Consider the following 1090136-nt stretch of genomic DNA (forward strand, 5'->3'; position numbering starts at 1 on the left):
GATACTTATGTCTCCTCATCTATCCACTCCTTTATATGCATATCGCTCATTTAATGATGAGTATGACACTGTTTGCATTTTGCTGATTGTTTTTTTTCTCCCTCTTGTGAGATTCTTTGTTTGCATTGTAACCTGTATGCGATGAGCATTAACTATTCACATGAATTTGAGATAAACTTTATTAATCTTACAGAGAGTCTGTGATTATTTAGCTAGTTAGATAGTACTATTATTACCACCAGCTACTCAACCAATTGGTCCATCGACCAAGAGGAAAAAGAGTTGACAAACAGGTCTAGTTATGTAGGAAACAGAGGGGTAGTCGGTCCCAAACCCTTACTAGCCGTTTAAATGGAGCAAATAGTAGAGATGATGCTTGTCCGTGACAGGGGGAAACCCCTAACCCACTAGTTCTGAAAAGTGGTTCCAAGTGAATGTCTGGACAGGCTTTGGGTATTTTCTTCTTCTGGAATGAATTCCAAGACAATGTGTGCAGGTTGAAGATGTTTAATTGCTGATTTTTTTGTTTTTGTGACCCGTTTGCATAGTTTTGAGTCACAGAGGCAAAAGAAGAGTGACAGCCAACACGTTTCTCCCCTTTTACATGGCCATCAGGCCATGTGCAGGATGCCGACGGACTAATTGCGATACGAAGGTGACTTGCCAAGACCCATTTTAAGGGTTTAATACTTACCTCATACAGAAACCATCCTAACTGAGAAGCTTATTCACCACGCCCTGAGGAAGCCCCAGGCCGGATGGCCATGAAAAGTGGCAAAACACGTGTTGGCTGTCACTCTTGTTTTGCCTCTGTGACTCAAACTATGCAAATGGATCACAAAAACGAAAAAATCCACAAATAAACATCTTCAACCTGCACACTTTGTCTTGGAATTCATTCCAGAAGAAGAAAATACCCAAAGCCTGTCCAGACATTCACTTGGAAACAGGTCTAGTTATGTATTTAAAAATGTTAAACTTGAACCTGTGGAGGAAACAATTCTTCACGTCATTAAGACTTGACCCCCAGTGCAACAGGGATTTATGAGTTGGGTGAATGTGTATGGGCCATTTGTATGAAATATTATTGAGTATCGATCCCTGATAAAGTGTAGCGCTTCATCAAATGCACAATACATCGCTAAGCGGCACAGTTGACTGCCAAACATTTAACTATCTCTTCTCAATTAAAGCTGCAGGGGCCGACTTACCACCAGTACGAGAGTTGCGGTACTTTTAAAGTCTCAAATAGATGTCTGTCATAACTTCACATGCTGGGTTCTTCAGGGATGCCTCTACTCGTCCCCAGTGTTAAGAGAACACTTACACAGTAGAAGCGTTCAGTTCTCTTTATTGCACTCACCATGTAACAGCACAGCTCATAACGCTAGCTCTTATCCCACTAACTGTCCACTCATTCCAACCAGTGCATTCCATGTGATATTTATACGAATCCAAAACCTGCATCACTGAGCAGGCCAGGAACATACTGTTAGATAATAGGCCACAACAGGTTCGCCTTGTGGTATGGATCTCTCTATACCTCATTGCACATCAGCTGTAGAAGAAGGTTTCAGAAGGCAGCTGGACACCTCTCTTGCTCTTCCAAGGGATGACATCTACTGGAAGGTGAGATTACAAAAGAAGAAATCTTGCAAGCTATTGTGACACTACCCACATGAAAAATCTCCCGGGGAAGGGATGGCTTCACCTGAGAATGTTATAAGACTGGTAGGGCACACCTGGTCCCCATGCTGCACATGACTCCCTAAACCACAACCTCAACAGTTATTATCTCACTAATTCCCAAAGTAGGGAAAGGCCATCTGGAATGTAGTAGCTATCACCCCATATCTTTGGTTAAGTTTTACATCAAGGTTCTAGCCAAAATATTTGCAACCAAGTTGCGTAAAGTGATACCATCCTTTTTTTTAGATGTTTTATTGTTATGCAGTAAACACAAAGAAAAATGCACATTTAAGCGCAACATGATCCAAGGTCCACAGATATTCAAAAGGAGTACACAACAACGCGCACCATGATGCAGACAATTTGTAAAGCACCCAAATACAGTCAAAAAGGAAGTGCGACATTCAAGTCAAGTCCAGTCACCCCTTAGTTTGTATGTGCCAATCTGGCTGTCGGGCTTGAGGCTGGTCGATTGCTGCCCACCGTAGACCTCAGTCCATAATACTCCATCTAATTCCCACATATCATTACCGGGGCATCCCCTACTGTGGTAGGTGAACTTTTTTGCTACCATATATAAATCTATTCCTCGCCTCCATTCATGAATAGTTCTTCCAGCGCCCCCCAGAGACTGGCCACATTTATCTTTTTTTTAAAGATATCTTTATTGGCATTTTATAATATACATTGCAATAATATGTGCTTTGCACTTTACAAGGAGACACAGATACAGATAAAGGAAGCAACCCCACATGCACAACCTACATACATGTAAGGGAAGACTGTTACATTTCACAAAACCTCAAGTTACCAGCATCTGAGCAGGTCTCAGTACAAAAGGGGTCAATTTATTGCCTCTAACCACTGTTCACGTCTAGCTGTTTGTTTTAACTACTTAGATGCCTTGTTATCTATTATCTATACCCCTCTTCAATAATGTACAACAGAGATATCCTTTGGTGTACCAGAAAACTGTGCAAGGCTGTCCAATTTGAAGTGCTCCTTAAGAGCCTGTAAAGGGAACCTTTTGTAGCAGCCATTCAAGAAATACATATATTAACAACTACAACAAACCCAATTGTCTTAGGGGGAAGTCTTCACCAAGCTGTAATGGGGGCCAGTGTAGAGGCACTCTGCCCTGCAGCAATCGGCCACCCAAAAAGGAGAGGGACATCAACAATAGGGGGGCAGGGGGAAATGTATATAAAGTATTTTGCCACATTATGGCGTACCACCCATGTCACGGTGGATGAGCTCCAAAATAGGAGTAGGTGTGGGGCCAACCCTGCAGGCCCAGGTGCATACTCTGGAGAGTGTAATGCAGAGTGTCCACTAGTTTGCAGTTCTCGTGCTCGCTGTGTGCTGCGAGGGCCCCACCCAACACCACCGCCATCATCATCAGTGATACTCTATGTGTCCCCAGTTAGCCTTTCCCAGTTCCCAATTACCTCTGGCTACAACCCTACAAAGGAACACCTATGCACACCTCTGGCATCCTCTCGAATGAGGGCTCTCTCCTCTGCCCTGGCCCAGGTCGTAACATCTCATACCCAAGCCTCCAACTGAGGGCCCAGTTCCGACTTCCATATGAGCGCTATGCATCTTTTCATCAGAGCTAAATCCCAAAATCGGGATCCCAATTTCTACTTCTTAGGCATCGGGAATAATCCCAGCAGACAGATGTCCAATGAGCAAGCGATAAGACAGCCCAATGTACTGGTCAGCCTATTCACTACTTCTCCCTAAAACAGGCACAGTTTGGGGCAGCTCCAGGTCATGTGTTCAAAGCTCGCATCTAGAACTGCATATTCTAGGGCAGGGTGGTATTCCTCCCCCATATATAACCAGAAGTCTATGAGGTGTTAAATAAGTCATGTGCATATAATCTGTCTCATATTCCTAGATATCCTCTTTGGGTATGCCAGAACCCTACTCCACTAGCACTCTGACAGTTAATGCCATAACAAAGCTCCCGACTTAGCCCTTAGGGCCATAAGGGGCTGTTGTGTCATTTCCAACAATGCTCTATAGAATAATTTCAGTAAGTGGCATGCATCACCCATGGTCAACAAAAGCTGGAGTACTGCATGAGTTTTGGATTCCTCCCTACCACTGGACCACAAGTCCCCGAAGAATCTTGTTAGTGCTTCATAGGTCAGAAATTGGACCGAGGGTAGCTCATAGTGTGCCAATAAATCTTTCAGGGTGATCAACTTTCTCAACTGAAAACAGTTACCCACTGTAACTAGTCCTGCATTCGACCACACTGTCAGTTGCTGGACACTACACAGCGTAATCGGGTCTCCATGTGGGAACCCCACAAATAGTAACGCTGGGGCGCGTAGCGGGTTCCCAACTGTTCATCGCAAAAATAATTTCCAACACTCCAGTACCACAGACAGCAGCACACCCGGGCGTGAGAGCTCAACCTTCCGGGCCAAGAGTCTTCACAACCAGGCCTCCTGATGAGCAAGTCTGCCTGTCATGCCAACTGCTCTGGGCTACAACCAACCAGCCATTGTGTCACCCGCTGTTTCTGAGCCAATAAATAATAAAGTTAAAAATCAGGGACTCCCAAGCCATCGGGGGGGGGCATGTAAGAGTCCCTTGTGACACCCTATGTCGGCCACCATCCCATACCAGCTCTCCAATTATTTTAAGCAGGAGATTAGTGAAGAAATATTACAGTTGTGGTAACATGGCAATTTGGGATAATGAAATTTGTGCCATGAAGGGTAGCCAGAAAGGGATACAGGATTTAAGAGATTGAAGCGCACCCCACCAAGTTGCTCCGAGGAGTGAACACTTGCATTCCTAGGTACTTAAACGTTGTTGGGGGCCAGCTCAGACCAAGCAGCATGTGGTCCGGCCTCTGGCTGCGAGCCACCACAGGGAACAAAGTAGGTCTTACCCTTATTGACTGGGAGACCCGATTACAGTGCAAATTCCTCAGATTAGTCCATCATGTGTTGTGGCCCTGCCGAGCCATCGCCTAAATAAAATACTAGGTCATCTGTGTATAATGATATAATATTTTCTCTACCATCCACCATCACTCCATATCCTGCAGCCTCCCTCCAAAACAGCTCAGCCAATGGTTCTATTACAAGAGCTAATAAAAGGGGCGACAGCAGGCATCTTTGTTTCGTGCCTCTATAAACATTATACAGTGTAGAGATACTATGCCTGTCTTAACCCACACAGTGGGAGATGAGTACTCTAGACACATCTCTCGTGGCCACCACCAGTCCCAATGCACTGAAGAGGAGCTCAAAGCATGGGACGTCCCCACATTCAGGATCCTCAAAAGAACATATTTCGGGTAAAGCAGAAGAGTAACTTCCATAGCACTGATTTCATGAATAATCAATGTCCAATATGCCTGCATGAAGTGGCATTCCCATAGCTTGTGTATAAATGATCTTATGGCCTCAGTACAGCATAGACATGTCGGTGAGGCATTCTTCCCCATACCATGCAACCTGCAGAAGTCATCATAATAAACCGGGTGCTGTATTTTAAACGGCATTAACCGGAGACAAGATTTTATGGCTGCCGCTCTCCGATGCATCAAGGCTACTTCCCTATCAATGTCCTAAAGTTCCCCCACATCATGCATCTATCTCCTTCTGAGCTGACCCAGATTATCTGGTATGGTATTCTTTTATTTCTTATATTTAAGGGAGATTGCTCCTTTTCCCACCGCCTCCATTAGTGTCCGTCCTTTTACAGGGGCGTATTGCGGGATCTCCGTCTCCCCCAACACCTCAGTCACCTAGGAAGTCGCAGCTGCGCATATTTGAGAAATTGAGTCGGGTGCAGGTTGTGTTCCCAGACAGAGGAGAAGGGCATTATGTTTCTGATCTCCAATATGTCCCAAATGGTGGAGATGCCATAGTATTCCAGGTCCCAAATCCCCAGCGTTTTTGCCATTTCACCCAGCCTTGTTCCTTTCCGCAGAGCTGTTTCCCTGGTAAGTAATACCATCCTTAATCCACTAATTGGTGGTGGGATTTGTGCCACGTCAATCCTGATGGACCATCTCATAAGACCAACACATACCTAAAAGATGAAGCACTGACAGTCTTGCTGGATGCAGAGAAGACCTTCAAACAAGTAAAGTGAGGTGTTCTTATTAGGACACGAGAAAGGGAAGGCTTGGGCATGATTTTAATACTAAGGTCAAGTGGCTGTATGACAATCCAGCCACCCGGGTGAACTGCAGAGGTTTCTTATCATTCCTACATTTGACTAGAAGGGTAACCTATCAGGGTCGCTAATTGTTGTTGTTACATTTTCTACTAGTTCTTAAACTGTTATTAGCAGCAATTAGCATTAACAAGGTCATAGTGGGCATATCTATGAGCTGTGCCTCTGTGAAATCCTTTCTGTATAAAGATGACATCTTGATGATCATCCTTAAGCAAGAAAGCTTCTGCTGCCGCCACGATTTTGGTTACCTTGCCTTTTTATCCTTCTCCGCATATAAGATCAAATGGAACAAACGAAAGGCACTGTCAATGTCCAGCCTCACCTTGAAGACCAGCCATGGCACACATGCAGAAAAATGGGTTCTAGGGTGTAATGGAGTTAGCAGACTAGTAGTTGGGGAGGGCGGAGCGAGAGTAGTGGGAGGAAGAGGAGGAGTCCGGACAGGATAGAGGCAGTTAGAGTAGGGACGAGGTGGAGAGAAGAAGTAGAGAATAAAGCTCCTAAGAAACACAAAAGGGCGTCTGTTATTATTTGTAGCACGATGCTACAACTGGCGACGAGGGTGGGATGAGCAAGCCCACACCAGTCACAGAGCCCTGGAGCGTGGTGAAGAACCGGACCTGCCTGAGGCGACTGAGCACCTCTGGATGCCACCAGTGACTACAGAAGTCGGGAGCCTACCCCGACCCTGCCTCGTGCCCCCAGAGTGAAGGAGAAGGTGCCTGACGCTGGAGACGCTGTCTCCAAAAGCCTGCCTGCAAGCGCTGTTGAGCGCGCTAAAAACGAAGACTGAAAATCCCTCGCTGCCGGCTAATCTCACGCCCGATGCGTGAGCTTTGGCAGGGTCGGCGCGCAAGAAGAGCGGGAAGCTGCAAAACAAGGCGGGAGCCCACCCCGACCTCACCTGGTAGCTGTCGCCGCCGTGAATGAGCAGGGACTGGAGGGTGCCACCCCTGAAGATGCCCGCCGGTGAGTCCAACTTGTAGTAGACTGAATGAGCCGGGAGAGAGCCTCGCGCGTGTGTGCAGGGACGGCGGCCATCTTGAAATCAGGCAGCTTTCGGGACACTCCTTTGGATATTGAAGAGCGGCCATTTTGAAGTCAGGCACCCAGCAAAAAAGCATTAGCAAGTGCAAAAATAAACAAGCACTGGTATGTGCAAGCAAGCAAGCATTGGCAAAAGGAAATAAACAAGCATTGGCGAATGGATGTAAAATAAGCATTAACAAGTGCAAGCAAACAAGCACTGGTAGGTGCAAACCATCAAGCATTGGCAAAAAGGAAATAAACAAGCATTGGCGAAGGGGCGCGAAATAAGCATTAATAAGCGCAAGCAAACAAACATTGGGACGTGCCAGCAAACAAGCATTGGCAAGAAGACTTAAACAAGCATTGGTGAGCAGAAATAAACAAGCCTTTGCAAGAGCAAATAAACAAACATTGGTGAACACCCATCTAGAAGCAGGTTGTAACAAAAGAAAGGAAACGAGACAACGACGCAATGGCGACCTCACCACAGCGGAAGTTCCTTGTTGCGGGAGGATCGCACCTGCGAGCCCCGGAATGCCTGACTGTGACCACAGGAGGGAGCATGGGCCCCAAGTGGGGCATTAAGTATTTAAGCATCTCTCTTACCTGAGGGCATGACGAAAATGTTGTAAAAAATTGTAATCCCTTGATCACCAAAACTCTCAATAATATAATAAATTGGTAACATCTCAATCTCTTGGTGTGTGGCAGGGTGCAGGTGGTGAAAATATCCATAGCACTGAGATTTAACTTTGTTTTTGGCAAAATGCCCCTGCTGATTCACACATGTATCCTACTAAACAATGATGCTGCAAAAAACAGTCCTTTGTGTGGAATGGTGCTTGACCACAACTAAAACTCAGTAAGCTACATTAGCATACCATTGCAGGAGGACTGTGAGTCCTACTCATGCACACTTATTACCTTGCCACAAGTCTCTTCCAGTTTGCCTGTCTCCTCCCTATCCCTGGTGATGCTCTACCTCCTCTCCGGGTACGCTGGGAGAGAGACATGTTATGTAATGTATGGCGATTCTAACTATGCCCCATACCCTACTCAGTCATCTTCTGGCAACCCTATTGTTAAAGTCATCCTGAGAAACTAAGAATGTATACACAAGCAGTTAGGGATAGACCATCATGCTGATGCTTCTCTGTGCCATAATGTGGGTAGCAAGATAAGCAGCAAGTCGGTGTACTAGGACAAATGGGCGACCAAGGGAGCCACTAGCTTCAGAAGCTTGCTGGTGGGAAGTACACATCATTTGAAGTGCTAAAATCTGAATGTGAAACAATGCCTCCTCTAGATGGCAACATTGTCAACTGATTCACTGCCTAGGTAGATGCTTAGGGCCCCTCAGACATACTATACCACTGCTGAATTCATCCATCTACAGATACATCCTGAAGTGGGGCACATTCATGGTTAAGATCTCTAGATCCTTAAAACAGGACCGCTCCAGAGATCAAACTGCCTTAGTTTGAGATTGTATAGATGGAGAGTGGACCGCACTATTCGTAACTCATGGCAAGTATTATTGGGATGCACAACTGAAATTCCTGTTTTTCATGATGCTTCAGAACTGATATTAAACTCAGACTGTTGGCACTGCGCCCGTACTGGGTTTGACAGGAATTTTCTGTGGAGTTATTCTTACCTGGAAAGCTAATGGATGATTGTCTGAGAGATAATCCCGCCATCCAAGGGTACCCTGGTGCCACACTGGTACAATTAGGCATTTTTTCATGATATGTCGGGCTTACTGGATGCGCCTCGCCAAAGACGTAGGTTGCTGGGGACCTTTTTGGCTGCAGCGAAACACTGTCTTCTCCAGCACTGCAGAAAACAGACAATCCTGACATAACAGGGTGCTGAGTGAATTGTCACCAGGGCACAACTAGAGATGAAATTTGAGTGTGGGCTAACAGGTCAACCAATGGAGGAGGGGCTTAGATTTCAAACAATGAGACAGATCTATCCTTAGAACTATCAGAAGAAAATTCAGTTATAAATTGCGCATTTTAAACATTCTGATTAAACCTAATTCGATTACAACAAACATGTTTTTGTAAATTTGACAATGTTTACAGGCTACTGACAGAGATCTTTAAACAGCCGAATTAGCAAATTGATGACAAACAAGCAGTTTCTCACAATTTCAAAACAAAACACTTTAGAGACAGTTTTCACAAAGCTGTTTCACATCAACTACACATCCTGCCGATTCCCTCTATTTGAACCCCATCTTCAGAAAGACACTCTCACCTTATTATTAACCAAAGGTAAGTTTTCAGTCTGCTCATTGGAGCAATGCTACTTATGCCTTTTTGAGACCATACACAAGCACAGCTCTTTGATTTTGGAAAGTACAACTGGCAAATCACTGGTTTGATTCCTAATGCATGTTCCACTCATTTTGAAATCGAATAAGCAAGTACCAATCAGTTTGCACTGTTACCTCCTGGTAATTACTCTGCCAGGAATTTGCAGTGCTTTAAATTAAAATAAAATAGTTGTTGCTAGCTTCCCATGTTGAGCAGTTCTCATATGAGATAAATGATATATGACATCCATGCAGGAAGCCACCACTAACTTTGTAACAAATGGTGTTCTAACATGCAAAGGACACAAATATTCCTTGAAGCTCAAGAACACTTGGAATGTGTGGCTCACAGGCAAGTCCTGCAAACAGGCCTCTCCATAAGAAAGATATATATTGTCTCTTAATGAAATATGTTATATTAACACCAACCATGCTTTTACTTCTGTTCTGAAGCCCCCAGGACATAAAGTGTCAAGTCTTCCAAAGTATTAATGATTATTCTTTAGTGGACTGTACATTATAAGATGCAACATTTGTTACGAATTTCTCCAAATTCACTTTCAGGAAGAATGGCAATATTCTCTATAACGGTTGAACCTTAAATGTGTATACTAATAGTAGCAATTAGCCTGGCCTGGGTGAGAAGTTTCTCATATATAGATATACAATGTCCTGTGGGACTCTTTCAGTGAACAAAGTGCAGATGACGCAGTGCTCAAATGAGCGAACAATATATATTTATATATATATATATATCACATGTAACAAAAGACACCGTACAATGCCAGTACAATGCCGCTGGTTCTGGAAATAATTTTCAGGCATACATAATAGGACACAGTAGGTAAATCCGCAGTTCCTAACAATTACAATGAATCTAGAAACCAAGGGAGGAGTTTTGTTGACTTTTCAACTCCAAATAAATGAAGGATTTCTTCAGAACCAAGTCATCTGTCTAAACAACCTGCATAAAAATAAAGACAGAAACCCAGAGGCAATCATCAGTCCCATTGCATCTAATATCATAATTATGCATCATACTCCGAGATCCATAAGTCTCCAAATCCCTCACCAGTGTGTGAGTACTGTTCTGCATACTGTCTAATCTGCAGACACACCACAAGTCATCATTACTTGGGCAATAATGATATCAAAAAGCAAAGGAGATTTCATTGATCCATGGGCTCCACTTATAATCAATCACCAGGAACACACCATGCACCAATGCCACTAACGGTGTAGCTCATGACAGACCACACCATGTAAGGCTTGTCTCTCTCACCATACTGCTACACAAGGAACATTCCTGTGTCCCGTGTGCCACCACCAATGTGGATTGAGAAATACCACATTGAAGTGTTGCAATATGGTGAGAGAGACATGCCTTATATGGTGCAGTCTGTCATAAGCTACTCCGGTGGTGACAAATTACATATTGAATTGACTCTGGTTGCACCCCACTTGGCATAAGCGCCGGGAAAACCTATGTGGGTATCTGTTGCACTATACAAGCTTAAATAATAATAATATGTCACATGGTGTGTTCTTTGTGATTGATAATTAGTGGGACCCATTGATAAAGGAAATCTCCTTTGCTTTTTTGATATCATTGTAGGCCAAGTATTGACGATTTGTGGTGTATCTGTGAATTAGACAGTGCGTGGAACAGTACTCACACATTGGCGAGTGGTTTAGAGACTCGGAGTATGATGCATAATCATGATATTAGATTCAATGAGACTGATAATTGCTTCTGGGTTTCTGACTCCATTTATATGCAGGTGGTTTAGACAGATGACTTGGTCCTGAAGAGACCCCTTTATTTATTCAGGGTCAAAACGCCGACAAAAATCCCCAATCGGTTCCTAGATTCATGGTTATTAGTAGAAACTGCGGACTTACCTACAGCGTCCTAATGTATACACCTGATAATTATGTACAGAACCTGGGGCATTGTATAGTGACTTTTGTTACATGTGACATAAAATGTTTGTTCACTCATTTGAGCACTGCATCGCATATGATATTATTTGTATCGACACACATGAAATAGAGACTAGGGTTGATTTATCCACTCCGCAATTCATATTTAATTCTGGAGTAGGGGGGCATGACCGGGATTTTATGCCTGCTAGACTTGTTTTTACCAGTAACCAGGAAGATCCAGTGATAAGGAGCCATAGAGTTGGCTCGATTAGAATTGTTTCCTGGATTATCGCAGGCATCCGCACGAAACTAGAGGATGAGGTATGGTTAGAGTATGTCAAGGCCTTCGATATTATTTGTGTTCAGGAAACATGGTACATGGTACAGGCAGAACATTGAGCTAGATGGTTACTACTCCTTCAATGGTCATGCAACAGCCTCACCAGTAGGTAGGGCAAAAGCAGGGTTGGCGACCCTGATCTTTGTCAAATATGGGTCCATTAAGGCGGAGACTATTTCTGATTCCCCTTGGTATCAACTTATTCTGATTTCGAATTTATTTCAGTCCAAGACGTTACTGATAAATTGGTATTATAATGTATTTGATCAGAACAGTCGGGAAATCATCGATACCCTTAAGGATGAAATCGATAAGATCGCGGGGAAGTGGCAGCCTCTGTGTATTTATTGGGTGGGGGATTTTAATTGTTCTTTATGCCAATACAGTTCACAATGGGTGTGTGGGTTATCAGACATGGAGGGGCAATCGTTAAAGCATTTTGTACACACCTCGCAGGGTAATGCTTTAAATGCTATTATTACTGTAAATGATTGGCTTATGGTTGACAACCTGGTTAGCAACCCCAAATATGGTATCCTACCTATTTGGGTAGAGGAAGGGAAAGTGTCATTGATTTTATGTGGATATCCAGGAAATACTCTCTCTAGGTTAACAGCTTTGAGATAGAGCCTAATAACGCCAGCGACTATAACCCCCTTATCGCCTCCGTATATGTAATAGCCCAGGAGGAGAAAGGGGATGGCCTCCCTCTCCAGTATAACTCAAATCAAGGGGTGAGATTGAAATGGAATAGAATAAACCCATCCCAATTCGAGGAGAATATAGTTTAAACTAATTTAAACTCCATTCTTGAATGCTTGGACCAAGATTTCCCCAGATACGGTAATAAAGGGCTTCCAGCTAATTTTATAGGGATGTATCCACAAAATTGGTAAAGAGAATCGAAAGAGGGGAAGCCCAGGAAACAAAATGGTTTAACGCTGATTGCTCAAGGGCACAAAAGGACCTCAAGAAGGCGTTGCATGGAATTCCCCGAGATAAAACTTTAATTAAAAACGCTCGGCAGGCTTATAAAAACATAGTTAATAAGAGGAAAGAAGAACTGAGAAGGTTAGCCTGGGAGGACTTAGAGAAAACAAGCGCACTTAAAGACTCCAGAAGTTTCTGGGAGGTAATAAACCGCCCTCTTTTCTCAAAGGAAGCAAAGGGTATGGACTCAATGATACCAGGGAAAGTTTGGGAATCACATTTTTGCAGTATATTTAACCCAAATGGAATTACACCCAGGAGTCTTCTTTAGACGTCCCAATTGATCTAACAACTGCACATCAATTGAGCTCCTCTCTTGCAGTGACCGAGATTGAGGATGCGCTTGCGAAGGGGATATGCTTGAAAGCCCCAGTCCCGAATGGGGCACCTTTAGATCTGCTTAAAGGCAACCCTCAATTCTGGGCACCCCTCCTGACTAATGTTTTTAGAGCAGTAATAGTAGGCCTATTAGACCTGGCACCTGGGCGTGAGTCTCCCTTCCACTTTTTGTCGCTGTGCCTCATGTGTTTTTATGGTGTTGGCCGCTCAGAGCACTGTGCCACTGCCAAACAGTGCCACGGTGCGAGTGCTCCCTATGTGAATTGTATATGTTGTTTGGATTCCCTGATTGGCTTATTTGGTTTACTATCAGACCCCAGTAAAGTGCACCAGGAGTGCCAGGGCGTGTAAATACAAATGCCGCTGGTGGGCTCGCAGCACTGGTTGTGCCACCCACAGAAGCGGGCTGGTAAAATGTGTCTAGGTCTGCCACTGCAGAACCTGTGTGAAGTCTGGTACTGACATGCTGACTGGGCTAGTGCACACACTTGCCAGTCCCTAAACCTTCCCTAAACTTCATATTAGTCACCCCTATGGCAGGCCCAAGGGCAGGGTGCATTGTAAGCGTAAGGTGGGACAAGCCCTGATGTGTGTGGCATGTCCTAATAGTGAATTACAGCCATTTTCGTTTTTCACTATTGTAAGGCTACCCTGTTCTCATAGGCCAAAATGGGCTGTTAAGATTGTTACATCCTATGATCCTAACAGACCCAGGGAACATGGTAGAAAATCGAGTTTAGTATGCCTGAACTCAGAATAATAAAGTACATCTCTTAGCAAGGTTTATTTTAATGTTCTGTGTTCGCAAACGCCACTTTTAGATGGATGGCCTTTGCTCGCCTAACCATTTCAGCCCACCTCTGCGTGATGTGTATCTGCTGCCTGGCTTGCGTAAGTGACAGGGCCAGGAAAACCCAGATGTCCCTTGCTCACTTTGCCACTGGATTCAAGCAAGCCTGGCTGAAGACGGCTGAAATGCCACAAACCGGTCCTAGGAAGCTTGTTTCTGGTCCAGGGAAGGCATGGCTTGGCAGTTCGGGCTGGACTGTTCCTATGAGGCACAGGGTCAGACTGATTTGCATATGGCCATGTCTGAACTGGGGTGGCAGAGTGGGCTAAAGAACGGTGATGGATCAAACCCAGATCGGTTGACTGGGTGTGAGTGTTTGATTGGTTCTGATGCTCCGTCCATCACCACCCCCCTTTTGTACCGCTAGGAAAACCCAGATGGGCAGGGCTAGGTAGCCTGGTGGTGAATAGGACGATTGACAGGTAGATGGGTGGGAGGAGTGCACCGGGACTCTGAATAGGACTGTGCTCTGCCACCACAATGCCAGCTCCGCCCCTTGTGGAGCGTCTGATGACTCTGCCCTGCACCCTGAATGAAGAAGCCTGCATCGCGTAAACAAAGTGCTCCAGAACTGGACTGAACCAGGCGAGGGCCCCCCTGGCCTGGGAGAACAAAAGAAATGTAGTATAAATGTAGGAGCTTTGCTCCTAAGAAATCAGATCCTGCTACAAGACGAACCTCTGCCTGAGGGGAAGGAACCGGGAAAGTTGTAGGAGGAGTACTGTCCCTGACCTGGGGGATTGGCCTGCAGTTGGGTGCCTTGCTGCTGAACGAGAGGCTAAAGATTGCTGAGAAACTTTACTTCAACTTGTGCCATTTAAGGTCTCCAAGGGCTTGTGCTGAGCTTGCCCCCTGAACAAAGTCCCAGGACCAGTGGACTTCACCCCCCTTGAGAACCGCCGTTCTCCCCGTGAAGCTGACGCCAAATAAAGTGTGCGCCTCTCAACTTGGCATGTACTTGGGCAAGCCTGTGCCCCACTGCCCGGCCCGAGCAACGCGACGAAAGGGAAGGACGTTGTGACACTTGCTGTTTGCCCCTCTCCGCATCGTACCCCTTGTGCGTGCCCCCCTACCCTTGCTGAGGGCAGGCTGTGGTGCGTCAAGTGGTTGGCACATGGCTCCCCACAGGAATACTGCCTGCTTCGCATCGCGCTGAGAACAAGGGCACCACTCTCAAGGTACGGCTCGAACGCCGCAACAAAGAGCCAACGCACCGCGCATCCGCATTGTCCCCCTGAGCAACGCGACTGAGGCCCCTTTTGAGCCGTAGCTCGCACCGCAATTGAAAGGACATTGCGCCGTACAAACGCACTGAAAATTCACCGCACCGTCCGTGACGAACTCCTGAAAGATAAAGGTACTGTGCCCCCTTCGCACCAAAAGGTGTACGCATCGCCCGGAGCGTCTGCATACGCTTGTGAGCCCTGCTCGTGAGCCTCTTACAGTCACACGAACCGCCCGACGCGCACGACGCGCACAGAACTGCTGAAATACACTTGAACTCAAGAACTGCTTATTACAAATTGTATTGTGGGCGCGTTTATCGTTATTGGGTCTTGTGCTAAGTCTGCTTAAATATAAAATACTTATTATTGATAAACCCAGTGTGGAGTCCATTTGTGGGGGTATCATTGAATTGTTGTATGTGGTCCCAAATGCTTAACCATTACGCCTAAGATAACGCCTTGTCTGCTCGCGCCAAGCTACCTAGAGGGTGAGCAGGGGTTATTGTTAGAGTGTAACCCCTTACCCTGACTGGAAGAAGGGATCCCTGCTTGACACAAGTCCCTACCTGTGTCAACCAGAGAACCTGGATTCTAACATTGAGTCAAGGGCACCTGAAGATGCGGTAGTTGTTGAACCAGCAGATAGCGTCCAGAGTTTTGAAAGAGGCCTGTCGCCAGGAGAGTTGGCAGACAGAAAAGAAACCAGGATGCATGAAATGGAGATGGCAAAACTTAAATTGAATGGGCAACTGGAGCTAGAAAGCAAAAAGCTGGCTCTGGAAGAGAGAAGAATCCAAATGGAGCATGAAATGAAGTTGAGGGAATTTGATCTGAAAGCTAAAAGTTTAGAGTCTACTCCCTCTGGTGGCAGCACACCGTCAGTGCAGGCAGAATTAAGGGTGTACATACCCAAGGATGTGGTTAAGGAATTTTTTAAGAATGATGACATAGGGCAGTGGTTCAAGGCCTATGAGGTAGCCATGTCTTCCCACCGGGTCCCTGAGAAAGATTGGGGAGCGGGGTTGTGGGGACGGTTCCTTAGTGAGGGGCGGGACACACTGCTAGACTTACCTTCATATGTTTATAATTCTTGTCCCCATATGAAGGCAGCATTGATGACTAGGTATGGGTTGACCCCTGAGTTGTATAGACAAAGGTTCAGGGGCTGCACAAAGATTCCTAACAGTACGGATGTGGAGTATGTAACTTTTTTTTGCAGAGCACTGGATGGTTGGGTGAAGGGTAGCAAGGTTGATGATTTTCAAGGGCTCCTTGATTTAATGGCATGGGAGCACTTGTCCAGTAATTGTTTTCCTGAGCTTCGCAAACACCTGATTGATAGTAGGCTGACTAACCCTAGAAAGCTTGCTGAGGAGGCGGACCGCTGGGTCAGTACCAGGGTCCACAAGGGTCACGTGGGAGATTCTGCCAAAGGTGGGCAGGGTCCCCAGCAGAGGAGTGGAGGGGACAGGGGTAACCAGAAAGAGTTCCCAAAAAGGCCCCAAAGTAATTCCCAAGGGAAAGGTTTTCAGCCTCCCCCACCCCAGAAAACGACCGGGGCCTGACAGGTCCACCAGTTCAAAAAGGGCCCATAAAATGTTACAAGTGTGGCACCATAGGGCATTATGCCTGTGATTTAAAGTGTCCTTTGTTTGGTAAACCAGCACCCACTGGTGCCTCACCCCGGCAGATGGCTAGTTTAGCCTTGGGGAAGAGATGGCAGTCCAAGGTGGGTGGGGTCCTGCAGAGATGTCCCTTGTCTCATTAGGAGACTGTGAGATGGTCCCCCAAACCCAGCTGCCTGATAACACTAAGAAATACAGGCAGTGGGTGACCATTAATGGCCGTAGGCTGGAACCTCTGAGAGATACAGGAGCCAGTGTGACAGCTGTCAAGTGTCACCTGGTGTCTCAAGAGCAGGTTGTCCCAGGAGCATTATATCCAGTTGTTGCCGCTGACAACACAGAGAGTCACTGCAAGGTGGCTCAGGTTCCCTTTGAGTGGGGGGGGGGTCTCTGGTACTCTTCAGGTAGCTGTGAGGCCCGCCATGCCTGTAGACTGTCTGTTAGGGAACGATTTGGAGAGCTCACCTTGGGCTAAGGTGGAGCGGAGTGCTCACCTGGAGATGTTGGGTATGCCGGATTGGGCGTGTGTCACCACACGGTCCATGGCAGCCAGTAGAGGTGCTCAAGAGGTCCTGGAGCCTGAGAGGGAGGCCCAGGGACCGGCCATAGGGAGAAAGAGCAGGGGGCGCGGGAAATCGCCCCCTGAAGTTCCCACGGTCCAGGAGGAAGCAGACCTTGAGGGGGATGCCCTGGAGCCTACAGGGGAGCAGATAGCTGAACTGGGAGACCTGCCTGAGCTGACCCATTGGCAGCAGGAAGGGGGTCCCTCCAGGGAGGACTTTTGTAAGGCACAGAAAGAATGCCCTTCTCTCATGGGTATGCGGCAGCAGGCTGCAGACCAGGCCGCAGGTGATCAGTCTGGGTCACATTTCATTTACTGGGAGAACGACCTCCTATATACAGAGCCTAAGGTTTCTGAGCCTGGGTCAGCCCGTGCGCTGGTGGTACCCCAGGACATCAGTGCCTTCCTACTGGGGCTGGCTCACGATGTGCCATTGGCAGGACATTTGGGGCAGGACAAGACCTTTGAAAGGCTTGTCACCCACTTTTATTGGCCCCAAATGCGCAGGAGTTAAGACACTCACTGCAGGACATGTCAGACTTGCCAGGCAAGTGGAAAGAGTGGAAGGAAGCAGAAGGCTCCACTCCAGCCATTCCCTGTGGTCGGTACCCCATTCCAGTGAGTGGGGATTGACATTGTGAGGCCACTGGACCCCAGGACAGCCATGGGCAACAGGTTTATCCTGGTCCTGGTGGACCATGCCACCCAGTACCCGGAAGCCATCCCCCTAAGGACAGTGACAGCCCCCGTGGTGGGACGTGCACTGATGGGAATTTTCTCCAGAGTGGGATTCCCTCTAGAGGTGGTGTCTGACCGGGGTACCAATTTCATTTCCAAATATATGAAATCCCTTTGGCAAGAGTGTGGTGTAACCTACAAGTTCACCACACCTTACCACCCCCAAGGAAACGGGTTGGTTGAGAGATTCAACCGTACCCTCAAGGGCATGATAATGGGTCTGGAAGAACCCATGAGGCGTAAGTGGGACGTCCTCTTGCCATGCCTTTTCTTTGCGTACCGCGAGGTGCCACAGAAGTCCCTAGGGTTCAGCCCCTTTGAGCTCCTGTATGGCCACCCAGTGAGAGGACCTCTAAGTCTGGTCAAGGAAGGCTGGGAGCAATCTCCCAGGAAACCTCCCCAGAATGTATATAGCTACATGCTGGCCTTCAGGAATCAGACTAGGCGATTCAGGCAACTTGCTGAGGCAAATCTGGAAGCCAGCCAGGAGGAGATGAAGCGATGGTATGACCAGAATGCCACTCTGGAAGAGCTTCAGCCTGGACAGAAGGTGTGGGTCTTGGCCCCCGTGGAGCCGTCTGCGCTCCAGGATAAGTGGATCGGTCTCTTTGAGGTTGTGAAGCGCAAGAGTCCTCTTACCTATTTGGTGGACCTGTGGTCTCCAAGGAACCCCTTACGGGTCCTTCATGTCAACCGTCTCAAGCCCCACATGGAGAGGTCCCAAGTGGGCATGCTCTTGGCAACAGATGCTGGGATGGAAGAGGAGACCGAGCCTCTTCCTGACCTCCTGTCAGCCCAGGAGCAAGATAGGTCAGTGGATGGTGTCATCGTCTCGTCCGCCCTGACCCATGAGCAACAGAATGATTGTCGCCAGCTGCTGGGACAATTTTCTGATCTGTTTTCCCTGGTTCCCGGTGTCACTGATTGGTGCGTCCATGTTGTGGACACTGGGGATAGTACACCTGTGAGGCACAAGGCTTACAGGGTGACTGACAGGGTGAGGACATGCATCAAGGAGGAGGTCTCCAAGATGTTTGCACTCGGGGTAATTGAATCCTCCAGCAGTCCTTGGGCCAGCCCAGTGGTCTTGGTCCCAAAGGCTGCAGCGCCGGGAGCCACAACGAACTCCTGTTCTGTGAGGACTACAGAGGACTCAATTCGGTCACCAGGACTGACGCACACCCCATCCCCAGAGCTGATGAGCTCATAGATCGGCTAGGGGCTGCCAACTACCTCAGCACGTTTGATTTAACGTCTGGGTACTGGCAGATCGCCTTGACCGATGGGACCAAAGACAGGTCAGCATTTTCCACCCCCGATGGGCACTACCAGTTCCGGGTTATGCCCTTTGGGATGAAGAATGCCCCTGCCACCTTCCAGAGGTTGGTCAACCAGGTGTTGGCTCGACTGGATTCGTTCAGTGCAGCCTACCTGGATGACATCGCGGTGTTCAGCTCCACGTGGGAGGAACACTTGCGCCACCTCTGGGAAGTGTTGATGGTGCTGCGGAGGGCAGGCCTCACGATCAAGGCGAGTAAGTGCCAGATCGGGCAGGGTTCCGTGGTGTACTTTGGGCACCAGGTTGGGAGCGGCCAGGTGGCGCCCCTTCAACCCAAGATAGAAACCATCCTGAATTGGGAGTTGCCCAAAACCCAGACAGAGGTGGGAGCCTTCCTAGGTCTCACCGGGTACTACAGGAGGTTTGTCAAGGGGTATGGCAACATTGTTGCCCCCTTGACAGCGCTGACTTCTAGGAAGCAGCCCAGGAAAGTGATTTGGACTGACACCTGTCAGAAAGCTTTTGAGGCCCTGAAATGCTGACGGTCTGTCCAGATTTAGTGAAGAGGAACTCCCTGGGGTAGGGTAGTTCTCCCCACTTTTCAGCTGGAGGGGACACGTGTTAGACCTGGCACCTTGGCGTGAGTCTCCCTTCCACTTTTTGTCGCTTTGCCTCATGTGTTTTTATGGTGTTGGCCACTCAGAGCACTGTGCCACTGCCAACCAGTGCCACGGTGCAAGTGCTCCCTATGTAAATTTTATATGTTGGTTGGATTCCCTGATTGGCTTATTTGGTTTACTATCAGACCCCAGTAAAGTGCACCAGGAGTGCCAGGGCGTGTAAATACAAATGCCTCTGGTGGGCTCACAGCACTGGTTGTGCCACCCACAGAAGCGGCCTGGTAAAATGTGTCTAGGTCTGCCACTGCAGAACCTACGTGCAGTCTGGTACTGACATGCTGACTGGGCAAGTGCACACACCTAAACCTTCCCTTAACTTCATATTAGTCACCCCTATGGCAGGCCCAAGGGCAGGGTGCATTGTAAGCGGAAGGTAGGACAAGCCCTGATGTGTGTGGCATGTCCTAATAGTGAATTACAGCCATTTTCGTTTTTCACTATTGTAAGGTTACCCTGTTCTCATAAGTTAAAATGGGCTGTTAAGATTGTTACATCCTATAATCCTAACAGACCCAGGGAGCATGGTAGAAAATCAAGTTTAGTATGCCTGAACTCAGAATAATAAAGTACATCTGTTAGCAAGGTTTATTTTAATGTTCTGTGTTCGCAAACACCACTTTTAGAAAGATGGCCTTTGCTCGCCTAACCATTTCAGCCCGCCTCTGCGTGATGTGTATCTGCTGCCTGGCTTGCGTGAGTGACGGGGCGGGGGAAACCCAGATGGGCAGGGCTAGGTAGCCTGGTGGTGAATAGGACGATTGACAGGTAGATGGGTGGGAGGAGTGCACCGGGACTCTGAATAGGACTGTGCTCTGCCACCACAATGCCGGCTCCGCCCCCTGTGGAGCGTCTGATGACTCTGCCCTGCACCCTGAATGAAGAAGCCTGCATCGCGTAAACAAAGTGCTCCAGAACTGGACTGAACTAGGCAAGGGCCCCTCTGGCCTGGGAGAACAAAAGAAATGTAGTATAAATGTAGGAGCCCTGCTCCTAAGAAATCAGATCCTGCTACAAGACGAACCTCTGCCTGAGGGGAAGGACCTGGGAAAGCTGTAGGAGGAGTACTGTCCCTGACCTGGGGGATTGGACTGCAGTGGTTGCCTTGCTGCTGAAGGAGAGGAGAAAGATTGCTGAGAAACTTTACTTCAACTTGTGCTGTTTAAGGTCTCCAAGGGCTTGTGCTGAGCTTGCCCCCTGAACGAAGTCCCAGGACCAGTGGACTTCACCCCCCTTGAGAACCGCCGTTCTCCCTGTGAAGCTGACAGCGAGAAAAGTGTGCGCCTCTCAACTTGCTGTGTACTTGGGCAAGCCTGTGCCTCCCTGCCCGGCCCGAGCAACACGACTAAGGCCCCTCGAGCCGTAGCTCGCCACACAAGGGAAGGACGTCGTACCCCTTTTGCGTGCCCCCCTACCCTTGCTGAGGGCAGGCTGTGGTGCATCGAGTGGTTGGCACGCGGCTCCCCCCGGGAATACTGCCTTCTTCGCATCGCTCTGAGAACAAGGGCGCCGCTCTCAAGGTACGGCTCAAACGCCGCAACGAAGAGCGAACGCACCGTTCACCCACATTGTTCCCCTGAGCAATGCGACTGAGGCCCCTTTCGAGCCGTAGCTCGCACCGCAATTGAAAGGACATCGTGCCGTACAAACGAGCTGGAAATTCACTGCCCCGTCCGTGAGGAACTCCTGAAAGATAAAGGTACTGTGTCCCCTTCGCACCGAAAGGTGTACGCATTGCCCGGAGCATCTGCAAACGCTTGTGAGCCCCACTTGTGAGCCTCTTACAGTCACACAAACCGCCCGACGCGCACGAAGCGCACAGAACTGCTGAAATACGCTTGAACTCAAGAACTGCTTATTACAAATTGTATTGTGGGCCCGTTTATCGTTATTGGGTCTTGTGCTAAGTCTGCTTAAATATAAAATACTTATTATTGAGAAACCCAGTGTGGAGTCCATTTGTGGGGGTATCATTGAATTGTTGTATGTGGTCCCAAATGCTTAACCATTACGCCTAAGATAACGCCTTGTCTGCTCGCGCCAAGCTACCTAGAGGGTGAGCAGGGGTTATTGTTAGACTGTAACCCCTTACCCTGACTGGAAGAAGGGATCCCTGCTTGACACAAGTCCCTACCTGTGTCAACCAGAGAACCCGGATTCTAACAAGGCCCCATCCCATTGTCTTGGAAAGAGGCAATAGTGGTACCCGTGTGTAAAAAGGGAAATAGAGATGATCCGGCCTGTTAAGGGACCATATCTCTAATCGATGCCACAGCCAAGGTATTGGGGAGGGTCATTTCAGTGCGCCTCGAGACTTGGGCAGAAGCCTCTGGGTTCATGTCCCAAACACAAAATGGCTTTTGAAGGGGCATGGGGACGAATGAACAGTGCCTCAATTTGTCACTGATCATGGGCAAGTACATGAGGGCGAGGAAGGGGTCAATTCATCTCGCCTTCATGGACTTGTCCAGTGCCTTTGGCACGGTTAATAGAGAAAAATATGGGATCAGATGGCGAAAATGGGATTTTAGAAACCCCTATTTACCCTTCTGCGCAGGCTGCATGCGTCCACTACTGTTGCTATACGATTTGGGCCGGGGTGAGAGAAGACCGGGCCTATTGCCTCCATGGTGGGAGTTCGACAGGGATGTATACTGGCCCCTTTTCTTTTCCTTCTGTATACAAATGGCCTAGAGCCAGCCCTAATAGAACAGGCATTAGATTTCCCGAGTATCGGATGCAAACCGGTTCCGTTGTTGACGCATGCAGATGACACAGTTTTAACTGCTAATAGTCTACAGAAATCTTTGAACTTTTTTACTGATTTTATTTTATCATTAGATCTAAAAGGACATTTTAGCAAATCTTATATCATGGTGTGTGGCCCGAAACAAACTTAAACAAAAACATTCATTGTTAAGGGCAAGACTATCGATAAGGTGTCCAATTTTACTTACTGGGGGAATGTGTTTAATAACAAATTGAACTGGGACCACCTTGTAACAGCTAGGGTACAGCATACTAGTCGCGAAGTCGAGGGCCTATTCCGCTTTGGAATTAATCACATTATATAAATCAAAATGTCTGCCTCTCGCAACCTATGGGGCAGGAGTGTGGGGTCACCATAAAAGTAGCCAATTACAAGTCTTAGAAAATAAGTACATAAAAAGACTGCTGATGATCCCAAAAAGTGCCCAGACAGCCTTCTGCCATTCTGAGGTAGGGCTGGATTTCATATAGGATCGAATTAACATTGCCCCATTAGTCCTTTGGGCCAAAATCTGGCTGTCCAAGGACCTAAAGTTTTCAAGGAAAATTATTGAGGATTGCATGACCCTCGATAACGCCCTGACTATCCCATGGCTTAGATTTGTTAAAGAAAAATTTAATGAAATAGGTCTGTGGCACTACTATGATAATCCGGCCAGTATCCACAAAAACCTGAAATCAATTATAAAAGAGGCATATTTTGCAGTCTTGACCAATCGTCATCGGCAATGAGGATTGCAATCTCATTCTGATCGGTCCCCTTTACTACAAGTAGTTTACCTATCTTTTACTATGACTGTACAGTTTCGATTTTATATGACCAGGTTTTGACTTTGCACGTTGCACTTTCTTGTGGCCTTCCCTAAGCAGGCTTGGTGGTGCGAGAATCTCATTCCATGTCCCTGCAACAATTTAGCCCAACAAAGCACCATGCACTTTACGCTGTTTTGCACACTCTAGAAAGAGCCGAGGACAAGGTTCCTCATTCCAATTCTAAAAGAAATTCACCCTTGCACCTATCAATAGGGTTTTAATTTCTTACGTTCTTTATCTACTGCTGCTATTTGTACTGCTGTTTTAAATTTCATCAAAACTGCATTTTTTATAAGGAAACGGTATGAATTGTAAATGAAAATGGTGCTTCTTAAATTCAAGTAATTTTTTTAAGTAATAATGTTTTACTTTTAAGTCTTGAGCTACAGGAATACGATTTATATTATTGTATAAACTGGACACGTCAATTTTAAGTATTATCTTGGTATGTTAAACTTTTATGGTCTAATCTGAACCGAATAAAGTTATTTGTGACTTTGAATTGTGAATACATACTAGTGACAGTCACCTATCCTCTTTAGATTCAAGTAATAGGATAATATTGTGATAGAATGATATGACATTGAATGGTTGATTCCTTAAAAAGAATGATATGACATTAAATGGTTGATTCCTTAAAATGTTTTGAGGGGTGTCCCACAGTGCATTGTGTATATATGAGATATTGACCCTGGTCCCTGTGGGCAAACAGGGTTGTCCTTGTACGACATTACCTGGGTAGAGAAGTGGTCCGTCTTGAATGGGGCACAAGACTGACACCAGGCAGACAACATGGTTAACAGTTTGTCATTGTAAAACTGGAACAAGCCGGGCATAACGTTTTCATTCTACAGTGCTGTTGCATTCATAACATATTATACCCAATATCAGTTATGCTATTCTTGACAGATCTGTGCTGCTTTTGACAGACCAAGGCCTAGTTTGACGGCCAAATAGGGTTGCATAAGCGTTTTGCCACCAAACTACACTAGTTTGAAGAGGCAGGACACAGCAATGCAACATCTACACAAGAGAACTGTTGGTGTACTGCCTCTGCATAGACACCAAGTAGAACAATAACCACATAAGCATACTTTAAAGCAAATTCTACATCTGAATTACAATGCAGACTGAGAAACTAATCACAGAGGTGATTACTTCAGGTGGCAGAGGTATGCCTCTGGTTACAGATAAATTAAATTTTCATGTGTCACATAGCTGAACAATGTCTCAGTCTACCCATAGGTCAGGCACCAGACAGCTGAGTTGTCCCTGAGGTGGCAAAGCGTCATCACCAAAGTTGTGTGGACGTTGATATGAGTGTTTAAACAGTGTGTAAGAATAGAAGAATGAGTAAATAGTGTGTGTGTCATAGTTGACTCTGGACACAGCCTAAACCATTTTTAGGTCTCGCCTAGGCAGCGCTTGAGCTGTCTCTTCGAGACATGCTGTATTCAGGATATGTGCATAAAGCTCCGCCCACTTTCCGCCCATCTTTTTAATTGGCTCCTGTCCCTGTCTTTTGTAAATGGTGGCTTTTCATTGGGCAATAGGCTTAGTAGTCCCTCCTTAGTAACTGCCTTGTCTCTTCTTGTAACCTCCCATGAGGATACCATCTGTTACATGTGTTACTCCCTAAGTCTTAATTACAGCCTCAAGGGGCTATTTTCTTAAAAGGCTTCGGGCAGGACACACACTTGGGACTAAGCTATGCTGGCAGTGCTTACTTCACTCACAAGAACATCTCACATTTATATGAGACCGTCTATTAATTTCCCTTCATCAGCTCCACATAGAGTAGAACCCAACCCGGAATTCATTCTTTTGTCATATTCCAAAGCTACTAATTTTATATATGGACATAGCTAGTTGAATGTATTTGTGGTACTGTCTTGCATGCAATGCATTATGGGTGGGATGGATTTACCATATCTTCTGCAGAGTGCAGTACCATATCTGGCCAAAAGAGGTTCCCTGGGGCCTCTTTTGGCCACATATGGTACTGCACCCTGCAACATGTCTGGATAAAAGAAATATTATAATGCCAGTAACTCCAACTTCAATAAATGCAAGACCAATTGCATTTCCAGTACAATAGGTCTCGAATTGTTAAAGTTAGGGCTGTTGGTGTTGAAAATGAAAATGTTTTTTACTCTGCCTTTTTTATACCATTGGCAATAGTGCAAAGGAAATATAATAATTTATACTGCAAATAAAAACTAAACTTAACGTTCTGCCCCATTTTTTATATTGGCTCCTGTCCCTGTCCTTTGTAAATGGTGGCTTTTCATTGGTCAATAGGCTTAGTAGTTTCTCATTAGTAGTGCCTTGTCTTTTCTTGTAACCTCCCATGAGGACACTTCCTGGTACATGTGTTGTTACTCCCTAAGTTTTAATTACAGCCTCAGAGCACTGCTTTCCTAAAGGGTTTACGGACAGGACTGCCTGGTACATGTGCTGTTACTCCCTAAGTTTTAATTACAGCCTCAGAGCACTGCTTTCTTAAAAGGTTTACAGACAACACACAAGCTTTGTCCTGTGTAAGGCTGGCAGTGGTTACTTTACTCACTAGCACATCTCACATTTATATGAGACCTTCTATTAATTTCCCTTCATCAGCTCCACACAGAGTAGAATCAATCAATCAATCTTGTCTTTATTTCGGCATATTTGCCATAAAAGAAGAAAAAAAAAATAGATAAAATATAGGTACAATACAAAACATCAATTACAGAGACAGTCAATTCGTTTCATAGGATTATAAAATTCTTTGAATAGTCCCATGTAATCAGATGACTATTTTCCTTTGGTATAATTCCCATCGCTCCTACCTCTTGTAAAAGGGTGCGTCACTCTATTTAAAACGCATATAAAAAATATCTAAAAAAGGTAAGACATCTAGAATTCATTGTTCCTATGTTATGCAATCAACCATAAATATGTGGAATAAAACGACAAAAATTGGAACCATTAGAACCTGGTTAATCAGTCTAAAAATCAATTCATTAATTAGAATTATTAAAAAAACATCGTAGACTGAGCAGGAAGAGAGGTACATCTAAACTGAAGGCGACTCAATCGTTAGCAATTTCCTTCTCTTGGTCCACATTGCTAGCAGGAATTTTGCAACAGTGAATACAATTGGTCTATTCACATCAGTTTTGAGTATCCTATATGCTGGCAAACAACCTACAAACCCCAGGTTCCTACACAGTGGGACAAGCCAATATCTCCGGATATTGCGATAAGCCGGGCAGAAGAATAGAACGTGCAAGTCATTCTCTAGATTGCAGGAGCAGCCAGGGCATTTTAGAATGGAGTTGGTTGACCAACCACATGTGAATGCCCTTAGTGGTAATGTACTGTATCTCCATTGCAAGAACAGTTTCCTGGCAAGCACGGGATATATATCGTCCAGGAAAGGTTCTTGAAAATAAACACACTTGCTAGAGAGAAAAACATCTATTAGGGAACCCGCCTCTACTTTGAGTATGGTCTGCTCAAGCTTGCTCTCATAGAACAGTGTAGAAAGTTGATTTTTAGAAATTGCAATGCCGTGCGTGGCAGGATCATCCCAAATGCCCGGCAGTCCTATCCGCCTACTTTCGGACTTGACGTACATGAGCCAGGGTATCTTCTTGATCATTTGAGAGTCTAGAATCTCTATCAGCTCCTGCCTATAATTGATTAGTTCTCGGGTTACCCAAAGCCTTCTCCAGAATCTAATGGGTTTAATACCCAGTTCGTGGGCAATTGGTCGCAAGCCTAGGTCTAATCTCAGTGGGAGTAATGGAGTGCTAGGGGGAAGGGCCAGCATTTGTCTTAAAAACTTGTTTTCAGCTAGTGTGATTTTCGCATGGCAAGCGTGGCCCCATAATTCTCCCCCATACATTACTGCTCCCCTGGCTTGGGATTTATAGATTTCAAGGGGTGGTCCAATCGGCCTAATGGTCGACTTATTCGCGAGTTTCAAGATTCCCCCAGTTATCTGCACCAATCTTAGCTGAGACTTGATTTGCTGGGGATACCACGCCAAGTCCTCACCCAGGGTTACCCCTAGATAGTCAAAGGTGCGGACTCTCTTAAGTGTGGTAGAGCCTATGCAGGGATTTGGGCGAGTGGTCTTCGGAGGGTTGAAGATCATGAACTTGGTTTTCAGTGCATTGATCTCCAACCCTCGACTAATACAAAAGGACTCAAAGCCGGAGAGAACACGCTGGATGCCCATAGGTGATTTTGAGAGGAGAAGAGTGTCGTCAGCAAACATAATTGCCGGCACTCTCCTCCCCCCAAGCCTAGGGGCATCCGTGTCCTTGACCTTATTCAGATATTCAATCATCCCGTTGATATAGAGGCAAAACAGGGTCGGTGCCAAAACACAGCCCTGTCTTACCCTCCTACCAACTGGGAATTGCTTCGTTAGAGCCCCATGCTTCCCAAACCTAACCTGAGCATAGTTCGAGTCATGGAGCCTGGTCAGGATGTGCAACAGGTGGTGTGGCAGGCCCAATTCATCCAACACACTCCATAGCTTGTGTCGTGGAACCAGGTCGAAGGCCGCACGGAGGTCCACGAACACTGTATAAAGACGTCCACCCTCTATGGTGACTGTCTTCCAGTATATAGGGCATAAGCGGAAGATCTGGTCAACAGTTGATGTATTTTTCCTGAACCCCGCTTGGAAGGGGCTCAGCACTGAGTGCTCCTCCAACCAGTCCTGAAGATGATCTAATATCAGCCTGGCAAATATTTTCTGAGGAACATCTATCAGGCTGATTGGCCTGTAGTTGGCTGGGAGAAGAGCAGAACCCTTTTTGAAGATAGGGACTATCTCTGCTCCCAGCCAAGTACTGGGCAGCCCCATCCCTCTTAAGATTGCGTAGTACAGGATGGTCAAGTACGGGGCCCATATCTTTGGCTTATGCCTAAAAAGGTCTCCCGGCAGTTTGTCCAGACCCGGTGCCTTCCCTGGCGTAACCTTCTCAATTGCTGCACATACCTCCTCGTGAGTGAACTCCAGCTGGTCTTGTTTCACAGACCACACAATAGGGGAGCTGGCTGGGTCAGTAACTGAGCTGTACAAATTGCGAAAGTGCTCCTCCCATACCTCCGCCACAATGTTAGGCTCGATAGCTGTCATCGCTTCCCCAGATCCGATATTGACAATTGCCCAAAACTCGCGATGGTTCTTGGATGCCAGGGCAGAGGTCAACTTGGACCATTTGTCGTGGTCCCACTCCGTTTTGGCAAGGTCGAGCATTCTCCTGTACTCAACCCTCCTTGCCTTGACTAGCTGTTTGTTGTTCATTTTTAGTGCCAGTATTAACCTGGTCTTTGCTTGCCTACAGGCAGCATTATACCATGAGGGCGATCGAATTTTCAAGGGGCGAGCAGGTTTCTCTGGGTTCAGTACTTCAGCCAGGGAGCCGACCAACTCCTCATGCAAGGCCAAAAGTTTGGAGTCAGATCCATTGGGGCTCGGGTGGAGAATTACAGCATTCAATTTTTCGAAAACGGGGACTGCTCTAGAGTACAGTTTTTGTAGATCTTCCGGATGATCAACTAGTCTGTTCCACCTCACCCTGCGCCTATTATTAGTCACCGTCAATCTCAGATCGAGGTCCCCAGGGCTTGGTTCCTTAATGAAAGAGAACCCGGCCATACTGAGCTCCAGGATTAGAGCATTGTGGTCACTCTCCAGTCTTGGCACCACTACGAAGTCGAGAACCCTAGGCCATAACCTGGTTTCTACCATAATATAATCCAGGTGAGATTCTGATCCTGGTCTATTAAATGTTTGTTTCGCAGGTATGTCCGATGGGAATCGGCCATTACAGGCCCGAATTGAAAATGTTAGGGTTAGGGAGGTTATTTGAATGGCCAGGGGGGACCACGACCCCGATTTCATTCCCATCACGGGAGGAATTGCCCAGGCTTCATCCTCTGTCAGCGAAATGCCGTCTCTCAAACCATTGAGAGGCTCGTAGTGGCAGTTCAAATCCCCGCCAACCACGAGATATACGCCACTCGGTATGGTTTGCAAGAAAGCAGCCAGTTCCGTGATTGTTGTTGATTCTTTATTTAAGCCGTTCGGGCGGGCATATACATTGACCAATGCGAGTTTACTTGAATTTGGCCATTCAAGGACCACACATTGGACATCTTGGGAACTAGTGCCCATCGCAGTTGCGCTGCACCCCAAGTGTGATCCAACCCATATGGTCAACCCCCCTGATGGACGGCCCCTTCCGCCCCAGCTCGCCGGAATACTGAATGAATCAAATCCCCTACGTGGGGTTTTTTCGCAGGCCCATGTCTCCTGCAAGAGGCATACATCACACTCATCAATGAATGATGCGAGTTTGTTGGAAAAACCCGCCACATTCCAGGCAAGTATTTTTAAGCAGGGGGCGCTCTATTACCTCCCTTGGGGACACACTAAGTGCCCCCGCTCCAGGACACTTGGCGGATATGGGCTCGCTAGCCCTTTCCATGTGCTGGTTACACGATATGGGGGCTTTATGTATCCCTTTGTCCTGGACAGCCATGGGCAATTGTGGGGGCAACCCAAGTTTCGGGGGTAGACATTCTCCACGATGCGACAAGGGAATGTCCGGTGCCAGTGAACCCCTCGGCATGTTCAGGAAACTTAAGCCCTGGGCCGCATCGTCTACAGCACCATTTGCTCCAAGGTCAAATAGGAGTCAATCAACTTCCTCCAGACAACTGTAATGATTATATGTCGTGAAGTTGTGGTGCGTATAGGGAGGGTAAGTGGGCCTTCCTAGGTCATGCCCTATCCTCCCTCTGTTACCCACTCTGGTCCACTTTGCGTCTCGCCCTATGCTACTATACGGGAGAACTGGGGGATAAAAGAATGACAGAGGAAGTGTCCGTATGCTTATTCCTTGATCCCTTTCTTCCCAATCGCATATGTAGGAGACCGTGCGAGGGTCCCCAAAATTGACCACCACACAGTCTCCCCCAATGCGCTTCGGGCCTTGTCCCACCCATGAGACCCTCCTAACCATAATTATTTTGCTTGTTGCATGAGTTGGGAGTGGCCTATGCTTATTGAGCCAATCCAAGGTTTTCTTTTTGAGGGATTGGTAAGATTCTCTTTGGGTAATGGTCAACTCTGGCACCCCTGTGAGGACCACTGTATAGGTGCTAGATTCGGGGGGCAGGTCAATTCTAGGGTGTGATTGAACTTCCTGGCCTCTAGAGGCTATATTCAAAGGCACAGGAGTTCCCTTTATAGTCGAGGTCTCGCCCTTTTTAGATATATCTGGGGGCGGATCACGAGTCGCCTTCTCTACTGGGAGCGACTGGGGGAGAAGGGTATCAGTTAGGGGTGCAGGGGTTAATAATTTCCCTCGTGTAAGATAGTTAGTAGTACCCGGACCAGCTGGAGGAGTATTTTTTGTTTGATTGTTTATCGAGCAGATTACTTTTTCGATATTACTAAGTCTAGTTTCGATCTGAAGCAAACTCTCCGCAAGGGGGGAGAGGATGGACTTAAGTAAATCTCCCAGATGTTGGCTTAGAGATGCTTCCCTGGAATTTAAGTCACCTAAATAGGCCCCTGTACTAGCGCCGGTTGATGGTAAAAGGTGATCAGTATCCACATTCAATGTCGCAATTACAGTCTCCCTCTTGCTACCATCGGACTTATCATTTTTATTAGAGTATTTAGGGACTTTTGGCTGTCTGCCACCTCCCCTAACAGGTCCTCATTTTCTTTTAGGGACAGCACCCTCCGTGGCCCCCCGTGTCAGCCGAACTGCGAGCATGGAGGGCTGATCTGAATCTAATGTATCCCCCTCCCCTGGCGGCCTGGTAGTGTCTAATACGCACGTGGAACTCCCTTTGCCAATCGGGTGTGGTGCTGATGGCAAATCTACGATATCTAAGTCTACGTGTGACCCTTCCCCAGGACTACCCGGAATTAAGCTAAGTGGGCCTTGACAAGTAACAGGTGATTTTGCATTTGCTATATGCCCTAGTGAAGATCTCTTGACCGCTTCAATGCCGGACGAAAGACGGCGTTCTAGAATCGATATCTCATGACCCAGCAGGGAATTAGCTCTAACAATAAAGTTGTCCAAAGTCCCGGTAATGAGCCCACCAGGTATGAGTGCCTTGCTTCGTGTCATTGTGGTAGACATTATTATTTATACAAAGTGGTCAACAAGTGTACTTTAAACTTGGATTTGAGAACAGATACTTGCTGGTCTGGTCCATCGATCCTCATTTTCAGGGCACTAATGTCAGAGGGGTGGCCCGGCCCGGTCTCCTTCGGTCCCGAACGGGCACAAACGGGCCCGCCCTTGGCCCGGGCTTCGCCCGGCGCTGTCCGCGCGCGTCCCGCACAGCGGGAGGTGTCGGAAGCAATGAAAAAAAGAAGAAGGCGGGGCGGGAAGGGGAACCAGCAGGTGACCTGCGGAATGCTGGTCCTCGCAGTCCCACCCGGCTTTCAGGAAACAGGCAAAGTCCGGTGAAGTTTTCCAAATGCGCCTCTGGCTGCGAGCGGCACCCTAAGTTTTAATTCCAGCCACAGAGCACTGCTTTCTTAAAAGGTTTACAGACAACACACACGCTTTGTCCTGTGTAAGGCTGGCAGTGGTTACTTTACTCACTAGCACATCTCACATTTATATGAGACCTTCTATTAATTTCCCTTCATCAGCTCCACACAGAGTAGAATCTAATCTGGAATTAATATAATAATTATTTTGCCACATTTCAAAGCTACTAATTATATATATGGACATAACTAGTTGAATGTACTCGTGGTACTGTCTTGCATGCAATGCATTATGGGTAGGGTGGTTTTACCATATCTTCTGCAGGGTGCAGTACCATATGTGGCCAAAAGAGGTCCCCTGGGATCCTTTTTGGCCACATATGATACTGCACCCTCTAACATGGCTGGGTGAAAAACATTGGAATTTATAATGTCAATAACTCCAACTTTGCGGGGTGCAGTACTATATGTGGCCACAAGAGGGCCCATGGGACCTCTTTTGACCACATATGGTACTGCACCTTGCAACATGGCTAGGTAAAACAAGCATTTGCAATGCAATAGGTCTGGCATTTACGTGAGTTTGGGCTATTGGCATTGTAAATGACAATGTCTTTAATTTATGTTTTGGTTATTAAAACATAAATAAAAAGCATTGCCATTTACAATGCCAATAGCTTAAACTCAGGTATATGTGAAACCCATTGCATTGCAAATGCTTGTTGATTTTCTCTGTGGGTATGGAGTACAAAGCTAAGGCAGCCTGCCAGACTTGTATTGGGCTCCTTCGGTGTATTTCTAAAGCCTTAGTAATAAGCCAGACTACAAAGTGTGGAAGGACAGGAGACAGGAATTCCCTCTGATGTGCAGAGACAGTTTTTGCCCAGGTCCTGTCCTTTTGTTCCCCTTAAGAAGGTAGCCCATCAGAGTGGTAGGAGTAGTGTGTAAAGGCCTCTCTCTCTTTTGTGGTGGTCACTAGGGTTTCTCTGAGCTAGAGATTCCTAGCTTCACCACTCCTTTCTACTGACACTCAAAAACCAATACTGTGGCTGGTCTCCATAAAAGAAATAAGCAAAAGAAGCACAACTGCCTGAAACCCACCCCAGAATTGTACCTGAAGAATACACAAATTCCATCTAGAAGCTCAGTATAAAAACAGGGCTGAAACCGCAAGTCAGTGTTCCAGGACTTCGCCTGAACAGTGTTGGAAAAAAGTCTGTGATCAAGAGTGAGTATATCTATCAGCCAGCCTCCACACTGGAAAAGGCGACATCACCTGGCTTCCTAGCATTGCTGTTAGAAGTACTGAGGATCGGCCCTGAGAAGAGGAGGCTGTCCTTGCTGCTGAAAAGGAGCACTAGAGGTAATTTTGTAGAAGTCTGACTCAGGTAGAGCCTAGACCAGCTGTCTGGATAAAGAGGAGATGGCTAGAGGAAGGACTGAACAATTAATGAGTGACACCTGAACTATGAATCTTAAGGGGAGATCAGCACTGCAAAAGCCCTGTAGTTAGCCACTGTACACCCTGCTCTCTGAATGTGTGCCCTAAACTGGGCCTCATGGTCATCTCAGCTATCCTCACTGTTTTAGGAGAGTTCTGCTTGGTTTTTCATACAGATTGAATATACATATGTTCAAGATGGGGAGTTCGGTCTGCAATGGGATCCGTCCATTACTATATGGGTCCCGTATAACTCTAAAAAGCGAGACACTGAAAAGACTGAAAATGTGACCTTATTTCTTGCTCTATTTTCGAAACTGTTCATGGTGCTGTGAAAGTGTTCCCCCATAACCTTTGCCGCCATTAACAGTGCTGCAGCCAAGGGGTCCTGGAGTGCGGGCATCATGGATAATTATAGATCTCCAACAGACTCCTGCATCACTTGCGGAACTGCTTCTTTACAGATGAAATCTGGGGTTGGTACTAATGTTGTTTGGAAATTAATTCTTCACACAGTGATCAGGGTAAGCAGCCTCACTAGGGATACAGTGGCTTGAGACTTTCAATTTGCACCTACTGACTGTATGTATCTCCTTTCTGATAGTGATATAGGCACAATTGATCTAAGATAATCCAGGAAGAGTACTTAGCCTTAGGCTGATGCTGAATTAATCGTAACACTCTGAAGCATTACCCTTTTAGGTTTCACCTGCACAGTGCTTGGGAAATCTTTTGTAATTAAAAAGAAATATTAAAAGGGGCTTATATCCCGCCCATTACTTACCATTCATAGGCTGTGCCTTTCACTCTCATTTTCTTGCTTCTCACTTGTCAGCAGCAGCTTCTCAAGTAATCAGGCTGTAGTCCTCTCTTTTTTCCTGGCTTTGGCTGTTACCTGGAGCTTGGACCAAGTACCCTTTCCAATTGGCGGTCAATGGCTGGCAGCCAATATCCTTCCACTGGCCGTATGCTTTGAGGTACTTTGTAAAAAAAAATTCATCCCTGCACTCCATACGAGTGCCTGTGTTCTGTCTTTCCACTGCTCATTGTTTGTGCTCCCTATCACCTACCCCCTCTAGCTGTTGTTTCCCACACTCCCTTGTGTTTGATTACACCTACCTCCCTCTGTCTTTTCTTTTAAAAAATATTTTTAGTTATTTTACATAGCACAAACTCGACACAAAGATATCGGAGCACTTAACACAAGTACCAATTGCATTACAGATGGAAACATTCACAGGCATGGAGAGATTACGTTGTTTGCCCAGAATCACAGGATGTTGAGCCTCCTGCTGAGACTCGTGCTGGGTTCCCCAGCTTCAAGGTTGGCCATTCCAGCCCTTACGCCACATCCTCTCCTCTCGAGATTAGCATATAAGATGGCTGCCACTCCTCTGGAATGCACAATTAAAATGCATTCCCAAAAAGCATTCCAAAGCAGCACCAGCCATCTTGTTTTTGTATGACGCTTGTATTTGAATGTACAGCAGCTGGGAACACTCTTTGGTGTTAGGTGGATGCTGTTGGAGCAGCATAATTTTAGCTCCACTCTTACACATCACAGAAGTGTAAGAGATACGTGCATGTACAGTATATTCTGGGTGCCCAACTTTATTAATGACAAGTGAAGTGTTCAAGGTATTACTGAATTTCATTTACTGTAGAAACTAGAGATTCATAAATGTTTGCTTATATTTTATGTAATGTTGCATATATTCGAAAGTTCTTTACTTGCTGTAAGCACAAACTGAGTATATTGCTGCATTTATTTTGAAGTTACACTTACACACACATATAATCTTGTAATTGAAGTGCACATTTTAGTGTTTAACCATGTTAATATAACAAGGCCTGAATTTCAAAATGCATTTTTGGCTTCATTAGTTAGAAAAAGGAGTACTGTGTATTAGTGATAGCTAGGCTCAGAAGAAAATCTTGGCAGAAGAGGAGCTAATGAACGAGAGAAAAGGTGTCTATTCATCGTGTACCAGCAAAGGTGTTTCATCCAAGGCCGTGTGAATGTCCAGGTTTCGTTAGATAAGAAAATTCGACAATGTTGCCAATGGGCACATGAAGAGTAATTCTCTTGGTTCCTGGAAGGGTGGTATGAGGATCATACTATGAGAATGTATATGTATGTTTTAAGTAATGTATGCACAGTTAGAGTTTACATCAGATCTCGTTTAGTCTTAGAGTGGCAATGACCTACCTGCTTACCCTATTAAAGAGAGTGTAAAGCTGTATGATAAACACTTGTCGTTTCTTAGAGGTATTCTACTGAAATCCTTGCTATGCTGACACCTTCCTATTTCACCGTCTTATTCCTTGAATTCCTAGAGATTTCCCAATCTTAAGCATCCTCAATCTAAACTTAGAGCCCTGATTAGATGACTTTAAACTTTTACCATTGGTACTTATGTGGTTGCCATGCTCACATTTGATGATATTGAACTGGAATTTGTTTTGTTGACTAACGGCTCCTTTTGAATTCTGTTTCTGAACAATGCTTAATTTGTATTGGTTTACATTGATCACTAATTTGTGATAAACCTTTTGACTTTAGTTACTGATTTCTGGTGCTTATTGTGAGGGCAAACGTGTGTTACATGAATTTGAACTGCTCTGTTTAAAGCAAATTCTCGTTTTTTTCTCCGCAACCCCCAAAGGTCTGTCGCATGGAAATTGTAACCGTATGCCAATGCGCCATCAAGGTGGTAATAGAGGATGGTTGTTTGTTGAGGTAAAGAGAGTTAGAGTATCCCATTCTAAATTTCCCAAACCCATTCTGAGTCTCTAAAGCCCATGGAATTCCACAGTGGAGGAGACACTTGTGACTGGGGACAAGTGAGTATTAATAGGTTTGTACGTTGCTACTGCTTATGTTTTGTTTCCAGTGTTCTGCAGAGATTGTGTAGTGTGATGTAGTAATGTTTTGAGTTGTTGTGTGAGTGTGGTGTTTAATGCAGAGAAGTTGAAGTTCATGTAGCCTAAGATCCAGGGATGATGTTAAAAAGTGTCGAAGACACTATATTGTAATCGACTGCTTGGTTTTATGGTGCTCGTCATGAAACCTTGTCGATGGCACAATTGAGATAGGGTCATTTATGTTTGTATAAGAGTAAGGTGTGGTTGGTATGGTGGATCCTAGTGCACAGGGAAAACTGTATCAATCTAGGTGATGCCCTCTGGTCAAGGTTTCACTCAAGTGTGTGTCTCTGAGTAGGTTGGAATGTGTTGCTCCAAACCATTTCTTGTATGATTGAATACTATGGATTTCTTTAGTGGAGCAGACAAAGTTGTATGAAGTAGCTCTTTTGTGCTTTGTTTTGTGTGCTTAATGCGGAGATAGAGGGTGTTCGCTAAAATTGGTAAAGGAGGGTGGACTGCTGAGAGGAGTGAGGTTGAAGTCACAGTGTGTCGAGCTGGGATTGGTTGGTCTTGAGCCGCACTGAGATTGGTTGTCTACATCATAGAACGCAATGCTGGTATTGACGCCTGAATGAGAACTGTGGGTAAAGAATATTTTTCTGGTTTGAAATGAAAAGATTTATCGCAACTTTTGATTTATATCGGAAAAAGAAATTCTTTAAGGCTATGCGAGATCTGTTCAGGGGAGATGTGAGAACACTTATTCGAGAGGAAGAAGAGGCACCACCTGAAGTAACGCCTGGTCAATACATGACTATAAATGTGGGCCTTCACACATGTATTTGGCTTAACCAATGACATAAGATGACCGAGAAAAAGGGTGCATTGATGTTTCCATGATATGATACCTTTAATTTGAGAATCATTGAAACTCTGAAAAGGATACTATATGAAATTAAGCCCCCTCTTAACCCTGCACAATATGAAGCACTTAATGCTTGGGAGTGAGCAGCTCATGATAGGCAAGAGGAAAGATATCAGGAAAGAGCCAGAAAAGAGGTGCTGATGCTAGGTGGGGTGCAGAACAGAAGAAGTGGAGAACTGATATGATAGAGGGAGCTAGATTGTCCCCTGTATCGACAAGTGTAGGAACAGGAAAGGAAAGAAAGAGAAGAAGAAGAACAAGGGGGGGGGAACAGGACAGAAGATGTAGAGAGTGAGGACGCAGCTTGTAATAGTGATTCTAGTGACAATCTTTGGAATGTGTTGTTGTTGGAGCGTCTACCTTTGTACAATGAACCCAATTGAGAGGGAATAAGTGGTGCAGATACCAGTGAAAACCCAGAAGTAGCTACCGCACCAACAAATACAAATCTCAATCAGATTGGAGAGAGCACAGGGATTAATACTACTTTTAACCCTAATATTTTGAATGCCCCAGATGCACTTACTGTCCCAGTTACTATCGGTTCCGTAGTTCCTCTGAATAATCCTGGATAGACAGGAAACACAACACAAAATTTGGCAGTTCCTACTGGAATGGGTGCGTCACTTAATACTTATATGGACCTGAGAAAAGGAGGACTTTCTCAAGCTTCTTTAGTCACAACTTAAGAGGGTACCCCTTGTGGTGCAAGTGCAGATGCAACTATGAACCATATATGATTCACCCCAACAGGAGGACTTGCTCAAAGGTCACAGAGCACTGGCATGTGTTTTTGGACTTTAACTCCAAGTGTTAAGCACAGTACTCCCAAAAAAGGGACAACGTCTAATGCCCCTGTGGCGCAGATGGGTCCTACTGTGAAAGAATTTGATGACTGGAATAAAAACATGTTTAGCCCCCAAGAGAAGGTGAGATATCAGGATTGAATGAAGAGGTAATTCACTCCCCAATGAGAGAAAATACAGTGGACGTGGCAAAGTTAAAGCTAGAACTGGATGAAATGACAATTGGCAACCTTGAGTTGTCCTAATTAGATAAATACCAAGGTAGCGAACTTGTGTGCATGTGTTAAGGATGTTACCAGACATGCAGGACAGACTCAGAAAAGGTTATCAGAATTAGCTCAGAAGTATGAAATCGATTTAATTAGGACAATGTCTTTGCAGAAGTGCTACTGTGTATGCTTCGACAAGATCAATATCACTAGTATGAGAACATTAGGAATGAGACAGTAGATAAAGGAACTAATTAGTAGCATACGAAAATAGAGTGTGCTGGATAAATGGGAAGGTAGATGGCCAAAAACAGAGAAAGAGTCCCCAAGAAATCCAGCGACAGGTGCCCCGTCGCCGTTAGTGTTAAAAAAGTAGCAGCAAGTGATGACTTATTTAAAATTGAAAATACCAGCTAAAGAGATTGATTGGGTCAAGATTGACAGGCCGGCCCAAGAGCCCAAGGAATCAGTGCATCCTTATTAGGAGAGATTTTTGCAGGTTTTTAAACAGTACAATGAGATGGAAATTCTTGAGCTGAAAGATATGGGAAACTTTGTGTTTCAGTTTGTGACAGGATTGAGGAATTAAGATGGCTTGATGATTCAACAGCATTTGATTTTCTGGGCAGAATAAATTAGTTAATGGAATTTTGTGGTACGCAAAATACTGTAGTTAGGGAATAGAGATGAAGCAGAAGCAATTGAAAAAAAAACTCATAGCGGCACAGATGAGAGCCGCACAGAGGGGAAACCCAGGTCAACCTTTAGTGGGAAATGTTGGTTCTATGCAAGGAGTGTATCAGCAGGGAGCTCCTAGAATGCAGAGTGGAAATGGGTTTCAACCACAAGGTAGAGGTCGTGGTGTTTCAAATGACCTGAGTACCTGGATTGATGTAACTACTTTGAAGTAAACAAACCCTTGTCATTATTGCAATAAGTTGAGACATTGGAAGTGGGAATGTCGTCTTAATTCCAATAACATGGTTAATGCAAATCAAGATGATCACTCAGGATTTACTCAGTCCCAGAATAATAACCATGCACAGTCACAAAATGTGCAGAGGCCAAGGCTGCAAACTTTTAATGTGTCACAAGTTCCAGTAATACAGGTTACACAAGTCCTGATGCTGCAACAGAATATGAATGGTCCTGGATTTAACTCAAATACAGTCCCACATTTGAATCAAAATTCTTTCCTGAATCAGGATGCACTTCAACAATTTCCTGTGTTTTAAGTATTTGAAAATGATGGTTCTGACCTGTCACAATTACAGTGCCTGAGGGGGAGGAGGATTGTGTGCTTGGCGCAGTCTTAGATGTCGACCAGAGTGGTCCATTTGTAGAAGGTGAGGTTAATGGCCACCCTGTATCATTCCTAATTGATTCTGTTGCTACCCGCTCTACTGTTAGAACAGTGGAAGTTCTAAACCTCTTGGGAAGAATAATCCAAGTTGGAGGAGTTGCAAATCATCAAACGACTAGCACAGTGACAAAGGAAGCTGTTTAAAGAGAGTCCTTTAAGGAGAATCGCTGGTTTGTGATGGGTGTTTGGGGTCCTGTAAGTCTGCTTGGATGCCACCTGTGACAAAAACGGAAATGCACCATTTATTGTACCCCAAAGGGCATGGAGTTTCAGACCCATGATGAGTTAGTTGCCTTCACATTGGCAAAGGATGGTCCAGACACCGGATTGTTTTTCTTGAGGACAAATGACAATTTCCCCCTAGATTTGAAAGGCACTGTAAAGCTTGAGGTCTGTGACTTTTCAGGAAAAGACATAGGTCTCATCAGAGGAGTTGAACCTGTCAGCAGTAATGTAAAGCCAAATGTTGAGTACCTGTGAACCCCACAATATAATTTGACCCCTGAAACTATTGCTGGGATTACTCCTGTGAATGAGTCAATGATCCAGCAAGGCATTTTGAAAGAGATAATGGGCAGTCAATGTAACTCACCCATTATGGGCTTGCAGAAGCGTAGCAGTAAATACCGCAAAGTACAGGATTTGAGAAAGATCAATACCATCACTGTCCCATATTTTCCTGTGGTACCGAATCCAGCTGTGATTTTATTTCAAATTTCATGTGAGGCTGAGTTGTTCACTGTTAACAACCTTTGTCAGGCATTTTCTCCATACCTTTTGTTAGACCTGGCATCCTTGGCGTGGTTTTCCCCGGTCTTTTTGCCTCTGCCTTTTGTATTTAAGCTGTGTGCTGGATATCGTTTTTGCTGGTCTAGATGCTTTGGGCACTTTGCCACTGCTGATCAGTGACAAAGTGCAAGTGATCCCCATGTCAATTGTGCGTATGGATTGGGGTTTCAATGATTGGCTGGTTTGACTTACTACTAAGTCCCTAGTTCAGTGCACTGTGTTTGGTCAGGGACTGTAAGTCAAAAGCTGCTTGTGGGCCTGGAGCACTGATTGTGCCACCCACACAAACAGCCTTTCAAAGGGTTCTCAGACCTGCCACCGCAGTGTCTGCGCACAGTATTTACTGCCTTGTCGACCTGGCAAGTGGACCCACTTGCCAAGCCCTAACCTTCCCTTTTATTACATGTGAGTCACCCCTAAGGTAGGCCCAAGGTGCCCCTGGGAGCAGGGTACAGTGTATGTGAAAGGTAGGACATGTCCTGGTATGTGTGACATGTCCTGATAGTGAACTACAGTGTAATTCGTTTTTCACTATGGAAAGGCTATCTGTCCCACTAAGCTAGAATTGGCGTTTATTTATAACATCCTATACGTAGAACTTTCCAATGGAACAAGGTAATGAGATGGGAGTTTAGTATGCCTGAAATCAGAATGTATAAATTCATCTTTTAGCAAAGATGATTTTTATGTTGAGTGTTTGAAAATACCACTTTTAGAAAGTGGATCTTTTCTTGCTTAGCCATCCTGTGTGCCTCTGCTGGTTTGTTGATTGATTGACTGTCTGGCTTTGGAGTGATTGGGGCTAGGGATGTGCATTATCTTCAGAGAGCCACTGGGGGGGTGAGGTGTGGCCTGCCTTTCCTGGATGAGTCAGGGCTGGGCTGAATACACCTGGGCTGCATTTAAAGTAAGGGGAAGAAATTTCCTTGCACCTAAATAGGCCTGATCTGCCTAACACAATGCTGTCTCTACTTACTGCCAGGAAACTGGACTAGAGAAGACCAAACTGGTTTAGACTGAGCACAGAGCCAATCTGCCACAAGAGAACAATGGGAAATGCAGAATAAATATTGAGGCCCAGACCCCAGAACTGTAGAATACTTCTGGACTCAAGAGGAACCTCTTCCAAGGAGAAGAGCAGGGAAAGTACTGCCCCTTTGCTGTGTGCTGTCGGGATGGTCCTGCAGTGGCTGTTTCTTCCAAGGAGAGGACAAAAACTTTGCTGTGTGCGATGTATCCAGCTTGAAGAAGATCTCCAAGGGCTTGAAGTAGAGCTTGCCTCCTGTTCTGAAGTCTCAGGGGCACTAAGACTTCACCACCAGCTCCCCTGCACTCCATTGCTGGGAGTTCTGACCTGCCAGGAGGCGCCTATTTCCGTGTTGGGTCTCTGGGGTTTGTTGCTTCTGCTGGGAGCTGAGAAAATTCGAAGCAACTAAAGAAGGATCCACACCTGTTTCTGACGCAACACTGCCGTGCAGGAAGAATTTTCACGCATCGCCGCCGTGCCGCTGAAGAGATCAGCACAGCGCCTGCCAGCAGTTGGAGAAACCACTGCATGCCAAGTCTCTTGCACTGCTCTCCGAAGTCCGAGATCAACGCTCCGACTCCAACGCAGGCCCTGCTGTGTAGCTACAAGAACCGATGCATCGTGGGACCGTGGATGGAGAGATCGATGCAGCATCGTTGCTGCCGCCGCATCAAGAGCCAATGCCACCCCGAATCCCCACGCATCGCACTGGGTTGCCAAGTCTACAGCAACGTCGGGGCTGCAGTAGGAAACCAATGCATCACTTCCCCGCACAGTAAGAAACCAAATGCATCACCTCCTCTTCAGTAAGAAACTAATGCATCATCTTCCCTGCGTGGCAGGACAGAACCAATGCATCACCTTCCCTGCATGGCAGTAAAGAACTGATGCATCACCTTCCCTGGAGCAAGGACCCAGTGCATCACCTTCCCTGTGCGTAAGGAATCAACACATCACCTTCCCTGCTGCTGTTTTTGCTTATGATTTTGACGCATCCAAGGTACTTTGTGTTGAAAGTGTCCCATCTATAGGTTGCTATGGACAGAACTGTTTTTACCTTTTAAAAGTTATATCTTGATAACCGTATGCTGGATTTTTGTTGTTTTGGTCTTGTCTGGTTTAGATAAAGATTACTTATTATTCTAAACTGTTGTGGTATCCATTTGCAGTGCTTTCACTATATTACTGTATGTGTGCACAAATGCTTTAAACACTGCCACTGACATAAGCCTGTCTGCTTGTGCCAAGCTAACAAGGGGGTGGGCAGGGTTTGTCTAGAGGACTAACTCCCTCACCATGGCTAGAAGCAAGGGTCCCCCCATTTCTAACAACGTTGCATGAGAACAGTCAGATCCTCTTCCCATTTCAGTTCGGTAACTGTGTCTTGGCATGGTGCTGAGTCCCACAAGGCTATACAGAGAGTCCGTCTATTTTCAATCAGATCCTCAAAAAGAATCTTGAGTCCTTAATCATGCCCTGTAATTCAGTCTTAATCCAGTACATCGATGACCTGTTGGTTGCATCAAACCCACAAGAGGCTTGTAAACAAGAAATAATCGCCCTGTTGAACCACCTGGCTGAGAATGGGCATAAAGTGTCCCTGAGTACATTACAGTATTGTCAAAAGGAAGTCCTCTATCTAGGACATCACACTGAAAAGGGACTGAGGGAAGTGTCACAAGAAAGAATCTTGATGATTCTGAAAATGAATCCACCAACTACTCAGAAAGAAATCAGGATGTTTTTGGGAATGGTGACCCACTGTCGCCAGTGGATTCCCAACTTTTCCACAGTGGCCAAGCCTTTACAAACAACTGTTTGATTGCCCTTTTAGAGCTTAGAGATAATTTCTGCCATGCATCGGCTCTAGGAATGTCTGAATAAAATAAAGAGTTTTCGCTCTTTTGCAGTGAGAGGGAGGCCTGCCCTCTCTCAGTGATGACACGGTTACATGGCAGCAGTCGAAGACCCATCCCTTACTTTTCTGCTACCCTTGCTCCCGCAGCTGCAGAGCTGGCTTGTTGCCTTAAAGCCGTGGCTGCCACAGGTGTAAGCATTGAGAGGTGCGAGTGTATTGTAATGGGTCATCCCTTGACTTTCTTTGTGCCCCACTATGTAGAAATATTGTTGACCCGTACCCAAACACAGCATTTGACAAGCAGCTGACTTATGAGGTATGAGCAGATCATACTTGGGGCTGATAATGTCACCCAGAAGTGATGTGCTGTCCTAAACCCGGCTACCTTGCTACCCCTTCCTGAACGAGACAATGATGATGGTGAAGTGGACCATGACTGTCTCAATGTCACTGAACTGTGCACCAAGCCAAGACCAGATATACAATCCACTACCTGAATCTGATTTTGTATTGTTTCTGGATGGCTCATGTTTGTGAGACCATGCAGGAAATATGAGAGCTGCATATGCAGTTTGTACAGTTTCGGGCAAAATTGAAGCTTCCTGGCTGTAAGGAGTAACATCCACACTAGTGGCTGAATTGATCGCTCTTACTAGGGCGTGCTGTGTTTATGCACGGTTGAAAGTGACGATTTCCATTGATAGTCAATACAGCCTTGGTGTTGTTCCTGATTTTTGTCAGTTATGGTCACAAAGGGATTTCATGACCTCTTAAGGAATGGGGAAAATGTGTAAAGGCTACCCAGATTGTGGTTGAGAAATTTTATGCACACCACAGTGGAGATGACTATGTGACAGTAGGTGACAGATATGCTGATAAAGTTGCACAGTGCCCATGGTGCTTGTACATTTAATAGGGAGTACTGCCACAAACCAGCAGATGAGACCAAACACAACCTTTTGCTAACCACAGCTGATACATGGCAGGAGTTTAAGAGATTACAGGAAGAAGTGACAAAGACAGAAAAGCAAAGTTCAAACACAGTAGAGAGGCAACATTGCACAAGAACATGAGTAAAGTCAATATAATGTATGTACAACAAAAACAGATGAGGTATTTTCGTTGATTCTTTGAATCTTTATTCAGAAACTTCCATGTTAGAAAACAGTTGTGTGCAGCCAACGTGTTTTGCCCAGTTATGGGCTTCTTCAGTGCTGCAAACATATATAAAAAGAACTCACATTAGAGACGTATACACACAACATGATTTACATGTATTCACTATGTACAATAACACAACAGACTAATACCATGAAACACTCTTGTGATGGAACAGTAAATTTCCAGTCAAACATATGTGACCAAATATATACATTTAAAGTTACTGTTCATTTTTTATATTTGTTTATAAAATATTATCTTAATTACTTGAAAAATGACGAAGAAAAATGATCAAATATTAATCATTGTTAAGAAATTTATACATACGTCCCTATTTATAAAAACTTCAAAACATTGACGTCCCATCAATCCTTCACACATTTCTGTGACATCTCATAGAAATTTCAGTATACTCATGATTTGTGTACAAATCATTTTTAACAAAGCTCAGAGATTTGCTAAATACAACATTCGATTCTTGGTTTGTAATCATGTCATTTTTTAACAAAGCTCAGAGACTTGCTGCAGACCTTTGGATTTCTTAACCTCCAATATAGGCACATGTCTACCTCTTACAATTGCAGGCCAATAACTTTTCTTTTTTCTAACCTTGCAACCATGGGCTTCTTACTGGAATTACTAACTAAGAGAGCGTTTCTTATATATCCCAAAAATAAGTCCCAAAAATATAAAATAAACTCCAGTGATATTAGAAATGAGGAAAGAAACAGACAGCACCAATGTAGTCTCAGGAACAAATGAAAAAAGAAGAAACAACACCAATATGCAGTAGGAAAATGAATCTGCATACCCTTCACCTCACCACAGAATACTGTGATATTTCTACAGAAAATATCCGTTAGTCCTCACTTACAAAAAAGGCATGTGCTCAAATGTGATAACGAGCTAAGGATACACTTTATCATAATTCAAATGTAATTCACCTCCAAAAATTCTGCGGAGCAATGGAGAAAATGTACAAAGTAAATGGATAAATTCAATGACATTGTACACACTAATAGAATTATTGGGAGTCTCTACTCATAATCATTGATGAGATTCAGGCCACTATGAAGTATATACTTGTTCCATCTCACATTAGCAAGAGGACAGACACTTACTAGAAAGGCTAATGAGCCATAAAACTGTGTAACAGGGTAGTCCAAGAATGAACTGAATATGCGTATACACACACATACCTCGGGACACACTCCAAGTAGTGTGCTGTATCTCCTAATTCTCAATACCAGGGCTAGGTTACTCTTGGCATCCATTCATCAAGGGCTATGTATACACAAAAAAAGGAGAGAAAAATGAGATGGGGTTGATGTTTATAACCATAATTGTATTAAGGGACCGTTGTTAAAAAGTATCATCTTCGCCTACGACACCATAGAAACCAGTCTACAAGTGTCATATTTCCAATTTATATGTCCATTCTCATGGTGTTATTTGCCATGCAATCATCAATATCAGAAATTCAGAATGTATCAGTTCAAAGCAGCAGGTCTGGAGGCAACACTGCATGGCATTCCGCCCCGCTGTGCACCGCGTGTGTGATAGGTAATAGTCGCACCAAATATTTGAATAGTTTTCCACTTAAACGTATACCGCTAATTTCCCTGCAGCAACAAATCACTTATGTGGATTATGCACCATGCCCCCATCCATCAATTATCAGCCTGCACCGAACACATAATTGAAAATGTGCTAAGACATGTCACAAGCCGGTCAACCAGTTCTATATAGTCCAATACGGCATGTCACGCGGAAGTATGGGATTATAAAACAGGGAGCCGTGCATTGTTTATGTCATAACAACCACTTAAATAATTACATAATGTTCCCCAATCATACTCCGGTATTGATAAAAACATTCAAATCTATGGTCACAAATTGCTGGACCCCCACGCTATCCACACGTGTACCGGCAGTCAAAGATTCATTCGCGCACATGTGATCTTCCTGCTCTATCAAGAGGCATGTGTTCGGAGGCTGGCTTAAATACACTTGAACAGCAAACAAACTAGGCCTCTAGACCACTAACCTGATTCTCTTCTGCGCCTGCGTGGAGAATCAATATATCCGCAACGCAGCATCTTTCCACGAGAGAGTGCCCACACTGCTCCATAACATTCATATTATACTTATAGTATCCATGCGCCCAAAATATTTAACAGAATATTTAATTTTTTTATGTACAGACCTGTTCCAATCATCAGTACTCTTTTACTAGCCTAAAATAGATGTCATGGCCATTGCACGTGTGTGCAAGGTACGTCCAGTTGTGACGCCCTTTGGATCAACTACATATTATCCACCACGTCATTCCTTTTTTATATAAAATGCATGTTGTACTTCATCAAGAAACAGAAAGTTTGCTATTATACAGCCTACTTTCAAATGCATACCATAAACTGTTTCAGTGTTTCACCCTACTCCGGTTAAGAAGATGAGACCAATCACAACCTTTTTGCTAACCACAACTGATACATGGGAGGAGTTTAAGAGATTACAGGAAGAAGTGACAGAGGCAGAACAGCAAAGTTGGGTCACAGCAGGTTGTGTTAAAAGAGGTGATGATATTTGGGTTTCTGCAGATGGAAGACCCGTGTTGCCAGGTATTCTGTTGCCTCCAATGGCTAGACCATGGTCCTGCTCACATAGGGAGGGACACCACAATGCGCTTGTTTTGGCAGACCTGGTTTAACCCCTGGTTTAGGTTAATGGCTAAAGGATTGTGTCACAGATGTGTTGTGCGTCAACAGATAAATGTAGGGAAGAGAACTGCAGCAACACTGAGCCACAGGGAGATCAGGAGGTCCATTTAATAGCATGCAGTTGGACTTTATCGAGATGCATGTGTGCACTGGGCTGAGATACGTCCTGGTGATTGTGTGCATCTTTTCACATTGGGTTGAAGCTTACCCAACCAGAAGAAATGACAGTCTCACAGTGCAAAGTTGTTGAGCAAGTTAATACTCAGATTCGGATTTCAGACTTCTCTGGAGTCAGACCGAGGCACTCATTTTAATAATGAGGTCCTGAGAATGTTGTGTGCAGCATTGCGAGGAAAGCATAGACTACACTGCAGTTACCATCATGAGATTTCAGGACTTGTGGATCAGGTGAATGGCACGCCGAAATCCAGATTAGCCGGTGTGTGCTTCAATGTCTTTGAAATGGCCTGATGCTTTGCCCCTTGTGTTGATGAGTCTTCACACTGTTCCTGCTCGGAGAAGAGAATTGTCTCCTCGTGAGATAATCATGGGTAGAGCAATGAGGTTGTCAGATGTACCTGCAAATATGCTTATGAACATTATAGATAACATGCTATTTGATTACTGTAAAGGACTGGCTGACATGATGCGTTCTGTGTCTCACCAGGTTGGAGTCGCTACAGCCCCGCCACATCAGGAGCAGAGCCATGACCTCAGTCGCAAAGACTGGGTCCTGGTGAAGAAGCACGCCAGGACAAAAGTGCTTGGAGCCTCGTAGGCATTGCCTCTACCAAGTTATTCTGTTAACAACGACTGCTATCAAGTGCAGAGGTCTCCCCCACTGGGTGCATGCTTCCCTCACTCTTAGAGTTGAGAGTCACCTTGATGATGTAACAGCACCTTTCTCAGAAGTACCATTTGTGACAGAGACAAACCAGGAGCAGAGCTCTGGGGGACCAACAAGAGTTGACTGACCCTTATGAAGGATCTTGTGCATAATGCAAGTGAGAACAAGAGAATGTTGGTCAAGAAGGCAAAAGAGAGAAAGAGTGAGTTTGTCTGAGGAATGTGTGCTGTCGCTACAAAGACCTAGGTTTCAGAAGGTTTAAATGCCATACAGATTGGTTCTAACCTTATAGGTCTTTAGTACTCCCCTTAATCGGAAACTCTTTTGGGGTAGTTGCCAACTAGTTAGCTACCTTCACTTTATTTAAAAACAGAAAACGATAAACGGTTTTACTCAAAGCAGTCTCCCAAATGATCGTCAAGGTGTCTAAACTCATGTGTAGTACACCTGGGGTTTCTCAATTCGATTGTCTAGTGAGAGAACCGTGAATAGACACATGGATGTGAAAAAAATGTGAAAGAGACGTGATGGCACCTCACGTGCGCAACCCCAATTGAGCCTGCTGGCTGGTACTCGTCAGCTTTGCCCACTCTTCTCATCATCGGTAGCCATCACGCTCCAAAATAATAATAACGAGGTGTCCAAAAGATAAAGCCAACAAAAACAAGTGGTGCGACTTAATAGTGATGATTAAAAAGTGAAACAGGTACACCCACTATAGGTTCAAACTTTATTCCGCCTTAGGAGTGCACCTACTTCAATGCTTAAAAAGGTTGCTAAATACGCATACCATTCTTATATGCCAACATGTTTCATCGCCTGGAGTCTTTTTGGCGATTTCGTCAGGGAAACAACAGTCGCTTGGCACACGATAGGGACACTTCTTAAAATCACATTTGGAGACTGCCAAAAGTAAAAAACATACACACACAACACTTTACCATGGTGTTCATCCCTTCTTCCTAGATCAACACGGGCTCTATTGCATGGATCTATGAATCGTTACTACCTTACCCTCGTAGAGCCTTGGCCTCGCGTACCAGCTCAGTCAATGAGGTCACCAATAGGCTCCTTATGTGAGTCCTCGTGGTTTTGTGCGGCATTCCACCGTAATGCCAATCTGTTAATAATTTTAAACAATTACTCAAATTATTCTTGTGTGGAAGCTCTGTTTGTCAATTACGATACCTCAATTGACGCCAGTGTCATACTACTCAGGCCAAACTCTAGCTATTCCCACTCTCATCTTTTCTCTCCATGTTTATCAATACTCAACCCTGAATGCTCTATTTCAGCCTGTTATATGGTCACCCTCGCCATGCTAATGTTCGTATGTCTTCGTGTACTTAGAAACACCATGTCAGACTGCTAGTATACCCTCTGAGATGCAATCACCCTCTCTCATCGGCAGAAAAACACCGTTCTATACTTAGAAATGAGTCAGCCTAGGACTGGTTTCTAACCCGGTCTCTCAAGTTGTTAGGAGATAACTTCATAGCCTCCAGCCCTAAAACAAATGTAACATGCTGGCGCCCTCCCCTCGCACATAACACCTCCTTACCACCCAAAGCCTCACGGAGCTCCTTCTCTCCGCCGGTCACCGGTGTTGTGATCCCGCGGCTAATTTATACTTCCGCCCCCTGCGCGTCCTCCTCGGCGCGGAGCTAGATTGGGCGCCATCTTGGAATGGGGTGGTGCGAGTGTATCTCCGATCGAGCGTTCATCGCCCTGAGCCTCGAAATTGATGTCTTTTTAACGTGAGATCTTAAACCTACACTTGGAGTGTGCCCTGATGTATTAATTAATGCTTTTCAATAAGATTTTACCCAGAACAGAAAACTCCCCCACACAGGGACCTCCTCATAACAGGGCCAATACAGGCGCCATCTTGGATAGGGGAAACTCGTGTATGTCTAGAGTTTACTATTTAGCGCCAAGAGTCTCAGAATGAATTTAATTTATTGTGAAGTGATGTCTTTTTATATATAGCGTGATCTCCAACCCACCATTTGAGGTATTGTGACATGATACGTGTATTGGTGAGTCTAAAAAGGCTATTGCCCACATACACACTTCTCTTGGGAGTTTGCCTCAATCTAGGTAACGCAGGGGTCTAAGACATTGGTGTATCAATGTAATCACTCGCAGGGTCCCCCAACATGATGTCACTTGATGCGTGTATTGGTGAGTCTAAAAAGGCTATTGCCCACATAAACACAGCAACAAATCCTCCTCTTGGGAGTTTGCCGCAATCTAGGTAACGCAGGGGTCTAAGACACTGGTGTGTCAATGTAGTCCATCTCAGGGTCCCCCAACAAGACCCAAAGCCTAGGGGGTATCTCAAGTCCATGAATAGATCTTGGGTATTAATGTAGTTGGTATATTGCTGTCTATCACTGTTATTTGGTATTGCCCAATAGGGTCCAAATAGGGGTTAGCGGGGGCGTGCCTTGCTCGCTAATGTAGATGTATCTATATTTTAAATACTCAGTATCTCGCCTTACCCCATTCGATTTGGTCGTTCAATCCCTCTCGGTCGGACTTCTCTTGGAAAATCCATCTCGCTTCCTTCGAAGCCAAGATTTCTTCCACATTTTGAGGAGAGCCCATCATTCTCTCCAAGACCACCCACGTGAAGGTGTGCTTGGTGTGATGGCAGTGTTGTACCAACTTTGTCGTTAACTTGCCTGCTCTAATAGTGCTAAGGTGTTCTTGCATTCTGATTTTCACCTTCCTGGTAGTTAGTCCTATATATTGAAGGTTACATTGGCACGTTAATCTGTATACCACATTGGCAGTGTTGCAGTTACTAAAATACTTCAAATGCCAGGTTTTTCCTGACTTTAGAACTACACTTTGGGTTTTCTTCGTTAATACACACACTGAACACGACCCGCACGGGTGGTGACCAGGGGGGATGGACGACTCGGTGAACTTCTGTTCTACTTTAACCCGTGTATGCACAAGTTTATCACCCAGGTTGCTAGATCTTTTAAAAGCAAACCTGGGTGGGGGCATCTTGAAGTCCTCAGTGGACAGCAACGCCCAGTGTTTACGAATGGACTGTCGGGTCTTCGTGGCTAACGGGTCGAATGTCATGACCACCGGGAGGCAGTCTTCTGTAGTTTTTTCATTCTTTTGCAGCAAAACACTCCGGGGGGGGTTCATTGCCCTTTTCCTAGCCTGTCTGATGGTCTTCCGTGGGTATTGTCTCATTTCAAGTTTGGCACATAGTTCTTTAGACTGGTCCAAGAATGTAGTTGTCGAAGTACAGTTCCTGCGATACCGAAGAAATTGACCAACAGGAAGGTTATCCCTGAGTGCTCTAGGGTGATACGACCTGTAGGAAAGGAGGGAGTTTTTATCTGTTGGCTTTTGATGTACTTTGGAACATAGCCTGCCCCCATCTGCATATATGTCTAAATCCAGATACACTGCTGTGTGGTTGCTATAGTTCCATGTGAACCTCAGACTGGCATCCTGATGGTTAAGCCAGTTCAGAAATTGTAATAAACCATCATCTGGACCTGACCAGACGCAGAGAATATCGTCAATATATCTCTTCCAGATACGGATGTTACTCTGGAAGGGATTAGACTGATGGTATATGACGTGCTCCTCGAACTGGCCCACATAGATACAGGCCAAGCTCGGCGCCATCGTTGCGCCCATCGATGTGCCCGTAGTCTGCAGATACATAGTATCCTTATAGCAGAAGTAGTTTCGTGTGAGAGCCAGTTCTATGCATTGTAGTATGAAAGATTGTGGAGCATCATAGAACCACTCTTGTGCCTTAAGCGCATGCGCTGCTGCCACCAACGCTGCATCCTGTGGTATACAGGTATAGAGTGACTCTATATCGATGGTTACCATAAATTCATTCTCTGGGTCAAACTGCAAATCTTCAAGGATATTTAGGATTGCTGTGGTATCTTTTACAAATGATTTCTGATTAATAACTGATTCCCTGAGAAAAAATCAGCGAATTGCGAGAGAGGCTCTAGCACAGACTGGATCCCCGAAACGATTGGTCGACCAGGGGGAGGACGTTGTGGTTTATGGATTTTGGGTAAGATGTAAAATGCCGGAGTTCTTGGCTTGTCATTAACCAAGAACTCGGCTTCTCTCACTGTTATCCATTTTTTCTCCTTAGCCTCCGTCACCATAGTCTTAATGGTCGCCAACAGTTCTTTCTGGGGTTCCTGTGCCAATGGGCGATAGTTTTGGCGGACGCTGAGTAATCTCAACACTTCAGTGTCGTAGTCGATGGTATTCATAACTACTACAGCTCCTCCCTTATCTGCGCTTTTAATCGTCAGATGCTGAATATTCTCAAGGCCCTTTACTGCTTCCCACTCTACCCTACTCATGTTGTTAAATTTCGAGGTTGTGTTTTGCTGTTCCAATTGGGAAATGTCTTGCAGTACCTTATTCTCAAAGACCGTTACCTCAGGGCCTATAGTTGTATTAGATGGACAGAAATTGGATGGTTTCCTAAGTGTGGTGTTAAACACAGTTGGAGTATCCTGTGGTTTATTAGCGAAGAACTTCTTTAGTTTAATTCTTCGCATCGTTTCGTGAAGTTCAATCCTACATCTAAAGGGGTCATGTGTGGGGGTGGGAACAAACCCTAACCCTTTGTTCAACACCCTTTCCTCATTGATGGTCAGTTCATGGTCGGATAGGTTCACCACTATGTTATTCAGAGTCATAGCTGGTTCCGTCCGCGGCTCCGTGTTACTCTTGGGGAGTGGGTTTGCCATTGCTGGTTTTGATTTAGGTTGCCCCTGCCTCGACCCCTGCCACGCGGACCTCCCCCTCTGTTGCCCCTGTGGCTCTGTCCTAAAAAAGACCGGAGAAGGGATCCTAGATCCTAGGTTCTATGATGCTCCACAATCTTTCATACTACAATGCATAGAACTGGCTCTCACACGAAACTACTTCTGCTATAAGGATACTATGTATCTGCAGACTACGGGCACATCGATGGGCGCAACGATGGCGCCGAGCTTGGCCTGTATCTATGTGGGCCAGTTCGAGGAGCACGTCATATACCATCAGTCTAATCCCTTCCAGAGTAACATCCGTATCTGGAAGAGATATATTGACGATATTCTCTGCGTCTGGTCAGGTCCAGATGATGGTTTATTACAATTTCTGAACTGGATTAACCATCAGGATGCCAGTCTGAGGTTCACATGGAACTATAGCAACCACACAGCAGTGTATCTGGATTTAGACATATATGCAGATGGGGGCAGGCTATGTTCCAAAGTACATCAAAAGCCAACAGATAAAAACTCCCTCCTTTCCTACAGGTCTTATCACCCTAGAGCACTCAGGGATAACCTTCCTGTTGGTCAATTTCTTCGGTATCGCAGGAACTGTACTTCGACAACTACATTCTTGGACCAGTCTAAAGAACTATGTGCCAAACTTGAAATGAGACAATACCCACGGAAGACCATCAGACAGGCTAGAAAAAGGGCAATGAACACCCCCCGGAGTGTTTTTCTGCAAAAGAATGAAAAAACTACAGAAGACTGCCTCCCGGTGGTCATGACATTCGACCCGTTAGCCACGAAGATCCGACAGTCCATTCGTAAACACTGGGCGTTGCTGTCCACTGAGGACTTCAAGATGCCCCCACCCAGGTTTGCTTTTAAAAGATCTAGCAACCTGGGTGATAAACTTGTGCATACACGGGTTAAAGTAGAACAGAAGTTCACCGAGTCGTCCATCACCCCTGGTCACCACCCGTGCGGGTCGTGTTCAGTGTGTGTATTAACGAAGAAAACCCAAAGTGTAGTTCTAAAGTCAGGAAAAACCTGGCATTTGAAGTATTTTAGTAACTGCAACACTGCCAATGTGGTATACAGATTAACGTGCCAATGTAACCTTCAATATATAGGACTAACTACCAGGAAGGTGAAAATCAGAATGCAAGAACACCTTAGCACTATAAGAGCAGGCAAGTTAACGACAAAGTTGGTACAACACTGCCATCACACCAAGCACACCTTCACGTGGGTGGTCTTGGAGAGAATGATGGGCTCTCCTCAAAATGTGGAAGAAATCTTGGCTTCGAAGGAAGCGAGATGGATTTTCCAAGAGAAGTCCGACCGAGAGGGATTGAACGACCAAATCGAATGGGGTAAGGCGAGATACTGAGTATTTAAAATATAGATACATCTACATTAGCGAGCAAGGCACGCCCCCGCTAACCCCTATTTGGACCCTATTGGGCAATACCAAATAACAGTGATAGACAGCAATATACCAACTACATTAATACCCAAGATCTATTCATGGACTTAAGATACCCCCTAGGCTTTGGGTCTTGTTGGGGGACCCTGAGATGGACTACATTGACACACCAGTGTCTTAGACCCCTGCGTTACCTAGATTGCGGCAAACTCCCAAGAGGAGGATGTGTTGCTGTGTTTATGTGGGCAATAGCCTTTTTAGACTCACCAATACACGCATCAAGTGACATCATGTTGGGGGACCCTGCGAGTGATTACATTGATACACCAATGTCTTAGACCCCTGCGTTACCTAGATTGAGGCAAACTCCCAAGAGAAGTATGTATGTGGGCATTAGCCTTTTTAGACTCACCAATACACGTATCATGTCACAATACCTCAAATGGTGGGTTGGAGATCACGCTATATATAAAAAGACATCACTTCACAATAAATTAAATTCATTCTGAGACTCTTGGCGCTAAATAGTAAACTCTAGACATACACGAGTTTCCCCTATCCAAGATGGCGCCTGTATTGGCCCTGTTATGAGGAGGTCCCTGTGTGGGGGAGTTTTCTGTTCTGGGTAAAATCTTATTGAAAAGCATTAATTAATACATCAGGGCACACTCCAAGAGTAGGTTTAAGATCTCACGTTAAAAAGACATCAATTTCGAGGCTCAGGGCGATGAACGCTCGATCGGAGATACACTCGCACCACCCCATTCCAAGATGGCGCCCAATCTAGCTCCGCGCCGAGGAGGACGCGCAGGGGGCGGAAGTATAAATTAGCCGTGGGATCACAACACCGGTGACCGGCGGAGAGAAGGAGCTCCGTGAGGCTTTGGGTGGTAAGGAGGTGTTATGTGCGAGGGGAGGGCGCCAGCATGTTACATTTGTTTTAGGGCTGGAGGCTATGAAGTTATCTCCTAACAACTTGAGAGACCGGGTTAGAAACCAGTCCTAGGCTGACTCATTTCTAAGTATAGAACGGTGTTTTTCTGCCGATGAGAGAGGGTGATTGCATCTCAGAGGGTATACTAGCAGTCTGACATGGTGTTTCTAAGTACACGAAGACATACGAACATTAGCATGGCGAGGGTGACCATATAACAGGCTGAAATAGAGCATTCAGGGCTGAGTATTGATAAACATGGAGAGAAAAGATGAGAGTGGGAATAGCTAGAGTTTGGCCTGAGTAGTATGACACTGGCGACAATTGAGGTATCGTAATTGACAAACAGAGCTTCCACACAAGAATAATTTGAGTAATTGTTTAAAATTATTAACAGATTAGCATTACGGTGGAATGCCGCACAAAACCACGAGGACTCACATAAGGAGCCTATTGGTGACCTCATTGACTGAGCTGGTACGCGAGGCCAAGGCTCTACGAGGGTAAGGTAGTAACGATTCATAGATCCATGCAATAGAGCCCGTGTTGATCTAGGAAGAAGGGATGAACACCATGGTAAAGTGTTGTGTGTGTATGTTTTTTACTTTTGGCAGTCTCCAAATGTGATTTTAAGAAGTGTCCCTATCGTGTGCCAAGCGACTGTTGTTGCCCTGACGAAATCGCCAAAAAGACTCCAGGCGATGAAACATGTTGGCATATAAGAATGGTATGCGTATTTAGCAACCTTTTTAAGCATTGAAGTAGGTGCACTCCTAAGGCGGAATAAAGTTTGAACCTATAGTGGGTGTACCTGTTTCACTTTTTAATCATCACTATTAAGTCGCACCACTTGTTTTTGTTGGCTTTATCTTTTGGACACCTCGGTATTATTATTTTGGAGCGTGATGGCTACCGATGATGAGAAGAGTGGGCAAAGCTGACGAGTACCAGCCAGCAGGCTCAATTGGGGTTGCGCACGTGAGGTGCCATCACGTCTCTTTCACATTTTTTTCACATCCATGTGTCTATTCACGGTTCTCTCACTAGACAATCGAATTGAGAAACCCCAGGTGTACTACACATGAGTTTAGACACCTTGACGATCATTTGGGAGACTGCTTTGAGTAAAACCGTTTATCGTTTTCTGTTTTTAAATAAAGTGAAGGTAGCTAACTAGTTGGCAACTACCCCAAAAGAGTTTCCGATTAAGGGGAGTACTAAAGACCTATAAGGTTAGAACCAATCTGTATGGCATTTAAACCTTCTGAAACCTAGGTCTTTGTAGCGACAGACTGTTTGAGTGGAGGGCGACCTGGGTTTCTTTCCCTCTAGAGCTCCTTATTGTATACACGTTGTGAACGGCGGATCAGCCGCGAGAGCCCTTTTTAAGACATTCGTTGAGAAAATCTCGCCTTTTTAGATAGACACACACTTCACACCGTTCTCATCCCCTTCCGGTTTTTCCTTGTTGAGCGTACATCAACACAGACCCTAGGGGTTTGACCTCTACCCCGCAAATGGACAGGAATTGCCTTGCATTCACGGATGAACAAATCGCAGCAATCCTATCGGGTCCATCACTATTCCCTGATGCCCCCCTACTTAATGTAACATCAGCAAGGGAAGAGTGGGAAAGACTCAGTACTACTAAGAAAAAGCAAGTCAGGATAGCCCTTCATGGGGCATTAATGACAGAGTACTTAAGAGCAGGAGCAGCCCCAGCGAGACTCATAGTAAGGATTGAACCCAAGATCTTTCTGGAAGATAAAACATTCAGATTGGATTGGAGCTATATAGCCAATAAATGTACACGAGATTGGCTAATCCTTATAATCACCACTGCAAAGAGATTAAGTGAAGAGCTATTTAAGGAAATTGTTGATTTAGAGGAGAGTATAAGGAGGGACACTACCCTTGTGGACACCAAGGAACAGCTCCAAAGGATTCAGGAAGACCTGAGCGATTACAAAAAATATATGATCAATCAAAAGATCAAAGGGCTTAAAAGAAATCTTGATCGTTTTTCCCACGAATGGGCTTTCCCCTACGTGGAGGACAAATATTACGACCAAATAGTTGAACATCAATTTAGAGGAGGAAGAGGTAGGGGTGGGAAACAACAGACCAAACGTGCACCCAATAACTGGACATTCGATAACACCTCCAGTGAAGAGGAAGAGTTAGGCCCACAGTCAAACCCCCCTAGAGTAAGATTCAACGAACAGGAGACAAACAACGAAGACCTAGGATCCCTTCTCCGGTCTTTTTTAGGACAGAGCCACAGGGGCAACAGAGGGGGAGGTCCGCGTGGCAGGGGTCGAGGCAGGGGCAACCAAAATCAAAACCAGCAATGGCAAACCCACTCCCCAAGAGTAACACGGAGCCGCGGACGGAACCAGCTATGACTCTGAATAACATAGTGGTGAACCTATCCGACCATGAACTGACCATCAATGACGAAAGGGTGTTGAACAAAGGGTTAGGGTTTGTTCCCACCCCCACACATGACCCCTTTAGATGTAGGATTGAACTTCACGAAACGATGCGAAGAATTAAACTAAAGAAGTTCTTCGCTAATAAACCACAGGATACTCCAACTGTGTTTAACACCACACTTAGGAAACCATCCAATTTCTGTCCATCTAATACAACTATAGGCCCTGAGGTAACGGTCTTTGAGAATAAGGTACTGCAAGACATTTCCCAATTGGAACAGCAAAACACAACCTTGAAATTTAACAACATGAGTAGGGTAGAGTGGGAAGCAGTAAAGGGCCTTGAGAATAATCAGCATCTGACGATTAAAAGCGCAGATAAGGGAGGAGCTGTAGTAGTTATGAATACCATCGACTACGACACTGAAGTGTTGAGATTACTCAGCGTCCGCCAAAACTATCGCCCATTGGCACAGGATCCCCAGAAAGAACTGTTGGCGACCATTAAGACTATGGTGACGGAGGCTAAGGAGAAAAAATGGATAACAGCGAGAGAAGCCGAGTTCTTGGTTAATGACAAGCCAAGAACTCCGGCATTTTACATCTTACCCAAAATCCATAAACCACAACGTCCTCCCCCTGGTCGACCAATCGTTTCGGGGATCCAGTCTGTGCTAGAGCCTCTCTCGCAATTCGCTGATTTTTTTCTCAGGGAATCAGTTATTAATCAGAAATCATTTGTAAAAGATACCACAGCAATCCTAAATATCCTTGAAGATTTGCAGTTTGACCCAGAGAATGAATTTATGGTAACCATCGATATAGAGTCACTCTATACCTGTATACCACAGGATGCAGCGTTGGTGGCAGCAGCGCATGCGCTTAAGGCACAAGAGTGGTTCTATGATGCTCCACAATCTTTCATACTACAATGCATAGAACTGGCTCTCACACAAAACTACTTCTGCTATAAGGATACTATGTATCTGCAGACTACGGGCACATCGATGGGCGCAACAATGGCGCCGAGCTTGGCCTGTATCTATGTGGGCCAGTTCGAGGAGCACGTCATATACCATCAGTCTGATCCCTTCCAGAGTAACATCCGTATCTGGAAGAGATATATTGACGATATTCTCTGCGTCTGGTCAGGTCCAGATGATGGTTTATTACAATTTCTGAACTGGCTTAACCATCAGGATGCCAGTCTGAGGTTCACATGGAACTATAGCAACCACACAGCAGTGTATCTGGATTTAGACATATATGCAGATGGGGGCAGGCTATGTTCCAAAGTACATCAAAAGCCAACAGATAAAAACTCCCTCCTTTCCTACAGGTCGTATCACCCTAGAGCACTCAGGGATAACCTTCCTGTTGGTCAATTTCTTCGGTATCGCAGGAACTGTACTTCGACAACTACATTCTTGGACCAGTCTAAAGAACTATGTGCCAAACTTGAAATGAGACAATACCCACGGAAGACCATCAGACAGGCTAGAAAAAGGGCAATGAACACCCCCCGGAGTGTTTTGCTGCAAAAGAATGAAAAAACTACAGAAGACTGCCTCCCGGTGGTCATGACATTCGACCCGTTAGCCACGAAGATCCGACAGTCCATTCGTAAACACTGGGCGTTGCTGTCCACTGAGGACTTCAAGATGCCCCCACCCAGGTTTGCTTTTAAAAGATCTAGCAACCTGGGTGATAAACTTGTGCATACACGGGTTAAAGTAGAACAGAAGTTCACCGAGTCGTCCATCCCCCCTGGTCACCACCCGTGCGGGTCGTGTTCAGTGTGTGTATTAACGAAGAAAACCCAAAGTGTAGTTCTAAAGTCAGGAAAAACCTGGCATTTGAAGTATTTTAGTAACTGCAACACTGCCAATGTGGTATACAGATTAACGTGCCAATGTAACCTTCAATATATAGGACTAACTACCAGGAAGGTGAAAATCAGAATGCAAGAACACCTTAGCACTATTAGAGCAGGCAAGTTAACGACAAAGTTGGTACAACACTGCCATCACACCAAGCACACCTTCACGTGGGTGGTCTTGGAGAGAATGATGGGCTCTCCTCAAAATGTGGAAGAAATCTTGGCTTCGAAGGAAGCGAGATGGATTTTCCAAGAGAAGTCCGACCGAGAGGGATTGAACGACCAAATCGAATGGGGTAAGGCGAGATACTGAGTATTTAAAATATAGATACATCTACATTAGCGAGCAAGGCACGCCCCCGCTAACCCCTATTTGGACCCTATTGGGCAATACCAAATAACAGTGATAGACAGCAATATACCAACTACATTAATACCCAAGATCTATTCATGGACTTAAGATACCCCCTAGGCTTTGGGTCTTGTTGGGGGACCCTGAGATGGACTACATTGACACACCAGTGTCTTAGACCCCTGCGTTACCTAGATTGCGGCAAACTCCCAAGAGGAGGATGTGTTGCTGTGTTTATGTGGGTAATAGCCTTTTTAGACTCACCAATACACGCATCAAGTGACATCATGTTGGGGGACCCTGCGAGTGATTACATTGATACACCAATGTCTTAGACCCCTGCGTTACCTAGATTGAGGCAAACTCCCAAGAGAAGTGTGTATGTGGGCAATAGCCTTTTTAGACTCACCAATACACGTATCATGTCACAATACCTCAAATGGTGGGTTAGAGATCACGCTATATATAAAAAGACATCACTTCACAATAAATTAAATTCATTCTGAGACTCTTGGCGCTAAATAGTAAACTCTAGACATACACGAGTTTCCCCTATCCAAGATGGCGCCTGTATTGGCCCTGTTATGAGGAGGTCCCTGTGTGGGGGAGTTTTCTGTTCTGGGTAAAATCTTATTGAAAAGCATTAATTAATACATCAGGGCACACTCCAAGTGTAGGTTTAAGATCTCACGTTAAAAAGACATCAATTTCGAGGCTCAGGGCGATGAACGCTCGATCGGAGATACACTCGCACCACCCCATTCCAAGATGGCGCCCAATCTAGCTCCGCGCCGAGGAGGACGCGCAGGGGGCGGAAGTATAAATTAGCCGCGGGATCACAACACCGGTGACCGGCGGAGAGAAGGAGCTCCATGAGACTTTGGGTGGTAAGGAGGTGTTATGTGCGAGGGGAGGGCGCCAGCATGTTACATTTGTTTTAGGGCTGGAGGCTATGAAGTTATCTCCTAACAACTTGAGAGACCGGGTTAGAAACCAGTCCTAGGCTGACTCATTTCTAAGTATAGAACGGTGTTTTTTTGCCGATGAGAGAGGGTGATTGCATCTCAGAGGGTATACTAGCAGTCTGACATGGTGTTTCTAAGTACACGAAGACATACGAACATTAGCATGGCGAGGGTGACCATATAACAGGCTGAAATAGAGCATTCAGGGCTGAGTATTGATAAACATGGAGAGAAAAGATGAGAGTGGGAATAGCTAGAGTTTGGCCTGAGTAGTATGACACTGGCGACAATTGAGGTATCGTAATTGACAAACAGAGCTTCCACACAAGAATAATTTGAGTAATTGTTTAAAATTATTAACAGATTGGCATTACGGTGGAATGCCGCACAAAACCACGAGGACTCACACAAGGAGCCTATTGGTGACCTCATTGACTGAGCTGGTACGCGAGGCCAAGGCTCTACGAGGGTAAGGTAGTAACGATTCATAGATCCATGCAATAGAGCCCGTGTTGATCTAGGAAGAAGGGATGAACACCATGGTAAAGTGTTGTGTGTGTATGTTTTTTACTTTTGGCAGTCTCCAAATGTGATTTTAAGAAGTGTCCCTATCGTGTGCCAAGCGACTGTTGTTGCCCTGACGAAATCGCCAAAAAGACTCCAGGCGATGAAACATGTTGGCATATAAGAATGGTATGCGTATTTAGCAACCTTTTTAAGCATTGAAGTAGGTGCACTCCTAAGGCGGAATAAAGTTTGAACCTATAGTGGGTGTACCTGTTTCACTTTTTAATCATCACTATTAAGTCGCACCACTTGTTTTTGTTGGCTTTATCTTTTGGACACCTCGTTATTATTATTTTGGAGCGTGATGGCTACCGATGATGAGAAGAGTGGGCAAAGCTGACGAGTACCAGCCAGCAGGCTCAATTGGGGTTGCGCACGTGAGGTGCCATCACGTCTCTTTCACATTTTTTTCACATCCATGTGTCTATTCACGGTTCTCTCACTAGACAATCGAATTGAGAAACCCCAGGTGTACTACACATGAGTTTAGACACCTTGACGATCATTTGGGAGACTGCTTTGAGTAAAACCGTTTATCGTTTTCTGTTTTTAAATAAAGTGAAGGTAGCTAACTAGTTGGCAACTACCCCAAAAGAGTTTCCGATTAAGGGGAATACTAAAGACCTATAAGGTTAGAACCAATCTGTATGGCATTTAAACCTTCTGAAACCTAGGTCTTTGTAGCGACAGACTGTTTGAGTGGAGGGCGACCTGGGTTTCTTTCCCTCTAGAGCTCCTTATTGTATACATGAGGAATGTGTGCTGCCAACTATTCCAGAGAATACTGAGAACTCTGACCTGAGTGATAGTAAAGGCAAAGGGCTCGTACTCAGGAGATCAAAGAGCTAAAGTACACTTTCGAAGGTACTCTTCATCTGAATGGACATACTTTACAACAAATGACCAAGAGAAAGAGTTTTGGGACCTGGAGGATCAGATTGCAGGTCCAGCTGCACCTCTGTAAATATATTCTTGTGGATGAACTGTGTTTTAACTTTACCTTGCCACATAACAGATGACACAAATTATTATTAGCTTGAGCTCTAGACTGAATTTTGAAATGCGCCTTTGAAAAGAGATAATTTAAATAGACTTTGTTAAAAGAACTAAGAAGAGAACCAAGGCCCGAGTCTGCTGAAGGATCATAAGGTTGTCCCTTAGAAAAGAACACAGAGTAGGGCTAAGGAAGACTTGTGAAGACTTTGTAAATCATTTCTTGCACATCATTTGAACTTTGCTTTGTCATTTGCACATGTAGAAACTGAAAGAGAGAACTCTGCTGCTGCTATTTTCCACCCAACAGTCTGATTTTAGAAAAGGTATGGGACCAAACACCAACACTAATAGACATAGGTACATGATAGCAGGTGTAGTAATAGCTGCAGTCATAGTACTGATATGTTGCTTATAGGATTATACTCACCTATGTCTCTGAGTTTAACTGAGATTAGATCTAGAATCATTCCTTGTACCCCGAGGTCACTGATAGTAGTTTGCATTCACTGAATAAGAGGGAAGTACACATAGATTTATCTAGAGGAGATCTTTCTCCAAATGTGTAATATAAGTTGCTATATGAGTAGAGTGACACCATGGATTGTTAGGTCTACATGCAATTGCCCGCATCAGCTGAAGAGGGTGTCACGTACCATCATACTCCTTTGACTTATGGTGTTACCTGTAGCCTGTCAATGATTCTTGAGCATGGATAGGGTCATTTTCTGTATTATTATTTTTAATTGTGATTTAATCTTTTCAGAAGTTCCTATACTTAAGCACTTAAATCACCACCCTGAGAATAAAACTAAAGACTGCGGAAGGATTCCTTAACCCCCATCATGACACTAGACACTGTTTATGCATATTGAAACAATTTGACTTGTATTTTAACAACTGTAGAAAACATCTTTATAAATTCAGCTGAGAACTAAAGAAGAGGGGTGGAATCTAAATTAAAGTAAATTAAAATTTGATATCAGTAGGCTAGAGAAGAAATGTGGCAGGAAATCATGCTGCAGTGAATTTAGATTGAAAACACAAAGGCAAATTAACCAAATTTAGAGAAAAATCTACAGCAGACACAGAAAATGTGGGAGAGAGTGAATGTGAACACACCTTTGAAGCTAAAGGACATTGGGAATCATTACTGGCTGGTAAATATTATGTTATTCCTGGAGGTTATTATGTTTGTGGCGCATATACACATTTTATGTTGCCCAAAGGATGGTGTGGTATGTGTGATTTAGGCCTAGTTTTCCCAAAAATCATGTGGAATATTTTAATGACCCTGTGTGGGAACAGAAGTTTAGACCCAAAAGAGGAAGTAGTGCTGGAGAAGTAGTAGGAAATATTTTTGGTGCACTGATTCCATCTGTAGGTGTGATTTTGAATGAAATCAAGATTAGAAAGCTGTACACTATAGTGGATAAACTATGTACTGGTACAGTGGGAGCCTTATTAGCTGTGGATACTTAAATGGTTGTTATAAGATCCATGATTTTGCAGAATCGTTTTGCTTTAGACATCCGCTTTGCGAAAGAGGGTGAAGTCTGTCGGGTGTCAAAGGTTCAACAATGTTGTACTTCCATCTGGACAAACGTAATGATTTGAAGACGTTTATCAAAAACATAATTGATATGAAGGGAGATTTGAAGGAGTTAGAAGTAGCAGGTGCTTGGGAAGCAGTTGGAAATGGATTTTCTCCAATAGGATAATAGTTTGGAGTTTTGCGAAGTGGATTAGTGGGATCCATCTTGAAGTACCTTGTGATAATTGCTCTTTGTGCAATATTCCTGGTTTTGATCTTTAAGGGATATAAGAGAATAAAAGTACAGAGGGGGGTGAAAAGAAAGTGAGCAGATGTAAAGTTAGAGATTAAGAGTAGATACTATGATGACATGAAACATCTGGAGGAGTCCATATGAAAAATGATGAAGCCCATGAGATTCAGATTGGTCCATCAAATAAGATCTCTATCTTGATTGTGATGGCTTGATTCGCCATCAGAGGGGGGATTGGAGCAGCGGAATTTTAGCTATACCCTTACACGACATCACAGAAGAGCAAGCATTATGTGCACTTACCACTATGTATTCTGGGTGCCTAACTGTATTAAAGACAAGTGAAATATTCAAGGTGTTACTGAATTTCATTTAATGTAGAAACTAGAGTTTCATAAACTTATGCACATTAATGATGAAGAAATGTAGTTCTTATACCTATTGACGCTAGTGTATTATGTTATGTTGCATATATAGGTGCTTTTCTTAATGTAATCACAAACTTATTTACAGTTATACTGCTGCATTTATTTTGAAGTTATACGTGCACACACATATAACCATGTAATCGAAGTGCACATTTTAGTATTTAACCATGCCAATTCAAGTAGGCCTGAATTTTTTAATGTATTTTTCTTTGGCTTGCATGTTCGCTCCTCTGCAAATGCGGTTTCAAGGCTTCATTAGTTAGAGGAAGGAGTACTGTGTATCCGTGGTAGCGAAACCGAGAAGAAAATCTTGGCAGAAGAGGAGCTAATGAACAGGGGAAAAGATTTCTATTCATCATATATCAGCAATGGTGTTTCCTCCAAGACTCTATGAACGTCCAGGTTTCACAAGATGGGAAAATTCTGCGATGTTGCCAATGGGCACATGAAGAATAATTCTATTGACTCCTAGAAGTATGGTATGAGGATCATACAATGAAAATGTATCTGTATGTTTTAAGTAATGTACGCACTGGTAGAGTTCAAAGCAGATCCCTTTTAGACTTAGAGAAGTACAGACGTCTCTGCTTGCCCTATTCTTGAGAGTGTAAATCTATATGCTAAACACTTGTCGTCTCTTAGAGATTTTCTACTGAAATCCTTGCTAGGTTGACACCTTCCTATTTAACCATCTTATTCTTTGAATTCTGAGAGATTTCACATTCTTAACCATCCTCAATCTAAATTTAGAGCCCAAATTAGATGACTTTAAACTTTTGCTATTGGTATATATGTGGCTACGCGTGTCACATTTCATGTTATTGAATTGGATTTACTTTGTTGACTAATGCTTCCTTTTGAATTCTGTTTCTGGACAATGCTTAATTTGCACTGATTTGAAGTGATCACCAATTTGTGATAAACCCTTTGACTTTAGTTAATGATATCTGGTCCTTATTCTATGGGCAAATAGTTTAAACAAATTTGAACTGTTTTGCTGAATGCTTACTCTCTTTTTCCTCCGTCAACCACACAGGTCTGTTGCATGCAAATTGGAATTGTGTGCCAACGTGCCATCAAGGTTTCTGTCTCTCTTTTTTTTGTAAATTCCTAGGTCAATAGATCATTTATATTTACTGAAAAGGTGTAGTTACAACATGTTTGATTGTCACACTGGTGCCAAGCAGGAGATGCGAGGGAAGAACAGTTATAGATGATGACAAACACAGGGTACTGCTGTGGAGTATCAAGTAGTTGTCGCATTAATCAATCAATCAATCAAATTTGCTTTTTTCGGTTTATGCATAAAACCATAAAAGCCCAATGCACAAGTTCGTAGAACGTTGTTTAGGGTTTGCACTCGACAATAGTGCACGGTCCCCGGATATTGCTGTTCCTCATCACTCGTGGGGTCCACTCACCACAGCTTCACTGGGAACTCACAATGGTCGTCGGGAAGTCAGGAAATCCACTTCTGGGGCAGCAGGGACTTTGAACTCCGGCGGGAGCGGGAAAGTTTGCAACCATTGATTAAGGTTTTTGGTGCCTGCCAAGCAGGGGAGTCACTCCTTGACTCCAAGGGAGATTCTTCTGTCTTCCAAAGGTAGTGGAATGTCGAAGGGCCAGGAGTCTTCTTTGTAGAGCGTTGTCCAGGGTTATCTGATTTGTAAAGACAATGCTTTCTATCTTAGAGTGAAGATAGGGGAGGGACTAGCTCTATGACCACTCCTCCCCACTTCCCTTTGTCCAGTTTCATGCCAGAGCAGGGGCAAGTAGCCCCTGAACCGGTTTGAGCTGGCATTTGCACAGAGGAGCCTACTGCTCCCCCAGTGCAGGACTTCAAAGCACTCTAGGAGTGCACCCACCCAGCCCCAATACACTAAATCCTGTCTGGAAGGTGGTGACACCTCCCTGTGACAGGATGCCTTTCGTTGGGCCTCCTCCACTGCGAGTTTCAGTCAGCAGCAGGAGGGCAGCCCAGTGTCTGTGCTGGTGGCATCCATTTTGTGATGCCAGGGCTCTATAGGATTTCTGTCGTTTAGTACAGTGGGTACATATCATCCCCTCTAGAAGGGTGGGATCATACTCCCACACCAGTTACTGGTGTGGGGGTATGATTCCAAGTTGTTTGACACCAAACACGACATGTTTTGATGCAGTCATTCCAACGTTAGCATTTACCGCAAGGTTATAATGCACTTAAGAGTATATGGTTTAACCGCATCCACAAACAGCCACAGGGAATAGACCCTGCCAGCTGCAGAGGGGCCCTGCTCAGGCAGAGGCACCCCCTCACATAGTAAACCAAGCACCCTGCCCTCAGGATTGATAGGGCCTGCCATAGGGGTGGCTGATAGGTTTATATGTGTGTGTATGGTGAGATATAGAAAGCTATACCTCTGTGAGGAGTGCTAACACTGCCTCACACAGGCTGCAGTAGCAGGCCTGTGGTGTCAGATTGAGTCTGCTTCCTAGGGGTGGCATAATACATGCTTCAGCCCCTGGTAGGCCTGTGAAGTACCAATGCCCTAGGTACCTAAGGTACCATATACTAGGGGCTCATAAGGTACCACAGTATCCAATCACTAGTGCATCTAATATGCACACCAAGTCGTTTAGAGAGAACAGAGAGACTGGGGCCCTGATTAGCAGGGACCCAGGCAGATTATAGCCAGAAACCAGTGTATACATCAGAAAAAAAGTGGGGGCAACATAAGTGCAGATCCTACTCTCCTACAGCACACATAAAAGACGTTTCAAAAAGTTATTTTCAACCACTTGTAGTTCCTCCGTGGTGATGTGGCCCCAAACTTCGCTGCCATAGGAGACTGTGGCAATGCATTTTGCCTGATAAAGCTGCAACAGTGCCGCAATCAGTCTCCTATCAAGATTTGAGGCAAAGTGAAAAAATAGTATTGTTGGAATGTGCTAGATCTCCCCTCTTACTCTATGTTAAAGGCCCCCATTTCATTTTGTCGTCTATCAAGACCCCCAAGTAAGAAAAAACATCTGTGCATGGAACCAAAGTTGCACCTACCCTGAACTAATAATGCTGTCTTGTACAGGGTTCCCACCTGCATTACGTAGGATTTGGAGTCATTTATGGACAGATCCTAATCTTCCATGAAGGGTGAAAAAGAATGAAGCCACCTGGGGATAGTCTACCTTAGTCTCCAACAAAATCTGCTCTAGTTTATTAATATATAGATTAAACAAAAAAAGAGCTAAGATACACCCTTTGCGTACGTTATTGGGAACTAGAGAGATATCTTAAAGTCTTGTGAATAACAAACCTCAGTCTTTGTGTCATTATGGAGATGGGTAAGGAAATGCACAATATCACTGTCCTCCCTCATAGACAATAGGGTCTGCCAAAGCTTAAATCTATTCACGTGATCAAACGCGGATGACAGAGCCATGAAGGCCAGGTAGATGGTGCCAGAGCGGGCGACAGTATACTTATTGAGGATCAGATATAGGTTGAGGCATAGGGCCACTGATAACCGTATTGGATGTTGGTTAAGATGTTATTTTCGTTTGACCAATTGGTCAGCCTGTCTGAAAGCACATGACCCACCACTTTAACCACAGAGTCCAACAAGGATATGGGTCTGTAAGAGTGTGTACTGTCCCTGGTACCCTTTTTGAAAACCGGGACAATAGTGGAGGTAGCCCAAGAGCCAGGTGGACCAGCTATAACCGTTGCATTGATAACGGACGCAAGAATTGGTGCCCAGAATTTCACATTGGTTTTGTATAAGTCCTTCGGTGTACCGTCGGGACCTGGTGCATTGTTGTTGGACAGCCCGATGATACCTTTCCTGACTTCTTCAACCGAGACGACCAGGGATGGATTATCCTCCGCTACTCCTGGTAATCTATTTTTATCTGGGGGGGCATTGGAACATATCCTCGAAATTATGCACCCATTCCTCCTCTGTTATATGGGCCTCCACAATGTTTCCTGTATTCTTATTTAAAAAAGGGGTATTGATAGTGCCCCAAAACTTGGCGCTTCTCTTCAAGGTACTTGCCTCAATTAAGTCCCACCATATTTCATCCTTTAATGCTACCTTACGTCTGGCTAATACTGCTGTATACTCCCTTCTACGGGTCTTTACTAAGTCTGTATCCCTTGGTCTCTCACCTAACGCTTCTTTCAAGTTCCTGGTGGCACAGGAGCAATCAGAATTGAACCATCTAGGCGCCGAGATGGGTGATCGCCTCACAGGTGCACTGAAGAGATTTGATATTGTAGAGGAGATGACTTTAAAAGCTTCTATAATATCTCCCGAATCTGTTGACGGGCCAGTGCTCAGGGCTAGCTCACTATCATATTGGGCGGATAAAGAGTCATAAAATGACTCCGGGGTTATATGAGCACATTTTAACCTTCTTCCTCCATCTGTTACTTTCAAAACCCCTCCTATCCCTAACTCTCGGGTGGACACGCAAGAAGGCCATCTAATATACAACATAGCGGGTTATGGTCACTATGGATGCTTGCCTCGATAGAAAAACCTGAAATCAAATCAAGGGAACGGCGATGATACCAGAATAAAATCAATGATTGTACCTCCGCAGCTTCCTACGAAGGTTGGGTTGGAGACCTTACTACGTGACTCCAGTGTACACAAGGACGATGATCAATCAAATTTGTGTGATAAATCATTTAGGGAGTCGCCTTGTGTGGTATGCTCAAAGTGAATACCCTTTACACGTAAGCAACCTGAGTCGATGACGTTAGTATTCCTTAGATTCCCCACATGGGTGGATGTTAAAATCTCCGGCTGTCATAAAATTACCACGGGCTACCTTAAACCGGTCTCTTAAATAGGAGCCCCACAATGATATATAAAAAACCTTCTGAGGGGCAAGAAATTGAGTTATAAAAATACATGAGTCCCAATTTACTTGACCCTTTGTGTAATATCAACGATTGTAAGCAGGCATTATCCATAGGCAACACTGATATATTACAACCTAATGCTAAGGAAACATAAGTTAAAAGGCCAGCTTTGGACTTCCTGAGCTTGAGGGGACAGCCAGAACAAAAAAGCACTTGACCCTTCAGATGAAAATCATTTTTGATTGCCCAAGTTTCCTGTAAACAGATCAAGTTAAACTTTTTTTATAAAAAGGAGCCATAAGAGATAAAGAAACTTGTTGGCCAGGCCAGCGATATTCCATGAGATGATATTACAGCCTGTTACACCCCAGTTACTGTGGCCTTCACCAGGGTTGTCCTGTTGACAGTTTAATGACCTTTGTTCCCGAGAAGCTGTCTCACACTGTCAATCACAGGTGTCCAATGTGCCCAAAAGTTCGAAGCTATTTGATAAAACCAAGGTCGACGGGGCAATCCTCTGCCCTCTGAGTAGGTCCCGATGGACAAAAGGAAGATTCTTACGGGGCCCTGTCACATTAGAATGCCTTGGTGGGAATGGGGATTACGTCTACCTTACAACCACAACCTCTCTGTTGGTAAATGCAGTATTCTGACCTAGGGTTTATAAAAAAGCCAAGGGGAAGGGCCTTAATAGATTACAGAGGACCAAGGGAGGTATTGGTATAAGAAGAGAATGAAGCCAGGATCCTTTCTGCAACATGCAACATGTTAAAATTGATGATAACACAGTCACATGTATAGGGCTTTCTGGACCCCCCCTACCCAATGCACCCTACGCACCATATTTAAATATTTTCCTGCCTTTAAGCCCAAAGTGGTGTTAAGGGACAACCAGTTCATGACTTTATTCTTCAGTTGTCTCATTAGAAACTGCAAACATTCTTGCCAGAGTGGAGAGTCAAACTTGGCTTTCAAGCCGGTTACTCTGCAGGTACACACACTCAGTTTGTGAACTATTGGGACACTTGGCAGTGAAGTCATTCTCAGGCAAGCCAGATGATGCGTCGTCCCTGGATGCTCTATAAATCATGGAATGGCGTGGTGGTTATTTTCTGGGAAAAGAGTACATTTGACATTACTGTGCTCCTGTCAGCCATTTTGGATCGAGATAGGACCAATCAAAGAGGTTCTTCAACAGCAGATTGGTGGTAATTTTTGATTGTGATCCCCAATGAGATCTTTTGGTGAAGTGGCTGAGTCACCTGAAATAAACTGATATTCAAAGTGATTAAAAAGGTTTATTGTAGATAAATGCAGCACAGCAACAGGAACATTCAGGTGCTCAGGCAGACCCAGTGCAACGGGCTCAGACTAAGCTGAAGTTCTTAAGGTTGGTTCTAAATGGAATTAGAATGTAGAACAAAAGATAACAAGTATGGCAAAAGGTAAATGTGAGAATGTAACATACCTCCCTTATATACAGAAAATAAAAAATAAGGAAATGAAGGAAATAAGACTAAAGGGGAGCATGTAAAACTATCTAACACACTCTAACAACTTCCTGGGTAAAGATCTTGGGCGAGAGGAGTCCTTAACTCTAAGAGCAGCAAAATCATTGTGTAAAGCTGTGGTATCAAAACAGCTGTGAGGTACCTCCTGAGACCTAGTGGGAACAGGTAAATTTGAACGCAAGGGATGATCATTAAGATTAATAGAATTAGGCATGGTCCTAAAATTTTCAGGACACTTAGAAACACGTCTGACATTCCACATCTTACCATCCTGAGTTATGAGGGAATTCTTGAACACTTTGGTGATCTTAATGGATTTAGAGAACTTACTCGTACATTTCCCTAGAAAACCAGGTTTTTTTATTCTCACACATTCCCCTACTTTAAAATTGTGTTCCTTTGAATTCCATTTTTTGTCATACCATTCTTTGTACTTTTTTTGTTTTTCTTTAACCCTAATGCTAGTATCCATTATATTATTATCATTCCTAATGCTATTGTTACATTTCTCTTTAAGCCACCATGGACAAATATGAGAAACAGGATCTCTCCCTTTCAAAAGATGAAATGGGCTGACTTCAGTAATAGAATGTGGAGTACTTCTGTACATCCATAATCATTCCCTTAAAGCATTTTTCCAATCCTGTGTCTGCTTAACAACCTCAGAAATGTAACCCTTTAATACACGATTGAAGCGTTCAACCTGACCATTTTCATGTGGTGCATACAAAGATGTGATATACCTCCATATCTTTTTAAGTCAACTGAACACCATTATCACTGACAATGATTGTTGGACATCCTTCCCTTGCAAAAATGTCCTTAAAGAAATCTAACACTCTACTAGTAGTAGCCATTGGGACGAACTTAACCCCTGGCCATTTTGAGTGGTAATCTACTAATACCAAAGCATACCTTGAATCCAATGGAAGATTTAAAAAAGGGCCAGAAATATCAAAGGCCAATTTCTTCCAGGGTTCTTCTGGCCAGTCGGTATTTTTAAGAGGCGGAACATTGATTTTAAGCATTTTCTCATTTGAAATACAAACATCACATTCCCTAACAACACGATCTCTCATGCGATCCATTCCTGGCCACCAAAAATAGGATCTAATTAAGCGTTCCATAGCAGACATTCCTGGATGTGATTTATGAGATAACTTTAGGATTATCTCACGCACGCCAAAAGGTGGAACACACTTTCCACTTTTGTAAACAAATCCCCTTCTAATTCTAACTGATCTGCTACATTAAACATAGGCATGAGTTCTTCACTAATGTCCTTTCTCTTAGGCCAGCCTTCCACAATATATTTCTTCACTAATTTCCATAGAGAATCATTTTCCTCACTGGATTTCCATGACTCTTCTGATATATCTGAAAATGCGCCTACTACAATATCCTGAATAGTGGTAACAATATCTAATTCATCATCTTTTTTTTCCAAGTATGAGTGACAGGGATGACGTGACAAAGTCAGCAGTAACATTTTTTTTTCCTGGGACAAATTCCGTTTTAAAACAATATTCTTTCAATCTAGATGTTAACCTTGCAATCCTAGCGGTGGAATTCCACCCTCCACCTGGTGAAAGTATGTTAACTAAAGGTTTGTGATCTGTCCTCAATGTAAACTTCGCGCCCCAAATGTAGTTCCTATAATGTTCAATTGCCCAGACACATGCCAGTAGCTCTTTTTCTATAACAGCATAACGCCTTTCAGTCTCATTTAGAGTTCTAGATGCAAAACACACATTCCATTCTTCATTTCCACATTTTTGCGAGAGGACACCCCCAATTCCATATGAACTTGCATCAACAGTTATAACACAATGTTTGTTCATGCAAAAAGGTCTTAAAATAGGAGCATTTATGATATCCTGCTTAATCATATTGAAAGCATCTTGTTGCTCTTCTGACCATTCAAAAATGGCTTTTTGTTGTAACAACTTCCTCAAATGCTCCATTTTAGTAGCAAAATTTGACACAGACTTAGAATAATACTCGCACATTCCTGCAAAAGATAGTAACTGTTCCTTGTTCTTTGGAGAGGGAGCATTTAGAATTCCATCAAAATTAGATTTTTTAGGAATTACTCCATCCCCAGTCTATTCCACTATTCCACAATCTTTTCAAACATATTTCATTTATGAGCTTTAAGTGTCAACCCATTTTTATTTAATCTATCACAGACTTCAGACAGATGTCTTAGATGCTCTTCGTCATTGGGAGAAAAAATTAAAATATCGTCTTGAAAGCATTTTACGAAGTCATTGTTGGACCCGGCCCTTCTGGCAGGTTCACCCCCGAAACTTTTTGCTTTTTATGGGTGACTTGGTGTAATGATTTTTGGTTTCTGCGCACTTTACCGCTGTGTCCCAGGGTAAGGTGCGTGCGTGTGTTGAGGTTGGCCTGCCCTCCCATAGGAATGCATGGGGGAATGTATGTGTCCTGGTAGTTCCTGATACGTGGGGTGTGCAGGCCCGTGTTTGGTATGTGCGGACTCGTGTGATTGAATGCTGCCCGATGATGTGTGCAGCGTGCATGTACCTAGTGTGGAAGTGCCACTTCTAGAAGTGGGCACTTCAGTGTGCAGTATGAAATGTGTGGCTTGTCTGGCGATTGGCTGGTGAGGTCATGTGACGGGCTAGGGAAATCCCCAGAGTCAGGAGGAGTCACCCAGTGGTGAATGGGAGTTTAGCATACTGATGGCTGGGGAGGAGTATACCTGGGTCCTGAATAGGACAGGGCTTTCCCCACACACTGCTGGCTCCGGCCCCTGTGGTGCGTCTGATGACCCTGGCCTGCCAGTGAATAGGGAGAAGGGCTGAGCAAAACAAAGTGCTCAGGAACCAGATGTAACTGGTTCGCCCCTTCCCTGCACCTTGCAGACAAAGAATTTACTGTATAAAAAGGGGCTGTGTCCCCTTACATGGGTGTTCTCTTCCAGGATCAACTTGAGGGGGGCCTGCTGCTGCTGGGCGCCAGGAGAGACCGCCACTGGGGACTGCCTCCCTGCTGCAGGGCCCTGTGAGCTGGCCCTGGGCCCAGTCTCTGCCCCCCCCTGCACTTTGCCAGAACATTTGATTGCTGGACTTTCCCTTGATGTGCAGCGCCTGGGAGCGCTTTCTGGGCTTCTTGTAGCGCTGGGAGCGCTGTTCTGCTTTATAGCGCTGTGAGCGCTGGGATCCTGATAGCGGGTGCCCACCCCGCGATTCCGCCGGTATCTGCCGAGTTCGGCGGGTGCCCACCCCGCCGTTGTGCTCGTTGGTGAGGGAGCCTACCCCTCTCATTGCCAAGGACTTCACCGCCACGACCGGGCTTCAGCCGGAAGTCAGGCGGCTGAGGGCGGGCCTCCGGGACACCCGGAACTGATAGAAGGAGGGCGGGAGCCTACCCCGCCTCCTACGGAAGCGTCGCGGCTGGTCCAGACCTCGGCCCGAGAGTGACGATCCAGGCGGGAGCCCACCCCGCACTGGACTGAGGAAAGGAGCGCGGCGGCAGGAGCTGGTGCGGAGGGGGGCGCGAGGCACATTGTCGGTGCCTGCCCCCTCCGCGTAGAGAAGCAGCCCCGGAGTCCGCCGGGAACGAGAAAGAGCAGACGACGCGGGAGTCCCCTGAAGACAGCCTGGTGAGTGGTTAAGAGGGCTGGGGGACTCCGCGCACGTGCTGGGGGGTGCGAGGGCAGTGATCTCTCGAGTCCCTGAGAGGGACTCCCCCGTTGAAGGCGTTGTGGTTTCCGAGCGCATGGCGCTCCAACGAAGGGGGCCGTAGTGTAAGAGCCCATCGAGGCTCCACCTAAAGGGGGCACCAGTTGTTCGTGAAGGGGCGGCTCCAGATGGCAGCGGGTCGCTCCCCCCCTGGCCCCACAGTAAACGTTTAGGGCCACGAAGGCTCTAGGGGACATTCTTTTAGCTAGAGCCCAGAGAGGCTCCCCACGAGAGCGACAGAGTTGTGTTCGCAGGGCACAGTGGTGCCCACGCTCATTCCTACAGCTGCCCAGCACTTAGTGGGCAGCTGCAACGTTTAGGTGGGGATCCTCACGCTTTTGGCTGGCGCAGCTGGCGCAGCCTGACTGACACAGATCGTCCTAGCCTGGACAAGGCCAGTTGGCCTAGGGACTGCCACAGGTGGTTGCTCATGTGAGTTTCACGCTAATGTTCCTACCTGCACCTCTGAATGTATTTCTGATGCATCATGTGTTTCCTTTTATGACACCGCTGAATGTAGTTTCTGCATCATGTGTTTTCTTTCAGAACACCGCTGAATGTTTTATGCATCATGTGTTTACCTGCCCGGCACCTCTGAATGAGTTTATGCGTCATGTGCCATGTTCTGCACCTCTGAATGTTTTATGCATCATGTGTAATGTGTGTTTTCCCCAACAGGTATTGTGATACTTAGGTGGTTGTGTTCCCCTGGTACCGGTGGTACTAGGGAGGTTCTGAGTCCCTGCGTGATAGTCTCCTAAAGTGGTTAGGGTTGCGTAGGTGGTACTTTCTGGCTACCAGTAGTTACTGGTTGTGTGTTATATATGTTATTTTTGTGCTACAGTAATTTTATATTTGGTGCTAAGTGCTAAATATCTAAAAGTGCTAATTCCTGACAGTGGTCCATGTGGCCCTGTCCCCTGTACATAAATCCCTTGTAAATTCTGCCCGTGCCTGTTGGCACATTGTAAAGTGTGTGTTTTTATCTAATGTGTTGTGTATAATACAAAGGTTATTTTTATAGAATACCTTGTGTGGAGTTTCCTTTGTGGTGGGCCTTGGGTGTTGTTGCTGGGTGCGCGCGCAAACGCTTTACACCTTGCCTCAGAGATAAGCCTGACTGCTCGTGCCAAGCTACCAAGGGGGTGAGCAGGGGTTATCTTTGGCGTGTAACTTCCTTGCCCTGACTAGAGTGGTGGTTTCTGCCTGACTTTGGCGCCAGCCTTAGCCAACCAGAAATCGCCAGTTCTAACATTGGTGATCAGCGGTGGGATTTGGACTTGCGTTTGCGCTGTACCGCAGCAGCGACTGGCTACACCACAAAACTCTGCATTAGATAAATCACATTTTGGGGATTATTGTTTTTTTTTTTGAAGTTCCATTGTTTCTTCTCATAAAGGTGTCCTTTGTAAATTATGTACCCCTGTGCTAGCTCAGACACTCAGGTTCCTTGTGTTAAACTCTTCTCAGGAACGTCCGCCAAAATGGAGCCTGATTTTAATTTCTGTGGTCTGTTTAGATACAGTAGGTTGGAGTTGGTAAGGTTCTGTGAAGAGAGAGACATAGAGGTGGGTGAGTCAGATACCCAGTCCAAACTGAGGGACAACCTGATCCTTTGGCAAAAGGATGAGTGGGAGCGAGAGCGCAGCGAGGAAGATAGGGCCCGGGCCGCACGCCGAGAGGGTGGTGGGTCTGTGGGGAGCCCTGAAGATTCAGAGGAGGAGGAAGGTTACCTGACAGGGACGCCAGTAGACAGTGGAGACCGCATAGATAGGGAGTCCCTTGCTGGGTCCAGTGTCAGGAGCAGCACCCCATCCCTTTCCCTGTCCCCAGAGGAGTGGATAGATAGGAGGGAAGAGAGGGAGCATCAGCTGGCCATGGAGAAGCTCAGGTTAGAGCATGCCAGGGCGATGGCGCAGCTGGGGGAGGAGAAGAAAAAGTGTGAGACCGAGAGGGTCTTAGCGGAGGAGAGGATGGCGGAGGCTGAGAGGGCTTTCGCCAGGGAGAGATTAGCTCTGGAGGGTAAGTTGTCCCCAGAGCGCAGTGGTAGTTTTCCGGATTCACCAGTGAGGGTAGAGTCCAGTGGTGGCAGCGATAGAGAGCCCAGTGCAGAGAGTCCCATTCCCAGAGTCTGGTACCTGTTTTCCAAGAGGAGGAATGTAGGTTGAAGTTCAGGGGCAGTAAGAAACTGCCTCACCAGTCTTGGGGCACGTTTGTGGGTGAATGTGAGGATGCACTGGATGATTGGTTAAGGGTACACACGAAACGGGCTTTTGACGGACTGTATGCTCTGGTTATCAAGGAGCAGCTGCTTGGTAGTTGTTATCCCGGGTTGCGCCAACACCTGTTGAGGTATGGCTCTTTTTGCCAATGGGAGCTGGCAGAGGAAGCAGACCGTTGGGAGGGTGCCCAAGGTTCTGATGAGGTATGGGAGAGTACTTCCAATAGCAGTGGCTCAGGGATCTTCCCGTCTTGGATGGGGGTAGAGGTTCAGAGTAGCCCAGCTAGGTCCCAGAGTAGTGAGAGGGGTGTAGGGGCTCACGGCCTATCTCAGTGGAGTGGGAGTGAGTGGGTGACTTTGAGTCCCCAGAGGCCCGAAACCCAGTCTCAGAACCTGGATGGTTTCCTAAGGGAACACCAGGTTGGGGGCCTAGGCTGTCCTGTTAGGTCACTTGAGGAAGCTCGCCTAGGGTATGGAGAACCTGGAGTCTCTGTAAATGGAGCTCCAGTGGTTCTGGTGTCAGGCAGTACCGCTCCGGTAGGGAGGGTACAGAAGTCCGGCGAGAGGAGTGGCATGGGGCTGTGTTCCCCGGTGGAGGAGCCAGTGGGTCAGGGACCAGCCGGTAGGGCTGAGTCTCCTAGAAGTGACCATGGCGACCAGACGTCTGTCCTGGGGGATCTTCGCGCACTGTCAGGTGGACAGGGGACGGGAGATCTGCGCCAGGCAGACTGTCATGCAACATATGAGGCATATGTTACTCTTGGGGGGATACTGTGTGAGTCCCCAGAAGTCCTGGAGTGCCAGGCAAGTATGCAACCGAAGGTTCTAGAACAGAGGTTGGGAGACCAGTTCTCAGGGAGGGGTCCTGAACTGGTTGGTGAGTTATGTTACGGGGTCGCCTCTCAGAGGAGGAGAGGACGGAACCCTAGAAGGAGAGGTAGGGGGAGGAGAGCCTCACCCGTGACTGTTGGTCAGCTTGAGGGTACGGACCCTGGGCTGGAAGATCAGTGGATGTTTAGAACAGCCCTGATGAGGGGAAGAGTGGAAAATGGTCACTACGTGCCAGGGGTTACTACCCCCCACTCTGTGGTTAGGCAAGGACCAGTGGCGCCTAGATGGCCTAGGGCCTGGTCCTGGCCGCGGACAGCTGAGGAGTACCAGTGGGGTAGCCCAGTTGGTTCGCCGAATTCTTTTAGAAGGAATTCCATGGGTTTAGAGTGGCGTAAAACCGGAGAGTGTCCCTGCCGTTGCGGGCCTGCGTCTGTGTTTTGTCGCCCAAAGCAGGGAAGACCTTCACGGTGGTGATTGGTCTACCCTGCGTTTTGGCTGGAAGGGGGTTGTGTTGGACCCGGCCCTTCTGGCAGGTTCACCCCCGAAACTTTTTGCTTTTTATGGGTGACTTGGTGTAATGATTTTTGGTTTCTGCGGACTTTACCACTGTGTCCCAGGGTAAGGTGCGTGCGTGTGTTGAGGTTGGCCTGCCCTCCCATAGGAATGCATGGGGGAATGTATGTGTCCTGGTAGTTCCTGATGCGTGGGGTGTGCAGGCCCGTCTTTGGTATGTGCGGAGTCGTGTGATTGAATGCTGCACGATGATGTGTGCGGCGTGCATGTACCTAGTGTGGAAGTGCCACTTCTAGAAGTGGGCACTTCAGTGTGCAGTATGAAATGTGTGGCTTGTCTGGCGATTGGCTGGTGAGGTCATGTGACGGGCTAGGGAAATCCCCAGAGTCAGGAGGAGTCACCCAGTGGTGAATGGGAGTTTAGCATACTGATGGCTGGGGAGGAGTATACCTGGGTCCTGAATAGGACAGGGCTTTCCCCACACACTGCTGGCTCCGGCCCCTGTGGTGCGTCTGATGACCCTGGCCTGCCAGTGAATAGGGAGAGGGGCTGAGCAAAACAAAGTGCTCAGGAACCAGATGTAACTGGTTCGCCCCTTCCCTGCACCTTGCAGACAAGGAATTTACTGTATAAAAAGGGGCTGTGTCCCCTTACATGGGTGTTCTCTTCCAGGATCAACTTGAGGGGGGCCTGCTGCTGCTGGGCGCCAGGAGAGACCGCCACTGGGGACTGCCTCCCTGCTGCAGGGCCCTGTGAGCTGGCCCTGGGCCCAGTCTCTGCCCCCCCTGCACTTTGCCAGAACATTTGATTGCTGGACTTTCCCTTGATGTGCAGCGCCTGGGAGCGCTTTCTGGGCTTCTTGTAGCGCTGGGAGCGCTGTTCTGCTTTATAGCGCTGTGAGCGCTGGGATCCTGATAGCGGGTGCCCACCCCGCGAATCCGCCGGTATCTGCCGAGTTCAGCGGGTGCCCACCCCGCCGTTGTGCTCGTTGGTGAGGGAGCCTACCCCTCTCATTGCCAAGGACTTCACCGCCACGACCGGGCTTCAGCCGGAAGTCAGGCGGCTGAGGGCGGGCCTCCGGGACACCTGGAACTGATAGAAGGAGGGCAGGAGCCTACCCCGCCTCCTACGGAAGCGTCGCGGCTGGTCCAGACCTCGGCCCGAGAGTGACGATCCAGGCGGGAGCCCACCCCGCACTGGACTGAGGAAAGAAGCGCGGCGGCAGGAGCTGGTGCGGAGGGGGGCGCGAGGCACATTGTCGGTGCCTGCCCCCTCCGCGTAGAGAAGCAGCCCCGGAGTCCGCCGGGAACGAGAAAGAGCAGACGACGTGGGAGTCCCCTGAAGACAGCCTGGTGAGTGGTTAAGAGGGCTGGGGGACTCCGCGCACGTGCTGGGGGGTGCGAGGGCAGTAATCTCTCGAGTCCCTGAGAGGGACTCCCCCGTTGAAGGCGTTGTGGTTTCCGAGCGCATGGCGCTCCAACGAAGGGGGCCGTAGTGTAAGAGCCCATCGAGGCTCCACCTAAAGGGGGCACCAGTTGTTCGTGAAGGGGCGGCTCCAGATGGCAGCGGGTCGCTCCCCCCCTGGCCCCACAGTAAACGTTTAGGGCCACGAAGGCTCTAGGGGACATTCTTTTAGCTAGAGCCCAGAGAGGCTTCCCACGAGAGCGACAGAGTTGTGTTCGCAGGGCACAGTGGTGCCCACGCTCATTCCTACAGCTGCCCAGCACTTAGTGGGCAGCTGCAACGTTTAGGTGGGGATCCTCACGCTTTTGGCTGGCGCAGCTGGCGCAGCCTGACTGACACAGAGCGTCCTAGCCTGGACAAGGCCAGTTGGCCTAGGGACTGCCACAGGTGGTTGCTCATGTGAGTTTCACGCTAATGTTCCTACCTGCACCTCTGAATGTATTTTTGATGCATCATGTGTTTCCTTTTATGACACCGCTGAATGTAGTTTCTGCATCATGTGTTTTCTTTCAGAACACCGCTGAATGTTTTATGCATCATGTGTTTACCTGCCCGGCACCTCTGAATGAGTTTATGCGTCATGTGCCATGTTCTGCACCTCTGAATGTTTTATGCATCATGTGTAATGTGTGTTTTCCCCTACAGGTATTGTGATACTTAGGTGGTTGTGTTCCCCTGGTACCGGTGGTACTAGGGAGGTTCTGAGTCCCTGCGTGATAGTCTCCTAAAGTGGTTAGGGTTGTGTAGGTGGTACTTTCTGACTACCAGTAGTTACTGGTTGTGTGTTATATATGTTATTTTTGTGCTACAGTAATTTTATATTTGGTGCTAAGTGCTAAATATCTAAAAGTGCTAATTCCTGACAGTGGTCCATGTTGCCCTGTCCCCTGTACATAAATCCCTTGTAAATTCTGCCCGTGCCTGTTGGCACATTGTAAAGTGTGTGTTTTTATCTAATGTGTTGTGTATAATACAAAGGTTATTTTTATAGAATACCTTGTGTGGCGTTTCCTTTGTGGTGGGCCTTGGGTGTTGTTGCTGGGTGCGCGCGCAAACGCTTTACACCTTGCCTCAGAGATAAGCCTGACTGCTCGTGCCAAGCTACCAAGGGGGTGAGCAGGGGTTATCTTTGGCGTGTAACTTCCTTGCCCTGACTAGAGTGGTGGTTTCTGCCTGACTTTGGCGCCAGCCTTAGCCAACCAGAAATCGCCAGTTCTAACATTGGTGATCAGCGGTGGGATTTGGACTTGCGTTTGCGCTGTACCGCAGCAGCGACTGGCTACACCACAAAACTCTGCATTAGATAAATCACATTTTGGGGATTATTGGTTTTTTTTTTGAAGTTCCATTGTTTCTTCTCATAAAGGTGTCCTTTGTAAATTATGTACCCCTGTGCTAGCTCAGACACTCAGGTTCCTTGTGTTAAACTCTTCTCAGGAACGTCCGCCAAAATGGAGCCTGCTTCTAATTTCTGTGGTCTGTTTAGATACAGTAGGTTGGAGTTGGTAAGGTTCTGTGAAGAGAGAGACATAGAGGTGGGTGAGTCAGATACCCAGTCCAAACTGAGGGACAACCTGATCCTTTGGCAAAAGGATGAGTGGGAGAGAGAGCGCAGTGAGGAAGATAGGGCCCGGGCCGCACGCCGAGAGGGTGGTGGGTCTGTGGGGAGCCCTGAAGATTCAGAGGAGGAGGAAGGTTACCTGACAGGGACGCCAGTAGACAGTGGAGACCGCATAGATAGGGAGTCCCTTGCTGGGTCCAGTGTCAGAAGCAGCACCCCATCCCTTTCCCTGTCCCCAGAGGAGTGGATAGATAGGAGGGAAGAGAGGGAGCATCAGCTGGCCATGGAGAAGCTCAGGTTAGAGCATGCCAGGGCGATGGCGCAGCTGGGGGAGGAGAAGAAAAAGTGTGAGACCGAGAGGGTCTTAGCAGAGGAGAGGATGGCGGAGGCTGAGAGGGCTTTCGCCAGGGAGAGATTAGCTCTGGAGGGTAAGTTGTCCCCAGAGCGCAGTGGTAGTTTTCTGGATTCACCAGTGAGGGTAGAGTCCAGTGGTGGCAGCGATAGAGAGCCCAGTGCAGAGAGTCCCATTCCCAGAGTCTAGTACCTGTTTTCCAAGAGGAGGAATGTAGGTTGAAGTTCAGGGGCAGTAAGAAACTGCCTCACCAGTCTTGGGGCACGTTTGTGGGTGAATGTGAGGATGCACTGGATGATTGGTTAAGGGTACACACGAAACGGGCTTTTGACGGACTGTATGCTCTGGTTATCAAGGAGCAGCTGCTTGGTAGTTGTTATCCCGGGTTGCGCCAACACCTGTTGAGGTATGGCTCTTTTTGCCCATGGGAGCTGGCAGAGGAAGCAGACCGTTGGGAGGGTGCCCAAGGTTCTGATGAGGTATGGGAGAGTACTTCCAATAGCAGTGGCTCAGGGATCTTCCCGTCTTGGATGGGGGTAGAGGTTCAGAGTAGCCCAGCTAGGTCCCAGAGTAGTGAGAGGGGTGTAGGGGCTCACGGCCTATCTCAGTAGAGTGGGAGTGAGTGGGTGACTTTGAGTCCCCAGAGGCCCGAAACCCAGTCTCAGAACCTGGATGGTTTCTTAAGGGAACACCAGGTTGGGGGCCTAGGCTGTCCTGTTAGGTCACTTGAGGAAGCTCGCCTAGGGTATGGAGAACCTGGCGTCTCTGTAAATGGAGCTCCAGTGGTTCTGGTGTCAGGCAGTACCGCTCCGGTAGGGAGGGTACAGAAGTCCGGCGAGAGGAGTGGCATGGGGCTGTGTTCCCCGGTGGAGGAGCCAGTGGGTCAGGGACCAGCCGGTAGGGCTGAGTCTCCTAGAAGTGACCATGGCGACCACACGTCTGTCCTGTGGGATCTTCGCGCACTGTCAGGTGGACAGGGGACGGGAGATCTGCGCCAGGCAGACTGTCATGCAACATATGAGGCATATGTTACTCTTGGGGGGATACTGTGTGAGTCCCCAGAAGTCCTGGAGTGCCAGGCAAGTATGCAACCGAAGGTTCTAGAACAGAGGTTGGGAGACCAGTTCTCAGGGAGGGGTCCTGAACTGGTTGGTGAGTTATGTTACGGGGTCGCCTCTCAGAGGAGGAGAGGACGGAACCCTAGAAGGAGAGGTAGGGGGAGGAGAGCCTCACCCGTGACTGTTGGTCAGCTTGAGGGTACGGACCCTGGGCTGGAAGATCAGTGGATGTTTAGAACAGCCCTGATGAGGGGAAAGAGTGGAAAATGGTCACTACGTGCCAGGGGTTACTACCCCCCACTCTGTGGTTAGGCAAGGACCAGTGGCGCCTAGATGGCCTAGGGCCTGGTCCTGGCCGCGGACAGCTGAGGAGTACCAGTGGGGTAGCCCAGTTGGTCCGCCGAGTTCTTTTAGAAGGAATTCCATGGGTTTAGAGTGGCGTAAAACCGGAGAGTGTCCCTGCCGTTGCGGGCCTGCGTCCATGTTTTGTCGCCCAAAGCAGGGAAGACCTTCACGGTGGTGATTGGTCTACCCTGCGTTTTGGCTGGAAGGGGGTTGTGTTGGACCCGGCCCTTCTGGCAGGTTCACCCCCGAAACTTTTTGCTTTTTATGGGTGACTTGGTGTAATGATTTTTGGTTTCTGCGCACTTTACCACTGTGTCCCAGGGTAAGGTGCGTGCGTGTGTTGAGGTTGGCCTGCCCTCCCATAGGAATGCATGGGGGAATGTATGTGTCCTGGTAGTTCCTGATGCGTGGGGTGTGCAGGCCCGTCTTTGGTATGTGCGGACTCGTGTGATTGAATGCTGCGCGATGATGTGTGCGGCGTGCATGTACCTAGTGTGGAAGTGCCACTTCTAGAAGTGGGCACTTCAGTGTGCAGTATGAAATGTGTGGCTTGTCTGGCGATTGGCTGGTGAGGTCATGTGACGGGCTAGGGAAATCCCCAGAGTCAGGAGGAGTCACCCAGTGGTGAATGGGAGTTTAGCATACTGATGGCTGGGGAGGAGTATACCTGGGTCCTGAATAGGACAGGGCTTTCCCCACACACTGCTGGCTCCGGCCCCTGTGGTGCGTCTGATGACCCTGGCCTGCCATTGAATAGGGAGAGGGGCTGAGCAAAACAAAGTGCTCAGGAACCAGATGTAACTGGTTCGCCCCTTCCCTGCACCTTGCTAACAAAGAATTTACTGTATAAAAAGGGGCTGTGTCCCCTTACATGGGTGTTCTCTTCCAGGATCAACTTGAGGGGGGCCTGCTGCTGCTGGGCGCCAGGAGAGACCGCCACTGGGGACTGCCTCCCTGCTGGAGGGCCCTGTGAGCTGGCCCTGGGCCCAGTCTCTGCCCCCCCTGCACTTTGCCAGAACATTTGATTGCTGGACTTTCCCTTGATGTGCAGCGCCTGGGAGCGCTTTCTGGGCTTCTTGTAGCGCTGGGAGCGCTGTTCTGCTTTATAGCGCTGTGAGCGCTGGGATCCTGATAGCGGGTGCCCACCCCGCGATTCCGCCGGTATCTGCCGAGTTTGGCGGGTGCCCACCCCGCCGTTGTGCTCGTTGATGAGGGAGCCTACCCCTCTCATTGCCAAGGACTTCACCGCCGCGACCGGGCTTCAGCCGGAAGTCAGGCGGCTGAGGGCGGGCCTCTGGGACACCCGGAACTGATAGAAGGAGGGCGGGAGCCTACCCTGCCTCCTACGGAAGCGTCGCGGCTGGTCCAGACCTCGGCCCGAGAGTGACGATCCAGGCGGGAGCCCACCCCGCACTGGACTGAGGAAAGGAGCGCGGCGGCAGGAGCTGGTGCGGAGGGGGGCGCGAGGCACATTGTCGGTGCCTGCCCCCTCCGCGTAGAGAAGCAGCCCCGGAGTCTGCCGGGAACGAGAAAGAGCAGACGACGCGGGAGTCCCCTGAAGACAGCCTGGTGAGTGGTTAAGAGGGCTGGGGGACTCCGCGCACATGCTGGGGGGTGCGAGGGCAGTAATCTCTCGAGTCCCTGAGAGGGACTCCCCCGTTGAAGGCGTTGTGGTTTCCGAGCGCATGGCGCTCCAACGAAGGGGGCCGTAGTGTAAGAGCCCATCGAGGCTCCACCTAAAGGGGGCACCAGTTGTTCGTGAAGGGGCGGCCCCAGATGGCAGCGGGTCGCTCCCCCCCTGGCCCCACAGTAAACGTTTAGGGCCACGAAGGCTCTAGGGGACATTCTTTTAGCTAGAGCCCAGAGAGGCTCCCCACGAGAGCGACAGAGTTGTGTTCGCAGGGCACAGTGGTGCCCACGCTCATTCCTACAGCTGCCCAGCACTTAGTGGGCAGCTGCAACGTTTAGGTGGGGATCCTCACGCTTTTGGCTGGCGCAGCTGGCGCAGCCTGACTGACACAGAGCGTCCTAGCCTGGACAAGGCCAGTTGGCCTAGGGACTGCCACAGGTGGTGGCTCATGTGAGTTTCACGCTAATGTTCCTACCTGCACCTCTGAATGTATTTTTGATGCATCATGTGTTTCCTTTTATGACACCGCTGAATGTAGTTTCTGCATCATGTGTTTTCTTTCAGAACACCGCTGAATGTTTTATGCATCATGTGTTTACCTGCCCGGCACCTCTGAATGAGTTTATGCATCATGTGCCATGTTCTGCACCTCTGAATGTTTTATGCATCATGTGTAATGTGTGTTTTCCCCTACAGGTATTGTGATACTTAGGTGGTTGTGTTCCCCTGGTACCGGTGGTACTAGGGAGGTTCTGAGTCCCTGCGTGATAGTCTCCTAAAGTGGTTAGGGTTGCGTAGGTGGTACTTTCTGGCTACCAGTAGTTACTGGTTGTGTGTTATATATGTTATTTTTGTGCTACAGTAATTTTATATTTGGTGCTAAGTGCTAAATATCTAAAAGTGCTAATTCCTGACAGTGCAGTGGCGGCTGGTGAAATTTGAAGGTGGGGGGGCGTAAAATTGTCATACTGCACCGCTGCGAGCGAGCGTAGCGAGCTATCATGGACAACCTAAGGGGGTAACATTTTGGAAAAAAAGAGTGGAAAAATTGTGCATTTTCAAGCACATTTGAGAAAGTAAGGTTAAGAAAGCAATTGTGAAAGTGCAGTTATTACATTAATAAAGAGATGTCATATAACATAGGTATCTGCTTATTCACTATAACCACAGAGCTTCATAAGAGAATGCATTGCTGAGTAATATCAAAGTATGAAAGGCGGAGTTGGATAACAGCATGTAAACTGAGACAGTTTCAACGTAGAAGATTCAAAGAGTAATACAAACATAATGTACATTTGATAAAGGAATTATGCGGATTCTAATATGAAAACACAATTACAATCTTCATGTGAGAGTTTACAAAGATCGCTTAGCATGATAAAGAAAATTGACTAAATCATGGCTATAGATTTCTGTGCACAAAATAAATATGTAATATATAAAAATTGTATTCTTTTTTGGATCCATTTCACAGGGGAGCAAATAAACGAAAGGAGGAAAGAGAGGGTAATACCCGTTTCTTGAAGTCTCGGTTTTCACTAACTGAGGAGCGAGACCGAAAGAGAGGGAAGACTCAGAGGCTTAGATGCCGTCACCGTGGTGTGCGCGCACAGTTTAATTTATGGGGACTTGGGGAGGCTGAAGAGGCTTGCTTGCAGGCGCAGCCGTCTCCCTCCGCTTGGAGTGAGGGGGCCTCTGGAGAGTGGGGGCCCCCCGCGCCGCGGGGGCTGCGGGGGCCTGTGTATGTGACCAAATATTTTCATAAAATAATACAAAAGGGGAGCCTATTCAGTTTGATTTAGAGTATGGTTGCGGGGTCAAAAGGGCACTTTATCTAGCCAAATAGAGTGCACACAGAGCATTGTACATCGTGTTCAGTGTTTCTGTTAAGACTGTTCGTGATTGTTTATTATCATTGTTTTAAAGATTTAATTTTTTTCAAATTATGTTACGTTTTAATGCTATGCTTCGCTTGTAAATACCCTCTTCGGTTTGCAAAGCAACTGTAGCTGCGTTACCTGCCTTCAGACAACTGAGTTCATTTCATATGGCGGTTGTCAACTGTGGCCGCTGTAAACATAAAAGCAGGTTGTTCTATAAAAGTAGCCAGAATATGGGTGCTCACCATCATTAATTTTCCATGTGCAGATTTGGCCGAGAAAAATCTGATGAATTTTGAACAGGGAAAATTGGTCGAATGGAGAGAATATATTTTGTAACGGGGCATGGAAACTCCGATGATGCAGGCTATCGTTCATCTAAGCAGGAAAATTCAGACACCAGCGCAAACACAGCACGTGGAATATCCCATGGTGATTTTTATAGTGGTAGTGGCGACTCAGAATGATGGCGTAATGGTATCTACAGACTGCAGTTCATACTAAAAGTATCACACAGATTTCCATAAGAAGCAACTTTATACAGCTACAAAAATGTTAATACCTTCTACTAGAAACTGCGGGAGCCTTTAACCGACTGCGCTAATATCCTCGCCATGTGGCATGTAAATGTTTGAAGGATACCTATGGATATAATAAATGGTTCTAATTTTGGAACAGCCGCAGAAATATGCTATTCACTCGGAATGACATAACTGTCTCAAAATTCCTCTATTCACATTTAAACAAGCATATATTCTGGAGCACACAGATTAACAATTATTACACAGACCTCTCTTTATTTGCTTTACAGAATGTTCGAAATAATCAGCACTGGTCAAGAATCCAAACTCAGGCTATCTTTTCTATTTATTTTAGGAGTAAGAGTATTCTGTTGTGAGCCAAGCCTTCAGTGGACTAATGCATTGCCTGAGCAGATTTGGGCTTAAACCCGCATGCATGAACACAAATGTGAATCCCTCTGTGGCAACTTTCATCCTCTCCGGGTCGATAAATTAAACTACTGAGTTGGATTGGATTACAGTAAATATCTGGAGTCAATAGCGCCGAGAGGCCCCCGGGGAAAAGTGCGCTTTACAAAAGCGCATTGTATTATCCCACATACCGAACTTCAGAAGTGAAGAGACACCATGACCATAATAAAAAAAAGCATTTGGGCTGGCGCGGCCGGCATGAGAGGGGGAAGGAGGGGGGTACACGCGGGGGAGGGGGGTACGCGCTGGGAGGGGGGGGGTTAATTTAATGAATTAAAGAACTTACCAGGCAGGCATCTCCTGATTCTCCTCCGCTCCGGTCCCGACGGTCGCATCACGTCTCTGCAACGTGGTGGAAGTAACTTCTCCCCGCTCTTTTCATTTGCCAATCAGGAGACTGGGGGGCCGGGCGGCTGAACCTTCTTTAATTTCCTGGTATTTAATTGGGCATGGGGCAACTTTGCGTAAAACGCATCACCGCCCGAGCAGGAGCCTCTCTACAAACTTCTGCTCTACACAGGGCATGCGCAGCAAACCTAATGGTTTGTGAATGTGAGCGAGGGGCTTTGCTCCTCGCTCACATGCGCAGACCATCTTTTTAACTCCTGCTCATCTCTGCCTGCGTGCGCTGTGCGTGACATGCGCACAGCGCACTTTCACTGGCATTGAAGTGCACAGGCGGCCCGGAAATGTAAACAGACGAATTGTAAGCTGAGCCTGTCAATTCGTCTGTTTACATTCCATCCTGTAGTGTTCACTGGCCGATTCTTTTGTGGGGCGCTGCCCCAACGCCCCTAATGGACCAGCCGCCACTGTGACAGTGGTCCATGTGGCCCTGTCCCCTGTACATAAATCCCTTGTAAATTCTGCCCGTGCCTGTTGGCACATTGTAAAGTGTGTGTTTTTATCTAATGTGTTGTGTATAATACAAAGGTTATTTTTATAGAATACCTTGTGTGGAGTTTCCTTTGTGGTGGGCCTTGGGTGTTGTTGCTGGGTGCGCGCGCAAACGCTTTACACCTTGCCTCAGAGATAAGCCTGACTGCTCGTGCCAAGCTACCAAGGGGGTGAGCAGGGGTTATCTTTGGCGTGTAACTTCCTTGCCCTGACTAGAGTGGTGGTTTCTGCCTGACTTTGGCGCCAGCCTTAGCCAACCAGAAATCGCCAGTTCTAACAGTCATCAATGTCCTTGAAGATGTTAAACATGATTCTTTGAAAAACCGATGCCGCGGAGGCCAAACCAAAGGGCATTCTGTTGTATTGATTTAAACCTTGTGGCGTAATAAATGCTGTTAACATTTTTTAATCTTCTGTTAGAGAAACTTGATGGTACGCTGACCTCAAGTCAAAAGTAGAAAATACTTTTGCATCCTCTAACAACGACACCACTTCGTTTATATTTGGTAATGGGTGACAATCCACAATAATTTCTGAATTCAATGCTCTTAAGTCCACACACAACCTCAATTTTGTATCCGGTTTGCAGACCAAAACGATGGGTGAAACCCATTCAGATGAGTTAATTGGTTCAATGATGCCCTCTGAGACCAGGTCTGTTAACATCTCTTTTAACTCATCTCTTACATTTATCGGTACAGGTCTAATTCTTTGTCTAACCGGTGTAGCATTACTTTTTAGCTTTATCTGATGAGAATACTCTTTAAGTTTCCCCAAAGAGTCAGTGAAAACTTCCTTGTAGGAATCTTTTATGAATCTTTCCATGTCCTCAGACCCTGTAACTGAGATATAATTATTATTAACAGATTCGTCAAATACCACAGGTTCTTTAAGTCTTGGATTCAACATTATTCCAAGCTTCCATTGATCCCTCCAACCTAGTACATTTATACCTTTAACAGCAACATATAGGTGTATATCGGCCCTTCTGCTTTTGAAAACTAATGATGTTTTAAAATAACCCATCAAGTCAATACGTGAACCATCATAGCTTACAGGATTAATGTCCGGCGAATAAATCTTATTTACATCAAACACACTAGAAAGTTTTTCTTCAAAATATTGTTTGGATATGATGGTCCACGGTGATCCAGAATCAGCCATAAATCTAAATTCACGTTGTATATCTGAACAACACACTTGGATGTTTTTTTGTGGGCATGTCCTCATCATCTTCAAGGTTTGCGATGCTATCTAGAACAGACACCACAAAACCCGAACTTTGTGACATAGTACCATTTCCTCCACCATTTATGCCTTGTGCAGGTCCTTGTAATGTGCATGAAATTCTGGGGCGATATTGAGTAGAATATGTATTCTGATCCCTGCACATGTTTGCAAAGTGACCAATCCTTCCACAGTTCTTACATTCTTTTTTATGGCTGGACAACCTGCAAATGAAGCCATATGGTTTCTGTTTACACATCTGTAGCAAACCACATTCTTCCCCATCCTATCAAACCTTTTAGGCGCATTGAAATTAGTGTTTTGGGCTAAAAGTGAATTCAAATTATGAGGTTCATTTTTAACTTCATCCTGACGTTTGACAGCAGCAATCTCTTCCTGTTTATCGGACTTGTTACTATTATTCTTTACCACATGCATCCATTTTTCTGTTTGCTCAAAGGCTTTTGCTGTGGAAATGGCTTCTGATAATTTGGGATCACCCATCACCCATGGTTGTTTTTGTGTTTCTTTACATCTTACATGAACTATGATTTGGTCTCTTATCATTTCATCTGAGATGTTAGCAAAATTGCAATGTAAACTTAAAGTGCGTAAAGCTGTTAAAAAATCATCAAACGACTCACCTTCTTCTAGTACCCTAGTATAAAATTTAAACCTATTCAAGGCTATATTACTTCTGGGTTTAAACCTCTTTTCCATCCTAAGCAAGGCTTCAGTGTAAACATTTGTTGCTTCTCCATTTTCTGTAATAGTTATTTGTGGTAAAGCTCTAAACACCATTTGTCCTTCTGAACCTAAACAGTGTAACAAAATACTTTTTTTTTTCCGCTCCCATTCTTTCCCCATCGATAGCTTTCATGTAATTAATGAATTCTTCCTTCCACCTAGCCCATGGAAGTGGTGGCTCACCTTTCGATTGCAAAAACTTTGCTGGTGCTTCACTCTGCATATTGTCAATTTACTGTAAAACTACTATATACTTTCTTATAAATGTGCCAAACACACCCTAAAAACAATTTGTCCACTAACTTTGGATAATCAACTTTCTTCTTCTTTTTTTTTTTTTTTTTTTTTTTTTTTTATAAAATTTTTTATTGAAACAATAAGTCAGTTACAAGCATGGGCCTACAACCACCAGGGCCGGCCGCTAGATTCAGAAAGGATCGTACATTAGTTAAGGCAGTAGGCGACTCCTGGGGTCCAGCCCCGTAAATGGCTCAGGATAGCTCGAAAGAAGCAGGAGACATACATTTAACATAAATAACAACTAAAAACAAAAGGCGAGGCATAAGGACAAAAAGCGTGGGTCAGGCTACATCCGGGGGACTTTACTCCAAATCTTCAATTAGCTATCAACAGGAGGGAGTACTGAAAGATCGGGGGGGGTAACGGGAGAGGAACATCTATATTCGATTATTACAACCAGTTGCAAGGAACCATCAAGGGTCAGGGGGACAAGGCAATATCGGTGTCCACTAGGGGGGGCGTACAGATACCCCCACGATACGCGTTCCATTGCCCCCAAATTCTACCCCATGCCCCGGGTTTACCGCGGGCCACATACACAGTCTTCTCCCTGAACATACACCAGTCCATGTTCTCCTTCCATACTGACACGGTGGGCGGCCGCTGGGAGCCCCAAAGCTGCGCAATATCCCTCTTGGCAATCATGTATCCCAGGGCCGCCCACCGAGTCTGAGCCGCGTTATAATCATTGGGCTCCCACACATTCAAGACACAGCGACGCACCTCCGGCAGCAGCGCAACCCCGGTGACTTGTCCCATGACCCCATGAACCCGACGCCAGTATTCCGCCACCTCCCGGCACTCCCAAAGGATATGGAGAAAGGTGGCACTGAGCCCACACCCCCGCTTACAGAGCCCATCTTCCGAGAATCCCATCGAGACCAGACGGGGGCCCGTCACATACACCCGGTGGAGAATCTTTAGCTGTACCAGGCGGAGACGGGCTGGAATGGCTACTTCCTTGGGGGACGATAGTGCGGACTGCCAGTCCTCGTCGTCTAATTCCACCCCGTCCCCCGTCCACGTCTCCCGAAGGCGCACCAAGAGGTCAGCCCGATTATTAATACGTTTTTTATAGATTAAAGAGATAGTACTGTCGGGGACATGACCATCGAGTATGCGGTCCTCGAGGGGCGAAGAGGCAGGGATCTTGGTCCCCTCCCCAAAGACAGAGAGCAGGGCGTGCCGAACCTGGGCGTATCGGAAGAACTCCTTTTCCGTGAGTTCGTATTCGCTCTGGAGCGCCGCGAAGGTCCTAACCGCGCCCTTCATCCATAAGTCTCCCACTCTACTGATGCCAATCGTGTCCCAACGGTCAAACCCCTTCGTTGTCCAGAGGCTTCCCAGTCGGTCGGAGGCAAATAAAGGAGTAGCACATGTTAGTCGCTCACTCCAGCCCATGGCTACATTGGCCGCCTTCCAGATCCGTACCGCGATCTTAGTAGGGCCCGTCAGGGTCCGTCCAGCCGAGCGGGAGTAAAGCGCCCTGTTATAGTTCCCACCGGGGAGCAAGAATTTATCCATCTCATACGCCGGATTCAAGCCAGGCGCATACGTGGCATGGTTAATGGCCGATAACTGCGAGGCCCAATAATACCTGCGAATGTCGGGAAGCGCGATGCCCCCATCGTACCAGGGGAGAGTAAGCTTGGCCAGGGCGATACGCGCCCGTCCGTCCCACACCAGTCTCCTCTGCAGGCTCTCCACCTCCCGAAAGTAGGCCACTGGAATGATGTCGAAGGAGTTCTGAAGTGCATAGAGGAATCTGGGAAGGGACATCATTTTAAACAATGCTGCCCGACCCAGTGGGGACAAGGGCAGCCTACACCACCGCGCCGTGTCTTCCCTCGAACGCCAAAGTGGAAGCAGGAGATTGTGCTCATAGCGAGCCACCGGGTCCAACGAGACGTGTATCCCCAGGTATTTAAAGCCGGACAGAGATATTTGAATCGGAAGCCGAGGCGGCAGGAGAGGGGGGCCACCAGAGATAGGATAGACACAGGATTTAGACCAGTTAATCGTGAGACCCGAATTTCTCCCGTAGGAAGTCAGAACATCGAAGAGAACGTTAAGCGACTGCCGCGGCGAGGTAAGATACAGGAGAATATCGTCAGCATATAACGAGACCCGATCCTCAAAGCCCGGGGCCCACCGGATCCCCCTGATCGAGGGCTCCCAGCGGAGCCAAGCAGCGAGTGGCTCCAGGGCGAGAGCAAAGAGCAGAGGGGAAAACGGGCACCCCTGCCTCGTACCCCTACCGAGAGCGAAGGGCCGAGAGACCCGCCCATTAACCACCACCTGAGCCATGGGTCCCGTGTAGAGAAGCTTCACCCAGCCAAGAAACCCCTCCCCAAAGCCGAATTTGGTCAAGGCAGCCCAGAGAAATGGCCACTCGATGGTGTCGAAGGCCATCGTGGCATCTAAAGAAACCAGCACGGCCGGTTCGGAGAGGTATTCTGCCCTGGCGAGGGCGCCATGGAGACGCCGCAAGTTGAGGGCGGTGTTGCGATGCGGGATGAAGCCGCATTGATCAGGATGAATCAGATCGCAGATGACGCCCAACAAACGATTGGCAAGGACTTTAGCCAGGATTTTAGGCTCTGCATTTAGCAGTGAGATAGGCCTGTAGGAGGCACAGCGGTCCCGCGGCTTACCTTCCTTGGGGATCACGACTATCGTGGCCAGTCGCTGGTCGAGCGGAAGGGAACCGGCCTCAAGGGACTCCTGAAACATACGACGGAGGAAGGGCGCTAGTTTATCCGGGCGCAACTTATATAATTCGATAGGGAGACCGTTGGGACCCATGGCCTTGCCCGAGCGAAGGGATCGAATCGAAGTCGCTATTTCATCTACCGACAAGGGAGCGTCCAGCCGCTCACGGTCCTCGGCGGACAGGCCGGGCAAAGCAATGTCCCTCAGTAGAAGGCAAGAGTCTTCCTCATCCCTATCAGTCACCGGGGAGTACACGGTCCGGAGGTGGTCGGCGAAACATTCCACAATCTCACCAGGCTCAGTCACACACACTCCATCCGAGACACGCAACTCCGGGACCACACGATTCACTCTCTCCTTCTTGTCCAGCCACGCAATCAGCTTTCCCGCCTTGTCCCCGGAATCATACAATCGACCCTGCTGCTCCCTATACATAGTTTTGGCAGCGTCAGTGACAAGAGATCTGTATTCAAACTGTTTCAGGCTGAGGGCGTGGAGCCCGTCCGGAGTGACACCCGCCTCCAAGGCCGACTCCAGCCCCGAGATGTCAGTCTCCAGCTTCACCACCGCCTCACTCCTGAGCTTCTTAGCCACCACTATCTGGGAGAGGGCGTGTCCGTGGATTACGGTTTTAAAGGCTTCCCACAGGGACATTGCAGACAACACCGACCCCTCGTTTTCAAGAAAGTATTGGTCCATAGCCTTAACCAGACTATCGCGAGTCGTAGGGTCTCGCAGGTACCACGGGTTAATGGGAGCGATCCGCCCTGCAGACCGCGACTCGGTGTCAAAGAGAAGCCACAGCGGGGAATGATCGGAGATACCCCTCGCCAGGTGCCTGACCTCTCGAATTCGGCCCGTCTGCGCCGCGGGCATAAGGAAATAGTCTAACCTAGAAAGACTCCCATGTGCCCCAGAGTGAAAGGTGTATTGACATTGGGTCGGATGCATTAATCGCCAACTATCCACCAGGCCGAAGGTCTCCAACAGACCACCTAGCCAAGCCTGGGCAGCGGGGAGGGCCCTGGGTGGGTGACGATCCAGGTCACCCGAGACCACCGAGTTAAAGTCCCCGCCCATAAGCAAAAGACTGCCCGGAAGTTCAAGCAGCATTCGACCCAAGTCCGCGAAGGTGGAGTTCTGGAGGCCCGGGGGGACGTAAACTGAGACCAGGGCAAGGGGATGCCCCTCCCACCTCCCAGTCAGACAAACATAACGCCCTCTGTCATCTGAGACCACCCTGGTGATCTCCAACGGAAGTGAGGATCGCAGGAGAATGCCCACCCCCCTGGAGCCAGTTGTGAAACCAGAGTGAGCCACGAGGCGGTATCCCCCCCTGTTCATTGCATGGCAGACATTACCAACCAGATGCGTCTCCTGGATAAACACCACATCAGGAGTCAGACGACGCAGATACTGCAGTACTACACCCCGTTTGATACGGTCCCCCAACCCATTGACGTTCCATGACATCAGCTTCAACCCGTCCCCCCCCATCCCCTCCAATAGATCAAAGGTCCCCCCGCAAGTAGCACAAGTCCCAAAAGTGGAAGAAAATCAATACCTCGCCCTGCAAACAAAAAACACACGACAAAACAACCCCTCCTTAATCCCCACCCCCCCCAACACCCAACTCCCCCCACCCTGCACCCCTGCGGGCCAAAAAACCCCCCCAACTTGCAGTGTGCCTGTCGCCCAACTAACCCCAGTCTACAAAAAGACCCCGGAGGAGGAAAGGGACCCGTCCCCGCCCGCCCCCCGTACAGGTCCTAGCAAACACACACTGAACCAAAGAAGTACAACCCAGCTGAGCAGTGCAAAATGGCAAAATCAAGGACCAAGAGTCACTCCAAAGGGGACCCGTCACCGTTGGCACCTGCAGAGGGCCCGGGACGGCCACCTCTGTCCGGTAGCGAGTCCAGCCAGTCACTCACGGCCACAGGAGAGTCAAAGAAGGCAGTCCGATCCTCATGTTCCACTCGGAGTTTGGCAGGGTAGAGCATAGAGTACTTTAGGCCCAGCTCACGAAGACGACGTTTCACCCCCTGGAATCCCATCCGCTGTTTCTGGACAAGTTGAGTAAAGTCCGGATAAAAGTTAATGAATGCGTTCTCATGTCGAACCGGGCCATGGACACGTGAGGCCTGCAGAATCGCATCCCGGTCTCTGTAGTAAAACAGTTTGGCCACGATAGGCCTCGGGGGGGCCCCCGGCCGCGGCCGCCCGCCCGGAACTCGATGAGCCCGCTCAACGGCAAAGAATTTACTCAAGCCCGCAGGGGTCAGCTGTTGGAGGATGAGTTCCTCGACCAGGAGGTCAACCGGGCGGTCGTCGGAGGACTCCGGTACGCCGATGACACGGATGTTGTTGCGTCGGGCCCGTCCCTCGAAGTCCTCCAGCCGCCGGGCCATCTGATCATTGACCACCTTGATGTCACCAAGCGCGGCCTGCAGGCCCGACACATCCGCACCAAGGGTGGAGGTCCGCGCATCGAGAGTTTGAACCCTCTCGTTTGTTTTGGAGAGATCCGCCCGTATTAAGGTGACATCAATCGCCACCGTATCGATCTTGCGGGCCAGGGCCTCGTATTGCGTGGCGATGGTCTCCCTGATGCCATCAATGGCGCCCATGATATCCTGTAGGGAAAGTTCCGAAGAGACGGATGTGCCCCCACCGGCGGCGTCTGAGGGGGGACCGGCCGTTCCAGGGGAGCCTCTGCCCTGAGTGTAGCGGTCCATGTTGTTGGTCTGGACCGATCCCCCACGGAGGGAGGCCTTAGTCTTACGCCCCTCGGGGCCCCCCTTGCCCCCCATGTGGTCACAGACTCCGAGGGGGACCGCCGATCAAAAGTAGCTGAGGTACAGGCCCTGGAAACCAGCGCCTCACCCGAGGCAACAATATGGCGGTGCGGGGGGACCCAAGGCGATAGGCACTCTAGTGGCAGGTGGAGACAAAGCCTTGTGCAGAGGTCGAGGAAACACCCCGCCACCTCGAGCGCTCCACCGGCCAGCCCCCTGAGGTCTGAAAGTGAAACCGAAAGTGGTCGAGCGGCCCCTGGCACCGAGCCGCAGCCGCTGTTGTTCAATTGCGACACGGCTCCACGGTTCACCTTCGCCCCGGGCACCTCCGTCGGGTGGGTCCCAAAAGTTCAAACAACGATAACTCAGGATTCCCAGGTCCGATTAAATTTCTGAAAAGAGATACGTGCTCAGCCGGTCGTCATCTCCCAGATTCCATAAACCACGTCAGGATATTGTCAGGATAAATTCCGAGGAGCAGCGAGGGTCCGGGGAGCCCTGTGCTCACGCGACCATCTTGGATGCGCGCTAGGCTCCTCCCTCTTCTTCTTTTTTTTTTATATGTTTACCTGGATCTATATTATTCAGCAAGCAAAAATAAATAAAATAACAATTGTTTTATTTTTTTTATTTTAAACTGATGGTTAATGAGAATTATTCTCTTTGTGTTGTTAAATGTAATAAAAAGAAAGAAATGTAAATACCGTGGCAAAAAAATGAGCTAACAGTATTTCTTCCTTTTAAAACATTCAAAATTTTCCACTTACTGAAGGTCCAGTCTTTTCCAAATGTTGGTGTTAATTCTGATAAGTATAGTAGGAAAACGATGACGCACCAACCAAAAAAAAAAAAAAGATCCAAATTAAACCCAGCTTACTGGTGAGATTCCGGTTTTCCGATCGTATTTGCTAAGGGTGTAACTAGGGACAACAAAATGGCCCCCACGTCGTTTGCGTCATCCGCGCACGTTCCCAGCATTCATTGCGGCTCCCAGAATGCATTGCGCATGTTCAACGCTAGGCAACGATGAGGATGTTAACTCCCGAGGCAGTTCGCGAAAACCATGGAGAAGCTTCAAAAGATGCCCATTCCGTTGATGGCTTTAAATCCCGCAGGTACTTAACGATCCCAATTACACGCTGTTGTCTCAATTCCGTGTAACTTTCGTCAATCGGAACTCTTAATTATTTTCATTCTCTTCTTTCTTTTAATTTTTGATTTGGTTCGTCTGTCAAGATGGTTTACGATCTCTCTAGATATATATATTTTTTCTTCATTTTTCTTTTTCCTTGTAATTTAGGTGAAGGCAGTCTCTTAGTACACAATTAATATTCGGTGATCCTCTTTTCCTTTAAAGTTCTTCTTAGTTAATTTTCTTCTTCTTTTGTTATTTTCTTAAATAATCCTGTGCTGCTTCTTGATGTTGAGAATAGTGTTCCTCCGCTCGTCACCATTGAAAGAAACTGAAATCCAAAAGTGATTAAAAAGGTTTATTGTAGATAAATGCAGTACAGCAACAGGAACATTCAGGTGCTCAGGCAGACCCAGTGCAACTGGCTCAGAATAAGCTGAAGTTCTAAAGGTTGGTTCTAAATGGAAATAGAATGTAGAACAAAAGATAACAAGTATGGCAAAACGTAAATGTGAGAATGTAACATCACCCATTTAGCTCTTTATACGTCATAGAAGCAGAACCACTGTTGCAATAAATGGAAGCAGCCAAAGTTGTGATAGCATTGCATTAACAACTTTTCTGAGGAGGTGCATAGCGAACTTTGCTCAAGGGTTCGCTTTTTGCCCACAGACATCATCTTTATTTCAGTGTTGAAAAACTTTCATGACATTTTTTCAACACCGCAATTGTCGTCTTTTTGGTGCAGGGCAAGCAGTGGACAATAATAGCTACCTTAGTTATTTAAACTTTTTATGTTGCTTATTGAATATCCTAATGACTAGTGTGGTTATTTTAATTTAATTGTTTTTTTTACGAGTGACCATGATGGACACTTGCATTATTTTGTTGTTTGTGAGAGCCCAACAAACGTCATTGTCAATTTTATTTATTCATTTATTTATTTTATTTATTTTATAGTTTTATAGAGCGCAAACCAGACCCGTGAGGGTATCAGAGAACTTTAGAGTATTAAGGGTGGTGTACAAAGCGTTGGGAAGGGAGAGATCAATTGGGTAAAATAGGGGATACATAATGCAAGAAAACACGCAGTCTAAGGTCCCGGCTACATGTGGGAACGAAATTAAAACAGGTAGATATATTATACAAGAAGGCACATAGTCTCAACTCTTGGGGGAAGCCCAGGAGTGTAGGAGTAGGTATCGTCCATAGAATGGTAATAATGTAACATGTTCATTAGACAAGGTATTTACCCATTAAGAAGGTTTTGGTCTCCTTCTTAAAGTGTGCCAAGGACGGAAGTCTTCTGATGGCAGGTGGGAGAGAGTTCCAAATCCTTGGCGCAGCCCCAGTGAAGGCCTGATTGTAGGTTTTTTTCTTCTAGAAGCGTGCTGGTTGCAACAGTAGGTCTTTGGCAGATCTGGAGTTTCTGGCTCCTCCTGATATCACGAGTTTTTGTGCGAGAAATGTAGGGGAGTTGTTATAAGGAGCTTTGTGAGTAATGCAGGCCAGTTTAAATTGGATTCTGGCCTTTAGGGGAAGCCAGTCCAGAGCTTTGAGGTGGGGAGAGATGTGGTCGAATTTCTTTGAGCCGGTTAGTAGTCTGGCGGAGGTGTTGAGGCAGGCTTTCAATGGGGCCAGAGATTTCTTCGGTAGCCCTGCAAGAGTAGAGCATCCATATTCTAGTCTGGAAATGACTAGAGCCTGTACTGCCGTTTGAAGGTCGGACACATCGAGGAAGGGTTTTAGGTTTCTTAGGTAACTCAGGTGGAATCTAGCCGTTTTGGCCATCGAGTTTATATGGCCACGCATGTTCAGGCTGCCGTCCAGGGTTATTCCAAGGGATTTCGCCGAGTCAACAATGGTAGGAGGGCAGTTTAGTGCTGTGATGGTCTTGATCCATTCCTGGATGTCTGGATTAAGTTTGGGTGGGGAGATCAGGAGAAATTCCGTTTTATTTGCATTGAGTTTAAGCTGGTTGGCGGTGAGCCAGTGGACTGTTAGCTTCAGGGCCTCATTCAGGGAGAAAATGTCCTCAGGGGAAGAGATTTTTATGTAGATTTGTGTATCGTCGGCGTACATAAGGTAGGAGATATTGGCGGCACTTAAAACCTCGGTGAGAGGTTCAAGGTAAAGGTTGAAGAGGGTATGGGAGAGGGTTGATCCTTGGGGGACTCCAACCATAACCGGAGAGGGGGCGAATAGATTACCGTTGATGAGGACTCTCTGTGAGTGGTTTTGGAGAAAGGATCTAAACCATTCAAGGACGGTGCCATCCAATCCCATCCTGAGTTTGAGGTGTTCAAGGAGAAATTGATGGTTAACTGTGTCGAAGGCAGAGGAAAGGTCTAGGAGGATTAGGAGACAGGTTTTGCCTTGGTCGAGGGCATGGAGAGCGTCATCTCCAATGTGGAGGAGGGTGGTTTCCGTGCTGTGTCCCGATCTGAACCCGGATTGGAAGTCATCTAACAGGTGAAATTTGTTGATGTGTAGGCTCAGTTGCTGTTGCACACATTTTTCCAGAACTTTGGCTAGGAGTGGGATGTTGGATATGGGTCTATAGTTCTCAGCGGAAGCAGGGTCCAGCGTGGGTTTTTTTAGGATGGGGACAACTAGGCCAGCCTTGAGCGAATCAGGAATTGAGCCCGTAGGAGGGAGGCGTTGATTATTGAGGTCCAGGAAGGGATGATAGCCTGAGAGGCGGCAGCTAGGCAGTTAGATGGGAGAGGATCATTGAAGTGATTGTTTGGGTTTAAGGAGGCAAGAATTTTTGAGATAGAGTGTTCGTCATAGATTTTAAAATTGGACCAGTGCACTAGGTTTTTGGGTGAGGTTTGGGAGCACAACGCGGAGAGAATAGGTAGTGCTGGCAGATTTTGATTTTGGTGGTGAGTTGCGGATTTGAGTTCATTACCTAGGTCAGAGATTTTGTTGCAGAAGAAGGAAGAGAATTCCTCGCTTGTTATTAGGGGTTTAGGGGTTTTTTTGGAGGTTTTCGCTAGTTTGTTGGATTGTTGTTTGACCAAGTCGAACAGCTTGCGAGGTCGATTTTTGGCGGTCACCAGTTCAGTTCTGAAGAATTCTTTTTTTGAGTTGCGGATTTTCTTATTGTAGGCATTTCTGGCCTGGCGGAGAGGTTTTAGATGTGCTGCTGAAGGATGTTGTTTCCGTTACATTCAGTCTGTCAAAGGGGTCTCCTCTCCTTGTTGAGGGATCCGCTGAATCAGGGATTTCTGTCTTTGATCTGGGTACTTTTTAATTTTAGTGGTGCCAGGTCATCGAGAATGTCGGATATGGTTGAGGAGTCATGATCCACTAGGTTGTCGACTGAAGTGCACTGGGGGGGAGGTCGGTCTCACAACGCGCTGCCAGTTTCTCGTGCTCAAGGTTCTTGGTGTCTCTAACCCATCATTTGGGAATCACAGGTTGAGGTGTCCATGTCTTGTGGGTGCTGGGTAGGAGGAAGGTGATGGCGTGATGGTCAGATCAATCACAAGGGTCAATAGAGATAAGTTTGACCGCTGATTCTTTAGCAATGATCCAGTCTAGGGTGGCGCCTTTCGAATGAGTAGGGAGGGAGCAGGCTTGGGTAAGGGCTTGATCGACCAAGAAGTCTCTAATGGCATTGACCTGAGGATCCTTAGGATCATTCCAATGCAAGTTGAAGTCGCCAAGGAAAATGTCATTAGAGTTTGGAGAATCCTTGGCTGTGATGATTTCCATGAGGCGGTCCGTGAAGGTGTCATTCTTGCCTGGGGAGTGGTAAAAGATGTGAAGTTTGCACAGTTGTGAAGTGTTGTTGGAGATGGAGAGTGCGAGGTATTCGCAGGAGTCTGTAGGGTCCACCAGCAGTTCCGTAACAAGGAGGTTGGAGCGGTAGATGCATGAAGTGCCACCCCCTTTTTTCTTTGATTGCCTGTCCATCCTTACGATGCTATAGTTAGGTGGAACTAAGAGGTCTAGGTAGGGCGATGAGGATTCCTTGAGCCAAGATTCAGTCAAGATCGCTAGGTCCGATTTATGTCTCAGGATGAGGTCGGCGACATCAGATGCATGTTTTACAGCTGATCGGCAGTTTATTAGGAGGCCGGCGAGGGAGTGGCAGGAGTGAGTGACAGGGGTAGAAGCAGAGATGGGAACTCTAGCTAGGTTGCTATTAACCACCCCTCTGATGCGGAGGGTAGCAGATCTGTTAAGGTTGGATGCAACTGTGCCGATAGGGAGTTCTTCCTTCAGGTCTGAGGGGCATGCGGTTGTCAAGGCAGAGTCGTAGCCACTGAGGTTCAATTCTTCTTAGATTGTTTATTCTGGTTCTTGGATGCCCTTCTACAAACCTTGTTTCTGTTAGCATAGAAACTTGAGTGGCCAGCCAACACAAGAACTGCCTATACTTTGTTGTAAACTATGGCATGCATACCAAGGGGTCTATAGTAAAGCACCAAGGATGCCTTGCCTCTTGAAACATTGGGTAGTGAAGGTTTAGGAGTTTAAGCAGTTGATAGAATGGGATAACGCAGAAGATCTTGATGTGCTCAAAGATGTCATAAGGAAAATAGAGGACAGGACCTGGAAAAAATAAATACCATGATGGAAAGGTATAATTTCTATTCAAGGAGGCACAAAGAAAATAAAACTATATACCAATATGAAATGGTTCTTTGAGTAATGGCATCCACATGTCACATTGATAATATTACTTATGACCAGGTCCTTAGTGAATCTCTGCAAAATCTATTGGCTTTGTCAATGTTTTTTACATATAGCACAGCAATGGAGCTGCTGTTCAACATGGCTTTACATTTTTTTTAAGTGCTATGAAGCAGCCAGCATTGTCCGTATCATAGCGCTTTTTTTCTTTAACTTTAAGGTATATTGCACAGCAGCTCAACTGCTCTGCAATATGTAAAAAAAGCCCATACAAAGTCAATAGAATTCATATAGGTGAACCAATTGACTTTGTCAATGTTTATTATTTTATGTTTTTTTATTTTATTTTATTATTTTTTGCATGAGCCTCCTATAGTAGCAGATTTGTGTAATATTGCATCATGAGTAGAATAAAGTACTTTTTCTTATTCAAGATAGGCCATTTGCTAGAAAAAAGATGTAATATTATTTAGCCTTACCCATTAAAGGCCCGTTCCAGCGTTTGAGGGCCTTTAATGAGGGAGCGGAACTTTAATGCAGGTATGCCCTTTTACAGAGGGCTATATGGCTCTTAGAACAATCCAATACTAGAGGGCAGAATTTTCTAACAACTAAAACAAAGGCCTCACGAGGCCATGTGAGGCCTTTGTTCACAGCAACAGCTGTGAACTGACAACTTTGGAATGTAGGAGCTCCCGGCTACTACCAGCCATTAGATGCCCAGAGCACTCCATTGTTTTCAATAGAGATTCCAACATTCCAATGTTCCAATAAGAGTTACACTATTAATGACTGACTTTTGAGTCTAATTCCACACCACCTCCTGAAGGGAGCCTTGGACTGCTCACTTTTGCTAACCTGACTGTCGAATGCTAAAGGGCTGCGCCTGTTGCTCAGTTTTTTAAATTGCGAAATAGGTAATTGTGTAAGGGCCCCAATCCCCACATTTAGGGCCAATTAAATCCTGTTTGCCATGTGGCTCCTGAAACTGTTGCAACAGTTAGTAACTCTAGGCCAGTTCCATTCCAGAGTAGATTATGCTCTCCTTACAACGACCATAAATAAATTCTTGTTGGCTTTTTTCATGCAGTTGGCTGTTTACATACTACATTTGTTTCGAATTCGAATTTAACAAAATGATCATTGTTTGCGTTGGAATAATTTAATGTGACCACAACTTGATTTCAACCTAATTTCGAAACCATGCATGTTGAGGTTGGGGTGGGTGTGGGAGGCATCTTAATGTGTAGAGAATATCCTGCCTGTGTGGATACCAGGTGAAAAATGTTACAGACAATAGAACGTGATGGGCAGAGGCAAATTGTCACAGGATGTGCGCGAAAGGAATTATGGGACGATCGTTCCTCAGAAGAAACGACCGATCCATTATGTGGCTCTGTTATTAGAATGGAGCCGCTTCAATGCCACAACGATGAGCAATCGGTTCAATTCCGCTCCTTGGTGCCCTGACCTGACTCTGAGCCCCCTCGGGGCTTGGTTCAGGCCAGAGTCTGGATGTATACGTGCTCTTTGCGTGCTGACATCTCTGAGAGGGATGTGTTCTCCTTTTGTTTAATAAGCAGTTAGCAGGAGTGTCTGTCAGCCTGATGGTACATTCGAAACATATGGGCACAATAGCCTCGTGTTCATCTGTCGCCATTGGTTACCTATTGCAGTGTGTATCAGAGACTGCTCCGCGCAGCTACTTACCCGAATTTATCGAGCATGCAAAATACCTCCTGAGGCATTTAAACAATAATAACCATCCCTACCTAACAACGTCCTCCCTCTGCCTCTGTTGCTTCCTGTTTCTGGAACAATGCAACAACCGGAGTAGCAATACTAATGGTTTTTGCCAAGTTTCCTCTAAACCAAAGACAACTGAAGTTTAACAGTGCACACAACTGGCACTGAAGTGTGCATGGGTATGATAGAGCGTCATGAGACTGGAAATTGTAGGGGTGCATCATATTCATCGTTAGTCAGCACCCACATATTAATCAATGTATGTTTAGAAGTGCCATAGAAATGTATTGCTGTAATCGTTTAACATAGAGGTGATTAGAAAAGTAATAACGCTTTTGTGAGGATTAACGTTACAAGCTATAGTGAATGTATTTAGTAAAGATGCACAATGATAAGGTTTGTGTAATGCAATGTATTAGGTTAAACGCGTGCCACGTTAAAGTATACGTGTAGGTTGCTTAATTACTTACATGAGGATAATGAATTAATGCTTAGAATGTGATTTAATAGTGTGTTTAATTTTGTAAAGTCCCGATCGCATATACGTTAGAAGAGAAGGCCTGTTCATGTCTTATGTTAGCTAATGTTATAGGCCGAAAATGATTCTCTTGGTAAAGGCTTTGGGTTGCAGGGAAATGTAAAATCTCAAGACGTGAAGTGATTCTTTTCGTTCCCATGTTTCTGTTGCAGGTGCAAGGATATTTAGCTCGTTAGTGAGAATAGGTCTTTGTTTAGGAGTTAGGATGCTGTGGGAAGCCAACAGGAGAGTGCATTGGAATGTGAAGAAGATACTTCTAGTGTGTAAGGTGCCTGGGACCCAAGGTCAAGCTAACCGCCGTTGGATGCCAACCGTGGACTACAGGAAAAGTACTGGAGGAAGACCTGGCCGAAGAGGTGTGCCGAGGGCGTGTTCTACGATTTTGGGGTTTTGTATTAGGGACAGTGCCCCGTGGGTGGAGCAGATGAGGTTTAGAGGGGAAGCTAGAAGGAGCATCTTAGATTGAGCTCTGACTTAGTGAATGTACTTCTTAGGAGGTCTTCACTTCTGACACCTTTTCCTTGATCCTCTTGCCTGGGATGGGAATGCTAAGTAGGGATGTCACCTTAGAGTTAGTGTAGGGACAGATTAACGTCTTTTTTCCTTCCTTGACTAATGATTCCCAATTTAAATATTGTGCTAACAATTGCCTTTTTGATGATTTTGGAGTCGGTGATCCTCTTTGTTTTAAGCCGAATGAGAATTTTGCGTAGGCTTGCTTTTGTATTAGTGCCCATTTACCTTTTGCACCTTGTATTCAGATGTTTTTGATTGTAATAAAATCTTACACATTTTAGATTCGGAGTCAGTGGTCCTTTCCAAATGAAGTCTAATTGTGGTAGATATATTTTGGTAATTGTGTTCATCCCCTCCACGCTATCTGGCAAATAAAAAGATTCTGGCGACCTGTGAGGATTCTTGGAGATAATCAGGTAGGCAAGAATCCGGCCTTATCAGTTGGCAGCAGAGTTGGATGGTTATTTCCGATAGCGAAGGGAGATCTAGATTAGGATAAGAGATCCTTGAGGCCCATAGAAGTCAAGTGATGGTGATTCATCGGATGGCGAGCAGCGGACGACAGCGGCTGATGGAGATTGACGGAGAGTAGCGGTGCGGCGGAAAACAGCAGTTCGTGGAGGAGTGAGTATGAATAGGGTGAGATGTTTGTAGATTGCGGTGTTGTTTTGTTGTGTGATGTCTTGCAGAGTTGGAGTGAGTGTTGAGTGATTGTGAGATCAGGCTGTGAGTGCGCGCAGCCCGGGAAAGTCTTAGGCTCGACGAGTAGCTTAAGCGATTGTGGTGTAGAACACACCCAAGGTAGATTTTGTTGACCACCAAGAGGGGATCGTGAGACGTCATCTGTTACCTGGACCGAGATGGGGGGAGCGCATGTGTGAGTGCGTGGGAAACCGACGCTGGTCGTGGGTTGTTGTACATGGAATTTGAGTATTTGTAACCTATCAGAGGTGATTGTCTGGTCGGACGTGGACAGACATTTGCCAACCGAGGTTGACAATTTCGAGAGACTGTGGACGGACAGTCAGAGAAATAACTTGTTTGGGACAAGCGGTTATTTCAGCGCATGAATGGGACGAATGCAAGGGTGAGACGTGAGTTGTGAAGGAGGGGAACTGCTGCGGAGGAAGAGTGACATCAGAAGGTGTCGCGCTGCGATAGGTCGGTTCAGTGGCGTAGCTAGAGCTTGTGGCGCCCGGGGCTATCCCTCAGATTGCCGCCCCCCCCCCCCCTGGGGGAGGGCATGCACTTCAAAGAGGTCCGAGAGACACGTAGTATGGCCGCTAATAGTTACCTTTATCATGCAAGTTACATGCACATACATGACACGGTCCAAGGCTACACAGTTGAAAACACCGGTGACTGGCAGTACAAAAGAGAACACACAGACTGCATGATCTATCTGGGGACTCAGAAAAACTGCATGTGACATCCATCAGAGAGCTGCGTGAACAATTACCTGGTAATCCCCTCAACACAATGCAAACATGCACATTCATGACACTGTTCATGTAACCTTCATCTACAGCTTACATTAAATGACCATTCATCATGGTCCCCCCCCCATTAAAGCAGTGGGGACCTGCACAAACGTGATGTGCTCTGTGGACCCAAAACCAACTTAACAGTATCGAAGCCTGTGATTCTTTATCTTTCAAAAACAGCAAATTAATTATTCACAGGGAATGACTCACTGTGTGCCCTTAAAACTAAACGCAGCACAAAGGGGTCAGTCCGCTCCACCTTGCCAACACAGACCGGATACAAAGCCCACTCTGGTGGCCCAAAGGCAACAACCAGGGGTCACTCCCTGTCATTACTTCCAAGCAGCAGCAACCAACTCCCTGGGAATGAAAAGACATGTGCTCTTGGTTCCCAAAACCAGCTTGTAATAGTGCATCTCTTCTTCACAGCAGCCTCAGCACACACATGGTGCACAGCCTGCCTGGGGGCCCAAAGCTAAAATACAGGGAGGGGCGACACATTATGATCACAATCCTTAAACACAGTTGTGGGGGGCCATGGGAACTTGTTCAACTCTATCCAAGACCCGGGACCAACTGTTCCGGCGCTGCGGCACTCCTTGAATATTCAGAAGAAACCAGAAAAATAGGACCAGTAAAACTCACTCTTTTCCAAATCTCTTTCTAAATATTATCACTTTCCATGTAATGTTCCTTTGATGGGAAGAGGAGGTTTCTGAGGTGGGAGTATCAGGCAAGTGATACTACTCGGGCTCCATCTGTTCGAGCCTTCATGGAGGATCCCTCTTCATTACTACCTCCACCTGACCACGGACTCTGCAACGCACTCCCTTACGGGCTCCCTCTGTGCGAGCCTTCAGGGAGAATCCCTCTTCATTACTACCTCCACCTGACCCCGGACTCGGCAACGCTCTCCCTTACAGGCTTGATTATCCACTACTCCTCCCTCCAGTGCACCTTATCTCACAGCTGACCTTGGGCCCCCAGCCCCATATCAGGCCCCATCGGGCTCCACTTTGCTTTTTCCCGGTAAAAACATTAGTAAAATCACCTTCAAACTTAAAACATTGAATATAGCAGTAAATATAATTAGCATGCACTTTAAAGTATGTTCCACAGTAGCCCTTATGACCCGACTGCTAATTAAATAAACAAAAACAGAAAGGCCATAACAGGGCCGGCTTTAGCGCTGATGCGAAAGTCTTTTTTGGCGCCACACTAATAACCTCTTTCTCCATAAATACCTTTACTACCACCTTCCAACAGTGCCCCTCATCCCTCTATGGCCCCCCTAGTGATCTCCTCCTCAGATTCCCTCACTCCCTCACGCCACAAGTGCCCCTCTTCTCCCCATAGCCCCTCCCCCTCATGACCTCCTCCTTGGACTCCCTCACTGCCACCATCCACCAGTGCCCCTTATCTCTCTGTAGCCTCTCCCCCTCATGACCTCCTCCTCAGACTCCCTCACTTCCACCCTCCACCAGTGCTCCTCATCTCACCCTAGCTCCCCCTCCACACCATGACCTCTTCCTCGGATTCCCTCACTGTCACCCAGGGCACAAGTCCTAAAAAAAGAAGTGGGGGGACGCTGACGTCACAACAGCAAGTGATGTCACGAAAGGTGGCTTGCACCATCAGACTCATTGCCTCCCCTCGCTCACCCCTTAGATGCCATTGCATCAGAAAAGCCAGCGCGTGAGCAGCGTTCTGAATGAGCTCCGATCTCGCCCCAGAGAGGCCAAAGAGTAAATGTGTGGCTCCAGTAATCGAGCTCCCGCGAAAATAAGTGAGGGGACGCCATCCACCCGCCTGGTACCCCGACTCGAGCCCTGCAGTCACCCTCCACCAGTGCCCCTCATCGCTCCACAGCCCCTCCAACTACCTCCTCCTCAGATTACCTCACTGCCACCCTCCACCTGTGCCCCTCATCGCTCCGTAGCCCCTCTCTCATATGCATTTGTTGTTTAGCGCTACTCATATCAGTGTAGTGTGTCTGCACTTTACACCACGAACACATTATACAGAGACAATGAATCATACAAGTATGTAAATCAGTCTACAGGGAATGTCACATAAGCCAATGAGGATTACAAGGTGTAGGAATCTGCTGCATACTTAGAAAGAGGACACAACAACCATAAATAAAGATATTTCTCCCCGTTGTGCCTCTGGTGGGGAGGCGTACAACTCTGATACATTCCCAGGTCTACTAATGTTGGTGAATCTGGGAATGTGTCAGAATCCATGGTTAAATGTGCTGGAACACCTACACTCCACCTGAGGCATGCCTCCCTGCTGCAGATTAACGCAAGGCAGCGATTGCGCTGCCTTGTGTTACTCTAGATTCCTCAAACCAAGGTGGCCTTGCGGGACTAGATAAATCTCATTTAGGTTTTGTGACGCCGTTTTGTGCCCTTGCGACGACGCAAAACCTTGATAAATATGCCCCTGTTTGTCTTTTCTTGTCTCTGCAAAGCGCTCACATTTGAATTCATCCACACCCTCTTTCATCTTGTTTCATTGCTACAGATACAATGATTTCGTTGTAATGTTAGCAAAATGGAATTAAACATGCCGAGGAGGGAAGCAAAAGTGTGATTTGTTATGAAAGGTCTCTAAAAACCTCCCCAATAAAAGATTATTCGCAGCAAAACACTCCAAGTGTTGCTTTATGTGTATGCTATTTCATTTGCACACACTCCTGCTTGCTGCAAAAACCTAATAGCATTACCGGTAGCCTTTGCTACACTGTATTTCAAAGTAGGTCCGTGTCATCCATACTGGTGGCCAGTATATTTTGAGAGGGTTTGGTCTGGGGAAACACAACCTTAGGATTTAAAAGAGTATTCCATGGGGGTCAGCTTTACTGATAAAAATGTATCGCTGCCCAAACATACTCATTTTAGCAACATTAGAATGATGAAAGACTGAGGAAGTTCTAACTATATCACAAAACATATCTATACCATTCACGTTTGTATGCAGCTCTTTGGTGACAGACTCAGTTCATTGGTCACTGTCCTATGTTAGGATTGTAACTTCTGAACTGCAAGTAACACAAGGATCTCTGTGGCAAAGGCAACAACCCACTGAGCTTCGACACAAAATACAGTTCATCTGCATTTAAAAACTACTAACAGACAAATGATTGCTCTCAAGCGAATCATTAATCACCAGCGTTATTGGGGCATCTTTTATTGTCTTATTGTTGTCCTGCATCGGCCATGATAATGATAAAAACTTCAGTATCAACTATATGACTTGTTGCCCCCCTCTTTTCGCTCCATGAGATGGTATCCATTCTTTGTTCACAAGGAGTATAAAATAAACAGTACCCCCCCCCCCCGTGATAGAGAATGGAGATTCCTAGCCAGACAGGCATATAAGGATAAAGTGGTCAACTGTGTCTTTCATGTGAAATGTGATGCGAGACACAAGCTGCTCATCAAGATGCTGAAAGCGCCTAGAGGCAGCCATCCCATCTGAGGCAGGTGTTTGCAGGGTCGTCCTACAAAAACATATAATTACCTGACGCCTCCTTTTCTCATGGCCTTCAGCCGATCATGCATGCATCCCGGCCGCTTTTCCAGTGCCAGGTCAATGACAGCAGGTCTTTGTGACACTGCACACTGGCATCCTGGAAATAGTAATGTGGCTGGACACAGAGCTTTACACTAAACCTAGAACTGGCAGGAACCCCGCAGGAAAAATACAGACATGACGTACATCTGCAACCTCATTGACAGGGTTCGAGGTTCAGAGCACATAGACCCAGGCACCACGTCATTGCCATAGTAAAGTTTGAACCCTTGCCTTGTGTTTACTCTGTAACACACAAAAGTATTTTAATACCAGGGCATGCTGAGCCAGGTAATCACTGCTTGAAAGAAGGACTATAGGGAACAACGCATCCTACCCAAGAGTAGGCTCGAGCGAGATTTTAGTTATGGTCAATTTCACTTTATACACGGAATCCTTCACAATCCTCAAGGAAACCTTCTGAACTGCAAGTAACACAAGGATCTCTGTGGCAAAGGCAGCAACCCACTGAGCATCCACACAAAATACAGTTCATCTGCATTTAAAAACTACTGACAGACAAATAATTGGTCTCAAGCGAATCATTAATCACCAGCGTTATTGGGGCACCTTTTATTGTCTTATTGTTGTCCTGCATCGGCAATTATAATGATAAAAACTGTTTAAATGAAGCGCACACGAAGTACGTGTCCTGCTGGACCTGCGCATATTTAAAAAAAGAAATGAAACACATTCTCTTACCTACTACTGCAGTCTGCACTAAAACGAATTATCCACGCAGCAGGCTCAGCAGACTGCCCCAGGCCACAAGGTCCTCACGAGAGTGCGTAGTGGTGAAGCGCGTGACGCGTCACCGCTACGTTCTCATCGCGAGGGCCGGGCAAAAATGTAGCCCAGGGCCGTCATTGGTAGCGCTGGCGCGCGCTCTCCATGATTGACGGCCCTGGAGCAGGCTGGAATGGGCGGCGCCGCGGGCAGAGAGATTAACGGTCATCATGGCACTCATAGCACTACAGGTTAGTGCGCGCTGCTTTCCCGGCCGCGGCGGACTTTATAATTTATTTAGTGACACTGTGTCCCTAAATAAATTAAAAGGCCGCCGCCGCCCTAAATATAGTGCCGCCTGGGGCGGTCCGCCCCCACCGCCCCCCCCTAGCTACGCGCCTGGGTCGGTTGCTGTGAGTCGCGCTGCTATTGGTGGGGTTGACATCAGGAAGTGGATGAGAATATTGTGCGCGATCGAAATTGTTCATCATGAAATGTTTTAAAGTTTTCTGAGAATTGTGTAGAGGTGACAAACATGTGGTTACTCGTGGGGGAGAAGAGGCTCCTCCCGAGGGTACTCCAGTGCATTATATGGGCAGAAATGTGGGGTTGCATACTATAATTTGGCTTGAAAATTGGCATGATGACCCAGAGTGAAGGAGAGTTGGCTTTCCCGCGATATGGCTCATTTAGATTGGAAGCGTTGTATCAGTTGAAATCTGTGATGGCGGCATTACGACCTTTTCCGAGACCAACTCAGTTTGAAGCATTGCCTGCATGGATTAGAGCAGCACATGACAGGAAGAGAGATCGAAGTCAGGACAGGGTGAAAAAGTCGATTAAGGCATTTCAGAATGCAAGATGGGACGTAGAAGAGAAAATGTGGAGAGTGCAAACAATAGAAGGGGACAGGTTGTATCCCTTATTGGTAAAGACTGATGGCTCCAAGACAAAGAGTGTGGATGGTGATGATGACAGTGATACAGATGATAGCCTGCTAGAGAGGTTATTGTCCGAGAGACCACATCCATACAATCCAGATCCCCATGAAGGAAGGTCGGCTCAAACAGAAGGGACTAGTGGAGTACCGACCCAGTCAGAAGTGAGAGTAGAAGGGAAGATCTCGACAGGAGTTGAGGGTACTAGAAATCAGCCTGTAGCCAGCACAGAGGTCGGGAGAGATGTGCGGTTACCGGATGCTCTAAAGGTACCGGTCACCATTGGACCTATTGTTTCTGTCTATGACCCAGATCAAGAGAAGGTTGGAAACTCAGTACAGTCAGCTGTAGGAGCGAGGAGTGTGGCCTCAGTGAGTGGAATGGAGCAAACCCCAAATCCTATAGAATGGAGTACGCCATTACCAGCCACAGCAGACTCCTCTAGGGGACAGGGAGAGTCGAGACCAGTGAGACAAAGGTCTTTGGCGGAGTCAAGATCAGATTTGAGGATGTGGGCACCGCCAGTGAGGAATCAGAACCAGAGTATGAGAACAGCAGAAAGCGAACGAGGCACAATAGTGAATCGTTCAGTTCCTACGAGTATGTCAGAAGAGAGTAGATCTCAGGAACGGGAATGTGAGTACGATGAAAGGGATGGTGTAGCTTGTCGGGAAGCACTGAAGGGAGCCCTGAAAGGGAAGATGTTAGATGTTGTGAGGCTAAAGGCAGAGGTAGATGGGATAATAAGTGGAAATTTGCCTCTTGAAAGGACCTACATGTACGAACAAGATGAGTTACTCTTGTAGCGAAGGATGTGACTCGCAAAGCACGAACTGCACATGAGAAGTTGTCAGAATTGGCCAAAAAGTATGATGTGGACTTGTCCAAAACGAAATCATTGCAAGGGAGTCATAGATTGCAGTATAGCGATCAGGAACTGGAAGAAAAGAGAGTCATGGGTTTGAGAACTCATATCAAGGATTTGATCATAGCAATGCGTGCATGGATCATGCTTGATAAGTGGGAAGAAAGATGGTCCAAGAAGAAAAGCTCTAGGAGGATAATGGGAGAGACACCACCTCCGGGTGGGGGGAAGATGGAGGTAGGGAATTACCCTTTACGAGAGGTACAGAATGGAGGATATGTGCATGTGCCTTGGAGTAGGGGTGATTTGGCAGTCTTTACTAATGATTTTCCCCGATTAAGGGAGAAGCCCATGGAGTGGTACAAGCAAGTCGATCGGTTTGTCAAAATCTCAAAGGTGTTGTGGGTCGACTTGAATACATTGTTTGACATTGTGATTCCGAGTGATATATGGTCAGCATGTAAAATTGCTGTTGAGTGGCCAACCTCAGAGCCTGACAGGGATCCAATTTCGAATGGTCCGTCGCCCATAGTGATGAAGAAGTTTGAACAGGTGATTACATGGTTGAAGTCGAAAATTTCACCTCAGGACATTGATTGGGTGAAGATAGATCGGACAGTGCAAGAGCCAAAAGAGACGGTGCATGAGTTTTATGAGAGACTTTTTCAGGCTTTTAAACAGTACAGTGGACTGGACGTGTTAGACACGAAGGACATGGGGCAGTTGTTTCGAAATTTGTGTTGGGATTGAGGCCAGAAGTTAGTCTCATGATACAGCAGCATTTGATTTGTTGGCAGAATAAGACAGTGGATGAGATTTTACGGTATGCTAGGTACTGTAGTGATGAAATAGAATCGAAGCACAGGAAGTTGAAAGACAAATTGATGCTTGTACAGATGCAAACAGCTCAGGGACAGTCAAATGGAGGGACCTTAGGAAGAAAACAGGGAAATAATCAAAGAGGAAACCAGAATGCCCAGGGTCAGGGAAGACCAAAGTCAATTGATCCCAAGACGGGAATGGATGTGGCGACATTGAAAAAGACCACAGCATGTCATCTTTGTCACCAGGTCGGACACTGGAAACGCGAGTGTCCTTTGAACCCATTCAATCAGATACAGCAGGAAGGAGAGATAGTTCAGGTTCCTGTGACGGACATGGTCCCTACAGTGACTCGACCTAAGATGGTCAAAGGGGGGTCTGGTGTTCCGCAGGTGCAGATTCCGCAACCATCTAGAATACAGAATATGCAACAGGGAGTCTGAACTTACCTACAGATGCCCATGTTTGAAGGGAGTGAGGAATACGGTCCAGACCCGTTGGCACGACCGTGCTTGAGAGGGGAAGAGGACTGCTCGCTTGGAGCAGTCTTAGAGGTAGATCAGAGGGGACCATTTGTGGAAGCAGACATTGATGGTCACTCTAAAACCTTTTTGGTTGACACTGGCGCTACTCGGTCTACTGTACGATCTGCAGTGGTCTTTGACCTACCCCTCTCGGGACAGTCAATCCAAGTCGTTGGTGTAGCGAATATGAAAATGACTAGCCCATTGACAGAGCCAATTCCAGTGAAGATAGGACATTTCAGAGATCGGCACCAGTTTGTGGTGTGCGATTCTAGTCCAGTTTGTCTGTTAGGTAGAGATCTGTTGTGCAAGCTGAATTGCACTATCTATTGTACCCCGAAGGGAGTGGAAGTACAGACGAGGGATGATGATGCGACCTTTAAGGCTGCGAATCAGCGGATGTGCATAGAGATGTATCCAGCGCTGACAGTGGAGGAATTCCACTCGATCTGAGGGACTCAGTGTCAATTGATGTCTGGGATCTTAGTGGGTAAAAGATCGGATTGGTCAAAGGTGTAGACCCAGTGAAAATCCAGATTAAGCCGAATGTGGAGTTCCATAGGACGCCCCAATATAATTTGTCACCTGAAACGATTGCAGGAATCAAGCCTGTAATTGAGTCTATGATCAAGCAGGGAATCTTAAAGGAGATCATGGGTAGCCCATGCAATTCACCCATCATGGGACTACAGAAATCAAGTGGGAAGTTCAGGATCGTACAAGATCTGTGAAAAATTAACGAGATAGTCATTCCATGTTGTCCAGTGGTACCGAATCCGTCTGTGATCCTGTTTCAGATCCCATGTGAAGCTGAATGGTTCACAGTGATTGACCTGTGTCAAGCTTTCTTCTCGATTCCTCCACATGAGGAGAGCCAATTTCTTTTTGCTTTTCGGCTGGAGAATCGTGTGTCAACGTGGTGTCGTATCCCACAGGGGTATACGGAGAGTCCGTCTATTTTCAATCAGATTTTGAAAAAGAATCTTGAAGGTCTTGTGTTGCCGCAGAACTCTGTTTTGGTGCAATACATCGACGATCTGCTCGTTGCGTCAGAAACTGAAGACGCTTGCAGGATCGATACCATTGCCCTACTGAATTATCTGGCAGAGAATGGACACAAAGTGTCTCCGAGCAAACTGCAGTACTGTCTGAGTGAAGTACAGAATTTGGGTCACAGAATTGAGAAAGGCAAGAGAAAGGTGTCACCAGACCGTATAGAAGCTGTTATGAATATGCCTGTGCCTACCACTCAGAGAGAAGTCAGAATGTTCTTGGGAATGGTTGGCTACTGTCGCCAATGGATTCCCAATTTCTCCTTTGAAGCGAAGCCTTTACAACGGCTGACGCGTAAGGATGTGAGTGATCCGGTACCATGGGACGAAGACTGTTTGGGATCATTTTTGAGGCTGAGAGAAGCCTTGTGTTGTGCTCCAGCTTTGGGGATGCCTGATTACAATAAGGAATTCGCCCTATTCTGCTGCGAAAGGGACGGTTGTGCATTGGCAGTCTTGACTCAGAACCATGGAAGTGTCTGTAGACCAGTTGCCTACTTCTCAGCTACTTTAGATCCAGTAGCTTCTGCGTTGCCCGGATGTCTCAAATCCTTTGCTGCAACAGGTATCAGTATTGAAATATGTGAGAGCATTGTAATGGGTCATCCGCTTACAGTCTATGTGCCACATTCTGTTGAACTGTTGATTACAAGGACTAAAACACAGCACCTCACAAAAAATCGATTGACTCGTTATGAGCAAGTTATACTTGCTGCAGAGAATGTGACTTTGAAGAGGTGTTCTGTTTTAAAACCTGCTACATTGTTGCCTATTCCAAATGTAGAGGATGAAGATTGTGAGGACCATGATTGTCTCGATGTTTCTGAACTATGCACCAAACCGAGTCCAGACATTGTTGATGAACCGCTCCTTGATCCTGATGAAATCTTCTTTGTGGACGGTTCATATCTAAGAGACAGTGCTGGTCGACTGAGAGCAGTGTTTGCTGTATGTACCATCACTGGGGTGGTTGAAGCTGCTTGTTTAGAAGGAGTACACTCCGCACAAGGGGCTGAACTCATTGCCTTGACCCGTGCCTGTTTGGCTGCTGACAAGATTCGGATAACGATCTATACCGATAGTCAGTACGGGTTTGGTGTCGTTCATGACTTTGGACAGTTATGGTCACAGAGAGGGTTCATGACATCTTCTGGTTCCCCCATCAGAAATGGGGAATATGTGAGACAATTGTTGGAAGCATTGCAATATCCAGAGGAAATCGCAGTTGTCAAATGTTCTGCACACAGCAAGGGGAATGATTTTGTGTCACGGGGTAATAGCTACGCGGATGAAGTTGCCTGGTTTTGTGCAGAATATGAATGCATATTTACTGAAGGGCATGTAGAAAAGAGCCAAGAAAGAACCGATCTCAGCATGATGTTGACCATGGCTGATACATGGGAGGGGCTGAAACGGGTGCAGGATGAAGTTACTGATCAGAAGCGGGACAGTTGGATACGAGCTGGATGTGAGAAGGGAGATGTGGATGTATGGATTTCGAACGAAGGACAAGCTGTGTTGCCAGAATGTCTGTTGAGCCCAATGGCACGATTGATACATGGTGCTGTACATCTTGGTAGAGATGCGATGATGCGAGTGTTTTGACAGACCTGGTACAATCCGAAGTTTCGTGCAGTAGCTGAAGCTGTGTGTCAGAGGTGTGTTACATGTCAGCAGATGAATGCAGGAAAGAGAACTGCTGTGACTTTCAGCCATATTGGGAGATCAGGAGGGCCTTTCAATAGGATGCAGTTGGATTTCATTGAGATGCCAAAGTGCAATGGGTTGAGGTACATCTTAGTGGTGGTATGTGTTTTTTCAAGATGGGTGGAGGCTTACCCAACACGCAGATGTGACACACTCACTGTAGCTAAGCTGTTACTGAAAGAGCTTATCCCAAGGTTTGGTTTTCCGACCTCTTTGGAGTCAGATAGAGGGACACACTTCCATAGTGAGATCATGAAGTTCCTCTGTGCAGCCTTAAATGTGGATCAGAGATTGCATTGCAGTTATCGACCAAAGGCTTCTGGGATTGTGGAACAAGTTAATGGGACTTTGAAAGCACGGATGGCAAAAGTTTGTTCTTCGACATCCCTGAAATGGCCTGACGCACTACCCTTAGTTCTCATGAGCCTCCGTAGTGTTCCCGATAGGAGGACTGGGTTGTCACCCCACGAGATACTCATGGGGAGAGCGATGCGTTTGCCAGCGATACCTGCCACTGCTTTGATTAACATCACTGATGACTTGATTCTCGACTACTGTAAGGGCCTGGTTGACGTAGTCCGTTCTGTGTCTCAACAGGTGCAAGCAGCAGCTGTTCTAGCCGCAAGTGACCTGTGCCACGACTTGTGCCCAGGGGATTGGGTACTTGTGCGTAAACACGTGAGGAAGAGTTGCCTGGATGCTCGTTGGCGTGGTCCGTACCAGGTAATACTGGTTACGAACATGGCAGTGAAGTGTGGGGGATTGCCGGCCTGGGTGCATGCCTCCCCTACCCGCAGAGTTCCAGCACCCTTGGAAGATACAGCCCCTTTTGTGAATGAAAATCCAGCTGAGGTGGCAGAGCCATCTGAGAGGGCAAGTCAAGCTGTGAAGGTTGCTGATGCAGTTGGTTGTGCACTAGATCAAGCTGAAAGGGGTTGTGCAAATCAAAGACCTGAATTTTACTGAGACGGAGAAAGTGTTGCTATGGGTGGAGTAGAGTCAAATTCTGCTGAAGAAGGAAGTACAAAGGGTACTCGAAGGGAGAGCAGAAGTGCCACAGAAGCAGAGAGAGTTTGGCCCGAGAACCAGAGACGGGTAAACTTGAGATTGGCACCTGGAAGAGATCTTGCCCCAGTTTCTGAAACGTCTGAATCTGAGCAAAGTGACGAAGAGCAAGCTCGAGTGAATTTGAGAAGGTCAAGGAGAGCAAGAGTGCCGTGTCAAAGGTACGCCTCACCAGAGTGGACATACACTGTGACTGATGCCAGGCATACCATACACGGGGAGGCTGAGATCCTTGACACTGGTCAGCAATTCTCCGAACTTGAAAATAGAAGTGCTATTGAGAGTTCCAGGATTGGAAATCGAAGGAATATTGACCCTCAATATCCCGAATCCACCGCTTCTGAGTAAAGTTTGTGAGTTGATTTTGGAGACGCTAGTTTTTCCGACTTTTGCTGTTATACCACCACATCAGGACTTGGTGATCCTTTGTCTTGAAATTTTGCAAGGAGTCTTAGAGCTTTTCGGAGCGAATATTCTTCTGGACTGAAAGTGAAACCTTTGTTGTACGTAAGTCCGAGAGAAGATAACCTAGGCCCGAGTGGAAGAAGAGTAAATTTAGGGACTTTCTGCTAGAGACAACGAACAAGGGCTAGGGAAGTCTTTTTGTGGACTTTGTAAATAAGGAACTGAAAATTGCTAGGGGATTTCCAGCTTTAGGGGTTAAGTGAACTGGGTTGACAAGCAATACTCGGATGAGAAAGAGACTTTTACCTGTTGCTGTTAAACCGAACCTTACAAGAATGGCAGATGCTGTAAATACTCACCGTAGGGCTAAGTTAGTGATAGGTACACTTTTAGGGGTAGTGATAGCTGCTATAGTTGCGATAGTTGTAGCCTCATATATAGTTTCTCATGAGCAGGAGGGGGAGGTACAGGGGATGTAGGAGACTAGGGTCTGCTATCCTATGGTCACCTCAAATTTTGCTTTTTCTTCACTGGTTTTATGACTTAGTGTGGCTGTGGGCCTGGTAATCAGACCCACAGCCCTGCTGCTCTCTCCCTAAATTAATGCCAATGCACGATAGGTGCATTACCAATTGGAACTGGTTCACCTTATTGGACCCTGTAACAATGTACCCCAGGTACCCAGGGGCATAGGTGTATCCAAGGCCTACCAGGGGCTGCAGCATGTATTATGCCACCCCTGGCCTGGCCTCACTATTTGACACAACTGGCTGATCACTCAGCTGGGGTAAGTTGGTGTAATCACCTCTTACTTAGATATAGTATATCTGTATCTAACATATATGGACACATGGTAAACTATCAGTCACTCCTATGGCAGGCCTTAACAATCCTGGAGGCAGAGTGCTTGGTTTCATGTGAGATGGTGCTCTGGCATGAGCTGAGCCTGTCTGCAGCTTTCGGAACAACGTCCTTTAGCTGTTTCATGATATTGCCATACCATATACTCTTAAGTGCATTATGTACCTCGCGGTCAAATGCTGACTTTGGTTTGGCTTTATCAAAACATGTCGAGTAAGGTGTCATACGATTTGGAATACTACCCCTTCGCCAATTCTGGCGACGGAGGTAGCATTCCACCCTTCTAGAGGGACACAACATGTACCTAACCTGAAACCCGGGTAAAGTTAGACAGAGCCTCAGCATCACAAAATGGATGCTGCCACCACAGACACAAGTCTGCCCTCCTGCTGTTGGGAGTCCTTCCAGCTTGGGAGCTGTGGACAAAGGGTTTCCTGTCAGGGGAGGTGCTTGCACCACCCCAGACAGGATTTTGTGTAGTGGGTTAGGGAGGGCTGAATAGATTGTGACATGCCTGGGGCACACAAGGTGTCCATGTGCATATGCCAGTTCAAACCGGAGCTGGGACTCTCCAGCCCCAGTCCTGGCACGAAACTGGACAAAGGAAAGGGGGTGTAACCACCCCCCTTCCTGGTCCCACCCAGAGGAGGGACCTAGCAGGTAATCCGGCCCCTAGATTTGGAATAAGAGTAGGAGCTGTGTCCCAAGACTTCAGATCATCCTGAAACTCAACTTTAATACGAAGAACTACTGGACTTCGACGTTCTGCTGCACAGAAGACTGAAGAGAATCTCCCTTGTGGCCAAGGAGTGACCACCCTGTGAATACAGGCACCATCCAGCAACTCAATGACTGCTTTGCCGCTGCATCCCGCCGGAGACCGAGCCCAGAGCCCGACAAGACCCAGACTCCCAGACATCTCTGAGCCAGATCCACAGTCCCTGCAAAGAAGAGACCCGTGGAGGCACCGAGAGACGTGGGACCGGCCATCTTGGAACGTCCATGACAAGCTGACTGCGCAGCACCTGAGGCATCCTCAATGCTGTGCTTTGGGCCCTGAGAAGCCCCAACACCGAGCAGCATTTGCACCAAAGACCAGCCCTCCAGCATCCACGAGATCTGCGTGGGGCCCTTTTGCTTTTTGCCACTCGACGCGTCATCCCGGTTACTGGCCCGTTGGCTAGTGGCCATCTTGGCAACGAAAACTACAACTAACACTGCTGGTCTGGTTGCTCCAGACTGGCCCTTGCTCCTGTGAAAAGGAGCAGCCTCTCTGACCTTGCTGGCCAGAGCACCAAGCTTTCCTCAATTGCTGCGTGGCTTGCATTAGCCAAGGCCTGTTTGCTCCGATCAAGAAGCCGACACCGCCATCAGCTAGAGCCTTCGTGGGACAGCTCGTGAGTGACTCCTGGACATCGTCGACCTCTTCACTTTCACGTGGATGCAGAGACAAGCTTCCTTTCTTCACCTGTTGGCACCCGACATCGCCTGGTTGCTTCCTGGTGCCACGCCGGTCACTGGCTAGTGACTTTGAACATTGTCCCCTTTGCTTGCAGTTCGTCTACTCTTCAGATCCATCCTTAGATCCACCAGAACTCTTCCTGCCTGGCCGCCTGCAGCATCTTCATCCTCAGTCTCCATAGACCTGCACGACGAAACCCGACGCACTTTGACTCCTATGCACCCGCTTCCTGTGGCTGAGGTAACGCTGGCACTCCGGTGCTCCTGGGTAGAGAAACATCTCTTGTGTCTAGGTTTCAAGTTGTTAGGTTCTGGTCCATCCGGAAGACTCCTTTTCCTTTAACTTTGTGACTTTTACGCACCCATTGAAATCAATAGGTGCACGCGTGTAACTTTTAACACTGCACACGCATCCCGTGGGCCTCCTGGTCACTAACTACAGTTAGCTCCTTGTCGCCCCAGTGATTCCCAAGGCCCCTAGGCCTTCTTTCCTTTCTATTTGTGGTTCTTATACCACTATTTTAGCATATGGTTTAGCTGGCCACCTGGCCCATCCATAATTGTGCAACTTTTGTATATTTAAACACTGCCTTGTTTTAAACGAATGTGCTTCTGTGCTCATAAAGAGTATAGGTAGGCTTTCCTGTTTTCAGTTTCTATTTCTGGTAAATTCTGGTGGGGTTTTTTCAGTGTTTTCAATACCTTAAAAAACAGTTGTTATCAGTGGTTACACATTTTCGCGCCACTAAAAACAACAGAAAAAGGGTTTTTCTGGTGTTTATGGAACATTTTGCTTTTATTATTGGTTGCTTTCTGCACTGATAGAACATGGTATATAGACAGTGTACATATAGTGTATATGAGGTCCAAATAGATTTTTGCAAATTAAACTTATTATAGTACACCATACAATACTTCTTCAGTGAGTCTTTGGTCATGTGTGCTCGCTCTTTCCTTCCCATGTAAACATCTGTGAAAAGGCCCTCTCAACATTGGCACTTGAGACAGGCAACGCCAAAATGCCAGTACACAATTTCTTAACTCTGGCCACTGACGTAGCTTTCCATGCCAATACTGGTGCACTTGAAGATTGTGATTCTTAGGGCAGGTTCTGCAACATTTGCATTGAGCTGGGTGCTTATGCCCTCAGAGTAATTGAAGCGGTCAAAAATGAAGCAGCACTTTAGAAACTATGGAGGAAATTCCCCTTTACTGAAGTGATCTAGAACCTACAGAGTACCACAGTGAGGTTTCATTGACTTCAAATGCCATTGGTGGTGAACGGACATTTCTATGTATCATTGCAAGCCATTTCTCATACATTGTAAAATAAATGTTCCTGATTTGGTCTTCAACATTGCTTATCTTACCAAGTGGCAAGCACTCTAACATGAAACGTTGTAGTGCCAAAGTCACTAAATGTGTCACCCTGCCTACTCTCAAGGAGATGTTTCACATCTATCCAATTATGCCGAACACTTGGCAGACAAGGGTTTTTTCAGACTCTAGTATTTTTATTATGTTCACTACAGCAGTTATGTTTTCCTGTAAAACTCTAATAATGCAGTAGAGTGTACTTTTTTCACATCACTATCAACATGCGACCAAAGATCCTCACATTTCTTGCCTTTGGCATCAACATTCTGTAAACAGTTGCCACATGGATAATATACCATTCATAGCCCCTTGGACTGAGAACCATCAGCTAAGGGACACGGTTGGGATGACTCTTTCTTTGATTTCACACGAAGCACAAAATGATAAATATTTGTGTTTTAGTTCCTGTGCATAAGAAAACAGTGCACCAGAATGGACTAAAAAGTCAATAGCATCCCTCATTAACTCTGAAGATTGTAAAGATGCCTTCAGCATACCATCTAACAAGTGGCAAGAATCTCCTACAGGGAATCACTTTAGCTCGGGTATCAATTTTGACAGGTCATCACACAACTTTTTCATATACGTAGCTAAATAACTGCAAATCCAAAAAATATCACTCTAATCTTTGTTGAGCTTGGAAAGAACCTTTTTTCGGCAGAGCATTCCAAGTGACACTGTGTTCCATGTTTTCATGACTATCCCAGATGTTTGGCGATAGTGCTCTTTATACATATACTTGTCACTATACCTTGCATTGAATGTTTAAAGCCTGAGGTGTTGGCAATTCACCCACTATCAATACTGACCCACTAGAAACTGTGGGATGATGTATCAAGGGTTTTTGCCCATTCTCTGTGGATAAATATGATGACACATATTAGGAAAGATTCTTATGAAACCAGCCATTTTACCTATCAGTGAAAGAATCAAACACAGCCAAAATATCAAATATCATTTTGATATTTCCTTATTCTCTACAGTTTATAAAATAATTAAACAAGACCTAAGACATGCTTCGAAACCCTGCCTCTTTAGAACAAAGACCACAAAACTGAAAAAAGCAAAAGGAAGAAGAAACACTATTTTAGTAGCATCCCTAAAAAACAAAACTTAAGCAGAATAATGTTACCCCAGTCTTTCTTACTGCTAGCTTGCCTAACATAGTTACATTGTATTGACCCCTTCAGGAAGTAAAACAAAATGACTCTTTCACTCTCTTTTTCCTTTCATTGAATGGCATTTAGTTTGTGGTTGTGCAGGTGTTTATTCAGTGTTTATAAGTTTTCACTGGTGAGGGCTATTTCTCTTTCAGTGGGGTTTTATCAGTTATTATAGGTTTAAACCTAAAACCCCACAGCCTAAGTATAGGGGATACTTTTAGTAAATAAATACATATATATTTTGAATATATATCTGTGTGGTGTCCTTTCATTTGGTATTCAAGGAGGTTACATATGGTAAAACAGCTGGCTTCACATGCCCTCAAGAGTTTAGCCTGCAGACTGCACTGTCCACGCTACCACTAGGATAGCTGGTCTATCAAGGTTGTCTTCAACCACCACCATAAGGGTTGTTTGGCATGGTACAAGGTGATCACTAGAATTAGTGAGCAGCATATACCAGGCCAACTTCTCACATTGGTGAGCAGCGGTTGGGATTTGAGCTTGCTGTGTTTTACCAATTGTAATCTTTGAAAATATCATTTGAAAGATCGTACAGGTACCTTTAGGTACATATAAAAACAAGACTAGTATACATAAGTTCTACTGAACTTAGTTGTTGTAGAGCAAAGGGAGTAGCACACCCTGACTACAACTAACTAGAAAAGGTCCAGTAGGAAAACACCAGTGTAGGTAGATTGTAACACATCCACCTCACTAAGAGAATGGCTGGAGCAGCAGGAGCCACTGGGCTCCCAGCTGTTGAGAGTGACCCTCAAAAGGCACCAATCAAATATTCTATGTTAAACTATCAGGAGTTAAGACAGCTGTGTAACACCAGAGGTCTTAAGCAGGGTCAAAACCCTACTATAGCCCAACTCCTAGAGCTATTAGATTACTCTGATACTCTAAGTGCCCCTGACTCGGTCCCTACAGGGTCTGGAGATGGGGGTCACCCATCTGAAGATGATAATACTAATGCCCCTATTACTCCAGAGGGAGATGATGTAGATGAGGAGGAGGCAGATACAGATGATGGTAGAAATAGCCAGGTGCCAGTCAGGAGACTTAGCCAGGCTAACTTAAGCTTACATGGGACTGGAAATGGGATACCTCCCTACAGACCCCCAAGCAGGCTTAACCAGAGACAGAGGGATAGAAGATCCAGTTTGAGTGGATCTGACCATTCCACTGTCTCTAAAGGCCCCAATGCCCCTGCTCAGAGGAGGATGACTTCCCCTCAGAGAAGAGAGCATGAAGCCAAGATGAGAGAGGCTGAACTTAGGATTCAAAGGCAAGAACTAGAAGTTGCCTTAGCTAAGGAGAAACTTGCTAGAGCAAGACAGTCTAGAGAGAGTGGATTAGATTCCACTGGTGGCAGCAATATCCCTAAGGATAAAGACAGGTCCTATGACAATAGAAACCTGAGTAAGATTGTGCCCCCCTACAAAACTGGGGATGACATCCACAAGTGGATAACTGCCCTTGAGAGGGCCTGCAGAGTACAGCAGGTCCCTCAGGAGCAGTGGGCAGCAATCTTGTGGCTCTCCTTTGAAGGTAGAGGCAGAGACAAGCTCCTCACAGTTAGTAATGAGGATGCTAGAAACTACCTGGTCCTGAAGAGTGTTCTGATTGATGGGTTAGGCTTAACCACTGAACAGTACAGGTTAATGTTCAGAGACACCCAGAAGACACAGACTCAGGACTGGTCTGAATTTGTTGAGTGTGCCACTAAGGCTCTGGAGGGCTGGTTGCTGGGAAGTAAGGTTGCAGATTACACAGGGTTGTATAATCTAATTATGAGAGAGCAAATCTTAAATAATTGTCAGAACCAGCAGTTGCATCAACACCTGATTGACTCAGATCAGACCTCTCCCCAAGAATTGGGAAAGAAGGCAGACAAATGGGTTAGAACCAGGGTTAATCAAAAGAACCAGAACCAGAACCAGGGTGGTGACCAGAAGAAGGCAGACCAAAAGGGTGGGGAACAGAAACCCAAAGACCAGAAGTCTTCACCAGGCCCCCAACAGAATAATGAGGGTGGGTCCCAAACTTCCAAGAAGAAGAAGAAAGAAGGTCAGAAAAAGCCATGGTGTAATGTCTGTAAAAACACCTCTCACTGGACCAGTGATTGTAAGAAAACTGGAGCCCCCATCACTACAGCCCCTAAGGCACTTGCACCCCCTAGTACAGTTGGCAGTGTTGGTCCTCAGGCTAAGGGAGTAGTGGGGTTAACCTTGGGTACTGAAGGAGATTCTGGCCTAGTCAGAACTCCTACACAGGCTGTTCTGATTTGTGAGGTGGACATGGATTTGTCCACTACTGTGAGTCCTAGTAATCTAGGCAAGTACAGACAGACACCTCTAATATACAATAAAGTGTCCCAAGCATACAGGGACACTTGTGCCAGTGTCACCATGGTGACACCTGGCTTTGTGGACCCTGGACAAATAATACTAGGTGATAATTACCTAGTGACCAACGCCAGCAATGTCTCTACTACACATAGTGTGGCAATTATTATATTTTTTTTTTTTAATTTGTTTATTCAGGTCAGCAAATCCATTACATTACAGTTATAGACATACAAAGCAACAGTGAAATCAGGCAATATCAGAACCCAGTGGTCACTGTAAATCAGCATATAGACAATTATCATTTTACATTTTCCCCCAAATACACTTTTACGTAACCAGAAACAAACCAACTAAAGGTACAGACGGAAAGCAGCAGAAACCAAACATAGCACTCTAGTAATTGAGGAGCACAACCTGCAAAGGAATCAACATATATGAAGAAACACACAGAAACAGCAATCATATTTGAGTGGCAGACCTCGACATAGCGTGCTAAAAGCGGGCTTTCGCCCATAGTGTCCGGACTCAGGGACTAACGATTCTCTACATGCCACCCCCACACATGACGGGGCCCAGCCGCAATGTCACCACCCACGGCCGGTCTCAACCAAATGCAAAGTCGTCTAGAGTACAGCAGCACATGCGAGCGCCTCCCCCCCCACAACAGTGTCAACCCATATCATCAGAAACCACTCCAGACAATGAACGCGCAGAGCCGGGGGAATCAGCCCTCTCCCGGGTCCACTGCAGAAAGGGCTCCCAGATGTCCCTGGGTCGGGAAGCAACCGGCATCGTCTCCCAATAGCATTCACGTTGTGTGTTACCATATGTCACATCTTTCACCCAGTCCGTAAATTTAGGCAGGGACCTACGGCCCCATCTCACAGCCACCTGTCTCCTGGCATATAGTAGCAGTAGCGCATGCAGTTTCCTAGCCTTTGGTGGTGTATTTTTAACATAGCCCAGTAGCCCCAAGTGTGGAGACGGCTCATCAGCTCTAAGTAGAATTTGGTTAATAGCATGGAAGATGGCTACCCAGTACTCCTCTAGTCGCGGGCAGCTCCACGCCACATGCATAAACGTAGCGTTGTCGGCCCCACACTTCCAGCAGGCATCATCCTCCCTGAGCCCCATACGATGCAACGATCGTGGTGTACGATAGTATCTGTGTAAAAACTTGAAATGCACCAGACGCAACCTATAATTAGGCGATAGTTCCTTTAGCTGCCCGCAGCAGAAGGACCACTGTTCCTCAGACAGGGGGGTCTCCAACTCCGCATTCCATGCATGCAGGGAAGAAGGTACAACGACAGGGGACTGCTCCTGCATACAGTTGTATAGCCGGGACACGAGTTTTTTGGGAGATGCTTTCGAGAGTAAGTTTTGTAATGCCTGGAGTCGTGGGGGCTCTTCCGGGAAATTAGGCCACAGCGCTTTGCAGGATTCTTTCAGCTTATGGAGGGAAAAAAGGTCAGCGAAGGTTTCAGGCGGGTCACCCTCGCTCCCCACGGGAACCCCGAAGGTACCATCTGGGTAAATGTCTGCGAAAGTATGCAGGGTCTTCCCTCGAATCACGACGTCCCTCCCACTATCCTTTAAGCAGGGAATCAAGGGATTACCCCGCAGGGGAACTGCCGGTGCATACAAGAGAGGGAGTTTCGCCCTTCTCTGAAGCTCCCGCCATGTCCAACGGAGCAGGGCCACCGTATCCACATCCCCAGAGGGGCGAGGCGACCGCTCGTACACCGCCACGCTGAGGGGCAAGGGAGCCGCAGCCGCCGTCTCCACCGCAACATGCGGCTGATAGGGAGTGGGAAAGACCCAGAAGTGCAGAAATTGTGCTTGTGCACACAGTGAGTATAGAGCCATGTCAGGGGCCCCCAGCCCCCCCTGCCGCAGCGGGAGGGTGAGTAGCACCCAGGATGATCTCGCCTGGCCACCAGCCCAAACCAGCGTCAACAGCAGCGACTTCACCCGAGCATGAAACTGCGCAGTCAGGGGCAACGGTAGATTTACAAAGAGGTACAAAAATTTCAGAAGGACCACCATTTTTGCCAGGGCTATCCTTGCGACCAAGGACAGGGGGAGCTTGTTCCAAATTTCGATTTTCCCCTCCAGCCAGTCCACCGCCCTCCCATAATTCAGTGTCCATAAGGCGCTCAGGCTACGGCTAATCCAGACCCCCAGGTACTTGACCGAGTCAGTTTCCCAGCGCAAGGGATAGTCCGAGTGCACCTCAGAAGTGGCCTCCGTCAAAGGGAACGCAACAGACTTGGACCAGTTAATGGATACCCCTGCCAGACCCTCAAAGCGGACGAACTCCCGCAGCAGCGGGCTCAGGTTCTCGGCGGGGTTAGTTACATATAGCGTTACATCGTCAGCGTATAAGGAAATCAGCAAGCTACGAGAGCTAAAGCCAATGCCCCGGGCCGTGTGGTATTGGCGGACCCGAGCCGCCAGGGGCTCCATGGCAATAGCAAATAGCAGCGGAGACAAGGGGCAGCCCTGCCTGGTCCCTCGGGAGATGTCAAACGGCTGGGAGATCAGTCCATTCACCCGCACCCGCGCCCTGGGAGCAGCGTATAGTAGCCGTATCAAGTTTATAAAGAGGGGGCTAAATCCCATCCTGCCAAGAATCCTAAACAGGTAGGGTCATTCCAGCGAGTCAAACGCTTTCGTGGCGTCAAGGAAAATGACCGCCGCCTGTATGGAGGGGTGTAAATAGTGCAGTACGGAAAATATCGTGCGAAGATTGTGCGATGTGGCGCGGCCCGGGATGAACCCCGACTGATCGGGTAGCGCCACCATCGGCAGCAAAGGCTGAAGCCTGTCCGCTATCAGTTTTGCGTAGATTTTGACGTCTACGTTGATGAGGGATAATGGACGGTACGAGTCCAGTAGCTGGCAATCTTTGTCAGGTTTTAATAGCGTAATTATCAGCGCCTCGCGCATCGAGTCCGGCAGGGAGCCAGTCTCTAGGGCCTCAGCGAAGACCGAGTGGAGTCCAGGGGCTAGTTCGTGAACATACGTCTTGTAAAAAATTGTGGACAGCCCATCCGGGCCAGGGGCCTTGAGCGCGGGCATGCTGTTTATCACCTGTGCGACATCCCGGGCAGTGAACGGGACATCCATATATCTACGGTGATGGTCATTAAACCAGACAATGGCAATTGAATCTAGGAAGGCGTCCAGGGATGCCGGCGCTGTTGTCTGTCTAGAGGTATAAAGGGTCGAGTAGAACTGAGCAAAAGCAGTAAGAATCGCGTCGTGCCCCAGCCGGAGCACTCCCTCCATATCCGTTATGGACGGTATAAAATTTGACTTCGCGCGCGGAGAAATAAGCCGCGCCAGGGTTCTGCTAGGCCTATCCCCCTCTCCATACCTACGGGCCTCCGCTTGCTTGCCCAGGAATTTCACCTCACGCTGCGCCTTAACGCCATACTCCAGTAACTTAGCCTTCATCTGCACCGCCAGTTCGGGTGAAGGGTCAGAGCAGAAACCCACATCCAGCTCCTTCAACTCCCCCTCCAATCGTCCCAGAGTGCCGCGTATTGCTTTGAGGACACCTGCCTGTCTGGAGATACACTGGCCTCGGATCACAGACTTAAATGCGTCCCAGAGGACTGCCTCAGTAGTCACCGATCCAGTGTTTGTTTAGAAATATTTCACGATGTACTCTCTAATCTCCTCAGTGAAGACAGGGTCGGTGAGCACATGCGGGGGCAACCGCCAGGAGAATGCACGAGCGGGGGCCTCAGGCACCTTTGCGACCAACAAGCACGGGGCATGATCAGAGAGCGACCTGGCCTGAATGTCCACCTCCACCACCCAGGATGCCACATCTGGCGAGACCAACCAGTAATCCAGGCGGGACCAAGCCGCATGCTGACTCGTTATGCACGTCCCCATGGTATCAGTAGGGTGCCTTGCTCTCCATACATCCGACAACTCCCCCTCTGCCATGATATCTAAGAGGGCCTGCCTCGCTCTGGTGTGCGTGGGCCCCCCTGTACCCCTACGGTCCACTGCATCTGCAAGTACCACATTAAAGTCACCACCTAGGATGATCGAGGAACAGTCTCTCAGCATAATCTGCGCCCACAGCTCCCTGAAGAAGTCAGGGTCATCCACATTAGGACCGTACACTGCCGCCAGCACCAGCTCCCTCCCCTGAAGCACACCGTGCGTAATCACGTACCTGCCCTCTTTGTCCAATTGAGTGTGGTGTTCCTTCCAGTCCAGCCCGTTACGAATGAGGATCGCCACCCCTCTAGCATAATTAGAATAAATGGAGGAATACACCCATGCCCAGCGCGAGTGCTTCAGTCTAAGTGAAGGAGTGGAGTTCACGTGCGTCTCCTGCAAGAAGCAGATATCCACCTTATGACGAGAGAGATATCCCTGCATGAGTCTAGCTTTTTTGTAGTCTCCAAGTCCTCTAATGTTCCACGTTACTAATCTAACGCCTGCCATCCCATTTTCTGTTCTGTGTTCCAGCTCTGCCGCCTCTGTGTAAATAATGCCTCCCCCTCCTAGCATATACCTCGTGCCATGTATAGGGTAATATCATGGTAAACTGCAAGAGAAAATATCCATCGTACCAAACATTGCATAACATAAACCAACACAACTCCCCCCCCCGCCCTCACCAACCCCCCAAACAGGTTGTGACAGATCCCTCCCATAGACACGCAAGGCGTGTTGGCAACTTGAACCTAAAGACAATGGGAGACACCCCATGGGGCGTGGTGCTCCAAGCGTACTCCCCTGTTTACACAGGGTGGCTGCACTATAACAGTTCCCGCAACACACCAGCGTCACTCTCAATAGTCGGGCTATAGCCCACTTCGTGGAGGGCCGCGCGCTATAAGTACAACCAGCATCTCAGCGCGAATGACAGAGGCAGGCCCTGCACCTCACCTCAGAAACTTATACGTGGACCACAAGTGCAACTGTGGGTGGGACAAGTCTGGCACTGCACTCACAGATAACAGTACACCCACCTGGGTCAGTCATTATCACTCAGACGGCCGTCTACTACCTCCGCACGAGGTGATGTTCTTCTCGCCCCGGTACCTCCAAGTTGTTTAGCAAACTTCAGCGCCGCCGCGGCCTCAGTGAAGTAATGCGTGGTACCCTCGTGCGACACCTTCAACTTCGCTGGATATAACAGTGCATATTGGACGTTAGCCTGGATCAGTAGTTTTTTAGCAGGTAAAAATTCCTTCCGGGCGGCCTGTACAGAAGGAGTGAAATCAGGGTAAAAGGAGATGTTGTTCCCTTTGTGGGTGATTTTGCCCTTTTCACGAGCAAGGCGTAAGATGAGATCCCTGTCTTGAAAATTCAGGATCTTAGCTAGGATAGGGCGCGGCGGCGCCCCCACCGGCGGTTTCTTCCCCAATGACCTGTGCGCCCTCTCAACAGCGAACACCGGGGACAGCGCCGGATCAAAGAGTTCGTGGAGCAGCTCGGACACGTACATTTCCATTCTGCCAGTGTTCGTCGTCTCCGGTATGCCCGTGATGCGGATGTTGGATCTTCGTGACCTCGCCTCTAAATCATCCGTCTTGGCCCGAAGGAATTCCAATTCTTTATTCACGGACGTAAGTTGTTTCTTGGTTTCGTGCCGGAACTCGCAGCATTCAGTGTGCTCAGCCTCTAGACTGTCCAGTCTGGCGTCATGCGAATCCACTTGCTGCTTGACAGACTCCAACTGAGAGGCCATGGCGTCAAGCTTGGCGTCAATGCTTTTGAGGCTCGACCTCACCTCCAACATCAATGACCGGTAATCGCCATCCGGCCCCGGCCCCGTCCCCTGCGAGGTGGATTCCGCCGCCTCCTGGTCCACTGCTTGTTGCTTATCCTGTCGCTTGTGATCAAAGGTGAGCCGAGACTGCTTAGCTTCGTTTTTCCCCCCCATGTCGATATGTCAGCACTGATCACGTACAAGGAGGGCGCCCCAGCATTAATCAGAATAGTTATGCTGTAGGTCACGGTGTCGAAGGCCACGGCCAGTTCCACAGGGGCCCAGTCACCCCTACGCCCAACCTCCGCTCAGTAGTCACCAGTTCAACAGGGGTACAGCTTGAGACCTCAGGAGCAGCTGGTGTAGGCCCGACGGGTAATCACACCACCGCGCTTAGACTCAGAAGGGCCCCACTGGCCAGCCGGGCAGCCGCGGACTATCCCACGCGGAGTGCCGCAGGATCGGTTGCCCGTGCAGCCTCCCCCTCACGACTTACACCCCTTTGCCAGCTCGTGCAGACAGGCTCATTTCTGACTCGCCTTATCACGCCAATGCCCACGGGGGAATTGCCGCACTCGCCAAGCCACTCACAGGCTCTGCCACCTGCCCCTCCGCGCGGCGGTTCGCTGCCTGTAGTTGTACTCTGCACGGTCCCGCAGCTATCATCCGGACATTCTGCCGCTCAGCACACGATCCTCACTCTCATATCGCCAGTCCCAGGAGGTCTCGGGCCTCGACGCAAGCTAAGCGGCTCCCACGATCACAGCCGCCCATGTAGGCATCGACCCCCTCCGTAGATTGAATGCTGCGGTGCGGTCTCACCTCCAGTCCAGCCCGTCAGTCCCTCAGCCGCAGTCGGCCGCAGCCGCGACTCTCCCGAGGCTCATAAAATGGCGCCCACGGCGTCCGAGGTGCCCCAGGTCGCGGCCCGTAGCAAGAAAGCAGGTGTCCTTTCAGCCCGGCAGGCAGGCATCCGCGCCTGGGTGTTGGGGCTCGCCAATGTCAACGGATCCGTGCACTCTGAACCTCGCCACTCACTCAGCCCGGGGCTCACCGCGCCCCAGTCACATCAGGCCTTCCCAGCCCCGGGCTCCCGCAGCTTGGCCCGTCCGCCTCCAACCGCCGCGGAGGCGGGCGTTCACCGCAGGAGCAGCGCGTCAGGGCGTCCGGAGTCACACCTCAATCCCCCGGTCTCCAGCAGCCACCAGAGTCCGTCCAACCAGGCACTGAGTGTCGCGCTACCCTCCGGTGTAGGAATCAGGACGCCGAGTGGGTGCAGAGAAGGATTTTATGAAGGATTATTTGGTGCAGCCGGCGGAGCTCACTCACAGAGCGGCCATTTCGCTGCCCGGTTGGCCACGCCCCGTGTGGCAATTGTTAATTTCTCCTGGGGAGGGGTAACTGGCCTCAAAAAGGTTGTGGTAAGTGAAGACCTCCCAGTTGAATGTCTGTTGGGCAATGACCTAGAATCCTCTCTATGGTCAGAAGTGGAGTACAGGACTCATGCAGAGATGTTAGGGATTTCATCACATGTCCTTGATGTGACCAGGTCACAGGCCAAAAAGTGCCTCACTGAACCTCAGGTCTTGGAGCCTGGAACTATGGACCAAGCACCTACCAAGAAGAAGAACAGAAGGGTCAAGTCTGTGCCTTCCCTCCTGCCTGAAAGTGAAGATCAGTCTTCTCAGGAAACTGATTTTGAGACCCCTGAAGGAACTGTCCCTGAAGAGCTTGAACCTGACCAGGTTGAGTTTCTGGGGGCAGGAGGACCTTCTAGGGCTGACTTAAGGCAGGCTCAGTTCGACTGTTCTTCCCTTGAACCCCTCAGACAGCAGGCTGCTGCTGAGGCTGCTGGGAATGCTCAAGGTACCCATAAAGTATATTGGGATGATGGGCTCCTTTATTCAGAGGCTAGAGACCCAAAACCTGGTGCAACCAGGAGGTTGGTTATACCTCTGCAATTTAGGGGCTTCCTTCTTACCTTGGCCCATGATATTCCTTTAGCAGGACACTTAGGCCAGAACAAGACTTGGGACAGGCTTGTCCCTCACTTTCACTGGCTTCACATGAATGAAGATACCAAGGAGTTTTGTCGCTCCTGTGTAACCTGCCAAGCCAGTGGCAAATCAGGTGGCACAACAAAGGCCCCGCTAATACCACTACCTGTGGTGGGGGTTCCCTTTGAAAGAGTGGGGATTGATATTGTGGGTCCCATGGATCCCCCCACTGCATCTGGGCACAGATTTATACTGGTGGTAGTGGATCATGCCACCAGGTATCCAGAGGCAATTCCCCTTAGGACCACAACAGCTCCTGTTGTGGCCAGGGCCTTACTTGGAGTTTTCTCCAGAGTGGGGTTTCCTAAGGAGGTAGTATTTGACAGAGATGCCAACTTCATGTCAGGATACTTGACAGCTATGTGGAAGGAATGTGGTGTCAACTACAAGTTCACCACTCCTTACCATCCACAATGCAATGGGCTTGTTGAGAGATTCAACAATACCCTAAAGGGTATGATCAAAGGATTACCTGAAAAGCTCAGGCGAAGATGGGACATCCTTCTACCCTGCCTTCTGTTTGCTTACAGAGAGGTCCCCCCAAAAGGAGTTGGCTACAGCCCCTTTGAATTGTTATTTGGGCACCCTGTAAGAGGACCCCTATGTCTGGTGAGGGAAGGATGGGAGTTACCTCTCAAAAAGCCTAAGCAAGACATAGTGGACTATGTACTTGGTCTCCGCTCCCGGATGGCTGAGTACATGGAGAAGGCATCTAAAAACCTGGAGGCAAGCCAAGAATTACAGAAAGCTTGGCATAACCAAAAGGCTGTTTTGAATGATTACCAGCCAGGACAGAAGGTATGGGTGTTGGAGCCAGTGGCCCCAGCAGCACTCCAAGACAAATGGTCTGGACCCCATATAATTGTTGAAAAGAAGGGAGAGGTTACCTACTTGGTGGACCTAGGAACTCCCAGGAGCCCCCACAGGGTGCTCCATGTCAACAGACTCAAGGCATATGTTGACAGGGCAGACATGGGCTTGCTCATGGCTACAGATGAGGGGCAGGAGGAAGAGAGTGACCCTCTCCCAGACCTGTTGTCTCAGAACCCTGAAGATGTCTCAGTTGATGGTGTGGCCTTAGGTGGCAGCCTCACTGAACATCAGCAAAATGACTGCAGAAAAGTTTTACAGTCATATAGACATATGTTCTCCTTGACACCCAGTCAGACTAACTGGTGTACCCATGTGGTGGACACTGGTGACAGTCTTCCTGTAAAAAGCAAGATTTACAGGCAACCTGACCATGTCAGGGACTGTATACAGACTGAGGTGCAGAAAATGCTGGAGTTAGGTGTCATTGAGCCCTCAGAGAGCCCCTGGGCTAGCCCAGTGGTTCTGGTCCCCAAACCTCACACACAAAATGGAAAGAGAGAAATGAGGTTCTGTGTGGATTACAGAGGACTCAATGCTGTCACCAGGACAGATGCACACCCAATTCCAAGGGCAGATGAGCTCATAGATAGACTGGCTTCTGCCAAGTTTTTGAGCACATTTGATTTGACAGCTGGCTATTGGCAAATCAGGTTAGCTGAGGAGTCTAAGGCCAAAACAGCATTCTCAACCCAAGGACGTCATTACCAATTTGTGGTGATGCCCTTTGGTCTGAAGAATGCACCTGCCACTTTTCAAAGGTTGGTGAACCAAGTCCTCACTGGGTTGGATGACTTCTGTGCAGCATATCTAGATGATATTGCTGTCTTTAGCTCCACCTGGGAGGATCACCTGATCCACCTGACAAAAGTACTAGAGGCCCTGCAAAAGGCAGGCCTCACTATCAAGGCTACTAAGTGCCAGATAGGGCAGAGTAAAGTTGTATACTTGGGCCACCTTGTAGGTGGAGGCCAGGTTCAACCACTGGAGAGTAAGATCCAGACCATCAAGGACTGGTCCCCTCCAAGTACCCAGACTCAGGTCAGAGCTTTCTTGGGCCTGACTGGGTACTACAGGAAGTTTGTTAAGAACTATGGGTCCATAGTGACTCCTCTTAATGATCTGACATCCAAGAAGATGCCCAAAAAGGTTCAGTGGACAGTAAACTGTCAAAAGGCATTTGATGACCTGAAGAAGGCCATGTGCTCTGCACCTATCCTGAAGAGTCCTGACTACTCCAAAGAGTTTATTGTCCAAACAGATGCTTCTGAGTTGGGGGTGGGAGCTGTGCTTTCACAACTTAATGTAGATGGTCAAGACCAGCCCATTGCTTTTATTAGCAGAAGGCTGACCCCTAGAGAGAAACGTTGGTCAGCTATTGAGAGGGAGGCCTTTGCTGTGGTGTGGGCCCTGAAGAAGTTGAGACCATACTTGTTTGGAACTCACTTCAAGATTCAGACCGACCATAAGCCCCTCTTATGGCTAAATCAGATAAAGGGTGAAAACCCCAAACTACTCAGGTGGTCCATTTCCCTACAGGGGATGGACTTTACAGTGGAGCACCGCCCAGGGACTGACCATGGTAATGCAGATGGTCTCTCCCGGTACTTCCACTTAGAACATGAAGACACAACTGGTCAAGGTTAGTCTAATGTCCCTGCGTTTGGGGGGGGGGGTTGTGTAGGAGAGTAGGGTCTGCTATCCTATGGTCACCCCAAATGTTAGCTTTTGCTTCACTGGTTTTATGACTTAGTGTGGCTGTGGGCCTGGTAATCAGACCCACAGCCCTGCTGCTCTCTCCCTAAATTAATGGCAATGCACGCTAGGTGCATTACCAATTGGAACTGGTTCACCTTATTGGACCCTGTAACAGTGTACCCCAGGTACCCAGGGCATAGGTGTATCCAAGGCCTACCAGGGGCTGCAGCATGTATTATGCCACCCCTGGCCTGGCCTCACTATTTGACACAACTGGCTGATCACTCAGCTGAGGTAAGTTGGTGTAATCACCTCTTACTTAGATATAGTATATCTATATCTAACATATATGGACACATGGTAACCTATCAGTCACTCCTATGGCAGGCCTTAACAATCCTGGAGGCAGAGTGCATGGTTTCATGTGAGATGGTGCTCTGGCATGAGCTGAGCCTGTCTGCAGCTTTCGGAACACCGTCCTTTAGCTGTTTCATGATATTGCCATACCATATACTCTTAAGTGCATTATGTACCTCGCAGTCAAATGCTAACTCTGGTTTGGCTTTATCAAAACATGTCGAGTAAGGTGTCATACGATTTGGAATACTACCCCTTCGCCAATTCTGGCAACGGGGGTAGCATTCCACCCTTCTAGAGGGACATGACATGTACCTAACCTGAAACCCGGGTAAAGTTAGACAGAGACTCAGCATCACAAAATGGATGCTGCCACCACAGACACAAGTCTGCCCTCCTGCTGCTGGGAGTCCTTCCAGCTTGGGAGCTGTGGACAAAGGGTTTCCTGTCAGGGGAGGTGCTTGCACCACCCCAGACAGGATTTTGTGTAGTGGGTTAGGGAGGGCTGAGTAGATTGAGACATGCCTGGGGCACACAAGGTGTCCCTGTGCATATGCCAGTTCAAACCGGAGCTGGGGCTCTCCAGCCCCAGTCCTGGCGTGAAACTGGACAAAGGAAAGGGGGTGTAACCGCCCCCCTTCCTGGTCCCACCCAGAGGAGGGACCTAGCAGGTAATCCGGCCCCTAGATTTGGAATAAGAGAAGGAGCTGTGCCCCAAGACTTCAGATCATCCTGAAACTCGACTTTAATACGAAGAACTACTGGACTTCGACGTTCTGCTGCACAGAAGACTGAAGAGAATCTCCCTTGTGGCCAAGGAGTGACCACCCTGTGAATACAGGCACCATCCAGCAACTCAATGACTGCTTTGCTGCCGCCTCCCGCTGGAGACCGAGCCCAGAGCCCAACAAGACCCAGACTCCCAGACATCTCTGAGCCAGATCCACAGTCCCTGCAAAGAAGAGAACCGTGGAGGCACCGAGAGACGTGGGACCGGCCATCTTGGAACGTCCATGACAAGCTGACTGCGTAGCACCTGAGGCATCCTCAATGCTGTGCTTTGGGCCCTGAGAAGCCCCAACACCGAGCAGCATTTGCACCAAAGACCAGCCCTCCAGCATCCACGAGATCTGCGTGGGGCCCTTTTGCTTTTTGCCACTCGACGCGTCATCCTGGTTACTGGCCCGTTGGCTAGTGGCCATCTTGGCGACGAAAACTACAACTAATACTGCTGGTCTGGTTGCTCCAGACTGGCCTTTGCTCCTGTGAAAACGAGCAGCCGCTCTGACCTTGCTGGCCAGAGCACCAAGCTTTCCTCGATTCCTGCATGGCTTGTATTAGCCAAGGCCTGTTTGCTCCGATCAAGAAGCCGACACCGCCATCAGCTAGAGCCATTGTGGGACAGCTTGTGAGTGACTCCTGGACGTCGTCGACCTCTTCACTTTCACGTGGCTGCAGAGACAAGCTTCCTTTCTTCACCTGTTGGCACCCGACATCGCCTGGTTCCTTCCTGGTGCCACGCCGGTCACTGGCTAGTGACTTTGAACATTGTCCCCTCTGCTTGCAGGTCGTCTACTCTTCAGATCCATCCTTGGATCCACCAGAACTCTTCCTGCCTGGCCGCCTGCAGCATCTTCATCCTCAGGCTCCATAGACCTGCACGACGAAACCCGACGCACTTTGACTCCTATGCACCCGCTTCCTGTGGGTGAGGTAACACTGGCACTCCGATGCTCCTGGGTAGAGAAACCTCTCTAGTGTCTAGGTTTCAAGTTGTTAGGTTCTGGTCCATCCGTAAGACTCCTTTTCCTTTAACTTTGTGACTTTTACGCACCCATTGAAATCAATAGGTGCACGCGTGTAACTTTTAACACTGCACACGCATCCCGTGGGCCTCCTGGTCACTAACTACAGTTAGCTCCTTGTCGGCCCAACGATTCCCAAGGCCCTAGGCCTTCTTTCCTTTCTATTTGTGGTTCTTATACCACTATTTTAGTATATGGTTTAGCTGGCCACCTGGCCCATCCATAATTGTGCAACTTTTGTATATTTAAACACTGCCTTGTTTTAAACGAATGTGCTTCTGTGCTCATAAAGAGTATAGGGGATACTTTTAGTAAATAAATACATATATATTTTGAATATATATCTGTGTGGTGTCCTTTCATTTGGTATTCAAGGAGGTTACATATGGTAAAACAGCTGGCTTCACATGCCCTCAAGAGTTTAGCCTGCAGACTTCACTGTCCACGCTACCACTAGGATAGCTGGTCTATCAAGGTTGACTTCAACCACCACCATAAGGGTTGTTTGGCATGGTACAAGGTGATCACTAGAATTAGTGAGCAGCATATACCAGGCCAACTTCTCACAGGGGACACCTACACCTACCACCTCTAGCCAAAAAGCGGTTGCTATAGGAGCTCAAAGAGCTTTGATACTTGAAGAGTGTCGTAGGTTTCACATAGATCTGTCTAGAAGTGACTTTAAGCTTAATGCTTATGCGAAGCTGTTGTATGAGTATGTTGATGCAATGGATGCGAAGGATTGTTATGTGTTCATGCAGCTACCTTCTTCGGTAGATGAGGGCATTAGATACCATCATCTTCCACTAACCTATGGGATTTCTTGCTGTTTGTTGCTTAGTATCTTTTATGAGAGGAGACAGTTTGAGTATTTCTTTTCCAATTACGATGCAGTACTTCCTGAAGTACTGGCCTATAAGCATTTGAATAAGTCTGACTATTATAAGTCAGAGGACAGTCTTCAGAAGTATTTCATACAGACTTTGAGTTTAGATACGGCTTATGCTCACCGACATAATTTAACATGTCTATTGTCGGAAACTGAAAAGAATTTTATTGGTCAGATAGAGGATAGATATAGAAAACTAACACAGACACGAAATACAGGAGAGAGTCCAGTAGATTGGACCAAAGAGGAGAGATTGCACAGATCTAAAGGGAGGTATGGACCCATCGATCTAGATCAGATGCAGAAGAGGAAGTTGTGTGCGAGATGTCCTCAGACCTATTATGAAAAGGTCTCGGTAGGACAGAGTACATGTGACCATACCTTTACTATGGAGGACTCTGCTAAGAACTTTTTGCAAGGTCCGGTGCAAGTGATTCCAACTGTGTATTTTGTGTGCGGAAGGAATGCCTATGTGAGCTTGCCTGCAAATTGGTATGGTACATGTTACTTGGCTATTATTTTACCGAAGATTTATCATGCGGTGGATTTGAATTTGTTAGAGACAGGACATCATTCTAGAGTACGGAGAGCTGCAAGTGCAGGAGCAGTGATGGTGGATATTTTTGGAGCAATGATACCGAGTTTGGGTGTGGTTTTGAATGATGTGAAGATAAGAAAGTTGGCGACTGTCGATGAATACTGCAAGGTCGTTGTTGTTGGTGGATGGAGAGATGTTGTCGATAAGAACGATGGTTTTGCAAAATCGTCTTGCTTTAGACGTATTATTGGCAAAAGAGGGCGGAGTCTGTAAATGTTTGAAAGTTCAGGAATGTTGTACGTATATTCCAGATAACAGCAAGGATCTGGAGAAATATATAGACAACATTACCACGATTCATCAGGAGATTGCAGAGTTGACTGAAGAGGGTGTGTGGGAGAAGATTGGTAAAGGATTTGGTCGTGTGGGAAGTTGGTTTGCGAGTTTGGGGAAAGGGTTCCTTGGTTTCGTGTTGAAGCTCCTTATTATTGTTGTGATTTGTGTGATCTGCTTGTGGGGTCTCATCAGAGCCTGTAAGTGGTACAGAGGAAACAGAGTTGAAAGAGCTCTTAGAGCGAGTGAGAGGCGAATGGCTAGACTGCAGGACAGACAATATCAAAATCTTAAGAGAATGGAGAGGTTCCGACAGAGTAGAATGACAACAAGCACTGTTTAGGTCGGTTCTTTCTCCAAGGGAATAAGATTGTGATGGTGTGATGACAATTGTCATCAAAGGGGGGAACTGATAGAGCGTCATGAGACTCTGAAAATTGTAGGGGTGCATCATATTCATCGTTAGTCAGCACCCACATATTAATCAATGTATGTTTAGAAGTGCCATAGAAATGTATTGCTGTAATCGTTTAACATAGAGGTGATTAGAAAAGTAATAACGCTTTTGTGAGGATTAACCTTACAAGCTATAGTGAATGTATTTAGTAAAGATGCACAATGATTAGGTTTGTGTAATGCAATGTATTAGGTTAAACGTGTGCCACGTTAAAGTATACGTGTAGGTTGCTTAATTACTTACATGAGGATAATGAATTAATGCTTAGAATGTGATTTAATAGTGTGTTTAATTTTGTAAAGGCCAGATCGCATATACTTTAGAAGAGAAGGCCTGTTCATTTCTTATGTTAGCTAATGTTGTAGGCCGAGAATTATTCCCTTGGTAAAGGCTTTGGGTTGCAGGGAAATGTAAAATCTCAAGATGTGAAGTGATTCTTTTCGTTCCCATGTTTCTGTTGCAGGTGCAAGGACATTTAGCTCGTTAGTGAGAATAGGTCTTTGTTTAGGAGTTAAGATGCTGTGGGAAGCCAACAGGGGAGTGCATTGGAATGTGAAGAAGATACTTCTATTGCGTAAGGTGCCTGGGACCGAAGGTCAAACTAACCGCCGTTGGATGCCAACCGTGGACTACAGGAAAAGTACTGGAGGAAGACCTGGCCGAAGAGGTGTGCCAAGGGCGTATTCTACAATTTTGGGGTTTTGTATTAGGGACAGTGCCCTGTGGGTGGAGCAGATGAGGTTTAGAGGGGAAGCTAGAAGGAGTATCTTAGATCGAGCTCTGACTAAGTGAATGTACTTCTTAGGAGGTCTTCACTTCTGACACCTGTTCCTTGATCCTCTTGCCTGGGATGGGAATGCTAAGTAGGGATGTCACCTTAGAGTTAGTGTAGGGGCAGATTAACGTCTTTTTTCCTTCCTTGACTAATGATTCCCAATTTAGATATTGGGCTAACAATTGCCTTTTTGATGATTTTGGAGTTGGTGATCCTCTTTGTTTTAAGCCGAATGAGAATTTTGCGTAGGCTTGCTTTTGTATTAGTGCCCATTTACCTTTTGCACCTTGTATTGAGGTGTTTGTATGTTCAGATGTTTTTGATTGTAATAAAATCTTACAAATTTTAGATTTGGAGTCAGTGGTCCTTTCCGAATGAAGTCTAATTGTGGTAGATATATTTTGGTAATTGTGTTCATCCCCTTCACGCTATCTGTAAAATAAAAAGATTCTGGCGACCTGTGAGGATTCTTGGAGATAATCAGGTAGGCAAGAATCCGGCCTTATCAGGTACACAGGCGGTGATTACCATGCCATAAAAGACAAAGAGTTCCGAACTGTCCTTCTCGGTGGGCTCCACCCTCCTGTGCTAGGGCGCATTCCTCCAGCGACCACTGCTGCTTGACTCAGCCTTAGCATATATAGATCAGTTACTTGCATGCCTCTTAGAGGAACTGATATCATGTGAGTCAGTGGTGTTTAGCACCCACAGCTAAGAAAAGGGATTCCCATGACTTAGCTGACTTCTTTCCTTCTCTCACTGACTCAGTGCTTTCCCCAAAAGTGGAATATACTCCATTGGCCAGAAAGAGATTATTGTATTGTATTGAATTGTAATTGCATGTATATAGTGCTTACTACCCCTGACGAGGCGTTGAAGCACTTTCTCTAGAGTAGCCTGCTACTCTGGAACCCATAAAGGATTAGTGGTGAATTAGTATAGTGAAAATATGAAAGCAATTTGAGTGGTGGATATGTTAGTCATTTTTACGTGTTTTCTCTATCATTCATTTTCCCATGGCGCAACTGCTCACTGAAGAACGAGGTGTTGGCCCGCCTGCCAATGTACAAAGCTGGATGCCCTGTATACACCTCTTACACGTGTGCACCAGCCCTCATCAGACCACCTGTGTATGTGTACAGAAGTTCACAAGTATGAAGGAGCTCCAACATACAGGGGTGTAGGAGTACAGTCCTGCTATTTGAGTGTACAGAAGCTTAGTCGTGGTTATGAACAATATTTGTAAAGACTTAACATTTAGCGTTTATTGTCATTTAATTAATCACAATTTCTGTAACATCATGGATCACATCATAAATTAGATGAGCGATATAATCCCATATTTTGGATAGCAGAATAAGGGACATCAGAAGTCTGTGGTAAGTACTGTCTGCAATTTGCTGTTGGGGAAGATGTGTGGTCAGTCTGTTGCCTGGGCTGCATCTACAACCAATGTATAAATGCCCCCTGGGGACGAGGGGGGATGTCAAAACCTTTCTTAAAAACATAAGGAAACAGCAACTGGGACAGAGAAAACACATAGTACCGTTTAATTGTAAGTTATTAAACTCACTACATCAAACTGAGTTCACTGTATGTATTAGTTTTACTCAATTCTTATTTCCACTCCCCGGGGTGTGTTTGCATCATAGAAGATTGTCGAGAGGCCCCCAGTCACCGGGTGAATCCTGGCGAGGCACCACCATGCCAAAACTCAGTCTGAAGGTTCCCACTTCTCAGCAAAGCCTTCCCCTCACCTGAGTTTCCATATTAATAACTGGTGTGTCTTGGTATGAGTCAATTACCTAGATAGGCATGTCCATTGCTGCTGTGGAGAAATGGAGCTCGTTTGTACTTTTAAAAAAATGTAAAGTACTGACTAATTACCTGATCTGCTCTTCACAACCAACTTCAAAAGCAATCGATTTTGACCCTGTTTATAAGAAAACATATGGTGTACTAAAGCACTCTTTCTTGGACATGCAGTCAGCTTAATGATGCCTGCATTCACTGAGCCTGAGGTGTGATCGGTCGATTTACCAAGGGATAATTCAAAGTTCAAGCACTGCTCTGAAATACAAATGACCCTGAGTGAGTCTTCAGCAACTACGTACCAGGCCCAATAATCTTGCAGACCACGCCCAGGATATTGCGTGGACAGTCAGCTGAGGCCATGGCACAGCTCAGACCTGCTGCATGAACTGGGTTTACACCTGAAATATTCCTGGAGTGACATCAGGCATGTGAAGCACCTAAAACATTTGTTGGTTCACCGCCCTAAACAAGGGACGTTTTGAAGCATGGGCAAAGGGGGGCCTGGCCCAGGGGCCCCAGGGCCCCAACCTTTCAGGGGGGGCCTGATTGAGCCAGCTCTGTTCTGCAGAGAATATTTCCCTGATTACCTGAATCATGTTTCAACAGCTTGCTTTAAATGCCGTTTTCCTTACATTTATTTTTAATGTGGGTGATGTGGGAGAGTCTATTACAGGCATTTTGCAGAAAAATGCTGTGTTTATGTTTCATGCAATATCCATAAAAAAAAGTTCTTTTTGATCAAACGGAACCTCACATATGAGAAATGGGAGGGTGCCACAGAGATTATTTGTACTAGCCTTAGTGAGCTGCTGTTGTGTTCCAGTATTGAAACACACCTCCCTATCCCTGATTAGAAGTAAACACATTTAGAATTTGGATGAGTGTGCCTGTGCACTCTCAGTGACCTGACCACAGAGGGCTTGAAAGAGCTAAAATTGGATCATAAATTCAAAGCTGTTCTGTACAGGGCCTCCCAAAATACGTTTGGTCCAGGGCCCCAAAAATCATTAAGATGTCTGTCCCAAACTACCAACAGCTTTTCTTTCAGGACCAGGGTGAGTCTGCAATACCACAAAAGCAGAAGGTGGACCACCCCGATGGCAGCAAATATGGGAGATGAGATACTCAAAGACAGAGGAAACCAAGGCGGTGTAGCAGCATTGGCATATGTACGACGCCTGTGCGCAACTACACTGCTACACACACTGATGGAGGTGGAGGTTGTGGGCAGTGTCTAGTATTTGCTGGCGGTTGCGGGTGGTGGGCACTGGCATTCGTTTTCGGGGAACGAGATTTACCTTTTTCAAGCAAGAGAGAGAAAGGCAGACAAGGGAAAAAGAAGGAATGATAAAATGTCTAAAATAATGTGATTAAGAGTCAGACTGTGTAAGGTAGTGGAAAAAAGGATCACTGACAGAATATCAGAAACAAAGATATCGTGTGGACGAATATCATGTCAAAAATATTGAGGACCAAAATATCGAGAAATGAAGTGAAAATAGGTAAGTATAGATTTACTATTCTTAACTCTACATCTACGTACCTTGAACATATATATTTATATACATTTACATATCATGGTCCAGTTGAAGGCTGTGAAGCCGAAACGCGTACAGCATCCCCTTAAACCTGTTTTATGCACTTGGATGTGTCAACTAAGTAATTTTTGATAATCATACCTCTGTTGCGGTGCCATGTATGCTCGCTGGAGGAGAAGGGTCAGCGAAGAGTTTATTCATATATATATACATATATATATATATATATTACCTACTGGCGGTCGCCAGTAGGTAGTTATAGTTAGGACCCTGTTTCCATAGGAAAACCGCAACATTCTATTTTGAATAACTTTGGCGCCGGTCGACGAATCCTCGCCAAATTTTCAAAATAGGTGGGGCGCTGCGCTCCGCTCCTACCCTGAAAGTCTCGGGGGGATTCGTCAAGCGGGGGCTGAGATAAAAGGGGTGTCCCAAAACACGTTTTTCCCATGCATTTTTCCATCGGACCTTTAGACACAGCTACAGCCCGAACGGCTGAACAGAGTTAAATGAAATTTGGCAGAGAGGTAGTCCTCAGGTCAAGGAAGTGCCTTTTGTAGGTTAGGTGTAAATCTGTTCAGTAGATTCTGAGAAAATAGCCTTTAAATCAATATATATATCTGAGCCAGCTTACGGTGCGCTTACGGTGCGCTTACCATACGCGTACGGTGACGTGCGCGAGCGCGATTCTGATTGGCTGTTAGATCTTAGTAAACATTCGAATCGGTCGAAACCAGGAAGCGGCGGCCGCCATTTTGTGTGTTTTACTCAGAAAAAAAAGGGTGATAACTTGAAAAGGGGGCAAGGAATAGAGTTAGAGACCCCATAACATTTGAAAGGGGGTCAAAGAAGGACAGAAAAGTACAAAAAAAACATTTATTAATTTTAAAAAAAATCGCGGGGTACGCGTACGGTAAGCTCACCGTACGCGTACGGTAGAAAAAAAAAAAAAAAGAAATGAAATGCAGATTTAAGTGTTTAGATATTAGGGGGCTCTAAAAAGAGCCGTTGTGTTTATTAAGTGATTTTTTAGTGGTACCTACAAGTAAGTACCGATGCAGAGTCTAAGGTTCAAGAGGAAGACTCTGTTCCCTTCATCATTGAAGTGTACACCATCTCCTCTATAAATGTCTTGCATGTCGTAACGCAAGTTGTTGTGGTAAATGGAACCCATACCATAGTCACGGAGAAAAGCAGAAACAGATTTGTTGACGTGCTTCCTTGCTTTGTCAATCTGCGGACAAAAATGATTGGACCAGTTCCATTTTTGCCTTTGGCATATGTTAGAATACACAAAGGCAGTTTTAGGGAAAAGTGAAAACAGTTGTGCAAAGGTCTCCTTCATAAGCATTTCCAGACCTACCCCAGTCAAAGTGCCTAGGTCATTGCCACCACAGTGCACTATTATGAGGTCAGGGTGTTGGATTTGCATGAAGGATTTCACCAATGGCATCAATTGGTGCCACTTTAACCCTCTCTGACCAATCCATTTAATGTCTACATTTGGCAAAGCAAGGTCTCTCACCATACCTGTTTTCTCTGCATACTTTTCACTCCAGAAGACATAGCTGTGTCCTACAATCCACAATGTGAACATCTTCTAAGGAGATCTGGATGCACTCAGGAGGTGTATTTCAGTAGAATGGGAAAAAGAAATGAAAGACAGTTTGGAAATGGAGGCATACATATTTTTTTTTTTTTAAAAAGAACTGATTGGCTGTTTTATACCATTCTACAATAAAAACTAGGCTGTATGTGTAAATTTATAGAAGCATGTTTTGTATTGGTACAGAAAAATGTGTTACCAAAGAACAGTACTATGGATTTGCTGTTAGGTTTGAAAAGTCAAGCACTCCTGCTCTTTGGAAATGAAACATTGTTTGGTGAACTTCTGACCTAACTCTACACAGCAGTGTATCAAGAGCTGTTGCTATGGTAGCAGGCAGAAGTCAAGTTGGGGGAAGGGTACTAGGCAGAAGTCAAGTTGGGGGAGGGGTACTTTTGGAAAAGGGTTGGTTTTCAACCAATAGAAATGTGTGATTACATTTGAAAAAAAGGGGGAAGCACTGAGATTTGAAACTTACATGTATATGTGTGGAAAAAGAGAGGGAAACTTTGCCATTATCTGGTTCTGCTGAGAGGAGAGAGGTGTACAGAACAGAGATCCTGGCTCTGATAATCTGCTGTTTGAGTGACACATTTCTTTCACAACTAACTAATTTTAAAGGTGAGTTAAGAGTTTGAGAGGGGATGTATATGGTAAATTAAGAAATGAATAATAGAATTGGAATTCCTTTTGTTGAAGTTGTGTTTATTATTTTGTGTTTTGGGAGAAATTTAAATGTGAGGAACATGTAAAATAATATGGACTATGTTTTAACAATAAATTAAGGTGTACTGGTATAAATAAGGAATACTTTTAGGGTTTGAGGTTCCAGTCAGTAATGCAAATACATTCAGCATCACTAAGGCTGGTTGCCCTTGCTGGAGTGTAGTCAGTCACCCAGGTTACACATGTTGCTGGTCTCAGAAAGCTTTTTGGTATTGCTCTGGTGATTTTACATTTGCATTAGATGGAAAGGGGGAGCTATTTTTTTATGCAGAAGCAGACTCTTAGCACACAGTCAGCTGCTTATCCTGTGGTATCATGCACAGTATTCACAACCGAGTGGGGTTTGAGGTTGCAGTCAGTAATGCAAATACATTTAGCATCACTAAGGCTGGTTGCCCTTGCTGGAGTGTAGTCAGTCACCCAGGTTACACATGTTGCTGGTCTCAGAAAGCTGTTTGGACATGTGCTTTTTTAAGAATCTGAAAAGTGGATTCAAAATGTGTCAGATTGTAAAAGTACTTATCACTTGCCAAAAAAAAAGAGTAGTAGGTGTGCTTTCCAATTGGCAAAGAAATTTCGATTTCTGACTAATATGAAAACATGACTCTGTGTGGAAAGAGGAATTACAGGCAGAGATTTATTGCGTATTGCTCTGGTGATTTTACATTTGCATTAGATGGAAAGGGGGAGCTATTTTTTTATGCAGAAGCAGACTCTTAGCACACAGCCAGCTGCTTATCCTGTGGAATCATGCCATTATTCACAACTGAGTGGGGTTTGAGGTTGCAGTCAGTAATGCAAATACATTTAGCATCACTAAGGCTGGTTGCCCTTGCTGGAGTGTAGTCAGTCACCCAGGTTACACATGTTGCTGGTCTCAGAAAGCTGTTTGGACATGTGCTTTTATAAGAATCTGAAAAGTGGATTCAAAATGTGTCAGACTGTAAAAGTACTTATCACTTGGCAAAAAAAAAGAGTAGTAAGTGTGCTTTTAAATTGGCAAAGAAATGTTGTTTTCTGACTAATATGAAAACATGAGTCTGTGTGGAAAGAGGAATTACAGGCTGATATTTATTGCGTATTGCTCTGGTGATTTTACATTTGCATTAGATGGAAAGGGGGAGCTATTTTTCTATGCAGAAGCAGACTCTTAGCACACAGCCAGCTGCTTATCCTGTGGTATCATGCACAGTATTCACAACCGAGTGGGGTTTGAGGTTGCAGTCAGTAATGCAAATACATTTAGCATCACTAAGGCTGGTTGCCCTTGCTGGAGTGTAGTCAGTCACCCAGGTTACACATGTTGCTGGTCTGAAAAAGCTGTTTGGACATGTGCTTTTTTAAGAATCTGAAAAGTGGATTCAAAATGTGACAGACTGTAAAAGTACTTATCACTTGCAAAAAAAAAGAATAGTAAGTGTGCTTTCAAATTGGCAAAGAAATTTCATTTTCTGACTAATATGAAAACATGACTCTGTGTGGAAAGAGGAATTACAGGCAGAGATTTATTGCGTATTGCTCTGGTGATTTTACATTTGCATTAGATGGAAAGGGGGAGCTATTTTTTTCTACAGAAGCAGACTCTTAGCACACAGCCAGCTGCTTATCCTGTGGAATCATGCACAGTATTCACAACCGAGTGGGGTTTGAGGTTGCAGTCAGTAATGCAAATACATTTAGCATCACTAAGGCTGGTTGCCCTTGCTGGAGTGTAGTCAGTCACCCAGGTTACACATGTTGCTGGTCTCAGAAAGCTGTTTGGACATGTGCTTTTTTAAGAATCTGAGAAGTGGATTCAAAATGTGTCAGACTGTAAAAGTACTTATCACTTGCCAAAAAAGAGTAGTAAGTGTGCTTTCAAATTGGATTATCGTTGGAAATTTAATCAAAAAATAATTTCAAAAATTAACATTTGGCCTAAAAGAAAGGAAACTAGATGTATTGTGGATTTATTTGAGATATATTATTTTTGAGATTATGCTTCTGTAAGAAAATTGTCAGACGGTATTTTTTAGAAATAGTTTTTGTTATTAGATGATATTTTTAATGAATAATATTTTGCATTTCGATAATGTTATGTTTAACTGAGAAGAGATTCTGGGCTTTTTTTAAACAATCTTTGAGATTGTCATTTTTTTTTTGCCCGCTGTTAAGTGATGAATGCAATTGCTTTCACGATTTATAGTGAAATGCAATATATTCTGAAAACAGCAAAAAAAAGGCAAAAAATTGTTTTTGGAAAATATGTAAATATGTGTACTGTATTATAAAATGTTTTATTAAATATTAATACTTTTTTCGTTTTTTTCAGATTGAGAAAGAAAATTTTCGAAAACTTGAACCATTTTTATAGCAATTAAAATTAAATTTTAATTAATAAATAATTTTTTGAGTGGGTATGGTAAGTCAGAAATTTCATGGTCCCTTTTTTCCACTTCTCCACAATCACATTTTCAGTTTTTCATTGTAATCTCTCAAGGACCTTGTAATGTGATAATTGATTTTTAGTGTTTTTTAAAAAAAAAAAAAAAAATTACGCGTACCGTACGCGTACGGTAAAAAACAAAACAAAAAAAAGTTTTAAAAAATATATAAAAAAAGTTGAAAGGTAAGGTTGGCTCTTAAAAGAGCCGTTGTGTTCGTACAGGGACAGAGGAAAGAAAGAATGGGAATATTAGTCGGTAGGACAAATGTGCTGGTCTATTTTATTGTTAACTAGGGCAACACTGGTCTCCCTATGACAAATTAGACCATGACAATGGGCACACCGCATTGTAACCCTCGCAAACCGAGGGTTAGTTTCCAGAGGACCAGAAAAAGGAGATGCTCCCCCCACAGATGAAGGGCTCAGCTGACCTGCCGAAGATGGACTCGGCCTTGCAGATGATGGACCAGGCTGAGCTGCTGTGGATGTGCTTGGTTGACTTACTGAAGGGTTTCCTCCAGTATGTCGAGCATATGTCCTACCGTGTACATCATGAAGGTGTCTCAACATAGTGTGATTCCCAAAGGAATACTTCTTGTTAGGATTCCCTCTTGAAAGTACACGGTCACACAGCTTACAAGTCACTAAAGGTGCATTTACCTTTTTCTTGCCCTCTGGAAAAGAAAAATACTCCCATATGAAAGAGCTCTTTTGTTTCCTCCTTCTCTGCCTCAAGGTAGTGCTGCTAGCCTCACTCTCTGAAGAGGTCTGCTGTTCTGCCATCGTATCACAAAGACAACTCAGCTCCTTCTCCAAAGGGATCACAAGCAGAAATGAGGGGAATGGGTGTGGTGTAGGAGAGTTCTAGAACTGAAAGTAGTAAAAACCAATCAAAAGTGTTGTTTCTTGATCACATGACCCAACGTGCGCGTACGTTACGCTTACGGTGCGCTTACGGAGCGCTTACGGTAAAAGTACGCATGCGCGTAAAAAAGACACGCGCACGCGCGCATGCGCAAAACAGGCACGCCCCTTCACTTCCGCGTAACATGCGCGTGCAGCGTACGCGTTACGCGCCGCGTGCGCGTGACGCACGTCTACGCAAATTGCGTAACTGAACGCAAACAGCGTAGAAATCTAACGTACTAAAAGCAAGACGTACGCTTACCGTACGCGCACGTTAAAAAAATACTAATAAAAAAAAAAAAGGGAAAAAAAGATTCACTATGTTATACTACTAAATCTTACCTGTTTAGTTTAAAAAAAAGGTAAAAATAAAAAATATATTGTAGAATTTTTAAAATGTAACCATAGTCTTTAAAGAGGATATACATTTTTTAAACAAATATGTAAAAAACATTGCAAAAAAAAATAAATACAAAAAAAAAGGTAAATATAAGAATTAGCATTTAAAAAACTTTGCAAATTCACTGAAAAAAACATGGGTTTCACACATGTTATAGTTAGGAATTAGCATTTAAAAAACCTTAGAAATTCAATGAAAAAACCAAGGGTTTCCCACATGTTATAGTTAGCTGGACATTTCACTCGTAAAAAACCAATGAAATTCCCCCGTTATAGTTAGTTCAGCTAACTATAACTCGCGCGCCCGCAATGCACTGCTGATGATGTCACATATTACATCACTCATGACATGGTCAGTGACATCACTCATGACATCACTGACGGGGGAATTTCATTGGTTTTTTACGAGTGAAATGTCCAGCTAACTATAACATGTGTGAAACCCTTGGTTTTTTCATTGAATATATATATATATATATATATATATATATATATATATATATATATATATATATATATATATATATATATATTCAATGAAAAAACCATAGGTTTCACACATGTTATAGTTAGCTGGAAATTTTACTGATAAAAAACCAATGAAATTCCCCCGTTATAGTTACTGTAGGCAACTATAACTCACGCGACCGCAATCCTCTGCTGATGCTAATACTGTATTTAGACACTTATTTGCCCATGTCTTCTTCCATTAAATTTTAGCTATACATATATTACAAATATTTTTTTTTCATAAAGACACATATGTCATCAGCAGAGGATTGCGGTCGCGTGAGTTATAGTTGCCTACAGTAACTATAACGGGGGAATTTCATTGGTTTTTTATCAGTAAAATTTCCAGCTAACTATAACATGTGTGAAACCTATGGTTTTTTCATTGAATTAGCAAGGTTTTTTAAATGCTAATTCCTAACTATAACGTGTGTGAAACCTATGGTTTTTTCAGTGAATTTGTACGTTTTTTTAAATGCTAAGTTACTTTACGTCATTCGTGGCGTGCACGCCCACTTAACGCAGTTCGTTCCGTGCGCGCACGGTGCGCTTCGCGCACCGTGCGCGCACAGTGAGCACGCGGTGCGCTTCGCGCACCGCGCGCCCACTTTACGCAGTTAGTGCCGTACACGCAAGGTGGGCACGCAGTGCGCTACGCGCACCGCGTGCCCACGTTACGCACCGTGCGCACATGGAGGACATATTATGCGCTTCCTTGTGATAGGTAATCTGTTAAATTTAATTTGTAAGTGATGACAATAATATGCCATGCACAGAGAGTGTTTTTTTTTTTTATTAAAATTTTTAGCATAAGCGCACCGTACGCGTACGGTAAGCGTAATCGGCGAAATTTTCAAAAAATAAAAATTTACCGTTTTTGGCCTTGGGGGATCTTTGAGGACTCAACTAACATGGCTATGTGCATGGGCGCTGTCTAAACAGCCCCTTTATATGTTTTTTGCCTTTGTTTACAGCCCCCCCCTCAGAGTGCGAGAGAGAAAATGGCGGCCGCCGCTTCCTGGTTTCGACCGATTCGAATGTTTACTTAGATGTAACAGCCAATCAGAATCGCGCTCGCGCACGCCACCGTACGCGTACGGTAAGCTTACGGTAAGCGTACCGTAAGCTGGCTCAGATATATATATTGATTTAAAGGCTATTTTCTCAGAATCTACTGAACAGATTTACACCAAACCTACAAAAGGCACTTCCTTGACCTGAGGACTACCTCTCTGCCAAATTTCTAGTAATTCTGTTCAGCCGTTCGGGCTGTAGCCCTGTCTAAAGGTCCTATGGAAAAATGCATGGGAAAAACGCGTTTTGGGACCCCCCTTTTATCTCAGCCCCCGCTTGACGAATCCCCCCGAGACTTTCAGGGTAGGAGCGGAGCGTAGCGCCCCACCTATTTTGAGAAATTCACGAGGATTCGTCGACCGGCGCCAAAGTTATTCAAAATAGAATGTTGCGGATTTCCTATGGAAACAGGGTCCTAACTATAACTACCTACTGGCGACCGCCAGTAGGTAATATATATATATATATATATATATATATATATATATATATATATATATATATTCACTGAAAAAACCATAGGTTTCACACACGTTATAGTTAGGAATTATCATTTAAAAAACCTTGCAAATTCACTTAAAAAAACATAGGTTTCACACATGTTATAGTTAGCTGTACATTTCACTCGTAAAAAACCAATGAAATTCCACGTTATAGTTAGATCAGGTAACTATAACTTGCGCGCCCACAATAAACTGCTGATGACATCACATATTACATCACTCATGACATGGTCAGTGACATCACTCATGACATCAATGATGACATCTGAAATTACACATTGTGGATTGCGGTCGCGCAAGTTATAGTTACCTGATCTAACTATAACGTGGAATTTCATTGGTTTTTTACGAGTGAAATGTACAGCTAACTATAACATGTGTGAAACCTATGGTTTTGTAAGTGAATTTGCAAGGTTTTTTAAATGATAATTCCTAACTATAACGTGTGTGAAACCTATGGTTTTTCAGTGAATTTGTACGTTTTTTTAAATGCTAAGTTATGTATTTGTTTTTCATTTTTTTTTTCTGGTTTTTCACAGTGCGCACACCCTGCGCGCACGGTGCGCTTCGCGAGGATTCGTCGACCGGCGCCAAAGTTATTCCAAATAGAATGTTGCGGATTTCCTATGGAAACACGGTCCTAACTATAACTATCTACTGGCGACCGCCAGTAGATAATATATATATATATTACCTACTGGCAGTCGCCAATAGGTAGTTATAGTTAGGACCTATTTTCCATAGGAAATCCGCAACATTCTATTTGGAATAACGTTGGCGTCGATTGATGAATCTTCGCAAAAGTTTTCAAACTTTTGGCCAGCTCTGGTCCGCTCCTATCCTGAAAATTTCACGGTGATTCGTCAAGCAGGGGCCGATAAAAAAGGGGGGTCACAAAACGCGTTTTCCACATGCATTTTCCCATAAGACATGTTGACGCAGCTACAGCCCGAACTGCTGAACGGAATTACACCAAATTTGGCAAAGAGGTAGTCCTGAGTTCAGACTCGTGCCTTTTGCTTAAATGGTTCAAATCCGTTCAGTAGTTCCTGAGAGAATCAAAAGTAAAATCACATATATTTCTGGGCAGAGCCTAACCACACATCTCATCGTGAGATCTGATTGGCTGTCAGCACTTCATCCAAGAAGTGTTGGCAGCCATCTTGGGACCAATATACATGATAGCACCTCATTAAAAAGCATTGCAGTTAATAGAAGGTTTTAAGACTTCAGTTACATTATAAATCATTTGTTGATGGTACCATACTCATTTTAGGAATTGTGGTGTGTTCTAAGGTGATTTTACCATGTGAAAAAGCCTTCTGCTGTGATATCATGAATCATGTTTGAGAGAAAACTATTTTCTCATGCTTTTCCCACAGAGGTTTGGAAGGTGATCTATAAGCTAAACTGAGAGCATATTTTCTGTAAATTCACATTATCTTTCTCAGTCATGTAAGAATGAAGTCTGACATTCTCAGTAAAACATGTACATCCAACAAGGGCAGAGACTGTCAGTTGATTCCTTTGTGTTCTACTGCAGCTTCCCAGAGTGTTCTAAAGAACAACTAGAGCGCTAACAGTCCTACTTAAGACAAACGTATGGCATACCTGAAGCCATCTTGGTTGGAATAAAGTGGTAACTCTTAAAACATTTAATTTAAAAAGGAACAAAATGAGGGGGTTCATTTTGCCATAGAAAGTATGATTAGTGCTGCAGAAAGAAAAATTAGGGAACATTTTGAGTGACTTCTCAAATCCTCTTCTATTTCATTCAAAAAATTCTGACATGCAGACTGAAACATGCACTTTCAATACCAGCAGCAGACTTCCCTGGTGAGCAGTAGCTTTACTACAGTGATCTAATAAGTAACTAGAGTGCTAACATTCTGAATTTATGGCAAATGCCTTCTTGATGGAATCAAAGTAAAAAACTGAAAGTATTTCCTACTGAGGAGACTGTAGTAAATGAGGAAATTAGGAAACATCATAACAAATAAGTCTCCCAAAATGGCCACCAGAGACAAAAGAGCCCAAATGTAGCCCAAATATCCCCCAGATGTGGCCCAAGTATAGCCCAATGACAGAATGTCCCAGAGTGTTCTAACGAACAACTAGAGCACTAACAGTCTTACTTATGACAAAAGTATGGCACACCTGAAGCCATCTTGATTGGAATAAAGTGGTAACACTTAAAACATTTAATTTACAAAGGAACAAAATGAGGGGGTTCATTTTGCGATAGAAATTATGGTTAGTGCTGCAGAAAGAAAAATTAGGGCACATTTTGACTTGTCAAATCCTCTTCTATTTCATAAAAAAATTCTGACATGCAGACTGAAACATGCACTTTGAATACCAGCAGCAGACTTCCCTGGTGAGCAGTAGCTTTACTAAGGTGATCTAATGAGCAACTAGAGTGCTAACATTCAGAATTTATGGCAAATGTGTGACACATCTGAATGCCTTCTTGATGGAACCAAAGTAAAAAACTGAAAGTATTTCCTACTGAGGACACTGCAGTAAATGAGGAAATTAGGAAACTTCATAACAAATAAATCTCCCAAGATGGCCACCAGAGACAAAAGAGCCCAAATGTAGCCCAAATATCACCCAGATGTAGCCCAAGTATAGCCCAATGACAGAATATCCCAGAGTGTTCTAACGAACAACTAGAGCACTAACAGTCTTACTTATGACAAAAGTATGGCACACCTGAAGCCATCTTGATTGGAACAAAGTGGTAACACTTAGAACATTTAATTTACAAAGGAACAAAATGAGGGGGTTCATTTTGCCATAGAAATTATGATTAGTTCTGCAGAAAGAAAAATTAGGGCACATTTTGAGTGACTTCTCAAATCCTCTTCTATTTCGTTAAAAAATTCTGATATGCAGACTGAAACATGCACTTTGAATACCAGCAGCAGACTTCCGTGGTGAGCAGTAGATTTACTACAGTGATCTAATGAGCAACTAGAGTGCTAACATTCAGAATTTATGGCAAATGTGTCACATATCTGAATACCTTCTTGATGGAATCAAAGTAAAAAACTGAAAGCATTTCCTACTGAGGAGACTGCAGTAAATGAGGAAATTAGGGAACTTCATAACAAATAAATCTCCCAAGATGGCCACCGGAGACAAAAGAGCCCAAATGCAGCACAAATATCACCCAGATGTAGCCCACATGTAGCCCAATGACAGACGTGTGCAAAACACTTATTTTTTGTGTATTTGCAGTTTTAAATAGTGCAGACTAATCATGTATTAGAGTGCTTTACATGAGCATTGGTTACATCACACAAGATCAAATTCATTTTGGTTGTAGACATGGGGAGATCAAGTGATTTGACCAGAATCACAGAATGTTGAGCTGAAGCAGAAACTCCAACCTGGTTCCCCAGTTGCAAAGTCTGCAGCTCTGGAAGTAACACCACATCCTCTCCCCTAGGTGCAACATTTATTCAAGTGGTCAACTGGATAAAAAAACATAAAGATTACAAATAATTTAAAAGTTCTTTGTCTATTTGAAAACTCAGAAAATATGTCCTCATTTTAGTTTTTTAGAGAACTAACAATAATTTGGATGCAAATAAGACCCTCTCATATATGTAATTTCTAAAGGAAATACTCTAGGTATTACAGTTTTGATTACATCAAGATGACGTCAGGCGTTCCACACTTTTGTAATAAATATAGAATGTTAGCAATCTAGTTGTTCATTGGGATACTGTTGAGAGGCAGAGGCCAGGGGCACGGACTCTGAAAATTGAAGGCAGGTAGGAGAGTTCAGAGGCAACAATTTTACCACACTGGGCAGGCAGGAAGGGCAGTGGCAGCACAACAGACTATGGAGGGCAGTGGAAAGGGGGGCAGGGGCAACAAACCAACAATACAGGACTGGCAAGAGAGGCTGTGGCAATATAATAGACCATTGTGGGCAGAAGGAAGAGGCAGTGGTTGTACAACCATACATGCCAACAGACCCGTTTCAGCCAGGAAACGTCCAATGTTTTTAAGCTCAAATGGGCTTTATTTGATCTGTCTCCTGTCTACAATCTCCTCTTTTTCAATGTAACTCAAAGGGGAAAATCAAAATCTCCCTCTTACCAAGTTCAAAATGTTCGCAAGTATGGTACATTGGATCATGGTAGGCAGGAGGAGTTGGGGTAGGGACATGGACTCGGATAACAGAGGACAGGAGGGACATGGAGAGGTGCACCAAACTGACCCTACAGGGCAGGCATCAGGGTTTGCAGCAGCACAATACACCACACAGCGCATGCGGGACGGGAGTGCAGCACAACAATCCATAGAAAGCAATAGGGAGGGGACAGGACCATGCACATGGACAACAGAGAACAGAGGGGAAAGAGGCAATGGTAGCTAGCTGACCATAATTGACAGACAGGAGAGAAAGCTGCAGCATAACAGACCATAAAGGGCAGAAGGGACGGATCAGGGGAATTACAATGGAACAGACAAGCCAGGTGGGAGGGAATAGGGGTCTGCACATGGAAACAGAGGGCTGGGGGCAAGGGGGCAGGGCAGGAGCAGCAAGATGACCATGGAGGTCAGGCAGGATGGGCACTAGAAACAAGACACACCATGGAGAGCAACAATGAGACTATGATGGCATACACACAGACCATGGAGGGAAGGTGGGAAGGGGTCAGGGGCAGCTAGCTGACCACACTGGGAATGTAGGAGGGGCCATGGCAGCACAGAAGACCATGCACGGCAAGCGAGAGGGTTAGTGGCAGCACACTGGCTATGATGGGCAAGAAGGAGGGTGCAGGGGCATGCACAAAGGACCATGGAGGATAGAAGGGAGGGTCAGGGCCTGGGCACAGGCAAGAGAGTTCAGGGGACGGGGCCTCACAACAGACCGCGTGGGGCAGGCAGGAGGAGCACTTGCAGCACAACAGACCAGGGAGGGCAGAAGGGTGTGGCAGTAAAATGGACCATGGAGGACAGGAGGAAGGGGATAGGGGCATAGCATGTGGACAGGCAGGGTGGAGGTGGCAGGGACAGGTTACAGTCATCTGACAATGCTAGGCAGGTGGGAGGGGAGTGGCAGCTCAACAGAACACTCAGAGTAGATAGTAGTGGCAGGTCCATGGAATATGGTGGGCAAAAAGGATGGAGCAGGGGCATGCACAAAGACATCGGAGGGCAGGGGGAAGGAGAATAGGGTCAGCAAGCTAAGCACAGAGGCTAAGCAGGAGATCAATGATGGGCCATAGAATTGGGCAATGGAGGGCAGGAGGAATGGACTGGTACATCATGCTAAATGGAGGGCAGTGGCAGCACATCAGACCATGCATGGCAGGAGGGAGGAGGCTAGTCCATGGATTCAGACAACAGAGGATAGGGAGGAGGTGGTTGGGGCAGCACGCTAACTTTTCAGAGAAGGTGGGTATTAGGAACTTTATTGTTTTTAAAATGTGTTTCTGTGCGAACTACTTAAAGTATGAACAAGTATGCAGCATAATCTCACTTTTATTCAGGAAGAAGAGGACGTTTGTGACTGTGACTTCGGGCCCACTTGGCAGAAACACCCCCTGACCCTCCACCCCCCATCGCAAAATGTAATGCCAGTGAAAAGGGTAGGTGGACGCAGTGGTATATAGAATATAGTCCTGAGAGCACGATTGAAAATGAAAACTAGATATAGTATATGGTATAAACTATGCAACAAAAAGTGTGATATGAGATGAACCGGGGAGTGAAATATAATATGCAATACATTGTGCGCAATGACAGATTCATTGTAGAGCGCGAGATAGCACAGGCACTAGCGCGTGCTATGCGATATGCACCTTGGAGTGTAATATGCACAGGGCAGTGTTGTGTAACCTAACTAGTCTCTAAAGTTGTAATATAAAATATGTGCTGGGGAGTGTAACGTTGCATATGCACTGTGACAAAGATATGGATCCCAGATTGTAATATGCATGGCATAGCGCTGTGCGTTATAACATAGGCATGGAGGAAGGCACGTTAGATGGGGCAATATAACCCGTGCGAAGGCAAGTGTGGCATGACATATTCACGAGGTGGTGTTACAGTGCACATGGGCTAGAGAGTGTCATAGCATACGCACTAGCTGGTGGAATACAACACAGAGGTGTGAGGCACTCGGCGGGCACTGGTGGGTGTAACACAGCATTGGGCTCAGTCCGGAGCACGCTTTGACTCTCAAGTGAGGTTCGTCTCCTTTCCAGAGAGTAAAATAAAAAGTATTACACATCCGGCGGTGGATGTGTATTTTAATAACCGTGAGGGGGGTATCTTGGATAGTTTGGTCGAATTTTTGTCGAATCCCCTTTGAATGGCTTTTTTTGTGCGTGTATATTAAATGTGCCCGTCAATAGCTACCCATGTTTGTATAAATAAACGACAAGGGTGTCTACTTGGAGAGAACCCACCGGCGGGGGCGCCGGGATTAGGCACATTAGTGCATCAGACACGTCAGAGCTTCACTAGCGGTGTAAATACATTCCATGTGGATTCATTCTATGCATAGTCGCCTTTTAATGAATATCACGCAAATCGTTATGGTGATAGGTACATACGGTTTGTCCAGCATGTCCTAGGTGCTTCTATAAATATATATTTTTTTAAAATAATAAAAAACAACGGCCGGCCCCGGGGGATGGGGTCCTCGGGGCCATATATGGCCTGATGAGGGGGGCAACGCAGCCCCCTCCTAAAGAATAAAAAAAAAAAAGGCTATGACCCGGGGGTTGGGGTCTCCGGGGCCGATTAAGGCCTTGGGAGGGCCAAATTAATTTTTTTCAACAAAAAAAATTAGGGTGCAGGGCCTGAGGGCTGGGGTCCCCAGGGCCAGTAAATTAGAAAAAGAATGGGGGCCACACAGCCCTCCTTCTTAAAAAAATAAAATAGATAAAAGACCGGCATCACTGTAGAATGTATAGGTGTATGAGTACATAGATGAGTGAGTACATGTATGAGTGACTGTATAGGACTGTTGGTGAATGAGTGGATGTGTATCTGGATCTTAAAATTACTGAATAGGTTGTTGTAACTGATATTGGTATGTCCATTGTTTTGAAAATTTTAGTTTCTATTTTTGAATGTGTGTATCAAAGGTGATATTAGGGGGAGAGGAGGTCTGCCACTCTATCACAAGGATGATGTCATCAGTGATGTCATTTGAGATGTCATCAGTGATGTCATGAGTGATGTCACTGACCATGTCATGAGTGATGTAATATGTGACGTCATCAGCAGTGCATTGCGATTGCGCGCGCGAGAGTTATAGTTAGCTGAACTAACTATAACGTGGGAATTTCAATGGTTTTGTATGAGTGAAAAGTCCAGCTAACTATAACCCTCCTGAAACCTATGTTTTTTTTCAGTGAATTTATATATATATATATATATATATATATATATATATGTATATATGTATATATATATATATTACCTACTGGCGGTCGCCAGTAGGTAGTTATAGTTAGGACCACGTTTCCATAGGAAATCCGCAACATTCTATTTTGAATAACTTTGGCGCCGGTCGTCGAATCCTCGCAAATGTTTCAAAATAGGTGGGGCGCTACGCTCCACTCCTACCCTGAAAGTCTCGGGGGGATTCGTCAAGCGGGGGCTGAGATAAAAGGGGGGTCCCAAAACGCGTTTTTCCCATGGATTTTTCCATAGGACCTTTAGACAGAGCTACAGCCCGAACGGCTGAACAGAATTTAATGAAATATGGCAGAGAGGTAGTCCCCAGGTCAAGGAAGTGCCTTTTGTAGGTTTGGTGTATATCTGTTCAGTAGATTCTGAGAAAATAGCATTTAAATCAATATATATATCTGTGGCAGCTTACGGTGCGCTTATGGTGCGCTTACCGTGCGCGTACGGTGGCGTGCGCAAGCTCACATCTGATTGGCTGTTAGATCTTAGTAAACATTCGAATCGGAAGAAAGGAGGAAGTGTCGGCCGCCATTTTGTCACTCGCACTGTCAGGGGGGTGAATAAAAAAGGTGGATAATGTGAAAAGGGGGCAGGCTCGACAGTTCCTGACCCCCTAGCCTTGGTCAGGGGGTCCTAGAAGGACCCTCAAGGGCAAAAATGAAATTTATTTTTTTTTCGAAAAATCGCCGAATGCGCGTAGCGTACGCGCACGGTGTAAACTGCGAAATTCCGCGAAATTCGCGGAATTACGTGTACCGTGCGCGCACGGCAAAAAAAAAATTTGCAAAAAGGAAAGCTTAAAAAAAAATAAAAAAAATTGTGAGGTAAGGTTGGCTCTTATAAGAGCCGTTGGGTTAATACAGGGATAGAGGAAAGAAAGAATGGGAATATTATAAGCGTCTACAAACATGCTGGTCTATCTTATTGTTAATAAGGGGAAGACTGATCTCCCCATAAACAATAAGACCACCATATATGGCCTGATGAGGGGGGCAACGCAGCCCCCTCCTAAAGAATAAAAAAAAAAAAAGGCTATGACCCAGGGGTTGGGGTCTCCGGGGCCGATTAAGGCCTTGGGAGGGCCAAATTTATTTTTTTCAACAAAAAAAATTAGGGTGCAGGGCCTGAGGGCTGGGGTCCCCAGGGCCAGTAAATTAGAAAAAGAATGGGGGCCACACAGCCCTCCTTCTTAAAAAAATAAAATAGATAAAAGACCGGCATCACTGTAGAATGTATAGGTGTATGAGTACATAGATGAGAGAGTACATGTATGAGTGACTGTATAGGACTGTTGGTGAATGAGTGGATGTGTATCTGGATCTTAAAATTACTGAATAGGTTGTTGTAACTGATATTGGTATGTCCATTGTTTTGAAAATTTTAGTTTCTATTTTTGAATGTGTGTATCAAAGGTGATATTAGGGGGAGAGGAGGTCTGCCACTCTATCACAAGGATGATGTCATCAGTGATGTCATTTGAGATGTCATCAGTGATGTCATGAGTGATGTCACTGACCATGTCATGAGTGATGTAATATGTGACGTCATCAGCAGTGCATTGCGATTGCGCGCGCGAGAGTTATAGTTAGCTGAACTAACTATAACGTGGGAATTTCAATGGTTTTGTATGAGTGAAAATTCCAGCTAACTATAACCCTCCTGAAACCTATGTTTTTTTCAGTGAATTTATATATATATATATATATATATATATGTATATATATATATATTACCTACTGGCGGTCGCCAGTAGGTAGTTATAGTTAGGACCACGTTTCCATAGGAAATACGCAACATTCTATTTTGAATAACTTTGGCGCCGGTCGTCGAATCCTCGCGAATTTTTCAAAATAGGTGGGGCGCTACGCTCCACTCCTACCCTGAAAGTCTCGGGGGGATTCGTCAAGCGGGGGCTGAGATAAAAGGGGGGTCCCAAAACGCGTTTTTCCCATGCATTTTTCCATAGGACCTTTATACAGAGCTACAGCCCGAACGACTGAACAGAATTTAATGAAATATGGCAGAGAGGTAGTCCCCAGGTCAAGGAAGTGCCTTTTGTAGGTTTGGTGTAAATCTGTTCAGTAGATTCTGAGAAAATAGCATTTAAATCAATATATATATCTGTGGCAGCTTACGGTGCGCTTACCGTGCGCTTACCGTGCGCGTAGGGTGGCGTGCGCGAGCTCACATCTGATTGGCTGTTAGATCTTAGTAAACATTCGAATCGGAAGAAAGGAGGAAGTGTCGGCCGCCATTTTGTCACTCGCACTGTCAGGGGGGTGAATAAAAAAGGTGGATAATGTGAAAAGGGGGCAGGCTCGACAGTTCCTGACCCCCTAGCCTTGGTCAGGGGGTCCTAGAAGGACCCTCAAGGGCAAAAATGAAATTTTTTTTTTTTTCGAGAAATCGCCGAATGCGCGTAGCGTACGCGCACGGTGTAAACTGCGAAATTCCGCGAAATTCGCGGAATTACGTGTACCGTGCGCGCACGGCAAAAAAAATTTGCAAAAAGGAAAGCTTAAAAAAAATTGTGAGGTAAGGTTGGCTCTTATAAGAGCCGTTGGGTTAATACAGGGATAGAGGAAAGAAAGAATGGGAATATTATAAGCGTCTACAAACATGCTGGTCTATCTTATTGTTAATAAGGGGAAGACTGATCTCCCCATAAACAATAAGACCACCACATCTTGTACACCTCATTTCAACCCTCCCAAATCGAGGGTTAATGTCCACAGGAAAAGAAGAAGGTGATGCTCCCACCTCAGAGGAAGGGCTCAGCTGAGCTGCCGATGATGTACTCGGCTGAGCATCTGAGGTTGGGCTCTGGTGACTTACTGAAGAGTTTTCTCCAGTATGTCGAGCAAAGGTCCTGGGATGTCTATCCTGCAGGTGTCTTTTCATAGAGTGATTTCCAAAGGAATATTTCTTCCTTGGATTTCCTCTAGATAAAACACGGCCACAAAGTGTGCAAGTGACCAATTGAGCATTCACCTTTTTCTCCCCCTCTGGAAAAGTAAAATACTCCCATACAAAAGAAGTCTTTTGTTTCCTCCTTCTCTGGATCATGGTGGTGCTGCTGGCCTCACTCTCAGAAGAGCTCTGCTGTTCTGCCATTGTATCCCAATGTCAATCCAGCTCCTTCTCCTAAGGGATCTCAAGCAGTAATGAGGGGAATGGGTGTGGTGTTTGAAGTTTCTGGAACAGAAAGTAGTTTAAACCAATGAAAAGTGTTCTTTCAAGCAGTAATGAGGGGAATGGGTGTGGTGTGGGAAGTTTCTGGAACTGAAAGTAATTTCAACCAATGAAAAGTGTTCTTTGTGGATCACATGACCTACCGTGCGCGCTCCGTAAGCTCACGGTACGCGCTCGTAAACAAGTACGCATGCGCAAACGTGACGCTTACGGAGCGCGTACGTAAGATGCACTCGCGCATGCGCATTACACGCCCCTGCGTAACCGCGACGTTGCTTCCGCGTGTACGCGTACGTCACGTAGGCGCGCTGTTCTTATGACGTGCTGAGCACGTAGCGTCAGCTTACGGTACGCGTATCCTATTACGTACGCGCACCGTACTTATGACGTACGGAGCGCGTACCGTCAGCTTACCGTACGCGCACGGAAAAAATGCATAAAAAAAAAAACCTTTCCATAATGCAGGATATAGTACATATATTATTTTATACATAGGTTTACAAAAAATGTCAAAAAAAATTTGCATTTAAAAAACCGTACAAATTCACTGAAAAAACCATAGGTTTCACACACGTTATAGTTAGGAATTAGCATTTAAAAAACCTTGCAAATTCAGTGAAAAAACCATAGGTTTCACACATGCTATAGTTAGCTGGAGATTTTACTCATAAAAAACCAATGAAATTCCCCCGTTATAGTTAGTGCAGGCAACTACAACTCACGCGAGCGCAATCCTCTGCTGATGACATATGTGTATTTATGAAAAAAAAATATTTGTAATATATGTATAGCTAAAATTTAATGGAAGAAGACATGGGCAAATAAGTGTCTAAATACAGTATTAGCATCAGCAGAGGATTGCGGTCGCGTGAGTTATAGTTGCCTGCACTAACTATAACGGGGGAATTTCATTGGTTTTTTATGAGTAAAATCTCCAGCTAACTATAGCATGTGTGAAACCTATGGTTTTTTCACTGATATATATATATCTATATATATATATATATATATATATATATATATATGTATATATATATATATATATATATATATATATATATATATATATATATATATATATATATATATGTATATATATATATATATATATATATATATATATATATATATATATATATATATATATATATATACTGGCGGTCGCCAGTAGATAGTTATAGTTAGGACAGTGTTTCCATAGGAAAACTGAAAATTCTACTTTGAATAACTTGTGCGCCGGTTGACGAATCCTCGTGAAATTTTCAAAACCAATGGGGCGCTCCGCTCAGCTCCTACCCTGAAAGTCTCGGGGCGATTCGTCAAGTGGGGGCCGAGAAAAAAGGGGGGGCTCAAAACGCGTTTTCCCCATGCATTTTCCTATAGGACCTTTAGTCGAAGGTACAGCCCGAACGGCTGAACAGAATTACTTGAAATTTGGCAGAGAGGTAGTCCTCAGGTCAGGGAAGTGCCTTTTGCAGGTCTGGTGTCAATCTGTTCAGTAGTTCCTGAGAAAATAGCCTTTAAAAGGATATAAATATCTATAAGCGCGTACCGTGCGCGCACCGTGCGCGCACCGTGTGCACACCGTGCGAGCACCCTAACGTGCGCGAGCGTAATTCTGATTGGTGGTTATATGTTAGTCAACGTTCAAATCGGTCGAAATCAGGAAGTGTCGGCTGCCATTTTGTTTGCTTTCAGTGCGAGAGTGAAAAAGGAAGGTGGCGAACGTGAAAAGGGAGCAGGGTAGAGAGTTCCTGAGCCCCTAGCCTTTGTCAGGGGGTCCCTGAAGGACCCTGAAGGCAGAAAAACATTTTTTTTTTTTTTTTTAAATCGCGGGGGTGCGTAAAATGTTAATGTTAATACGTAGTTTATGGTAAAATAAATATATATAAAAAATAATAATACATACATAACTTAGCATTTAAAAAACGTACATATTCACTGAAAAAACCATAGGTTTCATACACGTTATAGTTAGGAATTAGCATTTAAAAAACCTTGCAAATTCACTTAATAAACCATAGGTTTCACACATGTTATAGTTAGGTGGATATTTCACTCGTAAAAAACCAATGAAATTCCCCCGTTATAGTTAGTTCAGATAACTATAACTCGCGCGACCGCCACTCTATCACAAGGATGATGTCATCAGTGATGTCATCAGTGATGTCACTGACCATGTCATGAGTGATGTAATATGTGACCTCATCAGCAGTGCATTGCGGGTGCGCGAGTTATAGTTATCTGAACTAACTATAACGGGGGAATTTCATTGGTTTTTTACGAGTGAAATATCCACCTAACTATAACATGTGTAAAACCTATGGTTTTTTAAGTGAATATATATATATATTTGGGGGTCTATATTCTATAGCAAATTTCGATTCATCCCCCTTAAGTGATTCTTTTTCTAACACAACTTTTTGTGCTGATCCTACTCCACGAATTACGATTCAGGAGGTCGAAAATGCCATTTCCACGCTCATTCCCAATAAAGCGCCGGGTCTGGACAAAATTCCAGGTGACCTCTTTAGGTCCGAACCCGCGATATGGGCGCCTTACCTATGTGTCCTTTTCAATTCCATTTTATTTGGGGCAGAACCACCGTTAACATGGCGAGGGGCTGGGATAGTGCCTATCCACAAAAAAGGTTGCCCCTTACAGCCTTCGAATTATCGCCCGATAAGCCTAATTGATACGACCCAAAAATTATTCGGGCGCATAATTCTGAATAGATTACAGGCTTAGGAAGAAGAAAATAACATCCTAAGCACTTTGCAGGCTGGTTTTAGGAAGGGCACCTCAACTCTGGACCAGATCTTTCGTCTCCAGGTCTTATTCTGGAAGTCTGTGAATGTAGAGGGTGGCAGCCTCTACCTCATCTTTGTCGATCAAAGATCTGCATTCGATCTGGTCCCTAGAGAAAAGCTTTTGGCTGTGCTCCAGACGTTAAATGTTCCCTCATATCTTCTAGAGGTCCTGAAAAACCTACATATGACCAACTTCGCCCAGGTCAGATGCGGAAAGTATGGCGAACTTTCCGAACGCTTTCCAGTTAGCCGCGGAGTACGACAAGGATGTGTGCTAGCGCCCACATTGTTCTGCCTTTACATCAACGGGCTCATAAACCATCTACTAACTCTAAAAGACACTGATGTTCCCAGGCTTGCCTCGGGCAAGGTACCAGCGCTAATGTTTGCTGATGACACTTTGTTGTTGTCACGCACTCCAATGGGAATTCAGCGCATTTTAGATGGCTTTGTAGACTTCTGCAGTGATCGGGGCCTTGAGATCAATCTTGCCAAAACCAAATTTATGATCCTTAACCCTCCTAAACGTACTCGCCCCAACCCAGTTCTAAACGCCATCCCTTTGGAACGGGTGAAAACGTTTACCTATTAGGGATCATACTGCAAGAAGACCTGGGCTGGGGAGGTTAGGTCATTAATTCTACCCTCAAGCTGACCCAAACTACAGGGGGCATGGCCAGATTATTCAAAGGTTCAGCTTTCAAACCAGCTTTACCAGTAGTAGAAATCTTTAAAACACAGGCCAGACCGGCTTCGACTTATGGAGCGGAACTATGGGGTCATTCTAAAATAGGTAGTCTATCGAGGGTAGAAAATTCCTTTATTAGGAAATTGTTAAGCTTACCCTCTAGCACACCGCTAGTCCCCATTAGATTTGATTTGGGACTGCTTCCAATTGAAGAAGTGGTGGCGGCCCGACCTGTACAATACTGGAAGAGACTCTGGTCCAACCCGGACCTGGAAATTTACAGAGATGACTTTCTGGAGCTCTGGTCCGTAATAAAACACATGAATATCCCTTGGTTAATCTATGTCAGGGATATTTGCCGCAAGATTGGTCGCCAGTAACTCTGGGACACCCCAGAAATCTCTTGCCCAGCTGTTTCTAAAACCAATCTTGCTGAGGAAATTAGGCAATTTAATCTACACCGCTTGCACACGAACCCAAATGTAGGTAGGCTGACTGAGCAGTTTCTTTCGGTTAAACCAAATTATGAAAGGGAGTCATTTTTGGATGTGATTTTCCCCCCTGTTGCTAGGAAGTTATACGTCCAATTTAGAATAGGTACCTTACCACTCAGATCTTTTGCTTCTAGATGGGACACTAACAAAAGCATCTTATGCCCTGCTTGTGGCTATAAACAGGAGGACGAAAACCAAGTGTTTTTCTTTTGCCCATCATACCGTGCACATAGAAATCGCTGGGTAAAATTAATCTGTAAGAATCTTGGTTTTCGTGATTGTGCTAACGCCCTGCGAGTTTTAAAATACGACACCCATCCCCCAATTGTATTTGCTGTCTCACGTTTCTTAAATGCTGTATGGTTGCAGCGTAGGAAATTTGCTACCAATTGTTAATCACTTGGATATTTCAATTTAATTGGTTTCTGTATTTTGCTTTGGTGGCTGAAATGTGTTGTGCTTTGCACAAAAATTGTTGTTATGTTTTGTTGCTTTTATGGCCTCTGTGGTCGAAATAAAGTTTAAGAATGAATGAATATATATATATATATATATACACACATATGTATTTTATCAAGGTATATAGGTATATACATGTGGAGTTATATACAGTAAAGGTTTGCTTACCTATAAAAACTTAGAGTCATGATATTTTTGTCCTTGATATTCTTGACACAATATTTTGTCCACACAATATTGTTTGTGCAATATTTTGTCTAAACAGCGCAAAAAAGAGGCATTGGTGCTCGGCAACCCTCGCATTCAGCAGCATCATCAGCAGGCACCTTAAAAAATTCTGGGATCCTTCACTTTTTTTTTACTTTTAAGCATTGGCTGAGTCATCCACATCTCTTGGAACTGGGACTAACTCAGTGGTACCTTCGGCTGAGCACATGCCCCTGTTCCACCACCATGGTACACAGTTGTCGACTCTGGGAACTTATTTGTTTTTACTTAGCAGAATGTCCATCTGTCACAAGTTTTGTTGAAATGTGAGTAAGCTGCAGCACAGGTAACTCAAAGTATGGAGTGGAGGGAAGAGCAGGCAAGGTGCAGTGACGTTGTTCAGTAGGTCCCCAGTGCACTTGTTCTTAAATTGAGCCAATAAGAAAGCAAGACTTGAAAAGGAAGACGGTCCTTACTAGTTTGCTTCCATTATGTATTCCTTAGGTGGGAGCAGGAAGATGGGAACCTTTTGTACTGTGCACGGGGGCTTAATAGGTGATGTCAGAATATATGCCTAAGAGGGGGTATCCTTCACCCTAGCAGTTGGCCCCAGGGAGGAAACGCTGACATCAGCATCGGCCACGCCATATTGACCACTCGCTGAAACGCATGACGAGGATGTCAGTGTAAGGCTGGTGCTGAGCAGAGTTTCAGTGCCTTAGAGGGAAGGCTCGAGCTTGACCCTGGGTATTGTTTTCACCCTCTGTCTCAAGCAGCCTTCCCTTATTTGGAATGCAGCAGCCTGTAAACCTGAAGCCCTGCTCCATTCGCTCTATCCAGCAGGAGCCTGTGTCGACCTTCCCTTTCTGCTCCACGTACTGCTGATTCCCTCATAGTGTATGCGTGGCAGTTATCAGCTGCCAGTCCCTATCTATTACATCACGCTAGTCCTGGGCCAGTACTCCTTCCTCACCGGTATCAATCCCTCTCTGTGCCTCCAATGCTTCATCACCAGCCCACCATTATCCTCACACTCTCTGTATGGATACTGAGTGCATGGCAAGGCTGCGTTGCCACACCCCCATGCCCAGACATATCCACTGCTACACAGGTGAAGTGTGATGGTTGGGATCGTCTGATGCTCTCTATCTTTACCCTACAGGAAACAAGGAGTGGCATAGCCAAAAGGTCTTGCCTATGGCTTTGCCAAGATGTTTTACATGTGTACATCAACTCTCCCAAATCACGCAGCAAACAAACGCACTATATCAGTGTTCTACTGTTTGCAAAAAGAATCAACTTAGATGCAAATAAGTGGGAAGATTAATGGAAACTTGTTTCAAAGGAAGTCTCTCCTAATTCTACTGCTCTTATGCCACACAACTCAAGACCTGGCCACATCCCAACAACAGTGCAAGCCGACCCCAGAGAGCACAGATCCCAGACAAGCAAGAAGCCAATTTGTGATCCGAAAAGATCCAGCGAAGATCAAATTAGCCCCCAAACCTATGAAAGACCATCAACCAACATTACACAGGTAATGTTTATTACAATTAGCCTAGCAAGGAGATTTCTGAGAAAAAAAACATTAAGACACCGATCTGGACGGATCTATGACATGGCTGCACTATCTCCAGCTGATCCCTGCTGCCACGCACCCACGGTTGCGGTGGGTTGGAAGGCAAGAAATATTGCAGCGCAGACTCCTTTAAATGTGACAGAGACCTTAGACCAACAACAGCAGTGAAAGCCTGGCCAAGAAACCAACCAACAGTTGGCCTACCCTGTCCTGCTTGCCACTTCCTGAGCCAGAAAGGTCCCTGGAACAAGAGGGCGGGCCACGGGATCTTCCAATGCAGGGAGACTAATGTCGGAGGGGAAATGCCGATGCTCCAGCGGTCCGCTAAAAATTATGCTTTACTGTGACCAAGGGCACAAGTTATTTGCTTTTTATTGACTAGTATCTATATGATTAACAGAGAGGCATGCTCTGCTGCTGAATGCGGATGAAAACGAGCTTATTATCTTCCTCCACATATAGGTTTGGTACAGTCCAGTTACAGCTGCACATTCTACTGCTCCAAATGGCACATGGCTGTGGGTGAGCATGTCCTTGTAGGGGAAGAAATGCTGGAATTTCCTGTTGTTGATATTTATCAACTTTTGCATTTAAAATGCACTAGGCAGTAAAGTTAGTCGGTGCATGACAGGACAAAACACTCACACAGTTTCGCTTGAAAAAACGTAACTTAAATGACACATTTCTTTTCCACATGGGCAATGTAGGAGGTGGTGTACACCGACGGCAGAGCAAGAGGTGCGTGCGCGTAGGATCCCGGGGCCCGAGGCTTCACATACGGGAGTCCTTGCAGTGCCAATGACCATCTTTGGGGTGCCGTTCTGGTAAAATAAAAGGTGTGAAATAGTTAAACCTGAAAGAGGGCACTGTGACAAGATTTACCAGCCCGTGTTCAATCGCCCTCGAAATCGAATAGGAGGGGGAGCAGCTGTGTGACCAGACAGCCTTTCCATGCCACCGTGCAGAAACAAAAGAAAAAAATAGTGCACAGGAATAAGCCTAAATGCATACAAGTGAAAGGCTACAAGTACTGGGACACTGCTCTGTGGGAATGAACAATCGATGAAAAGGAGGGACAAATAGGAAAGATTAACCACTTGAAAGCAAGGATTTTTAAAGGACACCGAAATAAACAAATGAAATGCAATGGGCGTGCTCCAAGCCTACAAAATATATACACGGCTCGAAGAGACAGCGCAAGTGCTGTCTAGGCTCGACCTAAAAACTACAAGGTGAAGATAATATGTGCTATGGAAACAATTGCTGGCTGGTTTGTGACAGCCATGATGTCACGATAATGAGAATGGCTTGCAATTTCCCAGCAGGTATTAGCATTATAAATTAAGAGGAATTATGGAGGAGGAACATATTAAGTTTCAATCCACCAATCCCCTCCTCATCACAGCACCCAGTTGGTGGCACAGCCTTAAAATCACAAGTAACTCAAACATGACTATTTTAAGGGACACACCTTAACTTTAGATCTTTTGTTTCTCAAAACAATTGTTTTAGATCCATAGTTTTGGATTTGCAAAAATGTCTGATCCCTTAATGTGGGGAAAAATCTAGCATTAATATGGCTACCTGAAGGTACTGAGTACTTGCTGCTAGTGACAAAATAATGAAAAATCCACTGGTATTGTCACTATGGAAAACTATAAAGATCACTTTAGCTGCCATAATGCACTGGCACAGATTTTATAAGTAAGACTATGCACTGAAGCATGATATATGGAAAACTTCTCACAGCAGCTCACTCACTTTCATTGCCTTGCACCTAAAGAACAAGTTACTTAACTTCGGTAACACCCTATCTGGTAGAGACTCTATACCTTAGAATTATCCCCAGGCGTAAGACTGGATCTGGAATCTTTTTCATGAGCAGTACCCCTGTGCGTTAGTAGGTGGTGTTGTGAAGCTCTACAGGGAGTTGTTGGCGTATTCTGCACCGGAAGTGACATGTCTGGTGCCTATATAGGTGCCACCCCAACGCACTGATGTTCATTTCTTTTCACAATTTCTGTGCCAGAAGCGTGGAGCAACATAGAACACTGGCCACTGGTGTGTGGAACTAGGGCCCTGAAAAGGGGAATAGCTCTGTACCTAAAAATCTGTTTGCAAAGGCGAGTGGATGGGTGGTTCAACAAGGATTCTGCAGACAGATAGAATCTCTACCAGATAAGGCGTTACCGAAGGTAATTAACTTGTTCATCTGATAGAGACTTCTAGCTGTAGATTCCTTACCTTAGAACAGATACCCAAACAATACTTCTCCAGAGGTGGGTCGGCAAACTTCATTCATACTAGAGGTCCTGCAGGTTCAAACAGCCTGGACAGTCCAAGCAGTAGTGCTTGGTGAAAGTATACTGTGAGGCCCACATTTGTGCCTGGTAGATGTCCAGGACCGGAACTGGGCATGCTAACGCAGTAGTCGCAGCCTTGTCTCTAGTGGAATGAGCATGCAACCCCTCCGGGAGTTGCTTCATGGCCAATGCATAGCCGATCTTAATGCAGAGCTGGTGGAGGCTCTCCTCCTCTTTAGAGGGATGAGGTGGAGCATAAAAAGTAGGCATGGTGATGGATTGGCCTACATGGATTGGAGTTATCTTCAGAAAGAAGGATGCATGGGTACAATGTACGAGTTTGTCTGGGAAGAAGGAGACGTATGGAGGCCGAGATGATGCCTGTAGTTCACTGATCCTCCAGGCAGATGCAATCTGATGGTGAGAAGCCTAAGAGGGTAGGTATGAAGCGTCTCATAAGGAGCACACATTAGCAAGGTGGGAACCAAGTTAAGGTCCCACTGAAGTAAAACACCGGGAGCTGGAGGAAATAAATGCTGGAAACCTTTAAGGAGCCTATTAACAAAAGGGGACTTGAAGAGGGTAGGCTGATCTGGCAGCCGCAGGAAGGTGGAAATGACAGACAAAAAACCTTTAATGTGCCCAATGCAGAGCCCTGCTGGCCAGGGCAAGGAGAAACAGAAGAACTTGGGAAGGGAGTGCAGTTAAAGGGTGAATCTGTTTGGCTGTACACCATTCCACAAATTTGATCCAACAGCAGGCATATGCCGTCTTGGTAAAGGGATGCCTGGCTGCGGATGTATGTCATTACATCGCGTACCAATACCACGCATGCCATTACAATGCGGATATTACTATGCGATGTCAATGACAACGACATGCCATTACATCACAAAATTTTACCACGACTATGCTTTTACCACGCATGCCATTACAATGCAAAGGCATGCGTGGTAAAGCTATACTTGTGATTAAAGTTTGCAAGGTAAGTGACTCTACCCTGCCCCGGCACAACCCTCCCCCGACCCCCAGTCCTCTCCCTACAGTAACACTACACTACCCTGCACGACCCCCCTGACACTAGCCTAAAACACTACACTATACAAACACTACAACACTACCCTAAACCCTAAAACACTACACTACACAAACACTACAACACTACCCTAAACCCTAAAACACTACCCTCAGCATGACCCTGCCCCTACCCCCAGTCCAGACCCTACACTGAAACACTACCCTGCACGGCCCCCCGACACTACCCTAAAGCACAACACTACACAAACACTACAACACTACCCTAAACCCTAAAACACTACACTACACAAACACTACAACACTACCCTAAATCCTAAAACACTACCCCCAGCACGACCCGGCCCCTACCCCCAGTCCGGACCCTACATTGAAACACTACCCTGCACGACCTGCCCTGACACTACCCTAAACCCTAGAACACTACACTACACAAACATTACAACACTACAACAAAAGTAACCCCCACCCCAAGCGCAATCCCTGTTACCTCACTCTCCTCATGGTTCCTCTCGCCTGTGTTAGTGTGGTGGAGGGGGGAGGATGACGTCAGTTGCTGCAGAGACTCATTCAAATTTCAGTCATCCCTCAGAGCTCTGCAGAGCCCCAGCTGTGTCACCCCTGTGCCACGGCTGGGTGTCCTCCATTAATGGCTGCAGCATTCTCAGCCCCGCCCGCCCCCCACCGCCAGGCATCCCCCACTCCCCCCAACAACCCCTGGCTGCTTGCAATTCATGTCGCTGCTGCAGGGGATGGCACAACGCAGTCACTGCAGTCTGCAAGGGAACACGCCAAACAAGCACAGTGATTGGAGAACCGGCTCCTTATTCCTGCCTGCTTAATTCGTTGTGATGAAACCGACTCCGTTTCCTCACAACGACGTGGACAGCCATTACATCGCATGCGTTGTGAAAGCTCATGCGATGTAACTGTATGCGTAGTAATCGCTAAGCGTTGTTACATCGCATGCGTTGTAACCCATGCGATGTAATGATATTGCGTGGTAAAATCTGCGGTGTTATTGCTGTTTCCCCTGGCTGCTAAGATAACATTGCAGACTTCATCTGGAAGGTCAAAAGCCGTAAACTGTCGCCATTTAATCTTCAGACATGAAGGTGGAGCATGGACTTGTATGGGTGGAGAACCAACCCTGCTGCCATGACAGAAGATCCTCTCGAAGGGACAGTCTGATTGGAGGACCGATGGCCATGCTCAACAGCTCAGGACACCAAACTCTCTGAGCCCTATTAAGGGCCACGAGGATGACTTGGGCCCAGTCGTTTCTGATCTTCTTGAGAACTCTGGGCAGAAGTGGTATGGGCGGAAAAATGTACAGTTGGCCGAGGCTCCACTCAAGATGAAAAGTATCTCGGAGCAAAGTCGCCTTCGAAACTCCAGCGCGCAGAAATGCTGACATTGAGTGTTCTTGGCGGTGGTGAACAGATCTAGCCAAGGCTCCACCCACAGCAGAGAGAGACTTTGCACTACCTCTGGAAGAAAATGCCATTCGTGATCTGCTAGGAATCGTTGGCTGAGTTTGTATGCCCTGGCTTTGAGAGAGCCTGCCAGGTGCTGAACCACCAGGGAAATGCCCTGATGTTCCAGCCATGTCCAGAGATGCAGGGCCTCTTGACAAAGGGTCCACAATCCCACCATGCCCTGTTTGTTGCAGTACCACATGGTGGTGGTGTTGACTGTGAACACCTGCACTAGCATGGTGGGTAGAAAGGCTTTCAATGCCAACTGGATCACCCGGAGCTCCAACAGGTCAATGAGGAGTTTGGATTCCAACAGAGACCAGAAGCCTCTGATCTCTACCTTTCCCAGATGGCCGCCCCAGCCCAGGAGTGGCGCATCTGTCACTAATGCCAGATCTGGTTGTAGAAGGGAGAGGGGTCAGCTGCTGATCCAATCCAAGTTCTTTAACCACCACAGCAGTTTTTTTGTGGTGCCCTCCAAGATATGGACCATGTTGGAGAGATTTCCCTGATGCTGTGCCCACTGGAACTTCAGATCCCACTGCAGAGCCCGCATATGCCAGTGGGCGTGTGTTACAAGCAGGACACAGGAGGCAAAGGGGCCCAGTATCCTCAGAGTCAGTCTCACCGAAATCCAGGATAGAGGCTGAAACATAAGTATCATAGCCTGAGTATCCTGGATTCAGCATTAAGGAGGATAGGCCTGAAACTGCACTGTGTCCAGAACAGCTCAGATAAAAGGGAGCATCTGAGAAGGGGTCAGGTGTGACTTTGGCATGTTTATAGTGAACACCAGTGAATGCAGGAGCTCAGTCATAGTCTGGCGGTAGGATAGAACCGTCCAACCTCAGAGTAAATGACAATGCCTTTCATTTATCTGTTTTGATAATTAACACATAAATAAAAGGCATTGTCATTTACAATGCCAATAGCTTAAACTCTTGTATATGCGAGACCTATTTCATTGCAAAGAAGAGACCGGCATTGTCCCCGGCTGCTTGGAAAGTGAAAGCACGCATGGCGCGCTGAATGTTGCAGGAAAGCATGTTGCGCCTGCAGTAGGAGAAACTAATGTCATTTATTTAACATGTTAGTTATTACTTTTTAAATAAACTTTTATTGAAGTTGAAAGTTGAAGCCCAAATGGAGGATTTGAAGCTTTGGCATTTAGAGTAATGGCATTCGAAGTAACGGGATAGGTCACACTAATGGACTAGAGGTGATTGGGGTGCATCTGCCCAACAGATTATATGCTATTGGTGACAGCTACAGCCTCACACATTGACATCTTTTTTGTTTTGTTACTCTTTCTACTGTCTATACTGTTTTTCGGTTTGGAATTAGCCAAGACCTTTTGGTTTTACTAAAATGATATGTGAAAAATATTTATAGGGGCTATCAATCAGCCCCCTCCATCCACTGGTCAAATATTGTGTCATTTACACTTTTTTTCCCACCCGCTACAGCAGACAGTCAGAGCAATAGGTCAGTCCACATCAGCAATAAACTATCTTCTCTGTGAGGGGGTGGCATAGTGCCCCACACAAAGTAGTTCCTTTAGGTGTCAGGGACTACAAATGCAATGTGTGCTTTTTGAGACTGAAAATAATGTAGCTTTTAGCCAAAGTTTTTTTTCTTTCTTAAATTGACAATAGCACAGCAGCTTCTAGAACAATCGAGTTTTGGCCCACAACAAAACAACCAAGCACTGACAAAGCCAAAAGACTGGCAACCAAAACCAGAGCTATTGGCTTGGCAAATACTCGATTCTAACATGCCATTGTATTATTTTAACTCCAATGTTTCGATGAGAGACACTCAAAATAAGCTGTAAAGCCAAGGCTCTTAGCTGATTATGTTGGGAGCTTATCTTGTAAAAATCTCCAGGAATTCCATAACATTTGACTGGCCTAGAAAGCGCCTCCCTAACCTTTTGAGGGCCTTCTCATACCATTAAGCCCCCCTGCACCTACGCCCAGAGCTGCCATGGAAAAAAGTCCTAAATGCTCATCTAGGAGTTAAATAAGTGTTTTTCCTGTTATGTTTAAAATTTGTATCCAGTCGACCTTCTCTTCGCTGCACAAGTTTTTTACGCCACATAATTAAATCTTTGCCCTTGTGACATCAGTTGCCTTGACTGCAAGCATAACCTAACTTCCTGTAAGCTTCAAGTAGGTGTTACCGTTGTTGCCAGGTGAAAAGATAGCTCTCAGCTATCATAAGGTCAATATGAGAGATTCAATCAAGAAGGGAGCAGAACTCTTAACACGACACAGCACTGTTGGTCTGCCGCGACACAAATGAGTACCGTAAACACTGACATTCCCACAGAGTCACTGAATTCAAAGCACCAGCCATGACGTTACCTCACAAAAGGCTTTTCACAGGAACACTGCAGCAGAAAAGAGAAAATACACAGCAAAAAATACCAGGGAATTTCTTTTATGTGCCTACACTTTCAGTTCATATAAAATGCAGAAAAAATCTTACAGACTTAACGAAAAGGGGATATGGATCTGAAAAGACTATGCTACATGTTACTATTATCGGCATTAATTGCAACCAGCAGGATGGCTCTGTGAGTGAACTCTCGCCACTGTCATATGCGGTTATCGGAAGGTCACAAGTTAGAAATCCAGGGAGACCAACTCCACCTTCCATGCTGCGGGCAATAACATATTTTATTTAGAACGCGTGCAAATGGCGAAAATATGGTATGTAGTACTATAAAAACACATGCGAGATGCTGTACAGTGCCTGGCGTGTCAGGGCTAGAGTGTATTATAGAAGATGGTTGTGATTTATAGGGGGATCGAGTGTTCTGACGTGTACCCCGGGGGAGTTCTAGAATCTGCATCCATTCCGATTCAACCCACATAAAGTTGTAAGCTTGCGTGCTAGTGCATTCCACCATTCCTTCTCTTCCAAGGAATGACGGTATGACCCCGGCAATCCAATCACCAATAAAGGACCGTGCTTGTGCGTTACTGCATTCAAATATTCCTTCTCATCCATCACTGCAGGAAAGCAGACACAGTCGCTTAGGCTCTTTGTTGTGCTGTACCTTGGGAGTCACGGCTACCTTCTTTTTAGTACATTATATTTAAAATTGTTCAGGTTAGACTGTGTTGTGGCATGTCCATTGCTTAGGGACCAGTGATGCATTATTTAAAGGCGGGAGCTGTGGTGTACCTTGTGTGTACATCGGGGGCCACTGCTACCATCTTGTAAGTTCATTCTGTTAGATTGTTTAGGGCAGACTGTTCCTCTGCAGGGCATCTGCCGGCTGAGCTCTGATGAAGATGCAGCACCCCCGCTGAAGCTGTTAATAAACCAGTTAGCTCGTCTTCTGAACTCGAGCAAGTTGATATTTCAACATACAAATATTGCCTCATTTTGTCACAATTATGATTCAGTTCAGAACACGCGGCATCCATTTTGTGACATGTTCCCTACAGGACTGAACGTGAAAAGGAGCGATTTAATCTCATCTCTGGCGCTCCTTTCAGGTGTCACTCAGCAGATAATGACGTCAACTGCACCTTTTTACAACAAGTAAATAAACCAAGCGCGGCCGCTTAGGCTAGCGGACCTCACTCCAAATTAAATAAATAACCAAGCGTGGCCAAGTGCGGCCTCTAAAGTGAGAGCAAACATGCTGTAAGTAACAAGCTATTGCCCTTATGCGAATAATAGAGGCAGCCGCTTGTTTATATTTGCATCACGCTTTCACTTTAAGTGAAAGCGCGATGCAAAAATAAATATGCAGCTGCCCTTGCCAAAGGCGACTGAAACAAGCTGTCGCCATTATGCAAATAATAAAAAAAGTGCTTTACCCAGTCATTGAAGGAGACTGTATAATGCCGCAACTAAAACATCCAGTCAGGATGGGCCGTCCCAAAAGGAGACAGGGCGGTAACAAAGAAGCCTCATTTTCGATCGGAGGCCAGCGTTTACCATAAACTCTGACGCCATCAATCAAAAACATGGGCGTGGCTTCAACTCCACTAAAGACATTTTATCGACTACAAGACTCCTCACAGAGCGAGGAGTGCATGCGCGCTCCAACGCTAGGTGAGACCTAAAAATCAAGGCTTTTCATTCTCCTAGAACTCTAACTGAGGCGAGAGGTAATCACATGCTCAGCTGGCGTTGCACTCTTATCAATGCCATATCTCTGGTTAAAAAGGCGGTTGAATTTGCGGATTTCCTAGATTTCCAATCTCACTATTTTACTTTTGTTACCGAGACCTGGGCCAACGCCGCTTCAGGCCAGGGCCTGGACTCAGGGATCCTAGCTGGTTTTTCTATCTTTAGGCTGTACCATGAGGGAAAAAGGGGTAGTGTCTTGGCCATCATTTACTGAGAACATATAAAAATCGAATTTCCGGGATTTTGAAGCATTGTCTTTCAAAACTGAATTAAATAAATACCATTATTTTATTGGAGTTGATTTATCATCCCCCTGGCCTCAGAACTGCTTTTATTGACATTATTGGTCAATCAATGGAACGGAAGACTTTACGGTTCTTGAGGATTTTAATTTTGAATTAGAAAATTCCCAAGAGAAGGAATCAGCTCACTTTATTGACTTAATGGCCAGTCGGGGGCAAGCTCAACTGGTTATAGGACTTACCCATGCATCAATGGTATTTTTTCGGATAACCCTCACCTCCAAACACAGCCCTCTCTTGCACTTGGTTGGTCAGACCAGTTAGTGGTCATGTTTGAGCTTATCTGGCAGATGAGAGATTTAAACATCAACAGGCCTCAAAGTAGGAGAACCTGCTGTCTCTGGCACAAGCTTAGTGCCTATATGCTAAAACCCTCTGTTGCCCAGAATCTGCCTGTAGTGTCCAATCATTTGGACTCTGTGGGCAGTAACAACCATCTCTGGTTAGACTTTTCTCTCAATTTACTCCTTTGAAAGTATACCAGTAACAGAGTGACCCTTTCTGAACCCTGGTTTACCGAACAGCGTAGGCTTCAAAAACAGCAGTGCCGTAGACATGAAAGAAAGTTGAAAACTAACTATGATCCTAAGGAAAAAGAAATTCGCAAGCATAGTATTCAATTATACAAAGAACTGATTCACAAAGAAAAAGTCAGTTATATTACGGCTTAAATTGCATCCTCAAAGAATTCTCTCCTGGATTATTTTGCTACCGTAAAGAAACTCTCAAAACTACCTGAGAATAAAACAATTTGGTCAACCAATCGTTTTGTAATGCATTTGCTTCTTTTTTTCAAGACAAGGTCAAAGCAGAATAGGACATATTTTCATTCAACATTAAGCCTTCTCTCTCCCCGGCTGATGATGCCTTGACTGGCAATATTGATGCAGGAGAAAAGCTGGATATCTCTCCAGGTGGAGATGCTCTTTTGGATGGTAGTGTAGATATCTAGCCCAGCTATACTGCTGCCTCTCAATCCACGGTTAACCATTGCTGCTTTTTCCATGTTTTTACGACTAACGCTGGCACAAACTCAGGACTTCCTGAGGAAAATGAAGTCGGGTCCCCCCATGGACATACCCGCCCACCCAAAGTCATGCATGCAGTACCGAAGATTACAGCTATGCATCTTTTGGGCATCTTCAATATAATGTTTAGTACTGGATAATTTCCAAAAGAGTGGAAAAAGCTTCCATCCTTCCTCTCCTGAGCAAACAAAACTTAGATGCTGCAGATCCCAACAACTATCAGCCAAGTTTGCGTCTTCCTTTCCTTGCAAAATTGTTGAGAAAGCCATTCATTTGGCATTAACATCATTTATCAATGACAACCATCTTTTAGACTTGACTCAATTTGGCATTAGAAGTCAACATAACATGAAATTCATGGCATCAGTGGAATTAAGAAAACCCTTGATGGTAGTGGAAATGCTGCCCTGATCTTATTAAACCTTACAGCGGCATGTGATTCGTTCAACCAGGCCTTACTCATTGACCATCTTTTCTAACTAGGTATCAGGGACTGGGCCCTGTCGCTGCTAAAATCTTTTCTTACCGACAGAGATCAATGCATTGCCATCGCGGATTTCATCTTTCCTTCGTTTTCACTCTCATGTTGGGTTCCACAAGGCTCATCATTGTGTCTGATGCTTTTTAAATTATATATATCTCCCTTGGCTAGACTGATAAAATCGTTTGGCTTCTCTCATTGGTCTCATATATCTACGACACCCAAAATGGGGTGTCAGTAGCCAGTAACCCCAAAACAACTGCCTCCAGATTCCAGAACTGTATGTTTCAAATCGGGAGGTGGTTTAATGATAACTGTTTCAAGTTGAACGCCTCTAAAACCGAGGTTCTACTATTTTGCAGATATACTTCCTTCTGGTCTCAGTTATGGTGGCCTCACGAACTTGGTACACACCCCACTCCTGCCACGAAGGAGAAAAATCTTGGGGTACTTCTTGACACAAGTTGTCTTTTGAAGGCCACATTCATTCCATCACATCCTCCCCCTTCTTTATGATGAAACTGTTAAGGAAAGTTCTTCCTTTTATCCTTAGGGAATTGCAGAAATTGGTGGTCTCTTCCCTTATCATCTCGAAAATGGACTACCGCAAAGCACTATTCACTAATATGCAGAAAAGATTCCCGAACAAATTGCATATTTTACAAAATGCGGCAGCTCGCCTGCTGTTTGGTATTCCCAAATGTAAGTCGACTGCATAGGCTTTGTTCCACCTTCACTGGCTCCCAGTCAAGAAGCACATTGATTTCAAAGCTCTCTGTATTTCCTTTAAAGCATTACATGGCTCCAGCCCTGAATTCCTCAGATAGCGCTTTCAGCATTATTCTCCAACTAGACTGCTGCACTCATCTTCTGCTTCTAACCTAGCTGTCTCAAATTGTAAAAGATCCAAAAGTAGTGGCAGGAACTTTGTGACCTACACTTCCAAACTATGGAATTCTAAGCCACTGGATCTGAAGTTAAAGGTTGATTTGCTTGCTTTCAGGAAAGCCATTACAACATGTTTTTTACTCACTAGGTCTTCTGCCAAGCTCTTCTTTTTATACTGAGGGCTGATCCTATTTCTGAACATTAGCACCTAGATATCTCTAGGTAGTAGAGCGCTCTACAAATCTTATTTTCATTTAATGTAGTTTCATTTCATTAACAATGAAAGCAGACAGAGAGTCTAAGTAACATACTTTACTTTCAGAAGAAAGCCAAAATGGTGAGTGGTTGATATAGTTTCCTAAACCAAGATGACCCCAACGTAATGAATGTCTTATGTAAAATGAAAACGACCGTGAACTGGAGTGAGAAGTCCATCTTTGAACTATAGTATATGAAGGCACCTACCTCGAAGCATCTCCCTTACTAATTCCAAATTTGTTGTCTGATCACGTCTCACTCAATTGAAAGACTGATTCATACTTCGACTAACTTGCTTAATCCTATTATTGTTGCAATACCACTATCAGCTTTCGTATGGATTTGGAATTTTTCTTTAAAGGCGGTATAGTTTGTCATACACTTAGATGAACTAAAGTAACGTTCTTGACTTGGAGTGATAATCTCTCATTCCTTTGGTAAACTTTTAACTACATAATTGATTTGGCTTTCGGAACTTACTATGAACTGTATTCAATATTATTCAAGGTAGCGGAAGGATTAGGTTGCAGACATATATTATTACACTCACAGGAATTACCTTTTAGACAGCCATCTGCATTACACAGTAAACTATTTTGTATTTATTAGCACATGTACCTGCAGTGTTACTCAGATTTAAATGATAAATCATAATATTGCATCATATAGCTCAGTTCAGGAAAATAAGTAGTAAAGTTGTTGTTTACTCTCTTCAGAACAAGAACACATGTGACAAATCCATTCCAGGTCCAAGAATGATGCTACACTGTGACTTGTATTTTCTCCCAATTTCCCTTTCCTCCTGTGTACCCAGGTGTGACTTTTAGCCAACTTGGAGTGAGTGCAAGGTGGGTGAGATGGTGCAGCATTGAGGTCTTGCTGACTAGATTCATGTATTTAATTCCACGGCATGTCAGTATAGTCGATGTACCCTCTAGCCAGCAAATCACCGCTTGCCTACTGAAGCGAATGTTCAGCTCATTGAAAATAGATTTCAAGTGTAGTCTCCTTTGGTCTAAACGGTGGTACAGGCACATATTAGGTGGATTAAAGTTTCCTTTTTATAACCACATAGTCTGCAAGACTCTGTTTTAAATGGTGTTTTCCATTGTGGGTATAAATCCTCAGCCTCATGCACATCCATTCGATACATGTATAAAGTCCTTTTATGCTTTACCTTTCATTTCTTTGCCCCTGAGACCCTCACAAAAAGCAAATTGTTACCCCGATGGTCTTTGGTATGATCCATGTAAAAAGCTTAGGGCTCTTTTTAGTAAAGCCAATGAGTGTGTCCTACTCTTTCCAGGGGTGAGGCAGAGCAAAAAACGTTGGAGGGAGACGGATTTACCACCGTGAAAAGGCTTCACAAATTTAGTCAAAAATACCAACCTGGTCCTCAATATCAGTCTCTCTGGAAAAAAGGTGGTTTAGAGAAGCTGCACAGAAAGCACATGGAGATCACTCCAGTGACAAGTTGAATTGATCGCAATGAGGAAGATGGTTTAGAGAGTCAGAAGATACAACACGCAGCTGTGTATTGGATCAAACGGGCTACACAAGAGGAAAAAACTGTTTGAGTGGGAACATGTGCATCAAACCTTTAAAGAACTGCATCACAACAGGTGAATTCAGCAAGAACGGTTGGTCCGGCAGATGTATATAAGCCAAAAGAACCAACAACTAACCTTCAATGTTGCCCACTGAAAGACCTTGCTGGGCCAAAGATAAAGCAAGCAACAAACCATCCAACAGTTTGGTTTGTAGGTGGTCTGTATTATGGACGTCACACCAGGCCACAAATTTGTCCCAGCACCCTGTATATATAGATTTTGTAGAAAGACGCCTGCCTGCAAGGATGGAAGACACACCCTCAGGAGGTAGGTCGAACACAGTCAACTGCCGCTGCTCAATCTCCATGCATAGCGGTGTAGATTGTGCAGGCTTGGGTGCAGAACCGTGTCCTTCTGCTGTGACAAAAGCTCCTCTCCTCTGGTACACTGATCAAAGGACAAATGTTCATGCCCAGAAGTTCACTGTACCAGTCCACAATTGCCTTGCACAATCTGGAGCCAATAGGATGATTTTGATCTAGTTATTCATGATCTTCTTTAGACCTCAGGCAGGTAAGGCAGTGGCAGGAAGGAGTACAGCAGTCCCATGCTCCACTCTGTGCTTGAAGGTGTCTCCTAGGGGGAGCACTTTTGTGAACTCCAATGTGCAGAAGATTTAACACTGTAAGTTCTCGACGGTGGTTAAAAGATCTATCCTGTGCCAGGATGCAACCGCCATTTGTGATCTGCCAGGCGTCAACGACAAAGCTTGTCCACCCTGGCATTTTAAAAAACCCACCAGGTAACTTATGATCTGAGAGATGCTCTGACGATCCAGCCATCTCCAGAGGCACAGCGTCTCTTGGCAAAGAACCCAGAACCCAACTTTGCCCTGCTTGTTGCAGTAGTATATGGCAATGGTATTTTCTGTGACATCCTGTATCAACCTTTCCTTTATTGATGACAGGAAGGCCTCCCATGGCAGGTGCATATTCCACAACTCCAACTGGTTTAGCGCAAGGATGCCATTTTTGGTCACAGTGCGCTTTATAAATAATCTTTACATTACATTACATGTAGAGCTGGGTATCTGCCAGAGACTAGAGACTTCTGACCTCCATCTCTCACAGAGGGTTTGCCCAGCCCAGCAGAGACACAACCTTCACCATTGTCAGCTCATTTTGGAGAAGAGTGAAGGGTCTGCAACTTGTGAGGTTGCAGTATAGTATCCACCACTGAAGATCTCTTGCAGTCTTCTCTGAAACCTGGGTGACATCCAACAGGTTTCATTGGAGGGGCCACTGGGACTACAAAACCTGTATATGCCCCCTGGTAAAATGGACAAGCAAGATGCATGAGGTCAGCAGGCTAAAAAGCCTCAGAGCTGCTCCCACCTAGATTCAGGAACAAGACTGAAACATTGGGATTATAGCCCGAATGTCCTGGACTTGCTGTGATGGAGGAAAGGCTCTGAACTGCACCATGTTTAGAACTACTCCTATAAAATGAAGCCCCTGTAAAGGAGTAAGGTATGTCTTTGGCTTGTTGATCGAGAACTCTAATGATGTAAGGAGGTTGGCTGTCATTTTTAGGTGATCTAGGACTGACTGTGGTGAGCCTGCCTTCAACAGGTAGTCATCGAGGTAGGGTAAAACTGGTTTCCCAACCTTGAAAGACAGGTGACAACCACCACCATCACTTCTGTAAACACCCCAGGGGTGCTTCTAAGGCTGATGAGAAGCACAGTGAACTGAAAATGCTCCTGGCTGACCTTGACCCACAGGTAACATCGGTGGGACTGCAGGATGAACGCATGAAAGTATGCGTTCTAGAAGCTATAAAGCTGCTTGCGAATGCAAAAGCTTGTGACAACGATGGCACACCATCTAAGGTTTATAAAATGTTTGCCCAGCAGATAGTCAATCTTTTAGTAATATTGTTCAATGATTTTTTTAAATGAGGGTGAGATTCCTGCGAAATTTACAGAGGCTGCGAATGTTAATTTTTTTAAGAAAGATAAGACGACTAAACAATCTGGATCTTACCATCCAATTAGCCTATAAATTATTCGCAAGGATAATCACGCTAAGACTAGCCCCCGCTGCTCTGTCAATAGTACATTAAGACCAAAATAGCTTCTTGCCAGGCAGAAATTTATCTACCAACACTAACTTCTTAATACAAGCAATAGACTATTATTCTAACAAGAAATCTCCAGCGGCCATCATTTTGTTAGACGCCGGAAAGGTGTTTGACAGTGTACAGTGGGACGTCCTTTTTATGAATCTTCATCAGTTTGGTATCCCCCCCCCGAAATAGTTAAAGTAGTGCTGAATCTTTACTCCAAGGCCAAGGCTACAATAATGGTAACTTCACAGTCGGCTGGGGTTATTTTCATCTCTCGGGGCAAGAGGCAAGGGTGTTCAATGTCACCAGTACTATTCGTTCTTTTTGTCGAACCTTTAGCGGCTGCCCTCAGGCAAGATCCTGAGATTCTGCTACCATTGCCCGATGCTCCCAAGCTCAAGCTGTTTGCCGATGATATCATTTTGCACTTGGCTGGAAATAGCCACAATATTGACAACGCCTCTCTTAGAATCCCACTGCTCTCGGAAACTAGGGGCTATAAGATTAATCAGGCCAAGTCTCAGGTGCTTCTTTTCCATTGCCCCCACATGATTCTTCCTTTGGAAATACAGCAAAAGATTTCAGCATTTCGCCTTGTAAAATATCTAGGTATCTATATATATATAACAACATTGCCGATCTGTTCAAACTTAACTATTTTCCCACTCTTAGTAAGTTTGCGGGCTTTTAGTGGGAGAATCTGCCACTATCCAATATTGGGTGTGTGGCCATTATTAAAATGTCAATACTCTCCCTATTTATTTTTATATTTTGTCCAATGTTATTAATTTGGTTAAGCAGGTATTTATTCTTGAAATGGATCAACTACTTTACAGGTTTTTATAGCAGGGGAAAAAACCTTGCACAAAGTTACAGACACTACATATGTCAGTTGCCGATGGAGTGTTGGCACTCCCCTGAATTCGGAACTATTGCAAAGCAGCTTTTTTTGATTGGCTGAATTGTGCGGCAGGCGGTCCCACGATGAGTTGTTTCAACCTCCAATATATGGTGAATGAACAGGGTGGACTTGCACCGTCCTTTTGAAAATCCCTAAACTACCCAAGCGCTCACTGTACAAAACTACACATATGGTGGTAAGGAGATTTCGACATTTACAGGTTGAATACCTTTTTCCATTGACCCATTCATCTGTACCTTTACCAGAAATTGAAACCTTAGGCCTTTCCTTTCCGAAATTGATCAATTATCTGGAAATGGGAAAATGCTGGGTATTGGGTTTTGGGCCATTTTCTTTTGGGAGGGCAAATTAAAACATGGGCACTGTTTTATGAGGACAGGGACAAGGTTACGCCCGAGTTGTCATTTTTCTACCTTCAAATTTATGAGCATCTTCGGTCATATGTTCAGGTAGCCGACACCGTCAAAGATCATATTAGCAGAGCACATTTCAGAATGAAGCTTGTAGGCATGAGCAATTGGTATCAAATGTTATATTCACATGTGCATGGGTCTACGGTCACGCTAGCCTTTTCCTCATTGTCATCACTTCTTGAAGGAAGGATGGATTATCCAAGCTGGCAGCAGTTTAATCTCATGGCTTATAAAGCAGTATGTTATAAACATATAGCTTTATTTCGCATGGGCTCTAAATTATACCCTGCATTGTACACACAATGTACTCGTCTGCGTCCACTAACTGCTTTAGATGTGGGCACGTCTGTGGGGATTGGGCCCATATAATATTTCTGTGTCCAAAATTATTTACTGTTTGGTCAAGGTTATGGAGGGGTTAAGTCATAAACTACAAGTATTAGTCAAATCCGAACTACAAGGGGCACTAGTCAGGATTCCTCCAGTTGAGTGCTCGTTAACATTACGGCAACAACTTTTTCATATCGGGTCATTGATAGCCAAATCATTGATCTTGCAGAGACAGAAATCAGTGCTTGAACCAGGATTTGAGCTTTGGGTGGATATAATGAAACAGGTTAAGAAACATAAGGAATTTTATGCTCAACGGAATGGCGCAACCAAGAAAGCTGCAGGAATTTGGGGTCCGTTTTAGGGGGGCTTGAATCTAAGGATGGCAACTAATAAGGTAGCGATAGCATAAAGATTTTAGATTTTTAGATTTTTGTATTTGTATTCTGTTCAATCTATCACTCATTGAAGAACTAATCTTGCTTGTACGAATGTATTTCTATCATCCTGATTATTAAAATTAAGATTTAAAAAAAAAAGAAAATATGTGTTCTCTAGGATCAAAGCAACCGTACAGTTGCCCTGCTCCAGGGCAGACAGAACTTGGACTAGAGTGAGCATTTTTTAATTGTTCTTCCATAGGAAGACATTCAGAGGGCAAACAAAAAATAGGGCGAAAGCCTCAGTCCTTCTTCGGCACAAGAAAATTGATGGAGTAACAACCCATCACAGCTTCCAGGGCCAGCAACATCTTGATAGCCCTTTTGACTAGTCGAACATGCACCTCTTGCTGCGCAATGGATAGGTGCTCCTGTAAAAGTCACTCAAATGTGGGATGAAGATGAGGCGATCTGGAGGATCCATCTGAAAGATATAATGACCTGCCACCCTAAAATAGAATGTCTGATCCTGCCTCCAGCAGGGTGACTTTGCACCACTAAGGGCAAACTAAAACAGCTTGAAGGTTGATGCTGCGGAGGAGTGGATGGAACGATGTTCCTGGACACCTGTACGATGTTTGCTCAATCAAGGTCCCCCGCCATGGACGTTTTTGGGTGGCTGCAGAGGTGATGGCAGGGCACAGTGGTTGTATGACTTTACAACGCATTCCGTTGTAACGCATGCCTTTAACACGCATGCGTTACAACGTGAATGCCATCACCACGCATATCCTTTACCACGAAAATACCTTTTACACGCATACTTTTACAACGATTTTCGTTGTTAAACTATGCACGTAAACGGCATTTTCATGTTAAAGGATTTTCACCCTAAAAATTTACCTCTTAAATGTACCCCTCTGCGACACCACCCCTCATTCCTCCTTGCCTTTCCTCTCCTTGATCTTCCGTGGTGACGTTGTACATCGTTAAGAGGAAGCGGAAGTGTTTTTCCGTTTCCTATTACAACGCCGATTGCCTCCACGTCTTTTTCTTTATACTTCGGAAACAGGTGTGTTTCTTTTTTTTGAGGGGGTGTTTGGGGGGGTGCCCCCTCAACCCCTCTTTTTTAATCCCACACTTTTTTTTGTGGGAGGGAGACCCCCCAAGCACCCCCTTTTTCAAAAAAACTTTAGCACACATGCCTTTACTACGTATTTCATAGTAAAGGTATGCGTGGTAAAGGCTTTTCTTTATAACCACGCATGCGTTGTAATGCATGCGTGGTTATGGTAATGCGTGGAAAGGGCCGCGTTGTAGTGGCCATTTCCCAGCACAGTAGTGTCTATATGACAGCCATATGGCATAGCTATGAAAGGGTCAGGATGCTAAGAAAACTGATGTACATGGGTTGAATGGTCCAAGGAATACGCTGTGGTTCTGCTTTCACTAAAGCATTCAAGGGCAGTATCATTCTTTTCACCAAAAATGTGAAACCCATCAAATGAAACATCCATTAGACACCTGCATGTCCCCAAAAAGCCAGTGGATCATATCTGTGTCAGGCGATGGAATAACATGCCAGTGTCAACTGGGCACCCCAAGCAGTCAGTAGTATCCAGGCCTTCCCTGATTTCATTTTAGCTGCATCCTAACCATCTTAAATGGTTTGAACAAGAGACCTGAAACTCCTTTGCGATTGCCGCCAAGATCTTGCAGGCTAAGTCCTGAAGGGTGTGCATATAACGGCCGAAGAGGCAGACTGCATTGATTGACCTTAATGCCAAGGTGGTGAAAGAGGATATCTGCTTTTCAAGTGCCTCAATCTTTTCTAACTCCATGTCTGGAGGAGTTGTGGGTAGTGAGTTAGGGTTGAATTTGCTTGCAGAAGCTGAACTACCAAACTCCTGAAAGTTAGGTGCTGCAGAAGAAAGTTCAGATTTGGCGGTGCTGGTCTGTGGCACCTGCCCATCTGCCTGTTCATTGGTGAGCAAGAACAAGGCTTCACCCAAGTAGCAAGATGGGTGTCAGCCAGGGCTTCATTAGAGGGAAGCAAGGGCTTATATGAGTCTGGCCCAGGGTGCAACTCCTCAGTAGGAGATGTGTTTTGACTTCAACTAAAGACTTCCCCAGGTACAAGGCCTCCGCTGCAGGTTGGTACTTTGAGGGTCTCCTGATTTCTCTCTGGAGAGTGGCAGGATGGAGTAAAGTTCTGCTTCAAGTACTTATTCTGCTTTTTAGAGTTAGATTTGGACTTTTTGAGCGATCTCAACCATGAAGAGGGCCCTGTCGTGGGAGCGGCCTCGGAAGCAGAGACATGTGCGCTCACTCAGCTTGGAGTGGGAGTAGAACTTATGCGAGGTGCATGACTTCTTTCGGTGTTCAGCGACATGCAGCTTCATTTAACAGGCCCAGATTGCCTTTGTGTGGACGAAGGCACATTCTTTGCACAACTTGGAAGTACAAACACCAGAGGTACTACAGGTCCATGGCGGATGTCTGTTTCTGGCAGTCATGGCACAGTGTAACCTCTGTAGTCTTTGGTGAGAGCATCATTACTTTGAACACTGGAGTTGGTCAACTGACGGAAAGGTAGCAGAGTTCAGGATCCATGTTTGAAGGCATGGAAATAAAGGAATTTAGGTTAGTGCACAGGGTGGTGACTAAATACCTGCTGTAAAATGTTCCAGATCCAGTCTAGCACCTGGGGAATATTTTATATGAGGAATTTGCGGTTCAAAGTATCAATCAGAAATCATTTAGAAACTGTCTGACTGATGTTTGCTTTGTGTGAAAGCTCGAACTCTATACAAGTGCCTGATTTGCCTATGAAAAGCATGGAAACCATAACTTGCCCACCAAAGGCAATGCTTATTACCTCACCCTTAAGTATAAGTTGTTGTAAATCATCTTACAAATGACATTACATATTTCATTACCCATACCATTTTGACAGAGACAACTATGAGCCTCACTACGAGTTTAGATGTTATTTAACTCAACTGTTAAATAGTGATACCATAGGGTATGTTATTTATTGGATGCGATAGATAACACGTGTTACGAGTTTTGGTGGAATAACATGAGATTGGTGTTTAACGCACCAAAATCCACATGATACAGTAAATATTGTATAATTTTCCCCCATTAAATTTCGGCATGTGTGACCTGACGAAAATTAATCAAGGTTGAGTTATTTAATGACCTGATTAATTATTGTAGGCTTCAAATACCTGCAAACACATAATTCTGACACATACGTAAACAAGGGTTTCATGTATTAGTTAAGCATGTGTTTCATTACATATTTTAGCTATTGTTATTTATTGGTATAAATATTTTGTGGTCATAAACATTTCATTTGGTGTGTGAGTTATGGTTTGTGCTGCTTTTCTAAGAGGAATGAATTGGAGTCTTAACCATAAATTGATAATTTCAGCGTTGTCCCGTTTTAAAACCATAGCTGCACTTTAAGTGTGGCTTTTAAGTTAATTTCAAAGTTTTTTCATACATATATCAATGTATTACAATCAAAGCTAACAATAACTTCATAAAACCTTTGTTTTTTTTCAGTGACTTTTTTTTAATCATATACCACATGCAACAGTTCACGCTGCCCAACCAATCATGAGCAACCTGCACCCACTGTGCATGACTTTCAGTTGTGCATGCTGCAGGTTGACCACAGTGACTGGCCTGTGGGTGGTCAGGATCTGCGCTTGTGGCAGTCATACCTCTCGGTGCATAGCCCTTGGCTGTGCATATCAGAAGTGGGCTTCAATGCTCGGGGTCAGGCCGGACCCTGTGCACAATCCGTTATAGGACACCGAACATCTCAGCAGATGAACTTCAGCCATTTGCAGCGGAGGTTGGCTGAATGCATCCAGGCCCTGCATCTAATGTAGCCTGCCGCTACCCCTGCTATGCAAGGCATTCAGTTGTACACAGCAGGAGTTAGTCAGGGCCAAACTGCACCACCAGCGGCCAACTCCACCTGTGCTCAGTTTTTGTCCATGCATGGTGGGAATTATCAGGAGGAACTGCTCCCAAACCACCACATGTAGTCAATGGCCAAGTGCAGCAATAGTGCATTGAATACTTTTTACCCATTTTTGCAGTATTTCTGAATACTATGTTGGAAAATATTTTATGTGTGTGCGTGTGTGCGTGTGTGTGTGTATGTGTGTGTGTGTGTATATATATATATAGAGAGAGAGAGAGAGATGGATAGATAGTATTGCGTGTGTGTGTGTGTGTGTGTGTGTGTGTGTGTGTATATATATATATATATAGAGAGAGAGAGATGGATAGATAGTATTGCGAGTGGTTCCTTTGGGCTTCGCAGCATTGGACTAGGAGTAAGGATAGGTTCACCCTGACCCCAAATGCCTTCTTTTTGTTGGTGCTTCCAGCACGGTTTTGGGTAATGTGAGTCACAACAGAAATGTCCTTTGATGGGGAGCCAATTAGGATGCAGCAAGTTGGAATCAGCAGTCAGATTCACGATTCTGCAATGTATAACTGAAGAGAAAAAGCTCTGTTGCCCAATGGTATGTCTTTCTTTTTCTAATGGGATTCACGAATCCTCAGTGGATGAACGGAACACTTTTTAAAAACTAATTTGTCTGAAACTTCTTCAAATCAAGCTAAGGCACTTATTTGGGTAAAGTTCCATTTACATGCCAGGATTGCAGTAATTCTGTTCACCTGCTTTTTTTTATACATCAAGGAGGAAAGATTCATGAGTAAAATGGAAATGCCACTTTTGATTACCCCTGCATTTTTAGACCCCCTCCTAACAGATCTGCACGAAACTTGCTATGAAGAAATGTGCCATGAAGAAAGTGTATGCACTTTATTTTGAAAACGTTTGTGTTAATTTGTCAAATAGCACCAAAGTTAATATGAAAAGAAAAATGCCTTTTCAATAATAATCTCTGACTTAATCATAATTGCGGAAGCGCCATCACTGTCTCTGCAATATATATGTGTACATACATTGAGGGAGTTTAGGTCAGCCCAGTGGTTTATTTGTAAAACAGTTAGTGCCAGGACCCTCGTCAGGAGGACGCCACAGCTTGCACCATCCGTTGCCCGTGCCAGCGCTCCCAATGACTGTGCTGACACAAAAACCATCACAGTCTTACAAGTGTGATAATTTATAGTCCAGGCCTCCAAAGCTATAAGACTGGCCTGACAGGCAGGTATTAGTCATTATAAATGAAAATTAAATTAATAAATAGCTGTTGTTGTGCTCACATGTAAATTAGGCAGACAGCGCCACCATGTGGCAGACTGTCGTAAGAGCTGGTGCTGGGAATTAAGTGCAGGTGCCGAGTACCAAAAACCACCGGCTCAAATTGAGCATTGGATCAGCCCTCTTCTGCCACTGGTCTTTTCAAGTGTTATTCACTTTGAACTTCCATAACAGCATACAGCACGGAGGATCATTTTGCTAATCACACATGCTTAGCTACCTGAAAATTAGTGCGCTTCAGTGTCAGGGTGTGTGGACCAGTCCTTTAGTATTCCATTTTCTCTTTTCTAGGACCACTTTCATCTCTCTCTCTCTTCCTCCCTTTCTTTATTTTGGTGGGTTTTAGGGCATTCTGCAGCTCCTTTTACAGTGCTACCAGGTCACACACTTATCATTCATTTCATGTGTAGTGCACTGCATCCTGGCAGTCACTGCTTCCAAAACGGGCAGCCATCTTTGAGTAATATTGTACACGGTGCATCATTTGTGTCAGCCTGCAAAGAATGCCGTCATGTTTAGAAGCAGTACTTCGGCCATCTTGGATTGGTGCACTTGGAATGGTACCATGAGCAAAATATAATTTCAAGATAGCTGCCCAGTGTGATAATTACGGGGTGAACAACTCGAAATAGTATTGCAAATAGTGTATCATTGCTTTACCATTCCAAGATAGCCAACATGTTGCTTCTAATCATGACAGCCGCATTTGAGCTTTGAAACAACAATAGACTTTGTACAGTAGCAATGCAATACTTTTTTTTCTTGCTAACATATGCATTGACATATTTTCTTGATTTACTTTCGTATTTTTCAGTTAATCTTACATATGCCTGTTAGATTTGTGTGTGTATTTTACTGTGGATGTGTAAGTGGACAAATTCAATATTGAGACAGTGGGGGGATGAACAGATACATGAGTGCAAAGATGATTGACAGAGTGCAGGCATTTTCACTTACTGAGCACCTAAACTGACCATTGACTGAAAAGGCACTTTCAGTTATATCAGACCTATTGCCAATGCTTGGTAGGTCTCCATAATCCAAGGCCTTTTATTTTTAAACGGAAACACAATGTACTCATAAGTGGGCTTTGTGTCGACCTCCATCAGTCTCTGGCTTATATGTCTCAGGATCCTGCAGCCATGGGTTCATATCAGTCACATCCAGGATCAGTCCACACGAGGAGTACACAGTTTTGCCATGTTACTATTGGCTGTATTTTTCCATCCCCAATCCGAAGCACGAGGGGCTATTTTACATTTGAAAAGTACGGTCAAACATCACACATTCAATAATTTTTCAATGTAATCAATACATAAAGTTTCTCTCCGTTGTGACCGGGCCCAGCATCCTTCTGTCCACCCAGTGACTCCTCTCTCTTATCACTAGGACACTGCAAACACAGTAACATGCCTGGCGCCTTTTCTGCCATGTTACTAAGATGATGCTCACACCATGTGCACGTCCGGCAACCCTTGGTGCCTGTCAGCTCTTTTCCTCATCTGCTGCCAAGCCACTGCTGCTCTTTAGCACACTAGACGGCTTACAACAGCTATACACAAACACAAAGCCAATGTGTGCGGATTGTAAATCACAGGGAAAGACAGGCGCATTGATTTTGACAAGGTTTGTTTCAGAGACCCCACAAACTAAAACATCCACACGGGATCAAATTATTTTTCATTAGCGGATGTAACTTCACAGCTACTTCTTCCGCCCTGTTCCCATTCATATCCCTATAAAGAATATGCTTACAGGTGGCAAGATAATTGCAATTATTTATTGAATTACAAATCAGACACGTTTATGCACAAAATTCTTCCTACTGCAAGTTATGGAAAGTCACAGACTTAAAAGAAGAACATTTCAAAATAGGACAGATACCATCACAGCTCAAAAGAAGAGAAGCGTTGGAGGAGAAAGAGAGACAGTACAGGAAAACGAAAGAAAAGGCTAAGGAAGTGAGAGTGTGGAATGTTGAGATAGGCTGGAATGAGGGCGAGGAATGAGGAAAAAAGATGGGAGAAGGAAAATTAAAAATGTTCAGAGTGAGGATAGCAGAACAGGGAGATGGAGATGGGAAAACAGGATAGATGAAAAGAATGAAGCATTACAACGAAAGGAGGGAAGAGCAGGAGAAGGCTGGATTTATAGATTATAGGAATTGAGAGCTAGGGACAAAAGGGAAGGGGAAAGCAAATGAGAACGCAGGAGAGCAAATGAGTAACAAAGCCAGCAAGAAGTATAACAGGAGTGAGAATAAGATAAAGAAGGATGGGGGAAATGGGAATAAAAGTAGGGAAGAGAGAAAAACTGAAGAAAAGCAATGAAAGGAAGTTCTGCTGAAGCAAAGGAGGAAAAGTTTGAAAGAGAAGACATACCTTACGCTTACCAAAAGCTATCACCTGGTGACAATTCTGGCAAGCAGCAATACCAGCTACTTGAAGACCCCACCCCCTTTCAACCTAATATACCACAACAGTAATCCCGGTTCTCTGTCTGCCGGGGAGAGCAGATATGTAGGTGTGGGAGTCAGTAAGGATCTGCTCCCCATGCGGCCGGGCTACCCACATCAGTTCCTCCTACAGACTTGTCACATCTCCCAGTGTTTAGAACATGTAATAACACAGATAGACCCTCACAGTTCCACCCTCGTCAAGCGACAGTGATGATGTCTCTCTACAGTAGCCAGAATCCTGGAAAGGTGTATACAGCACCAGAGAATGAGCGGATGGTGTGTTCCGTCCACACCTGAGAATGTCTTCATTAAATATCCACTGCTCACAAAACTCTTCTGCGTTTGTTCCAAGTCAATTTTTTATCTTCATTGTTTCACCCATCTGGATTTTTTAAAATGTTTTTGTTATTTCCTTAAATAGGTAATAAACCTTCATCTCTGGGCCATGTGTCACGCATCCATTTTGAAAGGACTTCTCAACAAGCTGCTTCCTTACAGGCATGGCGATATTTCCGAATGGCTTATTCTGGCGAGGATCCAAATATGTGAATGTCCTACTGTGGGGAAACTTGGGAAAGACTATCACAGTGATGACGATGCAGTGCTGTCATTTCCTGAATTACCTCCCAGGTTTTGTGTGTCTGCTGCTTCACAGCTTGTTAATGGACTGGAGAAAGACCTTCCAGGTTAGGGCCAAGGAGTGGAGTGGGTCAGAAAGGAAGATCAAGAAACACAAAGTCAGCGTTCCAAGATATAAAGAAGAAAGAACCTTTCTTTGCCTTATCACAGTAAAAGGACGATTAATTCAATGATAATAGATGAAGTACGAATTAATGTCTGAGGTGAAAGCAAACGTCTAACGCTTTATGTTATAGCTTCTGCACCTTTTCTCCCGCATCAATCATGTCCAGTCTTACTTTGTTCTGGAAAGAGCTAACAGAAGACCTATATGGGTGCATACTGTGTCAGGGTTATGCGAATTTCTTCTATGAGACGGGGGCTTCCATTCAGAACTGGCAAAAATGTTTTATACCAGCCCCACCGTACACCACCTCATGAGTAGAACGTGGCCACCGGGGCACAGTAGGGTCAGGAACGCACTTCCGGCAAAGAAATCAACCCATTAGCCTACTGGGAAAATTGCAAAGTGGTGGAAGTACGGCCCTCAGTGAGATTATTAGCCAGAATTATAGATGACTGCTATGCTGACAATAATTTCCGCATGGCTTCCTCCATTTGAGGGAAACTTCTTTAATGTATGTTATCGATTGGCGTGGGAAGCTAGTAGCTGCCACCCTTTCAGCTGAGAGAGGTGTCCAAGACCTTTTGCTTCCATAGAATGGAATACATTTTAGGACAAGTGAGGCGATAAGGTGTATTATTTTTTAAATAGTCATTTCTGTTTCTCATACAGACAAGCATCCTACCTTGGGGTATGCAAAAGTTTTTCTTTTGTGAACTTCTGGAAATTCTTGTGAATACTATGACTACTACCACCGTATTATTGCCAGTTTCCAGAGAAAACAAGGCCAGGACGTAAACTGAGCCAAATGTGGGAAAACCACAAATTCTGGGTAGGTCACAATCTACAAGTCATTTCGCTCGGGTAGTAAAAACTTTGACACTCTGACCAAATAACACAATATAGGTCACAATAAGGCAAAAAGTATCTCATACTCGAAGGGTTTCTGCCAGACCGTCAGCACAGTATATTGGTCCCTGTAGGGATGGACTGATCCTTGCAAACAAAACATTTCTTTCTCAACCAAATATAAGTCCTTTCTGTCTGGTGGGCCAAACGCTATACTCTCCAAGCGAAGGAGTACTAAAGACGCAATAAAAACAAGGCTTCATGGGAATTGTAATTCTGTGTATGGTGCGACACACATATTGTAGTACCGACAGAATGCTCAAATAGGGGAGTTGCTCTCTTTTCCCTACTCCACACCTAAGAAAAGGTTTCTCAAGGCTTGGCTGAGATATATCTCCCTGTATTAAGATAAATCAACACAGGCAATGTCTCTGTGTCTCTGATTTGAGCAAGACGTCTAATTAATGGTGCCACCACATGTAGGAGAGAAGAAAAATTTGCCTTTTTTGCCCAGGGCCTTGCTATTCATTGTGGCAAATTGAGGTGCTCAAACTCAAGTGGGAGGAAGTGTGTGCAGAAGGTACCCTTCCTCCACTATTTTGAACTGGGGTCTACTCAACTCCCAAAGGTGATGGCACAACGGCAAAGACAATACTGCATGAGACCTGAGTGCAGTGATCAATGGAGGTGAAGGAGACTCCAATGTGGGGCCAAAAATGCTAACAAAAAGTACCTCTCTTTAATTTCACAAGTTTCTTAAAAGTTCTCAGCTGCATGTATTGCCGTAGCACGATTGTGTGTCTACCCTTACCGTGGCAGCTTATGTGATAATGTATTGTCTTCGCAGTTTCATCGTCCCCTCTTTCTTCAGGGCTCGGCACACTTATTGCTCACTCTGCCACTCACAGTGCAGGTTGTACTGTCAAAATTTGGTTCTTTAGGTCGAGGTTAGATCTTTAGCCTCTACATTTTTAGCTTTCGCTCTCCTGCCAAGCTGAAACTGACCCTACAAATGAACCCCTGGTGCCTTGAGGAAGGGTAAAGATCATTTCCGAAGGTTCACCAGTGCATTTTTGTGATGACCCACAATACAATCATAGAAGCACAGCACAGTAATGACCACGCAGGGAAAGAGACCATACCTAGGGCGTTTCTTCGTGGTTCGAGTGTGCACCGTACCAAGCCTGCCCCCTAGCAGACACAATGGCTTCTGGAGGCTCCCTTAACACAATAAACAACTTTATAAAATTATAAATAAGGTCTTTTCCTACATTCATTTGCAGCACAGAAATAATTATAGTGTAGGGCTTAGAATGTAAAGTAACCAAGATCTGGCATGAGGAGGCAGGAGGGAGGATGAAGAAGGAGTTTGTCTTCCTTGCCAATTGCTAACTGGTGAGAACAAGGGATAACCTTAGGGGTCGTCTGGCAGGTGGGCTTGAAATGTTCCAGTGTGTCAGGCAATCAACTGGTCCCTCCATAGGCCACACTACCTAAATGGAGAAGCGGACATGATCGCAGGGCTTTTGTGTTAAAAAAATATATATATATATGTACCTGGCTCCTGACTATGGACTGTCCTGTTTCTTTAAGTGGGACGTTTTGCACAACACACGAGGATTTTTGGTTTGGAAAGAGGCTAGTACTGACTATGAGGAACTTTCCCTGTCCACTTTCTGTTGTTATATTCTACAGCCAATGGGAATCCTCGGAATGACCTTTTAACAAAGCCCCGCGAAAACCTACCATTTTGAACTTTCAGCTAACGCCCGGCATTGAGAAAGGCATCCGCCGAAACGCGTCTGGCAGGGGCTGATGGCGAGGACATCGCGTTGATTTTTATGTGCATCCTGGAGGCATTAAAATTGTGTTGGCCAGCCCAAGCATGTGTCAGACCCGTTTTTATGAAAGCGGGATTGGTGGTATATATATATATATATATATGTATATTCAGGAATAAGGAAGGTGCACACAATGCGAAGTCAATCAGTCGGGCCAAGTTTATCCAAAAATGCTTCTTTTATTAAGTTAATCATAAAAACTGACACATAGCCAACACGTTTCATTCCCGGTTGCCATTGGGAACTTCGTCAGGGCTCAAATATCTGGCTTCGGACTCAGTATGTAGGTTGTAACGTTAAATATAGCAATCCAAATCGCGATAAGCATCAAAGCGGAAGTAGGCACACAAAATATAATCTCCAAATTAAGGGAGCACACGGTTCATTATCTCAAGCATATGTAAAAACCACACGAGTCCATAAGTGGCTCCTTATTCCAAGAGCTTTATGATGAATGGTTCATGTTATATTGTCTATGCGAAGCGGAGAGTTCCGAATTCGGCATGGTAATCGGCGGGAACGAAACACGTTGGCTGTGTGCCAGTTTTTACGATTAACTTAATAAAAGAAACATTTTTGGATAAACTTGGCCCGACTGATTGACTTCGCATTGTGTGCACCTTCCTTATTCCTGAACATTTTGTCATTTTCTGCATCCTTGAACGACGGATGCTGGAAGTGATTACACCACCACCAAATAGACTGTATATATGGATATGATGTGCTTAACCTTGGTCAGCTGTTTGTTCTTCCGTTACTAATATATATATATATATATATATATTTTTATATATATATATATATATATATATATATATATATATATATATATATATATATATATATATATATATATATATATATATATATATATATATATATATATATATATATATATTTGAAGAAAAACTCGGCAGCATCCCCCACCAAGGTATCCACAGCACCAAGGAAATCCACAGCACGGCAAGGTCAGGTAATGTAGTTTATTTCATCTGTTTCACCAAGTGCACAACAACAGGGACGGTTGACGCGTTTCGGCGAATGCCTTCAACTGGACCATGTATATTTTGATATATATGGTTGCCTCATGACTGTGATGATAGCTCGATAGCTGTGGCACAGGCCTCCACCACAGACAGTGGGGGGCACAGACCTGCAACACAGACTGCTTGGTGCCCTACAGCTATACTTGGACAGCAACATTTAAAAGGGACCATCTTATGATTGAGGCCAAAGTAGGTCTCAATACTAGACTAGAACTTATCAAACAAAGGGACATTCTGGAACCCTCATCACACAGGATTGTCAGTGATACAGACCTGGGAGAAGGGAACTGAATTGAACTTTTTTTCACTGGAACGGTTTGTTATATCAGTGCAAAAAGATGCAGCATAGACTTTTCCCTTTTGATTCAGACATTGTGCCCCTATTTTGGATAAAGAACTTCTTAGTGCCGATGTGTGCTGCAAATGCATTGCCTAATCTGGAATTGGGCGACAGAGGAACATATTCTACTTAGTGCATGATGTCTTACCATTCCCCACAAGCGTATAGTGCTCTTGTGAAGTTAACTCTGTCATTCCACCCTTGTGGCATGAGTAATCCCACTTGAGGACTGTCCATCAGTAGAGAATCCACCAACAGAGATCTAAAACGTCCACCACAAATTAGCCATGTGCTGCATTGGGTATTGGTGGCCGTCAATGCTTCACCCTACCGTACACCTGCACAACCATTTCTATAACAATGCCATAGTTATAGTGTGTGTGCCCAGGGCAGCTCTACAGACTGAAGTTTGAGGGGGAGTCTACCTCAATTTCTCGTCAAACGTGCTCGGCATTTAATGAAGGTCAGATACGAGAGCTCCTTAGAAAGAAACAAGGAATTTCTGCAGAACTCAAATGTGCCTGTCTTCTGCCAAATTGGCAATACCGTATTTCTTCTCTCAGAAGGGACCTGCCATTCTGCTAATACATTTTTAGAACACTTTCCTTTTCACTTGTTTTTTCATTTTCTGGCGAAATGGGTTGATTTGGAGGGAAGGAGGTACATCCTCAATCCAGATTAATCCACAATCCATTAGTTCTTGAACTTTTTAAAATCTGAAATCGGATTTGAAAAATAAAGTCGACTATCCCAAATCTCATTGGGAATTTTACATTGGTTACTGGTGTGAAACAGAAACTCTGACAATGACAGTGTTTACTCTTTCATAGCATTATGGGAAATCGAAAGTATAAAATACAATTAGCTAAAACCTAAACGTAAATGAAAATAGAAGCAAAGATTTTAAATGTTCATTTCTCAAAATAATTACACTGGAAACCTTTAGGTATGGTCCCCTGACCGTGGGCCACCACAGGCCACATACCTCCCCCACAGTTGCCAATGTCTTTATTGTTTAGAATCCAAGACAGTAGTATTGATGTGTTTTTGTCACTACTAAATGATTTTACAAAATACTCCCTGTCACTATGCTGCCTAAACTTCTCCTTGTATATCTTCTGGGTTTTCTTTGTGTCTGCATACTGCTCGTACTTCTAGTAGGGCCTATTTTGTGATCAATAAAAGCAAATAAATAAAACAAATACACAACTGTCTCAGACAGTCTCAGTCAGAGCATACTTGGAAAAGGATGCAGACTAGGAAAGGTGAGCTGAAGGAGCACAATGGTGAACTACACTTACATTCTGTAGTTTGTGCCAACCATGTGGGACATACCAGGCAGGGACACTGAACATCCACTGGGCTCCATTGTGTCAGTTGCCCTGCAACAGAACCCCAGATGATGCCCAGAAAATAACCAAGGCATCCTGCAGTAAGGAGTGTCTACTGACTCCTGCCACTCCCTGGAAAAGTATTATTTTCCCAAACAAGAAAATGCTTCACCTAATTTTCCCCAAACCTATGACAGTGAGCCCTGCCATTGCAAGGTGCCTTGTCCAACGGCCGCCATTTTGAGCAATTATCTGCATAGCAGGAACTGGAATAAACCCATTACCTAACCAGAAGGATGTTTTGCCCAGTTGCTGCTCCTAACACAGTTTTGTCACACTTTAAATAACAGGAATTCTGAGTACCACATTAACTGCCTCACAATTTGTTAACTAAGAAAGAATAAATTGGTTCTGCTGAGATTCGAACATGAAACATTTAGGTTATAAATAAAACACAGGAGCAAGTTCGTATCTTACTGAGCTAACCTATAATCATATATACTGTTTTTAAGAGTCTATCTCTAAGTAAAGAACCATTTTTAATTTATTTATTCTAAAACAGATTTCTTTTGCACTCATTTCTGGTTGCAATCCTACTACTCTTGTATTCTGAGTTGGCCTTACTGTTTGCACTACTCATGATATTTCTATGTTATAATATGCCTGCTGTCTTTCAGTCTTAGTCTCACTTGATACAATGTGTTACTGTTCGAACTAAATATTGTACCTTTTTTAAGAGCAACATTTTGGTAAATCTTTAGTGGCAAGAGCTAGAGAGTACTGCAGAGCTTGACAAGTCACACAGAAAACCTTTTCAAACATTCATTGAAAGTGCTACAAAATTAGGATGCTCTAGTGAACATGTTTTAAAGGAATGAAAGGGGTATTTGCCAGAATTCTGATATACTGTAGATCGGGGGAAGGAAAGCCACCCCCTCCCTCAAACAGGCCATGTTGTTTCGGGGTTATTTTTCCTTTATCAATCATTTACAGTCTCTCAAGTCCATCCAAACTCATTCTGAAAGTATGACTGAGTTTTTTTCTTCTGCTTTTTCTCCATTTACTTTCTTTTCAGTGTGCACTTCATATCCGGGCGTCGCTCACTGACATCCTGTTTTTCTTTCTTTTTTGATCCTCGAGGTCCACGCCCTGTTCTCTTTCCTTTCTTTGGTTCACTAGTTCTCCGTTTCTTTTTCTCTAACTCCACATCTACTATGTCATAACATTTCTAATTCCTGTGGTTCTTTCTCATCCTTTTACCAGCAATTTGTTTCCAATCATCTCACTATTTATTGCTTTTCTTCTTCCCCATCTCCCTTCTCCTTTTCTCACCTATTCCACTCTTCATTCTCCTTCTCAATGTCTTATTCCCTCTCAGTCACTTCTCCAATTTCTCTTTCTGTTCTTTTAGTCCTTGTTCGATACGTTTTGCCTATTGATCTATTTAGCCCCCTATTCAGTCCCCCTTTCGCCACCATTTTCCTTCGCTCATCTTTCCCAATTTCTCACTCTCACATTACCCCGTAATTCTCTCTTTCTTCTGCTTGCCTATATGTTGCCCTTCTTCTTCCTCCCTCCTTGCCACTTTACTGTTTTTGTTGCTCAAATACCAATTCCTGTCTTTTACTCACCAATTTACAACCCTATTTGTCTTCCCTTGTTTAATATCATTCCACTTTTCTTTCTTCCTTCACTTTTTCAGTTTCTTTCCCTTTACCTTTTGTACTCTGCTCTCTGCTCATCAATCTCTCTCTTTGAAAACTAAGGATGAGAGGACCAAGTATTGCTTGGAGGTAATCCAGTGCTCATCGCGTCTCTGTGTATTTTTGACCAGGTATTATAAAGAGGCAGAGATTAATACAATATTGAGAAGTGTGTTTGTGTGTGTATGGGTGTGTTTGTGTGTGTATGGTATAGGTCATTCTCTTTCTCTAACTCGAGCATGAAGCTTTTCACTGATGTCCATTTTTGCCAAAAGCTATAAAAGAAATATCAGCTTCTTGCCATAGTATTGCGGTCCTAGCCCTATCCAAGATAAGCCCACCCGTAACATCTCCTCCCAGAAATGTGGATGCCCTCGTTGTCAGTCGCCTGATGGGGGTAAATGATGGCTCTGCCTCTGAAACCGGCGATCTATTTGGCAATATGCACAAGAGTAACATGATTTGGTAACAATGGATAACACAATGGAATGCTGGCAAGTTCCTGTGGGTCATATGTCAAGCAAAATGTCCACTTCCTTCTTCCTCCTGGAGAAAAACAATGGATGAGGAGGAATGGATGTTGGTTGGGGTGGGCAGGCTGGAGTTGGCTCGTTTCTATCCCACACCCCAGGGAATGTGATCATCCCAGGCAGGGATCAGTTCACCACCTGAGGGACAAATCTTGCAAGAGGGAAACCCAACCACCGAGGACAGCACAGCAAGCCGGCGGCAGGGAAAGGCAGCGAGTGTCTCACATCCAATTATTCTATGTTCAGATCCACACCCCAGAGCTCAGAAGGTGGAGAATTGTGTGCAGCCAGCAGCACCCACAGCATCAAGGAAGGGAGCAGGTTTAAGAGATCTCACACCATTTATCCTTTTTCCTCCTCGACCAAGAGCTGAACGATGTCTCCTGCCTTTTTGATTAGGGGACAAAGGAGGCTGAGTTCCTGATGTCTCACCGGGGGTTGGGTGGGTGGCAATGAGGCGTATGGCATTTGTTCGGGTCACAGCGTTTCTTAGAAATGGACCAGTGTGTAAACCATACTGTTCAATAGAAAGAAAAGAGAGAGACAGAGATAATCATTAGAGGTAGTAGTTAAGAATAAAGGTAAAAATAGAACAGAAAAGCATTTAGACATCTAATACAACTTTTCCCCAGTAAGTCAATCTAAGCAACTTGTCTGTATTTCTGATCATGAAGTAGTACCTGCTGAGTGCCTTCTCTGGTTATCACCAAATTGAAAGTCCTTCTACCTCGGTCCACCAATACTACGATGTCAAAATAATCAGCACTGCTGAATCCCTATCCCAATTTTTCTTCCCCCTTGTAACTGTTCTGCAACCCATCAACTGGAGTCTTATTGTATAACCAGCAAGCACAGTATCACCTACCCACCAGCGCCCTCTCGCTATTCAGCAACTACAGAAGTCTAACTACGAATCCTTAAACCGAGTCCCCTAAGGACAACCAACCAGAACTTGCCATTATAAACAACCAGTATATATTACAGTGGTCCCAGTATTAGAACATCGAAATAGTGTCAAGAAGGGAGAGGATACAATAATATTTAAATTAAAGAATCAAAGCAGGAGTATATTGATGTTACAGTGTTATTTAATCACACTGAAACTAGCTAACACTTTGTCAAAAAAGGACATACATTTTTGTAAAAACATCATTGCAGTGCCCAAAGGGAAAAGTGGGAAGGGGGAATTGTCTGGACCAAACCTACAGGAATTACTTTGAGTTTTTTCTCACTCCCTCCCCCATATGTTTGGGAGCCACGGAGCCCGTACGACCCTCCACCATTGACTTGTGAGAGGTCCCTTCGTAGCCACTCACGGTGTCCCTTCCCCCCGCATCCCTCACTTTTGTCCTGAGGAAGACCCCGACAGTAAGGGTTGGAAGAACCTACACACACAGGGTTCGAAACGTCGACACTTCGCTAATGCTAGTCTCTTCAACAGTACTTACTTTACTGTGGAATTGTGTGTTACATGGCAAAATATGTACAGATTTTATGTACTGTGACAAATAACTAATTGTTTTTGGTTCTCTGGCATGTGAATAGTATATGCTTGTATATTTGATTGGGATATTTTATCACCACCTATACTCTATTTACTTCACTACCTCACTTGAATCACCTTCCTTCCCCTTCCCACTTTTCCCTTTGGGCACTGCAATGATGATGTTTTTACAAAAATGTATGTCCTTCAATGTTTTTCTGACAAAGTGTTAACTATTTTCAGTGTGATTAAATAACACTGTAACATCAATATACTCCTGCTTTGATTCTTTAATGTAAAGATTATTGTATCCTTTCCCTTATTGACACTATTTCGATGTTCTAATACTGGGACCACAGTAATATATACTGTCTTGTACCCAGGTCCCAGGGATTTTGGGCTTACCCTTTATTTGTAACCAATATAAACAACCAAGCACAGGGTTTTCAATACTTATAACTGAGCGGAGCCTTCCCAGTCTTCATGAGCACACAGAGTACTCCAAGTCTTATTTAACAAGCAGAGGATTTCCTGTCCCAATGATAAAGCACAGCATTTTCAGACCTAATGCACAATCGGCACAACCTCACTCCTAATGACCATCAAAAGCCTTCCAATCCTAGATGACCAAGGAGAAGATTCTCAGTCCCAATGACCAAGCAGATCATTCCCAGTCTTGATACCAAGGCAAAGAATTCCCAGTCCTAATGCCGAAATAGAGAGGTCCCTGTACTAATGACCAGTTAGAGGATTAGAGCACTCTCAGTTCTAATGTTCAATAAGGGTCTTCTCAATGGAGGGTATTTCCAGTCCTAGTGGCCAGGTCAAGACATCTCTATCCTAATGCCGAAACATAGTGGTCTTTGCCCTAACAACCAATCAGAGTGCTACACCTCCTAGTGATCGAGTAGAGCATTCTCTGTCCTAATGAGCAAGCAGAACATTGTGTCCTCTCCTAATGGCCAATCACAGCATTCACTGCCCCAATGCAAACAGAGTCTTCTAAGTCACAAAACCCAACCACAGCAGTTTCTCTTTCAAACACTAAATGGATCATCGCTTTCTCAACTACCAAACAACTTTCACCTCCTCTCCAACTTTCCAAACAGTTTCTTCTCTCATATAGAGCTGTCTATCTATTGCGAACTTTCAATTAAGTGACCCTCTCCTAGCCAGCAACCAGTGTCACCAAGTACAACCAACAAACACAGAATCTCCTTTCTGATGAACCTACCACATCTCTTACACTCTTGCACACCGAGAGCAGCAATGCCCAATTTCACAAGAGTGACTGTTGAGCTGTCAAATAGAGAACCTTGCCTTCAAATCATCCAAAAGACAATCCCTTCACCCCCACATCCCACAACAAGGGATAATAAGGCATAGGGACTATGCTTAAGTGAAGCAATGTTAGAGGAGACCCAGTGATGCAAAATAATGATCAGTGGATAATTCAGAATAACTCAGGGTTCACTCACCATTACCCGCGTAGCTCATCAAACACTCCCATAGCGGGCGGAAGCTCCCACCCTAAGAAAGAAAATTGAACATTTTAGTAATTATTTTAAAAATACAGGAACTGGAAGCCATCCATTGGAAGGCCTCAATCGAGGACCACAGAAGAGAACTATGCTTATTACAAAGATCTAGGAGCCATACACGTTACACTGTCCTGACTAAAATTCTAAATGAATACATCTATGCAATATCCCATTGGAAAGGAATAACAACTCAAGCTTGAATTATCTTTTCATTAGTTTTTTTTAGATTTGGTGTAGGTAGGGGTCTGTAAACAGGAAAAATGCACCGATTTTTAAAATTTTTGAAATACTTTCTATATGTGTAAATCTTCCGATTTGATTCTGTTACTCATCCCAAATTCATTATTTTTAAATGACATCCATCTGGTGAGCTGTTTCTGAGAATACAATTGGGAAGTATGACATATTGGACAGGGTTTCTTGCATTGTAAATGGCAATTAGATTGCTATTAATTTTATGTTAGTTTTTCGACCTTCATAGTTTCAGATTGCTATTTTTTGGCTCATTTATTTCAGTTTGCCATTACATCAATGTGGTAAGTGCCCATATATTTATTTTGCCAAAGTTTATATATATATATATTTTTTACATTTTTACATTTTTTTCTTAATCATTTACTTTTATAAAGTAAAATATTAAATGTATTTAGTATTAGGTATACCCGATCCATACATATATAGTGCGCATGGAGATGTGCAGAGGTTAATATGCTACTTATTGCCGCTGTTGATTGTGGGGAGACCCATGAAGCATGAGAGGCAAAGCCTCGTGAGAAGCCTGTCCTGAGCGAGCCACAATTCTATTCTCCTCCCTCAACATTGGTAATAAATAGCATGTTGTACTCTGTGTGTCTGCATATGTGGCTTATATTTAGTTCACAAATATAGTTAACGAAAAGCAGGGTGCAAGGAATTAATGAAAATCAGGATGTAAGGGGTTACATTTGTACAGCAGGTAAAATCACAATCAAGAAATCTCCCGACTATTCAGAGTTATTTCCATGTGTAAAGTAACTTTTAAATGCTATCTGATCAGGCGCTGTGCGCAACCCTGCCTGGGCAGCCAACCCCTCCGCGGTCTGACAATCCTTCTCTGCACCTCAGGCCAGGCCCTGTTCTTTGGCCATGCACAATGGAGTGCTGTGAGCAGCACCCAATTCACCGCGCCCCTAGTCCCATGGGGTCTCAACTCCCAACCTCGCACAGCCTCTAGCAGGGTGCAGCGGTGGATTGACCCTGTGCCCAACCCACGGCAGGCTGGCAACCTTCGCAACACACAGTCAATGGTCTGCACAATAGTGGTTGGCCACAGAATCTGGTTTTGGCCAGACCCTTGTATTTTTTAAAATATTTTTTGTATCAGAGCGGGTGTTGTGCTGGGTACTGGCGCCCAAATATTTTTTTATTTGAGTTAAGGGTGGGGAGGTCTCTTTGGGCATTGCTGTCGTCAGTTACAGTGTGTCCACCCTGCTCCCTTTATGGGGCTTTTCAATTTGTTTTCAAGACTAAGGGACCAAATCCCCCAAGTCCTGTCATGGCAGACTCAACATTTTTCTCACAGTTGCACCCAGTCAATCAAATCCCTTGGTACCTGTGTATCAGAATTAATGACAGGACAAAAGAACTCCACAGGCCAATCAGAAGGCCCTACCTTCTACTTTTTGGTACCAAGGCTTCCTGCAGGACTCCTGCGAGACAAACTGACCAGATACACCTGACTTTTTCTGAGCATTAGCTCCTTTATGGTCAACACCGGCACCTGCTCAAATGCTGATTTCTCGAAAAGAATGAACAGGTTTACACTAAGTCACAAAAAGCACACTTTCTGAGTAAAGTTCTAACTTTTTGTCAAATTTGGTGTAAGTCCGCTCTGCCTTTTCTTCTGTATTGTCATGCAAAGTTACCTATGGGAATTAAAATGGGAAATCAAAGGTTGGAACCCTCCCTTTTCTTGGCCTGTGCTTGAAACACAAACACACACATTAGCCTTCCCTCATGCCCTACTTTTTTAGTTTTATGAAATGCAGACATCCAAAGTAAGGTATCCACATTTTTTAAATAACTTTTTATTTGCTTTTTCTTGGTACTTGTCAAAACAGACAATGAAATAGCATCAGAAACGTACTGTTCCCCATATAACTTTAAGGTATCATGCCATATCAGCACCATGCACACTTCAGGCGATGTTCTGGTTACATGCTATCCAAAACTGAAAAGCAATTATTTTGTCTCTACCCACATTCTTATGATTATCATATTGTGGGACCAGGGCCTGCTCAGACTTCATGAAATAGGATGAAGAAAATAATGTTATTACTAATAACAGTGTTTAAAATGGGTCCCCTTTTCCATCACCTACAGTGATCCTGGCTTTTGCTGAAGGGCCTGTGTTAATCGGGAATACGCTTTTGCAGGTGCGTTCTCATTATTTCATTAGCTAGAGAAAAGCAGTATTGTTGTGTGTCTTAGTTTATTGATAGTTAAACCTGAGAAGAGAGATCTTAACAAGAAACGTGAAGCCCTAATGGGGAGATGAAGCCTCTTATTCATTGCGTATCAGGAACAGGGAATGCTCAAGGCCACAAAAACTGTCCAAGCTCTGTGGGATGGGAAATCCAAGTGATGTTGCAGATGCATATCATAAGAAGTGAAATGATTTTTTCCTGGTGGGGTGGGAAGAGTTATGATTGTTGTTGGAATTCTATTGGTTTTAATTAAGGTTTACTCGGTTGGAAATTAGAGCAGATTCCTTTAGATTTGGAGGGGAACATACCTCTCTGCTTTCTTTATTCTTGCAAGTGTGCAGATTCATGCTAAACACTTATTCCAATTCTGAAAGACTTCTACTGGAGTCTTTACTAAGCTGACACTTTCCTGCATTTCCTTGAGACCCCAGTAAGTAATCCATTCTTATTTTAAACTTAGAACCTTGACTAGATGACTTAGAACTTACTCATGTTTAGGGAAGAGAATCAGAGTTTCTATTCACCCAGTCATCTATTTCTAATTCTCGGATTCTGTACTGGTGTGGCTGTGATTATTTTATATCTTATCCTACTGAGACTGACCCTATTGCGATATTTCATATTGCCTGCTGTAATCCTGTATGTTTTTAATATTCTCTTGACATGCATATATACTGGACTGATTATTAATTGGTAATAAAACTACTTAACTTCAATCACTGACTCCTGGTCCTTATTGTGTGGCCAAATGGGCTTCACAAAAGTTGAATTGTTCTATTATTGCTAACTCTCTTGACCTCTCAGTCAACTTAAATAGATCCATCAGATGAGAGATTATAAACCATGCACCTGAGCGCTCAATGGTCTAAAATGAGCGCTATAAAATCTGATTTTAAAATCAAGACAAAATAGTAGGGTTTATTGCGCATTATTCTTAGGTTCTGCTATAGTCATACAAATGAGTTTTCTCATTCCATTGATTGTACTTTTCAGCATCTGCTCTTCAAGCTTTTGTAAGATACCTTTGGAGACAAAATATTTCCAGCTTTCAACGTCAGCAACTAATTTTCAAAACTTACTGACATGGCTGCTGTTCCATGTTTATTTGGTGACTAGCAGAGATGACTGTGTAGTTGAGCTTCATGTCCCTACTAGCTTAAGTTCTGTTTGTGTAATAGTGTTTCTCAAAAGTATTTGAGAGTGGCTAATCAAAGCTGGCATCATGGTTTGTTGACTCTTCACGAATTAGAGTGCATTATTCTCCACCAGCGTTTCCTTGATCGTCGAATGCATATCCATTGCTCTCTCCAGAAGCACCCTGGTCTTCTCCCTGGAAATGTGCCCCGGAGTTTCCACATCATATCCTTGCTTAATGAGGCCATTGAGAAGACAGAATGACGAAATTTGCTTAGGAGGCAAATAGGGTTTTATACTCTATACACTCTTCTCTGAAATCATTGTAAGATGAGCAAATACACAGTTGGGTGGGAGAGCAGTTGGAGGGCTCTGTGTGAGCAACACCACTCTTCCCGTATTTTCTACATTATTGGTCTGATTAAATTAGTACAGGTAGAGCAGATTCCAATTGATCACTCAAGATGGCTGATTTGTTGTCATGCCATTTACTTATGGAGGGCAGGTCAATGCAAACCTCCCTCTCAAACTCCACTGTACATTTTTTAAGAAATGCAGTACTGCAGATCGAAACTCTCATCATTGCTAAGGCTTCCCTTTGGCGCGCAGTTCTCAGATTTTATATTTGTGCCACACCACCACTGGTTGTTTTACTAATGTTTCCAGAGGGGTTTAAACTGAGTCAATGGTGTGCCAAGGGACAGGAAATGCAGAATGTGCAGCAGTCAAACATAAGAGACTTCAGTTTTGGCTTCACCACTTCTGTGATATTAATTTCAGACTGTTTTGGGCAAGCCCACACTCTTGGTGCTGGTGTTGATCTCTCATAAGAGGTCCGTGCTGGTAAAAGTTGAAGAGAAGATAGGTTTAAGCATGCCTTAGCAATGAGGAATACTAAAATGTGATGCATGGAATGTCTGAGTTAATCTCAGTAACTTTTAATTACTCAGTCCACATCCCAGTCCATCTACTTTTTTCGCCTTCCATGCCACCTTAGATGAGACCCAGCTATATGCCAATAAGCCTTTGTCCTGCTCCAATAGAAACAGTCCAGCCCCTAACACAAAGCCAGGTCCTTTCTAAACTCGAACACAAGCAACCCAAGACTAGTTTCGGCATACTTTGGCCTCTTCAGTCAGGTGCAGCTTGGTCTCAGTGGTACAATAAGTATGGGACCCAAGGCTGGGAACACCCGCTGCACTTGGAGTGTTGCACTGAGGAATACAAACAAGCATGATACACCATACAGATTTTTAGCAACTTTGGCATCTATTTAGAACATTACTTCTGAATTTCTAGAACTTTTTCAAGTGGTAACAAGGTACTCCCTCACTATATTCCAGGTGTTACATCCCAATGAAAAAATATTGCCTCTACAACATCACCCTAATACTCTATCATAAGTATAGTGTATGTAGATGTGGAGTTAGGAATAGTAAATCTATATTAACCTTGATGAGTGGATTCAATAGTTTAATATTGTTATAGGTAGTGGTGGTTCCTCTGCTAAGGGAGGAGTGGTGGCACGCTCTTAAGTGTGCATGACGGTTTGGCCGTTTGTTTTGGGATGGCCAAACCCTCATGTGCACTTGGCATGTTCTCCTCCCGGCTGTGTTATACAGTCTGGGTAGAGAACATGCCCAGCCTCCCAGTACCTCTCTGAGCACCCAACCACTGGGCTCAGACCAATCACAACGCTGCTGTAAGGCAGCATTGTGATTGGCTAGGGGAGTCGGGAGCCTGGGTGCTTCCTACTTCATCAACGAAGAGGATGGAGGAGAGGCGGCTGCCGGGAAGGTAAGTGTTTTTCTTTTTTTTCCCCTCTTTTCTTTATTTTTAACCCCACCCCCACCCCACGCCACCACTACTACCCAGTAGCATCCGCTACTGGTTGTAGGTCGTTATTAACAACGCAATAAAGTGTCATACAAGAGGTGATAAAGATATGGGACATCGGCACATGAAATGACCTGGAAATAACTATATGATCCATCTGTATTGGGCTGTCCCTTCTACAGGTCCTAGACTTTTAACGATTTCTCGCAATTGTTTTGTACTCTGGCACATCAGCCAACAGTATCAGCAAGCCTGAGATTCAACTGGCCAGACATGTTCTGAGCTGCTGCATTATTTAAAATAAAGAGGATAAGGAATTATTGTGAATTGGGGAGTTTATGTTTACACTTCTACCAAAGCCACAGCTGCGGTGCTGAAAGTTAGCCCCTGAGAGGCAAGGAGAGACAATAAAGGACATCAAAGTCAGCAGGTAAGAATCTAGAATTTAAAATTAGCATTTTTGTGATAGACAAAAGGAGACAGGAGTCAGTTCACCTTCCAGTTTACCTGGGTTACATGACAGCTCAGCAATTTTACTCACGCATCTTGTTTGAAACTGTTTAGAATTGTAGTTGAGCTAGATTTAACGGCCATGCCTCAACACACTAACTAACCCATACATGTTTCAGGCTCTCACCTATAGGCAACTAGGCTAGGATAGATTTAATGTTGTCATCAGATGCCATAGACACGAAACGCAAACCTCACATTGTGCCTATGCCAACCATGCTTTTAGATCTCTTGCCCTTGTCCCCCACCCAGTGCCCTCCTGAACCCTGCTTCTGGAAGCCGTGTGGAATAATCCTAAAAATTAGATGGATGGGCAAGCCACAAATGCGAACTGAGCCACCTGTATGTGCATATGTGAATGTGGGGGTGTACGATAATGTACAACAGTCACTTATGCCTGACCCCTTCCACCTCAACCAAGGGAGTGCCTCAGAGCACTCGACGTGGGTGGATAGCAAAGAAGATGCACAAATAAGAGAGACATTGAACTGATGTGTTCAGGTCAATGTTCATTACAAGAGCCTTCGTGTGATGACACTACGAAGAGGCCTTTGAAATATATGGTGTGGCTGGAGTTCAAGATGCTCACTTGGCAGTCTTCAGCTTTTGACAAGTCGAATAAGGAGAGACAAGAGTCTTGGAGCCTACAGAACAGAAAGAGTCACAGGAGCAAGTTACATGAACCTGTACTGTTCTTCTTTCTATTCATAACCTGAGCTATAGAGATGTGCCTTTAGGATGCCACAACATTAGTGTAGGTCTCCTTCTAATCTAACATATTTTAGGACAGTGATTCAGAGTAGGGATTCTTAGAGAATGGAGAGGCATGCTGCTTAACCTTCAGTATCTGGTCAGAAAGTTCTGCAAAGTCGACCTCTGATTGTGGACTGTATAGTAAAGCTCAAAACCATGAAAGAGCAAGCCACAGATTGGACATTGAAGTATGAAGAATCAAGCAAAGTACCATGAGCTTTGCTTTCTCTTTAAACAACACCTCAGGGTTAAGACTTGCAGGGGGTGTGAAATGTAGAGGTGGGAGAGCAATTGAAAGTTCGAGCCTGGCTCGAGCCAGAGGCCAGTCTCTGGCTCAGCTTACGGTCTTCTTGGAGCCTCGAGCTCAAATCGAACTGAGCTTTTATGGGTGGCGATGTTCCCTAGTGGTTACAGCTGCTGATCAAGTAACATGGGAAACCAGGTTTGAATCCCAGCCTCAGTTCAAAATCCTATGATCCCGTCAAATCTCCCCGTGCGGAAAAACAAACAGGTAATATAGTTTATGTCCTTGGACATGGTTCGCACTATGTAAAACTGCCAAAAATAAAATGTGGATTAAGCCTGTCATCCACGTTCTAATCTCACCCTGGAAAAATCAGGGGGAAACATTAACATCTGATGTTAGAAAGAGATACTGGTCTAATGGCAGAACTGCACAATGTGAAACTGGGAAATCTAGGATCAATCCTGGCTTCCCTGCTCGACCAAACTATGTGATCCTAGACTAACACCTTTTTTCTCCGAGCCTCCTTTTTGTTATTTATCACATATGAGAGCATCATCAAATACGTGAATACAGGATGTGGACTGTAGAAAGAAAAACTCTATTGTTTCAAGGCACTATTGTTACAAGGCGAGGCTCCTCATGTATGAAAAATTAAACATTTTTAGTTGCTCTACAACATCTAGAGTGGTATGAGTTTTTGAAGGGTAAACAAGGATGTTTTGTTATGAGTATAACGCTTTGTCCTAAGCAGTGGCAGCTGGCTTGTACTAACGGCGGTGAAGGGGGGCACAAAAAAAAGAAATCACTTACCTTCATAGCATGACGTCCTCCTCCCTCGGTGTCTTTCAGGAAGTCCCTAATGCATGAAACTGCAATACCCAATCCTGGTGCTGCTTTCAAACCATGAGAGCAGCACCAGATTTAGATAGAGTGGACTCTCTCAGCACTCCTAAGAGCACTGAAGGGCTGAACTTTCTGTTACCCAGCTGTCTAAGACAGCTAGGGTAGAGAACTTTAAAATGCGCATGTCTGGCTGGCCACCGCAAAACAGCTGGGCCAAACAGACACGCGCATTTTAAAATGCACAGCTCCCTACTGCTGCTACTCGGCCCCACTGGCCCTACCCCGTCCTGACACTTAGCTCACGACGGGTTGCTGAAAAATAAAACGATACTAAATTAACTTTATTAACGTTTTATTTTTCAGCTCTGGGGTTTGTGGGGAGACGCTACTTCGCTCAAATGGAGAAGCCGCCCTTGGTGCAATGAAGGTTGAAGTTTATGGTTGTGAATTGTATTTATGTAGGGTTGAGATATTGCTTAATTACTTGTTTTTCCGTTCATTTATGAGAATTGAAGCACGCCTAATTCATTCATTTTTTCATAGGTAAATACCCTGTGATTTTCTTTTTAATAATAAGTGTTCTGGTTCTATTTAAAAGCACCCACTTCTGGTCTGCATAATCTAAAAGAAATGTTGTTTTATCTTGAAAAACACTGGGTGGGAAAACCTATTACCAGATTTTTAGGTTGCATATATTTAAGTATGTATGTGTATCTGTAAGTGTATGTATGTATGTTGTCCTCAGAGCGTGAAATTCCACCTAAGTGGGTTAATAGTAAATAATAGTTGTTGGCACTATTTAACCCACTTGGGTGGAATTTCATGCACTGAGAACAATTCAAGATATTCAAAATATTTAATGATTCATAAAAACATTTATGTTTTGTTATTAGCTTTTAGTCTGTTGATATGAAATGACAATGTGCCTAACTTTGTGAAGTTAAGTTTCAATTCTGTTAAGGACAAGAGGCAAGGATTATGCTTTCTTCCTCCGCTTTAACACACCATTTAAAAACAGCAGTAATTTTAAGCATTACAAAAAAGTATTTTCCCATGAACACCAGAGAAAACATAACAGTTCATAAGTCCATCTTTAGTCTCTGCAGCGTGGTCCCAAAACAGTTGTATGTCGCTGCTTGTACTCCCTATTTCTTCGTGCATCAGTTTATTCTCACGCATCCTATTTAGATCCGTCGTTCCATGAAAAGACAGTCCTCATCAGTGACCATTCCAAACTATCCATGGACAGATGCAAATAATGCAATATAACGATTACTGCATACAGATACAGGGAGAACTTATCAACCTTAATAATTCTACGTTTTACAATTGCTACCTTTGGCATGAAACCAAGTAACTTACTTCCTAACGGGGAGGGCCCACGTCTGACTTGATTGCTGGGTGGGATACTCCTCGCCTCCATGTCCTTAACAGAATTGAAACTTACCTTTAAAAAGTTAGGCAAATTTTCATTCTATGTCAGGACCGGAGGCGAGGATTATGCTAGTTCAAAGCTTACTCACCAATAATTGAGCCACTTCCACAACAGGCTTAAAATAGCTGAAAACATATATTATTAAACTTTAGGGATACTTGATCACATATGGGATTCTGCCCCATCGCACCAGTATTTTTATGTCAAAGGCCGGGACACTCACTGAGCAGCTGCATGATATTTAGAAGCTACTAAATTCAAATTCAAGAAGAATTTCTTAAAAGTAGAGTCTGAGGACCAGTCTGCTGCATGCTCGATCCTCTTCCTACACGTGCCCCCAGACAAAAATCCTTCGATGCCATTGCTCCTCTTGTAGAATATATTCTTTGGTATCAATAACAGCCGCTTACATCCCCCAACTGACCCATCGGGCTATTGTAAAGCTTTCTCAATGCAATGAAAAGGTGTCTTTTGCCCAGAGGGCGTACTTCATCAGTCACTTCCTCATATGCATTGTGACACTGAACCACACACAGCTTGGGAAATTCACTCAAAGCTGGATAAGAAATTGTATGACTGTTCGACTTGGTACATCCATTTACGGTAAAAGATTACCCATGCAGGGAAAATACCCTAGCCGTTATGACCAGGGTTTGCACATCTGAAACCCGCAAGGCAAAGTAGCATTGCCAATTTAGCTGAGAGTTCTTTCTGGGATAGAAACCTATTTGGTTGCCATGACAGGAAAAGGTTCAGAATGAAGTTGACATCCTAAAGCACTGAATTATGTGGTTCTGGTGGGAGAGAGGCGAATCTCTCTAAGCAACCGGCAAACAATAGAATGTTCTCCCACTGGGGCACCATCTATGGGAGCATGTCCCGCTGAAACAGCAGACCGGAAAGCATTAATTGAATGGTATGCCAACCTGTCTTCCGCAAGGCTTAACAGAAAATTCAGCACCCGCACTACATCTGCGCCCACAGAATCCTCACCCCATCACAAACACCAACATGCCCATCTCGTCCAGCGGGAGCGGTATCGTTTGGTAGTACTGTCCACCCAAGCCCTGGAAAGGAGGAACTCAGCATGTTGCTAAAGGCCAGGAAGCGTCTAGTGTTGCCTGTAATCTGTCACGCCGTTAGCTGCACGGATCCCTCCATTACCAGTTGATGCAGGACTAGATCTGGACCCAATAGATTGTGAGGAAACAGAGGGAGTTGGGTTGGAGAATCCCAGGAAAGTTCCAGAAGTACTGGAAACCACACTTGGAGACCTCCATATGCGCTTTGAATGACCAGGTCTGCCCATTGTCACTGCACCTGAGCTTACGCCCGAGTGATCATCGAGGAGGGGAAAGCATAACCCTGCTCCTGACTCCAATCTTGGAGAAAAATGTCTGTCACCTGAAGATCCGGTCTCCAGCTGAAGAACCGTAGCAGCTGGTGATCGAGGGGAGATGCAAACAGGTCAATTGAAAAAGGTCTCAAGTTGTCTGCTAGCCCTCGGAAGACCTGAGGGTCCAACTTCCAGAAACTTGAGTCTTGGAGGTGTCAGGAGTACCAGTCCATTATCTGGTTCGCTTGGCCTGGGAAATACTCAGCGGGGACAGAGACCTGATTCTCCAGACAAAAATTCCAGTAATCCTTCGCCTTGTCCACCAGGGCTTGGGAACTTTCAAAGCTCCTTCACAAAAGGATCCCCAGATAACACCCTTGGGCTAAGGCATCTGTCTCCTAGGATGCAAGGTACCCCAGCTTGGGATCTACTTTTGATAAGCAAGGAGCGGTGACGCTCTGTAGATAACGCACAGTTCGCGTTTCCCATAAAAATGATAGCACGCTGTGCACAATGTGAGAGACATCGGGGAAACGAGGACACCTGATACTTTGGCCTCTTCTGCCATGCCCAGGATTTTGGTCATAGGACCTATATCGTCCAGTAGTTTGTCATGGCACGAGCGCCACGACCTGTGTAGGCTCTTCTTCAGGTCTTTCATATACTTGGCCAAGAAGGTGGTCATCCTGGAGTCAATGTCGGAGGATGAGGGCCACTTTTCCTTCCAGGGTAGGACTTGGGCACACCGTCTGAAAAATTGCGGGCATCCTTCTCTAAAGGCTTGCGCAGATACCCCGCCACAAACCTCGTCACCTTGTCTCCTGGGGCCCACACTGCCGACCTCAAATGGATGATATAATATGGATCTCGCATATCAGTATCATCCCCCAGCATGGGAGCGGGGTCCAATGTAGGGTGCCAAGGCCTTAAGGAACTCACCCCATCATCTGAGCTCCCTGGAGAGTCTCCATCCTGCTGATCCAGAGTCTCCGTAGTAAGGTTCAACAGGACCTTCCTGAGGGGCATTCTTAGCCAAAAAGGCTTGTTTTAGAAGCTCAAATGTGTCTTGGTAAACACCTTCCTCGTATTTTTTCTTTGGGGGTGGGGACCCTTCCCTTGGGGCGTCTAAGGGAGGTTTTTCTGGGGTGGGCAGGGTTGGGGTTTTGTGCACTCCTATGCAATCTTATCAGAGAGGCACTGTTCCATAGGACCCATTAGCTCATTTACTGTTCCGTTAATCGAGGTGTCAACTGCCTCATAAAAGTCCATTGATGAAAGGACGAGTCCTCCTCTTTATAGGTTGCTTGGGAGGATTGCCTGTCCTTCATGCTCCTAAACTATTAAAGAGCGCTTTGCTCAATGCTGTGGAAACATCAGTGCCAAATATAAGGGCCTAAAGTCGAGGAGACTAGGCTTAGGAAAGCCCTTTTAAAGTGCACGCAAGCGTGTGAAATTGGAAGTTGAGAGGGAGCCCAGGCACTATTATGGGTGGGACAGAGGAATAGAATCAGAAGGGCCCAAGTCACAGGTGCACACACATCCTTATTTGTCTGGAGGGCTTTGCTGCTCGGGACTGTGTCCTAACACTAGCCTTCAGTGGCTTGAACCAATTAAAGACCCCGTTGGGCATCGGCAGGATCAGCACAAAATACGGGTCCCCCAGGAGGGCGTCAGAAAGGCAAATTCATGGCATGGCTGGGCGTCACCCGGAGCATCAGAGGGACAAGGCTCTGCAGGTCGCAGCCTCCAGGGGCACACGTCCAGCTCCTGAAAATGGAGAAAGATGCGCGGAAACACCGAGACGGTCCAGCCGCAGCGCCATCTAGTGGGCAGATGACCACATTGCAGTCTGCAATTGGGCCCGAATCACGTAAGGAGCGCGCAAGCAGTCCTTCGACCGAGGGGGAAGGAAAGTGCATGTGAATGCAGCAACCTGCAACAAACAATACATTTCAAACCCCTTTAAAACTGCAGAATAAACATTCTAACAGCCTCAGAATTGAGAGAAACAGAAAATACCACTTAACTGGCTGCTGAGCATCGCAGAAAGCGGGAGTTCAAGCAGCGACAGAGGACTATGTGGGGACCACGCTGCAAATACTAAAGAAGGACTTATAAACGGTTTTGTTTTCCCTGGTGTTCATGAGAAAAGTAGTTTTTATAATGTTGAAAATGTCTGCTGTGTTTTGAAATGGTGTATTAGAGCGAAAGAAGAGAGCATAATCCTCGTCTTCGGTCCTGACATATAATTACAGTTATCCGTAACACAATTATATTAAAAAACATGGGATTCTGTAATCCCTGTATAAACAGCAGTCTCTAATTTCTTTATAATCGGTGACTTGTGATGCACCCAGTAACCAATTCTAAACAAAAGACGTCAGAACTCAGCTATTATAAGTTATTACAGTTGAATTGTGACGTCGCAATGTCTGCTGACACAGCCAGCAGCTGATGTGTAAGGCAGGTCAGTCAGGTCACAGAGCATAACCGAAGCAGCTGTTTAAAGCAATGAAAATGGAAAGCTGCTTTTCTTTCTTCTGCTCTATTTTAATAGCAATGACAAGCAGAGAGAATAGGTTTATTTTTTGCACTCCTTAAGAGAAAAGCTATAATCGTTCTGCATGTTTTTACAAATTCCAAGCTTCTGCAGCTTTTCCTTTTTAAACTCACTTGTATTGAACTGTTCCTAATATCTGTATGCAACAAATATCTTACAGGTTTTTGATGTGTTTAATTTTGCACTACAGGTTTTATTTGTATTCTAAATGTTTGCAAACATGCTTGCTCTTTCATATGAAAGAGCAGTGCACCAAGTTTCAAATGGTTTTTGGGAAAGGTGATGGTGTGACCATGCGCTATATGGGATAAAGTACTCCTTGTATATAAGGATACTGTAAGTCACCTTGAAGTTACACAACCTTATGAAGGAACTTGGCCTTTGGCCTCGTTCCTCTATATAGTTATGGAACTCTTCGGTGACTTGTAATACCCTTTTAATGTATGCCTGGGGGGTACGTATAATGTATGGCATGGAGTAAATTATCCCTTATATGATTCCAGTTTATATCAGTACCCAGGTCCTTATCTCCATTTAACATGCACAGTTTTTCATTCACAAGTTTTTTTAAAGCACGTATGTTTCTTCTGACACATTTATTTTTAAATTACGGGCAGCATTCTTGTGTTTTCAGTTGATGTGAATAAGAATGAATTTATAAACCTTGTGGATTTTTACTCTTTACATCGTGTATTATGATAATCCAAGATGCCACCTGCATTCTACATGAATTGTTATGGTGTTTTTATTGTGCACCATCATCACTTTCTATGACTTTTCACTGCTTTGGACAAAAGATGGGTTTTTGGCTATGTCTGTACCTGTGGTCAAAGCCCTGCAGAGGGGGGGGGGGGGGGGGGGCAAAACGCATAGATTTGTTTTCCTGCCCATAAATGTCTCTATTCAGCTGCATAAGTTCCGGGCGTGAACTTCATTCTATTCTACAAACAGAATTTTGTGAATATGGCCAGGGCTCCTCATGCCCAGGAAAATGTGTACCATCATTGTTTGGGCCACTGTGGATTAGTGAGGACCAAGTTTACTACCTATATGAGTGAGTGTGTGTGTGTGCGCGCGTGTGTGTGTGTGTATTATCTACTGGCGGTCGCCAGTAGATAGTTATAGTTAGGACCGTGTTTCCATAGGAAATCCGCAACATTCTATTTGGAATAACTTTGGCGCCGGTTGACGAATCCTCGCGAAATTTTCGAAATAGGTGGGGCGCTCTGCTCCGCTCCTACCCTGAAAGTCTCGGGGGGATTCGTCAAGCGGGGGCTGAGAAAAAAGGGGGGTTCCAAAATGCGTTTTCCCCATGCAATTTTCCATAGGGAACTTTAGTCCAAGGTACAGCCAGAACGGCTGAACAGAATTACTTGAAATTTGGCAGAGAGGTAGTCCTCAGCTCAGGGAAGTGCCTTTTGCAGGTCTGGTGTCAATCTGTTCAGTAGTACTTGAGAAAATAAAAAGTAAAATCATATATATATGTGGGCGGAGCCTAACCACACATCTCATCCTGAGATCTGATTGGCTGTCAGCACTTCATCCAAGAAGTGTTGGCAGCCATCTTGGGACCAATATACATGATAGCACCTCATTAAAACGCATTGCAGTTAATAGAAGGTTTTAAGACTTTAGTTACATTATAAATCATTTGTTGATGGTACCATACTCATTTTAGGAATGTGGTATGTTCTAAGGTGATTTCACCATGTGAAAAAGCCTTCTGCTGGGATATCATGATTGAGAGAAAAATATTTTCTCATGCTTTTCCCACAGAGGTTTGGAAGGTGATCTATAAGCTAAACTGAGAGCTTATTTTCTGTCAATTCACATTATCTTTCTCAGTCATGTGAGAATGAAGTCTGACATTCTCAGTAAAACATGTAAATCCAACAAGGGCAGAGACTGTCAGTTGATTCCTTTGTGTTCTACTGCAGCTTCCCAGAGTGTTCCAAAGAACAACTAGAGTGCTAACAGTCCTACTTATGATAAACGTATGGCACACCTGAAGCCATCTTGCTTGGATTAAAGTGGTAACTCTTAAAACATTTAATTTAAAAAGAAACAAAATGAGGGGGCTCATTTTTCCATAACAAGTAAGATTAGTGCTGCAGAAAGAAAAACTAGGGCACATTTTGACTTCTGAAATCCTCTTTTATTTCATTAAAAAATTCTGACATGCAGACTGAAACATGCACTTTCAATACCAGCAGCAGTTTCCCCTGGTGAGCAGTAGCTTTACTACAGTGATCTAATGAGCAAAAAGAGTGCTAACATTCTGAATTTATGGCAAATGTGTGACACATCTGAATGCCTTCTTGATGGAATCAAAGTAAAAAACTGAAAGTATTTCCTACTGAGGAGACTGCAGTAAATGAGGAAATTAGGAAACTTCATAACAAATAAGTCTCCCAAGATGGCCACCAGAGACAAAAGAGCCCAAATGTAACCCAAATATCACCCAGATGTAGCCCAAGTATAGCCCAATGACAGAATGTCCCAGAGTGTTCTTAAAAACAACTAGAGTGCTTACTGTCTTCATTATGACAAAAGTATGGCACACCTGAAGCCATCTTGATTGGAATAAACTGGTAACACTTAAAACATTTAATTTAAAAAGGAACACAATGAGGGGGTTCATTTTGCCATAGAAATTATGATTAATGCTGAAGAAAGAAAATGAGGGCACATTTTGAGTGACTTCTCAAATCCTCTTCTATTTCATTAAAAAATTCTGACATGCAGACTGAAACATGCACTTTTAATACCAGGAGCAGACTTCCATGGTGAACAGTAGTTTTACTACAGTGATCTAATGAGCAGCTAGAGTGCTAACTTTCAGAATTTATGGCAAATGTGTGACATATCTGAATACCTTCATGATGGAATCAAAGTAAAAAACTGAAAGCATTTCCTACTGAGGAGACTGCAGTACATGAGGAAATTAGGAAACTTCATAACAAATAAATCTCCCAAGATGGCCACCGGAGACAAAAGAGCCCAAAGGTAGCCCAAAATCACCCAGATGTAGCCCAAATATAGCCCAATGACAGAAGTGTGCAAAACACTTATTATTTTGTGTTTTTGCAGTGTTATATAGTGCAGACTTGTCAGGTATTGGAGTGCTTTACATGAGCATTGGTTACATCACACAAGAACAAATTCATTTTGGTTGTAGACATGGGGAGACTAAGTGATTTGACCAGAATCACAGAATGTCGAGCTGAAGCAGAAACTCCAACCTGGTTCCCCAGTTGCAAAGTCTGCAGTTCTGGAAGTAACACCACATCCTCTCCCCTAAGTGCAACATTTAATCAAGTGGTCAACTGGATAAAAAAACATAAAGATAACAAATAATTTAAAAGTGCTTTGCCGCTATTTGAAAACTCAGAAAATATGTCCTTATTTTAGTCTTTTAGAGCACTAACCATAATGTTGATGCCAATAAGACCCTCTCATATATTTAATTTCTAAAGGAAATGCTCTAGGTATTACAGTTTTGATTACATCAAGATGACGTCAGGCGTTCCACACTTTTGTAATAAATATAGAATGTTAGCAATCTAGTTGTTCATTAGGATACTGTTGAGAGGCAGAGGCCAGGGGCACGGACTCTGAAAATTGAAGGCAGGTAGGAGGGTGCAAAGGCAACAATTTAACCACACTGAGTAGGCAGGAAGGGCCGTGGCAGCACAACAGACTATGGAGGGCAGTGGAAAGGGGGGCAGGGGCAACAAACCAACAATACAGGACTTGCAAGAGAGGCTGTGGCAATGTAATAGACCATTGTGGGCAGAAGGAAGAGGCAATGGTAGTACAACCATACATGCCAACAGACCCGATTCAGCCAGGAAACGTCCTATGTTTTTAAGCTCAAATGGGCTTTATTTGATCTGTCTCCTGTCTACAATCTCCTCTTTTTTAAAGTAACTCAAAGGGGAAAATCAATACCCCAGTTTTTTTTCAAAATCTCCCTCTTACCAAGTTCAAAATGTTCGCAAGTATGGTACATTGGATCATGGAAGGAAATGGGGTAGGGACATTGGCTTGGATAACAGAGGACAGGAGGGACATGGAGAGGTGCACCAAACTGACCCTGCAGGGCAGGCATCAGGGTTTGCAGCAGCACAATACACCACACAGGGCATGCGGGACGGGAGTGCAGCACAACAATCCATAGAAAGCAAGAGGGAGGGGACAGGACCATGCACATGGACAACAGAGAACAGAGGGGCAAGAGGCAATGATAGCTAGCTGACCATAATGGACAGACAGGAGAGAAATCTGCAGCATAACAGACCATAAAGTGCAGGAGGGACGGATCAGGGGCATTACAATGGAACAGACAAGCCAGGAGGGAGGGAGTAGTGGTCTGCACATGTACACAGAGGGCTGGGGGCAAGGGGGCAGGGCAGGAGCAGCAAGATAGCCATGGAGGTCAGGCAGGATGGGCACTAGAAGCAGAACACACCATGAAGAGCAACAGTGAGACTGTGATGGCATACACACAGACCATGGAGGGAAGGTGGGAGGGGGTCATGGGCAGCTAACTGACCACACAGGGAAGGTGGGAGGGGCCATGGCAGCACAGAAGACCATGCATGGCAAGTGGGAGTGTTAGTGGCAGCACAATGGCTATGATGGACAAGAAGGAGGGTGCAGGAGCATGCACAAAGGACGATGGAGGAAAGAAGGGAGGGTCAGGACCTGTGCACAGACAAGAAAGTTCAGGGGAAGGGGCCTCACAACAGACCACACGGGGCAGGCAGGAGGAGCAGTTGCAGCACAACAGACCAGGGAGGGCAGAAGGGTGTGGCAGTACAATGGACCATGTAGGACAGGAGGAAGAGGATAGGGGCATGGCATGTGGACAGGCAGGGTGGAGGTGGCAGGGACAGGATACAGTCATCTGACAATGCTAGGCAGGTGGGAGGGGAGTGGCAGCTCAACAGAACACTCAGAGTAGATAGGAGTGGCAGGTCCATGGAACATGGTGGGCAAAAAGGATGGAGCAGGGGCATGCACAAAGACATCGGAGGGCAGGGGGAAGGAGAATAGAGGCAGCAAGCTAAGCACAGAGTTTAAGCAGGAGGTCAATGATGGGGCATAGAATTGGGCAATGGAGGTCAGGAGGAGGGGACTGGTACATCATACTAAATTGAGGGCAGTGGCAGCACATCAGACCATGCAAGGCAGGAGGGAGGAGGCTAGTCCATGGATTCACACAACAGAGGATAGGGAGGAGGGGGATGGGGCAGCAAGCTAACTGTTCAGAGAAGGCGGGTATTAGGAACTTTATTGTTTTTAAAACGTGTGTCTGTGCGAACAAGTATGCAGCATAATCTCACTTTTATTCAGGAAGAAGAGGACGTTTGTGACTGTGACTCCGGGCTCACTTGGCAGAAACACCCCCTGACCCTTCACCCCGTATCGCCAAAATGTAATGCCCGTGAAAAGGGTAGGTGAACACAGTGTTATATAGAACATAGTCCTGAGAGCACGATTGAAAATGAAAACTAGATATAGTGTATGGTATAAACTATGCACCAAAAAGTGTGATATAAGATGAACCGGGCGTGAAATATAATATGCAATACATTGTGCGCAATGACAGATTAATTGGAGAGCGCGAGATAGCACAGGCACTAGCGCGTGCTATGCGATGTGCGCCTTGGAGTGTAATATGCACAGGGCAGTGTTGTGTAACCTAACTAGTCTCTAAAGTTGTAATATAAAATATGTGCTGGGGAGTGTAACGTTGCATATGCACTGTGACAAAGATATGGATCCCAGATTGTAATATGTATGGCATAGCACTGTGCGTTATAACATAGGCATCGAGGAAGGCACGTTAGATGGGGCAATATAACCCGTGCGAAGACAAGTGTGGCATGACATATTCACGGGGTGGTGTTACAGTGCACATGGGCTAGAGAGTGTCATAGCATATGCACTAGCTGGTGAAATACAACACAGAGGTGTGTGGCACTCGGCAGGCAATGGTGGGTGTAACACAGCATTGGGCTCTGCCAGGAGCGCGCTGTGACTCTCAAGTGATGTTCGTCCCCTTTCCAGAGAGTAAAATAAAAAGTATTACACATCCGGCAGTGGATGTGTGTTTTATTAACCGTGAGGGGGGTTTCTTACATAGTTTTGGTCGAATTTTTGTCGAATCCCCTTTGAATGGCTTGGTGTGCATGTGTATTAAATGTGCCCGTCAATAGCTACCCATGTTTGTATAAATAAACGACAAGGGTGTCTACCGGGATTAGGCACGGTAGGGCATCAGACATGTCAGAGCTTCACTAGTGGTGTAAATACATTCCACGTGGATTCATTGTATGCATAGTTGCCTTTTAATGAATATCACTCAAATCGTCATGGTGATAGGTACGTACGGTTTGTCCAGCATGTCCTAGGTGTGTCTATAAATATATATTTTTAAAAAATAATAAAAAACAGTGGCCGGCCCTGGGGATTGGGGTCAAAAAAATATAATTAGGAGACAGGCCCTGGGGGATGGGGTCATTAGGGCCAATAAATTAGAATAAGAAGGGGAACCACACAGCCCCCCTTCTTAAAAAATTAAAATAAATAAAAGACTGGCATCGTGCCGGAGGCCATGCCCCCTCCTTGCAGCACTCTGCAAACGCACCCCCTGGCGAGTTGTAAGTTGGGGAATTAATTCCTCTTCAATACTGAGGGTCCCTGAGGGCCAACTAGCCCAACAGGCATCTCCAGTATGCGCCAGGGAGCTGCTCTGCAGACAGGTGTTCTGAGGCCAAGCCCCTTTTTACACCTCTCTGCAACGCAGCTCTGTGGCGCTTACTGGAGGTAACTAGTGGTCTAGTTTGACCCTAGGCACCCTTAGGATTCAAGGGGACTTAATCTCTCAACTTAGAACAGCCACAGGGCGCGTTTACACAGTGGTGAAGGGAGGGGACGGGGCCTGAGGTGACGTGTGCAAACACGCACTATGTCATTTGAGATGTCATCAGTGATGTCATGAGTGATGTCACTGACCATGTCATGAGTGATGTAATATGTGACGTCATCAGCAGTGCATTGCGGGCGCGCGAGTTATAGTTAGCTGAACTAACTATAACGGGGGAATTTCAATGGTTTTGTACAAGTGAAAAGTACAGCTAACTATAACACCCCTGAAACCTATGGTTTTTTCAGTGAATTTCTGAGGTTTTTTAAATGCTAACTCCTAACTATAACGTGCCTGAAACCCATGTTTTTTTCTGTGAATATATATATATACATATGTACAAATATATATATATGTGCACACCATGAAAAAAGGTTAAAGTGACGTTATAGTTAGTTATGTAAATAAGACATTAACACATTTAAAATTAGAAATTCACTGAAAAAACAAAGATTAAAGAGATGTTATAGTTAGGTGACAATGTCAGTGGTCACTTAACGTTTTAAACCCAGACAATCGCTAAAATTCCCTAGTTAAAGTTCTGCAAGCTAACTATAACTTGCGTCCCTACAATGCACTGCTTATGACCTCACCTACTACATCACTCATGACATGCTCAAAAACATCATTGTTGACATTACAGATAGTATCACCCCATGAGTTGACATTTTGCATATGCTTATTATACTAGAAGGTTATTCTGCAAGGTACACCTAGACCTAATTTTCTATAGCCTCTTTTCTGCTAATGGGTTTAAGCTTTTTTAACGTACTTGGCCTCCTAATGGGTCTTTGGTGTATGGAGGGAGTCAGCTCTTGTGAATGGCTGTTCAAAGGACAAAGACCACGCACAGCAAAGACTTGTTGAGGAATGTATGGTTGATTGCCTGCTACAGGTCTGTTATCTGTAAAAGCTTTGCTACAAGTTGAAGGTTGCACATAGTAGTTGCTCACTCTCCTAAGAAACCTTGCAAGTCTAGTGAGAGTGGGCTCTGCAAAGTGCATAGGAGTCAAGGGAGTATGCACAGGTACTTGCCCTCCCATGTATGCTTGATTGCCCACAAGTGGTTGACTAACTCCAAAATTAGGGGAACCGGATGAAAGCTATACATATTGGGGGCTTCACCAGTAAATTTACCTTGGCATGTCGCAGGAGTGGGTTTTCCGTGGTGGGTTTCTGCACAGTATGAAGACTGTTCGTAGATGCTACTTTCCTACCTATGTATTGTTCACTGACCATGAAAGGTTGGGTTTCAGAACAGGGCAACCTCTGTGCTTAGAATGGTCTTGGACACCAAGAGGGGCTTAGGTGTTGAAGGAAATGTGTTGTCCTTGAAGAGTTTTTCACAGGGTGAAGACCATGTGCAGCAGGGGCTTGCCAGGTCATTTCTGGTAGATTCCCAACACGAGGTCTGCTATTCATAAAGTGTCTGGTACAGCGTGAAGGCTATGTGTAGGAGGAGCTTGGTTCACCTAAAGGGACTTGTGTATTTGAAGGGTAATTTATGCTTTACATGATTGAGCACCACTTAGTACGTACTTTCCTATCTGAAATGCTGCCTTGGATTATAGAATAATTTGATCAGCAGTAGGTTGGATGATGACCTCAGTATAGTCATCAATTATTTAATTGAACATGTCATGGGTGATTTAATATGTGAGGTCATAAGATGGGCATGAAAGGGGCTCAAGTTATAGATAGGCTGCTGAACTATAACTGGCAAATTTCAGTGGTTTTCCGATTTTAAAATGTTACCTTATCACTGACACTGTCGCCTAACTACTACATCCCACTAACCGTTGATTTTTCAATGAATTTCTAGTAAGATAATGGGTTTTTGTCCATACCTAACTACAACATCACTTTAGCCCTTCCTTTATTTAGTGAATTTCTGTGTTTTCTTAACATAAATTCTTATCACCTTACATAACTATAATGCCATTTCAGCCTTTGTTTTTTCACAGAAATTCTAGACGTTTTTATACATAAAGTCAAATCTAATTTTCACCGTTAGCCACGATGTCAATGTTGTCCTAATGGAGGGACCAATTTAATATTTAAAAATAATATATGTATATATATATATATATATATATATATATATATATATATATATATATATATATATATATATATATATATATATATATATTCAGTGAAAAAACCATAGGTTTCACACACGTTATAGTTAGCTGGACATTTCACTCGTAAAAAACCAATGAAATTTTCCCGTTATAGTTAGTTAAGCTAACTATAACTCGCGCGCCCGCAATGCACTGCTGATGACGTCACATATTACATCACTCATGACATGGTCAGTGACATCACTCATGACATCACTGATGACATCTCAAATGACATCACTGATGACATCACTGATGACATCATCCAGTGAATGTGTGTTTTTCTGAAAATTAAATATGTTTTATATATGTATATCTCAAGGTCGATGGAAGAATAAATGGGTATATAAGTGTCTAAATGGATGATTTGTTTTTGAAAAATTGATTGTGTAACTGACTGATTAAGTGTATCTTAGTGAATACATGGCTTAGTGAGTAATGTTTAAATATGTAAATATCTGTATCAGTCTCTCACTTTGTGTATAAGTGGCTGCATGGGTTGGTGAGTAGCTACATGAGTGTGGCTGAATTTGCAAGGTTTTTTAAATGCTAATCCCTAACTATAACATGTGTGAAACCTATGGTTTTTTCAGTGAATTTGCAAGGTTTTTGAAATGCTAATTTCTAACTATAACGTGTGTGAAACCCATGGTTTTTTCAGTGAATTTGTATGGTTTTTTAAATGCGAATTCTTACCTATAACATATGTGATTCCCATATTTTTTTTATTGATTTTGTATGATTTTTTTATTATAAATTCTTATCTTAAATGTGTTTTTTTTTTTAAAAAATCAAGTTTTTTTTAACTTTTTATTCTCTTAAAACACTATGTTTTTTTTAAAAAAAATATGCAATATATCAAGTTTTCTCTTTTATTTACCAAACAGGTAAGATATATTAGTATAACATAGAAAATATGTTTTTTTTTTTTTTTTTTTAGTTCGCGTACGGTAAGCGTACGGTAAGCGTACGGTTTACGCAATGTTTGTAATTTATCTACTCTGTTTGCGTATAGTTACGCAATTTGCGTAGCCGCGCGTACAGTGTGTGGGCGCGTAGGCGTGTACGCTACACGCGCACGTTACGCGGAAGTGTTGTAGAGTGACTGTTTTGCGCCTCTGCTCGAGCGCGTGTCTTTTTTACGCGCATGCGCACTTTTACCGTAAGCGCACCGTAAGTGTAACGTACGCGCACGGTGGGTCATGTGATCATGAAACACAACTTTTGATTGGTTGAAACTACTTTCAGTTCTAGAACTCTCCTACACCACACCCATTCCCCTCATTTCTGCTTGTGATCCCTTAGGAGAAGGATCTGACTTGTCTTTGTGATACGATGGCAGAACAGCACTCTTCTGCTGAGAGTGAGGCTAGCAGCACCACCATCAGGCAGAGAAGGAGGAAACAGAAGGGCTCTTTCATATGGGAGTATTTCAGTTTTCCAGAGGGTGAGAAAAAAGTCAATGCTGCCTTAGTGACTTGCAAGCTGTGCCAGCGTGTACTTTCGCGAGGTAATCCCAACAAGAAGTATTCCTTTGGGAATCACACTATGTTGAGACACCTTGAGGATGTGCATCCTAGGACACATGCACGACATACTAGGGGCAACCCTTCAGTAAGTCGAGCAAGCACATCCACAGCAGCTCAGCCGAGTCCTTCTTCGGAAGCTCAGCAGAGCCCTTCATCTGTGGGGGCACATTCACCTTTTTCTGAACCTCTGGAAATGAACCCTCGGTTTGGTAGGGTTACTATGCGGTGTTCATTTTGCCATGATCTAATTGTTCATAGGGAGACCAGTGTTTCCCTCATTAACAACAGAATAGATCAGCACAAATGTCCAACCAGCTAATGTTCCCATACTTCCTTTCCTCTGTCCCTGCATGAACACAACGGCTCTTTTAAGAGCCAACCTTACCTCTCAACTTTTTTTTATTTTTTATTTAAAACTTTTTTTTTTTTTTTTTTACCGTACGCGTACGGTAAGCGTATTTTTTTTTTTTTTTTAAAAACACTAAAAATCAATTACCACATCTCAAGATCCTTGAGGAATTAATAACTAAATACTAAAAATCTGTTTGTGGAAAAGTGGAAGAAAGGGACCTTCTAATTTCTCAGTTACCTGTCCCACCCAACAATTTAATTTTTAATTAAAATGTAATTGAAATTACTTGAAAAAATGGTTGCTTTTTTTTGAAAATTTTCTTTCACAATCTGAAAAAAAAGAAAAAAGTATTAATATTTAATAAATCAATATATTACACAGTACACGTATTTACATGTTTTTCCCCAAAAATGTTTTGCCTTTTTTTTGCTGTTTTCAGAATATATTGCATTTCACTATAAATTGTGAAAGCAATTGCATTCATCATTTAACAGCGGGCAAAAAAAAATAACAATCTCAAAGATTGTATAAAAAAAGCCCAGAATCTCTTTTAACTTAAACATAACATTATAGAAATGCACAATATTCTAAAAAAATATCAACTAATATCAATACTTATTTCTTTAAAATACCGTCTGACATTTTTGTTTCAGAAGTATAATCACAAAAATATATCTCAAATAACTCCACAATACATCTGGTTCCATTTCCTTTAGGCCAAATAGTAATTTTAAAATTCTTTTTTGATTAAATTTCCAATGGTAATCCAATAAAATTCTAATGTTTAAATTGTACAGATCTCACCGATTCTCTGTAACATTTTGGTTTCCAAAAGATTAATTAATAATTAAATAAGTCCACAATACAATTGTTTACCTTTCCTCATGGCCAAATAGTAATTTTAAAAATCTTTTTTGAATAAATTTCCAATGGTAATCCAATAACATTCCAAAATTTAAATTGTGCAGATGTTACCGATTTTGTCTAAATTTTTGGTTTTCCAAAGTTTCATTAAAAATTTAAAAAGTCCACATTACAATTGGTTACCTTTCCATTAGGCCAAATGATAATTTGAAAAATCATTTTTTTTGAAAATTCCAATGGTAATCCAATAAAATGGTAAAATTGTTTTGTACACATCTTGCCAAGTCTCTCTAAAATTTAGGTTTCAGGAAGATTAGATAGGAATTTGCTAAATCAAAAGGCAAATGTTGCTTGAAAATCAATTGGGAATCATTACACAGTGTCCAGCCTTTTTCACATTTAAGATAAACTGTGTAATGTCCAGAAGTAACAGTAGGTCCTTCATGGAAAATTATTGCAACTGTTACAAAAGTTTTTCCTGAAATTGATAATTGCTGTCCTGTAAACTTCTTTATTAAAGTATCCAATTTTGAACCATCAGCTTTACATCGTTGCATCATTAAAATTACATATTGTCCGTATTCCTTTAAAAGTAACGTTGAAAACATTTCAGATTGACACTCACTGCATTCCATGTTATGATTAGCATCTTTAACTAATTTAGCAAAAGTGACTGTTTTACTTTCTGGCAATGTTAAATAAATAAACCTTTCAGAATCAACATTAGAGCCACATGTATTATAACAGTTTTCACAACTATGTTCCCATTTATAAGAGAGACCAAACAAATTTTCAATGGGAACCCCTTCTTCTTCCAGTACCTGAAGAAAAAACATCAAGAATTCCTGTGCGTCTTGCTGTACATTTTGAGAAAACTGTGTTCGTCCTGAACATACATCTAAAAGTTTTCTAATTTCAGTAGCACTTTCTATTTGAGTTTTATCATTACTCAGCTTTTGAAAAAGGAGACTCAACTCAGAACAGAATCTTTTTCTCTGATTTACTATTATCTGCTCTTGCACACTTTCCAGATAAAATGCAACATTCAGCACTACATTAGCGTAGCAGTTGACACCAGAGCTATTTTCAAAATGACATCCTACAACCTCTTCTTCATTTTCCTTTTTCTTTTTGCTTGCAATTACATCACTCCTCTTTTTTTCCTCCTCTCTACATCTTCATTACAGATATTCTCATTTCTCCTTTTACGAGAAACTACACGTTTCTCCAACACAGGATACTGACCTAAATGAGGAGCATAGGTTCTTCTTAATCTATTATACTCCTTTACACAATTTGTATCAGCACTAACTTTTGAGTCATCAAAGTCTATCATGAATAAACCAGATAATGTTTTCACTCGTGACAAAGCTACATAAGCCATACCTTCTTTGAACACAGTTGAACCAATGTTCACAAAAGCACAATCTACAGTCAATCCTTGAGACTTGTGAATAGTTACAGCATATGCTAGCGAAAACGGAAACTGCTTCCTACGTACATATAAGTCTTTCACAAGCATGAAACGAACTGAACAACGACAAATGTCTTTAACTTCTTCTATCTGATCAAATTTTATTTTTAAACATTCAATTCCATCTTTTTTCTGATAATTAATAAAACCCACAACTCTTCCCATAGCTCCATTAACTAAACCTCTTTCAACATCCAAATTTCTCCTTAAAAATACTCTACAGTTCATGCAAACATATAGATTTTTTTCTAATCCAGCTGTTTTGGAAATGTTCTTCTCTAGTGAATCCAATTTATTTTTCAGTGTGCCTGTTAATGTGATAGTAATTCTTCCATCCTCAATTTTGTCCACTGCTTCCAATTTCCTGATATCTTCCTTTTCCAATTTTAAAAGCTCCTCATTGAATATTGAGCATTCACGTAGAGTTGGCATTAAGCAGATGACACTTTTCTTTTCTGCAATGTTCTTGTATATCTTCTCTGCAACTATTTCTTCCTTTGGAAATAAATTATGTAGCAGCCGACTCTGTAATGCTTTTTTGCCAACTTCTGTGAGTAGTCCAATTCTGATATCTTTCAGAATACTTCCATATTCTTCATCGTTTGCTTGCCTCATATTAGTAGTAAGTTCCTTGTACTCAAAGAAGGACCAAATATTTGCATTACCGATGCTTCCCAATGATTTCTTTGTGTCTTCATGTGTCACAGTATTAAACACTGGTTGTCCTTTAACTGGAGTAAGCTGTAGAAGATCCCCAAAAACTATGACATGTTTTCCACCAAATAACACGTCATAGTCTGTCCTTAGAATTTGCTGCATTCTTAAATGCACAAAGGCAAGCATTAAGTTTGATACCATGCTCACCTCATCAATAATGAGAACTTGCATCTTCTTCAATACTCTTGAAACTTCCAAGCATGCTTCTCCAGTTAGCTTGTTGTATTGTATTTTGTTCTCATGCTCCACTGGTAACATTAGCAAACAATGTAAGGTGATTCCTTTTATGTCATATGCTGCTAACCCAGTTGGAGCAGTAACCACACAAGACAAAGTAGAATCCGTTTTTTGCTGTAGGTAGCTTCTGATGACTTTTATTAGGAAACTTTTTCCAGTTCCAGCTTGTCCGCTTACATACATCCTGATTGGATGAAATGATGTGCATGAGCACTCTTTTTTTTCATGTAGAAATTTGTGATCAATTTTGCTTCTGATCTCTTCATAAATTTGTTGCTGCTCTTCATTCAGTTGTCTTTCCAAATTTTGTAAGTCTATAAATTCTTCTTGAGCTTGATTCATAGCCGTTTCCACTTCATTCATGGCTATTGATGCTTCATTTTCAACGATTGGTTGTCCTAGGGGATCTTGACTGAGTGTTCCTGAACTTTGGCTGTCTTGAGAACTGTCTCTAGCTACTTCAGCTGCAATTGTAGTTTCCTGTTCAATTTCTTCATTTAACATTTGCAGATAAGTTGAGAATGTACTGCATTGTATGCTGTCTTTGCAAGCATTAAAAGAATCTTCATAGCTTTGAAATTCTCCCAGTAGTTCATCCTCTGTACGCCATGGTTTAAACAGCTGTAAAAGAGCCAAGTAGTAAAATTCTTTTTTGTCAGTAGTGTCGCAACTCAGCTTCCTGTGATTTATCAAACTTCCTTTTGTTTGCTTCACCAAACATCCTTCCTCACCAATGACTTTATATTTTCCATTGTTGATGTCTTCTGCGGCTTTCCGTGAATAAATATAGTTCTGCAGCACTTCATAGAGACACATGTTCTCCAGATGATGACTTCTTTTTGGATAATATGTGTCCAACATGTTTGATTTCAAAATATCTGTACTTTCTGGGTCATTCTCGGCCAAATATTCAATTTCTCCAAGAGATTTCAGTACCCGATTTCTCATTGCTGCAAGGCCTAAACTTGCCCAAATTATTCTTCTTGATTTCGAGTAGAGACTTGCTGCTTCCGCCTTGAGTGATCGCTCCCCTCGCTGCTCCTCACAGCGTGGTATCGTATTGCTGCATTGTAACCAAGTTGTGATATCTGCATAGCTCCATTTTTAGTAAGCTTCGTAATTTCATAGCGCTATTATCCCACAGCGCTTACATTGCTTTGATTGCATTGTTGTGTGTGATTCCCCCCGGCGCCCTGCTCTGACCTCCCCTCCATTTTGATCCTGCTGTTGTTGTGTTCCCCTGAGCCCGCCACGCCTCCCAGCTGAGCCGCCCTCGCCCCTCCCCCTCCGCTATCCATATATGACAGTAGTTCCCACGCGCAGCGTTTACGCGCAGCGCCCGCGCCCAACCCGCGCCGAAGGTGCGCCAAAGGTAAGCCCGTCTACGCCCGTCCGCGCCTGGACCGCGCCCAGCGCCAGACCCCCTGCCCCTCGAGCTGCCCAGCCCTCCCGCATTACCTACGATGCCGCCTCCCTCCTAGCCCTCGACCCCGGTCGCGCCCCCAACTGCGTCCATGCCGCTCCTGGACACACCCATGGCCCTTTCTCCTGCTACTCCTGCAAATTCAGCAGCACCGACAACATCTCTGCTACGTCCACACCACAGATTCCCGACCCCAACCACCTACAATGCATCCTTCTCAACACCCGATCGGTCCATAGGCATGCCATTGACCTATGGAATCTACTAGACACCATTTCCCCGGACATCGCCTTCCTTACGGAAACATGGATGAATGCTTCCTCCGCACCAGACATCACCATTGCCATCCCTGAAGACTATAAGATCACCCGCAAAGACCGTACCAGCCACACAGGAGGAGGAATCGCCATCGTCCACAAGAAATCTATCCGCATCTCAACCAGCTCTGACGTCAATCTCGCCAACTCCGAACATCTTCACTTCCAGATCCACATCGACCCCAAAACAACACTCAGAGGCACTCTCCTCTACAGACCACCAGGACCCCGCGCAAAATTCAGTGAAGACATCACGGACTTCATCACCCCACACGCGCTCCCCTCCAAAGATTACATCCTTCTGGGAGACCTCAACTTTCACCTTGAAAAGACCAACGACCACAACACCTCCACCCTCGTGGACAACCTCGCCAACCTCGGACTTAAACAACTAGTCACTTCCCCCACCCACATCGCAGGTCACACACTCGACCCCATCTTCACATCCAGCAATCATATCTCCTTCTGCCACACTACGGATCTCCTCTGGACCGACCACAGCTGCGTTCACTTCATCTACAACAAGCCGAAACCCATCATCCACTCCCAACCTACCCTGCAAAGAAACTGGAACAAAATCACCACGGACCAAATCTCCGCATCGCTCCTTCGAAACTCCCCAGCCCTCTCTTCTAACGCCAACGAAGCCGCCGCCAACCTCACCCTATGGTTATCCAACACCGCCGACACCTTAGCTCCACTGAAAAAACGTCAAAGCAAACCTGGCAGCAAGAAAGCCTCATGGTTCAACGATGATCTCAAGAAGTCCAAGAAACTCTGCCGCTCCCTTGAAAAGGCCTGGAAAAAAGACCCAACCACCAGCACCAAGGACGCCTTCAAAAGCGCCACCCGCACCCACCACCAACTGATCCGAAAAGCCAAGAAAACAGCTTTCAAGGATCGACTTGACAACAACGCCCACAACAGCAAGGAACTTTTCAACATCGTCAAGGAATTTTCCAATCCCTCGGCCAACTCCAACGACATCACCCCCTCTCAAACCCTCTGCGACTCCCTAGCCTCTTTTTTCCACAACAAGATTGCAGACATCCACAACAGCTTTGACAACCAACCCGGAAACCAACCCACCCTACCATCTGCTGACCACCTTCCCCCCGTGAACACCCTTAACGCTTGGAACCCAATCTCCACTGAGGACACCATCCGCCTGATGAATTCCATCCACTCAGGATCCCCCACAGACCCATGCCCTCACCACATCTTCAACAAAGCAGACTCCGTCATAGCACCGCACCTCCGAGACGTCATCAACTGCTCCTTCAACTCCGCTACCTTCCCAGAAGACTGGAAACACGCCGAACTCACTGCCCTTCTGAAAAAACCAACAGCGGACCCCACCGAACTCAAAAATTACCGCCCCATCTCGCTTCTTCCATTCCCGGCAAAAGTCATCGAGAAAGCCGTCAACAACCAGCTCGCCGCTTTCCTCGAAGCCAACAAATCCCTCGACTCCTCACAGTCCGGCTTCCGAGCCAAACACAGCACTGAGACCGCCCTCATCGCAGCAACAGACGACATTCGAACTCTACTGGACAACGGAGACACAGTCGCCCTCATCCTCCTCGACCTCTCTGCAGCATTCGATACAGTCTGCCACAGCACCCTTCTACAACGCCTCAATAACATCGGAATCCAAGGAAAAGCACTTGAATGGATCACCTCGTTCCTCACCGGAAGAACCCAGAGAGTCCGCCTTCCTCCATTCAAGTCCGAGGCCTCTGAAGTCATCTGCGGCGTCCCTCAAGGATCCTCACGCAGTCCCACCCTCTTCAACGTATACATGAGCCCCCTCGCGGCCATCGCACGCCGACACAACCTCAACATCATCTCCTACGCGGACGACACTCAACTAATCCTTTCTCTCACCAATGACCCTAGCACCGCCAAAACCAACCTACACGAAGGAATGAAAGAAGTTGCCGAATGGATGAAACAAAGCCGTCTGAAACTGAACTCAGACAAAACTGAAGTCCTCATCTTAGGTACATCCCCCTCTGCATGGGACGATTCCTGGTGGCCTGAAGCCCTCGGAAAAGCACCCATCCCGACAGACCACGCACGGAACCTAGGCGTCATCCTGGATTCTTCACTCTCAATGAACAGACAAGTCAGCGCCGTATCCTCTTCCTGCTTCAACATTCTTCGCATGCTCAGAAAAACATTTCGCTGGATCCCCCTCGAAACAAGGAAAACAGTTACCCACGCTCTAGTCACGAGCCGACTGGACTACGGAAACACCCTCTACGCGGGTACTACCGCAAAGCTCCAGAAGAAACTCCAACGAATCCAAAACGCATCAGCCAGGCTCATATTAGACATCCCTCGCAACGAACACATCTCTGATCACCTTAAAGACCTCCACTGGCTACCCGTCAATAAGAGGATCACCTTCCGACTGCTTACCCACGCACACAAATCACTCTACGACATCGGACCAGATTGCCTCAACTCTCGACTGTCCTTCTACACCCCCTCCCGCCAACTACGATCTTCCAGCCAAGCCCTCGCCACTATACCTCGCATCAACAAGACCACCATGGGAGGCAGATCCTTTGCATACCTGGCTGCTAAAACATGGAACTCACTCCCCGCCTACCTTCGCCTCACCCAGAACCACCTAGCGTTCAGAAAGCAGCTTAAAACGTGGATATTTGACAAATAATCCTCCTCCCCTTCCTAAGCGCCTTGAAACCCTCTGGGTACGTAGTGCGCTATACAAATCTTATGACTTGACTTGACTTGACTTGAAGATAACCTATCTGAACATTCGTAGGATCCAATTTCTCGATGCGATAACATCTTTAAACTGAAACTGTACAGCTTCTTACTGACAGTCTTCTCATGAGAAATCTCTTCCCACATTTCTTTCAATTCCGTTTTTTCAGATTTAGTAATGTAAGACGTTACATATCGAGCAACAGCAATGGAATTGTCAGCTACATACTGTATATCCATGTTAGCATTCCACATGGATAAAATGACTGGGTTGTAGTCATTTATATTTTTTGATTCTTCTTTTCTTTTTAGGTTGTAGGTATTCTTAGGTGATTTTCTTGTGATAGTATGTCTCACAGATGACATAAAACTGTTTACTCTTCCATTTGAAAGAACAGGTCTAGGAAATCCAAATCGACATTTAGTGTAGTATTTTTCTTTGCTCTTGTATTTCCGTCGACAGTATTTTCCACACCGATGACTTTGGAAACGTAAAACTTGCTCCTTTAACTTTTTCTCTTCTGTGCTTTTTGGTATAGCACATGTTGCATATTCTTCAATGTAAGATAACACTGCTTCATCAGCATCTGTTCCAAACTTTGGGGCATCCTTGATCCACAACAGCATATGAATATGAGGAGCACCTCTTGCCTGGTACTCTTTTCTCCAAAAGAAATCCACTACTTCTCCAAGAGGTGGATTTTTTTTATTGCAGATGAAGGACATCATAGCCTCAAATCTATGATTGAAATATCTGCAAACATTAACCGGATCCAATGAGCACAGTTCTCCTGCTGTCTTGTATTCGATGTTTTTAATGTTTGAATTTGCCTCTCGTAGAAAATCCAGTAAATCATCCCAAGCGTACTCAGCACAGCTTAGGGTAAGGAACCATGTTGGTGTTCCTAAATTCCGGAACATGCATTTAAATTCACCATGGCGTCGGTACCAATATTCATTTGTCCCACGCTGACAAGCCATCAGATTGATCAGTTGTGTTTCCAAATGATCATCTCGGTGCTGCACTTTCTCCATAAAATCCTTAGCAGACACATTTTGTAAATGTACTCCACTTTTTAAAATGTGATTTACTGCATAAGACAGTGCAGACAAGTCGCTTTCAAATAAAAGATGGAACAAATAAGGAATACTTTGTCGAAATCTGGGATCTTCAGCATATAGTCTTGTAGTCTGATACTCAGAAGCAGGAATCTGTTCTGGACGTTCATCGTATCGTCCTCCTTTTCCTTTAGGAAACAGCTGGGGAAAACATCGAGCTTCCAAGCTCTCCTCCCATACACTCACGGGAGTTCCTTTTGCTTTCTTCATCTGAAACAGATCAATATTGTCTCCCATAACTTCTTTTGAATGAAGAGGATGTATGCTAAAATGTTCATAAATTTCTTCTTCCTTTGACTTGTCCAGTTTTTCAATTTGTCCAGTTGGTGTTTCTGTGTCTTCTTGTAAATCTTCTTCTTCTTCTTCTATATAAATTGATTCATACCATTTGTTATTCCTTTTCAAATACAAATTTGCTCTTTGTACTTTCCGTACATCTACCAGCTCCTGCCAAATCTTCTTATTCTTTGTAGGTACACCATTAACCAGAATAACTAATGGTTCAGTTTCCAAAGTATCCGCATCAATAGTTTCCATTTTTTTTTTCAAATCCAAGGGCAAATACACCACTCTACCTTTTAAACCTCTCAGTAAATCTGAAGGAGGTAATTTACCAGTTTTGGGCTCCATACGTACTATGGTCTGGAACGGATGAACACATTGAATAAGTATAGACTCATATGTATTTAATTCAGAAAGTTCGGCAGGAATAGCATCCAATTCTAAATTATTATGTACAGCTCTGGTCGGCATTCTATTTTCCTCTAACTTGTTGTAACAGTATTTACAAATACGCTGATCTTCACCCAATTCAAAACAATTTTCTAGAAATATATATGTGGCAAAATCTTTCCACTTATAATTTTCTTCATTTTCACTCTTTCTGTAGAGATCAACATTCCTAGTTTGTTTTCTATAATGAGTTCTGCGGCAACAAATACAAGTAATATTTGGTCTTTCATTAGAGATTTTTTCAAATTTTGTTATGTGATCATTAAATGTCTTACTTACAGAGGGTTCTACATTCTCTTCCACTTCTTCCTCATTTACTGTGTCCTTTTCTGCACTGTTTTGTTCAGGACCAAAGTAACAAAACTGCATTTCATCAACAACCTTCTCTACATCTGATACCGATCCACGGAACAGAGCCCTATTCAATTCATCTAACTTTATTGCTGGACTTTTAGCAAAATACAACCGTCTCACAAACTTTCTCATTTCAGTATGATGAACAGCCAGCATCCTAAAATGATGGAAAACACTATTACACACTTTTCTAGATAGACAAGCCAGAGAATGACCCTGCAAACCAGTATTCTCTCTCACTCTGCATGGATCTAGACTTTGAAGCACCTTAATCTTCTGTTTTACACTTTTTTTTACTATATTCTCTTAGAAACTCACGAAATTTATCAATAGATTCCTGACGCACAGTGCAAATACTACTACAATTCCAAGTGTACACTGGGGCTTTAGGACGTCTCCCCATAGCCTCATCCGCCATCACTTGAACCTCATCTCTTGGAACCATTATCTCCTTCTCCATTATGCAACCATTTTTCACTTCATAAGCACGACCTCTGGTGTCAACTGCATGCAGCAAACTATTACTTTGAAAATAACTCTCTTCATTAAAAAAAGGTTCACTACTTGAACTATGCATCCATTTTCCTAAAAACACTTTACAAAAGTTTATTCTGTTCACTACTCTTTTCCTTTTGCTTTGTGATTTCAGTACATTAACCATTTTATCTAATATACACATCCTATTCAAAATTAAAATGAATAGTTTCCTTTTTAATTCTAATGCCTTTGCTGCAATGGCTTCAATTTCTTTTTTTCTCTTGTAATATTTTGCCTTTTGCTTATATTTCTTCACATCCTTTATCAAATTGGACATAACTCTTCTCTGAAACATTTTTCTATGTATCTCTTTAAACGCTGTTTTTCTGTTTAAGTTAATCTTTGTTGTTGCAGAAGGTATATTTGCATTAACTAAATTCTCAATTTTTTCCTGTTTTTTTTTTAAAACATTCTTTCCAGTACAGACATTTTGTCCATTTTTCCTTTTTTTGAAGATGTTCTTTAAAAAATCTTTTGTCTGCTTACCAGAAGATTTGTTCTTTTTCCCAACATGAGCATCTCCAACTAACTTAGGTCCTCCAGTTGTCTTCAAATATAGGTTTTTTTTGTGGTCTTTCTTTAGTCTGGATTTTGTAGGCATCTTAAATTTTGTTCACTGCTCTTTAGCAATACCTGAAAAAAACTAAAAAAAAATTCCTTTATTTTATTTAAATATATTACTACATTTTTTATGATCTTTTCAAATCTTAAAATACTATGTACCCCTTTCCTACAAGTGAAAATCACAATAACACCATCACAAATTAAATATCTAAAAACAATTCCTGTGTGCACGCAGAGTCATGGTTTGAAATTAGGCAAAAAACGAAATTTCTTTGCCAATTGGAAAGCACACTTTCTACTACTTTTTTGGCAAGTGATAAGTACTTTTACAGTCTGACACATTTTGAATCCACTTTTCAGATTATGAAAACAGCACATGTCCAAACAGCTTTTTCAGACCAGCAACATGTGTAACCTGGGTGACTGACTACACTCCAGCAAGGGCAACCAGCCTTAGTGATGCTGAATGTATTTGCATTACTGATTAAAACCTCAAACTCCACTCGGTTGTGAATACTGTGCTTGATTCCACAGGATAAGCAGCTGGTTGTGTGCTAAGAGTCTGCTTCTGCATAAAAAAATAACACCCCCTTTCCATCTATTGCAAATGTAAAATCACCAGAGCAATACCAAACACCTTTCTGAGACCAGCAACATGTGTAACCTGGGTGACTGACTACACTCCAGCAAGGGCAACCAGCCTTAGTGATGCTGAATGTATTTGCATTACTGACTGAAACCTCAAACCCCACTCGGTTGTGAATACTGTGCATGATTCCACAGGATAACCAGCTGGCTGTGTGCTAAGAGTCTGCTTCTGCATACAAAAAAATGGCTCCCCCTTTCCATCTAATACAAATGTAAAATCACCAGAGCAATACGCAATAAATCTCTGCCTGTAATTCCTATTTGCACACAGAGTCATGTTTTCACAATAGTCACAAAACGAAATTTCTTTGCCAATTTGAAAGCACACTTACTACTCTTTTTTTTGGCAAGTGATAAACACTTTTACAGACTGACACATTATGAATCCACTTTTCAGATTCTGATAAAAGCACATGTCCAAACTGCTTTTTCAGACCAGCACCATGTGTAACCTGGGTGACTGACTACACTCCAGCAAGGGCAACCAGCCTTAGTGATGCTGAATGTATTTGCATTACTGACTGAAACCTCAAACCCCACTCGGTTGTGAATACTGTGCATGATTCCACAGGATAAGCAGCTGGCTGTGTGCTAAGAGTCTGCTTCTGCATACAAAAAAATGGCTCCCCCTTTACATCTAATGCAAATGTAAAATCACCAGAGCAATACGCAATAAATCTCTGCCTGTAATTCCTATTTACACACAGAGTCATGTTTTCACATTAGTCACAAAACGAAATTTCTTTGCCAATTTGAAAGCACACTTACTACTCTTTTTTTTGGCAAGTGATAAACACTTTTACAGACTGACACATTATGAATCCACTTTTCAGATTCTGATAAAAGCACATGTCCAAACTGCTTTTTCAGACCAGCACCATGTGTAACCTGGGTGACTGACTACACTCCAGCAAGGGCAACCAGCCTTAGTGATGCTGAATGTATTTGCATTACTGACTGAAACCTCAAACCCCACTCGGTTGTGAATACTGTGCATGATTCCACAGGATAACCAGCTGGCTGTGTGCTAAGAGTCTGCTTCTGCATACAAAAAAATGGCTCCCCCTTTACATCTAATGCAAATGTAAAATCACCAGAGCAATACGCAATAAATCTCTGCCTGTAATTCCTATTTACACACAGAGTCATGTTTTCACATTAGTCACAAAACAAAATTTCTTTGCCAATTTGAAAGCACACTTACTACTCTTTTTTTTGGCAAGTGATAAACACTTTTACAGACTGACACATTATGAATCCACTTTTCAGATTCTGATAAAAGCACATGTCCAAACTGCTTTTTCAGACCAGCACCATGTGTAACCTGGGTGACTGACTACACTCCAGCAAGGGCAACCAGCCTTAGTGATGCTGAATGTATTTTCATTACTGACTGAAACCTCAAACCCCACTCGGTTGTAAATACTATGCATGATTCCACAGGATAACCAGCTGGCTGTTGCTAAGAGTCTGCTTCTGCATACAAAAAAATGGCTCCCCCTTTCCATCTAATACAAATGTAAAATCACCAGAGCAATACGCAATAAATCTCTGCCTGTAATTCCTATTTGCACACAGAGTCATGTTTTCACATTAGTCACAAAACGAAATTTCTTTGCCAATTTGAAAGCACACTTACTACTCTTTTTTTTGGCAAGTGATAAACACTTTTACAGACTGACATATTTTGAATCCACTTTTCAGATTCTTAAAAAAGCACATGTCCAAACTGCTTTTTCAGACCAGCACCATGTGTAACCTGGGTGACTGACTACACTCCAGCAAGGGCAACCAGCCTTAGTGATGCTGAATGTATTTGCATTACTGACTGAAACCTCAAACCCCACTCGGTTGTAAATACTATGCATGATTCCACAGGATAAGCAGCTGGCTGTGTGCTAAGAGTCTGCTTCTGCATACAAAAAAATGGCTCCCCCTTTCCATCTAATGCAAATGTAAAATCACCAGAGCAATACGCAATAAATCTCTGCCTGTAATTCCTATTTGCACACAGAGTCATGTTTTCACAATAGTCACAAAACGAAATTTCTTTGCCAATTTGAAAGCACACTTACTACTCTTTTTTTTGGCAAGTGATAAACACTTTTACAGACTGACACATTATGAATCCACTTTTCAGATTCTGATAAAAGCACATGTCCAAACTGCTTTTTCAGACCAGCACCATGTGTAACCTGGGTGACTGACTACACTCCAGCAAGGGCAACCAGCCTTAGTAATGCTGAATGTATTTGCATTACTAACTGAAACCTCATACCCCACTCGGTTGTGAATACTATCCATGATTCCACAGGATAACCAGCTGGCTGTGTGCTAAGAGTCTGCTTCTGCATAAAAAAACCTCCCCCTTTCCATCTAATGCAAATGTAAAATCACCAGAGCAATACCAAACAGCTTTCTGAGATCAGCAACATGTGTAACCTGGGTGACTCACTACACTCCAGCAAGGGCAACCAGCCTCACTGATGCTGAATGTATTTGCATTACTGAGTGCAACCTCAAACCCTTAAAGTATTCCTTATTTTTACCAGTACACCTTAAATTTTCGTGAAAACATAGTCCATATTATTTTACATATTCCTCACATTTAAATTTCTCCCAAAACAGAAAATAATAAACACAACTTCAACAAAAGGAATTCCAATTCTATTATTCATTTCTTAATTTACCATATACATCCCCTCTCAAACTCTAAACTCACCTTTAAAATTAGTTAATTGTAAAAGAAATGTGGCACTCAAACAGCAGATTATCAGAGCCAGGATCTCTGTTCTCTACACCTCTCTCCTCTCAGCAGAACCAGATAATGGCAAAGTTTCCCTCTCTTTTTCCACACATATACATGTAAGTTTCAAATCTCAGTGCTTCCCCCTTTTTTTCAAATGTAATCACACATTTCTATTGGTTGAAAACCAACCCTTTTCCAAAAGTACCCTTCCCCCAACTTGACTTCTGCCTAGTACCCTTCCCCCAACTTGACTTCTGCCTGCTACCATAGCAACAGCTCTTGAAACACTGCTGTGTAGAGTCAGGTCAGAAGTTCACCAAACAATGTTTCATTTCCAAAGAGCAGGAGTGCTTGACTTTTCAAACCTAACAGCAAATCCATAGTACTGTTCTTTGGTAACACATTTTTCTGTACCAATACAAAACATGCTTCTATAAATTTACACATACAGCCTAGTTTTCATTCTAGAATGGTATGAAACAGCCAATCAGTTTAAAAAATATATATATATATATGTATGCCTCCATTTCCAAACAGTCTTTCATTTCTTTTTACCATTCTACTGAATTACACCTCCTGAGTGCATCCAGTTCTCCTTTGAAGATGTTCACAGTGTGGATTGTAGGGCACAGCTATGTCTTCTGGAGTGAAAAGTATGCAGAGAAAACAGATATGGTGAGAGACCTTGCTTTGCCAAATGTAGACTGTTAGAACCGGCGGTCTCTAGTTGGCAGAGGTATACACTTCTGACAAATAGGGACCAACCAACTCTAGTCAGGGCAAGGGGATTACACACTCAGATAACCCCTGCTACCCCCTTGGTAGCTTGGCAGAGCAGACAGGCTTATCTCAGAGGCAGTGTGTTAAGCATTTATGACCACATACAGTAATAAAGTGAATACACTACAGATGGACACGACACAGAAGTTATTATAAAAATAGTATTTTTATATAAGGCTTAGCACAAGACCAAATAACGACAAAAATATACCACAGTCTTAATAAGTACTCTTCGGAAGGAAAAATAATAGTTCAAGTAAGGTTTCTTCTTGGCAAATAGTTCTTTAGCAAAGTATTCTTCTGAGCACAGTTCTTTGGCAACAATGTAACCCCCACAGGAGTCACACGACGTCGAGTCTACAAGATTCCCAAGGTTCGGCTTCGACCGCGAGGAGCGCTACGTCAAGCCTGGAGTCGCAACAGACCCCACAAGTACAGTACCTTGAGAAACGAAGAAAACGATGATCCACGGCGTCGAGATGTCGGCGTCGAGGTCGGCGTCGATCGTGCCTCGGAGTCGGGTCAATCCGCAGCGGCGTCGAGGGATGTCGGGCCGGAGCAGCGCTCACGGCGTCGAGACGGGCGTCGAGTCGATGCGATCAGCAGCGGCGTCGGGACGGGGTCGCTTGGAGGCAGAGCCGATACTCACTCCTCACTGGCGTCGATACCGGCGTCGAGACGGGGTCACTTGGAGCCGGGGCCGATACCCACTGCTCACTGGCGTTGCTGCTGGCGTCGAGACTGCAGATTTTCCCTTGTGTACTGGAAACAACACTTTCCAGCAATTCAGCAATTCAGTAGATGGTGAAGTCCTTTGGCCCTGTGACTTCAACAGGAGACTGGCACTCTTCCAGTCCTTGGAGATTTCCTAGCAAGTGTTCAGAGAGTACACACCAAGTTCCTCTCTCCTTGTTCCTTGGCAAAAATAAAGAAGCAGCTTTCAGGTTCCTCCACAGCAAAACAGCACTCTGGCAGAAAGGGGAGGCAAGTCCTTAGATCAGCAGGCTTCTTGTCCTTGGTACAGGTTTCCTTGTCAGAAGTGATCTGAGTTCTTGGTTCAGGGGTCCTTCTCTTATACCCCTTTTTCCCTTTGTTCCCTTTGTCCAAGCAGGGCGATTCCCACCATCTCAGGTTTGTTGTGGGTGTTGCCAGGCAGAGGCACCTGGCCTATTCACTGAGCAGGGCAGAGTCCTCAGCCGCCCAGCAGGAGGCGGAGCCAGTATTGTCACTGGCAGGAGCAGGGCTATCAGTCGCCCAGCAGGAGGCGGAGCCAGTAGTGTGTCAGGCAGGGCAGGCTACTCTTCCCTCACTCTACGTGTAAACGCCCCATTCACCCCACACTGACTCACTCAGACCTCTGGAGCCACCCAGCCCCTGACACACACACCAAACCAGCAGAGACCGGTAGATAGTTGGACAAGAAAATAGCCACTTTCTAAAAGTGCTATTTTCAAACACAGAATTTAAAATCCATCCATCCTAAAGGGTGTGTTATTAAATTCTGAGTTCAGGGATACGAAACTCGACTTGCTACCATGCTCCCTGAGTCAGATAGATTATAATGGAGTTAATAATCAGTCTGCCCAGTCTGGCCTATTGGAGGCAGGTAGCCCTTCAATAGTGAAAAACGAAAATGGCTGTAATTCACTATTAGGTCATGCCACACACATCAGGGCATGACCTACCTTTTACCAACAATGCACCCTGCCCTAGGGCCTACCATAGAGGTGTCTGAAATGTGGCAAAGGGAAGGTTTAGAGACTGGTAAGTAGGTTTCCTTACCAAGTCGACATGGCAGTCAGGGACTGCACGCAGGCGCCGCGGTGGCAGGCCTGAGACACATTTTGCACGCTGCTTCTGTGGGTGGCACAACCAGTGCTGCAAGCCCACCAGCAGCAGTTAACTTACACGCCCTTGGCACGCGCAGTGCACTAGACTAGGGTCTGAACAGTAAGTCAACCAAGCCAATCATGGTAACACCAATCAACGTAACATTTTAGCATAGGGAGCACTTGCACTGTGGCACTGATCAGCAGTGGCACAGTGCCCAAAGCAATAATCCAGCAAAAACATCGTAAACAGAGGAGGCAAACAGAAAAAAATGGAGGAGAGACTCATGCCAATGATGCCAGGTCTAACACGTGTCCCCTCCAGCTGAAATGTGGGGAGAACTACCCTTCACCCAGGGAGTCCTCATCACTAAGGCGGAAAAATCTGGACAGACCATCAGCATTGGCGTGATCTGTACCAGGGCGGTGTTCCACCGTAAAGTCCATCCCCTGTAGGGAAATGGACCACCTCAACAGCTTTGGGTTCTCACCCCTCATCTGCATTAACCATCTGAGGGGCCTGTGGTCTGTCTGAACCCGGAAGTGAGTCCCAAACAGGTAGGGTCTTAGCTTCTTCAGCGCCCAGACCACAGCAAATGCCTCACGCTCTATCGCACTCCACCTTTGTTCCCTGGGAAGTAACCTCCGGCTGATGAAGGCTACAGGTAAGTCTCGGCCCTCCTCATTCATCTGTGCTAGAACAGCCCCCACACCATGCTCTGAAGCGTCTGTCTGGACAATGAATTCTTTTGAAAAGTCGGGTGCCTGGAGGACCGGTGCTGTACACATTGCAGTTTTCAGGGTGTCAAAGGCGTTCTGACAGGCGTCAGTCCAGATCACAAGTCTCGGCTGCTTCCTGGAAGTCAGCGAGGTCAAGGGGTGCACAATGTTGCCATACCCCTTGACAAACCTCCTGTAGTAACCCGTGAGACCCAAGAAGGCTCTCACCTGAGTCTGGGTTTTGGGCGGTTCCCAAGCCAGGATGGTATCTATCTTGGGTTGCAGGGGGGCCACCTTGCCACTCCCTACTTGGTGCCCCAAGTACACCACTGAACCCTGCCCAATCTGGCACTTACTAGCCTTGATTGTGAGGCCTGCTCTGCGCAGGGCCAACAACACTTCCTGGAGGTGGCGCAAGTGTTCCTCCCAGCTGGCGCTGAACACTGCTATATCGTCCAGGTAGGCGGCGCTGAAATCTTCCAGCCCGGCCAATACCTGGTTAACCAACCTCTGGAATGTGGCAGGGGCATTCTTCATCCCAAAGGGCATCACACGGAACTGGTAGTGCCCATCTGGTGTGGAGAATGCAGACCTCTCTTTTGCCCCATCAGTCAAGGCGATCTGCCAGTACCCAGACGTTAGATCAAACGTACTAAGGTACCGGGCAGCCCCCAACCGATCGATGAGCTCATCAGCTCTGGGGATGGGGTGCGCGTCAGTCTTGGTGACCGAATTGAGTCCTCGGTAATCCACACAGAACCGGAGTTCTGGTGAAGCACCAGGCGCTGCAGCCTTTGGGACCAAGACCACTGGGCTGGCCCAAGGACTGCTAGAGGACTCAACCACCCCTAAGGCGAACATCTTGGAGACCTCCTCCTTGATGTATGCTCTGACCTTGTCAGTCACCCTGTAGGCCTTGTGCCTCACAGGAGTGCTGTCCCCAGTGTCCACATCATGGACACACCACTGAGTGACACCAGGGATCAAGGAGAACAGATCAGGGAATTGTACCAACAGATGGCGACAATCTTGCTGCTGCTCAGGGGTCAGTGTGTCAGAGAGGACAACACCATCCACTGACCCATCTTTTTCTTTTGCACACAGGAGGTCAGGAAGAGGCTCACTCTCCTCCTCCATCCCAGCATCTGTGGCAAGGAGCATGCCCACTTCGGACCTTTCTAAGTGGGGCTTTAACCGGTTGACATGCAGGACCCTTAAGGGGTTCCTGGGAGACTTCAAGTCCACCAAGTAGGTGACATCGCTCTTTTTCTCCACAACCTCAAATGGTCCGGTCCACCTGTCCTTGAGCGCACAAGGTTCCACAGGGGCCATGACCCAAACTTTCTGACCAGGTTGAAGCTCAACCAGAGTGGCATTCTGATCGTACCACCGCTTCATCTCTTCCTGGCTGGCCTCCAGATTTGCCTGAGCAAGATCTCTGAAGCGCCGAGTCTGGTTCCTAAAGGCCAGCATGTAACTATATACATCCTGGGGAGGTTTCCTGGGAGATTGCTCCCAGCCTTCTTTGACCAGACTCAAAGGTCCTCTTACCGGGTGACCATACAAAAGCTCAAAGGGGCTGAACCCTAGAGACTTCTGTGGCACCTCACGGTAAGCAAACAGCAGGCATGGCAAGAGGACGTCCCATTTACGCCTCATTGGTTCTTCAAGACCCATGATCATGCCTTTTAGGGTCCGGTTGAATCTCTCAACCAGCCCATTACCTTGAGGGTGGTAAGGAGTGGTAAACTTGTAGGTTACCCCACACTCCTTCCACAGAGACTTCATATAATTCGAAATGAAGTTGGTGCCCCGGTCGGACACCACCTCTCTGGGGAACCCCATGCGGGAGAAAACACCCATCAGTGCCCGTCCCACCACGGGGGCCGTCACTGTGCGGAGAGGGATGGCTTCCGGGTACCGGGTGGCATGGTCCACCAAGACCAGGATAAACCTGTTGCCCATGGCTGTCTTGGGGTCCAGTGGCCCCACAATGTCAATTCCCACTCGCTCAAAGGGGGTACTGACGACGGGAAAAGGTTGGAGGGGAGCCTTCTGCTTCCGCCCACTTTTCCCACTTGCCTGGCAAGTTTGACATGTCCTACAATGGATATCTGAATCCCTTCTCATCTGGGGCCAATACAAATGGGTGACAAGCCTGTCATAGGTCTTGTCCTGCCCCAGATGTCCAGCTAACGGAACGTCATGAGCCAACCCCAGTAGGAAGGCTCTGAAGCGCTGGGGTACCACCAGCACACGGGCTGACCCAGGTTCAGCAGCCTTAGGCTCGCTATACAGGAGGTCGTTCTCCCAGTAGACCCAATGTGATCCTGACTGATCACCTGTCGTTTGGGCTGAGGCCTGCTGCCTCATACCCACAAGAGAAGGGCACACTTTCTGTTCAGCACAAAATTCCTCCCTGGAGGGACCACCATCCTGCTGCCAATGGGTCAGCTCGGGCAGGTCTCCCAGTTCGGCCACTTGTTCTCCTGTCGGTTCCAGGGCATCCCCCTCAGGGTCTGCTCCCTCCTGGACCGCGGGAACGAGGGGGGACGGTTTCCCGCGCCCCCTGCCTCTTCTCTTCACGGTTGGGACCTGGGCCATACTTTCAGGCTCCGGGCCCCCATCAACACCCTTACTGACTGACATGGACCGGGTGGTCGCACACACCCACTCAGGCAGACCCAACATTTCCAGATGCGCTTTTCTCTCCACCTTAGCCCAAGGGGAGTCCTCCAAATCATTGCCCAAGAGGCAATCAACAGGCATGGCGGGCCTCACAGCAACCTGAAGAGTACCTGAGACCCCCCCCACTCAAAAGGAACTTGAGCTACCTCACACTTACTCTGTGAGTTGTCAGCAGCTACAACGGGGTAGAATGCATGAGGGATCACCTGCTCTCTGGACACCAAGTGACACTTGACAGCTGTCACACTCGCTCCGGTGTCTCTGAGAGCTTCCACCCTATGGCCATTAATGGTCACCCACTGCCTATATTTCTTAGTGTTACTAGGCAGAGGGGTTGGAGGGACCATTTCCACGTCTCCTAAAGAGACCAGGGACATTTCTGCGGGACCCCACCCACCGGGGGCACCCATCTCCTCCCCTCCCAGGGCTACACTCGCTACCTGCCGAGGGGGTGCACGCGGCGGTGCATTCGAATCCTTCATGGGACACTGGGGATCATAATAACGGTGTCCCACCTGCTTACAGGCATAGCAGGTCATGGGGCCCCTGTGAACAGGTTTACCTGTCGGGGCCTCTGGTTTCTTTACAGGGGGAGGCTGGGAACCCTTCCCTTGGTTCCCTTGGGGACTACTTTGGGGCCCTTTCTGAAACTCCCTCTGTTTACCCCTGTCCCCCCCACTCTTCTGCTGGGGACCCTGCCCACCTTTGGCTGAGTCTCCCACTGGACCCTTGTGGACCCTGGTACTGACCCAGCGGTCCGCCTCCTCAGCAAGTTTTCTAGGGTTAGATAGCTTGCTGTCAACAAGGTGCTGGCGTAGCTCTGGAAAACAGTTATTAGACAAGTGCTCCCAAGCAAACAAATCATAAAGAGCATCATAACTATCAACCTTGCTACCCTTTATCCAACCATCCATGGTTCTGCAGAAAAAAGACACATATTCAACCCACGTAGTACCAGGCAACTTCTTACATTCTCTAAAGGTTTGTCTGTACTTTTCTGGGGTTAAGCCATATCTCCGCATTAAAGCATCTTTCATATGAGTATAAGACATCCTATCCTCAGCAGGAAGGCTCAACAAGGTATCTCTCCCCTCGTTTGTAAAGCGGCTCCACAACCCCGTTCCCCAATCCTTCTCAGGGACCCGGTGGGCCAACAATGCTAACTCATACGCTTTAAACCATTGGCTAATATCTTCATTCTTACTGTAATCCTTGATCACATCTTTAGGAAAATAAAACCTACTTTCTGCAGGCACAGATGGAGTGCTGCCACCAGAGGGATTCAACTCTAAACTCTTAGTTTTAAGCTCCATCTCCCTCACCATCTTCTCACGTTCAAACGCTAATTTCTCTCTCTCAAAATCTAATCTTTTGCTCTCCATTTCAGCTTCTCTCTTGCTTCTCGCATTCTCTAATTCCAACTGCCCTCCTAATTTAAGTTTCGCCATTTCTAACTTGTACCCCCTCTCCTTCTCCCTGTCTTCTAATTCTTCGGGGGAAAGGCTCCTAGAGGACGCACTACTGCCTGGAGATGACACTGGCCCACCTGTGGGCTCTTCCTCTTCCTCTTCTTCTTCCTCTTCCGGTACCACCACCGGATCAGAGGGATTTCTGGCCTCTAACCAGGCCTTCAGCGCTTTGAGGAAGCCCTCTTTCTTTGAGACACCTGTGGTAGGAACTTTAAACTGCTTGCAAAAACCTTTTAGATCTTTTAGCGTGTAGGAATCTATCTTCTCCTTATCGAATTCCCCCACAACATTCTCCACAGGTGTAGCAGCTCCGGCATTCTCCATGGTCAAAACTGGCAGTGTTTAAGAAAATAAGCTCCAGGAAAGCGGAGAACAAAAATAGGCAATCCTACCAAACAGACTGTGGCTGCGTTATGGTCTGCTTTCACTATGTAGCGTACACTAATCACTGCACATGAGTCATAAATGCAAAGTTCAAATCCTCACCGCTGACCACCAATGTTAGAACCGGCGGTCTCTAGTTGGCAGAGGTATACACTTCTGACAAATAGGGACCAACCAACTCTAGTCAGGGCAAGGGGATTACACACTCAGATAACCCCTGCTACCCCCTTGGTAGCTTGGCAGAGCAGACGGGCTTATCTCAGAGGCAGTGTGTTAAGCATTTATGACCACATACAGTAATAAAGTGAATACACTACAGATGGACACGACACAGAAGTTATTATAAAAATAGTATTTTTATATAAGGCTTAGCACAAGACCAAATAACGACAAAAATATACCACAGTCTTAATAAGTACTCTTCGGAAGGAAAAATAATAGTTCAAGTAAGGTTTCTTCTTGGCAAATAGTTCTTTAGCAAAGTATTCTTCTGAGCACAGTTCTTTGGCAACAATGTAACCCCCACAGGAGTCACACGACGTCGAGTCTACAAGATTCCCAAGGTTCGGCTTCGACCGCGAGGAGCGCTACGTCAAGCCTGGAGTCGCAACAGACCCCACAAGTACAGTACCTTGAGAAACGAAGAAAACGATGATCCACGGCGTCGAGATGTCGGCGTCGAGGTCGGCGTCGATCGTGCCTCGGAGTCGGGTCAATCCGCAGCGGCGTCGAGGGATGTCGGGCCGGAGCAGCGCTCACGGCGTCGAGACGGGCGTCGAGTCGATGCGATCAGCAGCGGCGTCGGGACGGGGTCGCTTGGAGGCAGAGCCGATACTCACTCCTCACTGGCGTCGATACCGGCGTCGAGACGGGGTCACTTGGAGCCGGGGCCGATACCCACTGCTCACTGGCGTTGCTGCTGGCGTCGAGACTGCAGATTTTCCCTTGTGTACTGGAAACAACACTTTCCAGCAATTCAGCAATTCAGTAGATGGTGAAGTCCTTTGGCCCTGTGACTTCAACAGGAGACTGGCACTCTTCCAGTCCTTGGAGATTTCCTAGCAAGTGTTCAGAGAGTACACACCAAGTTCCTCTCTCCTTGTTCCTTGGCAAAAATAAAGAAGCAGCTTTCAGGTTCCTCCACAGCAAAACAGCACTCTGGCAGAAAGGGGAGGCAAGTCCTTAGATCAGCAGGCTTCTTGTCCTTGGTACAGGTTTCCTTGTCAGAAGTGATCTGAGTTCTTGGTTCAGGGGTCCTTCTCTTATACCCCTTTTTCCCTTTGTTCCCTTTGTCCAAGCAGGGCGATTCCCACCATCTCAGGTTTGTTGTGGGTGTTGCCAGGCAGAGGCACCTGGCCTATTCACTGAGCAGGGCAGAGTCCTCAGCCGCCCAGCAGGAGGCGGAGCCAGTATTGTCACTGGCAGGAGCAGGGCTATCAGTCGCCCAGCAGGAGGCGGAGCCAGTAGTGTGTCAGGCAGGGCAGGCTACTCTTCCCTCACTCTACGTGTAAACGCCCCATTCACCCCACACTGACTCACTCAGACCTCTGGAGCCACCCAGCCCCTGACACACACACCAAACCAGCAGAGACCGGTAGATAGTTGGACAAGAAAATAGCCACTTTCTAAAAGTGCTATTTTCAAACACAGAATTTAAAATCCATCCATCCTAAAGGGTGTGTTATTAAATTCTGAGTTCAGGGATACGAAACTCGACTTGCTACCATGCTCCCTGAGTCAGATAGATTATAATGGAGTTAATAATCAGTCTGCCCAGTCTGGCCTATTGGAGGCAGGTAGCCCTTCAATAGTGAAAAACGAAAATGGCTGTAATTCACTATTAGGTCATGCCACACACATCAGGGCATGACCTACCTTTTACCAACAATGCACCCTGCCCTAGGGCCTACCATAGAGGTGTCTGAAATGTGGCAAAGGGAAGGTTTAGAGACTGGTAAGTAGGTTTCCTTACCAAGTCGACATGGCAGTCAGGGACTGCACGCAGGCGCCGCGGTGGCAGGCCTGAGACACATTTTGCACGCTGCTTCTGTGGGTGGCACAACCAGTGCTGCAAGCCCACCAGCAGCAGTTAACTTACACGCCCTTGGCACGCGCAGTGCACTAGACTAGGGTCTGAACAGTAAGTCAACCAAGCCAATCATGGTAACACCAATCAACGTAACATTTTAGCATAGGGAGCACTTGCACTGTGGCACTGATCAGCAGTGGCACAGTGCCCAAAGCAATAATCCAGCAAAAACATCGTAAACAGAGGAGGCAAACAGAAAAAAATGGAGGAGAGACTCATGCCAATGATGCCAGGTCTAACATAGACATTAAATGGATTGGTCAGAGAGGGTTAAAGTGGCACCAATTGATGCCATTGGTGAAATCCTTCATGCAAATCCAATACCCTGACCTCATAATAGTGCACTGTGGTGGCAATGACCTAGGCACTTTGACTGGGGTAGGTCTGGAAATGCTTATGAAGGAGACCTTTGCACAACTGTTTTCACTTTTCCCTAAAACTGCCTTTGTGTTTTCTAACATATGCCAAAGGCAAAAATGGAACTGGTCCAATCATTTCTGTCCACAGATTGACAAAGCAAGAAAGCACGTCAACAAATCTGTTTCTGCTTTCCTCCGAGACTATGGTATGGGTTCCATTTACCACAACAACTTGCGTTATGACATGCAAGACATTTATAGAGGAGATGGTGTGCACTTCAATGATGAAGGGAACAGAGTCTTCCTCTTGAACCTTAGACTCTGCATCGGTACTTACTTGTAGGTACCACTAAAAAATCACTTCATAAACACAACGGCTCTTTTTAGAGCCCCCTAATATCTAAACACTTAAATCTGAATTTTATTTCTCTTTTTAATTTTTTTTTCTACCGTACGCATACGGTAAGCTTACCGTAAGCTTACCGTACGCGTACCCCGCGGTTTTTTTTTTAAATTAATAAATGTTTTTTTTGTACTTTTCTGTCCTTCTTTAACCCCCTTTCAAATGTTAGGGGGTCTGTAACTCTCCTCCTTGCCCCCTTTTCAAGTTATCACCCTTTTTTTTCTGTGTGAAACACACAAAATGGCGGCCGCCGCTTCCTGGTTTCGACCGATTCGAATGTTTACTAAGATCTAACAGCCAATCAGAATCGCGCTCGCGCACGTCACCGTACGCGTACGGTAAGCTTACCGTAAGCGCACGGTAAGCGCACCGTAAGCTGTCACAGATATATATATTGATTTAAATGCTATTTTCTCAGAATCTACTGAACAGATTTACACCAAACCTACAAAAGGCACTTCCTTGACCTGAGGACTACCTCTCTGCCAAATTTCAAGTAATTCTGTTCAGCCGTTCGGGCTGTAGCTGTGTCTAAAGGTCCTATGGAAAAATGCATGGGAAAAACGCGTTTTGGGACCCCCCTTTTATCTCAGCCCCCGCTTGACGAATCCCCCCGAGACTTTCAGGGTAGGAGCGGAGCGTAGCGCCCCACCTATTTTGAAAATTTCGCGAGGATTCGTCGACCGGCGCCAAAGTTATTCCAAATAGAATGTTGCGGATTTCCTATGGAAACAGGGTCCTAACTATAACTACCTACTGGCGACCGCCAGTAGGTAATATATATATATATATATATATATATATATATATATATATATATATATATATATATATGTAAACAATCCTTTTCTGCAACGATTCCTGCGACGCGGAATCAGAAACGTAACGGACTCCACTTTCTTGTGCAAATGTTTTTATTTGGTGTGCTGTGCCACCATGACGCGTTTCGGCCTCGGAAGGCCTTGATCACATGCTGTGCTGTCATTTCCTCCCCCCATATAAAGTGCCAAGTGCAAAAATAAATATGGAAAACAAACTATCCGTCTGCGTTCCGTTTTCACCATACAAATCAGCAGCATGTTTACACATTTGTAAGCAGCGATCCTATAATTCAAAACTATGTGCAAAATACGCAATTGTTCGGTATAAATACAATAAATCATTTGCATACATAGTTGATAGCATTCTAAAAGCTTAAATACAAGTATATGAAATCAGTTAAAACACCCCAATGTTTCCTCATTGCAGTTAAATACCAACATGTACTTGTTTCATTAAATATTTGGTTTATATACCTTGAATGCTAAAAGAGTGTTAAAAATCATTAAAAGGACCGATCTTAACTCCATGTGCACAAATACAAAAAGAAGAGAAAATGCTGCCCCTGTGGGCATACGCCCTGCTGCTGGTAGAGTGCATAGAATGTGTGCAAAGTGCAAGTGTGATAAAGTGCTAATCTGCATTGGTTTCTGCTCCTGTATAAGGATAAAATGCAGAGAAAGTGACTAGTGAAATAAAAGAAAAATTGTAAACAATGGTCCAGTATGAACACATATTTACTAATAAAATGGAGTTTTTTCATCAGGGATAAAAGGAATGCAGCATATTGAGACTATGTATACCATAATAGTGCATCTATCTCCTTTGGATGTGTTTGTGAGACTGTGCATTGGCTATGATTGTGAGTCAGAGTTATAGCCAAGTGTGCAAGTCCTCGGTGGTGTTCAGCCCGTGTGGGCTTTTGCTATCCAGCTCCAAGATGTATCTAGTTTCTAACATCCTTAGAATTGCCTCTCTGTTGCCACCTCGCCTCGGTTGCGGGACTGCGTCCACCACATAGAATTTCAAGTGGTGCAAATTGTTATTATGGACCTCCTTGAAGTGACGGGCCACTGGATATGTTGCATCAGAGTTAGTTATGGCCCTTAAGTGCTGGAGAATTCTCTTGTGGACCTGCAGTTTTGTGCTGCCCACGTACCGCAGTCCACAAGACCACTCCAGCAGATAGATGGCAAATTCTGTCTTGCAGGTTAGTAACTTGTTGATTGTCACTGGCGTGTCCCTGAATGGCGTACTGTAGGTCGTCTTACTGACACCAAACTTGCATGCCCTACATAAAGTGCATCTCACAAATCCCTTGCGACCTGATAGCCAACTGGTGCCCATTGTGATTTCCGGGCTGCTGCTGACCAGAAAGTCACTAGTGCTTGGTGCCTTCCTGAAAGATATTGTGGGGGTTTGTGGGAGTTTGTCCCCCATCACCGAGTCACTACAAACCAGATGCCAGTTCTTCTTGATTATTCTACTATGGCTATCTTATTGCTTATTAAATGTCAAAATGAGCCTGGGATTAGAGATGTCTTGCCTTGCACTGTTTGTTTGTTTAACCTTGCTGCACGATGGTTTAAACAGCAGGCCCTCTCTAGAAAGTGCTCTGATAAGACTTATGGCCTTAACAATGATGTTTTCTGAATAGCCTCTAGTCAAAAAGCAGTATTTGCATTCCTCCTGTGCATCTATTAGGCCTTGCTCACTGCTGCAGATATATATATCCTCTCGTGAAGAAAGGTTTGGTTTGGGTTTTGGTTGGGAGATATATATATCCCAGCGTGTGACCAAATCTGAAGGTCACCAATTGAGGTGCACACTGACACCATAAGTTATTTCAAAATTGATTCAGTTACTCGAGTAGCTGGACAGACGCGTTTTGGCTACGCCTTCCTCAATGTCACAAAATTCATTTAAAAGCGATGTAACTTTATAACGGAAATGCATTCACAAAATCATAAAGATCAAGAGAGGACTCATATTTCACAGAAAGGGCAACATAAATGAGGGACTATGTTTAACAAATCAACATAGCGGCCATATTAGAAGGTCTCCTAATTTTTTTTCATCATTTAACCATTTGATGCAATGATGCTACATTATTTCCAAAATCTAATCAGTTATAAAAGTAAAAGTGTATATACACATCAACTTATACTCAATTCACTTAGACCATGAATAAATATTACGGTCGAAACATATATAATCTATGCCACATGATTTTTGCAAATTGTTTAGTCAATTGCCATATATAGGCAGTAACATCATATAAGGCCTTTAACGGTCGCTCTCTTCAATTATGCCCTGAATGGGCTTATTTGATCATATTTTAATTCTTTAATTCTCTTTTTTCTTCTAGTTCTCTTAATATTGGTCCAGGGGTGTAGTAAAATTTATCATCACTATTCAATGTGGACCCAAAGCTCATCAGGCCTGCAGGAAGACACACCTTCCTGCACAAAAACAATGAGAAAATGCATTTTTCTCCTTCAATGTATGCTGAACATTACAGCATGCATTGAAGATATAAAAATGTGGAGAAATGAAAACAATTCTCCTTGTTGTGCTTTCCTACACCAATTTTAGAATGGTGCAGCATTCACACACATAACGAGATTTATGATTTATGATAAATCTAGACATGTGTCTTGTTCTATGAGTATTCAGTGCAATTATGCACAACAACACTTATAGAACACCCTTTCAACGCAAAGTGGTGTGCATAATGAGGTAGTATTTACATCGAGTATAAAAAGTGCACAGAGTGCCTTTTCCTTTCTTTGTAAATATGAAAGAGTGTCTTGCGCAATAACTATGTTACAAAAAGTGACATATTTCCGGTTTTAAAATTCCTTGCGAATGATAGAAGGTAAGCACAGAGTTATGTCTGCAAAGATGTTCAAAGAAGAATGATTGACATGATTGCGGTCCTTCAATAGGTACAATGGGAAATATTATGAACCCCTCAAATCTCTTTTTTTGCAGGTCACATGATATCTGATTATGGTCAGATTTCAAAACTACATAGGTATAAACAGAGTGTTTTTAGAAACGTGTTTCAACTTTGTAGCTTCTTGCAGACCTCCTCAGTCTGCATATTGAGACTTAGTTAAACTTACCTTCACAGTAATAGAAATAAAAAATGGTATACATTTTTTTCAGATTTTCTTTGCAATCTAAATTCTGTTTCCACCCTACCTGGAGAGACCTTGCCAGCGATTCCTTCCTCTTGAACCCGCAGCACCCTCAGCCTGTTCCTGCCTCCCGCCGCCGCACCACCATCTACAGCGGTCGTGGAGTGGAGGCGGGGACTACATTGCCCAGCAACCCTAGCGGCAGGAGAGCCGCCGACGCCGTTTCCGCGCCAGGAGGCGCATAAAAGAACGCTTTAACCCCGGCAGAGCGGGCTTCTGTTTCCACCCTACCTGGAGAGACCTTGCCAGCGATTCCTTCCTCTTGAACCCGCAGCACCCTCAGCCTGTTCCCGCCTCCTGCCGCTGCATCACCATCTACAGCGGCCACGGAGTGGAGGCGGGGACTACACTGCCCAGCAACCCTAGCGGCAGGAGAGCCGCCGACACCGTTTCCGCGCCAGGAGGCGCATAAAAGAACGCTTTAACCCCGGCAGAGCGGGCTTCTGTTTCCACCCTACCTGGAGAGACCTTGCCAGCGATTCCTTCCTCTTGAACCCGCAGCACCCTCAGCCTGTTCCCGCCTCCCGCCGCCGCACCACCATCTACAGTGGCCGCGGAGTGGAGGCGGGGACTACACTGCCCAGCAACCCTAGCGGCAGGAGAGCCGCCGACGCCGTTTCCGCGCCAGGAGGCGCATAAAAGAACGCTTTAACCCCCGCGTCGCGGGATCGCACGCGGGCAGCGCCGGGCTAAGCCCGGGCAAAGGAAGGGCCGTCTGTGGCCGTCCGGGGCAGGAGGAGGCAGGGCTGGGCCCACTCTCTGAGGCTTGCTCATTGGCACGAAACACGTAAGCCCTTTTGTGTGACTGTTGTGTCCTGCAAAGCATTTAATATCTTTGTGACTGTTTAATCTGCATGAACTGGGTATAGACATTCACGCCTCCTAGTGCTGCATAGAGTTATATTAATTTCCTATTATTATGTCGTCCCGTATTCCCAAAAGTAGATCGCCATTGCTGGGAGGGTCAGTGCGAGGAACACTGGATAACTTTATCACAAGGGCTGCGTCAGTCCTCGAGAAGGAGATTGCCCTGGTGGAGCGGCGCCTATCGGCTGAACATTTACAAAACAAATGCTCCTCGATTGGATCAATTCAGATGGCCATTTCACCGGCGCCAGCACCACCCGTGCCCTGCTTAATGAATAACCCTCAGAGTGTTGTCAGAATTTCCTCACCTATGCGAGACTCTAATCTCCTGTCAAAATCCCACACCCATTCAACTTCGCTTGTTCCTAACTCACCTTCTGATTTTTCCTCTGACTCTATAACACTAGACTCACAGTCTCCTAGAGCCGTTGCTGTAACTTCCCAGCTAAAGAACGGCAGGGGACTATCATCGCAGGCCCTCCACCAAAAAAAAAGAAAGAGGGGAGGGAAGAAACATAACAAAATCAACACACTTAGTAACAACAAGTGTAAACCAGCGAAAAATACTGAGACTCTTGTTCCTCCAGTTGTTACAAAATCACAAGGCCCTGAAACCCAATTGGACCTTCATTACTTTGATCCATTAATAAATGAATTAACGGGCCGCTTGGAGTTACTCGTAAGATCACTTCTTCTCCCACTCTTTGAAAGAATGAAGGGAATGTCTAAACAACTTGGGTCATTGGAGAAGCTGATCTCAAATAACACTGACCAACTAAAAGAGCTATCGTCTAATAGACTGACACCTTTAAATAGCCCCATTCATTCTAAACCATCTCTACCGACAGAAGATAGACAGTGGCCAATAAAACTTTACCACCTTTATTAAGTTTAAAAAGTTCATTACCCAATCGGAAGGATAACACTGAGCTACAATGTGGTCAGACAATTGTCAGCTCCCAAATTAATGGGCCCGACTCCCAAATACGCAATGTATGTGCTGCCACCGCACCGGGAAAGACCAGCGGCGCAAACTGGCATCACATAGATTTGCCCCCGGAGGCGGTCCCTTACGTTGTTGTCTTGGCAGGAGTCCCAACACTAGAAACAGGGAAAAAAGAGGGCTATCACGACCTAAAAAATAAGGTTATATATTGGCTGGGACAGAACAGACCCCTACCTCCTAACATCGATGGCGAAATTTTAAATGTTCGCAGACTTGGTTGGGTTGGTTCACAGCCGAAGTAAATTCAAGGGGATGTGATTATTATTAATTTTAGAGATCGCAGGGCCACAAGGCATATAATCAATTGGTTTCAAGGCCAAGACCAGAGCGTCATTAGAACCTACGACCTGACCTACTTCTATCCCCAGACACTACTTAGGAACACAACACAGCCCAGAACCTACCCACGGCCCCAACTAGGGGGATTTAATTTTAACATTCCTATTTCCAATCGCTTCTCTTCTCTTAGAGGACTAGAGGATGTTGACTGACTCCCTATTGGAGAATATACTCGGGTCCCTCTTGATTCTGGATCCAAGGTACGAGCGAATAGTGATCTTTTTTCCCCTCGTCTAAATCCCACTGCAGTTCACAATAAGAAGCCACCACATCTGGCACTAAGCCCTGTCCCTCAATCGACGGATGAAGCGCTGGTATCCTCGATACCTTTATCAAACCCTACCACCGTTTATCATCGAGAGATTACCAAATCAAAAATAGTGGTTGTATTTTGGAATGTAGCTGGACAACGCTCCAAATTAGGGAACGATGTTTGGATTAATTTTACCTCAAATTCTAACATTTTGTGTCTACAGGAGACTTGGTTGACAACAGCGATTCATCTCGATGGCTATAGAACGTACTTTTCACCTGCCCAACCCTCCATGTCTGGTAGGGCCAAGGGTGGCTTAACTACCTATATATCAAATTTGATTAAGATGGACGAGATGAGGGTCCTAAAACTCGACCCCAATTTCCAGCTCCTTAGCTTTAGTATAAACGCGAAGGACTCCTTTCTGCTGGTTAATTATTATAACAATCTTCCCGAATCAGAAGCAGTGGAAGTAGTTAATACCATCTGTTCTTTAATATCATCTATTATTAGGAAATCAGCTAGGGAGGTAACTATTATATGGGGTGGCGATTTCAACCAGACCCCCTGTTGTGTTTCTAATCAATTTTTATGTGACTTAAATGATGAGACTGATAATCCTATTCCTCATTTCAGCCAGTCGACTCTAGGTAGCTCCCTAAATGAAATTACGTTCAAGTTAGATCTGGGAATTGCCAATAATTTGGCCAATCCGAATATGGTGCTGGCCCCTACCTTCCATGGGAGAGGTTGCAACTCCACCATCGATTTTATTCTGATCTCAAATGGAGCCATAAAAAGGGACACTGCTTTTCACATACACCAGATTGTATTGAGCGACCACTACCCTCTCAGCATCACCGTCTATCTCTCCGACAGGCCCAACCCTAATATCCCCAGTTTGTTTGACCAAAATACCTTAGTATTACCCAGACTTAATGGCTATTCTCTCAACTGGGCCCTAGTCGATCCCATTGAAACTGTTAATACCGTGGTAAACGACGCATACTCGTCCATCCTGAAATGTTTGGACTTGACCACTACTGATGCCGATGTTACCATCAATTTTGGCACTGTGATTCAGGCCATAAATAAAGCCCTAACGGTAAAAAAGAATAATAATGTAAGGAATAGACAGGGCTGGTTCAATCACACGTGCACAGCAGCGTATTCGAAGTTAAAATCTGCTTTGCGCAAGACAGTTAGGGTCCCCGCTGAGATATCCGAACTGAGGAGGGCATATAACTCCGCTATAAAAGAAAGAAAATCGGAGTTAAAAAAACAACTTTGGGACCAATTGCACGAGAGCTGTTTTTGTAAAAATAGTGCCGTATTCTGGAAAGTGGTTAAATCACCTTTCTTGACCGATAACGGTGGCTTTCCCAAAACAGAGGTTGCCATAGATGAAAAGGACTGGGTAGAGCATTTCTCAAAATTTTTTATGATTGACCCATTATCAACAAATGTTAGTGACAATGATTTTTACCATCAACAGTCTTCGCCTTTTCCTATTGACCTGACCATTTCACTTGATCAGGTCACTCGGGCTTTAAGTGCAAGCAAGAAAGGGAAGGCCCCGGGCCCCAACGGGGTCCCAATAGACTTTTTTAAAATCCATACTGACCTTTGGATTCCTCTTTTGACCAGGGTCCTTAATGCACTCTGCATCATCGGTATTCCGGAATCCTGGAAAAAATCTATACTCGTCCCGATCTTTAAGAAAGGGGACAGAAGCTCAGTCTCCTGCTACCGCCCTATTTCCCTAGTGGACACCACGGGGAAAATGATGGGCCGCATAATTCTTGGTCGTATGCAAGAGTGGGCGGAGGAAAATAACATCTTATCCGATCTACAATATGGGTACCGTGAGGGTTTGGGGACCATAGACCAAGCCTTAAACTTATCACTTCTGATTGACAAATATGTAAACATTAAGGCTGGAGCACTCTACATGGTCTACGTAGACCTGTCAGCCGCGTTCGATTGTGTCAGCCACTCTAAACTCTGGTCCATCTTATTAGATCTAGGGATGAATCGGACTGTAGTTGTCTTTGTGAGGGAACTTTACGCTGACGCGACTGCCAGGGTAAGGTTTGGCACCAGTGGAGAACTCACCGTGTCGTTTGGAGTGGAGAGGGGCGTCAGACAAGGTTGTGTCCTGGCTACCTTCCTCTTCACCTTTTACACTAATGGTCTGGAGAGGGAGATGTTGAGGGGAGCCCAGGACCTTCCTATGGCAGCCAATTGTCTCATACCGGCTCTTCTGTACGCAGACGACGCGGTGATATTGGCCCGCACCCCAAACGAACTTCAGAGGGCCTTAAGTAGCTATGCACTTTTCATGGCCAATCTGGATCTTAAAGTCAATATTGGGAAAACCTTCTTTATGGAGGCGGGGGTTGGTAAAAAAAAAAAAAAACAGGGCTATTTACTTGAATAACGAAAAACTGGCGACCACTGACAAATACCCTTATTTAGGTGTCATGATTGACCAAATACTTAGCTGGAAACCGGCAGTTGAAGTGAGGAAACTTCAATTCACGAGAACCACTTCTGCTCTCGTAAATTTCTCTAGGAAACTAGGGAAAAAAGCACCCGTGGAAATGGTTAAAATTTACAAAGCCAAATGTATTTCAGTGGCTTTGTATGGAGCGGGTGTATGGGGCCACGTAGCCGTGGGTCCCATTCAGGCAGTAGAGAACTGTTTTCTGAAATACCTTCTCTCACTACCAACCACTGCTGCAAATTATTCCTGCCACCTGGAACTGGGTCTTCCGTATGTGACAGATCTGGCGAGAATCCAGACACTGTTATTGTGGCACCGTATTTGGTCGTCGGAAAGAACAGTCTTTACTCAAAAAATTATTCAAGACTGTAAAGCCCTCGAAAACGCACACAGATCTAGGTGGCTAGTCTATGTCAAAAGCTTTTTAAGTGGGGGCGTGGCCAGGCGCCGAACGAAATGGCCGCCTGATTCCTGAGCTCCGCCGGGACCGTTGGTGTCCTCTATCATCCGACATTCATTCGAGCTGCGGGGCTGGTCAGTGAATGCCCCCCGGCTCCCCCAGGGCCCAGTGATCCAGCGGAGCGCTTTAGCGGACCCCGAGGACCCTCGGAGGGCTTGTAGCAGCTGCCGCGACCGACGGCGGCGGCCGAGTGCATCGCTCCGGAGCTACGGGGCAGCCCCCTTTCTACTTGGAGCCCCGGCTTCGGCCTGACGCGTGCGGCGCGCGGAGGGGCGTCGCCGAGGACGGCGCTGTTCCCCCAGCGGAGCCTGGGGGCCGTTGGCTTCCTGCAGCCTGCCATCGGTGACTGAGGGCCGAACAGCGAGAGGAGCGGAGTGCGGCTGCAGGGGCCCTGCGTGACAGGAGGCGCCGTGATCTCGGCGGTGGGCCGCGAACCTCCGGATTGCTTCGGCAGGGGCAGAGACGTGAGACCAGCCGGGGCAGTTGCTTTGGGGTGACACGCGTGGCCCGCCGGCTTGGGCCCCTGTTCATTGCCGTTGGTGCGGCCTGGGCGAACGATCTTAGGCCCGAAAGGCGACTGAGGCTCCTGACCAAACAGCGGACGCGCAAGGTTCGTCTGGGGGGCCCCCCTACCCGGCGATTCGACCAGGGGAGTGCCGGCGGTGCCAGGATTGCGCCCGACTACACTTGGACGACCGGAGCTGGCGCGGCCCCCTGCGGGCGCCTCCGAGCGAAAGGGGCAAGGGGGACGCTGTCCCCGGAGGTACCGGCGGCGCCATGCGGCCAAAAGGAGGAGCCGCGACCCAGTCGAACAAACTGGACAACTACACAGTGGCCAAACCGGCGACACAACCTGGTGGGACGGCGAAGGAGGCGGCAGGCCAGGCGGAACCCTCCCTGACGTCCATCATGGCCGCGATTCAAACCCTGGGCACCAACCTGGAGACGAAAATGGACAAGATCACAATAGAAGTTAACTTGCTCCAGGCTGACTTGGGGACCACCACCGACCGCTCTAAAACCAATGCAGCTGACATCGTCACCCTGCAGGAATCCGAGAAGCGGCTCACCGGGAGGGTTAACGAACTCATCCACCAGCATAGACTGCTAGCTTCGCGACTCGACGAGCAGGAAGGCCGGGCCCGGAGAAGTAACATCCGTGTGGTAGGTGTGGCGGAAGGCCTTGAAGGGGACTGTATGGAACTCTTTATCGAGGATTTGATCCTTCAACACCTTAAACCCAAGAGACTGTCTAAACTGTTCACGGTCGAGCGGGCGCACAGGGCCCCTATCCCGAAACCCAAACCCGGGGCCTTCCCGCGAACGATCATCGCCAAAATCCTAAACTATCGAGACCGCGATGCAATTCTCCAGGCGGCTAGGCAACACGGGGATTTGAAGTATGAGGGCGCCACTGTTCACTTCTTCCCAGACTTCACGCTCCAGGTTCAGCAGGAGAGGCGCTCCTTTCAGGGGGTGAAGGCGGCGCTCCGTAACCGCGGGATTCGGTACATGATGTTCTTTCCTGCCAAATTGAAGGTCATAGCTGGTGGCAAATCCCATTTCTTCACATCGCCTGCGGCGGTGCAGGAGTGGCTGGACTCAGAGGATACGTCCCGGGACCCACGGCGCGATGGTGAACAGCGGAGAAGTGGGGGGAACTCCTCCCCCGGGTCAGCGACGGGGCGAGTGGACAGGGGAGAGCAGAGCCAGCGGTCTTGGCGGTCAAGATCGAATAGTCCTCGTTGGGACTCGCCTAGAGACGACGCAGTGAGATGAGCCATGGACGCTCGACATAGAAGCCATCGGACAGTAAAGTATTATGGTTGTTAACTGTGAGACTGGCATGCTCCATGAGGTGCTTAGACTTTAACGCCTGGGGTTGCTTAGCCGGGCTCCTTATGTAGCAGATGTTTTGAGGACCTGGGGGTTGTGTTACCTGGGCACCACGGGCGGGCGGTCAGGATTGGGCTGGCTCACGACCTTCCCACGTAAGTTCCTCGGTGGGCTCTCACCGGGGTAGGGTTGGGCGACAGGCGCTCTGCTAATTGGGGTGGTGGGTAGTTTTGAGCCCACGGAGCAGGGGGCAGGGAGGGGGGGGTCTGTTGGGCAAGGGGTGGCGGGAAGGTTGGGGGTTGTTGAGTTGGGGGGGGGGGGGAGGGGGGAGTTTATGGTCACACGAACTAGGTCATCACTGCGGCAGCCGGAACATTGGGGTGGTGGGACGAGGCACCCTGCAGAGCAAGGGCGATGGATAGCCGATGGGAGAAGAGTCTAAAAGTCCTAAGTTGGAATGTCAATGGGTTGGGGGACAGGCTTAAGCGCACTATAGTCCTGCAATTCCTCAAACGGCACCAGCCGGACGTGGTGCTGCTGCAAGAGACTCATTTGATGGGTAATGTCTGTCAGGCACTGAATAGATATGGCTTCATGCTGGCGGCGCACTCTGGCTTTACATCTGGTTCCCGGGGAGTGGGGATCCTCCTGCGGCGCTCACTGCCTTTCCATATAGACCTGGTCAAAACTGATCCGCAGGGCCGTTTCACGGCTGTTTCTGGACGGTGGGAGGGACGCACACTTACCCTGCTTTCCATATACGTCCCGCCTGGCCTCCAGGCCCGGGCCTTCGCGGATCTGGGGGCGCTACTCCTTTCCCTTCCCGGGGGTCAGTTGATGCTAGGCGGGGACTTTAACGCCGTGGTGTCAGGAACCCGTGATAGGCAGCCGCCCCGGGACCTCCCTCGAGGGCAGGGGTGGTTGGCGGAATTTATTGACAGCTTCGGGCTCACAGATGTTTGGCGGCTGCTCCACCCTACAGACACCCACTTTACCTTCTTCTCGGGGTCGCACCACTCCTTCTCACGACTAGATTATATCCTTACCCTCCTGCAGCCCGATATGACAGTCCGGGAGACGGAGCTCCTGCCTAGGGGTATCTCCGACCATTCACCTGTCCGTACACACATCGTCTTTGGCACTCACCGGGAGGGAGGGATAGTGCCCGTGAGCGCTTGGCAATTGAAAAATGAGGACACCAGGAAACACGTGTCCGACTCAATCTCCCAGTACTTTGATGATAATTTTGGCTCCGTAGACTCCCCGGTCACCCTATGGGAGGCATTTAAACCCGTGATTAGAGGGGAGGCGCTCTCGGTCATAGCGGCACGACGTCGGGAGCGGCGCCTGCAGGTTACCACGATTGAGGCGGAATTGGAGGCTCTGGAAGGGGAGGCGACTGCGGGGGGGGGTTGTGAAGCTAGGCACAAACTGCAGCTGAAGGCGGCGGAATATAGGGCTCTGGTCACCCAGGAGGCTCAGACAGTGGCTCAACATAAGCTTGGCACGATCTATGATCAGGGAGATAAAGCGGGGAAATTGATAGCCTGGCTGGAGAAAAAACAACAAGCCAGCAAGGTGGTGCCTGAAATACGCACCGAGTCTGGGACTGTAGTGACAGAACCCAGGGAAATAGTTAGCCAATTCGCGAGACACTTCCAGCGGGTCTATCGGAGTGAGTCTGATAGGCCGGAGGAGGACTCCAGGGTCCTCTTAACGGACATTCGCTTGCCCTCCCTTTCGGAAGAAGATCGTGAAACTATGGATGGCCCGATCACCGAATCCGAGCTGCAGCGTGCAATAGGGGAACTTCGCCCGGGAAAGGCTCTCGGACCCAACGGCCTTCCGATAGAGCTTTACAAACTCCGTCCGGATGTCACGAGCAAATACTTGAAGCTCATGTTCGATCGAAGCAAGGAAAGTGGGGTCCTACCCCGCGACCAGCGCATCGCGACTATAGTGGCACTCCCTAAGGACGGGAGACCCAAGGACTCCTGTGCCTCCTACAGGCCAATTTCGCTCCTCAATGCGGAGCCCAAAATACTGGCAAAGACGCTTGCCAACAGGCTTAAGGCAGTGCTTCCCTCACTGGTCCATCCGGACCAGTCGGGATTCATGCCTCACCGTAACACGGCCCTCAACATCAGACGGTTGCACGGTGTTCTGGGGCAACGCCACAGACTGCAGGAAGACGCAGTGGTGGTCTCCCTAGACGCCACGATGGCCTTCGACACCTTAGAGTGGCCATACATGTTTGCAGTTCTGCATAAATTCGGATTTGGACCTCAATTTATAGCCTGGGTGCGTCTCTTATACACCGAACCCCTAGCGCAGGTACTGGTTAATAACAAATTGTCCGAGGTGTTCCCGCTTGCCAGAGGGACTAGGCAGGGCTGCCCCCTCTCTCCTCTTCTCTTTGCCCTCTCCCTTGAGCCGCTCGCGGCCTGGATCAGGCAGGACGTAGATCTCAGAGGTATAGCGTGGACGGAGGGGTGGGAGGACAGAATATCCCTCTACGCCGACGACATTCTCTTATACCTTTGCAGGCCGCGCAGGTCCCTCATAGTGGCACTCGACATATTTGCGAGTTTTGGGCGTAATTCTGGCTTCCGGATCAATTGGGCCAAATCACATCTTTACGTCTTGCGGGGCGACCCCCCGAGGCTCCCTGACGCGTGCCCTATCAGGGTGGCGGACGACGGCTTCCGGTATCTGGGAATATTCATCACGACTGACAAGACCCTGTTATACGAGCGCAACCTCAAGCCACCGTTGGTTCGGCTGCAGAGGGAGGCCAAGGCCTGGCAGCGCCTGCCAATGTCGTTGTTGGGTCGGGCAGCCTTATTCAAGATGCTGGGGTTGCCACGGTTCCTCTATGCGTTACAAAACTATCCCGACTTAGTCCCTAACACCTACTTTGCGGCGATAGAGGCGGCGCTGCGGGACCTCCTATGGGCAGGGTCGCCCCGAATCTCGCTGAATAAACTCACGTTGGGGTGGTACGACGGCGGTATAGCCCTTCCCGATATTCGTAAGTATTACTGGGCGGCCCATCTCACAGCGATAAATCACGGGACATATGGTGACGGGAACGACCCAGCCTTCGGTATGGATCGGTGGCTGCTTCCCGGTGGGAACTATGAGAGAGCACTCTACTCCAAACGAGGTACGCACAACCTCACGGGTCCTACCCTTCACTCGGTTCAAGTCTGGCGCATGGCCCAGAGGAAGCTCGGATGGGAGGGAGTCCTAACACTAGCCACGCCGCTCTGGGCGTCTGAACAATTGGGTAATCTTGGACGCACTAAGGGCTTCCGCAACTGGGACCTTATAGGCATCTCCCAAATCAGAGACATCTGGGGCCCCGCGGGGGTCCGTACGTTCGCCCAACTGCAGGACACATATGAGCTAGCGCACACTGAATACTTCAGATACCTGCAGGTGCGGCACTCCTTACAGGCCAATATTCCACCCGACACTAAGCCGCCGCAAGCCTCCCCGCTGGAAGATAGGTTACTGGATGGGTACCTCCCAGAACACGCCATCTCCCTCACATACAAAAAACTAATTAACAACCCCCTGATCTGCTGCTGCCCCTTAGAGAAAAGTGGGTCGCTGACGGGCTTGAGATAGATGATGAGGAATGGCTCTATGCGTTAGCCTCCCCTAGGGAGGTCGCGATATCTGCCCGGCTGCGCCTGATCCAACTCAAGCTGCTACACAGAATCTATTTCTCCTGTACTAGGTTGCACACCATGGGCAGGGTTGACACAGTTCTTTGTAGGAGGGGATGTGGGGGGACGGGCACCTTCTTCCACGTGTTGTGGGACTGCCCCCAGATTCAACGCTATTGGAGGAGGGTGGTGAAGTGTATGGAGGAGGTATGGGAGGTGGAAATTCGCCCGGAGGCCAAGAGGTGTCTCCTGAACATCTGGGAGCCAACGGACCTGCCACCGAGGGGTAGGCTCTGGGTGACGCTTGGTCAAATGGTGGCTAAACGGAACATTGCCAGACTCTGGGGAAGCCCTACTCCACCAAGACTCTCGGACTGGCACGGCGACATGGACTGGTGCATGCTGCGAGAAAAGACTGTATATGTTGCGAGAGGGTGCCCCAGGAAATGGGGGGAAGTATGGTCCAAATGGAATGACTTTAGGGGTGGCATTTGTGAGCCGCCTGCAGTCGAGCAGGATGATGCAGGGGCTATATAGGACTCCCACGTTTCAGTGGCTCCCGGGGCTGAGGTGGGGTGCCGCAGCCGCCCATGGGTACAGAGTATATCTACGGTACGAGTGGTGACTGGTTCTAGGGAAGTTTGGGGGGAGGGGGGGGAGTAGTTGCTCGTTCGGCGCCGGCGCCGTTGGGAGCTCTCCGTTTGTTTATGGTTTACATAGGAAAAATGAGGCCTGCATTATCCTTCTTTCACTGTGATGCGAATGCACTTTCTAGCACCGCCGTACCCCCGGGTTGACGGCACTGGGCTGTGTTAGTTAAGACAAAGTGCATGAATGCAATATGCGGCCGGCCCGAAGGGTTGTAGGCCAAAGCTGTGTATCGTAAACATAACAATAAAGGTCTTTTAAAAAAAAAAAAAAAAAAAAAAAAAAACCTTTTTAAGTGACCTAGGGCTAGTAAAATATTACTATGACCCTACCTTGATTCAGGAGATACCGAGGAAGGTTTTTTACAAACTCTGTTTTAACCACCTCGAAGACTTACGACTTAACTCAGAGGTCATGAAGCAAACAGTTAGACATAGTTTGACTGTCCAGACGGTATTCGGGATTCAGCCTTACCTAACCTATAGTATTACTTCCTATGAACTGTTTCTTCTAGTTAGGTTTAGGCTGAATCTTTTCCATCGTTTAGTTGTTTTTCCGTTGAGAAATAATTGGGCCAAAACACTACCTCCCTGCCCTTGCGACGGGATTTCCACCCAGTCTACAATCCACACTACCCTTTTTTGTAAATATTATATGGACCAACGGAAAAAACTACTCATCCCTCTACTAAAATGTTTGGGCTTTCGTACTTGTCGTCCAGCTCTCCTCTTTTTACAGTCATTGGAGGGGCGGGGCTAGTCTATATTGTTTCCAACTTTTTACAGTACATTATGCGACATAGACCGAACTTAGGCTGATTTTAATGGGATTTTAAACGAATAGGTTGGGTTGATGATGGTATCTGACTGTTTTTTAGCCCATATTTATTACATATATGATTTTATTGTTAAATTGACTGTTGAAATTAAATTGATGCTCTTTGCCCAGACACTTTACATGCACTGTCACTTTAAAGTCGTGAATGAAATTACTGTGATTATTCTTGTCTGTGTTGAATTTTAAAAATGATGGAATTTCAATGTGACGTTTTACCATGTATTTTTATCTGTATCTTTTATGACCTTTCTTCGGAAGGCCGAATAAAGAAAGTTTTGATTTGATTTGATTTGAATTCATATAAATTGCTTATTTTAAAATTTGGATCTGTGAAAGAAAAGAAAAAAAAATTATAACATGTGATAATACATTTTTTACAACACAGCATAATTTCCACAAAGTAATTTGTTTGGCTTTTTTGCTGTTCTCAGAATATATTGAATTTCACTAGAAATAGTGATTTCAATCGTACTCATCACTTAACAGCGGGCAAAAAAAAAACAATCAGAAAGATTGTTAAAAAAAACCCAACATACTATTCTCAGTAAAATACCAGAAAATACTAATCACACATATATGAAATGCTTATAGCTTAAAATTTTTTATAACTTTAACTTATAAAAACTGTAATTATTGCTGCATTAAAATATTCACCGAATCAATGACCACCCAAAAGTCCGTAATTAAAAAATATACCTTTCCTTGAGGCCAAATGGTATTTTTGCACTCCTTCTTTATGTAAATTGTCCAATGGTAGTCCTATTAAATTATAATAATAAATTCCTCAGAGAGTGAATTATCTTCCTAAAACTTTGACTTTAAAAATATTAGGTAGAAATTTTGTAATTCCCTAGGCAAACGTTGTTTAAAAACCAACTGGGAATCATTACAAAGTGTCCAGCCTTTCTCACATTTTAGATAGGCAGTGTAATGTCCAGATGTGGTGGAAGGACCATCATGGAAAATTATTGCAATTGCTACAAAAGTCCTTCCTGATATTGATAGTTGTGCTGCTACAAATTGCTTTATTAAAGTATCAAATTTTCTTCCGTCAGCTGTACAACGTTGCATCATTAAAATTATGTATTTTCCATATTTTGTTAAGAATAATGTGGATAACATTTCTGATTTACATTGGCTACACTCCATGTTTTGAATTGCACCTTTAACTAATTTATTGAAAGACACTGATTTACAGTCTGGTAATGTTAAATACAGAAATCTATCAGTGTCTACATTGGTGCTACATGTATACATGCAATTTTCACAATAATGTTCCCATTTGTAAGAAAGGCCAAAAATATTTTCTATTTCTACACCTTCATTTTCAAAAATGGTAAGCATTTACATTAAAAATTCCTGAGCATCTTGTTGGATATTTTGTGTAAATTGTGTAGAACCAGAACACACATCCAAAAGACTACGAACATCTGAAACAGATTGTATTTTACTTCTATCTGCTGTCAATTTTTCATAAACAGAATGCAACAGAGAACAAAATCTTTTCTCCCGATTCTGCAGAATTTGTTCTTGCAAACCTTCCAGATAAAAAACAACATTGACCACTGCATTAGCATAGCAGTTGACACCAGAACTATTTTCAAACTGATAACCAACAATCTCTTCAACAGTGTGCAATTTCTTTTTACCTGCAATCACAACATTATCTTGTTCTTTTCCCTTCTTGACACCTTCAGAACAGATATTCTCTAACCTTCTTTTTCGACCAACCACACGCTTTTCAAATACAGGATATTGACCTAAATTTGGAGCATACACCCTTCTTAACCTATTATACTCTTTTACACAGTTTGCATCTGCAGTAACCTTTGTCTCATCAAAATCAATCAAAAACAAACCAGATAATGTTCTGACTCGCGACAAAGCAACATATGCCATACCCTCTTTAAATACAGTAGATCCAATGTTCACCAATGCACTGTCTACACTTAATCCTTGAGATTTATGAATAGTCACTGCATATGCCAGAGAAAATGGAAATTGTTTCCTACGGACATATAAATCTTTAACAAGCAAAGAACGAACTGAACAACGACCAATTTCTTTAACTTCATCAATCTGATCAAATTTAATTTTTAAAAATTAAATTCCTTCTTTTTTCTGATAATTCACAAAATCCACCACTTTACCCATTGCACCATTAACTAAACCTTTCTCTACATCCAAATTACGCCTTAAAATTACCCGACAGTTTACACACGCATATAGTGTCTTTTCCAAACCAGCAGTTTTAGATATTTTTTTTTCTAAACAATCCAGTTTTGATCTCAACTTTCCCATCAAAATAATAGTGATTCCTTCATGCAGTATTTTATCGATGGCTTCCATTTTTACAATTTCTTCATTTTCCAGTTTCAATAATTCTTCGTTGAATATGGAACACTCGCGCAGTGTTGGCATTGAGCATATCACTGACTTATTTTTAGCAATTTCCACGTACACTTTTGCAGGAACTGCATTTTCATTTGGAAAGACATTGCAAAGTAATCGACTCTCCAAAGCTTGTTTGCCTTGTTTTGAAAGAATTCCAATTCTTATATCTTGAAGAATATTTCCATATTCAGCATCATTTGCCTGTCGCATAATTGTTGCAAGTTCTTTGTATTCAAAATTACTCCAAATGTTCACATTACCAACACTGCCAAGAGACTTTCTGGTATCTTCATGGGCAAGTGTTTTAAAAACCGGTTGTCCTTTTACCGGAGTCAGTTGTAGTAGATCTCCAAAAACTATGACGTGTTTCCTCCAAATAACACGTCATACTCTGTTTTAAGAATTTGCTGCATTCTTAAATGCAAAAAGGCAAGCATCAAGTTTGAGACCATGCTCACCTCATCAATAATAAGAAGTTTTATTTTCTTCAGGACACTTGAAACTTCACAACAAGCTTCTCCAGATAGCTTGTGGTATTCCAATTTGTTCTCATGCTCTACTGGCAGCATTAGTAAACAATGTAAAGTAATTCCTTTAATGTTATGTGCTGCCAACCCAGTTGGAGCAGTGACAACACAAGACAAATGCGAATCAGTTGTTTTCTGCAGATAACTTGTAATTACTTTAATTAAGAAACGTTTTCCTGTTCCAGCTTGACCACTCACATACATTCGGATAGGTTGAAATGATGTACATGAGCACCCTCTCTTTTCATGAAGTAATCCATGGTCAATCTTCTCTTTCACTTGCTGATATATTTGTTTCTGTTCAACATTTAGTTGTTCTTCCAAGTTTCCTAACTGTATTGCATCTTCTTGAGCTTGATACATTGCTGTTTCCACCTCATTCATTGCAATCGCTGCTTCATTTTCAACAATTGGTTGTCCTAGTGGATCTTGACTCAGTGCAGCAGAACTTTGACTGTCTTGAGAACTGTCTCTAGCAATCTCAGCTGCAATTGTAGCTTCTTGATCAATTTCATCATTCAACATTTTGACATAATTTGCGAAAGCACTGCATTGTATGCTATCTTTAGAAGCATTAAATGAATCTTCATAGCTGGGAAAATCTCCAAGTAATTCCAATTCTGAACGCCATGGTTTGAACATTTGCAAAAGGGCTAAATAGTAAAATTCCCTTTTGTCTGCAGTGTCGCAACTCAGTTTCCTGTGATTAATTAAATTTCCTTTCCTTTGTTTCACCAGACATCCTTCGGAACCAATCACTCCATATTTTCCATCGTTGATGTTCTCTGTAGTATTCGTTTAAAAGTGTAGTTTTGCAGCACTTGATAGAGACACATGTTCTCAAGATGATGACTTCTATTTAGGTAGTATGTGCCCAACATATTCGTTTTCAAAATATCTGTACTTTCTGGTTCATTTTCTGCTAAATATTCAATTTCTTGAACAGATTTCAGTACACGATTTCGCATTCCTGCAAGACCTAGACTCACCCAAATGATTCTTCTACTTTTGGAATATAGACTTGCAGATGATAACCGATCTGAACATTCATATGCTCCAATTTCACGATGCAATAACATTTTCAAACTGAAACTGTATAATTTCTTACGTAGAATCTTCTCGTGAGAAATCTCTCCCCACATTTCTTTCAATTCAGTCTTTTCTGATTTAGTAATGTAAGACGTTACATATCGAGCAACAGCAATGGAAGTGTCCGCAACATACTGAATATCCATGTTAGCGTTCCACACGGATAAAATAACTGGATTGTAGTAATTTATGTATTTCGATTCTTCGCTTCTTCTTAAGTTGTAGGTGTTTTTCGGAGACTTTCTTGTGATGGTATGTCGCATAGCTGACATAAAACTGTTCACTCTTCCTTTGGATAATACAGGACGTGGAAATCCAAAACGACATTTGGTATTGAACTTATCCTTTGACTTGTACTTTCGTCTACAGCATTTTCCACACCTGTGGCTTTGAAATTGTAAGACTTGTTGTTTTAAGTTTTTATCTTCTCTGCTATTGGGAAGAGCACATGTAGCATAATCTTCAATGAAAGACAAAACAGTTTCATCTGAATCTGTTTCAAATTTGGGGGCGTCCTTGATCCATAGCAACATATGTATGTGAGGAGCACCTCTTGCTTGATACTCTTTTCTCCAAAAGAAATCCACAACTTATCCAAGAGGAGGATTCTTTGTATTGCAGATGAAAGACATCATAGCTTCAAATCTATGATTGAAATATCTGCATACATTGACAGGATCCAAAGAGCACAATTCTCCAGGTGTCTTGTATTCAATATTTTTTATATTGGAATTTGCCTCTCGAAGAAATTCAAGTAAATCATCCCAAGCATACTCAGCACAGCTTAGTGTAACAAACCATATAGGAGTTCCCAAGTTCCGTAGCATACATTTCAGTTCTTCATGTCGACGGTACCAATATTCATTAGTCCCACGCTGACATGCCATCAGATTAATCAACTGAGATTCTAAATGATCATCTCTCTGATGCACTTTATCCATAAAATCCTTTGCAGTTACATTTTGAAGATGCATTCCAGTTTTTAAAATGTGATTTACTGCATATGAAAGTCCAGACAAGTCACTTTCAAACAGAAGATGAAACATATAAGGAATACATTGTCCAAATCTTGGATCTTCTGCATATAATCTTGTTGTCCGATATTCAGATGCAGGAATCTGCACAGGACGTTCATCATATCGTCCACCTTTTCCTGTTGGAAACAACTGCGGGAAACAACAAGCTTCCAAGCTCTCTTCCCATACACTCATGGGACTTCCTGTTGCTTTTTTCATTTGAAACAACTCAATTGTATTCTCCATCACCTCTTTGGAATGAAGTGGATGCACACTGTAATGTCCATAGATTTCTTCACATCTGGACATGTCCACTTTTTCTATTTGTCCACTTAATGTTTCAGTATCTTCTGCTAAATCTATTTCTTCTTCTCCAACAAACACATTTCTATAGTACTCATTGTTTTTTAACAGTTACAATGACGCCTTTTGCACTTTTCTAAAATCCACTAACTCTTGCCAAATTTTCTTATTCTTAGTAGGAACACCATTAACTAGAATGACTAGTGGCTCATTTTCTGCATGGTCTACACCAATAGTTTCAATATTTTTCCTTAAATCCAACGGTAAATACACAACTCTTCCTTTCAATCCTCTTTGCAACTCTGATGGAGGTAATTTACCTGTTTTGGGCTCCATACGAACAATAGCCTGAAACGGGTGAACACATTGTATAAGAATAGACTCATACGTATTTAAATCTATCTGCTCTGGAGGAATAGCAACCAACTCTAGATTATTATGAACAGCTCTAGCAGGCATTTTATTCTCATCTAATTTGTTATAACAATATTTGCAAATACGCTGCTCACATCCCAAATCAAAACAATCCTCTACCAGCAAATAAGTTGCAAATTCCATCCACTTATCATTATCTTCTATTTCACTTTTTAAATACAGATTGACACTCCTAGTCTGATTTTTATAGTGACTTCGCCGACAACAAATACAAGAAACATTTGGTCTTTCACCTGAAATTACCTTAAACTTTGTGATTTCATCCTCAAATGTTTCTGTAATTACGGATTGTACATTGTCTTCAACATTTTGTTCTACTAATGTGTCAGTTTCTTCACTCTCTTGCTGAGGACCAAAGTAACAAAACTCAATATCATCACAGACCTGCTTCACATCTGATACTGACCCACGCAAAAGAGCACTGTTCAACTCACTTAACTTTAGTGCTGGACTTTTTGCATAATACAACCTTCTCACTAACTTCCGCATTTGAGTATGATGTACTGCCAGCCTTCTGAAATGGTGAAAAACACTTTCACAAACTTTCCTAGAAAGACAAGCCAGAGAATGACCTTGCAAACCAGTATGGTTTCTCACTCTGCAAGGGTCTAGTCCTTGCAACAGCTTAATCTTTTGTTATACACTTTTTTTAGTATAGGCTCGTAAAAAACTACATAATTTTTCAATAGATTCCTGTCGTACACTGCAAACACTACTGCAATCCCAAGTGTACACAGGGTTTTTAGCACGTCTACCTAAAACTTCATCAGCTATCACTTCTTCTGCATTTCTTTCAACCATTTTCTCTTTCTCAATTGGACAACCGTCGCTAACCTCATAACCTCTACCACTGGTATCAACTGCATACAATAATTTTTCGCTAAGTGAATAACTCTCTTCGTTAAAAAAAGGCTCAGAACTGGAACTGTGTTTCCATTCTCCCAAAAAACATCACAAATTTTTTTTGATTAAGATCTCTTTCCCTCCTACTTTTGGCCTTCATTACATGGATTGGTTTATCTAGTGATCAAATTCTGTTTAATATTAAAATAAACAGTTTCCTTTTTACTTCAAAATCCTTTTCCACAATGTTTTCAATATGCTTCTTCTTTTTATAAAATAATGCTCTCTTTTTATATTTCTTCACATCTTTCAGCAAATTATGCACTACTCTCTCGTAAATTATTTTTTTGCGTAATTCCTTATACTGATTTTGCCTTCTTTTACCATACTTTATCTCCTTTGACTGACCATTTGCTTTTTTACTTTTCATCTTATTTTGAATTTTTTTCTTACTTGAAGAATTCTCAGTAGTTCCAGCATTATCTACATTCTGTTTGCTCCTACAAACATTTTTAATAAATTGCTTCGTGATCTTACCAGAAGATTTTTTCCTTTTAGCCACATTATCTTGTACATTCAATACTTGTGGTTGATGTTTCTTCAAATAATCCTCCTGTCTCTGTTCTTTTCTTTTTCTTTCTGGCATGATTTCTCTATTTTAACGTTAAAAAACAGTATCTGTACAGAAGAATCACAAATAAATGTATATTAATAACTTTCAAATTTATACTATTCCATTACTGTACAAACACATTTTATATAAAAACTGACTAAGAAACTATAGCCCTGAACCACAAGTGTGACGATGGTTAAAACACTACATGCATAGTGCATACTACTTTGAAGCAGTTCATGCCCTAAAGCCTACCTCACTAAAAGACTACATGCTAACTGATTGAATGATTATAGTACTATAAGGAGACACACTGGGTGAGTAACAGGGTGTTTGCTAGAAGTGTATGAAAACTGACTGGGGAATTGAAGGTGTGAAAGACAACTGTGTAGGTGGTTAGAGGGCTGCATGCATACTGGATAGGCATTTGAAGCAGTCCATGTGGTAAGGCCTGGCTCACTGCATGAGTACTTGGGTACTGACTGAATGATTAGAGTACAGCAAGGAGAGTGCCTGGGTGAATTTATAAGTTGTTGGCTTTTGGCGCAGTGAATGGATTAGTTCTTGGTACTGAATGGGTCCCTAGAGAAGTGCAAGGGGACTCACAGGGTGTTTGCTGGAGTGTATATATACTGACTGGGGAATTAAAGGTATGAAAAACAAGTATGTAGGTGGTTAGAGGACTGCATGCATAGTGGATAGGCGTTTGAAGCAGTCCATGTGCTAAGGCCTGGCTCAGTGCATGAATACTTAGGCACTGACTGAATGATTAGAGTACTGCAAGGAGAGTGCCTTGGTGAATTTATAAGTGTTTGGGTTTTGGCACAGTGACTGGATTAGTACATGGTGCTGAATGGGTCACTAGAGGAGTACAAAAGGAGTGACAGGGTGTTTGCTGGAAGATAATGAATACTGACTGGGGAATTGAAGGTGTGAAAAAGAACTGTGTAGGTGGTTAGAGGACTGCATGCATAGTGAATAGGCGTTTGAAGCAGTCTATGTGCTAAAGCCTGGCTCACTGCATGAGTACTTGGGTACTGAATGAATGATTAGAGTACAGCAAGGAGAGAGCCTGGGTGAATTTATAAGTGGTTGGCTTTTGGCACAGTGAATGGATTAGTACTTGGTACTGAATGGGTCACTAGAGGAGTACAAAGGGAGTGACAGGATGTTTGCTGGACTGTATGGATACTGACTAGGGAATTGAAGGTGTGAAAGACAAGTGTATAGTATGTTAGAAGACTGCATGCATACTGCATAGACATTTGAAGCAGTCTATGTGATAATGTATGGTTCACAACATGAGTACTTGGAAACTGACTAAATCATCAGACTACTGCTAGGACAGTGCCTGGGTAAAACGTTTAAATTTTCAGTTCTGGCACAGTGAAGAGAATAGTACATGGTACTGCACTTTAGTGTCAAACCCTGACTCATTTTATCAATGCATAAGCAAAGACTAGCTTCTAATGCTACTAAAACTTGACAACATGACCAGTTTTAAAACAGTTATCTGTCAGCAAATACACAATGTTACCAAATGCTTCACTCACAATCCTTACCCAAATGCACACAGAATCACAGTGTGATTTTAGACAAGCAACACTATCCTAGGAGTTTACCAAAACTCATTCACTAGTCTAGAAGAGGTAAGGGTACTGCAAACAATCTACATATTTAAGAACTGCACTTTTGTGTCAAAGCCTAACTCATTTAATCAACGCATTAGCAAAGACTGGCTTCTAATGCTACTAAAACTTGACAACATGACAGGTTTTAAAAGAGTTATCTGTCAGAAAATACACGATGTTACCAAATGCTTCTCTCACAGTGGTTCCCAAATGCACACACACTCACAGTATGATTCTAGACAAGCAACACTATCCCTTGGAGTTTACCAAAACTCATTCACTACAGTGGAAATGTTAAGGGAACTGCACACAATCTACATATTTCAGTACTACACTTTTGTGTCAAAGCCTGAATCATTTAATCAAAGCATAAGCAAAAACTGCCTTCTAATGCTACTAAAACTTGACAACAAGACAGGTTTTAAAACAGTTATCTGTCAGCAAATACACAATGTTACCAAATGCTTCTCTCACAGTGGTTCCCAAAGGCACACAGACTCACTGTGTGATTCTAGACAAACAACACTATCTCTTGCACTATACCAAAACACATTTCTTCATCTAGAAGGAGTACTACATTTTAGTGTAGAAACATAACTAATTTCACAAATTCATAAACAATGACTGGTTTCTAATTCTACCAAAATATAAAAACAGCACAGTTATGTGTCTGCAAACACATGAAAAACACAAATGCTTATCACAGAATGGTTTCTACATGCACACACACTGTCAATAAGATTGTAGAGAAAAAAAGTACTCCCTACACTTTAGCAGGAGAAATACATTAGTCTGATTAAAATCAAAATAGTCTACATACATTCCCTCACAATTAAATAACTCACCTTTCAAGTTGTTTTGTAGATTAAGAAGTATATCAGTCACACACCAGATATCAGTCACACACCAGATTTTCTTATACAGAATCTCTGCACTGTGCACCTGTCAGCAGAACCAAAGAATATCAAAGTTTCCCTCTCATTTTCCACACATATACATGTAAACATCAAATCACATTCCTTCCCACATAAATTCAAAAGCAAACACACATTTCTATTGGTTAAACATTTCAACCCTTTCCAAATGACATCAATTTGAACCCTTCCCCCAATCTGCCTTCTGCCCGTTACCATAGAAACAGGTCATGGAACACTGTACTGAAGACACAGGTCACAAGTTCAGCACACAATGTTGCTAATCAAGACAGCAAGTGTGCTTGACTTTTCAACATATCAGCTTATCATATATAATGTTCCTTACAATCAGTTTTTGTTAACCAATAAGAATCATGCGTTTAAAAAACAGAAATATACACCCTACTTTTCAGTGTAGAAGGTTATCAAACAACCAATGATTTCTTGTCTTTTTTCAAAACTGCATCTTAGCCACCATTTTAGAAACATCTTACTTTCCAAACTGCCATTTCATTTACAGAGACCATCTGAGTACATCCAGACCTCCTTTCAAGATGCTTAGAGTGTGGATTGTGGGACACAGCTATATTTTCTGGAGCCAAAGGTATCCAGAAAACAAAGGCAGTCACAAAGACCTAGGTTTGTCAAATGTAGACATTAAATGGATTGGACAGAGAGGGTTAAAGTGGCACCAATTGATGCCATTGGTGAAATCCTTCACGCATATCCAACACCCTGACCTCATAATAGTGCACTGTGGTGGCAATGACCTAGGTACTTTGACTGGGGTAGGTCTGGAAATCCTTATGAAGGACACCTTTGCAGAACTGATTTCACTTTTCCCCAAAACTGCCTTTGTGTATTCTAACATATGCCAAAGGCAGAAATGGAACTGGTCCGATCATTTTTGCCCACAAATTGAGAAAGCTAGGAAACGTGAATAAATCTGTTTCTGTTTTTCTCCGAGACTATAGAATGGGGTCCATTTACAATAACAATCTACGCTTTCATATGCAAGAGATGTATAGGAGAGATGGAGTACACTTTACTGATGAAGGTAACAGAGTCTTCCTCAATAACTTTAGACTCTGTGTAGGTACTTACTTATAAGTACCAAAAATTCTCAATGAACACAACGGCTCTTTTTAGAGCCACTCAAGAACAAAACACTTAAGCTTGATCTTTATCTCCCAAAAATTTCTTTTTTTTTTCCTTGGATCCGCGCACCCAACGCGAGAGAATACGTGCACCCAACACGATAGGATGCGCGCACCGTGCGCGCATTTCGCCGTTTAAAAAAAAAGGGCCCCAGGGGGTCCTTCTGGGACCCCCTAATTTCCTCTAGAGGGTCAGAGTATTTCCACTCTGCCCCCTATATATGTTTTACACACTTATTCCCCTTGCTTCTTCAGCCTCGCTTCTACCGAGGCAGAAAATGGCCACCAACAGTTCCTGGTTTCGAATGTAGACAGACACTCGACAGCCAATTAGCATTCAGCGCGCGATCGGGAGGGTGCGTGCTCGGTTCGGGAAGGATGCGCTTACGGTGCAGGTAGGGTGCGCGGATCCTCCCCGGCCATAGATATCACTAACTTTTTTACCCTCATTTTTTCAGGAACTACTGAACAGATTCACACCATTTATGCAAAAGGCATGAGTCTGAACTGAGGACTACCTCTTTGCCAAATTTGGTGTCATTCCGTTCAGCGGTTCAGGCTGTAGCTACGACAACAGATCTTATGGGAAATTGCATGGGGAAAACGCGTTTTGGGACCCCCCTTTTTTCTCGGCCCCCGCTTGACAAATCACCACGAAACTTTCAGGGTAGGAGCGGAGCGGAGCTGGCAAAAGTTTGGAAAATTTTGCGAATATTCATCAACCGGCGCCAGACTTATTGGGAATGGAATGTTGCAGATTTCCTATGGAAAATAGGTCCTAACTATAACTATCTACTGGCGACCCCCGTTATAGTTAGTTCAGCTAACTATAACTCGCGCGCCCACAATGCACTGCTGATGACGTCACATATTACATCACTCATGACATGGTCAGTGACATCACTCATGACATCACTGATGACATCTCAAATGACATCAGTGATGACATCACTGATGACATCATCCAGTGAATGTGTGTTTTTCTGAAAATTAAATATGTTTTATATATGTATATCTCAAGGTCGATGGAAGAATAAATGGGTATATAAGTGTCTAAATGGATGATTTGTTTTTGAAAAATGTATTGTGTAACTGACTGATTAAGTGTATCATAGTGAATACATGGCTTAGTGAGTAATGTTTAAATATGTAAATATCTGTATCAGTCTCTCACTTTGTGTATAAGTGGCTGCATGGGTTGGTGAGTAGCTACATGGGTGTCTATATGGGTTATTAGTTGGTTTTTTGAGTATCAGTCTGAGTGTCTGCATGGTTCGGTGGGGGGTATTACGTAGTGCATAGGTGCATGAATGAGTGACTCACTGTTTGTATGTGTTGAAGACAGCATGTGTGCAGGACTGTATGGGTGGATGAGTGTGTTTATGGGTGTGTTAGTGAGTGAATGACTGTCTCAATAGTGTCTTTATGAGTAACTACATATGTTTTAAACTAGTATATGTGACTATTGGTGTATATAAGTGAGTGTATGTGAGAGTGAGAGATTGAAAGAGTGCCTGTATGAATAAGTATGTGTTTCTATAAGTGATTGTTTAAAAGACTAAGTATGTGTAAGTTTCCTTAGAAGTAAGTGTGGTGGTGTGTGTATAACTGTATCTGCAAGTAAATGTATGTTTGATTCTTTATTAGAATGATTGACTATGTGTGTGAGTAACTCTATGGATGAGTGGCATTGTGTAACAGGATGTATAGGTGTATGAGTACATATGATGAGTGAGTACATGTATGAGTGACTGTATAGGACTGTTGGTGAATGAAATTTTAGTCTCTATTTTTGAATGTGTGTATCAAAGGTTATATTAGGGTGAGACGAGGTCTGCCACTCTATCACAAGGATGATGTCATCAGTGATGTCATCAGTGGTGTCATTTGAGATGTCATCAGTGATGTCATGAGTGATGTCACTGACCATGTCATGAGTGATGTAATATGTGACGTCATCAGCAGTGCATTGCGGGCGCGCGAGTTATAGTTAGCTGAACTAACTATAACGGGGGAAATTCAATGGTTTTGTACAAGTGAAAAGTCCAGCTAACTATAACACCCCTGAAACCTATGGTTTTTTCAGTGAATTTCTGAGGTTTTTTAAATGCTAATTCCTAACTATAACGTGCCTGAAACCTATGGTTTTTTCTGTGAATTTCAAAGGTTTTTTAAATGCTAATTTCTAACTATGCCTACAGAGATAGGACATGTGAAGAAAGAAGAAAAAATGCACAGAAAGAAAAAAAAGAAGTGCAGAAAGAAGCAACAGAAGTCCTCAAAGACGAAGAAAAGTGCAGGAAGAAGGATAACGTGCAGAAAGAACAAAAAGAAGAGCAGAAAGAAGCCTTGTTGCAAAATCATCCTGTACCCTCAACTTTTTCAGACGGATACTGGTGGTAACTGAGTCTGACTAACCAGTCCTAGAGCCAGTGCTATGTTAAAAGACACTTAGAATACAGTGAAAACACCTACATACACTAGGGAACATTATGCGTTGGGGTCCCCCTGTGATTAGCATGACCTCCTCTGTAAGCCCCTAGTATATAATAGGGCAGGGGGATTAAAACTACCTCTTAAAACAGGCCACAGGGCGTTTTTGCACACGTTAACTCAGGCCCCGTCCCCTCCCTTCACCACTGTGTAAACACGCCCTGTGTCCGTTTTTAGTTGGGAGATTAAGTTCATTTGAATCCTGAGGGTCCCTAGGGTCCAACTAGCCCACTAGGTACCTCCTGTAAGTGCCACAGAGCTGCGTTGCAGAAGGTGTAAAAAGTGGCACGGCCTGGACCACCTCTCTGCAATACAGCTCAGTGGCGCTTACTGGAAGCACTTGGTGGGCTAGTTAGCCCCCAGGGGCCCTCAGTATTGAAGGGAAATTATATCCCCAATTTAAAACGTGCCATAGTGCGTGTTTGCACACATCACCTCAGGCCCCGTCCCCTCCCTTCACCACTGTGTAAATGCGCCCTGTGGCTGTTCTAAGTTGAGAGATTAAGTCCCCTTGAATCCTAAGGGTCCCTAGGGTCAAACTAGACCACTAGGTACCTCCAGTAAGCGCCACAGAGCTGCGTTGCAGAGAGGTGTAAAAAGGGGCTTGGCCTCAGAACACCTGTCTGCAGCGCAGCTCCCTGGCACATACTGGAGATGCCTGTTGGGCTAGTTGGCCCTCAGGGACCCTCAGTATTGAAGAGGAATTAATTCCCCAACTTACAATTCGCCAGGGGGGCGCGTTTGCAGAGTGCTGCAAGGAGGGGGCGTGGCCTCCGGCACGATGCCAGTCTTTTATTTATTTTAATTTTTTAAGAAGGGGGGCTGTGTGGTTCCCCTTCTTATTCTAATGTATTGGCCCTGATGACCCCATCCCCCAGGGCCTATCTCCTAATTATATTTTTTTGACCCCAATCCCCAGGGCCGGCCACTGTTTTTTATTATTTTTAAAAAATATATATTTACAGACACACCTAGGACATGCTGGACAAACCGTACGTACCTATCACCATGACGATTTGCGTGATATTCATTAAAAGGCGACTATGCATACAATGAATCCACGTGGAATGTATTTACACCACTAGTGAAGCTCTGACATGTCTGATGCCCTACCGTGCCTAATCCCGGTAGACACCCTTGTCGTTTATTTATACAAACATGGGTAGCTATTGACGGGCACATTTAATACACATGCACACCAAGCCATTCAAAGGGGATTCGACAAAAATTCGACCAAAACTATGCAAGAAACCCCCCTCACGGTTAATAATACACACATCCACTGCCGGATGTGTAATACTTTTTATTTTACTCTCTGGAAAGGGGACGAACATCACTTGAGAGTCACAGCGCGCTCCTGGCAGAGCCCAATGCTGTGTTACACCCACCATTGCCTGCTGAGTGCCACACACCTCTGTGTTGTATTCCACTAGCTATTGCATATGCGATGACACTCTCTAGCCCATGTGCACTGTAACACCACCCCGTGAATATGTCATGCCACACTTGTCTTCGCACGGGTTATATTGCCCCATCTAACGTGCCTTCCTCGATGCCTATGTTATAACGCACAGTGCTATGCCATACATATTACAATCTGGAATCCATATCTTTGTCACAGTGCATATGCAACGTTACACTCCCCAGCACATATTTTATATTACAACTTTAGAGACTAGTTAGGTTACATAACACTGCCCTGTGCATATTACACTCCAAGGCGCATATCGCATAGCACGCGCTACTGCCTGTGCTATCACGCGCTCTCCAATGAATCTGTAATTGCGCACAATGTATTGCATATTATATTTCACGCCCGGTTCATCTTATATCACACTTTTTGGTGCATAGTTTATACCATACACTATATCTAGTTTTCATTTTCAATCGTGCTCTCAGGACTATGTTCTATATAACACTGTGTTCACCTACCCTTTTCACGGGCATTACATTTTGCGATAGGGGGTGGAGGGTCAGGGGGTGTTTCTGCCAAGTGAGCCCGGAGTCACAGTCACAAATGTCCTCTTCTTCCTGAATAAAAGTGAGATTATGCTGCATACTTGTTCATATTTTAAGTAGTTCGCACAGACACACGTTTTAAAAACAATAAAGTTCCTAATAGCCGCCTTCTCTGAACAGTTAGCTTGCTGCCCCATCCCCCTCCTCCCTATCCTCTGTTGTGTGAATCCATGGACTAGCCTCCTCCCTCCTGCCATGCATGGTCTGATGTGCTGCCACTGCCCTCAATTTAGTATGATGTACCAGTCCACTCCTCCTGCCCTCCATTGCCCAATTCTATGCCCCATCATTGACCTCCTGCTTAAACTCCGTGCTTTACTTGCTGCCCCTATTCTCCTTCCCCCTGCCCTCCGATGTCTTTGTGCATGCCCCTGCTCCATCCTTTTTGCCCACCATGTTCCATGGACCTGCCACTCCTATCTACTCTGAGTGTTCTGTTGAGCTGCCACTCCCCTCCCACCTGCCTAGCATTGTCAGATGACTGTAACCTGTCCCTACCACCTCCACCCTGCCTGTCCACATGCCATGCCCCTATCCTCTTCCTCCTGTCCTACATGGTCCATTGTACTGCCACACCCTTCAGCCCTCCCTGGTCTGTTGTGCTGCAACTGCTCCTCCTGCCTACCCTGAGCGGTCTGTTGTGAGGCCCCTTCCCCTGAACTTTCTTGTCTGTGCACAGGTCCTGACCCTCCCTTCTATCCTCCATCGTCCTTTGTGCATGCCCCTGCACCCTCCTTCTTGCCCATCATAGCCATTGTGCTGCCACTAACCCTCCCACTTGCCATGCATGGTCTTCTGTGCTGCCATGGCCCCTCCCACCTTCCCTGTGTGGTCAGTTAGCTGCCCCAGACCCCCTCCCACCTTCCCTCCATGGTCTGTGTGTATGCCATCACAGTCTCAGTGTTGCTCTTCATGGTGTGTCTTGCTTCTAGTGCCCATCCTGCCTGACCTCCATGGCTATCTTGCTGCTCCTGCCCTGCCCCCTTGCCCCCAGCCCTCTGTTTACATGTGCAGACCCCTACTCCTTCCCTCCTGGCTTGTCTGTTCCATTGTAATGCCCCTGATCCATCCCTCCTGCACTTTATGATCTGTTATGCTGCAGCTTTCTCTCCTGTCTGTCCATCATGGTCAGCTAGCTACCATTGCCTCTTGCCCCTCTGTTCTCTGTTGTCCATGTGCATGGTCCTGTCCCCTCCCTCTTGCTTTCTATGGATTGTTGTGCTGCATTCCCGTCCCGCATGCCCTGTGTGGTGTATTGTGCTGCTGCAAACCCTGATGCCTGCCCTGCAGGGTCAGTTTGGTGCACCTCTCCATGTCCCTCCTGTCCTCTGTTATCCAAGTCCATGTCCCTACCCCATTTCCTTCCATGATCCAATGTACCATACGTGCAAACATTTTGAACATGGTAAGAGGGAGATTTTGAAAAAAAACCTGGGGTATTGATTTTCCCCTTTGAGTTACATTTAAAAAGAGGAGATTGTAGACAGGAAACAGATCAAATAAAGCCCATTTGAGCTTAAAAACATTGGACGTTTCCTGGCTGGATCGGGTCTGTTGGCATGTATGGTTGTACTACCATTGCCTCTTCCTTCTGCCCACAATGGTCTATTACATTGCCACAGCCTCTCTTGCAAGTCCTGTATTGTTGGTTTGTTGCCCCTGCCCCCCTTTCCACTGCCCTCCATAGTCTGTTGTGCTGCCACGGCCCTTCCTGCCTGCTCAGTGTGGTTAAATTGTTGCCTTTGCACCGTCCTACCTGCCTTCAATTTTCAGAGTCCGTGCCCCTGGCCTCTGCCTCTCAACAGTATCCTAATGAACAACTAGATTGCTAACATTCTATATTTATTACAAAAGTGTGGAACGCCTGACGTCATCCTAATGTAATCAAAACTGTAATACCTAGAGCATTTCCTTTAGAAATTACATACATGAGAGGGTCTTATTGGCATCAAAATTATGGTTAGTGCTCTAAAAGACGAAAATAAGGACATATTTTCTGAGTTTTCAAATAGCGACAAAGCACTTTTAAATTATTTGTTATCTTTATGTTTTTTTATCCAGTTGACCACTTGATTAAATGTTGCACTTAGGGGAGAGGATGTGGTGTTACTTCCAGAACTGCAGACTTTGCAACTGGGGAACCAGGTTGGAGTTTCTGCTTCAGCTCGACATTCTGTGATTCTGGTCAAATCACTTAGTCTCCCCATGTCTACAACCAAAATGAATTTGTTCTTGTGTGATGTAACCAATGCTCATGTAAAGCACTCCAATACCTGACAAGTCTGCACTATATAACACTGCAAAAACACAAAATAATAAGTGTTTTGCACACTTCTGTCATTGGGCTATATTTGGGCTACATCTGGGTGATTTTGGGCTACATTTGGGCTCTTTTGTCTCCGGTGGCCATCTTGGGAGATTTATTTGTTATGAAGTTTCCTAATTTCCTCATTTACTGCAGTCTCCTCAGTAGGAAATACTTTCAGTTTGTTACTTTGGTTCCATCATGAAGGTATTCATATATGTCACACATTTGCCATAAATTCTGAATGTTCGCACTCTAGTTGCTCATTAGATCACTGTAGTAAAACTACTGTTCACCATGGAAGTCTGCTCCTGGTATTAAAAGTGCATGTTTCAGTCTGCATGTCAGAATTTTTTAATGAAATAGAAGAGGATTTGAGAAGTCACTCAAAATGTGCCCTCATCTTCTTTCTTCAGCATTAATCATAATTTCTATGGCAAAATTAACCCCCTTCATTGTGTTCCTTTTTAAATTAAATGTTTTAAGTGTTACCAGTTTATTCCAATCAAGATGGCTTCAGGTGTGCCATACTTTTGTCATAATTAAGACAGTAAGCGCTCTAGTTGTTTTTAAGAACACTCTGGGACATTCTGTCATTGGGCTATACTTGGGCTACATCTGGGTGATATTTGGGCTACATTTGGGCTGTTTTGTCTCTGGTGGCCATCTTGGGAGACTTATTTGTTATGAAGTTTCCTAATTTCCTCATTTACTGCAGTCTCCTCAGTAGGAAATACTTTCAGTTTTTTACTTTGATTCCATCAGGAAGGCATTCAGATGTGTCACACATTTGCCATAAATTCAGAATGTTAGCACTCTTTTTGCTCATTAGATCACTGTAGTAAAGCTACTGCTCACCAGGGAAAACTGCTGCTGGTATTAAAAGTGCAAGTTTCAGTCTGCATGTCAGAATTTTTTAATGAAATAGAAGAGGATTTGAGAAGTCACTCAAAATGTGCCCTAATTTTTCTTTCTGCAGCACTAATCATACTTTTTATGGAAAAATGAACCCCCTCATTTTGTTCCTTTTTAAATTAAATGTTTTAAGAGTTACCACTTTAATTCAAGCAAGATGGCTTCAGGTGTGCCATATGTTTATCATAAGTAGGACTGTTAGCCCTCTAGTTGTTCTTTGGAACACTCTGGGAAGCTGCAGTAGAACACAAAGGAATCCACTGACAGCCTCTGCCCTTGTTGGATGTACATGGTTTACTGAGAATGTCAGACTTCATTCTCACATGACTGAGAAAGATAATCTGAATTTACAGAAAATAAGCTCTCAGTTTAGCTTATAGATCACCTTACAAACCTCTGTGGGAAAAGCATGAGAAAATATTTTTCTCTCAATCATGATATCCCAGCAGAAGGTTTTTTCACATGGTGAAATCACCTTAGAACATACCACAATTCCTAAAATGAGTATGGTACCATCAACAAATGATTTATAATGTAACTAAAGTCTTAAAACCTTCTATTACCTGCAATGCTTTTTAATGAGGTGCTATCATGTATATTGGTCCCAAGATGGCTGCCAACACTTCTTGGATGAAGTGCTGACAGCCAATCAGATCTCAGGATGAGATGCGTGGTTAGGCTCCGCCCACATATATATATGATTTTACTTTTGATTTTCTCAGGAATTACTGAACAGATTGACACCAGACCTGCAAAAGGCACTTCCCTGACCTGAGGACTACCTCTCTGACAAATTTCAAGTAATTCTGTTCAGCCGTTCGGGCTGTACCTTAGACTAAAGGTCCCTATGGAAAATTGCATGGGGAAAACGGGTTTTGGGACCCACCTTTTTTCTCAGCCCCCGCTTGATGAATGCCCCCGAGACTTTCAGGGTAGGAGCGGAGCGGAGCGCCCCACCTATTTTGAAATTTTCGCGAGGATTCGTCAACCGGCACCAAAGTTATTCCAAATAGAATGTTGCGGATTTCCTATGGAAACACGGTCCTAACTATAACTATCTACTGGCGACCACGGGGGCTGAGAAAAAAGGGGGGTCCCAAAACGCATTTTCCCCATGCATTTTCCCATAGGACCTTTAGTCCGAGCTACAGACCGAACGGCTGAACAGAATTACTTGAAATTTGGCAGAGAGGTAGTCCTCAGGTCAAGGATGTGCCTTTTGTAGGTCTGGTGTAAATCTGTTCAGTAGGTCCTGAGAAAAAAGCATTTAAATCAATATATATATCTGTAAGCGCGCTCCGTGCGCTTACCGTAAGCTTACCGTACGCGTACGGTGCCGTGCGCGAGCTCAATTCTGATTGGTGGTTACATGACTGTAAACATTCGAATCGGTCGAAATCAGAAAGTGTCGGCCGCCATTTTCTGTCTCTCGCACTGAGAAACAAAGGTGGGGAACGTGAAAAGGGGGCAACGAAGAGAGTTGCAGACCCCCTAGTGTTTGTCAGGGGGTCCAAGAAGGAGCCAAAAGTACGAAAAATACATTTAATAATTTTTAAAAAAAAATAGCGGAGTGCGCGTACGGTAAGCTTACCGTACGCGCACGGGAAAAAAAAAAAAAAAAAAAAAATAAAGAAGTAACAATCACATTTATTAAATAAATTAAAGGACCCACAAGGGAGAAAAAAACAAATGTTACTGTGTAAAAAAGGCGAGGCGCGCACAGCATGGACTGCGCAACGTGGGCGCTCGGTGCACGATGCGCATTGAGCGCCCACAGCGCGTGCACGGTGCGCGAAGCGCACCGTGCGCGCAGGGTGTGCGCACAGTGAAAAACCAGAATTTTTTTTTTAAAATAAATACATAACTTAGCATTTAAAAAAACGTACAAATTCACTGAAAAAACCATAGGTTTCACACACGTTATAGTTAGGAATTATCATTTACAAAACCTTGCAAATTCACTTAAAAAACCATAGGTTTCACACATGTTATAGTTAGCTGTACATTTCACTCGTAAAAAACCAATGAAATTCCACGTTATAGTTAGATCAGGTAACTATAACTTGCGCGACCGCAATCCACAATGTGTAATTTCAGATGTCATCATTGATGTCATGAGTGATGTCACTGACCATGTCATGAGTGATGTAAAATGTGACGTCATCAGCAGTTTATTGTGGGCGCGCAAGTTATAGTTACCTGATCTAACTATAACGTGGAATTTCATTGGTTTTTTACGAGTGAAATGTACAGCTAACTATAACATGTGTGAAACCTATGGTTTTTTCAGTGAATATATATATATATATATATATATCCCAGAACAAAAGTTGCCTGCAGTGAGAGGGCCACGCACAGGTATGTAAATTTCACCTCTTTATTGGATGAAGGAAAGCAAATTCAAAGCAGCAGATATGCCAAGCACAAATCAATGTCCTTCCCAACGCGTTTCATGCAACCAGCATTTCCTCAGGGGTTTCGGACATCAGCGCACACTAAAAACGCGGCAGTTTTCAATATTGGCAATTAAAGGTTTCCACCCCGCCCTGGTGGGCGTGGCCACTCGTGTGGCCTGTTGGTAACTGTAGTGCCAGCTTTTTACTCAAGTGAGTCGCCGTGAAATCACTGAATAATACATTGATAAAATCCCAAGTGGGTTGCTATGAACATAGCCGCTGTTTTGCACTGCTCGTGACATCCTTCATCTGCAATACCTGACCCAATGTCCTGACTCCATGTGGCGCCAAGGCAGGACTGCAAAAGCAGCGGAGCTCCTCTCGCGGCTCAGACTGCGCCGCAAATATCCCAGAACAAAAGTTGCTTGCAGTGAGAGGGCCACGCACAGGTATGTAACTTTCACCTCTTTATTGGATGAAGGAAAGCAAATTCAAAGCAGCAGATATGCCAAGCACAAATCAATGTCCTTCCCAACGCGTTTCATGCAACCAGCATTTCCTCAGGGGTTTCGGACATCAGCGCACAGAAAAAACGCAGCAGTTTTCAATATTGGCAATTAAAGGTTTCCACCCCGCCCTGGTGAAAGTCAGGAGGCAGGACATTGGGTCAGGTATTGCCGATGAAGGATGTCACGAGCAGGGCAAAACAGCGGCTATGTTCATAGCAACCCACTTGGGTTTTTATCAATGTATTATTCAGTGATTTCACGGCGACTCACTTGAGTAAAAAGCTGGCACTACAGTTACCAACAGGCCACACGAGTGGCCACGCCCACCAGGGCGGGGTGGAAACCTTTAATTGCCAATATTGAAAACGGCCGCGTTTTTACTGTGCGCTGATGTCCGAAACCCCTGAGGAAATGCTGGTTGCATGAAACGCGTTGGGAAGGACATTGATTTGTGCTTGGCATATCTGCTGCTTTGAATTTGCTTTCCTTCATCCAATAAAGAGGTGAAAGTTACATACCTGTGCGTGGCCCTCTCACTGCAGGTAACTTTTGTTCTGGGATATTTGCGGCGCAGTCTGAGCCGCGAGAGGAGCTCCGCTGCTTTTGCAGTCCTGCCTTGGCGCCACATGGAGTCAGGACATTGGGTCAGGTATTGCCGATGAAGGATGTCACGAGCAGGGCAAAACAGCGGCTATGTTCATAGCAACCCACTTGGGATTTTATCAATGTATTATTCAGTGATTTCACGGCGACTCACTTGAGTAAAAAGCTGGCACTACAGTTACCAACAGGCCACACGAGTGGCCACGGCCATCAGGGCGGGGTGGAAACCTTTAATTGCCAATATTGAAAACTGCCGCGTTTTTACTGTGCGCTGATGTCCGAAACCACTGAGGAAATGCTGGTTGCATGAAACACGTTGGGATGGACATTGATTTGTGCTTGGCATATCTGCTGCTTTGAATTTGCTTTCCTTCATCCAATAAAGAGGTGAAAGTTACATACCTGTGCGTGGCCCTCTCACTGCAGGCAACTTTTGTTCTGGGATATTTGTGGCGCAGTCTGAGTCGCGAGAGGAGCTCCGCTGCTTTTTCAGTCCTGCCTTGGCGCCACATGGAGTCAGGACATTGGGTCAGGTATTGCCGATGAAGGATGTCACGAGCAGGGCAAAACAGCGGCTATGTTCATAGCAACCCACTTGGGATTTTATCAATGTATTATTCAGTGATTTCACGGTGACTCACTTGAGTAAAAAGCTGGCACTACAGTTACCAACAGGCCACACGAGTGGCCGCGCCCACCAGGGCGGGGTGGAAACCTTTAATTGCCAATATTGAAAACTGCCGCGTTTTTACTGTGCGCTGATGTCCGAAACCCCTGAGGAAATGCTGGTTGCATGAAACGCGTTGGGAAGGACATTGATTTGTGCTTGGCATATCCGCTGCTTTGAATTTGCTTTCCTTCATCCAATAAAGAGGTGAAAGTTACATTCCTGTGCGTGGCCCTCTCACTGCAGGCAACTTTTGTTCTGGGATATATATATATATCAAATACAGTGACCAGGCTTACCCAGTGGCAAGACATTTCAGTGAAATACATGGGGGCAACCCCAAGGAATTAAAATACTTCCTGAGTGATTCCGTTCCTCCCAACAAAAGAGGGGGAGATGGGGGAAAAGCCCTCAGACAACTCGAGATGCGTTACATTCTGGATTTAGATACAAAGCATCCGGGAGGTCTGAACGCAACGGATGAATTATATACATGTCTGTAACGTCGACCTGAGCAATGAATGAAAAGAATGGGAGGTAACGATTGAACAAGAAATAAACAAGTGTACTTCATTAAACTTAAAGATAATAGTAACATTAGGGTTTGTAATTGTAGCCGCCAGCCAAATCCCACTTTTTAACACACATGGGTAGTGAGGTTTTAAACACCTTTTTTAGAAATTAAGGAGGTAGCACTGAGCACTTTTTGCACATACGTTTTTGCACTAGCAAAAGGCACTTTAAGTCGAAAGGTTTACAACAATGAAATTAGATCATAAGTACTGTATATGCACTAGCACTTTTTCTGGCGAAGAACGTTAATTTCATTTCTTCGTCAACAAATCTAGGGTATTTACACCTGGACGTTCTTAGTAAATGGCAAAATAAAAAGAAAGAAAAATTCTCTCTCTTTTTAATATCAACCGGATTTTATAAAGCCTTGTACTCAATTGCAGTACTATAGTGGACTTTTATGGTTTTAGAAACAATGTGATGGAGATTTGAACTATTTACATTAATTTGGTATTTTACCTTTATTGGTTTTATTTATATGCATTTATATATATATATGTTTATTCAAACCTGTATTTATTGTTGAGTTAAACCATGAAAATCTTTCTTTTAAAATCTTTCTTTTATGTCTGTTGTTGGACCTGACGATTTAAATGCACGTCACTTTAAAAAATAGGAGAAAATGTAAAAATTATTTATAAAGAGCCCACCTTCTGTGATGCGCGTCATGTGATCAAGACACTCCCAGGGTCAGAACGCATCATGGCTGTCATGGTCTTGTGAAGCTGAAATAAAGACTAAGCAAAGAGCAACAAATTGTGGTCCGTGCTCCGTTCTTGCAAAGAATTTGGCGAGGTGAAGATGGAGTACTGCTAATATATATATATATATATATATATATCATCAAAATGTTGCCCCCTGCTTGGAGACGCACTCAATGATCAAGCAGGACCCCGTTTTTTTAGTGTCAGAGTCCTTTATTCGAGCACAACCGGCATGCATTTTCCAGACTTCAATGAAAAGCCCGACGCGTTTCGCGGCTCCTTGCCGCTTGTTCACGGACTAGCATATATATATCTTATTGATCCACAACCCGGAAGTACGGAGCTTCACCACGGCGGTCCTGGACGGGCTCCGGCTGTCCCATCTATCATCAAAGTACTTCCACACTTCAAGTGAAAGGAATCCAGGACTCACAAAGGTGCTGTTTTGAAGTTTATTTAAGGCAATATAACGCCTCACCAATGCGTTTCGCTTAAAGCTTGGTCAAGGGGATGGCGAAAACCTTATTCCGACCTCATTTTATTGACATGTTTCATCAACGAGTTAGTGCAGATTGACCAAGAAGTGCAGATATTAGCCTTATATGATAAACTTGAGAAGCTACACAAGAAAGAACTGGCAAAATGGTGGGAGTCTGAATCCCTCCAAAAATATATTCATGTAGGACATGTGCCAAGGGGGCTATGCATTTACACAGTTCCAATCTATGAAAATCCGGACCCAGAAATGTTAGAGGAGTGGGCGGGTAATTCAAAGGAATGTTCTGTGATTATGATGCGGATCCTTATAAAATACACTCTTAAAGATCATGCTAAGATCTTTGAAGAAATTGACAAAATCTGTGAGGAGTTACAGAAGTTGATCTCAAAAGAGGCATTTGAAGAATTCAATGTGAAGATTTAGCTGAAGCTAGATAAATTGGAGGAAGAAATTACTAGCAAGAAACAAAGAAAATGTATTAGAGACTTTAAAGACTATCAGGCTGGAAGAACACTGACAGTCCATAAAAAATATGATCATCTACTTTCGGAAAATGCAATGCCCAAAATGAGTGAGCCATTTAACTTTACATCTAGGGGAGAGATCTCTGAAGAAAGTGATGTTTCGGACAGTAATACATCGGATGTATCCGTGTAGACACTGGCTCAGAATGTACCAACTAGTGCTATAGGGTAGAGTAACTTTCTCAAACAATTTCAGATGATTACTAGAGCAAAACAAAATCAAGTACAAGGAGAACAGGATTTTCGTCGTGGCCGGGGACGCGGCACACGAGGAAAAACGAGAGGGCGAGGAGGAACCGCAGAAATAAGGAAGCATGGACAAGGAGATGAAAAAGGAGAGACCGACAAGTCAGTGGCTTGGTCTACCAGAGAGGTGCAAGATGACTGTAGTCAACTTATCAGATCGTAAGTTATCTTCCACAGACATTGAATTACTGTCTTTAGGACTTTCCTTTTGTCCTTCCAGACATCTTGATTATGTATAGACTCGCATCGATGTATTTTGTTTTTTACGAAAACTTAAATTGAAGAAATGGTTTTCTACAACGGCTTTAACTGGTGGGACAGTGGTACCTCACCAAGAGGCAGAAACACTTTGTATTTCTGATATCGACATGTTACACACTATGGCTGAACTTAATGAGAACATTGTTCACCATGAAGACCCACTTATTAATTTAGATGTACTGCAACTGCAAGTGGACTCAATGGAGTCCAGTAGGTTTAAGCCTAAATCTGTATTCACATCAAACATTCACTGTGATGCAATAGAGGTGTTTGAAAAAAGTGTTACTCATGATCTTAAACAAATGAGGTATGAGATGGTAGGAAGAGCCAAGACTAACCCTGGGCGTAGTTCGCGAAGTAGCACTACGCCAAGCTACGCAAAGTGCACTTCGCACTACGCGAGCTATCCGTAGCACTTCGCGAACTGCGTAGTACCCTGTTCGCACTGTGCAAGATGCCGTTTTCAATGATTGCACAGTGCGGACAAGCATCCGGCACTGTGCAATCATTGAAAACGGCATCTTGCACAGAGCGAGCTGTAGTTTTCTGCCACCCGAGTAGATTTTTACTCTAGCGGCAGCTTTCTCAACACGTACTGGTAGTTTCTCATCGCGAGCAGTCGCGAGCATACGCGACCACTCGCAATGAGAAACCTGACCTCCCCGCGTTGAGAATCTCACCGGGATGTTTATTTTCCACGCTCGCGATCGGCAACTTGATGTTGCTGATCGCGAACAAGGAAAAAGTCTCACCGGGATGTCATTTTGCTTGCTCGCGGTCGCCAACTTGATGTTGAGGACCGCGAGCAAGCAAAAAATCACCGCTGCACTACGCAACACGAAGTAGCGCAAACTTCGCAAACTACAAAGGCATAGCGTAATGCTTTGCCCAGGCTTAGCCAAGACAAATCTAAATGATGCAAAATTTAAAGCTATTCAAGATCTCAAAAATGATCAATCTATTGTTATTAGATGTTCTGATAAAGGCGGAAATGTGGTTGTTTGGAGTAAAAATTAGTATTTCAAACAAGGTACACGCCAACTTAGTGATCCGCTGTGTTACATATTGAGTAATAAATCAGATGTTTTGGCATCTTATTCACGATACAATGAAATGCTACTAGACTGGAAAGATCAGGGTCTATTTGAATGGTAGGAATTTCAAAGTCTGTATTGCAAACATCGTATATTTCCCATTAGGTATTTACTTCCGAAGCTGCATAAAAACAAGGAAAAACCACCTGGGAGACCTATTGTCTCTTCAATGGGCTCTCAATTGGAAATGACTTCAAAATGTATTGATCATTATTTGAGACCTTTTGTTTGTGCATTACCAGCTTACCTCAAAGATACAACTCACTTTTTGACACTTATAGATGGTGTGGTCTGGGAGGAAGATTTTTTACTAGTTACGCTTGACGTAACCAGTCTTTATACTAGTATCCCACATGACCTGGAGCTCCAGGCCATGAGACATTTTTTAAGATCAAGACCTATTTCATTACTGATGCACACAGAAATGTTGTTAGACATGATTAGATACTGTTTAACCAACAATTATTTTCTTTTTCACCACAGCATCTTCAAACAGATACAAGGAACAGCAATGGGCGGGGCGTGGCTTAGCAGCCGACGGGCATGGACGCGTGAGCGAAGAGCTCCGCATCCCGCCCGGCTAAAATCCTGTGTAGCGTGGGGCCCCCGGCGCTCCGGAGCTCCTGGAGGGCTTCCTTCGCCTGGTCAGTGCCCCTGGAGTGGACCGATCGGCAGGTTCGCGGCGCCGAATTCGGGCGCCGCGACTGCAAACGCGGTGGAGGCGGGTGGCCGCCGGCCATCTTGGGCGGCCTGTGAGGCGACGAGCGACCGCAGCCCACAGTGCGTTGGTGGCCGACCGGAAGTGCGGGGAACCCGGCGGGCACAACAGGAAGTGCCGGTCGCCCGCTGGTGGACGGCGGAGAGAGGAGGTGGGCGCCCCCGGCGGGAGGCCCGAAGTTGCAGTCCTCTGACCGGCGCTGCCACCGAGGACCGTGCAGTGGAGGAGCGGCGCACAGGAGAGAGGGGCCGGGCCTGCGGCGGCGGCGGGGCCCTCTGGCGCAGGAGCGGAGGCAGCGGACAGCGCACCCTGCGTGGCTGGTAGGTGGGCGGGGCCACAGGAGAAGCGACTGGCCCTGCGAAAGACACTGAGGCGCAGAGCCCTCTGGCCCGGGATGCGGGCCTAGGATCCGGCGGAGTTCGCGACCGCGGCTGTGCGGTGGGGGCTTGGAACGTCGTGGTGCCCCGAGAAGGACGGCGGGGACGCCCCAGTGGAGGAGTTGATCGGAAGCGGTGTAGAGGGGATCCCTGCAGCGGACGGGGAGCACACGGGGCCTGGGGGCTGACAGCTACCCCGTGGACTAGGCCTAGTTCCGGCCTACAGGTGCTAAGCGCAGAAACATGGGCAAGCCGCGTCCCAAGCTGGGAGGGAACCCAGCGGACCCAACGGGGGACACTGTCGCAAGCCGGAAGGGCGGACTGAGTGCAGACGCAGCGGTGGGCCTCCAGCAGCGGCAGCTGGACCAAATCCTCCAGGCTATAGCGGACACGAAGTCGACGTTGCAAGCGGACATTGCCCAAATGTCCACGGACCTGGGGCTGCTGCGGGCGGATCACAGGAAGCTCGTGGATAGGGTCGCGAACACGGAGGATAGGTTGGATTCGCTGACCCCGGCCCAGAAGGTGACGGAGGGCCAGACGGCGGACCTCCTGGGGAGGGTCGTGATCCTGGAAAAGAGGGCCGAAGACGCTGAAGGGCGTAACCGCCGCAATAACATTCGAGTGGTGGGTCTGCCAGAAAAGATTGAAGGGGGTGACATTCTGGCCTTCTTGGAGACCTGGTTGCAGGAGGTGGTGGTGCCGGAGGGGCTCACACGGTTCTACACTTTGGAGAGGGCGCATAGGGTGCCTGCTCGGCCCCCGGATCAGGCCGTCCGCCCCGGCCGGTGGTGGCCCGCCTGCTGCACTACAGGGACCGAGGCATCATTTTACAGAGGGCTCGGACGCAGGGCCCCTTCCAGGTGCAGAATGTCCCGGTTTCCATTTACCCGGACTACCCCATGGAGGTCCAGCGCAGACGCTCCTCCTTTCAGGCGGTGAAGAAGGCACTGCGGGACGAGGGGCTGCAATACTCCTTGTTGTTCCCGGCACGCCTCCGAGTGGTGCGGGATGGAGCGACATCGTTCTTCACTGACCCCGCAGCGGCTTGGAGCTGGCTGGAGGTGACCAGAACCCGGGCGGCGGCGCACTCGGACGGAGGGAGACCGTTGGGGGACCTGGCAAAGCCCCGTCAAAGCAGACGCAACAAAGCGCGACAGGCGAGGGTCCGGTCGCCTGGTGCCTCCCAAACGGTGCTGGAGCGGCGGGCCGCTCTGCAAGCGGTCTCTGAGATCTCCGGGGCGGTGGCCTCCCGGCTCAGCGAGGCATCGGGCTCCCCGAGGGGTACTGGGGACTCCCAATCTGAGGGCGCTGGAGAGGAGGCGGAGGAGTTACCTGATGTTACCCCTGGGACTGCGGATGAGTTGCTGGACGCTTGAAGGTTTGGAGTGCTATCGGGCCTTGGCCGGGAGGATACGGACAGTGTGGAGCTGAGGCGCATTGACAGTGAGGCCTGGCGGGGTCATGCGGGGATGGGGGGCACTGCTCTGGGATGGGGCTTTGTGGCTGGTCGTGAGGGGCCTGGAGAGGAGGGTGGGAGGGCCTGAATGGAGTGGAGCGCTGGGGAGCGACCGGATGAGACTGGGCAAGGATGCTTGGATGAGGACTATCGTCAAGCCCGTCTGGCACTGAGCCGCCACCTCAACCTCACGGACGAAGTGAGACTCTGGTGGCTACCAGAGAGTTTGGTTGCTGTTGGGGGTAGTATTTGGATGGGTACCTGCAGTTTAGCACCTGTTCTGGGGAGGGGAGGGGAGGGAGTTTGGGGAGTTGGGTAGTTGTGCGATTTCTGGGGCTTGTCAGTGTGCCTCGGGGGACCCGCAAGGGGTGGTTGGTACAACGATGGGATGGGGACCCCCCTTAATTGCGATTTATGACTTGGAATGTGAGAGGGCTCACCTCTTTGGTGAAGAGGCATAAAGTCCACGCGTACTTAGTACGGAGAGGGGTTCAGGTGGCATTCCTCCAGGAAACCCATTTGGACAGAGAAGAAGGGAAGGCGTTGCATAGGCGCTGGCGGGGCCAACTGTATTATACAACATTCTCGAAGTTTGCCCGGGGTGCCCTGATTTGGGTGAGGGCGGGAGTCCCTTGTCAGCTTCTTAGATCGCTGGCGGATCCGGAGGGCAGGTTTGTGGCAGTGCAGGGGCGGCTGGATGGGCGGGATATCGCTTTGTGTAGTGTGTATGCCCCCAATGTGGACCAGGCCGCTTTCTTTTCCAGACTGTCAGGTCAGCTGGCGGAGTATCTGACGGGGGCGGTGGTGTTAGGTGGGGATTTCAACTCAGTGTTGGATGTTGAGTTGGACAGGTCACATCCGCCCCTTGCCCAGTCAGTGGTTTGTCGGGTGACCAAAAGCAGGCGGGCCTGGCAAGATACTTGGGGCTTGGTGGACACATGGCGTACGCATCACCCGCACGACAGGGACTACTCCTTCTACTCGGCTCCTCATGAGTTGCACGTCAGGTTGGATGGCATATTGTGCTCACCGGATGTTCAACCCTCGATGCGGCATAGCGTGTATTTAGCCAGGACCATCTCGGACCATAACCCATGCGTGGGGATGTTGCAATGGTCCAGGCAGAGGCAGGCGATCCCTACTTGGCGCCTTAACCCCTTGCTGCTCGAGGACCCAGTGTTCCGGGCTGAGATTAGCGACTGTATAACACAGTATTTTGAGCATAATACAGGGACGGCGGCGAGCCGGGCGACGGAATGGGATGCGTTTAAGGCGGTAGTCCGGGGGGCCTGCATATCGTCCACGGCCGGGGTGCGGAGGGCCTTGTTAAAAGGAGTGGATGGAGCAGAGGCACAGTTGCGGGAGGCGGAGCGGGCACATCAGGAAGGGGACGGTGAGGTAGCCGGGGTTGTAGAGGCACGGGAGCGCGTGGCGGTCTGCATGGTACAGCTTCGTTGTTACGATCATAGATCTTATCTGGTGCGGGCGCATGCGGAAAGGGATAAGGTGGGATCCCTTCTGGCGTGGTTGGCGAACCCGACGGTGCGCGGTGACCCTATACTCACACTGGTAGAGGAAGGGGGGGCCCCGGTCTATTCCCAAGTGGAGATTAATACACGGTTCGCCAGCTATTATACTGGGTTATATGACAGTACTATGGTGCGGGAACCTGAGGGCCTTGTTGATTTTCTGTTGGCGGCCCGCCTGCCGCGACTGGACCCAGACGCAGGGAAGGACCTTGGGGGCGCGATCTCGCTGAGCAAAATCCGAGTGGCAATTAGGCATATGGCCCGACGAAAGACCCCGGGAGCAGATGGCTTGCCCATCGAGTTTTATGCGGCCTACCCGGATCTGTTGGCACAGCAGCTGCAGGCCCTGTATAGCGAGGCATGGGGGTTGGGGCAGTTGCCCGCCTCTGCTCGGGAGGCGATAGTGATACCCTTGCTGAAACCCGGTGGAGAGGCGGGTGCACGAACAGCATACCGCCCGCTTTCTATGCTGACGGTGGACTACAAAATTCTGAGTAGAATTTTGGCATCGCGCCTCTTGACCCACATGACCGCCTTGATCCACCCAGATCAGGCGGGCTTCATTCCTCGGCGCAGCACAGCCACCTCCATTCGACGGTTGCTGCGGGTGATGGAACTGGACCGGGATGAATACCCGGAGGCCTGCACGCTGTCGGTCGACTTAGAAAAGGCCTTCGATAGTGTAGAGTGGCCGTATTTGTATCGAGTGCTGCGGGAATTCGGCTTGGGGGAGGACTTTGTACGGTGGACCGCCTTGTTGTATAGCGGGGCCACGGCCCGGGTGAAAACAGGGACTACTATCTCGGCCTCATACCATGTGCGGAGGGGGACGAGGCAGGGCTGTTCCTTATCCCCCTTGTTGTTCGCGCTGGCTGTTGAACCGCTGGCCGCTCACGCCCGACAGGGGGATGCTTATTCTGGAGTCTCCCTGAGGGGGGACGCCCACTATATCTCCCTGTATGCAGATGACCTGCTGTTGTTTTTGAGGGACGCGACTGGTGCGTTAAGGGGAGCGGTCGCCCTGTTGACGGAGTTTGGTCGCCTGTCTGGACTGAAGGTCAATTGGGGTAAGACGTGTTTGTTTCCATTGTCGCAGGGCGGCGGGACGCCGCAGACGGCGGGAAGAATCCGCTGGGAGGACAGCTGCCTGCGCTACCTGGGGGTTAACATTTATCATACCCAGGCAGATTTATTGGAGGGGACTGTTGGCAGGGCGCTCAGGGGTCTGCGGGGTAGTATGGAATTTTGGAGTACACTCCCGCTCTCCTGTGCCGGGAGGGTGGCGTTGCTGAAAATGGTGGCGCTGCCACGCCTTCTTTATTTTTTCCGCACACTTCCTGTATGGATACCGGCGTCGTACTTCGCGCGGTTGCGGGCACTTTCGACGGGTTTCATTTGGGGGTCGGGACGGCGGCGGGTGGCGCTGGCCATGTTGCGGCGGCCACGAGCAGAGGGGGGCCTGGCAGCCCCCGACTTTGAATGGTACTATTTGGCGGCCCAGCTTCAGTGGCTCACACAGGCGGTGGCCCGGGAATATAGAGGCCCAGAGGGCCCACAGGACAGGCTGATCCCGCGGCATGTGCTGGCCTTTATAGTTCTCCAGCAGCGACTGGATTTGACTCAGCTGACCCTGGAGGAGCGCACCCTCCGGCAGTGCTGGAATAGGTGCCAGAGGCGGGCAGCTATAGTCCGCCCGTATGCTCCGGAAATCCCCCTTGGGATGTGTACAGCGCTCCCGCATGGGGCTGATTGGTCGGGACTAGCGACTTGGGAGGAGCTGGGAGTACAGATGGTAGGAGACATATTCCGAGACGGTGTGTTATTGTCTTTCCAGGAATTGCAGGACGCCTACGGGCTCCCGCAGGGGGATTTTCTGCTCCATGCGGCTTTGTGGCGAGCATCCAGAAGCATTGGAATATGGGGCTATCGGAACCCCCGACCGCGGCGGGTTGTCAATATGTCGTGATGGCGGCAGGGACGACCAAAGCCATCACATGCTTATACCGCAGGTTGTCGACGGAGGGCTTACAACCTCTGGCCGCTCTGCGAGAGAAGTGGGAAACGGACCTCGGGAAAGCGATACCAGAGACCACGTGGTCCACGCTAGTGCGGAGGGCCTGGAAGGGAACTCGAAACGCGCGGTTCCAGTTAGTTCAGTTTTTCACGTTACATAGGGCGTACATGACGCCGGCCAAGGTCTTGCAATACTTTGGTGGCACACAATCTCCATGCCCTCGGTGTGGGGGAGAGGGGGCAGATTTTCGCCACATGTTTTGGGCCTGTCCGCAGCTGGGCGATTATTGGGCTGAGGTAGTGGACTGCCTGAATCAGGTGACAGACCGCTCAATCACTCCAGAGATGGGGACTTGCTTGTTGCTATGGTTTCCCCATACTCGCCGTACGAAGGTCACCAGCAGGTTCTATGATCTGGGGTTGATATTAGCTAAGAGAGAATTGACCCTGCACTGGAAATCCAGGGGGGGGCCTAGTTATGTGCGGTGGAGGGCAGCGCTAGTGAGATGGGCGGGGGCGGAGGGTACGCTCCGGGTGCAGGTGGCTCTGAGGGGAGATGATGAGAAAGCGTTAGCAACGGCCAGGGCATGGGAAGCGTTGGTTGTGGAGCTCCAGGGGCTGATATCTGAGATGGGGGAAGGAGGGAGCACTTCGGATCGGCAAGAGGCGAGGGGAACTGAGGATTGAGATGAGGAGGGAATGAAGGAGGTCCCTGGACATCTACTAGAGGCCTGGACAAGCGGTATGATTTGCCTACGCAGAGAAGGGGTGAGCAACTGTAAATGATCTCCTTGGAAGGGGGGGCACATCGGGGGAGAAGTAGGGGACAGAGGCGCACTGACATGGGGGTGGGGGGGATGAGTTGGGGTTGGGAGGGGAGATATTCTTATTGTTGTAATGTACAGTTATTGTTGATTTGGAAAATAATAAAAAATGTTTCAACAAAAAAAAGGAACAGCAATGGGCACCTGCTTCGCCCCAGCTATGCCAATCTATTCATGGGCTGGTGGGAGGAGCAGGTGTCCCAAAACTGGGAGATACAAGGTGACAAGATTGTGACATGGGCACGATTTATAGATGATATATTCCTAATTAAGAAAGGGGACGAATCCTCAGTCAATCTATTTATAAAGGAGCTCAACACTAATGATAAGAATTTGACATTTACCTTACATACCAGTAGGACACAGATAGTGTTCTTGGATGTTGAGGAACAAGTTCAAAACAGAACATTAGTCACCAAATTACACAGAAAGAAAACCGCTGGTAACAGTATCTTGAATGCACAAAGTGCACATCCATCTAGCTTAATACAGAGTATTCCGTATGGAGAGCTGTTAAGAGCAAAACGGAATTGCAGTACTCAAGACGAATATGAAAAAGAAAAAATAACAATGAGTGATCGCTTTAGAGAAAGGGGTTACAGCCACAAAAATATCAAACAAGCGATATCTAAAGTGGATGCACTTCCAAGATCAGATTTATTCAGATCCAAGCCAACAAGTGAGGAACAGTTTGACAGTGTAAGGTTTATCACTACTTTTTCGAATAGTGCCTTTAAGATAAGGAAACTATTTGATCGCAATTGGCATATCCTTCGTAGTGATGCTACTCTTCGAAAATATTTGAACGATACACCATAAATAACATTTCGTAGAGGTGTATCATTGAAAGATGAGTTATGCAACAATGCCATATCTTCCAGTGATAGAGGAGTGATCAAAAACTATGCTGGGTTTAGGACATGTAAACATTGTAAAACATGTGCTAATGGCAGTGACTGTAAAAGCTTAGCAGTACCTAACACTGGAAAAGAGTTTGTTATTAGGGGAAATTTTACATGTGAAACAGAATACTGTGTTTACTGTTTGATTTGTCCTTGTGGAAAATTCTACATAGGCAGCACAATCAATTGTGCAAAAAACGAGTCCTGGAACATCTACGTGCCATTAAGCACAACGATAAGCAATATCCAGTGGCACGTCACTTTTCTAAGGCGCATAATCAAGATGAAATACTGTTATCTTTTGTAGTGATATATGCTATCACACATAAGGAGAGGGGCGGTGACAGAGAGCACCAATTGAGACGCATGGAGTCTAGATTTATAATTGATATTGACTCCATGGTACCTGCAGGACTTAATTCAAGCGAGGAGATGGCTGTGCATTTATAGAATAATCATTCTGTCTGATTTTTATCTGTCTTTCTTTTGAAGTTTCTGATATGATATGAATGAATTAGCGGATAAGTTAGAGATCACTGTATAATAATGGATTTTATATTGAAGAGCATATAGTATATAAGACATCCTCTTTTTTTCTTTTTTCTTTTTTCTTGTTTAGTTATTTCCGGCCTTATTGATTTTGCCTATTGAATTAGTCAAAGATGATATCCAGGACTACGAATACAAGACGCCTAGAGGTTTTAAATGGTGGCATGTTCCTAAAATTATTTCTAATGTTACTGTAAGAGAGCTTTTGCCCACTTGGGCGGGTTCTTGTTGATTATCTAGCTTCATCTCTCAAAACATATATATACTGTGTTGCTTCAGTGTGATGTAAATAGTAACAATTGATATGCTCTTCTGATATAAAGAATGGAGTCAATGAAGATGTGCCGTGCATTGCCCACTTGGGCGCTATGATTATGCAACATGGTGAGGCGTTATATTGCCTTAAATAAACTTAAAAACAGCACCTTTTCGAGTCCTGGATTCCTTTCACTTGAAGTGTGGAAGTACTTTGATGATATATATATATAGATATATATATATTCACCAAAGTTGCACCAGCAAGAACAAAGCCGCACTCCAACTGCAGGTAAGGAAACAGCCTTTATTTAAACATAGCAGTCAGCTTCTCATTCCGTTTTTATGTACCCAGGCTTTACGCGTTTCAAGGATTCCATCCCCTTCGTCAGAAGCCTTTGATTCAAATCGGAGTGTTCTGTGCATGTCCCATGTTACCTTGCGCGCTTTTCAATTTGAAATAATCGCCTCAGGTGTGCCATTGATATTCATTCCTACTGTTGCACGCTGGTAATTGTGGTCCTTTTCCCGCACTTTTGCCGCCCTCCAGTGGGCCCGATTCAAAACTATTTTTATGAGGACCAATAACAACCCACATTGGGCTCACGAATAAGACTCTGGCTGCTAAATGTTTTGTTCTACTGCAGCTTCCCAGAGTGTTCTAAAGAACAACTAGAGCGCTAACAGTCCTACTTATGACAAATGTATGGCACACCTGAAGCCATCTTGGTTGGAATAAAGTGGTAACTCTTAAAACATTTAATTTAAAAAGGAACAAAATGAGGGGGTTCATTTTGCCATAGAAAGTATGATTAATGCTGCAGAAAGAAAAATTAGGGCACATTTTGAGTGACTTCTCAAATCCTCTTCTATTTCATAAAAAAATTCTGACATGCAGACTGAAACATGCACTTTGAATACCAGCAGCAGACTTCCCTGGTGAGCAGTAGCTTTACTACAGTGATCTAATGAGCAACTAGAGTGCTAACATTCAGAATTTATGGCAAATGTGTGACACATCTGAATGCCTTCTTGATGGAACCAAAGTAACAAACTGAAAGTATTTCCTACTGAGGAGACTGCAGTAAATGAGGAAATTAGGAAACTTCATAACAAATAAATCTCCCAAGATGGCCACCAGAGACAAAAGAGCCCAAATGTAGCCCAAATATCACCCAGATGTAGCCCAAGTATAGCCCAATGACAGAATGTCCCAGAGTGTTCTAACGAACAACTAGAGCGCTAACAGTCTTACTTATGACAAAAGTATGGCACACCTGAAGCCATCTTGATTGGAATAAAGTGGTAACACTTAAAACATTTAATTTACAAAGGAACAAAATGAGGGGTTTCATTTTGCCATAGAAATTATGATTAGTTCTGCAGAAAGAAAAATTAGGGCACATTTTGACTTCTCAAATCCTCTTCTATTTCATAAACAAATTCTGACATGCAGACTGAAACATGCACTTTGAATACCAGCAGCAGACTTCCCTGGTGAGCAGTAGCTTTACTACAGTGATCTAATGAGCAACTAGAGTGCTAACATTCAGAATTTATGGCAAATGTGTGACACATCTGAATGCCTTCTTGATGGAACCAAAGTAACAAACTGAAAGTATTTCCTACTGGGGAGACTGCAGTAAATGAGGAAATGAGGAAACTTCATAACAAATAAATCTCCCAAGAAGGCCACCAGAGACAAAAGAGCCCAAATGTAGCCCAAATATCACCCAGATGTAGCCCAAGTATAGCCCAATGACAGAATGTCCCAGAGTGTTCTAACGAACAACTAGAGCGCTAACAGTCTTACTTATGACAAACGTATGGCACACCTGAAGCCATCTTGATTGGAATAAAGTGGTAACACTTAAAACATTTGATTTACAAAGGAGCAAAATGAGGGGTTTCATTTTGCCATAAAAATTATGATTAGTTTTGCAGAAAGAAAAATTAGGGCACATTTTGACTTCTCAAATCCTCTTCTATTTCATAAACAAATTCTGACATGCAGACTGAAACATGCACTTTGAATACCAGCAGCAGACTTCCCTGGTGAGCAGTAGTTTTACTACAGTGATCTAATGAGCAACTAGAGTGCTAACATTCAGAATTTATGGCAAATGTGTGACACATCTGAATGCCTTCTTGATGGAACCAAAATAAAAAACTTAAAGTATTCCCAGGAGACTGCAGTAAATGAGGAAATTAGGAAACTTCATAATAAATAAATCTCCCAAGATGGCCACCAGAGATAAAAGAGCCCAAATGCAGCCCAAATATCACCCAGATGTAGCTCACATGTAGCCCAATGACAGAAGTGTGCAAAACACTTATTTTTTGTGTATTTGCAGTTTTCAATAGTGCAGACTTGTCAGGTATTGGAGTGCTTTACATGAGCATTGGTTACATCACACAAGATCAAATTCATTTTGGTTGTAGACATGGGGAGATTAAGTGATTTGACCAGAATGACAGAATGTTGAGCTGAATGCCTTCTTGATGCAACCAAAATAAAAAAAAAAAAGTATTCCAAGGAGACTGCAGTAAATGAGGAAATTAGGAAACTTCATAATAAATAAATCTCCCAAGATGGCCACCAGAGATAAAAGAGCCCAAATGCAGCCCAAATATCACCCAGATGTAGCCCAATGACAGAAGTGTGCAAAACACTTATTTTTTGTGTATTTGCAGTTTTATATAGTGCAGACTTGTCAGGTATTGGAGTGCTTTACATGAGCATTGGTTACATCACACATGATCAAATTCATTTTGGTTGTAGACATGGGGAGATTAAGTGATTTGACCAGAATCACAGAATGTTGAGCTGAATGCCTTCTTGATGGAACCAAAATAAAAAACTTAAAGTATTCCCAGGAGACTGCAGTAAATGAGGAAATTAGGAAACTTCATAATAAATAAATCTCCCAAGATGGCCACCAGAGACAAAAGAGCCCAAATGCAGCCCAAATATCACCCAGATGTAGCTCACATGTAGCCCAATGACAGAAGTGTGCAAAACACTTATTTTTTGTGTATTTGCAGTTTTATATAGTGCAGACTTGTCAGGTATTGGAGTGCTTTACATGAGCATTGGTTACATCACACAAGATCGAATTCATTTTGGTTGTAGACATGGGGAGATTAAGTGATTTGACCAGAATCACAGAATGTTGAGCTGAAGCAGAAACTCCAACCTGGTTCCCCAGTTGCAAAGTCTGCAGCTCTGGAAGTAACACCACATCCTCTCCCCTAGGTGCAACATTTAATCAAGTGGTCAACTGGATAAAAAAACATAAAGATTACAAATAATTTAAAAGTTCTTTGTCGCTATTTGAAAACTCAGAAAATATGTCCTCATTTTAGTTTTTTAGAGCACTAACCATAATTTTGATGCAAATAAGACCCTCTCATATATGTAATTTCTAAAGGAAATACTCTAGGTATTACAGTTTTGATTACATCAAGATGACGTCAGGCGTTCCACACTTTTGTAATAAATATAGAATGTTAGCAATCTAGTTGTTCATTGGGTTACTGTTGAGAGGCAGAGGCAAGGGGCACGGACTCTGAAAATTGAAGGCAGGTAGGAGAGTGCAGAGGCAACAATTTGACCACACTGGGCAGGCAGGAAGGGCAGTGGCAGCACAACAGACTAAGGAGGGCAGTGGAAAGGGGGGCAGGAGCAACAAACCAACAATACAGGACTGGCAAGAGAGGCTGTGGCAATATAATAGACCATTGTGGGCAGAAGGAAGAGGCAGTGGTAGTACAACCATACATGCCAACAGACCCGTTTCAGCCAGGAAACGGCCAATGTTTTTAAGCTCAAATGGGCTTTATTTGATCTGTCTCCTGTCTACAATCTCCTCTTTTTCAATGTAACTCAAAGGGGAAAATCAATACCCCAGTTGTTTTTCAAAATCTCCCCCTTACCAAGTTCAAAATGTTCGCAAGTATGGTACATTGGATCATGGTAGGCAGGAGGAATTGGGGTAGGGACATGGACTCGGATAACAGAGGACAGAAGGGACATGGAGAGGTGCACCAAACCGACCCTACAGGGCAGGCATCAGGGTTTACAGCAGCACAATACACCACACAGCGCATGCGGGACGGGAGTACAGCACAACAATCCATAGAAAGCAATAGGGAGGGGACAGGACCATGTAAATGGACAACAGAGAACAGAGGGGAAAGAGGCAATGGTAGCTAGCTGACCATAATGGACAGACAGGAGAGAAAGCTGCAGCATAACAGACCATAAAGGGCAGGAGGGATGGATCAGCGGCATTACAATGGAACACACAAGCCAGGAGGGAGGCAATAGGGGTCTGCACATGGAAACAGAGAGCTGGGGGCAAGGGGGCAGGGCAGGAGCAGCAAGATGACCATGGAGGTCAGGCAGTATGGGCACTAGAAACAAGACACACCATGGAGAGCAACAATGAGACTATGATGGCATACACACAGACCATGGAGGGAAGGTGGGAGGGGGTCAGGGGCAGCTAGCTGACCACACATGGAAGGTGGGAGGGGCCATGGCAGCACAGAAGACCATGCATGGCAAGCGGGAGGGTTAGTGGCAGCACGATGGCTATGATGGGCAAGAAGGAGGGCGCAGGGGCATGCACAAAGAACCATGGAGGATAGAACGGAGGGTCAGGACCTGTCATCAGTGATTTCATGAGTGATGTCACTGACCATCTCATGAGTGATGTAATATGTGACGTCATCAGCAGTGCATTGCGGGCGCGCGAGTTATAGTTAGCTGAACTAACTATAACGCGGGAATTTCAATGGTTTTGTACGAGTGAAAAGTCCAGCTAACTATAACGCCCCTGAAACCTATGTTTTTTTCAGTGAAATTCTAAGGTTCTTTAAATGCTAATTCCTAACTATAACGTGCCTAAAACCTATGGTTTTTTCAGTGAATTTCAAAGGTTTTTTAAATGCTAATTTCTAACTATGCCTACAGAGATAGGACATGTGAAGAAAGAAGAAAAAAAGCACAGAAAGAAAAAAAAGAAATGCAGAAAGAAGCAACAGAAGTCATCAAAGACGAAGAAAAGTGCAGGAAGAAGGATAACGTGCAGAAAGAACAAACAGAAGAGCAGAAAGAAGCCTTGTTGCAAAATGATCCTGTACCCTCAACTTTTTCAGACGGATACTGGTGGTAACTGAGTCTAACTAACCAGTCCTAGAGCCAGTGCTATGTTAAAAGACACTCAGAATACAGTGAAACCACCTACATACACTAGGGAACACTATGCGTTGGGATCACCGTGTGATCAGCATGACCTCCTCTGTAAGCCCCTAGTATATAATAGGGCAGGGGATTAAAACTTCCTCTTAAAACGCGCCACAGGGCATGTTTGCACACGTCATCTCAGGCCCGTCCCCTCACTTCCCCACTGTGTAGACACGCCCTGTGGCAGTTTTAAGTTGGGAGATTAAGTCCCCTTGAATCCTGAGGGTCCAACTAGACCACTAGGTACCTCCAGTAAGCGCCACAGAGCTGCGTTGCAGAGAGATGTAAAAAGGGGCACGGCCTAGACCACCTCTCTGCAACGCAGTGCAGTGGCGCTTACTGGATGCACCTGGTGGGCTAGTTGGCCCCCAGGGTCCCTCAGGATTGAAAGGGAATTATTTCCCCAACTTAAAACGTTCCACAGGGCGTGTTTGCACACGTCACCTCAGGCCCCGTCCCCTCCCTTCACCACTGTGTAAACGCGCCCTGTGGCCGTTCTAAGTTGAGAGATTAAGTCCCCTTGAATCCTAAGGGTTCCTAGGGTCAAACTAGCCCACTAGGTACCTCCATTAATCGCCACAGAGCTGCGTTGCATAGAGGTGTAAAAGGGGCGTGCAACGCAGCTCCCTGGCGCATACTGGAGATACCTGTTGGGCTAGTTGGCCCTCAGGAACCCTCAGTATTGAAGGGGAATTAATTCCCCAACTTACAACTGGCCAGGGGGCCCGTTTGCAGAGTGCTGCAAGGAGGGGGTGTGGCCTCCGGCGCGATGCCGGTCTTTTATTTATTTATTTTTTTAAGAAGGAGGGCTGTGTGGCCCCCCTTCTTTTTCTAATTTACTGGCCCTGGGGACCCCATCCCCCAGGGTCTGCACCCTAATTTTTTTTGTTGAAAAAAATTAATTTGGCCCTCCCAAGGTCTTAATCGGCCCCGGGGACCCCAACCCCCGGCTCATGGCCTTTGTTTTTTTTTAAATTCTTTAGGAGGGGGCTGTGTGGCCCCCCTCCTCAGGCCACTTAGTGCCCCGGGGACCCCATCCCCCGGGGCCGGCCTTTGTTTTTTATTATTTAAAAAAATATATATTTATAGAAACACCTAGGACATGCTGGACAAACCATATGTACCTATCACCATGACAATTTGCGTGATATTCATTAAAAGGCGACTATGCATAGAAGGAATCAACGTGGAATGTATTTACACCGCTAGTGAAGCTCTGACATGTCTGACGACCCACCGTGCCTAATCCCGGCGTCCCCGCCAGTGGGTACTCTCCAAGTAGACACCCTTGTCGTTTATTTATACAAACATGGATAGCTATTGACGGGCACATTTAATATACACGCACACCAAGCCATTCAAAGGGGATTCGACAAAAATTCAACCAAACTATGCAAGAAACCCCCCTCACGGTTAATAAAATACACATCCGCCACCGGATGTGTAATACTTTTATTTTACTCTCTGGAAAGGAGATGAATCTCACTTGAGAGTCATAGCGTGCTCCGGGCTGAGCCCAATGCTGTGTTACACCCACCATTGCCCGCCGAGTGCCTCACACCTCTGTGTTGTATTCCACCAGCTAGTGCGTATGCTATGACACTCTCTAGCCCATGTTCACTGTAACCCCACCCCGTGAATATTTCATGCCACACTTGCCTTCGCACGGGTTATATTGCCCCATCTAATGTGTCTTCCTCGATGCCTATGTTATAACGCACAGCGCTATGCCATACATATTACAATCTGGGATCCATATCTTTGTCACAGTGCATATGCAACGTTACACTCCCCAGCACATATTTTATATTACAACTTTAGAGACTAGTTAGGATACACAACACTGCCCTGTGCATATTACACTCCAAACGTATATGGCATTGCACACGCTAGTGCCTGTGCTATCTCGCGCTCTCCAGTGAATCTGTCATTGCGCACAATGTATTGCATATTATATTTCAAGTCCCGGTTCATCTTATATCACACTTTTTAGTGCATAGTTTATAACATATACTATATCTAGTATTCATTTTCAATCGTGCTCTCAGGACTATGTTCTATATAACACTGCGTCCACCTACCCTTTTCACGGGCATTACATTTTGCAATGGGGGGTGGAGGGTCAGGGGGTGTTTCTGCCAAGTGAGCCCGGAGTCACAGTCACAAACGTCCTCTTCTTCCTGAATAAAAGTGAGATTATGCTGCATACATGTTCATATTTTAAGTAGTGCGCACAGACACACATTTTAAAAACAATAAAGTTCCTAATACCCACCTTCTCTGAACAGTTAGCTTGCTGCCCCATCCACCTCCTCCCTATCCTCTGTTGTCTGAATCCATGGACTAGCCTCCTCCCTCCTGCCATGCATGGTCTGATGTGCTGCCACTGCCCTCCATTTAGCATGATGTACCAGTCCACTCCACCTGCCCTCCATTGCCCAATTCTATCGCCCATCATTGACCTCCTGCTTAGCCTCTGTGCTTAGCTTGCCGCCCCTATTCTCCTTCCCCCTGCCCTCCGATGTCTTTGTGCATGCCCCAGCTTCATTCTTTTGCCCACCATGTACCATGGACTTGCCACTCCAATCTACTCTGAGTGTTCTGTTGAGCTGCCACTCCCCTCCCATCTGCCTAGCATTGTCAGATGACTGTAACTTGTCCCTGCCACCTCAACCCTGCCTGTCCACATGCCATGCCCTTATCCCCTTCCTCCTGTCCTCCAAGGTCCATTTTACTGCCACACCCTTCTGCCCTCCCTGGTCTGTTGTGCTGCAACTGCTCCTCCTGCCTGCCCCGCGCGGTCTGTTGAGAAGCCCCTTCCCCTGAACTCTCTTGTCTGTGCCAGGTCCTGACCCTCCCTTCTATCCTCCATGGTCCTTTGTGCATGCCCCTGCACTCTCCGTCCTGCCCATCATAGCCATTGTGCTGCCACTAACCCTCCTGCTTGCCATGCATGGTCTTCTGTGCTGCCATGGCCCCTCCCACCTTCCCTGTGTGGTCAGCTAGCTGCCCCTGACCCCCTCCCACCTTCCCTCCATGGTCTGTGTGTATGCCATCATAGTCTCATTGTTGCTCTCAATGGTGTGTCTTGTTTCTAGTGCCCATCCTGCCTGACCTCCATGGCCATCTTGCTGCTCCTGCCCTGCCCCCTTGCCCCCAGCCCTCTGTTTCCAAGTGCAGACCCCTATTCCCTCCCTCCTGGCTTGTCTGTTCCATTGTAATGCCCCTGATCCGTCCCTCCGCCATTTATGGTCTGTTATGCTGCAGCTTTCTCTCCTGTCTGTCTATTATGGTCAGCTAGCTACCATTGCCTCTTTCCCCTCTGTTCTCTGTTGTCCATGTGCATGGTCCTGTCCCCTCCCTATTGCTTTCTATGGATTGTTGTGCTGCACTCCCGTCCCGCATGCGCTGTGTGGTGTATTGTGCTGCTGCAAACCCTGATGCCTGCCCTGTAGGGTCAGTTTCGTGCACCTCTCCATGTCCCTCCTGTCCTCTGTAATCCGAGTCCATGTCCCTACCCCAATTCCTCCTGCCTACCATGATCCAATGTACCATACTTGCGAACATTTTGAACTTGGTAAGAGGGAGATTTCTAAAAAAACTGGGGTATTGATTTTCCCCTTTGAGTTACATTGAAAAAGAGGATATTGTAGACAAGAGACAGATCAAATACAGCCCATTTGAGCTTAAAAACATTGGCCGTTTCCTGGCTGAAACGAGTCTGTTGGCATGTATGGTTGTACTACCACTGCCTCTTTCTTCTGCCCACAATGGTCTATTATATTGCCACAGCCTCTCTTGCCAGTCCTGTATTGTTGGTTTGTTGCCCCTGCCCCCCTTTCCACATCCCTCCATAGTCTGTTGTGCTGCCACTGCCCTTCCTGCCTGCCCAGTGTGGTCAAATTGTTGCCTCTGCACTCTCCTACCTGCCTTCAATTTTCAGAGTCCGTACCCCTTGCCTCTGCCTCTCAACAGTAACCCAATGAACAACTAGATTGCTAACATTCTATATTGATTACAAAAGTGTGGAACGCCTGACGTCATCTTGATGTAATCAAAACTGTAATGCCTAAAGTATTTCCTTTAGAAATTACATATATGAGAGGGTCTTATTTGCATCAAAATTATGGTTAGTGCTCTAAAAAACTAAAATGAGGACATATTTTCTGAGTTTTCAAATAGCGACAAAGAACTTTTAAATTATTTGTAATCTTTATGTTTTTTTATCCAGTTGACCACTTGATTCAATGTTGCACCTTGGCGAGAGGATGTGGTGTTACTTCCAGAGCTGCAGACTTTGCAACTGGGGAACCAGGTTGGAGTTTCTGCTTCAGCTCAACATTCTGTGATTGTGGTCAAATCACTTAATCTCCCCATGTCTACAAAAATGTGATCTTGTGTGATGTAACCAATGCTCATGTAAAGCATTCCAATATCTGACAAGTCTGCACTATATAAAACTGCAAATACACAAAAAATAAGTGTTTTGCACACTTCTGTCATTGGGCTACATGTGGGCTACATCTGGGTGATATTTGTGCTGCATTTAGGCTCTTTTGTGTCTGGTGGCCATCTTGGGAGATTTATTTGTTATGAAGTTTCCTAATTTCCTCATTTACTGCAGTCTCCTCAGTAGGAAATGCTTTCAGTTTTTTACTTTGATTCCATCAAGAAGGTATTCAGATATGTCACACGTTTGCCAAAAATTCTGAATGTTAGCACTCTAGTTGCTCTTTAGATCACTGTAGTAAAGCTACTGCTCACCACGGAAGTCTGCTGCTGGTATTAAAAGTGCATGTTTCAGTCTGCATATCAGAATCTTTTAATGAAATAGAAGAGGATTTGAGAAGTCACTCAAAATGTGCCCTAATTTTTCTTTCTTCAATACTAATCATAATTTCTATGGCAAAATGAACCCCCTCATTGTGTTCCTTTTTAAATTAAATGTTTTAAGTGTTACCAGTTTATTCCAATCAAGATGGCTTCAGGTGTGCCATACTTTTGTCATAAGTAAGACAGTAAGTGCTCTAGTTGTTGCTCTCCATGGTGTTTCTTGTTTCTAGTGCCCATACTGCCTGACCTCCATGGTCATCTTGCTGCTCCTGTCCTGTCCCCTTGCCCCCAGCTCTCTGTTTCCATGTGCAGACCCCTATTGCCTCCCTCCTGGCTTGTCTGTTCCATTGTAATGCCGCTGATCCATCCCTCCTGCCCTTTATGGTCTGTTATGCTGTAGCTTTCTCTCCTGTCTGTCCATTATGGTCAGCTAGCTACCATTGCCTCTTTCCCCTCTGTTCTCTGTTCTCCATTTACATGGTCCTGTCCCCTCCCTATTGCTTTCTATGGATTGTTGTGCTGTACTGCCGTCCCGCATGCGCTGTGTGGTGTATTGTGCTGCTGCAAACCCTGATGCCTGCCCTGTAGGGTGAGTTTGGTGCACCTCTCCATGTCCCTCCTGTCCTCTGTTATCCGAGTCCATGTCCCTACCCCAATTCCTCCTGCCTACCATGATCCAATGTACCATACTGGCGAACATTTTGAACTTGGTAAGAGGGAGATTTTGGAAAAAAACTGGGGTATTGATTTTCCCCTTTGAGTTACATTGAAAAAGAGGAGATTTTAGACAGGAGACAGATCAAATAAAGCCCATTTGAGCTTAAAAACATTGGCCATTTCCTGGCTGAAACGGGTCTGTTGGCATGTATGGTTGTACTACCACTGCCTCTTCCTTCTGCCCACAATGGTCTATTATATTGCCACAGCCTCTCTTGCCAGTCCTGTATTGTTGGTTTGTTGCCCCTGCCACCCTTTCCACTGCCCTACATAGTCTGTTGTGCTGCCACGGCCCTTCCTGCCTGCTCAGTGTGGTAAAATTGTTGCCTCTGCACTCTCCTACCTGCCTTCAATTTTCAGAGTCCGTGCCCCTGGCCTCTGCCTCTCAACAGTATCCCAATGAACAACTAGATTGCTAACATCCTATATTTATTACAAAAGTGTGGAACGCCTGGCGTCATCTTGATGTAATCAAAACTGTAATACCTAGAGTATTTCCTTTAGAAATTACATATATGAGAGGGTCTTATTTGCATCAAAATTATGGTTAGTGCTCTAAAAAACTAAAATGAGGACATATTTTCTGAGTTTTCAAATAGCGACAAAGAACTTTTAAATTATTGGTAATCTTATGTTTTTTTATCCAGTTGACCACTTGATTAAATGTTGCACCTAGGGGAGAGGATGTGGTGTTACTTCCAGAGCTGCAGACTTTGCAACTGGGGAACCAGGTTGGAGTTTCTGCTTCAGCTCAACATTCTGTGATTCTGGGCAAATCACTTGATCTCCCCATGTCTACAACCAAAATGAATTTGATCTTGTGTGATGTAACCAATGCTCACGTAAAGCACTCCAATACCTGACAAGTCTGCACTATATAAAACTGCAAATACACAAATAATAAGTGTTTTGCACACTTCTGCCATTGGGTTACATGTGGGCTACATCTGGGTGATATTTGTGCTGCGTTTGGGCTTTTTTGTCTCTGGTGGCCATCTTGGGAGATTTATTTGTTATGACGTTTTAAGTGTTACCAGTTTATTCCAATCAAGATGGCTTCAGGTGCGCCATACTTTTGTCATAAGTAAGACAGTAAGCTCTCTAGTTGTTCTTAAGAACAATCTGGGACATTCTGTCATCGGGCTATACTTGGGCTACATCTGGGTGATAATTGGGCTACATTTGGGCTCTTTTGTCTCTGGTGGCCATCTTGGGAGATTTATTTGCTATGAAGTTTCCTAATTTCCTCATTTACTGCAGTCTCCTCAGTGGGAATACTTTCAGTTTTTTATTTTGGTTCCATCAAGAAGGCATTCAGATGTGTCACACATTTGCCATAAATTCTGAATGTTAGCACTCTAGTTGCTCATTAGATCACTGTAGTAAAACTACTGCTCACCAGGGAAGTCTGCTGCTGGTATTCAAAGTGCATGTGTCAGTCTGCATGTCAGAATTTGTTTATGAAATAGAAGAGGATTTGAGAAGTCAAAATGTGCCCTAATTTTTCTTTCTGCAGCACTAATCATAATTTCTATGGCAAAATGAACCCCCTCATTTTGTTCCTTTGTAAATTAAATGTTTTAAGTGTTACCACTTTATTCCAATCAAGATGGCTTCAGGTGTGCCATACTTTTGTCATAAGTAAGACTGTTAGCGCTCTAGTTGTTCGTTAGAACACTCTGGGATATTCTGTCATTGGGCTATACTTGGGCTACATCTTGGTGATATTTGGGCTACATTTGGGCTCTTTTGTCTCTGGTGGCCATTTTGGGAGACTTATTTGTTATGATGTTTCCTAATTTCCTCATTTACTACAGTCTCCTCAGTAGGCAAAACTTTCAGTTTTTTACTTTGATTCCATTAAGAAGGCATTCAGATGTGTCACACATTTGCCATAAATTCAGAATGTTAGCACACTAGTTGCTTATTAGATCACTGTAGTAAAGCTACTGTTCACCAGAGAAGTCTGCTGCTGGTATTGAAAGTGCATGTTTCAGTGTGCATGTCAGAATTTTTTAATGAAATAGAAGAGGATTTGCGAAGTCACTCAAAATGTGCCCTAATTTTTCTTTCTGCAGCACTAATCATACTTTCTATGGCAAAATGAACCCCCTCATTTTGTTCCCTTTTAAATTAAATGTTTTAAGAGTTACCACTTTATTCCAACCAAGATGGCTTCATTTGTGCCATACGTTTGTCATAAGTAGGACTGTTAGCTCTCTAGTTGTTCTTTAGAACACTCTGGGAAGCTGCAGTAGAACACAAAGGAATCAACTGACAGTCTCTGCCCTTGTTGGATGTACATGTTTTATTGAGAATGTCAGACTTCATTCTCACGTGACTGAGAAAGATAATGTGAATTTACAGAAAATATGCTCTCAGTTTAGCTTATAGATCACCTTCCAAACCTCTGTGGGAAAAGCATGAGAAAATAGTTTTCTCTCAAACATGATTCCTGATATCACAGCAGAAGGCTTTTTCACATGGTAAAATCACCTTAGAACACACCACAATACCTAAAATGAGTATCAACAAATGATTTATAATGAAACTAAAGTCTTAAAACCTTCTATTAACTGCAATGCTTTTTAATGAGGTGCTATCATGTATATTGGTCCCAAGATGGCTGCCAACACTTCTTGGATGAATTGCTGACAGCCAATCAGATCTCACGATGAGATGTGTAGTTAGGCTCCGCCCAGATATATATGTGAATTTACTTCTGATTTTCTCAGGAACTACTGAACAGATTGACACCATATATGCAAAAGGCACATGCCTGACCTGAGGACTACCTCTTTGCCAAATTTCAAGTAATTCTGTTCAGCCGTTCGGGCTGTACCTCCGACTAAAGGTCCTATGGGAAAATGCATGGGGAAAACGCGTTTTGGGACCCCCTTTTTTCTCAGCCCCCGCTTGACGAATCACCCTGAGACTTTCAGGGTAGGAGCTGAGCGGAGCGCCCCATTAGTTTTGAAACTTTCACGAAGATAAGTCAACCGGCGACAAAGTTATTCAAAATAGAATTTTCAGATTTCCTATGGGAACTCGGTCCTAACTATAACTATCTACTGGCGACCGCCAGTAGATAATATATATATATATATACACATATATCTCCAATGTTCACCCTCAAAAGAACATGTGAGAAATGTGAAGAACAATTCATAGTGAGAGCTTCACGCATAAGGATGCCTCAGCAAGTTTCAGTCAGCTTCACTGTCTAAAGGGTAAGTGTAGAAGGGGCTTGCCCAACTGAGGGGGGATGAGTGTGTGGAGGGAGTTGGCTCTCCAAGAAGACCTGTGTACATGGTATAGGCTGTACGTTGTTGGGGCTTAGCCACTCATCTCATTGATTGGGCTTGAGAGATTGCCTATCTGCAAAATGGTCTGGTACAGGGCAAAGGGTAGTAGGGGTTTTCCCACCTACTGGAGCGTGAGAATGTAGAATTAGTGGGCTCTCTGTGAGGACTTCTGTAAAAGGCATAGAGTGTGCGTAGTAGGTACATGGTCATCTAAGGGGCCTTAGGTGTCTTGAGGGACTAAGCCCTCCATAGAGAATTTTGTACAAGACTAAGTGTGCGCGTAGTAAAGGATTAGCCACCTGATGGGGTTTGTGTTTGTTTTTAAACTTTTTTTCACCTATCCCATGGTAATAACCGTATACATTTTAGTTACTTGTTTTTTTTGCCCCCTCCCTCAATAACTGCAGGATGATCATAGTCCTTCTACCCTGCACCCTTGCAAGTTATCTTATTTAACATGCAGGGAATGGGGACGGAGTCCCCATGACCTATAATGGTGGACTGCAAAAATGTTCTAACGTTACAGTTTGCCAATCACATCATTAAGTTCTGCATGACTGTGCCAGTCGTGTGGGACCGAAAGGGGCAATGGGGAAAAAAGCCCTCTTGGCCAACCAGAATGTTCTATTTTGAATTCCAGACCTATGGTCTGTAACCTAAATGTCTCAAAATGGCTGAACAGATTTACATCAAATCACAAAAAGCATAACTTTTGAGTAAAGGCCTAGGTTTCTGGAAATTGTATGTAATTCTGTTCAGCCATTTTCTCTGTATTGCTCTTTAAAAATCCCTATGGAAATTAAATAGTGAAATGCTTTTAGGCATCCCTCTTTTGCTTAACCCCCTCTTGACAGCTCACCCCGTAAATTTCCAGAGAGGAGCTGAAGCAGATGAACATTTTTGGGGTATGGAAAAGTTTTATGAAGATTCCTCAAATGGCGCCAAAGTTATTAGCGAAACAAAAATGCTCTGCCTATGGACAGACTGACCTAACTATAGCTAAACAGTGGTGACTGCCACTGTGTAATTATATATAACAGTACAATAAGTAATAAGGACCTGATTTAGACTTTGGGGTAAGGAGGTAAACCCATGGGTATGTCAGAGTGCTACTTGCACCATACCGAAGGTCCTCTACTCAAATTCAGGCCCTAAGTCTCTTTTGTCATATGATTCAAGATTGCTGTTTGTTAGTCTTCAAAGATTTGATGAAGTGATGAAAATGTAATCATTAAATAAAGAAGTCATTGAATAATCAGGACAGATAACACCAGCAAGGATATCATCTTGCATCAAAAACAGGCACATTTTCTAAGAATGAGGTCTGTAATACCATTGAAATATAGTGCCAAAACTGCTTATTGGGCTTAAATGGAATAGATGTATGTGAATGAAAGCAAATGTTCACTTCTTTTTCAACAATAATATAAAAAGGTCCTTAGTGCAGGAGAAGTTGGTGTTAGAATATCCAGTGAGTGCAATTACTGGGGAAGAGAGGGTTACGGATTGTAGAAAGGGAAGACTCTAGTCACCTAGGAATCAAGATGTAGGCAGTAGCAGCTTATCTAAAGGAGAACCCTGAGGTTTGGAGAACACAGGGATTAGAAGAGACCGAGCCCAAAGTTGGGGTTGTGGTGGGACACTCACCTGTACAGATAGTAGAAGAAGGAGAGCAGATAAAAGGCTAGCTTGCACCATGACTCCTTCTGGCAGTAGTTGAGGATGTCGGCATTCATGATGGAGACAGGATCATACATCACCTCCGAGCCGTCAGCCGGGCGGTGGAAATATCTCAATGGATAGCCCGAAAGTGCAAGGCAGACATGGCCAGAGATGGGCAAAGATGCACAGAGTGGAGAAAGAAAAAAAAAATGGAAGGAAGATATAAGCAACAAGTGTACCATGTTTACAGATTTGAATTTGACATCAGTGTATTTGTACATATAAGCAGCACCTTTACTGTCAGTAATAGGCTTGTCTATAGGAAGACTTCCAGTAGGCTGATGACTCCAAAGACAAGTAGAGATGTGACTGGGCAAGGAAGGAGTCAATTTACATCTATAAAATGGAGATTGCGGCTTTTCCATATCACAGTTTGAAAATGCCTCAGACAGACAGACAAAACTGTAGGTGTATGTGTGGATACACGCTTTAGGAAAACAGAAGGGGTGAAGGATACATGAATACAAGCCACTATTGAGGTGGTCTAATTCTAGAGAGGCATGGGGGTTGTGTGGTTAGAGGCTTGGTGGAGCAGGTTTACCTTTTCATGGGCTGGAGGGATAGAGCCTTGCTTTAATACAGTCCTTGAAGGGGAAGGTGTGTCTACTGGTGAGAGGACAGATGGGATTTTGGGAACAGGCAGGACACCTAGAAGATTACAGACTAGATGCAAGGGTCGAGGGAGGCATGAATACACACCACAAGTAAAGAAAAGAACCCCAGGCGGCACCATTTCTCATAATCATCCACACACAAGACGTATATCTTCTTTCTTTACAGGTTGCAATTATGCTTTATGTAAGATATCAACTACTTTGCCCATTAGAAACAAACTGTACGTAACAAGAGGCTCGGTTCCCAACCCTCAAAGGGTAAGCTCATCACCTTTTGTAAGACTAATCCATCAGACAATACTCCATACATGTTCATATGTGCACCCTCACACAGACAACACAAGCCACTCTCCGAGCATCAAAATTAAGACAGAATCAAGCATTCAGTCCCAACCGTAACACACCACCCCCTTATGCAATTCACAGATCACGACACTACATACGCATATCTCCAGATGTGAAAAGGATGGTATGAATGTAATCATGCTTGTATAGGAAATTAAACAGCTGAGGCCTATATAGATATAGACCTGGTGGGTAGGTTTGGCTCTAGGACAGATACATGGGAAGAAGATATGGTGTGCATGTTTAAATTAATTGAAGCAGGATGTGTGACTATTGGTCCAAGTGAGAGTGCGTATGCAGTGAGACGTAGAGGAAAGAAGGAATTTGTTAATAGAAGCACTGTGGTCGAAGAGGAGGCATAATAGCAGATGCAGGGACTAACGCCTAGTATGCAGAGCTCCAGTTAGGAGGGCAGGGCGGGAGCCTTTGTCTGGAGAGGTCCAGAGGAGCAGAAATATCCAGCGGTGACTAAGAAGGAGGATGGTACAGTGGGTATAGATGTCTGTCCTAAGGCTTATATCTAGAGTGGAAATGGAGATGGAAGGATGTAGGAGTGCCGGTTTAGGTGCTAGACTTATAGTGCTGCCACTCCTGTACCACAGTTACTTTCGACCATCTCGATAACAATTAGATGAGGATGAAACAGATCACAGGTTGATCGTTTTCAAAGTAGAGGGTAGCTACATTACTTTCAAGCCAACCCTAAACCTTGTTCAAGATTTCACATGACTTGTTCGCACAATTCTTTAAGACAAAGCATTATTATGCATCACATCGGATTTGCATTTACATTCCCTCAAGAGAAACTAATAAAGCCAACATCAGTTTGTTTTTTCGCTAGTACAGGTCTTTAAAATTCTTTAAACAGATCACAATTATTCAACATATCAGATTCAAATATTTACAATCAAATGCAAGCACAGAACCTCCCAAGGCACCATCCCTGCTCGGGATTCCATATCTGAACCCAGCCACACGCCTGTGACCAATCCATCAGCGAGAAATCCTTTGTAGGGCGGTCAGGTCAGACCTAGAAAAGCAGATGTAGAAGCACAGGGCAATAGAGAAGCTGAGCCATGTACGGATACTGGGACTGGTTAGGGTCACATGCACAGGCTGGAAGAGGATGCAGGAGTATGCACATTGTGGTTCCCTGAGCCAAAGGGGAATTTGGGCGCAGTGTGACGAAGGGGCAAAGGGATATATGGGTACAGACACCAACGAGGAAACTCAGAAAGGACCGAATTGCAAATTTATAAGCGAATGCACCCACCAGTGAGCAGGTGTACATTCAGAATGCATAGAAGGGTTCAAATATGATGATATAGTCTCCAAAGAGTACCTTGATGTATGCCAACACAGGTCGCAATTAGTGAGCATTCACGTGAGAGGAATCAAGTGGTGGACAGCTACACAAAGATGAAAACACATATAGCAACCATGTTCCCAGCAGCATTGACACCCACACCCAACCAGGGTCAGACTGGCCTATAGGGCAGTCAGGCAGTGCCCGATGGGCTGGTCTGACAGATCAGTGTGCGGGCCCGTTTTTTGAAGTTTTGTGGGCCGGTTTTAAATTCAGTTGTGTCAGTTTTTACTGTTGATTTCCCTTATTTTACAACCATTGCCTGTAGCAAGCACAAAAGCATGCAGTCTCCCATACCTTGCAAAATACTCATACAGCATGACGTTACAAGCTTAAAACTAGATCGGTTTGCAAATGTGGGGCACATGTGGGCCACTTTCTCAGCTATCTGGTTTGCTAATAGGGGACACTTTTATTTTTTGTCCCAGACAGACCCTGCACCCAGCACTCACACTCTGACATGCATAGGTTAATGAAAGGAGCAAGTCACAGCCACCTCCCACCCCTCTATGGAAACAGTGGCTGGTCCAAACAAACAAAAAAAAGGCAGACAACACCAGTATCAGGCAGTGAAAGTAAATAATCAGGAACATCAACACATCCTCGTGTGCTAATGCACAAGATTCAGGAACAGAAGCACTCCTGGACAGAACCACGCAAACCAAGGCTGACAACAACAACAAGAGCATGCACTCAGTAGGATTTTGGGATCAGGGGAGGGAGATTGGGGCAGTGTCTAGTTCTAACCCTGTCCCCGGTACCTTGACTGTGTTGTAAGGACAGCTAGCTGCACGTGCATCCGGTGAAAATGTGGAGAATGGATACCAACCCTAGTGACATGTATTTTCTGTGGCGGAGCTGGAAGGACACAGGGATATGTGTGATAGTTGAAAATGAAAACAGGTGCCTCCCGCAAGCAGAGGTAGAGGTGGACATGCATGCACGAGTAAAGGCCATGCTAAGCTTACCTCCAGAGGTGGTAGAAGAGCAGGGGAATATTAAGTCCTAACGTCACCCATTCCGCTGCACACATGAACATCAGGCAAAATAGCCCATGTATGGAATATTCTGGGACCACAAGCTGCGGGTGAAAGAGAGAGAATGGGTGAACAGAGGGGAGGGCAGGACGGGAGAAGGGACATCAATGTTACTAAGACAGGCAGCAGAAAGTAGAGGGAAGAAACACCTGAGAAGCAGTGAAAGAGAGACATTTATTCACCAAAATGACCCTTGGCCAGGGTGGCACCTGAATGACATCCAGTGAGAGGTGATAATGAAGGGAGAGCATATTTGGAAACATAGCTGTTGAGACGAAGCTTGTGAAAATTAGCAGTTAGAAAAGAAGATTTAAGTGGCAGGAGAAATATACACAGCAAAACAAAAGAGAAAAAATGGAAGGAAGACGTGTGGAAAAGAGAAGACAGGAGAGGGAAAGAGGTAGAATGGATGATGCAGTACAGCAGCAGCAGACAGAAACCCACATTCAGATCAAGGTGTTAAGTAAAGCTAGAGGAAAGGCAAACAGCAGGATAAACACTACACCGAGAGCACCAGTGACCTGAAAATTGCATTTTTGTTTTGTAACTACCTAAGTAGCTACAAGCGTGGGTGTACACTTATATGCTGCACTCAACAGTGTTAGGGAAACAGAGTGTACTCTCTAGACCTGGACTCCGCCTGTCAATCCTTACACTTAAAAGCGGTTTTTTTTTCCACTCATAATCCTTTACATTAGCCTCTCAATTTCACTACTTAACAAAGGACATGAGGAGGCGTCGGGGAGGCACGTGGAGAAATAAGAAAAAGGTGAAAAAAGATATAGAACAAAAGGAAACCCACGCTTTTTGGCGGCCTTGTGGAAATCAAAGAGAACAGATCCCTAATAAGAGTGAAAGACCACTTCCGCAAGTTGCAGGCGCCAGGAGGACGTGGGGGTTGGAGGGATTACCATGGCCATGTGGTTCCCATTCCACTCCGTCGTGGTCGTAACGCCAGGGTATACTCCAGGTAACATTTATCCTTTCCTCCCCTGTCAGAACAGAGAGCACACACCCCTTGCTCTGTCTTAACGCAAAACAAACAGCTCGAACTGAACAATTCATCTACCAGAGCTGAATGCTAGCACTTTATGTTCGTTTGCTTACATTTTGCATTAAAATAGAAAAAAATATATTTTTACATCACTTAATGATAATTAAGGACCCTAACATTCAATCGGCAATGTGGTTGCTAATAATAAGAGGCGTACAGTTAAACTTTACAAAGCAGCATCAATCATTCTTTCATTTTATTTTTTACAAAAACTGCCTCAATCGGAGCATACATCCTCGGCTCCAGCAAGGCTCTACTTATGATATGCAAGCAATATACGTTACAAACGTCATCACGTTGAGCAGAACACGTTTCCAGTCGCGCACTTGTCATGTAAGCTCTGCTGTCCCTCTAAAGGCACACATGTTCAAATCAGTTCTCTGATTTGGCGACTCTACAGTCGCCTCAAATCCTCGAACATAACAGGTTCATGGGATGATTGACAGCCTGCATCTGTGCCATTACGTGGTGTTTGCCCGTACGTTCTTGAGCGGCGGAAGGCCCTGCCCCCCTCGTTAGCACTACCATCTGCCTCGGAGCTCGAGCGCGTTCATTACTTTGGCGGGGTGTCGCCGTTAGGATCGGGTCGGCTCAGTGCTCTGCTAACCAACAGCCTGTCACCCGGCATTAATGGTGCCAGAACTGGCTGCAGGCTGTCGATGAAGAACATTTGCCCTTTCTAGAGGGTCACCCCCATTTTTAAAACTTTTTGCAGAGCCCTATTTTTACTGGCTATATATCTCCTGCTAACCAGAGTGCTTGTGCTGAATCTTTCAGCATGGTACAATTAGGATACTCCTGATTGGCATATTTAACTTAACTACAAGTCCCTAGTATATGATACCAACATTTTACCTGGTGCCTGTAAGTTAATTGTTATCAGTGGGCTGCAGCAATCATTGTGCCAACCACTACAGAGACACAGTAAAGCATGTCTGCAGGCTTGCCATGGAAGCCAAGCTGTGTGGTTTTAAACTGCCAATTTGGCCTGTCAAACTAAACCCTTCATTTCAGATATTAAAAAGTCACCCGAAAGATAGGTCCCATTTCCCATGGAGTATGGTGTGTGATATTTAAAAGTAGGACATGCAGATGTTCATTATTCCTTACAGTAAAAAAACATTAAAACTATTTTCATAGTAGCAAGGCTGGCTGCTTCCATAGGGATCATTCAAAAAACAACAAAGCCAGTGTACAATAATATGAAACAGGGGGCACTCTAATCAATGCAATACATCAATCAAACGAGCAACGAGCCTCAGATTCCCTGTGAACCGTTATGTTCATAGGAAGTAAGTTTGGCCACTATGGAACAATACCCAGTGGGTATGAAAAAGCCCTCACTCACCAACCTGGTTGGTGACATGCTTCATCATTGGGCTTCCACTGGGACGACCGAATGTCATCCCAGTGTGCTGCGACGCCAGGTTACTGCGGAGCTGGGTTGGTTGTGTGGGGGAAGTGAATTTAAAATGTCCAATCAAGTCAAAAAGAAACTTTATTAATTTTGCTTGAATGGAAAGGAATAAAAAGGAGTGAGGGTCAAAAAAATAAAAGACCTGGTTCACTCCGTGGCGGTCAACATGTTTCTGCCTCATGGAGTGTTAATCGGGCATTCGTCAGGACCAGAGGGGGATGTGCGCAGCCCCGGTGGTGTGAACTCGCTAAGGTCCACCCAACCGTGGGCTGATGTGTGAAAAAACAAAAAAACACTGAATAGTGTGAACTCCGCCAAGTAAAGTAATTAATTATGGGGAGAGGAACGAGTTTACTAGAGAGGCCAGTCCGTTCGAAGCCTCATGGATCCCGGTAGGGGGGTGGGAGCAAAATGGCACACCGCCCTTACTGCTCTGCACCCACGATATGCCTAAACAGCCTCTTGCTGCCGGGTCCGGATAGGGCTTCCATAGGGAAACATAGGATTACATTATAACTCTTTAAAATGCTAATTTCAGATTGGAACTAGCTAGATAAATATTTTAAAGACTCTTTGTAATAGTTAAACAAAATCCAATTTAATGGTAAAGTCACATTTTCTCTAACTATTAATGAAAAATAACTTTAGCAATATTACCTTTTGCCTGCCTTATTGCCTCTGGATGTCTTTCTGTCTGTAAGTATTTAGATGTCACCTGGCAGCTGAATGGCTCCCCTGTGGTGAGGCGGGAACTACTCCCAGAGCAGGAACAATGAGCCTTGGATGTGGGAAGGCCCTTCCTTTGGCAGAGTGGCCTGGGGGCTGAGACCCGTGGTGCACTTCAAAGGGGCCTCCACTGTCACAGGCAGATGTTGCTCACAATGGGGCTACATCCCCTTTTGTCTTTCTGGTCAGCCAGGCACCAACCCCAGTGGGAGGGAGAGCTGCCTGAGAACATTGTTTAGAGTGACCACCAGGAGGGACTGTGGGCATCCCTTTTGACATTAGAGTGTCAAATTCTCCTTGAATGTCACATCCTACTTGACAGGTCTACTATTGTTTTACATATATAATTTGGGGCACACCTCAAACAAGGAAAGCAAATTGCCAAAACACTTTTTGTGTATCCCCTGTCTCTTTACTGAAAGATCAGTTTTGATTTAACCAGACTTCTGTCTCTGTGTTTGATGGGGGTACAGTGTAGGAAAGTAGTATCTGCTTCTTATGGTTACCCCCACTTTTTGCTTGATGTCTCACTGTTTTTTGACTAGTCTGACTGGGATCCCGCTAATCAGGAACCCAGTCTATCTGCTTTCTCCCTTAAATTGACATACATTTACTTTGGTACACTCCAGATTGGATACTGGGGTACCATTCTAAGTCTCTAGTATATGGTACACCATGTACCCAGGGCATAAGTACCCCAGAGGCCTCCCATGGGCTGAAGCATGTATTATGCCACCCATGAGAGGCCATGCAAAATGGAACTCGAGGTCTGCTACTGCAGCCTATGTAAGATGGTGCTTGCCCCACTTACTTTAGATATAGGTTCACTATATCTAATGGTCACTACACGTAAAACTTATAAGTCACCCCTATAGCAGGCCTTAGCAATCCTGAAGGCAGGGTGGGGGTTTTATATGCGAGGGTGCCACTGCATGAGCAGAGCCCCTCTACAGCCTTCAGAGACCATTCTCCCGGGTTGTCTGTGACTCAGCCGGACATATAGGTAGAGGTGCATTATAACCTCGCAGTAAATGCTATCTCAAAAACAGCTGCATAGAAACTTATCGTGTTTGGTAGCAAACACCTTGGAATCATACCTCCACACCAGTAACTGGTGTGGAAGGTATGATTCCACCCTTCTGAAGCAAGCTTCGTGGGGTCACCGGTCTATACGATACCAGCCTTCTCGACCTGGACAGCACAAAATGGATGCTGCCAGCCAGATACACATTTCTGCCCTCCTGCTGCTGAGCCAAGCTCGAGCAGAGGAAGGCAGCACAATAGGCATCCTGTCAAAGGGAGGTGGGACCACCTCCAAGACAGGGTTTAGTGTATTGGGGCTGAGTGGGTGCACTCTGAGAGTGCCTGAAAGTCTACACTGGGGGCACATTTGTTGTCCCTGTGCATAGTCCAGCTCAAACCAGTTCTGGGAGCCATTGGCTCCTGCTCTGGCGCGAAACTGGATAAAGTACATGGGTGTAGCCACCTCTCTGTCCTTCCCATCCCCTGGGGGGGTCCCCTGAATCTTTCCAACCCTCTCCCGTGGGTAGAAAAGGGCTTACCTGGCTGTAAGACTTTACATTTTACGTGGACAAGATTCTACAGGAAGAAACCACTGACCTTCAACCGTCTGGACACCTTGGACTTTTCTGGACCTCGACTGGGCTCAACTTTGTTCCCTTTCCATCCGAAGCTTAGTTTGTGCCTTTGCTCCATACAGGCTCCGTGCAGAACCTGTGGTGCAATTAAGACAACACAAGAATCTCCCTTGGGGTCAAGGAGTCACTCCTCTGCTTCGCAGGCACCTAAAGCGCAACTAACCGGTCTGCTGCTCCTGCAGACTCCGAAGATTTCAGCAACACAGGAGGTGGGTTCCTGACGGTCCCTGAGGTTGATCTGCCCTCTCACCAAGCTTGAGGCCAGTATACCTCGTGGGGGCTTCGTAACCCAAACCCCTGTGCACCGTGTCCATTTGTAAGTGCATATCGTTGTTGATCATTCCCGAGCTTGGGCATTGGACTCTGTGTAGTCCTAACCCTGAGCAGTATTTGCACCAAAGAACTCCGGCCTCCTCACACCGAGTGCTCTGTGGGCTGGTACTTTGCAATCTTGCTCATGGTCCACTCGCAACTCCTGGTCATTCGGCCTGTGGGTCCTCCTGAGGGTCATCTTGATTGTTCTTGGGCTTTCCTGGTTGCTCCAGACGTGCCCTGACTCCCCATTGCTTGGTGAGTCCCCTGGACCTTGCTGGTCCACACCGTAACCTGTTTGACCTTCTTGCGTGGGTTACTTTTGCCAAGGCTTGTTGGTGCTCCAGCCGGACATCGACCACTCAGCACGCGACATCCTTCATGGGACAGCTCACCTCCAGCTCCTGGTTGCCCTTGACATCTCCTGGTCCTTGTGACAGCAGAGTCAAGCATCCCTTCTTCGCACCTGAAGCACCCGACATCGGTGGGCATTCGTCTTCCGAGCCCCTGGTCACTCTGAAGTCACCCAGACTCTGTCACCTCTGCTTTCAGGTTCCTTCCATCCAGAATCCCGACTTGGATGCCATCGGACCCTTTTCACCTTCCTGGCAGCAGTACTTCTTCACGTCTTTCCATTGAGAACGACAGAGATTTCGGACCCCACGTCAGACCTATGCACCTAGCTCCCCTGCGATAAGTATCTCGGGTACTACGGTATCCATGGGTGGGGTGGCTCTCTGAACTCTTAAGTTTCCAAAGGATGTGCTTGAAGTCCTCCTAGAAGGGTCCTTAAACTTTAAAAGTGAAACCGCGACTTCCCCATAGAATTGTACGGAGTCCGCTGTCGTGTTTCCACACTGCACTCGCCCTCCGTGGGGTCCCTGTCTACTCACCTTGGGTGGTTCCTTGGGGTCCCAATGATTCTTTGTGCTCAGACCTTGTCTTGATCTAAGTCGTGACTGTTATACCACTATTTTAGTATATGGTTCGGTCTCCCCCTGGAGCCCACTGTGTATTGTGCTACTTACAACTGTTCTATTGATCTCGAATTGTGTGCTTTGTGTTCTATCCTTATGTAGACGATAGTAGAGAGTGTTATATTAATAAATAAATACTTTTATATAGCTACTGCGTGGTTCTCCTTCATTTAGTCATTCAGGAGGTGATATTCTGGTAAAACAAGCTGCTTTACATTCCTTCAAGATTAAGTCTGAAGGCTGCTCTCCACAGCTACCACTAGGATAGCTTTCTAAAGGTCATCTTTGACCTCATACATTATAAGGGTCGTGTGGACTGGTACAGGGTGCCCACTTTAATTAGTGGACAGCATATACCAGGCCACCTTCTTACATACAGGAACTGCCTAAACCTGGAATTTTGTGTTAGATGTGGGAGAGCACTGGAATTAGAATAGTACACTCTATACGCACACTCCTAGATGTTAGAGCCCAAGTTTAGTGAGGCTGAACCATTCTGCCATCTTGAAAATGCCCAAAGTGGGTAGAGTTATCCCGGGAACTTTACCATGTTGGTTAGGGCATCCCCAGGAGTCATTTTCACACACAGGCCTGAACTAGGCTTACATGTGGCATCTCCAGGTACCCACTTCAGAACACTCTTTGACCTGTGTAAGAACAGAGGAAGACTGAACCTGCTGCCTGAGACCTGAGAAGAGGCCTAAAGGAGTGGACCTGCTCCCTCTTGTACCCAGAACAAAGAAGGGGACTCCAAGGGTAATAAGGTTGACCTCCTGTTAAAGCTACAGGGATACAACAAGCTCCAAGAGGACTTTCCTGCAACTGCCCAGCTGATCAGTGGAAACTCCAACTGGACAAGTCTGTGCTTGCCAACCTCTAGGTCTCCAAGTGCCTCCCCTGAGGTTCTGGGGGATTTGGAAGTGTACTCCTGTTTGGATTTGGACTTGAAAAGCTAAAGTCAGAAGGTCAAATCTTTGACCAGGACAAACCTGGTTGGTGTTTCCACCTGCACTCCCCTATGGTAAGCGTCACATTGCTCCTTGGTCCCAGGCTTGAAAAACTAAAGTCAGAAGGTAAAATCTCTGCCCAGGACAAACCTGGTTGGTGCTTCCACCTGCGCTCCCTTATGGTCAGCGTCACATTGCTCCTAGGTCCCAGGCTACCACAGTCATGCACTATCACTGGCAAGTTGTGCTTCTTGGCACTGTTTCTACTTAAAACTTTAAAAATCCATATCACCGGTTCCCCTTATAGGATTTTTGTAATGTTGGTATCATTCTGTTTATTAAATTGTACTCTATTTTTCTAATTCATTTTGGGATTTTTATTGTTTTGCATTTCAACTTTATGGTTGCTTTAGTACTACAGAAAGACTTTACACATTGCCTCTAAATTAAGTCCATCTGCTTCATGCCATAGATACCAAGGGGTGAGCTCAGGTTTTAAGAGTGACTTTAGAGGTTTACCCTGACAAGAACTGTGATTATTACGTTAGGTAGGTGCTACCTCTCCCCCCCCCCTACCCAGCTAATAACCCTATCTTTTACAGAAGGCTTTTAGAGATTACAGGCAGGTAGTGGTTAAGGGAAGTAAGCTTTTAGGATTCAGGGGCAGGTAGAGGTAGAGGTAGAGGTAAAGGGAGGTAAGCAGGGTTTATGGTTTAGGGCTTGTTGAGGTAAATGGAGGGAAGGGGTCTTTAGGGTTTGGGTGGGTAGAGAGAAAAGGCAGTAAGGTGGTTTTCAGCTTTAGCAGTGGGTAGAGGTAAAGGAAGGTAAATCGTTTTCAGGGTTCCAGGTGGGTAGAGGTAAGGGGTTATTAAGGTTCAGAGATGGGTAGAGGGAAAATGAGTTATGTGGCTTTTAGGATTCAGGGGAGGAAAGGGGTAAAGGGTGCCTAGGGAATTTTAGGGTTCAGGGTGGGTAATTTAGGCCCAGATCTCTGTACTGGGGTGAATGTATAACATTGTTCTGCACGCTGTCCATCAATTGTTCTTTTTGCATTTGTCACCCCAAGTAGGACGGGTATGACCAGACGTGGGTCCTGTGCTCTCCATGCCACTGAAGTCAAGCTAGCCTAGCTGATGAGGGGTGAAACCCCGAAACCGGTCCTAGGATGCTTGTTTCTAGTCTAAGGAGGACCTGGGCTGGCAGTTCGTGCTGGACTGTTCCCATTGGGTGCAGGGTCAAGACCATTGGCGGCTCCTCAAGGGAGTACAGCGATACCAAAGGGGATGATGGATGGAGCGTTTGAGCAAATCAAACACTCACCCCCAGTCATCTGATCTGGGTTTAATCCATCATCATTCTTTAGCTCACTCCACCACCCCAGTTCAGACATAGCCATATGCAAATCAGTCTCATCCTGTGCCTCATGGGAACAGTCCAGCACTCTGTACTGGGGTGAATGTGTGACATTGTTCTGCATTCTGTCCATCAATTTTTGTTTTTGCATGTGTCACCCCGAGTGGGACGGGTATGCCCAGACGTGGGTCCCGTGCTCGCCATGCCACTGGAGTCAAGCTATCCTGGCTGAAGAGGGGTGAAAGTCAGAGACCGGTCCTAGGATGCTTGGTTCCAGTCCAGGGAGAACCTGGCCTGGCAGTTCGGGCTGGACTGTTCCCATTGGGCACAGGGTCAAGACTGATTTGCATATGGCTGGGAACAAACTGGAATGGCATGGTGAGCAAAAAAACGATGGATTTAGGCCCAGATCTCTGCACTGGGGTGAAAGTATGACATTGTTCTACATTCTGTCCATCAATTGTTATTTTTGCATGCCTCGAAGGAGTACGGCGGGGTGGTGGGGCGGGGAAGGGGCAGGGTGGGGGGTAGTAAACTCCGACATACGGCAGAACTGCGTTAAGTAAATAAATAAATAAATAAAACGAATTACATTGCGCGTGCTGCAACGCCATTTTATATCCATTTATTTATTTACTTAACTCCGCTCGGCCGTATGCCAGAGTTTACTATACCCCCACCGCCCCGCAGCCCTTTCTTGAGGAGCCGCCACTGGTCAAAACTGATTTACGTACTGCTCGGTTCAAACTGGAATGGCATGGTGAGCAAAACAACGATGGAATTAGGCCCATATCTCTGTACTGGGGTGAATGTATCACATGGTTCTGCATTCTGTCCATCAATTGTTCTTTAGGATATCAGAGATTTTTAGGGTTCTTGGGCAAGTAAAGAGAGGTAAAGGGTTTCTACTGTTCAGAGGCAAGTAGAGGTAAAAGAGATAAGGGATTTCATGATTCAGGGGTGGCTAGAGGTACAGGGAGAATCAGGGTTGCTAGGGTTCAGAGGTGGATAGAGGTAAAAGATTTTTAAGGTTCAGGGGTGGGTAGATGTCAAGAGAGGTAAGGGGTTTTTAAGGTTCAGGGTAGAAAAGAGGTAAAGGGTGCCAAGGGGGTTCAAGGGTTCACAGATAGGTACAGGTAAAGGGAGCAATGGGGTTATGGGATTTAGGGGATGGTAAAGGAAGGCAACGGGATGTTGGGTTTAGTGGCAGGCAGAGGTAAAGGGAGGAAAGGGTTTTTTAAGGGTTAGGGGTATGTAGAGGTAAGGGGTTTTTAAGGTTCAGGGGAAGAAAACGGTAAAGGGTGACAAAGAGCTTTTGGGTTTAGGGGTGGGTAGAGGTTAAGGGAGTGTAGGGGTTTAGCATTCAGGAACAGGTAGAAGTAAAGAGAGGTTAGGATTTTTTCTGGGTTTGAGGTTTGTAGAGGTAAACGAAGGTAAGGGTGTTTTAGGCTTCAGCGGTGGCTAGAGGAAAAGGTAGGTAAGGGATTTAAGGGTTCAGAGATGCATAGGAATAAGGGGGTAAGGGGTTTTGGTGGCGAGGGGTTTTAGGGTTCAGGGGTGGGTAGTAGTAAAGAGATGTAAGGGGTTTTAAGGGTTCAGCAGAGGAAAGAGGTACAGGGAGGTAAGGGGTTTGAGTAAAAAGGAGGGATTTAGGGGCTACTCTATCCCAAAAACAAAGAAAGAAAAAAGACTGATAAGAAGGACAGCAGTGTCCATGCTGAGATGGTAACTAACAATGTCCTTCAGATACATAATAGATGTTGGTAAGGAGCACTTATCTTGCTGTCCATCTTGTCAGAGATGGGTGCTTTGATCATTGCACTGCAGGAGGTTAATGCCAAATTCCCTAATACAATCGGCCTGATGTTCCTCACCCTCTTTTTGCAGGGCTTCTTTTCAATAAAGTGAGACTAGAGTTATTAAAAAAACTCCCCATCACCTCACCTGTTGTTATGGCTCATGCACTCCTATCTCCTCCTGGAGACACGAACCACCAGGGCGGCAGCTTCCTTGTGAGCCTGCAAGCTCAACTTCAAGTTGCAGGAAGGGTAGTGCTGAAAAAGGGCTGGGACGTAGATGATCATGGGCAGCCAGCCAGCGGGTGGTCCCCCTCAATAGCCTGGGCAGGATGGAGACCACAAATGCAGGTTTCTCTCCCTTTCCCTTTGTTCTCACAGGTGCAGGCTGCAAGCAGCTTTAACAGGATCGTTTGAAGATACTGTGCATGTGCGCCTCAAATTAGCCACTACATGTGAGTGAGGAGAGATTTCCCAGAGACTATGAGGCCAAGGACCTTCTTCCTTGCTCTTTCATCTCGCTCTTCTCTCTCCTTCACTCTCTTTCCTCTCTCTCTCTCCTGAAGCCCCTTATAGGCAAGCTAGAGAAAGAGGTGCCAGCAGCGCCCCCTGTCCTAAAAACAGCTCCCAAAGGTTTCTGCACACCGGGGTAATGCCAGATGGAAAAACCAAGCAGTCAGGGCCTGATTGTAGCATATCCTTGTTGCCTTTTCTCTTTGACTCCCAACTTATGGCAATGGATAACAAAGCACAGAATGCTGGCAGCATAACATGATTTTGGCCCAATCAAGGCTTGGATCACCTGGTTACAAACGTTTGTCTTGCCCAACCTTCTTAAAATTAACAAGCGTAATTCAGACATATAGATGGTCATGAGTGAACACCAGCTGAAAGGATGCTTGCCCGAGATCCCCTTTCCAAAAGAGGGGGGTATGCTACAGTGGCAATTGGCAGTAGTTAGGTTTATCTCAGAATGTCTTCCAGGCAGGCCTTTGGGGGGTCATAGGTTGTTCAGAAATTCATTCCGGGGAGATCATGGGCAATGTTGGCCTGGGAGAGACCAAATACACAAACTACAGCTGGGAGGATAACGGAAATCCTCTAATTTGTGCTATGTGACATTATAGGCCTGATTCACAAATGTAACTTACACTTTTGAGTAATTACATCAGATTACATTTACTGCTTTTGATATTCATAAACTCCAAATTACCACAGTGTAAGTTAAATGCCTCCAACACAATCGTATTGCCATAAGCTTACTCAGGGTAACGTCGTTCCTTAAAGCCCTCCCTGACTACTATGAAGCCCCACTTAGTCCTCCTTAATCCCAATCCCTTTTAAGGTAAGTCTACACCTTCTTTAGGCCATTCATCTATGTCCTTGGCACATTTACTACTAAAACTTATACTTAGGTGTGTGAAGACTCTGCAGTTGGGGGCGTAAAACTCCACATGTAGATTGAAAATCGCAATTGATAGTATGTTTTGGAGTGTTACAAAATTTACTACAAAGTGAAGTTTTTTAAATTAGGCCTTATGTGTATTTGCATAGCACACTGTCTGTCATTGGTGAGGCATTACAGTTTTTGGGGTATTCTGTAGGCGATTTTCGAAACGGCTCCATGGAAAACTGTTGAAGTTTTAAGTTATTAAAAATTAATGATTCATTTAGATGCATTATTTAGCATAACCAGGGCTGCAGACTGCTGCATTCAAAAGCATTTACATTTACTAACGAAAAAAGTGTCTGTTTACAGTAGAGGCTGGCAGGAAACGAGGGTGGGGGGGCACAAAATATTTTTACAAAAATACTACTTACCTCGTCTGCCGGCCGCGTCTCTCCTCTGCTTCTTCGGAACCAGGAAGCACCCAGGTTCCCCTTAGCCAATCACAACCCTGCAATGCAACTTTGTGATTGGCTCCTCTAAGCCAATCAAAATGTTGCAATGCAGCGTTGTGATTGGTCTGAGCGCCGTGGATCAGCGCTCAGATGGGGACTTGCGGCCTGGGCATGTTCCCACCAGGCTGTGTAATGCAGCCTGGTTGGGAACATGCACAGTGCGCATTACTGTTTGACCAGCCAGGACGGCCAGTCAAGCAGTCATGCCCACTTGGAATGTGCAAACAACTCCTCCCCCTGTGCCTCTATTCTTGCCATGCACTGACCCAGCCCTGAACATGCAAAAAATAAAATGATAATAACTACATTATTATCATTTAATTTTTCCTGATTAACGAGCAGCGGAGCAACTCACCTCCACCTTAGCGAAGGAGCCTCCACTATCTGTTTATTTTATATGCACCAGTGTTCAATGTACATGGGTCTTACTCTCTTTTTGGAAATTCAAATACAGGCTCAGCCAGGCCCCTCTATATAAATCTAATCTGTTATGCTCTGGAAGGGCAAACATTGCATTTGAGCTGCTGGACTTTACTCCCTCGGCAATAATCAAAATCATTGAGAAATCCCATCCCAACTGTGCCCCCGGTCCAAATGGAATACTGCAAGCTGTCTTTAATCAAAATGACTTGCAATAGGCTAATGTTTGGGCCGAGATGTTCAATACCATCCTGGCAAAGGGTACTATCCCATGAACTTTGAAAGGTTCAATCATACATCCAAATTTTAAAGGAGGAGCCGTTTCATCTCCATGTAATTGCTGTTTTATAGCTCTATTGGAAGTTGATCTCCAATATTTTTCAACTCTGCTGCTTCGAGATCTAGAGGCGTAGGCATTAGATAACAAGCATTGAAAATTCAATAGGTCTAGCCTTTGATTAAGTTAAAGCCATTTGCTTTGCTGCTTTGCTAATGAGCGACCCTTGACCCTTTCACCAGGCAGGTCGCTCCCCTCACCACCACACAGCCCCCCTGTGTGCCCTGAGCCGGCTGCTACTGCCGCTCGCATTTGGTTGTGTCCCACTTTTCGATCGCCTGCATTCCGATCTGCTGTAATTATCGCTGTGTTTTTTCTGTTTTTTCTGTGTCCCTGATTGTCACGAGTACTGTTGTCCTTCCCCCTTGTGCCCCCATTTTGCCCCCATTTTGCCTAGTGTCCCCATTTTGCCTTCTGTGACCCCTGCCCGCTCCCCCCTCCGTGTTTCCCGCCACTGCCTCCCCTGCAGCCCTGCCCCCCTGCTTCCCATTCGCCGCCCGCTCCCGCCTCCCAGCTGCTCCTCCCTCCCTCATCCCCACATATGGAGGCCGCGCAGCGGTAGAGAGAGCGACCCATGACCCTGTCACCAGGCAGGTCGCTCCCCTCACCGCCACAAAGCCCCCCTGTGTGCCCTGAGCCCGCTGTTGCTGCTACTCGCATTTGGTTGTGTCCCGCTTTTCGATCGCCAGCATTCCGATCTGCTGTAATTATCACTGTGTTTTTCTGTTTTTTTTTGTGTCCCTGATTGTCCCTGATTGTCACCAGCACTGTTGTCCTTCCCCCTTGTGCCCCCATTTTGCCTAGTGGCCCCATTTTGCCTTCTGTGACCCCAGCCCGCTCCCCCTCTGTTTCCCACCGCTGCATCCCCTGCGGCCCCGCCCCCATGCTTCCCATTCGCCGCCTTGCTTCCGCCTCCTAGCTGCTCCTCCCTTCCTCATCCCCACATATGGAGGCCACGCAGTGGACGTGCATTGAGGGCGCGCCGCTTGCGCGTTGAAGGTGTGCCTAAGGCAAGCCCGTCTGCGCCCGTCTCTGCGCCTGTACCGCGCCCAGCACCAGGACCCCTGGCCCCCGCAAACCCCACGACACCCGCCTCTGCTATGACTCCAACACCCTCCACGCACTCAACGCTGGACGATCACGCACCTGCTGCCTGGCCGCCCAAAAGCGCACCCAAGGACCCTTCTCCTGCCGGAACTGCAGCTTCACCAGCATCCGGCCCGCCAACCTACCCACCGAAGAACCCAACTTCCTCAGATGCATCCTGCTCAACACCCGCTCCGCCCGCAAACACGCCGTCGAACTCTGGGACCTACTCGACACCAACGCCCCAGACGTCGCCTTCCTGACGGAGACCTGGCTGAACCCTTCCTTGGCACCCGACATCGCCATAGCCATCCCAGAAGGCTACAAGATCACCCGCAAGGACCGCACCAACAGAGTAGGAGGAGGAATCGCCATCGTCCACAGGAACACTCTCAAAGTCTCAACCAACACCGACAACACCCTCAGCACCGCCGAACACCTGCACTTCCAGATCCACACTGACCCCCAACACCACCCTCAGAGGTACCCTCATCTACAAACCCCCCGGACCCCGACCGCAGTTCAGTGACTCCATCGCTGATTTCATCAGCACACACACCCTCGCTACCACGGACTACATCCTCCTCGGGGACCTGAACTTCCACCTCGAGAACAACAACGACTCCAACTCTTCCACCCTGATCAACAACCTCGCCAACCTCGGACTCAGACAACTCGTCACAAAACCCACCCACTTCGCCGGCCACACGCTTGACCCCATCTTCTCAGCAAGCACCCACGTCTTCTTCAACTGCACCATCGAACTCCACTGGACCGACCACCGCTGCATCCACTTCACCTTCCGGAAACCCACCACACACCACCACACCCAGCAGATGCCTCACCGCAACTGGAGCAAGGTGACCGAGGACCAGCTAACCACCGCCCTCGCCCAGAGCCCACCCGCAAATCTGACCGACACCGCAGCCCACAGCCTCAGACAGTGGATCGATGACTGCGCCAACAGCCTCACCCCGCTCAAAAAAAAAAAACAACACCCACACCAGCAAGAGAGCCAACTGGTTCACCGAAGACCTCCAGGCCTCCAAGCAAACCTGCCGAAAACTCAAAAAGAACTGGACCTGTGAATGAACACCGGAAAGCTACACAGCTCACATGAGCGCCACCCGCAGACACCACCACGTCATCAGATCCGCCAAAAGGACCTCCTTCAAAGACCGCCTGGACAACAACGCACACAACAGCATAGAGCTCTTCAGCATCGTGAAGGAACTCTCCAACCCCAGCTCCAACACCAACGACATCCCACCGTTACAAGCCCTGTGCGACTCGCTGGCCACCTTCTTCCATCGCAAGATCGCAGACATCCATGACAGCTTCAACGCCGTCACCACCCCGGCAACCGCTGAGACCCCCGCTCCCATGACCACCACCCGCACCAACCGCATGCTGGCCTGGACCAACATCAACGACGACGACACGATCGAGATCATGAACACCATCCACTCCGGATCCCCGGAAGACCCCTGCCCACACCACATCTTCAACAAAGCCAGCAGCTCCATCGCACCCCACCTCCGGAAAACCATCAACATCTCCTTTGAGACAGCGACTTTCCCGGAGAGCTGGAAGCACGCAGAGATCAATGCCTTACTCAAGAAACTCAAGGCGGACCTCAGGAACTTCCAACCCATCTCCCTGCTCCCGTTCCCGGCGAAGGTCATCGAAAAGGCCGTCAACAAACAACTGACCAGCTTTCTCGAAGAAAACAACATCCTGGACCCGTCCCAGTCCAGGTTCCGCAGCAACCACAGTACCGAAACTGCCCTCATCGCCGTCACCGACAACATCAGGACCCTGCTTGACAACGGAGAAACCACAGCCCTCATTCTCCTGGACCTGTCAGCCGCCTTCGACACGGTATGCCACCGCACACTAAGAACACGCCTCCACGATGCCGGAATCCAAGAGAAGGCCTTGGACTGGACCACCTCCTACCTCTCCAGCAGAACTCAGAGCGTACGCCTCCCCCACTTCTGCTCCGAAGCCACCGAGATCATCTGCAGCGTCCCCCAAGGCTCATCCCTCAGCCCAACGTTGTTCAACATCTACATGGCACCGCTCGCCCACATAGCACGACGACACGACCTCAACATCATCTCCTACGCCGACAACACCCAGCTGATCCTCTCCCTCACCAAAGACCTCCACACCGCCAAAACCAACCTCCACGAAGGAATGCAGGCCATCGCCGACTGGATGAGAAACAGCTGACTGAAGCTGAACTCGGACAAGATGGTGGTCCTCATCCTCGGACCCACCCCCTCGGCCTGGGATGACTCCTGGTGGCCTACTGCACTAGGAGCACCCCCTACACCGACCGACCACGCACGCAACCTAGGGGTCATCCTCGACTTCACCCTCTCCATGACGAAGCAGGTCAACGCCGTCTCCTCCTCCTGCTTCAACACCCTCCCCATGCTTCGCAGGATCTTCAAGTGAATCCCCATCGAAACTAGAAGGATGGTCACCCAGGCCTTCGTCAGCAGTAGACTGGACTATGGCAACGCACTCTACGCAGGAGCCCCGGCCAAACTCCTGGAACGGCTCCAACGCATCCAGAACGCCTCCGCACGCCTGATCCTCGACATCCCTCGCCGCAGCCACATCACACCCCACCTGAGAGACCTGCACTGGCTCCCCATCAACAAGAGGATAACCTTCAGGCTCCTCACCCACGCACACAAGGCACTCCACAACACCGGACCAGCATACCTCAACAGCCGACTCAGCTTCTACACCCACACCGCCAGCTCCGCTCCACAGACCGCGGCCTCGCCACCGTCCCCCGCATCCGAAGAGTGACCGCCGGCGGCAGATCATTCTCCCACCTCGCCGCCAAGACATGGAACACCCTCCCCATCCGCCTGCGGCAGACCGAAGACCTCCTAACCTTCAGGAGACTCCTCAAGACCTGGCTCTTCGAACAGTAGCAGCGTCCCCCACCCACCAGCGCCTTGAGACCCTCACAGGTATGTATTGCACTTTATAAGTGCTATGATTGATTTATTGATTGATTGGAAGGAAGGAGAGAGGCTTTATTAATGTAACATTGTCAAGGCTACTTACCCAAAGCTTCCCACTGTAGGTAAAGCTATTGTGTTTCTACGTTTCGTAATGCGTGAGCTCCCATTCTTAATTAATTATGCACTGCCCTAACCAATAGGCAGTTACAAGAAGTAGGTGTTGCAGGAATGTCATAAAAACCAATAGTTTGATTGGCTATTGTAAGTGAAATATTGCTTCTATGAAATATCACCTTATGAAATGTTTGCACCTTCTGTACCTAAACCACTATAAAAGGATGTGCTATTTGGAGATGAGCCACACTTTTTTTGCTTTGTAATCGTTGCTCTGAGATCTTAGTCTTTTTTGCTTCTACTTCTGCCTGCAGATCATCTCTCAGACTTTGTTAGCAGAGATATTTAATATGTCTAAGACCTTTAACTTGAGATTTATTGCTACGCCCTGAGAGCTTTTTTTTTTTAGATTGACCTTACAGTCAGCTTGGTAATCTATTTGATTTATTAACTATTTTGCTTTCAGTAATGTAACAATTTATTTTTAAAATAAACACATGAGGTGATAACTTTGGGACTCTTGTCATGTGCAGTTTATTAATAGCCTTGGACTAAGTCTATGAGAGACTCTGATAGTCCTGTTTCTGCAAATAATCCTCTTGATTTATTACCTAGAGCGTCAAAATACCCTTGCAGGCAGAACTCTAATTCAAGTCTAATTTGGTGTGTGACAATATCCTATCAGTAATACCAAATCACCTGCGCATCTTTTCGAATGGCTGCCATCCCAGGTGCAAAGCAGAAGTGTATTAGGTAATTTGTAACAATGAGTTTTATTGGGGTCCTTTATTGCAAATTAAAGGTTATTTTGGCTGTGCTAGATATTTGTTAGAAATTAGGTCTTAATGTGTTGTCTTTTATGATGGTGCATGATGTGTCCTGGTGGAGAGTAATGTCGTGGACAGTGTCTCAGTCTGCATATTTCATCTATGCTGTGTTGAACACAATGTTGTAATGTCCCTGTCAAATATGGGTTAGCAAATGATTTGAGACTTGCACTGTTGTTGGCATGGTGATGCCTGCCTGTATGGTATACCTGTGTTGTCTTAGAACATGTTAGACAGAACGCTGTAAACATTTAATGGCAGTTTGGCTGTGTCGTCCATGCCCAACATGGTTTTCGGAACCCAGTCGGGCATCTGGAAACCACCCAAGTAACAAAATGAGAGGGAGAAGGTGAGCAGTAACAAGACCAGGCATTAGCAAACTGTTGCAACGTGCATTGTTGCTCTGCATCCTGTCCCGTATCTAGCTGTTCCCTGCTGCCCAGCCAGTATGAATGTGAGGTGTGTGGATTGTTAGAATGCCTGATGAGGGAGTGGAATGCTGGAGTTCCTGGTGTGGTGGAGAGAGAGACAGTTGGAGTGTGTGGGCGGAGCAGCAAGGATGCTGCTCCTGGTGGGTCTGAACTCATTATCCTACATACTATCCTGTCACTAAGCTTAATAAACCTCTTACTTAAAACTTACTTCATGGCTACCTATGAACTTCTTTTTGATTACATCACAAACGCATTAGGCCTTGGTTTAATGAGCTAACACATGAGTGTTAGTCTATTAGAGCAAAGCATGGAAGAAGGAACCAGCAGGAGCAGACTGAGGGGATGATAGTTATAATATTGTCTTTTCTGCAAGTCAGTGCAACCACTGGAGCAGTGATACCCAAAGTACATCCAGGGGGCCGCATGCAGCCCTCCTGACCTTTACGTGCACTCCCCTGGTCAACAGCAGCACTGGGCTAATGTTTACTGACTCAGCATTCATATTATGTCCAATAAATGGGCAACCATTTATATAAAGGTTTATTGCAGTTAAGCAAAGGAAGTAACTAGGGTGTCCTCCACTGCTTAATTTTAGGAACAACGTCATTTATGGAGACGTTGCTGAGAACGTGTAAAAATATGATCAAGTCTCTTCAAAATTCAAAAAGCGTATTTCATTAACATGTCAAACTATTTAACCTTAGTAAAGCACATTATATCAGTACATTTAGATGTATTATTCTTTAAAGTGATAGTTTTCAGACATGACTTTAGAAACATTCATGTTTCCCCCCCACTACCTTATAACAATGCCAATAGTAAAATAAGGGGCATGCAGATGTTATGTGCATCCCTTGGGTGGCCGGAGTTGTTTTTATACATGAAGAACATTATAAATAATTTATTAACTCAAGCAGAGGAGAGGTTTTTTTACAGCGCTGATCCTAAAGTCATGTATTTTCTAGGTCTTCCTATATGTGATAATGAGGTAAAGTGAAATAAACCAATTGCCTAGGATCAGTAGGCCCATATGCTCTCCCAAGCCTTTTCTTCCAAAGTCCTGCACCATGCCTGCTTTGTCAGACAAATATGACGCTGCGATGGGGAGGAGCTCTGGATTGGAGCAGAAAGAGGTTGTATGTATCATCCACAGGTGAGCCAACAAACTCTCATGGTTTGAAGGAACTGCTACACTCAATGACAAATCATCAGCAGACTTGCCTCTGCCATAGCAGTAGACTTTTGAAGGAAATTCCACCGAAAGATTCTCCACTTGATTTATAGCTTTCTCAACCAATTGGATGCTATTCTGTTACTATTCATATCTAAAGCAGACCCAGCGACTCTTCAATGTAGCTTGTCCCTGGAGACCACAGTTTCCACACACTGGGGACCTGGCCATATGATCTTGTATGAACTTTGAATCTCATGCTGACTCCATTAACATACACAGTAATAGCTCCATCACACCTTGGTCAGGTCCCTGGAATCTGAAATGAAAGTCTGCAGTCTCCCGGCAAGTGCTCCTCAAACCTGTAGGAAATTCGGTGAGAAACAACCGTAGGAGGAAATTGCTCAGGAAACAGACTCAACAAGCAGAAAGAATCCAGGAGCAAAGTCAGTGCCAACAACCCAGGACATGGGCACAGTGCTTCTGATGACCAGTGAGCAGAACATGGCCCTTTCGCGAGGAGTGCGGTAATTATCTTAAGTGGCCTTCTATCAAGGAGTAGAGGATGACCTATAGCCTACAACCCCATTCCCAAGCTCCCTCAGGAGTAGCTGTAGGATCCACACCACTTCCAACCCCGGCTGACCTCGTGAGAAGCTCTTGTTCTGAAGATATTTTCTAATAAATGGAGTGCAGATTATTTTTAAATCCTTGTTTGCTCTTCCATCCTTCCTCAGGAGGCTTCAAAATCGCGATTTGGAAGACATTTACACCATAAAAGACAGCTGAGGGGAAATCTGAAGTACTCGCCTCCTCCCCCTAAGACCTAACTCGTCTGTGTGTGTGTAAGAGAGAGAGAAACAGGCTCAGTCTGTTGATGCCCGAGGGAGTATTGATTTAAGATTGAAACAACCCTGGGTTATGGATGCATTTGTTACATTCCTAATAGGTATGTGTGCAAGTTATGACTGCGCATTGAGGCAAGTAAGAGAAGGTGCTGTGGCTGACGTGGAATGTGAATTAGTCAATGTCGTTCAGTCAGTTTGGCGCTTGGCGATCACGCCTGATGCGATTTTGTGGTCACAATTAGCAATTGTACTAAGGCAATCTATACTTTTGAGTGCAATACATGAGTATCTTTATATTGGGCATCAACAGTAACAGTTATTTACAGCACTTAGAAATGGCATGAATATGTGTGGGCATTGTATACCGCCTTTGCAACCTAAGCTGAATGTCCCTCCTCTCCATACTTTGGGCCCGAGTCTCTGTTGCCCGAGGTGTGGCATTCGCTGACATGGATTGGGACTCCCTCTGTGAACATGCAACAGAAGGGATGCGTTTCAAGTCACTAGAGCAACCCTCTTGGAAGGCGGCATTAAAATACTTGAGAGCATCTTCCAAACAGAGTAGAGTCACTGCTTTTCTGTGGGATGTAGCAGGAGTGTTGTCTGGCAGGCTGTCCAGACTTGTGAGTGGTGTGTAAACTTGGGAAGTTGGGGTCAATCTGTCTGAAACTGGGGCATAGTGTTGCATGGTAATGCATTGCATAGCTGTCCTTCTCTTCTTGGTAAATGTATTTATGTATTTGCTAGTTTTATATAGCGCAAACTTGACCCTTGCGGGTATCAAAGTGCTTTACAAGTTTACAGGGAGCAACATAGTGCCTAAAATAAAACCAGACACAAAGAAGAAAGATATAGGATATAGGTAGCACCCATAAGAGGGAGGGTATGCCTTTCAAAGCTCAATGGTAGAAGAGATAATTCAATAAAAGCCAGCATATCATAGACAATAAAACTGTAAATGATGCTTGAAGATAAGGTAGGCACTCACTCTGGACTAATTTCACTACAGAAGGATTTTTCCTCTTATGCTTCCCCTTTAATGTTCAAGGGTGTGGAATTTTATAAAATATCTATTTTCCCAAGGGATGCTATGCATCAGAGATCTATTGTACTGTGCAAAATATCTACTTACCCCTTTTGATTCCATACACGGAAGAGGCAAATGATGCCAGCGTTCTCATTTTATCAGAGTTTTCATAACAACTGTTGTGATTATGCTAATACATCTGGATTGTAGCAAGGCTCTGATTTCCCCAAATGTCTGCAAATCTGTGTTCAGTATGTCAGAAGTGGTGTTTCCAAGCCTGTAATGTCCTGTTTGTCTGTGTACACCCACTAACTTAAATGTTGAAGGGCCTTCACCAATTAATTTCACTTTCTTCCCACACTAGAAAATGTTGAATGTTTACTCCTGACAATGACAGAAGGAGAATATTTTCGAGGAAGGCAAAGAAAAGGGGGTGAACAAAAAGGTATTTTGCAACTGCTCAGCATATTTTCATATAAGCAAAAATATAACATGAATTTGTAAAGAATACATTCAAACTAGGGTCTCTTGACGCTAAATTAACAGATGATTGTTACCTAACTCAAAGGTGCTCATGTTATTGACCTTTGAAGAATGAAAGGCTGAATGTACTTGCGGAGATATCACCTGTGACCATGTATATTTGCTAGTGCGAAAATGGAATACGCAACAGTTTGCTAGCTGTATGGTTCCCAGGCACACTTACGTAAACTGTTTTGAATTCCTGAAAGTTGGATACCAGCACGAATGCAGGGAAGTATCTGCTTGTGCACTTGTGTCTTTCATTATGAATTGGGCCACCTTTTTTAAAAACGTTAGCCACAATGGATTTACATAGCATTAAACTAATTTCATTAAAATATGGCACAGAGAAACAGTATCAAAGTTGTGCAAAATTTTAGCAAAATGTTTTTTACGTTGGAATTATTTTTGTTTACATGTTTGAAATCAAAAACTTCACCCATCTTCCTTTAAGACTTCTAAATGTAATCAGAGAGCAAATCCCATATTTCAGAATAGCGTGAAAATTCATACAGGCGGCCCCTCATATTAGGCCCACCCCCTTCCAATCCGTGTCCAATGTTTCATATTGCTCCATCCAAATCCCCCAAACACACTCATATTTCTTTGGGCATCCCCAGAGTTCATAAGGAACAAGTTACTTACCTTTGGTAACACCTTATCAGGTAGAAACTATGTAGCTGCACATTCCTTACCTTAGAATTATCCTCAGGTATCAGACTGGGTCCAGAAATTTTCATGAGCAGTATCAGTGCACGCCGATAGGTGGTGGTGTTCAGCACCACATGGAGTCATCGGCATGAGAAGTGACGAGCACAATGCCTATATAGGTGCCACCCCAGTGTGCTGATATCAGTTTCTTTTCACAACTTTCCACACCAGTTGCGTAGAGCCATGAGGAACACTGAGCACTGGTGTGTACCACTAGGGCCTTGAAATAGGAACAGCCCTGTTCCTAGAAATCCATTCGCAGAATGGGGAGGATGGGTGGGTCGATAAGGAATTTGTGGCTAGATGGAACCTCTACCAGGTAAGGCATTATAGAAGGTAAGTATCTTGCTCATCTGATAGAGACTTCCAGCTGCAGATTCCTTGATTTAGAATAGATACTCAAGCAATACCTCCTTGGTGGTGGGTTGGCGAAAAAATTTTATACCAAAAAGCCCAGCAGCACCAGCGGGTAAAGTGCCCGTGGTGTTCACCCACCGCAGTGCCAAGCTAGCAACAAAAATAATTTCTTGCCCAAAGTGTCCTGTCTTTTGGATTTCCTATCCGGTTGGGTGGTAGGGAAAGTGCCAGGGTTTACTCGGGAAGTGGAGACTTGGACCATCAAGCTGTCCAGGGTAGAGTCCTGCGTGGGGAAATGGGGGTCCCCTGAGGTGGGTGATGGTGGCAGGCAATTGTCCTTTATACAGGAGGCCCTGTGCAGAGCTTCAACCAGGCCCTAGGTAGGACATCTGTGAGGGATTTGTTAAAAGAGAGAAGCAGTTCTGATAGAGTGACTTTTGGCAAAAGCACATCCGTCAAGAAGTTTGTCTTGACAGCCAAGGAGGGCTGCTGAAAGTCTACGACCTGGGCCGCCCTCCTCCCCACCACAGTAAATGAGGCTCCCTCCTCTGTAGCCATGGTAGAAGAAGAAACAAAGTCAGTATCTGGGGAGGTGTCCAGTATACTGGCACCCGTCAAATCCTCACACCAGTTGTCCTCATTGGGGACGAGCAGCCTGGAATTCATATGTTTCCAGTGGCCCCTCCCACTCTTTCACAAGTCCTAGTACATAGGAATAAGGCTCAGGCTCTGACCTGGATGGCATGGCATGGCCCCAGCCAGGGTCTGAGTTAGCGTCGGATGACACCCATCCAGCTCCGTGCCGTAGTCGGGGATAACAATCAGTAGGAGACTCCCCCACGGAACCTGTGGGCCTGGATACGCTCCAGCGGGGACTGTCTGCCCAAATATGAGGTGCATGGCCTCATAAAATTCTTAAAGTTGGACGGGAGTCACTCCGGCTCCTGGAAACTCAGGAAGGCGCAGAGATGGCCCAGGCCCAGGCTCAACCGCGGAGCCAGGCTTCGAGTGTTGACGTTCCCTCATCCTATTAGATTACTTCGATGGATGGGGCAAAGTCGAGGACCTTTTTGACTTCTTGCTCTTCTTCTTGTGGGACTTACTAGAATAGGACGAATTAGACGAAGATTGATTCCTCAGCGACTGATCCCGGGAACTTTCTCTCGACTGGGATTGAGACCATTGCGGTGTCGCACTTCGAGTAGCAAGAAGCTTTAGGGATCGCTCTCCCAAGGCCTTGGAATGCATGATGTGACAATCGACAGAGGTCTTGGCTTCGTGCTCAAGGTACAAGATACAGGCAAGGTGTGGGTCCGTCACCGACATTTGTCGGTGACAGGCGCTGCAGGGCTGGAATCCAGCCTTCCTTCTTGACATCCCTTCCACACCAAAAGACATGTCTCACAGAACTTTGACAAAGTCAAAAAAAGGCAGTCAAAAAATTACTGAGGGTAGGTCTGTTCAGATCTGCACTGACTGGGACGGAAAGAGTGGACGTCAACGTGCTGGGGAGGCAACTAAATACGCACCGTGCACGTCACTTTCGGTGTGGACGATGCCACTCGGAGCAGAACTAAGCCACCAACCAGCACGCAGGGGTACTACTTATGAAAGATTTCCGGATACTTTCTGATGCCTGGAGATAATTCCAAGGTTAGAAATCTGCTGCAAGAATTCTCTATCAGATTCTGCATTTCGAGGACCCAGCAGTGGTCCATTCCTTCTTTCTATTTGCCTAGTTTGGGGGGCTCTGCAGCCATCCTGGTCTGATCAATGTCTTGCTTCGCCATAAACAGACCCAAACCCATCACAATTTTTATATATCTATTAAGATTGGATTTGTCCATGATGTTCAAAAGGGCAAGTCTTGGGAGTGAGAGTGGAGACCTGATGTATAACTGCTGATAAAGGTCTTGCAGCCTTTGACCAAAACTGCTTCAACAACCATCAGTCCCATACTGAGTGTAGGAAATCACCAGTTCTAGCCCGACATCTGAGACAAATGGGGGATGAGTCATACTTTCCCCCAGAGTGTAATACACCGGAAGTAAATATGTTTTTGCTAAACAATTTTATTGTTGTTTTTAGAACAAGAACTACCAGCAGTAGAAAAATATATTACATTGCAACATTCCCTTGAAAGAGCTTTCAGCGTGTACAGGGAGATAGGTGCAATACACTTTCTGTGAATCTTACATAGCCCTACGTTTGCAGGAAGTAAATATTAACATGTTATCAGTCTTTACTTTGCAGAAACTGCTATCTCTTTCAGTGTCATCAGCACTTTTTGTAGTCGGAGTCCTCCAAAGGACACAGATTCACCCCCCACTGCACTCTTAGAGCAGAAAAGGTGCCTAGTGTGTATGACTAATGATTTTTATATGCACAATAATTTCTTAACTGATATGGGGCCAAAGTCAGTTTGGCTTCCAAGAGGCAGAACTCCGGCACCTCCGCTGGAGCAACCAAATATGAGGACACCAAGTGTCAGAGTTGCAAATAGCAAAAAGTAGGTAGGTCGAAAGTAGGCCAAAGACATCTTGCAATTGCAGAAATGTCTTAAGCTTTGTCTTGAGTGTGATGTCCAGTAAAAGCAGGACTCCCAGTGTGTCCCTTCCGGTGTTGCCTTCCAACCAATTAACTTGTGGCAAAATGAGCCAACCTACAAAGGGTTTGCTGAGTCACCCACACACCAATTCCAGTAGCTTGTAGTGTGTCCTATCATATTATTATATATTTCATTAGCTGTTGGAATCACTGAGGGCAGCTGCCCCCATACAGGAATTGTAGTATCTGTACTCCCCCCATTGCTAATCTCTCGCCGTTATACGCCGGGTTTGACTCAACAACTAAAAGCCAATTTGTGATCACCAGCATGTGTGACGCCTCATAAGAGATCAGTTCTGCCGTTCCTAAACCTTCATCATACAGTGATTTACAGCACTTAATCATACTGACCCTGGGAGTCCTGTTATTCAAAAGAAAAGAGCGGATTTCCAATGTCAGGTTTCTGAACTTTACACGGGATATTGTGCAATATCTACAGTGTTTGAGTGAGGCTAACCATCTTGAAGAGGGCAACCCTGCCCATGAGCAAGATCGCGAGAGTTGTTTAGCAGGCAAGCAGTCTCTCGACCATGCTCAATACTGGCCCCATTTTGACCTTTTAAGTCTGTGCATGGTGTTCCAAAATAAAAAAACCTAAATAGACAACACCAGCTATCCCTATAGGAGTTGAGTTTCGGGAAGTCCAATAGGCTTTCCATGCTGGGCCCACTAATGAGTACATGCAATACTTGGTCCAGTTCATCTTCAGGTTAGTATATTCCTGAATTCTTGGAGTATTTGTAGCAGTCTGGGATCTGAAAAGTGTGGCTGCCTTAAATAGTCCAGCAGATCATTTGCATAAAGGGAAACTTTATCTTCTAACCCTATCAAAATCCCTCTACGCCAGGACCCGATGTGAGCAGTGTAGCTAGTGTGTGTGTATGAGAGTGAAAAGCAATGTTGAAAAGGGACAGTCCAGACTAGTACCACATAGAACACGAAAAGGGGCAGAATTGTACATGAAGAATCATGCCAATATAGAGTAACTTAGTGTATGGCATGGCATGTGGGCCTCACCCTCAAATTTTCCAGCTGGTCCAACACATATGTCTGAAAACAGTTGTCAAAGTCCTTCTTAAAGTCGCTCTGGAGTAAGGAAGCTGGAAACCCAAAATGTTTAATCAGTGAGAGTGCATTTTCCAGACTGCATCTGTTATGTCTTGTCACATGTTGGGCATAAAGCACTTTTTCTCTACCAGAGAGATGACCACTTTGGCAAGGCAGGCTGCAATGATCTTTGCTAAAATTGTAACTTCAATATTTAAGCAAGATCTGCTGAAAAAACCCACAGTTTTTGCCTGTTTAGCCTTCCTTGGGTCTCACTACTATCATTTCCTACTGAACATTCAGAGACAGTATTTGATCCTCCAGTAAGACCTGCAAAGTTCTCGAAGATGTTCTGTCAACACAGTGAAGTTAGTTTTATATAATTCAACTGGCGATTCAGTAGCGCCGGCAGTTTTCATTGATTGCAACTCCAATGTCATCACATGCAATCTCACCATTTAACAAGTCTACCTCTGAATCAGATAGAGGTTGTTTAGGAAAGGACATCACAAACTGTACATGCTGTGCACAGGGCTTCTGACTATATAGGGTTTTATAAAAATGGGTGAATCCCTATAGCAGTAGGTTTTTATAAAAATTGGGAAATTCCTATAGCAGTACCATTGGCTGGATAAGTCTCTGGCTGGATAAGTCTCTACCTCTAAACCTTTGGAACCCCTTAGTACTAGTAGCTTGCTACCAGCATATAAAGAGTAAGCATGCACATAAGACAAAACTCCTCCTCCCAATATGTCCCTCTTCACTCAACCCTACCCTTCGAAACCTGAAGCATCCGTCATAGGAACATGGGTTGAACCTACCCTTTGGTCATTGAACCAAGAAGACGGCTACTCGGAGAACCCCAACCACCCACAATTAAGCAACTCTTTACCGTGAATTCAGTCAACTACATCTGCTTCATCCCAGTTTAGGGCTCTATTGCGGAACCACCACAGTGGTATTTCACAGCAATATCATCCCTACCCAAGGAGTATTGCATCTTAAAGCTAAGCAAAGAACTTGTCAGAAAGAACCACAAATGAACAGCCACCCAGTTACCCCCAAACACCAATGTGGCACAATGCCCAAACCATTCCATCCCCCTCAGCCCTAGATAAGACCCCACACTGCAAACAGTCATGCTTCAGTAACCACAGGTGGGTCATAGGATCAATGGATCAGGGAAGCCCAAGAACCACAGGTTGTTTCTGCGTGAACAGACTTCTATGTCTTCTGCCCGCTGCTGTAGTTCTTCCATAGAGCCAGACAATTTTTTAACCGTAGCCCTAACGTCTTACAGTAGCGAAATGCGGTCTTCTGTCTCCGTCACCCAGCCTACACATTCCTAAGATCCTGCTGTAGTAGGGTCACATCTTGGCCCACCTACCCAGTGTTTGTCTCCAGCGTCCAGACAGAGGCATGGATTGCTTATATTATCAAGCCAGTGGAGACAGTGGCTCCCTTCACTACCACTCAATCAAGCTCTGCAGTGGCAGTAGCTCAGTGGTGAATTTGTTCAACATGTTTTGTTTATGGGGGACCCCAAGCTTGTCTTGAGCCTTTAAGCCTCAGCTGCTGGAGTAGAATGGATCTGTACACCAGACTTTCAGTGCTCTGATCCTCTGCAGTCCACAGGGAGCAAACATTTCACTGACTAACTTTTCATCTGTGTTCGGGGGAGAGGGGAGGCCTTCTTCAAAGCGCCAGTAAGTCCACTAGAAGTTGTTTCTCCTCTCATCAAGAGTGTGCGATGGGATACTACATCATTCCCCATGCCACCGTCGCATCAGCCCCAACATGGCCCCACATGAAGACGGGGCCTACAGATGAGGGGGATCAGGCGCACCAGTGACACATCGGCCCCAAGCACCTCAACCCATGCTAATTTCAAGCACCAAAGCACCACAACAATTCCCAATGCCTCCCCACCTCAACATGGATGCGACCCCCATTCGTGCATGCCGCAAATGCAGAAGTCCAAGGTACAGCAGTGATGCAGCGAGGCCCAGTCTGCTTGCCACATGCAAGATTCCACAAGGGGCAGCATGTGCAGCCATTCCCAGCATAACAAATTCCAAGCCACTGTTCACCAGCAACCATTCACTGGGTTCGCTCGAGGACCCCCACTAAAGTCATAAGGACCAAGGATTACAGATGCCACCCTGCCGCCATGCCCCTTTCAACCAGGATGCCCCCTCATTCACCGCAGGATCTGTTCCAGTTGTAAGGGTGGGGCCCGTCAACACCCATAGCAGCCACTTTCTCGTGCTTAAGCTCCGCTCACATATTCATTGTTGCTTGGGGGCCCTGCCCCCAATGTCTTCATCAGGGCATCAGGGCAGCCAGCTCACCAGTCTGACCACAATCAAGGAAGGGCCATTGGGGGCACACCACAGTGCACTTTGTATCACACAAAGCACTCAATGGGATGCTGCTGCTGCCTCCTCTCCATGCCAGCACCAGTCATACGGGATGTGATAAATTCCTCCCTGTGTAGTGGAGTGGTGCCTCCTCTCTGGAATAAGGCCAGGGTCAAGGTATTATTAAAAAAGACTAATCTTGACCCAGAGGATTGGGTGAATTATCGGCCAATTTCCTTGTTGCCAGGAATTAGCAAACTGGCTGAAAAACATGTCAACTCGGCCCTGTCCTCATTTCTTGAAAACAATAAGTGCCTGCATCCCTCCCAGTCAGGCTTTAGATGCCAACAGGGTACTGAGACCGCACTCCTAGTTGTGATTGAGGAGACTAGGAAGATCTTGGATGACGGAGGCTGCGCAGCTCTAATATTGTTGGATCTTAGCGCAGCCTTCGACACGGTCAATCATCAACTTATGATTCAGAGACTTAAGGAGGTGGGTTTAGAGGGAGCGGCGCTTTGCTGGCTTCAGTCCTTTCTGGAGAATCGCTCTTTTTGTGTCTTTGAGGGTGAAGCTGTATCAGAGCACATTCCTTTGCAGTGTGGAGTCCCCCAGGGATCATCTCTTAGCCCTACCATGTTTAATATTTACATGAGCTCCTTAGCTGAATTGGTGTATCCTTGGGGATCCAAATTGCCACATATGCAGATGACACACAGCTAGTGGTGTGTTTAAGCCAGAAAGGAAAAACAGAACCAGGTCTTATATCTTGTTTGGGAAAGATTTCGGATTGGATGGACAAGTCATTTTTGAAGCTTAATGGTGCAAAAACTGAACTTATGCTTCTTGGGCATAATGTTACCACTAGCATTGAAGCTTCTTGGCCCAGCTGTCTAGGTATGCCACCTGTACCAAAGACTAAGATTAAGAGTTTAGGAATTTGGCTTGACTGCAAGCTTGATTTAAAAGAACAGGCGTGTAAGGTGGCAGCTAGCTGCTATGGAATTGTAAATTGTAAATTGATACTTGTATAGCGCACTACTCACCCGCAAGGGTCTCAAGGCGCTTGTACAAATACCTCTGTGGACCCCATCCTGGCTTTCCCTGTGAGGCGTCCACTCCTGGGCACCCCCAAGGTGGAGGCCAGGCATCCTTAGCGTTGTGGGGGCCGTTGTGGAGATTAAGCAAGCTATTGCCCAGAGTTGCAGAGTGGGACTCCATGATTGGAATGGCACCGAGGCGAGAATTATCAGGTCCGTGGAATTCTTGAGCCCAAGACCCGCCGAGGCAGGGAATTGAACCCTGGTCCCGAGCTAGACCTCTGCATCAGGGTCTGCCACTCTAATCATTGAGCCACACTTCTCCACTATGGACAGATCAGGATGATAAGGAAGATTATTCCTCTTCTTCCTTTTGATGCTAGAAAGGTGTTAGTCCAGGCACTTATACTTTCGCGACTGGACTATGCAAATGCAGTGTACCTTGGTGCCCCCTTGGGCACTACCAACAGGTTACAAATTGTTCAGAACTGTGCTGCCCGCCTACTTATGAACATTCCCAAACATAGTTCAGCTAAACCAGCATTGGCTGCCCTGCACTGGCTCCCGCTTCAGGCCAGGATATGCTTTAAGGCCCTTTGCATTGCTCACAAGGCCATCGCTGGGAAAGGATCACCTTTGATTCAGTCGCTGGTCCAACTTTATGTTCCCAATATGATGCTGCGATCTAAGCATAAATATTTCCTCAGAGTGCCTATGATCAAGCGAGCTCGTACAACGTAGCTATGCTATGGAATTGCTTGCCTGAGCACATTCGCCCGGATTCTAATTACTTTAGTTTTAGGAAACAGTTGAAGAACTTCCTTTTTCTCTGAGTTGTGCCTGCTGAATGAGGTGTCATGAGTAAGCGCTGGGATGCCTGTTGGTAGCCATGCGCTATACAAATGCGTATTCATTCATTCATTCATGTACTGCCTTGCGGCCTGGCACAGCCTGGGATGCTTCCTCCCTTCTGTGGCATCAGCCAGAAATCCACTTCATTCTTCACACGCAGTGATAAGTGGCAGCAAGATTTCTCTCCCCCTGCAACCAGCAGAAAAGATAGGATGCTAAGGATTACAAGGCGAAAGGCGAGAGCCTCAGCAGAGGACGCCCGCCATGTTGGCAGTTCAGGCCACCATCAGGTAGCATTATAAGTAGTGTTAAATTGTTCACTTTTGCAAACACGTGTACACGTTTCTGAAATGGAATTACTGTCAGTAATGCAAGCTGAGCTTACAGCTCACTGTATTTCTTTACCAACATGGCACTTATAGTGCATTAATGAATCAAAGTAAAGAAACTCAGTGGATGTATGACGCAAACTAAAACAACGCATGCCTTACATCGCAGTTTTTAGTTTGCATGTACCGTCACAACGCAAGTTTTAGCAACGCAAACCATTACTTCGCATTTCCTTTGAAATGCATACAAAATCCCTTTACAACGCACCCAAACCCACCGCATGTTTTACATCTCAATTTTTGTTTCCAAATAACCCCCCAACACTAATAATCACTACCCTACATTACGACCCCCTGACACGACCCTTAACCCTAAAACAGTACCTACACTATGACCCCCTGACAACCCTAAGCCCTAAGCCCTAAAACACTACCCTACACTATGCCCCCCTGACACCACCCTCAACCCTAAGCCCTAAGCCCTAAACCCTAAATCCTAAAACACTACCATACACTACGACCACCTGACACTTACCTCTCTCTCCTTGTGGTTCCTCTCTCCCGGTTCCAGTTCCAGCGTGGTCTCTTCCTCATCTCTGTCCCAGCACACGTCCATCCCGGAGCCCGTCCGTTACATCTCATGCGTTTTAAAAGTGCATGCTTTGTAAAAGCGTATGCGATGTAATGGGACGCGTCATATTGTGTAAGCTTCGTAACGTCGCTTGCGTTTTAACGCATGCGACGTAACGGCATGTGTTGTAACAGCCGCGATGTGATGGCTGTTTGCCCACTCAGTATGCTAAGGTTCCAGTTTGCCACTGAGAAATGCTGGTACCCTGACATGAATAGCATTGCTATAGCGTACAGCTTTCTACTGGGAGCACTGTCGCCAATAAAATCTCAACTTCAGCCACCAAACATGGTCCCTAAATCAAGTTTGAAAAGGAATCGGGATTACACTGTAAGTAGGCTAACTCATGAGTAGGTGGGTTTCTTGAGTGAAGCCGGGTGAAGAATAACGGCAGCAAGAGCTGTGAGCTTGATGTTTTTGGAGGCAGAAACAGAAGCAATGGGGTAGCATTTTATCATGCTTCTTCCAGAGTTAATCATTGTACAGGTGGACGTAGGAAGGTGGTGTGAGCTCTGACCATGTTGCCTAATGGACTATACCTGCACGATGGACTGCACTCCACATAACGGTAATAAGCAGGATCAATATTTTAAGGATTTCCATCCTCCCAAAGATTACCTTTTTTGTTTGATATAGTACCGCTACATTTTTATAAATATCATTTAGAGATATTGCAATCTATAATGGCCAGGTTCATCTGAGTGCACAATGTAACAAGGACGACATGAAAGAAGTTTAGAAGATCGCTGGGGCATATCAACAACAACCGGCGATAATTATCTCTAAGCGCACTTAGCGCTAGGATAATTATCGCCGGCTAGCGTGAATTTTTATCGCTGAGATAGCGTGCTATTAGCAACGCTTATCTCAATAGCGATAAAAATCCTCACGCTAACAGGCTAACGTGAGATTATCGCTGGAAACCCAGCGATAATCTCACGTTACCTTGTTGATAGGGACAGGTAAACTTAGCCATGATATCCTCCTTCCATAGGATGTCATGGCTAAGTCAGAAAAATACCAGACGTAAAAAAGCAGCGTTAACCACGGTTAGCGCTGCTTTTTTTGTCTCTTACAGGGTTAGCGACATTCTTGATAATAGGAGAAATGTCGCTTAGCGACATTTCTCCTATTATTTTACTCTGGAACGCCCCTTTGCATCTCATTAGAGATGCAAGGGGAAGCGTAGAGTAAAAGGGTGCTAACATGCAAATTTGCATGTTAGCACCCTGTTGTTGATAGGGCGTTTGTTTTATCTCTCCTTTTTTGGCTTTTAAAGCCAAAAAAGCAGAGATAAAGCCCTTGTTGATATGCCCCTAAATAGTGCTAAATAGTGTTGACCTTTGCAGCTGTATTGTTGAGTTAGGCAGCTTTAACGTGCCCTCCCATCTAGGCTCACAAGGCATAGCTGTCAAACAGTCCTACTGTTTACAATGTGCATAGAATGGGCTTTGGGTGCACTCCTCTGTCTTCTCCACCTGCGATGCTCTTGTATCTCCCTCCCCCCCTTACAAATCCCTTCCACCTTCACCTGTGTGCTCCTCGTTTCCCCGTTATGGCTTCTCTTAGGCCCTGTCGGAACTGATTTTGTTTTTTATTTCATAAAAGGAAAGGCAGGTTTTACTTAAGGCTCTCTTTCCTTCAATTAAGTCCTCTTTTTGTTTCTATGTCAAAAGAAGGATGGGTGGCAAGGCAGCCTTCGTTACAGTCCGTCTTTTAATCTATGTCACTGACACAAAAGATGGACTCTAATGAAGGCTTCCTTGCACTCCAATCTTTATCTGAAAAATAAACTAAAAGAGAATCGTACTGAAGGTGTTAGAGTCTTTAATATAGCTCATCTTTTACTTTATGTCTGGCTTTACTGTGCTTGCACTGCATCAGGACACTGCCCTCTCGGCTTGCAACACAAATCATTGTACGATCATACTGTAAGAAATCCATAGGGGACTCTGCTTTCTCAGTTCAAGCCACCAAGTGCTGGAACTCACTACCAGCCAGGATCCTAAGTAATCAGGAGCACATGCACTACAGGAGATGGCTATTTTCAAGATAACAACATAATCCCACAACCCTTAAATAGAACCCAGAATGACCTTTAAGCACAATTTACAGTTTACAGCCCACAGATATGGAACAGCTCAACCAGCACACTACTTTCTATATCCATGTAGCTATGAAGTGCTAACCTGGGTATTATATAGTAATGTCAAATCATATAAAACCATGGCTACTGGAATTATGCAGCAGGGGAGCACCAAATTATGTGGCAGGTGGGCAACAAATTATGGGTCAAGAAAGGGCAAATTTTGCGGCATAACAGGGAACCTTTTTGGATAGTATTACTTCATTATTTTGCCATTTTTCCAGATGGTAATATTATCTGGACAAAGATTTCACCTCATTAGTACCAGTTTAGCAACCAAATTCAGAAATAAAGTACTGAAAGATGAACAGTAAACCTTTGCGATGGGTCTTCCAATGGGGACGAACACATGTGGTCACGTTTTAGTAACCTTTGATCCGTTTGAGCTAGAAACTATTTTTTTGGTTAACATCTTCAGATTATGCAACCGATAATGGATTATGTGTCATATTCGGCAAATCCATAATGATGCTACAATGCCATGGCCGGTCCCAAGCCCAGCTGTGAAAGGAGAGGAGTTATGCGTGGGGCTAACTACCTCACCGTGTAAAAAATCCTAGCTACAAAAACGTAAATGAAAAGACATCCAATCCTAGGGGGGAGAGGAGTCTCTTTCACGGAGAGCTATAATGCCTTGTGGTGGAAGCCAGAGATCCCTGGAAACCACAAAGCCAATCCACCTGCTTTCGACCAAGATCATCACCATCGGGACATGGAATGTAAGGGACATGGTTGAGACAGGCAAGACAGCACAAGTGGCAGCAGGGATGAAAAACAACAATCTTACCCTGCTTGGCGTCAGCGAGACCAAATGGACACAGTCCGGACAGAAAAGACTGACCTCAGCAGGAATGCTTTTGTAATCTGGACACGAGGAAAAAAACTTGCTACACATTCAGGTGTGGAAATCAGAAATAATTTCCGTTAGCATAAGCTGAAGCCATCTTGTTTGTGGCATCCATTTTGTTAGCTATGTAATTCTTCCGTCTTCACTGTTGCTTGCATTTCTATTCTGCTTGAGTCATCAGCTTTAGTTAACTCCCTCTGTACTGAGCCAAGGCAATCTATGTGCTAAGAAAAGGACTGTAGCTGCTTAACCTCTTCAGTGCCCATGACGAGATAGTCTCGTCATGGAGCACGGTTGTGCTGTGCCCATGACGAGACTATCTCGTCATGAACCCCACCCACTAGTGCAACGCCCGGCACAGGAGGGGGAAAGGGCGTGGCACTGAAGGGGTTAAATCCACCTGGCTAAAGATATAACTGTCAACTATGTTTTGCAACTGTAAGCAGTTCTGTTCCCCCTCTCACTTTGCTGACTAAGTGATTACCCATCTGCCCATGTATGGCTGTAACTATTCATGTGTATGCTTGTACCTTCTATTTGTAACTAAATGCTTACTCTGCAACAAACTCTGTATATAAGCACCATGGTCTGAGTATTCAATGTACTACCTCAGGCAGCACTTGAGAGTGCTGTGTGGACGTGGTCCCACTCATGAGTGATTAATAAACTTGTTAGTTAAATTCCAGCTTAAGTGCCAATCTCTATTTTGTTGGTCTACAGACCCGTGGACAGAGAAGGGTGACCCCTGCATCGGTGTGTTCATTAAAAAACACATTTCCACAGTTTGGCGCCCGAAGGTTGGATCCTCATCGGAAACGCGGCTGTCCAAAGGAGTGGTCTTGATGGAAGAGTGGAATTTTGCCGAGGAGATGTCCTGCATGAGGACACCCTTGTCTTTGCAGCTGAAGTGATTTTTCCGGTTTTCTCGATTTGACCCTCCAGGTGTTGGCCAGTCCCGACTGAGGTATCCTTTGGCGTTATTTTTGCAGTGACCATTAAGTCAACCAAGAGATTGGCAGTTGAAGGTTGGAGACTCTTGTTTGGTAAGGTCGCTGAAGCGGCACTCTTGTTTGCTTGGCCAATATACTGGTTTTGTTTGTTTGATTTATTTTTTGCAAAAAACATAAAGGCAGGTAATGTGGAGATTTTTCTCTACTTTTGAATATTTTGAAAAGTAATATTTTACAAAAACTTGGTAGCATGCCTGTTTCCAGCACACTCCATAGGCTGTGTTGCTGTCTTGGTAGTACCAATATGGATTTAGACAGAAGTCAGCCGGCTCCCCCAGAGGGGACACCTAATAGACACATGTTTATTGAATACTGTATTTCTTCCATAATGTATAGTACACTGTGGAACAAATATACGAAAAAGGATCCTGATGGACTGTGAATGGGTCATTTGATTTTAAAAAGATTCAATATGTAGAGCAGTGTTTATGCAAGAACTAAAGTCAACAAGATATGTTTGATTGTGTACGAATGTGGGGAAAAGAAGTGCAAGAGAGAGTGAGGAAAGAAGAAGCTATAGCAGAAAAAGAACAGCGAAAAACGATAGATCAAAAAGCGTTAGAATTAAAAAATAAAGAGATGAAGGCAATAAAAGAAAAAGAGAAAAGGGAGCAGCGTTTAGAGGTAACAGGCCAGTACCCTATTAGGTGCCCCATTTATCCCATACTTAATAAACCTCAGGATGATTCCATCTTGTTAGATCGACCTCCGCCCCGTATAAGTTTCCTCTGCCCCTGAGGATGATCTTTCTGAAGAAAAACATCTTTCCTCAGATGATAAAGACTTAGAGAAGCAAGATGGGTGGCAGACTCGCTCTACTTTGACCGTTGACGAAAAAGCCACTATTAGATCCACTGCTCGCAAAGAAGCTCACGGGACTACTTCTGCCCCAGACCTTGTAGCGATGATTCAGCAGTGGAAGGATTTAGAGCACTTGTATTTTGCAGAGAGGTTTACTTGGGAAGTAATACTTCGCTTTCGGAACATTTCTACAAATTTAGAGCCCACTGATATCAATTCTGATTATAAACAATTAAATGATAGAACTTTCCTTTTTTCAAATATACCTGATTTAATTAGGCGAGTGGTTAAATTAAGACATGATACACTACGTTTAAAAGCGAAGCAAAAATCAGCTGGTAAAGTTAAAACGCAAAAAAAAGTTCAGACCCCAGTTCAAAAAGAAGACATTTCGGGGACAGATAATGACCCTAGTGATACTGTAGTTATTGTGAAACCGTGGCGTGAGGCTGCGCCTTTGTATGTTCCTCCGAAGGGTGTGGGAACAAATGATGATAAAACTTCAGATGATGCAAAGGGATATTTTGTCTATAATTGAGTCTATACTCCTTAGAGTAGAGCAGATGTTATGGCTCTTAAGGCTGCTTTGCCCGACCCGCGGAAAAATCCAGCCGCTTTCTATAAGGAAGTGGACCGAGCCATTAGCTCCTGTACTATGACTTTGCCAGACATCAATATGTTTTTTGGACTTATTTTGCCCCCTGATATGTGGTGAACAATTCGTAAAATAGATGATAATGTAGCATATGGTGATAATTTAGTACATTTAGAAGAAATAGATGCAGCTAGAGAGCCTGCGCAGAAACCACAACAGGAGATATTAGATCTTCCCAAAGCTGTTGTAACTAAGTTAAAAACTCTCATACCCCCTAAGAAATTAGATTGGACTACGTTAGCGTCTTGTAAACAGAAAATGGATCAGTTTCTGATTTCTTTACACGATTTGAAGAGACATTCCATGACTTTAGTGGGCAGTCCTTGACAGATGACACGGGTAAGCATCTGTTCATCGACAAATTTGTCGCCAACATGTTGCCAGAAATAGCTAGTCGCCTAAAGGCCAGCGAGAGTTCATGGACTAAGTCTTCCCCAACCTCCGTTTTGACTATGGCCCAGTATTATGAGTGTCAGGAATTGGAAGCAAAAGGTAAGAGGATAAGAAGGTTAAGGATTTAAAGACGAAAGTTAGGTTGGCTCAAGTATATGGTCCACCATTTAGAGGTGGTGGAAGAGGTGGATGTGCAGTATATACACCTGGTGTAACCCCTTTCTCTCGATCAACTTTGTCTTCTGATCAGTGTGCTTATTGTAAAGAGATTGGACATTGGCGTTCTGAGTGCCCCCTTTTGAGAGGTCAGCAGTATCAACGGGTTAGAGGAAGTATGAGAGGACGCCCAGGGAATTCAGGAAATAGGGGAGGAATAGGAACTCATCCCCGATTTGAGGCAGTTGAACACGGACCAAATTATTCTAATACCTTTGATAGACAAAATCAATACCAAATGTCTGATTATTCGGCCACTGGTCTTGCGGATTCTGATTATGCATAGGAATGCCTAGGATGGGGTAAGGAACCGGTTGAGGTCACAGTAGATAATAAAGGTCCTTATGTTGATGCAAATGTCTTGGGCTCTACGGATCAGTTTCTGGTTGATACAGGAGTGACTCATAGTGCTCTGTCTAAAAAATTGGTTCCTAGGGCTCCCCTGTCTGGCGCAATGATAACATTGATAGGATTCGATGGGACACCTACATCTAGTCCACTTTCACGGGCACTTGCATTTAGTCTTGATAAATGCACTGCAGCATGTCCCTTTTTGCTTTCCCCTACCATGCCAGATAACATTGTGGGTATCGATATGCTTAAACATTTTCGTGCTACAATACGTTGTTCCCCAGAAGGTATGCATGTTATCTTAAATGATAACTATCCAATGGTTGAAAGGTCTTGTCTCATTAACCCCTTCAGCGCGGCGCGGATTTCCGTGCCACGCTGAAGATTCCGTGCGCGGGCGGGGCCATGACGGAACGGTTCCGTCATAAGCACAGCCCAACCGACGTGCATGACGGAACCGTTCCGTCAAGCGCGTCGAAGGGGTTAAATAAGATATCGCTTTGGCATCGTTACCTAGTACTTTTTGGGCTACATCAGATACAGATGTGGGACAAATGGTTATTCCACCAGTGCATATTCAAGTGAAGGAAGGTGCTTCATTGCCTTGATTGCCCCAATATAAAATATCTTGGTAAAGCGAAGAAGCATTGATGCACATTGTTCAGGATTTGATCAAGGTGGGGGTTGTGGAAGAAGTCCCTTATAACATTTGTAATGGTCCTATCCTTCCTATTTTGAAAAGAGACACTGACACTAAAATTTACAGATTCATTATTGATTTACGAGAGGTTAACAAAATCGTATTGCCCCAATACCCGGTAGGCTCTAACATCATGACACTTCTTACTATGGTTCCTCCTACTGCCACTACATTTAGTGTCATGGATTTGAAAAACATATTTTTCTCAATACCTATTCATCCTGACAGCCATTATTTGTTCGGCTTCATTTTGAATAATAAATCATTCAGATACTGTAGAGCTCCACAAGGGTATACAGAGAGTCCTAGCATTTATAGTCAGGCATTGAAAAGGCAGCTTGATTCTTTTCCTGTACAAAAGCGGTGGCTCTTATTCAATATGTCGATGATATCTTGTTGGCTGCCGATACCCCTGACCAGTGTAAAGAAAAGACGCTGTCATTATTGTCATTCCTTGCCTCTCATCCTCACAAAGTCTCTCAGAAGAAATTGCAATTTTGTAGACAGCAGGTTACCTATTTAGGTCACCTCCTGTCTAAGGAGGGACGTGCACTTACACCAGACCGCATTCTGACCATTTTAGATACTCCTGTGCCCCGCACTCAGAAGGATGTTCATGCATTGATTGGCCTTACTTCTTTTTGTAGACAGTGGATCTCTAGCTTCTCGTACATTATTAAACCCTTGTTGGTCCTTGTGAGAAGTTGGCCTGGCATATGCTGGTCACTAGTTATAGTGGCCACCTTGCACCAGTCCAATTCGACTCTTATGGTAGATAGGTTTAAGACAACCTTTTAAAGAAAGCTATCCTAGTGGTAGCTGTGGAGAGCAGCCTTCAGGCTAAGTCTCAGAGGAATGTAAAGCAGCTTGTTTTACCTTATAATCTCTTGAATTACCAAATGAAAGGGCACCACACAGGTATATATATCAAATATATATGTATTTATTACTAGACACACTCTACTAATCTCTTTATGAGATTAGAAGCCAGGTACAAATTCAAATGTCAACGTTTCACAATAAATTAAGCACAAATATGGCTGGAGCCCTAGGGGTGTACCAGACTATATACTAAAAAAATGGTATAAGACTGTCGACTCGCAAAATGACAAGGCCTACGGCCTGGGGAATCGCTGGGGCTTCACTACTCCAGTGTTAGCAGGTAAGTAACAGGCCCAGGGGAGACGCGTGCAGTGTGTTTACACAGCCGCGGGTCCCCTATTGATTACAATGGAGCAAGTCACGGTTTGATTTTTAAAGTTTTAGGGTACTTCGAGGAAGTCAACAAGCATGCTACTTACAATAATTCGAGGGCCAACACACACTAGGGCACCAGAGTGCACGAGTTACCTCACCCAGGGAAGCCGGGTGCATAGGTGTCTTTTGGTGTCGGGTCGCGTCGCTGTTTTCTATGGAGACCAAAGAAGACTTGCTGCTTGTGTCGACTGAAGAAGTGTCCGTGGAATCCAAAGGTGGATTCAAGATGCAGAAGACCTGAAAATTGAAGGGACAGTGTTCAAAGTCACTTGCCAGTGAACAGTGGCCAGGAAGATGGATGACCACAGATGTCACATGATTTCAGGTCATCGATGGTGTTTTGACTCTTCACTCACGAGGTCCAGGAAGGATCGATGATGACCAGCAGCTGGATTCAGAGTGCCCCATAACGTCTGCAGCTGATGGCAGTGTTGGCAACCAGATTGGCGCCAACAAGCCTTGGCAACTGCAAGTCATGTGTACACTGAAGAAAGACGATGGTGCAGACCAGCAAGGTCTGAGGGGCTCACCCAGTGAAGGTGAGTGAGAGCAAATCTGGAGCAATCAGGGGAGCTCTTTTAGTTGATAAGAAAGTCTTCGGGGGACCCACTAGCCAATGGGCAAGTGATCGTGAAGATGCCTCTTCAGGAAATGCTTCACAGGAGCCCACGGTCACTCGGGATGGGGTAGGTCTCTGATTTTCACTGCAAAACCTGCTGGAGGCTTGGGCCATAAATCGTCCAAAGCACAAGTTCATTGAACATTATGAAGGGATTGCATTCGACAATAGTGCTCGGTCCCTTGGTATTGCTGTTCCTCATCACTCGTGGGGTCCACGAGCCACAGCTTTACTGGGGACTCACAATGGCCATCAAAAAGTCAGGAAATCTACTTCTGGGGCAGCAGGGACTTCGAACTCTGGCGGGAGCGGGAAAGTTTGCAACCGTTGATTAAGGTTTTTGGTGCCTGCCAAGCAGGGGAGTCACTCCTTGACTCCAAGGGAGATTCATCTATCTTCCAAAGGTAGTGGAACGTCGAAGGGCCAGGATTCTTCTTTGTAGAGTGTCGTTCAGGGTTATCTGATTTGCAATGGCAAAGCTTGCTATCTTATAGTGAAGATAGGGGAGGGACTAGCTCTATGACGACTCCTCTTGGAGGGTCAGGGTAGGGGGTGGTTACACCCACTTCCATTTGTCCAGTTTCACGCCAGAGCAGGGACAGGTAGCCCCTGAACCAGTTTGAGCTGGCATATGCACAGAGGAGCCTACTGCTCCCCCAGTGCAGGACTTCAAAGCACTCTAAGAGTGCACCCACCCAGCTCCAATACACTAAATCCTGTCTGGAAGGTGGTGACACCTCCCTGTGACAGGATGCCTTTTGTTGGGCCTCCTCCACTGCGAGTTTCAGTCAGCAGCAGGAGGGCAGCCCAGTGTCTGTGCTGGTGGCATTCATTTTGTGATGCCAGGGCTCTTTTAGATTTATGTCGTTTAAGTACGTGGGTACATGTCGTCCCCTCAAGAAGGGTGGGATCATACTCCCACACCAGTTACTGGTGTGGGGGTATGATTCCAAGTTGTTTGATACCAAACAAGACATGTTTTGATGCAGTCATTCCAAACTTAGCATTTACCGTGAGGTTATAATGCACTTAAGAGTATATGGTTTAACCGCTTCCACAAACAGCCATAGAGAATAGACTCTGGTAGCTGCAGAGGGGTCCTGCTCATGCAGAGGCACCCCCTCACATAGCAAACCAAGCACCCTGCCCTCAGGATTGATAGGGCCTGCCATAGGGATGGCTGATAGGTTTAAATGTGTGTGTATGGTGATATATAGGAACCTATACCTCAGTGAGGAGTGCTAACACTACCTCACACAGACTGCAGTAGCAGGCCTGTGGTGTCAGATTGAGTCTGCTTCTCAGGGGTGGCATAATACATGCTTCAGCCCCTGGTAGGCCTGTGAAGTGCCTATGCCCTAGGTACCTAAGGTACCATATACTAGGGGCTCATAAGGTACCACAGTATCCAATCATTAGTGCATCTAATATGCACACCAAGTCATTTAGAGTGAACAGAGAGACTGGGGCCCTGATTAGCATGGATCCAGCCAGACTATAGCCAGAAACCAGTGTATACATCAGAAAAAAAGTGGGGGCAACATAAGTGCAGATCCTACTCTCCTACAGTCCTTTTGACTAAAGACACCCCGATGCCTCTCCCATGGACTACTGAATGCCAGAATGCTTTTCAACAGCTACGTCAAGCTCTTTGTGTTGCACCTGTATTAGGAACTCCAGACTACACTAAGACTTTCACACGCTATGTACACGAGCGAGAGGGAAGGTTGTACCCTCTCGGTTTTAACACAGATACACAGTGATTAACAATGTCCTTGTGCATATTTTTCAGCTGCCCTTGATCCAGTTGCCCGCGCGCTGCCTGGTTGTTTTCGAGCAGCAGTGTCCATACGTCAGAATGAGGGAATAGTCTTATAACATAGATTGTTTGTGTTAGTACCTCATTCAGTCGATGCCTTGCTAAATCAAACAAAGACACAGCATCTGACTAGTGCTCGCTTGACAGGATATGAATTGACACTTTTGGCCCCTCATATCAAGTTGACATTTTTTTTTACTCTGAATCCTGCTACATTATTGCCACTTCCAGCTACCCAGTCTCAGTCACAAGAGCTACATGATTGTATAGCCCTTACTGAAGAACATACAAAGGGTCGTGTTGACCTACAAGATACACCTCCTTCTAGTGTTGATGGGGAATTGTGGGTTGATGGATCCTGCCTGAAATTGCCCGATGGCACTACATCTGCTGCTTATGCAATTACAACACTTCAGACAGTAGTTGAGACAGCTCGTATCCCACAGAAGTCAGCTCAAGCAGCAGAGTTGATAGCACTGACAAGAGCATGTGAGCTTAGAACAGAGTTGCTTGTTAACGTTTATACTGATAGCCAATACGCCTTTGGAGTTGCTCATAACTTCGGGCAGCTTTGGAAAGAAAGAGGCTTTCTTACTTCACATGGGACACAGATAGTGCATGGGGAATTAGTACATGATCTCCTTACTGCCTTGACCTATCCTAAGAAAGTGACATTTGTTAAATGTAGCGCACACAAGAAAGTGACTGATAAAATAGGAGCAGGTAATGCCTTTGCGGATTACACAGCTCGAGAAACCGCAATGCAGCGAAGTACCACATCTATGTATGTAGTTAAATCGCAGGCTGAACGTTGGCATGATGCAACATTCTGCCTTTGTTGATGAATTAGACCCATGGTCCAAGGAGGGAGCATTGGATGATGAGGGCTGTTGGAGGAATAAAGAAATGGCAAAATGGAAGTTACCCACAGCCTATTTACACCCTATGAATCACATGGCACATGGGCTGGCACATGTTGGAGCATCCTCAATAGCAAAGCAACTTATGCAAGTTTGGGATCATCCAGAGATTGTCAGTACTGCTAAGAAAATAGTCCAGTCCTGTCTGATCTGTCTCCAGTATAACCCTGGAAAGGGAACACGAACTCCAACAGGAGGGTTTGCAATACCTACTGCACCTTTTGAGGTCTTGCAAATAGATTACATCCAGCTTGAGCGCTGTAACAACCTTGGTAGTGGTTTGTGCCTGTAGTAAATGGGTGGAGGAATATGCTACGAAAGATAATACAGCTCTTACGACAGCAAAGGTGCTCCTAAAGGAGTTTTTCCCCCGATTCGGCATTTGTCGAATTTTGTGGAGTGAGAATGGACCCCATTTTATTGGGAAAGTTGTTGAGTATCTCATGAAAGGATTGGGAATTAAGCAGAAGTTTCATGCTACTTTTCACCCAGTCAGCAGGACTAGTGGAACGTTACAACTCCACTCTGAAATTAAAATTGGCCAAGATACAGGCTTCTACATCTTTGAAATTGCCTGATGCATTGCCCTTAGCATTGCTATCCATTAGATCGCTACCACATGCACGCTCTGGCCTCACACCATATGAGGTGATTTTTGGCAGGCCAATGAATATTTGGGGTGTTCCTAAGCTCCACCCTATACATGATGTACCCTATGTATTGATGAATGGCTATTTGTCTCAGTTGACTGACAGTTTGTCTTCTATTTATCAACAGGTTCAGGAGACTCTTCCAGACAGGTCGCAAGGTGAGGGCCACTGCTTGCGCCCTGGTACCTTTGTAGTCGTAAAGTCCTTCCAGAGAGCCAGCTCCCTAGCACCAAGGTAACGAGTACCAGAGCAGGTACTACTGGTTACCAGGACTGCAGTTCGAGTGACGAACCGGAAGAACTGGGTCCACACGACACACTGTTGAAAAGTGTTGCAAGACCTAGTGAGCCCAGCTGCATTGGCAGATCACCGCGATATCCTGGTCACCGAGAAAGGACAAGCTATTTCACCTGAAGGATTTGAGAAAGTCTTCCCGGACCACACGATTCCTGGTAAATGCTGATATCAGCTGCATCCCAGGAAGAAAGACACTTTGTTGCTGAAAAAGACTGTTTGAGCCACTGTCCTGGGTGGTTAAAGACTGACTTCAAAGGGGGGTAGTCTTTTAGTGACTATTCGTCTCAATGTTAGTGAAGAAATCAACGCCTGCCCAAGACCTTAGGGTGCCATCTGTTTTGTTGTTTGTCGATGAAATTAATATGCCTAAGGAGAAGAAACCAACTGCTGCAAGAGTTTGTAGCAAAAGAACAAAAATTGCTACTGGATTTACTTTGACTGTTGTTATTGTTGCCAAAATAACATGGGTTCTGGAGGAAGTAGCCCCTGTCCGAAATCTACTGACTGCTACTACTCCTGTCCCTATTCAACACCACTACATTACTCTTCCTTATCATGGACAGATGCACACAATAGCCACTGAAATCCACCAGGATTCAGGGACATGGAATCTGACTGGATGGCAATGGAACATGTTTACTGTATGGGGCTGGAAAATTCTGACAGCCCTATGTATAATTTTTGCTATTCTTTTCACTTGTAACCTATGTATTCAATGTGGCCCAATGCTTTGTTTCCTATGTGTTTCTACTTGTACCTCATGTATACAGACTAAACAAAATGTAAATGCCCGACTAGCAAGTGATCAAGAAATTAGTGAATTAATGCAATTTGACGTTAGTGATATTTTTCGTATTCCTTCGAAAACATAGGAAGATGTCTTCAGCTGATGCTAAAAGGGTCGTCTGTGGAAATCGGAAATAATTTCCGTTAGCATAAGCTGAAGACATCTTGTTTGTGGAATCCATTTTGTTAGCTATGTAATTCTTCCGTCTTCACTGTTGCTTGCCTTTCTATTCTGCTTGAGTCATCAGCTTTAGTTAACTCTTTCTGTACTGAGCCAAAGCAATGTATGTGCTAGGAAAAGGCCTGTAGCCGCTGGAATGCACCTGGCTAAAGATGTGTTTTGTAACTGTAAGCAGTTCTGTTCCCCCTCCCACTTTGTTGACTAAGTGATTACCCATCTGCCCATGTCTGGCTGTAACTATTCATGTGTATGCTTGTACCTTCTATTTGTAACTACATGCTTACTCTGCAACAAACTCTGTATATAAGCACCATGGGCTGTGTATTCAATGTACTACCTCAGGCAGCACTTGAGAGTGCTGTGTGGACGTGGTCCCACTCATAAGTGATTAATAAACTTGTTATTTGAATTCCAGCTTCAGTGCCAATCTCTATTTTGCTGGTTTACGGACCTGTGGACAGAGAAGGGGGACCCCTGCACCGATGCGTTCATTAAAAAGCACATTTCCACACAGGGAGCAACACGGATGCTAACGCCAGCAGGCAACAGAACTCTGATTGGATTGGAAGGTCTTGGTCCAAGATTCATCACAGCGACCTTCCGAACAAAGAAAAAGATCAACATGAATGTTATCCATAGCTTTGCACCTACAAATGACAGCAAAGAAGAAGAAGAATAATAATTTTACAACAGACTCCAGTCCATCCTAGAGAAATGTCTTGAGAGAGACATCACCATACTGATGGGGGACCGTAACGCCAATATTGGAAGCGACAACACTGGGTATGAAGAAGTCATGGGCAACCATGGCATTAATGACATGCACAAGAATGGTGGCAATATGGGTGTCACCAGACCATTCAACAGAAAATAAGATTGACCGTTTCTGTATTGCCAAGAAATTCTGGCCGACCCTGCAGGCTGTGAAAGTGATGAGAGGAGCGGAGGAGCGGGCATGGCATCGGACCATCATCTTGTCATGGCCAGGCTAAAGGTTAAGAAAGCATGGATGGAAACTACAAACTAACACCCATGATATAACACGACCCTCCTCAAAGATGCACAGAAATAGAGTGAATGCTCAGTCACCTGCAGTAGCAAGTTTCAAGTCCTGCAAAAACTAGAGGATGACAGAGACCTAGTAGAAAGTCAGTAGAGAAGAAGATCAAAGAAACAGTGACATCAACCTACCAGGAGATAATGTGTCCCAAGAAACACCAGTATAAAGAATGGATCTCCACCAAGACTCCCTGCAAAATCCAAGAAAGGAAAAAGCTGCAACAAATACCAGCTGAACAAGAACAGAAAAAGCAAAAGCTCAAGGTGAATACACCAAAACCAACAAGAAAGCAAAGAGAAGCTTAAGAGGAGACAGCGAAGATTCATCGATGGTCTTGCCACTGAAGCCCAGGAAGCAGCAAACCATGGAAACTTGAAAGAACTTTACAACATAAAAAGGAAACTCTCTGGCACATACAGCCAGCCAGAAATACTTGTTAAAGACAAAGCTGAGAAGACAATCATGGGTAATGACAGCCAACCACAAAGATAAGTGGAGCACTTTGAAGAACGGTTGAAAAAGCCAATGCCTCAGTCTCCACCAGACATACAGCCAGCTGACAAGGACTTGCCAGTCAACTGCAGCAGACCAACAAAGGAAGAAATATGGCAAGCAAGGAAACATCTGAGATATAGGAAGGCAGCAGTACCCGACAACATTCCTGCAGAGGCACTGGAGGTAGACATTGAAACATCAGTAGACATGCTCTACCCCATGTTTGGAAGGATCTAGGAAAAGGAAAAGGTGCCTTCAGACTGGAAGTAGGGATATCTCATCAGGATTCCCAAGAAAAGTGACCTGAGTGGCTGTGCAAAGTACAGCGAGATAACCCTTCTATCAACACCAGGGAAATGTGTTCAATAGAGTCATCCTGAACAGAATGAAGGAACAAGTCAATGCTCAGTGGTGAGATCGGCAAGCTGGCTCCCGTAAAGATAGATCTTGTACAGGCCAGATTGCAACACTGTATATCATCTTTGAGCAGTCGATGGAATGAAAATCCCCCGTCTTAGTCAACTTCAACGACTATGAGAAGGCATTTGACAGTGTTGGACAGAGAGACCCTTTGGAAACTCCTTTGTCACTACGGTATGCCAGATAAACTCATAAGTATCCTCAGGAACGCTTTCAAGGAAATGACCTGCAAGACAGTCCATAGAGGAAAGCATATGCAAGCCTTCCAGATGTCTGCCAGGTTTGTGTCTGCTGATCTTTTCTCTTCCTGCTGGCCATAGACTGGATCATTAAGACATCCAGAGCAAGGAGAAGAACTGGGATCCAATGGACATCTTGGACGCAGCTCGACTACCTGGACTTTGCAGATGACCTGGTCCTACTCTCCCATACCCATCTGTAGATGCAAGAGAAGACCGACAGGGTGGCAGTCACATCAGCACAACATGGCCTCAACATTCACAAGGGAAATACCAAGATCCTGAAGACTAACGCTGCCAGCACAACTGCAGTCAATCTTGCAGGCGATACACTGGAAGAAGTTGAGACCTGCACCTGCCTGGGCAGTGTCCTAAACAAGCAGGGCAGCACAAACACTGACGTCATGGCAAGAATCGGCAAGGCAAGGGCTGCCTTCATTCATCTAGAGAAGCTCTGGAACTCCAAGAACCTAACGCTGCATACCAAGATCAGGTTTTTTAGCCTTTTTAGCACCAAAGTAAAATCGGTCCTTCTGTATGGAGCAGAAACTTGAAGGATAACAATGACCACCACCAACAAAGTCCAGACCTTCATCAACAACTGTCCAAGGAAAATCCTCCAAATCTGCAGGCCAACCACCATCAGCAACAACAGCATATGGCAGCAGACTGTCCAACTTCCTGCTCATCAAGAAATCATGTAAAGACACTGGGGCTGGATAGGTCACACCCTCCGCAAGCCAGCATCAAACACCACCAGGCAAGTCCTGACCTGGAACCCTCAAGGGAAAAGGAAAAGAAGAAGGCCAATAAATACCTGGCACAGAGGCCTTGAGGCTGGCTGCAAGGAGATGGGTTACACTTGGAGTCAGATTGAAAGAAAAGCCCAGGCACAGGTGGCTGAAGAGTCCTGGTTGATGGCCTATACCCCAGGAGGTATGATAGGCATAAGTATGTAAGCATACTTATGTGAAAACAGCTGCGGCTACATAATTGCATAATTCCAGTGGCCCTGTATAACATCCTCCTGGCCCACACTAATCTTAATATCATAACAGTCATCTGTAGTTCATACAAGCTATTTAATAGCTCCCTTATACAGCTTAATCCTCTTACACTCATATACGCCAGATCGGTTCTACAGCTTGTACATCAACCTGTATTGCACTTGCCCATTAACCAGTCATTACCAACTGAACAGACATGGAATAACTGAAGAGAAAAGCCAATTGGAGTGCTCCCTTCTAGTCCACCACAGTAGGTCCCTATTAGCTACATAAAATAACTGCTTTGTTACATCTCACAATGACAATCGAATATTGAATAATAGTAACAAAGTCCATCCCAGCATATCCGCCTACCGTTTCTCTCTCCAACCATGCCTGCTCACGACCATAAACCGTTAAAAAACAATCTTAGATTGTATAAGCCATGCAATAAGTAGCTTAGTGGACTATGATCATAAGAAATATATTAAAGGGACCTGCAGAGCAACTCAAAGCTGCCAGCTTACTGAAAACCACAACCTATATACCTATTTCTCACACCTCTTTATTAAGTAAGTAAGCATAATTATGCGAAAAAAGTTGCAACAACAGAATCACATAATTCCAGTAGCCTTGTATAAGACCCTCCTGGTCAGCACTAATATTAATATCATAACAGTCAATTGTAGTTCATACAGACTGTATAATAACTCCCTTATACAGCTTAATCTTCTTACACCCATACACCAGATCTGTTACACAGCTTGTCCACCAACCAGTATTGTACCTGCCCATTAACCAGTCATGAAGAGAAAGGCCAATGGGAGTGCTCTCTTCTAGTCCACCACTGCAGGTCCCAATTAGCTATATAAAATAACTGCTTTGTTACATCTCAAACTGAAAGTCAGATATTGATTGATAGTAACAAGGTCCGTTCCAGCATATCTTTCCACCATTTCTCTCTCCAACCATGCTTGTTCACGACCATACATTTTTAAACAAAATATCTCATATTGTATAACCCATGCAAGAAGTAGCTTAGTGGACTATGATGACAAGAAATAAAATCACAGGACCTGCAGAGCAGCTCAAAGCTACCAGCTTAATTAAAACCACAAACGACATAACTATCTCTCACACCTCTTTATTCACCATACTTCTAAGTGCTTCATCCAATGAAATGATAGCTCCATCACGGTGGTCATCACACACAACATGGAAACACTTCCCATATAGGATCAAAAAGTATAAAAGCACCCTCCCATTCACTCATTTGAAAAGACATAGCATGCTGCCCATGTTTGCTAGTACTACTGTGCACTACAAAGTGGTAGTGAGCTCTATTTACTTTTTGAAATACAATAAAATAAAAAGTATATAAATGTTGCAATGCACAAAATAAAATATATTAGCACACTAAAACCCGCTTTGATACCAATGAGTGAAAGATTATGCTTAATTTTATATGAGGTTGCCTCTCAAAGGTCAACAACGTAGACTGCAGCACGATTTTCCACATTAAAGGCCATGCAGGAAGTGGAAGGCTGTCTGACAATGCATGGACTTTTCCATTCCTCTTCCTGCATTAAGACTACATTTTCTAAAATACATGGGTGCTTCTTGCAGCCAGAATAATCTAATAATTACCGCCCCCCCCTTTATAGCGTGGTTTCAAGACTAATCTAGTAATTCCCCCTTTTAAAGAGTGGTTTCAAGACTGAATTCTGGCATATACACTACTTGTTGAATGAGAGTATTGGTGATGGGGTGAAAGTCAATCCCCTTGTGGTGATGTTTGGTATTACATATTACTAGCCACAAAGTGAGGTGCGGGAACATATGGTTAATTTCTGGCAGGTGAATTTCGCTCATTCACATCTTTTGGCTAGTCTCCCCATCACATAGACAGTGGTTGGTGTTAATTTTGGCCTTGTCACAAAACAAATGCAAGGGAGCTTAAATTAAGGGTGTTTAAGTGTGTGTAATTTGTCGTTGTGTAATTGTTAGAAATGGGGGTCTCAAGTTGGCAGAGGTAGGTATCTTTGTCAAAATAGCGACCCTTGCTTCTAGTTAGGGTAAGGGGGATACACACTTTAGATAACCCCTGCCCACCCCCTGGGTAGCTTGGCACGAGCAGACAGACTTATCACAAAGGCAATGTGCAAAGTATTTGTACTAAAAAAACATACAGTAATACAGTGATAGCACCACAAATGGACACCACACCAGTTTAGAAAAATAAAGTATCTTTATCTAAACTCAGCAAGACCAAAACGACAAAAATCCAACATACATGTAATAAGAATATGACTTTTCAAAGGTTTCAAGCAACCGGGTCCATAGAAAACTATGGATGTATGATTTCTCACAAAGTACCTGTAGATGTGTCAAAATTCACAAGGCCGAACAGCTGCATAGATGGGACGCATCGATAAACAGAGAGATGCGTCAGTTCCTGAGACCTTGGGGAGGCAATTCAACAGTTCTGCAGCATGCAGGAGAAGTGATGCGTCGAATCTGGTCTGTAGAGGAAAGTGATGTGTCGACTCTAAGACGGTTCTGGTCTGTGGGTGATGCATCGGGAAAACTTGCCACACAGGTACAATGTGTGGAAATCCGGGATGCGTCGTCGATCGATGCGGAGGTGACAAGCAGCGCTGTTTTGGTTTCTCAAGCTGCGACCCTCACGTTATGCCGGCTCTTGCAGCCGCGACAGGCGCTGCATAGGTTCAGCAGTGGCGAAGTAATGCATGGAGATTCTTCTTGCACGGAGGTACTGTGTCTGGAAAAACAGCTGCAAGAAGAGCAATCGTCGATTTCTTCAGTTTTTTTCATCTTCCAGCTCCCAGCAGCAGGAACAACCTCTCGAGGCCCAGAACTGGAACAGGCCCCCCTGGCATGCCAGAAATCTCAGCTGCAGAGTTCAGGGGAGCTGGGGTTGGAGTCCTTGTGTTCCTGAGACTTCAGGACAGGAGTCCAGGACATACAGGCCCTTGTAGATCTTCTGCAAGCAGGTTCAAAGCAAAGTTCCAGTCTTTTTACTCTTCTTGGCAGAAACAGCAACTGCAGGCCAGCCCTACACAGCACACAGCAAAGGGGCAGTACTCCTCCTCACAGCTCTTCAGCTCTTCTCATTGACAAAGGTTTCTCTTGAGTCCTGAAGTAATCTAAAGTTCTGGGGTTTTAGGTCTAATACTTATACCCCAAAATGTATTTGTTCTCTTTGTGCAAGGGTCTCTGAGCCCAGTCCGAACCAGTGCTGTCCCCACTGGTGCAGTAGGACCACAGGGGGTGGAGAAAGCATCGTGCAAGAGAGACAGGCCATATTCAGGTGCAAGTAAATCTCCTCCCACTACTCTAAAGGCAGCCAAGCCCCATTCAGCTCAGCTCTAAGTCATCCAGGAAGGACTGGGCACACCTCAAACCTTCCCAGTGAATGCACATCCCCTGCCCCATCACTCCAAAACCAGGCAGACAATTCACAAACAGGCAGAGGCACACAGAATGCTTAAACAAGAACATGCCTACTTTCTAAAAATGGCATTTCAACACACACAATTTAAAAACCATCTTAACTAAAAGATGTGTTATTCAAATGTGAGTTCAGAGAGCCTAAACTCAATTTCTCTATCTTGTCCCAATGGAAAGTGATACTTATAAGATGTTACAAAGTATCTCCCATTCTATCCTAATAGCAGATAGCCTTTTGAAAGTGAAAAAACGAAATTTGCAGTATTTCACTATCAGGACATGTCACACACACCAGTACATTCCCTACCTTTCACATACACTGCACCCTGCCCCTGGGGGTACCTTGGGTCTACCATAGGAGTGCCTTACACGTAAGAAAAGGGAAGGTTAGGGCCTGGCAAGTGGGTGCACTTGTCAGGTCGACATGGCAGTTCATAACTGCGCACGGACACTGCAGTGGCAGGTCTGAGATACCTCTTCAGGGCTACTCATGTTGGTGGCACAATCAGTGCTGCAAGCACACTAGTAGCATTTGATTTACAGGCCCTGGAACACTCAATGCACTTTACTAGGGACTTACCAGTAAATCAAATATGCCAATCATGGATAACCAATCATGTTCACAATTTACTCAGACAGAATATGCACTTTGCCACTGATTAGCAGCGGTAAATTGTCCAGAGTCCTAAAGCAAACAACAACAGGTCAGGAAAATCTAGGAGGAAGAAGCAAAAGGTTTGGGGACAACCCTGCAAAAAGGGCCAAGTCCAACAGTAATTGCTTGAAAATGCAGTGATATTCTATGTTAAAATCCAGCATTTAGTGCAGAATGCCTTCTTGCTTCCGATTTTGTTGCATTTCACGCTACACGAATGCACCAAAAACACAAGTGCAGCAAAAACCAGCTGCTCCCATTTTGGTTGTTTACATTGTTCCTGCGCTGTAATTTTGTTGTGAATGCAACATAATTATGCAACCTGCCATAATTTTAGGAATTTCACATAAGCATAAACTAAGGTGTGGGCACCATTTCAGGATTAGGGAAGGTTACATAATACACTGATTGATTAAGCTCTGGCTTTGAGAGGCAACATTGAGCCCTGCCGCTTCGCTATAAAAAGGCCTGTTAGAATGGGGGCAGCAGTGGGGTTATTATTCCAGAGGCCTTGCATTTTTTAGGGCTCTTTTGTGGGAAAGTGGAGTATTATGCAGTGAGGCTGGTTAGACTTCACTATGCAATACTCTCTCAATACCCCAAAAAGGTCCTTGGATTCACACTGATAAATCCCTAGCTCAGTCCTGGTAGCGTGACAAGGAGCAGCCAGGCTTTACTATAGAAACATGTGTTAAGTATTTCAGAGCACCTACATGGATAATAAGTAATTGACACAACTCGAAAGAAATCCAACACCAATTTATAAAAATAAAGCCGAGTTTATATAAACTTAGACAATCAGATGAGTATAACCGGAGGTATGTATTTTAAAGGAAAAACAAATCAGTGCATTTCATTCTTGCAAAACTTTAACGTTACGGTCAATGGGGAAAAACACTAGTGACACCTGGTCACTTGCAGGTCGAGATCAGTGTAAACCACTGAGGGGTAAGGTGATACGGGTCCCAAGACCAAGGTCAAACAGTCAGTTGAATTTGATCTGGCTCATACGGCCTGGATGCAGAGGTGGCCTGGCTATCCCTGGGGCTGAAGTGGGAACCACAGGTTTGCTGGTTTCATCACTTAAACGGTGCTGGTGAGGAAACAGATGCAAAAGCTCAACAATTGTGCCACTGAGGGGGCCAGTTGAAGGTGTTGCTTGGCACTGCTGCGCTGGCCCGATGTGCAGCAAAAGCCCAATGATGAAAAAGCCCAGTGATGAAGCATGATACCTACCTATGTATGTGAGGGCAATTGTTCCTAATGAGTGCTGACCCTTTAGGACTTGTCTGACCTGAGTAGAAATCTTCCCTCATCTTCTTCTGAAAAGGTGTTACACGGTTCCCTCGGGGCACAGCGTCAAACAAAGGTAGTGGTAGTCGGACTGGCTACCAGCAAGCCTAGGTAGCTGCAAGCTCAGCCCTGGGTTACTTCCATTTCCTGGAGTCTGGGGCGAAAATGGTAGCTGCCTGAAACTTGCTGGAGGTCAGGACTACGTTTCCCACAATGCGATAGACTATTTACTTTTGGGCGATCCATCGGCAGGCTTAATGGCCAGTGATTCTTTGGTCCTGGGAGCATGCTTTACCAGCGGGCTGCAAGGAACTAGCAAGGGAGTTCTGGTGTTTCCTTCGGCTCTCAGAGAGATTCACCTTTCCTTTGGAACCGGTCTCTAGGCTGGGACGAGTCACACTCATGCATTTGCAGGATGGTTGCAACTGGTGCAGGTTATCACGTCTTTGCTTTGTGCAGGTCCTCAAGTTGCAGACGCTGTTCTCTTATTTGTCCTTCATTGCAAGTCAATCGCATCTGAGGTTCTGGTGCCAGGGAGCCCCATAAATCCAAGATTTAGAGGTATTAGGGCTGTGGGTGCTGGTAGCCAATATGCTACTATCACAGTGGCTAATCCGGCCCGGAGGTGACCACTTCCTCTGAAGGGTGGCATCCTTTCGAAGCAGAATCCTCTAGTCTGCCACTTTTAAAAATAGCAGAACCCTTCTTCAGCTGTACAGACACTAGTGGTGTGGCTAGCCTTCTGGAGGTGTATACCTCCTGACTATCTAATTTTCCAGCCTGCCCGGGTTGCAAATGTGCCTGGGGCAGGGGGTTGGCTTATTCCTCCTCTAGGAGGAAGTCTGATTACATATCAGAGGCGGTGGGTGCTTTGAAACTCACTGCCTTGATATGCCATTTCACAAGCCATCCTGTTCGGGAGGGAGGTGACACCTCACGCCCGACAGGCGTTTGTTTCTGCATCCTGAGAGAGTTCACACCTCTTGGCAGGGGTCAGAATCCTGTTTTAGTGGTAACAGCTGTGGCTGTCATCCAGTGCACAGGAAAATCTGGGGCAACCAGGTGGGCAACCTCTAAGGTAGCCACCTAGGTGCATCACACAAGTTGCTTCATACCAAGCATGACATATTTCAGTGGAAACATAATAGAGCTGGAAACCTCGGGGTGCCCGGGTGCCAGCGCATACTAGCCTATGGGCCACTGAAGACTTATAGTAGCCTCTAATAGAAGGTGGCTACTACAGGAACATGTAAGCTTGCACTTATATGTCCACACCTTTATTATAATGTACCCTGCCTCCTGGGCTCAGGAGGCCTACCTTAGGGGTGACTGACAAATATTAAAAATAGTGCTGTGACCTTGCCATTCATGGTGGGGGCAAAGTTGGGCATGAGCAGTTTGCACTGTTCCCTCAGTCTGCAATGGTAGGTCTGCTGCCATCTGTTTACTTGGGTCACTCATAGTGGCACAATCAGTGCTTCAAGGCCTGTTGACCCTATTTTTTTGTTTTACTTCTGTCTATTTGCATTTTAGAAAATACACTGCAGGTGTACAAACATTTACAAAGTACAGCAACCTTCGGTAGATCAGTACATTGTCCAACTGGCAATAAAGATAAACCCCCATCAATAAACAATCAGTAACAGTCATGTCCAGATTTAACATTAAGTCCAGATGTTTGTTGCTTATAGGAGTTATCCCCTTGCTTTTACGAAGGGTGTGTCAGTGCGTAGTGTAGTGAAAGGGTAAAAGAAACGATCATAAAAGTGGCCAATATTATAACAAATGAAGAAAAGCAGAAATAAGAAGAAACAAACCTAACAAGCACAAGTAAATAACCCAACTGGGTCAGTACTACAAGTCATCAGCACAGGTCAATGAAAAACTCAAAAGGCAAAAAAAGATCCGAGATCGTGGATCAGGGAACCTAGCTAGTAGGGAAAAGAAGGGGTCTACTTAATGAGTAAGATGCACCTCAAATGAAGAAAAGAAAATACTTTTCTTGAGTCCCCTCACTCACCAAAGGTTGCCCCTAGGTGACATGCTTCATCATTGGGGCCATCCCAAGCATCTACTGCTTGGGGCGTGCTGCGACTTGCGACAGTTACGTAGGAGCACTGAATTGTAAAGACTATGTGTAGTGCAGTGAAGGGGGAGTGCTCTGGGTGGGTTGATTTAAAAATTACCTAGCTAGTGAGCTTAAATGAGTTTATTCTTGCTCCTAGTTGGTAAAGGATAAAAAGGGGGTTTAATAAAAGGGAAAAATTAGGTAATAATGTGCTAAAAAGGCCTCGCCGCGTGCCCTGTGTGCGGCGGGCCCAAAAAGAATGCCACCTGGGCCCGCCGCACACCGTGCTTAATACATTATGTTGCCATTGCTTTCTTTGCATATGTGGATCAAATGTACTATTAAATTACAAAAATATTGCTACATTTGTGTTGGTGTGGATGGTTTCAGCTCAATGAGATTTATCTCCCAGTGAAAGCAGTTTATCAACTTCTCATCTAATTACATTGTGAACCTTACTAATGTTGGATGAGCCCATAAAATCATTAAAACTACAATTCATACAACTTAGAGTAAAGCCAAGAATGTATCTAAAAATATGCATTCTGGGACAAAATGGTCACTTCTAATTTTATTTAAGCCTGCCTCCTTTAACTACTTGACAACTAATTACAGTCAATGCACCCGCACTGGTAAGCTGTTTCTGACTGATCCTAGGGACTTATTCAAGGAGTTTCAAAATCTCACCCTGTATTCTGTCCAGAAATAAAAGCGTATTCATTATAACTCATTTGATTCCATACAGAAGAGTTTAATGCAAACAACGTTGTGGGTGGCAGTAAAACGTATACTTGCTGCAGCATAATACATTGTCCTCATGTCTGCTGCATGAGCAGTTACTTGCACAATCAAATATTTTATATTTTAATTGTTGGAAACTACGGGGTTTGATCATATATATTGATGTTGGGCCTACAGGTGTGTGTGAAGCGGTTGATTACCTAACACTTTTGGGGAAGCTCAGAGATCTCTCAAACCCTGAATGCATTTCAAGGATTTTCCTGGCAGAATGGAATGTTCAGCGGAGGCAGGCAATTATGGCAGATCTACAGGAACAGAAGCCCAATGCCAGGAGCTGTGGTTGTAAAGTTGCCCGTCTTTTTTTCGGAAGGTCAAATGCAGGTGATATGCACGAGCGTTTCCCTGCAGAAGAAATAGCGCCTGCATCACTGGTTTAGATTCAGACCCAGCAATCCCTAACAGTGGAAAGAGGTCCAGGGGTTATACATTGCCGATTTAGCAGGCACTTTTGTAAAAATTGCTGTCGCATTTTTTACAAAAGTGCCGATTTCGCGGCAAACCGCAAAATCACGAAATCCTGGAGGGTCTGGCTAATAGTCCCTAATATTGGTAGTCAATATGTTTCAAGGTTATCCCCTAAACCTCTTCTTCAGGACCACACGGGGACCGGCCCCATGTGTATCACTCCGTGCACAACCTGTAATTAAGTGAAAAAATAAGCAAACAATAAACGCACACCTCAGTGTCAGCGTAAATGAATTACATACGGTTAAACTGAACACGTAGTATCTAGAAGAATACAAAAAACATACATGTTAATATGCTGCCTGCCCATCATGTCGTGGGCAGGTCAAATTTTGTTATCATGGATCAAAATAAACCATAGGGGATGGTGCTCTTGACTGTAACTTAGAGTAAGTGTTAAAATCCAGTGCAGTCTGGTAAACGTGTGTCTCTAAAGTGAGAAACCACAAATGTAAGAACAGAGACATAAAAGAACACTCGTGATGCGAATCCGACATAACAAACATGACATAAAACATATATTAAGGCGTATAGACCTACTTAGCAATTAATCAAAATTAGCCTCATGGTCTGCCTGGGTGGAGGAGCCTGAATAACCCTAGGACAGAGAAGGATTAAGAAAATTGGAGTCGGAATGCCGTTTGAACACCCTGAAAAAAAAAGGGAGAAGAACTGGAAAAATAGTGAAGGAATGGCATGGTCGAGTTCCCAGTAGCAGGGAAGTCAGGACGCGAGAGAAAGAAACTTACTTGACTCGGCTTGCCTCCGTCTAATAGACCTACTGATTCCCATCGGCGGACCCCATCTTAGCGTGTCTTGGGATCCAGTGGTCAAAATAGTGTGTGAGGCGGTTGAAAAGAGCATTTTCACCGACTCGTGAGAAAAAGACTATGCCGCGTATGACATTAGGTTAGCGGCGACCATCTTGAGTGTCCTTATTAACGAGTAGGGTCTAAAAACTTTCAGGAAGGGGGTGAAAGGAGAAAAAGAAATTACTAATGAAGCTGTATATCGAAAAAATATATCGATAGAGAAATAAAGGAAAATATAAAGAAAAATATAAAGAAAATCCAAATATTTAGGAGAGAAACGTGGGTCTGAAACCCTGCAGATGGGGGATATGTCTCTCCTGACGAGGGATCACAGTAAATACGGCGGCCATTTTAGGCTAGTCAATGGTGAAAAAATGGTCCATGCAGTAGCCTAATCTTCAGTGAGCATTGGCGCATTATAAAAATTACTGAGAGGAAGGAAAGTAAGTTATTAATATAGTTAAGATTAGGGGAAAATGTATTAAAAATATATTAATAGAGGAGAAAAATGCAGGGAAAAAATAGGTAAAAATGGGTAAAAACATTTTGGTAACAATTACAGGAAAAAAGGTTGATTCCAAATTATACTCATGAGATAGAACTAGTTCATCTGACAAATTGACCCCACGGGATGTTGTCATTTAGTCCTTTGGTATCAGTACGCAGTTTAAACACCCAACACTGTTCTTTTTCCAGCAGTTTATGTTCAAGGTTGTCACATGGTTTTATGTGCTCCGGGATCACCCACCTCATATCGTTAGGTGTATGTTGCATGTCGTTAAAATGTGCTGTCATTCTGGTACTTGCTCTGTGGCATCGGATGTTACTGCGGTGTTCACAAATCCTTGTGCTCACCTTCCTAGTTGTCATACCCACATAGTGGAGATTGCAGGAGCATGTGATCAGATATACTACACCCACTGTGTTACATGTCGTGAAGTTTCTTAATTCCCATGTCATGCCCGTATTGAATTGGACCGTTTTAGTGGTGGAGGTCAGATGACATACACTGCAGTTTCGACATGGGTGATGGCCTGTAGGTAGGTTGCTTATGGTCTGTTGTATGTTCCTCTGATTAGACCCTGGGCGTGTATGTACTAGAAGGTCAAGAAGATTCTTGCCTCTCCTATGAGAAAACATGGGTGTGGGGATATTCAGGTTGCCACTGTTGAGGATCCTCCAATGTTTCTTCACTTTTTTAGTGATTTTGTCTGACACTGTGCTAAAGGTGGTGATGCAGATGGGTCTTTTGTCTTTTTCCGTTTCTAGTTTCTCGTAAGTCTCTAGGGGAGCATCTCTGTTATTATTTTTTGCTCTTGACTTTGCTTTATTGATGATATGGAAGGGATATTTTCTGTCTTTCAGTTTCCTTGCCAGGTCTCTAGCCTGTTCCTCGTAGTCATTGGTTTCCGTACAGTTTCTTCTTAATCTCAGGAATTGGCCAAACGGTAGGTTTTCTTTGAGGTGCCTCGGATGGAAACTGTCCTAGAGCAGAAGACAGTTCTTCGCAGTAGGTTTGAAATGAGTTGTAGTTCTAAGGTGTCCCTCTGCGGCATAGATGTTGAGGTCTAGGAAGGTAAGCTCAGACCTACTCATTGTGTGTGTGAATTTTAAGAAAGGGTCTTGTGTGTTCAACCATTTTAAAAACAGGCCGGCCTCGCTTTCATTGCCATTCCATATCACTAAGATATCATCTATGTACCTTTTCCAATCGACGATCTTAGGCCGGAAAATATTGTTGTCCGAAAGGATCTTATGTTCCTCCATGTGGTAGACATGCAAACCCGCTACTCTAGGAGCTAAGGTGCTGCCCATACTGGTGCCGTGTTGTTGTTGGAAGATAGTTCACAGCTGAGTAAGAACTTGTCCAAGGATGGGGTGGGTACGAAACCCAAACCTTTCTCTAAGACGTTAAGTTGGTTTTTAGACATGGTGGTCCCTTTTAGGTTAACCACTAGACATGATTGTTGCTGGTGCTCGGTAGATTCGGGGGGGCCCATGCTCCACCCCATCCTTGGACAAGTTCTTGCTCAGCTGTGAACTAAGCGAGTTCATAAGAAAACTTAAACTAAGAGTTTTCTTTGAAAATAAACCACCAATAGATACTCCTAGAGGTGACACGAAACTACACCCGAAGTCAAATTTCACACCACCCTCCACCGATTTACCAGTGGAACTACTGGCTTTTGAAAAAGCGGTTCTAAGAGAAGCAGGAGATTTGGATCCAAGAACACTTAAAGTTTTCCATAACACTACCAAAACACAGAACAAGAGGCACTAAAATATTCGGCTGACAATGGAGAAATCATCATAAAACCAGCAGATAAAGGTGGTGGCATTGTTATACAAAGCACAGTGGCATACCGTTCCGAATGCCTCAGACTCCTATCTGACGAAAGGAACTACAAACGTATTACTGAAGACCCTACCGAAAGAATAAGGATTGGAATAACCAGCATGGTGGAAGAAGCCCTTGCCCATGATTGGATAACTAAAAAAGAGGGTGTATTTCTGATCAACAACCACCCCACCATACCATACTTCTACACACTACCTAAGATCCATAATAGGTTAGAAAACCCCCCGGGACGTCCCATCGTCTCAGGTATTGGTTCCATCCTGGAACCACAGTCTAAATTTGTGGATGCGTTTCTACGACCGCTCATTCAAAAAACCAACACCTACCTCAAAGACACGAAAGCAGTACTCTCCCTCTTAAAAGACTTACCTTTCGACCCTACTAAACACATTCTTATTGGCCTTGATGTAGAAAGTCTCTACACAAGCCTGCCACATAAACCAACTTTGGACATCCTAGAAGACATTCTGTATGGAGCATCCTGGCCTTACCACACACCTCGACATATGGTTTTAGAGTGCTGCAAATGGGCCCTCACTGAAAACTTCTTCCGTTTCGAAGACATTATCTTCCAACAACAACACAGGACCAGTATGGGCAGCACCTTCGCTCCTAGTGTAGCGGGCTTGTATGTCTACCGCATGGAGGAACATAAGATCCTTTCGGACAACAATATTTTCCGGCCTAAGATCGTCGATTGGAAAAGGTACATAGATGATATCTTAGTGATATGGAATGGCAATGAAAGCCAGGCTGACCTGTTTTTGGAATGGTTGAACACACAAGACCCTTTCTTAAAATTCACACACACAATTAGTAGGTCTGAACTTACCTTCCCAGACCTCAACATCTATGCCGCAGAGGGACACCTTAGAACTAGAACTCATTTCAAACCTACTGCGAAGAACTGTCTTCTGCTCTAGGACAGTTTCCATCCGAGGCACCTCAAAGAAAACCTACCGTTTGGCCAATTCCTGAGATTAAGAAGAAACTGTATGGAAACCAATGACTACGAGGAACAGGCTAGAGACCTGGCAAGGAAACTAAAAGACAGAAAATATCCCTCCCACATCATCAATAAAGCAAAGAAAAGACCAAAAATAATAACAGAGATGCTCTCCTAGAGACTTACAAGAAACAAGAAACGGAAAAAGGCAGGAGACCCATCTGCATCACCACCTTTAGCATAGCGTCGGACAAAATCACTAAAATAGTGAAGAAACATTGGAGGATCCTCAATAGCGGAAACCTGAATATCCCCACACCCATGTTTTCTCATAGGAGAGGCAAGAATCTACGTGACCTTCTAGTACATACACGCCCAAGGTATAACCAGAGGAACATACAACAGACCATAAGCAACCTACCTACAGGCCATCACCCATGTCGAAACTGCAGTGTATGTCATCTGACCTCCACCGCTAAAACGGTCCAATTCAATACGGGCACGACATGAGAATTAAGAAACTTCACGACATGTAACACAGTGGGTGTAGTCTATCTGATCACATGCTCCTGCAATCTCCACTATGTGGGTATGACAACTAGGAAGGTGAGCACAAGGATTTGTGAACACCGCAGTAACATCCGATGCCACAGAGCAAGTACCAGAATGACAGCACATTTAAACGACATGCAACATACACCTAACGATATGAGGTGGGTGGTCCTGGAGCACATAAAACCCTGTGACAACCTTGAACATAAACTGCTGGAAAAAGAACAGCGTTGGGTCTTTAAACTGCGTACTGATACCAAAGGACTAAATGACAACATCCTGTGGGGTCATTTTGTCAGATGAACTAGTTCTATCTCATGAGTATATTTTGGAATCAAGCTTTTTTCCTTTAATTTTTCCCAAATTCTTTTTACCCATTTTTACCTATTTTTCTCCAGCATTTTTCTCCTCTATTAATATATTTTTAATACATATTCCCCTAATCTTAACTATATTAATAACTTACTTTCCTTCCTCTCAGTAATTAGGTCTCGCGAGCCAAAGGCTCGAAGAGACATTTTATAACTGGGCTTTTCAAAGTGCTGCCGTGGCCTAAAGCTACAGTGCACGTGAACGTGCACGCGCGCAGCCGCCAATCACTGCTGCGCGCGCACCACTCGCATGCTTGCCACACAGCGCTCCCGTCCAAGCGATCGCGATCACTTTCGCTTTGATCGCGATCGCTATTACTTTCGTTTGCCGAATGCTTGTTGAGTTTCTCACACCGACCGAACTGAATTGCAGTTGGTACCAGCACCGCAATTGGTCCCGGGCTTTTTGACCCTTTAGGTAAGCAATAGGCATCCAGAGACGCACTGAAGGATTGAGAGCATGTTGGTATTGCATGTCTAACACATTCGGTACAAACTAGGTTTTCGCGCACCACTAACACACGCTTCTCTTACGCTCAAGCGTTTATCCGCACTGGCATTTAGAGTCAGAGCGAATGATCAGCAGCATGTTTGTCCCATTGTTATGTCCAGCGCGCTTTTACTAAATCGCATTTCCGCGTTTCTTACAACCACTCTTCATACATGCTCAAGCTTACCGTTTCAACCCTCCACACCATCAATAGCTTTCACATTGACGGCACCGCATAGAACTAACACACACAACAGATTTTTTAGATTTGTTCGTCTCACAGCTTGTAACCCACATTTGTGACCTTTAAACACCACCAATATTCATCTGGGCATACAGCCTTTGCATGTTTAACATTTTAGTCAGTGATATTCACCGTTCATTACACTGGTATTTTCGTGCACTTTTTTTCCAATGACTTTTTTCACTCGTCACACGTCCTGGAGCACGCTGGAACAGCTGGAAATTACACCGATTTAATAGTGGTTCCTCATTACTTTCAAATTATTTTTCTCGAGGTTTCTGAGTCACTTCCCTTATTCCGGTGCCCTTTGTCTGCCCCCCCCGTTGTATCTACACTTCTTTCTCCTGCACTCCCCATCTGCCCCATGCTCCTCCACCTTATCTTTTCCCCCGCTCTGTCTCTCTCTGTGCCTCCTGCCATGTCTGCCCCTCTCGTTCCCTCCTTCTTCTTCAGATGTATTACCTTCCTACTCCCCTCCTTCTCCCAAAGAGCTCTTACTCCTTTCCTCCCCTTGTGAGTGCAAGCAATAGTCCCTATCTTTAGCAGAAATTATTTTCTATTTAATGGGTTTGCTTTTAGTAAATCCACTTCTTTTATATTAAGCCATAAAGAAGTTAACTAATAAGAGGTCAAATGAAAATTTAATTAGAATTTCCTTACTCATTTTTTGAAAGAATGAATTGCTTCTTGATTAGTATAGCTTTATATACCCTGTGGCTTTGGGGCCAAGGCTTGACTCGAGGGGCAGTGCAGTGCCGTCGCCAGAGTAAGAATTAGAGCATCCCGCCCCGTATCCCGCAGCCCTTCAAGGACAGCGCCACTCGGAAGAGTTACATTCAGCGTTAATGGAAGTGAAACGCAATGATTTAAAGTCATTAGCTCAGTGCAAGCCGGATCAAGCCAACTCTTAAATGAAAGGAGTTTCACTCATTGAACATCGATCAATACCGGAGGCTAAACAAGGACTGGAAGAGGAAGCAAACGAGGCGTGTCCGTATATTACCAAGTGTGAATGAGTTACAAAATGACACTATGGTTTTTATAAGTAACATGGTGTATTTTATAATATGGCACTGACCATTAAGCTGATTTTGACTTTCAAATGTTGAAACCAGACTTGATTTTATAGCTAACAGGAATATGATACTGGTATACTAAATATTGGTTCTGACATATCGCATATGAATAAGGCTGTAATTAATTAATGAATATCAGAAATATATTTGTGAAATCCCCACCTGATGTACAGTCTTGTAGTTCCTCTTCCAATACCCCACGTAATGTACAACACCTCATTGTTTCCTAGCTAGGTTTGCACCATAAAAATATCAAGACAATAGACATATACATACGCCTACTACAGTGCTACGTGGCCTTACTGAAGGCAGCCTTTAGGAACACTCCTGTGAAAGGTTAAGTGCTGCTTTGTCTGAGTGCTACCATAATATGTGTATGTTAAAAATGGGATTCCTGGTTGGCTGAGGTATGCACCCAGGCCGGGCAGGAACTTCCACTCTTGTCAGGGTAACATAGATACACACTAAATGATAGATAACCTGTACTCACCCTCTGGTAGCTTGGCACAGAGCTTATCTAACAAGCATTTGCAATGCAATAGGTCTCGCATTTATGTGAGTTTAAGCTATTAGCATTGTAAACGAGAATGCCTTTTATTTAAGTTTTAAAAACGAAAACAAAAATAACAGGCATTGTTATTTGCAATGTGAATAGTTCAAACTCGCATAAATGCGAGACCTATTGCATTGCAAATGCTTGTTTTTATAATGCGCCAATGCTCACTGAAGATTAGGCTACTGCATGGACCATTTTTTCACCATTGACTAACCTAAAATGGCCGCCGTATTTACTGTGATCCCTCGTCAGGAGAGACATATCCCCCAACTGCAGGGTTCCAGACCCGCGTTTCTCTCCTAAATATTTGGATTTTCTTTATATTTTTCTTTATATTTTTCTTTATTTCTCTATCGATATATTTTTTCAATATACAGCTTCATTAGTAATTTCTTTTTCTCCTTTCACCCCCTTCCTGAAAGTTTTTAGACCCTACTCGTTAATAAGGACACTCAAGATGGTCGCCGCTAACCTAACGTCATACGCGGCATAGTCTTTTTCTCACGAGTCGGTGACAATGCTCTTTTCAACCGCCTCACACACTATTTAGACCACTGGATCCCAAGACACGCTAAGATGCGGTCCGCCGATGGGAATCAGTAGGTCTATTAGACGGAGGCAAGCAGAGTCAAGTAAGTTTTTCTCTCGCGTCCTGACTCCCCCGCTACCGAGAGCTCGACCATGCCATTTCTTCTCCCTTTTATTACAGGGTGTTCAAACGCCATTCCGACTCCAATTTTCGTAATCCTTCTCTGTCCTAGGGTTATTCAGGCTCCTCCACCCAGGCAGACCATGAGGCTAATTTTGATTAATTGCTAAGTAGGTCTATACGCCTTAATATATGTTTTATGTCATGTTTGTTATGTCGGATGTCGCATCACACGTGATTTTTTATGTCTCTGTTCTTACATTTGTGGTTTCTCACTTTAGAGACACACGTTTACCAGACTGCACTGGATTTTAACACTTACTCTAAGTTACAATCAAGAGCACCATCACCTACGGTTTATTTTGATCCATGATGACAAAATTTGACCTGCCCACGACATGATGGGAAGGCAACATATTAACATGTATGTTTTTTTTATTCTTCTAGATACTACGTGTTCAGTTTAACCATATGTAATTCATTTACGCTGACACTGAGGTGCGCGTTTAATATTTGCTTATTTTTTCACTTAACTACAGGTTGTGCACGTAGTGGTACACATGGGGCCGGTCCCCGTGTGGTTCTGAAGAAGAGGTTTAGGGGATAACCTCGAAACATGTTGACTACCAATATTAGGGACTATTATCACATTATTACCTAATGTTTCCCTTTTATTAAACCCCCTTTTTATCCTTTACCAACTAGGAGCAAGAATAAACTAATTTAAGCTCACTAGCTAGGTAATTTTTAAATCAACCCACCCACAGCACTCCCCCTTCACTGCACTACACATAGTCTTTACAATTCAGTGCTCCTACGTAACTGTCGCAAGTCGCAGCACGCCCCAAGTAGTAGATGCTTGGGATGGCCCCAATGATGAAGCATGTCAACTAGGGGAAACCTTTGGTTAGTGAGGGGACTGAAGAAAAGTATTTTCTTTTCTTCATTTGAGGTGCGTCTTACTCATTAAGTAGTCCCCTTCTTTTCCCTACTAGCTAGGTTCCCTGATCCACGATCTCAGATCTTTTTTTGTCTTATAAATACCAAGGAGGACGAACCTAGCTATATCCCCCTCTACCCCCTTTTTGTTTTCAATGAAAAACACAGACAGCTGGGAGGGTGGATGGGAAGAGAGGGAGGGCAATCTCCTAGGCTCCCCCCCAGGTACATTAATAGGGGACCACACCAGCCAGAATCCCATCTCCAGTCCATCACAAAATACGGTAGGATCCGCTCTCACCCAACTACGGTATTAGAATGGAGAGCTAGAGTGACAGCGGCCAGGGCCCCCCACCGATTCAATGCCCATCTATCTCTCCCATCAAGTCCCCCAGTGTATCTGCTTTCCCTTCCTCAGTTGAACTATAGTTGGCCTCTGGGTCTCCTCCCAAGTCACAGTCTGAGTGCCCACAGGCCCCCAGCACCTCTGTCCATAAGTCAGCTATAGCGTGCGTCTGCACCTCTCCTCTGTCCTCCTCCCTAAACAAAGACCTCTCCTCCACTCTTGCCCACTTGGTCACATCAGATCTCCAGGTTTCAACCCCTGGGCCAATCGCCAATTTCAAAGCCATTGCTATGTGCCTTTTAGCTAACAAGTGGGCCAGATATACAAACCTCGTGCCCATTTTACGTGTGTTAGGTTTTGGAAACAGCCCTAAAATACAAGTCTCTAGCAAGAAGAGAAGTGAACCTCTAAGTGTTGAATTCAGGGCGGCAATCACTGCATCCCAAAAAGCATGAAAATGAGGATAATACCAAACCATATGGACAATCATCCGAGTGTCTGCATCTTGGACAAGGGCGAAGTTCACCTCCATGAACCACCTGAATTCTGTGCAGTGTCATATATGTCATGTGGACATAATTAAATTGGGTATATTTTAACCTTGTGTTCCTATAATTCTTTTAGGAGAAGCCTGTATCTTTCACCATTCAGAGTCCGTTATATCCACCATGGACAATTGCTGAGCGGGATAAGTAAAACCATATTATTTGGTGTCTGGTGTCACCCAAAGAGACCAACAACTGTCGGACTGCATGTCCCGAAAATCCAGAGTCAGTGCCTCATACATAAGGAATTGGCCCAGTGGCAAGTCGTAATGATCAATCAGGTCCTCTAGTAGTAGTAATGCGCCCTGCTGATAACAATCCCCAACCGCCACTAGCCCAGCATCTGCCCATGCCTACAATTGACCGACTGTGAGAAAGAAAAGGGGCTCACCATATGAAGAACCACTAAATGCTTTGGTGCATATAGGGATCCTCCTGCAGTTCTCTAGACACAAAGGTGCCAGCATTTCAGTGCCACCGACAACAGCACTCCCGGGCGTGGGATTACCACCGCCGGACAGAGCAGTTATGCTAGTAAGGTTCCCAGGTGGGCCGACTGTACCATCGGTCCCAGCTCGTCCTGATTTGTCCCGTCAAGCCACAATGTGATCCACTGAAGCTGGGCCTGGTAACCCCTTTAAATCCCATGCCCTGGTTACCACTGGTACCACTTACCAGAGACTTATATGGGGGTTAAATTACTTGCCAGTTGGAGTTACCAATCCATATACATCATTTTTAGGGAGAGAGCACTGGCATTGGAGCCTGGTTAGGAGGGTGATGCTCTGATGACTCGTGGCACATGATCCATGACCCCCCTCTGCCCAGCATGTTTCAGTACCACATGGCACCCATGCGAACCTGAACCAGTTCTCCCTTACTGGACTGGAGGAAGGATTTCAATGTCATGTGAATTGCCAGCAACCCCAACAAGTTGATGTGGATATCCGCCAGATACAAGAGTCCTCTGATCTCCACCTCTCCCAGATGACCTCCACAACCCAGCAGAGATGCATTTGTCACAGCCATCAGCACTGGATGAGGTTCGGAGAGGGGTCTGTCACTGTTCCACCAGGTGCTTCAGCAGCCACTACTGCAGATTTGCTGCACTTTCCTCGAACACCTGGATGGAATCAGAGTGGTTCCGTTGGTGCAGTCTCCTCAGATCACGCTGTAGAGCCCACGTCACCTGTCGTGGTCCACTAGCAAGATGCAGGAGATCAAGAGGCCATGAAGCATCAGAGCAGATTTCACTGAGACCCAGGTCAAAGGTTGAAAAATCAGGATCATAGCCCGAATATCTTGGACTTGTTGAGGCGGAGGAAAGTTCTGAAATACCACTGTGTCCAGGATGGCTCCAATAAAAGGGAGCCTCTGTGAAGGAGTCAGTTGTGACTATAACATGTTAATGGAAACTCCCAGAGATGTCAACAGGTTGGCCATCATATGGAGGTGGTTGACGACTGTTCGAGGTGAGACCATCTTCATCAACCAGTCGTCAAGGTTTGGGGACAGTGGTATTCCCAACCTCCCAAGATGGACAGAAAGACCACCATCACTTTCATGGACACCTGAGGGGCGTTTGTAAAGCCAAAAGAGAGCACTATAAACTGAAATGCTCCTGGCCTGCCTGAAACGACAGGTTACACCTGTGAGATTGCTGGATGTGAATGTTGAAATAATCATCCTGCAAATCCAATGCCACCGTCCAGTCATTTGGATCCAGGGCAGACAGAACTTGGGCTTTGTCCTTTTTGTGGAAGAAGTTCAGAGAGTGAATGCTCAAAAGAAAACAAAGTTCTCCATCTTTCTTTAACACCAGAAAGTAGCAGTAGTAGCTGCCAGTCCTGACCTGTAATGCTGTTACCCTTTCTGTGGCTTCCTTCTCCAAGAAAGCTTTAACTTTCCTTTGCAAAATTGACAAGTGGGCTCCCGGAAGCCATTGTGGTATAGGCTGTATGTTGGATGATTTGAGGCACCTATATGTCCGATGTGATGCTTTGACACCCGTGGAGGTAATAACTTATTAATCCACCAAAAGGGTGATAGTGCACAGCTAGGGGTGAAGTAAAGGAGTTTTGCAGTGGCAGGGGTGCAGGGGATTCAGTAGTTTGTTGCTACTGGAGGCCTGGATTCTGCTGGGCGGATCTCCAAACTTTTCTTCAACAGGCCTGGAAATAGGTTGTTGATAGGTTGTTGATGAGGCAGTGTTTGTTGTCCCCTCTGGTGCAAGCCCTTACAAAGCCTTGAAAGGGGCAGTACTGTAGAGGAAACTGCTATGCGATGGGTGCTATTTTTCTCTCTCTCTCGAGTGCGCTGTTGCATTGCTTTCCTTAAATCACTGATTCTGCCTTGTCAAGGGGCAGGTTCCACTTCATGGTGGCCCCCTCTGCCATAAAAGGTTGTGGACTCCCCACTGCATATGGGTGACAGCCTGATCGTCTTGGTCAACTTCATGGCAGCCCACTCTGACATATGGGTTGCCAACTTACACGACGCACAGAGGTGATGGTACAAGCCGCACAGCAGTCCTCTCCTCACACCTTGCTACATCGATCCACTCGCCAAGATCCCCCACTAAACCTCGCTCCCGCCAGCTATCTTCTCTTCATCACAGGGCACATTGGAGTTGGCAAGCAGACAGGTGCTAGTGTTCCAGGCAGGAAACAACCTTTACAACGCAGTCATTACAACGCACTACTTTTACAACACAGTCATTACAACGCAACATCCTCTACATCGCATGCCATTACAACGCAGCCATTACAACGCATGTCACTACAACGCATGCCATTACAATGCATGCCACTACAACGCATGCCACTACAATGCATTATAAGGTAAGTAATGGGAAACAGTAATTTTTACCCCTACACTATCCAACACTTACCCTACTGTTGCACTCACTGGAGTGGGAATAGTAGTTTTTACCCCTACACTATTTAACACTTACACCACTGTTGCCCTAAAAGTATTATGTGTTGTAATGGTATGCGTTGTAATGGTATGCATTGTATTGGAATGCATTGTAAGCGTAGTTTTTGAAAATGCGTTGTGATGGCATGCGTTGTAAAATCATGGGTTGTAATGGATGTTGTGATGTAAAAACCTCGTTGTAAAGGCATGCGTTGTAAAGGTTTGCGTTGTAACGTGTCCTATTCATTCCAGGCTCCAGGGACATGTGGTCTTGGGTTTTCGCTGGGTGATGTCCCCTCACACAGCTGGGAGACTGGCAGGCCTTAACCACCAGTACTGGTCACAGGCAGAAGTCATGCAGAGCTTCCTCTCCTCGCACAGCTTGACTAGCTGCTTGACAGCTGATAGTTTTGGGGGCCTCAATCTCCCCTTGTTATAGTACATTTCAAATGTGATTTGGAGCCTGAGTCTTTGAAGTTTATGTTGGGTGCCTGCTTTCTTTTGAAATGCATTCTCCTTCTCCCTGCCCTTCCTCTACCTGTCACTGCTGCCACTTTATCTCTTGCCGGTCTTTGCTTTCACCCCTTGTGCCCTTTTTCCCCTCTTTCTCTTCCCCTTTCTTTCTCATTTGTGTGTTTTACTCTTTCTTGCTTGCTGTCAATATCTGATGAGGAAAAATAAATCCTGGTGGGCTGCACCGGCAACCACTGGCTCAAATTATTCACTGCATGTATGTCAAACTCTACACAGCAGGAGTGACTCCAAAGCTGACAGCCCCACAACATAGGCCATGGGGTAACTAGAGGTTCATACTTGGATGTCATCCACTGTGATATGTGTATCAAAAGGTTACCCCAGAAAGTCAGCCCTACTCTTTATGATTCTCTTCTCAGCCCCATCTCCTTTCCAGTGACCTCTCTCTTAATCAAAGAGCACCCTTTGAAGTGTACTGGATACCTGACTTTCCTTCCTCCAGTGTACATGTACCACCCAGCTCATGGGAATGTAGCAATCCACAAATATTTTTGGGGGATTCCTCTACCTCACCATGCTCCTACAGTCTGCCCTGGGTCTCCTACAGTGGAACCCAGAATCTTATAGGTATTGTACCGTTCACAGGCACACGTACATGCATAATAAACACATGCACTGCACAGTGCTACACACTAACTTAATGTAGGCCAAGGAAGAGTTAAGCACACAGCTGCTGAACTTTACATGAGTGGGGCTTTAGGCCTCACTCCAGTGACACAGCTAAAAAAAGGCCTTTTCACTTCTACTGATCACTAAACGTTATGCTGCTACCAACGCGCTTGTGGTTCTTAACTCATGTAAGAGGCTGTAGCCTTCCACCTCCTTGAGGGTAGTGCTTTAGGCAGTGTAGAGAAATAAGAACTCCTGGTAATAGATCAGGGTTCCAAGGGCAGGCAACAAATCAGCAACGTAATAAGGAGACCCTTATATTACCACCTATTGGCTAAAGACCATGGGCCATATGTAGGTAATTTCTATTTACCTATTCCTAAATACCAAATTTTACCAATTCGGTATTTAAGAATCGGTAAATAGAATGTAGGTAAACAATCGGTAAATGTTACCGATTCAGTAATATTCGTTATTACCGATTCGGTATTCATCGAATCGGTAATAAGGAATACCTTCCCATTGGGAAGACATTCACTATTACCGATTCGGTAAATACTGATTCGGTAATAGGGAGAGCATATTCAAGGGTGGCAGAGTGTCACATTGACACCCTGTTGCACCCCTGAATCGTGCATGTGTGCACATGTGGCGCACATACATGCCCTAAGGGCATGTATGTCGGCCACATGGCACTTTTAAAAAAGCACAAAATTGCTTTTTAAAAGGTATTTGGTATTTACCACCAACTTGTAGTTGGTGGTAAATAACGAATCCTTAAACCAAAAATCCACTCACTTGAGGGCTCCCTACATAGGATTTAAGGATTCGGTAACTTACTGATTCCTTAAATTAAGGAATCTGTATTTTACCGATTCCTTAAAATAACGAAGCGGTAAATTACTGAATCCTTAAATCCAGCCTCCTACATCGCAAAGGGCTAAATATCAGTCGGTAACGGGAAATTTACCGATTTTCTGCCGTTACCGACCGGTATTAGCCCACCTACATATGGCCCTATTTGAGATGTTTGTATCTCTCTTTTTTCACTCTTTTCACTTGCACAGGTAGATATAGCTAGCCGATATTTTCTACCACTGTGACAGTCAGTCCATTACACAGAGTTCATGGCCTTCGCCTAAACACATTTTTTTTTTTTCAGTTCAATTTCAGTTCTATCTCGAGTATATCCGTCCTAAATGGCATTGTGAGCTTTTCTGGCACGTAGGCTTAATATTAATCATACATCATATACCATTTCAGCTGGATACTTTGATACAGATGTAATATACAAGAGAGCGGTTCTAAATCGGTCTGTCAATGCATATTTTGACATGTGATATCCAAAGAGCCAACACAATTGGTATTCATTCTACTTGGTCCTCTGTGTAATTTGTTTCTGCCGACTAGGTCTATGATCGCGGATCTCTCTACACAACATCTTGTAGTTTGATATTAGAAGGTAAGCTAGATTTACACCACAGGCTCTGAGGAGCCTTAGATGTACATTGGTACACTCTGAATCTGTAAACCACCTTGCATGAGTTACCCTATGCCACCCTTCTCTTCTGTTCCAGAACACACAAAACTATAATCCTTTTTAGTTTTTGCAAGTCACAGGCATGAGGAGCTCTACGTAGATGCAAAAACAACAGTTGATGGACAGAATACAGAACAATGTCATACATTCACCCCAGTACAGAGATCTGGGCCTAAATCCATCGTTTTTTGCTCACCATGCTGTTCCAGTTTGAACCCAGCCATATGCAAATCAGTCTTGACCCTGTGCCTCATGGGTACAATCCAGCCCGAACTGCCAAGCCAGGTTCTTCCTGGACTGGAAACAAGCATCCTAGGACCGGTTTCGGGGTTGCACCCCTCTTAAGCCAGGATAGCTTGATTCCAGTGGCATGGAGAGCACGGGACCCACGTCTGGGCATACCCTTCCCACTCGGGGTGACAAATGCAAAAACAACAGTTGATGAACAGAATGCAGAACAATGTCATACATTCACCTCAGTACAGCGATCTGGGCCTAAATCCATCGTTTTTTTGCTCACCATGCCGTTCCAGTTTGAACCCAGCCACATGCAAACCAGTCTTGACCCTGTGCCTCATGGGTCCATTGACACCAACGATGGTGAAAGTTATGAGATCTCCCCCCAGGTGTTCCGAAGCAAGGAAAGATCTAGAAGGTAAGAAAATTGTTCAAGGTTGCTCAAGGTTCTGCGATACTGTGGCCTTAATAGAGATTGACACACAGGCAGCAATTACTACTCTTGGGTGTAAAGGATATATTGACGCTCATACAGAAGTTGCACTAAAGTTTTCCTAAAAAATAATAAATTTGGTGCATCCAACAGATAAGGGAAGAGAACACCCTACTTCCCACACTCAATCTAAGGATTGAACAATTTTTTAACAACGTTCTTGGAGCACACAAACATTTCTACATTCAATTTACAAAGTATAAATTGCAAAACAAAACAACAATCGGTTGGGCTCTTGTTATTCCCTTCTTTTTAATATCGTCAGGTCATGCAATCCCTCTTGCTAACGCATTTCGCCGGGGTAGGGATAACCTACGGCTTCATCAGGGCTGGAAATAATATGAAGCGCGCATTTGTCATGATATTCTTAAGCACATCACAATAGTGCCATTAGAGCCCACATCTTTTTGACAGCCTTGTGTATAGGGACTATTTGTCCCTGCACCATGTGCAACATATTTTAACACATTTAAACCACAAGTGAAAATTCTTTCTGATTCGTGCACATTCTTGAATTTGTATAGAAAGAATATACATTGAATATTATTAATGTTTTCCTAACATCCAGTTCATGAAATCGTGACCATAAATTTATAAAATTCAGTTTCTTGATTGATGCCCAAGTATATTTATGTCTACGTCACCCGTGTGAGGAAAATAGCATAAAGTCACGTCTCTCGACACAAATACCTTGAAGTAGCTCAAAAGGATTTCTGTTAAAACCAAGCAAAAGGGAATATAAATGAAGGTTCTTGAGGCAAGGGTCTCTCTATGGATTTTATTTGTTCATTAGCCACAGCATTTTTCTTTATTTCAATGACTCCTATCTTATTAAGGGTATTTATCCATAAGAACTCCTTGTCTGTTTTTCTTTTTAGGTTTGTATTGATTTTCGCAATGTATGTAAGTCCCAAATCTAAATTAATTATATAACGTTTCGTTAGATAAACCATGTCAAAAGGCTCTCTTTATATTTACTATTCTTCATTATTAAGTTTTAAATGATCTATTTTCTATTTTAAGTTAAATCACATGCCGCTCTCCCTTACCTTTCAAAAGTGAGGTCGATGCGATTGTTGGGCTTAAAGCTGCTATATGAATATGTTATCGGACAAATTTCAATGTCTATTTGTTCATGTCCTGAAAAATAAATCCATGCATAAACCTATTGTTTCTACCGCCGTCATAGGTTTACCAATGTATATCACCATCGTCGTGTAAACGAAAATTGTCCCTACCGGCTTTTCCATTTTCAACGTTATCTTGGTTTCTCGTAAATCGTCACCTGCCACCATATAGTTATACTTCCTCCCAAGTCCTAATGGGAAGAATAAATGACGAAACATCGGTTACCTCCCAACGTATCCCTTCGTTAAAAACGTACGCATAAGTTTGAGCAATAAGCTTAGATACCTTCCAAACCTTAAACTTCCAAATCTTCTCAACCTGAGTACAGGCGAAGGACTGCTTACTTCCGGGTTCGCGGCAATGTAGTGTGTGATTAAAACTGAAGATGGACTAAATTCGGTCCCCGTGTAATTTCGCGCCATATTCACATGGTACATTGATCGTATATGTCTAAAATCAAAAAGGGACTCCCCTAGTCCTCATATACTAAACCACCATTTTGAATTTGGGTACCAATTACATGTCACATTCTACCATTGATTGTGTTAGCAAAATGATCAAAACAAAGTATTTTTTGATCAGAATAAAATTATAATAGCGATCTTTTCAAACATCTATGTTGGTCACTAACAAATATCTGATTTTAAATAGAGCATCATCACTCAATATTCTACTATATTACTACATTCCTCTGTTAAAATTTCCCAGAGGTGATGCCCACTGCTTTCTACTCTATTTGGGCATCTCCCATATATTTTGCTTTATTCGAGGGTAATTTGCAATGTCTTTTAAAAATAATATGCATTCTTGCTAGAGTAGATCTTAATAAATATCCTTAAGTATTTCTACCTTCGCTGGTAAATTTTAACAGAGGAATATAGTATGATGTTAACAGATGATTGAGGCATGGTTTATGCACTAACTGCACTTTACTTTTGCATTTATTAATAGCGGTAAATAAATATGGGAAGATATACTGGGTAGTACCGTGTTATATAACTATAAATAAATAGAATATTGAGTGATGATGCTCTATTTAAAATCAGATATTTGTTAGTGACTAACATAGATGTTTGAAAAGATTGCTATTATAATTTTATTCTGATCAAAAAATACTTTGTTTTGATCATTTTGCTAACACAATCAATGGTAGAATGTGACATGTAATTGGTACCCCAATTCAAAATGGTGGTTTAGTATATGAGGACTAGGGGAGTCTCTTTTTGATTTTGGACATATACGATCAATGCACCATGTCAAGATGGCGCGAAATTACACGGGGCCAGAGTTTAGTCCATCTTCAGTTTTAATCACACACTACATTGCCGCGAACCCGGAAGTAAGCAGTCCTTCGCCTGTACTTGGGTTGAGAAGATTTGGAAGTTTAAGGTATGGAAGGTATCTAAGCTTATTGCTCAAACTTATGCGTAAGTTTTTAACGAAGGGATACGTTAGGAGGTAACCAATGTTTCGTCATTTATTCTTCCCATTAGGACTTGGGAGGAAGTATAACTATATGGTGGCAGGTGAAGATTTACGAGAACGCAAGATAACGTTGAAAATGGAAAAACCGGTAGGGACAATTTTTGTTTACACGACGATGGTTATATACATTGGTAAACCTATGACGGCGGTAGAAACAATAGGTTTATGCATGGATTTATTTTTCAGGCCATGAACAAATAGACATTGAAGTTTGGCCGATAACATATTCATATAGCAGCTTTAAGTCCAACAATCGCATCAACCTCACTTTTGAAAGGTAAGGGAGAGCGGCATGTGATTTAACTTAAAATAGAAAATAGATCATTTAAAACGTAACAATGAAGAATAGTAAATATAAAGAGAGCCTTTTGACATGGTTTATCTAACGAAACGTTATATAATTTATTTAGATTTGGGACTTACATACATTGTGAAAATCAATACAAACCTAAAAAGAAAAACAGAAAAGGAGTTCCTATGGATAAATACCATTAATAAGGTAGGAGTCATTGGAATAAAGAAAAATGCTGTGGCTAATGAACAAATAAAATGCATAGATAGACCCTTGCCTCAAGAACCTTCATTTATATTCCCTTTTGCTTGGTTTTAACAGAAATCCTTTTGAGCTACTTCAAGGTATTTGCGTCGAGAGACGTGACTTTTTGCTATTTTCCTCACACGGGTGACGAAGACATAAATATACTCGGACATCAATCAAGAAATTGAAATTTATAAATTTATGGTCACGATTTCATGAACTGGATGTTAGGAAAACATTAATATTATTCAATGTATATACTTTCTATACAAATTCAAGAATGTGCACGAATCAGAAAGAATTTTCACTTGTGGTTTAAATGTGTTAAAATATGTTGCACATGGTGCAGGCACAAATAGTCCTTATACACAAGGCTGTCAAAAAGATGTGGGCTCTAATGGCACTATTGTGATGTGCTTAAGAAGATCATGACAAATGTGCGTTTCATAATATTTCCAGCCCTGATGGTTATCCCTACCCCGGCAAAACACGTTGGCAAGAGGGATTGGATGACCTGACGATATTAAAAAGAAGGGAATAACAAGAGCCCAACCGATTGTTGTTTTATTTTGCAATTTATACTTTGTAAATTCAATGTAGAAATGTTTGAGTGCTCCAAGAACATTGTTAAAACACAGGCATCAATTAATTTGAGCCGGTGGTTGCCTGTGCGGCCCACCAGGACTTATTTTGCCTTTTCAGATATTGACGGCGTGCAATAGAGCGAAAAACACACAATCGAGAAAGAAAGGGTAAGAGAAAGACGGGGTAACGGGCACAAGGGAAGAAAGCAGGGACCGGCATGAGGTAAAGGGGCAGCAGTGTCAGGTAGTGGATTAAAAAGACCTGAGGTGAAATCAAGACTATGCAGCCTTTGTAGTGGGCATGCCGATTTTTAATAGCATCACCGAAGCAGAGTTTTAAGCACCAGATGTTTTTTTTTTTTTTTTACAAATTAAGCACTGTATACAAGACACTCAAGCAGTTAAGTATAAGGGGGCTCTGACTATACTGTTTATTAATTTCTATATTAATGATTTTATGCATGTCCCTGATCAAAAGTTACCAGTTTTTCTTTTTCATTTATCTCAACACAGGTAGAGAAGATTATTGGGAAGTATATTGTGGCCAAACAGACATCACTCTATCTTGCCTTCACGGACCTGTCAATGGCATTTTACTGTGTCAACCGGGCAAAACTGTGGCATCTGCTTAATAAATTTAAAATGGATGCATCTATAGTATAACTCCTGATTTCCTTTCATACAGGCACTAAGGCACAGGTGAGGTTTGGGAGCAAGGGGGAAGTTTCTGATGAGTTTAGTATTGGACGGGGAATCTGCCAAGGGTGCGTATTGGCGCCATTACATTTTATCTTATACATAATGAGCTTAGCGTAGTACTTTCTAAGAGTACCCCTGATGTACCTCTAGTCTGCAGTACCCCCCTTCCTCCATTACTCTATGCGGATGATGCAGTTTTAATTGCTCGTAGTCCCAAGCCTTATGTCTTTGAACACATTCCTTTGTTCATTTTATGGCAAATCTTAATCTGTCGACAAATTTTACTTAGTCCTATAATAACATGTGGGCCGAAGCGTACGAAATTGCACGACATTACTTTTGCCACAAACATTTTAACTAGGACTGGCACTTTTTCTTATTTAGGGATTAACTTCAGCTCTTTGGGCTCATGGCCCCATCCTATTGCACAGTGTAGAGCAAAGTTTACAACAACAATTGGGTCAGTACTCAGCTTGCCGTCCCCAAATTGGTGGGAGACCTTTGAAATTGTTATTGCAAACATACTCTGCACAGTGCGTTCCCATCACAACTTATGGAGTGGGTGTTTGGAGCCTGGGCGACCCTACAATCCTCCTGAGGGAGGAGAGTCGTTTCTGTAGGAGTTACTATCAGCCCTGCCTGTATCTACCTCCTATTTGATCAGCCACAGCGAATTGGGCATAGATTATTTGAGCGACCATATTCACAGTCGTCCGGCCATCCTGGGGCTATTCAGCTGAAGCTCGGAAGATGCCATACTAACAAAGAATATAAGAAATGACTGCCTAGCTTGTGAAAAGTACCTCTCCATCCCTGGAAGGAATACGCCTAACTGGTTTGCCTTGGTTAGAGGGCCACAGACTGTTGCTTGCAGGAAACAAGTGAAGCTTCCATTAATGGAGAAAGCCACAACAGACCGAGTGAGGGCAGAAAGTAAGAAAATAAGTGTCAAAGTATACTTGCATTTTTTATTTAGGGGAGTCCCCTCGGACTATTTGTCACAAATAGGAATTGGGTACATAATGTTTTGTTCAGCTATTGGGCCGGTACAATAAAATATGCTTTATGTTGTCTCACATTGGGCATCAGCATGAGCTTGATCTGAGGATATGTCCCTGTAACAATAAGTCCAAACAAACTATGACGCACTCTCTATTTTTCCGTGGTTTTTCTGTGTTATATACACAAAGATTTCTTATGCCTGTTATGAGATCTTTAAAGATACGGTCCTGTACGCAGGTGTACTGCGTATTACGTACCTTGACTGATGAGGAATCCTGTTGTTGTGTAGCTATGGGACATATTAAGAATTCCAATTGAAGTCCATGTTAGATGTGAAGGACGTCTAACATGGGCTTCAATTGGAATTCCATAGAGCATATTATCAAGCCCATTATCGCCGTTTTAGCGGCAGTTTTCTGCCGCTAAAGCGGCGATAATTGTATCGCCTGGCTTGATAATATGCCCCTAAGTTTCTTCAAGCTGCAGTATCATCCAGGAAAACAATGTTAGAGGACTGATTTTACTAATTACTGATCGCGTATGTTTTGTTGACTCAATTTTCTACGCAACATCTGGATTCATTATGATATTGTCTGCTGTTAATCTTATCAGGTTTTATGTCTTTTAATATTTATTACTGGTTTATGTATTTTGGTGCTTTTACCTATTTGCACAGCGTTGTATGTATAAATTGTGTGCTTTGATGGCTATTTTATAGCCAAATAAAATTGATTTGAACTAAACTAAACTACAGGATACTCTGTCACAAACATGGTAGATGCTCCAACTGCAGTATTACCAGTGCATTACAGCTTAAGGGACTTGTAAAAGGTGGACAGGATATCCGTCATATTTTGAAGGAGCATCCCATCCAGAAAACTAACGTAGGGCTTCTAGTTTACAAAAAGTCTTACTAATAGTCCCTCAACCCTTTTGTTCATTTTGTGTTTGTCTGCTCTACCTAGAGACAGGCTCTCTCTAGCGGGACGTCCCTTTTCTATGACAGTGGCACGGAAATAGTTCATTGGGCAGTCTTTCATTTCTGGTGAATTATTTAGTTTTTATCCTTGCTGAGTCTGGTCTTTTTCATTGCTCAGTGGCATTTCAGCAGTTCCTCAAAATTTCCTGCTTCTCTACATTTGATCAAAAAATGCTTTCCTTGCGTGACATAGCCACCCCTCTCCTTGCCTTACTAGCCAGTATACCTGCCTCCTCTTGACCTCCACTGGTACTGGGTCTGAGCCCTGGCAGTAGAAAAGCCAAATTAATTTGAACATCGGATACAAAACAGACGGGAAAGAGGTGAAAAGGCAGGAACAGTAAACAGTGAATAAAATAAGACAATATAGAGAAAGAATGAAAAAGGAAGAAAATGGAAATGTTAAAGAAGGTGAATAGCAAAAGGGGAAAGCAAAATGAAAAAAAGGCCTGTTGGAAAAGGGACAGAGGAAGAGAAATCTAGAGAAAAAGTAAAAGACAACAAGAAAGAGAATGAGAAGAAAGAGAAACGGTAGAATGAATTAATGAATATGAAAGAAAGACAAAATTAGAAATAACGGCAACACTGAAAAGGAAACGGAGGAGAGCTAGAAAGAGAATAGGCAAACGAAGAAAAATAGCAAATCGAGAAGCGGCAAGTGTGTTTGCAAGACACAGTTGTTGGAGCGATGAATAAACATGAGTCTCTGACAGGTTCCCGCACACACCACATTCATTTTCATGTCGCGCGACAGATGAAAGAAAAATAATTTGTTAACAAACAGGGAGCTGTCTGGGCTTATCGGAAGGTGGAATGGTTGCTAGCAGCAGATGAGCCAAGCAGGGGTGACTCCGCATGGCTTTTTCGCCCAGCGCTGGCCATGTCGAGGTTGACCACATACTGTTTTTTAGGTCGAAGCCTACTAAAAAGCACAGCTGTCTGGTTTGCTACAGACATCTTGGAGACATTCAGAAAGCTTTCCTGGGAATACATACAGCCCGTTGCTTACCATTGGCTTTGTGGTTTGTAAACTCACATTTTCTGGCTTTCTATTTACTAGCTTTATTCGCTTTCGATTGTCCAGGGTGAGTTCATCCCTTCCAAGGAGCAAAGCCTTTTCACACCAACTTCCCTTGTAATCTTCCAGGAGTGTTCCTTTCTATAAGCAGGTCTGTAAATCTTGTCCTTTTCGTTTTACATTTGCTATGCATTCAAAGACAAGGGTCAAATGTCAGGCTCTGTCTTTCGAGGAAGCTTGCTGCTTACTTTTCTTTCTCGGACTTCAACATGAGAAGATTTATGGGACAATCTTGCTGGATACTGGGGTAGGAAAGGTTTTTTTTCTATCACACAACAACATTTAAATGAACTGTGCACGAATTTCAGAATATATCAGAATAATGGACGTAAATTATGGCACATTTTCTGTTACTTCTGAACTGCGTTGGAAACAAATTCTTTATTATGATCAATACAATCAGTACACTAGGTGATGCCATTTCCACACATAATTGTTTGCGCACTGTATAGTTTTATTAGTAAAACTATATGTCTGTGTAAATGTAATGATCATTTCAATTGAAAAAGTCTTGTCTGTAATAGCAGTGTACTACCACACCATGTATTCTCCACACTACTCTGCACCACTCTATGCCACTGCACTCTACTCTGCACCACTCCACGCAACTGCACTCTGCGTCACTGCACTCTACACCACTCTGCACCACTCCACTCTACACCACTGCAATCTACACCACTCTACTCCACTCTGCGTCACTCTATTCTAAACCACTGCACTCTAAACCACTGCACTCTACCCTACTGCACTCTAGCCCCATACACTCTACGTAATCGCACTCTACGCCAATGCACTCTACTCTGGATTACTGCACTTTATGCCACTTTATGCCAGTGCACTCTTCAGCACTCTACACCACTGCACTCTAAGACATTCTACTCTGCAACACTGCTCTTTTTGACGCTGAGCTCTATGCCACTCTATTCTGCACTCTGTGCCAATGCACTCTACTCTGCCTCATTCGACTCTACGACACTGCACTCTACGCCACTCCACTCTGCACCACTTATTGCACTGCCTTCTCTGACACTACGCCACACTACTCTACACCACTACACTATACGTCACTCTACTCTGCACCACTACTCTCTGCACCACTGCACTCTACCATGCGCCACTCTAATCTATGCAACTGCATTCAATGACACTGCATTGTATGGAGCTGTATTCTATGATGCTGCTCTCTAACACCACTGCACTCTTCGTCACTATACTCTGCAACACCCTACTCCAATGCATTCTACACCAGTACACCCTACACTACTGTATTCTACTCCATGCCACTGCACTCTAAACTGCACCACTGTCATCAATACCACTGCACTCTGTGGCACTGTACTCAACATGACTCTACTCTACGCCACTGCACTCTACAACACTGTACTCTGCAACACTGCACTCTATGCCACTGAACTCTAAACCACTCTACTCTGCACTAATACATTCTATGCCAATGCACTCTATCCCATTGCACAGTATGCCATTCTACTTTGCATCACACCACACTAAACCTCTGCACTCTGCAGCACTCTACTCTACATCACTGCACTCTATGCCTCCGCACTCTATGGCACGGCTCTGCACTATTCTACGCCACTCTACTATGCACCACTGCACTCTATGCTACTGTAATGTATGCCACTTTACTCTCCTCTGCACCATTCCACTCTGCACCACTGCACTCTATGCCACTGCCCTCTACTATGTAACATGCTAATCTACAACACTGCAATGTAAGCTGCTGAACTCTACGATGGTGCACTCTACTCCACTATACTCTGTAACACTCTATGCCAATGCACCCTACACCAGTCCACTCTACTCTACTCCACTGTACACCACTCTACGCAACTTCACTCTATGCCACTCCAATACACAACACTTTATGCTACTCTACCCTACAACACTCTTCGTCATTCTACTCTGCAACACTCCACACCACTCTCCTCTACACCACTGACCTTTAGCCATGCTGAACCGCAGCCATGCTGGTGTACAACATGTCTGAAACACATTAGCAAATCCAGTAGCTCTTACATACGCGCGATCTATTGGCTTTGCCCATGCTTGTGTTTTAATCCATTTTCACTCCTGCTCATGAAATCTAGCTGCAACTCGTCATCTTTCAAAAATGCTGCTACGTTCTCAACTTGGACACATGCAGTAACGCATATTAAAGTAAAACTATGCCACTATCAAAATTCGACAGGGCCCCAAAAATGTTAGTAATGCTCAATATCTCAAACAATACCATTGAGTTGAACTGAACCCTAAGGGCAAGCTACCGCCCAGTGGCTCCAACATGGCAGTGTGTTAAGATTTGGTGCCCACTTCCACGGGCAGGCTGCCACTTTTGATACAAAACCTCTATTTACAACAATAATTTGCAAAACCAATGAATCTTTCCTACAAAAGTTATTGGCTTTGGAAATGACCTGTGCACATTGGCTATAAATGTAATTTCTTTTAAACACATATGTTTTTCTTTTAAATTTAAAACAATGGTGAAGAGGTTTGGGTGACAAAACAACACAGAGAGGGAGGTCAGATATGGAGTGCTGTTGGAAGGAGATGGGAAAGCAAGTTGACTACAGGGAGGAGGGAGGGGATGGGGCATCAAGCTGAACACGGATGGTGGGTGGAAGGGCTGGAAGAGCAAGCTGGAAATGTAGAGGGACTAGAGGGGATGGGGAAACAATATGATAACAGTGAGTGGGAGGGAATGGGGCAGCAAGCTAACAACGGATGTTGGGCGGAGGGGCTGGGAGAGCAAGTTGACCAGAAGGTCGGCGGATGAGCGGGGCTGAGACAGCATGTGGACAAAGGAGGATGGGCAGGATGGGATAGGGCAACAAGCTGACAATTGAGGGTGGGATGAAGGGGCTGAGAGAGCAAGCTGATAATGGGGGATGGGTTGGAGAGGCTGGGGCACCAAGCTGATAACAGAAGGTACAGGATTTAAGGGGCCAATCTGACAAAAGAATGAGCATGAGAGCATGAGAGCGTGAGAGGGGAGATGGCAGAAAGCTGACAAGGGAGTACAGACAGGAGTAGCTGGGAGGGCAGGCAGGAGAACCTTAGGCAGCATACAGACAACAGAGGGCATACAAGAGGGTATGTGAAAGCAAATAGATAACGGATAGATAGAAGGCAGGGCAGGGGCAACAAATGCACAAGAGAGTGTGGGGAAGAAAGAACGGCAAGGGAAGATGGGTGGGAAGGGAGTAAGAACTGCAACTGAGGGAGGGAGCGAAAGAGAAACAAGGAGGAGGGGTGAGAAATACATGAGAGGGATAAGTGCAAAACACAAGCTCTTGTAAACGGCTAAAACAAAAATAAAAAATTGCACATGAAAAATGAGCAGTCGAAAGACACAAGGAATATGTCCACACTCCAGTGGAGGAACAAACACAAAATGAGAAAGAAAAGCAAATGGAAGCTGACAAATAAGAACTAAGCAAATGAGAGCGACAATGAAGACAACCAATAGTAAGCAATGGGCGGGCTTTAAGCCCACTGTAAACTAACACCATGTCTCACAATAGTCCTATATTAGGCAAGACTTAAAGACAATTCCTAGTCACAAAGACATTCGTGAGCTTGTACAGGATGTGAAGCACTATCTAAAACATTCAATATATTACACCACAATAAAGGCAGTGACAATGGAGGTCCAAATTATTCAGCAGGTTTGAGTAAATATGCAGCAAAAAAGGCAAAATATGTGGCATAATGCTGTATTCTGTGGTAGTATTATTTTGTTATTTGTCATTTTAACAAACATTAATATTGTTTTGGCAAAAGTTTCACCTTATCAGTATCAATTTGAATACAGTGATTAAAAGGTACTATAGGGTAAGACATTTAGTGTTGATTGAGGGGGGTGTAAATCCATCTCAAGCAACAACAACAATCCTTGTGAGGGTGAACCACAAAAGTCACTAAATTAACCTGTGCTAACTCTCTGGTAGCATGACACCAAAGCAGTCAGGCTTAACCTAGAGGCACTGTGTTAGGTATTTATGCAGCACATAAACAGTAATAAAGCGAAAACACAAGACACAATACATCCACACTGATTTAGAAAAGCAGAGTAAAATGTAATAAATAAAATGAGACCAAAACCACAAAAGTAAAATCAGGAGAACCAGAGATGCTCAATTTGAAAGGTTTACGTAAAAATAGCACGAAGAAGCAGAAAATGCTAACTGTGGGTATCTGGTCGCACTAGACCGGTACAAAGTCACAAGCTCAGAGCAACCACGATGGAGTGCGGGCCAGATACAGGGACCAGGTTAGTCCTGCTGAAAAGTTACCTTATCAAAGTCCGGTGCACAGAGTTCAAAATTTCAGGATTTTACAGTAGAAGCTCAACTGGTGCCAGCCAATGGGGCCTGAGGAGGCACCTCTGGGGATCAGGAACTCACTCTTGCAGAGGCTAGAGGGTCAGGCAGGTGAAGTTGCCGGTCCAGGTAGGTCCATTTGCAGGGCCAGGCATGGCCAGGTGCAGAAGGTTAGCTGGGTGGTTTCAAAGAGGCCTCTGGCGCTTGTTGTTTCACTGTAGCTCAGAACAGGTTAGCCAACTGACCCTTGGAGCCACTCAGGTTAGCCTGGGATGAAAAGAGCAGGTCCTGCCTTCCTTCTCCGAGAGCAAGGCAGGCCTCAAGCAGCAGGGTTGTCCTCTGGGGAACAAGTCAGGCCTCAAGCAGCAGGAAAGTCCTCTGGGGAACAAGGTAGTCCTTCTTCTGTAACATGCAGAAGTCCAGGAGTGTACTAATTAGTAGCTCAGTAGGTCTAATATTTATACTGAGTGCCACTCTTTTAAGTGGTGGAAACGTCTAGTCCACTCTCACATCTGGTTCCAGAAAGTTCCTTGTTTCTCCTTTCCTAACCTGCCCAGGTTCCAAGAGGTCTAGGGTTGGGGTCAGGTTCCTTTGTGAGTGTACTGGAGGCAATACATTAAACTGTAAATGGGGCAGGGAACAGCTCTGCTCCTCTCATCCTGGCATGCTGGCCCGCTCCCAGGTAGGTGCTCCCAGGTCCTACTGTTCACTGCCTAGGTCCAATATGCATACCTGATGGGGGAGTAATTACCAGGCCTAGGCAGCTGGAAACTCCTGGAAGGCCTCAGAAATTTTAGGGCAGGAAACTGCCAACTTTCTAAAAGTGGTATCTTCAAAATTGTAAACTAAAATCCAACTTTACCATTATTGAGGATTTTTAATTACAATTCATTTTAGTCAAAACATTACATTTCTACCTGCTCACAATCAAAAGAAAGCACTTATTAAATCTAATACGGTAACCCAATATTATTCTATGGGAGAGGTTGACCTTACAGTAGTGAAAATGAGTTTAGGAGGTTTAACCTTACAGGAAATGTAAAACTTAAAACCACATGTCCTACTTTTTAAAGTAAAATGCACCCCACCCTATGGGGTGTTTAGGGCCCAACCAAGGAGTAGCTTATATGTATTAAAAAGGAAGGTTTTGGCCCGGCAAAATATTTATTTTGCCAAATCGAATTGGCAGTTTAAAACTGCAGTGGAAATCATGAGACATGTTTTAAAAGGCTACTATTAGTGGGAGGCACTATCAGTGCTGCTGCCTACTAGTAGCATTTAATTGACTGGCACTGGGTACGCGTGATACCATATACGAGGAATATTCAAGTAAATTAAATATACCAATCAGGTGTAAGCAAATTGTCCCATGTTTTAGGACGAGAGCATAAGTCCTTTAGTGCTCGTTAGCAGTACTAAAGTGTACAGAGCCCTAAAAAGCCAACAGAAACGTGTTCAGAAAACAGGAGTGGTGAAGGCAAAAGGTGTGGGTTGATGCTGCAGAGACAGTCAATTCCAACATATAGTAACTTTTGAAAAGGGTCTGCCATTTGGCAGCAGTATATGTGGTGCTTTTTTAGATATTTTTGATCTGTTTGAGCTAGATTTTGGTTTGTATTGTAATCTGCAAAATATGCATTTTATGTGGCAAGTGTGGTAAATTCACAATTACACAAAAAAACTCTGCATCTACAAAAAAAACAAATTCACAGAATATAGGTCCCTGTGGACACCAGTAAAAGATGGCATAGTTTTCAAAAATCCATACATTCAACTGATATCTCTAAGGAAGGCTCTTCCACTCTGCCTATTCAATCATCATGTGAGGGTCAGGACAGCGCTGGCTCTGTACAATGTAGACTACAATAATATTCTTCCAAAAAGAGGCAAAGAACCTCAAGGAGACCTAGAAGCTATAATGAAGACTTTGCCTTATTTTTTACATGTTGATCATGTGCTATGTCAAGGCCACATTAGGCAGCTTCTTTACAATGCTTTCCACAAATGTCCTCAATAGGGCACCAGATTGCAACTAATTACCTCAAAAAAGGCATTGTTGGTAAGAGAGAGAGTAAGCTTGAATCGTAAAATGTCTCCAAAAATCCTTGCATCTGAGCTGATTGTAAGACATGTTGAGAAAGGAAATAAAATATGAAGAAATTATGCTACAGCAGACAGCAGTAGTAAGTGATATAAAATGATACATGGTGAAAGAGCAGTGCAGGCCCAAATCCCATGCTGATGCAAGAGAAGTGAAGAGTTAATTAGAAAATAGAATGCATGACCAGCAAGGTCTTAGTTAAAGGAAAACCTGTGTTTTTAAGCCTGAAGGAATTTATGGCCACCTGACACAAGGCACGTATTCTCCTGTCCTAGTAAACTGAAAACATGATTGAAGAATAGAAGCTGTACATTGAATTAGCCAAGAGTACACAGAATCTGATAAGAAGTATTGGGAGCAGAATGGTAAAATAGACACTCAAACACACATGCATTCAAAAGAAATAATAAGCAGTTTGTTAAGTGTTGTTAGAATTACAGTAAAGAATGTGTTGGAAATAGATTAGGGACACAGGTGACAATATGTTTTCTGCAACCAATATGTAATTGCTAAGTGACTCATTATTTGACCTTTTGTAATAAGCATTGTTCATGTTGTGTATATAAGTGGCTGCCAGTGAAGAAGCAAATTAAGACCAGCTGTTTATCTGTGTGGAGATAGCTATTCTACCTGCCACAACAGTAAAGCTGTGTTTGCTTTGCAAAGAGGAGCCTTGCCTTTTTTCTTTATCTTAAGTTTCCCCACAACAGACACCAACTTTGGCAGCGCTCCTTAGACACCTGTTTTGACGGCACAAAGCTCAGATGGTTTCCCAGTGAAGATGCCATCTCTACATGATAACAAGTAATCAATGCTAGATTCAGGAAGACACCTTTGTTCTATGGTGCACAGGTTTGTTCCTGGCACGAGGCAGCCAGAAAATGTACTAGCGCGTGGGAGGAGAGCAGCAGAACAATATCTTTGTAGCTATGGTGCTGTTCGTCTCTCTCTTTCGTGCAAAGCAGCAACTTTGGTTGCTGCACTGCGTGGAGTAACAAATAGTAAATTTACCAGCTAGTGTCTAACACTGAACAGACAGCCCAAACCTGAACCTGAGAATACAGTCTAAACCAGAAGACTAAGGGGCTGATTCAGAGTTTGGTGTAAAGGGTGCTCCGTCGCAATGGCAACAGAGTACCCCCTCTGCCAAACTTAAGGTCTGAATGTTTAATTTTGAAGCGTGCGGACTTAAGTGTCTCAACTAAGGAACTTACACTTGCTTCACCACTGACATACTCCTCTGATGGCCTGGTGTAGTATAGGCCTTCAGTGCTTAACACATAACACCATCTGACTCAGTTAGGGTGGATGGCTTTTTTTTTTTTTTTTGCTGTCTGTCACTGCCAGGTAAAACCTGATGGTGATGGAGCAGAATAAAAATAACGACTATCATTTTTCAAAAGCAAAGTCCTGCTTAGGGAGTTTTTGTTTGAAAAATGAAAAACTTTGTATATGCTTGATGGACGACCATCATGTTTGACGTAACAATCCGTCAAACTTTTAAAACATCGGCACGAACCACCCTGACAGTGGTTCCTGTCAATGTTTAGAGTTGTCTGCTGGGCTGGCAGACAGCTCTACAATTGGCGGGTGGAGGTCCCTCTGGGATGGCAAGGACGAAATCCTCCGTCATTCAGACAGAATACCTTCCACCAGCCAAACTCAAAAAATTTGCTCCTAAGGATGGCTTTTTCATCAACATATTTAAGGTCTGCCCGCATCTAAATTGGGCAGGAGGACCTTAAGTTTGACAAAGAGGGTACTCCACTGCTGTTGCGATAGAGGACCCTCTCTGCCAAACTCTAAATCAGCCCCTAATTGGCCATAGCTAAAAACCAGAGAATGCAAAAATGGCTTGAGAAAGGCAGATTCTTTTAACAAGAAGAAGTGAAACCACCACAGACATAGGAGATCACTGCTCACAGATCAATAAGGAGAAAATCTAAGCACAAGAGGATCTACTAATAGACAAACAGAAAGAGACTAATATTCTGTGCCAAAGGCAGTCACAAAAGGTATCTCCTGGAGCAATGGACTGCCCTGTGGATGCAAGGAAAGGAGGAATCGGTCTTCTACGAAGTGATCAAAAGACCTGCGGAAAGAGTCTGCAACTGATCTCCATTCACTTTTACTTGCTGACCTGTACTTGTCAAGATTCCTTTGATGTACCCAATGGCTATGACGACTATTCCTTTATTCTTGATATTAAAAGTATCTTTGGGTCTATCAAAATAGCACACTTCAGTGTTGTCAAAATACTCCTAATTAGAGTTTTTCATACTTCAGGATGGCCTGGGCAAATTTTAGCTCATCCGAGCTTAATCTTGGTTTTCCCAGGTAATTGTTTTTTAGCAATGATGCTTTTTTTCTGTAATTTTCTCACACAAGGGACTGGCTTGAGTAGAAAATGTCTTGCGCAAATCAATCTGTGCCACTACCATAAGGCATTTTTAGCTTTTTTGTACCAACTGTAAGTTCCATGACTTTTGTACATTCAGTGAGAAATACCAGTCAAGGGCATTTCATTTACTACTAGGTGAATGTTACATATTTTAATGAAGGGTAAAAGTTCTACCACTGCGACTTTAAGGTCACTTTAGGGAATCATTCGATAGTGGTATTTAAATATCCACGCATACCAAGTCAAACGAAAACTCACAGATAATTTATTGGTGCAAGAGTTAACTCCAGTTAAAGGTTTTATACTGTCAAATTTAGAATAACATGTTTATTTTGGTACTTTCCACACCAAAATCTGCATGTTTTGATATTTATCAATCCTTTTATAGCCATTAGATTTCAGTAGATGTGACCAGCTGAAATGTATTCCAGAGGTGCAGATTTGTGTAATTTCGGATAACTGCATGCAGATGAGATGATTGAGCTGATAGGACATCTGGCATATTTACATCTCATCAACTGCCGTCATGTGATCGAAGGATTGAAGCTGGTGCCACAAGTACATTTACATATCCAGATATTAAGAAAAAGAAAACTGGCAACTTAACGGAACTTTGACATGCCTGATTGTCAGAGAGCTGAACAGGCAAAGACTAAAAAAGGAGCATTGTTCTATGAGTGTGACACCTGTCAAATGAGAAAGAGCTGAGAGTGTGCTGTGAAGAAGGCACTCGACATTGAAAAATCCTTTATTCTGTTCACTTTCGTGGAGCAAATTGGACTTACAAATAAATGACAAAAATCTTATGGGGGAACGGGGAATAGGCTCACTGAAAGACTCATGAGTTCAGGCGCCATAATGTAAGTCTGGCTTCAGACTGGCAGTTTTTTTATAGACAATATTTTCACCCCAAGTGATCTACGGCATTAAAAATCAAGCCCGGTTACAGTATCTTAAATATCCAACGAAAACCAGTGTTTTCACTTTTTTTTTTAGAAACATCAAATAATGTTCTGTTTTTCAGAGGAGCACAGACATAAAATCCCACTGTAGTGCTACCTCACTGGAACCGCTCGGCGCTGACCTGTTTTTCGGTCTGGCGTTAGCTAGACCTTCTTACTTACTTATAGGGGCTTTCGGCCAGGCCTCTTCGTCTATTGGTGCGTTGTTGTGTCACTCACATTCTTTTCTGCCCACCACCGTATACAGCATGGGACAATGAGGCAGTCTACTTCAGTCTTTACCTAGGTTCACGGTGAGTGATGGCATTCTGCTCTTTCACGAAGCACAAATCCATACAATGTAGTTCCCTTCACTACAAGGGACAGCTACACCAAAGTGTGCTTTGTGACGTCAAATATTACTTTTAGCCATAGTTTATCTTTCAGATTGGTGAGTGCCTGGCAGCATAAAAAATAATGTTTACAAAAACCATGACAAAACAAAATAAGCATTGACAAAGCCGGACCTATTGACTGCCAATACTTCTGTTTTTTTAAAGGCAGGATTTTTTCAGGTGTGCATAAAATGTTCGTGGATGATAAGGTTGGGTGTTCTCATTAAGACCTCGTTCTCACAGTTATACACCCCACAGAGACAACCAAAAACACTTCACACTCAAACAGTTCTGACTAGAAGATCGTACTGATCTCCGCTTTCAGAGCACAACCCCGGGGTAGACCCATAATCCAGCACACTAAAACCCTCACTATATATCTGACTTGGTCAATCCCTGCATGGCCTATGGGGCAGACCCAAAAGCAGACCTGATGTCTGCAAGTAAAAGCAATTAAAGGACAAGTAACTATCAGAAGTGCACTGAATAAAAGAGGTGTAACATCTTTAAGACATGGAGAGCCAGCGCCAACAGAAAATCTGTGACCAAGCCCAAAGAACAAGCTATGTATCTTATACACCATCCAAAGTTATAGCGGAAAATTGCATTTTCCCATTTCCCCAACAGTTAGCTTCTTTTTAGGGGGGACCTTGGACCTCGGACTCACCCAACAAATCACAACCACCTCTCATGTCGCCAGACAGATTCTGGACCCCGTTTTTAGCTCATTCAACAACATCACAATGAACTCAACCACATCGATTACCTGGACTGACCATGCCATTTCACAATCAACATCTCCCACCACTGAAGAACTACCACGAGAGCCCCTGTCCTCCTACGCTGGAACAACATATCTGAAGTGGATTGTACTTCCGCCCTCTACAGTAATCAACCAGAGCACACAGTCTGCCTATCCAGCAACATCAACAACTTTAACAACTGGATCACCGCCTGTGCCAATCCTCCAGCCCCTCACAAAATAAGCCAATCCGAAAGAACCGGAATGCAGACCAGATGTTACACGGAAGAACTTAGATTGACCAAACATCACTGCAAGCAACTTGAATGGAGGTGGAGAAAGAAGAGCTAGCAAGAATCAGACAAGGATGTGTTCAAATATGCCCAGAGATGCTACCACCAGCAAACTTGGGAAACCAAGAGGAAGGCTCTAGCCAAACGCATCAACAACAGCACCAACAGCAGCATGAAATGTTCACCATCATCAAAGACTTCACCACACCTGCAGCAACTGCCAGCATATCACCGCAACCCAAGAACTGTGCAACATCTCAGACTTTCTGCAGCAAAATCACAGCCATATACAAGAACTTTGAACCACAACCAGACCCCAGCAACCTTGCAACAAGTCTACTGGTATCAGACACAGGTGACATCCTGACCATAGGGAATGCCATTACCACACAGGAAACTAGAACAATCATGAAGACCATCCACTATCCCCCATCAGACCCTTGCCCCACCACACTTTGAAAAAGGTTAAATCCCTATCAGCAAAGTTATTTCCCCCATTATCAATACCTCCATCAATAGTCACCTTCCCGGAGGCCTGGAAGCACGTAGCCATCAATGTCCTACCAAAGAAGCCTTCGGCCAAGCTTGAGAACTACTGATTGATCTCCCTTCAACCACAGTAAGCAAGGGCCTAGAATAATCCATCAACAGATGCTTCGCCGCGGACCACCTCTCTCACCACAAGCTCCTTGACACCATGCAATCAGGATCCAGACCAAACCACAGTACAGTGTTGGCCTTCATCGCAGCAACAGATGACATCTGGATGATCCTCAACAGAGGAGGAAAAGCAGCTCTCATCCTACTCGACCTCTGTAGCCTTCGACACAGTCTCCGACCCAAACCTTAATCAGAAGATTTCACCCAACTGGCATCAAAAGACCTGCCATAAAAATGGATCACTACTGTTCTCAAGGGCAGAACTCAAATCGTTAACATGCTCAACATTCTTCAGAAGCCCAGAGACTCATTTTCAGAGTCCCAGAGGGCTTCTTGATCAGTCCAACCCCCTTCAACATCTACATGACTCCACTGGCAGATGTCTTTTTTTATATATATTTTTTAATCAACAATCTTCCATAGTTGCTGTACAGAGCCATCTAACAGTATGAGGTATACCCATGACTCACTTTTAGATCTCATCTGCACATAAAGCATCAACATACTCACCTATTTCGATGACACACACCTGGTACTGTACCTCTCGGACAAAACACCCAACACATGGAACAACTTTAACTCCTGCATGACAGATATGGTCACCCGGATGAAGTCCAACTGCCTCAACCTGAACACAGACAAGACCAAAATGATGATCTTTGGAAAAGATGCCCACTGTGGAACTCCAAGTGGTGACCTACCGATCTTGGTTTCACTCCCACCCCCCAGCCCAGAAGCAAGAAACCTCAGCATCATTATATGCAATCGCCACATGCTGCCTTCGCACCCTGTGGATGCTGAAAAAGATATATAATTGGATACCAAAAAACACTAGGAAGACCATCACCCAAGCCCTAATCAACAGCAGACTGGACTACAGAAACGTCCTCTATGCAACAATCACCAACCAATGCACAAAAAGACTACAGACTATCCAGAACGCACCAGCCAGAATGGTCCTCAACTGTAGTACCCTCATTGTCATCTGCTGAGTACCCACTCCCACCCCGCCCCACTGCTCTTACCTGCAGGGGCCACCCCTGCAGATTTATCCTCCCACCCAGACTTTCACTAGCACAAGATGCATGCATAGACTAATGCAGATTAGGAAGTCATGCCTTCTCAAACATCACTCTTAAAACTGAAAAACCTTAAACACAACATTAGAGCCTCCCTATCTCTTCTTGAATTCCACGAGAAGCTGAATTCCTCACTTTTCAAGTAAGTCTCTGAGAGCACACACTTGGAAGCTCCTGGATACGCTTATGGGCAATAGTAAGTTATAAAAATGCACATCATAATGCCATCTCGGCAACAGTGACATATTGGTTTTGGGTTCTTGATGTGTAACTGTTGCCATTGAATTGGAAGCTTTCAACAATTAAATTCTTTGAGAAAGGACAAATGTTTTTTGGGGGGTCCAAGCGGACTATGCAAACAGCACATGACCCCACCTGACCCTATCTGAGATTCTACTCAATTCATTTGTTAAAATACATTTTCTGCCAACCCAGAATACATTGAAGTAGACAATGCCATTAGCACCTGAAGAGAGCTTACAATGAAATGTCTCCCTGATAGACACCCTGCTAATATTACAATATTTTTGTGGGTATAATGTTGCTATATGCCTGGCAAAGCTCATCTTATATCAAACAAAAGATTTAGCGAATAGAGTCTAAGCTCCATACAAGCCATATCTAAAAAAAAGGTGTTTGTCCAATCAACCTGTGAGACAGATAATCACATGTCTCTCTGTCTAGCAGAAGAATGCATGTGTAAAAATCTGATTTCCCTACAAACACATTATAGAATTTCATGACATGTCAGTCAGGATGAAAGCATGATGTAAAAGAAGCATAGAAGGGTGGTGGATGAAACACCTTTACGCGTGCCTTGTAATGCATTACCACTTGAAGATGAGTGATACCATAAAAGCCAACACGCGGAGTGCTAAAATAGATGATATCAGGAGGAATGAGGCAAGTGAGGAATGTCAATGAATGGGAGCGGGACATGAAGAATATCAATGTATTGGAAAAGGAGGTGGAGAATATGCGTGAATCTGAGAGAGACATGAAGATTACCAATGAAAGAGAGATGAAAGTGGAGAATATAAGTGAATGATTTAAGAATACAAAGGTGTGGGAAATATCAGAAAATGTGTGTAGAAAGTGGAGGCAATCAGTTAATTTGAGATAGAAGTTGAAAATATTAGTGAACTGGAGAATATCTTTGAATGAGAGTTTCGAAATGGGAATATCAATGACTACAAGAGGGAAGTGGATAATATCAGTGAATTTGAGAATATTAGTGCATGAGTGCTGAAAGTGGGGAACATCAATGAATGTCTGAGGAGGGGTAGACCATCAGAGAACTAGAGAATATTGTGAATGAGAAATGGAAATGGAGATTATAAATAAGGCTCACGGTTTTCCGTTTTGACTGATTTTTACAGATAAATACAGACAGAAAACCTTGTATTTTCTTGTCTGTTTTTATTTTTAAATATGGATAAAAACTTAAATTGTGTGCTTTTTGAGTGATTCTAAATACACTTTGCCATGACTGCCAGGCCAATAAATGTGCGCATTGATAGGTAAGGGGGTTAAAAAAGAAAGGAATTTTTGTAAAGAGGCTTAAACAGCAGTAGCTATGTACAAGGCTGATACTGAAATGTGCATATTTTCATATAAGTGCATTGATTTATCTTCTGCGGGTGTTCATATCACTGAAACCTGGCAGACATTTAAGCTTGACTGCATATTCTTTGGTTAAATAAATGTGGAAATACACCAGTTTCATCTTTACTTTTTTCACAAAACCCATAATAAATATGGCTAAATACAGATAAAGTTGACAAAAAATAAATATTTATAAATACAGACGGAAATGACAAAAAAATAAATACCATAAAACCGCGAGCCCTAATTATAAATTAATACGAGAGGGAAGAGGAGAATTTCGGTGAACTGGAACATATAAGTGAATAGGAGATCCTTAATCCTTGCTTTTTCTGTTTAAGTGTTTTTCTGCATCAAAAGCATAAGAATGTATGTATTTATATACAGTTTATTTATATCACCATTAGTATGTTGCCATTAGTCCACTTGAAAATGCTAAAACACAGGTGTTTTCTCTCGGTAAACCGTGGCATATAACAGAGGAAAATGGACCATAGTGGAGGAGATTCTCTGGGTTAAGGCATTAATAAGACCCTTGAAAAACTTCACTAGATGAAGAAGTGGAAAGGTTAGGGTGTTCCTATTTACTGAAAGTTACTGGTCTGAGTCTGGAACATCGAGTAGGAAATATTGTTATATCTTAATATTGTAGTCAACATATTGTCAACAAAAGTATTGATTTTCTACACCTAACTCCATATCTAGGTACCTTGTGTGTGTATGTATATATACACACACCCTATATATATAGTAAGGATTCTGTTTCCATAGGAAATGCATTTTTGTGTTGCTAATACCTTTAGAGCCATCTGACGAATCTCCACGAAACTTTTAAAACAAGTGCTCTTTGTCGCCTAGTTTACGCAGGGAAAGTTACGGGGTGATCCATAAAGTGGGAGCCGAGAAAAAACGGGAGTTCCAAAATGCATTTTCCCAATTCTTTTTTCCGTAGGAACTTTATACACCGCTACAGCCTAAACCACTGACTGGATTTACACCAAATTTGGCAGAAAGCTAGATCTAGGTCCAGAAAGAGTGCTTTGTGCGATTTGGTGTAAATCTGCTCAGTAGTTTCTGAGCAATTAAGGCTCAAAAGCTTTGTCTATCTAGGTACACAGAGGCTATGCGTATTTAGACAGATGTCAAACTGAGTTCTGATTGGCTGTCACCACCTTAGCCAAGAAGTTGTGGCAGACATCTTAGGACTTGTGAGTCCTAAAAACAAAAACAAAAAAAAGACACAAGGGAGCAGGGTATGAATACGCCGGCCCCCTAGGCCTGGTGGTGGGGTCCAAACTCCAAAAAAGACCCCACAAGGCCCCAAAAACGTTTTGTTTGTATTATTTTTAATGTCAGTGCGAATTTACGGAGGATATGCAAATGTGCAGCAAAATTAAATAAATAAATAAAACAAGTGCCGTCTCCTGAACTTTTTTTTTTAAGCCCCCCAGGTGGACTAGGTCCCGGAGGAAGAGATGTTTAATTTTGGGAGGGGGGCGTGACCCCCTTTCCCAAGCCAATTTAAACCCCAGGGGACCTAATTCTCAGGGGCCTGGCTCAATTTTTGCGAGGAAGGGGGCACAAGGTCCCTCTCCCCGGATCACTTTTGGCCCAGGGACCCCATACCGGGTTGCTTTAAGCATGGGACCCCATCCCCAGAGGCCTGGCTGCATTTGTAAAGGGAGAGGGGAGCATGTGGCTCATCTCCCCTGAATGATTTTTGCCTCGGAGTCCCCATTCCCCAGGGCCCAGGGAGAGGCCGGCAGGCGGACCCTTCCTGGATCGAAGTTTACTCCAAGTTAGCCCATCCCTAGGCGTCCTCCATGTTTAAAGAGGAAAGGGGCATGTTGCGCCCCTTCTTGGCTGCTTTGGGCCCTGGAGACCACATCCCTGGGGTGCGTTGTATGTTTTAAGGGGAGGGAGGGCACACTTTTCACTCCCCGAGGCAGTAGAGGCCACGGGGACTCCATCTCGTAGGGCAGGCTCAAATGCTATGTCCCTAGGAGTCCACCCCCAGGACATAGCTGTTTCTCTGCACACATTTTCAAATCTCCTGCCAAACAGGAGCAAACAAAAAGTCCACACCCAGCAGGTGGGAGATTCAAAAATGCTCCAACACTCTGAAAGCAGACTTTTCATCTGTTTCCCTGCCTGTACTGAGGCGGGCAGGGAAACAGATGAAAATATTCACCCCGTCCTCAAGGAGCGGCATTGGATGCTTCTCCCTGTGGGTGAGAGCAATGCTGGCTCCCGCTGGATGTGAGGAGCCAGCTGGGGCTGCAAGGGCCATTGGGCTCCCCTCGCGGCCCCGAACAACATTTGAAGTGGTCCTCAGGGCTGGAATCAGCCTGGGGGGGGAATCATGTCCTCCCCCCTAATATTAGCACTGGGCCTCAGTCAGGGCTGGACTGGGAACAAAAACCGGCCCTGGCAAAGAGCTCGGCCGGCCCCCCGGGGCTTGGAGGTGCCGCCGAGCTCTTTGCGAGGGACGGTTTTCGGCCGATTTTGTTACAGGGCCAATTTTGCAGCTATGGTGCAAAAACGGCCCTGTAACAAAAACGGCCTCCAGGGGCCCAAAACCGTCCCCCACCCGTGCGGCGCACCGGGGGATTGCCCGGTGCCCGCTACAGCCAGTCCGGCCCTGGCCTCAGTAAATGGTGCCCAGAGGCCAAAATCATCCGAGGAGAGGGGTCACGTGCCCCCAAACACTAATATTAATGCAGGGCCCACAGGATAGGGTGCCAGGGGAAAAAAATCAGGCTGAGGAGAAGGGCCATGTGACCCCTTCCCCTAATGATAACACCATGCCCTTGGGGATGGGGTCCCTGCATCCGATATTATTTTGTGGAAGGGGGCAACGTTCCCTCCCACTAACAATAATGCTAAGCCCCGGATGGTGAGGTCCCCAAAGGGCTGACATCAGCTCAGGTAGGTGGGGCTTGGGTCCCCGAAGCTGAAATCAGGCCACCTCCCCCTAAAAATCACGATGGGCCCCGGGGAATGGGGTCCCCAGGGCCAGGCCCAATGGTGAACCACCCACAGCCCACAGCCAAAGGCTGTGTGAAGTGTGGGGTTACCTGCTTTTAGCAGGGTTGGCCACAGAGCCTTTCCACAGACAAAGCCTTGTGGCCAACCCACTATGGTTGTGGGCAGCATGGGGTTAGCTGCATGTGGTGGTTTGGCCCGGTGTCCAACCCCCCACCATGCATGACAGAAGGACCTGGGCAACATGGGGTTGGCCACAGGACCTGGCTGCAGGCCAGGCCTTTTGAGCAACCCCCCACTGCCCACGGGTGAAGGGAGTGCACAGCATGTGGTTTGCTGCATGCAGGGTTTTGGCCGCAGCCAACTCTCTGCTGGGCATGGCCTCTGGCCGTGCGTGGCAGGGAGTTGGATTAATGTATTGTAATTTAATATTACTTATTTTACGTTATAAAAACCCTAGTAAGTCACTGAAAAACTAAACTAAACTTGTCATTTGAGATGTCATCAGTGATGTCATGAGTGATGTCACTGACCATGTCATAAGTGATGTAATATGTGACGTCATCAGCAGTGCATTGCGGGCTCGCGAGTTATAGTTAGCTGAACTAACTATAACGGGGGAATTTCAATGGTTTTGTACGAGTGAAAAGTCCAGCTAACTATAACGTCCCTGAAACCTATGGTTTTTTCAGTGAATTTCTAAGGTTTTTAAAATGCTAATTCCTAACTATAACGTGCCTGAAACCTATGGTTTTTTCAGTGAATTTCAAAGGTTTTTTAAATGCAAATTTCTAACTTTGTCTACAGAGATAGGACATGTGAAGAAAGGAGAAAAAACGCACAGAAAGAAAAAAAAGAAATGCAGAAAGAAGCAACAGAATTCCTCAAAGACGAAGAAAAGTGCAGGAAGAAGGATAACGTGCAGAAAGAACAAACAGAAGAGCAGAAAGAAGCCTTGTTGCAAAATCATCCTGTACCCTCAACTTTTTCAGACGGATACTTTTGGTAACTGAATCTGACTAACCAAGTCCTAGAGCCAGTGCTATGTTAAAAGACACTCAGAATACAGTGAAAACACCTACATACACTAGGGAACACTATGCGTTGGGGTCCCCCTGTGATTAGCATGACCTCCTCTGTAAGCTCCTAGTATATATTAGGGCAGGGGATTAAAACTACCTCTTAAAACGCGCCACAGGTCACCTCAGGCCCCGTCCCCTCCCTTCCCCACTATGTAAACACGCCCTGTGGCCGTTTTAAGTTGGGAGATTAAGTCCCCTTGAATCCTGAGGGTCCCTAGGGTCCAACTAGACCACTAGGTACCTCCAGTAAGCACCACAGAGCTGCGTTGCAGAGAGATGTAAAAAGGGGCACAGCCTAGACCACCTCTCTGCAACGCAGCGCAGTGGCGCTTACTGGAAGTGCTGGAGCGGGTAGTACAAAATGTTGTATCCCCCCCCATTCTGCATGTTTATATTAATCTGAATAATCAACTAATAGTAATCTTATTAATTTGTTTGCAGTGGAAGACTTACCAATTATATTAACAAAAGAATTACATGCGGGAATTGCACTTTGCATGGTTAAACTAATTGTATACTAACATATGTACGCATATTAATAGTAGAAAATTAGAAAATTGCATGATATATGTTGCTTTTGTGATGTAATTGTAAGTTGCGCATCATTGAGTGAGTATAAACGCTTTGAATGTTGCTATTCTGCTAGATAATTACTTACACATAAGGGAATTAGTGAGGGTTTAACATTTTAATAGCCATTTCCATGTTTTAATTACGTTTTTTGTGTTTGTTTTGCTTAAGTTGACCATTTCGGCCTATTTCAAGATGGCTGAACGAGACGTATAACGTGGCTGCTGCTGACACACAAGGTTCTTGGTGAAGTGCGCATGCGTCACTGCCAGCAACAATGGCATAGTCTTGACCCCAGGAGATGATATTCTTACCAAGGACACTCTGGGAGCTTCGCCAAGGATAATACAATGGACTGTCTTTAAAACCGGAACCAGCAAGTGCGATGACTTAATCCCGCGGATTATGTGAGAACTTTACAATCTTGATACATTTTGACATTATTTTCATTATAAAAGTAGGTAGGAAAGTGAACTAAAAAACTCTCTCTTCTTTGACGAATTTCCTGACGTTATGCTGACGGAGAGGACGGTGACACTGCTGGACAGCTGTTATCCTGAATCTTTGAGAGACTGAATTGCGGCCTGACTTTGATGAATATAAAGATTTTTCCACGACTTGACTAAATTAGAGGACGACTATTAGCCAGATTAGGTAAATATAATGTTCTGTGGTTTGGAGGATGATTTCTAACAATTTGCAATGTTATTAAATAAACAATATTTGATTAATTGATAAATGTGTTGTGTCGATTATTTGAAGAAGAAAATTAGGATAAGAGAAGAGTATAGATAAATGAATTGGATCACTAAACTACAAAATAACTAAATTGATTCTTCACCCAATGAGGGGAATATCACAAGGTTGGAGTTAATAAAGTATTCAATGCATTTAGGGTTTAGGTAAAGATATTCCTTTCATGTCAGCGTTTGGAAACTTATTCCTCTAGGGAGGCAGATCAATGAAGTATGAGAGTTGGTGTTATGGGCCCCACCAATGAATGTTTTGAGTGAATTTTCTATTGTGGTATTTGGTCTGTGACAAAGGGGGAATTTGATGTTCCACGCTGCAACAGAAGCACCTGGTGGGCTAGTTGGCCCCCAGGGTCCCTCAGGATTGAAGGGGAATTATTTCCCTAACTTAAAACGTGCCACAGGGCTTGTTTGCACACGTTAACTCAGGCCCCGTCCCCTCCCACTGTGTAAACGCGACCTGTGGCCATTCTAAGTTTGGAGATTAAGTCCCCTTGAATCCTAAGGGTCCCTAGGGTCAAACTAGCCCACCAGGTATCTCCAGTAAGCGCCACAGAGCTGCGTTGCATAGAGGTGTAAAAAGGGTCGTGGCCTCAGAACACCTGTCTGCAACGCAGCTCCCTGGCGCATACTGGAGATACCTGTTGGGCTAGTTGGCCCTCAGGGACCCTCAGTATTGAAGGGGAATTAATTCCCCAACTTACAACTGGCCAGGGGGTGCGTTTGCAGAGTGCTGCAAGGAGGGGGCGTGGCCTCCGGCGCGATGCCGGTCTTTTATTCATTTTATTTTTTTAAGAAGGAGGGCTGTGTGGCCCCCCCTTCTTTTTCTAATTTATTGGCCCTGGGGATCCCATCCCCCAGGGCCTGCACCCTAATTTTTTTGCTGAAAAAAATAAATGTGGTCCTCCCAAGGCCTTAATCGTCCCCGGGGACCCCAACCCCCGGGTCATGGCCTTTTTTTAAAATATTCTTTAGGAGGGGGGCTGCGTTGCCCCCCTCCTCAGGCCACTTATGGCCCCTGGGACCCCATCCCCCGGGGCCGGCCTTTGTTTTTTATTATTTTAAAAAAATACATATTTATAGAAACACCTAGGACATACTGGACAAACCGTATGTACCTATCACCATAACGATTTGCGTGATATTCATTAAAAGGTGACTATGCTTACAATGAATATACGTGGAAGGTATTTACAGCGCTTGTGAGGCTCTGACGTGTCTGACGCCCTACCGTGCCTAATCCCGGCGCCCCCGCCTGTGGGTACTCTCCAAGTAGACACCCTTGTCGTTTATTTATACAAACATGGGTAGCTATTGACGGGCACATTTAATACACACGCACACCAAGCCATTCAAAGGGGATTCGACAAAAATTCGACCAAACTATGCAAGAAACCCCCCTCACGGTTAATAAAACACACATCCACCACCGGATGTGTAATACTTTTTATTTTACTCTCTGGAAAGGAGACAAACCTCACTTGAGAGTCACAGTGTGCTCCTGGCTGAGCCCAATGCTGTGTTACACCCACCAGTGCCTGACGAGTGTCCACACACCTCTGTTTTGTATTCCACCAGCTAGTGCGTATGCTATGACACTCTCTAGCCCATGTGCACTGTAACACCACCCCGTGAATATGTCATGCCACACTTGCCTTCGCACGGGTTATATTGCCCCATCTAACGTGCCTATGTTATAACGCACAGCGCTATGCCATACATATTACAATCTTGGATCCATATGTTTGTCACAGTGAATAGGAACGTTACACTCCCCAGCACATATTTTATATTACAACTTTAGAGACTAGTTAGGTTACACAACACTGCCCTGTGCATATTACACTCCACGGCGCATATCGCATAGCAAGCGCTAGTGCCTGTGCTATCTCGCACTCTCCAATGAATCTGTCATTGCGTATAATGTATTGCATATTATATTTCACCCCCCGGTTCATCTTACATCACACTTTTTGATGCATAGTTTATACCATATACTATATCTAGTTTTCATTTTCAATCCTGCTCTCAGGACTAAGTTCTATATAACAGTGCGTCCACCTACCCTTTTCACGGGCATTACATTTTGCGATGGGGGGTGGAGGGTCAGGGGGTGTTTCTGTGAAGTGAGCCCGGAGTCACAGTCACAAACGTCCTCTTCTTCCTGAATAAAAGTGAGACTATGCTGCATACTTGTTCATATTTTAACCCCTTCGCTGCAGCGGAAATTCCGCCGCAGCGCTGGGGGGTGCGGGGGGGGGGGCAGCGCAGTGGCCCGGTGCTCATGACGGAGCCACGCCGTCATGAGCCACGGTTGGGCTGTGCTCATGACGGAGTGGTTCTGTCATGACTCCGCCCACAGCGCTAATCGCCCGCACAGGAGGGGAATTAGCGCCGCGTGGGCGGCGCGGCCGCCAACGGCCGCGGCATGACGGAACCACTCCGTCATGAGCACACGGCAACCGTGGCTCATGACGGCGTGGTTCCGTCATGAGCACGGAAGGAGTTAAGCAGTTCGCACAGACACACATTTTAAAAACAATAAAGTTCCTAATACCCACCTTCTCTGAACAGTTAGCTTGCTGCCCCATCCACCTCCTCCCTATCCTCTGTTGTCTGAATCCATGGACTAGCCTCCTCCCTCCTGCCATGCATGGTCTGATGTGCTGCCTCTGCCCTCCATTTAGCATGATGTACCAGTCCACTCCTCCTGCCCTCCATTGCCCAATTCTATGGCCCATCATTGACCTCCTGCTTAGCCTCTGTGCTTAGCTTGCTGCCCCTATTCTCCTTCCCCCTGCCCTCCGATGTCTTTGTGCATGCCCCTGCTCCATCCTTTTTGCCCACCATGTTCCATGGACCTGCCACTCCTATCTACTCTGAGTGTTCTGTTGAGCTGCCACTCCCCTCCCACCTGCCTAGCATTGTCAGATGACTGTAACCTGTCCCTGCCACCTCTACCCTGCCTGTCCACATGCCATGCCCCTATCCCCTTCCTCCTGTCCTCCATGGTCCATTTTACTGCCACACCCTTCTGCCCTCCCTGGTCTGTTGTGCTGCATCTGCTCCTCCTGCCTGCCCCGCGCTGTCTGTTGTGAGGCCCCTGCCCCTGAACTCTCTTGTCTGTGCCCAGGTCCTGACCCTCCCTTCTATCCTCCATGGTCCTTTGTGCATGCCCCTGCACCCTCCTTCTTGCCCATCATAGCCATTGTGCTGCCACTAACCCTCCCGCTTGCCATGCATGGTCTTCTGTGCTGCCATGGCCCCTCCCACGTTCCCAGTGTGGTCAGCTATCTGCCCCTGACCCCCTCCCCTCCATGGTCCGTGTGTATGCCATCATAGTCTCATTGTTGCTCTCCATGGTGTGTCTTGTTTCTAGTGCCCATCCTGCCTGACCTCCATGGTCATCTTGCTTTTCCTGCCCTGCCCCCTTGCCCCCAGCCCTCTGTTTCCATGTGCAGACCCCTATTCCTTCCCTCCTGGCTTGTCTGTTCCATTGTAATGCCCCTGATCTGTCCCTCCTGCCCTTTATGGTCAGTTATGCTGCAGCTTTCTCTCCTGTCTGTCCATTAGGGTCAGCTAGCTACCATTGCCTCTTTCCCCTCTGTTCTCTGTTGTCCATGTGCATGGTCCTGTCCCCTCCCTATTGCTTCCTATGGATTGTTGTGCTGCACTCCCATCCCGAATGCCCCGTGTGGTGTATTGTGCTGCTGCAAACCCTGATGCCTGCCCTGTAGGGTCAGTTTGGTGCACCTCTCCATGTCCCTCCTGTCCTCTGTTATCCGAGTCCATGTCCCTACCCCAATTCCTCCTGCCTACCATGATCCAATGTACCATACTTGCGAACATTTTGAACTTGGTAAGAGGGAGATTTTGAAAAAAAACTGGGGTATTGATTTTCCCCTTTGAGTTACATTAAAAAAGACGAGATTGTAGACAGGAGACAGATCAAATAAAGCCCATTTGAGCTTAAAAACATTGGACGTTTCCTGGCTGAAACAGGTCTGTTGGCATGTATGGTTGTACTACCACTGCCTCTTCCTTCTGCCCACAATGGTCTATTATAGTGCCACAGCCTCTCTTGCCAGTCCTGTATTGTTGGTTTGTTGCCCCTGCCCCCCTTTCCACTGCCCTCCATAGTCTGTTGTGCTACCACTGCCCTTCCTGCCTGCCCAGTGTGGTCAAATTGTTGCCTCTGCACTCTCCTACCTGCCTTCAATTTTCAGAGTCTGTGCCCCTGGCCTCTGCCTCTCAACAGTATCCCAATGAACAACTAGATTGCTAACATTCTATATTTATTACAAAAGTGTGGAACGACTGATGTCATCTTGATGTAATCAAAATTGTAATACCTAGAGCATTTCCTTCAGAAATTACATATATGAGAGGGTCTTATTTGCATCAAAATGATGGTTAGTGCTCTAAAAAACTAAATTGAGGACATATTTTCTGAGTTTTCAAATAGCGACAAAGAACTTTTAAATTATTTGTAATCTTTATGTTTTTTTATTCAGTTGACCACTTGATTAAATGTTGCACCTAGGGGAGAGGATGTGGTGTTACTTCCAGAGCTGCAGACTTTGCAACTGGGGAACCAGGTTGGAGTTTCTGCTTCAGCTCAATATTCTGTGATTCTGGTCAAATCACTTAATCTCCCCATGTCTACAACCAAAATGAATTTGATCTTGTGTGATGTAACCAATGCTCATGTAAAGCACTCCAATACCTGACAAGTCTGAACTATATAAAACTGCAAATACACAAAAAATAAGTGTTTTGCACACTTCTGTCATTGGGCTACATGTGGGCTACATCTGGGTGATATTTGTGCTGCATTTGGGCTCTTTTGTCTCTGATGGCCATCTAGGGAGATTTATTTGTTATGAAGTTTCCTAATTTCCTCATTTACTGCAGTCTCCTCAGTAGGAAATGCTTTCAGTTTTTTTAATTTGACTCCATCAAGAAGGTATTCAGATATGTCACACATTTGCCATACATTCTGAATGTTAGCACTCTAGTTGCTCATTAGATCACTGTAGTAAAGCTACTGCTCACCACGGAAGTCTGCTGCTGGTATTCAAAGTGCTTGTTTCAGTCTGCATGTCAGAATTTTTTTATGAAATAGAAGAGGATTTGAGAAGTTAAAATGTGCCCTAATTTTTATTTCTTCAGCACTAATCATAATTTCTATGGCAAAATGAACCCCCTCATTGTGTTCCTTTGTAAATTAAATGTTTTAAGTGTTACCACTTTATTCCAATCAAGATGGCTTCAGGTGTGCCATACTTTTGTCATAAGTAAGACTGTTAGCGCTCTAGTTGTTCGTTAGAACACTCTGGGACATTCTGTCATTGGGCTATACTTGGGCTACATCTGGGTGATATTTGGGCTACATTTGGGCTCTTTTGTCTCTGGTGGCCATTTTGGGAGACATATTTGTTATGAAGTTTCCTAATTTCCTCATTTACTACAGTCTCCTCAGTAGGAAATACTTTCAGTTTTTTACTTTGATTCCATCAAGAAGGCTTTCAGATGTGTCACACATTTGCCATAAATGTAGAATGTTAGCACTCTAGTTGCTTATTAGATCACTGTAGTAAAGCTACTGCTCACCAGGGAAGTCTGCTGCTGGTATTGAAAGTGCATGTTTCAGTCTGCATGTCAGAATGTTTTAATGAAATAGAAGAGGATTTGAGAAGTCACTCAAAATGTGCCCTAATTTTTCTTTCTGCAGCACTAATCATACTTTCTATGGCAAAATGAACCCCCTCATTTTGTTCCTTTTTAAATTAAATGTTTTAAGAGTTACCACTTTATTCCAATCAAGATGGCTTCAGGTGTGCAATACGTTTGTCATAAGTAGGACTTTTAGCGCTCTAGTTGTTCTTTAGAACACTCTGGGAAGCTGCAGTAGAACACAAAGGAATCAACTGGCAGTCTCTGACCTTGTTGGATGTACATGTTTTACTGAGAATGTCAGACTTCATTCTCACATGACTGAGAAAGATAATGTGAATTTACAGAAAATATGCTCTCAGTTTAGCTTATAGATCACCTTCCAAACCTCTGTGGGAAAAGCATGAGAAAATAGTTTTCTCTCAAACATGATTCATGATATCACAGCAGAAGGCTTTTTCACATGGTAAAATCACCTTAGAACACACCATAATTCCTAAAATGAGTATGGTACCATCAACAAATGATTTATAATGTAACTAAAGTCTTAAAACCTTCTGTTAACTGCAATGCTTTTTTATGAGGTGCTATCATGTATATTGGTCCCAAGATGGCTGCCAACACTTCTTGGATGAAGTACTGACAGCCAATCATATCTCACGATGAGATGTGTGGTTAGGCTCTGCCCAGATATATCTATCTTTTTAACTCTAATTTTCTCAGGAACTACTGAACGGATTTATACCATTTAAGCAAAAGGAACGAGTCTTAACTGAGGACTACCTCTTTGCCAAATTTGGTGTAATTTCGTTCAGCAGTTCGGGCTGTAGCTGCGTCAACAGGTCCTATGGGACAATGCATGGGGAAAATGCGTTTTGGGACCCCCCTTTTTTCTTGGCCCCTGCTTGACGAATCACTGTGACATTTTCAGGATAGGAGCGGACCGGAGCTGGCCAAAAGTTTGGAAAAGTTTGCGAAGATTCGTCAATCGGCGCCAACGTTATTCCAAATAGAATGTTGCAGATATCCTATGGAAAATAGGTCCTAACTATAACTACCTACTGGCGACTGCCAGTAGGTAATATATAGCTGTCATCACAGCCAAACGCGTCTCTCCGGGTAGCTGGGTCGAGGGAGGCCTATTGCAATACAGAAGTCATATCCCTGCAATCCTCGTGCGTGTGTCTTTTCCTTTTGGAGCAGGCGTTGTGTGATATATATATATATATATATTCACTGAAAAAACCATAGGTTTCACACACGTTAAAGTTAGGAATTAGCATTTAAAAAACCTTGGAAATTCACTGAAAAAAACATAGGTTTCACACATGTTATAGTTAGCTGGACATTTCACTCGTACAAAACCATTGAAATTCCCCCGTTATAGTTCGTTCAGCTTACTATAACTCGCGCACCCGCAATCCACTGCTGATGATGTCACATATTACATCACTCATGACATGGTCAGTGACATCACTCATGACATCACTGATGACATCTCAAATGACATCACTGATGACGTCATCCATTGAGTATGTGCTTCTGAACAGTTTTAATGGGCCTTATGTAGGTGGGCAGGCATTTACCACTTCATAAATACCGAATCATACTGATTCGGTATTTATGAAGTGGTAAATGCAATGTAGGTAATGAGTCGGTAAATATTACCGATTCGGAAAAATTCGGTAATTACCGAATCGGTATTTACCGATTCGGTAATGAGGCATACCTTCCCATTGATGGGAAGGTATGCCTCATTACCGAATCGGTAAATACCGATTCGGTAATGGGGGAGCACATGCAAGGGTGGCAGGGTGTCACATTGACACCCTGTTGCACCCCTGATTCGGCCATGTGTGCACATGTGGCGCACATACATGCCCTAAGGGCATGTATGTATGCCACATTGCACACTTAAACGTGCACAAAAATGCTTTTTTTCACCTATTCGTCATTTATCACCAACCTTTAGTTGGTGGTAAATAACGAATCCCCACACCCACCACACACTCCCCCTACATTTCATTTCATGATTCGGTATTTACCGAATCGGTAATATTACCGAATCGGTAATATTACCGATTCGGTAATTTTACCGATTCGGTAAATACCGAATCATGAAATTCTCCCCCTACATCTCAAAAGCCAAAATACCGGTCGGTAACGGTATAATTACCGAAAATCGGCCGTTACCGACCGGTATTTGGCTTCCTACATGAGGCCCAATATGTTTAATAAATATAGGGAAAGGCCTGTTGAAGAATAAGTGGGTGTACAAGTGTGTAAATGGGTGATTTTCTGTGGTGCGTAACTGACTCTATAAGTGAGTCATTAAATGTATCTTACTGCAGACTAGTGTCTAAACTGTGTGAATGTCTGTATGTGTCTGTATGTTGGTGTATAAGTGGCTGCATGGTTTTGTGAATAGCTATATGAATGTCTATATGAGTTATTGATTGCTTGTCTGAGTATCTGTATGTGTTCCTGAGTGTTTGTGTGGGTAGGGTGTGTGTTACTCTGTGACTAGATGTGTGAGTGGGTGATTCAGTGGGTGCATGGTTTTAAGAGTGCATCTGTGATGAACTGGATGGTTGAGTGAATGTATGTATGGGTGTGTTAGGGATTGAATGTATATATCAGTGGTACATTTGTGACTAACTACATATGTGAAAGGCAGTATATATGCGTGTAAGAGTATATAAGTGGGTAGATGTGAGAGTGTGTGATTGTGAGAGTGACTGTATGGATGAGTGTGTGCTTGTATCAATGATTCTATAAGAGCGTAAGAATGTGGTACTATTTTTATGAGTAAGTGAACTTGAGTGTGTATAACCGCATAGGTGAGTAAATGGGAGTGTGATTATTTGCATGACTGACTAGGTGTGAGAGTACCTCTATGGATGATTGGTGGTGTGTGAGTGTCTATATAGGTGTATAAATGCATATGATAGTGTTGTATGGAGTGACTGTAAGTATGGGTGACTGTACAGGTGAATGAGTGGAGGTGTATGTAGACCTAAGAGTTAATAAGTGGGTATGTAGTTATTGGTATTGGAGTATCTATGGTTTTGAGAATGGAACTCTGAAATTTTGAGTCAGTGTATCAAAGGTTATATTAGGGTGTGAGAAGATGCGGTAATTTATCACATGGATGACGTCATCAGTGATGTCATCAGTGATGTCATTTGAGATGTCATCAGTGATGTCATGAGTGATGTCACTGACCATGTCATGAGTGATGTAATATGTGACGTCATCAGCAGTGGATTGCGGGCGCGCGAGTTATAGTTAGCTGAACTAACTATAACGGGGGAATTTCAATGGTTTTGTACGAGTGAAATGTCCAGCTAACTATAACATGTGTGAAACCTATGGTTTTTTCAGTGAATTTCCAAGGTTTTTTAAATGCAAATTCCTAACTATAACGTGTGTGAAACCTATGGTTTTTTCAGTGAATTTGCAAGGTTTTTTAAATGCTAATTCCTAACTATAACGTGTGTGAAATATATGGTTTTTTCAGTGAATTTCAAAGGTTTTTTAAATGCTAACTCCTAACTATAACGTGTGTGAAACCTATGTTTTTTTTACTGAATTTGCAAGTTTTTTTAAATGCTAATTTATGTATGTATCATTATATTTTTTATATATTTATTTTACAATAAACTACCTATATATATAGTTATAGATTGACCCTATCCTGTAGTATGGAATGGCTCAGCTCTTTTTTTTGGAATTTTGATAAAGTTGAACAGCATAGTTAATATCTTCCATAAACTTATAAACAGGTTTTTTGTTTTTGTTTGTTTTTTTAGGGTTTTTCACGGTGCGCACATGTGGCACGCACGGTGCGCGCACCGTATCCGTGTGCGCATGCGTGCGTGCTCCGTGTGCGCATGCGTGCGTGCTCCATGTGCGCATGCGTGCGTGCTCCGTGCGTGCTCGGTGTGCGCATGCGTGCGTGCTCCATGCGTGCTCCGTGTGCGCATGCGTGCGTGCTCCGTGCGCGCACGGCAAGTCATGTGATTACGAAACAACACTTTTCATTGGTTCATAGTAGTTTCAGTTCCAGAATCTTCAAACACCACACCCACTCCCCTCATTATTTCTTCTTATTTCCTGGGAGAAGGAGCTGAACAGCTTTTCCAGTACGTGAAAATGGCATAACAGCAATCTTCTTCAGGGAGTGAAGAGGAGACCTTTGTGCCACCAAGGCAGAGCAAACAGAAGGACTCATTCATATGGAAGTTCTTTACTTTTCCAGAGGGCCAGAAGAAGGTAAATGCCCCAAAAGTCACATGCACTGTTTGTGGAGTTGTCTTATCTAGAGGAGATCCCAAAAGAAAATACTCCTTTAGTATTTATTCTATGTTGAGGCACTTCCAAAAAGTGCATCCTGTGGCTTATGCTCGTGAGTCTACAAGAGCCACAAGAGACAACCCTCCAGGAGCTCAGCCGAGCACATCATCTGCGGCCGCAGATTCACCTGCTTCAAGACCTCTGGATATCCACCCTCTGATCGAGAAGGTTCATATACGGTGCAATGTGTGCAATGTTGTTCTCTGTTATGGTGAGAGCAGCATTAACTTAATAGAGAACAAAATACAGCAGCACACATGCTCCACCCCATAATATGTTTAATTTTTTGTTTTTGTTCCTGTGTAACAGTTTTTCATTCCATGTTTTTTTTTGCTGCTCTAAAAAAATCAAAAAAATACAAAATTGTTAGAAAAAAAAAAAAAAGACAAAAAAAACAGTTCTTTTCAGAACTCACTTCACTTCTCCAAGAAGAGCTGTATTCCTAATATACTGTGTTGTAATTTTTTTAACAAATTTTTTGCCGCCGTGCGCGCACTCCGCGATTTTTTGAAAAAGTAAAAAAAAATTTCACCTTTCGGGATCCTTCAGGGACCCCCTGACAAAGGCTAGGGGGTCAGGAACTCTCTACCCTGCCCCCTTTTCACGTTCTCCACCTTTCTTTTTCACTGCCAAACACAAAATGGCGTCCGACACTTCCTGATTTCGACCAATTCGAATGTTGACTGACATCTAACCACCAATTAGAATTACGCTCGCGCACGGTGCGTGCACCGTGCGCGCATATAGATATTTATGTACTTTTAACTGCAATTTTCTAAGGAACTACAGAACAGATTGACACCATATATGCAAAATTTCAAGTAATTCTGTTCAGCCATTCGGGCTGTACCTTCGACTAAAGGTCCTATGGGAAAATGCATGGGGAAAACGCGTTTTGGGACCCCCCTTTTTTCTCAGCCCCCGCTTGACGAATTACCCAGAGACTTTCAGGTTAGGAGCTGAGCGGAGCGCCCCATTAGTTTTGAATATTTCACAAAGATAAGTCAACCGGCGCCTAAGTTATTCAAAATAGAATTTTCAGATTTCCTATGGGAACTCGGTCCTAACTATAACTATCTACTGGCGACCGCCAGTAGATAATATATATATATACATATATATATATGCAAACATGTGGTCGTCCTACTTGAGCAGCACTCGAGAGAACGGCGAAGGTTACCAGCCTTGATGTCAGGTATGGACAATGTTCGTGTAGCCAGTATGATGAAGCAGCCTAGCGTGATGCCTGACGGGTTTCGATAACCATCTTTTTCAAAGGCTTTTCACGAAAGGTAAACGTGCTGCGGTTTGCATACTTCCTCATTTAAAATAGCCACCATGACACGCCCCGGATTGGGGCTGCTCCAATGAGACAGTGCTGAGGGCATTATGGGGATTGTAGTGCATATTTATTTACAACTTTTCATAGAAATGCATAATTACTGCTAATATTAAAGTCCTGAGTGGACCCCAGCCACTAAAACCAGTCCTCATCCTGCGTCGCTCCTCCGTCTTGAGGCCGGTGTATCCAAACCTCACGGTCCCCTTCATCCTGGGGTGGTGCTTTCTCGACGGCCGGACCGCCGTCTATAGATGCAAACATGTGGTAGTCCTAGTTGAGCAGCACTCGAGAGAACGGCGAAGGTTACCAGCCTTGATGTGTTTGAAAAAGATGGTTATCGAAACGCGTCATGCATCACGCTAGGCTGCTTCATCATACTGGCTACACGAACATTGTCCATACCTGACATCAAGGCTGGTAACCTTCGCCGTTCTCTCGAGTGCTGCTCAAGTAGGACTACCACATGTTTGCACATATTATATATATTTTTTATCCAAGGTAAGCCTGATGCTTCAAGGACGCACTCCCGGTCACAGCTGATCACAAGGAATAATTGCAGAAGAAAACCGGAAGCTGCATTCCAGGTAAAAATGCTTTTATTTCCCAACGCATTTCAAGGCAACAGCCCCTTCATCATGGGTCACTGTTAGGATATGGCATAAAAGTCCCGATGTGTATGCTGCTTTATTTTCAGCCCTCAGTGGGTCACGCACATCACGTAGTATTCTACACAGCATGCTGGGCTTTGTAGTCCTCATCGGCCTCGTTTTTGCCAACAGTTGTCTTTTTGACACATCCTAAAATTAATCAGTGTTCATTACATATTAATATACCTCTCGTAGGCCCCAGGATGGTATTCCGGTTTGAATTTTTCTTGTGACTGGGCTGCTTGCAGCTGTGAGAAGTCCCGGTGCTGCGCAGCCTTTCCCCTTTTCCAAGCTGTAATGGAAAGTGAAAAATGGTGCAATCCTTCACGGCGAGGCAGCCGTGTAAAATGTTTTTTATCCAAGGTAAGCCTGATGCTTCAAGGACGCACTCCCGGTCACAGCTGATCACAAGGAATAATTGCAGAAGAAAACCGGAAGCTGCATTCCAGGTAAAAATGCTTTTATTTCCCAACGCATTTCAAGGCAACAGCCCCTTCATCATGGGTCACTGTTAGGATATGGCATAAAAGTCCCGATGTGTATGCTGCTTTATTTTCAGCCCTCAGTGGGTCACGCACATCACGTAGTATACTACACAGCATGCTGGGCTTTGTAGTCCTCATCGGCCTCGTTTTTGCCAACAGTTGTCTTTTTGACACATCCTAAAATTAATCAGTGTTCATTACATATTAATATATATCAACCACCAACTCCAATCTTCGACAAAAGAAAGGACACCGACACCAACGACTTCACTGAATTCACAGGTTTAATGATCTCACTCCATTGCTACGCGTTTCGGCATCACCTGCCTTACTCATGCAATACGAAACAAGTTCAGTGTGTAGGGTAAAATACAAAAACGTAAACTGCAATTAAAGGTCACATGGTTTTTCGCACCAATCACTGGCTACTAGACATGAAGAAAAGACTTCACATTTTGATGTGGGATTTTCTCTGAATACATTCTTTCATGTTATGTTGCCATTTTTTTGTCTGAAACAAAACTTTATCCACACAGATAATGTCCAATACCACATATTACTTCATATTTGGTATGCAATCTTTCTCTTGACTGTTAAATACATATATGAAAGTATAACTATGTGAATATATATATAAAAATATATGCGCGTGAAATAATGGGACATTATTTAAAATGGAACTACATCGAAAGATTCTTTTTTTTTAAAAAAAGTTCCCAATAAAACTCCTTCAATGTAAAAATTATTTTACAATGATAAAGTGCCTTAGTGCTTATCTCCCAATATACAAATAAAGTGCAAGTGCAAAAAAAGTGCAAAAAGCATTTCACGTCTCGCATAATATTTAAGAACAAGTAAATTCTTAATCTATGATCCTGGGCAAGTGCCCAGCATGCTTAGCCCGGAAAGTATATTTATCACAAACCTTTCAATTTGCAACTGACTAATTCATAATTCCTCATTGCCAGTGATAAAATCTTAACACAGTGTCATGTTTTAACACACATTGCTAGCCAGTGAATGTTTGTCTACTTCAAAATGAAGTCTATCAAGCACATAAAGTCTCCCGGGTAACAAATTGTTTACTTCATTAATCTTATCATATCGATGATTTAAACTCATAGTTTTAAATTTATCTTTGTTGATATCTGTCTGTTTGTTGCTTCTTTTCATTCCGTTCTCCATTACTCAACTTTCTCTCTCTGATCTTTTCTTTTTATAAGAAATATCTAAAAGGCAAACCAATTTAGGGAATTAAAATGACAAAGAGCAACACAGTAAATGCCTGTTAAACTTAAAACAGTATCTTATACTTATACGTAGATAATTGTTAAAATTTCCATCCTTAGTAAGTAATAATTCCATGTTACATCATAAAGAGCTACCACGATGATTTTATCTAAATGGTTTACTATGTACAAAAAGTGCAAATGCTACTATATACAAGATCTCATGAATATTGATCTATAAACCATCCTTTGTGGCAAAATTTCTTATTGAATATAGCAAAAAACACACAAATTGTTATAGATTCCCCGAGTCTCAAACACATGATTTCGACTGGACTGACAATATTTGTACGCACACTTTGAGAAAAAATTAATAGAACAATGTCAATTTTTAAACAGATAGTGACCTTAATAAAATGTTTACACAATTATGTTAAAATACGAACATTCAAGGATCTATCTAATAGAATTTGATTTATAAATGAACATGTAAATCTTCCTCAGAGTTTAGACCAAACGGCATCTTTGTGTTGAATAGAATAATGTACCTTGATTCCAGTTGTCTCAATTTACGCTCCCTGTTTCCTCCCCTCCGGGATATGGGAGCCTGGTCTATAGCAAAATAACATAACTCATTTGCATTCCCATTGTGGATTTCATGAATGTGTCGGGCAACTGCATAATTGGGGTCTTTGTTGTTTATTGCCCTTAGGTGTTGCAAGATTCGAATATGAACCATATGTATCGTGCTGCCGACATATAGCTTGGGGCAAGAGCATTTTAGAATGTAGACCACAAACTCACTTCTTCAGTTGAGCGAGCATCTGATTTTCCATGGATTTTTTATCAATGTGGATGTGACCTGTGTTTCATTTTTCCCAAATTTGCAGGCTTTACATTTGAGACATCGATGAAAGCCTGGACTGGGTTTGAGCCACATCTGTTTAGATTTTAATTCTGGGCTTGTTACCACCAATTCATCTCTCATCGATTTAGCCTTTTTAAACATTAGCAATGGTCTATTGGGAATAAGGTCGTTCAAAATGGGATCTCCTTTGAGTAAATGCCAATGCCTAGTTAGACTATGTCTAACGACAGCCTGGTATGCTGAAAAACCAGTTATTAATCTTATAGCCTCACCCTTTTCTTGTTTCATTTTGGTAGTTTGCTCATTAGGTGTCGTAAGGAGTTCATGTCTTTGCATACCCTCAACTTTTTTCATAGCCTGATTTAAGGTTTTAGCCTCAAAACCCCTCTGTAAAAATCTTGAATTGAGCTCAGTTTGTGCTTTAGATAATTCAATGCCCTCACTGCAATTTCTTTTCATTCTAATATGTTCTCCATATGGAATGCTCTTTTTTAAACACTGGGGGTGAAAATTCCCCGCGTGTAAAATCGAGTTTCCTGCAGTGATTTTCCTGTAGGTTTTCGTATGAATGCTCCCATTCATAACATATACTTCCAAGTCTAAAAAGGGTACTGATGACCTGCTTATGGTTTCCGTAAATTTAAGATTTAAATCATTGTCATTGATAAGATCAATGAACTCCTTAGCATTGGCAGTGGTCCCATCCCACACCATAAACAAATCATCAATAAATCGGGCCCAGAAGATGATGTTTTTCTCCCAGGTCGTTTTGTACAAGACTTTGAGCACCTGCTCCTCCCACCAGCCCATATGCAAATTAGCATAGCTGGGGGCGAAGCAGGTGCCCATCGACGTACCCTGTTGTTGCTTGTACATGTCTGCTCCAAAAAGGAAAAAATTATTTGTGAGGCACAATCTACACATTTCCAAAAGCATCATGGAGTGTTGATAAAACTTGATTGGTCTGGTTTTCAAATAGTGTCCAGTGGCTTTTTACCAACAACATGTGCGATGCTGGTGTACAGGCTTGTTACATCCATCGTTACCAGGGTATATGTTTCTTTCCATTCAATCTCTGCAATCTTGCTTAAAAAGTGTTCTGTATCCTGAATGTAAGCAGGAAGTGATTTGACACACGGTTGTAAAAAAGATTCTAAATATTTGGAAGTAGATTCAAATAAGCTACCTATGGCAGAGATTATCGGTCTCCCTGGTGGGATTTTTTGGTTTTTATGGACTTTAGGGATTAAATATAGCACAGGAGTGGCCGGGTTATCGATCTTCAGAAACAAAAAATATTTTTGAGACAGAAGGCCCATTCCACGCCATCTGGAGAGGTCTTTATGATACTTTACTTTAACCTCATCTAGATTACTGGCAGGAACCATAAGATAACTATTAGTGTCTCTTAATTGAAATTTTGCCTCCATGTTATATGCCTCTAAAGACCGGAGCACCAGGTTCCCACCCTTGTCTGCCTGTCGAATTACAACATCAGGTCTTTCTTTGATTTTGGTCATGATAGTGTGATATTTCCTTTCAAAGTCACTGCAAATCTTAGGAAAATTAGTACCCGATTTTAAAGAGATAGCCTTGAAATCTTTAATCACACGGTCAGAAAAGAGGTCAATGGCATCTCTAGGAGTGTTGGGGATGAATGTCGATTTGGGCCTGAAGTTAGTGTCTGCAGTGTCAAACAGATTTAGACCTATCAATTCCCCCATCAACAAGCCATCATTGCGATCATTACATGCACCTTCTCCCTCATTTTGAAATTGGTGTAAAGTACATAAAGCTTCCAGATCTCTAATTTGAAGATTATCGGATTCGTCAGTATTTGTAAATTGTGACGAACATTTTTTATGCACAAATATATATATATATATATATATATATATATATATATATATATATCTTTTTTTATATATATATATGTTATCTACTGGCGGTCGCCAGTAGATAGTTATAGTTAGGACCTATTTTCCATAGGAAATCCGCAACATTCTATTGGGAAAATCTTTGGCACTGGTTGATGAATGTTCGCGAAATTTTCCAAACTTTTGGCCAGCTCCGCCCCGCTCCTACCATGAAAGATTCGTGGTGATTCGTCAAGCAGGGGCCGAGAAAAAAGGGGGGTCCCAAAATGCGTTTTCCCCATGCAATTTCCCATAGGACCTGTTGTCGCAGCTACAGCCCGAACTGCTGAACGGAATTACACCAAATTTGGCAAGGAGGCCTTTTGCTTAAATGGTGTAAATCCGTTCAGTAGTTCCTGAAAAAATTAGAGTTAAAAGTTAGTGATATCTATGGACGGGGAGGATCCGCGGATCCTCCCCGCACCCTCCCCGAACCCTCCCGAGCACGAGCTGAATGCTAATTGGCTGCCAACACCCTGAATCAGGAAGTGTTGGCAGCCATCTTGTGCCTCGGTAGAACCGAGGCACAAGAAAGCACAAAAACAAAGGCGCAAAACGCGACAAGGGGGCAGGGTAGAAACACCCTGACTCCCTAGGTCTGCTCAGGGGGTCCCACAAGCACCCAGGGCCCAAAAAAGTATTTCTTCTTTTTTTAAAAATTGGCGAGATTCGCGCACCCAGCGCGAATTTCGGCCGAAAATTAAAAAAAAGAAGAAGCGCGGGGCTCCCACGCTTCTTTGGTAATTGGCCCCCGGGGGGGCCAAATCCCGGGGGCAGAAATAAAAAACTGTGGGGGGTCCCAATCCCCCCCACAGAGATATTATATGGGGGGGCTCACGGCCCCCCCAGCCCCGGGGACCACTACCCCCCGGGGCGTATCAAAAATGGGTGGGGGGGCTCACAGCCCCCCCAGCCCCGGGGACCGCCACCCCCCGGGGCTTGAAAGTATTTGCGATGGGGGGCTCTCAGGTCCCCCCAGCCCCGGGGACCGCCACCCCCCCGGGGCAACTTGTCCATGTGGGAGGGGGGACACGCGGCCCCCCTCCTAGAGCCAATGATGGCCCTGGGGACCGCCACCCCCGGCTCCTGCAGTGTCCCGGGGTGCCCACCCCCGGGACACTGCTGTTTGCAATGACAGGGCGGGAGCCTCGCGGCTCCCACCTTGTCATTGCAAACTGCTTTGCTTCATTGAAGCGAGAGCAGGGAAACCTGCTCTGGCTTCAATGAAGCAAAGCTGATTGCTTTTCCACATGGGGAGCAGCATGTTAGCTTCTCCCCATGTCGAAAAGCAATGCTGGCAGTAAAGATCGGGATCGGGCCGGAGGCCACGCCCCCTCCTTACACCACTCAGCAAACGCGCCCCCTGGCGCGTTTGCAGACGGGGAACTAATTCCCCTTGATTACTGGGGTTCCCTGGGGGCCAACTAGCCCACCAGGAACCTCCAGTATGCGCCAGGGGGCTGCGTTGCAGAGAGGTGTAATGAGGCCACACCCCTTTTTACACCTCTCTGCAACGCAGCTCCGTGGCGCTTACTGGAGGTACCTGGTGGCCTAGTTGGCCGCTAGGGGACCTCGGGATTCAAGGGGACTTAATCCCCCAACTTAAAACGCACCACGGGGCGCGTTTGCACAGTGGTGAAGGTAGGGGGCAGGGCCTGAGGTGATACTGTGCAAACACTCCCTGTGGCGCGTTTTAAGTCCGGGAATTCATTTCTCTTCAATCGAGAGGTCCCCTAGGGGTCAACTAGCCCACCAGGTACCTCCAGTAAGCGCCACGGAGCTGCGTTGCAGAGTGTTGTAATAAGGGGCGTGGCCTCTGAACAGCTCTCTGCAATGCAGCTCCCTGGAGCATACTGGAGGTACCTGGTGGGCAAGTTGGCCGCCAGGGGACCTCAGGATTCAAGGGGACTTAATACCCCAACTTAAAACACGCCACAGGGCGCGTTTGCACAGTGGTGAAGGTAGGGGGCGGGGCCTGAGGTGATATGTGTGCAAACACGCCCTGTGGCGCGTTTTAATTTAGGGAATTAATTCCTCTTCAATCCAGAGGTCCCCTAGGGGCCAACTAGCCCACCAGGTACCTCCAGGAAGTACCACGGAGCTGCGTTGCAGAGTGTTGAAAAAAGGGGCGTGGCCTCTGAACACCGCTCTGCAACGCAGCTCCCTGACACATACTGGAGGTTCCTGGTGGGCTAGTTGGCCCCCAGGGGACCGCAGGGTTGAGGAGGAATTAATTCCCCAACTTAAAACGCGCCACAGGGTGTGTTTGCACACGTCACCTCAGGCCCCGCCCCCTTCCTTTACCATTGTAAAAATATTCCTCTAAAATCAGCCGAACTACGAATTCCGATTTACTCACCTGTTATCAGGAGAGAACCCAGGGCTGCATCTTTTAGCCCAGCACTGACCCTGAAAAGTAATTCTAAGCGTACTTACCAGTAACTTGTATTTCCTTCCATAGGAATCCATTGTGTGGTTTTCACCAGAAAATGTTCTGTGTCCATTTTTGAAACGTAGAAATATTCCTCTAAAATCAGCCGAACCACGAATTCCGATTTACTCAACTGTAATCAGAAGAGGACCCAGTGCTGCATCTTTTAGCCCAGCACAGACCCTGAAAAGTAATTCTAAGCATACTTACCAGTAACTTGTATTTCCTTCCATAGGAATCCATTGTGTGGTTTTCACCAGAACATTTTCAGTGTCGATTTTTGAAACGTACAAATATTCCTCTAAAATCAGCCGAACCACGAATTCCGATTTACTCACCTGTTATCAGGAGAGAACCCAGGGCTGCATCTTTTAGCCCAGCACTGACCCGGAAGAGTAATTCTAAGCGTACTTACCAGTAACTTGTATTTCCTTCCATAGGAATCCATTGTGTGGTTTCACCAGAAAAGTTTCTAAGTGTCTATTTTCACAAACTAAAAATATTCCTAAAAAATCGTCTGTATGACTTAAACACATTCTTTCAACTGTTTACAGGAGGTTGGCCAGTGCTGGATCCAGGATCCACCACTGAGTAAGAAAAAGTAATGATAACACTACTTACCTGCTAAGTGAATTTTCTGCCATGGGATAATATTGGTGATTCTATGTGAAAAAATTTCTAAGTTTCAACTTTTAAAATACAATAACATTCCTTAAAAATAACTACTGTAACCAAAGCGCTTTTACTCAACTGTTTACAGGAGATGTCCAAGGACTGAATCTAGGATCCAGTCCTGGGGTTAGAAAAGTAATCCATAAAGTAACTAATTGCATTTCACTAGAAATTCACATTGAGCTCAATGTTGCTTTGTGTTTGAAATTGTGTTGCCCATTGCAAAAACTGTAACTACTGTACTTAAAAGTCTGTTGCCTATTTGCCAAGTATTTAAACTAAAGTAATTCATTCTGAAAAAGTATATTTTGTATTGTAATGTATAATGTAATTATAATATAATTAAAAAAAATATATCTAAAAATAAATAGTTTAAAAAATATAGTAAATCAGTATAAAAAAAATCAGTATAACAATTAATACATTCAAAATTGTCATTTACAAAACCTTTGAAAATTACTGAAAAAACCATAGGTTTCAGGCCTGATATAGTTAGGAATTAGCATTTAAAAAACCTTTGAAATTCACTGAAAAAACCATAGGTTTCAGGGGCGTTATAGTTAGCTGGACATTTACCTCGTACAAAACCCTAGAAATTCCCCCATTATAGTTAGTTCAGCTAACTATAACTCGCGCCCCCGCAATGCACTGCTGATGACGTCACATATTACATCTCATGACATGGTCAGTGACATCACTGATGACATCACTGATGACATCTGAAATTACATCACTGATGACATCACTGATGACGTCATCCAGTGAGTGTGTGTTTCTGTAAATTTTAAATATGTTTAATATATATATAGGGAAAAACCTATGGAAGAATGACTGGGTGTATAAGTGTGTGAATGGATGATTTAGTAGGTGCGTGACTGACTCTATAAGTGAGTCATTAAACGTATCTTACTCCAGACTAGTGACTAAACTGTGTGAATGTCTGTATCGGTCTGTCTGTTGGTGTATAAGCGGCTGCATGGTTTTGTGAATAGCTATATGAGAGTTTCTATGGGTTATTGATTGGTTGTCTGAGTATCTGTATGGGTGCCTGAGTGTTTGTGTGGGTGGGGTGTGTGTGACTGTGCATACATGTGTGAGTGGGTGATTCTATGGGTGCATGGTTTTAAGAGTGCATCTGTGATGGAGTGTATGGTTGGGTGAGTGTATGTATGGGTGTGTTAGTGATTGAATGTATATCTCAGTGGTACATGTGTGAGTAACTACATATGTGAAAGGGAGTATATATGTGTGTAAGAGTATATAAGTGGGTATATGTGAGAGTGTGTGATTGTTAGAGTGGCTGTATGGATGAGTGTGTGCTCGTATTAGTGATTGTATAAGAGCGTAAGAATGTGGTACTATTTTTATGAGTAAGTGAACTTGTGTGTGTATAACTGCATAGGTGAGTAAATGGGAGTGTGATTAATTATTTGCATGACTGACTAGGTGTGAGAGTACCTCTATGGATGATTGGTAGTGTGTGAGTGTCTATGTAAGTGTATAAATGCATATGATAGTCCTGTACTGAGTGACTGTAAGTATGAGTGACTGTACAGGTGAGTGAGTGGATGTGTGTGTAGATCTAAGAGTCAATGAGTGGGTATGTAGTTATTGGTATTGGAGTATCTATGGTTTTGAGAATGGACGTCTGAAATTTTGATTGAGTATATCAAAGGGTGTGAGAAGATGCACTAATTTATCACATGGATGACGTCATCAGTGATGTAATTTTAGATGTCATCAGTGATGTCATGAGTGATGTCACTGACCATGTCATGAGTGATGTAATATGTGACGTCATCAGCAGTGCATTGCGGGGCGCGAGTTATAGTTAGCTGAACTAACTATAATGGGGGAATTTCTAGGGTTTTGTACAAGGGAAATGTCCAGCTAACTATAACGCCCCTGAAACATATGGTTTTTTCAGTGTATATAGTCAAGCAACCTTAATGACGAATTAAGAGCAGAAAATCCATACTTCCTTATAAGTACTTACCTTTGGCTGCTTGTTCTCTTTTAGTCGAATGAGAGTCTGCACAAGGTTATCTTGACTAGTTTCCTGAATCGAAGGAGGTTAGCTTTGACTCTCAAGGTGGGTTCCAAGAATTTCAGAATTTTGGTATGTGAACTCTCAGGAATTTGACTCTATATTTCCGACGTTTGGATCTAGATTGAGTGATTTTATAACTTTGAAGATCTCAGTGCTGTGGCTGGTGGATAATGTGTTGCTAGTTTTTGGAGATAGCCTGGTCCTTTAGTTCAATTGGCTTTGTGCATTGTACATAGGACTTTAAATGTGATGCCTGACTGAAATGGGAGCCTGCAAGCGGGTTTTATAGCAAGTGATATGCTGATCCATTATTTTAAGATTGAGCCTACATCCTACTGCTAGATTGTGGTCGAGTTAAATTCTAGACACTAGCTTTTTTTGGAAGCCTGCTGAATAAATACAACAATAATCCAACTGGGCCACTACCACTACTCTTTTCAATTTAATTGTGTGGATTGTCAAGAGGAATGGTTGGATTTTTAAGAACATTCAGGATTAGAAGTTTGTGCTTCTGGTCATCTATCACAGATTATCACTGTAACAGAAATTGTACAGGCGGACCAGGGAAATTAGATTTTTTTAAACAGAATATTAGAGTGGGGGTGGGAGGGGGAAGCTGGCATTAATGGCTGAGACTGCAGTATTCCACTCTGCTAAGAGACAGAAAGAGAAAAGAGTGTTGAATTCAGAGAGTGTTTAAAGGCCGCAAGAGAAAACGGATGAGAGGACATGAAAGAAAGAAGACAATGGGAAGGGATAAGCAAAGGAGATGGGAGAAAAAAATCAGACAGCCAATTAGAGATAGGGAGAGAATAGAAACAAAGACAGGCACAAAGACTAAAATGAGAGACATAAATACTTAGAAAATGGTGATAGCAGAGGCAAGAGGAAATGAGAGAAAGCGAGGTAAAGAATCAAGCGAGGGAGGAGTTGTACGAGTTGGTGGAGAGAGATTTGGCGCGTGCTGAACTCAGACAGGCGGAATAAGATGCAAATGAGCGGGTTTCATGCAGATTTCCTCACCATTGGCCTAGAGAGTCACTTATGCATGATACGGAGGCAGCTGCGTTGGTGCTGGCGGCTCCCTGTACAGGAGCCAATCACTGCTCGGCTGCCCTCTCTCTTCCTCTGTTTTTTACCATCACTTTTCCTCAGCAGTTTTCCTCCAAGGTTCTCAGTTAATTCCCCCTTTACCCACCAGTCACACTCCTCTATCTGCCCCGCTTCAGTTCCTCTCATATGTGCATAGCCAGTGAGCACCCACTCTATTTAACATTCTCAGTTTCCACTTAATCTCTTCTCTCTCTGCAATCCCTCACGCATCCTCTGGCACCTTTCCTTTTCTGCTCTCCCATTCTCTCGCCATGACAAATGGCATGCACTTTAGTCTTCATTTCCCCAAAACATCCCCTTTCATCACTCGTGAATTTTCAATTTCACAACTGCAACAAACAGCTCATTAAAGCTTGTTCCTCGGATCCGCTAATGGGCTCCGAGCTTTATTTCCATCTAAAGTCACAAGGAGAAGGCTACCGAAAACTGATCATAGTTTCAGGCAATCGTGTAATGAAGCAAACGTCCGTGTGGATAAACTAATACAAGTACATTTTGTATTTGTGTTTTTCTGACGAGCCTTTCCTCCAGAAGTGATGTACATGGATTTCACCAAGCAGCACACAAACATGGAGGGTTGTTCAAAAATATAGATACAGAAATTCTTTGTATCTTCCCATTGGCAGCAACTCCAAGCTCTGTGGGGCGTTCAGGGCAGCCATAATGGGACATTTTCAACAGAGCCGCCGACACCATCGCACCCATGCTCTGCCACACCATCAACCGCCCCCTGCCAACCACCATGTTCCCCGATGACTGGAGACACACCGAGGTCAACACCCTCCTGAAGAAACCCTCGGCGGACCCAACTGACCTCAGAAACTATAGACCCATCTCCCTGCTCCCGTTCCCAGCGAAAGTCATTGAGAAAGCCATCAACAGCCAACTCGCCACATTCATCGAAGAGCACAACATCCTCGACTCCTCCCAATCCGGCTTCAGAAAAAACCACAGTACGGAAACCGCCCTCCTCGCTGCAACAGATGACATCCGCACCCTACTGGACAAAGGAGAAACAGCAGCCCTCATCATCCTTGACCTCTCAGCGGCGTTCGACACAGTCTCTCACCGCACCCTAATACGCAGACTCCACAATGTAGGGATCTAAGACAAGGCCCTCAACTGGATCTGCTCCTTCCTCTCTGGCAGAACACAGTGGGTTAGACACCCCCTTTCCTCTCCGACCCTATACCTACCACCTGCAAAGTCCCCCAGGGGTCCTCCCTCAGCCCTACACTCTTCAACGTCTACATGGCTCTGCTCGCCCCCATCGTCAGAACCTACGGACTTAACATTCTGTCATACGCAGACGGCACCCAACTCATCCTCTCCCTATCCAACGATCCCAATAGCACCAGACCTAATTTTCGAGAAGTCATGGAAGCCAAATGGATGAAAAATAGCTGCCTACAACTAAATACCAACAAAACAGAAGTACTCATCATTGGCCCAAATCTCGACACATGGAATGACACCTGGTGGCCCCCCCACCCTCGGAAGCCTGCCCACCCCCACGGACCACGCATGCAACCTGGGATTCATCCTGGACTACGAGCTCAAAATGGACCTCCAGATCAACTCCATCTCGTCCTCCTGCTTTCACACGCTCCGCCTCCTACGTAAAACCTTCAAATGGATCCCCCTCGAACACAGAAAGACAGTCACTCATGCCCTGGTCACCAGTAGACTCGACTGCAGCAACGCACTCTATGCCAGAATAAAAAAAAAACTCACCCGCAAGCTACAGAACATCCAGAACGCCGCCGCAAGACTTGTCCTTGACCTGCCAAGACACTGCGACATCTCCCAGCACCTGCGCACATTTCACTGGCTCCCCATCTAAGCTAGAGTCACCTTCAAGATGCTCACCCACGCCCACAAGGCCCTCCACGACACCAGACCAGCATACCCGAACAGCCAACTCAAATTCCATGCCCCCCAGAGGACCCTACGATCTGCCCAGCTCTCCTACGCTGTGGTCCCCCGCACCAGAAAGACCAGATTGGGAGGCTGCTCCTTCTCCTTCCTCGCAGCCCGTGCCTGGATCGCCCTGCTGCTCCACCTCAGACAGACAACATCGCTCCCCATCTTCGCAAGAAACTTCAAAACCTGGCTCTTCGACAGACCCCCCCCTTGATGAACTGGAGCCTGCTAACCCCCCCCCCAGCGCCTTCAGACCCTTACGGGTGAGTAGTCGCGCTTAACAAATGCCTGATTGATTGATTGATTGATTGAAAGTAGCCAGTGTTGCTTGCCCCAGGCCCGCTGTTTCCAGGGTACTGGAATGTCAATGCTAACTGTACTTATATATCACAACAGCAGGCTTGTCTTTGTGATATATAACTGGAGAGGCACATAATGGTAGTTGCCACTAGGTGGTGCCCTCCAGTAAAAGTAAAAAACACAAGCGGAGTTGTGCCGGTTCTTTCGGAGATTGGAGTCACAGGTTTGTCGATATACATATATATATTATCTACTGGCGGTCGCCAGTAGATAGTTATAGTTAGGACCGAGTTCCCATAGGAAATCTGAAAATTCTATTTTGAATAACTTTGGCGCCGGTTGATTTATCTTCGTAAAATTTTCAAAACTAATGGGGCGCTCCGCTCAGCTCCTACCCTGAAAGTCTCGGCGTGACTCGTCAAGCGGGGGCTGAGAAAAAAGGGGGGTCCCAAAATGCGTTTTCCCCATGCATTTTCCCATAGGACCTTTAGTCGAAGGTACAGCGCGAATGGCTGAACAGAATTACTTGAAATTTGGCAAAGAGGTAGTCCTCAGGTCAGGCATGTGCCTTTTGCTTAAATGGTGTAAATCCGTTCAGTAGTTCCTGAGAAAATCAAAAGTAAAATCACATATATATCTGGGCGGAGCCTAACCACACATCTCATCGTGAGATCTGATTGGCTGTCAGCACTTCATCCAAGAAGTGTTGGCAGCCATCTTGGGACCAATATACATGATAGCACCTCATTAAAAAGCATTGCAGTTAATAGAAGGTTTTAAGACTTTAGTTACATTATAAATCATTTGTTGATGGTACCATACTCATTTTAGGAATTGTGGTGTGTTCTAAGGCGATTTTACCATGTGAAAAAGCCTTCTGCTGTGATATCATGAATCATGTTTCAGAGAAAACTATTTTCTCATGCTTTTCCCACAGAGGTTTGGAAGGTGATCTATAAGCTAACTGAGAGCATATTGTCTGTAAATTCACATTATCTTTCTCAGTCAAGTGAGAATGAAGTCTGACATTCTCAGTAAAACATGTACATCCAACAAGGGCAGAGACTGTCAGTTGATTCCTTTGTGTTCTACTGCAGCTTCCCAGAGTGTTCTAAAGAACAACTAGAGCGCTAACAGTCCTACTTATGACAAACGTATGGCACACCTGAAGCCATCTTGGTTGGAATAAAGTGGTAATTCTTAAAAAATTTAATTTAAAAAGGAACAAAATGAGGGGGTTCATTTTGCCATAGTAAAAGTATGATTAGTGCTGCAGAAAGAAAAATTAGGGCACATTTTGAGTGACTTCTCAAATCCTCTTCTATTTCATTAAAAGATTCTGATATGCAGACTGAAACATGCACTTTTAATACCAGCAGCAGACTTCCGTGGTGAGCAGTAGCTTTACTACAGTGATCTAATGAGCAACTAGAGTGCTAACATTCAGAATTTATGGCAAATGTGTGACATATCTGCATACCTTCTTGATGGAATCAAAGTAAAAAACTGAAAGCATTTCCTACTGAGGAGACTGCAGTAAATGAGGAAATTAGGAAACTTCATAACAAATAAATCTCCCAAGATGGCCACCAGACACAAAAGAGCCTAAATGCAGCACAAATATCACCCAGATGTAGCCCACATGTAGCCCAATGACAGAAGTGTGCAAAACACTTATTTTTTGTGTATTTGCAGTTTTATATAGTGCAGACTTGTCAGGTATTGGAGTGATTTACATGAGCATTGGTTACATCACACACAATCAAATTCATTTTGGTTGTAAACATGGGGAGATTAAGTGATTTGACCACAATCACAGAATGTTGAGCTGAAGCAGAAACTCCAACCTGGTTCCCCAGTTGCAAAGTCTGCAGCTCTGGAAGTAACACCACATCCTCTCGCCAAGGTGCAACATTTAATCAAGTGGTCAACTGGATAAAAAAACATAAATATTACAAATAATTTAAAAGTGCTTTGTCGCTATTTGAAAACTCAGAAAATATGTCCTTATTTTAGTCTTTTAGAGCACTAACCATAATTTTGATGCCAATAAGACCCTCTCATATATGTAATTTCTAAAGGAAATGCTCTAGGTATTACAGTTTTGATTACATCAAGATGAAGTCAGGCGTTCCACACTTTTGTAATAAATATAAAATGTTAGCAATCTAGTTGTTCATTGGGATACTGTTGAGAGGCAGAGGCCAGGGGCACGGACTCTGAAAATTGAAGGGAGCTAGGAGAGTGCAGAGGCAACAATTTGACCACACTGAGCAGGCAGGAAGGGCAGTGGCAGCACAAGAGACTATGGAGGGCAGTGGAAAGGGGGCAGGGGCAACAAACCAACAATACAGGACTGGCAAGAGAGGCTGTGGCAATATAATAGACCATTGTGGGCAGAAGGAAGAGGCAGTGGTAGTACAACCATACATGCCAACAGACCCGTTTCAGCCAGGAAACGTCCAATGTTTTTAAGATCAAATGGGCTTTATTTGATCTGTATCCTGTCTACAATCTCCTCTTTTTCAATGTAACTCAAAGGGTAAAATCAATACCCCAGTTTTTTTTCAAAATCTCCCTCTTACCAAGTTCAAAATGTTCACAAGTATGGTACATTGAATCATGGTAGGCAGGAGGAATTGGGGTAGGGACATGGACTCGGATAACAGAGGACAGGAGGGACATGGAGAGGTGCACCAAACTGACCCTACAGGGCAGGCATCAGGGTTTGCAGCAGCACAATACACCACACAGCGCATGCGGGACGGGAGTGCAGCACAACAATCCATAGAAAGCAATAGGGAGTGGACAGGACCATGCACATGGACAACAGAGAACAGATGGGAAAGAGGCAAAGGTAGCTAGCTGACCATAATGGACAGACAGGAGAGAAAGCTGCAGCATAACAGACCATAAAGGGCAGGAGGGACGGATCAGGGGCATTACAATGGAACAGACAAGCCAGGAGGGAGGGAATAGGGGGTCTGCACATGGAAACAGAGGGCTTGGGGCAAGGTGGCAGGGCAGGAGCAGCAAGATGACCATGGAGGTCAGGCAGGATGGGCACTAGAAACAAGACACACCATGGAGAGCAACAATGAGACTATGGTAGCATACACACAGACCATGGAGGGAAGGTGGGAGGGGGTCAGGGGCAGCTAGCTGACCACACAGGGAAGGTGGGAGGGGCCATGGCAGCACAGAAGACCATGCATGGCAAGTGGGAGGGTTAGTGGCAGCACAATGGCTATGATGGGCAAGAAGGCGGGTGCAGGGGCATGCACAAAGGACCATGGAGGATAGAAGGGAGGGTCAGGACCTGGGCACAGACAAGAGAGTTCAGGGGAAGGGGCCTCACAACAGACCGCACGGGGCAGGCAGGAGGAGCAGTTACAGCACAACAGATCAGGGAGGGCAGAAGGGTGTGGCAGTAAAATGGACCATGGAGGACAGGAGGAAGGGGATAGGGGCATGGCATGTGGACAGGCAGGGTGGAGGTGGCTGGGACAGGTTACAGTCATCTGACAATGCTCGGCAGGTGGGAGGGGAGTTGCAGCTCAACAGAACACTCAGAGTAGATAGGAGTAGCAGGTCCATGGAACATAGTGGGCAGAAAGGATGGAGCAGGGGCATGCACAAAGACATCGGAGGGCAGGGGGAAGGAGAATAGGGGCAGCAAGCTAAGCACAGAGGCTAAGCAGGAGGTCAATAATGGGCCATAGAATTGGGCAATGGAGGGCAGGAGGAGTGGACTGGTACATCATCCTAAATGGAGGGCAGTGGCAGCACATCAGACCATGCATGGGAGGAGGGAGGAGGCTAGTCCATGGATTCAGACAACAGAGGATAGGGAGGAGGTGGATGGGGCAGCAAGCTAACTGTTCAGAGAAGGTGGGTATTAGGAACTTTATTGTTTTTAAAATGTGTGTCTGTGCGAACTACTTAAAATATGAACAAGTATGCAGCATAATCTCACTTTTATTCAGGAAGAAGAGGACGGTTGTGACTGTGACTCCGGGCTCACTTGGCAGAAACACCCCCTGACCCTCCACCCCATCGCAAAATGTAATGCCCGTGAAAAGGGTAGGTGGACGCAGTGTTATATAGAACATAGTCCTGAGAGCACGATTGAAAATGAAAACTAGATGTAGTACATGGTATAAACTATGCACCAAAAAGTGTGATATAAGATGAACCGGGGCATGAAATATAATATACAATACATTGTGCGCAATGACAGATTCATTGGAGAGCACGAGATAGCACAGGCACTAGCGCGTGCTATGCGATATGCGCCTTGGAGTGTAATATGCACAGGGCAGTGTTGTGTAACATAGCTAGTCTCTAAAGTTGTAATATAAAATATGTGCTGGGGAGTGTAACGTTGCATATGTACTGTGACAAAGATATGGATCCCAGATTGTAATATGTATGGCATAGCGCTGTGCGTTATAACATACACATCGAGGAAGGCACGTTAGAGGGGGCAATATAACCCGTGCGAAGGCAAGTGTGGCATGACATATTCACGGGGTGGTGTTACAGTGCACATGGGCTAGAGAGTGTCATAGCATACGCACTAGCTGGTGGAATACAACACAGAGGTGTGAGGCAATCGGCGGGCACTGGTGGGTGTAACACAGCATTGGGCTCAGCCAGGAGCACACTGTGACTCTCAAGTGAGGATCGTCTCCTTTCCAGAGAGTAAAATAAAAAGTATTACACATCCGGCGGTGGATGTGTTTTTTATTAACCGTGAGGGGGGTTTCTGTCGAATCCTATTTGAATGGCTTGGTGTGCGTGTATATTATATTAAATGTGCCCATCAATAGCTACCCATGTTTGTATAAATAAACGACAAAGGTGTCTACTTGGAGAGTACCCACCGGCGGGGGCGCCCGGATTAGGCACGGTAGGGCGTCAGACACGTAAGAGCTTCACTAGCGGTGTAAATACATTCCATGTGGATTCATTCTATGCATAGTCGCCTTTTAATGAATATCACGCAAATCGTCATGGTGATAGGTACATACGGTTTGTCCAGCATGTCCTAGGTGTTTCTATAAATATATATATTTTTAAAATATTAAAAAACAAAGGCCGGCCCCGGGGGATGGGGTCCCCGGAGCCATAAGTGGCCTGAGGAGGGGGGCAACGCAGCCCCCTCCTAAAGAATTTAAATTAAAAAAAGGCCATGACCCGGGGGTTGGGGTCCCCGGGGCCGATTAAGGCCTTGGGAGGGCCAAATTAATTTTTTTCAACAAAACAAATTAGGGTGCAGGCCCTGGGGGATGGGGTCCCCAGGGCCAGTAAATTAGAAAAAGAAGGGGGGCCACACAGCCCTGCTTCTTAAAAAAAATAAAAAATAAAAGACCGGCATCGCGCTGGAGGCCACGCCCCCTCCTTGCAGCCCTCTGAAAACGCGCCCCCTGGCCAGTTGTAAGTTGGGGAATTAATTCCCCTTCAATACTGAGGGTCCCTGAGGGCCAACTAGCCAAACAGGTATCTCCAGTGTGCGCCAGGGAGCTGCGTTGCAGACAGGTGTTCTGAGGCCATGCCCCTTTTACACCTCTAGGCAGCTTACTGGAGGTACCTAGTGGGCTAGTTGGACCCTAGAGACCCTTAGGATTCAAGGGGACTTAATCTCTCAACTTAGAACGGCCACAGGGCGCGTTTACACAGTGGTGAAGGGAGGGGACAGGGCCTGAGGTGATGTGTGCAAACACGCCCTGTGGCGCGTTTTAAGAGGTAGTTTTAATCCCCTGCCCTATTATATACTAGGGGCTTACAGAGGAGGTCATGCTGATGACAGGGGGGCCCCAACACATAGTGTTGCCTAGTGTATGTAGGTGTTTTCACTGTATTCTGAGTGTCTTTTAACATAGCACTGGCTCTAGGACTGGTTAGTCAGACTCAGTTGCCACCAGTATCCGTCTGAAAAAGTTGAGGGTACTGGATGATTTTGCAACAAGGCTTCTTTCTGCTCTTCTGTTTGTTCTTTCTGCACGTTATCCTTCTTCCTGCACTTTTCTTCGTCTTTGAGGACTTCTGTTGCTTCTTTCTGCATTTCTTTTTTATTCTTTCTGTGCGTTTTTTCTTCTTTCTTCACATGTCCTATCTCTGTAGGCATAGTTAGAAATTAGCATTTAAAAAACCTTTGAAATTCACTGAAAAAACCATAGGTTTCAGGCACGTTATAGTTAGGAATTATCATTTTAAAAAACCTTAGAAATTCACTGAAAAAACCATAGGTTTCAGGAGCGTTATAGTTAGCTGGACTTTTCACTCGTACAAAACCATTGAAATTCCCCCGTTATAGTTAGTTCAGCTAACTATAACTCGCGCGCCCGCAATGCACTGCTGATGACGTCACATATTACATCACTCATGACATGGTCAGTGACATCACTCATGACATCACTGATGACATCTCAAATGACATCACTAATGACATCACTGATGACATCATCCTTGTGATAGAGTGGCAGACCTCCTCTTCCCCTAATATAACCTTTGATACACACATTCAAAAATAGAAACTACAATGTTCAAAACAATGGACATACCAATACCAGTTACAACAACCTATTCAGTAATTCTAAAATCCACATACACATCCACTCATTCACCAACAGTCCTATACAGTCACTCATACATGTACTCACTCATCATATGTAGTCACACACCTATGCATCCTGTTACACAACGCCACTCATCCATAGAGTTACTCACACACATAGTCACTCATGCTAATAAAGAATCAAACTAAGGTTTTTTAAATGCTAATTCCTAACTATAACGTGCCTGAAACCTATGGTTTTTTCAGTGAATATATATATATAAAGGAGCAATTTGACGATTGACGATTGACCCACGTGTGCTCAACTGCTTTTCCAGGGAAGTTTGGTCTTTGTGTGAAAGGTGCGGCTACAAGCACCTAGGAGTACCCATTCCTAAAGAGTCCAGCGGTTGTGTGTGGCAACCTTTGGTCGAATCTAAAAACTTTTTAGAAAACGCCGGACCACCATGCACCCAAGAATGCCATGCTAATCTGAGGATTGGACTGCAACTTTGCAGGGGGCAGCGACTTACTTAAGTGGCGCCAGATGACGGAAATCGGGATGTCAGCAGCGGAGTGAGGGTCTCGTTGAACTGCCCGCCATCCGCACAAGATCTCTGCTGGTATGCTGTAAGGAGCAGACACCGCCCACTGGGGCCAGTACCTACGCCTGATGCCTGCTCCGCGCGGACTTGGCGTTCGAGTCCGGGCTTTCCAATGTGCCTGCAAGGTGTGTTCCACCCAATCAAAGAGGGGCATACCATTTAAAAAGTGTAGACTGGTTTTAATTATTTTGTTCTGGCTGCATCTGAGGAAGTCCATTACGGATGAAACGCGTCATGCACTATGTCAGAATAAAGGAGCAATTTGACGATTGACCCGCATGTGCTCAACTTCTTTTCCAGGGAAGTTTGGTCTTTGTGTGAAAGGTGCGGCTACAAGCACCTAGGAGTACCCATTCCTAAAGAGTCCGGCGGTTGTGTGTGGCAACCTTTGGTCGAATCTAAAAACTTTTTAGAAAACGCCGGACCGCCATGCACCCGAGAATGCCATGCTAATCTGAGGATTGGACTGCAACTTTGCAGGGGGCAGCGACTTACTTAAGTGGCGCCAGATGACGGAAATCGGGATGTCAGCGGCTGAGTGAGGGTCTCGCTGAACTGCCCGCCATCCGCACAAGATCTCTGCTGGTATGCTGTAAGGAGCAGACACCGCCCACTGGGGCCACTACCTACGCCTGAAGCCTGCTCCGCGCGGACTTGGAGTTCGAGTCCGGGCTTTCCAATGTGCCTGCAAGGTGTGTTCCACCCAATCAAAGAGGGGCATACCATTTAAAAAGTGTGGACTGGTTTTAATTATTTTGTTCTGGCTGCATCTGAGGAAGTCCATTACGGATGAAACGCGTCATGCACTATGTCAGAATAAAGGAGCAATTTGACGATTGACCCGCGTGTGCTCAACTTCTTTTCCAGGGAAGTTTGGTCTTTATATATATATATATATATATATTCACTGAAAAAACCATAGGTTTCACACATGTTATAGTTAGCTGGACATTTCACTCGTAAAAAACCAATGAAATTCCCCCGTTATAGTTAGTGCAGGCAACTATAACTCACGCGACTGCAATCCTCTGCTGATGATGTCAAATATTACATCACTGATGACATATGTGTCTTTATGAAAAATAAATATTTGTAATATATGTATAGCTAAAGATACAGTATTAGCATCAACAGAGGATTGCGGTCGCGTGAGTTATAGTTGCCTGCACTAACTATAACGGGGGAATTTCATTGGTTTTTTACGAGTGAAATGTCCAGCTAACTATAACATGTGTGAAACCTATGGTTTTTTCAGTGAATTTGCAAGGTTTTTTAAATGCTAATTCCTAACTATAACGTGTGTGAAACCTATGGTTTTTTCAGTGAATTTGTACGGTATTTTAAATGCAAATTTTTTTTTGAGATTTTTGGTAAACTTATGTATAAAATAATATATGTACTATATCCTGCATTATGGAATGGTTAATTTTTTTTTTTGTGCATTTTTTTCCGTGCGTGTACGGTAAGCTGACGCTACGCGCTCCGTACGTCATAAGTACGGTGCGCTTACGTGATACGTACGTGACGTACGCGTACACGCATGCGCGTTGCGCAGAAGCAACGTCGCGGTTACGCAGGGGCGTGTAATGCGCATGCGCGAGTGCGTCTTACATACGCGCTCCGTAAGCGCTCCGTAAGCGTCACGTTTGCGCATGCGTACTTGTTTACGAGCGCGTACCGTAAGCTTACAGAGCGCGCACGGTAGGTCATGTGATCCACAAAGAACACTTTTCATTGGTTGAAACTACTTTCAGTTCCAGAAACTTCCCACACCACCACCATTCCCCTCATTACTGCTTGAGATCCCCTAGGAGAAGGAGCTGAATTGACATTGAGATACAATGGCAGAGCAGCAGACCTCTTCTGAGAGTGAGCCTAGCAGCACCATCATCAGACAGAGAAGGAGGAAACAAAAGGATTCTTTTGTGTGGGAGTATTTTACTTTTCCAGAGGGGCAGAAAAAGGTCAATGCTCCATTGGTCACTTGCACACTTTGTGACCGTGTTTTATCTAGAGGAGATCCAAGGAAGAAGTATTCCTTTGGAAATCACTCTATGATGAGACACCTTAGGGATAAACATCCCAGGACCTTTGCTCGACATACTGGAGAAAACTCTTCAGTAAGTCACCTGAGCCCAACCTCAGAAGCTCAGCCGAGTACATCATCGGCAGCTCAGCTGAGCCCTTCCTCTGAGGTGGGAGCATCACCTTCTTCTGCTCCTCTGGACATTAACCCTCGATTTCGGAGGGTTTCAATGAGGTGTACAACGTGTTGTGGTCTTATTGTTTTTGGGGAGACCAGTGTTTCCCTTATTAACAATAAGATAGACCAGCACGTTTGTAGACGCTCATAATATTCTCATTCTTTCTTTCCTCCATCCCTGTATTAACCCAACGGCTCTTTTAAGAGCCAACCTTACCTCACAATTTTTTTAATTTTTTTTTAAGCTTTCCTTTTTGAAAAAAATGTTTTGCCGTGCGCGTACGGTACGCGTAATCGCGGAATAGTTACGCGAAGTTCACGGAATTTTTCCTCGCGGAATTTCTCCGTTTACGCCGTGCGCGTACGCTACGCGCATTCGGCGATTTTTTGAAAAAAAATTACAATTAATTTTTGCCCTTGGGGGTCCTTCTGGGACCCCCTGACAAAGGCTAGGGGGTCAGGAACTGTCCACTCTGCCCCCTTTTCACGTTCTCCGCCTTTGTTTTTCACCCCCTCAGACTGCTAGAGACAAAATGGCGGCCGACACTTCCTGGTTTCGACCGATTCGAATGTTTACTGAGATCTAACAACCAATCAGAATCGTGCTCGTGCACGGCGGGGTGCGCGTACGGTAAGCTTACAGTACGCGCTCGGAGCGCGCCCATAGATATATATATTGATTTAAATGCTATTTTCTCAGGAAATACTGAACAGATTTACACGAGACCTTCAAAATGCACATCCCTGACCTGAGGGCTACCTCTCTGCCAAATTTCAAGTAATTCTGTTCAGCTGTTCGGGCTGTAGCTCGGACTAAAGGTCCTATGGAAAAATGCATGGGGAAAACGCATTTTGGGACCCCCCCTTTTTCTCAGCCCCCGCTTGACGAATCCCCCCGAGACTTTCAGGGTAGGAGCGGAGCGAAGCGCCCCACCTATTTTTAGAATTTCGCGAGGATTCGTCAATCGGCGCCAAAGTTATTCCAAATAGAATGTTGCGGATTTCCTATGGAAACACGGTCCTAACTATAACTATCTACTGGCGACCGCCAGTAGATAATTCACTGAAAAAACCAGAGGTTTCAGTGACGTTATAGTTAGTTGGACATTTCACTCTAGCAAGACCAGAGAAATTTGGCCATTATAATTAGTTCAGCTAACTATAACTCGTGCCCCCGCAATGCACTGCTGATGACGTCACATATTACATCACTCATGATCTGGTCAGTGACATCACTTATGACATCACTGATGACATCATCCAGTGAATGTATGTTTCTTTTAAGCGTAAATATGTTTCATTTATATATATTATCTACTGGCAGTCGTCAGTAGATAGTTATAGTTAGGACCTATTTTCCATAGGAAATCCGCAACATTCTATTCCCAATAAGTCTGGCGCCGGTTGATGAATCCTCGCGAAATTTTCCAGACTTTTGGCCAGCTCTGCTCCGCTCCTACCCTGAAAGTTTTGCGGTGATCTGTCCAGCGGGGGCCGATAAAAAAGGGGGGTCCCAAAACGGGTTTTCCCCATGCAATTTCCCATAGGATCTGTTGTCGCAGCTAAAGCCAGAACCGCAGAACGGAATGACACTAAATTTGGCAAAGAGGTAGTCCTCAGTTCAGACTTGTGCCTTTTGCATAAATGGTGTAAATCCAATCAGTAGTTCCTGAGAAAATTAGAGTTAAAAGTACATATATATCGATGGCCGGGGAGGATCCGCGCACCCTAACCGCACCGTACGTGCCCCCTCTTCGAACCGAGTGCGCACCCTCCCAATCGCGCGCTGAATGCTAATTGGCTGTCGAGTGTCTGTCTACATTTGAAACCAGGAACTGTTGGCGGCCATTTTCTGCCTCGGTAGAAGCGAGGCTGAAGAAGCAAGGGGAATAAGTGTGTAAAACATATAAAGGGGGCAGAGTGGAAATACTCTGACCCTCTAGAGGTGCTTAGGGGGTCCCAGAAAAAAAAACGGCGAAATGCACGCACGGTGCGCGCATCCTATCGCATTGGGTGCACGGATTCTCTCGCGTTGGGTGCGCGGATCCAAGAAAAAAAAAATTGAAATTGTTGGGAGATAAAGATCAAGTTTAAGTGTTTTGTTCTTGAGTGGCTCTAAAAAGAGCCGTTGTGTTCATTGAGAGCTTTTGGTACTTATAAGTAAGTACCTATACAGAGTCTAAAGTTGTTGAGGAAGACTCTGTTTCCTTCATCAGTAAAGTGTAATCCATCTCTCCTATACATCTCTTGCATATGAAAGCGCAGATTGTTATTGTAAATGGACCCCATTCTATAGTCTCGGAGAAAAGCAAAAACAGATTTATTCACATGTTTCCTAGTTTTCTCAATCTGTGGACAAAAATGATCGGACCAGTTCCATTTCTGCCTTTGGCATATGTTAGAATACACAAATGCAGTTTTGGGGAAAAGTGAAATCAGTTCTGCAAAGGTGTCCTTCATAAGCATTTCCAGACCTACCCCAGTCAAAGTGCCTAGGTCATTGCCACCACAGTGCACTATTATGAGGTCAGGGTGATGGATTTGCATGAAGGATTTCACCAATGGCATCAATTGGTGCCACTTTAACCCTCTCTGTCCAATCCATGTAATGTCTACATTTGGCAAACCTGGGTATTTGTGAATGCCTTTGTTTTCTGTATACCTTTGGCTCCAGAACATATATCTGTGTCCCACAATCCACACTCTAAGCATCTTGAAAGGAGGTCTGGATGCACTCAGATGGTCTCTGTAAATTAAATGACAGTTTGGAAAGTAAGATGTTTCTAAAATGGTGGCTAAGATTCAATTTTGAAAAAAGACAAGAAATCATTGGTTGTTTTACAACCTTCGAGACTGAAAGGTAGGGTGTATATTTCTGTTTTTTAAATGCATGATTCTAATTGATTAACAAAAACTGATTGTTAGGAACATTATATATGATAAGCTGATATGTTGAAAAGTCAAGCACACTTGTTGTCTTGATTAGCAACATTGTGTGCTGAACTTGTGACCTGTGTGCTCAGTACAGTGTTCCATGGCCTGTTTCTATGGTAACGGGCAGAAGGCAGATTGGGGGAAGGGTTCAAATTTATGTCATTTGGAAAGGGTTGAAATGTTTAACCAATAGAAATGTGTGTTTGCTTTTGAATTTATGTGGGAAGGAATGTGATTTGATGTTTACATGTATATGTGTGGAAAATGAGAGGGAAACTTTGCCATTCTTTGGTTCTGCTGACAGGTGCACAGTGCAGAGATTCTGTATAAGAAAATCTGGTGTGTGACTGATATCTGGTGTGTGACTGATGTACTTTTTAATCTACAAAACAACTTGAAAGGTGAGTTATTTAATTGTGAGGGGATGTATGTAGACTATTTTGATTTTAATCAGACTAATGTATTTCTCCTGCTAAAGTGTAGGGAATACTTTTTTTCTCTACAATCTTATTGACAGTGTGTGTGCATGTAGAAACCATTCTGTGATAAGCATTTGTGTTTTTCATGTGTTTGTAGACAGATAACTGTGCTGTTTTTATATTTTGGTAGAATTAGAAACCAGTCATTGTTTATGAATTTGTGAAATGAGTTATGTTTCTACACTAAAATGTAGTACTCCTTCTAGATGAAGAAATGTGTTTTGGTATAGTGCAAGGGATAGTGTTGCTTGTCTAGAATCACACAGTGAGTCTGTGTGCATTTGGGAACCACTGTGAGAGAAGCATTTGGTAACATCGTGTATTTGCTGACAGATAACTGTTTTAAACCCTGTCTTGTTGTCAAGTTTTAGTAGCATTAGAATGCAGTTTTTGCTTATGCTTTGATTAAATGAGTCAGTCTTTGACTCTAAAGTGCAGTTCTGAAATATGTAGCTTGTATGCATTCCCCTTACCTCTTCCACTGTAGTGAATGAGTTTTGGTAAACTCCTAGGGATAGTGGTGCTTGTCTAGAATTACACTGTGAGTGTGTGTGCTTTTGGGAACCACTGTGAGAAAAGCATTTGGTAACATCATGTATTTTCTGACAGATAACTTTTTTAAAACCTGTCATGTTGTCAAGTTTTAGTAGCATTAGAAGCCAGTCGTTGCTTATGCGTTGGTTAAATGAGTTAGGCTTTGACACAAAAGTGCTGTCTTGAAATATGTAGATTGTGTGCCGTACCCTTACCACTTCCACAGTAGTGAATGAGTTTTGGTAAACTCCTTGGGATAGTGGTTGTTGTCTAGAATCACACTGTGAGTCTGTGTGCATTTGGGAACCACTGTGAGAAAAGCATTTGGTAACATTGTGTATTTGCTGACAGATAACTGTTTTAAAACCTGTCATGTTGTCAAGTTTTAGTAGCATTAGAAGCCGTCTTTGCTTATGCATTGATAAAATGAGTCATGCTTTGACACTAATGTGCTGTACTTTAATATGTAGAGTGTGTGTAGTCTCCTTACCACTTACACAGTAGTGAATGAGCTTTGGTAAGCTGCTAGGGATAGTGTTGCTTGTCTAGAATCACACTGCGGGTCTGTGTGCATTTGGGAACCACTGTGAAAGAAGCATTTGGTAACATCGTGTATTTGCTGACAGATAACTGTTTTAAAATCTGTCTTGTTGTCAAGTTGTAGTAGCATTATAAGGCAGTTTTTGCTTATGCTTTGATTAAATGAGTCAGGGTTTGACACAAAAGTGCAGTCCTGAAATATGTAGATTGTGGGCAGTTCCCTTACCACTTCCACTGTAGTGAATGAGTTTTGGTAAACTCCTAGGGATAGTGGTGCTTGTCTAGAATCACACTGTGAGTTTGTGTGCATTTGGGAATCACTGTGAGAGAAGCATTTGGTAACATTGTGTATTTTCTGACAGATAACTCTCTTAAAACCTGTCATGTTGTCAAGTTTTAGTAGCATTAGAAGCCAGTCTTTGCTTATGCGTTGTTTAAATGAGTTAGGCTTTGACACAAAAGTGCAGTCCTGAATTATGTAGATTGTGTGCCGTTCCCTTACCACTTCCACAGTAGTGAATGCATTTTGGTAAACTCCTAGGGATAGTGGTTGTTGTCTAGAATCACACTGTGAGTCTGTGTGCACTTGGTAAGATTGTGTATTTGCTGACAGATAACTGTTTTAAAACCTGTCATGTTGTCAAGTTTTAGTAGCATTAGAAGCCAGTCTTTGCTTATGCATTGATAAAATGAGTCATGCTTTGACACTAATGTGCTGTACTTTAATATGTAGAGTGTGTGTAGTCTCCTTACCACTTACATAGTAGTGAATGAGTTTTGGTAAGCTGCTAGGGATAGTGTTGCTTGTCTAGAATCACACTGCGGGTCTGTGTGCATTTGGGAACCACTGTGAGAGAAGCATTTGGTAACATCGTGTATTTGCTGACAGATAACTGTTTTAAAATCTGTCTTGTTGTCAAGTTTTAGTAGCATCAGAAGGCAGTTTTTGCTTATGCTTTGATTAAATTAGTCAGGGTTTGACACAAAAGTGCAGTCCTGAAATATGTAGATTGTGTGCAGTTCCCTTACAACTTCCACTGTAGTGAATGAGTTTTGGTAAACTCCTAGGGATAGTGGTGCTTGTCTAGAATCACACTGTGAGTCTGTGTGCATTTGGGAATCACTGTGAGAGAAACATTTGGTAACATCATGTATTTTCTGACAGATAACTGTTTTAAAACCTGTCATGTTGTCACGTTTTAGTAGCATTAGAAGCCAGTCTTTGCTTATGCGTTGATTAAATGGGTTAGGCTTTGACACAAAATTACAGTCCTGAAATATGTAGATTGTGTGCAGTTCCCTTACCACTTCCACAGTAGTGAATGAGTTTTGGTAAACTCCTAGGGATAGTGGATGTTGTCTAGAATCACACTGTGAGTCTGTGTGCATTTGGGAACCACTGTGAGAGAAGCATTTGGTAACATCATGTATTTGCTGACAGATAACTGTTTTAAAACCTGTCATGTTGTCAAGTTTTAGTAGCATTAGAAGCCAGTCTTTGCTTATGCACTGATAAAATGGGTCATGCTTTGACACTAAAGTGCAGTACTTAAATATGTAGATTATGTGTAGTCTCCTTATCCCTTGCACAGTAGTGAATGAGTTTCGGTAAGCTGCTAGGGATAGTGTTGTTTGTCTAGAATCACACTGTGTGTCTGTGTGCGTTTGGGAACCACTGTGAGAGAAGCATTTGGGGGCATATGTATCAAACGATTTTGTATTCGCAAACGCTGCGAATCCCATAAAAACAGCGTTTGCGAAGACAAAATCGTAAAACCCGATATATGTGCCATTTTCGCATCGCATTATTAAGGAATGGCAAATTTTGCGATTCCTGAATTTTGCTTAAGCAGTTAAGGAATCGCAAATTGCGATTCCTGAAATGCTATGTAACACACACCCAAGTCGTGCGATTTCTCCTTAAGAAATCACAAATTACCACCAACTTCCAGTTGGTGGTAATTTGTGATTTCTTTGAAAAATTCACTTTTTGGCATTTTTCAAAGTGCCATGTGGCGCACATACATGCCCTTAGGGCATGTATGTGCGCCATATGCGCACACATGCTCATTTCAGGGGTGCATCAGGGTGTCATCATGACACCCTTGCACCTTTGAAATTATTCTCAATTTGCGATTAGCAAATTGCGAATCGCAATTTGAGAATAACTTCCCTTTCATTCCTATGGGTCTCCTGGCCCTTAGGAATGAATGGGAAGGTATTCCTTAATTACGATTTCGCAATTTGCTAATCGCAATTAAGGAATATTAAGAATTCGCAAAATATGTGCGATTTTTTAATACATCCCGTTTTGCAATTCTCAAACAGGGATTCTCAAAAAATCGCTATTTGAGGATCGCAAATACGGTTTTTGATACATATGCCCCTTGATAACATTGTGTATTTGCTGACAGATAACTGTTTTAAAACCTGTCATGTTGTCAAGTTTTAGTAGCATTAGAAGACAGTTATGGCTTATGCTTTGATTAAATGAGTCAGGCATTGACACTAAAGTGCGGTCCTGAAATATGTAGATTGTGTGCAGTTCCCTTACCACTTCCACTGTAGTGAATGAATTTTGGTAAACTCCTAGGGATAGTGGTGCTTGTCTAGAATCACACTGTGAGTGTGTGTGCATTTGGGAACCACTGTGAGAGAAGCATTTGGTAACATCGTGTATTTTCTGACAGATAACTCTTTTAAAACCGGTCATGTTGTCAAGTTTTAGTAGCATTAGAAGCTAGTCTTTGCTTATGCATTGATAAAATGAGTCAGGGTTTGACACTAAGGTGCAGTACCATGTACTATTCTCTTCACTGCGCCAGAACTGAAAATTTAAAAGTTTTACCCAGGCACTGTCCTAGCAGTGGTCTGATGATTTAGTCAGTTTCTAAGTACTTATGTTGTGAACCATACATTACCACATAGACTGCTTCAAATGTCTATGCAGTATGCATGCAGTCTTCTAACATACTATACACTTGTCTTTCACACCTTCAATTCCCTAGTCAGTATCCATACACTTCCAGGAAACACCCTGTCACTCCCTTTGCACTCCTCTAGCGACCCATTCAGCACCATGTACTAATCCATTCACTGTGCCAAAACCCAAACGCTTATAAATTCACCAAGGCACTCTCCTTGATGTACTCTAATCATTCAATCAGTGCCTAATTATTCATGCACTGAGCCAGGCTTTAGCACACGGACTGCTTCAAACCCCTATCCACTATGCATGCAGTCTTCTAACCACCTAGACACTTGTCTTTCACACCTTCAATTCCCTAGTCAGTATCCATACAGTCCAGCAAACATCCTGTCACTCCCTTTGCACTTCTCTAGTGACCCATTCAGTACCAAGTACTAATTCATTCCCTGCGCCAAAAGCTGACCACTTATAAATTCACCCAGGCACTCTCCTTGCTGTACTCTAATCATTCAGTCAGTACCCAAGTACTCATGCAGTGAGCCAGGCCTTAGCACATGGACTGCTTCAAATGCCTATCCATTATGCATGCAGTCCTCTAACCACCTACACAGTTGTCTTTCACACCTTCAATTCCCCAGTTAGTATTCATACACTTCTAGCAAACACCCTGTTACTCACCCAGTGTGTCTCCATATAGAACTGTAATCATTCAGTCAGTTAGCATGTAGTCTTTTAGTGAGGTAGGCTTTAGGGCATGAACTGCTTCAAAGTAGTATGCACTATGCATGTAGTGTTTTAACCATCATCACCCTTGTGGTTCAGGGCTATAGTTTCTTAGTCAGTTTTTATATAAAATGTGTTTGTACAGTAATTGAATAGTATACATTTGAAAGTTATTAATACACATTTATTTGTGATTCTTTTTTACAGAGACTGTTTTTCAACGTTAAAATAGAGAAATCATGCCAGAAAAAGAAAAGAACAGAGACAGGAGGATTATTTGAAGAAACATCAATGACAAGTATTGAATGTACAAGATAATGTGGCTAAAAGGAAAAAATCTTCTGGTAAGATCACGAAGCAATTTATTAAAAATGTTTGTAGGAGCAAACAGAATGTAGATAATGCTGGAACTACTGAGAATTCTTCAAGTAAGAAAAAAATTCAAAATAAGAAGTCAAAGGAGATAAAGTATGGTAAAAGAAGGCAAAATCAGTATAAGGAATTACGCAAAAAAATATTTACAAGAGAGTAGTGCATAATTTGTGAAAGATGTGAAGCAATATAAAAAGAGAGCTTTATTTATAAAAAGAAGAATCATATTGAAAACATTGTGGAAAAGGCTTTGGAAGTAAAAAGGAAACTGTTTATTTTAGTGTTAAACAGAATTCGATCACTAGATAAACCAATCCATGTAATGAAGGCCAAAAGTAGGAGGAAAAGAGTTATTAATAAAAAGAAATTGTGATTTTTTGGGGAGAATGCAAACACAGTTCCAGTTCAGAGCCTTTTTTAAGAAGAGAGTTATTCACTGAGCGAAAAATTATTGTATGCAGTTGACAGCAGTGGTAGAGGTTATGAGGTTAGCGACGGTTGTCCAATTGAGAAAGAGAAAATGGTTGAAAGAAATGCAGAAGAAGTGATAGCTGATGAAGTTTTAGGGAGACGTGCTAAACACCCTGTGTACACTTGGGATTGCAGTAGTGTTCGCAGTGTACGACAGGAATCTATTGAAAAATGATGTCGTTTTTTACGAGCCTATACTAACAAAAGTATAAAACAAAAGATTAAACTTTTGCAAGGACTAGACCCTTGCAGAGTGAGAAAACATACTGGTTTGCAATGTCATTCTCTGGCTTGTCTTTCTAGGAAAGTTTGTCAAAGTGTTTTTCACCATTTCAGAATGCTGGCAGTACATCATACTCAAATGCAGAAGTTAGTGAGAAGGTTGTATTATGCAAAAAGTCCAGCACTTAAGTTAAGTGAGTTGAACAGTGCTCTTTTGCGTGGGTCAGTATCAGATGTGAAGCAGGTCTGTGATGATATTGAGTTTTGTTACTTTGGTCCTCAGCAAGAGAGTGAAGAAACTGACACATTAGTAGAACAAAATGTTGAAGACAATGTACAACCCGTATTTACAGAAAAATTTGATGATGAAATCACAAAGTTTAAGGTAATTTCAGGTGAAAGACCAAATGTTTCTTGTATTTGTTGTCGGCGAAGTCACTATAAAAATCAGACTAGGGGTGTCAATCTGTATTTAAAAAGTGAAATAGAAGATAATGATAAGTGGATGGAATTTGCAACTTATTTGCTGGTAGAGGATTGTTTTGATTTGGGATGTGAGCAGCGTATTTGCAAATATTGATATAACAAATTAGATGAGAATAAAATGCCTGCTAGAGCTGTTCATAATAATCTAGAGTTGGTTGCTATTCCTCCAGAGCTGATAGATTTAAATACGTATGAGTCTATTCTCATACAATGTGTTTACCCGTTTCAGGCTATTGTTCGTATGGAGCCCAAAACAGGTAAATTACCTCCATCAGAGTTGCAAAGAGGATTGAAAGGAAGAGTTGTGTATTTACCGTTGGATATAAGGAGAAATATTGAAACTATTGGTGTAGACCATGCAGAAAATGAGCCACTAGTCATTCTAGTTAATGGTGTTCCTTCTAAGAATAAGACAATTTGGCAAGAGTTAGTGGATGTTAGAAAAGTGCAAAAAGCATCATTGTATCTGTTAAAAAATAATGAGTACTATAGAAATGTGTTTGTAGGAGAAGAAGAAATAGATTTAGCAGAAGATACTGAAACATTAACTGGCACATGCATCAACGTAGGCTTTTGCAATTCCTTAATTGCGATTATTGAGGAATCGCAATTAAGGAATTGCAAAAGCCTATGCATGTAGGAATCGCTATAAAAATAGCGATTCCTACACATTCCTTAATTGCGACTCGTAAATTGCGGGTCGCAATTAAGGAATGCCGTCCCATTCATTCCTATGGGCCTCCAGTAAGTTTCAGTGTGAAGATGTTATCGCATCGTGAAATTGGAGCATATGAATGTTCAGTTCGGTTATCATCTGCAAGTCTATATTCCAAAAGTAGAAGAATCATTTGTGTGAGTCTAGGTCTTGCAGGAATGCGAAATCGGGTACTGAAATCTGTTCAAGAAATTGAATATTTAGCAGAAAATTAACCAGAAAGTACAGATATTTTGAAAACGAATATGTTGGACACATACTATCCAAATAGAAGTCATGATCTTGAGAACATGTGTCTCTATGAAGTGCTGCAAAACTACACTTTTAAACGGAATACTACAGAGAACATCAACAATGGAAAATATGGAGTGATTGGTTCTAAAGGATGCCTGGTGAAACAAAGGAAAGGAAATTTATTTAATCACAGGAAACTGAGTTGCGACACTGCTGACAAAAGGGAATTTTACTATTTAGCCCTTTTGCAAATGTTCAAACCATGGCGTTCAGAACTGGAATTACTTGGAGATTTTCCCAGCTATGAAGATTAATTTAATGCTTCTAAAGATAGCATACAATGCAGTGCTTTCGCAAATTATGTCAAAATGTTGAATGATGAAATTGATCAAGAAGCTACAATTGCAGCTGAAATTGCTAGAGACAGTTCTCAAGACAGTCAAAGTTCTGCTGCACTGAGTCAAGATCCACTAGGACAACCAATTGTTGAAAATGAAGCAGCGATTGCAATGAATGAGGTGGAAACAGCAATGTAACAAGCTCAAGAAGATGCAATACAGTTAGGAAACTTGGAAGAGCAACTAAATGTTGAACAGAAACAAATATATCAGCAAGTGAAAGCAGATTGACCATGGATTACTTCATGAAAAGAGAGGGTGCTCATGTACATCATTTCAACCTATCCGAATGTATGTGAGTGGTCAAGTTGGAACAGGAAAAAGTTTTTTAATTAAAGTAATTACAAGTTATCCGCAGAGAACAACTGATTCGCATTTGTCTTGTGTTGTCACTGCTCCAACTGGGTTGGCAGCACATAACATTAAAGGAATTACTTTACATCGTTTACTAATGCTGCCAGTAGAGCATGAGAACAAATTGGAATACCACAAGTTATCTGGAGAAGCTTGTTGTGAAGTTTCAAGAGTCCTGAAGAAAATGAAACTTCTCATTATTGATGAGGTGAGCATGGTCTCAAACTTGATGCTTGCCTTTGTGCATTTAAGAATGCAGCAAATTCTTAAAACAGAGTATGACGTGTTATTTCAATCTGATTTCAATCTGTCCTGCCCCTTTTGCTCTGAAGTGCCAGAATCTATTGAGCATGTTCTTAATTTTTGCTCTACATATCATGTATATAGGAGAAAGTGGATTTTGCCTGAATGTTGGAACTTTGGGGCCAGAGATTATAAATTTGCCTTTAGGCTATTAAGAACTGACACATAACAATCTGTTTATTTTGTAGTATGCCGATTTTTATTAAACATGTGACGGATTCAGCGAAGCAATTTTTACTTATGATTGGCGCTTGACCGCTCTGACTCCCCCAGCATTGTATGTAGATTTACCAACTTTTTTTATTGAATTATCTCTGAATTTGCTCCTTTCATTATTAGCTGTGTAAGTATTTTATCGATTTGAACTGATTTTTTAAATGTAATTTCTCTCAAATCCTGTTGTCTGTATTTGGGCTTTCATGGCAAGCTGCCGAAATAAAAATATGATGATTTCATGTATTTCATGTATATTTCATGAATTTCAGGATATGTTGGCCTACAGACCTGCTAGCTCACAGTGCCACCATAAGTAGCCCTAAACTTGGCAAGGTAACAAATGGTTTGGGCAACCTCAGAACATGACAACCCTGACTTCCCAAGGAATCGTGGTAACAGATCTAGAACCTTTTCGCTCAGTTACTCGTGCTCACTCAGAAAAGTACACAAAAAATACACACACAAAATATTTATTGAACCATTGTGATTCTTGTATAAAATATATATGCAGCAATACTCAACAGACAGAAGCTGATAAAATTGATTAGCAATATGAGGACAGTGAAAAGAATGAACGATTCCACTATCATGCTAAAACAGTGCATATACACTGGCATATAAGTACTGGGTATAGTGCACTCCAACTATGCGCTCCCTCGCCTAGTTGCCTGTGATGGGTGTTCTGCCAAGAATCCCCTACTGGATGATCTAAGTCCTCATTATCTGAAGGCAAGGTATGTAGGTCCCCATCTTGGTCACAGGTTGAGCATCTCTCCTCGCGGAGGATAAACCGGAAACAGCTGGGCTTAGACTCCAACACAGCGACGACCTTGCAATGATAGCAGAGTGCTCCTCTAATTTGGGCACTGAAATGCGTGTATTTATAATAACATCATCCATGCTTCCATGTCGAGGCTTCAGCCGGGCTGACATGGTTTATTGTCTTTGTGATAGTCACGTCACTTCATGGACGAAAAAAAACCCACAACATTTGCACAATGTGTTTCTAGGCCTTGTTCTAAATGTTCAAGGTGTCATGATAGTGTACTTACGAGTGCAATTGTAAGCAATGTTGTTTCAGAGAGACTAATCTTGCACTGTCATGCAAGCAAATGTGTGTCAAAAGTAATTGTGTCAAAAAAAAGGCAATTTAAGAAACTTGTACATGTAAAATGCCAGTGTTTCTTCCCAGGACTAACATAGCCACATGACACTAAGTGACACAACCTTAACACTAGTAGTAACACTAGAGATGTTTTTTGAAGATTATGTCTATTCTCTACCTCTTTTACAAGAGTTCAAGGGTTCTGGGACAGATATATCTGCTTGTAAGCAGGAATCTCTGCACTTTTTGTTTGACTTTTTATCTGAAACATTAATCGTGCTGCTAAGCGTGCATAGATTTTGGCGCATTTGTGCACTTCTGTTAATTTTGCCCCTTTTGTTATCTCTGAGTAGTTTTATGATGTCTTAAATACAAGCTATTATTAGGGTTGCCACCTTTCCAAGAGAAAAATACCAGCTATTTTTTGTTGTTTTAAGAGTCTGCAACAGCAGGATGTGATGCTAAATACGACTTTAAACAAAACCGTATGTATTCATTTGTGATGTTACTTTTCTGTCTTTGTTCACTGGTCACATAGTCATGAACCAATATGGCAACTCTAGACACAGTTAAAGGTGCTTTCTATTTATATTCGCTTTTTGACCTATGTACAGATAAAGTCTAAAAATATCGGCTTTTGGTGATTTTGCTTATTTTCGTAATGGCCGGGCCACCCAAATACTGGTGGTGTTGGTAAAAAAAAACAGGTGGCAACCGTAGCTTTGATAGGTCTAAGAATTTGTTTTGTTGCTTTAAGAGGCTAAAGTGTTCACAAAGGTTGAACTTTTGTCCAAACGCAGCTGTTGCAAGCTTGTAAAACTGCGCGAGACACTGACACTCTAACCTGTCAAAGAATTACCTAATCATAAAGCAGAAGGTAGAAGTAGATAATATTGAATTTAAGAGGTATGCCACAGCCTTAATTTACATATAGACAGATAAAGTGCAAGGTGAGCCTTATGAAAGTGTAATCCCTTCAGGAATAATCCCAACCTGGGTGTAGTTTCCATGTTGGACTGTTTGAAGATATCTGAAAAGAGGAAAGGACAATGGTGATTGTGTGGAGGAAGGGGGACACTAATTTGAACTCATCGCAATGTGTGAAAACACATTTGGAAGCTTTGTTTCCCAGATGGGCCTGCACAACAGAACTACTGCTCTACAGAAGCAAGTTGTTAGCAACAGGACTCAAACTCCCAAAGTTAATAATAATCAATCACCGTGTATCCTGATGGAGGAAGTTATTGTCCTTGCAAGGATGAGAATGTGAAGCAGTGTCCACCAATCACTGAAACCCCTATGGGAAACTGTTGACCTGGGTCTTATTTACAGAATCTGAAAAAAGTACACTCTGGGACCCCAATACAACAGACGACAGTGCCCCATTCGAAGCAAGAGTATATGTTACTCGCAGCAGCATCTCCAGCAGTGGCGGCTCTTCCGATATGGCAGAGGAGTGTTGCCCCACTGCTTTTAAGCAGTGCGAAGTAGAAACATAAAATGATAATAACTTAAGAGTTACTATAATTTTATGCTTTGTGTGCCCTGCTGCTTTGCGGGCGGATGGGTGGGTGGGGCTGCTTTGCTCTTGGAGCAGGGGAGGAGTGATTTGCCCACTTCTATGTTAGCAATGACTGTTTGGTCGGCCCTCTTGGTCTGCCCAAACCAGTCATGCTCACTTTCCCCGTTCTCCATGCAGGCTGCATTACAGCCTGCATGGAGAACATGCCCACCCCTCCAGCCCCTGGCTTAGCGCTGCGTCACGGTGCTCAGACCAATCACAAGGCTGCATTGCAGCGTTGTGATTGGTTTAGGGGAGGGAGCCTGGCTGTCTGCTTCCTGGAGTTGGAGGCAGGAAAGCAGGAGCAAAGACGCAGGACACGGCCTCAAGGGAAGTTTTTATTTTTTTATTCAATCCCCCCTTGCCCCCATCCCCCCTTACACCATACCACACTCCAACTACCCATTCCCCCACCCACGAGCAATGCTGGTCACCACCGATCTCCAAGAGTCCTAAACCCAAGGAAGAACGGACAAGATGTGTTCCTTACTTTTTTTGGAAAAGACTTTTAGCAACTTGAAATCAGCGTCCTTCTGAGCTGTCAGAAACCAAGGGCTTCTAAGGCCACAGATGGCAACCTGTCTAGAATGAGGCCTTCCACTTTTGTGCCCACATTTACTCTATAGTAAATACCTCAGGCATTACCAGTGTTGTGAAGTGAGGTCATAGGCCTAAGCTTCTTTCACCATGCCACTGTTGCTCCTAAAACTAACGGGCTCTATAATAGAGTCATCACAATGTAAGGTGCAAAACGTTTTATTATCGCGCATTTGGCAGACCATGTCTAAGAGGCCAATTCTTAGACTTCTCCCTTGGTATGCGGTTCTCCTAAACTCCGACGTGGACAGTATCAGAAATTACTGGCCCGAATATTAGACATTGTAACTCAAGTCTTTACCCCACTTGCCTATACTCCACTGGAATTATAATATTGACCTTTACAGAGCGTTGTAATAGCACGCAAGTCTTTACAAAGCATGCCTTTATCCAACATCGTAAATACATTATATTATATATATATATAATACATATATATGTATATATATATATATATATATATATATATATATATATATATATATATATATATATATATATATATATATATATATATATTCACTGAAAAAACCATAGGTTTCACACACGTTATAGTTAGGAATTAGCATTTAAAAAACCTTGCAAATTCACTTAAAAAACCATAGGTTTCACACATGTTATAGTTAGCTGGACATTTCACTCATGAAAAACCATTGAAATTCCCCCGTTATAGTTAGTGCAGGCAACTATAACTCACGCGACCGCAATCCTCTGCTGATGACGTCAGATATTACATCACTGTATTTAGACATAGATTTACCCATGTCTTCTTCCATTAATCTTTAGCTATACATATATTACAAATATTTGTTTTTCAGAAAGACACATATGTCATCAGTGATGTAATATCTGACGTCATCAGCAGAGGATTGCGGTCGCGTGAGTTATAGTTGCCTGCACTAACTATAACGGGGGAATTTCAATGGTTTTTCATGAGTGAAATGTCCAGCTAACTATAACATGTGTGAAACCTATGGTTTTTTAAGTGAATTTGCAAGGTTTTTTAAATGCTAATTCCTAACTATAACGTGTGTGAAACCTATGGTTTTTTCAGTGAATTTGTACGGTTTTTTAAATGCTAAGCTATGTTTTTTTTATTTTTTTTAAGGTTTTTCACCGCGCGCCCACGGTACGCAGTTCGCGGAATTTTTCCGTTTCTACCGTACGCGCACGCTACGCGTACTCCGCGATTTTTTGCAAAAAAAGTAAAGGAAATTTTGGCCCTTGGGGGTCCTTCTGGGACCCCCTGACAAAGGCTAGGGGGTCAGGAACTGTCTACCATGCCCCCTTTTCACGTTCTCCACCTTTGTTTTTCACCCCCTCAGACTGCGAGAGACAAAATGGTGGCCGACACTTCCTGGTTTCGACCGATTCGAATGTTTACTAAGATCTAACAACCAATCAGAATCGCGCTCGCGCACGGCAGCGAGCACGTACGGTAAGTTTTACCGTACGCGCACGGTGCACGCTTATAGATATATATATTGATTTAAATGCTATTTTCTCAGGAAATACTGAACAGATTTACATCAGACCTGCAAAAGGCACATCCCTGACCTGAGGACTACCTCTCTGCCAAATTTCAAGTAATTCTGTTCAGCCGTTCGGGCTGTAGCTTGGACTAAAGGTCCTATGGAAAAATGCATGGGGAAAACGCGTTTTGGGACCCCCCCCTTTTTCTCAGCCCCCGCTTGACGAATCCCCCCCGAGACTTTCAGGGAAGGAGCGGAGCGGATCGCCCCACCTATTTTGAAAATTTCGCGAGGATTCGTCAATCGGCGCCAAAGTTATTCCAAATAGAATGTTGCGGATTTCCTATGGAAACACGGTCCTAACTATAACTATCTACTGGCGACCGCCAGTAGATAATATATATATATATATATATATATAGATAGATAGATAGATAGATAGATAGATAGATAGATAGATAGATAGATAGATAGATAGATAGATAGATAGATAGATAGATAGATAGATAGATAGATAGATAGATAGATAGATAGATAGATATATATCCCCCCACTGGAAAAAAACAAAGGATACAGGGACATTATATTTAGGGACAGATTTTACTCATACAAAACCAGAGAAATTCAGCCGTTATAGTAACCTGAGTTATCTATAACTAGCGCCCTCACAATGCACTGCTTATGACCTCACATATTGCACCACTCATGACATGGTCAGTGACATCATTGATGATATCACTGATAACACAGTGATGACTTCATCCACAGCATCTCTGACACACTCATTTACACCCCTATAGAATCTTTTATAAACTCACTCCACGCCCACACAACCATTCACAAACCCATTCACAGAGCCATACCAGTACCTGCACATCCACTCACTGATTCATAGATCTACACACACATCTACTTGCTCACCTATACTGCTCACTCACTAATAAAGCCATTGATATTTCCACTCATACACCCATACAGGCACTCACACACTGAGTGAGTCACCCATAGAACTACTCACACACCTAGACACTCACCCATACAGTCAATCACACAGTCACTTACTTTTAACAGTTACACACACACACTTACTCATACAAATAGTAACACAAACTAACTCACCTATACAGTTAGTGACAGAAGCACGCACTCATCTATATAGCCACTCTCATATTCCCTCACTCATGCATACAGTCACTCATATACCCCATTACTCACCTATACTGCCTTTCACATACCCAGTTACTCACCCATAATAACACATGCAGCCAATCACCGACACAGCCATACAGACACTCACTCACTCATACAGCTTCTCTGACATGCACACAGTACCCCATACAGCCACTGATTTACCCACTCACTCATCCATACAAGCGGTCATACCCCTCCTCACCCACATACACAGACACACAGACAAAAACAGAAGTAGTCAGATAACCAATCAATCACCCATATAGCCATTCATTTACCCACTAACACACTCATACACCCACTTAGACATCAACCGATAGACTTATACACTCAATTACACAACCAGTCACCCACCTATACATTCACTGAGACACCTAATCACTCACTTATGCAGGTAGTCATGGACCCACTGAGTCATCCATACAGACACTCATACACCCACTGATTCATCAATATACCTTTGTATATACATAGATTTAACACTCAACTTTTTAAAAAACAGTTACCGATGATGTCTTCACTGATGTCATCAGTAATGTCATTTGAGATGTCATCAGTGATGTAACTGACAATGTCAAGAGTGATCTAATATGTGAGGTCATGAGCAGTGCATTGCAGGGGGGGCGAGTTATAGTTAGCTCAGTTAACTATAACGTCTGAATTTCTCTAGTTTAGTATGAGTAAAATCTGTCCCTAACTATCACGTCCCTGTAACCTTTAGCTTTTTAGTGAATTTCTAAGGCTTTTTAAATTTTATTTGCTAACTATAACATCCTTGTAATGTTTGTTATTTTCAGTGATTTTCTAAGTTTTTTAAAATGCTAATTCCTAACTATTATGTCCCTGTAGCCTTTGGGTTTTTTTGGTGAATGTTTAAGGTTTTTTAACTAGCAGTCATGTTTAAGGTTTTTAACTAGCAGTCATGTTTGCAGAGTGGTGGAGAAAGAAGGCTGGGACTCTGACCAGCTCTTAAGAATTCCGCAGTGTAGGACTTACAGGAGGTACCAGGAGGGATTCTTGACCCCCAAGGTCCCTCTGGATGCTAGGGGATGACCCTCCTGGGCAGATTTTTGCCCTGGGGACCCCATCACATGGGGCCCTGCCTTTCCTTATTTTTTTTTTAAATATAGGAAGGGGGGCCGCGGTGCCCCCCCCCTTCCTTGGACCATTTTTGGCTCCGGGTAACCCAACCACCAGGGCCTGCCCCCTTTCATATTTTTTTTAAAAAAAGAAAGGGGCCAATTTTGGCCCCCATGGTTCCCATCCCCCAAGGCCAGGCGTTTATATTTTTTTATTATAAAAATGGAGGGTGGCTGCGCAGCCTCCCTCCCCAGGCCTATTTCAGCCCGAGGACCCCATCCCCTAGGGCCAGGCATTCACCTTTTTTTATGGGGGGAGTCAGCACGCCCCCCCTCCCTGGGCAGATATTGTCCTGGGGACCTCATCTCCCGGGTCATGGCTTCTTATTGGAGATCGTGGGGGAGCCTCAAGGCCCCCACTGTCCCTGCCGGCACCCTGCCTCCTGCGGAAGCCGGCATTGCTTTTGCACAGAGGGAGCTGCTAACATGCAACTCCAAATACAAAAGCCTGTGGGGCATCTTGGCTGTAGTGAATTCAATCACCTGCAACATCCACACGTGTCCGTGTATTTGGTGTTCTACATATTTGGAATGCGTTGTCTGTTTATACGTTTCACAGGCTTTTCCACCCCCCTAACACGAGCCGCCACAGTATTGGCCTGAGGAAGGAGTGGATACGCTGTTCTTGTTGAATATATATATATATTGGCTTGTGATTAAGGGGTTGTCCCCGAAAGGCGTTGGATTTTGTACAAAGCGTGAATAAAATACCGCTGCTGCAACACTTTGGTCTTCGGTGTGCTGTTTGGAAAAGGAACCAGCATTTGTTTGGATATATATATATATATATATATATATATATATATATATATATATATATATATATATATATATATATATATATTATCTACTGGCGGTCGCCAGTAGATAGTTATAGTTAGGACCATGTTTCCATAGGAAATCCGCAACATTCTATTTGGAATAACTTTGGCGCCGGTCGACGAATCCTCGCGACATTTTCAAAACTAATGGGGCGCTACGCTCCGCTCCTACCCTGAAAGTCTCGGGGGGATTCGTCAAGCGGGGGCTGAGAAAAAAGGGGGGTCCCAAAGCGCATTTTCCCCATGCATTTTTCCATAGGACCTTTAGACACAGCTACAGCCCGAACGGCTGAACAGAGTTACTTGAAATTTGGCAGAGAGGTAGTCTACAGGTCAAGGATGGGCCTTTTGTAGGTTTGGTGTAAATCTGTTCAGTATTTCCTAAGAAAATAGCATTTAAATCAATATATATATCTGTAAGCGCGCTCCGAGCGCTCACCGTAAGCTTACCGTACGCGTACGTGCCGTGCGCGAGCGCGATTCTGATTGGCTGTTAGATCTCAGTAAACATTCGAATCGGTCGAAACCAGGAAGTGTCGGCCGCCATTTTCTCTCTCGCACTCTGAGGGGGGGAGGAAAAACAAAGTTGGATAACATGAAAAGGGGCAGGCTTGACAGCTTCTAACCACCTAGCCTTGGTTAGGGTGTCCCAAAAGGACCCCCAAGGCCAAAAAGTTCAATATTTTTTTTTTTTTAAAACGCCAAATGCGCTTACTGTACGCGTACGGCCAAAAATCAATGGAAAAAAAACAAAATCCACATTTCCCCCCCCCCGTGTGCAAAAGGTGCCTGCAGGGCACCTTTTGTGCATTGTATATATGCTGTCTGAACATTTAATAGATAACCTTTCACAACGAAGCGCATAATATGTCCTCCGTGTGCGGACGGTGCGCGAAGCGCATCGTGCGTACATGGCCCATCCAGCGTAACGTGGGCACGCGGTGCACGTAGCGCACCGCGTGCCCACCGTGCGTGCACGGCACTAACTGTACGCGCACGGTGCGCGAAGCGCACCGTGCGCGCACGGAACGAACTGCGTGAAGTGGGCGCGCACGGCACGAACGGCGTAAAGTAACCTAGCATTTAAAAAACCGTACAAATTCACTGAAAAAACCATAGGTTTCACACACGTTATAGTTAGGAATTAGCATTTAAAAAACCTTGCAAATTCACTGAAAAAACCATAGGTTTCACACAAGTTATAGTTAGCTGTACATTTCACTCGTAAAAAACCAATGAAATTCCACGTTATAGTTAGTGCAGGCAACTATAACTCACGCGATGCTAATACTGTATTTAGACACTTATTTGCCCATGTCTTCTTCCAATAAATTGTAGCTATACATATATTACAAATATTTTTTTTTCATAAAGACACATATGTCATCAGCAGAGGATTTCGGTCGCGTGAGTTATAGTTGCCTGCACTAACTATAACGTGGAATTTCATTGGTTTTTTACGAGTGAAATGTACAGCTAACTATAACTTGTGTGAAACCTATGGTTTTTTCAGTGAATTTGCAAGGTTTTTTAAATGCTAATTCCTAACTATAACGTGTGTGAAACCTATGGTTTTTTCAGTGAATATATAGCTGCAGGTGCACGTCAGAATCCTACAACACCTACGTGCCATAGTTAACAACGATTCATCTTACCCAGTGGCTAGGCATTTTAAGGTGGTGCACAACAATGATTTAAACTGTCTAAAATATTTTGTAGTGGCGAATGTACCCAAATTACGACGGGGAGGCAATAGAGAGAAGAGACTAAGACAAATAGAATCCAAAATGATTATAGAATTTGACAGTAAGACTCCCAATGGATTAAACAATACAGATGAAATGTATCATTTTCTGTAACTAACATTGGGTCTTACGATAGCTACACGTGGCTTGACAATTGATTTTAGGCACACAGTGAGTTGTGCAGTCTCTTATTCACTTATTGAGTTATTAAAGTTTGTGTAATGTCGATATTCATCTTCTATTTCAGACAATGTACAGTTCTTTCAAGATAGCCAAACATGATTGTTTGTTTTTTCCACTTCGTATATATTATTGAAAGCATCAACTGGTTTTAGTCAGATTTTAGCCCGGTTTTTAACTTTGTTGAAGGTGGGTTTTTAACTGTCTTTTACCTTGATGTTTTTTAGGGTTGCTTACACATATTATTGATTATGTATTTGGCACATTTCTATTTTTGCACTAGCACTTTATTACGATCCACTTTGGATCAGTTTATTAGCACTTTTTATCCGTATAAATGACACTGCTACGATTGGTCTGTTGACAGATAAACTAAATGGGCAACAAATATGCAGCATTGAAGCAGTTATATAAAACATGGAGTCATGAGGATATTTTCAATTTTTGAAACTTAGTTCTAACCAATTGAAATTGTTGCATTGTTTTAACAAATCTTTTGGTTTTAAATCACGATATATACAATTGTTACTAAAGGTGTTTTTATATAGACATTTTATAAAAACTCTATTTATTAATATTATTTTTAGGTTTTAGAACTATTTATATACATTATTAGTACTGTACAATTGTGTTATCTAATGAATTGACTCCAGAATCAGCATTTACGCATTTAAGCAGTCCATGTTAGAAAGCAGACTATTAACAACAGTTACGTTTTGCAGTGTGTCTTCTATGTTTATACATCATGTGATGTCAGCACTCTAATCACGGTGAAGTATTTAAAAACAATGATGAGCATGCTTCAAACTGACTTGTGAGCAAGGGCTTTCGTAGCCCGAAACGCGTCAGGTTCGAGGTTAAAGAACAATAAACTCCATCTAATCTAATTTCGCTGGGTCCGCGTCTCTGTTCGCCATTGCTGTGGAGGTGCAGGGATACTATCGCTTTTCTATATATATATATATATATATATATATATATATATATATATATATATATATATATATATATATATATATGTAAAACCTACTGGCGTTTGCCAGTAGGTAGTTATAGTTAGGACCTATTATCCATGGAAAATCCGCAACATTCTATTTGGAATAACTTTGGCGCCGGTTGACGAATCTTCGTGAAATTTTCTAAACTCGTGGCCCGCTCCTGTTCGCTCCTATCCTGAAAGTCTCGGGGTGATTCGTCAAGCAGGGGCCGAGAAAAAAGAGGGGTCCCAAAACGTGTTTTCCCCATGCAATTTTCCATAGGGACCGTTAGTCGCAGCTACAGCTGGAACTGCTGAATGAAATTACACCAAATTTGGCAAAGAGGTAGCTGTTGGTTCACACTCGTTCCTTTTGGTTAAAAGGTGTAAATCCGTTCAGTAGCTCCTGAGATATTCAAAAGTAAAAAGATAGATATATTTAGGGCCGCGGATCCTCCCGAGCACGAGCTTTATGCTAATTGGCTGCCAACACTTCAAACCAGGAAGTGTTGGCAGCCATCTTGTGCCTTGGTAACAGAGGCACAAGAAAGCAGTGAAAAAAACGCAAAAAAAGCAAAAAGGGGGCAGGGTAGAAACACCCCTAGGACCCCAAGCCCAAAAAAAAATTATATATTTTTTTTAAATCGCGGGATGGGCTTAGGATCCGCGCATCCCGCAGTGAAAAAAAAAAAGAAACGCGGGCTTCCGCGCTTCGTTTTTAATTAGCCCCCGGGGGGCCAAGTCCTGGGGGCAATATGCATATTTGAATGGGGGGCTTAGAGGGGCCCACCAGCCCTGGGCACTGCCACCCCCCGGGGCTTTAGTGAATTGTGGGGGGGAGCTCTCAGCTCCCCCCCTAGCCCCGGGGACCGCCACCCCCGGGGCTTTAATATACATAGGTGGGGGGCTCAAAGGCCCCCCAAGCCCCAGGGTCCGCCACCCCCGGGGCTTTGTGATAATATATGAGGGGGGCTCACTTTTAAAAAAAAATAAACCTGTGTGGGGGGCTTGAGCCCCCCCACACGCCTTGGGGACCGCCACCTCCTCGGGGCACTAAATATTTAACATAAGGGGTCTGTTACCTACCCCCATGCCCTGGATACCACCCAGTGATGTCATCAGTGATGTCATTTGAGATGTCATCAGTGATGTCACTGACCATGTCATGAATGATGTAATATGTGACATCAGCAGCAGTGGATTGCGGGCGCGCGAGTTATAGTTATAGTTAGCAGAACTAACTATAACGGAGGAATTTCAATGGTTTTGTACGAGTGAAATGTCCAGCTAACTATAACACCCCTGAAACCTATGGTTTTTTCAGTGAATTTCTAAGGTTTTTTAAACGCTAATTCCTAACTATAACGTGCCTGAAACCTATGGTTTTTTCAGTGAATATATATATACACACACTTTAGTGCTTTGATATGATGGCTGGTGCAATAATTGCACATTAGTACCTTGAAATGTAAATTGGCAGGCTATTTCGGATAAAGTAAGACCAGAGGCAAAACGCACTAGTGGTAATTTCTCCTACTTTGTGCGCCCAGACTTCTGCCATGCTACGGTGGAAAGGAGGTGGCGCCTACGTCAAATGATTAAACCATTTCAGGACAAAAATGCGATGGCCTATTTAAACAACCCTGCTCGTCTTAAAATAATTAATAAGGGGGAAGTTACATTTTTCACATCCGAAATCAAGGCCAAGGAATATTTGGATGGTATATGATTAAAGTAGTTATGATTTTGGTCCTTGTTCACTATTCAAGATTCTCATAATAATCTGAGTAAATTGTTGTGTATTGGCCATATTGATTACTAAGAATAGAAATATTTAATTCTATACTGGCCAATGGTTTATACTAAGGCAAAACGTCAGCACTGGTCTCACAATGCACTTCATCACACAGACTCTCATGGAGTCTAATTGCCTATCTGTGGGTGTGGGGTGGGAGGTGGGGGGGTGGGGTTCGGCTTTTGGGGTGGGAGCCGGCATGGGGCCTGTCAAGGGGGAATATGCAGCGAGAAAAAAGACAACCTCATACGTACAATGTTTTGTCAAAGTTATAAAGGTCATGATATTTTTTTATTGTTATGAAGAATGTACCTCTGTAAATAAGCTTTGTACATTATGGGGAAGTTAAGGATATGTACCTGGAATGTGGCAGGGCTGAATGATAGGGGTAAAAGAGCCACCATATACCAATTTGTTAGACAAACACCCTACGATATCTTATGCTTTCAGGAGACTCATATTTCATGGAAAGATAGGGATCTATTAAGAATACCAGGATATAATCTGCTTGCAAATACTACTCAGACTACTAAAACTGGCGGGGTGGCGATTTTTGCTAGAGGGTTTTTGGGTCAGGCTAAACGTAAATTAGTGGACGATTTCGGGAGGTGGGCTATAATTGAATTAGATTTGGGAATAACAATTTGCTCGATCTATGCTCCTAATTTAGACGATTCACGAATATTTGAAGAGTTAGAGCTTGAACTGGCCACATGGCCCAAGATGTTGATATTTTGTGGGGATTTTAATATTTCTTTCAATCATCTAGGAATACCATATAATCAATACATGACAACCTATACAGGTAGGAAACCTAATGTCTTCAGGGCGCTTTCGCAACTCAAAGGAAGTTTTGGTTTAATAGATATTTGGGCTCTAAAACATCAACTAGATCCCGGTTACACCTATTTTTCATGTCCTCATAACAAATATGTGCGGATTGACTATATGTGGTTAGCCAGCGAGCTGTCACTTGGAGTAGAAATTAACAAAAGCCCTAAACTACTGTCTGATCATACTTTGCTCATTTTAACTATTAACTCGATTAAAATATATAGACCCCCATTTAATTGGACCTTTGATAGAAAACTTTTGCTAAGTAAAGAATATATTGAACATATCAAGATTTGGGTACAGGGATATTTCGATTGTAACCGATACAGTACAACAAGGAATATGGTTTGGGACGGCTTTAAGGCATCTCTCAGGGGCGAAACTATGAGCTACGTCGCCAAATTGAGGAAAAAGGCAGCCCTGGTTGATCAGCAACTAATGTCGGACTTAGCAAAAGCAGAGCAGGAACATATAAATACTATAAATAATGGAGACAATAGTCAAGATTCACTGCGTAAGCTAATAATTCTAAAAACAGAGATTAATAGCAAACTTAATCAAAAAGCCGCTGAAATTTTTCAATCTAATCGAAATAAACTATACGAAGACGGGGAGAGGGTTGGAAAACAACTGGCCCTTCGCACCCGCCAAAACCATTCATCTAACAAAATTAACATTATTCACGCAAATGGCACGTCCTATACGGAATCTGATAAAATATTAGATGTCTTCAAGAGATATTACCAAGATCTGTATAAAAATGAAGATTCTCTTGAGACAGATAAATTACAAGGGGGACTAGCTGATTGGGGCCCGAGCAACATTCTCGATGCAAATAGCAGAGCAGAATTAGAAAAGGACATTACCCAAGAGGAGGTACAAATGGCGATAAAAGATCTTGCACCTGGCAAGGCAGCGGGCCCCGATAAGATCCCTATAGATCTGTATAAAAGCTTGGGATCAATAATTCTACCCTATATTCTGGATCTCTGTATAGGGATACAGACGAATGGAACCACCCCGGAGTCTTGGAGAGAGACTAATATATTGATATTTCTTAAGAAGGGCAAGGCGCCAATACATACTACATCATATCGTCCTATTTCGCTAATAAACTCAGATACAAAAATCTATGCAAAAGTCTTGGCCAATCGGCTTAGGGGGGTGGTTGAACATCTGGTCTCCCCGTGGCAACATGGATTTATCCCTCATAAGGGAACCACGGATCATACCCGCAGGGTGATTTCATTATTTGATATCATGACAGTGACGGGGGGCCAGATGTCCATGATCCTCCTCGATGCCGAGAAGGCCTTTGATCGAGTATCCTGGAGATATCTTTGGGCAATAATGGATTCTAATAATTTTGGGCCAGGGCTTATCAAAGCAATACAAGCCATGTATCGAGATCCGGTAGCAAAAGTTCTGACGATGGGTTTAGAATCGAGACAATTTAAAATTCAAAGGGGCACAAGACAGGGTTGTCCTTGTTCCCCAATACTATTTGCCCTATATATAAACCCCTTGATTGAGAAACTACTTGCAAATGTGGCTATAACACCAATCAAAACAGGCATTTATGAAACCAAGGTATTGGCCTATGCTGATGATGTGGCGATTGTGACACCTGATCCCTATGAGGCTTTAGTAGAAATCGAGAAAACAACTCGGTCTTTTGGAGATATGTCAGGATACTCTCTGAATACTGGGAAAACTGCTGTTATATGCACAAAAAACACAATTTTTAATGACCCTCGAAAGACACCTAGCGCTACATACTTGGGTGTTTGCATATCCCCACAGGTGGAGAATATCAACAAACTCAACTATGACCCCTTGTTAGTCAATATTAAAAAGGAGCTACTGAGGGTTAATAGTCTTAAACTCTCAATTATAGGAAGAACTAACTTTGTTAAAATGAACATTTTTCCAAAGATCTTGTACTTATTTCGGGCGATACCCATCTTAGCTGAGGATAAAACCATTAAAATCTTTGAAACACTAATTTCTAAATTTATCTGGGGATATGGCAAGATCAGAAGATCCTCAAAATTTATATCTCTCCCACAGCAAAGAGGGGGCCTAGGACTCCCTAATATAACTCTATCCCTCTGGACCTCCCTTCTCCAAGGGATGTTCTCGTTACTCAGTGCTAGCCCTCGGCCCTATAGTACAGCAACTACATTTATCCCACCTATATATGAGTTGGCTGTTGGCGAGAATGCAAAAGGATTATTATTACGACAAATTGAACCATCTTACTTTAAGAAGGTGAAATTTAAAATTATAGATAGTGCTTGGACTGTTTGGAAAAAAATCTGTAAACATTGTGGTATTACAAAACTAAATAGATATACACCCTTATGGCACTCTTCCCTTTTCTCTGCACAAATCAATGACGATATAGCCAAAAGATGGGAGGCTCTTGGGGTATTATCTGTGGGGGATTTCTTAGATGACTCATCTAGCTCGAGATTCCTCAATCTACAACTTAAATTTAATATTCCGACTTCTGATCTCTTTAAATATATCCAAATAAACTCTATTCTATCCGCAAAGGCCGCACAAATCTCGCAGAAGTCTGTTCCTCTTCTTGAAAATATTGACAGAGGGGGGAAAAACTCCAGTATAAGCACAATATATAGGCTATTGATGGAACAATGTCAAGATGACATGGAAAGAACTGAAACATGCTGGGCTTCTAAATTGAATAATCCAAATGTAGATTTAGATAAGATTCTTTCCCTCGCTGATAAGATTTTCCTTACAACAACTCTTAAAGCACAATTCTATAAGACTGTATATAATTTATATTTTACACCCGCAAAACTGTTCACATGGGGCAAACGAACAGACGATAAATGCCCGCGGTGTGGGATGGGCCCGGCACATTTAATACACATGTTTTCCGAGTGTAGTAAATTGACAGTACTTAAAACTAAAATTTCAGATTTTTGGGAAGAGGTTTTTTGCCATAAAGTACAGATGTCTCCTACTTTATTTGTGATCGGGCATGACAATACTTTGAATCATACTAAGGAGGAAGAGATGTGTCTTTTTCTGGGTATGGCAGTATACAGACTGATATTAGCCACTAGATGGAAAGACATAGATCCTCCTAATTTCCAAGTTTGGATGACTCGCTTTTTGGGTATAGCAAACCAAGAAATGGCAATATAAACAGTTAAAGGCAAAAAGGCTAGACAACGGGGCGCTCTGATTTGGATGCCAATTATCACTTGGAAAAACAGATTTTAGTTTAGTTTAGTTTGTATAGATTATTCTGGGTTGTCTCTGTTGCTGATCTGATTACTCGGAATATATTCTTTTGCATCTTTTTTCTTTTTCTTTTACCATTATCTTTGGGAGGTACCTAAAAACTTAGACTATTATTTGTAGTATTGTATTATTGTATATTATTCTTATTGAAGCCTTGGTTTGTATATGTTGTACGTAATGAAGTTGCCTAATAAAAATTTATCAAAAAAAAGAAATGTAAATTGTGCAGGAATACGTACATTAGAAACTATTTCGTATTAGTCAATTTTGCACCTTGGTATTAATACTTTGAATTACAACATGTGTAAAGCTTTTTAGCTGAAAGTAATTGTTATTTGTTAGAGTATCTTCCCATTATGTATAAGGAAATAGAATGCTGTGCACGCCGTCATCTTAAAAAATAAGATGTGCAATATTACGCTGTAATTATTGATGTTATGTGATTGGATTCGATCTTATTGATAAGTTTTAAATTGTTTATATGGGACAGTTTCTTATTTTTTGTGTTGGGAAGATGTTTTGCTTGTAATTAATTTTGTAATGATTAATTTAGTTTTTAAGATTGAGATGTGAAGTGTTGTAATTGCAATGATTTTAAATAATCAAGCAATAAAAAATATTACATTACACACACTTTTTTCCCTTTTCTGGGCGTAACGGCCACCCCTTTTCTTTAAAGCCCCTTTACCGCCCTTTGCTTATGCTCAACCCTGAAACCTAAAATAGGCCTTCCCCCTTTACGTCTACCCACTCCTTAACCCTAAAATCATACTTCTCTTTACTTCTACTGAGGAAATTCGATTTTCGATCTCGATCGTATTGACCCGCCATTTTGTAATCCGCCGCCATTTTGTGTTGCCCTCACTCAGGCAGCACGGCGAACAAAGTCTTTTCTGCTTTTCCTGCAGCATTGTGTCAAAATAGCCTTCTGCCTCTGTTTACAAAGCTGGTGTTAGGGACTGGCCGAGTACACTAATCCCTGTCTGGTTTTCCTAATCCCTGTCTCAACTATCTGTTGGTTCACACTATTCTCTTCTGACTTTATCTTATCTTCTGGCCTTCACTGTCCTCTGCTCATATTCTCTCATTTCACAACTGTCCTCCAAAACACACAAATGTATCTCGCCACCTGCGAGTCAGCTACAGACATGTTGATAAATTAACCCGTAAGGAGGAGAGACAAACACAGTTGGAGGAGAGGCTTCTTCGGGTTACTCGATACTTTGTTTTCCAACTCTCTCTATTGGCTCTGCCTTATTTTTGAACTTTCCTTATTGGTTCTCGATGTATGTATTAGGTGTGTTTTCTGGTTAATGTATATGTCACCAATGTACTATAAAAGATTGTGCACCACGGAGTGAAGTGGCAGTCTCCTGAGAACATACCGTGTGTACTTCTAGGACAACTGTACTAGCTGCAGCTAATAAAATCTGATCTTTTACGCTGACAGTGTGTCCCCGGGTCTCTGTTAGCTGAAGCAGGAGAACCCAGGAGATTAAGGTGTACCCTGCGCCGCCAAGCCCATAAGGTTCTGGTTCTTCAACTGGCGCCCAACGTGGGGCGGTTTCAGAGGTAGTGGTTCTGCCTGAAGGTCGTGAGGAACCCCGCAAGAAAATTCTGGAGGAATCGCGAACCACGTCAAGCGACCCCTGTATGTCGAAAGTGGTCCGAAGGTCTTTTGAAGCGTGGTTACTCCTTCCTGACGGCTACTGCCGACTGCTGCCCCGACTGCCGCCCTGCCTTGGCCCTCTTTTTGGTGATGTATGGTAAGGCGAGACGATAGACGGGTCTCTGTTGGTGTAAGAAAACATCTTAGTTAAGTATTGGTGGGTTGCTCCCACATTGGTTCTTTGGTTCTTTGGTCCTTTGGTTCTTTGGTTCTTAGGTTCTTTGGGTCTTTGATTCGGGTATTGCAATAACCGAAGCTGAGGGGTAAGTACATTTGTGCTGTGTTAATTGATTTAACCCCCTTGATGTTTGTGAACAGTCCAGTGAAATAACGATGCCTGGTCTGACTAAGTTTAGGAAACTTTGTTGCTTTGGTTGTAATAGGGATTCCCGGCTGGAGGACTCTTGTCCGATTCCTTCGGTTGGAACTCCCACTTATGAGCTCTATTCTAAACATGGTGTTGGCCCCATTGCCTTTAACGAGGCATGGATCCGATACACGAAGAATGATGGTGTTTTAAAATGGCCAGAAAATGGTAGTTTTGAGCCTGACATACTAGATAATTTGGAAGCTATTTTATTTAAAAGAAAAGCCCGGCCGGCAATGTTTGACTCATTCCGCCTTTGGCGTAAGGAAGCCAAACAGAGAAAAATTAAGCAAGAAAAACAAGATAGGAAAACACAGGGTATGACAATTATACAGGCTGTTCAGCAATTTGAAGATAATGAAGTTGATAATGCGATGGAAATTTCAGAGAGACAGCATCGTATGGCGATAGATAAATGCTATCCCCTTCTCATAGAAGAAAGGATTTAGAGTAAGATCCCTTGATGTCTCACTTATTGAGATTGCCTCCGCCCTATGTACAAGGTGCTAATGCACCCCCGTTGTTACAGCCTGTTCAGCCGCCAGATGCACCTCCGCTTGCTCCGGCTCTTCCACATTTGCCCCCTCAAGTATTGCCGCCTCTGCCAGCTTTGCCTTCGACTTCTTTGCCTTCATCTTCTTTGCCCTCTGCTCCCCCACTAATTACTGATTCCTCTTCAGTTAGTTCGCCTAATACCTTGTCCCCTATCCTTATGTCCAATTCTCCGTCTATGCATAAACGACTCACAGATACGGTCTCTGGTCTTTTATCTCCTTTCTTTGAGGCTTTAAATGTGTCCCCGGCTTTTTCTCGAAGACAGTCTCGTAGTCAGTTCCCAGCTTCCGAAGAACGAGAAAGGTTGGACTCTCTCGCTCGTAAATGGATTGAGAAGGGTCCCCAGTATAATGTGCCTGACATTATGCCTACCTTCTCACAGTGGAATGCACCTACGCAGAGATATGTTTTCAATGTCATGTGCGATACTCTCGTTAAAGGATGGGAGGATATGGATTTGGGTTCGGTTCCTCAGGGTCTGTTAGATGTTCAGGCTGATTTTGATAAGGGACTCATTGTGGGTTCTAAGGTTGAGGACGCTGTAAAGCGACGTGTTACCTTTAGAACCTTATTTACCTCACAGACTTTTCTTGACTCCGATCCCTCAGTTAGGTTGACACTGAAAAATTACCCAATGAGAGAGGTTCCTCCAGTATGGAGAGAAGAGGTTGCAGCAGTAGGTGCTAATCAAGCTATTCCTGCTCACTTCCAGCATATATGGGTACATGTCCCCTGGAAAAGATCTGAGGTTTTGGCTCTTAAACAGTCTCTACCGGATCCTCGTAAGAACCCTTCAGGTTAATATAAAGAATTGTCACAGACCGTTGATGCCTGTATTATGAATTTAGCAGACATTGACATGTTGATGGGGAATGTAGTCCCACAAGCGTTATGGGCTAGAATTCGTAAAGAGAATCATGCCCAAGAATTAGGTGGAGACTGGGATGCTATAACTGCCGCAGATAGAGACCAAGTGGGTGGTGCGAAGCCTGATGCTTTGATTTCAGAACTCCCTGGTAGGATTATTACATTAATGAAAATGATGATGCCTGCCTTGAGAGTTAACTGGGATAAACAAGCTGCGTGTAAACAGGAGAAAATGAGAGTGTCTCCGATTTCTTCACTCGTTTCGAAGAGACATTCATTGATCACAGTGGTCAGGATATGACTACGGAGGGTGGACAGCGATTATTTGTAGATAAGTTCGTATTCAACCTGCTTCCCGAGCTGTCGCATAAGTTGAAAGACTCCGAGAGTTCATGGGCTGTTTCTTCTTCAGCCCAGATATTGGCTACTGCTCAATTTTATGAAAATAGAGATAAAGAAGAAAGAGATAAGCAAGAGAAAAAGACTAAAGAATTGAAAACTAAGGTTCTCTTGCAACAGGCTTATCCACCTCGTTATGCTTAGCCCCAGTTTCAACAGCCTCCACAGTTTCAGAGGGTGTATCAAAAGCCTGAGCCATATATTCCGCGACCTTTGTTAGGTCCTAATCAATGTGCCTATTGTAGGGAGAAAGGTAATTTTAAGAATAGTTGTCCGGTTTTATTGCAGCGCAATGGCACACTATCTGCTCCACGAGGTCGCGGTGGCCTCCAGTAAGTAAACAGAGGTAGAGGTCGAGGTATGTTGACCCAAGAACAGCGTTCCCTTCCTCCTCCTAATTCCGTGAACTACTTTGATCAGCAAAACGCTCGGTCTACACAGTATTAAAATGAGGATTGTTATGTTGAAGGGGAGAATGAAAGTCTTCATGCTAACTAGGACAGCCATGGACAAAGTAAGGGAGTTGTGTCGATTCCAGTAGATCAGAGTGGACATTATGTTAATGTCACTACAATGGGTGTTTCAGAGCCATTTCTTTTAGATACTGGTGCGATGAGAAGTTCTATCCTTCATTCAAAACTCCCTGTGGCACCTTTGTCTGGCTTAACGAATGTATCTGTAGGTTTTTCTGGTGCCCCAGTTTGTAATCCGGTCTCTTGCCCTTTGCCTATTTCAATTGGCCCTTATGATTTGGAAGCTCCGCTTCTCTTAACGAATGGTTGCGGCGAGAATCTATTGGACTTGGATCTACTGAAAAGAATACATGCCACAATATCTTGTTCTCCTTCTGGTGTATATCTTACTTTAGGACAGAGATTGACTTCTCCAATGTATTTGTCTAAAGATCAATTTCCACCTGAATTACTCTCTCTTCCTACAACGCTTTGGGCTACGGGTCCAAATGATGTTGGTTGTCTTGAGATCCCACCTTATGTTGTTACTCTCAAGCCTAATGCTGAATTGCCACGCGTTCCTCAATATAGAATTTCCACTGAAGGTGAAAGAGCGCTTTTGGAAATCATTCATGATTTGATTCATAAGGATGTGGTTGAGGAAACGAGAGGTAACATATGTAATAGCCCTATTCTTCCTGTTCTTAAACGCACTGATCCTTCTCAGCCTCCTGTTTATCGTTTTGTGATTGAGCTTCGGGAGGTAAACAAAATTGTTGTGCCACAGTTTCCTGTTGTCCCAGATATCACTGCACTGTTGACAATGATACCTTCTACAGCGGTTTGGTTTTCTGTTATCGATCAGTAAAATGTTTTCTTTAGTATTCCCATTGCCGAAGAGAGTAGGGATATTTTTGGCTTCTCTCTTGGAGGCCGAAGCTTCCGGTTCAAGCGCGCACCTCAAGGATATTGTGAAAGTTCCTCTATTTATAGTCAAGCTCTAAAATGTCATCTTGGTGCTTTTTCTTTGCCGTCTGGTGCTGCTCTTATTCAGTACATGGACGACTTGTTAATCGCTGCTGATTCAGATGATATATGTAAGAATGTGACGGTTGCATTGTTGCGACACTTGTCCGATCTTAATCATAAGGTTTCACCTTCTAAGCTACAATATGTTCGCCGAGAGGTTACCTACTTGGGTCATCTCTTATCAAAGGAGGGAAGACGACTAACCCCAGAACGTATCCTAGCAATTGCGCAAATGTCTGTGCCATCCACACAAAGGGAGGTACGTGCCTTTCTGGGCATTACTTCCGATTGTAGGCAGTGGATCCTAACTTCTCTCTGTTGGCCGAACCTTTGTTGGCACTCACTTTGAAAGATACACCTCAGCCCCTTCCGTGGACTGATAAATGTCAGAGGAGTTTTACTTACTTACGCGCTGCTCTGTGTTCTGCTCCTGTACTAGGTACTCCTGATTACAGTAAGCCTTTTACGGTTTATGTTCATGAAAGAGAACGTTGTGCGTTGTCAGTCTTAACACAGCGATTTGGAGATAAACAGCGACCATGTGCCTATTTTTCGGCTACGTTAGGCCCAGTAGCTAAAGCATTACCTAGTTGTCTTAAAGCGACAGAAGCAGCAGCAATTTCCATTCGTCAGTCGGCTGGAGTGGTGCTAGATAATACTCTCATTGTTATGGTGCCACATGCAGCGGATACTTTGCTAAACAGAAAAAAAACACAGCATCTTACGAGTGCTCGTTTATCTGGATATGAGCTGACGCTCTTGGCTAGTCACGTACACATCAAACGATGTAACACTTTAAATCCAGCTACTTTGTTGCCTCTCCCAGAACAGAAGAGAAAGGTATTCAAGAACAACATGATTGTTTCCTCCGTACTGAGGAAGAGACAAAAGGTAAAATTGACTTAACAGATACGCCATTAGTGAATCCGGATGGAACGCTATGGGTAGATGGTTCTTGTTTTAAGCTTCCTAATGGAGAGACAACTTCAGCCTATGATGTTACTACCTTGCATACAGTCGTGGAAACAGCACGCATCAGACATAATTCAGCTCAAGCAGCTGAACTGATAGCTTTAACCAGAGCGTGTGTGTTATCCAAAGGAAAAAGAGTGAACGTGTATACCGATAGCCAGTACGCTTTTGGTGTGGCGTTCAATTTTGGGCGTTTGTGGAAAGGAATGGGATTCCTTACTTCCCATGGCACTAAGATACAACATAGTCAGTTGGTGACTGACCTTCTTGAGTCACTTGCTTTACCCACTCAGATAGCAATTGTGAAGTGTAGTGCGCATAAGAAGACTACTGACGATGTTGGTCGCGGAAATGCTTTTGCGGATGAGGTAGCGAAAAATACAGCCAGAGATGCTACAAGTCGCATGTATGTTGCGGGCCCTGCAAATTGGGTCAGAGAAAGAGGAATGTATGAGGACACAGTAGAAAGTGTGAAATCAATTCAAGAAGAGGCTACAGAGAAAGAATTGTGTGAGTGGAAAGCAAGTACAGGAATGTTAGATGAGATGGGCTGTTGGGTAGAATTATCAGAGCACCAGCGTTGGCTGTTACCAGACGCCTATGTACTACCTGTAGTTACTATGGTGCATGGTCCAGCTCACCTAAGTGCGAAAGGAATATGCAAGCTTTTGGCTCCAGTGTGGCAGAATGAAGGAATACCACAGTGTGCAGAAAATGTAGTGAAACATTGTATTATTTGCTTATTGTACAATCCAGGAAAGGGAACCCCAACTCCAGGAGGTCATTTTGCTCCTCCAACCTATCCATTTGAGGTGTTGCAAATCGATTACATTCACATGGAACGATGCAACAATCTCAAATATGTTCTAGTGGTGGTATGTGCCTTTTCCAGATGGATAGAGGCATATCCCCTGAAAGACAATACTGCTTTATCCACAGCCAAAATACTTCTGAAAGAGTTTTTTCCAAGATTTGGGTTGCCGCGCATTGTCTGGAGTGACAATGGGAGTAAATTTTTGTGGGCCAAGTAATGCAAAAAGTTTGTGCGGGTCTTGGCATCAAGCAAAAGTTCCATGCGGCAAACCATCCACAGTCAGCAGGTCTAGTGGAGTGCTATAATGGTACTCCAATGCTCAAGCTTGCTAAGATACAAGCCAGTACAGGCCTTAGTTGGCCCGATGCCCTACCTTTGGCTCTTCTATCCACCAGAACGGCTGTGCATTCTCGTTTGGGACTTAGCCCTTATGAGGTAGTTTTCGGACGCCCAGCCAATGAATGGGGAGTCCCTCGCCCTAAAAAGTACTCTGATATACCATACCCAATGTTGATTGATTATCTGCACGACCTCACAACTAAATTGCGTATTCTCCATCAACAGGCTCAGAGCGCTTTGCCCGAGGCCTCCACAAACTCAGGTCATTCCATCCAACCAGGTGACTGGGTTTGTGTGAAGAATTTCCAAAGGACGAAGAATTTGGAGCCTCGCTGGAGAGAACCTCGGCAGGTGCTCCTAACAACTCGTACAGCAGTGAAAGTTGAAGGAAAGAAGAATTGGATTCCCGGTGTGCACTGCAAGAACGTGCCTTTGCCTTTGCCTTTCGATCAGTGGGTCCGCAAGGGCATAAGTGACTCTGAAAGCGAGAAGGTTCCCCGATTTATACCTTTTAGTGATGCACACTTGAATGGAACACTGTCAGAAAAAGAAAACGACGACATTCTCCACGAAGCTGTACCACCACATTTTCGATTGAATACCACAAATCCACGAACATTGTTTCAGGATCAGACTGTACCTGATAAGGCTCATTACAATTTAAGACCTAGACTAAAGAAGAAAACTTGAGATTCTCTCTTCCATGTAGTTTCAATCCCGGTTGCAGGGTCACGGTAGGAGTCTTGGTTGTGACCTGAGTAGTGACAATAGGTCTGCAGGACGTGCAGTGTCATAGGACGGCAGATAATCATAACCAAGTGATTGAGGAAGATTGCCGTGAGCATCCACCTAGAAGATGGAGACTACATTAGAAATAAGAGAGAAAAAGAATAAGCTGAAAGTAAAATACTGTAAATTAATGTATAGTCGTTGTGGTATAACCTTATGTGTTTTCATATTATTGTGTATTTTATTGGCGTGTATAGATTGGATTGTTCATGCTATGCAGCAAAAAGTTGTCCCTTCTTCTATCACTGTGCCTTCTTATTCTACTATCTCTCCACATCTATTTCATACACTTCCTCAACATGAACTGGTTAGAAGAACCGAATATTACAATAATTTCTTTATCCAGTTATTACACCAACACCAATTGGTAATTAATACAACCGACTGTTGGGTGTGTGGACTAATGCCTCATACCACAGAAAAAGGGATGCCATATTTAGTCCTTCCGTTCTCTTATGAAGGTTCTGCTTGGGCTTATTATGTCATTTTCTCTAATGCCTATCAAAGCCAATTCAAACGACCTGTCAGTTTTTATATTGGTGGACCAGATTTCAGTCATAGTTCATAGATAAAGGGAATGGTAGCTATGGCTAAAATCATGGAAAATAGTAAAATTTCTGTTGATGAGAGAAAAGCATATACTAATTGGAACGTCACTCATTATATCACTAGTCTTAGTGATAGGGTTAAACAGGGAAAAGCTCCACCAATTTGGACTGTACCTCATCAAGGCAATTTCTGTTTGCAAATAAATGGCCAGACTGCTGACACCGAACAGAGAAAAAGCTTTTGTTCTCTTACGTACATCCATTCATCTCAGAATTCGCCGCCGTTAGTGCCATCTCAGGGCACGTATTTCATCTGTCATGATAGAGCCTATAAGTGGTTACCGACTGTTTTTTCTGGAACTTGTTATATAGCTTTTCTTCTTCCCCCTACATACACTGCTTCTTCAAATTTTCATAAAAACAGATATGGCACAGGAATTATTGATTCCAAAGACACAGCAGGACAAGAGGGAGGAGACTTCCTAAAAGGATTTCTTCCTTTTTGGGGTCCTATGGCAAACAGTAGGAATATGAGACAACTGGTTCGTGTTGTAGAGATTACCATAGACATCACTGTAGGAGCTTTGAGTAACATTACAGCGGAACTACAGGCGGATCGTCTTATGACATTACAGAACCGAGTTGCCTTAGATGTTATTCTTGCAGATCGTGGTGGAGTCTGTAAATTGATCAAATCAAGTTGCTGTATTTATATACCTGATGATGCTCCGACAGTATACCAGGCCATCTCTAAATTACATATAATCTCCGAGTCGATTCATCAGGACGAAGGAGCTTGGCCGTTATTGGGATGGTTTTAGGGGACTACTGTCTAAGTGGGGCTGGAAGGTATTAACGTTCCTTGGAATGGTTTTGGCCATCATTTTCTCTTGTTGTCTCTGTATGCACTGTGGCCCTGCCATTTGTGATCTTTGTGCTACTATGTGCATCCCAAACCCTAAGTCACAGAGAACAGAGAATATTAAAATGATGTTGCAACAACAGCTTGATGACCTCATGGTCATTGACATCGACTCAGATTAACATGAGTCCATGTTTTATTGCCTGAGTTCTGGCAAAAGGAGGGTCTGAGGAAATTCGATTTTCGATCTCGATCGTATTGACCCGCCATTTTGTAATCCGCCGCCATTTTGTGTTGCCCTCACTCAGGCAGCATGACGAACAAAGTCTTTTCTGCTTTTCCTGCAGCATCGTGTCAAAATAGCCTTCTGCCTCTGTTTACAAAGCTGGTGTTAGGGACTGGCCGAGTACACTAATCCCTGTCTGGTTTTCCTAATCCCTGTCTCAACTATCTATTGGTTCACACTATTCTCTTCTGACTTTATCTTATCTTCTGGCCTTCGCTGTCCTCTGCTCGTATTCTCTCGTTTCACAACTGTCCTCCAAAACACACAAATGTATCTCGCCACCTGCGAGTCAGCTACAGACACGTTAATAAATTAACCCGTAAGGAGGAGCGACAAACACAGTTGGAGGAGAGGCTTCTTCGGGTTACTCGATACTTTGTTTTCCAACTCTCTCTATTGGCTCTGCCTTATTTTCGAACTTTCCTTATTGGTTCTCGATGTATGTATTAGGTGTGTTTTCTGGTTAATGTATATGTCACCTATGTACTATAAAAGATTGTGCGCCACGGAGTGAAGTGGCAGTCTCCTGAGAACATGTGATTAACACGGACCCCCTGAGTATGGGAAAATAAAATTCCTAGGACAGGGTAATGTACAATAAGGCAAATAACTTCCTAGGCAATTAATGAATTCAAAGTAATGATGCTAGAGAGGTGTCAAAATAGGGCAGCCACAACAAATTTAAAAATTATACAATGGAATTTATTAATAATATTTCTTAATATCACATGAATAATCAATTTTGTCAACAATTAAATACACATCAAAGATGTGTGGTCATTCAGTTCAATGATTCCGTTAAAAATTTCAACATTAATACACAAATAGAAATACTATTGTGGTGAAAGAAATAGTCTTCTACGCGCGTTTCGGCGAAAAGTACGCCTTCGTCAGGAAAAGCCACAATTCTTAAAAAATGATAGATTCACAGGCAGACCAAACGATTTGATGATTTGTAGGATGTTTTTCCAAAGGGGCCTGTAGTTAGGTAAAAAACTGCTGTAATTATGGTATCTTCATAGAAGAGTCTGGGGTTCGATTGCTCGCAGTTGAAAGAGGATGTTTTTTTTAAAAATCTTTTGTATGGTATAAATCCACTTAAAAAATTATTTTTGTAATTGAATATTCTGTTCTGAGTGGGGTCCACGAGGGTTAGTCAAATGGAAGCCTTCACTGTTCACCATATAGTTCTGATATTATAGGTATTGTGAAAGTTGCCCTCAATTCGAGTCGCAATGCGATGTCGTATGGATGACGAACATCTGATATATGGGATAAAATTTCTGATCGGTGATCTAGAGAGCGTCTCAAAGTTGATGGTGAACAGGCCAGTGATGAAAAAAGGATAAAAAGTCTCCTGAGAACATACCGTGTGTACTTCTAGGACAACTGTACTAGCTGCAGCTAATAAAATCTGATCTTTTACGCCGACAGAGTGTCCCCGTGTCTCTGTTAGCTGAAGCAGGAGAACCCAGGAGATTAAGGCGTACCCTGCGCCGCCAGGCCCATAAGGTTCTGGTTCTTCCCTACCCACACCATAATCCTCAAATTACCCTTATGTCCCTTTACCTCTACCCTCCCAAACCTTAAAATCACCCTTACCTCCCTTTACTTCTACCTGCCCCGTAACCATAAAAACCCTTACCTCCCTTTACCTATACCCACTCCTGAACCCTAAAAATCATTACCCTCTTTAGCTCTACCCACCCCAATCTCTAAAATCACCTCTACCAATTGCTTAACCCTAAAATCACCCTTATTTTCCGTTTCCGCTACCAACCTCTAAATTATAATTAATCTTACATCTCTTTACCACTACGCACCCCTTAACTCTAAAATCACCCTTACCTCCATTTACTTCCACCCACCCATTCACCCTGAAATCACCCTTACCCCTCTTTTATTCTGCCAACACCTAAACCCTAATATCATCCTTACCTAACTTCATCTCTACGCACCCCTATACCCTAAAATTGCCCTTACCGCCAAATATTTGTACCCACTTCTTTAACCTTTTTTTTTTTAATTACTTTAAAATAATATCATTTTTTTATGTAAAGTACTGTATGGTTACGGATGTGTGATAAATGTGAATACCCATTGGATATACGTACCTGTGTAGTATTTACCTGGGTGGAGGGGTAAAGATCATGCAGGGAAATGACAGCAGGGTGTAGACTAAATACTACTAGCCCCAGGGAAATTACAAGATATGTGGTAACTGGTTGGACTGGTGGAGATTCATCTGCATGAAGGAGTAGGAGCTTGCTGGTCAAATACCAGGGGAAAATTAGGAAAGGCTAAGGGAATCGGGAGTGAAATTGCCTATTATCCCACTGAAGATAGTTGGTGGGATTGTTCTGAGGCCTTCTACCCCCATTAGTAAAGTATGCTTTATTTACAAATATCATATTTTATTTTCAATCATATGGGAATTTATAGTGATCTTTTGTTTGGAAATTTGTTTCACTTATTTTCAATGAGTGGATTATTGTGACACGCTGTACTTTATACAGTGGATACACGTGTTTATACAGCATGTATATAATCCATAGGCAGCAGAACACTTCAAACATAACAAGAAAATACAATAAAGACGGAAAGGAGATATAGTAACAAAAAGAATTTAACATCTGATAGCTTGTGCAAGCATTTCTGAAGTTCCTGAGAGAGAGGTCAGACTATCCCTTAGGTTTTGAAAAGGTTCCCACAACCAAGGGTCGTTTTTATTTTGCATATATTTATCAGTTTTTAAAATAGCACAATCCACGCCCACTAAGGGGCACTGGAGTGCGTAGCATCAAAGATAACAATTGTTGTGCAGTAAGAAGACGGCGAAATAAAATGATTTAAAAAAACATTGTAACAGTTTTCTACATACATGTCTCTATACTGGACATGTCAGGGTTTATTTAAAGATAGAAACGTATAGCAAATAATATGAAAGTGGCATAATGATGCAAAAACATACTTATATTAACACAGAGCTTCATACAAGTATAACCAATATCTTAAACACCCAAGCCTTTTATTAGTGCCAGGGATTTCAGAGGCAGCGACCTACAGTTATGAGCAGCATGCAGTGCATTCCTGCTAGCTGCTTGGTGGCTGGTAAGGCAACACATCTTTAAACCACTAGAAATGTCTCTGCCTTCACGCTCAGACCGTACTGGTATTTCCACTGCATCAGTTACCCAGAGGGTGAAGGGGGAAATTTGGGCAGTGAAGATCACATAGGAAGAAGGGTGGCAGATGTGGGGTTCTTTTTCTCATACCTGCAACATGCCATATCTCTGAAGATGTAGGCGTGGCTAACCTTATATGTAACTCTTTCCGAGATGGAGGCTTTTCCAGATTGGCTCCTGAATTTCCCAATCCCAGATGGAGATAATCTGTTTCCTGTAATGTAAATTCTTCTCCAGACCATATAAGGAAATATTGATAAAATGTTTATGTGTCACAGCACATTTGTTCTCTTCACTTTCATCGCTCACTTTACTACCATTTTTGTTTTTCTCTTGATTTTGACTCTACTTTTTAGGTGGATTGCTGCCTGGATTCTACTCTTGAAATATCTATGCCAGGCTCTTTTTTAATCCTATATCAGGGTAGGTGTGTTGCCTTCCTTTCCAATGCGAATTCATCTTCAATCAAAAGCTATCAAGATTGCCAAGGTGGGTTTCTCTCCCTTTAGTGGCTTTTTCCTCCTGACTAGGACCCTCTTAAGAAGACATTTTGTTGCCTTTCACAAGTATGTTAAGAAAAGGGTGGCACCATGGCTAATGAGAGAAGGCACCCTTTGATCTGGTAATCAAGAAAGAAACTTGATTGGACTTCACAGTGTCCAGTGCTTGACCTTATACTCAATCCACCATGCAGTCAGTACCATAATAATGGGTTATTAAAAACAACCAGCCCGTGGAAATGAGAGAAGTAGGAACAAATGTTATATAAAAGACACAAATGATTACAATATTGTCTTTTGACCTGCTAGTGTTTTAGTGTTTGACACCAAAGGGTAAGGGAAGGATTTCTGCAACGTTTAAAAGTACTGGCCATAGGTGAGGGAGCACTGAAAACCCAGCAGAGCAGCGACACCTAACTGTAGGGCTTGGGTAATGCATGGGCAAAAAATCTTAAGAAACTGGATCTGTCTCACATGGCCTTGGGAGCTGCACACCTAGTGGATAACCAGTGCATTGGAAGAATCCCTGGAGGAAGTGAGCAGCGCGGCAGCACCAGCACCCAAACCAAATGGTTTTGTTATGGAGCCCAAACCCAATGAACTTATTTAACAGATTGGAAATTACAATGATGCCGAGAACTAAGGCTGTATGGACTGGCAATAGTTTCTAGTGGGCATTTCCACAACAGGAACACCACCGGCGTATGAAAAAGTTGCACTTATGCACCTTACACAAGGGTTTAGAACTGGAGGGCTTTGTTTTCTACTATACTGCCCTCCACGTGATTATCGGTAAATAACTCCCATCTCAGCCAAACCCACTCCACGAGCCCTATGGCTCAACGTCACCTCTCTGACCTTGGTACCCACTGGACTATTCTCTGGGGCAGCTCGAGGCTTGCCATCAGATGCAATCATGTCAAGGGAGCGCCACTTGTTCTTGGCAGGAGAGCAAACTCACAAACAAGGGAGAGAAAGACATTGAGGGTGGTCAGCAAAACGAGACAGGACGGGAGGGAGGCATAACATAGGATGAATCTCTGGGGGGAGGGGGAGGTTTAGGGAGTACACAAAGGTGGAATAAACGGAAGGGGTAAATGATGGAGCAGGAGGCTGCCGAAGAAAAATGAGGCATTTACATCTGAGCGGATACACATGAAGGAGAACAGTGAGGTTTACAGCTTGTTACTAAATGATACATCAATATTACAGCAGTCATATTGTCTCATGCATAATATTTTTGCTCATGTTTTTACTTCTACACCACCAGTTTGCACTTCAATCGCTGCGCTATTTTATTCCACTTTAAAAGAATCGGATGATTAGCCACACACGCTTCCCCTTTTGTAATGAATTATTCAGCAGCCATCAGTCTGCACTTTCTAAATTGGTGTTCCTCCACAAATCTGTTACTGGTGCAAATGTTTTGTCTAAATGCCTCCTGAGGGAACATGACTGCTCACATATTCCCCCCCCCCCATAAAACAGGTTTTGTTTATAAGCCCTGGCCTCCACCAATATTTTGTTAAACCCTACTGTCGAGGGTGGAGGAGAGCTAGAATGGGGTAATGTGTATGAGTAAGGGAGGAGAAATAGAGATTGGACAGCCAGGAAGGGAGTGAATGGGAGGGGAAGCACAGATGAAAGAGAGGGTGAGGGTGAGGGACAATGCTAAAACAGAAAGAAAAAAACTGGTAATCCAGGAAAAGAGAGAGGTCGAGGGAAAGACGGGGAAATATGAAGATAGGGCCAAGGTAGAATAGAAAGGAAGCAATGGAAAGGGGCGTAGATAAGAGAGAAGTGTGACGTTTGAGACGGGGGGGGGGGGGGGGGAGGAGCGGTTCGACAGATACACAAAGCAGTGAAGGAGACGTGGACGGCAAGACAAACGTAGAGTCAGACTAACCTTCCGCAGCAGGCAGCAGATCCGCTCCACATTTTTCAACCTCTCCCGCTGTGGAAAAAAAAGAGAGAGGGAAAAAGATCAGGGACCCACGCTTCAGTTCAGTTGTTCTTTCCTTTTGCCTGAAATAATTTGACAGTTTAATTGTACTAATTGAAGGTAATCAGAGAGCCAAACATACAGCTTGTAATCATTAATGCCACGGAAACAAAAGTCCTTTCCTGAGTCGCACAAACCGCGGGCCTCCCCCTGTGCGTTGCTTTAAAGGTGCTGAACATACGCCCGCGTGCCACGCGCCTGTGTGCTGCCCAACACTGCGCGCGCCGCTGCAGGGCATCCTGCATTGTCTTCAGCACTGTGGGCGCGAGGCTGTCACTGGGCCACAGAGAAGGCTGACACATAAGGCAACAACGGGCGCCTGCCTGTAGCACCGGTACATGCAGTGCGGAAGTGATATGTTTACTCTTACCACGCTGAGTAGGTGACGTGGTGCTACAGAGCTTGGGGGGGTGCGTGCAGCTTCCAAGAGACCCTTCTTTTTAGATGAATGCATTTTGCATTCTGAAACTTGTTTTGTCAATAAATTAAAACATAGGTTTGGAAATTTGAAAGACCAGGAAGCAAAAAGCTAGGTTGAGGGGAGAGGATGGATGGTTGCCCGTCAGGATCACTGGGCGCAATTTCACCGCCTGGAAAAGCTGTCGAGCAAAATGTCATGCAGATTGGGCATAAGGTTACAAGCGCATTATCAACAAAAAATAAGGATAACCCCAAATTGTTCCACCATCTTTAACCCAGCCTTAAACATAATCTCCTGGAACGCGGCCGGATTCCATAGCAGCCCGGAGAAAATGACCTTTTTATCCACTCTGGAGGCTGATATATTGTGCATCCAGGAAACATGGTGCATAGATAGGTTAACGCCTTTAAAAGATTTTTATGTTTTGGAAGTTCCGGCTGCGCCCTCTAAGAAAGGGCATGCTAGGGGGGGGCTCGCCTGTTTACTGTCAAATAAGTTTCAATGGAGATTTTCCCATTATATTGACTCCAGTAGACTTTTCCACACAATAACATTAGAAAATATGTTCCATGACAATGTAAAATACCCCATGGTAATTTTCAATGTGTATATTCCGCCTGAGGAATGTTTTAATGATAAATTGCAGCGGGTTCTCCAGTATATGGATAAGATAAAAAATTCACCTCCTTTTCCTGTAATCTTGCTTATCGGTGATTTGAATTGTAAAGTTTCAAACGCTAGTCTAAAACTCTTCAGGGATAAAGCTAAGGAGGAAGCACATTGCATCCCCCAGACGCTCTTCCCTGAAAACTTAAGGACAAATAAAAGGGGGAAGATCTTGTTAAAAGAACTAGCGATCGGGGATGGTATTATCTTAAATGGAAGATTTCCATCTGACGTCCCCGCAAATTATACCCACAAATCCCCCTTTGGGTCATCAATTTTGGACTATGCTATCGCCAGCTACAGTCTGTTTCCCCAGATTCTTGACTTAAAGATCACACCCACGACTCTGAGCGACCACAGTATATTGTTACTATCAATTTCGTTAAATTCTATGAATACGGCATCCTGGTCGCTAAATGGCAGGGAGGCTACCTTCCACTCGACATCTGGAAGATGCTTCTGGAATAATGCTGTGTGAGAAAGTGGCTCTGTATATACTGTTCCCTAATAGGTACAGGGTGTACAGAGTCCACAGTCCCCCAGAGGCTGATAGAGGTCAAAGTTAGGTATGACCTTACTCTCAAAAGTGGTAGCTTGGTCGAGCAGTAAGGCAGTACCAGAGGACAGTGTAAAGCATTTATTGTACACACTCAGTCAGCAAATGGTTTCACACACTCAATAACTGAACTCTAGGCCAATGATTTGTATATATAAAATATATGCTTGTTTTATTTTTAGAACCACAAAGGGGGTAAAAATATACTTTCTCAGAATGAGAGGTTGAATATAAATACTTTTGTTTCAAGCAATAAATTTGTGTAAACCGTCACAGTTGGTTGCAATAAACAATCCTATTTCCTAAACATAACAATGCATTGAGCTCAATGGTAAATTCAGGTTATTTGTAATAAATTACTGTTCAGATTACTTTTGGAATTCCAGGTCTGGATCCTAGAACCAGCCTGGGGTCAGTATTCAGAATCAAGTGATGAAAGTCGACTTAATAACTGTAATGATTTTTAAATAATATTTAGCTATTTCAAAAGTTAGCACTTAGAAAATATTTCACAGAAAACATTCAATGGATCTCTATGGCAAGAAATTCAAATTGCAGGTAGAGTACTTTATCGTTACTTTAGTAATCCAGGACTGGGTGCCTAGACCCAGGACTGGGGTCCTTATCAAAAACAGGTAAGTAATTTCGTTTGCAGAAATGGTACGATTTTAAAAGAATATTTCAAATTTGCAAAAATAGACACTTAGAAGAAATTTCACAGAAAAGCAGACAATGGTTTCCTATGGGAGAAAAATGAGTTAGAGGTAAGTATAGTTGTGAGTACTTTTCAGGGTCAGGGCTGGGCACCAAGATCCAGCCCTGGGAGCTCACCCAGGAACAGGTGAGTAAATTCGTTTTTGTCACTTGGCTGATTTTTGGTGAATTTTTACAGTTTTGAAAAGTTCACACTTAGAAGATTTTTGAAGAAAAAGCCAGTCAATGTTACCCTATGAGGAAAATGAAGTTAGCGGTTTAAGGGTAAGTACTCGACTGGCAGAGTTGAAATTCCGGGCATAGACTCAGGGGTCCCCCAGTGTCAGGTAGGTACAGTTGGTTCACCCTCAGCGGTTTCAGGACGGCCGGGTGCAGAGTGAGTTAGGCCCAATGTTATCCTATGAGGGATAGGGGGGCCTTAGTTGGTGGCTGCTGTCTGGCAAGCCACGCGTCTGTGGGAGCTGGGCTCCTGGTCACTTACTCAGGGCAAGTGGGGAAGTAAGTTAGTGTAGAGAGTGCACTGCCAGGGCCACTCGGGTGGCTGGGTGCAGGGTGCTTTTGAGCCTTCGGGCGCTCAATGGAAATCAATGGGAATGTTCCGGTTTGGAAAAAGGCTGCAGGCTCGGGGACGAGGATGTTTCCGGTGCCACCACCACTTCGAGGGGTAAGTTGGGTAGTTGTAGGTTAGGTGGGTACCCCGGGATTGGGCACAGGGGGCCGCAGGGCGCCGGGTGCAGGGGTGCCTTTTGACGTCGGGAATCTTACCCTCTGGTTGATCGCGGCTGGGGTGGCACTCGGTTCTGAGGCTGCAGGCTTCGTCCAGGATGTCGAGGGGGGTCCTTGGGTGCCGGACTCGGGGTCACAGTCGCCGTGGGGTCGTCCTCAGGGTCTTTGTCCACTCCGGCACTGGCCAGGCTTGGCTGGTGCAGAGTGTGTTGGGTCCGCGGTTCCGGGCTGCTGCCAGGAGTTAGGAATAGGTTTCTCGAGTAGAGCCTCTACTCATGGGAGTCCCAGGGAATCAGAGGTCAAAGGTAGCCAGGTCCTCCGGGGTTTTTGAGGTTGCTGGCCACAAGAGATGCCGCGCTGGAGCAGGAGCAGGTTCGAGGGTCGACAGGCCGGTAGGGCTGGGGCCAAAGCAGTTGGTGTCTTCCTCTTTTTAGCAGCTGCAGGGCAGGTCTTTTTTCTTCTTGCTCTTCTTGTAGGTTTCTATCTGGAATCTCGGGAAGGAAGGTTCAGGGGGCCCCTAAATACTAGATTTAGGGGCGTTACAGGTAGGTGAAGGCCAGGGACCAATGGGTCCTTGTCCTGGGGTGGGTACACCCCCTATCCTGCCTCTCTCCTGTGGGAGGAGGGCAGTAGCCTAATCCTGATAGGGTAGGGCCTCCCATCTTCAAGATGGCGAGAGCCCGGAGATGTGCTTCACCTCGCCTCCCCCACCTGAGGGGTGGGGTGGGCAGGCTGGCACATCCCCTGTCCTTGTATGGGGTTTCCGGCCAAGCTTCCTGCCAGAGTGGGGGGTTGCAGTGGCCTGGGGAAACTCCAACTGGCGGCATGCCTTTGAAGCTTCCCTTTGCTCATCCTGGGGGAGGAGATTTCTCACCTCACCCAGGATGTGCATTGTTGCAGGCCCGGGAGAGCAGGGGCTCTCCCACCCAGGGGTCCAGCAACGTGTCTGCTGTGTGGCAGCCTGGGCAGCCTCAGAGCAGACGTGGATTGTAGGTTAGCTGTAAGGGGGCATCTCTAAGATGCCCTCTGGGGTGCTTAGTACATTAAATCCCACACTGGCATCAGTGTGGGTTTAATGTGCTGAGAAGTTTGATACCAAACTTCCCAGTCTTCAGTGTTGCCATTATGGTGCTGTGGAGTTCGTGTTTGACGAGCTCTCAGCACCATGTACTTGTAAAAGGCAGCACTGTACTTACAGTGCCCAGGAATGGACCTGGGTACTGTAGGGGCACAGGGCTCCTGCTCCTGTGCCCACACCATAGGCATAAGGCACCCAGCCATAGGGGTGGCTGACATATGCCTTGGCAGTATAGGTAATGGGCATGGCACACAGAGATGTGTGCCATGTCGACTCTTTGTTTTGTCCTGCACCCAGACACTCAGCCTGCAAAGGCAGTGTGTGTGTGTAAGGGTACAGGGCCTCTAAGGGTGGCACAAGGAGTGCTGCAGCCCTTAGAGGCCTTCCCTGGTCACAAGGCCCTGGGTACCTAGGGTACCATTTACCAGGGGCTGACATGTGGCCAGGGTTTGCCAATTGGGAGTTTGTGTGTTTTAAGGAAGGAACATAGGCCCTGGGCACCTGATTGGCAGGAGCCCAGGGCACAACAAGGAAAAGTGCATCAGCTATTAGGCAAAAAAAGGGGGGGTTACTGCAACAGAAACCCACTTTCTCACACAAGCCCCCCCCAGCCCAAAGGCCAGGAGACTTCTGCCAAAGCTGGGAGAGTCTACCTAGTCTTTCAGGCGAGGAAGAGTTGGGGAAGTGGTTTGAAAGTTGCAGGGCCTACTTTGCCTTACATCCTTCTGCCTAGGTCAATCCCTTTGGGGAGCTGGCCTGTCTTATTAGTTTCAGGACCTAACTCCCAAGGCTCCTCTCCTTGTCTTTTACTGTCCTGGTCCCATCTTTCTATTGTGGGTTTAGAGGTGTATACCTCGGTAGTTTCTAACTTAGCCAGGGCTAGGCCCAGCTTACCCACAGAGGCTACCCACAGCTTGAGCAACCCCACCATGACCAATAAGGTCAGGGGGCCTGACTTGCTATTTGGCAGGGGGTTAGGCCACCATGCCAAGGATAGGGCTGCCATGAAGGCTAACACCCAGCAGAGGCTGCTGACAGCTGTCAGTGCCCAGTACCATACCTTTAGCTCCTGACTGGCAAGTGAGGGGGCTATTTTATAGTTCTCTTTGGGTCCTGGCTGTTGGTCTGTTTGAGGATAGGGGGTCCCTACCCTTGGTAGGGAACACCCCTCCTCTACCCCTTGTTCTGCCACCTGAGGAGCCACTAATTCAGGCTGGACAGTTGCCTGACTAGTCAGGTCTTGCTGTTGGCTAGGGGGGGGCTTTACCAGTGCCATTGTGGGAGTTTTCCCTTACTGGGATAGCATCTCCCTGGCTCTCTGGAACTGTGGCTAACAGTTGCCCACCTTTCCTACCCTGTTTCTTCTCATTCTTTTGGGACTCAGCTGCACTGACTGCAGGTTGAGCCCCCACAGGTTCTTTGGGCGAGGCCTGGCATTGGGCCAGCACCTCTCTTTGGCTCAGTTCCACATCTAAGTGATCATTCCCCAAGAGACAATCAAGGGGGAGGTTTTTACTGACTATCACTTTCCTCCATCTAAGGGACCCAGCTGTGGCTAGGGGCACTATAGCCACAGGCCTAACAGTGACTCCCCCTGGGACAGTTCTTACCCTTCTTGTTTCCCCTGAGACATATTGGTGTGGGAATACCAACCTGTCATGTACCACAGTGTGACTGGCACAGGTATCTCTCAGGGCAGTGGCTGGGATTCCATTCACCAGTAGGTGGTGGAAGTGTCTACTTCCTTCTGGGATCTCCAGCTTGCTTCTTGGGCCCATTCCCCAGTTGAAAGCTAGGAGGACTTCCTCATCTGAGGACCCTCCCTCCCAAGCTACACTGGCAACCCCTGGGGCTACACTAGTCACCCCTGGAGCTGTACTAGGAACCTTATTTTTAGGACAGCTAGAGTCCTGGGTGTGGTGTCCAGCCTTCTGACAGTTGAAACACCATATTCTGTTGGGATCCCAATTCTTACCTTGGTACCCTGGTTTAGTTTGTGAGGTGTCTTTGGGCCCACCCTCCTGGTCAGGTTTTTGGGGGGCTACCTGGGACTCCTTTCTTTTATCCACAAGGGGTTCACTCTCTTTCTTCTGGGGAGGTTTTGGGACCCCTTGGTTCTGGTCCCTCCCAGTGAACGTCCTAGTCACCCTAGTCTTGACCCAGTGGTCTGCTCTTTTTCCCAATTCTTGGGGGGATTTTAGACCTAGGTCTACCAAATGCTGATGCAACTTTTCATTTGTGCAGTTACTCAAAATATGTTCCTTCATGAATAAATTGTACAATCCAGTAAAATCTTGCACACCATGTCCAGCTAACCAACCATCCAGTGTCTTCACTGAGAAATCTACAAAATCAATCCAGGACTGGGTCTGGGTTTTGTGAGCCCCCCTGAATCTAATTCTATACTCCTCAGTGGTGAATCCAAATCCCTCAATCAGAGCTTTCTTCATGAGGTCATAGGATCCTGCTTCTGGCCCAGAGAGAGTCAGAAGCCTGTCCCTGCAGTTACCAGAGAACAGTTCCCACAGGAGTGCCCCCCAGAGAGGTTTCTTTACTTTCCTGATATCACAAGCCCTCTCAAAGGCTGTGAACCATTTGGTGATATCATCACCTTCCTCAAATTTAGGGACAATCCCTTTGGGGATTTTAAGGTCAGAAGTTTCCTCCCTATCCTTGTTTTTATTATTGCTGCCACCATTGATGGGTGCTAAACCCATCTCTCTCCTTTCCTTTTCTAGAGCCAGGAGCCTGGACTCTAGATCTATTCTTTTGGCCAGCCTCATAAGGCTGTCCTCTTCACTGGGGGGACCCCCAGTGTTGTCTCTGGGACCAGAACCACCTGTGTGGTCTCTAGGTGCCCAGATGCTATGTCTTGAGTTGGAGGGTATGGGTGCCATCTCCTCCCTAGGGAATAGTATGGGGAGGTTGCTGTCCTCCTCCCCTGTTTCCCTTTCCTCATCTGACTGGCCATCACCATGTTCAGATGGGTGGTCTTTAGCATACTCAGCCAGGAGCTCCTGGAGCCCTTGTTTGGTTGGATGCTGACCCATTTGTAAATTTTTGAGTTTACATAAGGACCTCAATTCCTTGAAAGACAAGTGTAAGTAAGGTGTGAGGTCGAGCTCCTCCACCAGGTCCATGTTATTATTATCACTAATAGCTGGGTTTGTTTGAGACATTCTAACCTGACAGTTCTAACCCTCTACCCTGACTATAGTGACTTTTATTTTTCTAAAATTCTAATGGGACTTAAGCAAGGCCCTAGCAAGACTTTTAGTAATTTTGGAAAAACCAATCAGAATTCTAAAGGCAATTTTTAAGAGTTCTGTCGTGTGATCAGATGGTAACCAAGTAGTCCAACAAATGCAAGTTTGTATCCCACCGCTGATCCACCAATGTGAGAAAGTGGCTCTGTATATACTGTTCCCTAATAGGTACAGGGTGTACAGAGTCCACAGTCCCCCAGAGGCTGATAGAGGTCAAAGTTAGGTATGACCTTACTCTCAAAAGTGGTAGCTTGGTCGAGCAGTAAGGCAGTACCAGAGGACAGTGTAAAGCATTTATTGTACACACTCAGTCAGCAAATGGTTTCACACACTCAATAACTGAACTCTAGGCCAATGATTTGTATATATAAAATATATGCTTGTTTTATTTTTAGAACCACAAAGGGGGTAAAAATATACTTTCTCAGAATGAGAGGTTGAATATAAATACTTTTGTTTCAAGCAATAAATTTGTGTAAACCGTCACAGTTGGTTGCAATAAACAATCCTATTTCCTAAACATAACAATGCATTGAGCTCAATGGTAAATTCAGGTTATTTGTAATAAATTACTGTTCAGATTACTTTTGGAATTCCAGGTCTGGATCCTAGAACCAGCCTGGGGTCAGTATTCAGAATCAAGTGATGAAAGTCGACTTAATAACTGTAATGATTTTTAAATAATATTTAGCTATTTCAAAAGTTAGCACTTAGAAAATATTTCACAGAAAACATTCAATGGATCTCTATGGCAAGAAATTCAAATTGCAGGTAGAGTACTTTATCGTTACTTTAGTAATCCAGGACTGGGTGCCTAGACCCAGGACTGGGGTCCTTATCAAAAACAGGTAAGTAATTTCGTTTGCAGAAATGGTACGATTTTAAAAGAATATTTCAAATTTGCAAAAATAGACACTTAGAAGAAATTTCACAGAAAAGCAGACAATGGTTTCCTATGGGAGAAAAATGAGTTAGAGGTAAGTATAGTTGTGAGTACTTTTCAGGGTCAGGGCTGGGCACCAAGATCCAGCCCTGGGAGCTCACCCAGGAACAGGTGAGTAAATTCGTTTTTGTCACTTGGCTGATTTTTGGTGAATTTTTACAGTTTTGAAAAGTTCACACTTAGAAGATTTTTGAAGAAAAAGCCAGTCAATGTTACCCTATGAGGAAAATGAAGTTAGCGGTTTAAGGGTAAGTACTCGACTGGCAGAGTTGAAATTCCGGGCATAGACTCAGGGGTCCCCCAGTGTCAGGTAGGTACAGTTGGTTCACCCTCAGCGGTTTCAGGACGGCCGGGTGCAGAGTGAGTTAGGCCCAATGTTATCCTATGAGGGATAGGGGGGCCTTAGTTGGTGGCTGCTGTCTGGCAAGCCACGCGTCTGTGGGAGCTGGGCTCCTGGTCACTTACTCAGGGCAAGTGGGGAAGTAAGTTAGTGTAGAGAGTGCACTGCCAGGGCCACTCGGGTGGCTGGGTGCAGGGTGCTTTTGAGCCTTCGGGCGCTCAATGGAAATCAATGGGAATGTTCCGGTTTGGAAAAAGGCTGCAGGCTCGGGGACGAGGATGTTTCCGGTGCCACCACCACTTCGAGGGGTAAGTTGGGTAGTTGTAGGTTAGGTGGGTACCCCGGGATTGGGCACAGGGGGCCGCAGGGCGCCGGGTGCAGGGGTGCCTTTTGACGTCGGGAATCTTACCCTCTGGTTGATCGCGGCTGGGGTGGCACTCGGTTCTGAGGCTGCAGGCTTCGTCCAGGATGTCGAGGGGGGTCCTTGGGTGCCGGACTCGGGGTCACAGTCGCCGTGGGGTCGTCCTCAGGGTCTTTGTCCACTCCGGCACTGGCCAGGCTTGGCTGGTGCAGAGTGTGTTGGGTCCGCGGTTCCGGGCTGCTGCCAGGAGTTAGGAATAGGTTTCTCGAGTAGAGCCTCTACTCATGGGAGTCCCAGGGAATCAGAGGTCAAAGGTAGCCAGGTCCTCCGGGGTTTTTGAGGTTGCTGGCCACAAGAGATGCCGCGCTGGAGCAGGAGCAGGTTCGAGGGTCGACAGGCCGGTAGGGCTGGGGCCAAAGCAGTTGGTGTCTTCCTCTTTTTAGCAGCTGCAGGGCAGGTCTTTTTTCTTCTTGCTCTTCTTGTAGGTTTCTATCTGGAATCTCGGGAAGGAAGGTTCAGGGGGCCCCTAAATACTAGATTTAGGGGCGTTACAGGTAGGTGAAGGCCAGGGACCAATGGGTCCTTGTCCTGGGGTGGGTACACCCCCTATCCTGCCTCTCTCCTGTGGGAGGAGGGCAGTAGCCTAATCCTGATAGGGTAGGGCCTCCCATCTTCAAGATGGCGAGAGCCCGGAGATGTGCTTCACCTCGCCTCCCCCACCTGAGGGGTGGGGTGGGCAGGCTGGCACATCCCCTGTCCTTGTATGGGGTTTCCGGCCAAGCTTCCTGCCAGAGTGGGGGGTTGCAGTGGCCTGGGGAAACTCCAACTGGCGGCATGCCTTTGAAGCTTCCCTTTGCTCATCCTGGGGGAGGAGATTTCTCACCTCACCCAGGATGTGCATTGTTGCAGGCCCGGGAGAGCAGGGGCTCTCCCACCCAGGGGTCCAGCAACGTGTCTGCTGTGTGGCAGCCTGGGCAGCCTCAGAGCAGACGTGGATTGTAGGTTAGCTGTAAGGGGGCATCTCTAAGATGCCCTCTGGGGTGCTTAGTACATTAAATCCCACACTGGCATCAGTGTGGGTTTAATGTGCTGAGAAGTTTGATACCAAACTTCCCAGTCTTCAGTGTTGCCATTATGGTGCTGTGGAGTTCGTGTTTGACGAGCTCTCAGCACCATGTACTTGTAAAAGGCAGCACTGTACTTACAGTGCCCAGGAATGGACCTGGGTACTGTAGGGGCACAGGGCTCCTGCTCCTGTGCCCACACCATAGGCATAAGGCACCCAGCCATAGGGGTGGCTGACATATGCCTTGGCAGTATAGGTAATGGGCATGGCACACAGAGATGTGTGCCATGTCGACTCTTTGTTTTGTCCTGCACCCAGACACTCAGCCTGCAAAGGCAGTGTGTGTGTGTAAGGGTACAGGGCCTCTAAGGGTGGCACAAGGAGTGCTGCAGCCCTTAGAGGCCTTCCCTGGTCACAAGGCCCTGGGTACCTAGGGTACCATTTACCAGGGGCTGACATGTGGCCAGGGTTTGCCAATTGGGAGTTTGTGTGTTTTAAGGAAGGAACATAGGCCCTGGGCACCTGATTGGCAGGAGCCCAGGGCACAACAAGGAAAAGTGCATCAGCTATTAGGCAAAAAAAGGGGGGGTTACTGCAACAGAAACCCACTTTCTCACATGCTGCCATTAATGGGGTGCAGAAGCTACTGACCGATACCCTTAGGGAAATAGAAGAGTGGAACGGAAATGAAATAGTTTGTTTTGAGGAATTCATGATAAAGATTCTATTGAATGCTAAAAAAACTGTCCCCCCTAGGAAAAAAGGAGAGGTAGTTCCTCTGACTCTCCGTAATCTGAATAGGGAATTAAACAAACTAATCCGTGCACAGTACGTTGAAAGGGTACCGGAACGTGGGAAAGATATCGCTAGGTTAAAAAGAAAGAGATGCAGACTCAAGCTAAAAATTAAAAGGGACAGGGAGGATGAAGTATGGATTAAATTAAGGGAATCTGCTGCTTATGGCAACATTAAAGATTTTTGGGCAATAATCGGGAAAGGATGTGGTACACGCCACTCCCCTACTCCCATAGCTATACCAGAAGATCTATGGTCCTCTCATATCCGAGAATTATATGCAGGGAACGGGACCGCAGGTGTGGATAACTTCATGTACGCTGCCCCTGATGACTCGGTCTTCTTTCCCTCTGAGAAGGAAATCGAGTTGGCTATAAAAAATATGCGATCCTCTGGGGCCATGGGACCGGATGAGCTTCCGATGACGGTCCTAAAACAAGACCCTTTAACCTGGAGTAAAATCTTGTACCCCCTGTTTAGGGCATGCCATCTTTCCAAACGTGTCCCTGCATCGTGGAGAGGAAGCATTCTGGTCCCTATCTTCAAAAAGGGAGCAAGGGACAGCCCCAGTAACTATCGCATGATTGCGCTCCTCGACTCCATCGGAAAGGTCTTTGCGAAATGCCTCCTGAGATCTCTTTCTGATTGGGTCGAGGAGCGCAACATCTTGCCGTTGGAACAGACTGGCTTCCGAAGGGAACATGGCACTCTGGACAACCTGACTGCCCTTCAGGTTATTACTGATAAATATGTCCAGGTGAGAGGGGGTGTTATATACGCCGCCTTCATTGATTTCTCCACAGCGTTCGATAAAGTAGATCGGGGAACGCTGTGGAGAAAATTGGCGACGCTGGGTGTCCCTACTCCCCTGCTGGAATTGGTGCGGGCTCTGCACACTGAGACCTGGTGCAGGGTCTTAATGGGGGGCGAAAGGGGGCTGTCGGCCAAAATACCATCTCAGAATGGCCTTAAACAGGGCTGCTTATTGGCGCCCCTGTTGTTTTCCCTATACACAACTGACCTCCCTGCTGCTGTGTCCCATAGTGAGGGGATCGCACCGTTGATAGGAGGGGTGCCAATAGCCTGTCTGATGTATGCCGATGATGTGTTATTGCTTGACTTAACTCCCGTGGGTCTGGCAAATCGGCTTCAGGCTCTTCAGGACTTTGCTGGGGAGCATCATATGAAGATCAATATTAATAAAAGTAAAGTGATGTGTATTGCTGGTAGGAAGAAATGCCGCTCGACAAATTTTGGTTGGGCTATTGGAGGGCTTAGATTGGAGGTCGTAACTTGTTATACCTTTTTAGGGAAAATATTCTCGGCCAATATGAGCGAGAATCTTCATATAGAGCATTGCTCTCGCAAAGCTCTTGCCCATGGCAATGGGTTAAAGTCCCTATACCTGGCAACGGGGAAAAGACATTTTTCTAGCCTTCTAGAAGTATTTAGAGCTAAAATCCCCGCAACCATCTTGTATGGTATAGAAATAATAGAGATAAAATATTGGGACTTTTGCCACAAGACTGAGGGAAAACTCCTAAGATCCCTCTCGACTCTTAACAATGCCTGCCCACTGGCTGCCAGCAGGCTGGATTTCGGACTCAGGAGTGCCTGGGTTCAGGGGCTGTGCGCCTTAATAAGGTGGGTAGCCAGTTTAGCCAGAGCGAGAGAAGGAACCCTGCGAGTTTTACTCAAAAATGAACTTTTGGGCAATTTTAAGGAGTTCTCTAAACTTGTTAGTAATTTTAGAGGGGCTGTGAAAATCCTTAGACTGGATGAAAGCGCTCTTTTCTCCTATTCTCCCACGCAGTTAAAGCAGGTCCTTAAGGAGGCTTCGTGGGAGTATTGTTTTCTATCCGACAAAAAAACAGTTGGAGATAAAAGGAATGTGGAGCCGCTGATCTCCTCCTATAGGTTGAAACAGCCCCAACCGTATGCCCTGTGGAACTTGCCACATGGGATACGTAGGTTTTGGTTTTTATTACGTTATGACTTAATCCCTCTTAACGTGTTGCTGTCCAAATGGCATGGCACTTCACCGTTGTGCAATCTATGTAAATTAAATAACCAGGACTGTATGCATGTACTTTTGATTTGTCCTATGTTACGTAGCTTGCGCAAGCGATGGCTTAAAGTAATCTGTCTACGCCTCAGCATTGTCACTTTACAAGATTTTCTTCATGCACTTTATTGCCCACCAAATGAAATGTTCTGTGCTTATGTTTTTAACTTTTTTAAAGGATTTTTAGCTATTTATTAAATTTTCTGGAAGATTGTGCCGGCCCGGCCTTGTGGGACTGATGGCTTGCAGTGTACCTATTACGGTTCGAATACTATGTTTTTATAATTCTTGTACTTTTGATGACTGTGTTGCTTTGTCTGTACATGTTTATGTGGCCCTCTTTGAGAGCCAAAACATAATAATAAATAAATGATAGCACCTCATTACAAGCGCAGCCCGATTCCAGACCACCCCCGCCTAATGCATGAGGGGGGAGAGGGGTCATACAATGCTCCTTTTTGCTGACTCCAGTCTTCACTCCCCACTGACATCCTCCTCACCTTCCGGCTACGTCCCAAATTTCTAATTTACCTCATGCGAAGATCAGAGCTTAATGGGTGTGGAAGTGTCCCCAGAACAAGCAAAGGCTACAGTAATTCGAAGTCTGTGAATATGCAATATTCTGGAGACAATAACGGGGTGCCACTACTGTCCTGGAATCAGTCAGTGCCGTAACAATAGCCCCCCGCAGCCCAGCGATGCAGGGAGTGGGTTTCGAGCTCCAGGGGGCCCCTACCGCACTGTCCAGAGCGGCGGCCTACAGCTCTTTACCAGGTTTCGTTACACCACTGGAATCAGTGATTCCAAAACCAGAAATTCCGGTACCCATTCACCCTACAACTCACAAGTGGTCCCTATTAGACTAGATGCCACTATGAAGGAAATCAACATGTGCATAACATGAGGGGCATATTTACAAGCCCCTATTACCACAGGAACCTCACTTTTAGTGACCTACCTGTGACAATAGGGACTTCGTCTTATTCACAAGGCGGTGTTAAGCCACTTAACATGGCTTAACGTTACTTTGTGAATAAGGCATCCTTTCAAGCTATACTCAGCGTGAAAGCGGCGGGCAATGGGTGTTACGGTGGGCGTTCCATCGTAACACCCATTGATTTGATGCTGCCCCATATTTACAAGGGTGGCATAAATATGGTGCAGCACCAAAATTAAGGCCAGGAAAAACCTGGTCTTACTCTGGCGAAACAAGGAGAAATGTTTTATTCCTCCTCGTTTTTGCTGGCACACATAGAAACAGCAAAAGGCCATTAATTGTTATGTGCAGAAAGGTGTCCCTTCCTGCACATAAACAATCATTTAAAAAAAAAAAATGATGAGTTGCAACTTTTATGTGTGCTGCACGAAGCAGCACACATAGAAGTTACAAATCACCATTTCAGATTGTTTATGTGCAGGAAGGTACACCTTCCTTACATAAACAATCCTTCCCTTCAAAGCAGGCAGTCTTACAATATGGTGCAAGAGTGCCCGCGTCGGTGCTAGGCAGCTGTAATTAGCACCAGGCAGGGGGAAACACAGGGCTGCATCGTATTCTTGTAAATACAGCACATCCCTGCATCAGAAGTGGCGGAGTGTGGCGTTAAACTAACAAGGCTAACACCACGCTCAGCCACTTCACTTGTAAATATAATCCCGGGGTGCTTTAACCCCTTCGATGCTTGTGACGGAGCGGTTCCGTCATGCACCACGGTTGCGCTGTGCGCATGACGGAACCGCTCCGTCACGGCCCCGCCCGCGCACGGAACCTTCAGCACGGCGCGGAAATCCGCGCCGCGCTGAAGGGGTTAAAAATGTGATAGCATTGAACTATTTGTTGTGGTGTCTGCACAAACAAATCAGTATCTATGTTGACCTCGATATACAATAGCAAAGGCCGGTCGCGCTCAAGTGTAGGTTGTTATGCACGCGTATGAGAGAGAAAGAGAGGAAAGGAAAAAGGGAAATCTAACAAAAGTCATAGCATTGCATCGCGCAATGTTGAAAATGCCCAAGATTTGCCACCAAAAGATATTCTTCAAAGCGCCCAGAATTTATTGTGTCAGATTTCGTTCGCTGTGCCAAGAGATTAGGAATGTATTTCTTTCTTCCGACTATCAGCGACAGCTGAAGGTTGCTACCTTGTTACTTTGAAGGCACGTTGTGCAGCCTTGTAACCAGTATGTGCTTAACGCGGTGAGGGCCAGGGGCACGAGCTCTGTTCTCGGCCCTGCCTGGAGCTCATCGGGAAGGCGCTGCGCCTGTTCTCTGCTTTCTCACATGCAGCTCTGGTTCCCGAGACCCTGGGTGTGAGGTTCAAATGCAAAGCGACTCTTACTCAGACAAGGAAATGGCACGGAGAGGACATGCTCTGCCTTAGAGGCACGGAGGCTGAGCATTCACAGCTTTGATATGTGTGATACAGGAAGACAGCCTCGACCAGGACACTGGTACCGAACAGGGCCATGGGCTCAGTGGTCTGGGACTAGACCATTCACCCGTACACAGCCACAGCCTGTCCATGTATGAGAGGTTGGTCGGGGGTGGGGGGGATTTTGACAGGGAACGGCAAGGGGAAATTATTTATTTATTTAATTTCCCCTCGTGGTCATGTCTAATCCCCTTCTCCAACCCGGCCCCACCGCTCTTACCTGCACTGGCCGCGGCTGCCGATACAGCTGGATAGGATGAGGGACTGCCATAAGAACAGGGTGGTTCAGGGGAGCCTAGACAAGGCCTTCCCCTTCAGAACAGGAGGCGCTCTGGGGACAGACATAGGAACAGAACCTTTCACCTCCGCACTTAGAATGGCTCAGGGGACCAGGACAGGGCCTTTCAACTGCACATCTGGATGGGCTCAGGGTCCAGTAGAGAGACAGACATTCGACTCCAGACAGGCTGGGCTCTGGCATTCAATACAGGGCATATGTAACCTACAGGGCTGGACTGTATCAGCGGGTTGGCATGGGGCACAAATCTAGTAATCTCGAGGACTGGATGAGGTCAAATTGTAATTGTATTTATATAGCACCTATTACCCCTGACGAGGCGTCAAAGTGCCTTCAGCAAGTAGGACTCTACTCCGGAACCCAAAAAGGATTAGTCGTGAATTAGTATAGGGAAATATGAATTAATTTGAGCGCTGGGCATGTGAGTCTGTTAGCTGGATTGAAAAGGTTATTGGAGGGATAGAAGAGTGAAAAGTCTAGACCATGTTTATTGGGAGATCATAGTAGTAGGAGGAGGTCTGGTATGAGTAAAGGAGAGATGGAGGAGGGAAGAGTCTTTAGAAATGAATTAGGGAGAAGATAGTAGTAAAATGAGGTCTCAGATGAGTAAGAAGGGATGCACGAGGGAGGAAATTCAGAAAGGGTTGTTTGGGAGATCATAGTAGTAAAATGAGGTTTGGGATGATGAAAGGAGGGATAGAGGAGGGGAGAGTCTAGAAAGGGTTATTATGGAAACCACAGTAGTAGAATGAGGTTTGGGATGAGTCAGAGTATGGAGATAGAGGATATATATTGGGAGAAGTATAGGGTGAAACATAGGGTAGTGCATTGAACAGACTAACATGTATTTATTTGTTTTTACAGTAGGAGTGTAGTAATAAATATAGATACATAAGTACATGCAAGGTATACGTATATAAACAAGGTACTATAAAAAAATTAAGTTGTATTTAATAAACTCAGACTTTCAAGTGTTGCTGTACTTTAAGCTAATTTATTTGTGTCTGTGTTTTTTTCAATAATTCAATTGTGAAAGAATTGTAGATAAATAGCTATAATAACATTTACATATTGTGATAGATAAATAAGCGGAGAACCATAAGCATCTAATCAAATAACTTATATGTAAACTATGCAATGACCTATATACATGTTAAGCATATAATAATATAACCATAAGTAATATGTACATTTGTAAAGCAGACCTAAAGACTATATATAAATATATATATTTATAGACATAATTATTATACATATTTATGCAAAGAAGTGCACATACAAGTAGAGACTGGAAGGGCCTTCTAAAGAAGGCAAAGGTTCTCCCGGTGTTTGTGCCTCCTGAGAAGTGTGACACTAATAACACAGTGGAGGAGAACTATGCAATTTACTGCAACAATATTACCACTAGGCTAGATCAAATCGCCCCATTAAAAAATCATTAAAAACTCGGCAGACCGTCAGCCCTATTGTTTAATGAAAAACTTAGAACTTTGAAACTCGGTTGTAAGCAAGCAGAAAGGAAATGGCGCAGAGCCTACACTGAGAAGGATAAAACCTCCTGGAGGATAGCCATAGCAGAATATAAGAAAGAAATTGTGATAGATAAAACAGAGTATTTTGCTAATTCTGTCCAGAAGGCACAAAATAGTACTAAGGATGTATTCATGATTGTAGATACTCTGATTAACCCGGAATGCGCAAAGAATGAGATTGTGCCCAGTCAGGTACTGTGTGACAGACTGGCAATCTTCTTTGAGAACTAGATAAGCAACATTGTTAATGGCTTAAATTCAGGGTATATGCCCAAGGAGTCACACTCAGCGAGTCAAGTTGAGAGGGGGAAATTATACTCCCTGGTTCATTTTGACATGCTTTCTTTAGGTGACTTTGAAAAAATGGCCATGGGAGTATCCTCTGGATCTCCTTTGGATCCATTGCCACATAAAATCTGGAAGGGGCTGGCTCCTGAATTATTTCCGGTACTATGGCAAATTTGTAATCAATCCCTGATGAATGCACTGTGCCGGCCTGCTGGAAGCAGGCGTCGGTGACACTCTTGTTGAAAAAAGCGACACTCGACCCAGCTTGTCTGAAGAACTATAGACCGATTTCCCTATTACCATATCCAATAAAAATTCTGGAGCGAGTGGTTAGGAAAGCACTCTCCCAGTTTTTAGAAAGAAATGACATCTTGGATAGGGTACAATTTGGTTTTCGCCCTGGCCATGGGACAGAGACTGCTCTGGTGACCGTCATGGACGATCTACGGATGCGAGCAGACAGGGGACAGTCGGCCATATTGGTTCTTCTCGACCTGTCTGCCACATTCGATACGGTAAACCATGGGATTTTTCTGTCCAGGCTTGAAGAGGTGGGAGTGACGGGCACAGCTCTTAAGTGGTTTTATTCTTATCTATCCAACAGACAACAAGCAATAGCCCTTCCAACTTTTCGTTCTAAGTTTTCTAATATACTGCATGGTGTCCCACAGGTATGGGCAATAAGCCCTATCCTTTTTAACATTTATATGTGTCCCCTACCTGCAATTATAAGATCTCATAATGTCAACTTAGTAAATTATGCAGATGATACCCAGCTTATCCTGTCCTTAGAAGGTGAGCAATCGGTTTCTCTAATAAACTTTCACGCATGTCTGCAGGATATAGCAACTTGGCTCAGGGAGAATTCCCTTCAATTTAATTGTGAGAAGACAGAGATCTTATACTGTGCAGCAGGAAGAATTCTCCCTACACTTCCATCTAACTTCTGGCCAACTTCTGTCAGTGTCCCATTGGCTCTCAGTAACGCTGTGCGTAATCCATTTAACATTAGAGAAACATGTCAACAAGACAGTTGGGAGTTGTTTCAGTCTGATTAGAGCTTTCCGAAAAAGTTTTCCGATGTTTTCTTTGGAGGCCAGGACGCTGATAGTCCGGAGTACTATCCTTGGCAGATTGGACTACTGCAATGCTCTGCTTTTGGATTCTCTGCGATATCTGATTGGGAGATTGCAGAGAATACAGACCATGGCCGCAAAAACAGCATTAGGAAGATCACGTCGTTCCTCTGCCTCCTTGGCACTCTCTGATTTGCATTGGCTGCCAGTTTTGCAAAGAATACAATTTAAGGTTCTATGCATTTTGTTCAAGGCCCTGCATGGACATGGACCTAAATCCCTGCAGGAATTTTTTCTTATTTGGTATGCTCCCCCCCCCCCCCCCGGATGCTTCGTTCCTCTTCGGCAAATCTGGTGAGGGTGCATAGAGTCAAGAAAGTTAAATCAGGAGGCCAGGCTTTCTGCACGGCAGCCCCCGCCCCTGGAATAAACTTCCACTGGATATTAGACAAATAGATAACATTCTGCAGTTCAGAAAAAGGATAAAAACCTGGCTCTATCCCCGGGCGTGCTCTCCAGTTCCCTGTTAATTCCGCCTGGCAGGGGCTATAGTTCTTTCCACACTCAGTTACCATCTTAACATAGCGCCAGGTTACCCGTGGGTTATCAGCTGCGCTTTATAAGCAACTGTAATAATAATAATAATAATATCTAGATACATACATATAATCAAATGAAATGCTATATACACAGAGATATGCTGTACATTTGTGTTTGAGTATAGCGGTTATGTAAGGAAGATGCAACTCTTGAGTAGTCTTCTGAAGATAAGATAGTTATCCGTGAATCTTATGTTTGGAGGTAACGAGTTCCATAGTTTGACTGCTTGAAAAGAAGAGGATGTGCCACCCATGGTTTTTTTCTAGTATGGTGGTATTTTGAGGCGAGGTGCCAATCTGGATCGGAGGGTCCTTTGTTGAATGTATTTGGTGATTTTCTTCCTGATGAAAAGTGGCCCTGTTCTATGTATTACTTTGTGGGTGATACAAAGCAGTTTGAAAGGCCTCTGGCATTGCAAATAGAATTAGCCCAGTATCAATATCAGTTCCTTTTGGACCATGCCCCGCTAATAGTTCAGTACCATGGAGCTCCTCCCTGAACTCCAGTTCCGCTGTGGAGGCTCCACCCAGAGGCCCTCAGTAACATGACCTTCCATGCTGAAATTGCAGAAGCGATAACATTTTGATAACAACTGGGGCTCTACTGCAACCAGAGGCAATGAGCGGAAAGCTTTCAAAACCTTGTTAAGTGGTGTATGCCTGAGCAAGATGATTGGGATGAAACACCAAATTAAACTTTATCTACTTCCACGGGAAAAGCAGGTATCGCAGCTACAGAAAAGGGTGAGCTCTAATGCAAAGCATTGTTCTGATTGCTTGATGCTGAGAAAACTCTGTGGGAAGTGTGGGATGATTTAGCCAAGCTCATCCTTCGGGAATATAGTCACTTACTCAATAGGGAGGGAGATAATTCGGGGACACTTCTTGCGTGGCTGATCCACAGGGAAACACCACCTACACAGGTTTTGTCCATTATGAGTTTGGATTGTACGGAGTTGTCAACTAGGGTCGGTATGGTGGAGGCCTTCCGGTCTTCCTGACGTACATGCACAGGTCCGGGTAATGGTGGTAGGGGGCCGTGGCTCTCCAAATGATAACCCTTGGGTGTGGGGCAGGGGGATAGTTGCCGGCCCTTACAGAGGAGCAGCTGAAGGGCTTGGAGGTGGGAATAACATGATCAGAACTGATAGTGGCACTTAAGAACATTCCGCACAATATGACTCCGGTATTGGATGGGTTCCCCCCAGAATTCTACCAGATATTTTCTCAGCGCCTGGCAGAGAGACTGTTAAAAGTTTTTTACAGAAGCAGGGCAGTTGGCGAGATTTCCTGAATCAATGTGTGAGGTGGTGATTGTGATAATGCCTAAACCAGATAGAGCCACAGATGAGATGCGTTCCTGTAGACCCCTTTCTATGGTAAATATGGATACCAAGTTGTTGGCTAATATATTGGCGAGACGGTTGTGGGGTCCTTGGTAAACAAAGATCAGTAAGGTTTTATCTCTGGTTGTAGAACTGCAATGAACCTTCAACGACTAACACACGTTCTGAACTCAAAGAGCAACATTGACATGGGGGTGCCCTGATAGCGCTTAACATAGTAAAAACGTTTGACACAGTCAGAAGGTCAAATATGAGCCAGGATCTACAAGCAATGGGCTTTGGGGCCCGTTTCCGGGGTTTGGTTAAGTGGAGTGGTGTCTGCTAGGAGGAAGATAGAGAGAGGTACCATGTCCCGCTTCTGTCAGTCTGGCTTTGGAGCTTCTGTCTGATTTTATTAATTCACCTCCTCAAAGTACTGCACGGCTGGGGAGTCAGGGTCGGTAATGTCATACATATAGTTTCTTTGTATGTAGACAATACACTAATCTACCTTAGGGCTTCCCTTGTCTCCCATCAGATCCGGTTACCGGAGCTGGAATGCTTCAGGGTGACTTCTGGCTTAAGAATTAACCAATATAAGATAGTGTCATTTCCACCGGGCAGACTGGCGAGAAGTCCATGAGATAGACTGCCCGATGTGGGTCTGCGGTGGGAGCTACAGCGTCTGTCACCTTTAGGACTGAGTGTTGGTAAATGATTAGTTAGATGCAGATATGTTCACCACTAAAACAGGTTGGGCTTAGGAAACTGGAAAAAACAATATACAACATCTTGTTCTGAATTGGGTCAGGATGTTGCCACAGAGTTGGTCACCTCTAGAACTAAATGGCATCAAAGGACTGACACAGGGATCCATAGCCTGACACCTTCTGAACAGGATGGCCTTTTGGGATTGGATAGGAAAAATAGCTTGGTCCAGGGATCCATAGACTCCCCCCCCCCCACCCCAGGTCTTTATGCACCAATGGCTTGTGATACAGGTACATGTAGCTTGCCACCTCTATGCCTCGGGTTTAGTATGAGGTGCATACCCTCCCACCTCTTTTGCTGAATGGGTTCAGACGACTGGCACAGGTACACAGATCCTTTCTGTTCCAAAACCCGCCATTAGCCTTTTAAATATTGTTTACAGTATAGTTTGAAAAAAACCTTTACATTACATTTACTTAAAACAATGACATTTATCACATTAAAAGTTCATTCATCCTCACACTCAATATAATTTTTATCCAATAAACAACAATTATCCCCCTTTACTTGTTTAAAACTTTTACAGTTTCAACCCTTTTAAAACATTTTAGGTAGTGGGTGAAATCGTTTAATTGTTGCTCCCAAAATTCCACAAACAATTTGCAAAATGATGTGAAATTATGCCTTTATAGCGAAATGTTCTTTACAGGTATTTCATGTGACTATTTAAGCGAGCACACATCTCACATAAAAAAGTATCAGGAAATACCACGAGGAGACTGATTCAATAATAAAAGGTCTTTCAGCGAGGCATTTTCTTTGCAAACCAGTCTCTCGCTGGTAAATCACAAGGCTTTAAAGGTGTGCACGTGTCTATAAAAATGTGCGCACAATGTGACATTAGGCAGTAGGGACTTGTAAGACTAAACTTTTACCCATTCCCTCAAACTCCCTTTAAAAAAAAACGTAAGTTCTTTTCAACATACACCACAGTCCCATGGAGGTGTCCCAAAGATCCAATAACTCCTTTTCACAGGTATATGGACCGCCTTCTATTTTAACTCACTTCCTCAGTCCCATCCTCAGGGGCAGTGGCAGCTGGTGCCTCTGGGGCGCTAGAGCGATGTCTCACCAATAACACACCAATACCAGTACACACAAAGCAGAAGCTGCTTTTCGCAGCTTGGATACTAGAAATGTAAAAACAAGAAATGACAGATAGGTCATTACATCTCTTTACATTTCCTGCACCAGGGGTCGATTGCCACCCTTGCAGATGGTGGACTTTAATGCTGCTGCTGTAGGGTCTGTTTGTTGCCATCAATCCTTCCTGAAGCTACGGATTGCCCACTTGTTTAATTGATAAATTAACAGAAGTGTCTCTAAGCAAATCCAGCACTACGAAAGCACTACGAAATTAGATTTACAGGCTTAAAATACGTTGCATTGGACTTGTAGGTAATGTCTACATGGAAGCCCTTATTCACTAGAAGTTCCTTCTAAACACATAAAATCCTGAAGATGGTCTCATGGATGTTTACTGTTGAGAGGCCGAAGCACCGCCAATTTCTGCAAATCAGTCCATATAAAGTAGAACTATTTCTATTGCAATCCATTTTATTTTCACTCTTAAGATTTGGGGTGTTAGGGCTGAGTTGTATTGCTCACCACATATGACATTTTGTGAATTCAAATATATCTGACATTTGTGAGTTTTGTCTGGTGGATTTTTGCATGTATGGGACCAATCTTTAGAAGAACAAACGTTTGCGAGCCACCCACCGCCGAAGCACTGGGGTGATGCTTTAATGTAATAGTATACATGCTTTCAAACGTCTGCAAACTACCAAAGCAACATATTATTGGCAATTTCTGGTGTTCCTCTCTAACAGCATTTTTTTGTAAATGTCACAACAGTGACCCTGTGCTTCAATGTATCTTCGTTGGACTTTGTCATAGATACTGATCTGCCCATGAAAGTCGCAGATGGCGAACTGCACTGAGCCAAACACTTTTCAGAGTGGCGTGCTGCCCTGTGGCATCTGTTCACTAACATCATAAGGCTTTTCAACTATCATGATGTTATTGCAAGTTATATTAGTAAACTTGAAACAGTGGACTTAGATACATAGCATCAAAGTTGCATTTTGCGTTTACCAAATAGCGATTTTTAAGAAATCGCTATTTGGTAAGCGCAAAATGCAATGCAACAAAACAGGCAGCAAATAGTGATTCTCTAATTGCGATTCCTTAAGAATCGCAAACGCAATTAGGAAATCGCTATTTACTAATGCGACTCCATTCATGGGTTAGAATGGTCTTGCATTGCCTAAATTGCATTACCTAATTGGTAATTGCAAATTAGGTAATGCAAAGGCAAGGGTGCCCGGGGGCCAAAGGCCCCCCTGAGGTGCCGCTAACAACAAAAGGTGCATATGTAAGGCAAACACATGCCCAAGGGGCATGTGTGGGCCACATGGAACTTAGAAAAATGCAGTTTTGTGCATTTTTCAAAATATGCACATATTACTATCATCTTGAAGTTGATGCTAATTAGCATTTCCTAAATGCGCAGTTTGCATTTAGGAAAGGCTTCATGCATATGCATTAGGGAATCGCAAATTGCGGTTCCCTATTTTCATGAGCAATTTAGGTAACCGCAAGAAAGTTCAATTATCTAAATTGTGAATCCCAAAAGCTTTCATGCATTGGAAAAGCCCATTTTGCAATCACAATGAAACGGGCATTTGCGAATTGCACTGTTTGGGATCGCAAAATACCTTCATGCATGTGCCCCATAGGTCAGTACCTTTTCACCAGGGGTGCTTGAACAATTTTCAGAGTGGGGGTGCTTAAATCAATGTTGCATCACTGATGTCACAGAAGTTGTGAAAAAGGCTAGCGTCACAAAAAGTGTACCAAATTTATTCAGCAGGATGGTGATAAGGGATTATGATGCTGGTGGTCAATTCAGGAGCATACTGTCACAAATATATTACTAAATCATGGTGCGGTAGCACACTATCACTTACAACCAGCACATTTTCCATTGAAATGGCCATTAAATGTGCACAAACATAAAAATTTACTAATAACACCATACAGCACACAAATGATAATGTGTGGAAACCTGGTTATAGTGAACATTTATTATATGCACATCACCAAGTAAAAGTGACTTGATTTGTTTTGATCCCATTAAAATCTTTGTTTCATCAGATTTCATAATTACAAACAAATGTGTTTAGTTTCTTTCTTTCCTAACTGCTGATACATTGTGAAATATGTTTACAGTTCATTTACAGGTATTTAAATGTTTTTGTATGTCACAAAAAATAACATCCTACAGACTTTCCTTTCATACTCCCTGACCCAAGCAAGATTGCCACATAGTTTACTGAAAAAACTTGCCTCACTTTGCAGTCAGAACAAGAAAACTAAACTCCAATTCCAATTTTAAAAGAATAAGTAGCAATTTGTCATAACACGTATTTGACCTCTGTCTTTGAAGCATAGCAAATGTGACAAGATAAATAAAAAATGTAAAGGCATCTTTATTGATCTTTTGTGAGCCAATAGAAATGGACTGGCGACCTACCAGGGGGTTGCGACCCTCCTTTTCAAAAGCGCTACTCTAGAGCTATACAGGCTCATAAATTGGTATAGGGTTAGATCTCCTAAGGAGTAGCTGTTGGTAGAGAGATTCATATAATTTCACCTATGGAGCTGGATTACCTTATCTTCTATTCAGGTAAGTAGGCAATTTCATCCTTTAGGCGAGATACGGCAGATGTTAATCCGGGGTAACATAACCTTTTGAGGTAATTTTAAACCATTCATACTCACTGTGTCTAAGAAACAAAAACAAAAGGTCTTAAGACACCTCACTCTTGAGGTCTCTTCTTCTTTACAAAAAAAGATCTCCAATAAGAGCTGCACTAGGAGCCCATGGAGTAATGAGTACCCCCTGCCCCCAACATGGACTCCATCCGATGATGAGGCATGCCACCTAGACGAGTGAGGGCCAGTGCATTCTGACGAGGATGGTCCTTGGACATGTCATTCAGTGACCCAAAGGAAGAATCTTCTTAAGCACCATTTACGAAACATCAGAGCTTTTGACCAAAGTTTATACTTTTGGGAGGATGTGTCAAGACCGGAAAAAAATCTCTTGCTCCTCTTCTTTTTTGGTAATACTGAACCTTTCACCTGTAGGTCTGGATGGGCTCAGTCACTGGTACAAAGACACAGTCATTTTCACAGCTGCAGTAAGATGACTCCAGGATTGGTATAAAGATTCATCGCCTTCACTTTTTGGAGTGTATAGGAGCAAGAAGTGATACAGGGTTACTCAATGGGCAATTAAATGGCAACATCTAGCGTAATATATTTAGTACAAATGGGTTACAAGACGGAAAGGTAGAGGAAGACGTGAAGACCAGGCTCTTTGTTACAAAAATCTGATTGGTCCATACCACCTGTGCTCTTAAAGACCATAAACAAAGCACATCTCCCGCAGACATTTTCTTTCATTCCAAAGGAACATATTTAGAGCAGTCCTCTTTCATCCAAGCCTCCACCTCATTGGTTATGTGGAGAAGCACATTGGCAGTTTTTTGTATTCCTAATAATGGACCTGCAATTTAGTTCTCATCTCATAATTCTCTGCCATCGCTCCTCCCCGCTGGCAGTCGGAAGGCTTTCTCTGATGCATATTATGTGAGGTGGCCAGGCTGTTTCCAAGCATGTCTGGTGAATTCTGACCTCAAGAGTCGCATGAATACTAGTCTCTGGATGAGGGGCAGCCATAGTTCTTCTCCTCCAGTTATTGTAACCACTGGAATGAGAGTCTCTGGCACTGCTGTAAATGAAGGAAAGAGCTGCAGATATACTACATCACAAATAAGGACCCATCCATCCTCCCATCACTTACTTAGCGGAATCAATTTGCAGCGCTTCACTGCCTTTCAGCTAGATTAGCACTGTAGAAATGCCATATACATACATGTGAAGCCTTATAATCATGTTATGGTTTTAAACATCATCACTATCAACCCCACTTCCTACTTTGTGTTGTGGAACTAACCCACTAATATTGGGCCCAGCAGAGTAACATCATTCTCCGAAAAGTGCTTCATTTCCTCGTCATCAGTATAAATGGCAGTACAATACAACACATACATATTCCTCTTCCTTTGGTCCGCCATGCTTGCTTTTCATTCTACACGAGCCTAACAGCTGATGACCAGGAGTTGCCGTGGAAATGCTGACATCTCAATGTGTAGGAGAGGATACCCATTCAATTGCCTTAAAGCTATTTCTGTATTCTTACAGACTGAAGAATCTTCGAGTACTGAACCCAGCACAACATTATGAGTAACTGGGGCTAGAGTAAGGAACTGAAAGGAAAATCTGCTTACATATCAGATGAGTTCGCTAATTGCACGACAGCCACTCCGATCTTCAACCTCTCTCAAGAAGAAGTGAGCCATCATATCCTGGGCTCCTAGCAACAGGGCTGCTTCCAGATGAGTCAGAGGGAGAGCTTCAAAAACTCTCTTTAGCCTGCCAAGCTAGGTGTTGTATGGTACTTTCTACCAATTTCTCCGCATGCAAGGAGTATGCCGGCCTATACCGATTATAGGTTCTTCAACCAATGCATCTTACCCCCAACCTGGCCTAGAATGAGACAGGCCATTCCCATTGTGTTTGTCAGTAGGTATGTAGATCTATACTGTATTATCTATGCTTTCCTACATGTGCTACAGGGTTCATACTCTCACTGATGAGGCCTAACTTGGCCAAACATAGTCTGGGGTTGTTTGACTCCCCATTCCGCTAGGGGTTTGTCCTGGAAGGGTGGTCTGAATTGTTCCAACCAAGATTGAATTCATATGGTTGGTCTCTGCCAGAAGTGGCACGTTGGTGAATAAATATGGACTGGAATGTGGCCCGGGAGATTGCCAGCTGCTCAGAATGTTTGCAAGTGTTCCACCCATCAGCTTCTGCTTTGCTCTTCCTAGATGAGTCACTCTAACACCTTTGTACAGGGATCGATCACCGGGAATTATTAAAGGCAGGAGCCATTGTTTATAACTGAGCAATGTTCAAACCTCTGTGGACAAGTCCTCTACCAAGTAACGAGGACATGGTTGTGCAGTGATCTTAAGCGCCACAACACTTCCACTTCAGTAGAGTTGTCTATTGGAAAATATTGAATCACATACAAAACATCTACAAGTTCAGGTCATAGGCTGGAATACGAAATGCAAATAGAATTAGAGGTCAGGGCCAGGATGAAGAACACTACTCTCCAGTATAAGAAGTGCTGACTATACAGTCTCATGACAATGAAAATATGATCAGACTTGATAGGGTTAACACAGGAAGAAGATAGTAACTGAGATGCAGAGCGAAGGTCCTATAAAGATAATCAGGGCCCTTCCTGACCAGCTGAGCCGCCATCTCCAGTGAAGGTGAGGACTTGAGCACTCGCCCCTAGTGGCTTCCAAGAGCTAAGCTTTTGGTTTCTACCCAGACTTGCTGCTAGCCTTCTAAGTAGCCCTGAGCGGAGTCAAATGTTGCACAACCACTGTGAAGGAAAGCGATCCCTCAGGAGGTTCCCAAAAGTGTAGCTGAGGCCGCCTACAAGGCACACTTTCTGAATGTGTGTCCTAGTCCAATGGGAAACCACAATGCCCCTTCCTCCCCAGTCCAGTGTCCAAAAGAGGGAGGCTTCTCCCTAGGCAGACGAAGTTTTCAAGTCCCCTGAGTAAGAGGTCAAAAAGGAATGGCCACTGGGAATGGCCTAGAGACCCTGTTACTTACATTCTCTTCTGGGCTAGAGGTTATTGAGCCGGTTCCAGACTAAAAGCAAGCCACTAGTAGCTCCTGAGCTACCCCCTGGACATCCCTGGCCCAGAGAATCCAGCAACAAAGAAAAGAAAGCGTCCACCAACACTATGGCCAGACTGCTGGGCCTGAAGCAGTTCCAAACCCCATTAGCTGTCTATGCACAGGAGGGACTCAAAGATGCCCACAGGGAGAGAGCATAAAAGGACCATACACAGTGGGACCACTGTCTGCAAAAACCTGCATTATAATCAACATGGACGAGACAGCTATTGACGTTCTAGTGAGAGGAATGAGTTGTGCAAAGAGAGATGCAGCAGCACTATCACTACAAATGGACTGCACGCAAGGGCCTCATCAACAACCACGAGAAGACAGAATAGGGTGGGCAGCAGAGGCACTGCTGGCCCAATTTCAGGCCTACAGTTTCCTCCTCACTCCATGATAGCAGGAACATAATGTTTCCATTTCCTAACTTTCATTTGACCGCACAATGCATTCTGGGAACTAAAGCTTTAGCTAACTTCAATTGGACTAACACACCTCACAACTGTGATTTCTATCACAAAAGCCCTCTACTGGGAACATGGTGATGACAACCAGCAAGGTGGTAACAGTTCTCAGTATGGCCTGCTGTTAAACTATAGAGGAGTCTCCGGCAAAGGGCACATATATGAACATACACAGACACAGATTGTGATTCTGCCCAGACAAAGCAGCACAGAGCTTTTCACTGGTGTTGGCCTGGAGCAAGGCTGCCTTCAGTAAGGCCCCACAGCATTACAGTAGATGTTGCCATTGCATCTTTAATTTTATTTTCAACCATCATTATTACAGTATAATACCGATCATTTTTCTACGAGGTAACCTCCTTTATTCAAACTGTTTCTCTTTTCACTGACATTATGATTTCTCGCTTCCATTACAGCTCTTCAGATGACCTCAACCTTGTTAGGTTGTGTTGACCTTGAGTGCTGCAGCGGAGCAATTCAAATAGTAATATACACAGCAGGTATCTCCTCCAGCAAGGAAGCAACTGCTCAGCGCACACCGCCAGCCCTGGAAGCTGCAAGATTGAAAAACACAGATTGTTGGTGTGCCCGGGCAAAAGGACAGAGCATTGCACAGGTTTACCCTCGGTATGGCTGCACTCGGAGAGGCCCCTGAGCGTGATGATAGATGTAGTCCTTGAATACCTTATTTGATTCCAGTCATTTAATAGTAAAATTAGGAGTAATTCTGGGGACGTGGCTTGGGAAACAATTGCACAGGGCACGTAATGCGGTGGCACCTGGAGGAATGCCCCATTTATGGTAATCATACTCAAACATGCAGGTCGTGGTTTTACAGGGTGGCACGAGCTGCTCGTTCTGGGAATTGGGGAGTTTGAGCCTTGGTAACAAGAGACTGCGCCGGATTGTTTAGAGACTGCTGGGTTTCAGATGGAAGAAGATGACACGGTCCCTTACTAACTGATCGTGCTATGTGCCCCATAGGGATCAAGACCCAAAAGGGACAGAAATGGGAGCACTCATAGAGGGACATTACCTTATAAAATGTGCTTTTGCGAAACGTTAAGCCAACTAAAAACTACCCCGGGGTACTGTGAACTGCTAAACATTGCTGGCAACAATTTCTGAGTCAAAGGGACTCGACAACAGTATTATGTTTTACGTATGTATTACGTGGAGAAGTGTGGCTCAATGATTAGAGCGGCAGACCCTGATGCAGAGGTCTAGCCCGGGACCAGGGTTCAATTCCCTGCCTTGGCGGGTCTTGGGCTCAAAATTTCCACGGACCTGACAATTCTTGCCTCGGTGCCATTCTAATCATGGAGTGCAACTCTGGGCAATAGCTTGCTTAATCTCCCCAACGGCCCCCACAACGCTAAGGATGCCTGGCCTCCACCTTGGGGGTGCCCAGGAGTGGACGCCTCACAGGGAAAGCCAGGATGGGTTCCACAGCGGTATTCGTACAAGCGCCTTGAGACCCTTGAGGGTGAGTAGTGCACTATACAAGTATCAATTTACATTTACATGTTCGCCGGACATTCCTTTTTGGTTTACTGAAGTTCTGTGTGCTGACTCACACACGATAAAATGTTGTAGCAGAAGACAGGAATGAATACAGTGGGGGATCTGTACTCTAAAAGGATGGTCCACACCTTTGACATACTGAGAGTGGGGATTTGGGGGGCAGCAGACCATAGGGAGGTCTGCACTTGGGGAAGTTAGAGCAGTCAGACGACTGCCCAGGTTTTGGGTGCTTTTTGGCCTATGTATGTAGCCCAGGTGTATATAATCGGGCATTTTGAGGTTCCCAGCTACCATTTTATCTAAGTGACACGGCGGCTGGCACCCTTTAAGTAGCGTTTTTTGAGCTAGGTAGAATTTGTGGTAGTGTCTTGGTTGGCATTGCGGGTGCCTGCTTAATAATTTGGCAGTGTAGTTATTCCCCCTTCTAATCGTTCACTTGCTCTTAATGGGGGTATACGGCATGTCGAACAAGGACAAAAAGGGACCAGGCACAGAAGCTTCTACCTGAGGCAGGGCGTCTCAATCTCATCGTGGAGGGGGTGCAGCCCCGTGGTGGTCACCCAGTCAGGAAAGCCGCGGAGGGGGTTGCAGCGGCGGCGTTTGCCTGTTCACTGCTGCGCTGGACTCCCGTGCCTGCTGTAGTTCAGGAGAGCGTTTCCGGTGAAGAGAGCGGTGGGCCACAGGGCCCCATGGGGACCCAGGCGGTCCTACGGCACCGGTTATGACCATGTGAAGCGCTTGGAGGCGCCTCAACCAATGGCAGCAGCTGGGTGCCAGCGTGAGGACTCTCTAGCTCCAGGATAGGCCTCAAGGTTGAGGGAAGGAGTCCGGGCCACCACGGATGTGCACACGGCCTCCTCTAAAGAGAGGGGCAAATGCACATCAGTATGGGGAGGTCAGGGGAGCAATATAAACATCAAAAAAGTAGCAGGGAGGTGAGAGGGGATGAAGGAGGGGAAGAGGCTTTGTGAGTTGTGGTTGAGAATATGGGTGAGGAGGATGGCTTAGAGAAAGTGGATTTTCAAGAGATTTACCACAATTTAATGAATGAAAGTGCTGGTATCCCAACAGCAGGGAGGTCCTTAGAACAGGAAGTAGGTCCCAGTGGGGTAAAGAAAGGGCACTGTAATCCTACTGATTGGGACAAAGATTGCTGGCTAGATAGAGTGCCAGCTGGGGTTTAGGCATGGTGGGCTCCTGGGCAGCAGGGGGTGGCGGGGACAGCCACGAGTGAGCATATTCATTGGCTGGGGTCAGGCCAGGGAATGCAGATAAGTTTGAGGAGGCTGTGGGTCAGAGTTTGAGTTGGGGCCATCCCTGCTATGTCAGTAGCCAGATTAGAGTGGAGCGATGAAGATGAAGGTGATCAGGAGGGGGTTCCATAAGATGCATTTATGCCCAGGGGTGGTTGCAGGTCGGTCAGCATGGAAGGGAGACTCTCTTTGAAGGGTTATAGGAAGTCTGGACTGGAAAGACCAAGGCAGAGGACAGTAGTGGGAGTGGGGGCCCCCCATCCAGGTCACTGTCCGATAGTAGTTTTAGATCTCAGGTTACCCCACGGTCAGCATTCATGGAGTCGCACTCAGTTCAGGGTAGTTTGCATGAGTTGACAGAGTTAAGGGGTTCACAGAATATGGGTTTTATCAGCACACCGAGCCTGTTTTCTTTTCCGCAGGATGATGATGAAGCTTGAGTAGCAGCTTGCTGGCCCTGAGGGGAAGTGAAGGCTCAGCCCAGTGCGGCCAGCTGGACATCGACAGTGGACGACAAGATCACAGCCTCAAGAAGGTTTGGTGTGGCCTCAGGCGTACAAAATGCAGCAGGGTTTAGAGCAACCCCCAGCATAACAGCGCACAAGATGACTCGTCCGCATCATCGGAGAGGTTAGGAGGGCAGGGTATGGCCCCCCAGCATAAGTTGGTTCGTGACGCGGTGGTGCAGTATGATATACACAAACAGGGTTGGGAGAATGAGTATTCCCAGCAAGTGGTTGAGAAATATACGGTGGATTTATCAAGGCTTGATTACGAAGAAGAGAGTTTGGAAGAGGTGAAAGTGAGGAATGAGGTTCAGATTCTTGAATCGGGATGGTGGCAGGAAGGTTCTGGGTAGGAGGGTGCAGCTAATCAATCTGCCCATAGTTTCTGACAGGATACAGGTGCTCGACACACTCAAAGCGGACGTGGTGGAACATGGTGGCAGGAAAGAACGGCGAAGGGTCGGGCCCCTAGCAGGCACCTACCATGGCGCCAGGTAAGGTACTGTGGGGTGGGGTGAGCGCTGCTAAAATGATATCCATTGGGGTGGGGGTGAGGGAGCCTCACGTGAGCGGGGAGACCTGCTTAAGGAAAGGTCTTTACGTAAAGAGACACTGGTGTCAGAGCACTGAGCCTGGGGGAAGCAAGGGAACACAAGCAGAACGTTCTGGGGACAAAAGGGGAAGGTGAAGCAATCAAAATACAGCCTGGGTCTTCAACCACAGTTTTGAAGGGTGGGAAGTGGGGCGAGATGAATAAAGAGACAGGGATTACAGATAAGCTGTAGTGCAGATAGTTGAGAGTAAAAAAATTGTGATACATGGGACTGGCTAATCTCTTGGAGGCTTACCTCATGCTGGCAATGAAGGACAAGATATGGAAGGGGGAGAACGTTGAGATGCTAAAGCTCTTATATAGGCAGTTAAGGGTCAAAGGAGGAGGAATTTGAGCTATGCAAGTAGCCAAAGGTGCTGGTTAGCATAGAGAATTGGACAGCAGCATTTCCTATTTATGCTAGTGTGTACTGTGAGAAGTACCTGGAGAGGTCGGTTGCCGTATTTAAAAATATGACTGTATCAGAAAAGCCCAAATATATTATGGAGGTTACGTGTAAGCGCAATATGATGACACATTTTGGCCCGTATGGCAGTGGATCCGCAAGCACAGTGGGGTGAGATTGATTCTGACTTATAGTAGTACACTATGGGGCCTTTCAAAATTTGGTTAAACAATTTTTATGGCCAGCAGTTTGCTGATAGTCTATCGGCCCTTTCAAAGTTTCCCCACCCGGGAGGGGTGGATGTTTCTGGACAAGGACAAGGCAGTCAAACTGTAGCTTACTGGGATTTCAACAAAGGTCTCTGCACTAGAAAATATTGTAAATTTCAGCATGAATTTTCCAAGTGCGCAGGAAGGCATGCCTTGGTCAATTGTTTCAGGGCGAGCGGTCACGCAGGCTACAAAGCAGGACAGGGTAAACCGTGGGCGATGGCGGCACAACATCAAGGTCAGGCAGCTGGTTACAGGACAGGGAGGAGTAGACAGGGACCTAGGGTTAAAGGCTTGAATGCCAATTAAGTTGGACAGATTCAAATTTCGGCTTTCCCAATATGACTGGAAGGATGAAGAAAGGCTATTGTTACAAGGATTCACTGGGTGGTTTAGGCTGGGCAACGAGGGCGTGGCGCTAGGAGACTAACTTGAAATCAGCCAGCGTGCACAGACAGGTGGTGAGGGTCAAGCTGATCAAAGAGATTAAGGAAGGCAGGATGGCAGACCCCCTTTGATGATTGGCTGATGGACGACTTCATAGTGTCCCCGATAGAGTTGTGCCCAAAAAGGAGCTAGGTCAGTTCCGGTTAATACAACACCTATCATAGCCACATGGCCAATCAGTTAATGGCTTCATACCAGATGAACAAGTTTCAGTGTCATATTCCTCAGTTGGAGTGATCCTATCATTGGTGGAAAGAGTGGGATAGGGAGCGCTCATGGCTAAGAGCGACATTAAGTCAGCTTTCCATTTGCTGATGGTCACCCTGCCAACTTTCAGCTGTTGGGGATACAGTTTGAGGAAAAATTGTATGTGGATAAGGTACTCAAAATGGACTATTCAATTTTGTGTGCTCTCTTTGAGTGCTTGAGCACATTCTTACAATGGCTCTTTACATGGCATACAAGTCATGAGCAAATTACACATTACTTGGATGACTTCTTTTCTGTGGGGAACCCCAGTTCCATGGACTACCAGCATCTGCTGGTAAGTTCCCAGGAGCTTAAGGGGGATCTTGGGGTGCCGCTAGCACCAGAAGAGACAGTGGGACCCAGTGCAATGCTGTCCTTTCTTGGCATTGAGATCGATTCAGGGGCTATGGAAGCCAGATTGTTCGGCTGTCAACAGGTCTTAAAGAGGACCTGAGGATGTGGGAGGTCTTTCTTCAATCCTTTAATGGGATTCCATTGGCAGCTTTGATTGAAGTGGACTGGGGTGCACAGATATTTTCAGATGTGGCAGGTGGATTTGGCTTTGTGCTGTATTGGCAGGGACAATGGTGCACAGAAGAATGGCCACCGGAGTGGAAGCGGGGTGGCCGCAGCATTACCTTTTGGGGATTTTTTCACTTGGTTGTAGCTGTAACACTGTGGGGAGTCCAGTTGTTGCATAAGAAAGTTCTCTTTCGGATTGATAATATGTCATTGGTACAGGTGATCAACAGGCAGTCTGCCAGGGATGCACACGTTTTGAAGTTGCAGAGGGTCTTTGTTTGGAGGTGCTTGACAATGGAAGTTCTTTTTAGAGCCAGACATGTGCCCAGTGTGGACAATATTTCCAATGCTTTGTCTCATTCACAGTGGGAGAGGTTCCATGGGCTCACCCCAGAGGCAGACAGAATCAGGGCTTGGATGCCTCAGGACATTTGGACAATAGGAGACAGAGAATGCTTCACTTGGTAGTGGAGCGGCTAGCGGTTTCTACGAGACAGCTTATGCACAGGCTTGGTCGCAATTCCTAGCGGGTGGGTCTCAGAAGAGGAAGGAGGACTGGGATAGGATAGAGGATGTGGTGCAATTTATCATGTCGCTTATAGCAAAAGGCAATTCCAGAGTTACTATTTCAGGGAAATTAGAGGGTATAGCTTTTATCAGGAAGCTTTGCTGAGGTGATGCCTCTTCAGCCTGCATGTCCGGGAGATGGATTCTGGAAGGTTGGGCCGGAGAACTCTGGGAAGCTTGTAGGTGTGAAGAAGGGCTACAGGTTTAGCTTTACAGGTCCAAGATAGATCAGAGGTGGCAGGGCAGGAGCATATTGCTACAGGTTTACCCTCTGAGTCCGTTTTGCCCGGTCCGCTGGGGGTCAGTTCTCAGAATGTGTCGGGGGAGAAAGTCTTTCTACATGGGGATGGAAACCCAGTGTCAACATTCCAGCTTTTAGCAATACTGCAGAAGGCGCAGGGAAGCCTGGTTGTCCGAAGTTATTGGACATGTTCCTTCCGCACAGGCTTGGCAACAGAAGCGGGTAGACGGGAGTCGGGAAAGGGTTATGGGCCTGGGAAGATGGTCTTCAGACTGTTTTTAACATTATGTTAGAGGGGGGAGGGGTATATGGAGTAAGTGTGCAGGTGTTCAACTTTTGTGTCTGTTTTGCAAGTTCTGTCCCCGGTCCAGAGGCTGTTGGTTTGAAATTCTGGATCGTGGGGCATTATTTCTTAAAGTGGGCTGAGAGACATGTGAGAAACAGCAGTCAGGGTGCAAATTTGGGCTTTGATGCTGATATTTATTCTGTTAGCTGGCATGGGAAAGGGGGCACGTGGTGAAGGGAGCTTCTCCCTTGTTTGAACAGGCTGATGGTAGAAAGAAAGTGTCCTGATAGCTTGTTGTTACACTTAGGGGAGAACGATTTGGAAGTGGAGAAGGGTTTAGCGCTGAGAAAGTCCAGGAGGAAGTGAAGGAGATTTGGAGGCAGTGGGCTAGATGCCATGTTTTATGGACAGAGTATGTGCCAAGGTGGGACTGGCGTGGGGCCCTTAGGCCGGCAGCAATAGACAGGGACAGGAGAAAGCTCAACAAAGAAATGTGCTCTTTTTGTAGGGGGGTTAGTTTGGGTAAACCTGAGCATTCAGACCTGTTTTATGATGACGTGGAGTTTTTCCGTGGAGTCGAGTACACTTGTCCTTCATGGGCATAGAATTGTACGCATAGAATTGTACTTGATGTAGTTGAAGATGGTGTTGGCTAAGGTTTTGAACATTTGTTAATAAGCATCCTAAGATTGGGGGGCAAAGAAAGTGGCATCAGAGGGCCCCACTTTTTTTGGGTGGCAGTTGGTGAGAAGTTGCCATGGTTTACCAAAGTTTATTGTTGTTGACATGGGCAATTCAGGCTGAAAGAACGGGTAGACAAGTTCACATCTAGAAGAGCCAAGAAGTTAAAAGTTATGTAGGAAGTTTAGTTAGTTAGAGGATAATAGTTGTAGTAAATAGGGACGGGAGTTTAAAGATGTCAGTTGCAGTTGATCAGCACTGGAGCAAGTACACAGTTGCAGAATTAAGCTGTTTTGGGGTGGGCGGATAATTTGGGGTGAGGTACCATAACATAGGTGTATAACTTTGTATAGTGAGGTTTGTCGTTTTTTAAGGCAAAGGCCCAAGTTGTGTTTTGTGATGTGCACCTGTTTCAATAAAGCAGACTGAAGTGACCACAATCAAGGCAGGTATGAGGAGAGGTCAACTTTATTACCGCTCATCAACAACAGCTTCCAGGGAGTGTCAGACTTTTTCACAAAAACCTGGTGTCAGTGGTCGGTGCTGCTCCCCCTCTTACTCAATGTAGATTTCAGAAGCATTTTTTGTGGGGCAAGTTGGAGCAGTTGCACGACGGCCCAGGTTTTGGGTGTTTTTTGGGCTATGTATGTAGCCCAGGGGTACAACAACTGCATTGTTACCTCGCATACCATTACAACGCAAGTCTGAACAACGACTTGCTGTAGGGGGGAGCTGTTTTTTGGAATAGTATAATTTACTATTCCAACTCCAGTCTGTGAAATAGTAGGGAAGGTGTTGGATTTTAAATCCAACACCTTCTGGCCCCTACAGCAAGTCATTGTTCCGACTTGCGATGTAATGGCATGCGTGGTCATAGTAACGTACATACCTACATCAGCAATTGTGGACAAGAGAAAATGTCAGGTTGTAGGTGTAGGGGTAAATGTTGTTGTTGAAGGGTGTTGAAAAAACAAAATTTTAATGCACATGCTTAATTCTGTATTTACCTCAATAAGGCCCCCAATGTGTAACAAGATGTATAATATAAAAAAACGTAATAAAGAGTAAATAAAAAATACTGACCAATTTTCAAAGAGGTAGTAAACTTTCATTTAAACAGTACAATTTCCAGTAAGGAATTGTTTCTTACCTGTAATTCCAGGGCTCTCTCAGGGAAATCTCCATTGAAGTCATCAGTATTGAATAGTCCCGCTCAAGTATGGGGAACAAGGAGCACTTTTTAGGTCTCGCCTGGCGTAGGCTGCACAGACATGCGCAGTCTCGCTGGCGAGATTTAATGATTTAGGGTAGCTTTCACTAGCGGGGTTTAAGCCCCACCCCTCTTTTCCATTGGCTGGCGTCACCATTTATGGTAAACGGTGGCCAGCCATTGGAAAAGCGCTTCCAGTGACGTACACTTTTCTCCTTTAGAGCCGTCCCAGTTGGACTGGCTGCCCCGACTTACTGCTGGCGTAAAAGGTTTGTTATCTTTATGGGGCCAAACACATGGCCCGATAAACATAAGAAACCTTTTAGCACAAAAAGTCAGGCGAGCCAGTCCAACTGGGACGGCTCTAAAAGAGAAAAGTGTCTCTGGCTTCTCTGGCGACTTTAACAACCGTGGCCGCTATACCCCGGCATTGTCACGTGAGAGCTTGTGTCTCACTCTTTGCCAACCAGCAGGAAGTGCGTGAATCTTCTGGGAGTGAGGGGCGAGAGTGTATCCCCCACGAGCACGAGAGTACCTCTGAGGCACGTGACAGTGAGTGCACATGTGAGGGCGTGTGAGATCCGCAGAGTCGTGTATTTTGTCTTGCAATTTTATATAGCTCGAACTCAACCCGGAGGTATCATGGCGCTATACACGAGTACCAGCTGTTGCAGACGGGCACATCCATGTTTTGTTAGGTGTGGAGAGATGAAATGATTTGCCCAGAATCACAAGAGGTTGAGCCGCAGAGACTCGAACCTGGTAACCCAGCTTCGAGGTTATATGCTCTAACCGTTAGGTCACATCTTAATGAGTCCAGCCTGCAGGGACAGGGGCCCATGTACTTTCACTCCAGAGTGTGTCACTCCTGGGCATGTCACTCTTAAGTTTGTCAGTCCTGTGTGTCTCTCCTGAGGTTATCACTCCTGGATGTATCACTACTGGGTGTGTCATTACTGAGGTTGTCACTCCTGAGTGTGTCACTGGGGCGTGGGGGAGAGTAAACAAGCCCGTACTGGTCACCATGTTCTATTTGTATGCCGATGCTTGTTTAAACCCGAGAGGCGCTTGGTGGGCGCTATACCCCAACCTTGTCACGTGAGAGCTTGTGTGTCATTCTTCGCCAACCAGCAGGAAGTGCGTGAATCTTCTGGGGGAGAGAGGCACTTATGGAGTGGAGAGAGTGCATCCCCCACGAGAGTACCTCTGAGGCACGTGACAGTCAGTGCATGTGTGAGGGCGTGTAAGATCCGCAGAGCTGTGTTTTTTGTCTTGGAGCTTTATATAGCTCGAACTCGACCCGGAGGTATCATGGCGCTTCACACGAGCACCAGCTGTTCCAGATGGGCACATCCATGTTTTGTTAGGCGTGGGGAGATGAAGTGATTTGCCCAGAATCACAAGAGGTTGAGCCGCAGAGGCTCGAACCTGGTTACCCAGCTTCGATGTTGTACGCTCTAACCGTTAGGCCACATCTTCATGAGTACAACCTGCAGGGACAGGGGCCCATGTACTTACACTCCAGAGTGTGTCACTCGTAAGTTTGTCAGTCCTGTGTGTATCTCCTGAGGTTATCACTCATGGATGTATCACTACCGGGTGTGTCATTACTGGGTGTGTCATTACTGAGGGTGTCACTCCTGAGTGTGTCACTGGGGCGTGGAGTAGAGCAAACAACCCCGTACTGGTCACCATGTTCTATTTGTATGACGATGCTTGTTTAAACCCGAGATGCGCTTGGTGGGCGCTATACCCTGACTTTGTCACGTGAGAGCTTGTGTCTCACTCTTCGCCAACCAGCAGGAAGTGCGTGAATCTTCTGGGAGAGAGCGGCACTTATGGAGGGGGAAGAGTGCATCCGCCACGAGCACGAGAGCATCTCTGAGGCCCATGACAGTGAGTGCACGTGTGAGGGCATGTGAGATCCATAGAGCCGTGTTTTTTGCCTTGTAGGTTTATATAGCTCAACCTCAACCCGGAGGTATCAGGGCGCTTTACACGAGCACCAGCTGTTCCAGACGGGCATATCCATGTTTTGTTAGGCGTGGGGAGATGAAGTGATTTGCCCAGAATCACAAGAGGTTGAGCCGCAGAGACTCGAACCTGGTTACTAAGCTTCGTGCCCATACGTTCTAGCCGTTAGGCCACATCTTATTGATTCGGCCGCGAGACGCGATATGTGGTGGGGGAGGGGGAGAAGCAGGAGTTGTGTGCGCGCGCGGCCAATGCTTGGAAAAACAAGCATTGAAAATGCAATAGGTCTCGCCTTTGATTAAGTTAAAGCCATTTGCTTTGCTAATGGTATTGTGTAGCAAAGCAAATGGCTTTAACTTAATAAAAGGCGAGACCTATTGCATTTTTAATGCTTGTTTATAATATGTCTTCTTAAGTGTAGATGTTCGCCTTTCTTCAGGAAGGCCTGTAGAAACACTTAAGACAAAAATATTGTGCAGCCTTCAAGGAAGGCTATAATTGCCAATTTCTTCTGATTACATTTACAAAAGAGTAATGAATACCCCCAAGGCTTCTGAAATATTTTGGTGTTGATACCAGTGATTTTAGCAAAATTGAAAATACCCTTCTGCAGCAGAGTATGGGGCAAGGTCTCGTATCCATTTTAGTGTTAGAACAAGGCCCAGTGGTGCATTTTGGAATCCATATATATTGCAGTTTTACATAGTGCAAACACTGGCCAAGGGCATTGGAGCACTTCACATTAGCTCCAGATTACATTACATAAGGTCAGATTCATTTTCTTTTAAGCACAAGAGAGATTAAGTGATTTGTACGGAGCTAATGATGGGACTCGAACTGGGTTACCTAGCAGGACCGGACTGGCCGTAGCGGGCACCGGGCAATCCCCCGGTGCGCCGCACGGGTGGGGGCCTGTTTTGGGCCCCTGGGGGCCGTTTTTGTTACAGGGCCGTTGTTGCAGAATCGGCCCTGTAACAAAATAATCGGCTGCAAACTGGCCCTGGCAAAGAGCTCGGCGGCACCCCCGAGCCTCCCTCGGGGGGGAGGGGGCAAGCACTTTGCCAGGGCCGGTTTTGGTTCCCAGTCCGGCCCTGTTACCTAGAGCCAAAGTCAGCAGCTCGAGCTGTTGGACACATCCATTTCTCAATTTATGTGTGAAAGTCATACACAAGTGGGATGATTGTGTAAGATTGCGTTGAGTGGGCACATTCTTTATTGAAATGGCTTTGTGAGGTAGAAAAACAGCATCAAAAGATACTGGAGGTTTCAAACAGAGTCTTGCTTGGAAATACTTGCAAGGGTTTTGTTTTCAATCTGGACTTCGGGACATAGTTCAATGCCTTTGCACCAGCGGTGATAGAATAATTTTCAGAGTGAGGGTGGTGACATCAATGTTACGTCACTGAAGTTATAGAAATGGTGAAAAATCCTAGCTTCACAGAAAGTGTAGCTAATGTATTCAGCAGGAAAGTGGTAAGGGTGTAATATGTAGCTGGTGGTGCATTTTGGAGCAGAGTGTCATGTATATATTGCTAAACTATATGCAGTAGTGCAGTGTCAATTACAGACAGCACATTTCTATTGTAATTGGCAGTAAATTTGCACAGACATATAGATTTACTGATAAAACTACATTGCATACAAATGATAGTATGTGGAAATAGAGCTTCAGTAAATATTTATCATTCGTGCATTACCAAGTAAAAGTGTCTCGGTTTGTTTAGATCCTATAAATCTTCTTTGTTTCAAGATCACATAAAATGGGTTTCATTTAAGCTTTACTAACTGCTGATATAGTCTGAGATATATGTACCTTTTATTTACAGGTATCTAAATTGTGTTGTGTGTTATAAAACAATATATCAATATATTTGACCGTTTCTGGCGATGTATGGGTAGGTTTACTACACGGACACCACTGCAAACAAGGACACTCCACCATGTGTGTCCTTGATCAGCCGGCAACTGTTGAGACATAACCCTTTAATGACTAGATTATCCTCTATACCTGTGGGTAAATGTTTTTTTCCCGAGGTCTCTTCATGTGATAGGACACTCCACCATGTGTGTCCTTGATCAGCCGGCAACTGTTGAGACATAACCCTTTAATGACTAGATTATCCTCTATACCTGTGGGTAAATGTTTTTTTCCCGAGGTCTCTTCATGTGATAGGTAGGTGATGCCACCTGATCACAATGTGTAGATAGTATTCACTATGGTCCTGAAGAATTGCCACTGATCCCCCTGACAATTAGGCATGAAACATGTTGACCTTGATAGTAAGAGTAGGGCGCTAATATAGTTTTTGATCCACTATGGTCACATAGCTGCCACACACTCTCTATTTTTAATCAGGCAGGGAGCCCAATACAAAAAACTGGTTCGCACTGGACTTCCTGACCTGTTTTAACCTTTGCACTCACTAACACATCACATCTACACGTTATAGGTCCCTCACCCCCACGACACCATACGGCATGGAACAAAAGATCTCCGCCAAAGAGCCCCTCATTGGGTGCCCGTCGGGTATTGCAGCGCCGACCCGACGAGGAGCAGGCCCAATGATGAAGCATGACACCTGCTGGCTGGGTGTGTGAGGGCGCTAGTTCCAAAGGAAACAATTTTCCTGCATTATTAAATCAGCAGGATTACCTGTATTTATAGTGGGCCTTGTACATAGCACTCTATTCCCCATATGTCCTATGACCCTGTTTAGGAACAACGTACCTTCTTTTGTTACAGACTGTTACAAAACAATGACATCCTACAACATTTCCTTCCAGACTCCATGTACCCCTGTAAGATTATCACATAGTTCATTTTTCTCACTTTACAGTCAGAGAAAAAAAAGTTACCACCAATCCCTATGTTAAAAGAATAAGCAGCAATTTGTCAGAATACATAGCCTGACATTTGTGCTCTGTCTTTGAAGCACAGCAAATATGATAAGATATTTCCAAAATGTAAAGGCATCTTTTTATTTATTGCGCTTGCGAGACCCACCAGAAATCATCTGGCGACCGACCAGTCTGGGAAATGCTGTTCTGGACCATACTTCTTTACCAGTGCATAGCACATCTTTATGAGGACAACAATCCATCGAGAGATGGCTTTTTGCACTGTCTTGTACTTCTTTGCTCTGGAGAACCCTACAAAAAAATCGCCCACTCGATGTTCCTTAGTATGATCAATATAACAACTTACTGCTCTCTTAGGGTTCAAACGATGGGGTCTCTCTTTCTCCTTAGAAGGGATGAGTTGGAGCAAAGAATGCCAAACGAGTGATAGCCTTTCTGCCATGAAATGGAGTGACCACGATTGGAAGCTTGGGTCCTCAAAACCACCCCAACTGGGAAGAACGTGGTGTAAGACAGGTTGACAGAAAGAGCTTGGAGCTTGCTCACAGGTCTAGTTGATGTTATGGCAATGAGTAAGACTGTCTTCAATATCAGAAGACTTAACCAAAAAGTACAGCTAACTCTTTAAAATACCTTAGTGGTGTCTAATGTTATCAATCCCGGTGTTGCTTTATACTCTTCCACTAGATCTATTATTCCCAAAAGTACATGTGTGAGATCCAGTAGCTCCCTACTGGGTTTAAAAGCTTTCTAGCCAATGGATCAAACTCCCTATAACAACTGACAGTCTCTTAGCCATCATATTGGCGAAGACTTTGTTAGAGTTCAAAAAAGAGACTGGTCCTTGTTCACAGTTGGCGACCTGTGGGCTAGGGGTGAAGTGGTGCCTTTCAGTGAATTGCAACAGCAATATCAAATGCATGAGAGGGAGACTTTTCGCTACCTCCAGGTGAGAAGTGCGCTGACTAAAGCACTGCCCAGAGGCACTGCATTGCCGGTTTCTTCCCCTTTGGAAGATAGGCTGCTGGACGACTACCTTCCAGATAGGCCATATCATGAACTTATCGCAAAATCCTTAATAATTCTCCAGATCCTCTTGAAAAAGTTTGCATAAAATGGACGGAGGATGTGGGTGAGATTACTGATGAGGAGTGGAGGGAGGCCCTAGCATCACCCCGGGAGGTGGCGATCCGTTCCCAGTTTAAACTAATTCAGCTCAAAGTACTCCATAGGGCCTATTACACCAGCTCCGCATTAGTCAAGATGGGCCTTATTGGTTCTCCGATATGTCCCCGGGGTTGCGGCCACATAGTTACCTATTTGCATCAATGCCGGGAATGTCTGTCCCTTCAGAAGTATTGGGGGTGGGGTCGTCCCTACTATATCCCAGATTTGCCGTAAGGACATTGAGGCTACTCAGAGGTTATGTCTTTTTAATATTTGGTATGCCACTGATTTGTCTAGAACTGAGCGATTGTGGGTATCACTGGGATGCATGGTGGCTAAACGAAACATTGCTAGTACGTGGAAGGGAGGGGTTGAATTTAAACGCACTGATTGAAAGTCCGATATGAATTGGTGTATGCAGGCAGAGAGAGTGGTTTATGAAAGCAGAGGGTGCCCGGGTAAATTGAAAAAAATATGGTCCCCCTGGAATGAAAGTAGAGGTTGGTTATGTGCACCCTTTAATGATGCTCCTTCATTTGTTGTCGATAATGAATCACTGTAATTTCTTGATCACTAGAATTTCTTGATCACATGAGACCATGATATATCCCATGGTATGATGGGCTCCAATGTTATGATGTGCTTTTGACCATTCTCTTATTTTATGGTTATTGCGTATTTTGATGGTTGCTTTATTTAGTATTTGTATTGGTTTGTGTTGTATAATTTTGTTTGTTTTTCTTTAATAAAAAGATTTGTTGAAAATAAAAGAGATTGGTCTTTAAGAGCCGCATTTCTTTGGACCTTGCTGGGTTTCAAACTCAGTATAAAAACGGTCTTTTGATAACTTTGAGGGATATTAGCTTCCGAATCGGCCTGTATCAGTATATTATTAAATAACTTTCTCCAAATTGGTATCATTTCTTTCTCTAGCTACTTATGTTACTCCTCCAGGATTCCATAAGACAGGCAGCTTTCTCATTTTTGGTGTTCTTTGTTGCTCTATTTATTTCAGCATCTAAAATCCCTTTTATTAAGTTGTCTGACTTCTCTTCCTCCAATAGGAGAAGCTTTTGTCCTTTTAAACAATTATTAATACACGTCTACCTCTTTTTCTTTTTCATATGTTCTGTAAAACTCCTGAAAATCCATTCTTATTCCTATATCATTGGTAACCCTATTACCACCCTTTTCTATCTCAATGCACTTAATATGGTTCCTCACTCTGCCTGTGTGGAAATGGCTAGAAAGGTTTGGATTTAACCTTTGCATCATTCAAATGATTAATGCTCTCTACAAAGAACCATTAGTTTCTATAAATGGGAATCTAAGAGAGAACGTAAGAATTTAGAGCAGAACGAATTAGGGATGCAAACTGTCTCCATTATTATTTGACCTATGCAGAGAACTATTTGCAAAACTAATCAGGGAAAATAATCAAGTAATGTTTTTCCAAGCCTGGGCTATGACAAGACACTAGCATTATATGCTTATGATATAATCATATATCATAACCAAAAGAGGTCATACCTATAGAGAATATAGTGAATGAGTTTGTTAGATATATTCGGGATATCCACTAAATGACGACAGAATGAACGTTATGACCGGGAACACTAAAACTGGGACTAAGGAAACAGCAAAAGAGATGCGATTTTTGGTAATCACCATTACACAAAATGTAGAGAAGCTTTAATTGAAAACCCTATAAAAAGTATCAAAAGAGATAAATATTTTATTAAGAAAATGGCAGAATTTACATTTAACTATCTTCAGGAGGGTTAACTTAATCAAGATGTGTATATGTAGCCAAAACTAGCATTTCTGATTAATAGTATGCCATTAGACACTGACAGACAGGAAATAATCAGGGCAGCCTAAATAGTTTTATATGGACATCTAGAGGGTACAGGCTAATGTGGAAAAAGCTGAGAAGACAATTGTTGAAATATGGCCTATAACTACCAGATATTAACCTGTATCGCTAAGCCCAATTTTAAAGAATAAAAGGAGCGTGTAAAAGTCTATCCTTGAATTGTCTTTTCAAAATTCAAAGAATAATACTGTTTATTACTTAATTATCATCAGTCCATTAACAAAATAATCACTTAGGAGTCTTGTGTTTCTTAATGGATCTAAATTTCTTTATTCAATCAATGTTTTTCATCAAAAGCAGTCAACGCAGCCCAGCCAATGCATTTCGTTCCTATGGACATCATCAGGGCTCAATAACATGATTCAGTTAGAAGACTCCGTTAATTCCTCTGTTGCGTCTATCAAGGTGCAGCACAATTCACATAAATGGTTCATATCCTGTTCTCATTGATCTTCTGCTGTCAGCCATTTGAGCATTTAAGTAGATGGATACTGGATGAGCAGCAGTCAGGAGGTCTCCATTGACACGTTGTTGGAACTGACAGCACGAGATCAATGCTAAAGGTATTAACCAGTGCCCCCTTGTTCTTAGCCCACACTGCCAGTTGCAGAATTTTGGATTCTATCACTAAGCTTTCCACTTTAAAATTGTAGGACGTTGATGGGGATACCGGACCAATCTAGAAAGGGGCTAATCTATCGTGCAACAAAAAGGGAGATATGCCAACAAGGAGGATTCCTTTATAAATTTGGAGCAGCAAAGTATTTCAAGAAAGTAAAACTACCAACTCTGAGAGCGTTGGTTAGGGTGTGTACAATATCATGAAAAAATTAGGACTACAGAATTACAGTAGGTTGGCATCAATATGCATAGCACCTGCAATGCCAGAATGTATGAAACATCAACTTTCAAAGCCATTGATGGATGTACTGTGTTGGGATAGAAAAGTCCATCGCATGATGATGGACATGCACCCCTGCCCAGAGTGTCCCCACTGTAGTGATATCTGGAATCCTAATGCTGATTTTTTTTTTGTCATAGGTGAACCCGGATCATATGGGTGCATCATGATATAGGCCTATCTCATGGATTGCGGTCTTTTGTTGACCAGAAGGGGCAACTGAAGCACTACCCTCATAGTAGTGAAAGGATACTGCCTTTACCACGCGTTAAGCAGTACAAGCATAGTGGTGGCATAGTGGCTGCATAGAGATCAGCAAGAGTGAACGAGTGCTTTTTGCCTGTGTCACTGTAGTGAGGCCTACAGGCTCACTTATTTCAAATTCCACCGCTGCCTGATTAACTCATCTTTGGCCTACATTGGTTTGGTATGGAGTGCTGTGCAGTGCGTGTGTGATACAAATGGTGTGGGTGTATGTGTGCCTGTGAGTGGTACAATACATAAAGGAGGTAGTGCTGTGCAGTGCATGCCTGTGAATGGTAGAATACATGGAAGTCTCTGGGTTTTATTTAGGAAGACCCACGGCTGTCTGGAGGAACATGAGGAGAGGAGGTAGAAGTATTCCCCCAGACAGAGTTGTGGATTGATGCATTCTTGTAAGCTGGGTGGGACACACTGAAGGGAGAGCCAGACTCTTCAGTATACTTCAACGGGTGCTCTTTGATTCAGAGACAGGTTACTGGGAAGAGTCAGGGGCACAACTCAGGAAGGATAAGGGGCTTATAAGAGAATCTTAACGAGTAGGTCAGAGGCTTTGGTGTATCCTTTTGATACACATATAACTGTTGCTGACATCCAAATGTGAGCCTCCAGTCACTCCCATGGCCTTTTCTGTGGGGATATCAGATTTGGGGCACTTCACCCATGGAACCCAAGACCACCTGCCCTTGGAGCCTGCCTGCTTGCCAAGACAAGGGTGCTCTGCGAGCAAGAGGAGAGAGTTGGGGTGAGCCAGGTCCAATGGGGTTTCCTGGTGATTGGACCTCTGTATTGTGGTGTGAGTAGATGGCAGCTGCACCGATCAGGTTGTTGCCTGTTTGAAGGGAAAAGTCAGTGACCCCTGTATGCCAGAGGAGGACTGCAGTGAAGTGAGCTGAGACCATTGCTGCACTGATCGTCTCATAGCCCAAGGAGACAACCCTGTATGCCAGGTGGGACTGCCTTGAGGATTGCTGTCATCCCGATCGGGCCACAGCCCAAGTGCAGGACCAAGTCAGTGACCCCATATGCCAGGAGGGGCCGCGTTTAAAATTACTGGTGTGCCAATCGGGCTGTAGGCCGTGTGCAAAGGAGGAACGGTGACACCATATGCCAGGGTGGGCCACTGGGACAAGGCAAGGAAGGCTGTCTGGTTGAAAGGCCGCCATTGGAAGAAGGAGGCTGCTATGGGGACCCAAGCAGGCCCATGCTGTGACTGAGGACTGGCACCAGGAAGGTTGCACCCCTCCTCTCCCGCCTACCAATGGGGAGGAACTCAAAAAACGTACCAACATTGGAGGAGCATCTAGAACCCCCGGCTGCTGCAGGACTGTGTGTGAGGAACTCGAGGACACCCAGCCTCAGCCCTCCCAGGCACGTGTTAAAGACTTACCGGAGGCAGCGACTGATGCTTCCTGTCACTCGGATCCTGCTGACGTAGGTAAGACTGATTGATGGGCCAGATGACCCCAGGGGAATTTTAGTGCTAGATATTGTATTGGCGCTGGAACACTTTTGACCTTAATTAAGAGTCAGAATGGGACTCCTGAGGCTCAAACTACTAGTAGCGCTAAACCTGATTGACGCCTATAGTGAAAGGGGAATAAACATTATGACTATGAGGGTGGAGTAGTTCTCAATACTAGATCTTAGACCTCAGAGAACTGTGTGTATTGCTTGTACATGTCGTATTTTACTTTGTGTTCTTATATAAACACTCCTTTTCCAAGAAAAGCAAGTATTTGACTAGACAATCATTTATTTCTACAGCCAAATGTATTTTGAGTTGTAAGCCTGTTCAACCCCGCCTGTGACAACTTTCCCCTCTTCCCCGAGAAGTCCTGGACTGCTCGAGCTGTGCTACCACAGAGAGTTAAGTGCTGAAGGGCTACTTAGCCCATTTGCTGACGATCCATGGTAGACTGGTCCCCGAGAATCAGGAGTAAAAGGTCTGAAGCCCCACGGTTGGAACAAGTAGTGCCTGCTTGTCCCATGGCCCTGTGAACGGGGTTGTGACACAGAGATACTTAAACGGAGGTCCAGGTAAATGAATAAATGTGTGCGGCAGAAGAAATCAAGTTGGCTCCACCATACTGAATATAGGAAGGAGGCTTTCCGAGGCAAGAGAGTGACCCATTACAGCGAGTATCTATAAATACTTTATACTCCACAGTTACTGCCACTAGTCTCAAAACAATCATTTCCTTACACTCCACAGAATAAATATAACTCAGAAAAAAACTATCCAAATTGGTGAACCAGATATACATATGCAGCAAATAGGAAGCCACTGAGGTAGACAATATGCACGTTTGTAGAATGTCCAAGTCTCCGAACTTTCCGGAATAAAGTAGGTGGTGAATTAGCAGAAATATTTGGAGATAAGAGGTAAGCCCTCAACTCATAATGTTTGGCATTGAAATAAAAAATGATCTGGTAGGGCGGGGATATAATGTGCAGATTAAAAAAAATGTATCTAATTTTGTTTGAAAGGAGAGAAATATGCTAAAAATGGATGGGGAAAGCGCACCAACTTTATAGGATTGGAAGAGGAGATTAGGAGATATCAAGGATTTAGACAAACAGGGAACTTAGAGGAAACAATTATCCCGGACCCCAGTAATGAATTAGTTAAAGCGAAAAGGAGATCATTCACTCCTGAAAAGTTCCCATGATTACATCAGTCAAGGGGCACCTGCAGAAGGCATCCCAGAGAGGGAGAGAGACAGTGATGCCTTGGAAACCACAATATGCAAAAGTACTGACATTGCGCATTCTCACCAATGGCGAAAAGATAGATCAAGGGTTCTCCCCACTGCTGTAAGTTGCCCTGCACCACTTTTGAGTGCAACTGCCATTTGTGATCTGCTTAGCGTCAGCGACTGACTTTGTCCACCGTGACATGTAAGGATTCAGGTGGATTATCACTAGAGAGACTCCCTTGCTGTTCAGCTGCTTCCAGAGCCTCCTGACACAGGGCCAAGACCTCAGCCCGCCTCGCTTGTTGCAGTACCACATGGCGGTGGTGTTCTCTGTGAGCATGTGCTCCAGCCTTCCTTTGATGGTGGGCAGGAAGGCCTTTAACCCCAAAGGAATTGCCCTCAACTCCAACAAATTGATGAAGAGCTGAGGCTCTGTCATTGCCAAAGGCCTCTGATTGTCATCTCTTCGCGAGGACTATCCCAACCCAGCAGGGAGGTATCAGTGACCACCATTAGCTGCTGGGATGAGTAAGGAGAGATGTCTGTCACTGACTCAGCCTAGGTCCAGTAGATACCATTGCAGATCTTTTGCAGTTTCCATCAAAATCTGGATACAATTGACAGATTTCCCTGATGTGGTGCCCACTGGGGTTTGAGGTCCCATTGCACAGCCCACATGTGTCATCTGATACGTTTGGCAAGCATTGTGCATGAGGCCAGCAACAAGAACAACCTCAGAGTAATCTGAACTGAGATCAAGTACAGAGGCAGAAACATCAGGATCATAGCCTGAATATCCTGGATATTCTGTTCAGCAGAAAAGGCTCAAAACTGTACCGTATCCAGAATAGCCCTTGGGAAAGGATCTTTGATGGAGGCAGGCGTGAATTCCGTACGTTGAATGTAAAACCGAACAATGTTAGGAGGTTTACCGTCGTCTGGAGGTTTTTGACGACTGCCTGGGGCGAGTCCCACCTCAGTAGCTAGTCGTCAAAGTAGAGAAAGACTAATACCCTTGACCTCTGAAGCTGTGCTGTGACCATTGTCATCACTTTCATGAGGGGCAATGGTTAGTCCAGAAAGAAAGCAAACTGAAAATGCTCCTAGCCCACCGTGAAACACAGATGCCACCCATGGGCCTGTAGGATGGGAACATGGAAATAAGTGCCCTGAAGGTCCAGTGCCATCATTCAGTCCCTCGAGTCTAGGGTAGACAGGACCTGGGCAATTGTAAGCATCTTGAATTTGTGCTTCTGCAGGAAGGCATGAGAGAGCGAAGATCTAAAACAGAACCAAAGCCTCATCCTTCTTCGGAACAAGGAAGTAGCACAGTTCCTACTTAAGAGGATGGCACCCTCTCTCTAGCCCCTTTAGGCAAAATGGCCTGCACTTCCTGTTGCAAGAAGGACAGATGGTCCTCTGTAAGCCGCCCTTATGGGGGTAGAAGTTGTGGCCAAGTAAAAAGAAATGGGAGGCCATAACCCCAATGGACAATTTGAAGGACCCACTTGTGATGCAGTGCCACCCTAGGAGTAAGTATCAGATTCTGCCTTCGAAAGGGTGATTTTTTGCTGGATAGTGTTTCAAAGGACAATGGTTTAAGAAGTGACCAACGTCGGTCCTAAGAAGGGACACAAGGGTGGCGTCAGAATTAGGGGCACTTATCTTATGTATGATACTTAATAGCTCAGGGAGCAAGAATTAGTATGGTCAGGGACAAATTTAGTCAAAATAACATTTGTTATTTAATTTATGAAAATATGCAAGAAATAGTTCAGGTGCTTACATAGACAAAGTGACAACGTGCGTGCTGTGATAAGTCGGGGTGACTTTAAAATATATACATCGTGTTGACAACAGATAGGAGAACTCCTCATGAATAAATATAGAAATATATGGAGTTCTTGTTGTGGGGGGTCGAAGGCGTTTCGATCTCAGTTGTCTGAGATCATCTTCAGGACATTGCAAATGTGAGCAGGCTGAATTCTAACTAATTCAACTTTGGCCACTTCTTGAACCAGTCCTTTGAAACACAATCCTACCCCATGTTCACATTATTGGGGTACCCTTGTCTTTCTTACTACATATTTGCTGGAAAGGACACACTAACACCATTTTGTGGCTGCAGCTACTGGATGATTGGGGGAATGAGTTCCATGTTGTCACTGGTGTCCTAAAAGTTATCTTTGAGAACCTTGGCCACAAACGATCTTTAAAGGCCTAGTGGACTCGGAAAGAAGTCTGTCATTGGCGAAATGGAAAACCTCCTGGAGAGGGCAAAATTGATTGTAGGAGCAGAAAGGCCTGTGCTCTAGTGCTGCTCTCCTTGAAGACATTCTAATGCTGAATCCACTTTGCCTCCGAAAAGGTAAGCGCCATTAAACAGCATTTCCATTCAGGATGCCTGGCCATCCCCAGAGAAGCCAGTCGACCTCCCTCAGCTAGGGCACCGAAGAGCCACACTAGTGTCCATTGCTCACCCTGCCTGAGCAGTTGGTTATGTCCAATCCCGAATTCATGAAAAATGTTGCCGTATCGCAATAGTCCAGAATAGCTGTGTAAGGAATGCTGGAAGGTCTTCCGGATCAGCCGAAAAAACTTGTGGCTCAGAATACCAAAGGGCATGAGAACAAAGGCTCAGAACACAGCCGACATTCACATATCTGAGGGCGAGGCTGGCAGATGAAAAATCAGTTTTACAAATGTCTCTAGACATTTGGAGTCACAATCAGGCAGCGTAGTAGGGAAAGCATTGGGATTAATTTTGCTTGTAAATGCCTGTATCACCAAACTCTCTGGTACTGGTGATGAGTGAGAAAGGCTGGGTCACCTGGTGCAAGGCGATGAGATGCACAAACTGCCTGCTGACTGGCAGACCTGAACAAGGTTTCGCCTATGTACCCAAAAAGTATCTATAAGGGCCTCATAAATGGTAATAGTTGCTATTTGGGAGCCTGACCATACTAAAGTACTTCTATCAAGACATTAGTCTTTACTTCCATAGTGGATAGTTGTAAGTCTAGAATGTCTGGTGCCCTTCAAATAATGACAATGAAAGAGACACGTTCCTCTGTGACTGGACCGGCAGTAGACACAAGTCCTGTATCTGGGGAAGTATGCAGCTCATTGGCATCTTGAAGCTCTTCAGGACAGTTTATTCATCATACCGGGGAACACAGTCTCCTCCTCCATCATAGTTTTCATTGTCAGAGTCTGTGCCAAAAAGATTATGTAAAGTCGGGGCCCTACTATTTGAGAAGGGTGAAGTATCAGAATCAGAAGGGTTGCCCAAAGGTTATGTGACACTCGGATTTTGGCACAATTTTGGTCAAGGTCATGGTGGAGTCAGATAGCACAAATGGCTGCATATTCTCCTCCGGTGTCAATGGGATCAATACAGAAGGACCTGGCACAGGGGGTGGTTCCAGAACTGAAGTTGACACCGGAGCCAGTGCTGGACTCAATGTGGGTCCAAGGAGCATAGATGGTGGCAAAGGTGGCCCTGCTAGAGGGGGTACGACTTGAGGCACCAGCGGATCCTTGGGGCCCGAAGTCAGAGAAAGTAAATTGCTAAATATACACTGCATGGCTTCTCTGAAGGCCTCTACTTGCTGTAACATCACCAAAAGACCTGGGAATTGAGGGTGTGCCAGTACCAAACACTGTATCTGGTCTGATAGAGATCGGGAGTGAGGCCAGAAGGCATGATGATGCCCTCTCTGGAGTCAGAGGGTGGGGGAAGAGACTTAACCCCGCTTCGAATTCGTGTGCTTGTTCTTGGACTTACCTGAGAACTTCACCGCAATTATGTCTGCCTTGGGAATGGGACTTTCCCTTCATCCTGTCGTGGTGTGGAGTCTTCTTGTGTTTGGTGAAGTAAAGTTTGGATTTACAGTCCCATACAGACTTCAGGTTCATCTAGGCTCAGTTGTCGCAGGCATTGGGAGTTGTGGTCCGACCCAAGACACCACAAATAGATTTGGTGAGGTTTGGTCACAAAAATCCATTTGCGACAGTCTCTGCACAGTTTAAAATTTGGTGTTTTAGGGTATGACATTTCCCCACACTGGATAACTTTGGAAAAAATCAACACCAAAAGATGAAGGAGAAGCGACGGATCTGCGTCTAGAGGCACAGAAAGACAGGAACTCACATCAGTACGCAGGAGAACTAATTTAAAGCTTCTGGATCCAGTCTAACCCCTAGAGAATATTCACATATTCTGCGGTTAGAAGTATTCATCAGAAGAAGGATGTTGAAACAGTTTACATTACTACTGTATATTTGAGCATATCACCACATGCTCAGATGAAGAACTGCTTTTCTGATCATTTTAACACAAGTAGGAACCTGTATATGTTACCATCAGCTAGAATAAATGACAGCATATGTTTTAGAGACAGAATAGATTTCTGCACAAGGACAGCCATTCTATGAAATGATTACATACCCTCTAGGAAATAATGCTTGAATCTAAAAAGGGCATCCAAATTACAACTACAGACACTAGACTTTCTGTCATCAGACCCCCAGCACTGTCATAACAGTGGTCATGATCCATTCTTTACTTTTGTTAACAAATCTTTACACAATGTTCATCTCCACAAAAACCACTTAAAGTATACAAAATCATGGACAGCTAATTTGAAAACATTTTAAATGCTAAGTAAATTCCGTATTCCTTCATTTATGTCTAAAGCACTGTCAATTCATTATTTCATCCACAAAACCAACATGGCTGCAGGCCACACTCATGACATTCAAATGAATATGACACTTTACAACGCACACGTTACAACACGTGTCATTACAACAAATTATTTTCATCCCAAAATCCATTACAACGCATGTCGTTACAACGCATGTATTTACAAAGCATAATCCACTACAACGCAATTACTATTCTAACTCCGCTGGGGCGTTATTTTGGGGAATGCGTTGTAATGGATTATGCGATGTAATGACATGCGTTGTTATGGAATTTGAGTTGTAAAACATTAGTTGTAATGACACACGTTGTAACATGTGTGTTGTAAACGGTTTCCCCATTCAAATATATGTGAAAGTTGTATGCCCAACCATATCAACATACCATCCTCCCAACCCAACATGGCAGACACGTCGTCCAGCTAATACTCAACAACTTCACTTTGTCATGTTATGTTTCATATATGTACCTTAATATAGGCCCGGGTAACATTATACCCTTTCACCTACATCACCTCCCCTCCCCTACACAGTAAAGAACCTTTTAGGATTGAACCTTTTACCTAGTTCTAGTCCTTGGCACAGAAGGAGGGTTTCCCTGAACAATGGCGTTCTATGACTTCATCTTTAGACTGACACAGTATGAATGTATATTTATAAGGGTTCTTGGAAACCAGGCTGGAGCTACACCACCTTCCTCCCCATATCTACGTACACGGTTCATCCCATATGTCATCCTCAAATCCAACAATGGCTAATACAAGAAACAAGGGACAAAGGAACCCTAGATACTTTCTGTATAAATACAACACCTCTTGCTAGTGTTAGATAGCGGGAACCGAGACTTCTAGGCCGAGACACTGACCAGAGACGCTGAGGCTCCTGCATGCAGACGCTCCAGCTGACAGTAGTCTGAACATCCCTCACGGGGTGCCCAACTCGAGACCAAGAGGAGCTCCTACATTATCACACTTCAGGTAATGGGGTTCAAATAAATCCTAGGGGGATTCTTGGCTTTACACCTACATACATGCTAGGTACACCTAGGTACATCTAGATAGGCATCGTAGGAGTACGCGCCCTTTTATCCTGCATTTTATATTCATGTATTTATGCATGCTTATTGCAAGATGGTAGAGCTGTACTATCCTTTTATATTCACTGTACTGCTAATCACATATCTCTGCTACTGTCTAATGGTTGTTGCAGCTCATATATTTTACACGAGAATAACAACTGTTCAATAAATCCTTATTGAAACGCCCAGACTGTTTATTCTATGTATCTCTGAGATAAACTAAGTGAGCACGAGTGACTGAGCAAAAAGTAGTACATGGTTTCCATGATTCTGAGGGATCAGGGTTGTCATGGTCTAAGGTTGCCAGAAACTATTCTCTCCCCGATAATAGGAGATTCTAGTGGCACTGTGAGCTATCTAATGCAAACAGGCTAACATACGTGATGGGGGTGCTCAGAGTTAGTCTGCCACCAATCCTACAGTTTATGTTATCCAAACGTGCAAGTCCTGCATGGGTACTATAGCAACTACACGACATGACACCACCAACGTTGGTTGGGTACGTATTTAACAGTAGAAACTGAGTAGTTCAGTCGTGCTATTCTCAGAGACCTCTACTCACAAAACGCCAGAAACGTCTGGAGTGTGTGGGCAAAAACTCCGCCACAGCTGAGAAGGCGAAATATCCTATTTATTGTCTGCTGGTTAATCAAGCATGACAGGACGAAGTGTTCCTAAAATTGTGCAATAAAGCCTTATCTTTGTTCCCTTGAAACAAACTCCTTCTCGGTGACAAAATGACTGAGGGTGAAAATAACGCAGTATTGGAGTGATGCCTCTCAGCAGACGATGAAGAGGTGGATGGAATTCTCATTCCACCTAAATTCAGACGTACTATCACCCTGAAACTACTAGAACATGGTTTTCCAGCTAGGAGTGGCTTAGTAGCATTTGTGATTAAAGCACATAAATCAAAAATAACCAAGGTATTCTATTTGTGGGTTACATTACCAGAAGCAGATGCTAGAACACATACATTTCACTCTTACACAGAGGGAGATGCACCAGCGGAATATGGTCCATGCAAGGACATAGAAGTTCCACTCACGTACCAGGAACATTCTTACTGGTTTAAAGGCACCCTACCTCACATAAGACACAGAGTAAGATTAGGCCCGCTCGGAGGAGATGGGGCAACATGGCCAATATTAGCAGCCTACATACCACATCCTGACATTGATACAATGCCACAACCAGACCTACTCATACAACACAAAGATTTAATTAGAATCTACAGAAACCTGACGCAATTCGTCATGAGGACTTTCATAGCCCAACCAACAACAGTTGCAACAAATGGAACTCAATCACTGGGTACAGCAATTAAAATAACTCCACAAACATTACAAGCGGTAATGGGCAAAATGCCCACGAAATGTGAACAAATACCATTCTGGGTAGCTCCAAAAATAACTCAGCTTGAGGCAGTATTCCCAAATACTACCACATTTGAGAAACACAGAATGTGAACAATCTGCTTGCCCATGGGGATAACAAAACAATTAGAGGATTGCACCACTTGGGGTACAGTCTTTGCTGCCATATATACCAGGACACATGGTATTCCTTCATTAGCGGTGATATCAGATGTATTGAGACAAATACAAAAGGAGTACGGAGCAGAGCCTGCTCTGAACTTAGGGATGACGTTATTAAATACCTATGACCAGGTATCAGCCATAATACTAGCTAATAATAAAGGGGAAGCAGCTTCAGTGGCATTCCAATGCCTACTGGAGTTCGGTCCGTTGGATCAACAACATGAACAGCCCAAAATAATTGAAACTGCATATGCAGAATTAGGCAGAGACAGTTTGGGTGGGAAACCTTTAAAACCACAACTGATGGGCAGTCCTGAATAGGACACTTCCAAGCAGACACCTGCTTCTTCTAAAAGGAAGTGGGATAATAAAAAACAACAAACCATTACAGAAAAGAGATCTCAATCCCGAGGTAGATCTCCTCCACAAGAGCCTCTGAAAAGAGGTATAATCAAAGGAATAGGGATAATATTGAGAAACCTGACAGGTATCAGGATACTGATACACGTTTCTCTTGTTCCTTTCAGGGCTTGCCGAAAAACAGAAGAAAAGCCAAAATCAAAACCTCAATTTAAGAAAAAGAAAGTTGCAGGTCCGAAGATCAGACATGCCCAGAATACTGAGGATGCATCTTCTGAACGGGGAATGGGCTCTGACGATGCTTGACAGTGCGGCAGAAGTAACAGTCGCTCTCCAGAACCTGATGGAATTTCTGGTGACAGCAGACTAGAATGATTACATCACGGTGGAAACACCAGATACAAGGGTGAGGGTCCAACATAAGTTACACAAAATAACACTCCAAATGGAGGGGGACAAGCCCAGAAAAGTTAAGGGTCTCTTTTGGGAAAACCTGTCATTTGGGTATGACATCCTATTAGCAGAACAAGATTGGCCACCAGCATTCGTTATGGAGTGCCCTAGGGGGGATGATATAATTGTTCCAGCATTCTCCAACCTCTGTCCCATACACCTCAAACATGCAGATGCACGGTAGTTGGCAGTAGCCCTAGCTCCAGCATTGTATAAAAGTCATGCTGGGTGGGTTAAGGAGTCAATCCACCATTGGATCCCATTAAAAGTTTCACTAAATGCACAAAGGCAATATCCAATAAAGCAAGAAGCTAAAAAACAGGTCAGGGAGATCTTAGATCAACTTGAATATCAAGGGGTCAATGAAACATGTACCTCACCAATGAACCATCATTTGTTTCCTGTATCAAAACCAGACAGCTCATACCTTCTAGTTTTAGATTACAGACATTTAAATACATGCACAAAGATATTCGCTGTCAAAACGCACACAGTGCCACATTGATGAATAACATTGTGCAGAAAAAAATACAAAACAATACTAGATATCTCAAATGGATTTTTCTGCCAAAATATAGCGCCTGAAAGCAGGTATTTGACCGCATTCTCAGCATTAGGGTCATAGCGACAATTTTGTCGTCTCCCCCAGGGGTATAAGAACAGCCCCAGGGTATTTTCAGCAAGGGTAACTGAGTTACTCCAAAATTCTGATGAGGAAGCATTGTCCTATGTGGATGATATTTATCTGATGGACGATGACTTAAAGAGTCACTTGACCAGAGTGAGCACCATTATTATGGGATTTGCTTCTGAGGGCTACAAATTTAACTTTAAAAAATCGAAAATTGTCCACCTCAGTGTCCTGTTTTCAGGATAGGAGCTTTCAAGTGAAAGAAAAAGCCTGGCAGCTAACTTTTTAGAAAAATGTGCGCTGTTCCAGCCTCCCAAAACATTAAAAAAACCTACAATCTATGCTGGAATTCCTAAATTTTGGCAGAACATACATTTTTGATTACGCAGAAAGAGTAAAACCTTTCTATGACTTAATAAAACCTAACTTTCAGTTAGACATTGGCCACAGGAAAATTCAAACATCCTACGTTCACTACAAGAAGACATGATAGCTTCCAAACACTTACAGACGTGCGTAAACGTACGCAACTTGGTGATCCGTGTAATAGCGGGTCAATGCGGGTACACTTACTTAACTTTCAATGAAGGTGAAACAGTACCAATCGCATACAAATCACACCTGTACACAAATGCAGAAATGCGTTTCACTTCAACAGAAAAAATACTGACAGCCGTTCAGGCCGCTGTAGAAAGAGAAAGAGCACTGGCTCAGGGAAAGCGCATAATCGTCATCACCCCAGTACCAGCTTTGGAGGCTGTTATGAAGGCTAGCATTCCAAATGCAAAAGCCTTACATCAGAGATAGATACAATGGTGTAATTCCCTTACTGCAGCGGATGTTGAATACAGATTTGATCCAAGTCTAAAAACACAAGCATTTGTGCAATATGAACAAGAATATCCTCTACCAAATGAACTCTTGCCTCTAGATCAGTATGAATATATTATTTACACTGACGGATCTGCTCAACTAGCCATAGAGAGTAAGCAACTATACAGCGCAGCGTGTGCTATTGTTAAAAGTCGCATGCAGGATGGAAAATTCCATCCAAGTTGCACTAAAAAGCAATCTCTAGGAGACTGCACGGCTCAGTTGGCAGAATTTAAAAGCACTGATACTGGCACTTGTAAATACAGGTCACAAATTACTCACACTAATTGTGTGTGATTCCTTTTCTTGTGTACAGTCTTACAATGAGTACTTACATCATTGGGAATTAAATGGGTTCAAAGATGCAAAAGGTGGCACAATTAAGCATAAAATGCTATGGGAACAGGTAGTGGAGTTGAAAACGAACTACCAAGGGCTAACATGATACATACACTCAGTCATCAACGTAATGGCATTCACGTTGAAGAGAATTCATTGGCTGATGACTCTGAAAAAGGGGCTGTACGCACGGCTTCCGTAGCTGCAATGACTAGTTCTAAAACGAGAATAGACGGCAAGATAATGGTAGCAGTCATTGCTTCACGCAGGGGCAGCTCAGCAGTACCTAAACAATTTCCACTCAAGTACTCCTACAAGTTAGATGTGAACAACATTCCATATGCTCAGATTCCTGGAGCGGGGGATAGAGTAATACCAAATATAGATCGTAGGCAAGGTTTAATACTAGGTGCACACGAGGGTTTGGACTCTGCCCACACAGGCATTACAGCAACTATTTCTTTATTGGAACAGCGCTATTGGTGGCCAGAACTAACCAAAAAAACTAAAGACTACGTATTGAAATGTGACATCTGCCAACAGATGAAAGGCTCCACCATAACACGCACGGCACAGACACCGTTATTAAAATCAGACAAAACTCTTGCATGTGTGTATTTGGACCACTGCGGCCCCTTACGATCTGATGAGGCTTACAAGTATATATTGGTGGCAGTGGATTCATGTTCAAGATTCCTATGGGTTTGACCTCAGCGCTCGACTGACGATCAAACTGTTATCAAAGATTTGCGAGTCTTTATAGGGACATGTGCAGTTGGCAGGTTACATTTTGACCGTGGCCCGGCGTTTACCTCTCGGGCTGACAAAGAGGCCATGGAAAGTATGGGCGTAGCATTGCGATACTCCTCTCCATACCATCCTGAGGGAAATTCGGTTGTGGAGAGGAAAAACCGGGACTTAAAGCAATCTTTAACAGCTAGGGTATTAGGCAAGGACGGTAGTTGGGTCAATCACTTATATAGGGGACAAGGAGCTGCCAACAACCAGCCAAGAAGTTCTCTAGGGGGTGTCACTCCATATGAGGTCCTATTTAGAATGAGAATGTGGGTACCTGATCTTGATTGTGAAGGCGCAGTGGCGGATGGAAAACCATTTGATATTGATGATCATTTGGCTGTTTTTCTGGATCTAAATGAATCCAGGACAAGACAAAGTAACGTCCACACAAAACAGACCGCCACTGGGGAAGTCAAGACAGTCACGGCAAGACCTGTCTGGATCCCAAAAGTCGGTGATTTGGTCAGACAAAAATAGCTGACAAGGAAGAATTCGGGCCATCCCACAGAAAGCCTGTACCGGTCCTAGCAGTACAAGGAACAAGAATTGTACTTTTGCCGCCTCTTGCCAGAAAAAAGGAGAAAAGATTTGTCTCAATTGACTTAATCAAACCGCACTATGTGGCCGATACTGAACAGTAGGCCTGTGGACTCCTCAGTAGCAGACGCCCTCCTCTAGCTACAATCCAAGAAGTCCAAACAGAAAGACTCATCACTTTGAAGAGCTTCCCGTGCAGAATGAAGGACTATGCAACAATGCTATGGAACTCGTTCTACTTGAACCCGAAGTTCATCTTCAAACTCAAAATCAGAATAATAATCAGGTTGCAATTAGACCTAATACAGACGTCTATATCAACATGCCTCGACAAGAGCAAAATGCGATTTCAACAAATCCCGATGCAATTCCGACAATTGATCGAACTGCTTCTGGCTACTTCATGAACTTTGATACATTTTCCTTGGATCCAAGTGAACCATAAACGACGCCAGCCCAAAAATCTCGCAAGCAGCAAGTTAAATGAAATGAAATGAAAAAGACATTTTATTAAGCGCGTGGCTACTCAGGGGCATCCCAGCGCTGACAGCAGCAAGTAGTGGACACCACAACCAAACTAGGGGAAGAGCCAGGCTTTTAAAAGTTTAAGAAAGGCCAGATAGTTGGGTTCCTTACGCAAAAAGTTAGAGACTTTCTAAACCTTCTCAAAAAGACTTACCTGGTATCGCCTTGGTTAGAATTCTGAGTAATTACTGGGATACTATTTTTTCTTTTCTGGCTAGGTTTAGTTATAAATTTTAGCATGCTTATTAATGGACGATACCTTCAGCAAAGCTCTACAGACCAGAAAGTTAATTTGATTCCAAAACCACATCAATCGTCTCATCGTGAACACAGAGACTTGTCATCAGTGAACATCACAGCAGTTCCTATACCGGATGGCATAGTTTGGGACAAGGTTGATTTCGAAATCTTCAGTCCTACTGAACTTTTAAAAATTTCTCATCTATTTAAAATTTCATTAAGTGACCTCATTACCTCCAGTACATTTTCTGATGATTGGGACTCTGAAACTGTTAAAAACACGCTGCCTGATTTAGAAAAAACTGCTGCATTTCCAAACACTGAAATGTTAGAAAGTAATTCAGACTATGACACTTTGTACTGTTACCAACATTATTGTCATCATTTTCTGCACAAATCTATTTCACCTAGACATGTTTTTGAGTACCACCAGTGGGAACATTGCCCTACAAATAGTTTGCAAACATTTGCACAGAATTTTTCATATTTTCATATTTTTCAGGATTTAACACCAGTAACCCTACCTCATATTGTTCTAAGGTTACACCGACATCAGCACAGAAAATTATGTTGACAAACACCAAACAGATTTACTCTGCTTCTTTATTACCCAATTGGCTGAACAGGCTTTTGACCTATGGAAGGACACAATAGACTTAAAATCAGTCTGGGGTTCTAGAGACAGGCAGGTCCAGGGAACAGAAGCGCTATTTAGAGCATGCCTCATTCCAAAGCAGATGATATTTCTAAACGAAACTGTGAAACAGACATCCTGTCTTGGACTAGTCAAGATCAAGGACCCGAACAAACCTCGATTTCCAACACCATCACAGATGGGAGGGTGGCAAAATTCGACTTCACAAGAGTGGGGCAATGATAGAAGACATTTTACAGTACAATAGATCAGACCCTAATTGGTAAGAATGGTTGGTTTGGCCTCTAGACACAAACAGATGTCGGAGAAAATTCTGGGATACCACTGAAGGGTTTAGTATCCTTAGGCCAGATCCACGTTATGTACAGAGGGAACACCTAGGCGTAGTGACATCCTACAGTGTTGGGAAGTTGTGCCTTGATTGGCTAGGAACCTCAACACTCACAGAAGTGAAAGAACACTTATCCTTACTCTCACAAGACATGATTTTAGGGATTTTTTACAAGGTCCCAGGAAACCACGTCAGAAACGTTTCATATATGCTGGCATTTATGCTGCCTATAATGAAATCTGGAAAATATCCCAACAAGGGGCCGCAGAGAGAATACAGGAAATAGACCGTATTAACTTAGAAAAAATGTTAGCTGTGGTAGACAATGGGTCAACAACTTTGACCTCCAGGATATATTCTTTAGGTAACATTGTGTCTTCTGCGATAGACATCCGAGAACAAGATTTGGCCATATTACAACACGGGCAATCTCAATTACGTTCTATCATGTTTTTGAGCTGGACGCTGCAATCTTTGCGTGCAGGCTATGCGCCTTGGCGTTTTATAAACAGTACATCTCTGTTTTCTGAATATAATCTAACAGATAAACAGGTTGAAATGGCACAAAGGGGAGCTAAATATACAATACTGCGTATAGAAAAACTGGATCGCCTACCATTTACAGTAGCAGAAGCTCTGTCTACTGAGTGGCTTATCCATGGCCACATAACTCTACCGGTCACTACTTTTCAGTTTCAATATTGCCTTAAACAGAGGCAGGCGGGCAAATATGAAAAAACGTGTAAGGATTGCATTAAGGAATCCTGGGATTTACCATATAGATTTCGATGTCGGAAAGGGGATCGAGAAGTGTTTCTAAGTGGTAAAAACTGCAAGAGCAGTTCTCTCATGTGCCAGGATATTTCATTGCACGGAGCTTGTAATGGGTCGGTAGCAAACTTGTCCTGCCACATGAAAGGGACTCCAGCTGCCGTGATTAAACCGGTATTCAAGCTGCTCTCGAATGGGAGTTACTTGATGCTGAGCGATCAAGGTTGCTGTGGGATGCTTCAAGGTATTGCCTATCTTGTCACTGTGAACTCCAGGGTTACTTGCTGTATGCAAGTATTGTTTCCCCCAACAAGTACAGTCAAGGATGCACCTTTATGGCCTTCGTTGAATGTTTCCTTTATACAATTTGATACTTTGAGCAGACTGAAAGCCTTGCTTTTACAGCAAACTGTACCCTTAACCTCCGCTCAAGAGACCTTTGATCTTCAAATTGCAAGGACCTCAACTGAGATACAGGTACTTATACATACAAACTGCCCTATTCATTTCGCAGAAATGGTGGGTTGTATCTTTGATATGTCTGATACGAGTGGTATTGTACATCTATTTAAGACCATAGGGTAAGGATTTCTGAGCACCTTTCGGACAATCCTCGGAGTTATTCCAAACTCCATACACTCGTGTTTGGAGAAGCATTTTTGGAGGTCTACCTCTGATCCTGCTGTCAATAGCGGGAATCCTGATTGTCATTTATCTGCTACGCAATGGACGGCCCAATCACCAACGAGATGGCAAAAGCGCTCCTGGAGCGGAGATACCATGAAAGCATGGGACAGCATCTGGGCATACCTCGAGTACGGGAACTGAGCACCTCTTGGTTCCTATCGTTTAGACCAGTCTGGATGGACTGCATCATACCTGTTCTTCGATGCCTGTTTTGCGGTGACTAATGCGTGTTGGACCTCTGTCTGACACTTGCAACGGACACGCCTGCGGATTTGAATACCAGGCTGGAACCCTTGAGGTCTCATGCTCGGCAATGTCCCCAGAGTACTCCTATACTGATGACCGCATTCCTCGAGAACCCGCAGGTGCCTTTTACAACTGGGGTGAGCTTCAGCTCCACCACCAGCACCCAGGTATCGACTACAGAACCGGCTGCCTCTACACCCACTGTTGGCAGTACTGAATATCATCTGTGCTCCATTGACGTACTCTGCGAGGTGTTGCAAGGTCCGTTCCCTGCGGCAGCAAGCAACGATGATGTTGCATCTCCCAGCCAGGACATTTAATCTATAATTGGCTCATCGTGTGCTGGGAAAGAATTCGGATTTTCCTTTCTTCAAAACTTAACTAAATTTGGAACATTTTCTAAAATTGACACTTTCGCACTGAAAAGCATGGCCTTTTGACCCTTGTAGAAATTCAACATATATAAACGAACTCAATTAGGACTGTGGCTTAAGTGACAATTCCAAACAACTGATTATCGTAGTAAAAAAATGTTTCCCCTTTTTTAAACTGTTTTTAGAATGGTTTTAAAACGAGGTTCTTACAAAGCTCATTGATGAATGTTTTATGCACTACTATTTAGTAAAGAGAATAGTTCACTAGCATTTTTATCACTGTTGACTGTTCGGCAGAGGAGTGGGTGTTATGTTTCATATAGGTACCTTAATATAGGCCCGGGTAACATCATACTCTTTCACCTACATCACCTACATAACTTCCCCTACACTACACAGTAACGAGCCTTTCAGGATTGAACCTTTTCACTAGTTTTAGTCCTGGGCGCAGAAGGAGGGTTTCCCTGACCAATGGCATTCTATGACTTCATCTTTAGACTGACACAGTATGAATGAATATTCATAAGGGTTCTTGGAAACCAGGCTGGGGCTACACCACATTCTTCCCCATATCTACGTACATGGATCATCCCATACGTCATCCTCAAATCCAACAATGGCTAATACAAGAAACAGGGGACAAAGGAACGCTAGATACTTTCTGTATAAATACAACACCTCTTGCTAGTGTTAGATAGAGGGAACCAAGACTTCCAGGCCGACACACTGACCAGAGATGCTGATGCTCCAGCTGACAGTGGTCTGAACATCCCTCGCGGGGTGTCCAACTCGAGACCAAGAGGGCTCCTACATTCTCACACTTCAGATAATGGGGTTCTACTAAATCCTAGAGGTATTCTTGGCTTTACACCTATTCACATGTTAGGTACACTTAGGTACATCTAGATAGGTATCGTAGGAGTACGCTCCCTTTTATCCTGCATTTTATATTCATGTATTTATTCATGCTTATTGCAAGATGGTAGAACTGTACTATCCTTTTATATTCACTGTACTGCTAATCATATATCTCTGCTACTGTCTAATGGTTGTTGCAGCTCATATATTTTACACGAGAATAACAACTGTTCAATAAATCCTTACTGAAATGCCCAGACTGTTTAGTCTCTAAGATAAACTAAGTGAGCACAAGTGACTGAGCAAAAAGTAGTACATTGTTTCCACGATTCTGAGGGATCAGGGTTGTCATGGTCTAAGGTTGCCAGAAACTATTCTCTCCCTGATAAGAGGAGATTCTAGTGGCACTGTGAGCTAGCTAATGCAAACAGGCTAACATACGCGGTGGGGGTTACAGAGTTAGTCTGCCACCAATCCTACTGTTTATGTTATCCAAACGCGTAGGTCCTACATGCGTACTATAGGAACTATACGACAGTCATGTACAGTTACTGAAACACTTGCGATACACATCACGGAAGAGCGGCCTGGAATGGGACCAGTAAGGTCTAATGTTGACATGGGTGGATAATTGACTGTAGACTTGCAATTATCCCTTAGGATGCCATTTTAATAATTTGCTTATGAAATAAAATGTGTATAGACTTATACTTTACAGAAACTTTAAGATGCATTAGTTCACAAGCCCCTAAATGCCGATGAGGGTACTGCAATAGGATGCTGAGCTTTTTGAGGTACACATGTATTTTTTGCCCTTTCGTGAACATTTGCAACAAACATCACACATCAGGAACAGCACTTGGCAAACCTCACATGTTGTACGTACACTGCATGTTATTGTATGTGTCACTGGCTATTATCCAGGTGTACACAACAATGTTTATATAGGTAAACACAGTTATAACAGAACACACAACTTCGCCTATTGTAAACAGTCAATGGGTAGGGAGAACAAGCAATATCTGCACTACAGCTGTCCTTTTCCCTATGAGAATGCGCTCAACATGAAATGCCCAACACTTAAATCTCAGTGAATCATTCTTTCACTACACTGACAGCAAGAGAGTGTGTCTGAAAGCACCACAACCTCATAATCTGGCATTAAGGACTGAGCTTTCAAAAGTACAAAAAAAATAATGAACTCTTCTTCTGAACATATGAGTGGCAGTTTTAGTTTCATTTTCAATCACTTTACTTTGGGCTTTGTGCACTTAGATATTTATCTTTGACGGGTATGTCAGGAGTTTGTGTGTTTTTTGCCTGGTTCTATAAAAAGCTTGATGACTTACATTGCCCTTTTTTTAGTGCTGAGTGTGCCAGGTCTAGAATGTATTGCATGAAAGGCCCAGAAGTAAAGAGAAGGCCAACTTGTTATTTTTATTTGTTGAAGTTAAAACGTGTGCTTTGCTTGCTGTGCTTTCTCTAATTCATACTAGCAAGACATAGAGGAAACTGTCGATTCTCTTGTGCATGTGTTGCTTGTGAGCCTGGCAGCTGAAGAGATAGCTGTGAGAGGGGTGACCTTGTGTGTCCCGCCCTCTAGGGAGAAGGACGGAAAGTAGCTATAAGCTTCTGCACACACTTTGGAACAAAATCTATTGTTTCAATATTCTCCGTAATGATACAGGAGGCGAGCATGAGCTGACCAATCAGCGCTCCATTTAACACCATGCCTAGAAAAGGCCTACAGGTCATTGGTACATGGATGGGGGTAGGCAGAGACTGCCTGATGGAGGGGGTGTTTAACAATGGAGAGTCTGAAGGTGTCATATAGTATGCAGGGAGGTATTGCTTGACTTGGCATATTAATAAGGGATCAGAACTCATTTGCAAGCTCAATTAGAAGGTTGTTTACAACTAAATTAGGGCCATTCCTTCCATCATCCTAAGTCCGACATGACACAGCAAGGTAGAACCCCTGAGAGTACCACTTTTGGTATATAAACACCATATCTTGCTGAGGTGGTCAGAGTAGAAAAGGTCTTCCATACTGACACACTGACGTGAGACGCTGAGGCTCCTGCACGCAGACACTCCAGCTCACAGTGGTCTTGACATTCCTCGCAGGGTGTCCATCTCGAGACCAAGACTGGGTCCCACAGTCTCTCACTTCAGGTAATGGGGTTCACTTTATCCTATAGGGATTCTTGGCTTTACACCTACATCCGTTCTAGGTACATCTAGTTAGGGTTGCATCGTAGGAGTGCGCATTTTACTGTCATGTATTTGATATACTTGCCTGTATTCACTGTATTAGCTCAATGGTAGAAATCTACCATCCTTTTGCTCTGTTGGTGCTTGTAATCGTTTATATCTGTTTCTGGCTAACGGTTGTTTCAGCACACCTATTTTAGACTAGAATGATGCTGGTTCAATAAATGCTTATTGAAAAACGTCCCCACCGTTTATTCTGTGTATCTCTCTGAGACAAAGTGAGCACAAGTGACTGAACGAAAAGTATCACACTGTTTCCACGTTCCTGAGGGATCAGGGTTGTCATGTTTCATAGTTGCCAAGAACTATTCTCTCCTTGGTAAGAGGGGTTTCTAGTGGCACTGTGAGCTAGCTGGTATACAAGCAAACATACTTGGTGGGGGGGTGTGGAATCAGTTTAAACGCCAATCCCACAGTCTATGTTGTCTAAACACGCAGATCCTATATAGGTTTATAGGAACTACACAACAACACATGCCAGGTCTCAGTTTCTCTGAAAAGACATTCATTTGCAATAAATGTGAGTTAACACAGCGCTTTCTTTTAGACAACTACAGTTTACTGCTGCTGCCAGCTGGGGTATAAGAACTAGTAATTAAACTGAGAGGTTTCTCTCACTCTAGTCTTTGTAATTAAGAATCCACCAAATGAAGCGCACTTTGGTGAGAGTCATTGTACAACGGCAGACTGGGATGTAAGGACTATTAATTAAACAGAGGGATTTCTCACACTGCAGTCTTTGTAATTAAGAAAGTCACTTGTACAATAAAGAAGGTAAGGCACATTTTCAGAGTATATATTTCTTTCTTTATTTTTAAAGCTTGAAAAAAGCTTCTGGGCAAAACAAATTGCCAGAGTGAAACATATATCAGCTGTTGATTGTACCACAAGGTAAAATACAATACATCTTCTACTGCCATGGACTACTTATGAATTTCCAATTTTTCTTTTTTTTTTGTTTCCTATAGTAATAAATTACATAGAGAGTGCAAAGATTCAGCTTCCTCCATGATAGGAATATTTTTCAGAGCTTGGGTGCAAAAATGGAGAGTGCCTGCTTTATGTTTTTTTCATATCTTTATCTCAAGTATGCCTATGTTCTGGCTTCTGGGTTGGCACTGTTTAATTTCAATATTTTCTCAGCCAGTTAAACGCAGGTGCCATTTATGTTGGCCTTGTACATGAGGCAGCATTCAAAAGGGCTATGAAGCTGAGACCTTCGATTCAGAGCCAGCTCAATCACAAGCCTTGGGTCTGCGAGTAGATGACAAAGCCCAATTCTTCTTCTGGATCTTCTGGGATGTACTGAAAGTCCATCAGCCCTTCAATTGATCTCTTGCTAGGGGCACGTCATAGTGAGGCCTTGACAGAGTTGAGTTGCTATAAGATGACCACTTAGGAGCGTATAGGATCACTTTCCAGCAACTAGATCATTCCCTTGAAATTCTCCACCCAAATATGAAAGTGTACCGCCAACCTGTCTGAGTGACAGCTAGCGTGAAGTCTGAGGAAAAGACCATTGGCACTTCTATTGAGGATATATTTTGATAAAGGAGGACTGGGTCTGATGGACCCACTCCAACTCCTATGTCCTAGTGGGAAGTACATTATCCTGCTATGTGAGATCTGTGCGCATTGGCACACTGTGCAGTATGGCTCAGGTAGTTGTCTCTTTTGCAGAGCACTCTTTCCAGAGCTAGTGATCTCTAACATCATTGCCCAGGTTCTCGGACAGCTTGTGCAATTCTTGTAGCATGGTTGTAAGTTGACTACCTGGTGCAATAGAAAATCCCCTGCATCGGTCTAGAAAGCTGTGTTGCCCTGTTCCGTGTTGCTCTGCTGACTTTTCTTTTTTTAACAATAATGCGAGTCCATTGAGGGTTTCACATGTTTAATGAATTCAGACACTAGGGCCACCCAAGGTTTACATACTCGCCTTCAGAGAATTGCAACAGTCCTCGCTAATAGCATTTGGTGGGACTAGAAGTGGTGGCTGCATGATCGTTTGTGGAGGAACAGGGTTTTCTCCCTGTTGCCGTTATTAGGGAAGTCTACTAGCCTCCCCTATTGGAAAATGCCAGCTTTTCCTTTCTGTGTTCAATTACGTTGTAAGTGGGTGACATGTCCTTGATGGACCATGATTATTTAAGAATGATTTTGCTTGGTCAAATCCTGCTTGTCTTGTGAAATTACTAAACATACTTAAGAGAAAACATTACTAACATTGTGTCTCGTTGAACACTGAGGATCTAAAAGCATGCAGAAGGGTCACAAACTGGTGAAGCTGAGAGATTTATGAGAGAGAGAGAAGAGAAAAACATCTAATGTGTTATGATAATAATGTGAAAGATAATAGTGTAGTGTTTAATTTCTAGTAGAATATGATTAGAAAAGATCTCTCAATAGAAAATACGTTTTGCTACGTTTTGTCAAATGTAAATCTGGAACTGCAAAGAGCAATTGTTCTTATGAATCAAATATGATTAGACAATGCTTATGAAAATAGTGTAATGGTAGTCATATTAGATTTCTTGGGAGATTATGTTTTCTTCAAGTGTTTTAACGTTAACACTCTTTTGACTTTCCATGTAGTCCTCAAAAATGTATTATGTTTTTCCGCTGCAGGCCTTAGAAAAATTTATTTTGTCCTTCATTATTTCCTTTGAAATAGGATAAAATGTTGACTTAGTTTGCTTTAGTTACAAGTATAATGACTTAAGTTCCTTCTTACAGGCAGAATATTCTCTCTCTATGGGTAATTTCTCAAAATTTGCTGCAAGGTAACTCGGAAGTGAAAGCGTGGACATGTTGAGTTGCAAATGTATTTCCTACTTCCGAGGTGAAATTAGATATTATACATTCTTAGAAAACTGAAGAACAGAGAACAAAGATATTACATGTAGGTTCCGGATGATTTGGGCTGGAGAATGATCATTCCACGATCACACCATGGATCCCAACCAATAGAATTTTGAAAACTATGTGGGCTGGAGTTGTGTACATTTCGAAGTATAAAAACTTAGTGGGAAAACTATGTGTGCAGCTATTTCCTTGCAATTCTTGGGCGTTACATGCTGTTGATCCACACTCTGACTATCCTGAACTGAAATCCCCTGATTTTCCATGCACTTCCTTTGTTGGTGAACTTGAGCAGGTTAAACCTTCCGGCTGAAGGGTTAATTATTCTAGACTACTCCACGCTGTGCATAAGTCCATCTTGTGTCTCGGTTCTGATCATCTACATCTGAATTTTGGTTCGTATTATTCCTGGAATTGCATACTGAATTGCAATGAATGTTTATTTCTCTCTTTCTCTCCTCACGCCAGTTATTTGGTTACATGTGATTTCGCTTTAAAATTTGATTATATTGTGTTTATACCTGTATTCAAATAAAACCTATGTACTAAAAGTTCTAATGTATTATTGTGTTCTGACCATTCATATTGATGCGTAGATAAAAGTGCCTTGATAAATCTACTGAGTTTGTTTGCTGATTGATTAATATTATTGACAAGTATTGATTATTGATTTATAGTTGTTAGATGAGCATTTCTTCATTACTGGTCCTCATAAAGGAATGGCTTCCGTCTCTAATTATCTGAGTCCCTATAAGCTCTTACAAAGATCTATCGGAGTACCTTATGATTTGTAAGTGGTTGTAGAGTTTCTATGGGCTCAAACTCTATGTTGTTGTGAATTATTTACTGAGGTTGGAATTTATAGTGTGGTGGGTAATCTGTGTCTCTTCCTACAATTTTTAGAATGCTTTCGCTGGATCATCCGTATGGACGTTTGCCAGAGTGCATGGTGGAGTCCATGTTGACTCCTAATGTGGTTGCAAGGGGGGGCTGTGGGGACAGATTGTCTGTTGTGCAAAGTTTGTCATGTGAACTTGACCTGTGCTGGCAAATGGTGCCCCTTGTGACTTGTCCCTAGTGGACACCGGAGGCAGATATTAAGGTAAGCATATTTCCATCATTTCTTCTTCTGACCCGCCAGCGGCAGGAGAGAGACTGTGCTTTAAATGGAAATATAGAAGTGCAGGTACTAACTATTTAGAGTACCTGTGAAGTGCCCATACTCTCCCATTGTAGGCATTGCAGCAGTACTTAGACTGAGTACCAGACAGTACAGTACCTGTTCATTTTAGGCATTGGGTAGACTGCTGTCATTCCTATTGAGGCAGTCTGTGTCTCTAATGAGCCTCTGGGATGTACCCCTGGTACACGGTGTGACTTCATTCAATGGATGGCCCTTTGTAACTCTGTCCCGTGCCATTTGTGACCATCCTTGCTCCGTCCCTTGACACCTCTACCTCAACACTTGCATGGTGGGGCCCCCCGCATCCTGCACCCCACATCCTCCTCTCTTGCCACGAATCATCTCATCTTGGCTCCCTTTTGATGCACCTCACTAACATATCCACAACCCAAAACAAAATCATATTTTCACTATACTAATTCATCACTAATGCTTTATGGGTTCCGAGGTAGTGTGCTACTCATAAGAAAGTGATTCAACGCCCCATCAAGGGTAGCAAGAGCTATATAAATGCAAACCTTTTTCCTTCTTCTATCCCTCCACTATCCCTCTCGATCCAAATAACTGACTAACGTATCCACCAGTCAAATGACTTTCATATTTTCACTATACTAATTTGCCACTAATCCTTTATGGGTTCCGGAGTAGCATGCTACTCGCTGAAAAAGCATTTTGACCCCTCATCAGGGGTAGTAAGCACTACATAACTGCAATTACAATACAATACATCCTTCTGAGATATTGCCTGCTGTCTGGAACCTAGTGCAGACTCTATATGACCATTAAAACCAGTGTACGAGAAGCTCCTGCTGCCCATGACCTCTACATGCATTGATCAAGCATGTCCAGACATTCAGTGATTGGAGGAATCGTACGGATTCAAATAGTGCGATAAAGTTGACAGACCAGCTCTTGCCATAATATTGCCCCTCTCAACCACTAACTAGTGCCACTTTCTCTCATGAAACAATGATGCAGTTTTACACCAGTATAGTTGAGAAGGACTATGATCTAGAGGTACGGTCTTGCCTGGCTGCTGTCTCTCTATTAGACTGGGTCAAGTCAGGCCCGCATCCTGATTGAGGTGCTGCTGGACTGCTCCATGAGAAGAGCACTGCCTGCTACACAAGAAAACACTGCACATTACTCTCTTGAAGACAGCACACCTACTCATCAAGTTCTGAAGACCAGATGCCTATGCAGACCTATATGGTGTCTAGTGAGGTTAAGGACACTGCAGGACACAAGTATGCCCAGCAGAGGTGCTGTTCGGGAGGATAGATGACACTTCTTCAATAACATCACCTGAACGTCCTTGGAGTTATAGAACCTGTTGTATCTGTTGGTGAGCTTGCATGGTCTCTGACTCCATCTTTGTTGCAGAAAAGGGAGTTGATGCCACCCAGTAGCATCAAGAAGCCTTTAAGAACACATTGGCTCCAAACTCTTTCCTGGTGAGTGAGAGCTAGCTGGAGAAGGTGTCACAGAGTACAGAACCACTAACCACATAGACATTCCTGAAACACTTCTGGTGACATTTACATTTGGACTCCTAATCTTTTGTCTCCAGCTTTGCCATCGGAAGGAGGACCTGTGAAAGATCCAGGCACTTTAAAACTTGAACCGCGACCAGTGGTTTTCAAGATATAGGTTTTCTAAATGTCTTGTGTATTTTAGTAGGGATTTGATGTACTGGCACCAGAGGCATCTGTCATGCTCCAGAATGTTTCCAATAGACTGCAGATTGTACCCAGGCACCAGACATTGCCCTCAATACACGTAAAGTGACCATTAAAGATAACCATGCTTGAATGGTTCTTAAACCCCTTCTGGGAAGGGTTGTGGGAATTACTTTTCGGCTGAGCTGTTTCATGGCAGGTGCACTGAAATCTTGAAACAAATCTTGTAAAAAATATGTACACCGAGCATGAAACTCCAATTTGTGAGGTGCACACAGAAAGATACATTTTAATTTGAAATGCAAACAGATGGACCTTAACCCATTTCAACAATAACTTTTATAAGATTGTGAAGCCAGATACTGTTTAAGTTGTGTGTTCTTTGAGAAGGACTTTTGCCGACTGCAAAGATCTGCACTCTCTGTGATGCTGGGACCTTCACTTCTATTGATGTAACCAGTCAGCCAGGGTTCTGTCTTGGGAAGTCAGGTTGGTTATCACAAACATCTCCATGGGATTACATTCATCATAGAATCAAATAAACACTCTGGATGGAGAAGAGGTTAGATTTATGGTTTTCTTTGTTTATCAGTATTTCATGTAGTTCTTTCATAAGTATTAAGGTACTTTTCTGTTTTTTACAAAGGAAAGACTGTCCGAAGGGTTGCCTTGAGTAAGCCTTTGACAGCTGTGCCTAAGTACCCTGAGAGAGTTATTGGCTAAAGCAGAGGACTACGCAGGTACTGCCCGGCCAATTTTCACTCTGCAAAGTAGAGGACACCAGTATGGACTGCACAATCACATATTAAACTACAAAGATTGGCAACTTCTAGATCTGCTACAGTGGGCATAAAATTCCCCAAAAATATTTATATGCTGCTTATTGTGTGCAATTAGAGAGAGTGCCTGCTTTAACTGTGAGATCTGGTACTTTAGAGCTCTTATGTGACTCACGGAAAATTGTGGGACTCTGCTAAACATGTATTTGCCATGGGACTCCTATGTTTATGGCAGATGAAACCAGCTCAGCTTTGCTGGGCCGACAGTCAACCCTGCATCCCAAATCTGAACTCTGGCAGCATGGAGTTCATTTTAACATAGTACAAGTACCTTATTTAAAAACACATCCTTTTGCACAATCTCACATTCAGTTCTGATAAATGGTCAGTAAATAGTAAAACCAGAGTTATTTAGGGCCACCTGTATGACCATTTTCTTTTGTGACTCGCAATTTGCGAATTTTAGCGACTCACAATTTGTGAGTCGTAAAAGAAATGTACTAATGTGTCACAGGCAGATTTTGCAATTCCCAGTGGGGTTGCAAATGACCTGCCTCATCACTATTCATGAAGCAGGTCGCAATTTGCAACCCACTGGGAATGGGCTATAAAACAGGGAAGGTGGCCTGTTGGCAACAGCAGACCCCGATGTCTGTGTTGGGTTTTTAAATAATACTATTTATTTCATGCATCCCGCTTTCCTTAAAGGAAAACAAGATGTGTTTCAAAAACAAAAATGAAACGTTTAGCGTAGGCAGTGGTCCATGGGACCACTGCCTGCTCTTCAAAAAGGTTTTCGCTGCCAATCACAAAGGGAAAGGAATCCCTGGTGACCCCTTCCCATTTGCAAGTGGCTTACCACCTACTTGAAGTAGGCGGTAACCTGTGATTGTTTAGCAAGCGCATTCCGGTCGCAAAACAATCGTACATCCCCCTGTGACTCACTCTTAGGAAGGGATGCCCCTTCCTAAGACCAACTCGCAAACCCTATTTTGCGAGTCGGTAACAGGTTACTGACTCGCAAAATATGGTTGACACATGCTACAACCCTTTTTTTCAGTGGTAGCAAATGGCCTGAATTTCCATTTGCTACCACTAAAAACGGTGGTACACGTGGCCCTTAATCTCTTAGGTAGGATAACACTGCTGAATGCCAACCATGGTTTTAATAAAGCTGTGGGGCACCACAGGGCTGCTCCATTGCAACTAGGGAACTAATTAGTCTTTCCAGCAGATAACACGTACATTGCACCCTTTAACTAGAAGCATGGATACAGATTATTGGGCTTGGAAACAAAAGAAGCACCATCCCTGGCCACACCAGAGACCATGCCTTTGTTACCAGCATTAGATCAGATAAAGCTCTCCTGACTAATGCACTGCAGTATCTTCTTGAACAGATGTTGAGAGAAGCAAGATCACTAATTTGCTTTGCTATCCCAAAAGAAGCACAAAATGCTACATTTTGTCAACTGCTTCCCTAATTGGCACTAGGAGTAGCCATCAGGAAAGTGCACCCATGCCTGTAAAGACACCGAGAAGGAGGAGGAGGAGGAGTAAATCTACCACTGAGGGAAACATAGGATATTTTATTCTCTTTAAGTATAAGATGTTTACTGGTGAGCACCTGAGCATGGGATCTTATAGTCCACTACAGGTTTGGCATAATTCATTATCCTGTAGACAATTGAAATGTATCAGCACTTTAGGCTACTTTTATGCAGAGCTATTTTAATTCTTTTTTCATGTGCTTTCCTCTTTGACTTCGTTCACCTAAACATTCTATTTTCATCTTTTATCAGATATACAAAATTTGGAATCGATCCTAATCGGAATTGAGTGGAATTTAATTGTATTGTTATAACTTGAAATTGACATCAAAGTTTAACAGGGCATGTCTTTGTTTAGACTGTGCCAAATGCAGTTATATTGTAAAACTGTACTTTCCACATAACTGCTTTGCAGATCAAAAATCACATTTTCCTAGTATGGAACATGGGAGTCAACAGATGGTATATTTTCTATATTTGACCTGTTTGGCCTACAAAAGGTTTGAATGTCAAAGCATAACGTGAAATGACACAGGATTAATTCAGGAGTAATAACAGATGTGGAAATCAGAACTCTACAGATAACCAACATTTCGAGGAAAAACACCATAATATCAGCCAACTCTACCCAGAGGTAGTAACCAATTAAGAATTGCTACAGTTTTTCATTAATCTGCTATAATGTACCTATGGAATTAGGTTTGAAAACCATAACAACCATCTTCAGGGGACTGATGATAGTGTTAGTCATATTTAGTGACGAAGTAAAAAAAATGTTTTTTTCGTTGTTTATAATTGATTAATGAATAATGCTAAGAATTTACCTGAAGTAGGGACTTAAAATCACAAAATGTAATGAGTTAGAAAACCTTTTTTTAACTGTAAAGTAAATACTTGAATACGAAATTAAAATCATATGCTTGCTCATGTTTTGGAACACTTGATAGAATATTGATCAAATTTACATTGCCAAAAAATGTATGTACCTGATCTTGTGAGCCAGTTTTAATTCAATTTGAACCAACCTAGTGAGTTTCTCTTACTCATGAAGTATGATCCAACATTGCTCCTACCTAATGCAATGGACAATATAAATCTAATTGGGGATTTAGACTGGAAATCCCACCTAATGACACCAATTGACGAATACTAAAATTAATTACATTTAAGAAGATTAACTCAGAGTAAGAAGGCGTGCCATTGAGTGTATTGTTTTACTCACTGCTTAGACCAGCCACAATCCGACTTGGTACTGAGAGGGGGGATGGTGGTAGCATGCTAAATGTGAGTGGAGTGTTGAATGTTGGTAAATGAGTGGAGTTCTCAGAGATCTTTATTCTGTACTCCAAGTTTAGTATCTGGGAGGTGCTTGTAAATTATAAGCTCTACTGGATGCCCTATTCTATTCTGGTTTACTGTACCAAGGCTTCGCAGACATTCAGACATTAATCTTCTCAGAACATGTATGTTAAAGGCAACGATACTCACCCCACATGCACCAACACAAACACATGCAAACATGTACACAAACACACAGAACAATACAATTAAAAGCAGTACTTTAATAATAACCAAAATAAACAAAAATGTTTTTTTCGATTCTAACAATGTGAAGGATGATCCCAAAAAATGCTGCCTTTGAGAATTGCATATGCTGGATTTCCATCATACAGAGTTAAGAAAATGTGCAATAAATGTAACATATTAGTTTAATTTATGATCAGGGCACGGGTAAGGGGTACACGCTTGTACACAACGTCCACCCACTATTTTTACAGCCAAGAAGTTGGGCCCCACAGAAATATGCTGGACCTGTCCCTGTGTCCTTTTCAGATACCGGAACACATCAGCAGCTCCTGCACATTGTCTGCTTTCCATTCCCAGAAGCAACGTGCAGGCAGCAAGGGGCTTCTTTTTCACCTCCAGTGATGCCTAAGATAAAGGCAGAAGTTAAGGGGCTATCAGGCCTTTTTGTGATCGGTAATCGAACTGGAGACGGACTGCAACCTCACACTTACATACAAATGCAACGGAGAGGAAACTAAAGCACACAGCTTGTTATCTATTCTCTTCACAGGTACTTAAGAGATGCATGTTTTTTACTTTGTTCAGTCCCTGTATTTAAGTGCATGCACTGTAAGAATGTTCAATGGGTTTGTCTGTCCCAGTATTTACACAAATCATTTAAATAGCAATATTTCATTTCTTTTATAGCGCTACTCATCCCAATGAAGAGTGTTAGAGTGCTTTACATTACATACACATTATCCATTCAAAATAAATTGTGTAAGTGTGCAAATCAATGTACAAGATGTGTTACATGAGACAGTCAGGGTTACAAGGTGTAGGAGTCAAATGCCTTTCATAGCTTACTGTGGTCTACTAGAAGGATTACAATTTATGAACTGCAAGTAACAAAAGGATCTCTGTTCAAAGCAGTAATCCAGTTACCTATCTACATAAAATAAACATCTGTGATCTGCATGTTACATGATGTGCTTTGCAGGAGACAACTTTTTTTGTGTTAACATGTATTGCATTTTCAGTTGGCGTATGTCATAACATACACAGATCAGAGTACTATTGCATAATTAGGTGGTACATTTATGCTCACAACATTGTATAAGATGTACACCTAATGCATTACGATATCATGAATAACAAACCCGAAGAAGGTAACAACAAAATAGAGGTTCCACAACCCACAAACGCCCCGTCTCAACTCCCCCACCTCAAGAACAGTGGCTGATTATGTTTTCAAGGAGACAAGTTAATCTTATATACTACTTTGGTTCAAATTTGGGACTACACAAAACACACATCTCTCCAACAAATGCGTTCACCTGCAGAGTTAACACACCCTTATTGTTATTTCCTGAGATTTACTGGGCACCTCTGCAGCAGATACCTTAACCCCATAAACTATTTTCAAATGCAGACTTTGCAACCAATTCAGCAGAACAGATCTAGTACCATGCTTTTCCTTGTTGCCAATTTCTTTGTGGCAGGGTTAAAAAAAATGTATTCGTTGAGGCCCAGAATTTGTGTCAGGATTGCGCCACTTTTTTGGCACAACCCCGACTCCAAATCTCATTTGTTAAATATCATAATGCACTTAAATGTATTCATGATACACCTGATAAACATATGTGTGAAATCTTAGTATCTGATGTCACTTCTTGTTATGTCACTTCCAGTGAGGTCACTTACTGTGATGCCACATGGAATGTCACACGTCGTGACTTCATGTGCTGTGACGGCACGCGCCATGATGTCACTTGCATACTTTATGTAGGTAAAGCTTTATTCGATATAAAATATCATAAAAGCACAACATACAATGATAAAAAAGAGGATCAAGTGTACATAAAAAACATCAGTAGTCGCGAACGTCTTAAAAAGTTATAAAAACAGTTAAAAGCAACATATAAGAAACAGAGAATAAAGTGCTTAGTTATTTAAAGTTCGTTAAAATACATGGAAGCCATCAATCTCATAAATGGGTCAGTGCAGTTGGGATGGAATGTTTTTCTTACGCAATAGCCACGCACAACCCAAGTACTTGGCAATGCCGCAGACAATAGTAAGGGACGAAGTATCCGTCTGCAGAATGCGTAGCGCAGTACAGTAGTCATGACATCCCAACATTCTGCAGATCGGACGGAGCCATTTAGCTCTTGGCCTTCGATAATGATGGCAAGCAAATAGGAAGTGAGGAATAGACTCACTAGGTGCTGTGCAACTCGGACAACCAGCAGATGGCGGTAGGGATCCCTTCCAACCAGCAGTCACACAATTAAGGGGGAGGGACCCTAGTCTAAATCGTACATACAGGGATCTGTCCAGAGGGGACTGGATAAAGTCAAGATATGCCTCAAGTTTACAAACGGGCTTATGTTCTAAGAAAGCCACACTCAACTTCCCCAATTTGGGATTATTCAGATCTCTTGTATTTACCCAACTCCAATATGCTTCCTTAAGATCCTGTTTCTGAGGGGGTACCTGAGATACCCAGGAGTCTTCGTAGCCAATGGATTTCAGTGTTTGCTTTATGTGGGTGATCCATTTTAACCTCCGCCCAGTGTCTGCTAATAGGAGATCATCTAGACCTGCCGCATATTTAGCAAGTTCAGGGGTCCTCCGCAGTCTAGCCCAAAATAGTAAAGGGCGTAGGCGTGCAATGTCCTGGATGGAGTGCCTCCCCAGGTCATGCAGCAGAGGTTTTAACGGGGATGATACTGGGACGGAGATGAGGTTCCTCATAAATTTGTTCTCTGAGACAACCAAATCGTGAATGTTTTCGTAACCCCAAATTTCAGCCCCATACATGGAGCTAGACAATGCCTGGGCCTCATATACCACAAGAGCCGGTGCCACAGGTCGGCTAGTAGAGAGGTGTTGTTCTCTTATAATGGCACCGGAAACCCTCTTGTGGCACAGAAGCATCTTGGTCAAGTGTGCACTCCACTTCATCCCTTTTGCAATGCGTATCCCTAGATAATCAAAAGAATCTACAATGTCTAGGGGAGTGCCATCAAGGGTAAAAGTATAACTAAAGCGTCTCGGAGGATTTATAACCATTAATTTGGTTTTTTCAGTATTAATAATGAGCCCATAGGATTTGCAAAAGAGAGCAAATCTATCTAGATTTCTTTGTAGGCCAGCCGGGGATTTTGAAATCAGGAGAGTGTCGTCGGCGAACAGGAGGGTGGGGATCTTTTCACCAGCCAGGGCTGGCGCATCGGCAGGGACCTCTCTAAGGAAGTCCACCACCCCATTAATGTATAGAGAAAACAGGGTGGGAGCCAGCACACAGCCCTGGCGTACCCCCCTATTCACCGCGACACTCCCTGTAAGCTGGCCTTGGGCCCCCCATCTGATATTGGCATGGTTATTTTCATGTAAAAGCTTTAAAAAGGCAAGAATCTCATGGGGAACACCTAGTTGAAATAAAACCTGCCACAAACGTTGGCGGGGAATTAGGTCGAAAGCCGACTTTAAATCAATAAAAGCTAAATATAGGGTTCCCTTGCCTAAAACTACCGTTTTCCAATATATCATAAAAAATCTAAAAACTTGATCCATGGTGCCTACCTTTTGTCTAAAACCTGCTTGATAATGTGATAAAACATCCCCATTCCCAATCCAGCATCTCAGTCTCATTAGGAGAACCCTGCCAACTACCTTCTGTATTACATCAATTAGACTGATAGGTCTATAGTTAGCAGGGTCCTCCTTATTGCCCTTTTTAAAAAGGGCAATAATACTGCCTAGCTTGGTCAGTCACCCCACTTCTTCTTATAGGACTTGTGCCCTGTTTCTGATGCAACAAATCTGTGTCATCAGGACCCATGGAACTAGATTATACGAAAAGATATCCCCCTCCTTTCTGGAGTACAGAAGCACACTGGCCACTTTCACAGTGTTAAACTGCTACAATCTGTGCACTCTCTCATCGATACCCCCATCCTTGCCCTCGACCATACCTTAATGTATGCACTCAGTCACTCGCCCATTCAGTCATCAAGCGCTTACTAATTAATCCAACAAATAATTAATTCTCACATTCAAAGACTCACCCTTCCTCAAAAGCACAAATATGCACCAATATATGAAGAAACACTTAAACTGATTTTTTTTAAAACCCTGCCGGATGGCTTTGTCGATGCTCATAATCTTTGTGGTTGGTGCAAGGGATGGGTGAATGTTTGGATGTTTTGTAATTGCGAAGGTCGACACTTTTCTCCCAAAAATTAGTTTTAACATATCAATTGATCTTCCTGGGTGGATGTTTAAAATCAGCTGTCAGGCGCATTAAAAAACTGTACTTACAGTACACTTAATTTCTATGTATGACCTTCCCATATGGAGAACACCTTCATGTAGCCCTGCATGCACTTGGGAAATATTACCGCAAGACTCCAGATCAAGCCGAATTTCACACCTCGCGTGCGTCATTCTTTTGTGTGGACTCTGAGTCAATTATCGCTCTCACGGTTTCCCTTAGCTGTCATTTTTAACACCTTTGTGCGTAGGTGGTGGTATATGTGGATAAAGGTGATGTATGTGTGTGACCAGGGAAAACTTGGTCTTACCCTTAACTTACCTTTAAAGTGTTGAAAATGTAGCTCATTTTTCACTTGAAACTTCTTCATTTTTTAAACACTCCGAAACACTAGACCAGATGTCTAGAATATTAAAGGGCCATCCAATGAATGACGTCACCCATGGTCTCAAACACTAACCGGACATCATCCAACAAAGGAACATTCTGGAGTCCTTATTAGTGGAGAGTGTTGCTGATGCGGGATTGGGTCTGAAGATCTGTGTTTTTTATTTTTCACTAGGTTGACCCTTTAAGCAAACTGTGACATAGCAAAAGTGAATTTTGACTATTCAGGCTCTGTCAAGTATGGAAAAAACGAAAGGAAAACTTTGAAGTGCACCTGATGTGATAGGTCCTACTAAAGTGGGCACAAGATCTGAATGGGAATGAAACTTTAATCAGTACCTCACCTAGATGTGTTTCTACTACAGGGCATATTTGAGGCGGTGGAGTTGTAAAGGAGGGGTGACAAAGGGAAAGGCATCGTAGGCAAGATCTATTGCACTAATGGAATGCATTGAAAATGAAGACACAGGGGGTAGTCAAGTGTGCCCCGGCTATACCTTTACCAGGTCTCCGTGAGGCAGAGGTTATTTCAAGATTAAAGATTTGGAGCATTGGGACAAAGTAGGAATAATTACAATAGGTGACTTGTGCAAGAAGAAATTCATTATGTACCTGTAACTCCAGTTCTCCATCATTGGTATCTTTCATGTACTCACATACTTGAATCACTTACCGTCAACTGAGAAACCCCAGTAATCTTATACAGCAGTGAACTATAAACAACAGTGATGTATTTAGTTTTCTGAAGACTGGCAAACTGCTTTTTCTACAAGAAGCCTGGTTATTGTCACCACTGTTAATTCCAGGTTTCGCAAAATTTCAACACCCAGCTAAATAGTTCAACATATTTTGAAGGCCATCCGGAGGTTTAACAATCTATGTCAACTTGGCACTGGTGGTAACAGCAGTAAAAATAAATCTCACCACAGATATAGTACAGGCTGTTTACCTGCAAGGCCTGTGGCTGAAAAAGGCATATGACAGCGATCTTGCTCCTAAATGTGTACTTCAACTGCAAAGACAGACCAAGGCTTGGCAAGATGAGGTAACTGGTAGGGACCTTGGAAGAGCTACCCTACGATTACCCCAACAGTGAGACAATAATAGTTGGCAACTTTAGCACCCATAATTTAGCAAATGAGAGCGGGCCAATTCATTAGCTGATGTTGACTCTTTTCGAGTAAGGCCCAAATCACATAGTAATATCTCAACATTAGATTATCTGTTCATGAGCAATTCCCTTTTGGAGCAACTTCTTGAATTCTCAAAAACACCTCAACAGTCTAGCGACCATCATCCACTCACTGCCGAGATCTCCCTCAAGTTACTCAGGCCTCACATGTTAAACATCTTGGGGTCTCCCAACGAGGAAGAAATAAATTCACATGCTTCTACGAAGGGTAAAATGGAACACAATAGATACCGCGTGCCAGGCAATATGCAAAAGAACTGGCTGTCAGCCAACTGCACTAGGGGGGCACATATTTTCAAAATTGCCATCAACAGCAGCAGACTTGTACCAACAGCTTCAAGGCCGGCAATCTAGCACTCAGTCTCTCTTTAAGGAAAAGGTGTGCTGTCAGCGACAACACCCCTGTGCAAAGGTAAAGCAGTGCAAAAGAATGCTGAGGCAGGCCACCCGCCTCTATAAACACTCAGCTGGAGAAGAGCTCCTCCGCAAGTGGATACGATCCAGGAAAACACACAATCCGTGTGGATGGCAGCATGAAACACAACAGGAAAAATCGCAATGGCTACACGCTTTTAAAACCAAACAGACAGGCCGAATTCTGGCAGTACATCAATACCCTCAAAGGTCAGGTTATGACAGACACAATGGAGTGTCCAGCAGACGCGTGGATCATTATATTGTACGCCCAGGTAAACAAACGGCTCTAATGGCGGCCCCGAAAGCCCTAACCCCCTTAAGAACAGTATACTGCTGCTAAGCCCATCGCAAGCGGCAGCCACAGACTGGCACGACATCACCCAAACCGCAAAGGCACACAGTGCTACAAATTCATATGTTTTACCGAGATAGTTTGGTCGGGCAAAGTTCAGATGTCAGACCGAGTATTGGGAGTCCATAAGTGACAGCACCACAATAGATCCACTGGTGGGCACCCTCTAATCACGAAATACAGATGGTCTCCCCTGGCACTCACAATGCAGGAGAATATGACAAGACAATATACACACACATGGAGACGAAAGGTTCATATAACATAACCACATGGAATGTCCGGTGCATGGGCTCCATATATAAGTGATACAGGATATATGCACAACTACGCCGGCGTAAAATCCACATTGCATACCTACAGGAAACGCACAAAACCAATGCAGAGGCCCTCAAGCTACAAAAACAAGCATTGGCATAGCCAATAGGTCTCGCCTTTGGGACCTTATAAGTGTTTAGCCATGCAACAGTTGCATAACTAAATACTTATAAAGGTCCCAAAAGCGATACCTATTGGCTATGCAATGCGGCCGCGAAAGTGAAAGTGATCACGATCACGATCAAACATCAAAGCGGCCGTGAAACTGAAAGCAATCGCGGTAAAGCGCGGCGCGTGCGCCTGCGCTCACGCACTGTAGCTCTAGGCTGGCCTGGTAGCACCTTTTGGAGCCCTCTCAATAAGTCTCGCCGGACCAGCGCATGCGCTGGGTCAGGCGAGACCTAAAAATGGAGCGGGCAAGTGTACACTACGTCCTACTCCGCATTTGCACGAGGGGCTATTATTTGGATCAGGGCTGGGGTCTCGTTCAAAGTGCTGGAACGACGAATAGACAGTAATGGGCAATATGTCCTCTTCTGGTGTAATCTAGAGGGTACACAAGTAATCCTAGAAAGCATATACGCCCCAAACACTGAACACCACAAATTTCTCACACAGCTCAACTTAGCTCTACCAGACTGATTTACCCACCCATGGATAATAGGAGGGGATTTCAATGCAGTGCTGGATAACCTACTCGACCGCTCATACCCTCCCTTGCCAGGTGCAGCATCTGTCCATCAAGCCAAATCCCGCTGCACCTGAGTCCAGGGATAGTGAGGTCAGACGTCTGGTGCAGTAAATATAGGTGCATGCAGGAATACTCATTTTATTCCCCACTGCACTTATTACACACACATACAGATCATATACTATGTACATATGCACTCTTACCCCAGATAACACACACAACCTACCTGCGGAAAACGCTGTCCGACCTTAATCCTCTAGAATTGATCCTCATGTGGTGTCGGATCCCCACACCAGTTCCAAAGTGGAGACTAGACCCATGTCTCTTGGAGGACAGTGTGTTACGAGAAATGATTGCTACAACTATAGATAACTACTTCCAAAATAATTCAGGCACAGAATCCTCCAGTCTAACCAAATCGGAAGCATTTAAAATAGTAATTAGGGGGACTTCCATTCGCATGACAGCTGGGGTATGGCACTCAATAAACAACGACTAACAGTGGGTCGAAGAAGGGCTAAGCAGACTAGAGCAGGAGGCAGGACAGGACCCAGTGCAGGCACAGATCAAGGCACATGTACACATAAGTGACACACAGACGCAGACAAACCAGGTACACTACTGGCATGTCTACACAAACAGCGTCCACCATCTACCCCTATACTAGAAATTAACACTCCAACAGAATTCCATGTCGCCACACAGAGGGAGATCAATACCACATTCCTTAATTATTATAAGGCCTTGTATGCAGCCCTCCATTCGCCACATCCATAGAGAGTAACTGATTTTCTTGATAGCGTCACAATCCTTCAGGTAGGGGCTGAGGACAGGATCGAACTGGAGGCACCAATAGTACACACAGAGATCAAGCAGGGTATTAGGGAACTACCTCGTAATAAAACACCTGGCCTCAATGGACTCCCTGTGGAATTTTATGCCACTTTCGCAACCAGCTTGCCACACCCCCCCCCCCCCAATTGCTACCTATGTACCAAACAGCGCTGCAAAAAGGCAAATTACCCCCCTTCACAGCACAAGCACTCGTGACATCACTACCCAAGCCCCACAGCGGCCCTACAATTTTTACAGCATACAGACCTCTATCACTATTAAATACGGAGTACAAGATATGAAGTAAAATACTAGCCCATCGTTTACTCTCGTTACTAACAAAACTTATACACACAGACCAATGTGGCTTCATACCTGGCCGCTGCACGTCCTTAAACATAAGGAGACTGTACCATCTAATGTATGCCACCTCTAATGACCTCCAAACGGCGGGAAGCATTTCACTTGACCTGTGTAAGGCGTTCAATACCCTAAACTGGGAGTAGAGTACATGTTAGCCACCCTCAATAAATTTGGAATCCCCCCAGGATATTCAATATGGGTCCGACTACTATATGCATTCCCCACTGCAAGAGCGCGTACAGGAGAACACATCTCAGAGCAGTACTCAGTACATAGGGGTACAAGACATGGATGCCCCCTATCCCCAATACTGTTTGTCCTTGCATTAGAGCCTCTGGCGCAATTGAGCGGCAAGAAGCACTGAATTGGGGAATACCTATAGGACCCACAACGCATGTACTATCACTCTACGCAGATGACATAGTGTTGTATGTCAAAGATTTGTACGACAATTTGTAACACATAGCTCTGACCTTACAAGAGATTGGGCAGAACTGACTGTTTTTGATGCAGTACGCAGATGATATGATTCTAATGGATCATATAAAAGTGGGTTAACATAAAACCCTGGATGTGTTTAGCACCTACAACATTGTCAACAAACTAGTGGCCAACTGCAAAATAATAAAGGTTCTTATTTTCGGCCTCTACCCTCAAACACCACTAGAGACTTGGTAATTTGAAAATAACTACTGCCTCTAAATACAACTACTTGGGGGTATGGTTTGTGAGCAACGGCAAGCCCAGGGTACATATCTCTTCTGTAGAAGAAACAGACAAGGCAGTGACTTATGCTTTGTGTAAACTTCACACCAATAATGCATAATCCAACTAGTGAGGCTATCCGGATGGTAATTAGAGCAAAACTACTGCCTTCCATCCCCTATGGAAAACTGCCTTCCCTGGAGCCTCGGCGGACATCTTGGAGTTGGCACATTGTCGTGCCTACAAACGTATCTTTCAAATCCCAGCCTATGCCCGTAATGCTCTGGTATGTCTTGAGTTTGGCCTGAACAAACACATTTTTGAAAATTGGGCATCTATAATTCAGTACTACTGCATAATTTATGCAGCACCATCTAATACTATGAAAGAAATTCTGAAGGTCATCTTTACAAACGGCAAAAACTCTTGTTTGGGCTATTTGGTGGTAGTCTGCTCTAAATTGAACCTGGACATAGCCAATTCACAAAATCCACTGTGTCTGGAGAGGAGAGTGGAATGCACCTTCAATGGTATTGATGGGCATACAGATAGGTTCAGTAGCTCGGTGAAGCAGTACTAGCGAGGTCAAGTCAGAGCAATGAGAATCAGGTTACAATGTTCCACCTTTGCTTTCCTTAGGTAACTGGGGATCAGTGTAAATGGCAGAAAGCCATACACAAAGATGTTGGACCATTTGTTCAAAAACGCATTGCCCCGGATCCCTGGTTGCCAAAACCTGCTGGTGAAACACTGGGATTTCTTGTTGTTCTGTGCAAACAAGTTCAGTGGTGTGGCCCAATTTGTTGCAGAGGTATTCCGCTTGATCTTGGTGGAGCTCCCAGTCATGACAGTCTGATAGTGTTCAACTGAGTGCATTTGCCTGATTGTTTTGATGCCCAGGGAGGTGTTCCATGGCGATGTCCATATGGTGGGAATTGGCAGTCCCAAAGCTGTTGCGCCTCCTCCGAGAGAGGTTGAAACCTTGTTCCACCTTGCTTAGCGATGTTAAACATGGAAGTTGTATTGTCCGTCCGGATGAGGAACGCATGACTTGCCAGCCTTGAGAGCAACGCTTGTAGACCCGGCAGTAATGCTAGAAGTTCAAGGACATTGATATAGAGCACTTGTTATTGTTATTGTTAATATATATTTATAAAGCGCCAAATCACCAATGGTCTCTAAGCGCTAAGACATTGACCCAGAACCCAGGCATCCCCTACTGCCAGCTGATCGAACAAAGGTCGGGAGCTTATCAAAATGCCTCAATAAACAGGATGGTCTTCAACTTCCTCCTAAAAGGAAGTAGCGTAGCTTCCCCACGTAGGCTCTCCGGTAGCTTATTCCAAAGCTGGGGGAGTACCACAGAGAAAGCCCGCCTCCCCAGCGCAGCTCTGTTAAAGCGCGGACAGGTCAGCAAATTTCTCATGGATGAACGGAGACACCGACTAGGCATATAAGGCTCCAGTCGATCTTTTATATAGCTGGGAGCTGCTCCATACTGGGCTTTTTGTACAATGCACAGATCCTCAAATTTGACCCTCTGCTTCTTTGGGAGCCAATGAAGTTGTTGTAGCAGGGGTGTGGCGCTAGTTCTCCTTGGCAACTTAAAAATTAATCTTGCAGCGTCATTTAGTGTCACCTGAAGTTTCCCCAGGAGTTTCTCGGGGAGCCCAATATAGACTGCGTTGCCATAGTCCAAACGTGATAGAATTAATGCGGACACAATGGTACGCATGGTGGAAAATGACAGCAGGGAAACCAATATCCGAAGTTGTCTCATCAAATTTGCGCAGCTCCCCACATCTGCAGCCACCTGATTGTTCATTGTTAGCGTGGTGTCTAACCTGATGCCCAGGCTCTTCACAACTGGCAACGGTATCGGAGAGGTGCCAAGCTCTTGTGGCCAGAAATGGCTGGGCCATGGGTTAACCCCTGTACCAAGAGCCAGCACCTCTGTCTTGTCAGGATTCACCTTGAGCGAATTGTGGGTCATCCAGTTCATAGTGAACTGGAGGATGTTGTGTACATTCAGCTGCACTTGGGTAGAATTGTCAATGCACACAATTAGCTGGGTGTCGTCTGCATAATTATACACCTGACAGTCCAGTTTTGCCAATGCTTCTACCAATGGCTGAAGGTAAATATTAAAAAGCAACGGTGACAATGCAGAGCCCTGCGGAACCCCACACGGCAAAGGGCCATATCTGGATATACAGTCATCCAATTAGACTTTTTGGGTCCGATGCTCCAGGAAGGAGATAGTCCACTTGAGGGCTGACCCAGTCATTCCCAGCTGTCGAACACGGGTCACCAGCTGTGCATGGTTCACCGCGTCGAATGCGGCTGAGAGGTCCAATTGGATCAGTGCAGAGGGGTTTTTCTTGTCAGTAGCGAGCCTTACCTCGTCTAACACCGAGAGCATCACCAGCTCTGTGCTGTAATGAGCCTGAAATCTAGCTTGCCGGGCATGTAGCAACTGGTGATCTTCCAGGAAGGACGAGAACACTTGGAGCATGTGTTGTTCGAGAACTTTAGCCAAGAAAGGAAGTCTCGAAATAGGTCTAAAGTTCTTTAGATTCTCAGTGTCTGCCCCTGGTTTCTTTAATAGAGGGATCACCATTGCTTCTTTGAATTTGTGTGGGACCTTCCCTGTAGCCAAATGGGGGTTTAATAAGGACAGCACCTCTGGCCCTATTACCGGGAGGCGCATTTTGAACACTCCTGGAGGGTAGGGATCCTCTGGTGACCCCGACTTGACTTTAGCCATTATATGGGCTAGGTCATTGGGGTCTAGGGCAGGAAAGACTGAGAGTGTACCACCCTGAAAGTCTGGTAGGTCTAGAACTGGAAAGGGACAGGGGCTTAGGCGGGTGCTTCCTATATCCCTGATAATATCTTGGACCTTCACTAGGATGAATTCCTGGATTTTCTCACAGTCATCCTTGCTGATGACCGCCTTGTGTTCTTCCTTATGACTCAGCTCTTTCAATACATTTTTGGATGTTTGTAGCCCCCTGATCTTTAATTCATAGTATACAGATTTTGTTGTAAGAATTTGATCTTTATAGGAAGCTAGTTTTAGTTTATATTTCTCATAATCTTCTGCGTCATATCGCTTCCGCCACTACCGTTCACATTGGCGAAAGGCCTGTTTTTCCCGTCTTAAATCTTCCTAGTACCACGGGGCACCCTTAGTTTTATTCATTGTTCTTTACCTCCGAACAGGGGCCACAGAATCTATAGCTGTCCTCAGCCAGTGAGTAAGTGTCTCGTACTCCTGGTCCAGGTCACTAAACTGTGTCCCTGGATGGGCTGTCTCACATAGTGCGGCCCTTAGACTGGTATCCTCTATCTTACGCCAGTTCTGTACTGTCCTCCAAACTGGAGGTGGCGAGCTGGTTTACTTTGTACCGGGATTTCAAAATTCATCTGATAATGATCTGATCAGCTACAAGGTCTGCACTCTGTCCGTGACGCAGCTGAAGACGTAGTCCAGATGAGGTCTAAAGTATGGCCCTTCTCATGAGTAGGGGTCTCCACAATTTGATTCAGCCCCAACATGGTCATGGCCTCTTCAAACCCTCTGGCCACATTATCGCTAGGCGTCAGATCCCAGTGGTAACTAAAATCCCCAACTACAAGGATCTGCTGGTACCTTGAGCAGAGGTCACTCATTACTTCATAAAACAGGCCGTTGAACAGTGGGGTTGGCTGCGGGGGATGGTATACCACCACCACTATTAGACAGGATGGATTAAGCCCCAGTTTGATCCCTAGAACTTCGGCCCCATCAAGACTTTCCTCAATTATCTTCACGGTAGTCATGGCCCTGCGGTAAAATACTGCAACCCCTCCCCCCCTTTTGCTCCCCTGTTGATTATAGGTCTGGACATCATAATCTGGAGGAAGGGAGGCTACTATAACGGGCCCCAAATTGTCCTTTAGCCATGTCACAATTTTAAAATAGCGAGATCGTTTCTTTTAAAACAAATGAGGCCCCGTTAAAACAAAATTCCCCAAATGTGCAAACACAGCGGCAGCAAGGTTTGAGACCGGGAATCACTTTCTCTGTGTCTGACCGGAGACCTCTGTTCACAGTTCTTTCATGGGAGCTCCTCATCCGTCCATGGATGCATCTTTTGTGGGCCCCACTCTGTCCGATGGAGGATCAAAACTGAGGCTTACATTGAGATTTGCAAGCAATCTCCACCATGGCAGTGCCTACTTTAATCATCTTGTGAATGTCTATTTGTTTCTACATATTGTCCAGCTCTTGTTGGACAGGTCTCATTCGGAGCTTACAAAAAGGTATAAGGCCTACACATTATGCCATTAGGCACAGCAGAGACCAGTACTGCCAGACCATGACTGATTGTCTCTCCTGTGAGGGAAAAACCTTTTCCAGTTGTATGTCTAGTATCGCTCCCAGGAATTGAAGTTTCAGTTGTGGTCACATAAAGAACTTGTTGATATTTAGTGTTGGTCCTAAAATGTGAAATAGATTAATGCACGTGGTTGTGGAAGTTTTTGCCTCTTCCCCCAATGGAACCTTGAAGAGCCAGTCGACTAAGTACGGGAACAATTGGTGACCCTGTCATCTGAGGAAGGCAGCAAGAGGCACTAGACATTTGGTCAATACCTGAGGTGTTGCTTTGAAACCAAAGGCAAGTGCCTTGAATTGGTACTGCTGCGCTGCCAATGAAAAGAGGAGGCATTTCCTGTGCTTCCAGTGTATAGCGATATGGACATACACATCTTGAAAGTCCAGGGCGTTCTGGCAGTTTCCTTCCTGAGTCATTAAGAGGACTTATTGGCATATGAGCATACAAAAAGTTTATTTTATTCAGGAACTTGCTCAATTCTCTAAGGTCTAGAGCTGGCATCCTTTGTCCAGTTTTCTTCTTCATCAAAAAGAATCTGGAGTAAAGTCCTTGGTTTCTCTGGGATGTCGGTCCCATCTCTATGGCTTCCTTTAGAAGGAGAAGGATAATATCCTGTTGTAGCTCCCTCAAGTAAAGATGATGTCTTCAGTGTACAATCTGCTGCACCTATCAGTCCGATGTTATGGTCTCACATGCAAGGGCACCGAAGGAAATGTATTTCCCCACCTGTTGAAACTGGGTTGGTGGGGGGGCAGTTGCTGGAAGTCATACCCCCTTTTGGCTGTCGTTAGAGTGTGTTTGAATGTCACTCCTCATCCTTCTAGATGATCTGCCATACCCTCACCCTTGGATCCTGTTGGTTGTGTATCCCTGGTCATAGGCGGTTTGTTGAGAGTGGTATTATGACCTGCCTGGACCCTTATACTGACTGAAGTCTTCCCTGTAGGTTGCGATTTGCGTGAGCCATGAAAAGTAGCTGAGCCAGTTCGTAGATTCGGTCGAGCTCTGAGGGTTTTGACAGTATCTTTATCTGCCTCAATGTTCTGTAGGGCCTCATCCACATGTTTCCCAAACAGGATGAGATAGCCAAAGGGCATACCGAGGATTTTTGCCTGGTCCGTTGGACGAAAAGCAGAATATCTCAGTCATCCCTTCCATCTTAACGCCACTGCTTGTGCCAGTTGATGGAAGCCTGAATTGGTAACGTCCATTGCAGAGTCAATGATTGCTACAAGTTTATTGATACTTACTTGATTATAGCTCTTGCATCTTCCTTCTTGTCCTCTGGAATGAGGTCTCATAGTGGTGAGATGTCATGCTAAAGCTGGCAATCATAATGGCCCAATATTGCTAAAACATTAGTAGCCTTGACTGATGTTGCCACCATTGAACTAAGTCTGCAGCCCAAATGATCAATTTGGCTGCTGTTTCTGTTTTTGTCCAAAGGGGGCTGATTATCGGGTTCTTTAATCCGCGTTGGGCCGCTGATGTTATAATGGACTCTGGCTTTGAATGATTCATAAGGCAGATAGGGGCCAGAGCTGGGGACCTGTACTTTTTCTCCAGACCTGGAACCACCTCTTGTACCATAGTTGGTGTCCTCATCAGTTTTAGAGCTTCATGCCAGTGGATTTGTGTGGCTGTTTTTCATTAAGTCATACAGAAAGCATTGTTTCGCCACAGAAGCGGTTGGGAGATTGAACTTTTTAGCCGCTCTCTCCATTACAGCATGAAACTGAGCTACGTTGCCCGGAGGAAAATAAGGTTAATGGTCGATTTATAGCCTTCCTTAGATAAGACGTAGGCATCCCATTCCAGATGACTTCCGTCAGCTCCCTGTGGGAGATCGTTTTCTTCTTCTAAATGTGAATACACAGAACGAGTCTTCATCTCCCATTTCTTTAGGAGCTGGTGGGACCAACTGTTGTTTGACAACTCTGGTAGGCTGGAGGGTAGCGGCAGCAGAGGAGGTATAGGTGTGGGAAAAGGCAGAGGTAGAATATCTGCAATAAGTACTAATGGTAAGGCAGGCATAGGTTGCCCTGTAAGTAGGAAAGTGTCCATCATTTGTTGCAGCATTAAGAAAAATGTGATGCAACTGGCACTTGCATGCTCTCGTTGTATACCTTAACGAGGAGGTACATAAGATAGAGGAATATTGCAAATACGAATGTCTGGGGTTGATATTCGTAGTCTTGATAATTTTTCTCTTCATCTAGGGCCTCATCCTCAATCTACAGACATAACGCACATCCGGTTGAGTGGGACTGTAGGCAGATTCTGAGGTGTCTTGGTCTTTGAGGTCTGCCTCCAATTAGGAGACAAAATCTGGCTAGGTAGACTTTCAGCTACCTTTATGGGTGACAAGGTAGCTTGCATAAGATAAGCCGTCATTGACAGTGTTATTGGCACTATTCCTAGATGTGTTGCCGCTGGCGGCGCTGTCATCGTCGACATCGATGGTGTCATCGTTGATGTCGACATTGGTGTCCTCGGTGGCAGAAGCATGGACATCCTTGGAATAGGTGTCAATCGTATAGTTGATTTTACTACTGATGGTACTGTCGTTGTCGACAATGATTTCATGGTGGTCGATGTGTCTTGTCCCAGGGATGTCAATGGAAATGCTGCTGACGACAATGGTTATTTCTTCAATTCTGATGAAGGCAATTGAGAGGGACAGCATAGGAATCACATTTTTTACAGTATTTTGTGCAGGTTGAAGTACGTCCTCCCTGGAGTGTTTCAGAAGATAACTTAAGATTTTTCTTGTGAGGAGGTGGCTGCAGGTGCTTTAGACAGAAAGTCCAAATCTGGACACTATCCATGTTTCCCTTTTTGCACTGCCTTAATGGAGGTGATTGGTGGAGCACTTTTCACAGAATCTTCCCCAGATGTGGGGGCATCCCCATGGCAGGAGGGTATTTTTGCATCTTTTTCAAAAACATACAGTGCCAACCTTCTCTCCCTGTCCTTCAGAGTCTTAAATGGAAAAGTCTGACAATTGTCTTAATATGAAGCCTTGTGAGCTGGATAAAGACAATAAATACATTGTTCACATGGATCAACAGTATAGATCTTTTTCTGTCCACTGGTAGAGCAGGATTTGAAAAGAGATTTCTTCTCTCTGCCAGTCATGGTGCCATTTAGTGACAGAGGAGAGACCCCCATGGCCCAGGAAATGGGGACTATTCCAAATATTTACGCTAAAAATCATTTACAGTACGCTGAAAGCTGAACAGAGGGCTGGTTCAATTCCAGGGTAGACCAGAACGGTAACAAGATATTGTGACTGAGAGCTTGGGGAAGAGCTCTCCTAGGGGCTCCCCCCACACAATAAATGCAGTAGAAATCTGAGCTATGGTGGCCTCTGGGGACAATAAGAGAGCTAGCACTTGCACCTCATTGGCTGAAGCTTAGGTTGCTTCAGATGAGGTACATGCGTTACTAATCAAACACTGTCGTTGAGACCTATGGCCATTTTAACACTGTTTACTGCTATTTAGAATTACAAGGAATTTCCAGGCTGAGGACAAGGGATGATTCGACTTGTGGATTTATGAAAAATCCAATGATTTGAGATTGGACAACTTCTCTCCTTGGATTCTGTGATGAGATATTTTGGGCTACATAAGGGGTAATATCTAACATTTAATTGACTAAGTAATGCACTTGAAACAATGTGGAACATGACACATACTGAACTGGCCACCCTTGAGCACATTCGAACTGTCAACACAATGGGTGAGCGTCGCACATCATCCTGGACGAAATAGGGCACTTCAAAAGGGTATGAATGATCACATGTCCCAAATAAGAGACTACCAGAATAATGACCTGGTAAAATGTGGAAAAGACAGAAAATGGAACAATATAATAATGTACCCCCATATTATTATTTCTTGGAAAGCCCATTTTAAATATATATTTGAGTTAAGATCCTCCACAGAGAATGCATGGCTCCTGTCCTCCTCCTAAAGATGTACCCCATCATCATAGCAGATAAATGCACACAGGCCAGGGCTGGATTTGGCATATGACCTGGGAGTGCCCAGCTATGACAGACTATTGGACACAAGTTACACTCATTCTGTCAATTATAATGGGTCCCATGAACATACAAAAGTCTGAATGTTATCTGTTGGGGCAGTTCCCTTGCCCAGAGGCAGGCAGCGCTGTCTCTAAGTTGCTGGATCTGGCACTGTTGTTGGTGAAGCACTTTATTACCATGACGTGAAAGGCCACTGTGACCCCCACCAATTAAAGGCTGGCAATCAGAATTCCGTAATTGGTCAGAGGCCGGAGCTATACTGTTACACCTAGAAACTCTGCATGGGTGGCGGGCCCATGACTGGAACTATAAGGAGGACACAGAAGAATCCTGTCCTGCACAGTGCACAGCACTTATCCCTAAGGTTTCAATCAATTAACAATAGTGCAAACAAAGTAATACTAAAGAATCAAAACGTAATCCTATAATGATGAAAAACCCTCCTCGGTGCTACTGGTTAATAACCCCCAAGATCTTGCTGCTACCACTTTTCAGCCTTTAGTAAGGTCGGAGCGCCTTACTCATCAAACTCAAGAGGCCAGGGTTGCACAATCGCGCACATTGCACCTGATCAATACCATTAATTTGGTGGCCCTAGTATGGTATATTCGCCGGCAGGGCAGGGGGGGTACCAGTAACAATATTAAAAATCAGAGCACCCAACGCACTGATCTTGAATTATTGCCCCAACGGCCGATTCATGTACCCAATGCTCTAGGCAGGATCCACTTGGTGAGGGTGAAAAAGGTTATTCATTTGCAAATCGACCCAATTTAAACCTCCCACCGGCGGCCTCCCCATATGTGATTATTCTGGCAAACAGCCCGCATTCGGAATATACCCAATCAGAATCCACGCGCCAATTGTTGAGTAAATTGCCACACTGGTTGTTGAAGTATGTTGATGTTCATTAAAGTCCCAACCTAGCGAGCCATAATATTCTGGCCAGAAGAATAAAACGGGTGGGCAACTCCCCTAATTTAATTGGGGGGGATTGCATTGTGCTTAATTTTGAAAATCCATGCCTCGTGAACTATATATTAGGTATACTTCCTAATGGCCCCATGCCAGTAACTCAAATTTTTGCTTTACCATTGGGATACTTTTATAGACCTAAGGGTTTGATATCTTCTAATCCAGGGTTTAATACCAAACGTTCTCCTCTACGCTAATCTATTCCTCTGAGATCTAACCATCTAGCAGCCATTCCTTTAACTAATAGATTTGCTGCCTTGGAAGGACTTGATACCTGTGATTGACAGGTGGTTTGTAGTTCGGGTCAGGACATCGAACATAGCGAACTACAGCAGAAGGCTGCCCCTATTTTAGTTCATTCATCAGCAACCCAGAGTAGAAATCTGATTAAATCCATATGTTGGAATATTGCTGGTCTAAGAGCCAAACGGGAGAACGAAGATTGGCTTAGAATCATTCAACAATATGATCTAGTCTGCATTCAAGAGACTTGGGAAGTTGTGCCAGTCCATATTGAGGGTTTCTGCTTAATACAAACACCAGCAACACCCTTCAAGATCAGGGCGAGCAAGAGGGGGATTGCTAATTTGAAATACACTCTGTGTTAAAATCTTTAGAACTGATGTGAAGTCCCTGTATTTCCATCTTATTGTCTGTAATGGGTCGGGAGTGAAGGACATGTTGCTCATTCATTTTTTTTTTGAACAAACAAGATCTTTATTGGTATCATCAGTCGTACAGCTCAACCACTGCCTACATCCCTTCGGGCCGGCAGGGCCAAAGTAACAGTGCTAGGTGGCATGTAGGGGGTAGGGCGGGGCAAATACACAGCAAGCCGCCTACAACCATGTTGCTCATTCATTTTTATAATAACAACTTCGAGGGCAGCAAGTCCCAGGTAATTGGTTCACTAGAGTGTGCAATGGGTAAGGCAATAAAGATTCATCATAATCCCCTGAATGTAGTCTGGCTGGGCGATTTTAATGTCCATAGTTGTACTAGGTTAGTATCTCTCCTATGTGTCACAATGGATGAAGAGGGTGAGGTACTATCACATTTTCCCATACTACATATGGCAATGAATTAAATAGGCTCTTACAAGAAATCTGGTGATGCTAAACCCAACTTATGAAGTCACAGGAACCTTAGCAAAAACTTTTGGAGATATAATACATGGTACTACTATTGACTTCTTGTTGGTTGCGTTACGTTTAAAAATATTTTTTAACTGTTTAGAAACCCTTGTTACAGATTTTAGTGACCATGCTGCAATTATTTATCAAATATTTTGGAAAGGCTGTTCACATCTGAGAGGATAATTCCGGCCCCTACTTTAACGAGAAGGAATGGTATAGTCCTTAAATGGGCCAAGGTAAACAAAACTGCTCTAGCACCAAAATAGTGGGGCATACACAGCTGGAAATAGGGACCTGTTTAAATTCCTATAATAATCCATCAGACATAGTTAAGGCTTTTGTTTTAGTTCTCTGTGCGGTGGAAAGCATCTTACGGACTCTTAAGGTGAAGCACCAAACCTCGGTCCCCGTTGATTTGATGCATGTTGCTCCAAGGCGCTCAGTAATCTAAACACAGCAATAAGAGAGAAGCCAAGAGACAGGGCACTGGTTACTCACCTTAGCGCCCAATATAAGGAATCCAGGAGACGTAGATTAAAAACCATGAAGGAAGATGCTTGGGATAAATTGCAACAGGCGGCTTCCTCAAAAAACTAAAAAGATTTTTGGGATATAATAAATACACCATTTTTAAACCAAGATACAGGGCCAACTTTAGATGTCCATGTGGGAGAGGACGCTTGGGTTGATTATTACTCAAGCATATTTGGTACAGCCTCAAATAGGGAAAGGTTAGCTGATGATCCTTTGATATTGGACCCGCACACCCCTATTATTTAATTCTATGGTGGATGTAAAAGCCGGCCTGTTGCAATGTAACAGCTCTAAAGCCCCAGGCTTCGACAGTGCCCCAATTGATTTCTTTTTTGAAAACCCTGACCTTTGGATCCCTTTTTTAACAAATGTTTTTAATGCAATCACAGTAGTGGTCCTCCAGACTCATGGAAAAGGACGATTATTGTCCCAATACACAAGAAAGGGGACAATTCTCTTCCAAAAAATTGTAGGCCGATCTCCCTTTTGGATGGCACAGTCAAATTAATTGGTTGTCTGTTATTAAACAAATTAGTGGATTGGGCCAATGATAAAAATATACTAATACCAGTTCAATATGGTTTTACAAAAGATATGGGGAACCTTGGACCAGTGTCTAAATTTGCATTTGATTTCAGCTCAATACACCCAAGCTAAAGAAGATACAATTGTTATGGCTTTTATGGGCCTCTCAGCAGCGTTCGACTGTGTGTCCCATAGTAAATTATGGAGCACCCTGAAGGATATGGGCGTGGATGTAAATATAATAATTTTTATACGCCACTTATATACTCAGTCGTCAGCATGTGTCAGATTTGGCAGTCAGGGGAAATGTACAAGGTCTTTTCCTATCCTTAGGGGTGTCAGGCAGGGGTGAATTTTGGCACCCCTTTTATTTTCATTTTATACTAATGGTGTTGAATGTGCAGTGGACCAATGTGTTACTGTTGTCCCCTTGATTAACAAAACATGCATTCCCAATCTGCTTTATGCAGATGATGCTTTATTAATAGCCAGGAGTGGTTTAGCTCTACAAAGGCTTATGGATAACTATGTGTCCTATATGGCTTTATTGGATCTCCAGGTTAACAAAACCACATCCTACATTTTAATTACAGGAAAACAACCCAAAAGATTACCCACTTTTAATATTGCGTCCCGTAGGATTGAAATTACGAAGAACTTTTTATATTTGGGAGTTTTATTTAACAGCTCAGGAAAATGGTCTGATATGATTATAAACAGAGGCAAAGCATTAGAAAAGATAATTATGGCTATATTTTCGTTTATAAAAAAACTAGGTACAAAGCCGATAGACCCAATAAAAAAGATTTACATTGCAATATCAGTAGCATCAGCTACCTATGGGGCAGGGATTCGGGGAGTAACAAAGACTGATGTCCTCCAAAGATTAGAAGGTAGTTTCTACAAGATAGATTTATCTCTCCCAAGCAGCTGCTCAAATTTTAACATACACCAAGAGCTGAATGTTCTATATATTTCTGATGTGATATCCCTAACACCCGTATTACTTTGGCATTTGGTTTGGCGAAGGGAGACAGTTGGAGTAACCCAAGATATTATTAGGGACTGTCTGACCCTTGAATATGTACATAATATATCATGTTCGCAAAATTTTAAGGAACCCTTGTCAATATTAGGCTTTGATTCCCTCTTCACTGAGCCACTCACATGTCAATCAACTTTCAAACCTGAAATTGAATCTCGAGAAACTACAAATGGCTTATAAAAGACACGCTCAAAACAGGGTTAAATCCACTGTAGCCATGTACTTGGAGCTACCCTCAACCTCGGATGGGGCAAATTCATATCTGTCTTTTGTAACTAATATGTCGCACCAATATGTATTGGTGCACTTTAGATTGAACTTAATCCTGTTTATGTTTGGCTTTCCGGCAGGAGTGTACTCAACTAAGGAATTGCCTTTTTGCTCATGAGATGCCATTTCCTCACAGTCAAATTTACATTTAATCTTTTTCTGTAAGTTTTACATATATGAACGGCAAAAGTATATTATTCCCCTCCTGCGGAAATATCGCCTTGAAAAATGCTGCCCAGCTCTGCCCTTCTTACAAATGCTCCCTGACCCTTATGTATGGTATTCTCTTGTCTCTTATTTATGTATGGCCCAATCAAATAGGAGATAGTTTGCTTTTTAATTGTGTTCTTATTTAAATGGTTATGGAGCTTTGTTTGCACATTATACTGCATCTGGATGAATTTAATACAATGTAACAGAGGGTTTCTTAGTTTTAACTTAAATACGTTTTTTTCTTGTTTTCATCTATGCTCTCTTTTAAATTTATTAAAACTGTATTGTATGAGAGAATATGTATCTTATGATGCACTGCACTTTTATAATCTTATCTTTTGAGATCGAATAAAGTTAAATTGACTGATTGACTGACTGGTGGGGCAGAATCTACCTAATATGAGATGCATTTGTACTAGGGAAATTACAAGCCAACGTTTAGAGGCAATGACAGATTTTTGAGGCACATATTGATTTTTTTCAGGGAAAAAGACAAGATTTTCTTTGACAAAAATATGTATTTTGAGAAACTTATAGGCTAATATTGAACAACAAAATGAATGAAAATCCAAAACACAATTAAGCAGCTCTTTGAATTGTAGTTCATACCTAGTTGGGGAGATTTATCGTTTTTAATATTTCTGTTGTGACAATGGGTTATTGCAGCTGTGGCTCTTATGTCATCACCTATGTAGAGGTATTGTATTATGTTAAAACGTTTCCTGACATTGCTATTAGTAACCCCACCTCATCCACTGGGATTAGTGATATAATATAATATTACATTTTGAATATTATTCAGTTAAAATATTGTATCCAGAATATAAACTACTGCACTCTCACATAATAGGTAAGCATAATGTTTTTTATAGTCTTAACTTCACATCTATTTAGCTTGAATATATATATTTTCAAGGTATGCAGATGTTGAATTTAGAATAGTAAATATATCTATATATAGGAGAGGTGTGGCTCACTGGTTAGAGGAAGCAGACCCAGAAGCAGAGGACGGCCCGGGACAGGGCAGCAGTGCGCTTTACAAGCGATAGATAGATAGATAGATAGATAGATAGATAGATAGATAGATAGATAGATAGATAGATAGATAGATAGATAGATAGATAGATAGATAGATAGATAGATAGATAGATAGATAGATAGATAGATAGATAGATAGATAGATAGATAGATAGATAGATAGATAGATACAAAACACCCGGTCTTGATCACATGACGTGCATTACAAATGGCGTGTCTTAAGTAGTGCTATACACGGCCTCCTGAATTGGTAGACATAGAGAACATACGGATTGTAACCATCATGCATTTGAAATAATAAGTAAATGTAAATACAAATACAAAAAATCAGCACCCAACTTTTGATTTCAATGTACAATACAATTGATGTCTTTTTAAGTGTGGCTGAGTGGCCAAAACTTATCAGGCGCATTGCGCAATCAGGAAACATGTCATCACTGATTTTGCAAAAATGTAGTCAATACACCACCATGAGGAGAAGTGAATACAAAGTGCAAGTGCAATTTAAAGTGCTGTGCGTGACACGTGCAATAATACAGTTTCAATAAGACAAGAATTCGGCAGCTGGTTAACGGTATGCCAAGGAATATATAGGTTGCAAATCTGTATCGGAGAATATTGAGTAAAAATAGAAATGGAAAGTGCAAAATACAGGAAATCACGACAAACTGAGCAACTAATTGATGTAACTAAGCCTAGTTACAAAGTAATCTATATAAAAATATATGTATATAGCAGTTACTAATAGAGAGTCAAGAATAGATTTCACCTAAAAAAAACGTTTGCAAATGTACAGATAGAGTATCCAGAAGTAGCAGCATAGTATATTATCTACTGGCGGTCGCCAGTAGATAGTTATAGTTACAACCTAGTTTCCATAGGAAATCTCAAAATTCTATTTTGAATAACTTTGGCGCCGGTTGACGAATCCTCGCAAAATTTTCAAAACAAATGGGGCGCTCCATTCAGCTCCTACCCTGAAAGTCTCGGGGTGATTCGTCAAGCGGGGGCCGAGAAAAAGGGTGGGTCCCAAAACGCGTTTTCCACATTCATTTTTCCATAGGACCTTTAGTCGCAGCTACAGCCCGAACGGCTGAACAGAATTACGTGAAATTTGGCAGAGAGGTAGCCATAAGGTCAAGGAAGTGCCTTTTGCAGGTCTGGTGTAAATCTGTTCAGTATTTCCTGAGAAAATAGCATTTAAAAGCATATCAATATCTATACGCGCGCACCGTGCGCGCACCGTGCGCGCACCCTGCCGTGCGCGAGCGCAATTCTGATTGGTTGTTAGATGTCGGTAAACATTTGAATCGGTCGAAACCAGGAAGTGTCGGCCGCCATTTTGTCTCTCGCAGTCTGAGGGGGTGAAAAAAAAAGGTGGAGAACGTGAAAAGGGGGCAGAGTGGACAGTTCCTGACCCCCTAGCATTGGTCAGGGGGTCACAGAAGGACCCCCAAGGGAGAAAAAAACAATGGTTTTTTGTTAAAAATCGCGAGGTGCGCGCACCGTGCGCGCACGGCATGCACTGCGAACCGTGGGTGCTCGGTGCGCGAAGCGCACCGAGCGCCCACAGCGCGCTCGGTGAAAAACCTGAAAAAAAAAATAATAATAAATACGTGAGCGCACAGTGCGCGCACGGTGAAAAACCTGAAAAAAAGAAATTTATAAATACATAACTTAGCATTTAAAAAACCGTACAAATTCACTGAAAAAACCATAGGTTTCACACACGTTATAGTTACGAATTAGCATTTAAAAAACCTTGCAAATTCACTTAAAAAACCATAGGTTTCACACACGTTATAGTTAGCTGGACATTTCACTCGTAAAAAACCAATGAAATTCCCCCGTTATAGTTAGTGCAGGCAACTATAACTCACGCGACCGCAATCCTCTGCTGATGACGTTAGATATTACATCACTGATGACATATCTGTCTTTATGAAAAATAAATATTTGTAATATATGTATAGCTAAAGATTAATGGAAGAAAACATGGGTAAATAAGTGTCTAAATACAGTGATGTAATATCTGACGTCATCAGCAGAGGATTGCGGTAGGAGGTGCCCAGCCACCAGCTGCCAACCCGTGCTGCCCACCATGGCCGTCTATGCTCTCACCGGCTTCTCCCTGGTGAGCCTCCTGAGCTTTGGCTACATGTCCTGGGACTGGGTGGAGCCTAACCTGCTAGGGGACTGCCTGGCCGAGCACCTGGAGAAGCCCCCAAGCCCATTGGCCCTGGCACGGCCACCTCACATCATCTTCATCCTGACCGATGACCAGGGCATCCAGGACATGGGCTACCATGGCTCGGACATCCAGACGCCCACGATAGATCAACTGGCTGCAGAGGGGGTGAAGCTGGAGAACTACTACATCCAGCCGATCTGCACCTCATCGAGGAGCCAGCTCATCACGGGCAGGTGAGGCCAGGGAGAGCCCTCTTGGGGTGGGCAGAAGAAACCGAGACCCATTTAAGGAGCAAAGACTCCTTAGTGCATGAGGCTGGGACCCCGGGGTGTGGACAGGAGAGGCAGAGAGAACCTGTGTGTGGGTCATGAGCGGAAGAGACCACTGGTTCTGAGAAGGAGAGTCTGAGACCGCTGGATACTGGCATGGGAGGCAGTGACCTCTCGGGGTGAGAAGAAGAGGCAACAAGCTATGTGTGTGGGAACGAGAGCCCGTCTATAGCCACTCTGGGCTCCAACCAGCAGCGGCATATAATAGAGGGAGGAGGGGCCCGACAGGAGGAGGGAGGGAGGGAGCGAGCGAGGGGCGAAACGCCGTGATCAAAAGAGACGCACACGAGACTCGTGATGCAATACAATGGAAAAGAAAGTGGAAGAGCGCCATGCGCGCAAACCGTAGGCGTGCACATCTCCTGTCCGGGCAGGCACGGCGAGCAGGAGACAGGGAGGGAACAAAACATGCCTCCCTTCCAATTAAGGGAGGACCTGGCCTGGCAATTCGGGCTGGACTGTTCCCATTGGGCACAGGGTCAAGACTGATTTGCATATGGCTGGGTCCAAACTGGAATGGCATGGTGAGCAAAAAAACGATGGATTTAGGCCCAGATCTCTGCACTGGGGTGAATGTATGACATTGTTCTGCATTCTGTCCATCAATAGTTCTTTTTGAATTTGTCACCCCGAGTGGGACGGGTATGCTCAGACGTGAGTCCCGTGCTCTCCATGCCACTGGAATCAAGCTATCCTGGCTGAAGAGGGGTGAAACCCCGAAACCGGTCCTAGATGCTTGTTCCAGTCCAGGGAGGACCTGGCCTGGCAATTCGGGCTGGACTGTTCCCATTGGGCACAGGGTCAAGACTGATTTGCATATGGCTGGGTCCAAACTGGAATGGCATGGTGAGCAAAAAAACGATGGATTTAGGCCCAGATCTCTGTACTGGGGTGAATGTATGACATTGCTCTGCATTCTGTCCATCAATAGTTCTTTTTGCATTTGTCACCCCGAGTGGGACGGGTATGCTCAGATGTGAGTCTTGTGCTCTCCATGCCACTGGAATCAATCTATCCTGGCTGAAGAAGGGTGAAACCCCGAAACCGGTCCTAGGGTGCTTGTTTCCTGTCCAGGGAGGACCTGGCCTGGCAATTCGGGCTGGACTGTTCCCATTGGGCACTGGGTCAAGACTGATTTGCATATGGCTGGGTCCAAACTGGAATGGCATGGTGAGCAAAAAAATGATGGATTTAGGCCCAGATCTCTGTACTGGGGTGAATGTATGACATTGTTCTGCATTCTGTCCATCAATAGTTTATTTTACCCTTCCAATTAAAAGCACACATTTTTGACGCGTGCCAATCAGAAGCATGGGTGGAGCTTCTATCCCGCTTCCGAAGCTAAATCGATGACAATAGATCTAGCAAGCAAGCAGCGCATGCGCTGCGTCGCTAGGCAAGACCTAAAAAACTAGGGGGTCTCTCAAAGGAGAGTGGCCGAAGTAATTAAGGGCGTGGCTTAAAAAACACAAGGTAAAAATCTGTGCTTAGCATAGTGTGCCGCCCGACTGGTATTATGCTGCCTCTGTTATTGCATCCAGATATTTAATCAAGTAACATTGCATCTACAACAAGTCAATGGTTGTTAGTTGTGTAAGATAAAATAGCAACTATGGCTTCGTTGTATATAATATTGAAAATGCTTCCCTTCTAAAATGATGAGACTGTAAAAGGACAATAGCGAGTTTCTATGAAGTTACCTCAAAGGTAGTGAAGGGTCGTATTACTGCAGAGTTCAGATTTTTTTTTCACCCTTAGGGCAAAAATGGTGAGCCAGATAGAGACCCATTTCAGCACCTGCTGTGGACCCGACCCACTCAAAGCCCTGAGAGCAGGCATTTACTCCCCACCAGTTCAAACTCTCATACAGGTGCCACTAGCTTAGAATAAAAAATCCCAGCGTGAAACATGCTGCTGTCCAAAAATACAAGCTAGGCTGCAGACGTCGCAAGGTGACATGTGCAAGGCAAGAACAGTGACGCCTAAAATGCTGGTCGCTCCGGCCCGGGATTCACGCGCTGTGACGCTGGGTAACCTATGTATGAGTTTGAGACATCACTCGAAAAGCACTGCTGTCTGCAGGGCGAATGGAGTACATCTGGTCGGTTGTCCTCTAGCATGCTAGCAAAGGGGCGGGCGCCGGGCGGTGGAGCGCGCGTCAAATCATCAGCGGAGAAAAACGGGAACACGAAATTATAGGAAAGGACGCCGGAGCGGCGCCCACGCGCTCCGCGGCCTTTGTGGCGGCGTCGAGCTGGTGGCGCTGCCATTGTGCAGCCGGGCTATGCGGAGGGAGGGCGAGTGGCAGAGAGCGAGCTGTGCCAGCGGGGCCTCCGAACCTCGCCCCCGCGGACAGCGGGCTCACCGCTCGAGCAATTGTTGTGCGGGCAGGCGGGGGAACTGAGAGGCGGGGAGCTGACTAACAATTTCTATTTCTAAGATGGTCGTGCAATTACCATACATTTTGTTTCTAAAACCTCGCTCAGCGGCAGTCTCTAATCTTGGTACTCGCTTGCCTGCCAGGAGAGCGTTCAACTCGTATCGAGCCAGCATGCTTACCGAGAGCGGGCGCGGCAAACAAAGGACTGCAGGCCTTCTTCATCACACACACACAGTGTTGCGCAGGCATCAACTGTACAGGCTTATCTCTGACATAATAGGCACAGGAACTAGGAGCAGTGCACTTGTTCCTCATGCGCCTTGAACGCGTATACATACGGAGGAAGAGGGCTGAGGGCAAGCTTCCCGCACACAGAGAACTGGTAGTTACAGGTCGCATCAGCACAAGATTCCATCACATAAAGCACAGTGCAGCATATGTGGGGATACAGCAAGCTCCACTCTCTCAGACACACAGTGCTGTGTACCACTAGCAGCAGTTCAAGATAACCTGCACACGGCACGTGCAGAGCAGGGGCAGCAAAAGTGTATTCTTCCCTCACCAGAGAACAGGTTCTGCATAGGAAGCATCGGTGCAAGCGTCTCATACATACCCCGGAGGCACATCATGGTAGCTTTATTGAAATCTTCTTGCAGATAGAGCACCGATCACAGCAGAGAGAGCTTCATTAATCTACACAAAAAGGTCCTTATGGCCAGTCTCATTGAACGTTTTCCTCACACTCGAATTCAGCGCAACACAGGCACCAACAGTGCACACTTGTCTCACACAGATCTGGTACCATATGTGCAGCACCAGTGCAAGCTCTCTTGACACACACTGTCCAAGCTTTCTTCACATGAACACACACTAAACCGGTACAGTGTCGACAGAGACATTTCTCATGTCCTTCCCACATGCAGATCCGTTATTATATTGGATGCCAGCTTTCCCTCGCGTGCAGCTACAATGCACACGTCACACACACACACACACACACACGCACACACACACACACACACCAAATACAGCACAAAGAACAGCATGGAAAGGCAGATCCTCCCCTAGGTTTAGTGAGGGCTACACCACTTCCAGCTTTTGAAACTTTTAGTCATAATTATCGCTTATTCAGATGCCAAAAAATTAACATCTAAATCTGAGGCAATCTGAGCTTGATGCTAAATGGCCACCTGGCCCACCGTCTGTGGGCTCCTAAAGCAAATATGCCTGCATGCTTAATATATAAAAAAAGTACAGGATGGACAGCAAGCAGGGCATGCTTTCTTCACAAAGATTTGGCAGAGCACAGGTAGCATTAGTGTATGATTGTCTTACATGCAAATGGTATGGTGTTGGCAGTAATTAACAAGTTACATGCCTTCGATAACACCTTATCTGGTAGATACTCTATCTAGCCGCAGACTCCTTACCTTAGAATATTCCCCAGGTGTCAGACTAGATCTGTATACTTTTTTCTGAGCAGTGCCCTTGCATTGTTCAGCATCACGTGGCGTTGTCGGCTTTGTCCACACCGAAAGTGATGTGTGCGGTACCTATATAGGCTCCACCCCAGCATGCTAACCTCAGTCTCGTGACTTTTTTTCCACACCAGAAGCACAGAGTCATACAGAGGTATTAAAGCAGTGTGCCAGAGTGAGATCCTCAAAGACCTCTTAAGATGAAAATCACAGTTCGTAGAAAGGGGAGGATGGGCGGGGTTGTAAGGGATCTGTGGCTAGATAGAGTCTCTACCAGATAAGTATGGGTCTAAAATTCTTCCAGCGGTAATGTATGGTGCTGAACTATGGGGGTTTAGCAATCTGGATACCCTGAGGGTGGCACAAAACAAATTTCTTAGGTCTGCAGTAGGGTTACCACAATCATCCCCACGCATTCCTCTCCTATATGACCTAGGTTGTCAGCCTGTCGAGGACATGGTGCGGTATAGGCAGCTGGCGTTTTGGCGAAGCCTGTGGACTACCCCAGAACTGTCCCTATATGCCAAGGCACTGCTAGAAGTTAAAGTCCTTGGGGGCTCTCATAGGATCAGCTGGCTGTCTGAAATCAAAACTATTTTGATTGACATGGGAATGAGTGAGCTATGGACCAACCCTGAGACGGCTGTTTTCCCCCCGAAAAAGATCCTTAGGGACACCTATTGGCAATGGATTAAAGCTAAGTGTCATGCTTCCCTGACTGGCAGCTCTTTGACTATAACATATCTGGCTGTCAAGGATGAATCCTTTTTTGAAGTGTATTGGGACGTAATAACAAAGCTGCAGGATCGAAAACTTTATCATCAGTTTAGACTTAGCACCCTTCCGTTACGTTGTTTTACAAAAAGTTGGAATACATCTGGTAATGATAAATGTCCCCTATGTGAGGATAAGATTGAAACAGTTGATCATTTTCTCTTTGTTTGCCCAGAGTATCTCCAACCAAGATGGCTGTGGTTGCGCCCTGTATGCCGTGAACTGGGCGTTAGATCAGTGCAGGCTGCCAGCAGAATACTGAAGTCTGATACATCAATACTTGTGGTTATTGGTGTGGCTAAATTTATTAGTTGGGCATGGCTCCTACGGAACCGGCGGATTAGTCCCTAACTACCTGGCCCCAAATAACGCTGAGACTAACGTGGTATAGGTTTTAAATAGATTCAAGTCGTTTGTAAAATTGTATATTTAATATCTTTTTATTATTACTGATTTTAATGTGTTATTTATTTATGCCTATTGTGCCAATTTATATTCCTATTACTTTTAATTAATTGTATATGATGAAATGTTAGTATGTCTTTTATGATGAAATATTCGCAATAAAGACTTCTTTGACTTGACTTGATAAATATATGCTTATCATTAGCACTGACCAATCCGCACCTACGACATTTGGCGGGAACATCAATTACAAACTTTGCTAGTTTTTGTGGATTCCAATATAGTCTATTTGCCGTAAAGAAATGATTTCTCTTCAAGTTTGATGGTTTAACTGTTTTGTAAAGTAACTTGAAAGAAAGATGCCATACTTTTTGTGAATCAGGAATCTGCATCGCCTCATCCCATATTTTGTAGGGGGCTTTAATTTTTTTCCTCCTCGGAGGTCAATAGTGCATGGTACCATCCAGTTATTTCCTTTTTTATTATATTTTCGTTCTTTAATTTTGTTTCAAACTCCCAAAGACTTTTAGTCTCAAGTCTATTCGCTTCCCCCCAAGACTTCAGCTGAAGAAATTTGAACCGGGACAAGGATCCCCCTGTCTTACTCCATAAAACTTCCCATAGGACCACTTCATTCATCACTATCAAGTCTCCCCAAACCTCTATTCCTGCCCTCCTAAGTGGGGCGCTCAATTGGTCCTGCAAACATTCGGGCGTACCAGGTGAGTCCCATATTGGGGCCTCACCTGAATAATATCTGATTCCTAAAATGTTCCCAATCTGAACCCATAAAATCAAAGCTGCCTTCAACATTTTTAATTTTATTTTATTTTTTAATATTTCTGTGCGCCAAACTTAAACAGAAATGCCTTCCCACCCCACTCTTTGATCATTTCTTCACACAAACCACCCCACACCCTGTGCCCTGTTGTGCATAGTAAAATCCTACAGTTTTTGAACTGGAATGCCATGCAGTATATTTTTACATCTGGTAGTGCAAGCCCTCCTTCTGCCAGTCTACGTCTAAGTTTTTTCCAGGACATGCGTGCTCCCCTATCTGCCCAAACAAAACTGCCCAATTTACCCTGTACTCTAGCTATTAGCCTGCTTGGGAATGTTAGAGGTATGCAATTAAAAAGAAATGTGAGTTTCGGGAGAATGACCATTTTAATCAAATTAACCCTTCCATATATCGTCAGAGGAAGATTCTTCCACCTTTCAAAATGTTTTACAATTTCCTTTGTAATTCTTTCCAAATTATGCTGTGGGATGTCCTGCACTGCATTGAGGATGTTAATACCTAAATATCTAATTTCTGTCTGTACACTCCCGCTCCAATCCGGGATATTCCAGCACATAATCCAGTTTTTTTCTCTGTTTACCAGGTACCCAGACAGGGCCCCAAACTCGTCTGCCAGTTGCTCAACTCTTGGAATCGTTATAACCGGGTCTGATGTATATATAATTAAATCATCCGAGTATAATGAGATTTTTTTCTCGAACATTCCTATATGGAAAGCCTTCACCTGGATATCTTGACGGAGCGCCTGGGCAAATGGCTCAATATATAGATTGAATAGCAGGGAGAAATTGGGCAGTCCTGTCTTGTCCCTCTAGTAATCTCGAAACTCTTAGTAAGGACTCCATTTAAGAGAATCCTAGCTGTAGAGTTGTTATATAGTGTTTTTAATGTAATTATAAAGTGGGATTCGAACCCCATATGCTCTAGGACTACCATAAATATTCCCAACAAACTCGAACGCCTTAGCGGCGTCCAATGTGACCACTGCCAAGGGGACAGATCTTTCTGTCGCTATATCGGTACATCCTATTAGTTGTTGGGTTAACTCACACATTTGCCTTCCAGGGATAAACCCCTTCTGGTCCTCATGTATTAGTTGAGGGATTACTCTAGATAGTCTCCCTGCCAAAATGCTGACGTAGATCTTATAGTCAGCATTAAGCAGGGAGATTGGCCTATAAGATTCTGCTTTTGTGGGATCCTTAGCAGGTTTCAAAATTAAAACCACAGAGGCTTCACGCCATGATTCTGGAGCCTGAACTTCCCCCTCCATATATCTGATTAAACAGCATCTCCCAGACAGGTAATATTTCATCAGCTATATTTTTGTATACTTCTGCTGGGAGAGCATCTAGCCCTGCCGCCTTCCCATTTTTAGACTTTTTTATTGCTCCTTTTATCTCTTCTTTCGTGATTGGAGCTTCTAGAATATTTTCTCCTCTTTACTCAGTGACGGAAGATCGAGTGTACTAAGCCAGCATCTGGACTTTATAAGGTTAGCAGTAATATTTTCCGTGTATAGCTGTGAAAATATTGTAACTATGTGCTCCTGCATAGAATCCCAACTATCCAGCTTTTCTCCTGTTTCGCTTTTTAACTCTTTTATGTCATTTCTTGACCTTTCCACTGTCGCTTTCCAAGCAAGCAAGGCTCCTGCTTTTTCCCCATATTCAAATTCTTTTGTATTCGCTGCTTGCCACCTAGCTTTACACTTTTGATCTATTTTCATTTTAAATTCCAATTGTACCTCATGCAACCTTTCTTCCGTCCTCGCTTTTTCTTCCTCTGAGCTCATGGAATGTAAGGCCTCCTCTAGAATCCCAATCTCCTTTTCACTGTTCTCTAATTCTATACGTGCTTTCCAATTTTCTAATGAGTTTAGGCTTTTTAGAATTCCTCCTATATATGCCTTACATGCATCCCAAACAGTATACGAGGGGCAGTGTCTTGGTTATTAGCAAAATATTCAGTCACTGCTTCCTTTAAGGCTCTCTCCACCCCCTCTTCTAATAACAATGCCCGTCTTAAGGTCCATCTCCAAGGTGGTTGGGGCCTCTGAGCTTGTACAGTTACCATTACTGGTGAATGATCTGATATATGAACAGGGAGATGTTTAATCTTCTTAATACTTGCTGAAAATGATCTATCAACTAGAAAGTAATCAAGTCTTGAGAAGTGGTGATGTTTTTTGCTATGGTACGTGTAGCCCCTTGTCTTACCCTTCAAATGCCTCCATACATCGACTAAATTAAAATCGGATATCATGCTTTTCAAAGCGTTCCTGATTCTAGGGACATATATGTTCTCTCTTCTTGTAGACCGATCTAACACAGGGTCTAATAGAACATTAAAATCACCACCTACAATTACGGGGACTGAAATCGCTGCCATCCTCAATTCTAAGTCAACAATATATTGAGGATTATCCTCATTAGGACCATAATAGCCGATACATAAAAAATCCATGTCAGCCCACCTTACTTGGGCTAAGGCCCACCTACCTGAACTGTCTGTGCTTGACTCTTTCATTTCTATTCCACAACCGCTCTTAATCAGAATGGCCACACCCTTGCAGCAAAATGATTGGTCTGAGGCGACAACATTTTGCAGCCAACCACATCTCCCGAACAATTCCTTACTCTCATTTGCCAAGAGGGGCGTCTCCTGTAACATCATTACCTGTGCCTGGCTATTTTTTAGGTACTCAAGTATTCGCCTCTGCCTAGGTTTAGACCTCATACCATTCACATTCCAGGTAAGAATTTTAATACTCGGGATATTGATCAAAATCATCTTTCTTAATAGGTTCTTTTCCTGGTTTCAATCCTGTTCTGAAAAGGTAATCCTGCATAAAAGGTGTTGAGAACTTTTTTTTTCTCCTCTTTTCCCCATTGCTCCCACCCGTGCTCCCTGACAGCTCCCCCCTCCCCTCCACTAATGTACCCCCCCCCCCGAGGAACCTTCCCTACATTACTAGGCATAACAATGCCTATAGACGGACAATCTAAAGGAGTTAACACACAACTTACTTAGCTATTTTTTACTTTGACGCATTTTCATTGCACATTCTACTTATTAATGCCTCAACATCGTCCACTGAGCGGTAGTTATACATTTTGTTATTCCACATTATACGGAGCATAGCGGGGAATTTTAACTGCACTTTTGCTCCCAGCCTTCTAAGCTCTTCCATCTTTCACCCTAACTCCCACTGCTTTTGTTCTGTAACCCTGCATACATCAGACCTAGCCAGAAAGGAATAGCCATTAACCAGGTGTGGGCCATTTTTTAAAGCACTACTAAGTATCTCCTCCTTGATGTTATAGGAAAGAAAATTTACCAAAATCTTTCTGGGTTTGGTTCTCCGTGGGCTACGTCGAAACAACTCTCTGTGCGCCCTCTGTATTTCACCCTCAAGATTTATCTCCGCCTTATCCTTCAAAATTGTTTCTCGAAGAAGGGCAATTATAAAACTCTTCATGTCTACCCCTTCTTCGTTTTCAGGAATATTTAAGAATCTCATATTATTCCTCCGAGAATGATTCTCAAATCTCTCTATATTGTCTCTTAGCATCTGGTTTTGTTTCCCCAAATTAGAGATCTCAGTTGTGTTTTTCACAACATCCTGTTTAACAGCACTGACTTCTTCCTCCAGAATTTTTGTACTTGTCGTAACCTCATCCAACTTCTGAGCCAATACTGAACAAGATGCTGTCTGCAGAGATAGCGTTACGGCGGAGGAGCAGCGCTCTATTTCGAGTTCGGACGCTACGCTGCTTGTGGGGCCCTTGAACTGCCTAATACAACGGGACTGCGAGGACCTGGGAGCATTGCGCTCCGTTAATCCAGCTCACCTGTTCCTCTTCCCGCTGGTCATTCCGACGCCACGCCTCGCGGCCCCCGCTGCGCGGGAGCCGCTCGCAGGCTCTTTCACCACCACTTAAAAGCTCGGCTGGCGTGCTGAAGGTTGGGTCTTCCTTTTGCTCTTTGTGCCCAGGACGCTACGCTGCTTGTGGGGCCCTTGAACTGCCTAATACAACGGGACTGCGAGGACCTGGGAGCATTGCGCTCCGTTAATCCAGCTCACCTGTTCCTCTTCCCGCTGGTCATTCCGACGCCACGCCTCGCGGCCCCCGCTGCGCGGGAGCCGCTCGCAGGCTCTTTCACCACCACTTAAAAGCTCGGCTGGCGTGCTGAAGGTTGGGTCTTCCTTTTGCTCTTTGTGCCCAGGACGCTACGCTGCTTGTGGGGCCCTTGAACTGCCTAATACAACGGGACTGCGAGGACCTGGGAGCATTGCGCTCCGTTAATCCAGCTCACCTGTTCCTCTTCCCGCTGGTCATTCCGACGCCACGCCTCGCGGCCCCCGCTGCGCGGGAGCCGCTCGCAGGCTCTTTCACCACCACTTAAAAGCTCGGCTGGCGTGCTGAAGGTTGGGTCTTCCTTTTGCTCTTTGTGCCCAGGACGCTACGCTGCTTGTGGGGCCCTTGAACTGCCTAATACAACGGGACTGCGAGGACCTGGGAGCATTGCGCTCCGTTAATCCAGCTCACCTGTTCCTCTTCCCGCTGGTCATTCCGACGCCACGCCTCGCGGCCCCCGCTGCGCGGGAGCCGCTCGCAGGCTCTTTCACCACCACTTAAAAGCTCGGCTGGCGTGCTGAAGGTTGGGTCTTCCTTTTGCTCTTTGTGCCCAGGACGCTACGCTGCTTGTGGGGCCCTTGAACTGCCTAATACAACGGGACTGCGAGGACCTGGGAGCATTGCGCTCCGTTAATCCAGCTCACCTGTTCCTCTTCCCGCTGGTCATTCCGACGCCACGCCTCGCGGCCCCCGCTGCGCGGGAGCCGCTCGCAGGCTCTTTCACCACCACTTAAAAGCTCGGCTGGCGTGCTGAAGGTTGGGTCTTCCTTTTGCTCTTTGTGCCCAGGACGCTACGCTGCTTGTGGGGCCCTTGAACTGCCTAATACAACGGGACTGCGAGGACCTGGGAGCATTGCGCTCCGTTAATTCAGCTCACCTGCTCCTCCTCCGGCTGCCCCGCCCTCTTCACTACTTAGTCCCGTCTACGCGAATCCGCAGCGCGGATCGCAGCGCGGGCGAAGCCCGGGCCAAGGGCGGGCCCGTTGTAGCCCGTTCGAGCCCGCAAGAGTCCGGTCCGGGCCACGTCCCTTTCATTCACGGACTTGGGGGCAGGTTTGATTTGGCCTCTACATCCATATTGTCGTATTGCAAGCGGGTTGATAGAGTTTAGTGGGCACAGTGGGTGTTAGGCTTTGCCTGTCATAGCTGCGGGTACTCTAACGTTCCAACGCAATTGTTTCCCCCATACTCAGTTTAGCGCAATGGCCTCTAAAACGGGCAGGATTCCTGCTCGCAACGACAATCTTACGGGCACCTTAGATAATTTCATCATCAGAGCCAACTCAGTGATAGACCAGGGCATAGTTCTTATGGAACGAAGGGTTTCGCAAGAACTTGCCCAGGCCAGACGGTCTTCCCTGGGTCCCATAGCTTCTGTTTGTACTCCTCGAGCAATTGAGGGTATTTCTAATTGTACAGGCGCAAAATCATCTGCACTCCCACTGACCCAATTTATTGATGACACTCCACAAAGTGACACCTTGAGCTGCGATGAACTATTAACTTCATCGAAAATTAGTCCCCCATCACCGCCGTGCTTAGGCCCTATCCTGCGCAATAAAAAGGATAAAACTCTGATAGCGCCCCCAAAGAATAAATCTAAAGCACCTAGGGGGAAAAGAATTCATTCTGGGGGTAAGAAAACCCCAAATCGCCGGGACAATCTAACCATGGAAGTCCCTATCAGGTTAAGTGAAGTTCTTGAGTTATGCTCCCCGCACTCAGTTCCCCCCACTGATATGGTCGATGCAGGCGTTTCATCCAACATCCCGCTGCAAATTGAAGGGGTTGTAACACCGCTGCAATTTAACTCAATGCTGCACACCCTACTCGATCCCATTCTTACTAGGTTAGATAGGATAACAACTCACCTGGCACAGCTTGAGATCATTATCAACGGAGCTCAGGGAAACGTCCATAACACCTCACAATTACAACGTCCCTGCAAATGCAATCACAATAACAGGCCGGATGGGATAACCCCAGCTACACCCTTAAACAACCTAATTAATTCAAACATTCAGCAACTGTCTAATCACCCTATTATAGATCAGGCAGCTCTTGCCCACATTGTCAACCCAGCACCCCTCCAAACTGAAGTCAGGGCCATTAACATCCAACCATCTGCTCCCATTATTCCAGCACCTGCTCTGGTGGCAAAAGGCAGTGTCAGTGGAAGTTTGACAAGAAGGGGAGATCTGGGAGAGGCACTTGGGTCTTCTGTGACAATTGATTTACCTCCCGAATCCTGCCCCCTTGTGGTCGTTCTCACAGGAGTCCCGAAATAAGTGAAGCCATCACAGAAGATTACATCTCCCTAAAGAATAAGACGATGCAATGGCTGTGTACCCACAGGCCTTTGCCCCCCCATGTCAACAGTGAGATTATTATGGTTAGAAGGGTGGGCTGGATAGGGCATACTCGTAAAACTATACAGGGTGATTGTGTCCTAGTCAATTTTAGGGACCCCGAAACAGTGGAGTATATCTGCAGGGGGGGATTTTCTCACCTTGAAACAAAAATTGCAACATGCCCTCTCTCTCACTTCTATCCTAGTCAATCCACAGATAGTCAAGAAACTGAATGGTCCCTTGTATCCCATTCCCGAAGGGGGCGTGTCGGGCATCCAAGGCGAGAAGCTCATACCGTGTCCCGCACTTTTATCCCCCTCTACAACAGGTACAGCCAGTTAGATCAGGTTGACTGACTGATATGGTCGCTAGACGGGACTCAGGCTTCCCCACAGGTTGAGTCAACTCATGAAGGCAATATGCTTCCCTGTAATAGGGAGGTACCTTCCCCCCCTGAAGCGATCAGCTCTGGTCACTCTCTTGAGAGTATTGGTTGTAGTCTAATCGAGCAACACCCCACAGAAAATCTAGCCAATGACATCATTGCCCCCGAGGATCCCATTGAACTCAACCCATCGCAGAGTCTACCCCATTCAACTGTTTTTCCATCTCTACCCAATAGCCACGTCCAGCAAATGTCCATAATATCATGGAACGTGGCGGGAATAAGCACCAAACTTAAGTGCCCTGAATGGGGTTCCTTTGTAGACACCTACGATGTGATTTTATTCCAAGAGACTTGGGCTAGGGAGGGAGCCCATAGATTGGGGTTTGTAGCCTTTAATACCATGGCACGTTGGGGTGGCATTGGGAGGCCGTCTGGCGGCCTGTCCACGTGGGTTGGTATCCACCTGGGTTGCAATGCAGAACTAATAGAGACCAACTCAGCTGACATTTTATGTGTCTTACTGACATGGCAATCCTCTTTTAAACTAGCCCTAATCAATGTTTATTCCCGCCCCACAGCATTGGCTAGAGAATCTCAAACCATCAGAGAACTTTCAGCTTTTCTCGACTCTTTGAATCGGGAGATCCAGTTTATTATTGCAGGTGATTTTAACTGCCATTATGAGCCCCTACCAGGGATGGACGAGGGAGCCTTGTTGGAAGAGGATGAGTTCTGGGGAATTCCTCCATGCAACTCTGCTCCTGCTAAGGCCTGGTCCCCACTAGCTACACAGATTATGTCTCTTACCCTTCACAATTCAGTTAGGGCGGTTAACGGTAGGAAACCCTCGGACATTCCGTCTAGATGCACGTACAACAAAAAAGATCACGAATCTCATCTAGACTATGTTATGGTCGAGACAAGGCTTTGGCCAAAGATCGTGGATCTGGAGGTACTGCCCAGGATTGATAGCGATCATAACGCTCTGGTGCTAAAGATGTTATCTCCTCTTGCTTTAAAGCGACATCCCGAACTGCCATCTGACCCTGGCCTTATTCTATCTAATAACAGGCGGCGTGTCAAATGGGCGAAACTGCAAGATAAGAGGGATGCCCTCCCTAGATTATACTTAACTATTCTCCCCTTTCTCACCAAGGCACGGGATATCCTGATCGCGGAAGAGCATTCTGCTCCCTCTGTGAACTTGCTCACTCTTCACCAGGACTTGGTGGTCTCATTAGCCGATATTTTTAACCCAGTTGTAACCTCCAATAAACCTATGGTGCCCCGCCCTTCCTCCTGGTATAATGCGGCGTGCAGGAAGTCAAAAACTCTTTTGGTAAATGCAATTAAGGATGGCACGGATAGTTCAACTATTCGTGCCCTCAGACGCTCCTACAAGGAAATAATGGAACAGGCAAAAATTGCCTGGGATTGGGAGCGCTGGCACGATCTTGCCTCTGCACTTACTAGTAAGGATTCGCGGAGATTCTGGGCAATTGTAAACAATGGGACTGCAGAACCCAGCAAGGCTATAGAAGTAAATTTAGATCCCGGGGTTTGGGAATCCCATTTTAAGTCTCTCTATGCAGGATCTTCTGATCTAGATGTTCTGCATTTTTATCCACTTGCACTTGGAGTTGACGAGGTTGAGACCTTGGCCTTTACACACGAGGATACTATCATTGCCCTGGGAAAAATGATGTGGGGCAAAGCCCCAGGTTTAGACAAACTTCCAGGTGACATGTTTAAGGACCAGCCCCTGATTTGGGCACCGTATCTGTGCGCTCTATTTAATAACATCTTGCGAGGCGCTGAAGTTCCCGGGTCGTGGCTGGGAGCAGAGATTATACCTATCTACAAAAAGGGGTCGCCTCTGCTCCCAGCAAATTACAGACCTATCAGTCTCATTGATGTCCCCCAAGAAATATTTGCGCGACTTATTTTAGATCGCCTGCAAGAGTGGATCAATGAGAATAATATTTTGTCACCCTACCAGGCTGGCTTTAGGAGTAAAACATCCACCACGGATCAGCTATTCCGCCTAGCTATGCTATACTGGAAGACCGTCACTATAGAGGGTGGCAGCCTCTATATGGTGTTCGTTGATCTCCGTTCAGCATTTGACACCGTGCCTAGGGGGAAATTGTGGGCTGTTCTCCGGGACATGGGAGTACCTAATGCTTTGTTGAACATATTAGTGAGATTGCACACTCAGAATTTTGCGCAAGTCAGGTGTGCGAGGGGAGGAGTTTTGTCCGCAAGGTTCCCGGTAGACAAGGGAGTTAGGCAAGGGTGTGTCCTTGCCCCCACTTTGTTCTGCCTGTACGTGAATGGGTTGATCTCTCGCCTGGATGCAGTCTTAAACAACGATGCACCCAGGCTGGCAGGTAAGAAAATCGCGGCAATAATGTTTGCCGACGATACTCTCTTATTAGCTAAGTCACCCATGGGGATACAGCGTACATTGGTTGGGTTCCACGAATTCTGTATTGATCATGGTCTACAAATCAATGTAGACAAAACTAAATTCATGATTTTTAATCCCCCACGACGCACCAGACCCCCTCCTATACTGGACACAGTTTCGCTTGAGAGAGTGCAGACCTTTCAATACCTAGGTGTCACGTTGAGCGAAAACTTTTCCTGGGTGCCCCATCTCTTAAAATCCCAGCTTAAACTGACCCAAACAGCGGGTGGAATATTGAAAATGAACAATGCCTCAACATATAGGCCCATAAGCCCAGGTTTAGAAATTTATAAAACCAGGGCTAGATCAGCGGCCCTGTATGGGGGTGAACTATGGGGGTATGTTGTGAGTCCCGAATTAACTAAAGCGGAGAACAGATTCTTGAGGCAGCTGCTCATGCTCCCGCAGAGTACCCCCCTTATTCCTCTTCGGCTTGACCTGGGCCTACTCCCAATCCAGGAGGAATTGTCTCTTAAACCCCTTAGATTCTGGAGGAAATTATGGCTAACTCCTGAACTCACACAATATAGAACCGAACTGCAGGAAGTATTAAACCTGAGCAAAGCTGCGCACATCCCCTGGCTCTCCTATGTCAAACAGGAATTAATGTTAATGGGTCTTGCGGATTTGTGGTACCAGCCAGCGATTGCCTGTAGTGTGATCTCAGGAAAACACCTTACCCAGTCATATAGAGCTAGATGCACTAGTGTTTGGCTGCATAACTCACACATTGGTCCTATGGTAAATTCATTTTTAGAGTACAAATCTGTATACTCCTTTGAGGACTATTTAAATGTAATCTACCCTGTGCTGGCCAGAAAGTTATACATCCAATGGAGGTTCGGCTGCCTCCCCCTTGCATGTTTCACAAACAAGTGGTCTAGCTCCGGGGTTTCCAAATGCCCTGGCTGTGGCTCGGATCTAGAGAATGAATGCCACATTCTTTTCTTCTGTCCCATGTATAGCAGAGCTCGGAAGCACTGGATTATACCTGTTTGTAGGAACCTGGGCTTTCGTAAATATGCAGATGCACTTAGAGTCTTTAAATCTAATACAGCAGCTCACATTGTGTTTGCACTTTCCAAGTATCTCCATGCATTCTGGATAAAAAGGAGTTTTTTAATTCGAAACAGTGCCTAGACTAATCTGGGGTGTTAGCTGAAAATTTTTTGTCTTTTATTAACTGATGATGTTTTTATTCTGTATTTTATTGTATTGTGTTTTTATTGTTACTTTTATGGCCGAAACAGGTCGAAATAAAGTATTATTGAATTGAATTGAACAAGATGCTTGTATACCTAGTTGGTTAGCCTCTGACACCTCAAAGCGCTCTTTAAAATCCTTCTTCAGCTCCAATAGGATACTGGCCAATGAAGTCTCTGTCTCTAATGCTCTTCCTTCTGGACAATTTGTACAGTCCTGGTTATCCCCATTCAATTCTAGAGCTGGTGCAAGTAATTGTAATGGTAATAATACTTCCGACTCCTCAGCTGCTGTTAAAACTGAATATTTGTTGCTGATTGGTTTTGTTATTATATCCTGCTGCGGGACCCTACTCTCTCCTCCTAAAACACGCGAAGGGTCCTTTCCCGCAGTGGCTTCAGTATCATTGACTTTCGCCAAGCTACCATCACGCACCATTGTATCTTTACATATGCACTCTTCAGGGTGAGAACTTGCACTCACTGCATTATCCTTCTGCATATTTGGGAGTATACGAAAAAAAGATTTTAGTGAAGGAGTCACTTTTACTCTCGCAGTTGGAAGGCTGGATTTCTTTATATTCCTTCCCTCACTGGTTTTCCTCACTGTCTCCCCAGTCCCTCTGTTTTGAAAGGACCCCCCTTGTCGCCCTCTTTTCGCTTTAATTACAGTCTTCGCCCCTTGTGGTATATCAGGTAGATCATCTGGTAAAGTGGGAAGAAAACTCTTGCTTCCGATATTTCTGGTCCTCAGCGTGTATCTGGAGGGGGCCTCACCTTCCTTGAGGGTCTCTCTCTCATATGCAGGGGACTTCCTCCCCTCTCTCTTAGACCACACGTCTGCACCTCAGCTCTAATCGAGCCACTCCTCTCAGCCCCCACCTGATGCAGGGAAACCCTGCTTGTTCTGCCTCTGCCCCCAAAGCCAGCCCACCAGATCCGCCGGAGGCTCCCTGCTGCCTCTCCCCAGCACGAAAGCTGCGCTCCGGGCTGTGCTCCCCGGCGTCTTCCTGGCTCCCAATTAGCTCCGTAAGCATTGCCCGGTAAGTGCCTTTTTTTCTCTTTAACGGGTATAAAAAAATGTTACCCCCGCTGTGTTCTGCTTCGGCGTTTTTGCCGCTCGCTCGCTCGCTCACTCTCTCACACGCCCTCCAGCAATAGAAGATCCTCCAGACCACCGCCGATGGACGCTAGCGTCTAGCTAGTGACCGCCATGTTCCCCAAAATTGAATGCATTAGCCTTGAAGAAGTCACTTGTGTGACAAAACCCGTTTTGGCTGTCTTTTTCGGATTCTAATACAAGCTTCATTGAAACATTTGGCTCCTGATCTTTTATTGTGTTCACTTTGCAATAATATATATGGTGATAACACCAGCTATTGACTGTATGATGAGTGCTTTGGTACATCAATTTCTCATGCAAACGGAGATGTCTCACCAATGTATTAGATGCATATAGGGTAGTATGATGCATTTATACCATATAGCACCACAATAAGATTATTCTTTTGGGGATTCGTTTTACAAATATACTAGCACATACCAATAGAGATGTGATTGTGAAAACCATCACTACCCTTTTTAGTTTTGTGTGTTATTTCATGAAGAATGTTTGTGAACGTGTTCATGGATAAGTGATACACTGATATGTCTACTAAAGGCACATTCATGTGTTTAGAATCTCTAACCAAATAATCATGTTACAACTGTATTCATTACTAAGTACACGTTGAAAATTTTGATTTATTTATGTATAAGTACACATAATGTAACCTGTGCACCTGTTAACTTAGCCTAACTTGTGGGACTGAGATGAATTTGGATTCAAACTCATGTTTCAGTTTAACATTTGAATTCGTTTTTTATTCTTGCCGTACAAATGTTGCATGTATTTTGTGTTCCCACTGCAGGTGGATAATGCTTTTTAGTTGAGGGAAAGGGTTTTTGTTTTTAGTAGATAGTGAGGAATGTGAAGCGACAACTTATATGAAAGAACGTGAAAACAAGATGGGAGGCGAGGTCTCATGGGAGAAGGATACGAGACCAAGGACGTCAGAAGTAACAATTCATGGGAATGGAGAGGTGGTGAAAAGAAGCCAATGTGTGTTGGTGGTATGGAAATTCACTGAGCAGAGTTTGTGGGATGTACTTTGGATGTAACTGATGTTTATGATGCAACATACTGAGGGATAGTTAGCATTTTGATTTAGAACCCCTTGAGGTAAATACCTCTTTGCTTGGTTAGTGTGGCTTTATGCTACTTGACCCATGTTGGAGCTTCTTCTACAGAGGACTCTGACGGCTGACACCTTTCTACTTTTCCTTACCTTTACATTTCTGTTTTAGTTTAGGGTTGCAACTTTATAGTAGTGTAGGGACAGATAGGAGATTAATGCTTATTTTCAAAGACAAATGTGTGCAATCTAACACTAAGTTTTGTTTCCTCAGTACTTACGTAGCTATATTTGAATTAGTTGTTTTCTTTTTGTTATATAGGGTAAATTGCTTCAGAAGATATTGCTTCATACTATTTGCATTATATTTCTATATGATAATGCTCAGATTACTTTATACAAATCTGTTTTAAATTTGAAGCAAATTCACTAACTTGAGACTTAGTGTTGAACTGGGTTATTGTGTAACCACATTTGCTATTGGTATTTGGATACTGATTTAAAAGTGGTTTCCCTTTGCCGCTCATGCAGCACAAAATAATCATCAACTAAGTGTTACTGTGTAAGTGAGCCCAGGCTCTTTGACTACCAGAGTCCTCTGATCTCTATCTCTCCCAGATGGCCGCCCCAACCCAGCAGTGATGCATCTTGACCACTGTGAGTTCGGGGTGGGAAAGAGAGAGCGGTCTGCTGCTGATCCAATCTCGGTTCGTTAGCACCTCTGCAGCTCTTTTGCAGTTCCCTCTGTTAACTGGACCAGGTCGGAGAGATTCCTCTGATGCTGAATCCACTGGGCCTTTAGGTCCGTCTGTAGAGCCCTCATATGTCAACAGACATTCATCACCAGCAGAATGCAGTAGTCCATGAAGCCCATCAGCCTCAGAGTCAGTCTCACTGAAATCCAGGATAGAGCCTGAAACATTGGTATCATAGCCTGAATATCCTGGACTCGCCACATTGGAGGATAGGTGCGAAATTGCACTGTGTCCAGAATGGCTCTGATGAAAGGAGGTGTCTGAGAGGGAGTCAGATGCGACTTTGCCACTGATAGAAAACCCTAGCAAATGCAGGAGGTCTGCTGTAGACTGGAGGTGGGAGATGACTGTCTGAGTTGAGCCCACCTTCAACAGCCATTCATCAAGGTAGGGGAAAACTGAAGTTCTGACCACTGCAGATGGGCTGTAAACACCACCAACACTTTCATGAACACCTGAGGAGTGCTGGTAAGGCCGAAAGGGAGCACAGTGACCTGAAAGTGCTCTTGGCCTACCATGGACCGCAGGTAACGCTTGTTGACTTGTAGGACAGGAATATGAAATATGAATCCTGCAAGTCCAATGATATCATCCAGTCTCTGGGATCTAGGGCAGACAAGACCTGACCCAGAGTGAGCATTTTGAATTACTCCTTTTTCTGGAAGTAGCTGAGAGGGCGCAGATTATAATAGGACTAAGTCCTACATTTCTTTCTGGCCTCAGAATGTTACAGGAGTAGCAATCACGATCTAGAGTGAACATTTTGAGCGACTCCTTTTTCTGGAAGTAGTTGAGAGGGCGCAGATTAGAATAGGATGAAGTCCTCCATCCCTTTCTGGCACAAGAATGTCACAGGAATAGCAATCATGATCTACTTCTGAGGTTGGGACCCTCTCAGTGTTTCCTTTGGCAAGAGCAAAAGCTGGTCCTTGTCAGCCGATCTGAGGACGGTGGCATTGGTGGCGGGGTTTCCGTAAAGGGTAAGGCATAACCTCCTGAACAATCTAAAGCACCCATTTATCTGAAGTTATTGTTTGCCATTGGGGCAGGTCATGGCGGATCTTGCTACCTACCAGCTGTCCATAATGCTTCCAGGACATATTAAGGGGGCTTTGAGGCTGTAGATGCTGGTGGGGGTGGCAGACTGGGTAGACTTCAGGCCTTGGATTTTGGGAGAGTATGGCTCAGGCCTCCTCCAAGACCATAGGTAGCACTTGCACAACAGAATCCCATACAATATGAGAGTATCAGCCCAATAAGCATGTGGTGTTCACTGATCAGTGTGCAAGGCAGGTGGAAGAGAAAATCCTTTTCTCATAGGAGTCCAGACTCTTGGATTTCCTATCCTTTGGTGTGGGAGGTAACCCACCAGGGTTTACTTTAGAAGTAGAGGCCAGGACAATCAGTCTCTCAGGGGTGGGGTGCCGAGTGAGGAAGGATGGGTACCCGGGGAGCAGGGCAATGGCAGTGGGCAATGGTCCTGTGCATAAGAGAGCCTGCGCAAGCTAGGCCCAGGCCTGAGCAGGACATCAGTGATGGCTTCTTTAAAAGGGAGTAGTAGTTCTAAAGCGGATACTCATGGTAAAGCACCTCTGTCAAAATGTTTGTCTTGAATTCCACCATAGGCTGTGTAAGGTCCAGGACCTCAGCTGTTCTACGCACCACCATTGTAAAGGAGGGCCCTTCCTCCATAACCACTGTAGGAGAGGTAGGAGGCCAGTGTCTGTTGAGGTATCCAGACCACTACCATTAACCTGTTCCTCATACTGATAATCCCCCGCCATGGTCTCTTTTAGGGGGTCGTGATAAGTATGAGGATCCTCAGATCCCTCAATTCATAATCCTCATACGGCCTTTCTGGGAAATAAGGCTCTATCTCCAACTAGTACTGTCTGGGTCCAGTCAACGCCAGGACTGGCATCAAGCAGCGCTGTTCTGGCTCTGTACCAGTGTCAGTAATTCTGATGGGATGGGCACTGCCAATGGGTGTCGGCAGCACTTGAAACGGTACTCCTGGAACAAACTCCGGTGGCGGTCGTGGAGTCATGACCAGGAGCAGTCAGATCCAGGAATGGATCCCAAGGGCTTGACTGGCGCCGAGGGCAAACCTGCCAGCAGAAGTCCAATCGGGCCCCTCTTGGACCTGGGGGGCTCACAGGCGCTCTAGAGGGGTCCGACCGCCCAAAGATGAGAGGCATGGCCTCATAAAATTCTTTTAGTTGGGCAGGGGTCACTCCAGCTCTGGGAAACCTGTGGAAGTATGGTGTGGATACAGGCCAAGGCTTCATGGGAATGCCATGGGAATCGGGCCTTGATTTGTGCCATTGTTCTCATGCCTTGTCCAAAGACTTAGATTGGCGTGGAGAAGTTGAGGAGTGCTTCAACTTCTTGGACTTATTTTTGTGGGTTTACCCAAAGAAGTCCAGATTGTGATGATGACCGGGACAGGTGACTCAGATAGCGGTCTCTGGACCTACCTCTAATGGTCCCTCTAATTTATTTCTTCTATGTGCGACAATAAAGGTGCTTTGTGCATTGAAGCTAAGGGTGCGTGCACTCAAGACAAGCAACAACTTAATATGGAAGCATATGCAGTGTGGAAGCTACCAAAATCAATGTCATAGTAAGGGTGCCATGAGTCCTATTGCAATCCAGAAATAAATGAACTCCTTTTTCCCCTAACCTCTGGATTGGTATTAAAAGACACTCATTACTCGGGCACAGAGGACTCCTTGCACCCCTTGGCATGGGTGCCACTGCATCGGGTGCCCTAATCATTCTACCTATAATTCCTCTCCATTCACTATCTCCATGCCACTCTTATATCCTCCTCACACCTTTACTTATCCCTATCCACTTCCACTCAATTTCCTACCACGTTTTAAAAAAAATGTCTTCTCTCCTTGCTCCTTCTCACACTCCCCACTTTTCTTTCTCTATTTCTGTTCTGCTTCACTTCTCCCTCATTCTGTCTCTTCTTTTTAAACTATGTACTACTCTTCTCTCTCCTACAAAGTCACTCTAACCTCCTGTTCTCTCTCATTCCACCCTTGCTCTATCAAATCTATATCTTGACTATGCTTCTCTCTCATCTTATTTGTCACGTTGTCTCTGACCCCCTTGTCTACCTATCCCCTTTTGGTTGTTTTTTTTTTTTTTTTTTTTGAAAAAAGTTTTATTGTGCAGAGAAAAGGTTACAAGCACGGGCCTACAACCGCCAGGGCCGGCCGCTAGTAGTTAAAGTGGTCAAGCAGATCAAAAAACAATGACTGGCCCACAGGGGCTCCGCTATATCACAGTAGATCAAACTGCACATAAGGGAAGTCAGGATACACACTTTTAATATAAATAACAACAAAAATAAAGAAAAAAAAAAAGCAAGGCGAAACGACTTGAAATGGGCGTCGAACCACAGCCGGGGGAGTCCACACCCGACCACCCGAGGGCGGTCAATAAAAGAAGGCCTGAGAGGGAGGGGGGGGGCCACGGGAGAACCAAATCTGTACTCCGAAGTACGAGATAAGCAAGGAACCCTCAAGGATCAGGGGGACGAGGCAACCCCAGACGTATCCACCAGGGGGGGAGCACAGATAGACCCGCGATACACGTTCCACTGCCCCCAAATTCTACCCCAAGCCCCCGGTTTACCACGAACCACATACACAGTTTTCTCCCTGAACATGCACCAGTCCATGTTCTCCTTCCATACGGACACGGTGGGAGGCCGTTGGGAACCCCAAAGCTGCGCTATATCTCTCTTTGCGATCATGTTCCCCAAGGCCGCCCACTGAGCCTGAGCCGCATTATAGTCATTGGGCTCCCATACATTCAGAACACAGCGACGCACCTCCGGCAGCAGAGCGACCCCGGTGACCCGTCTCATAATATCATGCACCTGGCGCCAATATTCCGCCACCTCGCGGCATTCCCATAGAATGTGGAGAAAGGTGGCACTGAGCCCGCAGCCACGCTTACAGAGTCCGTCGTCAGAGAACCCCATCGAGACCAAGCGGGGGCCCGTCACATATACACGATGGAGAATCTTAAGCTGGACCAGACGGAGACGGGCCGGGATGGCCACCTCCTTAGGGGATGACAGTGCAGTCTGCCAGTCCTCGTCGTCCAACTCCACCCCATCTCCCGTCCATGCATCCCGAAGATGCACCAAGAGGTCAGCCCGATTGTTTATCAGTTTTTTGTAAATCAAGGAGATAGTACTGTCGGGGACGTGACCATCGAGTATGCGGTCCTCGAGAGGCGAAGAAGCAGGGACCGTGGTCCCCTCCCCAAAGACCGAGAGCAGGGCGTGCCGAACCTGTGCATAACGGAAGAACTCTCTTTCACTAAGCTCGTGCTCACTCTGGAGCACCGCGAAGGATTTAACCGCACCTTTAACCCACAGGTCCCCCACTCTGCTGATGCCGATCGTGTCCCAGTGCTCGAAGCCTTTCGTTGTCCAGAGGCTTCCCAAGCGTTCTGAGGCGAATAAAGGAGTGGCACACGTTAAACGCTCACTCCAGCCCATCGCTACGTTCGCTGCCTTCCACACACGTACCGCAATCCTAGTAGGGCCCGTAAGGGTCCCACCAGCGGATCGAGAGTAAAGCGCTCTGTTATAGTTACCGCCGGGAAGCAGGAATTTATCCATCTCATATGCCGGGTTCAAACCAGGAGCGTACGTAGCATGGTTAATGGCAGACAGCTGGGAGGCCCAATAGTACCGTCTGATATCAGGAAGCGCGATGCCCCCGTCATACCAGGGGAGAGTCAGCTTTGCCAAAGCGATACGCGCTCGCCCGTCCCAAACCAGTCTCCTCTGCAAACTCTCCACTTCCCTAAAGTAGGCCGCCGGAATGACATCGAAGGAGTTCTGGAGTGCATAAAGAAATCTGGGAAGGGACATCATTTTAAACAGCGCCGCGCGACCAAGTGGAGACAAGGGCAACTTACACCACCAAGCCGTATCCGCCCTCAAACGCCGGAGTGGAGACAGGAGATTCTGCTCATAGCGGACCGCCGGATCCAACGAAACGTACACCCCCAGGTATTTAAAGCCGGACTGAGATATTTGGAGCGGAAGCCGAGGCGGCAAGAGAGGAAGGCCACCAGAGATAGGATACACACAAGATTTGGACCAATTAATTATCAGACCCGAATTTTTCCCGAAGGAAGTAAGGACATCAAAGAGAACATTGAGCGACTTCCGCGGAGAGGTGAGATACAAGAGAATATCATCCGCGTACAATGAGACCCGATCCTCGAAGCCCGGGGCCCACCGGAGCCCCCTAATCGAGGGCTCCCAACGGAGCCAGGCAGCGAGCGGTTCCAAGGCGAGAGCAAAGAGCAGCGGGGACAACGGGCACCCCTGCCTAGTTCCCCTCCCGAGAGCGAAAGGCCGAGAAACCCGCCCATTGACAACAACCTGAGCCATTGGTCCAGCATAAAGGAGCTTCACCCAGCTAAGGAACCCCTCCCCAAAACCAAACTTCGCCAAGACGGCCCAAAGGAATGGCCACTCAATGGTATCAAAGGCCATCGTGGCGTCTAAGGAAACCAATATGGCCGGTTCAGAGAAGTACTCCGCCCTAGCGAGGACGCCGTGCAGACGCCGTAAGTTGAGAGCGGTATTACGATGTGGGATGAAGCCGCATTGATCCGGATGTATCAAGTCACATATAACGCTCAGCAAGCGATTAGCGAGGACCTTAGCAAGGATTTTGGGTTCGGCATTTAGTAGGGAAATAGGCCTATATGAGGCACAGCGGTCACGTGGCTTACCCTCCTTGGGAATCACCACTATAGTAGCCAGACGCTGGTCGTCGGGAAGGGAACCCCTCTCGAGCGACTCCTGAAACATATGATGGAGGAAAGGCGCGATTTTATCCGGGCGTAATTTATACAGTTCAATCGGCAGGCCATTGGGGCCCATAGCCTTGCCCGAGCGAAGGGAGCGAATCGCAGTATCAATCTCGTCGACAGACAAAGGGGCATCCATCAGCTCGCGGTCCTCGGCGGATAAACCGGGCAGGGCAATATCCCGCAGCAGAAGACGAGAGTCGTCCTCATCTCTATCAGACACCGGGGAGTACACAGCCCGGAGGTGGTCAGCAAAACCCTCCACAATCTCACCAGGTTCAGTCACACACACTCCATCCGAAGCCCGAAGCTCCGGGACCACACGATTCACTCTCTCCTTCTTGTCCAACCAGGCAATCAGCTTACCCGCCTTGTCTCCGGCATCATACAACCTACCCTGCTGCTCCCTATACATGGTCTTGGCAGCGTCAGTAACAAGAGACTTATATTCAAACTGCTTCAGGCTGAGGGCATGCAGCCCATCCGGAGTGACACCCGCCTCCAAGGCTGCCTCCAGCCCCGATATTTCAGTCTCCAGCGTCACCACCGCCTCTCTCTTAACCCTCTTAGCCTCCACTATCTGGGACAGGGCATGCCCGCGGAGCACTGCTTTAAAAGCTTCCCACAGGGATACCGAGGACAACACCGACCCCTCATTCTCAAGAAAATATTGATCAATCGACTTAATCAGGCTATCACGGATCTTGGGGTCTCGCAGGTACCAAGGGTTAATAGGAGCGATCCGCTCAGCGGACCGCATCCCAGTGTCAAAAAGCAACCACAGTGGGGAATGATCAGAGATACCCCGGGCCAGGTGTTTAACCTCTCGAATCCGAGCAGCCTGGACCGCGGGCATAAGGAAATAATCCAATCTGGAGAGACTCCCATGGGCCCCAGAGTGACATGTGTACTGACACTGTGTCGGATGCATTAACCTCCAACAATCCACCAGACCGAAGGTCTCCAGGAGTCCGCCGAGCCACGCCTGGGCAGCAGGGAGGGCCCTGGGCGGGTGGCGATCCAGGTCACCCGAGACAACCGAATTAAAGTCCCCACCCATAAGCAAAAGACTGTCAGGAAGCCCAAGCAGCATACGACCCAAGTCTGAGAAGGTGGAGTTCTGGAGGCCCGGGGGAACATAGACCGAGATCAAGGAAAGGGACTGCCCCTCCCACCTCCCAGTCAGAGCCACATAGCGCCCTTTATCGTCTAGGACTACCCTGGTGATCTCTAACGGAAGTGAAGATCGCAGGAGAATGCCTACCCCTCTCGAACCAGTGGTGAAACCAGAATGTGCCACGAGTCGGTATCCCCCCCTGTTCATGGCATGACAAACATTACCAACCAGATGCGTCTCCTGTAAGAACACCACATCAGGAGTCAGATGACGCAAATATTGCAGCACAACACCCCGTTTGATACGGTCCCCCAATCCATTGACGTTCCAAGACATCAATCTCAACCCGTCCCCCCCATCCCCTCCAGTAGATCAAAGGTCCCCTAGCAAATAGCGCAACACCCGAAACTGAACCATAGCCAATACTTCGCCTTGAAAACAAAAAACACAAATCCAAACAACCCCCCCCACCCACCAACCCCCCCCCCGAATCCAACACCCCCCACCCTGCACCCCTGCGGCCCAAAAAACCACCCCAACTTGCAGTGTGCCTGTCGCCCTACAAACCCCATTCTACGAAAAGACCCCGGAGGAGGAAAGGGACCCGTCCCCGCCCGCCCCCCACACGGATCATAATGAAACAAAATGCACAAAAGAAGTAGAACCCAGCCGAACAGTACAAAATGGCAAAGTCAAGGACCAAAAGTCACTCCGAAGGAGACCCGCCACCCTCGGTACCGGCAGAGGGCCCAGTCCGGTCACCCCGGTCCGGCAGCGAATCCAGCCAGTCACTCACAGTCGCAGGAGAGTCAAAAAAGGTAGTCCGATCTTCATATTCCACTCGGAGCTTTGCAGGAAAAAGCATAGAGTACTTGAGACCGAGGTCCCGGAGACGACGCTTCACCCCCTGGAAGCCCATCCGCTGTTTCTGGACAAGTTGGGTGAAGTCCGGGAAAAAGTTAATGGACGAGTTCTCATATTGGACCGGGCCATGGACCCGTGAGGCCTGCAGAATCGCATCTCGGTCTCTGTAATGAAAAAGTTTCGCAACAATAGGCCTCGGGGGGGCCCCCGGTCGCGGCCGACCACCTGGAACTCGATGGGCCCGCTCCACGGCGAAGAACTTACTCAGGCCAGCGGGGGCAAGCCGTTCGAGGATGAGCTCCTCAACCATGAGATCAACCGGGCGGTTGTCGGAGGTCTCCGGAACGCCTATGACGCGGATGTTATTGCGTCTGGCCCGTCCCTCGAAGTCCTCCAGCCGCCGGGCCATCAGATCGTTGGCCGACTTGAGATCGCCGAGAGTAGTCTGCAGGTCCGACACGTCCGTACCAAGGGAGGACGTCCGCACATCCAGCGATTGAACCTTCTCGTTGGTCTTAGAGAGATCCGCCCGGATTAGCGTAACATCAATGGCCACCGTGTTGATTTTACGGGCCAAGGCCTCGTACTGCGTAGCGATGGTCTCCCTGATGCCATTAATGGCGCCCATGATGTCCTGCAGGGACAGATCCGGAGAAGCGGACGGGCCACCACTGGCATCATCCGGGGGAACACTGGCCGTCCCAGGGGATCCTTTACCCTGAGTGTAGCGGTCCATGTTGTTCGTCTGGACCGGTCCCCCACGTAGGGATGTCTTGGTCTTACGCCTCTCGGGGTCTCCCTTGCCTCCCATGAGAACCACGTTCGCCGAAGGGGACCACCGAGGAAGCGTCGAGGGGGCACAGGCCAAGCAGACGCGGGCCTCACCAGAGGCCGCAATGTGGCGGAGCGAAGGGACCACCGTCGATGGGCACACTGGTAGCAGGCGAAGACACAGGCATCAAGCGAAGGCAAAGTGAAAGCCCAGTCGCACCAAGCAAGTCCACTGTCCAGCCCCTCAGAGATCCAAAAGTGAAACCGAAAGTGATGTGACGGCCACTGGCACAGCCCCGCTGCCGTTGTTGTTCAACTACGCCCCGGCTCCACAGATCACCCTCGCATCGGGCACAGCCATCGGTTGGGCCTCAAAAGTTCAAACCACCATAACTCAGGATTGCCAGGTCCGATTTGATTTCCGAAAGGAGTTTAGTGTTCAGCCGGCATTCGTCTTCCAGATTCCATCAGCCAAGTCAGGATAAAGTCAGGATAAATTCCGAGGAGCAGCGAGGGTCCGGGGAGCCCTGTGCTCACGCGACCATCTTGGATGCGCGCTAGGCTCCTCCCCCCCCTTTTGGTTGTTTTAACGTCCTCTCCCACTTTCTTTCTTTCTCTTCCTTTTTCCTCTCCTTTCTATGTTTCTCTCTCCTTTTATTAATTTCCTCTCCCTTTATTGCTTATTCGCATCTTCCTTTTCTTATCTCACTTCCATTGCTCAGCCTTTCCATACATGCCTCATGTTCTCTCTACCCTCAAATTTTCTGCCTCCCACTCCCAAATCTTCTTTCCTCTCCATCTTTCTATTATTTCTGTCCTTCCTACTTTTTTCCATTCCTATCCAGGTACTTTTCTTTCTTTCCAATCCCTCTTTTTATCTTTTCTCGATCTCTTTATTTCTTTCTAATCTTTCTTCTCTATCTCCTTATTCATGTTCTCACCATGTCTCCCCTCTTCTTTTATTCTCTCTACTTCATATCCCAGTCTCACTCCTCAATTCTAACTCTCCTTAATATCTCGCCTCCATAGCTGCCCTCCTCCTTCCAGCCTTATTGTATCCACTCTGTCATTCCACCCTTCTGTTTTTCCTAATTTCTGCTGCATTTGCTCCCATCCATCATCTTCTATACTCTCTCCTTGTCTTCTTTTCTATCTCATGACAAGCTCTCGCACAAACCCATTGAATAAATGTTTGACCCCTGTTCTGCAATATAGCCTCTGTTCTTAGTTTGACCAGTGCCTTCCTGGAACCAGTTTCACTTTCTGTGGCAATGACTGTTCCCCAACCTCTCCCAGAGGAAGAGGCCACACAGAGTTAACCACTTAAAAAAGATTCTTAGCAAAATCAGTGCAAAACAGTTCCTGGGTTGCTTGTGTTCTGGTCAAGGGGGACCTGGTCTGGCAGTTTGGGCTGAAATGCTCCTATTGGAGTAGGGTCAAGATTTACAACACTTAACATATATGTAGCCTGATGATATATATATAGTCCTTTGATTTAGAGTTAACAACAGGAAATCTATACTTACGCAGATGTTCTTCACAATATTTTGCTAATCCATATTGGGCTGCAATATTTCTGGAGTACCATACATTTGCGGTCAAAACCTATGGTTGCCCGTTATTGTATAGCTATTGTATACAGAAACTTTGCGTGACATAAACATGGTACGATAAATATCATTTACAGAAATATTGTCCCATTGGGTGTAGAATTTCTGTTATGAATTCCAATATGGCAATATTTGTAAACCATATTTAAGACACAATAGTTATCTCTGAATATATTCTGACAAAAATATTCTGGTACTCCATATGCACATGCACAGGAACCAAAGCTACTGGAAAGGCAGTGGAGTAAGCTTGATTTTCACACTCAACTGGTATAACAAAGCAAAAGCACTAGCGCCTTGTTTCACAAAATGTAAGGAAGCGCACTGACACTGAGGATGAAATGCCAAAGGAACAATGCAGGCTCCATTCATACGTGCTAGCCATTGGCAGTTCAGATAGAAGCTGGGTAAGTGTCCCTCACACCCACAATAGGCATGACATGGCCTGCATAACAATCCCCATTCTCCATAAAGCAAGCACGCTACAGGCAGCAGCAGTGCATACGTTCCTAGCACAGTTAACATATACATACTGAACCGATCTACACCTTACTTAATCACTTATAATGACCTCAGAACACACACTCTCTCTCTCTCTTTTTCTCTCTCTCTCATTCTCTCTTCGCCTCTCTGGAATACCTACCTATCACCAACCCTGCTCCAACCATTGTAAACACCATTCATTATGTTCTATTATGCCCCACTGGAATGGCAGGGGGAGCAAAAAAACGATGGATTTAGGCCCAGATCTCTGTACTGGGGTAAATGTTTGACATTGATCAGCATTCTGTCCATCAATTGTTCATTTTGCTATTATGCCCCACTGACATTCACTAATTCTTTGAAGCCCTTGACGATTTCCTTAATTTTCTACCTCCCCGACCACTTCATCATCTTCAGTGACCACAACCTCCACCTGATTAAATATCCATCAACTTGACACGCTTAACTTCTCTTCCAGCACTTTATATTTTGCAAATAGGTAATATACCCCACTCATTTGCACCATAACATAATTGACCTCAAGACCAAACCTTCTTTTGATGACAGTGTCCCACTCTCTTTCTAATTTCCAACATTAAAACAGTTTATACAGCTATTTAAGAATGCAGCATCATTATGCGCCTCTGAACCACATTTTTGCAAAAAGGTCTCGGATTGCCATCTCACTCACCATATTTCCTCCCATCAACACACCCACTCCATTAAGTTTTTGTTAATTTTCTGCACTGGTTCATTCAGTAACACCAGGATTTTATAAAAACCCTCTTCAATCTTAGTGGGTTGATCCCCAAGCCAGCAAACCCAGTCATAATATTGTTCCAGGGTCACTGAGCTTCTCCTGTCCGCTTCTATTCTGGTTCAACATGTCCCCTTGCCCTCCACGCCAGGGGCAGCTCCTCCGCTATGACAGAGGAGCATCCCCCCACCCCGCTAACACTTAAATAAATTAAAAAAGTAAAAAGATAATAAAACAGGTTTAGAACCTATTTTAGTATTGTTTTATTTAGCTTGTTCCAAGGATTAGGGGTGGGGCCAGGGTGGTGACAAGCTGGAGGAGGAGTGTTGGGCACTGCCTTCTCTGCACATGTAGGTTTGGCCGGCCATCCCAGGCCAGCCAAACCCACATGCGCAGTGAAGCTCTCTCCAACCCAGAGAGAGCAGGCACAGACTCCCAGTCTGTCCTGGTGCACAAATCATCGGCATTCAGGTCAATCCTGAAGCTGTTCTCACATGAGAGCAGATCCAGGATTGGCCGCAGGGTAGACTGGGAGCTTGTGCTTTCCTGCAGTGAAGAGGAGCACAAGAGCGTGACATGATGCTGGAAGGCAGCCGGGCAGGAGGTACATTTAGTTTTATTTTTTTCTGCTTGTCTCCATCATCCCCTGTTCCTCACCCCTCCCCCTCCCCGCCTGCCTATTTTCCTTGATACGAGCCGCTCCTGCTCCATGCCCCAAATGAGGTAGTCTTACACCTAAGTTCACCAGTCTGTCCTGAGTTTCTTCTAACACATTCAGTACCCAAATTAGCATTACTCTGGTTCTCACATTCAGAGATCTGTTCTCTCTGCCCATACATTTTAATCTAAACCTCCAATCAGGTTCTCATCAATAATGCTTTAAATATGCCACTATATCTATACATAAAACACAAACACACTAAACGCCACATTAACTACTGCACAGTTTCTCTAGTCCGGTCTCCCTCAGTATCTCACAATCTGGTTTCCGGGAGTTCACACCACAGGCAAAGCCCTTTCAAACATTTTGTTGGTATCAATAGCACACCACAAACACTTATTTCTCCTCCAAATCCCTCTTGAAACCTTGGTAGCATTTCACAGCGTTACCTACCTCACTTTGCAAAAATCATGTTCCCGTAGGTGCCACAGGTTTGTAATTTTATTTTTCCATCTGAATGCCATTTGTACTCCTGTTTACATTGTTTAATGAATTTTGCAAGCAGAAGTTGAATAAATTATTATTGTCTTCCTGTCTCCAATGATCACCTGCACATCTCCTGGTGTAGAGTGCCTGAGAACATCACCCCAATTGGCTTTGTTTCTACCTCTACATGGATGTCTCTCAAATTTTCTTTTCCTTTCCATATTCATCAAATTGTAATCATGGATATCTGACTGTCTAACAGGAGTCTGACACTGCTGGGTTCTCTCACCCAAGGCTGGACTGGAAATTCTTCTTCTCTGATATTTTCCTAGCAGGTTGCCCTTTGATGCCATGACCCTTCCCTTCATTCTAATCCCAGCTTGCTACTGGATGAGGAAGGTAGGATTGCTTGTTGGATTATCTTTGCCAGTGCTGATTTAGGTTCCCAGTATGACCCTCTTCTTGTCACCCATGCTTAGCTACTTCTGAACATGGAGATAACCTATTTCCAGTACCCACTGCACCTGATATTCTAGTTCCATTTGCTTCCCTGTCTCCATTGTGTTGCAAGAAAGGTAATAGAAAGAAAGACGACATGTGTTCCATGATCAATGCTAGAAGGTTGCAAGATCTTGGGTATTAGTGGAATTAGGTAAGACTCATCTCTGCCAGGGCTGATTATATCGAAAAGAATAAATAATTTTGTAGTGTTTTGATCAGTGTGATCAACTAGAACACTGTGCCAGCTGATCACGTTCCTTGCGAAGGTTCTTGATGAGGTGACATTCTATAGAATGTTATGATTTGAATGTGAAGGGGAGCTGGAGAGGTTTCAGGCAAGTTGCCTGCGAGCAGCTTGGGGCGGTTCTGCTACATGTAAATACTTACAACAAAGTCTTGCCTACACACCAACTTGCATCATTATACGTTGCGACGAGCGGAGAGGAACCACAACAAACAACAGGAACCTGCGCTCACCGGTGAAACATTTACCAGCCGTGTGTGAGCCTACACCTTTCGACGTGAGTCGGTGCTAAGCAGAGTCAGACAAGCATTTATCCAACGAGGAACAGAGCCAGACAAGTATTTGGACGACGAGGGACAGATCATCATTGTGGACACGTAAGTATTGACAGGCATCACGTAGCAAGCGCATTGGTTTTCATTAGTGTGTAACCTCAATACACCTGGGCTCTCTGTACGGGCATGCGTGGAGATCCAGAATTGAAGGCGTTCTGTAGAAAAGAATATTTCTTTCTCGAGGATGATTCAATACGTATCGTTAAAATGCCTCATTTATTTCACAGGAACCGATTTGAATAAACAAGAATTAATGTGGACTCCACTGTTTCGAACCCTGCGCAGGTTTCTGAGTTCTCCCCAGAGTGGCTGGGCAAGTCACTCTACGTCTGCAGACATATTGAAGCTACTAAGGTGGAAGAACAATTCGTTCCCAACAAGTGGAGGGTAAAGGATAAAGATATAATATATGCGGAACTGAAAAATCAGTGCTGTGATCCCCTGAAAACCAACAAGCAGAAAGAAAGATGTAGAAATGCACTGAATGGATTACACACAATTAGAGTGAATTGGCCAGAAGTTCTGAGTCCTGAGGAGAACCCAGAAATTAGTGAAGGGTTGGAAACGCACCAACAGTGTTATAGACCGGGGGGTGCAGTTAAAATAGACTACGGACCTACAGGGAATATTTGAGTTGAATGATGTACATGATGCATCAGTTTTGAGCCTGTTTGAGTACAATCTTTGCTTGCACATTCTGACCATGGCCCAACAGATCGGGGCTGTTCATTTATATTGAAGAGACATTAGCCCCAGTTGGGCTCTGAATTTCAGAAGTGGGACAATTTGTTGTTGTTTTCTTGCTTTGTTTTGTGTTATTTTAGGTAAACAGGTCTTGTGTTGTGTATTACTTACGCAATATGATGTTTGTATTTGTATTTGTAGTTGAATTTGTAGGGCGCACAGCTATCCACAGGGGGTCTCCCGGCGCCGATAGAATTAGTGATTACCCGTGGCAGTTGTTAATGAGAGAAAAGTCAGGTTTTAAGGTCTTTACGGAATTTAAGTAGAGATGGTTCAAGTTTCAGTGAAGCCGGGAGAGAGTTCCACAGTCTAGGGGCAACACAAGAAAAAGAGCAGCCGCCCATTCTCGTCAGTTTGAAGCGGGGAATCACAAAGTTGCCCTGAGCTGATGATCTGAGGGGGCGGGATGGAAGGTATGGTTGAACCAAGGCCTTGAGATAACCTGGAGCCGACCCTAGCTTGATTTTATGTAGGAAACAAAGGGCCTTGAATTTGACACGGTTTGTTATGCGGAGCCAGTGAAGGTCTCTAAGAAAGAGAGAGATTGAAGATCTCCACGGGACCATACAGAGGAGGCGCACGGCTGAGTTCTGTACAAGCTGAAGTCTCCTCTGAAGCTCCTGTGTAGCACCTAAGTAGAGCACGTTGCCGTAGTCCAGGCGAGAGGTGACTAAAGCCTGGACCACCTGGCGTTTTGTCCATACCGGGAGCATCCACAAAATTTTGCGGAGCCACCCCAGGATGGAAAAACAAGTGGCTGCTACCTTAGCCACCTGATGTCGCATGGAGAGCGATTCATCCATGACAAAGCCAAGATTGCTAACCTGGGTCACTGGAAGGGGTAGTGGGCCCATTTCTGCCGGCCAATGTGCAGGGCCCCAGAGGTGCTTCTGCTTGCCCAGAATAAGCACCTCTGTCTTATCACCGTTCAGTTTCAAGAGGTTCGCCTGCATCCACTCTGCCACTCGGCTAAGTTCAAGTTTAAGAGCAGATGGAGTATTAGCTTCAGCGGAAGAAAGGGAGAAGAGGATCTGAGTGTCATCGGCATATGAGTAGAAGGAGAGACCAAGGTCTTCCATGATGGTAGCTAGGGGTCTCACGTAGATATTAAAGAGCATAGGGCTCAGTGAGGACCCCTGCGGAACACCATGCGCCGATGAGCGAACAGAAGAAGAAGAGCCGGAAGAGACAACCTGAAAGGTGCGATGATCTAGGAAAGAGGCCAGCCAAGCAAGAGCAGGGCCAGTCACTCCAGCCGTTCTCAGGGCTCTCAGAAGAATAGAGTGTGAGACCGTATCGAATGCGGTGCTTAGATCTAAAAGAATAAGCGCCGCTGTCTCGCCATGGTCGAGACGAGAGCGAAGGTTCTCTGTGACCCCAAAAGGGTTGTTTCGGTAGAAAAATGGGATCGGAAACCCGATTGGGATGGATGTAGAAAACCTATGGTCTCAACATGAGATGTAAGATGTAAATTGATATGTCTCTCCAGGATTTTTGAGAACATAGGCAGTAGAGAGATAGGCCGAAAGTTGGCAAGCGTCTGCACCGGGTTTTTTCAAGAGTGGCACTACCAGAGCTCTTTTCCATTCATCCGGGACTATAGATTCTCGTAATGAGGAATTGAGGAGCTCTTGGATGATTAGTAGAGCCTCAGGGGAAAGTTGTCGAAGAATGTTCATGGGAATTGGGTCTAGAGGGGAGCCTGAGTTGACCTTAGTTAAGCAGGCAAGTAGCGAGTCGGGATCTAACAGGGGCCATTCCGAAATCAGTGTCTCCTGGGGGAGCGGACTCAGTAGGGCCCAAGTAGAGGAGTCAGGAGGGGGTAAAGGGGAGGCTCGGGACAAGGCAGTATGAATAGTTTCGACTTTGGAAAGGAAAAAGTCAGCAATTTCGTTACATTCCACTACCCCTAATACAGGTGGTATGGGACCAGTCTTGGAGCCGGCTAACTTCTTAACCATGGAGAAGAGGGCTTTCGGCCGATTGATGGCCTTTCGATGGATTGTGAGACAAACATGGCTTTTGCCTTTCGGCAGGCTTGATGGTAATGCCTGAGTGCTGCACGATAGATTAGTTTATCATTCGGGGCATAGGATTTACGCCAAGACCTCTCCAAGTTTTTGCATTTAGATTTGGATGCTTTCAGGTCGTCCGTGAACTAAGGGGCGGGGACAAGATGCGGAGTTGGTGGGCTGAGACACGCTGGCAGATGGTGATTGATGTTAGAAGTTAGCCAGTGAGATACTTCTTGAGCTAAAGCGGTGCACCCAAGATTGATATCGGGGCAACTGGCCATAAGCGAGGTGTTAAAGGCCGAGATATTCAGCTTAGACCAGGCTCTGTGGCTGTTCCTAGTGACGGGAAGAGACATACACTTTGTGAGATCAGCAGGCAGAGTGAAATAAATAGCATAGTGATCAGACCAGTCAAGGGGAGGGCAGGGGAAGTACAATCAAACGGAATGTTGGAGATAACAGGGTCAAGTAAGTGGCCTGCCTGATGGGTAGGGCCTTGGTTGCGAAGTAATAAGTTAATAGCCTCGCAATCTGATAGAAATGTTCTACTTAGACCATTCTGCGGGTCCTCTAAATGGAGATTTAAGTCTCCCAGGATGGTGAAATTTGCTGCCTTCATAGCATGGGGGGCTACGGAGTCAGCAAATGAGGTTAGCCACTGTGTAGGTTTATCAGGGGGGCGGTAGATTAGTAGGCCTGATAGCGTCAGTTGAGGGGAAACTGCTATCTTGAAAAGTGTGGCTTCGCAGTTTGGGAGGGGAACAGCATCCAAAGAGCAGGAGTGGATGTCTTTAAAAATTAACGCAATCCCCCCACCTTTCCCGGTGGCTCTGTCTTGCCTGACTATTACATAGCCAGGTGGCAAGGCGCAAGCTATGTCAGGGCCGGAGCTAGCGTGAAGCCAGGTTTCCGTTAGGAACAGGGCATCTGGCTGGGTGGAAGACAATAAATCAAAGATGTGGTCTCTATTTTTGGGCAAAGATCGACAGTTAATACTCCAGAACTTGTAGGGAGGAATTAATGGCACTAGAGGTGCTGTGTAACCAGAAAAAGCAAAATTACAGAGCGAGCATTTTGACAATGCTTTGAACGAGCAGTCAAGAGGTGTGCAAGAAGGAGGAGTATTGTTGAAGCTATGAAGCTCCTCAGAGGAGTAGGTGACTAAGCTGCCAAGTGGAAGCCCAAAATGGGCAGAGTGTCGGACCGCCGGGCGCCTCAGGGCGTGGACAGGCGCAGACGGGCTTGCTTTTGGCGCGCCTTTGGCGCGCCCGCTGCGCTCGCCCGCTGCGCGATCGAGAAGTGGCGTCTGTTAAATAGGAGTAGAGGGAGGGAGGGACTCATCCCAGCACAGGTGCGATTGAGCCACTCAACCCCCAGCGGCGGCAAGCCCTGCCTCCAACGCGTCAGATTCGAGTCGTCTGCGCGAGGAGCGGGCAATGGATGCGGCGGTGCAGGGTGAGAGTAAATCTTATGATTTAAAAGCACAGAATGTTAGCGGAGGAAAACACACAAAATAAGCATACAGATTAAAAGCTTCTAACAATCTGATCTCCGGCTTCCGCCTCAGAGGAATCACTGAATCTAATCTAAGGCGAGCGGGGGGGTGGGAGAATAAGTAGACAAATGGGCGGGACTCGTCCCAGCACAGGTGCGATTGAGCCACTCAACCCCCAGCGGCGGCGAGCCCTGCCTCCAACACGTCAGATTCGAGTCGTCTGCGCGAGGAGCGGGCAATGGATGCGGCGGTGCACGGTGAGTGTAAATCTTAGAATGTTAGCGGAGTAAAACACACAAAATAAGCATACAGATTAAAAGCTTCTAACAATCTGACCTCCGGCTTCCACCTCAGAGGAATAACTGAATCTAATCTTGATTTGTTTGATGTTATGTTATATGCAATGTGGGTTACCATTTTGTACAAATGCTCATAGAAAATATGTTTTGTTGTTCTACTGTTACGAGTACTTGCAATTACACAAAGTGTTTGATTCCATTTGACAAAAATAAACGGTGATCACAGTAATTTAATTTCGTGATCACAAATGTGAATGAATACTGTCCAAGTAAGGTCAGTACTGGCACCTGTTCATTTCCTAACTTTGATAGTGAAAGCAACAGAGGATGGCCATGGAAAGCTGTGCGAGGGGATTATGGAGCCAGGAAGCCGGAGGTATTGTGCACTGGAAAGAGAGGACAAGAAACTAGCAATGGGGTCGACAGGCCTAAGAGTTGTGGACATGGAAAACAGGAAAGCAAGGCCCGGGGATATGGATGCAAAGTGAAACGGGTGAGAGCCACGGCGGTGCTGATTGTGCATGAAAGGAGAGTTTGGGGGGCAGCCAAGTGCAGGGAGGTCTGCCCCCCGGGCAGATTGGGAGGGGTTGGGCTGGCCAGGTGCCGGCCATTTTGTAGCTTGGGCTCTTCGGGGATTGCCCAATTTATAAGGTCCAACGATGGGTGCTCCGAGCCACCATTTTAGGATTGGTGACCTGGTGGCTGGGAGCTGGATTAGTGTAGTGTGCCTTTATTCCCCTCCCTCCCACCCTTTGTACATTTGGGTTGTTGTAGGTGTTATTTGGCTATTTAATTTAGGGGGCCATCTGTGCTTGGGACTGGTGCACAGGGGTTTTTATGAGTATTGTTGCTTGGAACAGGTGCTTGGCGGGGTTTGAAAAGTTGCCCATTGTTGGCAGAGGTTTTTGGTTAAGTGTTGGAAGTTGTGAGCTGGGGCAGGGAAAGGGTAGGGAGGTAGTTTAAGTTTAGTTGTAGATGTTTTGTTAGTTACTGTTTCAGAAAGGCAGGTATAGCAGATTGGTTTTATAGTAAGGCATATTTTTAACTGCAATTCTTTGTAATGTTGTTGATATGTTAATTGGCAGCGTGGGGGAATGTTTGAGGGGATCGTAGGGGCAGGTGGGATCAGGGGTCAGTTTTTGGATGTATAGTGAGGTTTTAGTTTTGTAAGGCAGTTGCCAGGTATGGTATTTGTAATGGGCACCTGTTTCAATAAAGCAACCTTTTTCACACACAAATTGGTCTCAGTCTGGTCTGTCCCCCTCCCTCCCAATGAAGGGGAGAGGTTCAGGTTTTGGTGTGCTGGATTAAGCGGACGAAAGGCTGGAGGGACATGGAACAGCCAGAGAAAAAAGCAGCTGTGTTGTGGGGCCGAGGAGCCCCAGCAGATCAACAGGGAGGGTAGAGTCTCTTCAGAACAAAGAGTGTAGAAGATGGCGGGTTCAAGACTTCCGGTCTTTAGGTCTTAGGTAAGGAATGAGAATGTTATTACGAGACTGACTCAGTGTGCTAGACAGAGTGATTGGACGAGAATGTTATAGAGAGATGATGGCAGGAGTTTGAGCTGCAGGTGTTTGACTGGGGACACGGGTGACCTCTAGTTCGAGAAGGTAAGGCTGGCAGGTATGATGGGATTTGGATGCTTTTATGGGATTCAAAGGGCGTGGTGGGAGCACAGTCTTACGCAAGTAGCATAAGAGAGGAGCGTGCATAGGGTCAGAGGCATTTATCGTTCTGACGGTGTGTGGCTCTGAAGAAAGGAAATAAATGCTGGTCCTGTCACACATGCGGCAGCAGCGCACTCACTGGTTCTAGGTGTGGTGTCTGCCACTTCTTTGAGTACACTGGTGGGTTTCACCTGCCACAGTAAAAGAGGCTTGCAAAACAGGAGGCTATAACAGGGTGGAGAATGGCATGACGAAGGTGAGGGAAATTAGATTGCCTTACAGTGGCGCAGCATCTCCTTTGGGTGCACACCGATGCAAAACATTAAGGGTGCGCAGGAGCAAAATCAATGTGCTGATAGTTTTAGGCTATGACATAGAGAGATAGAGGTAGGAAATACCGGAAGGCGTCAGAGATGGAATTACCAATGTGACCAGAGAGCTACAGCATCTGCTATGAATGCCCTCATGTTCATGCAAGCCTAAAATGCAACACTGGCCCTTCCACATTCGTTAAGCTCCATATTTCAATTCAACGTACATTTGCACTTCAAGTTTATCCAGTTTTCACTAGTGTGGCTAATGCTACATTTGGTAGTCGATGCCTTCAACATTTCTAGGGAAAGAGACCTCAAACCAATTAGAATATAGTATTGACATTCTAATGAGTTGTTATCAATATCTGGAATTTTATTTCAAAGTTCATCATTTACCACCCATGTTCCTCAGAAATTTTCACGAAAGAACTATCAAAAAATTCCAACATGAAGAGTTGAAGAAACCAAAAAAGCAATGCGCGTTAAAAAATCTCTTCAAATTGTACCATTGATTTCAAAAGATTTTAGAGGAAACCCCTTCTCTGTGCCGCTTTTATGGGGTTGGAACTGGGGACCATACCCCCTCAAAAGTTATGCTCCTCTCTATGGGCTTGGTGTAAGTTCCTCAGAGGTGGCCTGTTCCATAAAAGGAAAGGCCATACTAGGTTTTTCAGAGAATGTGGTCTAGCTTCCAGACATGTGACTGACTCGCCTCATGACGCAGACCCCTTCATTAAAAACATACACAAGCGACAAAAACTCCCTGTCTCCTCCCCCACATAGACATTGGGGTTCACTCACCGCTCTTGCTGGGTTTCCCTGGTCTATCGGGCTCTTGAAGTCAGTCCTGAGCTCATCGAAGGCAATTATCTGTGGGCAGAATAAGAAAGAGGTGGTCAGAGAGAGCGAGAGAGAGAGCGGTGTGACCGCCCCACCTCATTGACAACATACTTCCATTTTGAATCTGAGGCTGGTTTGTCACAATACTATCGCACAGGAATGAAGAGACTTTTAATGCATCAAATTTAGGAGATTACATCATCATGTTCTCATGTGATATGAAAACACCAAACCCTGCCTTCACAAAATACAGGACACCTCCTCATTGATCTCTGATTGATGATATCATGATATTTATTCCTGCATGGGTTTGAAGGTGTCAGAAAGAGGCTGCAACGTCATCGCTGTAAGAAAGAAAGTCAGTTTATAACGGAGTAAGCCACAACCCCATCTACCCAGCCAGTATCTGAAATCGAGGTATTCGAGCAATATTTAGAGAGGAGCTCAATAAATAATGTTGCCCTTCGGACAGAGATTTAGGGACAAAAATAAGTTTATGACCTTATCAGGGAAAACTGGTACAAAAGACACCCTCCAACTTCCTACAGAGACATATGAAAACATGACATGCTTTAGAGTGATGACTTTGTTATTTCTCTACATAATGTCTTTGTACAATGAGACATTAGCACCTTTATCTGCCTTCCTCGTCCAGACCTTACCTAGGTTATATAAGTCCTTACCCTGAAACAGACAAACTATTCTTCCTTAACAAGGAAGGACGTTAATTACTCTGTTTACGTTAGGGATGTACCTTTCAAAAAGAACAATTGATGGACAGAATGCAGAACAATGTCTCACATTCACCCCAGTACAGAGATCTGGGCCTAAATCCATCGTTTTTTTGCTCACCATGCCAGTCAAGTTTGGACCCAGCCATATGCAAATCAGTCTTGACCATGTGCCCAATGGGAACAGTCCAACCCAAATTGCCAGGCCAGGTCCTCCCTGGACTGGAACCAAGCATCCTAGGACCGGTTTCGGGGTTTCACCCCTCTTCAGCCAGGATAGCTTGATTCCAGTGGCATGGAGAGCACGGGACTCACGTCTGAGCATACCCGTCCTACTCGGGGGGACAAATGCAAAAACAACAATTGATGGACAGAATGCAGAACAATGTCTCACATTCATCCCAGTACAGAGATCTGAGCCTAAATCCATCGTTTTTTTGCTCCCCCTGCCATTCCAGTTTGAACCCAGCCATATGCAAATCAGTCTTGACCCTGCGCCCAATGGGAACAGTTCAGCCCGAACTGCCAGGCCAGGTCCTCCCTGGACTGGAAACAAGCCTCCTAGGACCTTCCCGCCTTTCTACAGTTATAAGATTCTAACAACCCATCTATCAGATGCCAATTGCCAACATCAACCAGGAATGACAAGATGCAGCACTGGGTCCTGACAGACACCAACACAGAAAGCAAAATGAATGAATGCAAGGAAGGATGTCGGGCATTATTAACAAAGCCTATGATTTAGACTAGGGCTTGGAGTATTGAAGATTGCCAGTAAGTAAACAGGCGAATACGGCTAATTTCAGTCCACGGCAATTAAGGAAGTTATCGAAAGGAGCTAAACCCTAGTGCGATCTAGGCATACTGATATAACTAACAACCCATTCCAAAGAGGTGTCTAATTAAAGAGATTGGTAATCATTTAGATGGTATATCAAATACACGAAACATACACTTGATATACAGAGACATATGAAAACATGACATGCTTTAGAGTGATGACTTTGTTATTTCTCTACTATGGGGCCGATTCCGATCCTGGAAAAATATTCCCCGTATGAATCGTATCTGGATTTTTTACCGTACGAATCGTACAAGTCCCGTACAAACTGACAAGTACGATTCGTATGTGAAAAAGTCCATACGAATCACATTGGGTAAATTCCCCGACATGTCCTCGGGTCGGAAAAGGTGTCCGACACGTCCCCGGACATTTTTACGTACGAATCTGAAAACTGAAGTCCGAGCGCGCAAGTACGATTCGTACCGTCCGTCCGATTGTACAACCGTATGGTAAAAAGACCGTCCGGAGCGATCTCCTATAGCAACCATGGAGACGTCCAAACAGGTGCCCGGTACGCGCCGAACACCCCCCCAGCCCCCCGTATGTACGCGCCGCCCCCCCCAGCCCCGCGGATGGACGCGCCGTACCCCCCCCAGCCCCCTGTGTGTTCGGCGCGGACCCCCACCCGTGTATGTACGGCGCGGACCCCCACCCGTGTATGTACGGCGCGGACCCCCACCCGTGTATGTACGGTGCAGACCCCCACCCATGTATGTACGGCACGGACCCCCACCCGTGTATGTACAGTGCGGACCCCCACCCGTGTATGTATGGCGCGTACCCCCACCCCCGTAGGTACGGTGCAGACCCCCAGCGCGTAGCACGTACATACGGGGGGCTGGGGGGGACGGCGTGTCCATCCGCGGGGCTGGGGGTACGGCGTGTACATACGGGGGGCTGGGGGGGGGGGGACGGCGCGTACCGGGCCCCCTATTCTGCTCGCATCGCGGCGTACTTCGCTTTTCCGGCACTTTTTGGGTGCCGTAAAAATATTGCCGTCCGGACTGCTGTCGGTACGAATCGTACTTGCTAGGACGTAAAAACATGCCTAACTCCGTCCGGACGTCACGTCCGCGGTGTCCCGGATCACATTCGTATGTATTTTACTGTCGGTCGGTGTTTTTTCCGACTCGTACGGAAATGGTGTTTCCGTACGAATCGTACTTGCAAGTTTGTACGGTGTTTTTACCGGGTACGAGTCGGACGGAGAAAACGCTCTGACCAACGTTTCGTACACGGTTTTTCCAGGATCGGAATCGGCCCCATAATGTCTATGTACAATGAGACATTAGCACCTTTATCTGTCTTCCTCGTCCAGACCTTACCTAGGTTATATAAGTCCTTACCCTGAAACAGACAAACTATTCTTCCTTAACAAGGAAGGACGTTAATTACTTTGTTTACGTTAGGGATGTAGCCCTTCCCACCTTTCAAAAAGAACAATTGATGGACAGAATGCAGAACAATGTCTCACATTCACCCCAGTACAGAGATCTGAGCCTAAATCCATCGTTTTTTTGCTCCCCCTGCCATTCCAGTTTGAACCCAGCCATATGCAAATCAGTCTTGACCCTGCGCCCAATGGGAACAGTCCAGCCCGAACTGCCAGGCCAGGTCCTCTCTGGACTGGAAACAAGCCTCCTAGGACCTTCCCGCCTTTCTACAGTTATAAGATTCTAACAACCCATCTATCAGATGCCAATTGCCAACATCAACCAGGAATGACAAGATGCAGCACTGGGTCCTGACAGACACCAACACAGAAAGCAAGATGAATGGATGCAAGGAAGGAGGTCGGGCATTATTAACAAAGCCTATGATTTAGACTAGGGCTTGGCGTATTGAAGATTGCCAGTAAGTAAACAGGCGAATACGGCTAATTTCAGTCCACGGCAATTAAGGATGTTATCGAAAGGAGCTAAACCCTAGTGCGATCTAGGCATACTGATATAACTAACAACCCATTCCAAAGAGTTGTCTAATTAAAGAGATTGGTAATCATTTAGATGGTATATCAAATACACGAAACATACACTTGATATACAGGAGCAAGGAGCTAAGTATGAGTATTATTTCATTCAGGAATACCTTTGTCAGAAAAAGAAACACAATCATAAAAACAGATCCAGTTGGTGCTCAGTACAACAGTGGACAGACAAATGTTGTAAAAAAAGTGCTCAAAATTATGGTCACAGACTGCATTGATTTAGAGGAATAACACTCATTGTCCAGTCATATTACTGTTTGTGTTCCGCAACAAAACACAACAAAACAAATCTACTAGAGTCTTTGTATTCGATATTGCCAACCGTCTTTTGACCCAGATAAGAAATATAAATTGTTATCAGAACGGGAATAGAATAAGTCTGAGCAGTGAAGTCATTTCCGAGGGGTTTCAATTGTTAAATGGGATTTATCAGAAAGACTCAAGCCGAAGGGACATTTTTTAGAATGATTCAGCAGTAATGCATTCATGTGGACTAAAAGTAGAAGAATGGAGCAACTTGCTGACCACAGGGTGCAGGCTTGGCTACCAGCTGAGTCCGACCCTGGGACATGCTACTCAGTCAATGCTGCAAGGATCTACATACTGTTTACCTACTGAAACCCTTCTGACCGTACTTCACTGCTCAGGCTTATTTCATTAAAATGCATAAGTAATATATATATAGCACCAACTGGCTATCCAAATGCAAAGGCTTTTCAAAGTGCTCTACCTGTAAAGCTTGTAAGCACGCAATTAACAAATCCTCTTATAAAACACCATTCGAGGACAAAGCACACACGATCATGAAAAACATGACTTGCAAAACAGAATTTGCTATTTATGTGTTGGAGTGCTCTTGTGGGCTGCAATACGTGGGATCCACTAAATTGCAGGTCCACAAGAGAATTCTCCAACATTTACGTGCAATCTCGAATGTTGACACATCCTATCCGGTAGCTCGACATTTTAGGGATTGTCACAAAAGCAATACGAAATTTCTTACTTATTTTGCAATAGATTGTATTCCGCCCCTTAGAAGAGGCGGGGATCGTGAGGCACTATTGAGAAAATTGGAGACACAGTATATACTAGAATTGGATAGTAAAAACCCAAATGGGTTAAATGCCACAGAAGATTTATACACGTGGCTCTAGGATGTCTATTTACACAATAATTCAGCATTGCAATAATAGACAAATTAGCAATAGCAAAAATAGACTTCCCTTTCCCAATGTTTCTCCAATATCAACATAACAAAATGAGATTATTTTTAACATTGTACAGTGATTATGTTTGCTATGATGTTCTTTCCTTTTTCTTTTCCCTCTCTCCCTTTTCTTTCCCTCCCCCCTGTTTTTCTTATTCCCTTGATTTATTTTCCATCTGCATAAACAAAGAGTTATAGATGGTTAAAACAAGGTATTTATTGAATCATTATTCAGATTTTGCACAAATGCTAAATTGCACAGGTTTGCACAAATTTGCACTCACTTGCCGTATTTGCACAGTCTGGCTCAACCATGCTGCTAGAGATCTCTCGAATACTTTTTTATAAAATGGTTTTTAACATGATTTTATACATTTACCAGATTTTAAATGTGCAAGTTATTTATTTATGTATTTATACAAAGACAATTGCACTTTACAATATGTGAGCCAACAGCTCGATTTGTACAAAATCAGTAGCTATGTAGCTAATTATCATGTTATGTATTTTACAGCTATAACAAACCATTCTATTGATGTAAGACGAATTTACGCACAAAAAGCGCTTGAATCATGGTTGTATGTTTTCTATGTCTATGGCAATTAACAATGCACTGTCACTTTAAAAATGGGAGAAAAGTAAGAGGCACGTCATTCGATCAAGGGCTGCTGAGCCCGAAACGCGTCATGGCGGCATAGCACACGAACAAAAATAAAACGAATTGGGAATAATTAAGTGGAGTCCGTCCCTTTCTTGATCGATGGTGAAGACGATCGTCTGTAAGAATGGTTTGCTGCGATATATAGATATATATATATATATAAAAATATAGTCACTGAAAAAACCATAGGTTTTAGAGAAAGTTATATTTAGCAGGACATTTCAATCGTACAAAACCAGTGAAATTCCCCCGTTATAGTTAGTTCAGCTAACTATAACTCGCGCCCCCGCAATGCACTGCTGATGGGACGTCACATATTACATCACACATGACATGGTTAGTGACATCACTGATGACATCTCAAATGACAACGCGCACATATGCGAATATCTTTATGAATGACTATGAAGAAGAACATACCTTAAACGCTCAACCATGGAAAAACCACATACAACTGTACCTACATTGACGACATATTTATGATATGGAGAGGCCCAACTGAAATGTTGAAAGAACAAATAACTCAACTCAATCAAATTAATGATAGGATACAGTTAACTTTTGAGATACAAGAACATACAATCAATTTTTGGGATGTTGAAATTACTAAAACACAAACGGGTTTCGACACTAACCTGTTCAGAAAAACCACAGATAGAAACACCTTGGCTTATGACAGCTTCCATCCGCAGCCACTCAAGCAACATTTACCATATTCTCAATTATTGAGAGTTAAAAGGATCGTCTCAGACCCCATGAAAGAAACTGAATAAAGCACAAACATGTTACAAATATTCAGACAGACAGGATATCCGGAAGATATTTTAACACAAGCTACAGATCGAATTAAAAACAAAAGAAGACAAGACATATTGGCCACAAAATCCAGAATAAAGGAAGAGAGAATGACATGGGTATGTAAATGCTCCACTATGAGCCAGCATTATAAAAAAATTATTAAGAGACATTGGAATCTGTTGAAATTGGAACAGGATTTTAGGAATATATTTGAGCAGGAACCTATTTTCGCGTACACCAGGGGCAAAAATATAGGTGAAATAATAAGACATCCCATATAGAAAGGGATAAAATCTCCCTACAAAGGTACCATCCCATGTTTGAATTGTAACAGCTGCAACAATATCATTAAAGGAACCTATATCACTCATCCTATGAAAGGGCATAAAATTGCGTTACAAGTTAATGCGACTTGCAATACATCCAATATAATATACATGCTCAAGTGTCCATGTGGGAAAGCTTACATAGCACAAACAGAACGGAAATTGAAAATTCGAATGAATGAGCACAAAAGCAATATCAGGACTAAACAAGTCAAATCCACAGTAGCCTGTCACTTTATTGAGGCACAACATCACATCAACCAACTAAAAGTTTGTGTATTAGAGATTATAGAAAAAGGAAGGAAAAGACAATCGTAATATCCTACTTCAATGGGAGAATTACTGGATTTTTCATTTGAACACTCTAAAACCGAATGGCATGAACGATAGGGATGAATTTCAATGCTACTTATAATGGATCATTTTTGATCAGATGAACATTATATACCTTTTGTGATATACTTTGAACTTATACACCTTATCATTGTAGTTATGTATATAACACATGTTTCTTTGAAATACTTCAAAACACACAAGATGATGGACGGAATGTTGCACATTGGCAAAACAGTCACCCCCAGCCACAGATCTGGGTATAATCCATCGTTATTTTGCTCACCATGCCACTCTAGTTCGGACATGGCCATATGCAAATCAGTCTTGACCCTGTGCCTCATGGCAACAGTCCAGCCTGAACTGCCAAGCCATGTCTTCCTTGGACCGGAATCAAGCATCCTAGGACCGGTTTCGGGGTGTCACCCCTCTTCAGCCAGAATAGCTTGACTCCAGTGGCGTAGTGAGCACGGGGCCCACGTCTGGGCATACCCTTCCTACATAGGGCGAACAGCAAAACACACAAGATGATGGACGGAATGTTGCACATTGGCAAAACATTCACCCCCAGTAACAGAGTCTGCACTGGAGTCAAGCTATCATGGCTGAAGAGGGGTGAAACCCCGAAACCGGTCCTAGGATGCTTGATTCCGGTCCAGGGAAGACATGGCTTGGCAGTTCAGGCTGGACTGTTCCCATGAGGCACAGGGTCAAGACTGATTTGCATATGGCCATGTCCGAACTAGAGTGGCGTGGAGAGCAAAATAACGATGGATTAAACCCAGATCTGTGACTGGGGGTGAATGTTTTGCTAATGTGCAACAGTCCGTCCATCATCTTGTGTGTTTTGCTGTTCGCTCTATGTGGGAAGGGTATACCCAGACGTGGGTCCCGTGCTTACCACGCCACTGGAGTCAAGCTATCCTGGCTGAAGATCTTGTGTGCTTTGCTCTTTGAAATACTTATCTGACTGCTAGCCATAAGTGACTGTTAGACTAATAGGATGAAGTATGCATTATGGTATTTTCCATTTTTTGGCGTGTCCAATGTTTAATTTAAATCGATGAGCCTTTTTATATATTAGCAGCAGCACCGCTAAATAATAGTTACACGTTGTTTGCACTTGAGCGTTGTTGTTACTGAAACTTTATTAAGACCCAGAGCTGTTCCTAGTATACATCCACCAGCCCTCTTTCTATGTTTAGAACAGTACGCCAGAACGTAACACGTCATTCATCACTTAACAAGCCAGGCGCGAGAGAGCATTGACAAACGCGGCAGCCTTAGGATTGAGAAACGCGTAACTTCAACACACCGGTAAGCTAGACGATAAAGAGAATACTTGTCATTTGAACAGGAGGGAACGTTTGGAGTAAACATGCGAAGCGCTAAGGATAGATTGTGACGCACATTCACGGAAGCGGTTTACTGCTTTTTATAGTCACCTCGATGCTTAAGAGCACTCGATGCAGTAACGGAGGCACGTAAAAACACCTTGACAAAAGCGACAAACGATTAACTTAAAGCAGGCACTTCGATTAATGAATCACCGTCTTTCACGCAGACTCACCATTAACGTTGTTAATAATATGCACAGTACTTAGGCACTTTTTGAAACACCATAAAATATGAGGTGGTGATATTATTCTGGTGGTATTTTCCCCTGATTAAATGAATGTTATATTACTTTTGCTTTCATAGAAATTCCCCTGATGAAGGCTTTTAAAGCTGAAATGCATAGGGATAAAGGAAAAGATGTTAAATTGAATTGAATATCACAGACACCATGCATTCTGGGAAATGAAGTCTTTGAATGTTGATGAAATAATTGTGAAACCAACAATTAAAAACCACAAGGGAACTTTTGAAAGAGAAGAATGTTTATTTTAGCTGTTGTTTCAGCACCTTAACCTGTGCGCAGGGGGACACCCCACGGAAGTGGGGATGCTACCACATTGACATCTCAAATGACATCACTGATGACATCATCCAGTGACTGTGTGTTTCTGTAAAGTTTAAATATGTTTAATATATATAGGGAAAGGCGAATTGAAGAATGAGTGGGTGTATAAGTGTCTGAATGGAGGATTTACTAGATGTGTGACTGACTCTATAAGTGAGTGATTAAATGTATCTTACTGAATGCATTGGTTAGTGAATAAACTGTGTGAATGTCTGTATCCGTCTGTCTGTTGGTGTGTAAGCGGCTGTATGGGTTTGTAAATAGCTACATGAGTGTCTATATGAGTTCTTGATAGGTTCTCTGAGTATCTGTATGGGTTCCTGAGTGTTTGTGTGGGTGGGGTTAGTGTGACTGTGCATAGATGTGTGAGTGGGCGATTCACTGGGTGCATGGTTTCAAGAGTGCATCTGTGATGGACTGTATGGGTGGGTGAGTGTGTGTATAGGTGTGTTAGTGAGTGAATGTATATATCAGTGTTACATGTGTGAGTAACTACATATGTGAAGGCAGTATATATGTGTGTTGGAGTATATAAATGGCTATAAGTGAGAGTGTGTGATTGTGAAAGTGGCTGTATGGATGAGTGTGTGCTTGTATCAGTGATTGTATAAGAGCGTAAGAGTGTGCTAGTATTTGTAAGAGTAATTGAGCTGGCGTGTGTATAACTGTGTAGGTGAGTAAATGGCAGTGTGATTAATTATTTGCATGACTGACTAGGTGTCTGAGTACCTCTATGGATGAGTGGCGGTGTGTGAGTGTCTATATAGGTGTATGAGTGCATATGATAGTCCTGAACCAGTGACCATAAGTATGAGTGACTGTACGGGTGAGTGAGTGGATGTGTGTGTAAACCTCAGAATCAGTGAGTGGGTATGTAGTTATTGGTGTTGGAGTTTCTATGGTTTTGAGAATGGCAGTCTGTAATTTAGAGTGGGTGTATCAAACGTTATATTAGGGTGTGAGAAGATGCATCAATTTATCACATGGATGATGTCATCAGTGATGTCATCAGTAATGTCATTTGAGATGTCATCAGTGATGTCACTGACCATGTCATGAGTGATGTAATATGTGACGTCATCAGCAGTGCATTACGGGGGCGCGAGTTATAGTTAGCTGAACAGTAACCTCCAGTAATCGCCACAGAGCTGCGTTGCAGAGAGGTGTAAAAAAGGGCATGACCTGGACCACCTCTCTGCAACGCAGCGTAGTGGCGCTTAATGGAAACACCTGGTGGGCTAGTTGGCCCCCAGGGTCCCTCAGGATTGAAACTGAATTAATTCCCCAACTTTAAATGCGCCACAGGGCATGTTTGCACACATGCACCTCAGTCCCCCCCACCTCCCTTCACCACTGTGAAAACGTGCCCTGTGCGCATTTTAAGTTGAGGGATAAAGTCCCCTTCAATCCTGAGGGCCCCTGGCGGCCAACTAGCCTACCAGGTACCTCCAGTAAGCGCCACAGAGCTACGATGCAGAGAGGTGTAAAAAGGGGCATGGCCTGGACCACCTCTCTGCAACGCAGCGCAGTGGCACTTACTGGATGCATCTGGTGGGCTAGTTGGCCCCCAGGGGCCCTCAGGATTGAAAGGGAATTAATTCCCCAACTTTAAATGCGCCACAAGGAGTATTTGCACACATGTCACCTCAGGCCCCGCCCCCTGCCTTCACCACTGTGTAAACACGCCCTGTGGCACGTTTTAAGTTGGGGAATTAATTCCTCTTCAATCCTGAGAGTCCCTGGGGTCCAACTAGCCACCACGTACCTCCAGTAAGCACCACAGGGCTGCGTTGCAGAGAGGTTACCCAGGCCAGGCCCCTTTTTACACCACTCTGCAACGCAGCTCTGTGGCACTTCCTGGAGATAAGTGGTGGGCTAGTTGGACCCCAGGGACCCTCAGGATTGAAGAGGAATTAATTCCCCAACTTAAAATGCGCCACAGGGAGTGTTTGCACACATGTCACCTCAGGCCCCGCCCCCTCCCTTCACCACTGTGCAAACACGCTCCCTGGCACGTTGTAAGTTGGGGAATTAATTCCCCTTGAATACTGATGGTTCCTGGGGGGCAACTAGCCCACCAGGTACCTCCAGTAAGCGCCACAGAGCTGCCCCAGGGAGGTGGTGGTCCCCGGGGCTCGGGGTCCCCGGGGCTGGGGGGCCGCTTTGGGCCCCCCATTACAATATAAGCATTGCTCCCGGGACTTGGCCCACCCGGGGCCTTCATTTTTAAAAAATTTCGGCCAAAATTTGCGCTGGGTGCGCGAATCTCAGCGTTTATTTATTTTTTACATGTTTTTGGCCCTGGGGGTCCTTGTGGGACCCCCTGAGCAGGCCTAGGGGGTCAGGGTGTTTTTACCCTGCCCCCTTTTCCTGTTTTGCGCATTTGTTTTTCTGTTTTCTTGTGCCCCTGTTCTACTGAGGCACAAGATGGCTGCCAACACTTCCTGGTTTGGAGTGTTGACAGCGAATTAGCATGAAGCTCGTGATCGGGAGGGTGTGCGGATCCACCGCAGCCATAGATATCACTATCTTTATTTCTTAATTTCTCAAAAACTACTGAACGGATTTACACCATTTTTTAAAAAGTCACTTTCTGAGCCAAGCAGTACCTTTTTGACAAATTGGGTTGAATTCCGTTCAGCAGTTTTTGCTCTAAACTTTCCTATGGGAAATTGATTTTTTGACCTATATTTTTTGATTTTCTCAGGAACTACTGAACGGATTTACACCATTTAAAAAAAAAAGGTCTCTTTCTGAGCCAAGGGCTACCTTTCTGCAAAATTTAGTGTAATTCCGTTCAGCAGTTCGGGCTGTAGCCTGTTCCAAAATTTCCTTTGGGAAATAACATGGAGAAAGCACATTTTGGGACCCCCTTTTTTCTTGGCCCCCGCTTGACGAATCACCCCCAAACTTTCAGGATTGGAGCTGACCGGAGCGCCCCAGCAGTTTTGAAATTTCGCGAAGTTTCGTTATCCGGCACCAAAGTTATTGGGAAAAGAATGTTACGAATTTCCTATGGACAATAGGTGTCCTAACTATAACTACCTACTGGCAACTATATATATATATATATATATATATATATATATATATATATATATATATATATATATATATATATATATATATATATATATTCCAAAGTTTTGTTGGCTGTTCCCAAGCCACTTGTACGGCGGGCACTCGGCAGGGGTAGCCACCCCCAACAAATCCACTCGATACCACTGCGTCTCACTTTCCCCTCACGGGACGAAAGAACACTGGAGCCGAGGCCACAATCAGAATGCGTGTTTATTAACACCAGGTCCGACGCGTTTCGGAGTTACAAATCACTCCTTTCTCACGGGCCGGGCAATTAAAAAAAAAAAAGCTTTCTTTGGCCCTGGGGGTTGTTGTGGGACCCCCTGAGCATGCCTAGGGGGTCAGGGTCTTTCTACCCTGCCCCCTTTCTTATTTTTTAACCTCTATTTCACTGTTTTCTTGTAACTCGCTTCTATCGAGTCACAAGATGGCTGCCAACACTTCCTGGTTTGGAGTGTTGGCAACCAATATGAGTGAAGTTCGTGCCCAGGAGGTTTCGCAACTCCTCCTCGGTGCTCAGATAGATATTTTTATTTTTTAAATTACTCAGCAACTACTGAACGAATTTACACCATTTTAAAAATTAGGGTTCTCTCTGAACCACGACCAACCTTTTTGCCAAATTTGGAGTAATTCGGTTCAGCAGTTCGAGCTGTAGCTTTGTCTAAAGTTCCTATGGAAATTAACATGGGGAAACGCATTTTGTGACCCCCCTTTTTTCTCGATCCCTGCTTGACGAATCACCCCGAAACTTTCAAGACAGGAGCTGACCGGAGCGGGCCATCATTTAAAAAAAATTCGCGAAGATTCGTCAAACGGCGCAAAATTTATTGGCAAGACGAAAAAACGTATTTCCTATGGAAACTAGGTTCTAACTATAACTACCTACTGGCGACTGGCAGTATGTAGTATACATATACACACATATATATATATATATATATACACACACACACAAATATATATATGTGTGTGTGTGTATGTATATATATATCTATATATATTACCTACTGGCAGTCGCCAGTAGGTAGTTATAGTTAGGACCTATTTTCCATAGGAAATCCACAACATTCTATTTGGAATAACTTTGGCGCCCGTTGACGAATCTTCGCAAACTTTTCAAAACTTTTGGCCAGATCCGGTCCGCTCCTATCCTGAAAGTCTCGGGATGATACGTGTAGCGGGGACTGAGAAAAAAGGGGGGGTCCCAAAACGTGTTTTCCCCATGCAATTTCCCATAGGACCTTTAGCCACTGCTACAGCCCGAACTGCTGAACGGAATTACACCACATTTGGCAAAGAGGTAGTCCTCAGTTCAGACTCGTGCCTTTTGCTTAAATGGTGTAAATCCGTTTAGTAGTTCCTGAGAAAATGACATTTAAAACTACATATATATCTATGGCCTCGGAGGATCCACGTACCGTATGTGCACCCAGCGCGCACCCTGCGATGCATGAGCTGCTTTCTAATTGGCTGTCAACACTCCAAATCAGGAAATGTTGGTAGCCATCTTGAGCTTCATTCATGTAAAGGGGGCTCTCAGGCCCCCCCAGCCCCGGGGACCGCCACCAGCCAGGGCTTCTGAAAATTGGGTATGGGGAGGCTCTGAGTCCCCCCAGCCCCGGGGACCGCCACCCCCCAGAGCTTCTTACAAATGTAGGAGGGGGGCCGCGCGGCCCCCCTCCTGGAGCCTTGTACAGGCCCTGAGGACCGCCACCCCCCAGGGCCGGGTCCTGCAGTGTCCCGGGGTGCCCACCCCAGGACACTGCCGTTTGCAATGACAGAGCGGGAGCCTCGCGGCTCCCACCCTGTCATTGTAAACTGGTTTGCTATTGGGAAGAGATAGCAAAGCAGATTGCTTTTCCACATGGGGAGCAGCATGTTAGCTGCTCCCCATGTGGAAAAGCAATGCCGGATCCCGTAGGATGCGGGGAGCCGGCTGGGACCGTGGGGGGATTGGGGACCCCCCCACGGTCCCCAACGGATTGGGCCAGCTCCGGGGATGGGATCCCTGGGGCTATTAGTGACCCGGAGGGGGGCCCTCCCTCCCCAAAATGAAATGTTTAAAAAAAAAAAAAGGGCCGGCCTTGGGAGATGGGATAAGTGGCCACAGGAGGAGGGCAAGGCAGCCCCCCTCCAAATAAAATATAAATTAAAAAAGTCCCATGCCCAGGGTGATGGGGTCCCCGGGGCAGATTATGGCCTCAGGAGGGGGGCCACGTGGCCCCCTTCCCAATGTTTAGATTAAAATTGGGGGCAGGCCCTGGGGAATGGGGTCCCCAGGGCCAAAAATTTAAAAAAGAAGGGGGGCTACACGGCTCCCTTTCTTAAAAAAAAAAACATTTAAAAAACGGGATCGCGGACAGAGGCCATGCCCCCTCATTACACCACTCTGCAAACGCGCCCCCTGGCATGTTTGCAGAGGGGGAAAAAATTCCCCTTGAATACTGGGGGTCCCTGGGGGCCAACTAGCCCACCAGGTACCTCCAGTATGCGCCAGGGAGATGCGTTGCAGAGAGGTGTTCTGAGGCCACACCCCTTTTTACACCTCTCTGCAACGCAGCTCTGTGGCGCTTACTGGAGGTAGCTGGTGGGCTAGTTGCACCCCAGGGACCCTCAGTATTCAAGGGGAGTTAATCCCCAAACTTAAAATGTGCCACGGGGCGCGTTTGCACAGTGGTGAAGGGAGGGGGTGGGGCCTGAGGTGATATGTGTGCAAACACGCCCTGTGGCGCGTTTTAAGTTGGGGAATTAATTCTTCAATCCAGAGGTCCCCTGGGGGCCAACTAGCCCACCAGGTACCTCCACTAAGAGCCACGGAGCTCCGTTGCAGAGAGGTGTAAAAAGGGGCATGGCCTCTGAACTCTCTGCAACGCAGCTCCCTGGCGCATACCGGAGGTACCTGGTGGACTAGTTGGCCCCCAGGGGACCTCAGTATTGAAGAGGAATTATTTCCCCAACTTAAAACGCGCCACAGGGCGTGTTTGCACACATGTCACCTCAGGCCCCGCCCCCTTCCTTCACTATTGTGCAAATATTCCTCTAAAATCAGCTGAACTACGAACTCCGATTTACTCACCTGTTATCAGGAGAGACCTCAGTGCTGCATCTTTGAGCCCAGCACTGATTCTGAAAAGTAATTCTAACCGTACTTACCAGTAACTTGAATTTCCTTCCATAGGATATCATTGCCTGCTTTTGGCTGAAAAAGTTTCCAAGTGTCGATTTTTGAAACGTACAAATATTCCTCTAAAATCATCCGATCTACGAATTCCGATTTACTCACCTGTTATCAGGAGTGACCTCAGTGCTGCTTCTTTGAGCCCAGTACTAATCCTGAAAAGTAATTCTAACTGCACTTACCAGTAACTTGAATTTCCTTCCATAGGCTAACATTGACTGGTTTCACATGGAAATTCTTCTAAGTGTGGAGTTTTGCAAATTACAAATATGCCTTTAAAATCAGCCGAACTACGAATTCCGATTTACTCACCTGTTATCAGGAGAGACCTCAGTGCTGCTTCTTTGAGCCCAGTACTGATCCTGAAAAGTAATTCTAACCGTACTTACCAGTAACTTGAATTTCCTTCCATAGGCTAACATTGACTACTTTCACTTGGAAATTCTTCTAAGTGTGGAGTTTTGGAACTTTAAAATATTCACCTAAAATCATCTGAACAACGAATTGCGATTTACTCACTTGTTAACAGGAGAGAACTTAGTGCTGCATCTTTTAGCCTAGCACTGACCCTGAAAAGTAATTCTAACCGTATTTACCAGTAACTTGTATTTCCTTCAGTAGGAATCCATTGTGTGGTTTTCACCAGAAAAGTTTCTAAGTGTCGATTTTCACAAACTACAAATATTCCTTAAAATTTGCCTGTATGACTTAAACGCATTCTTTCAACTGTTTACAGGAGATGCACCAGTGCTGGATCCAGGATCCACCACTGAGTAAGAAAAAGTAACGACAACACTACATATGTGGTAAGTGAATTTCCCCCCCCATAGGATAACATTGGTGATTTGATGTGAAAAAGTTTCTGTGTCAACTTTTAAAATACAATAATATTCCTTAAAAATCACTACTGTAACCAAAACGCTTTTACTCTGCTGTTTACAGGAGATGTCCCAGGACTGAATCTAGGATCCAGTCCTGTGGTTAGAAAAGTAATCCATAAAGTAACTATTTGCATTTAACTAGAAATTCCCATTGAGCTCAATGTTGCATTGTGTTGGAAATTGTGTTGCCCATTGCAACAACTGTAACTACTGTACTTAAAAGTCTATTGCCTATTTGCAAAGTATTTATACTAAAGTAATTCATTCTGAGAAAGTATATTTTGTAATGTAATGTAATTCAGGCACGTTATAGTTAGGAATTAGCATTAAAAAAAAACTTAGAAATTCACTGAAAAAAACATAGGTTTCAGGGGCGTTATAGTTAGTTGGACATTTCACTCGTACAAAACCATAGAAATTCCCCCTTTATAGTTAGTTCAGCTAACTATAACTTGCGCACCCGCAATGCACTGCTGATGACGTCACATATTACATCACTCATGACATGGTCAGTGACATCACTCATGACATCAATGATGACATCTCAAATGACATCACTGATGACATCATCCTTGTGATAGAGTGGCAGACCTCCTCTCACCCTAATATAACCTTAGATACACACAATCAAAAATACAAACTAACATTTTCAAAACAATGGACATACTAATACCAGTTACAACACACCTATTCAGTAATTCCAAGATCTACACACACATCCACTCATTCACCAACAGTCCCTATACAGTCACTCATACATGTGCTCACTCATCACATGTACTCATACACCTATACATCCTGTTACACACTGCCACTCATCCATAGAGTTACTCACACACAGTCACACATGCAAACAAAGTATCACACATCCATTTACTTGCATATACAGTTATACACACACTACCACACTTACTTCTACAGAAACTTACACATACTTACTCTCTTAAACAATCACTTATAGAAACACCTACTTATTTGTACAGGAACTCTTCCAATCTCTCACTCTCACAGATACTCACTTATATACACCAATACTCACATATACTAGTTTAAAACATATGTAGTTACTCATAAAGACACTATTGAGACAGTCATTCACTCACTAACACAACCATACACACACTCATCCACCTATACAGTCCTGCACACATGCTGTCTTCAACACATACAGTGAGTCACTCATTCATGCATCTATGCACCTAAGTAATACCCCCCACCGAACCATACAGACACTCAGACACTCATACTGATACTAAAAAAAACAACTAATTACCCATATAGACACACATGTAGCTATTCACCAACCCATGCAGCTACTTATACACAAAGTGAGAGACTGATACAGATATTTACATATTTAAACATTACGCACTAACCCATGTATTCACTAAGATACACTTAATCAGTCAGTTATACAATCAATTTTACAAATCAAAATCATCCATTTAGACACTTATATACCCATTTATTCTTCCATTGACCTTGGGATATACATATATAAAACATATTTAATTTTCAGAAAAACACACATTCATTGGATGATGTCATCAGTGATGTCATTTGAGATGTCATCAGTGATGTCATGAGTGATGTCACTGACCATGTCATGAGTGATGTAATATGTGATGTCATCAGGAGTGCATTGCGGATGCGCGAGTAATAGTTAGCTGAACTAACTATAACGGGGGCATTTCTATGGTTTTGTACGAGTGAAATGTCCAACTAACTATAACGCCCCCGAAACCTATGGTTTTTTCAGTGAATCTATATTATAGTTAGGTGAAATATTCAGTAACATTAAAACATTTTAGACTCTAAGAACGACTGAAATTCACCGATTATAGGTATAGTTATCTAAAGTAACTATAACTTGTGCCCTAAGGTGACTATAATTCCTAACCCTGCCATGCACAATTAATTTTCTCATCAATAATTTCACTACAAATGTTGCAGTGCTATTATCAATGATGTTATTGGCAATGCCATGAGTGATGTAATATGTGGGGTAATTAGCAGTGCTTGTAAAGTTACTTGAGATAACTATAACTGGTGAATTTCAGTGTTTTTTAGAGTTTAGAAAGTTACGTTGTTACCGAACATTTCACCTAACTATAATGTTATTTTAACCTTTGGTTTTTCAGTTAATGTCTAGGGTTTATTAACGTATAGGAATATTTATTTACCACACTTAAATCTGTGCACAGCGGGGGATTAGCAGCAGGGCCTGGCCTGCAGCCAGGCCTTGCACACAACAACCACCTGCATGCAGCCCACCCCAAACTGTGCACAGCCCGTGGCCAGGCCCTGTGCCAACCCGCATAAAAGCAGCCAACCAAACACAGCACAGGGCCTTCAGTCGTGCACAGCGGGGGTCGGCCACAGGGCCTGGCTGCAGCCAAGTCCCCACATGCAGCCAACCCCCTCTGCACACGGCCTTTGTCTGTGCACAACAGGGAGTTGGCCACAGGGCCTGGCCCTGGGAACCTCATCCTCCAGGGCCTTTTTTAAAGGGGACAGGGGCACGTGCCCCCCCTTTCCTGAAGCTATTATGGCCCTTGAACCTCCATCTCCCAGGGATATATATATTATGAAAGGAAGGGGGGCCATGTGGCTCCCTCCCTAAGACTCATTAGGCCCTGGGGACACCATCCCACAGTACCTAATTTTTTTTAACGGGTATGCGGACCACGTGTCCCTCTTCCCCAAGCCATATTAGGCCCTGGGTACCCATCCCTCAGAGTAATTTTTTAGAGGGAAGGGGTCATCTGGTCCCCTCCTGAGCCTTATTAGGCCCTGGGGACCCGACTCCCTAGGGCCATTTTTTAATTAAAGGGTAGTGAGGGCCACATGGCCCTCTTCCTGAGTCTTATTAGGCCCTAGGGACCTCATCTCCAGAACAGTTTTTTATTAAAGGGGAGGGGGCCCTATCCCCCAGGGCAAATTTGCTAAATTAAAGAGGAGGGGGGCACTCCCCCCCAAGCCTTTTTAGATCCTGGTGACCCCATTCCCCAGGGGATTTATTTTAATTAAGCGTAGGGATTTTCGTTCCTGAGGACCACATTCATCGGGCCCTCAGTACTTAAACATGGGTGCCCTGGTCCCCACTTAGGGGAACCACCATATACTAGTTGGGGGCTGTGGTGGGAGTCCCTATGCCACAGCCAGCTCCCTGCATGCAGCGGGAGCCGACATTGCTCCTGGCCGGAGTGAGCAGTTACTAATGCTGCTCTCTCCAGGATGTGGGAAACGGATCAAAAGTCAGCTCCCAGCCAAAAGGAGGAGACTTTGTGTTTGCTTCAGTGTTGCAAGAATTTTGTAAATGCTCCCACCAAGTGGTAGCAAACACAGGTTTCCCTGCCCACACTGTTGGCAGACAGAATACCAGGTGGGTGGTTAATCAAGCCCTCCTCATGGACGTAGAAGTTGGATCGGCTTTGAAAAAAACCAGTGATGAGTTCTTTATTAATAACATAGGATCTGCCTCTCCCGCCGCATTCTGGGACGCGTTTAAGGCTTTTATACATGGTATTCTACAGAGCCAAGCATTCGCGAAGAACAAACGAGAGAAGGCCGAGCATATTGATTTTGAACAGGAACTAAGAATATTGGAGGCCTCGTTACAGGTGCAAAATTCCTCCCTTGGCAGGGGCCAAGCCTGCAAGAAGTTGGAAAATGCCCAGCTACATTTTTAAATCAAGCTGGAAAAGAATTGTAGGGAGCAGTGGCAGGCTGAGTCCCTGAATCTCTTTGCGTACGGCAAGAGGTCGGGAGAAGTCTTGGCGTGGTAGGTTAGATTAGAGACGGCTAGAAACAAGATTAAAGAGCTGATTGTTAATTCCTGGGGTGATATTTCTAATAAAGTTGGGGAAATGCAAGAGCATTTTGTTTCTCTTTTTCCTGCACTTTATACTGAGAAAGTCAATCCTGATTTGGGCAAGCTTCGGGAGTGTCTGCAGGATAGGGACCTAGCCTGGCTTACAGAAACTGGGAGGGAGTACCTTGAGGACTGATAACCGAGGCTCAAATCTTGAAACATTTGAAACATGTTCCGAATGGGAAGGTGGAAGGCCCAGATGCCATCTCATCGGAGCTTTATAAGCTACTGAAGGAAGTGGTAACAACAGTCTGGGAGAAAGTGTTTAATTCTATACATCTGGAGTATGCCCAGACTCCTGAGAAGGCCCTATAGTCCTGATTCTGAAACCTGATAAAGACACCAAAAAGGCAAACTCATATCGACCAATGTCCTTATTTAATACAGATTATAAAGTATTCTCTAGCTTTGTGACAGTGGTTCCTGCCAATGTACAGATATGTATGTGGGGTCGACGGATGTCTCTAAATTAGGTGGATGGATATCTGTCAGACTGACAGAGTAAAGTACTCCATTGCCCTGATGGCCATTAAGCTGTCCACTAAACTCTATATCAGGCCCCAGGTTTATTAGAAGAACCGGCCTAAAATTAACACATTCTAAGAGATCGTTCCCTATTTATGTAATAGGATGATATGAGAATAGTTCAGTGAACTCCTTCGTCCAAACCATGGACACCACCAAGACCGCTGCTGCCTCGCCGCACCCCACTCCACTGTCATTCCTTTCACATGCTTACACTACCGCTACACCTGGCGCCTCACCTTCGCACCCTCCAGCTATACCCACTCACACAGCACCACTCCTGACTCTACTACCCGTCCTGCACTTTGCACAACTCCTCACCCGCTCAACAGTAACACTCACATGCACGCTCCTCAACACCCACTCTTTCAATAAGGAGGTAGCATCGCCATCATTCACAGAGACACCATCAAATGCACGCCACCAATGACCCAGAAACTACTTTCTTAGAAAACCTATAGTTCAAGCTGCAGACTGGCGGCAAATCTACCATTAGGGGGATTCTTGCATACCACCCACTGGGATCACAGAGCAACTTCAGCAACCTCCTCACTGACCTCATTACCCCATTCGCCATAAAACCCAAAAACTTCTGAGATGACCTCAACTTTCATCTCAACAACCCCACAGATTCCAACACCACAAACCTACTAGCCTACAAAACATTGGACTCACTCAGCTCATGAAAGGGCCCATGCACGTGCAGGACACACCCTGGATCGCATCTTTGCCTCCAGCGACAAAATCAAGGTCAGCCACATCTCCCCGCTCACTTGGAGTGACCACTTCCTCACACACTCCACCATCTCGACCGCACCCACCACACCGACGGAGAGGCTACGCCGCCGCAGCTGTAAGAAGGTGACCAAAGTCACATTGCTCAACACCCTCCAGCTCCACCCCCAATTTTCTCTGACATCACCAACAGAAACACAGACTGTTTCAATCACTGGATCTCCACCAGGGTCAATATCCTCACACTCCTCATAATGCCAACCCGTAGAGTTCAAACAAGCAAGCAAGCTGGTACACAGACACACTCCGAGAGTCCAAGAGGTGATGCTAACAGTTAGAAAGAAAATGGAGAACCTCACAAAAGCGTGCCTCTAGGAAGGCCTACAAGACCTCACTCAGGAGCTACCATCACAAACTGAAAGACACCAAGAAGAAAGCTCTGACCCAGAGGATTGAAGTCAGCAATAACAAATACAAAGAACTCTTCACCGTCATTAAGGAATTCTCATATCCGGCAGCCTCCTCCAGCTCCATTACCCTGTCACAAGGACTCTGCAACCAACTCTCTAACTTCTTCCACAACAAGATATCTACAGGAATTTAGATCCTCAACAACACCACACATCACCTCCGACCTCCACCACTAAGGTCACTCCACTCACGGAGTACAGCCCGATGACCAACAAAGACACAGCAGCTTTATTAGCATCTATCCACTCGGGGGCCCATGGACCCATGTCCTCACTGCTTCTTCAACTTAGGGAGACCCACAACAAGCAGGGCACTCACAACCGTCATCAACACCTCCATCGCTACAGCCACTTTCCCAAATACCTGGAAACATGTAAAAGTCACACCACTCCTCAAGAAATCCTCAGCAACTACCGACCCCTCTCCCTGCTCCCTTCCCAGCCCAAGACATATAAAAGGTCATCAACCATTAGCTATTCCACTACTTAAACACCACAAACTCCTGGACAGCTCGCAATCAGGTTTCCCCAGCAACCACAGCACCAATACGGCTCTCATCGCTGCTTCAGACAACATTCACACATTACTAGATCAAGACCTCACTGCTGCACTTATCCTTATAGATCTCTCCACCGCCTTAGACACAGTCTCTCACAACACACTCATCTCCAGACTCGAAGAGAACGTAATCCAAGGACCAGCTCTGAAATGGATAGCCTCCTTTCTGACTTGTAGAACCCAACAGGTCAAGCTCCCTTCGTTCACTTCAGAACGCAAAGACCACATCTGCAGAGTCCTGCAAGGCACTTCACTCAGCCCCACTCTCTTCAATGTATACAGGACTCCTCTAGCAAGCATCATTTGGACCCTCGGACTAAACATCATCTCTTACACCGATGACACCCAACTCATCCTATCCCTCTCAGAAGACACTAAAACCACCAAAATTCATTTTAAAATGTGCATGACCAACGTAGCCAAATAGATGAGAGACAAATATCTCAAACTTAACGCTGACAAGACGGAAGTACTGTGCCTTTAAAAGCATACCCAAATGTGCTGTTATCTATTTGTTTTGATCTCTGAGCACTATGTAGACCATATTTGGTCCCATTGTCCGAAAAAACTGTTTCCCTGTGACGCTAATAAAATTCATGCTTTAGTGAGACTATTTTGTTTGAATCATGTTTAGTGTGGCTCATTTGTGTTTCGGTTTTGGGTAAGTTCCAAGGAAGAATATTTGTTTTTCAAGCTCCTTCAAATGTTTCGTAAATTCGCTAATTTTCCGATTGTTGGCTGCATAACCCCAGATGATTCAGATCCTCATAGTAATTTCAGCCTTCCCCGAATTACAAGATGCAGGTATTCTCGAAAAAATCTTCCAACTTGCTGGTATTGTAACCCATCGATCAATATTCTATTTATACATTCAGGATGTCTTACTATACCAATATGCTGAGGGAAATAAGATACATTATCAGGTAGACTCTGAATGGATTATTATAGAGAGCTTTATTCTAAATTGTGCAATATTATTCAATAAAGTAATCGCTAAATTGTCAAGTCAATTAAAGGGTAGAACAGTTCCCAATAACACATCATTAATGGCCTGACTATAAGAGTGTTTGGCTTTTAAGTTGTAAAAACACTACACCCCACTTTCATTTAACGAAAAGAAAATGGCAACATCAATTTCTTGTATGGTGTAGGTCGCCACAGTTGTTGAGGATCCATTGAGGATTTCAAACAGATACACCGAATTCGACTACAATACAGAGCAGATGCTTTTGCCGTATTTCTGATTTTGGTGATTGTACTATTATGAAGAGAATGGAGGAAGTGGCGTAGCAAGGGGGGGGGGCGGTAAAAGTTTTGGTGGGTAGCGGCATCGCACCCCCGCGCTTATAAAGCAAGGGAATTATTACCAGCAAAATTCCCCTCTCCCCCCCACTTATCAGCGCAGCCGTTGCGGGGCGGCAAAGGCAGGGACCGCTATGGGCGGAAAAGTGCCTAGCTACGCCACTGAGTGGAGGCGTTCTAGTGGCCAGGACTAAGAGACCAATGACCTGCAGCAGCACCATTCGGCTCTGAGCGTGAGCCTGCCTAGCCAAAATAGTCATGACCTCAAGCAACAAGTGTAATGTAGTCAAGACATCACTTGACTCAAAATCAAAAAGTTTTTTGAAAGAAAAAGTATTTGATGAAACCAATAAGTTTGGCTTTTTCATAGTGCATGCATTCATAACACAATATATGGACACACTGCACATATAGAGCACATAAACATGCACAACTGACAACCACGTCTACAAAGATCCATTCTCACAACGTCCAGCAGAGAGACACATACTAACAGACAAATAGACATTCTGTCATATATACAGATAGACCAGCAGTCTTCTGAAACAAGGGATATGAGATGATGATACCTAGAGAGGCACAGAGTGATGTGCAATGCCAGCGAGCACTGAGTAATGGACCTTAGGTGTGCAGGGTCCGATATCCCTTCTGCACCCATTGAATGATGTTCCGCAGGCGGCAGTGGGTATGGCGCGTGAGGTGCACACAGGTTGTTGTGCTTCACAAGAGCACTGGGGTCTGTAAAGTTGAGAGGCACATATCGGTGTAGGACATGGGCACAGGGTGACATCAGCAGACGGAACTGGGTGGTGCACAACAGGTTTGTAAGATGAGTGGTAGTTGGGGACAGAGCGATGGAAAGGAGCTGGCGGGTTGTACCATGGAATGAGCATACAACTCATCCAGGGTAGTTTTTATTTCCCTGGGACTTTTATCGTCTAATTCTAGATGTTGGTCTGCAACTATCAGAATGCAAACAAAATATATTCTATGCCAGATATTTTTAAAGATACAGAAGTGAATTTTGATGTTTTATGGGAAACTATTCGTGAGTAGATCATTTTTTTTGACGCAGCCTGTGGAGACGGACACCCATTAAAACTAATAACATTCATGGGAACACCTATAGATATGCACAGCGCTTACAATGAGGTACACATACACACCTCCAATGTTCAAGAAGCCCCAAGACGTGTACATGGCATTAAACAGAAATCAGGACACCAATATGCATTACACTTACGTATAATGATTATTATATCTGTTGGTTGGGTTCCTCCCAGAAATGGACAATGACCTTAACCCACTGCAGAGGCATGCCTCATTATCGGGTCCCTCCTCACTATTGTCCTTAGTGAGGGCCACAGTAGGCTTCCTGAGGAGCTCTTGAAGAGGTTGAAATTTTGGGATTTTGTTTTACTTTACCATTGTCTTAATGAATTTTGTGAAGGATATTCCTTAAATAATGATGTCCCTTCCTTCAGGTAAGGTATTAACTAAGCGACCTTAAATAACTAAAAGTGCATAAGGGATGGGACGCAGTTAACCAATTTAGTCTCTGATCTTAAGGAGCTTGTCAGATGTATATGCCTAGAATAGGTGAGGGTCACCAATCTACATCTACTATGTATGGGAGGAAATACCAGTGACATCCTCTCACTCCCTCTTTTCTGATTGATATCCATCTCATGTGTAGCATCTTCAGCAAGTCCATTTTTTAAGGCAGCTGCATTTTACATGATGTGTTACAATGGAAATATAAAGCTTCCAACCTCAGAAGCGTCATACTGTAAGAAGCTAAAACTTTGGTGAAAGTGTCCAACGTGATATGGGCCACAGCTATACTCAGTGGCATAGCAAGATTAGTGTGAGCCCAAATGCAAGTGAAGAAAGCGGACCCTTGCCCTTCCCCATTGAAGTAGTGAAAGGCAGACATCATTGGTGAATAATGGTTCCATTTATATGTATTCTGCTTTTATGGTTTCCTCTGAAGAAATCGACTAAAGCTTACTTGACTTGGCTAGTGGTTCTAGCTTACACCTGGCCCTGGTGACATTTCACCTGATGTACGACTGATAGCTATGCCTTGGCTATGCAGATGGTTCCATAAAATTAAAAAATCTACTTACAATTTAGAAATTTGACCTGGTTTTAGTGTATTGGTTTAAAGCACTCTCTGGATTTTCACTGTACGAGATTCTGGGGAAAAACGTTTGTTTACAAGTAACAATTCAATTTATTTTGATTTACTTTGTTCCTTTTCGACATTTTTATAGACAATGTTTACATTTCGATGCAGGAAGGAAGGGGGAAAGGTCAGTGAAAGAAATCTTCACTATGAGATGTGCAAAAGATACAAGAATCATTAAAACATTTCAGCCTTAGGCAGTGTAACGAATGGTTCGGATGATCTGAGTGAAGAAGGGCTGACCCTCTAACACTACAAAAATGAAATATAAGAAGCAACATTAGCATCGTGAAATAGCTAAACTCCCTTCTTTAGGAAATATCTAAGCCAGCAATGTTGAATAATGGACGCTGGTGGCTTATTATTGTATAGCTAATCATGAATGCCGAGCCGGAGGAGGAGCCTAGCGCGCAACCAAGATGGCCGCGTAGGTGCGAAGCTCCCGAGGACCTCCGCGACCTCCTGAATTAATCCTGATTATATCCTGTCTTTGATGAGGGGACTGTGTCTGTGTACCCGAGCTGAGGCGGCACCCGTTTCCCGTTTTCGAATCGGACCCCGGACACTGGTGGGAGCACCGATCGAAGATTGCGGCCTTCTCCGCGCCGGCCCCCCGGATTGGAGTTGTGGGGCGATCCGGGGACAAAGCGAACAACAGCGGCGGGCAGGGCTGGGCGACTCGCGTACCCCGCGCTTTCACTTTCGCTTTTGCGCCCTCCTTGCCCTCAAGCGAGGTGGGGTTGCGGAGCGGGGTGCGGTGGTGTGGCCTTGTCCCGGTGCCCGGCTGACCCGCCGGCTGTGAGTTGCCCTGCGGTCCAGTGGTCGCCCCCCCCCGGAACCCGTGAACTGGTTTATCGGCCCTTTCGAGGAGATTGGCACGACTTTGGGAGTGCGACATGTCCACAAAGCAAGATGGCGACCGGGCAAAGGTGAAATCAACCCGCCGTGGCCCGGCACATCAGTCTAACAGCATGGACCGCTACACCCTCCAGAAGGGTTCTCCAGAGGCACAGCGTACATCCCCCGCGGGCCCGACTGAGGCGTCTGCTCAGCCCGCGGATCTGACCCTCCGGGACGTCATGGGCGCCATTGCCGAGATGAAGGCCTCGGTGGACCAGCGCTTTGATACTCTGGCGCAGAAGATAGACTCGGCCCTGGTGGATGTGGGCCTGGTGAGAGCCGACTTGTCTAAAACAAATGACCGGGTCGATTCCCTGGCCCACACCACCTCGAGTCTCACTACAGACGTGGCGGCCCTTCAAAAGGAGGTGCACCGGCTTGGCCAGGCGAGCGCCCTGATGGACCGTCGATTGGAGGACTCCGAGGGTCGGGCCCGGAGGAACAACGTTCGCATTGTCGGGGTGCCGGAGGGACGGGAGGAGGAGGCGGCAGATTTGTTTGTGGAAGACCTGATCCTCACCCGTCTCCAGCCCCGGGGGCTGAGTAAACTTTTTGCGGTGGAATGTGCTCACAGGGTCCCCGGAGGAAGACCTAAGGCCGGAGCCCCGCCGCGGCCTCTCATTGCCCGGATTTTTAACTTTCGGGACAGAGACGCTATCCTGCAGACTTCCAGGCTACAGGGACCGGTCAAGCTCGATAATATGGACGTGAATTTCTACCCTGACTTTACTCCGACGGTCCAAAAGCAGAGACTGAGTTTTCTCGGAGTTAAACGTCGCCTACGGGACCTGAACCTTAAGTACTCAATGCTTTTTCCAGCTAAGCTGAGGGTGGAGGTGGATGGTCGCACGCACTTTTTTGACCGTCCCGAGGCGGCTGGGGACTGGTTGGATACTCTGCCTGGGGATCGGGGCCGGGGGGTGGGGGGGGTGCGGTTGGCGGGGAGGGCTCGCCAGATCAGAACTGAGGGGTGAATAGTAGGCCTTGCTCTGGACAACATTCCGGTTACCATTCACTGATCGTGTATGTTCCCCTCCTATGGAGGTCGTACGGGGTCCATTGGGGGCTTTCCCTCCTCCTCTGGGGGACTAGTTAGTTTTTCGTCTATGGGGCGACAGGCACACTGCACTTTGGGGGGGCTGTCTGGGCTCATGCAGGGGTGCAGGGAGGGGGGAGTTCTGTTGGGATGGGTGGGGGGGGTGGAGTGTTGTTTGTTTGCACCGCAAGGCGAACCCTTTACTGTATTGTTGTTTTCGAGATGCTCTTTGGGGGACGACTGATGGCTTCCATGTATGATGGGGGGTAGGGATTTGACTGTGTTATCATGGAACGTTAACGGACTGGGGGATAGGATTAAGCGTGGTGTGGTCCTGCAGTATCTGAAACGAATTTCACCAGATGTGGTCTTCCTGCAGGAGACACACCTTATAGGTAATTCCTTTCATGCCATGAATCGGCGAGGCTATCGCTTGGTGGCCCATTCGGGCTTCACCTCGGGCTCGCGGGGGGTGGGCATCATGATTAAGAACTCGCTCCCATTGGAGATTGATGAGGTGCGCCATGATGAGAGGGGACGTTACACTGTCTTGGTGGGTAGAATGGAGGGCAGAGTGGTTGTTTTTGTATCAGTGTACGTTCCGCCGGGGTTGCAATCTACTACGTTTGCGGACCTGGGGCGCCTCCTCCTTGACCTCCCGGGTGGGCTTCTGGTAGTTGGGGGGGACTTCAATGCGGTGGCTTCTGGGTCTATGGATCGTCATCCCCCCCGGGACCTCCCCCGGGCACAGGCGTGGCTGTCCGGCCTTTTAGATACACTAGGATTGGTGGATTGCTGGCGACTAAAGCATCCCGCGCAGCTGCAATACACCTTCCACTCGGGTGCCCATGGTAGCCTCTCGCGGCTTGATTATGTCCTTGTCCCTGCGGCCTATGCTGGGAGAGTGGGAGAGGTGCGCCATTTGGCGCGGGGTATTTCAGATCACTCCCCACTACTGTTGCACTTTGATGTCTTCCCGAGGGGGGAGGGCAGGGTAGCCCCAATCAATGCCTGGTACCTGCGCGACCCCACTATTCGAGCCGAATTGATCAAATCCTTGCAGCGGTACTTTGAGGAGAATGTGGGGTCTGTCCCTTCGGCTATCTCCCTTTGGGAGGCTTTTAAGGTAGATCTCAGGGGGGAGGCCCTCTCCTTTATCTCCCATGCCCGGAGGCGCGAGCGGGAGGAGGTAACCCGGGTGGAGGCCGAAATTACTGAACTAGAGGGTGACCTGGGGAGCGGGGTGACGGATGCCACATTGCATGTTCTACACCTCAAGCAGGCGGCCTATAGGGCCCTCGTCACGGAGGCGGCCAGGGGCCTCAGTAGAGAGCAACAGGGGCGACTGTATGATGTGGGTGATAAGGCTGGTAAATTGATTGCGTGGTTGGACAAAAAGGAGAGAGCGAGTCGTGTGGTTCCGTTGATCGAGAGGATGGATGGTGTGTGTGTCACCGAGCCGGACGCCATTGTCTCCTGCTTCGCGGATTATTTCCGCGAGGTGTATTCCCCGGTTTCTCCCTGCTCGGAGGAGGATTCCCATGCCCTGCTTCGGGACATCGCGCTGCCCTCCCTTTCGGTGGAGGACAGGGATTCGCTGGACGCTCCTCCCACCTCGGACGAAATTGCCCTTGCTATACGCTCGGTCGCGTCTGGCAAGGCCATGGGCCCCAATGGCATCCCTATCGAGCTGTATAAGCTGCGACCGGATGTACTGGCGCCCCACCTGCGCGCGATGTTCCTGGCGGCCCGCTCGCGGGGTTCCCTTCCGCCGGACCAGCGTCTGGCCACGATCGTGGTGATCCACAAGGAGGGGAGACCCCGTGAGCGGGTCACATCCTATAGGCCTATCTCGCACTTGAACGCGGAGCCCAAAATCCTCGCCAAGGTGCTGGCCAACCGGCTGGTCGGCGTGGTGGGCGATTTGGTCCACCAAGACCAATCTGGCTTCATACCCCATCGTAACACGGCCCTTAATCTGCGACGCTTGCACGGGGTGCTCGCGCGTGTTCCGTTCGTGCGGGAACCGGCCATCTTGGCGTCCTTGGACGCCACCATGGCGTTTGATACGCTCGAGTGGCCATACATTTGGGCGATGCTGGCGAAGTTTGGCTTCGGACCGGGCTTCATCAGCTGGGTCAAATTGTTGTATTCCGGCCCATTGGCGCAGGTGGTGGTGAATGGACGAGTTTCGGCCCCATTCGCACTGGGACGGGGCACGCGACAGGGTTGCCCCCTGTCGCCTCTCCTGTTTGCACTGGCCCTGGAGCCCCTGGCGGAGTGGCTGCGGTGGCACCCTTCCATCCGTGGTCTCCGCTGGACCCCCGAGCATGAGGACCGTGTGTCCCTCTACGCTGATGATATCCTTCTATATCTCGCCTCCCCGCGTAAATCACTGATCGTCCTAGTTGATGTTTTGCGCTCATTCGGTCGCAACTCAGGCCTCGTCATCAACTGGGCGAAATCCTGTGTATATGTGCTTGCCGGGGAGGCTCCGGTCCTACCAAGGGACTGTCCGATCCAGATTGCCTCCCAGGGGTTTCGGTACCTGGGTATATATATTACTCTGGACCCGGAGGCCCGCTACGAGCGGAATTTGCTGCCCCCCCTCCAGCGCTTGAAGGAGGACGTGGTGCGTTGGCGGCGTCTGCCGCTTTCGCCGCTCGGCCGAGCGGCCTTGTTTAAGATGATGTCGTTGCCGCGCTTTCTGTACGCTCTCCAGAACACTATGGACTTGGTCCCGGCGCGCTACTTCCGTGAGGTGGAGAGTTTGCAGCGTCGCCTGTTCTGGGACGGGAGGCCACGTATTGCCTTGGCTAAATTGACGCTCCCGTGGTACGATGGGGGGGTTGCCCTCCCGGATATTAAACGGTATTACTGGGCCTCCCAGCTAGCTGCGATTAATCATGGCCTTTACGGGCCCGCCCTGAACCCGGCATTTGAAATGGACAAGATGCTCCTGCCCGGTGGCGACTACAATCGAGCGCTCTACTCTGGCGCGCCGGACCCTCGCCTGACGGGACCGACGCGTGTCATGGTGCGTGTATGGCACGCGGCTAACGCAGCTATGGGGTGGAAGGACCGTTTGACCCGGGCGTCACCGCTATATGCGTCTGCGAGGTTGGGCTCCCTGTGGACCTCGAAGGGCTTCGAGAAGTGGGACACGATCGGCATCAGCACAGTGGGAGATCTCTGGACGAGGGGGGGATTCAAAACTTTTGAGACGCTGCAGACGGAGTTCCAGTTGCAAGGCAGTGAGTACTTTCGGTACTTACAAGTCCACCACGCGCTGGGCTCCGTCTTCCCGGATGTCGCGTCCATTCCGGAGTCTTCCCCCCTGGAGGACAGAGTGCTGGATGGCCATGTCCCAGACAGCACGATCTCCCTTATATATAAAAAACTGATCAACGACCGATCGGGCCTGCTGACTGGCCTCCGCGAGGCCTGGGTTGCCGATGGGCTGGAATTGGACGACGAGGACTGGATTTCCGCGGTGGCCTCTCCGAAGGAGGTGGCCATCCCGGCTCGCCTTCGCTTCGTCCAGCTTAAGATCCTCCACCGGGTTTACGTGACGGGGCCAAGGCTTCTACGTATGGGCTTTGCTGAGGATGGACTGTGTAAGCGTGGCTGTGGTGCTTTGGCAACTTTCTTGCATATTCTGTGGGAATGCCCAAAGGTGGAGCGATTCTGGCGTGGTGTGCACGAGGTCCTGCGAGTGGTTACGCGTGTCGCGCTGTTGCCTGAAGCGAGGAGATGCTTGCTGAATGTGTGGGAGCCAACTGACTACTCGGTTCCGCAGACGCGGTGGGTGACTCTGGGATACATGATAGCTAAGCGTGACATTGCTCAATTGTGGGGATCCCAGAGGCCCCCGGCGGTGTCGGCCTGGAAAGAACACATGGATTGGTGTATGTTTCGTGAAAAGGTGGTGTATGTTGCGAGGGGTAAGCCTGGGGCGTGGGTGAAAATCTGGGGCCCCTGGAACGCCTATCGCGGGGGTATTTGCGAGCCGCCACTGCTGCCGGCTGCCTCACCAGCTCCGTCCCCCTAGCCGACCCCCTCCCCCAGCCATGGGCACGTGGTTCCCCAGTCCCTGATCTGTTCTCATTCCCCTCTTCAGAGTTTGGCGATTGGTTGGGGTCCCCCACTTAAGGAGCGCGTGCTGTCACTTGGGATTGCGGGTTGCCTTGCGGGTGTGGTTTTTTTGTGTTGTTGTGTTTCGACAAAAGGAAACCGTATTGTGGGTTTGGAGTTATGTGGCCTGCATTACTGATATCTCCTGATTTACCCTTTTTGCACCGCCAAGAGATTTTTCTGTATATATGTCATATGCTTCTGCCACTCTAGCGGCCGGCCAGACGGTTGTAGGCCCATACCTGTAACTATTTGAGATTGCAATAAACGGTTTCAAAAAAAAAAAAAAAAAAAAAAATGAATGCCGAGCCGTACCTAAAAACCAGGTAACAAGTATTTTGATTGTGTTTCGATCTGGACCAGCACATTTAAGACGTGCCCCACCACTCAAAGAGTTCACATGATATCCTCCACAAGGAGCACTTTGTCACCTCCAGCCTATAATCCCAACAAAGAAGAAACTCTCTCCCCCCCCCCCCCTTCATTTCATGAGTCATTCTCTATCTGTCCCTGCATATGATCTAAAATAGCTGCTTCCTTTACCGCAAGGTATGGGCATCCATTGCTTCCGCAATTATTAGGAGACATAAATTAAATACACCACACTGCGGGAACATCACAAGAAACACCACAGAATATCTGTAAATACAATACATCAGGGGCCTGATTAGGAGTTTGGCGGTGCGGCGCCGGGTCCGCCCCGCAGCCGCACTGCCAAATCCATGGTCTGGCCGCCCACCAGATTATGAGTTTTTCTCGTGTCTGGTGAGCCCTGTTTTTTACGTTACCACAACTCTTTTGGCAGGGCATAGCCGAAGTTGTACCTAGGGTCTGGTCTCTGGGCAGGACCTGCGCTCAACTCCCCGCGCAGATGCCCAGCCCCTGTGGACACCCAACCCATATTTAATTTTGTATTTAGTTCACAGGTAGTGGGACTTAAATGCCCGTGGTACTGGCATTCAAGCTTCGTCCCCATGGTACAATGTTATCATGCAAACTTTCCTGAGAAAACTTGTACAGTAATGAGGTAGCATGAGGGTGAAGCTTAATGACAGGCTCCTGAAGGAGTACCGTAGCACCCCATGGGTGGCTGTGGTACCCGTGACACAAAAAAGATTAACATTTTGCCCCAGGGAGTGGGTGGGTCCTTCTAGGTCCCCCTCACAAATTCTTAGAGATCTGGGTTGTCCCTGCTCTGCTCCCTTATATTCTATTTTTAAAACATTTTTGGGGCACAAGGGTTGAGTCCCCGAGTCCTGTAATGGCGAATGCAACATTTTCATCCAAGTTGCTCCAGCCAACCAGACTGCTTTGTACAAAATATATAAGGCTCTTCCCTCCAATACGAGTTACATATTTCGGTACATTTCGTACCACAGGACTCCTGCTAGACTACACACCCAGATGTACTAAAAGTTTGAAGCCTTTCAAGCCCATTTCGAAAACTTCTTTAAACTCAAATTTCTCCAGAGCAGGGAAATGGATCTACCCCAAATCACAAAAAACATACTTTCAAAGTAAATTCTAGCTTTTAGTCAAATTTGGTGAAATTCTGTTCAGTTGTTTTTTTCTGTATCAAAGAGCAAAGTTTCCTATGAGAACTCTTCGACTGATCCGGAGCTGACCCCCTCCACCCCCACCCCCAGCGCCTTGAGACCCTCACGGGTGAGTAGCATGCTTATTAAACCCATGATTGATTGATTGATTGAATTAACATGGGAAATCAAGGTTTTGAAACTTTCCAGGAAGAAGCAGAGGTGGATGAACTTTTTGTTTTGGGAAGTGTTGTGCAGATTCATTAAACAATGCCAAAGCAAGAGCGTTATTAAAAGTAAGTAACTTTTTTGCATTGATAGTCTATTTAACGGCAGATTCCTCACCTTGTAAAAACTCTCAGGCACCAGGCTAGATTTGGAGATTTTTTTACAGCATCTCCCTCACACATGGGTAGGTGGTGTTATGCAGCTCTGCGCTGAATCCATCCCGTCCCAGAAGTGACAACAAAGCCACATATAACCTCCACCTCTAAATGCTTACATCAGTTTATTTCTGGATGCTGTCTGCACTATTGGACAGGGAGCCATTGATTGATCAGGTTCTACAGAGTGAAGATGACTAAGCTGGGACCTTTTAAAAATGAAGAAGTGAGTCTATTCCATAGAACGAAGAGGTGGAAGGGTCAGCAAGGAATCTGAAGTTAGATAAAATAACCATCAAAAAGAGCATTACTGATGGTGAGTAACTTGTTCTTCTGATAGATAAATGCAGATTCCTCACCTTGTGAATAGATACCAGAGTACCACTTCCCAAGGTGGTGGGCCAGTGGAATGACTCAAACCTAAAAGTCCTGCTGAACCGAATGGGCAAAACCTCCCTCCAGATTGAGGTGGTCATCAAGGCAGTAGTACTGACACTCACTCACGTTGCAGCCTGACAGATGTCCAGGACAAGCACTCGACATGCTAACGCAGTGGTAGCAGCCTTGGCATTAGTGGAATGATTCTACACTCATTTGGATGCTGGTTTTTGACCCATGCATAGCAGATTTTGATGCAGAGGACCATCCATCTTGAAATGGTTATTTTCTGCAATGCCTTACCCTTCTTTGCTCCTGCGAACCGCAGAAAGAGCTGACCATCTACCCAATGGCCCTTGGTGCAATTGATGTAAAGTCTCAAAGCTCTTTCGGATCCAAACAATGGAGTATTTCTTCCTCTTTTGAGGGATAAGGTCAGGGCCAGCTTTTGGTATAGATGAGCTGGGCCTAGGCCTAGAGGGCTAATTTACAGATGGGGGGTAAGCAGCTGCCTGCATGACATAAGTGCAGAGTCCATGTCACCTTGTTCAAGATAATCAGGTCTGTTCCCTTCAGCCTGCTTTCTCGCCCTCCCATCTCCCACTTGGCTCCTGCTGCAACACACTATTAAACCCCCTCAACAAACAACTTAGCACTAGAGTGAGGAGCTAATTTGTGAGGGATCCAGATGTGTTGGGGGAGGTGCAGGGATGTATGTTCTCAGAGGCCAGTCACAACTTTGAAATAATCAGCCACAGACTGACCTATGAACACAAAATGGGCTCCCTTCTGCCTCACTTTATTCACCAGCAGCAGCAAGGGTGCCACTTACTGATCTTCTTCAGAACTTTAGGCAGGAGAGATGGAGGCGAGAAGACGTACTAGAGTCTCCAGCTCAACTGTAGGCAGAAAGCATCTCTGAGAGACAGTCGCCTGGGGAGCTCCAATATGCAAAAGCTTGGACACTAAGCATTCTCGGCGGTGGTGAAAAGATTGAGCCAGGGTTCTGCCCATTGCTATAATACACCTGTGCCTCCTCTGAATGTAATTGCCATCCATGATTCACTCAAAAATGTAGTCTGTGTTCCTTGTTCCTGGTGTACAAAGATCCTACCAGGTGGTCGGTTACAAAAGAGATGCCCTGGCGGCTCATCCAGTTCCAGAGGCACAGAGCCTCCCTGCACAGGGGGGCCATGAGAAATCTATTCACACATTCACTGTGGTGAGTCCGATTTTATTAGGGCACACTATTTTTGGGGCCTACTAGCCCATTCTGGTGAGTAAGCTTGAGCTGGCAAAGATAAGGTGCTCTATTCATTCTGAAATTGAATGAGCAATAAAGATGCCTTTAAATTGTATTTATCTTATCACATTTGCTGCACATTCGAAGACAGAGGTAAAATGTCAGCTTATGTCTTCTTACAAATTGCTGCTTATTTTATCCTGGAGACTGGTGGTTACTTTTCTTTGTCTGACCGCAAAGATAGATGATTTTGTAAAGTAAACTGTATGACAATCGTGCCGTTCACATAATATTTAAATACCTTGTAAATAAGCTGTACAAATACGTCTAAATATATTCCTGTACTTAGGAAAGTACTTTTTTGTGATGCTGAAGTGAGATGGCAACAAATATTTTAATAGGATCAAAACAGATCAGAATACTTTGTTTTGTAACATGCAATGATAAATATTTGCTGAAACCCCTATTCCCACACATTATCATTTGTACGCTTATATAGTTTATCAGTAAACTACATGTCAGTGTGAATATTTGTGGCCATTTCAATGGAAAATGGCTGCCTGTGACAGTGCACTACCACATCATGCTTTAATAATATATTTATTAATAGGGAGAGCTTTTAAATATGAACTGAGAAAGATGATTGCTCTTTCACTGATGGCAATACTATTAGTAAACTAAGACACAAGTCAGGGGCCATGTGTACCTCATATGTGGACTAGATTTTTATTAAACATGGAAAAAAGCTTAGTCTATTAAATCAAACAAACGAGTTGTATGTACAGCAGGCATGCTGAACTCACTTATCTGAAATTGCTGTCAAAAGGTGACAATGAAGAAAAAGGTGACTTGGTGAATTAAAATATTTACGTAGGATCACACAATTTTAGAAGAGTTTGTGGGTCAGTTAGGTTGCGTAGATTATTGAAGACACCAGACCTGCAGGTCTTGTAAAATATTTCTGATTTTTGATACCTGCAGATCCCAGGACCACACTCCGCCCTGTTTGGTATTACTCGTGAAAACCTGAAACAGCCTCCTTTGATGATGGGAGGAAAGCCTATAGTGCAAAATGAATCATCCGTAAGTCCAACAGATTGGTCTGCGGTGGAGACCCACCTCCAGATCAGAGTTCTATGATCTCCACCTCTCTCAAATTGCTTTCCAAACCTCAGCAATGATGCATCTGTCACAACCATCAACTCTTTTTTGAGGGATGGAGACAGAGTCTGTCAACAGTCCACTTGCAGCCGCCACTGCGTTTCTCTAAAGAGCACCTACCATATTCAGAAGAGCTCAGATGAATGGGAGCTTGTAAGATGCAGTCATGTGATTTTGGCATATTGATGGAGAACCCCAAAGATAAGGAAGTTCACTGTTAACTGAGGTGGTCTAAGACTGACTGTGATGAGCAATCCTTCAGCAGTCAGCCATTGAGGTATGTGAAGACAGGTATTCCCACCCTATGAAGGTGTGCTGCGACCGCAGCCATAACTTTTGTGAACAGCTGAGGGACACTTGTGAGACCGAAGGGGAGCACAGAAAACTGAAAATGAACATGGCCCCACTTGAAACACAGGTAACATCTGTGGGAATACAGGATGGGGATGTGGAAATAGATGTCCTGAATCCAGCCTACGGAATCCAGGGCAGATAGAAATGAGGCCAAAGTGGGCATCCAGAATTTGTCCTTCTGGAGAGGGATAAGATCTGAAATAGAATGAAAGCCTCCATCCTTCATAGTCACCAGGAAATAATGGGATTAATATCCAGTCCATATTTCTGATACTGGAACCCTCTGAATGGTTCCTCTGTTCAAAGAGCCTGGACTTTCTTTTGTAAGATGGACAAGTACTCCTCTGGAAGATGCTCTGGTGTAGGTGGTATATGAGGTGGAGTGGAAAGGAATGGTAGGGCATACCCTTGTTGAAGGATTTGAAGCGCACATCTGTGATGCTCTGCTACCTGTGGAGGTAATACCTTACCCTGCCTTCAACAGGTTGGCCACATGTCACCGAAGGCAAGCTAAAGTGGTTTGATAAAGGCGGCGGTGGTGGGAAGGGTGGTGGACTAAACAATATATTGCTCCTGAGGGCCTGGATGTTGTCGGTCAGATCTCTGACCCCAACAGGACTGGAAGATCTGTTATTGACTAGGTGGATCTTGGTTTTGACTTTGAGCCAAGTCTTTTCTGAAGCATTGAAAGGGAAAAAACTGCTAGAGATATTGCCACATGGAGGCAGAAAGTCTGATAGAGCATGGTGTAGCAGTGATCTCAAATAAGGGCTCCAGGGCCAAGTCTGCCTTGTCTCTGAAAGGACAGGTGCCATCAAATGACATGTCCATCAGGAACGCTTACGGATTACTAAAGAAGACCGTGGATCTCATCCACACGTGCCACTGAATCACCACATTGGTACCAATTGCATCTGCCCAAGCAGTCAGCGATGCCCAGTCCAGAAGGGATCATGTATTTCACTGTGTTTTGGTCATCCTGGATAATCTGAGCATGGTTAGAATGGAATTTCTCTGGGATTGTGTGTAAGATCTCACTGACCATGACCCATAACGCATGCAAATAGCATCCCAGGAGCCAATTAGCATACACTGAGCCAAAGGCGAGGCTAAGGTTGAAGAGGACATCAGCATTCCTAATGTTTCTAGTCATTCAAATTTCCTATTAGGAGGAATAGTAGGGAATGAATTTGGGTTGAACCTGCTTGTCCACACCTGGACTTCTAGGCCTTCAGGCGTAGGGATGCTCGAGGAGGAAAGGGTGAGGCTCCAGGAGCAGCTCTGTGTCACCTGGCAACCTGTAAGTTGACTGGTGCGTAAGAGCCCAGTTTGGCCCAAGTGTGTTCACAAGAACCACGTTAAAGGGGAGGAGTGGTTCTGTGGGTGTCTTCCATCAGGACATTTGTCTTGATCCCAACCGATGTGAGTTGGTGGTTCAAAAGGTCTGCACTCATGCTTATCTCCACAGTGAAGAAAGAACATTCTTCTGTGAGGTAGGTGGGTGGAGGGAGTCCATTCGAATGCACTGGGCGTTGTCCAACCTGCTGGCATCCTGAAAGTACATAAGAAAGTTTTCTCTTAGCAGGTTAGTGGGATGCATCATCCACGTTCTGGTCAGAATGGGGCTGTATCGGCTGTGTTTGAGGCTGAGAAGAGTACGACTTTGGTCAAGGTTGCGTTAAATTTGCTTCAAAGTCTGAAGGAACAATCGGTTCTTCCTCTGGAATCTGTGGAGTCAGCGCCAGCATCAATGTATGGGGGATTGGCTCAAGTCCCGGTGCTGGGTGTGAAGTCAGGATGGGTATCAGCCCCTAAGACAACGTAGACCCCACAGTGGGGTCAAGAGTCACAGAAGGCACAAAGTATGGATCTGCCAGTGGCAACCTGACTGGAGGCCTCCTCTTATACTTGGAGCCCAGACATGTGCAAGAGGGTGCTGGAAGGTTGCCAAAGATGTCCAACATTTCCTCCTTGAAGACAGAAGATTCAGAACTTCCGAATAAGTTCACGTAGAGTTATGTTGTGTATTATCACCAACAGTCTTTATTCTATTCAAATAGAAGTTTAAACATCTCACTGCCTCTGCCAACACGTGTTTCAACTGAGCTGCAAGTTAAGCAACAGACTTCATCAGAGCTAATCTGGTGCTCCTACAAGGCTGTATCGAACAACAATTCACCAGTTACTCATCTCCGGTGCCTTGAGCGTCTGCAGTATATATCCTGATGTAGAAAGTGCATTCCCGTTATTTCCCCCTGCAGTTGGTTTGGGTGATGTCTCAGGAGTACTCTTCCTAATAACAGAGTGAAGAAATATAAGGAGCTTTCTGCATCAGGATATATACTGCAGACGCTCAACTGGTGAATTGTTGTTAGATGTAGCCTTGTGCAAGCCTTCTAATATAGCACAATGTTCTATTTACCAGCATCAAGAAGCTGCATGCAAACTGTACAAGTCATGGGTTAAGACCCTTATTGGTTTCTTCTCAATCTGCTGTTAGTCTAAGATTGCATAGGGAAGTTTAGGGAAGTAATAAAGTCTTATTAGTACAGACAACCACAGTCACTGTGTTAGGTTTTATAACTCGACTATCTATATCTCCCGACCGATCACTCTTAACATGTAATGTCTACAAGTATGGATGATATGTGATTCCTGCACCCTATAAATCATAACTCTCATTGTCTTTTGTAACATTACCTGTATATTGATTTACACATGTGTAGGATTTTTTGTGCTTTTGTGTGTCATCTAAAGTGCTCTGTTAACCTACACTGGGATCAGTAGCACTATAAAACAAATAAAAAATACAATAGTAGGTTCCATTTACATCAATATTCGTGTAATTATTCCAATAGATAAATCTTGGACTCTTTCAGAGCAAGCACATGGGGAGTTGAACAGAGTTAACAACCTGCCTCCAAATCATTGTTTCTCTTAACGACTTGTGAAGTGATAACATGCTGTGTGCATTGGTTTTCTTCCATTGCTTTGGTGTCTAGGTGTAGGCTCCCGATAGCTCACATACAGTAGTTATACTCAAACAAAAAGAGGACTGGTAGCCCTTTAAATCAGGCCTTTGTTTTGGACCCAGCTGGAAGTTTAAATAAGAAAGCCCCTCGCCTGGTGTACATTGCTGCTCCGCACGGAATGCAAACAACATACAGTATCTGCTGAAATGTGTCCTGGTGTCAGAAAATGACACCGGGACAAATTCGGCATCTTTTCCTGGGTCAGCCAGATCTCTGACCTGACCAGAAAAAGCAGCCGTAACCAGGATGCAGCACGATCCCCCTACTTTCCAGCTCTAGGTTCATGTCCAAAAATCGCAGGCAACTGACCTCTCGCACTACTTCCATTTTGTAGCTGAGGAGTAGTGGTAACAGAGGAGATTAGATGAGGGACAAATATTTCTCGGCGTTTTAAGGAGGCCATGTCTAAGCAGTGATAGAGAGTAGCCTGCTGTCCTAAAGGTGTTATCAATAGAGTAAATTGCTGCGAGTGACTGTCCTCTGCCAGGAGTGGCCGAAGGGTTAACTGAAATATCTGGGAGATTCCACAGTTAACCAGTAAGTGGAGTGGATAATATCCAAGGATAGGCTCATGCACGATCCTCAGGCAGGGCAGGACTGGCCGTAGTAGTCACCAGGCATTTCGTCGGTGGGCCACCAGGGTAGGGGCCATTTTTGTTACGGGGCTGGTTTTGCAGCCCAGTGCACCAAAAGCGAAAAGGACACAAAGCCTTTCACTAGCAGCAACCCCCCCCCCCCCCCACACCCCCACCCTCGAGCCTCCAGACCCCCCACCGGGGTCTGGCCGACATCGTTCGGTTTCGGTTCCCAGTCCACCCTGACCTTAGGGCGGGACTGCTCATAGGGGGCATCGGGCGTTTCCCCAGGAGGCTGGGAGGGCAGGGGCCAGCTTTGCAGCGGTGAGGGCTGGTCTTGCAGCAGTGCTGACACATCGGCCCCCAGTAACAAAAGTTGTAGCAGAGCTTCACACTTGCACCCCTCCCGGGGGCTGAGGTGACAATTGCCAGGGCTGCTTTGTGTTCCCAGCCCGGCCCTGAGGTCCTGGAGTGAGAACAGCGCTGGCTCAGAATACTGGTCGTCACTCCGGCAGTGCTCACTCCAAAGGCTGAGAGCTCCAGTCTGTGAGATTGTTTCAGAACAAGACAGAGGTTTCCAAATCTTCCCGAAGGAAGACAAACAAGCTTGGGTGGTTTAGCACTTTTGTGTATGAGCCGCGGCGAAGCCGGAGGAGATGAATACAAGCGCAGGCGGTGAGGGAGTGCTCCGCGGAAGCATCTCTGAGGGAAATATGAGCCTTATTAGAAATACATGAGGACAAGACGCCGGTGATTATGAAGATATTAGAAGCCGGAGAAAGGGGGGGCTGGGGGGCGGAGGGGGGCGCAGCATCATCTGCATCCGCGGGAAGAGCTATAATTCTGGCCAATGCTTCTCCGAGGTTAGTGTTGTTGTTACGGATTAATGAGGGAGAGAGCAGGGATCTTAAAAAAAGATTAAGAGACGGGGTAGAAGAGGGAGATGAAGGTGGGTAGAGACAAAGCTGCAGAAAGGAATGGACCATGAGTAGGAAAGAGAATGAGAGGACAAGGAAAAGGTAGAAGGAGTGAGGGAAGAGGAGAGAGGTTAAAAAGACAGGCTCAGTGACTGGCACCCCTACAGTAGTTTTAGATGCATCACAAACCCGACCTTACAAATCACATGACACGACTTAGTGACACAAAAAGCTACTCTTCTCAAGGGCAGGAGTGAGTGACAAAGCCCCAACAACTATGCCAAAGGGCACCTCTGTCACCAGGATATCTCTGATAAAAGTTAGAGAAGTGTAAGTAACTAGTAGACAGGGCTCAAAGTGCTTCAACTTCAAATGCTGGTAATGGCAGGCTGTGAGCGACATCTTTGCAATCTTGTGGGGCCGGAGGATGGAATCAAGTACCCTGTAATCAGCCAGGCCAGCCAGAGACACAGCGACCAGCCTTGTAAAATGCAGTATTGATTTTCCTGGCTGGCAAGAATTGGCATACTTTAATTTGGTAATACAGATAAAAGCAGACTGCGGGTCATATCTTGCAATCGGAAGGGTCAGGGGGTGGGGTTAATTCCCTAGCTTTCAGCAAGCCCAGCCTGAAAAAGTTCAACCAGCCTTAAAGGGGAGAAGATAGATTGATTTTTGTGGCTGGCAGGGCTCAGCTCACTGTCATCGTCTAATGTCAATAAAGGCAGATTGTGGGTCATATCTTCGCAATGGGAAATGTCAGCAGGATGCGACTAATTGCCTATAATTCAGTAAGGTGAGCCCAAGACATTGTTTCTAGCCTTATTGAGGTTGGGGTAGCTTGATTTTTCCTGGCCCTCAGGGCTCAGTGTACTTTCATCTTCTAATGCCAATAAAGCCAGATTGCAGGTCAAATGTTTGAACTGTGAAGGGTCAGCAGGATGCAGCCAACTGCCTAGGAATTAGTGAATCTATGCCAAGACGATGAGACCAGACGTAAAGTTGCATGGGGTAGTCTCAATTAGTCTGTACCACAGCATGGCTATGGCGTGTCCACTGTTGGGAGCCTTCAGGAACTTGAGAGGGACTTAGGGTGTGAACGCCAAATGAAAATGTTGAATTCCATCAGCCTGACAGGATCAGGTGGAATTTTGCCCATTTAAAGTTCAAGTAGGTCCTGCTCAAGTTGCCAGCCTGGACCGCTTTTCCATTTCCTTCCTCCTTCATGTGGTGTATTTACCCGGCCGTAGTCGGTAATCCAGCCTTTAACTAGATTAATACAAACTCAAATGGTGCACGGCTACTGCTTATGACACCAATCACTGATTTTGACTTTTTGTCACCCTTTTACTCTTTCAACAGCATCTTTGCGGTACTCATGACATGATATGGAATACTGGCCATTTTCTGATAACACCCCTTTTTGGTGCACAGGGACACACCATACTGCTACCCCTGTGGCTAAAATAGTTAATGTTTATCATAATTATAATCTGCGCATCTGTGTCTCACATACCATTGCCTGTCACACTGCCATGCTCTTTGTCCCATTACATGATAACCACCCCTCTATGGTCATCATGCACTGCATGAAAATAACACCCTTCTAACCATACATCATAAAAGAGATAGCTTGCTATGGGAAACATCATTTACCCCGCATGCAAAACAACTCATGCCATTACATCAAGGTCACTACAACGACCGAGTTGTTACATCGCATGCCATTACAACTCAAGCCGTTACAATGACTTGCTGTAGGGGGCAGAAGGTGTTGGAGTTTAAACCCAACACCTTTACTTCTGTTGCACAGACTGGAGTTGGAATAGTAAATTATACTATTCCAACATCCAGCGACCCCCTACAGCAAGTCGCTGTAATGACTTGCATTGTAATGGGATGCGATGTAACAATGTGGCCGTTGTGATGACCGCGTTGTAACGGCATGCGTTCTAAACACACGCATTATAACATGGCCTATTCGCTTGCTACTCATGTGGCTATGCCCTTCAACACCCCACATTGGCACTTCAACACCCAACATATACAACTGCTACAATACAATTGTTTCTTAGAGCTCTAAAAAGGGTTTCAACAGACCAAGTTGTTATTGAGACTGTAGCGATATGGACTAATAGTAGAGAGATGAAAACAGGTGGAAAGAAGGAAGGAAAGCCAAGAGACGTAAATCATGTTTTGTGTTATTTGTACAGTGAAGAGGTCTGCTAAGTATTTGAAAAGTATAAAAAATAGATACAATAAACTAGATATTTTCCAAAAATGGAAACATGAAAAGCGCATTCAAGTTATTTTAATAATATAAATCACATGCGTATTTTCAACACATTGAGGAGTTGATCTTATGAATGAGTCAAAATGACGTTAAAAATTAAAATAATACACTTATTTGGTGCATTTAAAAAGGGCCGTTTTCCATAAGTAAGGTAAATGTTCTGCTTTGAATATTTATAATGCCTGGGTGCTAAGAGTATGAGAAATTAGATTACTTTGAATTGCAGTTTGTATGTCTCTGACACTTAACTCAGTTCCTCTTTAGAAATACTGATTTCTCCTTTGCACCTTGTCTTTGGGAGAGAAGGTGCCTGGCAACGCAGGAGACTCATTCACGTTCAGCCAATAAACAGTGTGAAAGGTGCTGGCCCAGCCCTTCTGCACTTATTATAAGTTATTGGTGGGAGCCGAAAACCAAGCCCCACAAGCCCTTACAGCCATGTGACTATGGGTAGGGTCCTCAGTAATTGTGCCAGAATCATTACTCAGCTTACTTTGTGTACATGGCCATGCAGTAATCACCAAGAGGCTATTACCAAACTTCGGATTTTAGCAGCTGATGTTGCGTCCTCCCCTTCCCCCGAAGCTGCACTGTTGTGCCCTGTGTTTACGTGCATGAAGACTCTAGTGGTCTTCGGAAGCCTCCTTACAAGTATTACGTAATCTGATGGGTGTAGCCGGGTGTGGTTAATAAAGTTTGTGACGCAATAAGTTCAGTTAACGGTTACATGCTTAAGAATAAAGATGTGCAAACCAGAGCTCCGTGTGTGGCTTAGGCTGTTATATGCTCATGGGCTGGGCAGGAGACTACATTTACAAATCATCCAGTATGAGCTAGACTAGAGAACACACTGTTACCGGCTAAAGCAGGGTAGAAGACCAGAAAAAAATAATTGTGTAAATAATTTACACCACCATAAGAAGAGATGTCACAGCCTTCATGTAGGGCGTATTTTAATGGAAACATGTATTTTAGTCTAATATTTGTGTCTCCCAAGAAACCCACTATATAGTCGCCTAGATATTATATATGCAGATGAGCTGAGTATATTATGCAATTTTTCACTGTTGAGTGTGAGGATGGGCCTTGACTAATGAGAGGCAAAGCCTCAAGGGAGTCATAATACTCTTTCCGCTGCCTCAACAATGGTGATAAATAACATATGAATCCCAGCCTATCTGCATATCTGTCTATGCCACTGGAAGATTTTCTTGTGTAGAAGTTATAATCAAAGATGCTTAATCATAACCAGAGCACAGGGAGTAAATTTGTGCAGTGAGATAGAATCTCATTATATAAGCCTTGTGAGTATGAGCACCAATATTTTCTTCTATTAGGTGGTTGTATCATGGAATTTGAGGCACTAGACTGTATTTATCACATTATTTTGTGCATACTATGCTAATAAGATGGACTTTAACATTAGATCTGTAGTGATAAATGTGTGAATGTATGTTTAATAGCATACGTGTTCCAAATACTATCTTTAGGCCACATTTAAATAGACGCATGGAATATATAGGACTATGCCTCTACAACTCTGTACATCTAATTCACTGTTTCTTTCTATTTGTTCATTTACAACATGGTGTCAACTCAGCCTTTCACCTCCCAAGGTGAATGTAATAAGCACTAACTTAGATTTGGAAATAACTGTATATAAAATGTTCTATGCAAGGCACTTTGAATAACAACTCTACAAAAAGGGCATTTCTATTATTATAGAAGAATGAGTCATCCTTTTCCCCACGAAAGACACTTTTGTTTATTGGTAGTATTTAAACATAAATCAATTTACAACAAAATTGTCCCTCTCAGTCCATTAACAAACGTTCATAAACTACAGCAAATCGTCGGTGTGAGACACAGTTTCATCTTCCACTGAAATGTATGTGTGAATGGGCTATGGATAAATGTGTGAATGGACTATGGATAAATGTGTGAATGGGCTATGGATAAAAAGACACCATGTTTCTTCCCTACCCTTCTGTAGTCAATGTAGGGGGTGTTGTAAATTAAAACAGCAATGTGAGTAAGCATTTACTGAGGACATTAATGCTTTCCCTTTAGATCATGTTTTCTCCGTTATGTTGACCGAAGTTCGGAATCCATTTTGTATTATCATGTGCCACGTGTTCGCCACGAGGAGAGTCCGACCTTTGTGTTAGTTGCTCTTGTCTTCTGCCTAGTAACAGTTTATAAATAGCTCTCTCTTGTCCATCTGGCGCATGTCCAGACTTGACCACATCTGTTATAATTAGCCTTGCTTGACCATGTGTTTCGTGGGCTCAAGGAGTGTGTTGGCTCCGCCCATGTATTGATTCAGTATCAAGAATGACCATAAATGGTAATGTTCTTCGGCCTCATGTTGTATCCACCCACTTATGAGCCCCTCTGTTGTGTATAAAAGGGGACTGTGTACGCAAGTTCTGTGTGCTACTCCATGCAATACTGAAGGGTGTTGTGTGGATTGTAGGGCCACCCTTAAGGGTTAATAAAAGCTGTTTTTGTACTTTGCAGTTTCCGTGCCAACTTCCTTATAGATTCCGTTACAGGAGAGCGAACCCTTCTTGTGCCTTGCGGGCCTAGCTGGGGCCTGTATTCATCAATTGGCGCCCGTCACGTGGGGCTCATCGGCGACTCGGAAGCTCGAAGGACTGGTCGCGACGAAGGTGAGGAGTTTGGCCGGGGACGTGATCACTGCCAGCGGCGTCTTAGCCCTGGCATCCCGAGGTTTTTCTTCCTTCCCTTCCGAGCTGACCGTCCGGGTGGCGCCGGTCATCGACTGAGACCTCTTCTGTCGGTCCTGCCGTGAGAGCCGTTTGGGCGATTGTGGAGCTTGGCAGTTGGAATCTGGACTCTTGATTGGTAAGAACCGTTGTACGGTACTTGCTCCGAGTTTTTGAAGCCTGGGTTGGCTATTTGAGTTTGATTGATGATGACTAGTCATATTTTGTATTTGTCTTTGTGAAAATATATGCGTTGCAACACATATAGGCAGGTAATGTGGAGAGATTTCTCCAGAGCTGTGTAACTTTGAACGGCGCAACGATTAAGTGCCATTTTTTTTAATATTGCATATTTTGCATTATTTCTGAGCATGCCTGCTTTCAGCGCACTCCGTAAGTGGTGCTGCTGTTTTGGAAACCGGTTGAACCTCGAGGAATCTGCTCCAGCTCCCCCAGAGGGGACGCCTAATAGGGATATGTATGTGAAGCATGGTCTTTCTTCCATAATGTACAGCACAGTATGGAGGAAATACACGAAGAAGGATCCTGAGTTGCGATGGCCTTTGTATGGATCGTTTGATATACGTAAGATTGAGTATGTGGAACAGTGTATGTGTAAGCGACGTGCTCGTCAGGATATGTTTGAGTGTGTGCGATTATGGGTGAAGGAAGTGCGTGAGCGAGAGAAGCGTGAGAAAGCGCTGTATGATAAAGACCAACGGAAGAATGATCATGTGCGAGCACAGGAAGCGAAGCGTCGGGAGGACAAAGAGCAGGCGGACAGACAAGAGAAAGAGCGTAGGCTACAAGTTTCGGGTCAATATGTTGTTCGCCAGCCACTTTATCCTGTCCTTAATAATCCTGATGATGATTTTTATTTGCTAGATCGCTCTCCGCCCCCTTATGTTGGCGCATCTGCTCCGCGGCCGCAAGATTCTGGCCCGGCTTCGGGTAAGGTAGACACACGGTCCATGTTATCGGCCGAGCATATGGCTGAGCTTCGGAAACTTTCCCTCCGTGCACTTAAGGGCAAGATGTCTAAGGAGGAGTTGTTCCATACTTGGGGGTCGTGGCAAGATAGAGAGAGGGTGTATTTTCTGTCTCATTTCGCGGATGAAGTAATTACTGCTTTCCGAAAATATTCTAGTGTCCTTGAGCCTGACGAAGTGTCTTCGGATGCCGGAGCATTACGTAATGGTGTTTTTTCTCCCCCTAAGGCTCCTGAGGCGGCTCGGCGGTTGTTCGCTTTGCGGGACGAGGTGCTGGCCCTTAGAGAGAAAGCACGCCAACAAACGGAGGAGGAGAAGCAGTCGGATTTGTTTGCAGCAGGGGGCCACTCATCCACCTCCCAGTCAGATAAGGATGACGTAGTGCATGCTAAACCAATGCGAGAGGCGGCGCCTTTGTATGTTCCTCCTAAAGGAGCGGGGACTAGCTCGGACATTAACTCCGCCGATGCTAGGGGATATTTTGTGTATAATTGGGTTTATACTCCATGGCATAGGGCCGATGTTATGGCGTTAAAGAATGCATTGCCTGACCCCCGCAAGAATCCAGCAGCCTTCTATGAAGAAGTCGAGGGGGCCTTGAGTTCTTGCATTATGACCTTAGCGGATATAGACCTGTTCTTTGGTCTTATTCTACCACCGGACACGTGGCGGTCTGTCCGAAAGGTAGATGATGCGGTTGCCTTCAAGGCCCGGTGGTCTGAGCTTGAGGATGAAGACAGGGAGAGGAAGCCCGCACAGAAACCACCCCAGAATATTTTAGATCTCCCTGCTGCTATTGTGGCTAAGTTGAAAACAATTATTCCCCCTAAAAAGATTGACTGGAATATGTTAGCTGCATGTAAACAGAAAGTTGACGAGTCAGTCGCAGATTTCTTCACGCGCTTTGAGGAAACGTTTCATGATTATAGTGGCCAGTCGCTTACTGACGACACGGGCCGCCACCTTTTCGCGGACAAATATGTGGCTAATCTGCTACCGGCAGTTGCGGCCCGTTTAAAAGCGAGCGAGAGTTCCTGGTCCTCCGCGACGCCGACGGCTCTTCTGACTATCGCTCAGTATTATGAGCGTCAGGAGCACGAGGCGAAGGGCCAGGAGGAAAAGAAATCGAAAGATCTTAAGACTAAGGTAATGTTGGCACAAGTATATGGCCCGCCCCGACGGGGTAATAATAGAGGAAGGGGAGGATCTTATGGTCCCCCTTCGGGCCGATCTGATTTGAATAGGAACCAGTGTGCGTATTGTAAGCAATTGGGCCATTGGGCCAGGGATTGCCCAGTGTTGCGTGCTTCGCGTCAGGGGCATACTCCGGGTGGCTCGAGAGGTAGAGGGGGTTCCTCGAACTTTAGAGGGAATTCTACCGATCATGTTCGTTTCGATACCGCTGGGCAGCACCGAGATAGCTCAAATGTTTTCGATCGCCAGCATCAGTATCACGTATCGGAGATTGATCGATCAGGATATCATGATTCTCAGCATGCATAGGAATGCGTTGGATGGGGGTCTGAATCAGTTGAGGTGCCGGTCGATCAGACGGGTCCTTATGTATCGGCTGAGGTTTTAGGTTCTACTGATCAGTTCCTAGTAGATACAGGAGCGACACGTAGTGCATTGTCTAGGTACTTGGTTCCGGGGGCTCCCCCATCCGGCTCAGTGGTTACATCGGTAGGGTTTGACGGTACACTCTCCCGAAGCCCTCTTTCACAGCCCCTTACATTTAAGGTTGATTCTTTTTCTGCGCCCTGTCCGTTTCTGCTTGCTCCGTATACACCGGATAACATTATGGGCCTTGATATGTTAAAGCACTTTAGGGCTACGATCCGCTGCTCCCCTGAGGGTGTGAGGGTGATCTTAAATGACAACTACCCCCGGTCAGGGCGGATGTGTACGATATCAGAGGATGCGTTGTTGGCCACCCTCCCTCGAGCTTTATGGGCGACCTCGGACACAGATGTGGGACAAATGGTGATTCCTCCGGTCCACATTAGTGTCCAGGAGGGGGCGGTGTTACCGCGCCTCCCGCAGTATCGTATTTCCCAGGAGGGCGAGGAGGCTCTCATACAGATTGTGCAAGATTTGATCGCAGTGGGAGTAGTGGAAGAAGTTCCCTATAATATCTGTAACAGTCCGATTCTCCCTATTCTGAAAAAGGACACGGATGCAAAGGTCTATCGGTTCATAATTGATTTGAGGGAGGTAAACAAGATCGTGATACCTCAGTACCCGGTGGTTTCCGATATCACGACGTTGCTTACCTTGGTCCCGCCTACGGCGACCATGTTCTCAGTGATTGATTTGAAAAATGCCTTCTTTTCTATTCCCATTCACCCCGATAGCCGATTTCTTTTTGGGTTCACATTAAACAATAGATCTTATCGTTTTTGTAGAATTCCCCAGGGCTACATAGAAAGCCCTAGTATTTACAGTCAGGCTTTGAAACGACAGTTGGATTCCTTTGTTTTACTCGAGGGGGTCGCCCTCATTCAATATGTCGATGACATCTTGTTGGCGGCTGACACCCTGGAATTGTGTGAGAAAAGCACGCTATCCTTACTTTCCTTTTTAGCATCCCACAATCATAAGGTATCTCGGAAGAAATTGCAATTCTGTAGACCAAAGGTGACTTATTTGGGTCACCTTTTGTCTAAGGAGGGACGTGCACTCACACCGGATCGTATCCAAGTAATTTTGGATACACCGAGACCATCCACACAGAAGGATGTCCGTGCATTTTTGGGCCTCGTTTCTTTTTGTAGACAGTGGATATTGGGGTTTTCACACATAGCTAAGCCATTGTTAGCCCTTTTGACAAAGGATACGCCTATCCCAATCCCTTGGTCAGATGAGTGTGATGCTGCTTTTCAGCAACTGCGACAGGCCCTTTGTTCAGCACCAGTGTTAGGGACCCCTGATTATGCAAAACCCTTTTCGTTGTATGTGCATGAGAAAGATGGATGTGCATTGTCAGTTTTAGTGCAGATGCACGGCGACAAGCAGCGCCCTTGTGCATATTTTTCGGCTGTACTTGATCCTGTCGCCCGAGCATTACCAGGGTGTTTTCGCTCGGTTGCGGCGACAGCTGTGTCAATACGCCAAAGCGAGGGAATTGTGTTATCTCATAAGCTGTTGGTATTAGTCCCCCATGCTGTTGATGCCCTGCTTAATCAAACAAAGACGCAGCATTTGACCAGTGCCCGTTTGACGGGATATGAGTTGACGCTTTTGGCTCCTCATATTACGTTGAAAAGGTGCGTAACACTAAACCCGGCAACATTGTTGCCATACCCCGAAACTCAGCCTGAGGCGCGGAAAGCGCATGATTGTATTCTTGTGACTGAGGAACAAACAAAGGGTCGTATTGATCTCCAGGATACGCCCTTTCCAGATGTAGATGGAGAACTGTGGGTGGATGGATCCTGTCTGAAGCTACCAGATGGTACGACTTCAGCAGCATATGCAATTACCACATTACAAACGATAGTGGAGACAGCACGCATACCACAGAAGTCAGCTCAAGCAGCGGAACTGATAGCATTAACACGAGCATGTGAGCTCAGTACAGGATTGTGTGTGAATGTTTACACAGATAGCTGCTATGCCTTCGGAGTAGCGCACGACTTCGGCCTACTCTGGAAGGAGAGAGGGTTTCTAACGTCACATGGGGTGCAGATAATGCATGGAGAGTTAGTTCACAATCTTTTAACCGCATTGACATACCCAAAGAAAATTGCCATTGTTAAGTGTAGCGCCCATAGGAAAGTAGTTGATAAAGTTGGAGAAGGGAATGCGCTAGCAGACCGAGTAGCGCGGGAGACTGCGATGCAGCCCGGTGCTACTGCCATGTATGTAGTAAAGTCACAGGTGGAAAGATGGCGTGATGCGAAGGAGGAAGTGCGCGAAATGCAACGGACCGCTTCCGATAAAGAGCGGGAGCAATGGGCTAGCGAGGGAGAGTTGGATGATGAGGGTTGTTGGAGAAATAAGCAGATGGATAGATGGAAATTACCCACGGCTTTCGTACAACCTATGGTTCAGATGGCACATGGGCTAGCACATGTTGGAGCTTCCGCAATTGTGAAATTGCTTACCCAAGTCTGGGAGCATCCAGAGATTGCTAGCACGGCAAAGAGGGTGGTGCAGACCTGTATGATCTGTCTGAAGTATAACCCAGGAAAGGGTACTCGAACTCCAGCAGGAGGATTTGCGACGCCCACTGCACCCTTTGAGGTTCTGCAGATGGACTATATCCAGCTTGAGCGCTGTAACAATTTGAAGTATGTTCTAGTAGTGGTTTGCGCCTTCAGTAAATGGGTTGAGGCGTACCCTACGAAAGACAATACTGCAATGACCACGGCGAAGCTACTGCTAAAAGAGTTTTTCCCTCGATACGGCGTCTGTAGACTTCTGTGGAGTGATAATGGGCCTCACTTTGTAGCGGATGTTATAAAGTACGTCTTGAAGGGCCTGGGCATCACTCAGAAGTTCCACGCCGTGTTCCACCCTCAGTCTGCAGGACTAGTCGAGAAGTATAATGGTACACTGAAGCTTAAGATAGCTAAAATCCAAGCTTCAACGTCTTTGACTTGGCCAGACGCCCTGCCACTGGCGTTATTGTCAATTAGATCAGTGCCACACTCTCGAACCGGCCTTACGCCGTATGAAATAGTATTTGGACGCCCAATGAACATTTGGGGTCCACCAAGGCCTAAGGCTGTGTATGATGTACCTTGTGTAATGATGAGCGATTATCTGGCACAGTTAACGGATAACTTGGTTTCTATTCATCAACAGGTCCGAGAGGCGCTCCCTGATCGGTCTACCGGTGAAGGACATGGTCTCCGGCCTGGTGACCATGTCATGGTGAAAGTCTTCGACAGAACGAACAGTTTGGAGCCGAGATGGGTGGGCCCTGAGCAAGTCCTCCTTGCAACGAGGACGGCTGTGCGAGTCTCGAACAGGAAGAATTGGATCCATTCCTTGCACTGTCGAAAGGTACCGCCCGGATTGGTGGAGTCTGCCGTGCTGACCGATCAACGAGAAATCCTGGCAGCAGAGACAGGCCGTGCTGCGGAGCCGGGTGACACTGAGGAGCTCTTTCCGGACCACGCGACTTCTGGAGGAAGACGATATCATCTTCGACCGAGGAAGTGAGGTTTCCAGTACCGGGACATACTGTCAGAACGGCCCTTGGGTTAGTGAAACGGAGAGCCGATGAGGCAAGGGGGGGGGATCAGCCCTGCATTAGTGTAGTGACACCCGTCTTGGCCCGCTGGTGAAGAAATCAACCGCTGCCCAAGGGGAAGAGTTCTGACAGACTTTTTAGTTTCAGGAAGATATCAGGGTATTGTTCCCTTTGACATGGAGAAGAAGAAAATCCTTTGTGCGTTGGGGTTCATGCTAACAGTAGCTATTGTTGGAATAACAACATGGTTTGTAGAGGAGGTAACTCCTGCTCGGAAAACACTTGTGTTGACGACTCCGGTGCCTGCGGAGCACTACTTCTATACATTGCCGTATCAAGAGTTGAAGCATCGACAGTCTTATTTGAATAACACTTTCATTCAGATGCTGCATCATACCCACGTTGCTACGAACGCTACGAACTGTTGGATATGTGGGATGATGCCGGCCCATCAGAAGAAAGGAGGTACGCCATTCATACCACTTCCTTTCTCTCATAATGGCTCTTGTAGAGCATGGTACACCTTACTGTTTGCCACTCGGAAACCGACGGTGGGGCGATTGCTTTTCAGACTTAATAAAGAATGTCATCAGGATAAAAATGGATATCCGCAAGCGAATGGGACAATTTGGGAATGGGAAGAGTACCGACCAGACAATGAATCCATTCCCTATATCTTCACGAACACCAGAGACACTGTGGGGAAGGACAAATTCGTGATCCAAGTGGCACAGGCTCAAGCGGACCTGTGTGTCCAGAGTGTGGGTTTTATCCCTGTTGGTGTCAGTGATTGCCTAACTGTCTTGAACATTGATGGATTGAATAACAGTACCTTCCTAGCGTCCCATAATACCTATTTTGTGTGCGGAAATAAAGGTTATTACCGTTTGCCGGCTGGGTGGTCTGGGGTATGTTATGTATCCTTCCTATTACCTCCTGTATTCCTAGCACCAGCATCTTACCATAAGGATTTGAAATTGTTGAATAATGTGACTGTAAATAGGTATAAACGTACTTTATCGATTGATGATGTGGATCAGACTGATACCAGCTTGCAGCAGTATATTGATTTTAACTTAGGACTGTTTTTCTTTGTTGGAGCCGCTTTGAATAGTAGGAAGATTCGAAGATTAACAAGAGTGGTAGAAGCTGTGACAAATCAGACTGCTGCTGCTCTTGGGAATCTTACGGAAGAGTTACAAATAACTAGGATTGTTGCATTGCAGAATCGTATGGTATTAGATGTAATGCTAGCTGATCGAGGTGGAGCCTGTAAAATTATTGGAAGTAGTTGCTGTGTGTTCATCCCTGATCATACGCCATCCGTTTATAACGCCATTAACAAGCTGCATAAAATAGCAGCTGAAATCCACACAGAAAACGGCACTTGGTCCTTTTCTGGATGGTTTTGGGCATTGGTTACTGCCTGGGGATGGAAGGTCTTAACTGGTCTCTGTATTATTATAGCAATTCTGTTCTTTTTCTGTATGTGTGTTCAATGTGGACCATTGTTCTGTTCCGTATGCATTTCATTCTGCATCCCGGATAAGAAAGCTATTGCCGATGTTGCTCATCAGAAGCGTCTAGCTAAAGAGGTTAAAGGAATGATGATAATTGACATATATGATGATTTTTGGAAACCGGATGTCTTCAGTAAATGCTGAAAGGGTCGTCTGTTGTAAATTAAAACAGCAATGTGAGTAAGCATTTACTGAGGACATTAATGCTTTCCCTTTAGATCATGTTTTCTCCGTTATGTTGACCGAAGTTCGGAATCCATTTTGTATTATCATGTGCCACGTGTTCGCCACGAGGAGAGTCCGACCTTTGTGTTAGTTGCTCTTGTCTTCTGCCTAGTAACAGTTTATAAATAGCTCTCTCTTGTCCATCTGGCGCATGTCCAGACTTGACCACATCTGTTATAATTAGCCTTGCTTGACCATGTGTTTCGTGGGCTCAAGGAGTGTGTTGGCTCCGCCCATGTATTGATTCAGTATCAAGAATGACCATAAATGGTAATGTTCTTCGGCCTCATGTTGTATCCACCCACTTATGAGCCCCTCTGTTGTGTATAAAAGGGGACTGTGTACGCAAGTTCTGTGTGCTACTCCATGCAATACTGAAGGGTGTTGTGTGGATTGTAGGGCCACCCTTAAGGGTTAATAAAAGCTGTTTTTGTACTTTGCAGTTTCCGTGCCAACTTCCTTATAGATTCCGTTACAGGAGAGCGAACCCTTCTTGTGCCTTGCGGGCCTAGCTGGGGCCTGTATTCATCAGGGGGAGTGGAGGTTTAAAAGCAACCTGGAAGGGCCAATTTGAATTTTATACAATAATATTCAATGCATAATATTCATTCATGAGGGCAGCTATTGTGTTGGGGCACAAGATCACATTGAAAGAAACATGTCCCCCCCCCACTTTCTGGATAACGAGGAGCTATATGCCGTATATAAATGGTGGAGGGAGTCACGTCCACCCTCGACGTGCTCCCTGTTCTGGAACAGTGCCAGCTAAGATCCTTCTTCCTTTTTCAATTATTTTCAATTAGGGGGCAAGTAACAGCAGCTTCTACCTGTGCTTTCTACCACAGGTCTCAGTGATCAGGACACCGTTTTTTGGCAGTTTGTGGGCCCATTTTATTGCCCTGGTGAGCCGATTTTTACTGGTGATATTACCTGCAGCAAGCTCAAATGCGTGCAGTCTTTTATACGTTGGAAAGACCTCTACACTGTGTCCCTACAAGTTAAAAACTGCCTCGATTTGCAAATCTGTACCACTTTTTAGACATCAGATTGGCTAAAGGGGGAATTTTTATTTTGGTGCCCAGGCCTATTCTCTGTCCCACTCCGACCCTGCCAGTAGGGCAAAGGCCAACTCTATGATGTCATAGAGAAGCCAATATGTGCAAGATGTCACTTCCATTATCATGGACATATTTGTGATTGCACATACATGAAGGCAATGGTCTCATTTATGCACCTCCTCTTCGGCCTGATTCTTCTCATCGCTTGACCTTATAACTGCCTTCCCCCATCTCTGCATGGCCCTATCTTTTCTCTGAACGCCCTCACCAATCTTAATGATGCGTGTCCTTGGCCCGGGTCTACTATCTCACCTTGGTCCTCCCAAGACTATAGTGGTCATATGAATCACACAGGGAAAACCCTGGTAGGCTGAAACGCAGGTAGTTGCTAATAGAGATGGATGGCTCGAGGGATCACCACCTATCCAGCCCAATAAAAAGCCTGAGGGAAAACACACAACTTCCTGCACAAATATGAGTTTTCCTAGCCCCCCCTCATACCATCCCACACCTCTTGTCCCTCCAGGGAGTAGTGGGACTCACTACATATAATCGGTACGGTATGGGGACGCTGATATGGATATTTATTATTTTCTAGGACTGTGTTTAGCTCGCAGTTCACCAATGAGTTCCCCTTGCAAACCCAACATTTTATTACATTTTTGGGTTCCTGTCAGGTCCTGCACCAGAGTACCCCACATCTGAAAACACAGTTGAGTGCATCCATCACATTTAGTATATGAGAATGGGTTTCGAGGCACCGGCATCTCAATTTCACATCATGCCTGCACTAGTCTTAAGGGTACTTTGCTACAGGAGTGCGTCTGCGGCTTAGCCTTTTCTTTGGCATTCTACCACACAAGTACATAATTCCGTGCCAGCAAATCCTTTTGCGGGTGTGAGACGTAAATAGGTGTAGGTGGAGTTTGTACGTCGAGTCCTGCCTTTACCACCCAGAATTTGGATCGCAGGGAGGAACTGGCAAATTTAAAGGAACAGTAACTTTTTCAAATAGAGAGGTATATACTTTGTGTGGAATGGAAGCAGGTCAGTGGTTGTGAGGCTGTCCAATAAGAGTATGATCCACTTTGTACACAACAGACAGCGGGCTTCTCTGGTTTCACTGTAGCAATTTGCAGCAGTAGGAATGCCCTCTCGCGCTTCAACTGAGAGCCAGCATAGACCTCTGCAGGTGGGAATACAATCTTGAAACTTCTGGGCTCTGGCGTCTAGTCTGGTATCTGCCTTAATAGAGTAATTTAATGAGAAGATGACGATTTGAGAAGATCAGAGAAGAGGAGCTTCCGTGTACTCTCACTTTTAGTATTGAGCCAAATATATATTTTTAATTTGAACAGGAGTAGTTGGAAGGCTGCATAACTGAAGGTTTAGGTGACACTTTTGCCTCACTCTAGCAGTTTGCAGGCTTTTGCTTTCCTTACAGTGTTCAGCTGGCAGTTTTCGTTGACGAGTACTTTCTAGAGTAGTAGATTTGCCAGGAAGGACCTTTCTGACAACAGGGAAAGCATACTTCTAACCATGAGACAGTGCTTGCATTTTTGCGTGTTCAGTTTCAGAAAGGAGTGAAGGTCCACTTTTCAGTGTCAAAGAAGTGGGGTTTGAGCATAGGGGTGAAATCTGGCATATAGATGTAGAGTTATGCGTCATCATCCGCATACTGGTGTGAGCCAATATCATGCTCAACCAGCATGCCAACAAAAGGTTAATTGCAAGGATTAAAGAGGTAAAGGAATAACCCACTGAGGGATGCCAAACAGGCTTGAAAAACCTTCAAATGTGGTTATGTAAGAATAAACATCATGTGGAGTTATTTCACAAAGAAGGCACATCTTTTATATACTTAATACTGAACCAAAGATTTGAGAAGGTTAGCTATTTGCATACCAACCGCTCCAACCTTTCTCTACCAGAGAAATTGCTTTACCAGAGATACCACTTGAACACCATGCTCTTCTGAACCAAGACAACAATTGCCCCTGGCACACACCTCTTCACCAGAAAGTACTCATTGAGGCTCAGTCTTCTGTAGAGCAGCACTGCCTGTTAAGAGGAAATAACAAGTCAATCCTCTTCTGTAGAACAAAGGTCCATAGCCGAGAAGTAACCTCTACAACTCTGGCTTCAAGACAGCAGAGCATTGGTAAAATAAATAAAAACTCAAGCACTTCTTTATAGGACAACTATGTGTGAACAGTGGAGCTAACCACTCACGCCTTAGCTTCTGACACAGCACTCCATCATCTGGAGATAACAATTCAAGCACTTGCCTATAAAACAACACCTCTCTGTCAGAATTGCCTGTTTTTGTAGGACAACCCTTCTTTGCTAGAAAAAACAACATCTAGCTTTCACCTGTAGGACAATACTGCATCTCCAAGAGAACACCACAGCACCCCTTCCCTGCAAGACCCCACAGAACTGACAGATTACCACTCCAGATGTCATCCGGAGGACACAACCACAGCAGCTGGTGAGATAATCATTGCATGTCCTGCCTGTAATTCAGCACTGTATTATCCACAGCTATCCACTTCAGTCCAAGTATGAATACAACTCTATGAATAAAAGTGCATCCCCAGGCCGCATCATCTTACAGCTCTCACCTGTAGTTCAGCAACACATCACCCAAAGATAAGCGTTTCAGTCTTTCTTGTAGGGTAAGAACACGCCACCAAGAGATAACATACTACTCCTTGCTGGTAATGTAAAAAAAACAACACAGCACCCTAAGATTACTAGTGCATCCACTACCTACAGAGCAGGACCAAATTACAGATTTGTCAGTGACTAAAACCTGGCTGGAGCTATTCCCACACCCTTGACGGCAGGAAAGTACCACTTCATTAAGAAGACAACACTATTGCAAGGGCATAACTGAAAACACTGTGCCATAACTGAAGATAAACCATCTAGAATTTGTTGCCCTGGTAGCAACACACTAGCAGGTGCAACACACATTACAAATCGCACCTTTAGGACTGCACTAAGCCTCTCAGATACAACCATTTTACCCTTATCTGTCGCATTGTCAGAGATCACAATTCAAGACAACACCGCACGTCATCTGGTGACACCCATCTGGATCCTTGATTAAGAAATCACTTATGATCGCCCTAGAACATTTTCTCTTTTGCCAACGTCACCTTTGACAACGTTTTAGTCATTGCTGTGCAAAATCCCTCAATTTTAATGTGCTAACTGTAGTTATTCTCTTCAGAGAATACACAAGAGATAAAAACAAAACATCTATTAAATGGCTAGGTAAGACTAAGCAAATCACAAAAATTGACGGACTGGCATCACACACCACCAGGTGTCATGCTTCATCATCGGCCAGTCCTCGCCCTCTAAAAACCGCGTTTGATAGAGGGCGGGCATACACCTGAAGACAGGGATGCACTTCTAAACTAAGTGGGGGCCCAAACAAAAAAAGGAGTGAGTGAATTTAAAAACCATCATAGTATACCTGAACAATTTTTATTCTATGGGGTTACTATGTGGGATTAAAATATATACGTGCGGTGAGTGGGGACCTTATCATCCCGTCGCCGCTGTGAATCAGTGATTGTTAATAGGGGGTCAACATGTTTCTGCCTGTATTGTCCACTTGGGTACGTGGCATACGTCAGGACCTTAAATATTGGGCTCCAATCTTACCACTGGGGGCGTAGGCCTATAGCCAGCTGCCACCTGTTTAGAGAAACCCTATTGGAAAAACCTATTTGCCCCATGGGAGGGGTAGGGGGGAAATCCTTGTGGCCACATTAGTTCAAGGCGTACTCCCCGCTAGAAAACCTAGTGCTGGTTTTCTAGCGGGGAGTACGCCTTGAACTAATGTGGCCACAAGGATTTCCCCCCTACCCCTCCCATGGGGCAAATAGGTTTTTCCAATAGGGTTTCTCTAAACAGGTGGCAGCTGGCTATAGGCCTACGCCCCCAGTGGTAAGATTGGAGCCCAATATTTAAGGTCCTGACGAATGCCACGTACCCAAGTGGACAATACAGGCAGAAACATGTTGACCCCCTATTAACAATCACTGATTCACAGCGGCGACGGGATGATAAGGTCCCCACTCACCGCACGTATATATTTTAATCCCACATAGTAACCCCATAGAATAAAAATTGTTCAGGTATACTATGATGGTTTTTAAATTCACTCACTCCTTTTTTTGTTTGGGCCCCCACTTAGTTTAGAAGTGCATCCCTGTCTTCAGGTGTATGCCCGCCCTCTATCAAACGCGGTTTTTAGAGGGCGAGGACTGGCCGATGATGAAGCATGACACCTGGTGGTGTGTGATGCCAGTCCGTCAATTTTTGTGATTTGCCCCCACTAAATTGGGCATTTCTTAGACACAACTAGGGACGGTCCTTTCTGTGGTTCATAGCTTTGGTTGGAGGCTGACCGTTCTCTAGTGCCCTAACGCCTCTAGTTCCCTCCCCGGGCCAGACCCTGGGTGTAACTGTGGTTCTTTAGGTAAGACTAAGAACATGTTAAACGACGGCCCTACTATTGAAACATTTTATATACAGATTTATATAAGGACAACAGCACCACTGCAACAACCACCCAAACAAAACACTGCACATTAGAGAGTAACCTTACCCCGTTTAACAATAGCCCCTGTGAGTCTATGTTGCAATTGTGCAACGTGGCTGAGATTGAAATAAAAACTTCATATATAGTATGAAGGAAGTCAACATCCTCGTCCACATGTCAGAGCCCATTGCTTCCCACCAAGTACAGGAATCCAATTGAATTTTAAATTATAATTAAGGTTCATAGATCTCCGCTTTTACAGATTATTATACGTATATACAGACAAAAAGCAATGTGCTTCGCTGATTGTTTTTATGGTTAAAAGCTGAAAAATACAGAAAGTAGGTCTGCTATTGAGTGACTCTCCGCACAAATGTGAAACAGATCCCTGTTGAAATGTTTTCATAATGATACTATAGTGGTATTCAGCAATGAGTTTACTGCTTTCAAAAGAATTAAAAAGTTGCTGTGCTCTACCCCAGAGTCTGTTTTCAGTGCCTGGTAGGAGTGACGCGCATGCTAATGAGGACACACCTGACATACAGCGCTGCCAGAACAACTTAAAAGGAGCTTCGAGCGTCCCACCCGGTAATATCCAGGACGATAGGTACTGAAGGAACATGGAAAGACTGCGCTGTAAGTAAGTTTAAAAGAACTCAATGTCGCCTCAGCAGTTACGAGCAGCATTCTTTGTGTCGACTTCACCTCATAGCCTTTCTCATTTTTTTTCTTCCAGAAATGGCGGCCAACCAGCCTCCCCTACACAACCCATGGGACTCTTGATTATAGAATAAGGTTAATGAGCACCTCTTTTGAAAGGTACAAAAAAAATACATTTTGCACAAAAATGTATATTAAAAAAAAGTATGTTTAGTGTTTTAAAGCATATATTTCAACAGCACATAGAACCCGTAGAGGGTCACATATCCAAATATTTTGGGGGTTATGATCCTTAGTGTGAGAAATGCCTCTTTTTGCATGGTTAGCCCACACTTTTTGCATGGTTTTGATGTGGTTTTGATTGTAGAGCAGAGGGTCCCTGCCAACCAGGCCCCCTGTGGCAGTACTTTTTCCCTAAAAACAAATCCGAAATTGGTACTTATACCCCTGGTGTGTCCCTAGTAAATGGTACCCTGAGTACCTAGGACCTGGGAGCTGAAGAGCCCCCCCCCCCCAACTGGGACCATGCCACTACCCTTGCAGCTTGCATGCTCCTGTGAGGGAGAAAACGACAAAGTCTGCATGGCACCCTGCCTGGGTGCCATGTTAACTAACAAGGACTGAAGGCATAGGTAAGTCACCCCTAAAGCAGGTCTCACAGCCCTAAGGCAGGATGTACTATACCATAGGTGAGGGCATATCTGCATGAGCAGATTTACCCCTACAATATTGGGGTCCACATCCTAATATTGTAAGTGCCAGAGAAGCCGTAGAGAGTACATGGGTTGGAAACTCAACAACTTGAGTTCCACAGCACCATGTTGGCTTCACTGAACACAGGAGTGTTTGGTACCAAACGATTCCATTCAATAAATTCACACTGATGCCATTGTGAGATTTAATGTACTAAATACCCAGAGGGCACCTCAGAGGTGCCCCCTGTAAACCTTCCCACCCTGGAGTGGTCTCTGACCGGCTGTAGGCAGCCAGCCACCACCAGACATGTTTCTGAACCCCTGGGTAGAGAGGTACTGCTCTCTGGGACCAGAAACATTGAACATCCAGTGCATAGGTGTCACACCTCCTTCCCCAGGATGGGCCAGTGCTCAAAGAGGGAAGTTTCAAAGGACTGCCACATTTGTAATGCAGCCTCCAGCCTCTGCTGCTAGAAGCAGATGGCAGCCCCTGATTTACACCCCCAGTTTGGGCGAGAAAAACGGTGGGAAAAACTCAAAAGAACAGGAGGTGTGCCCACCTCTGCCAACCCCATACCTAAGGTGGGGGACGTGAGGTGAAGCACAACTTTCATTCCCCACCATCTTGAAAATGGGGAGATCCCTTCAATCAGGGTTAGGTCTGTGCCCCCTCCCACAGTGGGGTGCAGGGCCGGACTGGGACCCGAAACCGGCCCTGGCAAACTGCTCGGCCGGCCCCCCTAGGGGGGCTGATGGGATGCGGCAGATCTGTTTACAAGGGCCAGTTTCTGCCGATTTTGTTTTCGGGGGCCGATATTGCAGGTCCCCGGTAACAAAAACGGCCCCCACCCTGGTGGTCCACCGGGGAAACGCCCAATGCCCGCTACGGCCAGTCCGGCACTGGCAGGGCCCCATAAAAGAGGGTATAGTCACCCCAGGTAAGGTGTCCATTGACCCTATCGACTATTCCCCTAAAACACCTCCTAAATTAATTATTTAGGTGGCTCCTCCAGACCTTGAAACTAGATATGTGATGACCTACAAAGAAAGAAGACACCCTGCAGCAGAAGACTGAAGACAATGACTGCCTTGGCCCCAGCCCTCCCAGCCTGTCTCCAGCTTCGATGAACCTGCACCTTGTCTTGCATCCAGCGACCTCTGAAACCCATGGGAGGATTGCTACATTCAACAGAGATTCCAATCTCGCGTGGACAGCGGACCTGTCCAGAAGAAAAACAGCAACAAAGACTCTGGATCCAGGCTGATATGCAATCACCCCCACTCTGCCCCCAGCTCCCACAGCCTGAGTCTTAGTGGCCCAACTGCCCAGTGAAGTCTCCACAGTGACCAGGACTCTGAACCCAGCATTGGCTGACCTCTTCTGCCCCCACGATGGCACCTGCAGAGTGAATCTGAAGGGTCCCCCCCACCGTGACCAGCCCATTAGGAGGATTTTAGAGGCACCCCTGCACCTGCAACCCCCGGGCTTTGGTGAGTTCGACCAGTGGTGTCGCTGTGACCCCTAACACCTCAACTTACCTGTGCTGTCACTGGTGTTCTGCCCTGACCCTCCGGTTCAAAGCTTGCCTCCAGTTTCTAAAAAGAAGAAACTCTATAGGATTGCATTAGGCGCCAGACGCATTGTTTTCATCTTGCACCTGGCTCCCCGTGCCGCTGGTGGTGTATGTTAGATACCACTTTGTGTCCCCCCCCCCCGAAAGCTTGGCCCCTGCAACCGTTCCACTTACCTGCAAGCAGCGTGGATCCAAGGACTCCCTGTCTCCACTGAAATGCATTGTGTTGAACTCCAATTTTTACCTCTGCACCCGGCCACCCCTGTGCCGCTGGTGCACAGTGTTGGTACTTACCTACTCTTTGTCCACTGCTGATCTTTGGTCCCACAGACTGGAACTGTTAAGTTGCGTACTTACCTGATGAACCGCAACACTGTTTTCCCTATAGGATAACATTAAACTCTTCTGAAAATATTTTGTCGATTTTTCAAAGTGAAAAGTATTTTTAATTAAAAACGTACTTACCTTAAGATCTTGGTCTTAAAATAAAATACAAAGTATAATTTTCTAAAATTGGTCTGGATCTCCTTCTCACACTCCTCTGTGATAGGCCTAAGGCTGCTCGGCCAATACTACCACTAATAGAGCACTTTGGGTTATACATTGAGCCCGTACACTTTTGGAGAACCCTGGACTCTGTGCACTGTATTACCATCTGCTGAGAATATCATATACAGAGCCAGCTTTCTACACTTAGCAAAAACAACAGCAGCTAAGTACCATACCTTTTGAGGACATGACTGACGTAATCGTTACGACGCTCTCACTTCCAACAAAAGCGCATGAACACTGAGGCTTATATAGCGCATTTGTAGATAGTGTCTTTCATCAGCACATTGAATACTGAACGGGCATGTTAGCCGTCGCTAACTCTATAATGATCCCTGTCATTATTCCAATCCAATACATTTTTTTGATTAGTATGTACATAATGCATAACCTCATCCTTGTAGACTCCATATTGGAATTTTGACAATCACCGACCTGTATGTGTCATGTAAATGTCAAAACCGTTTAGGACACAAGGATAGTTTATTCTAGAATAGCCATTGAAGGAAACATCTCGAGTCACCACGTTTTCCATTGCACAATGTGCTTCTATAACACACAAAGAATGTTGTTACCTACTAAATATTAAAAAAGACCATTATCTGGCATACAACGTTACTATAATGTACGTAATGTGGTTAACTACAAAAGTTTATTTGTGAATGCATACATTTTCTACTGTTCATTTCTTTTTAATTTCAGATAACAGTGCTTTCTCCAACAGTCTCATAGGAACACTTCTTACAGAATCCAAGCCAGGGGATAGTGTCCTGACTGGCGCAGGAAAGGGATCCATCCATTCTAAGTGGTCCTGAGAAAAGCAATCGACCTGCTAGGGTGTAAGTGGGCTGAAACATGTTGACCTGTTATGTACTGTGATGTGAGGGACACCATATATTTCCTTAGACACATTCCTCTTTGTTTTGAATTTTACTCCTATCCATGCTTTATTAAATTCCTGTAATTTTGGGTTAGGAGGTAATTTTAGATCACATTTCATTGACACAGATCCCAGACTGCCTCCTGGTGGAGGTTAAAGACCCGATGATGACACTACTGGCTATTAGTACGCCAGCGGAAACATATACCATTGACCGAAAATAGCCTTTGAGGGTCCTAAACAATATTTTCACAAAGATCCTTGGACAACACCATCTGGTCCCAGTCTTTTTGATATTTTGACTCTCCATACAGTCATAACTGTCAGCCCGATAACTGTGCACGTTTCAGCAATAACATTTAGAAACAAGACGAGATTTTTATTAATACAGACACCATCATTATTTGTATTATATTGCTAAAAATGGTAGACAACTGTACTGTTTTATCATAAGTATTATGCTGCTTATAAGGCTCAGGCCCCACGAGTACTGAGTACGTAAGGTTAAATGCAATTTTAAAATATACTATTTACAAGTTAATTTTTCCACAGAACACAAAATGAATATGGATACAAACTGATAGGATGAGCAGAAAAATGTGCATACATACAGAAGGAAAGCTTAAATACATATCTTAAAATCCATATTTCTAATTATAATGCCTTTCCGCCGAGGAGGCTCACAGGAGAATGAACAGTTTTCTCTCCAGTCAGCGCAGTTTGCAAGGCAGGGTAGTGCCGACCTGAAAGTGGCTTATCAGGAAAAAATGCATTATAATTAGGGCTATGCATTCTATTCTGATAAGCCACTTTCAGTTTCAGGTCAGCACTACCCTGCCTTACAAACTGCGCTGACTGGAGAGAAAACTGTTCATTCTCCTGTTTGCCTCCTCGGAGCTCTGTCCTCAAGGAGGGCGGCCGAAACAAAGCTTAGAAGGGGGCTATCAAAAAGACGACGAAAAGGCGGGGGTCTCGAGTGCCCATCTTTTACTGCCTATTAGTGATGTGGATTGAAATTAGCATGTTGATTTTAGGTTTTTAATTGGATCTTCGGCTGTCACTGAAAGATATTAAAATAACACTTAACACTGCAGGATGAAATAGAGACACCGACCGTTATAGTCAAAAGAGCATTAATCTCCGAAAAATATCAACTCGGGGCTGGTGAAACTGTTAATTCTTTTTTTTGCAACTCGCCACGAAAACGAAGCAAAAGTACTAGAAATGTCAATAAATATGCCTGCCTGGTATCTCTCATGTACATTAATTATATCATGAACACGTGTGTCAAACATGACACAAGGTGTTGGCCGGAGACTAGAAGAAGAAAAAAATGTCCTCGTCTAACTTCTCGCTGTTCTGGTGAGACGTTTTGTTCTCGAAACAGAATATTGTGAAGTTCACAAAAAAAAATAATCAACAAGTCATAATTATAATTTCGAGCCAGTTAAACATTCCCACCCGAATGAGATCCGAGCATTTAGGAATGGCAGGCACTCTTCCGCTGGTTAAGTTAACTCTGAGAATTGATAACTCTTGTTTTCATAAAAACTTTTCAGTACAATTCTCTTCCAAGGTCATCTCACACATCTCCGAGACTGCGAACCCGGCGCGAGCTTCTTCCGCATCTCTCCCTCTCCGCTCTTTGTCCCAGTTTTGTCCTCCAGCGAAAGGAACAGAGTGAAAAACACCGCGTCGAGATAAAACAAGAGCGTAAACTGTGCCGACAGGAGGGGGGACCTGCAAAAGAAGCCGAGAGGCAAAGAGATATTCATCTAGCAGGCTCGGTGTCATCTGTCACCCTCCGCTCGCAAGGCCCGGGAGGGAGGCCGAGAAGCACAGTCACGTCAGCCGGATCATCCATCCCGCCGAAACAAGAGAGGTGGAGGACACGCCCAGCAGATACAGGACTATCCATAGTATTAAAGAGGGCTTGCAAACTGAGAGGCGCTGTTTGGGCGGCTCCTTCATTAGGGCGGAGGGGCGTTGCCTCACTGCTTTCTCGCAGTGCAAGAAGCAGAAACCTAAAATGGTATTTTAAATAACATTTTAGGTTTCTGCTCACTGCTTTCTCGCAGAAGCATAAACCTAAAATGGTATTTTAAATACCATTTTAGGTTTCTGCTTCTCGCACCGCGAAAAAGCAGAAAGCAGGGTATGCCTGGTTGGGGGCGGGCGGGTGGGCGGGTCATGGAGGAGTGGCTTGCCCAATGTTGTGGGCCCTGACTGTTTGGTCGGCCCTCTGGTGCCGACCAAACAAGTCATGCGCACTCTGGATTTTCTCTATGTAGGATGCAGCCTACATAGAGAAAACGAGTGTTATATATCAATGGGTTAACCCAATAGACCACTGGACTCGGGTATATATAATGGTACACAAAGAAAGGTCACAGTGGAATTAAATTTGCAAAGTATGGGAGAACACATATGTTGACAATGTATACAGATTTATGACAACACCTGATAGATGCAAAGAATAACTAGATTTAATCAGTTGAGCAAGTATTAGGTCAAACGATCAACAATTCAACAGACAAAATGTATATCAATATCATCATTTTGGGTAAACAGGTGCAAATAAGGTGACAAGTGCAAGAGTTGGGGTCAGTGCAAGTGATGTGCAGGGGGAAGGTTGTGCATATAGATACATCCACAGTACATTCAGGGACCTATCCTGCCAGTTTAGTGGCAAAAACAACAAATGCAACAACATAAACAAAGAAAGCAGTTATACAATCACTGTCAAACTGGTTTGTTGATGAAGGTAAATAAAAAAAGTCGACGTTTCGACCCCTATTGGGACCAGCAAAGTGAATGTCTTGGAAGCGGGGTCTTCATCAGGACCGAGGAATGAAAGGGGGGGGGGGGTTGTTTTGCACCAGCATCAGCAGGAGAGATTCGAGCTGGAAAATTGGAGTGTGGGCCAACGTGGCTCCATTTAGGGGATGGGTCAAGCACCTTAGAAGAAGAATGGCTAAGGGCGTCTGAACATTCAGAACAGGGGACAATGGTTCAAGCGTAACCAAAGCTCCAGGGCAGCGTCGATGCATCTGACAGCTAGCCACGTTGGCCCACACTCCACTGGGAGTTGCCCAGAATGGACATGTCGATGCCCCCACCCCAAATAAAATGTCTACAGTCTTTCTGCCACCCTGGGAGCCATATGGGGCAATAGCCCCTTACCTGCCCCCGTCCGCGGGGCAGAAAGCCCACTAGGCACCAAGGATTACTTGGTCAAAGTTCAGGGGTGGGGCTGCCCAGAATCGGCATGTCAATGCCCCCACTTCCCCAAAAATGCCACATTCTTTCTGCCCCCCAGGAGGCAGATGGGACACTAGCCCCTGATCTGCCCCCCGTGGGGGACAGAAAGCCCACTAGTCACCAGGGATTTTTTTTTATACATAGGGGTGTGGGCTGCCCAGAATGGGCATGCCAATGCCCCCATCCCCCCAAAAAAATTGCCACAGTCTTTCTGCTCCCCTCCCCTTGGGAGGCAGATGGGGCAATAGCCCTTATCTGCCCTCCGGGGGGCAGAAAGCCCACTATACACCAGGGATTTTTGTTTTTAAGAAACTTAGGTGTTGGGGTCTGCTAAGAATGGGCATACCAATGCCCCAAACCACCAAAAAATAGCCACAGTCTTTCTGCCCCCTGTGGGTGCATATCAGGGTAATAGCCGCACCTCCAGGGCGGCAGAAAGCCCACTAGGCACTGACCTTTTTTTGCAATGTGCCTAGCTGTGGACTTTGGGCCCTAGCACAGCCAGCACCTAGGGAAACCTAGCAAAACTGTACATTTTTCAAAACTAGACACCAAGGGGAATCCAGGATGGGGTGACTTGTGTGCCTCTTACCAGGTTCTGTTACCCAGAATCCTGTGCAAACCTCTAACTTTGTCAAATAAAACACATTTTCCTCACATTTCTGTGATGGAAAGTTCTGGAATCTGCGAGGAGCCACAAACTTCCGCACACCCAGCATTTCCGCAGGTCTCCCGATTAAAATGGTACCTCACTTGTGTGGGTAGGCTTTGTGCCCGTGAAAGGAAGTGGCCGCAAATGCAACGTGGACACATCACATTTTCCCAATTGTCCTAGGTTCGAGCTTCTTGCCAATGTTGAAATTAGATAGGTCAGATTAGAGGTTTTCTCTTACTTGTTGTTTCCCCCTCCTCTTGGACCTAAAAGTAAATAGGGGGTACCTTTCTTCTTATATGACAGGCCCTTGGCAGACCTGCACAAGTGAGGTATCATTTCACTCTGGAGACTGCGGGGAACGCTGAGTGGTAGGACATTTGTGCCAGCGCGGTGATCCCAGGTGAAAAAGTGAGGACAATTAGATTTCTTTTAGCTAAATTTGAGGTGTGCAGGGTATTCTGTGTAGGAAAACATAGGAGTATCCACGCAAGCCATACCTCCCAGAACTCCCCGGGTGTCTAGTTTTCAGAAATGTCTGGATTTGGTAGGTTTTCCTAGATGGCCATCGAGCCCGGTACCAAAAACTCAGGTGGCACCCTTGCAAAACCAGGTTGTTTTTTGATAGATAATTTTGATGTCCCCACAATACGTTTTGGGCTCTTCCCTACCGCAAGGACTTGGCCCACCCACACAAGTGGGTTACCATTTTTATCGGGAGACCTGGGGAAACACTGGGTGGTGGCAAATATGTGCCAGCCCAGTGATCCCACAACTTTCCCACACAGAAATGTGAGAAAACTGTGATTTCTTTCAGCTACATATGAAGTTTGGTGTGGATTCTGAGTAGGAAAACTTTGGGGGATCCATGCTAGCCACGCCTCCCTGGACTCCCCCGGGTGTATAGTTTTGAGAAATGTCTGGGATTGGTAGGTTTCCCTAAATGGCCACCGAACCCGGTACCTAAAACGCAGGTACCCCCTTGCAAAACAAGGCAGTGGAATCCTATGGAAACTTCAAATTTAGCTGAAAAAAATCACATTTTTCTCACATTTTGCTGTGGTAAAGTTGTGGGATCACCAGGCTGACACAAGTTTCCTACCACCCACTGTTCCCCCAGGTCTTCCGATACAAATCGTACCTTACTTGTGTGGGTGGGTGTAGGAAAGTGGAATCTGACTATATGGTTGCCCCCACTTTTTTTCCTGGTGTTTGAATGGTTTTTGACTAGTCTGGCTGGGATCCTGCTATCCAGGACCCCAGCCTATCTGCTTACTCCCTTAAATGATTGGTGTGCATATTAGATGCACTAGTGATTGGATACTGTGGTACCTTATGAGCCCCTAGTATATGGTACCTTAGGTACCAAGGGCATTGGTACTTCACAGGCCTACCAGGGGCTGCAGCATGTATTATGCCACCCCTGGGAAGCATTCACAATCTGACACCACAGGCCTGCTACTGCAGCCTGTGTGAGGTAGTGTTAGCACTCCTCACTGAGGTATAGGTTCCTATATCTCATCATACACACACATATAAACCTATCAGTCACCCCTCTAGCAGGCCGTAACAATCCTGAGGGCAGGGTGCTTGGTTTACTATGTGAGGGGGGGCATCTGCCTGAGCAGGACCCCTCTGCAGCTAGTATAAGTATAAGTATAAAGAAATTTCTAAAGCGCTCTAATACCGGAGGTGTCTTGGCGCTGTGGTGTGTGTAATGAGGTAGGAAAGCAGATAAGATTACGGTTGGGTTTTGAATAGGTGATGTTTTAGCATTTTCCTGAAAAGGACATAATCAGGTTGAAGCCGTAGTTCCAGAGGCTGAAGGTTCCACAGGCTGGCAGCACGCCTACCAAATGAGCGACCACCCCATCTAGCCAATTTAAACCTTGAAATACAGATAAGACCCTGATTGGCAGACCGAAGGGCACGGGACGGGAGATAGGGTTTGAATCTCTCTCTTCCATCGTTAGCACCACCCCCAAAAAAAGCCTGGTGAACCAGACAGAGGGCTTTAAACTCTATCCTCTGCTGGACCGGAAGCCAGTGCAAGGATTTCCTCCCTTCAGAGGTAGGGCAGCCCCTAGGTAGATTAAGGATGACCCGAACAGCGGCATTCTGTAGGGACTGGATCTTTCCCACCTGAAACTTGTCTATCCCTAAGAACATGGCATTGCAATAGTCCAGTTTGGACATAAACAAAGCCGCCATCACAGTCTTCTGGAGCATCTGAGGGATGTAGGGGAGAATTTTCCGGAGCGTTTTTAGCAAATAAAAACAGGATGATGTTAGGCAGTTAATCTGGGCAGACATATCCAGTTTTCCGTCCAAAATCACACCCAGATTCCTAACCTTCGTGGCTGGGAGGGGACATTGGCCAGCCTCCGCTGGCCACTAAAGGGAGTTCCAGATAGAGGTACCCTTTCCAAACTCCATCACTTCCGTCTTTTCTGTATTTATTTTTAGAAAACTCCGGCGCATCCAATCCATCACGTCAATCAGGCAGGCATGAAACTTGGCTGCGGTTTGGTCGGGGTGATCGACAGTTGATATTACTAACTGCAAATCATCCGCATAAGATACCAGCGTGAAGCCGTGACGTCGGACCAGACTAGCCAGAGGTCTAACATAAATATTAAAAAGGGTCGGAGACAACGCTGACCCCTGCGGGACACCGCACGGGAGGGAAAAATTGGTCGAACGTATCCCTGACCATTGTAGGCTTTGTGTCCGATTGTCTAAAAAAGACGCCAGAAGGGCCCACACACGGTCCACAATACCAACTCCCTTCAGACGCTGGAGCAACACCTCATGATTGACGGTATCGAATGTGGCAGACAGATCTAGGAGGACGAGCACCGCTCGTCCCCCTGCGTCCACCGCATCCCTGATCCCCTCGGCTGTGGTAATAAGAGCCGATTCCGTAGAATGCCTCGGACGGAAGCCATGCTGGGACCTGTCCAGTATATCGTTCTTATCGAGGTATTGCATCAGATACTGATTTATAGCCTTCTCAGCAATTTTTGCCACTAAAGGAAGGCCGGAGATGGGGCGGTAACTAGAAAATTTCGCAGGATCAAGTGAGGATTTTTTCAAAAGGGGTTTCACGCTGGCTGTTTTCCACATGCTAGGGTAGTGTCCAGCGGCCAGTACTTGATTGATCAGAACCGTAAGGGTAGGTAAGATCTTATCAGCCGCCAGAAGCAGAATGTGAGGCGGACAGGGGTCTGACGCGGCTCCCGATTTTATGGAGCCCAAAAAGGTCTCGACCTGAGCACAAGACAAGGGAGGGATAGTTGACAGACTGCAGCTGGATATCTCCTGAGGGGGAGACGGAGGACCTACAGTGTTAAGTAGATCAACATAGATGTCAGTAACCTTGTTTTTAAAGAAATCGGCTAGATGATCACAGAACAACTGATCCGGTATGAACTGACTCGTCTGCTGGGAAAGCGCCAGGAACGATACTGTTTTAAACAGTTCCTTGGACGAGTTACCTGCCTCCAAGATTTTCCGAGAGAAATACTCCCTCTTAGCGTTCTGAATGGCGAGTTTGTAATTGGTCAGTGCCAGACCATAGGCCTGCTTACAGATCCTGTCATAACTTACTCTCCACAAACGTTCCTGCCGCCTACATTCCACCTTGAGTCGTTTCAACTCTGGGCCGTACCAAGGGGCAGCCGAGGGACGTCTGTTCTGAGTGGCTGCCTGCAGAGGGGCAACCTGATTAACAGCGTTCGCGATCCAATCGGTAAACTGCGCAGCTGCTATGTCATTGTCAGTGTCCAGGGTAGGGGGAGCGGTACTTAAAGTCTCAAGAAGGGAGGAGCGAGTGATTCTGCTCCATCTCCTGAACATAATTTTAGCTGGTCTGTGTGGACCTCCTCCAGGTTTGACCTTTACTCCGACACTAAAAAGCACCACCTGATGGTCGGTCCACGGAATAACTTCAGTTCCTAGATATAAAAGATCAGGATGGCTGGAAAAAAGACCATCCAACGTATGTCCCCCAATGTGGGTCGGATCAGAGACCAACTGCCTGAGACCATATCCCTCCATACTATCCACCAATCTAGCAGTGTCCGAGAGATTCTTAGCCTCTAAATGAAAATTGAAGTCCCCAAGAATAATGTACGATCCAAACTTAGTACAGGACTCCAAATGTTTTTGGAGGGCCCCCACGAAAGTGACCCTTGGTCCAGGTGGTCTGTAGACTAATAGCCCCTGGGAAACGGTAGTATCTTTGGAATAGGTTTTCGACCACCTCCACCTGTAACTTCAGGTGGTCCCTATAGATGATAGCTAGACCACCCCCTCTGCCATCCCTCCTATCCTGGCAATGTAGCCCATAGCATGGGGGTATGGCTGAGTTACAATCCGGACAGGAGGCCACATTGGTCCAGGTTTCTGTGATAAAAACCAGGTCAGGGGAGCGAGTCGATAGCAGTAGTTCCAATTCTACCTGATGTTTAACCACAGAGCGTGCGTTTAGGAGAATCCCTAACAGGTGATTATCAGGTTGTGCCTGTGGGGTGAGGTTAAACACTCGACTCTGTGTAACATGCGGTGCAGTCCCCACTCCACCCTCCGCCCCTGTTATATCCCTGGTCGTGTCTAGACCAGAGTATAACTCTCCTCCATCAGTATTGGCCTCTCTAACCATCAGGTACTGACAGCCCGGACAGCGATAGTTGCCCATGTCCCCAGATCCATGAAAGAGAGTGCATTGGGGAGTACTTCTCACCCGTAACGTCATCAACCTCTCCCTGGTATAGTACAGTGGATACTTAGCGATCAAAGGCACAACGTCTGGCGCGATCCTGGCGCGGACGGGCGCAGACGGGCTTGCCTTTGGCGCGCCTCCTGGTGCGCCGCCGGCGCGCTCGCGCCAGCGTGAGCTAAGTAGTCAGTGGAAGCGAAAAACTAGACCGCTAGTCTCGCAGGAAGTAGGTGGGCGGGCCCGCTCGCACGGACGGGCACCGCGCACCAAAGGAAGTAGAGCCGGGAGAGGTGCTCCCGCTATTGGGCAGAACACACGGAGGTAAAATACTTTTAAACTTGCAAATGCTGGCAAAGTCACAGCATTCAATTAAAAAGTTAAAAAGACACACAGAAATGGCTAAAAAAACTGAAGCCCACTCGCAGCCCGACCCCACACTCCAGATAGCTCTCAGCTCTCAGCTGTACTGACACACGCTGCGCGCTCGCGCCAGCGTGAACTAAGTAGTCAGTGGAAGCGAAAAACTAGACCGCTAGTCTCGCAGGAAGTAGGTGGGCGGGCCCGCTCGCACGGACGGGCACCGCGCACCAAAGGAAGTAGAGCCGGGAGAGGTGCTCCCGCTATTGGGCAGAACACACGGAGGTAAAATACTTTTAAACTTGCAAATGCTGGCAAAGTCACACCATTCAATTAAAAAGTTAAAAAGACACACAGAAATGGCTAAAAAAACTGAAGCCCACTCGCAGCCCGACCCCACACTCCAGATAGCTCTCAGCTCTCAGCTGTACTGACACAGCTAGCAGAGTCTATTCTCTACTGCTGTTTGTGGATGCGGTTAAACCATATACTCTTAAGTGCATTATAACCTCGCGGTAAATGCTAACTTTGGAATGACTGCATCAAAACATGTCGTGTTTGGTGTCAAACAACTTGGAATCATACACCCACACCAGTAACTGGTGTGGGAGTAGGATCCCACCCTTCTAGAGGGGACGACATGTACCCACTGTACTACATGGTAGAAATCTTCTAGAGCCCTGGCATCACAAAATGGATGCCACCAGCACAGACACCGGGCTGCCCTCCTGCTACGGACCGAAACTCGCAGTGGAGGAAGTCCAACAAAGGGTATCCTGTCACAGGGAGGTGTTACCACCTCCCAGACAGGATTTAGTGTATTGGAGCTGGGTGGGTGCACTCTTAGAGTGCCTTTGAAGTCCTGCACTGGGGGAGCAGTAGGCTCCTCTGTGCATATGCCAGCTCAAACCGGTTCAGGGGCTACCTGCCCCTGCTCTGGCGCGAAACTGGACAAAGGGAAGTGGGTGTAACCACCCACTACCCTGACCCTCCTAGAGGAGTGGTCATAGAGCTAGTCCCTCCCCTATCTTCACTATAAGATACCAAGCATTGCCAATGCAATTCAGATTACACCGGGACGACGCTCTACAAAGAAGGATCCTGGCCCTTCGACGTTCCACTATCTCTGGAAGACGGAAGAATCTCCCTTGGAGTCAAGGAGTGACTCCCCTGCTTGGCAGGCACCAGTAACTTGATCAATGGTTGCAAACTTCACCGCTCCCGCCGGAGTCCGAAGTCCCTGCATCCCCTGAAGCGGATTTCCTGACCTCTCGATGGCCATTTTGAGTCCCCAGCGAAGCTGCGGCGTCTGGACCCCACGAGTGACGAGGAACAGTAATACCAGGGAACCGTGCACTGATTTCAAGTGCAAACCTAAACAACGTTCTACAAACTTGTGCTTTGGACCATCTGTAGTCCAAGTCCCTAGCAGGTCTGGTACTGAAAAACAGCGGCCTACCCCTTCCCGAGAGACCGTGGGCTCCTGTGGAACTTTTCCTGCAAAGGCGTCTTCGCGGTCGCTTGCCCGTTGGCTAGTGACTCACCCGAAGACTTTCTCATCAACTTCAAGGGCTCTCCTGGTTGCTCCGGGCCTGCCCTCACTTACCCTCACTGGGTAAGTCCATCAGACCTTGCTGGTCTGCACCATCTTCAATCTTCACTCCACACAAGACTTGCAGTTGCTAGGGCTTGTTGGCTCCAATCCGGCTGCCGACACCGTCATCAGCTGCAGACGTTGTGGGACCTTCCGAATCCAGCTGCTGGTCATCGTTGATCTCTCCTGGACCTTGTGAGCAAAGAGACAAACTACCATCGACGACCTGAAGCGACGCAACATCAGTGGTCATCCATCCTGCTGGCCACCGGTCACTGGCAAGTGACTTTGAACTCTGTCCCCTCAATTTTCAGGTCCTCTTCAACTTCAATCCATCATCGGATTCCAGCGGACACCTCTCCAGTCGTCACAAGCAGCAAGTCTTCAGTGGTCCCCATTGAAAACAGCATCGCGACCCGACACCAAAAGACACCTATGCACCCGGCTTCCGTGGGTGAGGTAACTCGTGCACTCCGGTGCCCAAGTGTGTGTTGGCCCTCGAAATACTTACCCTGTAAGTGGCTTGCTTGTTGACTTTTCCGAAGTGCCCTAAAACTTTAAATTATAAACCGCGACTTGTGCCATTGAAACCTATAGGAAACCCGCGGCTGTGTTTAGACACTGCACGCGTCTCCCGTGGGCTGATTACTTACCTGCTAACACTGCAGAAGTGAAGCTCCCGTGATTCCCAAGGCCCTAGGCCTTTTCATTTTGCAAGTCGAGTTTGTTAAACCATTTTTTTAGTATATGGTCTGGTACGCCCCTAGGGCTACAGCCATATTTGTGCTTAATTTATTGAGAAGTGTTGACATTTGAATGTGTATCTGGGTTCTAATCTCATAAAGAGATTAGTAGAGTGTATCTAAGAATAAATACATATATATTTGATATATATACCTGTGTGGTGTCCTTTTCATTTGGTAATTCAAGAGATTATAAGGTAAAACAAGCTGCTTTACATTCCTCAGAGACTTAGCCTGAAGGCTGCTCTCCACAGCTACCACTAGGATAGCTTTCTTTAAAAGGTTGTCTTAAACCTATCTACCAAGAGTCGAATTGGACTGGTGCAAGGTGGCCACTATAACTAGTGACCAGCATATGCCAGGCCAACTTCTCACAGTGGGCCAAGTACCCGCAACAGGGAAGGGCCCCAAACGTACTATGGAGACATCAAAATTATCTATCACAGAACAACCTGGGTTTGCAATCCGAAAGAAAAGCTATCATCAACTGCAGCTGGACAGAAGAGAGTTAAAGATGCTGCAGAAATACGGCAAGGCGATGTTCACAAAAGATTGAAAGTGATGGGTGAAGAGGATAACATATTTTATCATGGTAACAACAAGTGCTACAAGTTATATACATTGGAAAAAGCCTGGATAGAAATGTGTCAAAAAATAGCAGAAACCAGTGAACAAGAATCCGAGTCTTTTGAGAAAGTGACGACAACCAAACCCAGTGCCCATCCACTTAGAAGATCGATCACTACCCCTCATCCACCTACAACAACTGATCACAAAGCAGAGAATCTTCAATGTGATATGTGTGGTTTAGCCAGAACAAGGGACAAAGGGATTGCCGAAAGAACAAAGTACAGAGTAAGTCTCAAAGGACAAACATGTTTTTATCTACAGCTAGTTTCTTCCAAGATGAAGTTTTCAGCCGATTAGCTGATCTAAACAGTGAGGTGAATGTATTTGCAGTGGATTAGTATGCCTACCCAAACTGTATTCATGCATACATTCGAAAATATGAATGTACAATGAGCTCTCAGCAGAAACTTAACCGGCAGCCTTCAGTTAAGTTTGCACTCTTTGAATCGCCCCTGCCCTAGATGCGGACACGGGATACTGGCTTTGCCCATATGGTGTGGTATTTTGCAGAAGAAAGGGCGCTGGTCAGGAAAGAGTCTAGAGGGGTGAGGATCCGTCCTATAGTGGATCAATAGGCTGAGGTGTTGGTAGCATGGGAGCACCCTGAGAATGGCCCCAGGGAAGACCCGAAGGGGAGTAATACCTCGCCTGACAAGGAGGAGGTTGGAGCACTGGGGGTCCGAGGAGATTAGGTAGCTGAGAGATTATTTGGGGAGCATCCCTTGGACCCTAGCTTTGGTATTCTGTCCATATGTAGCAAATGGAGGAGTACAGATCCCCTCGCCCAACAAACAGGAGCCAGACGATGTGTTCTGACGCTGCGAGGAAACCCCCCAGAGATGGGCGTCGGCCCCTCACCCATGCCTATCTCCCTGATAACAGATGGTCGCTCTCCACATGTACTGAAGGTGGGTGGCAAAATGTTAATTAGGTCCCTCATCTGTGCAGGTTTACCCTGTTTTCTTGTATTTTTGTTTCTCTATACTTTCCACTGTATATTAGATGATTGGCTCTTCACTTTTCCTTGAATGTCATATTATCTTTTCCATTGTATTGCTTATATACCCCTCTTCGTAAAAGCAAGGGGAGATCTCATGAGAACAACAACTGTGTGGATTGATGATAATATTCAGACAAGATCAAACTAGAGCGTTAATCACCCAAAATAAGTTTATTTTGTGCTCCAAATTTTTCATTACATGACACACTGCTGTAATTTGTAAAAGTGTAAAATGCCAATAAACAGAACTTTAAAAAAAGAAAAAAGTTTGCACTCTTCGAAAAAGCAAATGAAGGTTTAGAGGCACTCTGCTGCTGCTGCTGGCTACAAGTTAACAATCAGTAAGATCAGAGGGATAATGGTTAACATTGATGAAACTGTATTGGTCCATAATAATAAAATTAAAGATTCTTCTGGTGAGAATGTACAATGACAGAATTTGTTTTTGTCAGTCTAACAAAAAGAATGAGCCACTTATGGTGTTATCAGCTGATTAGACTCCTGAAGGTCTTGCTGCTAAAATAAGATCACAGGATGCAGTAAAATCGGCGGGAGCCATTTTAAGGAACGTCCTTGAAGATTTCGATTTTGGACTTAATTACAAATTTTGTGATGCCCCAGAGCTCTACAATTCATCAGAGTCAACCAGAATGCTTGATGTTGTCTTAACATTTTTTACATCATTGTTTAATATCAGCAAAACTGTTACAAACTAAAGTTCTCGTGTTCGGAACAGAAGCAGACAACATTGATGATGTCTTTGAAGATATAAGTGAAGAAGTGGAAGACAATCTCATAAACTGACAGGCTTATGCTGTGCGAATGTACTGTCTTTTCCAAATCATGTTTTATGAATTACATCACGGCAACAAGAAAACTCCACTACACATGATGACTGCCCAAGCAATCTATGACAAGTACAAAAGTAGAGAGCTCATCACTTCAATGAATAGGATTGATGTATCTACAGGTTATAAAGACATAGTACGGAGCAGGAACTTGTTAGCAGCTCATGCTGTAAAATCTTGTGACGGCACACCACTTCCAAGTCACTTTACCAGGAAAATATTTACAATTGCTGCTCTTGATAATTTTGATTTTGAAGACAGCTCTTATTTGTTCGGAACATTCAGCACACATGGTACTGCCATGGTGCTTTTTCAAGACTGTACCAATTAAGTAGCAGTTGGAAAACAAGCTGTGTCAGCTGTGGGCATACACAAAGAAGCTGCAAACTTATAACCCAACTGCCTTGCCAACGTGTGCAAAATTACTACAAGCCATCAACACGTCTCAGTCTACCAGAAAGTTTCAAAGTGACTGAGGACATTGATCTACTTCTACCTGATGTTGCGGTCCACAAAGCTGATTTAACTGAATTTATCATATCACTTATTCGGTGCGTACTGAAGCATGAAGAAAAGCCAGTTCCTCTGTGGGCTGGAAATCATGCTCTGATCTCCCAGATTAGCATCCTACTGGAGAAGGTTGAGTCTTTACCAGTAATACCATCTCCAGTCACAAACTACGCAACAGTATACACAGCTCTAAAAAATACCAAAATGTGCGCTCTCAGCTTGAAGACCAGCCTATCCTGCGAGTTTTCTGCGATTAAGGTGTTTTCCGTATTATAGCTGACAATATTATGAGCAATCCAGTAGAATTTGATGATCTTTATCCAATGATGGGTGATGAGTGTTTTTCACAAGACAAAAGTTGAACTGTGATGTGCAGGAAGTTATCTCAGTGGATGTGGCTTAGACAATTCAATTATTGAGGCTGAAATCCTTGGAAGCAAAACTGTCCAGTCCATATTGAGCGGAACTCATTATGTTCGTTTCGTTAAAAGGTATCCACATCATATCTGAGGCTATAGAAACATTGCAATGGAAGGCTTTCTGGAACAAATTAAGTTTTGCATATCTAACTTCAGGAGTGAACAAGGCACTGGGTGCACTTCATTCAAAAGACATAATGCAAAGCCAGGCAATGTTCAATACATTCAGTTCAAAATCAGAAAACCGGAAAACCAAGGTCGTAAAGCTTGTCAAAGAATGTGAAGAAAAATCAGAACTTTGCAAGTACTGGGAATATATTTTAAACATGATAACTCTAGTGAAAAACTTGGTGCATGCTGATCGGGAAGGTGATTGGGAGCTACACGTCAAGACTGTGGAGTGAATAATTACTGTGTTTTTGTGAATTCGATTGCATAAACTACCTGAGATATGGGTCCTGGAATTTAGAAAGAGTGAAGAAGCTAGAGGTGGAAAAAACATATTTCTACAAAAAATTAATCCAAAGACATTTTCTGGTGAAAGACAGACAGGGAAGGTTCAATGCTGTGGCTCCAGATATGAAACTGGAACAGATGATCCAGAGATCACAGAAAAGCTCCAAGGAAATTCTTAGTCAGACACATAAAAGTGAATATGTTGCTCAATGGCAGATAGTTTATCATGAAGTCCTTTCTATTTGCAATGTTTTTCAGAGAGATGACAAATTCAAAATTAATGGACCATCGTGAAACTGTTCCTCACAGGAACTTGTGGGGAAAGAGAGGGGAATACTTTAATATACATGTTGACAGCATTCTTCATTTCATGCAGCAGCAGAGAAACCCCTTTGAAATGACTGAGCCTGTGACCAAACAATAAGTGGATAACAATATAAAGACATGTCTACTAGATGTTCTGGAACATAGATCAAAACTATATGCAGAACTGAAGCAGGAGAGATTTGTAATGAAAGAGAAAAAACAGTTTGACACAATCACTAAAGCTAAACTTCCATGCGTTAATTGCCATAGTGAGATTTGGTCCAACCAGCCGCTACAAAACAGGTTACAAAAAACAGCTTTCACAAGCACATAGCAAAAGAAAGGGGTGAATTTATCAAAGACAATCTGTCGCATTATCTTCTACCAACAAACGCATTATTTGATGGAGATGCTGCAACAAAGCCAGTGAAGCACAAACTCGCACAAAGCTCGGAAAAAAACCTTTCACCTGAAGAATTTCAATTCAAATAGGTGTCCTCATTGAAAACTGCTGTTGTTGTGGACTATGTCACAATTGCGAATGGTCAAGATTTCTTCCATGAAGAACTTTGAAGATGTCCTTCAGACTGTTCTACAGATTTCAAAGTCAGAGTGCACCTTCCAAGAACTGCACATTGTCTTTGACAGTTATCTTGAACTATCTGTCAAAGAATGTGAGAAAATCAGACAAATGGCTGCAAGTGGAACAATTGACCTTGTCTTGCCTGAATAAAAAATTCAACACCTATACCTGTGTAACTTGATAAATTCTCGTCACCAACGTCAAACAAGATGAACTTGGAGAAGTTAATTCGCTAACACATTGCTGATGCCTCAGTGAACACTGAATTTCCAATTATTGCAAGTGGAATGATTGTCAATGAGGAGTTGGTGCCTGAAGAGATATTGAAAAGATATGGCCCATATTGTTCAAGAACTTAACAGCAAATTGGAGGAATCTGAGCTTTGTGTTATGAAATGTTGAGTGGGGTGTTCGAAATGGTTCCAACGAGCCATCGTACTGTCAAGTGACACAGATGTTATTATAGTGCTACTTAGATTTGTTACAATGTTCATAAATCATGGATTGACAGAGTTATGGATACGTTATGGAACAGGCAAGAAAAGGCACGTAATCCTGCTTCATATTCTGTACAAGAAATTTGACCCTGAGATGCCCAGTGTTCTTATCAAGGCACATATTCTTATCAGCAATGACACTATGAGCAAAATTGGAACAAAGCTTGGAGCTTTAACTGCTGTACCTGTGAAGTTTCTAAAAGGATTTGCGGAGGCAGAAAAAGAATGTGACTTTAAAGATGTAGAAAAACACATTGAGCGTGTGTGGAAAACAAGTTCTGACTGTCACATGTTTGACATCCTTCGGTACAGTGAGTTTAAGAGGTCAGACCTGCTAAGTGACTTTCCACCAACGTCATATTCTGTGCATGGACACATTAAAAGAGCGTTCTACTCGATCAGAAAATGTGTAAATGTTTTGGATTATGCATATGTAGAGAACAATCTGTGTGAATTTGGTTGGGAAGATATTGATGTGCTACTAAACCCTACGAAATTTCTAAAGCCTCTAGCCACAGAACTTACACGTACATGTACTTGCAAAACCTGTGCTACAAAAAGATGTCCCTGTCAATATGCCCTTCTCAAATGTTTAACATTCTGCAAATGTTCCACGAGCGACTACTGAAACAAATAAAGTGATCTATGAAAATGTGTCTAAAAAAGGACTAATAAACATTTTCTTTTCATATTCAGATCATAAACATTGTTTGGTGCATACATAAAAGGATTAAAAATCATTATTATTTGTATCATTTCTATACATCTCTTCTTCCTCTATTATTGCCACCATTTTTGAAAATGGCAGGAAGGGTTGCTTTGAGGAGCTATTTTCTGTCTCTATAAGATCACTTGACCCCTGAAACCTATTTTCAGCCCAGATCAGCAATGTCTACCCTAGCTAAATTACTTCTCTAATGATCCAAAAACACAAATCAAAAATGAAAACCTCTGGACAACAATTTTGTTTACTCAGGTATATCAGGGGGCTGGGATTATAATGTTCATGAAGCTATGGAGAGGGCTGATGGGGGGAGAATACAGACTGGACAAGAAGGGCAATGTCAGTGTACTTTTTACAAGTAAAATAGTGCCTCATATGCTGCAGTGCAATGCAAACACTCCACAAGATATGTAAAGATATATTAAAGAGGAAACAGATGACAGTGAGAGATAAATGCTGCTCTATGCTAGATATACCTGACAATATCTCACGTAAATGGCTGTAAAAGGCTGATCCAAATAAGCCAACACTATGTATAAAGTAGGTAATAAGTCTTGCAGACAAGCACACTGTCAACTCAAACCTAAAAAAGCAGGAGAATACAGAACCCCAAGAAAAACTTCAGGCAAAGTTGGGTCCCAAAGGGAAAGGAAAGGTCAAGATCACTGGTACTGAGGCAGAGTATACAGGTTCTGGAAGTCTCTAAGCAGGAGACTGCTGAAAACTAGGAGTGATGATACAAAGAGCTGGAACAAAGATGGTCATATTGGAATCCCAGCTGCAGCAGCCAACGGCTAGATGGCACCCAAAGAATTGCATGTGGGTGAACTAGCCCCACCAGAATCGGCTGTGATTTCGTCATCACATGAGGAGTTTTTTCTTAGGTCTAGAGTCACTGAAGTTTAAGGGACCACACGAAAAATTGAGAACAAGATGACAGGAATGGAGACCACATTGCAGATGATCATGGCTTGTATGTCTGAAATTAAAAATGCAGTTGAGAGCCTAACTGTGGTAACAGGGTCACATCAACTGTTTGCCCTCTGATAAAGAAAGAGGCAATTAGAGTCATGGCTTTAGAACAATGATTCATTGGTGTTGCAGAGAAAGTTTATGCAGTGTTCCCAACTGGATTGTGAGCTACATGTAGCAACCCAGCAAGTTCTACACATCTGAAACAAGCATTGACAAAGCTAATAGGTTTCGCCTATGCGAAATCTATTGGCTTTGTAAATGTTTTTTTACACGCCGCACAGTAGTACAGCGGCTGTGCTGCACTTGTTAAAATAAAAAAATAAAAACACTATGACGCGGCCAACATTGTCCCTGTCATAGACCTTTTTTCATTTTACTTTAAGCCATGTTGCACAGCAGCTTAACTGCTATGCAGCATGTAAATAAATCATTGACAAAGTCAATAGAATTTGCATAGGCTTAGGTATATTAAAAGAAACTAAACTCAATTGCAGCCTCTGTGCTACTGTGTATTATAAACAACTTGTAAAGTAGAACACAGCTTATTGACAACTGGCAAGTTATGAGTTAACTGTGACTTTATAGCTAAATTATAAAACAAAATCAGACCTTTAGCAGAGCTAATTGTCAGCTGCACAGTATCTAGAGACTATTTTACCAACAAAATGCACAATTTCCTTGTAGAATTGCAATTGTAGCCTTTAAATTCACTCAAACAAGAAACGTAGAAGAAACTAGGTATGAAAGAACGTATGGTGCGGCATACACAGATTAGATTTTGTGTGTATGTATCTGTCTATGTGTGTGTGTATGTCATTGTAAGATATGTGTGTCCATAAATGATATTTGAGGTAATAAGTGTTTTTGTGTGTAATGTATAAACTGGTACGTAAACACAACACACATATACAGCATTTGCATATTTAGCGTTATTATATGTGTGTTGTGTTTATTTAACGTTAAAATGCAGAATCTGTCATATTCTTATTTACGGAAATACAAGTCTTCCGACCTCCCACTAGCCCCAGATAAAATGAGGTGCATGCAGTTCCAAGATGCATTGGTGCTCGCTGAGACTTCTTGCCAAGCTCTTGACTCTGTGGCCTCTGCTTTCCCGGCCCAATCAAAGGCAGACCAGCAAGAGCTTATTTCTTTTATGTGCTTTCTAGGGAGTATTTGTGAAGTTGGTGCCTAGCCTTAAAGGAAGGAGCAGTGCTGTATAAAGACTGCAGTGCTAAATGTGCAGTGCAGAAACAACCCATCAGCTGTTTTGCAGTTCCCTCAGAAAAAAATAAAACTTACCCCAGCCAAGCAAATAAGACATGTACATTTAAAACGAACTCAAGTACATTAAACCATGCATGCACGACAAGCCTGCGTGGCGGCTGGCGAAGCATGCGGGAGAAGGGACTCTGGTTGCAAGTTACTGTGCGGAAGTAATGCGAGGGAGGACGGGAGACCTTCCGAAAACACTCTTATAGAGTTCTAGAATCTACATTTTTTTTAAAGTACCTCAAGAAGCATATGGCCAGTGGAAGGACACTGCCACCAGTCGGAAACCGTGCTTAGTCCATGCTCAAGGAAACAGCCAAGGAAACAGCTGAGGAAAGAGGAAGTGAAATCTAATAACATGACCCTGATGCTGCTAATCAGTCAGAAACAAGAAAATGAATGACCGTGAAGCGTAAGAATGGTAAGTAATTTTTTTAATTTTTTATTGTAAAAGATATCGCAAGTACAGCGTAAGCACTGTGCAGGCGAAACCTAAAAAGGAATGACTAGGTATGCATTACATAACCACTAAAAGGAGGTATCCTATAACCCTCTTTTTTCACCTAGGAGAAAACTAATTATAATTATAATGAAAGGAACATGCTTACATACATTATAGCAAAATAGCGGACATCTTTTAGTGGCATCCAAACAAAGTCTATATGACTGACATATCCAAAGCTTCTTTCATTACATTTTGAAAAAGTTGTTTACAAAGTCATATCCAGTACAAGGGGGCAATTTAGATTTAGTCATTATCCACTGCAAAATATCTTTTTTACAATACGAACCAAATTGTAACTTTTATTTTTTAAACAGGAGATCAACCTTGTATCAGAGCGGTAACCATCTTAAAGCTTTACTGAAAAGCATATAGCTCTAGAAGGCATTATCCCCACAAAAAATTCATAGTATAGCTATTGTTTGATTCCCATCAAGGCAGAATCTTCTCATCTTTGATGGCTTACTCTATCAACAGGTGAGGGGCAGTGCAATGGGTATCTGCTTCAACTCGGTTGTGCTAATTTGCATGTGGGCTGGTACGAGGAGCAGGTAATTCATGGGGAAAGCTTTGAGCACTTTACAAACAAACATTTTCTGGCTCAGGTGCACAGACAATGTTTTTTTAGTTGGAAAATAATCAAGAATTAAGTAAAAATCTTTTGCGGATATGCTGAATGTGAAAAACCTGAATCTAGAGTTTACAAGTAAGATGAGCTACGAAAAAGAGATCTTTTTGCATATCTGACGTGAGGGGGAGGAGACTCAAATTGTAATCTCACTTTACAGGAGACTGACTTCCGGTAATAATATTTTACATGTCCAGAGTTTTCACCCAAGCCCCCAAAGTGGAACATTCCATGTAGTGAGCAACTAAGGGGGAAATGTAATTCTAGTATTAGAAAAAATTATAATTAGAAAAATAAATTATAATTAATACATTTAAAGAATGCGGTTACCCACCAGCTATTTTTGACGATGTGAGTAAAAGAGTTGAACAGAAGACTGAGGATCTACTGTTTGGTCTCAGTAAGAAAAAATAAGAAATCTGAAAAGAATGGAACCAGATTTATAACAACATATAGCACTCAATATTTGGTTGTAAAGGGGATAATTAATAAACACTGAAAATTGTTACATGAGATCCTATTACTGGGAATAAGTTACCAAGAAGACCCCCAGTAACTGTCAGAAAAGTAAAATCTTTCCAAGATGATTTGATGAGAAGTGAATTAGTACCTGAGGAAAGTAATAGATCATTTGTGATCAAAAATGTCTTCTATAGTTGTAAAAAATACAAACCCTGTAAACATGGAATACATTGTAATCCTTGAATAAATCCAACACTGGCAAAAATTATGGATTAAGAAATTTATGTCAAGAAAAACTAGTTATGTGGATTATGCTCTTATGCTTTCCGGTTCCAAATTGTGCATAGGCAGTACAAAACTGTCTGTTCATACATATAATCCTACAACATTTGAGAGCTAATACTGACAGAGATGTCTTATTCATTACCTGAACATTTTTTAAAGGGAGATGCAGGCAAAATGGATTAGATCAAATACGTTGCCTTTTATACTGTGCCATACAATTGGAGCAGTGTAATTTCGATCCCACTCAATGGAGTGCATCATAATCATGCATAGTACGCACTCGAGTATATTCAGCGTGATTAATTTTACTAAGGAAAATGGAGTGTTGCATATTTAAAATACTCCACGTGAAGATTTATGTGTATAGAACGTGATTAATAAAGGTCTATGTAACATTTACATATTAATGTGACAGGAGAAGTTAACGTTTAAAATGTGCCTCATTGGAAGGTTAATGCAATAATTATTTCCATGCAGGTGCCTTTGGAATTACATTTTCATAATTCTTTACAGTTTCTTCATGTATTAAGAAGTTGCATTTATTATATGTGTAGAAATGTGCACATATTTGGTAACCCTGTGCACTACTAACTTGACATATCAGTGGGCCTTGAGAAACCGTTCAGTTCAAGCTCATGTTTAAAGTCTAACATGTAATTCGTATTTAACCTAAAATGCAGAAAGTATTTGCTTGTTTTTTATTTCCACTGCAGGTGTGGACAAAGCCTCGTTAGTTAGCATAGATGGATTTTGTTTTCATTAGATAGCAAGGTATGAGAAGACAAAGTTTGGTAAGGAAAAGCACAGTAACAAGGAAGGAGGCGGGTTCTCATGGAGGAGGAGAAGAATGGCCAAGGACAAATTAAGTTGTTACTTATGGATATGGGAAAGGTGGGGCAAGTATCCAATCTGAGCCAGAATCATGGAAGAATACTGGAGAGAGTCATGTGGGATCGTCTACGTTGAATGCAACTAATATTTTATGCTGTAACTCAGTAAAGCTCAGTAGAGACATCTCAGGACTTCAAGAAATACAGGCTTTTGGTTCTGAGTGGCTTCATGCTACTTGACCCTTGGTTGGACTTTCTCCTACTGAAGACTCTGACAGCTGACACCTTTTTTTAATTCTCATCTTTATGCAACACTTTTAGTCTAGGGTTGTCCTTTTTAAGAAAGTGTATAGAAAGGTAGCATGCTCATGCTTACCTTTTAGTTACATTTGATCAAATTTGACTCTCAATTCTTTTTCCTGATTACTTGCATTGTCATTATAGAACTAGCTGTCTGTTTTCTGTTACATAGGGTAAATCGCTTTAGGAGATTTAAACACATTTTGTTTGTTCTGTATTTCCAAACCATTATCTTGAGATTTTCATATGTAAACATATTTTTGAATTTATAATTGAAGCCTCCTAATCTCATATTCAGTTGTGCACTGGATTATTGAGTGACCCAATTGGTTGCTCTGCATTGAAAGTATAAATTGTGATTGAGTTCTCCCTCTTACCGCTCATGCAGCTAAAAAGTTAATCTGGTTGACGATAAATGTTTAGATGGGCCCAAGCTCTCTTACAATCAAAGGGGCGGTAATAGGGAACATGCTTTAAGATACATCAAATCCAGATATATTTTAGAAATTAACACTATTGAGTACATGGGGGTTGAATATGGACAAGAAACTCTATTCACATTTAGGTGAATAAATTCTCCATTTAAGCTCCTCTTCAAGTTACCTTTTCTGGTTGATCAGGTGTATGAAAGGTATGCATAATATTTTACCTTCTGCCTTGTTCAGTGTGTTTTGTTTTGTTTTTTATATTTTTCGGAGCTGAAATATTGCATGAAAATGGAAGGACATTTTTGGAATCTATAGTAATGAGCATATTTTCATATATGTAGTAGATCTTTAGGAATGATGCTCTCTGTGTGCTATAGAATTATATGCTATAATGAAATCAGGGATGTGGAATTCCTATAGCCCCACGCCCAAGACATATTGTAGGGGTCAAAAGCAACAAGCTTTCATGTGCATTTTGTCCTTGGGACAGGTAGGCCCAACCCCCTACAGCACAAACTATTGGGCTGCCAGTTAACAGTACCATATTATGGTCTGCAGTTTAGGTAATATGTGTGCCCATGTGTTAATACTGTTCAAACTTGTAGTTATGGTTCATTAATGCAAACCCTTCTCTTTTAGGGCGAGTGCTCTAAGTAAATGTAAGCTTGGACTGCACCGCTGACAGTGGTTCAAGTATAAAAATGTGTACACACAGTTTCAAAGTTTAGCAATATGAGGCTTTGTATAATGCTACCAGAATGCTCTCTGATTAGATGCAAATATTTGCAGAAGCTTGAAAGCAAGATTAGCGATTCTTTCCTTTCAAAATAAAATGTTGACAAAAAAAATGCAAGTAGGGAAAAAAATCATTAAACTACTGTAAACGTTTAGATACCATTTATTTGCAGCCTAATTTAGTCAAATGTGTTGATGCATGCTATTATTTCCCAAAAGTATTCATAATGGAAAATCAGTTTAACCAGTTTCAATAAGATTATGGGAAACATAAAAATAAATAAGCATTGGTAAAGCCAGTAGGTCTGAAATTGGTTTTTGTAAAACATTATTGGTGTGGGACCTGCCAGGCACTCACCATTATAACAAACATTGACAAAAGCAAAAATTGCTTTTGGTCTCAAAAAGCACACATTACCACAGTATTTCCTGGCATTGAACAAAACTACTTTGTGTACCGATATGCTCCTTGCAAAAGAGCAGAATGCGGTCACTCACAGTGAAGCCAGCCAATATACAGTGAAAGAAAGCCACAATTTGAATGCCAGACCTAATTAGGGGCCCAATTACTAAAGTCTCGGAATTGCCCCCATGGTATATGTCCTTGCATTAAGTGCAGATATATGGCTTTCATAAATTCACAAGAATTTACAGAAGTAGGCCAAGAAATAGTACTCCTAGAACATATTTGTGAACTGCATTTTAGCATGAACAAATATGCATATGTAGATTTGCTCATGCTCATTACATGTTCATTTTCCCTCCAATCACTTTTTTCCCAACCCTGGAAGAAGTTTTACGTCTGCCATTGTCAGGAGTACATTTTTAACCTTTCTCAGTATGGGAAAAGATTAGAGAAGAGTCAATGAAAACACTTAAAACATACAATTTAGTAGGTTTGAACAGACTCAAAAGTGCATTCCAACCCTGGAACTATTGCTTACTACTACTTTCAGCCCCAGTATGTAGATCTGCAGAAATAAGTATAAAGAAATTGCTAGTATTCAAACCCTACTCTGGTATGAGACCCTGGCATAATGAGAGAGGCTATATCAGAGCTCTGATATAATGAGATTGCTGCCATCATTTGTCACTGCATTACATGGCACAAAAGGGACAAGTGGACTTTGTTAGAGGACATGTAGATGTATGAAGCAACCTGCCCCATGGACAAGTGGATATTTTATTAAATTCCACACCCCTGTGAAATAGTAAAATACAGGGATGTTAGCAGTACATTTAAGATTTACTGGTACATAGAATCAAAATCACAGCCCTTGACACAAATGATGTTTTATAAATGGAACATACTGGATATTTCCACTGGGGTTTGATATTTCTACAGTATATGTTAATGGCTCTGATTTAGTGATGGGTGTTAAAGAGTAATGGATGGGGGCGTGGCTTGGAGAGCAAAGAAGATGGCGGTGTGAGCTCTCAGCTCCGGCTCAATGGGACACTTCAATACAGAGATCTCCGTCTACCTAACATCCCATACATCCAAAACAGTAGAGAACATTTAACTAACAATACGGGAAAGGAATGCTTGGAAAATAAGAATGCTCGTAGTGAGGGAGCACCAAAGTGCGGATCAGCTTTTGTGGCGCCACGAGATGCCATAACGGAGCTGTCTGCAAGCGCCATGAGACTTCCGAGTGATATGTGCACCATACAAATGTCCCTGATTTGATTATTTGATTTGATTTGATAACGGGAACCGCCACGATATCCAATCAGTAGGAAATCTCATAACCCTAATCAACAGTTCAATCGGAAAACTACCTCAGGAGACAAATTACTCACCAACTGCAGAGATAAGTAAGCATTGCATACTTACTTTGCCCCAAACTTACATAACTTTCATAACTGTTTGATGCCTGAACCTCTGTTTGCCTGAAGCTAAGATGGCAGCCATAGTGGAATCCCACGAAATGCTCCAATAGCTCACCATACAAACGCGGCAATCGGCCATGTAATCTGGAGCTGACTGTTGCACAAGCCCGGTATTTTACCCCATGCATAAAGGTCTAGCGGTACACAATTACCTCCTATGCCCAAGGTTTAAACACAAAGGGAATGCCTGACCCTAAGATGGCCGGCACATGGTGACTAGAATGTGATGCGTCCCGATGCTTCTTGATCCACAGAGAAGATAGCCATCTTGTACATGGAGGCGACCTCATGGACCACCCTGGTATAGGCAAGCATAACTGTTTGATGCCTGAACCTCTGTTTGCCTGAAGCTAAGATGGCAGCCATAGTGGCGTCCCACAAAATGCGCCAATAGCTCACCATACAAACGCAGCAATCGGCCATGTAATCTGGAGCTGACTGTCGCACAAGCCCGGTATTTTACCCCATGCATAAAGGTCTAGTGATACACAATTACCTCCTATGCCCAAGGTTCAAACACAAAGGGAATGCCTGACCCTAAGATGGCCGGCACATGGTGACTAGAATGTGATGCGTCCCGATGCTTCTTGATCCACAAAGAAGATAGCCATCTTGTACATGGAGGCGACCTCATGGACCACCCTGGTATAGGCAAACAATAACGATCAACAGCCCGGTCACAACCCTGGCACAACAATTTACAAACCGTAGCAACCCTGGCACAACAACTTACAAACTGTTGCTAAACAAGAATCTTGGTTGCTGAATTAAGGAACATACAAGTGCATCAATGACATTAATAACATCAATGACATTAAAGACACTTGAATCACCGTCAAAAAGTAAAATACATACGCGATAAGTATCTGGGTACCCAAATTGGGCACGGCTCTCAACATAGTTTCACACTTTAGCCCACACAGACAAGAACGGTGTATGGGCCTGACGGCTCGTACCCCCTAACATCTAGACCTGAATCTAAGCGTGGTGCTTGACCCTAGACAGCTTTCGTTCATTGACAAAGAGGCTATCCTTGATATCTTTGATATTTCCTTCTCGACATAATAGCGGATAGCAACCATGGTTACATATGACAACTCTGAAACCCTGAATGCAGCTCAATACATTATAAACTGAATGTCTTTCTAAGTAAAGCGTCACTTGTGTCACTGAGCTAATGAGTCTAGCGTGTCTAGTGAGTCTCATGGTTGTTACCCTAATCATAATAAGACAGTAAGCTCTTCTGCCTCCTCTAAGGTGTATGAGAAAATCAAACAAAAAGAAGTGCATCCACTCAAAAATGGCAGAGAAGGAAAATAAGACAAACCTAAGGAGGGTCAAAGCAGACCCACCGAACCCTGACTTCCGCATCAAAGCCAAACAAGGCATTAACACTACAATGGAAATTATTTGAGCAAAATTGGCAAAAGTACACAAGTTGGCAAAACCTACCAAAGAAAATACGGGCTCCATGCAAGGCGCAATGTCCGCAATACGCAAGGATATTAGAGATGCCAACAATAGGATCACCGAAGCCGAGAATAGAATTGGCCAATTGTAGGACACGATGAGCTCCACAAAAAAATCACTATTAGACATCGAATTAAAGTCTCATACCCCCTCCAAACAAATTTCCGAATTGGGAGACAGGAATAGAGGAGGAAACCTGTGTATATTCGGAATTCCAGAAGGGAGTGAGGATGAAGCAGGCTCCTGCATTACGTTCCTAGAGGACTGGATACCACAAATGACCAAATTGACTTTGAACAAGCCGTTGGAATTTAATAGACCTCACAGGGTGCCAAACAGGAAATATCCAAACCAATCACAATCCAGACCCATCGTGTATAAACCGCTGAGGTACCAGCATATTGAACTCATCGTCTCGTCAGGAAACAAAATCACTTACAGTGGAACAAGAACAAGATCGTCATCACTCAAGACTACACGAAATCCAGTCGACACATGGAAAAGCTTTCTGGCCCTTAGATCCAGGATGAAAGAAATGGGATTCCAATATTCTTTTGTGGGCCCAGTGAGATACCAGGTTGTAGCCCATGGTACAACACACCACTTTTCTGAGGGTGCAGCTCTTAAAACATTTCTGGACAACGTTGAGGACCCAAGGATGGACACTTCTGCTCAAAGTGATCCTGTGAATAACAGACAACGATAAATCCAGAGACTCAACACTGAGTACCTGATGCTACTCTGCATGCACTAAAGAGTAGATATATCTAGTTATTCATTATAGTAATTGCCGTAACAGTTGTATTTAGAATTAGTGAAGTAGGTTTGATGGAATAATCAATATCTAGTGGGCCTCAAGGCCGCTTAGATGTCAACAACAACATGGATAAGGTAAAATAAGTTAGTCATGGCATCTTACTCCTAGCGTGGGATGACCAAGGTTTTGCTTACAGTTGTATTTGTTGAAATGGATTTGGTGAATTAGGTTTGATGGAAATAATCACTATCTATTGGATCCCAAGGGCACTTAGATGCCAACGCCAACATGGAAAAGGTAAAATAAGTTAGTCATGGCATCTTACTCCTAGTGTGGGGTGACCAAAGGTTTTCACTATGGAAAAAGACTACTTATACAAGGTTACATAACGTTGCTACAAGCACTACAAGCTCTTCACACAACCATAATAGGTTTGCAACCACACTGGATTCACTAGCCTCTAGCACAAGTTAGTACACTCATATATATACAGATCTTAGACCATTACCCAAGCTTAGTTACACAGTTACCGGTAATTCTTGAACTCCTACAAATTAAATGAGAACTAGCTTGTGGTCAGTCATTAATTGATCTTATATGCGTTGCCGATCAGCCACACATAGTTCCATTACATTGATACCTTGTGGATCTACAAGATCAGACAGCTTGCTGATCTTAAGGTCGTTAAACAAACTTAGTCAGACAATTTTAAGTAAATATTGGTCTCTTACAGTTTTAAAATGGAAAGTAACTTGCGACAAATTTTTATTTGTTCTGATATCAGTCACCGTTCAGCCTCACATTGGCCCAGTACATAGGTCCCCATGGATCAACAAAAACTGGCGATGTGAAAGTCTTAAGGTTATTTATAAGGATCGACAGATATGTCATGATAAATATAATAGGACCTACTTTAGTTCCCTTCTATAGTATTGTTAGACATCTCATCCTAGATATATTTCCCTGAGAGAGGAACATACTGTCTTCTTGTAATCGCCATGTATACTGTTCATATAAGGGGGAGGAAGGGTGGGTTAGAGGATCTGGAGGGGAAGAGTTGGTTTATGACTTTGCTTAGGTTAAGATTTGATTCGTATACTTTCTTATGTCTATGTCTTTACTGTGTATGTAACTTTCCCTTTTTCTACTCTCTGGTCAAGGGATTACCTGCAGTCTATGCACACTCGAGTATCAGTCCTAACAGGGGAATAATACACGATCTGTGGCTAATCATAGGTCTCTCAACAACCAGACCTACTCGACTAATGGGGATCTGTATTTCGGTCCTCAAACGATCAATTCATTTTGGTGAATATGAGTCTTGCAACATCAATTAAAACCAAGAATGATGACTCCATCCCATAAACATATTAAAATTATATCCTTGAATGTAAAGGGTCTCAATCATCCGGTCAAAGGAAAAAAGATTTTTAGCTATATTTTTAAACAAAAAGCAGACATCACATTGCTTCAGGAAACAAAAATAAATGCTACTCTTGCTGAATCACTTAAGGCACCCAATTTCCAGATTTACTCTGCTCATCTTCAATAGGTAAGAAGAACAGGGTAATAACACTGATCTCTAAGAAATCCAGGATAAAGTAATTTTTCACTCTACGGATAAACAAGGGAGATAGGTTATTTCAAAATTACAAAAAGAGAACTCAGTCCTCTGTAACAAATATATATGCCCCCACGAATAACGATAGTGATTTTTGGGAAAGATGTAGAGGGAAAAATTAAACTGATCCCAGACACAGCTACTTCGATCATTGCTGGTGATTTTAATCTCCCACTAGATCCCAACATAGACAGGAATTCCTCTTGCCAATTCAAACCAAACAATTTACACAAGGCTCTCAAAAGTCTCTGTAATAGATATAACATTATAGATGCAGGGAGACTGCAGAATCTGACAGAAAGAAACTACACATTTTACTCTTTTCCGCACAATTCATACTTCCATATAGATTACTTTTTAATATCAAGGAATGCATTAAACAAGATAGACCAAACAACGATCGAACCGAGAGTGGTATCTGATCACTCCTGCATTACATTAACACTTACAGACTCATCTACACAGCTTAAAGAAACGCAGTGGCGATTCAACGAAGATGTCCTCTCCTCTCACCAAAATCTAAAACTAATTGAAGATGCAATTAAAAACTACTTGACAGAAAATAAAGAGAACGAAACATCACACCTTGTAAGATGGGAACCGTTAAAATCCACTGTTAGGGGAGTGATTATAAAAAAAAACTTAAATATGAATAAAGAAGCAAACTCACAACCACTAAGACTAGAGAATGATATTTCCAACCTGGAAAAGCTGCATATTTTAAATAATGACCCAAAAACCTTAACCAAGACCTTAATTAAAAATACGAATACAATAAAATAATTGCCACTAGAGCATGTATCTGGATAAATAAACAGAAAAGTCTTTGACTCTGTGAGGCTAATAAGGCAGGTAAAATGCTAGCCTTGTACTTAAAATTTGAAAGCCATAGGTATGCTATCAACGCAATTAAGGATGGCACAGGCAATATCCATGCCAACCCACACGAGATAGCCTACACATTTAAATACTTTTGACAAAAGGTATATGATTCCAGCCGAAACGTGGTCCACCAGAACATCGAGCAACACCTCAACAGGACATCCCTCAATTCCTTAAACGACCAAGAAAGGGACTCTATGAATGGTCCAATCAATATGGAAGAATTAAAAACCGCCATTAAGAAACTCAAATCAGGCAAAGCACCTGGCCCGGATGGTTATAAGCCCACCTTCTATAAAACGTTTGCTGAACATCAAGATAACCACTTCTACTCCTATACCACCACTTTGCATCTTCGGGACAAATATAAGGTACACCAGCTGAAGCTATAATCACGGTCATTCCTAATGAAGGTAAAGATACTCTTTTAACTAAGAACTATAGACTAATCTCCGAATAAACCTTGATTGTAAAATATATGCCATGATCTCAGCTAGCCAATTGCAAAAATACATTGCCAAATGTATTCACTCTTTTCAAACAGGATTCTTAAAACAAAGACTTTCTAGCAATAACACCAGGATTTTCTGCCACTGAATTGAAAAAGCGAAACTACTTACCTCCCTGACTGTTGCCATAACACTCGACGCACAAAAAGCATTAGTTAAAGTTAATTGGATTTTCCTGCACGCGACGCTTAAAAAATGTAATTTAGGAGATCCCTTAATACAAATGATCATGGCAGTAAATTACAACCCAGGCAAGGGTTAGAGCAGGAGGAAATCTCTCCTCTTCTTTTCCATTTAAACAGGGTACCAGACAGGGTTGTCCTCTGTCCCCCTCACTTTTCCTATTAGCAATTGAACCATTCCTCCAATACCTAAGGGAAAATCAGAGCATCCCAGGTATAGACTTTGGCAAAACTAATTTCAAAGTTGCAGCATATGCAGACAACATACTGGCGGTCTCAAAGGAAGCAGCCACGGCCATAACGGTGCTCATGAGTGCTATTCACGAATTTGCAGAGAAGATCTCAGGCTACACCCTTAACAAGGACAAGACAGAAGTTAAATTACTTAATCTATGTGCTGATAGGGATGTATTGGGAGATTCCGGGTTGACGTGGCAGACAGGTACGGTTAAATACTTAGGCATAGAATTCTCAAACAACCTTATCACTACTCTAGAAGAAAATGAAACTATTATTCACAAAAAAATCACAGAACTACTGAATGGATGGTCACCAAAATTCCGGTCATGGTGGGGTAGAATAGAATCAGTTAAAATGATTATAACGCCTCTTATCAATTACCTCATTAGTATGTTACCTATGATACTATCAGAAAATGTCCTAAAGAAAATCGATAAGGCTTTTAACAGTTTCCTATGGCAGGGGAAGAAACCAAGGATTTCACTGGGAAAACTCAGATTACAAGGAAGGAGTTGACCTAACAGATTTTAAAAATTATCAGACGGCATACCTTTGTAAAAAAAAAAAAAGAAAGGAGCTGCATAGTTCCGGGAAAATTTTGAGTACAAACCGCAGTGGCTAGAAGTAGAAAATAATTGGATAAAAGACATCCCTCTCCCGGCTATCATGACAATGCACATCTCTTCTTTGTCGCACTCTAAATACATTATTCAAAACACTTAGAAAGCTTTGGCCCCACTAGATACACACTCCAGCACAAACATTTGTGCATCAAACTTGATGTCAATTTGATACAATCCTAAAATAAAAAATGATAGACAACCAATATACTGGCGAGATTGGTCTCAAAGAGGTATTAATCTGGTCAAAGATCTATATCAGGATGCCATCCCCATACCATTCTCTGTTCTTAAAAGGGAGAAGGTCTAAGTAAAATAGACTTTTATAATTTCTTAAAACTCAGAGTACAGATATCAAATTAGCACCGAAACCTACTCCCCCCTCACTTCCATTCAATTTGGTCCCCTTGTCAAGTGCCGGGCATATGGTATGGTATCAAGAATGTATAAGTCTTTACTCCCTGAACCACGTAAAGCCCACATGTTTACTGAAAAGAAATGGGAATCTGAGCCAAATAATAAGACGATTAAGCTGGACTGGGAGCAAATCCACATGATGCCCATCAAAAAGAAAATATCCCCCACACTATCCCAGACAAAGTACATGATTATAAATAGGAACTAATGGACCCCAGCCAGACTACATAAGCTCAATCTTGTCTAATCCCCACTTTGCTGGAACTGTAACTCATAAATAGGGGACCTATCACACATGCTTCTTTTTTGTCCGATGTTAAAAAACTTTTGGGACAAGATCTTTGAATACATTTCCCAGATATTACATATTACCCCAGTCAAAGAGCTATCATATATTCTAATGGGTTTCCATGATCCGGAGTTAAAAAACGATAATGACCGCTTCCTGCTTGACTTGATGCTGACACAGGCATGTCAAATAGTTCTGTGTAACTAGAAAAATTTGGACAAAATACCCTTCAGAATATGGCAAGAATGGCTAACCTTCTTGAGGGGAGCAGGTAATGCGACCCTCCAACTCTCCCCATGGCAGCCTAGACATAGGAAAATATGTGAGTCTCTAGACTCCGCCTCACCGGCGTTTACACCTCCCTGATAAATTGGTTCTTTCGCCCTACGCAAAGGGGTCCGTAAGCTTCATACACATATCTTCACTTAGTGTCTAACATAATCCTCGTTATACCAGCATGCTCAGCAACCAAATATCGATGTTGATCACCTGCCGGTACTACTATTAGCCCTTGACCTTGGTCTTGATTTCTTTATTTACTGTCTTTCTTTCTTCCTTATTCTTTTCTTTATTCTTTTTTGTGTATAAACCTCTATGTCTTTTGTATAACTCTACGGAGGTAGAAGTTATATGATACAAATAACCATAACTTGCACAGTATGTTCCAATAGCTCTGTAATCCCTGACGTAGTTGTCTATTTCATGTATCTACTCTCCAGCCTAACAATGAACTTGAGAATCTCACATGTAAAGACAACTCATATCTGTATATATATCATTTGTAAGAAGCCGCAATCAAACAATTACCCTCTGCCTATACAGTCGAATACGCAATTGTATTATTTCTTTTTTGTAAACTGTTCCTTATGTACTTCCTTTTTGCCAAAACCAATAAAAACTATTTGAAAAAAAAGAGTAATGGATATACTATGAAGAAATATTGGGGACATTGCCTACCTGGGCTTTATACATTTCGGTAAAGCTTTAACATGGCCGCCAGTCTGAAACGTTGATGTCACATAAAAAAAAAAATTGGATCGTATTGTACCAAACATAAATTTCTGTATATAATAAATACTTTTAAACTGCCCACTTGAGCTGAATATGACTATATAAACAACTGTGTCAAAATGTAATAAAAAACATTTTGCTTATGAATATCAGATTTAGGCTTTCTGAGGATACCACTACAAGATGGTTGCCGTTCTGATATAATGTATACAAGCATGTTCCTTTCAGAATTTAAAAAAAACTTTATTCACTTTCCTCACATGAAAACTATAGAAGTACAGCAATTACACAAATGACAAATATATATACATACTCAGATATAAATTGATTTTTGTTAAAAAGATATGAATAAAAAAAAGACCTCTAAGTGAATTACAGCACCATCAATATCTGTTAAATAATTAAAATATATCTTACCTAATCATATAAATAAAATTCAAAAAACTTATACTAAAACGTCTGCCACAGTTAAGCACTTTAGAGTTTTCTATAAGTCCCCATGCTTTCTAATGTGCAGAGCTTGTACAATATACCATTATATCTAACATCTGTAATTGTTGCAGAAAGGCAAGTGCTGGTCTACAGTGACTTAATTTATACTTTAACAACAATGACTTAATACGGCAACATGTAGGAGCCAAGGACCAATCGCTCAGTCTAGGATATGTAGCCTGATAATATATCATATTTAGCCTGGAACGTGTTAACAGGAAGGTTTGGTAAGTATTTGTCTCCCACAACAGATATAACTGCAACCCATCCTTAAGGGTAATTAATGAGTGAGACAACACAAAGCTTTTGACATTCTTTCTAAACAGCTCTTCCTCAAGACTATGTGGACACATACATTTTAGATTACCTTTGTTAATCTCATTTAACTTCCCTGGGTGGTCATATAATTCTTGTCTACCCATTCTTTCAGAAAAAAATACTTAATCAATCTTAACTATAGGATTTTCAGAGCTAAGTCCAAGGGCTGACAGTCTCGAACAATTTGCTTATTAAAAGAGGCCTCGGGTTGTGTCTATATCTTATTCCACAATAGAAGTGGCTGCAGCCATATGAGATCTTTCAAAAAGCTCATTACCAACTACTGGTGGCTAAAGCAGATGGGGCTGGAATTTGGAACTTTCAATAATCTTCTATCTAAAGAATTGATTTTCTAAAGCCTGTAGTTTGGATGCATTTGCAAAGTAGTTCTTGCTAGCATTTGCCAGATTGCCTGAGAATCTATCAGCATTTGTCTTATTATATCTTAACATGGAGCCAATGCCCTTTGTCATTTCAATATCCTCCACTTTATCTATTTGATTAATACCTTCCTCGACAGTTGGCGGCCAGTGGCAAATGAAACTGGTGGGGCGATTGGCAGGCCCTTACAAAAAAAGGTTTACAGAAAAGATGATGATGTCTAGAAAGGATGAGACGTGTTCAGTTCTAGAGATGGTTGTCAGGCATTTTGAACAAATACTCTGAATAGCTCTGCGTATACCTATGCTCTTGAGGCCCTACACATAGATCTGGAATATTGCTAGTATCAAAGCAGTGAAAGTAAAGTTTTGTCATCAACAGCATGATCACCTGGCTAGAATCTTAGCAAATATAGTCCTGCAGGAAATATAGACAGACAGGCCATTTCCACCACCTGTAACCACCTGCAAAAATTAAGCACCGGATGGACGGGTGGCACCAAGAAAAAGGGCGCATGATCTATGGGTCTAGAGGTCATTGTCTGCCATAATTTAAAAAAATATTTTTCTACTCTGAATGTCCCTTTCCTGCCATTAATTATCTCTAGAGGTTCCTCTGTTAGGGAAAACCTTGTTGTGGCTAATGAAGGCCAGTCATACATCTCGGAATGTGTGTTTACAGTGAAGCAATAACAGGTAACTTTAATCCGTGCCTCGTAGCTTTTTAATTCCGAATGGAGAGATTTACTGATAGTAGAAGGTGGGATGTGAGTAGTGCTGGACAGCGGTCATCAAAGGACGTGAAAGTTATTTTCGCTAGCCGGTCGGGTGGGAGAGTGACGAGTGTGTGCGTGTGCTCCCCTTAACTTTCTCTCACATATTCTTAAAGCAGCTAGGTAGGATGTTACAGTTATAGAGCACCCTCATCCTGTAAAGCGAAATTTAAAGTACATAAATTATATGTGTGGCTTCTGTAAATAACAACGTTCTGTTGGTAGACAAGTTAGGGCGTGGGGCGGGATGAGTACAGCTAAGAACACCCCATGCCAGTAGACCCAGTTCAGGTGGCAGGTGCCTCATCTGACCCATTTCTTTTACTTACCTTCGCCGGCTGGCCCGGTCCCGCATTGTGTCTGCTCCTCTCCTGGAAGCAGGAAGCAGGTAGCCGCCCTCCCCTCCCCTAAGTCAATCACAATACTGCAGTGGGAGCATTGTGATTTGCTTGGACGCCGACAACATGCAGCTAAGGGACAAGATGTCCCCACCCCTCAAGAATGTATGTTTCTGTATATCTCTTATAATACAGTTACTCCAGATCTCCCTCAATGCCTTCTATCACACACCTTATGTCTTTGTTAAAATAATTATTATAATAATTGACAACGACAGCTAAAAGACCCCTCACTAACAATATCCATAATATCTGGTAAAATAGACAACTTAGGTGCATATAAATCATTTTACAAGGAAACAGAGTGGAAATGAAAGTACACAGATCCCATTTTGCACATACTACTCTAGAAGGTCTGCTGGGGTATGATAGGTCACATATCCATTTCAATATATATTTCCCATTTACTCATATCTCCTGGAAGCAGAGAATAGAAAACCTTCAGTAAAGGTAGCCCAGTCTTAGTTATTGAGTTTCCTCTTTAGTCCGGCCACGTTCCAAAAGAGATTTTTTTATCAAGCTGGCCCACTTTAGAGGGAGGAGGAATCTTGCTGTACTGTACCCATAGTGATTTCCATTCCTTCCTCCACAACTCCTCCTCCTGGGGGGTTTGGGTATGTATTACCTATCATAGGGACCCCTTTGATACCTTGTAAGGAGGACCCTAATTCAGAGCACTCACCATGGTCCACTAACCCATCAAGGAGCCCAAACCCACTGCCATATATTGCAGCGTCACCATAAGGGCCCCTAATATACCTTTGTCACTCAGCATCATTGCAGGCAATTAGAAGTGTAAATCTGTTTCTAATTTCTACATTGTACCACTCATGGGTGAAAATATAAACACTAAATTTATGTGCAACATCGTTCTATCCGGTAGGGGCTTGTGGATTACAAAAGAAACCCATAGAACCTACTTTAATCTGTGAATTCAAGTCCTGACTACAGTTTAACCTGGACACAAGTGATTCAGCTAGCCAAGTAAATCTAAAATTCAGGACTACACAGATCCTCTTGCATCTTTTAACTACCCTCCTAATCCCTGACACTCTCTGAGACATGATATCATCAAACAATGAATTATGATCACCAGCCCTACTTCCTATCCAATGCACTGCTTAATTTCGTAACGGTGACCCGTTTTCTTCCTGTGTATGTGCAAGTGGAGGGATGTTTAACTAGACAAAAACCTAGGGAGTGGTTACAGGTGACCTATCCAGCATAGGCGGCAGTCAGTATGGCAGTTGAGCTTTTTCTTGATTCCCTTGGCAGGTCTTTACTGTCCTCTGCCTGACTCTTCCTGGTAGATACTCCTTCTTTCACATAGGTGGAGACAGAACTAATACAGCCACTTTTATCGCAATGTCCCCCTAGGGCTGTCTCCATTGATTTGCAACTCTATTGCTATGCAAGGATTGTCATTAATTAATCCTAGTTGAGGATTGGTTGTGTTAATCTCCTCAACTACCTCATAGCATTTGGATCCAGTAATCTCCATTGCTTTTAGTCTGCTACTTAAACAGCCATTATATCGAGGACTTTCCCCTGCAACAGCACATTCATTTTATCAATCATAACAGATTGGGACTTCAATAAGTCCTCTTTATTGAGACAATCTACTCCACCCCACGAGGTGTTTGGATTCTCATGTGTAATCCTACTGCCCATGCAAGTTAAAGTTGGTCCAATTTTCTTTTTCTGTGGGCGGGTGAGCTGCGCCCAAGCATGCCCCGCACAACGGAAAGATGGAATGCGCTAAGTAGTGTTTTGGCGAACCCTCTCCGTCAGCAGGCAAGGGTTCTGGGCCATTTAGTCTGGATTTGCTCACCTCCACTGACTTGATGAAATGTCCATCGCAGTGGGTAGCAGAAATGTCCCGGGTAGTGGGTAGTGGGAATGCACTAAGTAGCGCTTTGGTGAAATCCCTGCCTCCACCACCATGCAAGGGTTCCGGGCTGTGTAGTATGGTTTTGCTCAGTCCCATTTCTCAATGAAATATCCATGCACCAAAGTGATCACATGACTCCAAAGGCAATCTTTCTTAAACTTGTCCGTTCAGTAATGGTGATCAACATGATCAAGACTGATTTTCAGCCAAGACCTATTGTATCTTTGATGCTTTATGCTACCTAATGAATTCAAATAAATAAACCGAGAGTGGAACTACTACCTCCTAGAAAGCCGAAGTCTGTTTTGGTCTAATATAGACGATTGCTGATAAACTGATTGCATGGGTTGGCACAATCTTGTGGTAACAAAAAAGGACACTGTTCCAAAGGTAGTGTGACGAGGAATACCCCGTAACCACTACCAGGAGACAAAAGAAAAGAAAGGAAAAGACCTAGGTATGGATGGGGACCCACCATAAAGGAGAAAGAACAAGTCTTGTCTCCTGTTGCCCTCACACACCCCAAAGGGTGTCATGCTTCATCATCGGGCATTTGCTCCTCATCGGGCCCAGCGCTGCAATGCCCTACGGATCCCCCGAAGGGTCACTTTGGCGGAGATCTTTTTGGGGAAATGCCGGATGGTGCCTGTGGGTGTGTGGGGTATGAGTCCCTGAAAAAGGGTAAAGAAGTGCGTGCAAGGTAGTATAAAATTCAATCCGGGGTTACTAAACCAGAGACCAGTGCGGGAATTATGCCCATATAAAATGGAATTAGAACCCCTCGGGTACGAAGTTACCCCGACAGGCATAAATATGCCTGCAGTAGACCAACATGTTTCGTGCTCCTATTGCCACAAGGGTCATTGGCGCTTCGTCAGGATCAAAAAATAGAATGTGGTGAAGTGCACGTGAGGTGAATAGTTAAAAATAAATACCCTCATGGTCAGTCAGGGCCCGCCAACATCCTGTTTCCCCTACAGGGTGGCTGAAGATAGTAACTATTCACCTCACATGCACTTCACCACATTCTATTTTTTGATCCTGACGAAGCACCCTTTTTCAGGGACTCATACCCCACACACCCACAGGCACCATCCGGCATTTCCCCAAAAAGATCTCCACCAAAGTGACCCTTCGGGGGACCCGACGAGGAGCAAATGCCCGATGATGAAGCATGACACCCTTTGGGGTGTGTGAGGGCAACAGGAGACAAGACTTGTTCTTTCTCCTTTATGGAGGGTCCCCATCATACCTGGGTCTTTCCCTTTCTTTTCTTTTGTCTCCTGGTAGTGGTTACGGGGTATTCCTCGTCACACTATCTTTGGAACAGTGTCCTTTTTTGGTAGTTCAAGTAATGCTAGAGGAGCATGGACACTGGACCATAACTCGCTCCTCGGTCCCCCTCTCTCTTTTGTTGTCTTACTATCTTGTGGTAACCATGCACCTGCTGTGATTTAGTTTGCTACTGCCGTTCATTTTGGATATAAAACCAAAGTTAATAACTGAGGTGTGGTCTGGTTAAAACGGATAAAACCACTGAAATTGGCCAATTATGAACATACATACAAGCTCAACACATGCCATACCTTATTGTGTTCACAATACTGTTCTCCTGTCAACTGATTTTGTGGTGCTGAGTTAACGCCAGACACCGACGCGGTCACGATTGACGGTTGATAGTGACTGTGAGAGCCAGTGAGATAGTGAATGCGCACACACTCACAAGTGCATAAGGGTACAGGTATGCCCAAGTGGGGCAATATGCCGGAATATTAAAACAGACAAGTATTGGTGCAGGGTGGAGCGATTGACCCACGCCCTGAAGAAATTGCAGTGAGTTCTTCCCTTGGCAATGAAACATGTCGGCTTTTAATGAGCAGACACACAGTACTGAATAAATTTAATAGCGAGTGTGATCTAGCTCGGTTTTACATTGGGATTGGTGGTCCTAGAGCTTTGACTCCTCAGTTCCAATTGTGGGGTTGATTTTGCTGCACCGTTTGGTGTACAGGCAATATCTGACATCATACCCTAGCACCTTGTCTATATTTTTCTTTCATTCTATCACAATTTTGTTTTGGATTGGTGGTAGCTGATGATGAGAACCTGAGGTAGCAGGCGAGTACCTTCCTGCTTACTCCTTTGGTGTTACTACCGTAAGGCACCATCAATCTTTTATCACATTTTTTACACTTTGGTTTTTGTTCACTTAGCCATGGTACATCACATGATGGGATAGGTTTGATTTTGGGAGACATGGGTTAGAATTAACACAACAGACCGCTTTTAATTCCTATAAAAATTTTGGTGATCCAGATCCCAACAGTATAGATGGTATATGTTTGACCTCTGGTCTAATAGATTGCTTAATGTATGACAACGAATTAGAAGGGATTTGAGTACTATAATCACTGTGTGAACAGGTCCTTTGTTGTATATAACTGATTTTGTGTACCTGTGCTGTTGGCAAATAGGTGTTTTGTACATGTGGTGGGCACAGTGAATTCCGGCATGTGTTGAGTGATTTTGTAACCATAACTAGAGAATTTCTGTCATTTTACATGTGTGACCCAGAACCATCACTCAGATTTGACCTGTTTGTTTTTCAGTGAATTTTCAAACAATTTTTATATTGTACTTAATTTCAAACCCACCATCACCACATCCCTGCGTAAGGTCTCTGGTCATGTGCAGTAAAGGTTGGGTGCAGGGAAGAGCCCAACATGTTACGGACCGGCATTCCCCAGGGCATACAACATTTGCAGCCACATCTGCAATGATCACCCCATCCCAACTGTGCATGGTCTTCACCGTTCACAGTGGAGGTTGGCCTCTCCTGCGTCAGACCTTGCCTTGCCTCCAACCTGCTGTGGGCTCCCTAGACCCCCACGAGTGACCATCCGCGCCCAACCTATAGCAAGCACTCCGTAGTGTGGGTTGGGCACAGAATCGGTCTTCAACCAGGACCTGCCCTTACCGCCTGCCTTCAAAGCAAAGAAAGACATGAATTTTAGTGTTTGCTTGTGCTGTTTTTTTTCACATTGCCTAAAACTCACGAGTCAGAAGAGACTCATGAATCCGGCACAAAATGACTGTCAAATTAAGCACCTAAAGTGGCTATTAGCGAGCTCAGCAGTCAGAGCTAACTCACGAGTTGCACACCGTGTTTCACAGTGCAAAACTCAGGAGTTGCAGCTGACTCGCCTGTTTCATGAAGGTGGAAAACAAACATTTCACCCCTCGTCCAATCACATTTGGTAAAGAAATTAAAAATATGATCAACAGGATTCGAGAGTTAGTGAGTTATAGTTCGCAAGTTAACACTGAAGAGCTACACAAAAGTGTTAACTCTTTCAAGACCACTCAAGAACTTTTTTTAATGGATATATATATAAAATAAAAAACTTTTCAACTTATTTCCATCGAACCAAAAAGCACTGCTTTCCCAGTAAAATCTATTTTCATGTCAGGTTTGTTGTAAATCCATTCAGGTGTTTGAGCTGAAAATGTGTGCAACTTGACCTACTAAGTCCATTGTCAAGTTTTGTGCAAATCCATCCATGGTGGTTAAAGGTGAGAGAGAAATCAAATGATGCCTATTTAATGCAAACACCTCCTGGACCACACAGTGGTGACTTTCACTGTGCAACATATAGTTAAAAAATGTCAAATAATAATGCAACATAATTAGATTTTTTGCTGACGAATTTAGTTAACCTTGACGCATAATCCTAGTAGCCTTGACAGGCATGGTATGGGAAATGCGATTAAAAGTCTGGCTTAATGTAACGAGTTGTTTGATAACTTGGAGTATCAATTGTTGTTGCCCCATTCAAGCGTTAGCACATTAAGGGGTCAGCATGTAACCCTGTACTCACCAATGAAGCTACCAGTCCCTTTCGCAGTAAACACAAAAATGTCATGTTTTTACTGCCAGAAAAGGTAAAGCACATGCTCTTCCAGGCAGCAATGGCAGACTGGGAGACACGTTTTTCCTGTGTCACACTCAGGGTGGCACAATCAGTGCTGAAGTCCCTGGGTTGACCTTCTAACTTACAGGCACTCAGTACCATATAATAGGGACTTACAAGAAAATTAGCTTATGCTAATTGGGTATAAGCTAATCATAATACACATTTTAACGTCAGGGCATTAGCACTGAGGTCTGATTATCATGCCTCCATGCACTCTCAGAGTCAAAAAACCAGCATCATCAGCACAAAACTTTGGGGCGGGGGGGGGGTTCTGGGTATGCAAATTGAGCCATTTCCTTACACCCATGCAATTCCCATAGGAATTTTTGAACAGTGATAAAGAGAAAATGGCTGAAAATAACTACATCAAATTTGACAGAAAGCGAGATCTTTACCCAGAAGGTGTCCTAGCAATTTAGGAGAAATTAAGGTTAAAAGAAGAGTTGGTTTCATGGGATTCCTGCAGAACCACTAATTACAAAAATAGGGCAATTTTTCCCCATTGGCCAGTTTGGTTTCACAGGACAGAGCAATCTTATTGGCTGGCCTCACCATGCAAGAAAATGTTGCAACTGCTATTACAGGACATGGTCCCCATCTCCAGAAAATTAAAAAAGAAAACGGTAGAGGGCTGGGTACAGGTACCCTGACCCTAAGGTCCTTATGGGGTGGTCCCAGAGGGACCCTCCTGGGGGCCAAACTAATCAAAAATAAATTTGGCCCACCAGACCCATGGTACTATTGCACAAGATTTTGACAGCTCCTACAGGAGTCCCGCAAGAGCCAGCGTGGCCTCTTATGTAGTGCCGCAGGACACCCATCGCATCCAGCGCAACTCAGGGGACATGCAAGACTGGAAAAAACAGAAGAGTGTGGGGTGAGGGTTTGTGGGCTGTTGGCTGCTCACAGGGGCTTGACTGCTTGCAGGGATTGAGTACAGGAACTGCCCACAGGCCAGGCTCTGTGGCCAATCCCACACTGTGATCTTACTTTATGTTAAATTACCCCCCATACCCCCCCCAAATTCACTGGAAAAAAAGGTTAAAGTGATGCTGTACTTAGGTATGGTATTAATATCTAACTTTCTAGTAATAAAACATCAAAATTCACTCAAAAAAGCAAAGGTTAAAGTTATATTTAGGTTAAAATGTCTGTCATAATGTTGTGTTTTAAACACAGAAAGCACTGAAATTCACCAGTTACTTTTTATTGAGCAAACTATAACTTGTGCCCCGCAATGCCCTGTTTATGACCTCATATATCACATCAAGCATGACATGTTCAAAGAAATCCTTGAAAACATCAGTGATGAGATTGTAAGTGACATAACTGATGGCATTACTATTGAAACCTTCAAACCTACTGCTGGTCAATTTACTCTATAAACCAGTACAGGATTTCAGATATGAAAATAAATATTAAATGGTGCAGAATCTTGTAACTCATAAATTACCATTTACATATACAAACTCCTTAGGTGAATGAAGGTCCTCCTAAGCACAACCTTCGCCCTGCACCAAACACTTTGTGGATAGCTCCACTCATGTGGGCAATCAACCAGACATGAGTGGGCAAGCCAGTGCCACAGGCTATGTATTTCCTGTGAACAGCCAAACCCCTACTTCGCATAGCCTTTGTCTTCTACTGAATCTTTAGTGGAGAGCCGACCTTTAGCGGCCAATCCATTGGAAAAGTACCTACTACAAACAGTTTTCGCCCTTTGCAGAACTGCTCCACGGAGAGCCAGCACTCCAGTAGTAGTGCATATAAAAGTGTTTCATTCGCCCATTAGCATTCACCCATTCGCCCAGTGGGGTGGCACGCCGAGTCTTTGACAAAGGAGAATAATTAAATAGAGTTCTGAATAATCGACAATAGAATAAATGAAATTATGTATCACTGTAGCATATGGTTAATTATGTTCTCAAAATAATGGACCATTTCTAGAAAATGTGAACAATCCCGCTGGGGATGAAGTTGCTATTGTTTCAAACTTTGTCAAACATGTTCAAAATGGCGTTGCTGTTGTGAGCGAAGCACGGTAGCCGAAATGGGTCAAACATATGCTAATGGCTGAATAAAATACTTTTGCATGCTCAACTTCTAGAGTGCCGGTTTCTCTGTGAGGGTGGGAATAATGGGTTCATAAATGTGCTCAGATTCCCTGAGATCACCTGAACAAAAAACAAAAAAATAATCACATGTGATTTGTCTAGGGGGCTTTTTCTCCCATCTCTATTTTGGATTTGAGGATCCGCAAAACTGAAACAACCTGATTGGCAGATCGCCATATCTGGAAAAAAAATGTTGTGGGCCAGCTCTACAGGCCACGTGGACTCGGTCCCTGTATCCTCGGAAAAAAGGGCACATATGGAGCCTGGGTGAGCACGAGAGAAAGCCAGAAAAGAGAGAAAGAAGGAGGGAGAACATGATAAAAAACCAGTGCAAAAGAGAGAAAGCAGGGATGAAAAAGAACCAGCAAGAGTGAGAAAAAAAGGTTGGATAAGTAGGGTGGTGAAGAATGAGGCGTATGCTGGAATCAGCAGAAGACCACCGTACTATTTGTCGTCTCCAGCATTCAGCAGAACCAAGGGCATGATCCTAAAAACAATTTTGGGCACCTGAACTTATTTTTTTTCCAAATTAAGCACTGCGTTGTTTTAAATTCATAATTGATTCTAAATTAAAGGAACAAAAGATTAAGATTAGTCCTCACTCCAGTAAAGACCAAGTTCCCCCAATGGTAACCTGCGTATCATTCACTACAAATATTTACAAAAAATGTATTACATGCTACTCAGGCTGTTCCGTTATGGACAGAGGGGAGATGCACATTGCACTAGGTATGGGGCGGCTGATGCAGACTTTCTGCACCTAGCCTGGAACTGTTGTCCGGTGCAGGAGTTCTGGAAAACTGTGGTGCGGGACTTATACCTGATTCATTGTTTACACCCCACAGATGAACCTGTTAGGCCTGTTCAGGACCATACAGCCATCAGAACGTACATTTGTAGCGATAGCCCTACTGTTAGCCAAGAGACGCGTCACCATGAGCTGGGGACAGCCCGCTGCACCTAAGCACAAGCACTGGTTGATGGATAAGATCTACTGTACAGCCACTCTTGAGACATATGCGGAGGAACTGCCGACAGCATCACCGCCAAGTGATATTTGGGGCCCTCTAACGGCTTTCTAATTGGACAATCCTGATATGGTTCCAAATGTTGAGTAGTGGGTGGGTATGGACGGGAGCAATGAAGAGTAGCATATGTGAGCTAGCGTGTGTTACTTATACGAATTGCCTGTAATCTGTGTCAATGATACAAAGCAGCTGAAGGCATGTTGGTTTTAGTACTGTTGTATAACCTGAAAATCAATAAATAAATACATTAAAAAAAGCCCTAGCTGAGAAAGAATGTAAAATAATTGGACCCTGAGGAAGGCCAGCTTACATGGGCAAAAGAAGTCAGACACCCAGGGACAAGAAACATCATTCAGCAACCCATTCCCCACCCACCATTTGCTCGCTTCTGAACCAAGCAGCTGGGAGTCAGACATTACCAGAGACTATAACAAGTGCTGGGATATGCTCAGGGAGGAGGGGTAGTGCAGTGAAGAGGTTTTACAGGATTAGAAGGAAGTTTAGTATAAGAGTGAGGAAGGCAATAATTGGTCGTCTATGGTAACAGAATATTGTGAATGTAAAATCGTCCTTCAAAAAATATTGACTACCAACCAGTGGCGGCTCCTATGGTATTATAAATATCATTTTATTTTTCTCGCACTGCAAGAAAGCAGAAGGGGTTGGTTGGGGGTGGGCAGGGGGGCCTTCCGGCTCAAGGGCAGCGGAGGAGTGGCTTGCCCACTGTTGTGGGTGCTGAGTGTTTGGTCGGCCCTCTGGGGCCGACAACACCAGTCATGCGCCCTCTGCCATTTTCTCCATGTAGGCTGCATGCAGCCTACATGGAGAAAATGGCCTCCCTATAGGCGCCTGGCTGGGCGCCGTCCCCACCAATCACCAAGCTGCCATTGCAGCGTTATGATTGGCTTAGGGGAGGGGAGGGAGGCTGCCTGCGGCTGCTTCCTGTTGCAGAGAAGATGACGCGGGACCGACGACGCGGGTTCTGGGCCGGCAAAGGTAAGTTAATTTCTATTTTCAATTAAACCTCCCCCGCGCGACCCCCTGCCCTCCCACCCGCGAGTCATGCCAGTCGCGACTGCTACCAACTCACCATCGAGGTGCAATGTGCCCTGATGATACATATCTAGATGTGAAGTCAACTACAGTAAATCTATACCTACTGATACATACCTCCTTGGCGATATTTTGGTTACGACATTTTTACACAATGATTAAAGACCTTGATATTCTGACATACAATCTTTGGTAGCTGCAGCAAAAGAAAAAATTTGGTAAATACGCTGAGTTCTTGGGTATGTACAGGAGAGTTGAGAGGCACAAGAGAGAAGATTACAATGGTGGATACATGTGGGAAAACAAGTGAGGTGGAGAACAGAGGCCGTGGGCTCAGAAAGAGACTATGAAAGTTCACGACGATTGTGGCCGCATGTGGAGAAAGAAGACTTGTGTTAGCAGGGGGGTCTCATTGCATGTTTTCGGAAAATTTAGGAAGATCTGCCGAAATATTTCAGAATTGATAGGGAAAAGGGGAAATTCTGACTGGAAATCTAATAAATTTGCTGATAAGAAGTTGAAAGTCTATTGTAAGTTTCTCCAGCTAATATCAGACATTTTTCAAAAGTGCACTCACTGTGTTCATTCATTATCTGAATTCTGAATGATTTTAAAGCTTCCAATGCCATTAACGCCAACTCCCTCATCAGACTCCCTCCCTTCGACATAAAGCAAGGTTCTCTGCTCCCTCACACTCATGGTCAAAGTCCACTTTATCCATACTTGCCACATTCAGTTTTATAGTAAAACAGAGTCCTCTCTGGGTTACTGAGTTATTTTTTTAAAGAGTTTTATATAGCGCGAACTAGACCCAAGAGATCGGGTATCAGAGCGCTTTACATAGCACCAGTTTCGCTACAGAAGGACACATTCATTTTTGTTAGGCTCAGGGAGATTAAGTGATTTGCCCAGAATCACAGGATGTTGAGGGTCGTTGCCGAGACTCGTACCTGGTATTCAGGTACCAGCTGCTTAGCTGAGCCTTGCGTCTGACCTCCTACTTCTCCTTCTCACACCCACCCTCTCCTAAACCCTCTTCCTCCTTCACTTCATCTAGCATAAAAATTACATTCCTTCTACAGAATTACCGTCCAACCAACACTATGACTCCTGGGTGCTCCAGATATTGTTGTGTTGGTTCTACTGCTGATTATAGAAAGCATTACAACAAACAAATGATGGACGGAATGCTGACAATGCAGACATTCTCCCCCAGTCAAGAGATCTGGGTTAAATCCATCGTTCTTTTGCCCACTACGCCACCCCAGTTCAGACATGGCCATATGCAAATCAGTCTTGACCCTGTGCCTCATGGGAACAGTCCAGCCCGAACTGCCAAGCCATGTCTTCCCTGGACCGGAATCAAGCATCCTAGGACCGGTTTCTGGCTATCAGCCGTCATCAGCCAGGATAGCTTGACTCCAGTGGCGTAGTGAGCACGGGTCCCACGTCTGGGAATACCCATCCCACTTAGGGCGAATAGCGTTACAACAAACAAATGATGGACGGAATGCTGACAATGCAGACATTCTCCCCCAGTCAAGAGATCTGGGTTAAATCCATTGTTCTTTTGCCCTCTACGCCACCCCAGTTCAGACATGGCCATATGCAAATCAGTCTTGACCCTGTGCCTCATGGGAACAGTCCAGCCCGAACTGCCAAGCCATGTCTTCCCTGGACCGGAATCAAGCATCCTAGGACTGGTTTCTGGCTATCAGCCGTCATCAGCCAGGATAGCTTGACTCCAGTGGCGTAGTGAGCACGGGTCCCACGTCTGGGAATACCCATCCCACTTAGGGCGAATAGCGTTACAACAAACAAATGATGGACGGAATGCTGACAATGCAGACATTCTCCCCCAGTCAAGAGATCTGGGTTAAATCCATTGTTCTTTTGCCCACTACGCCACCCCAGTTCAGACATGGCCATATGCAAATCAGTCTTGACCCTGTGCCTCATGGGAACAGTCCAGCCCGAACTGCCAAGCCATGTCTTCCCTGGACCGGAATCAAGCATCCTAGGACTGGTTTCTGGCTATCAGCCGTCATCAGCCAGGATAGCTTGACTCCAGTGGCGTAGTGAGCACGGGTCCCACGTCTGGGAATACCCATCCCACTTAGGGCGAATAGCGTTACAACAAACAAATGATGGACGGAATGCTGACAATGCAGACATTCTCCCCCAGTCACGAGATCTGGGTTAAATCCATCGTTCTTTTGCCCTCTACGCCACACCAGTTCAGACATGGCCATATGCAAATCAGTCTTGACCCTGTGCCTCATGGGAACAGTCCAGCCCGAACTGCCAAGCTATGTCTTCCCTGGACCGTAATCAAGCATCCTAGGACTGGTTTCTTGCTATCAGCCGTCATCAGCCAGGATAGCTTGACTCCAGTGGCGTAGTGAGCACGGGTCCCAAGTCTGGGAATACCCATCCCACTTAGGGCAAATAGCGTTACAACAAACAAATGATGGACGGAATGCTGACAATGCAGACATTCTCCCCCAGTCAAGAGATCTGGGTTAAATCCATTGTTCTTTTGCCCACTACGCCACCCCAGTTCAGACATGGCCATATGCAAATCAGTCTTGACCCTGTGCCTCATGGGAACAGTCCAGCCCGAACTGCCAAGCCATGTCTTCCCTGGACCGGAATCAAGCATCCTAGGACCGGTTTCTGGCTATCAGCCGTCATCAGCCAGGATAGCTTGACTCCAGTGGCGTAGTGAGCACGGGTCCCAGGTCTGGGAATACCCATCCCACTTAGGGCGAATAGCGTTACAACAAACAAATGATGGACGGAATGCTGACAATGCAGACATTCTCCCCCAGTCAAGAGATCTGGGTTAAATCCACCGTTCTTTTGCCCAGCCCGAAATGCCAAGCCATGTCTTCCCATGGCTTGGCAGTTCGGGCTGGACTGTTCCCATGAGGCACAGGGTCAAGACTGATTTGCATATGGCCATGTCTAAACTGGGGTGGCGTAGTGGGCAAAAGAACGATGGATTTAACCCAGATCTGTTGACTGGGGGAGAATGTCTGCATTGTCAGCATTCCGTCCATCATTTGTTTGTTGTAATGCTTTTCGCCCTAAGTGGGATGGGTATTCCCAGACGTGGGACCCGTGCTCACTACGCCACTGGAGTCAAGCTATCCTGGCTGATGACGGCTGATAGCCAGAAACCGGTCCTAGGATGCTTGATTCCGGTCCAGGGAAGACATGGCTTGGCAGTTCGGGCTGGACTGTTCCCATGAGGCACAGGGTCAAGAGTGATTTGCATATGGCCATGTCTAAACTGGGGTGGCGTAGTGGGCAAAAGAACGATGGATTTAACCCTGATCTGTTGACTGGGGGAGAATGTCTGCATTGTCAGCATTCCGTCCATCATTTGTTTGTTGTAACGCTTTTCGCCCTAAGTGGGATGGGTATTCCCAGACGTGGGACCCGTGCTCACTACGCCACTGGAATCAAGCTATCCTGGCTGATGACGGCTGATAGCCAGAAACCGGTCCTAGGATGCTTGATTCCGGTCCAGGGAAGACATGGCTTGGCAGTTCGGGCTGGACTGTTCCCATGAGGCACAGGGTCAAGACTGATTTGCATATGGCCATGTCTAAACTGGGGTAGCGTAGTGGGCAAAAGAACGATGGATTTAACCCAGATATGTTGACTGGGGGAGAATGTCTGCATTGTGAGCATTCCGTCCATCATTTGTTTGTTGTAACGCTTTTCGCCCTAAGTGGGATGGGTATTCCCAGACGTGGGACCCGTGCTCACTACGCCACTGGAGTCAAGCTATCCTGGCTGATGACGGCTGATAGCCAGAAACCGGTCCTAGGATGCGTGATTCCGGTCCAGGGAAGACATGGCTTGGCAGTTCGGGCTGGACTGTTCCCATGAGGCACAGGGTCAAGACTGATTTGCATATGCCCATGTCTAAACTGGGGTGGCGTAGTGGGCAAAAGAACGATGGATTTAACCCAGATCTGTTGACTGGGGGAGAATGTCTGCATTGTCAGCATTCCGTCCATCATTTGTTTGTTGTAACGCTTTTTTCCCTAAGTGGGATGGGTATTCCCAGACGTGGGACCCGTGCTCACTACGCCACTGGAGTCAAGCTATCCCGGCTGATGACGGCTGATAGCCAGAAACCGGTCCTAGGATGCATGATTCCGGTCCAGGGAAGACATGGCTTGGCAGTTCGGGCTGGACTGTTCCCATGAGGCACAGGGTCAAGACTGATTTGCATATGGCCATGTCTAAACTGGGGTGGCGTAGTGGGCAAAAGAACGATGGATTTAACCCAGATCTGTTGACTGGGGGAGAATGTCTGCATTGTCAGCATTCCGTCCATCATTTGTTTGTTGTAACCCTTTTCGCCCTAAGTGGGATGGGTATTCCCAGACGTGGGACCCGTGCTCACTACGCCACTGGAGTCAAGCTATCCTGGCTGATGACGGCTGATAGCCAGAAACCGGTCCTAGGATGCTTGATTCCGGTCCAGGGAAGACATGGCTTGGCAGTTCGGGCTGGACTGTTCCCATGAGGCACAGGGTCAAGACTGATTTGCATATGGCCATGTCTAAACTGGGGTGGCGTAGTGGGCAAAAGAACGATGGATTTAACCCAGATCTGTTGACTGGGGGAGAATGTCTGCATTGTCAGCATTCCGTCCATCATTTGTTTGTTGTAACGCTTTTCGCCCTAAGTGGGATGGGTATTTCCAGACGTGGGACCCGTGCTCACTACGCCACTGGAGTCAAGCTATCCTGGCTGATGACGGCTGATAGCCAGAAACCGGTCCTAGGATGCTTGATTCCGGTCCAGGGAAGACATGGCTTGGCAGTTCAGGCTGGACTGTTCCCATGAGGCACAGGGTCAAGACTGATTTGCATATGGCCATGTCTAAACTGGGGTGGCGTAGTGGGCAAAAGAACAATGGATTTAACCCAGATCTGTTGACTGGGGGAGAATTTCTGCATTGTCAGCATTCCGTCCATCATTTGTTTGTTGTAATGCTTTTCGCCCTAAGTGGGATGGGTATTCCCAGACGTGGGACCCGTGCTCATTACGCCACTGGAGTCCAGCTATCCTGGCTGATGACGGCTGATAGCCAGAAACCGGTCCTAGGATGCTTGATTCCGGTCCAGGGAAGACATGGCTTGGCAGTTCGGGCTGGACTGTTCCCATGAGGCACAGGGTCAAGACTGATTTGCATATGGCCATGTCTAAACTGGGGTGGCGTAGTGGGCAAAAGAACGATGGATTTAACCCAGATCTGTTGACTGGGGGAGAATGTCTGCATTGTCAGCATTCCGTCCATCATTTGTTTGTTGTAACGCTTTTCGCCCTAAGTGGGATGGGTATTCCCAGACGTGGGACCCGTGCTCACTACGCCACTGGAGTCAAGCTATCCTGGCTGATGACGGCTGATAGCCAGAAACCGGTCCTAGGATGCTTGATTCCGGTCCAGGGAAGACATGGCTTGGCAGTTCGGGCTGGACTGTTCCCATGAGGCACAGGGTCAAGACTGATTTGCATATGGCCATGTCTAAACTGGGGTGGCGTAGTGGGCAAAAGAACGATGGATTTAACCCAGATCTGTTGACTGGGGGAGAATGTCTGCATTGTCAGCATTCCGTCCATCATTTGTTTGTTGTAACGCTTTTCGCCCTAAGTGGGATGGGTATTCCCAGACGTGGGACCCGTGCTCACTACGCCACTGGAGTCAAGCTATCCTGGCTGATGACGGCTGATAGCCTGAAACCGGTCCTAGGATGCTTGATTCCGGTCCAGGGAAGACATGGCTTGGCAGTTCGGGCTGGACTGTTCCCATGAGGCACAGGGTCAAGACTGATTTGCATATGGCCATGTCTAAACTGGGGTGGCGTAGTGGGTAAAAGAACGATGGATTTAACCCAGATCTGTTGACTGGGGGAGAATGTCTGCATTGTCAGCATTCCGTCCATCATTTGTTTGTTGTAACGATTATAGAAAGCATGCAGGTTAGTTGCCTGTAACCAGGAGATTCCTATGAGTGGTTCCTCTGTGACTCCTATGTGGGCTTCATAGAGGATTTACTCTGGCTGCCTGCAACCACTGCATTCCTCTGGAGAACTCCTCTATTGTCGATTTCTGGGAGGACATTATAGAGAATATGCCGACAAGGCCACTAACTTGTGTATTCCTGTGGGTTGCTTCTCTGTCACTGGTGTAGACTTCATATAGCGTGTTCCTAGGTTTCCTCTAACCAGTGCATTCCTGTGGGTTGCTTCTCTGTCACTCATGTATACTTCATAGAGCGTGTTCCTAGGTTTCCTCTAACCAGTACATTCCTGTGGGTTGCTTCTCTGTCACTGGTGTAGACTTCATAGAGAGTGTTCCTAGGTTTCCTCTAACCAGTGCCTTCCTGTGGGTTGCTTCTCTGTCACTGGTGTAGACTTCATAGAGCGTTTTCCTAGGTTTTCTCTAACCAGTGCGTTCCTGTGGGTTGCTTCTCAGTCACTCGTGTAGGCTTCATAGAGCGTGTTCCTAGGTTTCCTCTAACCAGTGCAATCCTGTGGGTTGCTTCTCTTTCATTCGTGTAGACTTCATAGAGCGTGTTCCTAGGTTTCCTCTAACCAGTGCATTCCTGTGAGTTGCTTCTCTGTCACTGGTGTAGACTTCATAGAGCGTGTTCCTAGGTTTTCTCTAACCAGTGCGTTCCTGTGGTTTGCTTTTCTGTCACTCGTGTAGACTTCATAGAGCGTGTTCCTAGGTTTCCTCTAACCAGTGCATTCCTGTGGGTTGCTTCTCGGTCACTCGTATAGACTTCATAGAGCGTGTTCCTAGGTTTCCTCTAACCAGTGCATTCCTGTGGGTTGCTTCTCTGTCACTCGTGTAGACTTCATAGAGCGTGTTCCTAGGTTTCCTCTAACCAGTGCATTCCTGTGGGTTGCTTCTCTGTCACTGGTGTAGACTTCATAGAGCGTGTTCCTAGGTTTCCTCTAACCAGTGCATTCCTGTGGGTTGCTTCTCTGTCACTGGTGTAGACTTCATAGAGCGTGTTCTTTGGTTTTCTCTAACCAGTGCGTTCCTGTGGGTTGCTTCTCAGTCACTCGTGTAGACTTCATAGAGCGTGTTCCTAGGTTTCCTCTAACCAGTGCATTCCTGTGGGTTGCTTCTCTGTCACTCGTGTAGACTTCATAGAGCGTGTTCCTAGGTTTCCTCTAACCAGTGCATTCCTGTGGGTTGCTTCTCTGTCACTGGTGTACACTTCATAGAGCGTGTTCCTAGGTTTCCTCTAACCAGTGCATTCCTGTGGGTTGCTTCTCTGTCACTCGTATTGACTTCATAGAGCGTGTTCCTAGGTTTCCTCTAAGCAGTGCATTCCTGTGGGTTGCTTCTCTGTCACTGGTGTAGACTTCATAGAGCGTGTTCCTAGGTTTTCTCTAACCAGTGCGTTCCTGTGGGTTGCTTCTCTGTCACTCGTGTAGACTTCATAGAGCGTGTTCCTAGGTTTCCTCTAACCAGTGCATTCCTGTGGGTTGCTTCTCGGTCACTCATGTAGACTTCATAGAGCATGTTCCTAGGTTTCCTCTAACCAGTGCATTCCTGTGGGTTGCTTCTCTGTCACTCGTGTAGACTTCATAGAGCGTGTTCCTAGGTTTCCTCTAAGCAGTGCATTCCTGTGGGTTGCTTCTCTGTCACTGGTGTAGACTTCATAGAGCGTGTTCCTAGGTTTCCTCTAACCAGTGCATTCCTGTGGGTTGCTTCTCTGTCACTGGTGTAGACTTCATAGAGCGTGTTCATAGGTTTTCTCTAACCAGTGCGTTCCTGTGGGTTGCTTCTCAGTCACTGGTGTAGACTTCATAGAGCGTGTTCCTAGGTTTCCTCTAACCAGTGCATTCCTGTGGGTTGCTTCTCTGTCACTCATGTAGACTTCATAGAGCGTGTTCCTAGGTTTCCTCTAACCAGTGCATTCCTGTGGGTTGCTTCTCTGTCACTGGTGTACACTTCATAGAGCGTGTTCCTAGGTTTCCTCTAACCAGTGTATTCCTGTGGGTTGCTTCTCTGTCAATGGTGTAGACTTCATAGAGCGTGTTCCTAGGTTTTCTCTAACCAGTGCGTTCCTGTGGGTTGCTTCTCTGTCACTCGTGTAGACTTCATAGAGCGTGTTCCTAGGTTTCCTCTAAGCAGTGCATTCCTGTGGGTTGCTTCTCTGTCACTGGTGTAGACTTCATAGAGCGTGTTCCTAGGTTTTCTCTAATCAGTGCGTTCCTGTGGGTTGCTTCTCTGTCACTCGTGTAGACTTCATAGAGCGTGTTCCTAGTTTTCCTCTAACCAGTGCATTCCTGTGGGTTGCTCCACTGTCACTCCTGGGTGGACCCCACATGCTCCAGTGGCTGTAACCTAACCAGTGCACTTCTCTGTGCTACACCCTAAGAAGTGGAACCTATTTGTTCTGAATGATGATAGGCAAGACCACAGATGCATGCATCTATTTCTCACTCTACTGCATTCCACTCCAGGCATAAGCAAGCTACCTTTCAGCTAATGCACTAGAGTGCCTTGTCGGTGGCATGAAGCTCTATAAATTCAATTACAATACAACTAGGCAGATATACTTCTAATAAATAAGGCACCTAGCTCAGTAGGCTTGTATGTATATGTCATTTCTATAGTGCAAACCTAGCCTAAAATCTACGAAGAGCTGTACATGGTCAAAGTCAGGCTTAAAATCAGCAAGAAATGGGAGATGAAGCTGAGTTGTTGACAGTTAACCCCTTCGGTGCTCATGACGGAACGGTTCCGTCATGAGCCACGGTTGAGCTGTGCTCATGACGGAACCGTTCCGTCATGACCACGCCCGCGCAAGATTCCGTCAGCACAGCGGCGGAATCTGCGCAGCATGGAAGGGGTTAATGACTTGTGATGTTGTGTTCTTTAAAGGTGTGAGTCAGAAACTCGTCTCTATATTGGAGCAGCTTTGTGATATGCTGCTGCATGTAGGATGAACCTTAAAGGTGCCAGTGTGGAGTCTGGGAGGCAATGGTGTAGGGAATTACCACCATCCAGATGTGAGTATGGTAATTTGAACAGCAGTTTTGAAGCCACTTTCTTGAAGGAATAGCTTGACTTTCTTCAGAAAAGAGCGCTTTGCTTTTTTGGCAATGTGCTCCTTAAGGGTGAGGTTGGAATCCTGAGTGAATTCAAGTGACTCTGCGTTCAATGAGCGTTTTGGTACGAAGCCGTCAAGGATCATGTCATTAAGTCAGGTTTGTACTGTATATTGTTTACTGCTCTTGACAAATAACAGGAATTCAGGTATGGTTTGGTTAAACTTTAGGTAGGCAATGGACAACACAACCTGTATGATGTGCAATCAGTGTTTGAGGCGTTGGATGTCTGAAGCATGGCAGACTTTCAAGTAGAGTTGTGCATTATACTGGTAAATCGTGAACCTGTTACCTGGGAGTACAGCAGCAAGCAGCTCCATATAAAGGTTGAAGATGACAGGAAGCAGTATGGAACACTGAGGGACTCCACAAGTGATATAGATAGTTTGTGACCTGACGTTGCCCATGTGAACAACTGATATCCTTCGGGATCAAGTTTGCGCTATATAAAACTTTATAAATAAATAAATAAAACTAATCTCAGTTGGAAAGGTAGGAGGAAAACAGTGAAGGACATACTGGTGAATCTCATTCAAGACTCGAGGGTGCGTATGAGGGTGCGATGGTCTACTGTGTCGAAGCCAGATGAGAGCAGGGGCGTATCTTCGGAGGGTGGATTTGAGGTGGTACACCCCCTCAATATATGTAATCTGTAGTAAATACTTGGGTACAGGTGCTTTTAGTCGGGTACGGTGTGGTGTCTGTTGGATTTTACCTAGGATTTTTACACGCACACCCAGACTAAACACACACACACTCTCTGCTCTCTGTTTTGAAGTTCTTAAACAATGCTGGTTATTTCACAAACTATTTTGTTTCCAGTACTGCTAACAATCCGCACTGCTCTCCCTTTCACATGCCCCTTAAACCAACCTCATGTCCTGCTTCTCAGATAAATGTGATATGCCAGAGTAATTTGGGGGAAATCTGAAGTTCACAACCCCCCAATCTTACTGACTAATCTTTGCCCCTGGCTGAGAGGTCCAACAGTATTAGGAGGCTGGGGTAATCTTAATTTATGGTTAAGAAGGCATTGTCTATGATGTGTAAGGTAGTGGAGTAAATGCTGCGGCATAATCTGAAGTGAGACTAGTAATCCTAATCCTAATAGACAGCAGTCGACAGTAGACAGAATGCTTTCTGCTGCTAAGCATCCCTGCTTCCCAACTACCCCCCCCCCCATTATGGCATGCCCATCCCCCAGACTACATTTGTGAACTAGGCTTGTGTGCAGGGAACAAGTGATAACTGAGGCTGATGCTCTCACTTGGGCCCTCACCTCCTGTAGCCAAAGAGGGAAATGCAGATCATTGTCTTTGCCGCGTCTCTTTTGCCAGTGCCACAACCAATTATTGTGCCTGTGGGTGTCCACTGCACATAACCTATTTTCAGGTGTGAACTCTGTGTCTAAACCTACCAACAGCCCCATGCTCGCACCAAGCTACAGCTCCATGCCTGCATGTCTGGCTTATAAACCTATTGTATATTGTTTGTATTGCGACAATTAGAAAGCCCTTACTACGCCAATGTGGGGCACTGTAGTATACGAAACAATGTAGGGAACATATCAATTTACTAATTGGATATAGTAAAAAACACTGACGCTCCATATATTGGGGCTTATTTACAAGCCCCTTGCACCACCGGTTCGTCACTTTTAATATGGGGAAAAGTGACGTACCGGCAGCGAAAGGGGCTTGTAAATAAGCCCCAAAGTTTCTCTCAGTTTCCAAGTGCTCTTATTTAGCAAGTACAAAAAATGCATGTGTGGTGGGGTGGGGGGGGACGAGGGGGGTTAATGCACTAGATCCAGGGACCTCTTTGTAGCCTACTGCTCACTGGTATCAATTCCAGTCTAATACCTGTGAGTCAGTGCTTGCACCTCAGATTTCTGGGTTCAACTCAGGGGAGCCTAGTATTGAACCCCGGGTGTACAACTCACTCTCTCATCCTTCCGAGGTTGTTAAAATGAGTGCTATTGAATCTTCTAATGGAGGCTTAATAGTAATACCTATCATTCACAGAGCCAAGAACACACAGAGCGTCAGCAGCAAGCACTATTATTAAAAAGGTCAGGTTATTAAATTAATGACTATCGCACAATGATGACTTGGCTTCTAAAACATGCCACCTTCCCGTCCTCACTACCTGTGATCCTGGGCAAACTACTTCAAACACCTTTCCTCAGTCCACTAAGCTGCAATAATTGTGAGCGCTTAGATACGTGCAGACTGATAGTATTAGGCGCTGTACATGAAAAGTATGCTTAGTGACTTGGACGTGCACATGGCACATTGACTCAGTACTGTCTGTGCCACCGCTGTTGGCAAATGTATACACACAACTGCACACAACATCCTATGTACTAGGACCCACCTGATCCACCCATGGGGCACCCAATGCACTGCAAGTCCAACATGTCAAAGTTTGAGTTCTTCTGTCAGGTCTATTTTTGAAATTTTTGTAATCTTATTGCACATTTATGTACACATCTGGCAGACTGCATTGTCTCTTAGTACTTAAATCAAAGACGCTATGAGGTAACGTGATTTCCCTCAAACTCAATTGTGTACCCTTTATCCACTTCGGGTAGATAAAAGTAAAAGTTGGCCTTGCCGAGGACTAAACCCTGTGACATATAGGCTGCACATATCTGCTGCCGTCAATCGCCCACTGAGCTATCTTGTGCCTCGGCTGCACAACTCTCCTTGTGGGGTCTAAAGACAGTCTATAGTGACAGGGAGGCCTTGGAGGACTGATCTGCCCAACCCCCTCATCCGTGTTCTCTAAGCCTCCAAAAAGATCACATATATCATTGCATGGGGGTTTCACGTCATGGAGAAGAAAAGGTTTTGTATGTTGTCTCACAGGCACTAAATCCCCTGTTCCCCACTTTGAGTGAGACATCCCTTATTTGGGACACCAAAAGGCATGTATATGAATGCTGCTAAACACCTAGATTTTGTTTAGGTCGAGCCTGGGCAGCACATGCGTTACTCTACGAGGCATGCTGTATTCAGGTATGGACTTGATGCTCCGCCCACTCTCTGCCCATATTTATCATTGGCTGTTGTCATTGTCCTTTGGAAACTGTAGCTTTTTATTGGTCAATAGGATTAGTATTCCCTCCTTGGTCCCGCCGTGTCTCATTTGTAACCTCCAATGAGGACACCCCCCTGTTACATGTATTGTTACTCGGTAGGCTTTAATTACAGACTCAGAGTACTATTTGCTTAAATGGTTTTCTCCTGCCTGGACACGCTCTCCCCCATTGCTTCAATTTCTTTTTTTTCATAGCACGGAACGCTCATACAGTGGCGGCCGTTCCTTTGGTTTATTTGTGGCACCAAACGGGGCCGCATGGGTTTTTTTTGTGTATTTTTTTACTTGTTTTTTAAACTGCCTCATGCCGCACTTCACTTTAAGCAAAGGGGGCGCAGTTGCCATTAAATTGAAACGGCGGCATGGGGTGCTTTTACCAAAAAAAGCGTTTGTTTGTCAAGTTGACAAACAAATGCTTCCTTTTGTAAAAGCGCCCCATACCGCGATTTCACTTTAATGGCTGCCGCGACCTTTTCTTTCGGCACGACTCATCTAAGGCAAAGGGCGCAGCCGAGATTAAAGTAAAAACGCTGCATTGAGCTTTTACAAACAAGCATTTGCATTGCAATTGGTGTCGCATTTACGAGAGTTTCGAAAATATGAGATCTATTCCATTGCAAATGCTTGTTTTCACTTCTGGTCAGAGGCTGTGAATGCAGGATGTTCACGTTTCACATTCTTGTTTACGCCATGTAGGGTCAGCTTGCAATCACATCGTTTTTCGGATCCAGAAAAATATTTATAGGTTTCACCTGCAGGCAGCACGCATGTGCTGTCGCTTGCGCCGATCTATTGTTCCTTTCAGATAAAATTGACAAAGTCAATACCTCTTGCATAGGCAAGACCTATTGGCTTCGCCAATGCTCGTTTCTTCAGCGAATGCATTTATATGCCTGCTTTGTTCTTAATCCTGTGCCCTCTTGCCCCCGAGCAGGCTCTACATTCCCTTTCTCACTTGGTTAGGGTGCGGCCGAAAAGGAACCAGCCTTCTGCTCGGCCCCTGAGGAAAGATTGAGAGAAGGCAAGACCCTCCACCTTTGCTCCTCGCCCCTAGTATCCTGGCATCAAAGCCTGCTCCCCGGGGTCTCCTTGTAAAATAACAGCCTGTTCATGTACAGACCTGGCTGCTCAAGAGCCCCATCCTCGCATCCCTTCTCCGAGCGAAATGCTGCCTTCTCAGCACCGCTCGGCGCAGATCTTTCCACTGGGAGCAAAATTACCTTTGTACGTGTATTTCTGTTCGTTTTTTATTTCATACTTAGTCTGGTTTCTGCTGACAGATGCTGCCTGTGTGGGCCCAGCAGACTCCTGCCTACTGATTAGGAAAAGAAAGGCGGCACAATGTCCTGGAGTGGGCACGGAGGGAGGGAACGCTGCCTCTGCACCTAGACAAACAAGTCCTGTAGCAAACGAATCACAGGTCGGGGGTGACTCGGCCCCTTAGGCACCTGCTCCCAGGATCCCCACTACTGGAAACGTGAATGGTACACCGCCGGCACAGCTCTTCTGTTAACATTTGCTTTTTGGGTCTATTTGATGGCGTTTTTCATGACTGTTGTACATACTTGTGGCTTTTCTGGGTGCAAAGGTCTGACCTGGCACTAGTCCTAGCACCTTCTCCCAGCCACATGGGGATGGGCGAGGAGAAGCCTTCCTCTCTACTGTCCTTACCCTCTTCATTTTCTCTCCCAGTAACTCTACGTCATCCTCACTGTCACTCTCTACTCACCTTCTACTAACCATCCTCCTCTGTATCACTCTCTACCGGGGCCGGGCTAGGCGCTTCCCCGGTGGCCCGTCAGGGTGGGGGCCGGTTTTGCAGCTGCAATATTGGCCCCCTGTTAGAAAAGCGGCAGCGGTGAGGCGGGAGTGGTGCTTCCAACGGGAAATCTCTGATAAATTAAGCTTTCAAAGCTAATGTGGTCAGCAGCATTGGCCAAGACTAGAAACACCACTAGTCACACCATTATTCCGCTGCAACTCGCCCACAGGCCACCTCACCTAATCTTTACGCCAATACGTTTCTCGACTTCAGGTGCCGGAATTTGTTAGTCACCTATTGGTCCATCCGTCCTCCACCCAAAAGATCCCTGAATGTCCTGTATTATACCAGGCCATGAGTCAGAGAACCATGTGTATCCTTCATGTCTGGAGACATCTGTGCACCCTCAAGGAACCAGGGGTCTTCCTCTTTTGGTTGTCTCTCAGGAGCCTCTCTGTAAGTGATGTATTTGGGTTTTTCGTACAGAAATTCACTCCAAATGCCTTTGTTTCTCTCTGTCTCTATACCCCTCTCTTAGTTGCTGTGTACACCTCTCTCGTTCACGCTGTCACTGTTTTGCCCCTCACTCTAGTTCTTCCCTTTTCTCTCCTACCCTACTTCTCTTGCTCTCCTTAGTGTCTGTCATTCTACCTATGTCCTTCACTCACTCTCTCACATTTCCCTTCTGTCTTTTCCTGTCTTTCTCTCTGTCAACAAATCCCCTTCTCTCTCCCACTCCTGTCTCTCTTGCGGGCTCTTTCTTCACTTATTTTTATATCTCTCATGCTCTTATTTCTCCTGTGATTTTGTATCTCTCCTTGAAGTTTCATTTCATTTCTCTGTCTTGTAAACCTTCACTTTTTCTCCTGACTTGCTCTCTCCCATCAGCCTATTTCATTTGCCTCTGCCCTTTGATTTCCTTTGTTATATACCTAATGTTAAATTCTTATGTGTCCCCTTAATTGCATTCAAACCAAAGAAGAATCCACAAGTGGAATTTCCTTTATCCTTCCATCCCTTTGATAATGGAAATTTCATTGGTGGATTAGCACTACCTCCTGGAATGCCAGCAACCTATAAACTAAGTGATAGACTGCGGGAGAGAATTAAGATAGTGGATGTGAGATAGTAACCGCCCTTCCTTTTTCTCAAAAGACCAGGAAATGGTTGACACCCTCTTCTGCTTTCCTTTCCATCATTTCCTTCATCATTCACTTTTTAGGTCTCGGGTAGCGTTGCTGCGCACATGCGCAGCTCGCTCGGCGAGATTTAATGTAAATGAGGACTTTTAGAAAAGGGCTTTAAGCCCCGCCCCTCTTTTCCATTGGCTGGCGTCACCGTTTATGCTAAACGGTGGCCAGCCATTGGAAAAGAGCTCTGTAAGTCGCCTCCCTTTGGCTTTATTGGACGGCCCACTTGGACGGGCTCTCCTGCTTTCCTTCTGGTGCAAAAGGTTTCTTATCTTTATGGGGCCATGTGTTTAAACCGGCTGCAGCGCGGTCCATGTCTAAGTCAAACATTTTTTTCTATTTCAGAATGTGACAGGCTGGGCTTCATTATTAACATGGCGCCCTCTATACTTTATTATGCACAGCGCTGCGCATAATCTTGGCGCCCGCTCAATGTAGTTTAATATGCATGGTCGCCATGCTTAATCACAGCGCCCGCTTAATTTAATATGCATCACGGTGCCCGCTTAATTTAATATGCACGGGCGCCGTGCATGAAGTTGTAGCACAGCGCTCATTTGGTCATTATTGTTTATTTGGGAAAAGCATCAAAGCCGGACCTCCCAGTGCCCCGTACAACACTTGCGGGCCTCTGCTCTTGAGCAATGGTGGCCACTTCTTGTTTTTTTATATTCTAGACTACTTTTCACCCTTCGTTTACGGCTCCGCTGCAAGCAGACCAGCAGGCGAACCTTTCCAACGCAGCCCCCTGGACTGATAACATCTTCCATAATGTACCCCTCCACAGTAAACTTCACCTGTTCACTTTAAAAACACAAAATGCAAGCCGTTTTCTATCCTGGTTGGTATGCTGCGGTATAGCGCCATGTGTCCTTCCAAGAGCTGCAAAGCGTCCTAATACCCCAGACATTTACTCCATGGAAGTGCACAGTATTCCGTCTTGATGAAATGAGCCATCTGTCCTTTAACAACACTCCTGAAATGAATGACACGATGAATGAATGAAATACAACTGTACGGATTCCTAACCAGGGTGCATTGGTGTTCGTCTGACGACCACAATTCTGAAAGTCGCATTTTTGTGCGAGTGAACAGTGCTAGCCCCAGGGTACACCCGGTGTTTGCCTTTCATCAAGACAGAGGCTAGCCAGTATGTAGCACACCGAGGCCAGCTACCGAATGAGCATTCCGTCCATCATTTGTTTGTTGTAACGCTTTTCGCCCTAAGTGGGATGGGTATTCCCAGACGTGGGACCCGTGCTCACTACGCCACTGGAGTCAAGCTATCCTGGCTGATGACGGCTGATAGCCAGAAACCGGTCCTAGGATGCTTGATTCCGGTCCAGGGAAGACATGGCTTGGCAGTTCAGGCTGGACTGTTCCCATGAGGCACAGGGTCAAGACTGATTTGCATATGGCCATGTCTGAACTGGGGTGGCGTAGTGGGCAAAAGAACCATGGATTTAACCCAGATCTCTTGCCTGGGGGAGAATGTCTGCATTGTCAGCATTCCGTCCATCATTTGTTTGTTGTAACGCTTTTCGCCCTAAGTGCATGGGTATTCCCAGGCGTGGGACCCGTGCTCACTACGCCACTGGAGTCAAGCTATCCTGGCTGATGACGGCTGATAGCCAGAAACCGGTCCTAGGATGCTTGATTCCGCTCCAGGGAAGACATGGCTTGGCAGTTCGGGCTGGACTGTTCCCATGAGGCACAGGGTCAAGACTGATTTGCATATGGCCATGTCTGAACTGGGGTGGCGTAGTGGGCAAAAGAACGATGGATTTAACCCAGATCTCTTGACTGCGGGAGAATGTCAGCATTGTCAGCATTCCGTCCATCATTTGTTTGTTGTAACGCTTTTCGCCCTAAGTGGGATGGGTATTCCCAGACTTGGGACCCGTGCTCACTACGCCACTGGAGTCAAGCTATCCTGGCTGATGACGGCTGATAGCCAGAAACCGGTCCTAGGATGCTTGATTCCGGTCCAGGGAAGACATGGCTTGGCAGTTCGGGCTGGACTGTTCCCATGAGGCACAGGGTCAAGACTGATTTGCATATGGCCATGTCTGAACTGGGGTGGCGTAGTGGGCAAAAGAACGATGGATTTAACCCAGATCTCTTGACTGGGGTAGAATGTCTGCATTGTCAGCATTCCGTCCATCATTTGTTTGTTGTAACGCTTTTCGCCCTAAGTGGGATGGGTATTCCCAGAAGTGGGACCCGTGCTCACTACGCCACTGGAGTCAAGCTATCCTGGCTGATGATGGCTGATAGCCAGAAACCGGTCCTAGGATGCTTGATTCCGGTCCAGGGAAGATATGGCTTGGCAGTTCGGGCTGGACTGTTCCCATGAGGCACAGGGTCAAGACTGATTTGCATATGGCCAAGTCTGAACTGGGGTGGCGTAGTGGGCAAAAGAACGATGGATTTAACCCAGATCTCTTGACTGGGGGAGAATGTCTGCATTGTCAGCATTCCGTCCATCATTTGTTTGTTGTAACAGCTACCGAATGAGGGCAGCCGCTAAGGGAACCCCCTCGGTATCTGCCGAGCGGGTACTCGCTGAGGTCAGTGCGTGGAGTACAGCAAGGCTTTAAGTGGGCCGTGTCTTGCTGGTGCCCAGCACCGGCAGTTCTACACCAGGTGCCGGGACGGGTCCCTATCGGGCTCTCCATTTGTGCCCTTACCCTCACTGAACACATAAATGTTAACTCTGCAACAATAACACCCTTCACTGCCTTGGGTGTAATTTCGAAGAGACTGTTTATAGTTCTTTCACTGTCTCATCATTTCGGAACGGATGCATTTTCAATATTATATACAAAGCAGCCATAGTTGTTGCTTATTTATCTTCTGCCCTTAGCAACCATTGGCAAAGCCAATAGTACTGGCTTGTTGTAAGTGTAATGTTGCTTGCTTTATTATTTATCTGGATGCAACAATAGAAACAGCAAAATGCCAGATGGGCTGCACACTATGCTATGCACAGATTTTTAACGTGGGTGTTTTTAAGCCACGCCCTTAATTATATCGGACACAGCCCTTTAAGAGACCCCCCAGTGGGTTCATCCCACTTAAAGCCCTGGGGTACAGTGCGCTGGCTCTGGTGAGACTGGCTCCCTCTCCCCCTTCAGTTTACAGCAAAGACCTGGGCCGAGGACAGCCTGCGTGGCATGTAAACAGCATGGCTCCCATAGGAGGGACTACCATCGGTAGGGCACCCCCTCGGTTTCTGCAGAGTACCCTGGCTGAGCTCAGCGTGTGTGGGATGCAGCGAGATGGCTCCGGTGTCACTGGCTCGCTTGCCCTCATCAGTTTCAAGCAAAGACCTGGACTGAGGCCAGCCTGCGCGGAAGTTAGACCCCATGGCTCCCTTAGGGGGGCCTCCCATTCTTAGGGTACAGCCCGGTGTCTGAAGAAGAAAAGAGGAAGCCAGCACGCATGGAATAACCTGAACTGGACTCCCTCATGACACACTGCACACCCACCATTTTGAGAAAATCCGGGTGTAGGCCGGACTTCGTGAGATAATCGGAACCTGCCTCCTTAGTGAAGCATTTCCCACCTTAGGGCACACCCCAGAGACGCTTTAAGGCATGAGAAAAGTGGGCAACTGGCCAGGGCCACCACCTTCCAAGCCCCCCGCCTATTGCTCAATTTCAACCTTTCACAAATAATTCAACAGTATATGGCACTACATGGCTTCAATTACCAGATAATGGGTAAAATACATTTGAAATTGTTCTGACCACGGGCCCCCAATATATGTTTTGCCCAGGCCCCCAAAATATCTAGAGCCACATTGCTACACTCTGTGTTTATTTCCAAACAACTGGGTTAAAGTCAGCCTGCATACATTACTCTGAGCCTGGCTATCTTGTGACACTTTGCTCTCCTCGGGCTAACCCCTCCATGTCGCAGAAGATCCGGGTTGGGGCAGGTGCCACTGAGGGTACACCCTCAGGGTTTCCCTCTGGGTTCCATATTCAGAAATCCAGGGCTGGGTGGCCAACCTGCATGAAAACGCCAACCCTTGCTTCCGTACGGGAGTACCGTCCTTAGGGTGCACACTCGTCAGGGCTGTGGAAGGCCTGTCTGCATGTCAAACTTGGTGGCCAACCTGCAGAATTACACCAAGCCTAGGTTCGGACGGCACAGGACACTTCCCTAGGGCACCCACGTGCCTGGACTGTGGAAGGCCAGTCTGCATAGGTACCCCGAACCTGTCTCAGGTTTTAAGTACTGGCCCCCTCAGGATAAACCCCCGGTGCCCGGTAAAAGCATGGGCTGACTGCCCATTTCAGGGCACCATTTCGGTGTCGGAGGGCAGCCTGCACGCGTTACCCTGAGCCTGGCCCTGGTGTTCCCGACTGCTCCTATTAGGGTACACTATCAGTGCCTGGAGAACACCTGGGTTGAGGCCGGTGAAATCCCCCGAGAAGGCTCGGATGTGATGGCCTGCCAATTACAGGTCACACTGTCAGTGTCAGGGCAACCTGCATATCAAACCCAGAGCCTGACTACGGCGTTGCGAACTGTGCCCTTCTTAGGGTACACTTTCTGTGTCAGAGGGCGAGGGGCCGGGACTGTGTTAGATACCCCGAGAGGGCTCCTGTATAATGGCTGCCCTGCTCGATGCCAAGAGAAGACGAGGGCTGAAGTGAGCCTGCGCCTCATACCCCGAGGCAATCCTCATGAAATGCCCTGTTAGAAATGGGATCTCTGGTTGGCTAAGGCTTGCGGCAAAGCCAGGTAGAGACCACCACTCTAAGTCAGGGCTGGGGAGTTACACGCCAAAGATAACCCCTGCTCACCCCCTTGGTTGCTTGGCACGAGCAGTCAGGCTTATCCCGGAGGCAATGTGTAAAGCGTTTGCGCGCGCACACAGCAACAACACCCTAGGCCCACCACAAAAGAAACTCCACACAAGGTTATATATGAAAATAGCCTTTGTATTATAATAAACACATTAGATGATAATCACATAATTTACACTGTGCCAACTGGCACTGGGCAGAATTTTACAGGGGACTATTTACACAAGACAGGGCCACATGGACCACTGTCAGAATAATCACAAATCACCAATTGTAAATGTAGAACATATACCAACTGTAGCACAAATTATAACTGTAGAGCACAACCAGTAACTACTGGCGCAATAATGACCTCAGCATTATCACAATAGAATCAGGTATAAAACCTATCCTGTATACATCACAGGGGCATAAACACATTATGCAATCTCTCACAAGTCTAACGCATTAGACCCCACCTCCTAAGTATAATTACACTAGGGCGTACATCACACAGGGAAGTATAGTCTCCCTAACATAAACCTAAACAGGTAAAACAACCTCCTATGCAGAAATCATATCTAGAGGTATAAAACACAGGGTGCGCAAAACATACTACACACGGTACATTTCCTAACACCATAATATTCTTAGCACATAGATCACATTAGGGCCTGGCGCCCTACAATCCCAACAGCCCCCCTGGCCAACCGGCCATCTCAAACAGTGGGCTCAAATGCCCTGTGTCCCCCAAAGTCAAGGCGTGCTGCAAGGGCAGCGAAGGTCAAGGGTGTGCAATCTGCGAAGACCTAAACGTTGCAGCTGCCCACTACTTGCTGGGCAGCTGAGAACAATAATCTGGGGGCCTAAACGGTACAGCTGCCCACTAATTGCTGGCCAGCTGTAAATACTCAAATGCGGCATGGGCTTGTATTAGCCCTTAAAACATGAGGGGCCAAACGTTGGAGCCATCTGGGGCTCTAGAATAATAATGTCCCCTGGAGCGCACGGGCTCCTGAAACAACTATGCGCCACTAACGAAGGACTGGCCCTGAGTACTGGGGCGCGCACTGGCGTTTCACATAAATGAAATATGCAATTGTGGGAGCCATGGAGGCTCTAAAGATAAGATGCACCCAAACGTTGGAGCCATCTGGGGCTCTATAAACAATTATGCCCCGTCGTTGGAGCGGCATGCTGCCAGATGGGGCCGCTCTGACTCTGCCTCTCCCCACCCGGACTCCCTCGCACACTTACCGGATGGGGGGGCGGAGGCAGGACTCAGTCTCCGGGGACTCTTCTCTTGCGGGGCTCTCTCACTCCTGAGAGCCTCGCTGGCATCGGCGGCCTTCACCCGGGCCCCCTCCTGGGACCCGGGACTTAACTCGCTGGAACTCGCGGAGGCGGGGTAGGCGCCCGTCCCCTCCGCATTGAACTACTCACTCGCGTTCTCCGGCGGGCGGGACTTCCGCGTCGCCTTCTCCCGGCCGGGGGAAGGCAGAAATGGCATCGGCGAGGTCCCGCCCAGAGTCAGGCGGATGCGCCGGACTTCCTTTCGCGAACGGGCCAGCGGCGGTGATAATTTCTTGCGGCAAAGTGCAGGGTGGGCTCCCGCCACGGAAAGGAGGCATAAGCGGGGTTGGCATCCGCGAAGCAGGCAAAATGCGGGGTGGGCACCCGCCATAAACACCAAATGTATAGGCGGGGTGGGCACCCGCAATACACCATACAGAGCGGGGTAATCCCTACGTCGGGATTCCCTTGACAAGAAACGCCGCCCAGCGCGGTACGGGAAAAACAAAGCACTCTGTAGGAAAAGAACCAAAGCGCTCACCCAACGCTAGGGGTAAAATAAATAGTCCTCAGCCATCAAAAATAATAAGTCCTTAGGAACGAAGGGCAAAGACAGTCTCCCAGCCATCCTCAGGCCAAAAGAAGTCCTCCAGCATCCAGGGCATCCAGGGGCTGGGTAGGGCCCAGGGAGGCAAGCCTTCCCCTGGGCCCCAGCAGTAGCACGCCCCTGGTAGTTTCTAGTCCAAGAACAAGAACATTTTCATGGGGTCACAGCCCCTCTTTTATACACAGAATCCTTTGTCTCCAAAGGTGCAGGGAAGGGGCGAACCAGATGCAACTGGTTCCTGAGCACTTTGTTTTGCTCAGCCCCTCTCCCTATTCACAGGACAGGCCAGGGACATCAGACGCACCACAGGGGGTGGAGCCAGCATTGTGGAGGGAAAGCCCAGCCCTATTCAGGTCCCAGGTGTACTCCTCCCTGCCATCAACATGCAGATCTCTCCATTCACCACCGGGGCAGACCCATCCTGACTCTTGGAGCCAGGTACACCAGCCAATCACAAGCCAGACAGTCACTTCACATTTATTACACAGACATGCCAGCTTCTAGAAGTGGCACTTCTACACTAGACACAGTAACGCCGCACACATCATTGCGCAGCATTCAATCTCACGAGTTTGCACATACCAAACTCGACCCTGCACTCCTCTCACATCAGGACTTAACACGGTCACTCAGATCCCCCATGCATTCCTATGGGAGGACAGGTCACTCTCACTAAAACATACACAGAGCACACGCACTTTCCACTGGGACATAGTGTAAAAGCGCCTAGAGGCCTAAAACCACTAGTACAACATAGGAAAAAGGCTAGGATAAATGCAAAAAGTTCTAGGGGTGAACTTGCCAGAAGGGCCAAGTCCAACATGCCCCGAGATGGCCTGTCCATCTCAGGGCTCGCTTTCGGTGTCAGAGGGCAGTCTGCATATGTTACCCCGAGCCTGACTGCCTCCATCAGGGTACACATTCGGTGCCCGGAGAACACCTGTGCTGAGGCCGCCCTGCGTGACGTGCCCTGACAGGTCTCCGGGGTGATGAACTGCCCCTCTCGGGGGACAGTTTCTATGTCAGAGGGCCGATGATGAAGGCAGCCTGCATGCGATAAGTACACTCAGTCTGTTTCCTGTAATATTCACACGCTGTAAATCCCATTTCCCACGTGAAAAGAGCCCTTCCAAAGGACGGGTAGCTCACTTTGTCTTCGGTTTATCTAAGGGCACCGCCTTGGGGGGTTTATGGGTGCTCAGAAGTCAAAAGTGTTTATTTTTTGGCCGCAAATGTTGAAAGCACGAACTGGCCTGGCAGCTGCGTCCGTGCAGAGGGTCGGGATGTAGAAAGCCGCCTTGGCGAGGAAGACCACGGGTAGAGTCCACTGGTAAGATCCTACATGGACCTGGGTGAGAGGGGAGTTATGCCCTAGCTGACAAAAAGAGGCTTTCGGCAGCGAGTATCAGAAGTGTGTGTACAAGAGCATCTATGGTGGGCATTGAGAAACGTAAATATTAAGCAAAACGCGAAAACACAGGAATAAAACAGGAAAATACATAAAATAAAACCAATACAAACAAACTGTGAGCGCGCACAGACATGCACACGCGTGCCTACACGCATACATATGAGAGATTTGGAGGTACATCACAAGCTGCTAGACCATGGAAACATTATTTTATCACTTATAACCTTATTCCCTTTACTGTTAATAATATTTGCACAGTGCAGACCTCACTGAATGGACAAAGTAGCGCTTCACGTTTGACCAGTTACCACAACACATTACAACAAGCATTAGAAATGCAATAGGTCTTGCCTTTCATTAAGTTAAAGCTATTTGCTTTGCTATACAAAGCAAATGGCTTTAACTTAATCAAAGGCGAGACCTATTGCATTTTCAATGCTTGTTATTTGTAGTTTGATATAGCGCAAACACTACCCAAAGGTATTGAAGCGTTTTACATGGACACATTCATTTTTTTTTTAAAGCACAGGGATATTAAGTGATTTGCCCACTATCACAGAATGTTGAGCCGGTGCTGAGACTCAAACCTGGTTCTCAATTTCCAAAGCTGGCAGCTCTGGCCATTACACCACATCCTCTACCACTTTCCTGTCTCCCTCTTCCCACTTTCGCTTTCCTTCTATCTCTAACAATTCCTGCCCGTATCTCCACTCCTTCATCAAGTCTTCTCTCTAATCTCTTCCCCCTCATTCCTTTCATCTATCTGCATCTCTAGCATTCTTATCTTCTCTCATCTACCCGCCATTTCTTCCTCCATTGATTTCCTTTTCCACTTTACATATTTTTGTCATTGTTCTCCACTCTGCTTTGTCACTTCTCCTTTTGTCTCTCTCCCCATTGCTATCCTCACTCAATCCATTTGTCACTCTCCTGCCATGCCTATTCTCTCTTCCCTTTGTCATTTTGCCCTAGAATTAATGTTTTATACTGTAAACGTTTAAAAAAAAAAATAGTTTTGTGTTGTAAAAAACATTTTTCTTTTTGCTCATTTTGGTTGTTTGCTTTATTTTTTTATTTTCATTCTGGGGTGAACCAGAATCCCTTTCCAAGGTGGCAGCAGGCACCTGTGGCTCGTCTGTCTGCTGCTGGAGACAAAAGTAGAGCCTCTTGGATGGCCACCACACGCAATCCGTCTCCCTTTCGCCCCAAACCCAGGTAACTTAAGTGCTGGCTGTAATGCTCAAAAAGAGCTTAGCTACTCCCAGTGACCTCACTTCCACGCTGAGAGACCCGGGACAGAGGAAACACAACACATGCGAGGCCGGCTCTGTTTGGCCCATTGTCCTACTGCACAAGACAATGAGCCAGCCAATCTTGGTTCTTGGTTATAATGAGCTCCGAGTTTCCCTCTAAGGCTGCAGCAGCCTTTAGGGTGAAGCACCAGCGGGCAAGCGTGCCCAGGAAAATTAGATTTTATATATAGCTCAAAAAAACGGCCCACCAGCTTCAGGCACCTCCTCGGGCAATGACCGATTGCCCGCCCTGCCAATCCGATGCTGCCCGTCAGGGCATTTGCCTTTACCTCAGGGCTATCAATATTACAACCTCCTCCACAGTTTTTACCATAGATTGTTAGTTATAATTGTATATAAATACATATGCATTATTATAGCTCACATATACATATATATATATATATATATATACCAAGAGGCCACGGATTAGATGAGAATGGCAACGGAACATCTCTGTGACCTACTGACAGGCACTATGAAAAATTCACATTGCCTTCAGCCTAAACTCCAAAGTTCTCAAGCATGCCTGCAATGAACACTCGTCCGCACTGCAAATTCACCTAGCCACCTAGAGGCGACAGTTTGCGTTATGTCTGTTGAATAAAATACAAAATTACAGAAACACAAGATCCTGGAAAAGGAAATACCCCAGCAGTCCCGTGCGGGTAACAGTGGTGGGGCGGTTGGGCCGGGTGGGGGGTGATTTCGAGGGACGATGCAGAGGGAAAATTAAATAAGTAATTAATTTTCCCTCGTCATCGTCCGTCGGAATCCCCCACTGCCCCACCGCTGTTACCTGCAGAGGCAGCGGCTGAAATACTCTTAGGGAACAAGAATGCATCTATCATCCAATGTGAAGTAAACATATGAAGTGCTAACAGAATCAGCATCACTGACTTGGATTACCTTAAGGGTTTTTATACTCATTGTCAGGGCACGAGTCGGGGGTACACGCGGTTGGATGGCGTCCACCCACTTTTTTCACCCCACTTTTTTCACAGGGTGGGCGCCATCCACCCTACCAAGAAGTTGGGCCCCACTGAAAAAGATGCTGAACTCATCTAGTGTAATTTCCAAACACCGGGATACTTTCAGCAGCGCCTGCACGTTGTTATCTGCTTTCGATTGCAACAAGCAACAACGTGCAGGCGGGTACGGGGCTTTCTTATTTCTGACTCCTGCTGGGCCCATAACAAATTCCGAAGAGGGCTCATCAGGCCTCCTCTTGTTCGAGTCTCCTGGCTGGCAGCAGTCAGGAGCCATCTCACCTAGAAGCAAATGCAGCAGAGGGGAATCAAAGGCTCACACCTTGTTAGCACTTCACACATACTTGAGAGGCAGCTTTTCACTTTGTTCAGGCTCCGTTTAGGAGATATGCATGCACTGTAAAAAGTCAGATGTTTTGATCTTTCCCAGTATTTGCACAAAATAAATAGCATTTATATAGAGCTTACTACCCCTGAGGAGGTGTTGTAATAATTTATTTATCGCTATTTTTTCTTTTAAAGCACTATGTGTAGAGGAAACTTTACGCTGACAAAAGGCAACATTGGTTTATGTGAAGCTCACACAGGTGTGAATCTTCTGCCAAAATCAAGAGGGTTTGCAAGTATACTCGAAATGTGCTCAAATGTACTCATGATAGACCTTCTAAACATATATGTGAGGGCTTAAGATCTGATGTCACTTCTTGTGATGCCACTTCCTGTGATGTCACGCGCCTCGATGTCACGCGCCGTGATGCCACTTGCATACTGATTAATTAGGTTACTTCCCTCACTTCTTTTTTAGTTCTCGCCTGAGACAGCGCATGCTGTCTCTTCGAGACATTTAGTAAGTGGCTTTTAAAAGTGCCACCAGAGGCTTTTGCTGGCCTGCAGCTTGCGTTCACGAGAGCGTGCACGTGCACAGCTGCCATCTGTCTTTTTATTGCTATAATCAAGCTCCTCTGCTTGCACTACCCCCTCCCATTTCCCCCTCCCTCCTGGTCAGCCTCGCTCTTCCAAGCGCCTCGCTTAGGCACATACATAGCTTGGGAATTTCGAGCGGAAGAGTGGACACCTCAAAGAGCTCTCCCTGCTTGTTTTTTATTTGACTTGCATCTAGCACATTCCTGAGTCTTCATTATTATGGATGCACTAAAATAGTACGAGCTACGGTGTCCACTAGAACTGCAATTATGAGTGACATTTCAGCGACTATGAGTGTCCCTTTCTTGCGAGCAAAATCAACACACTAAAATTCGCAGATTAACAGCCCCCCGCTGCAAACAGCATCAGGCATTGATTGGGGTGCAAGACAGGCCAAGGGGCACAAATAGAGCCGGGCGGCAGCGGAGTGCGCCGGGCGCTGTATTATTACAAGTCCATCGCGCGGCTCGTGAAAAAACTAGCTCTCAGCAGAACGTCAACTACCAGGGCAGTCAGCTGACTGACCCCATGCTAAGCGCAATTATACTTTTGAGTCCGGTTAGTAACACTCTTCCGAGGCACACTGCCTGAGACTGACACTAGTATCTTACTTAAATTCCGCGGCGGCCGCTGGAGCCCAGAGCACACAGTGTGCGGCGCCCACTGCTGAGCCGGGATTGCAGCCCGGCCGTGCGTTTGCTGAGGGGGCGCTCTTTGCAGCCAAGAGGACTCTCTCGGTGCTTCGATGGGAGCACAGCGGAGGTGAAGTAAACTAGACACGTGGGTGCTGCTAGCGGATAAGTAGTGCGCTTGGAAGATGCATGCTTTTAATAGGAGCGCCTCGGCTCGTGGTAGAGGAAAACGTTCCTCAGACTTACACCTCCACCTCATCTGCCTCTGATCAGAGATTGGAGGCATCTCTCTATAGGTATGATGTGTATGTGCCCGCTCTCGCTTCAGTGGGGACCAGTGCCCCATCCTACGCCTGCGGAGGTGCAGAGGACAGGACCGTCAGTCACTGACTATGTGCCCCCTCCCGCGAGATTGAACGAAGACTCACAGATGCACGATATGCGTGGGGGACCTTTAACCTTTAGCAGTAACAGTCCAACCTGAGGCGGATACCATAATTAACAGAATTTAACGTTATTTCTGCATCGGCAAGTATTGTATTGTCTTTCTAAATTCACAAATCTGTGTTTAAACTGATTAATGTTAAACAACGAGTTAGTAAGGTTAATTCCACTCTCTCTCCCTTGTGTGTTTTACATCTGTCGCATTAATATTAACACGCTTTAAAAACACGGACAAACGAGTCAGGGTGTGTAGATCTCTGCTGTGTCAGCTTCAGTTTCTACCCATATTGACTCTCAACTACAAATTCTGTGACAGGAAAGCTCTTAGATTGCCTGAGCATTCCCTTTCAGTTTTTACTCAAGTAAAGTTCTGCACCTGAGTGTAACTGGTCCTTTGGCGTTGAACCCTATTTACCTTCAGGGCACACAGACCCTCATTTTAAAGAAAACAAGCACTGGCATGGCCTTTAGGACCTTATAAGTGTTTAGCCATGCAACGGTTGATGTCGTTGCACCAAGGATATTGTGCTGCATAACTAAATCCTTATAAGGTCCCAAAAGCGAGACCTATTGGCTATGCCAATGCTTGTTTAGGACTTGTGCCCTGCTCATTGTCGAAAAAGAGATCACTAGTTTTGCTTGCCATGAATGTAGGGCCAAGTAGGTCCTGAGGACTACGCCTCTATTCACATCACTTTCGTGTCCCTCCCTCGATCTGTGTACCACGTGATTCACATCCCTCACCTCCTTCCCTGTTCTGACAAGATGTGGCGAACTTGCAAGCCATGGTCCTCTATCTGCCGGACCACCTGCTGACGTATCTGAACGTCATTTAAAGCACATGGCTTCCTACAGATTTACCAGATTAAAGACACAACCATTCCAGGGGAGTTTACGGTTGCAATCATTTAAATTTTAATCAAATTCAAGTTCGACAATGAATCAACAGGATGAATGGACAGTTTTATAAAAAAGTAAATAAGGAGGCTATCATGATCAACAACTCCCGTCCCCCCTGGACAGGCTGTGAATTTGGCCACAATTAAAAATTGGCTAAACAGCTGATACGTTTTGAAACATTACTGTGACGTACAGAATAAAAGAGGCTCACCTTTAACTGCAAGAAGTGATTACAAGGAGGATTATTTTATATCAAGTGCAATATTCTGTAGGTTTCACACCAACTATGTTGCTCTGGAAGGCATGCAAAACGATGTAATTAAATGTTGGTGAATAGTATTTTGCATAGGATCTACTCTATTTCGCAACAATATCCTCTTTTAAATATTTTCGTACCAAAACATAGCTAGAATATCAACGACCATAATATTATGAAGGTAAGTGTATATGTGTGAGTGTGTGTGTGTATAGTTATATATGGATGGATGGCTAGATGGATAAAGAGATGGAGAGACAGAAGACTAGATATCAAGACTGAGTGGATCTAAACTCATTGTTTTTTGGGTTTCAGCGTTGGTTGTTCGCGATGGTTGGTGAGCGCCCTGATGTCACCCCCGACGCATCCAGAGTCTTGGGGAGCCAATATTGGCTATTATAAGCGTACACAACAATCCAAAGTACACACATCGCAATACCATGGTTAGGCCCAACATCTTTTTGGTTGTCGTTCCTCTCCCCACCTCCACCACCCCCAGCTTTGATTACTGTATGCGTGGGATGAGATTTCATGGGGGAGGGGTACGGACTTGCCAGTTTGACAATTTTACAGCCTGTACTTGAGGTGATTATACAAAAGATATTAACAAAAATAACAACTTGGTTGTTTATAGCTGTCCACTGGCGTAATTTAATTGTGAAGCTAAATTCCTCACAGAGCGCGTCTTTCATTACAAATAGGGAATAGGGAAGCAGTGTGTATATATGTTATATATATAAATATAGAAATATATATATATATATATTATCTACTGGCGGTCGCCAGTAGATAGTTATAATTAGGACCGAGTTTCCATAGGAAATCTAAAAATTCTATTTTGAATAACTTTGGCGCCGATTGACAAATCTTCGCGAAATTTTCAAAACTAATGGGGCGCTCCGCTCCGCTCCTACCCTGAAAGTCTCGGGGTGATTCATCAAGCGGGGGCCGAGAAAAAGGGGGGTCCCAAAACACGTTTTCCCCATGGATTTTTCCATAGGAACTTTAGTCGCAGCTACAGCCCGAACGGCTGAACAGAATTACGTGAAATTTGGCAGAGAGGTAGCCATAAGGTCCGTTTGGTGCCTTTTGCAGGTTTGGTGTAAATCTGTTCAGTATTTTCTGAGAAAATAGCATTTAAATCAATATATATGTCTATACGCGCGCAGCGTGCGCGCAGGGTGCGCGCACTCGGCCGTCCGCTAGCGCACTTCTGATTGGTTGTTACATCTTAGTAAACATTCGAATAGGTCGAAACCAGGAAGTGTCGGCCGCCATTTTGTCTCTCGCACTGAGAGGGGAGTGAAACACAAAGGAGAAAAACATGTAAAGGGGGCACGCTGGACAGTTCCTGACCCCCTAGCAGGGGTCAAGGGGTCCCAGGAGGTCCCCCAAGGGCAATTAATTTTTTTTTATTTTTTTGCGGTAAATCGCCGAGTGCGCGAAGCGTGCGCGCACTATAGAAATGAAAAAAATTCCGCGAGGTTCGCACAGCGTGCGTGCACGGTATAAACGCTGTAAAATAAAATCGCAATGTCAATCCCCCCGTGTGCACACGCTGCGCGCAGCGGAGTGCGTGTGCATGGATTAATAAACGATTAACAGTTTACACCAAAACCCTTAACAACAAAGCGTATCATGTGTCCTCCTTGTGCGGACGGTGCGCGAAGTGCACCGTGCGTACATGGCCCATTAAGCGTAACGGGGGCTGCGTGCCCACCGTGCGTGCACGGTGCGCAAAGTGCACCGTGCATGCACGGCACTAACTACGTAAAGTGGGCGCGAGGTGCACAAAGCGCACCGCGTGCTCACCGTGCGCGCATGGAACGAACTGCGTGAAGTGGGCGCGCGGTGCGCAAAGCGCACCGCGTGCCCACCGTGCGCGCACCGTGCGCGAAGCGCACCATGCGCGCACGGCACGAACGGCGTAAAGTAACTTAGCATTTAAAAAACCGAACAAATTCACTGAAAAAACCATAGGTTTCACACACGTTATAGTTAGGAATTAGCATTTAAAAAACCTTGCAAATTCACTTAAAAAACCATAGGTTTCGCACATTTTATAGTTAGCTGGGCATTTTCCTCATGAAAAACCAATGAAATTCCCCCGTTATAGTTAGTGCAGGCAACTATAACTCACGCGACCGTAATCCGCTGCTGATGACGTCAGATATTACATCACTGATGACATATGTGTCTTTCTGAAAAAAAATAAAAAAATATATGTATAGCTAAAAAAAAAAGGAAGAAGACATGGGTATATAAATGTGTAAATACAGTGATGTAATATCTGACGTCATCAGCAGCGGATTACGGTCGCTTGAGTTATAGTTGCCTGCACTAACTATAACGGGGGAATTTCATTGGTTTTTCATGAGGAAAATGCCCAGCTAACTATAACATGTGTGAAACCTACGGTTTTTTAAGTGAATATATATATATATATATATATATATATATATATATATATATATAGATATGTATTACCTACTGGCGGTCGCCAGTAGGTAGTTATAGTTAGGACCACGTTTCCATAGGAAAACCTCAACATTCTATTTTGAATAACTTTGGCGCCGGTCGACGAATCCTCGCGAATTTCTCAAAATAGGTGGGGCGCTACGCTCCGCTCCTACCCTGAAAGTCTCGGGGGGATCCGTCAAGCGGGGGCTGAGATAAAAGGGGGGTCCCAAAACGCGTTTTTCCCATGCATTTTTCCATAGGACCTTTAGAACGAGCTACAGCCCGAACGGCTGAACAGAATTACTCAAAATTTGGCAGAGAGGTAGTCCCTAGGTCAAGGAAGTGCCTTTTGTAGGTTTGGTGTAAATCTGTTCAGTAGATTCTGAGAAAATAGCCTTTAAATCAATATATATATCTGAGCCCGCTTACGGTACGCTTACCGTACGCTTACGGTAAGCGTACGGTGGCGTGCGCGAGCGCGATTCTGATTGGCTCTTAGATCTTAGTAAACATTCGAATCGGCCGAAACCAGGAAGCGGCGGCCGCCATTTTGTGTATTTCACTCTGAAAAAAAAGAGTGAAAACAAGGAAAGGGGGCAATGAGGAGAGTTACAGACCCCCTAACATTTGTAAGGGGGTCAAAGAAGGACAGAAAAGTACAAAAAAAACATTTATTGATTTAAAAAAAAATCACGGGGTACGCGTACGGTAAGCTTACGGTAAGCGTACGGTAGAAAAAAAAAAAAAAAAAAATGAAAATCAGATTTAAGTGTTTAGATATTAGGGGGCTCTAAAAAGAGCCGTTGTGTTTATGAAATGATTTTTTAGTGGTACCTACAAGTAAGTACCGATGCAGAGTCTAAGGTTCAAGAGGAAGACTCTGTTCCCTTCATCATTGAAGTGCACACCATCTCCTCTATAAATGTCTTGCATGTCATAACGCAAGTTGTTGTGGTAAATGGCACCCATAACATAGTCACGGAGGAAAGCAGAAACAGATTTGTTGACGTGCTTTCTTGCTTTGTCATCGCACCGCGTGCCCACCGTGCGTGCACGGCACTAACTGCGTAAAGTGGGCGCGCGGTGCGCGAAGCGCACCGTGTGCTCACTGTGCGCGCACGGAACGAACTGCGTTAAGTGGGCGCGCACGCCACGAATGGCGTAAAGTAACTTAGCATTTAAAAAACCGTACAAATTCACTGAAAAAACCATAGGTTTCACACACGTTATAGTTAGGAATTAGCATTTAAAAAACCTTGCAAATTCACTGAAAAAACCATAGGTTTCACACATGTTATAGTTAGCGGAAATTTTACTGATAAAAAACCAATGAAATTCCCCCGTTATAGTTAGTGCAGGCAACTATAACTCACGCGACCGCAATCTTCTGCTGATGACATATGTGTCTTTATGAAAAAAAAATATTTGTAATATATGTATAGCTAAAAATGTATGGAAGAAGACATGGGCAAATAAGTGTCTAAATACAGTATTAGCATCAGCAGAGGATTGCGGTCGCGTGAGTTATAGTTGCCTGCACTAACTATAACGGGGGAATTTCATTGGTTTTTTATCAGTAAAATTTCCGCTAACTATAACATGTGTGAAACCTATGGTTTTTTCAGTGAATATATATATATATATATATATATATATATATATATATATATATTTTCCAACAAACGTCCCTCCACCAGGAACAGACCAGGGCACATTTCGGGTGTTTAAAATGCATTTATTTCGGCCTTTTAAAACCTGCATTTCAGTCACTCTGCATGACGCGTTTCAGCTACTCAGCCTTTCTCAAATGCCTCGAATGAAAGTTTGTTACTTCTCATGTGGGTGGTTAAGTAGTCCCTTGGGCTCCCCATGCATAGTGGATAGCGATGAAGGACTATGAGGTATTGGGGGTCTAAACAGCAATAAGCGGCTGGCGAGCAGAACCATGTAAAGTAGGCCTACCTCATTTACAGCGCATAGTGGTATTTTGGAGTGCCGTCAGTTATCAATCACTAAGAAGAAAGAACTGTTTAGAGAGGCTACAAACTCCTCAGCCGAGGAGCGGCTGCAGCGCTAGACTATGAAAAGGTCATCTATGTACCTTGCCCATAAAATGTTTTTTTCAATCCTATGGTCATTTGGTTCCCCCCAGGCAACATGCTTCTCCCACCAGCCCACGAAAAGATTCGCGTAGCTGGAGGCGAAGCACGTGCCCATGGCGGTCCCACGCAGCTGGCGGTAAAATTGTCCTGCAAATGTAAAAATATTATTCGTAAGGATGAAAGTGATCATTTGCGAAAGTATTTTATTATGTTTCAAGTATTTGATTGGTCTTTTGTTCAAAAACCATTCAACAGTTGTAATACCGTCTTGGTCGTTAATACAGGTATAGAGACTGGTAATATCCAGGGTGATAAGAAACATATCCTTTCCCCAAGTCACCCCTTCAATTAATCTTAAGTAGTCCTGAGTATCCTTGATGTAAGAGGCCAATCCTTCACCAAGGGAGCTAGAAAGGAGTCTACATAGGTAGATGTATTTTCTAGGAGGCTGTCGATGGATGCCACAATTGGCCTGCCTGGGGGATTGGTTAGATTAGGTAAAAAAAAAAAATATATATATATATATAGATATAGATATATACACACACACGCACTTCATAATTTTGGAGTAGTCTAAATTCTGGTTACAGTATTTTTTTAGGAATTGTTTTTGTACTCAGTTTTCTGAGTTTGACATACAACTGAATCTGCTAAATGTCTGTAGTTTCTAAAGAAACATATTTCCTATAAAATTGTAATTACCATCTAATAAAATGTTCAAAATAACGAATATACCACGCAATTTGCTTTTAGGCACATATTATGCTGCACAATTTCATTTCCTAGCCATATAATTTTACTGCATATTTAGTATTTTCTCAAGAAATTGGAAGATGTTTAGCTACTACTGGACTTTAACAAGGCCCCTTGTTCAGTAGACCACATGGTCAAGGTGGTCTTTGATTGCTTTTAAAGAAAACATGACATTTTCCAACACATAGTTACCGATGAAAACCCTGTTTGGCTGGGATACATGTTCTTGCAGGGGTGGCCGGCACTGCTCGCGAGGGGAAACGGGGGCACAAGCTGCAATTAAAAAAACAAATAAAGTAACACTCACCTTGCCACCGCCAATGGGTCCCGCGTCTCTGCTCCTGCTCTCCTGTGTCCGACTCCAGGTCAGAACAGGAAGCAGGCATCCTGGCTCCCACCCCTAAGCCAATCACAACGCTGCAATGCAGCATAGTGATTGGTCTGAGCGCTGTGATATGGAGCTCAGCAATGGGCTGTAGGGGTGGGCATGTTCTCCTGTTCTCCATGCAGGCTGTAATGCAGCCTGCATGGAGAACAGGAAGTGCGCATGACTGTTTTGGGTGGCCCGAGATGGCCGACCAAACAGTGATTGCACACTTAGGAGGGTTGTACCCTCCTCGCCTGCTCTTCAGCCCTGCCCCGCCCCTTCACACAAGCTGCTGCAGCAGGAGGAAAAAATACAATGATACATTACGTTATCATTTTATTTTTTCCTTTCTTTGCCTGCTTGAAGGCAGTGGGGTAACGCTCCTCCGCCTTAGCGGAGGAGCCACCACTATGTTCTTGTCCAGTGACTTTACACATGGTTTAGTCAGACTCTGCCTACGAAAGCGAGTGCTTGAAAATCACACTTATGCACAAAGGCTGCTTGGTGTTTTTTATACATGTGATTTGGGTTTCATTTAATTCCAGCCAGCAGTGTCAGGTTAAGGTAGACATAGGATGGAGATTATGGCTTCCAACAGTTCTGGAGTGGGCTATCTGCTAGTGGGACAGTGCTTAATTTGCACACAAAAAAAACATAAGTGCCAGGAAACTCATCAGGAGGCCACTGCAGCTTGCACCACCCACTGCCCCTAACAGCACCACCAAAGACAGTACCAACACAACTATAAATCATTACGCTCACACAACTGTGAAGATTCAGAATTTCCCTGGCCCCCAAAGTCGTAAGAATGGCTTGGGAGGCAGATATTAGTAATTTTTAATGTATACTGAATTAATAAACAACTTTTGTTGTGCTAATTTCTAAACTAGACATACACACCACCGTGTTGTAGACTGTCATAAATGCTGGTATTGACCATTAAGTTACGGTGCCCAGCACCGGAAACCACCAACTCAAATTAAGCACTGGTGGGCCATGGCGTTATTCAAAAAAATAAAACACAGTCCACACACTCACTATTTCAAGCTGGCTCATCTGGCACTGCCAGGGGACCAGAAGGCCCAACAGGCGAGTCCAACACTGTGCTCCAATCATTCAACAATTGCACATCTTAATAGAACACACGGTTTGGTTGCAATAGGATTCATGTGTTAATCTATTTATTATACTGATAAAGCCCACATAGTGTTTAGGTGATCCCAATGTTAGCACATATGCAAACTAAGGTAAAGTCATTTGCCCAGGTTACACAAGATGGGTAAGTGTGGGACCCAGAATTAGAAACCAAGTACTAAGCACCAGCATTGCATCCCTTTGATGAGGATTATAGGGAATAAGCAATTTCCCTACCTGCCGGCACCCTTCTAGGGATCAAAAGGCTGAGACTGAAAAAGTCCTAACATATGAACTACTAATTAATGTGCCCAAGCCTATTGGGAGAGTACAATTAACATCTACCTAAAAGAGTAAGAGTCAGTGAAAGAGGTTGAGCTTGTTGCTTTGCTTTATATACACATATACGCAAACACCTATACATATACACACACACACACATATTTATATATTTATACTCTAAAAAACAAACATTAAAGTGAAGTTATGGTTACGTTTGGTTACAACACCTATGAAAAGGTTTTAAAAAAACATGCCTATTGTGCTGCTTTTCCCTTCTCGCCTCATATCCCCATTGGCTCTCATCACCCACTCCATTGCTCTCCCACCTCAGTGTCCTTCTTCATTATTATTTTGCACTTTCCCTCTTACAAATTTTTTTTTTTTTAATTTATCAATCCAAGCGATGTCCCGCATCTTGAATTGGTAAATAAAACAAAAAGGAAAATGGTGCTCATAGCACTAAATTCTGTAGCACACTCATGTGGTAAAACTGCACTGTCAAAGACATTAGGTCCAAATAGAGAGATATATTGGCTTTGTCAATGCTTGTTCCTGAAGATGCAGATAAGCCAATCAGAGAGCTCCGGATCTACCAACCCAGCTCTGGTTTAGTGGACCCAAAAATGGCCAATGCCAGGAAAAGCTCCTTCATCCAATCAGATGTGATTTTTTGAAAATTTTGGGGCCAGATGTAAGACCATTTGCGAGTCGCAAAAGGAAATGTACTAATGTGTTTTTTTTTGCGATTCCCAATGGGGGACGCAAATGACCTGCCTCATCAATATTCATTAGGCAGGTCGCAATTTGTGACCCATTAAGAATGGGAAATAACACTAGGATGGTGGCCTGCTGGTGACAGCAGACCCCCATGTCTATGTTTGCTTTTTTAATCAAGCAACTTTACTTTTTTACAGCCTGCTTTCCTTAAAGGAAAATGGGGTGCGTTTAAAAAATAACTGCTTTCGTTTCATTTTTTAAGAGTGGGCAGTGGTCTATGGGACCACTGCCTGCTCTTGAAAAACATTTTTGCTGCCAATCAAAAAGGGTAATGGGTCTCCTGGGGCACCCTTCCTGTTTGCGACTGGCTTATCACCAATTTGAAATTAGTGGTAAATGTGATTGTTTTGTGACCACATTTGCAGTGACAAAACAATCTTAAATCCCCCTGCGACTCGCTATTAGGAAGGGACGCCTTTGGCATGCCCATTCCTAATAGCGACTTGCAAAACCCATTTTGGGTGTCAGTAACACGTTACCAACTTGCAAAAAAGAATTGCTGCATGCTACAACCCTTTTTAGCGGTCAAAAACGGGCCGATTTCCTGTTTGTGGCTGCTATTAAAGGGTCTTACATCTGGCCCTTGGATCGATGGAAGATCCACAAACCCAGTTCTGTGTACCTTCAAAGATCAATGATCCAGATAGTTCAATAATTGTATTTTAAAGTTTTAAGTCCACCAAAATATGTATTTCTGGAAAACTACTGAATGGGTTTGCACCAAACCAAACAAAGGCACTTCCTTGAGTAAAATTCTACTTTCAGGCCAAGGATGGTGCAATTCCGTTCAGCATTTTCTTTATGTATAGGCAAAAAATCCTACTGCATTTAAAATGGGCACATTTACTTTTTGAGCTTTCCCCTCTTTTCGGACCAAGCTAGACAGATCTGGATGAAACTTCCCATGCTGGACCCAAATCAGATCAACTTTTTCAATGGAAAGCTTTGTGCAGTTTCGTTGAAGGGGGACAAAGTTTTTAAGAAAGTAAAAAATGCCCTTTCATTAGAAATTTTAACCATACTTTAACCGCACACTGGGTATCAGCCTTAAGTACTAAATACATAGGTATATTTATATTGTCCTCCGCAAATGTGGTCTGTTTGACCTGAGGCACAGAGTTTGCACTGCTGCTCACCCAGGGCAGGGCAGACCCATAAATCATGTAATAAGAGGGTGGTACTCGAGCTAGGTACTCTATATTTTATGTTATTGAAGTGCGTCTGCATTTTACAAAGCCACGCCCTTATTTCAAGTTAGTCAAGTTGTAATTCCATGTTTTATGGCATCTAGTGGTGCTGGTGATATTAAGAACCATATGGCTGTGTGAGCATGTGTGCAAGGGGGCTCGACCAGCTCCTTTGCTGCACATATTAGGCATACTGGGCTTTTTGTGTCGGTCAATGCTTGTTTCTTGTGCTGAGCGAAAGAGCTCTTGTGCCCTCCCGCATTAGTATGATGCCATATAATAGGGGAAGAAAGGATGCGGTAACCTACAACAACAACTTGTCAGAAGTGACCTAACAAACATTTAATTTTACTTGTCCACAATACGGGAATACATTTTTTTCATATGCACCCACGATATTAGGGGCTTGCTATAATGGTATCCAAGCATGCATAGTTATTTTAAAAACCATCTATTTCACATGGCTGAGCTGGTAACAAACGAGATACAACAAAATGTTAGTGTTGTAACCTTTGCGTAAGGTATCTTCATGGATGTCTATTTGTAGCTTTCTACTCAGGTGTAGGGTGGTGGCATGCCTCACTCAGTGGTTCATTTGTGACAGTGGTTGCGCGCAGAAGGCCCCAGCACTCAGTTTTGGGAACTGAAACTTTGACCAAAAGAAAGGCAGAAAAAGTAGAAAGGTAGAAAAACAGACAAATGGAGAGAGAAGGAATGAAAAAGAACATTCAGGATTGAGATAAGGAGACATGAAGGATACGATGGGGAAAAAAAGGGGCATGAGGTACAATCAAGACCAGGCAGCTTTGGTATACAGCTATGAAAAACTTTAGGCCTCTGCACTTGTGTTTTATTTTACCATTGGTTTGCAAAAACTGTCCAAAGTTGCTCCACATGCACCCCACAGAGATGAACAGTTGTGGGACATTTTGTGCGATTCAAGTGGGAGAATCGAACACACCACACACGGTCCATGAACTGAGGAGTTCTCGTTTCGTGGAAGACATAAGTGGATCCTTGACATTTTGTAGATTTACACCATGATTTCTGCTTACTGGGGGATTTAAAATACTGTCCTGCCCTAAACAGGGCACCGCTTGAAACAAATACCTGCTACTTTTGGCACTACTGTATTGCAAAGTCTATTAAAACCCAAAAGTTCATTAAGTATATGTAAAGGAAAAAAGTATGATTGGATGCGTGGTATGGAAGAGCGTGACAGCTGTTGTATAGATTGCCATGCCAAGGAGGCTGTACTGTTCCTAGTTGGAGATGGCGGCTACTCATTTAATTATTTATTTAGGAGTTTTCTAACGTGGCTGAAATGTTTCCTGGCTGTTACTACACAATTCCTATAGGAAAGTAAGGAGTCCACAATATTGCGTTGAGAAAAGAGGAAGCCCAGTGGAATGCAATGTAGGCAGCACTAACTGGTATTACTCTACAGCTGTTCTTGTCAGTGCAAGAGATCAGATGAAGGACTGTCTGAAGAACAAGTTACTTACCTTCGGTAATGCATTATCTGGCAAAGACTATATTGAGCCGCAAATTTGTTACCTTAGAATATTCCCCAGGCACCAGAAAGGTATCTGCTAATTTATTTTGCAATCCCTCTGTGCGCCAGTAGGTGGCATCATTCTGCACCACGTGGCGTCGCAGGCATCATCTGTGTCGGAATTGACATGTGCAATGTCTATATAGGCACCACCCCAGCTCGCTGACCTCAGTTCTTGACTGTTTTCCCACACCAGAAGCAGGGAGCCAAGCTGAGGAGGAATGACTAGTGTGCCATGTGAGGTCCTGAAGGATCTCTGCAGTCGAAAATTACAAACAGTCCACAGAACGGGAAGGATAGGAGGGTTGGTAAGGAATCTGTAGCTAGAGTCTTTACTAGATAAGGCATTAACGAAAGTAAGTAACTTGTTCATCCCATAGTCTTCAAGCCGCAAATTCCTTACCTTAGAATACATACCAAAAAGGTATCTCACTGCAGGTGGGTCTGCTGACTATTCATACTAAAAAGTCTGGAAGACCAAACGGTCAAAATACCCTTCTCTCCAGACCTAATTGTCCAGGCAGTAGTGTTTGACAAACGTGTGCAGTGATGCCCGCATGGCCATCTGACAGATATCCAGAACTGGGACTTCCCTAGGTAACGCAGTGGTTGCAGCTTTGACTCTGGTAGAAGGCGCTCTCAATCCCTAAGGGGGCTGTTTCTTGGCTACTGCTTAAGCAATCTTAATAGAGGATGATCTATCAAGAAATGTTTCTTTCCTTAAGTGCCTTTCCCTTCTTCATCCCCACAAACCCAAGAAAGAGTTGATCGTCCACCCGGAATTCTTTAGTGCGATCTATGTAGAACGACAATGCTTTTTTGAGTCCAGGTAGTGAAGTCTCTGCTTTTTCTTGGTAGGATGATAGGGAGGGAAGAAGGTAGGTAGCGTGATATTTTGCCTGACATGAAAAGGTGTTACTACCCTTGACAAAAAGAATGCTTGGGTTCTAAGAATCAGCATGTCTGGAAAGAAGGAAGGGTATGGGGTTAATGGAAAGCACCTGCAATTCGCTAACCCTCCTGACAAATATAATTGTCATGAAGAAGACAGTTTTGATGGTCAGTATTCTTAGAGTGCACTTGTGCAATGGTTGAAATGGAGAGCACATGAGGATCGTGAAGCTTAAATTCAGGTCCCATTGGGGTATGATAAAGGGCGTAGGAGGAAACATTTTGCAACCCTTTAAGGAAGCGATGCACAAAAGATTATATGAACAGGGAAGGTTGGTTCAGCAACCGAAGGAAGGTGGAAATGACTGAAAGGCACCCCTCAATCGTGCCCAAAGCAACGTTTATGAAGTGGTTGCGCTGGATCCAATCCACGCAGCAGTGGAGATGTGTTGGTTCTGCTCGGGGTTGTGCTGCAGAGGAGATTAGATGCGCTGGTTCAGCTGAATCCACAGAGGTTTGCAGAGCTCCTTAGACCCACCTCCAAGGCTCTAGGACTAGGGTGGCACCACTTGGCAGGGTAGACTCATAGGTGGCAGATTCCAGGTTCAGGTGCAAAATGTTGGAAACCTGTTGTGTCCCTGAGGCTTCAGACCAGGAGGACAGCAACTAGCCCTTGTAGTCACTCTGAGATCAAGAAATTCCGGTCTGGTCCTTTTCACCCAAGCAAGTGAGCAGCAGGCATCAGGTCAGCACAGCAGAGCAACGTCCTTCAGAGCAGCAGTTCAGCAGAGTGGCAGTCCTTTCAGCAGCACAACAGTCCTTCTTACTGGGAGAATATCCCACACGTCCAGAAGTGTACTGAAGAGTTGGTGTCTGAGATCCAGTATTTACTCCCAGTTGTGCCTTTAAACTGGGGAGAAGCTTCTAGAGGCATGGCTTTGAAGTGCACAGGTGCCGTGCCCACCCTGCCCTGGCTCCAGACTAACTACACAGGGCAAACAACCCTTTGTGTGGATGCAGGATACAGCCTATTCAAGTATAAATGGGTCTGTGCCGAGTTCCTCCCTCTCATCCTGCTAGTGATGGACCATCCAGGCACACCTAAACTCCCTATTGTGTGTGGCTGTCTAGGAGCAATACACAAAGCCCAGCTGCCCACTACTCCCAGACATGGGACCCAGAGACAGGCTGCAGGCACCAAATGGCTAAGGCAGGACAATGTCAACTTTCTGAAAGACACACTTTCAAAAATGTAATTTACAATCTGACTTCACCGTAAGTTACGACTTTTCATTGCTATTCCAAAGACACCAACCATGAACTAGTTATCTGCTCCGATTTGGAAATTACAGCTTATTAAATGTAATAAGGTAACTCAATGTTATCCTATGGGAGAGGTAGGCCTTGCAGTAGTGAAAACGGATTTAAGGGTTTTTCACTACCAGGGCATGTAAAACTTAAAAGCAGATGTCCTACTTCTTAAATACACAGCACCTTGCCCTCTAGGCAGCTCAGGGCCTACCTAGCCTAGAGGTGACTTACATGTTTTGGAAAGGAAGGACCGGAACTGGCAAAAAGTTTTGTTTGTCACATCGAAATAGCAGTTTAAAACTGCACACACAGGCTGCAATGGCAGGACTGAAACATGTTTAAAGTACTACTTAAGTGGGTGGCGCAATCAGTGCTGAAATCACGATAGTAGCATTTAATTTACAGGCCCTAGGCACAGGTAGCGCCACTTAACTAGGCATTTAGAAGTAAATTAAATATGCTTATTGCGTATGGGCCAATTCTACCATGTTTTAAGGAGTGAGCACAAGCACTCAAGAAATGGTTAGCAGTGGGAAAGTGCACTGAGTCCTAAGGCTAGCAAAAACAAAGTCAGCAAAACAGGAGGTCTGACGCCAAAAAGTTAGGAGGAAAACCAAGCCAAGGATGCGAGGTCGAACACCGCCCCAGCCTAGAAGTGAGTCATCTGTCACCACTGTTAGTTCTGAGTGGGGAAGGGAGCAAAATCTGCCACTGACCCAATCACGCCCCATAAGCCACCAATGTAGAGCTTTTGCACTCCACGTTGATACCTTAACCAGGTTTAAGAGATTCCCCTGATGACATGTCCACAGTGTCTTCAAATTTCACTGCAGAGCCTGCATATGCCAAAGGCAATGTTTTGCCAACAGGATGCAGGAGGCAATGAGGTCCAGCAGCCTCAGAGTCAGTCCCACTGAAATATAGGTAAGAGGCTAAACTTTTGGAATCATAGCCTGAATATCCTGGACTCGCTGTTCTGGAAGGTTAGCCTGGAACTACGCTGTACCCAGAACAGTCCCGACGAAAGGGAGCATCTCAGAGGGAGTCAGGTGTGACTTTGGCAAGCTTATAGTGAACCCCAACGAGTGCAGGAGATTCTCCACATTTTGGAGGCAGGAGACAACTTCCTGAAGTGATCACACTTTCAACAACCAGTCATCGACTGGAACCCAACTTCCACATAGGTGCTGCAACCACCACCATCACCTTGGGGAACACTCGAGGAGTGCTGGTGGGGCCAAAGGCGCAGCACAGGAAATTGAAAGTGCTTGTGGTCCACCGTCAACTGCAGATACAGTCTGTGGGCAGGCAGGATGGAGATATAGAGTAAGAGACCTGCAAGTCCAATGCTACCATACAGTCTCCAGGGCCGAGGGCAGAAAAGACTTGTGCCAAGGTGAGCATCTTGAATTTTTCCTTCTTCAGAAAGCAGTTGAGACAGCATAGCTCTAATATGGGACAGAGGCCTCCATCCTTCTTCGGCACCAGAAAGTAGCAGTAATATCAACCACGGCCTACTTCTGATGCCAGTACTCTCTCAATGGCCCTTTTGCCCAGATAAGCCAAAACTTAGTGTTGCAAAAGCAAGAGTGTGGTCCTCTGTCAGCCGTCCCCCAGACCACCATCGCAAAAGAAGTCCCTTCCACTGTAGCCACCGTGGGAGGAGAAAGGAGGCCAGCGTCTGATGAGGTGTCCAGACCGCTGACATCAGCCAAAACCTCATTCCAGGCGACATCGGTCATGGACTCTGCTAGGGGGTCGGGCTAGCCATAGGGACTCAGATCGCCTCCATTCATGTTCCTCATGGACTTTTCAGGGAAAAAGTCTCTGTCTCCAATTCAGGCTGAGTGGGCCTGGTCGGCACCAGATTAGACGTTGTGCAACGCTGGTTAGGCTAGGTACCAGAGTCGGGAATCATGATAGCTTCGGTGCTGCAAATAGTTGCCAGCAGCATCCGAAACGGCACCCCTGGAACAGTCCCAGGAGGAAGTCGCGAAGCCGGGGACGATCCTGATCCACCAAAGGATGCTAAGAGGCCGACTGGCATCGAAGGCGGACCCGCCAGTGGAGCCCCAGTTGAAGGCCCTTCCAAACCCATGGTGCCCGAAGGCGCTCCAGAGGAGTTCAATCGTCAAAAGATGAGGCTCATGGCCTTGTAGAATTGAGGGAGTTTAGCAGGGCACACTCTGGCTTCAGGGAACTCTAGGAAGCGTGGAGCGAACCCAGTGTCAGACGCCGGCAGCACAGGAACAATTTTTGAGTGGGGCCTGGATTTGTGGCATCTAACCCTCGAATCATCCAAAGAGTGAGAGCGAAACTGAGAAGTCAAAGAGTGCTTTAACTACTTTGACTTCTTTTTATGAGACTAACCAGAAAAAGTCTGGGATCGTGACAAGGAACGACGCGAGCAGTTCTGAGAGTAGTCCTGAGACCTCCCTTGTGAACCAGATCTGGAGTAGTGCAGAGTTTCATGGCGAGAAGCCAGGAGCTTCATGGCCCACTCGTGGTGGACCTTCGGGTTCATGGCCTGCCTCTCCGTGCAAGTTGAGGAGTTATGGTCCCTCTCCAGGCATCACAGACACACCAAGTGGTGGTCACTGACATTTGTTGATGACAGGCTCCACAAGGCTTAAACCCAGTGGGTTTCTTCAGTGACATACCAAAAAACAGGCACAGTAGTCATCGGCAAAACATGAAAAAAAATACATCCAAAAAAAGACTGAAGGGAGCTCATCCCGATCAGCGCTGGTGGGGCAGAAAAGTAGGAACTGAGGTCAGCGAACTGGGGTAGCACCTATATAAGCACCGAGCATGTCACTTCTTGCGCGGAAGACGCCCACAGCGCTATGCGGAGCAGAACGATGCCACTTACCAGTGCACTGAGGGGATGCTAAAAAAAATTCAGATCCAGTCTGACGCCTGGGGAATATTCTAAAGTGAGGAATCTGCAGCTAGAAGTCTCTAGGAGATTAGTTCAGTCTATCATAATGTTTTCTGCTGAAGGTAGTTAGGCTCTGCTCTTAGATTGTAGTTCAAAGAATGACAAAGTTTTGGACCCTGAACTCTAAGAGATAAGCCACTATGCACTCATATAATGCTAGCTGTTTGTAAATAATTTTGTGGCACTATAAGAATCTTCAAAGCACTGAGGGAGACATAGGAGTGATGGAAAAGAGTGGTCAGGTGAGAGGGAAGAAGGGTACAAAATACGGTAAGGAGGAAGGCATCTTGTGATTGGAGTGGTCTTCTTAAAAGCACTATGGAGTTGGGATGGCAAAAAAGAAGTGAATCAGGCACTCATTACAAGCAGCCCAGACTTAAAAGCCAGTAATACTGCATCCAGTGTTACTGAAGCCAGGATCACTCATAACAGCAGGTCTCGGTAATACCAGAGGATCACAAGCCAGGTATGAAGAGGGGAATAGCTTGCAGGAATCTGTGTTTTCGGGCCCATTCTCACTTGTAAACATATATTTGGCATCTTTTTTCCAGGGTAAAAGTCCTCCAGGTATGAACTGGACAATTTGTCCCTGCTTACACGGATACAGCATCACTTATGATTCCCAGTGGGGATAGTAACCATTACTGGCCATATAAGAAATTCCAGGCTTCTGGTGACATCCAGCAGCTCACGTCCCATTTTGTCATATTCATCATCAAAGTATCTGAGTTTCTTTTGGGTCTAAATTGGGAAACAGCAATTACAACACAGTCTGAATCACACATTCCAAAAAGCTTTACGACGCATGTGTCTTTACCACGCATGCCTTTGTCACGCAGTTTTTTACCATGACCTGCCTTTACAACACATGCGGTTACCACTAAAAATGCAAGTATAAAGGTAAGTGTATTATATGTATATATGTGTGTATATATACACACACATATATATATATATATAAATGCACATATGTATATACACATATATATACACATAGACACATATATACACACATGTATATTCACACACACATGTATATTCACACACGTATATAGATAGATAGATAGATAGATAGATAGATAGATAGATAGATAGATAGATAGATAGATAGATAGATAGATAGATAGATAGATAGATAGATAGATAGATAGATAGATAGATAGATAGATAGATAGATAGATAGATAGATAGATAGATAGATAGATAGATAGATAGATAGATAGATAGATAGATAGATATGCTAAAAGATGAAGGATCACAAGAAAACAACAACCAGCCAGGGCAAAAATCTGGATCCCAAAGCATACAATGAGTCACAAAGAAATAAAATATCCAAAAAAGAAGTGGCTCAAACAGATGAACTCACCAAAGAATAAAAATATATTTCCATTACAACGTTCCCGCCCCGCCCCGCTCCCGCCTTCCTCAGGTAGTACAAGATGGTTTGCTCAGTGGCTGCACAGGTGACACTGCTGAATTTTCAAAAAGTATCATGAGTGAAGATTCCAGTATTTCTCAGATAAGTATAAAGGCATCATATATTTTATAGATATATAATATATATTTGGCAAACAAAGAGATGCGTTTCGACCTCTTGACCAAGACCGCGCCAGAGGTCGAAACGCGTCTTTTTGTTTGCCAAATAAACCCGTAATATTTCACCTCAAAACCAGAGAGGCTAGCTTTTTCCTTCCAGGAAACGCAGGGATTCTCATGTGCATATGCAAGCGGCGGCGTCCACTAACGAGCTCCGGCTCGCGAGGAAGGGCAGTGTTTTCCCGCCAGAACGCCATTTGGATATGTGTAGATATATATATATATATATTACAGCCAAACCCGACTTAGATACATATATATTCACTGAAAAAACCATAGGTTTCAGGCACGGTATAGTTAGGAATTAGCATTTAAAAAACCTTAGAAAGTCACTGAAAAAACCATAGGTTTCAGGGGCGTTATAGTTAGCTGGAATTTTCACTCGTACAAAACCATTGAAATTCCCCCGTTATAGTTAGTTCAGCTAACTATAACTCGCGCGCCAGCAATGCACTGCTGATGACGTCACATATTACATCACTCATGACATGGTCAGTGACATCACTCATGACATCACTGATGACATCTCAAATGACATCACTGATGACATCACTGATGACATCATCCAGTGAATGTGTGTTTTTCTGAAAATTACATATGTTTTATATCTGTATATCTCAAGGTCGATGGAAGAATAAATGGGTATATAGGTGCCTAAATGGATGATTTGTTTTTGAAAAATTGATTGTATGACTGACTGATTAAGTGTATCTTAGTGAATACATGGCTTAGTGAGTAATGTTTAAATATGTAAATATCTGTATCAGTCTCTCACTTTGTGTATAAGTGGCTGCATGGGTTGGTGAGTAGCTACATGAGTGTCTATATAGGTTATTAGTTGTTTTTTTGAGTATCAGTATGAGTGTCTGAGTGTCTGTATAGTTCGGTGGGGGTATTACATAGTGCATAGGTGCATGAATGAGTGACTCACTGTTTGTATGTGTTGAAGACAGCATGTGTGCAGAACTGTATGGGTGGATGAGTGTGTGCATGGGTGTGTTAGTGAGTGAATGGCTGTCTCAATAGTGTCTTTATGAGTAACTACATATGTTTTAAACTAGTATATGTGACTATTGGTGTATATAAGTGAGTATATGTGAGAGATTGAAAGAGTTCCTGTATGAATAAGTATGTGTTTCTATAAGTGATTGTTTAAAGAATAAGTATGTGTAAGTTTCTGTAGAAGTAAGTGTGGTAGTGTGTATAACTGTATATGCAAGTAAATGGATGTTTGATTCTTTATTAGCATGAATGACTAACTGTGTGAGTAACTCTATGGATGAGTGGTGTTGTGTAACAGGATGTATAGGTGTATGAGTACATATGATGAGTGAGTACATGTATGAGTGACTGTAAAGGACTGTTGGTGAATGAGTGGATGTGTATGTGGATCTTAGAATTACTGAATAGGTTGTTGTAACTGGTATTGGTATGTCCATTGTTTTGAAAATTTTAGTTTCTATTTTTGAATGTTTGTATCAAAGGTTATAAAAGGGGGAGAGGAGGTCTCCCACTCTATCACAAGGATGATGCCATCAGTGATGTCATTTGAGATGTCATGAGTGATGTCATGAGTGATGTCACTGACCATGTCATGAGTGATGTAATATGTGACGCTGTCAGCAGTGTATTGCGGGCGCGCGAGTTATAGTTAGCTGAACTAACTATAACGGGGGAATTTCAATGGTTTTGTACGAGTGAAAAGTCCAGCTAACTATAACGCCCCTGAAACCTATGGTTTTTTCAGTGAATTTCTAAGGTTTTTTAAATGCTAATTCCTAATTATAACGTGCCTGAAACCTATGTTTTTTTCAGTGAATTTCAAAGGTTTTTTAAATGCTAATTTCTAACTATGCCTACAGAGATAGGACATGTGAAGAAAGAAGAAAAAACGCACAGAAAGAAAAAAAAGAAATGCCAAAAGAAGCAACAGAAGTTCTCAAAGATGAAGAAAAGTGCAGGAAGAAGGATAACGTGCAGAAAGAACAAACAGAAGAGCAGAAAGAAGCCTTGTTGCAAAATCATCCTGTACCCTCAACTTTTTCAGACGGATACTGGTGGTAACTGAGTCTGACTAACTAGTCCTAGAGCCAGTGCTATGTTAAAAGACACTCCGAATACAGTGAAAAGACCTACATACACTAGGGAACACTATGCATTGGGGTCCCCCTGTGATTAGCATGACCTCCTCTGTAAGCCCTTAGTATATAATAGGGCAGGGGATTAAAACTACCTCTTAAAACGCGCCACAGGGCGTGTTTGCACACGTCACCTCAGGCCCCGTCCCCTCCCTTCCCCACTGTGTAAACACGCCCTGTGGCTGTTTTAAGTTGGGAGATTAAGTCCCCTTGAATCCTGAGGGTCCCTAGGGTCCAACTAGACCACTAGGTACCTCCAGTAAGTGCCACAGAGCTGCGTTGCAGAGAGATGTAAAAAGATAGATATATCTGGGCGGAGCCTAATCACACATCTCATCATGAGATCTGATTGACTGTCAGCACTTCATCCAAGAAGTGTTGGCAGCCATCTTGGGACCAATATACATGATAGCACCTCATTAAAAAGCATTGCAGTTAATAGAAGGTTTTAAGACTTTAGTTACATTATAAATCATTTGTTGATGGTACCATACTCATTTTAGGAATTGTGGTGTGTTCTAAGGTGATTTTACCATGTGAAAAAGCCTTCTGCTGTGATATCATGAATCATGTTTGAGAGAAAATTATTTTCTCATGCTTTTCCCACAGAGGTTTGGAAGGTGATCTATAAGCTAACTGAGAGCATATTTTCTGTAAATTCACATTATCTTTCTCAGTCATGTGAGAATGAAGTCTGACATTCTCAGTAAAACATGTACATCCAACAAGGGCAGAGACTGGCAGTTGATTCCTTTGTGTTCTACTGCAGCTTCCCAGAGTGTTCTAAAGAACAACTAGAGCGCTAACAGTCCTACTTATGACAAACGTATGGCACACTTGAAGCCATCTTGGATGGAATAAAGTGGTAATTCTTAAAACATTTAATTTAAAAAGGAACAAAATGAGGGGGTTCATTTTGCCATAGAAAGTATGATTGGTGCTGCAGAAAGAAAAATTAGGGCACATTTTGAGTGACTTCTCAAATCCTCTTCTATTTCATAAAAAAATTCTGACATGCAGACTGAAACATGCACTTTCAATACCAGCAGCAGACTTCCCTGGTGAGCAGTAGCTTTACTACAGTGATCTAATAAGCAACTAGAGTGCTAACATTCTGAATTTATGGCAAATTTGTGACACATCTGAATGCCTTCTTGATGGAATCAAAGTAAAAAACTGAAAGTATTTCCTACTGAGGAGACAGTAGTAAATGAGGAAATTAGGAAACTTCATAACAAATAAGTCTCCCAAAATGGCCACCAGAGACAAAAGAGCCCAAATGTAGCCCAAATATCACCCAGATGTAGCCCAAGTATAGCCCAATGACAGAATGTCCCAGAGTGTTCTAACGAACAACTAGAGCGCTAACAGTCTTACTTATGACAAAAGTATGGCACACCTGAAGCCATCTTGAATGAAATAAAGTGGTAACACTTAAAACATTTAATTTACAAAGGAAGACAATGAGGGGATTCATGTTGCCATAGAAATTATGATTAGTGCTGCAGAAAGAAAAATTAGGGCACATTTTGACTTCTCAAATCCTCTTCTATGTCATAAAATAAAATTCTGACATGCAGACTGAAACATGCACTTTGAATACCAGCAGCAGACTTCCCTGGTGAGCAGTAGCTTTACTACAGTGATCTAATGAGCAACTAGAGTGCTAACATTCAGAATTTATGGCAAATGTGTGACACATCTGAATGCCTTCTTGATGGAACCAAGTAAAAAACTGAAAGTATTTCCTACTGAGGAGACTGCAGTAAATGAGGAAATTAGGAAACTTCATAACAAATAAATCTCCCAAGATGGCCACCAGAGACAAAAGAGCCCAAATGTAGCCCAAATATCACCCAGATGTAGCCCAAGTATAGCCCAATGACAGAATGTCCCAGAGTGTTCTAACGAACAACTAGAGCGCTAACAGTCTTACTTATGACAAAAGTATGGCACACCTGAAGCCATCTTGATTGGACTAAAGTGGTAACACTTAAAACATTTACTTTACAAAGGAACAACATGAGGGGGTTCGTTTTGCCATAGAAACTATGATTAGTTCTGCAGAAAGAAAAATTAGGGCACATTTTGACTTCTCAAATCCTCTTCTATTTCATAAACAAATTCTGACATGCAGACTGAAACATGCACTTTGAATACCAGCAGCAGACTTCCCTGGTGAGCAGTAGTTTTACTACAGTGATCTAATGAGCAACTAGAGTGCTAACATTCAGAATTTATGGCAAATGTGTGACACATCTGAATGCCTTCTTGATGGAACCAAAATAAAAAACTGTAAGTATTCCCACTGAGGAGACTGCAGTAAATGAGAAAATTAGGAAACTTCATAACAAATAAATCTCCTAAGATGGCCACCAGAGACAAAAGAGCCCAAATGTAGCCCAAATATCACCCAGATGTAGCCCAAGTATAGCCTAATGACAGAATGTCCCAGAGTGTTCTTAAGAACAACTAGAGGGCTTACTGTCTTACTTAAGACAAAAGCATGGAACACCTGAAGCCATCTTGATTGGAATGAACTGGTAACACTTAAAACATTTAATTTAAAAAGGAACACAATGAGGGGGTTCATTTTGCCATAGAAATTATGATTAGTGCTGAAGAAAGAAAAATTAGGGCACATTTTGAGTGACTTCTCAAATCCTCTTCTATTTCATTAAAAAATTCTGATATGCAGACTGAAACATGCACTTTTAATACCAGCAGCAGACTTCCGTGGTGAGCAGTAGCTTTACTACAGTGATCTAATGAGCAACTAGAGTGCTAACATTCAGAATTTATGGCAAATGTGTGACATATCTGAATACCTTCTTGATGGAATCAATGTAAAAAACTGAAAGCATTTCCTACTGAGTAGACTGCAGTAAATGAGGAAATTAGGAATCTTCATAACAAATAAATCTCCCAAGATGGCCACCAGACACAAAAGAGCCTAAATGCAGCACAAATATCACCCAGATGTAGCCCACATGTAGCCCAATGACAGAAGTGTACAAAACACTTATTTTTTGTGTATTTGCAGTTTTATATAGTGCAGACTTGTCAGGTATTGGAATGCTTTACATGAGCATTGGTTACATCACACAAGATCAAATTCATTTTGGTTGTAGACATGGGGAGATTAAGTGATTTGACCACAATCACAGAATGTTGAGCTGAAGCAGAAACTCCAACCTGGCTCCCCAGTTGCAAAGTCTGCAGCTCTGGAAGTAACACCACATCCTCTCGCCAAGGTGCAACATTTAATCAAGTGGTCAACTGGATAAAAAAGCATAAAGATTACAAATAATTTAAAAGTTCTTTGTCGCTATTTGAAAACTCAGAAAATATGTCCTCATTTTAGTTTTTTAGAGCACTAACCATACTTTTGATGCAAATAAGACCCTCTCATATATGTAATTTCTAAAGGAAATACTCTAGGTATTACAGTTTTGATTACATCAAGATGACATCAGGCGTTCCACACTTTTGTAATAAATATAGAATGTTAGCAATCTAGTTGTTCATTGGGATACTGTTGAGAGGCAGAGGCCAGGGGCACGGACTCTGAAAATTGAAGGCAGGTAGGAGAGTGCAGAGGCAACAATTTGACCACACTGGGCAGGCAGGAAGGGCAGTGGCAGCACAACAGACTATGGAGGGCAGTGGAAAGGGGGGCAGGGGCAACAAACCAACAATACAGGACTGACAAGAGAGGCTGTGGCAATATAATAGACCATTGTGGGCAGAAGGAAGAGGCAGCGGTAGTACAACCATACATGCCAACAGACCCGTTTCAGCCAGGAAACGTCCAATGTTTTTAAGCTCAAATTGGCTTTATTTGATCTGTCTCCTATCTACAATCTCCTCTTTTTCAATGTAACTCAAAGGGGAAAATCAATACCCCAGTGTTTTTTTCAAAATCTCCCTCTTACCAAGTTCAAAATGTTTGCAAGTATGGTACATTGAATCATGGTAGGCAGGAGGAATTGGGGTAGGGACATGGACTCGGATAACAGAGGACAGGAGGGACATGGAGAGGTGCACCAAACTGACCCTGGAGGGCAGGCATCAGGGTTTGCAGCAGCACAATACACAACACAGCGCATGCGGGACGGGAGTGCAGCACAACAATCCATAGAAAGCCATAGGGAGGGGACAGGACCATGCACATGGACAACAGAGAACAGATGGGAAAGAGGATGGTAGCTAGCTGACCATAATGGACAGACAGGAGAGAAAGCTGCAGCATAACAGACCATAAAGGGCAGGAGGGATGGATCAGGGGCATTACAATGGAACAGACAAGCCAGGAGGGAGGGAATAGGGGGTCTGCACATGGAAACAGAGGGCTGGGGGCAAGGTGGCAGGGCAGGAGCAGCAAGATGACCATGGAGGTCAGGAAGGATGGGCACTAGAAACAAGACACACCATGGAGAGCAACAATGAGACTATGGTGGCATACACACAGACCATGGAGGGAAGGTGGGAGGGGGTCAGGGGCAGCTAGCTGACCACACAGGGAAGGTGGGAGGGGCCATGGCAGCACAGAAGACCATGCATGGCAAGCGGGAGGGTTAGTGGCAGCACAATGGCTATGATGGGCAAGAAGGAGGGTGCAGGGGCATGCACAAAGGACCATGGAGGATAGAAGAGGGGGTCGGGACCTGGGCACAGACAAGAGCGTTCAGGGGAAGGGGCCTCTCAACAGACCGCGCAGGGCAGGCAGGAGGAGCAGTTGCAGCACAACAGATCAGGGAGGGCAGAAGGGTGTGGCAGTAAAATGGACCATGGAGGACAGGAGGAAGGGGATAGGGGCATGGCATGTGGACAGGCAGGGTGGAGGTGGCAGGGACAGGTTACAGTCATCTGACAATGCTAGGCAGGTGGGAGGGGAGTGGCAGCTCAACAGAACACTCAGAGTGGATAGGAGTGGCAGGTCCATGGAACATAGTGGGCAAAAAGGATGGAGCAGGGGCATGCACAAAGACATCGGAGGGCAGGGGGAAGGAGAATAGGGGCAGCAAGTTAAGCACAGAGGCTAAGCAGGAGGTCAATGATGGGCAATAGAATTGGGCAATGGAGGGCAGGAGGAGTGGACTGGTACATCATGCTAAATGGAGGGCAGTGGCAGCACATCAGACCATGCATGGCAGGAGGGAGGAGGCTAGTCCATGGATTCAGACAACAGAGGATAGGGAGGAGGTGGATGGGGCAGCAAGCTAACTGTTCAGAGAAGGTGGGTATTAGGAACTTTATTGTTTTTAAAATGTGTGTCTGTGCGAACTACTTAAAATATGAACAAGTATGCAGCATAATCTCACTTTTATTCAGGAAGAAGAGGACGTTTGTGACTGCGACTCCGGGCTCACTTGGCAGAAACACCCCCTGACCCTCCACCCCCATCGCAAAATGTAATGCCCGTGAAAAGGGTAGGTGGACGCAGTGTTATATAGAACATAGTCCTGAGAGCACGATTGAAAATGAAGACTAGATGTAGTATATAGTATAAACTATGCACCCGAAAGTGTGATATAAGATGAAACGGGGCGTGAAATATAATATGCAATACATTGTGCGCAATGACAGATTCATTGGAGAGCGCGAGATAGCACAGGCACTAGCGCGTGCTATGCGATATGCGCCTTGGAGTGTAATATGCACAGGGCAGTGTTGTGTAACATAACTAGTCTCTAAAGTTGTAATATAAAATATGTGCTGGGGAGTGTAACGTTGCATATGCACTGTGACAAAGATATGGATCCCAGATTGTAATATGTATGGCATAGCGCTGTGCGTTATAACATACACATCGACGAAGGCACGTTAGATGGGGCAATATAACCCGTGCGAAGGCAAGTGTGGCATGACATATTCACGGGGTGGTGTTACAGTGCACATGGGCTAGAGAGTTTCATAGCATACGCACTAGCTGGTGGAATACAACACAGAGGTGTGAGGCAATCGGCGTGCACTGGTGGGTGTACCACAGCATTGGGCTCAGCCAGGAGCACGCTGTGACTCTCAAGTGAGGTTCGTCTCCTTTCCAGAGAGTAAAATAATAAGTATTACACATCCGGCGGTGGATGTGTTTTTTATTAACCGTGAGGGGGGTTTCTTGCATAGTTTGGTCGAATTTTTGTCGAATCCCCTTTGAATGGCTTGGTGTGCGTGTATATTAAATGTGCCCGTCAATAGCTACCCATGTTTGTATAAATAAACGACAAGGGTGTCTACTTGGAGAGTACCCACCGGCGGGGGTGCTGGGATTAGGCACGGTAGGGCGTCAGACACGTCAGAGCTTCACTAGCGGTGTAAATACATTCCATGTGGATTCATTCTATGCATAGTTGCCTTTTAATGAATATCACGCAAATCGTCATGGTGATAGGTACATACGGTTTGTCCAGCATGTCCTAGGTGTTTCTATAAATATATATATTTTTAAAATAATAAAAAACAAAGGCCGGCCCTGGGGGATGGGGTCCCCGGATTCATAAGTGGCCTGAGGAGGGGGGCAACGCAGCCCCCTCCTAAAGAATTTAAATAAAAAAAGGCCATGACCCGGGGGTTGGGTTCCCCGGGGCCGATTAAGGCCTTGGGAGGGCCAAATTAATTTTTTTCAACAAAAAAAATTAGGGTGCAGGCCCTGGGGGATAGGGTCCCCAGGGCCAGTAAATTAAAAAAAGAAGGGAGGCCACACAGCCCTCCTTCTTAAAAAAATAAAATAAATAAAAGACCAGCATCGCGCTGGAGGCCACGCCCCCTCCTTGCAGCACTCTGCAAACGTGCTCCCTGGCCAGTTGTAAGTTGGGGAATCAATTCCCCTTCAATACTGAGGGTCCTTGAGGGCCAACTAGCCCAACAGGTATCTCCAGTGTGCGCCAGGGAGCTGCGTTGCAGACAGGTGTTCTGAGGCCTCGCCCCTTTTTACACCTCTATGCAATGCAGCTCTGTGGCACTTACTGGAGGTACCTAGTGGGCTAGTTTGACCCTAGGGACCCTTAGGATTCAAGGGGACTTAATCTCTCAACTTAGAACGGCCACAGGGCGTGTTTATACAGTGTTGAAGGGAGGGCACGGGGCCTGAGGTGACGTGTGCAAACACACCCTGTGGCGCGTTTTAAGTTGGGGAAATAATTCCCTTTCAATCCTGAGGGACCCTGGAGGCCAACTAGCCCACCAGGTGCTTCCAGTAAGTGCCACTGCTCTGCGTTGCAGAGAGGTGGTGCAGGCCTTGCCCCTTTTTACACCTCTCTGCAATGGCGCTTACTGGACGTACATAGTGGGCTATTTTGCCCCTAGGGATCCTCAGGATTCAAGGGGACTTAATCTCCCAACTTAAAAAACGGCCACAGGGCATGTTTACACAGTGGGGAAGGAAGGGGACGGGGCCTGAGGTGACGTGTGCAAACACGCCCTATGGCGCGTTTTAAGTTGGGGAAATAATTCCTCCTCAATCCTGAGGGCCCCTGGGGGCTAACTAGCCCACCAGGTGCTTCCAGTAAGCGCCACTGAGCTGCGTTGCAGAGAGGTGGTCCAGGCCGTGCCACTTTTTACACCTCTCTGCAACGCAGCTCTGTGGCGCATACTGGAGGTACCTAGTGGGCTAGTTGGACCCTGGGACCCTCAGGATTCAAATTAACTTAATCTCCCAACTAAAAACGGCCACAGGGCGTGTTTACACAGTGGTGAAGGGAGGAGACGGGGCCTGAGTTAACGAATGCAAACAAGCCCTGTGGCGCATTTTAAGTTGGGGAAAAAATTCCCCTTCGATCTTGAGGGCCCCTGGGGGCTAACCAGCCCACCAGGTGCTTCCAGTAAGCGCCACTGAGCTGCGTTGCAGAGAGGTGGTCCAGGCCGTGCCACTTTTTGCACCTCTCTACAATGCAGCTCTGTGGCGCATACTGGAGGTACCTAGTGGGCTAGTTGGACCCTAGGGACCCTCAGGATTCAAATGAACTTAATCTCCCAACTAAGAACGGCCACAGGGCATGTTTACACAGTGGTGAAGGGAGGGGACGGGGCCTGAGTTAACGTGTGCAAACAAGCCCTGTGGCGCGTTTTAAGTTGGGGAAATAATTCCCCTTCAATCCTGAGGGACCCTGGGGGCAAACTAGCCCACCAGGTGCTTCCAGTAAGCACCACTTCGCTGCGTTGCAGAGAGGTGGTCTAGGCCATGCCCCTTTTTACATCTCTCTGCAACGCAGCTCTGTGGCGCTTACTGGAGGTATCTAGTGGTCTAGTTGGACCTTAGGGACCCTCAGGATTCAAGGGGACTTAATCTCCCAATTTAAAACGGCCACAGGGCGTGTTTACACAGTGGGGAAGTGAGGGGACGGGGCCTGAGGTGACGTGTGCAAACACGCCCTGTGGCGCGTTTTAAGAGGTAGTTTTAATCCCCTGCCCTATTATATACTAGGGGCTTACAGAGGAGGTCATGCTGATCACAGGGGGACCCCAACGCATAGTGTTCCCTAGTGTATGTAGGTGTTTTCACTGTATTCTGAGTGTCTTTTAACATAGCACTGGCTCTAGGACTGGTTAGTCAGACTCAGTTACCACCAGTATCCGTCTGAAAAAGTTGAGGGTACAGGATGATTTTGCAACAAGGCTTCTTTCTGCTCTTCTGTTTGTTCTTTCTGCACGTTATCCTTCTTCCTGCACTTTTTTTCGTCTTTGAGGACTTCTGTTGCTTCTTTCTGCATTTCTTTTTTTTCTTTCTGTGCGTTTTTTCTTCTTTCTTCACATGTCCTATCTCTGTAGGCATAGTTAGAAATTAGCATTTAAAAAACCTTTGAAATTCACTGAAAAAACCATAGGTTTCAGGCACGTTATAGTTAGGAATTAGCATTTAAAAAACCTTAGAAATTCACTGAAAAAACCATAGGTTTCAGGGGCGTTATAGTTAGCTGGACTTTTCACTCGTACAAAACCATTGAAATTCCCCCGTTATAGTTAGTTCAGCTAACTATAACTCGCGCGCCCGCAATGCACTGCTGATGACGTCACATATTACATCACTCATGACATGGTCAGTGACATCACTCATGACATCACTGATGACATCTCAAATGACATCACTAATGACATCACTGATGACATCGTCCTTGTGATAGAGTGGCAGACCTCCTCTTCCCCTAATATAACCTTTGATACACACATTCAAAAATGGAAACTACAATGTTCAAAACAATGGACATACCAATACCAGTTACAACAACCTATTCAGTAATTCTAAGATCCACATACACATCCACTTATTCACCAACAGTCCTTTACAGTCACTCATACATGTACTCACTCATCATATGTACTCACACACCTATACATCCTGTTACACAACGCCACTCATCCATAGAGTTACTCACACACATAGTCACTCATGCTAATAAAGAATCAAACATCCATTTACTTGCATATACAGTTTTATACACACCACCACACTTACTTCTACAGAAACTAACACATACTTAGTCTTTTAAACAATCACTTAAAGAAACACATACTTATTCATACAGGAACTCTTTCAATCTCTCACTCTCACATATACTCACTTATATACACCAATAGTCACATATACTAGTTTAAAACATATGTAGTTACTCATAAAGACGCTATTGAGACAGGCTATCACTCCATAACACACCCATGCACACACTCATCCACCCATACAGTCCTGCACACATGCTGTCTTCAACACATACAAACAGTGAGTCACTCATTCATGCACCTATGCACTATGTAATACCCCCCACCGAACTATTCAGACACTCAGACACTTATACTGATACTCAAAAAACCAACTAATAACCTATATAGACACTCATGTAGCTACTCACCAACCCATGCAGCCACTTATACACAAAGTGAGAGACTGATACAGATATTTACACATTTAAACATTACTGACTAAGCCATGTATTCACTAAGATACACTTAATCAGTCAGTTATACAATCAATATTTCAAAAACAAATCATCCATTTAGACACTTATATACCCATTTATTCTTCCATCGACCTTGAGATATACATATATAAAACATATGTAATTTTCAGAAAAACACACATTCACTGGATGATGTCATCATTGATGTCATTTGAGATGTCATCAGTGATGTAATGAGTGATGTCACTGACCATGTCATGAGTGATGTAATATGTGACGTCATCAGCAGTGCATTGCGGTCGCGCAAGTTATAGTTAGCTGAACTAACTATAACGGGGGAATTTCAATGGTTTTGTAGGAGTGAAAAGTCCAGCTAACTATAACGCCCCTGAAACCTATGGTTTTTTCAGTGAATATATATATATATATGTGTGTATACACATATATATATATATGTATGTGTGTATATATATATATATATATATATATATATATATATATATATATATATATATATATATCAGAACCAATGTCCTTCCCCTTCAGAAAAGGACTTCAGCCCACGCAGGTAAGTAGAAATTGCTCCTTTATTTGCAGTGCAATGATCGGTATGATGCATTTCAGCGCTATCGCCTTCCTCAGATGCCTTCTAACATAGAGTCATTCACTGTTCACCTTTTAAAATAGAGTGTCCCTCTACGATTGGTTGAGGCACTCATTCACGAGTCCAGGGGCGGGTACTCCAAACGAAATGACTCAAGCTTCCAAGCTACAGCAACACCTGTGTCAGTACTTCCCAAGTGGGCGGTGCCTGCAGCTGCACCTCGGAATCATGGATCTTGTAGTGTAGGAACGGAAATTCTACTCCTTTATCCAGCCGCAGTTCACCACAACGGGCCTTGACACCCACCACTACAGTGAGCATGGGTGTAGCCAAGTAGTCATGGCCCAGCGGATCCTGGCTTAACACATCGCTGCTGAGTGTGGCGATCCGGCGCTTCCCCAAGCGCTTTGAGGCAAAACCAAAAGTTCCACAAATCGCCAGACTCTTGAGGATCGGGGCTCGAAGTGCTCGTGGCGAGCACCAAACATCAGAACCAATGTCCTTCCCCTTCAGAAAAGGACTTGAGCCCACGCAGGTAAGTAGAAATTGCTCCTTTATTTGCAGTGCAACGATCGGCATGATGCATTTCAGCGTAATCGCCTTCCTCATATATATAAAGGTTTTCGACTTATCTGCTAATTACTTACTTTTTCGTTGTAAAGGCATATGCGTGGTAAAGGCATGATTGTAAAGGCATGCTTGATAAGGACGCAGTCATTGTAATGACGCATTTTTATGGCATGCGTTAGAATTCAATTCCTGGTTCCATCATACAACCGTGTATACTAAGCCACAAAATCAGATGGCCTCTCGCAGTCTAGGTAGCAGGTAGGGAGGAGGTGTTGCCATGCATGACATTAGTTGCCAAGCCAGTGACTTCACAGACACCACTAGTTGCCAGCACATGCCAAATTTGTTTCCAGTCTCTGAAGAAAGGCCAAAGAAATTTTGTGCATGGGAGTCTACATTTGTCTTCTCACCCCATAACCACTATAGGCTCTATACCAGAAAACAGTAGGGAGTATAGGAGGGTGCAAGAGCATCTGAGGGGTGCTTCCACGATGCAGCATCCCCTTCCAGCAAGCATTTAAGGTATACATGCACCCAGAAGTAGCAAAGATTTCACTCATCCACTCTAAAATAGGCCCTGGGTTAAGTTAAAGTTACACTGAATCATTTCACATAAGCTTCAGTTGTTCACATTACCGTTGTTATGTGAAATTCCCAAAATTAAGCAAATACGCCACATGACCTAATTACGCATTGTTCACAACAAACATTTACCATGACCGCATGGAAACAACAGGAATAACTTAAACCCGCACAGCTGCTTAGGGCGGTGACTGTGGTTTAACTTCTTTTGGCACCAAATGCGTTCTTCCATCCAAAATGGACATGAGGATACATTTTGCACTAAAATATAGCGCCAAATGCTGCTTTAGCATTTCACATAGTTTTTCTGAAATTTCACGTAATCACAGAGAAGCAAATTAATTACACGAATGTCATACAACCAGCGGTGATCCTCTGGTATTACTGAGAACCAGCGGGAGCCTGTTAGTTTGACCGCTGCTTTGACCCACCTGGAACTTCATATCCTGCACTCTCTTTAGCACGCAGGGGGTCTGCTGTTCACACCACCGCTGGTGCTGCCATATCCATGAACCTGCGAGCCCGGGGGCACTGGGATTACATCCCCCAGCAGGCCTTGCAGCGCGCACGCTGCGCACCGTGTTACACACCAGGAGGCGCTCAAGAGGGGGCCAGGGCTCCCGCCGCGCAAGAGCTCGTTAGTTTGACCACTGCTTTGACCCACCTGGAACTTCGTATCCTGCACTCTCTTTAGCACGGAGGGGGTTTACTGTTTACACCACCACTGCTGCTGCCATATCTACGAGCAGAAGAGGCCGGGCTGGGCATACCATCTAACGTCTGGACCAGGGCACAAGGAGCCACAACATCAAAGTACAGGGTGTGTTTAATTGTGTCTACTGTAAGTCCCCCTAGACCTACGGAAGTTTTTGATTACGGGACTATAGGCAAAAGAAAAGAACCATGTGAACCCCCGGGTGGAGCAATTGCGTGAACCTTGGACGCCTTTCTTACTAGGGCCGAGTCTGTCCTGATTAAAAAAATACAGGTAACAGAAAGACGCCTTTCGTTGGACACTATTGTTATCCAGAAACGCTCCTTGCTAGGAGGTATAGTAGTGCCTAATCACCTATGTCCTCCCAGATGGAGCTCCAGCATGCCGAAGTTATAAGTACGACGGGGGCGGAGAAGGGGGTCCAATCGATCTCCTGCCTGAACGAAGTGGCCCAGGTGCCACAATCATAGAGGAAACGCCGAACATGGACTTTGCTTTGAGGGGATGCGATGCTTTGTCATCATTATCACCGGAAGCATCTCCCTCGCAATTGGTCGGTTCTGTGATAATCCCAGAAATGTTGGTAACCCCACACCGTTGGTAATGGGTGACTCTGCGGGTAGAGAGATTACTACAAGATCTAAAACAATCACCGAGGTTCGTCAAGGCCGCCTACTGCTATTAATAACGAGCCACCAGCTAAACGGAGTCGGGGAGGTACTATACAAAAGCATAAAGCCAGGCTAAAGCAGTCAACCACTAAATCTGTGACCACCGGTCTTACGGTTACAGAAAAAGACGGAGGTCTGCTTCCTGCAATTAAGTCCAATGGTAACTCCTGTATCACAGTGGGCCCTGACAGTGACCCTGACCAATGGAAAAGGCTAGAGACTCTAGTTACAGTTCTGCTGAATCCACTCCTAAGTAAACAATCAATAATTGAGAAGCGGTTGTCTTTGATAAAAAGGCCAGGGGCTTGCCATTGTAATTGTAACATTAAAAATGTAGACCCCAGCCCTGCAGCGGTCTCTGAGAGCTCTGTGCCATCAGTAATTAGAGGGCCCCCGTTAGTACAGATTGCAGATGGCCAGAAACAACCGGGGGATGCTTCAGTTGTTTTGTCAACCTTTTGGAACAATGGAGGTAATAATAGCATTAATAGAAGTCATAAACCAAACCCCGGGACGGAGCTCCCAGTCATCGCTGCAGCAGGCCTGGTTTCGGACATTAGCCATCCTACGAAGATGTTGGGAACAGAGCCGGAGTCCTTCAGCAAGGTGTGGGTCGACAGCAATCCTACCCCGTGGGCCGGTTGTTACATCTACCGGAGGCTTCCTCCCCACTTGTATTGATCTTGGGAAATCTTCCACCTTTGAGGGAGGGGTAGTTGGAGTCTACTACACAGCTAATGAATAAATGCCTACACTGGCTAACTCGCCAAGTAAACTTAAGAGGGTTTCGGGGGGGACACACTGAGCCACCAAATTATAATGGCTAGAAGAGTGGAATGGTTAGGACCAGCTCAAAAATCATTGCGGGGATATTGTGTGATTCTAAATTTTAATAATCGGGCAACGTCACACTTTCTCATTGATCAACTGTGTTGGATCCCACGGGATAGCTCTGAAATCAGAGCATTGCCGTATGCGTCCTTAAGCCACCACACAGACAGGGTAGTGGTACTGGTGGGTTAGACGTGCCCATGGGGTGGAATGGACACAAATTCGGTGCTCTAGAAAACTTGGGTGGTAAGGGAGTAAGCACAGAAAATAGATTCGCCCCCCTGAGTGGGTTGGATTGCTGAGACTGACTAATGTCAGAACCACATGTCAGCACTCGAAAGAATAAAGAGTTAGCAGGGCACCAAACCTCACACCCAGATAAGGGGTGCATGATTGATTCAGTATGTACCCTATCTAGTAGCTTAGAACTGTCGTTACCATTATGTCCCGCACTATTATCCTACATTTCCTGGAACATTACGGGCTTGCAGTCTAAGGTAGAGTTACAAGACTGGCAGGACTTAATAGAGCAGTATGATATCTGCATATTCCAGGAGACGTGGTCAACCAAACCATTACATCGGTTGGGTTTCTTAAACTTCTTTAAATCGGCTCTTCAGGGGCTGAAGGGTAGACCAGCGGAGCGACTAACCATTTGAGTGAAGCAGAATTTGGGTTTTATCACAAGTATAGTCCCTATCGATAGTCCTGATATTTTGGATATACACTTACAGGCCAACTAAACTATGGAAATATTGATTGTAAATATCTACGCAAGGTGTCTTACTAGGGGAAGACAATCAAGTACAGTTGGCTGCCTAGAAGATTTTCTGGGTGGACTGGCAGGCACCCCCTGCATAGTTATAGCTGGGGATTTTAATACCACCTTCGAACCTCTTGGCAGTGAGGACTCAAAACTGACAGAAGAAGAGGATGCATTATGGAGTGTCCCTAGTTTAGAGATACCCCCATCAAGAGATAGTCAGAAGCAGCCCTCCAACTTAAGGCATTGTGTTTGGAGGAGGGCTTAGAGTAGTTAATGGTCGCTCATCCTCCAATAAACATGGAGCAGCCATATTTGATAACGGTGTGAGTACGAATAGGATCGATTATATACTTTTAAGCTTAGATACTGGTCCAAATTTCCGATATGGAAGGTTTTGGAGTGAGTGGAAAGTGACCATAATTCTCTATCTTTAAAGATGGAACTTAAGGGTACCCTACAACCTTCAAATCCACAGTCGCTACCTTCTACTAGTGAAGTTCAGCTTTGCAGTAGTATGAGGAGGGTAAAATGGGATAAGGTAGTATCTAGTGAAACAATACTTATTGATATAAGGGCAGCAGTCTCAGAGACTCTTGATGAGATACGAGTAATTACAACACAGTCTGAGATAAATTAGAGACTAACGAAGCTCCATGAGTGTCTGTTCAGTAAAATAAGTACCTTTTTTTTAAAACTGGCAAGTAGCTCAACTAACCGGAAAAGCAAAGATATTAGTTGGTACAATAAGGATTGTAGGACAGCCTATAAGTCACTGGAGGCAGCCATTAAACTGCAGGATTACACTGTAGTCAAGCGTACTCGGCATGAATATAAATCTGCGTTAAATAAAGCCAAAAAGGATTGGGATGAACAGAGGTGGGTATATCTCTACCTGGTTGGCAAGGATAGTAACCCCCAGTCTTTCTGGCATCAGGTAAAATGGGGGAGAGAGGGACAGGCTCCCGCGCCCCATAATCACGTAGACTCGGAGAAGTGGGCTTCCCATTTTGCAACGCAATTTGCATTGGAGACAGGAGGCGAACTCGAGGTTGCCCATACCATCTTGTTTTCTGGCACAGCATTAGAATTTGACATAGGGGAAGTCGAAATAGCTTTGAGTTCAGTTGCTAATGGTAGAGCACCCGTCCCGATGGTGTACCGGCCAATTTGTTCAAGAAAGATAAAGCAATCTGGCAACGATATATTCTCCTGTTAGTGAATGCTATAGCTAGTGGGGCAGCCATTCCAGACTCATGGAAGGGTGCTGAGATTCTGCCAATATACAAATAAGGAGTTCGCTCATGCCCGGGCAATTATAGACCAATCAGTCTCATAGATGCCATTCAAAAGATCATGGGTAGAATGGTACTAAACAGAATGCGAGACTGGATTAAAGACAAAAAGATATTAACTACATTACAGGCAGGATTTTGCACCAACGTGAGCACAATAGACCAGGTCTTTCAGTTTGTTCTGATTTATTGGCGTGTCATTGTGTTGGCTGGTGGCACCATTTATGCAGCGTTTGTGGACTTAAAATCCGCCTTTGACCTGGTTTCGCGGAGTAAACTTTGGAGGGTATGCAAAGATTTGGGCATGCCGGCATAAATGCTATTTGCTGTAGAGCAATTACACATAGGAAATTTTGCCCAAGTACGCTGGAGCACCCAGGGCAATAAAACGGACCCATTCCCAGTATTGAAAGGAGTGCGTCAAGGGTGCGTTCTGATGCCGACCCTATTTTCATTGTTTATTAATGGTGTTGTAGATGATTTCTCTGCATTTCCAACTGACGCACCATCCCTTGCAGGTGTCAAAATCCCCATACTTATGTTTGCAGACGATACTCTGATTATTTCTAAGACCCAGAGTGGTCTGCAGAGGACCTTATTAAGATTTGAGGTGTTCTGCAAAGATTGTGGGTTGGTGATTAATGCAGATAAAACAAAGTTTATGGTCCTGCACAAGCACAGAGCAATTAAGGGCAGGGTGCTTCTTAACAGGAGAACTATTGGAGCAGACCGATGTTTTTAATTATCTGGGGATCACGTTGGGGAATAGACTCAATTGGAACCCCCAGATAAACACCTTGGCCCTAAAGCAAAGTAAATTAGCTGGTTCTTTGTTGAAGGAATTTAAGACTTTTTATACTCAACCCATGCATCCTCTACTTAAGATATATAACACCAAAGTATTAGCCGCTGTCACCTACGGTGCAGAATTATGGGTTTTTAGTGATATAAAGCCACTAGTCTTAGCACAGAATAAATTTGTGAGAAGTGTTATTGGTCTGCCACGGAGCACACCATTAAAACCAGTCTTCTATGACCTAGGCTGTGGCAGATTGGAAGAGGTTGCCAAGTTTTGTCCAATAGCGTACTGGCGGAGACTATGGACAACCTCAGAGTTGTCTCAGTAAGCAGCTGCTCTTAAAGATGTATGGGTCCTAGATATAGATACCTCTTGTAAGATTAAGTGGCTGCAAACCTTGAAAACTACATTGGCCAGTATTGGGTCTGCGACACCTGAAGGATGAGCCAGAGAGCCAGCAATCCCCCCCCCCCCCCTCCCCAAAAAAGAGAAGAAAAGACTATACTGGCCTATGGTGGTAAATAATAACATCACTACTTCAGAGTACACATCATTGACGGGTAAATATTTAGAGTTTAAGCCCCGCCCACAATATGAGCAGTATTGGGATGTCATCACTAAACCCAGAGATAGATGTTTATATTTCCAATTCCGGGTAAGCACACTACCCCTAAATGTATTCACATGTAAGTGGCACAGTGACAATGATAGTTTGCGTAAGTTGTGTCTAGAACACGACGAAAATTATTCACACATTCTATTTGTCTGCTCGGCATTTCAGGCTCCACTTAACAAATGGTTACGTCCAGTATGCAAAAACATGGGCGTGAGGAGCAGTGCTATTGCATTGAGAATATTGCAGACTGACACTGGTGCCCAGTGTGTAGTAGCTATCGCCAAATTTTTAAATTGGACATGGTCAATCCGGGAAAGAAAAATGGCAGAAATTAGGATGACCACCCCAGATTACCTAAATCAGAGTTTGTAAAGAAAAAGGAAAAAATGATGCATCAATGGCTATGCGGGTATTGCACCAGAAAGTGGTTGTTATTATGATATTAGGAGGAATTCCCACTCTTTACTGCATCAACACTTTCTTTGTTTGTGATAAGCATCATAGCCATTCTCTAGTGTATCTGCCACTAGTGTCACACAAAGTTATGAGCCCCAAGATTATTTGTCTTGCTTCTACATGTCCATTGTATTATTGAGTCATTTATGTGCTTTTAATATTAATATGAATTTCAGAACAATCTACTTAATCAATCGAAATTTTTAATGTTTAGATTTTTAACATGACTAATTTTTTTATAAGCACCCATTGTATTTAGATTTGTATTATTTTATGGAAGGTTAAGTGCTTTTTTACTATACATTGTCTTTTATGATCTTAATTGATCGAAATAAAGATTGATTGATTCAATAACTCAAAAACATCAACCAATGGACAGATAGACAGAAATGCTGAAGACTGGTGCACTAGATTTTCAGGCAAGAGGGCAAAGGTAAGGGCAAGTACCAAGGTCATACATAGCAGGGGAAGGCAGTAACTAAAGAGACAGGAATCCCAGACCTCTCTGAACGACCACAAACAACCTGTTTACATATTTCCCAGGGAGGCTCTCTGCACTCAAAATTCCCTCACAGTTGTAGCACAGATTATCCTCTCCTCCCACTACCTTCAGCAGGCAGTCCACTCAAGGACGACTGGGCCAAACGGCAAGCAGGTCTCGCTCCCTCAGCCGCCGCATGACTAATGCATGACGGATTCCTGACATTCCACATGTATTTTTAATGCAACCGGCCGCACTGGACACGTACCAGGCTTCCTCACACTCCACTCTTCTCCTCTCCTCTCCCCGCCCCCACCGCTGGAAAGCTCTAGAAATCCATGCCTCTGATCCGCTCCCTCTCTCCCCGGGTTACACAAAGCTCCCCAGAGAATGCTGGGGGAATTTTCAGTCTGTTGCCTAGCAATAGGCAGGTACCTCTCAGCATCCCTGTACAACCTGATCAGACCGCGTGTGAGGCAGAAAGTCTTGAACTGTGGGATGTTCACGGTTCCTCTGCATATTTTTTCATTTCTTGATGACTAACTAGACTTAAGCTCTCACCCCCCCAGAAACTACTGATAAGAAATCTGCTGCGTTATGGTACCCCGTTCTCCCAAGCGAGTATTCCTCGCCTATCTCGCTGCATGCCTGCACGGTGTCTGGTTGTTTACAGAGAAATTACACACGTGTTTTGGGGGTACAATACTGGATAATGAACCCCGAGGTCTACCGGCCACCTCACTTGATACTAAGACAAACACTGTTTGAAGCCATTCTTTTACCTCAACGGAGCTACGGTCATTTTTCATGGACTGATCAATCAAGGTAAATCCATTTTGTGAACGGGGCACCTTTCCTGAGATATGCAAGATGTTTGGGCCAGATTTGAGAGTGTTTGCTGCATAACTTACAAGCCTCAGAGGATATCTGCAATTCCTGAAGTCTGAGGGTCTAGGGGTGGCAGTGTGCATCCAGCTGGTCATCACTGCCCCACAAAGGCCTTTCACCTCCCGGTACATCAAAGTCACCCTCAGGAGAAAGAATGTTCAAAAAGTGCGTTTGTGTCACCCTTGGTAGACATCTCTTCTTCTTAAGGTTAAGTTGCATCGAGCACACGCAACATCCCCACTTCCTCCTCTTCCCTGCCCTCCTGGCATTTCAAATAATGCAAGCGACAGCGACATCTCTTGCCACTCTTGCCACTTTCTGCAATGAAAAGTTTAGAAGTGACGTCGCTGAGTAGCTGGGGTTTTTTTTGGGTGGGGAGCTTACAGCCCGCTGAGACAAGCGCAGCACAGCTCCCTCATGTACCGCCTGGCCAGCCTGATTGCAGACGTAGGACTCAATGAAGACTGACCACCCTCAAAAGGTGAGTAGAAGAACTCACCAGCCTTACGAGGTTGCCATTACCTCAAAGAGGTACCAAATTAAAGGTCCAAAACATGCCCTCTACCCTGAGGAGAGAGCTCTGTTTGGCACCACACTGCCCCTCCTCCTGCCCCGCAGAAAAATATTCTTCCAGGGTTCTGAAGCACCAGGTACTATGAACAGTGGCAGGTTCTCCCTTTATCCCACGCCCTGAATTTGACGCCCATCATCCTGACCTTGCTACTCAAACACTAAATTCATGCACTGTCCTTGTGCCTCCAGCCTTGAGTGCTTTGCTATGTGGCATGAGAGTATAGGGAAATGGCACTTTTCAAGAAAATGAATTGCCATTAGGTCATTAGATGCTTCCGGGCCCTCTGACGTCCACATGGAGCCTTACCTTCCATTTATTTAATGTTACAAATTAAAAGAGAGATTTCCGTTAGAATGTAAATGTCCCTGGCTGGTTCGGCCTTTGTATTATCTATGTTGTCCTGTATATGGTATCTAGGAGTCCGTAAAACATCCAGCAAATGTGAAAACATGGAATTCACCCAAGGGGAAATTTCACTCGGGGAACGGGTTGGTCACTTTTTCAAGAATCAGCAAAACAGTAGCAAAAACTTTGTGGTTCGCAAACCAATTTTGGCATCTTTTTTGCATGTCGTAAAAAGTGGTTCATCTCATACTTGTTCCACCCATCCAATTAGCTTGATTGACTGGGGCTTGCGCCTTTATTGCTCGGTGTGCCGAAAATATGTGAGCCAAATATACTATGAAGCCTTCATTTTCCCCATGCTTTAATTGGACCCAGCACTCAAGATAGTGATGAGCATGCAGAGAGACATCTTTGTGGGAAGAAGATAGCCTTGGCCCAATGGTAGCCGAACTGATGGAATTAGGTGACAGGAGAATATTCAAGTGTCGGCATGGAGGCAAGGAAACACAGATTCATGTCCTGCACATATCACTCCATTAGGTTTTCAAGGATACCTTTTACAAAGTATAGATGAAATTAGAACATTGTAATGTTGAGAGCTCCGTTGAAGGCAATGTAGTAGATCTGGGCTTATAATGGCTGGTATAAGCCTTCTGCTCCAACGTTTCAATGTTTGTCTTTATGTTTCTCCCTTTTCAAATTAGAACATTCTACCCTCAGTGGGTGAAATGTTCTAATAACCTTAAAGCCCTTCTGCCTTGGGCTATACCTGTTATTAAAGACCATCACCCTTGTTACAGGCCCTCAATTGGTTGCAGGGCCTTTAAAAACTGGCATAGCCATCTGCAGCGGGCTATAAGGCTATAAGGCTATAATGTTTTCAGTTAAGCTGAAAACAGACTTTGAGAAGTAAAAGCTTAGATAGGAAGATATTGGTGGATTTTATTTTTCCAGCCCTAAGACTCCAAACTTGTCTGGTGTCGAGAGGGGGCGAGATATGATATTGAATCACAAATTTCCCCACCTGGGAAATCTAGACTGAGATCAGAGGATAATATTTGGTTGGATGTATTAAACCAAAAAAAAATTCTATTCCAGCCAGGCAATGTGAATGGCTGATTGCCCTCTGGGCTGCAAACATAGGAATGTTTTGCGTAAGACGTTCACATAATATGAATGTTGCCGTTCTAATAGAGCTCGTTAAAGGATCGTCACTAATATCACATTAAGGTTAAATTTCCCCTTTAATTAGCTAGTCTAGGAATATTTCCTATATAATTGGCCTCTTTTGTGACATAATCTCACAAAAACACATCCTTCCAAATAATCTTCTTTGAATAGACTCTATTGAAAGTGATAACAGCAGCAATCTTCTTGTTATAAGAATGTCCCCATATTAAGAAAGGGTTGGAGAACTATAAAATAATTCAGGCGGAGCACTGAGGCCTTCATTATGAGTTAGCCAGTATGAGATGCGGTGTTTAATGCACCTGATAAATAAATGATACCGTGGAGTACTTTATTTATCAGGTGCGATAAAGAATACCTATTTATGACTTTTTCACCTTGAATGGTGAATAAATTGCTTGCTGGTGTTTTTGATGCTTTTTGCACCAAAACCCACATCTCAGTATTTACCAGTCATTTTGAACCCAATAAATATACAAGTTTGACCAGCTGAAATCTATCCAGGGATGTGGTTTTACTCGTAACTAGTATGTCAGGTGCGATTAAAAACCCTCAAAACTCATAATTCCGATAAATAAGGTAACAGGAGTTACTACACATATAAGAAATGATCTGCCAACTTGTAATGAGTTTCCGAGAAGATCAATGACAGAGTGCAGGTCAAGACAGAGTAATGTGTGTATGGTGGGCTTTTCAAATTGCCCATTATCTGGGAGAATGGCTCAGTGGGCAGAAATTAGCAGCTGAAAAAAAGTGAGTGATGATTCACTAGTTAAGGGAGAAGCAGATCTAGAAAAAAGGGCAGAATTAACCATCCTTGAACATCGGCGATAAATAAAGTGAAGGGCCCTCAAGGTCAAAATAAGCTCCAGTGGCAGAGCCATGAAAGACCGGGTTTCTTTTCCACAAGTAGATGGAACGAGCAGGCAGTGGCATTTTGTTATAAGACAAGAGGATGGGCATGTATTGTTTTTTTTTCAGACTACACTTCAAGCCTGCTTTTGAGAATTCTTACTTATAATGAGTACCATTGAGTTGGGTAACAATAAATATCTGTTATTCAGCGCCAAGACACCTCTGGGTGAACGTGCGCTTTACAAATACACATTTTATGTTATGTTAATAACTTTTTAATGTAATGCAGAATGTAAATGGACAGTTGTCTTCCAAAAAAGAACTCTTACTGGTAATAGCTCCAGGAGCAAGAATAGTAAGGCCTGAATTGTTCAGTCACACATACAATCTCATTATCAGACATACTGTGGTTAGTACATTCAGTTTCCAAGAACCACCTCACTAAGAGCAATCATATTCTAATCGGAACACAATCTGTCCTAGAAGCTTCCATATTTGGAATATAATCTGTATCAGAACCCTTATAGGAAGAATGTTATATTTTAAGAACTCCTGTAATAGAAAATGAATCATCGCTTTCCAACAACTCTTGTAATAACACTACCCCTTGCCCATAACATCTACAATAAAAACCTTCTATTTATAAGAACCTGTAATGGGAATAACGATTGTGAAATGGATATTCCACACAACCTTTTCTGATGGAATCATTCATTAACTATCATCCCTTGTAATGGGAATGTGTTCTTTCTCTGAGCTTATGTAATGTATAGGATATAGTATCCCCTGCTGTTCACTATAAGGTTATTGCACGTCACTGAGGAGTTCCGCGACCATATAGAGGGACGAGGCAGAAAGCAGAGATTTTTTATAAGGTCATGGAGCTTCAAAGTGGCATGTAATATCCTTAAAAATGTATGCCACAATGTCCTTTATTCCTTATAATACATGGGCATACCATCGCCCTTACCTCATTCTGCTTGCTCTTTCATCCAAAAGAGATAGGATGTTTGCAGAAATGAATAAGAGTAGAATTTGTTGTGCAAAATTAAATACATCAAAAGACATTTAGATATTTAGATTTAGATATGCACTTAACTGAAAAGAAAAAAGTAGGTCTTAAAAAGCAAGCAGTGGAAGCAGAGAAGTCCACCAATTAAAAGTGATGGTAAACAGGTGGGAGGGACAAACACAAGCTTGATAAGCTGGGACATGAATAAGAAGCAGTAAATGAGTGACAGGAAAGCCAACCAATTATAATGAATGATAATGAATGGGTGAGCTTCAAGTCCCTGTATGTAACTGGCAAGCCCACAGTATGTCTCACAAAAGACAGCACATGTCTAGTAGGTGAGACCTAAAAAAGAATGCATGCACATGTATGTGGCTGGCCATTTGGCCTTTTTGTGTTTGATATTTTCTGATGCCGTTCAGCCAGCTTCAGCAACAATCATTTTTTTCTTTTGCCAATGCTGTTCAGTATCAATAACAAGTATTGGCAAAGTCAAAAGGCCAGCTAAGGTAAAACCTATTGGCTTTGGCCGTACTTGTTGCTCATAGGCATTCAAGCAGAGTAGTTGGAGCCCACATGTTTCAGACGACTGCCTTACTGGACATCTTACCTCAAGACAGACCTAAAAAATAATAATAGTTTGGAATCTCACAGACGTTTTCCTGAAGTGTGGAAAAATAACAAAATGTCTATAACAAAAACTCTCAGCACTAGAGCTAAGGAGATTATCGTCGTCTGAGAGAAGCCTTCGGCAATCTCTCGAATCAAGAGCGAGCCAATAGATGTATTAACAAGCATTTACAATGCAATGGTCTCGGCATTGGTAAAGTTAGAGCTATTGGCATTGCTCATGACATTATTTTTGTTTATGTTTTTGTTTTTAAAACATTTAAAGAAACGGCATTGTCATGAGCAATGCCAATAGCTCTAACTTTAACAATGCCGAGACCGTTGCATTGTAAATGCTTGTTTTATTAACAATCAATAAAATGTGGTTAAAAAAACGATTCATGTTTTTTGTAAGGATGCATTTGTTTCGACCATGTTTGGTGGTCGCTTTCTTGTTGTAAAGTTTAGCCAATGCGATAAGAGCCGAGGCCACATAAAGAGCCACGTTCACCCCTTGGTATCCACTGTGGAAGAAACCACTGGGATGACAGGCCACTGAGATGCAATAGGCCACAAACATCAGTACGTATAAGCCTTCCACCAGGCTCTTTGCTGCCATGAAAAACGCTAAGACCAAAAACAGGAGAGCAAAAACCGCAAATAATGGGACAGGGAACAGGGGCTCAGCTGGCTGCCAGACTTGGTACAGGAGAGAATAACCCTCTGCAAACTTCAGGATGGAGGTGAAACCGAATAGGGTAGCAGTCAGGGAGTCGAAGGAGCGGTATGACAAGATGCAAACCCCAACCTGAAAGAATCCAGCCATCCAGAGCCAGGGCACCTGCCCCACACAGAAACTGGTGGTTAGGCCAAGGATCTTGCAGCCAAAGACGCTAGCCGAGGCGCAGATCACGATCAGTCCGATCACCACCACGTCATTTCTGCTGGAGTCTATGAGGAGGGAAGCCATCTTAGCTTTAGCGTTCGGCAATTCCGCACCAGGGAGGGCGATTCTCTTCCGGCTTAAGAAATGAAGAGACCTTGCTCCCACCAGGTACAGGCTGACAATGGTGACAATTAGGTAGTTACAAGCATACATGCCAACATTTCAGAAGAGCAAAGTGGGAGATTTAACAAAAAAAAAAAAAATTCGGGAGAATGGGGCCTTCAATCGGGTTTCTGTCATGTATGGACTTTGGAAGTGTGCTCCTGCAGGATCGGACATTTGAAAGCAAATTCACGTGTTTTTTATCACCTTTCAGAAGCATGGAGCGCAGTGGCAGGCAGAGAAAGAGGGGATGCAAGAGTTGTGCACTGGCCTGGCAGGTTGCGGTCAGTGCATACACCCCCCCCCCTCCCCCGTCAGCCTCCGGGCACACACACAGCCACCTCCCCCCCCAGTACTTCACAGGTGTTTAAAAGACCATTCGGTTGTTAATGGGGGTTTGTTGGTTTTTCACCCCTTCTAGAGCCCCTGCATCGCCATTCTGACTATTGCTGGAAGAATTAGCACGTTACACAATACACAAGCCCTGTCAGCTGAAACCCAGAGGAATCGGGTTTTTGCTTCCAGGAATCGGGAGGCTGGAGACTAGCCTTCAAATCGGTAGTCTCCCGCCTGAATCGGGAGTGTTGGCATGTATGTTACAAGCGACGGCGGAGGAGCCGAAGGTGCTGTCACAGTACATGGCAATCCCATGCATGCTGGCATAGGAAATGGCAAACGCCATCAAAGCAATCGGAACATCGTCATAAAGCACTCCGACGACTCCAATGATAAAAAAGCCCAAAGTGAAGGCGGCGAACCCAGGCACCATGGCATTGCGTAGATCGTCAGCTCCTTTTAGGACCCCCTAGCCAACCAAGACTTGGATCAGTCCGACACCCCACCACAGCGCGGAGACCGAGAGGCTGAAGGAGGCTCTGATTACAGTCTAAAAATGTCGGTGCCATTTAAATGGGAAGACAAACTCTGGCACATCAGCGCCACTAAAGCCCCTCCAGCTGCATAGGTTCTCTGTATGGCATGACCAGCCCACTAACTTTTTTCACAGATAATCAGTGCAAAACCATGGTAGGTGTCAGTCACAATATCGGTACTTAGTTATTAGACAGTCGACCATGACTGTCTCGAACTATTCCAAAAACCCACAATGAAGCTGCGCCGCCCTTCCCTCTTTCCTACCCACTCCCAGTCAACTGCCCGGAATTGCGGATGGCACCAGAAGGGCATGTTAAAAACAAGAACGGCTATCGCCGCTAGACTGAAGTTCACGATCAGGTCTACGACTGACTCACCGCATGTCACTAAACAGCCGAGACCAGCCTCCAGCAAACCGCAAGAAACCCCGACTGACAGAGAAGAGCTTAGGGTGATGTTTAAACACCATAGAGGCACGTGCACGTCGGAATTCTGTATAGCACAAGGTAATTGGCTGAGGTGATGCCAATGCTCCAATCCTACGGTATTTTACACGCTACGAGTCCTAGACAATTTCCCAAAAACATATGCAGCCATTGGCTTGGTTGTCACGTGACCCGGAAGTGCTGACATGCCATTTCTTAAAGTAATCCGTAATGTACATGGGGAGTTAATTCACGAGTGAATGCAGTTTTCAAAGTTTTATTGGCTGCTGTTTGTTTCGCTGGCAAGCTTGAGAAGCGTCTTCTGAGCCTCCCGTCCTGATTGAATTCACCGGTGCCAGTCAGTGCCAAACAGGACAGCAAAAGCACACCACCGGAGAAAGGCAGCGTCCTTTTCGGATCGGGGGGCGTGTTTTGCTGTTGTCTCCTCCCTGAGACTTTTCGCAAAAAACACGCCCCCCGATCCGAAAAGGACGGGGCATGATTAGAGTGACGGGACCTCTTCTCCAATGGCTGGCCAGCATTTACGAGGCCAGCCAATGGAGAACAGGGCAGAAGAGGGGCGGGTTCAAGCCCCTCTTCTCCCAAGTCATTAAATCTCCGGACTTCCGGTCTGCCGACCGGATGGTCCCGAGACCTAAAAAGAGCAGGAGCCCAGACCGCGCAGCTACAAACTAACAGAAACCAGAAGCGGTACAGAGACATCTGTTGCTGAAGGGGGTTGTCAAACACGAGCCTCCAAAGTGCAGGGCATGAAACGGCAAGAGCAAGATTTTCATATAGTTTGTTGCACAAAATGCAAGGCGCGAAATTAACAGTCAAAAATAACAAAAAAGGACATTTAATGATAAGCGCGGGGATAGCATTCTGAAAACAACTGCACATTGTCACATGCAAAACCACAATCGCGACCGAAGTCCCCATAGCCACAGGTAGCCTAAAATGCGATCATTTCGCTCCATATATATGTTATTCTATGCAGCATTTCTACAAGGGGTTGGTGCCACATTTAGTATGTTTACTGTTCCCACCAAAAAGCCATTCCCAACCAGCATGAAGCAACATGTAAGTGCTGGGTGATATTCCAGTACTCACACTCCGTACTGTGCAGATTCAAATACAAAGTGCGAACAAAATATCCACCGCATGTACCGGCAGCTCAACTTATCTAAGAAATCATTGAGCTAACTTGCCTAAGCGCGCATGCGCTGCGGGTAAGCATCCAACCTCAATGGCGCCTTTAATGTACACGGTAGAACCGAGTCCTGTGGCACGACCGAAATCACAAGCAGAAATCCAACTATCATTGAGCTCCTACTGCAAGCGCGCCCTCTGTACAGCCCTTTTCACCACCTTGAGCAGAAACTCTTCGAATTAAGATGCCTGAATATAAAGTGAAGCCTGCATCACAGAAAGATGCAACCACTGAGGAGTGTTGTGAGGGAGTCTTTGCACGGCATTGAGGGGGCTATGCATTTTTCTGTAGCTTCTAGTTGAATCCGTTTCCCTTACGTGCGTTGTTGGGAAATGTAAGGTGCACAGTAATATGAAAATAAATTGGCCTTCTAGTTTGGTAACTACATATCCGATTTTAACCCTCCAAAAAATCCTATTTGTTAGTTTTTGCATCTTTTTCGTGCACAATTCTGAATTGCGCTGCACATTATTAAAAAAAATTGTTAATTTTTCGAGAGAACATTGTTAAGACAAGCGCTCATAGAAGATGGGTTCAATGTGTAAACTCTCTGAGGATAATTAAGGAGTTACCACTCTTGAAATGAAAAGTGAATAGATACTTACTGCCCGGCGACATTTTCAGGACACGGATACGAAAGGATAGAACAATCCTGTTTTTTTAGGTCTTGCTGAGTCAGCGCGCATGCGCTGCTCGGAGACACTTTAGTAGATGAGTTTTCAAAGTGCTGCTGAAGGCTGGCGGTTTGCGCGTGAACGCAAGCTTGTCGCCAGCCAGCAGCACTTTGAAAACTCACCTACCTAAGTCTCTCCGAGCAGCGCATGCGCGCTGACTCAGCGAGACCTAAAAAAGGGGAGAGGGCTTTTAGCCTGCCCTTTACTTACCCTTGGTTGGTTTCATTGTCGCTCTTATTTTAAGAAACAATAGATCGTCACAAGCAAAAATGCAAGTGCACTCTCAGGCAACACCTAAAAACTCTGTGTAAAAACATGCAGAGAGATGCTAGCTTTCCTATAATTACCTACAGCTTGCAAAAAATAAACACTGTCATAAATATCTCCTTTTCTGCAAATCAGTGTTCATCTACAAGACCAGAATGGAAGAAGGCAAAGCCAGCAGTGGCGGTGCGTCCATTGGGGCGCAGGGGCGGAGCCCCACTTAACGCACGCGATGCAGCAGCAAATCCACCCAGCAATTAAGCTCAGCTCTTGTGTAGCGGCCGGGAGTCGGGACATCAAGGGGGTGGGGCCGGGGGGCGAGCACTGGCACTGTGCCTGACAGCAGCTCCGGCTCGCAGTCGCAATGTATTTGCGCATGCTCGAGTTTGTCTCACGACAAGCACGAGCATGCGCATTCGCCGCACTGTCTGCCATGTACTACTACTGAGAGGAGGGGGCCGAGAGGCCGAGGGTTGCCTCATGCAGCAGCCCCTTCTCTCGGTACCCGGGCGAGCCCTATCCGTGCTCTTTAGCCAATCCAGGGCAGACGCTGCTAATGCAGCGTCTCTGGATTGGCTGAGAGCCTGAGACAGTCTCAGTCCCCGCGCGGCAGCCTACGACGAAACTGCATTGGGTGCCGCGCAACTATGGCCAATCACTGTGGCTTATGTCTGAACACAGTGACAGTGATTGGCCATGAGGTGTGCAGAGCACTCTCTGCAGTCCGTCGCGTCATCACGCACGCGGTGCCACACTGTCTCTGCATACACACCTCGTGGCGGCGGTGTACAGTGTGTGTCAGCTCTGCGACTCCCGGACCCGTCGTGTGACTCGTGTCGTCGTCGAGGACTCGTGACTGACGTGACTGCCAGTGCGTGCCATCGTGACCGTGGTGTTTGTCGAGAAAGGTAAATTAGATTCTGTTAATCTGTTGAGATTCTAGGTGGTGCGGACATGCATCTACATAATTGCTGCTAAAAGCGGGAGAATGGGGCCTTGAATCGGGTTACCCATGTGTGGGCATTGCCGAAACATATTGGTTTTGTCTATGCTTGTTGATTTTTGATTCAGCACTGACAAATGTTAAATGCAATACAGCTTTAGATTTTGGATTTTGTGCCTTCACTGATGGGTATTCGTTAGCGTGCCTTGCTCCATGGACGCCCACTCAAATATAGTCTTCAGCCTCGACAGTGGCATACCAAGTGGGGGTTAAGGGGTGCGTTCCGCCCAGAGTGGCACTCTTTTTGAGGGCGCCAGAGGTGAGCAACCACCATCCCCCCGCGACAAGTCGTCCGCCGGCCACCACACCCTCCCACCGCTCGTACCTGCATCGGGAGGCACAAGGAGGGGTCGCCCGGGGTGGCAGTATGTCTAGTTACCCCACTGAGCCTCGCTGGAAAGGTTTGCTTCCCTAAGAATTACACTCACTGTGAAGAGAAAATATTTTTCACCTGTTTTAGTCCCCTGCTCTAACCAATCACATGCAGTTGCAGGTCAAGCAATACGTACTTTTGGGGAAAAAGGCCAGGACGTGTTTGCTGAAAACATCTTTATTTACTAAAAACAGCAAACTTGGTTAAATGGAAAATAATTTTTCAGAAAATAAACTGATGCTTTAGGATAAACCCTGCTAGCTGGTATTTGATAAAGTTAATGTTATTTCAGAAAATTTTAACTAATGTTCGGGAGAACATGTACAAATGTGTAAAGTATTTTTACAGAGTATTCTTTGGTGAACTTTATGCTGAAAGAGTGGAGCTTATTGCTGAAGTATGTCACAATTTCCTGTTTGGCATGAGGGCTCGTTTGTGCTGCAAGTATTTCGTGTCTCACCTGACAGCATTTCATTACCTGAACTAATTCCTTTTCATGCCATGAATACTTCATATAAAATGTCCTAAGAGTGAACCAGTAAGACTGATGTAACTTAGATGACGTCACATAAGTGGAGGTATGCTGCTAGAGCACCCCATCCTAAAGGATAGCTCGGCTGGTTGTGGGGCGTGTCTGTGTTATCCAGTTTTAAAGGCTCAAAGGGTATCAGGAAGCAGCAGGATATGAACCGATAGTAAATCCCTCTCAGAGAATATCTGCTTAAAAAGTACTACATGTCCAGATTTTTGTTTACAGAATCTCTAGTAGATTGGTGTAAGGTCCCCTTGTGAACTTTGGCTCCCTCAGCAGGCTGTAAGTATGAAGTATTGCAATTGTGTTATTTCACCAATGTTGCTTTATGAAGTTGCCCCCCCCCCCATTTTTCCTGCAGACTGTAAAGGCAGGTAGGTGAATACAGGGAGGGGACCCGGGGTAGCTGAATACTAAGGTGGGTGAATGGAAGGATGCATGGCCGTGGAAAGGAATGGCTGGTGATTGGTTAGGTGTGTGCATTTCAAGGGTGGATGTGTGACCACCGAATGGATGGGTAGGGCGAGGAACTGTATGGGCGAGTATGCGAGTGAGTGAGTAAAAGCGTCACTGGGTGGATGGCTGGTGGATGGGAAAGAAGGGGTCGCAAAGGAAAGAACTGCAGAGGGAGGCAATGAATCGGGTTACTCATGTGTGGGCTTTGGAAGTGCATGCTGCTGCAGGATCGGACATTGGAAAGCAAATTCACGTTTTCGTACATGCCAACATTTCAGAAGTGCAAAGTGGGAGAATGGGGCCTTGAATCGGGTTACTGTCATGTGTGGGCTTTGTAAGTGTGCTGCTGCAGGATCGGACATTTGAAGCAAATGCACGTTTGAAGAGCAAAGTGGGAGATGTAAAAAAAAATCGGGAGAATGGGGCCTTGAATCGGGTTACTTAGTGGACTAATGCATGGACTGCAGTAGCTGCGTGATCCGAATGACAGATTCGGATCCCCGCACGCCCCATTCAGCCTCTTAATCTTGAGGTGGTGATGCAATGAGTAATACCGAGTTGAGTAAGAGTAGCGCCTGCTGTTGGGAAGCGCTGGGATCTAGGGGAACAGATAAGCACCGGTTCGCGCGACAGAGACAGACATCTGACATACACAGACCATTCGCTTGTTAATGAGGCTTTGTTTGTTTTTCACCTCTTCTAGACCTCCTGCATCGCCATTCTGACTATTGCTGGAAGAATTAGCACGTTACACAATACCAAGCCCTGTCTGGTCATATTTCCGGTGAAGAACAAGACCTCCTTTGCTGCTCTTTCACCCCGGCTACGACCCAGCAAACACCAGAGTTAAAGGTAAGGAAACTGATGGTATTTTTTTTAGATTGGAGTTAGGGCTATGTGTGTGGTCAGTGTACATGGTGGTTGGGGTAGGCACACATTCTGAACATTGTACCCTCAGTGGATGGAATTTACTAACAGCCTTAGCCCTGTGATTTGGGCAATAACGGTTGTTAACAGCACTATCTATCCCTTGCCTTGTTCAAGGCCCTCAAGCAGTGTCTGTTTCAGTGCCTTCAGCAACCACTATGGCACACAGAGGCAGCAGGCAGTAAGGCTGTATTTTTAGCAGTCATGTTGTGCAAAGGGGAGCTGTTGGAGATTTATTGCGATACTGCATAAGATATATGTATTTATACTGAAATTTGATATTATTGCACCGCACCTTATATGTTGTACTTTGATTATTGGCAGGTTTCTTTAATATATATTGGTAAGGCCAGCATCGGCATCATGAATACAGTACAAGAGCTGATTACAAGGTCATTCCAGGCACGGCAACTTGAAGAGAAAATACATTTAAAGCAATTGGGACCTCATCGGCCTGACCTAAAACTACAGCAAACTTCCCAGGACAGAGGAAAAATGTCCACACGTACATTCTCAAACGCCTGGTACACAAAAGCTGATTGGCTTACAGGGTGCCCTTTAAGAAATTCTCTGTTCTGCTTCCCCTGCTTGCTGTTTGGTGGTGAGTTTTCTTGGACAAATCAAGGAGTAACAGACTTAAAGCATTTGTCTGAAAAAATAAAGAAGCATTCACGCACAAGAAAGCATATGGAAAACCTGACTAGACTGGGAATGTTGGGGGAAGATGCTCCGATTGAGCAGCAGATAAGTGATGCATACCTCAAAGCAATACAGAAGCACAATGAAGCAGTTGATAGGAACAGACAGATTCTATCCAAAATAATTGAAAGCATTCGTTTCTGTGGTGCTTTTGAACTGGCATTGCAAGGCCATGATGAATCGGAAGGTTTCCCAAATCCTGGAATATTCAAAGGTCTTGTGGATTTAATAGCAACCATAGACAAGGATATGGAAGCACATTTAGCAAGTGCTACAGTCTTTAAGGGCATCTCTAAAACAATACAAAATGAACTTCTTGAGTGTATGCTCGAAATTATGAGAAGCCATATTGTGCAAGAATTGCAAAACACAGACTTTGTGGCTATTCAGGCTGATGACACCACTGAAGTGGCCACTAAAACACAGTCCGTATTAGTGTTTCGATACATTGACAATGACAGACAAGTTGTGGAGAGGTTCTATGGTTTCACACATTTAAGAGACTCTAGTGCAGAAACCATTACTGCAGATATACTGCGTCAACTGAGCTTAATTTTTCCAGAGCTGCCTCAAAAAAAAAACTTATTGCGCAAAGCTATGATGGTGCGTCCGTAATGAGTGGAAGCCTTTGTGGAGTTCAGAAGAGAATTCGAGATGTGTACCCTAATGCTCATTATGTGCACTGTTACGCTCACCAATTTAATCTTATTATGCAACAGGCAGTATCAAAGATCACCGAGACACGAATTTTCTTTCAGGATATAGGAGGCATGGCAGCATTCTTCTCGCGTTCCCCCGAAAGAACAGAAGCTCTTCATGACATTGTAGACAAAAGCGTTCCAAGGGGATCCTCAACTCGTTGGAACTTTAACGTCCGTACAGTCAACCTAATCTATGAACATAGAGAGGACCTTCTGAAATGTTTTGAAGCCATAGAAGCCAATGATGAGTTTGATTAAAAAAGTCAGATTGAAGCCCATGGCTTTGCTAGAACACTACAAGACAGAGAGTTTCAGTTCTTACTGTTTTTATTTCATCATATAATGGTAGCTGTCGACCTGTTATACAATCAGTTACAAGCACGAGAGATAGATACTGTCAAAGTGCAAGTATATACTACTATGTTTGTCCAAAGCATAAGCAAAGTGAGAGATGGGGTTGACAATTTAGACAGCAAACTGCCAGAGCAATCTACTTTCGCAAACCACAGGAAAAACATCACCACTATGGTCCAAATTGCAAAGGAGATCTGTGACATTGTAATTGTGCAGGCAAAAGAGCGTTTTTCTTTCACAAAACATTTGGTGAGTGCCACATTATTGCAAAGTCAACAGTTTGCCAAATATGATGAATCCTTCCCGGAGCATGCTCTGAATGAGGCTGTGGGAGCTTATCCTATGCTCAATAAAGAAGAGCTGAGAACTGAGTTGACTGTACTGTACGCAATGCCTGTGTACCGGAAGGCCACAAGTGCCTTCTCTTTGCTGGCTTTAACCCCTTCAGCGCTGCGGGAATTCCCCCGCGGTGCTGAAGGGTTCGAGCGCGGGCGGGGCCATGACGGAACGGTTCCGTCATGAGCACAGCGCAACCGATGCTCATGACGGAACCGTTCCGTCATGGGCATGGAAGGGGTTAATACATAAACTTAATATGGAAAAGTCACTTGGAGAGACAGTGGCTTTACTTAAAATTGTCATAACCACTCCTATGACAACAGTCGAGTCAGAACAATGTTTTTCAGCCTTAAAGAGGATTAAGACATTCCTGAGAAACACCATGCTTGAGGAAAGACTCAATGCTTTGGCAATGCTCTCTGTAGAGAGCAAGCTAGTTCAGAAAATCCCAGACTTTAACACTAAAGTTATTGAAAAGTTTGCTGCTCTTAAAGACAGACGTGCTGATTTCATTTACAAAAAGTAAACAATGTTGAATGCTGCTACTTTGCAACCAGTTTAGTTTGTTAAATAAAAAACATCTGTGAGTGAGGTACTCAGAAATGCATTGTATCTCGAAGTCTGTTATGAAGCTCTGTGGTTATACTGAATAAGCAGCTACCTATGTTATATGAAATCTCTTTATTAATGTTATAACTGCACTTTCACAATTGCTTTATTAACCTTCCTGCTTTCTCAAATTGGCTTGAAAATGCACCATTTCTCTTCTCTTTTTTCAAACTTTTCTCGGGGGGGAGAACCCCCCCGAACCCTCCTTATAGGGGTTCGGGCTCGCTCGCTACGCTCGCTCGCAACAGTGAAGTATACCAATTATTTTACGCCCCACCGCTTTCAAATGTCACCTGCCGCCCCTGAAAGCCAGGTTTTATTTTCGCTTTTTAAACTGCATGCTTACTGACGCTCTATCTTCCTTTCACCCTGGCTGCTGTCAGCGGCCATTATGACATCCGAACTCAACGGTAAAAAGTTATTTCAGTTGAGCAGCTCCATCATGTATTTATTACAGGTGACTAGAGACGTCACAAGTTGCCTGTAATAAGGAAATTACAGACGTGCTTTTATTCAGAGGTGTCAGGCTCCCATGCACTAGGAACAATCTCTTCTTAAGAAGCCTTGTATTAGGCATATTTCTTTAATAGGAACCACTGTAAAGAAATAGTATTTTTCTAAGATCCGCCTAGTAAGAGACAGTTAATGCCTAGACCCTAGTCTCATGTTATGGACATTTTCACTGGCTTCTGCTTCAGAATCAGGGTGTAAAAACTTAAAAACGAAAAACAGAACATCAATAGACCACATTTCCTTCCTTGGATACAATGGCCTGCTATTCCAGAATCGGTCCTCTTTATTTGTTTTTTGTTTCTTTTGTTTACAGTTATTTGTTCTAGCTCCTTACCTTCTGGGGGGTTTGCTATTATGGCATTCTAGTATGTCTTTCAAAGTGTTATTTTACACTTTAATTTTCCAAGAAATCATATCACAAGCTCTCTATGACAAAGTTTGGGAGACACTTTCCCATAGTGCATATGCTTTGTTAGGATCTGGTATGAAGGATTCTGGGTTGTCTGTATGAGAGTGCTTGCTGGGAAGGGATATTCTGAGTAGCATCCATGGTCTACATCATGCTGTTCTCCTTGACTTACTCCCCAATGCTCTACGCTTGTGTACTTGCAGGATGTGCATCATCACAACAAGGATAATGTGGAGGTGCTGCCGGACATTGAGAGGTAGTGAGATAATGATTGAACAACGGTGGAGTACTTTTCAATAATTTTATGTTGAGAATGTATATTGAGCTACTGATGTGTGGGTGGGTACTCTCTGGGGGTTTTCATGCATCTTCATATTGTAAAATGTTGTTCTTTTCCTGAAAGTCCATCGTTTTTCTAGTGCAAACGGTTTTTCTCCTTCCCTGTGATGAAGCAGGGGAAAATACAAAATTTTTGTACCCCCTTTGAAGTTAATGACCTCATAACCTTAAAATTATTAATTGTTTGAATGAATGTACTAATCAATCGATACACCTTTAATTAGACACTACACGCGGGAAAATTAACTGGCATGTGCAAAATCTAATTTACTTACAGATGTGAAATTAAATTAACATAGGTTTGTGTTTCGTGTAGAAAATAGAAGTAAAATCGCATGTACTTCATTTTTAGTTAAATATTGTGGCAAATAATACAGATGGTAAGTAAAATGGCTTTAAATGTCGCTTATGCTAGGTAACACCTAACACGAGTCATTCGAATGGTGGGTGGTAAACAGAAGGGCTTCTTTTCTATGTCTAATTTCTGCTATGTTGTTTTCACATTAGTTCCTTCAGGCCTGCTAGGCCTCGCTGAGAAAATGGCCGCTGCCGAGAGATGTGATCATGTGTAACCAAGATGGCCCCTGCGCATGAGCAGAATGGAAGTTACAGTCACAAGTGTGGCCTATGCCTGGAGTGAGAGATGTCAAGGACGAACTGGCCTAGGACAAGAGTAGATGCCAAGATTCTCTGTACAAAAGCATGGGAACGGATGAAAAACTTGGACTGCAGCATTTATTAATAATAGCAGTTGTTACAAATGTTGGAACATGACAAGTCACGAGGATATGCATGAACATATAATTTACAGAAACGGTTTAGGCAAGGAGGACAATGAGGTGACCATCACCACCCTTCCAATGGACCAATAGAAATGAATACAGCCCCTAAAAAGTTTCAATTCTGGGTATAGCAAGTTAGTGAAAGGGTATAAGAATGGTGCTTATGATGACGTTGTGGCACTTGCTTTTTTCTATTCAACACGACACGCTGTCGGTTGAGACGATTTTTCTCCCAGATGCTGAAAAGACTTGGACAGATTCTGAACTTCGAACTTTGATGGGGAAAAAGAACGAGATCGTCGTGGGATTCTATCCTGGGAGGGAATACGTCCGAGGAGGTTAGAGGGACAGTCAGTCAGTTTCTGAACCTATCCTGTGATCTGCGGTTCATGCTTTGGTGAACCATTCTCGACATCACCCTAAGGCCAAGGGTAATTAATATTTTCTGTTTCTATTTGAATCTTTACTTGAAACACTTATGAAATTTTACTTATTCAATTTATTCAATGAATCTAGATATAATTTCATGTTAACTCAAACGGAGTCTGTGGTTATTAGAATTAAAGTTATGATCTATAAAAGTTAAAGGTCTAATTGTGATTGAGCAGGACTTAATCACTTTCAACTGATTCTTACTAGTTGGTCCATCGACCCAAATTTAACAGAGTACCCTGATGTTTAATCCAGAAAATTCTAGAGTTAAATGTATATAATGTATATAGTTAATATTTAGGGAAAATGAATATTAAGGTACCCCAGGTGTCTTGCAGCTCGCCAGCTTGTCACTTATCCGGAAAACTGAGTGAATGTGTGTTTTCGGTGTTATGGGTCCCACCGATGAATAAGTGGTGTGAGAGTTTTCCTGGGTTGGGTGACATTTGTAAAGGGTTTGTTTTAGCTGCGCTGCATCACCTGCTGATGGATGATCTACTATAAAGTGAAACCACTAATGAGAAGGCAACTGTTGAGCAGCATGCAAGTTCCCGATCTTTCAATCACTTAGTGGTCATTTCAGGGGTAGCTTTACACACCTGTAGGTGACTGTTACTAAGCCGATGCACATTTCTTGACCTCCAATTATACATTTGTACTTTAAGTAATCTGATAATTCTTTAAAATTGATGGAAAAACACCTATTCAAGATATCCTGCTTTCAATCTAAAAGCTGAGCAGTCTATTAATATAAGAGGGATGAATCAATCTGTTAGTATGGCCATGATGAAAGTAGATGCAGTAGCTCTTTAGCTAACCAGCTTGGTATACCAATGGATCTAAGACACGGCAAGTGAGCCTGAAGACTACTTGCTGAAGAATGGACTAGATTGGGAGGACAACATGGACTGTTACCACATACCTTGTGGTGCATCTATAAAGTCACAGAAACAAAAGTGAGAGCCAGGGTGGTGCCCAGTACCACACAGGTTCAGCTGATACATGAATCATGTATTTTTGACTATTCAACATTATACATAAACTCTTAGCTCTGTACCAATACTGACACCTTGATGATGGCTCCACTTGTGATTAAATATGAGGGAGACAGGGTGCAATTGTAGGCAGAGGGTCCCCTACCCAAGTGTTCATGTGGATCCTTCTCTCCCTCTTCTAACAGCATAATGTGGACACTACCACATTCTGGGGTTGGCAGGCCCGCACAAGACAGCGCCAAAGCTATAACACAGAAGTATCTTGAAAGGCTTCAAGGCACATTCCAGGTAGATTTATCTCTGTTACCTACCGATTTAAACTCAAAGAAGTTGTGTTATGGATCTCACTAGTACTGAAATACACGAAAGGTGCTGACAGTGTACATATATCAGTGCAAGACGTTCATATTTTTAAACACTCCTACTGCAAAACAACAAATCATGTACTCTGGTAGACAATTGGCGAGCCACGGTCAAGACCTCAGACAGATGAGCATAACAGAGATGCTCGAAGTCGAAGATGCTCATGAAAAGTTAGCAACGGGGGAGGGGGCACATTTTCAAGTGAGGCAGGAGATCTATTTACCTCCGATGAGAAACACTGTATGACACCACTGAGGAGAGATAGGAAACCACTGGTGAATGACAGAAGAAATCTCATACAAATCAGAACTCACCAAAACACTTTATTAAGTGGACGAGAAGCTGCTGTCCATCATAGTGAGAGTGAACAAACTCGAAGCTACTCTATTGAACTCAGATCTTGCACTGAGGTCCAGACATTGTAAAATGAGAAGCTATTTCCAACACGAGGAGAGTGAACAAAATAGAAACTAGAACACTTCTTGCAGTGAGAGACCTGACATTGTAAGAAGGCTGCACAGCTATACTAATTAACAAGAAGACAGAGAAAACAGATTCCACAAAACAACATTCATCAGGAGATAGAGGAGAGGATGTGGTCATTCTACCGACTTTGGAACTGGGGAAGCAGGTTCGAGTCTCCGCGTCGGCTCAACATCCTGTGATTTTGGGCAAATCACTTAATCTCCCCTTGCCTACAAAGAAATTAATGTGTCGTTGTGTAACGTAACTGGTGCTCATGTGACAATACAACTTGCAACAAAAAAAAATAACAACAATGACCTTCAAAATTATGTTAAAGATCTACTGGCCCTGATCTCCAACATAACCGAAATAGAGCGGGTTCTTACAAAATGATATGAGAAAATGTTCCATAAGAAGATCTGCTTCTAACAAGAGTTCACTGTTATAACATAAGGTAGTACCTTTCCCTAATATGGCTGCTAACATTATATTCCATTCCTCTCAAATCCACCTCTGCCAGGACCTGGTGCAACAGACACTTATTAAAGGTCGAGAAATTCAAAACATTACTACAAAATTACAGAAAAAAACATATTTTCCACTGGTGAGGCTGCCCTTTCCTTCAATTTTTAGCTGCATAAGTTTGAGGGTGGCAACCACGATAAGTTCGGAGACAACTTCAAGAACAGACACTGTGGAAGACGCCATGACCATCTGAAGGAGACAACATAGGTCCAGGGTGGCATAAGCACTGAAAGAAGCAAGGTCACAAACACCTCTACCGATGTGGAAGACCTAAAATGAAGTGGGTGAAGAGGTCACTGTACAAATACCATGGGACTGATCATGCAGCAGTCTGCTTTGATTAGGAGCTGAACAGCATATGGTCTGCATCAAGAATTATTCTTTACCTCTCCCTTCGACAAGCGCCATTCAATCAGTTAACTGTATACAGTGCTCGACTATTTTGTTACGATGGCTACAAATGTACATTTCCTGTGCAAGGTTTTTCATCACAAACAATTTTTTTGCATTTTAATGTACTCGCAAAAGAAACATGAGTAACCGATGAATTAAGTTTACTTGTTTTGCTTCCCCACTTACTCTCCAGCTCTTTGATCCACGTTTCACCCCTGGTGATATCAGCTTGCCTGGAAAAGCAAGACACAATGAGCTGGATCCATTAACTTACATACCCTAGACACTACTTCTACCACAACTGGCGATCATGGATGGTATTTGTTTTGTTTGCATTAATGCTATCGTTTTTAGAGCGTGGAACAAAAGGGCAGCATATGAAGAAGAGGGTTCAAAAAAGAAATCATGCTTGCAAAACAAATCTTTTATTTAACGTATTGGAGGATAGGATTTAGTGGGGCTAGGATTGACACGCTGCAGGAGAGTCTTCATGAGACGTAGCATCATTCTCACAACTTAAAGATATTACCTGAAGCGGAAGTCTGATGGTGATCTCCATTAATCAAGAACATCGAAAGTATTCTTGCATAAACTGTATATTACAAAGAACAAAGATGATGTCAAACTAACAAATCTGTAGCATATAAACTAAAAAAGAAATAAACGAGTAATAATGCCTGATAAATTAGGGTCAGCGGTCTCCAGATTATTATGATAAAGACAAGACATTTATTGCAAATTCATCCATCATTTTAGTAACATCTACCTGCCACAAAGATGTCGACCTGGAGTGATCAAACTCAAAGCTCGGCTGATTGTCATTTCCAGCCATCTTCGACAAGGTGAACCAACACCGAGAAGAAAGATTTTTGAAGGAGAAGATTGCATTCTCATCGAACAAAGACTTCAGGCCAAACAGGTACTCAAATAACTATAATATTATCAGTCGTGATCTTACATTTTTTTTGTTTGGCAGAATCTGTGTGTTTTTATATTTTGAGGGAATATAAAATCTAAGGACTGCAACTGCAAGTGAATAAAATTATCTAAGAGCTTTACTCTCCCAAGAAAATATGTATAGGAGAGTGCAAAACTCATGTAATTTCTTATCGCGTAATTATGTGGAATTTTAGAAAAATCATGCGAAACTACAAAAAATGGAACTCTGTCAAATTTAGTTGCAAGGGTGCATGTTGTATTTTTTTTTTGTTAAAAAGCACAAAAAACACAGATGCCACAAATAACAGCCCCTCGTGTTCTTGTTATTCGCGTTGTTCCAGGCTTTGCTCCTGCAAAACGGTTTTTACCATAATTGTCTTTCTTTACGTGCCCAGGTTTAATGGTGTAATTTCTGGAATTTCGCACAACAAGGATAACATGCAACACCAGAATTTATGCAGTATCTCCCCAGGGTAACAAAAATGTTGCACCGACCTAGCCTTGATATAGAACAATCTAATTTACCAAAGAAATTACAGAAAATATTATCCCTGTCTATGAAACCTACATTTTCATTCAGCTAGCACTGATATCATTGGAGAGATTGCATTTTTATCTATTTGGCTTTGATATTATTACCGTTTTTTGCTTCTATAAGGTTGGGCTCTGGTCTGGTAAGACCTTAAGTGAGGGCTTCAAAAAATGCTACCGCTGGCTACAGCTTGCAGTGCATGTGAGCGGGCGTGCGCAAACTGTGGCCGGCAGTAGCATTTTTCCCCCCAGCTTTTTAGCCAGCTTGCTAGAACGCGCAACAAGCACGCGCGCTTTGCGCGCATCCCACGCATCCCTTGCGTGTTTTAGCGCGTCATCGCGATACCTTTCACTTTCACAACGATCGTGATCGCAATGACTTTCGTGGCCAATGCTTGTTTCCTCCAGTTTCCTCCTTTTTATTTATTCCAGTTTGCGTGTCACCTCTTTCTTCCTTTGCCCATCCAAGCTTCGTTTTTGTTCTTCCTTTTTCGATATATCTCCTGCCCCCTTTCCACCTAGTGTGCTTCCTTCCCCTCCCTTCTTCCTCCCCTCCTTCCCGTGTGCACCATGCAGTCCTTCCGCGTCTCACCTCTTTCCCCACTTTTCTACCTGCGCCGCCTCTAATCCTATAACCATCCTCCCCACTTTCCTGTCTCTTTCTACACATGGTCTGTCTCATTTCCCTCGTTCTCTGACTGCCTTTGTCCCAGTACCTCCTGATGCACACCACCACACGTCCCTCTCTTAACCTCTCTCTCACGCTCCTTCTCTCCTACGTCACTCCCCCTCATTATACCATTGCACCTACTCCTCTACCCCCCATCTCAGCCTACGTCTCACTTCTTCCACATCATTACTTCCCCAGCCCTGCCTTTGCTCCCTCTCACCACCTTTACGCATCTTCAGGTGCACACTCTTAAGTGTGCACACACCCTTTTCATGCCCTGTACTCCCTTTCCTCGTGTCCCCTCTAGAGCAGCACTCTCTTTTAATGTTCTCTTCTCCACTTTCTTCCTTCCCATCACTTCTCTTTGCCACCCATTTCTTACAATATCCCACCCTTGAGCCCCCTCCCTCACTTTCTTTTCTTCCCTTATTACGCTTCCACATTTCATTCTTTCACCTCCTCTCTCTGCGCCTCGCGGCCTTCCTCTTCTCCTCTCCACTATTCCCTCGGAAGCCTTTTCTCTCCCTTTTCCTAAGTTCCCCCACCCTTCTCCCGCCCTCCACGCCCTTCACTTCTCCAGCCTCTGTCTCATCCTCTCATCCGTATCTCATTGTTTTCATCTCCACCGCCATCGTCTCATCTGTATCTCGTTATCTTCTCCACTCTCGCCTGATTGTCCTTATTTTCTCTTCCTCTGCTTATCTGTCCTCATCTCCTTCTATTCTTCCTCACTCCTCTTTCTCATCTTCCGATGTTCTTTTCTCGCCTTGCAGCGTCCTTCTACCCCTCTACCTGCGTAAAACCCTTCTCTTCTCCACACCTCTCTTATTCTCTCCCTGCTCGCTTCTAGCACGTTTTCCGTCCCCACCACCACATATTCATCTACTCTCCCCCCTCTCCATCCTCCCTTCTCAACTCTTTCTGGCCTCACCCCGAACTCGCACCTTATTTCCTTCAGGACAGTCTGTATGCTTCACAGCTCATCTGGCCTCGCCAACCCGCCCCAACCTCCTCATCTCTTTCTTGCCCCCTCTCCAGCCTCCCTCTCCTCTGGCCTCAATTCCCTCCCTGCCCTCCACATCTCTTTCTTGCCTCCCTCCTCTCCAGTCTCCCTTCCCTCTGGCCTCGCCCCCCCTCACCATCACTTTCTTGCCCCCTCTCCAGCCTCCCTCTCCTCTGGCCTTGATTACACATCTCTCTTTCTTGCCACTCTCCTCTCCAGCCTCCCTTCCCTCTGGCCTCCCCCCTCCCCATCTCTTTCATGCCCCCTCTCCAGCCTCTCTCTCCTCTGGCCTCGCTTCCCCCATCTCTCTTTCTTGCCCCTCTCCTCTCCAGCATCCCTCCCCTCTGGCCTCCCCCCTCCCCATCTCTTTCTTGCCCCCTCTACAGCCTCCCTCTCCTCTGGCCTCGCTTCCCTCCCCATCTCTTTCTTGCCTCCCTCCTCTCCTGTCTCCCTCTCCTCTGGCCTCGCTACACCCCCCCACCCTCCTCATCTCTTTCTTCTCCCCTCTCCAGCCTCCCTCTCCTCTGGCCTCGCTTCCCCCGCCCTCCTTATCTATTTCTTGCCCCTCTCTTCTCCAGCCTCCCTCTCCTCTAGTCTCATTCCACTCCCATCTCTTTTTAGTTTCTTTCTTCCACCTACATCCTCACCCTTATCTCAGCCACTCCCCCCTCTTCTCTCCACCTTCCATCCTTTTCTCCTTGTCCTTCTCTCCCACTCTTTATTCTCTCACCTCCCCATCTCTTTCCTGCCCCTACTCATGCTTCTCCATTTCTATTTTCTTTTCTCTCCTTCCACAGCTTCTGCTCTTTCTGTACTCGCCCCTCCCGATCCTGCCTCATCTTATCACCTTTTAGGTCTCCACCCTCCATCTTCCTCTTTTTCCATCGATGTTCACTCGTCTCCCCCGCCCTTCTATCATCTTTAGAATTCATTTCATCTCCTTTAGTATGCCCCCACTCTCCTTCCCCCTATCTAGTCCCCTCCTAAATCCGACACCTTCCTACTGCTGTCCTCACTTCACTTCCCCTTCTCTTTCTCTTCTCTCACATTCTATCCCCACTGAACCTCCTGTTCTCTTTATCTCTCTCTTTGCCTTCCTGGCACACTTCTCACTAATTTTACATCCCCTTTCCTCTTCTTTCCTCCTTCCATTCTCCTTCCCTACCTCTGCCCTCCCCAATCCCCCCAACCACAACCACACACACACAACCACAACCACACACACAATAACACAAACACACAACCACACACACCACCACACACAACCACAACTACACACACAACCACAACACACAACCACACACACAACCACAACAACACTCAACCACAAACACACACACACAGAACCACACACACAACCACAAACACACACAAAACCACAAACAAACACAACCACAACCACTCACACACACACAAAACCACAAACAACCACAACCACTCACACACACAACCACCCACAACCACACACAACCACAAGCACACACACACATGCACACAACCACAACCACACAACCACACACACAACCACACACCCACACACACACAACCACCCCCACACACACACACACACACCCACACACACAACCACACACACACACAACCACACACACAATAACACAAACACACAACCACACACACACAACCACACATACACAACCACCCAAACACAACCACCCACACACACACAACACACACACAACCAAAAACAGTTTTTGTTGGCTATCAGCATAAATACGCTGTCACCAAACACGATGAACACCTCGGGAAAGTTTGGGAAGTCACCCCCAACTTTGAAACCACTTGCAGTTGCAGAGTGTGTGCTCTACACATGGCAATACCTTGACACAGCGGACTGTTGCAAGGAATGCTTTGAGCCTCGGAGGCTGACAGACCTCAGTCTGTGCATTAGTTTACCCCATCTTGGCACTGCATAAAAACAGGGTGCCCACTGTCCAGCATGAAGTGAGACATTGTGATCGGGGCTGGAGATGCTGTTTAGCAATCTGGTTAGAACATTGTGTTTCATTTAGGGCATTAAACATAAAGGAGCACTGGCAACGCTTATAAAATGGATTTCATTTTGAGTAGTGACTAAAACTTTAAAAAAGCCTGCAGTACTGAAACAAGCATTTGCAATGCAATAGGTCTAAATTTGCAAAAGTTTCCGCTATTGTCATTGTTCATGACAATGCCTTTTTTATCTATTTTATAAAACAAACACATAAATAAATGGCATCATTTACAATGCCAATAGCTAGTGTTGCATTATTATTAGCAATGCCAACTGCTCACACTTTTATAATGCAAGACCTATTGCATTGCAAAGGCTTGTTGCTTTTGAGTCTGAGACTTTTAGTTCTTATTTTATAATGGGCGAAACAAGACCACAAACCCTGAATGAAAAGCAAAACCTGGAGAGAAGCGGCTAAGCACACACGTACTTGGTAATTGCGGGCTCTGCTGATGCAATATGGAAACTGTTTCCACAAAAGCATTGTTATTGCCGCATTCAACTTAACTTCACCTGGTCTCGCTTGTATTAACTGCTCTCGTCTGACCTGTTTCATGTCAGTGTGATATTCCGTGCCTGAGTTCCTACAGTAAAAACCCTTCCTTACGTGCGTCAGCCAGTGTGGAGCACCATTACCTTGCCGAGGCCCATGGTAAGCATACACACAAGCACAGCGACTAATCCCCGTGTCACCACTGATGTACAGCAGCAAATCTTTTGGATAGCTGGCACTACGAGACTGTATCTAAAGCTACGTTGTGGCCCTCTGGTATCACACTACCACACTCTGCCACATATATATTAGATACCTCACAAATGTGCGCCACCTACTGGTAGTGAATAGTACTGTTTGGGGACCACAAAAAAAGCTTCTGCAGGATGAACATGCTGCAATGAAAGGTGTTATTTTCCATTCAGACGCCCTTCTCTGTTGACAGTAGAAGACAATATTTTGCGAATCATTCCCAAGAGACTAGGGGCCAGATGTAGGTGGCCAAATACCAAGCGGCAACGCAGAAATTCGCAGAATTTCTGCGTTACCGACCGATATTTGGCTGAGTGCAATGTAGGTGAGTTGAAACCTACTTGCAAAATAAGGAATCGCAAAATAGCGATTCCTTATTTTGCTTTTGCATTTAAGGAATCGGAAATACCGATTCCTTAAATGCAATGTACGTAGCACTAAAAATAGTGCACTTCAGCCTTAAGGAATCGCTAATTACCACCAACTTCAAATTGGGGGTAAGTAGCGATTTCCGTTGAAAAAGCACTTTTTCGCTTTTTTAAATGTGCCGTGTGGCACACATCCATGCCCTTAGGGCATGTATGTGCGACACATGTGCACACATGCACATTTCAGGGGTGCAACAGGGTGTCCTTTGGACATCCTGGCACCCTTGAAATAGCTCCCGCTATCAGCGATTCTATAATACCGAATCACTAATAGTGAATATCTTCCCATTCATTCCTATGGGCCTCCTAGCTCATAGGAATGAATGGGTAGGTATTCCTTAATAACGAATCTCAATTACCGATTCGTTATTAAGGAATGTTAAGGAATCGCTAATATTTTGGCGATTCCAATCTACATTCCATTTAGCGAGTCCTTAATAGCGATTCGGTAAAAATCGCTATTAAGGCCTCGCTAAACTGAAGTTACCTACATCTGGCCCTAGGTGGTTTGCTGGGCATGAGACACATCCAGACTTGACACACCCACCCTAAATCCTGGTCTGGGACAGTGGAGCTGAGCTACATCTCACCAACCATTATGACTAACATGGCTTCCCTATTTCAGCCCTACGACATCCTTTCCACCCCCTCATCTGTGCATGCTAGGTGGTGACCTACCACTTCAAACATATCAGCCAGGTCATGGAACCCTGCAAACTACCTGTCCAGGCTTCCGAGGAAGGTAACAAGAGAGCAGGCAAACCAAGCTATGGAATCTATCCATGTAGTTGCCAATGAATCAATGCCTGGCCGCATGACAATCAAAGAAATCATGGCTGCTTCTCAAAGAGACGAATGTCTAGAACTGAACAGACAAGCCACGGAGTCTAACGGATGGATGTTGCCCATAGCAACTATCTAGTACCAAACACCCACTGCTCAAAGGTGATGGGGAGCTGTCCACCATCGACATAAAGAACTTTCACACGCAAAGAATGACTTACTTTTGAGGGGAATGAGGCTTGTCATATCAGAAGACCCTAGTCAATGACATCCTCGACCTCGCTCATCAAGGGGTTGTTAAAATCAAAATGGGGATATGACAAAGTATAGTTCCCATAAATCGACTTTCAGATAGAACATATGGTTGCATCATGTCTAACATGCCAAGTGACAGGGCCTCGGGATACTCCAGTCCCAATCACCTCAGAAGACTGTCTGAGTGGACCTTGGCTACACGTTAGTATGGACTTTGCCAGTTTGCCTGAGTCTCCCCACAGTCAAAACATCAGTAACTCCCATCCACTGGTTCTCCCATCTCGTTTGGGCAGTCATTGTTACGCATTAAGGCCAGACCCTGTCCCAGTGGATGTTGTAGTTTAGCAACGGCATACCAGACTAAACTGGCTGTGTTTCAAGACCGGGTAGGGGATCAATTTGCAATCTAATCGATCAATAGCTCTTTTGTTTCAGTTGTTGACAGTGTTGCAAACTTATTTAAAAGTTTTGGGGTAATGTTATGTAGTTGGTTTCTACCTGACTGATGCCACACAGCAAGGTGATCCCTGCACATTAGGCAGGAGTGGTCAGGTATGAGGTACATCAGTGCAGGTGATGAATAAAGTAGCTGTGCATGCCGAAAGGCAGATTGTCATTTGTGGCCAATGTGAGAAGAAACATCCCTTTGTCTACATTTCAGTAATATGCGGCATGCTAACAACCAAGGTGGGACGTCACAACACTTATCTACAAAGACAGGCAATCAAGACAACGCCATTTTAACCTACCTCTTTAGTGGCTTAGCAAGGATGCAGTGGGCTTTAATGTATCATGAACAATCTATTGGCTCTCAAATGTGAGGCCAGATGTTTAAGAGGGTAATGATCCCAATACATAGAATGGTGAAAAAAAATGTTTTGATTGTGATTCAGATTTGCTAAGACGGTGCACTGTGGAAGTCTAAAGAGGCTTGTTACGTTTTAGAAAGTTGAAATTCATTGAAAACAAGGTTACACCCACCAAACGAGGGAGAATGCTAAAGAAAGCAAGGGAAATGCCCACCCTCACACTCAGCGTGGTATTAAACGGCAGCTAATATTGGAGAGTTGCAGGTCATTGAGACTCCTAGTGCCATCACATCTGCTGCATTACTGATAGCTGTGCCTAGCAGATGGGATCAATAGGGAACGCCATTCCCCTTTTCTTATGTTTACAAAAATAGTTCCCCCTCCTTTTTGTTAAGAAACAACCGTTCCTGAACGGTTGATGCTGCCCTTGAGGTGTCTCTCACTGAAAGGACAAAATGGGGATCTCCTGTGCTGTAAAGTCAAGCAAGAGGCAGCCACAAAAGAACATGCATTCATGCCAGGGGCCCTGCTACCGGAAAGACATGCAAATGCATGCAATTGGTTAATCAGTAAAACTAAAGGCTTAGGGCTGCCTGGGAGACACTATATTAATTGTTGAACACATCTGAAACTTTATGGTGACAAAGATTATTTTTGAAGGTTAATGTAACGGCGTAACCATTTAAGTCCGGGGTTGTGTCGGTAGCTGGTTATAAGTTTAAGTAAGTGGGGGGGACTGAGTAAGTGTACGAATTACAACTAGCATTACAGCACCAGAGATGTCCATGGGGCAAATATATTTAACATGTTGAAGAGATGTGTTATAAAGTATAAAGAGACGATGCAAAATGAAAACATGTAATGTTGGTGCAGAGATGATGGAGACATATGTAAAAGGCAATAAAGATTGTTTTTAAAAAAAATTGGAGTAGTGTCCTTCTGAAGGAAAACTTATATAAAAGGTTTACACAAGGTGCAGTCTAACTGCCTATACCCCTCTGCAGCAAGCAGGATCCTACTCTGTGGCTGTCTGGTAATGACAAAAACAGTTGCTGCGATCGCATTAACCAGTTTGTGGTGTAGCGGTCTAGTGTTGTGCGCGCCCGTCCCGTGACGTCACAGGATGTCCGGTGGCGGCCATTTTGGCCGTTTAGTACGAGCGCTGGATTCAAACGGTACGGAGCTCCGAGCCGGCGCTCCTGTGAATGGAATAAAGTACCTAACACCACAACCACGTGTACGTGTGGTAATTGGCGCGAGTGGCTGCAGGGCACTACATTACAATGGCGACGAGCTGGTGATCAAAGGGGGGATATCACAAGTCACCCCGAGTCTGACCCCTCAGCAACGGTAACCCATCAGCAGCCATCTCACGATCCACAGGAGCGCGGCAGCGCAACGGAGTCAGCGTACGCCGGCACCAGCGCAGAAGGACCCCAGGGGGCGCCAATCGACGCGCCGCGGCGGGAAAACCTCGCAAGGGAGAGGCCTAACAGGCAGTGGCATGGTGCATGTACCGCCCACACCCGTGAAGAGTGCGGAGAACACCCTGGAGGAAGCAAGCAGCAGCCCCGTGGACGGGAGTAGTCCTAGCACGGAGGACAACGGTGGAAGCGGCGCCAGCAGAGAGGAGGAGACAGTGAGCACACCCACAACCGAAGGAGGTAGAGCTAGCAGCAGGAGGAAGATGGCCTCCCAGACGTGCTCCCTAACGAACCCGGTACCGTTCTTAGCCAAGCCAGGAGCACCTGAGATGCCGTGGGAAGACTGGAGGATGTATTTTGTCAACTATCTGGAAGCACTTGAGGAGGAGAGTGACACACCATACACAAGTTCACGGCGGAAGAAGATTCTCCTGCACAACCTGGGCCCGGCAGGACAACGGGTATACCAGGACTTGGTGAAAGCAGATAGACCAGCAGCTGATGACGACGTGTTTCGACACGCGTTAGAGGATCTGGACGCTCACTATCGGCCAGTGGTGTGTACGGCGATCGACAGATACAACTTCTACCATCGGAAACAAGGCAAGAGCGAAACAGTCGACGAATATGTAGCAGCTTTACAAAAACTAGCTCTAACATGCAAGTTCGGTAACCTCCAGGAAGATCTGATAAGGGACCAGATCATAATGCACACCGTGAACACGAGTATCCAAGAGAAACTATGGACCAATGGGGACACGCCACTGAGAACGGTGGTGGCACTAGTAAAGAAGGCAGAACTTTCCAGAATGTGCGGGGAGGCGGCCAAGCGCGACGGTCCCCCAGGACAGACCGTGAGCAAGGTAGAGGACCGGAGGACGACAGACAACAAACAGCCGGTGGGGCCACAGGGCACACGATCGAACAGAAGATTCAACCCTAGGACGCAAAGAATGCAAGGACAAAGACAGAGTAACAAGACGGCCTGCTACAGGTGCGGCAGCGACAACCACGCAGCCAGCGACAAAAGATGCCCAGCGTTTGGCGCCAAATGCCTGTATTGCGGACTCATTGGGCACTACGAAAAGGTGTGCAGGAGGAAATCCCAAAGGCAAGAAGTGAAGTTCGTAGCCCAGGGGACGCGGGAAGAAGAAGACGACGAAGAAGGAGCGGAAGAGGATTAAATCCTGATCATAGAAGAGCAGGTGCTGGGCATAGAGGCCGTAACAGACAGAAAACCCCGGTGCGACATGAGAATTGGAGGAATACAAACCACCATGGTGGCCGACTCAGGGTCGCCCTACACCATAGTGCAAAGAAAGATATGGGAGGAAGACTTCGCACCAAAAATGACCTATTACTTGAGGCCCACGGACATCCATCCCGTGACCTTCACGGGAGAACCGATACCCATGGTAGGGTACTGCCCGCTCACCTTCGAATTCCGAGGACGCACATGCGAAGGAAAACTGTATGTGGCGGAGAAAGGACCATCGGTGTTGGGCTGGAGAGATCAAGGAGCGTTGGGCATAAAGTTGAACCCAGGTGGACACATGCAAGTCCTCATGACGGATGACGGCCCAGACACGGAAGGAAGGCGTTGGAAAGAGGAGTTCCCGGAAGTATTCAAAGACACCATCGGCCGCATGGCGAAGTTTACGCACAAAATCCAACTGAAAGCAGGAGCAGTACCAGTGTCCCACAAGGTGCGCAACATACCCTTCCGCGTGCGAAGTGCGGTACAGGAAGAACTACAGAGGTTAGAGGATAATAGCGTAATCGAGGCGATAGACAATGCAGAATGGCTGGCACCCTTAGTCGTGGCGCAGAAGCCCAACGGGAAGGTGAGACTGTGTGTCGACCTTAGAGAGCTGAATAAGAACATCGTCGTCGACAAGTTCCCCTTGCCTAGGATCAATGAGATGCTGGCAAAGACCCCCGGAGCACAGTGGTTCTCCACGGTGGACCTTACATCCGCCTACCACCAGATCGCCCTGCATAAGTCATGCAACCATCTAACATCATTCATAACACCGTTTGGGTGCTATAAGTTCCTGAGGATGCCGTTCAGACTTGCGGCAGCGGTCTTCCAGAAGCTGATGCACAAGCTATTCCACAGAAAGACAGGCATCCAATACTTTCAAGATGATATCTTGGTGATGGGAGCCACCCGAGAAGAACACGACGGGAGACTGGCAGAAGTCCTAGCGGTGTTGCAGCAGAATGGGCTTACCGCCCAATGGGACAAATGCAAGTTCAGCGTGAACACTGTCACCTACCTGGGCCATGAAATAAGCAGGCACGGTATAGAACCCAAGTCATCAAACGTCGCCGCTATCAGGGATGCGCCTACACCATCAAGCAAAGAGGACGTACGGACCTTCCTGGGCATGGCGGAGTTTTATAGCAAGTTCGTAGCTCACTTCGCCTCCAAAACGCATCTCATGAGGTCACTCCTCAAGAACAAGTCCACCTTCGTATGGACGGGAGAGCATCAGCGGGAGTTCGAGGAGAGGAAAAAGAACATCAGCGAGGCAGTGCCGATCCACGGATATGATCCGGAAGCCCCCACCATACTGACGACAGATGCAGGTGATCGAGGGCTGGGGGCAGTCCTCATGCAAAAGACAGCAGAGGGGGGCGTAACTACGATCAGTTTCGCATCGCGGGCGCTAGCGCCGAACAAAAGCAAGTTCAGCGTCATCGAAAAGGAGATGCTAGCAGCTGTGTGGGCGATGGAGAGGTTCCAGCAATTCCTATGGGGAGGACGGTTCTTGCTGCGAACGGATCACAAGCCGCTAGTGAAGGTCCTCACGTCAGGGGGGCACGAGCACGCTACACCGCGGATCGCGAAAATGACGCTCAGGCTATTAGACTATGTCTACGACGTGGAATACCTACCAGGCCACCGCAACAGTGTGGCGGACTTCCTGAGCAGGGCAGCGGCCAAGGAGACCGCGGAAACTCAAGAGGAAGGCGGCTGGGAAGACTATGCGGTGGCTTGCACAGGTGACCATGAAAGAGCAATAAGCGCCCAAGAATGGGTAGAATAGTACGGCAAGGACGAGCAGTTGAATGCAATCAAAGCATACGTGACTAAAGGATGGCCAGAGAAGAGATTGTTGAGCGAGGAGCTAAAACAGTTTTGGGAGGTGAAGGAAGAACTGTCCCTAGGAGACAACCCAGGGTTCTTGCTGCGCGGCAACAAAGTGGTTCCTCCCAACTCGTTGAGACAACGCATACTATCTCTCACCCATGAAGGACATTTGGGCATCGTAAAGACCAAAGGAAGAGCCAAGGAGGACTACTGGTGGCCGGGGATCGATCTAGCAGTAGAACGGCATGTACGAGGGTGCGAACACTGCAGCAACGCAGACAAAACACAAAAGATGCTAAGACCGCCACTGGACAAATTTGCGTGTCCGGATAACCCGTGGGAGGAGATCTCCATCGACGTCCTGGGACCCATCACGGATGCGAACGAGATCCAGAAGTACATCACCGTAGTGGTAGACCGGTATTCCAAGTGGCCGGAAGTCCACGTGGCAGACAACGCGGAGACGGAGACGATTCTGGTATTCCTGACGGATATCTTCATAAGGGAAGGGATACCCAAAGGGATTCTGAGCGACAACGGCCCGCAATTCACCTCCAGCAAATGGGGAACATTCATGGACCGAAACGGAATTTCCATCCGGCACACCCCCATCTACCACCCAGCCGGGAACGGCGCGGCTGAGAGGTTCAACCGAGTGATCATGGGTTCAGTCCAAGCCGCCATAAGCCAAGGGAAGGACTGGGAAAAAGAGTTGAAAAGGCTGATGTGGGCGTATCGTATCACCCCCACGTCGACGGGGTACAGTCCCTCCCGGGTGCTTAGGGGGCGAGAACCCTTCACGAAAGACAATGTGGCCTGGAAGCGACTCACCGTGCAGAGCCATTGGTCTCCAGCGGTGGTGCGGAAAAATTGGGAGAAGGCACAAGCAGTGTACTCAGAACACTAAGACAGGGCACACAACACGAAGGAGGTGGCCCTGGGAAAAGGGGAGTGGGTGAGAGTCAGGCTACCCACCATGCAAAAGAAGGGGGACAGTAAGTTCACGCCGCCGTTCCAGGTGCTAGAACCATACTCACGATCGGCGCTTCTCAGTGACGGTAAGATATGGTCACAAGACCGCATGGCGAGGTGCTTACCCGCAGGAGAGAAAACAGTGGCTGAGGCGACACCTGCAGAGACACCTGGCAAGGCGATGAGTCCCGCAGAAGAGAGGGAGAGCCCTCCAAGAGACATGGGACGAAGTCCCCAGGCAGAGAGGAGACACAGTGTCGGTGAGGAGAAGGAGCAGGAAGGAGAAGCCCGAGAGGACAGAGCGGGCAGTGCAAAAGGACAGGCAAGCCGGGAAGGTGAAGAGGCGACACCTGACCTACGGAACGTGAACCTGACAGGCGGACGCGACGGGGAAGAAGAATCACACTGCCCCGGAAGTTTGGAAAATATTGCATGGACAACAAGTAAGACTGTACAAGTTACAGGGGATTTTCGTTGGGATGTTGTGTTGATAAAGGGGGAGATGTGGTGTAGCGGTCTAGTGTTGTGCGCGCCCGTCCCGTGACGTCACAGGATGTCCGGTGGCGCCATTTTGGCTGTTTAGTACGAGCGCTGGATTCAAACAGTACGGAGCTCCGAGCCGGCGCTCCTGTGAATGGAATAAAATACCTAACACCACAACCACGTGTACGTGTGGTAATTGGCGCGAGTGGCTGCAGGGCACTACATTACACAGTTGAGCTTTCAGATGGAAATAGAGTGCATTTCCCAAAGATTAACTTAATTTGAATTTGTTTTCCAATGAAGGTATGTCTGTTTTATATGCATTTACCTGAAGGTGAAAGGCCAACACAATAGTAGTCAAATATTTTGTTGTTTTTGCCACATCTCAATCCCCGCCCCCGCTGCACTCAGGACAACAGTCCCCATACTTTTCACGCACTTTAACCTCTGGCTACGCCTGTGCACCTAACTGTCTGCCAGATGAGGCTGGCTGCGGCGGGAACGGAAGCCCCAGTGACTGACAGGTGACACCGGGTGCCGCAGACAGGAAGCGTCTGTGCCCGCCTCTCCTCTAGCTCTGCCAGCTTGTTCCTCGAGTCCATCAGCTTGCAGCCTGGCAGCCGGGGAAGTTTTCAGTCAGCTGCCAGGAGCCGGAAGCTGCCCCTACCTCCCCCGCAGCCTCACCACCCGCGAAGGCACAGGAAACTCCTCGCCAGATAACGGAAAACAGCAGCTTGTGTCCGGGGATAGACTAATCACGGCCACTGTGCCGGAGAGACATGCGGATGACAAGGCAGAGAGATTGCAGATGATTAGAGAGAGACGCAGATGAGAGGATAGAGAGAGAGGAGGCGGCAAGGAGGTACAGATGATTAGAGAGAACCCACGACGGGGATGGGAGGAGACAGAAGTGCAGAGACGCAAAATACAGGTGACTCGAGAGACGCGGGAATGAGAGGATATAGAAACAGCGAGATAGAAGGAGATGTGAGGAGACGTATAGATGATACGGGATAGAAGGGTAAAGCAGAGGAGAGATAAGCGTATGGCAAGGCAGAGAGAGGTGTGCGATACAGATGGATAAAGAAACACGGAGAAAGAGAGAGAAATAGAGGGGTGTGCAGATGGACGAGATACAGAGAGAAGTAGGGATGGCGGGACAGTATTGCAAAGCACAGCTGTATGGATGACCAGAGCTACCACACAAATACATAGGGGAGATATTATAGACATTTGTACAGACAGGGAGGGGGGGCGGAATGTGAAGATGGCAATACTGAGATAGAACAAACACAGCAGAGAATTAGGACGAAAAATTGAGGGTAGAAAGGGAAATAAAATAATCACAAAGAGAAAGCAGGGATGAAAAAGAGCCCGCAAGAGTGAAAAGAAAGAGACCGGAAATATAAGATGACAGAAGAGACATGAGATGGAAAGAAGACTAGGCATCTTTTGGTTATGCAGCCCTGGCCTTCGACAGCACTAGTGGCAGGCTCCTAAGAAAAACTCGCACTTTGTTATTTCAAATTAAAGCACTGCTGGTTTGCAGGAAACTCCACGTTTCAGGAAAGGCCCTTTTTTAGGTCACAGGCTACCAGACAGGGCAGCTAGTGGTCTGAAAAGGCAATTTGTGAAGTTTCATAAAGTTTACCTGGGAATGCAATCTGCCCATAGCTTGCCATTGGCTTTATGGTTTGAAAACTACGTTTTCTTGCTTCCCATTTGCTGGCTTTATTTGCTTTAGGCTGTCCAGCTTGGGTTCGTACCTCTTCATGCAAAAGCCATGTTTACAGTATTCTTCCACAAACTTGATTTCTATAATAAAGAGGCCTGTAAATCTTATTCTAAAGACCGAGGTCAAATGTCAGGCGGTCTTCCGAGTGTGCTTGTTTTTCTTGTTACTGAAACCTACCCTCCTCCTCTTGTTGAAAAGGTACCACCCTGTCTGTCAGAAAGCCTTTGATTTTTTGCTACATTGTACGCCTATTTATGGTTTTATTTTGCCACAGAAGCATGGGACATTTCACAGTTTGTGTTCCAGTTTGTGTTCATGCTACATTCACTTCACTGCATGTTTTGAAAACTTTTTGTCATTGTTTAATTTAAATTGTTCGTTCATATTGGATGCCAAGATTGTTCTACTGTTTGAATTAGGTTTTCCCCCATTTGGTTGTTAACGAGAGCAGAAAATACAGATATAATTATATGTGGTACATTCAAAGAGATGATGGCATAATAGCAAACTAGTCAGTTTATCAACCGGGCTGGTGCTTCTGAAAGGCCGATAGGTATCCTGTGTAAGACTCATTACATATGACTGACTCACTTCAGCCCATTTGGCCTTTCCATAAATCACAGATCAGTTTATGTGCCAGTGTGGCTGTGAGTACATCTATGCAGACTGCTGCTGAGGTGCTGGGTTTACAGCACGATGACGGAGCATACCATAGAAAGCTGTCTTAAAGTAGCACATCCGTGTCTATACTAAAGGTGTTCCTCGCCATAAAGGAGTTCGTTGAGAGACAGTGATTTGTTTGAGGGCTGTCCACAAGGAAGCCTTAAGTCACGCAATTCCTTCTAGCCTCCTTGCAGTGACAAAGCTACATCGCTCTTGGCAACCGCCATCGCATATGCCATAGAGCTCTCACATTTCATCAAAGGGGTGGAAAGTTGGAGACTCATACAGATTTACGGATCGTCTTTTAGATCAATGCAGACGTGCAGGAACCCCAAAATGAATCCTACAGAGTTGTTCACAGTAAGCTGTGATTAAAAGACATCTCCTGGAAAATGTTAAATAAATGCCTTTATTTATTTATCTGGCACAGGGATTTGCATTCTGAATGTAAGTGTTACCCTGCCGATACATACCACTTAGAGATGGCCCTTTCTTTAATATGTGTGTAGCCAACCAGTAACACTCAAAATATTTATTAGAACAATTCAGAGATCAACGGCCAATGCTATTTTGAGCAAAGCATCCAGAAAAAACCTCACTTATGCCTGCATATCTAAGTTTGTAATCGTTTACATGTTGGTAGCCTGTTCAATGGCGTAGATTTGCGCGCTCAATGAAAACAAGCACTGGCAAAGCCAATAGTTCTCACCCATGTGAGATGTATTGACTTTGTCAATGTATTTTTTAGCCATGTTGCAAAGCAGCACTGGCTTCAGTGCAGCAAGGCTAAAAGTAAAAAAAAAATTAAAATGTGCTATGTCATATAGCATTTTTCTTCACTTTCAGCAATGTTGCAACATGGCTAAGAAACATTGGCAAAGCCAATAGATCTCACATAGGCAAGACTTATTGGCTTTGCCAATGCTTTTCTCCTTGTGCTGCTGTGGCACTTCCTTCACTTCACGTCCAGCAGAACGTTGTTTTACAGCTATTTGTCTTGGGGATGGAATCAATATTATTTAAAAGTGTAACAGCTCAATTAAAAATCTTCTGAGCAGTCATTGGACCTAAGAGAGTGACCAACAAGAATTGCTAGAAAGCATCGCATGTGTTTGGAGCTTGGCTAGTTTCCTGAAGAATACAGGCTTGGCTCCATGACACAGTATAACAGAAAAGCCTGATCTGATATCCTAGGCTTTCTCTTTCCAATGGGTAAACCAACAGCAGATTATGCAATTTAGCAGGTTCAACAATGTAAGCCTCTAATAGCATACCGAAAGCGTCATGGACCCTTAAATTAGAATGGGAATATGGACTCCCCAATTCCCAGCATCCCTAATTGGGAGCAGTGGGCACTTCCAAGCCCTGGAACACGTTGCCAATGCACCTTCTGCACTAATGACAGTTAACCCCTTAACTGCTGAGGATTTTCCACCCTAGTGCTGAGCCTTTTTGGGGGCATTTGGGGAAGTTTGCACGTACGCTTCCATACCTTTTTGTACCACGTAAGGTATCCATGACAAATTTCTGTCTATTTTCCCCAGCATCCAGGAGATGTTAAAGGTGCACAGAGTTTGTTGATTCCCCTGGAGGGGAACGAGAAAAGTGGCAAATATAGCTACATTTTGATTTTTGGAGGAAAAATTGGGGGAAAAAAGTGCTTCGCCAAAAATTGTGTTTTTTCCCTAAAAGATGACATCCAGAAAAGGTTTGCTGTGCTAAAATCACCATCTTCCCAGCTTTACGGAACACGCAGAGATGTAAAAAAACATTTTTTTATACCACTGCTTTGCCATTTCTAAGAGGTAGCCTATTTTCCCTAATTTTATGTGCTTTCAACCTCCTTCCTGTTTGTGGTAGAACCACGTGTGAAAGCCATGAGTGATGCCGGTAAACTATGCATTCCGAAAAGCAGACACAATTCTGAATTCAGTAAGGGGTCATTTGTGTAGATATGTTTTCCCAAAGAAACTAACTGTTGAAATAGAAAAAAAACTAAATGAGAAGGGCAACACAGCCACCTTGACAGTGTTTTAAACTGTAACTGCTTGTCACAATGGCTGATTTACAAAAGCAATATACCCTTACATCCGCTAGACTCTTCTGGTCGCATGGATATAAGGGGTTTGTTCCCAGAGCCTACAACTTAGCTGCACTTTACAATGGTTTTTTATTGCACACAGAATATATCATTTCATATGGTAATATATAAAGAGAGGAAACTGGGTACTAATGGAACCTATGTATTTCTGAAATATACTCCAGATGCGGAGTTTAAGAGCAATAGTTATTTGTATATACTGGAATGGTGTGGGAGAGGCAAGGAACCACCCCCCAATAAAGTTATTTAGCGAAACCCAAACCCATATTCCTTTGTTTCCAGCACATCCAATATTAAGGATTCGTTATCTAATACTACCGTGTTGGTCACAGTGATTAACTTGAGTCACACTGAGCCAGGCAACTGTATTAAATTGTACCTATTTGTTTTGTGATTGTGGAATGCACACTCAGCGTTAGAGTGCCAGATTCCATAGTCCAATGTCACCAGAGTAATACACTAGTAAAGTTATATCATTCCCCATTCTGACAATTCTCCATGCAGAACATCCACATAATACCCTTCTGAGTTAAATCATACCTTCCAAACTATCAGCTAACATCAACCCAGAGCATTCATCTTCGGGGGCACGCCCCACCCTGGGTATTTTCCAGTCAAACTTCAGCTTAGACAATTGATTCCTCCAGGCCCCTGCTCTCCAGACATTTACCCACTTAGACCATTACACACCAATACCTTTACCTACCACTCTTGAAGACCACTTAGACCTCTCCACTTTCAGAGTGTCTTCATCCACGCCATAACTATTCACATCTAAATCTTTTGCATCCAGACGGTTCTCCTGACCCAAATCGTATCCACTCCACCCCTGTCCGACAGTGAAACCACACCATTACCGTACAGATCAGACTCTTTCCATGTAGGCCATTCTCCATTCAGCCCAATTCCAACAAGGCCATTTCCTGCTCCCTCATACAAAACATGTCTCACTGGTCAAAGCAATCCTTACAAACACATTTTTTATAGTCCGACATTCTCCATCTACAACTGCCAAAACATGTGCATGTCCTCTCCTATATGCCATCTCTTACTTCGCATCAAGTACAGCTACTACAGGGATGATGTCTTCAGTGATTACTTTGCTATCAACAGTTCACTCATAGTATTATCTCTTCCTGCCAGTAACCCTTTCGTTCCATAGCTCAGTCATGATTTCCAGTTCCTCTACATAATAATCATCTGCAGTGCTAAAAGTCTTACATTTCACAATGTGCCTCTCTCAGCATCGGATATGTCTACTTTGCTATCAGGGATTGTCCTTCAACCACAGATCTAGCTTCAACATCCAGTGCATATTCTGAGTGACTAACCTGAAAATGTGTGATTGAAAGCACATAATGCATGTGCACAGTGGGGAGGTGTAAATACCTGTCTTGAACAAAGAAAGTGATCTTGAACACCTTTTAGCATGTTTCTGCTCCTCTGAGAACATTTTGAAAAAAAACACATCTCACTTGTCTTGAATGCCCTTCATTGCCTCCCTTTAACTAGAAGATCAACTTTCAAGATAGTCTACATTAAACAAAAGGAATTTCATGGAAATAGACAATTTTTTCTAAAGTTGGAGCTTAGACTCTCAGAAAAGAACATTGTGCTTTAGATTAGCACCATAACTAATCCTACCACCTTGCAAGAAGAAAATAAATTGATGAAATCTTTGGCACCTCTAGCTCCATCCAAGTCGCCAAATTATGAAACTCTTTTCTGGCAGGGATAAAAAGCCACAAATAACTGTCTTAAATTCCAGAGGATGATGAAGACCAGATTTTTTCCACCTGAATCGAATGGAGATAGACCGGGGTCACCTTACTATGTCAGTAATAGGATAATGAGCCACAGGCAAGATCAGCACAAGCAGGATCATCCATAGCAAATGACTTGGACCCAACTATATTCTATCAACCACTGCACAGGGCAGAATAAACTACAGGAGTCGCACACATCAACAGCAAGGTCCACCACAGCTGAAACAATGTAAACAGTAACAACTGGCAAATAACAAGGTTTAGTAAATTACATAAATATAGGTACCCTCTGTGAGTTAGAGCATCACATTGCTTTACTGCCAATACAAATTTGCAGCAAATTGTGTAACTGTGAATCGTTTTTGCATATGTTTACATCGAGCATGACCATGTATGATTGATGTATGTGATGCCCTACCATCAGCGTGACCAAGCCTGGACCACCAACTAAATAAATGCATGAGTAAGTTGTTCTCCTCGTATGTGCTAGTTCCTATTGACTTCAGTGTTACAAACCGTTGATGATGGCATGAGGAATAACCGCAAGACTTCATACAGAAGGACAACTGTAGTTGCCACATGCCTGACAATGTCGCTATTAATGAGGAGTTACCCAACAACTTAAATAAATGACACCCTAACTTCCTTACATGAAAATAGCACAATATCGGCATGAGAAAATACTACAGAACGCATGACACTGCTCGAGACAGCATAGCAAACTGTAACCATTATGCATTAGGAAATCACTAGAAATTGGTTCCCAGGGCGCTCCCAAAGCGCTTCAGCAGCTCAAGGGTAGTAAGTGCAATGTAAATACTCATACCATACCATTTACAGCACCGTTTTAGTATAAATGTGCTAAATAAACAGAGGATCTAACTTTGCCTTAAGGACTTCCAGAAGGCTGAAATCTTGACTGCTTACTTATCTATTATTGGACGGTGATACTTGGTATAAGAGTTGGGTTTCTAGGATGTCGTGCCATTACAACTGTTTATTAATTTACACACGGGTAAACATATCAACCTGATTTGATTTGTATTGGAATGTGCTTTAAAATGTTGATTTTGTATTGGATTGTTATTATTAAATTTACACTTTTTATCTTTTCCAAAAGTAATTAAAAAAACGAATCTAGGGGATAATAAAATGTTGTAATACACTTGACGTATGCAAGACGTGTCAGCTTCATCAGGGATGATGGAACTCAACCTTCCCGTGAAAACTTTAAAAACGTGGTGCAAATCATTTCAGAAACTTCAAAATAAAGTCCGCTAAAGGTTGTGTAAATAGTTAAATATATTACCGTCAGTTCAAAAAAAGCAGACTATGTAAGGTCATCTTTATGAAAGGGCCAGGGTGAACAAATCAAAAGTTATACAGATCTCAAAAGCAGAGAACATGTATCTCCAGTGGCAGCTGGCATTTACGAGGGGGGCAGGCACGTGCGAACGCAAAAAATTTTTTAAAAAAAAATTCAACACTGACTAAGTCCTCTGCAACTGACCTCTTCTTTCTTCAAATGCAGTCCGGCCACAAGGAAACTCAGGACCAATCCTAGTGCTGCTCTCATGCAGTATGAGAGCAGCGCCCTGATTGGAGAGAGCTGCCTTATTCGGCGCTCCACATCGCTCTGGAGGCCTGTACTTGCTCTAACCCAGCTAGCTGGGTTAGAGGTGTTTAAAGTGCACATGTGTGTCTGGCCATCTCAAGAAGGCCTGCCAAAAAGACATGCACACTTTAAACAGTGTACATAAAACCCACCCTCCTCCCTGCTACTGTCACTCAGCAGGACCCACCCGTCCTGACGCTCTGTTGGGGATGGGGGATGAAAAATAAAATGGTAATTAATTAACATTGTATTTTTCATCTTTCGGGATAATTTAAGTGGGGCAACACTCCTTCGCTCCAAAGGAGGAGCCGCCCCTGCATTAGGTAGGCAAATCCTATAGACTCATTTAGCAATGCTACTACTTAATTACGTAATGGTCACAGGACCAGAGAGTAGACAGTTTGCACAAATCTTATTAGCAGAATGCTAAGCCACAAAGCTTTACAATATATAAGATGAAATGTCCACACACAAATCATGACAGAACAAACATAGCAGTACCTGCCATCTCATAGCAAGGAGCCAAAACCAACAAGTCTAAAAACCTCAGCACGAACTATTGATGAAATATCTGCTTTAAATAGATTTGAGGAATGTAGGAATTTTGTCTCAACCATAAACTTGACAATTTCTGAATGCAAAGAAGTTTCACCTTGAAATTAAAAAGTTACATTTTCAGTGAAAAGGTACAATTTCTGCACAACAGAAGCTTACCATTTTACGATATATGAAATATTCATTTTTACAGAAGACATGTTTCATCAGAAAACATCAGTTTGACATTTTCACCAAACATTCACCCATCCTGCTTCAACAAATGAACCCATTCTGCCTTTCACGCGGACTTATCATCATCATTAAGTACCAGAAATGTCCATCATGGTGCAAGGATTTTCACTATCCTTATGTCGGGGGTATCCAGAATTCAAGTCAAGATGACACACTGTCATGCAAGGGATAGCCATACTTTTGTCAAGAATGCCCCCAAATATGCCGTGAATTGGCCACATTTATGCCACCTATATTGAGAAAGTCTCCTTGAATGCCCACAAGTATGTCACTTATGGGCCACTATTATACAGAGATAACCAGCATCTCAACAAGAATACCCACAGCTGTGTCACTGATGGGTCACTAACTGTAATGCAGGGGAAGTTACTAGGTCACCAAGAATTACCCCAGTATTTCATGCTGTCATGCAAGTATGCAGTTGTGATGGCACATGCTCTCAACTGACCTGAATTGTGGGATTTACAGGTTACTTTACTTATAAGCATGCCAGAGCACCCACAATTGGGCAGTTTCTGAAAAAGATATTTGAGTGTAGAGATTTGAATATTAGGCAGGCAGTTTTACGACACACATCTTGCCTCTGTTTTGCGCCATTTTAAGGGGGAGAGGGTTAGTTTTGTATGGCCATATTTGTAGGAATATAGACTATGCTAGCTGCAGCACAGAGGTCTTCAAAGATACGAATCTTTTTCTTGGGAAAACAGTGAGAAAAACACTGTCGAAGTCAAGGTGGAGAAGGGTAAGTAATTGCTTTGCATTTTGTACTCAATGGAATGTAAAAAAAAAAGTTTGTTGTTCCAAATTAACCCAAGTTGGAAAAATGGCTAACTAGCAAGATTTGTTTTAAATGTAAACTCAAAGGTTAGGTTGCTTATCAAATATGATTCCTTATGGGGATGGGGCTGGAGCTGGGAAGCTCCCAGGCAACCCTGTGCCCTCCTCTCACACCTGCCCAGGCCCCTTAAGGGCTTGCTGGATGAACCGCAAAACATTCTCTTCCACTTTGTGAGTTGCAGTTTAGCTGTGCCCAAGCAAAGTCCAGGAGGTGGCGCAGATGTGGACTGACACTGAACCTACCCAGGATTCATGAGGGAATAGGTATACTGAGCTAAAACACTAATGTACAGGGACCATACGGTGCTGATACCGATGACATTAGTCAGAGAAGAATATGACTAAATACTACGCCCTGATGAAGTCCACGGAAGTTGGACGAAACGCGTTGGCTGTTTAACAATACCGATGTGAAGAATAAAGGATTTTTGGACCTACACCAATTGGATGGACAAAATCATTTTGGAATTCTTATTTGGTGGTGCACTCCACTTTTGTGATTGATTCAGCATTGGTCTTTGGGACTGCTCCCTGAAAACAGCGGTAGTAGTGGATGTGCACACCTCATGATAACAATACTTTGAACATTGGACTTACTGTGGGGGACACTTGGGGGAGGTGCGTTTTATGTGCATTTCGGGCTTGCTGTTTCGATTTGGTTGTATATATATGTATATGGTGGTGTAATTTCACCAATGGTAGACAGTATCATAAGGAGTATTCTTTGTGATTTCTTTTATAAGGGACACTAAACTCTCACCCACCAAGGTGGCATGCTTCAGAACTGGGATAGCTCCTCACCCTGATAATTGGCCGTGGTTAATCAGAGTGGGCTCAAGTGTGGGAGCTCTTCATTGGAGACTGAGCAAAACGGAAAACAATTCTCCTATGAGGAACACTAAAGTTTTTTTCAAAATAACAACACACAATTCAGTTGTGTCCCCAAGATTGAGGGAGTGCAGCGAACGTGATTACAATTATGATTACCTGTTGTAAAAGTAATGTAAATAAGTTTTCTAAAGCGCTCTGTTACCTAAAAGGTGTCCTGTCATTGAGAGAGCACTAGCAGACAACTAGATATGACCCAGCCCTAGTTTAAAGAGAGTAGAGTCAGGATTCCAAGACTTTTCTGAAAGGCAAGAACTGATTGCAAAGGCGCAGATGTACAGGCAGGTGGTTCCAAAGTGTTGCAGCCCTGATGGATAGCGCATAACCGCTGATTCTAGAGCATCTAATTTAGGGCACTGCCAGGAAGCTGGCAGATGATGCTGGCCTATGCGTGGGAACTTATTTAGAGAATTTTCGCAGCGAGTATGGGGGGCCAAATTCATCAAAGACCCGCAATACATGACAGAGTGATTCCAATGTGATACTTAAATAATGGAAGCCAGTGCACAGCTAGTGTAGCTGAAGTGCTTTGTGGTCTTTGATCAGCAAAATTTGTTGCGGTTGTCGGGATATGCGCCAGTCAAGCAACTGGCCAATGCCTAAGCCCAAGAAAAGAGAGTTGCAAGAGCCCAGGCATTTTAAGTTTAAGGCATGTACAGCCAAGGGACAAGTCTGAGCAGGCAGAGCTGGACGAATCTTTCCAGAAATCCTCAGCAGTAAAAACTCACCAATGACAGGAGGTACACTTGACTACTTAGAAAAAGATCTGCATCCAAATCAAGTTTCAAATAACAAATAAGTTACTGACTTTCAGAAACGCGTTATCTGGTAGAGACTATCTAGCTGCAAATGCCTTACCTTAGACTATTCCACAGGCATCGGACTGGATCTGGAAATGTTTGATGAGCAGTACCTCTGCATGCCAGTAGGTGGTGGTGTTCAGCTCCACGTGGCATTGTTGGCTACACAGGAAGTGATGAGGGTAGTGCCTGTATAGGTGCCACTGCAGTGCACTGACTTCAGTTTCTTTTCCTGAGTTTCTGTGACAGAAGCGTAGAGCCACAATGAACAGTGGCCACTGGTGCGCTAAGCTAGAGCCCTTAAAAATGAGGAACAACCCTTTACTCTAAAATTTGTTCGCAGAGCGGGAGGATGGGAGGGTCAGCAAGGAGTCTGCAGCTAGATAAGTCTCTACCAGACCTATCTAGCATTACCAAAGCTAAGTAACTTGTTCAACTGATAGAGACTTCTAGCCGCAGATATCTTACCTTAGAATAAATACCCAAGCAATAACTCCACAGAGGTGGGGCTGCAATATGGATTAGACAAAAAAGTCTTGGGGATGGGATGTGGCTTAACAGCTGGAGCGGTCGATCTCAAAGCTGGGGAACCGGGTTTGTGACTCGGCAGTGATGCTCAACATCCTATGATTCTAAGCATATCACTTAGTCTCCCCGTGCCTAACAAAATGAATGTGTCAGTCTGTAACGCAACTAGTGCTCATGTAAAGGGGTATGATACCTTCAGGTCGAGTTCATGCTATATAAATCACCCACTCAAAAAAAAAGGTCCTACTGTGGCATAATAAAAGGGGCTGGTGGAAACATATGTTGGAGGCCCTTTAAGAACCTTTGTACAATATGGAACTTATAGAGGGATGGCTGGGCAGGCAGCTGCAAAAATGCAGAGATGGCAGAAAGATGACCCTTGAATGTGCCCATAGCAGAGCCCTGCTAGGCCAAGGAAAGAATAAACAGAAGAACTTGGGAACGGGGTGCAGGCAAAGAGTCAACATGTCAGTCTGTGCACCATCTCACAAGCATGCACCAACTGAGGGTTGCTGCCAAGATAACACTGCAGACTTCGGGTGGGAGGTCGAAAGCTGGCAATCTGTCGCCGCTCAATCTACAATCTGAAGGCGAAGCATTTTCAGGTTCGGGTGTGGAACCCTGCCCTGTTACAGCGACAGAAGTTCCTCCTGAAGAAGCAGCCTAATCTGAAACCCAATGCTCATGCTCAACAGCTCCGGATATTGGACTCTCCGTGCCCAGTCTAGAGCCACAAAAATAACTTGGGCCCAGTCATTCAGTATCTTCTTGAGATCTCTGGGCAGGACTGATATTGGCAGAAAGAGGTACAGGAGGCTGGAGCTCCGCTCAAGACGAATAGCATCTTCGAGTGAGAGAAGACTTGGAAACTCCAGCACGCAAAACTGCTGACATTGTGGGTTCTTGGCGGAGGTATACAGATCTAACCAAGGATCTCCTCACTCTTGCAATAGACCTTACATCACCTCCGGATGGAGACACCACTAGGCATCGACAGATGAGTTTGTGCGCTATGGTGTTCAGAGAGCCCACCAGGTGTTGAACACCTAGGGATGTGCCCTGGTGTTCCAGTCATGTCCAGAGGTGCAAGGTTTCTTGACAAAGGGTCTACGACCCCGCCCCTCATGTTTGTTTCAGTCCCACATGGCAGCGGTGTTGTCTGTGAACACCTGCATTAGCCTTCTCTCGATTGTAGGAAGAAAGCCTTTCCATGTCAATCGGATCACTTGATGCTTCAACAGATTGATGTTAAACCCATATTCCACAGAAGACCTGAGTCCTTTGATCTCCACCTTTCCTAAATGGCTGCCCCCAAGGGACGACAAATCTGTCACTACAGTTGGTTCTTGTTGGGTAACGCAGAGGGGTCTGCCACTGAGCCAGTAGCGATTCATTAGCCTCCACTGCAGATCTTTTGCAGTTCCTTCCAAGATCAAGACCATGTTGGAGAGATTTCCCTGATGCTGTGCCCACTGGAACTACTGGTCCCACTGCCAAGCCCGCATATGCTAAAGGGCTTGTGTCACAAGCAGAATGCAGGAGGCCATGAGGCCCAGCAGCCTCAGAGTCAGTCTCCCCAAAATCCAGGATAGAGCTGAAACATTAGTATCATAGCCTAAATATCCTGGCCTCACCATTCGGGATGATAAGCTCGAAACTGCACCATGTCTAGAACAGCTCAGATGAAGGGGAGCGTCTGAGAGGGAGTCATATGTGACTTTGGCACAAGGATAGTGAACCCCAGCAAATGCAGAAAGTTCTCCATAGTCTCAAGGTGGGAGACAACTGCCTGTGGAGAGCCCACTTTCAACATTAGTTGTGGGTGTAGGGAAAGACTGAAATCCATAACCTCCACAGGTGGGCTGCAGCCACCACCATCACTTTCATGAACTCCAGAGGAGGGCTCTTAAGGCCAAAGGGGAGCACAGCATTACTGAAAGTGCTCTTGACCCATCATGAGCCGCAGGTAATGTCTATGGCAGGCAGGACTGGGATGTGGAAGTTTGCATCCTGCAAGTCCAATGCTAACATCCAGCCTCCCGGGTCCAGGGCAGACAGGACTTGTGCGCGCTTGAGCATTTCGAATTTCTTCTTTTTCAAGAAGAGGTTGAGAAGGCGCAGGTCTAGAATAGGACGAAGACCTCCGTTTTTCATGGGCACCAGCAAGTAGCGCAAATAGCAACCAAGACCTATTTATGCTGGCACCTTCTCTATAGCTCCCATGGCCAAGAGAGTCAACAGTTCTTGACGGAGTAGGGAGAGGTGGTCCTCCTTCAGAGTGTCACAAGTAGGTGGCATGGGCGGAGGGGTGTTCACAAAGTGGAGGGAGTAACCCCTTTGGACGAGCTTCAAAACCAAGCAGTCTGATGTAATTGGCCTCCACTGGTGCAGGTGTTTGTGTATCCTGCCACCTACTGGGTGCCCATGATGGTCAGAAGGCAAACTAAAGGGGTTTGGAGGCTGCGGCTGCTGGAAGGGGTGATGAACTGACACGACTTCTGGCTGCCTGTCTCACATGGTCTGTGGAGACCAAGCGCTCGGCCACAAAAAGATTGTGAAACGTGTTGGCGTGGTGGCTGGGAGTGTAGAGATGTTCTTGGAAGCCCCTTCTATGGCCACAAAAGGGGCGGAAGGCTGACTGGGGTTGGTGAGGGGCTATGGAAAGGCCCAAAGCCCCGGACATAGCCCTGCTGTCCTTAAAACACTCCAGCACTGAGTACATCTTCTCTCTGACAGACAGGAGCCATCAAAGAGCATGTTAATGAGCGAAGCCTGGACATCTCCCAAAAAGCTAGAAGTTCTCAACCGGGCATGGCGCCTATGGACCACCACCAAAGAAATCGCTCTGCCGAGCAAGTCGATGGCAGCGGGCAATAGTCTTATGCACAGGAGGCCCTGTGCAGGTTCTGGGCCAGATCCTGAATAGGACATCGGTAAGGGCTTCATTAAATGGGAGTAATGATTCGGTGGGTGCATCTATCGGCTGAAGCACGTCCGACATTTGTATTGACTTCCTCTAAGGGTAACATGAAGTCCAGTACCTCAGCTGTCCTTCGCATCACCATTCTCAATGAGACACTGTCCTCCATGGCCACGGTAGTGGGAGAGACCAGGCTAGTGTCTGGGGAGGTGTCCAGTCCACTGGCATCCATCAGATCCTCATACAAGGAGTCCTCTGGATCTTCTAAAGGCCTGGGAACCATAAGGGTCCGTAGACTCCTCCCAATCATCACCCAATCCAGGCCTGTCATAAGAATAAGGCACTGGCTCTGATATGTGGAGTCTTCCCCCTGTCAGTGTTGGCATCAGACGATGCCCATCCAGTTCTGTATCAGAGTCGGGCATGATGATGGGGGCTTCAACACTGGAGCAGGCATTGGATGAAGGTCAAGGTTGCTCAACTAGCACCGCTCCAGATCTGTTACTAGATCCCTGTGCTGAGACTGGAGCTGAGGGCAAACACATCGTCAGTAGGGGCCCTCTCCCAGACCCGTGCGGGCTGTTGGCACTTCAGAGGGGTTGGGCCGCTCCAAAAATTAAGTGCATGGTCTCATAAAATTATTTTAGTTGAGCGAGGGTTGCTCTTGCTCCCGGAAATTCAGGGAGGCATGGAGATGGCCCAGGCACAGGTACAAGCTCCACCACAGAACTAGACCTCGAGTGCCGACAGACCCACGACTCGTCAGAAGACTTGCGCAACAAAGTAGAAGACCTCTTCAATTACTTATTTTTCTTATGGGACTTCCCCGACGACTTGGAATGGGACAACAATTGTTAAGTATGACTCCACAAACGATCTCAGGGCCTTCCTCGCGACCGAGATCTGGAACTTCGCGGTGTCAGTCGACGACGGGCGGCAAGAAACTTGAGGAACTGCTCCCTCAGTGCTTTCGGATGTAAGGCGCGGCAATCCTTGCTCGTCTTAGTGTTGTGAACATGCTCCAAGCATCGCAGGCAAACCAAAAGGGGGTCTGGTGAACCTGTCCGTCATCGACATCTGGCGGGTACAGGCACCGCACAGATTATATCTTGGTTTCTTGGTGGAAATATTTATTTATTTAACAAAAGGGTTAAACAAAGTTCAGTCAAAAAGTGACACAGGGTAGCTCTTGCCGGATCTGTGCTAGCTGATGCAGAAAGAAGAGGACTGACATCAACAGGCAGGGTTGGCACCTATATAGACACCACACACGTCACTTCCAGCGTGGACGATGCCAACGACACCATGTGGTGTTGAACTACATCACCTACCGGCACACAGGGGTGCTCCACATCGAAAGTTTCAGGATCCAGTCTGATGCATGGGGTATATTATAAGATAAGGAATTTGTGACTAGAAGAATTTATCAGATGCTGTTGTGGTGGCGAAAAGTTGGTAGGTATAGTATTTAAACCTGCCGACCTAACACAAAAACCACCTTAGTCTTGTCAGAGTTACATTTCGAAAAGTTATTATTAAACGACTTCATTATTAAGATATGTTTCTGATCCAATAAGATGGATATGTGGGATTGACCTTATTTATGGCCTCTGAGAAGGTGATGTATTACAGACAGGGTGTCCCCGGAAGTTTGCGAAAATGAGGGTGATGACAGTTTTATCATGATTTGAATTGAAATCCTCAGGTTGTTTTTAGTTTAGATTGTACTTCTGCCCTAGATGCCTTGCAGTTTGTTGGTGGTTCCACAGAACTGATGGGTGCATTTGCCATTTTCGCCTAATGTAATGTATTCTACATGATTAGCTTTCCTCTCGACCATGTTGCTCCACAGCCGTGTATGATTATCATAATAATTCAGAGAGCGCTTTCCCACCCAGGGGCATTCCAGCGTTAGGCTAACTGGATTCTCTCCTGTAAGAAGGTGTAAGTTCTTAATATTGTTTTGGTGGAAAACGTATATAAAAGCCCTCTCAGCTGCCAGGAATCGTGGCACAAGTATGAAGAATGTTGCCAGGGGTCAATTTACCGTGATGTCCGTGTAGGCACAGCGGCACCTCACTGCCTTTCGATGGCGTCAGCTGTGAGCGCTGAGACAGGGGGTCAAGCGAGCTCTTCTGGCTACTGTAAAGCCCGGACCTGATGTAGATGGAAAGAGACGGAAATGTACTATTTTTACTATCTAGGACTTAATCAAATTAGAGTCGTACTCTGGGCTATATGCATATATTTCTCCAATTTTCAGATGTTTCTATTTTAGAGTGCCATAATTTATTAGGAATTGATGATCGCGGCGCTGTGTTTTTGCATCTTTTCCTCTTTGTGCAGAGTGCAGATACACTGCCATAAGTTAGCATAGCGAACCGATTCTCTCCAAGGCAGCCGGGATCGGACTGCATGTCTGTTACCTCTTTTACGAATATGCTTAAGCTGCATTCTACAATGACTTACTTTAGCATCAGGAATCATTCTCGCTGTTTCCATATCTACTGCGCGTTTTGTTTGATCATAACTGCCAGATGTAGGCATTGAGGTATGGCAGGCGGTTAACCCACCTCTGTGTCAATATATTCATATATGTATACGTGTTTGTGTACGCGTGCGCCTGGGTAGACCTGGCTGTTTTCTCCAGTCACAAAATAACCTGTGTTATGAAAAAATAAATATATAATAGCCCTTAAAAAAAAACTCACGGTGGAGGAAGTTACAGTTACGATCTTAAGCATAAAAACCTAAGAAATTCAGCAATTATGACAGGTTATGGAACAACAACTCCCCCCAATAGACTTACTCCTCATAACCTCTCATGACATCACAAACGTCAGTGACATTACTGGTGACATTACAAACCACATGAAACTTTCCCAGTGACATAATTGATAACATCACTGAAATCGATCGCTGCGCCTGCACCCTGCTGTTCTTTGGGTTCAAGACATGGACGTTGGCTGTGCCTAGCAAGCTTTGGACACAAGGCTTGGCTTGGCCAAGGCTCTGCAATTAGTGTCCTCACCACAAGTGACATTTGGCATGCCCTATGGCTATATCAAGCAAGATCTGGACGCAGGAATTGGCTTGTGCTAAGCACACCCATTCGCCAGAGCCTGATGGACTGTTTCCTTTGGCTGTGACCAGCAAGCTCTGAGCACAGGGCCGGACCCATAGCTTAATGACCCCCCCCCCCCCCCCCCCCGAGGAAACTGAATATGGCTTCTCACTGGCTCTCAAAGCTTGCACTGCACAGGCTTTGACTTTTGGCCTTTCACCATGCAGACTTGGATGTAGAAGAAACCAATAGAAACAAGGCTCTTTTTACACTGCAAGGCAACAGTTGAGTAAATGAGCAATCATTTGCACCATCAGTGAAGCCATCACCTTTAGCCATACCTTGTACCAAAGAACAATCACACTATGTTGTATAAGGATTATTTATTAACTTCGGATGCACGATCACCTACTGATCCAGAACATTTTATTGCAGAGGTTATCAATTAAATTCATTTCTTACCCCACCAACTTACTTTGTGAATCACGGAATCTCACCTACTCAGGGACGTATTCTTTGAAAAATCAGTTGTGGTCAAAATTTTAATCGCAACATTTCACCTTATGAAATGTCTGGGTGAAAACTTGCCAGCCGGGGCAATTCTGCATTGTTTCTGCATGACTGTTAATCCTGAAGCACTCGAAAACTCCTGTTACTGGACACATCAGGATTACCAAGCCACCGGTATTCAGCCCTCGGTGTTGTATTACCATATGATTGTCACCTTTTATACACGATTATTGGAGTGGGAGTTAGGGTTAATTTACATTGGCCATCAACACCACCTCACTCAGACTATCAATTGGCCCAGTCAGTAAGGACCATGAATGTCCCCTGACACTAATAATCTTTAGAACACTGGAAGGTTGAGTGCTCCACACAAGACAAGGGAGCAACTCTGGGCCAATAATGGTTGGTATGGGCCTTGTGCTCCAAAATTCCAATGGGCGTTTCTCTCTTTTTGAGCTCTAATTTTCAACCCTCATTGCATGGAATGTTCTAATGCCATTATAGCCCACAGCCTTGGGCTAAACCAGTTGGTAAAGGCATTCTCTCGCAATACAGGCCCTCACTTGTGGTTTGAACCTATAACTTGAGTTCAGGGCCTTTAACAACCAGTATAATCCTCGGTAGTAGGCTATAATGCTATTTTAGAACACTGAAAACTTGAGAGTTAAACTAGCTCTGGCTTATAATGGCTGGTATACGCCTTCTGCTCCAACATTTCAATGTTTGCATTTATGATTGTCCCTTTTTATTTTAGAGCATTCTACTCTTAAATGGTGGAATGTTCTTATAGCCGTTCTTCCCCTCAGGTTATACCAGTTGTTAAAGGCCTGCGGCTCGGCCGATGACTCAGGTTCCGGGCCTTCCGGTATAGTTCTTGGCAGCTGACTATAAGGCTTTATTAATACTCTGTTGGTACAGAGTTATAATGGCCCAATACATTAATACGTTTGATAGGCACAGGGCATAAAGATTATCATTATCCTCTTGGATTAATATACATCACTTACCAAAGGCATTGTCCACAGGAAGAATTACAGAATTAGAGAGCATCAATGTCCTGTGCCAGCAACAAGGTTCAGACACATTAATGTTGCCAGACAGTAATGACAGTAAATTGACCTAGGCAGTAGTGAGTAGCACCAGGGCCAACTTTTAAGTACTAGACACAGGCAGTCATGAAAATGAATATCACAAGTAAGGAATCAGGGTTAGTTGCTCTAAAGCCTATCAAGCATAAATGCCCCCAATTCGGTAATGAACGTCATATATTGGGAACTAATCACACTTCATTGCAGCAGCAGTAGTAATGAGGTTCAAAGTAGGGGTATGCAAACTTGGCGTGATTACATAAACGTTTGGTAAAATAACAATTATGCAAAATACAAAAAATCACATATAGTGATATATTTTCGTGCAAATTGGATTCTTGCATTCATTTGGATGGGAATACAAATAGCACCAAAAACACAAGTATTGTGAACGGCAGCCACTCGCGTTCTGGTTCTTTGCATTGGTCCCGCACTCTTAAGCATAGTGTGAAATTCTCAAAACTACAAAAATTACTACAGAGTAATTGAAATTTCTCCCACGCCTATTTCAAACAAAGACCATAATATTAATGATCACTAAAGGTCCTATGGACTAATAGGCATAAATGCCTCCATGCTGTAATGAGCATGAATGAGGCCAAACAGTATTGAGACTCAGGGTTCACAGCAATAATGAATATTAATGGTGAAAAGCAGTACGAAGAAAGAATGGCTGCAGAAGATTGGGTCCAACATCATTGACCCTTAATGTCCATGAGCTTTAATGCTCTGGATTTACTACTGGGTCAGTGTGTAAACAAAAGTCATCCTCATCCTTGGCTTGTCACTGGCGAGCCGGACTTGGTTCAGGCAACACAATATACCATAACACCCCATGACATGGCATAGCACATTAAATAAAGTAAAGTAGCATAACGTATCATGCCTTGTTATCTCGCCTGATTAAAACTGACATACTCGGCACTGTGTCAACACACCTACACAAAAGTAAAGCAAATTCTGGTCTGGAATGGTATTGTTTCAAAAGTTATAACCCGGACTACCAAAAGACGTTTTCTCCTTAGCAGCACATAACATCCCTCTATGCTTTCATCGATGTATCCATCCAACCACCACTGTTCGTGTGGTCACTGCCATAACTTCACCTTAAATACTGCCTTCCCAAGCCTACATCTGCCTCCCGTTAGCATGCAGTGATCACAGCAACAACAAACACAAGCAGTGAAATCCAATAAGTTCTTCCAAAAATAGTTTCACCTTGCTCTGCTTGGTGCCTCCAAAAACATCCCCAGTCGCTCCCTGAGGACCCCTTCCCAGGGTACATTATGCTCTTTTCTCTAGGGGTACCTTATAGACAAGGACTGGGAGACAGGCATAGTTGTTTCTTTGCTAAATGTCGGCGACTGGGGAGAAGTCTGAACAAGAAGGTATGGTACATGTGCTTGTATTGGAGTATGTATATAGTATGTATGATCCTAACACGTGATACTGGCATATTGTTACAACTGGCATCTTTTGCCTCAAAAATCACAGAGAGAGAAGGACAAAGTTCTGTATCCTAAGCCCACTATCAGAAATCTTACACATCCCAAAGAATGTACAATCCTGGTCAGACACAGCCCTTTTCAGGCCTAGGCAACTGCCTGAAGCTTAGGGTCACAACCAGAGCTCTGGCAGCCAACTACCCTTGCCCTAAGATGAGAAAGTACCAAGGCCCATCTATTAACAACTTGTTGATGGCCTGTATCTCAGTTTGGTGTCCCTGTTCTTCCCGAAGCACAAACTCTTTAGTGATTAATTGATGGGTACTAACCTAGGTCACCCTCCTATCAACTCTCCCAGTGACTCTCTGCTTTATAGATAAATGGATAGATTAGAGCGAGGGTGATGTCACCTGCCTACTGGCAAATAAACCAAAAAGAGATCAGCAAGATCCTTCTATCACTGAAGTCCCCCTGGGCAGAGTTCTGAGAACATACCAGCACTGTAACAGGAAATAAACAGTCACCCACTCAGACACAAGAGAAGTAGGCCAAATGTTGACCTGTGGCTGACAATAGAGCCACCCCTGCTCCGCTGACTTATCCCTTGGTTACTCCAGACAGTTGAGACAACTCACACCTCTTATATTACTTGGCCAATCAGGGCAGCAAACCAACCCCTCACTTGGCACAATCACCAAAACTATCCACAGACAGTGGAGATATCCCTCACCTCAGCAGAACAATCCCTTGGTCCATTGACTAGTCTTTTACCGAGTGCTGACAGCAGAGCTATTGCTCACTTGTGACAGAAAGCAGAGCTAATTCCTCACCCGTCAGAGATATTAGCGATTTACCACAGGTTAGAGAATTGCAGACAGGCTCTTCCCATGGACATGCCTGTCTATCTGATTATCTACCTGTCAGTCTACCTGTCTGTTTTGTCTCCATCCATTTGTCATGTTTCAGCCACAGATGATCCACTATATGACAATATGGCTGTAGCTGACACGGTTTAGGTGGAGGACTGTAAGACTCAAACTCACTTGGATGGGCTGCGGGAGGTTGATATGGTCCTGCACCCTGACAATCAGAGACCCTACTTTAAGTAACCCTGTATTGCAGATACGAGACTGCTTACAGGAACGGAAAGCATCAAGGGGCAGAGTAAATAACGATCACTGAGCTATAAAACACCTCAGTCATGTTAGAAAGCCCACATGCTCTTTAAAAGGGAGACTCCGGATAAACATTTGGAGTCACCAATACAGGGTGATTAGGTGACAGTAGAATACTAATGAATGAATTGGTTTTATAAAGCGCGCAATACCCGAAGTTGTCTTAGCGCTGAACGGATCAACGACAGAAAGGGGCGGAGACCAAGGAAATAAGTTGCTAAGTCGGTGGAAACAGCCAGGTGTTTAGCTGCTTTCTAAACAGCTGCAGGCAGTGTTGGGAGCCCCATTTTACTCACTTAATTCTCGGAATCTGACCCTTATTCTCCGTGCTAGATCTAAGCGTTCTGCTAAGTCTATACCATGTGAATAGCTCTTGAAAATAGAGGGGGCCCGTTCCATGAAGTGCCTTATGCATTAGGCACAGAGTTTTGAAAGAAATTCTCCTCTCCGCTGGGAGCCAATGAAGGCCATGCAGTAAATGCGACACCGGCCATGCAGCTAATACTCTCACCAGTGAACACAGCTCCACCACACACACACACACACACACACGCACACATACACACACACACACACACACACACACGTCCTCCCCCCTAGGAAAGTGCAATTGTAGCCCATACAAAGAGAACCCCTAAAAACATTTCACCCCCACAAGGGTTTGGCTATCTAGCAAGTCGCAGTGACGCACCTTAATATGTCATAGATTTTTAATCTTTAAAAATCGGATGGATTTCTAATCATTAAGGGTCATGACCTATGAGGTTACATGCCTGCCATGGTAGGATACTACGAAAAGACGCGTTCTCTCATGCAATAATGGATACAGCAGAGATTTTAGCTGTCTGGAGTGTGGTCGTTCTGTTTTAGGGAAAACTCTTAACTGACTGAAGATTGCATTGCCCATGAGCGTGGACTGTTGTTTTCGCAAATGTCGTCACCTGCTCAGCTCGCCAGAAAAATTTAATCTTTTGAATATGAGGTCGGGGTACTGTTTTAGAGACAGGCCGAAAATATAAGCAGGCTTCCGTTGACACCTACTAAAATGTTAGAGGTGTTCTTCCTGTTGGCATGTCTAATAATTGCCGCTTATAATCTGTTATGTATAACAATAATTGCTTCTCATACGATGTACTCTAGATTAATATTTAATAAAGATTCCTGTGTCACTGTGGTATTCGCTGGTTTATCAGAACGAAATGCGAGCCCTACGTACATAAATTACCCTGCACGAGCTCCAGGCAGGTTGGAGCAGTCTCCCTACATACCTGTATCCCCTGCCTCAGCCCAGAGTGCGTCACTGAGACCCTTGTCTTCTTTCCCAGACTAGGAGACCTCAAGTTAGCCACATGCACCCAAGGGCCAAGGAAACTGGGAGAGGGGACGTCTGTTTTGGCTCACAATACTTCAAAACAAAACCAGATGGAAAACCGAACATCTAACATAGCACCACCCTCGCTACTTTGTATCTTTAACTGAACTGGGACTACCTGCTGGTTCCATCTGATATAATGTATAAGTGTTTCCTTCCTATCTCTTACACAATTGTTCTCCGTTCTACTTTGTAAATCTTAAATGTCTACTATTATTGTCTTGACCTAATCTTTGAAAAAACAATACCTTGCTGTAGTTGGTTTAGCTCAATGATCTGATATTGAGTGTGAAAAAAAACCACCAGCACTGCTCTGCACGGAACTCTCATGCGTGATTCACGCTTCCCTTTCCCACGTGCGTACAGCACGCTGTACGTTGTTTTTGTTGCCAATTTTCTACATTTACGTGGAATTGTAAAATTCTTAAGTTTCTTTTGCTAAGCTAGCTTTCTGCCTCGAGAAAGCTTCAGTGTTGGCTGATTTCCTATGCGTATAATATTGCAATCTAGATGTTCATGCAAAGGAGAAATGAAAAATAAGCCCAATGCTTCATGTTATCTCAGTCACCACTTAGTATTGTAACCCAAAAACATGCATGAAAAAATATATGTGACCAATACGTTAATAGTTACCTGTAACTGTAGTTCTCCAGTATAAGAATCTTTCATAGATTCACATGCTTTAATCATTTCCCGTCGTAGAGAAGGGAGTCCCGCGGTACCTTGGAAAAACAATATAATGATAGGTATAGACTAGAAAGGCCTTAGGACCTTCAGTATAGTAACAAATCATAGTCATTTTTAAAAAGAGACCAAACTTAAGTTTAATCCGATCAGGTTGCTCTACCCTCTAGAACACTCCTGTGAGAAGCTCCAGTCCCTCAGATTTTTGGAACAGGAGTTTGTATATGTAAACACCCACCGAGAGAACGAAGTTGAGCTCCCCGGGGAGGAGGGTGAGTCGCATGTGAAACTATGAAAGATTCCAATACTGAAGAACTACAGTTGCAGGTAAGTAACCTGGGGCCAGATGTACGACCCGTTTTTGCATGCACAAACGGGTTTGCGAACCCGTTTGCGCATGCAAAAACCTATTGGGCCATGTACATAGCCGTTTTACTGAGTGACAATTTTTTTGTGACTCGCTTAGACATAGAATACCTGTACACCAATATTCCTCAACTAGAAACCTTATGGGTGGTGGAAGAGCTACTCTTTGAACAGGACTCGCAATACCAGACACCCAGGCCCTTCACTTTACATCTGGCGGAGTTAGCACTCACGAGAAACTACTTTGAGTACATGGGGACCCATTACTTACAAATCCATGGTACCTCAATGGGAAGTGCATTCGCGTCCCATGGACACACAACATCCGTATCTAGAAACATTTTATAGATGATGTCCTCTTCATATGGAGAGGCAATGAGGAGTCTATAACATAGTTCATGCAATGGCTCAACAGTCAGAATCCTTTTCTGCATTTTACCACCACTATTACCAAGGAGGTCCTCCCTTTTCTGCACTTAGTGATTTTCCGCATGACGGGAAGCTGTCCACTAGAGTCCACCACAAACCTACTGACAAAAATGGTCTGCTTCAGTTTGGGAGTTTTCACCCCAAATCCCTTATGGAAAATCTCCCAGTGGGGCAGTTCCTGCATCCCTGCAGGAACTGCTCTGAACCTGAGAATTTCAGGGAAAAAGCTGCCCTTCTCTCTGAAAAACGAAACAACAGAGGTTACCCCAGGTAAGTGGTTCGTAAGGCACAGAAGAGGGCATGGAACTGCTGGAGGGATGCCATGTTGGAGAAAGTAGAGAGGCCTGAGAAGAAGAACACCATCTGTGTTACAACATTTAACACTGCCTCTACTGCAATAAAACATATCATCTTAAAACACTGGTGGATACTAAATTCAAGTGGCCTCCATCTTGAAAAACCATTGTTCTCTTTCAGGAGAGGTCCAAATATCAGGGACCACTTAGTTCACTCTAGAATGTAAAACTACCCCCGGGAGGACCCTCAGGTACCTGGGACCTTCTGCCTGTCACAGGCCCCACGCGGTGTGGCTCATGTGACTTGTGCAGATTGACCACCAACAGCAAGAATGTGGATGTGGGCCTTAACATCCATGGGAACGGCGAGTGCATACTAATTGTAACTCCTCTAATGTCATTTACATAATCAGGTGTCCTTGTGGCCTGATTAATGTAGGTATGACATGTAGAAAGGTGAAAGTGAGAATAATGGATCACAGAAGCAACATTTGCTGTGCCAGGACAACTACTCGTCTCAAATCACACTATGCGGAGAAGGGCCACACTATGGAGGACATTTATTGGACCGTGTTGGACAAACCTTTTATTTCACCCAATACAAGGGACCCCTCACATGCTCTGTTGATACGTGAACAGAAGTGGGTCTACAGGATTCGCAGTCATGAGACAGGGCTTAATGATGATATCCCATGGGCAGCCCTGGGGAGGCACTAGATCATATTTTACTAGGGCACATCTTTTTCTTTACTATTGCTCTGCCTCTAGTAGACCTGGAGGGCTCAGGGACCCATCCGCTAAAATGTAGCGTTAAGCTCCCTAGATGTGTTACTTAACAGTCTAATGATTGTGTATTTATGCTTTACTTGCATTCTAACATCACAGCGTAATTTTCTCATATCCCATACTCATAATGGGGCTCCCTGTAACCATTCCATGTCACACCGATATCGGACAGCTTTTCCTCCCTGCATCCTGGTAGTAATTTACTTGGACAAATATTAATAAAATAACATTCACTCTATTGCCTATTTAGCCACAATAATAAAATTACTTTTAGCGTCTGGCCCGTTTCGCCATTGTAGTCTGTCTCTCTAAGGTAGTCTCTCACTTTGTCGGTCGCACGTGGAATAAACGTTACTATCACTCATCAATGGACACATAGGTCAGCGCTCTAGCAGTCTCTCTCCCGTTCTACGGGCGCATGACGTCAGTCGCAGCGCCCACGTGACGGGAAGTGAATTTATGTCTAATAGACGCGGGTCTTCCGCAGTCCGTGTAACTTCACGGCACCCGGAGAGACTGACAAGGTGGCGGTGAACCACCCTTGATGAAGTAAGGAGCAAAATGGGGGGGCTATAATCTTTTGAAAAAGTGGGATTTGGGTGCATTTGTCACACGCTCAGAACACGAGCAGTCAATCTCGTTTCCGCTTACTTGGGGGTAATTACTTTGTACTGCTCTGCCTGGGCAACATTGATTACTGACATCTACCCGGGTAGTAGTGTCCCAGGACTACGTATATCCTGGAGGGATGAATACTTACTTGACAACAATTTTTCCTCACAGAGTGTGACTACAGGGGGTCGCCCTCTACTCCAGTGCCATTTCTAGCGCTCATCATAATGAACTCGGTAAGGTGTGCCAAGTGAAGAGACGTATATGACCCAGGGAGACCACACTTAATGATACGCCTAAAACTATGAGTACGATGTGGGGCACGGTGCCTCCACATTTTGTTGTTTACGGGTGTGTTCCTTATCAGCATGAATATTGTATGCACACTATGTTTTGAATGCATGTCCCTCCCAATTTGTGATTATGATATATATAGAGAGGGCCATTGTGTTCCCTTTATTTAGCGTGTGTTATTGGTGAACTTTGAAACACCCTAGTAACACCCTAGTCGCACCTAATGGGTTGTTTTAATGTAGTTTAGCACTGTGAGCACACTTTTTCACTTTTATCTTGTATATATATTGATTCATCACTGTACAGATTGCTTTCACTGTTTTTTATTCTTTCAATTTTCAGTAACCATCTGATGAGTAGTGTATCCGAATGCTCCAGACTTACAGGTGGAGTAATACCTAGTACAGTGGGTATACTAGAGGGGATTTTTTAATTGGAGAAGTAGCATAGGGATCCTGTTTGTCCTGACGAATGCCGGTTAAAGAATCGGAACCCGGCAGAAACATGTTGACCTCTATGCAGAACGGAGGGATGGTGAATACATAATCCACTCACACCACCACCATCCCAGGGTATTTCTATACCCTTTTTTATATCTGACTAGGGAATCTCAGAATACAATTATTATGACGATATCTCATAGTCGGTTTTAAAATCACTGTCTGTCTGCACTTTTGTAGGATCCTTTTCTTTTCCTTTTTCTAATTGTTTGTATTGTCTACCCCTCCCTATTGCTCCGCCTCTAGCGTTGGTTTGCGCAGGGTGTTCAGTAGCAGCATGCCACAACCTGTTGTGGGTGAGGGCAGTTTTAATAAAGTGTTTGTCCTCCCTTTACAACTACATATTATACTCGTAAAATTTTGCAACTGATATTCGCCTTACCTCCTTTTGTGTATATCTATCGTGTTTGAGGAGGAAGTGGTAGGGCTGTGTCTTACTCACCCTTTTTTCTGTGTGTACTGTACTCTAGCTAGTATGTTCCTGCAGTGTGGTGGAATGTGTATATGCGCAAAGTCATGGAATTCATGTGCCAGGCTGACAAATAAAGTGACTTGGGGTCTTGATACAGGACTTGGCCCTGGCTCATTGTTAACAGGGAAGGGAACATCTTCAACTGAATGTGACGCTCCTGTTGGAGCTACGAGAATTATTTTGCATGGTTCTGCCTTAATTTTCACGAGGACTGTTGTCAGTAGAGGAATCAGAGGTCCATGTGATCGAAAATGTATTAACCCACGACCCCAGTTGTGGATGCAAACTTTCGAAGAACCAGCATTTCCAGTACTGAGGCGTCGCGAAAGAGATCCAGATTTGGTTTGCCCCACGGGAGAAAGACATTGTCCAGGATCTCCTGATTGTGTTCCCACTTGTGACAGGATGTCGGCAGTCTGCTAGGAGGGTCCACAATAGTATTCTGCTTGCCAGGGATATGCTCTGCTAGTAGAAGCCCCTTATAACAGTTGGACCATTCCCAGATCCTTTCTGCTTCCTGTGATAGCAGGTGAGATCTTGTGCCACCCAGCTTGTTGGTGTAGTTCATCATGGTCATATTGTCCTTGTGGATGATCACTGCAGAATTGTGTATTCTGGGAAGGAACACCTGCAAGGCTAAATGTACTGCCTTGAGTTCTAGCAGACTGATGTGTAGATGAAGCTGAGAAGACTGCCATTTACCACTGACTTGAAGATCTTGGAGATAAGCTCCCCATGCCTCCAGATAAGCGTTGGTGGTGATGACTAAAGGAGAAGTCTGAGGAAGAAAAGACAGGCTGATTGAGAGATGTTCCTGCCGTGTCCACCAGGATAGGGCATTGACCATGCCCGAGTGACCTCGATGAGGTCATAGAAAGATTATTTCCCTTGAATCCATTGTCTGTCCAATTCCTCTTGCAGCCGACACACCCACAGATAGCAAAATGCAACTAGAGGAATACAAGGTGACATCATCCCTAGGGGAGACTTCAGATGCAAATGGAAAATGACTTTTTTATTTGTACCAATTTTGACAGCATCATCAATGTTAGTTGCCTCTCTGCTTTGGGGTACGCTTTGGTGAGCGTTGTATACAGCATGGCCTCCAAAAACGTTATGTTTTGTGACGGATGAAGAGTAGACTTCGCTGGGTTCAGAATGAGGCCCAGCTTTCTTAAGAGGTTCATGCAGGCTTCTGTTGACATTTGGGCAGGCTGACTGGAAGGTTCAAAGACCAACCAGTCATTGAGATAAGGGAGCACTTGATGTTCGTGTTGTCGCAGAAAGGCTGCTACAGGTGCCAAACACTTCATGAAGATGCAAGGGATGGATTTTGGTCAAAGGGGAGAATCTTGAATTGATAGTGGCTTCCGGCTACTGTGAATCTTAGAAATTTCCTGTGTTTTGGGCGGATTGGAACATGAAAATACACATCTTGGTGAGCAAGGGTTGACACTAATTCTCCTTGATTTAAGAGCTGCAGTATATCCTGCAGTGTTATCATGTGGAATTACTGTTTCCTGAGATAGGTGTTCAGGTTTCTCAGGTCTAGAATCGGTCCCCACTACCTTGACTTCTTTTGGACCAAGAAGAAACAGGAATAGAAACCTTTTCCTCTGTGGACTACAGGAACCCTCTCTATAGCTCCTTTCTTGAGCATGGTTTATTTTGACCTGAAACATAAGGAGTTGCAGATGTTTTTGCATGGAGCTTTGGGGTGGGTTGGAAGTGGTTTTTGGATGACTTCTAATGTATGGCAGAGTTGAACAAGGTCTAGGACCCATTGGTCGGTTGTAATTTCTTGCTAGCGCTGAAGATGGTTTGTTATTCTGCCTCGGAGGTGAGATGGAGGCAGCAGGGCCGGACTGGCCATGGCGGGCACCTGGCAATCCCCCGGTGCGCCGCACTGGTGTGGGCCGTTTTTGGACCCCAGGGGGCCGTTTTTGTTACAGGGCTGTTTTTGCAGCATAGCTGCAAAATCGCCCTGTAACAAAATCGGCTGAGAACCTGCCCTGGCAAAGAGCTCGGCAGCACCCCCAACCTCCCCGGGAAGGGGGCGACCAAGCACTTTGCCAGGGACTGTTTTGATTCCCAGTCCGGCCCTGCCTGTAACCCATCATTAACAGCAGCCAATATCTTCTCCTGGCCGTCCCAATTTTCCCCTTGGAAGGGGTCTGGCATAGGATGACTGTGGTGGCTGCCTCTGTTGGTATTGGGGTGAAACTGCTAAGTATATGTGGAATAGGAGAGGTACCAATATTGCTGGTAGCCTCCTCTGTAGGAGGGTTGTCCTCCTTCTGGAGCACCTCAAAGAGGCATTTTCTTGAATTGCAGGGTCCCCTCTTGGCTGTGTCAGTGTCAGTTTTGTTGGTCTCGAGGACCTCACCCACATGCTTGCCGAAGAGAGCTTCTCCATCATAAGGGATGTCTAAGATTTTCTTTGGAACCTTTGGCCGAAAAGAGGTAGCCTAGAGTAGGCCTTGACGCCTGAGCACTGCCGCACCTGCTAGCTGTCGGAAACCAGTACTGCCAATGTCCATGGCGCAATCTACGATTTCAGAAAATGTGCGCTCAACCTCCTGCAATACGTTCTTGACTTCCGCTTTGACATCCTCGGGTAGTTTGTCGAGGTATAGAGCAATGTCCAACCACATCTGTGGTTGTACCTTCCAAGAACCGACAACGAGTTTGACGCCCTTACTGTTAGTGCTTAAATGAAGGAAAACCATTTCGATATGTTGTCAAATCACCTACCCTGTTTGTCTGGAGGCGCTGAAATAGGTGCTGAAGGGATTTTTGACCGGCACTGAGCTGCATATGCAACAACAGAATCTGGCTTGGGGTGCCCACTGAGACATGTGGGAGTATCTTCAGGAGCTTTGTACTTCTTATCAAGGCGTGGTAACACCGCCACTACTGAAGCAGGGGACTTCATGACCTTTATGTTGTCCCAGATGTAGTAAATAATGAGCATGGCCCTAATGCTCTTATGAAAGGACTCTTTAAAGTCATATAGAAAACAGTCTGGTTGCTTTGTGGGCATTGCCAGACCGAATCTCCTCGCTGTCCTCTTGAGAAGGTTATGGAAGCCTTCAATATCTTTGGGAAGAGAATCCACCATAGGCGGTGTTGGGGATAATGGCGTTGGTATCATGTAATCTTCTCATTCAGAGGGTCACGGAGCTCACCTTTTTTCCTTTCATCATAGGTGGATGTGGGATCCTGAAGGGGAACCGTCTGTGGGGTGTGCCATGCAGATGGAGGCAAAAGCAGTGGCCGTGGAGCCTGTGGGCTTGACGGCTGCATCAGTGGAGACTTCACTGGTGGAGAAGCATGCCTACTGGAAGGCGGCGTTGGAGGGAAATGCCTTTGATAGTCAGTAAGCATTACCTGCATGTCAGACCCAATAATGAAGGAAGACAAACCATTTCTTCTTAGTGCTGCTGATGGAATTGCTCTGGAGAAGCATAGTAGCTCTGGTCACAGTTCTTCTCTTCATTGTCGTCCTGTTGGCATTTGACGTGCAAATCAGAAGGGCTGTGCGCAAAGCCAAAGGGTCCGTCATCATCAGAGTCATCTTCAGAGTTATCTAGTAGGTGAGTAGGCAGTAATGCTGACACCTCACTCTTAGAAATGTGAGCAGGGGTGAGATGTCTGGATTTTTCATGCTTTTGGGATTTTATCTCTGATTGACGAGGATGTTGTTGCGGCCATAGATAGTATTTTCAGCATCGACCCATGGAAGCTGATTTCATCGGTGATGGGGGCAGGGGTGTCATCGTTGACAGGAGTCACCATCAACGCAAGGGTCGTCAACAGTGGTGCCGTCTTCGAGATCGTCATCGACGAGGCTAGAACAATCTTCAGTGTTTGTGTTCGCCGACAAGGAAGTCATCGTCGAGAAGGACAATGCTGTGGAGATTGTTCTGGTATTGTAGTAAGACAGTGGTCGCCTTGGACATCGACGGTGGCAATGGTGATGATCTCGTTGACGGTGAGAAACAGTGCTTTAAGGTCCGAAGTACCTGAGGCGGAGATGTAGGAGGCTCAGATCTTGTTTTTTAGTGTCTTTTTGAGGAGGAGGAAGTTGTATCTTTTTTCTCTTTTTGTCTTGAAGAGACCTCACCTTTCTGTGGAGACTGAGATGGGCTGTACTGCCTGTGATAGGTTTTTTTTAGGGATTTTTAGGTAGCTCCTGAGAGGAGTAAGAATGGGAATATCTCATTCTCTCTTCTGAGAACTCCTTGAGTAAGATGAAGAATCATAACTGTCCTCATCCTTTGGTAGATGTTATTATCTGGTTTTAAGCTTCTGAAGTCATAACACTCTCCCGTCATGGTCTTTCAAGGTTTATGTTGAAAAGGTACAAAATACCTTGCAGTACTTGGCCTTGTGTGATAGATAAAGGCAGTGCATGCAGTCGTGATGAGGGTCATCAGAATAAAGCCTCTTTTTACATATATATATTTTTTACAAAGCCGCAAGGCAAAACACGTCTGTCAGGGGGAGGGGGTCTGCTGAATAAAACACTTTTTACACAAGATACCTTGTGAGTGCTTTCTTTTATAGACACGGAATTAACGTGCCTCAGTTTCATATATATTATATATATATATATATATATATATTCACTGAAAAAACCATAGGTTTCACACACGTTATAGTTAGGAATTAGCATTTAAAAAACCTTGCAAATTCACTTAAAAAACCATAGGTTTCACACATGTTATAGTTAGCTGGACATTTCACTCGTGAAAAACCATTGAAATTCCCCCGTTATAGTTAGTGCAGGCAACTATAACTCACGCGGCCGCAATCCTCTGCTGATGACGTCAGATATTACATCACTGTATTTAGACACTTATTTACCCATGTCTTCTTCCATTAATTTTTAGCTATACATATATTACAAATATTTTTTTTTCAGAAAGACACATATGTCATCAGTGATGTAATATCTGACGTCATCAGCAGAGGATTGCGGTCGCGTGAGTTATAGTTGCCTGCACTAACTATAACGGGGGAATTTCAATGGTTTTTCACGAGTGAAATGTCCAGCTAACTATAACATGTGTGAAACCTATGGTTTTTTAAGTGAATATATATATATATATATATATATATATATATATATATTATCTACTGGCGGTCGCCAGTAGATAGTTATAGTTAGGATCATGTTTCCATAGGAAATCCGCAACATTCTATTTGGAACAACTTTGGCGCCGATTGACGAATCCTCGCGAAATTTTCAAAATAGGTGGGATGCTCCGCTCCGCTCCTTCCCTGAAAGTCTCGGGGGGATTCGTCAAGCGGGGGCTGAGAAAAAGGGGGGTCCCAAAACGCGTTTTCCCCATGCATTTTTCCATAGGACCTTTAGTCCAAGCTACAGCCCGAACGGCTGAACAGAATTACTTGAAATTTGGCAGAGAGGTAGTCCTCAGGTCAGGGATGTGCCTTTTGTAGGTCTGGTGTAAATCTGTTCAGTATTTTCTGAGAAAATAGCATTTAAAAGCATATATATATCTATAAGCGCGCACCGTGCGCGTACGGTAAAACTTACCGTACGCGCACGCTGCCGTGCGCGAGCGCGATTCTGATTGGTTGTTAGATCTTAGTAAACATTCGAATCGGTCAAAACCAGGAAGTGTCGGCCGCCATTTTGTCCCTCGCAGTCTGAGGGGGTGAAAAACAAAGGTGGAGAACATGAAAAGGGGGCAGGGTGGACAGTTCCTGACCCCCTAGCCTTAGTCAGGGGGTCCCAGAAGGACCCCCAAGGGCCCAAATTTCCTTTAATTTTTTTGCGAAAAATGGCGGAGTACGCGTAGCGTGTGCGTAAGGTGTAAACGGAAAAATTCCGCGAACTGCGTAACATGGGCACGCGGTCGTCCGCAACTTGCAGCTGGTGCAGTGGCACAGAGGCCCAAGTGTTTGAGGTGTCCACTTCACCCTAAGTAGTAGCTTTTTTTGCTGTCAGATGGAGGCCTAGATTCCTAACCTGCATTAGGACCCACTGTACCCTTGCTACACTACTGTACATAGCAGCAGTTACATCGTCAAAAGCACACTTTGAATCACTGTGTATTGTACACTAAGGTATTCAAAGGTATTCCAAAGTTCAGCGTGTCACAGGCCGTTTCTGCTGGTTTAGAGATCAAACAACTGAATCTGACAATAGCTGATAGCAACTTTCGCAAAATGTAAAAGTTACGACAAGCATTGCTAACTCCTAGTAGCACAGCAGTAATACATGTTTCTCAGAAAATGACTCGTAGCCGAGGCTTGATACAGGCCCTAGCCTCTTTCTGGTGATCCGTGGACTTTTGTGTTTCACTTTAAAGTATCAGTTTGTGGTTCCTTGCACAGCCTGTGTAGCTGGACCTTTTCTCTTCATCATCATGGTTCATGTTTGCACAATCGTCAACACCAATGGTCCTAAGGGATTATTCTGTTTTATTTTTTCCATCCTTCTTGCTATGTATATCTATGCAGTAACAGTGCTTAATTTGTAAAAATAGAAGTAAAATAAAAAATATCGATGGAGGTACATGGTGAAAGAGTACCAGCACCAAGCTAGGGTTGCCAAATACAAAGGCTGTTAAGTCATGATTTCACCTCATGCCATGTTTGGTCTTGGGCGTGTGCGAGCTGGGCCCAGGCCCAGTGCGCCAATATTATGAGGGGTGTGGCAGGGAACTATATGATTTAATGTCATGCAAACAGCAGCTCATCCAGCCCACTTGACAACAATTGAATCCCATTAAAGACTTATAAATCAGCCCCTAATGTACCTCAGCGTAATTGTTAGCACCCCATCAACCCCCTGCACCCCTTCCATCTTCCTCACACCTCCTGCTGTCACACTGCAACAACTCCCGCCCCCACGAAGTATACCAAATTTTCTTTCCGCCCAAGGCACCGTCCTGGTCAATCCGATTTAGGGCCTGCCCTGCCTCATGCCTCTTTCTTCCACCTACCTATACTTCATGTGTTATATATCACACTCGCTGGTTCTTTTTCATGACTGATCTGTCTCTCTATGTCACTGTTATTGTATCTTTATTTGCCTCCATCTTTCTCCCATTCCAGCCTTTCTCGATCTTGTTTTGGGTCAAATTCTGACAATGAAAAGCAAGTCCTGGGATCCAAAAATGAATGTCTGTGACCACTACCTGCCTCTTGGCAGCACATAAACAAGTTATACGCTTGCCGCCCTTCCAGCTTCTGCCCATGCAGGTAAGAGCGGTGGGGCGGTGGAGCTGGGTGGGGGACAACGACGAGGGAAAGTTAATTATTTATTTAATTTTCCCTCGTGGTCCTCTGTCGAACTCCCCAACCTAGCCCCAGCACTCTTACCTGCACTGGCCACTCCTGCGCCCTATAAGAACAATACACATTACACACAACTCCTACAACACGTAACCAAGCCATTTATTTGGATGATCATCAGCCTTCATAACGGCAGATTCAGATCAACCTATAGTCGCACACCACCCAACAATAAAAAATAAATATTAGACACAATCCCTGGCCTATCATACACATAGCAAATTGTTAGTTAACAGTTTGCATTCTCAGGGGTAGAGTTATCCATATCAAAGCACCACATTCATATTCTCTTACCAATCTACATACCGACCATCCTAAAAAACGTATCACCTATCATATTCGCATACACACGGGTCACGATTATGAGTCAGACAGAATTAAATTCATGTATAGAATTTGGCTGGGCCTCTTTCAGAGGAGGCCGGTGTTCCTGCACCCAGTTTTCCCAGGTGTGGAACACCGCACTCCAAAGTTCCAGGTGGTAATTCTTCCTAGAAATATTTGATGAAGTTTTGGCAGAAGCAGTAGCCCAGTCTCATTCCTCATTTTTAGGCCGAGCCTAGAGCAGCGCATGCGCTGCTTGCTCGACTTTTAGTAAAGGGGTAAAAAAAAGTGCTACCAGACGCTGCCATGGCCGGTCTAGAGCTTGAGTGCATGTGCACGGGCGCACGCTTTGCCGAAGTCTGTAGCTCAGACCATGGCACCACATCCTCGGCTGCTGTGCTGCCTTTACTTTTAGAATTTTTGGCATTTATTTCACTTTCGTGCTTGTTGATTAGCGCGCACCAGTCGCGTGCTCGCGTTATTTGTAAACAGATGGTCGCGTTCATTTTTCCGGCTGCTTGTTTCTTACGTTAGGTGCTGTCTCCCATCAATAGAATCTATTACTCTCCAGCTACACAGTGAAAAGTTAACTTTATTAGAGGACCTAAAACTAGGCTTCATTCTTTTACCCGCATCCACGTCATGCCCTGAATTCGGCATTTTCGCTGTGACCGCCGCATTTAAATCGCTTCAAAGACGCCGTCAGACGGGGAGCAGAGGTGAACACTCTCACTCCCTTTCATCGTTTTGGGCTTAGTATCCGCTGCAAATAATAAAATCATGTTCCCTACTGCCGAAGCCTGTAGCTCAGGCCATGGCACCACATCCTCGGCTGATGTGCTGCCTTTATTTTTAGAATTTTTGGCATTTATTTATAATCAGTTTGCCCACTTCATGGGCTGCCGCACTATAACTTGCAGTTCCTGAGATGAAAGGGCAGCAGACCTGCAGCACTGCCATGTTGGGAGCTGGGTTTGTATTAGTTGGCGCTGCAGGCTGGGGGTCAGTGTGGAGTGACTTGCACTTCCAGTAAGAACAAGTTGTGTGGCTGGCAGAAACTTCGGACAGTAAGTATTTTATCGACCCCAATGCAGTTTTTCTTTTTTCATTTAATTTTTTGGGCTTACTGTTCTCGACAAAAATAAAACCATGTTCCCTAATGCTGAAGTCTGCAGCTCAGGCCGTGGCACCACATCCTCTGCCGCTATGCTGCCTTTATTTTATGCGTTTATTTCATAATCTGTGCCCACTTCATGGGCTGCCGCGCTATAACTTGCAGTTCCTGTGAGGAAAGGGCAGCCGACCTGCAGCGCTGCCATGTTGGGAGCTGGGTTTGTATTTGGTGGCGCTGTAGGCCGGGAGTTAGTGTGGAGTGATTTGCCGTTCCTGCGAGGAAAGGGCAGCGCTGCTGGCCGGGAGTCAGTGTGGAGTGTACAGCATATCGAACACTACCTAACTGCTGGACGGGGTACTACTTCTTGAATGCTGCTCCCGGGCCTTCGATTTGGCTGCCTGGCTCAGGGTGCAGTGGCACATCTGTGGAGCAGTAGTCCGTGCTGGCAGCAGCTGGTCTGTTATGTTTTTTTTCTTTACATTGTGCACTGATAGACTGTAGAAAACTGTTAGACCTGGCACCTTGGCGTGAGTCTCCCTTCCACTTTTTGTCGCTGTGCTTCATGTGTTTTGCTGGTGTTAGCTGCTCGGAGCACTGTGCCACTGCCAACCAGTGCCACAGTGCAAGTGCTCCCTATTTAATATGTATATGTTGGTTGGATTCCATGATTGGCTTATTTGGTTTACTGTCAGACCCCAGTAAAGTGCACCAGGAGTGCCCAGGGCTTGTAAATACAAATGCTGCTGGTGGGCTTGCAGCGCTGGTTGTGCCACCCACAGAAGCGGCCTAGTAAAATGTGTCTAAGGTCTGCCATTGCAGAACCTGCGTGCAGTCTGGTACTGTCATGCTGACTGGGCAAGTGCACCCACTTCCCAGTCCCTAAACCTTCCCTTAACTTCATATTAGTCACCCCTATGGTAGGCCTAAGGGCAGGGTGCATTGTAAGCATAAGGTAGGACAAGCCCTGATGTGTGTGGCATGTCCTAATAGTGAATTACAGCCATTTTCGTTTTTCACTGTTGCAAGTCTACCTGTTCCCATAGGCCAGAATGGGCTGTTAGAATTGTTACATCCTATGATCCTAACAGACCCAGGGAACATGGTAGAAAATCGAGTTTAGTATGCCTGAACGCAGAATAATAAAAATACATCTTTTAGTAAAGTTTATTTTAATATTCTGTGTTTGCAAATACCACTTTTAGAAAGTTGGTATTTTCTTGCCTAACCATTTCAGCCCGTCTCTGCTATGATGTGTATCTGCCTGTCTGGTTTGTGTGAGTGACAGGGCTGGGGAAACCCAGAGGGGCAGGGCTAGGTAGCCTGGTGGTGAATAGAGAGATTGACATCCAGATGGGTGGGAGGGGTGCACCTGGACTCTGAATAGGGCTGTGCTCTGTCACCACAATGCTGGCTCCACCTCCTGTGGAGCGGCTGATGTCTCTGCCCTGCACCCTGAATAGAAAGTCAGAGTCATGTCAACAAAGTGCTCAGGAACTGGTTTGGACTGGGCAAAGGCCCCACTACCCCAGAGGAACAAAGGAATTAGGGGTATAAGTATTGGGACCCTGCTCCCAAGAAATTAGATCCTGCTTGACAAGAAGAACCTCTGCCTAAGGAGAAGGAACTGGGAAAGCTGTAAGGAGGAGTACTGTCCCTGACCTGGGGGATTGGCCTGCAGTGGTTGCCTTGCTGCTGAAGGAGAGGAGAAAAACTACAAAGACTTTATTTCAACTTGTGCTTTAAAAGATCTCCAAGGCCTTGGAATAGAGTTTGCCTCCTGCTGAAGTCTCAGGAACAACAGACTTCACCCCCCAGCTCCCCAAAGTTCTTAGGAAGTGCCTGCTGCTGTTGTTGGGCCTTCTGAGGGACTGCGTGTCGCAAGGAGCTGGAAGCGCGACTCAAGAAGGAGAAGCGTGCCGCCGTCGGAGCTGCTGTTTTCGCATCTCGTAAAGTGTGTCGCCGCTGCAGCATCGCATCGAGCGGAAGCGTCTTGCATCATCCAAAAAGTGTCTCGCGACGCCGAAGAAGCGTGTCGCCATTGCAGCCATCGTAGCTGACGCATTGCACCGCATCAAGAGAAGAGTCTCGCATCGAGGAAGAAGCGTGTCGCCATCGCAGCCATCGTAGCTGTCACATTGCACCGCATCAAGAAAAGCGCCTCGCATCCACGGAGCAGCGTGCCGCCGTCGGAGCTGCTGTCATCGCATCGCATAAAGGGGTGTCGCCGCTGCAACATCGCACCGAGCGGAAGCGTCACGCAAACGTCGGAGAAGAGTGGCGCTGCCAAGGCCGCTGTCGTCGCATCGCATAAAGGGTGACGCCACTGTAGCTGACGCATCGAGTCGAGTCTTCTCGCAACATCGGAGAAGCGTAACGCATCTGGAAGATCTTCACGTCTTTATTTCTTTGCACCAAAAACTTCATCGCATCAACATCGTTGCAACACTTTTGTTGCCCTGCGTGTCGCATCTAAAAGGTACATTGACTTAAAGTGTTGCATTTAAGAACTTAAGAGAACTAAGCAAAATTCTACCATCTAAAGTAACAGTATTGTGTATTTTTGTCGTTTAATGATCTTGTGGTAACTCTATATAAAGAATCCTTATTTTTAATATAAAAACCTGTGTGGTGTTCATTTGTAGTGTTGTCACTTGGTTACTGAATGTGTTCACAAATGCTTAACCTATAACGCTCTGAGATAAGCCTTTGCTGCTTGCGCCAAGCTACCTAGAGGGTGAGCAGGGGTTGTTTTAGGAGTGTAACCCCTTACCCTGACTAGAGGAAAGGTTCCCTGCTTGTCACAAGTACCTACCTGTGCCAACCAGAGAACCCGGATTCTAACATTGGTGGTCAGCGGTGAGGATTCTGGACTTGCATTTGTGACTCATGTACAGTGATTGGTGAACACTACTTAGTGAGTGCAGACCTTAACGCAACCAATACTTGTTGGTAGATTTCTTTTTGGGACTTTCTAATTTTGAGTATTGCCAAGCTTAATCATGGTGGAGAAAGCAGCATCCATAGTCTCTGTTGATAATGAATGGGAATGGGAAGAAGAGAAACTGGACAGCTACAAAGTATCACAGCTAAAGTTCTTCTGCAGGAAATTTAATGTTTCTACTACTGGATGTAAAAACAAGGCAGAGTTCTACAAGGCGCTGAGGGCCTGGGTAGAAGCAAGGAATGCCACTGATAATGATAATGCAGAGGAGCAGCTGGATGGGCCAGTGGGTCCAAGAGGAAGGAGAACCCCTTCCCCTGCCGGTAGCAGTGTTTCTGGTAAAAGTCTATCTCCAGAGGAGCTGGCAGATAGAAAAGAGTGTAGGATGCATGAATTGGAGCTGACCAAGCTCAAGTTAAGTGGGCAGTTAAAATTTGAAATGTAAAGTAGAAAGTTAGCCCAAGAAGAAAAAAAGCTACAGTATGAACATGAAAAGGTTTTGAGGGAGTTGGAGCTGAAGGCCCAGAGTTTAGAAATTGCTCCCTCTGGTGGCAGCACACCGTCAATGCCTGTAGAATCTAGAGTTTACAAACCAAAAGATGTCGTAAAAGAATTCTTTAAAAATGATGACATAGGGCAGTGGTTCAAAGCCTATGAAGTAGCCATGTCTTCCCACCGGGTCCCTGAGAAGGATTGGGGAGCGGGGTTGTGGGGACGGTTCCTTAGTGAGGGGCGGGACACACTGCTAGACTTGCCTTCAGATGATTATAATTCTTATCCCCATATGAAGGCAGCTTTGATGGCTAGGTATGGGTTAACCCCTGAGTTGTATAGGGAAAGGTTCAGGGGTTGCACCAAGATTCCAAACAGTACGTATGTTGAGTATGTGACTTTTTTTGCAGAGCACTGGATGGTTGGGTGAAGGGTAGCAAGGTTAATGATTTTCAAGGGCTTCTTGATTTAATGGCATGGGAGCACTTGTCCAGTAATTGTTTTCCTGAGCTACGCCAGCACCTGATTGATAGTAGGCTGACTACCCCTAGGAAGCTTGCTGAGGAGGCGGACCACTGGGCCAGTACCAGGGTCCACAAGGGTTCAGTGGGAGACTCCGCTAAAGGTGGGCAAGGTCCCCAGCAGAAGAGTGGGGGGGACAAGGGTAAACAGAGGGAGTTCCCAAGAAGGCCCCAAAGTAATCCCCAAGGGAACCAAGGGAAAGGTTCTCAGCCTCCCCCACTCCAGACAGGTCCACCTGTTCAAAAGGGGCCCATAAAATGTTACAAGTGTGGTAACATGGGGCATTTTGCCTCTGATGTAAAGTGTCCGTTGTATGGTAAACCAGCACCCACTGGTGCCCCACCCCGGCAGGTGGCTAGTGTAGCCTTGGGGGAGGAGATGGCTGTCCAAGGTGGGTGAGGTCCCGCAGAGATGTCCCTTGTCTCATTAGGAGACTGTAAGATGGTACCCAAACCCAGCTGCCTGATAACAGTAAGAAATACAGGCAGTGGGTGACCATAAATGGCCATAGAGTGGAAGCTCTGAGAGATACAGGAGCCAGTGTGACAGCTGTCAAGTGTCACCTGGTGTCTCAAGAGCAGGTTGTCCCAGGAGCATTCTATCCAGTTGTTGCTGTTGACAACACAGAGAGTCACTGCAAGGTGGCTCGGGTTCCCTTTGAGTGGGGGGGATCTCTGGTACTCTTCAGGTAGCTGTGAGGCCCGCCATGCCTGTAGACTGTCTGTTAGGGAACGATCGATTTGGAGAGCTCACCTTGGGCTAAAGTGGAGCGGAGTGCTCACCTGGAGATGTTGGGTATGCCGGATTGGGCGTGTGTCACCACACGGTCCATGGCAGCCAGTAGAGGTGCTCAAGAGGTCCTGGAGCCTGAGAGGGAGGCCCAGGGACCGGCCTTAGTGTTCCCACAGCCCAGGAGGAAGCAGACCTTGAGGGGGATGCCCTGGAGCCTACAGGGGAGCAGATAGCTAAACTGGGAGACCTGCCTGAGCTGACCCATTGGCAGCAGGAAGGGGGTCCCTCCAGGGAGGACTTTTGTAAGGCACAGAAAGAATGCCCTTCTCTCGTGGGTATGCGGCAGCAGGCTGCAGACCAGGCCGCAGGTGATCAGTCTGGGTCACATTTCATTTACTGGGAGAACGACCTCCTATATACAGAGCCTAAGGTTGCTGAGCCTGGGTCAGCCTGTGCGCTGGTGGTACCACAGGACTTTAGAGCCTTCCTACTGGGGCTGGCTCACGATGTGCCATTGGCAGGACATTTGGGGCAGGACAAGACCTTTGAAAGGCTTGTCACCCACTTTTATTGGCCTCAAATGCGTAGGAGTTCAGACACTCACTGCAGGACCTGTCAGACTTGCCAGGCAAGTGGAAAGAGTGGTAGGAAGCAGAAGGCTCCACTCCAGCCATTCCCTGTGGTGGGTACCCCATTCCAGCGAGTGGGGATTGACATTGTGGGGCCACTGGACCCCAGGACAGCCATGGGCAATAGGTTTATCCTGGTGGACCATGCCACCTGGTACCCGGAAGCCATCCGTCTGAGGACAGTGACGGCCCCCGTGGTGGGACGTGCACTGATGGGAATTTTCTCCAGAGTGGGATTCCCTCTAGAGGTGGTGTCTGACCGGGGTACCAATTTCATATCCAAGTATATGAAATCCCTTTGGCAAGAGTGTGGTGTAACCTACAAGTTCACCACACCTTACCACCCCCAAGGAAACGGGTTGGTTGAGAGATTCAACCGTACCCTCAAGGGCTTGATAATGGGTCTGGAAGAACCCATGAGGCGTAAGTGGGACGTCCTCTTGCCATGCCTTCTCTTTGCGTACCGTGAGGTGCCACAGAAGTCTCTAGGGTTCAGCCCCTTTGAGCTCCTGTATGGCCACCCAGTGAGAGGACCTCTAAGTCTGGTCAAGGAAGGCTGGGAGCAATCTCCCAGGAAACCTCCCCAGAATGTATATAGCTACATGCTGGCCTTCAGAAATCAGACTAGGCGATTCAGGCAACTTGCTGAGGCAAATCTGGAAGCCAGCCAGGAGGAGATGAAGCGGTGGTATGACCAGAATGCCACTCTGGTAGAGCTTCAGCCTGGACAAAAGGTGTGGGTCTTGGCCCCCGTGGAGCCTTGTGCGCGCCAGGATAAGTGGACCGGTCCCTTTGAGGTTGTGGAGCGCAAGAGTCCAGTTACCTATTTGGTGGACTTGCGGTCACCAAGGAACCCCTTAAGGGTCCTTCATGTCAACCGCCTCAAGCCCCACTTGGAGAGGTCCCAAGTGGGCATGCTCTTGGCAACAGATGCTGGGATGGAAGAGGAGACCGAGCCTCTTCCTGACCTCCTGTCAGCCCAGGAGCAAGATGGGTCAGTGGATGGTGTCATCCTCTCTTCCGCCCTGACCCCTGAGCAACAGAATGATTGTCGCCAGCTGCTGGGACAATTTTCTGATCTGTTTTCCCTGGTTCCCGGTGTCACTGATTGGTGCGTCCATGATGTGGACACTGGGGATAGTACACCTGTGAGGCACAAGGCCTACAGGGTGACTGACAGGGTGAGGGCCTGCATCAAGGAGGAGGTCTCCAAGATGTTTGCACTCGGGATAATTGAGTCCTCCAGCAGTCCTTGGGCCAGCCCAGTGGTCTTGGTCCCAAAGGCTGCAGCGCTGGGAGCCACACCCGAACTCTGGTTCTGTGTGGACTACAGAGGACTCAATTCAGTCACCAGGACTGACGCACACCCCATCCCCAGAGCTGATAAGCTCATAGATCGGCTGGGGGCTGCCAACTACCTCAGCACGTTTGATTTAATGTCTGGGTACTTACAGATCGCCTTGACCGAGGGGGCCAAAGAGAGGTCAGCATTTTCCACCCCAGATGGGCACTACCATTTCTGGGTTATGCCCTTTGGGATGAAGAATGCCCCTGCCACCTTCCAGAGGTTGGTCAACCAGGTGTTGGTTGGACTGGACTCGTTCAGTGCAGCCTACCTGGATGACATTGCAGTGTTCAGCTCCACTTGGGAAGAACACCTGCGCCACCGCTGGGAAGTGTTGATGGCGCTGCGGAGGGCAGGCCTCACGATCAAGGCGAGTAAGTGCCAGATCAGGCAGGGTTCCGTGGTGTACTTGGGGCACCAGGTTGGGAGCGGCCAGGTGGCGCCCCTTCAACCCAAGATAGAAACCATCCTGAATTGGGAGTCGCCCAAAACCCAGACAGAGGTGAGAGCCTTCCTAGGTCTCACCGGGTACTACAGGAGGTTTGTCAAGGGGTATGGCAACATTGTTGCCCCCTTGACAGCGCTGACTTCTAGGAAGCAGCCCAGGAAAGTGATTTGGACTGACGCCTGTCAGAAAGCTTTTGAGGCCCTGAAAGCTGCTATGTGCACGGCCCCCGTGCTCTTGGCTCCCAACTTCTCCAAAGAGTTTATCATTCAGACAGATGCCTCAGAGCATGGTGTGGGGGCTGTTCTTTCACAGATTAAGGAGGAGGGCCTAGATCAACCTGTAGCCTTCCTTAGCAGGAGGTTACTTCCACTGGACCAGAGATGGAGTGCTATTGAGCGTGAGGCATTTGCTGTGGTCTGGGCGCTGAAGAAGCTAAGACCCTACCTGTTTGGGTCTCACTTCCGGGTTCAGACAGACCACAGGCCCCTCAGATGGTTGATGCATATGAGGGGTGAGAATCCAAAGCTGTTGAGGTGGTCCATTTCCCTACAGGGTATGGATTTCACGGTGGAACATCGCCCGGGTACAGATCACGCCAATGCTGACGGTCTGTCCAGATTTTTCCGCCTTAGTGATGAGGAACTCCCTGGGGTAGTTCTCCCCACTTTTCAGCTGGAGGAGACACGTGTTAGACCTGGCACCTTGGCGTGAGTCTCCCTTCCACTTTTTGTCGCTGTGCCTCATGTGTTTTGCTGGTGTTAGCTGCTCAGAGCATTGTGCCACTGCCAACCAGTGCCACAGTGCAAGTGCTCCCTATTTAAAATGTATATGTTGGTTGGATTCCATTATTGGCTTATTTGGTTTACTGTCAGACCCCAGTAAAGTGCACCAGGAGTGCCCAGGGCTTGTAAATACAAATGCTGCTGGTGGGCTTGCAGCACTGGTTGTGCCACCCACAGAAGCGGCCTAGTAAAATGTGTCTAAGGTCTGTCATTGCAGAACCTGCACGCAGTCTGGTACTGTCATGCTGACTGGGCAAGTGCACCCACTTCCCAGTCCCTAAACCTTCCCTTAACTTCATATTAGTCACCCCTATGGTAGGCCTAAGGGCAGGGTGCATTGTAAGCATAAGGTAGGACAAGCCCTGATGTGTGTGGCATGTCCTAATAGTGAATTACAGCCATTTTCGTTTTTCACTGTTGCAAGGCTACCTGTTCCCATAGGCCAGAATGGGCTGTTAGAATTGTTACATCCTATGATCCTAACAGACCCAGGAAACATGGTAGAAAATCGAGTTTAGTATGCCTGAACTCAGAATAATAAAAATACATCTTTTAGTAAAGTTTATTTTAATATTCTGTGTTTGCAAATACCACTTTTAGAAAGTTGGTATTTGCTTGCCTAACCATTTCAGCCCGCCTCTGCTATGATGTGTATCTGCCTGTCTGGTTTGTGTGAGTGACAGGGCTGGGGAAACCCAGAGGGGCAGGGCTAGGTAACCTGGTGGTGAATAGAGAGATTGACATCCAGAGGGGTGGGAGGAGTGCACCTGGACTCTGAATAGGGATGTGCTCTGCCACCACAATGCTGGCTCCACCTCCTGTGGAGCGGCGGATGTCTCTGCCCTGCACCCTGAATAGAAAGTCAGAGTCATGTCAACAAAGTGCTCAGGAACTGCTTTGGACTGGGCAAAGGCCCCTCTGCCCCAGAAGAACAAAGGAATTCGGGGTATAAGTATTGGGACCCTGCTCCCAAGAAATTAGATCCTGCTTGACAAGAAGAATCTCTGCCTGAGGAGAAGGAACTGGGAAATCTGTAAGGAGGAGTACTGTCCCTGACCTGGGGGATTGGCCTGCAGTGGTTGCCTTGCTGCTGAAGGAGAGGAGAAAGACTACAAAGACTTTATTTCAACTTGTGCTTCAAAAGATCTCCAAGGGCTTGGAATTGAGCTTGCCTCCTGCTGAAGTCTCAGGAACAACAGACTTCCCCCCCCCCATCTCCCCAAAGTTCTTTGGAAGTGCCTGCTGCTGTTGTTGGGCCTTCTGAGGGACTGCGTGTCGCAAGGAGCTGGAAGCGCGACTCAAGAAGGAGAAGCGTGCCGCCGTCGGAGCTGCTGTCGTCGCATCTCGTAAAGTGTGTCGCCGCTGCAGCATCGCATCGAGCGGAAGCGTCTTGCATCATCCAGGAAGTGTCTTGCAACGCCGAAGAGGTATGTCGCCATCGCAGCCATCGTAGCTGACGCATCGCACCGCATCAAGAGAAGAGTCTCGCGTCGAGGAAGAAGCGTGTCGCCATCGCAGCCATCGTAGCTGTTGCATTGCACTGCATCAAGAAAAGCACCTCGCATCCACGGAGAAGCGTGCCGCCGTCGGAGCTGCTGCCGTCGCATCGCGTAAAGGAGTGTCGCCGCTGCAACATCGCACCGAGCGGAAGCGTCTCGCAAACGTCGGAGAAGAGTGCCGCTGCCAAGGCCGCTGTTGTCGCATCGCGGAACGGTCGACACCGCTGTAGCTGGCGCATCGAGTCGAGTCTTCTCGCAACATCGGAGAAGCGTAACGCATCTGGAAGATCTTCACGTCTTTATTTCTTTGCACCAAAAACTTCATCGCATCTACATCGTTGCAACACTTTTGTTGCCCTGCGTGTCGTATCTAAAAGGTACATTGACTTAAAGTGTCGCATTTAAGAACTTAAGAGAACTAAGCAAAATTCTACCATCTAAAGTAACAGTATTGTGTATTTTGTCGTTTAATGGTCTTGTGGTAACTCCATATAAAGAATCCTTATTTTTAATATAAAAACCTGTGTGGTGTCCATTTGTAGTGTTGTCACTTGGTTGCTGTATGTGTTCACAAATGCTTAACCTATAACGCTCTGAGATAAGCCTTGTTTGCTCACGCCAAGCTACCTAGAGGGTGAGCAGGGGTTGTTTTAGGAGTGTAACCCCTTACCCTGACAAGAGGAAAGGTTCCCTGCTTGTCACAAGTACCTACCTGTGCCAACCAGAGAACCCGGATTCTAACAAAAACGTCATAGTTTGGGGAGACTTTTTCATTTAAATTCTCTCTGTTCTAAATTCCATTGTTTTAAATGGTTAGCAGGTTCTACTAGGTTTAGACCATAATCGTTATGTTCTAGCTTGGCAAAGTCCTGCATTTTGAAGTTACCTACTTTTACAAAGGTCTGTGTTGCTGTAACTACTGAGTTCTGCTTCCATGTGCCCATGTTGGAACCGTAAAGTAAAATTGTGTCAAATGCGTCATTGTGCTTATGTGCATCAGAATATATATGTCTCAACTCCTTCACATCCGTCACAACTCCTTCACTTCCATATGCGCACACAGCAGCAATCTAGGAATGTTGAGAAGGGGCAGTGGGGCGCTCATGTGTGCCTGTTTGTCACGATACGATTTATGGTAAACCGAAATTATTGGGGCCATAAACATATTATAATTTAATTTATAGGCATAGGGAAAATAAATATAGAATTTACCAGATTGCCACTATTTTCGTGGCAATTGCGCAATAAGTTCCAAACAGATCACAAGGGAAAAGGTTTTTATATTTACAGCTGTGTCTTAGATTTACTTCTCTAAAGCTTGTTTCCCTTGGTTTCTGTATTTCTCTCATTTCTCTAATTCTATTATCCTCTCTTTTTCCTTCACCCCTTTTTTCTCCCCCTCTTTTTTCCTCCTGCTTTTGTTTCTGCCTATCTTTGAACACTACTTCTCTTTCCTTTCTTTGTTGTTCATTTTTTTAGTTTCTTTTTCTTTTCTTTTCTCTCCTCTTTTTTTCACTATATTTGTCTCTACTTTCCTTTGTTCATTTCTACCTCTTTTCTCCTTTAGCACCATTTCCCCTTGTTTGTTTCTTTCATTTTAATTTCTTTTCCTGTTTCGTTTTCTTTATTTCTCCTCTGTTTCTTTCTTTATTCGCGAATTCTTTATTCACCTATTTTCTCCCCTTCTGTCTCTCAATAATTATTTCATTTGTGCTTTAATACTTTCATTTGTCCTCCCCTTTGTCTTTCTCCGTTTATTTTTCCTTCTTTCTCTTGATTTCTCTCCTTTTCTTCTTCCTTTTTTTGTCCTATCTCTTTCTGTCTCTACTTCTTTCCTCCTCTGCTTTTTTTTCTTATTCTTCTTCCCTTTTTTCCCTCATTTCTTTCAGTCTTATCTTTTTCTCTCTTCATCTTTCAACTCTTTGGTATTCTTTCTCTGTCTCTTTTTTTCTTGTTGTATTTACTTATTGTACTTTTCCATTCTTTTTTTTCTTTTTTTCTTCCTCTATCTTCTCCATATCTCTCCGTCTTTCCTTTGTTTCTTTCTTAGTTTCTTATTTCGTCTAAACTTGCTTTTGCATTCTATTCCTCTCCTTTGGTTGCATCCTTCTCTTGTTCTATTTTTGCTATTGTTGTTTTTCTCTTTCTCTGTCGTGATATTTCGCCTTCTTTGTTCCTACTTCTGCCTTTGTCATTGTTTCTTCATCTTCTTTCATTTATCCCTTTCACTGTTTTTTTCTTTTTATTCCTCTTTCATGTACTGTTTCTTCATTCTGACTCTTTTATTTACTTTCTTTCCCTGTCTCTCGGATTCTTTCTTTTTTCCTTTATTTCACTCTTTCCTTTTTTCTTCCATGCTGTCATTCTTTTCTTGTTTGTTTTGTAATCAGTTTAATTGCTAATCAATCGATAGCTGACTGAGTAAGCAATTGTTGAGTGAGAGCTGTATGAACATCTGTGCTTTGAAGAAAGCTTTTTAGGTCGAGGCTTTGCAAATGCTTGTTTACATTCCTAGCAGGCTCTCTCCGCCCCTTTATCGGCTTCTCTCCAACCGCTGTAAGGGTAGTTTGCAGGTTTGTTGCTTGCTCTGCAGCTGTACTGTGTATACAACGGATGCCATTCCTGAGTGTGACTGACAATTGCAGTGATGTTGCTCTTTAGTACAACTTATATGTGTAGGAGAAGCTTGCACTCTTATTGTCACTACTCTTCCTGGTGTCCGTAAAAGTAGTGTGTACACACAAACTACACAACACACTAACTGAACACCATTGTACTCGACAATTTTTGGTGTTGTACCTGGCCAATATGTGAAGAAAATGTAAGGGGGTGAGTGTGCGCATGTCCATCAGTGAGTTTATGTTAATTATGCAGAAATGGAAGATCAGATTTTTATGAATATTTTCTGCATCATACTGTAATTAGTTGAAAGGGTAGGCGTACAAATGATAAGGGAAACAAGCATTGGCATAGCCAATAGGTCTCGCCTTTGGGACCTTATAAGTGTTGCTTAGTTCTCCATCACAATATCCTTGGTGCAACAACATCAAGTGTTACATGGCCAAACACTTATAAGGTCCCAAAGGCGAGACCTATTGGCTGTGCCAATGCTTGTTTCTGACTGGGGGGAACATAAAATGCTCCCCCTGCCAGAGGCTACCATTCCCTTCCCTACTCCTCACTCCCCCATCCCTGTCCCCCAACAATACCCTGAGGCAGAAGCATACATTTACCACCTGCTCAGAGCTTGTGGTAAAGGTATACATTAAACCTCATTGAATTGGGAAATCCACGTGGCTTTAGGATCAGTAAACCTGATCCCACACATTGATCCTCCATTCCAAGGGGCTTAAATTGTTAATACATGGTGTGGACATACCGCACACTAACAGTAAATTTGCATGCAAATGTACTGCCTCACCAGTACTGAGCAACTCCAGTCAACGCCACAGAAGGGTATCAAAACCACATAAAGAGCATATATGTGTCATGAAACATAACAATCCACTGAAGCTGAGTCAAGGACAGTCATACACCCCAGCAGAATGAAACACACTGCAATGTCCTTTTGGCACATGCATTTATGCACATACTGCTCCACACAGAACCATAGCAGGATCTAACCTACCACTATTCAATATAATCCATTACTAATCAATGGATTAGTCTACTTCAAATTTACAAAACACAAAGCAATACAATAATGACAGACCACTTTGACTCCAGGCAGCAAGAATTCCAGGGCCATGAAACAAGCCCATATTCTGAATATGTTTCTGGACTTGCAAACTGCTGGAATATGCTATGCACATGCACTTAACATGAGCAGAACCAGTACTCCAGCACCACCTGACCTGCCAGCGCTCTTGCATTTCTGACTTAATATATAAACAGACCGGCTGGGCATTGGAAAGGCTCATTGACCAGTGGGCAACAATTCGCTACATGAATGTTCATGCATGACCGCAAGATACATTTATCTCCAATATGGAAAGCTCAAGTACTGCTCATAGGTGGGATCTATCCCTTATTCATCCAAAGTAGCCAATAAGGCAAGGCTCCATCCCATGTCGGTGTGGAAGATGGCAGAAGCACTGGACGGTTTTAGAGAAATCTTCATAAATATCATTAATAGGTCTGGGCTCCAAGAGAAGCGACATGTAAAATAAGGAGTCAAGTGCATGAGGTCACATCAGTCATGTACACGGGAAAAACAGTGAAGGTAAAGGCCTGGATAGTGCGGAAAACTGAAACATAGGCTTCAATGAATTAACACCTTAACTAGTTTTATGGAGATGGTAGTGTATGTTTCATTCACATAACAAGCACGTCAAAGGCCAGGATTCCAAATCAAATTGTTTGTGGCTAAGTTATGCACAGGCACATGACCCAACTGCAACACAGAAGAGGTCTTGCTACTGATCCCACATGCATTCAGTGTATGATCCCAAGATTTGGATGCCATCTTAAGGGATTTTGAATTTCTGTTAACTGGGGCGTACACAAGGCTGTTGTGCTACACACCATCAGCATTGTCCTGCCTGTTACCCTGAGGTATTGGTATATACCTTTTCACGTGATTCAAAGTGGGTGAAGAATTAAAACGAAGAACAAGGCGAGAGGGTGTCTTCTAAATTGGTCTAGAAATGGCCAAGCAACCAGTGCAGTGAGGGTTTCTGGTGAATTAGCCCCCTTAACTGTGGAGTATCACTAACTACTCCTACTCTATGTTTCAAGAAACAGAGCAACCTTTTTGACAAACCTTAAGCCTCACAGATGTAAAATGTTTTCAGCTTTGGGATCTCATCCGCAGTAGATATGTTCCAAAATACAAGTCCTCTTTGCCAACAGGATTTCTCTGGGGTTCTGAATGTGAATCATGACACTTTCATTTGGACAAGAAACACAAAACCATCATGGCGGATTGAAAGTGGTACTACTTTGGTGAAAGACTCAGGGCCCTACTTTGCTCCCAAGAAATAAATTAGTTACTTACTGAAGTGAAAGAGCCACCCTTCAGGTTTGACACCCTATGATGACCTTCAACTACCACCATTTTAACTGACTTTAGTGTGTTATTATACCCTAGCCTGGATATATGAGATGGTCCTGCATATGCCTGCTTCTCTTCTGTCTTGTAATCTTGCTGTCTTTCAGTGGAAGCTGTCACAGAGTAGAATAGTCTTTCCAAGAATAGAAGGTGTGGGATGTGCATTTGAAAGCTGAAATCGCGATTTGGCCTGTTAAGAATTGCAAAAGGCCTTTGTACATCTAGCCCTATATGTTTCAAAGAGTCCTTCCATAAACTGCTTTATGATTCTTTGTGAGAACAGAGTGGATGAGGTGTCTTCTGTTGTTCTAAATCTAGATATTTTAGCTAGATGAAGTTGCACTACTAAGTGTGCAAGACCACTTTTGGCTAGGTCCAACAAGTACAAAAGTATGCTGTATATACACTGGATGGAATCGTTTGCCTTTGTACCGCATACAACAATGCTTCCACTTGTCTTTGTGGTTGCTGGTGCTCAACCTTGCAATTGTATGTTCTGGCTTTCTGGTGATAGATTCAAGTAACCAAAATCTAAGTGTTCAGGTACCATGCTGTCAGGTTTAACAACCTGAAATCATGATGTGTCTGGAGAGGAGCTTGGAGAATATGTCTAAAAGTGCAGATAGTTTCAGGAATTTGCTGCACCAGTACTGGTGCAGCGATGCTGCAGTATTGAGAATCACTGTGTAATGATCGGCTATCGCCTTGCTCAGTACCCTGGGAATCTGGGGAAACGGAGAAAAGGTATAATTGTGGAAGATGTAATTCACTTGCTTCAGGTGGAGCTCCCACTCGTGGCAGTCTGACAGAATCAAACTTCTGGTGCCCTGGCAGATGTTCCATGGTAATATCGTAGTTGAAAATGAACCATCCCATAACAATGGCGCCTCATCCTAGAGAGGCCGGGACCTCATTCCTCCTGCTTGATGATGTAAAACAAAGATTCTGTGTGTCCGTCCTGATGAGGACTGCTGGATCAGCTAGTTTTGGGAGGTACGCTTGTAAGCCCAGTCTAATGGCCCTCAGCTCTAGAATATTGCTGTGGACCACCTTCTCTGTGTCTGACCAGAGGCCTCTGGTCAACAGGTCAAGCATGTGAGCTCCTCAGCCGTCCAAAGATGCACCTTTTGTTAATACTATTCTTTCTGTCAAAGGAAGGAAAGTGAGGCCTTTATTAATATTATCCTTTTCATGACCTGTAGGGATAGCTAGCCTTTCCTGGCTGAGCAGACTGCAATACACAGAGAAAAAGAAGTCACATCAACCAATCTGAGAGGTTAAATCTTATGTGCCCATCTTGGGTCCGACAAATAGTCAGGCAACCCAATGATCCTTGAGGGGGCAGGACTAATACTTCATACAGGGAAGTGTGTGTAGTTTAAGGTAGATTCATCCCATAGACTGCTCCTGTGCTTGTTTTGAAGCTGGGCAAGTCTCTGGGTAATTTTCTCAAAAAAAGTACGGGGCATGGGGCCCCCTCCTGTGGCTCTTTGAGCCCCGTAGTCCACCACCTCCCCAGGGCTTATTATTAAAATAGGGGGGCCGCGTGGACCCCCTCCATGGGTTCACATGAGGACCACCACCTCCAGGGCTGTTTTCAAGCCTTGGGGACCACCACTATGCTATGTCTCAGGGTGCCCACCCCTGGACATAGCTGTTTGTTGCCAGCTACTGCCAAGCAAACACTCTGGTTCCAGCTGGTGGGAGCTGTCAAAGTGTTCCCATGCCCGCTGGAAGCTGAGGTTTCATCTTCTTTTCTGCCTGCAGGCATGAGGGTAGGGAAAGAGATTAAACTATTAGTTCTGCACGGAGGAAGCAACTTTTCCACCAGCTCCCTGCGTGCAGCAGCAATGCCGGCTCCCACAAGAGGCGGGGAGCCAGCTCGGTCGCAGTTGCCTTTGAGGCTCCCCCTGAGGTCCCCATCGTGCACACTGGGTGCCCTGGCTGGGACCATCGCACCCAAAGACACATGGCTGAGCCTCGGTGATGAGGTCTCCGGGGCTGAAATCAGCCCATAGAGGTGGGCTGTGTGGCCCCCTCCTTCCCTTTATAATACAAATATATTAAGGCCTGGGGATGGGAAGCTTGGGGCTGACATCGGCCTAGAGAGAGGGGCCACGTGCCCCCCTCCCCCATTAAGTTAATGCTGGGCCCCAAGGGATGAGGTCCCCAGGGCAGAAATTGGCCCAAGGAGGGGGTTGTGTAGCCCCTCTCCCAATTAAAATTAGGCTGGGGATGGCGTCCTCAGGCCAAAATAAGCCTGAGTAGGGGGGACACATGGCCCCCTACTCTCATTCAAAGGTGACCTGGCCACTCAGAGATCCACTCAGACACACACCCACCCAATCACAGTCCCACTCAGACACTCACGTATCTACTCAGAGACCCACTCAGACTCAAGCACCCACTCACAGACCCACTCAGACTCATGCACCCACTCACTTACTTACCCACTCAGACTCACGCACCCACTCAGAGACACATGCACTCACTCATAGACCCATTGAGAAACGTATGCACTCACTCACAGACTGACTTACACACTCATGGAGGAACTTCCAAACCCACTGGGATACTGTCACACCTACTCACAGACTCACTGAGACACTCACTCAGAAACATCTTTCACCCACTCATAGACCCACTCAGACATTTACACACCCACTCACATATCCAATGAGACACTCACACACTCACTCACACACCAACTGAGGCACTCATGCACTCACTCACACACTCACTCTCAAAGAATACAGATTACAGTTATGAAAGATAAGTAAAAAAAAACTAGAAATTCATGGAAAAACAAAGGTTAACCGGGTCCTTATAGTTAGGCCCAGATGTTCCTTGTTCAAAACCAGTGAAATTCAGCAGTTATAGTTACCTGCGCTTACTATAACTTACGCCCTTTTAATGCACTGCTTATGACCTCACATACTACATCAATATTGACATGGTCAGTGACATCACTCATGACATCACTGATGACATCTCAAATTACATCATACACCTACTCACATACCCATACAACCACTCACATAGCCACTCACTGATCCTTAGAGCCAATCACACCCCCACTCACTCACCCATACAGCCACTCACTTCCCATATACCTACTCACATAGCCACTCACTCACCCATACAGTCACACACACAGCCACACACTCAGCAAAACAGCTACACACACACCCACGTATTCACCCATGCAACCACTAACACATACAGCCTCTCAGCAGAGCCACTCACCAATATAATCACTCGAACACCCACCCACACCCATGCAAGCACTCACACATGTACTCACTAACCCATACAGCTACTCACTTAGACACTCACTCTCTAACACAGCCACTCACAGAACCAATCATTTAACCAAATACTCAAACAGCTCTAAGTCACCCTTACAGCCACTTACACATACAGTCACTCACCATACAGCCACTCACACAGCCACTTAGTCACCAATACAGCCACCCACATATCCACTCAGACCCATACAGCCACTCTCACAGCCAATCACTCACACATACAGCCACTCTTATATCCACTCACTCATAATACAGACACTCACATGCTCACTCACTTGTCAAGAGCCACTCACATACCCACTCACTCACAATACAGTCCCTCACACACACACACACTCAATAATACAACCAGTCACACCACCCTCCCACACCCATGCAGTTACTCACACACCCAAATATCTACCCATATAGGGACTCACACACCCACTTATTCACCCATACAAGCAATCACACACCTACTCACACACCTATACAGTCACTCAGACACCCACTCAAACACGGATACACAGTCACAGACCCACTCACATAATATATGTTAGAAATAGTATTACTCGTTAGTAGTACACAAAGTATAGTAATTTAACTTTTGTAGTACCTTAGTATATATGTTTAACACTCAAACTTCAGAAAGCAATACCTGGATGATGTCATCAGTGATGTCATTTGAAATGCCATAAGTGACGTCATGAGTGATGTCACTGACCATTTCATGAGTGATGTAATATGAGAGGTCAGAAGCAGTGCATTGCGGGGGCATAATTTATAGTTATCTGAGGTAACTATAACTGCTGAATTTCACTGGTTTTGTAAGAATGAAATCTGAGCCTAACTATAGCATCCCTGTAACCTCTGCATTTTCAGTGAAAAAAATAAATAAATATATATATATTGTCTAGTGGTGCTTTTGATATGCCATAAAGTAGTGCAGAGGGTCAATGTGCCTGATGCTTAGAACAGATCTGTATTTTATATGGATAGGTGAGTGGATTAGTAAAGCCCGCCGTTACTAATGTTTTAAAACAAATGAAATGTATGTGAGAGAGGGGCTATGGAGAGAGAAGGGGCACTTTTGTTGGGCTGTAGTGAGGGAATCCTAGGAGGAGGTCGTGGGGGGGGCAGCACCAAAAATTATTATCGCACTGGGCGCCACCAGCGCTAAAGGCTGTGATGATGGGTATGTGGCAAGGCTAAGTAATACTGTGTCTTTCTTTGTGTCTTTGGAGAACCTGCGGATTTAGGGAAGAAGACAAGGTAAGGTGACTGGCGTTATTTACTGTTGCACACATAACTCACTCACACACACACAACAATTTCAGAACAATTTATCTACCTTCTACATAGGATAGTGTTTTAGAAGGACTGTTTTAGCCAGTAGCAGAGATGGCATCTCAGTGGATGACTACTGCTCAAGCCCTAACTCGGGTTATGGAGGACAACTCTGAGGCAGGATCAGAGACTGAGACAGCATTTAAGGGAGAGGACAATGGAGCAGAATCTGGAAGTGATTTTTCAGTTGGCACAGTTCCATCCGACAACTCATCTTCCAGTGATTCTGAGAGACACGATGATGAAAATCATTCCGTCCCTTCACAAGCACAGTCTGTGCAGTAGGACAACAGTAGCAGGGTAGATCGACCCAGGGAGCAGGCACATACGGCAGCAAGCACAGAGAGAGTGCTCTCATGAAAGCCCCCCAATTTAGTTGAGCGCCAAATTCCGCCTTTCACTGGTGAAGGTAGCTATAAAGTCGCTACGGCCATTTTTTTGCCAATTGACTTCGTCCATCTCTTTTTGGATGTTGACTTCCTTGAGTAAATTGTGCTGCAAAATGTGCATGGCAAACAATTTCTGAGGGAACATGGAAGCTCTCTCGGGCCTCATTTTAGGGCACACTAGTGGACTCCCACTCCATTAGAGGAATTGAAAACATTTTTTAGCCTTTTGCTCAAAATGGGGGCAGTGCATAAACCAACCTTGATGTCCTACTGGTCTACTCAGTTTAGGTAACCTCCATCTTCACACAGTACATGAGCAGAAATAATTTTTTGCTACTGCAGCGCAATGCCAATTCTGCTGCATTGCCCTGGGACCATCCAGACCATGACAGGTTGTTCAAAATGTGGCAAGGTTTCAAGAGGTTTATACTCCTGGAAAGAATATAGCCATCGATGAGTCCTTGATCCTGTACAAAAGGCGGCTGCTGTTCAGGCAGTACATTGCAAGCAAAAGAGCTAGCTACAGCATCAAGCTGTACATGAGGTGTGGGAGCTCGAATGGCTATGCGTACAGCTTGAGAGTGTATACAGGGAAGAACTCCACTCTCAACCCTGTAGGGTGCCCTTCCACACTAGAATCACAGGGAAGATTGTATGGGAGCTTGTTCAGTCTATGATTCACAAAGTTTATAACCTTTATGTGCACAATTACTAAATGGGACTAGAGCTGTTCATTGAGCTATACAAAGTTCATTGCTGCCGTGAAGGATCCCGAAGGGGCTTGTTTGTAAGAAGCTCCAGTAATCCCAGGGCACTGCATTGCATTCCAACAAACTGCTCGCAGTCAAGTTCTCTGATGGGAGTGATGTATACGTGCTCACTACAATTCATGAAGAGAGCACGTCTCCAGTCACTCTTTGAGGTCAGATGGCCGAAGTTCACAATTCCACCTGTATACTTGATTACAACAAGTACATGGGTGGAGCGGATAAGAATGACCAGGTTCTTCAGCCATACAATTCAGGTCATAAAACTTGCACTTGGTACAAGACACTGTTTACTCACCTGATCAAGATGGCAACATATAAGGCTTATGTTGTTTATCGTCAGACAAACTCAGGAAGACTCATGTCTTTCCTTGACTTTCTGTTGTCAGTCATTGAAAGTCTTACTGCTACACGAACAGCAGCTTCCAGTTCATATGCTCTGGAGGACGTGGCAAGGCTGAAGGAGCGACACTTTGCAAATCACATTCCTGCAACACCTAAAAAGGTTCGACCATGTGATTGTTGTAAAGTCTAAGCATGGAAAGAGGCAAGAGAGTCATATTTACTGTCCCCAGTGCCCATCTCAGCCAGCCCTGTGTTTTCCTGAATGCTTTGTATTGTACCATACAAAAAAGAACTATTGGGAAATTGACTGAGGGAGAGCAGCCATTACGTAAACCTTTCAATGGCTGTGCATGCATACCTACCTTCCATAGGCATAGGAAATCATGGAGTTCCTTATGGCCTACTCGACACCTTTGTCCACCGTCAGAATGTGGTAGGTGTTCTGTTCGCCAATTGACAAGTGCATTACAGTCCTCACCCTGCACATAATGGTGGAGGGAACATAAGCAATGTGGTCAGGAAGTACGCTGTGTGGCAAACTGTTAAAGGCTTGACTAGATTGTGAAGTGCTTTTTGGAAAACCTATGTATACAACACAATGACCACCCTGATCACCCACGAGACCCAGAGTAAGTATAATAAGACAAAGAAATGTCCTGTGGGACTTATTCACCAACACTTCTATTTGCTTTGAAAGTGTGCAAACTCAATTAGTAACTTGTATCATAACCAGTGTACAGGAGACAATATATTGTATAATGATTGTTTCACAGCTTTAGTATTGCTTATGATACAAGTTAGTAATTGAGTTTTCACACTTTCAAAGCAAAAGTATGAGTGTCGGTGAATGAATCCCACAGGACATTTGTCTGGCTTATTACTTGAGGGAACTTAGGCAGTATTCCCAAGCATGTTTACCTTACTTTCACTGGTAAATAAGCTTGCTCAGTTCGAGGAATGAGCTCTTGGAGGAAGGCATACTTGAACACCCTCAACTTGCCGTCACAAACTGGAAGGAGTTGGATTTAGCCCAGTAAGTGCGCTGATGGCACATGAAAGACACGTTTTCTTGAGCTTCAAGTAGTTAGGGACAGAAGGTGTTAGTATATGTTCACTTGGCAATTATACAGGATTAGAACACAGACATGAATGGTTAAGATAACTTTATGTTAGGTGTGCTTTCCCAAGGATATTGCATAGGTAAAAGGTAAATAGTAAAGGTAGTACAGATACACATGCCATGACTTTATCTTCACCTATGGATTCAAACCCATTGATGTCGCACTCACCCAAAAGCCACTTACTATGGCACATATGGGTAAATGCTTGGCCTGCTTGCCATGTTCATCCTCCGTCAGAACTTAGTGGATGTTCAATTTGCTGTAGGATAAGTGCATTATAGTCACAGCACTGCACATAACGGTGGATGGAACATATGCTATGTTCTCAAGGACTACCCTGTGTTTCAAAGTTGGATGTAGCACAGTGAGCATGTTAAAGGCATATGAAAGACACTCCAGTAGTAGCTATGCACTTTACAAGCTACCTCATTCCTTCATTCATTCTTACTGAGCCTCATGTGGCTGCCATGGAAGACATTAGTAAAGGTTCACTAGGCATACGTTCAGTAATGTTCAGAAAGAAGGAGGCGGTTACTTGTCAAGTGGTAAAATGTAATCAAACTGATTCCACCCTGTGGCATATAAATGTAATGGGCCCTTGCATGGTGGTATGTTGACGTGAGTGCACTGATCTATTGGATTGGGCCCGTGGCCAGTGGTATGAAAGTCTTGTGTGTGGATGGCATGTTAATGGACCATAAAGTGGCTGGTGCCTTGTAGTGGCTCTATGTCTCACCTGCAGAAGGCTTGGTTTCAAAAATCAGATACTTTGAAGTATTTGTGCTCTGAAGCCAGCATTTCCGGAAGTGCTAAAACCAACCAGTGTAAGCGGAGGATTAACTTTAACAAATTAGTACCAGATTTATATCTGTGGCAGTAAGATGGCCCTTAATAAGAACTCCTTGGTTTTATTTTTGTCATCATGGGTCGCTGTGGATTTTGTGCCCTAGCTCAGCCATCACCTAGGCAAACCTGCACATTTTTGAAAATTAGACAACAAGAGGAGTACAGGGGTGAGTGACTTGCATGGCTGTCACCAGGTTTCCTTACCCAGAATCCCCTGCAAAGCTCAAACGTCGCCCCAAAAAACAAATTGTCCTTACATTTCCGTGAGGAAAAGTCCTGGAATATGTTGGCGACCACAAATTTCCTACCATCCAGCTTTCTCCCAAGTCTCAGGAGAGAAACGGTGTCTCACTTGTGTGGATGGGCCAAGTGTCCTTGATAGGGAAGGACTAAGGCTGGGTGGAGCTTGCAGAGTTGTACTCCGCAGAGTTGCCGAAAAACTCAGCCTAATTCCACGGAGTTCTGCAACCAGGCAGAGTATTGTTAACTAGAGCCCCTGTCTTATACCCGCACAAGCTGTTCAAATAACAGCCCAGTATACATATAGCCAAGTGTTCTGTGCAGTCATCTCACGTGCTCCTGCTGTTTAATGCTGCTGCCTTAAATTTACATTTGATTACTCGGTACTCACATCAGACAGTGCTGGACCAGCGCAACCTGTGGGATCACTGCTGGGCCTCTCCTCCTCCTCCTCTTCTTCATCAGCTTGGTTACTGCTCTTCCATGCTGCACCACCAATGCCGCTTCTTCTCCCTCCTCTGAGTCCTCTAATCTTCCATCAAGGAGCAGGGCCACACGCCCAACTCCGTATTGCCTTCTCTCTCTGGGGATAACACTGCTCTGGCTTCCTGCAGTGAGAGATGGAGCCCCCAGATGAACACAGGGGAGTCTGGTTACTGCTGTGCCGCAGCACCCTGCAGTGCCCCCACCTGTCTCTTTCACCGGCAACACCTCCTCGCTCTATTCTTCACCAGACTGCTGTGACCGCAGTCGCACCACATCCATTACTGCTGCATTCCCCTCTGACATCGGCCCTCAAACACCTTCTAACAGTCACGACAAGGAAAGGTGCACCTGATGCCGCACACAGCACATTAGTTTAGCCAGCCTATTGGCACCATGTGGAGAAAGGCCAATCTCTTACAGAAATATGCCGTAAATTTGTCCTCAAAATTAAAAAGGTTATGATGGCGTTATAGTGAGCGCACGCCGGGTAGACTCTGCTCCAACTGCTGGCAGACCGTAGTTTTCACTGAACTCCGCGATCCAAGCGGAGTGAGAAAAACTTTGTGAATCCTGCTGGCACAGTGGAGTTGACCACCCATGCTTAGGAAGAACCCAAAACGTACTGTGCAGACATCAAAATTATCAATCACAAAATGACCTGATTTTTGCAAGGGGGCACCTGCGTTTTGGTCCTGTGCTCGGCGGCCATCTAGGGAAACCTACCAAACCCAGATGTTTCTGAAAACTAGACATCTTGGGGAGTTTAGTGGCTTGCATGGATCCCCAAATGTTTTCTTACAGAGAATCCCCTGCAAACCTCAAATTTAACAAAAAAAACAAGTTTCCCTCACATTCTGTGTGGGAACTTTGTGGGTTCACCAGACGGCACACATTTCCTACCATCCAGCATTCCTCCAGGTCTCCCGATAAAAATGCTACCTCACTTATGTGGGTGGGCCAAATCCCCGTGACAGGAAAGTGCCCAAAAAGTACTGTAGAGACATCAAAATTATCTATCACAAAACAACCTGTTTTCACTAGAGAGGACCTGTGTTTGTAGACCTGGGCTTGGTGACAATCTGGGAAACCTACCCAAACCGGACATTTCTGAAAACTAGACACCCGGGGAGTCCAGGGGGGTGTGGCTTGTATGGATTTCCCAAACTTTTCTTACCTAAAATCCCCTGCAAACCTCAAATTTACCTTTAAAAAAAATCACATTTTCTTCACATTTCTGTGTGGGATCACTGCTCCGGCACAAATTTCCTACCACCCAGAATTCCCTCGGTCTCCTGATAAAAAGGCACCTCGCTTGTTTTGGTGCCCAAAGCAGAGTCAGCCTCAAATCGTATTTTAAAAAACTGAAGGGTAACCAAAGCAGGTCCAAATGAGCAATCTCTACACGTTTTTGGCCCTTATCTGTTGCAGGCGCTTGGCCCACCCACACAAGTGAGGTATCATTTTTATCGGGAAACCAAGGGAAACGTTGGGTGATTGGACATTTTTGCCGGTGCAGTGATGCCACACAGAAATGTGAGGAAAATTTGGTTTTTTTAGCTAAATTTGAGGTGTGCAGGGGATTTATGGTAAAAAAAAAAACATTGGGGGATCTATGCAACTCACACCTCTCTAAACTTCCCCGGGTGTCTAGTTTTCAGAAATGTCTGGGGTTGGTAGGTTTGCCTAGATTGCCGCCGAGGCTGGGACCAAAAACGCAGGTGCCCCCTTAAAAAAACAGGTTGTTTTGTGATAGATAATTTTGATGTCCCCACAATATGTTTTGAGCCCTTCCCCATCACGGGCACTAGGCCTACCCACACAAGTGAGGTATCATTTTTATTGTGAGACTTGGGGACATTCTGGGTGGATGGAAGTTTGTGGCCTTCGTGCAGATTCCAGAACTTTCCATCAAAGAAATATGAGGTTTGCAAGCGATGCTGTGTACAAAATGTGGTAAGAGCCACCCAAGTCAGCCCACCCTGGCTATCCCTAGGTGTCTAGTTTTCATAAATGTACAGGTTGGCTAGGTTTCCCTAGGTGCTGGCCGAGCTAGGGTTCAAAATCTAGAACTACCCACAATCTAAAAAAAAGGGTCGGTTTCAGAGAAAAAAATGTGATGCGTCCATGTTGTGTTTAGGTCTGTTTCCTCTCTCGGTCACCCACAGAAGTGAGAAACCATTTTTATCAGAAGACTTTGGGAATGTCGGGTGAACAGAAGTTCATGGCTCACTGTAGAATCCAGAACTGTCCATCACAGAAACGTGAGGAAAATGTGTTTTTTAGTCATACTTTGATGTTTGCAAGGGATTCTGGTTACAAAAACGTGGTGAGAGCCACACAAGTCTGCCTATTCTGTGTACCCCTAGCTAGGTGTCTAGTTTTAAAAAATGTACAGGTTTGCTAGTTTTCCCTAGGTGCTGGCTGAGCTAGGGTCTAAAATCTAAAGCTACCCCATTGGAAAAAAAGACTCAGTTTTCAGTGAAAAAATGTGATGCGTCCATGTTGAGTTTTGGGCCATTTTCTGTCGCAGGCACAAGGCCTACCTACCCAAGTGAGTTTATTGCAGACTTGTGGGAGCATAGAATAGTAGAATATTTGTTATAACCAATTGGATTGCGCTGCATTTGTGCCTTTCAAAGGTAAGCCAGTGTATAAAAAAACATGACATTTAGAAAAAATACCCTCTAAAGCATTCGCTAGTACTTGCATATATATCCCCACAATCAAAAGGGTCTAGAGGCGTAATGGTATATTGCTTTTGTAAATCTGCCATTGTGACAAAATGTTACAGATGAAAATGTTGTCACAAATATCAATTTTTTCCTACACATTTTCAATATTTCTGTATTTCAACAGTTTTTTTCCTGCGGAAAACCTTGATGGATCTACACATATGATCCCGTGCTGAATTCAGAATTTGTTCTAATTTTCAGTGTTTCTGAATCACCCAGGGGTTTTACACTGGTTTCCACCACAAACTTGAAGTAGGTTGAGAGTACAAAAAATAGGGAAAATAGGCTACCTCTTTGAAAAATGCCAACACTGTGGTACAAAATTAGGTTTTCTGTTTCAACTCTGCATGTTCCTGAAAGCTGGGAAGATGGTGACTTTAGTACAGTAAATTGTTTGTGAATGCCATTTTTAGGGGGGAAAACAGACACTTTTATGTGGAGCACCTTCTCCCTGTTTGTTTTTTAAACCCCAAAGGTTGCTATATTTTGCTCATTTTCTGGGTCCCCTCCGGGGGAATCCACACACCCTGGATACTTTTAGAATCCCCAGGATGTTTGAAAAAAAAGACACAAATTTGGTGTGGACACCTTATCCGGAAACAAAATTATGGAGCCCTAAGTGTGACCTACCCCAAATAGACAAAAAAAGGCTCAGCACTGGAGGACCAACAGTTAATGGGTTAATTTCCAATCCCAGTGATGTTGAGTCTAATCAGCTCCTCTCCATCTCCAGCTTTGACTTTGGAAGATGGAATACAGCCAGCGATGTAGAGCTTGTATATGGTGAATTGCCCCACTCTATGCTGCAAGGCATCATTAACTGGGGAGCCTAGTGCCAAAAGCGACAGTGCACCGTAGGTATAACATTTAATGCACCATTCAGAGTGCAGGCGTGAACCAGTGCCTACACTCTGAACAATGCATTAGCGAAAGGCAGACCAGCTGTTTGAAGCCTCCAATCTGTCTTCCACTTACAGCCAGAGTCTTAGTCTAAATTTAAAGAGGGGACAAGCATCCCTCCATTCAAGGAGTGCAGTAATGGGGGGATGTATTTACTGTGTGTCACATCTATGTGGCCCACAGTCAATGTGTCTTCTAGCAGTTTTTCTACTGTGCTCACATATGTAATATGTTGAGAACACAACGGTAACTGGTTCCCTCATTTGCAGGAGACCACTCACCATGCAAATGAGAGAACACATCCATGTGATTGCACTGGTGGATATTTTGCATCGATGTGATCCATATTAGAGAAGTGGCAGTGCAAGCATCCGTGACCCCAATTGGTAATAATAAAATGCCCTGGGGACCCAAAAAGTGGGCACAAACGCCTACTGCAGCCCTGAAGCACTTTCCATAATACAGTCCCTGTACTACCAAAGAGAAAGTTCCTAATGGAGGCTCAAGACAAACCAGTATTATTCTGTCCTGCCCTTGAGTTCCCAATGATTAGGTTCCTTCCGTTCATACTGTAAAAAATACATTAGCTCTGTGTTTAGAAATACATTAGAAAAAACAAAACTAGAAGTCCCATGATTATTTCTATCCTTCAATTTCTGAAGAATGCACATATATTTCTCCTTGAGCACTAAGTCCTAGTAGCAAAGCCCAATCTATGATAGTAGTCTCAGACATTTATACTTGTTTTTCTAAAATATATTGCTCTGAAGGACTACTCACCCCGTCACCAACTGAATCCAAGACCACCGCCAACTGATAATTGTATTCTTCAAGTGTATTATACAATTTCAGTCAATTCAATTTTGTTAGAGTTTATTTACTTTGGTTTGCTTTGTCACAAGATACCTATTGCTTTATTTGTTGGAACAATGGACAAAGTTCCTCTTTAATATTGTATGTCAGTATGCTTTAGGCAGAAACATAATCTGACATAAATGTTGTCTTCTAAATTTCTTTTACAATAATACTGTGCCATTGGATGCAGATTTTCTGTTTTTAACACCGAAGGGGCAAGATTTTTCAGGATGATATTTGGGGCAGAATATTTATGTCAGACGTTATTCTGACAACTATGTTCTGGTGTCTCACCTTCTTTCCCCAATCCCCTGGCACCTGCCAAACAGGACAATTAAAGTATTTGAATGTTTCTTAAGTGCCCTTCCACAGCGCCTATGAGAGCCTATGACTTTACAGCAAATGTAAGCTGGAAAGGGCTGTAAAAAACACTAATTAACCCTATTTTTTTCAATTCCCCAGAACCCTCCTTGAGGAAGGCAGTTTCGCTTGCTTTGTCTATTTGCTCCATAGCAGCTTTGGCCATTGCCCATGCAGTGCTGCCAGTGAGGGAAGCGAGTGGTGCCAGGACGCCCTTATGACCTGCATATAGATATATCAGTGGCTGAAAGGATGCTGATCGGCTGTTTGTTTTAAAAAGATTGTTGGTCCTCCCCAATGGGGATGAAACTTCTTTGTCCTAGGGGGGGGGTCGGGGAAGGAGTTTGCAGATGCCCAATATTTCGCGAGCACCGTGAAACTCCAGAATGAGGCAGTCTATTGCCCATTTCGGCCTCAATGTGTGTCACATCACCAGTGACATCACACACCATTTGGATAGGTCTGGCAGGGATTCCATAGCCCCTCCTCCCAAGGTCCATCAAAGGATGGTTCCGGTGGGCGGGCCACAGGAGGGGCTAATAACAGTTACTACTGCCGTCAGCTCTTCCCTCTCAGGCCCACCAGCCCGATGCAGATATTTCTTTTGGTTGGAAGGAAGGAGATGGAAGAGATGGCAGGTGGAACAGCTCTGCTCCTCCAACCCATCCTCCAACTAACCCTCCAACTACATCAACTGAAGAAACAAACCAGGAGTTGGAGTATTGGAAAGGGAGGGGCTAGGATTATTTCCAGTCCCTCCCCTACCGATCCCACATCCTGATGCAGTTTCTCCTCATTCCCTTTGTCTTCCTATGCTTTTCTGCCCAAGAGAAGCATTTGTAAGAAAGGAGCTGTGTGTCTTTGCCCCATCCAGAAGCAAAATGATGATTGAATGTTCCTTAGCCTAAGAAAAAAATCCAAACAATGTCTTGCTCACTTCTCTGTAGCACAGACACAAACCCATGCTGTTTGTTTTATTAGCCTGAGAACAAATTCAGTAATCACCCAGTTTATCATTGGGGCACTACAACACACAAGTGAGCCTGGGGTCATAAGTACCTAGGGAAATCTACCAAACCCAAGAAATTTCAGAATACTAAACACTTGGAAGAGTCATTGGTGGTATTTCTTTTGTGGGCGCCACCATTTTTTTATCCCGTATTCCATGACAAGGTCAAATATTGGTTACAGAACATGATTTTCTCATTATTTCTGTGACTGAAAGTTCCAGAATGTATGTGGAACAGCAAGACTTCCACCAATCAATGTTCCCACATTTCTGTCAATAAAAACAGTTATTCACATGTGTGGGTGTGTCTATAATAATTGATGGGAACAGGCCAAATATGTGACTGTGTGAGGTGAAAATAGTGTCAATGTCGTCTTCGTGTGGATAAAATGTTGCGCTATTCATGCCTTGTTCAATAGTCCCCCCAACACGTGTGGGGTGACATTTTTATCAGTAGAGGTTTGGCATATTAGATGGAAGGATATTTCCTACTTGCCTGAAACACAGTAACTTTCTGTCCCAAAAATGGAAGAATAACGATTTTTTTACTAATACTTTAACATTTGCCTAAACTTTTGGATAACAAAGCGTGTTGGAATTAATCCACGTCACATGATTGTGATGTAGATTCTTCCCCTTTGCTTCTAGTTATATAAAATGTCTGGGGTCATTAGTTTACCCTGGGTGGAGGCTCACCCAGCCCCAAATACAGTAGATATCTACAATGGCATCTTCTCCGTCAAAACATTTGCTGCTGTCTAGTGTGAGGATGTCTGCTTGAACTCATGGAAAACCCAGTTATCTCTGATATTAATAGTCATAAGACCTAGAAAACACAGTTGGAGGTCATGCCTTGGGAGGGGTATATTTCTGTCTGATAAAGAGGGAATGAAACAACCATGTTTTGTAGAACATTTGTGAAACTCTGACAAATTGCCATGTTCACTAAATTATCCCAGCCAGCCAATCAGGACAGGGGTGGGCTGAACCCATAATAGAAACCTTATGCTATGTAGACATTTAACATATATGGCGGTGGTATGTTTCTTGACAGATAAGGTACAGTTAACTGGCATTTCGTGTGCAGCTGCTATTTTAAACAAGCATTGGCATAGCCAATAGGTCTCGCTTTTGGGACCTTATAAGTATTTAGTTATGCAGCACAAGATCCTTGGTGCAACAACATCAACTGTTGCATGGCTAAACACTTATAAGGTCCCAAAGGCGAGACCTATTGGCTATGCCAATGCCTGTAGATGTTAGTATTATTAGTGAGGCTATTTTCTAGCACCTGAAAAAAGTATTATTTCCTTATTTACAGTTTCTTAAATAGCGTTACGCAGCTCTGAAAGGAATCAGTTCCCTTTACTAGAGCTGCATTCTATCGTAAAAAAATTAAAGGGACAGTGAACATTTATTTTTACCATAAACTGTCAATTTTAAATTGGAACTGATGGATATTGGATTAGCAAGAGAAGCATGAAGGGAATGAGATCATGAAGGGAAAGACTGCACACGGGTGAGAGTGCAATATGCAGGACAGCAAGACCACGGATGGACAAAAGCAGTATGGAGGAGAGGGTGAACAGGTGGAGGGCGAGGGTAAGGGTTTCACAGAAGCTGTAAAGAACACCAAATGAAAGTTGTAAAACACACACGCACTCTTGGGAGAGTGTTTAATTTACAATTGTGTTTTGCAAAATGTTAGCTCCTGGTGCAGTTTTTTGTTTGTAAAGCCGCAGTACCAGCTTGTCTTTTTATTTACTGAATGATAAATTTTAAAAGTTTTACACGTAACATCATATTCTGAGGGCAACCACAAACCTCTACCTGGAAAAGGAGCTAATGTACTTAGCGAATTCCACCCTAAGTATGTTTGTTTTCCAACATGCCTGCGAACCCGCGACATTGCTGCTGAACCCAGGGCATCCCCACCAGTTGGCCAAACTGTTGCATCTTGTAATTAGTTTTTGTATTTTTTCGAGCCTTTTGGTAACACATGCAGAGGGTTTTGAAATGCACAACACAAATAGAGGGGTAGAGCAGGTAGCACAATGGGACTAGTGATCAGTGAGGTGGGATTTAAACAGAAGTTGGGTACATTAATTGGGAGAGGCTTGCTGCACATATCACAAAATGCACAGCTTCTAAGCGGAGGGATTAACCAAAGCACTTACCTCTGCTGTCTGCTCCAGGGTGGGGGCAATATGGTGGATTGCTGGGGGAGTGCACGGAAAATCAATAGACCCGAATGGGGGGGGGGGCGAGGGGGCAAAGAGTGCATACCAAAAAAACAAAAAAGCGCACCGCTTTAAAGCGGAGGGATTAAGTAAGGAAATGTACCTCTGCGGTCCGCTCCACACTGGCTCCCACATCCTTATCCTCTGGGGCAGGGGCAATATGGCGTGTTGCTGTGGACGTGGAGGAAGAAAGAATGGGCCTGAATGGGGGGGAGGGAAGAGTGCAGCTTGTAATAAGTGCGATACTAAAGTTATATAACTGAGAGTGGGTGCACGTCCCAGAGATTTGTGCAATGCATTTATTCCCTAGCAGGCGCCCCAGGGGCGCCTGAATATTGTGGAACAAAAAGCGTTTCTAACATATGAAGGAGTGGAGAAAGAGGGTGTGGACATTTTATTTCCAGCTGCAGGAAAAGCTTATGAAACTTAATGGGGGGCAAAATGTACTTTTATATGCAGAACAGTAAAGCTTTCTCCTCTCACTCGCCGAAAGCCAAAAAGAAATGGTAATGTTGTGCGGTATTCATTGTTTCTGGCGGGGCAGCGGCTAATGCCTCATGCTATGTTGTTGGGACAGTAAAGCTTTCACCGCTCACTTGATGAAAGCCAAAACGAAATGGTAATGTAGGTGGCATTCATTGTTTTGGCTGGGGCCACGGTTAATGCCCACACCAATGTCGTCCAGAGTGGCGGCTGGATGGAGGTGTGAGTAGGCACTTCACGGAACTTCACAAAAATGATAGACAATAAGAACTCCCCCCAATGTTTTGTTTAATCACGACAAGATTTAAAGAAAAAAATGCGATCTGCCAAATGTGTCCTCAAAAATGTAAACCCATTTTCCCCAGCTCACCTCATTAGCAGTTCAAACACATCACCTGGCTCTGAGGTGCCACTACCCATCTTGTGAAGCTGTGGTTTAAACTAGTTGTTGACAGCCAGACCTAAAAGCAAACTGAAAGCGCCCCATGCATAAACAAAACAAGTACAAATGCGTCTCACTCTCGGCGTAGCCCGCAGGTTAACTGACGCTCGGTAAACAAGTGGGAGGGGTGGGGGGAGTGCGGCCGAGAGCAGGGACGCACAGCGTTTACCTTGCGGGAGCGCCAAACGTGCACACATTGCAATGGAAAGCAATGCAAAACATGCATGTTTTTGGCCAAAAAGCTGATCGATTCCAAAAGGTCCCCTCCTATGTTACGCATGCGCGCTGCGTAGGCGAGACCTAAAAAATCACAACACCCAGTTCATCGTCTGTAGGTACCCTGAACCCAGATAATTGCCATTCATGTCTGGTACCTCACACTCAGAAGGCCTAGAGGAACACATATGGAAGTGCAGCGGTGCCAGTGATATGTTCCTGCCCTAGGGAGGCTAAAGAGAATGATTATGGTTTCGAAAAAAAATGCTAACAATTTGACAAATTAAATGTTCAGTGGAAACTCCAGGGCAGCTATTCAGGGCGAGAGAGGGGTGATAACTATTGATACAAACATTAGGATGTGCATATATTAAAAATATACGGTTGTGGTATGTTTGCATACACTCTAAGGGTGATATAGGTGACCAAAGGACAGGTACCCTGAACCGGCATTTCACTTACAGCTTCCAAAGTTCTAAAATGCACTGCACCTTGTTTATCACCGGTGGCACCCTGAATCCATAGAAAATCAATGCATAACTGACCCCACCACATTCAGGAGACCTAGAGGAGCACAGGAGGGGAGCCAAGTCTTTGCAGTGGTGTGTTCCTGCATGAGGGAGACTGGAGGTAATTGCTAGTTTTTCGAAAGATAATGCTAAACATCTGATAAATGTCATATTCAGTGAGATCTCCCGGCCAGCCAATCAGAAAGAAAGAGGTCTGGCACCCACCGATACAAACATTACGATGTGTAGGTGTTAAAAATATGTGGTTGTGGTTTCCATACAGTTCAGAGGTTATATTTGTGTGCAAAAGACAGATACCTTAGACCAGCATTTTGTTTGCAGCTCCTCTCCGAAATTTACTAAATGCACTGTGCCCAGTTTATCGGCTGTGGGCACCGTTAATCCAAACATGTCTGCTACCACGATGCTCAGGAAACCCAGAGGAACAAAGCTGAAGGTGAAGCACTGCAAGGAAAATATTCATGTGCAAGGGAGAATGAAGGCAAATCTAAAAATGATACGTTGGTTCCAAACTTCTGTAACAGGATGAAAAGGGCAAATTTGCGTCGGACAAAAGATCATATTGCAGAGAGTCCTTGGAAGGATCAATATGAAGCAATGAGGCTGCAGAAGAGGAAAGAAACTAGTAAGACCTGGGGAGGTAAGACCATGTCTCCTAAGCCTCCGAAGGACATAAGGGACATGAGGGCTCAGGAGGAAACTGAGACCTTCTGGGGTTAGGGACAGAAGTAGAGGTTTTCAAGAAGAGACAAAGGCGACAACGAGACCCAAGACACGAGGACAGTAAATAAAGTGGTTTTACTCGGGATGATGGGAAGAAGAGAGGTGTCTGGGTGAAGAATGGAAATAGAGGCCCCAAGGGAGGTCAAAAAGCAGATGATCTTCTAAGGAGATATGACAAAAACCAGATAAGCCTGAAAGGTGTATGAGGAGGCATGAATCAAAGAAGCCTGTGAGATTAAGACAGCTTAGGTAGATAGGCTTAAAAGGAGAGGCTCAGAAAGCTTGGCTTCTCTACCCATGGAGGGGTGGGGAGAAAACTGTGGGTCGTTAAGGAATAGATAAATACATTGTTATAGCCAGTGTTTAATTTGTCAAAAAAAATGAGTGCAGGCGCTCAAAGCTTTTTCCTAGAAGCCTGCCTTTGCTATTGCCAAATTCCAGGGATATTAAATACAAAGGATACCTAGTCTTGATTCAACCGCATTCCTCTTTTTTTTCACCTCCAACACTTCCTGTATTTTTATCTCACTCTTGCGGTATTTTTGTATCCATGCGTTTATCCCTCCTCACTCTTTTCCTATCTTTGTCTTCTCCTTTCTTCCTCCTTTTCTGCCTTACTCTCTCTTGTTCTGGGTCAAAGTCTGAGGATGGAAAAGAAGTTAGTATCTACAAATAAGTGTAGGTGTCCATCACGGCACTAACCTGCATAAATTAAGCACTGATATAGCATGATTCTTTGAAATCGCTAATTTCCTGAGTTAAGCTTACTGAGAGTGTCGACAGCACCATCTTCCCATCTATACATGGTCTGCACGCCATGTTCTGCCAGCATGTAGCACCATGTGCTCAGCTTGGCAGACAGAGGGGAACATTTTCACAGCAAGTACGTTTGGACTCGGTACACAGGAGGAGGAAAAAACCTCTCAAAGAGGCACATGATAAATACTGAGTTTCCGATCACTGAATTTGCTCTCTCCCCATCATAAGGGCTCTTATATCACAGAAGTCACTAGGGCGTGTCCCTGAAAAGGCACATTCTGGATAGTAAATGACCGAATGTACAAGTCTCATCTTGGTGAGCGTCTACAGCATATATAGAAGACATTATTAAAACACTGGGGAGATAACACTGGTCTGTATTTGACCGGATTTGAAGACCAATTTTGCGGGTGGGTAGATGTTCTTCCCCGAAGTCATTTTTGTGAAAGTTATTAATACGCGTGCACAGTGCTGCATTCTCATCATCAATTACCCGAATAATGCTATAGTTTATGATTTTTTTCCTCAGCTGCTAAGTTTGTTCATTGTCGATGGTTTGAGGGAGACAATAGAAGTCCACAGGAATCAACTTTTCAAGTTTGAAATTAAAATTTAGAAAACCATAGGTTCAAACAGACATTTAATACAAACTGTGTAATTGCCAATTAGTTTATGAGCCGAATGCTCAGAATAATTTCCCTCTCTGTAAAAATCAAAAGTTATTTTACAGATATTCATGCTGTAGGGTACCCTAACCTTAAACCACTTCCTCGCTCTAACCATGATGCTAAGCCTATGGCTACCTCCAGCACTTTCCCGACACGCATATTTGTCCTAATGCTAAATCCCACCAATCTCAGTCCGAGTTTGTATGCAGTCAGGCTAGTATGATGAGGAGCGTGAAGAGGAGAAAAGATGCTCCTAGACACAATTGAACGTGGAGGACCGAGAACCATGAGTAGGTTTTTTGTACCGGTCCCAGTATAAGGTCAAGACTGACCCGAAAGAAAGCAGTACATTCAAAGGATGCTCGAACAGTTTGCAATTCGGAAGCTATGGACAACGCCTCTTGGATGCACTTTCAGATTTTGCCATCCTGAAAGAATTTTGGTATGCAAAGTTGCTAATCTGCAGGGCAGTCGACCTCAAATCTGGGGAACCGGGTTTGAGTCTAGGCAACGATGCTCAACATTCTGTCATTCTGGTCAAATCACTTATCTTGCTGTGTATAACAAAAAAATGAATGTGTCCTTTTGTAACATAACTGGTGCTCATGTGAAGCGTACTGATACCTGACACCTTCGGGTCAAGATCGCGCTATGTAAAACTCCAGAAAAAGATCTGGCAAGGGACAGCAGCAGATTTAGCTGACACCCATGATTGGAGGAATACGCATGACCCTCTATTGTTCCTTGAGGAGATAGCAAGCACAACAATCAGACAGGGCCCCAGACCTGAACGATGTTCGCTCAGACTTTTTTTTTAATCTCCCACAGGTTTGGGTCCCAGTTGTAACTCAAGAATTGTCCATAATTGGTCAATGTCCACATTTCCAAATACCCGGAAATACATTCTCTACTACAGCCTACTCATTCTCGTTTTAGGTCTAACTACAGCACGGAAACCACACTAACTGTAGCCCCAGAGCACATTAACATCACCATAGGCAAAGGCGGGATTGACACGCTGGTGCTTCTTGACCTGCCTGCCGCTTTCTATAAGGTCTCCCACTGTCTGCTGCTCCACAGACTCAATGAGCTGGGCATTTGTAAACTGTCTCTCAGCTGCATTCATTCCTCATTTACTGCACGCAAACAGTCAGTCTAGCAACCATCTCTTCAGCTGCAATAAACTTGATTTCATGGCACCTCTGGGCCCCTCTCTTAGCTCAAAGCTCTTCAATATATACATGGCCCTGCTTGTGGACCTAATGAAGAGCTCGGGCTAAGAAAAAATTCTTATGCAGATGAAACACCATTGCGTTGCTGGTGTCATTGAATCCAATTCTCCTCAGGCGTTAGAATCATTAAGGCCTTGTATGTCAGCCATGGCAACATGGATGTATACCTGTCACCGCAAGTTAAAGTCAAACAAAACAGATTACGACTTTTGTGTCAGACTATTTGTTCTGGTCCCCAACCTGGTGGTCAGCAGAGCTCGAAACACCTCTCCTCCTGCTATAGTGGTCACAAATCCGGAGAGTCTAATTTGACTTCAATCTATCCTTCAGAAACCAGATTACCTCAGTTGCAGCATTTTGCCTTTGCCTTCTGCAAGCCATGAAATGTATCCTGAAATTGCTTCCGTTAGAAACCCAGAAAAATATCATATACGCTATTATTACATGCAGACTCGACTACACCAATTTCCATTATTTAGGCCTCCCCAAAGAACTTATTCTTCATCTCCAACAACTAATACAGAACGCAACAGTAAGACCCATTCTCAACATTCCTCGAAGACTATCTATGGACAAACATTGAAAAACTCTCCATTGCGTCCCAATCCTAGACAGCATTAATTTTAATGCCCTTACTATAACTTATAAAGCCTTTCACAGGATTGGTCTGATGCACCTTTCCAAGTGGTTCTGATTCTATTGTTTTAAGTGTATGTTAAGATCATGTTCAATCTTCTTAAAATCTTCTTAAAATCATCAAATTCAATCAGAAAGGGAGGATGATCCTTTGCCTTCCCTGCATCTAAAATATGGAACCAGGTTCTCTGGAGATGCGCCAATGTCTCAAAGAATCTTCCTTTTGCAGGAGGTTGAAAACCTGGCTCTTCTCAAGTAGATGAATTTTCGCACATTTCTTTACTCTGTTCACTTCTGTCAGTGTTTCTTCTTCCACTCTAGCGCTGGGACTTTCCAGTGGGGCAGCTGTTTACTCTTTACAAATTTCCACATTCATTTGATAATCAAACGCATTTCTGACACCCACAACAGTGCCAGTGTTCTAGTCATAATAGGTTTATATATTTAAAAAGGGTTTCAGTTCTGGCCCTAAGTGCTAGTGACACATAAGATGACCACTTCACTCCATGTCATCTGGCATATTCTTTCCATTCATGGCTTTAAAGTCATAAGTGCTTCATATCAGCACATTAGTCTGACTCAAGTAAAGCTCACTAACGTCAATGCCCCAAATGCATTAGGTCGCTACACTGAAGCCGAGGACTGAAAATTGTTTCTATGATAACAAGGAGTGAGGTGACCATCTTATTGACTCATTTCAAGGCCATCAAGAAAATCGTCTAACCAGACTACAGAAATGGGTGGAAAACAGGGTCCTGATGGCAGAGATCGACAGAAATTTTAAAAGATGATGGATTCAGTCAAACTAATGCATCTAGTCATCAACAAATACTCTTTGTATAGGAAGAGCTCGCTGATCCTGTCCTAGATAGACCTTCAGCTAGCCTTCGATTCTCTTTTATGGAAGATAATTCAAAACATGGGCATAGGCAGCCCCCTTTCTAACAATAAATATGACCAACTCTAAGCACTTGATTCACTGAAAGCACCTTACCCTGATTAGATCCCCTAGGAGGAAGGGGTGCACATTATAGCTTGTTCCGCAGAATGAAAATGTAGGGTATGTTTTCCTCCAAGGCCCACTGTAATATGCAGTCATAAGAGCAGAATAATGTGGGACTAAACCACAGGATGATGGCTACACTATAATTGGAGGCAATAGGGGCAGCAATGAAGGAATTGTTCTATGTTTACCAGTGCCCAGCAGTGCTTGTAGCAGGTTATGGCACAATAACTGAAGCCCAGGATGGGGGGAACTGCAACTGGTGTCACCCGAGGATAGCTTCCTCCACTGACTACTAGGGTGGTTAGAGGGACACCAACAGTAGTTCTGCAATCAGAAAGTAAGAGTGCTGACAATTAAGGAAGTCTAAAGCCCTAGTCTTTTTAGATCTGGGTCTCAATGAAAGCCTGAGCTGAACTCAATTAGAATTTTGATCAAGGCTGGTTGAACCAAAATAGGAAAGGCCTAGTTAAGCTTGGCCATGGGAAATTACGTAAGCTTGCAGAAACATCACCAAGGTAAAAAGGACCCTGTTCGGGGAAACGGCAACAGCCAGGAGCTATGATGGCAGCAGACAAGGTCTTTGAAGAAAAGACATGAATGCACTGCCCAAGAAACGTAGCCCAAAATAGCCCCCCAGACAAATGAACAGTAAATTTAAGGTTGGGCAGATCCTGGTGGTAGCAGTGATGGGGTGTCAGGTATTATTGCTGCTTTAAGAGTGTTTGCATGCTTTGGTTGGTAAGAACTTGAAATGTTGGTACTCTTATTACATTTCTGCCTCCTCATAGTCAGGGTCGTACTGTCCTACAGGGCAATCAGGCAGTGCCCGCTGGGCTGGTGTGAAAGGTCAGTGTGTGGGCTGTTTTATTTGGCTACTTGTTGGCCTGTTTTATGGTCTGCTGAGCTGGTTTCTACTTTGGATTTCCATACTGTTAAAATAAACATTGCCTGCAGCAAGCTTATACCCATGGAGTCTCCCATACCTTGCAAAATATTGGCTCTTTACGAGTTAAAAACTGCCCCAATGTTCAAACAGGTGCCATGTTTTTAGCTATCTAATTTACTAATGAGGCCTCTTTAGGTCAAAACCTACCAGGCAGTGCAGCTGTCTGGTTTGCCTAAAACATCTTGGGGACATTCTGAAAGCTGACCTAAGATGCATTCCAACCATTACTTACCATTGGCTTTGTGATTTGTAACTCACATTAGCATGCTTTCTATTTATTGGCTTTATTTGTTTTAGGCTGTCCAGCTTCAGTTAGTCCCTCCCGTGGAGCATGGCCTATTTTCTGTATGCTTCTACAAGTTCTTGCTTTCTGTAACCAGGCCTTTAAATAGTTGTTCTTATCTTGTCACATTTGCTGTGCAGTCAAAGACTGAGGTCAAATGGCAGGATTTGTCTTTTGAGGGAACTTGGTGTTTAATTTTCTTTCTCTGACTTTGAAGTAAGAGGATTTATGTGACAATCTTGGTGTGAAAGGAAAGGCTTTTTTCTCGCACACAATAAAATTCACATGTCTGTAAATTAACTGTGCAGATATTTCAGAATATATCAGAATAAGAAACGCACAAATGAGGCACATTTTTTGTAGTTCTGAAGTGTGATGGAAACAAATGCTTTAATATGATCAAAATATATGAATACACTAGTTGATGACATTTCCACACATTATCGTTTGTGAAAAGTATACTTTTATCAGTACAACTTTAAATTTGTGTGCATGTAATGGTCATTTTAATTGAAAATGTGTTGTCCATAACGGCAGTGCTCTACCACAAAATGAAAACTCCATACTATGCCATTCCATTCAACAACACTCTGCGCCACACTAAGCCCCTCCACTCTAATCCACTCGATAAAACGCACCTCCATTCTACAACATGCCACTCCAGAACATTCCACTCTACTCTACGCAACTACACATTACAACGCTCTACGACACTCCACTGTAAGACACACCGTTCCCCTCTATGCCAATCCATTCTATGACACTCCATTCCACTCCGCACTACTCCCCTCTATGCTACTCTACGACATGCCACTCTATGATCCTCTACTTTACGCCCCTCTACTGTGTCACTTTACTCCACTCTACGCAACGTCATTCCACTCTGCTCTACTTCACTCTTTGCCACTCCACAACACTCTACTCTACACCCCTCCACAACACGCCACTCTATGCCACAACACTCAACTCCACTGTACGCAATTCCATCTAGGCCACTCCACTTTACTCCAGTCTGTCACTCCACAACACACTATGCCACTCCACACCACTCCACTGTATGACACTCTACTCCACGCCCCTCCACCCTAAGCCCCTTCCACTCTACTCCCTCCACGACAGTCTAAACCCTTCCACCTTACTCCACTCTGCACAGCTCCACTCTACTCTATACCACTCCATTCTATGACACTCTACTCTACACAATCTACTCCACAACATGCTACTGCACTGTACGCAACTCCCACTATGTCACTTTCCTCCACTCCTCACCATGACACTCTATGCCACTCCACACCACTACACTCTACGACACTCCACAGTATGACACCATGCCACTCGATCCCACTCTACGACACTCTTCTCTACTCCACTGTATGACACTGTACTCCACCCTATGCCCTTCCACTCTACTCCCCGCCATTCTACGTCACTCCATTCTACCCCATAACACTCAACACCACTCCATGATACTTCTCTCTAAGACACTGCATGCCACTCTCCTCTATGCCACCAACTTTTAGCTATGCTGAGCAGCAGCCACGCTGGTGTACAACATGGCTAAAACACATTGGCAAAGCCAATAGCTCTTGAATAGGCGAGACCTATTGGATTTGCCAATGCCTGTTTATTTTGGAGCCAAGTCCTATTTTCTGTCCCAGTCCCTGGACACTCTACTCTAGTCCCTCTGGTCCCTAGACCCTGCATCTGAGGTGGAACAGGCAGAGGTCGCTTTCAAACAAGTGGGGTGTCAGGAGAATTGGAAAATTCACAACCCTACTAATGAGAAGTTTGGGCAGTTAATGTTGCAATCTTACAGTGTATAAGGTGGGCTTAGCAACACAGACGATCATCAGGTGGGTTACCCAGCTGACGTCAGCTCAATAAAAACAATCCAGATGGAGTTTGAAGCCCTCCATTGACAGCGAACAGACAATTTCGCCAGCCCTGGAATGTTGCACTGCTCTGTCGTGGCCAACACTTTTATCCTGCTAAATATAATAGAAACAGAAATACCTTACGCTTTGATAATATATCGTTAAGTGGATATTTTTCATACTGAGTTTATTGTTTTAGAGGAATATGTTTTTTTCTAATAAACATTGATTGATTTGAATGTCAACCCTATTCCAAACCTCACTGTTATCCCGAACTTTAGTCTACACATTCACCCTCATCCTATTTATAACTCTACTCCAATCATCAGTAATCCTAAACCGATCCCTACCTCTAACCAGTACCCTAATGCACACCCCTACCCAGATCCTAAGTTAACCCGAACCCTTCTCTTCGACCTTTTTAATTGTCCTTTACCTTTTTCAAACATCTTTCCCACTTCTTTACTTTTTTTGCAACCTTATGCTTTTAAACGTTTGTTATTTCTAACGTTATATGTCAAACATTGGGTGCTCCTTACAGGACTCAACAGTTCCAGCAACCCTCAGAGGAGCAGAAGTCCATGGATGCCATGGTTCCCAGGAACTGAGCCTCATTCACACGTTCTCCTAAGTCTCCGGAGGCATCAGAAGTGTCGAGCAGATCTAAGGCCATATTTGAAGATAGTGCCTAATGTCTAATGCACGTAGTACCACTAGCCAAACGTTTCCCTGGTGGACCACCGCAGGTGCTGCCCACTTCCACTCCCATAATGATGCAACCCCATCATCCTGTCCGCTTCTCTTACACAGTCCCTATATGTCAGCCCTGTTGCTTCGTGTAGCCTAGAACAGGCCTCAACATTACATTATGATGAGTTTCAAATAAACACTGTCCTACATCTACGCAGAGATGGATTGATCCTGCATTGCCCATATCTGTTGTAAGTAGCTTGTCCAGTGCTGTTTTAAGTTTGTGTTATATATATACTGAGTTCTGCATTTATAATTGAAAACAAACTACAAGTACAAGTATTCAATAGAAAGGTTTGGCAGGACACGTTATAGATCAGTTTCGGGTTCCTTCGAGAGCTTCTGTAGATTTGGGTCAGATTCTAAAACGACATCTAAGCCTGGACAATCGATCCAACAGCACTAAATGGCACCAGGCGCGCAACACCCATTGGGCTCACCGGGCTTCAGCCCCCCCCCGTCATGTGTGTCAGCCCGGCTGAGACAGCCTCGCAGGCTGGCGTCCGTTTAATTGCAGCCGCACCCGAGTACTTCACAGGTCTTTAAAAGACAATTTATTCGTTAATGAGGCTTTTGTTGTGTTTTCACCCCTTCTTACAGCCTCTCTGCCTATGGCTGGAAGACTTAGCCCCCCCCCGAAATCTTTTTCAGCCCCCCGAAATCTTTTTCAGCCCCCCCCCCCCGAAATTTGTCTCTAGTTGCCCGCCTGAATGGCACAGTATGGGGGGGTTGGAAGAAAAGCAGTGCGAAAACCTGTGCGAAAATCAGCAGGTAGAAGATGAACCAGTAGCTCTCCCAGCTTGGTGGTGTGCCGGGGCCTAAGACAGGTCTTTTGGGCCGCTGGGCCATCCCATTACCCCTTTTCTGTGGTGGAAGTGCCATTTAAGTAATAAACATGTGTGTGCATCTCTCGGGTTCAGTAATGCTGCTCAGTAGCAGCAGTTCTTTCATGCATAACGTACAACGAGCTGGACACTGCACAATTAGTATAATCACGAATGCAAGCACCTAATTGAAATTGCAGGTGATCGAAAATTAGTTTTGTGCCTCGGGCTTTTCATTTATCACTGGCAGTATCTGCATACTCAGGAGAAGATAAGGCGGAAGGGAGAAATCAACACCATCCTGCTATTACTAAAGGTGCAATGTGGCGATCAAGGTGAAAGTGCATAGTGGCGTAACGAAACTTGAAGGGACCCCCGCAAAGTACATCAAGGTGCCCCCTTCCGTACTTACTTTGGAGTTCTCAGGCCAGGGCAATGAGCTGAGGGCCCCCCCTGGAGCTTGCCCCCCTCCCCCCACGCACTGCGGGGGCCTTTGTTACGCCACTGAAAGTGCACAGAAACGCTGCGATTTAAACAATGAAGAAGCAGCAAGGTATGGAATTCTGTGTAGGTAACCGTTCATTCAGCCGTGGTCTGTGCAGGTAACTGTGGTGGGGCCGGGTAAGAGGGCATTTCGATAGACAATGCAGAGGGAAAATTAAATCAATAAATCCCCCTTACTTGGCCACACCGCAGTTACCTGCACAAACCGCAGCTGTGTTCATTTGCTGTGCCACACGACGCTCAGGCTGGGGGGTCACTGTGAATAGTCTGGTGGTGGCGTGTTCATTTGAACGTCTGCTAGTATAGCGTCACAGCTGCTGGCTAAGGGGTATTTACGTAACCCTAGCGACTCTTCCCTATGCAGTGAGACACTTTCCGGTTGAGCCGAAACTATCACGAGCGCTCCCATGCGCGTGGGGGGAGTGGGGGATTTCCATTTCCGCGTGAACAGTCGCTTGGCTAATATGTAACCCAGATCAAGGAACCGGTCTGTGGCTCTATTTTTTTGTCATAGTGGCATAAACCTAGTATACAGATCTCCCAGGTACCTAAGAAAGTGGCAACCTCCTGCCAATAGGAATTGAAAGAAGGACAAGCCCACATGGGTGCCTTATATTTTATCTAAATATTAAAAGGATACCAAAGGCTGACAAGAGTTGCTGTAAATCTAAGCAATGGTCTTAAAACCTTTTAAAACCGCCCGTGTAAAAAATAAATGTAAGTAAGCCAACCAGCATAACACATTTTTCTGAAAATAATTGTATAAAATCAACAGCTATGAACATATTTAAATACTAGAGAAATATGCTTTTTTATGGAGCATGTCAGTCTATACTGCATTCATTGATTTCTCCACTGCATTTGGTAAAGTTTTCAGTCAAACGCTGTGGGGAAAGCTCCTTCAACTGGGTATCCCACATCATCTTCTGGGTCTCATCATGGAATTACACTCAGATAGCTGGTGCCAAATTTTGATGGGTGTATCGCTGGGATTATCCCGTAAAATTAGAAGACATAATTGGTTTATGCAGGGTTGCCTACTGGCCCTCTCTTGGTTTCTTTATATGTATATCTGATCTTCTCGGCGCATTAAATTAGGTAAGGGGGGATGACCCCAGAATTGGTACAATGTCCGTTAGTTCTCTATTATATGCGGATGACGTGGCCATCTTTGATTTAATGCCTATTCACTTGCAACGTCGCCTGGAAGCCTTGACTAAATATGCTGAAGCCCATTTCGTGAAAATTAACATTGTCAAAAGTAAGATCTTGGTCTTCCGTAAGAAAGGGCTCAGAATAAAGAGGTATTACCAGTGGATGATGGGGTCTGAAAAACTGGATGTGGTTGATTTCTATTTATATCTCGGAAAGGTCTTTTTGAAAATCGGACGAGATATAGAGCATATTAAACTCTGTGTGAGCAGGGCTGTTTTCCAGGCTAACACACTGAACAGATTCTACAGAACCTATGGGAGACACCACTTTGGCCATGTTTTGTCAGTGTTCAGGGTTAAAATTCCCCCTTCCCTGTCTTATGCTGCTGAGGTGCTGGATATGTACCATTGGCTTTCTTTTGATAAGGCCAAAGGTCGAATCCTGCGCCAAATCTGTAACCTAAACTCTCTGACCGCCCCCATGCTTTACGCCTTGAATTTGGTTTACTCTCCTCATATTTTTTATCCTTGGCAGCGGTTTTGAGGTGGGGTAATTCCCTCCTTTGGGGGGAAGAGGGTGCACTTAGGGCTGCCCTGAGAGTGGAAATGTTTGTTAAACTGAAAGAACAATCAACATTTTTTAGGTCCTTTGAGTGAGCAAACGAGTCCTTTGGGCTTGACTGGAACACTGACTCCCCCATGCCAAAGTCTGTATTGAAGCTGTTTATAAAGAAGTCTGTGACCTCCATTAGTCTGGCCAGAGATATTGCTTTAAGCCAGCCCAAGTTGTGCGATGAGGTGGCTTGTGGGAGCGCATTGGGGAACAAACCACAGTTCTATTTAACTTGGAACCTACCTCATGGGATTAGAAGGCTGATGCTCTTGTTGAGACTCAATGTGTTGCCTTTAAGAGTAACTCACAGCATTTGGGATACATTTGCTAAATTTGTTGTCTACAAGTTAAAGATTTTATTCAGGTGCTATTTGTGTGTCCGGAGTTGCAAAAGGCTAGGCGCATTTTCTTAAGACCTTCATACATCAAATTTAATATTCATTCTGCCCATGAGGCCCATTTATTTGTCTTGTCCCCACCAAATGAAATGGTTTATCATAGGATTTACAGATTTTTTTCAGAACTTTTTAAACTGTTTATCAGGTAATTTTAATGTTATTCATTATGTTGTAATATTTAGATTTTTGATTATTTGGTTGTATTGTATATGCATCCTAATATTTTTTCTCATGCTTTTTAGGAATGCTTTTTCCATTTTGCTCCTTGTGTGCTGTACTTTGCACTTTGCTGTTTTATGTGACTGTTTTATTCTCCCTCGCATTACATATAGCATGTATGATAAAAGACTTTAACCCCTTCGCTGTTAGGCCTTCCCCATGCTAAGCCTTTTTTTGGCTATTTGGGGTAGTGCGCGCTTAGGCCCCTGTAACTTTTTGACCACAAAAGGTATCCTCGCCAAATTTGTGTCCTTTTCTTCCAACATCATGGGGATTCTAAAGATACCCAGGGTTTGTGGATTCCCCTGGAGGGGTCCCAGAAATTAGCCAAAATACAGCAACATTTTGTTTTTTTGGGGAAAAATTGGAAAAACGGGCTGCAAATGAAAGCATCTAGGTTTTTCCCTGCAAATGTTATTAAAAAAGGGTTTGTGGGGCTGAAATTACCATTTTCCCAGCTTTTAGAGAATGAAAGACTTTTGTCAGAAAACCAACATTTTTTCACAGTTTTTGCATTTTTCTGGGACATAGCCTATTTTTGCAATGTTTTGTGCTTTCAACCTCCTTCCAGTTAATGGTAGAAATGGGTGTGAAAGTAATAATGGATCCTGGAACGCTCTACATTTTCGAAAAGTAGACAAAATTCTGAATTCAGCAAGGGGTCATTTGTGTAGATCCATCAAGGTTTCTTTATAGAAACTAACAGTTAAATAAAGGAAAAATTGAAAATTAGTTGAAAAAAACAGCCTTTTGTGTCAACGTTTTCACCTGTAACTTCTTCTAATTGTGACAGCTCTTTAAAAGCAATATACCGTTACATCCGCTGGACCTTCTTGGTTGTGGGGATATATAGGACTTGTAGGTTCACCAAGAACCCGATGAACCCAGAGTCAAAAACTGGGCAGCAATTTGCAATGGCTTTTTATTATGTATCGGGTATATAGCAATTATTGTGGGAAAATGTATACATGGAAAAATCGGTATGAAAGACGCCCATGTATTTCTGAAATGGGAACAAATTTTAGAGTTTAGAAACAGTAGATATTTGCACATTTTCAAAATTGGGAATACTCATACTAGCTTGAGAATTATCGGTCATTTTTCAAAATGACTTCTTTTTTACACAATGTCTTTCATTTGGAAGGCAGAAATGCATCGAAAGTCAATAGGTAATAACAGCTGCTTTACAAATCTGAATTACCCTTAGTCTCCCGATAAAAATGGAACCTCACTTGTGTGGGTAGGCATACTGCCCACGACAGGAAATGGCTCAAAACCCAAAGTGAGCACACCACATTTTTACAATGAAAAATTACCCTTTTTTTTCAAAGTGCCTAGCTGTAGTTTTTTAACCCTAGCTCTACCGGCACCTAAGGAAACCTGGCAAACCTATACATTTTTGAAAACTAGACACCCAGGGAAATCCAGGATGAGGTGACTTGACTGCCTCCCACCAGGTTCTGTTACCCAGAATCCCTTGCAAACCTAAAACATTATAAAAAAAAAACACATTTTTCCCACATTTCTGTGGTGGAAAGTTCTGGACTCTGCGTGGATCCACAAATTTCCACTCACCCCGCGTTCCCTAAAGTCTTCCGAGAAAAATAGTACCTCACTTGTGTGTGTCGGCCTAATGCCCACGACAGGAAACGGTTCAAAAGGCAACGTGGACACACCTCAATTTCGCAGTGAAAAATGACCCTTTTTTGGCATAGTGCCTAGCTGTAGTTTTTTAACCATAGCTCTGCCGGCACCTAGGGAAATGTTGGACTTGGCCCTTTTTGCAGGGTCATCCCTGAAATTTTTGCTTTCCTCCTGTAGTTTTTCTGACCTGTTGTTGGCTGTTCTAGGACTCTGGGCACTTTACCACTGCTGATCAGTGCTAAAGTGCATATGCTCTCCCTATGATAAAATGTATATGTTGGTTGGATTCCATGATTGGCTTATTTGGTTTACTGTCAGACCCCAGTAAAGTGCACCAGGAGTGCCCAGGGCTTGTAAATACAAATGCTGCTGGTGGGCTTGCAGCACTGGTTGTGCCACCCACAGAAGCGGCCTAGTAAAATGTGTCTAAGGTCTGCCATTGCAGAACCTGCATGCAGTCTGGTACTGTCATGCTGACTGAGAAAGTGCACACACTTGCCAGTCCCTAAACCTTCCCTTAACTTCATATTAGTCACCCCTATGGTAGGCCCAAGGGCAGGGTGCATTGTAGCATAAGGTAGTACAAGCCCTGATGTGTGTGGCATGTCCTAATAGTGAATTACAGCCATTTTTGTTTTTCACTATTGTAAGGCTACCCTGTTCTCATAGGCCAGAATGGGCTGTTAAGATTGTTACATCCTATGATCCTAGCAGGCCCAGGGAACATGGTAGAAAATAGAGTTTAGTATGCCTGAACTCAGAATAATAAGGTACATCTTTTAGCAAAGTTTATTTTAATATTCTGCATTTGCAAATGCCACTTTTAGAAAGCTGGCATTTGCTTGCCTAACCATTTCAGCCCTCCTCTGCGTGATGTGAATCTGCTGTCTGGCTTGTGTGAGTGACAGGGCTGGGGAAACCCAGATGGGCAGGGCTAGGTAGCCTGGTGGTAAATAGAAAGATTGACATATAGATGGGTGGGAGGAGTACACCTGGACTCTGAAAAGGGCTGTGCTCTGCCACCACAATGCCGGCTCCACCCCCTGTGGAGCGTCTGATGACTCTGCCCTGCACCCTGAAAGAAGAAGCCTGCATCGCGTCAACAAAGTGCTCCAGCACTGGACTGACTAGGCAAGGGCCCCCCTGGCCTGGGAGAACAAAAGATTTGTGGTATAAATGTAGGAGCCCTGCTCCTAAGAAACTAGATCCTGTCCTGCTAAGAAGAAACCTCTGCCGACAAGGAGGAACCGGGAAAGCTGCATGGAGGAGTACTGTCCCTGACCTGGGGGATTGGCCTGCAGTGGTTGCCTTGCTGCTGAAGAAGAGGAAGAAAAGACCAAAGGAACTTTTATTTGACTTGTGCTAAAGATCTCCAAGGGCTTGTGAGCGAGCTTGCCCCCTGAACGAAGTCCCCGGACCAGTGGACTTCATCGCCGTAAGAGAGCGCTGGAAAACGAACCGTTTTCCCTGTAATCTTGAAGAGAACTGCTGTGTGCGCTTCTCGATCGAAGCATACCCCCCTGGAAGCTTGCACCCGATGTCCGGCCCGAACAAAGTGACTGAGGCCCCTCTACGAGCCGTAGCTTGCACCGCAAAGGAAGGTATCGTCCGGCCTGAGCAACGTGACTATCTGGCCCCTACTAGCCGTAGCTCGCACCATAACGGAAGGACTGTGACTCGTGCTCGCCTCTGCCCCCTACGAACCGTACTGCCAGCGTACGCTCCTTTCCCCTGCTTTTGGGAAGGCTGCGGCGCGTGTGGTGGTCACGTACGGCTCTCCTGTGCGGAGCGTACGAGTGTTTGTACCCAGCATTTCGAACCCAAGATTACCGATCTTACGGTACGGCGCGATCGCCGCAACGAGTTGGAAAGTGCCGTACGTACGCACCGTCCCCTGAGCCTGCACACCCAAGGTCCCACGTACCGTAGTACGCAACGCCAAGAAGAACCCGCATCGTACATCGCGCTGGATGCCCGCGCAGCCTTCGTGACGAATTCCCCAAAGCCAAAGGTACTGTGCCAGATCGCACCCTAGGGTGTACGCTCCCTCTTGGAGCGCCTACAGTGCGTGTGAGAACCGTTCCCAAGCAGTCTTTACCGCGTACAAAGTGTACGGCCAGGAACGAAGCGCGCAGAACTTTCAAACCTACGCTGGACTAAGAACTCTTTTGCTAGAACAGTATTGTGGGCCCGTTTGAACGTTATTGGGTCTTGTGACAAGTCTGATGCTATAAAGGAAGTATATTTTTTTATAAACCCAGTGTGGAGTCCATTTGTGAGGGTGTCATTAAATTATTGTATGTGGTCACAAATGCTCAACCATTACGCCTGAGATAACGCCTTGTCTGCTCGCGCCAAGCTACCTAGAGGGTGAGCAGGGGTTATTGTTAGAGTGTACCCCCTTACCCTGACTAGAGGAAAGGTTTCCTGCCTGACACTAGTATCTACCTGTGTCAACTAGAGAACCCAGATTCTAACATTGGTGGCAGCGGTGGGATTCGAACCCACGCCTCCGGAGAGACTGGAGAACTACACCAAGGCCCAGCTGAAGGGCTTCTGCAAAAAATTCAAAGTTCCCCATGCTGGATGCAAGGTCAAGGCAGATCTACTCAAGGCGCTGAGGGCCTGGATTGAGTCAAGATCGCATGAGGAGGCAGAAATAATTGAACCAGCAGAAAGCGTCCGTAGCTTTGGCAGAGGCCTGTCGCCAGAAGAGTTGGCAGACAGGAAAGAAACCAGGATGCATGAAATGGAAATGACAAAACTTGAATTGAATGGGCAACTGGAGCTGGAAAGCAAACAGCTGGCTCTGGAAGAAAAGAAAATGCAAATGGAGCATGACTTGATAATGAGGAAGCTTAACATAGAGATCGAGAGGCTTGAGACCATGAGTGTCTCAGCCCAGCAACAAGAAAGGTGTGTAGCTCAGAGTTTGAGCTTTGCTGAGTGGGAGGAGGAATCCAGCTCAGATGATGGCAGCAATATTGAATTTTCTAGTGCTGAGAGAGTAGTACACACACCCAGAGACATGGCACGTGACATGAAGGAGGGGGTTAACATTCACCAGGAGGTTCAAGGACATGAGGTAGCTCCAGTAGTGCGCAGTGTCCCTGAAGGGAATAGGGTAACTGGCGCAGGGGTTCATGGTCCTAGTGGTGGGAGGGACACTCTACTGACTCTAGAGGAGAGGTGCAGGGAGAGGGGTTCCCCCAAAATTGAAGTCCTGGTATGTGAGTGTGAAGACCGTCCAGAAGACTGTGGGTTGTGTGACAGAGAAAGTCAGATACTGTCTTGCCAGTCTCAGGAGAGTGGTGTGGAGTACGTGTGCGAGGCACTGGATGGTGAGGTGAAGGATAGTTTGGTTAACCCTGCTAGGGGGCTGTGTGATCCAATTGTGGGAGAGCATATATTAAGTCCCTGTTTTCCAGAGCTATGCCAACACCTGTGGGAGAGTGAGTTCTCTGATCACAGGGAGCTCACATTGGAGGCAGACCTTTTGGTGGAGTCCAAAGGGTCTGGAAAGGCATTGAGGAGTGATCCCAAGGTGAGTGGTTCAGGTATCTTCAAACCCAGTGTGGTGGAAGTGGCTCAGCGTAGCCCAACTAGGTCCTGTAGTAGTGAGAGGGGTGTAGGTCCTCACGTCCTGTCTTTAAGGGGAAGGAGTGAGAATGGGTTATGTCCCGGTAGTGCCCAACCTCAGTCTCAGAGCCTGGCTGGTTCTTTAAGGGAACACCAGGTGGGGAGCCTAGTCTGTCCTGAGGGGCTGCCCGTTGTGCGGGACCCCCTAGTGTCTGGTGAACGGGGGGTGTCTGTAAGCAGGCCTCCATCAGTTCTGGTGTCTGGCAGTACCGCTCCAGTTGGGAGGGTGCAGAAGTCCAGAGTGAGGGGTGAGAGGGGGAAAGAGTCCCCAGTGGAAGAACCAGTGGGTTAGGGGCCAGCCAGAAGGGCTGCATCCCCAGTGAATGACCACGGTGACACCACTTCTGTCCTGGGGGATCTTCGCGCACTGTCAGATGGATAGGGGTTGGGAGATCTGCGCCAGGCAGACTGTCACATAACACATGAGCTAGGTGTCACCCTCAGGGGGGCATGCGTGCTCCCTGGGAAGTCCTGGTGCGCCAGGCGAGCGTTCAACCGCATGGGTTGGTCCCAGGGTTCAGGTGTTGTCTGACCTGGAAGGTGGGACAACTGTAATCAGTGTCCTGACCCGTGTTGCTTCTAGGGGTACCCCTCCAGTTGGAAGTGTGCTGTACTCTGGAAGGGGGTGCAGAGGGAGGGAGTCCTCGCCTCTGACCCCGGCTCAACTGACGGGTTTAGACCCTAGGTTGGAGGGCCAGGTTCAGGGTGTCCCCCCTGACCTGGACGCCCAGTTGCAGGATAGCACCCCTGAACTGGTGGGCGAATTGCGCAGGATACCTGCCACAGGTGCCCTGGCAATTCTGGAAGGGGGTACCACTCCAAGTGGGAGGGTGCAGAACCCCAAGGAGGAGGACCGGGTGTGGGAGAGGCCACCCCAGTCTTCGGTCCAGCTGCCGGGTACAGGCCTGGGGCTGGTGGGTCAGTGCCAGGATGTCATACCTGACCTGACAGGAGGGAGAATGGACAAAGGTTGCCAAGCACCTGGGGCTACTGCCCCCCGCTCCCTGGCGCCACAGAGGTTTCAGAGCCCTGAGAGGCATACGGCCTGGGTCTCATCCCTGACTACTGTCAGTGCCCACTGTAGCATTTTGCTGTCTGTCTGTTGGGACACACCTGTGAGCCAGTTACAGTTAGGTGCTGCACAGGTGGTGTCCACAGGTGAGGAGAAGGGTTCCCCATGGATTGGCTTGGTGGGCCCTGAGAGTGTGGACAGAGGGATTCCAATAGGTTCAGATTGGCGTAGAACTGGAGTCTGCCCCTGCAGTTGCGGGCCAGGTCCTTGTTCTATAGCCCAAAGCAGGGAAGCCCATCACGGTGGTGATTGGGCTACCCTGTGTTTTGGCTGGAAGGGGGTCGTGTTGGACTTGGCCCTTTTTGCAGGGTCATCCCTGAAATTTTTGCTTTCCTCCTGTATTTTTTCTGACCTGTTGTTGGCTGTTCTATGACTCTGGGCACTTTACCACTGCTGATCAGTGCTAAAGTGCATATGCTCTCCCTATGATAAAATGTATATGTTGGTTGGATTCCATGATTGGCTTATTTGGTTTACTGTCACACCCCTGTAAAGTGCACCAGGAGTGCCCAGGGCTTGTAAATACAAATGCTGCTGGTGGGCTTGCAGCACTGGTTGTGCCACCCACAGAAGCGGCCTAGTAAAATGTGTCTAAGGTCTGCCATTGCAGAACCTGCGTGCTCCAGCACTGGACTGACTAGGCAAGGGCCCCCCTGGCCTGGGAGAACAAAAGATTTGTGGTATAAATGTAGGAGCCCTGCTCCTAAGAAACTAGATCCTGTCCTGCCAAGAAGAAACCTCTGTCCGACGAGGAGGAACCGGGAAAGCTGCATGGAGGAGTACTGTCCCTGACCTGGGGGATTGGCCTGCAGTGGTTGCCTTGCTGCTGAAGAAAAGGAAGAAAAGACCAAAATAACTTTTATTTGACTCCAAGGGCTTGTGAGCGAGCTTGCCCCCTGAACGAAGTCCCAGGACCAGTGGATTTCATCACCGTAAGAGAGCGCTGGAAAATGAACCATTTTCCCTGTAATCTTGAAGAGAACTGCTGTGTGCGCTTCCCGATTGAAGTGTACCCCCCTGGAAGCTTGCACCCGCTGTCCGGCCCGAACAAAGTGACTGAGGCCCCTCTACGAGCTGTAGCTCGCACCGCAAAGGAAGGTATCGTCCGGCCTGAGCAACGTGAATATCTGGCCCCTACAAGCCGTAGCTCGCAACGTAACGGAAGGACTGTGACCCGTGCTCGCCTCTGCCCCCTACAAACAATACTGCCAGCGTACGCTCCTTTCCCCTGCTTTTGGGAAGGCTGCAGCGCATGTGGTGGTCACGTACGGCTCCCCTGTGAGGAGCGTACAAGTGTTTGTACCCAGCATTTCGAACCCAAGAATACCGATCTTACGGTACGGCGCGAACGCCGCAACGAGTTGGAAAGTGCCGTACGTACGCACCGTCCCCCGAGCCTGCACACCCAAGGTCCCACGTACCGTACTACGCAACGCCAGGAAGACCCCGCATCGTACATCGCGCTGGATGCCCGCGCAGCCTTCGTGATGAATTCCCCAAAGCCAAAGGTACTGTGCCAGATCGCACCGTAGGGTGTACGCTCCCTCTTGGAGCGCCTACAGTGTGTGTGAGAACCGTTCCCAAGCAGTCTTTACCGTGTACAAAGTGTACGGCCACGAACGAAGCGCGCAGAACTTTCAAACCTACGCTGAACTAAGAACTCTTTTGCTAGAACAGTATTGTGGGCCCGTTTGAACGTTATTGGGTCTTGTGATAAGTCTAATGCTATAAAGGAAGTATATTTTTTTATAAACCCAGTGTGGAGTCCATTTGTGGGGGTGTCATTAAATTATTGTATGTGGTCACAAATGCTCAACCATTACGCCTGAGATAACGCCTTGTCTGCTCGCGCCAAGCTACCTAGACGGTGAGCAGGGGTTATTGTTAGAGTGTACCCCCTTACCCTGACTAGAGGAAAGGTTCCCTGCCTGACACTAGTATCTACCTGTGTCAACTAGAGAACCGGGATTCTAACAGAAAACCTAGCAAACCTATACATTTTTGAAAACTAGACACCCAGGGGAATCCAGGATGGGGTGACTTGACTGCCTCCCACCAGGTTCTGTTACCCAGAATCCCTTGCAAACCTAAACAATTGTAAAAAAAAAACACATTTTGCCCACACTTCTGTGGTGGAAAGTTCTGTAATCCACGTGGATCCACAAATTTTCACCCACCCGCGTCCCCCAAAGTCTTTCGAAAAAATGGTACCTCACTTGTGTGGGTCGGCCTAGTGCCCACAACAGGAAACGGCACAAAACGCGACGTGGACACACCTCAATTTCGCAGTGAAAAATGACCCTTTTTGGCAAAGTGCATAGCTGTAGTTTTTTAACCCTAACTCTGCCGGCACCTAGGGAAACCTACCAAACCCACACATTTCTGAAAACTGGACACCTGGGGGATTCCAGGGATGTATGGCTTGCGTGGATTCCCCAACGTTTCCTTACACAGAATCCCCTGCAAACCTCACTTTTAGCTGAAAAAAATCACTTTTTTCACACGTTTTTGTGTGGGAAGGTTGTGGCATCACTGGGCTGACACAACTTTCCTGCCACCCAGCGTTTTCCCGGGTCTCCCGATAAAAACGGTTCCTCACACGTGTGGGAGGCCCAACTACCCGCGACAGGCAAGGGCACAGAACATAGTGAGGCAACATCAAAATTGCCTATCACAAAATGTTTTGGGACCTTGCCTGTCGCGGGCACTTGGGCCTCCCACACGAGTGAGGTACCATTTTTATAGGGAGACCCTGGGGAACGCTGGGTGGTAGGAAATTTGTGCCAGCCCGGTGATGCCACAACTTTCCCACACAAAAACGTGTTGAAAAAGTGATTTTTTCAGCTAAAATTGAGGTTTGCAGGGGATTCTGGGTAAGGAAACTTTGGGGGATCCACGCAAGCCATACCTCCCTGGAATCCCCTGGGTGTCTAGTGTTCAGAAATCTGTGGGTTTGCTAGGTTTCCCTAGGTGCCGGCAGAACTAGGGTTAAAAAACTACAGCTAGGCACTTTGCCAGCATAATCGTTGGGGGCTACTACCCATCTTTCCCCCGGGGGGGCAGAAAGGCTGTCATTGTTGCGGGTGGGGGCGGGGGCATTGGCATGCCCGTTTTGGGCAGCCCCACCCTAATTAAAATTTGCCCAAAAAAATCCCTGGCGTCTACTGGACTTTTTGCCCCCCCGGGGGGCAGGAAGGCTGTAATTTTGCAGGGGTGGGGGTGGTTTTTGCCCCCCGGGGGTGCAGATTGGGGGCTAATGCCCCCATCTGCCCCCGGGGGGGGGGGGCAGAAACCCTACTAGATTCCAGGGACTTTTTTTAGCAAATTTTAATTAGGGTGGGGGTTGCCAATAACGGGCATGCCAATGCCCCCACCCTAATAAAAATGTTACCCAAAAAATCCCTGGCGTCTAGTGGGCTTTTTGCCCCCCAGGGGGGCATATTGGGGGTTACTGCGCCATCTGTTCCCCAGGGGGGGCAGGAAGGCTGCAATTTGTACGGGGGAGGGGGTGGGGAAATGGGTATGCCCGTTTTGGGCTGCCCCTCTCTAATTCAAATTTGCTAAAAAAAAAACCCTGGCGACTAGTGGGCTTTTTGCCCCCACTGGGGGTACAGATTGGGGCTAATGCCCCCATCTGCCCCCCAGGGGGGCAGAAAGCCTACTAGACACCAGGAATTTTTTGAGCAATTTTTAATTAGGGTGGGGGTTGCCAAAAACGGCCATGCCAATGCCCCCACCCTAATAAACATTTGCCAAAAAAAATCCCTGGCGTCTAGTGGGCATTTTCCGCCCCGAGGGCAGATTGGGGGCTACTGCCCCATCTGCCCCCTGGGGGCGCAGGAAGGCTGTAATTTTTGCGGGGGAGGGAGTAGGGGCATGCCCGTTTTGGGCTGCCCCACTCTAATTCAAATTTGCCCCCAAAAAAACCCTGGCGTCTAGAGGAATTTTTGCCCCCCCTGGGGGGCAGATTGGGGACTAATGCCCTCATCTGCCTCCCAGGGGGGGCGGGAAGGCTGTAATTGTTGTGGGGGAGGAGGTGGGGCATGGGTATGCCTGTTTTGGGCCCCACCCTAATTCAAATTTTTCTTTAAAAATCCCTGACGACTAGTGGGCTTTTTGCTCCCCCGGGATGCAGATTGGGGGCTAATGCCCCCATCTGCCCCCCAGGGGGAGCAGAAAGTTCACTAGACCCCAGTGATTTTTTGTGGCAAATTAGGGTGGGGGCAGCCCAAAATGGGCATGCCAATGCCCTCACCCTAGTTAAAATTTGCCCAAAAAAATCCCCGGCGTCTACTGGGCTTTTTGCCACCCGGGGGGCGGATTGGGGGCCTAATGCCCCCATCTGCCCCCCAGGGGGGGGCAGAAAGGCTGTCATTTTTGGGGGAGGGGTGGGCGCCTTGGCATGCCCATTTTGGGCAGCCCCCACACGAATTCCGATTTGCCCCAAAAAATCCCTGGCATCTAGTGGGCTTTTTGCCCCCCCGGGGGGTAGATTTGGGGCTTCTGCCCCCAGGGGGCAGAAAGGCTGTAATTTTAGTGGGGGGTGAGGGCATGGGCATGCCCTTATTGGTCAGCCCCCACCACTAATTATATATTTTTTTTAATTCCCTGGGATCTAGTGGGCTTTCTGCCCCGCCCGGGGGAGCAGATTGGGGGCTACTGCTACCATCTGCCCCCCAGGGCGGGCAGAAAGACTGTATCTTTGCGTCGGGGGGTGGGGGCATTGGCATGCCCATTTTGGGCAGCCCCCACCCCTAATTATACTTTATATTATCCCTGGTATCTAGTGGGCTTTCTGCCACCCCGGGAGGCAGATTGGGGGCTACTGCCCCCATCTGCCCCCCGGGGGGGGCAGAAAGTCTGAGATTTTGTGGCCGGGGGTGGGGCCATTGGCAGCCCCCCACCCCTAATTATAACTTTTTTTTAAATCCCTGGTTTCTAGTGGGCTTTCTGCCCCCCCCCCGGGGGGGCAGATTAGGGGCAGAAAGACTAAATTGGCCCAAATATGTGTGGGGGAGCAAAGGCCCCTGCCCAAGGCGCCGTTCCCCCTCTCCTCCCCTCCCTGGTGTCTAGTGGGTGGATCCCTGCTTGGGGATCACCCTCCTGGGGCGATCCCCAAGCAGGGATCCACTGAGGATTCTCCCCTTTCCAATGATACCTCTCCCGTCTTTCTACGTGCTCAGGGGGCTGAGATAGCCCCCTGAGCACATAGAAAGTGAAACTGAAATGAACCTAAAGGTTCATTTTAGTTTCCGTTTCTGTGAAATGACGACAGCCCGAGGTGCGCGCTGATCGTCCTTTCACAGAAACCAGGGAGGGTGCCTCGGGAGCTGGGGAAGCTCTTCCCCAGCTCCTGAGGCTCTGGGGGAGAGAAGGAAATCCCTCTGCTGTCTGCAGCAGAGGGATTTCGTGCCCCTGTCCTCATGACAGAATGGTTCCGTCATGAGCACAGGAGCACCGATGCTCATGACGGAACCATTCCGTCATGAGCATTGAAGGGGTTAAGGAGGCAGCCTCGTACAAAGGATGAACTATTTACTGAATAAAATATATTTCTTGTTTTATCTGTAGAGTGTAATTGTGTGGACCTCTGTAGGAGTTCCATATCATAATAAACTTGACTTGTATATTTAAATACTGAAACACTGAACTTACGTTATGTTATCCCTTTTAAAAATACGGTGAGATGCTTAATTGGAAGCATGCTGTTAGCCACCGGGCCTTAAAAGTGTAAACGTATCCACAGTGTGAGGAGTTTTGAGAATTGGTTAGACCCGCCCCTCCATACTTTGAGACCTATGGGTCATGAGTGACAAAAACATTACTAGAGGATCATTAAAAAGTGTCTCACTGCCACTCAGTTTCCTTAAACTAATAACAAAGCACTGCAGTGTTTTCAACATGATGTTTGATTCCCTAGGGACATAGCAAATGCTCCTCTTGGTCAGAGCCCTACACCCGCTGAGATGAATTCAGATCCCCAGGAGGGCCGCCCCACAGTTTGAAGACCTCTGCTGTAAGAAAATGGTCAAATGTTTTATGGACAAAAGTGGAAGTATGGGACAAAGTCCTGAGCTATGAGACACTTAAGCCCCCCCCCCCCCAACTGACACCAATTAACACAATCTGCTTGGCTATTTATAATGTAATGCCTGATCCCCATAGATATGCCATGATTTCAGCTCTGGATATGAACCCTAGAACCTTCAAAACCCCAATAATTTTCCTTGGCCAGGTTATTACTTTAGACTTCTTAAAAGGATAATAAGACCTTCAATCCTTCCCTTCATACTCATAAGCCTACACATGAGCCTAGACTGCAGTCACCATTTTTGTTTCATCTAACTTCCACTGGTTTCTCCAATACTCCATCTTTCTGCCTTGGTTGAACCACTATAGAAAATCCTTCTGAGGTGAAATGTAAAGGGCCCTTCTACTAAATGATTCAAAACAACTGGACCCTCCATCTACTATGGACAAAAACTCATCACTTTCCTTGATGCTAACCTCTTGATTAAATGTGGGAATTAATCTATAACTTGGAAACATAAGTTTAACCCTGGTTTAATACAAATCTTGCAGCCTTTACACTAGAGAATGTTGTACACTTCAGAAGCCAAACAGATTTTGCTCCAGGTGCGTTCTATACACAAGTCAGCTTGACAATTTTTCATGTAGACATCTCTGGATCCTGAATCTATTAAGCAGCTTATTACATTGTATATACTCTGTTTATTACTTGTTCCTTTTTTCATTTTTAAGTTTAACTTGTTTGCAATTTGTACAGCGTTCTGCTACCTGGACAGGTTATGTTCGCACTATATAAAACTCAAACAAACAAATATCCATGCAGGAGTAAAGTGAATAATACACCCTTATGATCTATAATTCCACCAATTTTTCGAAGGATTTTTCTCAGTTATCGAGAATCTTTCTTTAACTGTACCGAACGAAACATTTCTCAGGGTATAATGTATTTAAAAAGTAGGACGTACTTTTAGGCTTCACATGTCCAGTTAATGAAAAACTCTTTCATTCGTTTTTTACTACTGCAAGGCCTATTTCTCCCATAGGATAACATTTTAGTTTCCTAATTACATTTTATAAGTGTAATTTCCAAATGGGAAGAGATAACTAGTTCATGTTTGGAGTCTCTGGAATCCTAATTTAAAATCCTAGCTTATGGTAAAGTTGAATTTTAAATTAAAGCTCTGAAAATTCAACTTGGCATTTTCTTGCCTTAGTCATTTAGTGCCCATAGCCTGTCTATGGTACCATATCTTGAGATTCGCTGACAGAGGAACTTTGTGTATTCCGCCTAAACAGATTGGGAGCTTAGGTGTGACTGGATTGGCAATCACTGGCAGGATGGGAGGGAGGAGCTGGGTACAGCCCTACTTACACTGGAAAAGGCTGTGTCCTGTCTTCACACAAAGAGTCTAACAACCCTGCATGTCACTTCAGCCCGCTTGGGGCCAGGGTAGGGGAGGTAGGGAATTCCATGTACTTCAAAGCTTCTCCCACCTTCCAGAAACTGGGTATAAATAATGGACCTCAGACACAATCTTCTTCGTTCCACTACAGGACCTGTGGATACTCTTCCAGGAAGAAGGACTGCTGTGCTGCTGAAAGGACTGCTAATATGCTGGACTGCTGCTATGAAGGAAACTGCTGCCCTGCTGTGCTGCCTGCTGCCCTCTTGTCTGGATGAAAAGAACTGGACCTGCATCTCTTGAACCCAAAACCTAGAGTGACTCCAATGGCTAGTAGGCTGACCTACTGATCTGAAGCCTCAGGGCCATAACAGGCACCAAAACAGGCAGACCCTACTCATCACCGCTGCTGTGTGGTTTGGACCCACCGTCAAAACCCGCATCACCGCCGTCCTCAGAACTGACGCATAACCCTGAATGCGTGTTGCAACTGCGGCCCTGGCCCTTGCATCTCCCGTCAACGGCAACCTCTTAACGACACCGGACTCCTGATCGCAGCCTCACAGCTCTTCAGAACCAACACACTGCCTCGACTGCGCGTCACAGCCTCGCCGCCTCTTGGAACCAACGCATCACTTGGCTGTGCAACACATTTTTTACACTGATCCTCGCAATGCTTTGCAACCCGAAATGTTACGGTAATTTGTTAAGCAGGCCTAGCTGGGTTCCTGTAGCCGACCCGTGCTTCATTGTAGGCAGCCAAAACTTGTGACTTTGTCCCGGACTGGCGCGAGTAGATACCCACAGTTGGCGCTTTGTGCTTTTGGGCGCTATTATCATGAAAATGTTTAAATATCCATAACTCCGGTTCTACTGATTATATTTTATTTTATTGTTTTATTTATTAAAATGTACTCTGCTTTTATAAATCTGTTGTGGGCTGCTTTTGTGATGTGTTTCCACTGTTTTACTGTTTGAAGTAACACATTGCCTCTAAGTTAAACCTGACTGCTCTATGCCAAGCTACCAGGAGTTGAACACAGTTTAATTTGAGATTTGCTTGACCTTACCTTGGCAATGATTGTGGTTGCTACTTGACCAGGGCTAACATCCTAGTCAACCAACAACCCAATTACTTACACCCAATAACTGGGGAGTAACCCCCATTCATTTGCTGGTGTCAATTATAAATGTGGCAGGCCAAGGCACCCTACTCAGAACACTTTTTGAACTTGTGGAAGATCAGAAGGGGACTGGACCTATTGTCTGTGACCTGAGATGGGCCTTGAAGGACTCGACCTGCTCCCTTCTGTACCCACGACAAAGAAGTGGCTAAAAAGGCCAGTTGGCTACTGGAATGCAACAAGCTGCATGAGGTATTTTCCCTGAAGTGCCCAGCTGACCAGTGTCAACTGGAGCCGAACTGGATTTTTTCTGTTGGCCTCTACCTGATACCCTGTGAGTCTCTAATTGCCTTCCCCTGTGGTCCTGGAACCTTAGGAGTGTACTCCTGTGGTTCTTTGGACACCAGAAGAAAGCTTGGAAACTTTTGAATACTTTTCCTCCAGAGTTTCAGCAGGATCCCCAGAGAAAAGTATCCGACCACAGTTTCACCGCATCTGACTGAATTTTAACTTTGTTTTGCACAGAAAGCTCAGCACAGTTGAAAAAGTGACAAAGTCCCATTCTAAGCTGTGACTTAGAAAATGTACTGCTAGAAATCTTCAGAGCGCCAGACCACCAGCTGGACTAACCTGCTTCAGATAACAGGCCTTTGGTTTCACGGCTGTAGCTACAGTTTCAGCAACATCCTGTGTGGGAGGATTTTTTTCTTCTCATAAAAGTGCCAACGTCCAATTCGGCTTTAGGACTTATAAGAAATGTCAATGTTTTCTGTGTTTTTTAACAGAGCCAAAGTCATTTTCTGAAGTGGGACGTTTTGAACTTTTTGACTTTCAGACTTTCTGCTGGACTACTTGTGTATCAAACTCAAACTCCATTGTGATCTGCCTCAAATCTCGCCTAGGTCCCAGGCTACAACTTAAATTTAGTATCATTGGCGCTTAATGCTTTTTTGGTTCTATTTCTACTCAAAAATTCAGATCTCTGCTTCCCCTGATTTGGTGTTCTGACTTTAATACTTTTTTGGTACTGCACAAATAATTTACACATTGCCCTAAGTTAATCCCGTCTGATCTGTGCCATAGCTACCAGGTGGTGAGCTCAGGTTAGTTCAGTGACTTTGAGAGTTCACCATGACAAGGAGTGTTACAATATTCCGTGAAGTGGGCAGTCGCCCCCCTCTAAATAATAATTCACTTTCTTACACATCTGCTGGTAATTCTTTAAGCAACGTTTCTGTCCAACTAAGGAGAAACTATATGCAAAGCAGCCTAGATTTTGTACAAATGCAGGTGGTGCAACATACTGTTTGGAATAACCTGGCCCAAAAGAATCCTATGGGTCTGAAGGTACCCCTCAGGAATTTCTAACTTATTTAGTCTGGTGATTAAAGCCTGCAAGCTAAAAGTCTGTACCATAGAAATCAGGTTGGAAAAATTTGAAAAGAAATATGCAGTGGATGAGTTCTGTGAACCTGGCCTACATAACCTGCTTCAGAAATAGCATTGCAATGTCCTTATTCTTTTGTGCTGCACATTTCTACCATAATGTGAGCAAACACTCCAGGGGCTATAGTATTTGCTGGTACTGTGTGCTTCAAGCAGGCCACAGGCCTCTGTTGTGTACATTTTCTAGGAAAGAAACACACACACAGCAGAATGCAGTATGTCAAAAAAGTCACAGAAGATGTTCAACCCAGGGGCGCAGCATGCAAGGCATGGAGGTGGCCCACTGCTAGCATCACCTCAAAAAAAGTGTCGTACATGGCCCAAGTGAAGCACACTCTACTGCCAGAGCAGTTTTGGATACACCATTACATGTAAATATCAGAATCGTTAAAACCTTGTGCATCATACTGTATGATACATCAGAAGTCATTACATTCCAGAGTGAAGCAAGCTGTCCCTCCTTTTCCCAATTTCTCACATTGTATGCTGTTTAATGCCCCTTTTTTAGAGTACGGCACCGCCCAGGCTCACCCTTGGGAAAGGCGGGCCCCACGCATATGGGGGTTTCATGCTATTCTATGAGGTGCAATTTATTTTTGGACTGATGGGGTGCGATTGGAAGAGGGTTGCATGGGTAGTTGTAGATGGTTAAGAGTGTAAAGTTGTGAGGGGAGGCATTTTGGGGAAAATTGTGAATCAGAAGAAAACACATATTTTTTGATCGTTTCAATTTTTTCTTCATTTAGGCATTGGACCTGTCACATGTCTCACCTGACATTTGGCGTGGACATGCGACATCAGTGTCTGCATGGGACATCACTGTGTGCATAAGCATCAGTGGAGCAGCTGGATAAGCCCTGTTTTTAGGTATCATGTTCTGAAAACTTTAGCTGTCTGTTGTCGAAGGAGCCATCGTGAACAATGCTACTACTTACAGTAGGGTGTGGGATGGCCCATTGCTTATCATTGGTTGCCTTTATTGTCTGTTGCAGCTGCTTGCTTTGCAGCTGACCTCTTTCTTAATTCCTCTAGTTTTCATCCCCTCCTTGGAACATAGCTTCTTTAACATTCTTTTGACTGAATGGCTTTTGTCATTCCACCGTATCGTGTAGTTCCTATATGTATCTGCACATTTAGACAACATTGACTGTGTGATTGGTGTCCCGACTGATTCCAGACACCCCGACCAGGTATATTCGCCTGTATACCAGCTAGCTTACAGTGCCACTGTAAACTCCTCTTACCAAGGAGAGAATAGTTATTGGCAACTATCGAACATGACAACTCTGTCCCATCAGGGATAGTGGAAACAGTACAGTACTTTTCACTCAGTCACTCGTGCTCACTTTGTCTCAGAGAAATACACAGAATAAACGGTGGGGACGTTTTCAATAAACATTTATTGAACCAGCGTCATTCTAGTGTGAAATAGGTGTGCTGAAACAACCATAAGACAGAAACAGATATAAATGATTATAAGCACCAACAGACTAAATGGATGGTAGATTTCTACCATAGTGCTAAAACAATGGATGGATGCAAGCATATAAATATCTGACAATAATAATGCGTACTCCTATGATGTAACCCTAACTAGATGTATCTAAGTGTACCTAGCATATATGTAGGTGTAGAGCCAAGAATCCCCCTAGGCTGAAGCCAACCCCATTACCTGAAGTGAGAGATTGTGGGACCCCGTCTTGGTCTCGAGATGGACACCCCGCGAGGGATGTCAGACCACAACAAGCTGGAGTATCTGCGTGCAGGAACCTCAGCGTCTCGCATCAGTGTGTCAGCAGGGAAGTCATTCTCCTCTGCCTGCCTTAGCAAAGATATGGTGTGTATATACCCAAAAGGTACCCTCGGGGGATTCTACCTTGATGTGTCATGTTGGCCGAGGATGACGGAAGGGATGACCCTTATACATAGTTATTATGGAGAAGATGGTAATCCTTCTGAGATTCTGAGAATCTTCATGCATAATTAATTAGGCTAGTTTTTGGGGGAAACCACACAACATTCTATGCAGCGCTTAACTAGGTAAAAGGTCAATACCAAAACCTGTTATGTAGTGTAATGGTAAGGTACATGTAGATGAAGGGTTAGGAGAATACTCAGGCCTATATTGGGGTACCCTATAAAACATATCAACTGCTCACAATCAGGGAACTATTTTTTTCTTTTGCTTTTAGCACTCCATTAGAATGTGTGTTTTCTTACTGTCTCATCCTTCCCCCATTTTGCTGCTTCCCCTTCCCCTTCCCACCTCCAGTCACACCCCGTTGCTCTCCCATCACTAGCTTATCTGTTCTTTACCCCGCCGCTCTCCATCCCACCCATGTTTTTATAGAAGCCTCCATCTGTTGTTCCACTGCAAATCCAAGTTCACGGTCACTGCTCGTCGATGGCTTTTACTTGCTCCCCTAACTTCCCGCTCCTCTGTTGCTCCTCTGCCCCTTTGTGTACTCTTTCTTTTTAAGTTTTTAGAAGAGCCCAGGAGCTGCAGTTTGCTAACAGGTCCCTCCTTCCTCTAAATGTGTTTAGTTTACTGTCACAAGATGTTCGTCTGCCATCTTGGAAAGGTAGAATAACAAAAGTGGTGGGTGCATCTGGTGTATATGCACTCATGCATGGTGATGCATCCATGAATTTACATCATCACACTGGGGCCGTAGTAATGGCATATCACATTCCTGTCCTTTGGCGAACCAGAGACTTTGGCCCGGTCCCTGGAGCTGCGCATAGCCCCTTGACACTGGAGGCTGTGTGGGATTTGGAGCTGTGGACAGTTACCAACGCACGGGTACTTTGTAGGAGCACGGCTGTGTGTTGGTTAGGTGTAACGTCTAAGGATTACAGCTAAAATTATGTTGTTTTGTTGCCTTACTTTGCATTACGTTTTGCAGGTTTTCCTGAGGCACGACTGGCATCCTTTCATGGGGGTGGCGGGTTTGGAGGTTTGGATGCCTCTTCGAAGAAGAGAAGTGTCCATGTTTTGCTTCTCTGTGTTTCGGTTTACCTGACTGTTGGGTGTGGTGGGGAACTGTAAATGGTCATTGTCCTGAGCCTCGCCGGTGTTAGGAGCTGCCCTGGCTTTGCCAGTCAACCTAGTGCCTGGCTCACCAATATCAAATCTCTGAGGTGTGTAAAAAAAAAAAGTTGGGAACTTCTGCGATTTGAACAACATCACCTTCTCCAGACGAAAGGATAGAAGGATGGTTTTCAAAACAAAGCACTCCAAATAGGCTAATACACACGCTACCTGCCTCCATGACAGCCTCTTCCTGCAGATTTTAGCGATCATCTAGGCCCGAAAGTTTAGACAAGTGAACAACTGCTGCTGAATCACAGAAAACAAGGGTCCAGATGTTCGATGCATTTTACCTGTCGCAAACGGCCCATCAGGTCCTTTGCGACCAGTAAGATGCTTTTTTCTTTGTACAAACCTGGTTTTGCGAGTCAGTAATATATTACTGACGCGCAAATTAAGGTTTGCGAGTTGCTATTAGGAAAGGGCATGCCAAGGGCATCCCTTCCTAATAGCGTGTCGCACAGGGATGTACGATTGTTTTGAGACCGGAATGCGGTCGCAAAGCAATCGCAGTTTACCACCTAGTAGGTGGTAATCCAGCCACAAACGGGAAGGGAACCTTTATCCCCTTGTGAATGGTAGCAAAAACATTTTTTAAGAGCAGGCAATTACCCTTAAAACATAAAGCAGAAACATTTAATTTTTCTTTTTGAAACGCATCCTGTTTTCTTTTAAGAAAATGTGCTGTATTTTTTTTTTAAGTTGCTTTATTTACAAGCAAACACAGGCATGGTCGTCTGCTGTCCCCACCAGGCCACCATCCCTGTGTTATTGCCCATTCCCAATGGGTCGTAAATTGCGACCTGTCTCGTGATTATTGATGAGGCAGATCAATTATCACCCCATTGGGAATAGCTAACGTGTCTGAAACACATTTGTACATTTCATTTTGCGAGTCTCTGATTGCGAGTCGCCAAAAAATCGCAAACTGAAATGGTCCTACATTTGGCCCAAAGCTAGATCTGCTCCTTCGCAAATAGAAGTGCATGGGGCCTGGCTCGCAGCGCATGCCCCTGCAGGGGTAGGATGGGGGACCCATTCAGCTCAATGTCTACGAGTATCCCTGAGTTGTGAGAAACTGGCCACGGGGCGGGGGAGGGGGAATTCGGAAGGACGGGGGGACATCGTGTAGATTTACACCATGGCATCGTGCTCCACAGCAAGCGAACGTCTCGCTCAGGGACTGTACCTACTAAGTGGAAACAAGCCTATGTCACCCCTATTCTGAAGAAACCCGCCTTGGATCCCCTTAAATTTGAGAACTATCGTCCAATCTCTCTTCTCCCTTGGGCTGCCAAGGTTGCGGAGGCTCATGTTAATGGAATCCTAACTCAACATCTTCAGACCGCTAATATCTTGGATCCCTCCCAGAACGGTTTTCGAGCAGGTCACAGCACGGAGACTGCTCTCCTTGCGATGACGGAACATCTACGCACCGTGCTTGATTCCGGTCAAACTGCGGCACTGGTGTTACTTGACCTCAGTGCCGCGTTTGACATGGTCTCACATGTGATACTTCTGCAGCGTCTGGGTGAGGCAGGTATCTCTGGTCCGGCACTTGACTGGTTTCGGTCTTTTTCAGCTGGTCGTTCATTTAGGGTCGCCACACCTCCTTTTGAATCCAAACCCTATTTCATCGAGCAGGGAGGTCCTCAGGGATCGGCACTCAGCCCCACGCTGTTTAACCTGTATGTGCAACCACTGGCTGCGGTCGCCAAGCAGTCGGGCCTGACTATGGTTTCCTATGCTGACGACACGCAGTTGGCGGTTGCACTCAATGGGGACTCCGACTCTGAGGCACCTAAGTTCAGGGAGGGCTTAACAGCAGTGGCAGGCTGGATGACGGCCAACTGCCTACAACTTAATGCTAAAAAGACGGAAGTCCTCATCATTGGGAAGCAATGCAATCTCTGGGGTGATCAGTGGTGGCCCCCAGAGTTGGGCCCAGCCCCTATTCCGGTCCCCGAGGTCAAAAACCTGGGTGTCTGGTTAGATTCTGCCCTTAGTTTTTGCGGACACACAAAAAAAGTGGCGGCTGCTTGCTTTGGGGTCTTGCGGGGACTTAGGCCAACCCTGAAGTTTTTTGACTCCCCCACTAGGCAGTTGATAATTCAGGCTACCATACTCTCACGGCTCGATTACGCGAGTTCGCTCTTGGTGGGAGCCAACCAGGCGGAAGTTATCCGAATGCAGCGAGTTCAGAATGCGGTGGCCAGAGCCTTGGTGGGTCTACCTAGGTTCTGCTCTGCGAAGGAAACTATTCAGATACTTCACTGGCTGCCCATGGCTCAAAGGATTGAGTTTAAGACTCTATGTCTCTCCTTCAAGATCCTTAAGCTATCCCCCCCCCCATCCTGGAGCATCTTCTTACCCCTTATGTTCCCTCTCGCTGTCAAACGCTGCAGAGCGGGAGGACGTTCCTTCCACTTTTTGGCGGCTAGGCTTTGGAACTCATTACCTGCTCATATTCGTGCCCTTGATGACCTGCTTATGTTCAGGAGGGCTATTAAAACGTATCTTTTTCCCCCTGGCTTTAATTTTACTGCATAGGTCATCATTCTCCTACCCTGCCTCTCTCTTTCTCTGTCTGCCTCTCTGTTCTATGTATTCTGCCTGTTAGAGCGCTGGGACGCCCCTTTGCTGGGGCAGCTGTGCGCTATACAAGAACTGATAACATAACATAACAAAAGGCAACATAGCGTGGCACAAAAACTCCGACTCTTCCGCCTGAGGGAAACGCACACAGGCCTGCAGACCGGCTTATTTCCACCCTGCCAGAAATGGCACCTCAACGTGTGCCTCCCCTCGTCACTGAACAGGGCATACTGAACGGGAGCGAAGGCTGTCAGCTCGTCCTGTTCTCTTCCGTGAATGTCTAGCTGATTTGTCTTGCCAATAAAATATTATTTAACCGGGAGATGGAAACGTGCAGAGAAATGGAGAGAGCGTGGAGACAAATGGAGGCGGGGGCTGGGGAGAGCGAGGGTAGGGAAACAGACAATAGGAAAAAGTAGAAAGAGGAAGCAGAGAAAACAGGCAGCAATGGAGAGAACACATCAGAAGAGCAGCTGTAAAAATTGGACTGCGAGAGGGAAAATGAAAGGACATGTGGGACAGAGGAGAAGAGAACGAGATGGACCGACAGGAGTAGATGGCTAATGGAGGGAAATGACAGAGAGGATGTAAGAAGTTAGAGATGAAATAGGAGCGACGAGGGTGAGAGGACTGAGATATAGGGGCGCATAGAGCGACGGAGATGCAGGCAAGGAGAGTGACGGACCTAGTGAGAGTTATAGAGATGGCGGGGAGGTAGACGAGGAAAATGGTTAGAGAAGGAAAGATGAACGAAGCAAGAGGACAACAAGGAAGACGTAAGAGGGTGAAAATGCGTTGAAAAAATTGTTGAAAACGGAAAAGATTAAGAGGTGGGGGAGGGCTAGCGAGGAGCGAGCAACAGATTTGCGAACGTGATTAGAGGGTGAAAGAAAGAGAGGTGAGAGATCGTGGGGTGGAGGTGAAGAGAGAGATATTCGTATAATATGGAAGAGGAGAGAGCGTATAGCTGAGGTGAGATGAGGATGAGGGACATCGTGAGGTACGCGATTAAATGGAAACGTATTGAGAGGAGATAGGCAGATGCAGGAAATTAACCAAAAATAATTAATACCAAACGAAAGATCGAATATAACAGACAAAGGAGGGAGGGACAGGGAGAACTAAGAGAGGAGGGACCCTGCCTGAGGCACTCTCCCCCTCCCCAGATGCCATAAGGGTTAAGCTGTTCAAGTGTTGGTACCCGAGCTCATCATTGTAAACAGATGCAGTTGCCATGGTAGCGAGCAGCGGATCCATGGCGACAGAGAGCTCAAAAAGGAGAATTTAGGGGAGAAAATTGGAGAAAGAAAAAAGCCAGAGTCCTTCATGTGCCGGAGTACAAAGAGGCTGGCAAGCACTCTAATCTGAGACACCCTGTTGGAGCCTCGTCCACATGGAGGCACCCCATTAAAGAAACACCATGTACAAAGGCACCAATCTCAAGGAGACCCCTTCTCCATAGAGACCCCCATGAGATTCCCACCAGGAAAGGCACCTCGAAGACAGCACCTTAGACATCAGAGTCACAAAAATAAGCTCGGAGAGACAAGCGGGCACTTTTCAGAGACAATAGCCTTAGGCAGGTGTCTAATAAATACAGCTCAGAGACACTTACCACAGAGGTACATCTTACGGAGACACCACAACAGACGCGTTCAGAGATAACCCTATCAGTGAGAGACAGTGAGAGGCAACCTCTGAAAGAAACAACTACATCATATGGGCGAACTGCAGATAGATATCCAAAAAGAAGCACCAGAGAGGCACTGTAAAAGAGACCCACATTTGGAGACAACTCAGTAGAGGGAGACCGCTCTTCAAAGCAATGCCACCAAAGGATGCCACACAAAACTCCCCATTCAGATACAACAGCCTTTGGGTAATACCACACCCAGTTTTAGACACTCATTAGACACAATCCCTTTAGATGCCTTGACCCAGGGAGACATCTAAGTAATGAGACACGCCTTAAAGAGACACCTCTCAGACACAAATAAGATGCATCTCTCGAAGAAAGAGAAAGGAAAAGGCTGTCAGAGGCAGTCAATTAGTTAGACACCCTCTGATAGAAATTACGCCCTGCAGAGAGAGGCAACTCGTTGATACCAACCCCGAGAGACTAACCTTAAAGCTACAAAAACTCAGCAACAATCTCAAAAAGCCTATCCTTAAAGCAGGCTTCTCGGAGTAGTTGAGCCACTGGTAACCCTCCAGCTACCTGTTAGCAGCTCCTCTCTGTGCTGCGTAACCTATTAAACTTTTGTTTGTTTTAATTAGTATCTGAACAGAACATTTGAAAAATGTGTGTATTTTCAAGACTTATAAGCTGATGTTTGGAAAAAAAAGTAGACTGTATTTAAACCTGATAGTTGATTTGAAATCATGCTGCATTGAGGAGACACCACTAATATTACTGTGGTGCCATACTAAGGCATTCCAAATAGCTAAAGCATGTTTTTTTAAACATATTTTAAAACAAGCTTTTGCTTGGTTTAACATATACTAAATTTGAAAAATGTGTGAATCTTCATAACTCATGAGCTGATTCTTGCTGAAAAATTGTTGAATTTCCAAAATGTATTTCAAGCTGATATTTGAATGATAAATCAAGCTCCACTAAAAAGAAAAACCTTACTAATATCACCTTGGTGCCAAAGGCATCACAGGTGTGGCCGTTATTTGTTGTCTATGCTACAGCATTCCACATCGATAAATAATTTTTCGAAATTACTGCTGATGCACTACGGTCATCACTACTGGTAACCTTGCACGGAGTGGCCACTAACGTTATCTTGTCTGATGTGGTCACACTTACAACACTGATCATATTTGTGGCTCTGGGTGATTTTTATTGAACATCAGTAGCTTTTATTATAGAAAAGGTTTGAGACCCTGCCGTTAGAGAGATGCCGCCTCAGAGATACCTTAGAGACATATGCAAGGCAGGCACATCAGCCAAACAAACATACATACTCATTGGAAACACACAGAAGCAAACATATCAGAACCCCAGACATGAAACGCACACACACAAACCCATCCGAGAGTTAGACACAGCTTGAATTCGTACACATAGCAGAGGTGAGCAACACAAACACACTCACCCACGTACCTTAGGAAAAAGAGAGTCAGACAGACCGACCGACGATACAAAAAGACTCACGTTTACAACATTCATATGTCACGGAAGAAGGTGCTGAAAAAGGAGTGACACAGTTATCGGATTGGGAAGGCGGGTAGTTGGGCATTTGGCAGCGGACTGGGTCCTAAGGGTGACCTGTGGGCTGCTTTTTAGGCCCTCTTTATCAGCTCTTCCGTGCTAGGCATTCGCACTGACGCTATGGTGGGTGGCGGAGGGAGTGAGTCTGAGAATATGCCTCATTGGTGAGCAGATTTTTCACTGGCTGTTGGGCATCTTCACTTCCCATAATCCAGGGTGTGGGCCATTCTCACCTTGCCCCCTCCCATCCCCTGTCGCCACCTGGCCCAGAAGCAGGGTCTTTTCCCAGACCCCTCCTCTGCCAGACCATCACATCAGGCCATGGTGGGCGGGGAAGAGAGGGTGGGAAAATGCGGGGCCTCGATGGGGGACTAGGTGATTTTGTGGCCATTGGGCCACCTTCAACACAGCCCCCCCCCCAGGAACAGCTGCATCCGTGTGCTTATTCTTGACACCTCACCTGCTAGGCCATCGGCCTGACGCCACGATGAGCTGGGGAGGGGCTGAGTAAGAGAAGCGGCCTCAGCCACTCTAGGGGTCAGGTGTTGTCACCTTGGCCCCAATGTTTAGGCCTTGGAGTTGGATGTGTATATGTATTTGCAAAGGCCTTGCTTTGAGCCCACCTTGCCTAGACAAACAATTAGAAAGGATGTGGGTTAGGACCAAATCTGCAGACTTTGTAACAGGGAAAGTAGGTTCGGGTCCCAGTCTCGGCTGAACATCCTGATTGGGCAGAGTTCACCCTATATAAAACTGCAATTTTTTTTTTAAAACAGCCATTTGTTCATGGTTTAAGATTCTACAAAGGACGGCACGATAGTTAAAGAGGACCCTTTATATAAAAACATATATATTATTTTTAACATTACTTTTCTGCCTTTGTTTAGTTTAACTATCAGTCACGGATCAATAAGGCAGTTTTAGAATACATGTGAAAGTGCTTTTGACTTACATTTCTGTTTAAATTAGATACTGATCAGAGGAAATATTGTCTGTTTTGGGTGATTTAAAAACGGCTGGTGGCAACCCTAGCCAAATCAGATGTTGTGGCCCTTGAGCCATTTAATTTCACCTCACATGCCCAGAAAAAATGCAGTGCTTCTAGTTTTCACCAATGCTACTGGTTTCATATGCTTAAGTTACCAAACATTTCTCTAAAAATTAGTCCAATGAGACGAACTAAATGGTGTTGCATGGAAGGGCACGATCCGGGAATGAGGGACACTTTTTTGGGATTGGCGGGTCCTAATTGGGATTCAAATCTGACCCTGGAGAGAGATAGAGGTCGAGAGAGATGCAGAGTGAGGGCAAAAGACAAAAAGAGAGAGCACAGTGTCAGTGAAGCACAGAGAAAGAATGGGAGTCAAGAAAAGAGAGTGAGAGAGTCAAGAAAAGAGAGTGGGAAAGAAACTGTATGAGAAAAAGACAAAGAGAGCGACCGAGAGAGTGAGAGAGATAGAAAGAATGTTAGGAGAGAGAAAGAGAGACAAAGGTAGAGTAAGAGATGGCGAGAGTAAGGGGTGAGAAAGAGAGCTTGCAAGACAGAGAAAGAGATACAAAGGTCACACAAGCATAAATTTGAAAAAAGACGCAAATGAGAGTGACACAACCAGGTCTCAGTGCAACAGGCGTTACACACAGAAACCATGGTGCTTCATACAGAAACCACGGAGCTACCCACAGTTCTGAAGCACGCCGGTGACACAGACATCGGAGGCACATATATACGAGCCGCTGTCGATACACAACGCTCAGATACATCCCCTGAGAGGTGCACGCACACACAACTCGGAGACATATAGGCACACCAGATATCCCTGTGCATTTTAGATACAGGCACTCACCTCAAATACCTCTAGGAGAGATACTCTCCACAAAGGAAGAGACCTGTCAGTGTCGACATATGGGTAAGAGACGCTTTAAACCCGCCTAGGTGGTCCATTTTAGTGACATACTTGGAGGAAGTCACTCTGCCAGTGGTTAATTTGTATAAAAATAATAAAAAGTGCCAGGGCTCTCATCAGGAGGCAGCTTGCACCAGTCCATTTCTCCTGTTAGTGCAGCCTAAAACAGAACCAACTACTAACCATGAAAATTGGCAGAGGATGTGATGTAATGGCCAGAGCTGCTGACTTCAGAGCTGGGGGAACCATTCTCAAATATCGGCATCGGCCCAACATCCTGTGATTCTGGGCAAATCATTTAATCTCTCTGTAAATGAATGTGTCCTTAACTGGTGCTCATAAAAGCACTGGTGTTGATGATTAAGTGCTGGTGCTGAGCACAGGAAACCACTGGCTCAAATTAAGCACTGCACACTGCTCGTATACCGTACACACACACACACACACACACATCAGAGAGACATACAATTCTGACGTGCTTATTATCGCAGGGATAAAACACCTGAGAAACCCGCCAAAGCACAACGCTGACCCACACACACCTGCGCAAAATGTGAGACCTGATACACACAAACACATGAGGCATATTTGCACTTCTAATTAGAAACTAGTAACAGTAACTAGAAAAACACCCAAATACATTCGACACACGCGCTTCAGAAACACCCAAACACAAAGCCCAGACTCAAAATCATCTGTAATTCACAAACATAAAAGAAAACCACCATGCAAAAGCCACACAAGCAGCCTTCTAACCTACAAAGCATGTAGCTATGATGCATCTTCAGTCACACATATGGAAGCATGAATGTAGGCGCACACATCCGTCTCAGGCGTGTCAATACAATTAGGTTCACGTGTTATTATATACCACCCACCAACAACGACGACAATTCATACTGCACACAAGCACACGTAAGCTTCTCATGCACATGCCCAGAAACCCTGCCCCCGACACAGTTAAAAACTTATCTTCACAGATACCTCAGCTTTTGGACACAGCCTTTTCACACATCCGCTCACCTCACATATGCTTTTCACACATTTCTTTCACCGCACATAACTCTCCCCCACCTATCATTTCCACACACACCTCTTTCTAACACCAAGATAGATCACTCAAGATAGCCGCACAGCTCATAAGCAACGACTGCTTTGTGTTCACATCGGCAAGTCTCAATCACATCTCATTCATCAATGACAAGTTTCGCCCTCGTTTCTTCCTCGCGACTTTGCACACACCTCTTTCGGTATCCCGTTCACCCCTATTCCACACATCCGGTCACCTAAAACGCACATTTTAAGCCTCTCACGCCTCTTTCACACACCTGCTCACTGCACGCATACCTCTTACATTCACCCTTTTCAAATGCACACACGACTTTTGCCCATTACACGTATCTGTTAATACCTCTTTCAAAAATCCGCATACTTTACAGGCAAACATATTTCATGCTCCTACCAATCTACACCGAAATACTTAACTCACATCTATTCCAGAAAATCATGCATGTCCCCTGCACCTCTTTCACATATTCAAACACTCTAGCGCACACTTTTTACACAGCTTGCTCGCGCCTGTTCCTCACATCCAGCTCGCGCCTGTTCCTCACACCCATGCACCCTCTGCACAATTTTTTCATAATCGCACTTTCATACATCTCCATATAAACACGCTTACTATTTGCACGCCTCACTCGTAATCTTCTTTCACGCAAATACACACTTCCTCACAAATCCAAACACGTCAACCACTCACAACTATATGACGCACTAAAACACTTTAACCACCTCTTTCACACATCAGCTCAATACATTTTTCTCTTTCGCGCATCCAAGCACCGCCAAAACCAGAATCTACACATTTCACTGGCTACACGTAGACGTGTGTCTCGCACACCTCCTTTGCAGACAAGGAACGGGATCTATACTTGCTCGCATAACTTGTTCAAACACGCACGCAGTTGAATCACATCTTTCAACACAACTCACTTTCATTAACCCCGGCATCATCACTTACACTCCCTTAGCACACGAAGAAGCTTCTCTCACAATCTTTTCAAACATATACGCAGCACACAAACACTATTTTCCCACATCCACAAACGTACTTCACACACATTTTCTATACCCAGACCTCCGCGCACACAGCTCTTTCTTTACATTCACACATTCCGCTCACACCATGCAACTGACATGCCATACCTAACGCACGTCTACGTTCCTCACGTTCACGCTCCTCTCATATTTCTCTCACAATCATGCACACCTCATTCACACATTTATACACACACCTTTTATCACCTCCACACTCCCGGCGCTTGCGAAGCATCTCACACATTCTTCTTTCAGAGCCAGGCATCTCGTGCATCCGTGTTCACCACTTATGACCTCGCTCTGCACCGATCTCACATACCCACCCACACTTGCCTCTTTCGCGGGTCCACGCTCGTTATTAAGACACCAGATTCCAAATCACACAAGCCTCAAAAGATCACGTAAGAACATCTCTCACAAATACCACACAATCATATCCATTCCTCTTTCACATATCCACGTACTTGAAAAATACGCAATTTAGCACATCCACGTAGGACAACCACCCCACAACTTCCTTATTTTACATATACATTACGGCTACATATTCATCACATTCTAACTCCCCAGAAGCATGCACTCCATACATTCGAAGAAGCAAATGTCTATTATGGGAACACAGCGACACATACGATTGATATAGTCAGACTCGCACATATCTGACACTGTCAACTGGCTCGCACAATTTAATTTCCCCGCCAAGACACAGGCGCACATTCTGACCAGCACAGCCCCCGTTGTTTTGCACTCCGGAATACTTGTTAAAAAACGCAATGGGCACATTCAAATCAGTGTAAATTGGAATTCGTACAAGCCAGACGTAAGTCCCTATCCAGACACAACAGCCTGCACAGCATTAAATGCACAAGAAAAGAGGGGGCTACTCGGGGAAACTGTCGCTGTGCCCCCAACCCGGCAACCCCTTATCTAGTTACTTTGTAGTATCAGGAGACACTCGCAGCAACCCACCCCGGCTTTTGTGTTCATTTCAACCACCAGAACTTGCATCCTATTCCCAGCTCCACTCTCACGCCCTGTATGGTCTTTGACACGTCTGTTTCTTATTCTCAAGTGCTCAGCCCAAGATGCCCTCTGGGACGATACCTCCAATGTCTAATCCATGAGACACAGGCACGCATTTTGTTACCACCTTTGTTAACCCTACCGGTCATTTACAGGTGAAAGGTGGCCCCTTTGTACTCACATGCCAGATGACGAAGAAGATGAGGGATGCGCACAGCACCAGTGTCAGCATGTAGCAGAAGGCTGCAAAGGTGAAGGCCATGACGGTGGCCGCCAGCCTGCCGACTGGGGTGCGGGCAAGGCCCGCGCAAACCCTACGCTGAGAAACTGCCCTCTGGGCCGCTGTCCGACTCCACGCTCCGCTGCCGGATCCCACAGGTGTCCTCCTTTGCTGGCAATGCTCCTGTGTGTGTCTGCGGTGAGTTGGTAGTCACCCGCCCGGCTACTGCAACCCCGGCATCACACAGCCACCACCAGGAGTGTGCCTATTCCTCGACCAGTGCGGCTGGCAGGGGCAGCGCCTCGCTCTGGCTTCGCATTGGTCCCCAGTTTGCAAGTCCTCGCTGTAACGTGCACACGGATTAACTCCTTCCCCCGCAATCAGCGCCTTCTTCTCCCACCCATGCCAACTAATCAACATGCCCCAGGGGCTACCACCTGCACGCCCAGTCTTCACTCACGACCGCCCAGTCACTATAGGTTGGTCGCCAGGTGGCAAATCCGCGTCGTGGCGAGCTCCGGGGTCCGCATGGCTCCGCGCCCTGGACTTGAGGCGGGGGTGGCGGACTTCGGCTGCCTCGAGGTACCGCCCCCTGGCGGCGGCGTAAGACCCGTGTCTAGCGTCGCCGTCAGCGGCAGGTGGGTGTCGCCGCGGTACCTCTCTCCGTCCTTCCAGCCCACTGGCTGCGCGCGGCTAACTCCCGCCCTCGGGCGGGAATCGAGGGGGGCTCCCGGCTGCGCTCTCCAGCGCCCGCGGTTGTGTAGGTGGGGAGGTTGGTTGTTGCGGGGCTGGGGTGTCCCTCACATCTGTCCTTGTCTATGGGGCTCAGGTAGGGGTTGGACCAAGGATGTTCCTCCCCCTAAACCCACCGCCGTCCCGGGGAGGCTCAGGTGGGCTTCACCTGCCGCCAGAAATGGTTCAATCGCTGAGGGCGCGGCGCGGGTACCCCCTGCACCTGCTGCTGCCTCGAGGTGCTCCTCAGGTGAGCACTGGACTGGGAAGTGCCCGATGCGAGACATGCAGCGCAGGTGGAAGCTGTCACGCAGATACCGATTCCATGGGGCAGGAAAAAATATCGCAGACGTACTTAGGGGTCCCTGTCGCCCTCCCCCCAATCTAACAGCCAATAACATGGCTCTGCATATGCCTCTCCCCTACACTGTGACCCTGCCACGGAGGAAAGAGCTCCCCAACATTCGATCCCAACCGGCAGTGGTCGCAGGTGGGGGGCGGGGGAGGTCAAAGCAAGCTCGAGGACGCGATTTGGGAATGAGTGAGGGCGAAATGGAGCCAAAGGGAGGATAGGATGAGAGTGAGAGAGAGTTCAGGGGTTGAGGAGATGGGAGACATCATAGGTGGGGAGCAGTGGGGCGATAGATATAGGCGAGAGTTGGCGACTGGAGACATTGAGTGAGAAAGAGAGATGGACCGCGAGAGAAAGGTGACGGGGAAAGGTGGAGGGGATTGAGGGAGATGGACAGAAAGAGCGGTGAGCGGCCCGGAGTATCTGGAGCAAGCGTGCATAGGAGAACTAACCAGTGTCGGAACTGGAAGAAAATAATTCCATGGACCGTATAAATTGGGGTCAAGGTGTGGCAGCTGAAAGGGGTGTGTGAGTCACCAGAGGATGTGTCTTGAAAAGCGGAGTGTGACAGTCATCTTCTACATTTATGTTTTTTGAACTGCGCAGCAAAGAAATTGCCGAGCAGAGAAATGACATGAAGTCTATTGTGGCGTTAATTGCTGACAGGTCTCAGTGGTTAAGGCACCTGTTCCAGAGATCTTTGTGTGGCCACCAATTTTCAGGGGGTATTAATAAAAATAGTAAGGTATCTCTGGCAGTTAATGCACTTGGATAGATCTGTGTTTGTCTAGTGACAGTTTGACTCGTAAAGTGGCAAAGAGGGTTAATGTGCCTGCTGCACAGCGCACCACGTTACACACTGATCACATATTTGCATTTTATGAAGATAGACAATTAGGTTACTGCTTTTGACAGATTCTCCTATTACTTGCGGTTCATAATTTTCATTCTTGCTAATAACACAGAGATCTATGAACCAGCATCAAGGAGCTACATGCAAATTGCAAGGCAATGGTTTAGAGCCTTATTGTTTTTTTTCTCAAGCTGTCAATATTAGAAGGTTGATTAAAAGGGTTCCTCTGTGTAGTACTAGTACAGACAAACCCAACCGATTTTACATCATGACTTTGTGTTTTCCCCGACCATGCACTCTTAACATATAATGTCATCCAGTAGGAACGACGTGACAATTAACGCCTTGTAACCCTTAGTGGTAACATTTCCCGTACATTGATGTACACATTAGTATGCTAAATTGTTTCTGCTTGGTGTGCACAAGTGATGTAAAGCACTCTGACACCCTAGTTTGGGATGAGAAGCACTATAAAAAAAAGTTGTGGTATTTAAATTGCTATTTGTGTAATTACTCATACAGATACATCTGACCTCCACAACTCTCAAGAAAATACACGAGCCGCACTTGGTGAATGAGAGGTGTAATTAATTCCCAAACCTACTTATGACCCTCTGTTTTGTATGGGCTCTGTAACTTACGTCATCTTGTCTGGCTGCTGGGACCTAGGTCTGCCTACAGACGGACTCTTCTTAACTGCAAGCCGATCATGTTTAGCGTTACTACACTTAGCATCTAACCACCCTTGAAACGTGGGCCTGTCATGCTTTTTTCTGCATGCCTTAGGCGTAATTCAGGCTTTCATTTGATGCACTAAAGGCTTCCGGAGCAACTACTGTCCAAAAGCACAGTGATTTCATTCAGGCAATTACCCGCAGTGTTAGTGGTTATCTCTCTCCGCCATATTCCTTTTATAGTTCTCCTAGTGTTGGTAAGCGTTTACACAGTCATTGCACAAAATTACCTAGGTAGTGTGACTGTTACCGGAAACCAACCCACGTTAGAAGCTAGGACAACACATTAGCTCTTCAATCTGCTGTTCACCATCACAACCTCCACCAAAACCAGTGGCTTTCCACTATCAAGGCTTTTAAAATCTCTCTAGGCTGAACACTACCACCACAGAGATTCTTTTGTCTCGTGGATACATTTCCTTACATTTTGGACAGTTCTGACACGTAGGTAACGCACCCAGTACCTTTATTCTATAGCTGTCCCTTTACTATCAAGGCTCGTAACCAGTTCTGTGTTTCTGATCTCAATATGGATATACAATAAGTGGTGATAAATTACCCTACCGAATAATATTGGTGCCACTGGAATCAAGCTATCCTGGCTGAAGAGGGGTGAAACCCTGAGACCGGTCCTAGGATGCTTGTTTCCAATCCAGGGAAGACCTGGCTTGGCAGTTGGGCTGGACTGTTCCCATGAGGCACAGGGTCAAGACTGATTTGCATATGGCCAGGTCTAAACTGGGGTGGCATGGTGAGCAAAAGAATGATGGATTTAACCCAGATCTCTTGACTGGGGGTGAATGTTTTGATTTGTTCTGCATTCCATCCATCAATTGTGTGTCTTTTGCTTTCTCGCCCTATAATTGGTCCTCTAGGCATTTGCTAAGTATGGTAACTTAATATTCTTCACACTACATGGTGGTTGTAAAGTTCACCAATTCACTTTACAATTCTTCACATGATAATCAGATCTTATAACACCAATGTACACTTACATTTTTAGGTCTCGCCTATGCAGCGCACATGCACTGCTTAGGAAAATGACCTTTAGAAATCGCTCCAGCTTGCAGCCAAACACGTGCACGTGTTCCATTGCCTTCAATGGCAACGCGTGCATGTGAGGCGATTTACTTGCGGGAGCGAGCGCCGCCATATGGTAGCAATTATCGCTCCCGCAAGTAAATCGCGCAGGCCCCCCTCCTCCCCCCTGCTTCTAGCGCGCGTGCGCGCACACACACAACTCCAGGGCTTGTGTTTTTTTTTTACTTTAAGCACGAGGCGCGCGTGCGGCCAATGCTTGTTGTCCTGGTTGTTATTGACACGATGGGGACAATGGCGGCTGCTTTATTTTGTGGTATTTCCTTGTTGACACGATGGGGACAATGGCGGCTGCTTTATTTTGTGGTATTTGCATCACAATACACAAAAGAGACGGGGTATAAGGCAGAAACTTAAGTTCCCCAAATCATTTAGTCAGGTCAAAGTTATTAATATTCTTCGGGTGCCAAGGATCATGAGGTTAAATACCCCTAAACCCCCTTAGGATCAGAGATCCTACAATATGTCAACAAATCACTGCGATCCAGCACTCCACAAAATTGTTTTATGATCATATAATATATCAGTCCATTCAGCAGGTGTTGTTTCAAAATTATTTCTTTATTGGGTTCTTCTTCTCTTTACAAGTATAAAAGACACATACAGCGTAGCCGACGCGTTTCGTCCCAGAGGACTTCTTCAGGGCTACAACAAACAGATACAAAGATATCTTACAAACATGTTTACATAAATATATACAATTAAAACATTATTTAATCCTATTGCTCTATATATACATTTTTCCTATACAGAAAATACTAAAAACACCAGTTGATATTATGCAACTCCTTGTGCACACATCTTTCAGATAGCTACAAAGATCCATGGTTGACCTTGAATTCTACACCTGCCAGTTTGAAAGTTATCCTAATTTTTGTATTTATAATTCTTCCTTTGAGTCACTTTCAAAGAAAATATCAGTTCATTTTTGCAAGACCATTTTCTTACGAATCAAGTGAAGGCATATGAACACAGCTAGTACTCTCTTCTTCAAGTACAAAGGGTTTTTTTCATTTATAAAAACCAATTGATATTTCATACATCATACAAATGCTATTAATATACATGATTACACATCTAAATATCTCATTGTCTTCCATCTTTTCTAATACTATATTTTAATAGTCGTGAATATATTATATGCTCTTACCAAAATTCTGAAGTATAAAGAGGGTTTCATCTTATTCCCCTCCAACATCACAAAATGTGACTAAGCCTTCCTCTAGTTGGCCAGACTAAGTAGGTTGCCTTAATATAGAAAAGAGAAAGAGGAAACAAATATATATATAATATCCTGTCCATTAAGTGATATTGTATTGATCCCTTGTTACAAATGGACTTATGAACCAGCATCAAGGAGCTACATGCATATTGCAAGGCAATGGTTTAGAGCCTTATTGGTTTTTTTCTCAAGTTGTCAATATTAGAAGGTTGATTAAAAGGGTTCCTCTGTGTAGTATTAGTACAGACAAACCCAACCGATTTTACATCCTGACTTTGTGTTTTCCCCGACCATGCACTCTTAACATATAATGTCATCCAGTAGGTACGACGTGACAATTAACGCCTTGTAACCCTTAGTGGTAACATTTCCCGTACATTGATGTACACATTAGTATGCTAAATTGTTTCTGCTTGGTGTGCACACGTGATGTAAAGCACTCTGACACCCTACTTTGGGATGAGCAGCACTATAAAAAAAAGTTGTGGTATTTATATTGCTATTTGTGTAATTACTCATACAGATACATCTGACGCTCCACAACTCTCAAGAAAATACACGAGCCGCACTTGGTGAATGAGAGGTGTAATAATTCCCAAACCTACTTATGACCCTCTGATTTGTATGGGCTCTGTAACTTACCTCATCTTGTCTGGCGGCTGGGACCTAGGTCTGCCTACAGACGGACTCTTCTTAACTGCAAGCCGATCAAGTTTAGCGTTACTACACTTAGCATCTAACCACCCTTGAAACGTGGGCCTGTCATGCTTTTTTCTGCATGCCTTAGGCGTAATTCAGGCTTTCATTTGATGCACTAAAGGCTTCCGGAGCAACTACTGTCCAAAAGCACAGTGATTTCATTCAGGCAATTACCTGCAGTGTTAGTGGTTATCCCTCTCCGCCATATTCCTTTTATAGTTCTCCTAGTGTTGGTAAGCGTTTACACAGTCATTGCACAAAATTACCTAGGTAGTGTGACTGTTACCGGAAACCAACCCACGTTTGAAGCTAGGACAACACATTAGCTCTTCAATCTGCTGTTCGCCATCACAACCTCCACCAAAACCAGTGGCTTTCCACTATCAAGGCTTTTAAAATCTCTCTAGGCTGAACACTACCACCACAGAGATTCTTTTGTCTCGTGGATACATTTCCTTACATTTTGGACAGTTCTGACACGTAGGTAACGCACCCAGTACCTTTATTCTATAGCTGTCCCTTTTCTATCAAGGCTCGTAACCAGTTCTGTGTTTCTGATCTCAATATGGATATACAATAAGTGGTGATAAATTACCCTACCGAATAATATTGGTGCCACTGGAATCACGCTATCCTGGCTGAAGAGGGGTGAAACCCTGAGACCGGTCCTAGGATGCTTGTTTCCAATCCAGGGAAGACCTGGCTTGGCAGTTGGGCTGGACTGTTCCCATGAGGCACAGGGTCAAGACTGATTTGCATATGGTCAGGTCTAAACTGGGGTGGCATGGTGAGCAAAAGAATGATGGATTTAAGCCAGATCTCTTGACTGGGGGTGAATGTTTTGATTTGTTCTGCATTCCATCCATCAATTGTGTGTCTTTTGCTTTCTCGCCCTATAATTGGTCCTCTAGGCATTTGCTAAGTATGGTAACTTAATATTCTTCACACTACATGGTGGTTGTAAAGTTCACCAATTCACTTTACAATTCTTCACATGATAATCAGATCTTATGAGACCAATGTACACTTACATTTTTAGGTCTCGCCTATGCAGCGCGCATGCACTGCTTAGGAAAGAGACCTTTAGAAATCGCTCCAGCTTGCAGCCAAACACGTGCACGTGTTCCATTGCCTTCAATGGCAAAGCGTGCATGTGAGGCGATTTACTTGCGGGAGCGAGCGCCGCCATATGGTAGCAATTATCGCTCCCGCAAGTAAATCGCGCAGGCCCCCCTCCTCCCCCCTGCTTCTAGCGCGCGTGCGCGCACACACACAACTCCAGGGCTTGTTTTTTTTTTTACTTTAAGCGCGAGGCGCGCGTGCGGCCAATGCTTGTTGTCCTGGTTGTTATTGACACGATGGGGACAATGGCGGCTGCTTTATTTTGTGGTATTTCCTTGTTGACACGATGGGGACAATGGCGGCTGCTTTATTTTGTGGTATTTGCATCACAATACACAAAAGAGACGGGGTATAAGGCAGAAACTTAAGTGCCCCAAATCATTTAGTCAGGTCAAAGTTATTAGTATTCTTCGGGTGCCAAGGATCATGAGGTTAAATACCCCTAAACCCCCTTAGGATCAGAGATCCTACAATATGTCAACAAATCACTGCGATCCAGCACTCCACAAAATTGTTTTATGATTGTGAGAAGTTGGCCTGGTATATGATGCTCACTAGTTAAAGTGATCACCTTGTACCATGCCAAGCAACCCTTATGGTGTGGTTGTAAGTCAACCTTTTCGGACTAGCTGCCCTAGTGGTAGCGTAGGCTAAGCAGTCTTTGAGGCTAAACTCGTGAAGCGTGTTAAGCCAGCTGTTTTACCAAATGCAACCCCCTTTTATACCAATGAAAGGACACCACACAGATATATATTCAAAATATATATGTATTTATTTCTCAAAGTAACCCCTAGTCTCTTTATGAGCACAGGAGCACAAATCGTCAAACAAGATTATCACAGAATACACAGAAGTTGCACGTTATATGGATAGGCCCTGGTCGCCACTCAAACCATATACTAAAATAGTGGTATAAGTACCACGAACAGAAAAGGGAAAAGGCCTAGGGCCTCTAGAATCGCTGGGCCTACAAGGAGCTAACGTCAGTTAGTGACCAGGAGGTCCACGGGTGGCGTGTGCAGAGCAAATAGTCACACGCGTGCTCCCATAGGTTTCAATGGGTGCGTAAAAAGTACAAAGTTACTGCAAAGGAGATCTTCCGGGTTGACTAGGAACTTAAGATTTGGAACACAGGCACTAGAGATGTATTACTACACATGGGGACCGGAGTACCAGCTTTACCTCACCCACAGGAAGCGGGTGCATAGGCCTCAAAGTGCGTCGGGTTTCTTCTATCTGTTCCGTGGAGCTTGAAGACAAAGATGCTGCAGGCGGTCGGTCCGGGAGAGATGCAGTGGATCCAAGAGTGGATCGGAGATGTTGAAGACCTGTAAGCAGAGGGGACAGTGTTCACAGTCACTAGCCAGTGACCAGCGTGGCACCAGGTGGGTACCAGGCGATGTCGGGTGCAAACAGGTGATGAGGGGTAGCTTGTCTCCGCAGCCACGTGGTCCCTGAAGGTCGACGACGTCCAGGAGTCGGCTCACGAGCTGTCCCACGCAGGCTCTCGCTGTCGGCGGTGTCGGCGACTTGATCGAAGCAAACAAGCCTTGGCAAAAGCAATTGCAGGAGGATTCGGAAATCAGCTGTTGGTTCTGACCAGCAAGGTCAGAGGGATTGCTCCTTTGGAGGGGAGCAAGGGCCAGTCTGGAGCAACCAGACCAGCGGTGTTTGTCGTAGATTTCGTCGCCAAGATGGCCACTAGCCAGCGGGCCAGCAACCGGTTAGGCGCGTCGAGTGGCAAAATGCAGAAGGGCCCCACGCAGATCGTGGAGATGCTGGAGGGCTCACCTTTGGTGCAGATGCTGCTCGAGGGTTGGGCTTCTCAGGACCCAAAGCACAACTTGGAGGGAGCCTCGGTTGTTGCACTTGTCAGCTTGTCGTAGTCGTTCCAAGATGGCTGGCTCCACGTGTCTCGGTGCCTCCACGGGTCTCCTCTTTTCAGGGACTGTGGATCGGGCGGTGAGAGGTCTGGAGGTCCAGGTCTTGTCAGTCTCTGGGCTCGGGCTCCGGCGGGAGGCGGCGGCAAAGCAGACGTTGATGCGCTGGATGGTGCTTGCGTTAGCAAGGTGGTCACTCCCTGACCACAGGGGAGATTTTCTTCAGTCTTCTGTGCAGCAGAATGTCGAAGTTCCCGTCTTCTTCTTAGTTTCAAGTTGATTCCAGGATGTCTGAAGTCTTAGGACACAGCTCCTACCTTTAAGCGGATTCTAGGGGCCGGACTACCTGCTAGGTCCCTCCCTATGGGTGGGACCAGGAAGGGGGGTGGTTACACCCCCAATCCTTTGTCCAGCTCGCCCCAGGCCCGGGACTGGTGTGCCCCAGGACCGGTTTGAACTGGCATATGCACCGAGGCTCCTTGTGAGCCACAGGCATGTCTGGTTTCTTTCAAGCCCTACCTGACCAATACACAAAATCCTGTCTGGGGTGGTGCACGTACCTCCCCTGGCAGGAAACCCTTTGTCCACACCTCCCAAGCTGGAAGGACTCCCAGCAGCAGGAGGGCAGACTTGTGTCTGTGGTGGCAGCATCCATTTTGTGGAGCTGAGGCTATGTCTGATTCTACCCGGGTTTCAGGCACTGTACATGTCGCGTCCCTCTAGAAGGGTGGAATGCTAACCCCGTCGCCAGAATTGGCGAGGGGTTAGTATTCCAATTCGTATGACACCTTACTCGACATGTTTTGATAAAGCCAAACCAAAGTTAGCATTTAACCGCGAGGTTCATAATGCACTTAAGAGTATATGGTATGACGATATCTGGAAACAGTAGAAGGAAGTTGTTCCGACCACTGCAGACAGGCTCAGCTCATGCCAGAGCACCATCTCACATGGAACCAAGCACTCTGCCTTCAGGATTGTTAAGGCCTGCCATAGGAGTGACTTATAGGTTACCAGGTGTCCCATTTAAGGTTAGGTATAGGTATACTACACCTAAGTAAGAGGTGATTACACCAACTTACCCCAGCTGAGTGATCAGCCAGTTGTGTCAGATTGTTAGGCCAAGCCTGGGGTGGCATAATACATGCTGCAGCCCCTGGCAGGCCTTGGGTACACCAATGCCCTGGGTACCTAGTGTACACTGGTACAGGGGCTGACAGGGTGATCCAACCAATTGGGTATGTACCTAGGGTACATGGAGTCCATTTTAAAGAGAGAACAGCCAGGCTGAGATCCTGAATGGCAGGATCTCAGGCCAACTAAGTCGAAAAACCAGCTAGACACTAGGCAAAAATTTGGGGGTAACCATAGTCAGATATCCACCTTCCTACACAACCCCCCCCCAAACGAAGGGAGATAAGGCTGACCTTGACCAGGTAAGCCTATATTGCCCAAGTGGCCATATAAGGAGGAACCAGCACTGGCATGGTTACCCCCTGTCTCATGGTCCTGTGGAAATATGGATTTTTCTGGTCAGTTATGTCCCCTATCTTGGACCCCAACGGTTCTATGTGCATATTACAAGTACATGTATGTTCCCTCTAGTTCCAGTTATGAAGACGCAAATACATGTGCGTCCACCGTTAACATGTCCTCTGTTGATCCGCCATGAATGGGCCGGATATTCCATTCCTAAGTACGAAAGGCCACCGCCTTTATATGGTTCACCTATGCCATTTTACAGTCCAGGCAAGTAGGCCCTGATTCTGTCGTCAAACTCTTCTTGCCTTCTGCCTCTGAAAACTCCAGTCTGAGCCTGCATCTGTGACCATGAACTTTGTCTCATTCTCTGCGCGGCTCACGAAGCCTGACATCAGCCTATTCTCTGCCAAGAACTGTATTTCACCTTCGAGTTATCTGCTTCACCCCTTAGCCGATGCATTCCTGTCTAGTAGTTTAAATAAACATTCTTCCAGCTACCGAGCAATGGCTCGGCTTCTCTGTCTTTATGCAAGTAATTCATAGTCCTGTTACCATGGAATATTCCTACCCCCTCGCATTTAGTGTAGACACTTAGACGCTTGTACACGCACGCACAGTCAGTATAGAATAGATTCTGTCCGAGAGTCCTTCTTTTGTGGATAACATAGTTCTTTAAACATAGGATGTTAGATATGATTTGGGATTAGGTTGACTTGACCCCCCAGACTTTTCGTCTCCACATGTAGAGCTAAATGTCAAGTCCCCTTCACCCCCCAGTTGCACGTCAATCACACGTCATGCTGCTGCGCGCGCATCTATGCCAAGTATTATCTTATAGATCCACCTATATATGACATCATAACCAATTATGTTCCTTTTTACTCCTTATTACACCCATTTTCGGTTACGCATATGAATCGTCATTTTCCTTATCAATTGTTACGCCTACTGTATTCGCTTCATTGTAATGTATGTACTATAAAAGTCATTTCTTGTCAATAAAGTATGTACTTCACTTCCTGAACCTTCGTGGTGACGGAACTTGGAGCAACCGATTATAATCGTTCATTGGAATAAAGCCCATTCCGAACCTCTAATACCACGGATTCTGCCTCTCATTTTACTGAGCTATATTTATTATGTTTCCGTATCAAATTAAGTCCCGGTAATGAATTTTATTTACCACATGAATGGCGCCCGAACAGGGACACTTTCTCATCTCACGCGCCGGCGGTGCGTTGCAGGCCCGGTCTCCTGCCACAGCTGGACGGACAATTACGCGTACCAGCAGGATTTCCTGTATCTCCCTCCGGTCAAGCGGGGGCGACTGAGGCTGCGATCAACACCCAGACGAGGCGGTGAGAAGTGCGAAGTATCCCGACCAGAGCCTAGCTGAGAGAGCAAGATCCGAGGTATACAGAGGCCCACCAGTTCGAAGTCGAGTCCAGTTTCCGACGAGTCGAGTCGAGTCCAGTCCGGTCCAAGTTCAGTTTCCGAGGCCTTCCGTTTCCGAAGCTACCCGGTGAGTACCATTGCTGGGGAGGCATTTCTGACGTGCACATAGGTTGTGCCGGTCAAGACGGGTTTGGGTACACAAATCCGGTCTGCACTGTTTTAGCAGTGTATATGTACTGTTTAGCAGTATATCAAGTATTCCGAAGTATCTAGTTATTGTCAAAGAATTATGCTTGGTGATTAGTTATGCAGACGATCATCATTGTTGGTTATTTTAAAGGTTAAAAAAATGTTTAATGTTTAATGTTTAATGTATTAAACGTCCTGCATATTGTGGTATGAATGGTTGTTCATTATTGTGCTTTTGTACTAAGTGTGTTCAAGATTAAGTATCAGATCAGTTCTCAATATGCCGCTCTTTTCGAAACTAAGACAGATCACAACTAGAAAAGGGGTACTCGAAGAAGCTGTTCCCATTCCTCCTAGGGACACTCCAGGGTACTTCATGTATCATAAACATGGCTTAGACGCTATATTATTTCTTGATTTATGGGTAGACTACACCAAGGAATTACCAGAAAGTCAGAGGTGGCCCACAGCGGGAACCTGGGATGCAGAGTGCATCATGAAAGTAGAAGAAGAGTAATGGAAAAGGAAAGTCAGACAGTCACAGAAAGATGCCGTTGAGTTATGGCGTAAAGAATCTCATAGACGTACAGAAAAAGCACGTAGACAGGAAGAGAAGAATAAAGAGAGTTCCAATAAAGTTCGAGAAAATCTATTAATTGAGGAAGGTATCCGAGTGAAATCAGAACAAGTAGACAGACAAAGAAATGCCCTTATGCATGGTATGTATCCCCTTCTGGCCGAAGGATTACCTAAGGCTACTCCAGAGATACCGAAAGACTTGCCAACCCCATTATTTCCAATAAAGGTACATCCTAAGGGGCATCCTAGAACCGCAGAAGATGTTTTTCTGTCCTCATATTTAGATGACGCAGCTCCCGAGTATGCTAATTCCGCCCCACATAGACCGCCTGTCAGGGAGGTTCAACGCCAAGATCCGGTACCCGTATCTCTACAGCAACGAGTTCCGGCAAGCACATCTGTTTCTACATCTGTCCCTGCAGATACTTCTATAGCTGTGTCCACACCTATAGTTGCTGTATCGCGTTCAACGAATCCTTTCACGCCCGACACCCCAGATGGGGCTACGGGAGGTACCAGCAACATTTTTTCTACGCCACCCAGAATAAATAAACGTACTTTTCAAGAGTCAGGACATTCACGTACACCCAAACTCATAAACGCCCGTACGCTTAAGGAACTTCTTATAGATTGCAGATATGACCCTGTGCCCGGAAAAGAGGACGAAATGACCCTAGCATCATTACGTATCAGACGAGCCGCAGTGTATTTAGGGAAGTTACCAGGAATGACTGCGCATCTAGATAAAATATACCATTTTGTCCAAACAGGGCGAGATCCAGAATGTATTAACAGAGCTATGGAATACCAGAAAGTGGAGATACAGGGGAAACTGTTACGTTTCCTCATAAATTGTGTGATCAGAAATCAAGACCGACCGGGGGTAGACCCGGAAGCAATGCAAATTCTTACCAGATGGAGTCAGAATATATCCGAAGGAAGACATGATAAGCAGAATTGTATAATAGCCATGTGCCGAAAGATCCGAAAAGAAATAGAACGCCTACACGAAGAAAGATTAGCGGTAGACCAGTTCGAACAAAGCGAGGAAGAAGGGTCAGGACTGCCCGCAGGACAGTCAGACACCATAGCCTATGTAGGTAAAGGAAGATCTTGTAATAGTAATAGATGTCCTATTGACCCGATACGTCCGATATGTCCAGATAATAACAGGAATTTCCAAATACCTATAATTAACATCAGGTCTAACGAGCATTCGTTCCAAGCCGCCGACAAACTACTCCGAGAACGAAGGGGTTATCATTTCCTCGATTCTATGGATGAACAAGATTTAGCTAGGGCAGCTGTCCATTGGGTGGACAGTCCCGGAAAATATAGTGATGATACAGTAGCACGCGCATTTTTGAATCTCACCCCAGATGAACAGCGGTTAGCTGGGATTTATATGATTCAACAACTCATTATACTATATCAGAGTCAGCATTCGGACCCTGGTCCCTTACCTGATATATTGACTGAATTACTCATGAATAGATGGAGAGGTTCAGGTACTAAATTAATTAAAGAAATTCTAGAATCAAGAAAGCAGTATATTCTTTTTGTATGTTCAGACCGTGTCTCATTGCCCATCAAGAAAAGAACCACGTATTACATGGATAGACAGAATCCCTTACGAGAAGTACACCCAATAAAGGGCGAGGACAACGAGTTTAAGCGCGTATTTGTATATACGCCCATATCAAAAATAGAATTGTTAGAAATGAAGAAAGTGGTACCCAGTCATGACAAAGATCCAGCGGGTTTCCACCGAGAAATTAAAGACATGTTACTCATGGGAGAGTATACCTATCCCGACATTATGACAATATTAAAGGTATTAATGCCTGCTGGCATTTATGAGAAACTCAGGGAAAAAGAGTGGGAGGTAGGAGACCAAAAGATAGAATGGTCAGTATTAGAAGCAGAAGAAAAGGCCCGAACTGCAGGAGCAGGACTCGGGGATAAAACTAAAGCACTACCAGGTTTATTAGTACAGGTACTGCCACGTTTACTAACTACAAAAAAGGAAGATTGGGGTACAATTTCAGCCTGTAAACAGAAGCAAGATGAAGACACTAGTGATTACTATGCCCGATTTGAAAAATGTTTTGGTATAAATAGTGGCCTAAAAGCAAGTAGCGAATCATACCCACATCTGTTTGTAACAAAATTAGTAGAAAATGCCCTGCCCCAAGTAAAGAATAGAGTATTAAAATTCGAGAGTACCTGGCAAGGTAACACTCCATCACAAATGTTACAAATGTTACAGTACCATCACAATAGAATTAGAGAGGAACAAGAACATGAACACAGACGCATGAAAGACACGAAAATGAAAATGTTAGTTTCTCAGACAGTCCCAGCTGAAGGACATAAAAAGGGTATGACACATTCCGGTGATTCAGCCGGACCTGTAAAAGGGACATGCAATTATTGTAAAAAGCCAGGTCATTACGTACACGATTGTCCAGTTTTGAAACATAATATCGCCATAGGTAAAACACAAGAAAGATCACGGCCACCTAGACAGGACCAGAATGAACAAGGAGCTCCGCAGCATGCACAGTCCATGCCAGCTTCGCAACAGTCTATACAGTTTGTGCCAGCTGCACCAGCGCTGCCTGTTGCTGCCACGCAGACCACGACACGACAACTGTACCAGACCGCACAGTATGACTATCCTGATTATCAACGATATGCATGAACCAGCCTAGAGAGGGAAGTTGACTTACCCCTTATCGAGATCCCGGTAGACCAAGAAGGACCTTATGTACATAGTGAATTATTAGGCCAAGATAGAAAATTTTTACTCGATACAGGGGCAAGTCGAACGACCATAAAACGTAGTGAAGTTCCAGGGGCACCCCTCTCAGGCTCACAGAATATTTCCCTTGGTTTTTCAGGAAAACCTATTGTTAATGAAGTATCACAGCCTCTCCCACTTACGATAGGACCTTTGACCCGAACTACAGATTTATTGCTTACTAAATCATGTCCAGAAAATCTGTTAGGAATAAAAACACTGAAAGCTCTAGGAGCTATAATATGTTGTTCTCCGGAAGGAGTAAGGTTGTTTTTACGTGATTTTAAAGGTCATTATGTGTCTAGAGACATGGATCCCCGACTGCAGACTTTACCTACACATCTATGGGCACAAGGCCCTACTGATGTTGGATGCATGAATATTACACCATATCGAGTCACATTAAAGGCAGGAGTGGTGCTACCACGAATGCGACAATACAAGTTACCACCAGATGCTGTAGTGGCTTTACTACAAATCATTGACGAGCTCATTACCCAAGGAGTAGTTGTAGAAACAGACTCCAATGTATGTAATTCACCAATAATTCCGATTCTTAAACGAACAGATCCAAAGGCCCTGCCAGTATATCGATTGGTTATTGATCTGCGCGAATTAAACAAATGCATTGTGCCACAATTTCCTGTGGTCCCAGATATCTCGTCATTACTGACAGCTATTGATTCCGAAGCGACATTCTTTACTGTAATCGATCTCAAGAATGCCTTTTTCAGCGTCCCAATAGATCCGGAAAGCCAATATTTGTTCGGATTTAGTTTAAATGGACGTAGCTTTAAATTCTCACGTGCACCTCAAGGATTTACAGAAAGCCCCAGCATCTATAGCCAAGCACTGAAACGAGAACTTGACAGTATCCACATGCCAGTTAACACTGCTCTGCTTCAATACGTCGATGATCTGTTGATCACCGCGAGAAGCGAACCGGAATGTGAAAAAGCATCACTGACAGTTTTACAATTTCTAGCCGAAAAGGGGCACAAGGTGTCCCCTTCTAAGCTGCAATTCTGTGTCCAGCGAGTTATTTATCTTGGACACTCGCTGTCCAAGGAGGGAAGGCAGCTTACACCCGACCGCATTCAGTTAATAGCTAACATGCCAATACCCAAGACACAAAAGGAGGTGCGGGCTTTCATAGGCCTCACGTCATATTGCAGGCAGTGGATCCCTCAGTACGCATTTCTAGCAAAACCACTCATTCAGTTGACAACACAGGAGGCAGCCACATCGACTGTTCTCCCTTGGACTCAGGAACATACACAAGCTTTTGAAAGCCTAAAGAAAGCTTTATGTCAAGCACCTGTTTTAGCAACGCCATGTTACAGAAAACAGTTTACACTCTTTGTTACAGAACGCGAAGGTACTGCCTTGTCAGTACTCACACAGGAACAAGCAGGAGCACACAAACCATGTGCTTATTTTTCTAGTACATTAGATCCCGTAGCTCAGGCTTTGCCTGCATGCCTAAAATCAGTGGCAGCGACAGCTTTAGCAATCAGACAAAGCGATGCCATAGTGTTAGGACATCCATTGACAGTTCAAGTACCACATGCAGTAGAGGTTCTTGTAAATAGAACGCAAACACAACACTTGACTATAGCGCGACTTACAGGGTACGAACTTACATTGTTCCAGCCACACATAGAAATCAGACGCTGTAACACATTGAATCCTGCCACACTTTTGCCAGTAATCGGAACAGACCCACTAGCCCATGACTGTATTGAAGTTATTACTATAACGACGAAACCCAGACAAGACTTAACCGATGTCCCATTGTCAGACCCAGACCTGACATTGTATGTAGATGGTTCATGTATGAGAACAAATACAGGAGAGTTGGTGGCTGCTTACGCAGTCACAACAGATACTGAAGTCATTGAAACTAATCGTATAAATACTTTGTCAGCTCAAGCCGCAGAGCTTATTGCTCTGACACAAGCCTGTATTCAAGCCACAAATAAAAAAGTCAACATATACACTGATTCACGTTATGCATTCGGAGTTGTACATGACTTCGGCGTGCTATGGCGAGAGAGAGGTTATTTAACTTCTCACGGTGCCCACATTCATCACGGACCCCTCATTCATGCCTTATTAGATGCAATACATCTACCTATTGCAATATCGATTATGAAATGCAAAGCACATACGAAAGTTACTGATATCATTTCTCAAGGCAATGATCTAGCCGACAGAACAGCTAAACAGACTGCTCAAACCCAAACATCCGACATGACAAAGACAATAGTCCCGATGCCGACACATTGTATGACAGTTAAAGATCCTACCCTTGACGTAATTGACATACAGACACATGCTACACCAGACGAAATAAAGAAATGGACGGAATTAGGAGGGATCCAAACGGACCAAGGATGGATGATGAAGGAAAAGTCTGTGTGGTTCCTTCCTGATTCAATGGTCCAAGTTATAATTAACACTATACATAGTCCAGCACACCTAGGAGAAAAAGCTATGCTAGATAGCATTCAACACATTTGGTTCAATAAACATTTACGAGCAGCAGCCAAACAAAAGGTCCGTACCTGTATGATCTGTTGCCAGTTCAACCCAGGAAAAAGCGTTCCCGTAGAACAGGGTGGATTTCATCCTCCTGATCACCCTTTTGAAGTCCTCCAGATGGATTATATCCAGATGGAACGATGTCGAGGATTCAAATATGTTCTCGTAGTTGTTTGTGCTCTTTCCCGTTGGACGGAGGCATACCCGGTTTCAGATTACACTGCCCCGACTACTGCCAAACAGTTGGTTCGAGAATTCTTCCCACGATACGGTTTACCACGTGTTGTTCACTCAGATAACGGCCAGCCGTTCTCATCCGAATTAATGAAACATGTTTCACTTTTGTTAGGTTATCAGTGGAAATTCCACTGTGTCCGACACCCTGAAGCAGCAGGTCTCGTAGAAAGACATAATCAGATACTGAAAATCAGACTGTCCAAAATATGCAGAGAGAAAGGTGTCGACTGGGTAGTAGCGTTACCAGTTGCACTCTTCTACATGAGAATGGTAGCACACTCTCGAACAGGGCTATCCCCGTATGAGGTGGTCTTCGGCAGACCACCAAATATGTGGGGGACGCCTATACCACGCAAAATAACTGATATTGACTGTAATATGCTGACAGATTACTTGGCTTCCTTGATGTCTGCACTACAATCTTGTCGTTCACAGGTAGCTGCAGCCTTTCCCGACAACACTGAGGTGAAACCCCATGACGTAGTTCCGGGGGACCTTGTGCTTGTGATTAATTTCGACCGAAAGACTCAGCTGGAGCCCAGGTGGAAGACACCCCAGCTGGTCCTGCTGACCACAAGGACAGCCGTGAAGATCGAGGGCAGGAAAGGATGGGTGCATTCAAGTCATATCAAGAAATTTCATGGACTCCCTTCAGATGTAAACAGCCCACCTCGTGTGTCCTCACCAATTGACTCAAAGCTACCTCTGGCTGAGGCCGACAGTAAAGAACTCTATAATCTAAAATTAAGGCCTAGGCCGTCGGACGATTTGATTGTTTAAGTCCTCTCCTAGGTGAAGCGGTTGAATCTGTCTCCGACATGTATCGCCTAGACCTGAATCATGGACAGTCGCGAAAAATGATGAAACGACAGGCGTATTGTAAATCACTGCGTAGCCATTGCATAGTGACATTATTAATCTTGTTTTTCTTAAGTCTTTTAATAATTACTGCAAGTATATTGTTGCACATATATTACCCTATTGCCAGAAATGTTTACAATGTTACTGCTGAACATTCTTTTAGTGACTTACCCCCGCATGAATTGTCTTATAGACTTGCGCTGCGCAATAACACTTTCATTAGTATGTTACATCATTCCCACCAGACTAGTAATGCTACTAATTGTTGGGTGTGTGGCCGGCTCCCTCCCTATCAGAATTATGAAGGAGTCCTGCCTTTCTTTCCACATCCGTTTACACATAATGGCTCCTGTGGAGCATGGTTTAGTTTAATCAATTCCATAGACTCAGATACAGCCGTTTACCAAGACCAGTGGGTATGGGGAAATCTGAACCTAGTTTTATTCAAAGTCTGTTACCCTGACAAGGAGGGTCGCCCCAAAGGAACAGGAACTGATCTAGAAAATGAAGTATATGGATTAGGTAACTTTACTCCTAATCTCATGGTTCTAAATGTCGAATCCGAAGTTGAACTAGTTTTACCAACCATGTCAGTATTCCCAGCGAAAGGTGAATTGTGTGTAAGAAAAGTTGGTTCCATACATATGGGCCATAGCAAATGCACTACTATAGTAGAATTCAGTGATCAAGGCAAATCCTCATTTAGAGCTTATCGCCACTCCTACTTTATATGTGGTCAGACTGCATATATGCGTCTACCTCTAGATTGGGATGGTACCTGCTACATTGCATTTCTTTTGCCACCTGTTTTCCTAGCTCCCCCTGATTATTATAGAAATATTCATTTAGTACACAACAGAGAGCGGAGAGATCTCCCAATTGTCGATTACACTGAAACAGCATGGGAAAAATACACAGATTTCAATAAAGGTCTCTTTCCCTATATAGGTACTGTTACTAATAGTAAGCTGATACGTAGATTAACTAGAACCCTTGAAGCAGTAGTGAATGAAACTATTTCCGCCTTAGGCAATTTAACAGAAGAGCAGTCTGCTATGCGGATTGTTGTGCTTCAAAATCGTCTTGTCCTTGACGTCATCCTGGCTGATAGGGGCGGAGCTTGTAGGGTCATCGGATCAAGCTGTTGCATATTCATACCAGAAAATTTGCCATCTGTATATAAGGCCATAACTCGACTTCATAAGATTGTAAGCCAGATACACCAGAACCCAGGCACCTGGACTTGGTCCGGTTGGTTTTGGAGTGTATTATCTACCTTTGGATGGAGGGTCCTATCCTTCCTAGGTATTGGCCTTCTCATATTATTCAGTTGCTGCTTATGCCTGCAATGTGGACCAGCGATTTGTGGTCTGTGTGCCACATCGTGCATTCCACATCAAGATTTTCATTCAAGATCCCGGAAGAAGAAAGAAGAACAAATGATGCTATATGAACAGATCAATGGATTAATGAAGATTGATATCTCTTGACGGGCAAGTAGGGAACAAGGAGGGAATGTGGAAATATGGATTTTTCTGGTCAGTTATGTCCCCTATCTTGGACCCCAACGGTTCTATGTGCATATTACAAGTACATGTATGTTCCCTCTAGTTCCAGTTATGAAGACGCAAATACATGTGCGTCCACCGTTAACATGTCCTCTGTTGATCCGCCATGAATGGGCCGGATATTCCATTCCTAAGTACGAAAGGCCACCGCCTTTATATGGTTCACCTATGCCATTTTACAGTCCAGGCAAGTAGGCCCTGATTCTGTCGTCAAACTCTTCTTGCCTTCTGCCTCTGAAAACTCCAGTCTGAGCCTGCATCTGTGACCATGAACTTTGTCTCATTCTCTGCGCGGCTCACGAAGCCTGACATCAGCCTATTCTCTGCCAAGAACTGTATTTCACCTTCGAGTTATCTGCTTCACCCCTTAGCCGATGCATTCCTGTCTAGTAGTTTAAATAAACATTCTTCCAGCTACCGAGCAATGGCTCGGCTTCTCTGTCTTTATGCAAGTAATTCATAGTCCTGTTACCATGGAATATTCCTACCCCCTCGCATTTAGTGTAGACACTTAGACGCTTGTACACGCACGCACAGTCAGTATAGAATAGATTCTGTCCGAGAGTCCTTCTTTTGTGGATAACATAGTTCTTTAAACATAGGATGTTAGATATGATTTGGGATTAGGTTGACTTGACCCCCCAGACTTTTCGTCTCCACATGTAGAGCTAAATGTCAAGTCCCCTTCACCCCCCAGTTGCACGTCAATCACACGTCATGCTGCTGCGCGCGCATCTATGCCAAGTATTATCTTATAGATCCACCTATATATGACATCATAACCAATTATGTTCCTTTTTACTCCTTATTACACCCATTTTCGGTTACGCATATGAATCGTCATTTTCCTTATCAATTGTTACGCCTACTGTATTCGCTTCATTGTAATGTATGTACTATAAAAGTCATTTCTTGTCAATAAAGTATGTACTTCACTTCCTGAACCTTCGTGGTGACGGAACTTGGAGCAACCGATTATAATCGTTCATTGGAATAAAGCCCATTCCGAACCTCTAATACCACGGATTCTGCCTCTCATTTTACTGAGCTATATTTATTATGTTTCCGTATCAAATTAAGTCCCGGTAATGAATTTTATTTACCACAGTCCACTAAGCAATCCCTCACCCTAAGGGTATCAGAGGGTCTCCACCATAGGGAATCTCTACCTTTGGTGTGTCTTGGCAAAGTAAAAGGCTGGTGTTGAGATGGAGTACTGAAGTGAGTGTCCTCAAAGTGAGGCCTCAGCTTCCTCCAATCATCCTCCACCATGGATGCCTTTCTTTCCTTAACTGAGTTGCACTGTGCTCTCAGGGTCAGCCTCTGGCTACCTAAAGCTGGAGGCTGGGTCCCTTTTGTGGGCTTACTGGAGGGACAGGTCAGGTCTGGGGCCCTAAGGTCCCATGTTTGCCTGTACCCAACAGAATCCCTCTGGGGGAGGTCCCTAACTACCTGTAAAGGAGATCCCTCAGGAATGTTTTTACCCATCACCTGACTAGGGCTACTAGCCAGGCAATCCTCATTCTTTTGATGGGGGGGTTCTTGTGGACAGGGGCCCTCTTGGGGTCCACTGGCCTCCCTGACCTCTGCAGCCCTGGGCTGACTGAGGCAGGGTAGAGAGAGGCAGGCTACCTGCACCAGACTGGGTCCCACCTTGGAAGGGGCCACTGACATCAGAGGCTCTGCCAGGCCAGGCCTGGCTACCTCTGGGGCAGTTCCTTCACAAGGGGTGAGGTCAGCTCCCTGAGGAGGCTGACGTTTTCCTAATGTCTGGGGAGAGGGAGACTTTTCTTCCTCCCCACTACTCTCTGTTTGTGTGGAGTGATCCATAGTTTCAGGCTTCACTACACCTATGTCAGTCTGAGTATAGGCTGAGACCATTACAGCCTTGCCAACCTTTTCAGGGAGGCACTCAGTTTGTGTTTGAGCTGTGACTGTCACAGCTCTGCCAGTCTCTACAGGGAAGTCTGTCTGTGCCTGGGCTGTGGCTACCACTGCCCTTCCAACCTTTCCAGGGAGGAAATCTATTTGGACAGGGGTTGTGAATGGCACAACCCCACTACCCTTTTGTGAAAGGCCTACCATTTTAGAATGGGTGTCTTGTTCAACTCCAGCCCAAGCTGAGAGTTCTAAGTCATTCCCCAGTAAGCAGTCTACAGGCAAGGTTGGGGACACTGCCACCCTTTTAGGGCCAGTGACACCTCCCCAGCTGAGACATACCTCTGCCATGGGATGACTGTTCTGTTTGCCATCAATGTTGGTCACCTGGTAGGAGAAACCAGGCAAAAGCTGCTCAGAGGGAACTAGCCAATGGGCCACCATTGTGATGCTAGCTCCAGTGTCTCTGTAGGCCTCAGCTTTTGTACCATTGATGTAGGGCTCCTGTCTGTACCTACCCAAAGTGTTGGGACAGGCAGTGAAGTTGGCAAACCCCATGCCACCATCACAGACAAGAGTATCTGCTGCAGGGGAATTGGCTAAGCCAGGGTCCCCCTGTGTTCCCCAAGTAAACCCACCCAAATTTTTGGGGGCACTCCCACCACCTGGGGGATTACTGCTGACAGTAATAGGTGGTGTGACAGGAGTAATTGGAGGAACAGTTTTGTTTGTAGCCCTTGGGCAACTGCTGTCAGTTTTCCAATGCCCAGGAGTTTTACACTCATGGCAGTAAGGCTTTTTACCTGTGGTAGAGGAGGGAGCTTGGGACCCACCACCCTGTGTGGAGTTTTGGGGCCCTGAGGAAGATTTCTCTTTTGCCTTATCCCCTCCCTTCTCTTGAGGTTTGGTGGTATCTTTCTTTTGGTCACCACCCTGATTCTTAGGCCTGATCCTGGTCCTGACCCATTTATCTGCCCTCTTTCCCAATTCTTGGGGAGAGGTCAAATCTGAGTCTACCAGGTGTTGATGGAGGAGCTGGTTTTGACAGTTACTTAAAATCTGTTCTCTCATCATCAAATTGTACAATCCTGTATAATCAGATACCTTACTTCCCAGCAACCAACCCTCCAAAGCCTTAGTGGCACATTCAACATATTCAGACCAGTCCTGAGTCTGTGTCTTTTGGGTATCTCTGAACATTAACCTGTACTGTTCAGTGGTTAAGCCTAACCCATCAACCAGAACACTCTTCAGGACTCTGTAGTTTCTGACATCCTCTTCTCTAACAGTGAGGAGTCTGTCTCTGCCTCTTCCTTCAAAGGAGAGCCAGAGGATTGCTGCCCACTGGTCTTCAGGAACCTGCTGTACTTTGCAGGCTCTCTCAAGAGCAGTTATCCATTTGTGGATGTCATCCCCACTTTTGTAGGGGGGCACAACCTTAGACAGGTTCCTATTATCAAAGACCCTATCTTTGTCCTTAGGGACAATGCTGCCACCAGTGGGTATAGACCCACTCTCTCTAGGTTGCCTAGCCTTGTTCAGTTTTTCTTCCATCAGGGCTACTTCTAGCTCCTGCTTCCTGATCCTCAGCTGGGCTTCCTGCATTCTGGCCTCATGTTCCCTCCTCTGAGGGGTGGTCATCCTTTTCCTGGAGTGACCTTGAGAGCCTCTAGAGCCATGAGAAGCATTGGAGTCACCTGAGCGATTCCTTTGCCTCCCAAGCCCTGTGTTAAGTCCACTGGGGAGATCCAATGGGGTGAACCCATTGTCAGTCCCCAATAGCCTTAGTTTAGCTGGGCCAAGTATAATACTTGGCACTGGGCTAGTTCTCCCTTCATCGTCACTACTTTCTGTATCCTCACCACTTTCCTCCCCTGTAGTATGGTTCTCATCTAAGGGATGGCTATTGGAACTGGGTACCTCTGTGGTATCTTCAGAAGGGGGGCCTCCTGTTCCTGACCCTAAGGGGGCTAACTGGGAAGCTTTCTTGAGTGCTCTCTGATTCTCATCATTCTGTAAGAGCTCTCTGAGCTCAGCAGAGTTTGGGTTCTTGGGCTGTTTAAGGCCTCTAAGAGTTGCCAAATGCCTGAGCTCATTCTGATTAAGGGTAGCAAAGCTGGATGGTGCCCTCTGGGGGTCACTCTCAACAGAGATGGGTACAGTGGACCCCTCTGCCCCGGCCATTGCTCTTAAGTGTGGGTGGATGTGTTGCAATCTACCTACACTTGGGTTTGCCTACTAAACCTATCTAGCAGTTGTAGTCAGGGTGTGCTACTCCCTTTGCTCTACAACAACTAAGTTCAGTAGAACTTATGTATATCTAATCTTGTTTTATATGTACCTACAGGTACCTATGTGATCTTTCAATTGGTAACCAAGAGATTACAATGGTAAAACACAGCAAGCTCAAATCCAACCGCTGCTCACCAATGTGAGAAGTTGGCCTGGTATATGATGCTCACTAGTTAAAGTGATCACCTTGTACCATGCCAAGCAACCCTTATGGTGTGGTTGTAAGTCAACCTTTTCGGACTAGCTGCCCTAGTGGTAGCGTAGGCTAAGCAGTCTTTGAGGCTAAACTCGTGAAGCGTGTTAAGCCAGCTGTTTTACCAAATGCAACCCCCTTTTATACCAATGAAAGGACACCACACAGATATATATTCAAAATATATATGTATTTATTTCTCAAAGTAACCCCTAGTCTCTTTATGAGCACAGGAGCACAAATCGTCAAACAAGATTATCACAGAATACACAGAAGTTGCACGTTATATGGATAGGCCCTGGTGGCCACTCAAACCATATACTAAAATAGTGGTATAAGTACCACGAACAGAAAAGGGAAAAGGCCTAGGGCCTCTAGAATCGCTGGGCCTACAAGGAGCTAACGTCAGTTAGTGACCAGGAGGTCCACGGGTGGCGTGTGCAGAGCAAATAGTCACACGCGTGCTCCCATAGGTTTCAATGGGTGCGTAAAAAGTACAAAGTTACTGCAAAGGAGATCTTCCGGGTTGACTAGGAACTTAAGATTTGGAACACAGGCACTAGAGATGTATTACTACACATGGGCACCGGAGTACCAGCTTTACCTCACCCACAGGAAGCGGGTGCATAGGCCTCAAAGTGCGTCGGGTTTCTTCTATCTGTTCCGTGGAGCTTGAAGACAAAGATGCTGCAGGCGGTCGGTCCGGGAGAGATGCAGTGGATCCAAGAGTGGATCGGAGATGTTGAAGACCTGTAAGCAGAGGGGACAGTGTTCACAGTCACTAGCCAGTGACCAGCGTGGCACCAGGTGGGTACCAGGCGATGTCGGGTGCAAACAGGTGATGAGGGGTAGCTTGTCTCCGCAGCCACGTGGTCCCTGAAGGTCGACGACGTCCAGGAGTCGGCTCACGAGCTGTCCCACGCAGGCTCTCGCTGTCGGCGGTGTCGGCGACTTGATCGAAGCAAACAAGCCTTGGCAAAAGCAATTGCAGGAGGATTCGGAAATCAGCTGTTGGTTCTGACCAGCAAGGTCAGAGGGATTGCTCCTTTGGAGGGGAGCAAGAGCCAGTCTGGAGCAACCAGACCAGCGGTGTTTGTTGTAGATTTCGTCGCCAAGATGGCCACTAGCCAGCGGGCCAGCAACCGGTTAGGCGCGTCGAGTGGCAAAATGCAGAAGGGCCCCACGCAGATCGTGGAGATGCTGGAGGGCTCACCTTTGGTGCAGATGCTGCTCGAGGGTTGGGCTTCTCAGGACCCAAAGCACAACTTGGAGGGAGCCTCGGTTGTTGCACTTGTCAGCTTGTCGTAGTCGTTCCAAGATGGCTGGCTCCACGTGTCTCGGTGCCTCCACGGGTCTCCTCTTTTCAGGGACTGTGGATCGGGCGGTGAGAGGTCTGGAGGTCCAGGTCTTGTCAGTCTCTGGGCTCGGGCTCGGGCTCCGGCGGGAGGCGGCGGCAAAGCAGACGTTGATGCGCTGGATGGTGCTTGCGTTAGCAAGGTGGTCACTCCCTGACCACAGGGGAGATTTTCTTCAGTCTTCTGTGCAGCAGAATGTCGAAGTTCCCGTCTTCTTCTTAGTTTCAAGTTGATTCCAGGATGTCTGAAGTCTTAGGACACAGCTCCTACCTTTAAGCGGATTCTAGGGGCCGGACTACCTGCTAGGTCCCTCCCTATGGGTGGGACCAGGAAGGGGGGTGGTTACACCCCCAATCCTTTGTCCAGCTCGCCCCAGGCCCGGGACTGGTGTGCCCCAGGACCGGTTTGAACTGGCATATGCACCGAGGCTCCTTGTGAGCCACAGGCATGTCTGGTTTCTTTCAAGCCCTACCTGACCAATACACAAAATCCTGTCTGGGGTGGTGCACGCACCTCCCCTGGCAGGAAACCCTTTGTCCACACCTCCCAAGCTGGAAGGACTCCCAGCAGCAGGAGGGCAGACTTGTGTCTGTGGTGGCAGCATCCATTTTGTGGAGCTGAGGCTATGTCTGATTCTACCCGGGTTTCAGGCACTGTACATGTCGCGTCCCTCTAGAAGGGTGGAATGCTAACCCCGTCGCCAGAATTGGCGAGGGGTTAGTATTCCAATTCGTATGACACCTTACTCGACATGTTTTGATAAAGCCAAACCAAAGTTAGCATTTAACCGCGAGGTTCATAATGCACTTAAGAGTATATGGTATGACGATATCTGGAAACAGTAGAAGGAAGTTGTTCCGACCACTGCAGACAGGCTCAGCTCATGCCAGAGCACCATCTCACATGGAACCAAGCACTCTGCCTTCAGGATTGTTAAGGCCTGCCATAGGAGTGACTTATAGGTTACCAGGTGTCCCATTTAAGGTTAGGTATAGGTATACTACACCTAAGTAAGAGGTGATTACACCAACTTACCCCAGCTGAGTGATCAGCCAGTTGTGTCAGATTGTTAGGCCAAGCCTGGGGTGGCATAATACATGCTGCAGCCCCTGGCAGGCCTTGGGTACACCAATGCCCTGGGTACCTAGTGTACACTGGTACAGGGGCTGACAGGGTGATCCAACCAATTGGGTATGTACCTAGGGTACATGGAGTCCATTTTAAAGAGAGAACAGCCAGGCTGAGATCCTGAATGGCAGGATCTCAGGCCAACTAAGTCGAAAAACCAGCTAGACACTAGGCAAAAATTTGGGGGTAACCATAGTCAGATATCCACCTTCCTACAATGATCATATAATATATCAGTCCATTCAGCAGGTGTTGTTTCAAAATTATTTCTTTATTGGGTTCTTCTTCTCTTTACAAGTATAAAAGACACATACAGCGTAGCCGACGCGTTTCGTTCCAGAGGACTTCTTCAGGACTACAACAAACAGATACAAAGATATCTTACAAACATGTTTACATAAATATATACAATTAAAACATTATTTAATCCTATTGCTCTATATATACATTTTTCCTATACAGAAAATACTAAAAACACCAGTCGATATTCTGCAACTCCTTGTGCACACATCTTTCAGATAGCTACAAAGATCCATGGTTGACCTTGAACTCTACACCTGCCAGTTTGAAAGTTATCCTAATTTTTGTATTTATAATTCTTCCTTTGAGTCACTTTCAAAGAAAATATCAGTTCATTTTTGCAAGACCATTTTCTTACGAATCAAGTGAAGGCATATGAACACAGCTATTACTCTCTTCTTCAAGTACCAAGGTTTTTTTTTCATTTATAAAAACCAATTGATATTTCATACATCATACAAATGCTATTAATATACATGATTACACATCTAAATATCTCATTGTCTTCCATCTTTTCTAATACTATATTTTAATAGTCGTGAATATATTATATGCTCTTACCAAAATTCTGAAGTATAAAGAGGGTTTCATCTTATTCCCCTCCAACATCACGAAATGTGACTAAGCCTTCCTCTAGTTGGCCAGACTAAGTAGGTTGCCTTAATATAGAAAAGAGAAAGAGGAAACGAATATATATATAATATCCTGTCCATTAAGTGATATTGTATTGATCCCTTGTTACAAATGGATCTATGAACCAGCATCAAGGAGCTACATGCAAATTGCAAGGCAATGGTTTAGAGCCTTATTGTTTTTTTTCTCAAGTTATCAATATTAGAAGGTTGATTAAAAGGGTTCCTCTGTGTAGTATTAGTACAGACAAACCCAACCGATTTTACATCCTGACTTTGTGTTTTCCCCGACCATGCACTCTTAACATATAATGTCATCCAGTAGGTACGACGTGACAATTAACGCCTTGTAACCCTTAGTGGTAACATTTCCCGTACATTGATGTACACATTAGTATGCTAAATTGTATCTGCTTGGTGTGCACACGTGATGTAAAGCACTCTGACACCCTACTTTGGGATGAGAAGCACTATAAAAAAAAGTTGTGGTATTTAAATTGCTATTTGTGTAATTACTCATACAGATACATCTGACGCTCCACAACTCTCAAGAAAATACACGAGCCGCACTTGGTGAATGAGAGGTGTAATAATTCCCAAACCTACTTATGACCCTCTGTTTTGTATGGGCTCTCTAACTTACCTCATCTTGTCTGGCTGCTGGGACCTAGGTCTGCCTACAGACGGACTCTTCTTAACTGCAAGCCGATCATGTTTAGCGTTACTACACTTAGCATCTAACCACCCTTGAAACGTGGGCCTGTCATGCTTTTTTCTGCATGCCTTAGGCGTAATTCAGGCTTTCATTTGATGCACTAAAGGCTTCCGGAGCAACTACTGTCCAAAAGCACAGTGATTTCATTCAGGCAATTACCTGCAGTGTTAGTGGTTATCTCTCTCCGCCATATTCCTTTTATAGTTCTCCTAGTGTTGGTAAGCGTTTACACAGTCATTGCACAAAATTACCTAGGTAGTGTGACTGTTACCGGAAACCAACCCACGTTAGAAGCTAGGACAACACATTAGCTCTTCAATCTGCTGTTCGCCATCACAACCTCCACCAAAACCAGTGGCTTTCCACTATCAAGGCTTTTAAAATCTCTCTAGGCTGAACACTACCACCACAGAGATTCTTTTGTCTCGTGGATACATTTCCTTACATTTTGGACAGTTCTGACACGTAGGTAACGCACCCAGTACCTTTATTCTATAGCTGTCCCTTTGCTATCAAGGCTCGTAACCAGTTCTGTGTTTCTGATCTCAATATGGATATCCAATAAGTGGTGATAAATGACCCTACCGAATAATATTGGTGCCACTGGAATCAAGCTATCCTGGCTGAAGAAGGGTGAAACCCTGAAACCGGTTCTAGGATGCTTGTTTCCAGTCCAGGGAAGACCTGGCTTGGCAGTTGGGCTGGACTGTTCCCATGAGGCACAGGGTCAAGACTGATTTGCATATGGCCAGGTCTAAACTGGGGTGGCATGGTGAGCAAAAGAATGATGGATTTAACCCAGATCTCTTGACTGGGGGTGAATGTTTTGATTTGTTCTGCATTCCATCCATCAATTGTGTGTCTTTTGCTTTCTCGCCCTATAATTGGTCCTCTAGGCATTTGCTAAGTATGGTAACTTAATATTCCTCACTCTACATGGTGGTTGTAAAGTTCACCAATTCACTTTACAATTCTTCACATGATAATCAGATCTTATGAGACCAATGTACACTTGCATTTTTAGGTCTCGCCTATGCAGCGCGCATGCACTGCTTAGGAAAGAGACCTTTAGAAATCGCTCCAGCCTGCAGCCAAACACGTGCACGTGTTCCATTGCCTTCAATGGCAACGCGTGCATGTGAGGCGATTTACTTGCGGGAGCGAGCGCCGCCATATGGTAGCAATTATCGCTCCCGCAAGTAAATCGCGCAGGCCCCCCTCCTTCCCCCTGCTTCTAGCGCGCTTGCGCGCACACACACAACTCCAGAGCTTGTATTGTTTTTTTTACTTTAAGCGCGAGGCGCGCGTGCGGCCAATGCTTGTTTTCCTGGTTGTTATTGACACGATGGGGACAATGGCGGCTGCTTTATTTTGTGGTATTTGCATGTTGACACGATGGGGACAATGGCGGATGCTTTATTTTGTGGTATTTGCATGTTGAACGCACACCAACACAATTTAGGCGTTTAATAAAAGTGATGGTCCGTGTATCCTGCCCTGTGAACCAAAAGAAGCTATACTCTACTGTAATACATCTGAAAACGAATTCTCCAAAACACAAACTCACATACATAAGGGCAAAATGAAGTAAAACTGAGATGCAAATCACTCTACTCGTTGAAGCCTGTAGTATGGGTTAACCACGCCCTATGTACAACGCTAAGTTAGCATAACCTCGATGGCTGTTAGAAAGCCAGCTTGCTGCTTCTTCTGCTTTTGCACGCGACACTGTTGTTACATGTTATTCATTTGAGAACTGCTGACTCGACTTTGCTTCACATGAGAACCGTCTGTTGTTTAACATCCTTAACAGCGAGTAGTGACCTTGGTCTGTACACCGTGTAAGGAACGATTCTGGGTCACTGGACGGGGCAGGTTGTTGTGTTCAGGTTGATCGTACCACTTTTTAGCCATAGCATACATACAGCTGCCAATACCTGAAAGACGAACCCTTTAATATTACAGAGCAGCATGTTTTCTGTTACATTCGAAACGAAGAGCTGAAGCAGGAGAGAGCCTAGCTGATCCTGTGATGTGATTCCACTAAGCTGATCTATAAGGTATGGGGTCCCCCATGCAAGCCTAAGAGACCTTCTATTAGTCTAATAATACGTAACTAGTTGCTAGAGAAAGGAGGGTGGTTGTGTTCCACGGTCATTATTATTATGATTGCTCCTTTTATTTTCTATGGTATTGTAACAATGCTGATGGTGCTGATCCTAACCATTTGTCTGCTTGTGTTAGCCAAAGTACTGCATCTTAGGATGCGAGGTTTATAAAATAAACTCTTTAAACTTTTACCATGTCTTTGTTATTCTGTTGTGGACTGATATATAGCTACCAACGGGTATTTCGGGTTCCCACCACTCCTGAGAGTATCTAAGTCGCTTTATCTGGGTTGTCTATACATTGGGACCGCCGAGCTAAATCTTGGATAACGAATGTGACACTAAGCTAGTCGGATAGGGGTTCTTAGTTCTGAGGGGAGTTTCTGGTACACCACAATTCTCTGAGGTCCTGGTTTCCTGCGCATAGTTCTGTGCATAAGCAGAATCCCTGCAACATGGCGCACCTAACGTTTGGTCTTTTGATCTGAAATACCTTAGTAGTGCTTTTATTAATCCACAACGCCCTCACTCTGGTTTCCGGATAACGTGAGTGACTGCTTAACCTACCTGGGTTTCGACTAAAGGTTCTTTCAAGCTTGATAATTAAAAAGGTTTTCTTTTTCTGAACCCCAGTGCTACAGTATAGCTTTTCGTTGTTCTTTCAAGTGTCCCGATGGCGGTCAACATTGCCGCGCATAGTAGGGATCCCCTGACCGCACATTTGAGGGTCTATGGGGTCCCGGATGATGGCTTGGCTGTTATTTTAGTAGTAGGCGCTGATGCGGCGTTCCCGTATGAGTTGTTTTACTCTTGGGTGACGTTTGACAAAGTGGATGCAAACGACAATTTGTTCCACGATTATACTCACACCGCGATGCCTGCTGCCTATGCCCCTTATCGGACACTTGAAATTCCCCTTAGTGCCTGGCAGCATACTATTTGGTTTAATGGCGCCCTTCCCCATGTGGTAGCGCTGGCGAGAATGGGCCCGTTGTCAATTGCAGGGGCCACATGGCCGGTGCCAGCCGGTTATGCACCCCATCCCCGCTACATGACTGTGGCGGTGGCGGAGTTACGAGTGCTACACACTGCCCTGATTACGGTCCATAGGGCGTTAGTGCAGTACGTGTCTCGCAATGTGCAGGTGGGGGCACCTGCGGTTGCGGGACACACGACTGACCATCATGCGACGGTTATAAGTCCAGTTATGGTTAATTCGGTTGTTGGCAAACGCCCCCAGCAGAGGGATGAATTCCCTTACTGGCTTGCTGAAAAATTTGATCAATTTGAAGCCGTGTTTCCCAATACTTCTCCTGTGGATAAACACAGGATCCTCACTATAACATTACCTAAGGACCTGGTCCCGGATATTATCGACTGTGACAATTGGGGCAAGGTCTTTGCTGCGAACTATGCGAAGTGCTACGGCACTCCGTCTATGTCTGTACTGCCCTCGGTCATCAAGAAGGTCCAAGACAATCATGGTGCCGAGGCAGCAATTGAGTTGGGATTGAGGCTTGTCGATAGCTTCGATGTGGTTTGTTCCATGGTTATGGGCAATCTCAAAGGAGATGCCATGCAATTCCAGGTGTGCAATATGATGGCACTTGTGGATCCGGGCGACAGGCCAAAGGAGTTCGCTAAAATTATAGCGAAAGCCTACAGAATGGTGGGTCATAGCGCCTTGGGTGTGAAGCCCACCGTGATCATTCCGACTGCAGTACAGCAGCCTAAAGTGAGTTCGTCTACAAAAGAGGAAAAGCCCAACTTTCCGAAACAAAGTTGGCGAGCTAAGAAACAGGGGAAGCAGCAAGAGAAACGGAGGTCTCGTTCTGCATCACCGGAGCAGACACAAAGTGAACGCACTTATGATTTGCGCGATCGTTCTAACATTAAGTCACCTGGTAGATTTCAGGTTCCTGAACAACGCTCTCCTCGTTCTTCACAGGAAACATCGGCTTATCAATCCGGTGGCGGAGATCGTGGGAAAGGAAAGGGTGCTCAAGGTCGTGAGCAACCCCGTCAGACTGACGGTAAAGGCAAACAGGACGAGTCGCACGTCAAAGACCCCCGTTTCAAAAGAAGAAAGTTGCTGCTCTGACTGCGAGATATGCCTCAGATGGTACGGACACAGCTTCTGAACCAGACATGGGCACTAACGCTGCTAGACAGCGCGGCGGAAGTTACAATAGTGCGACAAGCGCTGCGTCCGTTTCTGGCGGCGACAGCAACTGATACATTTGTAAGTGTTGAAACTGCTGATACTCGCGTAGCTCCCCCTGAAAGAATGTTTAAAATTACTCTTTTAATTGAAGGTGACATACAACTTAAAATTAAAGTGGTATTTTGGGATCATCTAACCTCCACCCATGATATACTTTTGGCGGAGGCAGATTGGCCCCCGGCTTTCGTGTTGGAGGCTCCTAGAGTGGAGGTAGTAATCCTCCCTTCCTTTGGGCACACTGTGCCATTGGAACATTCTAACAGGTTAGCCGGGGAGTGGGCGCAGGTGCTTGCGCCTGCGTTGTACCGTACTCAGGTTGGCTGGGACAAATTTTCTCCCAATCATAAGATTCCGTTGCGGTCGGAACCCCAGCCACAACCCCAATACCCCATGCGGCGCGAAGCCCGATCGCACGTCGTGTCCATCCTTGAGCAATTGGAATATCAGGGAGTAATTGAAACATGTGTGTCACCCATGAATAATCCTTTATTCACTCTGACGAAGCCTGACGGATCGTACCGCCTAGTTTTGGATTACCGGCACTTAAATTCGCACTGCCGGACATGTGCGGTACAGAATACACACAGTTCGGCTCTCGTCGATAGTCTTGTGAGAAAACGTTTTAAAACTACTCTTGACATCTCCAATGGCTTTTATAGCCATAACCTGTCTCCTCATAGCTATGAGTGGACGGCGTTTACCTCGGGTGGCAAACAAAAATGGTTCAAAAGGCCCCCAATGGGCTATAAGAACAGCCCTGGGGTCTTTGCTGCTCGTGTGGTCTCACTTTTGGAGATGATTGACCCGGAAGCATATTCGTATGTAGATGACATCCACCTAACAGACGACGAGTTGCTTCCACACCTTGCTCGTGTGGATAACATAATAACTATGTTTGCTGACTATGGTTACAAGTTCAACTTTGCCAAGTCCCACATTGCCGAGTTCACAGTGTTGATTTTGGGGTACAAACTCAATAATGAGGGTCGAGGCTTGGCTCCGCAGTTCCTTGAGAAATGCGCACGCCTCAGTACTCCTTCGACACTGAAGAAATTACAATCTTTGCTGGTTTTTTCTGAATTTCGGTCGTACCTACATTCCTGATTATGCCCAGCGTATCAAGTCGCTTTATGCCTTGGTACAACCTACTTTTACCAAATCTTGCTGGCTGCCTGAGCATTCGGCTGCATTGCAATCATTGCAGTCTGATCTTCTAGCTCCGAAGTTTTTACAAACTCGTGATAACCACACTAACCTGGTCATTAGAATCGTACCGGGTGCAGTGGGTTTCACCTACTTGACATTCCATGAGGGCGACACAGTCCCCATTGCATACAAATCTCATCTGTACACTTCGGCTGAGCTGCGCTTCTCCGCTGTCGAGAAAGTACTGACAGCAGTTCAGATGGCGATCTTGAAAGAGCGAGCGCTATCACAGGGAAAGCACATGCTGGTGGTAACACTGTACCCTGCCCTTGAGGCGGTTACTAAAGCCAGTGTACCTAATTCTAAGGCTTTGCATCCAAGGTGGATACAATGGGCAACATCCTTGACTTCGCCTGACGTCACATATATCTTTGACGCAGCATTACAGACACAGGAGTTCTTGGAGTATGAATTTGTTCATCCGGCTCCTCTGACTTTGCGCCTGCTCGAGGAGTACCATTGTGTCATATACACTGATGGGTCTGCGCAACCCGCAACTGGATCAAAGCACGCCTATTCAGCGGCCTGCGCAATTGTAGTAGGTACTTTCGTGAATGGTGAGTTCCAGTCTGATGTCGTGCATACGCAGTCATTGGGTGATTGTACCGCGCAGTTGGCAGAGCTGAGAGCTCTGGTGCTTGCACTGGAGTTTGCTGATACTCGGGTCACCACTCTTATAGTGAGTGACTCGTTTTATTGTGCTCATACAACAAGAATTTACACTTTTGGAGTCAGAATGACTTTCGTGATTCGAAAGGTAGCACAGTAAAGCACAAAACGCTTTGGGTTCGAGTGGCAGAACTTAAAGAAGGCCTGCCCCTCGTGAATGTAATTCACACTCTTGGTCACCAGCGTGTTGGTGTCCATGCTGTCGGTAACAGTTTGGCTGACGAGGCAGCAAAAACCGCAGTGGCAACATATTTAGTAGCAGCAGTTACAAGATCCAAAACTAGGATTGATGATGACATCTTGGCAGCTATTGCTGCGTCCGAGACAGGGACGGGCTTTCCGAAAGGATTCCCTTCCCGCTACCATTATCGTTTAAGTCCTGATAACGTCCCGTTAGTGAGGATTAATGACGTTGGTGACAGATTGATTCCCAACGCGGACTGCAGACCATCTCTGATTACAGCTGCCCACGAAGGTGTTGCGTCTGTGCACGCCGGCGTTTCGGCGACTGTATCTCTTCTGCAGCAACGTTACTGGTGGTACGGTTTGTACAAACAAGCGGGAGCTTATGTCCTTTCATGTGACATTTGCCAGCAGATTAAACCTTCTACTGTCGCGCGTCCACCACAAACGCAGCTGTTTATATCTAATCAACCACTTGCGTGTGTTTATTTAGATCACTGCGGTCCTTTTTCCTCTGATACTGCGTACAAGTACATCTTGGTTGCAGTGGATTCGTGCACACGTTTTCTGTGGGTGTGGCCGCAAAGGAGTACTGATGCCCGGACAGTCATCAAGGATTTGCGTGTCTTTATTGGGAGTTTTGCATGTGGTACCCTTCATTCTGATCAGGGCCCTGCGTTTGCCTCTAGGGCTTATAAAGAAGCCATGAGAAGTTTGGGGGTCCAAGTCAAATTTTCGTCTCCATACCGGCCTGGGGGCAATAGTGTTGTGGAGCGAATGAACCGTGACCTAAAGCAATCTTTGACAGCAAGGGTATTAGGTACAGGCCGAAGCTGGCTGACCCACTTGTATGACGTACAACGTGCACTTAATAATCTCCCTAGAAGGTCTCTGGGTGGGCGGACCCCATACATGATGCTCTTTGGAGTACGAATGTTTGTTCCGGACCTTGAGGGACTAGACATGGCGGCGGCTGCCGCGCCTTTTGACCTAGATGATCACTTTGCTGTATTGCAGAATCTACAAGAAGCAAGAGACAGTCTGGCGAAGGAACACGTACCCTCTACATGCGAAGCTGAGCTCCAGATTCCGGTAGTCGGCTGGCTACCTCGAGTTGGTGATCTGGTCCGTGAGAAGGTGGAGAACAAGAAAGAGTTTGGTCCCTCTTATCGTGCACCAGTCCCGGTGCTTGGAGTCCAGGGTACCCGTACAGTCATTTTACCACCACTTCCTGGTCGCAAAGAAAACAGGTACATCTCGATTGACAATGTCAAGCTACAGCGAGTGGCCGATACTTCATAGTATGACACCTTCAGTTTCTTGCCCTTCCATTCTGCGAAATTCTGTTGTGCTGCCGCCCTCGACCATCATGCCTGAGGTTGCCGTTGAGATGCAGGCTGTTGCTTCCCCTCTTATACCACCTGTTGATGGTGGTTTGTCTGATGATCCTGAGTATGCTTATCCTGCAAATGTCCCGTTGCCTCTTTTACATTCAACAGCGTTTAACCAGTCCCGTTCTTCCTTTGACACTGAATCAATGAATTCCACTGCCCCTTCCAAAATTGCTATATTTTTTGCCTGGTTCAAGAGACATTTTTTAGTGGCACCATGGACTTACATCTGGCTGGTGCTAATCTGTATTTTTTTGTTCATGACAATTGGCTTTGTGGTAGTGTTTTTTAAAATTATAAATGGACACTACCTGAATGAGCGATCTTCGATTGAATCCATTGCTGGAACTTTGGCCCCCCATTCCTCATCACACATTATGAAAAGGGACCAGACTTTTGTGAACATTACTGCCTGGCCTGTGAGTGATGGGATCGCTTGGGATGCTGTTATTTCAAATTCATGGACCTACAGAAGTGATTAATGTGCCTAATGTATTTCGTGTTTCTATGGGTGATGTAGTTAAACGGAATATTAGATCTGATGATTGGGATGTACACGCAATAGAAGCACTATTTTCTGATCTAAAATATTATGCTGCATTTGATGCTGAGGATTTGTATTTAAATTCTGCTAATTATGGTGAACAATTTTGTTATCAACATTATGGCACACATTTCCTACACAGAGCAAATACCTTTCGAAATTTTGTTAATTACACACAATGGGAACATTGTCCGGCCCCTCATCGGGGCAGTTCTACAACATTAGTGAACAATTTCACATACTTTTCGGATTTTAGTGTGTCAAAACCGGCCTCATTTTATTTTAAGATGGCACCTGAAACCGCCTCGAAGGTACGGTTGACGCATACCAAATTATTTTATTCCAAGTCCTTTATGGACGAATTGGCTGTCAGAGGCTATGAGCTATGGAAAGCTACTATCGATCTGAAATCGGTTTGGGGTACTAAACCGTGGCAGGTTCAAGGGACAGAAGCTTTGCATCGTGCCTGTCTTGTCCCTAACCATATGTTATTTTTAAATTCATCTATTTTTCAGACGACTTGCTATGGCTTGTCTACGTCTAAAAGAATGAATTCCCCCGCAATCCCGGATCTGGGTGCTTATCCCGGCTGGGGTAATTACACAGATCTTTCCCTTACCAAGTTGCAGGCCCTTGTTTCCAACACCACCTTTAATGTTTCGGCATTTAATCCTGAGAGTTGGTTGGTTTGGCAGACTGGTTCAGATTCTTGTCAACGTTGATTTTTGTCACTGACACCTGGGTACACTCAAGTCAGGGTAGATCCTCGTTTTGAATCATCACACACTGTAACTACCTACTCTGTGGGTAAGTTATGCCAGTCATGGCTGCAACATTCCACATTAGCGTCTGTTAAGCTTCATTTGTCACGTTTAGACGACAAAATTGATTTGAATGATTTTATTAAAGGTCCTGCAGTAGGGAGGTCCAAAAGATGGGTGTATGCTATTTACAACGAAGTTTGGAAATTGTCGCAGATTGAGGCTGCCTCCAGATTACGTGCTATTGACCAGGCCAATATGGAAAAAGTGTTGGCTGTGATTGATAATAGTATAAATACCTTGTCTTCTAGAATTTACACTTTAGATAATATAGTTTCATCAGTCGTAGATATTGTGCAGGATGATTTGTCTGTGTTGTACCATGGCCAGAATCAGTTGCGTTCTGTTATGCAATTTGCATGGACTTTGCAAACGTTAAAGGCACGGAAAGTTCCATGGGATTACATGAATGTTTCCTCTTTGTTCCTCCCTTTTAATTTGACTGCAAAGCAACAGTTTATGTCTATGAAGGATGCCACTTATTCATTACTGCACATTGAGAAATTAGAACCTTTGCCTTTCTCTATTGCCGAGTTAAATTCGGCCACGTGGCTTATCCACGGCGTAATCACTTTACCTTTTTCGCTTTTTAAGTTTAGTTCATGCATGAAACATTATGCTCTTGGCAGGTATGAACAACTTGGTAGTGCGTTCCTGCACGAAGTTTGGTCGCTCCCATTTACATATAGATGCATGCGGGAGGGCACAGAGGTTTATCTGAAAGGTGAGGAATGCACTTCTGCTCCTGATCATTCTGTAGTGTGTAGACATATACAATTACATGGTGCTTGCAATGTACACGCTCCTAATTTAGCTTGTGTACCTGTACCAGTTATAACCCCTTCATTTACACTGCTTGCTAACGGTAGTTATTTGCTTTTAAATAATGAGAATTGCTGTGGGATGCTAAAGGGCATTCCGTACATAGTCACTGTTTCCCAGTGTGTAGTTTGCTGTAATAATGTCCTTTTCCCGCCCCCGCATGGCCGAATCGATGTTTCTATCTGGCCTTCGATTCCAACCTTGAGCGCAGAGTTCAACCAGATGAACAGAATAAGGGCTCTTTTGTCTCAAAGGGAGGTCGCTTTAACTTCATCCCGTGAAACCTTTCTTCTTCACGTGGCAAACACCCGCACGGAGGTGCAGGCGCTTTTGAATACTGACCTCCCCTTCCATTTTGGAACGTTGATACAGACTATCTTTAATGCCTCGTCTACGACCGGCATAGTCCATTTTTTTAAACTAGTGGGCTCCGGCCTCGTGACCTCCTTTCAGACTATTTTTGGTGTGAAAACCGCATTTTTTCATTCTATTTTTACCAGCGTCTTCGGAGGTCTTCCTTTGCTTCTTGCCCTTATTGCTGGAATACTTTTGCTGGTTTGCGTCCTACGCAATAGCTGCGCAACTTGCGTACAGAGACAACATGCCCCAGCTGTTTCATCTGCGCAATCGGATGCTTGAATACTATGGCACGTTGCCCCTGGCGACTTTAAGTGTCGCGTACGGATTGTCCTTCCGGTTTCCGTTCTTTACTTGTGTACAACCCGTCTTTCACTGCCTGGATTGTCCTTTCCAGTGGACTCTGGATTTGTGCCTTTCAACCTCGGTGTCACCTGTACCGGATTTTGGTCAACTGATGGGCCCCTTAACGGCTCATGAGTATGAATGTTGTGGTGTTGGGTTTATGGCCTTGGGTGCGGCACATGAAGTCCTTGGCAATTGGGCCATCGAAGAGGCTGCGATTGACTTTCTGGAACGAAGTTATATCGAGGAACCTTCCTGTTGTCCCCGTGTGGTGCTGGAGGCTCCAATTGTGAGTGAACACGTGTGTTCCTTTCCCCTGTTAAACTGGATGGCAGATACTTTTGCGGAACGCTCCAATGATTTCCTCTTGGAGGCTGTTGCAACTTGTTGTGCCTATACTTTTATGGATTGACTTTTTATCTTGGTCGACCCTTGATGTATCGATTGATGTCGTTTTTTTCCCATTTTTTCATGGTTTTTTCCACCTGACGACATATTTTTTTTCTTTTTTCTCAGTTTTTTTTTTTCTTTTCGAACTTACACTTACCTTATATGGACTTATAGTTCATGCCCTTGGTTCCGTTCTTTCTAACTTGAACTCTGCATTCTTGTTAAGTGCACCCCTAGTGGTTAGTAGTCTGATCAAAGGGGGATGTAGTATGGGTTAACCACGCCCTATGTACAACACTAAGTTAGCATAACCTCGATGGCTGTTAGAAAGCCAGCTTGCTGCTTCTGCTGCTTTTGCACGCGACACTGTTGTTACATGTTATTCATTTGAGAACTGCTGACTCGACTTTGCTTCACATGAGAACCGTCTGTTGTTTAACATCCTTAACAGCGAGTAGTGACCTTGGTCTGTACACCGTGTAAGGAACGAGTCTGGGTCACTAGAAGGGGGAGGTTGTTGTGTTCAGGTTGATCGTACCACTTTTTAGCCATAACATACATACAGCTGCCAATACCTGAAAGACGAGCCCCTTAATATTACAGAGCAGCATGTTTTCTGTTACATTTGAAACGAAGAGCTGAAGCAGGAGAGAGCCTAGCTGATCCTGTGATGTGATGCCACTAAGCTGATCTATAAGGTATGGGGTCCCCCATGCAAGCCTAAGAGACCTTCTATTAGTCTAATAATACCTTACTAGTTGCTAGAGAAAGGAGGGTGGTTGTGTTCCACGGTCATTATTATTATGATTGCTCCTTTTATTTTCTATGGTATTGTAACAATGCTGATGGTGCTGATCCTAACCATTTGTCTGCTTGTGTTAGCCAAAGTACTGCATCTTAGGACGCGAGGTTTATAAAATAAACTCTTTAAACTTTTACTGTGTCTTTGTTATTCTGTTGTGGACTGATATATAGCTACCAACGGGTATTTCGGGTTCCCACCACTCCTGAGAGTATCTAAGTCGCTTGTTCTGGGTTGTCTATACACTGGGACCGCCAAGCTAAATCTCGGATAACGAATGTGACACTAAGCTAGTCGGATAGGGGTTCTTAGTTCTGAGGGGAGTTTCTGGTACACCACAATTCTCTGAGGTCCTGGTTTCCTGCGCATAGTTCTGTGCATAAGCAGAATCCCTGCAACAAGCCCATTCGCTTCCCCTGGACCCACATCTCTACAATTTACATGCAGTTACTCTCCTTCCTTGCACATGCCTGCATCAGCACTAATCCCTGAGTCACACGTGGAAATTATCTTTTTGCTAGCAACCATGTATACCACATGTCAGGACTCCAAAAGATGGCTTAACAGTAGCGGGCACAGTGTTGGGCGGAGGTCATGGACCAGGAGAAAGAGTACGGGCCAGAGGCAATGGCTGGACCAGGTTGAATCGGAAAAGGAGTCTAAAGATGGCCGCCGCCTTCTAATCATCGCGGCGGTCTAGTTTATTTCTTTCTCACAGGTGCTCAGAGGCAGTTTGAGGCGCGCGCGCTGGAACAAACGCGCACTTCACCAGAGAATTCACAAAGTACGCAGGGTGAATCTATCTCTCCACAGAATTAGATTAGAGAATATTTCGTCGGGCTTTCGTCCGGTTTTTCGTTCGCTACCTCCGTCGGAAGTAGTTAGGAAAGAAAAAAAAACAGTTAGAGTTCATCCCGAGTAAATTGCCAACAAGGAGAAGTTTGCTGAGGCGACAGTTGGGGGCGCCTCTTCCAAGTGATAAACCAAGGCTGGTGTAAGAAACTCGTCGAAGAATATCTGGGCTGAAGAGAAGTTATAAGCTAAGTGTTCTATAGAATTGATAGAAGATGTCAAGACATATGTGAATATTGTAAATAATATAGACTTGGATAGAACGTACAGAAAGATAAGAAATACGTCAAAATTCCTGCAAGAAAAGGGAAGAGCGTTAAGGCATTTCTGAGAGAGAAATATGGTGCAGCTAGAAGGGTCTTAGACTACAACTAGCAAGGAAGTCAGTAACATTAATGAAGAATATCTACAGAAAATAAGTACACACACACACTCAAGTAAGTAGATATACTAATTAAGAAAATAGGAGAGCGTAAGGGTAAAAAAGGGAATACTTACCTTCGGTGGTATCTTGTTGACAGGTGAATTCCAGAATGTATTTTCCAAGAGAAAGAAAAGAAATATAGAGGAGAGGCACAGTGCCAGAAACGAAGGGTAGGTTAACATCATAGGAGCAGAATAAATTGGGACACAGTACATGTAGGATATATGTATAACTTGATGCTTAATTTCTAGATTCTCTCAGTTGACACGCAGTTTGCGGAAAGAACTAAGAAGCAGACGTAAGAGAGAAGACCGTTTCAGGACCAGTCTCTTCTTGTTTATTATTTTATCCACTCCCCTTTCCCCCGCGGGGGTAGATTTGAGGGTCTAGATATTTAACTGGCCCGCAGAAATATCCTTGAAGGGGAGTTGGGAATCAGCATCTCTGTTCCTGTGCAAGAGATCAGAAAGAAGAATCTTGTGGCCTTTGACAGAGTGAAGTGCCCACGTTTTTTAACTTGCACCTGAGCAGAGATGGCTGAAGGAATAAATTTACAAGCCTTAGGAGTAGTGTTAGAAACAATACAGAAGGAGTTGGTGGCAGTAAGAGAGGAAAATCAGAATCTTAGACAGGAGGTGGTCAATTCAAGAAAGGAAACAGCGGAACTAGCTCAAAAATTGAGACAACCACTTAGTACAGGACGAGAAACTTTAGACCCTCCTATTGAAGGCCCAAGTAGGATAGTAACACAAGTAATTCATTCTCTGTCCCCAGTTATACCATTAGCCCCCCCAGAGCGGTTTAGTGGAGACCCACAAAAGGCGCAGATATTCATCACACAGTGTTCACTACACTTCATGTGTCGCCCTTCAATTTTCCCAGATGCGCAGTCAAGAGTGGCCTTCGTGCTATCGTACTTAAGTGGAGATGCGGCGTCCTGGTCTATGCCCTTGGTTTCCCGGGATGATCCCCTGCTGCATAATTACGAAACATTCAAACAAGAATTTCTTCGGATCTTTGACAGACGAAGAATCTCTCAAGTGGTTGATAATGAATTACTAGACTTAAGGCAAGGAAACCGAGATCTAGTGGCATATTTAGCATAGTTTAATAAGCTGGTTGTGGAGACTGACTGGCCGGAGAGTAAAAGAGCTGCAGTCTTTTACAGAGGTTTGAAGGACGAAATCAAAGATGTGTTGGCGCAAATTCCGAATCGACCCACCGAAATTTCAGAGCTGGTAGACCTGGTTTTAGAAATAGACTTCCGTCAAGGAGAGAGAAAGGGAGAAAAGAGAAGAGACTTTAAAACAATGACCCCACGGTTTGACAGGGCTCGGTCAGAAGGAATCAAGATTGCGGACGGACAAATGGTTTCGGAACCAATGCAAATAGGAACAATAAGGGGTCCGTTGACCAAGGAAGAAAAGGAAAAGAGAAGAACAGGCAATTTATGTATGTACAGCGGCTCCAGTGGACACTTCGTTAGGGGGTGTCCGAAGAAACCAAAGACTCCCTTCAAGCCGAAGGAAAACTTGCAGCACCACCTGTAGCGGGAGTTGGACCAGTGGATGCTAATGAAAAATCAACTCCGACAGAACATCAAGTAGCGAATACCCTGCAATCATCTGCCCCACACTTGATCTTATCTATGGTGATTAAGTTCCGGCAAGTAACGTTGACTGAGGTGTCGGTAATGATAGATTCCGGAGCCACCGGAAACTTCTGTGACTTAAAATTTGCAGCCAAGGTAGGGTTACGAGCAATATTACAATCTAGGAGCAAACCCGTCCGGGCTGTGGACGGAACGTATCTCTCCTCCGGACCCATAGTGAGCCATACAGAGCAAGTGCAGCTAATTTCCAGCGACGGACACCAAGAAGTGATTCAGTTCAATTTAATTGACGCACCCCAGTTTCAACTTATCTTAGGCCTACCCTGGCTTACAGAGCACAACCCAACAATCAATTGGAGCTCCAGGACAATAGTAATGGACTCGGAATACTGCAAGAAGAATTGTTTTGAGACAAAAGAAAAAAACCAATGGGAGTAATCCAGCTCATTCCTTATGTATGACTGCAGCGTCTGTTTGCGTGATTAATTCCCAAGAAATTCCACCAGAGTATCGAGATTTTGAGGATGTGTTCAACGAAACAGTCGCAGAGCAATTGCCACCTCATCGGGTGTATGATTGTAAGATAGACCTGGAACCAGGCTCTAATCTACCTTGCAGTCGAGTTTATGCTTTAACAGAAAAAGAACATTTTCATTTAAAAGAATACTTAGATAAATATCTGGCAAATGGTTTCATCAGGCCATCGCAATCTCCTGTGTCTTCACCTTTATTTTTCGTGCCAAAGAAGGAAGGAGATTTGAGAACTTGTATTGATTATCGCGCGATAAACAGGAACACCAAGAAAAATCGGTACCCGCTTCCACTCATTTCCGTCCTATTGGATCAGGTAAAAGGAGCACAGATATATACCAAACTCGACCTTAGAGGAGCTTACCATCTGGTCCGTATGCGTGAAGGAGATGAGTGGAAGACGGCATTTAGAACGAGATTTGGATTATTTGAATACCAAGTCATGCCGTATGGACTCTGCAACGCTCCGGCTGCCTTTCAACATTTTATAAATGACATCCTCCATGAATTCATTGATCAGTGTGCAATTGTGTACATTGATGATATTCTGATTTACTCATCCGACAAGAGTAAGCATCGAGGGGAAGTGAGAGGAGTTCTACAGAAGCTCCGAGAAAACAAGCTGTTTGTGAAACTAGAAAAATGTGTGTTCAACGTTTCCCAGGTGGAGTTTTTGGGCTTTGTCCTCTCACCAACCGGAATAAATATGGACGAACGGAAAATCAAGGCAGTGGTCGATTGGAAATCTCCTGAAAGTGTTAAGGAAGTTCAGAGCTTCATAGGGTTCGCAAATTTCTACAGAAGGTTTATAAGTGAATTCTCGCGGAAGATACTTCCTCTTACAAAACTACTCCGGAAGGGAGTCCGCTTTGATTGGACAGAAGAAACTGAAGAGGCCTTTAAATCCCTGAAGAAAGACTTCACCACAGCACCAATACTTTTGCATGCTGATCCTTCAGAACCATTCTATGTTGAAACAGATGCTTCCGATTTAGCGGTCGGGGGAGTGCTATCCCAACGACACAAGGAAACTGGCCAGTTGCATCCGGTTGCTTACAGATCAAGAAAATTGACGTCAGCAGAAGTGAATTACACTATACCGGAGAAGGAGTTATTGGCCATTAAAGACGCCTTTAAGGAGTGGCGACACTACCTCATGGGAGCCAGGCATCTAGTGACAGTTTTTACGGATCACCGAAATTTAAAATTTCTGAAATCAGCTAAGACACTAACTCCAAGACAACTTCGATGGTCATTGTACTTTGCCGATTATGACTTTGTAATCACCTACCGACCTGGGGCTCAGAACGGGAAGGCTGATGCCTTATCCAGACTAGGAACCAATAACCAAAAGAGTAACACAGAAAATCAAACTATAATTCCAAGTACCAGAATCATTGGCGCCATCACCTCAATAGACCTGAAGGAACAAATAACCGAAATTATGAGTCCAGAAGAAATGCAAGGATGGGTTGAAGAGGGCGCTGGAAGAGAGATCCAACATCAATTGCCGTATTTTAAAGGAGCCTTGTATTTGCCTACCAAAGAGTTACAAAACCAGGCGCTGTACGAGTGCCACGATGCTCCTTTAGCGGGGCATAAAGGAGAAGCTAAGACTGAAGAATTAGTTAAAAGACTTTATTGGTGGCCTCAGATGACCAGGGATGTGGAAAAGTACGTAAAGACCTGTGAAATCTGCGCTCAGGGAAAATCTGAACGGCAAGCCCCTAAGGGGTTTTTACAACCCTTGCCTACACCATCTTTTCCATGGCACACAGTTACATTAGACCTCATTGTAGATCTGCCTCTTAGTCAAGGTTTCAACACCATTCTAGTGGTGGTGGACACATTTACTAAGATGACACATTTCACGGCTCTAAAAGGGGTTCCCACAGCTAAACAACTTGCTAGACATTTCAGTACACAGATTGTGAAAATTCATGGCATCCCGAGGGTAGTTATTTCAGATAGGGGTGCACAATTCGTATCTCATTTTTGGAAGGCTTTTTTGAAAGGGTTGGGAATCAAAGCTAGGTATTCAACCAGTTATCACCCAGAGACAGATGGGCAAACAGAAAGGGTGAACCAAGAACTAGAGCAGTACCTAAGATTGTTCCTGTTGAAACAAGAAGGAGAGTGGGCAGATTATTTATGGGCTGCTGAGTTTGCACACAACAATGCCAGGAATGTCTCTACAGGCTATTCCCCATTTTACCTGAATTATGTCCGACATCCAAATTTCACTATAGGGCAGACTGATATTCAAGTTCCAGCTGTAGAAGACCTAGTATCACACTTAAAACAAGTCCACCAGACGGTCATACAAAATTTAGAACAGGCTAAGAAAAAATATAAGACCTACGCAGATACAAAGAGACGTGAGGGCCCTCCCTTAGAGGCAGGTGATTGTGTTTGGTTAAGTACAAAGAACCTTCGGCTAAAAGGTAACAGAAAATTTCAACCTAGATTAATAGGGCCTTATCGGATAGAAGAAAAGATGTCTCACGTTACCTATCGGTTAAAACTGCCCACCAAATTGAAGGTTCATCCAGTTTTTCATGTGTCCTTGTTGAAAAAGGCTCCACTGGAACTACGAAAAAATTTGCCTCCAAAACCCATTCCATTAGAATCTGGAGTAGAATTTGAAGTCAAGGAGATTTTAGATTCAAAAAAGGTAAAAGACAAACTGTACTATTTAGTTGACTGGAAGGGCTATGGGCCAGAAGAGCGATCTTGGGAATTGGAGTCAGATATCCATGCTCCACGATTAGTTAAATCCTTTCATCAAAGATTTCCTACAAAGCCACGATTGAGAGGACCTCCTTTGTTGGGGAGTACTGTCAGGACTCCAAAAGATGGCTTAACAGTACCGGGCACAGTGTTGGGCGGAGGTCATGGACCAGGAGAAAGAGTACGGGCCAGAGGCAATGGCTGGACCAGGTTGAATCGGAAAAGGAGTCTAAAGATGGCCGCCGCCTTCTAATCATGGCGGCGGTCTAGTTTATTTCTTTCTCACAGGTGCTCAGAGGCAGTTTGAGGCGCGCGCGCTGGAACAAACGCGCACTTCACCAGAGAATTCACGAAGTACGCAGGGTGAATCTATCTCTCCACAGAATTAGATTAGAGAATATTTCGTCTGGCTTTCGTCCGGTTTTTCGTTCGCTACCTCCGTCGGAAGTAGTTAGGAAAGAAAAAAAACAGTTAGAGTTCATTCCGAGTAAATTGCCAACAAGGAGAAGTTTGCTGAGGCGACAGTTGGGGGCGCCTCTTCCAAGTGATAAACCAAGGCTGGTGTAAGAAACTCGTCGAAGAATATCTGGGCTGAAGAGAAGTTATAAGCTAAGTGTTCTATAGAATTGATAGAAGATGTCAAGACATATGTGAATATTGTAAATAATATAGACTTGGATAGAACGTACAGAAAGATAAGAAATACGTCAAAATTCCTGCAAGAAAAGGGAAGAGCGTTAAGGCATTTCTGAGAGAGAAATATGGTGCAGCTAGAAGGGTCTTAGACTACAACTAGCAAGGAAGTCAGTAACATTAATGAAGAATATCTACAGAAAATAAGTACACACACACACTCAAGTAAGTAGATATACTAATTAAGAAAATAGGAGAGCGTAAGGGTAAATAAGGAAATACTTACCTTCGGTGGTATCTTGTTGACAGGTAAATTCCAGAGTGTATTTTCCAAGAGAAAGAAAAGAAATATAGAGGAGAGGCACAGTGCCAGAAACGAAGGGTAGGTTAACATCATAGGAGCAGAATAAATTGGGACACAGTACATGTAGGATATATGTATAACTTGATGCTTAATTTCTAGATTCTCTCAGTTGACACGCAGTTTGCGTAAAGAACTAAGAAGCAGACGTAAGAGAGAAGACCGTTTCAGGACCAGTCTCTTCTTGTTTATTATTTTATCCACTCCCCTTTCCCCCGCGGGGGTTGATTTGAGGGTCTAGATATTTAACTGGCCCGCAGAAATATCCTTGAAGGGGAGTTGGGAATCAGCATCTCTGTTCCTGTGCAAGACATCAGAAAGAAGAATCTTGTGGCCTTTGACACCACACCACCAAGCCGCTGAGCCCCTGCGGCCTGCCCCCTTCACTCCCATTGGCCGCCCCGCTCCCACCTCCTAGCTGCTCCTCCCTCCCTCTGCCCTCATATGGAGGTCGCGAAGCGGCCGCGCAGCGGCCGCGCGCAGCGGGCACGCAGCTGGCGCGCCGAAGGCGCGCCTAAGGCAAGCCCATCTGCGCCTGTCCGCGCCTGGACCGCACCCAGCGCCAGAACCCCTGGACCCCGCACCCCCTGCAACACCAGACTGCACTACGACGCAAGCACCCTCCACGCACTCAATACCAGACGAGACCACCCCTGCTACCGGGCCACCCCGAAACACACCCAGGGGCCTTTCACCTGCCGGAACTGCAGATTCACCAGCATCCAACCCTTCACACCACCAGCCAGAGAACACAACCACCTCCGCTGCATCCTCCTCAACACCCGCTCCGCTCGCAAGCACGCCATCGAACTCTGGGACCTCCTAGACTCCACCGCCCCCGACGTCGCCTTCCTGACGGAGACCTGGCTGATCGCCACCTCAGCACCAGACATCGCCATAGCCATCCCACAGGGCTACAAGATCTCCCGCAGAGACCGCACCAACGGAGTGGGAGGAGGAATCGCCATCATCCACAAAGACTCCATCAAAATCTCAACGAACACCGATGACACCCTCACCACCGCCGAGCACATGCACTTCCAGATCCACACCGACCCCAACACCACCCTCAGAGGAACTCTCATCTACAGACCTCCCGGACCCCGCCCACAGTTCAGTGACACCATCGCCGACCTCATCAGCACCCACGCCCTTGCTTCCACGGACTACATCCTCCTCGGGGACCTGAACTTCCACCTCGAGAACAACAACAACGCCAACTCCACCGCCCTGATCGACAACCTCGCCAACCTCGGACTCAAACAGCTCGTAACGACACCTACTCACGCCGCTGGACACACGCTCGACCCTATCTTCTCCACAAGCCCCCACGCCTCCTTCAACCACACCACCGAACCACACTGGACCGACCACAGATGCGTCCACTTCACCTTCAGAAAACCCACTACACACCACCGCACCCAACAGCTACCACGCCGCTGCTGGGGCAAGGTCACCGAGGACCAACTGACTACCGCCCTCGTCCTGAGACCACCCACCGACCCCACCGACCCAGACACTGCCGTGACCAACCTCACACAGTGAATCAACGACTGCGCCAACACCCTCGCCCCTCTCAAGACCTCTACAACCAACCACACCAACAAGAAAGCCGCCTGGTTCACCGAGGACCTCCGGATCTCCAAGCACACCTGTCGGAAGCTGGAGAAGAAATGGCTCCACGACCGAACACCAGACAACCACACAGCCCTCAAGAGCACCACCCGCAGACACCACCAACTCATCAGGACCGCCAAGAAGACCGCCTTCAAGGACCGCCAAGACAACAACGCACACAACACCAAAGAGCTCTTCAGCATTGTGAAAGAACTCTGCAACCCCAGCTCCAACACCAACAACATCCCGCCATCTCAAGACCTGTGCGACTCCCTGGCCACCTTCTTCCACCGCAAGATCACCGACATCCACGACAGCTTCAACTCTGACCCCCCCGCACCCACCACCGAGTCCACCACCCCTGCGACTACCACTCGCACCAGTCGCCTGACCGTCTGGTCCAGCGCCAGCGACGAAGACACCATCAAAACCATGAACTCCATCCACTCCGGATCCCCATCGGACCCCTGCCCTCACCACGTCTTCAACAAAGCCAGCGCAACCATCGCGCCCGACCTCCGGAAAACTATCAACTGTTCCTTCGAGACAGCAACCTTCCCAGAAAGCTGGAAGCATGCCGAGATCAACGCCCTTCTGAAGAAGCCCAAGGCGGACCTCAAGAACTTCCGGCCCATCTCCCTGCTCCCTTTCCCGGCAAAAGTGACCGAGAAGATTGTAAACAAACAGCTGACCCGCTACCTCGAAGTTAACAACATCCTGGACCCTTCCCAATCCGGTTTTCGCAGCAACCACAGCACCAAGACCGCCCTCATCGCCGCCACTGACGACATCCGGACCCTGATGGACAAAGGAGAAACAGCCGCCCTCATCCTCCTGGACCTATCAGCAGCCTTTGACACGGTCTGCCACCGCACCCTATCAGCACGCCTCCATGACGCCGGTATCCAAGAGAAGGCCCTGGCCTGGACCACATCCTTCCTCTCCGGCAGAACCCAGAGCGTCCACCTCCCACCCTTCCACTCCAAAACCACTGAGATCATCTGCTGCGTCCCACAGGGATCCTCCCTCAGCCCGACGCTGTTCAATATCTATATGGCCCCCCTCGCCCACGTCGCACGTCAACACAACCTCAACATCATCTCCTACGCCGACGACACCCAGCTGATCATATCCCTCACCGAAGATCCCCATACCACCAAAGCTAACCTCCACAGAGGAATGAAGGCCGTAGCCGACTGGATGAAGGACAGCAGACTGAAGCTGAACTCAGACAAGACAGAGGTCCTCATCCTCGGACCCACCCCATCAGCCTGGGACGACTCTTGGTGGCCCACGTCACTAGGCACAGCCCCGGAACCCACGGACCACGCACGCAACCAGGGGGTCATCCTCGACTCCACTCTCTCCATGATCAGGCAAGTCAACGCCGTCTCCGCGTCCTGCTTCAACACCCTCCGTATGCTCCGCAGGATCTTCAAATGGATCCCCCTTGACACGAGAAAAACCGTTACCCAGGCCCTCATCACCAATAGACTCGACTACGGGAACGCCCTCTACTCAGGAACTACTAACAAGCTCCTGAGACGACTCCAACGCATCCAGAATGCCTCGGCCTGACTCATCCTCAACGTCCCCCGCCGCAGCCACATCACACTCCACCTGAGAGGCCTGCACTGGCTCCCCGTCAACAAAAGGATCACCTTCATGCTCCTGATCCACGCACACAAAGCACTGCACAACACCGGACCCACCTACCTCAACAACCGACTCAGCTTCCACACCCCCACCCGAAGCCTCCGTTCAGCCAACCTCGCCCTCGCCACAGTCCCTCGCATCCGAAAAACCACCGCCGGCGGCAGATCCTTCTCCTACCTCACCGCCAAGACCTGGAACACTCTCCCCACCATTCTATGACAGACCCAGGACCTGCTGGCCTTCAGAAGACTCCTCAAGACCTGGCTCTTCGACCAGTAGCACCCCCCCTCCCCAGCGCCTTGAGACCCTCTCGGGTATGTAGCGTGCTTTACAAATGCAGCGATTGATTGATTGATTGACCAAGCCTCTAGCATTCTGCTCTGAAAAAACACTGTCCTAAAGTTGTTTTTTTTTAATACACATGCAGGAGCTTGCACCCGCACTCCCAACACATCTTTAGCTCCCGAAATTAGACTTGCACAGATACTACGTATCACTGTTATGCAACCTTCTGAAACTACATGCCCTACATCCCCATCTGCTATAAAATGCTGCATCACACACAGACCCCACCACACACCCACAAAGTCGCATATGTAAAATCTTGATCCATCTCTCTATGGAAACAGATTGATTTGTTCTTCGAACTGAAAATCTATGTCTAAACATGGGATAGCCAAAATATCCGTGGCGTACTGTTGGTTGTGGATGAAAGAGAACACTTTCAGGGTTGGTAATGTGTAGGTTATATCAGGGCTCCCTGTGGGAGAGATGGCTAATCTAACTGCGTCCATTCTCTTTGAAGAATTCAGATGCTGAAGTTTGTGAATGTTGGAAACTGGGGAGAAATAGATTATAAGCAAAACTTCCCAGACATTTCTGCATGACATGTGGTGCAACCAACAATGGCATTCCTCCCGTTTACCTCAACGTTGTGTTTCTCCTGTGAGAGGTTCAATCTTGCCAGTTTCGCTCAGTGGTTCATTCGCTGGATAAATGGCTGTGCCGTCTTAACAGAAGGGCACACTGGGCAGTTGCTCTGGGGCCCATGAGCATCGGGGTCTCATGCACACCAGAATTTAACACTAATTTTCAGTTAAACAATTTTACCCCTGTGAGTGGTCGTGTAGGCAGGGCCCAGTACACTGCTTTGCTTGGGGGCTATAATGCTGTTAGGGCTGCCCTGGAGAAGGGTAGCAGTTTTAATGACTTTCGTGCTGTTTTGGAACTTGGAACAGGTTTTTTTCCAGTCACCAAGATGGTATTTGAGCATAAACGTAACGCCCTTTGGATGATATTAAAGCAATTACTGAGGTTGAAAGTGCCTGCTAATAACATTTTTTTCTGTCTGCAGGAAGAAATTTGGTCAGTTATGGCTATAATTAGGCCTCAAAATGGATCCGTAATTTTCGCGTGTTGCAACTGGAGCAATGTTCATGTTTGAATTTTGATCCTGGAGATAGGGGTGAGTTTAGGTGAATAATATTAGGAAATGTGACCAGCCTATGTGGACAAATGAAACACTTTGATCACAAGACACTGATAATCCCACATTGAACAAGAAGGGTGACTGATGTCCACATATGCCATCAGGATTGATGGCAGTCCAACTTTTCGAAGGACTATAAGAATGTTACTCAGGCTTGTGACAAAGATGAATGCCTCAGGTTGTCCCAACTCATGGTCCAGTGTGAATATCACAACTCAGTAATACACCCATTGTAATGTGGGTTATTGGACCAGCTGGACAAATCCTAGAAATTGTATACCTGGTAAAGACTTAATATCTTTCCTAGACAGAAGAGGTAGACATTGAAAAAATCTAATTGTAAAATAAATGCAGTAGTTGTTTGAGTTTCCTTAACAGTTAGAAGAAGCTAATTTGTGAAGCCACTTACAAGAACTCAGTAGATCACTTGGGCAGCCAAAAGGGTGTTGTTAAATTCCCTACGCAAGTCACTTGTTACATTGCGATCCACCCACCTGTGAGGCAATTAAATGTGTAATCTAGAATGTGATTATTATGTGACTGTTCTGTGATTATTATGTGACGATAGAGTGTTAAATAAATATGATTTTTGCCTTTTGCAGAAGTCACTTTCTAGTTGTAGTTTATTTTAGGCTCGCTCTGAGAGGCATGCTATATTCAAGAATAGACTTGAAGCTCCGCCCACACTCCGCCCATATTTTTCATTAGCTTGTGTCTTTGTCCTTTGTAAATGCTGGCTTCTTATTCGTTAATAGGCTTGTTAGTCCCTCCTTAGTACCACCTTGTCTGCATTTGTAACCTCCCATGAGGACTGGCCATTTTACTTCTTTTGTTACACAGTATGTCTTATTTAGTCTGTTAGCGCTATTTTCTTTAGCCTCTTCCATGCTCATGACGTCTCCCGGCCGTCATGAGTCACAAAGGGCGTGTGCGGACGACGGCCGGGAGAAGTCATGACCACGCCCGCGATTGGAATGTCCAGCACTGCAGCGAAATTTGCGCCGCAGTGAAGAAGTTAATGAGTTTCTCCTACTCCAGGCACAACAATGCTTTCCTGCAACATTCAGCACGCCATGCACACATTCACTTTCCAAGCAAGACGATGGCAGCCGCTTCTTTGAAGTGAAATTGGTCTCGCATTTACAAGAGTTTGGGCTATTGGCATTGCAAATGACAAACCCTTTTATTTATGTGTTAATTATCAAAATAGATAATTAAAAGGCATTGTCCTTTACAATGCCAATGGCTTAAACTCTCGCAAATGCGAGACCTATTGCATTGCAAATGCTTGTTCAAGATAGAGAGCAGCTGTTAACTATTACAGATACTGGGTTGCCCGTTTTATCACGCCTAATTGATTGGGACGACATAAATGATTACTATTATTATTATCGTGCCTTTGGACTATCAGGTTGAAATAATTATTGAATAGTGGCAGTCAATGATATAGCCGGCGATCTTTGTCCATAGTAGCATCTCTTTGCATCGAACTGATCGAGTGTCTATTGTCCTACACTCTGAATGCACATCATTGAGATGAATTTTGATAAACGCAATGCATGAAACATAATATATTGAATGTTTGAAACAGGATTGCAAATTAGACAGATTTATTATTGTTACATATATATCTATATCTATATATCTTTATATATATCTATATATATATTACCTACTGGCGGTCGCCAGTAGGTAGTTATAGTTAGGACCTAGTTTCCATAGGAAAAGCATTTTTTTTCCTAATAACTTTAGCGCTGGTTGACGAATCTTTGCAAATTTTTCAAAACTAGTGGGGCGCTCCGGTCAGCTCCTATCCTGAACGTTTGGGGGTGATTCGTCAAGCGGGAGCTGAGAAAAAAGGGGGTCCCAAAACGCATTTTCCCCATGTTATTTCCCATAGGAAACTTTAGACACGGCTATAGCCCGAACTGCTGAACGGAATTACGCCAAATTTGGCCAAAAGTTAGCCCTTGGTTCAGAAAGCGCCCTTTTTTTAAATGGTGTAAATCTGTGCAGTAGTTGCTGAGAAATTCAAAAAATAGAGGTCAAATATTCAATTTCCCATAGGAAACTTTAGACACAGCTATAGCTTGAACTGCTGAACGGAATTACACCAAATTTGGCAAAAAGGTAGTGCTTGGTTCAGAAAGCGCCTTTTTTCTTAAATGGTGTAAATCCGTTCCGTAGTTGCTGAGAAAATCAAAAAATAAAGATAGTGATTTCTATTGCCACGGTGGATCCACGCACCCTCCCGATCACGAGCTTCATGCTAATTGGCTGTCAACACTCTAAACCAGGAAGTGTTGGCTGCCATCTTGTGCCTCGGTAACCGAGGCACAAGAAAACAGAAAAATTAAGGTGCAAAACAAGAAAAGGGGGCAGGGTAGAAACACGGACCCTCAGGGCCCAAAAAAGCATTAAAAAAAACTGGGTGCGCAAATCCGGCTGTGAAAATAAAAATGGGCCAGGTCCCGGGGGCTGAATAAAAATGTGTGGGGGCCCCAATCCTCCCCACACTGCCCCGGGGACCACTATCCCCCCGGGGCTTTGCAACAATATTTGCGGGGGGCACACAGCCCCCCCGCAGCCCCGGGGACCGCTACCCCCCGGAGCTTGTTTTTAAATCTGGGGGGACTTTGGAGGTCCCTCAAGCCCCAGGGACCGCCACCCAGAGGCTTTTATTCATTAATTAGCAGGGGCACACAGCTCCCCCGCGGCCCCGGGTACCGCCACTCCCTGAGGCTTTAAAAAAAAAAAACCTGTGTGGGGGGCTTGCCCCCCACACGCCCGGGGACCGCCACCTCCCCGGGGCACTAATATTGAAATGTGGGGGTCTATAACGGACCCCCGAGCCCCGGGGACCACCACCGCCCAGGGCTTTGTCAATGTTTGGAGGGGAGCCACGCGGCCCCCCTCCTGGAGCCAGTGATGGCCCTAGGGACCGCCACCCACCAGGGCTGGCTCCTGCAGTGTCCCGGGCTGCCCACCCCAGGACACTGCTGTTTGCAATGACAGGGCGGGAGCTTCGCGGCTTCCGCCCTGTCATTGCAAACTCTGGTTTGGTTTTTGGAAGAGAGAGAGAGCTCTCTCGTCCAAAAACCAAACCAGATTGCTTTTCCACACGGGGAGCTGCATTTCAGCAGCTCCCCGTATGGAAAAGCAATGCCGGCTCCCGCAGGAGGCGGGGAGCCGGTGGGACCGAACGGGAATTGGGGACCCCCCACGGTCCCCAACGAGAGGCCAGGCCCCGGGGGATGGGGTCCCTGGGGCCAAGAGTGGCCCGGGAGGGGGGCCACACGGCCCCCCTCCCCCATTATAAAAAAAAGAACAAAAAAAAAACAGAAAGGCCGGCCCTGGGGGATGGGGTCCTCGAGGCCATAAATTGCCTGAGGAGATAGGCCACGCAGCGCCCTCCAATAATTTAATTTTAAAAAAAACACTGGCCATGCCCCGGGGGATGGGGTCTCCCGGGGTCGAATATGGCCTCGGGAGGGGAGCCACGCAGCCCCCTTCCATTTTTTGGGGGCTGAATAAAAATGTGTGGGGGGCCCCAATCCCGTAACACTTCCCCAGGGACCGCCACCCCCGGGGCTTTGCAACAATATTTGCGGGGGGCACACAGCTGCCTCGCAGCCCTGGGGACTGCCACCCCCGGGGCTTGTTTTTAAATCTGAGGGGGGCCTTGGAGGTCCCCCCAAGCCCTGGGGACCGCCACCCCCCAGGGCTTTTATTCCTTAATTAGCGGGGGTACACAGCTCTCCCGCGGCCCCGTGTGGGGGGGCTCGCTCCCCCACATGCCCCAGGGACCGCCACCTCCCCGGGGCACTAATATTGAAATGTGGGGGTCCATAACAGACCCGAGACCCGGGGACCACCACCGCCCGGGGCTTTGTCAATGTTGGGAGGGGGGCCACGCGGCCCCCCTCCTGGAGCCAGTGATGGCCCTGGGGACCGCCACCCCCCAGGGCTGGCTCCTGCAGTGTCCCAGGGTGCCCACCCCAAGGACACTACTGTTTGCAATGACAGGGCGGGAGCCTCGCGGCTCCAGCCCTGTCATTGCAAACTCTGGTTTGGTTTTTGGAAGGGAGAGCGGGTTCCCGACTCTCTCTTCCAAAAACCAAACCAGATTGCTTTTCCACACGGGGAGGTGCATGTCAGCAGCTCCCCGTGTGGAAAATCAATGCCGGCTCCCTCAGGAGGCGGGGAGCTGGTGGGACCGTGGGGGAATTGGGGACCCCCCCACGTCTCCAACGAGAGGCCAGGCCCCGGGTGATGGGATCCCCGAGGCCATGAGTGGCCCGGGAGGGGGGCCTCGTGGCCCCCCTCCCCCATTATAAAAAAAAGAACAAAAAGAAAAAACACAGAAAGGCCGGCCCTGGGGGATGGGGTCCCCGGGGCCGAATATGGCCTCGGGAGGGGGGCCACGCAGCCCCCGTTCGTTTTTTTTAAAAAAAATGAAAAAAATAGGGGTGAGGCCCTGGGGGATGGGGTCCCCAGGGCCAATAAAATAGGAAAGGAAGGGGGGCCACACAGCTCCCCTTCGTAAAAAAAAAAAAAGACCGGCATCGCGCCGGAGGCCCTGCCCCCTCCCTGCAGCACTCTGCAAACGCGCCCCCTGGCACGTTGTAAGATGGGGAACTAATTCCCCTTGAATACTGGGGGTCCCTGGGGGCCAATTAGCCCACCAGGAACCTCCAGTATGCCCAGGGAGCTGCATTGCAGAGGTGTTCAAAGGCCACGCCCCTTTTTACACCTCTCTGCAACGCAGCTCTGTGGAGCTTACTGGAGGTACCTGGTGGGCTAGTTGGACCCCAGGGACCCTCTGGATTCAAGGGGACTTTATCCCCCAACTTAAAACACGCCACGGGCTGCGTTTGCACAGTGGTGAAGGGAGGGGGCGGGGCCTGAGGTGACATGTGTGCAAACACGCCCTGTGGCGCGTTTTAAGTTGGGGAATTTATTCCTCTTCAATCCTGAGGGTCCCTGGGGTCCAACAAGCCCGCCACGTACCTCCAGTAAGTGCCACAGAGCTGTGTTTCAGAGTAGTGTAAAAAGGGGCATGGCCTGGGCCACCTCTCTGCAACGCAGCCCTGTGGCACTTACTGGAGGTTGGACCTCAGGGACCCTCAGGATTGAAGAGGAATTAATTCACCAACTTTAAACGCGCCACAGGGCGTGTTTGCACACATGTCACCTCAGGCCCTGCCCCCTCCCTTCACCACTGTGCAAACGCACCCCGTGGTACGTTGTAAGTTGGAGAATTAATTCCCCTTGAATACTGAGGGTCCCTAGTGGCCAACTAGCCCACCAGGTACCTCCAGTATGCGCCAGAGAGCTGCGTTGCAGAGAGGTGTTCAGAGGCCACGCCCCTTTTTACACCTCTCTGCAACGCAGCTCTCTGGTGCTGACTGGAGGTACCTGGTAGGCTAGTTGGCCACCAGGGGCCCTCAGGATTCAAGGGGACTTAATCCTTCAACTTAAAACGCGCCATGGGGCACGTTTGCACAGTGGTGAAGAGAGGGGGCGGGGCCTGAGGTGCCATGTGTGCAAATACGCCTTGTGGCGCGTTTAATGTTGGGGAATTAATTCCCTTTCAATCCTGAGGGACCCTGGGGGCCAACTAGCCCACCAGGTGCTTCCAGTAAGCACCACAGAGCTGCGTTGCAGAGAGGTGGTCCAGGTCATGCCCTTTTTTAAACCTCTCTGCAATGCAGCTCTGTGGCGCTTACTGGAGGTACCTGGTGGGCTAGTTGGATCCCAGGGACCATCAGGATTCAAGGGGACTTAATCCCCCAACTTACAATGGCCACAGGGTGTTTTTGCACACATGGCACCTCAAGCCCCCCTTCCCTTCACCACTGTGCAAACACGTCCCGTAGCCCGTTTTAAGAGGTAGTTTTAATCCCCCTGTGCTATTATGTACTATGGTCTTACAGAGGAGGTCATGCTAATCACAGGAGTACCCAAACGCATAGTGTTCCCTAGTCTATGTAGGTGTTTTCACTGTATTATAAGTGCCTTTTAGCATAGCACTGGCTCTAGGCCTGGTTAGTCAGAGTCAGTTACCACCAGTACCCGTCTGAAAAAGTTGTGGGCACAGGATGATTTTGCAACAAGGCCTCTTTCTGCTGCTCTGTTGGTTCTTTCTGCACATGTCTTGCTTCTTCCTGCACTTTTCTTCATTTTTGTGGACTTCTGTTGCTTCTTTCTGCATTTCTTTTGCTTCTTACTGTGCGTTTTTTCTTCACATGTCCTACCTCTGTAGGCATAGTTAGAAACTAGCATTTGAAAATCCTTTGAAATTCACTGAAAAAACCATAGGTTTCAGGCACGTTATAGTTAGAAATTCGCATTTGAAATTCACTGAAAAAACGATAGGTTTCAGGCCCGTTATAGTTAGAAATTAGCATTGAAAAAACCTTAGAAATTCACTGAAAAAACCATAGGTTTCAGGGACGTTATAGTTAGAAATTAGCATTTAAAAAACCTTAGAAATTCACTGATGTTTCAGGGGCGTTATAGTTAGTTGGACATTTCACTCGTACAAAACCCGTGAAATTCCCCCGTTATAGTTAGTTCAGCTAACTATAACTCACACCCCTGCAATGCACTGCTGATGACGTCACATATTACATCACTCATGACATGGTCAGTGACAAAACTGATGACATCACTGATGACATCTCAAATGACATCACTGATGACATCACTGATGACATTATCCATGTGAAAATGTCATGCATCTTCTCACACCCTAATATACCATTTGATACACCCACTCTAAATTACAGACTACCATTCTCAAAACCATAGACACTCCAACACCAATAGCTACATACCCAATCACTGATTCTTAGGTCTACACACACATCCACTCACTCACCCGTACAGTCACTCATACTTACGGTCACTTAGTACAGGACTATCATATACACTCATACACCTATATAGACACTCACACTGCCACTCATCCATAGAGGTACTCACGCACCTAGTCAATCATGGAGATGATTAATCACACTGCCATTTACACACACACCAGCTCAATTACTCATACAAATACTATCACATTCTTACGCTCTTATTCAATCAATGATACAAGAACACACTCATCCATACAGCCACTCTCACAATAACACACTCTCATTTGTAGCCAATTATGTACTCCAACACATATATGCTACTTTTCACATATGTAGTTACTCACACATGTACCACTGAGATATACATTCACTCACTAACACACCCATACATACTTTCACCCACCCATACAGTCCTTCACAGATGCCCTCTTGAAACCATGCACCTAGTGAATCACCCACTCACACATCTATGCTCAGAGTCACACACACCCCACCCACACAAACACTCAGGCACCCATACAGATACTCAGACAAACAAATCAATAACCCATATAGACACTCATGTAGCTATTTGCAAACCCATGCAGTCGCTTACACACCAACAGACACACGGATACAGACATTCACATAGTTTACTCACTAACCCATGCATTCAGAAAGATATGTTTAATCACTCACTTATAGAGTCAGTCACACACCTACTACATCAACCATTCAAACTTAAACACCCATTCATTCTTCAATATGCCTTTCCCTATATATATTAAACATATTTAAACTTTACAGAAACACACAGTCACTGGATGATGTCATCAGTGATGTCATCAGTGATGTCATTTGAGATGTCATCAGTGATGTCATCTGTGGTGTCACTGACCATGTCATGAGTGATGTAATATGTGACATCATCAGCAGTGCATTTCGGGGGAGCGAGTTATAGTTAGCTGAACTAACTATAACAGGGGAATTTAACGAGGTTTGTGCGAATGAAATGTCCGACTAACTATAACACCCCAGAAACCTATGTTTTTTTCAGTGAATTTCTAAGGTTTTTTAAATGCTAGTTTCTAACTATAACGTCCCTGAAACCTATGTTTTTTTCAGTGACTTTCTAAGGTTTTTTAAATGCTAATTTCTAACTATAACGTGCCTGAAACCTATGTTTTTTTTCAGTGAATATGTATATATATATGCAACTCCTTGAACTCCTCGAACCTCCGCTACAAACACGCAGCAGCAGCGGCGAACAGAGTAAACGGACCCCAATTGCTGGCAGGAAGATTTTATTTCTGCTCCTCTGCTTAGTGACGCGTTTCGAGCACAGCCGTGCCCTTGATCACACACAGGTAACAGTTTGCCAAAGTCATTTAAACATGCAGGGTGAGTTCACTTCCTGTGTCAGGTGATCATAGACACAAGAAAAAGACTTGCAAAAAAAGACAGATTGGGTACATTTCATTATACACTCGCCATAAATTGCTTAAATGCATCACACAATTACTAGATGATGTATGCAATATATCTGTATGAATACAAATAAAATTAAAACAGCATCATCGTTAAATATATATCACTTGGTTCACTTCGTGCAATTCAAAGTGAAAAAATAATGTAAATACATATATATAAATATATTTACAACAACAACACTGGTAATGGATAAAAGAATGTAACACGATATAAAAAAACTGTTAATAAATAGGATAAAATCTCTCTAATAAAACAGAAAAAATAGTGCCACATAATCCAGTAATGAACCAGCGAAGGTGATACATGACAGCCTGAATGCTAGTAAATGATATGAATATGGCTTGAGTGTGGTTATTACATGTCTTAATGCATAGTCTGAGGTAGAAATAAATATAAAGTGCCACAATTATGTGCAAAAGCATGATCTGATTTATCCTTTCCTTCAGTAAGTTCATTTTCATCTCTATTGAACAAAGGAAAATCTACAATAAGTACAACCCATGAAAATTCCCTAAAAGATCCTGAAAGAATCTAAAAAATCTAAAAAAAACACAAATGTGCAAAACGAGCAAAAGCAGCTGGAGTTCTATAATAGTGCTGACAAAAAAGACAAAATAGAGCCAGTGGAAAAACCCTTCAAGATATTACGGAGGAGTGGGGGCTGGAAAAACAGAGGTGTGACTAAAATACCTATAAAAATCTACCAAAACCCGTAAAAAAATCATGAAAATTCATAAAAGCTTATAAAACTATTTATAAAAGCTCATAACCAATCTACAAAATAGTAGGTCCAAAGAGAAATCAACACAGTGTGAAAGAGGGAGCAGCCATATAATATTAAAGGAAGTTGTGCAGATCCTCAGTTGTATTCAACCCATGTGGTGTTCTACTATCCAGTTCTAGAATAATGCGAGATTCTAATTGCCTTAGTTTCTTTTCCTTGTTTCCACCCCTTCTTAAGGGGGGAATCGCATTGATAACAAAGTACGAGAGGCAGCTGAGATCATTGTTGTGTTCTCGTTTGAAGTGTCTGGCTACAGGATAGGAAGAGTCATTATTAACTATAGCCCGAATATGTTGAAGAATTTTGACGTGCACCTGTAGCTTGGTGCTACCAACGTAACGCAAGCCACAGGTACACGCCAAAACATACACCGCAAACTCAGTGCGGCAGTTGTAACTCCCATGGATAACACATTTTTCTTCCGAAAATGGGGTGGTGTAATGTGTAGTATTGACACCAAACTTGCACGCACGACACGTGGAGCATTTAAAAAAACCCTTTCTTGGTTTCAGCCAAGTGCCTGAGGTTCCTGTTTCTGGGCAGCTTTTAACTAACTGGCTCCTCATAGACTTTGCTCTTCTAAAAGTGATAGTAGGAATATCAGGTAGACGAGGACCCAAAACACCATCTGTAAGGACTATGGGCCAATTTTGTTTGATAATATTTTTTATCTTTCTCTCTTGTCTACTGTATGTAGTGATTAGCCTTGGACATGAGTCAGCTTCAGTCAGATCAGTTTCTTTGGCTGTCCCATGTAGAAGGGTGTCTCTAGGTCTGTCTCGTGTTTTCGACATCGCACGGGTCAGAATTTGGTCACTGTACCCTCTTTGTTTTAATCTGTGTAACACATCCTTGGTGCATTTGTCAAGTTGTTCCGTTGTACTGCAGATACGTTTGATCCGCAGTAGTTCACCAAACAGAATACTCTCTATTAGATGTTACTCACGCACCTAGTCAGTCATGGAGATTATTAATCACACTGCCATTTACACACACACCAGCTCAATTACTCATACAAATACTATCACATTCTTACGCTCTTATTCAATCAATGATACAAGAACACACTCATCCATACAGCCACTCTCACAATAACACACTCTCATTTGTAGCCAATTATGTACTCCAACACATATATGCTACTTTTCACATATGTAGTTACTCACACATGTACCACTGAGATATACATTCACTCACTAACACACCCATACACACTTTCACCCACCCATACAGTCCTTCACAGATGCACTCTTGAAACCATGCACCCAGTGAATCACCCACTCACACATCTATGCTCAGAGTCACACACACCCCACCCACACAAACACTCAGGCACCCATACAGATACTCAGACAAACAAATCAATAACCCATATAGACACTCATGTAGCTATTTGCAAACCCATGCAGTCGCTTACACACCAACAGACACACGGATACAGACATTCACATAGTTTACTCACTAACCCATGCATTCAGAAAGATATGTTTAATCACTCACTTATAGAGTCAGTCACACACCTACTACATCAACCATTCAAACTTAAACACCCATTCATTCTTCAATAGGCCTTTCCCTATATATATTAAACATATTTAAACTTTACAGAAACACACAGTCACTGGATGATGTCATCAGTGATGTCATCAGTGATGTCATTTGAGATGTCATCAGTGATGTCATCTGTGGTGTCACTGACGATGTCATGAGTGATGTAATATGTGACATCATCAGCAGTGCATTGCGGGGGAGCGAGTTATAGTTAGCTGAACTAACTATAACGGGGGAATTTAACGAGGTTTGTGCGAATGAAATGTCCGACTAACTATAACACCCCAGAAACCTATGTTTTTTTCAGTGAATTTCTAAGGTTTTTTAAATGCTAGTTTCTAACTATAACGTCCCTGAAACCTATGGTTTTTTCAGTGACTTTCTAAGGTTTTTTAAATGCTAATTTCTAACTATAACGTGCCTGAAACCTATGTTTTTTTTCAGTGAATATGTATATATATATATATATATATATATATTCACTGAAAAAAACATAGGTTTCACACACGTTATAGTTAGGAATTAGCATTTAAAAAACCTTGCTAATTCAATGAAAAAACCATAGGTTTCACACATGTTATAGTTAGCTGGAAATTTTACTGATAAAAAACCAATGAAATTCCCCCGTTATAGTTACTGTAGGCAACTATAACTCACGCGACCGCAATCCTCTGCTGATGCTAATACTGTATTTAGACACTTATTTGCCCATGTCTTCTTCCATTAAATTTTAGCTATACATATATTACAAATATTTTTTTTTCATAAAGACACATATGTCATCAGCAGAAGATTGCGGTCGCGTGAGTTATAGTTGCCTACAGTAACTATAACGGGGGAATTTCATTGGTTTTTTATCAGTAAAATTTCCAGCTAACGATAACATGTGTGAAACCTATGGTTTTTTCATTGAATTAGCAAGGTTTTTTAAATGCTAATTCCTAACTATAACGTGTGTGAAACCTATGGTTTTTTCAGTGAATTTGTACGGTTTTTTAAATGCTAAGTTACTTTACGCCATTCGTGGCGTGCACGCCCACTTAACGCAGTTCGTTCCGTGCGCGCACAGTGCGCTTCGCGCACCGCGCGCCCACTTTACGCAGTTAGTGCCGTACACGCAAGGTAGGCACGCAGTGCGCTACGCGCACCGCGTGCCCACGTTACGCACCGTGCGCACATGGAGGACATATTATGCGCTTCCTTGTGATAGGTAATCTGTTAAATTTAATTTGTAAGTGATGACACTAATATGCCATGCACAGAGAGTGTTTTTTTTTAAAATTTTTAGCGTAAGCGCACCGTACGCGTACGGTAAGCGTAATCGGCGAAATTTTCAAAAAATAAAAATTTACCGTTTTTGGCCTTGGGGGATCTTTGAGGACTCAACTAACATGGCTATGTGCATGGGCACTGTCTAAACAGCCCCTTTATATGTTTTTTGCCTTTGTTTACAGCCCCCCCTCAGAGTGCGAGAGAGAAAATGGCGGCCGCCGCTTCCTGGTTTCGACCGATTCGAATGTTTACTTAAATGTAACAGCCAATCAGAATCGCGCTCGCGCACGCCACCCTACGCGTACGGTAAGCTTACGGTAAGCGTACCGTAAGCTGGCTCAGATATATATATTGATTTAAAGGCTATTTTCTCAGAATCTACTGAACAGATTTACACCAAACCTACAAAAGGCACTTCCTTGACCTGAGGACTACCTCTCTGCCAAATTTCTAGTAATTCTGTTCAGCCGTTCGGGCTGTAGCCCTGTCTAAAGGTCCTATGGAAAAATGCATGGGAAAAACGCGTTTTGGGACCCCCCTTTTATCTCAGCCCCCGCTTGACGAATCCCCCCGAGACTTTCAGGGTAGGAGCGGAGCGTAGCGCCCCACCTATTTTGAGAAATTCGCGAGGATTCGTCGACCGGCGCCAAAGTTATTCAAAATAGAATGTTGCGGATTTCCTATGGAAACAGGGTCCTAACTATAACTACCTACTGGCGACCGCCAGTAGGTAATATATATATATATATATATATATATATATATATATATATATATATATATATATATATATATATTATCTACTGGCGGTCGCCAGTAGATAGTTATAGTTAGGACCTATTTTCCATAGGAAATCGGCAATATTCTATTTGGAATAACGTTGGCGCCGGTTGACGAATCCTCGCGAAATTTTCCAAACTTTTGGACAGCTCCGCTCCGCTCCTACCCTGAAAGTTTTGCGGTGATCTGTCAAGCGGGGGCCGAGAAAACAGGGGGTCCCAAAACGCGTTTTCCCCATGCAATTTCCCATAGGATCTGTTGTCGCAGCTACAGCCCGAACCGCTGAACGTAATGACACCAAATTTGGCAAAGAGGTAATCCTCAGTTCGGACTCGTGCCTTTTGCATATATGGTGTGAATCTGTTCAGTAGTTCCTGAGAAAATTAGGGTAAAAAAGTTAGTGATATCTATGGCCGGGGAGGATCCGCGCACTCTACCCGCACCGTAAGCGAACCCTCCCCGAACCGAGCACGCACCCTCCCGATCGCACGCTGAATGCTAATTGGCTGTCGAGTGTCTCTCTACATTCGAAACCAGGAACTGTCGGCGGCCATTTTCTGCCCCGGTAGAAGCGAGGCTGATAATGCAAGGGGATTAAGTGTGTAAAACATATAAAGGGGGCAGAGTGGAAATACTCTGACCCTCTAGAGGTGCTTAGGGGGTCCCAGAAGGACCCACTGGGGCCCCCTTTTAAAAAAAAAAAAATGGGAAAATGTGCGCACGGTGCGCGCATCCTATCGGGTTGGATGCATGGATTCTCTCGCGGTGGGTGCGCGGATCCACGGCAACGTTTTTTGAAAAATGACAAGAAATCATTGGTTGTATAACAACTTTCTACACTGAAAGGTAGGGTGTATATTTCTGTTTTTTAAAGGTATGATTGTTATTGGTTAACAAAAACAGATTGTAAGGAACATTATATATGATAAGCTGATATGTTGAAAAGTCAAGCACACTTCCTGTCTTGTGTTGGAACATTGTGTGCTGACCTTGTGACCTGTGAGCTCAGTGCAGTGTTCCATGACCTGTTTCTATGGTAACAGGCAGAAGGCAGATTGGGGGAAGGGTTGAAATGTATTTCAGTTGGAAAGGGTTGAAATGTTTAACCAATAGAAATGTGTGTTTGCTTTTGAGTTTATGTGCAAAGGATTGTGATTTGATGTTTACATGTATATGTGTGGAAAATGAAAGGGAAACCTTTTCATTCTTTGCTTTTGCTGAGAGGTGCACAGTGCAGAGATTCTGTAAAAGAAAATATGGTGAGTGATTGGTATACTTCTTAATCTACAAAAGAACTTGAAAGATGAGTTATTTAATTGTGAGGGGATGTATGTAGACTATTTTGATTTTAATGAGACTGATGTATTTTTCCTGCTAAAGTGTAGGGAGTACTTTTTTTCTACAATGTGTGTGCATGTAGAAACCATTCTGTGATAAGTATTTGTGTTTTTCATATGTTTGCAGACAGATAACTGTTCAGTTTTTATATTTTGGTAGAATTAGAAACCAGTCATTGTTTATGAATTTGTGAAATGAGTTATGTTATGTTCTATACTAAAATGTACTACTACTTCTAGATGAAGAAATGTGTTTTGGTATAGTGCAAGGGATAGTGTTGTTTGTCTAGAATCACACAGTGAGTCTGTGTGCATTTGAGAACCACTGTGAGAGAAGCATTTGGTAACATTGTATATTTGCTGACAGATAACTGTTTTAACTTGTCATGTTGTGAAGTTTTAGTAGCATTAGAAGACAGTTATGGCTTATGATTTGATTAAATGAGTCAGGCTTTGACAGAAAAGTGCAGTCCTGAAATATGTAGATTGTGTGCAGTTCCCTTACCAGTTGCACTGTAGTGAATGAGTTTTGGTAAACTCATAGGGATAGTGGTGCATGTCTAGAATTACAGTGTCAGTTAGTGTGTATTTGGGATCAGTGTGAGAGAAGCATTTGGTGATATCATGTATTTGCTTACAGATAACTTTTTTAAAACCTGTCATGTTGTGAAGTTTTAGTAGCATTAGAATCCAGTCTTTGCTTATGCGTTGATTAAATGAGTCATGCTTTGACACTGATGTGCTGTACTTAAATATGTAGATTGTGTTCAGTACCATTAACTCTTCCAGACTAGTGAATGAGTTTTGGTAAACTCCTAGGATAGTATTGATTGTCTAAAATCACACTGTGAGTCTGTGTGCATTTGGGTAAGGATTGTGAGAGAAGCATTTGGTAACATCGTATATTTGCTGACAGATAACTGTTTTAAAACCAGTCAGGTTGTCAAGTTTTAGTAGCATTAGAAGACAGTTATGGCTTATGCTTTCATTAAATGAGTCAGGCATTGACAGTAAATTGCAGTCGTGAAATATGTAGATTGTGTGCAGTTCCCTTACTACTTGCACTGTAGTGAATGAGTTTTGGTAAACTCATAGGGATAGTGGTGCTTGGCTAGAATCACACTGTGAGTTAGTGTGTATTTGGGATCAGTGTGAAAGAATCATTTGGTAACATCATGTATTTGCTGACAGATAACTGTTTTAAAATCTGTCATGTTGAGAAGTTTTAGTAGCATTAGAATCCAGTCTTTGCTTATATGTTGATTAAATGAGGCATGCTTTGACACTGATGTGCTGTACTTAAATATGTAGATTGTGTGCAGTCCCCTTACCCCTTCCACAGTAGTGAATGAGTTTTGGTAAAGTCCTAGGATAGTGTTGATTGTCTAAAATCACACTGTGAGTCTGTGTGCATTTGGGTAAGGATTGTGAGAAAAGCATTTGGTAACATCGTGTATTTGCTGACAGATAACTGTTTTAAAACCTGTCATGTTGTCAAGTTTTAGTGGCATTAGAAGCCAGTCTTTGCTTATGCGTTGATTAAATTAGTCAGGCATTGACATTAAAGTGTAGTCGTGAAATATGTAGATTGTGTGCAGTTCCTTTACCACTTCCACTGTAGTGAATGAGTTTTGGTAAACTCCTAGGGATAGTGTTGTTTGTCTTGAATCACACTGTGAGTCTGTGTGCATTTGGGAACCACTGTGAGAGAAGTGTTTGGTAACATCGTGTATTTGCTGACAGATAAGTGTTGTAAAACATGTAATGTTGTCAAGTTTTAGTAGCATTAGAAGACAGTTATGGCTTATGCTTTCATTATATGAGTCAGGCATTGACAGTAAATTGCAGTTGTGAAATATGTAGATTGTGTGCAGTTCCCTTGCCACTTGCACTGTAGTGAATGAGTTTTGGTAAACTCATAGGGATAGTGGTGCTTGTCTAGAATCACACTGTGAGTTAGTGTGTATTTGGGATCACTGTGAGAGAAGCATTTGGTAACATCATGTATTTGCTGACAGATAACTGTTTTAAAAATTGTCATGTGGTGAAGTTTTAGTAGGATTAGAACCCAGTCTTTGCTTATGCGTTGATTAAATGAGTCATGCTTTGACACTGATGTGGTGTACTTAAATATGTAGATTGTGTGCAGTACCATTAACTCTTCCAGAGTAGTGAATGAGTTTTGGTAAACTCCTAGGATAGTGTTGCTTGTCTAAAATCACACTGTGAGTCTGTATGCATTTGGGTAAGGATTGTGAGAGAAGCATTTGGTAACATCGTGTATTTGCTGACATGTACCTGTTTTAAAACCGGTCATGTTGCGAAGTTTTTGTAGCATTAGAAGCCAGTCTTTGCTTATGCTTTGATTATATGAGTCAGGCTTTGCCATTAAAGTGCAGCCCTGAAATATGAAGATTGTGTGCAGTTCGCTTACCACTTCCACAGTAGAGAATTATTTTTGGTAAACTCCTAGGTATAGTGGTTGTTGTCTAGAATCACACTGTGAGTCTGTTTGCATTTGAGAACCACTGTGAGAGAAGCATTTGGTAACATTGTGTATTTGCTGACAGATAACTAATTTAAAACCTCTCATGTTGTCAAGTTTTGGTAGCATTAGAAGCTAGTCTTTGCTTATGCATTGATAAAATGAGTCAGGGTTTGACACTAAGGTGCAGTATACCATGTACTATTCTGTTCACTGTGGCAGAACTGAAAATTTAAAAGTTTTACCTAAGCACTGTCCTAGAAGTAGTCTGATTATTTAGTCAGTTTCTAAGTACCAAATAGACTGCTTCAAATGTCTATGCAGTATGCATGTAGTGTTCTAACATACTATACACTTGTCTTTTACACCTTCAATTCCCTAGTCCGTATCCATACACTTCCAGGAAACATCCTGTCACTTCCTTTGCAGTCTTCTAGAGACCCATTCAACAGCATGTACTAATCCATTCACTGTGCCAAAACCCAAACACTTATAAATTCACCAAGACACTCTCTTTCCAGTACTCTAATGATTCAGTCATGCACTGAGCCAGGTCTTAGCACATGGACTTCTTCAAACCCCTATCCACTATGCATGCAGTCGTCTAAGCACCTACACACTTGTCTTTCACACCTTCAATTCCCCAGTCAGTATCCTTTCACTTCCAGCAAACACCCTGTCACTCCATTTGCACTCCTCTAGTGACCCATTCAGCATCATGTACTAATCCATTCACTGCGCCAAACCCTAATAAATTCACCCAGGCACTCTCCTTGCAGTACTCTAATCATTCAGTCAGTACCCAAGTACTCATCCAGTGACCCAGGCCTTAGTATATGGACTGCTTCAAACCCCTATCCACTATGCATGCAGTCCTCTAACCACCTACACAATTGTCTTTCTCACCTTCAATTCCCTAGTCAGTATCCATACACTTCCAGGAAATACCCTGTCACTCCCTTTGCAGTCCTCTAGTGACCCATTCAGCACCATGTACTAATCCATTCACTGTGCTAAAACCCAAACACTTATAAATTCACCAAGATACTATCTTTGCAGTACTTTAATGATTCAGTCACTGCCTAAGTATTCATACACTGAGCCAGGCCTTAGCACATGGACTGCTTCAAACCCCTATGCACTATGCATGCAGTCTTCTAACCACCTAGACACTTGTCTTTCACACTTTCAATTTCATAGTAAGTATCCATACAGTCCAGCACTTGTCACTGCCTTTGCACTCCTCTAGTGACCCATTCAGTACCAAGTACTAATCCATTCCCTGTGTGAAAAGCCTAGCACTTATAAATTCACCTAGGCACTCTCCTTGCTGTACTCTAATCATTCAGTCAGCACCCAAGTAGTCATGCAGTGAGCCAGGCCTTAGCACATGGACTGCTTTAAATGCCTATGCAGTATGGATGCAGTCCTCTAATCACCTACACAGTTGTGTTTCACATCTTCAATTCCCTAGTTAGTATTCATACTCTTCTAGCAAACACCCTGTCACTCACCCAGTGTGTCTCCTTATAGTACTGTAATCATTTAGTCAGTTAGCATGTAATCTTTTAGTGAGGTAGGCTTTAGGGCATGAACTGTTTCAAAGTAGTATGCACTATGCATGTAGTGTTTTAACGATCGTCACACTTGTGGTTCAGGGCTATAGTTTCTTAGTCAGTTTTTATATAAAATGTGTTTGTACAGTAATGGAAAGTATAAATTTGAAAGTTATTAATATATACATTTATTTGTGATTCGTTTTTACAGATACAGAACAGGAGTGTTTCTCATCTGTTTGCACTCTTCTCGTGCAAGATTGTTTGGATGAAGGGTCCTTAGGTGTTTCATCATACTTGCTGTGCCGCACGAGTATTTTTTGTTAGGATCCCCTCGTAACAGAACTCTTTGGCAAATCTTGCGAATGAAGAAGGTGGCATTGGACTTTGTTTGCCCCTTGGAAAAAGTTAAAAATTTCTTCACCACTGAAGAAAAACGTTGTGGGCGTGGTGCCTTCTGCAAAAAACATTCCTCAGATTCGGTAAATATTTTAAAGCGGCAACACTTACAGTTTTTGTAAGATAAACTTATACAATTTTGTTAGCTGTATGCATTTTATATATCTGTGATTTGTTTCTTGTGGTATTTTGTTGAGAATACCATGTTGTTGTTTTTTTAACAATCTTTCTGATTTTCCAGGTCTGTCTTCGACATCCGTGGTTCCCACAGGAGTGTTCCGCCTTGTTGTTTTGTATTATTGCTGTTACATTTTGTTTATTCGTTTATTGTTTATATTTATGTTAATAAAAAAATAAAGTTTGAAAATAGTTTATCGTTTATATAGTTATTAGTATAAAAAATAAAGTTGGAAAAAAAAATTAATAATGTTTTTGGTTGTTCTCTTAATTGCTGTGTGACTCTTTCTTGTTCTTATTACTGTTATTTGATGGAGTCCACCATGGTGTTAAATTTTGGGGCACTTATCGCTGGAATACTGGTGATATCTGCAGTTTGCACCAACTTCTGAATAGTGTGTTACATTTATCTCAACTTTACTTCAGTTAAAGTGCTGATAATGAAATGGAGAGTAGCCGTTCCCGTGCAAAAAGACACGAGGTGCACCTTTGCGATTTATTCTAAATACTAAAATCCTGTATTGTATTGCACTGAGGTATTGGCTGCACTTACAGTGTACACACAAAATCTATTAAGAAATCTCATTGTATTTATATTGATTGGGAATAGTGCGTCAGGTGCTGGATCTTGACGAGATACACTGCTCAGTTCGTATATTGTTGTGCACACGAAAAAAATCACATCACAACTTTCACACCAATTGCAATGCGAAACAAATTCCGGCGATAAGACACATTAGCACCAGGGATTTTACCCCTGCTTTCTGCTGGTGTTAAGCAGGACAACTACCTGCACCATGAAAGGGAACACAGCCAAGAGCCACACCAGAACACCCACAGGTGCCATAGAGTCAATGAGCATGATACAGGGATACCCATGAGGGCCCCCCAAACCCACATCTTAGTAAGTGTGTCCCTGTGGTTATTGTCTTAGCATGATAGGCACAAGCCCTACAACATCACAGTGTGCTGTCACCTCAGCGTTGGCAGTGAGCCTGGATGTGTAGCTACGTACGCATCCTCCTGCATGCACAACTGGCGTGTGCTGGCCTGTCGTTCACAGGTCAGTGCCGGGGTGTGCCTATCTGGCAAGGGGAACGGGGTGTCTCGGACATGTCCGTGTACAGGAAGTGCAGTAAGTGTGTCTCTGTGTTCTGGTGTGGCCTGTTACAAGAGCCGCAGCAGTCGATGTTGTAAAGTGGCATGCACCACCTCAAACGGCACTGTCATATTGTAGTTGGAATGTAGCAGGACATGTGCAAATAGGCATTACAATGGCGTGCCGTACGAGTGCACGAGATAGAACAGCTCACCGTACAAAAGTGTGGGGGCTCGTGGGAGGGAGGAGCAGCCATTTGGCAACATAACACACAGTGAACTCGACCATGTGCCACATGCTGGGCATCTCATCCATGATGACCACGGTCGCAGACATCCCACAACACCAACGACTGGCCTTTGTACACATCCTGTATGAATGCAGCATGGTTTTCACTTCTATGCTCGTTCAGTGGTGTGATGTTGGCAGGTTGTGTGACTTGTGCTCCTTGTTGGTGTGTTTCATTTTGGCCATTGTTTTCTATATGTGTGTTGTACTTAATTGTGCATGTGTGCCATTCTGCCCATCTCCCCCCCTCCCCCCACTCCCTGCTTCTTCCTCTTCCTAGTGCTGTTGTGTCTATAATTTTGTTGCTGCACACATAAATACATGTAAAGAATAAATTAGAATAGTTTCTTGATTCTTTTAGTTTTCAAAACTTCTCTATTGGTTTCTTTTTAATTTTCCATATGAACCGTTTTTTTTAAATATTCAACAACACATAGAAGTCGGAAGTGCAACGTATTCTATCAACACACTTTCTAGAACATTGTACAATACGTGCAGGTTAAAAGTTCATAAATTTTTAAAAATTTTACGATATTTTTTTGTAACATTTTCTTGAACATTTAACGACACGTGCAGGTTAAAAGTTGACGATCGTTTTAAGTTCGAACAGTGCCTTCCAAATGCAAGTAGCAGGTGTGGTTGAGCTGAGCAAATTTTATCCTATGATATGTACTCCACGTTGAAACTGCTTTTTCTTAACCAATCACAAAGATTCTTTTCCACAAAACTACTGTGCACCCTACTTTTAAAAAAGAATGCTTTTCATGATATCTTCAGAGATAAGTTATAGATAGGAATTAGCATTTAAAAAACCTTTGAAATTCACTGAAAAAACCATAGGTTTCAAGCACGTTATAGTTAGGAATTGGCATTTAAAAAACCTTTGAAATTCACTGAAAAAAACAAAGGTTTCAGGGGCGTTATAGTTAGGAATTGGCATTTAAAAAGCCTTAGAAATTCACTGAAAAAACCATAGGTTTCAGGGGTGTTATAGTTAGCTGGACATTTCCCTCGTACAAAACCCTAGAAATTCCCCTGTTATAGTTAGTTCAGCTAACTATAACTCGCGCCCCCGCAATGCACTGCTGATGACGTCACATATTACATCACTCATGACATGGTCAGTGACATCACTGATGACATCACTGATGACATCTCAAATGACATCACTGATGACATCATCCATGTGATAAATTAGTGCATCTTCTCACACCCTAATATAACCTTTGATGCACCGACTCAAAATTTCAGACGGCCATTTTGACAACCATAGATACTCCAATACCAATAACTACTCACCCACTCATTGACTTTTAGGTCTACATACATCTCCACTCACTCACCTGTACAGTCACTCTTACTTACAGTCACTCTGTGCATTTATACACCTATACAGACACTCACACACCGCCAATCATCCTTTGAGGTACTGACACATCTAGTCAGTCATGCAAATAATTAATCACACTAAAATTTACTCACCTATACAGTTAAAAACACTCAAGTTCACTTACTCATAAACATACTAACAAATTCTGTGTCTTCCTGCAGAAAAACAAACAGCACATGACACAGATATCCTTGCACTATGGCGAATACAGCCACTCCCAAAATCACACACTCTCACATATAGATAGTTATATACTCTTACACACATATACACTGCGTTTCACATATGTAGTTACTGACACATGTACAACTGAGATATACATTCAATCACTAACACACCCATACATACACTCACCCAACCATACAGTCCATCACAGATGCACTCTTAAAAACATGCACCCACTGAATCACCCACTCACACATCTAGTCACAGAGTCACACACACCCTACCCACACAAACACTCAGGCACCCATACAGATACTCAGACAACCAATCAATAACCCATATAGACACTCATATAGCTATTCACAAAACCATGCAGCCACTTATACACCAACACACAGACACATACAGACATTCACACAGTTTAGTCACTAGTCTGCAGTAAGATACATTTAATGACTCACTTATAGACTCAGTTACGCACCTAGAAAATCATCCATTCACACACTTGTACACCCACTTATTTTTCAACAGGCCTGTCCCTATATATATTAAACATAATAAAACTGTTCAGAAACACATACTCAATGGATGACGTCATCAGTGATGTCATCAGTGATGTCATTTGAGATGTCATCAGTGATGTCATCAGTGATGTCACTGACCATGTCATGAGTGATGTAATATGTGACGTCATCAGCAGTGCATTGCGGGGGCGCGAGTTATAGTTAGCTGAACTAACTATAACAGGGGAATTTCTAGGGTTTTGTACGAGGGAAATGTCCAGCTAACTATAACACCCCTGAAACCTATGGTTTTTTCAGTGAATTTCTAAGGTTTTTTAAATGCCAATTCCTGACTATAACGCCCCTGAAACCTTTGTTTTTTTCAGTGAATATATATATATATATATATATATATATATATATATATATATATATATATATATATATATATATATATATATATATATATAATCTACTGGTAAATAGTTATAGTTAGGACCGTGTTTCCATAGGAAATGTGAAAATTCTATTTTGAATAACTTTGGCGCCGGTTGACGAATCCTCGTGAAATTTTCAAAACTAATGGGGCGCTCCGTTCAGCTCCTACCCTGAAAGTCTGGGGGTGATTCGTCAAGCGGGGGCCGAGAAAAAAGGGGGGTCCCAAAACGCATTTTCCCCATGCATTTTTCCATAGGACCTTTAGACACAGCTACAGCCCGAACGGCTGAACAGAATTACTTGAAATTTGGCAGACAGGTAGCCATAAGGTCAAGGAAGTGCCTTTTGCAGGTCTGGTGTAAATCTGTTCAGTATTTCCTGAGAAATTAGCATTTAAAAGCATATCAATATCTATACGCGTGCAGTGTGCGCGCACTGAGCAAGCCCTGTGCGCGCACCTTGCCGTGTGCGAGCGTAATTCTGATTGGTTGTTAGATGTCAGTAAACATTCGAATCGGTCGAAATCAGGAAGTGATTGTCTGTCGCACTAAAAAGGAAAGGTGGAGACCGTGAACAGGGGGCAGGGTAGGGAGTTCTAGACCCCCTAGTCATTGTCAGGGGGGCACAGTAGGACCACGAAGGGCAAAAAAAAGATTTTAATTTTTTAAAAACATCGCGAGGTGCACGCACTCTACGCGTACCCGAAAAAACCTTAAAAACATCACGAGGTGCGCGCACCCAGCGCGCACCCGAAAATAATAAATAAAAAAAATAGAAATAAAAATCACGTTTAAGTGTTTAGATATTAGGTGGCTCTAAAAAGAGCCCTTGTGTTCATTGAGTGTTTTTCGGTACCTACAAGTAAGTACCGATGCAGAGTCTAAAGTTCGAGAGGAAGACTCTGTTCCCTTCATCATTGAAATGTACACCGTCTCCTCTATAAATGTCTTGCATGTTGTAACGCAAGTTGTTGTGGTATATAGAACCCATACCATAGTCTCTGAGGAAAGCAGAAACAGACTTATTGACGTGCTTTCTTGCTTTGTCAATCTGTGGACAAAATTGGTTGGACCAGTTCCACTTTTGCCTTTGGCATATGTTAGATTATACAAAGGCAGATTGAGGAAAAAGCGACATCAATTGCACAAAGGTGTCCTTAATAAGCATTTCCAGACCTACCCCAGTTAAAGTGCCCAGGTCATTTCCACCACAGTGCACAATAATAAGGTTAGGCTGTGGGAGATGTAGAAAGGTTTTCACCAAAGGCATTAATTGGTGCCACTTTAACCCTCTCTGACCAATCCATTTAATGTCTACATTTGGCAAAGCAAGGTCTCTCACCATACCTCTTTTTTCTGCAAATTTTTCACTCCAGAAGACATAGCTATGACCTACAATCCACACTGTGAACATCTTTCAAGGAGATCTGGATGCACTCAGAAGGTGTCTTTCAGTAGAATGGCAATATGAAAAGAAACACAGTTGAAAAATGGAGGCATACATACTTTTTTTGATAAAAAGAACTCATTGGCAGATTCAAACCATTTTACAGTTAAAACTAGGCTGTATGTTTAAATTTTTAAAAGCATGTTTTGGATTGGTACAGAAAAATGTGTTCCCACTGAACATTACTTTGGATTTACTGTTAGGTTTGAAAAGTCAAGCACTCTTGCTCTTTTGATTTGAAACAATGTCTGCTGAACTTCTGACCTCTCTGCTCACACCTGTGTTCCATGAGCTGTTGCTATGGTAGCAGGCAGAAGTCATGTTGGGGGAAGGGATGATTTGCAAAGGGGTTGAAAGTTGCAACCAATAGAAATGTGTGATTCCATTTGAAAAAATGTGGGAAGGACTGTGATTTTACATTAACATGTATATGTGGGGAAAAAGAGAGGGAAAAATTGCCATTTACTGGTTGTGGAGAGAGGATGGAGGTGTACAGCTCTGAGATTCTGGCTCTGATAATCTGCTGTTTGAGTCCCACATTTCTTGCTCAACTAATTAATTTTAAAGGTGAGTTATGAGTTTGAGAGGGGAAGTATGTGGTGTATTTTGATATAAATAATATAATTGTCATTCTTGTTTTAAAGTTGTGTTTTACATTTTGTGATTTAGGAGAAATTTAACTGTCTTGAACTAGTAAGATATTATGGAGTATGTCTTCACTGTAAGTTAAGGTGTAGTGGTATTAGTGAGGAATATTGTTTTGTGACTAGAATTACATCATGAGTCTGTCTGCACACAGGATTTGTTGTCAGATATTTAATTTGTGTTGCTTTTGTTCTGTTAGCCTTGCACTCGCAGAAAAGGGGTAGTTTGTTATGTTAAAGTGTGATGGTTAGCATTCAGCAGAAGTCATTTACTGATCAGTGAGAGGCAAATGCAAACACATTTGAAAATAGTATGGTATATTTTCCTACCACTTTAAAAGTTGTGTTTTACATTTTATGTTAAGGAAGATATTAAAGTGGCTTGAACATGTTATATATTATGGAGTATGTCTTCATTATAAGTTAATGTGTACTTGTATCACTCAGGAATACTGTTTTCTACCTAGAATCATACCATGAGACAGTGAGCACATAGGAAATGTAAAGAGAGATTTCATTCCGGTTGGTCTTGCTCTATTACCCTTGCACTCGCAGGAAAGGGGCAGCTTGTTTTTTGTAACACTCTAGTCTAATCAGTCACCCTCTAACACATGGTCATGCACTCAAGGAGCTGTTAGGACATGTGCTCCTTTGTGCTTGTCTAAACTAGAAGGAACATGTGTTAGTCTGTTACAGTAATTATCACTTGCTCTACCCCAGTAGTAAATGTGCTTTCAAATTGCCAAAGGAAATATTGCTTTCTGCCTAGAATGAGACCATGAGTCTGTGTGCATACAGGAATTGTTGTTAGCGTTTTAATTTGTGTTGCTGTTGTTCTGTAAAACTTGCACATTCAGGAAAGGTTTAGCTTGTTTTCTTCCAATGTGTTGGTTAGCAATCAGCAGAAATCAGTATCTCAAAAATGTGATGCAAATGCAAACACATTTGAAAATAGCATGGTAGATTTTTCATCAATTCTTGCAATGGCTGAGGTGGTTCCTACATGTTGAAAACTCCAATTAACCCTTACCACACATGTACTCTTACACACATGTCTGTACTCTTCATGCAGTTGTGGGAGTCTCCATGCAGATGTCTCTTGCAGCTGACAATACACAGTCTCCAGAAACACACTCTTTGCACACACGCAGCAGCTTCTGCTACACTCCCATGTATATTAGTCAGCTCTGTGTGCTGTTTCAGATAGCAGTGTGTAACGCAAACAGATTCTAAATCACCAAGGCTCATTTCCTTTGCTCTAGTCTAATCAGTCACCCTCTAACACATGGTCATGGTCTCAAGGAGCTGTTAGGACATGTGCTCCTTTCTGCCTGTCTAAACTAGAATGAACATGTGTCAGTCTGTTACAGTAATTATCACTTGCTCTACCCCAGTAGTAAATGTGCTTTCAAATTGCCAAAGGAAATATTGCTTTCTGCCTAGAATGAGACCATGAGTCTGTGTGCATACAGGAATTGTTGTTAGCGTTTTAATTTGTGTTGCTGTTGTTCTGTAAAACTTGCACATTCAGAAAAGGCTCAGCTTGTTTTCTTCCAATGTGTTGGTTAGCAATCAGCAGAAATCAGTATCTCAAAAATGTGATGCAAATGCAAACACATTTGAAAATAGCATGGCAGATTTTTCATCAATTCTTGCAATGGCTGAGGTGGTTCCTACATGTTGAAAACTCCAATTAACCCTTACCACACATGTACTCTTACACACATGTCTGTACTCTTCATGCAGTTGTGGGAGTCTCCATGCAGATCTCTCTTGCAGCTGACAATACACACACTCCAGAAACACACTCTTTGCACACACTCAGCAGCTTCTGCTACACTCCCATGTGTATTAGTCAGCTCTGTGTGCTGTTTCAGATAGCAGTGTGTAACGCAAACAGATTCTAAATCACCAAGGCTCATTTCGTTTGCTCTAGTCTAATCAGTCACCCTCTAACACATGGTCATGGTCTCAAGGAGCTGTTAGGACATGTGCTCCTTTCTGCCTGTCTAAACTAGAATGAACATGTGTCAGTCTGTTACAGTAATTATCACTTGCTCTACCCCAGTAGTAAATGTGCTTTCAAATTGCCAAAGGAAATATTGCTTTCTGCCTAGAATGAGACCATGAGTCTGTGTGCATACAGGAATTGTTGTTAGCGTTTTAATTTGTGGTGCTGTTGTTCTGTAAAACTTGCACATTCAGGAAAGGCTCAGCTTGTTTTCTTCCAATGTGTTGGTTAGCAATCAGCAGAAATCAGTATCTCAAAAATGTGATGCAAATGCAAACACATTTGAAAATAGCATGGTAGATTTTTCATCAATTCTTGCAATGGCTGAGGTGGTTCCTACATGTTGAAAACTCCAATTAACCCTTACCACACATGTACTCTTACACACATGTCTGTACTCTTCATGCAGTTGTGGGAGTCTCCATGCAGATCTCTCTTGCAGCTGACAATACACAGTCTCCAGAAACACACTCTTTGCACACACGCAGCAGCTTCTGCTACACTCCCATGTGTATTAGTCAGCTCTGTGTGCTGTTTCAGATAGCAGTGTGTAACGCAGACAGATTCTAAATCACCAAGGCTCATTTCCTTTGCTCTAGTCTAATCAGTCACCCTCTAACACATGGTCATGGTCTCAAGGAGCTGTTAGGACATGTGCTCCTTTCTGCCTGTCTAAACTAGAATGAACATGTGTCAGTCTGTTACAGTAATTATCACTTGCTCTACCCCAGTAGTAAATGTGCTTTCAAATTGCCAACGGAAATATTGCTTTCTGCCTAGAATGAGACCATGAGTCTGTGTGCATACAGGAATTGTTAGCGTTTTAATTTGTGTTGCTGTTGTTCTGTAAAACTTGCACATTCAGGAAAGGCTCAGCTTGTTTTCTTCCAATGTGTTGGTTAGCAATCAGCAGAAATCAGTATCTCAAAAATGTGATGCAAATGCAAACACATTTGAAAATAGCATGGTAGATTTTTCATCAATTCTTGCAGTGGCTGAGGTGGTTCCTACATGTTGAAAACTCCAATTAACCCTTACCACACATGTAATCTTACACACATGTCTGTACTCTTCATGCAGTTGTGGGAGTCTCCATACAGATGTCTCTTGCAGCTGACAATACACAGTCTCCAGAAACACACTCTTTGCACACACGCAGCAGCTTCTGCTACACTCCCATGTGTATTAGTCAGCTCTGTGTGCTGTTTCAGATAGCAGTGTATAACGCAAACAGATTCTAAATCACCAAGGCTCATTTCCTTTGCTCTAGTCTAATCAGTCACCCTCTAACACATGGTCATGGTCACAAGGAGCTGTTAGGACATGTGCTCCTTTCTGCCTGTCTAAACTAGAATGAACATGTGTCAGTCTGTTACAGTAATTATCACTTGCTCTACCCCAGTAGTAAATGTGCTTTCAAATTGCCAAAGGAAATATTGCTTTCTGCCTAGAATGAGACCATGAGTCTGTGTGCATACAGGAATTGTTATTAGCGTTTTAATTTGTGTTGCTGTTGTTCTGTAAAACTTGCACATTCAGGAAAGGCCCAGCTTGTTTTCTTCCAATGTGTTGGTTAGCACTCAGCAGAAATCAGTATCTCAAAAATGTGAGGCAAATGCAAATACATTTGAAAATAGCATGGTAGAGTTTTCATCAATTCTTGCAATGGCTGAGGTGGTTCCTACATGTTGAAAACTCCAATTAACCCTTATCACACATGTACTCTTACACACATGTCTGTACTCTTCATGCAGTTGTGGGAGTCTCCATGCAGATCTCTCTTGCAGTTGAGAATACACTGCCTCCAGAAACACACTCTTTGCACACACGCAGCAGCTTCTGCTACACTCCCATGTGTAATAGTCAGCTCAGTGTGGTGTTTCAGATAGCAGTGTGTAACGCAAACAGATTCTAAATCACCAGGGCTCACTTCCTTTGCTCTAGTCTAATCAGTCACCCTCTAACACATGGTCATGGTCTCAAGGAGCTGTTAGGACATGTGCTCTTTTCTGCCTGTCTAAACTAGAAGGAACATGTGTCAGGCTGTTACAGTAATGATCACTTGGTCTACCCCAGTAGTAAATGTGCTTTCAAATTGCCAAAAGAAATATCGCTTTCTGCCTAGAATCAGACCATGAGTCTGTGTGCACACAGGAATTGTTGTCAGAGATTTAATTGATGTTTCTTCTATTTTGTAAGAGTTTGACTCGTAGGAAAGGATCAGCTCATGTGATAGGATTTGAAAAGTTTTTAAAAAGAAAATGTAATGAATTTAAATTACATAAAGGTATTTTTTTTTTGTTTTTTGCAGGTATTGGTGAGCATCAGTGAAAAATATAAAGATGCCTATAAAGTCAAGAAAAAGAAAAGAAAAGAAACAACAACTATATTTGAAGACGACTGATAAAAAAAAAATAGGAGGCGAAGCACGTATTGGAAAACAGAAAAAGTCTTCTGGTAAGCAAACTAAAGAATTTTTAAAAAATATCTTCAAAAAAAAAAAATGATCGAAAGATACATTCAAACAGTGTTACAAGTACAAAACTACAACAGAGTCGACAGCAAAAACAAAATGCTAATATAGACTCAGAAGTTAGGAAGAGTGACTTAACACGGAAAATAGATTTTAAAAACATTCGTCGAAAAATGTTTCAGAGAAGAGTGATGTTAAATTTGCTGAAGGATGTGAAAAAATATAAGAAAAAAACAAAATTTTATAAGAAAAAGAAATGTATTGAAAGTATTGCTACCAAGGCATTAGAAATAAAAAAAAAACTATTCATTTTAATTTTGAACAGGATGCGTAGATTAGATAAATTAGTGAATGCAATGAAGTCACAAACCAAAAGGAAAAGAGAAGTAAAAAAAAAAAACTTTTGTAAAGTGTTCTTAGGAGAATGGAAACATAGTTCAAGTACTGAACCATTTTTTAATGAAGAGAGTTATTTTCAAAGTAATAGTTTGTTGCATGCAGTTGACACCAATGGTAGAGCTTATGAAGTTAAGGATGGTTGTGTAATGGAAAAGGAGAAAATGGTTCCAAGAAATGAGGAACAAGTGATGGCTGATGAGGTTATGGGAAGACGTCCTAAAGCCCCAGTGTACACTTGGAATTGTAGTAGTATTTGTACTGTGCGTCAGGAATCTATTGATAAATTACGTGACTTTCTAAGAGAATATAGTAAAAAGAGTGTTAAACAGAAAATTAAGGTGCTTCACAGACTAGATCCAAGCAGAGTGAGAGAGAATACTGGTTTGCAAGGACATTCTCTGGCTCGTCTATCTAGGAAAGTGTGTCAAAGTGTTTTTCACCATTTTAGGATGCTGGCTGTTCATCATACTGAAATGAGAAAGTTTGTGAGAACATTGTATTTTGCTAAAAGTCCAGCACTAAAGTTAAATGAGTTGAATAATGCTCTGTTCCATGGATCTGTATCAGATGTAGTGAAGGTTACTGATGAGATTCAGTTTTGTTACTTTGGTCCAGAACAAGAAAGTGCAGAAAATGACACAGTTATTGATGAAAATGTGGAAGAGAATGTAGAACTCACTGTTAGTAAAAATTTTGATGATGAAATGACAAAATTTGCTATCATTTCTAATGAAAGACCAAATATTACTTGTATATGTTGCCGGAGAAGCCATTACAAAAATCAAACAAGGAATGTTGATCTGTATTAAAAAAGTGAAAATGAATATAATTATAAGTGGAAAGATTTTGCCACATATATATTTCTGGAAAATTGTTTTGATTTGGGTGAAGATCAGCGTATTTGTAAATACTGTTATAACAAGTTAGAAGAAAATAGAATGCAATCTAGAGCTGTACATAATAATTTAGAATTGGTTGATATTCCTCCAGAACTTTCTGATTTAAATACGTATGAGTCTATACTCATTCAATGTGTCCATCCGTTTCAGACCATAGTGCGTATGGAGCCAAAAACTGGTAGATTACCTCCTTCGGATTTACAAAGAGGTTTAAAAGGAAGAGTTGTGTATTTGCCATTGGATTTGAAAAAAAATATGGCAACAATTGATGCAGATACTTTGGAAACTGAACCATTAGTTATTCTGGTTAATGGTGTACCTACGAAGAATAAGAAAATTTGGCAGGAGCTGGTGGATGTACGCAGAATACAAAGAGCAAATTTGTATTTGAAAAAAAATAATAAATGGTATGAAGCCATTTATATGGATGAAGATGAAGAAGAAATACTAGAAGACACAGGAATAACAACTGGGCAACTTGAAAAAGTGGATAAGTCAAAAGAAGAAGAAATTTATGAACATTTCAGCATACATCCTCTACATTCTAAAGAAGTTATGGGAAACGCTATTGATGTGTTTCAGATGAAGAAAGCACAAGGAACTCCCGTGAGTGTATGGGAGGAGAGCTTGGAAGCTCGTTGTTTTCCCCAGCTGTTTCCTACAGGAAAAGGAGGATGATATGATGAACGTCCAGTACAGATTCCTGCTTCTGAGTATCGGACTACAAGACTATATGCAGAAGATCCGAGATTTCGTCAAAGTATTCCTTATTTGTTCCATCTTTTATTTGAAAGTGACTTGTCAGCACTATCTTATGCAGTAAATCACATTTTGAAAACTGGAGTACATCTACGTAATGTGACTGCAAAGGATTTTATGAACAAAGTGCAACAGCGAGATGATCATTTGGAATCTCAATTGATCAATTTGATGGCTTGTCAGCGTGGGACAAATGAATATTGGTACCGACGCCATGGAGAATTGAAATGTATGTTACGGAATTTAGGAACTCCTACATGGTTCCTTACCCTAAGCTGTGCTGAGTACGCTTGGGATGATCTTCTGGATTTTCTTCGAGAGGCAAATTCAAATATTGAAAACATCCAATACAAGACAGCAGGAGAATTGTGCTCATTGGATCTGGTTAATGTTTGCAGATATTTCAATCATAGATTTGAGGCTATGATGTCCTTCATCTGCAATAAAAAAAATCCACCTCTTGGAGAAGTTGTGGATTTCTTTTGGAGAAAAGAGTACCAAGCAAGAGGTGCTCCTCATATTCATATGCTGTTGTGGATCAAGGATGCTCCAAAATTTGGAACAGATTCTGATGATGCAGTTTTAAGTTTCATCGAAGGATATGCAACATGTGCTATACCTAAAAGCACAGAAGAGAAAAATGTAACCCCTTCTATGCCCATGACGAGATAGTCTCGTCATGGAGCGCGGTTGCGCTGTGCCCATGACGAGACTATCTCGTCCTGGACCCCGCCCGCTAATCAAAGGCCCGGCACAGGAGGGGGAAAGGGCGGGGCATTCAAGGGGTTAAAAGAGCAAGTTTTACGTTTCCAAAGTCATCGGTGTGGAAAATACTGTCGACGGAAGTACAAGAGTAAAGATAAATTCTACACAAAATGTCGATTTGGATTTCCACGACCTGTTCTTTCAAAAGGAAGAGTAAACAGTTTTATGTCAGCTGTGCGACATACCATTACAAGAAAATCGCCTAAAAATACCTACAACCTAAGAAGAAAAGAAGAGTCAAAATATATAAATGACTACAACCCAGTCATTTTATCCATGTGGAATGCTAACATGGATATTCAGTATGTAGCTGACAATTCTATTGCTGTTGCTCGGTATGTCACATCTTACATCACTAAATCTGAGAAAACGGAATTGAAGGAAATGTGGGAAGAGATTTCTCACGAGAAGACTGTCAGTAAGAAGCTATACAGTTTCAGTTTAAAGATGTTATCGCATCGAGAAATTGGATCCTATGAGTGCTCAGATAGGTTATCATCTGCAAGTCTGTACTCAAAATCCAGAAGAATAATTTGGGCAAGTTTAGGCCTTGCAGGAATGCGAAATCGGTTACTGAAATCTATTCGAGAAATTGAATATTTAGCAGAGTTCGAACCAGAAAGTACAGACATTTTAAGAACAAACATGTTGGACACATATTATCCACAAAGAAGTCATCACCTTGAGAACATGTGTCTCTATGAAGTGCTGCAGAACTTTATTTTTAAACGGAATGTCACAGAAGATATCAACAATGGAAAATATAAAGTCATTGGTGAGGAAGGATGTTTGGTGAAGCAAACAAAAGGAAGTTTGATAAATCACCAGAAGCTGAGTTGCGACACTCCTGATCAAAAGGAATTTTACTACTTGGCACTTTTGCAGCTGTTTAAACCATGGCGTTCAGAGGAGGAACTACTTGGAGAATTTCAAAGCTATGAAGATTCCTTCAATGCTTGCAAAGACAGCGTAGAATGCAGTACTTTCACAACTTATGTTCAAATGTTAAATGAAGAAATTGAACAAGAAGCAACAATTGCCGCTGAAGTAGCTAGAGACAGTTCTCAAGACAGTCAAAGTTCTGGGACATTCAGTCAAGATCCTCTAGGACAACCGATCATCGAAAATGAAGCAGCAATAGCTATGAACGAAGTGGAAACAGCTATGAATCAAGCTCAGGAAGATTTAGTAGACTTAACATATTTGGAGGAGCAACTGAATGAAGAACAAAAACAAATTTATGAAGAAGTCAGAGAAAAAATTGACCACGGATTACTACATGAAAATAAAGAGTGCTCATGCACATCTTTTGAACCAATGAGAATGTATGTAAGTGGACAAGCAGGAACTGGAAAAAGTTTCTTAATTAATGTAATTAAAAGCTACCTGCAGAAGAAAATGGATTCCATTTTGTCTTGTGTTGTTACTGCTCCAACTGGGTTAGCAGCGTATAACATCAAAGGAGTTACCTTATATCGTTTGCTAATGTTACCAGTAGAGCATGAGAACAAAATACAGTACCACAAACTAGCAGGAGAAGCATGCTTGGAAGTTTCAAGAGTATTGAAGAAAATGAAAGAACTGATTATTGATGAGGTAAGCATGGTATCAAACTTAATGCTTGCCTTTGTGCATTTAAGAATGCAGCAAATTCTGAAGACAGACTTTGACGTCCTATTTGGAGGAAAACACGTCATAGTTTTTGGAGATCTTTTGCAACTTACTCCAGTTAAAGGACAGCCGGTATTCCATACACTTACACATGAAGACACAAAAAAGTAATTAGGAAGTATAGGCAATGTAAATGTTTGGACATATTTTGAGTATAAGGAACTCATTACCAATATGAGGCAAGCCAATGATGAGGACTATGCAAGTATTCTGAAAGATATAAGAATTGGACTACTCACAGAACATGGCAGAAAAGCATTACAGAGTCGATTGCTGAGTAATTTGTTTCCAACAGAACAAATAGTTCCAGAGAAAATATACAAGGAAATTGCAGACAAAAATACTGTAATCTGCTTAATGCCAACACTACATGAATGCTCTGTATTCAATCAAGAACTTTTGAAATTGGAAAATGAAGAGATCATAAAACTGGAAGCTGTGGATAAAATAGAACATGAACGAATAACTGTTATATTGACAGGCAAATTGGGTACTAAAGTGGGTTCTCTGGAGAAAAACATTTCAAAAACAGCTGGTTTGGAAAATAATCTTTATGTGTGTATGAACTGTAGAGTAATTTTAAGACGGAATTTGGATGTAGAGAAAGGTTTAATGAATGGAGCTATGGGAAGAGTTGTGGGTTTTATTAATTACCAGAAAAAAGTTGGAATTGAATGTTTAAAAATAAAATTTGATCAGATACAAGAGGTTAAAGACATTTGTCGTTGTTCAGTTTGTTTCTTGCTTGTGAAAGACTTATATGTGCGTAGGAAGCAGTTTCCGTTTTCTCTAGCATATGCTGTAACTATTCACAAGTCTCAAGGATTAACGTTTGATAGTGCTTTTGTAAACATTGGATCTAGTGTGTTTAAAGAAGGTATGGCATATGTTGCTTTGTCACGCGTGAAAAAATTATCTGGTTTATTCATGATAGACTTTGATGACTCAAAAGTAAGTGCTGATGCAAACTGTGTAAAGGAGTATAATAGATTAAGAAGAAGCTATGCTCCTCATTTAGGTCAGTATCCTGTGTTTGAAAAACGTGTTGTTTGTCGGAAAAGGAGATTTGAGGATATCTGTAATGAGGGTGTACAGAAGAGAAAACAAAAAGATAGTGATGTGACTGCAAGCAAAAAGAAAAAGGACAATGCTGAAGAGGTTGTTGGTTGTCATTTTGAAAATAGCTCTGGTGTCAACTGCTACGCAAATGTAGTGCTGAATGTTGTATTTTATCTTGAATTTTTGCAAGAGCAGATAACACTAAATCATGAATAAAGATTCTGTTCTTTTCTGAGTCTCCTCTATGAGAAGCTGAGTAATGATAAAACTAAAATAGAAAGTGCTTCTGATGTTAGAAATCTTTTAGATGTATGTTCTGGACGTACACAGTTTACACAAAATGTCCTGCAAGATGCACAGGAATTCTTGATGTATATCCTGATGGTACTGGAAGATGAAGGGGTAGAAGTAGAAAATGTATTTGGTGTCTCTTATAAATGGGAACATTGTTGTGATAACTGTATGAACACAAGCAGTAGTAATGTTGATTCTGAAAGGTTCATATATTTACCATTACCAGAGAGTAAAACAGTGACTTTTAGTAAATTAGTTAAAGATGCTAATCACAACATGGAATGTTCTCAATGTAAATCAGACATGTTGTCAACGTTATTTTTAAAGAAATATGGACAGTATGTAATTTTAATGATGCAACGTTGTAGAGCTGATGGTTCAAAATTGGACACTTTAATAAAGAAGTTTACAGGACAACAATTATCAATATCTGGAAAAACTTTTGTTGCAGTTGCAATAATTTTTTATGATGGACCTTCTATAACTTCTGGTCATTACACAGTTTATCTTAAATGTGAAAAAGGATGGACACTGTGTAATGATTCTCAATTGATTTTCAAGCAACGTTTGCCTTATGATATACCCAATTGTTACCTAATTTTTCTGAAACCCAAATTTTAAATACTAACATCATCATTGGAAGAAAGCATTATTAAAATTTTAAAGGATTTAAATTGGATATTTCGCTCAAAAGAGATTTTAAACTTATCATTTGGCCGTAAGGAAAGGTAAAACAAACAATTGTGGACTTCTTTGACAGAAATTATTTTGGAAAATGTTCTTTTGCAACAAGGTTTACAGACGTTATTTTTTGGAAATTGTTATTCTTCTTAAAAGGTATTTTTAACATACATTTCTATTAAAGTATGTTTTAGTGAGGATACATTTGATTTCACTATTTTCAGTGAAAATCAAAACATTCTGAAAACAGCAAAAAAAGGGCACAAAATTGCTTTGCTAAATATGAAAAAACATGTACTGTTTAATACAATGTATTGTTGAATATTAATACTTTTTTTCTTTTTTTCAGAACTAGAAAGAAAATTTAGAAGATGTTATTCAGTTATCTTTGCAATTAAATAAAAACATTTAAATCTAAATTATTTATTTTGATGGTCAGGTAAGTTTAACATATCTGTATGTGTCACTGGTTTAGTTTCATGCTTCCTTTTCTTCACCTCTCCTTACTCCACTTTTCTCATTTCTCTTCTCACTCTCTCTTCCTGCTTTACTACTCTTTTGTAACTTCCTCACTCCTTCTATACTACTCCCCTACCTTTACTACCGCCATCACTAATTTTTCATCCATGTTTCTTTTTCTGTATCCATATGTCTTAGTCTTTTTAAGTGCCTTACTCCTTGTCAGTTGTTTGCTCTCTGTGTCTGTATCTGTCACTCTTGGTTTGTCTGTTTCACCCTTAATTTCCTTAACATCTCTGGGGCACATTTACAAGCCACCTGCGCCACCACTACGTCAATTTTCTTGACGAACTAGTGGCGCAGGGTGCTCCTCCATATTTACAAGGAGAGGATAAGCCTCTCTGTGTGTCTTTTCCTCTCCTTGTAAATACAGCCAATTCAAATGCAGCACTAAAATGAGCTATTATGTTTTTTGGGTACCTATACATAAATACTGATGCAGAGTTTAAAGTTTAATAGGAAGACTGTCTTCCGTTCATCTGTGAAATGTACACCATTTCTTTTTTAATTACTTTGCCACTCCCCTCTCTTTCTCAGGGAGTTCCTGAAGGTTTACTAAAGGTGAAAAAAAATGTTTTTTTTAATTATTTTTTTTTTAAACCCATTGGGTGCGCGCTGGGTGCGCGCACTCTAAAAAAAAAAAAAAAGAAAAAGATTGTAAAAAACAAGTTGTGGTGTTTTGATTTTAGGTGGCTCTAAAAAGAGCCCTTGAGTTAATGTAGGGACAGAGGAAGAGAAAAACGAAAAAAAAATATGAAAATTATGGCCTCTCGCAAGGATGCTCCTCAAATTTTCTTTGAATGAGATCAATACTGCTCTCACCCAAAGTAATAAGACGACCACAATCCATGCAATGAGTACTCATCCTCAAAAAACAAGGACGAATATCCAGAGGTGTGGTAGAAGGTGAAGGCACCACTGCAGAAGAAGTGCTTGCCTGAGCTGCCGAAGATGTGCTCGGCTGAGCTGCTGCAGATGTCGTCGGCTGAGCAGGTGGAGGGTTTGCTCCAGAAGCTCGACGAAAAGTCACTGGATGCATTTTCTCAACGTGCCTCGTCATAGTATGAATACTAAAAGAATACTTCTTGTTAGGATTCCCATGTGACAAGACGCGCTTACACAGTTTGCAGGTGACCTTTGGTGCATTCACCTTCTTTTGTCCCTCTGGAAAAGTGAAAAACTGCCATATAAAGGAGTCTTTCTGCTTCCTCTGCCTCTGTCTCTCAAGAGTGTCCTGCTCACTCTCAGAAGATGGCTGCTGCTCTGCCATTGTATCTCAACACACAGATTAGCTCCTTCTCCTAGGGAATCAGAACTAACAATGAGGGGGGTGGATGTGATTTTGGAAGAATCTGGAAATGAAAGTACTTTGAACCAATGAAAAGTGATGTTTCTGGATCACATGACTTGCCATGAGGGGATTGGGTGTGGTGTTGAAACAATCTGAAACTGAAAGTAATGAAAACCAATTAGAAGTGTTGTTTTATTCATCACATACCCCGAGGTGCGCGCACCGAGCAAGCTCCCTGCGCGCACGGTACAATTACGCATGCGCGAACGCGTTTGCGCGCATGTGCTTACGTACTATGTGCGTACGTAATGCGCATACGCAGCACGCGCGTATGCGTAAACGTCAGCTCGCGCACTCTACGCGTATACGTACGTACGACGCACGTAAGCATGCGTATGTACGCATGCGTACTAGGTGCGCGCTCCGAGCACGCAGTAAAACATATGTATGCGTACGTAAATAACGTACGCCGGAATTCATGAAAAATGTACGCGCACGTACTAGGTGCGCGCTCTGAGCGCGCACCCCAAGAATTTGTATATAAAAAAAATGTGGACATAACTTAATAGAAGATATTAACTATGCTGTTCAACTTTAAAATAAATAAAACTTAAAAAAAAAATGAGCCACACCAAATTAAAGGATACAGATAATATATAAATGTATACATAGGGAAGTTTTTAAAAAATAAATATTTAAAAAATATAATAAAAAAATAAAACAATTAGCATTTAAAAAACCTTTGAAATTCACTGAAAAAACCATAGGTTTCACACACGTTATAGTTAGGAATTAGCATTTAAAAAACCTTGCAAATTCACTGAAAAAACCATAGGTTTCACACACGTTATAGTTAGGAATTAGCATTTAAAAAACCTTGCAAATTCACTGAAAAAAACAGAGGTTTCACACACGTTATAGTTAGCTGGACATTTTACTCGTAAAAAACCAATGAAATTCCCCCGTTATAGTTAGTTCAGCTAACTATAACTCGCGCGCCCGCAATCCCCTGCTGATGACGTCACATATTACATCACTCATGACATGGTCAGTGACATCACTGATGACATCACTGATGACATCTCAAATGACATCACTGATGACATCACTGATGACATCATCCTTGTGATAGAATAGCACATCTTCTCACACTCTAATATAATCTTTGATACACCGACTAAAAATTTAAGAGTTCCATTCTCAAAACCATACATACTGCAATACCAATAACTACATACCCAATTATTAACTCTTAGGTCTACATACACCTCCACACACTCACCTGTACAGTCACTCATACTTACAGTCACTTCATACAAAAGTATCATATGAATTTATACACACACATATATAGACACTCACACACTACCAATCATCCATAGAGGTACTCTCACACTTACTCAATCATGCAAATAATCACACTCCCATTTACTCACCTAGGCAGTGAAACACACTCAAGTTCATTTACTCATAAAAATAGTATCACATTCTTACGCTCTTAGAGATTCATTGATACAAGCATACACTCATCCATACAGTCACTCTCACAATCACACACTCTCACATCTACCCACTTATATACTCTTACACGCATATATACTGCCTTTCACATATGTAGTTAGTCACACATGTGCCACTGAGATATACATTCAATCCCTAACACACCCATACATACACTCATCCAACCATACAGTCCCTCACAGATGCACTCTTAAAACCATGCACCCATAGAATCACCCACTCACACATCTATGCACAGAGTAACACACACCCTACCCACACAAACACTCGTGAACCCATACAGATACTCACACAAGCAATCAATAACTCATATAGACACTCATATAGCTGTTCTCAAAACCATGCAGCCACTTAAACACCAACATACAGACACATACATACATTTACACAGTTTACTCACTAGTCTGCAGTAAGATACATTTAATGACTAACTTAAAGAATCAGGTTATGCACCACAGAAAATCATCCATTTACACACTTGTACACCCACTCATTCTTAAACAGGCCTTTCCCTATAGATATTAAACATATTGAAATTTTTCAAAAACACATACTCACTAGATGATGTCATCAGTGATGTCATTTGAGATGTCATCAGTGATGTCACTGACCATGTCATGAGTGATGTAATATGTGACGTCATCAGCAGTGGATGCGGGCGCGCGAGTTATAGTTAGCTGAACTAACTATAACGGGGGAATTTCATTGGTTTTTTACGAGTAAAATGTCCAGCTAACTATAACGTGTGTGAAACCTCTGGTTTTTTCAGTGAATATATATATAGATATATATAGCTATATATAGATAGATAGATAGATAGATAGATATATAACCTTTTATTGATTTTGCCATAGTATTAAACAAAACAGCAGTCAGACAGTGCACTGGACTAGTCATAGAGATGCTGTAGGAAACTGTCTTTTTATGTGTTAGTGCCATTTTAAGGTCACACTATGCAAAAGGTACAGACGACCCTTATTGGTTTACAGGTCTTAAACTAATAATCCCAAGTGCTCTATTGGTAGTAGTGTGGTCGAGCATTTTAGGCTTATCAGAGGATAGTGTTAAGCATTTGTTGTACATACAGAGTCAAAAAGTGAGACATACACACAAGAAGAAATTTAGAACCAAATTAGAAAAATAACACAATTTTATATATTTTTAGAAAACAAAATCATCAGAATCAGTTAACTACTTTTGAAGTTAGAGATTTTTGTAGAAATAGAAAAATACAGCCATATAACGTTTTTGAGGAATATTATCCTATAGGAGAAATATTCACTGCATACATATACATGTGAGTGGTGCTTGAGGGTCCCTTTTGGGACTTAAGGTGCTTAGGGGCCAAGGTCCAAGAAACCACTCAGCTTTTCTGTTTTATATGCACTGGTGAGACCAGATGCAGAGGTTCTGCTCACGTTGGTAGCCACGAGTGCTAAACGGTAAAGTCAATGGCAAAAGTATCTGTAAAAGATAGGCTGCAAGTGGAGACTTGGGTACAAGTACGGCAGAACCCAAAGGGAGGGTTAGCTCTTAAAGGGCTCTGGAGTACAGGGACACAGTTGGTTTATGTGAACCTGTGTTGAGGGGCTTGGTGTAGATATGTTTTGTCCGGCCGGTCCCTGTAGTTAGAGGCTCCGGGAACCCAGGGTATTGGTGCCAAGAGGCTCCTGGAGGGGTCCATGATTCAAGATTTGGTGAGAGATACGGGCCTCCTGGACTCATGACAACCTCTTCCTGGAGAGTTGCTCCTTCGGTGGGCCCGAAGGCCAGCAAGAGAAAATACCGGGTCAATGCAGTCGGTGTCTGCAGATGCAGGGGGGTGGCTCCTCCAGTCCAAGGGAGATGCTACATGGTTGTTGAATGTAAGAACAGTCCTCCAAGAGTAGGGAGGCTGTTCAGCTTCTGGACGAGTTGGTATTTGTTTTTTTGTCACAGTGCAAGGAGCCAGACAAGGTTTTATGCCAATTTCTGTTCAAGACTGTTCTCACAACTTTGTCTCTTCTTTGTCCTTTCTTCGGTTCCCAGTAGACAAATCTGAGTTCCTGGGTCAGAGGGGACCCCTAAATTCTGAATTTAGGGGAGTGTAGGGTAGTAGCCAATGGGCTCTTTACCCCGGGGGTAACTGCACCACCTATATAACCACTTCCTTGGGAAAGTGGGCATAACCCTGACCTAGAGTTCCTAGCTTCACCAAATTCAAAATGGGGAACCCCTTCCTTGGATTTCCACTTCAGGTGGCCCACCTCAGGGGTGTGCCTAGCCTCAACGTGTGACATGCCTTCTGACTAACTAATTTCCCACCTACTGTGGAGCCAAATGGGCCTCAGGGCAGGGGGTGGCATTTCCCAGGTCTGGGGGAAAGCTGTTGTCACATATCTAAGGCGGCAGAGGCTATGTAACTTCTAGCCCGGCATGCTAATTCACTAGCCATACCGCTAGAGGAGGTGTGAACACCTTCTTCCAGACCAGGCATTGTTTCTGGCCTCTGAGTGTGTGTGCTGGCACCTACAGGGGGTCAGAAACACGTCTGTGGTGGCAGGCTGGATGATACCAGTCAGTAGCAGGCTAGAAGACGAGTAGGTTTTCAGGGGGCACCTCTAATGTGCCGTTTGGGTGCATGTCATAATAAATCTAGTACTCTCACCAGTACATATTTATTAAGACAAGGTGTTTGATACCAAACACTATTGGTTTCAGTGCAGCCACCATGTAGCTGGGTGACACGTAATGGCCAGTGCACAGTACATGTCTTTAAGACGACTGCCTGATCACTTCCAATATCTAGTAATGGAACTAGACATCACAGGTGCCTATCTGCTCATGCAGATGTACCCTCACATATAATATAATATACCCTGCCTTAGGGCTCTAAGGCGTGGTGTAGGGTTGACTTACATATAGTATATGCAGAGTACATGTGCATGGCAAACAGGGAGTGTGCAATGTCGTGTTTTCAAAATTGTTTGCACCATTTCACACAGCTTGCGATTGTAGTTTGCATGTTGTTTGTTTGTGGGTCCCTTAGGATGGCATAATATACGCTGCACCACCTAGGGACCCTCTCCATTACCCATACCCTGGATACCAGGGATACCATTTACTAGGGACTTACAGGGGTGCTAAAGTCCTTGTCAATTGTTTTACAATTAGGCATTTACCTTGTTTTATGAGAAAGAGCACTGGGAGCCTGGTGAGCAAGCACCCAGAGCACTTTCAGTCGAAAAACATCAGTATTAGGGCATAAAGTGGGGGTGGCCATGTCAAAAAGGGGCACTTTCCTAGAGATGCCAAATATATACATGGTGCAGAAGTCCCAGCTTGGGTCATTCCCCTTTGGTCACTTCTTGTCTCATCTTCAATTATCTAGGCAGCGCTAGGCTCAAATGTACGCCAATCCATATCAAACAACCAGGGTCCTCTTCTTCAGGATTTGTGTAATTCCCCTGTATAGGGCCCACCCCCTCCATATCTTACTATGCGTCTCAGGGCAGCCCCAAGCCATATATATGGGTCACTCCAGACTACGGCAATGGTCCAACCCTCTCTTTTATTCCTCTAGCGAGGTGCCTTTGTGTCTTTCCAGGCTTTAGAAGAATCATGTTTGGCGATACCAATCCCAGTCCCAAGAGTGCTCTTTTATGCTATTGCCATCTATATCATATGTAATGTGTAGCAGAGTAATCCTGGCATTGCTAGGGAGACTCCAGCCAGGACCTTTCCCAGGAATGCACACAACCCCTCCAAGAAGGGCACAAGTACAGTGCAACTCCAGACCATATGTAAAAAATCTTGTAGGCAGTGCACCGGCATAGTTGTAAATTAATAACTCCCACTTTTCACAGCATCACCCTCGTGCGGTATACTTAATGGAGATATTTGAGTTGAATAGCACAAAACTGAGAGGCTATCGAAGCCTCTCTGGGGGCGCCACAGCTCCCGCCAAGCGGCTTTCGTCATCTCCCCTAGATCCCCGACCCATGTCTCCTGCAGGTGTTCCAATGTATCCAGTGTGTAAATCAAAATTGGCTAAAAGATGAGAGAGATTTTGTGCTGTATGAGATTTGTCAATAACACCTTGGCCTTTAGTGGGCTATATTGCGGGAGTACTTCCAGGTCAGAGATGAAGGGAGTTCGGACATGCCTAATTTGCAAATATTGATAAAACTGATGGTGGTGGAGGTCATATTCCCACTTTAAGTCAGAAATGGACTACGTAGTGAGCATAAGAGGGAGGTCACCTAGTTTAGAAATGCAATGATGTTCCATCTAAAATCCAACAAGTTGATCACCTACCGAAGCCAGGTGTCAATCCACAGGGGGTGGCTCCCTTGTCAAGCATCAGGACCAACCAAGGGCTCTAAGTGTGCCGCCCCAAATCCTAGGCGCCATTTGCATGGCCAGATGGTGCTCCAGCAGAATCATAACCCTATACACACAGTGGGAGAGTTGTGTTCCCTGTATTGCCACCCCTCAGATGCGTAAGTTGGGTCCCCAAACCCATCAGACCATCACTCATTCAAGACCACTAGATGTGAAGCCCTTTAATGACATCTAACATCCAGTGTTGTCATACTCCCATCAAATGTAGATTTTAAATATTTAGACAGCACAATCATTTTGGGGGGAGGGGGCAACATAAAGCCCTGCAGTAGTGTACTGAGGCAGCCAAAGAAAGCTTCGGGGATTGGATATGGAAAGGTCTGGAGTTGGTAAAGCAGGCATGGGAGGGTTGCCATCTTAAAGATGGCCGATCTTTCCTTATAGGATAAAGAAATGGAAGTCCAGAACTTTACGTTTGTCTTAATCTGTTGAGTTGTGGCTGTAGGTAAAGGTCCCATGCCCTTTCTCCGTCTGCAGTCACATATACACCATGGTGCCAAAACCCATCGGTTACAATGCAAAGGTCCTTGGTCCAGGGTATATGAGGGGGGGCAGCCACCAATCGGATATACCGACATTTTTGATACATTTACTTGGAGTCCTGAGAACCTCCCAAACACCCTCAGGCTTTGTAGAACTCACAGGCCAGACAACTGTGGTTCATCTAGTAAGCTAAGGAAATCTTACATATATATATAGCGATCAATCTGTCTTTCATCACTGTGGCGCAATCAAACCTTCTCACTTGGGCATCAATTCTCAACCATTCTGGCAGCAGTTCAATGGCAAGGGGCAAAGAAAAGATATGGGGTGATTGCAGGCATCCCTGCCTTGTGGGCGTCTCTATCGGGAAGGGCTCAGACACTGCTACCAGGACACAAACGGGTAAGGCCATATACAGCAGTTCTAGGCAGCCAATATACCGGGGTCCCTGATTCCTCTTGGTCATGTAATAAGCATATTTGATGATTGCATCTATTTTGATAATAGTCTTTTTATGTATGAGAGGACTGAATATTTATTTGATTACTGAATGTGAAGAAAACTATACTTTTTAAGTTTTACAACAGTTTGTCACCTGTGTCCATGCAACTTCCATTGTCATCTTGTGAAGAAAGGGGCACTCATTTGGCTCATGAAAGGCTTTGTTGCGAAACACGTAATTATATGAATAAAGTGTGACTTTTTCCTAGGGTGCCTGCAAATATTGTCTGTTTTTTTTTTTTTTTTTTTTTTTTTTTTATTAGTGTTCCACAAACCATCATTTACAATGTATCACTGACATAGAACAGTGCAAATCACATATATCTCATTTCTGTGATATCAACTTATACAAAACTTATATAAATTAAACATCAAAATAATCTTTTAAAGGACGCCAAATTGTAAGACCTAAATTTCTTTTACGAGGTTTTTTTAACAAATATATACTAGTTTCAGTATTATACAAAGTAAAAAGCTTAGATCGCCATATGTCAAAACTCGGGGCTTGTGGTTGCAACCAGGCAGTAGCTATGGATAAGCGGATTGTGGCGGCGATAATAAAAAGAAAAAAACGAAACTCAAATAGAGGGTGCCCCTCAATGATTTCATCTCCAATACCCAGTAGAATTAGCTTTGGTGAAAGTACTACAGATTTCCTAAGAACATAGCCAAGAAAGTTTGAAATTTGATTAAAAAAAGATGTTAAAGATGAACATGCATAAAAGACATGCAATAAATCGGCCTCTCTTGCTTAACAACGGAAGCATTCACCGGAGTTAGAATATGAAGATGAATTACCCCATTTCATCATCACAGCCGGAGTGTGATATAAATTAAAAATAGTCTTATATAATTGTGTTTTTAAAGATGCAGAAAAAAAATCATATGGGCCATTTTAATAGATTCTTGAATATTGATAGAGGCAGATGTTAACTTGCCTGACCATTTCGGATTAGTTTTATCAATATCATCTATACGATAAGCTAATAAGTGTTTGGAGATAGTTCCAATAGGAGGTTGTAATCTAATAGCATCATTAACATCATTTGAAGACAATGGCATGGTATGTTTATATAAGAAATCCCGAATCTGTAAGTATTTAAAGAAATGATTGTTATCTAAATCAAATTGTAATCTAAGTGTATCAAAAGAAAGAAGGGAACCATCAACAGAGACGAAGTCGCCAAGACATATAATACCTTTAGAATGCCAGCATCGTGCAACCACATCTCCAAAAATTGACGGCAATAAGTGTGGAGCCCTGAATGGGGTATATATTGTGAATTTAGGCATATTACACATTTTCCTGAAACTTTTCCAAGTGTTAAAGGCAGATATAATAGTTTTAAACCGTGTGTGTTTGTAATAGCTACTGTCAAAATTAGAAATCAGACAACTTTTTGCAGATGGACCAAAAGTAATATGGTAAATCGATGGATTTTCTGCCATGTTAGGTATTGCCTCTCCGGTCAGGAGGATACGCATTCTTAAAAGTAAACATGACATCTGGTAGAGAGCGAAGTCTGGTACCCCCCAACCCCCACGAACAGGAGGGAGTGTCATGAAGCGTGATGCTCTGCGTATTTTTCCAGGAGCCCATAAATATTTTGCACAAATTGACTGTAATTGGCGAATTTTGGGCCTGGGGACTAATAAAGGGACAGCACGAAAAAAATAAAGCACTCTGGGTAATATAATCATTTTGAGTAAATTGACTCTGCCGACCAAAGTGAGATATAAACTCTGCCAAGATTCCAATGCCTGCTTCGTTTTATCCAATATATCAATCCAATTGGTATTGACGAGTTCCTCCAGATTAGGCCTAATCTTAAAGCCTAAATAGACCACTTCCTCCATAATCCTGTTGTCAAGTACAAGAGTTTGATCTGTACACAAACACTGTGTTTTGGAATTGTTAAGTTTATAACCAGAATATTTCCCAAAAGATTCTGCTAACAATTCAATGGATGGTAGAGCCGAGTTCAAATCAGATGTGACAACGGCGATGTCATCGGCATACGCCAGAACCTTATACTTCACCTCATTAGCAATAAAAGGAGGAATCTGTAGGCTAAGCTCGAGCATTTAAACGAAGGGATTGATATAAAAAGCAAAAAGAATTGGAGAACAAGGACAGCCTTGCCGCGTCCCTCTTCTAATCTGAACCTCCTCAGATTTAAGGCCCATAGCGCAGATCCTAGCAGTTGGGGACTGATAAAATATCTGGAGTGCCAGAAGAAATTTAGTGCTAAATCCCAGACGTGTCATAACCTCCCACAAAAATTTCCAAGAAACGCGGTCAAAGGCCTTCTCGGCGTCGAGCAGGGCAAGACCCAGAAATCTGGACTCAGCCTGTGCGGCGTCGAGAAGAGCGATGACCCTATTGACATGATCTACCGTCCCACGCCCCGGCACAAAACCATGTTGTTGTAATGAGACCAGTCGTGCAACGTGAGGAGCCATGCGATTTGCTAATGGTTTCGCATAGAGTTTACCATCACAATTGAGGAGCGATATCGGGCGGTACGACCCGGGTTGATCGGGGGATTTCCCCTTCTTCGGGAATATGGCAATATGCGCAGCAGCCCATGATTCGGGAGGAGTACCCAACCTGGCTGCCTGAAAAGTATCCAACAAATCAGATCGAAGTTCTTTAAAAAAAGTCTTATAAATCTCTGATGGGAGAGAATCGGGACCCGCAGCTTTACCAGAGGGCAAATTAAACACTGCACGTTCCATTTCCTCATCAGAGAATGGAAGATCCAATTTTTCAGCAGCAGCGGGATCAAGTCTGTCCCATTCTAGAATAGGGAGCCCAAGGTCAGATGGGATATCATCATCACTCGACTGACTATAGAGTTCAGAGTAGAATTGATGAAAAACTTTCATAATAGTCGCGGGATCTTGAACTAATACCTGTTGGTCATTATAGATAGCCTTGATGTTAGATATTTGCTTTTTCGCCCGAACCCTCTGAGCTAAACATCTCCCGACTGTTTCACCGTATTCATACATTTGTTTTCGGTAGAGCTGATATTTAAGCACAATCTCTTGGGCCCAAATAAGATTGATCTCCGCCTTACGACGAGCTAATTCATCAAGGCTATCTTTGGGGTCTATTGCAGCCTGTAGCTTAGTTATAAGCTCCAATTCCGCATCCCGTAGATGAGTATATAACTGCATCAAATTTTGTTTCCGAGTTTTTTGCAGATGGAGCGCAAAACTAAGGACCTCGCCTCTGAAGCAAGCCTTAAAGGAATCCCAGACAACAGCAGGTTCTGCAGATCCGCGATTAAGCTGAAAGAAATCAGGGATCCATTTTTTCATATGTGACACAAATGAAGTGTCAAACAGGAGCTTCCTATCAAAGGTGAAGATTTTATCAAGTTGTGTAGTAAGAACATTAGAAAAGGAAATAGTTACAGGGGCATGGTCAGATAACAATCTAGGATAAATGCGAATTTGACAATGGGAAGCCCAAGCAGCGGGGGTAAGAAAATAATCCAATCGGAAAAACTTGGTATGTGGGGAGGAAAAGAAAGTATACCCGGGTGTCTGAGGATGTAAAAAATTCCATCCATCTACCAAACCATGGTCATCCATCAAATTCTTTAGTGCCTGAAAAACCTTAGGTTTACGACCCCTATATGGAGAAGAAAAAGGGCCTGCCCAGTCACTATCTAAATGGATGTTAAGATCCCCGCAACAAAAAAGTGGAGAAGGCCATAGAGCGAGCTCACCATTTAGAAAATTCAAAATTTTTGGATCGTCATCATTGGAACCATATATTGTGCAGAGAGTAAATCGCTTGTTACCAATTAAACACTCAATAATAGCCCATCTGCCCTGTATATCTGCTGAAATACGCTCAGTTTTAATTATAGAAGGGCGAGCTAAGATAGCCACTCCCCGTGTTGTGTCAGATTGTTTAGAGGCCACTAACAAGGCATACCCCAAATCATCTAACTTCTGTCGTACCGACCACGAAATATGTGTTTCCTGGATACATATAATGTCAGGATTAATAAGTTTCAACTCACTTTGCATCTTCCTACGTTTTTCATATCGATTAAGACCACACACATTATACGTGGCGATTGTTAGATTCAAACTAGCCATCAGGTTGAGAACCTAAAAGTCCTTTAATAAAGCTGATCAAAAATACCTCAAGTAACAAAACATAAAAATAAGAAAGATGGTTGCGGAACATATTTTTTCCCCCATTTCTCCCTTCACCCTCAACCCAGTCACCCCCCCCCACCCAGTATACCACCCACCCGACTCTCATACCTCCCCCCTCCCAGCCTACCCACCCAATAATGAGGCTTTAGGACCATGGTCCTGATGATGGAGAGTTAGGATGGACTCACCCACGGTGCCCCCAAACACTAAAGTGGAATCAGACGTAACTACATAACTCCGTAATGGAAATAACAAACTAAATCTAATCACTATGCTATCTTCAGCCCAGAGGAGCTAGTTGTTGCAAAAATTCCTCTGCGGCAATTTCAGACAGAAAAAATTGATTTCGGCCCTGCGCCACCACCCTTAATTTAGCAGGGTTCATTAAAAACGCCTGTGCCCCCTTTGCATGAAACATGGGAATGAATTGGCGGAGGCGCCATCGACGGGAGACTGTTTCATGGGAGAAATCGGGTCTAACAAAAAAGTGGACCCCCTTAGCCAGGCGTTTACGATTGGGGCGGGCAAGGTCGAAAATAGCATCTCTTGCTAGGAAATTATTGACAGAAATCAAAATGGCACGGGGGTATTTGGAATCTAAGCCTGCCTGGGTAGTTTGCTGTTTTTGACGAAAAGGAAATCGATGAGCTCTCTGAATCTGTGTCCCCCAGTCCCAATGGGAGAGCTCCAGGAAAGCCTCAGTGAACAATTGAATTATAAATTGTCTCGCATCCTCATGCTCCACCCCCTCGGGAACACCCAGCACACGTAGATTGTTCCGGCGCATTTGGTTTTCAAGCTCAGATAATTTCCAGGTAACATCATCCTTTTGTTTTTTAAGAGCAGTCACCATATCTGTCTGTGTGGATAAAGCATCTTCCAGAGCGGAGATGCGATTCTCGGTCTCATTAACTCTAATACCAATCTCAGCAGTAGACTTATTAATGCGTCTAATGGCATTTTGTAGTTTGCGGCAGGCATTTTGAGTTCTGGCATTCTCAAGCCGAGTCTCCGCTCTGTGTGAGATCATTGTATCATAAATCATTTCTAATGTTATTGGTTTAGAGGAGTCCGATGCTTTCAATAAAATTGAACTTACAGGATCTTCTCCTTGACTGTTGGGGGCAGGGTTCACTGCAGAAAAAGAGTAATCCCATGCGAGATTTTCCCCCAATTCCTCCTCCAAAGTATCTGGATTGTTCTCTGATAAATTTTCACCGGTATTCCCCCCAACCTTGCTTTTATTGTTTCGGCGAACAGTTCCGGGAGTCTTATGCGTGGATTGAACCACGTCCTCATCTCCCATTGCAGACTCCGCCCAATCCCTATTAATCCCTTCTTCATCTGAAGTAATGGATCCATCTGATAATGAAAAAAAGTTCTCAAATAAATCATTATCTGCATTATGAGCGGTCTGGGCCATGCTTGACCCATCTTCAGCAGTCGATATTTGTGAAGCTTCACTGAATTCGGAAGAAAGGACTACAGGACCCAGAATGCAACCTGATAAACCATCCACCACCACATTTTCAGTCTCATCCCCAGCATCTTTTCTAACACAGTTACCATGAACGACATCTGTAGTAGCCAGCCGGCTCGACGCTTCCGTGGGGGGGGGGATGGTATCTGCACTCTGCTGAACCCCATTATCGACGGCTTTATCCAGGGGTTGTGTCACCAGCTTCGTTGATCTTTTTGAAAACAACGGAGCCATATTTCCGCCACTGGATGACGAAGTGTCAGGCGGAGAGCGCCTGGGAGCCGAGGTCCCCACACGGGGAGATGAACCGGGGTCAGAGATTGCATTCAGTCCTGCGCCCACCGGTGCTCGTCCGCCCGAGATGTTAGCTCCGCGGGGCTTCAGACTCGGCTTCGGATTCTTAGCCGGGGCTTTGGACGCTGCTTTCGGAGGCATTACTGCGACGCTCCCGGAGGTACTGCAGTGTGTGGATCCGGGGAATCCGGTAGAGAACCAGTCGCGGTATATCGGAAGAGGACGCCAGAGCCCACCACGAAGCCAGGTAGGTGTAAGCGTCACAATGAGGATTTTCATTGCCGAAGTGAGTCACAGCAACTGATGTTATTCACACGTTATTCATACATCCTCTTAGGCTACATTAGATTACATTGTCCAGATGCTTCTCAGGGCATAGTCCAGAGGGGGATCACCGCGAGTAGTACAGCCCAACTCACTCGGCTAACGGGTCAGCCGCCATCTTGCCTCCTATTCACTCCGCAACCCATCCAAATATTGTCTGTTGGGTGAACTTTCAATATATTTTCTTGAAATTTAGAAAAATTATATATAATTAATAATTAATTATTTATTATTACAAAAAGAAACTTAATAAAAAATGTGAATTACATTTGACATTTTATTGAAATAGTACCTACACATAACGTTTTAAAAACAACAATACAGAATAAATAATTTTTTTTACTATGGCTGGAATTCTTTTTAAATGAATATCTAATAAAATGATTTCTAAATTAACAGATATTTTAATTAATTATTTCCACACATTTACCTTAATGAGTTAATGTGTAGTAACATTTTATCTACATAATTTTAGGTTTATACAAATTTTAAATTATTTACATTTATATTTTCTAGTGACATATTTTTAATAATATTTAAAAGAATAATGAACATTTTCCTATACTTTCCTACTGAGGGACCTCTGTCACAGTGGATGAGATATCCACCTAAGTATGAAAAGTTACTAGTTGTAAATTTACATTTATCAACTCTGTCGCTAGAGGCTCCAGCAAGAGGTGGAAACTTGCAAGTCTGCAGTTTGGTATAAATCGACTCTCAGAAATGGTGACTAGCAAACATTAGGCGGAGAAATAGATTCACACATAAATAAATCCACCTGTACATTTTCCTTTGTGAATAAGGCCCTATAAGTAATTCAGCCATCAGCTGCCATTGTTCAAATGGAATGAAATACAGCATCAGCTGTAGTTGGTGAGCCTTAAACAAGGATCTTCTCACTATTTTTGTTCTATGTCACTGTCAGAACCCCTTTTAGAAGGCCACAGGATACGCAGGGGCTACTGAGCCCAACCATGGTGGTCGTGGCCTTTTACTCCTGATGTCTCAAGGCCCGACCTACTATGGATCCTGAGCAACTGGGCTAAATACCCCTTCAGCACTGGACTCTCAGTGGTATCTGTAGATGAACAGTCAAAGGCTCCCTTATAGGGGGGGGGGTGATGTAGATACAGGTAAGTGAACACGACTCATAACTCAAAGTGTAAACAGTCCAAACAATAATTCAATGTCTAGATGTAGAGGGACGGTCGAAAATAAGATTTTTCTTGCTTACGTATTGTGGCTTTTATTGAGTATACCAAAGTTATATGTTTTTTTTATATCCTTTATTTTTCAGTTTTATCAAACATGTGGCAGCAGTACAATTATGACAGAGTATTTTATAGGTTCGACATAGCTAATGAGAGCAAACATCAAAAGATAACGCCAAGCAATTCATACTCAAGGTACACTATTGCATGTGCGCTCTTCCAGTTAGCAGTCTAATCACTTTCCGCTCACTCTTCTCCTCAGATACACTCAAATCTGTCTCGGATTTGTGTGGGTTGTTCACATCCATGGAGGGGTTCCAAAATGCATGACACAATTCCCTCCACTCCCTGAGGTCCTCCGCTAGTTTCTCATCTCTTCTGTTTAGCTTCATGTGTATCTCTTCAGCCAGTGTCCATTTCCGTACATCCCGATGCCAGAGTTCTACCGTAGGGGCATGTTGACCCATCTACGTTATAGCTGCTCTACATCTAGCCAATACCAGTCTCAATTGCAGAAACTTAGATGCCATCTTGCGTCCCTTTAGTTAGCCCACCAAACAGTGTAATTGTGGTCTATCTATGTGGAAGCCCACACCTCTCCGTACACCTGCCACCACCCTAGTCCAGAAAGCTTGTACCATATGGTACTTCCAAGCCAAGTGTAGGAAATTGGCTTCCCCACACCACACCACACCATGGGCAATCATCAGACCATGATGGGGTGAATCGGCAGAGTCTCTAATGTGTCATGTATTATTGTATTGTATGTATTTTGGTATTTATAAAGCTCGTCAATCATCCCAAGGGACATCACGACGCTAGGAAAGAATGCAAATGCTAAACGGATTACTCTTGGTCTAAATTGTAGGTAGTTTCAGTATCTAGGAAAGAAAGTGTTTTTCAGTTTTTCCTGAAGAGTCCACAATCGTCCGTAAGGTGTAGATCGAGTGGGAGGTTGTTCCATAGGACCGCTGCTGCCTTAGAGAAAGATCTGTCACCCATTCTGACCTTATTTGTGCGTTTGACTGAGGCTAAGGCCTGATAGCGTCATCTTAGGTTCCATGAAGGAACATGGAATTCTATCCTATCTTGTAGGATGTGTGGGCCTTTTTTATGCAGTGTTTTGTGTGCAAAACACAGGAGTTTGAAACTAGCTCTTTGTCTTACTGGAAGCCAGTGAAGCTCTTTTAGGCAGCTGGAAGCCAAGCTGAATTTCTTTTTATTGCAAATTAGCTTGGCGGCAGCGTTCTGAACCCCCTGAAAGCAGGGGAACAAATAATCGGACATGCCCACATAAAGGGCATTTCAGTAGTCTAGCCTGTTCAGAAACAGAGCTTGAGTCACCATCTTTCTACATTTTAGGGGATTCCAAGGAAAAAGTCTTCTGAGAAGTTTTAGGGTGGTGAAAATTATAATGCACCAGCTTGAAGCGGGTGTTGCACGATACCATGCGAGTGAGTCCACTGACTGCAGTCCATGTAGTGTTCTCTAATTGAGTGCCTAGATCTACATCCCATGCTGCTCGTGCTTTAGGTGGGGGTCCAGTCATGTCTTGTCTTATTGCTCTATACAACAGGGTTATCAAATGTCATCCTGAGCCACATGTAATAATATGTCCAGTGTGTGGGTGGATTACAGGATAGCAGGGTATTCGGGTCACGTTAGTTTTATTATTTCAGTCAAACCAGCGTAGTGTAAGCAGTGACCCTGTCCAATGTAAAATCTCCACAAGCCTGTTTGCATGTAAAAAAAGTATAAGTCACCCATCACCTAACAACCACGTCCCTCCACGACTGAAAGGACATATAGGCCATCACCTGCTGTACCGGCACCTGCATCCATACGGGGAGTTCCCGGTGGAATGGGGGTGGTGTCCCCAGGCCTGTTCCATGTACAGCTGCCAGATATGTGCAGTGTGTCGCACTATTTAGGGTCTATCCTCAGGAAACCCCACTCCTTCCATCAAGGCAACCGGCTTTCGGTCCGTGGGCACTTGTCCCGCCAATCAGCATTTCTCCAAGTTGTCCCTCCCATCAAGCCACCAAGCTGCATGTTGTAAGTGTGCCATGTAGTAATACAAGTCCAATCATGGTACCTCCAGCCTCCTTCCTCATACTGGCGAGATAGAGTGTGCAAGGCCACTCTGCTTCGGCAACCAGCCCACAGTAAGGATGTAATTGCTGAGTTCAGTTGTTTGAAAACTGTCCTGGGAAAAGGGCATAGTGAGTTTTGCAGTGTGTACTGGCAGTGGGGCAATACCACATCTTGGACACCGCCAACCTGCCCATCAACGAGAGTGGCAGCGTGTTCCAGAAGGCCACCAATCTCCAGAGTGTAGTAATGACTCTGTCAATGGTAATGTGTAGTAGTTGAGTGTGTAAGTGTACGCCACTTGTATGCCCAAAAAGGCTCAGGTCAGATAGTTCCTCAAAGTCACCCAGGAGTCCTAACAATTTAGGCAGTACCACGCGGTAAGGCTATATAAAAAAAGAGTATAATCTGCGTATAAGGAGATCACATGCATAACACCTCCCATATGGTTGCCCCAAAGTGCGATCCCCCACGTCGTCCAGACAGCCATTGGTTCTATCGCCAAAGCGAATACCAGTTGTGACAGTGGACATCCCGGTCACGTTCCCCGCCCCAACGTCCACACTCCCGAACGACTTCGGCCCACACGTACCCTGATGCTGGGGCTCATATAGAGCAATTACACCCAGTGCCGAAACTGTGGCTCTACCCCCACAGCCCTCAGAACCTCCAATAAACAGCCCCAATCGACAGTATTGAAGGCCTTTTCCAGATCAATCGATACTAGAGTCAGCTTCACATCCCTGCACCGCAGATTCATGCCAGTGTTCATCTGGGAATCAATCAAGACTGATCCCCATGCACCTAGTGGGGTGCCAGGCGATTAACCAACAATTTCCACAGTATTTTTATATATGCATTAATAATTGTAAGTGGTCAGTATGCTGCTGGATCCGATTCATTGCCACCTGGTTTCAGAAACATGCATATTTTCCCCTCCTTCATGGATGGTGACAAAATGCCTCTTTCGCATGCCTCCACATCTGCAGGAGGCATTGCACCATTGTCCCAAGAACGCTTGGTAAAACTTGGGGGGGTTGGGGGGGGGGAATCCATCTACCCCCTGGCACCTTTGCCCTCGGGAGCGCCCTCAGTGCCTCACGTACTTCTTCTAAGGTTAACTGGGCATCTAGTGCCACCTCCACATCCAGAACGGCTTGTGCATTATCACCAATGGTGCCCCTATACTGTGGCTTCACCTGCCCTCCTCAAGCATCCCTTAAACGAATTAACAAGGGTTCTGTGTATTTATAAACCTTGCCCCTCCCTCCAGCAACATTCTTCTCCTCAGCCGAATGCAAAGACCAGGGTTTGTTGACTCGCCTTCGTAACCACAACTCTTCTGAGTTGTGGCGGGTGTGTCCACAGATGTCAGTGGTGACCACCACATCTCCAACCACCGGTCGTCCTCTTCAGGTTCCTCGTCTGCGATGTTGGCCCACCCCTACGCATGCTCTGTCCTGCACTCCAGCCATGTGGTTGGTCCTGCTCTGCAGTCCCGCCTCTTTGGGTTCTGATCCTCCTGTGCGTTCTCCTTTTGGTCATCTTTGTCCATCCTCTCTCTTCACTTCCTGTTCTCTGACCTTCTTTTCCTCCACATAGCTCCTCCCCTCTGAACCTGTAGGTCGTAGTTCTTTGTCATTGGTTTGGTTTAGTTTTCATGTGATCCCCTCCCTTTGACTAACGGTGGTCCTTCTTTTCTTTCTAGGTGTAGTGTCTACGGAATCTCCGTCCAGAACAACAGGAAGGGGGGGATTCCCAGCCCTGGCGTTCTCACACCAGTCAAATACTTGTTGTTATAAGAGACACAATTATTTCATTTCGAGCTCTACACATTCAAACGAATAAAAACATTCAGAAGCAATAACATAATGGCCTTGATGTCAGGGCTGTAGTTGTTGTCAGGCAAATCCTTGTCCCACCCTCTTCCTTGTAACCTGTCTGGAGTTATTCCCCATTAATTGGTGGCAGTATCCGGGAAATGCTCACTAACGGTCAGTACTGAAGAGTTCCCCTTTGATTCTTCAGGAATTAGTCAAAAGTGACTATGCCCAAAACTTCTTAGCAATGTTGGTACCATCAGCCCCTCCTGGCATACATCATTGCCGTGGTACTTTACAGCACAGGCGCCGATTCCTCTAGTGCAAAAACCTCCACCACGGTGATTACGAGTCTCAGCACTCTCACAGTAGCAACTTTACCAGTGGTCCTTCCTGGCATATGAGGTCACAGCAGTGCTGCAGTACGGGTTTCGCAAGTCCTGCATGGCACTATCTCAGGGCGCAGTCCATGGCAGCCCTTTGCCCTTTCTTGGCAAACCAAACCAACCCTGCACACAATTTATGACCCGATCAGTGCACAGCCGACTCCCCCCACCACCCACTGAGAGTCCTCACAGCATTGAAGCCAGGTCCTCCCTGGACCAGAAGCAAGAATCCTGGAACCGCAAATGGCTTGGTATAAACTGGGTTGGCATAGTGAGCAAAAGAACAATGGATTTAACCCAGGTCTCTTGACTGGGGGTGAATGTTTGATTTGTTCCGCATTCTGTCCATCATTTGTGTTTCTTTTGCTAACTCCTAGTGAAGGCGGTAGCCTTCCCACTCAATAAGGGTAGTGCTTTGGTCACCCCTCCCGGTCCAACAAAACGGCAATCCCTGAGACAGGCCTATACAATGGCACAATTGCATGATTCGTGTTTGCCTACAAAAATAAAAATCAGCATTAGAGATCTAGAAAGCAGTACAGATGGGCACTCTGGGCACTCCGGGCAGGGGTGCACGTCTTAAACCATGTAGAGGACTTTTTCATCGCAACAGTCACTATATGGAGGTCAACAACATTGACCTGCAAAAATTATTGCACCCATTTTATCACCTACCACTAAATCATCGAGTTAGGTGTATACAGAGGCAAGTATAAATTTACTATTCTTAACTCCACATCTACCTGCATTGTCAATATAGTGGTAACGGAGTGGATGTATTTTTTTGTCATATAATGTATTGTAATACAGCGACCCCCCTCCACTCCCTACCTTTGATCAATATGGGACTGAAGGCTGATATTGTCTTCACAGTGGGCACTGTCAGGATTCCCCCTTTGGCTATCCTGAGTTTAACTCGCCCATAGACTATACTACCTGCCCAATGCCACAATTTTCTCCTCAGCGAATGTGTCATTGCCACCTTTGATGGCACCACTGGGAGGTAGGGGTCACATGCTGTGGATAACAGTCATTTGTACTTTGTGAGACAGAGGTCCAGTTCTCCATTTGAAACTTTATGAGGGCTTTCAAATATTCCAGGACTAGTATTTACCTGTTTGAGTCCTCACAAGATCAAAAGCGAAAACAGTATCATGTAAAAACCTAAATCTTTTGGCATTCTTGGATGCTGTTAAGTCTATGAATTGCACCTAGGAGCTGCCACCTCCATTTGCCTCAAGACATCCTCAAAGAATGAAGACTCTTCCGGGGCTACCCCATCCCAGTCTCAGACCCCACCCCTGTCCCGGTAGCGCAAACAAATGCCACAACGCAATAGCTGTGTCAAATGAAAGACCATGCATGTACTAGAGTCCCACCAGACTAGTGCCCCGACTGCTGATGGGGGATACAGCGCCCCTCGGACGTCCCTCTCTTCCCAGTTCTGATGCCGCAGATATCTCGCAGATGAAATGGAACTAACCATAAAACAGACACGTACCATAAAATATACTTTTAGCGGACCCCCCCCCCCCAGTTCATAGATTCAAGTTTGCCCCCTAGCACGAGAGTGCAGGCCCCTTTATATTAGGAGCACAAACAAGGGCAGTAATCAAAGAGGTACACCAGAATAGAGTGGGGGGCGTCATATCAACCCGCACCCTTGCGGAAACCCACCTATGCAGGCACCTGGCATTAGTCAGTCTACCACACCTCACGCCAGATCATCAGAGGGGTAGCATCCACGCACAAGTTGTTGTTTCTTACTTGAACTATATGTTGTATAATGTGTTGGATGCTCCATAATGTGTTTAAGTTGCCTGAGTGCCTGTGTTCACTTGATATAATGTTTTACTTGCATATGTACAATGATGTAGCACGGAACATAAAACTCTCAATAAAAATGGTTTAACCAAAAAATAAAAAGACATCTTCAAAGAAAGATAAAGGTGTACCAGATCCTGCAGATCTAGACCCAGAGGCCTGCTTCATTCAGCAGTACTCACTGAGTCATCATAGACCAAAAAGAAAAAAAAAACAAGAGTCGTTAGTGATGCCACCAGAGGCCACTGATAGTAAAGGCAATTGCCAAATTATTTTTAGACAATCGCTGCTGTAGCACTGAAAGCCCAATGGATAAATCAACCATTCGTTGCACGTAGGAGATAGAGCACTTACCGGTGGATCAAACAAGGGGCAAGTCAACCCTTTGCTACATTTTCTTAGACGAAAGAGCAGTTCACATCAAATTAATCAAAGGAAAAATTAACAATTCATTGGGCATGTGTACATTGTCTTGTAGAGACAGACCATTTATACATTTGTATAGGAGACAGAACACTTCAAGACAAATTAAGGTACAAGTCAACCCTTTGTTAGGCATTTGTACATTGGCTTAGTATAGAGACCACTTAACAGTAAATGAATCAAGGGAGAAATTAGTCCTTCATTAAACATTTGTACTTTGGCTGAGGAGGTAGAGCACTTCAAGGCAAATTAATCAAGGGACCAATCAACCCATTGTTGAGAATTTGTACATTGGCTTTTGGAGATCGAGCACTTCACAGGGAATTAATCATAGGACTAATTAATTAACCCTTAACTGGGCATTTGAAGGTTCTTGTCGAGGAACAAAAAGTTTAGTGGACTGCCGCAGTCAGTTTTAATGACCAGCCACCAAACTTTAACAAAGTTTCCGTTTTTGAAAAACAAAAAGCTGATGACCCCCCTGCACCCACACCCAGGCAGTTTTTCTCCTGGGTGTGAAGATCATTATTTGTTTTTTTCTGTCCGTCACCACTTGGACAACACACAGTACTCCCTAATTAGGGTGGGTGGTGTAATGCCCTTCCTCCATCAGCCCCTACACTGTAGAGCTTTCTAAGGAAGGTTTACATCAACAGAGCTAATGGGGGCTTGGTCAAAGGAAAGCTGATGGTCTTCCTGACCCTAACTAAACATTTGTCCATTATCAGTATAAGAATGAAAGCTGAGTCTGTGCTCTCTGAAGAGGCTGATAGGTTGTCTAAGCCAGATCTTTAAAAGGACCTTAACTGTGCCTAGCGGGTTATTATCCGCACTCTATAACCGTGGTACTCTTAGTACGGCCCGCGGGCCACCAGCGGCCCAGCAGGCCTTCATTGGCAGCCCGCGGACCTTGCCATGCCGTTTTTAGGTCTCGCCTAGCTATTGTGTAGCAATCGCTATGCGAGACTCTAGTAATGTGCTCCCAAAAGTGCTCCCAAAAGTGGATTGCATGGCGAGCACGCGCACAATCACATGCATCGTGCCGCCATGCAATCCACTTTTGGGAAGCGCTTCAGCCCACTGGCTCGTGCACCTACTTCAAAGGGTCTGCTCCCCCGCCTGGAATGCGCTCCCCCGCCCCTTGCCGCTTCAAAGCCCGCGTTCCCGCCCACGGGAAGACACACGCTACTTTTGTCTTCCTTGTTAATTGCAGCGCTGCATGCGCGCTCTTACTTTAAAAATGGCGACTCGTCGTATTCAACTTGTTTAATGGATATTATCTACCCACAATGCTAACACTTTCACGACGCACAACAACCACAGCCACACATGTTCAAGGGAGTCATCTGAATGAGGGCGGTACTGCCTATTGTATATAGCGATCTAGGATTGAAGCATCGGGTCAGCTCAGCCAATCTTAATGACCTGCACAGAATTGTGAAATGCTGATTGGCTTTGAAGTGAACACGTTCCTCTGTCCAAACAGTCCACAGACAGCCGATAAGTGCAGCTCAGTTTGGAGCTGGGTGGGCTGGGCTAGAGGTGTGCCTGGTCTGTCAGTCAAGGTGATAGCCTTCTCCCAACCAGTCAGACCAGATTTGGTGGCTGTTGCTTCCTAGCGTCTGAACTTGAAAGGAAGACTAAGGATAAAGTACGGGAACGGGGCGGCTGAGTGCAACTAGAACTATCTCCACCGGAGCCCCTTACAGCGTCACAGTCTGCTGACAACTGGCAGCCGAGCATTCGCTTAGGCTGTTATCCAAGTTCCTGGAGTTCAAGCCAGGACATTGTCTGCCTTGCAGGGTCCGGCAAGATGTGGTGTGGCAGTTCAGTAAGGCGTGTGGAATTGCTAGCGTTTGTTGACACTAGATATTCTTTTTTTTATATGAAACTAATTCAAGTAGCACCCTGCTGCCACACTGACTTCCTGCCTAGCATGCCACACATTTACAAACCAAGGGGTGTGCAAGAGATTAGCAGACTTACGTGCTGTGTAGAATGTAATTTTGAAACGTTTCTTCTGGTTTGTGCAAATAGTACCAACCAGAAGTAGTCAGATTACATTACCGTCCGATTTAGTGTGTCCTTGGTCATGTATCATCCTTTGCGTCGCAGGATTATAGAGGGCTCCGCTGCTGGATCCAAAAAATATATTATTTGTATTTAATTAAAATAAGTACTTTTGCAGGGGAATCATCGGTCAGGAAGCCATTTAATAAAGGCTGTTTGTTACAGCAAATACATCTGCAAAGGCGCAGCTAATCTTACATTCCATAAATGCTTTGCAGTGCTTACTATTATCAATGATTTGGAGCTGCGTATCCATGTCAGTACATCTTGCAAACCAGGATGTCAATACATCACTGCATGAAAAGGACTCTATTGCAGCCGTAACAATGCTTTTATTGAATAGGTCACTGTGACTTCCAACATTTCTTGATCCTGGTCTTCTGTTCCAGAGGTCAAACTAACAGTCTTGGTAAGGCTCACTAAGAGCATCACTAGTTGCCTTCTGGTTAAAGTATGTCTCTTAAGCCGAAGATTCCCCCTCCTGTTAAAGCACTGTCTTTTATATCAGGTGAAAAAAGTATTTACCTCTTCCACATTTCACTGAGCGAGTGAACCAGTCCTTCTCCAAGACACTCCACACCATGCCACATAATTCCAGTCAACATAATTTCGCTCAATACCACACACTTCCACACCACACAATTCAACTCTACATGTTTCCATTCCACACCACATAATTAGACAGCAAAACACATAATTCAACTCAACAACAAGTACACAACACACCGCATCCATCCTATCCACACCACAAAATTCCACATCATGCGACAAAATTCAACCACCCACCACATAATCAAACTACACAACATACCACTCCACAACACAAAATTCCATTCTGTATAATTATCAGACAACCCCCTCCACACATTTCCAGTCCACTCAATAGCACATAATTACTATCCACATATTTTCACTGCACACCATGCCACATAATTCCACCACCACACATCCACTCAAAACTACCACACAATTCCACCACACACAGCTAACGATTCCAATGTAACCCACATAATTCTACTCCACACTACATACATCCACTCCATACCAAAACACCTGGGTAAAAAACATTGTCATTTATGTCAGTAGCTCTAACTCTCACAAATGCGAGACCTATTTTTTTTTAAGCTGGAAAGCATACTTGACAGGAAGCACTCATCTTTTATTTTAACCACTACTGGTGTGAATTTGAGAGGCGCACCGATTCTTGTGCACTGGAAGTCCTGCCGGTGAGTGTGCACCTTCCCTATGACTGTTAGGAACTAGTAAGTAAGAGGGTTGCGAATTGTTCGCTTTTAACGTTACTGTTTAGTCACTGGGCCTGCACATTCTTGAAAAAACACGACGTGTTCCTAACTTGAAAAAGACAGCTTCCTGCTTTGCTTTGGTTGTGTGAGAAGTGAACCAGCAGATTGTTCCAACTCGCCCGTGTAAACAAGACACGCTCCTGAGCTTTGTGGGAAGAGTGAGGCTGTTTTGTGTTTTTTACGTGAACTTTAGCAGTCTGCGTTCATTCAGATTTTCGATTTAGTTCCACCTGACTTTGGTTGTCTAATATTTTAGTACAGCAGGAACATGTGTTCAATAGACTACACTATTTGCCAAACATGAAGCTGCTGACATAATATAAGCTTGCTCACTGTTACTGGAAGCAGATTTGTGTGTGTCATGGACGTGGGGAGGGGGGGTGGGGGGTAGCAGCTGCTGCCCCCAACTTGCTATTTATCTTGCCTTGTTACCCATAATCTTAGGGAGCAGAGAGGCATAGGAAGGAAAAGAAAGGAGACAGAACCAAATGAGCCATGTTTACTGTGTGTGGATTGCACACTAGGCCTTCGCTTGGCATCCCAGGAGCATGAAGCTTTGGATGGGGAAATGGCGGGACAAGGACCATTCTGTGATGTCATCCATAGGAATAAAGAGGGATGATACTCGCTCTTTCCGTGAATTGACTTCCATGAATTATTGGTTTATTTTGATTCTGTAAGATTGAGTGTAAATTGGTGTCTACATTATAGGTAGTGTACATTAGTTGTCTTCTCTTTCTCTCAAACTGGATATTAACTTTTGTGACAGAGTTGTTGTTTGATATGAGGTCTTTTTGTGGTATTTAATATGGTAATAATCTATTTATACGATTACTGCAATGGGTTGTCCAGTCTGATATTTTGTTCATAACTCATGGTCCTGAGCAGGCATGTTTGTTGAGAGAAGTGGTCAGGAAGATCTGCTCGGATAGACTTTGTTACTAGCATCTCAAATCTGAGTGCTATTGTCAGATGTAAAGCAGCACGCATGGCTGAACTAAAGGGAGGATTGCTGATGAACCCACTATAGGGAACACATTATGATGATTAAGCAAGTGGAACTTAAAATATGTATTCTAACTTTGCTTTTAGGGGCTTCGCAGAGTGGCACAACTGACGTAAGTCACAAAGGTGCTTTTCCCTGCAGCTTTCTTAAAGAATGCACTGCCGATACACTATTACATAGTTTATTTTTGATGCGTTGCCTATTGCTACAAACACAATATACATCTCAAGCTCATCTCATGGCACTTGAGGCTCTCCCTAAAACCTTACACCTAAAACAAAACATGCAAACATTTACAATTACTAGTGTAACATTCAAGTAGCAGCTGGGTGTCACTCAAAAAGTCATCTATTAATTCTTTCATCCATCATTCAGTCTTTCACCATTCATTCTGTCCTTCCATCTGTGTGCCCATCCATATCCAAACCTTTTCAACCATTTTCACACCTATGTATCATCTATCCTTCCACCCATTATTTCACCCATACATCCCTTAATCCACCCTTTCACTCATCCATCGACCCATTCACTTTTCCATCCATCCTTTCTTCTAGCTCTCCACCCTGCAATGTAATAGGTCTTGTATTTGCGAGGGTTTAAGCTACTGGCTTTGTAAATGACAATGCATTTTATTTATGTTTTAAAAACCAACACATAAATAAAATGCATTGTCATTTACAATGCCAACAGCTCAATCTCTCGCAAATGCGAGACCTATTGCATTGCAAATGCTTGTTACATTTCCATTGAGGCCGACAGTAAACCCAGAAGATGACCGCAGCAGCACGTAG

The 1090136-nt window shown here is 44.9% G+C and overlaps 1 protein-coding gene and 1 long non-coding RNA gene across 2 annotated transcripts; one reads left to right on the forward strand and one right to left on the reverse strand.

Annotated features, from left to right (window-relative positions):
• Positions 1-200064: 200064 nt before the first annotated feature.
• On the reverse strand, positions 200065-974741 carry CNIH2 (cornichon family AMPA receptor auxiliary protein 2). The gene is made up of 7 exons (XM_085625735.1): positions 973926-974741; positions 649183-649251; positions 505574-505621; positions 325880-325992; positions 322512-322655; positions 205643-205694; positions 200065-203198 (listed from the first exon to the last, which is right to left on the reverse strand). The coding sequence occupies exons 1-6, from the start codon at positions 974004-974006 to the stop codon at positions 205661-205663; spliced, it is 489 nt and encodes a 162-aa protein (XP_085481861.1). The 5' UTR covers positions 974007-974741; the 3' UTR covers positions 200065-203198; positions 205643-205660.
• LOC146798464 (uncharacterized) lies at positions 402049-405791 on the forward strand. Its single transcript, XR_014968704.1, has 5 exons — positions 402049-402129; positions 402234-402313; positions 402412-402502; positions 402636-402724; positions 402839-405791. It is a non-coding gene; the product is annotated as an uncharacterized LOC146798464 (long non-coding RNA).
• Positions 974742-1090136: the final 115395 nt, after the last annotated feature.

The sequence above is a fragment of the Triturus cristatus genome, chromosome 9, assembly GCF_964204655.1.
Source record: "Triturus cristatus chromosome 9, aTriCri1.1, whole genome shotgun sequence".
Lineage (NCBI taxonomy): Eukaryota > Metazoa > Chordata > Amphibia > Caudata > Salamandridae > Triturus > Triturus cristatus.

Bases quoted from the DNA above. Each gene is read 5' to 3' on its own strand.
- CNIH2 (XM_085625735.1), bottom strand. From the start codon at position 974,006: ATGGCCTTCACCTTTGCAGCCTTCTGCTACATGCTGACACTGGTGCTG. The intron at 649,252-973,925 runs GTGAGTACAAAG...TTCTGCCCACAG, and splicing joins TCTTCTTCGTCATCTGGCAT to ATAATTGCCTTCGATGAGCT. The intron at 325,993-505,573 runs GTTAGTCTGACT...TTTCACCCGCAG, and splicing joins TCTGCTGCCTGCTGCGGAAG to CTTGTGGTCCCAGAATATTC.